The following is a 929,736-nucleotide window of genomic DNA, read 5'->3' as shown; positions in this document are numbered from 1 at the left end:
GGCTGAGACAGGAGAATCACTTGAACCTGGGAGGTGGAGGTTGCAGTGAGCCAAGATTGCACCATCGCACTCCAGCCTGGGCAACAAGAGTGAGACTCCGTCTCAAAAAAATAATAATAATCATTTCAGGAGACCACCATCTCAGATGAGTTTTCAATGACCCAGGGGCAAGTGCCAGCAAAAGTGCATGTGGATTGCTACATCTGCGAGAGGCACTCGTAAAAAATGACATGGACTGCAGGGTGCAGTGGCTCACGCCAGTAATCCCAGCACTTTGGGAGGCTGAGGTGGGCAAATCACGAGGTCAGGAGATCGAGACCATCCTGGCTAATACAGTGAAACCCCATCTCTACTAAAAATACAAAAAATTAGTCGGCCGTGGTGGCGGGCGCCTGTAGTCCCAGCTACTTGGGAGGCTGAGGCAGGAGAATGGTGTGAACCCAGGAGGCAGAGCTTGCAGACAGCACAGATAGCACCACTGCACTCCAGCCTGGGCAGCAGAGCGAGACTGTCTCAAAAAAAAAAAAAAAAAAAGACATGGACCCTGCCCGTTCTTGCAGAGGAGTTGAAACAAATGTATGTGAACAGATAAAGATTACCAAGCTGAAGTCTTACAATGCAGGCCAGTGGTCCACAGAATGCTGACGTGGGAAGGAATTGATCTGATGGCCTCAGTTGCCCTTTTTTTGTTTTTTGTTTTGTTATATTTTTGTTTTGACATGGAGTCTCGCTCTGTCGCCCAGGCTATACTGCAGTGGCACGATATCCACTCACTGCAACCTCCGCCTCCTAGGTTCAAGCAATTCTCCTGTCTCAGCCTCCCGAGTCCTGGGACTACAGGCATGTGCTACCACACCCAGCTAATTTTTTGTAGAGATGGGGTTTCGCTATGTTGACCATGCTGGTCTGGAACTCCTGACTTTTAGTGATCTGCCCGCCTCAGCCTCCCAAAGTGCTGAGATTACAGGCATGAGCTACTGCGCTGGGACTTTTTTTTTTTTTTTTTTAAATAGTGTCTTGCTTTGTCACCCAAGCTGGATGGCAGTGGTGTAATCATAGCTCACTGCAGCCTCAAACTCCTGGGCTCAAGCCATGCTCCCACTTCAGCCTCTTGAGTAACAGAGACTACAGGCATGCACCACCATGCCTAGCTAATTTTTTATTTTTTGTAGACAGGGTATCACTTTGTTGCCCAGGCTGGACTTAAACTCCTGACCTCAAGTGATCTTGCCTTAGCCTCCCAAAATGCTAGGATTACAGGTGTAGGAATCAGCCCTTTATTGAGCATCTATATATAGGCCAGGCCCTTAATGCCTTCCTATAAATTTCCTTCTATTGATCCAGTGAGATACATGCTATTCCCATTTTGTGGATGCAGAAACAGGTCCAGAGATAACTAGTTTGTAAATGGTCACAAAACTAGTAAGTGGCTGTATGGGAAACAGTTTCCTCCACTACACTCAACAATTCCAACACTTCTGTGACCAAATGTATGAGCTTTTTCCCATACCAACCAATTCTCCAACACCCCAGACACGGAGTAGGTGTCCTAAGTTATGACTCCAGCTTCCTGGAGTTAGCACAGACCCTACAGGTTAAGGGTTCAGGCCCACAAGACCTGCTTCAGATGCCAGTTGCAAGCAGTGGATCCCCAGGTTATTCATACTTCTGTCCACCCTGGCTACAAATTGGACCCCCTCCCTCAGGTTTGATAGTTTGCTAGGATGGCTCACAGAACTCAGGGAAACACTGAATTTACTGGTTTATTATTCAAAAGGATATGAGGCTGGATGCGGTGGCTCACACCAGTCATCCTAGCACTTTGGGAGGAGGAGGATCACTTGAACCCAGGAGTTCAAGACCAGCCTGGGCAATATAGTGATCATGAGGTCAGGAGATCAAAACCATCCTGGCTAACATGGTGAAACCCCATTTCTACTAAAAATACAAAAAATTAGCTGGGCATGGTGGCAGGCACCTGTAGTCCCAGCTACTCGGGAGGCTGAGGCAGGAGAATGGCGGAAACCCGGGAGGCAGAGCTTGCAGTGAGCCAAGATCGTGCCACTGCACTCCAACCTGGGTGACAGAGCAAGACTCCATCTCAAAAAAAAAAAAAAAAAAAAAGCATACGATAAAGGATACAACAGGTAAATGGCCAGATAAAGAAGTATATAGGGCCGGGTGTGGTGGCTCACACCTGTAATCCAGCACTTTGGGAGGCCAAGGCAGGTGGATCACAAGATCAAGAGTTCGAGGCTGGTCAACATGGTGAAACCCCGTCTACTAAAAATACAAAAATTAGCCGGGCATGGAGGCAGATGCCTGTAATCCTAGCTACTTGGGAGGCTGAGGCAGGAGAATCGCTTAAACCTGGGAGACTGAAGTTGCCAAGATTGCACCATTGCACTCCAGCCTGGGCAACAAGAGCAAAACTCCATCTCAAAAAAAAAAAAAAAAAATATATATATATATATATATATATATATATGTAGGAGGCTGGACACAGTGGCTCAAGCCTGTAATCCCAGCAGTTTAGGAAGCCAACGTGGGTGGATCCCCTGAGGTCAGGAGTTCGAGACCAGCCTGGCTAACATGATGAAACTGCCTCTCTACTAAAAATACAAAAATTAACTGGGCACAATGGTGGGCACCTGTAATCCCCGTTACTCGGGAGGCTGAGGCAAGAGGATCGCTTGAACCCAGGAAGCAAAGGATATAGTGAGCCTAAATTGCACCACTGCACTCCAGTCTGGGCAACACAGCAAGACTCTTATCTTAAAAAAAAAAAAAAAAAAAAAGTATGTAGAACAAGGTCTGGAGGGGTCCAGGGAGTTGGAGTCTGCCATCCTTCTGGTGTGCTGGATGTGTTCACCAGCCTGGAAGCTCTCTGAACCCCGTACTTGAGGGATTTTTATAGAAGCTTCATTACATAAGCATTATCAATCATTAACTCAATCTCCAGCTCCTCTCCCTACTCCAGAGGATGAGGGTGGGACTGAAAGCTCCAAGCTCATAATGATGGCTTTGTCTTTCTAGTGACCAGTCCGCATCCAGGAGCCCACCAAGTGTTGCCTCATTAGAACAGAAAACACTTCTGTCACCGAGAAAATTAGAAGGGTTTTGAGAACTCTGGCCAGGAGCCAGGGAGGAACACCAGTACATATTTCTTAGTGGAAGACCTAGGATTTTAAATTTTGTAATTCTTAGGTGCCTCCCTAAGTAGAAAAGGAGAGTTATGCGGTGGGATTCTTTTAAGAAGAGACCAGAGTTTCCCTACTTCCTGCCCCATTCATGAACTGCACCTTGACGCTTGTTTTGGAAATTTGCCTGTCATAAGAAGATGGGCGTTAGAGTTGTATGGCAGCAGGAGTGGGAAGGTGGGCTCAAGCCAAGGCTTACGTCCCTGAGTGGCTGTCACCCATTCTAACATCCTGATGGGAACTTTCGTGCAGAAGTGTGGCTCCACTCTGGCTCCTTCAGCTCGCTATGCCGAGTGCCTACAAAGATAAAAATCAAACCAGCCTTCCCCAGGATCAAGGGAGAACCTCAGCAGGAGTGCTCTAGCTGGCAAGGCCCCAGAAAGGGCTGCATGGGCTGAGCTGGAGTCAGGAGTCATTTCAGTGCAGTGGGCCCTTTGTCTCCAAGAGTACTAATCCCCCTAATGGGGAAGCAGCAAGAGGGTGTGGTTAAATCTTAATGAAAGGTGGGACTGAAGGTAACACACTGATCAAAGACAATTCAGCCGGAGTCAGATTCTTTATCCTAGACCAGTGACTCTCAAGCTTAGGCATGGACCGTGGCTCATGCTTGTAATCCCAACACTTAGGGAGGCGGAGGCGGGAGGATCAATTGAGGCCGGGAGTTTGAGACCAGCCTGGGCAGCACAGTGAAACCTCATCTCTACAAAAAAAATTTAAAATTAGCCATGAGTGCTGGTGCACACCTGTAGTCCTAGCTACTCAAGGCTGAGAAGGGAAGATTACTTGAGCCTGGGTCAAGGCTGCACTGAGCTATGATTGTGCCACTGCATTCCATCCTGGGTGACAAAACAAGACCCTGTTAAAGAAGAAATCAAGCCTGGGCATGCATTGGAATCACCTGGAAGCATGAAAACAGCTTGCCAGGCCTACCCCCAGAGTATGATTCCGTGGATCTGGGATGCAGCCTGAGAATTTGCATGTCTAACAAATTCCCGCTGAGGCTGCTGGTCTAGGGACCACACTTGGAGACCACTGTCCAGATACTGCTATTCAAAGTGTGGTCCCCAGACTGGCAACATGGGGTCACCTGGGAGCTTATTAGAAATGCAAAATATTGAACTCCGCCCCAGACCTTCTGAATCAGAGCCTGCAGTTTAACAAGATCTGCAGGTGATTCCTATGCACACTAAAGGTTGAGAAGGCACTGCTTCCCAAACTCGGCAGTCAAGGGAATCGCTTGGTTTAAAATTTAGATTCCTGGGCTCCCTGTCTGGTGACTTGGATTTAGAAGGTTTGGGAGATCCCAGAAATTACTACAATTAAGCCCGGTTGAGTGAGTGTTATGGTTAGGCCAGCATGGGAACTCCTGCTCATTTTCCTCAGTCCTGTGTTCCTTGGACAAGACCATGCCACAAAGCCAGAGAAAAACCTTTTGCTCCAGAATCATGACAAGGCAGCAGCTGCTCCCCTAGAAACAGGAACTCGGGGAAGGTGGCTCCTCCATGGTCTGTGATGCCGTCAGAGGAAACGGGTGGTTGTGAGAACCACAGAGTCTGCAGTCGGAGCTAGAGCTCCAAGGACCCGACGCCTGTGTCTCTGTGACAGAGCTCAGAGGGCCCTGGGCTTTCCTTCCCTGGCTCGGCTGTGCTTGGGAGGGTTCCCCAATCCAGAATCCCTCAGGAGCATGGGGCAGCTGATCTATCCCTGCTGTACAAACTGCTGACTGCAGACGGATGCTGAGCTACCCAAACCGACACCTAGCCTCTCCCTGAAGATCCTCCCAGGCTGAGAGTTCTGGGTGTCCTAGGACCAAGGACACTGGCAGACTTCCAGAAGGCCCCCAAAGCCCTAACCTGTCCAGCCAGAGCATGCGTCTCAGCAGAGCCGTCTTCCCAAGCCTTTGATGACAAACCAGTAAGTATGCTTGCTTTTGTTCTCGGATGGCCTAGAGCCAGGTGAGGAAGAATGATCTCCCCGGCTCAGACTGGGTCTGGGCTTTATTTGCTATTGGGAAAAAAACAGCTCAAGGAGAAGGGAGAGTGGCTGTAAAGAGGGGTGGTTTCTGGGGGTCCCAGAAGAACCAAGACCCACCTGCTCCACCTTTGACTGCCTCTTGGAGCCTACGCTCTTCCCTGCAGCTTGTCTTCACGCCCGTCCTAGTCCCATCTCAGTTGTGCATTTGCTGTGTGACTTTGGGCCCCTCTCTGCGCTGCAGTGAGACTCCAAAGGCAGGAATGTGAGGGCTATCATCTCTCAAGACAGTTCAGCTGGAGAGCCTACAGTGAAATCTCACTCTCAAAAGGGTGATATTTCTCAGTTGAAAGAAAGGGAGAGATCTCCCTTTAACTCGATCCAAATTCATTATTATTTTTTGTTGAGTTGGGGTCTCGTTCTGTCACCCAGGCTGGAGTGCGGCGGCGTAATCATGACTATAGACTTGAACCCCTGGGCTCAAGTGTAGTGGTGCAGTCCTAGCTCATTGCACCCTTGAACTCCTGGGTTCAGGGGATCCTCCCACCTTAGCCTCCCAAGTAGCTGAGACTACAGGCATGTACCACCATACCCAGCTAATTTGTTATATTTTTGTAGAGATGGCGGGGCCGGGGGGAGGTCTCACTGTGTTGCGCAGGCTGGCCTCAAACTCCTGGCCTCAAAGCAATCCTCCTGTCTCAGCCTCCTGAATTGCTGGGATTATAGGCATGAGCCACCGTGCCTGGTCAAATCCATCACTCTTACACCCACCGCTGAAAAATGATCTTCAGAAGCGCAAAATACACATGACAGCAGGCCCAGCCCTTCACGAATGGGCTATGTGACCAGAAGCACAAGGTCGTCCTCTCAGGGAGTTGGTCACTGTATCTGAAATGGGGCCCAAGTGAGAATGAAAAAAAAAAAAACAACCAATATTCTGGGCAGTGAGCTGATCTCCGCTGCCGTTGACTAACTTTTTCCTTTCACCCGATGCCTCCTGTCCTCCGGAAAGTGCCTGGCACATAGTAAGATTTTCAAAAATTTGTGTAGTTAATGATTAGATGCTGTCTTATAAAAGTTGTGGCTAATACTGCCTCCTCCTAGGCTGGCCTATCGCATGGTCTTTATTTTGCTCCCAGGGGCTTATTGGCCTTGACCTGACCAAGTCCTTGACCAGGTGAGGGGAGCTGCAGAGACTTTGGGGAGGCTTCCAGCCTGAGTACAGCTCCCCTGTCTCCGTCTGCCTTTGGGCCCAGCCCCCAGCTCCACCTGCGGCAGGAAGGAGTCTCTCGGTCTATTGCAGGTGGTGACTGTGGTCTTCCTGAAGGAGGGGAAAGGAAACTAAGCCTTACTGAGCACCCACTCTGTGCCGGACTCCTGCGACTCTCCCCACAGCCCTGTGGCGCCTGTGGTGCACCTCATTCACAGATGAGATGCAGGAAGCTTGCATGCTTTGCCTGAGGCCACACAGCTCCAACCAGGTTCAAGGGGGCACTCACGCTACCCAAGCCAGAGGTTCTCTCCCTGGGGTTTCCTGGTCTTGGGTTTGTAAAATTCCTCCTCAGGAGGATCGTTTGAGCCCAGGAGTTCAAGACCAGCCTGGGCAACACAGCAAGACCCCAATAATGTAAAACAAAACCAAAAAACCTCCTCAAGAACAGCAGCACCATTTCAGTGTACCCAGGCTGCAGGATCCTAAAACTCTGAGCAGGAAGTGGCTGTCAGGACTCATTTCCATGCCACATGCCCATTCTGTGTTCAAGAGCTCCCTTCCAGATGAATGCTGAACTCCCCATAGGGAGGCAGCAGCAAGCAGGTATTGGGTGTTTGTTTGTTTGTTTTGCAGCAGGGCGGGTACAGAGTCTCGCTCTGTCACGCAGGCTGCAGTGCAGTGGCACAGTCTCGGCTCACTGCAGCCCCTGCCTCCCAGGTTCAAGCAATTCTTTTGCCTCAGCCTCTCAAGTAGCTGGGATTACAGGCACCCACCACCACACCCGGCTCATTTTTGTATTTTTAGTAAAGACAGGGTTTCACCATGTTGGCCAGGCTGGTCTCAAACTCCTGACCTCATGTGATCTGCTCGCCTCAGCCTCCCAAAGTGCTGGGGATTACAGGAGTGAGCCACCGCACCCGGCCCAGGTATTGTTATTCCCATGTCAATGACATGAGGCTGAAGAACAGAGAGGCTGTTCCATCCGCTAAGGTAGGATCTTTACTCCCCAGACAGGACTGGCCCAGGAGGCCACAGAAATCACTCCATGATGTTGATGGACACCCGTCCTCATCCAGGAAGGAGCCCACTCTGTCACCACCCCATTCAGTGAGCTCCTCCAGAGTAAGGAGCATGGGTTCCCCTCCAGGGACTGCCAGCCCTTGGCAGGTGCCTGACACAGAGCAGGAACTCCATGAATACCAGCTGAACTGGGCCAAATGTGTAATTGTGCCTGGTCCCTACTGAAAAGAATGAAACCATCTGAAAAGAAATACAAAGCTCTGCCTCCCACTCCCCAAACACTTTAATATAGTGTTTGGAAAAGTCAGCACTACCCTGGAAATCTGGGGATTTAAACTATTCTAAGGATAAGACACCTGTCCGAAGAGCTAACGGTCTCATTTAGTTAATGTGTGCTGAGTGCTTCCCTAAATGCTGAGTAATAGGCAAACAAAAGAAGTTCTTGTCCTGATGCAGTTACAGGATAGTGGCAGATTAAAGAAGTGAACTCTAAAATGAATGACGAAAACTTCCCAAGAGGCTGGGTCCCATGGCTCACACCTGTAATCCCAGGACTTTGGGAAGCTGAGGTGGGAGGATTGATGGAGCCCAGGAGTTCAAGAACAGCCTGGGCGGCCGGGCGCGGTGGCTCAAGCCTGTAATCCCAGCACTTTGGGAGGCCGAGACGGGCGGATCACGAGGTCAGGAGATCGAGACCATCCTGGCTAACACGGTGAAACCCCGTCTCTACTAAAAAAGATACAAAAAATTAGCCGGGCGAGGTGGCGGGCACCTGTAGTCCCAGCTACTCGGGAGGCTGAGGCAGGAGAATGGCGTGAACCCGGGAGGTGGAGCCTGCAGTGAGTTGAGATCGCGCCACTGCACTCCAGCCTGGGCTACAGAGCAAGACTCCGTCTCAAAAAAAAAAAAAAAAAAAAAAAAAAAAGAACAGCCTGGGCAAAAAGGCGAGAGCCCATAACTTAAAAAAAAGAAAAAGGGCCGGGCGCAGTGGCTCATGCCTATAATCCCAGCACTTTGGGAGGCCGAGGTGGGCGGATCACCTGAGGTCGGGAGTTCGAGACCACCCTGACCAATATGGAGAAACCCTGTCTCTACTAAAAATACAAAATTGGCCGGACGTGGTGGCGCATGCCTGTAATCCCAGCTACTCGGGAGGCTGAGGAAGGAGAATCACTTGAAGCCAGGAGGCGGGGGTTGTGGTGAGCCGAGATCGCGCTATTGCACTCCAGCTTGGGCAACAAGAGTAAAACTCTGTCTCAAAAAAAAAAAAAAAAAAAAAAACTTGCAAAGAGGCTGGGTGTGGTGGCTAATGCCTGTGATCCCAGCTACTTGGGAGGCTGAGGTGGGAGGATCCCCTGAACCCAGGAGTTCAAGGGTGCAATGAGCTAGGACTGCACCACTACACTCTAGCCTGGGTGACGGAGCGAGACCTCCTGGGGAGGCTCCCAGGAGAGGCCTCTGATGAAGTGACATTCAGGACGTGGTAAAGGAAACAGGGGGCTGGCCAGGGTTTTCATGTGCGTTATCTCTCGGACCTGTATGTTGAGTGTTGTTATCCCCATTTTTCAGATGAGGAAAGGAGGCACAGAGAGGGGAAGTGGCTCAACAGTCAGTCCCCCGAAGCCTTGCAAGTCATCACTGCATCATACAACCCCTGGTACTTTTTTTTTTTTCTTTTTTTTTGAGACAGCATCTCACTCTGTTGCCCAGGCTGGAGTGTAATAGTATGATCTTGGCTCACTGTGAACTCCACCACCCAAGCTCAAGCAATCCTCCTGCCCTCCCACCTCAGCCTCCCGAATAGCTGGAATTACAGGTGTGCACCACCACAGCCGGCTAACTTTTGTGGTTTCTTTTATAGAGACTAGATTTCGCCATGCTGGCCAGGCTGGTCTGGAACTCATAAGCTCAAGCAATCTACCCTCCTCAGCCTCTTAAAGTGCTGGGATTAAGTACTCGGCCTCTTAAAGTACAGGGCCTGGTGGCTCACGCCTGTAATCCCAGCAACTCAGGAGGCTGAGACAGGTACTCTTACTGTGACACCAATAAGTGTATCTGTGTCACCGTGGCTTGCTGTGACACCATCTCTCACGCCTGCTTAGATCCCCCTTGCAGACCTCTTTTTTTTTTTTTTTTTTTGAGAGGGAGTCTCGCTCTGTCACCTAGGCTGGAGTGCAGTGACTTGATCTGGGCTCATTGCAACCTCTGTCTCCCAGGTTCAAGCAATTCTATCTCAGCCTCCCTCCTGAGTAGCTGGGACTATAGGCACATGCCACCACACCCACCTAATCTTTGTATTTTTAGTAGAGATGAGGTTTCACCATACTGGTCAGGCTGGTCTTGAACTCCTGACCTCAGGTCATGCACCTGCCTCAGCCTCCCAAAGTGCTGGGATTACAGGCATGAACCACCACACCCAGCCCTCCTTGCAGACCTCTGACCCAAGCCACAGGTCCTGGTATGCCTGGAGGGAGCTCACTGTCCTGTCATTGTCCCCTCCCACCCATAGCAGAGTGTGATCCCTGGTCAGAGAAAGGGTTCTAAGTGAGCCGTAGGAAGTCAAAGGAGTGATCAACAAAGGCTAGGGGCTGGGAAGGCTTCCTGGGGAAGGAAGAATAGGATCCAAACAGGACTGACGGAGAGGAGAGGGCATAACTGCCCATGGGAGGGACCTAAGCAGAGGCCCAGAAAGAAAAAGTTGAGCCTGTTGCGGCATGAAAAAGATGAGATGTGGAGAAAACAGCGTCCAATGTGCAGGAAGCCTTCAGGGGCTGGAGCCTGGCCCCACAGGAGGGAGGTCATTCACATGCTCTGTGAGGAGATAGCCAGGGTCAATCTGGGGAGGGAGAGTTATCTGAGATTGGGCCAGAAGCCTCGGCTCTGTCCCCATCACTGTGTCTCTTTCAGATTTCCGTCGATGATGTGCTTCTGAGTGCTCTGCTGAGGAACAATGGGAAGTCTGCCCAGCAGAAGAAAATCCCTGCCAAGCCCAAGCTTGAGTCCCTCTGTCCAAGGCCAGGGACCTGTGACCACGGAAGCAGGCAAGCCTCGGGGCCTGTGACAGCCAGGCCCTTCCCACACAGTACTAGACTTCACTGCCTCTGTGGGCCTTCCTAGCCAGCAGCTCCAACACAGCATAAGCACCACTGAGGTCCTGCTGCATACCAGGCCCTGCCTACTGAGCCATACAGCAGGGTCCTACTGCTCCTATAGAGCCCAACTTAGCAGTAATAGTAAACAATGGGGTAAATGAGAAAATAGGAGAAAGCAATAGGCACTGACCAGAATATTAAACCAGGAGGCATGATAGACCCCCCAGGCATTTCCCAAGGCTTCCCTCCTTCTCAACAAGTTGTTTATCCAAACACCGAGCTGGCCAGCCCCACCTCTGCAGTCCCCTAGAGCTGCACTGTCCATTGCAGTAGCCACCAGCCACACGCAACTGCTTAAATTTAAAATTTTAGGCCGGGGTCGGTCACAGTGGTTCATGCCTGTAATCCCGCACTTTGGGAGGCCAAGGCAGGCAGATCACCTGAGGTCAGGAGTTCAAGACCAGCGTGGCCAACATGATAAAACCCTGTCTCTACTAAAAATATAAAAATTAGCCAGTCATGGTGGCAGGCACCTGTAATCCCAGCTACTTAGGAGGCTTAGGCAAGAGAATCACTTGAACCCGGGAGGCAGAGGTTGCAGTGAGTCGAGATCATGCCACTCCAGCCTGGGCAACAGAGTGAGAATCTGTCTCACAAAAAAAAAAAAAAAAAAAAAAAAAAAAAAAAAAAGTCTTAAATCACCCCAGCCACATTTATTTTAAGTAAGTGCTTGATAGCACATGTAGCGAGCGACCACCTTGTTAGACAGCACAGAATTACAGAACATTTCTATTATTGTAGAAAGTTCTGCTATACTGTTCTAGTGGACCTGACAGGTACTGTGAAATTACCTGAAGTGACATTAGGGCTGTCTTTTTTATTTTTTTAAATGCATGATCTTGCTCTGTCACCCAGGCTGGAGTGCAGTGGTGTGATCATGGCTTTCTGCATCTCGAACCTCTCAGGCTCAAGCGATCCTCCTACCTCAGCCTCCCAAGTAGCTGGGACTACGGGCACATGCCACCATGCCTGGCTCCATTTTAAATGTTTTTGTAGAGATGGAGTCTCCCTATGTTGCCCAGGCTGGTCTTGAACTCTTGGGGTCAAGTGATGCTCCTGCCTTGGCCTCCCAAAGTGCTGAGATTTCAGGCATGAGCCACCACGCCTGGCCCTTGCCAGGACTGTCTTAATGGTAGAAAAATAGCATAGACAATGCATATCCTGAGTCTATCACCATGATTTTCTAATATAGTCTTGACTAAAACTCTCAGTTTCTAGGACAGTTGAACAATAAAAATATCCTAGCAATTCTGGTATTTTGATGTTGGAACTATGGCCCCAGGTCTATTTCTTGTTCCCCCAAACAGGCCACAAATCCTTTCTCAAGTCACACCTTGATTGGGATTTCAATAATGTATTAGGGTTCTCCAGAGAAATAGAACCAATACGTGATGTGTGGGGGGATGTGTGTGTGTGTGTGTGTGTGTGTGTGTGTATATAGAGATTTTGTTTTGAGGAGCTGGCTCACACGATTGTGGAGGCTATAAGTCTGAAATCAGCAAGGCAGACTGGAGACCCAGGGAAGAGCTGATGCTGTGGTCCTGAGTGCGACCACAGTCTGGAGGCAGAATTCCCTCTTCCTCAAAGGACGTCAGTCTTGTTCTTTTATGACCTTCAGCTGATTGCATGAGGCCCACTCACATTATGGAGGGTCATCTGCATTACTCAGTCTACTGACTTAAATTCAATCTCGGCTGAGCGCAGTGGCTCACGCCTGTAATCCCAGCACTTTGAGAGGCCGAGGTGGGTGGATCACCTGAGGTTGGGAGTTTGAGACCAGCCTGACCAACATGGTGAAACCCCATCTCTACTAAAAATACAAAATTAGCCAAGCATGGTGGCGCACACCTGTAATCCCAGCTACTTGGGAGGCTGAGGCAGGAGAATCACTTGAACCTGGGAGGCAGAGGTTGCAGTGAGCCAAGATCGCACCACTGCACCTGCACTCCAGCCTGGGCAACAAGAGCGAAACTTCGTCTCAAAAAAATAAATAAATTCAATCTCATTCACAGCAACATCTAGACTGGTATTTGACCACATATCTGGGTTGTGTGGCCTAGCCACAATGACACATAAAATCAACTAGCACAGATAACAAGATCACACTACTTCACGGAGTATTTCCTCGCTCCCCTGGACAGAGCCTAGGGACATGTGCCTTATATGGCTTTTGTGCAAGTTTTGCTACTGGGACTTTAGTTAAATCACCTAAATTGGCTAGGGGTGGTGGCTCATGCCTGTAAATCCCAGCACTTTGGGAGGCTGAGGCAGGTGGATGACCTGAGCTCGGGAATTTGAGACCAGCTCAACCAATATGGTAAAACCCTGTCTCTACTAAAAATACAAAAGTTAGCCAAGCATGGTGGCATGTACCTGTAGTCCCAGCTACTCTGGAGGCTGAGACAGGAGAATTTCTTAAACCTGGGAGGCGGAGGTTGCAGTGAGCTGAGATCGCACCACTGCACTCCAGCCTGGGGGACAGAGCAAGACTCTGTCTCAAAAACAAAACAAAACAAAACAATACATCGCCTAAATTCCCCATCTCAAGTTTTTCATTTGTAATGTAGAACTCTCCTCAACCATGTGATAATTAAAGATGTGAAAATCTTAGCACACTGTTTTATGGAGCTGACTAAAAAAAGCAAACTTCAGGCCAGGTGTGGTGGCTCATGCCTGTAATCCCAGCACTTTAAGAGGCCAAGGAGGGCAGATCATGAGGTCAGGAATTCGAGACCAACCTGGCCAACATAGTGAAACTCCATCTCTACTAAAAATACAAAAAGTTAGCTATGCGTGGTGGTGGGTACCTGTAATCCCAGCTACTTGGGAGGCTGAGGCAGGAGAATTGCTTGAACCCAGGAGGTGGAGGTTGCAGTGAGCCAAGATCATGCCATTGCAGTCCAGCCCGGGTGACAGTGTGAGACTCTGTCTCAAAAAAAAAAAAAAAAAGAGGCCGAGGCAGGCAGACCTGAGGTCAAGAGTTTGAGACCAGCCTGGACAACATGGAGAAACCTGTCTCTACTAAAAGTACAAAAAAAATTAGCCAGGCATGGTGGTATGTGCCTGTAATCCCAGCTACTCAGGAGGCTGAGGGAGGAGAATCGCTTGAACCTGGGAAGTCAAGATTGCAGTGAGCCTAGATCATGCCACTGCACTCCAGCCTCGGTGACAGAGTGGGACTACCTCAAAAGAAAAAAAGCAAACTTCACAGACTATGAGCCTACATTGAAGAAATAACATCACTGTGCCTACAAATATGTAGCAAAGTTTACAGCTGGACATTTCAAACAAGAGTACTGGGTTCAAAACGATTAAAACCTTAGAGGTAGGCTGGGCACAGTGGTTCAATTCTGTAATCCCAGCACTCTGGGAGGCTGAGGCAGGCAGATCACGAGGTCAGGAGTTCGAGACCAGCCTGACTAACATGGTGAACCCTCATCTCTACTAAAAATACAAAAAGTAGCCAAGCGTGGTGGTGGGTGCCTGTAATCCCAGCTACTCAGGAGGCTGAGGTAGGAGAATCGCTTGAACCTGGAAGGCGGAGGTTGCAGTGAACCACGATTGCAAAGCGAGACTCCGTCTCAAAAAAAAAAACATGCCTTAGAGGTAGATCTTGACTAATAGAACAAGGGTCACCTCACTCCTATTTCAGTTACAGAAAATGCTGACAAGCAAACACTGATGAGCCAAGACAATTCCGAGCAGATTTACTTACCTCAAAGAAAAATTATTTAGAATTGTGAGTAAATTCTCCCAACCAAGCTATTAATCTGTCACTGCAGTAAAACAGATTGAAGCACATTTTTTTCTTTTTTTTTTTTGGAGACGGAACCTTGCTCTGTCGCCCACGCTGGAGTGCAGTGGCGCAATGTTGGCTCACCGCAACCTCCGCCTCTCCTGTCTCAGCCTCCTGAGTAGCTGGGATTACAGGTGCCCGCCACCACGCCCAGCTAATTTTTGTATTTTTATTAGAGACGGGGTTTCTCCATGTGGGCCAGGCTGGTCTGGAACTTCCGACCTCGGGCTATCTGCCCGCCTCGGCCTCCCAAAGTGCTGGAATTACAGGCGTGAGTCACCACGGCCGGTCAGTCTTGCAACCTTTTTTTTTTTTTCGTTTTGAGATGGAGTTTAGCTCTTGTTGCCCAGGCTGGAGTGCAATGGTGTGATCTTGGCTCACTGCAACCTCTGTCTCCCAGGTTCAAGTGATTCTCCTGCCTCAGCCTCTCAAGTAGCTGGGATTACAGGCATGCGCCACCACACCGGGCTAATTTTGTATTTTTAGTAGAGATGAGGTTTTACCATGTTGGTCATGCTGGGCTCAAACTCCCAACCTCAGGTGATCCACGTGCCTCGGCCTCCCAAAGTGCTGAGATTGCAGGCGTGAGCCCCTGCGCCCGGCCTCTTGCAACCACTTTAAATCTACCACATGCCAGGCCTTGTGACAGGACCTGGGGACACAGAAGTAGACAAGACAGGCACAGTCCATGCCTTCAGGGACAGTTGAGCCCCAGGGACAGGTGCTAAACCAATCACCAACTAGAACTTAGATTTTGGTGGCAGTATGTTTTAAGGGATTCTGACCAAGAGTGTGTGCAGAAGTGGCTGGTCAGGGAAGGCTTCCTGGAAGAAGGGACGTTTCGGTTGGGAAATGGATGAAGGTAAGTCAGCCAGGCAGAGTGAGGCCATTCAGGGGGACAGTGTAGTGTATGCAGCTGGGTGGCTGCCCCCAGGGGTGCAAGGCCAGGGCTTCCAGGAGGGAAAGGGGCCCTCCCAGGCCACATTTTCCCATTCTCATCAGAGAGCACCTGTCACAAGATGTGCATCATTTGTCCAAGCATCAGACATTTCCCTGCACTGTGGAATGGCCAGGCCTTATGCTGCAAAGACCTCAGAGGAGAGACCCCTGGGGAGCTCTCCAGGCTGGGTTCACTGCAGGGGTCTCCACATGTGTCTGGGAGGATGTGGAGGAACTAGTCCATTTCCAGAATCAGCCTCACTCTTCCCAAGCCCACTTGGAGCACAGGCCCTTCAGCCCACACGGCGCCCCCACCCAACCCCCACATCCTTGTCTGCTCGTTTGCGTCCCCTGCCCCACTTCCTGGGGTCCCAGCTCCATCTTAGAGGACCAGAGTCCTCTAAGACCTTGCTTCCTACAGGGTGTCTAGGATGCAGATGGACCCTTCTTGCTGACCCTGGCTGCTTCTCATACTTAATGCGTTTATGTGCTACAAGTGTCTCAGGAATCCTTACAGAGAAAGGACAGGGGGAAGAAGGGAGGGACACTAGGGTGCAGTGAGGTGGCCTTCAGCAGCTGCTGAAAGCTGGATTTTCAGGCTACAAGGCTCGGCAGTCACAGGGAGTCTGGCTGGCCTGAGCAGGCTGCCCTCTGGGGTGGGTGAGGGCATGCGTCCTGTGCTGAGGGTGCCCTTGCCGCCTGAGGCCCAGCCTTGAAATTGGGCCTTATGGTCACCACATCCTGAGCCTCATGGCCATCATGTCCTGGGCAACATAGCGAGACCTCATCTCTACTAAACAATGGTTTTAAATTAGCTGGGTGTAGTGGTGCACACCTGTAGTCCCAGCCACTCAGGAGGCTGAGGCTGGAGGATTTGTGCCCAGGAGGTCAAGGCTGCATTGAGCCTAATTTTTAGAGATAAGATCTTGTCCTGTTGCTCAGGCTACGTGCGGTGCTGATGGAGCACGACCCAATTGCAAATTTTTTCTTTCTTTCTTTCTGTCTGGGCACTGTCAGGGCCCTGCAAAGCTCTGCTGGCAAAGCTTGATTCCAGGGTGGCCCTCTTAGGAAGTGGATGGGACTCCGTCAGGGTGCTTGTGGAGGGCTGATGCTGGGAGCCAGACCCAGGCCAGACTCCACTAGACGTCACGCATGGAGCAGGGCTAGCTAAGTGGGTGACCATTTCTGTCCCTCCATCTAGAGAGAAGCAAGGCCACAGCCGTGGCCCTGGGCAGTTTCCCAGCAGGTGGCCCAGCCGAGCTGTCGCTGAGACTGGGGGAGCCATTGACCATCGTCTCTGAGTAAGTCCATGGGCACTGGGTACCTGAATATGCACTAATAGAGCCAGGCATGGTGGTGCCTGCCTGTAGTCCCAGCTGTCACTAATAGAGCCAGGCATGGTGGTGCGTGCCTGTAGTCCCAGCTGTCACTAATAGAGCCAGGCATGGTGGTGCCTGCCTGTAGTCCCAGGTGTCACTAATAGAGCCAGGCATGGTGGTGCCTGCCTGTAGTCCCAGGTGTCACTAATAGAGCCAGGCATGGTGGTACGTGCCTGTAGTCCCAGCTGTCACTAATAGAGCCAGGCATGGTGGCGCCTGCCTGTAGTCCCAGCTGTCACTAATAGAGCCAGGCATGGTGGCGCCTGCCTGTAGTCCCAGCTGTCACTAATAGAGCCAGGCATGGTGGCGCCTGCCTGTAGTCCCAGCTGTCACTAATAGAGCCAGGCATGGTGGCGCCTGCCTGTAGTCCCAGCTGTCACTAATAGAGCCAGGCATGGTGGCGCCTGCCTGTAGTCCCAGGTGTCACTAATAGAGCCAGGCATGGTGGCGCCTGCCTGTAGTCCCAGGTGTCACTAATAGAGCCAGGCATGGTGGCGCCTGCCTGTAGTCCCAGGTGTCACTAATAGAGCCAGGCATGGTGGCGCCTGCCTGTAGTCCCAGGTGTCACTAATAGAGCCAGGCATGGTGGTGCGTGCCTGTAGTCCCAGGTGTCACTAATAGAGCCAGGCATGGTGGTGCGTGCCTGTAGTCCCAGGTGTCACTAATAGAGCCAGGCATGGCGGTGCGTGCCTGTAGTCCCAGCTGTCTGGAAGGCTTAGGTGGGAGAATCGCTTGAACTCGGGAGTTCAGGACCGCAGTGGGCTATGATCAAGCCAGTGCACTTCAGCTTGGGTGACAGCAAGACTCTGTCTTTAAAAATAAATGAATGGGCCACGTGTGCTAGCTCACACCTGTAATCCCAGCACTTTGGGAGGCCGAGGTAGGCAGATCACCTGAGGTCAGGAGTTTGAGACCAGCCTGGCCAACATGGTGAAACCCTGTCTCTACTAAAAATACACAAATTAGCCAGGTTTGGTGGCAGGTGCCTGTAATCCCAGCTACTCGGGAGGCCAAGGCAGGAGAATCGCTTGAACCTGGGAGGCGGAGGTTGCAGTGAGCTGAGATCACACCACTGCACTCCAGCCTGGGCAACAAGAGCAAAACTCTGTCTCAAAAAAATAAAAATAGATGAAGGAAGGAAGGAATAGAGATGCTGTCCCGGGAGAAGGGGCCCTTCCCCAGGTAGAAAAGCACGAGCCTTTGCTGAAGTGCTCACAGGAACCCTGTGGTGGAATTTCAGGCGGCTGGACACCCCCACAGGGAGAGGCAGTGGGTGGCCAGTGCCCTGTAGCAGGGAGCCTGGAGTCGTGCCATCTACCACTGGCCCCAGCCCTGACTCAGGAGCTACCTGGACAGGCTAATGCAGGGAAGCCTGGGAAACAGGTGGGACAGGTGGCTGCAGGACCCAGCCTGAGAGGCTCCTTGCCAACCCTGAATGTGCAGTTCCTGGGGCCTTGGCTCATCTGAAAAAGGTACCCCGACTCTTTTCTCTCTCCAGGGATGGAGACTGGTGGACGGTGCTGTCTGAAGTCTCAGGCAGAGAATACAACATCCCCAGCGTCCACGTGGCCAAAGTCTCCCATGGGTGAGTTCCCACTCCAGGCCCGCCTTGCGGAGCTTCCTGCTTTCTCTTCCCACAAGAGCTCCCCTTTATGCGCGGCTCTGCGCTGAGCAAAGCTGAGGATGGAGGAGAATTGAACCGAGGCCCTGCCCTCAAGAGGGGCAGACAGCTCATCCTAGCACAGGTTGGCCTGTGAGACGTGGGAGCCAGGGGAGGGGCTTGGGAAGGCCCATAGAGGAGGTGTGGAGTTCTGGGCTTTGGAGGTTGCCAGGATCTCATAGTGGAAAACACTGAAAAGTCCAAATAGGAGATGGGAGCATGCCCTGTGAGCGCCTGGCACAGTGGTGCGCACCTGTGGTCCCAGCTACTAGGGAGGTTAAGGTGGGATGATCGCCCGAGCCTGGAAGGTCAAGGCTGCAGTGAGCCGTGATTGTGCCACTGCACTCCAGTCTAGGCCACACAGCAGGAGCCTGTCTCAATTAAAAAAGAAAAAAATCAGAGGGGCAGCTCTTGGGAAGGTGGGGCTTAGAAAGGTGAGTAGATAGAATCAGGGTGCTGGGGGCACTGAGCAGGGATAGCAGAGAGGCTGGGACCAACCCAGGTTACTTGGGAATGAGGTCTCCAGGCAGAGAAAGCTGAGGCTGTCCCCATGAGTTTATCCTGCCAGGGCCCTGGAGCCAGGACTAGGAGGACAAAGATGGCGTGGGCCTCCGAGACCCTGAGCCCAGCTCTTTGTGGAACAGGTAGAACTTTGAGGCCCAGAGAGGGAGGGCCTTGTGAGGGTCACTCAGAGGCGGTGGTAAAATCTTGGCTTCCCTCTTCCTCCAGGCTGACCCTGTCCCTTGTCCCTCTCTCTCACTCCTCCAGGTGGCTGTATGAGGGCCTAAGCAGGGAGAAAGCTGAGGAACTGCTATTGTTACCTGGGAACCCTGGAGGGGCCTTCCTCATCCGGGAGAGCCAGACCAGGAGAGGTGGGTAAGCTCAGCGCCAGCCCAGGCCCTCCCTGCGTGGAGGTCTCAGAAAGGAGCCCTGGCCAGGCACGGTGGCTCAAGCCTGTAATCCCAGCACTTTGGGAGGCCGAGGTGGGCGTATCACGAGGTCAGGAGATTGAGACCATCCTGGCTAACACGGTGAAACCCCGTCTCTACTAAAAAATACAAAAAACTAGCTGGGCGAGGTGGTGGGCGCCTGTAGTCCCAGCTACTTGGGAGGCTGAGGCAGGAGAATGGTGGAAACCCGGGAGGCGGAGCTTGCAGTGAGTGGAGATCCAGCCATTGCACTCCAGCCTGGGCAACAGAGCAAGACTCCGTCTCAAAAAAAAAAAAGAAAAGAGCCCACAGATATATGACTGCAGGTGCGGCCCAGAAAATAGGCTTTGCCTGACTCCTCAGTCAACCAAGATTTCCTGAGCCCCAGCTCCATGTCCTGCCCATATGAGCCATGGGGGGCCCAGGCTTGGGGAGATGGAGACAGGCCATGAAAGCAGAGGAGAGGCAGCTAACTTTCGAGCAATCAAGGGAGGCTTCATGGAGGAGTGGGCCATGAGTGGAAACTTGAAGGATGTTCCCACAGGATCCCAGGCAACAAGACACATTGGTGCTGGGGTGGGCCAGGGGGCTGTACCTCAGGACAATAGGAGGTTAGAAGTGAGCAAGGCTCCAGCATAGAGGCCTTGGATGCTGGGCTGAGAAGCTCAGGTTTTCTCCCAAGGCAGTGGAACTGCTCCTCAGCAGAGACACGGTGCTGGGCGTGGGCTTTGGGGGAGACGAGAGGATTCATTACAGGGACTCTCTGAGTGTGTTCTGTGGGCCACCTGCTTAGAAATAGAGGAGATGGGGGGTCAGTTTAGGGGACACCGAAAATCATCCTTCTCTGAGAGGTTCATAATCTGTGTTAACACAAGACTTCTTAAGGCATCGCGCTTGCCTAACTGGGCATTTCCCAAGTGTTTCTGAAGGCAGGAGCGTTTCATCATGCAGCACCTGTAATATTCACTCTATGTTCGTTCATTCAGCAAATGCTTCTCCAGCACCCATGATGTGGGGAGCCTTAAGGGAAGGACAGGACCTACTGTATGTGTCAGGCCTTAGGCATCTCTGCTAAGGGAGGTGGACATGGTCCCTGCTCTCAGAGAGCTCCTAGGTCACTGGAAACCAGTGTTCCATGGCACAGAATCTCTATTTGAGATTCACAGTGATACCAGGGCTTGCCCCTCCAATGCTGAGAGCCAAGTATGATATGACTTGAGGGTGGGGCAGGCAGAAGGCCAGATGTGAAGGGCTGGAGTTCCTAGCCTTGGTGTCGAGCAGTCTGGCTGTTGTCTGCCATGTTGCTGCCATGAGAGCCTATCAGCAATAGAGCAAAAATCTGCATTTCTAAAAACGAATACAGGCGGGGCACTGTGGCTCACACCTGTAATACCAGCACTTTGGGAGGCTGAGGTGGGAGAATCACTTGTGCTCAGGAATTTGAGACCAGCCTAGCCAACATAATGAGATAACTTCTCTACAAAAAAATTTAAAATGTAGTGAGGCATGGTGGTGCCTGCCTGTAGTCTGAGCTACTTGGGAGGCTGAGGCAGGAGGATTGCTTGAGCCCAGGAGTTCCAGGATGCAGTGAGCCATGACTGCATCACTGCACTCCAGCCTGGGCAACAGAGCCAGACTCCATCTTAAAAAAATAAAAGTGAATGTGAATGGCCCACAGTAGGGATCTAGGCTCAGCCAATACATTGGCAACTAGGATTTTTAATAGAGTATAGTCACAGAATTTCCTTGCGCTGACTAGGAGGGATTCCTCCCTCCCCAAAACACCACATGATTCTGATCTCTTGGCAAAACGTTAAAACAGTGACAGGATCTCTTGGGTCAGTAGCCAGTCAGAGCTAGAAACCCATTGGAAGTCACCTCATGGATCCTCCTCTCCCCACCGTACAGACTGAAAAACAGGCCCAAAGAGGGGTAGGGACGTGCCACATCACACATTCATGTGGGACGTCTCCCACCCCAGGTGCAGGGCCTTTTGCAATGAAAACACAAAGTTGATTGACAGTCTCTTTGATGACCCTGCCTCCCTCTGAGCTGCTGCCCGAGTCCCTTAAGGCAGAGGCAAAGAGGGACGTTGAAGGAGCAGCAGCACCCACATTTGTGTTAAACCCTTTAAGTGACTTAAAACAATGTGTGGGGATTGTACTCCCATTGTCTTCATTTTACAGATGGAAAAACTGAGGCTTAGAGAAGAGAAATAGTTTGCCTGGGGAAACACAGCTAGTAAGTGCACAGCCAGGATTCAAACTCAGCCACAGCTCCTCTCACTCCAGGCCCCCAAGAAAGGCCCACATGGGGCAGTAATGTTGGCACTGCAAGCACAGTGACAGACCAGGAAAGGAGGTATCAGGAGCGGACAGACCTCCTGGCACCCGCCTTGATATGAACCAACTGTGAGAGGCTGTCGGGACCCTTTGTTCTCTGCCTCAGTCTCCCTCCCAGGACCCTCTCCAGCTTCTTTATGTCTCCTCCCTTGCCCTTGGGTGCTCCTGGGTTGACCTCTCTGAGGCCCCTCCTGCTATTTTCTAGGCAGCATCAGCACCCCCACCTCACATACATCCATATGCTGGTGGAGGGGCTGGGGAGGCCAGCCCAGCACAGCAGCTGCAAACAGGAAACCACAGCAGCGGTGCGGAGTGGAGCAGGGCCCCACTGCAGACTGTCCCCCGGAGCTTGAGAAGCCACAGGAAGTGCTCAGTGCTCAGCTGCCCCACCCCTGGCCCATTCTCTGGCCTGGTTCAGCCCCAAGAATATAGTGGCCAGCCCTTATGGCCACTCTGCCCCTTACCTAAGAAGGCACAGACGCAGAGAAAACCGTGTGAATGATAGAGGAGAAAGCCGTATGGATCCATGAATTTTTTTTTTTTTTTTTTTTTTTTTGAGACAGAGTCTCACTGTGTCACCCAGGCTGGAGTGAAGTGGCACATTTTGGCTCAGTGCAGCCTCCGCCTCCTGGGTTCAAGTGATTCTCATTCCTCAGCCTCTCTGGTAGCTGGGATTACAGGCGTGTGCTACCACACCGGGGTAATTATTTTTTTTTTGAGACAGAGTCTCTGTTGCCCAGGCTGGAGTGCAGTGGCGCGATCTCGGCTCACTGCAACCTCTACCTCCTGGGTTCAAGTGAGTCTCCTGCCTCAACCTCCTGAGTAGCTGGGATGACAGGCATGTGCCACCATGCCCAACTAATTTTTGTGTTTTTAGTAGAGACAGGGTTTTATCATGTTGGTCAGGCTGGTCTCAAACTCCTGACCTCAGGTGATTGACCCGCCTCAGCCTCCCAAAGTGCTGGGATTATAGGCATGAGGCACCATATCGGGCTATTTTTTTTTTGTATTTTTACTAGAAACGGGGTTTTGCCATGTTGGCCAGGCTGGTCTCAAACTCCTGACCTCGGATGATCCGCCCACCTTGGCCTCCCAAAGTGCTGGGATTGCAGGCATGAGCCGCCGCGCCCGGCCAGAAATACAGACTTCCAACGAGAAGGCACGGTGAAGCCTCTAATGGGACCGAAGTGCTGGGATTGCAGGCGTGAGCCGCCCGCCGTGCCCGGCCGGATCCAGGAAGATCTTTAAAGATCCATAAGATCCACATAAGGCCGGGCTAGGTGGCTCAGGCCTGCAATCCCAGCACTTTTGGAGGCCAAGGTGGGTGGATCACCTGAGGTCAGGAGTTTGAGACCAGCCTGGCCAACATGGCGAAACCTCATCTCTACTAAAAATACAAAAAATTTAGCCGGGCGTGGTGGCGGGTGCCTGTAATCCCAGCTACTCAGGAGGCTGAGGCTGGAGAATTGCTTGAACCTGGGAGGTGGAGGTTGCAGTGAGCCAAGATGGCACCACTACACTCCAGCCTGGGTGACAGAGTGAGACTGTGTCTCCAAAAAAAAAAAAAAAAAAAAAAAAATCCACATAATTACTGGGACTGATTATCCAGGTCCCCATAGTCAACTCCAAAAGGGGATGGATCAATATGCAGCTCTTCTTATCAAAGAGGAAGATGAAAAACGTGAACAGGGAAAGAAAAAAAGAATTTGCCAATTTTTCAGGAAAGGTAAAGTTTTCCTGCAGATCATGGTCAATTTGTGGGACAAGAATCAGTTTAGGGGCCATGTGCAGTGTCTCACACCTGTAATCCCAGCATGTTGTGAGGCCAAGGCAGGAGGATCACTTGAGCCCAGGAGTTCAAAACCAGCCTGGGCAACAAAGGGAGACCCCCATCTCTTCAAAAAAAAAAAAAAATTTTTTTTTTAAGTTAGCCGGGTGTGGCGGCATGTGCCTGTTGTCTCAGCTACTTGGGAAGCTGAGGCAGGAGAATTACTTAAGCCCAAGAGGTCGATGCTGCAGTGAGCTATGATCACACCACTGGACTCCAGCCTGGGTGACAGACCAAGACCCTGTCTCTAAAAAATAAATACATAAATAAATAAATTCAATAAATCAACTACTGATGCCTGTACCCCACCTCCAGGGTTTCTGACTCACTGGTCCGGGATGTGGCCTGCACACTGTAAAAGCTGCCCAGGTGATTCTGATGGGTAGCCAGGGTCAGAACCCACTAATTTAGTGGGTCTGGACCAGTGCGTGTTGGTAGTGAAATTGAGCAGAGAACATTACCATGGTTGGGGTAAATATTGCGTCATAAAACTTTTGTTTCAGATTTTTTATAAGGTGTGTCCTGGGTCACAGTGTAAACTTCTGTACTGTGGTTTGACACTGCAGTGACTCTAAGGGCCCAAGTGACCTCAGAGAACAGTGGTTCTCAAACTTGAGTGTACAGAAATCATCAGGGGAACTTGTTGACACTGTCGACTCATGGGCCCCACCGCAGACCTAACTGAATCAGACTTTTGGGGGCAGAGGTCAGAAATCTGCTTCTTGGACAAGCTCTCTGGATGGTTCTACTGTTCTCTTGAGTTTGAAAACAGAGTTCCAATCTAGGGAACCCAGAATGAAGTAATAAGAGATAATGTATTTTACAGTATGCTCTTGTCTTATATAATGGGAATTAGCCATTGACCGAGTGAGTGAGTGAGCGATGCCAGGATCAGCTTTTCATTGGCCCAAAGGCACTGATTCCACAGGGGCTTCAAGCCTGTGTGTGGACCAAGGAGGAAGGCCTGGGGCCCTGAGCTACCAGGACACTACTCAGAGTCCGGAGCGGGAAGGCCCCATCTTCCCAAGTCCCTCTGGCATACCTGGCTATATGACAGGCCTCGGGACAGCCATGGCCAGGCTCTACTCAGGCCCCAAATCTTGGTCGCTGAAGGGTGCCTGGAAGACTCTGTGGAGGTCACAGGATTGTGCAGAGGTCAGCACAGGGCTGGGGACAGGCCCCAGCAGCAGCCCCACCTGGCTGTCCTGCTGTATATCTGTTCTGCATCAGGCACTATAAGGGAGACTGATGAGCAAGACGTCGTTCCTGCCCCCGTGGGGCTCACCTCTGCCCACTTCCAGTTGGGAAACACTTACTGAGCATCTCCTCTGAGTCAGGCCTGCTAAGTCATGGCTTTTGTCCTCAGGGTGCAGACAGTGGAGGCAGCCAGATTCAGCATCCCCAAAGCTTCTCAGAGGCCTCAGCAGAGAAGGTTCAGGAGGGTCCTACTAGGCCCACTTCCCACACGCAGCTCCTGATCTGATCTCTCATAGCCCCTCCCAGCATTGTCACTGGACCACCTGACCCCAGAGGTCCCAGAGGTGATGTTGCCTATGCCTGCCGGAGCTTTCTGAAACCAGGAACTTATACTGTGCCTTTCTTTCTGGTGGGTCCTCCTCTAGGCCCCGCATCCAGCCACAGCTTCCAGTGTTCCCTCTGGACCCTCTGCCCACCAGCCACTCTGTAAACATGCCTTGTTCTTTCTACCACTGCATCCTTACACATACCCCTCCCTCCATCTGGAAAGCCTGCCCTCTGCTTCTCCTCACGGCAAACTCACACTCATCCTTCGCCATTTGTTCCAATGGGACCTTCCCAGACCATCACCTTCCCAGACCATCGCCTTCCCAGACCATCGCCTTCCCAGACCATCGCCTTCCCAGACCATCGCCTTCCCAGATTATCGCCTTCCCAGACTATGTCAATCTTTGTTCTCAACTCCCATAGCATCTTGAAAAGACCTCTTCTGTAGCTATAATAGGTTTATTTCTTTTCTTTTTCTCTTTTTTTTTTTAAAGACAGGGTCACCCAAGCTGGAGTGCGGTGGCACTATCTTGGCTCACTGCAACCTCCACCTCCCAGGCTCAAGCGATTCTCCCACCTCAGCCTCCTGAGTAGCTGGGACTACAGGTATATGCTACCATGCCTGGCTAATTTTTGTGGGGTTTTTTTTGAGACAGAGTCTTGTTCTGTCATCTGGCTGGAGTGCAGTGGCACGATCTCGGCTCACTGCAACCTACACCTCCCGGGTTCAAGCAATTATCCTGCCTCAGCCTCCCGAGTAGCTAGGATTACAGGCGCGTGCCACCACACCCAGCTAATTATTGTATTTTTAGTAGAGACAGGGTTTCACTATGTTGGCCAGGATGGTCTTGATCTCTTGACCTTGTGATCCGCCCGCCTTGGCATCGCAAAGTGCTGGGATTACAGGCATGAGCCACTGTGCCCAGCTATATTTTTTTTTCTTTTTTTTTGAGGCGGAACCTCTGTCACCCAGGCTGGAGTGCAGTGGCGCAATCTCAGCCCACTGCAAGCTCTGCCTCCCGGGTTCACGCCATTCTCCTGCCTCAGCCTCCCTAGTAGCTGGGACTACAGGCACCCACCACCACGCCTGGATAATTTTTTGTATTTTCAGTAGAGATGGGGTTTCACCGTGTTAGTCAGGATGAGCCCGATTTCCTGACCTCGTGATCTGCCCGCCTTGGCCTCCCAAAGTGCTGGGATTACAGGTATGAGCCACCGCGCCCGGCCTGTATTTTTTTTTTAAAGACGGGGTTTTGCTATGTTGCCTTGGCTGGTCTTGAACTCCTGACCTCAAGTGATTCACCCACCTTGGCCTCCCAAAGTGCTAAGATTACAGGCGTGAGCCACCATGCCTGGCCCAGGTAATTTTTGTATTTTGAATAGAAACAGCGTTCTGCTATGTTGCCCAGGCTGGTCTCAAACTCCTGACCTCAGGAGATCACCCACCTTGGCCTCCCAAAGTGCTGGGATTACTGGCATGAGCCACCACACCCAGCTTTTTTTTTTTTTTTTTGAGACAGGATTTCACTCTATTGCCCAGGTTGGAGTGCAGTGGCACAATCATGGTTCACTGCAGTCTTGAACTTCTGGGCTCAAGTGATCCTCCCACCTCAGCTTCTTGAGTAGCTGGAACTACAGGGGGGTGCACCACCATGCCTAACTTTAAAATTTTTTTTAGAGACAGGATCTCACTATGTTGCCAGGCTGGTCTTGAACTCCTGGGCTCAAGCGATCCTCCCACTCAGACTTCCCAAGTGCTGGGATTACAGGTGTGAGCCACCACAGCTGGCTAAATTTATTTCCTGAAACAAAATCATGGCCAGGCACTGTGGCTCATGCCTGTAATCCCAGCACTTTGAGATGCCAAGGTGGGTGGATCACCTGAGGTCAGGAGTTCGAGACCAGCCTGGCTAACATGGTGAAACCCTGTCTCTATTAAAAATACAAAAAAATTAGTCAGGCATGGTAGCAGGTGCCTATAATCCCAGCTACTCAGGAGGCTGAGGCAGGAGAATTGCTTGAACGCAGGAGGTGGAGGGTGCAGTGAGCTGAGATCGTGCAATTGCACTCCAGCCTGAGGAACAAGAGCAAAACTCTGTCTCAAAAAAAAAAAAAAAAAAAAAAAATCTGGGGACATGCTCTGATGAGAATAATACAGGAACTACATACGTGAAATGAGGACCGTTAAGGAAAATCCTAGCTGTGGATGTGCTGACAAGACAGCGCTTATTTCCCCCGAGTGTGATGATTTCATACGTGTGTCTGGGCCCAAAGCAGAGTGTCCAGCATGTAGTGGGTGCTCAGCAGATGTTTACTGAATAAATGAATGAGCAGGTCAGCACACCTTATGCATGTTGAGAGGGGGAGAGAGGATGAAGAGCTGGGGGAGACTGCCCCTCAAACAGGAAGATTCAGGCCGTTTGTAGCATCAGTTCCAAAGACAGAACCAAAGTCACCTCCCCATTACCCCTAGTGACCTGCTCCCCCATCAGTCACCTGGACCTGTGTGCCCCACAGCACTCTGTCTTCAGCTGAGGGCTGGCTCTGGGTGGGCCTTCTGTCCCCAGGGCAGAGTAGGGCTTAGTAAATGCTCAATATGTGTTTGCTGCAAATCGTGCAATGATAGGCCTTCAAGAATCATTCCCAACACCATCTGTGCCCACAGACAGTAGGAGTGCAAACGGTGATGAGCTCTCCTTTAAAACTGCTTGTCATCGTGGCTCCATCCGAGTGTTTATCACAGAGACTCAGTCATTCATTCAACAAACAGATACTGTGTGCTGACTCTGTGCCAGGCACTGTTCAGAAAACCAGAGATTCTGCAGTATGAAAAGCAAGATTCCTGCCCACAATCTAGTTGGCAAGGTGGACAGTAAACAAATAGAAAAGAATGTGAGAGTGATAAGTGCCAAGAGGAAATAAAGCAGCGTTCAGAGGACACGGAGTGCCAGGGTGTGAGTGTGAGCACAGGCCTCAGGGAGGCGCGTGCGTCCTCAGCAGGCGGCCACAGGAGACAGGACGAGGGGAGTGGGGAGTTGGGAGTCAGGTCACACAGAGCCTTTCCAGGGAGAGGACTCGGGATTGATTTTAAGTGTGACAGGGAGGATTCTGAGCAGGGGAGTGAGATGACCTGACTCCTCCTGCCTGCTGCGAAGAGAGGAAGCCACGCAGGAAGCTGCAGCAGGCTCTGTCCAGGTGAGAAGTGGTCGGTTCTTAGCTGTGTTCTGACCACACCCAGTAGGGCTTTCTGTTGGGCTGGATGTGAGGCTGAGAGAGAGGAAGCAATCAGGGATGGATGACCCCTGACCTCTTTATCCCTGAGACCAGATCCCAAGTGTAGCTACCCTTTCTGATTCTAATAACTGGTGACAGTGGCTAGGGTGGGGTGGTTCAAGAACCATGCAAAAGATATAAGGTCTTGGTCACTAGTTCAGCTGGGTTGGTTGGCCTTCTGGGCCTATTTTCAAATATTTAGCCCATTCCCAACCACAGAAATTTTTCAGGGTTACAGCACAGCTCAAGAAGAGACTCTTCTCAAAGGTACAGAATGCAAACCGGGCGTGGTGGTGCACACCTAGAGGCCCAGCTACTTGGGAGGCCGAGGCAACAGGATCACTTGAGCCCAGAGTTTGAAGCCTGCCTGAGCAACATAGTGAAACTGTCTCTAAAAAATAAAAAGAAAAAAAAAATTAAGGGTACAAAGGTCAAAGAGCTCTCAGTCAGGCAAAGAAACCAAAGAAAAGGAGGCAGAGACCCCACTGGGGTCACTACACTTCTCAAAGCATATTGACTCTGGGTCACCTTGCTAAATCTACTTTTAGTTCTAGTAGCTTTATGGCAGATTCCTTAGGATTATCTGTATATGATTGTGTTATCTGTAAGTAAACGTAGCTGTATTATTTTATTTTCCAATCCATATACTTTACATTTCTTTTTCTTGTCTTACTGCACTTGTTAGGGCCTTTGGTGCAACACTGAGTAGACCTGGTAAGAACATTGTTGCTTCGTTCCCAATCTTAGATGGAAAATAATCCCATGAAGTATGTTACAGATTTTTTTTTTTTTTTTTTTGAGATGTAATGTCACTCTGTCACCCAGGCTGGAGTGCCGTGGCCCGATCTTGGCTCACTGCAACCTCTGCCTCCTGGGTTCAAACAATGCTCCTGCCTCAGCCTCTGGAGTACCTGAGATTACAGGCGCCCACCATTATGCCCGGCTAATTTTTCTATTTTTGTAGAGATGGGGTTTCACCATGTTGGCCAGGCTGGTCTTGAACTCCTGGCCTCAGGTGATCCGCCTGCCTCGGCCTCCCAAAGTGCTGGGATTACAGGTGTGAGCCACCGCACCGGCCAATGTTCAGTTATTGATTGATTGAGCCAGGGTCTTGCTCTGTTGGCTAGGCTGGAGTGTAGTGGCACAGTCATGGCTCACTGCAGCCTCAATGTCACAGGCTCAAACAATTCTCCTGCCTCAGCCTCTGGGGTAGCTGGGACCACAAGCACGCACCACCATGCCTGACTAATTTTTAAATTTTTTGCAAAGACAGACTCTCACCATGTTACCCAGACTCGTCTGAAATTCCTGGCTGGCCTTAAGTGATTCTCCCACCTCAGCCTCCCAAAGTTCTTAGATTACAGGCATTAGCCATTGTCCCTGGCCAATGTTCAGTTCTTATTTTGTAAATAAATTTTAATTTTACATTTATCCTTATTGTTAAGCAAGTGATGTTCAGTTTTTGTTTTTTGTGGGGTTTTTTTTTTTTTTTTCTTTTTCTTTTTTTTGAGATGGAGTCCTGCTCTGTCACCCAGGCTGGAGTGCAGTGGCGCAATCACGGCTCACTGCAACCTCTGCCTCCCGGGTTCAAGCGATTCTCCTGCCTCAGCCTCCCAAGTAGCTGTGATTACAGGTGTCCGCCACCATGCCCGGCTAATTTTTGTATTTTTAGTAGAGACGGGGTTTCACCATCTTGGCCAGGCTGGTCTCAAACTCCTGACCTCGTGATCCACCTGCCTCAGCCTCCCAAAGTGCTGGGATTACAGGAGTGCGCCACCGCGCCCGGCTGTGATGTTTAGTTTTTTTTTTTTTTTTTTTTTGAGACGGAGTCTCGCTCTGTCGCCCAGCCCAGGCTGGAGTGCAGTGGCGCGATCTCGGCTCACTGCAAGCTCCGCCTCCCGGGTTCACGCCATTCTCCTGCCTCAGCCTCCCGAGTAGCTGGGACTACAGGTGCCCACAACCGCGCCCGGCTAATTTTTTTTGTATTTTTAGTAGAGACGGGATTTCACCATGGTCTCGATCTCCTGACCTTGTGATCCGCCCGCCTCGGCCTCCCAAAGTGCTGGGATTACAGGCGTGAGCCACCGCGCCCGGCTGTTCAGTTTTTAAGTCAACTCTGCATTCCTGGGAAAAAGCCAATTTGGTCATCATGTTATCTTTTTCTTAATTTGAAAAGTTAAAAATTCCTTAATTTTTATTCCTGGTACCACTACCACAATTTACAGGGCAATATACCTGATGTAAAGAAAAGGCTACAACACTATATTATATTAATCAATCGCTGCACTTTTTGCAAACTGCGGCTCTGACAGTCCTGCACAAGAAGGGTTTCCTATTGAAGCTGCAGTAACTTTTCTGATGATGGACCATCGTTCCTTCTGTGGCGGATTTTTAAAGTTCCTCTAACGCATTTGGAACTACTGTCTCCAAGTAACCTGCAGCTTTCCTGACAACTCCTTGCTCTCTCTCTCCTGCTAAGAACTGTAGCCCTGGCTGGGCGTGATGGCTCAGGCCTGTAATCCCAGCACTTTGGGAGGCCAAGACGGGTGGATTACCTGAGGTCAGGAGTTGGAGACCAGCCTGGCCAACATGGTGAAACCCCAACTCGGCCGGGCGCGGTGGCTCACGCCTGTAATCCCAGCACTTTGGGAGGCTGAGGCGGGCGGATCACAAGGTCAGGAGATCGAGACCACGGTGAAACCCCGTCTCTACTAAAAATACAAAAAATGAGCCGGGCGCAGTGGCGGGCGCCTGTAGTCCCAGCTACTTGGGAGGCTGGGGCAGGAGAATGGCGTGAACCCAGGAGGCGGAGCTTGCAGTGAGCCAGGATCGCGCCACTGCACTCCAGCTTGGGCGACAGAGCAAGACTCCGTCTCAAAAAAAAAAAAAAAAAAAAAAAAAAGAAACCCCAACTCTACTAAAAATACAAAAAATGGCCAGCTGCAGTGGCTCACGCCTGTAATCCCAGCATTTTGGGAGGCCAAGGTGGGTGGATCATGAGGTCAAGAGATCGAGAACATCCTGGCCAACATGTTGAAACCCCATCTCTACTAAAAATTAGCTGGGCATAGTGGCGCATCCCTGTAGTCCCAGCTACTTGGGAGGCTGAGGCAGGAGAATCCCTTGAACCCAGGAGGTTGCAGTGAGCCGAGATCTATAGCCTTTTTCTGCTGTTTTTAGAACCTTCTGCTACTATATTTACCACTTCCACCACAAATCCGTAAGTACCACCATAGGGACTGCCTGAGCTTCTTCCACCAAAACTACCCCCTTTCATAGGTCCATAATTTGATTGCTGTTGTCCACTATAATTGCTGAAATCATAGTTACCACCACCACCATAGTTACCAGCGCCAAAATTTCCTCCTTCATTGTAACCATCATATTCTCTGCCACCGCCACCATATCCACCACCTTGGTTTTCATATCTTGCTCCACCATCACCATAGTCCCCTCTGCTGCTATAAGCAGGCTCACCATCATTGATACCACTATCACCTCCTCCATAACTACCTCTGCTGCCGCCACCTCCACCCCATCACCTCCTCCATAACTACCTCTGCTGCCACCACCTCCCACCCATCACCTGCTCCATAACTACCTCTGCTGCTGCCACCTCCACCCCATCACCTCCTCCATAACTACCTATACTGCTGCCACCTCCACCCCATCACCTCCTCCATAACTACCTCTGCTGCCGCCACCTCCAGCCCATCACCTCCTCCATAACTACCTCTGCTGCCGCCACCTCCACCCCATCACCTCCTCCATAACTACCTCCGCTGCCGCCACCTCCACCCCATCACCTCCTCCATAACTACCTCTGCTGCCACCTCCACCCCATCATCTCCTCCATAACTACCTCTGCTGCCCCACCTCCACCCCATCACCTCCTCCATAACTACCTCTGCTGCCGCCACCTCCACCCCATCACCTCCTCCATAACTACCTCTGCTGCCACCTCCACCCCATCACCTCCTCCATAACTACCTCTGCTGCCGCCACCTCCACCCCATCACCTCCTCCATAACTACCTCTGCTGCCGCCACCTCCACCCCATCACCTCCTCCATAACTACCTCTGCCGCCACCTCCACCCCATCACCTCCTCCATAACTACCTCTGCCGCCACCTCCACCCCATCACCTCCTCCATAACTACCTCTGCCGCCACCTCCACCCCATCACCTCCTCCATAACTACCTCTGCCGCCACCTCCACCCCATCACCTCCTCCATAACTACCTCTGCTGCCGCCACCTCCACCCCATCATCTCCTCCATAACTACCTCTGCTGCTGCCACCTCCACCCCATCACCTCCTCCATAACTATCTCTGCCGCCACCACCTCCACCCCATCACCTCCTCCATAACTACCCCTGCCACCACCTCCCACCCATCACCTGCTCCATAACTACCTCTGCTGCTGCCACCTCCACCCCATCACCTCCTCCATAACTACCTCTACTGCTGCCACCTCCACCCCATCACCTCCTCCATAACTACCTCTGCCGCCACCCCCACGCCATCATCTCCTCCGTAACTACCTCTGCTGCCGCCACCTCCAGCCCATCACCTCCTCCATAACTACCTCTGCTGCCGCCACCTCCACCCCATCACCTCCTCCATAACTACCTCTGCCGCCACCTCCACCCCATCACCTCCTCCATAACTACCTCTGCTGCCGCCACCTCCACCCCATCACCTCCTCCATAACTACCTCTGCTGCCGCCACCTCCACCCCATCACCTCCTCCATAACTACCTCTGCCGCCACCTCCACCCCATCACCTCCTCCATAACTACCTCTGCCGCCACCTCCACCCCATCACCTCCTCCATAACTACCTCTGCCGCCACCTCCACCCCATCACCTCCTCCATAACTACCTCTGCCGCCACCTCCACCCCATCACCTCCTCCATAACTACCTCTGCTGCCGCCACCTCCACCCCATCACCTCCTCCATAACTACCTCTGCTGCCGCCACCTCCACCCCATCATCTCCTCCATAACTACCTCTGCTGCTGCCACCTCCACCCCATCACCTCCTCCATAACTACCTCTGCCGCCACCACCTCCACCCCATCACCTCCTCCATAACTACCCCTGCCACCACCTCCCACCCATCACCTGCTCCATAACTACCTCTGCTGCTGCCACCTCCACCCCATCACCTCCTCCATAACTACCTCTACTGCTGCCACCTCCACCCCATCACCTCCTCCATAACTACCTCTGCTGCCACCTCCACCCCATCATCTCCTCCATAACTACCTCTGCCGCCACCTCCACCCCATCACCTCCTCCATAACTACCTCTGCCGCCACCTCCACCCCATCACCTCCTCCATAACTACCTCTGCTGCCGCCACCTCCACCCCATCACCTCCTCCATAACTACCTCTGCCGCCACCTCCACCCCATCACCTCCTCCATAACTACCTCTGCCGCCACCTCCACCCCATCACCTCCTCCATAACTATCTCTGCCGCCACCACCTCCACCCCATCACCTCCTCCATAACTACCCCTGCCACCACCTCCCACCCATCACCTGCTCCATAACTACCTCTGCTGCTGCCACCTCCACCCCATCACCTCCTCCATAACTACCTCTACTGCTGCCACCTCCACCCCATCACCTCCTCCATAACTATCTCTGCCGCCACCACCTCCACCCCATCACCTCCTCCATAACTACCCCTGCCACCACCTCCCACCCATCACCTGCTCCATAACTACCTCTGCTGCTGCCACCTCCACCCCATCACCTCCTCCATAACTACCTCTACTGCTGCCACCTCCACCCCATCACCTCCTCCATAACTACCTCTGCCGCCACCCCCACGCCATCATCTCCTCCGTAACTACCTCTGCTGCCGCCACCTCCAGCCCATCACCTCCTCCATAACTACCTCTGCTGCCGCCACCTCCACCCCATCACCTCCTCCATAACTACCTCTGCCGCCACCTCCACCCCATCACCTCCTCCATAACTACCTCTGCTGCCGCCACCTCCACCCCATCACCTCCTCCATAACTACCTCTGCTGCCGCCACCTCCACCCCATCACCTCCTCCATAACTACCTCTGCCGCCACCTCCACCCCATCACCTCCTCCATAACTACCTCTGCCGCCACCTCCACCCCATCACCTCCTCCATAACTACCTCTGCCGCCACCTCCACCCCATCACCTCCTCCATAACTACCTCTGCCGCCACCTCCACCCCATCACCTCCTCCATAACTACCTCTGCTGCCGCCACCTCCACCCCATCACCTCCTCCATAACTACCTCTGCCGCCGCCACCTCCACCCCATCATCTCCTCCATAACTACCTCTGCTGCTGCCACCTCCACCCCATCACCTCCTCCATAACTACCTCTGCCGCCACCACCTCCACCCCATCACCTCCTCCATAACTACCCCTGCCACCACCTCCCACCCATCACCTGCTCCATAACTACCTCTGCTGCTGCCACCTCCACCCCATCACCTCCTCCATAACTACCTCTACTGCTGCCACCTCCACCCCATCACCTCCTCCATAACTACCTCTGCTGCCACCTCCACCCCATCATCTCCTCCATAACTACCTCTGCTGCCACCTCCACCCCATCACCTCCTCCATAACTACCTCTGCCGCCACCTCCACCCCATCACCTCCTCCATAACTACCTCTGCTGCCGCCACCTCCACCCCATCACCTCCTCCATAACTACCTCTGCCGCCACCTCCACCCCATCACCTCCTCCATAACTACCTCTGCCGCCACCTCCACCCCATCACCTCCTCCATAACTACCTCTGCCGCCACCTCCACCCCATCACCTCCTCCATAACTACCTCTGCCGCCACCTCCACCCCATCACCTCCTCCATAACTACCTCTGCTGCCGCCACCTCCACCCCATCACCTCCTCCATAACTACCTCTGCCGCCACCACCTCCACCCCATCATCTCCTCTATAACTACCTCTGCTGCTGCCACCTCCACCCCATCACCTCCTCCATAACTACCTCTGCCACCACCACCTCCACCCCATCACCTCCTCCATAACTACCCCTGCCACCACCTCCCACCCATCACCTGCTCCATAACTACCTCTGCTGCTGCCACCTCCACCCCATCACCTCCTCCATAACTACCTCTACTGCTGCCACCTCCACCCCATCACCTCCTCCATAACTACCTCTGCTGCCACCTCCACCCCATCATCTCCTCCATAACTACCTCTGCTGCCGCCACCTCCAGCCCATCACCTCCTCCATAACTACCTCTGCTGCCGCCACCTCCACCCCATCACCTCCTCCATAACTACCTCTGCTGCCACCTCCACCCCATCACCTCCTCCATAACTACCTCTGCTGCCACCACCTCCACCCCATCACCTCCTCCATAACTACCTCTGCTGCCGCCACCTCCACCCCATCACCTCCTCCATAACTACCTCTGCCGCCACCTCCACCCCATCACCTCCTCCATAACTACCTCTGCCGCCACCTCCACGCCATCACCTCCTCCATAACTACCTCTGCCGCCACCTCCACCCCATCACCTCCTCCATAACTACCTCTGCCGCCACCTCCACCCCATCACCTCCTCCATAACTACCTCTGCCGCCACCTCCACCCCATCACCTCCTCCATAACTACCTCTGCCGCCACCTCCACCCCATCACCTCCTCCATAACTACCTCTGCCGCCACCTCCACCCCATCACCTCCTCCATAACTACCTCTGCCGCCACCTCCACCCCATCACCTCCTCCATAACTACCTCTGCCGCCACCTCCACCCCATCACCTCCTCCATAACTACCTCTGCCGCCGCCACCTCCACCCCATCACCTCCTCCATAACTACCCCTGCCACCACCTCCCACCCATCACCTGCTCCATAACTACCTCTGCTGCTGCCACCTCCACCCCATCACCTCCTCCATAACTACCTCTACTGCTGCCACCTCCACCCCATCACCTCCTCCATAACTACCTCTGCTGCCACCTCCACCCCATCATCTCCTCCATAACTACCTCTGCTGCCACCTCCACCCCATCACCTCCTCCATAACTACCTCTGCCGCCACCTCCACCCCATCACCTCCTCCATAACTACCTCTGCTGCCGCCACCTCCACCCCATCACCTCCTCCATAACTACCTCTGCCGCCACCTCCACCCCATCACCTCCTCCATAACTACCTCTGCCGCCACCTCCACCCCATCACCTCCTCCATAACTACCTCTGCCGCCACCTCCACCCCATCACCTCCTCCATAACTACCTCTGCCGCCACCTCCACCCCATCACCTCCTCCATAACTACCTCTGCCGCCACCTCCACCCCATCACCTCCTCCATAACTACCTCTGCCGCCACCTCCACCCCATCACCTCCTCCATAACTACCTCTGCTGCCGCCACCTCCACCCCATCACCTCCTCCATAACTACCTCTGCGGCCGCCACCTCCACCCCATCACCTCCTCCATAACTACCTCTGCCGCCACCACCTCCACCCCATCATCTCCTCTATAACTACCTCTGCTGCTGCCACCTCCACCCCATCACCTCCTCCATAACTACCTCTGCCACCACCACCTCCACCCCATCACCTCCTCCATAACTACCCCTGCCACCACCTCCCACCCATCACCTGCTCCATAACTACCTCTGCTGCTGCCACCTCCACCCCATCACCTCCTCCATAACTACCTCTACTGCTGCCACCTCCACCCCATCACCTCCTCCATAACTACCTCTGCTGCCACCTCCACCCCATCATCTCCTCCGTAACTACCTCTGCTGCCGCCACCTCCAGCCCATCACCTCCTCCATAACTACCTCTGCTGCCGCCACCTCCACCCCATCACCTCCTCCATAACTACCTCTGCTGCCACCTCCACCCCATCACCTCCTCCATAACTACCTCTGCTGCCGCCACCTCCACCCCATCACCTCCTCCATAACTACCTCTGCTGCCGCCACCTCCACCCCATCACCTCCTCCATAACTACCTCTGCCGCCACCTCCACCCCATCACCTCCTCCATAACTACCTCTGCCGCCACCTCCACCCCATCACCTCCTCCATAACTACCTCTGCCGCCACCTCCACCCCATCACCTCCTCCATAACTACCTCTGCCGCCACCTCCACCCCATCACCTCCTCCATAACTACCTCTGCCGCCGCCACCTCCACCCCATCATCTCCTCCATAACTACCTCTGCTGCTGCCACCTCCACCCCATCACCTCCTCCATAACTACCTCTGCCGCCACCACCTCCACCCCATCACCTCCTCAATAACTACCTCTGCCACCACCTCCACCCCATCACCTCCTCCATAACTACCTCTGCCGCCACCTCCAACCCATCACCTCCTCCATAACTACCCCTGCCGCCACCTCCACCCCATCACCTCCTCCATAACTACCTCTGCTGCTGCCACCTCCACCCCATCACCTCCTCCATAACTACCTCTCTGCTGCCACCTCCACCACCACAGCCTTCTCTTCCACCAAAGTTTCCACCACAGTTAAAATCACCTCTACCACCTCCAAAGTTTCTTCTGTAACCTATAAAATTGCCAGATCCACCTCCATGACCACTTTGCCATACAGCAGACTACATCTCTTGTTTAGTAAGGACCTTTTTCACTTCACAATTATGCCAATTAACAGTGTAGTATTTCTGGCTGGGTGCAGTGGCTCAAACAATAGGGATATAGAAGACTTGAATAATGCAATCAACCAATTTGATTTGACATAAAACATGGCACTGTAATCCCAGCATTTTGGGAGGCCTAGGCAGGCGGATCATGAGGTCAGGAGTTCGAGACCAGCCTGACCAACACAGTGAAACCCCATCTCTACTAAATATGCAAAAATTAGCTGGGCGTGGTGGTACCCGCCTGTAATCCCAGCTACTCAGGAGGCTGAGGCAGGAGAATCATTTGAACCTGGGAGGCAGAAGTTGCAGAGAGCCAAGATCTCGCCACTGCACTCCAGCTTGGGCAACAGTCCGAGACTCTGTCTCAAAAAAAAAAAAAAAAAAAAAAAAAAAAAGTGATATTTCTGAACAGTTCTATCAACTGTATCTTGATTATCAAAAGTTACAAAAGCAAATCCTTTTTTCCACTCTGCCTGTCTTCCATAACTTCTATGGTTTTAATCTTGCCATACTTTTCAAAGGTCTCTCAAATTATATTCTTCTGTATCTTCTTTATTTTATTTATTTTTTTTGAGATGGAGTCTCGCTCTGTTGCCCAAGCTGGAGTGCAGTGGCGAGATCTTGGCTCTCTGCAACTTCTGCCTCCCAGGTTCAAATGATTCTTCTGCCTCAGCTTCCTGAGTAGCTGGGATTACAGGTGCCCACCACCACGCCCAGCTAATTTTTGTATTTTTAGTAGAGACGGGGTTTCACCATGTTAGCCAGGCTGGTCTTGAACTCCTGACCTTGTGATTTGCCCACCTCAGCCTCCCAAGGTACTCGGATTACAGGCATGAGCCACCACGCCCAGCCTTGTTTTTATTTATTTTTTATTGAGGTGGAATCTCGCTCTGTCTCCCAGACTGGAGTGCAGTGGCATGATCTTGGCTCACTGCAACCTCCGCCTCCCAGGTTCAAGCAATTCTCCTGCCTCAGTTTCCCAAGTAGCTGGGATTTACAGGCATGTGCCACCATACCCAGCTAATTTTATATTTTTAGTAGAGACGGGGTTTTACCTTGTTGGTCAGGCTGGTCTTGAACTCCTGACCTCAGGTGATCCACCTGCCTCAGCCTCCCAAAGTGCTGGAATTACAGGCTTGAGCCCCACGCCCAGCCTAGATACATTTTCATTATTAATTTCTAATTTAATTCAATTGTGGCCAGACAACATACTTTTAATGATTTCAATCCTTTTAAATTGTTGGTCGGGTGCGGTGGCTCACGGCTGTAATCCCAGCACTTTGAGAGGCTGAGGTGGGCGGATCACGAGGTCAGGAGTTCGAGGCCAACCTGGCCAACATAGTGAAACCTCGTCTCTACTGAAAAAAAAAGTCGGGCATGGTGGCATGCGCCTGTAGTCCCAGTTACTTGGGAGGCTGAGGCAGGAGAATTGCTTGAACCCAGGAGGCGGAGGTTGTGGTGAGCTGAGATCACGCCACTGCACTCCAGCCTGGGCACCAGAGTGAGACTCCGCCTCAAAAACCAAAATTCTGTTACCACCCAGACTAATCCATCTAGAGTAGTCCAGGTGTGCTTGAAAGAAAATATGTATTGCTGTCTCTGGGTGCCATGTTTTATGTCAAATCAAATTGGTTGATTGCATTATTCAAGTCTTCTATATCCCTATTGTTTTTGTCTTATTACTGAAGAGGATTAAAATCTCCATTCATGGATGTGTATTTCTCTAGGCAATTGTTAGGTTTCATTTATTTTGAAACTGTGTAATTAAGGACTTTTTGTCTTCTTGATGTGTACCTTTATTGCTGGTAATACTCTCGTTTTTGAATTCTACTGTCTGATATTAATATCCCACTAATATTCTCCCATTAATAAGCCATTCTAGCTTACTTATGGTTGTCTGAATATTTTTTTCCATCTTTTTACATTTAGCCTTTAATTTTTAATTTTTATTTTATTATTATTATTTTTTTCTGAGACAGAGTCTCGCTCTGTCGCCCGGGCTGGAGTGCAGTGGCCGGATCTCAGCTCACTGCAAGCTCTGCACCCTGGGTTTGCGCCATTCTCCTGCCTCAGCCTCCCGAGTAGCTGGGACTACAGGCGCCCGCCACCTCGCCCGGCTAGTTTTTTTTGTATATTTTAGTAGAGACGGGGTTTCACTGTGTTAGCCAGGATGGTCTCGATCTCCTGACCTCGTGATCCTCCTGTCTCGACCTCCCAAAGTGCTGGGCCTTTTTTTTTTTTTTTTTGAGACAGGGTCTCACTCTGTCATCCAGACTGGATGACACAATCTTGGCTCACTGCGACCTTTGCCACCCGGGCTCAATGATCCCCCTGCCTCAGCCTTCTGAGTAGCTGGGACTACAGGCTTGAGCCACTCTGCCTGCCTGGCCTTGTTTTTATTTTATTTATTATTTTTATTTATTTATTTATTTAGAGACAGAGTCTTGCTCTCTCACCCAGGCTGGAGTGCAGTGGCATGATCCTGGCTCACTGCAAGCTCCGCCTCCTGGGTTCACGCCATTCTCCTGCCTCAACCTCCCAGCAGCTGGGACTACAGGCGCCCACCACCACGCCCGGCTAATTTTTTGAATTTTTAGTGGAGACAGGGTTTCACCGTGTTAGCCAGGATGGTCTCGATCTCCTGACCTTGTGATCCGCCCACTTCAGCCTCCCAAAGTGCTGGGATTACAGGCATGAGCCACCGCGCCCGGCCTTTTTTTTTTTTTAATTGAGAGGGAGTCTTGCTGTGTTGCCCAGGCTGAAGTGCAGTGGTGCGATCTCGGCTCACTACAACCTCTGTCTCCCGGGTTCAAGCAATTCTCCTGCCTCAGCCTCCCAAGTAACTGGGACTACAGGTGCACACCACCACACCTGGCTAATTTTTTCTTTTTGTATTTTTAGTAGAGACACGGTTTCACCATGTTGACCATGGCTGTTCTCAAACTCCTGACCTCAGGTGATCTGCCCACCTCGACCTCCCAAAGTGTTGGGATTACAGGCGTGAGCCACCGTGCCTGTCACTGGCCTTGGTTTGTTTGTTTGTTTATTTATTTATTTATTTGAGATGGAGTCTTGCTCTGTTGCCAAGGCTGGAGTGCAGTGGCACAATCTCAGCTCACTGCAACCTCCACCTCCTGGGTTCAAGTGATTCTCCTGCCTCAGCCTTCCGAGTAGCTGGGACTACAGGTGTGTACCACCACACCCAGCTATCTTTGGTATTTTAGTAGAGATGGGGTTCACCACGTTGGCCAGGCTGGTCTTGAACTGAGATTACTGGGGTGAGCCACCGTGCCCAGCCTGTTTCAGTATTTTAAATGTGCTTCTATGGCCAGGCACGGTGGCTCACGCCTGTAATCCCAGCTACTTAGGAGGCTGAGGCAGTTGGATTGTTTGAGCCTGGGAGCTGTCATCATGCCACTGCACGCCATCCGGGCAAGAGAGCGGGAGCATGGCTCTAAAAATAAATTAAAATCTGGCTGGGCGCAGTGGCTCACACCTGTAATCTCGAGGCAGGTGGATCACAAGGTCAGGAGTTCCAGACCAGCCTGGCAAATATGGTGAAACCCCGTCACTACTAAAAATATAAAAAATTAGCCGGGCATGGTGGCGGGCGCCTGTAGTCCCAGCTACTCGGGAGGCTGAGGCAGGAGAATCGCTTCAACCTGGGAGGCAGAGGTTGCAGTGAGCCAAGATTGCGCCACTGCTCTCTAGCCTGGGCGACAGAAGGAGACTTTTGTCTCCACACACAAAAAAATAAAAAATGATGTAATCCCAGCACTTTGGGAGGCCGAGACGGGCGGATCACTAGGTCAGGAGATCGAGACCATCCTGGCGAACACGGTGAAACCCCGTCTCTACTAAAAAATACAAAAAACTAGCCGGGCGAGGCGGTGGGCGCCTGTAGTCCCAGCTACTCGGGAGGCTGAGGCAGGAGAATGGCGTAAACCCGGCGGGCGGAGCTTGCAGTGAGCTGAGATCCGGCCACTGCACTCCAGCCCGGGCGACAGAGCCAGACTCCGTCTCAAAAAAAATAAATAAATAAAAATAAATAAATAAATAAAAAATGAAAAAATGAAACATGCAAAACTGGCAAAACTCTGTCACATCCATCAGTATATGTAATATATACATATAGGTTGAGGAGCAGGAATAAAACTGACATCCATGTGCCTACTTGCCAGCTGAAATTACCTAACAAGCCCTTCGTAGCCCCCTCTCATGCTTCACTGTGTTAATCAGTTGCTTTTCTTCAGAGCTTTGCCATGTGTGCCTGTGTAACATATAATGTCAGTTGGCTGTCTTTGAACTTTAAATAGAATCGGGCTGAATGTATGCTCTGTAATGTTTTTCTGCTTATTTCCAAGATTTCCTTATGCCTATATATGTAGCAGTTATTAATTTTAACTGTTGTATAGTACTACACTCTCTAATCCACAGTTCTACTGTTGAGCATAAATGGGTTGTTTGCAGTTTTTGACTTTGTTGTTGTTGTTGTTGTTGAGACAGAGTCTCCCTCTGTCGACCAGGCTGGAGTGCAGTGGTGCGATCTCAGCTTGCTGCAAGCTCTGCCTCCCAGGTTCATGCCATTCTCCTGCTTCATCCTCCCAAGTAGCTGGGACTACAGGCGCCCACCACCACGCCCAGCTAATTTTTTGTATTTTTCATAGAGACGGGGTTTCACCGTGTTAGCCAGGATGGTCTCAATCTCCTGACCTTGTGATCCACCCGCCTCGGCCTCCCTAAGTGCTGGGATTACAGGCGTGAGCCACCACACCTGGCCCGTTTTTGACTTTTACAAACAATGCTGCTGTGCATATTCTTGCCTGTGTGCTTCTGAGGTAATGTGCCTGGGTAGAACTGCTGGGTTGTAAGGTACGTGCATGTTCAGCTCATCTAGTTAATGCCAAACTATTTCCAAGGTGGCTTGTACTAATTTCTCTTCCACCAGCAGGGTGGGAGGTCCTACTTCTCCACTTCCTTGCCAGCATCTTCTTGACAGTGTTTTTGCATCCTAACACATCTGCCACCTGAGTCTTTGTAAGAACAGCCAACGCTGAATGTTCATTCACACGGTGCCAGACCCTGTACTGAGGGCTCTGTGTGTGATTTGATTTCACCCTCACAAGACCCCCATCTATTATGAACATGTTATTGATGACCGAGAGAGCAAGTCTTTGTCTTGCTTCTGCCCAAGACACTTCCCTTCTGCCGGGGCCCCATGGCCATGTTGCCTATCTTTGTTTCCCAACCTGGGTGGGGCTGAGTCCCAGCAGGGCCTCAGCGCCACCCCTGGACCCTTTTCTCCTCAGGCTCTTACTCCCTGTCAGTCCGTCTCAGCCGCCCTGCATCCTGGGACCGAATCAGACACTACAGGATCCAGCGCCTTGACAATGGCTGGCTGTACATCTCACCGCGCCTCACCTTCCCCTCACTCCAGGCCCTGGTGGACCATTACTCTGGTATGGCCTTTCCCTGCCCCCAGGAGTAGGCTGGGATAGTCTGCAGGGAGGAGCAGGCAGTGGTGTCTTCGGATATTTTACCTGCTATGGAGTATTCAGACAGACAGAAGAGAGGCCTCCCCTATTTTCACACCAGTCCCCATGCCAAGAAATGCAGGCTGGAAGCCTTGTCTTCACCTCGTGCCCTAGCAGAAAAGCCACATACCTCCTGTGTAGGCTCCGGTCAGTACCTTGCCTACCACCCTGGTTCTGATTCAAAGCCCCTGGCAGCAGGTGGAGTTCTCTCCACAGGAACCGGACCCAGAGCTGCTGCTGTGTGGGATTCAATCCTGACTCTCCTTAGTACTTCCTGATGCCGGTCCTTCAACAGACACTGGAAGATGCAGTCACTGGGCACAGCGTCAGGGCGCAGAGAGGGAAGAGCACTCTCAGAAAACTCAGGGGTTTTTTGCAGGTCACTCCATGCAGGAGTAGACAGTAGAAGTAGACTGAGCAGTCCTTAGCTTTCTTCTTCCCAAAGCAATTTCCTAACCAGAAACTTGAGCTCAGGAGGTCCATGAACTCACCCTAAATCATACAGTGATTGTCTCCCAAAAGTTAGCCCAGAAAGACCTTTGACTGCATCTGTCTCCATGAAACCAACAGCTTGGGGCTCATGTCCTGTCACTCTTTTGTAACCATGCCCCCTCCTGCCAAGTGTGGGGGGCTGTCAGGATGAGGGCTGTTGGAGAGAAGTAGGGTGGAGTCGGCCATGTCAGGGATGGAGGTCTCTTCCTCAGAGCTGGCGGATGACATCTGCTGCCTCCTCAAGGAGCCCTGTGTCCTGCAGAGGGCTGGCCCGCTCCCTAGCAAGGATATACCCCTACCTGTGACTGTACAGAGGACACCACTCAACTGGAAAGAGCTGGACAGGTAAAGTCGGGGACTCCTGGAAACATGAAAGCAAGACCAAGAGTTAGAAGGACCCACCCCTGGGAACCACAACCCGAATGTACCTGTCACACTCAGGGACACCTGGCAGCTGGAGCCAGGGCACACTGACTCAACTCCTGGAGCACAGCCCAGGCTCGGCAGGTGGGGCTGGGAAGCTGATCTGATAGGGAACAGGGGAGCCCCATGAGGTCCTCATCAGGAGTGAGGGGTTTTGAGAACAGTGCATTTTTGTGTGTAGTGAGTGCAGGGAGGAGGAATAGGCTCCTTGACCCAATTCTCTTCCTTTGTCCACAGCTCCCTCCTGTTTTCTGAAGTTCCCACAGGGGAGGAGTCTCTTCTCAGTGAGGGTCTCCGGGAGTCCCTCAGCTCCTACATCAGCCTGAATGAGGAGGCTGTCTCTTTGGATGATGCCTAGGCCCAAAAGAGAGGCCGAAAGGGAAACCAAGATTGCACACCTAGAACCCCAATTCAGCCCAGCCACCTGAGCACCCCAGAGGCAAGGCTGTGCACTCAGTGAGGGAGGGCTGGGACACAGAGGTGCATCCAAGGTCCCACCTGTACCCTTGCTCTTTCCTCTCTTGGCCCTAAGTCGTCACCTACCTCCTCCCAGTGCCATGACCCCACCTGCGACCTCTAGTCCAAATGCAGAGAAGTTGGGACCAGGGCCAGGGTTCCAAAAAGAGAGTAAGCCTCCTGCGGGTCTGACCTAGTCAGTTCTTGAGTTTGTTTCCAGTACCATCTGGATGCCCTGCCTGCTGAGCCCCGTTCTACATCCCCCGTTAACCAGGCCCCGCCCACAAGGTAGAAACAACCCCTAGCTTCTGTGAGAAAATCATTTTCGGGAAATTGACAAGTCTCGTTGAGACCACCACCGTACCTCAGAAGATAGGACTGTGGCCTAGAAGGGAAAGGAAAACTGAGATGATGTCTTACCGTAGCAGCAGATCATAGGTGCTCCAGCCTCTACATGATCTCCAGAGCAATGAGAAAGACTTCTGACAGTCTAAGTCCTCAAATGTCCCCCATTGAGGACAACAGCCCCAGCTCTTTTTTTCTGAAACGGAGTCTTGCTCTGTTGCCCAGGCTGGACTGCAATGGCGCGATCTCAGCTCACTGCAACCTCCGTCTCCTGGATTCAAACAATTCTCCTGCCTCAGCCTCCAGAATAGCTGGGATTACAGGTGCATACCACCATGCCTGGCTAATTTTTTTGTATTTTTAATAGAGATGGGGTTTCACCATGTTGTCCAGGCTGGTTTCGAACTCCTGACCTCAGGTGATCCACCCGCCTCAGCCTCTCAAAGTGCTAGGATTACAGGTGTAAGCGACCGCACCCAACCTAGCTTTCAGATCTCTATTTCATTTTGTGGCTTACCATTCCCTAGCACACTGGCCTTGCCATCTTGTGGCCAAATACAAAATAACACCTCTTAAGTCTAGCACACTGCAGTGAGGCCAGGCACCTCAGTGCTGGGCAGGGGCATCAGAAGGTGCTAAACCCTCTCTCCACAATGCCAAGACTGAGGCCACAGCCTACACCAAATCCAGCGCTTAATTTCCCTGCTGCCCTCATAAAGAGAAAGAGGTCTGCTGGATCTGCTAAGGGAGCACGGAGAGGAAGAAAGAGGGATGGGGTGGGAGGTACCACCTCGAGTGTTCCTACTGGGTTCCCAAGCTACAGGTGGGGTGGGAAAGGCTTTATCAGGTATCATCAACAGGTTCTCAATTAAAGATTTGATTTATTCAAGTATCTGAAAACATTCTACAATGGAAACTGTTATTAGATGCTGCCTGTACTGTGCTATGGACCACACATATACAGTCATGCTGTTTCAGAAAACTTTAAATGCCACTGATAGTTTAAAAACTGTACACCTGATGGAGAATCGAGGAAGACAATTTAATGTTTCATCTGAATCCAGAGGTGCATCAAATTAAATGACAGCTCCACTTGGCAAACAGCTGTTACTTGACGGTATCCAAGAAGAAATGGTTGGTGACGGATAAATTCAGAAATGCTTCTCCAAAGGTGGGTGGTTTTTAAAAAGTTTCAGGTCACAACCCTTGCAGAAAACACTGATGCCCAACACACTGATTCGCGGTCCAGGAAACATGGGTCTTCCAAGTTCCAAGGGGCTGGGGTTCCCCAACGATCAAGTTCCTGTGCTGTAATCAAGAGGGTCCTTTGGACTGGATAGGGAGCAGTTGGGAGCTGTACACCATCAGTCATAATGAATGGCAGTGTAAAAGATGATCCAGATGACCTAGTGAGGAGACAAGCACTGTTCATAGGTCACCTGGGTTAACACAGGCCCTGATTCCACAAAACAAAAATGCCAGATGAGAATGTGAACACGGGGCTCTCCCGGGGCTATCCATTGCACAATCGGCTTGGGGAGTCTAAGTTAAAATTTCACTGAAATCACACTGTCACTAACAGAGCCCAGGACTGCCCACCTGCACTTGCAAAGCAACTCCTGATAAGTTCCTCCCCTACCAAATGGCAACCCCAGGCCCAGGGAATTGAGGTACAGAGGTGGAAATGATTCAAGTAAAGCATACTACACTGCTAGCAGGTGCTGCAACTACCAGTGTGAAAATACCATTATAATTTGTCAGGTGTATATCAAAGCAGGGATTCTCAAACCTTGTCTACCCATTGTAATCTCCTGGTTCTTTAAAAAACATATAGATGCCCCAGCAATACCTCTCAGAAGATTTTATTGGTTTGGATTAGAGTCTGGACACATAAGGTTTTTTTTTTTTTAATCCTGCTGGGACTCAACAGGTACACACCACCACTCCTGGCTATTTTTTTTTCCCCCTGTAGAGATGCGTTTCACCATATTGCCCAGGCTGGTCTTGAACTCCTGGACTCAAGCAGTCTGCCTGCCTAAGCCTCCTATAGTGCTGTAATCCCAGCACTTTGGGAGGCCGAGATGGGTGGATCACGAGGTCAGATCAAGACCATCCTGGCTAAAACGGTGAAACCCCGTCTCTATTAAAAAAATACAAAAAACTAGCCGGGCGAGGTGGCGGGCGCCTGTAGTCCCAGCTACTCGGGAGGCTGAGGCAGGAGAATGGCGTAAACCTGGGAGGCGGAGCTTGCAGCTAGCTGAGATCCGGCCACCGTACTCCAGCCTGGGAGACAGAGCGAGACTCCCTCTCAAAAAAAAAATGGGCTGGGCGCGGTGGCTCACACCTGTAATCCCAGTAACTTTGGGAGGCAGAAGCGGGTGGATCACTTGAGGTCAGGAGTTTGAGACCAGCCTGGCCAACATGATGAAACCCCATTTCTACTAAAAATACAAAAACTATCCAGGCATGGTGGCTCACGCCTGTAGTCCCAACTACTGGGGAGACTGAGGTGGGAGGATCACTTGAGCCCAGTAGGCGGAGTCTGCAGTAAGCCAAGATTGTGCCACTGCACTCCAGCCTGGGTGAAAGGGTGAGACCCTGTGTCAAAAAAAATAATAGTATACAGTTCAGAAGTTTTCTATATGGGCACAGGTGTGCAAACATCACCACTGATTTCAAAACATTACTCCAAAAAGAGCCTGTTTCCTTTATCAGCTACTCTCCCTCCCCTCCTCCCAGCCACTGGCAAGCACTAATATACTTTTTGCCTCAATGGATTTGCTCACTGGGAGATTTTGCATATAGAATCACACAATATATGGTCTTTTATATCTGGATTCTTCCACTTAGCATAATGTTTCAAGGTTCATCCATGTTATACAGCATGTATCGGTACTTCATTCTTTTTTTTTTTTTTTTTTTGAGATAGTCTTGCTCTGTCTCCCAGGCTGGAGTGCAGTAGCGCAATCTTGGCTCACTGCAAGCTCCGCCTCCCAGGTTCACACCATTCTCATCTCAGCCTCCCCAGTAGCTGGGACTACGGGCGCCCACCACCAAGCCCGGCTAATTTTTTTAGTAGAGACAGGGTTTCACCTTGTTAGCCACGATGGTCTCGATCTCCTGACCTTGTGATCCGCCTGCTTCGGCCTCCCAAAGTGCTGGGATTACGGGTGTGAGCCACCGTGCCCGGCCACTTCATTCCTTTTTAAGACCAAATAACATTCTACTGTATGGATATATATTATCCTATCCATTCATCAAGTGATGGTCATTTGGATTGTTTGTACTTTTTAGCCATTATGAAAAATATTTCCTAGTTTCTTTTTTGAGGTGGAGTTTCCCTCTTGTTGCCCAAGCTGGAATGCGATGGCATGATTTCAGCTCACTGCAACCTCTGCCTCCCAGGTTCAAGAGATTCTCATGCCTCGGCCTCCCAAGTAGCTGGGATTACAGGTGCCCACCACCACGCCCAACTAATTTTTTGTATTTTTAGTAGAGATGGGATTTCACCATGTTGGCCAGGCTGATTTTGAACTCCTGACCTTAGGTGATCTGCCTGCCTTGGCCTCCCAAAATGCTGAGATTACAGGCCTGAGCCACCATGCTCGGCCCTCCTAGTTTCTTTTTTCTTTTTTTTTTTTTTTTTTTGAGACGGAGTCTCGCTCTGTCGCCCAGGCTGGAGTGCAGTGGCCGGATCTCAGCTCACTGCAAGCTCCGCCTCCCGGGTTCGGGCCATTCTCCTGTCTCAGCCTCCTGAGTAGCTGGGACTACAGGCGCCCGCCACCTCGCCCGGCTAGTTTTTTGTATTTTTTAGTAGAGACGGGGTTTCACCGTGTTAGCCAGGATGGTCTCGATCTCCTGACCTAGTGATCCGCCCGTCTCGGCCTCCCAAAGTGCTGGGATTACAGGCTTGAGCCACCGTGCCCGGCCAAGCCCTCCTAGTTTCTAATATGTAGCCAGGGTTGAGAATCAGATGTAGAAGCTGACGATGGGCCCTGGATTTACACATTACAGGGGACTGTACAGTATTTCAGACCACATCTTCTAGGATGTGGCTCAACACAGGCCATGGCCCTGAGCCTCAGAAGCCTTTAGAAAAACAGCACACTGTTCACATAGTGTAACTCAATCAGTGGGGTCCCCTCCTGTAAGTGACACCTCATGAAATGAACAGTACCTGTTATAAAACTATCAGCTACACATACCATGAACAAGGCAAAAGAGGTCATAAACCCTTCTTTCGTGAGCTCCCACGTGCCGCCATATTCTTCCTCATCAATCTGTAGATAATTGCTGAAGTAGAGGTACAGGACTCCTGCATTGATCAGGCAGAATCTGGAGCAAGAGAGAACAAGTACCAAACATAAACTGTAAGATTAGAAGACTCAGAACTTGGGGCCGGGCGTGGTGGCTCACGCCTGTTATCCCAGCACTTTGGGAGGCTGAGGTAGGTGGATCACTTGTGGTCAGGAGTTCGAGAACAGCCTGGCCAACAGGATGAAACCCTGTCTCTACTAAAAATACAAAAACTAGCAGGGCATTGTGGTGGGAACCTGTAATCCCAGCTGTTCAGGAGCCTGAGGCAGGAGAACTGCTTGAACCCAGAGGCGGAGAGGTTGCAGTGAGCCAAAATTATTCCACTGCACTCTAGCCTGGGCAACAGCAAAACTCCATATATAAGTATATATTGTGTGTGTGTGTGTGTGTGTGTATGTGTATTATATAGTTCTCCAAAGCCCCTTGAAGACAGACAGAATGGCTGCTGAGCTGTCCCAAACAGAACCTGACATGGGCCTCCAGGTAGCTCCAGCTAGAGGCAGGCTATGGGAGAAACACACGTGAAGCCGCTGCTTCACAGCCTAGTTGAGCAGGCAACAGCATACCCCCTGTACAACTCCCAGTGGGAGACCATTTCTGGATATCCACTGTCTGTTACTGCTATAGGATGCAGATGTGAAGATGACTGTTCCTGCCCTCAGCTCACCATCAGTTATGGGGCTAGGAACAGCAATGAGCTAGGCACGGTGGCTCATGCCTGTAATACCAGCACTTTGGGAGGCCAAAGTAGGCGGATCACCTGAGGTCAGGAGTTCAGGACCAGCCCAGCCAACATGGTGAAACCGTCTCTACTAAAAATACAAAAAAATAAGCCGGGCATGTTGGTGGGCACCCGTAGTCCCAGCTACTTGGGAGTCTGAGGCAGGAGAATTGCTTGAACCTGAGAGGTGGAAGTTGCAGTGAGCCGAGATCATGCCAGTGCACTCCTGCCTGGGCACCAAAGCAAGACTCCGTCTCAAAAAAAAAAAAAAAAGAGGGACCTATGCCAGACATTTTGACTCATGCCTGTAATTCCAACACTTTGAGAGGCCGAGGAAGGAGGATCACTTGAGCCCAAGAGTTCAAGGCTAGCCTGGGCAATGTAGAGAAACCTTGTCTCTACAAAATTTTTTTTTTTTTTTTTTTTTGAGACGGAGTCTTGCTCTGCCGCCCAGGCTGGAGTGCAGTGGCCGGATCTCAGCTCACTGCAAGCTCTGCCTCCCGGGTTCCCGCCATTCTCCGGCCTCAGCCTCCCGAGTAGCTGGGACTACAGGCGCCCGCCACCTCGCCCGGCTAGTTTTTTTTTGTATTTCTTAGTAGAGACGGGGTTTCACCGTGTTAGCCAGGATGGTCTCGATCTCCTGACCTCGTGATCCACCCGTCTCGGCCTCCCAAAGTGCTGGGATTACAGGCTTGAGCCACCGCGCCCGGCGTCTCTACAAAATTTTTAAAAATCAGCCAAGTATTGTGGCTCACGCCTGTAGTTCCAGTTACTTAGGAGGCTGAGGCAGGAAAATCATTTGAATCCAGGAGGTCAAGGCTGCAGTCAGCCGTGATGGTGCCACTGTGCTCCCACCTGGGCGACAAAGTGGGGCCCTATCTCAAAAAAACAAAATGAAGGGACCTGAAATAACTTCTGCCAAAGCCAAGGTTTAGCACCTGGCACTAAGCATAGTGCCAGGCACAAGGGAAATGGTCGTCAAATACAGAAGTTCCTACTTCCCAAACTTGCACAGAAACAAAGGTCACAGCAGAACTAGAGGGCATGCCACCAACAAGTAATGTGATAGCCTCTTGCATGAGGTCCCTTTAGACCCATGAATGAATGGACTGGCCCAGCCTTCAGGAAGGCAGGAAGGTAACCTGCCTGACCTGAGATGCTCCTGAGGAGTGGTGCACCAGACCCAGGAGTGCCATTGTAGGGCTGCTGCTTTGCTCTATTCATCACACACACACAGCTCCAGAGCAGCAATGGCCTTTCCTCTAACAGGAAAAAAAGCCTCTATTTAAAAAGAAATGATACCATGAAAATGTAAGATACCCAAGACTTACCCTGCTATTCCCAAGAAACCTCGTAATGGTAAAACTCCCCAAATGACACCCAGGACCACAGCAATGATCTGTCGGAACCAGTAGATCACATCTAAAAATTCATCCTGTAGAAAAGACAGAAAATGCAAAAATTATCTGGGGATGGGTGCCATAGTACAGCCAGAGGGGGGAATATTAAACCTTTCTGCTAAACACATCCAGGAAATTTGTTTCCCCCAAAGGCAACGGTATGTGCTTCCTGTTTCACCTTACTTAAAATGTGATAGAAATGATACATTTCGACATCATTAAGCGATCACTTCCAGAATCTATGCTCTAAATCAAAATTCTAGAGCTGCATATATAATATGACCTGTAATGAAATGATTGTGATAGTAATCGTGCTACTGGCCGCACATATGGACTAGAAGCAAAAATGCTGGAGGCAGGTGCCAGCATATTTAAGTTTCATGGAAGAACACAGACGACGACTCAGGTTTCTGATCTGCCCTAGATTCCAGAAACCAGTCCTTATACAAGAAAAGAAAGAAATGACACAGCAGATTAGAGACTGCAGGTTTTGCAAGAGTTGGGCAGGGCTGGGGGCAGAACAAGGGCACCTTCAGGAAGTGCCTCCCATCCCCCCTTACAGGAACTTCAGGAAGGAAAATCCCACTTCGGCAGCCCAGAAAACCAAAGAAATGACTGCAAATATAATACTCTTTCCAAACTACCTGGAATCGAGCGGTTTGTGATCACCCCTTCCAGATCATGGAGCAGAGTTACGAAGCATCCTCCGAATGGGACGAGTAAGAACGTCCTGAAGTCCCAACCAATTCTCACACGTATTTGGTGGCATTTCTCTACCCCGACACCTCACACTCACCCAGTGGGTGGTCTCAGTCTCCCCTCTTGACTCATGCTTATCAAAGTATTCAGTCCTTTTCATTCAACAGGCAACAACAGCTCAAGATTAGCGAGCCTCACTATGTGCAAAAGGCTTTAACGCACCACCGTACCCTCACTTCAGAGCTATTCTGACTTAGATTCCGCAAGGAGAGCACCTGGCACGTAGAAAGCATTCTCAGTAGAAGTCTGTTAGTGTTAGTTTGTACTAGTTAATTCGTAAGAGACAAGTAACTTACTCAAAACCCTACTGCACATAAAAGGCGGAGGCCGAATCGAATTCAGCTCCCTTTCCCCGTTCAGGCACAAGCCCTGCCCGCGGATGACAAAGCCTCTCCCCGCTCCTCGTCAATTCCGCATAACTACGGGGCTTCGGCCTTAGGCCACCCTTCGGGGAGCTCCAAGCCCAGCTGTCCGCCCAGTGCCCGCCAAGTTTGTTCTGATACTCTTGGGCCACCCCGCCCCACTGCCCTACTCGATAGCGCCGGAACGGGGGCGAGGGCAGGCCCAGGCCAGTCTTCCCGTTCCCCGAGTCCCAGCCGGCTCCTCGCGTCCGCGCCCTGTTCGGGCTCCACCGTACCTTGTCCTCCCAGGCCGCGTCGCTCCGCAGCACCTTGCTCCAGACGGAGACTTTGAGGGCCCCGTTGGCCAGCTGCGGCTGAGGCGGCTCCTCCTTCCGCCGCCCGCCGCTCATCCTCCCGTCGCGCCGCCCGGGCCGGGCCTGGGGCGCGCGGGCTGAGCCAGAGGGAGTCGGGGTCTAGGGTCGCGGGTCACGGCGCGGGTCGGCTGCAGGCTCAGCGGTCCGGTCCTGCGGCGCTCTGCAGTTCCTCTCACCTGGCCAACCTACCCGGCTCCGCTGGCTCTACTGAGCAGGCGCCGCGAAGGGAGGGGCGGCACAGTGTCGTGCGACCTCCCGCCGACGTGCTGACGCAGCCAATCGGCAGTCGCGCAGCCGTCCGAGTGAAAGAGCAACCATCGCCTTGGCGCAAGCGCGCTACTCGTGGCGGAAATGACGTCAGCCTCCGCCAGGCTCGCGGTAAGGTGTGAGGGAAGGGACAATCTTGGTAGAACGCTGAAATGGGCGCCAGGAGGCGCTGTGGAGACCGAGGAGGTAAGGGAACACCGAGGCTGGACGTCAGCGTCGCCCAGTCGGCCACAGCTGACCCTCGAGCAGCGAGTGGGGCAGGAGCGGCTCTACCTTTCCTTGCGACCTACACGCCGGCTGAGCCCAGACCTTGCTCCAGGGTAGCCCCAAGCTGCCCCGCAGGATTTAGCCGGTTTATTTTCTCCCCTAACCCTGCAAGTTCTGTAGGGCCTTGTTCAAGATGTTAACTCTTCTGTAATAACTAAGCATCTCATCTTGCCCAGCACACTCTTTTGGCATACGAGAGCCCTGAGACCCCAAAAGAGGAAATGAGTTTCTGAAGCCGTATAGCAAGGTGGACTCAACCGGGGACTCCTGAGCGGCAAATACAAGAATTGGGTTAGGTGTCAGAATATCTGAGTGTTCACATACAGCGTCCTCACCATGTGCTGCGTCAGTGCTTCACAAAATGAGCTTCCAGAGCAGCAGCGGCCGCATCGCCTGGGAACTGGATAGGGTGGCAGGTTCTCGGCCCCCATTCCACACTTACTGACTCAGAACCCCTGGGGATGGGGCTCCTTCCGATGTTTGAACAAGCCCTCCAGGTGGTGCCAGGCGCACTGTGTTGGTAAGTCCAGAGACCAAGGCACATCCCTTCTGGACAGTGGATTTTTTTTTTTGAGACGGCACGGTGTCTGCTCACTGCAACCTCCACCTCCCAGGTTCAAGCGATTCTCGTGCCTCAGCGTCCCACGTAGCTGGGATTATAGGCACCCGCCACCACGCTCCACTGATTTTTTTTTGTATTTTAGTAGAGAGGGGGGTTTCACCATGTTGCCCCGGCTGGTCTCGAACTCCTGAGCTCAGGCAATCCGCCCATCTTGGACTCCCAAAGTGCTAGGATTACAGGCATGAGCCTCCTCACCCAGCCTCTGGACAGTGGATTTATAGAGGCAAGTAATGTATCTGGACCTGGGTGTGTCTTGACTCCAAAATCTGTGCTCTTAACGGTTAAACTTTAAAGCTTAAAGAGTATCAATGAGGTCAGAGCATCTTTTGCATACCTATCAACATTCACCTGTAATTCTTCACTTTTCGTGAGTAATAGAACCTCGTAGGGAGGCCAGGCGCAGTGGCTCACTCCTGTAATCCCAGCACCTTGGAAGGCCGAGGTGGGTGGATCACTTCAGGTCAGGAGTTCGAGACAAGCCTAGCCAACACGGTTGAAACCCCGTCTGTACTAAAAATACAAAAAAAAAAAACAAAAACAACAACAACAAAAAAACTAGCCAGGCGTGGTGGTGGGGACCCGTAATCCCAGCTTCTCAGGGGGCTCGAGGCATGAGAATTGTTTGAACCTTGGAGGCAGAGGTTGCAGTGAGCCAAGATCACGCCATTGTACTCCAGCCTTGGCAACAGAGCAAGACTTGGTCTCAAAAACAACAAAAAACAAACAAACAAAAGAACCTCCTAGAGAGCTTTTCCAGAATACCATAGCTGCTGTTTTCCACCCCAAGCCTACCCTGACATTGTTTCAGTAGATTAAGTGGAGCTGGACCCCCAAGGTGAAACATACTGCGATCACATTACTGTCTGGAACTGGTGGAAGGGCCGTATACATTGTATGGGTGCACACCTTTTGTCCTAAGTTTCCCCATGGGTCTTGTTCTTTTCAGCCCTGCCTCTTTTCTGATCCAGTTTCCCTCCCATATGAAATGGTAAAGCTTAGCCAGTTGAAGGAAATCAAAATATTTTGCCTCAAAATATGGCTCCCTCATATAATGACTATTTTAGTTTAGTTTCTGAGACAGGGTCTTGCTCCGTTGCCCATGCTCAAACGCAGTGGCATGATCAGGGCTCACTGCACCTTTGATCTCCTGGGCTCAAATGATCTTCCCATCTCAACTTGACAAGTAGCTGGAGCCACAGGCACAGGCACATGCCACCACACCTGGCTAAGTTTATTTATTTATTTATTTTGATTATTATTATTATTTTTTGAGACAGAGTCTCACTCTGTTGCCCAAGCTGGAGTGCAGTGGCATGATCTCAGCTCACTGCAACCTCCGCCTCCCAGGTTCAACAAGTTCTATTGACTCAGTCTCCCCAGAAGCTGGGATTACAGGTGCGTGCCACCACACCTGGCTAATTTTTGTATTTTTCAGTAGAGATGGGGTTTTGCCATCTTGTCCAGGCTGGTCTCAAATTCCTGACCTCAAGTGATCTGCCTGCCTTGGCCTCCCAAAGGGCTGGGATTACAGGCATTAGCCACCATGCCCTTTCATGTTTTTTCTTTTTCTTTCTTTTTTTTTTTTAATTTTCTGTAGAGACGGGGTCTCACTATGTTGCCTAGGCTGGTCTTGAACTCCTGGGCTCAAGCAATCCTCCCATCTCAGCCTCCCAGTGTGTTGGGATTACAGGCATGACCCACTGTGCCTAGCATAATGAATATCTGAAATTGAAAACCTTTAGAGATCAGGGGGCTGGAAGAGACTTTTCCCCTATCTACATAAAGATATGACTGACCCACCAAGGAGAAGAGTTCTTGTTCCTTTCCCTGTTATATCACTTTCTATTGCAGAAGATAAGACAGTGTAACCACACCTGAACAGATCCTTTTCAAGGTAGTGACTGTCTCCAAAAATGATTTAAATTCCAAAGATAACTGTTTACAACTTAACTTCTGTTTCTCATCCATTCTTCCTAATAATCATTTGTTGTCCCTCAATAAAATTCCTGTGCTCCCCCTTCCCATAACCTGTTCTACCAGGATCCAAGTCCCCATTCTTTCTGTAACCTCAAGATAGTACAGAAACTTCTGTACCTGGCTGGGTGCAGTGGCTCACACCTGTATGCCAGCACTTTGGGAGGCCGAGGCGGGTGGATCACCTGAGGTTAGGAGTTCGAGACCAGCCTGACCAACATGGAGAAACCCCATCTCTACTAAACTTACAAAAAATTAGCCAAACATGGTGGCGTGCACCTGTAATCCCAGCTACTCAGGAGGCTGAGGCAGGAGAATCACTTGAACCTGGGAGACGGAGGTTGCAGTGAGCCAAGATCATGCCATTGCACTCCAACTTGGGCAACAAGAGCAAAACTCCATCTAAAAAAAAAAGAGGCTTCTGTACCTTACTGGGGAGTTGGGGAGCTGGGTCTTCATTCTGAAGACTCCTGTGTATTCGTGTTAAATCAAATTGTATGCCTTTTCTCCTGGTAATCAATCTGCCTCATATTACTGATTTTCAGGGAAACTTCAGGGGGCCAAGAGCTTCCAAACTGACTTGTTTGGAAGTGTACCATTGTTACAAAACCTCTTTTACAGACTCCCTGCTAGCATGTAGTTCAGAAGACAAACGAATGAATCTGTCACGGAACGAAGGAAGAATGACTAACCCTTGGCCTAAAGGTAAGTTTTCACTCTGCCAGGTCTCCTCCTGGTGAAGATATATAATGGGGAACCTGATCTGGGGGGATTAGGGAAGGCTAAACTCTGAAGGAAGAGATTAGAAGGAAAAGAGGGAGGTGAAGGTGGGAGAGAACATTCAGGAAAATGAAACCGTGTGGGCTAATGGTAAGGAATGAAGCCACCAGAGGGGAAGCACAGGGGAAAATCATGCCGAAGAGCTTGCTTCTTATCCCAGGGGTAGGGGAAGCCATCAGGTTTGCATCTTAGAATGATCATGGTTGCTGCTATTTGGAGGACTGGATCAGAATGAATGGGGGACTAGTTAAAAGTCTATTAAAGTCATTTAGGTGAGAGTTGGTGAGGGCACTGAAGATGCAGAAAACTGGATTCAAAAGTTCTTTTTGTTGTTGTTGTTTGAGAAAGAGTCTCATTCTTGTTGCCCAAGCTGGTGTGCAGTGGCATGATCTCGGCTCACTGCAACCTCCACCTCCCAGGTTCAAGCAATTCTCCTGACTCAGCCTCCTGAGTAGCTGGAATTACAGGCGCCCACCACCACGTCTGGGTAATTTTTTTTGTATTTTTAGTAGAGACGGGGTTTCACCATGTTTGGCCAGGCTGGTCTTGAACCCCTGACCTCAGGTGATCCACCCGCCTGAGCCCCCCAAAGTCCTGGGATTACAGGCATGAGCCACCATGCCCAGCCCATTCTTTTTTAAATTAAACATATTATTTATTTATGTATTTATTTTGGAGACAGAGTTTCACTCTGTTGCCCAGGCTGGAGTGCAGTGGCACCATCTCAGTTCACTGTAGCCTCTGCCTCCCAGGTTCAAGTGATTCTCATGCCTCAGCCTCCGAGAGTAGATGGGATTACAGGTGTGTGCCACCACACCTGCCTAATTTTTTGTATTTTAGTAGACATGGGGTTTCACTGTGTTGCCCAGGGTGGTCTTGAACTACTGAGCTCAGGCAATCTGCCTGCCTCAGCCTTCCAAAGTGCTGGGATTACAGGTGTGAGCCACCACACCCAGCCAAATTAAAAATATTTTTAAGGGCCTGGCATGGTGGTTCATGCCTGTAATCCCAGCAGTTTGGGAGGCCAAGACAGGAGGATCACTTGAACCCAGGAGCTCAAGACTAGCCTGGGCTACACAGAGAGACCCCATTTCTACAAAAAAAAAAAAAAAAAAGAAAAGAAAAAAACAATTAGCCAGGCATGGTGGTACACGCCTGTAGTCCCAACTATTTGAAGGCTGAGGTGGGAGGCTCGCTTAAGCCCACTGCACTGAAGCCTGGGTGACAGAGAGACTCAGTGTCAAAAAAAAAAAAAAAATTGTTTTTTAAATTTTAGTAAAATATATCTTTTTTTTTTTTTTTTTTTTGAGACGGAGTCTCGCTCTGTCGCCCAGGCTGGAGTGCAGTGGCCGCATCTCAGCTCACTGCAAGCTCCGCCTCCCGGGTCTACGCCATTCTCCTGCCTCAGCCTCCCGAGTAGCTGGGACTACAGGCGCCCGCCACCTCACCCGGCTAGTTTTTTGTATTTTTTAGTAGAGACGGGGTTTCACCGTATTAGCCAGGCTGATCTCAATCTCCTGACCTTGTGATCCGCCCGTCTCGGCCTCCCAAAGTGCTGGGATTACAGGCTTGAGCCACCGCGCCCGGCCAGTAAAATATATCTAACGAAGTTTATCATTTCAACACTTAAGTGTATAGTTCAGTGGCATTAAGTGCATTCACTTTGTTCTGCAGCCATCACCACCATCCATTTTTCAGAACTTTGTGATCTTATAAAATTGAAACTCTGTACCCATTAAAAATAACTCCTCATTCTCCCATTTCCCCAGTCCCTGGAAACCAGTTCCATTCTACTTTCTCTGTAGGAATTTGACTATTCTAATGGGTATCTCATATGAGTACAGTATTCGTCCTTTTGTGACTGGTTTGTTTCAGTTAGCATTATGTCCTCCAGGTTTACCCATACTGTAGCAAGTGTTAAAATTTCCTTCCTTGTAAAGCTGTTGTATGTGCATACCACATTTTGCTTTTACCCACTGATAGACACTTGGGTTGCTTACACTTTGACTATTCTGGATAATGCTGCTATGGATTGGAGCGCACAAATATCTGTTCGTGTCCCTGCTTTGTTATTTTGGGCACATTCTCAGAAGTGGAATTGCTAGATCATATTGTAATTCCATTTTTAATTTTTTGAGGAACTGTTGTTTTCCACAGCAGCTGCAACATTTCGCATTTCCACCAGCAGTGCACAAGGGTTCGGAGATACATGATTTTTGTTGTTGTTGTTGTTGTTGAGGAGTCTTGCTCTGTCGCCCAGGCTGGAGGGCAATGGCGCAATCTTGGCTCACTGCAACCTCCGCCTCCTGGGTTCAAGTGATTCTTCTGCCTCAGCCTCCCAAGTAGTTGGGATTACAGGTGTCCGCCACTATGCCAGGTTAATTTTTGTATTTTTAGTAGGGACAGGGTTTCGCCATGTTGGTCAGATTGGTCTGGAACTCCTGACCTAATGATCCGCCTGCCTCGGCCACCCAAAATCCTCCCTGGGTTACAGGCGTGAGCCACGGCGCTTAGCCTTTTTCTGTTGTTAATAATCATCCTACTAGGTGCAAAGTAGTATTTTCATTGTGGTTTTGATTTGCACTTCCCTAGTGATTAGTAATGATTGAGCATCTCATTAGGCAGTATTTTTTTCTTTTTATGTCATGTTTGCTTTCTTTTCTTTTTTTTTTTTGAGACAGAGTCTTGCTCTGTCACCCAGGTTGGAGTGCAGTGGTGCCATCTCGGCTCACTGCCACCTCCACCTCCCAGGTTCAAGGGATTCTCCTCAGCCTCCCAAGTAGCTAGGATTACAGGTGCCCACCACTACGCCCAGCTAATTTTTGTATTTTTAGTAGAGACAGGGTTTCATCATGTTGGCCAGGCTGGTCTCAAACTCCTGACCTCAAGTGATCCACCCACCTCAGCCTCCCAAAGTGCTGGTATTACAGGCATGAGCCACTGCGTCCCGCTCTAGGTCATGTTTGTATTACATTGTGAAGCTCTGACTGTAACTCCAAGAGCCACTATGTTTGCATGGGATTGGGAGAGGTCACAGAAAGTTCTAGTCAGAAAGGTCCTCAAATCCTGCAGTGTAGCCCAAGGTCATATGGGAAGTTAGAAGTTCAACAGGCATCTGAAACCTGCTCCCTGTTCCTCCTCTTACCTTTCTAGGATCAGACAAAGCTAAGCTGGCAGGCAGAGTGGAAGCCCTTCTCTAGAAGGTATTTTTGGGACTCAGACTTGTTCCCTTTTTGCTTTTACACAAGGCTTTCCTTATCTTAGGAAGCGGGGAATCTGGCTGAATCTCAGCGAATCCATCTGGTTAAAATAAACATCTTGGGTGGTCTGAGATGGAAAATAACTTGATGAAGGGTCAGATTTGGAAGTGGGAGAGACAGATTTAGAAGTAGGACAAATTTTGTCTTTGTGAGTTTGTAGTTTTTTAGCACTAGTTGAACACGAGCTCAGCCTTAGGGCTGTTTCCTCCCAGCTGAATGCCCGAGGGCACTGCCAGCTGCTTGGAGTGGGGTTTGGAGAGGAAGGTATGTTCTGAGAGGTAAGACTGGCCCCTCACAGGCACTGATGGATCACAGGTATCAGAAATCCTGGGGGCAACTACCAGCCATGGAAAGAGCACCTGTTGTTGGAATGGAGGTCTGAGATCGCATCCGGGCCTTTTTTTTTTTTTGGCCTACAATAAATGTCATACTAGTACTTAATGAACCCTTACTAGCTACCAGTCACTTTACTAAATGTTTTACATTCATTTGTTATCACTCTGTCACCCAGGCTGGAGTGCAGTGGGACAGTCTCGACTCACTGCAACCTCCACCTCCCGGGTTCAAGCGATTCTCCCGCCTCAGCCTCCTGAGCAGCTGGGACTACAGGCAACTGCCACCATGCTCAGCTAAGTTTTGTATTTTTAGTAGAGACGGGGTTTTGCCACGTTTGCCAGGCTGGTCTCGAGCTCCTGACCTTGGGTGATCCACCTGCCTGTCTTTCCAAAGTGATGGGATTACAGGTATAAGCCGCTGCGTCTGGCCACATTTGTTTTCATCCAAAACCTGGCTGGGCTTTTAACCATTATACTAAACTCTTCTCTTTTTATACCTTTACTTGCAATTTCTCTACATTGAGTGTGGATTACTTTGGTAATTAAAATGGTAGGGCTACACTTAACCTTCAAGTTACCATAGCCGCCTGAGTGCCAAGATGGCAGATGGTTCAGAGACCCTTCTTCCTCTCATCTTGTAACTTTGAAAGACAAAGAGTTTCTACTTTCCCAGCCCAGCAGTTTCCTGGGGATAGGTCAGTGTCCTGACAATGATCAAGGTCTGTGGAGCAAGATCATCAGAATCTCCTGTGGCATCAGTGAGGAATGCAGATTCCTGCCCAGACTCTCTGGGCGTGAGGTCTGGGAATATGCATCTTTATAAGCTTTCCTGATGATCTTGATGGATATTTAGGCCTGAGAATCACTTCTCTGTGTAATTAGGCCCAATTCCGCCACTTACAAGCTGTGTGGTATGGGGTAAGTTATTTTACAGGTTGTTTTTCCCTCAGCTGTGTGCTAAGCAAGGTTAGATAGTAACATATAGATTATCCCATTTCATCCTCCCAAGAGATGTTACTGTTCCCACTTTATTGATGATGAAAACTGAAGTCTGGAGTAGTGAACTGTCTTGTCTATGGTCACGACAACTAATCTGTGACAGACCAAAAATTTGACACCAGGCTTGGGTCATACAGAAATGCCTTTGAAATCAGTAACTCTGACAGCAGTGATGGTTATTTCTGCATCCTTCTTGAGTGCCACACCTTATCCTCTGCAGCTCTAGCGCATAACATAGCAAGGATACACCCATACAAGGCAGACTTGGCCTCTGCCTTATGGGAGTTTTCATGTAGCAGCGTTCCTTTTTTTTTTTTTTTTTTTTGAGATGGAGTTTTGCTCTGTTGCCCAGGCTGGAGTTCAGCAGTGCGATCTTGGCTCACTCCAACCTCTGCCTCCCAGGTTCAAGCAATTCTCCTGCCTCAGCCGCCCGAGTAGCTGGGATTGCAGGTGCCCGCCACCGTGCCAGGCTAATTTTTGTATTTTTAGTAGAGATGGAGTTTTACCATCTTGGCCAGGCCAGTCTCGGAACTCCTGACCTCGTGATCTACCCGCCTTGGCCTCCCAAATTGTTGGGATTACAGGCGTGAGCCACCGTGCCCAGTCCATGTAGCAGCTTTCAAGCTAGACTGTACTTTTAAAATCCAGAGTCCTGAGTCTTACCCCAGAGATGCTTATTCATAGGGCTGAGTCGATGCAAAAAAAAAAAAAAAAAAAAAAGGTTCTAAGCCTGGGGGCCATGGAGAAACTACCATTCAAAAACAGTGGAAAGGAAGAGGACTTCTCTGACCACCAGTCTAGAGGATGGCATACACCCTCCCCACCAATCACTACCACTACTTTTATTTTATTTTATTTTAATAAAGAGACTATCTCAAAAAAAAAAAAAAAAAAAGAAAGAAAGAAAAGAAAAGAAAAGAACAAGGGTACAGAGAGGCGGTCAGGCAATCCATAGCCAGGTCCAGAGACAGCAGCTATTCACGACCGGGGCAGATGCATTTAAAAGCTGTTTCCTGAATGAGACTATAATAAGAAAGGTGGATGTCCTTAGATCATGTTCCCAACTTCAGAGAAGGGGCCCTTGCCACATTATCCCGCAGTTCACTTTCATTATCTAGAGTGCTTGCTCACTCCAGGGCTCATTTGAAGCTTGATGCAGAAGACACTTTTGGTTTCAGTTCCTTTTATTTTTTTTGAGACAGAGTCTCGCTCTGTCGCTCAGGCTAGAGTGCAGTGGCGCGATCTCGGCTCACTGCAACCTCCACCTCCGTGGTTCAAGCGATTCTCTTTGCCTCAGCCTCCTGAGTATTTGGGATTACAGGGGTGTGCCACCACACCCACCAATTTTTGTATTTTTAGTAGAGACAGGGTTTCACCATGTTGGCCAGGCTGGTCTCCAACTCCTGACCTCAAAAGTGATGTACCCACCTCAGCCTCCCAAAATGCTGGAATTACAAGCATGAGCCACTGCGCCCAGCCAATGTGAATTATATATTAAACTTACTTTGAAAAGGCGTAACAGCACGAGCCTATTCTGCTGAGCTCCAGAGCCAAGTGTGCAGTTTGAGAGATACTAAGAGAGAAGTGGGGGAAAATCAGGACCATGGGTGAATGGCTAAGGGAGTTGAGGCTCTTTAATCTGGGAAACTTGAGTGGGGAGGCTCTCTCTCGAAATTCCTAGAGAATGACCTGTAGAAGACCAGACATCCTCCATCCAGGTGTACTGGGGAGAAATTAAGATTTCGTTCACGAAAAGAAACTTCTTGTGCTTAGCTCGTAGCAGTGTTCTAGACAGCTAGATGATAATACATTAGTGGTCACTATATATAACTGCCCACTATATTAATTCAGATAGGTTCTGGGCAGACCTGAGTGACCCTGAAGGAAAACATAATTGAATTTGAATTCTAGCTCCATATTTATATGGGCTATATGAGTTCAGGCAAGTATCTTTTTTTTTTTTTTTTTGAGACGGAGTCTTGCTCTGTGCCCCAGGCTGGAGTGCAGTGGCGCGATCTCGGCTCACTGCAAGCTCTGCCCCCCGAGTTCACGCCATTCTCCTGCCTCAGCCTCCCAAGTAGCTGGGACTACAGGCGCCCACCACCACGCCCGGCTAGTTTTTTGTATTTTTTTAGTAGAGACGGGGTTTCACGGTGTTAGCCAGAATGGTCTCGATCTCCTGACCTTGTGATCCGCCCGTCTCGGCCTCCCAAAGTGCTGGGATTACAGGCTTGAGCCACCGCGCCCGGCCATCAGGCAAGTATCTTAAATCCCTACTCAATTACTCTCTTAAAAAAAAAAAAAGGGGGTCTCAGTCACCCAGGCTGGAGTGCAGTGGTCCAATCACAGCTCACCACACCCTCAAACTCCCATGCTTAGGTGATCCTCCAGCCTCAGCCTTGGAATAGCTGGGACTGTAGGCACAAACCACAGCTCACTCAGTTTCTTTACCTGGGGCATCTCAATTCCATGTGTGTATACAAACATTAAGCAACTGGGGCCGGGCACAGTGGCTCACGCCTGTAATCCCAGCACTTTCGGAGGCCGACGTGGGCAGATCATGAGGTCAGGAGATCATCCTGGCCAACATGGTGAAACCCCGTTTCTACTAAAAAATACAAAAAATTAGCCGGGCGTGGTGGCGCACGCCTGTAGTCCCAGCTACTTGGGAGGCTGAGGTAGGAGAATCGCTTGAACCTGGGAGGTGGAGGTCACAGTGAGCCAAGATTGCGCCACTGCACTCCAGCCTGGCGATAGAGAGACTCTGTATCAAAAAAAAAAAAAGAGAGATCGAACACAGCACAGACCCAGACCCAGGCCCAGGCCCAGGCCCACTCAGCCAAACTCAGTCTCCCACTGTTGCAGACCCTGGTTTTTATAGTTTGGGCTGCAGTTAGTGTGTTGTCATTTCAGTATGGCAGAAATGTATGAACAGCTAATTTAAGCAAAAAGGGGAATTCACTAGCTTACATAATAGGGAAGTCTAGAGGTAGTCCTGGTTTCAGACATGATTGGAGTTTCCACCTCATAGCTGCTTCTCTCTGTGTTGGGTTCACGCTGCAGTTGTGCTCATTTCTTACCGAGAGAGGGGGAGGACAAAACTGCCAGTTCCTCAAGGTTATATCCTCACCACTTAGCAACCCCAAAGCTTAACTGTTGATCCCAGGGAAGACTGGCTCAATGTGGGATGCAAAGGCCTCCTTTACCCTGAGTTGAATGGGATACAGAATGGAGCTGATGAAAGGGAATGGGGGTACAGCGTGCACAGAACTCACAGCTGGCTACTAGAGAGAGTAAAAGATGTAAAGCAAAGTAGGAAGCCAGTAACTGCCTTGTCTTCAAGCCTGGGCCCTGAGCCCTGGTGGATCAATCATCAAGAACCCTGTTTCTGCTTAAAAAAACAAAACAACAATTTTATTTGACAAAAGACAAAAAAGTTATTTACAGTAGTTTTTGCTCAAATAATTCAATGGGACAACTGTGCTTCTCCTCCAGGTTTATCTTACAACCAAACCCAAGCAGAGTCTGCCCCACGCCAACACCCCACTTTACATAATGGGGGAATGCCAACCAGAATTCAGCAGCATGGCTCCCTCACCCCTCACCACCCTCTGTTGCTCAGTACACTGTGGGGAGGGAAAATCCCACCTCAGACCAGTACACTTCCAGAGTTCCCTACTACAGGCATCCTGCAGCAGTTGCACCAGACCAGGGCTCACTGACAGGGCTGGGATGGAAAAGGCTGGGCAAATGGCAGCTTCAGTTAACCTGGACGCAGCCATGTTCATTCTTCCCCACTGGGCCTCAGGAGGGTGAGGATCCCTGATCCCCCTGGGGCACACGGGGAGAGGGCACGGGAGGAAGAAGCCAGAGGGAGGCAACACAGAGAGCCCAGGAAACTTGCCCACCTAGAGAGAGCAAAGCTCCCTCTCCTTCAGCAATCCATTCCCACTCCAGCAACAGATGGGCGACTCAGAAGTTGGGGAGCCTCTGTGATGGCTTCAGGGATCTTCCAAGAAAGTACAGAACACATGTTACTGTCTTTCTCCTGGCTAGGCCCACCCAAGTTAGTCAGTATCCAGGAACCTCTCTTCTCCTTGTGCCTGACCTGGTGATTTCAGGAAACTAAAGGCTGCGGTACTGATCTATCTTTTGGCCCAGTGACGTTATTCAGGACAAAAATATTTTGGCTAGCAATAACCTAGGATTAGTGTTTCTTAGGATACATAAAGATGGGACATATTGCTGTTGAACACTGTCAGCAATGAAACAGCAAAAGAGGCTGGGCGCGGTGGCTCACGAGGTCAGGAGTTCAAGACCAGCCTGGCCAAGATGGTAAAACCCCATCGCTACTAAAAATACAAAAATTAGCCGGGCATGGTGGCGGCGCCTATAATCCCAGCTACTCGTGAGGCTGTGGCTGCAATGAGCCAAGATCGCACCACTGCACTCCAGCCTGGGTGACAGAGTGAGACTCTATCTCAAAAAAACAAAAAACAAAACAGCAAAAGAAAAAATGGGGGAGAGGGAGGAGCATAAGACCAATTGTGATCTGTTCACTGGGCAGGGGCCCCTGTAACTCTAATTTAAAGGAAGCTGAAACAAAGACAATCCCAGCTAGCAGGCTTCTAACCCTTTTCCAGCCCCAGCCTTCTCTGAAGGCAGTTCCCTGGCAGCAGTGGACACTATTCCTGCTTTCCCCAGATAGTTTCCTGCCACCATTGTGGGAAAGGCTGCCTCTTTGGAGGACTTCCTGACCAGCAGATGGCTCACTTCTCTCCCAAGCAGGAGGTGCTGGGAGCTTCTGACATAGGGCCCCTCTAATCCAAGTTCCTAAAAGAATTCAAAACTCAGGCTGCAGGGCAAAAATGTTCAAGAACAAAGGGAAAAACATTAAAGAAAAAAAAAAAATCCATCGCTTCAGTCTAGTTTACTCCCCCCACCCCCCAAAACACTACAATAAAAAAGAAAAGAAAAACCAAACACCTTTTGATCTTACCATCCTTCTCTGCTAGGTACCTAGAAAGTTGAGTCAGAGTCTGCTGGACTGCCCCCTGCTGTGGCTTTCTACCCTTCTGTGCCTGTGGCAGAAAAGTCAATGCGCTCATATGGGTTTTTTTTTTCCCTGCCTTTTTTTGGGTAAACCAAACCAACGATAAAACCACCATTTGGAATTTCACACTACTGCAGAGACTTAGCTGGCCCCCAAAATAAAAATATTCCTTTCTTGCAAAACAATCCCCAGTGGCAGTGGTGGGTCCTTCCCAGCTCACCATAACGCTATCATGCAGTGCACTCTCGTTCCCCACACCTGGGCTAACTACTGCCGTGAATGCAAACCACAGCAAAAAAGGGAAAAAGAAAACAGTTTAGCAAAAATCTAAACATTCAACTGGAGTCGGTTCTGTTGCATCCACTGGGTTCCTCTTTTCTTTTGTTCATGCATATGAGCTTGGAATGTCCATACCTGGCTTGACAGAAACAGCACAGGGGCAGCTTGGACCCAACATAGGACTGAACTTGGCAGCTTTCCTGAGCCCAGCCCAGGAAACCAGGCTGGAACAAAGGTGTCCCAGGGATTTTCTGGAGAAGCAGCAGCAGCATCAGCACCATGCTTGTCTCCGATCTCTTGGTCTCATCACTGAGGGGAGGCCTGGAGAAACGGCAGAGTCAGCAGAGGAGAGGGCCCCCATCACAGTGCAGTGGTGCCAGCTGGCGTCTTCCTGCTGAAGACCTCTGGACAGAGGAGATGATCCCAATGTTTGGCAGTGATCCATAGAAAACCCTCTGTATGAAAGGGAACCAAAACGGAAACCCAGGACAGCTGGCTTGAGCCTTGAGCACCCTTGTTGGCAGATGCCTACTGGGGATTTTCAGAGACTAAAGGGATGGGAGTGTGTAGTAATGAGAGTGATGGGTCCTGCTGCTTCTGAAGCTCCATCTCAGCAGCCCTCTGTAGCGCCACCTCCACCAGCAGCTGGAAGCTGCTGAAGTCCTCTTTGTCCTGCTCTGGGGGTGTGGGTGGTGGCGTGTTGAAGAGTCCACCTGTGGGGCTTCCAGCCTCAGCCCTGGTCAGCAGGGTAAGTGTGCTACCAGGGGTCACCAGGGGCTTGGGAGACTCCAGCTCCCCACGTGGGAAAGGGGCTGCTGGCTTTTCTCCCTGGCCTGAGTGAAGCGGCATGGAGCACACAGACAGGGAGAGCACATTGGTGGGGGCTGGGACAGACACCGCCAGCACAGAGGGGCTGCTGCCACGGGGGAGGGCCACATCTGAGGCCTTACCCCCGCGGCGGGAAATGGTAAACTGATTAGGGTCTTTGCCATCCTTCCGAAGCATGTCTGGGAGAAGCCGCCGCCGGGCATTGATGAACCAGTTACATATCTGGAATGAATATACAAGACCGATCAGTTCGCTCAATCAAAAACAGCTATGGGCTGGGCGCAGTGGCTCACGCCTGTAATCCCAACAATTTGGGAGGTCAAGGCGGGAGGATTGCTTAAACTCAGGAGTTCAAGACCAGCCTGGGCAACACAGGGAGACCCTGTTTCTACAAAAGAAGTTAGCCAGGTGCAGTGGTGCGCCCCTGTGGTTCCAGCTACCTGGGAGGCTGAGGTCGGAAGATCGCTGGAGCCCAACAGGTGGAAGCTGCAGTGAGCTATGATCGTACCACTGTATTCCAGCCTGGGCAACAGAACAAGACCCTGTTTCAAAACAAACCAAAACAAACAACTATGAAGCATGTCCTAGGACCTGGGAACACAGCAGAAAACACAGAAGTTAATAGTAGGAAAAGAGAGTTAAATAAGAACACACACCAGCCTGGCCAACATGGTGAAACCCTGTCTCTACTAAAAATAGAAAAATTAGCTGGGCATGGTGGCAGGCACCTGTAATCCCAGCTACTTAGGAGGCTGAGGCAGGAGACTTGCTTGAACCCAGGAGGACGAGGTTGCAGTGAACCAAGATTACATCACTGCCCTCTAGCCTGGGTGACAGAGCCAGTCTCAAAAAAGCAAACAAACAAAAACTTCATGTGGCTGGAGCTTAGAGTGGTAACTGAAGGCTACCTCTTAGCAGGAGGATTTGCTTCTTTATTGTTAAGGGTACTGAGGAGCTATATAAGGGTTTGACGTAAGGAGCAACATGTGGAGAACAGACTGGAAGCAGGGAGACGGGGTACTGCTAGTAGTTCAGGTTACATTGAGGGAGGTGGCGAGAGGACAAATGTTTGCTGCGTTTAGGATATTGGAATGGCAGGACCTGCTGCCTGGGTGGATGAAGAAGAAGAGAGGGATTGATGCTAAGGGCAACTCATTCCCAAGTTTGTAATGCAGTTTCACTGCAGGCCGGAGAAAGCCACAAAGGCACAAGGGAGCTATCAGGAAGAAGGTTATTCTTTATTTTTTCCTTATTATTATTTTTTTTTTTGTAGAGATGGGGTTTTAGCATGTTGGCCAGGCTGGTCTCGAACTCCTGACCTCAAGTGATCCACCTGCCTCGGCCTCCCAAAGTGCTGAGATTACAGGCATGAGCCATTGTGCCTGGCCTGGAAGAAAGTCATTCTTATTTCTCAGCAATACCAGGAGTAGTAGCCTCAGCAGAACATGCGCTCAACCAACATCCTTGACTTTTTTCCACATGCTGTTGAGAAAGCTACCACTAACTCTGACCCCATTCCCATCTAGTTGATTGTTTAGAAGTATAAAATTTCTCACCATTAAGTGATATGCATGTGGTTTGGGGGACACCTATAGCACCCTGCCCCCTATCTCTGGACGCTCTTGAATAGCCCCCAACTTTACAGCTCTTCAGTCTAGCCTCTTTACTGGTTTCATGTTCTTTCTAAAATGCCATGGCTGTCATTCCTGTTCTAGAAAACTGCCATTTATCTCCTACTGCCTACACGATAAGTCCAGACTCCAGAGCCTGGACATGAAGACCCTCCCCTGGCTGGGCACGGTAGCTCACACCTGTAATTCCAGCCTTTGGGAGGCTGAAGCAGGCAGATCACTTGAGCCCAGGGGTTCGAGACCAGCCTGGGCAACATGGTGAAACCACATCTCTACAAAAACACAAAAAATTAGCTATTGTGATGGCACGTGCCCTATAGTCCCAGGAGGCTGAGGTCAGGGAGGCCGAGGCTGCAGTGAGCCATGATCATGCCCGTGTACTCCAGCCTGGAGAGTCAGGCTGGATGCTGTAGCTCACGCCTGCAGTCCCAGTACTTTGGGAGGCCAAAGTGGGCAGATGGCTTTCGCTCAGGAGTTCCAGACCAGCCTGGTCAACATGGCAAAACCCTGTGTCTACAAAAAGTACAAAAATTAGCTGGGTATGGTGGTGTGTGTCTGTAGTCCCAGCTACTTGCAAGGCTGTGGTGACAGGATCAATTGAGCCCAGGAGGTTGAGGCTGCAGTGAGCTGTGACTGTGCCACTGTACTCCAGTCTGGGTGACAGCGTGAGACCTCGTCTCAAAGGCAAAAATGTCGGTCAAGTGCGGTGGCTCACGCCTGTAACCTCAGCACTTTGGGAGGCTGAGGTGGGCGGATCACGAGGTCAGGAGACCAGCCTGGCCAACACAGTGAAACCCCGTCTCTACTAAAAATACAAAAATAAGCTGGGTGTGGTGGCGCGTGCCTGCAGTCCCAGCTACTTGTGGGGGCTGAGGCAGAATTGCTTGAACCCAGGAGGCGGAGGTTGCAGTGAGCCGAGAACATGCCATTGTGCTCCAGCCTGGGTAACACAGTTTTTTAAGACTCCATCTTAAAAAAAAAAAAAGTTACAGCTTCTCACCTTCCTGCTGCTCTTCAAGGCTTCTTGCTCATTCAAATTATCATTTGAGTGCCTGCTATATTGGGCCCAGTTCTTGGTGCTGGGATGCCTTTGTGAATTAAACAGACATGCACGCCAACCTGTGGAGCTTACAGTGCACCTAGTCATGGAGACTGACAACAACTAGGTGAATAACCACCAATAAGTGCCAAAAAGGAAACAGAAATAAAGGTGGGGGGGTTATAAAGATAAGAGAAACTTCCATGGCTAAGGGTTTTGGAAGGCTGAGACGTAAGGATAAGGAAGAGCCAGCCATATAGAAAGCTAAGAATGTTCTAAACAATTCCAAGGAAAGGCCCTGTCCGTGGGGTTCTCATCTGCCCTCCTTCACCTCTATGGTCCTCCAAAACAGCTGAACCGAGGCAGGACAGGGTTGGCTTAAGGAACCGGTGAATGGTAGCTCAGGAGCTCAGAGGTGGGCAGGGCTGACAACCAGGCCAGAGCACCATGGAAAACCATTAAATGGTCTAAACGGTGGCTTGACTGAAATTTCACACTCTAGGTCCTTCTTCTGGTCCTGTCTTTTCTCCTACCCTAGCTAACTGCAGCTGCATCTATTTCACAGGTGACTCAAAGACAGCACCAGGCTGTCAGGCTGGAAGGCTCACAGGCAGGGCAGAGCCAGAGGCTTCTGTGGCCCTTCTCTCCCATTCCATTCCAGCCAGGAGGGGCCCTGGCCCTGGGGTTCTTACTGCTCCTCTTCACCACTATGGTGCTCCAATGCACACACATACCAGCAGGCTTCGGTGACGCTGGCTGAGCCAAATCCTGCTAGAGCTGTGGGAAAACCCTAAAGAGAGGAAGGGCTTAGCAGTGTGTGTGCCTGTAGTCCCAGCTACTCAGAAGGCTGAGAGAACTGCCTGAACCCAGGAGGCAGAGGTTGCGGTGAGTTGAAATCGCAACACTGCACTCCAGCCTGCGCAACAGAGCAACTCTATCTCAAAAAAAAAAAAAAAAAAAAAGGAAGGGCTGAACAGCTGGGTGGGATGAAGGAAGGGGACAAACTTATTCAAACACCTTTGATAGCAGTATCATGCCAGCCCCACCTGCATTATGTTTAATCTGCATACAACCTGAAGAGTAGAGGGCAATGTCCCAAAAGTACTAGAGAGAACTGAGCTCAAAGAGAAGAAAGCCCTTGTGCAGTCACACATCCTCCCAGTACAGAGCTGGGATTTAAAATGAGGCCTCCTGGCTTTAGGGCTTCCACTGCTTTGCTGTGCTTTTTTTTTTTTTTTTTAAAGACAAGGTCTCACTCTGTCACCCAGGCTGGAGTGCAGTGGTGCAATCACAGCTCACTGCAGCCTTGACCTCCTGGGTTTAGGTAATTCTCCCACCTCAGCCTTCCGAGTAGCTGGGACCACAGACGTGTGCCACCACGCTCAGGTAGTGTTTTTTTTTTCTTTTTTGTAGAGATGGGGTTTCACCACATTGGCCAGGCTGGTCTTGAACTCCTGGATTCAAGCAATCTGCCTGCCTCAGCCTCCCAAAATGCTGGGATTACAGGTATGAGCCATAGCACCCAGCCAGCTTTGCTGTGTCTTTCCAGAGGAACAAAGGGGATAGCTGAGTAATAAACATCATAATCCTGATAGCAAACATTTGAACACAAAACACCTCAGGTGCTATTTTTTTTTTTTTTTTGAGACAGAGTCTCATTCTGTTGCCCAGACTGGAGAGCAGTGGCTCACTGCAACCTCTGCCTCCTGGGTTCAAGTGATTCTCCTGCCTCAGCCTCCCGAGTAGCTGGGATTACAGATGCCTGCCACCATGCCTGGCTAATTTTTTTTCTTTGTATTTTTAGTAGAGACGGGGTTTCACCATGTTAGCTAGGATGGTTTCCATCTCCTGACCTTGTGATCCACCCACCTTGGCCTCCCAAAGTGCTGGGATTACAGGCGTGAGCCACTGCGCCCGGCATTTTTTTTTTTTAGTAGAGATGGGGTTTCTCCATGTTAGGCTGGTCTCGAACTCCTGAACTCAGGTTTCTGCTCACCTCAACCTCCCAAAGTGTTGGGATTACAGGTGTGAGCCACCATGTCTGGTCTCAGGTGCTATTCACATTTCATATCTAATTATTCATTCAATCTCAGCCTATCAGACAGGTTATGCTTATCTCCATTGAAGAAACACATCAGAGAGGTTCAGAAACTTGTTCAAGGTCACAAGTGCAAAAGCTGGGTTTGATCCAGACAGCCTGGTTCTGGGCAGCCACCCACTGCCAGCTGAAGAGTGAGAGGGAGGCTTCCTTGCACAAGAGCAGTGCCTGTGGCCTTCTTTCCCTCCCTCCCACAGCTGCCTCCTCCCGTACCTGTGCTGCAGGAGTACACTGCCCCTCTCCACCTCAGCCCTGGATGCAGGGGAAAAATGGTCAGGTCACAGTGACCTGGGTCAAGCAAACTAAGAAGGAGTGTTGTTGAGCAGGCAGTCTCAGGGAAGGAAGCCTGGGCGTTCCTCAGCAGCTGTGTGGACACCTAGCCCCTAAAGGTACCTCCCACTTTGGCTGAGGATTCAGAGAACAGAAAAACACCCCCTCCACACACTCCCCCACAAGACTGTCCTGTCCAGAGCACTTGGCAGCCTAGCATCTGTTTGTTTTGTCTTCTTAGCCCAGAAAAATGCACAGCTGAGAGGCTGGGCAAGGCAAGGCGGGGGAACTGAGTGGCTGCCAGTGCCCTTTCTGCAGCCCCTTCCAGCTGCGCAGCCTGTGCCTAAGTCAGGAAAAGAACCTGTGACTTGTCCCCACTCAAGGTCATGGAGAGATGGTAGGAAGGTCAAAGTGAACTCTGTGATGTATGTGGCGTAACATAGGCTGGGGGCCTGAAAGCCGGTCTCTACATTAAAACAGGGCTCTATCTGAAAGGCTGCTGAGGGACAAGGGAGGAATCACTGTGGCAAATGGGGGTAGGAGGAGCACCAGGAGGCTGACAAGGGCTGTGATGCTAGGAGCAGCAGCTAATGGATGCAGGCACAAACTCTCTCATTTTCATGTCAAGGAAGTGAAGGCACTGAGGCGCCTTTCCCAAACGTCATGGTACCACCATTCATGCTGGGACCGCCATATCCAGGTGCTCTTGAAGGCAGTTCTCTGTATTAGAATCACCTTAGGGGAGATTTTTTTTTTTGAGATGGAGTCTTGCTTCTTCGCCCAGGCTGGAGTGCAACGATACGATCTTGGCTCACTGCAACCTCCGCCTCTCGGGTTCAAGCAATTCTCCTGCCTCAGTCTCCCAAGTAGCTGGGAATACAAGCATGTGACAACATGCCCGACTAATTTTCGTATTTTTAATAGAGACAGGGTTTCACTATGTTGGCCAGGCTGGTCTCAAACTCCTGACCTCAAGTGATCCGCCCCCTTTGGCCTCCCAAAGTGCTGGGATTACAGAGACAGCCACCACACCCTGCCTGGGGGAGATTTTTAAAAACTGTTAGACAGTGATTTCCCCTCTGGCTTTATTGATCTAGTGGGGGTGAGGGGTGGAGTCGGGTGTTTTCAGACCAGCTACCCAGAAAGTCTGGCCACCCAGGCTTAGGAACCAATGGTTTAGCCTACTGGTTACTTGTCCTTGCAGGCCAAGCCCTTTATTTAAGCCAAAAAGCTTACACAGAAGCTGAAAAAAAAATACAGACAGATGAAAGGCCTTGAGATGAGGAAAAACAGAAGTTGCTTGGGGGAGGAATCAGAGGGCAGCTAGCTTTGGAGTCAGAAAAGAGCAGCTCCTACATCCCTGGCTGCCCTGGGGGTAGGCCAGGACACCCCTCCCCCACAGCTGACCACTACAGCCTCTGCACCAGGCCTCTTTCTCACCCAATAGCCCTTGCCAGGGGGACGGCTGCCTTGCCCTGGTGTTGGCTTTGGGAAGACTTCCCTCAGGAAGCTGCATATGAAAGCAGTCCCGACAGCCAGGAAGTAATGGGAAGGTACCCATCTTACTACTGTGTACCCCAGCACAGAGTCCCGGGCTGGGCACGTGGTATATCCCCAACCGTTGTTACAGTAAAGGAATGGGGCCCAGAATCCTGCCAGGTAGTCATAGATCTAGTCCAACCAATAAATTGGGCTTAGAGGATGTCAGAGGGACCCGTGAAAATCCTTTACAAAAGACTTCTTTTTCCCTAACCCTCCCAACTACCTAGCCCCAGGCAAGTACCAGCAAACCAGTTAGTTAAGTGACTCATTGACTTGCAAATGAATCGCTCCTGGGGCGGGGGTTAAAGGAGACAATCAAAAGAGATGCCCCCAGGGAGAGAGAAAACAAGCTAGGAAAATGTTGATACTTGTTCAAGCCAAATGACTGGTGCTGGTGGTTGATTATTATATTCTCTTACTTTTGGTTTTTTTTTTTTTTTTTAAAGACAGAGTCCCACTCTGTCGACCAGGCTGGAGTGCAGTGGTGTGATCTCGGCTCCCCGCAACCTCCAACACCCCCAGGTTCAAGTGATTCTCCTGCTTCAGCCTCCTGAGTAGTTGGGACTATTTTTAGTAGAGACGGAGTTTCACCATGTTGGCCAGACTGGTCTCCAACTCCTGGCCTCAAGTGATATACCCGCTTCAGCCTCCCAAAGTGTTGGGATTACAGGCGTGAGACACTGTGCCTAGTGTTTTTCTTTTTCTTTTTTTTTTTTTTGAGATGGAGTTTCACTCTTGTTGCCTAGGCTGGAGTGCATGGCGCGATCTCGGCTCACCGCAACCTCCATCTCCTGGGTTCAAGTGATTCTCCAGTCTCAGCCTCCAGAGTAGCTGGGACTACAAGCATGTGCCACCATACCCAGCTAATCTTGCAGTTTTTAGTAGAGATGGGGTTTCTTCATGTTGGTCAGGCTGGTCCTGTACTCCTGACCTCAGGTGATCCACTCGCCTCAGCCTCCCAAAGTGCTGGAATTATAGACTGCGCTCAGCTTTTATAGATATTCTTAAAATGTCCTTAATGGAAAATGAAATTTTAAAAAATTAAATACAGGAGGCCGGGCGCAGTGGCTCATGCCCGTAATCCCAGCACTTTGGGAGGCTGAAGCGAGCGAATCACCTGAGGTCAGGAGTTCGAAACCAGCCTGGCCAAGATGGTGAAACCCTGTCTTTACTGAAACTGCAAAAATTAGTTGGGCCTGGTGGCAGGCACCTGTAATCCCAGCTACTCGGGAGGCTGGGCAGGAGAACTGCTTGAACCCAAGCGGCACAAGTTGCAGTGAGCTAAGATTGAGCCACTGCACTCCAGCCTGGGCGACAGAGTGACTCTGTCTCCAAAAAAAAAAAAATTAAAAAAATAATAAATACAGGAAAAAATGATGCTCCCAGGCTTTAGGCAATTTTTCATGATTAGGAACCATTACATTTCCTTACTTCTGAGGTCCTGCCTGTTGACCCTTCCAACACTTTATAGTCCTTTTCTGCTACTTCAACATTATTTACTGAGCACCTACCTACTAGATACCAAGCACTAAGCTACATTAGGGCTATAACTATGAACAAAACTAGGTCAGTGCTCTCCACACCTCTAGAATTTGGTGCAGTCTAAAAGCAATTACAGTTTAGTGTCCCAGTGCTCTGACCCCTCTATCTGCTGTGAGAGCACACAGCTCCTTTAGGGGATGGGAGCCTCCTGGTCAGGGATAGGAGGAAAATGGTCTGGGGAGGTGGATCAATGTAGCAGGAATGTGGGGGATCAGGGTTGAGGTTTAAGATGTAGACACGGGAAGGTGATGTCATTAGGTTGGCAAAAGCCATTGAAGGTTTTTTTGTCTTTTTTTAGATGGACTCTCGCTCTGTTGCCCAGGGTGGAGTGCAATGGTGCAATCTCAGCTCACTACAACCTCTGCCTCCCTAGTTTAAGCAATTCTCTTGCCTCAACCTCCCAAATAGCTGGGATTACAGGTACCTGCTACCATGCCCAGCTAATTTTTGTTTTTTTTGAGACAGAGTCAGTCTGTTGCCCAGGCTGGAGTGCGGTGGCGCAGTCTCGGCTCATTCCAACTTCTGCCTCCCAGGTTCAAGCGATTCTTCTGCCTCAGACTCCCAAGTAGCTGGGATTACAGGCACACAGCACCACATCTGGTTAATTTTTATATTTTTAGTAGAGACAGGGTTTCGCCATGTTGGCCAGGCTGGTCTCAAACTCCTGACTTCAGGTGATCCACCCATCTCAGCCTCCCAAAATGCTGGGATTACAGGCGTAAGCCACTGCGCTCGGCCTAATTTTTGTATTTTTAGTAGGACAAGGTTTCACGAAGTTGGCCAGGTAGGTCTCCCAACTCCTGACCTCAGGTGATCCACCCGCCTTGGCCTCCCAAAGTGCTGGGATTACAGATGTAAGCCACTGCGCCCAGCCTTTTTTTTTTTAGAGATAGGGTCTCACTCTGTCACCTAGGCTGGAGGGCAGTGGCATGATCATAGCTCACTGCAGCCTTGAACTCCTGGGCTCAAGAGTCTCCCATCCTAGCCTCCCAAAGTGCTGGGATTACAGGCATGAGTTACCCTGCCAGCCCACTGAAGTTTTTTTTTTTGAGACAGAGTTTTGCTGTTGCCTAGGCTGGAGTGCAGTGGTGCGATCTCACTGCAGTCTCCTCCTCCTGGTTCAAGTGATTCCTGTACCTCAGCCTCCTGAGTAGCAGGAGTTACAGGCATGTGCCACCATGCCCGGCTATTTTTGTATTTTTAGCATTGAAGAGGTTAACCGTGTTAGCCAGGCTGGTGTCAAACACCCAGCCTGGCCTCAAGTGAACCGCCTGCCTTAGCCTCCCAAAGTGCTGGAATTACAGGCACAAACCACCATGCCTGGCCTGAAGGGTTTTAAGTTGGAGAGTGATAAATGATCGTGATCAGATAATGATGGTTTAGACAAGGGTAAGAAAGAAGCCAAAACCCTGAAATATTTAAGGGGTATATGTACAGGAGCTGGTAATTGACCAAATGAGCTGAGGGGAATGAGCTAACTGGGAGGAGTTACCAGAGAGGTGTGCAGCTGGGGCTGACATGGGATTCATGGTCAGTTTCCATCAAGGAGGGCTGGGTGGTCCCCACTGCTCTTAACTCTTGGCATGACTTAGAGCAGGTAGCCACCATGGGTCCCTTCCCTCCAGGGGATGTCCAGTCTCCTTTCCTTAGACTCACATTTCTCCAGGTGAGATCTGTGGATGTGTCACCTTGAGGGGTTCGCTAGTTCTCTAGAAGGATGCTTGGCTTTGGGTTTCCATTTTCATCACCAATAGGAGCATCGGGGCCTAAGGCCATCCAGACCTACTCTACTGAGTCTGTGCCTTTGTCACACCATATCCCGCAGTGCAGTCAGCAAAGCACCACCCGCCATCTTCAGTTAACAGTCAGGTGGAATGTCACGGGTTTTACACTTACCTACTTTGGAAACAGTTTGATTTTTTTTTTTTTTTTTTTGAGACGGAGTCTCGCTCTGCCGCCCAGGCTGGAGTGCAGTGGCCGGATCTCAGCTCACTGCAAGCTCCGCCTCCCGGGTTCACGCCATTCTCCTGCCTCAGCCTCCCGAGTAGCTGGGACTACAGGCGCCCGCCACCGCGCCCGGCTAGTTTTTTGTATTTTTTTTTTTTTTAGTAGAGATGGGGTTTCACCGTGTTAGCCAGGATGGTCTCGATCTCCTGACCTCGTTATCCGCCCGTCTCGGCCTCCCAAAGTGCTGGGATTACAGGCTTGAGCCACCGCACCCGGCCGAAACAGTTTGATTTTAAGGTTAGGTATAAGAACAAAAGCAAAAAGAAGTGGTTTTTTTTTTTTTTTTTTTTTGAGACGGAGCCTTGCTCTGTTGCCCAGGTTGGAGTGCAGTGACCGGATCTCAGCTCACTGCAAGCTCCGCCTCCCGGGTTTACGCTATTCTCCTGCCTCAGCCTCCCGAGTAGCTGGGACTACAGGCGCCCGCTACCTCGCCCGGCTAGTTTTTTGTATTTTTTAGTAGAGACGGGGTTTCACCGTGTAGGCCAGGATGGTCTCGATCTCCTGACCTCGTGATCCGCCCGTCTCGGCCTCCCAAAGTGCTGGGATTACAGGCGGTTTTTGTTTTTTAATATACCCAGTTTTGTTTTACCTAAGTGATGTGATAAAAATGATTCAAGTTAACATCTTGAGGGCAGATGGGCCCACGAAAAATATTTTATTTTTTTATTTTTTGAGACAGTTTTGCTCTTGTTGCCCAGGCTAGAGTGCAATGGTGCGATCTTGGCTCACTGCAACCTCCACCTCCCGGGTTCAAGTGGTTCTCCTGCCCCAGCCTCCTGAGTAGCTGGGAATACAGGCATGCGGCACCACGCCCAGCTAATTTTGTATTTTTAGTAGAGACAGGGTTTCACCATGTTGGTCAGGCCAGTCTTGAACTCCTGACCTCAGGTGATTCGCCCGCCTCAGCCTCCCAAAGTATTGGGATTACAGGCATGAGCCACCATTCCTGGCTGAAAAATGTTTTCTTTAAAAGGATGGGCCAGGCATGGTGGCTCACGCCTGTAATCCCAGCACTTTGGGAGGTTGAGGTGGATGGATTACTTGAGGCCAGGAGTACAAGACCAGCCTGGCCAGCACAGTGAAACCCCGTCTCTACTTAAAATACAAAAATTAGCGGGGTGCAGTGGCATGCGCCTGCAATCCCAGCTACTCAGGAGGCTGAGGCAGGAGAACCACTTGAACCCAGGAGGCAGAGGTTGCAGTGAGCTGACATTGCACCACTGCACTCCAGCCTGGGTGACAGAGCAAGACTCCATCACACATACACACAAATAAATAAATTAAAGGAGTCAGTAGGTCGGGCGTGGTGGCTCACGCCTGTAATCCCAGCACTTTGGGAGGCCGAGGCAGGCAGACCATGAGGTCAGGAGATCGAGACCATCCTGGCTAACACGGTGAAACCCCGTCTCTACCAAAAATATAAAAAATTAGCCGGGCGTGGTGGCGGGCGCCTGTAGTCCCAGCTACTTGGGAGGCTGAGGCAGGAGAATGGCATGAACCTGGGAGGTGGAGCTTGCAGTGAGCTGAGATCCGGCCACTGCACTCCAGCCTGGGCAACAGAGCAAGACTCCGTCTCAAAAAAAAAAAAAAAAGAGTATATTTCTCAGGTTTGAGAAAGTGTCCCTGACAAAAAGTAATTCCAATAGAATGTGACAAGTGGTTTGACAGGACAGGATGAGGTGCACTGGGAATATAAGCAGCAGCCCCAAACCTAGGCTGTGGATCAGTCTGGACTCTATCCTGAGGGCAGTAGAGTCTAGGAGTGCCTGGCCCTATCAGATCTGGGCTTTTTTGTTCAAAATAATGGATTAAATGAACAAGGCTGAAGGCAGGGAGACCCGCAAAGAGGCTGTCTACGCACTCCTCGAGGGTAAGAATGTGTCTGGAACCTCTCTGGGATCCCAACTCTGCACAGCCCCATGCTGAGGAGGTACACTGTGAGATGCCATGCACTGCTGGGCACCCAGGGTCAGCCCAAGACTTTGTGCCTTAGGCAGAGACATGAAGCTGAAAACAGTAGAAACACCCACTGTATGCCAAACACTGACCAGTAGCCTTTTTTTTTTTTTTTGAGATGGAGTCTCGTTCTTGTTGCCCAGGCTGCAGTGCAATGCAGCCATCTCGGCTCACCGCAACCTCTGCCTCCCGGGTTCAAGGGATTCTCCTGCCTAAGCCTCCTGAGTAGCTGGGATTACAGGCATGCACCACCACGCCCAGCTACTTTTTTGTATTTTTAGTAGAGATGGATTTTCTACATGTTGGCCAGGCTGGTCTTGAACACCCGACCTCAGGAGATCCACCTGCCTTGACCTCCCAAAGTGCTGGGATTACAGGCATGAGCCACCACACCTGGTCATTTTTTTTTTTTTTTTTTTGAGACATCATCTCACTCCGTCGCCCAGTCTGGAATGCAGTGGTGCAATCACAGCTCACTGCAGCCTCCATCTCCAGGGCTCAAGTAATCCTTCCTCCCACTTTAGCTCCCCAAGTAGCTAAGACTACAGGTATGTACCACCATGCCCAGCTAATTTTTTTGTTTTGTACAGATGGGGTCTCCCTATGTTGCCCAGGCTGGTCTCAAACTCCTGGGCTCATGTGATCCTCCTGCCTTGGTCTCCCAAAGTGCTGGGATTACAGGCGTGAGCCACTGTGCAGGGAGGGCCTGAGTGAGCCTTGAATTCTCCTCTTCCCCTCCTCCCTACACTCATGAAGGTGCTACAATCACCTCTCTTTTTTCAGATGAGGGAATAATGAGGCTCAGAGAGAAGGCAGTGACTTGGCCAAGGTCCAGGCTTCCTCTTGTGGAGAAGATGGAATCTGAGTCAGGATCTGTAACTTTAGAGCTTTTCTCATACAGATACTTGGATTAACCATTGCCCAGAGTATAAAGTCAGGTGACAGGAGTTCTGAGGGCTGAAATACTTACCGTGTCTCTACATGGAAGAAAGATAGGAAGTGGGAAGACGTGGGAGGTTCAGAGGGGATAAGGGAAGGAGGGAGAGACAGCACCAAAGGTTGGAGTAACAAGCTATCAAAGGACAGAGAGGGAGGCCAGGCGTGGTAACTCAAGCCTTTAATCCCAGCACTTTGGGAGGCCGAAGTGGGCAGATGACCTGAGGTCAGGAGTTTGAGACCAGCCTGACCAACATGGAGAAACCCCATCTCTACTAAAAATACAAAAAATTAGCCGGACGTGGTGCCTGTAATCCCAGCTACTCGGAGGCTGAGGCAGGAGAATTGCTTGAACCCGGGAGGCAGAGGTTGCGGTGAGCTGAGATGATGCCATTGCCCTCCAGCCTGGGCAACAAGAGCAAAACTCTGCCTCAAAAAAAAAAAAAAAAAAAAAAAAGAAAGGACAGAGGGGGAAAGAGAAACAGGAGAGTTTGGGGGAGAGGTTTGACTGGCTCAGGAAGGGAGCAGTGGGGGCCAGTAGGGCAGGGCTGGGCCTCTGGTGTTAGGCTAACAGGCTACTGTGTGTCTCTAGGAAGGGGAGAAGCAAACTGGAGGCAAAGCAACAGTGGTCCGGGGTCCCCCGCCTCTGCTCCAGGAAAGCAGAACAAAGGCACCTGCGGGTCAGCAGTAGGCGCGATTCAAAGGCGACAATACTTTGCACTCTGATTAAAAGGGGATAAGGCTATCTCTTTTGAGTGTGTTCATGTGCATGGTTTGCAAAGCACTTTCACATCCAGTTCTGAATCTATTTGTCACAACAGTTCCACCAGGCAGGGGAGGATTCCGCGCACCCCCTGCTCCTTTACAGATGAGGAAATCAAGACGTGAGGCAGAACTGGATTATGAACACAGAACCTCTGACTTCTGTCCTTTCCTGGATTGTGATTCTGTCCCATCTCTTAACCACACTGCAAATCACAGCTGCCCCTTTCAACCAAGTCGCCGTCCAATACTGCGTTGGGGCAGGGGGCTGAATCCTAGATGCTCGATGCCTTCTCATCTTCCCTTGGCCTCCAAAGTTAATGATGACACCCAGACTTTGACAACATTACATTCCTTGCCTCTTCAGAACTATCCAAAGTCTGGGCCGGGCGTGGTGGCTCACGCCTGTAATCCCAGCACTTTGGGAGGCTGAGGCAGGCGAATCACAAGGTCAGGAGTTCAAGACCAGCCTGGCCAACATGGTGAAACGCTGTCTTTACTAAAAATACAAAAAATTAGCTGGGCATGGTGGCGGGCGCCTGTAATCCCAGCTACTTGGGAGGCTGAGGGAGGAGAATCGCTTGAACCCGGGAGGTGGAGGTTGCAGTGAGCCGAGATCGCACCACTGCACTCCAGCCCAGGTGACAGCACAAGACTCCGTCTCAAAAAAAAGGACTATCTAAAGTCTGAAATTGACCACAGCGACCCTATTTCATTGTCTTCCCTTGAGACAGGGAGAGTTAGGTGTTCTCCCCTAACCCAAGAAGAAACTGAAGCCCAGACAGCGAAAGTGACTGGCCCAAGACCACAGTGAGTCAGTGGCGTGGCTGGAATAGGACTAGAACACAGATCCTCTTACCACCCCCTTATCCAGATCCCCTCCTTACCTGCAGCACTGACAGGTTGGTCTGCCCAGAAAGGCTCAGCTTCTCCTGCTCTGAGGGGTAGGCGTTGTAGCGGTGCAAGTACAGCCAGTCCCGGAGGATCTTCACCGACTCCTTGGGCAGGTTCCCCCTGCGCTTCCTTTTGCCCGTCAGAGAGAGGAGGCCTTCGTCCTCGCCTAGATCACTATCCGACATGGTGCCTAGGGGGCTGGACCTTGGGTAAACCTGGGACAAGTGACACAGGGGATGGGAACATCATTAGCATGTACTGCCTTTTCCTAGTCTCCAAACATGCTCAGCATTACTTGAGCCTGGGACACCAGAAATGGGGTAATTGCAATTCAGAGTCTCAGGCCATAACATAGCCCAAGCAAGCTAGAAGGTATGAGTCCAAAGTTCTTCCACTTCATGGAACAGGTAGGTGACTAGCAAATGGCAGCTCATTCACAAGCAGGACTCGGACTGGAAATAATTACAGTTTCCACTGAGGTCTACTATTCTCCATGTTCGGTACTGAGCATTTGGTTTTTTCTTTTCTTTTTTTTTGTTTTTGAGACAGGATCTCACTCTGTAGCCCAGGCTGGAGTGCAGTGGCACCATCTCAGCTCACTTCAACCTCTGTCTCCTGGGTTCAAGTGATCTCCCACCTCAGCCTCCGAGTAGCTGCGATTACAGGCATGCATCTGGCTAATTTTCTGTATTTTTTGGTAGACACGGGGTTTCACCATATTGGCCAGGCTGGTATTGAACTCCTGGCCTCAAGTGATCTGGCAGCCTGAGCCTCCCAAAGTGCTGGGATTACAAGCGTGAGCCACCATGCCCGGCCTGTACTGAGCATTTTACACGTTATCTCATTTAATTACAATTCCTCAATAAGGGAGAAGCTATTATTATCATCATTTGATAGCTGAGGTAACAGAGAGAGATTAAGACAGCTGCCCAAGGCCAGCGCAGTGGCTCACAAAAAAAAAAAAAAAAAAAAAAAAATCAGGTGTCATGGTGTGCACCTGTAGGCCCACCTACTTGTGGGACTGAGATAGAACTGCTTGAGCCCAGGAGGTCAAGGCTGCAGTGAACTGTGTTTGTGCCACTGCACTTCAGCCTGGGTAACAATAAAATAAAAAAGGTCTCAAAAAATAAAGGCTGAGCTCGGTGGCTTATGCCTGTAATCCTAGCACTTTGGGAGGCCAAGGCAGGCAGATCACGAGGTCAAGAGCTCGAGACCATCCTGGCCAACATGATGAAACCCCATTTCTACTGAAAAATCAAAAATTAGCTGGGCGTGGTGGCGCGCGCCTGTAGTCCCAGCTATTCCAGAGGCTGAGGCAGGAGAATTGCTTAAACCCAGGAGGCGGAGGTTGCAGTGAGCCGAGATGGAGCCACTGCACTCCAGCCTGGTGACAGAGCGAGAATCCATCTGAACAAAAACAAAACCAAACAAACAAAAGGCCGGGCACGGTGGCTCACACCTGTAATCCCAGCACTTTAGGAAGCCGGGGCAGGTGGATCACAAGGTCAGGAGTTTGAGACCAGCCTGGCGAATATGGTGAAACTCTGTTGCTACCAAAAAATACAAATATTTGACAGCTGTGGTGGCAAGCGCCTGTAGTCCCAGTTACTCAGGAGGCTGAGGCAGGAGAATCGCTTGAACCTGGGAGGCAGAGGTTGCAGTAAGCCGAGATCATGCCACTGCACTCCAGCCTGGGCAACACATTGAGACGCCATCTCAAAAAAAAAAAAAAAAAAAAAAAAAAAAAGCTGCCCAAGATACTATGGTGGTCAAACGGAGTTACTATGCAACCCAGAAATTTCACTCCTAGATAGTCCAAGAGAAATGAAAACTTGTGTCCACATAAAACCTCATACACACATATTCACAGCAGTATAGGCTGAGGTAGAAGGAATATTTGAACCCAGAAGTTCAAGACCAGCTTGGGCAACATAGTGAGACCTCATCTCTACAAAAAAAATAAAAGTCGTCTATCTTTTCAATGGTTTATTCGCCCATTAAAAAAAGGAATTCATAGCCGGGAGCGGTGGCTCATGCCTGTAATCCCAGCATTTTGGGGGACTGAAGCAGGTGAATCACTTGAGGTCAGGAGTTCAAGACCAGCCTGGCCAACATGGTGAAACCCCATCTCTACTGAAAATACAAAAAAATTAGCTGGGCGTGGTGGTGCAAGCCTGTAATCCCAGCTACTCGGGAGGCTGAGGTAGGAGAATTCCTAGAACCCAGGAGATGGAGGTTGCAGTGAGTGGAGATTATGCCATTGCACTCCAGCTTGGGCAACAAGAGCGAAACTCTGTCTCAAAAAAAAAAAAAAAAAAGTCAGTCCTGACATATGCTACAATATAGTAGGCCTTGAAAGCATTATGCTAAGGGAAAAAAGCCAGTCATAAGAGACTACATGTTATATGATTTCATTGATCATGAACTCTATCGAGACAGGGTAGATTAGCTAACTAACAGCTCTGCAATTAGGGCTGTAGAGACAGAATGCTGATAGCTAAAGTGTATGGAGTTTCTTTCTGATGGGGTAAAAACATCCTGGGCCAGGTGTAATACAGGCTCAGGTGTAGTACAGGCTCATGCCTGTAATCCCAATGCTTTGGGAGGCCAAGGCGGGAGGATCCCCTGAGGCCAGGAGTTCAATAGCAGCCTGGGCAATACAAGAAGACCCTGTCTCTACAAAAAATAAAAATTGGGGCCAGGCATGGTGGCTCACACCCGAAATCCCAGCACTTTAGGAGGCTGAGGCGGGTGGCTTACCTGAGGTCAGGAGTTCGAGACCAGCCTGGCCAACATGGTGAAACCCCCGTCTCTACAAAAAATACAAAAAGTAGCTGGGTGTGGTGGTGGGCACCTGTAATCCCAGCTATGCAGGGGAGGGCTGAAGCAGAAGAATTGCTTGAACCTGGGAGGTGGAGGTTGCAGTGAGCCGGGATCATGCCACTGCACTCCAGCCTGGGTGACAGAGCGATTCTCTGTCTTAACAAAATAAAAAAAAATTAAAATAAAAAATAAAATAAAATAAAAATTAGCCCAGTATGGTGTGCCAGTAGTCCCAGCTGCTCGAGAGGCTGAGGTGAGAGGATCCCTTGAACCCAGGAGTTCAAGGCTGTAGTGAGCTATGATCGCACCAGTGCATGTCAACTTGGACAATATAGTAAGACCCCATTTTTAAAAATAAAATAATATAAAAAAAAAGCCACATGCTGTGGCTCACACCTATACTCCTGGCACTTTGGGAGGCCAAGGCAGGTAGATCACTTGAGCTCAGTAGTTCAAGACCAGCCTGGGCAACACGGTGAAACCCCATCTCTGCAAAAAAAATACAAAAATTAGTTGAGCATGGTAACACATGTCTGTGGTCCTAGCTACTCTGGGGGCTGAGGTGGGAGAATCGCTTGAGCCTGGAGGCAGAGGTTGCAATGAGATGAGATAACACCACTGTACTCCAGTCTGAGAGGCAGAGCAAGACCCTGTCCCCCCATCCCCCTCAAAAAAAGTCATAAAATTGACTATAGTGATAGTTGCAAACATACCAAAACCTGCTGATAAGTATACTTTAAATGGGTGAATTGCATGGTATGTGAGTTATATCTCAATAAAGCTGTAACGGAAAAAAATCCCACCCCCAGCTTAGGATACTAAAGTTGGATTTGGACCAGGCGTCTACCCACCTTCTCTTGTGGGCTGTATACTGTACTGCCTCCTAGGTCTCCCAACGCCCAGTGAGAACTCCGGAAACTACAGATCACCATGGTCCTGCAGCAGTCCATGTGATATTTAAGGAGCACCTACTGTGTACCTTGCAGTGAGAGAGGTGAGTCATCTCTCTACTGGTTGCTTCTTGGACATTCTCCTTTGTCAGGCCCCTTGGCCTGGTCCTAGACTCAACCACTCAAAATCCAGATGAATGAGCAAGGCCCACCCTCCACTTGGCACTGTAATCCTGGGCAAGGATCCTCCCCTCTCTGGGCTTGAGTCCTGTCTTCACCTGTCAAATGAAGGAAGGATTTTCCCTAGATAACCCAAATCAGCTGCTCAGCCCCCGACAAAGTTCTGTTTCACACATGCAAAAAATATTTTCTTTTTTTTTTTTGAGATGGAGTCTTGCTCTGTAGCCCAGGCTGGAGTGCAGTGGCGCAATCTCGGCTCACTGCAACCTCCGTCTCCTGGGTTCAAGCAATTCTGCCTCAGCCTCCCGAGTAGCTGGGATTACAGGTGTGTGCCACCACACCTAGCTAATTTTTTTTTTTTTTTTTTTTTTTTTTTTTTTTTTTAGTAGAGATGGGGTTTTGCCATGTCGGCCAGGCTGGTCTCGAACTCCTGACCTCAGGTGATCTGCCGGCCTCGGCCTCCCAAAGTGCTGGGATTACAGGCCTGAGCCACCGCATCCGGCCAGATTTTCATTTTAAAAGCAAAAGTTCTAGGCCAGGCTGATGCCAGGATCTCAAGGCTCCTCCCTTCTCAGCCTTTTAACAGCTCCCCAGCAGGCCAGCCAACAGACTCTGGCATCTCCCAGGTTTTGTTTCCTCTTCTTGGACCTGCGCCCAGATCTCTGGGCTGGCTAGGCCAGGCTTTCGAGGGAAGGGTCTACCCTTTCAGCCAGGCCACCTGGAGGTGAGACAGGCACTGGTTAGAGGTGCCACTCCTCAGACAGCACCACAGCAGGCGCTTTCTGAGGTCAGACAGACATTTCTAGATGGCCAGGGCAGCTGGGATCCGGGCTCAGTGATGCAGCCCTGGCCGGCTGTGAGAAGTTTACTCAAGGTTAGCTGTACAAATTCCACCCTGGCTGACAGCCAAGTCTGTCTGCAGGGTTCCCCGGGTGGGCCCTGGGGAACGACCTCTCAGCCTACACAAACTTCTCCACCTCGGTAGTTCTGCAACCCAGGGCCATCTATAGGCTGGGAGGTTTCCCACATATGCACCCTACACCGCACCCAGACACACTCAAGCCAGGCAATTAACCAACAGCGCTAGGATAACTGGCCCGGACCCATCGCTCAAGCCCTACAAACCCTAGGGTTTATCACGGACACATACAGCACGCACACGCACAGATTACAGACCCAGGCCTAGCACGAACAACAGTGACCCACGCAACTAACCCAACTTTTGTACCCGCCCACCCACGAACTCCAACCGACCTGGCCACCCCCAATTTCTCCGACAGGGAAAACTCCAGGCGTCATCACACTAACAATCAGTTCTACCCTCAGTGACCAGTGGCAGCACCCCCTCGACACAACATCCCATGCACCCTCCTACAGACTCCCACGACGCCACCTGCAGCCACTCCCGCACCAACTTTCTGACAACTCCCCTAGCTCGGCCCCGACACTCCCCCCGGCCGCGCACTCACGCCCGCATTCCCAGCAATGCAGACAAAGCGCGCAACCTCCCCCGCGGCCCAGACCGAGTCGGAGCACATGGCTCCCCGGTCGGCGAGGAATCGGCCGGCGCTTGGGGCGCCTGCACCCCACAGTACCCTCACCCCTGGCCGACTCCGCGCACCAGCTCCCCGGCGGGCCCGCCATCCCGGTGGGGCGGGGGTTCTGGAAGAAAGAAAACTCACGTGTCTGTCCTGGAGCAGGAAAAAGTTTGGTTCCCACCCCCTTCCCCGGCAGTTCGGGGCTGGCCGACTCTTCGGGGCGCGGGGCCGGCGGAGCGTGCGCGCTCGGCTTTGTGCTCCGAAGTCGGCCCTGAGGGGGAGGGGAGGGGAAGGGAGGGGAGGGGGCTGGGCTCCCACCTCCGCGCCGCCCCCCCACAGCCCTGCGCCCAGACTCCATGTTGGCCGCCCCCTGCCCCGCAGGCTGCGCGCTTCTCCTGCGGGAGGCTCGGCTCACCCTCGGCCTGCCCGAGGGTCCCGGCGCCAACAAACTTTCTCCGGGGCGCCGGCCTCACGCGCCCCGCTTCCTTGGCCCGCCTGGGAGTGACAGATGCCTCAGAGACAGACTTTCCTTTGTTCCAAAGGAAAGGGGAACTCGCGCGGGCTCCCCAGAGCCCCCCCGCTCCGGGCCCTTACCGCGGCCCCCACTCCCAGCTGTCACTCTCGGCCGCCCCCTGCCCGGCTCGGCGGCGGGGGGGCCCTGCCGGCGGTTAGCAACGTGCACTTTTGAAACCAAACAAATCCGCCCCCCCGCGCGCTCACTCAGGTCCGGCGCAGGATCGGCCCTCTCCTGGGGTGGGATCCTATGAAGCTGGGCCCCCCGCCAGGGCCCCGAGCAGGCTTCCTCCCGGGGGCTGGAACAGCCCCCGACCAGACCCCGGAGCGCAGCGCCTTCGGGACTCACAAACACCCCCTGGGGGCCGTCGGGACTCGCAAACACCCCCGAGCTCGCACACCCCCAACCGCACGCGCCAGGACGACGCCCCCTCCCCCGTCCGACTGAGAAAAAGAAACTTTCCAAGTTGTCCGCGCGCCCCCACCCCCATCTGGCCCTCTCCTGCTCCCTGCACTAACTTTTCCGAGAGGCTTTCGGGTCCACGCGGCCTCGGGCTCGGCGCCGGGAGTCCCGGCGGGGGGCGGGGGGCCCCGGGGGCGCGCGCAGCGTACCTGCCCGGCCTGACACTCGGCCTGACAGCTCGCGGCTGGAAAGCACCTCGCGGCCTGACGTCAGATCCCCTCTCCTCCCCCCGCGCCCTCCGCGCCCTCCCCCACCCGCCCGGAGGGAGAAAACAAACTTTGTGAGGAGCGCGACAAGCTGCGCCCACCCCCCGCGGGGCGGGCCGAAGGCGCCGAGGGGCTTCGCCCCGCCCAGCGCGCCCGGAGGGGGCGGGGCCGCGGGCACCTTCTTCCTGCGCCCACCCCGCCCTCAGGAATGCTGCATGGCCTCCCCAGAGCGGCGGTGGGAGCCTCAGCCGGGGAGAGCCCGCTCGGGGGCAGGAAGTGGCCCGGCCCTCCTCGTGGAGGGTGTTTCCGGAGCGCCTACTGTGCTCCTCGCCGGAGTGGGGGTCGTTACCGAGGGGGAACTTCTGTAAATCGTAACTTTTGTCATTTCGCGCCCCCCACAAGATGTCCTGCCGGCGGTGCGATTGCTCCCGTTGCTTCGAGGGGAAACTGAGGCCAGTTAGTCCGGGCACTTACCCTCAGCTGGTAAAGGACTGGGCTCTGATGGGGACTCCTGTTATGACCTCAAGGGCCTATAGAGTCTGGGAGGCCGCCTCCGACCTAAGCCCAAAAAGCACATGGTCGGGCTCACAGGGGGCGGCCAGAGGTGAAAACTGCCAGTGTTTTGCAGCGACGCTGTGCGGGTCACTTCGTGTATGTCATCCCGTCTCATCCTCGGGTGATGGGGTATGTGTTGTCCTTTGTAAGTCTCTGGCTTGTTCATGAGCCGCAGAGAGGTTCTTGATTGGCTTTTGTCACACAGTCAACCGGTGTCATTCAGCCCAGGTCGGTCGATAGTGAAGCCTGATCCCTTACCCGTTGTGCTCGGCGTTAAACCATCAGTCCAGGAGCTCCCAGAGTTCCTGTCTGGTTTCTTTTTCCTCTTCTGCCGGTTACACCCTACTCCAGAAGGTTTTCCTTGGCCTCCCCCACCCGGGTCAGTACACTCTTAACCTGCTGTCTGCTGTGGGTACCACATACTGTGAAATACCTGTTAACCAATCTCCTAGGGCACCCCCACGCCCCCCAGCCCTGTACCCGGGCACGGCTGGGCCCAGATATCTAGGGCCCCTGAGCTTGTAAATCGCCTTGAAAACAGCTTTTGGTCTTAATGGCCCTTTAGCAAGGGAGAACTCTAGGAACAATACTCGTTAATTTTTCCGCAAGCAAGCCTTAAGCCAATCAGAACGCCGATTAAAAGATTGTTAAGGTTTCACCTGGACACCCCATAGAAGCCAAACTTCCTGCAAATGTTAAAAACCTCCTCACAGCAGCGGGTGAAATGTCAGTGGCACTGCCCCTTGCTCTCCATTTCACAGACAGGGAAACTGAGGCCCAGAGTGTGGGTCAGAAACAATTTTCTTGGCCGAATAAATGGTGCTTCCCCCACAGCCCTCTGAAAGAAAAAGCCATGTCTGGGTTGCCTTAGGTAAGAAATGTAAAACCAATGGGCCTTGGCCTCTAGGAAATGTATGGGACAGGGACCTTCAGAAGAGGGGAGCCCCAGGGGGAAACGGGTGGGATCAGGTGAGCCTGGAGAGGGGGCTCCGGTAGTGGCTGCTGAGCTTGAACTCTGCACTAGGCATTTTTCTCCTGTATGCCTAAGAGCCACACTGCCCTTTCTGGGGAAGCCACTGGGGTCCTGGGCTAGAGACAGAGACCGCACCATAAATTGTGCCTGCAGCAGCCACTTAGACCAGTTCTTCCCAAGTCTGGTGCTAGATGAGGTTGGGGAAATGGAAGGGAGTGACTGCCTCCACCTCCACCTGAGAGCTGCATAACAAAGACCTTCCTCCTGGAGGACGGGGTAGGGGTGAAGGGAGGCTGGTAGCCCATCAGATTTTGCACGTAAGCAAGCTTCACAGGTAAAGCCTTAGTGCAATGAGAGTTTGAGAATTACTGTGTAAAGTTTCTCAACTAGTAAGTATCAGAATTTAAAATGTGTGGATTCTCTAAGCCAGTAATTCCACTTCTAGGAATCTGTGTTTAGAAGTAGCTGTACAACAATGATAAATGCTTATAGAAGATTATTCTTTGCAGAACTGTTCATTCGGGAAGATTGCAAACAGCTAAATACCCCTCACCAGGAGCTGGCCCATTATAGCAACTCTGAGACCTCTCTACTGCAGGCTCTGAAAATGGGGTAAGTTGGTGCACGCTAATGTAGGGGCATGGCCAAGGTGTGTTTATTGACAGCTTACAGTGTCCCAACATGGAGGGACTTTGGACATACTTGGTGAGAACTTTAGTGGGAAAACTTTTTCAAAGTGATAAGTTATTTTATTGTCATTTTTCTCTCCCCCACTTTCTTTTTTCTTCTTTTTTTTTTTTTTTTGAGACAGAGTCTCACTCTGTCTCCCAGGCTGGAGTGCAGTGGGGCGATCTCAGCTCACTGCAACCTCTGCCTCCCGGGTTCAAGCGATTCTCCTGCCTCAGCCTAAAGGTGCCCACCACCATGCCTAGCTAATTTTTGTGTTTTTAGTAGAGACGGAGTTTTGCCATGTTGACCAGGCTGATCTTGAACTGACCTGAAGTGATCCACCGCCTCAACCTCCCAAAGTGTTGGGATTACAGGTGTGAGCGCAGCCTTCTCCCCCTTTTTCTAAATTAAAAAATATTGTGGTAAGAAGCTCCCCCCACCTTTTTTCCCCGTGTCTGAAGAAACTGGGTCACTAAGGGAAGAAGAGACTTGCCTAATACGAGTTTGGGGTCCTGACCCCGGGAAGGAGCTGGGGATAGACTAGGAGAGGAAGGAGAGGTGGAAAGGCATCCAAGCCGAGACCAGCCTGGCTGCCCAGGTCATCTAAGTCAGTTCCCTGCCTCCGTGCCAGAAAAACCCAAACCGGAGGCTCTGGGATATGAGGCTCCAGGTTCATCCTGCCAGTTTCTAGTGAACTTGGTAATCACGTAGGTTCAAATGAATAAATCCACTGTAAAAAAAAAAAAAAAAGGCGAGCCATTTCCTTTTTTTTTTTGAGACGGAGTTTCGCTCTTGTTGCCCAGGCTGGAGTGCAGTGGCAAGATCTCAGCTCACTACAACCTCTGCTTCCCAGGTTCAAGCGATTCTCCTGCCTCAGCCTCCTGAGTAGCTGGGATTACAGGCATGCAACCACCACACCCGGCTGATTTTGTATTTTCAGTAGAGACGGAATTTCGCCATGTTGGCCAGGCTGGTTTTCAACTCCTGACCTCAGGTGATCCGCCTGCCTCGGCCTCCCAAAGTACTGAGATTACAGGTGTGAGCCACTGCACGTGGCCACCGCTCCATTTTTGATGGAAGTGGGGAAAGGCACCAGCATTTACTGAGAATCCACATGAGCCAAGTCGTGTCTCAGGATAAAGGAGAAGATGGGGTTCTGTGGCGTAGAGGGAAGAGTCCAGCAAAGGCCAGGGAAAGTGGAAGTGTTCAGGAAACTGGATTGGGTGAGATGGAAGGGCCGTGAAGGCCAGCATAAAGAATTTGGATTTGGCAGTGTGGGCAGTAGAGAGCCCCAGCTGGTTCCTGTGGAGAGCTGGGGAGAGACTGAGGGAGGATAGTTGGTGACTCAGCTCTGGGTAATTGAGGCTGGGCGGATGGAGACCCGCCTCTGAGATCTAGGGAGATTTGTGGCTGTTATGTTAGGTTCTGCATTTTCATCTAATGTTGGTAAGTGGAATTCCACATCTTCCTCCTGAAAAGTCTTGTAGTGTCTTGTTGGTCAACCACAATTTGCCTAGCTCTCTCCTAGTTGTTGGGTATTTACTCACGTAACTAATTCCTGAGTGCCCGCCTGTGTCTGGCTGTGTGCCTACAGCTGGAAAACCTACAGCCAACCTTAGTCCTGAAGGCTTTGGGCGACAGTGCATTGTGGTGGGAAGGCTGTGGCCCTGGGACTTGGTTGCTAGCCAGGTGATTTAGGATAATCATCCACACCTTCTGAGCCTCCCTTTTCTCATGTTGTGGAAATACAAGGCTTTGGTGAGAGTCAAAGAAAACAGGCACACCCTTTGTTTTATTGTGCCTTGCTTTTTTGCGCTTTGCAGGTACTGCATTTTTTACAAAGTGAAGGATTTTGGCAACCCTGCGTCGAGCAAAGTCTACCGGCATTATTTTTCCAAAAGGATGCTCAGTCTGTGTCTCTGTGCCACATTTTGGTAATTCTTGCAATATTTCAAAGTTTTGTTGTTATTATTTCTAGTATGGTGATCTGCTATCAGTAATCTTTGATGTTACTATTGTAATTGTTTTGGGGGGTCGTGAGTGATGCCTGTGTAAGATAGCAAACTTAATCCATCAATATTGTATGCGTTCTGACTGCTCCACCAACCAGCTGTTTGCAATTAGTAATCCTACAGTGGCCTCTAAGTGTTCAAGTGTAAGAATGTGTTGCAAATCTCTCACTTCACATCGAGAGCTAGAAATAATTAAGCTCGGTGAGAAGGGCATGTTGAAAGCCAAGATAGGCCTTTTTTGTTTTTTTTTAGTTTTTAGTAGAGGTGAGGTCTCGCTGTGTTGTACAGGCTGGCCTCCAACTCCTGGGCTCAAGTGATCCTCCTACCTTGGCCTCCCAAAGTGTTGGGATTAAAGGTGTGAGCCACCATGCCCTGCCTCTGGAGTAGCACTTTTAATTTCACTCAAGAACTATTGGCCAGGTGCAGTGGCTCACACCTCTAATCCCAGCTACTGGGGAGGCTGAGGCGGGAGAATTGCTTGAACCTGGGAGGCAGAGGGTCCAGTGGACTGAGATCACACCACTACACTCCAGCCTGGGCGACAGCAAGACTCCGTCTCAAAACAAACCAAAACTATCTGGCTAGGTCTGATGGCTCATGCCTGTAATCCCAACACTTCAGGAGGCCGAGGCGGGAAGGTCTCTTGAACCCAGGAGTTTGAGGCCAGCCTGAGCAACATGGCAAGACCCTGTCTCAACAAAAAATAATCAGCTGGGCATGGTGGCAAATACCTGTAGTTCCAGCTACTTGGGAGGCTGAGGTGGAGGAAGGCTTGAGCCCAGGAGGTTGAGGCTGCAGTGAGGTATAATTGTGCCACTGTGCTCCAGCCTGCGTGAAAGAGTGAGACCCTGTCTCAAAAATTGGCCAGGCGTGGTGGCTTATGCCTGTAATCTTAGCACTTTGGGAGGCCAAGGTGGGCGGATCACCTGAGGTAGGGAGTTCGAGACCAGCCTGACCAACATGGAGAAACCGCATCTCTACTAAAAATACAAAATTAGCTGGGCGTGGTGGCGCGTGCCTGTAATCCCAGCTACTCAGGAGTCTGAGGCAGGAGAATCGCTTGAACCTTGGAGGCGGAGGTTGCAGTGAGCCGAGATCTTGCCATTGCACTCTAGCCTGGGCAATAAGAGTGAAACTGCATCTCAGAAAAAAAAAAAAAAAAAGATCCTGAATTACTCTGCCTGTGCTCCAGAAATGGAACAAGAAAGCCTGGATAACAGCACATCTGTTTACAGCATAGTGTACTGAATATAGGTTCCACTGTAGGTCCCACTCTTGAGACCTACAGTTCAGAAAAGGTTCCTTATGAAATATTACCACTCATTGACACCTAGGCTTCATTGGAAGACTGGGAGTCTGCGCTCGGACCCGGAAACAGCTGGGTATGGCATCCCCAATCAGAGCAGTAGAAATCAGCAGGTCTGAGTTGGCCATTGTGTGGCCAGGGAGCTTAATGAGCATATTTTCTTCATTCTTTTTACTAGGGTCAGGGCTATAGAATGGAAGGGGATCAGATTTCATTTGCATGGTTTCATCCTTTTTATATGTGGGAATTTTCTTACCTCTCGGAATATCGTTTAAATTACAAGAGCAAATATACCATGTTCAGGATGGGAAGTTAAACCTTTGAGAGGCACACAAAGAAAAAGCGAAGACCCCTCCCCTGAGCCCTCCCTTCAGCATTAGCAGTGATGACAATTAGGTGTATATTCTTTCTTTTCCACCATCAGATAAGTGCATGTAGATGTCCACACAGGTCCTGAGAGATACTGCCTTCCCTGTTGCTCTCTCTTTTATTTTGCCTCAATTTTCAATAGGTCTGTATTTAATACTTTCTACATAAATATCTCTGCAGTTGTGAGAATTTCCTGAAATAGATTCTCTGAAGTGGAATTACTGGGACCGACAGCATGGGTAGATATTGTGAAAGCAGATTACCAAAGTGCTCACGTGCCGGCGATTGTGGTGTTGGTGAGCTTGTTTTACCCAGTCCGCAGCCACAGCAAGTGTTAGCAATTTTGTGTTAATTAATCTTTCCTCATTTGATGGGTGAAGACTAGCCTAGGTTTTTTTTTTCTTTTTCTTTTTTTTTTTTTTGAGACGGAGTCTAGCCCTTCCGCCCAGGCTGGAGTGCAGTGGTGCTATCTCGGCTCACTGCAAGCTCCGCCTCCTGGGTTCACATCATTCTCCTGTAGTCTAGGTTTTTTTTTTTTTTTTTTTTTTTTTTGAGACGGAGTCTCACGCTGTTGCCCAGGCTGGAGTGCAGTGGCGCGATCTCGGCTCACTGCAAGCTCCGCCTCCCGGGTTCCCGCCATTCTCCTGCCTCAGCCTCCTGAGTAGCTGGGACTACAGGCGCCCGCCACCGCGCCCGGCTAATTTTTTGTATTTTTAGTAGAGACGGGGTTTCACTGTGGTCTCGATCTCCTGACCTTGTGATCCGCCCGCCTCGGCCTCCCAAAGTGCTGGGATTACAGGCTTGAGCCACCGCGCCCGGCCTAGTCTAGGTTTTTAATCTGCATTTTTTATTAGTGAGATTGAACACCTTACAATTTCAGAATGATTGGACACTGGTCACTGTGAATCATCTCCATATCTTTTGCAGTCATAGTGATTTCTTTCTGATTTACAAGCTCTATTATACTAGTAAGGGTTCTCTTTGTTTGTTTGTTTGTTTCTTTTTTCATTTTTGAGACAGGGCAAGAGCTCTGTCACCCAGGATGGAATGCAGTCACTGCAGCCTTGACCTCCTGGGCTCAAGTGAGCCTCCTGCCTCAGCCTCCCAAAGTGCTGGGATTACAGGCCTGAGCCACAGTGCTGAGCTATGGTAAGGATTCTCAACCCTGGTTTGTCATATTTGCTCTAAGTAGTTTTCCTTTTGTCTAAGATTATTGTTTGCCTTAAATTTTTCTAAAGTGTTTTAATTTTGGGGTTTAAAATTTTCACTTGGTCAAATGTCAGTCTTTGTGACGATACCCATTGCATTGAGTCTCAGAGAGAATATCTGATGTTTTCTTTTTGATTTTGTTTCTCAATGGCTTGTTTAACATTTAACCCTTTGCTGCATCTGGAATGTATTTTGGGTTGCAATGTGCAGTAAGAATCCTTACAGGTTTTTTATTTTTTATTTTTGTCTGATTTTCTGAACTGCACACCATTTCCTTCTTTCCTTTTTTTTTTTTTGTATCTTAGTAGAGACGGGGTTTCACCATCTTGGCCAGGTTGGTATTGAACTCCTGACCTCGTGATCCCCCCACCTCGGCTTCCCAAAGTGCTGGGATTATAGGCGTGAGCCACTGCGCCCAGCCACCATTTCTTATCTTTCCTTTTTCTTTTTGAGATGGAGTCTCACTCTGTCACCCAGGCTAGAGTGCAGTGGCACAATCTCAGCTCACTGCAGCCTCCGCCTCCTGTGTTCAAGCAATTCTCCTGCCTCAGCCGCCCAAGTAGTTGGGATTACAGGTGCCTGCCACCACGTCCAGCTCATTCTTGTATTTTTAGTAGAGATGCGGGGTTTCACCATGTTGGCCAGGGTGGTCTTGAACTCCTGACTTCAAGTGATCCACCCACCTCGGCCTCCCAAAGTGCTGAGATTACAGGCATGACCACTGCACCCAGCCTTATCTTTCCCTTCTTCATGGCTTTTCCAAGGTGTTGAGTTCTTACATTATTTTTCATGGTATAACCCAAGGAGAGCTACCTTGATACTGCTACTTTAGAGGATGAAAAGACAGATTTTGGCTTGGGAAGGCCGACATTTCTGTAGTGGAAACGGATATCTCCCATGAAGCAAATGAAGTGTGCCCTTTAAGGATCCTAGTTGCCCATATTCTCTTCCAAAGCCCTGGGAGGAGTCATGTTTTTATAAAATTTACAAAATTCAGAAATTTTAATTGTAATCATAATCAGTTAAGGCAACGTTTTTTTTTTGTTGTTGTTGTTGTTGTTGTTGTTGTTCTTGTTGTTTTTTGAGATGGAGTCTCGCTCTGTTACCCAGGCTGGAGCACAGTGTTACAATCTTGGCTTACTTCAGTCTCTGCCTCCCAGGTTCAAGCAGTTCTCCTGCCTCAGTCTCCCGAGTAGCTGGTACTACAGGCGTGTGCCACCACACCCTGCTAAGTTTTGTAATTTTAGTAAAGATAGGGTTTCACCGTGTTGGCCAGGCTGGTCTTGAACTCCTGACCTCAGGTGATCTGTCCGCCTCAGCCTCCCAAAGTGCTGGGATTACAGGCATGAGCCACAGTGCCTGGCCTCCATTTCCATTTTTATAGTTTTAATGATTGAAAGAATTTTCCATAGACTAGCTTCTAACTATGATCATTTTAAACCTCGTTTGTCTTACTTTACTCATGTACTTCTGATACAGACTTATAGGACACCTATATATCATGATCCCACCTCTGCTCCTGCAACTTTGTGCCATGGCAGCCTTTCCTATATCAGGACAGTTATCTATATTTGAACTGCCCATGGAAGTGACTGCAAACCACATAAATAGATAAACCTAAAGTAAACGTATTCCAAACTCAACCCTTGGCCAGATCCAAAAAAAGTCTGAGGCAGGAAGATCACTTGCGCCCAGGAGTTTGGATTTTGATCAGCCTGGGCAACATGGTGAAACCCCGTCTCTACAAAATAATTTAAAAATTAGCCAGGCATAGGCCAGTCGTGGTGGCTTACGCCTGTAATCCCAGCACTTTGGGAGGCCAAGGCAGGTGGATCACGAGGTCAGGAGATCAAGACCATCCTGGCCAACATGGTGAAACTCCATCTCTACTAAAAGTACAAAAATTAGCTGGGCGTGGTGGCGGGTGCCTGTACTCCCAGCTACTCGGGAGGCTGAGGCAGGAGAGTCACTTTGAACCTGGGAGGTGGAGGCTGCCGTGAGCTGAGATCACGCCATTGCACTCTAGCCTGGGCGACAAGAGCAAAAACTCTGTCTCAAAAAAAAAAAAAAAGGTCAGGCATGGTGGCTCACTCTTGTAATCCCAGCACTTTGGGAGGCCGAGGCGGGCGGATCATGAGGTCAGGAGTTCGAGACCAGCCTGGCCAACACAGTGAAACCCCCTAAAAATACAGCAATTAGCCAGGCGTGGTGGCAGGCGCCTGTAATCCCAGCTACTTGGGAGGCTGAGGCAGGAGAATCACTTGAATCCGGGAGGCGGAGTTTGCAGTGAACTGAGATTGCGCCACTGCATTCCAGCCTGGGCTACAAAGCTAGATGCCATCTCCAAAAAAAAAAAAAAAAAATTAGCCAGGCATGATGGTGCCCACCTGTGGTCCCAGCTACTCAGGAGGCTGAGGCAGGAGAATTGGTATTTGTTTTTGTTTTTGTTTTTTTGAGATGGAGTCTTGCTGTGTCACGAAGCTAGAGTGCAGTGGCACGATTTCAGCTCACTGCAACCTCTGTCTCCCAGATTCAAGAGATTCCCCTGCCTCAGCTTCCTGAGTAGCTTGGATTACAGGTGCGCTCCACCACACCTGGCTAATTTTTTGTCTTTTAGTAGAGACGGGGTTTCACCATGTTGGCCAGGATGGTCTCGATCTCCTGACCTTGTGATGGCGGGAGAATTGTTTGAGCCCAAGAGATCAAGGCTGCAGTGAACCATGATTATGCCACTACACTCAAGCCTGGGCAACAGAGCAAAACCCTGTCTCCAAAAAAGAAGGGGAGGGAGTTTTATTCTACCAGGAAGGTACTTGAGAAGAAACACTGAGTTTTCTTTATTTTCTCGATATAAAATGGTAGTGTAAAACCACTGTCATATGAAGGACGATAAAAAATGTTCCCCAAAAAGTAGGAAGGCCAGGCATCGTGGCTCACACCTCACTTTGGGAGACTGAGGCGGGCAGATCACAACATGGGAAAACTCCATCTCTACTAAAAATACAAAAATTAGCTGAGCGTGGTGGCACACGCCTGTAGTCCCAGCTACTTGGGAGGCTGAGGCATGAGAATTGCTTGAACCTGGGAGGCGGAGGCTGCAGTGAGCTGAGATCACGCCACTGGCACGCCAGCCTGGGCGACAGAGCAAGACTCTGTCTCAAAAAAAATAAAAATAAAAAAGGAAAAAGAGAAATGTTCCAGGCATTCAAATAATTAAAATACTATGTTATCTATCTGGATTTTGTGATGTGATATTTGTCAACTTTAAAAAATTTATAGGCCGGGCGCGGTGGCTCAAGCCTGTAATCCCAGCACTTTGGGAGGCCGAGACGGGTGGATCACGAGGTCAGGAGATCGAGACCATCCTGGTTAACACGGTGAAACCCCGTCTCTACTAAAAAATACAAAAAAAACCTAGCCAGGCGAGGTGGCAGGCGCCTGTAGTCCCAGCCACTCGGGAGGCTGAGGCAGGAGAATGGCGTAAACCCAGCAGGCAGAGCTTGCAGTGAGCTGAGATCCGGCCATTGCACTCCAGCCTGGGTGAGAGAACGAGACTCCGCCTCAAAAAAAAAAAAAAAAAATTTATAATCTGTTATAATTTCTTTTCCTTTTCTCATTTTGAATAAACATTCACATTTGTGCCAGATTTTGTACATTTAATTTTACATTCTTTTTCTAAAAGGGGGCTCCAAAAATTATAGAAGGTTCGGGTCCCATGAAACCTGGATCTGTCTTCAACCATTAGGATGAGTATGTTGTCAAAGATAAGCCATAACCTTTTAGAATATCTAGTTATAACTTGTCTCTTCTGGCCCTTTGGAAATTGGAATTTCTTGTCTTTTATTCTGATTTATTTTTTTCTTCTTTCATACAGTCGTATCTGCATACTGTGATTTTGACACTAAAATAAAACTTACTTTTTTTTTTTTGAGACGAAGTCTTGCTCTGTTGCCCAGGCTGGAGTGTAGTGGCATGATCTCGACTCACAGCCTCCGCCTCCCGGTTTAAGCGATTCTCCTGCCTCAGCCTCCAGAGTAGCTGGGATTACGGGCGCAGGCTACCACCTCCAGCTAATTTTTGTATTTTTAGTAGAGATGTGGTTTCACCCTGTTGGCCAGGCTGGTCTCGAACTCCTGATCTCAAGTGATCCGCCTACCTTGGCCTCCCAAAGTGTTGGGATTACAGGTGCGCCGAGCCTAAAATAAAACTTGGAAAGGGATCATTAAGTGAAGGGCAGTTCATGTACTGTGTTCTTTACCTTGACTTTTTCACTTAGCAGCATGTCTTGGAGACCTTTCTCTGTCGCTACATGAAGAGCTTCCTCATTTTTTTTTTTTTGAGACAGAGTCTCACTCTGCCGCCCAGGCTGGAGTGCAGTGGCGTGATCTTGGCTCACTGCAAGCTCCGCCTCCCGGGTTCACGCCATTCTCCTGCCTCAGCCTCCTGAGTAGCTGGGACTACAGGTGCCTGCCACCTCGCCTGGCTAGTTTTTTTTGTATTTTTTAGTAGAGATGGGGTTTCACTGTGTCAGCCAGGATGGTCTCGATCTCCTGACCTCGTGATCCGCCCGTCTCGGCCTCCCAAAGTGCTGGGATTACAGGCTTGAGCCACCGCGCCCTGCCGCTTCCTCATTTTTTTTAGCAGTTGTCCTTATGCCCTTACGTGGCTATCTCGCTTCCGTCTGATGATTCTCTTGTTAATTGTCATTTGGATTTTGATGCCGGAATTGTTATCACTGTCAGTGCTGCAGTAACTTTGCACATATATCATTTCACATGAGTATGAGGCTATCTGTAGGAGAAACTCTCAGCATTTGCATTCCCATCAGCAATGTATGGTAGAAGTTTAGGTTGGAAATAATGTTTTTCAGATTTTTCTTTTGTTATGGTAAAATGGACATACCATTAAATTTGTCATTTTAACCATTTTCAGGTGACATTAAGTACATTCATATGTTATACAACCACCTGCCATCCATCTCCAGTACTTTTTCATCTTCTCAAATGGAAACCCTGAACCCATTAAGCAGTGACTCCCTATTCTCTCCTCCTTGAAGCTGCTGGTAACCCCTCTTCTCCTTTTTATCTCTATGATTTTTTTTCTTTTCTTTTTTTTTTTTTTTTTTTTTTTTTTGGAGACTGGAGTTTTTGCTCATGTTTCCCAGGCTGGAGTGCAATGGCAGGATCTCAGCTCACCGCAACCTCCGCCTCCCGGGTTCAAGCGATTCTCCTGCCTCAGCCTCTTGAGTGGCTGGGATTACAGGCATGTGCCCGGCTAATTTTGTATTTTTAGTAGAGATGGGGTTTCTCCATGTTGGTCAGGCTGGTCTTGAACTCTCCACCTCAGGTGATCTGCCTGACTCAGCCTCCCAAAGTGCTAGGGTTACAGGCATGAGCCACCGCGCCTGGCCAAATTTTTTTCTTTTTATTTATTTTTAATAAAAATGGGGTCTTGCTGTGTTGCCCAGACTGGTCTCAAACTCCTGGCCTCAAGTGATCTGGGATTATAGGTGTAAGCCACTGTGCCTGTGCCTGGTCTTTTTTTTTTTTTTTTTTTTTGGAAATAGAGTCTTCTTGCTCTGTCACCCAGGCTAGAGTTCAGTGGCACAGTCATAGCTTATTGTAAACTTGAGCTCCCAGGCTCAAGGGATCCTTCTGCCTCAGCTTCCTGAGGAGCTGGGACTATAGGTGTGCGTCATTATACCTGGCTAATTTTTAAAATTTTTTGTAGAGCTGGCATTTCATGATGTTGTCCAGGCTGTTTTTTGTTTGTGTGTGTGTTTCTTTGAGACAGAGTTTTGCTCTTGCCCAGGCTGGAGTGCGGTGGCGCGATCTCGACTCACTGCAACTTCTGCTTCCCAGGTCCAAGTGATTCTCCTGCCTCAGCCTCCTGAGTAGCTGCGACAATAGATGCCTGCCTACGCCTGCTAATTTTTAGAGTTTTTAGTAGAGACAATGTTTTACCATGTTGTCAAGGCTGGTCTTGAACTCCTGACCTCAGTTGATCCACCTACCTCAGCCTTCCAAAGTGTTGGGATTACAGGTGTGAGCCACTGCACCTGACCAATTTTTGTATTTTTAGTAGAGATGGGGTTCCACCATGTTGCCCAGCCTGATTTCAAACTCCTGACCTGCCTTGGCCTCCCAAAATGTTGGGATTACAGGTGTGAGCCAGTGTGCCTGGCCTGGAATTTCTTTGATGAGAGCTGTGCTCTGATAGTCTCATTTTTCCATTGTACTGGAAGGTCTGGGTCCCTGGGAGCTGAGTGGGGCATGAAGGCCTGAGTGAGCTCTGTGCCTCGCTGACGGTGTTTCCAAGCTGAGTGGAAGAAGAAGACTAAGGGTCTGGATATCCTCAACACTCAGTATATTACTTTCTGTATAAACCTTTTGTTGTTGCTGTCTTCTCCCTCTCCTGTGCCTGGTGTCCATCAGTCCAGGACCTTCTGTATTCTTTGGAAAATAAATTTCTGATCTCTTGGCAGGGTCTGGGTTGCAGCCTTCGTAGGATCTAGGAGTACACTGCTTTTTTTTCTTTTTTCTTTTTCTTTGACACAGAGTCTCACTGTGACATGATCTCTGCTCACTGCAACATCCGCCTCCCAGGTTCCTGCGATTCTCATGGCTCAGCCTCCCAAGTAGGTGAGATTATAGGCGCCCGCCACCACACCTAGCTAATTTTTGAATTTTTAGTAGAGACATGGTTTTGCCGTGTTGCACAGGCTGCTCTTGAACTCCTGTGCTCAAGTGATCCACCTGCCTCAGCCTCCCAAAGTGTTGGGATTAAAGAATAGAGAAAAGGGCCAGGCGTGGTGGCTCACACCTGTAATCCCAGCACTGTGGGAGGCTGAGGCGGGTGGATCACAAGGTCAGGAGATCAAGATGATCCTGGCTAACACGGTGAAACCCTGTCTCTACTAAAAATACAAAAAATTAGCCAGGCATAATGGCAGGTGCCTGTAGTCCCAGCCACTTTGGGAGGCTGAGGCAGGAGAATGGTGTCAACCTGGGAAGTGGAGGTTGTGGTGGCAGTGAGCCGAGATTGCACCACTACACTCCAGCCTGGGCGACAGAGTGAGACTCTGTCTAAAAAAAAAAAAAAGGAAAAAAAAAAAGATTTAGAGAAAAGGGAGGCACAGAGGGGCTAAGTAACACCTGAGGTTATAAAACTGGTCATTGGAGGAGGTAGGATTTTATTCCTGAAAGGTTAATGGTAATATTATCTTCTCCATTTCTGACTGTAGTAATTTCAAGTCTTTATTCTTTTTTTCTTGGTCAGTCTAGCTGAAGGTTCGTCAGTTGTTTTGACTTTTTTCAGAGAACCAACTTTTGGTTTTATTTTCTCTATTGTTTTCTGTTGTCTGTTTCATTCATTTCTGCCCCAGCATTTGTTGCTTTTCCTCTTGTGTTTTGCTTACTTTAAATTTAGTTTGCTCTTCTTTTTTTTTTTTTTTTTTTTTTTTTTGAGACGGAGTCTCGCTCTGTCGCCCAGGCTGGAGTGCAGTGGCCGGATCTCAGCTCACTGCAAGCTCCGCCTCCCGGGTTCGGGCCATTCTCCTGTCTCAGCCTCCTGAGTAGCTGGGACTACAGGCGCCCGCCACCTCGCCCGGCTAGTTTTTTGTATTTTTTAGTAGAGACGGGGTTTCACCGTGTTAGCCAGGATGGTCTTGATCTCCTGACCTAGTGATCCGCCCGTCTCGGCCTCCCAAAGTGCTGGGATTACAGGCTTGAGCCACCGCGCCCGGCCTGCTCTTCTTTTCTAATTTTTCTGGTATCTTAAAGTGGAAGGTTAGATTATTGATTTACAATATTTATTTATTTATTTATTTATTTGAGACAGAGTCTTGCTCTGTCGCCCAGGCTGGAGTGCAGTGGCGTGATCTCGGCTCACTGCAAGCTCCGCCTCCCGGGTTCACGCCATTCTCCTGCCTCAGCCTCCTGAGTAACTGGGACTACAGGCACCTGCCGCCATGCCCGGCTAATTTTTTTTTTGTATTTTTAGTAGAGACGGGGTTTCACCGTGTTAGCCAGGATGGTCTCAATCTCCTGACCTCGTGATCCGCCCATCTCGGCCTCCCAAAGTGCTGGGATTACAGGTGTGAGCCACCGCGCCCGGCCGCCCGGCTAATTTTTTGTATATTTAGTAGAGACGAGGTTTCACCGTGTTAGCCAGGATGGTCTCAGTCACCTGACCTTGTGATCTGCCCGCCTTGGCCTCCCAGAGTGCTGGGATTACAGGCGTGAGCCACTGCGCCTGGCCTACAATCTTCATTTTTTTTAAAAAAATAGGCACGTATGGGCCGAGCGCGGTGGCTCACGCCTGTAATCCCAGCATTTTGGGAGGCCGAGGTGGGCGGATCACCTGAGGTCAGGAGTTGAAGACCAGCCTGGCCAACATGGTAAAACCCCGCTACTAAAAATAGGAAATTACCCAGGCGTGGTGGCGGGCGCCTGTAATCCCAGCTACTCGGGAGGCTGAGGCAGGAGAATGGCTTAAACCTGAGAGGCAGAGGTTGCAGTGAGCCAAGGTCGTGCCATTGCACTCCAGCCTGGGTGACAGAGCAAGACTCCGTCTCAAAAATAAATTAAAAAAAAAAAAAAAAAAAAAAAAAAAAGGCACGTATGGCCAGGCATGGTGGCTCATCCTGTAATACCAGCACTTTGGGAGGCTGAGATGAGGATCAGTTGAGCTCAGGGGTTTGAGACCAGCCTGGGCAATGTAACAAGACCCCATCCCTACAAAAAATAGAAAAATTAAGCCAGGTGCGGTGGGTTGCGCCCGTAGTTTCAGCCGTTCCAGAGGCTGAGGTGGGAGGATTGTTTGAGCCCAGGGGTGTGAGGCTGCAGTAAGCCCCGATTGCATGACTGTACTCCAGTGTGGGCAGTAAAGCAAGACACTGTCTCAAAGGAATAAAAAGGCATTGATAGCTGTGAATTTTCCTTCAAGCACTGCTTTAGCTGCATTTCATAAATTTTAAGCCTTTTTATTCATGTCATAATATTTTATAATTCCCTTTTGGATTTCTTCTTTGAATCATTCATTATTTAGAGTATGTTGTTTAATTTCCACATACTTCACGTATTTGTGAGTTTCCCATGTTTTCCAAATTTCTAATTTCATTATAGTGTCCTCACAGAACACACTTTGTATTATTTGAATCCTTTTAAATTAATTGAGGTTTGTTTTATGACCTAGCATATGGTCTTTCCTGGAGAATGTTCCATGTTCACTTAAGAATAATCTGACCCTGGCACGGTGGCTTATGCCTGTAATCCCAGCACTTTGGGAGCCTCAAGTGGGAGGATCCCTTTAGCCCAGAAGTTTGAGACCAACCTGGGCAACATAGTGAGACCCCATCTCTACAAAAAATAAAAAAATTAGCTGGGATGGGACATGCCTATACGCCAAGCTACTTGGGAGGCTGAGGTGGGAGATAACCTGAACCTGGGAAGTTGAGGCTGCAGGGAACTGTGATCACACTTCTCCACTCCAGCCTGGTTGACAGAGCAAGATCCCATCTCAAAAAAATGGAGAAAGAAAAAAGAACCTGTATTCTGTGGTTGTAGGGTGCGGTGTTCTGTAGATGGGCGTTAGGTCTAGGTGGTGGGTAGTGTTGTATTCTGTGGTTGTAGGGTGCGGTGTTCTGTAGATGGGCATTAGGTCTAGGTGGTGGGTAGTGTTGTATTCTGTGGTTGTAGGGTGCGGTGTTCTGTAGATGGGCGTTAGGTCTAGGTGGTGGGTAGTGTTGTATTCTGTGGTTGTAGGGTGCGGTGTTCTGTAGATGGGTGTTAGGTCTAGGTGGTGTAGGGTGCAGTGTTCTGTAGATCGGTGTTAGGTCTGGGTGGTTGGTAGTGTTGTCATGTGTTCAAGTCTTCTGTTTCCTATTGATCTTCTGCCTACTTGTGCTATCCATTATTGAAAGTGGGAGTTGAAGTCCAACTGACTGTTGTTTCCTCCCTTCATTTGTCAGCCTTTGCTTCCTGTATTTTGGTGCTCTGTTGTTTCCATATATGTTTAAAACGTTACCTCTTTTTGATGGAATGACCTTTTTAAAATTATAAAATATCCTGCTTTAGTAGGAAATACTATCTTAGACCCAGACGATCTTGACTCCCGAGCCCATGCTCTTATGCCTGTCCCAACTGCCCTGTCCCTGAACGTGTGACCTCTGGTATTTCTCCACCTCCTGTATCCTCATTCATTTTGGATTCATCTAAGTGATCTTTGTCAACTTGGTCTTCCTGCCCTGGATCTTGATAAGACCAGCTGAAATTTTATTCCGTACTCTGAGGAAGTCCTCAGGCCTTCCCCAGATGCCTGTAGATTCTAGAAGTTCCCACTCTCCATCATCTTGGCCTCTGGGGCCTGCTTGCGTGCAGCATACCCTGGTGCTGTGTAGTTGCTGTGGCTTGAATGTGCCCCATGCGCGAAGTTCATGTGTTGTAAACTTAATCCCCAATGCAATAGTGTTGAGAGATGGGACCTCTAAGAGGCTCTGCCCTCATGAATGGATTAATGCTGTTACCACAGGAGTGGATTCCTGGTAAAATGTGAGTTCAGCACTCTCTTGCCTTCTCTCCTGTGTACTCTCTCACCATGTGAGAGGCCTTCCACCATGTGATGAGGCAGCAAGAAGGCCCTCACCAGATGTAGTTCCTTGATCTTGGACTTCTCACCCTCCAGAACTGTGAGCCAAATAAACTTCTCTTCATTATCAGTTACCAGTCTCAGGTATTCTGTCATAGAAGCACAAAATGGGCTAAGTTGATAGTTTCCACAGTTCAGTCTTTCGCCTTCATCTCTGCCAGGCTCGCCTTAGACTCTGCAGTCACCAAACCTTGGTGACACAAGTGAATTGAGCCCTTTAGTGCTGGAGGATGAGAGGAAAGGCACACTTGACAAAAAGACAGAGATCAGTTTCCATGTTCTCCATCCTTGGGCATCTTCTAGGCCCTGGTTTTGCAGGGTTTGACTTGGCCCACCAGTACGCAGCCTCCTGTCACTATCCAGCTCCTGACTCTGGTCTCCTCTTCTGTGCATTTCCCAGCCCTCCTTCCCTCTCCCCTTTCCTCTCTGGAGCAAAAACACTTCTCTCCCTCTGCCTCCTGCAGAGCCATTTAACGGCTGCTTTTGTTGTCTTTGTTTATTTGGCCCCCTCAAGGGTCAGGCTCTAACTGTCTTCCTTGGTTAAGCCCAGAGTAATTTAGTAAGAGGGATATGGAGGCAGTTAGATAAGAAAACTTCCCACCTGGCTTTCCATGCTGGCTTTTTCTTTTTTTTTTAGACAGGGTCTCACTGTGTCACCCAGGCTGGAGTGCAGTGGTGCGATCTCAGCTCACTGCAACCTCTATCTCCCGGGTTTAAGAGATTTTCGCCTCAGCCTCCCAAGTAGCTGGGATTACAGGTGTGTAGCACCACACCCGGCTAATTTCATGCTGGCTTTCTTGTTCCAACTTACTACTGTAGTTGGGTGAAATATTTTATTTATTTATTTATTTATTTATTTAAAGACAGGGTCTGACTCTGTCACCCAGGCTGGAGTACAGTGGCGCAATCAAGGCTCACTGCAACCTTCACCTCCTGGGCTCAAGCAATCCTTCCGCCTCAGCCTCATGAGTAGCTGGGACTACTGTTGGCATTTCCTGGACTTTTTGATGATTGGTGGGAGAATAATTTTTTTTTTTTTTTTTTTTTTTGAGATGAGTCTTCCTATGTTGTCCAGGCTGGTCTTGAACTCCTGAGCTCAAGTGATCCTTGTGCCTCAGCCTCCTGAGGAGCTAGGATTACAGGCAGGAGCCATCACACCTGTCAGGAGCAGAATATTTGAAGTCAGGACTTTTCCAGAAGAATATGAGAGATTTGTGATTCTGAGGGAATTATCAAACTGAGGCCCAGGCAGAACTCACAGTAAGTCAGTGGTGGAGCCAATTCTTCAGGCCTCTGCCCTGGGATGTATCTTGACTTCGGCGAGCCCTGAGGTGGGTGTACCTTGGGTCATTCCCCCACCTTCCCTGAGCCTAATTTCCCATCTGGGTAGCAGCACTGTCTCTTCCTGAGGCTGTCATGAGAGATAAGCAACAAAATACTCCTGCCATGCCCTGCCGAAGGCTTGGCAAGCAGTAGGGAAAGTTACAGAAAAAGCACCTTCACTAGTCACATTTGATGACTTCTATAATTATCTGATGCGTTTCTTTTTAAAAATTTATTTTTTGAGACAGGGTTTCACTCTGTTGCTTAGGCTGGAGTGCAGTGACTCAAATCTCAGCTCACTGCAACTTCTGTCTCCCGCCTCCACTTCCTGAGTAGCTGGGATGACGAGCACATTGTACCATGCCTGGCGAATTGGATTTTTTGTAGAGATGAGGTTTCACCATGTTGCCCAGGATTGTCTCAAACTCCTGAGCTCAAGCAACCTACCCACCTTAGCCTCCCAAAGTGCTGGGATTACAGGCATGAGCTACCGCGCCTGGTCGGTCTGATGTGTTTCACAAATCAGTGTGTATGTAGCTGGGCATCGTGGTGGGTGCCTGTAATCCTAGCTACTTTGGAGGCTGAGGCAGGAGAATCACTTGAGCCTGGGATGTGGAGATTGCAGTGAGCCGAGATTACGCTACAGTGGTACTCCAGCTTGGATGGCAGAGCGAAAAAAAAAAGTGTGTGAATGATTCACACTTGTTGCCCAGGCTGGAGTGCAATGGCGTGATCTCAGCTCACCACAACCTCTGCCTCCCGGGTTCAAGCAATTCTCTTGCCTCAGCCTCCCAAGTAGCTGGAATTACAGGCATGCGCCACCATACCCAGCTAATTTTGTATTTTTGGTAGAGACAGGGTTTCACTATGTTGGCCAGGCTGGCTTGAACTCCCGACCTCAGGTGATCCACCTGCCTTGGCCTCCCAAAGTGCTGGGATTACAGGTGTGAGCCACCGCGCCCGGCTGTGTGTGTGTATTTCATATGAGAAAGAGTAGTTTCTGTAGTAAGTCAAATTGACAGAGAATATTTATGTTTTACATGGAATGGCAGGAAGCACCAAAGAGAAATCTGTCCTTTTTGGTTGAGGACAAAGCATATGTCCACGCAAAATATTTGTATATGAATATTCGTAATAACCTTATTCATAATAGCCCCAAACTATAAGCAACCCAAATGTTTATCGACTGGTAAAAGGGTAAATTGGTTGTATTCTGTCTATACAGTGGAATATTTCTCGGCATTCAAAACTATATTTGCACACAATAACATAGGCTAATCTCACAAATATTATGCTAAGTGAAAGAAGCCAGACACAAAATAATAAATATTGTATAACCCATTCATACTCGGGAGGCTGAGGCAGGAGAATGGCGTGAACCCGGGAGGCGGAGCTTGCAGTGAGCCGAGATCGCGCCACTGCACTCCAGCCTGGGCGACAGAGCGAGACTCCGTCTCAAAAAAAAAAAAAAAAAAAAAAAAAAAAAATTTTAGAAAAGACAAAGAAATTTATGGAAAGTAAATCAGTGGTTTCCTGGGGTGAGGGGTGGGAGAAGGGCTTGATTTAAAGAGGGGCATAAAGGAACATTTGCCAAAACTAATTTTATTATGCCAATAGAGTGGGCACATTATATGGGTTTTCTTTTTTTTTTTCTTTTTTTGAGACGGAATCTTACCGTGCTGTCAGAGCTGGAGTGCAGTGGCACGATCTTGGCTCACTGCAAAAAAAAAAAAAATTATTGTTTTTGACACAGCCTCTGTTGCCCAGTCTGGAGTTGAGTGGTTCAATCAGCGCTCATTGCGGCATCAACCTCCCAGGTTCAAGGGATTCTCCTGCCTCAGCCTTCCAAGTAGCTGAGACTACAGGTGTGCACTAACATGCAAGGATTTTTTTTTTTTTTTTTTTTGAGACAGAGTCTTGCTCTGTCTCCCAGGCTGGCGTGCAATGGCGCGATTTTGGCTCATTGCCACCTCAGGCTCCTGGGGTTCAAGTGATTCTCCTGCCTCAGCCTCCTGAGTAGCTGGGATTACAGGCACCCACCGCCACACCTGGCTAATTTTTTTTTTTTTTTTTTTTTTTTTTGAGACGGAGTCTCGCTTGTTGTTCAGGCTGGAGTGCAATGGCCGGATCTCGGCTCACTGCAAGCTCCGCCTCCCGGGTTTACACCATTCTCCTGCCTCAGCCTCCCGAGTAACTGGGACTACAGGTGCCCGCCACCTCGCCCGGCTAGTTTTTTTGTATTTTTTGTATTTTTTTTTTTTTTTTGAGACGGAGTCTCGCTCTGTAGCCCAGGCTGGAGTGCAGTGGCCGGATCTCAGCTCACTGCCAGCTCCGCCTCCCGGGTTCACGCCATTCTCCGGCCTCAGCCTCCCGAGTAGCTGGGACTACAGGCGCTGCCACCTCGCCCGGCTATTTTTTGTATTTTTTAGTAGAGACGGGGTTGCACCGTGTTAGCCAGGATGGTCTCGATCTCCTGACCTCATGATCCGCCTGTCTCGATCTCCCAAAGTGCTGGGATTACAGGCTTGAGCCACCACGCCCGGCCACCTGGCTAATTTTTGTATTTTTAGTAGAGATGGGCTTTCACCGTGTTGGTCAGGCTGGTCTCAAACTCCTGACCTCAGGTGATCCACCTGCTTCGGCCTCCCAAAGTGCTGGGATTATAGGAGTGAGTGACCACACCCAGCCATATATATATACACAAAATTTTTTTTTGAGACAGAGTCTCGCTCTGTCATCCAGGCTGGAGTGCAGTGGCGTGATCTTGGCTCACTACAACCTCCACCTCTCGGAATCAAGTGATTCTCCTGCCTCAGCCTCTCAAGTAGCTGGGATTACAGGCACATGCCACCACGCCCGGCTAATTTTTGTATTTTTAGTAGAGACAGGGTTTCACCATGTTGGCCAGGCTGGTCTGGAACTCCTGACCTCAGGTGATCCACCTGCCTCGGCCTCCCAAAGTGCTGGGATTACAGGCGTGAGCCACTGCATCCGGCTTAATTTGTTAAATGTTTTATAGAGATGGGGACTTCTATGTTGGCCAGGCTGGTCTTGAACTCCTGGCCTCAAGCATTCTTTCCTCCTCAGCCTTCCAAAGTGCTAGGATTACAGGCATGATCCACTGCGCCTGGCCAAATTACATGGTTTTTAAAAACCCCACACAGCTATGGGACAAGGACAAACCAAGAGTAAAGAAAAGGAAATGCAACAATAGCAAATAGTTAAACTTAATCAGACGTCAAATTGAGGTCGACCAACAGCTGCCATACTCAGTGAAGCTACCCTCTTGGTTCACTGGGTTGTAAGTCTACTTTCTCATCACCCCAGATGGAGACATTTTGCAGCTCAGCATTTCAATAATAAACAGTGTCCTTTAAGGACCAAGTACCAAGGCCGGGCACGATGGCTCACAAGTGTTATTCTAGCACTTTGGGAGGCTGAGGTGGGTGAATTGCTTGAGCCCAGGAGTTTGAGACCAGACTGGGCAAGATGGCGATACCCCATGTTTACAAAAAATAAAAAAATTAGCGAGGCGTGGTGGTGCGTGCCTGTAGTCTCAGCCACTCAGGAGGCTGAGGTGGGAGAATAGTGTGAGCTCAGGTGGTCAAGGCTGCAGTGAGCCGTGATCATGCTCCTGCATTCCAGTCTGAGCAACACAGGCCCTGTCTCAAAAAGAAAGAAGGAAAAAAAATAAAGGGAAAAAAATTAAAAAAAAATAAAGACGGAAAAAAAAAGGCAAAGTACTATGTGCCTGATAGTTCCCCTTTAACTAAAGTGGATTCCTTTCTTTTTTTTTTGGAGACAGAGTCTTACTCTGTCACCCAGGCTGGAGTGCAGTGGCACAATCTTGGCTCACTGCAACCTCCGCCTCCTGGGTTCGAGCGATTCTCCTGCCTCAGCCTCCCCAGTAGCTGGGAATACAAGTGCATGCCACTACACCCAGCTAATTTTTGTATTGTTAGTAGAGACGAGAGTTCACTATGTTGGCTAGGCTGGTCTCGAACTCCTGACCTCGTGATCCGCCTGCCTCAGCCTCCCAAAGTTCTGGGATTACAGGTGTGAGCCACCGTGCCCAGCCAGTGGATTCCCTTCTTAAAGGCAGATTTAGATCTGACTTTTCCATTTTCCTTTTTTTTTTTTTTTGAGACAGAATCTCTCTCTGTTCTCTCTCTGTTGCCCAGGCTGGACACAATCTTGGCTCACTACAACCTCCACCTCCCGGATTCAAGCAATTCTCCTGCCTCAGCCTCCTGAATAGCCGAGACTACAGGTACGTGCCAGCACGCTCGGCTAATTTTTGTATTTTTAGTAGAGACGGGGTTTCACCGTGTTGGCTAGGCAGGTCTCCAACTCCTGACCCCAAATGATCTGCCTGCCTTGGCCTCCCAAGTGTGAGCCACTGCGCCTGGCCTCATTTTTCATTCTCAAAGATGAGTGCTTATAATTCTGTTTCTGAGGATCTCCATCCTTAGAGCAGGAGAAACTATTGGAGGTTTTTGGCTGGGGTAGTGATGTGGTCAGATAGACTTGGAAAGTGCAACCTGAAATGGCCCTGTGGAGGGTAGAGGAGAGGGTCAGGAAGGCCAGTTAAGAGGCCATTGCAGGTTGTGTAGTTGCACGCTTGACATTTATGCATTTTTCCATACGTGAATTATGCTTCAGGTTTTGTTTTTGTTTTTATTTTTTTTGGAGAGTCAGAGTTTCGCCATATTACCCAGGCTTGTCTTGAACTCCTGAGCTTAAGGGATCGCCTGCCTCAGCCTACCAAAGTGCTGGGATTACAGGCGTGAGCCACCGTACCCAGCCCATGCTTCAATTGTTTTAAAAAAGACTATCACAGCTGAGCATGGTGGTGGCTGCCTGTAATCCCAGCAACTCAGGAGGCTGAGTTCGGAAGATCACTTGAGGTAAGGAGTTTGAGACCAGCCCCTGTAATATGGCAAGACTCCATCTTTATTTAAGGAAAAAACCAAAAAACTGAAAATCACAGTGGTCCTTGTAAAGTTTAAAGCTCAGATAAAGGGGTTCTGGGCCCAGTGGGAACAGTATGACAAGTCTGGTGACTTGGGCAGGATTCTGGCTTAGAGCTTTCCAGAGTTTGAAGAGGGATTGGGTGAAGGTAGGGGCCAACATGGGAAGAAAATCAAGTCACACTTGAGAACTGAAGGTGGAAATGTCTGAGTGAGACTTAGGAGCCGTTGCTGAATGAACAAACTGACTGTGTAGCTCTGGGGGTCCTGCTAGGAAGGGGAGCCAAGTGAAGGCCTGACACCCATCGTCAAGTGTTGTGGCTCGGGGAATTGGGATGGCCTTCTTGGACCACTTGGGGAAGGCATGGAGGGTCTCTGCGGGAGGAAGTCATTTCTTCATATCCCCTCCCTCCCTCAGATACTCTTCTTGACTGTTTGTCTCTTCTCACAGGTATGTCTGGGGGTACAGTGTCCCAGTGACAAGGGTCTGACCCACCTGGCTTTGAGTCTGGTTCTGATGTTCCCTAGTGGTATGATTGAGCCTGGATAGGTTGCATTACCTCTTTGAGCCTCTATTTCCTCATCTCTCAAGTGGGGATGATATCCTGTTTGCTGGCGTATGACTCACTTACCCCTTTTACCCCTTTCTAAAAAATGCCTTCTGCAATTTAATTTTAATTTTGATTTTTTTTGTTGTTTGTTTTTTTGAGACACAGTCTCGCTGTGTCACTCAAGATGGACTGCAGTGGCACAATCTCAGCTCACTGCGGCCTGGACCTCCCAGACTCAGATGATCCTCCCACTTTAGCCTCTTTAGTAGCTGGGACTCCAGGCATGCACCTCCATGTCTGATTAATTTTTATATTTTTTGTAGATATGGGGTCTTGCCATGTTGCCCAGGCTGGTCTTGAACTCCTGCGCTCAAGTGATCCGCCTACCTTGGCCTCCCAAACTGCTGGCATTGCAGCTGTGAGCCACGGTGCCTGGCCTGTTCTGCAGCTTCCCTGCTGTCTTGTCTTTTTTTTGAGACAGAGTTTTGCTTTTGTTGTCCAGTGCAATGGCATGATCTCGGTTCACTGCAACCTCCGCCTCCCAGGTTCAAGCGATTCTCCTGCATCAGCCTCCCAAGTAGCTGGGATTACAGGCATAGGCCACCACACCTGGCTAATTTTTTATATTTAGTAGAGATGGGGTTTTACCATATTAGTCAGGCTGGTCTTGAACTCCTGACCTTAGGTGATCCACCCCCTTCGGCTTCCCAAAGTGCTGGGATTACAGACATGCACCACCACGCCTGGCCTATTTTTTGAGACAGTCTTGCTCTGTTGCCCAGGCACTCCACTCACTGCAACCTCTGCCTCCCGGGTTCAAGTGATTCTCCTGCCTCAGCCTCCTCAGTAGCTGGGTTTTACAGGCGCCTGCCACCATGCCCAGCTAATTTTTGTATTTTTATTTTGTATTTTTATTAGATTTCACCATGTTGGCCAGGCTGGTCTGGAACTCCTGACATCAAGTGATGCACCCGCCCCAGCCTCCCAAAGTGCTGGGATTACAGGTGTGAGCCACCACGCCCAGCCTTCCTTACCTTCTTATAACATGCCCATATTGTGGATGGAAGAGAATGGTACAAAGTGGGGCCCTTGGGCACCCCAGGCTGATTTAGACTCTTGAGGGCTTAATAGGCCTGGGGCTGCTAGTCCCTTGAGATTGCTTCCTAGCATCTTTCAGCTTGGGGGACCTTACTGGTGCTGAAGAGGCCATGCCTGTCTGGGAATTCTGAGCATTGCGGCCCAAATTCGCTGTGTGACCTTTGTCGTCCCCTAGTGGTGAAGTGTGGCAACACCGTGTCCGGCAGGAACGGATTTTGTGGCTTTGTGCCAGATTTTGTTGACTTTTGCAGCAGGTGCTGGGTAGGAATTCCCTCATTATATTTTTTGCATTGTGGCTTGCTTTTTAGTTGCTGTTATTTGCTTGGGTGCAGTTCTCGTATTTGCTTTTACACCATTATATTTATTGAATGGGGCTTCATTCAATAAATGCACATCCTGTGTGTTTTCTTACTATATACACGTTGAACATCCCTGATCTGAAAATCTGAAGTCTGAAATGCTCCAACATTTGAAACGTTTTGAGCACCAACATGGCGCCACGCATGGAATACTCCACAATTCACCAGGTGTGATGGGTCACAGTCAAAACTTTGTATTGTGCACAGAATGATTAAAAATAATATATACCAGCCTGGGCAACATGGTGAAACCCCGTGTCTACAAAAAATACAAGAATTAGCTAGGTGTGGTGGCACACACATGTAGCCACAGTTACTTGTGGGGGCTGAGGCAGGAGGATTGCTTGAGCCCAGGGGGTCAAGGCTGCAGTGAGCCATGATTGTACCATTGTACTCCATTCTGGGCGACAAAGATAGACTGTCTCAAAAAAAAAAAAAAAAAGATCTCACAGAGGCATTTGCGGCGCGTTCCATCTGGCTCCACATCCTTCTCCTTACCTTGCCCCAATCTCTAGCCCTGAGACCACGGGCAGAGTTCCTCCTTCACTTTGGCTTTGTTTATTCGTTTTCTGAGATAGAGTTTCACTCTGTTGCCCAGGCTGGAGTGCAGTGGCGTGATCTTGGCTCACTGCAACCTCCGCCTCCCAGGATCAAGCGATTTTCCTGCCTCAGGCTCCTCAGTAGCTGGGATTACAGGCATGCGCCACCATGGGTGGCTAATTTTGTATTTTTAGTAGAGACGGGGTTTCTCCATGTTGGCCAGGCTGGTCTCGAACTCCCGACCTCAGGTAATCTGCCCGCCTTGGCCTCCCAAAGTGGTGGAAGTACAGGCGTGAGCCACCGCGCCCGGGCAATTGGCTTTGTTTTTTCATCAGTTAAGGGTGATGACCAGGGTTTCTTCTGAATTGCAGATAAACCTCCATCAGTTTTTGTGTCCTTTCTCCATCCATGCTTGTCCTTATTGAGGTTTATTCATCAGGTAGGACCCTGTTAATTTCAGGTACTGTCTTACATAAGCTTCACTCTTTCTCTCTTCCCAGTAAGGGTGGCTCCATCTTTTCCTTGTCCTCCTCACTTGCATATGACACACTGCATTCAGGACACAAGGTCATCACTATGTCCCCAGGCACCACCTCTAAGCCCCACCCCACCCTAGGAATCCACTCTTGAGGGTTTTGAATGGGTCCTTGGCTATGTATGAAGAGTCCCTTGGGCAATTCTGCAGTGGTTAAGTCTGCATGTTTTAAAATTACACTGAAGTTCTTGGGCGATATTCTCATCCCTTGTCTTTTCTCCCTCACATTGCTTTTGATATGTAGCCTTGTTGATATGTGGACATTGAGTCCTGCACGGTATCCACAGTAGGCATTCATCACGTTTCACTTGCTGATTTTCCTCTTGATAGATACGTAGGTTCCCTTCAATTCCCTGCTACCGTCAGTGCTGCCTCAGTGAACATGTTCTTGCCCCTTCTGGGCCTATGGACAATTCTCGTATTCGTTTCCAAGTGTGGAGTTGCTGCATCAGAAGGGATTTGCTTGCTCATAGGTGCTGCGTGGTTGCTCTCCTGCACTGGTGCGCCAGTGTGTCCTCCCATCACCCATGCCTTAGACTTCTCTGCATCTTTTCCAATGGTATTATCCCTATCTCTAAATTTTGACAAGCTGATGGGCATAAAATGGCTTCTTATCTTTAATTTGCTTTTCTTTCTGACTGCAGTTGTCCCTTCATACTGCAGGTTCTGCATCCATGGATTCAACGAACTTCTGATAGAAAATATCATGAGGCAGGAGGATCACTTGAGCCCAGGAATTTGAGACCAGCCTGGGCAACATAGGGAGACTGCTTCTACAGAAAAAAAAAAAAAAAAAAAGAAAATGAGCGGCGTGGTGGCTCACGCCTGTAATTCCAGCACTTTGGGAGACTGAGGCAGGCAGATCACCTGAGGTTGGGAGTTTGAGACCAGTCTGATCAACATGGTGAAACCCCGTCTCTACTAAAAATACAAAATTAGCAAGGCATGGTGGCGCATGCCTGTAATCCCAGCTACTTGGGAGGCTGAGGCAGGAGAATCGCTTGAATCTAGGAGGCGGAGGTCGCGGTGAGCTGAGTTCGCGCCATTGCACTCCAGCCTGGGCAACAAGGGCGAAACTCCATCTCAAAAAAAGAAAAAACCAATAAAAATAACAATACCACCAAAAAACAATACAGTAAGGCTGGGCACAGTGGCTCACGCCTGTAATCTCAGCACTTTGGAGGCTGAGGTGGGTGGATCACCTGAGGTCAGGAGTTCGAGACCAGCCTGGCCAACATGGTGAAACCCAGACTCTACTAAAAATATAAAAGTTAGCTGGACATGGTGGTGTGTGCCTGTAATCCCAGCTAGTCTGGAGGCTGAGGCAGGAGAATCCCTTGAACCCAGGAGGTGGAGATTGCAGTGAACCAAGATCGCCCCACTGCACTCCAGCCTGGGTGACAGAGTGAGACTTCATCTCAAAAAAGAACAACAACAACAAAATACTTTCATAGACTCTGGTGTTTTCCCCCACCTGTCTATCTTTCCTTTTTTGTTTATTTATTTATTTATATATTTTAAGAGACAGAGTCTCCCTCTGTCACCCAGGCTGGTGTGCAGTGGCGCGATCATAGCTCAGTGTAGCCTTGAACTTCTGGTTTTCAGCGATCCTCCCACTCCAGCCTCTTTTCCTTTTTTGAAATGGAGTCTCACTCTGTTGCCCAGGCTGGAGTGCAGTGGCGTGATCTCAGCTCACTGCAACCTCCACCTCCTGGGTTCAAGTGATTCTCCTGCCTCAGCCTCCTGAGTAGCTGGGACTACAGGTGTGCACCACCACACCTGGCTAATTTTTGCATGTTTAGTGGAGATGAGGTTTCACCATGTTGGCCAGGCTACTCTTGAACTCCTGACCTCATGTGATCCACCTGCCTCGGCCTCCCAAAATGCTGGGATTACAGGCGTGAGCCACCATGGCTGGCCTGATTCTCTGTTTTGTGTTTGGCTCTTGACCAAGCTGTTTCTCATAGCTGGCAACAATGGTTTTATGATCTCTTTGTTTATCAGGATGGTGGCGGTCTGTTTTTTATCTAGAGAGAGATGACAGGAAACCTGATTTGTTAGATTTTTTTTGGTCATTATTTTGTATGCTTGTGATCTCATGTCACTTAAGGAAACATTGAAAGGAGAAAGCCCATTGAGATGTGGATCAGTGAGTTTTTGTGTTTTTTTGGTTTAACTTGATATATGAATGAGATTGTAGAACTGAAGCTTCAAATCTCTGTGTTTATAAGAGTTTGAAATAGTCTTCTACCACCATAGTATATCAAATTAAATTATAATGTCTCTTAAATTTTAAGATCTAGGCCAGTCGCTGGGGCTCACACCTGTAATCCTAGCACTTTGGGAGGCCGAGGTGGGTGGATCACCTGAGGCCAGGAGTTCAAGGCCAGACTGACCAACATGGTAAAACCCCAACTCTACTAAAAATACAAAATTAGCTGAGCATGGTGGTGCGTGCCTGTAATCCCAGCTACTTAGGAGGCTGAGGCAGGAGAATCACTTGAACTTGGGAGGCGGGGAGGTTGCAGTGAGCTGAGATCATACCACTGCACTCCATTCTGGGTGACAGAGTGAAATTCCATCTCAAAAAAAAAAAAAATTTAAGATTCATTTTGATTCTTTTATAGGGTCTAATGAGGCTGCCAGAAAGATAAGGAAACACAAAAATTTTCAGAAAATAAATGGAATTTCTAATGTTTTAAAAGTTCTAGCCTTTGGAGGAATAAAAAAGGAACCTGTCAGGTGTGGTGGTATGCGCTTGTAGTCTTAGCTACTCAGGAGGATCACTTGAGGCCAAGAGTTTGAGGCCAGCCCGGGCAACAAAGTGAGACCCCATCTCTAACAAAAATTTAAAAATTGGCTAGGTGTGGTGGCACATGCCTATAATCCCAGCACTTTGGGAGGCCAAGGCAGGTAGATCACCTGATGTCAGGAGTTTGAGACCAGCCTGGCCAACAGTGAAACCCCGTCTCTACTAAAAATACAAAAAATTATGCAGGTGTGGTGGTGGGTGTCTGTAATCCCAGCTACTTGGGAGGCTGAGGCAGGATAATTGCTTGAACCTGGGAGGTGGAGCTTGCCGTGAGCTGAGATCATGCCATTGCACTCCATCATGGGCATCAAGAGTGAAACTCTGTCTCAAAAAAGAAAAAACACAAACATTTAAAAATTAAGGCCAGGCGTGGTGGTTCACACTTGTAATCTCACCGCTTTGGGAGGCCAAGGTGGGAGGATTGCTTGAGCCCAGGAGTTTGACACCAGTCTGGGCAACATAGCAAGACCCCGTCTCTAAAAAAAAAAAAAAAAAAATTAGTCAGGTGTGGTGGCACAGGTCTATAGTACCAGCTGCTCAGGAGGCTCAGGTGGGAGAATTGCTTGAGCCCAGTTCTAGGCTGCAGGAACTATGATCACACCACTGCACTCCAGCCTGAGCAAGAGAGACCCAGTCTCAAAAAGCTAGACAAATACTAGGAAGAAATAGAAAAATTTACAGTTTTACAATGATGTTGAGCACTTAAAAAAGTATTTGGTGAGTATTTAAAATGTTCTTATTAAGTGTACGTATTTTGGCCGGGCGCGGTGGCCCACCCCTGTAATCCCAGCACTTTGGGAGGCTGAGGCGGGCGGATCACAAGGTCAAGAGATCGAGACCATCCTGGCAAACATGGTGAAATCCCGTCTCTACTAAAAATACAAAAATTAGCTGGGCGTGGTGGTGTGTACCTGTAGTCTCAGCAACTCAGGAGGCTGAGGCAGGAGGATCGCTTGAACCTGGGAGGCAGAGGTTGCAGTGAGCCAAGATTGCGCCACTGCACTCCAGCCTGGGAGAAAGAGCGAGACTCTGTTTCAAAAAAAAAAAAAGAAGAAGTGTATGCATTTCTTCTGAGATTCCTTTTCACGTTACCATTTTTTTCCGACTGCGTTGTGTTTTTCTGATTGAATTATTGAAGCTTTATACAGATTAGTGTTAACTCTTGTTTAGTTAAATATGCTGCAGATATTTCCTCCCAGTATGCATTTGGCTTTTCACTTTGCTTATGGTTTCTTTAGCCCTATAAAAATAATTTTGACTTCATGCATTTAAATCTGCCAGTCTTTTCCTTTGTGGCTTCTGGGTTTTGTGCTAGACTTGGAAAGTTCTGGGGGTCCTTTACTGCTGGCCTGCGGGTGCTGCAGGCCCTGCCCTGCCCTGCCCAGAGTGCTTTCCTCTTCCCTTCCTGTGGGTCACAGTAGCCCCCAGGCCAGTTCTGAAGCCAGTGAGGCTGGACTGGTCCTGACCTCTTCCCGCCTGTATGCGAAGCTCTTCCGTCTCAGGGTGGAGGTGGGGTGGGCTGTGACAGAATTGCACATTGGGGCTTGACATCTAGATGACACGTCCTTGCCTCCTTCCAGAAATGCCTTTGGTGCTGCAGTGGCTCTGCTGAGAGGACCTTATGACCCTGGTGTCGGGCATGTGTGGTCTGTACCCTGGGACACCCTGAGACCCCCCTCCCACACCCTTGGGTCTGGCAGCAGCGAATAGGTGGCTAGGCTGAGGGTCGCCCAGGGCCGTGTGTGTAGCTGGAGGACTGTAGCCTGTGGCCAGGGGTGAGAACGTGGTTGGGACCGAGTTTGGGATACTATTTGGGCCTGGTTTGGAGCTTGTTCGGGTCTCGCCCCTTCTAGAGTTGATACCGGGGGCTTTTGGGGCTCCGTTTGGAGCCAGGATGAGGAGTTTTAGCCGGGCTCTGAGGAGGGCCTGGCGTTGAGGCCTGCAGGAGGTTAGGGCCTCCTGGTCAGGCACAGGGTCCCCTGGTGCTCGGGTCGCCCTTTGCTGAGTGCTTCAGCTGCCTGCGCTGGGTGACTTCTGGAGAAGGCCTCAGGACCAAGCTGGGTCCACTCACCCGGGTCAGGTGGGTTGGGTCCGGCCTTCACTCTGCCCCAGGCCCGTTGGGTGACCCAGGCAGTCCCTGCCCCTCTGGATTCTCTGCTCAGTCATTCAGTGCTCTTTCTGCCCCTCTTAGGCCCCAGGCACTGCCATCAGTGTCCCCATCATCCACTAGTAGCAGGGGCCCGGCCGTGCCCACCCTACGTACACAGGGGCATGGAAAGCTGTGGCCGCCGCGCTGCTGGTCCTGGGGGTGAACTCGCCCTCTGGCTCCCTGGGGCTGGGAAACCCCTCGTTCCCACCTCCAACCTTGAGCTGCTGGGATGCCTGCCTCATTGCTGTTCCTGGAGGCTCCATGTTCTTCTGGAACCGGAGCTCTAGTCCTGAGGGCTGTGTGGCCTGACCTCTGCCCCGCAAGAGGCCTGGAACCCTCAACAGGATTAGCTGTGGTGATTCCCGTGGTCCTCCCTTTCCCACAAGCCCCGAGAAGGCCAACAGGCCCATTCCCTCCATCCCCTGCCCCTGCTGGTCTCAGCTGAACATAGAGCCCACTTACTAGGGACTCTGGTCCCTAGGGGCTTCAGGGCCCATATGGCTGGAGGACACCCAGTCCTTCCCTGGGCCAGGGTGGGAGGAGCAGGGCAGTAACTGGGGATGGCAGGAGAAGGTGGGAGAGGATTTCAGGTCCGGGGTCCCCTTATTTCACCCCAACCACAGACACACAGACCAGAAGCAGTGCTCAGCCCTCTATTGGAGATTCTGCCTCCTCTGGGACAGATGTCCATGCTGCCCGCAACTCCTGAGCACACTCTCGTGGCAGGTGGCGCGCTCTGGGTGGGTGTGCGGCAGTGGCTGGTCAGGGTGTAGAGGAGGGGACTGAGAGGAGACCTTGGTGAGCTTGCATTTGTGTGGGGATGCACGTGAAGGGGTGTAGGATCCCAGGACCCAGGGCCTCTTTCTCCTTGGGGGCACACAGAGCCCTTTCCTCCTCGGGGAGCAGGCCGGGAATGGGGTCTTCCCTCGGTGCCTCTAGGTCTTGCCCTCCAGCCCATGTCCCCAGAAGGTGGTCTTTCCTTGGAGGTGTCAGAGACTCCAGCCCAGGGCTCTGGGGTCACCATGGGAATACCTGCCTCAGCTCGGCATACCGTTTTCCTGGCCTGTTTCTTCCACTGGGAGCTGGGACCCTAATCCCTCAAAGGGGGGATCCCTGAGCGAAGGTCATGGGCAGGGAGCTGGTATGGACGAGTGTGTGCGGGGAGGGGTGACTGGCGGGGGCTGGAGTGTCGGGGGGCTGGGGTGGCCTAGTCGTCTTTATCCTTGGCGCCATGTTTGAGGATGCGGGTGAACTCCACGTAGTTGAAGTTTCCTTTCTTATCAATGGGCGCCTCCCGGTACATCTCATCCACTTCCTCGTCCGTGAAGCGGTCACCCATGGTGGTGAGCAGCTCCCGGAGGTGGTCCTCATGGATGAAACCTGGGGGCAGGGGCAGGGTGGGTGAGAGCAGGAACTCGGGCTGAGACACACACAGCAGCCCCATCCCTCAGCCCCCCGGCAGCTCTTGCAGACCTAGAGGGGCTGGGAAGATACCATCTTAGTCTCTGGTCAGTCTGAGGAATGAGGACGAGGCAGGAGGGGTGTGGGGATGCACGTGAAGGGGTGTCGGATCCCACGTGAAGGGGTGCCCGGGTCCTGTGGGGAGGAGTTGTGCAGTGGGACTGCCTCCAAGGTGTCACTTGGGGAACTTGAGGCTGTGAACACAGGGGGCCCTGGGTATGCCCTGTTTTAAGCATGAACTCTGGAGTTCCGCTGCCTGAGTTGAAATGCTGATTCGCATTCTCCCTAGCTGTGTGCCTTTAGTCAAGGCCCTTAGCTTCCGTGTGCCTGTTGAATCTAGAAAACTGGGATGAACATGTTGCCATTCTGGTGAGGGACTGTGAAGGGAGTCAGGCCCGTGCGGGCCCAAGCAATGTTACTATGGCCATCATTACCCTGACATGTCCCTGGGAAAAATGAGCTGAGGGACAAAACGTCCGTTAGGAGATCTGAGGATGGGAGCCAGTTTCTATACCTTCTTGGCAAGAAAGGCATGAAATGGTTTGATTTCCGGAAAAGTCTAAAGCAGATGGAGAATGTGCATTGGGCCAGCGGGGGAGATCAAGAAGGCAGGAGCCTTGGGGCATGGGCTGTTCTGGCCTAGCCTTTGCGGGTACAATAAGGAGGTGGCCTGGCTTTTATAGTTGTGGTAACAGAACCTGGGAGATGGGTGATGTCTGTTCTGGCCCTTAGGGGCAGAGGCACTGAATGCCTGGGGCGGCCCTGGCCCCACTTGCATGCAGGGTGGTGGTAGGGGCGCCACAGACCTGAGGCTTCCTCGTCGAAGCAGGCAAAAGCGTTGCGAATCACATCCTCGGGGTCCGTGCCGTTCAGCTTCTCCCCAAACATGGTGAGGAACATGGTGAAGTTGATGGGCCCCGGGGCCTCGCTCATCATGCCCTCCAGGTATTCGTCTGTGGGGTTCTTCCCTGTGGTAGGTGGGGTGTTCCAGCCTGTGGTCCTGGGCCCTCTGTCCCCAGCTGGGGCAACTTCCACCCCCGTCTCCCACCCCTGCCCTTCACGGTTCTGTGTGAGACGGGAGGTAGTGGGTTTTGTGAACTGGAAAGCATGGCGTTAGGGCAGCCACAGCAGTGGGCGCCTGGAGTCCCTGGCTGCTTCCACCAGTTTCCTCCTGTGGCCTGGATGTCAGCAGTCGGCAGTGCTCACTAAAGTATAATAAAAACAACCCTCTGCAGACTGCTTACTGTGGTTGGTGGCCCACGTGCCTTATTGCATTTAACTTTCACCACCCTGTGAAATCAGCATTCTTACCCACTTCACAGGTACGGAAGCTGAGGCACAGAGAGACCAGGCAACTTGTCCAGGGTCAGACAGCAAGTAAGGAGGAGACTTGAGTAGACCTGGCATTTGAACCCAGGCAGCCTAACTCCTAAGTCCAGACATAGTGCTTTGCTGTCAGACAGGCCTGGGTTTGGATCCCAGCTGTGCACCTTGGTTTCCCCCATCTCTTAGGGGAATTGTGAAGACAATAAGACAGTAGTTGCAAAAGGCTCATAACAATGACTGGCACAGGCCTATGGACTCTGAAATCAACTGCTGGGTTTCTATTGCAGCCCCACTACTTGGTAGCTGTGTGACCTTGGGTAAATTACTTAACCTCTCTGAGCCTCAGTTTCCTTGTTTGTAAAGAAGGAATGATAATTGCATCTGTTCAACAGGATTGCTTTGAGATTTAAGATAATACCTGCAGGGCTTATTATGATGATGATGATTATATTTGCTGCTCTTGTTTTTAACTTGAAGATGAGGGTGTGGCTCATCTGCAGACCCACTGATACAAGCTACAGACACAATGCATGTTTTTTTGGGTAGACACCCAGGGCTGTCATGAAGTCTCAGGAGTTCAGGGGCCTGGATGCAGGGTGTGGCCTTGGAAATAGGAAGTTTTCATGTCCCTGAGTCTCACACACCCCGCTGTGTCCCCCTGGTATGGCCAGGGCAGCTGAGGCCCAAGAGGAGCTGTGACACCAGGACTCCTGTGGGGTACTTAAGCCCAGCCCCTTCTCTCACCAGGCTTCAGTCCTTCCATGAAGCTGGGAAGGCCCCAGATAAGAACCCTGGAGTTGGCGAGGCATGGTGGCTCACGCCTGTAATCTCAGTAGTTAGGGAGGCTGAGACGGGTGAGCCCAGGAGTTTGAGACCAGCCTGGCCAACATGGCGAAACCCTGTCTCTACTAAAAATACAAAAATTAGCTGGGCGTGGTGGCAGGCGCCTGTAAAACCCAGCTACTGGGGAGGCTGAGGCAGGAGAATCTCTTGAACCCGTGAGGCGGAGGTTGCAGTGAGCCGAGATGGTGCCATTGCACTCCAGCCTGGACAACAGAGTGAGACTTCGTCTCAGGAAAAAAAAAAAAAAAAAAAGAACCCTGGGGTTTACTTCCTGCCAGGTGACCTCCTGGGAGAGGGAGTCTTCAAGCGAGCCTGGCCTGAAGCTGGGAGAGGTTTGGTCCTCAGGGCGAGGGGCAGTGTGCTGTCAGTTCTCCCACTCAGGGTTGCCTGGTTCTCCTGCTCAATGCCTCGTGGGTAAACATCAGGGCCATGGCCTTATTTCACAGGAAGAGGAATGTGCACAGGGCTGTACCAGGGACTGACTCTCTGGCCCCAAAGCTCGAGGCTTGACTGTCACGGGGCTGTGTCCTCTGGTCCTGGACTCTCCCTCCCCCAGGCAGTGTCTGGTCAGGATGCTGTCACCCAGCATGAGGGGTGCGCGAGAACTGGGCTGAGAGTGGCTGGCTGTGGCCAGCACTTTGGGAGGGATGTTGGGGCAGGCCTGTGGGTTGGGGCATGGTCTCTGGAGGCCTTGTCTCTGGGCCTGTATTTCCCCATCTGCAGTAGAGAATTGAACTTGATTTTTGTACCCTTAGTTCTAAGGTCCTGATCTTGAGGAAGTCACTGGGACCAGCGAGGCTATGAGAGCCTGGAATGGGTGACCTCTGAAGGAGGGGAGCTGGTCTGGCCTCCCCTCTAGGCCTCAGTTTCCCCATCTGTGCAGTGGACAGCCTGGCGTTCGCTCTTTCATCTAGATGCTGACCCCTTTCTTTCTTTCTTTTTTTTTTTTGAGACGGAGTCTTGCTCTGTCGCCCAGGCTGGAGTGCAGTGGCGCGATCTTGGCTCACTGCAAGCTCCGCCTCCCGGGTTCACGCCATTCTCCTGCCTCAGCCTCCTGAGTAGCTGGCACCCATCACCACGCCTGGCTAATTTTTGTATTTTCAGTAGAGACGGGGTTTCACCATGTTAGCCAGGATGATCTCGATCTTCTGACCTCGTGATCTGCCTGCCTCGGCCTCCCAAAGTGCTGGCATTACAGGTGTGAGCCACCGCGCCTGGCCAGCTGACCCCTTTCTTTCAATGAAATGATACCTGGCAGCCCTGTGCACAAATCTGCCTAAGACAGGCCCACTGTGGGGTCAGCCTCTCTACGTTCAGACACAGTGGTGGACCTGCTTTGTGCTTCAGTTTCCCTGTTGAACGGACTAAGTAATGGCAACTATTCTCTAAGGTGGACACCACGCGTCTCACTACACAGGAGGGGCCCTGTAAATGACTGGCAGAGCCTGCCTGGCCCCATCCATCTCACCCCGTCCCTGTCCCAGCTCACCCAGCGAGGCCAGCATGTCGTGCAGGTCCTCCTTGTCAATGAAGCCATCACGGTTCTGGTCAATCATGTTGAAAGCCTCCTTAAACTCCTGGATCTGGGACTGGTCAAACATTGCGAAGACATTGGATGTGGCCCGCTGTGGCCGCTTCTTGGTGGTCTTGGCTTTGGCCCGCTTGCTGGACATCTTGGCTTCTGGTGGGTGGGGCTTCCCTGCAGGAAGGGGTGGGGGTCGGGTGGCCCTGTGACTCTGGGCCAGGGAAACTTCCTGCCTCCTCCAGACCGGCTTTTAGCACTTGGGCCTGGCATTCAAGGCTACCCACGGATTTGGGGCTCCCACCAGCCAGTTCTTCACAAAAGCAGACAAGTGTGGGCTGTGCGATTCTGAACAACTTCCTCTGCCTCTCTGAGCCTGAGAGTCTTCATCTGGGACTTGGGACATGAGGAGTGCCCAGCAGTAGGGATTAACTGACCCAGTGCCGGAGAGTTTCTGGAACAGTGCCGGGCATGGAGTCAGCTATTTTGGCTGTGACTGTTTGGGTAAAACACTTAGGATTGGGCTTGGTGCCAACCGTTACCATGCTTTTTATCTCCTTTAATCCTTAATAACATTTACACCGTCCGTCTCTCTTTCTATGTGACAAGGTGGGTCCACTCGTGGGAGTCAGTGAGGGCTCTCCTGGGCTGCCATCCAGGCTCCCTGGGCCAGCAGGAAGGAGCTGGATCAGCAGTCCTGCATTCCTGCCGTTCCTTACCCTCCCACTCCATCCCTCCACTGCCCGCCTGACGTTCTAGGAGGCTCTGGGCAGTCAAACCCCTGCCTGCCCACCTCAGGGAGCTCGACCAGCCCCCCAGTGGGGAGTGGTCTAGCCTGATCCTGGGTCCCACTGCTTGTTCTCACTCCCCAGTGCTTATCAGGGAGTGAGGCTTGCTTGGGCTGAGAACCCCAGCTTCTTCACTCTTGCTTAGACCTGGCTTCTAAGCCTCCAGCCGGCCTCTTCTGTCCCGTACAGACGCCGACCTACACCTGTCACTCTGAAGCCCTCGAAGGTTCCTGCCGTCCCTCAGAGCAAGTCTGGGTCCCTCATCCTGGCATTCAAGGCCCCGTGTGAGTCCCGCTTGTGACCCACAATCCTGCCCTCCGGACCTCTGTGGTTCACTGGACACTCCAGGCTTTCCTCTGTGGTCCCTCCTCCCCTGTGCTCTTTCTTCTCCAGCCCAGTTCTTGAGACCCCCACCTCCTGGGGAGCTGTTCCCTGCACGCTTGCTTCCACAGTAAACAGTTAAAGATCTCCCTCCCTTGTGGGCCAGCATAGATCCCCCAGTTTACGCCAATCCCAGGCCATAGTGGGGCTAACAGATGCTTGTTTGACGAATGACTATATGAAGGCAACTACGGCCAGTCTGCTGCTTCCACTGTACAGATGGGAAAACTGAGGCCAGGCCTGGGACTCTTTCCCTGAATGCTTGTCACGGCTTGTGGGGATATGCGCCTGAAGAGCCAGTGCCTCTTTCCCTCGGCTGGGGCAGTGGGCCTGGCTAAGGTTCCAGGACTGTGGCCCCTCTTTCCTCTGCCCGAACCCCCGGGCCCAGGGCCTCCAGGAACCCTGCTCTGCCTATTGTTCACCCTAGGCTGTGTGGTTGCAACTTGAGCTGTTTCCAGGCCTTCCTCCCATGACTCTGTTCCAGTCATTCTCGGTCCTTGGCCTTTGAGATCATCAACCCTGGACCGGGATCCTGGCCAGCCCCAGCTGGTCCCCAGGGCCATCACTGCCTGTAGTCATGAGACAGTAGCTGCCTGTGTCCCAGGGACCAACACACCCAACCCTCAGTGTTTCTTGCATGGTTCAGGAAGGTAGACAGAAGTCCTTCTCGCCCATGACCTGGATGGGAGTGCCATTGTACCCAGATGCCGGCCCCCTCCTCTCCCATGGTTTGGAGGGGCCTATTCCTTGCCTGAGTCTAGTGTTCTCGGGAACTTTGACTCCTGGTGCCCACAGAAGGCTGCATGCAGAGGGGCAGTGCACTGTGCCCAACAGAGGCTGTGATGGCCATCACTGTCCCTACCACACTCCATGAAGCTCCAGAGCAGGCATGGCCAGGCCATCCACAGCTGGGTCTGAGCCCAGCTGGGCCCGTCTGCCTTCATGGCCACCCGGTCTGCACTCTCTGCCATGGTGTGACTGGGGGCACTGTGCTTACGGGCTTGCACAAGGCCACCATGTCCACCCCAGCAATCGTGGGAAGTGGTGGGCAGAGGCAGGGGTGCCCCCCATGGTGTAGCTAGAAAAACAGGCCCCAGAAGGGGAATGGAGTGCCCATGAGAGGGGGAGGGGCCACCTGGAAGCCAGGATTCCTGGGCTAGGTTTGGGTCTATGGAGAGCAAACTTGGCTCCTGGTGCCCTCGAGGCTTGAACAAAACAGGGAGCACTGGTCCTCAGGTGGGCCTGGGGCAGCAAAGCAGGAAAGGGCTCTGTGTGTCCAGAGGCACCTTCTAGAACTGGTGGAGGGGTGAGGGGCAGGCATGGGTGGGGCCTTTAGTTTTGGGGCCATCGCTTCCCCGTTCAGGGGCCCTCGACCCCAGGGATCAGCAATGATGCTTGGCCTGGCTGTGACTATATACCATGTCCCCCATCCTGGTGTCCAGATTCCCAGCATAACAGAAAAGGCCAGGCTGAAGCCAGCACAGGGCAGTGCCCCCATGACCTCCAGCCCCTGGGGCTGGGCAGGCCAGATGCCTGCCTCTCGAGTGCACCTCATCTGAGGCTCCTCCTTAGAGCAGCTGGAGGGCTGGGAAGAGCAGGTATGGGGTTCTCCCAGGCCCGAGTCCTCGTCCTGCCCCCTAGAGGTGAGTCCATCAGGGCCCTCGGCAGACCTTCCCCACCCACAGGCGAGATGACCCAGAGAGGGGAACCCTGGGTCCCTGCATACATCACTGGCTGTGCCCTGGTCTCCGTCCCTCTCTCCTGGCCCAGGGTGTGGAGATGGGAGATGGGGAGGGGACACGGATGCTGTGGGGGCATGGAGTCCCACAGGGCTGTTTTTCCATCTGTGACACACATGCCTTTACTGGGTCTGGGGTACTGGCGACGGCAACCCCCCTCCCCGGCAGCCTTGCACCCAGGCTTCCCGGCCCCCCCGCAGCTCTGGGCTTGGCGTCTCTAGCTCCTCAGCAAAGGGGCAGGGACGGGACGACGGCCTTCCCTTGCTGCAGGACCACTGCTTCCCAGAGGCCAGAGCAGTCTTCCTACTGCCCGGCCCCTGGCCAGAGTCCCTGTCGGCCCCTAACAAACTCGCTGCCCCAGCTCACCCCGCGATCTGTGCCCAACAGACCCTACCACATCCCAGTCCGTGGGGCCCGCCTCTGTCTCCCGTGACAGCGGGTTGGGCCCGGGCCACCTTTCATCTCCAGCCCTGGGCAATCAGGCCCATTCTCAAGACCCCTGGGCCCCGGCTCCCACCTGGTGCGGAGAAGGCGCTCGGGCTCGCTGGGTGCGTGGAACTGGGCCGGCCGTCGGGTTGGGACTCTAGGCGGGGGCGGGGCGTGGCGGCCGGGCCTTACAAGGCAGAAGAATGCACGGGGCGGGGCCGCGGGGCGGGGTGGAGGGGCCCTCCGCTGCCGTCCGGCCTTATTTGGCCTCGGCCCACGGGCTGGCAGGCGGGGGCGCTCTAGGGTGAGCCCCCCTTCCTTGCTGTGCCAGCCCTGGCTGCACAGAGGGCCTTGTAGGGAGGGGAGGTGATGGGGTGAGCAGGCAATGGGAGTAGGGGAGTGGGGGTTCGCTCTGGGCTGCCCCTTCCCCTCCAGCGAGGCAAGCGGAACGTCCAGCGCCGCTTCCCCAGAGGCCTCCCGCTTGTGTGGGCCGTGGGAGCCGTGGGAGCGCAGCCGTGGGAACGGCTCTCGGCGGGGGGAGGGCAGAGACGGTGGGTGAGGGAGTCCCCAGGGACCCCGATGCCTGATGACTCGCTCTGTCCACATCAGCGGCCGCCCACCAGAGCGGGACCGAAGGACCCACTCGGGAAGCACTGGTTTCGTGGAGGGAAATACCATGAACAAGTAGCTCAGCGGCCTAGGGCCTCGAAGGAGCGGGGACCTGGGGGGCGTGTGGGCTGTTCTGCAGGGTGCTGTGGGCAGTGACATTGGGCAGACAGGAGGTGCGGGGGTGAGGGCTCCCGGGCTCAGGGTCGCCAGCAGCAGGAGGCCAGGAGGATGGGGGCGGGAGCCGGAGGGGCTGAGAAGGAGCAGGGACCCCTCGGTGGCTCCCCATAGGCCACGTGGGGTGTCGGAGGGTTCTGAGCAAGGAGTGACAACCTGGCTTGGGTTTTGACGGAATCCTTTTGGGTGATGTGTTGAAAATAGCGCAGCGGGGCCGAGTCCCCGAGCAGGGGACCTGTGAGAAGCGACCCAGCAAGGATCAAGGTGATCCGGACTAGCGGGGAGGCCGAGGGACGAGTGCAGAAACTGTTTCCGAGGTGCACTTGGGAGGATCTGCGGGTGGATTGGAATGGGTGTGAAAGAGAAGGGTCAGGGTGGACCCTGAGAGTTTTGATCTGAGCGACCAAAAAGATAGAGCAGCCATTTTCTAAGATGGGTTTGCTGTGTGGAGCAGTTTAGCGATAAGAAACTCTACTTTGGGCAAATTAATTTTAAAAAACTTTATTTTGAAATGATTTCAGACTTAGGATAAAGTTACAAGAACTGTGCAAAGAACCCGGTATACCTTCATCTGGATTCTCCATTTGTTACCATTGGGTTTTATCATATTTTCTTCTTGCTTTCCATATACATATACATATATATAATACATATACATACATTTATATTTATTTATTCCCACCCCCAACCATTTGAGAGTTTCTTCCATACATATGTCCTGTTATCTCTACGTGTTTCAGTGAGTACTTCCTAAAAAGGAGATTCTCTTAAATAAGCCTAGTACAATGATAAAAGTCAGGACAGTTTTCACATTAATTTAATGACCTAATTCACAGTCCATATTCAGGTCGTGCCGGTTATCGCAATAGTGTCCTTTAGAGGAATTTTTTCTGGTCCAAGAGCCAAAGTAAGATCATTTGTCATCACGTTTCTTTAGTATCCCTGTTTTAAATTTTATTTTTTGATTGCGGTAAAATGTACATAACATAAAATTACCGTTTTCAGTGTTTTAAAGTGTACAGTTTGGTGGCATTAAGTGCAGTCACTTTGTTGTGTAACCATCACCACCATCCATCTCCAGAGCGCTTTCATCTTCCCCAGCCGAAACTCCCTGCCAGTTAAACACTAACTCCACCTTGCCCCCTTCTCCCGGCCCTGGCAGCCATCACTCATCTCTGTTTTCTGTGAGTTTCTCTACTCATTGGAGTCTCATGTAAGTGGAATCATATAGCATTTGACCTTTTGTCACTGGCTTATTTCACCCAGCATAATGTTCTCAAGTTCCAGGTTCATCCATGTTTAGCGTATATCAGAATTTCTTTTTGGGGGTGGGGGGTTGAGATAGGGCCTCACTCTGTTGTCCTGGGTGGCATGCAGTGGCACAATTATAGCTCACTGCAGCCTTGACCTCTTGGGCTCAAGCAGTCCCCCTGCCTCGACCCCCTCAAGTAGCTAGGGCTGCAGGCATGTGCCAGCACACCCAGCTAAGTTTTCTACTTTTGTAGAAACAGGGTCTCCCTGTGTTGCCCAGCCCGGTCTCAAACCTCTAGCCTCCAGCAGTCCTCCCACCTGGACCTCCCAAAGTGCTAGGATTATAGGCCTGAGCCACTGTGCTTGGCCCCGGCTAATTTTTTAAAAATTCTTTTTGTAGAAATGGGGTCTTGCCATGTTGCCCAGGCTCTCGTCCTTTTTAAGGCTGAATAATACTCCATTGTATGCATATTTTGTTTATCCATTCATCATGGATGGACACTGGTTGCTTCCACTTTTTGGCGATTCTGAATAATGCTTCTGTGAACGTGGGTCTCTTCAAGTTCCTGCTGTTGCTTTTTTAACCTGACATTGTGAACATATAAGTCTCTGTTTTCAATTCTTTTGGGTATATGCCCAGAAATGGAATTGCTGGATCAAATGGTGGTTCTATTTTTAACATCCCGAGGAACTGCAATAACTGTTTTCTGTAGTGGCTGTACCATTTTCAATTCCCATCAACAGCGTACAAGGGGCTTGGTGTGGTTGCTCTTGCCTGTAATCCCAGCACTTTGGGAGGCCTAGGTGGGCGGATCACTTGATACCAGGAATTTGAGACCAGCCTGGCTAGCATGGTGAAACCCCATTCTCTATAAAAAGTACCAAAATTAACCAGGTGTGGTTGTACATGCCTGTAATCCCAGCTACTCGGGAGGCTCAGGCAGGAGACTCACTTGAACCCAGGAGGCAGAGAGGTTGCAGTGAGCCGAGATCGTGTCGCTGCACTCCAGCCTGGTAGACAGAGTGAGACTCGGTCTCAAAAAAAAACAAAAACAAAAACAAAAAAACTTTGCCTATGTAAAAGCTGTTTTTTTGTTTGTTTTGTTTTGTTTTTTAAGATTCTAGGTGTTTTAAAAATATATTTTGGATATTAATCCCTTGATATGATTTGCAAATATTTTTCTTGTTCTACAGGTTTTCTGTATTTTAAAGAAAATCCTAAATTGTTATCTTTTATAAACCATAAAATTCACCTATGAAATGTACAGTTCAATGGATTTAGTGTATCTACAAAGCTATGTAATCAGCACTACTGTGTAATTCCAGAACATTTTAGTAAGTAATCGCCCAAAGAAACTCTGTACCTGTTAGCAGTCATTTCTCATTCTCCTCTCATCCCAGCCCCTGGAGACTATGGATCTACTTTCCCTCTCTATCAGCTTGTTTACTGTAGAAACCTGTTTTTGTGTTTTGAGATGGAGTCTTGCCCTGTCACCCAGATAGGAGTGCACGGGGCTCACTGCAACCTCCGCCTCTTGAGTTCAAGTGATTCTTCTGCCTCAGCCGCCCTAGTAGCTGGGATTACAGGCACCCGCTACCACACCCAGCTAATTTTTGTATTTTTAGTAGAGATGGGTTTTCACCATGTTGTCCAGGCTGGTCTCGAAATCCTGACCTCAAGTGATCTGCCTGCCTCAGCCTCCCAGAGTGCTGGAATTACAGGCGTGAACCACCGCGCCTGGCCAGCTTGTTTCCTCTAGAAACTCAAACAAATGCAGTCATACAATGTCTGGCTTCTTTCACTTAGCATAACGTTTTCAGGGTTCATCCGTGTTGTAGAATGTCCCAGTACCTCAGTCTTTTTCATTGCCAAATAGTATTCTATTGTATGGCTATATGCTACATTTTGTTTTTGCATTTGTCAGTTGATAGACATTTGGGTTGTTTCTACTTTTTGCCCATTATGAATATGGTGCCGTGAACATTAATCTGCAAGTTTATGTGTGGATATACGTTTTCACTTTCTCAGGTATATAAGAGTGGAACTGCTGGGTCTTATGGTAACGTCTCTATGTTTAACCTTTTTTTTTTTTTTATTTTTTTATTTTTATTTTTTTTTTGAGACGGAGTCTCGCGCTGTCACCCAGGCTGGAGTGCAGTGGCCGGATCTCAGCTCACTGCAAGCTCCGCCTCCCGGGTTCACGCCATTCTCCTGCCTCAGCCTCCGGAGTAGCTGGGACTACAGGCGCCCGCCACCTCGCCCGGCTAGTTTTTTGTATTTTTTAGTAGAGACGGGGTTTCACCGTGTTAACCAGGATGGTCTCGATCTCCCGACCTCGTGATCCGCCCGTCTCGGCCTCCCAAAGTGCTGGGATTACAGGCTTGAGCCACCGCGCCCGGCCTGTTTAACCTTTTAAGGAACTTCCAAACTATTTTTTTTTTTTTTTTTTTTTTTTTTTTGAGACGGAGTCTTGCTCTGTCGCCCAGGCTGGAGTGCAGTGGCGCGATCTCGGCTCACTGCAAGCTCTGCCTCCCGGGTTCACGCCATTCTCCTGCCTCAGCCTCCCGAGTAGCTGGGACTACAGGCGCCCACAACCGCGCCCGGCTAATTTTTTTTTGTATTTTTAGTAGAGACGGGGTTTCACCGTGGTCTCGATCTCCTGACCTTGTGATCCGCCCGCCTCGGCCTCCCAAAGCGCTGGGATTACAGGCGTGAGCCACCGCGCCCGGCCTCAAACTATTTTGCACAATGTTGTACCATTTTGAATTTCCACCGGCAGTGTATGGTTCCAGTTTCTCTACTTCTTCACTAATACTCGTCTGTCTTTGTATTAGAGCCAGGGTCTCACTACGTTACCCCAGGCTGGACTTGAACTCCTGGGCTTGGCAATCCTTCCACCTCAGCCTCCCAGGTAGCTGGGACTACAGCTACCGGGCCCTGCTTGTCTTTTTAATTCTAGTCATCCTATCAGGTGTGAAGTGGTATCTCATTGTGGTTTTGATTTGCATTTGTCTAGTGACTGAAGATGTTGAGCATTTTTCACATGCTTATCATTGGAGATTTGTGTGTCTTCTTCAGAGAAGTGTCTGTTTAGGCTGGCCGTGGTGGCTCACGCCTGTAGTCCCAGCACTTTGGGAGGCTGAGGCGGGCAGATCACCTGAGGTCAGGAGTTTGAGACCAGCCTGGCAAACATGGCGCAAAACCCTGTCTCTACTAAAAATACAAAAGTTAGCTGGGGGTGGTGGTGGGTGCCTGTAGTCTCAGCTACTCGGGAGGCTGAGGCACAAGAATCACTTGAACTCAGGAGGCGGAGTTTGCAGTGAGCCAAGATCTTGCCACTGCACTCTAGCTTGGGCAACAGAGTGAGACTCTGTCTCAAAAAAAAAAAAAAAAAAGTGTCGATTTAGATCCTTTACCTATTTAAAAATTTGTCTTTTGATTTTGAGCTATAGAAATTCTTTATATATCCCGGCTATTGTACCCTTATCAGATACATGAGTTGGAAATATTTTCTCATATTATATGGGTTATCCTTTCACTTTCTTGATAGTGTTCTTTGAAACACAAGTTTTTTTTTTTTTTTTTTGGAGACAGAGTCTTGCTCTGTCACCCAGGCTGCAGGACAGTGGTGCGATCTCGGCTCACTGCAACCTCTGCCCCCTAGGTTCAAGTGATTCTTCTGCCTCAGCCTCCTGAGTAGCTGGGACTTGGCTAATTTTTGTATTTTTAGTAGAGACGGGCTTTCACTATCTTGGTCAGTCTGGTCTTGAACTCCTGACCTCGTGATTCACCGGCTTCAGCCTCCCAAAGTGCTGGGATTACAGGCGTGAACCACCGTACCCGGCTGAAGCACAAGTGTTTTTAACCTTGAAGTTTAGTTTATCTGTGTTTTCTTTGGTTGTTTGTGCTTTGGTGTCATACCCAAGAAATCATTGCCTAATCCAAGGTTATAAATGTTTACACTTCTGTTTTCTTTTTTTTTTTTTTGAGCCTCTCGCTCTGTCGCCCAGGCTGGAGTGCAGTGGCTGGATCTCAGCTCACTGCAAGCTCCGCCTCCCAGGTTCACGCCATTCTCCTGCCTCAGCCTCCTGAGTAGCTGGGACTACAGGCACCCGCCACCTTGCCCGGCTAGTTTTTTGTATCTTTTAGTAGAGACGGGGTTTCACCGTGCTAGCCAGGATGGTCTCGATCTCCTGACCTCGTGATCCACCCGTCTCGGCCTCCCAAAGTGCTGGGATTACAGGCTTGAGCCACCGCGCCCGGCCACTTCTGTTTTCTTTTAAGAGTTTGATAGTTTTAGCTTTCAGGTCTTTTTTTTTTTTTTTTTTTTTTTTTTTTTTTGAGACGGAGTTTCACTGTGTCACCCAGGCTGGAATGCAGTGGCCTGATCTCGGCTCACTGCAAGCTCCGCCTTCCAGGTTCATGCTATTCTCCTGCTTCAGCCTCCCGAGTAGCTGCGACTACAGGTGCCCGCCACCACAGCCAGCTAATTTTTTGCATTTTTAGTAGAGACAGTGTTTCACTGTGTTAGCCAGGATGGTCTTGATCTCCTGACCTCGTGATCTGCCCACCTTGGCCTCCCAAAGTGCTGGGATTACAGGCGTGCGCCACTGCGCCAGGCCCACTTCTGTTTTAAGAGTTTGATAGTTTTAGCTTTCAGTTTTTTTTTTTTTTTTTGAGACGCAGTCTTGCTTTGTTGCCCAGGCTAGAGTGCAGTGGCACGATCTCGGCTCACTGCAAGCTCTGCCTCCCGGGTTCACGTCATTCTGCCTCAGCTTCCCGAGTAGCTGGGACTACAGGCGCCTGCCACCACACCCAGCTAATTTTTTGTATTTTTAGTAGAGATGGGGTTTCACTGTGTTAGCCAGGGTGGAGTTTTCAGGTCTTTAACCCACATTGAGTTAATTTTGTATATGTTGCCAAGTAAGGGTCCAGCTTCCTCTTTTTTGCATTTGGATATCCAGTTACACTAGCACCATTTGTTGATACTTCTTTCCCCATTGACTACCTTGGCACTGTTGTCTAAAGTCAGTTGTCCATTAATGTATGGGTTTATTTTAGACTCTTAATTCTGTTTCATTGATATATATATCTACCCTTATGCCAGTACTACATAATCTTGATTATTTATTTATTTTTTGAGACAGGGTCTTTCTCTGTCACCCAGTCTGGACTACAGTGTTGTGATCACAGCTCACTGCAGTCTCAACCTCCTGGGCTCAAGGGATCCTTCTGTCGCAGCCTCCTGAGGAGCTGGAATTACAGGCATGTGTCACCACACCTGGTTAATTTTTGTATTTTTTATACAGATGGAATCTCACTGTGTTGCCTAAGCTGGTCTGAAACTCTTGGGCTCAAGTGACCCTCCTGTCCCAGCCTCCAAAAGTGTTGGGATTATAGGCATGAGCCACGGTGCCCAGCCTTGATTACATTAGTTTTGTAGTAAATTTTACATTTCCATATGAATTTTAGGGTCAGCATCTCAATTTCTGCAGAAAAGGGAGCTGGGATTTTGATAAGGATTGTGTCAAACCTGTAGATTAATTTGGGGGAGCATTGCCATCTTACCAATACTAAGTCTTCCAATCCATGAACATTGGAAAATAAGTAATTTGTGATGTGCTCCTTTGGGACTGTGAATATTCTGTTCCTCATAAAAATTTCAACCAATACTTTTTTTTTTTTGAGACAGAGTCTCACTTTGTTGCCCAGCTGGAGTACAGTTCATTGGCGATCCCAGTGCAACCCTTCTCCCTCAGCCTCCCATGTAGCTGGGATTACAGGTGCGTTCCACCACTCCCAGCTAATTTTTGTACTTTTAGTAGAGATGGGTTTCACCATGTTGGCCAGGCTGGTCTTGAACTCCTGACCTCAGGTGATCCACCTACCTTGGCCTCTCAAAGTGCTGGGATTACAAGCGTGAGCCACCGCACCCAGCCACCAGTACTTTTAACATCCATGGATTATTCCATTATTACAATATGATGGTTGCCAAATGGTTCTTTTCTTTTGAGACCTAGTTTCACTCTGTTGCCCAGACTGGAATGCAGTGGTGGGATCTCAGCTCACTGCAACCTCTGCCTGGGTTTAGGGGTTTTAAGCAGAGGGTGATGCAGCCAGTCAGCATTTTGAAAATTCCTCTTGGCTGGGTGCGGTGGCTCACACCTGTAATCCCAGCACTTGGGGAGGCTGAGGTGGGCAGATCACGAGGTCAGGAGATCGAGACCATCCTGGCTAACATGATGAAACACCGTCTCTACTAAAAATACAAAAAAAAAAAAAAAAAAAGAAAGGAAATTAGTCGGGCTTGGTGGCGGGCGCCTGTAGTCCCAGCTACTCGGGAGGCTGAGGCAGGAGAATGGCGTGGACCCGGGAGGCGGAGCTTGCAGTGGGCCAAGATCACGCCACTGCACTCCATCCTGGGCAAGAGAGCGAGACTCTTTGTCTCAAAAAAAAAAAAAAAAAAAGAAAAATTCCGGTGGCCACCATATGGTAGGGCCAGGGGCGGCAGCAGAGACCACACCAGCTTTCAGATCAGCCACAGATTCAGATGGGCAGGAGACTGTTAGAATTTCTGTCGTAAAGCCCATTCCACTGCTGGTGCTAGAAATCTCATCTCAGTGGGTCTGTCCTCCACAGCATTTGCCCATGCAGGCTCCGCGTGGTACTTGGCCATCAGGCTCCTGGTGACAGTGGCTTTGTCCTACTGTCCTGTCTATAAGGTCTGGGCGCCCAGTGCTGTTCCCGGTGGTAGCTGAGCCTTCTCTGTGCTGAATATGGAAACATGCAACCCTGGGGAGCTTGGGGTTCTACAAGGGAAACCTGGGCCGTGTAGGGTTCTCAGGGACCTACAGGTGGCTGATAGTCTCCTGTCCCCTCCGCCACTTCTGTGGTCATATCCTGCAGCCTTTAGGAGGGCGCTTCCTGTCTGTCCCTGTCCTGGTTGCCTGTTTCCTCAAGGACTAGGCTTTGGAAACACAAGCTGAGGACTCATTCCCAGCATCTCTGGGAAGTTGCTGTCAGCCTTTCCCTGAAGTGACAAATGCGTCCCTGATGGAACAAGGTACAAGGACATGGGACATCATCTAAGTCATACTTTTGTGAAAACCATTTAATCTGAATCTGGCCATGAGAAAACATAAACCCAGATGGTGCACCATTCTATAGAGTGTGCTTGGATACTTCAAAAACACCAACATTTCAGCCTAGCGCAGTGGCTCATGCCTGTAATCCCAGCACTTTGGGAGGCCGAGGCGGGCGGAGCACATGAGGTCAGGAGTTTGAAACCAGCCTGGCCAATATGGTGAAACCCCGTCTCTACTAAAAATACAAAAATTAGCCAGGCGAGGTGGCTCATGCCTGTAATCCCAGCTACTTGGGAGGCAGAGGCAGGAGAATCATTTGAACCCAGGAGGTAGAGGTTGCTGTGAGCCAAGATCACACCACTACACTCCAGCCTGGGTGTCGCAGCGAGACGGTCTCAAAACAAAAAAAATAAACCAAAAAAACCCATGAAAAAAAAATAAAACACCATCAACATCTCGAAAAACAAAACCAACAAAGTAGGGAAATTTTGATTTGTAAAGAGACTAGAAAGACTAGAAGGACATGGTGGCCTGGCACGTTGGCTCACACCTGTGATCCCAGCACTTTGGGAGGCCAAGGCGGGAGAATCACTTGAGCCTAGGAGTTTGAGACCAGCCTGGGCAACAAACTGAGACTCCATCTCTACAAAAAAATTTAAAATTAGCTGGGCATGGTGGCATGTACCTGTGGTCCCAGCTACTTGGGAAGCTGAGGCAGGAGGATTGATTGAGCCCAGTTGGTTGAGGCTGCAGTAGTGAGCCATGATCACACCACTCACTGCACTTCGGCCTGGGCGGCAGAGTGAGACCCTGTCTAAAAAAGAAAGAAAAAAAACCAGACAGACATGGTAACTGAAAGCAGTGACTGATCCTTAATGGGATCCTGGATGGATAAAAGGGAAAAGGTGTAAGGGACAAGGTTGTGAGGGCACCTGGCGTATGGACTATGCTTTAGGCCATATTAATATGTGCACTGAGTGCTCTCCTGGGTAAAGGAGGGGCTCCCTGGAACATTCCTTTCTTAAGTTTGAGGGTGGTGATGGTGTTGTGGTTGTGCAGGAACGTCCTTGTGCCTGGGAGTTGCGTGATGTGTTTTGCAGTGAAATATCAGTGTATGCCACTGACTCTCAGATGGCTCGCGGGGAAAACGATGTGTATGTATCCAAGAGGGATAATGCCCATATGAGCGAAATATCGGTAATTGGTGATTCTGGCCGCCGGATATGTGTTCATTATTATACTGTTCATTCAATGGAGGGGGCATCTTCTCTGCTGTGCCAGGAGGGCTGGGCGTGGGGGTCCAGATTCTGTACATCAGACACCCCTACCCCATCTTGTGCTTAATAGAGAGTGCAGGATCCCTCATGAGACCCTAATCTAACCCTCAAGTCCCTTCCCCTGCCACAGGAGAAGCAGGCTCTGAAAGGCTTAGGGTCCATCCCCAGTCCCCATGGCCCATCCAGGAGAGCCGGCTGCTGGCTGCACCCCTGAACTTCTGCTTCAATGCCTGATGCAACCGGAAACCTCTTCACTTACCCTTCAAGTCACCGCCAGCTGGGTCTCAGGGTAGGGGTAGGTCTGGGAAGGTGCCAGCCCCGGAGTTAATCTGAGCCACCTGTGGTCACCAGATGCTCCGTCACCACTAACAGGTGTATTGGGGTCTGGCCACAGTTGGGATGGGCTCCCAGGGACCTCTCTGGGGAGGGCCGGGCAGCCTGAACAAAGCTGCTGGGAAGGCAGGGTCTGTGCATCCACTGGGCCTGAGGTCATGAGCTTCTTGGCTGGGTTGGGCCAAGGGAGACCAGGAATCTGTGGCTCCAGAGCCTGGCCAGAGAACTTCCTAAAAGGCATGTTCCGGCCGGGTGCGGTGGCTCACGCCTGTAATCCCAGCACTTTGGGAGGCCAATGGGGGCTGATTCTGAGGTCAGGAGTTCAAGACCAGCCTGGCCAACAGGGTGAAACCCCATCTCTACTAAAAATACAAAAATTAGCCAGGCATGATGGCAGGCGCCTGTAATCCCAGCTACTCAAGAGGCTGAGGCAGAATTGCTTGAACCCTGGAAACCCAGGAGGCGGGGGTTGCAGTGAACCAAGATTGCGCCACTGTGCTCCAGCCTGGGTGACAAAGACTGTCTCCAAAAAAAAAAAAAAAAAAAAAAAAAGGCATGTTCCTACCACCAGGGCTCGGCACCTCCTGCTTCTGTGTGGACTGCGTGCCGTTCCCTCCCCCAAAGCTGGCTACCCACTCATCCTTCCAGTCTCTACCAGAACACTCCTGCCCAGGTTGGGTTTGGCAGTCGCCCTGCGGGGTCCTGCAGCCTCATTCTGCTGCGTCTTGTTTTTCACCACCTGTCGTTGACTTGACCTTGTCTGTCACGTTCAGTATGTCTCCCTCACCAGAGTGAGCTCTGCCCCAGCACTGGGCCTGTAGAGGTGCTCTGGAGATGCACTCAGGGCTTGCACCCAACAGAATGGCAGCAGCTGCAAGGCAGGGGGATACTGAGTACCCCGCCCTGGAGAATGTGCAGACTGTGGATCTGTGGGGAGTATAAACTGTCCTCTAGGGTGGTCTTTATCAGCCTATCCTTGCTTCTGTGATAGCGTCTATCTTTCAAGGGTTTATTTCAAACAGGAAGCTGGTAAGTGCACACTCGTTTTCGGGAGAGGGGACTGTCAGCCCCATCTTCCTGCCCCAGATCACAGAGCTGGCATGTGACAGCTGGCATCCTGGCTGGCACTCGCATCAGGCTGTCTCCACAGAGCTTGCCTTTTGGGGGGGGGTCTGGCTCAGTTTCCTGGGCCCACTCTGCTCATCCCCCTGCAATAATGCCACAAGCCCTTGGTACACGTTACCTCATTTATTCTCACAACATGCCTGTGAGGTAGGGAGGGGCAGGGACTGTCCCCGTTTTACAGAGGAGGAAGTTGAGGCACACAGAGGTCAAGTGACTTGCCCAAGGTCACAGACGGCGGCCAAGCTGGAAATGGGCCCCGGAGCAGGCCCTTGGTTCACCTGGGGGAGTCCCCCCTGCAGCAAGCGCCAGCCAAGAGGATGTCTCGGATGCCAGAGAGGCGCATACACAGCGTAGAGCAGCCCCTCGGGTACTGAGCTGGCTTCGGGGCTGAGCCCCTGCCCTCCCCCACCCTGCCCTGCAGGCCCAGGCCATTGCAGCTCAGGGCTCGTGACACCCTGGGAGTGGGATTGGGGGGCTGGAGAGAGAGAAGGATAATTGGGGTTAAAAAAAAAAAAAAAAAAAACTCAGAGGCTGGGCAGATGGGCCCTTGGGAGTAGGGGGGAGGGGGTGGAGACCAAAAATAAAAGAGGGCTGCTTACACACAAGGTATGTATTTTTACACACACTTGTACACACACCTAGATATAGTACATGTAAAAATATATGCTATTCACACACCCGCCTCCTGCCAGGTGCCCCGAGAGCCAGCGGCGGCGCTGGGCGGGCATGGGTGAGCAGATGGGCGTTAAATATACACTCTAAGGTCTATGTGCATATGTACACATACATACAGACACCGCCGCCCGCCCCTCGGGCACCAGACACAGGCGCGGCTGAGGACAGACAGCCCCTTGGAAGCCACTCTGAGTCCTAGATTTTGCTGAAGGAAGAAGGGGCTGGAGAGAATAAAAAGGCGGGAGTCTGGAGTGTGATAACTGTGGCTTCGTCTCATTTCCCCCTCCAAGACTAAAACCTCCCTCATCTGCTCAGTGGTGAGTCCTGCCTGACACTGCCCAGGGCTGGCGGGGCACCTCCCAGCGAGGCGCCTCCATCTGCGTGTGTGTGCGCGCGTGTGAGGTTGTGTGTGAGCACTTGGCGGGGGAGGGAGGGGACGCGTGTCCATCTCTCTGTCCTCTGGGCCCTCAAACCGCAGAGAGGGCTGAGACCCAGAAAGCCGCTTGCCACAATGGTGACCACTGTGTGAGCTCTGAAGGGAAAAGAGAAAAACATAAGAATGAAAATCCAAGGTCAGAGCGGGGGGTAGCCGGGGAAAGGAAGAGGGAACATGGCAGGTGCCCAAGGCTGCCCTTGGACTGTCGTCATCTTGTAAACAAGCTAGTGTGAGTTCTTGTCAGATAGAAGGAGTAAAAAGACCGCAGTCTGGAGGCTGGGCCGGGAGTTGCTGACGTCCATCTATCTAGTCCACCACGGCCAGCAAGAGGAAAAAAAAGTTTTCTAGTTTCGTGATTTTTGTTGATTTTTTGTGAGTAAAATTTTCATAACCTAAAGCTGGGAGGGACCCAAAAAAGCCAAATGTGAGCCCTTGTATGCGTCAATTTGAAAGTTGGCTCAGGGTCTCTAGACAGAATAACCATAGCAAAGGTTGAGAAAACTCTGTTCCATTCGCACTTAGTTTTTGTGGTTTTAATGATTTAAAATCATTTCTTTCCTCCTGCACGGTCTCAGAGCCTGGTCTGGGCCTCCGGGACATAAATCTCGATGCTGTCTGCGCTCTCGGTGGCTGAGTTCTGCCGCACAGAAGCTGCCCGCTTCGCTGCCAGGAGTCTCTTGCGGGCCTCCTGGCGCTGCTTGTCGCTGGCGTCTGAGGCCTTGTCGCGGCTCACTGCCGGCTTGGATTTGGCTGGCTTCTTCGGGACCGGAGGGGGTGGTTTCTTCTCTTCCTTTAGTGAGACAGTGAGGAGGGAACAAAAATAAAATAAAGGTGCCACGTTTTGTGTGGCGCTACCCCCACCATATGCTGGCAGCTGGAGTCTCCACCCCAGCTTCCCCGCATCGGGCACAAGCAACACACACTTGGAATCAGGAAGCCACGAGAAGCGATGACAGTGGGAAGAGCACAAGGCACAGGAACGGAAAGCAAGCCTAGACTCCGAAGGTGCTCGAGCAGCAGGATGGGCAGATCCCCGTGTCCACCCTCATGTTGAACCACCAGGAGCTTGAGACTCAGGCAGGAGCTAGCCCGAGTACAGTCAGAGACTTAAATTTAGGGCTTCAGGTCCCATTTTACAGGCTATTCTAGGGGAGCAGACAGGGCCATGGTTCAGTAGGGGTCACTGGTTCTGTTGGTTTGCAGAAGGAGGCCTCGGGGAAGAGGCTGGCTACCACGAGGTCACAGAACTGGCTCCAGACCCCAGGACTCCTGGCAGCAGGGCCCCAGGACAAGGGACCACTTTGCTACCTCCTCTGTTACAACGTGATTGAGGCTGTGGGCGTGCCTCTCCCAGGACCCCCTTTTCTGGACATGCAGGGCAGGACACATGCTTCAGGGGCAGCCTCAACTATACGGAGCAAGCGGCATGCTAGACAAGTGCCAAGCATGGACCCCACGCAGTGATGGACGTGAGCCCCCAGCTCAAAGACGACACACGGAGAAGGGAGCCAAGCAGCACTGACCGATGTGGGCAGCGTTATTGCCGACCAGGAATTTGTCCCTGGACTTCCCCTCCGCACTGCTCCATGCTCACCTTCCTCTTCTCGGGGGTCTCCACCAGCTGCCAGCTGTTGGCCTTGAGGTGGTAGAGTTCATCGAACTTCATGCTGATGTCCTCGATGGACAGCTGTAGCAGGTCCCAGAACCCTGCCAGGTCCTGGGCTGTGGGGCGTGGGTTGGCATCAGGGTTCTGTGGGCCAGATGGGGATCAGTGGGGCGGGCTCAGCAGAGGCTTGTCCTGCTCCCCCGACCCCCCGTCTCCGCCGTCTCTGCTTCCCCCGCCCTGTGCCCTGCTGAAGCATGTTTCCTCTGGCCCCACCAGCACCCGAGGGGGCCCTTGAGGCCTAGTGTCCAGGTCAGTATCTGTATGAATGAATCTAAGCCAGTTCTGGTCAGCACCAGCCTTAGTGGTGGAGATCCTTGGGGACAGCCTATAGGGCTGTGGTGAGGAAAGCACTCCTGTCCCTAATGTATGCCAAGCAGACAGTTGTTTTGCAAGGAAGAAATACAAGTTTTTGGCCATGGTGTGAGTGACACCGACTGCCCCATTCACTCCCAGGTGGGGAAGATCACGGAATCCGTGTTGTCTCCCTCGTGTCACTCTGTTCCATGACAATGCAACCCCCAGGTCTCTGCAGGTCTTGGAGACAAACACTCTCCACTGCGTCCCGCTGGGAGCACAGATTCCCACAGGCAGAACAGCCCAGGACTTTGCTTTTGACCCCAGCAGGGCCAGCCCTCCTAACAGGTAAGAGGGAGGGAGAAAGCCAAGCCACCAATCCCAGCAGTGGTATTTCTTTAGTTCTTACCTTGAATGTCTTCTAAGGTACAGAAAAAACATACATATATATATATATATAATTTTTGAGACGGAGTTTTTGCTCATTGCCCAGGCTGGAGTGCAGTGGCGCGATCTCAGCTCACCACAACCTCCACCTCCCGGGTTCAAGCGATTCTCCTGCCTCAGCCTCCCAAGTAGCTGGGATTACAGGCATGCGCTCTCGCCCCCTTTCTTGTGTAGACACTGACACACATTGCCACTGGCCGCACTGTTTGTGTTACAGAGGAGGGCACAGAGGCTTCGTGGGGGTGGCAGAGTGTAGTGGGCAGCCAAAGGCTGGAAGCCCTGCTGTGGAGGAAGAAGAATCACACTCACCAAGTTTTGCTCACAGAGGCCCCGGAACTGCTGGAATTTCTGGGACATCAGTAGCTGGGCACTGCCCACCGCACTCAGGACTTTTCCTAAGACTGAGAAGCAGAGGGTGGGAAGACTGATTTAGCACAGCACAGCATTTGTGGGGACGGCATCATGCTTTTGATCTCCCCCCGCACACTCCCTTAGGGTAGAACTCATTTCATGATGGTGGTGGTCTTCATTTTACCTACACATTAGTCCATTCTCATTGAGAAAAACACAAACAATATAAAGTGAACCCCATCCCATTTCCTGAGGATATTTTATGGCAACAAATATGAAAACTGAGTATAAATGTAAAACATTTTCCAGAAAAACATAAGAAGGTCTTAAGAAATAGAGGCCGGGTACAGTGGCTCACACTTGTAATCCCAGCACTTTGGGAGACTGAGGCGGATCACCTGAGGTCGGGAGTTAAAGACCAGCCTGGGCAGCATGATGGAACCCCGTCTCTACAAATACACAAAAATTAGCTGGGCATAATGGCAGGTGCCTGTAATCCCAGCTACTCAGGAGGCTGAGGCAGGAGAATCATTTGAACCCAGGGGGCGGAGGTTACAGTGAGCCGAGATCGTGCCACTGCACTCCAGGCTGGGTGACAGAGCGAGACTCAGTCTTTAAAAAAAAAAAAAAAAGAAAAAAAATTTGATTAGACTCAAATATTTTTAAGAAACTGAAGCAGAACTCTTCTAAAAAAGGAACTAGGTCTAAGTTTTACAGCTGAGGTATTAAAAACTTTCAAGGAACAGGAAATCCCTTTTTTATATATTCTGTTCCAGAGATTAAATAAACATGGAAAATGATGCAACTTGTTTTAGGAACTCTGACAGCAGATAAGACATGCCAAGAATGGACCACTTTCACTAACATAAATGTAGGAGTCTTAAAGTATAAACAAATAGGATCTATCAGAAGAACTGTAAAAAAATAAACATCCTAATTGATAAGTGTTTAACCCAGGAATACAAGGTTGATCTTGTCTTGTGACTTCCAGTTTTAAAGTGCTGGCATCAGCCAGGCATAGTGGCTCATGCCTGTAATCCCAGTACTTAGGGAGGCAGGAGGTCCCCGACAAAAACAGAAAAAATTAGCTGGGCGCGCTGGGGCGCATCTGTGGTCCCAGCCACCTGGGAGGCAGAGGCTGTGGTGAGCTTGGACCATGCCACTGTACTCCAGCCTGGGTGACAGAGTGAGGCCCCCTGCCTCAAAAAATCATAAAGTACTGGCACAGCCGGGCACTTTGAGAGGCCTAGGCCACGTGGTAAAAGCCCATCTCTACAGAAAATACAAAAATTAGCCAGACATGGTAGCATGTGCCTGTAGCCCCAGCTACTTGGGAGGATCACTGGAACCAGGTAGATTGAGGCTGCAGTGAGCTGTGATGACAGCATTGCACTCCAGCCTGAGCGACAAAGTGAGACCTTGCCCCCACCAGACACAAAAAAGGTGCTGGCATAAAGACAATGCTACCCATCCCCAACCCCCTTAGAAATCACTGAAAAGCAAACAAAGTAAACAAGAAGGGGGAGGCCGAGGTGGGTGGATCACAAGATCAGGGGTTCGAGACCAGCCTGGCCAACATGGTAAAACCCTGTCTCTACTAAAAATACAAAAATTATTCAGGCGTGGTGGCCCATGCCTGTAATTCCAGCTATTCAGGAGGCTGAGACAGGAGAATCGGAACCTGGGAGGCGGAGGTTGCAGTAAGCCAAGATTACGCCCACTACACTCCAGCTTGGGTGGCAGAGTAAGACTCCATTTCAAAAATCAAACAAAAAGTAGCACACCCAATTTTATTTGAAATTTAAAAAGGAGGCTTGGGCATGGTGGCTCACACCTATAATTCCAGTACTTTAGGAGTCTTGAGGCAGGAGGATCACTTGAGCCCAGGAGTTCAAGACAGCCTGGGCAACAAAGTGAAACCCTGTCTCTATGATTGCTTGAACCCAGGGTTTCAAGGCTGCAGTGAGCTATGATGGTACCACTGCATTCCTCCAGCCTGGATGACAGAGCAAGACCCTGTCTCAAAAACAAAAAAGAGTGTGGACTGCAGCAAGAGCTTTCCTGAACCTAGCCGGCAGCAAGGAGAATGACAGGGTTGGGGAGGCCCTGCATTGTGAGCAGCCCTGTAGTTGCCTGTGGAGAAGAAAAGCCTGATAGAACTCTCCCAGGCACCCATTCCCACCCTATTCCCACATATGATTCCTGCTGGCCTGGGACACAGTCCTGGCCCCGATCTCACAATGATCTACTTACAAGAGCTCATCAAGGAAGAATTCGCCTCATTAAGAAATTACTAATTAAAAGGGAACTGACACAGGAGTTAAAGATATTACAGGAACAGCAAATGGCACATGAATACTTACCAGAAATTGTTGCCAGGGAATAGATGAAAATTGTAACATTTATCCATGAATATGTAAAATAAGTCAAAGCAGAGATAGTAAGACAATGGAAGGAGATAAAACAGGGGCTCTGGAACTAGAGCAGGAGGAAAATCAGGCCATCATAGAAACAAGGCCACACTGGAGGTCGCACAGAGGTTCAACCCTGCTGAGGACTTGTCCTGAGTAGCAGAGCCCTACAGGGAGAGGAGGGCTGAAAGGCTCCAGGTACAAAGTGCTTCAGCTGCCCCACGAACAGAACAAAACATTTATTTTAAACGAATAGTTAAGCTGGGGGGAATAAAATGAGCCCCCCAGGGTAGACAGTGGGGACCTGTGCCTGGCTTAGTTTAAAGTGTGGGAATAAAAGGGAGTCAAAAATTATAAGATCGTACCTGGGTACCTTATCTTTTTACAAACAGAAGTAGGGACTAAGTATTTAAAAAGACAAACTACTAAAAAGAGATTCAGAGACATGGAAGAGAAAGAACATGCATCTATCAGAGTTCTAAAAGGGGACAGAGAGATGGGAGAAATCAGAGGGATCATGGTTATCAATGTGGAGGCTTAGGCCTGTAATCCCAGCACTTTGAAAGGCAAAGGCCAAGGCAGGCAGATACTCGAGGCCAGGAGTTCAAGAGCAACCTGGGCAACATGGTAAAACTCTGTCTCTGTTAAAAATACAAAAAACAGCCAGGTGTGGTGGCACATGACTATAATCCCAGCTACTCAGGAGGCTGAGGCAGGAAAATCATTTGAATCTGGAAGGCAGAGGTTCCAGTGAGCCGAGATGGTGCCACTGCACTCCTGCCTGGGTGACAGAGTGAGACTGTCTCAGAAAAAAAAAAATTTTTTTTTTTCCCCCCAGAAATTGGTCCAGCCCTCAGAGCCAGGAAGTCAAATGAATCCTAAGCAAAATCCATACTTACTTATAGTAATACAAAGAAAGCTCTTAAAAGGCAGTGAAAGAGGGAGGAAAGTACGATCTCAATCCCATAAAACTGGATGTTGTGTCTAAATACATACAGGACCTAGAAGAACATGTCAAACTCTAAACAGCTGTGATTGCGGATGACTTTGTTCTTGTGTTTCTCAGTTTCCTATAATGCAAATATTAACTTTTTAAATTTTTTATTTGAGAAAATCTCTTGCTCTGTTGTCCAGGCTGGGGTACAGTGGTGCCATCATAGCTCACTGCCGCCTCAACCTCCTGGGCTCCCAAGTAACTGGGACTATAGATGCACATGCCATCAGACCCAGTTTTTTTTTTTTTTTTTTTTTTGCTTTTTGAGACGGAATCTTAACTCTGTCGCCCAGGCTAGAGTGCAGTGGCACCATCTTGGCTCACGCAACCTCTGCCTCCCGGGTTCAAATGATTCTCCTGCCTCAGCCTCCCGAGTAGCTGGGATTACTGGCATGTGCCACCACATCCAGCTAATTTTTGTATTTTTAGTAGAAATGGCATTTCACCATGTTGACCAGGCTGGTCTCAAACTCCTGACCTCAGGTGATCTGCCTGCCTCGGCCTCCCAAAGTCCTGGGATTACAGGTGTGAGCCACACGAGTGCCTGGCCTAATTTTTTTGTATTTCTTATAGGAATGAAATCTCACTATGTTAGCCAGGTCTGTCTCAAACTCCTGGGCTCAAGTGATCCTCCTGCTTTGGCCTCCAAAAGGACTGGAATTACAGGTGTGAGCCACAGCGCCTGGCCTACATATTAATTTTTATTTTAAAAAATAAAGGGCGAGGAAAAATTGCTGCCAAAGGAATGAGTTTAACAGCAAACTCTCAACCATAATGGATGAAAACAGTAAAACAATATATTCAAAGTATTCAGATAAAGGTATAATTTACATTTCTACATTAGAGAAAGTATTATTCAAGAATGAATGTGGAATCCCAGCACTTTGGGAGGCCGAGGTGGGCAGGTCATCTGAGGTCAGGAGTTTGAGACCAGCCTGGCCAACATGGTGAAATCTCATCTCTACTAAAAATACAAATACTAGCCGAGTGTGGTGGTAGTCACCTGTAATCCCAGCTACTTGGGAGGCTGAGGCAGAATTGCTTGAACCTGGGAAGCAGAGGTTGCAGTGAGCCAAGATCGTGCCACCGTGCTCCAGCCTGGGCAACAAAAGCACAAAACTCCATCTCAAAAAAAAAAAAAAACACAAAACCAAAAAGAATGTGGGGTGGGTGCAGTGGCCCATGCCTGTCATCCCAGCACTTTGGGAGGTCAAAGAGGGAGGACTGCTTAAGCCTAAGAATTGGAGGCAAGCCTGGGCAATAAAGCTAGACCCTCATGTCTTAAAAAATATTTTTTAAAACAGCCAGGTCGTGCAGGGGTAGAACCAGCTACTTGGAAGGCTGAGGCAGGAGGACCCCACGAGACTGGGAGTTTGAGGTGGCAGAGAGCTATGATTGTGCCAAGACCCTGTCTCAAGAAAATAAAAAAACGAAAAAGAGTGTGGATACATTGGTGTAGTGTGGAAGGTTAGAAAAAAAAAAAAAAATGCCAGGCACAGTGGCTCATTCCTGCAATCCTAGCACTTTGGGAAGCTGAGGCAGGTGGGTCACTTGAGGTAAGGAGTTCAAGACCAGCCTGGCCAACATGGCAAAACCCCGTCTCTACTAAAAATGCAAAAATTAGCTGAAATGCAACAATTAGCTGGGTGTAGTTGTACATGCTTGTAATCCCAGCTACTGGGGAGGCTGAGGCAGGAGGATCACTTGAACCCAGGTGGTGGAGGTTGCAGTGAGCTAAGATTGCACTACTGCAATAGAGTAAGACTCTGTCTAAAAAAAAAAAAAAAAAAAGAATGTGATGGGGAGAGGTCACTTTGATAAATGGCAGGCGGATCACCTGAGGTTAGGAGTTCGAGACCAGCCTGGTCAACATGGCGAAACCCCATCTCTACTAAAAATACAAAAATTAGCCGGGCTTGTTGACGGGCACCTGTAATCCCAGCATTGGGAGTCTGAGGCAGGAGAATCGCTTGAACCTGGGAGGCAGAGGTTGCAGCGAGCCGAGATTGCACTACTGCACTCTGGCTTGGGTGATGGAGCGAGACTCCGTCTCAAACAAACAAACAAACTCTCAGAGGAAAACATAAGACCAAATCTTCATGACCTTGGATTTTGCAATGGTTTCTTAAGACACCAAAAGCAGGGCCGGGCGCGGTGGCTCAAGCCTGTAATCCCAGCACTTTGGGAGGCCGAGACGGGCGGATCACGAGGTCAGGAGATCGAGACCATCCTGGCTAACACAGTGAAACCCGTCTCTACTAAAAATACAAAAAAAAAAAAAAAAAACTTAGCTGGGCGAGGTGGCAGGCACCTGTAGTCCCAGCTACTCGGGAGGCTGAGGCAGGAGAATGGCGTGAACCCGGGAGGCGGAGCTTGCAGTGAGCTGAGATCCGGCCACTGCACTCCAGCCTGGGTGACAGAGCGAGACTCCGTCTCAAAAAAAAAAAAAAAAAGACACCAAAAGCATAAGCAAAGGAAGGAAGGAAAAAAAAGCAGAAAAACTGGACTTCATTAAAATGGAAAACTTTTTATGGACTGAAGGACACTATGAAGAAAAAAGCTGGGCGCAGTGGCTCACACTTGTAATCCCAGCCCTTTTAGAGACTGAGGCGGGTGGATCACTTGAGGTCAGGAGTTTGAGACCAGCCTGGCCAACATGGTGAAACCCTGTCTCTACTAATAATACAAACATTAGCTGGGCTGGTGACTCATGCCTATTAGTCCCAGCTACTCGGGGGTGCTGAGGCAGGAGAATCACTTCAACCTGGGAGGTGGAGGTTGCAGTGAGCTGAGATTGTGCCACTGCACTCCAGCCTGGGCAACAGAGCGAGACTCTGTCTCACAGAAAAAAAGACAATATGAAGAAATGAAGACAACCCACAGAATGGGAGAAAATATCTGCAAATCATGTATCTGATAAGGGTTTAATATCAAGAATATATGTATATAAGAATTCCCTACAACTGAACAACAAAAAGATAAACAACCCAGTTTTCAAATATACAAGGACATCTCTCCAATGATAGACAGATGTTCAGGAAATATGCTCAACATCTCAACAGCATTAGTCATCAGGGAACTGCACATCAAAACCATAATACTTCATACCCATTAAGATAGCTATCAAGGCTCCTGCCTGTAATCCCAGAACTTTAGGAGGCCAAGGTGGAGTATCACTTGAGCCTGGGAATTCAGGACCAGACTGGGCAACACAGTGAGACCTCTTCTCTACCAAAAAAAAAAAAAAAAACAAAAAACTGGGCATGGTGGCGCACACCTGTAGTCCCAGCTACACAGGAGGCTGAGGTGGGAGGATTGCTTGAGCCCAGAAGGTCAAGGCTGTAGTGAGCTATGATGGCACTATTGTACTACAGCCTGGGCAACAGAGTGAAACCCTGTCTCCAAAAAAAAAAAAAAAACAACCCAAAAGCTATCAAGAAAAGTGGAAGCAAGTGTTGCAAAGATGTGGAGAAACTGGAACCCTGTGCATTACTGGTGGGAATATAAAATGATGCAGCTGCTGTGAAAAATAGCTGAGTGGTTCCTCAGAAAGCGAGACATAGATCTGCCACATGATCAACCAATTCCACTTCTGGGTATAAACCCGAAAGAACTGAAAACAGACTTAAACAGATATTTGTACGCCAATGTTTATAGCGGTTTGATTCACAGTAACCACAAGGTGGAAACAACCCAAGTGTCTGTCAATAGATGAACAGACCTCAACTAAAAAACATCCGTGTGTACACACACGCACGCACACACACACATGCACAGAGAAAACTCTAAACCCCATATAAAATGTACTTCTCACACATGGAACATTTGCTAAAAATGACCAGTCTTGGCCATAAAATATACAATAAATTTCAAAGAACTGGGTATCATGCAGATCATGTGTTTTGTTTTTGAGATAGGGTCTCCGTCTTGTCACCCAGGCTGGAGTGCAGTGGTGCCATCATAGCTCACTGCAGCCTTGACCTTCTGCACGTGAGCAATCTTCCTGCCTTAGCTTCCCGTGTAGCTAGGACAGGTGTGCGCCACCATGCCCAGCTAATTTTTTTTTTTTTTTTTTTTTTTGAGACAGTCTCGCACTGTTGCCCGCGCTGGTGTGCAGTGGAGCGATCTCGGCTTGCTGTAACCTCTGCCTCCTGGGTTCAAGTGATTCTCCTGCCTCAGCCTCCTAAGTCAAGTAGCTGAGACTACAGGCATGCGCCACCACACCCGGCTAATTTTTGTATTTTTAGTAGAGACGGGATTTCACTATGTTGGCAAGGCTAGTCTCGAACTCCTGACCTGGTGATCCGCCTGCCTTGGCCTCCCAAAGTGCTGGGATTATAGGCGTGAGCCACTGCACCTGGCCTAATATTTTTTTTTTTTTTTTTTTTTGAGACGGAGTCTTGCTCTGCCGCCCAGGCTGGGGTGCAGTGGCCGGATCTCAGCTCACTGCAAGCTCCGCCTCCCAGGTTTACGCCATTCTCCTGCCTCAGCCTCCCGAGTAGCTGGGACTACAGGCGCCCGCCACCTCACCCGGCTACTTTTTTGTATTTTTTAGTAGAGACAGGGTTTCACCGTGTTAGCCAGGATGGTCTCGATCTCCTGACCTCGTGATCCGCCCGTCTCGGCCTCCCAAAGTGCTGGGATCACAGGCTTGAGCCACCGTGCCCGGCCAATTTTTTTTTTTTTAATAGAGAAGAGGTCCTACTGTGTTTCCCAGGCTGGTCCTGAACTTCTAGGCTGAACTGATCCTCCTGCCTCAGCCTTTCAAAGTGCTAGGATTGCGGGCATGAGTCACCAGATCATGTTTTTTGACATTAATATAAATAGGCTAGAAACCAGTAATGAAAACATTAATAAACTCCAATATAAAACAAAGACTTACACATCTAAATAACCCAGTAGTCAAAGAAATAACAGTGGAAGTTGCAGATCTTGTCAAATACAGCTAAAGTAGTAAAGAGAAATGCACAGGCTGAAAGCTTATATAAAATTTGGACAGGCTGAAAAAATAAATTAGCTTCCAATTTAAGACATTAGTAAGGGAATAATACAATTAACCCAAAGGGATGATAAATTAATCAAAATAATAGAGGGTTAATAAAATTAAACCCTGTCAGACTGATCAAGATAAAAAGAAGACAGATGCAAATAATGATTAGGATGGAAAAAAGGATCATGTGATATAGCTATACTAGAAAAGATACTCAAAACGAGAGTTATACAAAACCAGGAAATAAAATCCTGTTTTTCTTTTCTTTTTTTTTTTTTTTTGAGACCGAGTCGTGTTGTGTCACCCAGGCTGGAGTGAAGTGGCAGGATCTCAGCTCACTGCAACCTCTGCCTCCCGGGTTCAAGCAATTCTGCCGTCTCAGCCTCCTGAGAGTAGCTGGGATTACAAGCACCCACCATCATGCCCAGCTAATTTTTGTATTTTTGTAGAAATGGGGTTTCACCATGTTGGCCAGGCTAGTCTTGAATTCCTGACCTCAGGTGATCTGTCCACCTCGGCCTCCCAAAGTGCTGGGATTACAGGTGTGGGCCACTGCGCGTGACAAAATCCTGTTAAGTTCCTTCAGAGACTATGAGAAGAGGAAACGTCCCACACTGATTTTATGAAGCTAGAGAACCTTAATACTACAACAGGACAAGGATAGAAATGAAAGATTACAAGCCAATGTCTCGTGAACAAAGTCAAAATTATTAAATCACAAAATAAACCAAACTTGGCAGTGTACTAAAATGATAATATATCATAAATTCAGCTGGGTTTATTATGGGAATGCAAGACTGATTCAACATTGACAATTGTGATCACTTCTGATTCTGGCTAAGACAAACCAGTGAGTGTCAGACAAGCTGACCTCTCCCACCACCAACAAATTAAAAAAAAATCAGTAACAACAAACCTCATTTTCAAAACATTAAGAAACTACCAGGCCGGGCACAGTGGCTCACACCTGTAATCCCAGCGCTTCGGGAGGCTGAGGTGGGCGGATCACCTGAGGTCAGGAGCTCGAGACCAACATGGCCAACACATTGAAACCCTGTCTCTACTAAAAATACAAAAATTAACCGGGCATGGTGGTGGGTGCCTGCAGTCCCAGCTACTCGGGAGGCTGAGGCAGGAGAACTGCTTGAACCCAGAAGGCGGAGGCCGCAGTGAGCCGAGATTGCGCCACTGCACTCCAGCCTGGGTGACAGAGCGAGACTGTCTCAAAAAAAAAAAAAAAGAAAAGAAAAAGAAACTACCAGCACAACCAGAATTTGAGAGGTCAAGATCCCAATGAGAAATAAGATATAGTCAAGTCTGATATTATGTATCATCTGTGAGCTGGGGGCCCATAAGGCATCTCCCAATTTATAAGAAGCTGAGCAGAGCTTGTAGCAATTTCATGGGAACAGACACAAAATCTGGAATTCAGGGCTATCGAGGCAGACAGCACCTGGAAAGTACATTAGGCTGAGCAAAGCTTCCAGTAGTCTTGAGGTATGAGACAGAGGGAAACTGCAGCTCAGTCTGCCATGAAGGAGGGGCTTGGAAAACACCACTGGCTACCACTGTGACCCTGACATGTGAACGCTGCCAACTAGAAATAGATGAGCTGTCACAAGCACCCAGCTCTGAATCACCTCAATACCATTCTGATTAAACTGATCTCACCATACACTAATTACCTGTAAGAAGCAAAAGTTCTCAAAGGGCAGAAAATCATCCTGAGCCTCAAATTACCTCTAGTTTTCAAATGTAACTTCTGACACTGAATAAAAATTAACAGGCACACCAAGAGATACGATGAAATAATTATACACCAAAAGAGAAAAAATAAAAAAAGAAAGAGACCTACAGGGTCTGGACCTACAGAGACCTACAGAGTTACTGGACAAGGGCTTTAAAATAACTGTAAATAAATACATATACAAGAAAACAGATGAAGATCAGCAGAGAACCAGAATTTATCAAAAAAGTATCGAACAAAAAAAAAAAGTATCGAACAAAAAGTCTAGAAGAAGTATATTACTGAAGTTAAGAATGTAACAGATGGTTTTTAAAAATTATTCTTTTTTTTTTTTTTTTGAGATGGAGTCTTGTTCTGTTGCCCAGGCTGCAGTGCAGTGGTACTTTCTCAGCTCACTATAACCTCTGCATCCCAGGTTCAAGCAATTCTTCTGCCTCAGCCCTCCGAGTAGGTGGGATTACAGGTGGCCGCCACCACGCCTGGCTAATTTTTGTATTTTTAGTAGAGACGGGGCTTCACCGTTGGCCAGGCTGGTCTCAAACTCCTGACCTCAGGTGATCCGCATGTCTCAGCCTCCTGAGTACAGGATTACAAGTGGCCACCACCACGCCTGGTTAATTTTTGTATTTTTAGTAGAGATGGGGTTTCACCCTGTTGGCCAGGCTGGTCTCAAACTCCTGACCTCAGGATCTGCCTGCCTCAGCCTCCCAAAGTGCTGGGATTACAGGCTTAGCCACCACACCCAGCCAACAGATGGGTTTAACAGATTAGTCATAGCTGAACTATAAAATAATCTGGTAGGAAATATCCAGACTGAGGCCTAAAGGTAAAAAATAAACAAAACAATAAAGAGACAAGACAGTTGGTCAAACATATGTGTAACTAGAGTCCACAATTAGAGAAGAAATATAATGGAGCAGAAATTTGAGTAAGGAATGGCCAGGACTTCTCTGAAATTCATGAAAGATATTATAGTTCAAGATTCAAGAAGCCCTGTGAATATCAAGCAGGAAAAATAAAAGGAAGATCATACCTAGATCTCATAGTAAAACTTGTACAACTAAAACACAAGGAGAAAATCTTAAAAGCAGATAGAGGGGATAAAATTAATCTTCAGAAGAGCAGCAGTAAGACTGACAGCTTACTTTTCAATAAAAAGGCTGGAAATTAGAAGACAATCAAAGACACATTTAGGCCTGGCACGGTCTAATCTCAGCACTTTGAGAGGCTGAGGTGGGAAGATCGCCTACGGCCAAGGAGTCTGAGATCACAGGGGTGCACCACCACACCCAGCTATTTAAAAAAATTTTTTTTGCAGAGACCCAGTCTCACTTTGTTGCCTTGGCTGGTCTCAAACTCCTGGGTTTAAACAGTCCCCCCATCTTGGCCTCCCAAAGTGGTAGGATTACAAGCATGAGCTACTGCGCCTGACTTTGTTTTTTTAATGGAGCAATATAAGCATGTTTATATGTTGTTGAGAATGACTTTGTTAGAGAAAGGGAGCTTATTATGCTGGAGAGAAAAGGGGCAACTGTTGGGGTTGTCCTTAGGTGAGAAGGAATCGAATTAGTGCCCAAGTAGAGGGTCTGTGCCCAGCCACAAGACCCCATCTCTACAAAAAATAAAACAATTAAATCAGGTGTGGTGGTGTGTGCCTGTAGTTTAGCTACTCAGGAGGCTGAGGTGGGAGGATTGCTTTAGCCTAGGAGATTGAGGCTGTGGTGAGGTATGATTGCGCTACTGCACTGGAGCCTAGGAGACAGAACGAGATCCTGTGTCTTAAAACAAGAAAGAAAAGGCTGGGCGTGGTGCTTCACGCCTGTAATCCCAGCACTTTGGGAGGCCGAGGTGGGCAGATCACTTGAGGCCACCAGGAGTTCAAGACCAGCCTGGCCAACATGATGAAACCCCATCTCTACTTAAAATACAAAAATTAGCCAGGCATGGTGAAGGCACCTGTAATCCCAGCTACTCGGGAGGGCTGAGGTATGAGAATTGCATGAACCTGGGAGGTGGAGGTTACAGTGAGCTGAGATTGTGCCACTGCACTCCAGCCTGGGCAACAGAGCAAAGCTGTCTCAAAAAATAAATAAATAAATAAATAAATAAATAAATAAATAAATAAATAAATAAAATAAAATAGCATTAGATAATACTAAAGGGAGTTCTTTAGACAGAATGAAAGCAATTGTAGGTAGAAGCACACAAATATACAAAGAAGTGAAAAGTAACAAAATGGGTAAACATATGGGTAAAGATAAGTAAATATTGATTGTATAAAATAATGACTTGTTGGCCGGGCGCGGTGGCTCAAGCCTGTAATCTCAGCACTTTGGGAGGCCGAGACGGGCGGATCACGAGGTCAGGAGATCGAGACCATCCTGGCTAACCCGGTGAAACCCCGTCTCTACTAAAAAATACAAAAAACTAGCCAGGCGAGGTGGCGGGCGCCTGTAGTCCCAGCTACTCGGGAGGCTGAGGCAGGAGAATGGCGTGAACCCGGGAGGCGGAGCTTGCAGTGAGCTGAGATCCGGCCACTGCACTCCAGCCTGGGCGACAGAGTAACTCTGTCTCAAAAAAAAAAAAAAAAAAAAAAAAAAAAAAAAAAAAAGACTTGCAGCATTTAGAATATATGTAGATCTTAAATAGTACAGCAATAGTGCAAAAGTCATGAAGGGAAACGAAGGGAATGAAAGTGTTCAAAGGTCGTCTTTCCTGATCTGGGAAGTGATAAAAGTACTAGTTTGAATTAGTCTACAAAGACAAGGATGCAGGTTCTCATCTCTAGAGTGACTACTAAAAGAATTTCATAAGTTCACATGAGAAAAGTGGAAACACTTGATTAATCCAAAAAGAAAGCAAGAAAGGAGCAAAATCTATTAATAAAATTCACCACATTTTACATTAAAAAAGAAAAAACATACGACTAAGTGGATAGTAAAAAAAGATTATTTCATTCAATAATTCTAACCAGGAGAGTATAGACTAAGAGTGATCAAAGACATAGAACATTCAGTCCCTTCACACAGTGCTGAAGTGAGTAGTATTTGGTATAATCATTTTGGAGAACAATTTGGCATTTCTCATAAATCTGAACAAATATCCTATAACAAGCATTTCCAATCCCAGTACATACCTTAGAAAACCCTTGTATATGTGAACCATGAGACATAGTTAAAATACGTTCATAATAATCCACAGCTGGCATCCTACTTAATGGTGAAAGACCAAATTATTTCCCCCTAAGAGCAGGAATAAGAAAAAGAAGGATGTTTGTCCTTATACTTCTATTCAACATTATCCTGAAGCCAGGGCCATTAGACAAAATACCAAATAAAAGCAATACATATTGGAAAGAACAAAGTAAAATCATCTGTATTCTCAGATGACATCATCTTGTAATAAACAAAATCCTAAGGAATCCACAAGAAATATATAAATATATATATAAATGAATATATATATATTTTGAGACAGGGTCTCACTCTGTTGCCCAGGCTGGAGTACAGTGGTGTGATCTTGGTTCACTACAACCTCCGCCTCCTGGGTTCAAGCAATTTTCTGCCTTAGCCTCCTGAGTAGCTGGGATTACAGGTGCCTGCCACCACGCCCAGCTAATTTTTGTATTTTTAGTAGAGACGGGGTTTCACCATGTTGGCCAGGTTGAACTCCTGACCTCGTGATCCACCCACCTTGGCCTCCCAAAGTTCTGGGATTACAGGTGTGAGCTACCGAGCCTGGCCCACAAGAAATATTAGACCTAATAAATAAGTGCAGTAAGGTTGCAAGATACAAAATCAGTATACAAAAATCAACTGTATTTCTATTACACTAACAATGAACAATCGGAAATGAAATGTAAATACTTCCAGGAAGGGCTCACTACCGGATCACTCCTGTAATCTCAGCAACTTTGGAAGGCTGAGGCGGGTGGATCACTTGAGCCCAGTAGTTTGAGACCAGCCTGAGCAATATGGTGAAATCCCATGTCTACAGAAAATTAAAAAAACAGCTGGGTATGGTGGTGTGTGTCTGTTGTCCCAGTTACTGGGGAGGCTAAGGCAGGAGCATTGTTTGAACACAGGGGGTTGAGGCTTCAGTGAGCAGCGCTCATGTCCAGACTGGGTGACAGAGGGAGACCCTGTCTCAAAAAAAATTTTTTTTTTTTTCCAGAGATAGGGGTCTCCTTAGGTTGCCCAGGCTGGTCACGAACTCCTGGCCTCAAGCAATCCTCCTGCTTTCAGTTTCCCAAAGTGCTGGGATTACAGGTGTGAACCACCACACCCAGCCTTTTTTCTTTCAACATTGATTATATCAGGAAAAAATAAAAATTATAAAAATTTTAAAGGGTAGAAAGCATACAAATACAGTGATTTCTGGGGCAGATAGGCTAGCCGTCCTCAGTGTTTGTTTTCTACTTCCCCCTCAGAAATAGAACCTTTTTATTTTTGAGACAAGGTCTTGCTCTGTTGCCCAGGCTGGAGTGCAGTGGCACAGTCTTGGCTTACTGCAACCTCCACCTCCAGGCTCAAGCAATACTCCCACCTTAGCCTCCTGAAGAGCTGGGACTACAAGCGCACGCCACCATGCCTGAATAACTTTTTTGTATTTTTTATAGAGATACAAAATACAAAATTAGCCAGGCATGTTGTTTCATGTGGGGTGTTTTACATGGTGTTTCGTGGGGGTTCACTGTGTTGACCAGGCTGGTCTCGAACTTTTGGGATCCAGTGATCCACCTGCCTCAGCCTCCCACAATGTTGGGACTATAGGCATAAGCCACCGCACCCAGCCATACACAGAACTTTTGATTTTTTTTCCTTTATATCTAATAGCAACTTTATTCAGAGGAAATGAAAACACAGCAAGCCTTTAGGCATAGTGTGAATTTCTCAGGACAAAGTACTGTCAAATTTTTTTTTTTTTTCCCTGAGACGGAATCTAGCTCTGCTGCCCAGACTGGAATGCAATGGCGCAATCTGGGCTCACTGCAACCTCTGCCTCCCAGGTTCAAGCGATTCTCCTGTCTTAGCCTTCCAAGTAGCTGGGATTACAGGTGCACGCTGCCACGCCCAGCTAACTTTTTGTATTTTAGTAAAGATGGAGTTTCACCACGTTGCCCAGGCTGGTCTCGAACTCCTGAACTCAGGCATTCCGCCTTGGCTCCCAAAGTGCTGGGATTACAGGCATGAGCCACCATGCCCAGCCAGTACAGTCAAATTAAAACTCTGAGGTATGGCATGCAAGGTACTAGAATCCTACAAGTTATACTAGGATCAGGATTGGAATACGGATTTCTGTTGTTAGCATTATGCCAACTCTCTATAATGTGCACACTGTCTACTAAGCACAGCATAGGCTTCTGAAAACAAGTGATCTGTGTGGACCTTTTATTTTTATCTGGGCACATAGCCTGGCATCAAACATTTCCTAGACTCCCCTGCAGCAAGATATGCATAGTTATATGTCTAAATTCTGGCCAAAGGGGTGGAAGCAGAAGCAGTGGGTGGGCCAGCTTGTTCTCCTTTGCTATTGGTTCCTTTTGCTGGCTGGAATGCACTTAGGATGCTGGGATCCAGCAGCACTCTGACAGATGAAAAGATCTTATCAATGAAAGCCAATTAATGGCATCAAACCGCAAGGGAAAAAAAAGCCTGTGGCTCCACCATCACCATCTCAGATATTCTTGAGAATGAAATAAACAGTCTTGTTTAAATCACTTTTTAGAAATGTTTTAGTGTTACCTGTAGGCAAACGTAATCCCAATTAATATAGCCTCAAAACTAGTAGGGTTTGTAAGAGGAGTAGGGAGAGGAGTTAATCCAAAAGAAGGGAAGAAAGAGGAAAAAAGACACCTCAGAAAAGGAGGCTGGGCGCAGTGGCTCACACCTGTAATCCCAACACTTTGGGAGGCCCAGGTGGGAGGACTGCTTAAGGCTAGAAGTTTGAGACCAGCCTGGGCAACATAGTGACAGCCCGTCTCTATTTAAATAAATAAATTAAAATACATTTAAAAAGTACAAATCCCCCAAAATACCATGGTAAGAATAAACCTAAATATATAAAAATCACTTCATAAAAATGGACATTACCTATTTCTAAAATAAAAACCAGGAAACCAGATAAAACATAAAACCCAGGTATATGCTGACTACAAGAGACATGATTGATAAGGACAGTGAAAGGTTAAAAGTAAATGGATGGAAAGAGATATACCAAACAAACACTAATCAAAGGAAGGCTGCTACTGCAATAGTCATAATACATATAAGATGACTCTCAGGCAAACACAAACATAGATTCTGAAAAACAGAATGGATCAGTGAACATCTGCCAGGAATATTACAATTCTAAACTTGTTCCATCCAGTATCTTCAAAAATATATAAAGCAAAAATTGACAAAATTTTAAGGAGAAATGGACAAACCATTTTATAGAAAGTGGTGTGATACAGACATCATACAATGAATGTTAAACAGTAAACTCAAGCTCATCTTTTGGATGAACACACCCCTTCCCCATTCCAGTTCTGCCTTCACATCTAATCTCAGTGGGCCTTGGAGTGACTGGTGAGCCTCCTCTCTCCTGGACACCAGTTTCAAATCTGCTCTCCAGAGACGTCCTATGCGTCCTCCCCACCTCCTCGCCCTGAGGTGTTGAGTCTGCTCCCGCCTGCCTCACCTCACCTCACCTCAGACATGGCCTTCCTCCTGTCCCTGTGGAGAAGCTATCTGTTCTCTACTTGGGCACTAATTCGATTCCTTCTTACCTAAGGATAACCCCAACAGTTGCCCCTTCTCTCCAGCATAAGCTCCCTTTCTCTGACAAGGTCATTCTCAACAACATATAAACATGCTTATATTGCTCCATTAAAAAAACAAAACAAGGCCAGGCATGGTGGCTCATGCCTGTAATCCTAACACTTTAGGAGGCCGAGACTGGGGGACTGTTTAAGCCCAGGAGTTTGAGACCAGCCTAGGCAGCAAAGTGAGACTGCATCTCTACAAAAAAAAATGTTTTAATTAGGCAGGTGTGGTGGTGCACCCCTGTGTTCCCAGCTACTTGGGAGGCTGGGGTGGGAGGATCAGTGGAGTCCAGGAGTTCAAGGCTGCAGTGAGCCATGATCGCACCACTGTACTTCAGCCTGGGTGACAGAGTGAGACCCTATCTCAAAACAACAACCACCACCCAGCTCTCTCCTTTGACCCTACATCCCTCCCTTTCTCTGCTTCCTTGTGCAGGAAAATCCATGCAAGTGGTCTCCAATTACTCTCCTGTTTTCTCTTAATCCTCCTCCTATCAGGCTGCCTTACCCATGCTTCCGCCATCACCATTCCACCAAAATGGCCCTTTTTGTATCTAATGACCTCTGCCTTTCTAGATCTGGCTTGGTGAGCCCATCAGCTGCCTCTGACAACGTTCTCTCCTTGAGAACATTGTTCAGGTGGCTTCCAATTGCTCTTCCTTTGACCTTGCTGTTTATTCCTCCCTTCCCACCGCTAAGTGTTCATGTCTCTGGGCTCAGTCCTTAGACTGCTTATCTTCTCTACATATTAGGCATTCTCATCTCATTCACTTAATCTATACTCTAGTGACTCCCAAATAGACTTTTCAAACTGGACCTATCCTCAGACTAATATATCCAACTGCCTGCTTGACTTCTCTATTCTGATGTCTAACAAAGCATATCAAATTTAACATGTTCCAAACTCCTCACTTTCCCCCAGATCGACACCTCCTATAGTTTTCCCCATTTCAGTGGCAACGCTATCCTCTTCCTCACTCAGACTCCAAGCCATGTTTGGCTCCCTTACTCTTACCCCATATCTAATCTGTCAAGAGATCCTGTTCTATCTTCAAAACATATCCACAATCTGATTCCTCCATTAAAGTCTCTCTCACCCAGATTGTTAAATCCTCCTAATGCATCTCCCAGCTTCCATTTGTGTGCCAATGAAAGGTACATGGAGGTTCTCATCTGAATAGAGAAGCCAGATTAATCCTTTAAAAAAGTATGTCAAGTTGCAGCACTCAAAACTCTCTGATGAGCTCTTCTTGGAGTAAAACCAAGCCTTTAATAATGGCCTCTGATGGGCGGATCACTTGAGCTCAGGAGTTCAAGAGCAGCCTGGGCATCGTGGTGAAACTCCCAGCTAGGTGTGGTGGCGGGCCTGTGGTCCCAGCTACTTGGGAGGCTGAGGTGGGAGGATTGCTTGGGCCTGGCACTTGGAGGTTACGGTCAGCCAAAACTCTGCCAATGCACTCCAGCCTGGGTGAAAGCGTGAGACTCCATCTCAAAAAAAAAAAAAAAAAAAGGGCTTCTGAGATCCCCTGTGATCTGGGATGCCCCCACTCTGACTCCCACTCTGACTTCGTCTCCCATCCCTCTCCTCTGGCTTACGGCTTCAGCCTGCTGGTGGCTTCCCTCAGCCTTGAGCATGTCAAGCACTTGTCCGTAAGTCAGGTGCTGCTCCCTCTGCCTGGAAAGTTCTCTTCTCCCCAGATCTCTACAGACTTCCTCCCTCCCTCTCTTCAGGTTTCTGCTCACAGGTCACCTGACCAGGGATGCCCTCCCTGACCACCCTCAATGCAACAGCAACACTGCCCCTGCCTGTGCAGCAGACACTATACTGCTCTTGCCCTTCCTGGCTATTTGTTACTGCTTACCTGGTTACTGCTTACCACATTTGGTTATTTGTATCTCTTCCCATGAGGGGAGAGATTTTGTTTTGTTCACTGCTACATCCCCAGAAGCTACACCAGTACCTGGCATATATGGTAGGTACTCAATAAATATTTACTGAGTGAATGACATTCAGGACCAAGGTAGAGATAGGGACCTATTATTCCACACTGTCCTGAAGCACCTTGCCATACAGTTGGACAAGATATCAATAAGGACAGACAAAATTGGTGTTCTTAGCAAACAATATAATCATTTATGATGCAAACCCAAGAGAACCATGTTGGATTCTCTTGGTTGCCCGACACAAGATCAACATACAAGGATCACACATTTCTACCTACTAGCTGTGACTAATTAGAGTAAGCAATTTTTTTTTCCTCTTTTTTTTGAGATAGGGTCTCCCTGTCGCCCAGGCTGGAATGTGGTGGCATGATCTCAGCTCACCGCAACCTCCACCTCCTGGGTTCAAGTGATTCTCCTGCCTCAGCCTCCCAAGTAGCTGGGATTACAGGTGCCCGCCATGACACCCAGCTAATTTTTGTATTTTTAGTAGAGATGGGGTCTCACCATGTTGGCCAGGCTGGTCTCGAACTCCTGACCTCAAATGATCTGCCTGCCTCGGCCTTCCAAAGTGCTGGGATTACAGGCCTAAGCCACTGCGCCTGGCCGCAAATATTTTTTAAATGATCAATTTCACAAAACTCAACAAAAACTACTAGAAAGTACCAAGGAATAAATCTAATAAAAATATGCAGGAGACCAGATGCAGTGGCTCATGCATGAAATCCCAGCACTTTGGAAGGCTAAAGCAGGAGGACTGCTTGAGCCCAGAAGTTCAAGACCAGCCTGGACAACATACTGAGACCCTATCTCTACAAAAAAATCTCAAAGTTAGCTGGGCATGGTGGCACACACCTGTAGCCTCAGCTATTTGGAAGGTTGAGGCAGGAGGATCACCGGAGCCCAGGAGGCTGAGGCTGCAATAAGCCAAGATCATGCCATTGTGCTCCAGCCTGGGTGACAGAGCGAGACCTTTTCTCAAAAAACTAAATTAAATGAAAATTAAAATATGAAAGACCTTCATAGGGAAATTACTCAAACTTAGGTAGAAGGATATGATAGGATTCTTGAATAAATGGAGTGATAAAGTTGATTTATAGTTGAGAAGATTCAATGTTTTACAGTTATCAATTCTTCCCCTATTAATGTATAAGCTCACTTTACTTCCAGTTTTCATCCCAACAGAATTTTTCTGAGGAACTTGATATACAAATTATATAATTTATATTGGAAGAATGAATATACAGGAATAGTTTTTCTTTTTGCACAAAAAGGATAAAGGAGCATTCACCCCATTAGATATCAAGGCATGCTATAAAGCCATGGTAATTAAAAGTTATATTAACACAGCTGGGCACAGTGGCTCACTCGTGTAATCCCAGCACTTTGGGAAGCTGAGGCAGGCAGATCACTTGAGGTCAGGAATTCCAAACCAGCCTGGCCAACATGGTGAAACCCCATCTCTACTAGAAATACAAAAATTAGCCAGGTGTCAGCTGGGCGCAATGGCTCACACCTATAATCCCAGCACTTTGGGAGGCCGAGGCAGGTGGGTCAGCTGAGGTCAGGAGTTTCAGACCAGCCTGGCCAACATGGCGAAACCTCATTTCTACTAAAATTACAAAAAATTAGCGGGGTGCAGTTGCATGCACCTGTAGTCCCAGCTACTTGGGAGGCTGAGGCAGGAGAATCACTTGAACCTGGGAGGCAGAGGTTGCAGTGAGCCGAGATCATGCCACTGTACTTCAGATGGGGTGCCAGAGCGAGACTCTCAAACAAACAAAAAAAATTAAATAAATAAATGAAAATAGTTGTATTAACACAGAAGCAGCCAAAAGAGGAACAGAACAGAGCCCAGAAACACACCCCTGCATAAGTATGGAATCTGACAGATAATGACTGGCCAGCATCACTAAACACTGGGGAAAGAAAGAGACTTCAGGCTGGGAGCGGTGGCTCACGCCTGTAATCTCAGCACTTTGGGAGGCTGAGGCGGGTGGATCACTTGAGGTCATGAGTTCGAGACCAGCCTGACCAACATGGAGAAACCCCATCTCTACTAAAAATACAAAATTAGCAGGGCGTGGTGGCGCATGCCTGTAATCCCAACTGCTTGGGAGGCTGAGATGAGAAGCAATTGAACCTGGGAGGCAGAGGTTGTGGTGATCCAAGATCGCGCCATTGCACTCCAGCCTGAGCAACAAGAGCAAAACTCTGTCTCAAAAAAAAAAAAGACAAGCAATAATGTGGCAGAAAATATTGGTCATATTATAATAGGCATAGTGTAATTATCCATATATAAAAAGAACTACAAATTGATTTTTAAAGTGCTTTTTTTAAAGGACAGGGTCTCACTCTGTTGCCCAGGCTGGAGTGCATTGGCACAATCATACCTCACTACAGCCTTACTCTCTTGCACTCAAGCAATCCTCTAACCTTAGTCTCCTGAGTAACTGGAACTACAGGTGTGCACCACAGTGCTCAGTTAATTTTTTATTTATTATTTATTATTTATTTATTTTTTTGAGATGGAGTCTAGCTCTGTCACCCAGGCTGGAGTACAGTGATGCGCTTGGCTCAGTGCAACCTCTGCTTCCCGGGTTCAAGCGATTCTCTTGCCTCAGCCAGCTGGGATTACAGGTGCCTGCCACCACACCCAGCTAATTTTTGTATTTTCGCTGTGTTGGCCAGGCTGGTCTTGAACTCCTGACCTCAGGTGATCCACCCACCTCGGCCTCCCAAAGTGCTGGGATTTTAAGCATGAGCCACCGTGCCTGGCCAATTTTTTTTATTTTTAAATTTTCATTTGTAGTAGACATGAGGTCTCGCTATGTTGCCCAGGCTAGTTTTGAACTTCTGAACTCAAGGAATCCTCCCACATCAGCCTCCTGAAGTGCTGGGATTAAAGGCATGAGCCACCATGCCCAGAGGATTTGAAAAATACTGAGAATCCAACAGAAAAATGAATAGCGTATACAAGTAATTCACAGGAGTAAAGTTTGAATGGCCAATATAAATAAAATTAAAATATGCACAGCTTCTCTAGTAACCAAGTAAATGTGAAATATATCAACTGGTTTTAATTTTCCACTTATCAAGTAAGTGATTTAAAGTCCAACAAGATCAACTATCAGTAAGTATACTAGGGAAATGGCAATTTTCAAACAGTTGGTATAAGGATAAACTGATATAACCTCTTTGGAGAGCAATCAGGCAGAATTTATTAAAATATGTGTTTCCTCCCATCCAGTGATTCTGTCCAAGATAAGTACTCCAGAGAAATTCTCCCATGTCATGGTAGAAAGATATGCACCAGTGTTGATGAAACGCTGAAAACACCAAAACGGCCTGGGTGCAGTGGCTCACGCCTGTAATCCCAGCACTTTGGGAGGCCCAGGCAGGCGGATCACCGGAGGTTGGGAGTTCGCGACCAGCCTGACCAACATGGAGAAACCCCATCTCTACTAAAAATACAAAAAATTAGCCGGGTGTGGTGGCACATGCCTGTAATTCCAGCTACTTGGGAGGCTAAGGCAGGAGAATCGCTTGAACCTGGGAGGGGGAGGTTGCGGTGAGCCTAGATCACACCATTGCACTCCAGACTGGGTAACGAGCGAAACTCCGTCTCAAAAAAAGAAACAAAAAAACAAACAAACAAAAAAAACCCCCGAAACACCATTAGGAAAATGGTCAAAGAGAATGTAGTATATGCGTATGAATTTAACAGAAATGAACTAGATCTCTATGTATCAAAGTAGACAAGAGTGTTCAAGACATAGCGTTCAAAATAAAATTGTTCTTTTAACTGCAGCTTAACAGTGGATGTAACTGCTTCTTTGCTGTGGCAGACTATATTTTCTGAAGGCCCCAACAGTCTCTCCCGTCCCTCTTCCTCTTCTAGAACCTTGATACTTCCCTGTGAAGTATCATAGGTAGGGTCTAATACTCCCCTCCTTCAACCTGAAGCCCTGCCTTGGGCTTGTGACTTGCTTGTAACACAATCAAATACAGTGAAGGAGTTACCAGGTGACTTCCAGAGCTAGGTCAGAAAAGGTGATGCAGCCTCAGTGTTCAACACATACTTGGGTCTGGAGCCACCACGGGAAGGCTGTCATGCTGCGAGGGAGCAAAGGCAGGTGGAGGGACATACACAGGGGCTGTGGCTGGCTGTCCTGGCCTTTGAGTCATCCTTGTCTAAGTGCTAGGCACACACCTTAACTACCTTTAGGTAATTCCATCCCTCAGGTGTCATGTCACCCCCAGCCCTTGAGCCTTCCCATCTGAAGCCCCAGGCTTTATGGAGAAGAAACAACATGTTCCTGCCACGCTCCTTCTGAACTGCTGACATAACAGAATCCATGACCATAATAAAATGGTGGTTTCATGCCATTAGGTTTGGGGTGACTTGTTATGCCCTTCGTGCTTCTGTGCCTTTGCTCCCTCCATCTGGAATGCCTTTCCTCTCCCCGAGCCTGCAGATCCTCTCTGAGGCCCAGCTACGAATGGTATCTCCTTGGTGGAGTTCCTCACAGACGTAAGAGGGGTGACCTTAAAACTTGTGGCCATGGCTGGGTGTGGCGGCTCACACCTGTAATCCCAGCATTTTGGGAAGGCGAGGCGGGCAGATCACTTGAGGTCAGGAGTTCGAGACCAGCCTGGCCAACATGGTGAAACCCCGTCTCTACTAAAAATACAAAAATTAGCTGGGCGTGTTGGCACGTGCCTGTAATCCCAGCTACTTAGGAGGCTGAGGCACGAGAATCACTTGAACCCAGGAGGCGGAGGTTGTGGTGAGCCGAAGAAATCGCACCACTGCATTCCACTCTGGGCAACAGAGTGAGACTCTGTCTCACAAAAACATAACAAACAAAATACCAAAAAATTAACTTGTGGTCACAAGTCAGGACCTTGAGTGGATGTACAGAATTTAATCAGAGAGCCTTGTTGTTTTAATTAAGAATATCATTCTTAAGAGACAGGAAACATTATTCACAACAGCCAAAAGGTAGATGCAATCCACCCATCTATTGGCAAATTAATAGATACATAAAATATGATCTCTACATACAATGGAATATTACTCAGCCTTAACAAGGGAGAGAATTGTGACACATGCTATGGATGAACCTTGAAGACATTATGCAAAGTGAAATATGCCAGTCACAAAAGAACAAATGCTGCATGGTTCCACTTACATGAAGTAGCTACAATAGTCAAACTCACAGAGACAAAGTAGAGTGGTGGCTGCCAGTGGCTGGGGGGTAGGAGGGAATGGGGAGTCAGTGTTTAATGGGCACAGAATTTCAGTTGGGGAAGACAAAACAAGTTCTAGAGGTGGACGGTGGTGATGGTTGTACAACAATGTGAATTTAATTAATGCCACAGACTGTTCACTTGGTTGAAATGGTAATTTTCATGATATATATATTTAACCACAATTCAGAAAAAGAAATTGTCTGAAAAGAACATTGTCAAGTTTAAAGTTCTTCAGGTTTAGACAAGAGGGCAATGCAAAATCCAATCAAGACAGGCAGCCATCTGGGTGGGTGGGCACTGCTGGGTTCCCTGAGCAGTCAGAATATGTATTTTAGATAAGGGACATGAGCTATGTGACTCCATCTGTCTGTAAGCTGCAGTAAGTGCTACAGGGCTATGGAAAGGGCTCCCTCTAGAGTGTTCAGCTGCAGGAGTTGTGGTGTGGTTATCCAGAAACATCACGAAAGACCCCTTCCCTCCCAGGTAGACAGGAAGGTAATACCAATATTGTTTGGCATGACATAATTTCCTTTGCAGGTAAACATCTTCTTGCTCTAGAAAGAACTATAATTAATATAGTAAAGGAAAGTTAAAGGGAATCAAACCCACAGAATCATCCTATTGGCATGAAGCAATCTGTGCACCCTGCCCCAGGCTTACTGTCTCAATCTGTGCTATTCAATACAGCAGCTACTAACCACATGTGGTCAGTAAGCACCTGAAATGTAGTTTGTCTGAATTAAGATGTGCTGTAAGAGTAAAATATACACTAAATTTTAAAGACTTACTATGAAAAGGAATATAAAATATTGCAATAATTTTATATTGAATATATGGTGAAATACAGGTGACCCTTGAACAACACAGGTTTGAACTGCACAAATCTACTTATGTTATCAATTTTCTTCCCATCTGCCACCCCTGAGACAGCAGGAGCAACATTCTTCCTCTTCCCCATTCCTCTTCCTCAGTGTACTCAGTGTGAAGACAAGGATGAAGACCTTTATGACGATGCGCTTCTACTTAATGAACAGTAAATATATTTTCTCTTCCTTATGATTTTTTGCTTTTGAGACGGGGTCTCACTCTGTCACCCAGGCTGGAATGTAGTGGCCCAATCTTGGCTCACTGCAGCCTCGACTTCCTGGGCTCAAGCAATCCTCCCTGCTTGTCAGCCTCCCGAATAGCTGGAACAACAGGCACATGCCATCATGCCTGGCTAATTTTTACATTTTTGGTAGAGATGGGGGTCTTGCTATGTTGAACAGGCTGGTCTCGAACTACTGGGCTCAAGAGATACTCTCGCCTCGGCCTCGAAAAGTGCTGGGGTGCTGGGATTACAGGCTTGAGCCACCACGCCCAGCCTAAAACCACTATTCTAAGAAGGGGTCCATAGAAAGCCTACTTAAAACAAGCTCTGCCCACACAAAACTGCCAGTCAGCTTCTCAGTGCCTCAACTGTTTATCTTAAATTTATATTAATATACGCTCATAATTTTTTTAAAAACGTGGAGACACAAGCAACAAAAGGAAAAAATGGATTTCATCAAAACTAAGAAACTTTGTGTGTCGGCCAGGCGTGGTGGCTCACACCTGTAATCCCAGCAGTTTGGGAGGCCAAGGCAGGCAGATCATGAGGTCAGGAGTTTGAGACCAGCCTGGCCAGCATGGTGAAACCCCGTCTCTACTAATAATACAAAAAATTAGCCAGGCATGGTGGCACGTACATGTAATCCCAGCTACTCAGGAGGCTGAGGCAGAATTGCCTGAATCCAGCAGGTGGAAGCTGCAGTTAGCCGAGACGGCATCACTGCACTCCAGTCTGGGCAACAAAGCAAGACTCTGTCTCAAAAAAAAAAAAAAAAAAAAAAAAAAAAAAAAAAAGAACCTTTGTGCATTGTCAAAAGTCACCAGGAAGAAAGTGAAAAGAATGGGAGAAAATATCTGCAAATCATATATATGATGAGGGTCCAGCACCCAGAATATATAAAGGACTTACAACTCAATAACAAAAAGACAAATCACCCAATTAAAAAATGGGTGAAGGCCTTGGCCATTTCTTCCAAGAAGACATACAAATGACCAACAGACACATGAAAAGATGCTCAATGTCATAAGGGAAATACAAATCAAAATCATAATAAGATACTACTTCATCTACTTCATAGCCGTTAGGATGGCTATAATTTTTTTAAAAGACAGAAGACAAGTTTTCGTGAAGATGTGGAGAAACTGGAACCTTCGTGCTTTGCTGGTGGGAATATAAAATGGTATAGCTTCCATGGAAAACAGTTCAGCAGTTCCTCAAAAAGTTAAACAAAGAGTTACCAGATAACTTAGCAATTGTACTCCCCAAAGAATTAAAAACAGGGACTCAAACACGCCCATCTTCACAGCTGCATTACTCACAATAGCCAAAAGGTGGAAACAATCCAAGTGCCCAGCAATAGATGAACAAAATGTGGTGTATACTGTACACATAATGGAATATTACTCAGCCACAAAAAGGAAGTTCTGATACATGCTATAACATGGATGAACCTTGAAAACATGCTAAACACAAATGGACAAGGCAAATTTGTAGACACAGCAAGTAGAGGATACCAGGGGCTAGCCAGAGAGGATAGTGGGGAATTACTGTTCAATGGGTAGATTTTATGTTTTAGATGAAAAAGTTTTGGAAATAGATGCTTGTGATGGTAGCAATATTGTGAATGTAATTAATGCCACTGAATTGCACACTTAAAAACAGTTAAAAGGTAAATTTTATATGTTATTTTACAACAAAAAAGGAAAACAAAAATAGAAGTTTGACCTAGCATTTCTACTCCAAAAGAAATGAATATACATCCATACAAAAACTTGTACATGAATATTCTAGCAGTATTATTCATAATAGCCAAAAAGTACAAACAACCCAAATGTCCATCAACAGAAGAATGGCCAAATAAAATGTAGTGTGAAATGAAATATTATTCAGCAACAAAAAGGAAGGAAATACTGCATATGCTACAACATGGATGAATCTCAACATGCCAAGTGAAAGCCAGACACAAAAGGCCATATATGGTATTATTCTGTTTATATAAAATGTCCAGAATAGGCAAATCCACAGAGACAGAAAGATTAGAGGTTGCCTAAGGCTGCAGGAGCAGCTCCTAATGAGTAGAGAGCATCTTTTTGGGGCGATGAACATGTTCTTAAACAGTAGTGATGGTTGCACCACACTGTGAGTACACTAAGTGCCATTGTGAGTTTATTAAATGTGTACTTTAAAAGGGTGAATTTTGAGGTATGTGAATTATATCTCAGTAAAGCCATTATAGGGCAGAAGAAAAAGAGAAAAGAAAAAGAAAACCTTCCAGAAAGTCCAACAAAAAGACATGAGGAAGAAAAGGTGAGAGCCTGAGGATCCACCCAGCAGGTACAGCAACTGACTGACAGAAATTCCAGAGCTAGACAACAGAACAAATAGAAGTGAGAAAATTACTTTTAAAAATTAATACAAGGTGGCCAGGCACAGTGGCTCACAGCTATAATCTCAGCATTCTGGGAGGCCGAGCCAGGCGGATTATCTGAGGTCAGGAGTTCGAGACCAGCCTGGCCAACATGGTGAAACCCCATCTCTACTAAAAATACAAAAAATTAGCCAGGCATGGTGGTGCACACCTGTAATCCCAGCTACTAGGGAGGCTGAGGCAGGAGAATCACTTGAACCCAGGAGGTGGAGGTTGCAGTGAGCTGAGATCACGCTACTGCACTCCAGCCTGGGCAACAGAGCGAGACTCTGTCTCAAAAAAATAATAAAAAAAGATGGAGTCTTTAAGATTCTGAGGGAAAATTATTTTTAACTTCATATCATTTTTATATTTGCATAGAAATACACAAATTGTATTTATGTATAAATATATTATTATTTTTTTAGACAGGGTCACGTTCTGTCACCCAAGCTGGAGTGCAGTGGTGCCACAGCTCACTGTAGCCTCAACCTCCAGGGCTCAAGCAATCCTCCTACCTCAGCCTCTTGAGTAGCTGGGACTGCAGGTGGCCACCACCACACCCGGCTAAGTTTTAAAAAATGTTCTGTAGATATAAGGTCTCACTATGCTTCCCAGGCTGTTCTTAAACTCCTGGGCTCAAGTGATCTGCCCACCTTAGCCTCTCAAAGCACTGGGATTACAGGCATGAGCCACCATGCCCGGCACCTTTTTTTTTGAGACAAGATCTCATTCTGTTGCCCAGGCTGGAATGCAGGGCTCAATCATAGCTCACCACAGCCTCAAACTCCCGGACTCAAGTGTTCCTCCTGCCTTAGCCTCCAGACTAGCGAGGACTGCAGGCATGTGCCACCATGACCAGCTAATTTTTCTTCTAAAAAAAAAAAAGTTTTGGCCAGGCGCGGTGGCTCACGCCTGTAATCCCAGCACTTTGGGAGGCCGAGGTGGGCGGATCACAAGGTCAGGAGATCGAGACCATCCTGGCTAACACAGTGAAACCCTGTCTCTACTAAAAATACAAAAAATTAGCCAGGCGCGGTGGCGGGTGCCTGTAGGCCCCGCTACTCAGGAGGCGGAGGCAAGAGAATGGCGTGAACCCAGTGGGTGGAGCTTGCAGTGAACAGAGATCATGCCACTGCACTCCAGCCTGGGCGACAGAGCGAGACTCCATCTCAAAAAACAAACAAACAAAAAAAAGTTTTGTAGGCTGGCCTGCAGTGGCTCATGCCTATAATCCCAGCACTTTGGGAGGCCAACCCAGGAGGATGACCTGAGCCCAGGAGTTTGAGACCAGCCTAGGCAACACAGGGAGACCTTGTCCCTATAAAAAAATTTAAAAAATTAGCTGAGCATGGTGGCACTCTGTGGTAGACCCTTGCTACTCAGGAAGCTGAGGCGAGAGGATTATTTCGGCCCAGGAGTTTGAGGCTGCAGTGAGCTATGCTTATGCCACTGCACTTCCAACCTGGATGACACAGTGAGGCCATGTCTCTTAAAATTTTTTTTTAATTTAGCAAATGGAGTGTATTTTTAAAATGTGGCAACAGGACAAACTGTTTTAGGAAAAACAAAATGTAAAAAGAAGAAAATGCAATAATAATATACTGTTAAGTTCTGCAATAAACAATTTTACACACTCAGTAAACAGAAACACTGATTACTATTTAACCATAAAGTGTGATGTATACAGAGGGTGGGGGAAAGGGAGATAGAGGTTGTGTGAGAGCTAAACACTCATCTATGCCTATGGTAACAGGAAATTAATAGAAATGATTAATTTTAGAGAGGAAATATAAGGTAATCAGTCACATTTTTAAAAACATACATGAAGGCAAATACCAGAATATATAGCTAGTAAAAACTAAAGGTAGGGCGGTGGGCTGGATATTTTCTCTTAGAAGACTCTTTTTTTTTTTTTTTTTTGAGATGGAGTCTCGCTCTGTGGCCCAGGCTGGAGTGCAGTGGTCTGATCTAGGCTCACTGCAATCTCTGCCACCCGGGTCCATGCCATTCTCCTGCCTCAGCCTCCCAAGTAGCTGGGACTACAGGCACCCGCCACCACGCCCGGCTAATTTTTTGTATTTTTAGTCGAGATGGGGTTTCACATGTTAGCCAGGATGGTCTCGACCTCCTGACCTCGTGATCCGCCTGCCTCAGCCTCCCGAAGTGCTGGGATTACAGGCGTGAGCTACCGCGCCCGGCCTTCTCTTAGAAGGCTTTTAATGCTCTCTGATCCCTGTCTCTGTTTTGATTTTTTAAAATAATTTTCTTGTAAAAAGTTACTAGGTACTTTCCTCACAACACTTCCCCTGCACTAGTGGGTGTGACATCAAAGCTGGGAATTGGCCTAGAGGACAGTGAAAACAATGACTCTGATGAGCCTTCTGCATCATCAAAGGCTGCTGTCCTCAGGGCCCCTCCATCATGTATGGGATGTGGGTCAACACCATTTGGACACTCTGAAGACCTGTCCTTCCTGAGTGTGGAGGAGTAGCTCAATGGGAACCAGAACCTCAGGTGAACCAGGTGGGTGCAGGTCAACAGCCTGGAGCTGCCCAGGACCTCCCTTCCACCACCCAATCCCCCTTCAACCACCTTTGAATCTAGGTTCCCTACACATGTCTAGCACTTTCTTGAACTAACTTCTCAAAGGAGTTTTTGGAAATTGGCATGATATAGGTAGAAACATAAGTGGGAAATAAAAGCATAACTTCTTCACGCCCTGTTGAGACCCAGTTGGATCCCTGGTACTTGGCACACAGGAAGCACTCAGGAAGAAGCTGTTGGCTGAGTGTGGTGGCTCACGCCTGTAATCCCAGCACTCTGGGAGGCAGAGGCGGGTGGATCACCTGAGATCAAGAGTTCAAGACCAGCCTGGCCAACATGGTGAAACCCCGTCTCTATTAAAAATACAAGTCAGCCAGGTGTGGTGGCACGTGCCTGTAGTCCCAGCTACTCAGGAGGCTGAGGCAGGAGAACTGCTTGAACTTGGGAGGCAGAGGTTGCACTGAGCTGAGATCGTGGCACTGTACTCCAGCCTGGGTGACAAGAGCGAGACTCCATTTCAAAAAAAAAAAAAGGAAGTTCTTGAAGTCATAATTAGGCTCCCACTTTTCTCTGTGTCAGGCCCTTTACATGCACGACCACATTCAACCCTTACAACATGCTCATATAGTGAGCAGAGGATTAAATCCATTTTACAGATGAGGAAATGGGGGCTCAGAGTAACCTGACCAAGGTTACTTCACTACTAAGGGAGGAGCTGGGATTCAAACTCAGGTGTGGGTGACCTCACAGCTGCACAACAAGCAGCTATCACCAGCAACCCTTTCTGAAAAGAGGTTTGGTTCAATAGGTGGATGGACGGAAGAATGCGAAGAAAGTAAGGAGGAGCTCAAAAACTAGCCCAAGAAGAGAACCTAAGAGACCCTCCCCCCTCAGAAGTTCGGAAGCTGCCGGCCACCAGCTGGAGAACCAGCTGCGAACACCTTCTACCCTTGCCCAAGGACCATCCGTGTGGCACCCACCTTCTTCAGAGAGGTTGTTCTCTTTGGTCTCCTTGTCCATCTGGCAGCACCAGCCTTCTAGTCGCTCCGTTTCTGCCTGCAGTAGCTTTAGGAACCAGTAGCCGTCTCGGCGGCAGGCCCCTGGCTGTGCTGGCTCTGCTGGGGAGCTGGAGGAGGTCTCAAGCCAGGGGTCGGGTGGGGGCAGCGAGGACGCCTCTAGGGCAGGGTCGCTGTTGTCTCCATAGGAGAGGTTGCGCTTGATCTGGGCAATCTTGGGGGCCTGCCGGGGACCGGCATCGATGCTGATGGAGTTGGGGTGAGGGGTACAGTCCGGGAGGCTCCTCTCAGATGACTTACAGCTTGAGTCATTGGCATCCTGGGTATCCGAGTCTGTGTCCCGTCGGGAGGACATACTGTGAGAGGGGACGCTGCTTCTGTGGGTAGGGGGTGGATGGGGTGGGGACAGGAAGGAGTGAGTCACCAAGAGGGCCAGAGACCAGAGGCCGCCTTGACCCGGACACACGGGAGACAGAGAAACGGATGCATCATCTGCTCACCATGCGCCTGAAGCGGGTCCCACAGCCCCCATCTCATTCTTGGCTCAGCCCTTGCCCCATCCCGCCCAAGCCCACACGCACACACACACGAGGACAAGGTCATAAGGTTGCCTGTTTACTGCAGTGGGGCCAGGAAGACCACCAGCATCAGGGCAGCTGAGGCCATGTCCAGGCCCAGCCGTGACCCCCGTGGGTGACTGGTCTCACAGAGCAAGTGCTCATCTGTCCACCCGCCCGCCCCTGCCCAGCCTCCCATGCCTGGGCCACCACCCGCAACCCAAACCCAGCTTGGTTATTAGAAATCCAGCAAGGAGAAGTGGGTTAGGGAGAGCAGGAGAGGTGAGAGCGGAGGGAGGGAGAGGAGAGGGGAGAAGCAGCCGCCACCTCTGTCCGACTTACCGCCAATCGTCCTCTACCTGAACCCCGATGGACTGGAATTTGGTAGCGGGACTGGGCTCCTCTTTTGGCACTGGCTGAATGCAGTCAACCTTATTGAAGGACAACGACAGCAACGGCACGGAGACAAAGACAAAAATAAAAAACAAACACCACACTTGCTGCTGAAATTCACATTAGTGGGACGACGCAAACGGACGTGTGGACAGACAGACACGAGGCATGCGGACACTGCACGTGGGCCCGAGGCCGGACCAGGTTAAGCCGGGCACTGCTCATTCGCGTGGAGGCGGGCGGGCAGGTGGATGGGAGGTGGGATGGGGTGGAGATGACTGGCTTTCCCTACTCTGAGGAGGGTGCCATCACATCGATCGCTTTGGGTCCGTTGTCCTCCGAGAGGTGGGAACCGTTCCTTCTAGTCCTCTCCTTCACACGCATCAGAGAGAAAAAAAAAGGACGACGAAAGAGAAAGAAAACACACACACACACAAAGCCACAGCCGTTATCTGGTGTAGTTGAAGCTGGCGGCTGTCTTGAGGCAAAGATCACTCCCCAAACCCTGTGGTGGAAGCCTGGAGGGCAGGCCAGAGGTGCCTGCACTAAGGGCAAACCCTGGACAGCAGTTCTCGATTCAGAAACTGCCACCCAGACAGGAGCCACCGAAGTCCCTGGGCATTATTCATACTTGGCTGAGGTTACCTTTAGCACTGGGTAGCCCTGGGGAGCAGTAGGAAGGACTGGGGTCAGGGCCAAGCGGAAAGCTGTCACCCCTCCACTCCTGTGAAGTGGAAGGAACAGGACAACAGTGATGCCCCGCGCCTGCCTTTCTTCTCCGGGACAAAGGTGCTGGGCCACAGGGCAGCCAGGCCAGCCTTCCTATCATCACTCAAGAATGAGGGAGAACCCACACTCAGCCTAGGGCATGAGGCACCAAAGGGTTCAGGGCATCCTCAGAAACTGGGGACTCTTCAGTCTCTTGGCCTTGTGGAGAAAAGTAGGGGCCAGGGAAGCTTTCTGGGACAGGGATGCAGCCACATTTCCCCTCGGCAAAAGCCGGCTCAAGGAATGCAGCATCACTGGATCTCCAAGAAGCTGCAGTGAGAGCAAGAATGGGGCTGGGGTGAATCCAGGGAAAGGATGCCCAGGACAGGCCTAAGAGAGTCCTTATCCCGGTGTCATTTTCTGGGTGAAAGCAATCAAGGGTAGTCCTAACTCTTAGGCTTTCTGGGAAGATAAGCGCATCTGGTTTGGCCAAAAAGAGGGTGGGGCTGCCCAAAGATATGGGTGGTCAGGACCAAGGGTCAAAGATCAGGCTACTCTCTGTGTTTCCAAGAATCCCACCTGCAGGGCAGGGTCTGGACACTTAAGAAGCCCAGAAAACAGACAGCAGAGTCTCCTGGCCAACTCTCTCCCTGTTTGTATGTGGGGAAGCAGAAGCCTAGAGCTGCCTCTTGGAGGAAACAAGTCCAGGCAACTGCAAGAAATTGCTCAGTAAGCCTTCTCTGTTCCATTCAAGCTCCAGTTTGTGTCCCACGCTCCTGCATTTCAGTGCTTTGTTATCAGCTGGGCCACATCCAATTGCTCGGGGGTGGCTGGAGGAGTCCCCTGCAGCCTGTGCCACAACACACAACGCCTCGTCCTCCCTGACTCACCCCCTGGGCTTGGAGGGGGCCTGTCTCCCTGCTCACCCTCACCCACTGTAGCTGCCCCTTCCCTACAGCTCTGAATGTGCCCTAGTTTGGTCTGTAGGTCCAGCCAGGGCAGGGAGAGTCCACTCAATCTGGATTTAGACAAACTCTTAAAAACTACAAGGCAGGGCCCAAGTTTCCCCAGCTCAGCAAACAAGACAGATTATTGATATCGGGTGCATGCAGGAGTGCAATGAAGCAGTGGAGGGGAAGCTGGCACACCTGCCCTGCTGTGTGCCACAACTATGGAGGGCCTGCTGACTTTGGCCACCTAGCCCTGGAGGAATCATCGCCTGGACCCTATCCCATGGAGGGAGGCATTGAGACCGGTATCACCTTTCTCAATGACACGAGCCTGGTCCCTCAAGCCACCTACCTGTCCCCAAGGCCCGAGAGGGCTCTGGGCAAAGTTCCCCTCGAGCAACCCCCATGGCTCAAGGGCCCTGGGTCCTGGGCCCCTGGCCCATCAGCGTCTATGCTCCATGCTGCTCCTGCCGCCAAGCGGGGCTATGGCCTCCGCACCCGAGCTGACCTTGGATTAGAGAACTGTTAGGCCAGTCCCGCCTCCCACGGGCCAGCTGGCAGGGCAAAGGGTGGAGTGGACAGACAGACAGTGGACAAACAGTGGACAGGAGATGGCTGGCTGAGTGTAACTACATTCACTGGGACAACCCACTGGAGAAGCAGAAACACATGCCCGCGGCTGCTGACCAGCGGCGCGTGTGGGCAGACACCAGGGAGGCGTGGCTATGGGTGGAATTCGGTTTGCCCACTTGGGGCTGATCCCCCAAAATAGAGAGACAAACCACCTTTTCCCAGGAGACCTAGTGGGCCTCCACCAGATGTAATTACACGCAGGCAGGTGCACGGAGTGGGCTGAGGACACACAGTGCAAAAGGAGCCCCTACTTGTATTCCTATTGATGACAGTTTCCTTTTGGGGGCGGCCTCGGGGTGGGACTCAGAGCTGGTCAGCGTCCCTTGTTCACTTTTCAGAGATGCATGTTTTGGGGGTGGCTCTGGGGCTTCAGGGGCTGGGGCGACTCCACCACGTGTCACGCTGGGCGGTCGGGTACTGCTGTCCAGGCTGTCCGATGAGTTGCTCAGGCCCGACTGGCTAGTCACCTCACTCTTGTGGTCCTGGCTGTCCAGGTAGGTGTCCTGGGCAGACTCAGTACTGCTCTGGACTGTGACTGAGATGAACGGCTTTGAAGTGGTGCGTGGAGGGACCGGTGGCGGGGTCTTCTTATACGCCACTAGGCATGATGAACCTGCAGATGGATGAGAGAAGGGCAGGGGAGAGGTGAGATGGTGAAGCCCCCAACCCTCTCAAGCCCCTTCCAGTGCAGAAGCCCTGCCTGACTTGGCCCTAGCTCTGGCCTCAGCCATTCTGTCCACAAGGATTTCTGGAGCAGGGAGAATGAGGGTCAAGATAGCAACGACCAAGACAGACACACACAGGCCCTACCCACCCTCATTCGAGAGAAAGTCTTGAGGGGATGCCACCACTGGCCAAAGATATCCCCCACGTCAGTCACACACAAACCTTATTATCCAGCAGGGGCATGTGCTAGGTGAAGTGCGTGGGGCCACAAGGCTCTGACAGACCCTGACCCGTGTCGTGGGGAGGTGGTGACAACTGAGCAGATGTCAAAACAGCTAAGGAATGGTTAACCTTGCTATCTTCAAGGTCACTGAGAGACTCAGTGCTCCCCTGGTCTTTTCCTTCCACACCACCTTCCCTCTCCCTTATTCCCTCTGCTTGGATGCCCCTCTCCGCCTGGTCAAAAATGAACACATTCGTCCAGGCACGGTGCCTCACGCCTGTAATCCCAGCACTTTGGGAGGCCGAAGCGGGCAGATCACCTGAGGTCAGGAGTTTGAGACCAGCCTGACCAGCAGGGAGAAACCCCGTCTCTACTAAATATAGAAAATTAGCTGGGCGTGGTGGCACATGCCTGCAATCCCAGCTACTCGGAAGGCTGAGGCAGGAGAACTGCTTGAACCCAGGAGGCGAAGGTTGCAGTGAGCCGAGGTTCTAGCCTGGGGAACAAGAGCGAAACTCCATCTCAAAACACACACACACACACACACACACACACACAAACACATCCTTCAGGGTCCAGCTAACCCCCTCCCCTATCTTGCCATTCCTGCCCCACCTCTTCCTCCTTATGGGAAACCCTGTACACTGGTCTGCCTCCCTGTTCTCCACTGAGATTCCCAGAGCCAGGCCCTGCCATGGGTAGGAACCTGAGCCATCTCTGAATCTCACCCCGATCTCAGCCAGGGGCTGACCCACAGCAGGGGCCCAAAACACCAAAGGCCCACTGCTTGCTTCTCAGACAATGAACTCTGTTGGCAATAGAAACTGCTTTTCCAACAGTAGCTACCTGCTAGGAGAGTGAGGTTGGATCTAGTGCCTTTCTCAGCACCTTAACTCCAGCTGCCTGTTGCCCTGTGAGAACTGAAACAAGCCCCTACCCTGGTCTGGGCCCACGAGCCAGATAAGCCCTGCCGTCAAGGGGCTACAATCACGGTGATGGTGATAACCCAGGAGAAACTCAAAAAACAAGGCCCAGTATCATAGGAGCTGTGGACAGAGGACTGCAGAAACCACCCATCTGCCACTATGAGATACTATCACATAACCTATCAGAATGGCTAAAAAGTGACAACATCAAATGCTACTGAGAATGTGGAGAAACAGTGATACTACTGTCATGGAAAACACATTGGCATTTTCTTATAAAACTAAACATGCAGCTAGGCATGGTGGTGCACACCTGTAATCCCAGCTACTCGGGAGACTGAGGCAGAAGGTGCAGTGAGCCGAGATCATGCCATTGTACTCCAGCCTAGGCAATAAGAGCGAAACTACGTCTCAAAAAAAAAAAAAAAAGTTTTGGTAGAGATGGGGTCTCACTATGTTGCCCAGGTTAGTCTCAAATTCCTGGACTCAATGGATCCTCCTGCCTCAGTCTCCCAAAATGCTGGGATTATAGGTGTGAGCCACTGTGCCTGGCCTATAACATTCTTGAAGTGACCTAATTATAGAGAACAGATTAGTAGTTGCCAGGGGCTAGGGCAGAGGAGGTCACTAGGGAGAGGGTGAAGGGGAGGGCAGGAGGGAAGTAGGTGTGGCTATAAAAGGGTAACAAGAGGGACCCTTGTATGAAGTGATAGAGTAGTTCTGTATAGAGTGTGGGGATGGTTACATGAATGCATGCATGTGATAAAATTGCACAGCACTAACACACACACAAGTGAACACAAGTGGAACTGGGGAAATCTGAATAAGGTGGGTGGATTATATCTGTTGACATTCTGGATGTGAGAATGTATTACAGTTTTGCAAGATCTTACTATTGAGGGAAATTGAGTAAAGGGTACGAAGAACCCCTCTGTATTATTTTTACAACTGCGTGTGAATCTACAATTGTCTAAGAATTAAAAATTTAATTTTTTTTTTTTGAGATGGAGTCTCGTTCTGCCGCCCAGGCTGGAGTGCAGTGGCCAGATCTCAGCTCACTGCAAGCTCCGCCTCCTGAGTTTATGCCATTCTCCTGCCTCAGCCTCCCGAGTAGCTGGGACTACAGGCACCCGCCACCTCGCCCGGCTAGTTTTTTGTATTTTTTAGTAGAGACGGGGTTTCACCGTGTTAGCCAGGATGGTCTCGATCTCCTGATCTCATGATCCGCCCGTCTCGGCCTCCCAAAGTGCTGGGATTACAGGCTTGAGCCACGGCGCCCGGCCTAAAAATTTAATTTAAAATAATCCATCTGTTCATCCAATAGACATCTATGGAACCAAGGCCTTGTACTGGATTCCAGGAAAGCCAGGAGCCCTCATCAGCAGAGAAACAGCTCTGCAGTGAGTTCTTTGAAAGTAACACATGCCATGATGTTAAGCCCAGGGAACTGGATGCTGTGCCTTGTGCCCAACCTAGTCCAGAGGCGGACAAAGTGCTCTGAGTTCCAAGCCAGGAGCACTCACTTCCTACTCATCTGTTCGAAATGTCCCAGTCCTGCTCAGGCCTTGAGAAAACTCAGGGATCCCCCAGACAGACACCTGCATCTCTGGTTACCAACCAAATAGCAGTGTGCAGGCAGAAGGACAGCCACCTCTCTGGGCCAGAAGAAAGGCAGCAGGGAGGCAGGAGGCAGGGCTCAGGTCAAAAGGAGTATGGCCCTCTAACACAACATCCTGCGAGAAGGGGGACAGGCCTGCTCAGCGAAGAGAAGCGCCTGCGTTCAGCTGGCCACAAGGCACAGGCTGCGGGCCAAAAGCTGGGTCATTTACTAAGCTGTGCTCAGCAGCTTTGCAGCTTTGTAATGTAAGCCTCAGTGCCTGTGAGGTAGAGATCATGATTATGCCCACTTTGCAGGTGGGGCGTGAAGCTCAGGAAGGTTGGACAACTTGCTCAGATTGCAGGAGTAAGCAGCAGCCGCATCTGCTCCATGGCACAGCCACCTCACTCTGCTCTCCAGGCCTTGGGCCCCTCCTCGCTGGGCTGGGCTGCAGGTGTTTGGGGCCTTCACTCATCACCATACCCCTACAGCATCCTGCTGGGCCCTGGGACCAGTCTGCAGGGGTACACCAAACCAAAATCTGACTGTGGGAGTAGAAAGGGCCTTGACTGAGGCTGAGGCCTGGCTTCCAGGCTCCTGCTTGCCCTCTGGACTTCTCAGTACTCTCATCTGTTCCAGAAGCCAGGGTGGGAGGGATTCTCACTGGGTCACAGCATACTGTCTTCACACAGCCCTTGACAAACTCAAAGCACTGTCCCATTCATCCTCTTCCTCAAGGACGGGTGTGGAGCCTCCCATCACTGTGACTGCAGGGAAGATCCCCTCTGCGAATGCCCTTTCCACGGATGCCTGAAATTCTCTAATTTGAATCATTTTGGTGGTGGTAAGGGTCCAGAAGCCAGGGGGCAGTGTGGAACCAGACTAGCCTGAGTTCAGGTCCCAGCTCTGTCACTGACCTGTTGTATGGCCCCAGTTTCCTCCTTGTAAAAAGGGCGTGATTACATAGGTTGCATTGCAGAAGCTAAGGCTGGGCCAGGCCTAGGCTTGGCATGACTCCTCATTTCTGGTACAGAGGCAACCGGGCCTGTGGACAGGGTGGGGACAGGGGGCAAGCCAAATTTCTACTACTCCCCAGCCACTGGCAGGGAGTCTGGGCTGGTTCTCTGGCCCAGGAACAATTTCCCCTAAGACCTGGACGTTCGTTTAGAGCAGTTCTTGAAATCTACGGCCACCAGTGCCCAGCAGAGAAAGGACTAACTCATTGAGGATTTCAGGAGAGGAATGGATTTGTTTGGTCTAAAGTCCCAAACAAATGGGTTTTTTTGCCCTAGATCAGAAAACTGAAGCCAACCTCAATTTGCTCAAAATGTTTAAAGGGGTATATATCTCCCTTAGGAGGGCAGCAGTTAGTATGGGGGAGCAAGAACTGGGCATTAAACCTAGCTTAGGCTGTGCGACACCAGAGTCCTTGTTCCCATCTGTGGGGTAGGGATGACACTGTCCATGAAGAGTGTGCATGCAGCATTCACGGGGGTCTGGTGGGGAAGAGGCACACCTTCTTCTCAATGGAACACAATGGAAGACAACAGGACTGCCCACAGCCAGGGTCTGGACAAAGGATTAACCCTCCAGCCTCACTCTCAGAGCTGCTAGGCCCACAGTTCTACTAAGCACCCTCAGAAGCCCTGAGCTCTGGCCTAGGCAGCCAGTTATCAGAGGGAAAGGTGACCCAGCCAGAAAGCAAGTCCAGGCCTGATTCGATAAGAGGAAAGTGAGCTTATCTTGGATCCTCTATGTCTCCTGAGGCCACAGTAAGATAAGTGGTGTTGACTAGCATACAAGATTTGGGGGCTTCAGGGGCTCCCTGGGGGGCAGGCACCCCTCTGCTCTTGAGTATTGCCCCCCTGGAGCAGGGAGATGGGACCTAACCTTGTACAGGAGAGCTCTCATTTCAAGTGTGTGAATGCAGGAAATACAGTGAGGAAATACCTCGCCCCCACCTCTTCCAATACCTCACCCTGGCCACTTCCTCCCCTGCTGGGGCCTTCACACATACTATTCTTCTGCCTGGAAGGCTTCCCTCAGCTACTCATAAGTTTCAGAATTTCTTCCTCTGAGAGCCTCCCCTGACTGCCCTCTCTTTTTCCACCTGGGAATCTCCATCAGAGCACTGACCACATCAGTCCATGGGCTTGGAGGAGTCACCTGACAGCTACAGGCCTGGAGCAATTGAGGGAACTCTGTCCTGCCAAATCATGCCACATGCTAGGACTGGGGTTATGCCTCAAGCACAAAGGCTCTCAATAATTTGTTGAAAGAGAAAATAAACCTCATTATCACTGCAAAAACTCTTAGTTGCAAAAAACCCAGATTATTTGGCCATACAGCAAAGGCTCCCAACACTTTAGTATCCAAGGTTCTAGGGCCCCTCCCAAACCTGAGCCCTTTCTGCTTGGTCCCTGCCCATCCATCTCGGCAGCTTCATCTCATGCCCCTCCCACCCCCTAAGCATACCGCCCCCTTCCAGCTTCAGAGAACCAGATGCACAGTGCACCATTCCCAAACACAGCACACCTCCGTGTGTCCAAGCCTTTACATGGGCATCGGTTTCTGCTGGAGCCCCCTTCCCCTGTCCTCCATGCTTTCTGTCATCCTGCCAGCCCCTAAACCACCGCACACGAAACCACCCATCCCCGTGGGCTGCATGCTTGCCTCTCCCAACCCCCTCTCAGCCATGCAGGTCCCTCATGCCACAGCCCAGACACAAGCCAGTTGTACGATGCATCCTCTATGCAGCCTGCTCCCAGCCCCAGATATCTAGTCCAGCCTCTCTGCCTCTCAGCACCTAAGTCTTTTGCTTTTTCTAGAGAAGCTTCCTTATCTCATTATTTCTGTCTTCTACCCCAAGATTTTATCCTCCAAACTGTATTTATCAGGTCAGAATGAATTTGTTTCTGCATTTTTTTTTTTTTGAGACGGAGTCTTGTTCTGTTACCCAGGCTGGAGTGCAGTGGCACGATCTCGGCTCACTGCACCCTCCACCTCCCAGGTTTAAGCAATTCTCCTGCTTCAGCCTCCTGAGTAGCTGGGATTATGGGCGTGCACCACCACGCCTGGCTAATTTTTGTATTTTTTAGTAGAGACAGGGTTTCACCATATTGGTCAGGCTGGTCTTGAACTTCTGACCTCGTGATCTGCCCGCCTTGGCCTCCCAAAGTGCTGGGATTACAGGCGTGAGCCACCGTGCCCGGCCTGCGTTTTGTTTTTTATTGTAAAGGTTATAAGATGGCCAAATACTCAGGAGTGGCTGTGACTCCATTTCCTGAGGGATGTGGAGGACACAGCAACCTCAAGAAGCTAGTCCCCTGCATGTGTCTTTGGAGGCCAGGCTGAACTTGGTCCTGAGGCCTAACACACGCCTCATGCCTGCTGGCTCCCAGGTGATGAGGGGGCAAAGGAGAGGTGGTCTGAACTCCTCAAGAGGAACAGATGCCATGGGGCCACAGACAACCTGCAAGCCATGGCTCAGGCTTTACAGCGAAGGCAGTGGGGCCAGGCTCAAGGCCCCCATGAATGGATGAAGCTGACCCCAGAGACAGGCAGACTTCCTTAACTCCCTTTGCTGGTACTGCCAAGCTAGGGAAAAGGCTCATTAGTGGGAGGGCTGAGGGCTGGTAAGATCCCACTCCCTCTCCCAGCCAGCAAGTAACTTGTCAAACCACACAGCTAAATTGGGCAACTCATCTGTGTGCTACGATAAAAACAGAGCTAAAAGACTCCCACCCACCCAGCCTCAAATCCCTCCCTCCTTTCCTCTGTTTCTTCAGCCCAAGGCAGAAGCAGCTGGGAAGAGAATTCCAAGCAGCTAGGTCAGGATCAGGGACAGATTGCCTTCTCTGTTGACAGTCCATGTGACCCTCTCCTTTCCCACTGTTTCAGTCTGAGAGCCACCTCCCTCACTGTGCCTTAAGAATTAGCAACACTGGCCGGGCACGGGCTCATGCCTGTAATCCCAGCGTTTGGGGAGGCCGAGGTGGGTGGATCATCTGAGGTCAGGAAATCGAGACCAGCCTGGCCAACATGGGGTAACCCCATCTCTACTAAAAATACAAAAAACAGTCGGGCATGGTGGTGCAGACCTGTAATTCCAGTTACTAGGGAGGCTGAGGCAAGAGAATTGCTTGAACCCAGGAGGCGAAGGTTGCAGTGAGCTAGGATTGCGCCACTGCACTCCAGCCTGGGTGACAGAGCAAGACTCCATCTCAAAAAAAAAAAAAAGAATTAGCAACATCAAACTTTACTTTCAAACTCCAGCAAGAGGGACTGGCAGCCCCTCTCACAGCAGCATCCTCCTCCGCCCCTCACAGCCAGGCCCCTCCCATCCTTATCTTCTCCCCCTGATCTGGAGCCAGCTTCCCTGAGACTACCACAGATGCCCTCTGGCCTTCTGACCTCCTGTCCCTCCTTCCACCCCAGCCATTTGAGGAATCCAATCATGTCACTGTTTGAAACCATTCAACAGTTTGTAGACTTGGAACAAACCAACCCTTCAGTGGGGGCATTCAGGGCCTCCAGGATCCGCATCTACCTCAGACCCCAACATCCACAGAAGCCAAGAAGTTAAAAAGGTGTCAGGCTGGTGAAGACAAAGCCACAAAGCTCAGGGAGCTAGCTCTGTTCTTGGAGCCTGGTCCAGAAGCCAGGACGCACTCCCGTCGGTAATGATTCTGATGCTAACAGCTGAGCTTACTGAGTGCTGACCATGGCCAGGCCTGAGCAGTGCTTCATATACAGCTGATCCTACTTACTAATTCTATATGTGCAAAATTACCTACTCACTTGAATTTACTTGCAAAACCAACACTTAAGGGGCTCGCAGACGTGTGCCCACTGCACACATCCCCAGCTGAGGTGGAACAAGGTGACACTCCACCTTCTCACTGCAGCTCTCATACTGTAAACAAGTATCCTTTCACAGGTCTATTTAGTGTTATACTTTTCCCATTTGTGGGCTTTCTGTTGGTGACTTCACTGTTTAGAATGGCCCCCACATAGTGCTGAAGCACTGCCCAGTGTTCTCAGTGCAACAAGGCTGTGATGTCCCTTATGGAGAAAAGTGTTAGGTACGCTTCATCCATGCATGAGTCATAGTGCTGCTAGTCATGAGTTCAATGTTAATGAATCAACACTATATTAAGTAAAGAATCTTTCGGCCAGGCGCGGTGGCTCACGCCTGTCATCCCAGCACTTTGGGAGGCCGAGGCGGGCGGATCACTTGAGGTCAGGAGACCAGCCTGGCCAGTGTAGCAAAACCCTGTCTCTACTGAAAATACAAAAATTAGCTGGATGTGGTGGTCGATGCCTGTAGTCCCAGCTATTTGGGAGGCTGAGGTGGGAGAATCACTTGAACCTGGGAGGCAGAGGGTGCAGTGAGCCAAGATTGCACCACTGCACACTCTAGCCTGGGCAATAAGAGACCCTGTCTCAAAAAAAAAAAAAAAAAAAGAAAAAAAGAAAAAAAACTTTCAACAGAGATACACATAACACAAGGTTACGGACTGACTGGTTGGTTGGTAGAAACGTTATGACCACAGGCTTGCAGTGACCCTGTATTGCCCAGAAGAGCAATGGTTTAGCATTCACTATGACTCTGTGACCTACAGTGAATAATGAGAATCTACTTTAGCTATCCTTTAGCTGACTGAATCCTCAAAACCAGTATGAGGGAGGTTCCCATTTCTCAAATGTAAACGCCCCATTTTACAGAGAGGTGGAGATTTGCCTCCACTCACCTCCCAGCTAGGCAGTGCTCAGGCTGCAGCCTGAAACCAGGGTGCCTGAAGGCTGACCACTACCTGATGGCCCCTCTGCTGCACTAACTACCTTTTACATGGCAGTTGTTTTACCCCTAAAAATAGGATGCGATACTCAATGTGCTCCGGGGAGGAGCCAAGGAGCTGACAGGCACGAGGTACTTTTGGATCTTGGGGTGGGCCCATGCCAATTTGTTACCATGGTTTCTGGATTAAGGAGAAAGTGATTGCCTCCTGGGAGGCAATCTGGGGGCCTTTCTGGAAGACACTGAGTTGCCTGCGTCTAGATGGGTGGCCAGAGTCACTGAGTGACAAGGAAATACAGAGCTTTCTGGTGAAGGGATACTCTGTGAGCAAAGGAGCAGGGCAGGACAGCCCAAAGCATGGGAAGACAGATGCTGAGTGGGGCACGGTTTGGCGAAACGTCTAACTTAGGTACCTTAGCTGGTGGAGGGAGGATAGGGATTGAGGCAAGGAGATCCAAGGAAGGCTGCCTCCTCTCAGGACTGTCAGCTTCCTGGGGCTGCTCTCAGCAGCAATGGGAACAGAGGCACCTTCTTCCTGCCGTAACATCCCATTTCTCATGAAGTCCCTCCAGACTGGCCCATGGGCAGAGGATTTTACAGTGTACAGACACTGACAGCAGTTAGGAGGGAGTATCACCTACTATCTCGAGAGTCCCAGTGCACTAGGCAGCTCTGCCAGGGAGTGCCAAGGCCATTCAAGCTGAGTGTGTCCAGAATGAATCTGAATCCTCTCCTCCTCCACATCAGCCTTGCTCTCCCAGAGAGGGGCCCTGAGCACTCAGTTATCCCCTCCTTCCACCCTCCTCCATCTGCAAAGCCTCACCCCCTACCACAAAAACACAGCTAACAGAGTCCAGCTTCTCCTTGCCCCCACAGGCCTGGTCTTTTGCCTCCCTGTTTTCTCTATGGCCCATCTTACCCACAATCACTCTTGGAACCCCGACAGTTTTTAAAAGCTCAAACTGGACTGCTTCTCCCCTTTTCTAAAGCTTTTCAAAGGCTCCCCATTCCAGGCCGGGTGAGGTGGCTCACACCTGTAATCTCAGCACTTCGGGAGGCTGAGGCAGGTGGATCACCTGAGGTCAGGAGTTTGAGACCAGCCTGGCCAACATGGTGAAACCCTGTCTCTATTAAAAATACAAAAAATTAGCTGGGTGTAGTGGCACATGCCTGTAATCCCAGCTACTCGGGGGCTGAAACAGGTGAATCACTTGAACCTGGGAGGTGGAGGGTGCAGTGAGCCGAGATTGTGCCACTACACTCCAGCCTGGGCAACAAGAGTGAAACTCCATCTCAAAAAAAAAGGCTCCCCATTCCATGCAGAATAAAATCCACATTGCTCGCCTCAGCCTACAATAGGAACTGGCCCACCCGCCCCTCCCTCATTCCATTCCAGCCACACCAGCCTTTTGCTATTCCTCAAACGCTCCAAGTATGCTCCCACGTGGGGCCTTTAGACCTGCCATGCCCTGTCTGAAACGAACTTCACCCTCATGTTGGCATGTCTGCTTCTTCTCATTATTATTTTAGGTTCAGCTCAAGTGGCATGTCTTCAGCGAGGACCTCCCTGACCACCCGTCTAAAGCTGTTATTCTTTCATTAAGGACTCGGCTTGTTTCATTCAAGCACTGGTCATTTATTAGCTCCCATGTCTTTGGTCTCTCTCCTCTACCAGACAGGGAACCTGAGTATCTGATACAGGTCCCTGACGGTGGGGAACTTGAGTCTCTCATATAATCATGGTGCTTTCTCAGTAGCAAGCTCAATACATGGCTGGGCTCAGTAAATACTTACTGAATGAATGAACAAACCCCTATTTGACAACTGGGTAAACAGAGGCACAGGGAAGCAGAATGATTTATTCCTGGTCTTTTAGTTTGGATCTAATGCCCAGGGCCAGGGCTTTGAAATTCCTTCAGATCACGCCCCACCACACACAGGAGCACAGTCTGGTGGGAGGTAGAACCTTGAGCAAATCTGCTTGCAGCTGGGCAGTGAAGCTGTGGGAATGAGACTGCAACAAACCTTCAGCACTGAGCAATGGCAAGTGTGTGAAAAATAATCATTTCTGAAAGGTGGCAGAGAAAGCATGTGGTGCTTCCAGCAACACTTTCCGGGCAAGATGTAGGATTTGTACAGATTTAAAAGAATCATTACTGAGGCCCGGGCCAGGGGCTACTTTATCCTGACACAGCTCTGAGAGGAGTGGTAATTATCACTGATGCTTTATAGATGGGAGAAGAGGCTTTTTACTCTTATGACTGGCAGTGCAGAAAGCTCTGCTCTGCAAGGCCAGGCTGCCAGGATCTAAAATCAGTGCTCGCCATAGTGGGCTGTGTACTCTGCACAGGGCCTGAGTCCCTTCTGGGCCTTAGTTTCCACAGCTGTAAACTAAGTGGGTTGTCCCTGAATGGGGGTCACAGTTCAAATGTGTACAGGGCATCAACCCTTTCTGGCTCACAGCTGCCATGTAGGAGACCAGGGCCCAGCATTGTCAGAGCTGCCAAATGTACCAGAAATCTGGATTTTAAAATATACATTTCAAATTAGCAGAGTTTTTTTTTTTTTTTTTTTTTTGAGACGGGGTCTCACTCTGTCAGGGCTCACTGCAGCCTTGACCTCTGGGCTCAAATGATTCTCCCACCTCAGTCTCCCAAGTAGCTGGGGCCACAGGTGTGCACCACCATGCCTGGTTCATTTTTAATTTTTTTGTAGAGATGGGAACTCACTATGTTTCCCAAGCTGGTCTCAAACTCCTGGACTCAAGCAATCCTCTGGACTTGGCCTCCAAAAGTGCTGGGATTACTGGCATGAGCCACTTTGCCCAGCCAAAGAATTTGAACGTTCCCAGCATATAGAAAAATGTTTAAGGTGATGGATATCCTAATTACTCTTATTTGATCATTACACATTATATGGATATATTACAATATCACATCTACCCTGAAAATATGTACATCTATTATATATCAACAGAAAAATCATTTGAGAAACAGTCAGTGGAAAAAAAAAATCAACTGGCAAAAAAACTCCTCTGCATTTTCAAATGGTGTTAATTCATAATTTTAAGAAATACAATGCAGGTGTGCATGCAGCGGCAGTGGCCTGTGGCACACAAGTCTATGGACTGCTACAGCAGCTGCCCCAGACCTCCTTGCTCCTTCTAGGGCTCCAGCCCCCTCCCTTGCTCCCCAGGAAGCCTGTCCATAAGAGCCTCCTCTTAGCCCGGTGGGAACCTTGAGGTGGAGAAAGCCAGGAGGAACTTCTAGCGGTGTTTCAGTTCCGGCTGGGTGAAAGCAGAGAAAGTCCCTTTTGGCCGGAAGGCCAGGTCTGGTTTCAGGCTCTTGGCACCAGGACACAGGTGGCAGGAAAGCTATATCCAGAGTGCAGACAGCCACCCTCCTTCAGGGGCCTGGAGCAGAGGCCTGAGAGGGCCTGCTCAGTTGCCAGGGCAATGCCTCCACCCGACCCCCAGCTGCTCCTTTAGGAGAGCTGCTCACTCCCCAACTGGGGTCAAGTGTATGAGGGGCTTTTTTCCTGACATGTTGGGGCCACAAGAGTGGGCCTCTAGGCACAGCCACAGTCCAGGGTGGCAGGTCCTCAGTGGGTGGGAAGCTGTCTGCTGGCTGGGAGACTTCAGAAGCTCCCAGACATCTCCCACTGACAGAGGGCTGGACGTGAACTGGCCTAGCATGAAGCACTTTAACTATATCGGCTCACCAACTCTTCACCAGGCTTACCATTCTGATTTCAAGGATAAAAAAAAACAAACAAAAAAACCCCTGAGGCTCAGAGAACTGAGTAGCCCAGGATTACACAGACAGGAAGTGGAAAAGCCAGAATCTGAGCCCAGGCTTTCCGCCCAGAACCAGTGCATTTAGCTGCTTTTTAGCCACGCCCTCCAGGGCTGGGAGTTAGGTGCCACCTGCCAGAGCCTGGCTGAGATCCTGGCCAGGCCAGTTCCCCAGTCAGGGCCTAAATGGGCCCTTTATTCCTGGGGTCCTTAGGCAGGGTTTGACTATTTCCTGAGTGGGTTAGAGGGTGGCAGCTCTGGCTTTGCTGACCATGAGGACAGGGGCCTGGTGACCCCGGTGCAGAACCCCAGCACATGGCTAAGGCACCCACCCTGCCTGTGACTGCTGCTGTCCACTGTCCTCCTTCAGGTCCTGCTCCCAGACACATGGCCCCACATGCTCTGACTCTCTCACCAGGAACACTGGAACTGCTGACATGGGTTCCCAGCCACTCAGGACTTCTCCAGTGTGACTGAGTCTGGTTCTAGGGATTCCCAAGGGGGCCTGGGGAAGGCTCTTTGGACTCTCACCCCACCCCAGGTCCCTCAGAGCAGCTCCATTTCCCCTTTTTTCTCTGTATAGAATTCCCACATGGTATTCTAGGACCTACTAGACTAATTCACTCTCTCACAGTACACATGAAAAAGGACCAGGAAGGCAAATGCACTCGCTGAGGATCTGGCAGCAGAGCAGGGACCCTTGCCTGGGGCTCTGAGTGTGGGAATGTTCCTGGTTTCCCCCCAGCCCGGAGAACACAGTTCCAGGCATTCAGGGAGGCACCTTCCCATAGCTAAACTCCACCTCCTCTAGCCCCGACCACTGACCTCCAAACAGTATATCCAAATAGCATGTAGTTTCTGAAAAACCATTTCTACCACCACTGCAACCATATCCAGTAAGCAGCCTGTCAGGAAACATCTACTCCTCACCCATTCTGTATTGGAATCTGTCACAAACATCATTTTATATTTCCTCAGAGACGCACCTGCAGAGTCTGCAGTGGCCCCTGCCCCAGCCCACCCTGGACACCTTATTACCATCATCCCTAGAAGTCCAAGCTTTAAAGAGATGGTAGCGCCCAAGCTACTGTTACTAAATCACAATCTTGTTTCTCAAAGCTATAACCAACTTGGGCGGGCATGGTGACTCATGCCTGTAATCTCAGCACTTTCAGAGGCTGAGGTGGGAGGATCACTTGAGGTCAGGAGTTTGAGACCAGCCTGGCCAACATGGTGAAACCCCGTCTCTATCAAAAATACAAAAATTAGCCGGGCATGGTGTCTCATGCCAGTAATCCCAGTTACTCAGGAGGCTGAGGTGTGAGGATCACTTGAACCCGGGAGAAGGAGGTTGCAGTGAACCAAGATCACGCCACTGCACTCCAGCCTGAACAACGGAGTGAGACCCTGTCTCAAAAAACAAAAACAAAAACAAAAAAACAAAAAACCAACCCACTAGAAGCAGGTGCTAGTGAGCAGAAGCTGCCCAGTTCAGAGCTGCCTCGGCTCCAGCACAGTGCAAAAACTTGACATGTGCAGCCTCTGTTTGGTCTGGTGAAGGACTGCGGGTAGAGAACGCAAAATGTGGCTTTTCAAATACTGGCTCTATCATAAGAGCTTTGCTGCTACCTTTCCAAAGCCCTAAGATCCCAGAGCCCAGCCTGGGAAGTATTACTTGGAAAGAGCCTCAAAAACAACTACCCTCACTTCTGGAGGGCTGATGTCAAACCCTGGTGATAGGTCACAAAAGCCTGGCTTTCACAAACTGTCATAGGCCCTGTGTCCAGTAAAGCCAGACACTGCCAGGCCCTGTACACCTCGATTTGTGGCCTCTTTCACCATTCTGAATGACCAAGCGAATCCCAGAATAGAAACGCAGTGTTAACAAGCTCATTCACTGGGCCTGGAGTGGCAGGTGGCATATCAGGTGACAGGAGTAGGAGCCAAGATCCCTGGGCAGCCAAGAGTCGGGATGAGACGAATAGTGCAGGACTGAATGGGGAAAACCATGAGTTCACTTCAGGTCAGCAGAGGTAATGCTGCCTGCCTCTGTGCCAGGGACGCCCTGGGGACAGAGACACAGGAAAGGAGAGGGATTTTTTTTCCCCTCAGAGCTTATATTAAGATGCTGAGTTTGGGAACCCAAGTAACACAATTACACAAGAAAAGCGGCATATGTGGAAAAATGGCTTAGTGATGTCAGCAGACCACAGACACTGTTTGAGGATGCAGTGTTACAGGAAAGTCACAGGACCAGAGAGGGCGCAGTCCCCACCGAACTCTGGATAATACTGAGGGTATCATAGGTAACTCCAGGCAAGGGATATTGTCAAACTGGAGCCTGATGACAGAAGGTGACCCACACAGGGAGAAGTCTCAACTCCATCCCAGCAAGTGCTTATTTACAGAGGGAAAGCCATGCAGAGTGCCAGCCACTAGGGACCCAGAATGAGCAGTCCTTGTCCTCAAGAAACCCACAGGAATGTGCAGATATGACAATGAAAAGCCTCTTCCACTGACTGGGCACTGTGGCAGTCACATGGAGTTGCATGAGAAAGCCCAGGACTGACTCAACAAGTGATTGGTGTGTCTGGGACGGACTTGTCACAAATGGGGCATGTGACACATATGCACCAAAAATTGTGCTTAGCGTAAAGTGAGGGATGGCTTGGAGAGGCTAGGCTGGTCACCTGGAGAAGAGAGACAATTTAAAAGGGCATGACTGTCCTCAAATCTTAAAAGACTGTCAAATACACATGTGGCCCCAGAAGGTCACACTACAATCAGAGGGGAAAAAGAAGATGGGGACTGTTAATGGGAAGTAGATTTTTCCTAATTATACAGAGGAGTTTTCTAAGAAGCAGAGCTGGCCAAAGACAGAGGAAGGGCCTAGAAAACGGCCAGCCAGGCTAGATGCAGGTAGGATGGATGCCAGGGAGGAAACTGAAGTCCCCATGGGTGTGAACTTTAAGACTCCTACTGGGCCTCAGACGCTCTTTGCCCTCCTACTTTACGTCCAGTTCTGGATGTGATATCAGACATCATCCTTGTGTGCATGACATTCATAGTTCAACATTTTTTTTTGAGACAGGGTCTCACTCTGTCATCCAGGCTGGAGTGCAGTGGCGTGATCACGGCTCACTGCATCCCGGACTCAAGCAATCCTCTCACCTCAGCCTCCCAGGTAACTGGAACCACAGGTGTGCACCACCATGCCTGGCTAATTTTTTTTAGTTTTTGTAGAGATGAGGTCTTACTATGTTGCCCAGGCTGGACTTGGACTCCTGGGCTTAAGCAATTTTCCCACCTAGGATTCCTGAAGTGCTGGGATTACAGGCGTGAGTTACCGTGCCCAGTCAACTTTTTGTTTAGAGACAGGGTTTCACTCTGTCACCCAGGCTGGAGTACAGGGTGTGATCATAGTTCATTGTAGCTTCAACTTCCTGGGCTCAAGTGATCCTCCCACATCAGCCTCCCAAGTAGCTAGGACTACAGGTATGTACCACCGCCCCTGACTAATTTTTTTAATTTTTATTTTTTGTAGAAACAGGGTCTCGCTATGTTGCCCAGACTGATCTCCAACTCCTGGGCTCAGGCCATCATCCTACCTTGGTTTTCCAAGGGCTGGGATTACAGGCGTGAGCCACCGTGTCTGGTCTTTTCTTCCCCCTACCTCCGGAGAATTGTTATCAACGAACAGCGAAATACAAAAGGAGAAAGTTCACACAGCCTAGCCACACAAGAGATTTTGTGAGAACACACACCAGGGCTTCAGACAGCAAAGTCAGGAAGTAAAACACCTTCATCTGGGAAGTCTAGCTGCACAAGACCTCCCATCTGAGATGATGAATCCATCAGCAGAATATGAGATCAGCTGATACTTGCTACCCCGCCCCCTTCAAAATACCTGCTATGACAGAAACTGCCAGTAGGTTAGGAATCCCTGGAACCAGCCTTCATTCACTGCGTGACTTAAGCTCCTGGATCTGAATTTCTCTCATCTATAAAATGAGAATAATGAGGCTTGCCCTGTCCACTGCCCTAGCACTGCTGTGAGTTTCCTAAGACAGGTGGGAAAGGGCTTGGCAGGTGAGGAACTGTCATTACAATTGCCTGAGGAGCCTACACATCTCCTGAGCAAACGGCCCACGGAGCTGTTGCCCAATCCCAGGCTCTCCCGGGACTCTGCACGCCAGAGGCTGAGGATTTCTGGCCTGGGGCAGAAATGAGGGGCCTCATCCTCTCCAAGGATTGATTTCGGGAAGGTTCATTGCCCTGCCCAGCACTCACAACCATCCAGCCCCTCCACACCATGCTGTAGTAGCACCATTCTAACAGTTTAGTGCAGAGACCACTGGCCTCTCTGCCTTGTCAATCACCCCTCTAACTCTCTATCACCCCCTTCATGCCAACACACCATGCTCAGCTTCCAGGCCTCTGTGCTGCCTGAACACCTTCTTCTTCCTCACTGATTCTGCCTCCTCCTTTAATCTCAGTTCCAGCATCACTCCTGCCAAAAAGCCTTCCCTGACAGTCTTCCCAGGCCCCTGCCCTGGCTCCCTCACTGAACAATATCCCACATTCAGGCACACCACAGGTCCTTGCCCACCACATTGTTTTTACAAACCTCTTTACTCTTCTGCTTCCCCCTTTAAGACCCTGAGCCTCCTGAAGGCAGGGCTGCATCCCTGTGACCTTCATTCCTGGCCCAAAAGAGGTACCCAGGTGAATGCCTGCTGACACTTAGGAGGCAGAACCCCACCCTCTGATTTCACCCGAAAAAATGACACAGGCTGGCAGAGCCCTCATCCTAGAAGACTCTGAAGACTCTAAGTAGAGAAGAGTAAGAAACAACTTAGCAAGCAGATGACAGCGATGATGGAACAAGTCTTGACCATATGTTCCCCCTCATGCCCACAGAGCCCTCCCCATTCAATTTTCCTCTCAACTACCTCTGAAAGCACAGCATGGTAACATCTGGGAAGATCTCTTTGAAAGAACACCTACCAATCAGAAGGTCACCAACCATCCCATCCTGTCCACAGAACTCTGCCCCAACAATGGCATGGGGTCAGCCACACTGAGGAGTGGCTGAATATTAGTGGCTAATAATCATAGTTGCCAGATGTTTTTCACCTGCTCAGGAATTGGTGGTTATTGCAGTAGCCCAGTCACCATCTGAGGTCCTAACCTCTGCATCTTATATTTGATCCCCTCAAGGAGATGTTTTCATCATCACCCCTGTGCTACTAAGGAAGGAGGAGGCTCAGAGAGGTTGAAGGATTTGCTCGGGATCACACAGTGAGTCGTGTTCTATCTGCTAACTGAGTGCAAACCCTACAGGTTTCAACCTCCAGAATGGAACCTTCACAGAATCCAGTCTCACAGTAGTAAAAATACAAGCTTGCTTCGGCAAGACTGACACATACATTCCTACAAAGCTTAGAAGCTGCTGTAGAAAGACAAGTTTGTCCTCCCGCTCTGGTTGGTGGAATCTGACTATGGTACAGTCTCACAAAACACACTGAGGCCAAGCCAGCATCCCAAGAAACATCTGGAGAAAACAGACTTTACCTTGATAACACCTACCCCCTGGGAGCTGCTCTGCCCCGATGTTTTTGCAAACATACTTCCGAAGGCTTCAAACTGTCCTGCCAGACTCCTTTCTGCTCTCACAAAGAGACCTGTGACATCACTTGCCTTTCATAGTCCTTCCCCCTCCCAGGACTGCCACCCATCCGTAAAAGTGGGGGACTGCACTAGACTGGGGAGGGCACAGGTTCCACTGGGCATGCTACTTCTGGTTGATTGGCTTTGCCTGTGTTGAGAAGGTTCCTCACGCTGTATCCGGGGGTCAATGGGAGTGCTATGGTTGATGCTGTCTGCCATGGGTCCAGTATGAGGGGTAATTGCCAAGTGCAAGGTATTTGCTGTCCCTGGACAAGATGATCACCATGGAAGTCATTTAGGACTCCAGTCCTATGACACAGAATTATTGTCCTTATCCCCTACCCAAACCTTTACCCTCTATCCTCCCTCACAGGCCCATCAACACCGGAGCTTCTTGAGAAATGTTTCAAATCCAGTAATCCAGTAAGATGGAAAAGCAAACATCTATTTCAAGTCTACTGTCCTTTGAAAGACTGACCAACAAGAAACCTTAAATAGCAACTTGTGGAGGGTAGCTGGGTTTCAGCCCAATTTTATCAGTGAAGTGCTGTATGACCTTGGGCAAGTCACTATATCTCTGGGTCTCCACTACTTCTACAAATTGGGATCAGGAGTCCTATCTTCCTTGCATTTAACTGTGTCCAAACACTGTGCTAGGATTCTCAAGACTGCAAAGGGAAGTCCATCATCTGTCTCACTGACTCTGAGTCATAAATATGTTGGAAAGTATTATCCCATTTCCCAGAAGAGGAAGCTGAGGCTGAGGCAGGTGGAGGGACTTGGCCTAAATCCTAGAGCAAATAGCTAATGAAGGAATTATGCCTGGGTCCTGTGATCAGATCCACAGCCTTCCTCATCCCATTATCCTGCCTCGATAGGAGGCGGTGACCAGGCCACCAGGGGCTTTGGAACCAAGGCTACCTCTGCAGAGGAGGCTCTCCCAGATGATCAGTCCCTTAGCAATTCTGCCAGGATAAGGCCACACATAAGCTGAAATGTGCATTGTGCATTAACTTGGAGAATTACCCGGGCACAGTGGCTCACGCCTGTAATCCCAGCACTTTGGGAGGCCGAGGCAGGTGGATCACTTGAGGTCAGGAGTTCAAGACCAGCCTGGCTAACATGGTGAAACCCCTCTCTACTGAAAATACAAAAATTAGCCTGGTGTGGTGGCAGGTGTTTGTAATTCCAGCTACCTGGGAGGCTTGAACCCAGGAGGTGGAGGTTGCAGGGAGCTGAAATCATGCCACTGTACTCCAAGCTGGGGGACAGAGACACTGCCTCAAAAAAAAAAAAAAGAAAAAAGAAAAAAGAAAAAAAAATCTTGGAGAATTAATCACTACCATAAGAGTTAATTATTCAGAGCATTCCCCTCAGCTGCCCTTCAAATATATCTCCTTAAAATGGGCTAGTGAGGGCCGGGCATGGTGGCTCACGCCTGTAATCCCAGCACTTTCGGAGGCTGAGGCGGGCGGATCACCTGAGGTCAGGAGTTTGAGACCAGCCTGGCCAACATGGTGAAACCCCGTCTCTACTAAAAATACAAAAATTAATCCGGTGTGGTGGCAGGTACCTGTAATCTCAGCTACTTGGGAGGCTGAGGCACGAGAATTGCTTGAACCCGGGAGGCGAAGGTTGCAGTGAGCCGAGATTGCACCACTGCACTCTAGCCTGGGCGACAGAGTGAGACTGTGTCTCAAAACAAAACAAAACAAAACAAAAAGGTTAAGATGGTCATTAACACAGTGTTAAAAATGGACGAGAGGCCGGGCACGGTGGCTCAAGCCTGTAATCCCAGCACTTTGGGAGGCCGAGGCGGGCGGATCACAAGGTCAGGAGATCGAGACCACAGTGAAACCCCGTCTCTACTAAAAATACAAAAAAATTAGCCGGGCGCGGTGGCGGGCGCCTGTAGTCCCAGCTACTCAGGAGGCTGAGGCAGGAGAATGGCGTGAACCCAGGAGGCGGAGCTTGCAGTGAGCCGAGATCGCGCCACTGCACTCCAGCCTGGACAACAGCGTGAGACTCCGTCTCAAAAAAAAAAAAAAAAAAAAAAAAAAAAAAAAAAAAAAATGGACGAGTGAGTGGCCCACTGAAGAATGAGTCCCAGCAGTTATCAAACTGCTTTGATTTTAGCTGGGCGTGGTGGCGCATGCCATTCCAAACCTAAAAGTCACAAATAAAATATTTAAAACTAAGTATTTTTAAAAATTTTCTGTTTTAACTGTATTTGTGAGCAAGGGCTGATTAATAATCTGCCTACAATCTATTTACTGGAATTCAGCAAATATAAATAAAAGAAAAATAATTCAAATAGAAAATAAAGATCAGAGGTGTACAAAGGCAGTAATGGATGTGTATCATAGAACCTTGGATAGGAATTGGGTAAGAGATTGTATGGAGAGCCAGGCGCAGTGGCCATACCTGTAATCCCAGCACTTTGGGAGGCCGAGGCAGGCAGATCACGAGGTCAGGAGTTCGAGATCAGCCTGGCCAACAGGATGAAACCCCGTCTCTACTAAAAATACAAAAATTAGCCAGGCATGGTAGCAGGCACTGTAATCCCAGCTACTCAGGAGGCTGAGGCAGGGGAATCACTTGAACCCGGCAGGCGAGGTTGCAGTGAGCCGAGATCATGCCACTACATTCCAGCCTGGGCGACAGAGCAGGACTCCGTCTCAAACGCTCAAAAAAAAGAAATAAAGAAAAGGGAAGAAACATATTCACTTGCAGTACATTCATTATCACACCTCTTTAGGTTCACGGAGACCCCCAGGGTCCTGCCTGACCTTGAGACTGCTCCAGATGTAACCCCTACCTCTCCTGTTCCCTCAAGATACCCCCACCTTAGGGTAGTGACACCTCCCAGTCAGCCCCTGACTGCCTCCTTCCCATCCCCTAGTCACCTTCCCTGAGATGCCTTCCCCAATCTCTCAGCACCTATTTGTTTCTTTTAGGGCTCTCATCACAAACAGATTAGATAGTATCTTGATTATTTGTTACCTGCTTGGGTGGGGACTCCAAGCTGGAGGGAAGTCAATCTTGTTCCCTAGTCTCTCCCTGGCTCCTGGCACAGCACTTGGCACTCAAGTAAATGAATGGCTGATTGTTTGGAAAGAGAAGTGGAGGTGGGGTGGGAAGGAGGGAGGAGCCCAATCCCTGCCCTCCACCCCCCACCATTCCCACACACTGCTGCATGTGCCTCTCTTAAAGAAACTGCTGGGACAGCAGCAACGGTGGCAGCCCTACCTTTACTGGGTGATACCAGACAAGGCCCCTCTTCCCCACCCGACCTTGGTGTGCACTCCACAGGCAGGCAGACAACTCCTATTACCGCACCCCTGTGCAGGGCAACAGCCACGTCAGGAAGCGTGGGAAAGCAAGAAAGTTCCAGGAGAGGCTAGAACTATCAAACCTATTCTCTGCAGTCAGTAACAGGTCCTCATCACAGTCCCCAGTAGGAAACTGCCCAGATGGAGTGATGATCCTGCAGACAAAACTCTAGCTCCACATACCTGGCAGATTCTGACAGCCCTGGGTAGATTCTCCAGCCTGATCTTGGGTGTCCTGAACCCTGGACAGCCTGCCCTTCTTCCCCTTCCCTCACTCAGGGCATTCGCCTCTCCCCTACCCAGGCCACCTTCCCCCATGAGAGCCCTGCACTTGATAAACAGCCATCAAATAACTGACTCCACTCCAAGCAGCCCACCCAATCCATCTACATCTTTCCAGGCATGGGACATGGACAGTTTTTGGCTATTTCAAGTCTTTTCTTTCCCCCTGGATATCAGTAACAGCAGCAGCTATTACTTCTTAAATGCTTCCTCTGTACTAGGCACTGTGCTTAGTGCTGTGCACACATTTCTCTTGTCCTCATGCTGGACTACAATCAGGTATTATTAGCATCTCTATTTTGCAGGTGAAGAAACAAGCCCAGAGAGGTTAAGTACCTTGTCCAAGGTCTCACGGCTCTAACTAGCATCCCAAGAACTGAAACCCAGCAGCCCAACTCCACAGAGATGCTCTTAACTATGGGTACATATGACCTTTGGGGTGTGGATTTCCTGATCACCTACTGTATGCGCAGTGGGTGCCCTTAGAGACTGGACTCCACCTCTGTACTTAGGGACCCTGTGACTGTGCAAGGGAGAAGAGAGGTACATAAAAATATTTGCTGGCCAGGCATGGTAGCTCACACCTGTAATCCTAGCACTTTGGGAGGCCAAGGCAGGCAGATTGCTTGGGCCCAGGAGTTTGAGACCAGCCTGGGTGGCATAGTGGGATATCTCTATTTTTAAAAAATCATATTTGGTCTAGCGACAAAATTGATACCATATTTGCATTGATAAGTCTGAGAATTTCCTTAGTAAAAGCACAGGAAATAGGAACTTGAGACCCCAGCTAATCAGGTAACAGTTAATATCTGAAATACACAGGCCAACCAAAGTGGGTGTTACGATACTCTCTCACCAGCTTCCAGGAACCAAATTCAACTTAATAGAAGAGACAGAAGGAGCTCCCTCCTGCTGATAAACGAAGGAGGAATCTGCAGGCCAGAGAAGGGAAGGGTCTTGCCTGAGGCCACCCATCAACTCAGTGACATAAAGAGGTGAGAAGCCAGCAGTTCCAGCTCCCCCATCCTTTGGCTTTCAAGTCATCTTGGTCCCAAAAAGAAACTATAGGAGGTAAGTGCCCACAGTGACCAAAAGTTTAAGAGTTTTCATGGTAAAGACAGGGCGCTGGCTCTTACCTTCAGGGAGAGTGAAATGCTCTGTGAAAGCTGGGTTTGGGAAGCCAGGACTTCTTTCCCAAGCTGACAGAGGCCCAGCTCCAGCTCAGCTCTGCCCCGGAAGGACGGAGTTTAAAAGGCCTACCTGGAACCCGGCTGGGACCACACCTACATGGGGCTGACTTCACTAGGGAACCCGTCCTACTGGCTGTCTCCCAGACAGCAGTGGGCCAGGCCAGGACGCCACTGTCTGTCTGTAGCCTGGCGCCTCTCCCTGCGGGGCCCCACCCAGTCCCTGCCCCAGTCAGGCTCCCAGAGCAAGGGTGGGAGTGGGTAGGGAAAAGGCCGGCTCCCCTCCTCATGAAGCCACCAGGGCCTCGGTCCCTCAGAGCCTCCCCTCAGCCTGGACTGGGTCTGAAGCGGCTGCTTCCTGCTTTGCTGTTTTTCTTTCACTTTGGTTTTTAACCCCGAAGTGAAACTTTACGACCGGAACAATTTGGGAAAGATGTTTAGAGTTAAGGACTAGGAGAGTCAAATGCCTGGCTTCTAATCTGAGCGGAAGTGAGCTGAGACCTGTCAAGTTCACTGGGAGACTTGGGAGGAGACCTTCAACTTCTCCAGGCTGCAGTTTTCTCGCTGATAAAATAAGAGGGAGGAACTGAGCTAGTGATTTTTTTTTTGAGACAGGGTCTTGCTTTGTCACCCAGGCTGGAGTGCAGTGGCACAAACAGCTCACTGCAGCCTTGACCTCCTGGGCTCAAGCAATCCCTTCGCCTCAGCCCCACAAGTAGCTAAGAGTACAGGTGTGCACCACCACACCCAGCTACTTTTTGTATTTTTTATAGAGACGGGGTTTCACTATGTTGCCCAGGCTGGTCTTGAACTCCTGAGCTCAAGTGATCCACCCGTCTTGGCTTCCCAAAGTGCAGGGATAACAGGCATGCGCCACCACGCCTGGCCCCTAGGCTAGTGATTTTAAATGTCACTTCAAACTAGAAAAAAAATGATAGAACTTCACCTTCCTCATCCCTGCTGCCACTGGAGCTAAAACAGGAGTTGCAAAGATGATCCGCTGGGGGGTGCTTTTTTGGGCCATCCTGTTGCCTTGGGGGAGGAGGCAAAAGCCTGCTAGCAGTGTAGACATGCTCCTGGTCTCCCTGACCACCTCTCTTGGATCTACCAACTGAGTTCCTTTAGTCTGCACAGGTCCTAGAGGTCCCAGCAACCTAGGGCAGAGCAAATTCAGGAGGCCCCTAAGTATGATTTTTTTTTTTTTCCCTCTCATCTTATATGTTCTTTCAACAAAAGCCTAAGTGTGATCTTGACCCCATCTCAGCACAGCAAGAGGAGACACCTACCACTAGCTGCCCTAAAATTTCTAGCCAGAGGGCTGACCTGGCCATCTGCTAGGACTGACAACGGCTCACCGGGGAGCTGGTCTAGACTTCGGACTCTCTGCTGACCCTGGCATGCCCACTCTGTCTAGCTAAGACCACTGTAATACATTTCACGACATCTTCCCACTGGCTGGTTTACCAAATAGCCCAGGAACATGAGAAAGGCAGGAATGAGTCTCCCAACCATTCAGACGAGGAAAACTGAGGTTCAGTGAAGGGCAGGGGTATAGCTGCCAAGCCAGCACTGGGATTCAGGAGGATTTTTTTTTTTTTTTGGAGATGAAGTCTTGCTCTGTCACCCAGCCTGGAGTGCAGTGGCACAATCTCAGCTCATTGAAACCTCTGCCTCCCGGGTTCAAGTGATTCTCCTGCCTCAGCCTCCTGAGTATCTGGGACTGCAGACACCTACTACCACGCCTGGCTAATTTTTGTATTTTTAGTAGAGACAGGGTTTCACCATATTGGCCAGGCTGGTCTCAAACTCCTGACCTTGTGATCTGCCTGCCTTGGCCTCTCAAAGTGCTGGGATTACAGGCGTGAGCCACCATGCCCAGCAAGGTCAGTAAATATTTGAATGAGCTTACTGGCCCCGCCGTTGCCAAACAGGTGCAACACAAGAGGAGCTCATGGAAGAAACAAATTTGAATCTGGGGGTGAAGGCGGGGTGCCTTTTAAAATATACACATTTTCAGAATGAAAAAGAAGGCAATTAAAAAATATATGACAAATTTCAAGTGCACAGACTCTTGAAAGAGCAATTCCATGTGCAGGAATGGCTCCAACAGCTACACATGCACTCGTGCATGGAGACACATAGGAAAGGGTGTTTACTGCAGCACTGTTTACAGCAGCAAGACTGAGAACAAGCTAAACATCCTTGAGTAGAGGACAAACAACTGGTGGTCTATGTGTCAATGGAAAGTCACATGCTCAGGAGCAAAGGTGGCCACGAACCTGTACGTGCCCACCAAGAATAACCTGCAACAGAGACTTACATGAAAAATGCAAGGTATAGAAAAGCAGAGAGAGAATATGCCACTGTTTAAGTAACAAAAAGGGATGTTACTGACAATAGCTGCACGTGGATGCTGAGTATTTCTGTAAGGAAACCTCAAGACTGGTCACAGTGATTAGGTGTCTGGGTAGGACAGGGACTAATTTTTCATTATTTTTTTTAACCAAGTTTGAATTTTTTTTAACCAACATACAAGTATTGCTTTTTCAGTAAAAATGTAACTTTTACACACAAAAAAAACCCTTCAGCAAAATGTATCCAGAGATGACTCTTCCTAAATCTCAGGCATCAGACTCCCTGGGTTGGGAGGGGAGGCAGGACCCAGGCACCCAGATTTTGAAATGTCTCCTCAAGGGCTGCTGGTCTAGCCTTGTAGAACAGGCAGTCAGCCTCTGAAAGTAGACTGAGACAGACTGGACACTGTGGGGCTCTGGGGTGTGGAGGAGAGTGTCAGGGAAGACTGAGGGAAAACTTGACTTTGAGGCATAGGGAAGATTTGAAGGCGGCTTTGAATGTTGAACAGGTACAGCTGGGATGAGAGTTCCTATCAGGAAGGACAGGAAATTAAGTGAAACTGATAAGGGAAGGGAAGGGAAGGGAAGGGAAGGGGAAGGAATGTCTCTCAATATGGGGGAAGGGAAGGGAAGGGAAGGGGAAGGAATGTCTCTCAATATGGGATCCTGGCAAGTTCCTTCCCTCCGAGGTTTGGTTCCAACTCATGGGAAAGGAAGGGGCTGGGCCAGAGTCCTTTCCAGACCTGCTATCCTAGGACCTTACTTTATTTCATCTCATTTAATATTAAAGGTGGTGGGGAGGGTCCCAAGCTCAGCACATGGCCACAGAGCTCCACACCTGTGCAGTGTAATTAAATATTTGGAGGCTCCAGAACACTCACACCAGGATCTTAGGTAGAGCAGCCCTTGGGCGACATCCCCTCAGGGAGAAGGAGCAGATGGCCTTCTGCTGAGAGGCCCTTCTTCACCCTGTTAATAATTAAGCCATTACTGAAGACCTCTTTTTTTTTTTTTTTTGAGACGGAGTCTGGCTCTGTCGCCCGGGCTGGAGTGCAGTGGCCGGATCTCAGCTCACTGCAAGCTCCGCCCCCCGGGTTTACGCCATTCTCCTGCCTCAGCCTCCCGAGTAGCTGGGACTACAGGCGCCCGCCGCCTCGCCCGGCTAGTTTTTTTTTTTTTTGTATTTTTTTTTAGTAGAGACCGGGTTTCACCGTGTTCGCCAGGATGGTCTCGATCTCCTGACCTCGTGATCCGCCCATCTCAGCCTCCCAAAGTGCTGGGATTACAGGCTTGAGCCACCGCGCCCGGCCTGAAGACCTCTTTTGTTACCTTTTTTTTTTTTTTTTTTGAGACAGAGTCTTGCTCTGTTGCCCAGGCTGGAGGGCAATGGCGTGATCTCGACTCATTGCAACCTCCACCTCCCGGGTTCAAGCGATTCTCCCACCTCAGCCTCCCAAGTAGCTGGGATTACAGGCATGTACCACCACGCTTAACTAATTTTTGTATTTTTAGTAGAGATGGGGTTTTGCCATGTTGGCCAGGTTGGTCTCAAACTCCTGACCTCAGGTGATCTGCCCACCTCAGCCTCTCAAAGTGCTGGGATTACAGGCATGAGCCACCATGCCTGGCCTCTTTTGTTACTTTGGAAGTTCAGTTTGCAGAGACTTATGCCTTGGCTTGCTTTACACCGTGATGCTCCAGGCTGAGGGCTTACAGGCTCCAACAGTCTAGACCTAAGCCACAGGCCCAAACTACACGGACCTGAAGTGGAGAGGGCCCAGGATGCAGGTTAGAAGCCTGGTGGTGGATCCTGGCTAGATCTCAGTGCTGCTGCTGCTGCAGACTCTGGGAGTCAGAAACTAAGTCTCTAAGGCAGCTCTGACTGTCAGTGTTTCCCCAGGGTCAGCTCACTGCCGGGCACAGAGCAGCACTTAATAAATATCTATTGAATAAGTAGCTCAGCCACAGTGACCTTGGTCAAGCCTCTTTCTACCAGTGAACCTCAGTTTCCTCTTCTGAAAAACAAGGATGACAAGAATAGTAATACTTCCCAAAGCTGGATAAAGATCTACGGAGATAATGTATATAAAAGTACTCTGCAAATCAAAACAGGCTAAACAAATATTAAAGATCCAGAACCAACGTGCTGAAAACAAAACAAAAAGAATATACGTGAGAATGAGCAAAATTACGAGAAAGCACCTGGCTCTAGATGGTCATCAAATGAATTACTACAATGGAAAGGGATGGCATACGTCCCTCTAGTCCACTGCTCCAAAGTCCAAATAGCATTTCTCAGGCCATCTCTGTTCCAAAGGAGCACAAAAATCTCTCCTCAAAACCTTTGTCCAGATTATGGTATGAAGAACACGGTTACAGTTACAATTGTACCCTGCATACCGCTGGGCTCAGAGAGTATCTGCCAAAGCAAACTGGTATATAGATGCTGGGGTCTGCTGGAGGCAAGGGAGCAGCGGGGTGAGGGGCGCCTGGAGGCTGTGCCTGTCATGTGGTTGCTCTGCCTCATGACCAAATTTGTGTTCAGAGGAGTGTGGGCTGCATACAGAGGAGAATGACTGGCTGGGAGACCCCGGCCAAGCCATCAATCTCCTGGCTGTACACTGGGACCAACCATTGCTGCCTCCCATGGTAGCCACTCTGTAAGCACTAGTCCCCTTCCCTTTCCCTCTGTCCACTGGGGATTCCTGGCTGCAGCCTGAGAAATGGGTCCTAGGCTCTGTCACTTGGCTCTCCTGCGCGAGGCACCTTGGAGGCAAGTCCCTTCCTGCCTTTGTGGGTGACTGATTACTGCGGCTGGGCCCCTCTCTGGTGGTGGCTAGCTGAGAATTCCAACAGGCTCAGTGGTGGACATGCCTAATATTGTGCTGGACATACACACGGCACAACTCCGGAAGCTTCTCACAGTCCAGTATGTAAAACTGCTGGTGTGAGGGTCCCTAGCTCCTCTGACTCTTCCACCTTGAAGGAATTCTAAACTGGCACCCTGACCTTCAGGATCCTTAGAAAGCAGGATTTGTGGGCTTTTAGGATAAATGTGCTTGCTCCTAATTAAAGGACAAGAAGGCTCAGCTCCCTTGGACCCTAAAAGCAGGAGTTCCCTTTCCAAGAAGCAGAGCTGAGCTGTGGGAAGAGCCACGGTTTGGAGACAATTGGCCTTGGGTCTGAGCTACCTTTTCCTTATCTCCAAAACAGGGATGGTAAGTCCACCGCCTCTGGCTTGTTGTACAGATTTCATGAGCCCCCTTGTGGAGCCCCTGGCGCAGAGCCAGGCAAACAGCAGGTGCACAAGAAATGTGCTCAGACTGCTACATCCTGCCCCAAACCAGCAACACCCAACATTTTCCCTTCCGGCCCATGAGGGTGATGGCCAGGCTTTCCTAAGGGAACACAAGCATTCTCTGCTACCCCAACTGGCTCTTCCTACTCCCACAGGCCCCACCCAAACCTCGCCCTCTTGTGTCATCTGGACGCCTGCAAAGCCTCCTCCCTGTTGTCATTTTTTTTCATTCCAATTTATCCAGCCTAATTCATCTTCTGGAAAAAGTCCTCCAGTTGTGCTACCTCTGCTCTAAAACCTTCCATGGCTCCCCGGTGCCTCTGTTTTTCAGCTGTTTAACACTGCCTACAACCTCCTGGCTTCGCCCAGATTTTCCAGCCAGAGCCCTGATGCCTCAGCAAAACTAGCACACTCACTGTTTCCCTAAATGCAAACTTATCCAGCTATGCCCTCTGCCACCTCCGCCTCCCTGGAATGTCAGCACCACCCTCTGCCTCTGCAAATCCAGCCCCCCTCAAAGGGCTCTTGTTTCCTCTGGCTCATGCTTACTTCTTCTTTCTCAGACAATGCTTTTCCTCAGCAGACACTTAATTACAGACTGTCACACAGTCTCTCATAATTGCAGGCTTGTCTTCTTGTCAGACCATAAGTTCCTCAGGGCAGAGAGGCCTTGTCTGTCTATGAATCCCCATCCTCTCAGAGCCTGGCCCAGGGCTAGGAAGGCAGGGCCCAGAAAAGGAGGAGTTTTCCAAGCCTCATTCAGCTCCAGGACGAGTTCGCTTTGACCACTAGGGACCACTTCTCTTGCTTCTGTCCTGTGAGGAAACTGTTCACTGGCCAAACCAGACCTCAGGGCTCCAGTTCTCCACCTGGGGATCTAGGCCAGCGATGTACAGAGACGAGGGAGCCCGGGGCAGGGAGGCAGAGCTGTGGCTCTAGTCTTGCTCTGGGATCCTAGCCATCCCTCCCCGTCCCTGGGACTGCTTCCGTGCTGTGGAACAACAGCCATGTTTTAGCTCTAGAATGTAGCTGGTATCTCTCTTTAAGGTAGCCTTGGTTTCTAAGAATGGGTGGGTCTATCTATTAACACAGCTGATTCCAGCACAGGTTGAGTGAGGAAAGGCAGCCACAGTTAGGTCTGGGAACCTGAGAGAGATTTATACCACACACTTCATCAACCTCATTACATTCCTGTAAGGACTAGATTTCATTCCTGCTCAGGTGTTCAATTTGTTCAATTCCACAGCCTGCACCCTGGCCCAGTCTGACTTGACAGTGCCTGCTGCCAGGACCAAGTAGGGGAAGGGTGATTTACTTCTGAAAACCACCAATCCCCATGCAAAACAAAGCTGATGATGGTGATGACAGCCATTTCTCGAGGGGCTTTTACTACATGAGTTCTCATTTCCATCCCAATCTGACAGGGAAGAAAACTGAGGCACAGAAAGCTGACTAATCCAAGGTCACACAGCAACAAGCCAGGCTGTCATACAAACCCAGGATCCTCTCAGTTCAGCTTTTCCCAGGTCGTAGCTGACAGGCTCTCAGCACCAGCATCCTCTAGAGGGCTGGTTTAAAAACCTAGGGGCATTTGATTCCTGCCCCCAGATCTGACAGATGAGTGTGTCTAGGGATGGAGCTTTATAAAGACAAGAAACCTGAACTTTATATATGAGAAAACTGAGGCACAGAAAGGTGACGTGATCTGCCAAGGTCATACCTTAAGCATACTCAGGAGTCCTGGTGGGACTCCAGAGCCAGCAAGGAGAGACTTCCTGGGAAAGGTGGCATTTGACAGTGTGGGCCTCTAGGGGAAGAGAGGGTACTACAGGAGAAGAGGACAGCATTAATAAAGGCTGAAGCAGGAAAGGACAGGCAACAACTTCTCAAAGTGGCTAGGGGAAGGAAGAAATACATACGGAACCACAACTGCAGCTTGTCCCCAAGAGCCCATCTGAGCTTCTCGGAAGAAAGCTTGTGTGGCGTTTACAACCCGCAGGTCTCCAGCAGTGGTCCTCTGGGTGTGTCTGGTTGCTGCTCAGGATGAGAAAGCCAGGGGAGGTGGTGACTCAGTCCCCACCCAGCCTCCAGATAGCCTCCTTTTAAATTCAAGATGAGCTCAGAGACTGGGGAAATGTCAAGAAAACCTTCCTCCCAGAACAGATGGGAACAGACCCAGGGAAGGTGGCCTGAGGGGGTACGGTAACAGGCAGAACCCATAAATCTGTGGGCTGTGGAGAAGAGGCCGGGGCTCCAAGCCTGCCTGACACTGCTGTGGCTGTGGGCCCCTGAGCAGGTCCTTGTCTCTCTCTGGGCCCCCTATTTTTCATTCACCTGTGAAACAGGGAGAACTCCACTGGCTTCTGACTTCCAGGCCTGTTGGTGGAGAACAATGGTCGGGAAAGAGCCTGGCTGATTACACAATGCCTCACACAGCCTGGGAGAAATGAGAAGATCACTCCTATTACTATTAGAATAGTCACAGGTGCTTTCCTAGTTGCCTGAACCTCAACCACAGGGCGTGGGGGGAGGGAGAGACTGGGCTTCTGTCTAGTTCCTACAAAGAGAAAAGTCACCCAGATGTTTTTGGGAAGGGAAAGTTCACATTTATTAAGTGCCTACTGTGTACTAGATTTAAAAAAATACATAATCTCATTTAATCCTCATCATAATCCTGTGGTATAAATCTTGAGTCCAGATAAGAAAACTGAAGCTCAAAGAAATAATTTGCCCAAGATTACAAACACAGTGAATGATGGAGACTAATTAAAACCAGGCATTTGTGGTTCTGAAACCCAGAGTTTCTACTCTCTGGAACAGTTTTTTTTCTTTTTTTTTTTTTTTGACGGAGTTTTGCTTTTGTCACCCATGCTGGAGTGCAATGGCCCAATCTCAGCTCACTGCAACCTTCGCCTCCCAGGTTCAAATGATTCTCCTGCATCAGCCTCCCAAGTAGCTGGGATTACAGGTGTGTGCCACTACGCCCGGCTAATTTTTGTATTTTTAGTAGAGGCAGGGTTTCACCATGTTGGTCAGGCTGATGTCGAACTCCTGACCTCCAGTGATCCGCCCGCCTCAGCCTCCCAAAGTGTTGGGATTACAGGCGTGAGTCACTGCGCCCGGTCGACAGGGTCTCATTTTGTTACCCAGGCTGGAGTGCGGTGGCACGATCTCAGCTCACTGCAGTCTCAACCTCCTGACCTTCTGGATTCAAGCGATCCTCCTGCCTCAGCCTCCTCCAGGTAGCTGGGAATACAAGTGCATGCCACCATACCCAGTTAATTTTTGTATTTTTTGGAGCAACAGGGTTTTGCCCTGTTGCCCAAGCTGGTCTCGAACTCCTGAGGTCAAGTGACCCGCCTGCCTTGGCCTCCCAAAGTGCTGGGATTACAGGAGTGAGCCGCTGCTCACACAATTCTTGAGGGATTCCATGATTTCAGAATCAGTCTTAGGATTAGGAATGTTATTACCATTTTATGGATTAGGAAGCTGAAGCCCAAAGGAAAGTGACATCCCTAAAAGTGGGTGAGATGTGGGGACTGGGATCCTGCACCCCTCACTTCCAGGCCAGGGACCAAGCCCTTCTTCTTTCCCACTGCAAGTAGCTGAAGTAAAGCACCAAGCACAGGGCACACAGTAAAAAGGTCAAAGGATGTTAGAGATTGTCATTATACACCAGGGGCAGGTGATAACAGCATGACAGTGACTTCTTCAGAGGCAGTGCCATGGAACAGGACCCAGAAGTCCTGGCTCAACCCTCTGTGGGTCCTTGGTCCTTCTGGCCTCATCTCTTCATCTGTAAGACAAGGCGCTTGAACAGCTGATCTCATTCTCTGCACCAAAGTTCTAGAACATCCTAAGCTCCTTGACAGAAAACCCCAGCTCTCTGCAGAGCCTCTCTCAGCTGAGGCCTTTGTTCCCCTCCTCTACAGGGGAAGCAGGAAAAGCAGCCACGGCTCACAACTACAAAGTGACTTTATTCCAAGTGCCACTGTCCAAGCAGGGCCCACCCTTAAACAACAATGGGATGGAACATGGAAAATCCAACTGTCCCCCAGCACAGACATCCCGATGGGCACGCCCACCTATCTTTACAAACGGACTAACAAAGAGCAAGCAGGATTGGGGCCTGAATTAAGAAACAGCCGTCTCCCTGCTCTATTGGAAGGGCAGGTGCATTCCCTAATAACCAGGAGGCAGTGGGGAGGAGGTTAAAGAGCCTTGGACTGTAGTGTCCTAGGCCTGGATCCCTGTCCCAGCTCTGGCAGGAGCGAGCCAGCTGTTTACCCTTGGGCAAGCTCCTCTCCCTCGATGGGGCTGTTTAAAGACAAGCTGACAGTTCACAAAGCATGTCTACAGATGTTTCATTTGATCGTCATGACAACCCTGTGAGGCCAGCACAATCATCCACTTTTTACAGATTGGGAAACTGACACTTAGAGAGGACAAGGGTCTCACTCAAGGTTACACAACCTGAACCTGGCAGAACCAAGGCCCCAGAGGTTAGACTGCCAAAGCCAATCCTCGGGGTGGTCAGATTAAGAAGTCCTCTCCCTGCTCATCCTGAATCGAGTCTCAGCAAGATCCAGGCAGCACAGACCTTTGTTCACTTGCCCACTCTGGTGTTCTGCAAAGTTCTGGCCATGAACCCCACAACCCAGCTGCCTAGGAGGCTGACCACCGCCCCAAACCCCCCCTGCGAAATTTCATTACTCAAGCTGGCAAGAACGCAGCCCCCACACCCAGCCGGGGCTAAATAAACGTCCAAATGATATCACATCCTGCCGACTCCAAAATAGCCCGGCCTGCCCACAAGCGATCACAAAGTGCCAGGCCATGCGGGGCCAAGTGGGCAGGGATGCCCAGCCCGTGGTGCCCTCCACACACTCAAGCAACTAAAGCAGAAGCCTCAGAGCAGGAAGGCCCCCCACTCCCTCCTCCGCCAGACAGCCTGGCCCCTCCCTCCTCCCCCCCCCTTTGTGGGAGGCCCCAGAGCCCCCTTGCCCCAGCGCCAGCCCTTGCCCCAGCGCCAACCCCATGGAGCCTCGGCCGCGGCCAGCCTGCGGGCCAACTCCGGCCCGACCCGGACACCCCACCACTCACATTGCTTCAAGAGCTCCAGACACAAAGCCATGAGGGCCGGATGGGGGTCAGAGACCCAGAGACCCGGCAAAGATAGAAAAAGGGAGAGGGAGACAGGGAGCAGAGAGAAGGGGAGACAGGGGGCTGGGGCAGAAAAAGCAAGGGGGGGACCAAGGGCCCCAGGCAAAGAAGCAGGCTCAAAGGGGGACCTTCAGCGCAAGAGACACAGAGTGGCGAGACCACTGAAACAGATGTCGCGGCACAGAGGGGCAGGGAGAGCAAAGCAGGGGACCCCGATCCCAAGAAGTGGGGGTGCTCGAAGACCTGAGAGAGAACAAGGAGAGACAGCGACAGGCGACAAACCAGGGGAAAGCAGAGAAGGGCTCCTGAAGTCAGGGAGCTGAGGACATATTGGGGGGGGTCCCAAGGAGAAAGACCCCAAGGGACCTAGGAGCTCCCAGTGGATATGGGGAATACCCAGAAGAGGGAAAGCCCAGGGGGAATGGGGGCTCAGAGGAGGCGAGACCCCAGCGATTTGGGTGCAGGAGAACCCCCAAAGGATGTGCAAGAAGCTCACGGGGAACCCTTGGGGAGAGTGGAAGGTGTTCTCAAGGGGAGCCCCAAAAGATCTGGGGGCGCTCTGAGGGGGAGTCCCGAAGAATCGGGTCGCCCAGAAAGGGCGGCTCTGAGGGCTGAAGAGCGCTCTGAGAAGGGGACCGGAGATGAGGAGCGAGGGAGGGGCTGCGGGGGAGCGCGAGGGCAGAGACAAAGAGACAGCGAGCCGGGGAGAGACAAAGCGGGCGAGCGGGGACACGGGCCGGAGGACTAGCGGCTGGACAGAAGGACGGAAGCGCGGACGGACGGACGAACGGACAGACGGGGAAGAGGGCGGGGGCGGGGCAGGGCCGGGTCGGGCGGGGGCGGCGCCCGTCTCCTCGCGGGGCCGCGGCTGCTCCGGGCGGCGCTGGGCGGGCCCCGGGCGTCCGGGCTGAGGAGGCGGCGGCGACGACGTGGACCGGACAGACGGACGGAGTGACGGACGGACTGGCGGCAGCTGCGGCCAGCGGCGGGCACTCACCCTCCTCCCTCACGCAGCCCAGCCCGAGGCTCCGGTTTTGTACGCCCGAGGGGCGGGGCCTCCGGGTTAAAGCCCCGCGCCTGCCCCGCCCCGCCCCGCCCCCCGCGTCAGCCGCGCGCGCGTCGCCAGGGACTCCCGGGCCGGGCGGGGGCGCGCGCAGCCCGCTTGGCACGTGGCCCGCCGCGCGCAGCCGGGCTGGTGCGCAGGCGCGCGGGCCGCCGCGTCCGGCCCACGCCCAGGCCGACCGGCCCAGGAAAGGAGCGCGCGCCCACGTCGGCACGCGCATGCCCGAGGACGGGGGGCTCCGCCCCTCGAACCGCCTCGCCAAACCGGTTCCAGCTGGAACGCGACGCATGCTCTGTGCGGGAGGTGGACCGAGGCGGGAGTTCCCACCAGTTCACCCCGGCGACACCTCGCTGTAGGGGGGGAAACCGAGGCTCCGAGGAAGCTGCCCGAGGTGGCCCTCTCATCCCTGCATAGTCAGATTGGCCCTCCGATCCTGGCTGCTCTGCGTCCTAGGTGTTTCTAGCTGTCCTCGCCACTGCATCGTTCCTTTGCTTTGCTAACCCAGAGTGCTAGAGATTGGGTTCCAATCCCGGCTCCGCCTCTGGAGGCCTGTGTGATTTTGAACAACATCCGCATTCAACCTCCCTGAGCTTTCCATTCCTCCTGCGTAAAATAAAACAAGCACACCTACGATCTCATGGAGGGCAAAGTGACCACCAGCTCGAGCCCGGTTGGCAGTAGGTGGTGTCTTCACGCCTCCTTGCCTTCCCGGTTGCTGGCTTCTACCCCGTGAGTCCCCTCTCCTCAGTGAATCCAGGTCCTGTCACTGCCTTGTGGGCCTCATCTCTCCAGGCTGCACCTATGGTAGGTCTGCTAGACGCAGACCCAACTCTTGTTCATGATCTGCCTTGCTGGGTGACCTAGGCAAGTCCTTCCCTTTCTCGCATCTGTTTTCCAAAAAATGGAGAAAAGAATTTTTGACACATCAAAATATTTTGAGGACTGGCGAAGATGATAATATTTCCAATACCACTGTCATGGTTTTTGCATTAAGGTGTAAAAATAATAAATGGAACTGAGGGTTAGCCAACCATTTTGAGTCCAGGCACTGTGCTAAGCACTTTGAAGGTCATAGTTTACTTCATCCTCAGTCACTTATGCTACGCCTGTACTATTCACTTTAAGTTGGTTATTTTTATTTTTTATAGAGACAATAAAAGCCTGTTGCTCATGCTGGTCTTGAACTCCTGGGCTCAAGCGATCCTCCCACCTCGGCCTCCCAAAGTGTTGAGATTACAGGCGTGAGCCAAGGTTGATTTACTTAGGAAAAAAATAAGGTACATTTGTTATGGGCCCGGATGACCCAAGGCAGCACATACAGCACAGGACGAAATATCATTATTCCACCTCCATCTCCACCCTCCCAAATTCAATAACACACTCCCTGTGTGACCTTGAACAAGTCCCTTTCCCTCTCTGGGACTCACCAGCCCTATCTGTTCCCTGGAGAGAAACTGGACCAAGGCAAGATTTTTCAAACTGTGGACCATGATTGACACCCTGAATAGAGATCACTGGGGGCACCAATTGAAAAGCAGATTCTGGGCCGAGTGTGGTGGCTCACGCCTGTGATCCCAGCACTTTGGGAGGCCAAGGTGGGTGGATCACAAGGTCAGGAGTTCGAGACCAGCCTAGCCAACATGGTGTAAACTCCATCTCTACTAAAAATACAAAAATCAGCCAGGCATGGTGGTGTGCGCCTGTAGTCCCAACTATTCGGGAGGCTGAGGCAGGAGAATAGCTTGAACCTGGGAGGCAGAGGTTGCAGTGAGCCGAGATCACACCACTGCACTCCAGCCTGGGTGACAGAGCAAGACTCTCTTCAAAAAAAAAAAGAAAAAAGAAAAACAGAAAAGAAAAGCAGACTCAGGCCAGGCATGGTGGCTCATACCTGTAATCCCAACACTTCAAGAGGCTGAGATGGGAGGATCACTTGAGCCCAGGAGTTTAAGACCAGCCTGGGCCGGGCGCTGTGGCTCACACCTGTAATCCCAGCACTTTGGGAGGCCAAGGCAGGCAGATCACCTGAGGTCGGCAGTTCAAGACCAGCCTCACCAATATGGAGAAACCCTGTCTCTACTAAAAATACAAAATTAGCCAGGCGTGGAGGCACATGTCTGTAATCTCAGCTACTTGAGAGGCTGAGGCAGGAGAATCGTTTGAACCTGGGAGGTAGAGGTTGTGATGACTGAGATTGCGCCACTGCACTCCAGCCTGGGCAACAAGAGCGAAACTTCGTCTCAAAAAAAATAAATTATTTAAAAAAGACCAGCCTGGGCAACATAGGGAGACCCTGTCTCTACAAAAATTTAAAAATTGGGGCCGGGCGCGGTGACTCACGCCTGTAATCCCAGCACTTTGGGAGGCCAAGACGGGCGGATCACGAGGTCAGGAGATCGAGACCATCCTGGCTAAGACGGTGAAACCCCGTCTCTACTAAAAATACAAAAAATTAGCTGGGTGCGGTGGCGGGCGCCTGTAGTCCCAGCTACACGGGAGGCTGAGGCAGGAGAATGGTGTGAACCCGGGAGGCGGAGCTTGCAGTGAGCCGAGATCAAGCCACCGCACTCCAGCCTGGGCGACAGAGCGAGACTCCGTCTCAAAAAAAAAAAAAAAAAAAATTAGCTGGGTGTGGTGGCATGTGCCTGTGGTTCCTCAGCTTCTCAGGGAGCTGAGGTGGGAGGATTGCTTAGGCCTAGGAGGTCAAAGCTGCAGTGAGCTGTGATCGTGCCATGGCACTCCAATTTGGGTGACAGAGTGAGACACTGTCTCAAAAACAGGGACAGGGAAGAGTGAGGATCCATATACTCAGCACACAGTAGGCACTCGATTAATCAGGCATGTCCTAGTCCCAGGCTTGGTGGACCCCAGACAGGAAGCCTGCCTTTGGCCCAGCATCCTCTGTGGAGAGGCGCCTGTTCCAGCAGTAGGGAATTTTGGTTCCTCATTACTCACTCTAGGGAGGCCTCCTGAGTCCTCCCATTATTCTCTGACCCTATGGCCCCTGTCCTGACCTCACTGTCACTTACCTAGACCACTGCACCAAGCTGTGAGTGACCTCTCAGCCTCTAATCCATCCTGCCCATGTTGCTAGAGGACTTCCCCTGCAAGTCCTGCAACATACCTTCATCACCCATGCTTGTACCTCTTTACCAGGACTGGGTGGCTCCCACGCACAGGGGACAATGGAGAACTCAGGGCTTTGAAGTCAGGCACATCCAGGTAGTAAACAGCTCCCTGGCCTACACGCTGCGTGACTTTGACCTTGATAGACAATCACCTTCTCTAGGCTGACGTTTGTGAAATATCTGTAAATGTGTGTGCGTGTGTGTGTGTGCACGTGCATGTTGGGATAAGTGGGATAGATCAGGAATTGCAGATGTATGTAACTCTTCTGGCTACAGCAGACATCGCGAATTGATGGTGGCACCTTTCTTTGCTTAACCAAATCTCAGAACTGAGCTCCAGGGATCAGAGATGACACGTGGTTGAAGTCCATTTGCAATCTCTGGACATGATGGTCTTTGAGTTTCCTCTTAGCCCTGACACTGTGGGGACTAGATGGGTTGGGCTGACAAGAGCCTGTGGTGGAGTAAGGGGACGGGTGGGCCCAGGGTAGGGTTGGAGGACAGGGTTGACTGGAGGGTTGACTGTGTACTGCAATTTTATCAATCTCCCTTCCTGTATATGGAGTGTGGGGGTGTGGTTAGGGGTAAGAAGGGAGTCAGTCAGAGAAGAAGCTGGGGGATGGAAGATGGGACAAAGCGGGGCAGGCATAGCAGCTGGTGACTGGATTGTGACCGATGGGAGGTACCCGTGGGTCCCCAAACCAAGGCCTCATAACACAGATAGAGACTTTGAGGCCCAGGGAAGCCAGGGAAGGGCAGGAGCCCACTCAGAGTGACACAGATCTCAGAGTCCCTGAGCAAGGAGCAAGGGTGGTTCCCAGGCCTGGAGCCCATCCCAGCTCAGCCTAGAGCCACAAGCACTGTCAGGGAGTGAGCCCAAGTGTGTGTGCCTGTGTGCTTGCACACACTCAGGTGCAGAGAATGCAGCTGGCAGGAATGGGGGTATACCCCGCAGCCCACCACCGTGCCTGCCCAGGCCCCTGGCTGCCATCACAGCCTCCCTGTGATTCAGAGGGAGTGGGAGAGACATAGAAAGGGAGGAAGGGGAGGAGGGTGAGAAACTGAGAGGGAAGGAAGGCAGAGAGGGTGGGAGGGAGAAGCAGAGAACTGAAGGAGACAGACAGAAGGCAAAGATGGTGGGGGGAGAAAGAGGAAGAGGAAGGGAGGGTAAGCTGGAAGAAAGAGAGGGAGACGGGCAGAGTAAGAGGAGGGAGGGAGGAGGAGGGAGGCTGTTCTCCTTCTTTTTCTCAGAGGCACAGAGAGAGAAGAGGCAGGAGGTGGCAGACTGGGGAGTGATGGCACCCCCAAGCCCCCTTCTAGATAGGTCTTTTGGCTGGGGAGGGGCACGCATCCACAGCGGCTGCTTCTCCCACCATCCCAGCTAGAGTTGACCCCGCCTGCCTGTCACCTGCCAGAGCTATTTCTGGAATGTGGAATCTGGGTCAGACAGGGGGAGGGAGAAGGGGACAGCAGTAGTGGCACTGGCAGTGGGGAATTGGCCAGGCACATGTGGGTGGGTGGGCAGGAAGGCAGCTCCTCGCCCTGCCCATGCCCTGCTTGAGAGGGGCTCTCACTGCCTCAAAACTGCCGCTCCCCCACATCTACCCACTGGCCTGCACAGATGCCTCTGTGAGAGGGACAGAGCCTTCATGCCCCTCAGCAGTGTAAGGGCTCAGAACAGCCCGGGGGTGGGGACAGGACCTGATTGCTCACTCCTTGGAGACAGATGCTGAGGAGTAAGGGGGCAGCCTTCTGAGCAGGGGTGACCCTGCAGGGAGATAGTGGCTGGATGTGCAGTGGTGAGGATGTGCCTGTGTGTGCTGGTGTTTGTCTGTGGAGGGAGTGATTTCGGGCAGGCTCGCCATATATGGTTGTACAAGTTTTATACTGATCAAGGATGCTACATATCGGGGTGGGGGGAGCCATTCACCACACAGACATAATTTAATTATATAATTATTATGACAAATTTCTGGCAAATGGAAGTAAAGGACCTTATTCCAATAAAAAGTGTGACCTGACAGTTTTTCAACAGATGGCAGTTAAGTGTCTTAAGGAGTGTCCTTTCTTTCTTTCTTTCTTTTTTTTTTGAGACAGAGTCTCACTCTGTCACCCAGACTGGAGTATAATGGCGCGATCTCGGCTCACTGCAACCTCTGCCTCCCGGGTTCAAGTGATTCTCCTGCCTCAGCCTCCCAAGTAACTGGGATTATAGGTGCCCAGCTAATTTTTGTATTTTTAGTAGAGACGGGGTTTTGCCATGTTGGCCATTCTGGTCTCGAACTCCTGACCTCAGGTGATCCACCCGCCTCAGCCTCCCAAAGTGCTAGGATTACAGGTGTGAGCCACCACGCCCAGCCTTTTTTTCTTTTTCTTTTCTTTCTTTTTTTTTTTGAGATGGAGTCTCACTCTTATCGCCCAGGCTGGAGTGCAATGGCGCAATCCCAGCTCACTGCAACTTCCGCCTCCTGGGTTCAAGTGATTCTTCTGCCTCACCTCCAGAGTAGCTGAGATTATAGGCACCCGCCACCACACCCAGCTAATTTTTGTATTTTTAGTAGACACAGGGTTTCACCATGTTGGCCAGGCTGGTCTCGAACTCCTGACCTCAGGTGATCCACCTGCCTTGGCCTCCCAAAGTGTTGGGATCACAGGTGTGACCCATCGTGCCCCGCCTCTTTTTTCTTTTTTTAAAGACAGGGTCTCATTCTGTTACCCAGGCTGGAGTACAGTGGCATGATCATGGCTCACTGCAGCCCGACCTCCCAGGCTTAAGCAAATCCCACCTCAGCCTCCCAAGCAGCTGCAATCACCATGCCCAACTAATGTTTTTATTTTGTAGAGACAGGTTCTCACTGTGTTGCCCAGGCTGGTCTTGAACTCCTGGGCTCAAGTGATCCTCCCACCTTGGTCTCCCAAAGCATTGGGATTATGGGTATGAGCCACTGCACCCAGCCTCTGTTTCTTTTTAGACAGGGTTTTGCTCTGTCACCCAGGCTGAAGTGCAGTGGCTAACTAAAAAAATTTTTTTGTAGAGATGGAGTCTCACTATGTTGCTGAGGCTGGTCTTGAACTTCTGGCCTCAAGAGATCCTCCCACCTCAGCCTCTGAAAGTGCTGGGATTATAGCACCATGCTCAGCACTGTACCTGGCCTGAGCTTGCTCCTTTTGGATGCATTTGTTAAAGACTTACAAGACAAAGGAGCCGAGCATAGTGGCTCATGCCCGTAATCCCAGCACTTTGGGAGGCCAGGGCAGGCGTATCACTTGAGGTCAAGGGTTCGAAACCAGCCTGGCCAACATGGTGAAACCCCCGTCTCTACTAAAAATACAAAAATTAGCCAGGCATGGTGGTGTATGCCTGCGGACTCAGATACTTGGGAGGCTGAGGCAGGAGAATGACTTGAACCTGGGAGGCGGAGGTTGTAGTTAGCCAAGATCATGCCGTTGCACTCCAGCCTGAGTGACAGAGGGAGACTCTGCCTCAAAAAAAAAAAAAAAAAAAGACTTACACAAGAAAAAGGCCAAGTGCAGTGGCTCACACCTGTAATCCCAGCACTTTGGGAGGCCAAGGGGGGTAGATCACCTGAGGTCAGACGTTCAAGACCAGCCTAGCCAACATGATGAAACCCCATCTTTGCTAAAAATACAAAAGTTAGCTGCGTATGGTGGCACACCCCTGTAATCCCATCTCCTTGGGAGGCTAAGGCAGGAGAATGGCTTGAATTCAGGAAGTAGAGATTGCAGTGAGTTGAGATTGTGCACTTCAGCCTGGACAACAGAGCAAGACTCTGTCTAAAAAAAAAAAGATTTATAAGAAAAGGAGGAACTCAAAAGAAATAGCTAGGCCAAGTGCCATGGCTCACACCTATAATCCCAGTACTTTTACAAGGCCAGGGTGGGAGGATCACTTGAGCGCAGGAGTTCAAGACCAGCCTAGTAGAACATAAGGCGACCCCATCTCTACAAGAAATTTAAAAATTAGCCAGGCATGGCACTGCATGCCTCTGGTCCCAGGTATTCAGGAGGCTGAAGCAGGAGGATCACTTGAGCCCGGGAGGTCAAGGCTATGGTGAGCTATGACCATGCCACTGCACCCATGCCTGGGTGACACATGGAGATCCTGTCTGAAAAAGTAAAAAATAGCTGATCTTCAAGGAGTGTTTAGAGGAAAGGGAAGGAGACCAGAACTTGCTTAGTTGGAAAATAAATTTGTCAACTCCAGCCCCTCTAGACAGTAAACCATTCTCAAATTAAGATACAGCTTCATTGGGTATGGTGGCTCACACCTGTAATTCCAGCACTTTGGGAGGCCAAGGCAGGTGGATCACCTGAGGTCAGGAGTTTGAGACCAGCCTGACCAACATGGAGAAACCCTATCTCTACTAAAAATACAAAATTAGCTGGGCGTAGTAGCGCATGCCTGTAATCCCAGCTACTTGGGAGGCTGAGGCAGGAGAATTGCTTGAACCCAGGAGGCGGAGGTTGCGATGAGCTGAGATCGCGCCATCGTACTCCAGCCTGGGCAACAAGAGAGAAACTCAAAAAAAAAAAAAAAAGATACATCCTCAGGGCAAAGATCAAACCAAGGTCATGGCCAGTTAAGATGCAGTATGTGAACAGGATCAAATCAAAGTGTGGTTATAATATGTCTTATTAACACTCTAAAAATAGTAGAGCCAGGCGTGGTGGCTCACACCTGTAATCCCAGCACTTTGGGAGGCCGAGGCGGGTGGATCACTTGAGGTTTGACACCAGCCTGGCCAACATGGTGAAACCCTGTCTCTACCAAAAATACAAAAATTAGCCAGGCATGGTGGCGTGCGCCTGTAGTCCCAGCTACTTGGGAGGCTGAGGCATGATAATTGCTTGAACCTGAGAGGTGGAGGTTGTGGTAAGCCAAGATCGCACCACTGCACTCCAGCCTGGGCGACAGAGAGACAGACTCTGTCTCAATCAAGCAAGTAAGCAATAAATCAATCAAGATACCAGGTAGCAGATGCTATTACCTGTTCAAAAGGGCCTACAAAAACTTAAGGGCACGGTCCCACAGAAGCCCAAAGTAAGCATCAAGTCAAGAGAGAGGCATGACTGAAAAACAATTATGGGTGTGGTTTTTGGCACCTGAAATTACAAGGAATCAAATACATAGAAAACTCATCAAATGTTTGAGGAAGGTGCATGGGTAAGATTGACCAGCTTAGGCTAAAGGGAGTAAGACCATTCAAGATGCAAAGGACATCTAGTTCCCTAACTTTCTTTAGGAAGGAAGCAAGCTAAGAAAGGTGTTCCACTGCCCAAGGCTATATTCTCCAAGTTCTCTTTAGAAGTGGCCAAAAATGCTGATGGAGAAGTAAGGGCTTTCAGAGAGCAGAACCAAGAGCTGTGGAGAACAGACTAGAAAATCAACCCCAGGGAGAACTTGGACCTTATCAACACATTTGCCCAACGCATTTGCCTTAACGCATTTGCCCAACAGTTGCTCAGGACTTCAGAACTTCAGAATTGCTGTGGATCAGTAAGTCTCTGAACCTCCATTTTCCCCTTTTCTGAACAGGAGTGTTAACTGCAGTTATCCTGTCCCTGTTTCACCAGTGTATGCTGTGTGGTTGGGGAGGGTTAGACTGTGGGGTAGATAAATAGTTTCTTTAAAAAATTAAGTCGGCCGGGCGCGGTGGCTCAAGCCTGTAATCCCAGCACTTTGGGAGGCCGAGGCGGGTGGATCACGAGGTCAGGAGATCGAGACTATCCTGGCTAACATGGTGAAACCCCGTCTCTACTAAAAATACAAAAAACTAGCCGGGCGTGGTGGCGGGCGCCTGTAGTCTCAGCTACTTGGGAGGCTGAGGCGGGAGAATGGCGTGAACCCGGGAGGCGGAGCTTGCAGTGAGCCGAGATCACGCCACTGCACTCCAGCCTGGAAGACACAGCGAGACTCCGTCTCAAAAAAAAAAAAAAAAATTAAGTCAATTGTTCAACAGAAGCCACATCCAGACCTGACATAGATCTTAAGAGTCTGATCCAATCTCATGATTTGATGAGATTTTTGGGGGTCTTGGGAATAAACATTTTCTACATGGAAAGGGCATAAGTAAATACAGTCAAGACAATGGATCATGGAGCACTGAATTGTTGACCCTGATTCTTTTTTTTTTTTGAGATGGAGTCTCGCTTTTGTTGCCCAGGCTGGAGTGCAATGGTGCAATCTTGGCTCACTGCAACCTCCACCTCCTGGGTTTAAGCGATTCTCCTGCCTCAGCCTCTCGAGTAGCTGGAATTACAGGCAGGCACCACCACGCCTGGCTAATTTTTGTATTTTCAGTAGAGACGGGGTTTCGCCATGTTGGTGAGGCTGGTCTCAAACTCCTGGCCTCAAGTGATCCACCCGCCTCAGCCTCCCAAAGTGCTGGGATTACAGGCATGAGCCACCGCGCCCAGCCAAAGCCTGATTCTTTACCCCTCCCTGTGGCCATACCCTTTGCCATATGAATATAGTTTCCTACACAAAGGTGAGCAGGTACTTCTCCATCCCTTGTCTACAAGCTCAGTCATATGACTTGTGTTAGCCAATAGGATGTTAGCAGGTGTGACATAAGCAGAGGCCTTGAAATGTGCTTGTTTGGTTAGTTAGGCTTGCTCTTCTGCCTTCTGCCATCACCATAAGGAGAACATGCCCTGGCTAGACCACTGATCCCAGGAAGACCCTTTGGTCCCAGGAGGAGGATGAAAGACATGTGGAGCAGAACTGTCCCAACTGACAAACTTGGGAGAAAGAAATAAACGTGAATTGTTGTATTACGCTGATTTTGTGGTTGTTTGTTATGCAGCATAATTGTAGCAAGAGCTGACCAATACAGGGACCCAGGCAGTATTGGGACATGTAGCCCATCCCCTGTCTTTAGTCCATTCATGAGTGACGGGGGTTGGAAAAACTGGTGAGGGATGGTTTATTTGAAGCGAATTGCTAGGGGTGCTGTCTATCCCTCCAGGCCCACTTAATGCTTAGAGAACTTCGCATGGGTGTGAGGATATGGGAGATGTTATCCTTCACCCAAGGCCCCTTTGGAATTGTAGCAGTGTCTGGGACAGCCTGGGAGAGCTCTTCTGGATTTGGAGGACACAGAACCTGGGCCTCAGCTCCTGTTTGGAGACCTTGAAGTTGGAGAGGCTGGCAGGGCTACCGGTAACAGCAGGACTAGAAGGAAGGCTGTAGCAGGCCAGTCTATACTTCCAGAGGCTGTAGCGGACCAGTCTATACTTTCAGAGTCCCATAAGGCAAAGGCCCTTGTTTTCAAATGCATTAAGTGGTCATCAAGAGGGAAAGTAGTGCTGGAGTTGTCTTCAAAGGATTCTACCCAAGATGCCTGACTAGCAGAGCCAGGTGCCCTAGCAGAAAGAAGCTGAGTGGGGAGGAGGCAGACTGCCAGATGGAGAAGCTGAGGGGGAATAAGAAACAGTGAGGTGAAGGAAGATTGCCCATGCCAGGAAAGACAGCACTGGGGACCCTGCAGGGTGGGAGAAAGAGCCACCATGTGGCATCAGAGAGTCCCAGTGCCAGACAACACCTCCCTGGCCACCATCCCTTCCCAAGTGGAGGAACCAGAAACCGACAGAGGTGAACAAGGAACATAGAAGACACCGATCGCCACACCCAGCTCCCCGCTATGGGCTTCCCAGCTGAGGTCAAGCCCTAGCCGTGGGTGTGCGACATTTGCGGTGGACAAGGATGAAGTTTTGAAATCAGACCAGATTGGACCCTTACTAAATGAAAACGAGACTGTTCCTTAAATATTAAAAGTGACTGGAAAAGTTCAAGGATCTGCCCCAGATATAACCCATTGGCAGGGCGGGGAGACCAGAGAGGGTGCGACAGGCAATAGTGAGACAGTTGTTTCTTGCTCTGCCTCCTGCAAATAGAAGTTCATTCAGTCAATAAATTGGTTACCTGTGTATAGAATATCTATGGGATTCAAGTTCATTTATTTACATCAAACACGGGTTGAGCACTTGAAGCAGTGCCTCTCTTCCTACAACAATCCAACCCCAACCCCAATTGCTTTTTTATTTTTTCTTTGAGACAAGGTCTCGCTCTGTCACCCAGGCTGGAGCGCAATGGCTCGATCTCGGCTCATTGCAACCTCTGCCTCCCGGATTCAAGCGATTCTCATACCTCAGCCACCCGAGTAGCTAGAACTGCAGGCGTGTACCACCACACCTGGGTAATTTTTGTATGTTTAGTAGCTAGAACTACAGGCATGTACCACCACACCTGGGTAATTTTTATATGTTTAGTAGAGACGGCGTTTCGCCATGTTGGCCAGGTGGGTCTGGAACTCCTGACCTCAAGTGATCTGCCCACCTTGGCTTCCCAAAGTGCTGGGATTACAGGCATGAGCCACGTAATTGCTTTTGATTTTCAGGAAGCTCAGAATGAAGTCTGAGAACCAATAATAACAGCTACCACTTACCAAGCTCCTACCACAAGCAAGTCCCTGCCTAAACATGTCCTGTGCACAGTATTATTTCATCTCCTTAAGAGCTCCCTGGGGTCTGGCGTATGACCTCAATTTATACATGGAGAAACTGAGGCTCAGGGAGGAGAACTAGCTTGTCAGAGAAAGCTCAAACTTCTCTCTACTATTGATAAACAATAAATTGTGCTGTTTTCCCTTGGTTTTGATTTTCTATTATTATTTTGAGACAAGGTCTCGCTCTGTCTCCTAGGCTGAAGTGCAGTGGTGTGAACACAGCTCACTTCACCTTTGATTTCCTGGGCTCAGATGACCCTCCTGCTTCAGCCTCCTGAGTAGCGAGGACCACAGGTATATGCCAACCCGACCAGCTAATTTTTTATTTTTTTACAGTCCGGGTTTCATCATGTTGCCCAGGCTGGTCTCCAACTCCTAGGCTCAAGTGATCTGCCTCAGCCTCCCAAAGCGTTGGGATTATAGGTGTGAGCCACTGCGCCCGGCTAATTTTCAATTATTTCTTTTTATTTTTTGACCATCTTTTTTTTTTTTTTTTTTTTTTTTGAGACGGAGTCTCGCTCTGTCACCCAGGCTGGAGTGCAGTGGCCGGATCTCAGCTCACTGCAAGCTCCGCCTCCCGGGTTCACGCCATTCTCCTGCCTCAGCCTCCCGAGTAGCTGGGACTACAGGCGCCTGCCACCTCGCCCGGCTAAGTTTTTGTATTTTTAGTAGAGACGGGGTTTCACTGTGTTACCCAGGATGGTCTCGATCTCCTGACCTCGTGATCCGCCCGTCTCGGCCTCCCAAAATTTTTTGACCATCTTAATACTACTTACTAAGGTATCCATGTGCCATGGTGGTTTGCTGCACCTATCAACCTGTCATGTAGGTTTTAAACCCTGCATGCATTAGGTATTTGTCCTAATGCTCTCCCTCCCCTTGTCTCCCACCACCCCCTCCGACAGGCCCTAGTGTGTGATGTTCCCCTCCCTGTGTCCATGTGTTCTCATTGTTTACCTCCGTCTTATGAGTGACAACATGCAATTTTCTATTATTTCATGGCTTGCTCAGTTACACGGGGTCCCTTTTTTCTCTGATCACATATGGGTTATCTTCAGATGATTTAGATCAAGAATCCAGGGCCAGGTGTGGTGGCTCATGCCTATAATCCCAGCACTTTGAGAGGCCACGATGAGCAGATCCCTTGAGGTCAGAAGTTTAAGACCAGCCTGGTCAACATGGTGAAATCCCATCTCTATTAAAAATACAAAAATTAGCCAGGCATGGTGGCACGTGCCTGTAATTCCAGCTACTTGGGAGGCTGAAGAATGAGAATTGCTTGAACCTGGGAGGCAGAGGTTTCAGTTAGCCAAGATCATGCCACTGCACTCCAGCCTGGGTACGGAGTGAGACTCTGTCTCATCAACAACAACAACAACAAAACACCCAAGAATCCAGAAGGTATTCCCTGATTGTGTATATGAAAGAAGCCTGTAAACGCATCCCTTTGAGAAGGCTCAGTGCAGACCCCATCCTCATTGCAGGCTTCTCTCCAGGTTCCAACCTCCCCTACAGGTTTGCCTACCTGAACTAATTCCAAGAGGCAGGTCAAGCTTCAGGAAGCCCTGACTACAGCAGGTGGCTGCTCTAAGCCAATGAGCAACCAAGTACCCCACAAGCTCCAGCCCCCTCCAATACCTCCCATACCTCCCAGGGGTGGCATCTGCCTCTGGGACCCCCATTTGAGCTCCAGTGGCCAATTGGCTGGAAGTTCAGCTCCAAGGTCTCCTGCTTTTGCTCCCAACCATCCCCCTGGTGCGGGCCAGCCCGAGACAGATTCTTCCCTGTATCCTCTCAGGCTGGCCCACCAGGCATGGTCCTTAGAGTCCCCTTGAAAAGAAAAAAAACCCCTTCCCACATCACAGTACTCACTCGGAAGCGTGCGACTATTGCTGAGGCTGCCAGTACTGGGCGGTGGGGAGAGGGACTGCAGGGAGACACTGTCTTCCTCCTGCGAGCAGCCTGCCTGGATGGCACGCAGGTAGCTGTGGCTGCGGGAGCGGAAGTAGCTGGGCAGTGGCAAGTCAAGCGTCTCTGCCGCTGTGGACTCTGCTTCACTGCAGGCTGACTCGCAGGCTGCCTCATACTGATCACTCAGCTCTGCCTCCCGTACCTGTCCAGGCAAAGGCAGGCATGAGGGGCTGGCTATCTTGCCCATCATGGGGGGAGAGGTTCTTGGTGGTGGGCTCAGGGCAGGGCTGGACAGTCTGTGGGGTCTGACCTCAGCCCACTCAGCTCCATCTCACTCAGGGTATGTGATGGGCAGATGGAGCCCTTAAGAAAGAAACAGCCCCACCTCTCTGGGCCTCAATTTTCCCATCTCTATAATGAGGACAAAGTTGGAATATCTCAGGATATTAACTCTGTGATAAAAATCAGGGTCCAAACTGATTAATAGACTTTAAGGGCACATCTGAATTTAGTGTGAAAGAGGTCTATAATCAATTAGCAATGTCTGTCCTGAATGTTGGAATGGGGATGGCAGTAGGTATGCTGGATATTTACCATCTTATGGTCCAATCCCTTTATTTTACAAGGAAAGAAACCAAGGGTCAGTAAGGGGAAGACATTTGCCACAGGTACCCAGTGAGGAAGTGGCAGAACCAACACTCCAAATATGTATTTAAGGAAAATTAATCTCGCTCTGGTATACAGAATGGATGTTGGGAAAGGGGTCTGGAATGGAGGCTGAGGCCAGAGATGAAGCTGAAGCAATTGTCTGGTGGGAGAAGATAAAACTGGAGTGAGGGTAGTTGCAGTGAGGATTGATTAATGATGTCTGCCATGGACAGTATGGAAAACGGTGATGTGTATGCTATTTGCTATCTTGCATCTAATTCAACTTTGTGTAGATGGTTCCTAAGTATTTCTCCAGAAATGACTGTCTAGGACCCTGCAAATCTGAAGCCAAGGGTGTGGGCCTTGAGGCGTCTCACCATGCACATACTCTTTGAGGGTTCTAGAAGGGCTATCTGACCCATGTCTCAGGCCATGTTGGTAACTGAAGACCACAGAGGATAAGCTGGGGAGTCAGTTGGCCAAAGATGTGGACATCCTGGGGGTTGGCCTGGGCCAGAGTGGGAGGGGGCACAAGCTGACTGACCATGTGGAGGAAAAGATTGATCTGGGCCTGGGGCCAGCTGTGTCCCACCCAGCTGTGTAACCTCAGGCCATCACCATCTTCTCCGGGTCAGTTTCTCCTCATCTACGTGAAATAGATGCTCATGTTCTCATCTGAGACTGCATCAGGTCAAACAATTAGATGGGTGTTCACCCAATTTGGAGGGTGAATGGAAAGTTCTAAATCTGTGCTTTTTTTTTTTTTTTTTTTCTTTTGAGATGGAATCTTGCTCTGTCTCCCAGGCTGGAGTGCAATAGCGCGATCTCGGCTCACTGCAACCTCCACCTCCCGGGTTTAAGAAATTCTTCTGCCTCGGCCTTCTGAGTAGCTGGGACTACAGGTGTGTGCCACCATGCCCGGCTAATTTTTGTATTTTTAGTAATGATGGGGTTTCACCATATTGGCCAGGCTGGTCTCAAACTCCTGACCTCGTGATCTGCCCGCCTTGGCCTCCCAAAGTGCTGGGATTACAGGCATGAGCCACTGCGCCTGGCCAAATCTGTGCATTTCAATATGGCAGCCACGAGCCATGTATGGCTATTTAGGTTTAAATTAATTAAAATTCAGCCTGGGTAACATAGTGGGACCCCAGCTCTACAAAAGAAATTAAAAATATAAAAATTAGCCAGGTGTGGTAGCGTGTACCTCAAGTCCCAGTTACTTGAGCCCAGGAGTTCCAGGCTGCAGTGAACTATGATCATGACACTGCACTCCAGCCTGGGGGACAAAGCAAGATCCTGCCTCTAAAAAAATTTTAAAATGATAATAATGATTGATTAGGCCAGGTGTGGTGGCTCATGCCTGTAATCCCAGCACTTTGGGAGGCCAAGGCGGGTAGATCACTTGAGGTCAGGAGTTCAAGACCAGCCTGGCCAACATGGCGAAACCCCGTCTCTACTACAAATCTCAAAATTGGTCGAGCGTGGTGGCACATGCCTGTGGTGCCAGCTACTTGGGAGGCTGAAGCAGGAGAATCACTGGAACTCTGGAGGGGGAGGTTGCAGTGAGCTGAGATTGGGCAACTGCACTCCAGCCTGGGTGATAAAATGAGACTCCGTCTCAAAAAAAAATTTTTTTTTGATTAAAATTAAATAAAGTTCCATAGTCACAGGAGCTACATTTGACTTGCTCAAGACCACAGGTAAGCCAGACACAGTGGCTCATGCCTGTAATCTCAGCACTTTGCGGGGCTGACGTGGGAGGATCACTTGAGTTCACGAGTTTGAGACCAGCCTGGGCCACATAGCGAGACCCTGTCTCTAATAAAAAATTAGCCAGGGATGGTAGTGCGTGCCTGTAGTCACAGCTACTCAGGATGTTGAGGTGGGACGATCACCTGAGCCTGGGAGGTGGAGGCTGCAGTGAACCATGATCGCACCACTGCACTCAGCGTGGGTGACAGAGTGAGACCGTATCTCAAAAATAAGTAAATAAATAAAGTCACATATAGCTAGTGGCTACCTTATTGGACAGTGTGGATTATAGAACATTTCTATCATTACATAAAGTTCTACTGTATCGTACTGATAAATTAAAATATAGGCCATGTGGCAAACCCAAAATTCACTCAGAAGGAGTGTTAAAGAGATAGGTGTTTCTCCTCCAAAACTGCATCCTGAAGTTATGAAGAGACCCTCGTGACTGCCGGGGGCATGAGGTCTTGCTTTGGGATCACACAGGAACCACATGGCTCTGGAACTAGACTGCCATGGGTCCAACCCTTGGCCCATCATTTCCTCGCAATATGAATGTGGGCAAGTCACTTAATCACTTTGTGTCTCAGTTTCCCCACCTATAAAATGGGGCTGTAGTCCCCATTTCACAGGGTTGTGGTAAAGATGAAATGAGAGAATTCATATCACAGGCTTAGGATAGAGTCCAAGAGAGTATGCACCTAGTAACCTCTACCCACAAATACAGGTAACTCCGTGGAGTCTGTCAATGTTGGTTAAGATGCTCTTGAGCCATCAGAGGCGAGACCAGCTGGTCAGTGCTGCTGGTGTGTGTATCACTGAGGATTTACTGTGTAGCAGGCACTGTCCTGGGGGCTTTGTATGTTAATGCATCACATCCTTACCACTCGCCTATTAAAGGTGGATGGGGAAGAGGTGGCTTGGCCCACTGTGGGCTCTTTAAACAACTTCTTGAATCATGTGTTCAGGAGGAATACACAGCTCCTGTCACATGGGGGAGAGGGACACATGGGGCAGCCATGGCTGGAATCAGTAGCTGGAGGTCTGGTCCTAGTTTTGCCCCTATGGGTTGTGTGGCCTTGCACAAGTCCCTTACACCCTCCTGGCTCAAAGTGGGGTTGATCTCAGAGTACCTTTCCTGCCCCTGGTTTTTGGTCTTTGGCCTGGGAGGGAGGAGAGGGACACTTCCAGGGGCAGGAAAGGAGTGTCTGGGAGGTGGCGCCCTTAGGGCAGCCAGACAGTGCTGTAAGCAGCATAACCTCGCCAACCTGTGTGAAGCTGGAAAGTCTCCACACTCACTCCAACACCCCAGCATCCTTAAATGTCCTCCTGGGGCTCCAGAAAGGAGAAAAGCCAAGGGATCTGGGGGCTGGGACCTGGAAGCTAATATCACCAGCCCCCAGCCCCTGACCTGTCCAACTTCAACAGTCTCCCTAGGCCTGACCCAGGCTTTGTGGGAGGAGAGAGAAGGGCAGGAGTCCTGGAGTTATTTCTTGCCCCATCCACAGCACCTAGCTCATTCTTCCCCATCTTCAAAAGGAGGAAACTGAGGCACACAGAGGTGAAGCAATAAGGGCAGGGAGTGGAGGGTCAGGACACCAATGTGAGCTTAAGCTCCATCCATTGGAAGTGGATTTCCTGGTGATGGCTCTGCTTGTACCCGCCTGGACTGGGTGCTGGGACCACTCAGAGGGCAGGCCTAAGACCCAGACCTACACTCTGGGATTGGGGTGGAAGAGAAGGGCAAACATACTGACCTGCTGCTCATGGCCAAACAACTGGGGGATCAGGGAGGCCTGTCCAAAAATCTGCAGGAAAGAGAGGGTAAGGGTTATGGGAGGACCAGGGCTGGGGCTGGGGTTGGGGATTCAGGGTCAGTTGCAAGGAAACTTGAAGCTGGCTGTTCTAACCTCCTCCCCAGACTGGCTGGGACCCAGCTGCTAGGAGGTCTCACTTGGCTTCTTCCAGGGATGGGAGGCTCACTCCTTCTGGGGCTGGGCATTACTGAGGACTTATAATCTGCTGTTTAAAAGTCCTTCTTGGCCGGGCGCCGTAGCTCATGCCTGTAATCCCAGCACTCTGGGAGGCCAAGGTGGGCGGATCACCTGAGGTCGGCAGTTTGAGACCAGCCTGACCAATATGGAGAAACCCCATCTCTACTAAAAATACAAAATTAGCCAGGCATGGTAGTACATGCCTGTGGGAGTTACTAGGGAGGCTGAGGCAGGAGAATCACTTGAACCCGGGAGGCAGAGGTTTCGGTGAGCCGAGATCACGCCATTGTACTCCAGCCTGGGCAACAAGAGCGAAACTCCGTCTCAAAATAAATAAATAAACAAATAAACAAACAAATAAAATAAAAGTTCTTCTTTAGGTCTAGCCCCTGTGACCATGTATCCTCTGTCTGCTGCCTCTCATCTGGCAGGCAGCCCACCTGGAGATACAGATTAGGGATGGAGCCCAGAGCCTGCTCTGTCCCAGCCTAGGATATCTCTGACTTTGGGGCCAAATAGGTGGCTTGGGTCACTCAAGCTTCTAGGGGTGAGGCTGTGAGGGGTCAGAGGATCCTGGACTAGGAGAGAACTGGGACTGGGCAGCGGGTGGTAGGTGAGACCTGCTGCTGCCCCCAGCCTGGCTGATTCATAAGCCTTTTTGTGTAGTTAAAGGGCAAAGGTGTCCCGGGTGCCAGGCCCAGGCCTGGGTGGAGATGGGATGTGTAGAGAGACAGACAGACACAGAGAGAGACATGGAGATGGAGACTCACTGGAGAGAATCAGAGAAAAATGTGAATGAGGGGAGAGAGAGAAAAAAAAACAGATGGAGACAGACACAGACAGGAAGACTGAGATGAGAAAACGTGGTGGGATGGGAGAGACAGGGAGGGACGCCATCCATTCAGCAAACACCTACTGAGCATCTGCCCTGTGCCAGGCACTGTGCCAGGCACTGGGGACACTGCAGGCAACAAGACAGCAAGGCCCCCGCCCCCAGGAGATCCTAGTTTTAAGAGGGAGACAGACATTAAGTAAATAAGCAAACGATTCTAGTTCCAGGCAGTGTCAGTTAAGCAGGGTAAAGGAACAGCGCCTGGGAGGGCTACTTTAGACAGAGCGATCACAGGCAGCCTCTCTGAGGAGGTGACATTCGAGCAGAGACCTGAAACGCGAGGAGCCAGCTGTGCAAAGATTTGAGAAGAGGAAACAGCAAATGCAGAGGGCCTGGAGCAGAATGATGTGGCATGCTCCTATATAAGGAGCAGAAAGGAGGCCAGCATGGCTGGAGCAGGGCAAGGGACAGGGTCCAACAGGGAGGCAGGGCCTAGGTCTTACAGGGCTTCACAGGTCCAAGTAAGGACTCTGGCTTTCCCTCTGCGGGAGGTGGGAGACAAGGGAGGGTCTTGAGCAGGGGTGTGGCTTTGACAGCTCCATTTGGCCACTGAGTATGGATTGGAGGACAGCAGTTCAGGTGTGACTTGGTGGAGTCTGGATGAGGGGGGCAGGGGCAGGGGGTTCCCTGGGCTGGGCACTCTACCCCTCCCCATGTCTGAGGGGCTGGGGAAGGAGTTTGGCTAGGCCAGGAATAATGGAGTTGTGAGGAGTCGGGGTCCCAAAACCTTCTAAGCAGTCCTCTAACCCTGGTCCTGGGCCTACACACAGTGGCCTATTCCTGCTGAGAGGGGGCTGGACTCGCACCTGGCTGCCCCACTGCCTAACTGCTACCACCAGCAGGCGTCTGCCTTCTCGGGGGGCTCATCTCCCCATCCAGACAACGTGGGGTGCCTTTTGGTCCTGACTGGTTCTCCCTTTGCAAACCCTAAAGTGCTGAGTACATGGCAGGAGCTGAGGTCCAGGTCTGGGTTGGACAGCCCCAGATCCCTGCCCAACTTTGCCTTCTCCTAGCTGCATGACCTCACCTCTCTGAGCCTCAGTTGCTTCACCTATGAAATGGGAATATGGATAACAAGGCCACCTCTGGGGATGGTTAAGGGCTCAAGGAGCTGATGGTTGAGAGGGTGGCATGCAAATTCAACGTGCAGCACAGCGTGCTCCTCACTGACACAGGCAGAGCTGGTTGCGCCTGGGAGCACAACTGCCCACTGAGTAGGTGGGCACAGAGGTCCAAAGTAGAGCAGTCACTTGCTGGAGGCCACACAAGATGCTAATAATAACCAGAAAGGCAGCTACCCTCTGCTGAGCACACCGCCTTCACAATCCCACTTATTCCTCTCAACAGCCCCCAAATAGAAATGCTCACCTTCCTCTGGTAAATCAGGAAACTGAGGCTCAGGGAGGGGAGGTGACTATCCTGGGTTCATACTGTCAAGTGACAAAACTGGGACTTGAACCCAGGTCTCCAGTTCCCTATCCTCATGGTTCTGAACCCCATGAGAAGCAACAGGCGCCCTGCTGGCATCCTGTGTTTACAATGGTGGTAAGCGCTTCCTCCCTTGGGGTCCTGGGTCAGGCCCCATAACTGTGCTCTCCAGCCACAGGACAGTCGGTGGGGCAGAGACACACACAGGAGGCTTCAGGAATAAGGACCAAACAGAAGCACAGTGCAGACATCTGGGGGCCACTCAGCATGGGGTGGGCCTGGGGGTTTACTCTTCCCAGACGGGAGTCAGTACTCAAACCCCCTGACTCTCCAGCCTGCCTGCCACCCTCACCTGACTGATGCAGCTGGAGTCATTGAGGCTGTCGCTGACAGGGGTGTAGTCCTCTTCCCAGCTTGGACACTTGGAGGGCAGCAGCATGTCCACTGAATCCAGGCGGTCCAGACTCCTGGTGGGGAGTGGGGAGCAGACAGGGCTCAGCCCACCCATTGTTCAACCAGCTTTTGGAGGCCTTGACCATCTGTGATGCACAGGTGGTCCACCCCTGTGATGCCCACTGGAGCCACAGGGTGGCAGCACGAGCTTGCATTTGACTGTTTAAAGCCCAAGGCTGGCCCTGCCCAATTCTGCAGCCCCTTTCCTTCCTCCTTGCAGGTCTGGGACATTTCCAGAGGCCTGACAGAGGTGGGTTAAGTTCTACAGCCTAGGGTTCCCACAGGGCATCAGCTCTGTGGCGATGTTCAAGTGGCTTCTATCAGGCCCCTAGACTCACCCCTTATCTCCATGACCCCAGTCCTTTAATCTTTCTCACGTCTACCTGACCCTGGGCCTCCCCCAGTCCTCATTCTGGGGATAAAATCCAAGCATCCAATAGCTCGGGCCCCTGACACAGAAGGGTTTGGACTGGAATCCAGCTTTCTCTGCTGGGTGACCCTGGGCAAGCCATTATCCCTTACTTAAGTCTCAGTTTCCTCATCTCTAAAATGGGGATGACGCTGCCTGCCTGCTGGGGCTGCAGTGAGGATTCAGTGATGCAGATTAAAGGACATCGGGTCAGGCACAGTGGCCAGCGGGCAAGTGCTAACAGACAGCAGCTCTTACTATTATTGCTACTATTACTACTGTTATTATTATTGCTTCCCTTGAATCTAGGCCTAAGCCCCGGGCTTCCTGCCTCTCCCACCTTACTGCCCACTGGTCACTCATAGATATCCTAGTAGGATCTCAGTACTAGAAAGGATCTTAGAGATCCTACAGCTCAGCCCCTTCACTTAAAGATGGGGAAACTGGGCTGGGCGTGGCTGTAACCCTAGCACTTTGGGAGGCCAAGGCAGGTGGATCACCTGAGGTCAGGAGTTCGAGACCAGCCTGGACAACATGGTGAAACCCCATCTCTACTAAAACACAAAAATTAGCCGGGCATGATGACGTGCGCCTGTAATCCCAGCTACTCGGGAGGCTGAGGCAGGAGAATTGCTTGAACCCGGGAGGTGGAGGTTGTAGTGAGCCAAGTTTGTGCCACTGCACTCCAGCCTGGGGCAACAGAGTAAGACTCTGTCTCCAAAAAAAAAAAAAAAAAAAATGGGGAAACTGAGCAGGCGTGGGGGCTCACACCTATAATCCCAGCACTTTGGGAGGCCAAAGCAGAAGAGTCGCTTGAGCCGAGGAGTTCAACACCACTCTGGGCAATATAGTGAGGCCTGGGAAACTGAGGCCCAGAGGGAAAAAGACTGGCCAAGGTCATCCAGTGGCAGAGGGAAAAACGGAAGTCACTGCCGGCCTGGGCAGTGCGGGGGGTGATAAGCAAGGGGAGAGCAATATATACATATATATATATTTTTTTTTTCTTTTTTTTTTGAGACAGTCTCACTCTATCACCCAGGCTGGAGTGCAGTGGCATGATCTCAGCTCCCTGCAACCTCTGCCTCCTGGGTTCAAGTGATTTTCATGCCTCAGCCTCCCTAGTAGCTGGGATTACAGGCGTGAACCACCATGACCTGCTAATTTTTATATTTTTAGTAGAGATGTGGTTTCGCCATGTTGACCAGGCTGGTGTCGAACTCCTGACCTCAAGTGATCTGCCTGCTTTGGCCTCCCAAAGTGCAGGGATTACAAGCGTGAGCCACTGTGCCCAGTCACAAAAACTTCTTTTAAAAAATTAGCTGGGCATGGTGGCCCATGACTGTACTCCCAGCTACTCAGGATGCTGAGGTAGGAGGATCACTTGAGTGCAGGAGGTCGAGGTTGCAGTGAGCCATGATTGCACTATTGCACTCCAACCTGGGCAACATAGCAAGACCCTGTTCCCCACTTCCCCCACAAAAAAGATGGAGAAACTAAGGTAAAGAGAGGGGCAGACCTGGAATTGTCTGGTGGTGTCCTGAATTCCATCCTGGAGGCCATTCTCTGTCTTCTGCCCAGTCAACTAGACTCCTGGCTGCTCCGAGAACACTGCCCTCTTCCTGCCTAGGTACCAGTGTCACCTGACCTGTTCTTTTCCCTCTGTCTCAGTCTTCCCAGGCCACCTCCTCCATGAAGCCTTGGCTCCTGTCTCCCATAGTTGAAGATCTAGGGAGAAGCTTGTTCCCCTAACTCCGCCAAGCCTTACAGCAACACAATGGGGCTTGGCTGGTGAATTCCAGGCAGGCACTGGGACAGGAAAAGCCTGTCTATCACTCTTTGACTTCTGGATTCACCTCCCTCCCCCATCTTGGAGCTCCCCACAGGGATCAGTTACAGTGGCAAAGGTAGAGCGCGCTCTGGCCTTCCCTAGACAGTGCTGTTACAGGTGATGCACTCACTTAGGGCAGGCTCTCCTAACCTGAAGACCAAGATCCCGTGGGACAGTTCCCCTGTGGGAGTGGAACTTACCTGGGGAAGTGGCTCCTGTAGGAGGGGTTTACCTGGACCTATCACCCAAGAGTGGCTTTCATTATTGGGGTTTACCAAAGGATGCGGCTCACCTGTGGTCAGGGCTGAACTGTGAGTGGGGCTCAAGGGGTGGTTCTCTAATTGGCGGGACTCTTCCGAGGTCAATTCATCAGAGTGCAGGGCCAACCTGAGGATCTCATGGAGGGAGCTAACCTGACCGCGGGTTCACTTAGGGGGCCTGGATCATTATAGCAGCGAGTTCACCTGGATCTGAAGCTGAGGGACAGGATTCATCTGTGGGCTGGGATCTCCGGGGGACAACCGAATGGGAGGAAGGCGAGGCTCCCGGGGTGGGGCATACCTACGAGGGGTTCACCTAGGGGAGGAGGCTTGCGGGTGAGCGGGACTTGTACTTACCGAAAGAGGTTTTCCCCGGGAGGGCTCACAAGTGGGCGGGGCTCACCCGAAGGAGCGAGAAAAGCCTCTGGGAGGGGCTTCCACGCGGGCGGGGCTTTTCCTTTCTTTCTTCCTTTTTTTTTTTTTTTTTTGATACGGAGTCTAGCTCAGTCGCCCAGGTTGGAGTGCAGTGACGCGATCTCGGCTCACTGCAACCTCCGCCTCCCGGGTTTAAGCGATTCTCCTACCTCAGGCTCCCAAGTATCTGGGATTACAGGCGCCTGCCGCCAGCCCAGCTAAGTTTTGTATTTTTAGTAGAGACGGGGTTTCCCCATGTTGGCCAACTCTTGACCTCAAGTGATCCACCCGCCTCGACCTCCCAAAGTTCTGGGATTACAGGCGTGAGCCAGCGGGCCGGGCGGGCCTTATTTTAATGAGGGGGTTCTCTCAGGGAGCAGGACTCATAAGTGGGCGGGGCTCAAAGGGGGCGGGGCTACCACGCGGGCGGGGCTTATTTTAATGGGAGAGTCCTCCCAGGGATCAGGACTCGTAGTGGGCGGGGCTTGCCTGTGGGCGGGACCCTAGGGGTGGAGCTGCGCACCTACCTGCGGGGGTTGCTCTGCTCTCCCAGCGACTGCTGCGTGGCCCTCAGATAGCTCTGGCGCCGCGCCGCGGTCTTGGGTGAGGGCTTGGGGCTGCCGCCAGACTCGTCGCTGTCCTCGTCGCCCATGGCCTTGATGTAGCTGCCGCTGCGCATGCGCCGGCACGGGATGGGGCCCTCGGCCGCGGCATCCGTCTCGCGTGGGGACAGCAGCGTCGTGCTCCACTCGCCGCCGCCGCCGGGTACCTGGGGATGGGGCACAGGACTCAGTGGGGCCACCGCAGAAAATGAGCAGATGGCGAGAACCCCCATCTCTGGGACCTGAATCTCCCTCGTTCCCTGCAGAGTTCGGGCTCACGTGCTGGGTTTCCCGCTTTTGAAACCAAGGGGCAGCAGAGCAGAGCCCTGGGCTGGGAGGAATACCCGGGTTCCAGAGTCTCTCCAGCCTCGGATTTCTCCATGGATCCCAGGCTGGGTTTGCCCCAGAAGCAATGCCCTAGGCCCTGTGGTCACGGTGGCCTCCACTGCAGCCATCTCTGCTTGGCCCCACAGTCACTTCACTCTGGCTGTCTCAGGGGATGCTTATGATCCCACTGCACAGATGAGAACACCAGGCCTGAGGGATGCAAGGCACTTGCAGAAAGAGGCCCTAGACCTGGATCCAGAACCTGAGCCTAGAATGGGGAATCAGAGGACCCTGGCACATCAGCATGGAGGGGGGATGGGGTCCCAGAGTCAATGGATATTCTCTGTCCCAAGGTGGGAAAACTGAGATACAGAGAGCAGAGTGCTTCCCCGGTTCAGGTAGCCACATGGTGAGCTGGAAAAAGGGCTGTTTTCCCATCTGAACTTCAGGGAATCCGTCCACGGAATGGGGCTGTGAAAAGGCAGGTGAGGTCATGGCTGTGAGGGCAGCCCTGGTCCCCCAGTCCCCAGTGGTTATGGTGGCAGTAACCAACCGAGGGGACCTCCCCTGTCCTTCTGAGGCCAGGCTCTGCTGGCTGCCCCAGGGCAGTGCACACAGGCTACATTCCTGGCCATTTCATTTACACTGTTACGGAAACACAGTGGACGGTCACTGTGTAATGAAAAATGCATACATCTCAGCACTCACACACAGCCTGTGCACAGAGTGAACATGCCTCATCCTATACACATATCTCAATATGTACAGAACAAGCATACGCCCCATGCCCCACAGTGACTACCCCCAGTGTACCACACACCTCACCAAGGACACACACCAGCAGCCACTTCGTCACGGCAACCCCTCCACAAGTATGCAACATATACACAGAGCACACTCACCTTCCCACTACCCTCCCTCTGGACATTTGCACCAGTAACTACTGCACTGTGGACACACAACGTGTATCCACCTTGCATTGTTCCCGCCTCCACATGCACACAGCATACCCCTCACCAGGCTACACATGTCACCACAGTATGTCCAAGCCCACATACTGAGTGTACACGGCATGCCCACTCTCTATCACATATACATACGCACACTGCCCAAGGGCCATGCCCACACAGGTATGGCACCCTTCTCCATGCCCTCCATGCCAGAGGCCCACTTTCCACAAAGGAAAGGTAACGTCTAGGACTCCCACTCCTGCCCCACCCAGCCTTCCCATAAACCCTCAGCAGACTGCCCAGCCTAGGACCAGTGCATTCTGCCTACAAGCCACTTGCTAGTCCAGCCCCACTATCCCCAGTGTCCCTTGGGAACGTGGCCTTGTACATCACTGCTCAGAAACTGTTGCTAAGCCACCCACTCACCTCCTGTCACCCAAGCAGGCAGCACAGACTCCAGGGCCCACAGGGCCACCCTCTCATGGTGTTTCTGCGGCATTGTTACATGATCAGACCCAACCATACCATTTTGAGAGGAAGCCCGGTCACACATCACCCTCCCTAATGCTTCTAAACCAAGGAAGCAGTTTCAGAACCACAAGAGCCCTAAATATATCAAATACTGCCTGGATTTCAGTTTCCTCCTATTGAAAAAGAAAATGTCTCACTGTTTCTGGTATTTCATACAAGATGATAAGAAGTCAGGGCTTTGTTAGACCCCAAATATCATCTCGTTCAAAATGCATCTCTTGGCTGGGCGTGGTGGCTCACGTCTGTAATCCCAGCACTTTGGGAGGCTGAGGCAGGTCCTCACCTGAGGTCAGGAATTCGAGACTAGCCTGGCCAACATGATGAAACCTCATCTCCACTAAAAATACAAAAATTGGCCAGGCGTGGTGGCTCGCACCTATAATCCCAGCTACTCGGGAGGCTGAGGAAGGAGAGCCAGGATTGCGCCATTGTACTCCAGACTGGGTGATAAGTTTGAAACTCCATCTCGGAAAAAAAAAAAAAAAAAAAAAAAAAAAAATGCCTGGGCGCAGTGGCTCACTCCTGTAATCCCTGCACTTTGGGAGTCTGAGGCAGACTGGAGGTTAGGAGTTCAAAACCAGCCTGGCCAACATGATGAAATCCCGTTTCTATTAAACATACAAAAAATTAACGAGGCATGGTGGTAGGTGCCTGTAATCCCAGCTACTTGGGAGGCTGAGGCAGGAGAATTGCTTGAACCCGGGAGGCAGAGATTGCAGTGAGCTGAGATGGCGCCACTGCATTCCAGCCTGGGCAACAAAAATGAAACTGTCTAAAAAAACACAAAAGACTCATTAGAGTTCCCAAGGGCTGGCCAGGCCTGCACTTGCATTCCCCTGAGATGAGGCGCTCACTACCTACAGAAGCGCCTCCTTCCACCTAAAATCTGCTTTCTGTAATTTCCACCCACAGCCTGGTTTTGCCCTGGGGAGCCATTCAGTTCACAGCCCCTTGTTCTACCCGCCTTGAGAGCCACTTGGAAATGTGCAGCCACAGTGATGTCTCAGCCTTCTGCCACTTTCAAGCCATGTGGCCTTGATGCACAGCAAGTGCCTGAATCAGTGTGAGCATTTGAAAGAAGGCGGCTATTCCCCCAAGCTGGGTTAGGACCCCCTGGGTCCCTGCAGTTCTCGGTACTGATCCCCATGACACTCTGCTGACACTGACATGACCGTTCATGTCTTTCCCAGTATCCTAATCTTTGGGACTGTGTCTTCTTTATTTCTGACTCTGTTCATTTAACTGTCCATCTGTCCATCTACCCCTCCCTCACTTACATTTCCTGAGCACTTCCTGCATGCCAGACCCCGTCCTGGGCCTTGGGGACACATGGCTGCATCAGATGTGATCCCTGTCCTCAAACAGCTATCAGTCTGATAGGGATGGCAGGCAGAGGCTGGCAATTAGAAGGCCATGCAATTGGTTCTGTGAGGGGGTTGGGATGGCACAACTTCCAGATTTGTCTTCTAAAGGGCAGGAACATATTTTAGTCCCTGCTCAGGGCTGGACTCAGAAAGGCCCTAATTAATCTCTTTTGAGAGCATGACCAGTGGAAGGACTCCCTGATTAGCAGGTACCACTAGGCCACCCATTTTATAGTTGAGCCACAGAGGCCCAGAATGAAGTGACTTGCCAAGTGAATCTGTGGTACAGCTAGGCCTCAAAACTGGTGTCGTTCCCAGAGCCCTCACCCCACCCCTGACCCTGGCAGAGACCCACCTGCAGGTAATGGTAGGCTAGACCCTGGTGGCAGGATTTGGACTTGAGCAGGCTCTTATCCAAGGTGGCCGAGGTCTTCTGGCAGACCTCGTGGGCGTGGCTGAGTGTCAGAGTGGACCAGGAGCCTCGTTTGACGTAGTTGGTGTCAGTGCCCACCCCAAGGCTGGGGCAGGTGGCTGGGGGTGCGGGCGGGGGTGGTGGGGCGGTCAGCTCGGTAGTGTTGTTCTTGGTGGCTTTGAGCATGTGCCCACTGATGGTGTTGTAGGCGTGCATGAAGTAGCGTGGCTGGCTGCGTTCTGCCTGGCGGCCTAGTGTCATCAGCCCGGAGGCTGGGCCACTGCTGCGGAAGGCGCCGGCCTCGCCGTCCAAGTTGTCATCGGAGCTCCACCAGCCTGAGATGTTGGAGCGGCTGCGCCGTTTGGGCTCCCCAGCCTTGGCCCGCTCCTTGCTTTTGGCCCTCCGGCCCTTGCCGTCCTCCATGCCACCCTTCTTGCTGCCATTGCCACCGACCTTGCCCGCTGTGCCCTCCAGTGAGGGTGCCTTGGTGAAGAAAAGCCGCTGGACTGAGTGGACCAGGTGGCGAATGCGGCCAGGGCTCTCACCACGGGCCTTGGCCTCACCACGGGGGAACTGGAGGGTGCTGAAGCCATCACGATGGATGGGCAGCTGCTTCTCAAACTGGTCCAGGAGGTTGGCGGGCAGCCGGTTGATCTTGGTGGCCTGAGCATGGCTGGGGAAGGGGCTCTCCTCTGGCACCTCGAAGTGGGAGTTGTAGTGGATGCGGGGAAAGGTGCTGCTGGGCGGGGGCAGCTGGTTGTTGAGGGGAAAGAGGCCATCCCCCGGCAGGGTGTTCTGCCCGGGGAAGCGGGCCTCGCGGGCGAAGGCCTCCGTGGGCGACAGCAGGTAGGGGTTGCGGTCGGTCCCTGCAAACAGGGGCTCGTGGGGTGGGTCTAGGCTGTCGGAGAGGTGGCGGGGGCGGCTGTCACCGAGGCCTTTCATGATCCCGGGCCGAGGGCAGGGGCTGTCACCCTAGCAGGGCGCCCGGGTCGCCTCTCCCGGGCGGCAGCTATCCTGGGGAGAGAAGACAGAAAGCGGTCAGCTGGTCAGCTGGATTTGGGGGAGGGGTGCCAGGAAGGTCAGATCCAGATCGCCAGGCTGGGAGGATCTCTGAAGCCAGTCCTCCATGTTGTGGGCCTGAAGACAGGAGTACACACTGAGGCCCACGTACTCTGTGTGTAAATAAAAGTTACAACTCAAGCTACCGACTATCAGACAAACACAACATCTTCCATTCTTCTAGCTTGAGGACTGTATCTTCAAAACAACCTGGAAAGCCAGGCTCCGACTCAGAGTTCTGGGTCTCCTCTGAATTCCATGATGGAATATGAGTGGTGGGCTGCCCATCCTCCACTCTTTCCGTTTCTGACTCTGTCCCTCACCCCGAGGGGCCACATGGATGCAAATACCCCAGCCCACATCTCCTAGCTCTGTCCACAGGCCCCCAAACAGTCATCCTGGAACCCCAGGATGGTCCCTGTGGCAGGGTCCACCTCCCATGGGAGGACCCTGTGCTGGCCCTGGAGGCAGGCTTGGGTCATTTTAGCAGGGAATCCCAGGGTGCCCAGTATCCAGGGTGGTCTATGGGGGAATACAGTCTGCTGGTGGGCATGTCCCCAGGACTCCTGAACTCTCCTTGCCTTATGGGGAAAAACAGGGGTTTTTAGAGGGCCAGAGAGGATTTTTTTTTTTTTTTTTTTTTTTTTAGAGACAGGGTCACTCTGTTACCCAGGCTGGAGTGTAGTGGTGCGATCTCGGCTCACTGCAACCTCCGTCTTCCCAGGTTCAAGTGATTCTCCTGCCTCAGCCTGCCCAGTAGCTGGGATTACAGGCGCACACCACCATGCACGGCTAATTTTTGTATTTTTAGTAGAGACAAGGTTTCACCATGTTGGCCAGGCTGGTCTCGAACTCCTGACCTCAAGTGATCTGCCCGCCTTGGCCTCGCAAAGTGCTAAGATTACAGGCGTGAGCCAGCATGACTGGCTTTTTTTTTTTTTTTTTTTTTTTTGCGACAAGGTCACAGCTCACTGCAGCCTTGGCCTCCTGGGATCAAGCGATCCTCCAGCCTTGGTCTCCCAAAGTGCTGGGGTTACACCTGAGGGCCACTGTGCCTGGCTAGAGAGGCCTTCCAGAAAGCAGGACCCAGGGCAAGGCCCATCTCATCCAGGTCTGAGGGCAGTACCGTCCAACTCTTTAACAGAGGAATTCCTATGTCAAATGTAAGCCCTCTGCAAAAACCTGCTCTGCCCTTCACCCAGTGTCTACCAAGTGTGACTGCTGGGCAGGTGCTGAGGGCTTCAGACACCAAAGAGGCCAACAAGCCCATAGGCCCATCATTTCCAATTGAGATGAAGCAACGATAGCCTGGAATAGAGCTCTCAGAGTCAATAACGGGGGCACATCCTCAGGACAAGGCAAGGGCTCACAAGAGGGTGGCACTTAGGTGCAGTTGCTGTGCCTCAGTTTCCCCTGCTGTAAAATGGGACCATCCTGGAAATACTAGTCCAAAACTTAGGTAAGTCCCTTCCCTTGTCTGGGCCTGGGCCTCAGTCTTCCTGTCTACCATGGAGCAGAAAGGTTGGCAAGGTTTCTAAGCCCCCGGCCCCCACCGGCCCTGTACGTGGGAGTCCCAAGACTTGGTCTGGCCTGAGCCTGGTGTGCTGAGGATTGGCAAAGAGTCAGTGTGGCTGGAGCAGAGCAAGTGAGGACAAGGGTTGTAGAGGGAGGGCTCTCGGAAGGGCTGGGTCAGGTCATAGCACAAAAGCTCTGGCTGACATCAAGCATGGAGGGCAGAATAATGGTCCCCAAATATGCACACTACCCTGTCAAAAGGAACTTGGCAGGTGTGGTTATTTTGCAAATGTGATTAAGGATCTTGAGATGGTGAGACTATCATGAATTATCCTGATGGGCACAAGCTAATCACACGGTTCCTATAAGAAACAGGCATGGGCTGGCATGGTGGCTCACACCTGTAATCCCAGCACTTTCAGAGGCCAAGGTAGGTGGATCACTTGAGATTGGGAGTTTGAGACCACCCTGGCCAACACAGTGAAACCCTGTCTCTATTAAAAATACAAAAACTTAGCTGGGTGTGATGGCATGTGCTTGTAATGCCAGCTACTTGGGAGGCTGAGGCTGCTGGAGATTCACTTGAATCCAGCAGGCAGAGTTTGCAGTGAGCTGAGGTCGTGCCAGTGCACTCCAGCCTGGGCGACAGAATGAGACTCTGTCTCAAAAAAAAAAAAAAAAAAAAAAAAGAAAAGAAAAGAAACAGGCATGGGCCAGGCATGGTGGCTCACACCTTTACGTAAACATAATCCCAGCACTTTTGGAGGCCAAGGTGGGGCAGATCACTTGAGGTCAGGAGTTTGAGACCAGCCCGGCCAACATAGTGAAACCCCGTCTCTACTAAAAATACAAAAATTACTGGGCGTGGTGGCGTGCGCCTGTAATCCCAGCTACTTGGGAGGCTGAGACAGGAAAATCACTTGAACCTGGAGGTGGAGGTTGCAGTGAGCCAAGATTGTGTCATTGCACTCCATCCTGGGCAACAGAGTGAGACTCTGTCTCAAAAATAAATACATAAATAAATAAACAGGAAGGTCAGAGTCAGAGGAGATGCGCTGACAGAAGCAGAGATCAGAGTGATGTGGAGACATGAGCCAAGGAATGCAGGCAGGCTTCAGAAGCCGGCAGAGGTGGCTGGGCACGGTGGCTTACACCTGTAATCCCAGCATTTTGGGAGGCCAAGGCAGGAGGATTGCTTGAGGCCAGGAGTTTGAGACCAGCCTGGGCAACAAAGTGAGACTGTGTCTCAAAAAAAGTGATGGATTCTCCCCTAGAGCTTCCAGAGAGAATGCAGCTCTGCAATCTGTTTTAGACTGTGACCACTAGAACATCCTATGATTCAAAGTGCGCCAGTCTGGGAATCAGACAGCACAAAGTCACACGGAACCAGGCCTGGAACCCAGGTCTTCTTGACTCTTAATGCAGGCCCCACCCAGCCCACTGGCCCTGCTGAACTGGAGGATGTGCAAAGAAAGGGAACAATGTGGGGGCTGGATCCACCAGCTGAGGGGCAGAGGGTGAGGAGGATGGGACAGTACCAGGCGTGACCTCAGCAAAGAGTGGATGTCCATCTGGCCTGGCATGGCCCAGTCTCCATCAGCTTCTCCAGCCTTGTCCCCATCTTTTGCTGTCTACCTGCTAGCCAAGCTCACACCCTTCAGGACTTCTTCATAGCTCTCACTGCTCTGGGAAACTCTCATGTGTTTACTTGTTTTCTAGTTTCTTGTCCATCTTCCCCTAGATCTGTGCTGTCCAATATGGTAGCCACTGGGCCACAGAGCACTTGACATGCAGCTAGTGCAACTGGGAAACTGAATTTTTAGTATTTTAAAAAGTTTAGGCCACGCACGGTGGCTCACGCCTGTAATCCTAGCACTTTGGGAGGTCAAGAGATCGAGACCATCCTGGCCAACATGGTGAAACCCCTTCTCTACTAAAAATACAAAAAAATTAGCTGGGCATGGTGGTGGGCGCCTGTAGTCCCAGCTACTCGGGAGGCTGAGGCAGGAGAATGGCAGAGGTTGCAGTGTGCCGAGATCGCACCACTGCAAATCCAGCCTGGCGACAGAGCAAGACTCCGTCTCAAAAAAAAAACCATTTAATTAATTTAAATAGCACATGTGGCAAGTGACTGCCAGGTTGACAGTACAGTCCTAGAGGTTCAACCCTCCCCTTGGAAGGTGCCTCCCTCCCTCATCCCTGCTAAAGCTAGGTTCAGCACATTTTCTTATTCTAATACCTTTTCCATCTTTCTGAGTTATAAGTTTAGTTCATTTGTTTTCTGATCTCCTTATACTCTAATAAATGTGTCACAGAAAAGTTATATATTTTCCTGAGTACCTATTAGCTGCATATCATGGATTTTATTTTTCCAATTTTTTCCCTTATTTTTTTAAATTTACTTTATTATATTTTTTGAGATGGAGTCTCGCTCTGTCACCCAGGCTGGGTGCAGTGGCGCGATCTTGGCTCACTGCAAGCTCTGCCTCCTAGGTTCACGCCATTCTCCTGCCTCAGCCTCCCGAGTAGCTGGGACTACAGGCGCCTGCCACCATGCCCAGCTAATTTTTTGTATTTTTAGTAGAGACGGGGTTTCACCATCTTAGCTAGGATGGTCTCGATCTCCTGACCTCGTGATCCACCCGCCTTGGCCTCCCAAAGTGCTGAGATTACAGGCGTGAGCCACCGCGCCTGGCCTTATTTTTATTTATTTTTATTTTTTTTATTTTATTTATTTATTTTTTTTGAGACAGAGTCTCGCTCTGCCGCCCAGGCTGGAGTGCAGTGGCGTGATCTTGGCTCACTGCAAGCTCCGCCTCCCGGGTTCACGCCATTCTCCTGCCTCAGCCTCCTGAGTAGCTGGGACTACAGGCGCCCGCCACCTCGCCCGGCTAGTTTTTTTGTATTTTTTAGTAGAGACGGGGTTTCACCATGTCAGCCAGGATGGTCTCGATCTCCTGACCTTGTGATCCGCCCATCTCGGCCTCCCAAAGTGCTGGGATTACAGGCTTGAGCCACCGCGCCCAGCCTTATTTTTATTTTTTGACACAGTGTCTCGCTCTTGTCGCCCAGGCTGGAGTGCAATGGGGCGGTCTCAGCTCACTGCAACCTCTGCCTCCTGGGTTCCAGTGATTCTCGTGCCTCAGCCTTCCTAGTAGCTGGGATTACAGGTATGCAACACCACGCCCCGCTAATTTTTGTATTTGTAGTAGCGACAGGTTTTCACCATGTTGACTAGGCTGGTCTCGAACTCCTGACTTCCTGTGATCCACCCACCTTGGCCTCCCAAAATGCTGGGATAACAGGTGTAAGCCACCGTGCCCATTCTTTTGTCCTTTTTTCTTTTTTTTGAGACAGAGTCTCGCTGTATTGCCTAGGCTGGAGTGTAGTGGTGCGATCTTGGCTCACTGCAAGCTCCGCCTCCTGGGTTCACGCCATTCTCCTGCCTCAGCCTCCCAAGTAGCTGGGACTACAGGCACCCGCCACCATGCCTGGCTAATTTTTTTTACTTTTAGTAGAGACAGGGTTTCACCATGTTAGCCAGGATGGTCTCGATCTCCTGACCTCGTGATCTGCCTGCCTCGGCTTCTCAAAGTGCTGGGATTACAGGCGTGAGCCACTGCTCCCGGCCCTTTTGTCCTTTTTTAAAAAAAATTGAGGAGAAATTAATGAAACATAAAATTAGTCATTTTAAAGTGTACAATTTAGTGACATTTAGTAAATTCACAATGCTGTGTAATCACTACCTCCATCTAGTTCTGAAATATTTCCTTTCTTTTCTCCTTTCCTTTCTCCTTTCCTTTCCTTTCCTTTCCTCTCTCTCTCTTCTTTCTTTTGATGGAGTCTCACTCTGTCACCCAGGTTGGAGTGCAACGGCGTGGTCTCAGTTCACTGCAACCTCTGCCTCCTGGGTTCAACCAATTCTCCTGCCTCAGCCTCCCGAGTAGCTGGGACTACAGGTTCATGCCACCACATCCAGCTAATTTTTGTATTTTTTAGTAGAGATGGGGTTTCAGTATGTTGGCCAGGCTGGTCTCTAACTCCTGACTTCGTGATCCACCCGCCTCGGCCTCCCAAAGTGTTGGGATTACAGGCATGAGCCACTGCACCCAGTCTCTTTCTTTCGAGACAGGGTCTCGTTCTGTTGCCCAGGCTGGAGTGCAGTGGTGTGATCATGGCTCACCACAGCTTTGACCTCCGGGGCTCAAGTGTCCTCCCACCTCAGCTTCTTGAGTAGCTGAGACAACAGGTACATGCCCAGCTAATTAGAAAAAACTTTTTTTTTTTTTTGGTACAGACAGGAGTCTCACTATGTTGCCCAGGCTGGTCTGGGCTCAAGCAATGCTCCTGCCTCAGCCTCCCACAGTGTTGGGATTACAGGTGTGAGCCACCATGCCCAGCCCTGAAACATTTTCATAACCCCAAAAGCAAACCCCATCCTCAATAAGCAGTCATTCCCTATTTTCCGCTCTTCCCAGCTTCTGACAACCACAGGCCATAGATACCATCTGTATCTATAAATTTTCCTATTTCCCATAGGTTTTACTTTTATTGTAGTAAAATACATGTAACATAAAATTTGCCATTTGAACCATCTTTAAGTGTGCAATTCAGTGGCATTATGGACACTCACAATGTTGTGTAACCATCACCACGATCTATTTCCAAAACCTTTCCATCACCCCAAACAGAAACTCTGTACCCATTAAGCAAAAACTTCTTTTCTCCTCCTTCTCCTAGCCCCTGGTAATTTCTTTTATTTTATTTTCTTTATTTTTTTTGAGACAGTCTCAGAGTCTCACTCTGTCACCCAGGCTGGAGTGCGGTGGTGCTCTTGGCTCACTGCAACCTCTGCCTCCTGGGTTTAAGCGATTCTCATGCCTCAGCCTCCCAAGTAGCTGGGATTAGAGGCGCATGCCACCATACCCAGATAATTTTTGTATGTTTAGTAGAGAATGCGTTTCACCATGTTGGCCAGGCTGGTCTCAGACTCTTGACTTCAAATGAAATGCCTGCCTTGGCCTCCCAAAGTGCTGGGATTACAGGCATGAGCCCCATGCCTGGCGGCCCCTGGTAATATATAACCTACTTTCTGTCTCTCTGAATTTGCCTATGCTAAATATTCCCAATATGTGGAATCATATAACATTTGTCATTTTGTGTCTGACCTATTTCATGTAGCATAATGTTTGTTTTCTAAGTTCACCCATGTTGTAGCGTGTGTCAGAACTTCATTCCATTTTATGGCTGGACACTTCGGTTATTTCTACCTTTTGGCTATTGTGAATAATATTGCTACAAACAATGGCATCCAAGTATCTGTTTCAGTCTCTGTTTTCAATTTTTTTCAATTCTTTTGGGTTAATATCCAAGTGGAATTGCTGGATCACATAGTAATTCTATGTTTAACTTTTTTTTTTTTTTTTTTGAGATGGAGTCTTGCTCTTGTCACTCAGGCTGGAGTGCAAAGGCACGATCTTGGCTCACTGCAACCTCCGCCTCCTGGGTTCAAGCCATTCTTCTGCCTCAGCAACCCGAGTAGCTGGGATCATAGGTGCCCATCACGGCACCTGGCTATTTTTTGTATTTTTAGTAGAGACGTGTTTTTGCCATTTGGCCAGGCTGTTCTTGAACGCCTGACCTCGTCATCCGCCCGCCTCGGCCTCCCAAAGTGCTGGGATTACAGGCGTGAGCCACTGTGCCCAGCCTCTATGTTTAACTTTTTGTGGAACCACCAAACTGTTTTCCATAGCAGCTGCACCATGTGACGTTCCCACCAGTGACGTACAGGGGTTCCAATTTTCCCAGATCTTGCCAGAACTTATTTCCTTTTTAAAAAAATTATAGTCATCCTAGTAGGTGTGAACTGGTATCTCATTGTGGCTTTGATTTGCATTTTCCCGATGACTAACGGTGTTGAGCATCTTTTCATGTGCTTATTGGCTGTTTGTATATCTTCTTTGGAGAAATGTCTATTTAAGTCCTTTGCCCATTTTATAATTGGGTTGTTTGTCATTTTTGTTGTTGAGCTCTAGGAATTCTTTATATATACTCTAGATATTGAACCCTTAACAGATATATGGTTTGTAAATATTTTCTCCCATTCTGTCCCTGTGGGGTTTCAGTAGTGTTTTTCTCCTCTTCCAGGACTGGCCACTTACTCACTCTTTCCTTCCTCATTAGCACTGATGGCCTCCCTTCCTCCAGCATCCCCTGGCCTGTGAGCGTCATAAAGAAAAGGAGTGTAAGGCCAGGCGTGGTGGCTCACGCCTGTAATCCCAGCACTTTGGGAGGCTGAGGCGGGTGGATTACTTGAGGTCAGGAGTTCGAGACCACCCTGGCCAATATGGCGAAACCCCATCTCTATTAAAAATACAACAGTTAGCCAGACGTGGTGGCTTGCACCTGTAATCCCAACCACTTGGGAGGCAGAGGCAGGAGAATCACTTGAATCTGGGAGGTGGAGGCTGCAGTGAGCTGAGATTGTGTCACTGCACTCCAGCCTGAGTGACAGAGCAAGACTCTCTCAAAACAAAAAACAAAAAACAAAAAAACCCAAACCAAAACAAACAAAAAAACAGGAGTCCACGTGCCCGTAACTTTCCTGAGAGCAGGGGCTAGTTCTCATCTGGGGGCAGAGGAATGAGAATGGCTCTGGAGATGGATGTGCAGTGGATGCTGTGATGGCCACCCAGGACCCCCCTGCACTGAGGCACTCACGACCCCAGCTGCCAAAAGCATTGGCTGCTGACAATTTACAGCCAAGTCCCCACTAGGAGCTGCTCTCAGCCATAGGGAGGTGCCTCAGCCAAGATGCCAGACTTGGATCTCTAACTGCCTCCTTGACATCTTGCCCTGGAAGTCTGACAGGTCCAGGATACAGCACTCATTCTCCCACCCACCCTGACCTGCTCTACCCACAGTCTGTCCTTACACTCCTTCCCAGGGGCACCCTGCATCCAATAACTGGTCAATGTTTGGGTACCAAGGTGTGGCTCCCTTGCCCCAATTCAGAACAACCCTAAAGGGCCATCCCAGTTCCAGAGCTCCCCATGGGATTCGCTGAGGCCTCTGTTGTGCTGTGTCAAGGTTCGACTCTTCCCTCTGCCCAATCCTATCCCCTTCACCTGTCACAGGTGTTCCGAAGTGATTTCCCAGGAAACTTCGACATGCAAACCTGAGTCTGTTTCCTGGGAAGCTAACCTGAGCTAGGACAGAACTGGATTCTACTCCTTCCCCTCCTCACTGCAGGACACTTGGTGATTCAGTCATTCCTCCTGAGCCTCAGTTTCCTCTTCTATAACATGGGGATAATGATCCTTTTTCGTTTTTTTTTTTTTTTTTTTTTTTTTGAGACAGAGTCTCACTCTGTAGCTCAGGCTAGAGTATAGCAGCATGATCTCGGCTCACTGCAACTTCTGCCTCCCGGGTTCAAGCAATTCTCCCTGCCTCAGCCTCCCGAGTAGCTGGGATTACAGGTGAGCGCCACCGTGTCCAGCTAATTTTTTGTATTTTTAGTAGAGACAGAGTTTCTCCATGTTGGCCAGGCTGGTCTCGAACTCCTGACCTCAGATGATCCGCCCGCCTCGGCCTCCCAAAGTGCTGGGATTATAGGCATGAGCCACTGTGCCTGGCCATGATCCTTACTTTTAAAAATTATAATAAGGTTGAACTGTGATGTCATATAGAAAGCCTCTGGCATTTCGATGCCCAATCAGTATCAGTCACACTCCGTTCCCCTCCTCACCTCACTGTACTATGCTTCTTGGGGACAGGTCAAAGCTTACAGGTGAGGAATGCTGCACAGCATGGTGGAAACTGCGTGTAGTTGGACCTGTGTTCAAATACTATCATTTTTTTTTTTTTTTTTTTGAGACAGAGTCTTGCTCTGTCACCCAGGCTGGAGTTCAGTAGTGTGATCTTGGCTCACTGCAACCTCTGTCCCCCAAGTTCAAGCAATTCTCCTGCCTCAGCCTCCCGAATAGCTGGGATTACAGGTGCCTGCCACCACGTCTGGCTAATTTTTGTATTTTTTGGTAAAGATGGGGTTTCACCATTGGCCAGGCTGGTCTTGAACTCCTGACCTCAAGTGATCCACCTGCCTCAGCCTCCCAAAGTGCTGGGATTACAGGCACTGCGCCTGACCCCTTGGATTTAAATTCAAACCCTGCTATTTATTTGCTGTGACCTTGAACTGGTCCCTTCCTCCTTCTATGCCTCGGTTTCCTCCTCTAGGCAATGGGGGGTTTGAATGAGGACAGTCTGAGCATCTGGTCACCCTGACTCCTCTGAGCTCCCTTGGTCAGGGTTCCTGGCCCACTGGGTGCCAGGCCCTCAGCCACCCAACACCCAGGGTGGCAGGATCCTCACCTTGGGGAGGTCTTAAAATAGGCAGGCCTTGACCTTTCAGGGGGAAGCAGCTGGCTGCCTCAAGCTGCCTTTTTCAATGAGTTATACTTAGGCTCATCCGGGTGCCCATAATTACTGCTCATTAATATAAGCCTCATTGCCTTCATGGAAACGCAGAGGGCCCAGCAAAGCTGCTGCCTCCCTGGGAACCTCCCTGCTCCATGGTGCCTCTGTGTCTGCAGCCACCACCCCCACATGCCAGAGTGGGACCTCCCTGCCCTACCTCACCTCATCGTGGTGCCAGAGTGGGCCTGTGAGCATGGGAGAGCTAATTAGGGATAAGGCCAGGAACAGAACCCAGCATGGCTCTTTCTGACACAAAACTCCCCTGACTGCATCATTCCCTTAAGCCAGAACCTTCTGTGAATCCTTCTTCCCACCTCAGTCCAAACTGCTTGGTGTGGCGATCAAGTCCCTCACTGATCTAACCCTAAACCCTTTTTCAGACATTACCAATCCCATTTCCTTTCTTCACAGCCCTTCCCTTTAACCAGCCCAGATCCCTTACAATTCCCCACTCATATCTTGCATATTTGCTACTACCAGAAAGCCTGCTTCTGTCTAAGGTGGCATGAACAGAGGTAGAGACTCTAAGTGAAGGGAGGGGTAGTCCTGCTGAACGCTGAGTTGGATGATGAAGGCTTAGAAATGAAGTGAGGTGGAATGGCCGAACATTCTGGGGGTGCACATAGCAATCCACGGAGGACACATTCTCTGCCTTAGACCTCTGAAGGGACGATGTGTGGAAGGGGAAGGATGGATTCTCTGGGGGCCTCCAGGGCCTTGCTGCTTCCTGGGGTGGGGTGAAGGTAGACAGTGGCTGGCTGTCTTGTACTATGGCTGAGTCTCTGGGCACCCTTCCCGTGCCCAACCCACATCTCTCATACCTGCTCCGGTTCTTGCTGACTTCTCTCCTCTGACATCTAAATGCTAGAGGACCCGGGTGCTCCTGGCCTTGCTCTAACACACCCTCTCCCCTGCTGATCTCATCCTGACACGTGGCTTTAAACACCACCTATCTGACAACTCCTGAATTTACATCTTCCGCCCAATCTCTGTCTCAGACGCCAGACTCGGATCTCTAACTGCCTCCTTGACATCTTGCCCTGGATGTCTGACAGGTCCAAGATAGAACACTGGATCTCTCACCCGCCCTGACCTGCTCCACCCACAGTCTGCCCCGATTCTACTCATGACAACATCACCCTCCTGCTTGTTCAGGTCAGAAACCAGAAAGTACCCTTGACTCCTCTTTCGCTTCCCCTGCATCCCATTCAGCAGCACATACTTTAAAAACAAGTCTCCCTTCCACATCTCCCCGGAGTTCCTCCACTCCACCTCCACAGCCCTGCCCCGGGCCAAGTCCCCAGTGTCTCTCACTCAGATGACTGCTGTTCAGATCCTTTCAAAGACTCCCATGGCCCTTGGACTAAAACCTATTTTTTTTTTTTTTTTTTTTTTGAGGCAGAGTTTTGCTCTGTCCCCCAGGCCAGAGTGCAGTTGTGTGATCTTGGCTCACTGCAACCTCTGCTTGCCAGGTTCAGGTGATTCTCCTGCCTCAGCCTCCCAAATAACTGGGATTAAAGGCATATGTCACTCAAGAGATCCTCTGGTCTCAGCCTCCTGGGTAGCTGGGACTACAGCTGTGCACCACCAGGCACAGCTACTACTTTTTTTTTTTTTTTTTTCCTTGAGACAGAGTTTTCGCTCTTGTTGCCCAAGCTGGAGTGCAATGGAACAATCTTGGCTCACTGCAACCTCCACCTCCCGGGTTCAAGCGATTCTCCTGCCTCAGCCTCCGGAGTAGCTGGGATTACAGGCATGCAGCACCACGCCTGGCTAATTTTGTATTTTTAGTAGAGACCAGGTTTCTCCATGTTGGTCTGGCTGGTCTTGAACTCCCGACCTCAGGTGATCAGCCTGCCTCGGCCTCCCAAAGTGCTAGGATTACCGGTATGAGCCACTGCACCCAGCCTAATTTTTGTATTTTTTTGTAGGGACAAGGTTTCCCCATGTTACCCAGGCCAGTCTTGAACTCCTGGGCTCAGGTGATCCTCCAGCCTTGGCCTCTAAAAGTGCTGGGATTACAGGTGTGGGCCACTGTGCCTGGCCTAAAAACCAGTCTTCTTCTGGCTTTCCCAACCTCATTTCCTGCCCCTCTTCCCTTGGGTCTTCATTCTGTCCTTCGGACATGGATGGTTTGCTCCTGCTTTTGCCCTGCCTGATCCAGCTGCCTGGAGTGCTCTTCCCTCCTGTGTCCACATAATGCCCCCTCACTTCATTCAGGGCTTGGCTCACAGGCTACCTCCACTGAGAGGTGATCCCTGACCACACCGTCCAAAGCGCTCCTCGCCTGCCAGCCCCTCTCTGCTGTCTCGGATGTATGCCTGAAGCAGCCTGGGATAGCAAGGACAGACTGTATCTCTGCCACTACTGTGTCGCCAGCATCCAGCACGGGGCCTGGATATAGTAGGTGTTCATGAAGATTGTGTTGAATGAAAGAGTGGTTGGAAGGCCTTGGGGACGCCAAGAAACGATGTAGAAAGTGAGGCAGCTACGTTTTCCACTCAAGCCAGTCAGGCTAGTGGGGAGAGCTGTGTGTGATCCTTTATTAGTGCTTATTGTATACCAGGTGCTTCACATATGTGAGCTCATTTACTCCTCACTACAACTCCTCCTGCTGGGAATGCTGCATCCACCATGGCAGCCAGCCTCCAAGATACACCCCAGTGGTCCCCACCTGCTGGAGTCCCATCCTTGTGTACACCCCTCTCCCCCAACATGAGCAGGTTTGACAGGTGTCACCAATAGGATATTGTGGAGATGACTGAGTGTGACCTCTGAGGCTAGGTCAGGAAAGACACTGCAGCTTCTGCTTTGCTCCCTTGGAGAAGTTAGCCACCATGTTGTGAGGACACTCAAATAGTCCTAAGGAGAGGGCCATGTGGAAGGAACTAAGGCCTCCTGCCAACAGCCAGCACTAACTTGCCAGCCCTGTGGGTGAGCCACCTTGGAAGGGGATCCTGCAGCCCTAGTTAAATGGCAGCAGCCCCAGCTGACAACTTGACTGCATCTCATGAAAGACCCTGAGCCATTACCCGATTCCTGACCCCCAGAAGCTCTGTGAGATGATACATATTTATTGTTGGAAACCATGGCCAAGTTTTGGGGTGATTTACTATGCAGAAATAGTTCCCTGAGGACCAAGTGCAGTGGCTCACACCTATAATCCCAGCACTTTGGGCTGAGCAAGAAGATCACTTGAGGCCAGGAGTTCAAAACCAGCCTGGGCAACATAACGAGACCCCATCTCTACCAAAAATAAAGCATGAGAAAATTAGCTGGGTATGGTGGCACACAGCTGTAGTCCCAGCTATTCAGGAGGCTGAGGTGAGAGGATTGCTTGAGTCTGGGAGGTGGAGACTACAGTGAGCCATGATTTTGCCACTGCACTCCAGCCTAGGTGGCAAGAGTGAGACTCTATCTCAAAAAAAGAAAAAAGAAAGAAAGAAAGAAATAGGTCGCAAATCCACCCATGTTAGAGGAGCAACAGCAGCTCAATGGCTAAAGTCACCTCTCTAGGCCCCATATCCAGGAGGGGGTGGCGCTGGGTATGAATCTGAGCCTGATCTTTAAGCCCACATCCCATGGCCCTGCCTATCAAGCTGAGTTGAGATTCCAGGATTCTTTCCATCTAAGACAGCTCCATAATCCTGATGCATTCAAGGTCTGAATTGTTTCCAGCCTAAGTCCATGTCCATAGCAACTGTCTGAAAAGCATGACATTCAATCAACTAGTTGTTTGGTCAACAAGATAGCAGGCCATGGCTGCTGGGGATGTGTGACCGACACTGCTCCCACCTCAGGTCCTTCCTCCACTTGAAGACAACCATTAGAAGTGCATTCCCGGGCCCATCCTGACAGTGAACTCTGAACACAGGGCCCAGGATGTGGATGCCACAGCTCCTCAGGGGCTCGGCGCTTGGTAGGGACAGAGCTGCTTACTTGGCCTCTCTGTGACCCCACCCCCATGGAAACCTGCCTAGCCTCAGCAGAGACTCTGGGGGTCACAGGGGCTCCATACACAGCACTTATCTTTCTGTGGTAGATACCAAAAAGATAAGAAAACACAGACCTAAGAACTGAAGGCTTCTAGACCCTCAGAGCAAAGGGACTACAGAGGTGGAACGAGGGTTGTCCTTCAAAAACCCCAAACGGGCCGGGCGTGGCGGCTCACACCTGTAATCCCAGCACTTTGGGAGGTCAAGGTGGGTGAATCACTTGAGGTCAGGAATTAGCCTGGTCAACGTGGTGAAACCCTGTCTCTTCTAAAAATAAAAAATTAGTCAGGTGAGTGCCTTAATCCCAGCTACTTGGGAGGCCGAGGCAGGAGAATTGCTGGAACGCGGGAGGCGGAGGGAGGTTACAGTGAGCCAAGATCTCACCATTGCACTCCAGCCTGGGCGACAAGAGCGAGACTCTGTCACACATGCCCGCGCACACACACACACACACACAACCAAATGAGGCCAGGCGCGTTGGCTCACGCCTGTAATCCCAGCATTTTGGGAGGCCGAGGTGGCGGATCACCTGAGGTCAGCTCAGGTCAGTGACCTGAAGTCAGTTTGAAGCTAGCCTGGCCAACATGGTGAAACCTCTCTCCACTAAAAATACAAAAATTAGCCAGGCATGGTGGCAAGCACCTGTAATCCCAGCTACTCAGGAGGCTGAGGCAGGAGAATCGCTTGAACCTGGGAGGTGGAGGTTGCAGTGAGCTGAGATTGTGCCACTGTACTCCAGCCTGGGCGACAAGAGCAAAACCTCATCTCAAACAACAACAACAAAAACCAAAAAAACCCCACCAAACTTCAAATGGGATCGCTTCACTCAGTTCCCCTAAAATGCTTCAAGGTCTACCCTCAACCTCAGGCAGAACTCCAGCCTCAGGCTGGGCATGGCAGCTCATGCTTGTAATCACAGCACTGTGGGAGACCGAGATGGGAGGATCACTTGAGCCCAGCAGTTTGAGATCTGTCTGGGCAGTATAGTGAGGCCTTGTCTCTCCAAAACATTAAAAAAAAATTAGCCGGCCGGACGCGGTGGCTCAAGCCTGTAATCCCAGCACTTTGGGAGGCCGAGATGGATGGATCACGAGGTCAGGAGATCCAGACCATCCTGGCTAACACGGTGAAACCCCATCTCTACCAAAAAAAAAAAAAAAAAAAAAAACAAAAAAACTAGCCGGGCGAGGTGGCGGGCGCCTGTAGTCCCAGCTACTTGGGAGGCTGAGGCAGGAGAATGGCATAAACCCGGGAGGCGGAGCTTGCAGTGAGCTGAGATCTGGCCACTGCACTCCAGCCTGGGCGACAGAGCGAGACTCCGTCTTAAAAAAAAAAAAAATTAGCCAGGTGTAGAGGTGTATACCTGTAGTCCTAGTGACTTAGGAGGCTGTGATGGGAAGATTGCTTGAGCCTGGGAGGTTGAGGCTGCAGTGAGCTGTGATTGTGCCACTGTGCTCCAGCCTGGGCAACAGAGTGAGACCCTATCTCAAAAACAAACAAAACAAAACAAAAAAAAACAAACAACCCAAAACTCCAGCCTGCTCAGCCCTCCCCAGCCATGCCAGTCTCCTTCTTAGTTACCTCCCCAGCACTCCCAGCTCTTGCCTGCCATGGGGCCTTTGCCCATGCTGTTCCATCCACCTGTTCCATCCACCCGTCAACACTTCACATATTCGGCTGCTTCTATTGATTTAGATCCCTGATTAAACGTCACCTCCTCAGAGGCCTCCCCAGACTCCTGTGTCTAGAAGGCACCTCCCTCCCACTGCGCTCTCTTGACACCCTTCCTGATTGCTTTCCAGACCTGTATCGGGGTCTCTCGTTATCCTGCTTGGCTCCTCACATTCTTGATTAGTGCCTCCTGCGCTCTGTGGGCTCGGAGAGGGGAGGGACTGCACCTGTTTCATTTTCCACTCTATCCCTGGTGCTAAGCATGGAGTTGGCACCTAGTAGGTGCATAATAAACGCTTGTTCAATGAATGAGGCAGTCAGACGGACAGAGCCTCAAAGGGAGGGGAGCTAGAGAGCTGCAGCTGCCCGATGGGAGAGAAGGGAGTTGATGACTAGGTCTCTCCACATCTCTTTTTTTGCTTCTTCTCCATGTCTGAATCCCACACAGGCTGGGCTGGTATTTCTGTTCCTGAGAACATTCCTAAAAACACTCTGTCCTTAGCCAAGTCTTTCCCTGCTTAATATCCTTGAAGCTCAGAGAAGACACGCCCTGCTCCAAGAAATCTTCCCTGACCTTGAAAGTGGTGGGTAAGGCCTCCTCTGGGCTCCCCCTGATGGGAGCTCCCGTATGAGGAGTCACGGATTAACCCAAGTATCCCCCTGAGCCAGAAGCAATGACGCTGTGCAGAGCTGGCCCGCTGTACATGGTGGTGCACGGAGAGGGTGACAGACATCCTGGTTTGCCCAGGTTCAACCAACTGTCCCAGAGTCCCCGATGGTTAGTGCTGTTTCATTCTCAAAAACGTCATGGTTTAGGCCAGGCACGGTGGCTCACGCCTGTAACCCCAGCACTTTGGGAGGCTAAGGCAGGCGGGTCACTTGAGGTCAGGAGTTCAAGACCAGCCTGGCCAACATGGTGAAACCCCATCTGTACTAAAAATACAAAAATGATCCAGGTACAGTGGCACACGCCTGTAATCCCAGCTAGTCGGGAGGCTGAGGCAGGAGAATTGCTTGAACCCAGGAGGTGGAGGTTGCAGTGAGCCAAGATCATGCCATTGCACTCCAGCCTGGGTGACAATGCGAGACTCCATCTCCAAAAATAATAATAAATACATAAATAAAAATAAATAAAAGTCATGGCTTAACGAATTATATGCTCATCAGCAGAGGAAGACAGATCTATGGCTGATGTGAAGCACATGAGTCTGGTCTGAGCTTCTTCCCTGGACTCCCAAGCCAAGATCCCTTCAACCCTTGGGGAATCAGGTTCCCCCACCCTCACCTAGTAAAAGTCTGAGTTGAGGGGATGAGAGGGTGATCTTGATGATGATCATGAATGGCCCCTCCCCTTCAACTCCAGGCCTCACCTGGAGACCACCACTTGAGATTCCGGGCTTCACTGCCACTCCATGTGTTGGCCACAGGGAGGTTGAGTACAACCCCGCCCCTGCAGATAGTGTATGTGTGCATGCAGCATGGAGGCTGGGAATGTGGCTCTGGAGCCAGCCTCCTCGAGTTTGAATGCTGGTGCTGATATTTACTTGCTGTGTGACCTTGAGCCACTTACCTAACCTCCCCGAGCCCCAGTGTCCTCAAAGGGTTGTTGGGAGAGATCAATGAGTTAACACAGACAGATGGCTCTCAGCACAGTGGCTGGCATACAGCAAATACCCAAGTATTGCTGTTACTATCCCTAACAATGAGACCCACCTACACAAGGAGGTCAGGGTGCTAGAGGAAGGGTGGGCTCTAGAGCCAGACAGGACTGGGCACAGTCTCTGTTTAGCCATCTAGAAGTTCAGAGAGGGACTGAGATTTGGCCCAGTCACACAGCATACTGGTGGCAGCTGCAATTTGTACCCAGACCTCTGGACTCCTAGGCCAGTGCTCTCTGGAGGTTTCTGGAGTTTGTTTTGTTTGTTTTTGTTTTTGTTTTTTGAGACAGAGTCTCACTGTGTCACCCAGGCTGGAGTGCAGTGGCACAACCTTGGCTCACTACAACCTCTGCCTCCAGGTTCAAGTGATCTTCGTGCCTCGGCCTCCTGGGTAGCTGGGATTACAGGCATGTGCCATCACGCCTGGTTAATTTTTGTATTTTTAGTAGAGATGGGGTTTCACCATGTTGGCCAGACTGGTCTCGAACTCGTGACCTCAGGTGATCCACCTGCCTTGGCCTCTCAAAGTGCTGGGATTATAGGCATGAGCCACTGTGCCTGGCCCTCTCTGGAGGTTTTGAACGAACAAAGGTTGGGTATGTTCTGTGCTGTGAGCTCTTTCTGCATGGCCCTCATCCCTCCTTGTATTCCCAGAGCACAACTGTCTAGACCTGCTCTAGACATATGATTAAACTTAGATAGAATTAAATGTAAAATTTCAGCTGCATTTGTCACATTTCAAGTGCTCAGTGGCCACAAATGGCTAGTGGCCACCCTGTGGACAGTGCAGATGTAAACCACTGCCATCAGCACAGACGGTTCTCCATAGGCAGCACTGGCCTAGAACTTGATTACTGCATGTCAGTGTTTCCCATGAGGCTTACATGGAACTGGATGGGGACAGGAACAGGGCCTCTGCCCTCTGGAGCCCCCATGGAATATTCTCTAAAGCCTATGAGTTGTGGGATGTCACTCAGCACCAAACCTGTCGTGTCTGGTCCAACTCTCTCATGCTCCACTTTGCTAACTAGGCTCAGGCAGGGGCTGACACTTGCCCAAGGTCACACAGCAGGTGGAGGCTGCCAAGGGCTCAGTTCTCCTGACTCTGAGCTTTCTGTACACTCAAGCTGGAGAATCAGCAGCCTGGCCACGCTTGGCAGAAGTGCTAGTCAACAGAAACAACTTTTTGCTGATGAATAAATACCAAAAAACACCCTGGGATGGACATTCCTGGGGCCTTGCAGAAGAGCTGGTGGGGGACAACTGGCCACAGCTGCAGGGTGAGCACCCATCAGCCCTAGAGACGGCTCTCCAGGTCACCAATGGGACAACTATAGGGCTGGGAAGGGGACCAGCACAGGCATTCATCTTTCCCCCTTCCCATTCCAGCAGGATCCAGATAAACCATGATCACCCCCTTGGCTGCCGTTTTCAAGCAGTGTTTGTTGTTGCACTTGTGAGGGCTGGGACCCCGGTCCTGGCTACCTTACCTTGTGACCTCAGGCAAGTCACCTTTTTCATCTCAGTTTTCTTCATTTGAAACTGGAGCTGACTATCCCAACAGTGTGGGGCTCTCGTGAAGGGCAAATGGGACCAGCTGGATGGGAAAGTGCTTGTAAACCAGGCATCCCTAAAGGCGGAAGGGAACAGGTTTAGACCCTACCTGACTTGGATACAAATCTCACTCCACCTCTTCCCCTGTTGTATTGCCATACAATGGAATATAATTCTGCCATAAGAAGGAATGAAGTTCTGATCCACGCCTCAGCAGGAATGAACCTCAAAAACATGCTCACTGACAGAAGCCAGATGCAAAGGCCACATAAGATAGGACTCAATTTATATGAAATGTCCAGAATAGGCCAGTCACGGTGGCTCATGCCTGTAATCCCAGCACTTTGGGAGGCCGAGGAGGGTGGATCACAAGGTCAGGAGCTCAAGACCACCCTGGCTAACACGGTGAAACCCTGTCTCTACTAAAAATGAAAAAAAATTAGCCGGGCGTGGTGGTGGGCGCCTGTAGTCCCAGCTACTTGGGAGGCTGAGGCAGGAGAATCACTTGAACTCAGGAGGTGGAGGTTGCAGTGAGCTGAGATCATGCCACTGCACTCCAACCTGGGCAACGCAGTGAGACTGTCTCAAAAAAAAAAAAAAAAAAAAAAAGTCCAGAACAGGCAAATTGATAGGAACAAAAAGTGGATTAGTAATTGCCAAGGGCTGGGAGGACAGAGGAATGGGGAGTGACTACTTAATGGGTACAAGGTCTCTGTTAGGGGTGATGAAAGAGTTCTGGAATAAGGCCGGGTGCAGTGGCTCATGCCTGTAATCCCAAAAATTTGGGAGCCCGAGGTGGGTGGATCATCTGAGGTGGGGAGTTTGAGACCATCCTGGCCAACATGGCGAAACCCTGTCTCTTGTGAATGAAGACCTTTTCAGAGCTTACTGATCAGGTGCTTCCTACATACACGTAAGCACTTTGTTTGGATGATGTTTTTGAATCCTCAAATCAGCCCTATGAAGGAGGTTTCATTGCTGGTCCCATTTTATAGAGAGAGAACAGAGGCACAGAGAGATGATTTGTACAAGATCACACAGGTGTCAGAGCTGGGATTTGAACCCAGTCAATTTGGCTCCAAAGCCCATGCCACCAATGAGCTTCCTGTGCTGTTTCTCAGCTCTCAGGAGACAATGTTCAGTTGGTCACCATCTCACAGAACCCTGAGCTTGGTCCATGCTCAGGGAACATAGCCTCTAACTGTGGGCTCACCAAAACCTTCCTCCGACAGACAGGCTGGGAGATGACTCTCAGGGGAGGGCTGTGCAAAGGCTGTCCATGCTGCCCTGCCCTGCAGCCTCAGAGCTCTGATTGCGGGGCAGGCGGATTCTGGAGGCCACCTGCCTCGCCCCGTTTCTTTCTGGTCCCCACTGGGGAACCATCCTGGAAGGTCATGCTGGCAAACAGCAGAACAAAATGGTCAGAATGCAGCAATTGCCAGCACATTTAATTCAATTCTTCCAACATTTATGGAGCCTGCTCTGTGACTCAGATGGTCCCAGCCCTTAAAGAGCTTGTGGACAAGTGGAGGGAGGCAGAAATACACACAGCACTTGGATAACACATAAAGATAAATCCCAGAGTGTCGAAGCCAGGATGTGCAGTCCTGTGAAGAGAGAGATTAATACTCAGGGGGGCACCAGGAAGGGTCCCCGGAGGAGGTGGTATTTCTGCCAGATCTCTGAGGACAAGTAAGATTTCAACAGACGAAGGTGCAGGGAAGAGCATTTCATAAAAAGGAATAAGTAGAGACAAAATCATGGTCAAAGGTGAGGGATTCAGGGAGCGCTGGGGACAGCAAACTGTCCATGTGGTGGGCGTGGGCTTTGAGGGGGACAGGGAAGCAAATGCCTGGGCTCAGATCATGGAGGGCTTGATGCCCCCTGCCCCTCTAGGAACTCTGGATTTAAACTGTAGGCCATCAGCCATCAAAATAGAGGAGACCCCAAAGGCCATGGGTGCCAGCAATTCCACTTCTAGGAATTACCAACGGCCTTGCCTTCTGCATATGGGAAATGATGGGTGTGTGGGGCGTTTCCTGACATACTATTTGTATTAGCAAAGGCCTGAAAACATCCCAAAAGGCTGTCCATGAGGAGACCTGATACAAGATCACCTAGCACACTATGGAATGCTATGCAGCTGTCAAAAAGAATAAGGCGGCACTGAGTGTACTGACATGGAAAGCTCTCCAAAGGTACTGTGAAAATAGCGAGGGGGAGAACAGGGTTAGGGCATCTGTCTTGATTTGGGTTCTCTGAGAAGCAGATCCTTAGATAAGAATTTGAATCTAATGCCAGGAGCGGTGACTCACATCTGTAATCCTAGTACTTTGGGAGGCCGAGGTGGGTAGATCACCTGAGGTCATGAGTTTGAGACCAGCCTGGCCAACATAGTGAAACCCCATTTCTACTAAAAATACAAAAATTAGCTGGGCATGGTGGCGCATGCCTGTAGTCCCAGCTGCTTGGAGGGTGAGGCAAGAGAATTGCTTGAACCCAGGAGGCGGAGGTTGCAGTGAGCCGAGATCATCCCACTGCACTCCAGCCTGGGCAACAGAACAAGACTCCATCTCAAAAAACAAAACAAAACAAAAAAAGAATTTGAATCTATTTGGGAGGTGAACCCAGGAAGTACAGTGTAGGGGTGGGGACACAAGGAGAGCCAATGAAGGCTACACAAGCTCGCTGTGACACCCAGGCTCAACCCTGCTGGGAACTCTGCTGATATGGTTTGGATATCTGTCCCCTCCAAATCTCATGTGGAATGGGGTCACCTGTGTTGGAGGTGGGGTCTGGTGGCAGTGTTTGGATCATGGGGGCGGATCCCTCAAGAATGGCTTAGCACTATTACCGTGGTGATGAGTGAATTCTCACTCTGGTAGTTCACCAGAGATACAGTTGTTTAAAAGGGTACGCACCTCCCCTGTCCCCCACACTCCCTCTCTTGCCACGGATTCACCTTCAGCCGTGATTGGAAGCTTCCTGAGGCCCTCAACAGAAGCAGATGCTGGAGCTATGCTTGTATAGCTTGCAGAACTGTGAGCCAATTAAAGCTCTTTTCTTTATACATTACTCAGCCTCGGATATTTCTTATAGTGATGCAAAATTGGACTATCACATCTACACTTCAGGTAGAACACATATCTCAGAGTTATCCCATGCAAGGGCGAGGGAGTTGGTATTCTCCACTTCCTTCTGCGATGGCTGAGGGCTGCCCCTAGGGAAATGAACACCCCAGCACTTCCACCCTCCCAATGCAGGCTGAAAGAGAGCCCTCAGCTGGAGAAATGCAGATTTTTCCAGAAGGAAGTGGTTGGCATATACCTAACTGAGCTTGAGGTGGTAGAGGCAGGGCACAGACAGCATCTGCTACAGCATGTGGCTACCAATCCTCTAAGAGGGGGCAAAAGAATATTATTCGTATTTGCCTATCAGTGGAACGGTACCCAAGAAACTAGGAACAGGAACAGGGTGGATGGAAGAAAGAGTAGGAGGAGGACTTTTTATGACATTTCTTTCTTTCTTTTCTTTTTTTTTTTTGAGCCAGTCTTGCTCTGTTGTCCAGGATGGAGTGCAGTGGTGTGATCTCGGCTCACTGCAACCTCTGTCTCCCGGGTTCAAGCAATTCTCCTGCCTCAGCCTCCCTAGTAGCTGGGATTACAGGTGCACATCACCATGCCCAGCTAATTTTTGTAATTTTTGTAGAGATGGGGTTTTGCCAGGCTGGTCTCGAACTCCCGACCTCAGGTGATCTGCCCACCTCAGCCTCCCATAGGATTACAGGCATGAGCCACCGCACCCGGTCTATGTTTCTTTAGAGTTAAAAAAAAAATAAGTCTTAAAAAATTTGTTTTATTATACTTTAAGTTCTGGGACACACGAAAAAAATAAGTCTTTTAGGCTGTGCGTGGTGGCTCATGCCTGTCATCCCAGCTTTGGGAGGCTGAGGCCAGGAGTTGGAGATTAAGAGTTCGAGGCCAGCCTGACCAACATGCCAAAACTCTGCCTCTACTATAAGAATACAAAAAAATTAGCTGGGCATGGCTGCACATGCCTGTAATCCCAGCTATTTGGAAGACTGAGGCATGAGAATCACTTGAATCCGGGAGGTAGAAGTTGCAGTGAGCCAAGATGGCGCCACCACACTCTAGCCTGGGCATCAGAGTGAGACTGTCTCGAAAAAAAAAAAAAAAAGCCTTTTATTTGGCAATAGTTTTAGATTATTCTAGGTTACACATAGTACAGAGAGTTCTTGTATAACCCTCACCTGGTTTCCTCTAATGTTAACATTTTACATAACAATAGTTCATTTGTTGAAATTAACATTGGTACATTACTATTAACTAAATTCCAGACTTTATTCGGATTTCATCTTTCCATTAATGTCCTTTTTCTGTTTCAGGATCCAATCAGGGATATCACATTGCATTTAGTTATTAGAATTTTAATCATGTGAATATATTATCTATTGTAAAAATTTATTTTAAAATATAATAAGCTGCAGGCTCCTGGGAGTCCTAAGGTTTCCCAGCAGGCATGACCTGACTGGGGGTTACCAGATGGCACCTCAGTGCTGCACGCCTGGGGAAAGGTGAGCCCAGGCTGTGCAAAGAACACACAGGGGCTTCTAACTCTGAGGGTTCCCCCAGCACAGGCACTGGCTGGTCCCTCTTCCCGCAAAGGCAATGGCAGGATGAAACCTGTGGCAGATGCCTACTGCAAATGCTTGTGACTGCCTACAGGAACAAGCTCAGCTTGGACATGGGCCAAGCAGGAAATATCCGGGAGACGATGCCTGCGGAAGCAGCTCTCAACCAATGATGGATGGGGAGCTGGTGGATAAACATCCCGCCTGCTTAGTCCTCGGGTGCATATAACTCTGCCTTGTGTATTCTGCTTGGTCCTCCAGGGGTTCCTAGTGGAGCTGAGCCCAGCCGTCAACAGGGATAACTGCCTGGATAATAATCCTTGCCCTTCTCCCTGTTCTTCCCTTTCTCATCCCCTACCATAGTTTCCGGGGATTATCTACCAAACAAACTCCCCACAATCCTTGTCTCAGGGTCTCCAGGAAAACCCAAACTAAGATAAAACCCAAGCCCCCTGGCCTGGCCCCTAAGTCTAACCTTGCCCAGATCCCCGTGTCTCCTTCCTCATCAGCTTCCCACCTGGAAGCCACACACAAAGGGCCCTTCGGAGCTTCCAGAACACATTCTGATGTCCCAGACTTCCATGACTTTGCTGGGATTCAAACCCAGGCTGCCTAAGTCCAGAGACCATGCTCTTAACCACCGTCCACATCTTCCCGACTCCAACCACATCCTCCTTGACTAAAGGGCCACCCTGGCTGCCCTGCCTCCCTGGCATTCAAGGCCTTTGGCAACCTGCCCCTGCCCACTTCTGCAGCAGCATCTCCAGCCCACGCCATTCACTCTTCCCAGGACACACTCCCTCTTGGCTGTTGTGTGTTTCCTCCACCTTGGTTGGCCTTCTCCTCCCCCGGGTCTGCAGCAAGGCCCCGCATACACACCACCTCCTCCAGAGGCCCTCCCTGACTTGCTCCTCAACTGACCATAGCCGGTTGCCATATCTTCTACCTGGAATGTTCTCCCTTTCCTTGATTGCCAAGGGAACTCCTATTCATCTCAGTGGCTGGGCCCAAATGCCCTTTCTTCTGACTCTTGGGGGGTACATGGTGCTCGAGTCACCCCTCTAGCAACTCTGGAGTCTTCTTTCCCACACTGTGAGCCCCTTGAGGGCAAATGCATTTCTAAGTCATGACCATATGCCCAGCTCAGAGCCTGGTATACAGCAGGTGCTGTAAAAGCCAGGTGAATGAATGGATGAACAATGTAGGAAGAAGTGAATGACCATTTAGAATCACAATTTAAAGGGGAATACCATTCACTGAAGGTCAGCAGTACTCCAGCCCCAATGCAATCATGGCTCACTGCAGCTTTAAACTCTGGCCTCAAGAGGTCCCCCAATCTCAGCCTCCCAAGGAGCTGGGACTACAGGCATGTGCCACAATACCCTGCTAATTTTTTCACTTTTTGTAGAGACAGGGTTCTTGCTATGCTGCTCTGGCTGGTCTCAAACTCCTGGCCTCAAGTGATCCTCCCACCTCAACCTCCCAAAGGGCATTATTACTTCTGATTGAAAGATGAGGAAACTGAGGCTCTAGCTCCTCTGGTAAGTTGCAGAGCTAGGATATGAACCTGGGTCTGTTGGACTCCTGCAGGCTTCCCACTGTCCCCCACACCCCTACTCTAGAAAACTCGGGCACAGAGGTTGCTGACTGGTCCTCATTGGGCCCCTAACTCACTACATCATCTGAGGCTGGGCCCTGTTAATCTCTGGGCCTGTTTCCCTCTGTACGCAATGCGGGGGTTGGCTAGAAAGGGGGTCTTTTTTTTTTTTTTTGAGACGGAGTCTCGCTGTGTCGCCCAGGCATGATCTCGGCTCACTGCAAGCTCCACCTCCCGGGTTCATGCCATTCTCCTGCCTCAGTCTCCTGAGTAGCTGGGACTACAGGCACCCACCACCATGCCCGGCTAATTTTTTTTTTTTTTTTTTTGTATTTTTAGTAGAGACGGGGTTTCACCGTGTTAGCCAGAATGGTCTCGATGTCCTGACCTTGTGATCCACCCACCTCAGCCTCTCAAAGTGCTGAGTTTACAGGCGTGAACCACCATGCCTGGCCGAAAAGGGGTCTTTAAGGTCTGTTACAGCTCACACTGTCTAGGATTCCAGGGTCTGCCAGCCCACTGCCTTGGGTGAAGGGGACTCGCCCTGTCCCTTCATCACTCAGGGATGGGAAGGGGGGTTGCGCACAGTACTTTGTGGTTACAAAGCTGTGTTCCAGCATTGGGAGCCATCCAAGGTTCCAACATGGTCCCAAACATACTGCCATGAGCTGCACCTCCACTTTAAAGAGGGGCATCAACAACTGATCGGCCAGCCCCCTGGGGGTCCCCACAGGTGCTCCGTCACCCCTTCCCAGCCCTGTGACTAAGACATGCAGAGCGTCTGTGCCTTGCAGAGCAGACCCAGCACTGTGACCAAGACACGCAGACCGTCTGTGCCTTGCAGAGCAGAGGTGACTCAGCCAGCATGATTTCAAGGGTGTTTTTTTTTTTTTTTTTTTTTTTTTAAAGACAGAGTCTTGCTCTGTCCGCCAGGCTGGAGTGCAGTGGCGCCATCTCGGCTCACTGCAAGCTCCGCCTCCCGGGTTCCCGCAATTCTCCTGCCTCAGCCTCCCGAGTAGCTGGGACTAGAGGTGCCCACCACCATGCCCGGCTAATTTTTTGTATTTTTAGTAGAGATGGGGTTTCACTGTGTTAGCCAGGATGGTCTCAATCTCCTGACCTCGTGATCCACCCGCCTTGGCCTCCCAAAGTGCTGGGATTACAGGCGTGAGCCACCACGCCCGGCCTTCAAGGGTGAATTTTTCACTGCCACCCAACTCCCCACCAAGGAGAGGGGCTGAATGGGTGGAACAGGGGGCTGAATGCTCTCCTTATGGCCCCAACTTCCAACAGCAAATGTCGCAGTTGGAGCCCGCAGCTCCAGACTCCCGGTGGCACCAATACTTTCCTTGGATCACTGCCTCAGCACCTTTGAAGAAGCATCGCTGCACCCCAGGGGCTGCTCTTACCTTGGGCCCTGCTCTCAGGGACCAGCCTGGCATGGTTTCTTGGTCTCCCCTTTCTGGAGGTCCTCAGCCTGGAGTCCATGTAGGCCTGGATGTCCTAACATAGGTGTGTAACCATTGGGGTGCCCTCACTCCACTCTCTCCCCAACTCCCCATTTAACAGGCACCAGGTCCTTCTATGGTGGCAGTGCCCAACACCCTAACCCAGTGCTGGCTCCCCTCCCCACGTTCTCTGCATGGTTGGATCCTATCAGCTCTGGCCCAACCAGTCCCCAGCCCGCTCCAGCCTCCCTGCCCCATCCACCATCATTATTAAAATAGCACACGCCTAGGATGTGTTCAAAGAATAGTAAGTCTCCCTCCCACCAAGGCGCCCCATGTGTACTCCCTGGAATTTCTCATGTGGTCTGCCAGAAATGTCCCAGCCTCCCTCGCATGTGTACATAATATTTAGAATAACTAACACTTACACTGCCTCATGATGTATCAGACTCTGTTCTAAGCACCTTACGTATGTTAACTCACTTTCACCCTCAACAGCCCCTTGAGACAGTTGGCTGCTAGCAACATCTCCATTTTGCTGGCGAGGAGACTGAGACACTGAGAATAAGTAACTTGCCTTAGTCACGGAGATGGGATTTGAACCCAGGCCGTCTAAGTCCAGAGTCCATACTCTTAACCACTGTCCACATCTTCCTGACTCCAACCTCCTCTTCCTTGACTAAAGGGCCTCCCCAGGCTGCCCTGCTTCCCTGGTATTCAAGGCCTTTGGCAACCTGCCCTTGCCCACTTCTGTGGCAGCATCTCCAGCCCACACCATTCACTCTTCCCAGGATACACTCCCTCCTGGCTGTTTGTGTGTTTCCTCTGCCTTGATTGGCCTTCTCCTCCCCCGGGTCTGCAGCCAGGCCCAGTGCACACACCACCTCCTCCAGAGGCCCTCCCTGACCTGCTTCTCAACTACCCTCTCGGCCACAGCTGCCTCCCTCCAGGAGGCTCCGAACCGTGCAGAGGCTGCTAGATCATCTGGACTCTGTACTGGAATGAGGGTCCCCATGGGACTGGTGGGCTCTGCACAAGCTGCAATGGCAGCTTACTCATTTTTGTTTCTGCTTCATTCATTCATTCATCCATCAAACAAATATTTGTAAACATCTCCCATGGGCTAGGCCAGTGCTCGCTAAGAGAGCTGTCTTGTGGGGAAGACTGACGTCACACACAGAAACACCATCTATGCGTGCCCATCCTCTCTGCTCACTGCATTCCACTCCACCCCCTCATACACGGTCTCTCATAGAGGAGCTTTCAGAAAAAGCTCGCTGGAAGGCGAGATGGATGAAATAGGATCGGATCTATGTGGGATTTCTCAGGAGTGGAGGGATGTGACAGTTGCAGCCTATCTGCTCGAGACGCCTCCTTTACAACGAGGTGGTCTAGTGCCTGGGGATGGTACCTTCCAGGGGAACAGCCTGCAGCCTGCAGCCTGCATTGGTGCCTCTCAGGGACTTTGGGGGTAACCACAGGCCTCTATGTCCCCCTCTGGCATGCCCTGCCCCTGAGTTCCACCACCTGGGGCTCTGCAGCTGCTCTGACACACTGACCCTGAGTTCACCCTACCACAGGTCCCTACAGGAACTCTTAGGAGTCACCAAATGCAACCTCCATTGTACAGATGGGGAAACTGAGGTTTAGAGGGGACACCTGACACTGGAAGGTACAGTCAATTTGTGATAGCCAGCCTCCAAGGTGTCCCCTGATGAGTCTCGTCTCCTAGTATTCACAGCCTTGAATGGTCAGTCTCCTCCCATACTGACTAGGGTTGACCCGGGTAACTAATAGGATATTGTGGAAATGACAGCATGTGACATTCAGAGCTAGATTATAAAAGATACTGTAGTTTCCAACTTGCTGTTTTGGATCTCTTGCTCTGGGGGAAGACATCTACTGTGTTACAAAGGCATTCAAGCAGCCCTATGGAATGGTCTATGTGGCCTCCTGCCATCAGCCCTATAAGTGAGCTTGGAAGCAAATCTTCCAGCCCCAGTCAAGCCTTCAGATGGCTTCAGCCCTAGCTGACATCCTGACTGCAACCTAATGAGAGATCCCTGAGCCAACACCACCTAGCTAAGCTGGTCCTAAATTCTCGATCCACAGAAACTGTGTGATAACATGTGTTTAGTGTTGTTTTAGGCTGCTAAAGTTGTTTTGCAGGAATAGATAAGCAATACAAATTTCCTCTGGAAACACGTTGAGTTTGCTTGTATACTTCCAGAGATGGGTAAACCACTACCTCACAAAGCAGTCGTTCTACCACTGAGCAGCTCAGACTATCTGTCTCCTTGAGGTTTCTTCTTTGGCCCCAGCTTTGCCCTCTGGGATGATAGGTAACACAAGCTCCCTTTGCCCTTGGCTGGCCACACAGGGATTGCATCCTGCTATGGTTTGAATGTTTGTCCTCTCTAAAATTCATGTTGAAATTTAATTGCCATTGTGACAGTCTTGGGAGGTAGGACTTTTAAGATGTGTTTAGGTCATAAAGGCTCTGCCTCATGAATGATATTGCAGGAGTGGGTTCACCTCCTCTTTCCATCGTTTCTCTCTCTGTCTTTGACTTTCTGCCATGTGATGCCTTCCACCATGTATGACATAGCAAGAAGGCCCTCGCCAGATGCCACCACCTTGATCTTGGACTTCCCAGCCTACAGAACTGTGAGCCGATTCATTTCTGTTCATTATATATTACCCAACCTGTGGTATTCCACAGCAGCACAAAATGGACAGCAACACAAAATGGACTAAGGCACATCCCCTCTGGCCATCTCTTCTTCTGCCAGCTACACAGCCCTGGGCAAATCCACCCCTCTTTCTGTCCTCTTTTCTCAGAGGACAAGGCTCCAGGTTTCTACCCACTCTGTGCTCTCTTTAAGCCATGTTCTAGATTATCACAGAGTTGAGTGGCAAAGAGGAAGTAATACCAGCTATAGAATCCAACACACCCAGGCTAAAATCCCAATTCCTCCACCATCTGTTTGAACTTTGAGTATGTTTCTTCCCCTCTCTGAGCCACTGTTAAGATGAAGGTAGTAACAGAGGGTGACTAAGAGGAGTAAATGAATTACTGTATTTAATAATTTTTTTTTTTTTTTTTTTTTTTTTTTTTTACGAGGCAGGGTCTCGCCGTATCACCCAGGCTGGAGTTTGTGATGATAGCCACCACAGCTTGGAATTCCTGGGCTCGAGAAATCCTCCTGCCTCAGCCTCCCAAGTAGCTGGACTACTGGCATGCACCGTCATGTCCAGTTAATTTTTTAATAGTTTGTAGAGACAGGGTCTCACTGTGTTGCCCAGGCTGGTCTTGAACTCCTGGGTTCAAGCAGTCCTCCCATCTTGACCTCCCAAAGTGCTGGGATTACGTATGAGCCACTGCCTGAATTACTGTAATGATGATGATCGCAGGAGTAACAGCAACTGTTTCATTCATTAGGCACACATGATCCACTAGACGCTTGACACACATTAGCCCATTTAACAAACCCGAAGTGTAGATGAGATTATGCCTTTTTTTTCATTCATAGAGAAAGAAACTGAGTCCAGAGAAGCAAAGTGACTTGCCCAGTTGGTAAGTGGTGGAGATGAGATTTGAACCCCAAATGACTCTGACCAGGTTAAGGGATATCCTGAGTAACAGCAAGTTCCTTTTTGTCAGCCTATTCCCATCAGTAGAACCCTGGCAGGGAACCTGGGGCCAGGTTTGCATTTGCACTGACTTGGTGGCCCTCCCATTGGCATGACATGTGTCTTCCTGGCCCTGCTCATTTGCAGTTGTGAATGGTTTCACAATTCATCTACTGAACAGAGATGTAGCATGAACCGACACCCCCAACCCTGGCCCTGCCACTGTCTCCAGCTTTTTCTCACACCTCACTCCCAGTCACTCCCTTGGCTCCAGCCACACTGGTTTTCCTGATCCTTCAACTCACCAAGCACTTTCCTGCCTCAGGGCCTGCACACTGGCTGTACCTCTTTCTCGAATACTTTTCCCAATTCAGATCTTGGCACAGACATCACCTCCTCAGGGAGGCCTTCCCTGATTCTTCAGTCTACAGTGGGTGCTCCCTCTTTTTCTCTATCACAGCAGCCTGTGTGTTTTGTAAAACTCATCTCTGTCAAAAGTGGTCTTCATTTATGTGCTCATTTTTGCTGCCCTCTTCCCAGATTGTGAGCTCTGCCAGAGGGGGGAGACTGACCTGTCTTATTCAAGGCTGTGTCCCCAGCGCTAACCACGATGCTCCACCCAGCAGCTGCTCAGGGACTCTTTGTCAGATGAATGAACATGAACTTCCTTGCTCAGCACTAGGGCATTGGGGGAGAAGCAGGAAGGGTGATGTTGCAAACCCATTCTGAAAGTGAGGCCACACAGCCTGGGAGGGAAAAGCGACCTGCTTGGGGTGACACCAGGGCTAAGCAGCAGCACGTCACAAAGACTGGTCGCTTGCCTCTCAGTTCAGAGCCCCTCCTCAGCCAGGACTGTCTGGACCCACCAGGGAGGCAGCTGGAGGCTAATTGATATTCTGCCCGGGACTGCTTGGAATGGAATAAAATATTTATCTGTGGCTGGAGGTTTGCAGAGGACATTTAAGATGGATCGCGTTTTCATGTGCCTATGAAATCTAATTGGATTCATTGTAGGATATTTGGTTTCTCGGAATAGGCACATCATTTTCTCAGGGAGCGGCAGCTTCTGCCGTCCAGGATTGGATGGGTGCTGTTTTGGCCTCAGGCTGCCCAATTGGCCAGGGCCAGGTTGGGCCTCTGGTTGCTGGGCGGTGTGTGTGTGTGTGTTGGGTGTGGGGTGGCGGTGGCAGGAGGAGTCTGACTGGCCTCTCTGTGGGATGGCCTGATTTCCTCTGAGGTTCCCAGCCACAGAAAGCCAGTTCTTCCGGCAAAGGGAGGGATTCCTCAAGAAAGCACATTGACCCTCACCTCCCATTCCCCCCTGGCCCCTCAGCGCCCAATGACAGCTGCCTGGTGGCCTCCAAAACATCTCGAAACTCTGCACCTGGTTTTCATCGCCATTGCCAAAGGCAGCCCCTCCTCTCACTCCTATTCTCCTGTACCAGGCACGTCATTGGTCTCCTGCCCCCAGATTCCCCCCACTCCAGAATGCAACAGATCTTCCTAAAGTATACGTTTCAAGTTCTGCCTCCCACTTTCCATACGAACAAAGGCAAGCCTCTTCCCTAACCCCTAGCCTCAGTTTCCCCATCAGAAAGGAAGGAGTTGGGCTGCAGCGTTCCCACGCCCACCCAACCCCCTCAGACCCCAAATGCCATTTTTATAGAAAATATTTTGTAATGTCCCCTTTTATTCTCCGAAATAAAATTCATAGATCATATTACCTACCTGCACACATAATTTAAAAACATGCAATGCCCTAACTGAAATATAAAGGAGAAGTGAAAGGAAAGTAATTTATAATACGACTCATATTGTAAAGCACAATGCTGGGATACAACTCGTCAAGAAGGCATAATGAGGGAATCGGATGCCAGCACCTACACGCAGAATCCGTGACAGTTACAAATGCAGACAGAGAAAGATGTGCTGTTGAATCAGCTGCTCAAATATCACTGGTACCACAAGCTAGAGGGATGATCCTTCTAAAATGGTGACCAACTCTTGGTAATATTCTGAACCAACAGAAGAAGCACATGCATTCTTTGGCACTCATGACATTTACACTCCTGGTATATTAAAACGGGGTAAAAAAGTACTTCATGCTTGTATACGAAATACAGTGAGGGTCCAGGATCAGGGAGTTACAAATAGGTTTTTTTGTTTGTTTGTTTCGGTTTGGTTATTTTTGCCTACAGGAATGGCTGGCAGGACATTTGAAAGTCACATGGAACGCAGCTGGGACAATTCTTCACTGTGAAAGTTTGGCCTGAACGTTACCAGTTTCCTACCCTCTAAACGCTAGTAGCCCCTGCTCAGTTACTGTGGTAACAAAAATAGCCACTGGGAGGCGCTGCTTTGCCCTTGAGAGCCTCGGGACTACAGCCTGACTAGCAGATTCAGAGCTCACCACCAGCTCTATTTCCTGCACCTGTGGCAGACATAACTAATGGAAACTTCACTTTCTCACTGATGGGATAAGGCCTAGAATCCTCGAATCTGCACTCTATGCAACCCACTGGAATTAGCTTATGAGCTGAAACTTGAAACTCATTCAACTCTTCCAAATACTTACAGAATTTGACAGAGCTAACTGTAGGGTCTGTGAGGTTCTTTAGTTTCACTTTCATAAGGCTCCAGGCTTCCCTGCCACTCCCCAGCTCAAGGCCCACCCATAGCTCCCTAGTGCTGGCAGCAGACAGCTCTGTCCCTTGGCTGGCCATTCCCAGCTCTCTCTGGGTTGGTCCAATAATGACAGACACAGGCAGAGAACTTCAGAGATTGCAAAGCAGGCATAATCTTATTTTTTCTTACACAGAATGTGAGGCAGGCAGAGCAAGGGTATGGGTCCCATTTTATAGATAAGGAAACCAAGCCTCTTCAGGTGGAAGTGACTTGCCCAAGGTCACAGAGCTAGGAAGTAGTCAGCACTGGAACCCAATTCTCTTGAATGTAAAGCCCTCATCTTGTCCAGCCTGTGCTTTTTATGTTTTTTTTCCATCTTTTTTTTTTTTTTTTTTTTCTTGGTTGTTGTTTATTTTTTGAGACAGAGTCTCACTCTGTTGCCCAGGCTGGAGTGCAACCTCCAGCAACCTCCTGGCTCACTGCAACCTCCGCCTCCTGGGTTCAAGCAATTCTTGTGCCTCAGGCTCCCAAGTAGCTGGGACTACAGACATGCACCACCATGCCCAGCTAATTTTTGTATTTTTGGTAGACATGGGGTTTTGCCTTGTTGCCCAGACTGGTCTTGAACTGCTGACCTCAAGTGATCCGCCTGCCTCAGCCTCCCAAAGTGTTGGGATTACAGGCATGAGCCACCGCGCCTGGCTAGCCTGTGCTTTTTAGCCTTGCTGTGTCTCAGGTAATCCAAGCTCCAGTCACAGCCAGCCACACATTATTCCCCAGCAACTCCCATCATACCCAGGAACCACAGCATAGTGGCTGAGAATGTGGGAGCTAGAGTCAGACTGTATCTGGCTGACTTCAAATCCTGACTCTACCATTTGGAGCTGTGTGACCTTGGGCAGGTTACTCAACCTCTCTGGTTTCCATTTCCTCATCTATAAATGGAGGTAATGGTATCTATCTCACAGAGCTGTTAAAGGGGGTTAAACGAGGCAATCACATAGAACATTTAGCATAGTGTCTAGCAAGCAATAAGAGTTTAAGGGATCTTGGCTGGTATTATTGCTTCCACAGCTCCTGCCACCTGATGTACTCTTTTCTATGGCTGTGTTGGTAATATCTTCTCTAATAAACATCACTCCTTTGACCCCACCACCTCCACCAGACTGATCTTACCTCACCCTGATTCCTAGCAAATTTTATCAGTGTTTCCATTTTTGCCAAGAGTTACTCCATACCTCCATGCCTTTGCCCATGCTGTTCCCTCTGGGTGGAATGCTTTTCCCATCTTGCCTCTTAGCCTAACGCTTACATTTTTAAGTAGGACCTCCAGAAGGCCTTCCCTGAGACACACAGACTGGATCAGGAATCTCCTCTTGGGTCCCACAGCCCTTGGTTCTCTCTAACACACCAGAGTTGTCACTGGACATCAAGAACAGAGAGAATTTTGAACCCCCAAATTAGCAAATATGTGTTTTTTCAAACATATATGTAACATTTACAAAAACTGGCAAAGTTTTTTTGTTGCCCAGGCTGGAGTGCAGTGGCACAATCTTAGCTCACCGCAACCTCTGCCTCCCGGGTTCAAGCGATTCTCCTGCTTCAGCCTCCTGAGTAGCTGGGATTACAGATGCCCGCCACCATATCTGGCTAATTTTTGTATTTTGGTAGAGACAGGGTTTCACCATGTTGGCCAGGCTAGTCTTGAACTCCTGACCTCAGGTGATCCACCTGCCTTGTCCTCCCAAAGTGCTGGGGTTACAGGTGTGAGCCACCACGCCTGGCCTACTCTGCCAAGTTTTAAGCTACAGAGCAAATCTCAGCAAATACCAAGGAAACAATGCTGTAACAAAAGATAACTGAAAATGACCCCATATGTTTGAAATTTTAAAAACTGCTATTTCGAAATAACTCATGGGCTGAAGAAAAACCAAAAGGAAAATAAGAAAAGACTTAGAAATGAATGATAATGAAAATACAATAGATCAAAATTTGTGGGATGCAGCTAAAGCTGTATCTAGAGACACATATAGTCTTCAGTGCTTATATTAAAAAAAAGAAAAAGAAAAAACAGACTGAAAAGTAATATGATTAACTCCAAAAGTTAGAAAAGAAACACCAAAATAAATCCAAAGAAGGGAGAAGGGCGGGAGTGCCTGCCAGTTTCCACATATACCACCCTTAGGTCTCTGGGGAGTATCTCTGGGTCCTGCAGGCTGGCCAGGGCGTGACACGGGAGGGTTGTTAGTGAATGTCAGTTGAATGCATGCTCTGGATAGAATAGTTTTGGTTTCTCAAGTTGGGTTCCCAGAACCCCTGAATTAGGACTCACCCGAGTCTAAATGGAGTGAGACCCCAGAACTTACATTTTCTAACAAGCTCTCAGGCAAGTCCGTGTGTACTGGTCCTTACCCCCATGGCAAGGGAGTACAGGGCTGCCCCAGGGAAACTTACAAGGTCAGGCATGTCTGTTAAGGGAACCTGCCCTTCCTCTTAGGGACCTTCCTCCCCACTGATGTTTTTGTTACCAGCTCCATACCACTTAGAGATAATCATGTCCCAAATCTAAGCCTCAGCTTACTTGCCTGGAATATGGGAATAAAGATGGTTCTTCCTCTGCAACTTAGGCGCCCCAAGGTTTTTCTTCCCAGAGACTCCTCCCTGGGCACAGGTCAGCTTCCTGTTCCAGGGTGGGTTGTCACTCTTTAAAAGGGCACAGCTCTCAAAAACCACTCTCCCTCTTCTGAATCATTTGAATGCAACCGACCTCAGAGGGCAGGCAGGGCTCGTTATGGTCCGTGTTTTATAGATGGAGAAACTGAGGCTAAGTAAGGCTGCCTTCAGGGTGAGAAGTCAATAGGCCCCTGGAATCACCCCCGGAGGAAGATGAAAAGTTCCATCTATCCCTCATGGTATATGTAGTGTGTATGTGGTGTGTGTGTATGTGGTGTGTGTGTGTGTGGTGTGTGTGTGTTGGGTGTGTGTATGTGGTCTGTGTGTGTGTGAATGTGGTGTGTGTATGTAGTGTGTATGTGAGGTGTGTGTGGTGTGTGTGCGTGTATGTGGGGTGTATGGGGGGTGTGTGTGTATGTGGGGTGTGTGTGTATGTGGTGTATGTGTGTATGTGTATGTGTGTATGTGGGTGTGTATGTGTATGTGTGTGTGTATGTGGGTGTGTGGGTGTATGTATGTGGGTGTGTGTATGTGGTGTGTGTGTATGTCTGTGGTATGTGTGTGCACGCCTGTGTGTATGTGTATGTGGTGTGCGTGTGGTGTGTGTGTGGTGTGTGTGTGTCTGTGGTGTGTGTGCGTGTGTGCATGTGTGTGCGCATACATCTGTGTGGTGTGTGGTGTGTGTGTGGTGTGTAGTGTATGTGGTGTGCGCGTTTGGTGTGTGTGGTGTCTGTGGTGTGTGTGCATGTGTGTGCACGCATCTGTGTGTGTTGTGTGTTGTGTGTGTGTGGTGTGTGTGTCTGATGTGTGGTGTGTGTGTGGTGTGTTGCGTGTGTGTGTGGTGTGTGCGTGTGTCTGGTGTGTGTGCGTGTGTCTGGTGTGTGTGTGTGCTGTGTGTATGTGGTGTGTGTGGTGTGTATGGTGTGTGTGGTATGTGTGCGTGTGTGTGGTGTATGTGTGTGTGTGTCTGGTGTGTGTGTCTGTGTGGTGTTTGTGTGTGTGTGGTGTGGTGTGTGTGTAGTTTGTGCCTGTGGTGTGTGTGTGGTGTGTGTGTGTGGTGTGTGTGGGGTGTATGTGGGGTGTGTGTGGTGTGTGTGTGGTGTGTGCGGGGTGTGTGTGGTGTGCGAGGTGTGCGTGGTGTGCGTGTGGTGTGTGTGGTGTGTGGTGTGTGTGTGATGTGTGTGGTGTGTGGTTGTGTGTGGTGTGGTATGTGTGGTGTGTATGTGGTGTATGTGTGTGGTGTGTGTGGTGTGTGTGTGGGGTGTGTGTGTGAGGTGTATGTGTGGGGTGTGTGTGGGTGTGTGTGTTTGTGCATGTTGTGTGTGTGTTGTGTGTATATGTGTGTGTGGTGTGTGTGGTGTGCGTTGGTGTATGTGTGTGGTGTGTGTGTGATGTTTGTGTGTGTGTGGTGTGTGTGTGGTGAATGTGTGTTGTGTGGTCTGTGTGGGGTGTGTGTGTGTGGTGTGTGTGTGAGGTATATGTGTGGGGTGTGTGGGGGTGTGCGTGGTGTGCATTGGTGTGTGTGGTGTGTGTGTGTGGTGAATGTGTGTGTGGTGTGTGTGTGGTGTGTGTGGTGTGTGTGGTGTGTGTGTGTGGGGTGTGTGTGGGGGGGTGGGGGTGTGTGCGGTGTGTGTGTGGGGTGTGTGTATGTGTGTGGTGTGTGTGTGTGGTGAATGTGTGGTGTGTGTGGTGTATGTGGTGTGTGGTGTGTGTGTGGGGTGTGTGTGTGGGGTGTGTGTGTGGGGTGTGTGTGTGTGGTGTGTGTGGTGTGTGTGTGGGGGGTATGTGTGTGGTGTGTGTGTGTGGGGTGTGTGTGTGGTGTGTGTGTGTGGGGGTATGTGTGTGGTGTGTGTGTGTGGTGTGTGTGTGGGTGTGTGTGTGGTGTGTGTGGTGTGTGTGTGGGTGTGTGTGGTGTGTGTGTGGTGTGTGTGTGGTGTGTGTGTGTGTGGTGTGTGTGGGGGGTGTGTGTGGTGTGTGTGTGTGGTGTGTGTGTGTGGGGGTGTGTGTGGTGTGTATGGTGTGTGTGTGGTGTGTGTGTGTGTGTGTGGGGTGTGTGTGTGGGGTGTGTGTGTGTGGGTGTGTATGGTGTGTGTGTGTGGTGTGTGTGTGGTGTGTGTGTGTGTGGTGTGTGTGTGGTGAATGTGTGTTGTGTGGTGTATGTGGTGTATGTGGTGTGTGTGGGGGTGTGTGTGTGGTGTGTGGTGTGTGTGTGGGGGTGTGTGTGGGGGGTGTGTGGTGTGTGTGTGGTGTGTGTGTGATGTTTGTGTGTGTGTGGTGTGTGTGTGGTGTGTGTGTGTGTGCGGGTGTGTATGTGGTGTGTGTGTGGGTGTGTGTGGTGTGTGTGTGGTGAATGTGTGTTGTGTGGTGTATGTGGTGTGTAGGGTGTGTGTAGTGTATGTGATGTGTGTAGTGTGTGTGTGTGTGGGTGTGTGTGGGGGTGTGTGTGTGGTGTGTGTGTGGTGAATGTGTGTTGTGTGGTGTATGTGGTGTGTGTGGTGTATGTGGTGTGTGTGGTGTGTGTGTGTGGGGGTGTGTGTGGTGTGTGTGTGGTGTGTTGTGGTGTGTGTGTGTGTGTAGTGTGTGTGTGTGTGTGTGTGGTGTGTGTGTGCTGGGTTCTGGGTGAGGGCATTGGGATGATCATCCTCTTAGATGTGGGAACATCAGACCTGGAAGAGGGACTCAGGCCGGTTGAGTCACCCCACTCACTGCACTTCTGCGGTGTTGAGGGGCAGATGCTGGCCCAAGGTCACCCAATAGGAGGATGTCAACCTCGGACCAGACCTTGGGGCTCCAGCCTTTCCGGAGGTGGTGCTTCCCTCCTCAGTGGGCGAGAGTCCCCACTGCCATGATGTTGTTTCAATGGGACTCCCAAGATTGCTGTGTGTGCAGGTGGGCTCCTCAGAGCTGGTGTGGGCTTGGAGGCTGGGACCAGGCAGGCCTGGGCCTCAATCTCATCAGCCCAGCCAGTCTCAGGGACCTCTGGGACTTCTTAAAGCCTCATGCCCTTATCCAGAAAACGGGACCAGTAATAACTGCATCTCTTATGAACTTGATCGTGAGGGCCACAAATGATCAAATACGTGTGACCGTCCAGCACAGACTAATGTTTGCCACACTCCTGCTCTGAGCAGGGTCAAGAATGGCAGTGCTGGCCGGGTCTAGGACTTTGGGAGGCCAAGGCGGGCGGATCACCTGAGGTCAGGAGTTTGAGACCAGCCTGGCCAACATGGCGAAACCCTGTTTCTACTAAAAATACAAATATTAGCCACATGTGGTAGCATGTGCCTATAATCCCAGCTACTCAGGAGGCTGAGGCAGGAGAATCACTTGAACCCGGGATGCGGAGGTTGCAGTGAGCCAAGATTGAGCCACTGCATTCCAGCCTGGGTGACAGAGCAAGACTCCATCTCAAAACAAACAAACAAACAAACAAACAAACAAAACAAAAAGGCAGTGCTGACTGTGATAGCTACACTGCTGACCATTGAGGGCCGGGCTCTGGGCTAAGTGCTTTAGGTTCACGCATTCATTGAACAGATATTTGGATACTGAGCTCCTACTATGTGCCAGGCACTCAAAGCTCTGGGATATAGCAGCAAAGAAGACTAAGTCCTTGCCCCATAGAGCCTATATTCTAGTTGGGGAGACAGGTAACAGATAAATGAATATATAATATAACATCAGGTAACAATACCTTCTTGGAAGCCAATTAGAGCAGGTAAAGAAGAATGCAGTAGAAATGCAGAAGAAAGTGCGATAGGGTTAGGAAAGTCTTTCTGCAAAAGCAATATTTGTGCGGAAGTGATTGGTGGGTCTTGTGGATGACTGGGGAAAGGGCATTCCTGGTAGAGGAATGGTGAGTGTGGAATGGGCGTGCAGCTGGTGTGTGTGTGTTGGGTGAAGAGATTGGTGCAAGGAGGCTGGTGTGGCTGGAGCAGAGAGAACGACAGGGAGGTTGAAAGAGGAGGGAAGGAGCAGCTCTAGGGAGGGTCCTGGAGGGCCACAGCACAGCCTCTGATCTCCCGGTGAGGCATTTTTATCCCCAGGTTGCACAATCTGGGTGGAGGAGCCAGGTGCCCACCCAGGCAGTGGCATGCCAGGGCCTCCTCTCTTTCCACGCGGCCTCCACAAGCACTGCTGGAACCTGGAGAACATCCTGAATGAGAGGTGTGTCTCAGGGAGAGGCCCCTGAACCCTGAGTTTCCAGAAGCCAGAGCCTGTGAATGTGGGAGGCAAGGCAGGTCAAATCTGGGTCATGGAGAGGCTGGGAGAGGGACCGGAAAGGGTGGCAGAGGCAGCCACCTGGGGCTGGGTAGGTGGGGGCGGCCTCTCCATGGCGACAGCGTGGGGAAGCACCGCTGGAATTACTCACAGAGGCCCGTGCGCACACATGCATATACCCAGGGCCACGTGCACACACACGCACCACAGCCCACGCAGCCCCGGCTCACTGCAGAAGCCACTTAATGACTGACGTCACGCCCTGGGGGAGATGGGGACCATGGAGTCCACCTCAGGAATGGGGAACGGGACAGCACCCAATGGGGCCAGGGCTCCTGGGTACTCCCTGCAGCTCACACCCCCACAGGGCAGAGTCGCAGGGCAGCGTCCCCAGCACCCATCCAGCCAATGCTTCCGCAGGTCCTGTTCTGTAATAGGCCCCAGCCAGTGTGTCAGGGAAGGGAGACCACAAACATCTAACCACACAGACGGATAACGGTGACAGCAGCCGCTGGAGCCTGGGAGATGGGGTAGATGGGCTGAGGAGAGCACTTCACAGGGACAAAGTGAGGTCTGACCTAAAGTCTGAAGGATGAGTAGGAATTGACAGGATGATATGTGTGTGTATGTGAAAGAGAGGGAGAGAGAGAATTTTCCAGGCACAGGGGACAGCATCTGCAAAGGCCTAGAGGCTGGAAAAAGATTCACAGGTTCCGAGAACTAGAAGGCAGGCCAGTGTGGCGTGGAGGAGGGAGGGGGTGCCCAGTGAAGGTCACCTCCCTGTGTGTACAGCAGGGCTCAGGGCGCAGACTGTGGGCAGGTGAGGGATGAGTCGCTGAGCCCTCTCCTCAGCTGCCCCAGGGCTGGCTGAGACACAGGCTAGGGTTGGAATGCACACACTCCCTGTGCCACTCTGGGCAGGTCACCTCCCTCTCTGAGCCTCAGTTTCTCATCTGAACAATGGAGACCCCAATCTATATCTAATTCCAAGACAACATGGCTAAAGTGCCACGAAGGGTGCAGGCACAGAGCACTGACTAAGCAGAGCCTCTCTTTCCTTCTCTCCTAAGTGAGAGTGTCAGCCTCTCTCACCTGGGGAGAGTGGGACCAAAATTTCCCACTTTGGTCCTCAGCTCTCTAAAGGGGCTGGGGCTGGGACAAGCTGTGCTGGGATACCCAGCTGGGGCTGGGACACCTGTGCTCCCCAGGGGCTCGGTGTGGACACCTCGGGGGAAATAAGTCCAGAAATCCAGGCCAGCCCATCCTCCCCAGCTCACCAAGTAGGCTGGTTTTCCAGACCCCGGAGCGTCTCCCAGGAGCCCAGAACTTCATAAGTTAGCAGCTGAGGGACAGGGATCAATTTCGTTATTTACCAGATGAGGAAGCTGAGGCCCAGCAAAGAGGAGACCCTAGGTCAAACGGCGAGGGAGTGCAGGGGTTGGTTCTCACCCAGGCCTCTCTCACTCCAGGCTAAGGAGGCACTTCCAGTCTTGCTCAGGCTCTCGGTCAGGTCTGTGTTCCCATTCAGTCGCCTCCCCATGCACCTCATCCCCTGGGATTTGAATCACTCCTTCCATCCCTTCTGCCCTAATGACTCCCAGTTCTCCAGTCCCACCCTAGTCTCACCCCTGAGCTCTTGACCAAAGCCAAACCCCTCATGAAGGCCACATGATTCCTTCCTAATCATTCCTACCCCCGCCATTCCCCCACCCCCAGCCTCCCTTTCCCAGTCCTCAGCCCATCTGGCCTCCTCTTTCCTGCCTCAGGGCGTCGTACTGGCTGTTCCCTCTACCAGGAATGCTCTGGCCCAGACCCTCGTGTGGCTTCTCCCTTGATTCATTCAGGACTCAGCCCAAGTGTCACCTCCTCAGAGATGCCTCCCTGACCCCCTTCCTCACTCCCATGTCACTCAGGAGCACAGCATTTGTTCATTTATTTTACTTATTGTCTATCTCTTCCACCAGACTGAGAACCTTAGGAAAGTTGAGGTTGGGTCCTGTCTGTTACAATAGCATAGGGCCTGATACAGTGCCTGAAACATAGTAGGTGCTTATTAATAAACGTCTGTCAAATGAATGAATGCATAAACAAATGAGTGAATGGGCCAGGTGCGGTGGCTCACACCTGTAATCTCAGCACTTTGGGAGGCCGAGGCGGGCAGATCATGAAGTCAGGAGTTCAAGAGTAGCCTGATCAACATGGTGAAACCCCATCTCTATTAAAAATACAAAAATCAGCCAGGCGTGGTGGTGCATGCCTATAATCCCAGCTACTCAAGAGGCTGAGGCAGGAGAATCTCTTGAACCCGGGAGGTGGAGGTTGCAGTGAGCCGAGATCACGCCACTGCACTCCAGCCTGGGCAACATAGCGAGATTCGGTCTCAAAAAATACCCCAAAAAACAAGAACAAAAAAAATGAGTGACTGAATGACAGGCAATCCTGAGGCTCTAACCCCACCTGGCTGTCTCCCCTGCATGCTGGCCAGACATCTGAGACTCAACACATTTGAGCTGAATTCCAGATCTCCTCTGACACACTTACTCCTCTCCTGTCTCCCTCCTAGTGGCAGTCTCTAGCACCTGAGCTGGAAGCCGAGGTCCCCTGGCTCCCTGGCTCTTGCTCCAACAGCTCCTGCCTCCCAGATCACTGGCTTTCCATCCCTGCTGCCTCACTCTGAACCAGACCACCCTCCCCTGTTCAGGACACGACCCCAAGCCACTCCCTGCCTATTACCCAGGCCCTGAGGCCTACCAAGTGAAGTCAGGTCGAGTTTAAGGATGCTCCCAGGAGCCTCTGCAATTCCTCCAAAAGGACAAGCCTCAAGCCGCCTCCCCTCAAGGGTGACCTGTGATTTAACTGAGACATCTGGATAACCCTGATGGTGCACCTTCAGGCACTGGGACAGGCTATGGGAAAGCTATGGCAGGTGCTGCCCACTTGCCCACGTGTTACTGGTTGCATTGCAGATGGCATTAACACCCGGCAGCTCCTCTGCCAGGCCCAGGGCTGAGCTCTTTGCACCTCATGGAATCCCACTCCCCAGCACTGTAGACTGGAGGGTGAAGGGTGGGCGCTGTTCCATTTGCAAAACAAAGGGACCAGAGCTCAGAGCTGGGTAGTGACTCATCTGAGACACCCAGTCAGGAAGCAGAGCTATTGTCAGCCTCCAGCGCCCCAGCCTCTTCCACCCAGCCAGGGTTCGTGGCTGCTGGGAACAGTGTTGGGCACAAGAGAGAAGGCAGTTCCGAAATGCAGGGGCTGGGACTTCAATTGGCGACAGGTGGGACTGTGATGAGGGCCCTCTGTAGTGGGTGCGTTTGAAGTTTTTGGGGCTTTAGAGGATGAATAGAGCTGCTCTGAACCTGGTCCCTGGGGCTGGTTTTATCATGAAGGACACAGATTTTATAAATATCTCAGCCCTCACCACAGATCGCATGGCCTGGAGAATTAGAGAGGAGGCAAATTAGGAGAAGGGGCGGGAGAGCTTTCAGCTGTGCTGGCAGCCTGTTTGGGGTTGCAGAGGAGTTCATGGTCAGAGTGGGCGGCCTGAATGGTTCTGTCTATCACCCATGGCTATAGGTCCCCAGGCCACCGCAACCAGGCCAGGGTGTTGGGGGCAGTCTCTGAGATAGAACCCTCGGGCACAATCTGAGTCATTGGCCTAAATGGGGGTGGGGCCCCTCAGCAGAGTTTCTAGCAGTTAAAGGGGGAGAAGGACTCCCAACTATTCATGTCCCCAACTGCCAACAATTTGGGTCAAGGCCAGAGCTCAGAGCTTAGTCTGGGGCCAAGGTCAGGGCTCAGTTTGAAGAAGAGGTCAGAGTTGAGTCTTGGATCAAGGTCAGGTCCCAGTATGGGGCCAGGGTCAAGGTTCAACCTAGGGCTCAGTCTGGGACCAGGGTCAGGGTTTAGTCTGTGATCAAAGTCAAGGCTCAGTCTGGGGGCAGGGACCAAGGCTCAGTCTGTGGATAGGGATCAAGGCTCAGTCTGGGGCCAGGGTCAGGGCTTAGTGTGTATCCAGGATTCCTCAAGTGGGTAGTTCACTCCTTATACTAAGTCTTACTTAGGGACAAGCTAGTTCTCCTCTTGCAGTAACACAGACCCAGGATCCAGGACTCTGCTCTCTCCTGCAGAAGAGAGCTATAACCAGAAGTTCAGTTAGACTAGAGGGGGGTACAGTAGAGGCATGCCCCCCTACTCAGGATTGCTATTCTGGGTCTCTGTAAGTCACAGCGTGGGAGTTAAATATAGGGGGACACCACGTGGCAGGCAGTAGGTGGTTAATGACCCTGCAGGAGGCGAGTCAGAACCCAGAGAAGAAGCTGTAGTGGGGGTGAAGAGGGGGAACTAGCTTTGGTCAGAGAGGCAGGAGGCTTGGGTTTGAGGCCTGCTAGGTCCCTGCCTCCCTATGTGACTCCACGTTTAGCCCTGCCTTCTCTGGGCCTCAGTTCTCCTATCATGGGAGTGCAGCTGAACTTGAATCTCTAAGCTCTCTTCATCTGTAACAGGCTGTGGACGACACTTTCTCAGGCTGGGTCTGGTGGGGAACTCATGACCTCCATTGTCATCTCCAGGAGTCAGAGCCTTACTCAGCTTTCAAGTCCTATGCCAAATATGATGTCCTCTGTGATGTCTTCTCCCAGCTGAAATTCACTGCCCCTTGGTCCAGTTTGCACACTTCTCTGCCCCTATTTCAGCCTGGAGCCCATGCTGCCATGCAGCAGGATAGGTGTGGTCCTGGCTGTTTCCCCCATTAGGAGGCCAGGAGCCCAACCTCCACCACCCATGCTTTAGTCTCATGGCCTCCAGGGTACCACAATCATGGCCCCTCTGAACCCCAGAGCCTTTGGGGACTAGAGTCATAGCAGCAGCCCCTGTTGTTACTGTACTTACTGTATGAATGGCTCTGATGACATGGATACTCTGCATACACCTGAGCAATTAATTGACTTATTTTCCTTTCAAGGAAACAGTGAATCATGCTACTTCTTGTTTCTTTTTTTTTCTTTGTCTACTAGGAAGCTCAGAGGCAAATTTATAGCCTACCTTTAATAAAGGTTAACCTAGAATGATCTCGTTCTGTCTTTTCTTTTCTTTTCTCCTGTTCTCTTATTTATTTTTCTTATTTATGTAGGGGAATTTTTTTAAAAAGACAGAGGAAGAAAAGGAACAAAAGAATCATTCAGGAAACCTTCACAGCTTAGATTCATAGCTAAAAATGATAATTACTAGAGTTCATATAGAGAGTGCTTAGCGTGCAACAGGTCTTAGGTAAGCCCATGACTTGGCATCACTCATTATCTCCTGTAATCCCCACCACATCTCTAAGGGAGAGATGAGCATTACTGTTACCCATTTTGTGGATGGGAAAGCAGAGGCACAGAGAAAGTAAGTAACTTGTCCCAGAGACACACAGTGAGAAAGAACCAGAGCTGGGACTTGAACCACCTGACTCCAGAACAAGCCTTCTTAACCACTGTGCTTTCCTACCTCTCAAAATAAAACTACGTCTGTGCAATAGCAGAGGAAAAGGTCTGGGAAGGTCTGATGACCCCTACATTGACACATCAGGCCTGGAATCCTCCCTCCTCCCAAACCCTAGACTCATATATCCAATTTTCAACTTAGCATCTCCACTTGGATATCTAACAGGCATCGCCAACTTGACATGTCTAAACCTGAACTCCCAACCCTGCAAACCTGCTCTTCCCGGCCTTCTCCTTCCCACTGATGGGGGCGCCACCCTCACAATGGATCAGACCAAAACCCTGGACTTGGCCCTGACTCCTCTTTGTCATTCCCACAACCAGCACCACAGCAAATCCTGTCATCTTAGTTTCTCAGGCAGAGGATGCAATGGTGGTCTTTGTCCTGGCCAGAGCCCATCTGGGTGCTGCTTTCAGCTCTGGACACCTCTCCTGATGGGTAGGCATGGAACAGTGACCAGGAGCATCATGAAGGAGTAATAATCGCAGGAAAAATGTGAACAGCTATCACTTCCTGGGCACCTGCACCAGGCTCAGGCCTTATCCTCTGAATCATTTACATCTCTCATCAACCCTCTGAAGTAGAGGGTCTACTACCCCCATTTAACAAATGAGGCACAGAGAGGTTAACTGCCTTTCCCAGAGTCACACAGCTAACAGGTAAGTGAGCAGGAATTCTAACTCAATGTGTCTGACTCAAGCTCAAACACACCATGCTGCCTGCCACTAAGCCAAGTCTTTGACGCACATCAGAGGGAGCCAGGGTTATTGAGTTTAGGAGTCTGGAGAAAAGAGCCGAGGTGGAGGGGAAATGTCTGCTCTCCGAGGTCAATGAAGGGTGGGCCACGGGGGAGGGACATGTATTCTGGGGCCTCCAGGAGCTGGGGAGGAAGTGGGCCACACGGAGGCCGACTTCAGCTCAGTGTAAGACAGCACTTTCTAACAATCAGGCCCCCGACAGACACACACAAAGGAGTGGGCTGCCTTGACTGATGGGAGTCCCATCTCCAGAGGTGCCTGACAGTGTCATGCTATGGATTACACCGCTGGCAGCAAAGCAGAGTGGGAAGAGAACATACAAAAGAAGAATCAAGAAGTGGGGACAGGGAGGCTTGTCCTACCGGATATCAAGCCACATAATACAGCTATCTGTGGCAGTTCTCAACAGCCGAGGGACTGCCCTCGTAGGGCAACTTTGCAAATGGTTGGGGTAGTTTTCTTCATAACACTGACTCAGGGGAGGGTTCTACTGAGTGCCAAGGACTGGATGACGGGTGCTCAAGAACCTATAATGAACAAGACAGTCCCACCCAAGGAAAGATTGTTGTACCCCAAATGCCAAGATGTCCCTGTTGAAAAATGATGAGATACAGTGATTAGTGTAGAACTGAAACAAAGAGATAGACAAAGAGATCAATGAGACTGTAGAACAGAGTTCCCAGAAACAGATCCATAAATACATGGGCACTTAAACATAAAATAGAGATGGTATTTCAAATCAGTGAGAAAAGGACAAGGCGTTCAATTGATGCTGCTGGGACAATAGGCCAGCTATAGAAAAATGAAATCAGATCCCTATTTCTCACCGCATGCAAAGATAAAAGACCTAAACTTGATTAAAGATCTCAATATGAAACAAAAGGAAATAAAATGAAAATACTTAGAAGAGACCTAGAATATCTTTATGACCCTGGGTGGGGAAACTTCTTAAAAGAAGTTGCAAAGAAATAAAAGCAAGCGAAAGCGAAAATAAACTTTCCTACCCCCAAAGTTTAAACTTCTGAATGAAGAAGACATAAAGTTAAAAGACAAGCAACACAACTTGGAGAAAATATTTGCAACAAACATAACAAGGATTAATATTCACATATATAAACCTCTTTTACAAATTAGTAAGAAAAAGATGTGACCCATAAAAAACTGGGCAAGTATATGAACAGGCATTTTGCAGAAGAGAAAAATTCAGATGACCACTAAACACATCAGGAGACACTCAGCTTCTCTAATAGTCAGGCGACGCTAATGAAAATGAGATATTTTCTCCCAGCAGATTGGCAAAATTAAAGAGTGATGAATCAACTGATGCTGAGGTGCTGAGGAAATGAGGACTCAGATATATCACTAACAGGAGTGCAACGTGGCATAATTACCTTGGAGGGCAATTTGGCAGTGTTTATTAACACAGAAAATCCTGCTTCCAGGGAAATACTAATGCACATTCACAGAGATCTTCATGGTGGAAAGCCAGAACCACTGAAACATCCACCAGCAGGAGGGTGTGGTATAAGCATACGATGGAATACTATTCGGCAGAAGAAATGAACAAGCTACAGCTGCACTTGTATAATCTCAAAAATAAGTGAAAAAAGAAAAATGCAAAGATATTAATTGATTATGATATAATTTATGTAAGAAAATCATTCAGGCTGAGCGGGAGGATCACTTGAGTCCAGGAGTTTGAGACCAGCCCTGGCAACACAGTGAGACTTCGTCCCTACAACAAATCAAAAAATTAGCTGGGTGTGGTGGCACATACCTACAGTCCCCCAGCTACTTGGGAGGCTGAGGAGGGAGGATCACTTGAGCCTGGGAGGTCGAGGCTGTAGTGAGCTATGATTGCGCCACTGCACTCCAGTCTGGGTGACAGAGTGAGACCCTGTCTCCCCCTCCCCCTGACCCAAAAAGAAAACCGTTCAAACATTACCTCTGGGTTTGGGTTTGTGAGTTCCCTCTACATGGAATGACTTTTAGTATTTCCTTCTTTCTTCCCTCCCTCCCTCCCTCCCTCTCTCTTTTCTTCTCTTCCTTCTTCCCTCCATCCTTTCCTTCTTTGTTTCTCCCTCCTTCCCTTCCTCCCTTCCTTCCTCCTTTTCTCCATTTTTTCCCTCCTCCCTCTCTACCTTCCTGCCTTCAGCAAACATGCTTGCTCTGTGCTCACAGGTGCTGAACATGAGATCAAGGCCCCAAGTTCTAACCTTGCTATGCAAGGAACTCCCCTATGATTTGAGCCCCACAACGACCCCTGACCCTGGCCCCACACTAAGCTCTCACCTCAGACAATGTGTCACGCTTGCTTGCTTTCTGGTTCTGTGTCCTGCTGGCTGCATGGGCTGATGAAAGGTTCAGGGGAGAGTGCGGATGAGGCGAGTTTTGTCTCCTAAGTGATCCCAGCCTCCGCTGAGGAGGCTGGCTGGTGGTGCTGAGGCCCCCGCCTTCCTTTCCCTCCTGTTCTCCCTATCACTCCTGCCATCTTTTTCTCCTTTTCTTCTTCACTCTGCTTTAGTGCCAGGCTTTGGAGCCAGGGTAGGGTGTGTGGGGAGGGTGCAGCTAGATCTCTGGGCCCAGAGCTCCAGAGCTAAACCTCCTGGGCTGAAGTGGAGAGGCAGATCTCTTAGGCCATAGGTGATCATGAGAGCAGGTGGCCACCTCCTCCCAAGAGCCAAACAGCTGTGAAGGGCAGCCACCATAATCATGTCCAGAGCCTCAGATGGCCATAACAGGGCCCTGGAGACAGGGTGGCTGAGGACGGCCTAATTAGGCATGACAGCAGCCCCGTGAGGCGTATGCAGCTTGGAGCCATTAGGGAGGCTGGTGGAGGAACAGCCAGAGCTGGCCCAGCCACTGACCCCCCACAGGGATGCTTGGCTCTGGGGCTTGAGACTGCCTGCCCGAAGGAATGTCTGTCAGCTGGGGCTGCCAGGTGCTGCCCTAGCCATGCCTGCTAGTCCTGCTGAGAAATGGCATTGGTGGCTCACGGCAGCAGTTCTAAGCCCTTTTGCGCTTTTGCTTCTTGCTGTGCTTCCTGGGGTTTGTGTGGGGGACGGTCTTTCCCTCCTCTGGCTCTTATTTCTACTACTAAGAACTCCCTGCCAGCCCTTTTCAACCGACTGTCTCTTCTGATCCTGAAAACCATCCACAGGGCAGTGATTATAATGTTCTTCTGCTGAGCTAGAGGTGGAAAAACTGAGGCCCAGAGAGGGATGATGACTTGTTTGAGGCCACAAAGCTCACATCCAGGATTTGAATCTTGGGTCTCTGACACACAGCCCCTGTTTGTGACACAACAGCATTTCCTCATCTTCCTGGGGCTAGTGGTGAGGGGAGGACGGTGGTGCCATATTCCTAGGAGAAGAAAGACACCAAAGGAAGCCAAATCCAGCCTGAGTCCTGCAGCCAACTCAGCATGCCCCCAGCAGGTCACACCCTTGTTCTGGGCTGGACCAGATGACACTCAGGATTAGATACTCAAGTCTCCAGTTCTCCAGGCCTTTCTCAACACAACCTCCTAGCTAAGTAACCCCCTTCCACTTCCGTATCTGTAAAATGAAACCAGTTGCTCTTCACCAGTGTGGTTATGCAGGTAGAATGACTAGGTTTGTCAGGTGCCCAGTGCAGGTCCTGGCACACAGTAGATGCACAGTAAATGGGCACTTTCTTCTTTTCCACACAATCTCTGAGCCCTCCACACCACCACCCCGACCTCCTTGTTTCCTTTCTGGGCTCAAACCTCAGACCTTGCAGGAAGTTCTATGAGATTCCAAGAGTATCTGCGTTTGACAATTCACTCATGCTTTCCTCTGTGTGTAAGACTAATGCCACCACATCTGTGCATCAGTTTACAAAGCTCTGCCCCACCCATTAGTTTGTGTTACACTACCAATGACCTTCCTATTATGACTGAGGAAACTGAGGCTAGAAATACAGTCCCCAGGTCACTCAACTTCTCTAACCTTCAGTTTGCTCACCTCTAATAAATGGGAATAAATGGGAATAAATATTAGTACCTCCCCTAGTAGGTTGCTGCTTAAAAATAAATGGCATAATATGTCCAAAGTTATTAAAAGGGTGCCTGGTAGATTGTAACAGAGGCTCAAATCCTACCTCAAATATTGCTCAGATTTGCACAATGCCAGGGCCAAAGCTTCTGACCTCCCAGCTGGGTCCCCAGAAAACCACAGTCCTGGAAATGATACATGAAAGCTCTCTGAAGACAGAACCGAGGACAGCACCCCCAGGCGTCAGGACCAGGCTAAATCCCTACCCTCTCTATCTTCAGCACCACGGACAACACCCCGACATCAGCACCAAGGACAGAGGCAAACGCGTGTCCCGCACCCCGAACAGCACAGCTCAAAGGTCAAAGTGTCAAAATCCCCTTCCCCCATGCTGAGGTGGCAATGAAAATTTCTTTCTTTCTTTTTTTTTTTTTTTTCCTAGCTAGTTACCTGTCCCACAATTAGTAAGGCCCTGCGAAGCTATTCAGGTCTATTTCTATTTGCATCTCTGTCATTCCAGAGGCCAGTTTTCCTGTGCGTTTCTCACCCCGTGAAGTTCCTTGGATTGGGGTAGCTCAGGAAGGCTTTCTGGAGGTTCTTGACTAGGAAAACCCACCTTCCTAGGCCAAGAGAGCCTCCCAAACCTTCCCTTTTTTACCTACTGGCTTCATTTCAGACACAAGCAGGGATGGTCACTGGATACAGTGTCACAGCCAAGTGCAGCAGCAAGGGACAAGCCCAATGTCACCTCATCTCAAGGGCTGGGCTTGTTGCCCTGCTCTCAAGACAGTGAATAAGGAGAAACGCTTCTGATCCTTCAGCCTGTCCTACTCCATCACTCATCCCTGAGGCCATCTTTTATTGGTTCCTTGCCCATTTGATGAGGGCTAGATTTATTTCTGCCCTGACCACCTCTCTGATATCACTAGCTGCCCACATAGTCTCGAAGTAAACAGCTTGAGCTGCTTTGAGCCCTTTTTTAAGGACCCTCAGGACTTCAGTTCAGTGGAGACCCCAGCAGAGCCAGCAACTCACTCCTTCTAAAGCAGCCAAAGGGGAAGATGGGGCACAATAGAATACCAGTGTCCTCTGATACAGGGGAAGAAGGCCACCTCCTCAGAGTTGTGGGGCATTGAGATGCTGTGACCAGCAACAAGTGTGGCATATAATAAGGGCTTAGTAAACAGCTTAGTAAACATTTCCCTTTCCCAACAAGGACAATGTAATGATAGCAATGATGATCACTATCATGTTGAGTGTCTACTATCTGCTAGGTCAAGATATTGAGGGGTAGACAATGCAAGGACAATTATAATCATTTTGCTGATAAGAAAACCAAGTCAGCTAGGCGCAATGGCTCATGCCTGTAATCCCAGCACTTTGGGAGACTGAAGTGGGTGGATGGTTTGAGGTCAGGAGTTCGAGACCAGCCTGATCAACATGGTAAAACCCCGTTTCTACTAAAAATACAAAAGTTAGCCAGGCGTGGTGGTGCACGAATATAGTCCCAGCTACTCAGGAGGCTGAGGCAGAAGAATCGCTTGAACCCAAGAGGCAGAGGTTGCAGTGAGCCGAGATCATGCCATTGCACTACAGCCTGGGTGACAGAGTGAGACTCTGTCTCAAAAAAAAAAAAAAAAGAAGAAGAAGAAGAAAGAAAAAGAAAACTAAGCCAAGGCAGGCAGGAGGATCATTCGAGACCAAAAGTTTGAGACTAGCTTGGAAAACAAAGCAGGACTCAGTCTCTACCCCACCCCCCCACCCCCCAGGCACAGTGACACTACTCAGGAGGCTAAGGCAGCAGGATTCTTTGAGTCCAGGTATTCAAGGCTGCAGTGAGCTATGATTGCCTCACTGCATTCCAGCCTGAGAGAGAGAGCAAGACTCTATCTCAGAAAAAGAAAAAGAAAACCAATGTTTCTATGGGCCAAGAAATCTCTCAAAGGTCACACAGCCAAACAAGTGACAAAACCAGATCTCTGCCCTCAAATTCCAGGCTGCTTCTCCACCTCCAGATCTCCCATAATTACAATTATCCTCACTTCTCACCTCAGGGTACTCAGCACAGCCCATCCACTGCTTGCCAACATCCAGTGCTGGATGCTCCATGCCCAGCTGGCCAGCTGTCAATAAGCTGCCAGACTCAGATACTGGGGTGGGCAAGGATGGAAGCAAGGCCCAGATTCTTTGCTCTCCTGGGACCCCATGAAATTCCAAGGGGCTCAGATGCAGCCCACTCCCATTCCTGCCACAGGTGTCTCTTTTCCTAACATGGCAAGGAGAAGTCCCCATCCCAGCTCTGCATCAGCCTCCTACACATACAGGGGGGCAGAGCTTATGAAACACCCACCGTCATCACCAACATCAGTGATAGCCCCACCAGGACCCATCATACCTGTCATATAAGTAAGGAAATGGAAGCCCAGGGAGGGAAGGGACTTACCCCAGGACACCTGAACAGAATGTTTTCAGGACTCTAGACTCCTCCAGTGCCTCTGCCCCCAGACTGGGGGCTCAATGAAGGCAGGAGTCACAACATTCTTGTTCACTGCTAGGTTCCCAGCACCCATCTCAATGTCCACCACAAAGTGACTTTCTTTCCCTGCTTCTTCTGAAGCGAGGGATGATGTGTCACCCACTTTCTCTAACCAATCCAGAGTCTTGTACATACTAGGCCCCTAGTGGGTGTTTCTTGAACCATCTCATTCATTCAATAACTATTTATTTTGTGCCTAGTGTGTCCCAGCCATTGCTTTAGGTGGAGAAACCACAGTGGTAAGAAAACACAGACAAAAATAAATCCTCTGTTTTGACACTGATTGAAGTGAGTGAATTTGTTTCCTTGCCCATCTTCCCTATCTGTTGTGAGTGCCAAAGGGGCAGGGACTGTCACTGTCATGCCCAGTACTGTGCTCAGTGCCCAGAACACAGTATATGCTTGCTTGCTTGCTGAATGAATGAATGAATGAATACATGCAGGTAGAGTAGTAGAATAAAGGCAGCCACCATTTATTGAAAGGTTGTCGATTATTTTACATACATTAAATATCTCTTATAATCTTTCCCTGTGAGGTGGGTACTTTAAGGTGGATCATGCTAGCTATCCTGCTAGCTATTCTTCCCTTTTTCCTAACTGAAGGGCCCAGTTAGAAATATTCACTTCATCAGCTTCCCTTGCAGCTAGGGTGTTCATGTGATCAAATCTGGCAAAAGAGATGGATGCAAAAATCCACTAAGTGGGGCTCCCAGGAAATCTTTGTTTTCCTGGTAAGAAAAGGAAACTCACGAAGCATGCAGGCTTTACTCTCCTTTTCCTGCCTGGAATTCAGATGCAGCACATGGCAGAGGAGCAGCCATTTTGTAGCCATGAGAATGAAAGATGCACGTTAAGGATGTCAGAGGCCTGGGCCCTGAATGTTTCACTTGAATCACGGCACTGGCCCTGGCTTGCCTGCCTGCCTCTGAGATTCTCTCTCTCTCCTTTAACACAGACAGGGTCTTGTTCTCTCATTCAGGCTGGAGTGTAGTGGCATGATCATAACTTACTGTAACCTCGAATTCTTGGGCTCACTGCCTCAGCCTCCCAAGTAGCTTGGACTACAGGAATGCACCACCATGCCTGGCTAATTATTATTTTAAAAATTATTTTTACTTTTTTTGAGACAGGGTCTCACTTTGTCACCTAGGCTGGAGTACAGTGGTGCAATCTCAGCTCACCGCAGCCTGGACCTCCTGGGCTCAAGTGATCCTTCCATTTCAGCCCCCCAAGTAGCTGGGACTACAGGCACATACCACCACCCCTGGCTATTTTTTTTTTTTTTTGTATTTTTTGTAGAGGTGGGGTTTTGCCATGTTGCCCAGGCTAGTCTAATTTTTATTTTTTGTAGAGATGGGGTCTTGCTATGTTGCCCAGGTTGGAATGCAGTGGCATGATCACAGCTTGCTGTACCCTTGAACTCCTGGGTTCACATGATTCTCTCACCACAGCCCCTGAGCAGGTGAAACTACAGGTGCCTGCCACCATGCTTGGCTAGTTGTCAAAATTTTCAATGGAGACAGAGTCTTACTATGTTGCCTAGGCTGGTCTCAAATTCCCGACCTCAAGTGATTCTCCCACTGTGGCCTCCCAAAGTGCTGGGATTACAAGTGTGAACCATGGCCCTGAGATTCCTGTTACATGAGAAGAATAATCTTCTGGGTATTTACACAAATGTTACTTGTTTTGTTACATGCAGCCAAATGCAATTTCAACTGATTCGGTATTATTATAACAGGCGAGGCTTAGGGAGGTCAAGTGATTTTCCCAGAGTCACAGAGCAAGGAAGCAGATCTGGAATTGGCCGCTGGGTCGAATGCCAAAGCCTGTGCCCACTGTACCTGTGTGCTGTCATTCCTAAAAGCAGCCCGGGCTGCCGGAAAGCCCCTCCCCACAACCAGCACTGGGCTCTCCTCTAAAACTCTTCCTGACTACCCTGAGGTCTGAGTCTAAGTTTTCCTGATATCTTCTCTCTTACCTGACCCCACACCAGCTACATGCAGGTCCAGATCCTCCTTTCAAAACACATGTGCCTCGAGTCCCAGGATTCGGCTCCGAACCTGACCCTGTGAGATGCTCTCTGCTCATCCACTTCTCCCTGGTTCAGAATTCCCCTCAACTGCCCCAAAAGCATGCACAGCAGATGCTCAAGCCATCTCTGCAGACAGGTCTCCTGGTTCCATCTCTTCCCCCCGACAGGGTCCTGCACCCACCACCAGAATAATCTTTCTCAAGAGCATCTCTCATGGGCCTGGCCCTTGAGGCCTCCAGGGTCTGGCTCCAGCCACCTTCCCAACCTTTGTTCTCGCTGCCCCCTCTGCCTCCTGCCGATTGACCCACCCAGAATCGGCAGGGCCAGCTCCAGTGGGTGCATGAGAGGACAAAGAGGCCCTCTCTGACCACCCTGTCTCCAGCAGGTACCCACTACCACAGTGCTGTGGTCCCCTCTCTCGGCACCTGGGGCTATTTGAGTGTCACCCAGAGTGTCGCTAGCTTACTGCTGGCACGTTTGCCATTGCCTCCCTGTCCCAGAACCAGAGCTTGTTGAGGGCAGGAAGTGTGCCCATCTTTTCCAACCATTTCCCCAGTCCCTGGCACGAGGCCAAGTACTTGGGCTCACTCAGGAGGTGCTGAATGAAGCTCAAACTTGCTTCCCACGCCTTCCCACCACCCACTTTCTACTCCAGCCAAATAGAACTACTCCAGCTTCCCCGAACCCTCCTACTGTGGCTGACACCCAAGCGTCTCCTGGACTCTGCCTCCAGCCAGGCCTGCAGAGAGCCCAGGCCTTGCTGGGCCTTCCTCATCCCTTTTCCCCATCAAAACCAAGCAAAGGGGAACTCCAGACTCGGATGAGATGAATGAGATTTAGGGACACAGGTGCGTGCAGGCATGCATGCGTGCATACATGCATGTGTGTGCGTGTGTGTATGGGGGGAACTGGTGTCTATATCCTACCCTGGATGTGGCAGCCTCTTCCTGTCCTTATTCTTGCATTTCTGCCACTGGTTACACCAATCTGAGCTAAGTCTGAAATGCCCTGGTGTTCCTTGAGTAGCCACAGCTGTAGGAAAGGAGAAGGGGAAAAACATTAACATTTACTGAGCCCATATTAAGCACTAGGCGCTGTTCTAGCCCAAATAATAATGGTAATAAGGATGATGATAATAGGAGTGGCTAGTATTTGTCGTGCATTTAGCATGTGCCAGGCACCATCCATCCTAAGGCTTTTAATCAGATAGATCCTACTAGTATCCCCATTTTACAGATGAAGAAAAAGAGGCTCAGAGAGGTGGAGTCGCCTGAAATTACGGAGGCAGGAAGTGGTCCGGAGCTTGGCTATCTATCGTCCCAAATCTGCTACTCTGCCAGGTTGAGTAGGGTAACACCCAGGTGTCTTGGCATGGGGGGAGGAGCTTCCCCTTGCAACTCCTGCTGCCTTTGAGTGAAAGGCTGGAAGCAGCAACTTCCCGGCAGAGCGGGGCTCTCCTGGGGGACGGCTGGGCTGGTAAGACTTACCCTAATCAGCAAAGCTGTAGAACAGTGCTCCAGCCCCCCAGAGGACCAGGCCCGAGGAGTAGCAGGGTGGACGGAAGTCGTCGAGCCTGGGCTCCGCTTCCCCAGTAAGGCTGAAGATTTTCCCAAAAGCCTGGGCCAAATTTATCTGCCAATCCCCCGAAGAGCTGATTCCAGCGTCTGTCTGGAAATGTCAGCCCATGTGGTTGGAGGAACGCGGGGAGAGTTTTCCTCTAAATAGCAGGAAGCATATGGGAGGCGGATGGCATCCGCCGCCCCAACCTGCCAACTCTTGCTCAAGTGGGAGCTAAAAGGGGCCCAGAAGGGTCTGAAAATCCTACCACCTCCCAGGGAGGTTGAAGGGGGAGCTGGAGACAGAGACTGTGGCAATGAGAAGGGCGGAAAGTGGGTCCCGAAGGGCAGGCAGGCAGGCAGGAGCACCCTGATGAGCAGAGGTGCCTGAGGCTCTCAGATGGGAGTGACACTCCCAGGAATCTAGCGCAACGACCACAGTAATAATAGCCACCATTCACTGAGCGCTTGCAATGCGCCAAATCTGGGTTAAGCACTTTATTTGGATGATTTCACTTCAACTTTGCAATCAACTCTAAGATGGGGGCTGCTGCTATCCTTGTATTACAGATGAGGAAACCAAGGTTCAGAGAAGGAAGGACCTGAAATCACACTCTCTCTGGGCTGGAAAGGACCTTCCAGATCCTCGGCTGAATCACAAATCCTCTACAGACTCTGCCAAGCTATGGTGCAGCTGCCGCTTGAACACTCTCAGTGATGAGGAGATCGCCACCTACCACCCAAGCTAGCCCATCTGCAGAGAATTCTTTGTATCCAAAAGGTTTTCCTAGCCTAAGCTGGGATCTCCTTCCCTGGAGCTTTTCCTGTGAGTGCCAGACCCAGACCCTGCCTCCTCCAACAGAGATGGAAAGGCAGGAAGCCAGACCCTCTCCGGTTTCCCTTCTCCAGGCAACACTCCAGGTCCTCACACAGCCGCCCAGGCGGGGATCTGCAGCTCCAGTGCCAACTCTCTCACCCACCTCTGCCCCTGGACCGTGGTAACCAGAACAGCCTCCAGTCACCAAGCACTTCCTATGTGCCAGGCACCGTGGAGAACCTGCCCTTGACACACTCTCCTCCGACCTTCCCCATGACACCTGAGGCAGCACTAGCATCACCTCCGCTTTACATAGGAGAAAACTGAGGCACTACAAGGGGAAGAGACGCAGGACCCTGGAGGCCTCACCAGGCTGCTGCTCTAAGTCTCTGAAGAGGTCCCTCTGGGCTCCACCTGGGACACTGACCCAGGCTTTGCCAGGATTCACCTCAACACTGGTCCACAGGGCCCCCAAGCCCACATCACCCTCCTAACTCTCTCCCCTTGAGCAGTACTCAGTCTCCACATCTTGTTGACTCTCCCTGCTAAACGCCCTTCTGTGCCATTCTCATGGTCCTGTCCTACCTGCTGTCACCCCCAAGACCAGCCCAGGATCTTGGTTTATTTTTTTTTTAATTATATGTATATTTTGAGACAGAGTCTTGCTTTGTCTCCCAGGCTGGAGTGCAATGGCGCGATCTCGGCTCACTGCAACCTCCGCCTCCCAGGTTCAAGTGATTCTCCTGCCTTAGCCTCCTGAGTAGCTGGGATTACAGGCGCCTGCCACTGCACCCAGCTAATTTTTGTATTTTTCAGTAGAGATGGGGTTTTGCCATGTTGGTCACTGAACTACTGACCTCAGGTGATCCACCCGCATTGGCCTCCCAAAGTGCTGGGATTACAGGCGTGAGCCACCATGCCTGGCCTTAAAAATATTTTTTTAAAGAGATAGGGTCTCTGCTGGGCACAGTAGCTCAAGTCTGTAATCCCAGCACTTCAGGAGGCCAAGGCAAGAGGATCACTTGAGCCCAGGAGTTAAGAGGCTGCAGTGAGCCCTGATCTTGCCACTGAACTCCAGCCTGGGCAACAGATCGAGAGACACTGGAGAGAGAGAGAGAGAGAGAGAGAGAGAGAGAGACAGAGACAGAGACAGAGAGAGACAGAGAAGAGGAGAGGAGGGGGGGGAGAGAGAGAGAGAGAGAGAGAGTTGCTCTGTTGCCCAGGGTGGAGTACAATGGTGGGATCATAGCTCACTGCAGCCTTGAGCTCCTGGGCAAAGCTAGGATCTTTCCAACACCCAGACCTAACCTGCCTTTGGCTCCCTTTTACTTTAAGGGTCAAGTTCAAATTCCCCAGCCCAATAGTTGAGGCCTTGTAAGCTCCAGCCTTGGCCGACCTCTCTAGCCCCATGTCTCCCCACCATCTCGCACATCCTTCTGCCAAACAGCTCAACAGCAGGCAGGTGAGATCTTCAGAGAGCCCCTCCCAGTTGCTTCTCCCTGCAGAATCCCTATTCATCCTTCAACACTGCTTGGAGGAACAGAATCAACTGCCTTGGCCCTGGAGATCCCTGAGTGATCAGCACCTACCTCTCATCTCTCATGCCTCACCTGTCATCGCTGACGGAGACGCTTCTCTCCTGGGCTGAACTGAGAATTTCCCCTGGGAAGGGGCAGCTCTGATTCGTCCTTGTAGCTCCACGTCTAGTGCAGTACCTGGCACATGGTAGGCACTGATAAATGTGGAGTGTGGGGACAAATGACTAAATGAAGACCATGGGGCATGATAAAGTATTAGAGATGACCCACAAAACGCAGCTCGTGCAAGTCATAACTTTGCTATATCAGAAACAAAAAACGCTGCTGTCAAAACAGTCACAAAGCATTTGAGGATTTAGAAGAGAATCGGGGGATGATCTGGGAATGACTGGAGTTTCCAGAAAAAAGCTGCCCAAACCCAAGTAGATGAAGTGACCAGATCCCACCTGTAGGGTGGCAGGAGACAAGGAGCAGGGCCACAGAGGGGAAGGTGGGGGAGAGGCTGGGTCCATGTCCCAGCCCTGCCTCCAACTTGCTCTGCGTTGTCACGTAGGCGGCTTGGCCTCTCTGAGCCTCAGTTTCTTTCTGGGTAAAGGGGGTAAAATGCAAGGGGCATTTGGAAAATGGGCTGGAGCAGCAGATGTGTGTCTAAAGGCCTAAACACTTCCTCTACTGTCAAGGCAATGGGACTCTCTCTGCCCTGCATTCAAACTCCCAGCAGGGTTTGCAGACATCCAGGGCTTCCTCATCTTGGACCCACCTGACCTGGAAATGCAGGCTTCTGCCTGCCCTCCCAGCAGGTCATTTGGGGGACAACCCTCAGTGTCTTGGGCAGTGCCAGGCTTGTGGACTTGGTCCTGTGACGAAGCTTTCTAACTAGCAGTGCAGAAAATGGAGAGTGAGCTCCCCATCTCTGGAGTTACGCAAGCAGTGGCTGGGCATCTCAGGACAGGAATTCTGACTCAGGATGGGAAGGAATTTAGACCAGTAGATATCTAAGGCTCCCTTGAGGGGCATTGGGTCCTTTTTCTCATTCCCCATGTGGGGCCTTGATCTAACTCCTCCAGGCTATGCTCCCAACACAAGGCAGAGTGAGCTCACTGACACTTCCCTCATCCCACAATATCCCCCAAAGGCTCCCCACTGCCTTCAGGATCAAGTCCAAGTTCTTACCCTGGCATTCAAGGCCCCTGTGGTCTGGGCCTGCCTCCTCTCATCCTATAGTTGCACCCCCACCACATGCTAAGGGACTTCGACACATTGTTTCTTCTGCCTACAACATTCTTCCAGCATTCTGGTTGGCTACTCAGTTTAGGTATCACCTCCTCCAGAAAGCCTCTTCCTTGCTCCCAGGCTGGGCTTTTCATGCCCGCAGCCCCTGTATGCACATCCACCTTAGCACCTCTCACATTCCAGACAAATAAATCTATGTGTTCCCCTCTCCCCGAAAGACTGCAATCATTTGGAGGGCCAGGACAGCTCCCTTGCGGGACAGAGAGGGTTGATATCTCCTGAGTGAAATTGGTACTTCAGAGATTCCAGTGTTCTGACTCCAAGAAAGTCTAAGGCTGCCTCAGGGAGCTTCTGACCATAAGATCGGGGTTCGAGACTCCTTTCTTTTTCTTTTTCTTTTTTTTTGAGACAGAGTCTCACTGTCACCCAGGCTGGAGTGCAGTGGCATGATCTCGGTTCACTGCAAACTCTGCCTCCCACGTTCAAGCGATTCTTCCACCTTAGCTACCCAAGTGGCTGGGATTACAGGCGCTGGCCACCACACTGGGCTAATTTTTTATTTTTAGTAGAGACAGGGTTTCTCCTTGTTGGCCAGGCTGGTCTTGAACTCCTGCCTGACCTCAGGTGATCCCCCCAGCCTTGGCCTCCCAAAGTGCTGGGATTACAGGCGTGAGCCACTGCACCTGGCCAGGACTCCTTTCAATAGTTGTATTGTTTTTTTTCTGATTATGAAAATCATGCATCTTGGGGAATTCAGATAATTACGGGAGGTGGGAGCTGCTGGATTTGGCCACCATTTGGTCTACTTTAGGTCATAGCCCACATCTACTTCTGGGGGATCCACTTTTCCCCATTCTCCACTCTTGAGGTTCCAGTGGTGTTGACTCCACCCCCAGCTAGTGGGGGGTGGTACATAGGCCCAGGCTGCCAATCAGAGCACCAAATTCCCCTTAGCAACAGCAATTGATTGAGGGTGGGCACATCCCACAAATTTGACCGATCAAAGCCAAGACTTAGTTCTGGGACTTGTGTTTGAGCAATCAGGGAAGAATTTTTGCTTATTTCTTTGGACATGCATCTTATTACCTGTATTTGAGAGCTTAATGAGAACATGGGAACAACCCAGAGAGAGCCGAATTGAGAAACAGAGAAATCAAGTCCTGGCAGCCCTGAGCCCCTGGATCCAGCTGAGCCTGAAGCCATCAGACCTCTGGACTTTACAGTTACAAGTCAATCAAATCCATTTTTGTTTAAACTAGTTTGGGGTGGGTTTTCTGTCACCTTACTTGAAAAAACTCTGAATGATACAAACAAAAATAAAAATAGAGCTCACCTATATCTCACCATCCAGAGAAAGGCCCAGGGTGGGCCTTGTCTCCCAACTGGGTCTGACTGCCAGTGACAGAGGGAGAGGTAAGCCTGGTGAGCCCTGGCAGGACATGGCGACATACGGTAGGTGTCACCTTTAGCAGTCACCGTCATAACAGCAGCAGCACCGTCAGGGATGCGACCCTGGTACTGCCCTAGCCCTCCACATGTTTCTACTCACTTAAGCCCACACCCACCCTCTGATGCTATTCTTATCTCTGTTTTGCAGAAGAGGAAACTCAGCCTCAGAAAGGGCGAGTGACTTGTCCAAGGTCACACAGTCAAAGGGATGACCCAGATCTGCTGATTCCCCAGCCCCTGCCTTATCCCATTGAGGTGGGTAGCAGGAGAGAAGAAGTACCCTAGACAAGATGGTGGGAACCCTAAAATCCTCTGTTCCTCCCCATGAGTCCTCAAACTCAGGAAAGACTCCAAATCCAGAAAAGTAGAAAGAAGAAGCAAAGCTCACCCATGCCTCCACTTCCCAGGAAGAGCACTGTGCAGTTTTCAGAAACACATATAATTCTTACAGAAATGATATAATGCTACCCATGCTGTTTTATAACCTCTTAAAAAAAAAAAAAACTCCACGACACACTATGAAGTTCTTTATGCAACAATAAATTTAGCTCCGTGGCCCCGTTTCTAACAGCTGCAGCAGGCGCCACTGTGTGGCTGCAGTCAAATGGCTTTAACTGGCCCCGTGGTGATGGACAAACGGGTTGTCCCCAATTGTCCTGCTAACAGCAACGATGTTACGTGAGCACTGTCCAGCATGGCTGGATCCACATCATCCTTTCGGGTCTCAGCTCAAATGCCATCTCCTTAGAGAGGGCCATCTTGGACAGTGCCATGTCACACAGGCCTCCTACCGGTTCATCTTCATGATGTCACCATGTTAATTTCCCTCACTGCACCAATGGAGTCTCTCCTCATTCCATTTATGTCTTTGGGTGACTGTATAATATCTGCCCCTCCCCAAGCCTGTGTGCTCCAGGAAGGGTGTGGACTAGCAGGGACTAGACTCAAGAGATGTCCTTGGAACGCATGAATGAAGAGATGCCCTGTCAGGACAGCAGACTGCCCCGCTCCATGACATGTCCCCAGAGTCAGTTCAGGGCCCCACAGAGCAGCCTTGGAACTCACTTCCAGCCATGTGCTGCTTGGAGCATCTATGCCCAGATGCCTGCCCCACCAGAGACCCCGGCACCAAGCAAGGCTCTCTGCACGCACAGGATACAAGGCAATGGAGCCTGGCAGAGCAGCTCCACTACCCACTGTCTGTGTGGACTTAGGCCTCAGTCCCCTCATCTGTAAAATGGGGCCAATACTGCTAATCTCACAAGGTTGTTCTGAAGATTAAAGAAGGTAACAAATGTGTTTAGCACATAATAGGTCCTCAGAAAATTGCAGTTTGGCGCCCCCCATCCAGTGAGTTCACAGGTGGGTCTGACCCTGTCTCACCTGGATGGCATTTTTTACCTTTAAAAATTTTTAATGTTATTTGTTTATTTATTTATTTAGAGACAAGGTCTTGCTCTGTTGCCCAGGCTAAGGTACAGTGGCATGATTATACCTCATCGCAGCCTCAAACTTTTGGGCTCAAGTGATCCTCCCACCTCAGCCTCCTGAGTAGCTGGGACTACCGGCACATATCACTATGCCTGGCTAATTTTTTAAAAATTTTTTTGGAGAAGGGGGTCTTGCTATGTTGCCCAGGCTGGTCTTGAACTCTTGGCCTCAAGCCATTCTCCCACCTCACTCTTTTATTACTTTGGATGAGACTTGAGTATGCCTTGGCCTTCTCCTTGGGCCTGTCCCTAGGAATGTCCCACTCCTATCCTTTAATACAATTTTTTTTTTTTTTTTTGAGACAGGGTCTCACTCTGTCACCCAGGCTAGAGTGCAGTGGTACAATCTCGGCTCACCATAACCTCTGCCTCCTGGGCTTGAGTGATCTTCCCACTTCAGCCTCCCAAGTAGCTGGGACTGCAGGTACGTGCCACCACACTCAACTATTTAATTTTTTTTTTTTTTTAGAGATGAGGTTTCACTATACTGCCCAGGCTGATCGTGAACTCCTGGGCTCAAGCAATCTTCCTGCCTCAGCCTCCCAAAATGCTGGGATTACAGGTATGAGCCATTGCGCCCAGTTCTTTGATACTTGTTAAACAGCTAAATGCTCTGCTCTGTCCCCTTGGAGACTCCCAGGCCCCTCATCTGCTGCCTATGACTGCACACACCTGCCTGGCCTCCCAAGCCTTAAAAATACAAGAAGCACAGACGTGTCTGAGGAACAAATGGAGGAACCCCCGACCTTTTGCAGGGAACTTCCTGGACCCTGATCCTTGCACATGAGGCTTAAATCAGTGTGTCTGGTTTCTCATCAAACCTCCTCCACTCTTTGGCAGCACGACAAGTAGCTTTACCTCTCCAAGCCTCACTTTCCTCCTCTGTAAAATGGGCAGAATAAAAGAATCCAGGAGGATTCAAGAAGATAAAAAATGCTTAGCAAACAGCCTGTTAGCAAGTGCTCAATAAATGTTAGCTATTATTGTTACAATTTTTTTAGCCTTTTTACGGTAATATGTAATATAGACAGTAAAGTGCACAAAACAAAAATGTTTACTGCAATAAAATATCAGAAGGAAACAGTCATGTAACCACCACCCAGGCCACTGCTGGCCCCTCAGAAACCCCCTGAGGTTCCCTTCCCAATCTTTTGCCTTCTTTTCTCCACCAAGGGAATCCTCGTCCAGCCCTTATGGTGCCATTATTATTATTATTATTATTACTATTACTATTATTATTATTTGAGACAGAGTCTGGCTCTGTTGGCCAGGCTGGAGTGCAGTGGCACGATCTCGGCTATTGCAACCTCCGTCTCCTGGGCTCAAGCAATTCTCCTGCCTCAGCCTCCCAAGTAGCTGGGATTACAGGAGCCTGCCACCACGCCTGGCTACTTTTTGAATTTTTAGTGGAGATGGGGTTTCACCATGTTGGCCAGGGTGGTCTCGAATTCCTGACCTCAGGTAATCCACCCACCTCGGCCTCCCAAAGTGCTGGGATTACAGGCCTGAACCACCGTGCCCAGTAGCCATTACTGTATTAATAAGTGGATGAAAAAAAAATAAATAAATGACTGTGTGGCCATTCTGCTGTGATCCAACCAGGTCCCTCGGTCTCAGGACCCAGCACTCCTGGCTGCCTCTGCCCTGGAGACACCTCATCCCATTTTCCAGCTCCGGCTTCAGCTGTTCTTTAAATAACCAGCTTGTTAGCAAAATAGCAGCAGTAACACCTCCCTCGCTGCCGCCCGGGCCTCCATCTTTCCACACGATGCTGACGGCTGCTCACCCAGCTCGTGCCAAGGAATCCCGTTCTCCGTCACTGGGCCACACACGCCAGGGGCTGTCTGCTCAACTGCATTCTCAGAGCCTGGCCCGGGGGGTGGAGGTGGGCACTGGATGGCAGTAATTTTCAGGAAATACTGGGCTGATAACAGATGAGCCCTCACCCCCAAGTCCCTGCCTCAGTCTCCCCATCCACAGGGTTAGGGGGGAGTTCAACTGAAATAATGAAAAACGCAAAGCATTTAGTGCAATGCCAAACACATAGTAATTGCTCAAGAAATGCTTGTTGTTATTCAGCCGGCCCTCATTACACATTTAGTCCCTGGAGAGGCCTTGCATTCCTTGAGCACAATAAGGAGTGTTTGCAAATGATTAAATCCTACAGACACAGCTCTCAGACCAAGCTGTCCTTATCACCTTTCCTGCACCAGCTTCTCAGCCAAAAGCAATGGCTATTTGTAGCTGCAACAACAGACTAGGAGCTGGGTCGGGGGAGACGGGTTGGGGGGGCGGCTAATTAATGGGGCCCTTTTCATGGTTAGTCATAATAAGGCGGGCGCCACCCCAGTGGGCAGCTCCCTGTTCTCACAGAAGCACTTCTACATACATTATCTACAGTGAACTTCATGGGTTAACAAAAATAAAACAAAAAGATCCCATTATATTTGCATATTATACATATTTACGAATCTTTTCCCTTCTCATAACCATTCCATCAGGGAAGTTGGGCAGGCTCTAGCAGATGAGAGAATTGGGACCAGAGGAGCTGGCCACCCTGCTGAAGGCATGGGTTCACTGCAAGTCATCTGGGGCAGCAGGGACCGGCACTGGCCAAAAGGCAGGAGGCTCTCAGGCCCTGCTGGTGTCCGGGTGGAGGGAGGTGAGAGAGGCTTCCCTCCTTCTCTCCCTCTTTCCTTCCTTCCACAGCTATTTACTGGGTACCCACTGTATGCCTGGCATGGGGCCAGCTGCTAGCTGGCCAGAGGGGAATGAAGTGGTTGTTCTTTGTCCTTGCAGAGCTAAGGCCAGAGAAAGAGGCAGATTTTTACCCCAGTGGCCCCATGTAGTGCTTCGTGGTGGCTGGGTGAGCCTGCGCGTAAGCCCCTTGACCTGGTTGAGCCTCTGTTTCTACATCTGTGAACTAGACTGTTATGCCAGCAGCGCCTTGGGAAGTGGAAGGTGAAGAAAAGATGCAAGCAGCATGGTGAAGCGGTGGCACTGTGGTTGCACCCCCAAACAGATGGTCAGAGACAGGGCAGGCCCAGCACCTCATCCCAATGGCAAGGTGGGAGCTGGAGGAGCATGGGGAGAACAGGCCAGAGGGGCAAGAATGCAGGGCCCCCCAAGATTCAAGAATTCTGATGGCCTCCCCTCAAACCACCCTGAGGGCCCCAGAGGTTCCATGGTCTTCAGCACAGCTCACAGCTCCCTTCCTGTCCTGAGCCTATGTGCACCACCTGCTCCCACCTGCTTGGGTGTGGCAAGAGCTGGCCTTTGAGGTGGACGGAGCTGGGCTTGCTGTGCACCCCAGGCAGGTGGCTTCCCCTCTCTGAGGCTGATTCCTCTGGAAAATGGGCGTGATCACCACACCCACCTCCTGGTTGTTGGGAGGACTGGCTAAGACAGGCCAGTTGAACTATAAATGGTGCCCAGACATATACAAACTCTCACTGAGGTCCCTCTGCCAGCGTGTGGGTGCCAGTGGAAGTGAGGCTGGGCATTTCCCAACTGTGCCAAGCATGGGGGGCTGGTGAGGAGACCAGGCCTGCGGACGCAGTTACTTACCAACCAGGGAGCTATGAGCACAGGAAACACGGCAAGCTGTCGGGGCCCAGCAGGCATCAGCTCAGGCGCGGGCACTGGACCGAGGGCTGGCACACACATCCCTCTAGGCACTCGATCAGAGGTGCCGGCAGGAAGCAGCTCGAGACAGGGGCTCTGCCACTGCCCGGGGGTCACCAGGTCCAGGTCACACACAGGGCCCCAAGGTTCCTGGCAGAGGGGAGGCACGGGTGCCTGCAGGAATGGGGAAGAATGGTGATTAGGAGGTGCTGGAGGTAAGCCCTCCACCTGAGACCCTTGGACTGGCCCTGGGGACACGAGGGAAGGAGACAACATGGAACAGTGGTCATAGAAACCCAAGTGTTTGCACAACACTACATTTTCCAAAGCACCCTGGCATCCCAGCTCATGTGCGCACCCACATTGTTTTTTTAGAGGCAAATCTGCATGTCATGCATATTTACAATGCCTTTCCCACCACCCACAGAATCCCCACAGCAGCCAGGAAGCTGGGTTCCAAAGGCTCAAATCCTTCCCTGTCTTGCTTCTTCCTCCTTTTCCCCGGATGGGGGAAGTTGGGAAAGGGGCAGGAGTCATGCGGTCCTGAGTTCAAATCCCAGCTCAGCCTCTCACATGTGGGGTGACACCGGGGAGGCAGCTTCCCCTTTCTGAGCCTTAGTTTCCCCACCAGCCAAATGGGAACAAGAGCGCCTCCTCTGAAGGCTACTGTGAGGACTGAGAAGACAGTGCAGGTGAAATATTTGGTGCATAATATGTGCCCAATAAGCCCAACAAAGGCACTTCTAAGAGGCCCTTCACTGCATCGCATCACCACCTCCATGTGGCGCATCTCGTGTGAGAGCACAGGGAAGCCAGGTGTCCCTCTCCACCCACTTCCCCTGAACAGGTGTCACTGCTCCTGCCTGGATCTGTAAATCAGCAGGAACCAGGCCGGGCGCAGTGGCTCACGCCTGTAATCCCAGCACTTTGGAAGGCGGAGGTGGGTGGATCACTTGAGGTCAGGAGTTTGAGACCAGTCTGGCCAACATGGTAAAACCCCATCTCTACTAAAAATACAAAAATTAGCCGGGTGTGGTGGCACACGCCTGTAATCCCAGCTACTCAGGAGGCTGAGGCAGGAGAATCACTTGAACCTAGGAGGCAGAGGTTGCAGTGAGCCGAGATGGTGTCACTGCACTCCAGCGCGGGTGACAGAGTAAGACTCCATCTCAAAAAAACCAAAACCAAAAACAACCCACGAATCAGCAGGAACCAGTCCTCCAGGCAGAGGAAAAAGGCCCCTCTATTCCACACCCTCTCCCGGAAGCCTTTTGGCTGCCCTGGAGGCCTCAGTGGAACACCCTCCGCCCACCCTCCACCCTCTCCCCTCCCATTTTACAGGTCAAGAAACTGAGACACAGAGGAAGCCGAGCTGGCGTGGGGACACAGAATCCGAGTGGTAGGTCAGGATTTGAACTCAGGCTTTCCACATCTGAGCCCTGGGAGGAGAGGTCCAGGTCTAGGGGGCCCTGGGATAGGAGGAATGAGGAGAAAGGCGAAGTCGCTGGTGGGGGAGGCTCACCTTTCTCCCCTCGCTATCTCAGGGGCCTGAAAGGCCTCGCCATCTCTCCTGAGCATCTGATCAAGAACCAAACCTCCAGCATCTACTCAGTGCCAAACCTGTAACAGGCTTTACCTCATTTCCTTTCTGCCACAGCCCTACAATGTCATCTCTATTTTCCAAAGGAAGCATCCAAGGCACAGAGAGCTTCAACAACCCCACACCCAGGACGAAGCAGGGCAGGGCCTCCAACCCAGGCACCTGACTCCAGGACGATGCAGCCTCCCCCAGGGAGAACGTCACCAAACCAAGAAAAACAGGCATAGCCATCTGAATAAAAGTGTTAAGGAGCAGGAAAAGAAATACAAACTTCACTACATTCTAAGTCAGTAGACACAAATTCTCGAAGATGCATAAAATATTTCAAGATTCACCATAAGGTGTGAAAATTTCCAGGGCGGGAAAGACTGGTGTTTGAGAAGATGCGTTCCTGACCGAGTTGTCACTTTTAGCCAAATTCACCCAGAGCCCAAAGCTGAAGGAAAAGAGGTGGCAACCAAGGGGGGGCGGCCTGTGCACAGCACAGTAGGGTGTGCCAAGGCCCTGGCCTAGGAGCCTGAGGCCTCCTCAAATTCCCCACCTCTTGCTGACAGAACAGCAAGTCTCCTTGATCCTCACTTCTTCTTTTTTATTTTTTGAGACAGAGTGTTACTCTGTTGCCCAGACTAGAGTGCAGTGGTGCAATCATAGCTCACTGTAGCCTTGACCTTCTGGGCTCAAGCGACCCTCCTGCCTCAGCCTCCTGAGTAACTGGGACTACAGGCATGCACCACCACACCTGTCTAATTTTTGTATTTTTTGCAGAGATGAAATGTCGCTATATTGCCCAGGCTGGTCTCAAACTCCTGGCCTCAAGTGATCCGTCCGCCTCAGCCTTTCAAAGTTATGGGATTACAGGCATGAGCCACTGCGCTTGGCCCCGCTTCTTTATAATGGTCGGGAAGCACCATTATACAGTCTCTTGGGTCCGGGCTGTCTGTGATGCTGTTAAAGATTCTGCAACTTCCAATGTGGATGAACTTTGAAACGTGATGCTAAGTAGAAGAGGCCAGACACAGAACACAGCACATGGCATTATTCCATTTCAGTGAAATATCCAGAACAGGTGCCACTGCACAGATGGAAAGTAGATCTGGGCTGCCTCAGGCTTCCTGGTGTGGGGACAGGGACTGAGAGGAGGTGACAGCTAAGGAGTGTGGGGTTTCTTTTTGGAGGTAACGAAAATGCTCAAAACCAGATTGTGGTGACAGATACACAACCCTGTAAATATACTAAAAGCCATTAACTATATAATGGGTGAGTTGTATGGTACATGAATTATATCTCAATTCTTTTTTTTTCTTTAGAGATGGAGTCTTGCTATGTTGCCCAGGCCTGGCCTCAAATTCTTGGGTTCAAGGGATCCTCCTGCCTCAGCCTCAAAAGTAGTTGGGACTACAGGCATGAGCTACTACATCAAGTTAGTTTTTTTTTTTTTTTTTTTTTTGAGACGGAGTCTTGTTCTGTCCCCCAGGCTGGAGAGCAGCGGCACGATCTTGGCTCACTGCAAGCTCCACCTCCTGGGTTCATGCCACTTTCCTGCCTCAGCCTCCCAAGTAGCTGGGACTACAGGCGCCTGCCACCACGCCCGGCTAATTTTTTATATTTTTTAGTAGAGATGGGGTTTCACTGTGTTAGCCAGGATGGTCTTAATCTCCTGACCTCATGATCCGCCTGCTTTGGCCTCCCAAAGTGCTGGGATTACAGGTGTGAGGCACCACGCCCGGCCAGTTTTTTGTTTTTTGTTTTTTTTTTTTTTTTGAGATGGAGTCTCGCTCTGTCGCCCAGATTGGAGTGCAGTGGCACGATCTCGGCTCACTGCAAGCTCTGCCTCCCGGGTTCACGCCATTCTCCTGCCTCAGCCTCCCAAGCAGCTGGGACCACAGGCGCCCGCCACCTCGCCTGGCTAGTTTTTTGTATTTTTTAGTAGAGACGGGGTTTCACCGGGTTAGCCAGGATGGTCTCGATCTCCTGACCTCGTGATCCGCCCATCTCGGCCTCCCAAAGTGCTGGGATTACAGGCTTGCGCCACCGTGCCCGGCCTTCGGCCAGTTTTTTAACTGTTGTAGAGATGGGGGTCTCATTATGTTGCCCAGGCTGCTCTTGAACTCCTGGCCTCAAAGGATCCTCTCACTTTGGCCTTCTGAATAGCTGGGACTACAGGCATGTACCACCACGCTCAGCTTCTATATCTCAATTATTAACACTTAAACAAAACAAAACAAAAGATTCTGCAACTTCCCAACAGGTAGTCATCCTCTGGGAACCTGTGGTCCCTTGTGGTCCTTGTATGTCATGTTCTCCTCCTCCAGGAAGCCCTCTCTGGCCCCGCAGCACCCTTCCCTCCTGCCTGTTACTGGCTCCTAGAGCTCCCTTGCCTTCTCCTCACCACTGCTCATGCCGATGTAAGGTAACAATTGCCATGATCATTGGCTGACACGGCCTCCTCCATCAGCCTGGCACACAGGAGGTGCTCCAGAAATGTTTGTTGATTGAATAAATGAGATAAAATTCCAAACCCTAGGATGCACATATGGCTTCTGGTCCTGGCTCTATTACCTTCCAGCCGAGAAACCCGGGCAAATCATGGAACTGCTCAAGTCTTAATCCCTACTTCGGGGTAGCCAGGGATTCAGAAGGAAATGGACATGGAAAGTTCTTTTTGAAGTGGCTCCTTCCACAGCTGCTCCCATCTCAGTCAATGGAATCTTGTCCTTCCAGCCACTCAGGCCCAAGCCAAACATGAGGCCTCTCCCACCCTCGCCTCTCACACGCAAGCGTTCAGCAATGCCACCGGTCCCCCTTGACCCACCCTGCTGCCACCGCTGTGGACTGGGCCACCGTCACCTCGTGCCTGGATTATTCATGCCCTCTCTGTTGTCCTGCTTCTGACCTTGCCCCCAGCACAGAAGCCAGAGGAAATGGGTTAGGCCTTAAGTCAGAACTTGCCCCTCCTCAGCTCCACACTCCCCATGGCCTCACTGCACCTTGAGTAAAAGCTAACAGCCCTGCAGACACCACAGGCAGCCCTGTGCCACCTCTGATTCCCTCCTCCACCTGCTCCCTTTGCCCTAGCTACGCTGGTCCTCAAATATACCAGGCACGTGCCTAACTCAGGGCCTTTGCACGTGCTCTTGCTCTGCCTGCAATGTTGATTGATTGTGTTCAGATGTCTGTGAACCTTACCCCCTCCCTTCCTTCAGAATCTTTATTGAGACCTGACCTTGCCAATGAGAGGGGGTTTGAGCCCAGCAGGAGGACTCAAAAGTATGAACTCCAGGTAAAATCCAGGCCCTGCCAGTTACGTGGCTGCATGACCTTGGGAAAATATCTTCTCTGCAACTCAGCTGCTCATCTCTAATGTGGGGGTAGTTATAGCCCCTTCTTTATATGGTGGTTGTAGGGCTCAAATGAATTCAGCGAGTGTAACCTGTGTGTCTGCTACACTCCCCAGCCCTCCACAGCACATTCCCTGGGCCTGTCCCTGCCTGCTTTCCTGTTTTTCTCAGCCCATATCATTATACAACAGGCCATGTAATTGCGTAATTTATCCTGATCATTGCCTGCTCCTCTCACTACAGTTGTCAGCTCCGAAGGGTAGAGAGTTCTGTCCGCTTCATTGCCACACGCTGTACCCGGCACGTGGAGGTGCTCTGTGAATACTTCATTCAACAAATATTTTCAATACTGGAGATATTTCTTGACCAATTGTCATGAGCTCTGGGTTTTCCCTCCTTCCCCGTTGCAGATGTGACATTTCTCTCTCCAGTCCAGCTCACACCTCTGAGCTCCAAATTCCTACAGCAGCTCTGCTAGCCATCTTGTGGACAGACACTGTGTACTCAATGTGTCCAGGGCCCAGTCTGTGACTTTCGCTGGAGACCATGCCCTCATCCCAGTATCATCTAACCTGGTCACCCTCAGGTGACCAAGAAGCCAGGAAGCTTCTATCCCTCTTCCTCCTCCTCTTTCACACACCCAGAAGTAAAGCCCAAGACTATGTCCTATCTTTTTTTCTTTTTCCTTTTTTTGAGACAGAGTCTCACTCTGTCGCCCAGGCTGGAGTGCAGGGGTGCAATCTCGGCTCACTGCAACCTCTATCCCCCGGGTTCAAGCAATTATTGTGCCTCAGGCTTCCAAGTAGCTAATTTCTGTATTTCTTGTAGAGATGGGGTTTCATCATGTTGGCCAGGCTGGTCTTGAACTCCTGACCTCAAGTGATCTGCCCGCCTTAGCCTCCCAAAGTGCTGGAATTACAGGTATGAGCCACCATGGCTGGAAATGTCCTATCTTTTTTTTTTTTTTTTTTTGAGACAGAGTCTCGCTGCGTCATCTAGGCTAGAGTGCAGTGGCGCGATCTTGGCTCACTGCAACTTCTGCCTCCTGGGTTCAAGCATTTCTCCTGTCTTAGCCTCCCGAGTAGCTGAGACTACAGACATGCACCACCATGCCCCGCTAATCATTTTTTTTGTGTTTTTGGTAGAGACGGGGTTTCATCATGTTGTCCAAGCTGGTCTCGAACTCCTGACCTCAAGTGCTCCACCTGTCTCAGCCTCCCAAAGTGTTGGCATTACAGGCATAAGCCACCATGCCAGGCCATGTCCTATCTTTTTAAAAAACCTCCTACACATCCCTCAAACCCCCTCCCTTTGATCCCCCAGAGTCACCCCCATCCAGACCAGTACCATCTCTCGTTCGGACACTGCAAGAGCTTCCTCCCTGGGTGCCTGGCTGCCTCCCTGGCCCGTCTTCTCTGCAGCAGCAAGAAGGATCTTTTCAAAACGCATGTGGAACAAATGAACGCCTCACTCTGCAAGCCTGAAAAGCCAAAATCCTTGCTGACTCAAAAAACAAAAAAAACAAAGCTTTTCAAAAGAATTCGACTCAGGGCTCCTCAAATAATGAATGGTCTCCCAAACCTTGCCACCCCAGGCCCAGTTAAAATGGTATTTGTTGTACAAAAATTTAATTTACAAAATGGATTTACACAGAACCTTTTAGCTCAATAAATATTTGTAAAGTTAAACTGAAATGGAAAAATAATTTTTTAAAAATAGCACTGACGGAGTTCCCTTGTGCCCTGGGGGCTTCTTACACCCCCAACGCCTTGTTTCTCCTCTCCGCAAGCCTCTTCTGTTGCTCTGACGCTCCTGGCTTTTCTATCTGGGGGACTATAATTCTTCCCCCTCCCCTGCTGGCTCTGAGATGTGGCTGTTCCGCTGTCCTGAGTCCTTCTCACCCCATGCCCAGCCCCCAGGTGGTGACGCCATTGGCCCCCACGACTCGAATCACCACCCATACTGACCTCCTGAGTCTGTGCAGCCCAACGTCGCCTCTGAACCTGAGGCTCATCTCCCCAGCGGCCTCCTAAACCCTTGGCCCATCACACCCCCATGTCCAAAATGGACCTCATCCCCTTCTCCCCTAAACCCATCCCACCCTGATGACACCATGATCCACTCAAGTCCCCAAGCTAGAAAACTGGCATCACCCTAGACCCCTCCCTGCCCCCATCCCTCCCCATGCCCAGCCCCCCATGCTCTACTCAGGCCCCGTCCCGCTGAAGGCACTGCAACACATGCCACCCACCCACTCCTCCGCCAGTTTGTCCACCCGCCCCTTGGTTCACCCTTCATCCACTCCCCCAACCCTTCCAGCTACTCATCACCCACTCACCAAACCGCCACCCACAATTAGCCATGGCCCCGATTCCCCAAGCCATCTGCAGGACTTTATGACATGAAAACGACTTAGACCCATTCCCAGCCTCGAGATGCTCACACACCAGAACGGAGTAGTAGCAGGTGAATAGGAGTCTGCAGAGGCTGGAGGGGACCAGGAGTGTGAACAAGGGCACAGACATCGGAGGGAGACACCTGGGAGGTCTGAGGAACTTGACCAGAAGAAGGTGGGGAGTGACAGAGATGAAGGTGGAAAGGGCAACTGAGGCAGGCTCTGCAGGGCCTGGAGGACCAGGTCAGGAGCTGGACTTCATCCCAGCATTGACTCCGTGGAGCTAAACAGCCTGGGGTCAGATCCCAGCTCTACAGCCTCGTAGCTGTGTGACCTTGGACGAATGGCCTCAGTGTTTCCTGTCTGCAAAATGGGAATAATAACATACCTATTACAAAGGGCTGCTGTGAGGGCAGAGCTAATGCATACACGTAGTATATCTCGTAGCACAGTGTCTGGTAGACAGGAAATGCTCAAGGAGTACAAAGCTGCTATGGCTCCTGGTACTCATATTACGATCCCCTAATCAGCTAGTAGACAATGGAGTTTTATGCAGAGAGGGCACATGCCCCTGCCCAGGATTCAGTGGGCTGGCCCTTCCTCCCAGCCTCACCATTTCTAGCCTTGCCCTCACCTACCAACTGCCTCAAGCCAGCCACACCCACTGGCCACTGCTCCAGATTAGCCCCCAGCGCTCGATGAACTCCCAGCATGCCTTGCCCTCATTTTGAGAAGCTTGGGCAGTGGCTCCAAGCTGCAAGAGCCTGGGAGGTGTCCCCTCCAGAATGTTCTGATAGGAACAGCCCATGCAGTCTCTCACAGCTCTAGGAACACCGCTATGTGCCTCACAGCAGGTCCTTGCATGCAACACCAACTGGGAAGCCCTTTACCTAGCTTTTTCCTAGAACCCACCGCTCTGTGTAGGCCACAGATGAGGACACTGAGCCTCAGAGAGGAGAAGGAAGATTTCTTTGCCTCAGGCTACACAGCAAGTAAATGGCTGAGCAGGGGTTCGAATTCTGGGTCGGACTCCAGAGCCCCAGCTCTCTCCCCTAAATCTCAGAAGCCCCTGCAGAAGGATCAGGACTTAAAATAACACATGGGCATGGATTTTCAAGGCATGGAGGAATGCTGTCCAATAGAATTTGTGTCATGACGGAAATGCTCTAATCTGTGCAGTCCCATAGGGTGGCCATGAGCCACGTGTGGCTACTGCACACTGGAAATGTGACTAGTGCAATTAAAAGACTGATTTTTATACAAAAAATAGCCAGGCATGGTGGTGGCATGTGCCTGAAATTCCAGCTACTTGGGAGGCTGAGGCATGAGAATTGCTTGAATCTGGGAGATGGAGGTTACAGTGAGCTGAGATTGCGCCACTGCACTCCAGCCTGGGTGACAGAGACTCTGTCTCAAAAAAAAAAAAATAATAATTTAAAAAAATACAAAACTGATTTTTAAATTTAATTTGAAGTTCAATAGCCACATGTGGCTCATGGTTACCCTACCGGACAGCTCAGGGCCAGGTAGCTTTTAGCATTCTCAATCCCATACTGGAAGGACTGGAACTGCTTGAGTTCTATTTCTTCTTGAGCATTTCTAGGATGCTCATATTTTTTACAAACTCACAAAACATTTTGTCAATTTGTCAGAAAGATTTCTACCGTGATCTACCTGGTCCCCGCTTTTATAAACTGAAGCTGACCAGCACCCTCAAGTTAACTGTTTCTTTACAATTCCAAGTCCTTTAAGAAATAGTTGCCAAACTCCTGCTCTGGGCCAGGCACTGCAACACATACGGGGGACAGGAGCCCGACATGCTTGTCCCTGTCCTCAGGTACTCAGGGTCTGGCAGGAGAGACGTGCCATACATTAGGTTCCACAACAGAGCAGTGTACGAGTGAGGTTCATGCAACAGCCGGGAAGCCACAAGGACGGGGACAGACTCAGCTGGAGGAGTGAGAGGAGTGAGAGGAGGGACAGTGACGTGGGGCCACCGCACTGCAGTTTGCATTTTCATATTCACTGTCTCATGCATACCTCACTGTGGCCCCATGGGGGAGGTTGGGCCTTGACTGGTTTCTGGTTTTCTGTGCCCTGGATTCACTTCCAGAATTAGCAGTGAGTGTAGGCCACAGCCCTAAACCCTGGGACATGGCAGCCAAGAACCATACAGCCAGTGACAGCAGAGCTGGCTCGGACTCCCTGTCCAGTGCTCCCCTGAATCCACCAGTCGCTTCTTGGGAAGGTTCACTCAGGACCCAGCCAGCTGGTGTCCAAATTTGTTTTCAGTTGAGAACCTAGAAATCAGATGTTCCCTAAGCCCTCCAAAGGGCAAGTCCTGTAAATCCGTAAACTTCCCGGCAGCTCTGAAGGGATCCACGGCTCCCTCACCGGCCATCTGGCCTCCTCCCATCCCACTTGCTGACTTCCAAAGGCTGTGGAAAATCTTCACCTTAATGACATTTCCCTGTAATCCCGTTGTTCGTATTCCACACTCTCAGGGCCTGCCACAGTGGCCCACTCTCGCCTGCCCTACTTTTCTTTTCTCGGAATCATTCTCCGATCTCATCGTTGGTTCATTTTGTTCATCTTGGGAAGCATTTCTATGCACTTCCTAAAGATGCTCCTGCTTGGGGTCTTTGGGCCTTGGAAACTCCACCAATTCCAGTCCTTCCATGTCCTCTTGTTCACACTGAGCTCAGACGGTCCACAGCCATGCTCTTCCTCCCTCCCTTGTTTGAACCTTCCTTGGATTCCTCACAGTGGCTTTGGAGCAAAAGGCAGAAATACCGTATTGCAAACCAACACTTCTTGAGCCCCAAGGGCTGATGGGAGCCCTGACCCAGGCTGGGGTGATTATAGAAACAGCAAAAAGGAGGCGAGGCTTTGGTTGGGCCTTAGAGGATACACAGGTGTCCACTAGGTGGGCAGAGTGGGAAGGGTATTGGAGGCAGAAGAAACAGCTGGTACAAAAGGCAGAAAGAGGGACAGAGCACGCCATTTTTGGGAACTTCTGCACGAGTCAGGTGCTGGTCTGTGTGCTCTGGAGGAGAAGGAGAGGAGAGAGGGGAGAGACGGGGCTAGAAATGCAGGTAGGGGCTCACTCACGAGGGTCCTGCAGTGCCAGTCCAGGGAGTCTGGCCTTTACCCTGGGAGCAATGGGAGCTTCACCAAATGTGTGTGGGAGAAAGATCACCCAACAGCTTTGTGGGGTAGTATAGAGGTGGGTGGCGAGGTCCAGGCGAGAGCTGACAATGGTTTACCTAGGGCACTGGGGCCCAAAGACAGCAGACAGATTCAGGAGACATGCAGACTGAAAAATCAATCCAATTTGGGGCTGGTTTGATATGGGGAATGAGGCAGAGGGAGGATTCAGGGATGACTCCCAGATTTCTGTCCTGATGACTGGGGGATATATTGAATACTAAGGTTTTGGTTATAACAGGGGCCTGAAACTTTTTCTTAAAAGGCTGATGGTATATATTTCAGGCTTACAGGCCATATGGCACTGCAAAGCAGCGATTGACAACACATTAGTAAGTGGCAAGTTCTAACTTTTTTTTTTTTTTTTTTAACAAAAACAGGCTGCCCATAGGCCATAGTTTGCTGACCCCTGAGATACAAACAAGAACAACAATGGGCCAGGCGCGGCGGCTCACCCTTGTAATCCCAGCACTTTGGGAGGCCGAGGCAGTGGATCAGCTGAGGTCAGGAGTTCGACACCAGCCTGGCTAACAAGGTGAAACCTCGTCTCTACTAAAAATACAATAATTAGCTGGGCATAGTGGCAGGCGCCTGTAATCCCAGCTACTCAGGAGGCTGAGGCAGGCGAATCACTTGAACCCAGGAGGCAGAGGTTGCAGTGAGCCAAGATCGTACCATTGCACTCCAGCCTGGGTGACAGAGCAAGACTCCATCTCAACAACAACAACAACAACAACAACAACAAAAAGAACAATGAAACCATCTCAAGCTGGCTTTAACAATAAAGTGAATTGATTGATCCATGTAACTGTCTGGATTTGTGGTGTACTTCAGGCACAGCTGAATCAGGGTTCCAGCTTCTTAGCCCTGTCCTCCTCCATGTGTTAATTACATCCTAAAGCTGGCTTTGCTAATGTACACAGGGTGTCTGTTCCAGATATAACAAACATACTATCAGGGGCATGAAAAAGGGCTGCTGTTCCAGCCCCAGTCCTAAGAGTCACTCTGATTGGACTGGTTTATCTCACTTGCCCATCCAGGAACCAATCATCAGGCCTGGAGGATGGAACACACTGATTGACCTAGCCTGGGTCATGAGCTCTATGACCTGACTGGCTTAACCTGGGGCCTGAGCTCTATCTTCGTGGGAGGGGTGGAGTCAGTTTCCCTACAACTGTGTAGCTCCTCAACAGGAATCAAGGTCTGGTGGGCTGGAAAAGGGAGGTTATACAAGAGAAATGAAAACATATGTCCCCATGAAGACTTGTACATGAATGTTCATAGCAGCATTATTCATAATAGCCCCAAACTAGAAATAATTCAAATGCCCATTGACCAGCAAACAGATAAGCAAAATGTGGAATGTCCATAAAATGGAATATTACTCAGCACTAAAAAGGAATAAAGTACTGATACATGCAACAACACAGATGAACGTCAAAAACATTATGCTCCTGGGCGCAGTGGCTCACGCCTGTAATCCCAATACTTTGGGAGGCTGAGGTACGAGGACTGCATGAGCCCAGGAGTTTAAGACCAGCCTGGGCAAAACGGTGAAACCATGCCTCTGCAAAACCCACAAAAATTAGCTGGGCGTGGTAGCACGCATCTGTAGTCCCAGTTACTCAGGAGGCTGAGGTGAGAGGATCGTTGAGCCTGGGAGATCAAGACTGCAGTAAACCATGATTGTGCCACTGCACTCCAGCCTAGGAGACAGAGCGAGACCCTGTGTCTTAAAAAAAAGAAAAAAGAAAAAAGAAAAAAAGAACAGGAAAAAAAAATCATTATGCTGAGTGAATGAAGCTAGACGTGAAGACTACATGTTATATGTCTCCACTTATGACCTTTCTAGAAAAGGTAAAACTACAGAGACAAAGCAGATCAGAGGCTGCCTGGGGCCTGGGGTGGGAGTGGGGACCAACTACAAATGGACAGAGGGGACTTTTGAATTGTGATGTTAGCTGCACATTGTATACATTTATTAAAACTCATCAAAGAGAATGCTTAAAACAGTTGAATTTTATGGCATGTAAACAGCACTTCGATAAAGCTGCTTGTTTGATTTTATCTGTTTTGTTTTGTTTTCTATGGACAGGGTCTCGCTCTGTCACCCAGGCTGGAGTGTAGTGGAGTGATCATAGCTCACTGTAGCTCTGAACTTCTGGGTTCAATCAGTCCTCTCACCTCAGCCTCCTGGGTAACTGGGACTACAGGCACACCACGCCTGGCCAATTTTTTTCTTTTCTTTTTCATTTGTAAGAGATGAGGGGTCTCACTATGTTGTCCAGGTTGGTCTCAAACTCTTAGGCTCAAATGACTACCCTGCCTCAGTCTCCTGAATAGTAGGGATTACAGGTACAAGCCACTGTGCCCAGCAATACAGCTGTTTTTAAAAAAAGGCTGGTGGAGATGCAGTGAGGGGAACCTGGGTGCAGCCACGAGGGTCAACTCCAGATAGTGCCACTCTCTAGTCAGGGGACAGAGTGGCAGGAGAAGATCTATGGATAAATGCAGGAGTCAGTCCAGATGTGCTGATCAACTACAAATGGACAGAGGGGACTTTTGAATTGTGGTGTTGGTTGTGCACTGCAAAAATTTATTAAAACTCATGACAGAGAATGCTTAAAATAGGTGAATTTTATGGAGTGTAAGCAGCACTTAAATAAAGCTGTTGGTTTGATTTTGTCTGTTTTGTTTTGTTTTCTACAGACGGGGTCTGGCTCTGTCACTCAGGCTGGAGTGCAGTGCGGTGATAACAGCTCACTGCAGCTTTGAACCCCTGGGCTCAATCAGGACATTGGGAATGCAGTCCGGGAGAGCTCCAGGGAAAGGCCAGCGGTAGAGCTACAGTTATGGGGACTGTGGGTGTTCAGAGGGACACTGGTGGAGTTGACAAATCCCCCAGAGAGAGTGTGCCTGAGGCGGGAGGCCGGCCGGCACAGACCTCTGTCCTTCCCATGGCCATCCCCACCTGACCCCTGCTGGCCTCCCGTTTTGTTCTCCACAGTTGTCAAGAGGCAGTGGGGGAAAGAGAGCAGGCACTCTAGAGAGCTGACCTGGATGCAAACCCACTTCTGCCCCTCATTTGCTGTGTGACCTTAGGTAAGACGTTCAACCTCTCTGACTCAGACGGACATGATGATGGCACAGCTGTGGACAGGAACACACAGGACATTCTGTACAGAACTGGATCTATAGGAAGCCCATGGCAGGTGTGGCCTCCTGTCCCTTGGGCCAAGCCAGCCATCAGAGCTGCTGTAACTTTTCACTGCTTTTGCCAGCTCCTCTTCCTCTGCTGGTCCCCTAAGTTCCTCAGAGTTCTGAATGGCAAAGTAGCGGACCCAGGTTGGAGCCCCAGCTCTGCTCCAGCTCCTGGGACCAGGGCAAGTCTCTCTCCAACACCAGGCCTCAGCTTCCCCAGCTGTATGGTTCCTGGGCCCCTGTGGCCTGCATGTGCTGAGTTTGTAACCAGGCGATTAGAAGAAATGCTTCTGCCCTTTATGGTGAAAACAAGAGAGTCCTCAAAAAGATCAGCAGCAGAAAAAAGGCCCCAGGGCTGAGGAAACAGCAGAAGGGGCCTTCCCTCTCCTGCCTGGCCATGGAGAAGCCACACCTGGGCAGTGAAGACCAGCCCAGTGCAGATGCTGACTCAGTCACTTTGCAGGGACAGCTGAGGTCACTGCGTGACTCCTGCCAGAGCCGCCCCCTCTCAGTCTTCCCAGCAGGACCTGCCACAGGGCAGTGTGGGTGGGAGGGGTCTTTCTCTCTCTGAGCCATGGCTGCCCCGTCTAAAACCCCTCCAGAAAAGCTGCTCTGCAGGTCCAGTTTTCTCCCCACCCTCCGCTCTGAGCTCATCGGGTACCCCGGCCACCCCTTCTCCCCATTTTCCATGGTTCCAGGCCCCCTGGAGTCTCTGAGGCTGCCCCAGCACCTCCATGGGAGATGCCAAAAGGACGATTCACCAGAGTCAAGGAATTGAGGCCCAGAGAGGGTGATGCATGAGCAAGGCCACACAGTGGACGCAGGAGGAGGTGGGGGTAGTGCAGGACTTGGGCCCCCCGAGCAGCCACTCATTTTCGTGGCTCCCCTCTTGTGGATGTTATGACAGCAAGAGTCCCATTCTTTGTCTGTATAACTCAGACTAACACCTAGACTTTCAGTTCACCAGACATGCCTCCTGTCACCCACACCTCCCTGCCTGAAGTGACCATAGGGGCCCCACCCCCTCCCCTCCCCTAACACTCACTCTCTGGTGACCCTTCCAGCCTCCTATCCTGCTCACTGGCACATCCAGCCTGGCCTCCCCCGAACTGTAGACATCTCCATGCAGCACTGCCCGCTGGGCCTCTCCACCTGGATGTCTACAAGGTATCAGACAATTTTCACCACCTTCCCTTCCTCTCCCGAACCTGCTTCTCCTGTAGTTTTCCCCATCCCACCTGGGGGAGGCTCCAGTTTTTTTTCCCGGGACAAAAACCTTCCCGTCTTCCTGGACTCCTCTCTCTCGCCCCACACTCAGTCCTCCAGGAAATCCTGCTTCCCCTCCCTTTAAAGCATCTCTAGGATCCAGCCAGCCCCCCTGACTTCCACCTCTGCCACCGGGTCCCAGCCACGGTCACCCCTCCCCCAAATGAGAGGCCCCATGGCCTCCCTGCCTCCACTCATGATCCCTTCAGCCCCATCTCCACACCGCAACCAGGCGGTCCTGTTGAGACACAGGCTCTGCTCAAAGCCCTCAGTGGCTCCCATCTCACTGAGTGGAGGCCAAGACCTCGCCCTGGCTTACAGGGCCCCATAAGTTCTGGCTCCCATGTGCGGCTCTGCCATTCCCCACTCTCACCATCACACTCTCCTTCCCCCACTCTGGCCTCCCAGCTCCTCTTCAGTTGCAGTTGCTCCACCCCAGGCCCTTTGCACTTGCTGTTTCTGCTGCCAGGACCACTCTTCCCTGGATCGCCCGGGGTTCCCTCCCTCCCTCATTTCCCTGAGTTCTGTAGCTGTCACCTCCTCAGAGAGGACTTCCTGGACCCAGACCAGGCATCCTGTCTCACCTGCCTGCACTTCCTAGCACTTTGTCCTGGTCGTTTTGCTTTTTAGCACTCACACTACTGACCTAGCAGCACATCACACCTGCAGGTGGGTTTGGAGGAGCTCCCATTTCTAAAGCGAGTTCCAGGAGGGGAGACATTGTCTCTCTTCCCCACCAACACATCTGCAGCCCCCACCACAGTGTCTGGGGCATAGTAAGTGCTTAGTAAATATCCGTCGAACAAATGAAAGACTGTGACCTTGCGCCTGCCCTGCTGTCTCGTGGGGCAGTGGTCCCCAACCTTTTCGCCACCAGGAACTGGTTTCATGGAAGACAGTTTTTCCACAGATAAGGGGGGATGGTTTCGGGATGATTCAAGTGCATTACATTTATTGTGCACTTTATTCCTATTATTATTACATTGTAATACATAATAAAACAATTATACAACTCACCATAATGCAGAATCAGTGGGAGCCCTGAGCTTTTCCTGCAACTAGACGGTCCCATCTGGGGGTGATGGGTGACAGTGAGAGATCATCAGACATTAGATTCTCATAAGGAGAGCTCAGCCTAGATCCCCCACATGCGCAGTTCATAACAGGGTTCGAGCTCCTATGAGACTCTAATGCTGCCGCTGATCTAACAGGAGGTGGATCTAACAGGCCGGCCACTCACCTCCTGCTGTGCAGCCCAGTTTTTCACAGGCCACGGACCGGCACTGGTCGTAGCCCAAGCGTTGGGGACCCCTCTTGTAGGGGGTCTGCCATTTATAAGTACTGATGACACCCCAGGTCTTGCCCACCTAGAAAAGATGGCACAAAGATGGCAGTAATCCCAACAGAGTGGGAGCAGTGGGTGCCACTCCCTCCTCTGTGCCAGGCAGGGGGGCTCCAACCTCTCCAGGAGCAGCCTCTCTTACGATCCCCATTTCACAGAGGAGGAACCGGAAGTTGTGAGAGGTGAAGTCACTCGCCAGAGGGCAGGCGGCACACGCTGGAGTTAAGATTAAAGTTTAGATGTGTCTGGGCCCACAGATACCTCTGAACCAACAATCCAGCTGCCCTGGCATGGCATCTGACTCCTCAGGCCTTTGGGATTCCGGAGTGAGGCGTTTGTGGTGCTGGCAGGGACGGACTTTCTTCCCCCAGTCACAAGCAGCCTCTGGGGCAGCAGAGGCCCACAGCCCACTGCAGAAAGTCAGGCAGTGAGGGACGTTCCCCTCCAGCATCTGCGAAAGGGAGACTGAGCCAAACTGGTCAGCAGTCCTCAGCACACATGGCATCTCTGCCATCTGCTGTGAGCACTTCGTGATCACCTACTGTGTGCAGAGGCCTGAGCTGATACTTTTTGGAACAAAGGAGGTCATGACCTGCCCCTTCCCCACCTGGTGCCCTGGTACAGAGGGCATGCCCTTGTCAGCCATTGTATCATCTGATTCAACCCAGGGAAATGACAGAGGGACACTACTATCAGGCCCATTTCACAGACCAGAGAAGCGAGGCATGCATTTTTATTCAGCACCTGCAAATCGAGATATTGAAGGAAGTTGAATTCTGAGTCTCAGCGGGGTCAGGACAAGGCAGGTGCTGGGGATGGAGAAGGGGTCTCCCCAGGGCCAGGTGGATGGATAAGGTCACAGGACCCCACTGACCCACCGAGGAGGGACTGCTCTCACCCAGGCACTTGCTCCCGCCTCCCACAGCCACTGGGCTACTCATCTGCTATATCCACAAGGAAACTGTCTCCAGCACACAAGGAGAAACTGATGCCAAAGGGCTGGGGGGCCTAAGGGCAAGCTGAACTCAGGGGATGATGCAGGCTTGGCACCCGCCAGCCTCCTGGCTCCCTGTGCAGATCCCCATCCTGTCCCCATGGCACCTCCTCCATGGCACCTTCGCGTTTGAGGACACAAAGAAGCCGCTTGGTACCCACAGGCTAAAAACATGGCAACTGAGAGATGCTGGTGCACTCACCTGCTTGGGAGCCCATGGGGATGAGGGGCCGGCATCAGCACAGCTGTGCCTGGTGGGGCTGCTCCTTCAGGGCGGGAACACGGCGGGGCGGGGCTTGGGAAGATGGCAGTCGGGGGAAGACAGCCCATCCCCTGGGATACGGGGATGCTGCTTTCCCAGAAACACCTTGGGGAATTTGGTTTCCCAAAAAATAGCTATTATTTATTGAAGTGATGACCGCATACTTTATCATCCGAACAGGGATACTTATGAGCTTGAAAAGGAAGCTGTTAATAATTACTCCAGAACTGTCCTGGGCAAATCATGACATGTGGGTACCTTATCTGTTGAACAACCAGGATGAATGCTGGGCACGTCATATCCATTGCCCTTTTTTATCCTCACGATGACCCATGAAGTTACTGCAGCAGCTCTGGCCTCCTTCCTGTTCCTCTGTCAAACTAGGCACGCCCCTGCCTCATGGCCTTTGCACTTGCTGTTCCCTCTGCTCAGAGCCCCCTTTCCATTAATGGCTTGTCCCTTACTTCATTCAGGTCTGTGCTCAAATATCCCCTCTTCAGGCTACATTCCCTTCACCTAAAATAGTACATCCATCTCACTATATTGTTTTGTTTTGTTTTGAGACGGAGTCTCGCTCTGTTGTGCCCAGGCTGGAGTGCGGTGGCGCCATCTCGGCTCACTGCAACCTCCACGTCCCAGGTTCAAGTGATTCTCCTGCCTCAGTCTCCCAAGTAGCTGAGATTACAGGCGCAAGCCATCACACCTGGCTAATTTTTTTGTACTTTTAGTAGAGACAGGGCTTCGTCGTATTGGCCAGGTTGGTCTTGAACTCTCAACCTCAGCTGATCCACCCGCATCGGCCTCCCAAAATGCTGGGATTACAGGCGTGAGCCACCACGCCCGGCTCCATATCACTCTTTATTCCTAATTTTTAAAATCATAATACTTTTCACTGCTTGATGTTATTTGTTTAGTGTCCGTTTCCCCCTCTAGAAAGTAAGCTCAGCCAGGTGCCGTGGGCCACGCCTGTAATCCCAGCATTTTGGGAGGTCGAGGTGGGCGGATCACGAGGCCAGGGGTTCGAGACCAGCCTAGCCAACATGGTGAAACCTCGTCTCTACTGAAAATACAAAAATTAGCAGGGCGTGGTGGCACACACCTGTAATCCTAGCTACTCAGGAGGCTGAGGCAGGAGAATTGCTTGAACATGGGAGGCAGAGGTTGCAATGAGCTGAGATTGTGCCACTGCTCTCCACCCTGGGCGACAAGAGAGAAACTTCATCTCAAAAAAAAAAAAAAGTAAGTAAACTCTGCTAGAGCAAGGACTTTGCCTTTTTTCTTCACAGCTGGCACAGCACTCAAAAGGTGGCCATAACTCAGAGTAAAGCTCACTAAATATTTGTTGGATAAATGAATGAAGAGTAATGACCTCCAGTCAGGTGAAGAAGCAGCATGGCAGGCATTGCTAATTGTCCCCCCATATCTCCTCCTTTCTTCTTCATTAACTGAACTCTTTATTTTAGCTGGGCCTTTGGCCATCTAGAATAAAGTGTACATTTCCCTCCCTCCTGTGCAGATAGGTGTGGCCATGTGACTATGTTTTTGGTAGAAGGATATAAACGGAAGTCATATGTGCACTTTCTAAGAAAATCAGCTTAGACGTCATACATGCAATATGGCTGGAATGTGGATAAGATGGCTGGAGCTGGAGCAGTCATCAGGAATCATGAGGTAAAGCTCCATTCTATAGAAGGCACAGTAATAACTCCTTATTGAAGAAGTCTAGGTTCTTAATGATCATGGAGACACCAATTAGGCCCTGAACTGCCTACCCAGTCTCATATTTGGGAGATAAATAAATTTTCATCCTATCTAAACTACTGTTGTTGTTATTATTATTATTATTATTATTTAAGAGTCTTGCTCTGTAATCTAGGGTACAGTGGCACAATCATAGCTCTCTGTAGCCCCAAACTTTTAGGCCCAAGTGATCCTCCTGCCTCAGCCTCCTGAGTAGTTGGGACTACAGGCACATGTCACCACATTCAGTTAATTTTTAAAATTTTTTGTGGAGACGGGGCCTTGCTATGTTGCCCAACCTGTAAGCCACACTATTTTGAGGTCTCCTGTCACTTGTAGCCAGAGTCCCGCAGCTTTTCCATGAAAGTGCCAAAATTCATGCCCTGACCATCAAGCCTGTGTGAGCATATTTCGTTTTCCACAGCACCCCAGCACGGGGATTGGCACGTGGTAGGTGCTCAACAAATACTAGTTGAATGAATGGACAAACAAGCTTCTCTTGGCCTGTGCTGATGCTGGTGCTCAGTGGCCCATGATCTGGCCCCATCTGCCCCCTGACTCCTCTCTCACTGCCCCTTAAAGAATCAATCTCCCCTCCCTCTAAGCCCTAATAACCTTGCTTCTAATCTGATCCTATTACCTGACTCTTGTCAAGTCCATAGACACAGGGGGTCAGCACTCTTCTGAATGACCCTCTGGCCCAGACCCCAGCTGGGAACTGGGGTTGCTGATGATGGACCATCCTCAGCCTTCCTTGAGGTTCTGCGCCCAGGAGATCTGGGAGGCCTGCACTACCACATCTCCCCAACCACACAGAGCACTCTGAGGGCAGGGACGGCGCCCAGCACTGGGAGTGGCACAGGCAAAGCTTCAGGAAGGAGGGAAAGACTGGAAAGGTCCACACCACATACTGTGGGGTGACAGACCTGTCAATGTTCTCTCAAATGTCCCCAGTATGCTGCCCAAGTTTCCACTGCCAGAGTCTCTGTCTTGGGCCGAGGTACTGAAGGCCCCTGTTACAAGAAACCCCTTCCCAACCCTGCGACAATCAACTTTTTTGGCCACTGTGGCTTCAGCATGGATTCACTTCATAAGAAACAGATTGGAAGGTCTGGGTATGCTTGAGTTTTAAGAGGAGAGAGATGATGGGAAAGAACTGGAGCTGGAGGGGAAGAGTAGAAATTGGGGTCATAGAATGAAAAAAAAAATGTGTCCTAAAACCCTCAAGTGACAGAAGGAAAACAGAAAGGAAATCAAGGGGCTTGTATAAGATGTAACATTCCAAGTCTTTGACAATCCAGATAAATCCCACCTACTTCTCCCAATATATCATCCACCAGCTCCCACACCACACACCAGGCACAACCTGTTTTTCCTGCCTGCACCACTTTGTGGGCTCTGTTCCCCCATCCACAATGCCATCTGCCAATCTCAGCTGGGCAACATCCGTCCCACTCTTTCAGGTCTGGCTGAAACCCACCACTTCCAGGAGGGTGTCCCAGATGGTTCCTCTCTGGGCCCAGCACCTTGCCTAGGCTTCCAGTGCCTGTCCCAGAGGGCAGAGCTCCTGCTGACGGTGAGTAGGGCTATCTCACCCACATGGTCAGCATATGGCTATACCACAGTTCTTCACTGAACCCCCTGAGGTAGCCACAACAGTGCCAGAGCCACTGACAAGCATGAGGTACCCACAGCCATCAGACCTTGGACTCTGCCCATAGAGCCCTGGATCCCAGTGGTCTTGGTGAGGCCAGGGATTTGCATCAGGTCCCTCCAAGGGATTATAATTTATGCTAAATTTCAAGGCCCTCTGACAAGGCAGGTAAGAGGTCAATGTCTGCTGGAATGAAAAAAATGTGAGGCTGGGCGTCGTGGCTCACACCTGTAATTCCAGGACTTTGGGAGGCCGAGGCAAGAGGATTGCTTGAGGCCAGGAGTTTGAGAACAGCCAGAGCAACATAGCGAGACCCTGTCTCCACAAAAATAAAAAAGCAAGCCTGGTGTAGTGGTAAGTACCTGTAGTCCTAGCTACTTGGGAGGCTAAGGTGGGAGGATCACTTGAGCCTGGGAGGTCAAGGCTGCAGGGAGCCATGGTTATGCCACTGCACTCCAGCCTGGGTGACAGAGCAATACCCTGTCTCAAAAAAAAAAAAAAAAAAAAAAGTAATAGGATCAGGAGGAGGCAGCCCCCAATGTCCTGAAGAAAAACTCTTACAGTGGGGCAGGTGGGTGGATTCTGCTCATTCATTCAACAAATACGTCCTGGGCACTCACTAACAGGTGACTATAGTAACAGCTGACATTGGCTGTACACTCGCCATAGGCAAGGCTTGAGGCTTATACCATCTGAGTCAATCTTCAAAACAAGCCTGTGACGCAGATGCCATCATTCTTCCGTTTCACAGATGAAGAGCCCGAGAGAGAAGAGAAGTGACCTGCCCAAAGTCTCACAGCCTTGGCAGAGCTGGAATTTGAACTTAGACTAGTTGGCCCCAGAGCCAACGCTCTATCTGCCACAGTGTGTACCAGACCCTGGAATGTGACCACGAACAAATGGCCCTGGCCTTGGTTTGTCCACCAGCAAGAGAAGAGATACCAAACACAAAAACAACACATGCTTCAAATTATGGCACCTGTGAGGAAGGAAAAAAAGCGATTCCTCCAGAAGCCAATTGCAGGGGGCCTATTGCAGGTCTCTCTGAAGACAGTACCTTTGCCTCAGTTCTCTCATCTATATAATGGAATAGTGGGGCCAGCTGATACCTGGGAACCTTCCAGCTGGGACATCTCAAGAATCCAGCCTTCCTTTCTCTAGGCCTCAGTTTCCCCATCTTGTATAATGGGCTGGAGGGAAAACAGAGCCAGTAGTGACTTTAGGTCCCTTCAAACTTAATCCTGAGCCTCCCAAGGCTAAGTTCCTGAAGTGGGGTCTTTGGGAGTGCACCCTCCACCCATTTCCATGGTGATGGCAAGGCCCAGGAGGAGTGTGGAGGTGCTGGGACATAGAAGTAGGGCTCTGGCTCCTCCCCTCCCAAAGGGCCTCTGGGTCCAGTGGACTCGATGTACCTAGGGAAGGAGGGGGGACCCTTAGCTTTGCTGGCTCATCCAGAGCCCTGCTGCCTCCACATGGCCAATATGAGGTGGAGGGTCTCACCCCACCGAATAGGACCTCACACCCAGGGCCCTAGCCCGAGCCAAGGCTCAGGTCCACCGGAAGTTGTCCAAGGTGCTGAAATTCCAACCAGGCTCCCGAGACCAGGTTCCCCATGGAAAACACTTCTAAGAGCAGCTGGAGGTTGGGGACTCAGAAAGGAAGATTAGTACCTGGGGACAGGTAGGGAGCCATGGTCAGCTGGGCTCTACACACCCCAGCAGTGTGAGTTCAGGCCAACTCCTCTTTTGTGCCTCAGTTCCCTCAAATGTAAATTGGGGACAATAAGCACTGACCTCAAGGGTCTACAGTGAAGACCAAGTGCAAACGAGGCATGTGGTAGATGGAGGGGCCCAGTGAGCATCAGCCATCACTGTTACATTGTGGACTTGTTACTATTTCGGGAGGCTGACTTTGCTTGGGTGCCTGCTGTGTGCCTGGTCTTCCAAGAATTTTACCTGCTTCTACTCCCAGCAGTCCAGTAAAGTACGTAGTAAAATGGGGATAAGAATACAGATGAATATTCTGAGACTTGGAGAGGTGAAGTTAACTGCCCAAGGTCACACAGCCAGTGAAGTGTTGGGAGCAGAGATTCAGACCAGGTTAGGTTTGAAATCACTGAATCTATCCCACCACACTCCCACTGTTCAGATGGGGGAAGTGAGGACCAGAGAGGGACCTGATTTACCACGAGTCACCCAGAAAACCCACAGTTCCACCTCCCAGCACAGACTTTTTCCGGATGCTCCATGCTAGGCTCCCCTGGCAAGGTGTACAGGAATCCCCCGCACCCCCCTGGCCGGAACAGCAGCAGGCAGCTCCCTCAGTAGTGATCCCACTGCCTGCTGGAGGGTTCTCTGTCAAAGGCAGAGACATGAAGTAGCTCAGAGACAATGTGTGTCAGCTGTAGCCACGGGCCAGCAGCCACTCGGGGCCCACCAGTGCCCTTGCCAGCAGGCATCTGAGTACCAGGGAGAGGGTGGCACCAGAGCAGTACTATTGGGGCCCCTCCAGCTCTGGCCTGGTTTCCCAGCAAGGAAAAGGCCCAGACATGCACCCAAGCTGCTCCTGTCCCAAATTTCCTGCTGAGTGAAGTGTGTGCATGCATGCGTGCAGACACAGATATAGTTCAAATTCACCCAATGGGGGGTGGGAGGGACCTAGCAGCCTCAAAAATCCATTTTTTTTTTCCTTGAGGAGGTGCAGCTTTCACCTCCGGTGGGAATGGGGGCAAATGAGGCATTAAAAAGCGGTGGAACTAAGAAACCTGGCTTCCCATCCTGCTCTGCTCCTTCCAAGCTGAGTGACCTTGAGCACGTCATAAAGTTGGTCTGATGTGGCACTGACTCTGTGAAACATGGTTCCTGGGCCCTGGTGTGTGGCATCAAGGGATCAGTTTTGAGACATTTAAATTGGTCACTGCCCAGTGGGGATGAGTGGCTTCAACTAGAATCCCAGGGACAAATTCCAGCTCCCAGGCTTCGGTCCTTCTTGGCCACCCTGGGTCCAAGCCACAGCTGTTTGTTGCCACAATGTCTGCAGCCGTCTCCCCAGACTCCCTGCCTTCCACATGCTGCTCCAATTCACTTTCACAAAGGCCAGAGGGGTCTTTGTAAAACGTGAGCCGGTGAGCTGCCGGCACTTGAGGCTTTCCAGCGCACTTAAGAAAAGGCCCAAACTGGGGCTGAGGCCCAGAGGGCCCCTCAGGGCTGAGCAGTCCCTGCCCCTCTCTAGCATCCTCTCCCTGTCCCCTCCCCCTCACTCAACCCCTCAGGTGCCCTGCCCTCCTTGTTCTTCCCTGAACGTGCCAGCCTCTATCCCACCTCCAAGCTCATGCCCTTGCTGCTCCCACCACCAGCTTACCTCCTACTAGCATGGCTCCTTCTCACGTCTCAGGACTTAGCACAAATGTCGCGTCCGCTGAGCGGCCTTCCCCGGCTACCCTGCAGTCTATAAGGTACCTCCCAGTACTGGACACTAGTTCTGGCTTTTGATTTCTGCTGCCCACTAGAGGGCCTCTCTGCCAGCAAAGGCCTCTCCGTGGGCCTCAGTTTCCCCACCAGGACTATGCGGCAGAGGAGCCAGGCTCTGAGCCTTTCCAGTTGGCAGAGTTTACCTCCATCCTGGCCCTGCCCTGCATTGACCCATTTTTCTGAGGCTTCTCTGAGCTCAGACAGTTGCTCCCTGCAGGCCCCAATCCCATAAATCATAGCTGATTCCACTGAGCGGGGCAGCTGCTGGCGCCAAGGCATTCATCAGCATTGGTAGTATTGAGGCTGCCACAGGGCCTTGGCGGGAGCTGGGCCTGGCCTTCAAGGCTGGGAACCTGCTGGGCTGAGGCCTCCAGCCCCAAACAGACTCCCTTTTCCCTGATACGCCCTTACCCAGACACACTCACTGGCCTACCCTGTCTATCCAGCCCCCAACTCCATTCAGCCAACAAGCACTCCCATTATCCCCTCTGGAGGCAGTGCCTTGGCTTCCAGGTTCTTGCAGTGGGATGAAGAGATAGGCGTCATCTTGTGCCCCACTTTGCCAAAGAGGAGTCTGAGGCACAGGGAGAAGGAGTGACTTGCCCAAGGCCGCACAGCAAATGTATGGAGGCCCCTGGCTCTAAAGTTCTGACCATTGCCCCTCGCTGGGGAGACCCCAGCCCGGAAAGAGGGTGGTCGGGGGCTATGTGCACAGCCTCCTACCTGGACCTCAGGGGTCCACTCCGGTCACCAGGGGCTCCTGGGAAATGAACCCTCTTGTCCCTGACACCCCGATCCAACAGCCTGCTGCTATTCCCACTCTTCAATCTGCTCAAAGAAATGAGGAGAAAGTCGAATGAGGTGGGCCTGGGGAGCTGAGCCTGCTCTGCCAGCCTGCAGGAAGGCGGGAGGCTGTCGTGGTGCCCACTGGGTGCTGAGGACGGCGCCCCAGCAGCATTAGGAAAACGCTGGAGAGCGGAAGCTGGGACGACAGGCCCGCCCTTCCCCCGATGTCTGGGTGACTGGGAGAAGCTTGTTCTCCCATCTGTTCACCTACCCAATATTTGCCAAGCGCCTACTGTGTGCACTAGAGCAGAGGAACTGAGGGGGTGGCAGCCCAGTGGCCCTCTCTAGTGCAGCTCTGGGAGATCAGATCCCACCTCCCTCCCGCAGGAGCCGCATGCCCTTTAGCAAGGCCTTGTGGCCCCCTGCACGTCATTCCTCATCTCCAAACCAGGATGGATGGAAACCGTGCCTCTCTCAAAGGGTTACTGCGGGAGCAAAGGCTTTCGGAGGTGGTTGCATGGTGCCTGGCACGCAGTGCATATCAATGAGTGCCAGGCATCACCGTCGTTGGTACATGCCAGGCACTTTGCTAGGGGCTGGGGTTGGGGCAGTCAACAAGACAGATGAGGACGCTGAGCTCCTGGCAAGGGGGTGAGACAAAACTGGCAAAACAATTGTAAGTCGTGATAAGTGTCCCAAGGGCCCGGGACAGAGAAAATCAGGGGCCAAGACAAAGGTCACAGAAGGCTCCTCTGAAAAGGGCACTTGGTGGAGAGTCTTGATGGATAAGAACTGGGGAAGTGTTCTGGGCAGAAGGGATGGCTGGGCGGAGGTCCTGAGGTGAGGAGCAGCCTGTTAAAGGTTTAAGGACCTGAACAGAGAGCTGTGCAGACAGGGAGGATTGCGCAGAGGGAGCATGTGCCCTCTCTGGCCTCAGTTTCCCTCTCGGTGCAATGGGGTGATGGAAGTGCCTCCCAGCTCTCCTCAGAGATACCACCAGGAGCAGGCCCAGTTTGTTCCAGGAGGAGCATGGGGAGGGGTGGGAGGCGCTCAGGGAGACCTGGCCCAACTTGCTGGCATGTGACCTTGGCTGTGTCCCCTTCCCCTTTGGGGCTGACTCAAAGCTACGAGTGGTGCCTGACTCACTCCTTTGGTGACAGCTAATTATGCCTCCCCCTCCACCCGCTGGATCACAGCACCTGCATCAAGCTCTTTGGCTCCTGACAGCCCCACTGAGGGACCAGGCTGAACTGGGAGGACCCTGGGGTCTCCGGAGGGATGCCAGAGGGAGGCCTAGTCTGGGCAGCAGTGTCTCCGCCTCTTCTCACGCACTCAGCCCTGCTGCCCAGGAACTCCTGCCTCACCCCAGAGGGTGGGCAGGGGTGGGGACACAACCAATGCCACTGATCAGATGTGGCCATTTCCCCGGCCACAAAGACCAGGGTGCAAGGAGGCCAGCAGAGACCCCTAACCTGGGCTGGAGGCATGTAGGTGTCAGGGGCACTGGGGACGAGCTGGCGATTGTGGGGAGCCCCTGGTGTTTCCTGCCTGAGCCCCCCCCACTCCCTGGCACATGTGCCACGGAGAGGGTGAGTCACTGGAGACCCATGCACGGGCCTCTCCTGAGAAGCAGCCATGTGTGGGGAGCCACAGCATGGGGCTGGGCAGCCTTGGCCCAGCCTGCAGCGTGGGTATGGCATGGGCATCCCAAGGACATCCCCTTCCTCACCATCTCCCCTTCTGGAACAGCCAGAAATTCCCACGAAACGGAGGGTATGCAGAGGCTGCTGGGCAGCCAGAAGGGAGGAGCTGACGCTGGGGACATGGGGCCCCTCCACCCCACTCCTACTTGGGGCTCTGTTCCCAGAGGTGAGGGTGTTGGGAACTTAGGCCTCCTTCTACCACAGAGGGGAAAACAAAAAAACCCAAAACCCCACAGGGCTGATTAGCATATTTACGTGGGCAGCAAGATCATGAATATGCTAATCAACACCCCTGGCTACTCCAGGCTCCTCTCCTTCCCTACTCTGCGGCTGCCTTAGCCTTGCTCTCCCACCCAGCCTCCACTGCCTGCCTGTCCAGCATGCACCTCTTGCCAGAGGCCCAGAGCTCAGGCCCTCCAGGATCTTCCCTCCTCTGCCATTCCCATCTTAACGCCTCTGCCGGAGCTGTGCGTCCCCTCCATGAGCAAATGCCAGCCCTGGCTCTGCCTCTCCACAGGAAACACAGCCTTCTCAGTCCACCTCGAACGCCATGCTGCCGGTCCTGCAGATGGCCCGCTGGGAGTTTGTGCCCCCCGTTCCCCTGCTCCACTCTGGCCTCCTCCAGCCTCCCTTACTCAGGGGGCAGAGTAAGCACATCAAAACACACACTGTGTTGGGCGCCATGGCTCAGGCCTGCAGTCCCAGCGTTTTGGGAGGCCAAGGTGGGAGTTCGAGCAAAACTCAGTTCCCACAAAAAGTTTTTTAAAAAATTAGCCAGGGGTGGTGACATGCACCTGTAGTCCTGGCTACTAAGGAAGCAGAGGTGGGAGGATCACTTGAGCCCAGGAGGTTGATGTTGCAGTAAGCAAAGATCGCACCACTGCACTCCAGCCTGGGCTACAGATAGAGACCTTGCGTCAAACAAACAAACAAACAAACAAAACAGTCCAGGTGCAGTGGTTCATGCCTGTAATCCCAACGCTTTGGGAGAACGAGGTGGGTGGATCACCTGAGGTGAGGAGTTCAGGTCCAGCCTGACCAACATGGTGAAACCCTGCCTCTACTAAAAATATAAAAATTAGCTGGGCATGTTGGCACACACCTTCAGTCCCAGCTACTTGGGAGGCTGAAGCACGAGAATGGCTTGAACCCAGGAGGCAGAGAGGTTGCAGTGAGCTGAAATCACACCACTGCACTCCAGCCTGGGCAACAGAGCAAGACTCCATCTCAAAAAAATAAACACACACCGGATCATATTACCTTCTGCCTAAAACCCTCCATGGCTCCCTACTGCTCTTGAGATACACTCTGCAATGTCTCCCGAGAAGGCCACTGAGTCCCCAGCCCCTTTCAGCCTCCTCCCTCTGGCTCTTGCTCCCTGGCTCACCAGTGTTCCCAGGCTTTCATGCTTGCTCTGCCCCACCTATCGCAGTGCCTTTGTCATGCTGTTTCCCTGCCCAGAATGCCCTTCTCTCCCTCTTCACCTGTCACTCCTTCCTCAGGGCTTAGCTCAAATGGCATTTGCCCAGGGAGGACCTCCCAGCCCCTGACTGCACTGGGGCCTTTTACTGAGTGGCACGGTTGCATTTATTTATTTATTTATTTATTTATTTATTTTTGTTGTTGTTGTTGTTGTCATTTGTTGACTCTCCTACTGGACCGAGGGCTCCCCAAGGACAGAGGCCAGTCTGCCCAGGGCTTTGCACATAGGCGGTGCTAAATACATGACTAAATGAATAATGTTTTTCTTTTTTTGAGACAGAGTTTCACTCTTGTTGCCCAGGCTGGAGCGCAATGGCACGATCTCAGCTCACTACAACCTCTGCCTCCCCGGTTCAAGCGATTCTCCTGCATCAGCCTCCCAAGTGGGCAGGGATTACAGGCATGCACCACCACACCTGGCTAATTTTTTTTTTTTTTTTTTTTTAGGAGAGACGGGGTTTCTCCGTGTTGGTCAGGCTGGTCTTGAACTCCCAACCTCAGGTGATCCACCCACCTTGGCCTCTCAAAGTGCTGGGATTACAGGCGTGAGCCACCGCGCCCAGCATGGTGTTTCTTACTACCATTCCAGTAGCCTCCAGATGGGCCCTCCTGCCTCCTTCCTTGCACTCATGGCTGAGTCTCTGCCAGTGCCCAGCTCTCAGCAGACAGAGCTCCCCACACCATGCATCTAGGGCATCACACACAGCTTAAGAAGCTCCCCTCCCAACCCCGTAACCTTCCCAACTTCCTGGGCAGCTGAGGACCATGAGGTTCAGGGGCACAAGCTACGTGCCCACACATGTGGACCACAGGACTGGGGCAGACCCAGGCCTTCCAGACTCCCCAGTCCCACTCCTCCCTCCCCTCCCCTCTTGGGGCCTCAGCTTCCTCATCCTGGCACAGGCCAAGCCCCATTCCCTCTTGGCATAGTGGTGAGGATAAAGGAAGGCAGGGGTGGGGAGGTAAGGGCCTGTGAGTGCCCAGCAGGCTGACATCCACCAAGAGGGGTCACAGGCATGCCACCAATCCCAGCGCAGGCAGCAGGCAACGACCACCCTAGCCCTTCTTCCACCAGAAGAGGGAGAAAGAACACAGGGCTGCGGGCTGCAGAGGGACCCAGTGGGGTGGGGAGGTCTGGGCTTGAAACACCCTGGGGGGAAGCACCCTCTTCCCAGAGGAGAGGTTATTGTGACAGCTGCATCCACTGCAAATTTAACCCTCAGGATCCCAGAGTCAGGAGACCACAGGAGGAGCAGCCAGTGTCCCTGCCTCCCGTCTATGACTGAACCCACCCACCAGAGCCCACAGCACAGGGCAGACCCAGCCCTCTCAGGCCCATCTCAGCTCAGCACTCAGTGGCTTAGGCCTCCTACTTTACCTGGACTCCCTTCCTGCCTTCCTCAGCTGCTTGGAAATGCCCACTCATCCTTCACATCCCCAACCTGGAGCCTTCCCTGCACCTACCCAGCAGGCCTCGCCCCGTCCACCACCCCCACCACTTCCCTCCCACCCCCCACCACGGCCTGCCACTGGGCACAGCATGTCATTTCCATGAATTCTTGGGCCAATGAGCAGTAACCCCTAAAACACTCTGTTGGTTCTGGCTTTGCCCTCGGGGCTGAAGCGAGCCTGACCTCCAGTACGTATGTCGATCATGCTGGGGCTGTATCTGGGCTTTGTCCCTTGGGCAAGTCACTTAACCTCTCTAAGACCCAGTTTCTGATGCGCAGAATGGGTTTGGTCATCCCCGCCCAGCGTGGAGAAACACTGCTGCAGCTGCTGCTGGGCCCCACCCACTCTCTCCCGACTCCCCCAGCTCCCTCCACGGTATCTGCTTTTTATTTTAAGTCCAAAATGTATCTGCTGTAGGAGGAGGGAGGGGTGTGGGCATAGCAGAGAGGGGGCTGAGATGGGAGACTGGGTGCTGGCTGGGGGCCCCTCGGGGGTCTGCTGGGCTCCAGTGGCCCCAGGAAGGAGAAGAGGGCTGGCTGTCTCCGCAGCAGGTGGGAGCAAAGCTGAACTGATGCCCACTCTGGTTGGACACAAGGCCACAGTCAAGGGTGGGCACATCAAGGCAGCCAAGGAAACCAGAGGAGTGGGGAGCAGCTGATGGTGGGCTGCCCTCCGGGCCCCTCCAGTTTCCCAGTTCCCCTGCCCCTGGGACTGCTGAACCCCCATTCCCCCTCGGTCCCACCCACACCCACAGTTAGGAGAGTCACTCATCCACAAACACCCGCTGGTACTCACGCCAGCCATCGTCCTAGGGACTGGAGATAAGATGTGAGCAAAACACACAGGGCTGCTGACTTGAAGTCCAGTGGGAAAGATGGAGATTAAACAAACAAATGTACAACATGTCAGGGTGTGATCACAGCCATAGGCATAACAGAGCAGGGAGAAGTGAGAGGAGGGCTCTTTGAGGAGGCGACATTTAACGCAGGCCCGAAGGAGATGAAGCGGGAAGCCCTGCAGGTGTCTGGGGGCAGAGTCTCAGGCAGAGGAAACAGCAAGCGCAAGGGTCCTAGGGAAGAACATGATTCTGACGGAGCTGCCAATATTGGTGAGGGGAGGAAATCAGGATGGGGCATCAGCAGTTGTCTCCTGGGTGATGTTGGAGGCCAGAAACTTCAGCTCTGTGGCCTTTGTGTCATCATCAGCCAAGTGGGCATGGAAAGATGTTGTAGGTGGTTACAAGGATGAAAATGGAGGAAGTTGGTGGTAGAGGTGCCCTGCAGCTCAGGGCAACACACTATAGGTGTTCCATGGGCATGGACTGGATTGGCAAGCTCTCTAAAAAGAACTGTCCTCTGGAGGCAGGGGAGGATGGCCCTGGCCACAGGTGGGAGCAGCACTTAGAAACAGGACTCTGTCATCCTTCACTCAATGATATTCCTCTGACCTGATCTGCCAGGTCTTGCAGGCCCCTGAGTTTGCAACCCCTGGGAGTAAACCAATCATTAAAGGCAGGGAAACTAGGCCCCTAGGAGGGGATGCTTGGGCAGCTCTGGGAAACCAGGTCCTAAAGGAAGAGCTGAAGAAGGCTTCCCAGAGGGGGGCAACTCCACACCTGGGTCTAAAAGGATGTCCAGGTGGGCAAACGATGACGGGAGGCACGACAGATGGGGAAACAGCATGTGCAAAGGCAAAGACGGGTCAAACCTCCTGCACGCGTGGAAACAAGAGGGAGGAAGAAGGGGAGGAGAAGGCAGCAACATCTGCTATAAGAGCAGCTGACGTGTCCAGAGCAGCTGTGTCCGGAGCATCTACCACGTGCTAGGCTCAGACACACAGCCTCGCTTGATCCCCACAGTCTTGACAGTCACAATAACATGACCCCCATTTATTGAGTGTTCAGCACGGGCCAGGGGTTGGATCATCTCTTTATTCCTCTTAACAGCCCTGTGGAGGCAGGAACTCAGCACTCCCATTTTATAGATGAGCAAACGGAGTCTGCGGCCATTTAAGCATCTTGCCCAAGGTCCTGCAGCCAGTAAGTGGCAAAAATGAGACTCAAACCCAGGTGTGTCCTACCAGCTCCCTACCACCAGGTCCGTTTACAAATCAATGTCATGCCATCTGTGCTGGGAAAATCTGGTTGTATCACAGGCAGAGAACTGAGGCCTGGTGGTGGCTGTACATGGTCTCAATGGCAGTGTCCCCTAGTCTCCCCATGGTAGGGGCCACAGCTCCCATCTTGAAGTCTCCAGCTCGGTAAGAAGTGGGGTGAGCGCTTGGCAAGGCTTCTTCCCACCCACCCCAGGGGCTCAGGCACCAGCTCCAACCTGCAGCTTTAATTAAAAGGCCTTTTCAAACCATTAGCAGCAATAATAATAAAATCCCAAATAGGAACAATAAAGCAGTATGACTGTCGGAGAATTAAAACGGGCACCTGGTGTTCTGCCACCCCTGGGGGGCAATTGGGTTCAGGCGGGAGGCATGATTTTCACCTCCAGTAGACACGTCAGTCCCAGACACAGGCTGAGAGGCAGGGCTGGGGGACAGGGACCACCCTGTGCCGGGGACTCGGCTGCCCCTAGGCCACTGTGGAGATCCTCACAAAGAAAGCCTTAGCTGCCATGTCTCCGGCAGTCCCCACTCCCCAATCTCAGTAACCAGCGTTCCCCACCTCCAGGACTCAGCCAGACTGCCTTCCTTGCCCTTCACCTAGCCCAGCACAAAACCCAGCAGGCTCTGCCACTAAAATTGAATTGGCCCCTTGCCTTGACCTCCCCAGGCCCTGTCCTGCTTCAGGCCGCCTTCATCTCCCCTGAAAACAGCACCAGCCTCCTACGTGGGGTGTCCATGGCCACCTGGGCCCCTGCAAACCGCGCTCCATGCTGCACACACAGGGGGCTTTTCAAACCACAAACCAAGCCCTGTCTCCGCTGCTACGCCCCTCAGACCATCAATGGCTCCCCCTCCCCTGGCCCTCGGGTCACACTCCCTCTCATCTGCTCCCTGAGTGAGCTTACATTCTCTCACCTCATGGGCTTTGCAGGATGCGGGTCAGACACGTCCCTGACCAGCTCCCTATCAGCCAGTGGAGCTCAGCCTCAGTAACACCCCGTGAAAAGTCTCTGATAACTCCCCCTGCCCTCAGAGGCCCTGCAGACCAACCCCTCAATTGTTCTTTTCCACACTGTAGCATTTTCGTCAATTTCTGGTCTGTCCATCCTCCACCTCTCATGTGAGAGCCCTGGGAGGCCAGGCGCTGGGTCTGGCTTGTTCACAGCTGTGCTCCTGGTGCCTAGCCCTGTGCCTGGCACACAGAGCTCAATCTGTGTTTGCTGAATGACCCAGCAACACGGCATCCCTGCTGACCACAGAGTCGCCGCTCCTCAGATACCTGGGCACCTCTGTGGGTCGCTGGGTGGGGACAGTCGCTTTCCAGCCTGCCTGGGTTTCTTGCTCCTAGTGCCTCTGAAGGCAGGTCCCATGAGCTTCCAAGTTCTGCCTTAGCTCCATAATGGCAGGGACTGGGGAAAATTATCTAGATTTTCACCCATTTGGGAAACACCTGTCAGTGCCTCCTCAGTGCCAGCCCCAAGCTGCGTACCCGAGATCCAGACCCACATGGACCCACGCTTGAAGGGCTTCGAGGCCAGCAGGGGCAGACCCAGCCAGGAAGACCCGGGCTACAGAACGCCGTGTGATGCACAGGGCAGAAGGGTAGAGTGGTTTGCAGGGAGTCACACAGCCACCCACACATTCAAATCCTCACCTATGCTATGCAGCCTTGGGCGAGCCTCAGTTTCCTCACAGGACTGCTCCAAGGAATCAAAGCCATCCACTGGATAAAGGAGGAAGCGCAGCACAGCTGTGACCACCCAGGGAGTCAGGGGAGGCTTCTGAGAGGAGGCGACACTGGAACCAAGCCTTGAAACATGCACGGGAATCCACCAGGCACACAGAGGTGCATCAGGCAAAGGGCAAGCGTGGGCAAAGGTGGAGTGGCTGGAACAGAGTGAGGTGCTCAGGGAGCTCAGGGGTTTAAAAAAAAACCCTCTATTAACTTCTTAGTATGAAAAATGTCAAGCACACACCAATACAAGAAGAGCTGCATTTTCACGGTGAATTTGCAGCAGGATGAGTATGCTGCTCTGATGCCCTCTCAACCCTGTGCCCACCTTCTGTGACCCTCAAAGTGGGACCAGATGGCCTCAGAATCCACTTCAAGGCCAAGGTCTCTGAAGCCCCCACAACTGAACAAATGTTCAGTCGTTAAGAGCCGGAGGTAGCATCTCCCTTTTACTAGCTAGTAAAAAAAGAGAGGGAGAGAAAAAGAAGAAAAAATAAGTCTTTTTCCAGCCAGACTACATCCTGCATCTGAGAGGGTGAGAATTTGCTCTTGGAAGGAAAGAAAGAGCCTCCTGTCTGGAGCTTCCTCTTTGAAGCTCCATGAATATACATGGTGGCAGGCGAGAGCGTTCTTTGAGATGCTAACAAGCTGCCTTACCTTGGAAAATTGAGGTCATGGCTCAGAGGGGGCCTTGACTGGTGGGGGGCTGGGATGGGATAGGAGGTGCCAGAGAGAATGGAGACCCAGGCAGGCCCAGCTCTGATCCAGGGCAACTCCTTTCCCCTCTGAGTCTCCACTTCCTCACCTGTGAAATGGGGACACCTCCTCCAGGGGCTGCCGGGACAGATGATGCACAGTGAGGCACCCAAGATGGCACAGGCGGGCGGATCACTTGAAGTCAGGAGTTCGAAACCAGCCTGGCCAACATGGCAAAACCCTATCTCTACTAAAAACACAAAAATTAACTGGATGCAGTAGTGGGCGCCTGTAGTCCCAGCTACTAGGGAGGCTGAGGAAGAAGGCTTGCTTGAACCCCAGAGGCAGAGGTTGCAATGAACTGAGATCGTGCCACTGCACTCCAACCTGAGCAACAGAGTGAGACCCTGTCTCAAAAACAAAAACCAACAAATAGGGAATGGGCAGGACAGAGAGAGGCTGCAGGTGTCGAAAGGAGAGGGAAGGAGCGGGGCTGTGGAGATCGGCCCATTTCTTGGTGAAGAGGACGAGGCTCAAAGGCTGGGAAGGACTCATTGGAAGGCTCTGAATCCCTTGCCCAGCCCAGCCTCCTGCCCCTACCCAGACCTCATCCTCTCCATCCTGTCCAGATGACTGGCCCAGCCTCCTCCTGGGCATCCCTTCTCCAGAGGAAGTCTCATGCCCATGAATCTGATCACATCACTTCCCGGCTCCAAGCTTTCCAAGGTCTCTGGCTTGACTCAGGGAAAACCCATGTCCTTCCTATGGCTAGATGCACCCCCTGTCCTTATTTCTCTCACTTCATCTCCCCCTACCTGCCCCCGACTCTTTTCCAGCCGCATCTGAACATGGCCACCAGCACAGCCTCCCCTGTTTGTTCCCTGCCTGGAACCCCCACCCCATCCCAGATCCTCAAAAGACTGGCTCCTTTATAAGTGTTCAGGTTTATAAGTGTTCACTTTATAAGTGTTCAGGTCTCAGCTCAAATGTCACTTCCCCAGAGAGGCCCTCCCTGACCACCCCAGCAGACGCCTGTCACCCTGCTGCTCTCCATCACAGCATTTATACTAGCAGCAATTATTTTACTTTTGTTGAGAGCTCTGTGAGGGCAGGGACCACATCTGTCTCCAGGGCACACAGTAGGTGCTCCATCAACATGTTAAACACCTGTGAGTGGGTAAGTGAAAAGAGGCTGAGGCTTCCATCTCTGCATCCGTCTTTAGTGATGTGGGGGATTCTGCTGCCAGGGAACCCCCTTCTCTGGGCCCTCTCCCCAGGGACAGAGTGAGTTGGGGCTGAGGCTGGGTGGGCAGAGGGCCAGCAGCCTGAGTGACCCCGCCTGGCTCCTAATGCTGCCCAGACTGCAGGTCTAATTGCTACAACTCCAAAGCAAAGGGAGGTAATGAGGTGGATTAATGTTCCCATGTTGGTCCTGCTCCCTCCAAGGCCATCAGTGAGCTGGAGGAGGGGCAGCTGGGGCTTCAGGAGATGGGCCTCCCAGTGGCTGGGGCGCCTGACCCCAAGTTGGCCCTCCCACTTGGCCTCTCCCACTCTTCCCCTCATTTTCTGACAGCGTGAGTCCTCCCTGAAGGGCCGGGAGCAGATGCTCAATAGGTGCCTTTGGAGTGTGGGCACTGGACAGGGGACCCATTTATTTCTCAACAGCTGAGAGAGGAAGCCAAGGCCCAGGGAAATGGGGTGGCCTCCCCACAGGCCCCCAGCTGGGATGAGCTGTCTCTCTCACATGGCCCACCTTGTGAGGGACAGCCCAGCCCTCTCTCCTCACCACTTAAATTGGAAGCAAGGGAATGATAGATGATGATAATCATAATAGTAATAATAATAATAACGACAACAGTTAACATTTACGGTCCATAAGGCACTGTGATAAAAACTCAAAAGTCGGCGGGGCCTGGTGGCTCACACCTGTAATCCCAGCACTTTGGGAGGCTGAGGTGGATGGATCACGAGGTCAGGAGATCGACACCAGCCTGGCTAACATGGTGAAACCCCGTCTCTACTAAAAATACAAAAAATTAGCCGGGCGTGGTGGCAGGGGCCTGTAGTCCCAGCTACTCGGGAGGCTGAGGCAGGAGAATTGCTTGAAGCTGGGAGGCGGAGGTTGCAGTGAACCGAGATCACACCATTGCACTCCAGCCTGGGTGACAGAGCGAGACTTCATCTCAAAAACAAAAAACAAACAAAAAAACTCAAAAGTCACTGAAGCCTCAGCAACCCTATGAGGTAGGTCCCATAAAGGCACATGTTACAGATGAGGAAACTAAGGCACAGATAAGTGAAGGCGCTGAGCTGAGTCCCACAGAGAGTAAATAGGTCCGCCTCTAGAAGCCATATAGTCCACCACCTCCCTCCATATTCTCCACTCAGAGTCCAACCTTGGCTCTAGCCTGGGGCATAGAGGGGCAGTCACCTAGCCCTATTCCAGTCCTGCTACCCCCACCACGACGGCTGGAGCTGCCAATATGGTCAGAACCTTCCCCACGAAACCCTCCTCTGGCCTGGCCCATCAGGCTCCTCACTCCTTCAAAGGCAGGCTCTGGAAGAACGAGACACGCTGTGTTTTAATTGTCATCATCATTTTTTTCTCGTTACAAAAGCAATATACGTTCACTGTAGAAAACTGGAAGAAAACAGAAAGTCATTAGGAAAATAAATAAAATTATTCTTCTCCCAGAGATGACTGCTTCTGATATTACGGTCTGTGTCCTTCAGTCTTTTTTTTTTTTTTTTTTTTTTGAGACAAGAGTCTTGCTCTCACCCAGGCTGGAGTGTGAGATCTTCGCTCACTGCAACCTCCACCTCCCCCGTTAAGTGATTCCTCTGCTTCAGCCTCCCAGGTAGCTGAGATTACAGGTACCTGCCACCATGCCCAGCTAATTTTTGTATTTTTTAGCACAGACGGGATGTCACCATATTGGCCAGGCTGGTCTTGAACTCCTGACTTTGTGATCTGCCTAACTTGGCCTCCCAAAGTGCTGGGATTACAAGCGTGAGCCACCGTGCCCGGCTCAGCCTTTTTATTTTCTATACATAATCAGGGATAGAGAGGAAGTGTCAGGACCAAAAGCTTGGTGGAGGCCACTTCTGATTCAGTTTTTCCATCCACGTCATCAAGACATCCCTCAGGGGCACAAGGTTCGCGCTGTGTCTGGCCCTAAGCTGAATATCTTGCACACATTACTTCAGTTAACCTCACTACAATCAGATAATATAAATATTAAAATTCCAGTTTTACAGATAAGCAAATGATACTTCAGAAAGGTAAAGTAACTAGCCCCAGGTCACATAACTGGTGACCTGAGGTACATCCAGGTTCAAACTCATGACTGTTTGGCTCCAATAATCTGAACTGTTTTCTTAAAATTTCCTGGAGCTGAAATTGCCAGGTCAAACATATATAAAATTCCAAGCTTGGCCAGGTATGGTGGCTCACGCGTGTAATCCCAACACTTTGGGAGGCCGAGGTGGGCAGATTACCTGAGGTCAGGAATTCAAGACTGGCCTGGCCAACATGGTGAAACCCCATCTCTACTAAAAATACGAAAATTAGGCCGGGTGCGGTGGCTCACGCCTGCAATCTCAGCACTTTGAGAGGCCAAGTTAGGCGGATCACAAGGTCAGGAGTTCAAGACCAGCCTGGCCAATATAGTGATACCCCGTCTCTACTAAAAAATACAAAAATTAGCTGGGCGTAGTGGCTCATGCCTGAGGCTGAGGCAGAAGAATCACTTGAACCTGGTTGCAGTGAGATGAAATTGCACCACTAAACTCCAGCCTGGGCAATAGGAGTAAAATTCCGTCTCAAAAAAAAAAAAAAACCCAAACTGTGTGACAATTCTGTACCAACTTGCCCTGGAGAAGCTGAGTGATCAAATCAAGGGGCACACCCAACCACCTGACACACTGGCCACTCTACCAATGTGCACTTTAAACACAGAATTTTTTTGTTTTTTTGAGATGTTGTCTTGCTCTGTTGCCCAGGCTGGAGCACAGTAGTGCATTCTCAGTTCACTGCAACCTCCACCTCCTGGGTTCAAGCAATTCTCCTGCCTCAGCCTCCTGAGTAGCTGGGATTACAGGCGTGTACCACCACACCCAGCTAATTTTTGTATTTTTAGTAGAGACAGAGTTTCACCACGTTGGCCAGGCTGGTCTCGAACCTCTGACCTCAAATGATCCACCTGCCTTGGCCTCCCAAAGTGCTGGGATTACAGGCGTGAGCCACTGCGCCTGGCAACCTTGGAATTTAACCAGATAATTCTTATCTGGAACAAAGGAATGTCCTGGAATGCAGGTATATCCCTCAGCCTAGCAGATGGATAGAGAAACTGAGGCAAAAGTGGCCTCCACCAAGCTGTGGGCTCTGACACTTCCTCTCATTCCCTGTGCTGCACTCTGCCAGGTGTAAAATTATAAATTATAAATCTTCACATTTCAGGAACTAAATGAACCCAAGGACAAAAAATATGAAGAAAACCATATGGAGGTAAATCATAACCAAAGTATTCAAAACCAGTGGTAAAGAGTAAATCTTAGCCTGGTGTGGTGGCTCAAGCCTGTAATCCCAGAACTTTGGGAGGCCGAGATGGGCGGATCACGAGGTCAGGAGATCAAGACCATCCTGGCTAACATGGTGAAACCCCATCTCTACTAAAAAATACAAAAAACTAGCCAGGCGAGGTGGCAGGCGCCTGTAGTCCCAGCTACTCGGGAGGCTGAGGCAGGAGAATGGCATAAACCCGGGAGGCGGAGCTTGTAGTGAGCCGAGATTGTGCCACTGCACTCCAGCCTGGGCAACAGAGTGAGACTCTGTCTCAAAAAAAAAAAAAAAAAGAGTAAATCTTACGCCAGGCATGGTGGCTCATGCCTGTAATCCCAGCACTTTGGGAGGCCGGGGCAGGTGAATCACTCAGGGTCAGGAGTTCGAGACCAGCCTGACCAACATGGCAAAACCCCATCTCTACTAAAAATACAAAAATTAGCCAGGTGTAATGGTGCACACTTGTAGTCCCAGCTACTCGGGAGGCTGAGGTAGGAGAATCACTTGAACCCGGCTGGCAGAGGCTGCAGTGAGCTGAGATCATACTACTGTGCTCCAGCCTGGGTGACACAGTGAGACTGTCTCAAAAAAAAAAAAAAAAAAAAAGAGAAAATCTTAAAAGTAGCCAGAAAAAAAAAAAAAAGATATGTGTTACATACTGGTAACAAAGATACGCATAACAGCATATTACTTGTCAAAAACAATGCAAGTGAGAAGACAGTGGAACAACTTTAAAATACTGACAGAAAAAAAAAATCTGTTAACTTATAATTCCATGCCCAGTAAAAATAACTTTAAAAAAATGAAGGCAAAATAAAGACTTTTTCAGACACAGGAAAGCTGAAAGAATTCCTCACCAGCATACTCACACTATAAGGAATGTTAAAATCCTTCAGGCTGAAGGAAAATGATACCAGAGAGAAATATGAATCTATAAAAAGGAATGAAGAGCATTGAAAATGATAACTACATGGGTAAATATATAGGATTATGTTTCTTATTATTTAAATATCTTTAAAAGATAATGACCATTGAGACAAAAACAATAACAATGTAGTGTTGTGTTTATTACATATATAAAAGTCAAATGCATAATAATAATAATAATACAAAACCGAAGAGATGGAAGCATGCTATTGTGATGTACTATACATGAACTGATATAATATCACTTGAAAGTAAACTGCGATAAGTTTAAAGTATAGATTGTAAGCCATACTACAAACACTAAAATAAAAGTTATAGCTATAATTAACAAGAAATAAAGTGGAATAACAAAAATGTGATTAATTCTAAAGGTAGCAGAAAAATAAGAAAAAAGAAACAAAGAATAGTTGGGGCAAATAGAAAACAAAGAGCAAGATAAAAGACTTAAACCTGGGGTGAATCTGGGGCCCAACTTGTTGGGTTTCCCCTGAGTACTGCTTTAACAGCATCCAGGAAATTTTGATATGTTGATATATGCTGCCTACAAGAAATGCTCTTCAGATATAAAAACACAAACAGGTACAAAGTAAAAGGATGAAAATATATAGACCATGTTAATACCAATTTTAAAATCTTGAGGGCTACATTAACATTAGAAGAAGTCTATTTCAGGCCAGGCACAGTGGCTCATGCCTGTAATCCCAGCACTTTGGAAGGCCAAGGCAGGAGGATCACCTGCCTTGGTCAGGAGTTCAAGACCAGTCTGGTCAATATAGTGAAACCCTGTCTCTACTAAATATACAAAAATCAGCCAGGCATGGTGGTGCGCACCTGTAATCCCAGCTACTCAGGAGGCTGAGTCAGGAGAATTGCCTGAACCCAGGAGGTAGAGGTTTGCAGTGAACTGAGACTGTGCCATTGCACTCCAGCCCAGGCGACAGAGTGAGACTCAGTCTCAAAAAAAAAAAAAAAGGTATATTTCATAATATTATAAAATCATTTCATAATGATAAACAGGTCAATGCATCAATAGGAATGATGATCCTAAATATGTATGCATTGAATAAAAAAGCTTCAAAATACATAAAGCAAAAAGGGATAGGAATGTAAGGAGAAATAGGCAAATCTCCAATTATAGTCAGAGATGTCTATAGCTCTCTCTCAATAATTGGTAGAGCAAGTGGACAGAAAATAAATAAGGATAGAGAAGATTTGAAAATGATCAACCAACTTGACCTGACATTTATAGAACACTCCATAGCCTAACAACAGAATACATACTCTTTTCATGGAACATTTACCAAGATAGACCAGATTCCAGGCCATTAAACAAGTCTCGATACATTTTAGAAGATTAAAGTTATGCAAAATATGTTATATCATCTTAATGGAATTAAAAAACTAAACTAAAAACAATTAACAGAAAGATCCCTGAAAAATCCTCAAATATTTGGAAATCAGATAACACATTTCTAAAAAACCCATGGGCCAAAGAGGGAAGCAAAAGGGAAATTAGAAACTACTCTGAACTGAATAAAAATGAAAATATAATATATCAAAATGTGTGGGGTGCTGCTAAAGCAGTACTTAGAGGAAACTTTATAGCACTAAATGCCTATACTCATGAAGACAAAAGCTTTAACATTAATGACCTCTGCTTTACCTTAAAAAAACAAAACTAGTAAAAGAAAAACAAATTAACCCTGAACTAAGTGGGAGAAAGAAAACAGCATCAGAACAGAAAATCACTAAAAGAGAAAACAAACAATAAGAAAAATCAGTGACACCAAAACTGTCCTTCAAAAAGATCAATACAATTGATAAATATGTAGCCAGACTGATCAAAAATTAAAAATAAGAAAGACAGAGAGATCAGACACATATTACAAATATCAGGAATGAAACAGGTCACATAGCTACAGAGTCTACAGATATTAAAAGGATAATAAGGTTCAAAACTTATTACAAAGCTACAATAATCAAGTCAATGTGGAACTGTCATAAGGATAGATCAATGGAACAGAACTGAGGATCTAAAAACAACTACAACAACAAATCTCACATTTATGGTTAATTGATTTTCAAAAGCGGTGCCAAGACCATTCAATGGAGAAAGAACAGTCTTTTCAATAAATGGTGCCAGCACAACTTATTATTCATATGCAAAATAATTAAATTTGACCCCTACCTCACACCAGGCACAAAAAATTAACTCAAAATGGATCAAATACCTAAATGTAAGAGCTAGAACTATAAAGCTCTTTATTTTATTTTATTTTATTTTATTTTATTTTATTTTATTTTATTTTTTTGACAGAGTCTCACTCTGTTGCACAGGCTGGAGTGCAGTGGTACAATCTCAGCTCACTGAAACCTCTGCCTCCCGGGTTCAAGTGATTCTCCTGCCTCTGCCTCCCTAGTAGCTGGGACTACAGGTGACCACCTAATTTTCGTATTTTTAGTAGAGGTGAGGTTTCACCATGTTGGCCAGGCTGGTTTCAAACTCCTGACCTCAAATGATCCTCCCAACTCAGCCTCCCAAAGTGCTGGGATCACAGGCATAAGCCACCGTGCCCAGCCGAACTATAAAGCTCTTAGAAGAAAACACAGGCATAAATATTCATGCCATTGAATTAGGCAACTGTTTCTTAGATATGACACCGCAAGAAAATACACCAAAAGAAAAAAAAAAGAGATGAATTGGACTTCACTAAAGTTTAAAACTTTTGTGCTCTAAAGCAGGGGTCCCAAGTCCCTGGGCCATGAACCTGTACCAGTCTGTGGCCTGTTAGGAACTGGGCCACAGAGCAGGAGGTGAGCAGCCGGCAAGCCAGCGTTACCGCCTGAGCTCCTCCTCCTGTCAAATCAGCGGTGGCATTAGATTCTCACAGGAGTACAAATCCTACTGTGAACTACGCATGCGAGGGATCTAGGTTACATGCTCCTTATGGGAATCAAACTAATGCCTGATGATCTGAGATGAAACAGTTTCATCCCAAAACTTGCCTTCCATGAAACCAGTTCCTGGTACCAAAAAGGTTGGGGACCCCTGCTGTAAAGGCACTATCAAGAAAGTGAAGAGACAACCCACAGAATAAATAAACTCCACTCTTGGTATATAACCAACAGAAATAACCTCATAAGTTTCCCAAAAGACATCTATAAGAAAGCTCAAAGCAGCACTATCCATATAGTCAAAAACTAGAAATATTCCAAAATCTATCAAGAATAGAATGGATAAAGTATGACATATTCGCTAAATGGAATACTAGGCAGCAATATAAAAGAATGAACTTACCAATACACCCAACAGCCATGATGAATCTCATTGACAAAGTGAGGAGCAAAAGAAGTTAGCACAAAAGAGACAATCTGCATGATGTTGTTTATATGAAGGTGCGAAGAAGACAAAACGAAGCTATGGCTTTAGGAGTTAGAATACTGGCTAACCCTGGGGGAGGGAGGTAGGGAATTAACTGGAAAAGGCAAGACAGAGCCTTTTGGTAGAGCTGGAAATATCCTATATCTTTTTTTTTTTTTTTTTTTTTTTTTGAGACAGGGTCTCTCTCTCACTCCAGGCTGAGTGCAGTGGTGAGAACATGGCTCACTGAAGCCTCAACCTCCCAGACTCAAGCGATCCTCCCACCTTAGCCTCCTCCCGAGTAGCTGGGACCACAAGCACGCACCATCATGCCCAGCTAGATTTTGTATCTTTTGTAGAGACGGGGTTTCACCATGTTGCCCAGGCTGGTCTCAAACTCCTGGGCTCAAGCGATCCACCCTCCTCAACCTCCCAAAGTGTTGGGATTACCGACGTGAGCCGCTGCACCCGGCCTGGAAATATCCTGTGTCTTGACCTCAGTGGTGGTTACAAGGGTGAGATATATGCATGTATCAAGCTATACTACCTGCTTAAGATTAGTACACTCTACAACACGTGTTATACCACAACTCAGAAATTTCAAATATAATAATACCTGGCAGGATGGCCAGCATCAAGGGGAGAAGTAGCTGCAGATGAGCCGGACTAATGTGACCCTATTGCAAAATCATCTGCACAGATGCCCTCCGTCTACAGACGACTTTGACATGCCAAGAGCTACCATTTATAAGCACTTGCTGTGTGCCACATGCTGTCCTAAGCAGTTCATTAAGTCATTTCATCCTCACAATAGTCTTAAGAGGCAGGCACCATCACTGCCCCTACTTTACAGATGACGGGAACTGAGGCACAGAGAAGTTAGGTAACTTTCTGAAGTCAAGCCCCCAATAAGTAGCAGAGCTGGATTTGCATCTAGACCTTCTGGCGCCACAACCCATGCTCTTACATAAATTCCCAAATCCTGACCATAGTGCAGAAGGCCCCATACGGTCTGGCCCCCGCCACCCTCTAGTGCTTCACCTGTCCTCCCTCCACATCCCAACACTCCAGCCTCACCATCTTCCTTCCTCTTCCCTGAAAACCCCACCTTCCTTACACCCCGGGGTTTGCACATTTGCAGTTTCCTCTGCCGGAATGTTTTCTTCTGCTCCTCTTTGCTGGGGCAACTTCTCATCCCTTAGGTCTCAGTTCAAGTGTCACCTCCTCCAGGAAGCCTTTGCGACTCCAGTCAGGGCCCATGGTCCCCGTGACCCTCCTCCGTGGGCCTCATCACTGTTTTACCTGCTTTTGGAGTTCCCTAAGGGCCACTCTATGCCAGACCCTGTGGTGGGCAGAGGGGACATGGCTCTGAGTGAAAGGGACTCTCCTGGCCCTTAGGGCTGGAAGGTCGGCATCAAAATGTGGTCACCACTGCAGGTAGATCGAGGGGGATCTGTACGTTTTTCTTTATACTTTGGGTTTTATCTGCTGGATATTTTTCTGGTGGGCAGGTACTATTACCAAGCCCTCAGCATTTCCCCACTCTGGGACCCCCACCTTTCTCCTTCCTCGCTCCCTCCCCATGCTCGTTCTCCCAACTCTGCCTACAGCCCCAGTGGGAGGGATATTAATAAGCAGGAGTGAGAAGGTCACCCAGCTCACAAGCACTGAGTCCTCCTAGACTCGGGCGCAGATGAAATGCACTGAGGCAGGGGAGCGCACCAGGCGCTGAGCACGTGTGAGCTATTTCTGATTCCCACCAGGCCGGGCAGAGCACATCTGAGGTGGAAGCCAGGGCCAGCCTGGTGAGTGGCTGTGGAACCAATGACCAGCTGCCCCAGCCATGCTCACACCAGACATGGCCACTGCCCTGCTGGAAACTCCCCCGCAGCCCTCCAGGGCCCATGCGGCAGCTGAGGCCCTCAGCCTGGCACTCGAGGCTCTGAAAGACCCCATCCCTGCCTGTCTTCTTGCTCCCCATTTTCCCAGGTGCAGCCAGGTCTTCCCTCTACCCTGGCCCTTTGCACGTGCTGTTCCCTCTGCCAGGAAGGCCTGTTCCATCTCCAGGTGTGGGCTCACTCTCACTTAACCAACGGGTGTCCGCTTGGACCGCTCCTTCCTCTGAGAAGCCTTCCCTGACCATCACCCCAGCGTGGGTGCCATTGACCTAGGGCTTCCTGCTGCCATGCAGGTACCCGCTGTTGTCTTCGTGGTCTATGATCCCGCTCCTAGACTGTGATGTGGCTCCTTTGAGGGCCTTCATCTCCATGTCCTACATCCAGCAAGGACCTGGCCCGCAGCAGGCGCAAATCCTCTTTTGCTAACTGACTACACAGGGGACAAAGTGCTGAGTCCTGGGGAGGACTACAGGAGGGTTCGGGGACTCAGAGGAAGTTGGGGGCAGATGGAGAGCCAAGGATTGATTTGGCTGTGACTTGGAGGTAAAGAGTCAGAGAGATGTGGCCTTAGGCAGCAGAGAGGGTGCAGAGGGAGACCAGTCCACAGTCAGTAGAGGGCCAGGCCTCTGTCTGATCAGTGTCCCCCTCACCCAGCCAGTAGCCCCCAGAGGTCCCAGGCAGGTGGGCAAAGGGGGCCCAGACTCCAGGTGCCAGGTGTGGCTGCTCACAGGCCCTGCCTCCCCAGCCCTGACAAGTACAGCGGATGCAGAATCTGTCTGGAACAAAGCATTTCATCTAAATATATCTGCTTTCCAATGCAGGGCACGCAGCAAGGGACTGGGGGGCACGACGCAGGCCTGCAGTGTGAGGGGAACCGGAGTCCCCACCCACAGCCCCACAGCCCCACTGCCGCCTGCCCTGGCAGAGGGAGTCCACCAGGGCGAGGGTCAGGGTGGGCCTGGCTGGGCCCCTCCAAGCAGGGTTCCCATTGCCTGAGCTCCCACCCCAAAGCTGCCACTTTGAATGTGGGCCAGGCACAAATCAGGACAATAGAGGAGGGAGGGGACACAGGGTGGGGCTGGGGAAGGGGGACACAGAGGAGGGCTTGGAGGAGGGGACAAAGGGAGGCCTGGGAGAGGAAGACACAGAGGCGGGCCTGGAGGAGGGGGACACAGAGGGAGGTCCAGGGGAGGGGGACACAGAGGGGGGCCTGGGGAATGGGGACACAGAGGGGGGCCTGGGGAATGGGGACACAGAGGGAGGCCCGGGGGAGGGGGACACAGAGGGGGGCCCGGGGGAGGGGGACACAGAGGGAGGCCCGGGGGAGGGGGACACAGAGGGAGGCCCGGGGGAGGGGGACACAGAGGGAGGCCCGGGGGAGGGGGACACAGAGGGAGGTCCGGGGGAGGGGGACACAGAGGGAGGTCCGGGGGAGGGGGACACAGAGGGAGGTCCGGGGGAGGGGGACACAGAGGGAGGTCCGGGGGAGGGGGACACAGAGGGAGCTCTGGGGGAGGGGGACACAGAGGGAAGCCTGGGGGAGGGGGACACAGAGGGAGGTCTGGGGGAAGGGGACACAGAGGGAGGTCTGGGGGAGGGGGACACAGAGGGAGGTCTGGGGGAGGGGGACACAGAGGGAGGCCTGGGGGAGGGGGACACAGAGGGAGGCCTGGAGGAGGGGGACATAGAGGGAGGTCTGGGGGAGGGGGACATAGAGGGAGGTCTGGGGGAGGGGGACATAGAGGGAGGTCTGGGGGAGGGGGACATAGAGGGAGGTCTGGGGGAGGGGGACATAGAGGGAGGTCTGGGGGAGGGGGACACAGAGGGGGGCCTGGGGGAGGGGGACACAGAGGGGGGCCTGGGGAATGGGGACACAGAGGGGGGCCTGGAGGAGGGGGACACAGAGGGAGGTCTGGGGGAGGGGGACACAGAGGGAGGCCTGGGGGAGGGGGACACAGAGGGAGGTCTGGGGGAGGGGGACACAGAGGGAGGCCTGGGGGAGGGGGACACAGAGGGAGGCCTGGAGGAGGGGGACATAGAGGGAGGCCTGGGGGAGGGGGCCTTGAATCCAGGTTCCTCAGATTCCAGACTCTCCCCACTACCTTGCTGTGAGAGAGGCACAGAGAAGGAGGCAACTCCAACAGGGTCACACAGAGGCCTGGGGTGGTGAGGGGAGGAGGACCCAAGCACCCACCTCCCAGGCCTCCTAGTCGCCCTGGGGGCCCCTAGATTTCTCTTTAGCTCCTTGAAGTTCTCCCAAGAATCCCTAAGGAGTTGGGCGGCAGGAAAGGCACTGGACTGAGAGTCATGAGGCTGTGATGCTGTCCCCGCTCCACCTCTGAGGCCTTTGGACTAGTCATCTGTGGGCCCTGGTTTCCCCCTCTGTGAGGTGGGGACAAGCACTGTGCCCTCTGCGCAGGGCTCTGTCCACAGTGCTCACCCTTGGCCCACTTTCCCAGGCTGGCCCTTCTGTGAGCTGCCCTGGGCTAGGCTAGGGAGGGAGTGCCAGAAGGTTCCGGGGGGTGTGCGGGTGTCAGGAGAGAGCACAGTAACACCAGCTGCCTTATTTTGGGGACTTGCTGTATGCCAGGCTCTGTCCTCAGTACTTGAACACACAGGACCTCAATTCACCCTCAAACCAAGCCTCTGAGACAGGCAATGACACTGTTATCCCTCCGAGGACAGAGGGGGAAACTGAGGCTGAGAGAGGTTTCTGTGACCTGCTCAAAGTCACACAGCTGGTGATCGGAGCAGGGACTCAAACTTGGGCCACCCCTCAAAATCGGCAGCTCCCTCCCTCCAGGCCTGAGACTGATGCCCACCTTTCCAACTAGTTTTGCTCTTTTTTTTTTTTTTTGAGACAGAGTCTCACTCTGTTGCCAGGCTGCAGTGCAGTGGCGCAATCTCGACTTGCTGCAACCTCCACCTTCCGGGTTCAAGCGATTCTCCTACTTCAGCCTCCTGAGTAGCTGGGACTCCAGGCATGCACCACCACACCCAGTTAGTTTTTGTATTTTTAGTAGAGATGGAGTTTCACCCTGTTGGCCGGGATGGTCTCCATTTCTTGACCTCATGATCCGCCCACCTCGGCCTCCCAAAGTGCTAGGACTACAGGTGTGAGCTACTGCTTCTGGCCTCAGTTTTGCTCTTGTAATGGTAAACAAAATCAGAAAAAACCCTGCTCATTAGAACAGCTCGTCATCAACAATCACTGCTATGAACACCTCATTTCCAGACAGGCCTGAAGACCCCACCCAGCCAGAGCCTCTCTGCCCTTGTCCGTCTCACCCAAGGCAGGAGGGTGCAGTGGTTAAGATCCTGGGCAAGGGCTGGGTGCACACCTGTAATCCCAGCACTTTGGGAGGTTGAGGAGGGAGGATCGCTTGAGGCCAGGAGTTCAAGACCAGCCTGGGCAGCAAAGTGAGACCCCTCTTTACAAAAAATTTTAAAAATTAGCCAGGTCCAGTGGCACACCCCTGTAGTCCCAGCTACTTGAGAGGCTGAGTGGGGAGGATCGCTTGTGCCCAGGAGTGGGAGGCTGCAGTGAGCCATGACTGCACTACTACCTTTCAGCCTGGGAGACAGGGAGACAATTCTGGGTCCACCAGCTGCCGGATGAGCGACCTCAGGAGTGTCACTCTTCCTCTCTGTGCCTTGCCTCCTCTCCTGTGAGGACAGTGGCCCCTTCTGCTTAGAGTCCCAGGGCATATTGGAGAGACAGCTGGTGTCAAGCTGTGACCCAGAACCCACTCAGAAACAGCCCTTATCACTGCTTAACCTGACCATCATGAGGGTAAACTGGATGCCCTCAAAGTCACTCCTGGAGTGGACTGTGTGTGTGTGAGTGAGAGCACACATTTATTAGTGCTTTAAGCTGCTAAGTGTTGGGGTAATTTGTTCCACAGTAATAGGTAGCGAGTATAGAAGATGAGCCTTGATTCAGGGTAGAATTGAGGCTGGAGAGAATCAGGGCTGGCTTCAGAGGCTGTGCTGGACCATGCTCCCAGGCTGGGCACGCCCAGGGCTCTTTCCTTTAGTGGCCCTGATCTGTCCAGAGGACCATCCCTGCCAACCTCAGCCAGCCCTGTGTGGCTGCTCTTTATGACTGTGTTGGACTCAAGAACGGATCTGACTCAGCTATGTGCAGCACCCAGTTAGACGTGCTCACCTCTCAGTTTTCAGAAAATTCTCACAAGAGTGCTGGGCTCGGTGGCTCACACCCACAACACCAGCAACTCGGGAGGCTGGACAGAGGATTGCTTGAGCCAGGAGTTCAAGACCAGCCTGGGCAACATAGCAAGACCCCATCTCTAAATTTTTTTAAAAAAATGTAGCTGGGCATGGCAGCATGCAACTGTAATCCTGGCTACTTGAGAGGCTGAGGTAGGAAGATTGTTTGAGCCCAGGAGTTAAAGGCTGCAGTGAGCTATGATCATGTCACTGCACTCCGACCTGGGCAACAGAGCTCTGTCAAAAAAAAAAAAAAAAGGAAAAGAAAAGAGAAGAGAGGAGAGGAAAGGAGAGGAGAGGAGCGGAGAAGAGAGGAGAAAAGAGAAGAAAAGAAAAGAAGGAAGGAAGGAGAGAGAGAGAGGAAAGAAAGAGAGAGAGAGAGGAAAAGAGAGGAGAGGAGAGGAGAGAAAGGAAGAAAATTTTCACAGTAGCCTCCTTGGAGGTTAACATTATTATCCCCAGTGCCTAGAATAGTCTCTGGCACATAACAGATATTCATATTAGTGTAGACTAGGTTACAGTAATAAATAGACTCTAAAATTTCAGAGGCTTCAAGAACAAGAAATTTATTCCTATCCTGGAGAAATATTTTCAAACAGTTGAGCTTCTCCCCGGTTGAAAAGCCAGCCCTGGTAGGTGTGCAAGCCAAACAGGTTGCCGGTCAGCCAGCTCCCTGTCTGCCCAGCCTCAGTTACTCCCTCAGTGCCAGGTCCAGGTGAGGGGGTGGCCCCCAGAGAAGAGGCTGGGGAGGAGAGGAGTGATGGGCTGCAATGGGACGGGCTGGCCTGGGCTGCTGTCCAAGGCACCCCCGGGAGACCCAGCTCCTCTGTGAGGGGGCGCTGGGGAGCACTGCTGAAGGGGATGGGCTGGTGAGCTGGGCTGCCTTTCCACCCCCACCTGTTCTCAGGCCCACCTGGACTACCAGGCTCAACAATGCTCAGGTAACACACACGCTGTGCCCCTGCTGTGTGCCAGGCCCCAGCCTCTGCCCGGTGGGAGACCCTCACAGTCTAGTCCGCTGAGGGGGTACGGTGACCCATATGGTTGGGAAAGGCAGGTTTCCTGGAAAGGGGAGGTCCGAGCTGAGCCATCAGTAACAAATCAGAGTTACCAAGCCAAGACTGTGGGGAAGGATTTCCAGGGAGAGGGAACAGTAAGCACAAAGGCAGGAAAGCCAGAGGACATGGAAGGTTCTGGGCATGCCCAGTCATTCAGCATTCAGGTGAGCTGTGGGTGGGGTGAGATGGGGGCACAGCAGGAGGGGCTGCTGAGGTGCACAAAGGCAGGTGACAGGGGCAGCAATGGCCTCATTCAGGGCTCTGGGCCATGAGCAGCTGGATGTGGTTACTTAACCTGCGTGGAGGACGCACCAGCAGGAAATCAGTTAGGAGGCAGGGATGGTCATCTTTGCCAGAGGCCATGAAGGCTGTTGCCAAAAGATGCTTGAGAAGGGGAGGTCAGTGAGGAAGGAGCCCAACTTCCGCTTTGTGGCTGATCCCCCAGACGCATCTCAAGGGCTCAGGATGAGACGCTGCCTTCCCGCTGGCCTCCAGGACCAGGCTTGTCATTATCAAACCCAGCCTTGCAAATGGTTCCTGAAAGCCACAGGGATGGTGGGCCACACCACCCACTCCCAGGCTGCCCACTGCCTTTGTCTCTGCCCGGCCAGTGTCAGCAGAGAGAGGCCACAGACTGAGATGGCAGAGGTCAGTCACCTCTGGCCTTGGCCTCAGCAGCAGACAGGCAGCCAACACCGGGAAGTACCAGGAAGGCCTGGGGAGTGGTCGGCGAGGAGAGCACTGTAGGTCTGCCCTGCTCTGGAACCTTCTGTGGCTCCCTAGTTTCTTTCAGTGGGATGCACCCAACAAGAGGAGGCTGAGAGGCTGGGAAGGGGAGGCCCAGCCCCTCTGACTTGCTGCAGGGCCTCAGGAACGTTGCTCAAATGTCCTGAGTTGGACTCAGTGATGGCCACTGGCTCTGCTAGCTGTGGCCAGGAAAGACCATCCAGCAGCCCCAGGGACCCAACCATGTTCACCAAGTTTCTAGTCTTGCCTAGGCAGGCTGCTTCGTGGCTCCGAGCCTCAGTTTCCTCCTGTCACCAGTCCTTGCGGTCCATGAAGCCCACGCAGCCAGCCCTGACTGTTCCTTATTCCAAGTTCCTGGCTGCTCTGTCCAGGCTTGTGACCCATGGCTCTCCGTGCTGCCCCCACACCCCACCACACCCCTCCTCACTCTCAGGTCTCAGCTCCTGGACCCCAAGATGGCTAAAGTCTCCTCTTAGCTCTCCTGGGTCGCAGTGTCTGTCACTATTGTGAGTTTATATTCATCTGGGAGGTGATGTAACACAACACACACAAACACACACCTCACAGCACACACACACACCACATCACACACACCACACACACATCACACCACACATCACACACACACCACATACCACACATCACACACCACACACACACCACACACACATCACACCACACACATCCCACACACCGCACACACCACACATGCACCACACACAACATACATAACACACACACCACAAACACACATCACACACCATACACACACATCACACACATCATACATAGCACACACACCACACAACATACATAACATACACCACACACTGCACACCCACACCACACACTCATCACACCACACACATCCCACACACTGCACACACCACACATGCACCACACACAACATACATAACACACACACCACACACACACCACACACCATACATAACACACCACAAACACACATCACACACCACACACACACATCACATACACCATACATAGCACACACACCACACAACATACATAACATACACCACACACCACACACCCACACCACACACACATCACACCACACACCCACCCCACACACACATTACACCACAAACCCACTCCACACACATCATACCACACACCCACACCCCACACCACACACACTACACACCACACACACACCACACTATATATAACACACACACACCACACACACCATACATAACACAGACACAACACACAGCACACAGCACAACCACCAAACATACACACACTACTACACACCACACACATTACACACCACATACCCACACCACACATACCATACATAACACATCATACACATCACACTTCATACACACCACACACCACATCACACACACCACATACACATCACACACACCACACCACATACCACACATCACACACCACACATCACACACACCACACACACACACCACACACACATCCCACACACTGCACACACCAAACACACACACCGCACACCATACATAACACACACACACCACACAAACACCACACACCATACATAACACACCACACACACACATCACACACCACACACACCACACACACACATCACACACATCATACATAGCACACACACCACACAACATACATATACACCACACACCCACACCACACACATCACACCACACACACATCCCACACACACATCACACCACAAACCCACTCCACACACATCATACCACACACCCACACCCCACACCACACATCACACACACTACACACCACACACATACACACCACACCATACACAACACACACACACCACACACACCATACATAACAGACACAACACACAGCACACAGCACAACCACCAAACACACACATACCACTACACACCACATACATCACACACCACATACCCACACCACACATACCATACATAACACATCATACACATCACACTTCATACACACCACACACATGCCACACAAATACCACACCACACACACACACCATACATACCACACACACAGCCCACACACTGCACAGATGCCACACACAGCACACATGCCACACTGACATCACACACACACCACACACATGCCAGATACCTCAGACACCATAACACACAAACACACCACACACACAACCACCAAACACACAACATATATACACCACACATGCACCACACACATGCCACACACACCACAAACCACACAGATGCCACACACACCACACACCGAACTACCAAACACACAACACATACACACCACACACACCATACATACCACACACACACCACACAGATGCCACACACATCACAGAAATGCCACAAAGATACCCCTCACACACACCACACACATCACACACACACCTCACATACATACCACACACACCCCACATGTATACCACAACACCATACAGATACCACACACACACCACACGTCACACACACACACCACATACACCACACAAATCACATACACACCACACAGATACAGATACCACACACACCATACATGCCACGTGTACATACCACACAGTATACATACCACACACACAACAGATACCAAACTCATACCACACACACACCACACATACAGCATACATACTACACACACCACACACACAACAGACACCAAACATACACCACATACAGCACACACACACCAAACACAACACACACACACCACACATACAGCATACATACTACACACACCACACACACAACAGATACCAAACATACACCACATACAGCACACACACACCAAACACAACACACACACATCACACACCCTACACACACACCACATACCACAACACACCACACACCACATACATGCCACACATCACATACATGTCACACACACCATACACGTCACACAGACACTACACATACACACCACACATACATACCACACCATACATACATATCATACATCCACACTCACAGCACATACCACATACACACCATACATGCTTCACATGAACATACCACACACCACACACACACCATACACACCATAGTCCCACACACATCACACACACCACACACACACCACACACACCACACACACACCATACATACATCATGCACACCACACACACCACACACACAGCATACGCCATGCAGCACACACACACCACATACACACGACACACACACTACAAACACCATACACACCCCACACACACACCACAAATAGATACATGACACACACCACATGCACATCACACATACCACACACCATACACACCACATATCCTACACAGCACACACATCACATACCATACACACCATACACACACCACACCACACTACACACACCACACATACATACCACACACACATACACACACCACACACACACTACACACTACACATACACACATACAAACAGCATGCACACACACACACCCTTCACATTCCCTACACACACACACACACACACACACACAGAGGGAGTGGGAAGGACCCTGAGGGCGGCCCTCCCTCCCTGTCCCCATCTGCACTCTCCCAGAGTCCCCTGTGAACCAGATCTACGAGGGTCGGATGCATAGATGGGCAGAGGTGGGCCTGGCCCCTGGTCTAGTCAAGATCCCCAGAGCCGCCCGCCTTTGCACGCGCCTCTGCTCCCAGCATGCTGTCCCTGGAAGGCCTCGTGCACTCCCAGTCCTCCGGGAATCCCTCACACCCCGAGGTGGCAGGTCCCTGAGGAAGTGTCAGATGCCAACACCCCTTCTCCTGCCGCCACACTCACTTTGAGGATAGGAGCTGTAGGTCAGGTGGGGAGGCTCAGAAAAATTCCAGCAGTACCAGATGGGGCTCAGAGAAGGGCAAGGCAACCCCAACATCACCTCCTGACTCTTGCTGCGGAAACTGAGTCCCAGAGGGGCACAAGGAGCCCTCACAAAGAGTGGCCCAGCAGGCCTCTTGCCTGGGGTCTACCTTCTCAACTGGGTGCATGAATCACACACACCTGGGTTCAAATCCTAGCTCTACTACCCACCAGCTGTGCAGCCTCGGTTTCCCCAGATGTAAAACAGGGATGACCACAGCACCTTGCTCCCTCAGCTGCAGGGTGTGCCCATGGAAAACACAGGCGGCAGAGGGTCCTGACTCTATCTCCAACCCAGCAGTCTCTGGACCACAGCCCTGTCTCCCCAGCAGCAGACCAAGTCCAGTCAGGAGCTCCTCCCCAATTGCAGGTGACCCCCTAGAGCTGTCACTGCAAAGCTGCCTGGTCAGCCCCAGAATCTCACAGCCCAGCCCTCACAGTACACACTGTTCGGAAAAGGCAGGCAAGCATGCCAGGGTCACACAGCAAGGCCTTGGCATGCTGAGACTCCAACTTGGGCCCTGTTCAGCTGAGCCTCCAGCCTTGAGCCTCCCACTCCCTGAGTGGATATGGCAGAGCTGAGGAGGTGTCAGGGCTTGGTGGCAGCCACAGAGGGAGAGAGGCAGGCAGGCGGCTGGGGGTGGTGGGAAGAACCTCTCCCCCTGTCTCTAGCAAACCCAGATTCCCGTTTCCAAGCTGCACTCCAGAGTCCTCGGGTGCTGCGTCACTGCACGCAGTCAGCCCACAGTGGGCGGAAGGAAAGGCTCCCTCCCCATGACAGGAGCTGGAAGACAGAGGGCGGTGGGGAAGCCAGGTGGCAGGTCAGGGGTGAGGACAGTGAGGACTCCCTGACACCGCTCAGAGGGAAACCCAACTCGTTTCATCCCTGGAGTCACAGAGGGCTAAACCGGGAAAGACTCAGAAACCAAACTGCCACCTCTACTCCCACCGAGTAGCTGGAGGCCCAGAGAGGTGCAGGCAATCAGTTAGGGACACACAGCAGCAGCAAACCTGCTCGTTCCTCTTACTACAAACCCCCAAATACCCAGCACCCATGTCCTGGCAGCTGCAACAAAAAGCCTCCTGGACCCACCTCTGTCTGCCCCCGCAGGCTTATCTGTCACTACAGGAAGAAAAATACCTGAACCCAGAGGCCGAGTGCTCAGTCTCAGCCCAGCACCTGGGGGGTGCAGAGTCCCACTGCCCCCACCAGCACAATACCTCTTCAGGACGTGGTTCTGATCCCCCATCTTGAGTCCCAGTGCAGTGCCAGGTACACAGCAGGCACTCCATAAGTGCCTCAATAAGTCTTTTGCTCCATTTAGACACCAGGATGCCTGCCCCATTTCTACATCATCAAAGACAGAACCTGCCCCCATCTTCTGCTTTCTAAAGATGACCCCCTCACGCACCAAATGTTCTGTTAGCCAGTTTGGAAGCAGACTCCCAGAGGTGGGTGACCGGCACAGCCCTTCTCTCACCTAAGCAGAGTGCAAATGTGACTGTGGCTGGGGGGTGGCTGCACTCTGTGTGTGTGTGTGTGTGTGTGTGTGTGCGCGTGTGTGTGTGTGTGTGCGCGCGTGCGCACATATTGAGGGCTCTGCCCTTTCCATGAACAGTCCCAGAAACCAAATATCTTGTTCTTCCTCACCAATGGACTGCCGGTCATGGTCACTCCTTATCACCCACATCACTCCCCGTGCCCTGTGAGAAGCCTGAGAGATGCGCTGGCTTAACCAGAATTGTATGCTGGGGAAGTGCAGAGGAGTCGGGAGAGAGGCCACAGTTCTCTGATGCCCATTCCTCAGTACCCGCGAACCTCATAGTTCAGATGGGGCCCCTGGAGGGGCTGGAGGAGTGGTGGCCGCCGACAGCAGAGCGGCCACGGAGTCCAAGGGTAGTCCCGAGGCTGCTCTCCAGACCGGGCCCAGCTCTGCCCCCAGCGTGTCTGTTCAGGTTTCCCTAAGCCAGGAACTGGGACTGCTGCACTTGATTCCCTCCTCACTCAACGCTTGCTGTGGAACAAACAGGAACTTCAGAATCCCCAGAACACGGGGCTAAGACCAGCCTCTAAACTCTAACTGACTTATGTCCAAACCCTGGCCTCTGTCTTCCAGTCCCTGTCATGGGGAGGGAGCCTTTCGTCCAAATGCTGGCACCTCCACTTCACCAGCTGTGCAGCCTTGGCTCTCTGTGCCCCAGTTTGCTGTTCCATAAAATGGGGGTGATAATCATAACAGGGTGTGATGGAGGCTGAAAGAGAGTCCAGGCATCAAGTATTGCATCAGTGCTCACTAACAGAGGGCTGAGCAGTGCACATGGCCTGGGAGATGGTCTAAAACGCTTTGTTGAAGGAATGACTGAATGAAAAGAAATGCTAGCCAATGATACAGTTATTATTATTATTATCACCGTCAACATCAGCAGGGATCCCCAAGCCTGGTTTTGCAACCAGCCCTGGTGAGGGGTGTAGCAAAATTCTCCAAACAAAATGTGCTTCCATTCATTTTGGGTTTTTGAAAAGGCCACGTCAGACAGCTCGGTGGCGAGGAGGCGGCGTTGCGAAACCTAGCACAGAAGGATCCTGGGCCCCGCTCCTTGGCTCAGGAAATAATGTGCGATCTGCAAGCGAAAGGCCCCTACACACTGCCCTCCCCGCAAGGACCCAGTGAGAGGGGCGCCTCGGCTGAGGGTCCACCCCCCACCCTCCAAGTGACTTTGGGCAGCCACCCAACCACTCTGAGCCTCAGTTTCCTCATCTGTCAAATGGAGACAATATCCCTTTTCATTCCTAACCCTGGCTGCGGCTAGGATGGGTGATCAAATGGGTTTTACGAACTGTAGAGTACTGCACACCCCTAAAGGCTTCAGTCCTGGCCCTGGAGGAGCTGCCAGGAGATGCTGTGGAGGGGATATAGGAACAGAACAGGCAACCCTCTCCCCAATAGGTCACAACGAAAGAATGTCTAGTCATGTGAGTCTCAAAGCGTCCCCACATATTCTGATGAAGTAGGAAGTGGGCCTGTCTTTGGTACAACACACAGGCCTCCTCAGTGACAGCTTTTCCCAAAGATGCCCAGTGAGTTTGCTCTCCAACCCCCTCACTCCCTTAACCAACAGAGTCATCTGTTAGAAGAAACTGCCAAGCCTCGTCAGCCCCATGCTGACGCCAGCCCTGGGAGCTTACACACGAAAGCTGCCCTTCAAAGCCACTACAGCAAACCCGGTGGCTTGCTCTGGATTCAAACCCTGGCACCTCCACCTCACTAGCTGTGCAGCCTTGGAGACCTTACTAATAAACTAAACTAATGCTCAGTTTCCTTGTCCAGAAAACAGGAGGAGAGCCCACCAGATGTTCCAAGATGCAGGGCTCTCAGGATCACAGACTTCGGACAGTGGAAGGCAGAAGGCCCCTCAGAGATCACCAGGTCCAAGTCTTCACTCTATCAAGGGCGCCCAGAGAGGGGACACGCCTCATCCAAAGAAACACAGCAAATTCGCAACAGGGCTCCTAGAAGAGTGGATGCCCACCATGCTGCACCCTATTCCCTCCACCACCAGCCTCCCTGTGGCCCACTCAGGAGTGGCCACCTCCGCTTAAAAGGACACATAACCCGCAGCATCCCCAAGCTCACCCAGCATGTGGCTGCCTTCCTGTCTTTATTGATGCAGTTCTTTTCTTTTCTTTTTCTTTTTCCTTTTCTTTCTTTTTTTTTTCTTTTAGAGACAGGGTCTCACTATGTTGCCTAGACTGGTCTCAAACTCCTGGGCTCAAGGAATCCTCCCACCTTGGCCTCCCAAAGTACTGGGATTACAAGCATGGGCCACTGTGCCTTATCCATGCAGTTCTCACAGCCAGCAGTGTCCTTCCCCACTATTCTCCATCTACCCAAATCCCCAAAGCCTCCAAAACCCAGCTCAAGTACATATCCTTTAAGAAGCACTTCTGGCCCTTGGACAGCACCAGTCTCCATCACTAGGGAGCACCTGGCAGGATGGCTGCAGTTTACAGAGTGGGATCCTCGCAGGTCTGACTCTGTGTCCCCAAGCCTGGCACAGGGCTGGGCACTGAGTGGGCCTCAGGAAGCACTAGTAGCCCAAAGAACGAACAGAGGACTAGGAAATGAAAGAGTGAACAGGCCAGTGACCTGGCGAGTGAGGGAAGGCTGAACAGGTAGACAGGTGATGATGTGAGCAAATGAATAGCCACAGGGGGAAATGCCTGGCCAGGGGCACACCCATAAAGATGCTGGATCTGCCCCAGCATGGCCCCTCGCCCTCTTGTAGAGCCCTTGGGTGTCCCACAGACCTGCTGGGATTTTAGAGGCTACAGGCCTATAACTCCCACAGATTCTGGCTAAATGCCTCTGTGTATGCAGACCCAGCTGGAGGCCGGGAACGCACATGGACAGTCATGTTGGCAACGGCCTGGCCAAGTCTCCCCCCATTCCCCAGAGCCCAGCCCTCTACTCAGAATGGACCAGGTCGTCAAAAGTCAAAAGAAATGGATGAGTGCCCACGTTGAGCCAAGACATCTTCTCAGCATCAGGGCAATGGCGTGAAGAGGCAGGTGGGACCCAGCCCATCTCTGCACCAACCACACCCAGAGACATCCAAGAAGGATGGGGATGGGGTAATGAAGCACAGCCCCACGGGGCTGGGCACGTGGTGACAGTGACACAGCCTGGCCTGGGCATCGAGGAAGGCTTTCTTCTGGAAGCGATGCTTAAGCTTGGGTGATGAGCAGTAGTTGAATAGGCACATGGGGGAAGGGGGCTAGAGATGTTCAGGCAGAGGAGCCAGCATGTGTGAAGACCCTGAAGCTGGAGGGAATGTGGCCTGTTCCAGGAACTGAAGGCAGGCCAGGGGGACCTGAGCCAAAGAGGGAGGGGGTGGGGAGCAAGACGTGGCTAGAAAGTAGCTAGTTGGGGGGAGGGGGAGGTTGGGTTTCATCCTGCAAGCCATGGCATTTATTGAGTACCTACTGTGTGCTTTCTATTAAAAAAAAACCCCTGCATTCAAGATTGTATTAATTCACATTTCAGAACATTTAAATGAAAGTGTTCAAATGCACTGATGTCAGATAATGCGATTTTCTAATGCTTTTCTGAATGAATGAATACCCATCACAGAAGTATAGGAGGGTAGGGACCACCCGCTTCTGTCACATACAGTGCCCAGGATACGGTTCCTCAGAGCCTCCCCATCATGTTAAACTGCTGGCATTTACGAAGCCCGTGGCTCACAAACCACACAAGAACCTAATGAGATGTCAGTGGGTGCCCCTGATACATCCGATACGTCAGCGTCTCCTGAAAGCTCCAAAGCACACATTCTCTCCTAGTTCCCAAGTGCTGCACAGCCTTCCTTCAAAAACACCAACTCAGCTGCCAGGCAGCTTCATGCCCGGGGCACAGCCCTCAGACCTGCGGCTCCATCTCAAGGCTGGCACCAGCCGGATGCTTCCTGGGGTTCCACATAACCCAGCCATCAGGTCCTGTCCAGCTCACAGTTTCTCTTCAGCATGGACACTGTCTCCAATACCTGACACAGGCTGCCTCCCCCCACAAAACAGAGGCTCCTGGAGGTGGGGACCCTGTCAGCCATTGAACTCCCCAGCACCCCAGCACAGGCCTCACCAGGCCTCTGGCAGGTAAGTACGGGGTCGCCATGGACACCACACACAGGCACACTCCCAGAAGTTGAGTTGTGCTGTCCCAGCTCCTGGAGGACCCAGGATCCCTGGCCCACCCCTGCCACAGCGGGAGACAGGCACTCTCGCCAGCCCCACGTGCATAGCCAGCATCTCCCGAGCTGCTGGTAACACACTTGGAGTCTGCCGCTGACTGGCCCCAACAGCCGGCTCTGGGGCCTGGTGGTGGCTCCAACACTCCAGCCACCCATCAGCCAGGCCAGAGCACCAGCTCTGCGGCCCCACCCTGGGACCAGGCAGCCCAGTGCCCTCTGGCAGAGAAGGCAAGGGAGAGCTGGCCACCAAGGAGGGACAGAAACAGGGCTCCTCCAACCGGCGTTCTCCGAGATGGTCCTGTACAACTGATTCCCACCACCTCCAGCTGGCAGAAAACAGCCCCCTCCCACAAGTGAGAGCTCAGAGGCAGAGAGAGCCAGGACTCCCTCCTTCCCACTGGGGACTAGTCTTGGAGAAGAGGTGCAATGGAGGTAGAGGCAGGGCAGGCCAGTCTCCCCAGGGGCTGGAACTGCAGCCCCCTCCCGCTATGTCATTTCCACTTCCAGGCGGGTGGAGGTGCCGGGAACCTTCTCCCCATCAGCGCTGCCCTCCAAGCTTAGGGCTTCCCATTCTCAGGGCACCTCCACTACCCACTGCACCCCCTCCCCCTCGCAGAACTGGCCTTTGCCAATCACAACCCCTCCCCCATTTCATTTTTTCCCACATCAACAGTCTCTGACAGCCCGTCTCTTTAACACAGGCAGCGGAGGAAGAAGGGGAGAAGGGACAGAGGGATAGAGGGATAGAGGGATGGAGGGATGGAGGGATGGAGGGGGATTGGAGCGGCAGGTTCGGCCAAAAGAGACCAAGGGCCATCACACGTCCAGGTAGCACATGTCCCCTCCCAGCAGGCCCGGCACATCTGGACCCAGCTGGTCCCCGCGGCCACCTGGTCCATCCGCCACTGGGTCTGAACGTGAACCCCTGTCTCCGCGGGGCGCCGCACGTGGGGGCCTCCAGTAGCCATGTGAGTGCCCCCCCAGCCCAGGTGCCCAGGTCAGCCCAGCCCCTCGCAGGGACGCAAACAGGGAGGGGGCGCTATGCAGCGCGGGAGGGGGGTGCTGCTCCCGCCCCCTCCCCAGATGCCAGGCCCGGGAAAGAGCTCGGGAAGGGGGGAGCCGGCGGCTCCTGGGGCTACCGAGGCGGGATCCGAGGCAGCTGGGATGAATGGAGGAATGCCCCGACCAGCATAGCCCTGCTCTCCCAGGCGCCAAGGTTGGCCGGGCACGGGAGGGGTCCGTCTGACCCCCAGGCCGCCCTGCGGATTAGGGGGCGGGCCTGAGGAGGGGGCTTCCAGTCTTTGGCAGCCGCTTGATACAGGGTACGGGGCAGTCCGCGGGAAAAAGAGCCAGAATGAGGGTCCGGCCCCGGACAGGGGTTCCGGGCCCCAGTGCCGCCGCCCCCGATTTGAGGGTCCGGGGAGATGTAGATGGGGCGATCCCAACCAGAGAAGGCGCTTCCCAGCCGCACAGCCGGCCCCTCGGACCCGGGCTCGGAAGATAGAACTGGCAGGGGAGGGGGCTTTTCTGCGCCAGCACCGCCCCCCGGTTCAGGGAGGTCTGTCGGGGAGGAGACCGGATTGGGGGGTCTAGACGAGGGACTGAGCGCGCCGGCCCGGGAAGGGGGTAGGAGCCGCCGCGCGCCACCCCCGCGCCCTCACCTGCGCCGGGCGCTTCGGCCGCCTCCGGCCCGTTTGGCCGCTCCGCTGCGCCGCCGCCGCCGCCGCCGCCTCTTGGGTCCGCTCGCAGGTCCGCGCGCCTAGGCCCCAGCCCCCGCCCCGGCCCCGGCCCGCGGGCGCCCCATGCCTCTCCTCCGGCCGGCGCGGCGCCCCAGATGCGGCTGCGGGAGGAGGAGCCGCGCGGCCCCGGCTCCCCGAGAGCGGCGGGGAGGGGGCGGGGAGCGGGGAGAGGCGCGCGGGGGAGGGGGCCGTGCGGCTGCGCCCAAAACCAGGCGCGGATCTGGCCGCGGGCGCGGGGCTGGGGGGGCCTTGGGGGGGCCCGCGCAGTTCCTGGCGCCCCACCCCCACCCGCGCCCCCGCAACTCGGGGGAAGCGGGAGGGTCTCTGCAGCCGGAGACCGCTCTGTCGCTAGCCGGAAGAGCGCTTGGAAATCCGGGGCCGCCAGTCCAGAGAGGGCAGGCTACTGGAACAAGGTCACACAGCGCGGGCCGCGGTGGCACGGGACCCCGGAACCCCAGGCTATGGGGCGGGCCGGTAGGAACCTGTGTTGACCATCGCTGCCCCGTGGAGGAGGGAAACTGAGGCCCAGAGAGAACAAGACTGGTCCCGGTCACACTGCGCGAGTCAGGAACCACCCCACCCCCGAGAACTCGGGGCTTCTGCCTCTGGGAATGGGTGCCCCCTCCCGGTGACCTGCTTCCGCAGAATCCTCTCCCAGGTGTCTTCTCGCCTCTGGCTGAACGGGGGTTAAATGCAGTCTCTGAAGTGGGATGGACCTGAACTGCGTACCGGCCCTACCTCTCCTGGCTCTGTGGTTACAGACAAAAGACTGTCCCTCTTTGAGCCCCATTCCTCCACCTGTAAAATGGGGACACCATGAGTCTCTATCGCCAACTTGGGTGAGAAAACCAAAGAGATAATGGGTATAAGCTCTTTACTGGTGCCTGGCATTCAGTAGGTGTCAAATGAATGTGCCTGCCTTCCCTGGCTCCCACACACAGCCATCTCCAGAGAATGCCAGCTGAATGCAGAAGGGTCAGAATGGGTGAAAGGGTGGCCTGCAAGGCTCCTCACAGCCCTATTCCAGTCTCCTCCACCACCCATCCACCCTGCTCACATCCCCAACCCAGTGATGACTGTTCCAGTGCCCAGCCTCTGCCTTTCCCTGTGCCTGACATGCCCTCCCACCTCTCTACCTGACAAACTCCTACTCATCCATCAAGGCCCAAAGCAATCTGTTTCGTACCCCAGCTTCTCATACTCCCTACTAGTCTACCCATGTTTCCTTTCTCCAGAACATATTCCCTTTCCCCCAGTGTCTGGTCTGGGTTTGTCTCTATCTTCTCTGGCTCTAACAACTGGGGTGAGAGGAAGTCACTCAGAGGAGATGACACCCTGAGGCCCAGTGCTGCCCAAGAGGGCTTCCTGGAAGAGGTAGCGTTTTAGTAAAGCCTGGATGGAGAGGTGAGTTTAACACTTGTATGCAGCAGGCAAAGAGGTGGCATGTTTGGGCAGGGTGTCAACAAGGAGGATAGTGGGCTCCCTGGAGCAGTGGGAAGATCTTGGCGAATGAGCTGGGAGCCAGCGAGAGCCAGGGGCTGGACAGCGACCTGGCAGTATATATATGATCAGGTTGAAGATGAGCAGGCTTTGCCCTCGAGAACACCTCACACGGGGGCCCGGGAGACTTGCACAAGGATGTTCATAGCAGCATCGTTTGTAATAGTGAAAAGCTGGACACAGCCTTAATGTCCATCATCTGGAAACTGGATAAATAGCAACACATTCAGACAATGGAAAGCTGTCTCTGCTCCACAATCCTCAAAATAGGTGAATGCAAGCTTATGCATCCTGAGGCTAAATCTCAAAAACACACTGTTGATTCAGTTTGTGAAAATCCAGGGTTGCACACTTATAATTTGTGTGCTCTTTGTATGAATGTTGCTCTTTGTATGAATGTTATACTTCAATACAATTTTTAAAATAAAAATATATATTGTTGGATGGAAAAAGCAAGTTGCAGATGGAAAATATAATTTCATGCCAGATATATAAAGTTTGAAAACACGCAACACAATACCATATATTGTTTAGCGACACATACATATGTAATACAAGTGTAAAAGCATGCATGGGAGTGATAGACAGCAAATTCAAGAGAGTAGTGACCGTGAGGGAGAGAGGGAAGGGAATGTTGTAATAAGGGCTTTAAATATACTTGAAGTGGTTTATGTCTTAAGCTGGGGTGGTGGGCACATGGGTGTTTGTCATGCTGTTCTCTAGACTTTTCTTTGGACATAAAATATTCCTATTGTAATACTTTTTTGTTTTGTAGAAAGTCAGGTGGTGCCTGGGAAGGCAATGGGGAGCCATTGCTGGTTCTTGAGCAGGAGTGTGACATGGCAGTGGACTGGAAGAGGCAAGGCTAGAGAAAGGAAGGTCAAGGAGGCTAGTGTGATGGCACAGGGGAGAGATGCAAAGCTCCAAGTGGGAACAAGGATGGGGTTATGAGGAGGAGGGGAAGAAAGGGCAAGTTTTAGAGGAATAAGCATTGGGCATGCTTAGGCAAGGGTCACAAACCTAAATGCCCACAGGGCTTGGACAGGTTGTTTAAGCAAGTTGTGAGCCTGGAGTTGTGGGGACTGTGATACATAGTCCAGCAGGAGCAGCCCCTACTCAGCACCAGCTGATTTTGCCATCTAGGGAAGGAGACAGTGGAGCCATATCTTATTTTTTCAAGAGTAACTAGCAGTTAATATTTTCTGAAATGTAAAACTTCAGAAAATCCTGGAAAATAATGGCAACTAAAGTGAAAAAATTGTTAACTCTATGCAAACCAAGCCATATAGGTTCACAGCCTCTCCAGTGAGGAAGAGACTTCAGGAGAAGAAATGAAGGGATAATGACACAGAGTTTTCCTGCCTGTGAGGCTGAGGAGGCTCACAACCTGAGCAGCAATCAGGGAGGGCTTCCTGGAAGAACTGGCACAGGACAGCGAAGGGGGAAGGCGTTTCTGATCGAAAGAACAGCATATGCAAAGGCAGGACTGAGTTGAGGGAGCCTAAAAGAAAAAAGAGCAAAAAACAGGAACAGGCGTTTCACAGAAGGGGAAACATATGGCCAGTAAACATACGAAGAGGTGCCTGACCTCGTTAGTCATGGGGGAAATGTAAGTCAAGACCATGATGAGATGCCACTGCACGCCCAGTCGACTGGTAACAATGAGAACGCGGGACAATACCAAGAGCTAGGGAAGCTGTAGCTCAGTGGCAGCTCCGAAGTTGCTGCCAGGAGGATGATCTGGGCCACCCACTGCGACCCAGCACTTCCACTCCTGAGGTTTATGCCCACGAGAATCCCATGCAGAGGTACACTGGGCCAGTGCTTCTCAAATGTGAATACCCAGTGAATCCCCCAGGGGTCTTGTTAAAATGCAGATTCAGTTTTGGCGGGGCTAGGGCATGGCTCCAGACTCTGCATTTCTAACAAGTTTCCAGGGGATGCCCAGGCTGAGGATGCCCAGACTGCATTTTGCAGAGCTTTAGGATTTATGCACAGGAACAGCCACACAGCACTGTTTGCAATAGCAGAAGACTGGAAGACAACCTGATTGTCAATTGAAGGGAGAATAAATAAATAAATAATGGTATAGTCACATACAGCCTTCAAACAAATGAATCATGATTATATACAACAACCTGGAGACATTCTCATCAACAGTATTGAGTTAAAAAGAAAAGACGAGTATATATAGTATGGCACTTTTAACATAAAATTAATAAACAAGTAAAAACAAACTACATATTAATTAGGTATATATACATGTAATAATACTAAAAACAAGGAAACTAGCAGAGGATAAACTCAAAATTCAGAATCTTAGTGCCCTCCAGCAGACAGCTGGGGGATGGGACGGGGTGCAGCACAGAGGCGGATGTCAGATACTATTCTGTTCTAGTTCTTGGGGTAAGCAGTGGATCCAGGTGCATATATTAGATTATGTTTTCTACTATCTTGTATTATATACATTGTAGGACTTGATGCACCAATGCTGAAGGCATGTCATGAACCAAGGACTCAGTTTAACTCACTTGTGTGTATCTGAAGTATGGATTTTTAAAAAGAGAGAGAGAAACTCAGAGACAAAGACAGAAAAAGAGACGGAGAGGCCCACAGAGATGGAGTGAGAGTGGAATATAAGCCAGGTCTGTAATTTGATAATGATTAAATCCAGATAATGACCATATCTAGCTAATGATGACATTGAGCTTGTACCAAACCAGATAAGGTCCAGATCGGTCAACATGGATCTGGGGAATGCCCACTCCAGTGCTGTTCTCTGGGTTCATCAAGCATATGTCAGGCAGGGCCCACCCCTCAGGGAAATGGGGAGGGAGGAGCCTCACAGGCTAGCCTGGGCCAAGGACCCCTGCAGGGATCCTCCTCCCAGGGCTCTGGCTCCAGTCTGCCCCTTCGCAATCCATCTTCCACACCAGCCCCAGACAGATCTTTCTATAATATGGATCTGACTGTGCCCCTTGCCTGTTCAGAAGCCTGCCTTGGCTCCCTAGTGCCTGGGGATAAAGTCTGACCTCCTGAGTCTGGTATTCAAAGCCCTTCACCAGTTGGCTTTCACATCTGCTCCTACCTCAATCTTGGCCAAACCCCATGACTCAGGTACAAGCTCTGCAGTTTCTCCTGAAGACAAGCTGTTTCACACCTCAGCCTTTATCTGAAATGCCTCTTCTCCCATTGTGTAGTCACCTTGCAAAATTCAACTCAAATGTCACCTATTCTGGGGAAATCACCCCTGACTTCTATGTCTCATTCCTGGTTTTATATCCCCAAAATACTTTATGATGACAAAGACACACCACGTCTCAAAGCAAATGCTATTGGTGCCTGCCTTGAGTTCTGCTGCAGCCTTGGTGGACAGCTCCTGAACTCTGGTCTGCTGCAAGCACCCACCAGGTCTCTCCACTTTTCTGCCTGATGGCATTTTCTGAAGTTGCAAGAGCTTGTCCCATCCAAGCACAGGATGGCTTGGAAATGCAGGAGAGTAAGGTCCCCAGCAGAATCTTCAGTCCCTTGGGGAAAAGAGTCACAAAGGAAATGCTGCAGCCTCCGAACCTTCAGGGAGACAGTCTCAGGCATGCTTTCCACCATTCTTCAGAAGGTCCCCACAGAGCTCCAGTGGCCCACAGTGGTGCCCTGCTGGCAAATGCCCATTTGATTGACTTTCCCTCCTCCTCTGCCTCCCTCCTGCAGACCAGGATCACCTCCCAAATAAACTACATGCACTCAAGTGCCTGTTTCAGGGTCTACTTGGGAGAAACCCACACTTAGGCACACCTGTTACTTCTACCTCTCCCACAAGTCTGGAAGTAGCTCCTTGGGGTTCAGGCCACATTAAATTAACCTCATATTGTGGTATTTGAGACCTGTCACGGTTATGGCTGTAATCCCAGTGTTTTGGGAGGCTGAGGCAGGAGGATTGCTTGAGGCTAGGAGTTCAGGACCAGCCTGGGCAACACGGTGAGACCTCATCCCTACAAAATTAAAAAGTTAGCTGGGTGTGGTGGTGCATGCCTGTAGTCCCAGCTACTTGGGAGGCTGAGGTGGGAGAATCACTTGAGTCTAGGAGGTCAAGGCTGCAGTGAGCCGTGTTTGCACCACTGCACTCTAGCCTGGGTGACTGGGGGAGACCCTGCCTCAAAAAATAAAAAAATAAAAAAAGGCAGCATTTGACAATCTGCGTTCATACTACGTGCTGCTTGCATCTGTATGAACTTGGCCACGCTCAGCCAAAACAAGCAGAAGATTCTCAAACTTTTAATGACACTTAATGACATGTATCCCAGGAGAGGGGAGCTATGCAGAATTACCTCCTTTCTTCTCCTTCCCCATATTTTCCAAATTTTCTATATTGTTCAAATTTGTTCCAAAATAAATGTCTAAGTGTCATGTATTCCTTTGCTCTGTTTTGCTGTGTTTTCCCGGTGTAGAGGGAGTGTGGGCTCTGGAGTGAGCAGCCCTAGATTCATATCTTGGCTCTGCCACACACTGGCTGTGACCAGGCAAGTTACCCAACCTCACTGGGTCTCAGTTTCCACATTCAAAAAATGGACACAGCCCAAAACAACACAAACACCTACTTTGCAGGGTGGCTGGGACTTTTATAATGGAAGCACGTTGTGAACCACAAAGTGAATTGCAAGGCTGAGTTATCATCTTCCCCGGGGCTGGCATCAGGCCTGACGTGGAGGAGGTGCCTGGGAAATGTTTGGAGAACAAAATGATTGAGGCTAGAAGTAGCAATTCCACACTGTTCCTTATTCATTCATTCACTCACTTGATGCCCACTGATACCTACCCAGGTCCAGCCCCTGCTGGGTACCAGGGATGCAGAGTTGCATGAGGAATGTCACTGGCCTCAAGGGGCTTGCTGTCCACAGAGGAGACACAAGAAAACCCACCACTCCTGGAGGGCACCAGCTGAGCTTTGGGAGAGGGTGGGAAGGGTTCCAGGAAGAGGCGGCCCCTAAGCTGTGCAGGACTTAGCCTGAAGAGCAAGGGGAAGACAGAGAGGACGTTGCAGCATAAGGACTTGCTCAGAGACCCGGAGGCCAGGCTGGGGCACATGTGAGCCACTACTGGCAGCTCACTGAGAGGGAAGCCTCGAAAGCTTAAAAGGTGAAGCCAGAAAGGTTGGCAGGGATTGGATCATTGTGACCGTGAGGTCCTCTCAAGGCATCAGGACTTTCTATTGAAGGTGATAGTGATCTATAGAAAATGAGGAAAAGGCTGGGAAAGAACTGTTGACTTTTTTTTTTTTTCTGGAGATGGGGTCTGTCTCTGTAGCCCAGGCTGAAGTACAGTGGCATGATCATGACTCAATGCAGCCTCAAACTCCTGGGCTCAAGTGATCCTCCCACCTCAGCCTCCCCAGTAGCTGCGATTACAGGTGCACGCTACCGTGCCCTGCTTGAGTCTTTGATTTCGTGGACTTGGGTGATTCATTTTGCCTCTCGGGGCCTTGGTTTCCTCGTCTGCACAATGGGGACAAAAATCTCACAGCAAGGATATTCTGAGGAAAACGTGAAATGAGGTGTGCTCATTGCCTGGTAGAGAGGAGGAAGGTGTTCAGTTCCGTAGATATGAGTTGAACGAGTGAATGATTGAATGAGTGAATGATTGAATGAATGAATGAATGAGTGAATGAATGAATTTCTGCCCAGCTCAGGAGCACCCTGAGACCTTCGCTTATACTCTCCTAAGCCGGGAACTCACCAGCCCCAATCCACCTTCTCCCTCCCCACCTCCCTTGCAGTAATACCTCCCACTCACCCCCAGGCCACAAGGCTGGAGGGCATGATCATGACTCAATGCAGCCTCAAACTCCTGGGCTCAAGTGATCCTCCCACCTCAGCCTCCCCAGTAGCTGCGATTACAGGTGCACGCTACCGTGCCCTGCTTGAGTCTTTGATTTCGTGGACTTGGGTGATTCATTTTGCCTCTCGGGGCCTTGGTTTCCTCGTCTGCACAATGGGGACAAAAATCTCACAGCAAGGATATTCTGAGGAAAACGTGAAATGAGGTGTGCTCATTGCCTGGTAGAGAGGAGGAAGGTGTTCAGTTCCGTAGATATGAGTTGAACGAGTGAATGATTGAATGAGTGAATGATTGAATGAATGAATGAATGAATGAATGAATTTCTGCCCAGCTCAGGAGCACCCTGAGACCTTCGCTTATACTCTCCTAAGCCGGGAACTCACCAGCCCCAATCCACCTTCTCCCTCCCCACCTCCCTTGCAGTAATACCTCCCACTCACCCCCAGGCCACAAGGCTGGAGGGCTGGGACTTTTTCAGGGCCACCAAGTGAGGTAAATGCACAGCGGAGTCCATTGCTCTGTCCCTGCTCTGTGGTGCCAGGAGCATTTTTCCTCTGCCCCTCAACATAGATTTGCCATAGGCCCTGCCTAGTGCTCTCTGAGATGAGGCAGCACCTGGGTCTCACTGTCTACTTGAAGGGCCAGTACAGCCTGCCTCTGCCTGCCAGATGCCCGAGCCACCATCCGCTCCCACCCGAGTCCTCGGCTCTTCTTAAAATAATTCCTCCTGTTTCCTTGGAGACATCTCTCACATGGAAGAAAGGAAAGGCGGAAAGGAGGAAGGGAAGGAGGAATATGGGCTGGGTGCCATTTCCTGAGCACCTACTGTGTGTCAGCACCCCTGTGAACTGGAGATCGCTCCAGGGCCTTTGCAGTTAAGGAGCTGAGGCTTGCAGACCTGAGATCATTTGTGCCAGGCCTCGGAGCCGGGCCAGGATTTGAACCCAGGTCTGTAGGACTTGAAAGCCAAAATTTGTTGACAGGATGGAAAGGTGTGTTTGGGACTGTGAGGGAGAGTCCTGTCCCTACTCCAGGTCCAAGTGTCCTGACCAGGGCACTGCTTGTTTCCCAACACCCTCTCCCTTCCTTGATTCAATTCAGAAAACATTTCTGGGCACCTTTTGCATGTCAGGCCCTGGGCCAGGCACGGGGTAGGAGGAGTGTCTCAGAAACAAGACAAGGTCTTCTCCCTTCGAATGCTCAGAGCGTGGGACAAGTGGGAGGGGTAGAAGGATAGAGAGAAAGAGGCCCCTGGCCCTGTATTTCCTGAGCATCGCGCCAAAGTCTTCAGAGGGGCTTTCAACTGATTCTCCCGATACCTCAGCTGGGAGGATTTAAAAGCCCCCTTTTCTGAGGGGAAACTGAAGCCCAAGTAAGTAAATGCATTTTTCCAAGGGAGAAAGTGGTGGAGCCGGGATAAAGTCCCAGGTTATGCCGAAGTGGGCAGAAGACGACTTTCTGGAATTGTCCCACAGACCCATACAAAGCGGGGTGAGGGAGGGGCTGTGGCTGGGAACCCAAGGACCCTTGGGTGGAGAGGGAGAAACGGAGGGATGTGGACAGATGGGTTTCAGCGCTTTTCTGGCCTCAGCTCCCTCATGTCAGCTCTGGGCCTGACCTCACCTGGGTATCTGGCACCTTCACCCAAGTAGAGGGACAACCAAACCCTGCCTGCCTCAGCATCTAGTAAATCCCACTCAAAGCATCTCGTAAACAGGCCTCACCAGTGAACATCTGGTCAACCATCAACCCATGCATCCTCTGGTGACCCACCCAAGCAGCCCATCTTGTTGACCCTATTAATCCAAATCTTGGATTTAGAGGCAACTCTCACATCTGAAGTCTAGGAGAAGAGAGGCTTTTTCTGAACAGAAGGAAGCCAGGGACACCAGAAAGGAGGCCACTGAAACTGTCCAGGAGAGAGCTGATGGGACCTGGACTGGGTTGGAATGTAGGAGGGGGAGGAGGGAACAGTGGAAAGACATAGCAAGTAGGCAGAACTGACATTGTTGCTGATGGATCCCAAAGTGGGGATGGGGGAGAAGAGGAGGCAAAACCAGGCTCCAGTATCTGGTATGAGGGACTGGTAGGGCTGCCCTGGAGACAGGAGGTCTGGGCAAAGGGCAGGGGGAGGCAGGAAGAGGAAGGCCCACTTGGGGACTTGTGTGCACCGTCTATGGGACACAGAGTGCTGTTCCTCCTTTGGCGCCATGTTTTAAGTTTGCAAACAGCTGTTAATCCACAGTCTCCCTGGAACCTCCCAACAAACCTGTGGGGGTTGAATGAGAAGATGTGCTTTTTCTCAGAGGGAAACTTGGAGGCTCAGAGAGTGGTGAGGACTGACCCACGGATTCACGGAGTGACTGTGGGGCCGGGTGTTTTGCTTCAAGACCAAGGCTTTTCTCTTGCACACAAGGAGCCTGCCAGGCATCCAGAGGCTTGAAAAGAGATGTCCAGAAAAATGGGCACTCAGGGGAGAGGCTGAGCCTGGAGAGGGAATGACTGAAGGCGTGGAGTGAGCAAGGTCATTCCATAAGTGGGCCTTGAGAGAGACAGGAAAATCCTCCGGGCAGAGCCTCAGGACGTAGCCACTTCATGAGTCAAGCAAAAGAGGCTAAAAGAATGTGAGCAGGTAAGAAGGAAAACAGCGAGTGGCATGTGACAGAAGTCAGGGCAGACTGTGCTTCCCGAAGGAGAAAGTGGCCCACAGTGCTATGAGATGCAGGCTGCTTCTGCACCACTCACACCTGAGTCCTGTGGGGAGGCTCAGAGGAGACAACGGGCACATCGTAACAGGCCAGGAGAAATTGTTCTGGTCCTGGCTCTGCCACCATCTCTCCAGGTGACCTTAGACAAATCCCTTTCCCTCTTTACACTCCTATTTTTCCCTCTGTCCAATAAAAGGACTCAGTTTCTGGGCATTTTTAAAAGAATATGTACTGGGCCAAGCGTAGTGGCTCATGCCTGTAATCCTAGCACTTTGGGAGGCTGAAGCAGGTGGATCACCTGAGATCAGGAGTTCGAGACCAGCCTGGCCAACATGGTGAACTCCTGTCTCTACTAAAAATATAAAAAATTAGCTGGGCATGGTGGTGGGTGCCTGTAGTCTCAGCTAGTCGGGAGGCTGAGGCAGGAGAATCACTTGAACCCAGGAGGTGGAGGTTGCAGTGAGCCAAGATCACAACACTGTACTTCAGCCTAGGCAACAGAGCGAGACTCTGTCTCAAAAAAAAAAAAAAAAAAAAAGAATATTTACTGAGAGCCTGCTATGTGTCAGACACTGTTCTAGGGATTTGGAGCAAACAAAACATAAAGAACCTGCCTTCGTGGAGCTTACATCTAACAAAAGGAACTGGTCAATAAACAAAAAACATAATAAATCAGTAAATGACACAGATGGCTATAAGTTCTATGACAAAAAGGAACGAGACAGGCATGGTGGCTCGTGTCTATAATCCTAGCATTTTGGGAGGCTGAGGCGACAGCATCACTTGAGTCTAGGAGTTTGAGACCAGCCTGGGCAACATAGCCAGATCTCATCTCTACTAAAAAAACTGAAAATTAGCCAAGTATGCTGGGGTGTGCCTGCAGCCCCAGCTATTCAGGAGGCTGAAGCAGAAGGATCATCTGAGCGCAGGAGATGGAGGCTGTAGTGAGCTATGATTGCACTTCAGCCTGGGCAACAGAGTAAGACCCTGTCTCAAAAATCAAACAAAAACAAAAACATAAAAAAGGAAAAGCAGAGAAGGTAAGGGGAATAGGGGGTGCTAGAGTTGATGAAGATGATTAAATAGGGAAGTCAGGTAGGACTCACTGAGAAGGTAAGATGTGAGGAACAGAGCAAAGGAGGCAGCCCTGCAGATATCTCGGTGAAAAGCATTCCAGCTGGAGGGAACAGCAATGCAAACAGCCTATGGTGAGAGATACTACACTCTCACCACTGTCAAATGCTATCGATTTTAAACATTATATATAAATGAATAAGTCTTCAAGAAAGTAGGGAAATTCTCTTGTGCCAGAAACAAAGCAGGAATATGAGTCCTGGGAGATCAACCTACACTGGTGTTGTGGGACGCCATGCAGACATCTCTAACTCAGGCAATACAAAGCCTGCAGCCTATACAGGACAGACAGCCAAATGAGTCAGTGACCACCCTACACAAATTATGGACTCAGGAAAGGCATGATTTTTTTTTTTTTTTTAATCCTGCCCCATGAAGACAGACAGCAAAGAAAATGATCTGTCTCAGCTTTGGATCTGGGTGGGATTAAAGAGGAGTAACCTCTGAGAAGTTGTGGATATTGACCGGCCCTCACATGGATTCAAGGCCTGAATTCTAAATATTTACGTGATACCAAAAAATTCAAGCTCCGAATTTCTTTCTTTCTTTTTTTTTTTGAGATAGAGTCCCCCTTTGTCACCCAGGCTGGAGTGCAGTGACACAATCTTGGTTCACTGCAACCTCTGCCTGCCCGATTCAAGCAATTCTCCTGCCTCAGCCTCCAAGTAGCTGGGATTACAGATGCATACCACCACGCCTGGCTAATTTTTGTATTTTTAGTAGAGACAGGGTTTCACTAATGTTGGCCAGGCTGGTCTCGAACTCCTGACTTCAGGTGATCTACCCACCTTGACCTCCCAAAGTGCCGGGAATACAGGCGTGAGCCACTGCGCCTAGCCTGAGAATTTCCATTGTAAATGGATAGGAAAATTAACAAAGCCAAAGGTTGGTTCTTTGAAAAAAGATCATGAAGAGAGAGAGAGAGAGGGAGATAACATAAGTTATAAACATCAAGAATGGCCGGGCGCGGTGGCTCACGCCTGTAATCCCAGCACTTTGGGAGGCCGAGGCGGGCGGATCGCAAGGTCAGGAGATCGAGACCACGGTGAAACCCCGTCTCTACTAAAAATTACAAAAAATTAGCCGGGCGCGGTTGTGAGCGCCTGTAGTCCCAGCTACTCGGGAGGCTGAGGCAGGAGAATGGCGTGAACCCGGGAGGCGGAGCTTGCAGTGAGCCGAGATCGCGCCACTGCACTCCAGCCTGGGCTGGGCGACAGAGCGAGACTCCGTCTCAAAAAAAAAAAAAAACATCAAGAATGAAGAAAGGGCATCACTACAGATACTATAGACTTATTTATTTATTTATTATTTATTTTTGATACAGAGTCTCAATCTGTCCACCAGATTGGAGTACAGTGGTGCAATCTCAACTCACTGCAACCTCCGCCTCCTGGGTTCAACCAATTCTCCTGCTTCAGCCTCCCGAGTAACTGAGACTACAAGAGCACACCACCACGCCTGGCTAATCTTTGTATTTTTAGTAGAGATGGGGTTTCACCATATTGGCCAGGCTGGTCTTGAACTTCTGACCTCAAGTGATCTGCATGCCTCAGCCTCCCAAAGCACTGCACCCGTAGATACTATAGACATTTAAAAGGCAATAAGAAAATATTGTAAACATCTTTATGCCAAAACTTGGATAATTTAATTGAAATTGACAAATTCCTTGAAAAGCATTACTTACCAAAAGGATACAAGAAGAAATAAAAATTTTGAACAGCCTTATACTTATTTTTAAAAACTGAATCTCTAATTTAAAGCCTTCTCACACAAAAAAATTATCTAAGCCTGGATGGTCTCACTGTTGAATTTTCCCATTTAGAGAATAAAGAACATTAATCCTATAAATTCTTCTAGAGAATAGTAAAGGAGGGAATATTTCCTGACTCAATTTATGAATACTTCCTGACTCACTTTACATTACAAAAAAGAAAAATTATAAGCCAATATCTACATAAATGTAGATGCAAAAATACTAAACAAATATTAACGTAATAAATCTAGTGTTATATAAAAAGAACAATACAACATGACCAAATGTGATTTATTTCATGAATTTAATGCTGCTTTTAAATTCAAAAATCAGCCATGTGCGGTGGCTCACATCTGTAATCCTAGCACTTTGAGAGGTTGAGGAGGGTGGACTGCCTGAGCTCAGGAGTTCAAGACCAGCCTGGGGAACACAGTGAAACCCCGTCTCTAGTAAAATACAAAACGTTAGCTGGGCGTGGTGGCATGCACCTGTGGTCCCAGCTACTCGGGAGACTGAGGTGGAAGAATTGCTTGAACCCGGGAGGTAGAGATTGCAGTGAGCCGAGATCGCGCCACTGCACTCCAGCCTAGGTAACAGAGTGAGACTCCATCTCCATTAAAAAAAAAAAAAAAAAAAAATCAATATGGCAGGGCATGGTGGCTCACACCTATAATCCCAGCACTGTGGGAGGCCAAGGGGGGCAGATCACTTGAGGTCAGGAGTTCAAGACCAGCCTGGCCAACATGGCAAAACCCCATCTCTACTAAAAATACAAAAAATTAGTCGGGCATGGTGACACACACCTGTAATCCCAGCTACTGGGGAGACTGAGGTGGGAGAATCACTTGAACCTGGGAGGTGGAGGTTGCAGTGGGCCAGGATCTCGCCACTGCACTCTAGCCTGGGCCATAGAGCTATAATCTGATTTTAAAAATCAATCAATATGGCCAGGTGCAATGGCTCACTCCTGTAATCCCAGCACTTTGGGAGGCTGAGGTTGGTGGATCACTTGAGGTCAGGAGTTCGAGACCAGCCTGGCCAACATGGCAAAACCCCATCTCTACTAAAAATGCAAAAATTAGCTGGGCACGGTGGTGCATGTCTGTAGTCCCAGGTACTTGGGAGGCTGAGATGGAGAATCGCTTGAACCCAGGAGGCGGAGGTTGTAGTTAGCTGAGATCTTGCCACTGCACAAAAAATCAATATAATTCACCACTTTAAAAATGTTCTGTTTGTTTGTTTATTTATTTATTTATTTATTTATTTTGAGACGGAGTCTCGCTCTGTCGCCCAGGCTGGAGCACAGTGGCGCGATCTCAGTTCACTGCAAGCTCCACCTCCTGGGTTCACGCCATTCTCCTGCCTCAGCCTCCCGAGTAGCTGGGACTACGGGTGCCCGCCACCACGCCTGGCTAACTTTTTGTATTTTTTTTAGTAGAGACGGGGTTTCATCATGTTAGCCAGTATGGTCTCGATCTTCTGACCTCATGATCCGCCCGCCTCGGCCTCCCAAAGTGCTGGGATTACAGACGTGAGCCACCGGGCCCAGCCATTACTTTAAAAATGTTCTAAAAAACTATCATTTCAAAAAATGTGGGAAAAAAAATAAAAAAATGTGGAAAACATTTGGTAAATTCAATACCCATTCAAAATAAAAATTATGCATACTAGAAAATGAAAAGGTCTTCACTTACCTTATAATGGGCACTATAAAACCCTATAGCTAACATCACACTTATTGGTGAAAAACATTTAGAATGCTTTTCCCTTTAGATTAACTGTCTACTGTCATTATTTTTATTTAACATTGTATTAGAGATCCTAGTCAGTGCAAAAAGATGAGAAAAAATGTACAAACTGGAACTGAAGAAGTAAAAATATCATTATTCACAGACGACATTTTGTGAATGTGGAAAATCCAAAAGAATCTACAAACTATTAGAGTTAAGAAGTGAGTTTAATCGGATTATAGCTCTATGGCACAGGCTGGAGTGCAGTGGCGAGATCCTGGCCCACTGCAACCTCCACCTCCTGGATTCAAGCAATTCTCTTGCCTTGGCCTCCTGAGAAGCTGGGATTACAGGTGCACGCCACCACACCTGGCTAATTTTTTTGTATTTTTAGTAGAGATGGGGTTTCACCATGTTGGCCAGGCTGGTCTGGAACTCCTGACCTAAGGTAATCCACCCGCCTTGGCCTCCCAAAATGCTGGGATTACAGGCATGAGCCACCGTGCCTGGCCCGAACAAAAAAATTTAAATAGACAATATAATATCACCAAAAACCCATAAAATACCCAGAAATCTCTCTAATGAAAGACGTGTAAGACTTTTACACTGAAAATCACAAAACCCTGAAGAAACAAATGAAAAAAAAAAACCTAATAAATGGGGAGATATATCGTGTTCATAGCGAGAATCTGTTTCAAAAAAAAAAAAAAAAAACCAATATGGCCAGGGGCGATGGCTCACTCCTGTAATCCCAGCACTTTTTAACTATTTGAAAGATAACAGTTCTTCCCACATGGATCTATAGATCCCAATCCCAATTAACATCCTCTTGGGAACTTGATAAGCTCATTCTAAAATTTATATGAAAATCCAACGGACTTTCAATTGCAGAGACTGTATCGAAGAAGTAGCATGAAGCCATAGGACTAATATTACTAGATTTCAGGGTATATTATAACATATATTGGAGAGAAAATATTTACAACAAAGGGCTGGTATCTAGGATATATAAAGAACTCTCAAAACTTAATAATTTTTTAAAAAAAAACAACAAACAATCCAATAAGAAAATGGGCAAAACACATTAGTGGACATTTGACCAAAGAAGAGATACTGATGGCATATAAGCCCATGAAAAAATGTTCATCATCATTAGCCATCAGGAAAATGCCAATTAAAAGCACAATGAGATAGCGTTATATACCTATCAGAATTGCTAACGTGAAAAACAGTGACAACACCAGATTTTGCAAGAATGCAGAAAAAGTGAATCACTCATATGTTGCTAGTGGGAATGTAAAGTGGTACAGCCCCTCTAGAAAACAGTTTGACAGGTTTTTAAAAAATAAAATTAAACATAAACTCTGGGAATTAATAAGCAATTATAGCAAGGTTGCAGGATACAAAGTTAATATACAAAAATCAATTACTTTCACCAGCAACAAACAAGTGGAATTTGGAATTAAAAACCTGATACCATTTACATTAGTATCCCCAAAATGAAATAGGTATAAATCTAACAAAAATATGTATAAGATCTACATGAGAAAAACTATAAGATTCCAATTAAAGAAATCAAAGAACAGAATACATGGAATGTTATTCCATGTTCATGGATAGAAGATTCAATCTTTTCAAGATGTCAGTTCTTTTCAACTTGATTTATAGTCAATGCAATCCCAATCAAAATCCCAACAAGTTATTTGAGGGTATTGACAAACTGATTCTAAAAGTTATACAGACAGGCAAAAGACCAAGAATAGACAATTAAACATTAAAGATTTATAAAGTTGGAGGGCTGATACTACCCAGCTTCAAGATTTACTATAAAGCTATTACTGTCAAGACAATGTGGTCATTGGTGAATGAAAAGACAAACAGATCAATGGAACAGAATAGAGAGCCCAGAAATAGAACCATGTAAGTATAGTCAGCTGATATTTGACAAAAAAGCAAAGGCAACACAGAGGAGCAAAGAGAGTCTTTTCAACAAATGGTGCTGGAAAAACTGGATATCCCGTGCCAAAAACAAACAAACAAACAAAAATAGTCTAAACACAGACTTTATATCTTTCACAAAAATTAACTCAAAATGGATCATAGACATAAATATAAAACACAAAACTATTAAAGTCCTAGATGATAATAGGATAAAGCCTACATGACCTTAGGAATGGTAACGAGTTTTTAGATACAAACAAACACCACCAAAGGCAGGAGACATAAAAGAAATAATTTATAAGCTGGGTTTCATTAAAATTAAAAACTTCTGCTCTGCAAAAGACAATATCAAGAGAATGAGAAGATGAGCCATAGACTAGGAGGAAATACAGTCAGGCATTGCTTAATGGTGGGGATATGTTATGAGAAATGCTTCATTATGTGAATTTGTCCCTGTGCAAAGAACATCATAGAGTGTACTGGCACCAACCCAGGTGCTATAGCCTACTACACACCTAAGCTGGATGGTATAGCCTATTGCTCCTAGACTGTAAGCCTGTACAATATGGTACAGTACCATATACTATAGGTAACTGTACACAATGGTACATATTTGTGTATCTAAACATATCTAAACAGAAAAGGTACAGTAAAAATATGGTGTAAAAGATTTTAAAATGGTACACCTGTATAGGGCATTTATCATCAGTGGAGCTTGCAGGACTGGGAGTTGCTCTGGGTAAGTCAATGAGTGAGGGGTGAATGAATGTGAGGGCTGAGGACATTACTATACACTAATATAGAATTTATGAATACTGTATACTTAGGATACACTAAATTTATAAAAAATATTTTTCTTTCTTCAATAATAAATTAACCTTAGAACTCTCAAGGAACTCTCAAAAGGCAACAAGAACTCAACTCAGATTACTGTACCTTTTTTACTTTATAAACTTTAAACTTAAAAAATACTTTTTGGCTGGGCACGGTAGCTCACACTTGTAATCCCAGCACTTTGGGAGGCCGAGGAGGGTGGATCACCTGAGGTCAGGAGTTCAAGACCAGCCTGGCTTACGTGACAAAACCCTGTCTCTACTAAAAATACAACATTAGCCGGGCATGGTGGCTGGCACCTGTAATCTCAGCTACTTGGGAGGCTGAGGCAGGGAGAATTGCTTGAACCTGGGAGGCAGAGGTTGCAGTAAGCCGAGATTGCGCCACTGCACTCCAGCCTGGGCAACACAGCAAGAATTCATCTCAAAAACAAAACAAAACAACAATGACAAAAACTTTTGACTCTTGTGTAATAACAATTAGCTTAAAACACAAACACATTGTACAGCTGTACAAGAATAAACACGAGATGCATGAGCCGCTGCCAGCATACCATGGCATACTGTTTTAAGTAAACTTTTTTTAATAGTAGAAGTACGCTCTAAAATAACAATGAAAACATGATATAGTAAATACACAACCAGTGACAGTTGTTTATTATCATTATTAAATGTACATAATTGTATATGTTAGACTTTTATACTACTGGTGGCACGGTAGGTTTGTTTACATCGGCGCTACTACAAACACATGAAGAATGTGTCAGCCTAGAACAGTAAGACATCTACTATGTCACTAGGCAATACGACTTTTTTTAAAGCTCCATTATAATTCTATAGGACCACCTACATATATGTGGCTTGTCATTGACAGAAACATTATTATGCGGTGCATGACTGTATTTGTAAAAGAAATACTTGGTAAAGGACTGTTATCCAAAATACACGAAGAACTCCTAAAACTCAACAATAAGAAAACAAACAACCCGACTTAAAACTGGGCAAAAGACCTTAACAGACACCTCTCCAAAGATATACGGATAGCAAGTAAACATATGAAAAATGTTCAACATCATATGTCATCAGAGAATTGCAAATTTAAACAACGAGATACCACTCCATACACACCTATTAGAATGGCAAAAATCCAAAACACTGACAACACCAAACGCTGGTGAGGATGTGGAGCAACAGGAACTCTCATTCACTGCTGGTGGGAATGCAAATGGTACAGCCACTTTGGAAGATGGTTTGGTGGTTTCTTACAGAATTAAATATACTCTAACCATCTGATCCAGCAATAATGCTCCTTAGTATTTGCCTAAACGAGTTGAAAACTTACATCACATAAAAACTTGCACTTCAAATTCTATTTCAGTTTTATTGATAATTGCCAAAATGCAGAAGCAACCAAGATGTCCTTCAGTAGGTTAGTGGACAAGTAAACTGTGCTATATCCAGACAGTGAAATATTATTCAGCACTAAAAAGAAAGGCACTATCTAGCCATGAAAAGACATAGAGAAATATTAAATGCCTATTACTAAGAGAAAAGAGCCAATCTGAAAAGGCTACCTACTGTATGATTTCAACTGCAGTTGACCCTTGAACAACACAGGTTCTAATCACACAGGTCCACTTATATGTGGATTATATATATATATATATATATATATATATATATATATATGACAACTTTGAAATTTGCAATAATTTGAAAAAATTCACAGATGAACCACCACCCCTGAGACAGCAAGACCAACACCTCCTATTGCTCCTCTTCCTCAGCCTACACAATGTGAAGATAAGGGTAAAGACCTTTATGATTATCTACTTCCACTGAATGAATAGTAAATGTATTTTCTCTTTCTTATGATTTTTCATCATAACATTTTCTTTTCCCTGGCTTACTTGATTGTAAGAATACAGTATGTAATACGTATACCATACAACATAGGTGTTAATCAACTGCTCGTTATCAGTAAGGCTTCTGGTCAACAGTAAGTTATTAGTAGTTAGGTTTTGGGGGTCAAAAGTTATACTCAAATTCTCAACTGCACATGGGGTCAGTACCCCTGCCTCCTGCATTGTTTAAGTATCAGCTATAAATGACATTCTGGAGAAGGCAAAATTATGGAGACAGTAAAAGCATCAGGTGGTTGCCAGGGGTTGGGGGTAGAGAGGGATGAACGGGTGGAACATAGAGGATTTTCAGGGCAGCGAAAATTATCTGAATGACACTGTAATGAGGGACACATGTCGTTTTACATTGGCCAAAAGCCACAGAATGTACACCAGAGTGAACCCTAATGTAAATCATGGTCTCTGTGTGATAATGATGTGTCAATTTAGGTTTATTGATGATAACAAATGCACCACTCTGGTGGTGGGATTTCGAGGCGGGGGAGGCTCTGTGTATGTAGGGTTGGGGACATATAAGAACTCTCTGTACCTTCCATTCAATTTTTTTTCTGTAAATGTAAGATGGCTCTACAAAATAAAGTCAATTGAAAAAAACACCCTAAACATACAGTTACCATACACCCCAGAAATTGCACTCTTGGGCATTTATCCAAGAGAAATAGAAACTTATGTTCGCACAAAAATCATGTTCACATAATTGTTTATAGCAACTCTATTCATAGCAACCCCAAACTGGAAACAACTCAGATATCCTTCAACAGATGAATGGCCAAACAAATTGGTGCATCCACACCATGGAATACCATTCATCAATAAAAAGGAACAAACTACTGACACGCGGAACCACCGTGTGCATCCCACGGGAATTTACGCTGCGTGAAAGAAGCCAATCCCGAAAGGTTACACATTGTGTGATTCCATTTATATAACATTTCTGGATAAAGACACAGAAATGGAGAACAAATTAGTCAGGGATTGGGGTTAGGAGTGTGGTGAAGAGAGAATGTGGAAGGGTGGCGGGTGTGGCTAAAAAAAAGGGAAACACGAGATTCTGGTGGTGATGAAAGTGTTCTGAAGCTCCACTGTGTGTGGATACGCAGACCTACACAGGTGATAAAATTATACAGAACTAAACATACACACACTCATGCACAAATGAATGCAGGTAAAACTGGGGAAATCTGAATTAGACCAGAGGGTTGCATCAATATCAATGTTCTAGATGTGATATTATACTACAGTTTCACAAGATGTTACCATTGGGAGAAATCAGGTAAAGGGAATGTGGGATCTCTCTGTATTCTTTCTTACAATGGTGTGCAAATCTACAATTCTCTCCAGACAAAAAGATTAAATAAAAATAAGCTATAGTAATCAAGACAGTGTGGCATTAGTGCAAAGACAAACAGATAGAAAGTACTGAAGACAGTCCCAAACTGGACCCATGCCCTATCAGCTGGCTCATGACGTATCCTGAAATTCAGTGGGGGATAGGGTGGTCTTTTCAATAAATATGCCACCAAAACTAGATATCCATATGACAAAAAGGAATTTTGACTCTTATGCACCATACACAAAAATTAATTGAAGATATAATTAATTTCAAAATAGATCAATTTCATAGATCTGTACAAAAACGATACAAATTCTAGAAGAAAATATGAATAAATATCTTCATTTCCTAAAAGATATAAGAAACACTGGTTGAGCACGGTGGCTTACACTTGTAATCTCAGCACTTTGGAAGACTGAGGCAGGAGGATCACTTGAGCTCAGGAGTTCAAGACTAGCCAGGGCAACATGGTGAAATGCCATCTCTACAAAAAAATACAAAAATTAACTGGGCATGGTGGTGTGCACCCGTAGTCCCAGCGACTCGGGAGGCTGAGGTGGGAGGATCACTTGAGCCTGGGAGGTTGAGGCTGCAGTGAACCGTTATCATACCACGGCACTCAGCCTGAGCAACAGAGCAAGACCCTGTCTCACAAAACAAACAAACAAAGAAACACTAATGATAAAAGAAAATAATGATAAATTAGACTTCATTAATATTGAACTCTTCATTTAGAAGAGGTAAAAGGCAAGCCTCAGACTAGGAGACATTATGTTTTCAACACAGATATCCAACTGATGGCTGAGAGCCAGACGAAAGAGCTCCCAGGAACCTACAGGAACAAGACAGACAACCCAATTTTACAAATAGACATCAGAACAACAGTTTAATGATGAGAACCTGACAAGAGTGGCCACTGGCCCTGCCTCTGGCAGCTGGCCTTCCCTTGGCCCGGACGGTGCAGGACACAAAGCATGAGCCTGGTCACAGCTTCCGCTGCCCCTAGAGGGAGGGAGGAGGCGAGATCTAAATCAGGGAGGGGAGGGGAGAGGTGAGATCTAAATCAGGATCTCCCGACAGGCCCTACAGGAAGAAAAAGACTCAAGAAACCAAGTCTGAGATATCTCACAGTGGTGGATTTCGACCTGTTGCCAGGGTTGGGGGAGGCCTTCGATGCGAAGTTTCCTCAAGTAGGAGCAGGATTTCCTGAGGAAGGGATAGGCCTTGGGTCTGAGCGCCGCTGACCAAGAAGCTGCCTCAGGGAAGATGGGGAACACCGAGGCACTAAGTCGTGCGGAGTAAGATTCTCTTGTGGCCACTGCAAACTGCCCCCTCCACTGGTCAACGCTGGCTGACTCAAGATGCTCAATGCCATCTGGGGTCCTATGTCTGAGGAAGCCCCCCATGGGCAGCCCAGAGATGGACCTCAGGAATTCCACCTTTTGTCACACGTCAGTTTTTATCAGTGAGGAAACAAAGGCACAGAGGGATTTCATGTGACTTGCCCCAAATCCAAGAGCAAGCCAGTGGTGGAGCCAACATTTAAGTCTAGGCAGCCTGACTCCAGAACCTTCTGTGAGAAGGACCATGTGGGCACTGGGTTTACCAGAAACCAGCGCTTCATGGCTCCAGAGACCATGTGTTGAAAGACTCCAGCCCACAGTAGTACTAAAACAGAAATAAAGCCAAATGGGCAGTTAGTGAAATATTTCTTAAATGTTTAGCCATAGACTTCTAGAACTAGAAGGGACGCTGGAGACCACTGAGCTCAAAATCATTGCTCACTGCTGTTCACAACCAGGATTTCCTGAAGGATCCCAACAGTATCAGCAAACCTGCAGACGGAGGAATCCGTGCGGAAACAGACCCACTATCTTTTACGTGCAATGTGAAAATCCAAAGATCTTTCTCAACTGAAAGTCCTTCTTTTACAGTTAATTCATGGTTGACTCATTTGCACGCAAAAATCTGACCTCAATGGATATGAAGATGTTTTATACAAATTAGTGTGAATATTTACACAGTTTGCTGCAGAAATATCAATTAGTTTTATTAGAGGTGCTACCCTAGACACAGTGGTGTCCTGGAGCTAATCCATCCTGGCTCATGGGAACCATTTGTTAAATATTCAGGAGTTTTGCGAGCCATTCAGTAACTTGAAATTGGCTATGGTTGAACTATGTATATCATGGAAATCAGAAAATATTGCAAATCGGCCGGGCACGGTGGCTCACGCCTGTAATCCCAGCACTTTGGGAGGCCAAGGCGGGTGGATCACGAGGTCAGGAGATCGAGACCATCCTGGCTAACAGGGTGAAACCCTGTCTCTACTAAAAATACAAAAAATTAGCCGGGCATGGTGGCGGGCACCTGTACTCCCAGCTACTCAGGAGGCTGAGGCAGGAGAATGGCGTGAACCCGGGAGGCAGAGCTTGCAGTGAGCTAAGATCCCACCACTGCACTCCAGCCTGGGTGACAAAACGAGTCTCTGTCTCAAAAAAACAGAAAAACAAAAAACCAAAAAACCCAGAAAACCCTGCAAATCAGCTGCGAAAAAAAACCTGGCCAATCTGGTTGGGCGTGGTGGCTCACATCTATAATCCTAGCATTTCAGGTGACCGAGGTGGGAGGATCACTTGAGCCCAGGAGTTTGAGACCAGCCTGGGCAACATGGTGAACCCCCCTATCTATAAAAATACAAATATTAGCCGGGTGTGGCAGGGCACGCCTGTAGTCTCAACTCCTCAGGAGGCTGAGGCGGGAGGATTGCTTGAGCCTAGGAGCTTGAGGCTGCAGAGAGCCGAGACTGTGTCACTGTACTCCAGCCTGGAAGACAGAGCAAGATCTTGTCTTTAAAAAAAAAAAAAAAAAAAAAAATCTGAGAACCGGTTTGCCAGCACATCACTGCCCTACACTGTGCTGGAGGTGTTATATAACCTGGAATATAAGCCACTTTACCTTTCCAGTGAATTCCACTTAATTGAGTTCAGAAAAAAAAAAAAAAAACAGGCAACAGACTACACTACATCAAATAGATCAAAATAGCCAATAAACATGGAAAGGTGTTCTACGTCATTAATCATCGGGAAAATAAAAATTAACACCATGGTGAAATACTACTACACTCCCACCACAATGGCAAACTGTCAATGCGAAGTGCTGAGAGGGGTGTAGAGTAATCAGAATCCTCATATGCAGATGGTGGGAGAGTAAATTGGCACAACCACCCTGGAAAACTTCGGCAGGGTCTACTAAAGCCAAACATCCATATATTCCATCACCCAGTAATTTCACTCTGGGGTATTTACCCTATAAAAATAAATGCAATGTTCACCAAAAGAAATAAACAGGAATGCTCATGGAAACTTTATTCATCATAGTTCCTAACTGGAAATTAGCCAAATGTAACTTGGATAACTCATCAGGAGAATGGAAAACCCAACTGTGATATATTCATACAATGGAATACTATACAGAAATGAAAATAAAGACAGTGTCACCACATGGGATAACATGAATGAATCTCACAGATATACATCAAGATAAAGAATACTACAGTCAGGTAAGGTGGCTCATGCGTGTAATCCCAGCATTCTTGGAAGCTGAGGCCAGAGGATCACTTGAGGCCAGCAGTTTGAGACCAGGCTGGGCAACATAGGGAAACCCCATCTCTACAAAAAAATTTTTTAAAAAAATTAGCCAGTGTGGTGGTGCATACCTATAGTTCCAGCTACTTGGGAGGCTGAGGTGGGAGGATTGCTTGAGCCCAGGAGTTTGTGGCTACGATGAACTGTGATTGTGCCACTGCACTCCAGCCTAGGTGACAGAGTGAGGCCCTGTCTTGAAAACAAGAAAAAAAAGTACCACATGGTTTTGTTTGTATATCATTTTACAACTCCTCAGTGATTTGGCAGAAGTTAGAATGGGGCTCCCTCTTGGGGCGCAGGTAGACTGGAAAGGGAGATGAGGAGACTCTGCAGTGCTGAGAACGTTCTATATCTTGATCTGGATGGTGGTTATGGGGATGTACATCTATTTAAAATGTGCATTTAAAATTAATGCACTCTATTGTATGTTCCCTCAATAACAATTCAATTTAAATGTTTTGCACTCTCCCTGGAAGTAAATTCCTTCAGCCTGGTCCTCAGTGAAATTCCCAGAGGTCTGACTGAAAATAAAAATGAAATTCAAAGCATCCAAGAGACATGCCACCCTGAGCAAGACAGAAGAAACAGCAAACAACAAAGTCAGATCCACAAAGACTTCAGATATTGGTATTGTAGGATTCAAAATGTAAAATACAGTAAATACATTCCATGTGTTTACGGACAGAACAGAGGAGCTTGAAACAATGAATACGCAGTGAGGGATGCTACAGAAAGAACAGGCAGGTTTGAAAAAGAACCAAGCCAAACTTCAAGAAATAAAAAATATACAATAATTAGAATTTTTAACTCTTAGAAGGGTTAAACCACAGGTTGTTAACCTCAGCTGAAGAGAAAAAAAAATGTGATCTGGAATCTGAAGAAATTGTCCAGAATACAGCAGAAAGAAATGGAGGGAAAACTAAGACAGACACAGAGGATAGATGAAAAAGGTCTGACAACCTCTACTTTGAGTTCCAAGAAGAGATAATTGAGAAAATGGGGGAAAGGTAGCATTCAAAAACCCAGAACGGATGAAAGATACGAACCCTCAGATTCAGGAGTCAAAATGAACCCCAAGGGAGATAAATTTAAAAAACAAACAACAACAGGTCGTTCACAGTGGCTCACATCTATAATCCCAGCACTTTGGGAGGCAGAGGCAGGCATTTCACTTGGGTCAGACGTTCGAGACCAGTCTGGCCAACATGGTGAAACCCTGTCTCTACAAAAAATACAAAAATTAGCCGGGCATGGTGGCACGCGCCTATAGCCCCAGCTACTCAGGAGGCTGAGGCAGGAGAATCACTTGAACCTCAGAAGCAGAGGTTGCAATGAGCCGAGGCCACCACTGCACTCCAGCCTGGGCAACAGAGCAAGACTCCATCTCAAAAAGGAAAACAAAACAAAACAAAAACCAAATAAAACCCAAAAAAACAATAAAATGACACTATATATCCAGTGAAGAGCCCTTTCCAGCCCCAGGCAGACTTTATGGGGTGCAGAACCTAAGCCCTCTAGCTGACCCTGAGGGGAGGTCTGCTGTTTCGACTTAAAACACCTTTGAGGCCATATATGGGGAATCTCAAGACCAAAGTGGGAAATCTGCCCAGTAACGGGGCACTTGGTTCACTGTCTTCAGGCCTTCTCTGTGGCAGCCCCACCTTCCCAGAACTCACTGGAAACTAGGTGGGGCTCAGCCTCCCACTCTGGTCTCTGTGCTTCCAGACTTTTCTTTTCCTGTTCATCCATCACACAGTAGCAGGAGCAATTTATTGAAATCACAACTCTGACCCTACCTCTCCTCTGACCAACCCTCTCCACAGCTGCCCGCCACCTGCAGGATAAAGCCCAAACTCCCTGGCTGGTACCGTAGGCCCGCTCAGATCAGCCCTGATGACACCTCCAGACTTGTGTCCCTCGACACCCTGTGATCTTTCATCTCTCTGCATAACGTGCCGTTCCCTCCGCCTGGTGCGCCCTTCTCCTTCTTGAGTGTCTTGAGAATTTCTGCTCATATGCTTTAAGATTTTGTTTAAATGTCACACGCTCACAAAGGCCTCCCTGCTGAACTTTCTGCCCTCCCCACAGCAGTCATTTGCCCACAGTGCTTCTCCAGCTTGAACTTTTCATACTACACCATCATGGTCTGTTTATGCGTCTGTGCCACTGAACATGCCATGCACTGTGAGCATATTGAGGGCAGGGACCAGGTCCTGCTGCATCTGTGCTGCTGGGAGCCAGCCAGGGCACATCATAGAGAGGTGGGTCCTACTCCATTTAAAAGGTGGGAAAGTCAGCATGAACCAAGGACAGTTAAAATTACCCTGTAAAATCCAATAAACTGCCCCAGAAATGCAGCTATGTGGTTTTGCTCTCACCTCCAACCCCACAATTAGTAACATGGCTCACCTCATACTTCCTCTGGGCCACACACCCATTGTGCAAAATGGCATGAAAAGTCAACTGTGCTTTTAAAATTCGTTTTCCATCTTTCTTTATTGCTAAGAATTGAACTCATATAAATTAAATGTGCATATGGTTAACTGTACTACTGAATAAATGAAAAAAAAAAACAGATGAATGGGAGAGTGGATGGGAAGATAGATTTATATGTGGGTACATGCCTGAATAAAAGAATCATACTCATGTTAATAAAAATAGATAATATTTATCGAGTTATTAATATGTGCTGGGGACTTTACATTTATCAATTCATTGAATTCTCAAACAATCCCATGAGGCTTATATTATGATCCCCATTTTACAGATGAGGAAACTGAGTCATAGTGAAAGTGAATAAGGTATATAGGTGGGTAGACTAAATGGATGGATGAAAGGATAGACGGATGGATAAATTGGATAGATGGGTGATGGATGAATAGGTGGATGAATGGATGGATACATGGGTCGGTGGATGGAGGATGAATGGATAGGTGTGTGGATGGGTGGGTGGGTGGATGGATGGATGGATGGATAGATGGATGTGTGGATGGATGAACAGATAGATGGGAGACCAGGTGGCCAGACTGATGGAGGGGTAATAGGTAAATAAATAAAACAATGTTTGTTCCTCTGCGTCCAGCTGAACCTCTGCCTTGGTATCTCTGGCCTTGTTGCCTGGATCTCAGAAGTCAACCTCAATCCAAGCTGCTCTCCCTGTCATCCATTCAGACTGGCCCCCATTCAATGCTGGCTGCCCCTCCACCCTTGAGGCAATCACTCACACCTGGATAACCAATTCCTCCCTACTGTCTTTGGTAGTAAATTATGTGACCAAAGATGTCCTTAACAGTATCTCCAATTCCATATGTTATCCCATTGAGAGGTGAGGTCTGTGTCCCCCTGTCTTTAATTTGGGTGGACTTGTGACTCTTGCAGAAATGATACAAGGCTATGTGATTTCCAAAGTTAGGTCACAAAAGAGATTCAACTTCTACTTGCCTCTTTTGGGAAGAGAGCCCTTAGAACCCAACTTGTCCTTAGAACTCAGCCGCCATGCTGGGAGGAAGCCCAAACTAGCCCACAGGAAAAGACAGCACACAGGTAGCTGTTGCAGCTGACAGCCCAGCTGAAGTCCTACCTGACAGCCAGCATCAACCGTCAGACATGTGGGTGATGATCCTCAGATGATTCCAGCTGCCAGCTGTCATGGTACCCACAGCTACTGAATCTTCCTAGGTGAGACAGTGGACATCATGGAGCTCACGCCCCCACTGTGCCTTGTCCAAATTCTTGACCCACAGAGTCTGTAAACGTAACAAAATTGTTAGTTTAGGCCACTAAGATTTAGGCTGATTTTTTTTCCTGTAGTAATAACAGGAACATCCTCCCATCAGCAGCCAGGTCCTGCCTTGACTACCTTTGGGGAGGTGGCAGGGAGGGTCTGGGCTTTGCTGAACCATATATCAGTCCACAGGGGAGACCCACTGGGCACAGGGAGCAGGGCCTCTCCGGAGCCTCCCTTCCCTGACTCTTTAGGGTGAAATGAGGTCAGCTTCCAGGTGTCCTGGATTCCCTACAGACAGGGGTCACAGACCAGGCTTGGGCCCCCTGTAGATGAGGCAGGGCCTCGGAGCGGGAGACTGACCCCAGCAAAAGCTTGTTCTAGCTCCATCTGAGCCTGGCCTGGTTTGCTTCCAGGTTTTGTTCTTTTAAAAACTGGTTCACTCAGTGGGTATTTAAGACAAAAGCCACAGACTATGGTCTGATTCGAGGGAAAAAATAGTATGGGGGGTTGGGAATCCGACAGATCTAGGTTGAAGCCCAGCTCTGCCACTTCCCAGCCATGTGGTCTTGTGAGTTGCATCACCTTTCAGGGCCTCTTCTCTGTGTGGAGATAAGAATAGCTACCCCCATAATGGATTTGTTGTGATAAGAAATGAGATTCCAACCTGAGCAACATGGTGAAACCCCGTCTCTACAAAAAATACAAAAATTAGCTGGACGTGGTGGTGCGTGCCTGTAGTTTCAGCTACTTGGGAGGCTGAGGTGAGAGGATAGCTTGAGCCCAGGAGATGGAGGCTACAGTGAGCTATGATTGCACTACTGCACTCCGGCCTGGGCTACAGAGCAAGACCCTGTCTCAAAAAAAAAAAAAACAAAACAAGGCTGGACGCAGTGGCTCACACCTAATCCCAGCACTTTGGGAGGCTGAGGTGGGCAGACCACCTGAGGTCAGGAGTTCAAGACCAGCTTGGCCAACATGGTGAAACCCCATCTCTACTAAAAATACAAAAATTAGCCGGGTATGGTGGTACACATCTGTAATCCCAGCTACTTGGGAGACTGAGGCATGAGAATCGCTTGAACCTGGGAGGTGGAGGTTGCAGTGAGCTGAGATCATACCACTGTACTCCAGCCTGGGTGACAGAGCGAGATCAAAACAAACAAACAAACAAACAAAACAGAACAAAAACGAGCAAACAAAAAGGAATGAGATAAACTATGGAAAGCACCCTACTCAGTGCCTGGCACACAGTAGTAGGAGCTTAGTAAATGTCAGATGTTACCTTGTCTCCTTTCTGAGTAGAGCATGATGATAGCGTATCTCTTTTATCCACAAGGCCTAACACGGTGCCTCATAAGCCATAATTACTCAATAAATGCCTTAAAAGAATGGATGAATTTACCAGAGGCCTCTGAAGTTCTTCTTCACTCGTCTCTAACCTTGATCCATGCATTGATACGACTCTCTTCCCCCACGGACTCAGACCTCCCCAGGAACGAGGATGGTTGCTATCTCATTCACCTGTTTTATCCTCAGCATACAGTAGGTGCTTAATTGGTGACTACCAAACAAATCAGGTGCCTCCCTGCTTCAGCGGAGTCCTCAGTTCAGGGTCTGCACCTGCTCCTGCCAGGCACTGAGGTGAGGCTTTCGATTTATCGTCAGCCTCTATTGGCCAGAACGATCCACTGACCACTGCTCCCCCAACCCCGCCCAACCAAGCCCCAGGTGCCCTCACAGCTCACATGATGGATGCCCTCCCAGGCATATCCACAGACTTGAACACCTCTCAGAAATTCCTGCAGGACAATAAAGCAACTGTAATTTTGGAGTGTGTCTGCGGTTCCGTTCCCCCAAGCACAGATCCTGGGATGAGGAGTTGGGTGCAAGTAGTTTACATGGGACAAGGGGAACGAGCCAGGAAAGGGAGGGAAGTGGAGACATGAGCCGCCACTGTGGGTGACTGTCCCACTGAGGGTCAAGGAAGTCCTTCCTGGCCAGCCCCCAGGCCCTTTGCTCGAGAGCAGCTCCGGGGGAATCGAGTCTTGGCACTTCTAGAGGAGTAGGCTCTGCGCAGAGTCTCGGGCTGAGAGTCACAGGGAGCCCTCGGCCGGCACCTCTGGGAATGCGGGCAGGACACAGCAGCCTGTGCTACAATGTGATGTCCACAGGTGAGGGACAGCCAACAGTCGTCGTTCTTCAGGGGCTCGAGGCACAGGCAAGAGAGGCTTTGTGAACAACAGACAGCTCTGGTCCTTCACTGTCCACTCAAAAATGTAGGTGCGTGGGGCCACACTGTCTCAGGGATAACTTTGAATCCGCTCTAATTGATCGTATTTAAAGTAACTCATTTGGAGAATCTGGGACTTTAACAGTTATTTGTGTAAGAAACCTCAGATCCCAGCGGAGAGGGTGGAAACCACTGTGCCACGGAGATAACGATGATCCCCAAATGCCCTCTCACTCTTCAAAGGCAGATTCCTTAGATCCAGTCTTCTTAGGTGGGCTGCAGGCTCCAGCCCCTCTGGTCTTGCTGAAAATCCAGAGCCTCCCAAATTACAAGAGCAAGGAGTTCTTCCAGGGCTTCCCAGGCTGTAGCTCCTTGGTTGGCCCAGAGGTTTCTGCAGCTGTCTCTAGATGTTCCCTCCAGACGCCGGTCTCTGCTTCACCTCTTAGCGGCCACCTATGAATTGAGGCTCCTTGACTATTTCTAGACTTTTTGTTTTTCCTTTGCTTTCCTTTCCTTTTTTCTTTCTTTCCTTCCCTCCCTTCCTCCATTCCTCCCTCCCTTCCTTCCTTCCTTCTTTCTTTCTCTTTCTTGTTTGTTTGTTTGAGACAGAGTCTTGCTCTGTCACCCAGGCTGGAGTACAGTGGTGTGATCTCAGCTCACTGCAACCTTCATCTCCCAGGTTCAAGTGATTCTCCCTTCTCAGCCTCCACCAGCACTGGGATTACAGGCACACACCACCACACCTGGCTACTTTTTGTATTTTTAGTAGAGATGGGGCTTCACCATGTTGCCCAGGCTGGTCTCAAACTCCTGGCCTTAAATGATCCACCCGCCTCGGCCTCCCAAAGTGCTGGGATTACAAGTATGAGCCACCACACCTGGCCTAGATTTTTTTCTATATTAATTTAAGGAAGAACCACCTCTGAGTAACAGAGTTGGTACATAACAGTGATAATAACAAAGATAATAATATTAATACTTATCTCCTTGAATCCTTTTTAGAGCAAGGTAGAACATAGACAGAGAAAATAGTATCTAATGGTTTAGCACTTTGCAGCTTACCAAAGGCTGTCTCACATACTAGTAATTTATTGAACACTATGAAATTAACAAGACAGACAGTCCCTATCCTCATGGAGTCCATATTCTGGCAAGAAAGATGGACAAGAGAGAAGCAGTTACAGCGAAGTGTTAAGTAGCAGCATTTGATGAGTGTTTGCCAAGCACCAAGCGCTGTGCTAAGTTCTTTGTGTGAGTTGCCTTATTCAATCCTTAAGCAATGCTTTGAAGTGATAAGGTCTTGTCCCCAATACACAGATGGAGAAACTAAGGCACAGAGAAGGTAAGCAATCTGCCCGAGAGCACATAGCTGGCAACGGAATTTCGTACCCACGATTTTCTGATTCCAAAACCCATGGATCCAGGCTGGCTTATCCCTTGGCTCTCTACACCTCAGTTTCTCCATCTGTAAAATACGAGTAAATAATAATACCCCGCTTGGTCCAGCCCATGGCATGTCATGAGGATTAACCAAGACAGTGTTGGGAACACTGTAAATGGCCAAGAGTGAGCTGCTGTTTTTCTCACTCGTGGCTGAGGCTCTGGCCTCTCGTGCCTGCCCCTTGCCCCTGAAGGCCACCCGTGCATGGCGTGGGCTGCGGCCAACTGGCAGGCCTCTCAGTTCCCAAGGAAATCCCGGTCTGCCCTCACCAGCTCTCTAATGACAACATGGTTCTGTGGCGTCTGTGCTGATTTAATTATAGATTAATCAGGAGACCCAGGCAGAAGCTCCTCTCTTTTCCCCAGCAAGCTGCAATGTGGCCCCTGTGTGTACACGCATGCGAGGGACAGAGGTAAGGCCCCTCTGGCTCCCACCTCGGGAGATGGCTGATGTAAGTTGGGATCCCTCACCTGGGGCTCAGGGGTCTCCCAGCCTCCACCTGGCTGGCCTCTCCCAAGCTGTGTTCCCATCCCCAGCCTTTGCCTTTGCTGTCCCTTAGACCTCAAGTATCCATCTTACTCCGTCCAGTCTTGTTACAGCCACATTTTCAAGGTTCAGCCTAAATGCTGCCTCCTACAGGAAACCTTCCGGATGCCCAGCTGGGATGATTTCCTCCCCTTCTGAACCCCCAGGCAATTGATCTGGCCTCATCTGAAGGCCCTGACCACTCTGTAGCCTGATTCACCTCTCTGATGGGATGTAGTCCACCCGAGCTACAACAGGGCAATATCCCCAGCGCCCAGAACGGGCTTGGCAACAGTAAAATAACACAACGAATAACTGAAGGGAATAACCGACCTAGAAATTCCCAAGGGCCAGAAGAACCTGGAGTCTAGAGCCCTGCCTCCTTCCAGAGCCCCAGCCTCCCCGCTGGCCCCTGGTGGGGGCTACATACCCTGGACAATCCCAGGGGCCCTTCCTGAGAGACCGGACTGCATCCTCTGGCCCCACCTGCCTTTTGGGAACTGCCCTCCTGACCCTCACTTGAGGGGAGGAGCTCGTATCAGCAATCAGCAAAGGCTGGACAGAAACAGCCCATAGCCTCATCGCCAGGGCAGACCCGTGCACCAGCCCACCACCCCGCTTCTCCAGGACCCAGAGCCACAATGAGTCACTGCTCAGCAGGAACGCCAATGACAACAGGGAACTACACTGAATACCCACTGTGATCATTTATGTATATTCTCTTGTTCGATCTTCCAGTGACCCAGAGCAGGGGACATTATTGTCCCCTTTTGCAGATGAGTAAACTGAGAGGCGAAGTGATTTTATCAGCAATGGCAGAGAAAGATGTTAGCACAGTTTGGCTCCAGAGCCTCCACCCAGGGACACCCCCCACCCCCTACCCACAGGTGCTGTACCCTACACCAGTCTCTGGCTGCAGCCTGCGCCCTTGACCTCTGACCCCCGGTCGCCCTTGTGGCAGGTGGGACCCGGGAACCAGGCAGCGCGCTGCCCACTACTGCCCAGCATTCTGGGGGCGGCATGAATGAACCGGCTCATGAATATGCAGGCAGGCCGGGCTGCGGAGCGCTCTCAGCTAAATCTGATCACAATGCGGGATAAATTAAGCGGCAGGATAAATGTATTAAAAATAACGGTTGGAGGAACAGGCTGTTCAAGGTGGGGTCTGGGGAGGAGGGGAGCGGCGCAGTGGGGGAAGTTCCACCAGCCGCTCCCAAAGAGCCCCAAATGAAGTTCCCTTCCGTGGGGGAGGACCCTCTCCCCATCTCCACCCTCCCCTGGTTCCTATGGAAACGCAGAGCAAGTTTAGGAGGGAAAATGCCTGGAGATGAGGAAAATGGGGAGGGACTAAGAATAGCAGCTGGGCTGGGGCTGGGGACAGGTGCAGACAGGGTCTCTTTCCTGACACGGGTGAGGAGAAGACCTGGGCCAGGGCAGGCTCCCCACACCCCTGCAGGCTTCCATCAGCATCAGGAGAGGGGCAGTGGGGGAGAGAACCACGTTCTGCCAGCCCCAGGGCCGAATACAGATGGTGTCCCTGGATAATGGCAGCAATAATAACAGCAGCTATGTCTCCACGGAGCATTTGTTCAGGGCCCCCCAAAGGGAGGCAGGCACTGGGGCATCTCTCTCTCTACAGGCAGAGAAGTGCAGCCCAGAGGTACGCGGTGACTCACCCAGCATCACACGGCTGGGACTGGAGAGGGAAGCCTGGCTCCAGGCCTCTCTCCTGACTGTTGCAGGCGCACTGTGAGTCCCAGCACCAGCTACACAGGGCAGAGCTTGCTCAGCAAACTTTTTTTTTTTTTTCCCCCTTTGAGATGGGGTGTCAATGTATGGTCTCGAACTTCCGGGCTCAAGTGATCCTCCTGCCTCAGCCTCCTGTGTAGCTGGGATTACAGGCACATGCCACTGACCCTGACCCTTGGTCAGCAAATCTTTATTGAGCAGCTACTATATTGCAGGCACTCGTGTAGGCACCGGGGCTACAGTGGGCAGGAGCGTGTTCTTACTGGATGGAGACCGGGTGGCTTCCAGACTCCCTCTCTCGAGCCCAGATAGGGGGTGGGTTGGGAGCTCGGACCAGGGAAAGAAAGGTTCTGGGAAGCCAAGGATGGCTTCGCAGAGCTTGGAGGACAGAAAGCCTGATTAGACTTTGGCTGGGTGGGACAATCACAGGCTCCAAATCCAGCTCTGCCACCTGCTGGTTGTGAGATCTTGGGCCAGTTACTCACCCTCTGCACCTTGTTTCCTCCATCTAAAAAGTGGGGATGATGGCGGTACCCACCTTCTATGACCTAAGCAAGGTACTAACTTGACAGTTCCAGGCACGTACTGAGCGCGCTTAAATGTCAGCTTATCATAGTATTTTGTGTTTTTTTTTTTGTTTGTTTGTTTGTTTGAGATGGAATCTTGCTCTGTCTCTCAGACTGGAGTGCAGTGGCACAATCTCGGCTCACTGCAACCTCTGCCCCCCGAGTTCAAGTGATTCTCCTACCTCAGTCTCCTGAGGAGCTGGGATTACAGGAGTGTGCCACCACGCCTGGCTAATTTTTGTATTTTTTGTAGAGATGGAGTTTCGCCATGTTGGCCAGGCTGGTCTCGAACTACTGATCTCAGGTGATCCGCCCATCTCAGCCTCCCACAGTGCTGGGATTACGGGCTTGAGCCACCATGCCTGGCCAGCTCTTCACAGTTTTATGATTTGACCGTTCAGGCAAGAGCCCCGCTCTCCACTCCACCCACCCCCAACCTGAAGGAGCCAAGGGTGTGCTTCTTTTCTTTCTCCAAGACCCCCGACCTCAGGCTCCCAGAAGCTGTCCCCTGGGGGAAAGGGGGTGGCCTACAGGCTCACAGGTCATTGGCCACCCAGCCTCCCCCAATCACACCTGGGCGCTGGGTGGATGTTTGTGAGCGAAGCACACCACGGCCCACCCATCTCTCCTCTGTTCCCAGCAGGCCCAGAGTGCAGAGGTGGGGAAGGAAAGAGAGGAGAGGCCACGGAGAGGTGAACCCCACCTGAATCAAGTGACAAAAAGGGAAGTTGGGGGGTGATGAGCAGAGAAACTTTGCTCCAAGAGATGTCTCCTCGGCAGCTGCCCATAGTATCGAGGCACACGGCCTGTATACTATACTGCACATATAGTATATACTATACTGTATACTGCACACGGCCTGAGCACTGCGCCACACTGGGTTTGCAACGGGCAGCCCTGACGCTTTCCTTCATCTCACAAGATGGGTTCACTTGTGCTCTGGAGGGGATTAATAAACACGGGAATTCAATGCAGGGCAAGAGTGGAAAGAAGCCGAAATGGCTGAGCCTAATGCGGGACCCTCCTCTCTGAGCTGGCGCCCAGACCTGCATGGCTGCCTTGTTGTCGGACGTGCCTGCACGCACTTTTTAGAACCGGGATTGTGGTCCTGAGCTGCCTGAAAACCTGCTCTCCCAGCTTGAAGGTCTGTTGCAGTCTCTTACTATTATTGTTATTTTAATTTTTGAGACTTGGTCTCTGTCACGCAGGCTGGAGTGCAGTGGCGTGATCATGGCTCATTGCAAACTTTAACTCCAGGGTCAAGCGATCCTCCCACTTCAGTCTCCCGAGTACCTGGAACTACAGGCACATACCACTACACCCGGCTAATTTTTAAAAATATTTTTGTAGAGACAGGGTCTCACTGTGTTGCCTAAGCTGGTCTCAAACTCCTGGCCTCAGGCAATCTGCTTGCCTTGGCCTCCCAAAGCGCTGGGATTACAGACCTGAGCCACCACGCCTGGTTTGCAGCCACTGCTGAGCTGACCACAGGGGAAGGTCTTCACTTAGACCTGTGCTGGAGTCAGGAGGCCTGGATGGCGTGGCTTCCTCTTTAGGGTGGTGGGCTCTCCTCCCTTCTCTGTTTCTTCCTATCTCCCTCTCTCCCTTCCTCGCCCGCTCCCTCCCTGTCTTTCTGGTTAGTTCTCAGCTCACCTTTTCCTAAGATGGATCTTTCCTTTCCCAACTCTGAATTAACTGAGATCCCAGAGAGCAGAGCAGCACAGTGATGGGGAGAGACGAGACGGTGTCCAGGCCGGCCTGGCCATCAGTGCCCTCGGAAGCTCTGGGCAGGCCCTCCCTGTCCTACCCCGGGCCTGTTCCCCTTGTTGCCCTCTGCAGGCTCCAGGCCCTTCCTGCTCTGGGTCTCGTCCTGTGGGTTGGCCCTGCATTCTGTCCTCTCCAGGCGGACCCTCCATGCGCCTCTGAGACTCACCGCCCGGGCTCACACCTGCCCAGTCTCAAGGCCGCCTACCCTGGCTGCATCTCTCCCCTCCTCAGAACAATGAGGACTTTGTAACACCTCACATTCATTCTCCCGCTGTGCATGGTCTCAGGTGAGTGGGATCTGGAGACAGGAAGAGGGCACGTGAGGTATTGGGTTTGCAGGAAGTGGGCGGGGGAGAGCCAGCAGGAACCGGCTTGTGTGCTCATGGCTTCCGGTGGGGGGGGCTAGTTTTGATCCCGGCTTCCTGGGCACAGAGGAGCCTTCCTGGGCAAAGGCCCCATTCAAGGCCAAGGCCTTTCTCTAAGCAGTCAGCCTGGAGAGCAGCAAATGCAGCACAAGCTCCTGCCTCGTTCTACAGATTCCGGGCCCTTCCTGTAGACGTCCGTGCAACTCAGTGGAGCCTCTGTGCTGGTTTGCTGTTTAGACTTCCGGTCAGAAACGATGTGATATCAACAGCAAAAACAACCCCAAAAACAAACAAATGAACAACAACAAAAACCCTTGACCCAGCAATTCCACTACTACAGAGCCTACGAACGCATATGGACAAGAAGCAAAGCTGCTTTCCAAGCATGTTCATTACAGAGCTATTTATACTGGAGCAAAATCAGAAACCTACTTCCCCAAAACAGGACAGTGGTGATACCAAGGTATAAACACAGAATGAAATACGCTGTGGCAGATAAAAGTGATGCCGTGGGCCGGGTGTGGCGACTCACGCCTATAATGCCAACATTTTAGGAGGCCAAAGTGGGAGATTGCTTGAGGCTAGGAGTTCACGACCAACCTGGGCAATATAGAAAGACTCCATCTCTACAGTTTTGTTGTTGTTGTTGTTAATTAGCCAGGTGTGATGGTGTGTTCCTGTAGTCCCAGCTACTCTGGAGGCTGAGGTGGGAGGATCGTGTGAGCCCAGGAGTTCAAGGCTGCAGCAAGCTATGATTAAATCACTGCACTTCAGTCTGGGTGACACAGCGAGACCCTGTCTCTAAAAAAAAAAAAAAGTGATACTGTGAATGTAAATTTATGTATCGACATGAACAAATGATCAGTTTTACAAAACAGCATGTATAGTATAATCCCATTATATGTGTACACACACATACAAAAAAGTCTAGATGCTTTCCAGCAGCATTCTTGACCATATCTTGGTAGTCAGATTTGGGGAAAGTTATGATTTTTTTTCTCGTATTTTTCCTTATCTATATTTTCTAATTTTTATTTATTACCTAATTATTACACATTCATTATAGGAAGACAGGACAGTATTATAATTTTGCATTTTATCTTTTTAAAAAAGTATAAACCCTTTGGCCAGTAATTCCAATTCCAGGAAGTTGTCCTACGGAAATAACTAGGTTGATTACAAAGATGTAACTACAAGAATAAACCATGTACTGTTTCTCATAGGGGAGAAATGGACACAAGCTAAAATGCTGGGCATTGGGGATTGGCTGAGTAAAGCGTGGTGTAGTCATATGCAAGGTGCCATGCAGCCACTAAAAATCATGCTGTGGAAGTGCAACTGTTAACTAGAAAGATGCTTGTGAACATACGATTGGAAGGAAAGAACAGGATTTAGAACATTATGTACTGAATCAGCCCCTCTGTAATATGTGCTGAGTCCTAAGACTGGAAGGATATATGCTTAATTGCTAATGGTTGTTTCATTTAGAGGAGCTGATTACAGGTGATCTTAATTTTCTTCTTTATACTTTCCTGATTATTCGATGATAAATACGTATTATTACAAAATTTTAAAAATTAATTATTTAAGAAGGAAAAATAACCTATTCCAAGAGGTCAGGCAGTGAGAGGGGAAAGCTGGGCCCCCTGGTCCCAGCAGCTGGGGGCCATGGAAGCACCTGGGGAGGGGGTTGGAGCTGGGGACAGCCGGTGCAACACTGATGTGGAGTCTGTGCACCTGCGTCGGCTAAGGAAGTGCACCCCCCGCCTCCCTGCAGGCCTGCTCTCTGCCATTCACCCTCTGGAATTAGCTTGCAGAGACCATTTTAGGAAGCCCGTGGGCGGCTGGAAGCAGCTTGTGAGCAGAGCTGGAACGGCTGAGAGCTGCAGAGAGCGAGTGTCCAGAGGAAGACAGGCAGAAAATAAGGGGAAGCCAGCACCTTTTTCCCATTTTTCTTTTTGGTTTGATTTTTCAAAAACAGTTGTCCAGAAAATCCTCACTTTGGCCCGAATGTTTCTTCTTCTGCCTTCCTTCCTCCGGGTCTCCATAGAGGGGCTGAATCTAAACTTGCTACAAAGCCGGGACCAGGGGTCTGGTCTCGACACTTCCACTAACTCACTGTGCAACTTTGCTCAGTCGCTCCCCCTCTCTGGGCCTCTGTTTCCAATTTCTGTCACACTGGTCTGGAATGGACTCTGGGATTCCATCTTAGGAACAAGACAGCTGAACTAGATGTCTCCAAGGCCTCTACAGCTCTGACATTCTGAGATTTGTGCTTCAAGATCTTTGAGAGCCTGAAACACACTGGCAAGAGCCTCTGGTTTTTGCAGCTGTGGTTCTGGAATGCTATGGCGTCACGCTGTGAATATTCCAGTCAAAGTTCTAGCTGAGTGGCTGCTTATTGTTTAAGACTACCTAGCTCAGCCCTGTCTTTGCCAGAGGAATGGGGTTCTCTTTGCCAGTCTGGACATGGAGGCCTACATCCTGGGTCCCCACAAGTGAAGTTCAGACCCCAGGTAGCCCCCCGAAGTAGACATGAAAATAATAGCTCACCAATATGGTGCACTCACCAAATGCCAGTCTGCAATGGGTGAGTGGCCATTTGCCAAAGGAGCCCTCGCCCTGGGGCGACAGCAACAGTCTCTGTTTACTGAACATCTAGGATATTCCAGGCCTGGGGGCTACAGAGATCACAGGACTCAAGGGTTGGCACTATGTTATACCCATTTTCCAGATGAGGAAGCTGAAGCTCAGCGAGGTCCAGTGACTTGCCCAGGTCACAGAGCCAGAAGGTGGGAAAGCTGAGACCTGACCCAGATCAGCTGACCCCAGGGCGCTGCTGAACTACTGTGTTGCCTCCGGGCAGCCCCTGGCCCTGCAGACCTCCAATGGGCAGGGTAGGCCATGGCTTCCAGATGATCAGGACTCCCAGGGCAAGGAGGCTGATCCAGGGCACCCACCCGGCCGGCCTACCTTCCCCAGCCAGGGTGGCCATGCTGGAGGTGGAGTTGGTTCGGAAGTAGGCAGGGCCTGTGTTTGTGCCCGCGTGCACGTGGGTGTCGTCTGTGTGACTCCAGGAGGGTGTGTATCTGTGTCTCCATGTGGGCGTCTCTGCACGACGCGCACGCGTCTGATGTGTGTGAGCGCTCGGATGTGGGTGCTGGTTGTGTCTGCCTGTGTGTGTGCTGCCGTGTCTCTCCTGGAGCGTGCGAGAGAGACAGAGTGTGATCCGTGGAGCCTGTGGGAGAAGAGCTGGGTGGGAACGGTTCTCTGCGTGCTCCCTGCTGCCCTCCTTTGGAGCTCCATGGCCTTGGGCCCCTGAAAAGCTGCCTGACCCCGTGGGTGTACTGACATTTCGCCAAGTTGAACCTGCAACCCCCAGCTCCCACACCTACCCAGTGGCCGGACCCACCACCCAGGACCATTGTGGGAACCTCTTGGGTCAGATGGGGGGCTCATAGCAGCCTTGGCCTTGGTCCTTGCAGGACAGGTGAAGGCCCTGCAGAAAAGCAGCTGGGTTGCAGCGTCCCTGCTCCTGAGCCCAGCCGTGGGTTGCAAACAACTCGCCTTCAACCTGGGACTCCCCTTCCTCCACCCTGAATCAGGCCTGCGAAGGCCTGTGTCTGTCTTAGGGGGTGGACTGGGGAGAAAAACCCTACAAAGGAGATTCGTGGTCTAAGAACTGGAAGGGAACCTCAGTCATTTAGTGAGGCTACTGTCCTAGCAGATGTGTGTTAGCCCCATCGGCTGCAAGTTTTACTTTCAAATCTCTGGGAACAGAAAACTTACCTCTTAAAAAGAGCCCATTCCATTGTAGGCAGCTTTGATGGTAAGTTGTACCTCACACTAAGGTTTTCCATCTGCCTCCTGTGGCTTCACCCTATGGGTCTCAGCCCTGCCCTCTGAGGGCCCTGAGGCTCAACTTCGATCAGTCAAGCTGAGGCAGGGGGCATCAGTCCAAAGCCTTGTGGGGACCCTCAGGCTGAGAGGTAGTTTCTGAGGCCAGGTAAAGCGCTGAGAACCCTCAAAGACACAGACAGGCTGAGGTAGGGCCGTTCTGCTGGGGGCTGATCTCCTGCCTGGGTAGCTGAGAGCCCCCAGGTCCCACCAGGCCAAGGATGGGGGGAGGCAGCTGACACCCAGTGTGCCAAGGAAATCTGGGGATGGCTGCCCTGACTGGGCCTGGGTCAGGGTCTCGGGGACAACTCTGAGCCCTGGGGAGAGTTGGGAGCCACCTCCTGAAAAGCAGGGGTGCATGCATGGTGAATGGATGAGGGCAGGGCTGCAGCTCCCCCCACAGCACAAGACTCCGCTGGGATGAAGCATGGCGTAAACTAAGAGCTTGGCACACGGGTGCAGGGTGTGGACGAGAACTACCGTTAGGATGCTGTTCGTCCACCCTCCCGCTCATTCTCCTCTGTGTCAGGCCCAGGCCTGAGGATGGTGACCTGGAAATGAAGCCCCCCTCACCTTCCTGACCCCCACTCCTTTCCCAGAGGACTGGGCAGGCGGGAGAGACAGACTCAGCTCTGGATGTGTCACCATAACTCAGCGCGTGCCCAGAACAGTCCCAGCCCCAGAGGCACCGCAGAGGGGGCTGCAGGTATCTTTGGCTCAGTGCCCTGCTCCTGGAGGTGAGGTGTCTGCCACGCTCTACCCCTCTGGGCCTGGGGGCCATAGTTTTACATGGGCGTGGGGGCAGAGCCAATGCCTCTGTTTTACAGAGGACATGCCCATTTTACAGATGGAGAAACTGGGGCTCACAGAGTTTCAGTGACTTCCTTATTATCCTTATCATGGGCAAGGCTGGGCTCTGCCACATCCCAGAATCCAGGTGTCTCCTCTACCAGCCAAAAGGCCAACAGCAGGGTAATGTGTGCTCAGAGGACCATACTTACGGTTCGGGAAGACCTTGGACCCGGTCCCAGCAGCTCTTTCCATGTGTCGCCGGGGACCCAGCTGTTTATATGGCCTCGCTTGGTCTCAATTTCCTCACCTGTAATATTGGATAAGGAGGCTTCCTCTATGCTCCTGGCCCTCCCCAGCAAGCACACGTGCCCCACCACCCGCCCCGCCCAACCCCTGCTTCTGGCATTGGCTGGCCTCTGACACACACTCAGAAATGAGTGAGTGTGAGCAAGGCAGGGTGGCATCCTAACCACATCCAGGTAGGTCCGCTCTCCTGCCAGGTGACGGACAGAGTCCTGTGGGTTACAACAGCTTCCTGCAGCCACAGAAAGAATATAGTAAAGTCGAAAAGCTGCAATCCACTGGCTTGCAAATGTGGTTTGGGTTGCCTTGCACAGTGTGTGTGTGTGCTTTTTTTTAAAATCTGAATTTCTTTGCCAACATTTAAAAATAGAGACATTTCACATAAAAGTCCAGATTTCCGGCTTCTCTTGAAAAACTGGAAGCTCTGACAAGTCTGCCTTGAATTGGCTGCCCTGGGCCAGAGCTGGGGAGCCGAGGCACGCTCTCCCACAGTCCTCACGTGGGCCTCTACTCATCCATGTGGCCTGCCTGATTTTGCCCCTCCTTGGTGCAAGAGTCAGGCTCTGGAGTCAGGCTGACCCCGGTTAGTCCAAGCGTGTGGCTCAATCGCAGTGTGACCACTAGGAAGTTCCTGTTTTCCCACTGACAAAACAGGGATTCCCATAGCACCTACTTCATAGGGACGCTGCAAGGCTGAGAAGAACGAATGTAAAGCTACTGTGCCCATTTAACATGGCACATGGCCCACATTGAGTATCAGCAAGGTCTTGTTCACCACCATTTTCTCATTCTCTCCGGACAGGGGCTGAAGCAGCAGCAACGATGCCCTCCCCATCCCCGCTCTGGCCCCGCCCTAGAGCTCTCCCTGGGCTGCACATGCGCTCGTGTGGCAGTGGCAGTCCTTTCTGGGTAACACATCCAAAACAACAGATCAATAGCCACTAAGCACTGCAATGCCATCGCAGAGGCCACAGCACCGTCCGGGCTGCTGGGCAGTGAGTTCAAGCTCTTTTCCTTGCTGCTGGGCAGGAAACGATGCACCACGTGACCTTGGACAAGTTCTTTCCCTCGTTTCACCAACTGTAGGATGAGACTGTGGTCTCTAAAGCCCCTTTCAGCTTTGACATCTTAGGAGTTTTACAGGTGGGCAGGCAATGAAGTCCAAAGCATCACAATGCAGGGGTGAATCAGGATTCTTTAGCAAAAACCTGTCATAAAGCGGGCTCAAATTAAAAGGTACTGTATTGGCTCATGTAGGAGGAAGCCCAAGGATTGTGGGATGCAGGTGAGGCTGGATCCAGGTGCTCCAGATATTTTTCTTGGCTTCTCTTGCTCTTGTCTCTCAGCTCAGCTTCCTTCTGTGTTGGGCTCACCCTCACTTCAGGTACAAGGGCTTTCTGTGATGGGGATGATGACCCCAGTAGGTCTAACTGAGAGTCCTCTAGAGCCACAGCTCTAAAAGCAAGTGGGGTCCTTTTGCGCCTTCTTGAAGCAGCATCCCAGGGAAGATGCCAGTTGGCCTAGCTAGTGTTGTGTGTCTGTCCCGGTGAGTGGAAGGACAGGGTGAGGTGCTGTGATTGGCACTCCCACCAAAGATGACAGGGAGCAGAAAACGTCGTCCTGAAAGCAAAGGAGACCTGACATTAGAAGAGAGGTGAATAGAAATGGGCTATGACATCTAAAACAACAGCAACCGCCGGCTATTCGAGGGGCCTTTAGTTCAAGGACAGAGGAGGGGGGAGTCTTCCAATCAATGACCTATTTATGTAAATGACTTTCCAAGTATGGACATGCAGAATCTTAAGCGGACGATTCTAGTCCCTGAGAAGCAACAAGAGAAACACTCGGCTCCACCAGACTGGGACACCCGGAGCCAGCCACGTGTGTGGTTCTTCCGACTGCAAATGCCGGGAGGGGTCAGGAGGGTTTGTGAGAGGCCCTTGGTGTCCGAGGAGGGGACGAGGATGGAGGCGTGAGGCAGCGTGCTAGGACTTAAGAAGAGAGGAAAAATCGAAAACAGATGTGAGGCATGAAAGGTGGCAGTGGGGCTGGAGGAGGTGGGGCTGGAGGAGGTGGGGCTGAGGAAACATGATATTGACTATTGTAAAATACAAAATAAACAAAGAATAACACTAGGAAAAACTGAAACAATACAGATTAATTACATTTCATCTCAAGATAAGAATGGATTTTTAAGCATTAAAGCAATGGGAAAAAATCAAAAGGAAAAAGCTCGACATATGTAACATAAAAAATAAAGCATACATTTCAAAATCAAAACATTAAAAAAGCAAATGGCAAACTGGGGGAAATATTTATCATACTAATGTATTTGCGACACGATAAATACAGTGTCAAGAACACGTGAGGACACTAAGAGAAGAAGGGACAAAGGACATAGATAGACCCTTTCCAAAAGGGAAATGAACAATGGTGTCGTCTTCCTCACTCAAGTGGACCACAGAGAGCTCCTCTAACTAGCCCTGGCCCACTCCTGCTTTCAGGCTGCTGTACTCAGAGTGACGGTGTCTCGCTTACTGACCCACAGGGTGGGCAGCTGAGGCGAGGCCTATCCAGAGGGCGGCCAGCCGTTAAGTCAGCCCCTCAGGGGCTTCGCTTTTGCAGCATCTTTTTTTTGTTTTGTTTTTTAATTTAAAAAAAAATTTTGTTTTCTAGAGAAAGGGTCTCACCATGTTGCCCAGGCTGGTCTCAAGCTCCTGGGCTCAAGTGATCCTTCCACCTTGGCCTCCCAAAGTGCTGGGATTACACGTATAAGCCACCATACTCGTATGTAGCATCTCTTTTTTTTTTTTTTTGAGACGGAGTCTCGCTCTGTCGCCCAGGCTGGAGTGCAGTGGCCGAATCTCAGCTCACTGCAAGCTCCGCCTCCCGGGTTTACGCCATTCTCCTGCCTCAGCCTCCCGAGTAGCTGGGACTACAGGTGCCCGCCACCTCGCCCGGCTAGTTTTTTGTATTTTTTAGTAGAGATGGGGTTTCACCGTGTTAGCCAGGATGGTCTCGATCTCCTGACCTTGTGATCCGCCCGTCTCGGCCTCCCAAAGTGCTGGGATTACAGGCTTGAGCCACCGCGCCCGGCCTGTAGCATCTCTTTCTAAAGCAAATGCCTTTTGCAAAACTCAACAGCAGCTCTGGTAGGACAGGGATGGGTGAGAGGAGGGCGGCCTTTGCTCAGGCATTCCACCCTGAGTGGCCCCTCACTGGCCCTCGTTGTTCCCAAGGAGGGCAGAGGCAGGCTCCTTTCAGATCAGAAGCAACCCCACCCGCAGTTACCACCTTGCTCTGAGCCAGGACAGTCCGGTGTCCCCAGAGGCCCAGACACAGACACAAAGGGTCTGGGTGGAAAACTCAGCAAGCTCTCATGACCCCAGAGGCCAGTGGGGCCTGCCTGCCACCCTTGTGACTGATACTGTCATCAGGCTGCAGCCTCGGATCCACTGAGGATGACCTTGGATTAAGTAGCCGTCTTTGTTGAGGAGCGCTGCATGGTGGTAGGGACAGGGTGGGACTCACAGGCTTGGGCTCCAACACCAGCCGGGCTCAGCAGCCTCTGCTTTCCAGGAAGTCCCTTCACCTTGCAGGGCCTTGCCTTCCTTCTTCCTTGTCTGGACAAGGCAGAAGGATGAGGCCTCCGCTGGAGAGCTGGTGCTCCAGACTGAGGAAGGCAAGGGCCTGACACAGTGCCCAGCAGCCAGGAGGGAAGCCCCCAACACACACCGGCTCTTAGTAATCGCCTCTACATCCGGGAACTTCCGCGGCAGAAGTGGGTGTATGAATGAGTCCAACCAAGAACCATTAGTACCAATAGAGAATTCACATGCCCTCAACTCCTGTTTTTTGGGGTTTTGAGACAGGGTCTTGCTTTTTCACCCAGGCTGGAGAGCAGTGGTATGATCATAGTTCACACAGCCTCAACCTCCTGGGCTCAAACAATTCTCCTGCCTTAGCCTCCTGAGTAGCTGGGACTACAGGTGTGTGCCACCATGCCTGGCTAATTTTACGATTTTTTGTAGAGATGGTGTTTCGCCATGTTGCCCAGGCTGGTCTCGAACCCCTGAGCTCAAGCAAGCTGCCCGCCTTAACCTCCCAAAGTGCTGGGATTACAGGTGTGAGCCATGGCGGCTGGCCCTCAATTCCCTTTTAGTCATATGGACACCGGAACAGTTAAGTGGGACTCTCCTCATTGCCCACCAGCAGCAGGAACATCCACACAGGCACTGGTGGTGTGACCACAGTCTAGCAGGGGCCCTGACCCACCCACTGCCTCTCAGCAGAGCCACTTCAAGTCCTCCACTGCCACCCAGCACCCAGAACACCCATGACAGCCCTCCCAATTCATCATTGCCCCACCTCCCCAAAAGTACCATGGGCATCTGAGAATAGGAAGGCTCAACGTACCCCATGATAGGACAGTCAAGAGGTAACTCCTGTTGGGGGAGCGGGCCCAACAAGTTGGCATTCTGCCCAGATCTGTGGCCTTGGAGAAGTGGAGGCTATCAGGCTAGAAGAGATCTTCAAAGACATCCTGTCCGTCCCTTTTTTGAATCATGGTACAGCACAGCCTGCACCCCTGACACCACTGTGACCTGAGACACTATTACCTCTCCCCGGGATTGTCACACTAGCTCCTTAGTGGTCCTTCTGCTTCCACCCTTACCCCCTGCAGTCTATATCCGACACAGCAGCTTGGGATCCTGTTACAAACAGAAGTCAGCTGCCGGGTGTAGCTCATGCCTGTAGTCCCAGCTACTGAGGAGGCTGACGTGGGTCACTTGACTCTGGGAGTTTGAGGCTGTAGGGTGCTGTGACAGCACCTGTGAATAGCCACTGCACCCAGCCTGGGCAACATAGTGAGACCCCGTCTCAAAAAAAAAAAAAAAAAAAAAAAAAAAGCAAAAAGATGGGTCAGCTCATGACACTTTTCTGCTTGAAACCCTCAAATGTGTCCCCATTTCGCTGTCTTACAACAGCCCATAGGCCCTGGACAACCCGGTCCCTCTGTAAGTTACTCTCTGGTTTCCTCTCCTGCTATTCTCATCTTTGATCACCCCACTCCTGCCTACTGACCCTGACCCCCTGATGCTCCTGCAATACACCAGACAGGCTCCTGCCCCAGGGTCTTTACCTTTGCTGCTTGTTCTACTGGAACACTCTCCAGACCCCTACATGGCTCACTTGCTCACCTTTAAATCTTTGTTCAAATGCCACTCCCTTTAAATTGCAGCATCTCGGCCAGGCGCGGTGGCTCACGCCTGTAATCCCAGCACTTTGGGAGGCCGAAGTGAGCGGATCCCGAGGTCAGGAGATCGAGACCATCCTGGCTAACACAGTGAAAACCCGTCTCCACTAAAAACACAAAAAATTAGCCGGGCGTGGTGGCGGGCGCCTGTAGTCCCAGCTACTTGGGAGGCTGAGGCAGGAGAATGGCATGAAGTCAGGAGGTGGAGCTTTTAGTGAGCCGAGATCACGCCACTGCACTCCAGCCTGGGTGACAGAGCAAGACTTCGTCTCAAAAAAAAAAAAAAAAAAAAAAAAAGCCGGGCGCGGTGGCTCAAGCCTGTAATCCCAGAACTTTGGGAGGCCAAGACGGGTGGATTACAAGGTCAGGAGATTGAGACCATCCTGGCTAACAGGGTGAAACCCCGTCTCTACTAAAAAAAACACAAAAAACTAGCCGGGCGTGGTGGCGGGCGCGTGTAGTCCCAGCTACTTGGGAGGCTGAGGCAGGAGAATGGTGTAAACCTGGGAGGTGGAGCTTGCAGTGAGCTGAGATCCAGCCACTGCACTCCAGCCTGGGCGACAGAGTGAGACTCTGTCTCAAAAAAAAAAAAAAAAAAAATACAGCATGTCCCCTCACCCCGCCAGGACTCTCCGTTTCCCTTCCCCTGCTCTATTTTGTTTCCCACGGGCACTTCTCAGGATGGGCCCACTCTGCCATCTACTTAGCATGCTTACTGTGTGGCTCCCCCAGGAGGATGTTAGCTCACTGGGCAGGGGCGTGGTCCCTGAGTGCCACAGGCATGGAGCTGACCTCAGCTGCCCTGTAGCTTCTCCCGGGCTCCCCACTCTACACCCTCAAGTATGTGGAGGCCTCCTCCTTAGGCCAGCCCTCCCACCTCTCTGTTCCTGGGTGAAGGTCCTACATTTTTCTCCAGCGCTCCTCACTGCAGGCGGGCTCTCCTGAAGATGTAACTCCATCTGTTGTCCCTTAGAAGTGAGAGGCCAGACCTGAGCCAGGTGCACATTTTTGGAAGTGGACAGAGGGAAGAGGGAGAAATCAGGAGAGAGAAGCAGCAAGACAAAGATCCAAGGAAGAGGGACCTGTTGAGTTTCTTTCGGGTGGGTCACCTGACATTGGACAATGCAACTGAGATGCCCATATTTTTTGCCTCCTCCCACTAAGCAGCTGTCAGCTTGACAATGCTCAGGATTCCTGTTTTCCAGAGAAATCGAGGGAGCTGACACAGATCCAGGACACGTGATAGTAGGCCTGGCAGGCTGGGGGTGGGTGGGGCGGCGGTGGCGCAGGGGACACGGGGAGCTGAGTGCCAGATGAATGCCTGTGCACCCTGCCCCCCAGCAGTGAGCAGCTGACATTATTTCTTGCTCAGCCCACCTCTCAGCAGGGAGGCCTGTCCAGGAGCCCAGGGTTGGGGGAGAACAAGCCAGTACCAGAGACCTTGGATGCTCTGGAGATAGAAGGGTCTAGAAGCCTCTAACAGAAACAAACAAAGCCTGTCCAGGACAGATCCAGTGAATTTGAGGTGAGGAAGTGCCATCTACAGTCAGCGGGGGACTGAAAAAGAAAGCAGTGTCTGCAGAGCTGCAGGACCACACGGGCTCCCGGGATTACAGGGGACCTCAGGTAAGCCTCCCCATGAAAGCAGTATGGTTCCGCTTTCAATCTGGCGGACGTGACTCAGTGCTGGCCTTGACCGTGGCATTCACTCTGCATTTTCGGCCCCCAGGTCAGCAGGGGACAGCATCTCAGTCAAGCCAAAGTCTGATTAGTTGGAGACACCAGCATGTCCCAGTGCGCTGGGAATATTAAGTAATATTTACAAGCGCAGGATGGTGGGGAGATAATTACCAATGGCAGGAGGCAGTCAACAGTGGGGAACTCCTCCACTGCTCACGTGGTGAGAAATTCGATGGGAAAGAGGCTCACAACAGGGAGGGTTTGTCATGGGGACAGGGGAAGGGGGTTAGAAAGTCACCACCTCTGCTGATTCTGCTAATAGGATGAACCAGCCTTGCAAATAAGAGCTAGACCCCATGAGGCCTGCATTTGGGAGGGTTTTTAAATCAGGCCAGGTCCTGCCAATAGCTTCACATGTAGAGGTGTTAGAGCTGGAAGGGAGCTTGGAGATCAGCAGTGCCACTGGTTCTGTTCCCAAAGCGTCCGCCTTCCAAAAATACTGCAAGTATTAAGTAATAATTAATCTGTTTTCACATTTTTTATTCATCAAAGACACACAGAGGACTGCCTGTTGGGACGAGCAGGAGACCTAAAGTGGACGTCACTGCAGCCCCAAACAAAAGAGACCTATTGTTTTTTTTTGTCAGCCCAGTCATATTATCCTGTATAAATGTAGTTTCTGTTTTTAAAACATTCAAAATAACACAAGGGTCAACTTTTAAATACCTGTGGGAGCCCACAGATTCTATATCAGAAACCTAAATCCAAGCCTTTTTTTTTTTTTGAGATGGAGTCTCACTCTGTGGCCAGGCTGGAGTGCAGTGGCAAGATCTCAGCTCACTGCAACCTCCACCTCCCGGGTTCATGCGATTCTCCTGCCTCAGCCTCCTGAGTAGCTGGGACTACAGGCGCACGCCACCACACCCAGCTAATTTTTGTATTTTTAGTAGAGACGGGGTTTCACCATGTTGGCCAGGATTGTCTCAATCTCTTGACCTTGTGATCCGCCCGCCTCAGCCTTCCAAAGTGCTGGGATTACAGGCGTGAGCCACCATGCCCGGCCCCAAGCCAACTCTTATTTCGTGCAAGGAGCTGAGGCTCAGAGAACATAAGCAGCTTGCTCACGATCACACAGCTGGATGGCAGCAGGGCCAAGGCTGGGAGCAGGGCGGAGGGGAAGGCTGCCCTGGACACGTGGGGCCAGCAAGGAAGGAAATCGGAGCTGTGAATGCAGCTGCAGAGTGGGCTGTGGACACCAGAGGCAGGGGCCTGACTCTTGTTCTCAGTACTCACTGGCTGTGACCCTGGCAGTGATTTCAGCTGAGCCCATTTTCCTATCAGCAAAATGGGGATAATTGGAGTACTTACCACATATTGCTGAGGATTTCAGTGAAGTAACAGAACAGAGCCCTTGGTAAACAGTAGCTAGTTTTGTTTAACCTGTTGTATGTGTGTGTGTGTGTGTAAGGGGCGTGCATCTGTGTAAACACAGGAATACTGACTGACACGCTTGGGTAACAAGGTTACATGATCCAACTTTTAGGTACTGCCCTGATGGGAGACAAATTCTGTCCCAGGGGAGCTCCAGGTACTAATCGCAATGCTGTCACTTACAGGTAATGTTACTTAAAACTGAGTGTGCCTCCGAGGTCAGGAGACTGAGACCATCCTGGCTAACACAGTGAAACCCCGTCTCTACTAAAAATACAAAAAATTAGCCGGGCGTGGTGGCGGGCGCCTGTAGTCCCAGCTACTCGGGAGGCTGAGGCAGGAGAATGGCGTGAACCCGGGAGGCGGAGCTTGCAGTGAGCCGACGTCGCACCACTGCACTCCAGCCTGGGTGACAGAGCAACACTCTGTCTCAAAAAAACAAAACAAAACAAAACAAAACAAAACAAAACAAAGCAAAACAAAACTGAGTGTGCCTCAGAACTCAGGCCCCATCCGGATTCGCTGCCTCAGAAACTCTGCAGGATGGGACTTGGGAATCTCCATTTTCAGAAATTATTGAGATGTAATTTACATACCATAAAATTAATCATTTTCAAGTGCTTACTTCCAGTGGTTTTTAGTAAATTCATAAGGTTGTACAACCATCACCACCATCTGATTCCAGAATATCTTCATCACCCCAAAAAGAAATCCCAGGCTTATCAGCAGTCACTCCCATCCCAGTCTCTTATTCTCTGGTAACCACTAATTGACTCTCCCTCTCTGTGGATTTGCCTATAGTGGACATGCCACGTGAATGGAATCATGTCATAGGTGGTCCCTGTCTTTGACTTAGCACGTTCTCAAGGTTCATCCATGTTGTAGCATGTATCAGGACTTCACTCCTTTAAAGATAGTTTTCACAAGCTCCCCAGGTAGTTCGATGAGTGGGCTTTGGGAGAAAAAGAGGAGCCAATTCATATAAGGTGAATCTTAGGTTATTATTGAGACATGGGGCCTCATCCCTTCTTCCTTGTGTACCTGTCTCAGGGGCCTCAGAGGAACAGGAGGAACACTGGCTGCCTGCCTCTTCCAGACTCCAGAGGTTGGGCAGGTCTCCCAGACACTGGAGGGAGGTGTGTGTCTATGGACAGCAGCCTGGCTGCTCTGGAGATCAGGCGGATTAGCTGCAAGAGACACACACACAAGGGGATTCTGTCTCAACTCGAAGACTTTAATGTACATTATGCTCTTGGAAAAACATCTCCAAGGAAACAAGTGGAAGCAAAAGTCTTAACCAGCAGGGATTCTCATTCAAAAACCTGGTGTGAGCCCCAGCCTTGGAAAAGGATGGCACAGGGACTGTGATCATAGTACAGCAGTTTGATGTCAGGGTGGCAGGGCCTGTGTACTTGTCTAGAGAGGAACCCTGCCACACAGCACGAAAGGCGTGCCCCCAGGACTCCCAAGGAACCAGGAGCTTATTATTCCAGTGACTGACAGCTCCACAGCAGGACTGGGAAGATTTAGGCTGACCAGGTCTTCCTCAGCACTTGGAAGGCACAAAACTTCCTAAGGGCCTTAAGAAGCCTGCCCTGGGCAGAAACCTTTCTGGTTGTTGTTGACGCTCCAGGTCATCAGAAACAGTGACGGTGGCTCTGGTGAGGAAGGGGAGGGTCCCACTTCTGGGTGAGGCCTCAGGATGGAGCAGGTGGGAGGTAACAGCACCAGCAAGGCCCCTGAGGTCAGGGGCCACACCCACCTTGGGAGATGACCCACTGGGCCTCTGGACATGAGAATGGGATTTTGATGGAGAAAGCTGAAGCTGACCACCTGCCAGGTTGAATCCAGCTGCCTCCCTTGACACTCTCTTCCCAATCAAGGGCTTCCAAGAAGCCGCAGGCCCAAGTCCTCTGCTCCCATTCAGCAAGAGGCAGGCTCATTTCCCCATCACCCTGCATTTAACTGCAAAAAAAGTCACCAACCGACCTCTCAGACCCCCTGGGCAATCCAGGGTTTCTCGTTTTCTAAGCTCCTATGGAACAAGCAATCAGTTCTTTCTAGGACTTTTGGTTCAATTCCTTCTCACTCAGAGGGAATCTGGTTGCCATGTAGGCAGGTCTCCCCTAGGAGTTTCTGTAAGAGCCTGTGTGAAATTCAGCCAGGTTAGCACCAAGGCCCAGCTGATGGGGAACGTACAAATGTGCCTTCAGGATGGGTACAGCCTCTTTGGCAATGAAGAAACATATTTATCAGTGAAAAAGGGAATTCTGGCTCCATCTTTGTGGGATCTGGAGAGATTGCTGCCCTCACAGGTCCCAGGATAGGAAGAAGTAAATGGAGAGGCCAGGACTGCAGCCCTGTGGCAAGGGGCCCCTCGCAGCTGAGAGCGCTGCCCGAGTTAGCCCATCTCGGTGCCCTCAGGGAGCTCCACCACCACAGGGGCACAGTCCTCAGGTTCTGCAGCAAAGTCCCACCGGAACTTCTTGGTCAGGTGAGCTTGGAACTTTTCAGCTTTCTTCCTCAGGGTGGCATCCACGGCAATGCTGCAGGCAGAGGAAAAGAAAACCTACAGAGAACAGAGGATAAGTCACTCCTGAGAAGACGGGGGGCGAGCGCGAGAAAGCTGTGGAAATTTCCTCATGGTGTTCAGCTCTCTGGGGCGGGTGGATCAGCTGCCACTGGCATAGGCCCAGGACACCTGCTGTGCTCCCCCCAAACCAAGCAAGAAGGTCCAAACCCAGCTGAGATGCTAGGGCAGGACTAGAATGGAAAATTACTATCTGGGCAGAGATGCCCCACTGTTAAGGCTGGGGCCATGACTCCGGCCCCACCCCCTGGGGGGTTCTACTGGACACCTGGGGCAGTATCCCAGAGGAACAGGTAGTAGCTACACCAGTTGGTACTAAGGTCCTAAGAAAGGCTTGGGGGTGCTTATAAGCCCCTGGACCCCATAAAGTCCTAGGCGCCAAGCCAACAAGACTGAATTGCTGCTCTAATCTTCTAAATGGGCCACAGGCTGCCAGTTTGAGGCTTCTATCCCCCTTAAAAGCTGTCTTTGATTTTTTTTTATTGTGGTAAAATATACAGATGGACCCTGACTTACGATGGTTCAATTTACGACACTTCGACTTTATGATGATGCAAAGTGATACACATTCAGAAGAAGCCACACTTTGAATTGTTTCTTTCAGTACAGTATTAAAGAAATTACATGAGATATTCAATACTTCATTATAAAATAGGCTTTGTGTTAAATGGTTTTGCACAACTGTAGGCTAGTGTTAGTGTTCTGAGCACGTTTGAGGTGGGCGAGGCTGAGCTGCAATGTTAGGGACATTAGGTGTAATCAATGCATTTTTGACTTACAGTATATCTGACTTTACAGTTTATTAAGACATAACCCCATGGGAAGCTGAGGAGCATTTGTACATAAGATCTACCACTTCAACCATTTTTAAATATTTTTTTTTAAATTGTGGCAAAATATACATATTACTTTTAGCCATTTTAAGTGTACAGTTGAGTAGCATTAAGTACATTAACATTGCTGTACAACCATCATCACCATCCATCTCCAGAATGACCCCATCATCCCCAACCAAAACTCAGCAGCCGTTGAACAGCAACTGCCCCTCCCTCTCCCTCCAGGCCCTGGCAACCCACATCCTACTTTCCATCTCTATGAATTCGACTACCCTATCCCCCTTCCCTCCTCCCACCAGGCCCTGGCAACCCACATTCTACTTTCCGTCTCTATGAATCTGTAGGCACCTCATCTAAGTGGAATCATACAGCATTTGTCCTTTTGCAACTGGCTCATTTCACTTAGCATAATATCCTTCAAGGTTCATTAATGATGCAGCATGTGTCAGAATTTCCTTTCTTTTGAAGGCTGAATGTTGTACGCAGATACCACATTTTGTTTGTCTATTCATCTGTCAATGTCCATTTGTGTTGTTTTTACCTTCTGGCTATTGTGAATAATGCTGCTATGAACATATCTCTTAGGGTCTCTGCTTTCAATTCTTTTGCACAGAAACCCAGGAGTGGAGCTGTTGGATCAGACGGGAACTCCCTGTTTAAACTGTGATGAACTGCCACACTGTTTTTCACAGGGGCCTTACCATTTTATATTCCCACCAGCAATGCACAAATGTTCTCATTTCTCCACATCCTGGCCAACGCCTGTTATTTTCTGTGTGTGTTTAAATCATAGCCATTCTAATAGGTGGGAGGTAGTATCTTACTGTAGTTTTGATTTGCATTTCTCTAATGATCAGTGGATATTGAGTATGTTTTCATGTGCACATTGGCCATTCTGTATCTTCTTTGGTGAAATGTCCATTCAACTTCCTTGTCAATTTTTAAATTGGGTTGTTTTTGCATTGTTGAGTTGTAGGAGTTCTTTCTATATTCTATTAACCCCTTATTCTGATGCTCTCATGAACAGTTTCATTTAATACAAACAGGGGCAGGGGAGCAGAATGGTAATTTTTTCCACATCTGAAACCCCATTCCAGATTGTCCGGGATCCCAGCCCCTTCCTAAGAGTAACAGCAAACCCATGATTCCTTCTTATATTGTTTTACTGTTTTCAAAGAAGTTTCACAGAGCATCCAACTGGATCCTCCCAACACCCTGGGAAGATACAACAGAATGCCTATTTTAAGGAAATGGAAGCTGAGAGGAGTTAAATGACTGAATACAAATTACCCAGAAAGGAAGAAGTGTTTTTTCCCAGACTACCATCTGCTACCCTACAGGCCCACCCAGAGACACAGGGGTGTGACGGTGGAAGAAGCTCTTTGATCCACATCACCCTCATGCCACAGTTGGCTTTCAGGCCACCATGGAAAGATGCTGGGCCCCAGGAGACCTGACCCAACAAAGGCAACAGGCGTACTCTGCAGCTGATTCCAGAGGCAATATTCCTCCCACCCGCTTCTGTGCCATCTTCCTGTTAGCAGGAGTGCGGCTCGTTTTCAGTGGTCTTTGTCTGGAGCCATTCCGTTGGAGTAGCAGCAGTGTGAGCCCAGGGAGAAGTGATGCGGGGGAAGGAGGACGGTACAGAATCCAGCTTCATTAACTTGGGAATCGACTATACGTAGGAGTGGGAAGCACAGCCACAACAAAATGCCAGATCAATAACTAATTAGAGGGGCTGTGTGATCTTGGTGGCGAGGGCCATGGGGAAGCCAGGGGTCGGCCTGTCTGTAGGCAGCTAGTGGAGCCTGCCTGGAGCAAGGCTGAACTCTGGGGAGGGGCCTGGTACGGACAGCACAGAAGCCTTCTCTCAAACAGTTTTAGTTCTGGAGGCCCTGCACACCCATGAGGCCATCCCCAGAGGTTGTAGGGAGCCTGCTGGGCTGAATTAGCAAGTCTCTTCCAGTTTCCCTTTCTTACATGGTAATTGGATGACTTTCCACAGTCCCTGCTCTTCAGCCACTGAGCAGCCACCCAAACATGTGCCACTGCTTCCTCTGCACCTCTCTGCACACACGCTTTTCCCTCTGCTCTTAACACCCTTCCACCTCCTGCTTTCTCCTCCTTCACCTACGAATTTCTCCTAAAGACTCAGGCTCAGCTCAGACATCACCTCCTTTAGGATGTCTTCCAGACCAAGGATGGAGCGGGTGCTCCTCTGCGCTCCCTCAGCCCCAGGGCTACCTTGATCAGTCTCAGTAAGGTAACAGGCCATTTGCTGTTGATCTCGCCCACCAGACAAGGAGCAACCTCACAGCAGCAGCTCTTTCACACTGTGCTCCACTCTCAGCACAGCGCCCGACACACAAAAAGAACCCATTAGATGTTTCGTGAACAGAAGAATGAAGACAACCACAGGTTCAATTTTTGGTTCACTTTTGTACAGTGCCTAGCACCAAACAGCTGTTCAATAATGATGTGGTGATGCCGGGGAGAATGAAAGGCTCATCTTAGGGAGGAGCCAGCTTCTTTACTAGGCCCCTGAACGCCATGGCTCTCAAGCCACCTCCTTGTGACATGAACTGCTCGGACCTCTGTTCCCCAGCACTGTGCCCAAGCCTCCCTCATGGCATTCCTCACACTGTGCTTGTATCACAGTGATTTGCACCCTCTAAATGTGGGGACTGCGTCCTAATTATTGATGTGTCCCACAAAGCATATTGCCCAGGGCCAGGTATAGAGTTAGAGCCCAAAGGGTACTCCCCAAATGACCTAATGAGACCCAGGAACTGCCCTGCACTTGGCAATGGCCAGCAGTGACAGGCTGGAACAAGCTGGGCTCACGCTCATCACCCATCTTCCCGAAGCACCTCTCAAACACTGCCTGGGAATAAATTCCACTAGAGGCAGGTAAAACAGATACCTTCAGTCTAACAAATAAGGTTTCTAATTTAAAAAGTGCTTCGTCCTTTTTAAAGAACTCACCAACTTGATCTTTACCACAGCCTGGGAGGCAGCCCAGGAGCTGACTATTCCCACCGTAGAGGTAAGACACTAGGCCTGCTGCAACACGCAGTGACGAATGCTGAGCAAAGTCCTGTCAAAGCAGAGGCATCTCTGCTTCATCCTTCCCCTACCCAGACCTTTTGTCTTGACAGAGGCTTAATCCATCCCTAATAATTCAGTTTTAGCACTGCCTTGTGGGGAACCAAGGTGCTTCTGGAACTGTCCCCTCTGCAGCCTCCAGGACACAGGGCATAGTCTGGATTGACTTAAAAAAAAACAAAACAAAAAATCAACCTTATTGTGGTACAACTTACACACAATTAATTTTATTCATTTATTTATTTATTTATTATTTATTATTTTTATTTATTTATTTTTTTTGAGACAGAGTCTCGCCGTGTCGCCCTGGCTGAAGTGCAGTGGCATGATCATCTCTCTCTGCAGCCTCGAACTCCTGGGCTCAGCATCCCAAGCAGCTAGGACTACAGGTACGCCACCAACAGCTAGACAATTTTTTTTTTTGAGACAGGGTCTCACCCCGTCACCCAGGCTGGAGCACAGTGATGTGATCACAGCTCACTGCAGCCTTGACCTCTGTGCTCAAGTGATCCACCCACCTCGGCCTCCTCACTAGTTGAGACTATAGATGCCTGCCACCATGCCTAGCTAATTTTGTATTTTTTGTAGAGACAGGGTTTCGCCATGTTGTCCAGGCTGGTCTGGAACACCTGGGCTCAAGTGATCCTTGCACCTTGTCTTCCCAAAGTGCTGGGATTAAAGGCATGAGCCACCACGCCTGGTATTTTTTTTTTTTTTTAATTTTTTGTAGAGACAGGTTCTCACTGTGTTGCCCAGGCTAGTAAATTCATCAATTTTAAATGCTCAGTTCATCTGGACAAATATATATATATACCCCCATGCAACCACCATGTGATATATGTTCACAGTGTTTGCTTTTGGTATCCAGTTCTGAGTTTGAAGGTGCATACAAATTTGTATAACCATCTCCCCAGTCAGGACATGGAACCATCCCATCACTCCAAACAGCTCCCTCATGCTGCCCCTTAGCAGTCAAACCCTTCCCTCACCACTAACCCCTGGCATCCCCTGATCTATTTTTGACCACAGTTTCACAAACTTGGTATTTGTAAAAACTCCTCACAATTCAGAAGTGAAGATGTTTAAATACTACTTAGTTTCCAAGAAATAACTTATTCTGATTCTTTTACTTTCAGATTAATTTTATGCCTTCTTCAGGAAACTTAACAGTGATCTAGTTATTTTTTCACTAAAACAAAATCAAATCAACACTTTTTAACATCACTGGGACATAAATCACCTTAATCTCAGCAGATTAATACTAAATATTTAAAAAATACTTTTGAAATAGGATAATATTTTATAAACAAACGCATTTATCTAAAACAAAAAGCACATCTACTGGGTGTTTTTCTTCAAATATAAAATAAAGCATGAACACTTTAATCATTTAAACTGTGTATTATGAAATTCTAAATTACTTTAGTCATACATGTGAAAGCTTCTCTTAAACCTAAGTTAAATAAATTGAGTTCAGTTAGGTCACCTCGAGAAATTCAAAATATCAAGGTAGTAGCTATGTCACTATCTTATCCTATTTTTTTAGCTAGACCAAAAAGATGACATTTCCTAAATTTTTCAATTCCCAAATAATTATTCAACTTAGAATGAAACTAGCAATAGGTAGAAGATTTTGTTTCTACTTGCAGCAGAAGAAAGTGGTATTAAAAGCAAGACTATTGTTTCACAATGATGACCAGGAAGGTGAAAAGCAGCGAATGAGATCACCTGAGGGCAGTTTGAAAAATCTGGGATGTTTCATCTGGGGCTCTAATCATATACGGAAGCCCACCACAGGCTATCAGAATGTAAAGCTCAGCCTTGCCTTCCATTAGCTCTGTGGATTTTGAGCAAATTATGTGACCTCCCTGAGCCTGCTTCCTCATCTGTACAATGGGATTACAGACCTAGCCTCTAGCACTGTTGTGAGGGCTCAATGAGACTAAGCATGCAAAAGAGATAGCTAACGGCAAGAGTGTTAGGCGTAGGCAGGCACATTTATCATAGTGGGCATCGTGATAAAAATACCATAGACCTCACTGTCGAGTTGGTGCTTTCCCCTCAAGAGTTAAAGATGAACGCATATTTAGAATACTAGCAAAAAAGGAAGTTGGAAAGCATACATGGCCTATTGTAACTAGAAGTATTTTTAAAAACAGGTTAGATGACTATATGCCTAAATACTACACAATCAACAATAAAAATCCTTATTTTGTACATAACTCACTTTCTAACATATCATTAAATTCAGATTATCCTTTCATTGGCTTTAAATGAATTATGATGACTTACGTTGCTTTAAATAAAAGAAAAAACTGTATCTATTTTTGTAAAACAAATCACTTTTATTCAAGTGAAATCCAAGGGATTTGTAAAAAACCAGTGGCTTCCACTCAAAAGGGCCTCACATGAGAAAGTCGAAAAAAAATTAATGGCTAAGAGCATCGCATTACGTGGCTGATTTTATCCATGCTAATGTGGCTGTTTTTAAGTGCTCACACACACAAACACCAATCCCTCTCCATGGGTAGTAGCCATTTAAGCTCCTAAGTAAGAAAGCCAGTTCCACTTACTTGACTACCTGGGAGGGCAGGCAGCTGGCTGAGGAAGCCTTTTATGGGCTGATTCATTCAGTCACAAATGCCCTGAGTGAATGCCTCTGTGTGGAGAACTGGACTCTCACTGCCAACATAGCATCAACGTGACTCTCCATTTAAAACAAAAAAAAAGTTTTATAATATACTTCTCCACATTGTGCCTTTTGAAATCTCAGTCATCCCTCAAGTGCATGGTCAAATGCCCCCACTTCCACCCTTGCATAAAACCATTCCTAGTCCTTTATCCCCTCAAATCTCAACCCCAGTCAGAATTAACCAGTCCCTCTTTGGTGCTCCTAATGCCCTTTGATCAGACTCCACTGTTTATACCTACAATATTTACATTGCCAAAATAATTATGAACTCTATCCACCTAAAAACACCCAATAACATGAAATGAAATAAATGTTAGGCCTTGACAACATATTGATGATAACCAGATATGAGCTGGGTGGATCACCTGAGGTCAGCAGTTCAAGACCAGCCTGGCCAACATGGCAAAACCTTGTCTCTACTAAAAACACACAAAAAAAATAGCTGGGTGTGGTGGTGTGCACCTGTAATCCCAGCTACTTGGGAGGCTGAGGCCAGAGAATCACTTGAACCTGGGAGGCAGAGGTTGCAGTGAGCCAAGATCGCGCCATTGTACTCCAGCCTGGGCGACAGACCAAGACTATGTCTCAAAAAAAAAGAAGATAACCAGACGAACAAAACATAGGCCTCATGTAAAAGGAACCCATGACTCAGTGTGGGAGTCAGGCAGACAATATATTAATCTCATGCAATATGATAGTGACAAGTACAAAGTAGGCTAAGAGTAGGGAAAGGGGAGAAAGAGAGAGAGAGAGATTGAGAGAGAGAGAGGAGGGATGCCTTGAGGGCATGTTGTAGAATGAGCAAATATGTACCAGGGAGAGGGAAAATCAGGTTCGGGCAAGAAGGTATGAAACATGGGTATAAAGTTTCAGTTATGTAGGATGAAGAAGTTCTAGAGATCTGCTGGATGGCATGATGCTTATAGTTAACAATACTGTACTGAATACTGAAAATTTAGCATATCTCATGCTAAATTGTGTTTTTTACCACAATTTCATTTTTATTATTTATGTTTTTTGAGATGGAGTCTCACTCTTTTTGCCCAGGCTGGAGTATAGTGGCACAATCTCAATTACCACAATCTCTGCTTCCCCAGTTCAAGAGATTCTCCTGCCTCAGCCTCCTGAGTAGTTGGGACTAGAGGCACCCGCCACCATGCCCGGCTAATTTTTGTATTTTTAGTAGAGACGGGGTTTCACCATGTTGGCCAGGCTGGTCTCGAACTCCTGACCTCAAGTGATCCTCCAGCCTCTGCCTGCCAAAGTGCTGAGATTACAGGCGTGAGCCACCACGGAACGGCCATGTTTTTTACCACAATTTTTTTTTAAAAAGCATGAAACAGCATAGCCTATCTGGGAACCTGCAAAGAGACCACTGTCGCTGGAGTTGATGGGGGAAAACAGAGAGAGGGAGGAGAAGCTGGAGAACAGGATAAGAAGCCAGATCAGAATGGCCTTTGCGAACAATGTTTGGGCTTTTAATTTTCTAGGCAATGAGGAACCACAGAGAAGCAGGATCACAGCTGCATTATGGAGCAGCACCTCAAGTGGCAGCGTGGGAGAGAGATGGGGTAATGGGTAAGCATGGAGGCTGGTAAACTCCGATGCAATCTAGGTAAGACCAAAAGGCTGGGGTTAGGGAAATGGTACTAGGGCAGGACTGCCTTCTAAAATACTTACTGCTATCTGGAGTTACTTAGTTAGTTAACTTCCTCAAAATACAAGAGTCAAGACAGTGACTCTGTTTTGCTCACAGGTATATTCCCAGTTCTAGAACAGAGTCTTCTATACAGCAGATGCTCAGCAATTACCTGCTAAATCAATGAACAAATCCGTTGAGGGCAGGAACCCTGGCTAACTCATATATATATATATATTCCTCAACACTTTCAGTAGAATGTTATATATGAAGAATGCTCAGACTTTTTTTTTTTTTTTTTGGGACATGCCCTGGATTTTTCCAAATAATGACATTGAATTTTCTTGGTGAAAAGTCCAAAGACTGAATGTTTCCAACCATCAGCTTTGCACAACCCACCTGGGCATCCAGCAATCCAGCTGGGCACTTTCTGTTTTGTAAATCATTGCTGGCAACAAAGCCTGGCAATTATAGAGCTCAGCTGCTGGTTGTGCTAACAATGGTCCCGACAGCCAGCGACACCGTGGCCCTCCCATGTTTGTGCGACAGCATCAATGTGCATCAGGAGGGAAGCAGCCACTGCCAGAGGCAAGTTAGCAGGCTAATGCCTCCTCACACTGCCTCACAACCCATAACCAGTACCTTTGGGGAAAATTTTCCCCACAGAGGAAGGACAAACGGGTTTAATTTCTCTGTTACATGAACAACCAGTAAAAGGACAGTTTTATAGCTCTTCTGAGTGGAACAGACCAGGCTCAAACCATGCGCTTGACTGACTCATTGCCATGGTTTACACAGGTCCTTCAACTGCCAGCTTTAACTCAGATGCTTGCTCACAGGGACTCGTCCAACAGTAGGTTGGCTTTAGAAAAGCGTTCTGTACCTCTGAGAAACAGGACCTCGATGAAGTCTTCACTGATATCAATCAATAATCCTTTCTAGGGGATTCACTGTATTCACTACACAAGGGCATAAGCACAGGCAGGAAACCAAGACTCAGGCCTGGGTACAAATCCTGACCTCCATCTGCCAGCTGTATGACTTCAAGTAAATGATTTAACCGTTCTCAGTGTTCTCATTTGTAAAGTGGGAATAATACCTCCATCTTACAGGGTTCCAAAGGGATTCAATGAGTGAACAGGGTCTCACTCTGTTGCCCAGGCTGGAGTGCAGTGGCACGATCACGATCATTGCTCACTATAGCCTCAAACTCCTGGGCTAAGTGATCCTCCTGTCTCAGCCTCCCAAGTAGCTAGGACTACAGGTATGCATGACCATACCTAGCCATTTTTAAAATTTTTGTAGAGATGGGGTCTCACTATATTGCCCAAGCTGGTCTTTAATTCCTGGGCTCAAGTGATCCTCCTGCCTTCACCTCCCAAAGTGTTGGGATTACAACCATGAACCACCACACCCAGCCCCAACATTTAATGAATATTCATCCCTTCTGTTACCCTGAGTGGGATTGGAAGGTTGGTGAAAAGCTGCCTTATATGGAGCAGGCCTCATAGGGGTACTACACACAGAGAGAAGAAAGAAGCTCATGGGAGGGAAAGTATGGAAACTGATAGTTGGCAGCTTCTGCCTCTTCTATTCTTGAGAAAGTTACACAATGTGAGTGACAGAGGCTGTCCCAAGTACATAAAGGAAACTAATCTGTTTGCAAAGGGAGGAAATAGCATAGGATGAAGATTGTAAGTTGTTTGAAGCTTCTTTCCTAATTACCACTCATAATGAAAATTTAATTGCCAAGTTAAAAGCAAATTTCACTTTTTCTGTCATAGAATCTCTGCAGAAACTGGCACATTTTGTTTGAACAGGAAATCAAAGTTATTTTAATGCTTAAATGAGATCTAAGGAGCTGCAGATGTTTCACTGGGAATAAAAAACTTCAAAACTTTGCTTTACTGGGTTGTAGCAATTCATGGCTACAGGGAGAAAGAAAAGCTGTTTTAAGCTGAGTAAACCAAAGCAGTGGAAGGAATTCAAATCCAAGTACCCCACTGTACTTAGGCACACTGGGGATGAGGTATAGGGTGAGCGTGGTACAGAGAGAAAATTTCTGGCATAGAAACACAATTGAGTAAGAGAGAGAAAACCAGGAAATATCCCAAGACTAGGAAACTGAAATATAAACATTTTTGGGTCATGGAAGAATAGCAAGAAACAAAACACATACTGTTGCCTCAATTCTGACCCACATCTGCATCAGCTCAGTCAGAAAGACTGCTCACCTGTAAGGTGCTGGTGAGGAAGTTGTCTTGGGAGACAATGTCTACAAAGAAGTCAGCGGGGATCTCACCAAGCTGGTGGTACAGGATGGAGATGAGGTTGATGTAGAGAGTGTGGTGCTTCACCATGGCTGCTTCTGACCGGCACAGGAGGTTCAGGAGCCGCTTCCAATGCTCAAATGCCTCATACACATTCCCCAGCAGGAAGCACACAAAAGCAAACTGGAGTTCACCTGAAAGGTGCAGAGAGGAGAAGTGATTCTGAGGGAGAGGAGAACCAGATGACACTCTCCATCACTGTTCACAAGGCCATCAATTCCACTGGACCTCAGCAACAGATTACTTTTTATCCTTGTCACTCCTGCAGAGCCTGGCATGGGATTTTGCACCTAACAGGTACTCAACAAATGTTTGCTGAACCGCTATGAATTCAAGCCATGGGAAACCAACCTGTGGCTTTGGATTTCTGTAAAGTCAGACTGCAAGAGAAGAAGTATTCCCAGTATTTGCCTGGCATTTTAAGTTTACAAAATGTGTTCATGGATATTATGCCAAGTGGCTCTCAAACCTGGCTGCCCATCAGAATCACTGAGAGTCTGTTAAAAGTAAAGCTACCCAAGCTTCCCCCTCAGAGGTTCTGGTTGAGGAGAGATGATGGGGCCTTCATATCTGTAGCTCTGACAAGCTCCCCAGGGGATTCTGATGCGGATGGTCTGCTCCAGGGTCACAGAAATACTGCACTACACCATGTAACCCTCAGCCCAACTCCACAGGCGATCAGGAAGGTGGTATTTGCCTCATTTTACAGATGAGGTCAAGGGCTTGCCCAAGGCCGCACTTCAATGCTTCACAATGTGGGCAATGGAAAGATAAAACAGATTCTCTATTGGGTGGGAACAGTTCTAGGACCTCCCACCAGAGAAAAATTCCTGAGTACTTATTCCAGGGTCAGCATGCCAGCCAGATTATTTTTTGTTTGCTTAATCACAGGGCTCCGTGATTTAATCTCTATGAGCAGCTTGGTGGCTAAGAGCATGGGCTCTGGAGCCAAACTGCCTAGATTCAAATCTTAGCTCTGCCACTTAGCAGCTGTGTGACCTTGGGCAAGTTACTCAATCTATTAAGACCTGGATTTCCTTATTTGAGGGTTGCAGCAAAGATTAAATGAATGGATACAGTACACGTAAAGCATTTAGAATAACACCTGGCACAAAGTAGCACTCAAAAAATATTATGTTCCCAATTTCTATCAGATGCCCATCTCAAACAAAGAGACCTGATGATCCAGACACCACTGTCCCTGGGCAAGTAACGGGGTCTCTGGAAGTTACTGTAGAATTACTGCCACTCATCACAGGCATTCTCTCTACTTCAAAGGTGGCTGGAAATTTAATGAGGTATATGTCCATGTGGGCCATAAAAAGAAGAGATGCACTCAACACCAAATACCTCTTTAAATGCATAGTGTTTGATCTCTGCCACTTCCAGAGACCTGGAAAAACTAGCTCCCTGTCCTAAGCATATGGAACTAAGTTTGATGTATGTGAATAGCTACCTGGTTGAGATATTTTGGATCTCTGACCAGTATTTTCAAATACAGTCAAATTTTCTTTGTGTAATATACGTTAATGATTTGCTTCTTCAGCTGGCTTTACTTGGTTTGTGAAACTAAATATTAGCCTATTCTTTGCATTTAGGACATTTATTTAAATTTGTGCATTTCTGACCTTGTCTAAAATTTAATTATGACATCAAAAATAATTTCAAAGAGCTGTGATGTAGATTCAAAATTATCCCTGGACAGGTGTGGTGGCAGGGATAGTCCTAGCCCTTTGAGAGGTCAATGGAGGAGGATTGCTTGAGTTCAGGAGTTTGAGACAAGCTTGGGCAACACAGGGAGACCCTATCTCTACCAAAAATAATTAGCTGGGCGTGGTGGCACACACCTGTGGTCCCAGCTACTTAGGAGGCTGAGGTGGGAGATCACTTGAGCCCAGGAGGTTGAAGCTGCAGTGAGCTGTGATCATGCCACTGCACTCCAGCCCATGTCACCAAGTGAGGCCCTGTCTCAAAAAAAAAAAAAAAAAAAAAAAAAAACAACCCAACAAAGTTATTCCTGTAACAGACTTTTTCACAAGATATATTTTGAAGAATTGAAATGTTTAAGAGGTAGAAAGACAGGATTTCTATTCATTTTTAAGCCAGACTTTCAAAAGTTACTTATTACATGAAAATACTAATGCATGAAGATATACCTGTTAAAATATACGTTATATCATCAGCTGACCCAATGATATAAAAAGTCCTGTCTAGGCACAGTAATCCCAGCACTTTGGGAAGCCAAGGCAGGAGGATCGCTTGGGCCCAAGAGGTTGAGGTGGCAGTAAGACATGATTGTGTGACTGTACTCCAGCCTGGGCGACAGAGCGAAACCCTGTCTCAAAAAAAAAAACAAAGTTCTTTTTTTTTTTTTTTTTTCTTTTTTTTTGAGACGGAGTCTTGCTCTGTCGCCCAGGCTGGGGTGCAGTGGCCAGATCTCAGCTCACTGCAAGCTCCGCCTCCCGGGTTTACACCATTCTCCTGCCTCAGCCTCCCAAGTATCTGGGACTACAGGCGCCCGCCACCTCGCCTGGCTAGTTTTTTGTATTTTTCAGTAGAGATGGAGTTTCACCGTGTTAGCCAGGATGGTCTTGATCTCCTGACCTCGTGATCCGCCCGTCTCGGCCTCACAAAGTGCTGGGATTACAGGCTTGAGCCACCGCGCCCGGCCAAAAAAACAAAGTTCTACATTCAAATTTCTCACTCAACTTCCAACAAGAAAATATGCAAATTACCTGGAAAATTTGTAAATATATAATAGCTGTTCAAAATGTGACACATATTTGCTGTCACTAGTATTTAAGAAATATAAATAAGGTGCCATTTTTCAACTATCCAATTGGAAGAGGCCTTTGTTAAACTGCCATGCCCAATGCTGTCAAAGGTGATGGGCAATAGCTTCCTACCAGCCAGCAAGGATGCAAAACCTTCTCCTGGCAACATGCACAGTCTGACCCAGCAATTCTATCCCTAAATGTACGCATAAGTACACGCGAGAATGTTCACTAGATGATATATGTATATATATTTTTGAGACAGCTCTTGTTGCCCAGGCTGGAGTGCAATGGCGAGGTCTTGGCTCACTGCAACCTCCACCTCCTGGGTTCAAGTGAGTCTCCTGCCTCAGCCTCCAGAGTAGCTGGGACTACAGGTGCACACCACCCAGTTAATTGTGTATTTTTAGTAGGGGTTTCACCATGGTGGCCAGGCTGGTCTTGAACTCCTAACCTCAGGTGATGCCCCTCGGCCTCAGATTCCCAAAGTGCTGGGATTACAGGTGTGAGTCACCACACCCGGCCACTTGATGATATTTATAATAGGGAAAATAGGGAACATCTCAATGGTCCATAACAGAGAACTGGTCCAGTAACTATGGAACATGAAACAGCCACTAAAAAAGTGACTGTTAGTGACATGAAAAAACATTTATATTAAGGCAGATTACAAAGTAATGATATACTTCAATCCTGTTTTTATAAAAACTCATATATACATAGATGCATATACTGAATTTTAGTTTTTTTTTTTTGAGACGGAGTCTCGCTCTGTCGCCCAGACTGGAGTGCAGTGGCATGATCTCAGGTCACTGCAAGCTCCGCCTCCCGGGTTCACGCCATTCTCCTGCCTCAGCCTCCCGAGTATCTGGGACTACAGGCGCCCGCCACCTCACCCAGCTAGTTTTTTGTATTTTTTTTAGTAGAGACGGGGTTCACGGTGTTAGCCAGGATGGTCTTGATCTCCTGACCTCGTGATCCGCCTGTCTCGGCCTCCCAAAGTGCTGGGATTACAGGCTTGAGCCACCGCGCCCGGCCCATATACTGAATTTTTAAAAGACTGAGAGGAGGTACATAGAAATAAACAGAGAAGACACTGAAATGAAATACACAGAAAAAAAGGAATATAAATATACCAAAATGTACAAATGGTTATTTCTAAGTAGTGAAGATTTGAAGTAAATTTTTTCTTCTATGATTAATATCTATCATTTTTGTAATAAAAGGGGAGGCAACAATAAAAACTGTAATGATTAAAAAAAAAATCACTGTCCTGTTCTAAGCCAGTTGAGAGACCAACATCTTGAGGGTCAGGAGCAAACTGAGGAGGGAGGTGAGAGGCTACAGTGAGCAAAAGTCTGGCCCAGAAACCAAGAGTCCTGGGTTCTGGTCTCAGTTCAGCCACTCAGTGGGCCAAAGCTTTTCCTTCTGTAGGACTGGGCTCTATCAGTGGTTCCCAAACAGAAGATTATCTGTACTAGGTTCACCTAGGATGCTTGTTTATTAGACAGAAAGACAGACAGACAGAAACTGTGGGAGCCCCGCTCCAGATCTCTGGAACCACAATCTCCAGGGTTAAGGGTAAAGATACACCTGTATCTTCAGCCTCCTAGCCAGGTTTAGTTTCTGCTGGACTAACACAAGATGTACTCCCTATTCTAAAACACCTCTGCTAATATCCTCCCCTTGGCCCACTCCCAAAGAGCCTTGTTCCTTCTCACCAAGCACATCCTGGGGGCTGTTGGGGAACTGCTTGTTGAGCACAGTCTCCAGGGCATAGCTCAGGTCCATGCTGTGCTTGGTTATCTCTGCTGGCGTGGCACCCGCTGGGAACATCTGCGTGGGTAGCTCTGAGAAGCGGATCTCTGTCCCAGCTCTGGGCTTCATCTCTGGTAGCCGGGCCAGGCCCTCTTGGTAGCTCTTGCACTCAGTGCCACAGCGGGGTAGATTCTGCCCCACGCGGTCCTTGGTGTGCTTCATGGAGAGCACAGGTAGCACATCGGAGAAGGCACAGATCTGCCGGTTCTCAGGCTGCAGCTTCTCCACTGTGGCTTCGCTGATGAAGTTGGTGAGTGAGATCCACTTCTTCAGGGTGGCATATGGGTAAGGCCCCAGGAACTGGTCCAGCTCCTGGAGGTTGGCCCTCATGGCTTCCACCTCAGACTCTGGGGCTGGGGACAGGTCTACCTCTTCCCTGAGTGTGCTCCAGCGCAGCACTGTCAGCCCCCGCTGGTGCAGGCTAAGGAAGAAACCCATACGAGGGCCTACTTCCTTCGGATTAGCCTTGTCCACAGAGCTGTAGTAGAGGAAGTGGATGCCTGGAGGGATCATCTTCACGCCCCGGAACTTGGGCCCCACCTCCCAGGAGTTACAGTCAATCCCAAACTCTGTTCCCTTGGGCATGTTCAGGATGACAACAGTGGCCCCTTCAAAGAAGAGGCGCTTGGCTAGCTCAGGATCCATCTGCAAGGCAGCCATGGGGCCAGTGGTAGGTGACCAAAAGAACCCTTTTTCTTTGTCTTCCAGAACAGCTAAGAAAGAAAGAAATCAGACTTAATCAGAATGTGGGGAAAGATGCTTCATTTGCTAAGCATTCTGTATGTGCCAGATACTGAATTAGACTCCTGACATAATTATTTCCCTTAATCCTCATGACAACCCTGCATTGAGTTTACAGATGAGAAAAATGAGGATTAAAAAGAAAGGATTTTTGTGTTTTGGTTTAACATGCAAGGACACTCCCTTCACAGCTACAAGATACCAGTGAAAGAAAAGTGACATGCTCATGGTCACACCAGGACACAAATTAGAATCTGGGTACCCTGCCTGCAGGCCAGTGTTCTGTCCACCATCCACTCTTAATATCGTCTCAGATCTCTTTCTCACAAGAGAGGGTGAGGGTGGAAAATGCTTGGACGGCTCACTCTAAACTATAACTATGCCTAAATCATTTAAAACCATAATTCTGCCTAAAAACTATCCCAAAAGATTTGGAAAGATTAAATCAAGTACATATCCAGTTTCCCATAAGCCTCAGGGAAGGCCCAGAAACGGACAGATGGTAGAAAGTGGAGGCTCAGCATCTAAAATTTGTTCGAGGTCTAGAGAGCTTTTCAACCACAAATCTCCCCTCTTCTTTCACTCATAAAAAACCTAAACTCCAGAGAGTGAAACAACTTCCCAAAGAGCCCACAATCAGTGGTGGCTCTGGACCATTCATCCAGAATGAATTCAGGTGGTAAAGCTGGCCTAGGAAGAGAAAGCAGGCCAGAAGAGAAAGAGCTTAGTACACTTATTTTACCTACTTCTAAATATCCCAGACATTGCCTCTGGGATATCGGCAAGAATGGTACCAACACAAACAAATGTAAACAAACCATTATCTAACCTTCTAGTCCAAAGATACCTACCTGATTAATTTAACAAATACTCACTGAGTGCCTGCATTGTGCCAGGATCTTTGCCAGGCCCCCAAAGAAACATCACAGATTAAGACAGTCACTGCCCTCTAGGCAATTCCAATCTAGCCAAGATGCCAAAATTTCACACACAGAAAAACCAGCTGCCTGTTTAATTCTGTTTACTTTTTTTTTTTTTTTCCGAGACAGGGTCTTGCTTTGTCACCCCGGTTGGAGTGCAGTGGCATGATCTCGGCTCACTATATCCTCCACTTCCCAAGTTCAAGCGATTCTTGTGCCTCAGCCTCCCAAGTAGCTGAGACTACAGGTATGTGCCACCACGCCTGGCTAAGTTTGGTACTTTTAGTAGAGAGAGGATTTCACCATGTTGCCCAGGCTTATCGGGAACTCCTGACCTCAAGTGATCCGCCTGCCTCGGCCTCCCAAAGTGCTGAGATTACAGGTGTGAGCCACCATGCCTGGCCCTGTTTACTCTTTTTACTTTAAATAAAACAAAATAAAACAGTGCAGAAAGGAAGACCAATCCTTTTCCAAAAATAAGAGCACATTTTAATATCGTTACCTCAGAACCACCGCAAGTGACTCTTACCCTGAATCCACACTTTGCGTTTCACCAAACTGCAAGTCACAACCCATTTGTGGATTAGGAAATCAATATAAAGGTCTCAACAGCATTATTTTTTAAATGAAAATAACAGAAATTTTGAAATATCACAATACATCAAGAGTAGTAAAGCTAAGTACTGTTTTCTGGAGCTTTGTGTGTACACTTGGTTGTGTCATAAAATGTATTTGTTACTGTAGGTCACAGTCATAAAGGTTGAAAGACACTGCTCTAAATAATTCATATCAACAGGCAGGGCATGGTGGCTCACGCCTGTAATCCCAGCACATTGGGAGGCCGAGGTGGACAGACAACGAGGTCAGGAGTTTGAGACCAGCCTGGCCAATATGGTGAAACCCTGTCTCTACTAAAAATACAAAAAAATTAGCTGCGCATGGTGGTGCGTGCCTGTAGTCCCAGCTACTTGACAGGCTGAGACAGAAGAAGCGCTTGAACCTGGGAAGCGGAGGTTGCAGTGAGCCAAGATCACACCACTGCACTCCAGCCTGGAGGACACAGCGAGATTCCATCTCAAAATAATAATAATAATAATAATAATTCGTATCATCTTCCTATTTGTAATCCTGAATTCAGAAAGTATTTCATGTTTGCTGAATGAACAGATATTCCATTTAGAATAACTGCTCATCAATTAGCCATTTTGCCTTGTGACATCTGTGTGCTCCTCCTTGATAATGACATTTCTTTCATTCTAATTCCACCAGTCTGTAATTCTATTCACTATATCTCCAGCAGCTGGCACAGGGCCTGGCACAGAGGAGATGCTAGGAAAAGGTTTATTAAATATGCATAGAACTCTGCAGTCTACCAACCTCTGTCACTGACAGCTCTGTGAGTTCCTCACAGTCCTGGAACACCTAAAGTCACATCCATCCACTTCTCTCCACCACCTCCCTAATGCAAGCTACCATCGTCTCTCACCCAGAGTGCTTGCTCCTCAATCCATTCTCCACTCAAGAGCAGTAACCTTTTCAAAATACCAATCTAATCACATCACCACCCATGTCAGCTTCTGAGTGGTTTCCCACCTGGTTCTTGAAAAACCAAAATTCTTCCTATTACCTACAAAGCCTGCACGGTCTGACCCCTGGCAACCCCTTTAGCTTGTTTCACATCATGGTCCCCCACAAGCTCTCTGTTCCAGCCACAACGGCCTCTTTCAGACCCTGAAATTGGAGGCTCTCTCTCTTCAGATAGAAAACTCTTCCCTCCCCACTCGGTCAAATCCTTTTTTCTGATCGCAACTCAATATTCACCTCCTCAGTAAAGGTTCCTTGACCTGGGGCTAGATCAGGTCTCCTGTGATATACCGTGGGGTGCCTTGTACCATTCCGTTTCAATGATCACCACTGCAGTTTTGGATGTTTGATTGTGGGCTGTCATCGCCACAAGACTTGAGTCCTGCTGTATCCCTAGCACAGATTCGACGCCTAGTAAATATTTATTTAATACAAGTATGATATCCATTTTGTAAACGAGAAACAAAAGCTCAATTCGGGGAAAGACCTTACTGGAAGTCACGCAGAGAGTAGGGCAGAGGCAGGTCGAGTGCAATCAGGGTCTCCGGCCCCCAGGCTCTAAAGTTAAGAAAAACGCGAAGTAACTCCGTGTGACCCGGGAAGCCCTGGCGACGGCTTCTCAGGAAGGGCCTCCAGAGACACCAGCGTCCCACAAGCAGAGAACCAGCCGCCCCAGCGAGGTGGGCCTAGTTCAAGGCACTCCGTGACTCTGAGCCGAGAAGAGGGGCGGCCCGGCCACACATACACAGGGAATCAGGAAAGGAAAAAGAGGCCAGGAGGCCACACTCACCGCCTCGCCCCACGTTCTGGTACCGCGGAAACGCACCGGAAGTTCTCCCGCTTTGGCGTCTGACTGGAGCCACGGGGAAAGCGGTCCGGCCGAGCCCTGGGTCGCGGGAAGAATGGCCCGTACCTGCAGGTTCCGCCGGATGCAATGTTGCCTTTTGCTATTCTTAGTTTCTCGTTTTAGCTTCTGAACTGTGAACAACTTTCATTAACCTTTGCATTTTATATCCCCTTCCAGAAACACAGACACCAGCCATCTTACTTTGGGCGCAAGCAGTCATGGTCACTAAAGCATAACCAAGACTTGTACCAATGGCTACTATTCAGTAGTAGCCAGTCAGGCGCTCGGTCACTGTCTTTGTCAGCCAGTCTCTATCCGGGTCACAATGTCTCAGCTTCCAGTCACACTCAGCCCTCGGGGAGAGCCTCAGAAACCCAGCCCAGAGAGAACCAGCGTCAGCCTCTGCTGCTGCAGGAGCAGCAGTCACCACCTCAGTCCCTCTGACCCTGCGTCCTTCCGGCAGGCCAAGTCCTAACATCTTAGTCAGGCTATCAACGCTCGAGGGAAGAAGCTGCCTGTCTTGTTCCTCACTGTTTCCCTGGAACCGAGCACAAAGCCAGGCACAAAAGCTCAGCTGAGTACATATATTATGCATTTAATTAATAATGATGATAATTTGGTATTAATAAATCACTTCTATTTGTGAGTCTAACCCTGCACTATTAATCAGGGTTCCACCAAAGATGCAGAGCCAGTAGGAGATCTATATTAAGTGATTTATTGCAAAGAATTGGCTTATGTGATTTTAGGGCAGGCAACTTGGGTCTTTCTTTCTTTTCTTTTTTTTTTTTTCTTTGAGTCACAGTCTCACTCTGTCACCCAGGCTGGAGTGCAATGGCGCGATCTTGGCTCACTGCAACCTCTGCCTCCTGGGTTCAAGCCATTCTCCTGCCTCAGCCTCCTGATTACAGGCGCCTGCCACTATGCCCAGCTAATTATTTTATTTTTAGTAGAAACAAGGTTTCACCATGTTGGCCAGGCTGGTCTCGAACTCCTGACCTCAGGTGATCCACTGCCTCAGCCTCCCAAAGTGCTGGGATTACAGGGGTGAGCCACCATGCCTGGACTGCCTTCTTTTTTTGTTTTTGTTTTGCGATAAAATCTTGCTCTTGTTGCCCAGGCTGGAGTACAGTGGTACAATCTCAGCTCACTGCAACTTCTGCCTCCCAGGTTCAAGCGATTCTCCTGCCTCAGCCTCCCTAGTAGCTGGGATTACAGGTGCACACCAGTATGCCCAGCTAATTTTTGTATTTTTAGTAGAGACCAGGTTTCACCTTGTTGGCCAGGCTGGTTTTGAACTCCTGACCTCAGGTGATCCACCCACCTCGGCCTCTCAAAGTATTGGGATTACAGGCGTGAGCCACCGCACCCAGCCCACTTGAGTATTTCTAATCCTTGCACTGACCCTAGTAAGGTATGTGTATTCCCAGTTTGCAGAAGAGAAAACTGAGGTTCAAGGAGATGTTACACAGCCAGAGAACGGCAGAGCTAGAATGCAAACCAATGGCTGTTCTTATCTCTTGTGCTGCTGCTCCTTAGCTTGTCTGTCACATTTCCTCAGTGACAGCCGGATACGCCAATCCGTCTCGGTCAAAATGTATCTTTTAGTGGGTTGCAGACTAGACCGGGCCCTGCAGTCATGGTTAATCACAATGAGCTACTGCAGGATTAACCAGAGACAGCCTCCATCAGTCACAGTCATGCTTATCAATCTCAGCCTGTCCTGTCAAGTTTCATTTCCTGCATGAAGAAACTCAGCTCCCTCTCCACCCCTCCCCACTCCCAGTCTTAAGTGCTGAGCTCTGTGGTCTGGTCTCAAAGCTCCCTGTTTTAGTTGGGCTCACCATCTTCTCCAAGACTCCAGGACACTGAACAATGGATGTAGAAGCTGTAGATGGTGGCCTAGGAGTCCCACCTTGTGGGTTTCATGTCCATTCAGATCAGAATTTCTCAACCTTGGCACTATTGACATTTGGGGCCAGATAGGTATTTGTTGTATGTGGCTGTCCTGTGCATTGTAGGATGTTTAGCAGCAACCCTGGCCTCTACCCACTAGACGCTAGTAGCATCCCTCAGTTGTGACAACCATTCCTAAATGTCCCCGGGGCGGGGGTTGGGAGCAAAGGAGGAGGGGTCATTTCCCCACTCTCAACGCAGTTGAAAAACACTGATCTGGGTGAACTTACCTTTGATTATTCCACAAAAGCAGAGAGGATGGTCCTTTATGGGAGACAGAAATATGGATCAGGGTGTACGGGGTCCTGAGGAATCATATGAAGACCCATTGTTTATAAACCAAGTCCTATTCCAGAACCCTAGGGATAACAGATTGCTAAATGAGACCTATAAGGAAAATTCAGGGAAGGATTCATAATGTTCCTCGCAGCAGTTGCCTCTGACAAGAGACAGAAATCTGGAGAAGGATGAAGAATCACTTTTCACTGCATAGTCTTTGTATCATTTAATGAATTACCTTTCCAAAGAAAAGAAGTATTTAGTATTTGAAAGTATAAGGAAATGCTCGGGTATATATTTATGTATTTATTTTGAGATGGAGTCTAGCTCTATCACCCAGGCTGGAGTGCAGTGGCGCGATCTCGGCTCACTGCAAGCCCCGCCTCCCAGGTTCACGCCATTCTCCTGCCTCAGCCTCCCGAGTAGCTGGGACTACAGGCGCCCGCCACCACACCCGGCTAATTTTTTTGTATTATTTTAGTAGAGACGGGGTTTCACCATGTTAGCCAGGATGGTCTCGATCTCCTGACCTCATGATCCGCCTGTCTCGGCCTCCCAAAGTGCTGGGATTACAGGGGTGAGCCACCGTGCCCGGCCAATTGATCCTTCTATTCATTCAACTTACAGATCGCCTCCTCAGGGAGGCCTTCCCTGGCCACCATATTTAAAGTGGTCTCCTTCAGTGACCCTCCTTCCCTTTTCCCTATATATTTCTTTCCCAGTGATGATCGCTCTGTAACCAACTGTTTGCCTGTGTTGGCATCTGTTTCCTCCACTAGCCTGTGAGTTCATGAAGGGCAGGGACTTTTGTCTTGTTTGTGTTGTGCCTGGAGAGTCACCCAAGGCCTGTACCACCTTGAGTTCCAAACATTTGTTGAATAAACATGTTCTAAGTTGGGATGTCTCCACTTCAGTTTTAGCCCTTCCCACAATGCCAATTTGTACCAGTAGCCAAGGTCAGAGAGAGACAGTGAGAGAGAGAGAGAGAGAAGAGATGCCAAGGAAGTATGGTTCAGCATCAAACACATTTATTTCACTTTTATTGAGTATACAAGAACAGAGAGCACACGCATACAGCACGGAGCACTGAGGTGGGGGAGCATGGGGACGAGAGAGGAGAGAAGGGTGTGAGTAAAAAGGAACAGGACAGCATCGCAATTGGTTGTTAAGGTGCTTTTGGAAAAAAAAATTATTTCGAGTGATGTTGCTCATGCAATTTCAGGCCAGTCTTGGAATGTGCTTGCAGGATTCAAAAACTGAAACAGGTCCTGGCACTTCCTGTACCCTCAGATGGAAAAGATCCAGAGAAAACAAAACAAGAGAAAATGAAGATCCATGAGATGGCAGAGTAGAAAAAGACCCTGGGGAGCATCTGGTTCTTTCTGCTTATTTTGCAAGTCGGGAAACTGAGGCCCAAGAGGGGGAACAGGGATAGCCTGATGTCACATGGTGAGTTAGGAGCTGAGCCAGGATGGTCACCCAGAACTCCTAACCGCCCTTAGGGACTTTTTCCACTATGCTACATGGCCTCCTGGGTGGAGAGGCAGCACAGAGAGGATGAGAAACGAAAAAGAGAAAAGGAAAAGTAGGTTGAAGACAGACAAGACAAACATCTCTATTCTCTACAAAGAGGAGGATGGGGAGCAAACAGTGCCCTAGATTCTAGCTTTGCAGGTCCCCTCCTCCCTAGTGGCACTGCCTGCGTCTCTGTAGAAGGGAGGTCAGAGCATCCACAGGATGGCAATTTCCCCAAGCCCTGGTGGCCCACAAACTCCACAAGCTAAGCATGGTCACTTCATCCCTGCCCTGAAGCCAGGTACAAAATCCAGAACAAGGATCCTCCCTCTGAGGTGTGTCCAACGTGCTCAGGACTCCTGGTTCCTGCAAAGATGAGTTCCTAGACCAAAGTGGCCCAGAGAGGATTGGAGCCACCACTCCAGCTCTTGACCCAGAACGAGTGGGAGCTCTCAAGTTAAGAAGGGCAGGAAGAAGGTTCTGTGGCTTTCCACCAGGATTGTAGAAAGAACCTGGTGTATGGAAAGTGTGCTGCTGCACTCAGGGGGAATTGGAGTGGGTTCACCGGCCTGCACCTGGGGGATGCCGCTGATTCTGCTGCCCCGCTGAACTTCCCATTTGCCTAGAGAAGCAAATGCTATTCTGATTTCCTGCCCTGCCTCAGGCCAGCACCAGCTAAGCAGCTAAGGTATATGTCATCACTGACAAGCAAGCCAAAGGGACGCATCTAACCTGGGCTGCCTGGAGGCACCCCTGGGCAATGCCCCAATAGATTGGCGAGAGTGGGGAGATGCTCTCAGATGGGCCAGCCATGGCTGAAATATAAAGCTGGCTCAGGTGGCTTCTCAGGCTCCACCCTCCCCTCCCACCTTCTTCAGCCTGAGAATAGTCCCTGGCACAAGCAGGTAATCAGTAAATAGTTGTGGAATGAATTTATTAACTGGTTTAAAAGGAGGACTGGGAGGTAAAATGGAAGTGAGAAATTAGCAGTGCAGTGGGACATTTTCCCTCACCAAGGGGCACTTTCTGAGCTCAGAGCAGTAGCTTGTGGCAGACAAGCCTGAGGAAGCCCATGTGTGGCAGAGGGCAATGCCAAGCTTTTGATGTGAGCTTCTTGAAGGGCTCCTGTGGTCTTGGAGCAATTTCTGGGTACAAGCTCAGAGATCAGATGTTGATTAAGAGGGAGGTCTCCAAGCCAAGGTCTTATGCAGAACTGGAGCCTTTGAGCAACATTGCCCGTCACTCTCAACTTTGTCCTGGGACAGGGGAGGCCTTTGCAAATGCAGTTTTTATCTCTCAGGGTCTGCCCCGTGCAGCCTCCTTACCACAGCTACTTTGGCCCGAGAAGAAGAAATGATTCAGAACAAGGAAGAAAGTAGAGGAAAAGGCTGAGCTGGGAATTTTTAGACAGTCAGGTTAAAGCCATCATCTTCTATAATGGCTGGGAGCACCACCTCCCTTTGGATATGGAGTTGGTTATTACAATGGGGTCAGGGAAGGGCAGGATGTGGCCAAAAAAAAAAAAAAAAGAGAGAGACAGAAAAGACTAAAAACCAAGGCAAGCCCCGTAGGGAGATAAGGACTAAGCCAGGGACCTCTACTGTGGCAACTTCAGCAGCAGAGTCCCAGATTGGGACCCGGTACCTGAGCACAGACCAGGTCCTGACTGCTACTACCAGGGCGGGCAGGGAGAAGGTGTCTCGAACTGGCATTTTGGGGACAACATCTGTGTTGCTTCTTTCTTGCCAAACCCACACCTCTCCATTAGGGGCCCCCACCGCTCCCCACCAATCAACCAATTACAAACACCACACACAGTATTACTACACTGAACCCGTCAGCCCCTACTGTGAGCCAACCCACACCCAGAGTCCAGGTCTCCTTAGCTGGGCCAGTTCAGTGAGATCTAGGAACCTCAGGATACATCAATCACAGTCAGATAATTATAATTTTAGAATGTCAGCTTCATACTTACCAGCACTGTTTATTTTAATATTTTTTTCCTGTTATATGCAATATACATAACTTAAAAGCACATCCGTACAAACCTCCTACAAGCTGCACCTTCATAATGAGAAACCATAAACATACAATGTCTACTTCCCTTCCTGTGGCTTCGTTTTCTGTTCTTGCTTTCTTTTCTTTTTCTCATTTCAAAGGAGAGTCATCTGCAGTGGCCCTCAGCAGGACCCAGACACAGAGGGTGAGGGGTGTAGGGCCGGAGAAGGGGGAGGAGGGAGCCGAGACAGAAAATGACAGCAAGACATTGAGAGTTGAGGGTGAGGGGAGGTGGGAGAGAGGCAGGTGAATTTTGCAGCCCAGTGTCAAGATCCAGGAAGTAAGAATCCAGTGTTCTTCCTCTTTCTTTCCAAGTGGGGAATTTTCTTTCTTTCTCGGAAAATGGTTGACTGTGCGTGTCTTGCTGCTGCGACTTCTCTTGCTTTGCTGTGCGAGTGTTTTCCTTTGCATTCAAGTGGGCCTCAGAAATGCTGGAGAAGAACAAATGGAATTGCTCGTCTGCTAACTGTAACGTGCAGAACCAGGGTGGGAGGGACTTCTACAATCATCGTGGTCTGGCTTGCGTTTCTTATTTGGCGGGGGAAAGGAGTGAGCAAGGGATTATAGTTATTATATAATTTTTTTTTCTTGAAAAAAATCCCACCAGTTCTTCAATTTGTCTGCAAAGGAAATGTAGGTGTTCAGATGTCGGTTGTTGCCGTCGGCCAACTGCTCTGCCAGCCCCAGCAGCAGTGCAAGGACGCGGTGTTTCCTGTATATATATCTATATCTCTATATATCTATATATATATGCTTTTCCCTTCGCAGTCTCTCATCAGTGACAGTACGTCGCAGCTGGGACGTCGGTGTTGCGTCGGAGAATCCAGAATGAAGGCCCCTTCTTAATGGTTCTCTGGCTTGGGTTGGACCAGAAATGCCAGGATCTCTTCACAGAGGTCAGGATTCCTGGAAGCCAGAGGCATGGGGTAGAATGCGGGGTGGGGAGTGGGGGGAAAGGAAGAGGACAAGGAAAGTTAGCAACTTCGGTCACTTGTTTTTAAATACATGGCAAGAGGTTGTTTTTGCTACCCTTTACCATATGCCCTTTATTGTGACTCAGCAAGGTAGAGTGACTTGCACCTGTAATCCCAGCTACTTGGGAGGCTGAGGTAGAAGGATCTCTTGAGGTGAGAAACTGGAGGCTGTAACATGTAATGATCATGCCTGTGAATGGCCACTGCACTCCAAAGCCACACAGCTTGTGTGTGGCAGCAGAGAACTGAACCCACATCTGTCGGATTCCAGAGCCCATGTGTGTTTGCTTGCTTGTTTCCAGGGAGGTGTTAATCTTTTACTTTGGCCTGAAAATGTGTTAAAATGTCCTTTAACACCAAGAAGCTAAGATCATCATCATTTCACTTTTTCTTCCTATCTTTTGTCAGCTCTAAGAAATGTTTAGTCACGATTGCAGATGTTCTTTTTTCATTTGTTTTTCCTTTCTGTTGTCCGTGGGCTAGCTGTGTCCTGGAGATTAAACCACAGACAGCAGTGATTAAATAAAGAAATGGAGCCTGGATTCCAGGTTTGGCTCCAAAACTCAGTGTTTAAGGGAGCAGGCTCTGCACTCTATGGGCCAGCTAGCTCTGTAATCTTGGGTGAGTTTCTTAACTTCCTTTCCTTTAAAAAAATTTTTAAGTGATGAGTCTTACTATGTTGCTCAGGCTGGAGTGCAATAGCTATTCACAGGCATAATGAATGCACATTACAGCCTTGAATTCCTGGCCTCAAGTGATCCTTCTGCCTCAGCCTCCCAAGTGGCTGGGATTACCGGTGCATGCCACAGTGCCTGGCAAGTTTCTTAACTTCTTTAAGCCTCAATTGCTTCCTCTGTAAAATGGGTTCTGCCTCCCATTATAGGGAGGAATTGAAGCAAGGGCCCAGCATATAATAAGTGCTGAATAAATACTGGCTGTTCTTATTATGATGATTGTTGCTGTTGTTAATTTAACTACACACTACTCTGATCTCCTTGAGGGCAAGGGCTGTCTTTTAACTCTTGTCTTTCCAGTGTCCAACACTGTGCCTGGCACACAGCAACTACTCAAAACCATTTAACAGATGAAACATCATTTCTGCTACTTGCATACAGTCAAGTGCTAATGGAATCATAGAAAACAGATCTTTCTTGGCTCATTTGACAGACAGAAAAACTGAGGCCCAGAGGCTTCAGGCTTAGCAAGTTGGCAAAACTAAGGCTAGAGCCCAAGGTTCCTGTTTTGGAACAGGTCAATTTTTTCCCGTTAAATTTTGTAAGGTCAGGAAGATGGGCAAGTGCTGCCCTCTTGCTGGTGGTGTTTGGGAGACAGGTCTTCTTTGAAGGAAGTGGGCCAGTGGGAGAAGATGGAGCAGAAACCAGACGTCTGACCTGCGAGGTTGCAGGGAGAGAAGGGAAAAGGTTCTGTGTGAGATGGGTGACTTTCCACACTCATAGCAAGAACTTCAAGAAGGAAGAACGTTAAGAAGGAAGACAAAGAGTCAACTGAAGCAGAGACAGACAGATGTTTCTGGAGGATTTGGGGAGAGAAGAGAAGAGTAAGACCAGCAAGATAAACACCCTCATGGAGACAGGGCTTCAGGCACCAGGCTGGTGGTAGACAATTATGGTCTGACTTTCTCAGTGCTCTCATCAACCTCTAAACATGGAGAAACCTCAGAGGGACAAGGAAACAGGTTCCCTTTGCTGAGCCCCTTCTGTAGGCAAGACACAGATCCAGTATATCACAGGTGTTGTTTAGTTATTACAGCAACTCCAATTTCTACATTAATGACATTTTGTAGGTGAGGAAACTGAGGTCAGAGAGGTTCCTCTGGACACACAGCCACCAAGGTGTTTCTAGCTCCAAAACCTAGGTGTATCCATCTATTCCTTCCTTCCTTCCTTCTTTTTTTTTTTTTTTTTTTTTTTTAAACAGGGTCTTGCTTTACTGCCAGGCTGGAGTGCAGTGGCACAATCATAGCTCATTGCAGCCTCGACCTCCTGGACTCAAGCAATCCTCCTGCTTCAACTTCCCAAGTAGCTGGAACTACAGGTGCCAGCCACCACACCCAGTTAATCTTTTAAACTTTTTCTAGAAACCAAGGTCTCATTATGATGGCCAGGCTGGTCTTGAACCCCTGGGCTTAAGAAATCTTCCTGCCTCAGCCTCCCAAAGTGCTGGGATTCCAAGTGTGACCTGCTGCGCCTGGCCCCTGGTCAAAATTGAGTAGTATTCTTTCTACTCAGTTTTGCTACATCCTAACCAGGCATTGGTTTTTGTTTTGTTTTTCCTTACAGTAACAGGCTGCACTTTAAGTTTGTGCATCAATTAATGAAGTGGCTGTCCTATAAGTCAGTGTAATCATTATTCTGGGTATGTGGGATATCTTCATAAGCCCATAGACACTTCAGAAGTACCAAAGACATCTAAACAACAGTGTTATGATTTATTCTTTTTGGTTTATTACAGCACAGCACAGTCCCTGCGTGCAGCATTTTGTTAGCCTACTTCAAGTTAATAGTAATAGTAGTCATAATGAACTTTTATTAAGCACTCACTATGTGCCAGGCACTGTGCTAACTACCATGCTGCATGGATGATCTTGGTAGCCTTAGGAGACAGATGTTATGAAAAGTGAGTGTGGTGAGGTCAAGACCATTGGGTTTTGGAATCTAACAGATTGGGTTTCACTCTCTAATCAATCCATCATGTTCACAGCTTCATGACTGTGAGCAAGCCACTTAACATCTCTGAGCCTCAGTTTCCTCATTTGTAAAATGAATGAGCAGGTAACAGTACTTGTGTTGAATGCACGGCCTGGTGCCTGGCACAGCATAAGCTTTCCATAAATTATAGCGATTGTTATTACTGTGATGATCACTGCCATTTGGCTGACAAAGAAACATAGGCTGAAAAGTTTAAATGATTTGCTAAAAGGTCACACAGCTAATAAAGGGCAGGGCTTGAGACTCTGCAGGAGTGCAGAGCTCTTCCTTGGGGTACCAAGAGGCATCCATCCATTAAGCCAATGTTTCCAAGCACTTTAAAAAGGAGTTTTCAAATTCAGAGGAGACCTCTTCCAGAATTAATGAGTCTGACTGTATTAAGAGTCAGATGTGGGTTCTACTTGACCATAACTACTGGTAAAGCATGTGGGCAGAAAAGGCAAGGGAGAGAAACTTCTGGCTTGCCAGGGCAACATAAACAAGGTGACCTTTACAGAACAACCCAGAAGAGAGAGAGAGATGGTGCATGGTGGTGCGTGGGGCAATGGCAGCAAAGAAAGAACTAAACAGAGGCGAGGAGGAGAGAATGAGACAGCAAAGGGAGCAGCGAGGTGGGCAGATATGAAAGACTGCATTGAGGCGGGGGCGGGGGGGGGGCAGGATGTGGAGGCCAGGACGAGAGCTCTGAATGGCTAGGGAAACGGGAAGGCAGGAGCCTGGGGGCCTGTTTCTGAATGCCCTGGGGAAGATGAGGAGGCGTGAAAGAGGGAATGGAGAAGAGATGAGAAACACACAACAGATACCCCCAGGAAAGCAAATAGCCAGAGGACTATAATTGGAAGGGGGCTCGCTCCACCTCTTCATTTTGCAAATGAGGAAACCGAGTCCCTCATTGGGACTTGGGAAGAAACGGACCTACTGTCACACACCAGTCAGTGGAATAGCTTTAGAGCCAGGTCCCTGGATTCCCAGTACAGAGTTCTTTGCATCAGTGGCTCCTATACCTGGCTGCATGGGGACTCCCTAAGGACCAAGGTAGAAATGAAGATTCCCAGGCAATGCAGATCCCAGGTCCCAGTCCAGTCTTTCTAAATCAGAGTTTATGGAGAGGGTTCTCTAGTGCCTGTATTTTAAACAGGCTTCCCCAGGTGATACACCCAGCTTAGCAAGTGGCCTACACTCTACCACTCTGAGATTTGGGAGGAATAAAGGAAGAATGATTGAAAAACTGAGGGGATAGGAATGGCAATCACTTGTAAAGTCTGAGGAAGGCTGGGAGGTAGGCTGCACCCATGGCCAACCTACACTTCTAGACCAGTGCTGTCCAGTAGAAATAGAATGTGGACTACATATGAAATTTAAAATTTTCCTAGATAGGCCCGGGTGCAGTGGCTCACACCTGTAATCCCAGCACTTTGGGAGGCCGAGTCAGGCAGATCACTTGAGGTCAGGAGTTCGAGACCAGCCTGGCAAACATGGTGAAACCCCGTCTCTAATAACAATACAAAAATTAGTTGGGTGTGGTAGCACATGCCTGTATTCCCAGCTACTTGGGAGGCTGAGGCACAAAAATCACTTGAATCTGGGAGGTGGAGGCTGGAGTGAGCCAAGATTGTGCCACCACACTCCAGCCTGGGTGACAGAGTGAGACTTCATCTCAAAAAAAATAATAATTTTTTTGGTGAGACTCCATCTCAAAAAAAAAATAATTTTTTTTCCTAGATAATAGATTTTCTAGATAACATTTCTGAAATTTTCTATATATTTCTGTCTTTCTAAAAATTTCTAGATAAATGGAAAATTTTAATTTCACAATCAAAGTTCTCAATTTTAGTTTACATTCAAAACGATTTAAAAAGAAACAGGTGAAATTAATTTTATTTTATTTTTATTTTTGAGATGGAGTCTCTGTTGCCCAGGCTGGAGTGCAATGGTGCCATCTTGGCTCACTGCAACCTCCACCTCCCGGGTTCAAGCAATTCTCCTGCCGCAGCCTCCCTAGTAGCTGGGACTACAGGCACCCACGAACCCCCACTCCTCATTTTGTATTTTAGTAGAGACAGGGTTTCACCATGTTGGTCAGGCTGATCTCAAACTCCTGACCTCAGGTGATCCACCTGCCTCAGCCTCCTAAAGTGCTGGGATTACAGGTGTGAGCCACCATGCCTGGTCAGGTGAAATTAATTTTAATAGTACATTTTACCTAACCTGATGTATCCTTTATCATTTAAATATGTAACCAATGTAAAAATTATTGGGATCATTTATATTCTTTTTTTCATATTAAATCTTCAAAATCCTGCACGTATTTCACCCTTAAAGCACATGTTTTTTAGACTAGCCAATTTCAAGTCCTCGGTGGCCACGTGCAGCTAGCGACTACCATCCCAGACAGCACAGAAAGAACACTTCCATCACTGCAGAGAGTTCTGTTGAACAGCCCTAGTCCAGACCAGAGGTTAGCAGCCTTTCAAAGCAGCAGGAAAATGTTTCAGTGCTTCTTCTTCTGACATTAAGGGGTCTGGTAATCAAAGGAAAAGAAACATTCTTGTATCTTTCTAGAAAAGACTGGTTTCATTCATTCAAGGAAAAGGGCAAAAAGGAGACCAGCGGTTATATTTGTGGGGTCTTTGAGATGGATTTTTTTTTCATTGTGGTAGAACCCGTGAAATGTGTGAGGTGCACAACTCTAAGTGTGAGAAGAATTTTATAAATGTGTTTATATCTATACACCCATGTAACCTACCCAGTTGAAAATAGTGACATTTCCAGCACCCTAGAAGATTCCTTTGTGGCCCTTCCCTCTTCCTTGTGAATACTGCATCCCAGAAGTAACAGAAAAATCAGAAGGATATTTTTCTCAGATAGAAAATCAGAAATATTCTGATTTTCAACATTGTAGATTAGTTTTGTTTGCTTTTGGACTCCCTATGAATGGAATCATACAGTTTATACTTCCTGTGCCTGCCTTATTTTATCCAACTCAATGTCTATGGGATTTTGTTTTATAGATCTGATAAGATCTGGTAAATTTCCAGAGGGCCCAGAAGAACCCCTCCCCTAATTCAGGCTGCTAAAAGCCCTATCTGCCCCAACATCATCTTATTTATCTTATTCACCAAAGCACTGATGGCCTACAATTAAACAGGAGAATATAGGTTCCCTAAGATTTTGGCCCCTGCAGGTCTCAGAAGTCAAGATGCAATCATGCCAGGTGTGGTGGCTCACACCTGTAAGCCCAGCACTTTGGGAGGCTGAGGCAGGTGGATCACTTGAGGACAGGAGTTTGATACCAGCCTGGCCAACAAGGTGAAACCCCATCTGTACTAAAAATGTAAAAATTAGCCAGGTGAGGTGGCGCACACGTGTAGTCCCATTTACTTGGAAGGCTGAGGCAGGAGAATCACTTAAACCCAGGAGCCGGAGGTTGCAGTGAGTCAAGATTGCACCACTGCACTCCAGCCTGTGCAACAGAGACTCCATCTCAAAAAGAAAAAAAAATTGCAATCAAGCAAGACAGAAGAGATCAAGGGCTCTGGTCATCATGTCCCCTTAACAACATTCAGTGACTTGTAATAGAGAGAGAGACTCAGGGCCAGGAATGTGGCACTGGGCCTAGTAGGACTTTTTCTGACTTCTGGTTTATAGGCAATGCCCAAGGAGATAATGAGGGCCTCCATTTGTCCCACCTCAATATCCACTGTCATTCCTCTCTCCATTTCCCTCCCTTTAAAAACATTTTTAACCACTTCTGGATTTATTTTTCTGGATCTGGAGCCTGAAACCCCAAAGAAGCCAAGGAACCAGGCTTCCTTCCTCTCCCCACGGACTTGTCTCTCGGGGAGGTGCCCAAATCAGCAAATCAGGAAGGCTGGTGGGGGGGCGGGTCAAAGTTGCACTAGGGGTCAAGCCACTGGGTTCTCAGATGGAAATGGCCCTCAGAGGATCTTGCTACTGATCCCTCCTCTCTCTCATGGTTGCTGGGCCTCAGGAGCCTTACCTGTGGCTTCCTGTCCCTCTCCTCCGGGGATGGGTCTGTTTCTCTGTATACGACAGCTTTGGTTACCAGCATATCAGGATGCTGCAGTTTGGCCTCCTTGATGGCCAAAGCCAGAGCCTGGTGGTAAAGAACAGCAAAGGAAGGAACCATGAAATATCCAAGATGAGACAGACTGTGAAGAACAGCAAGCCCTCTAGTGCACAGCTGGAGAAACTGAGGCCCAGGGAGGGGCAAAGTCAAACAATTAAAGGGACAGACTAGAGCTCGGCTCTTCTGGCTCCTTCTGGCTCCCATCCAATGCCCCTTCCTTGGGGGTTTCTTATCTGAACAGGGTCAGCAAGAAGTGGACACCTTCTCTGCCCATGAGCGTAGCCATCCATGGGTAACCCGACATAGGAGGGATTGAGGACTGGGCAGTGGCACTGGGAAGAACGGACCCTACCCCCATACCTGGTCTTGATCGACATCTTCATCCCCAGTAATGATGATTCGCTTCTCGATCCTCGTCTCAGAAAACCCTCCTTTCACAGTCTGCAGAGGGAGAGGGAGGTGAGGTCACTCTTGGGTCCTGTTGGGGCAGCAGCCTCAAGAGGGGACCTACCCAAATCATCTGTCAAGGGCAGGGTTGAGAACCAGCAGTTACCTTCTCTCCTGACTTCCTCAGATTTTTTCTTTTCTGGTTTTGGACTTTGAACTGCAGATCTTGTCTGGTTGCCACCACTCCCCAAAAATACCAAACCACCCCATCTAGGTCTTCCAAGCCCAGCTCCAATGCTGCCTCTCAGACACTGGTTGGCAATGCTTCTGCCTTCCTGCCTTGGTACTCCCTGAGTACTGAGTCTGTCTCTCTCACAGTTCTGGACCTCTCTGCCTGGTGCCGACCATATGTGTGTCTGTGGCCATGTTCACCTCACCAGGCTGCCAGTTCTTGAAGGCAGGGTCTGTATTTTGTTCATCTCTGTATCCCCTCCTCTCCCACTCCCTCACCCAGTCTAACCAGGGCAGTGCTGAATGCAGATTTGTTGAATGAACACATGAATGAAATGTGAATGGTGACAAGGTTCTGCCTTGAACGACTTCCAACAATACTACAAGAGAAAATTAGATTGATGATACTTATGACCTCTGCTGTTTTCTGAAGGCACAGGATTTGGACAAGTTTCGAAGTAATAGCTGAGGCGGGACCTAATTGTTTGGCATGTTAAAGCAGGGTGGTGTCTGTGGGGAATCCCAGCTGGAGTCAGGAGTGGATAGAAAGAAGAGGGGGCTCCCAGTTGGCAGGGACTTTGGGAAGAAGAGTTTCCTGAACTGTCTGCTGTGGGCGTGGGATGTAAAACCTCCCATAAAGCTTTCAGAGAAGTCAACATTGCTGAGTAATGTTTTTATTGAGAGTGGGTTCTCTGTGGGGTATGTGAGAAAGTGCTGAATCCTGCAGAGGCGCAGGCAGAGGCCAGGACAGTCTGTGCATGAAGGCCTGGTGCAACTGACCAGAGTTCTCCTCTGATGGCTCATCAACCTGGCTGCTCCAGGCCTCCAGCCCTGGCTAGGCGCCCTCCTGCCTTCCTCCTGGCCACATAGGTATGGACGCATCAGCCCGCCTGCCTCCCAACTAGCCCTTGTCCTTATTGCTGGGTCACCCAGGAAGGCTTCCCTCCTTTGTCCCTACCTCTTCCCGCCTGGGCTCCGACTCACACCCTGGTCCAGGCCCTCCCTATCAGGCCTGAGTTATTTACTATTCGTCTCTCTCCATACTTCTCCCTCTTCTTTCTCCCACCTATCTATACATCCTGGTGGATCTGATATTCTCTCCTTAAACCTATTTTCAATGGGTTACTCTCCAATCTAAAAATCTTCATGGCTTTCCAATCTCCCTGAGGCCCAGATCCTCCAGAGTCAAATGTGTCCTGGTATTTGTTATTTGCTCTATATTCCACCTCCCTGTCCCCAGTACAACCTAATTTCCCAGATACACCCCCTACATGTGATTCTCATGTCCCATAAACAGGCCTCACTTATGGCTACATCCAGCAGCCCCTGGCACAGAGGCCAACACAAATAAAGTTGACACTCACTAACATCTGCTCAACAAACAAACAAACAAATAAGCAAACACACAATTTCTGCTTCCCTCTTCTGCTTTGCTTAGAACACCTGCATCTGTCTTCTCCTCCCTCAGGTGTCCTGCCTGGCTTTCCAAGACTCTACTCAGTCCCTACTTCTTCTAGGAGATGTTTCCTGATTCTTGCAGGGCCTCTCATATGTCACCCCATCTAGATTCCTCCAGCATTTTCCATCTACAAGGTGCACACGCCATGGTTCACAGTTACTTGAAAGAGGAGAGTATTGTTCCCTCTAGCCTGGCTGTCAACACCGTGTGGGAAGGGCCCGTGCCTAGAACAACATGTGGCACAGGACGAAGCGCACAGTATTCCAGAAACTGGTAAACACTACAGGTTTTCTCTGCCCACTTTACAGATGGCGAAGCCAAAGCTGAACAACGGTTATGACCTTCTCGCCTGCAGCTCGGCTGGGGGCATGGGGCACCCTGCTGCTACTCACTTTGGTGACATGGGTGGTGGTGGAGGTTGAGAGGGTTTCCGCAGTGGCGCCGTAGGTGCTGGTGAGGACATCTTTCCCGATGATCTGCAGAATATAACCACCCCCCACCCAGGGTGTCAGGTAAGGACACTGGGCTCTGGAGGGGTGGGGGCGGGGTGGGGTAAAGGGCCCCGTGAAGGTGACACTTCGAAGCCAAGATGCTTTGAGCCATTAAGATTTCAAGAATACTGGAATCTTCAGAAACCTAGACCCAACAAATTCTCAAACCCTGGAATCTGAGATTCCTAGACGCTGAGATTCCTGAGGCCCAGAATCCTAACAATACCCTATAATTTAAGAATCCTGGCATCATGGAAGAATGACCAAAGGGATCCAAGGTGGAAACACAGCCCTCCTGACGCCCCAATCTGTCATAGCCAGGTGCACGCTCTCTACGGAGCTAAACAATGAGAACCACAGACTTGGAGAATGCAAGAGCTGAAAGAGACCCCACAGGGACAGACTCAGGGGCACCGGGCAGGCACCAACAGAGGCAGGTCCAGAATCCAAGCCTCTGGCCTCCTAGTCCATTGCTCTTCCTGGTTAGTAGGGAGGGCAGATGCAAAAGAACCATCAGCGGCACCACCAAGGTGAGGGGCCGCTTCACCCTCACACGCCACCAATGCCCCACTTACATGTGTGGGCGGAGGGGAGAGGGCCACTCATGAGATTCTAGCAGGTACCAGGGAGCTCTGTTGGCAACTGAAAAGGGTCCAGTTTCCTGGTTCTGCACCTAGAAGGGTGCCTTCTGGGCTCAACACTGCACTTCCTGCCAGCCATACATGGGTCTATGCCCATATTCTCAGTGTGGAGTCCCCTAGCCTGAGCTGGCCTTGCCCACTTACCGGAGAAAGAGAACGGATTTCCGTGGCCACCGTCTGTGGGCCTGGGATCATGGCAGCTGCCCCCTTCCCGGACTTGAGACTGTTCTCCTGGGGAAACAATAGTGCTCAGATGGCCAGCTCTCAGCCGGGTGGGCCCCCAGGATGGCCGGAGCATGTGGCCACGTAGCTATCACGACCACAAGGTTGAGTAGAAACAGTAGAAGCAAAGGACTGAAGGCATCGTTCAGTTCTGCCTCCTCTCACTCATCCCTTGCTCACTCAGGCACACACTCGTTCACTCGCACACTTGCACAGTCACTCATTCAACCAACATTTACAGACTGTCTGGCGTTAGGAACACTGTAGTGCTCAAGACATGGCATTGTTCTCCAGAAGCACTAGCAGAGGAGTTGCCAGATTCAGGTTCGTGTCCTGCTCTGCCACCTTCGAGCCATGTGACTTGGGGCAGAGCCACTTCCTCTCTATGGGCCTTGCAGATTCATCTGTAAAAAGGGACCCTTGCCCCAATCCCACAGAGAACCTATGAAGCCAATGGAGTAGAAAAGGTTTTGCAAACCAGAATACATAGGATAAATATAGGGGCATAAGCTGGCTATTTAGAATATAATAATAATAATGACTTTCTGAGTGCTTGCTATGTGCTAGGCATCGTTTTAAGGATGTTACATGCCTTATCTCATTTAATTCTCATAACACCGGTAAGGCATTATTTTTAATATTCCTGATTTGCAGATGAGAAACTGGAGGGTGAGAGAAACTTAAGTGTTCAGTCCCCCAGCAAGCTAGTGGTAGAGCTGGAACTTAACTCCATGTTGTCTGACTCCAAGTCTGACACACTCTGCACGCCACTCTGCCCTTGGGAATCTTTCCCTTCAAACAGCCCTCTTGGCCCTACCTTAAATTCTAACTGCTAGATCTTCCTGGAATTGTCCCCGGACTTACTGCCCCTGATCTGGCCAGGGCCCAGCTGCCTGCTTCTACCTCCTACTTTCTGCACCATCTCAGGGCTCAGCCTTGTCTGTCCAGAGACCCAGAACTGTGTCCATTCTGCAGGTCCTCAGTGGCCTGACCTCTTGTTCTGGTCCGGGCATGGCACTAGATCTGGACTTCTGCCTACCAAGGGGCAGGTGAGAACAGAAACTCACTGACTTTCCCCTGCCGCTCCCACACCTGTATCCAGCTGAGGCTGCCAGCAGCCTGGTTCTTTGGTACTGTACCACAAGGCACGTTCCCAGATGCACCTGCAGTTCCAGAATGTGGCCCAGCAGCAGGCTTTCCAAGGGCAGCTTCCGGGCTCAATGCTTCCTTTCCCCTTAACAGACACTAACCCCTCTGAATCCTAGCATCATTCTGGGAAGTTCTTCCTTAAAGCCTCTTATTCTCTCATTGTTCTGTCTTTCCCAGGGCAAAGCCTCACCTCCACCTTCACACTGAAAACAGAGGCTACCACTAGGGACTTCAGTCATTCAAAACAAAGCACCCTCTGCTCCTCCTTTCCTCTCCTGTATCCTTGGCCAGTCCCATCACCTGCCTCTAGGAGGAGCAGTTTCTCTCCCTGACCAAGGCAAACTCAGCCCTCTCTTCCTCCACATTCAGGCTCTCCTCACTTGCCACCCACTCTCTGGGCCACCTCGGCCACTCAACAGCTTCTGCTGCCTCATGGAGGTCAAAGTCCCCTATCCCTTCACCTGTAGCCCAGATCTTTCTTGGACCCTAGGCCTTTAAAACCGGTTGTGTCCTAGACATTTTCCCCTGGAAATGTTCCACAGGCACCTCAGATTCATCCGATCTCGAACGGAATTCACTGCTTCTTCCACTTCCAACACATGCTTGTCACTAAAGAGCACTTTCCCCCAGTGCTCTGTTTATATCAGCAGAGGAATCAGCTGGAGGGCTTGGAAAAACACACACTGCTGGGCCCCACCCTAGAGTTTCTGAGTCAATAGGTCTAAGGAGGAGCCCAAAGGACCTGCCTTGCTAACAGGTTCCTGGAACCACATTTTGAGAACCACTGGTTAGTGAACAGTGTCACGAGCTCATCTTTCCTCTTGTCCCCTGAACATCCTACCAACGACCAAATCCTGGGCTTTCCTCCCCCCAGGCATCCCTTAACTCTGACCCCTTCTCTGCATCCACCTCCTTGCACTCCAGCCCCAACCCAGCCTGGGCACCAACGTCTAAGCTGGTTCCCTGCCTTCTCTCTCTGTCTCTCCCAGTGGCATGTGGGCCCCAGATCTCAGGGATGTTCCCTTCTTTAGCTGGATTCACAGTGGCTGGTACAGAACTGTACACATCATGGGTGTTCAATCAACACTTGTGGAAGGAAGGAGAGAGAGAGAAGGAGGGAAGAATTTTTTGCTCAAGTCCCTCATCCACAGAGGTTGCTAGAATAATCTTTCTAAAACAGAGAAACACGTATCTGATGACATCATGTCCCTAATGTAAAAAATTTAAGTGATTCCCCATTGTCTGCATGACAGAAGTTTGAATTTGGTATATGACATCTGAGGCCCATCAAGCTCTGGTCTAGACTTCCTTTCCAGCTCTTCACCCCCGACTCCTCCTCCATGTGCTTGACATCTGGCTTTCTTGACCACTGGCCCTTCCCCAAATGCTATGCTTCTTCCCTTCTGCCCTTTGCACTTGCTTTTCCCACTGTCTAGAATGCCTTTCCCCGGGACTGTACCTTAATTTATCCTTCAAGCAGAGCTCACTCAAATGTCCCTGCCTAGAGAAAGCCTTTCCTGGCTCCTCCTGGCAGAGCTGTCACCCCATAGCTGCCTTCCTCGTGGCCCCTAGGAGAGTGTTATTACCCTATCCCATGAAGGCAGGAAAGAAGTAACTGCAGCTCACATCTTCAGACCACTTACTATGTGCCAGGCACTGTTCTCGGGGCTTTGCACAGATTGCTTTGGTTCCCCCTCACATCAGCCCTTTGAGCACATGCTATTACTGCCCTCTACCCTCACCCATTTTACAGAAGTGAAAACTGAGGCTTGGAGAGGTTCAGGTGACTTGCCCAAGGTCATCCAGCCAGGAAGTGGGACAGCTGGGCCTTGTTCTCCACTGTATGCCCAGAACCTAAATACAGGGGCACAGCACATTAAAGGTGCTCATGACGATCATTTGAATGAATGAATCCCAGCAGGCAGTATAGTTTCTTCAACCGTATCCCCCATACCAGGCAGATAGTAGAGACTAATAAATGTTTTTGGAACAAATGAATGAATGGATGGATGGATGGATGAGTAAATGAATGATATAAGTGCCTGCTCACCATACGCGTGGATTTAAATTTAGCCCTACAAGCATCCCAATGACACGTGCTGAAGGACTGAGGGGAGAGGAGGAACTGAGTGACCAGGGAAAGGTATGCAAGCTGGTAACTAGTTTGGACTTATTGATCTTAAAATTTCTGTGTATTCAAAACCTACCTGCTGGCTAGTCTAGATTGATGGAATTCCCTTCCTATGTATATGTCAGGGGGTTGGCAAGAAAAAGCATTTGAAAACAACTTCTCAGTGGCTCAAGATAGATCTGGCTCCAGCACTGCTACCTTTCCTAGCCCGAGTAGCGGCCGCAACTGCAGCCCCAGCCCCATGTGGCCGATGTTCACAATGGTCAGGATTAAGGGAGCAGAGCAGAGTGGCTGGGGTTGAAAGTGGGGCTCCTGGTGTTAGAACGCCTGTGGATAACCTGGCACTACCACTTATTAATTGTGTGACCTTGGGTAAGTCGCTTTACCTCTCTGAACTTCAGTTTCCTCATCTGTAAAGGTTGTGGAGGGAAGAGCATCCACTGAGATGATCCACTCAGGAGTCTCAGCACATTGCCTGGAACCACAACCTGTGTGCCGAATGCTATCTGTTCTGTTTAATCATGAAAGGATCTAGTATTGCCGGGGTCTCTTAAGAACTGCAGAATGGGGATTACTGCCATTTTACAGATGAGGACACCTGAGGCCAAGGGTCTTCCTTCATGGGTCAGACAGCAAATAGGTAGCAGAACCATGAGGTCCCTCAATGAGGGGGGTGGTCCCAAAAATCCTGTTCCAACTTAGGGTCACCGCACGCCATCTACTGACCAAGGCAAGGAAGTGGTCTAAGACAAGAGACAATGTGCAGCCACCAGGATGGGTCCACAGAAAGGACTCCAGCCTCACCTTCAGAGTGGAGGTGAGATGAGCCAATGAAATCTCAATGCAAGATGAGATTCGTGGGTGCCAATAACCAAAGAGGACCATCCTCTCTCTCTCCCTGCCGCGGCTGAGATGGTCTAGATAACTGACACTCAGGGATTCCACCACCCACATTACTCACTTTGGAAAACTGAGGCCTGTCTCTATGTCTTGTGGCAACTAAAGCCCCAGACAATAAACGGCTGATTTATGTCCCATGCCTGATACAGCAAGGGCAGCTCACAACTTCCTGAATCAGCCAGGCGATGTTAGCTTGTCCGCTGGCTGTTTGGCGGGGCAGGGGGCTGGTCAGAGAGGGAAGCCTCCTGGGTTCAACTTACCATGGTGGTCGATATGGTCTCCGTGGTGATGGAGGGAGTGGTTGCTATGAACTCCCTCCCCACTGAGGCACTCCCATCAACCTGCTGACCAGAGGAGGAGTCGTTAGAGCTGGGGAGAGCCGGGTACACCTGCAGCATCTGTCACCTGGGCTCACGGCCTCCCAGTTACAAAGTGACAGGCTGTGTGAGTGAACATCACTGGCAGGGGGCTGCACACAGACCAAATCACAGAGGTGCAACAGGCCCTCATTACATTTCAACCAGTGTATCTGATAAAGAAAAAATAATTTCAGACTATCTGGCAAATTCTATCCAAATTGCAATGAGTGTGATTTTTGACCTAGCCATCTCTAGGAACTGACTCTTTGGATATAACCTTTGAAAAGCTCGCCGAGAAGTACCAGCAAGGAAATTCACGGCAGCGCTGATCATGAATTGCACGAAACAAAAACAACCACAAGGCATGCCATTGGGAGACAGTGAAATAAATCAAGATTTGCCTCCTAAGTGAGATGAACAAGAGTAAGGTGGGTCTCTGTAGGCCAACAAGGAGTGATCTCCAAAATAATTACTAAGAAGAAAGGTAAGGTGTAAGAAAATGATCGCTTCTGTGTAAACATTGTTAAGTATATAGAGATGTAGGTATCTGTGTTGGAATAGGCTTATATATTTTTCTGGGTGGTAATATAAGAAAAATCCCATTTTGTTCTGTTTGAATGGTATAACTATAAACTTTTTTTTGTTGTTTTGTTTTTATGTCGATAAGGGTTACTGGGCTGTGGGATCTAGGGCCAATTTTAGTTTCTTTATACTTTTCTGTGGGAAAACACAACAGAAACACGTGTTACTAAAACAAAACAGGTCAGGGGGAAAAGCAGCTTGCCCAAGGTCACACAGCTCATCAGAACTCAAGAGTCCTGACCTGTAGTAGGCGGCCTCATAAACTCCTACTATCATTATAAAAGTGGGAGAAAAAAACTCTGGAAACAAAAAGAATTGCCCATGTTGTATTGGTTTATGTCTTATTTCAGTTTTCTCTTTGTCTCTCTTTTTTCCCCTGTCACCCAAGCTGGAATGCAGTGGTGCAATCCTAGCTCATAGTTCACTGCAACCTCGACCTCCTGGGCTCAAGTGATCCTCCTACATCAGCCTCCCGAGTAGCTGGGACTATAGGCATGTGCTACCACGCACAGCTAATTTTTGTATTTTTTGTAGAGATGGGGTCTCACTATATTGCCCCAGCTGGTCTTGTACTCCTGGGCTCAAGCAATCTGCCTGCCTCGGCCTCACAAAGTGCTGAGATTACAGGTGTGAGCCACTGTGCCTGGTCTTATTTCAGTTCTTGAGAAAAAGGTTAGCCTAAGAGCCAAAAAGCTCCTAGCATTGTAGCTCTTCTGGCCAGGAAAAACCAAGAGGGCATCTATCAGACCCTCAATCTTAATTTCCTAAGTCTAAAAAGCACGGAAGGAGTGCAGGGAATGGACTGGAAGTGGTGGACCTGTGCCTATGCCTGATGGCTTTCTCCAGGTGGTCAGGGTGCTGCTTCTTGTCAAGACACGTGATCTTTGGTTTTCTTCTTTCACTTTGCTCATTTTACTGATCTGATGTGGAACTCTAATACATAAAAAACGACCCAAGGTGAGCTGTTCTGACTGAAGCTGAATCGGGATCTCTCCCTCTTCTCTCCCCAAGCAGCTCCTGGGATACCTCAAGAAACCTCTCCAACTCCTTGAAGCAATGTGAACATCAAGGTCCCAATCCACTAGCCAGTACAGTCCTCCCAATATGCCCAGGAGGAAGGGGTAGACAGGGTCATTCCTATTTTATGGATGGCTAAATGGAGGCTTTAAGAGGTATGGTCTGCCCAGGACAAGAACCTACTTTACCTGTCACCCCTTCCCAGAGCTCAGGGAGGACACTGAGGCACAGAAGAGCATCAGGATTAAAATGTGGGTTCCAGGGAAGCTGAGATTAAAAGGGTTGGCCAAGGGTTTTGGCCACAGCAGTGGGGACCCTACCACCAAATGCCCAATACCTGTTGCTTAGGGTACATTGGAAGGCACAGGTTACCTGGGTGTTATCCATAGCGGAGACTCTGGTCTGCAGTACGGCCTCCGGCTCAATCTTCTTTCTAATGGCCAGACTGCTGACAGTCATGGTTTCCGTTTTCACAGGCTGTAGGAAAAGGAGGGAGAATGCTCTGTAACTGAAACCCTAGCATGACCCTTGCTCACAGGCAATTGCAGTGTGGGGTCTGCAGGCTATCTCCTATCCCCACAGCTGGCCACATTTCTGGAAGGGTACTCAGGTCCGGGTAAAAGAGACGTGGTGTGATATCATAGACAAATAGCCTGCGAGGAGAACCAGGACCATCACCAGGACCAGGTAGGCCTGCCCTGCGCCCCTGTGCCACACACCCTCATGGTGGCTATAAGTTGTTTTTTAGGCTACTATTAGAACATCTACCATTTTATTAACATACTATATGCCAGGCCCCAGGCTAAATGTTTTGCTTGTATACATAATGTCAACGAATCCTGAATGACTTCACTGGTGAGCTCACCACCTCTCAGCTGCTTCAGCCGAACTCTTTTTTTTCTTTTCTATTCTTTTTTTTTTTTTTTTGAGACAGAGTCTCCCTTTGTCGCCCAGGCTGGAGTGCGATGGTGCGATCTTGGCTCACTGTAACCTCTGCCTCCCAGGTTCAAGTGATTCTCCTGCCTCAGCTTCCCAGGTAGCTGGCACTACAGGCCCACGCCACCACACCCAGCTAACTTTTGTATTTTTAGTAGAGACAGGGTTTCACCATGTTGGCCAGGCTATTCTTGAACCCCTGACCTCAAGTGATCCACCTGCCTCAGCCTCCCAGACTGCTGGGATTACAGGTGTGATCCACCGCACCCGGCCTGAACTCTTCTTTAGAGCAAGAACCACATATGCTTGGAGGCCTGCAACATCCAGGCAGGAGATGTCAACGAGTGAAGAGCGTTTGTTGAGGACGGGCGAAGTAGAGGGGTCCATTTGGGTATGGCCAGCTGTGACTATGACCTTTGAGCGTCTGATTTTTTTTTTTTTTTTTTTTTTTTGAGATGGAGTCTTGCTCTGTTGCTCAGGCTGGAGTGCAATGGCGCAATCTCAGCTCACTGCAACCTCTGCCTCCCGAGTTCAAGTGATTCTCCTGCCTCCCGAGTAGCTGGGATTACAGGTGGGTGCCACCACACCTGGCTAATTTTTGTATTTTTAGTAGAGACAAGGTTTCATCATGTTGGTCAGGGTGGTCTCGAGCTCCTGACCTCAGGTGATCTACCTGCCTTGGCCTCCCAAAGTGCTGGGATTACAGGTGTGAACCATCATGCCCGGCCGGTTTTTTTTTATTTTTTTCTTGTTTTGTTTTGTTTTTAAGAGACAAGGTCTCACTCTGTCATCCAGGCTGGAGTGCAGTGGCATGATCAAAGCTCACTGTAGCCTCAAACTCCTGGGCTCAAGTGATCCCCCCTGCCTTCTTGCCTCAGCTCCTGAGTAGCTGGGATTACAGGCACAAGCCACCATGCCTGGCTGAAGGGGATTCTTATAGATGGTTGCAACCCTGTAACCCAGCCATTCATCCAGTTAATCATCTATTAGTGCCTAGTATATGTCAGGCCTTGAGGAGCTGCCACCTGGTAGGAGAGCAGGCTCGTTAGCCACTGATCTGACCGCTTTGGATAGTGCTGGAGCATAGGCATTACAGGGCAAGGGGGTAAGGGGGCAATACTTCTGCCCAGGGTGGTCAGGAAAGCAAGCCCCTGCTGGGAAACTGACATTTGAACTTGGTCCTGGAATATGATAGGTTTGTAAGGCACCGAAAGGGAGAAAAAAAACCTGCTCAGAGAGTATAGCATGAAGTGAGAGCCCGGAGTGGCTAAGCTTGTATGTCAATGCTGGGAACGTTGGGGAAAGGAGAATGTAGGAGGGAGCCTGGGTCTAAAAGAGATGAGGGGGCAAAGGAATGATATGGGCAGATGTGCCTTAGAGAAATCCCTTCACAGCTCTGCAGAGGAGACCACAGAGAGGCCCAGAGACAGTCTGTCCCTCCTCAATGACCACATTTTCTCTCTTCCAGGAGCTTCCATTACCACCCTGAGACCCCAGGGCCAGATGGATTTAAACTGCTTCCCCTTCCCTGGGAAGCCCAGACTCCAGAGAGATGAGCCTGGGCCTGGATCAGGAAAAACCATTCAGCTTTCAGACCAGGCTGCAGGAGCCCCCAAGAGTCCAGAGATGCATGCTCTCTGCAGGTGCCATGCAACACAGGTGGGGGTGGGGGGGTCAAGTAAGACCAGACTACCTGTCATCGCTCGACCTCAGCAAGCAATGGGGTCACAGGGTTAAAACGCCAAGGAGCGCGTGTTAGGGGTAAACCGAGATGGCAAACATGCGAGCACAGAACCATGCTGTTCTGCGGAGGGGCAGTCATGCAACACGAGACAGAGCTTCAGGCTGCAGGCTGGGTGCTCGGTCTTCTCACAGGTAGTCCCGGGCCCTGTGAGCATGCGGTGCCCAGCGGGCCCGGCTCTTGAGGAAGCTCCACTGTACCTCAAACTGGGGCATATCCGGAGTGGAGCAGGCCCCTCGATCCGGGCTGTCCTCAATGCCCCCAGACTCATCATCCTGGCTGGTGGCCCCCTTGTTAAGATCCCGGGAGAACACCAGGCCCTCAGTGTCTGAGTCGCTTTTGTCCCGGTCGAGCTCAGGCAGGCTGCGGGAGAAGTCTTCGAAGGCGCTGCCGTGGTAGTCACCAATGACCGTGAAGTCCACCTCAGCCTCCAGGCTGGACGTAGAGCTGACCGTGATGCTGGAGCACTTGCGCTCAATGGCCAGGTGGTTGTCCTTCAGGAACACCGTGTCCCTCTCCTGGTCCTGGTCCTCATCGCCTGTGTCACTCTCTGGGGCCCGGGGACGTGGTGGTTTGACTTTCTCCTCGGAGCCCTCCCTCAGCCCTGCTCTCTATGGCCAGATAAAATCAAAAGAATGGGGATGTGGGGTGGGGAGAGAGAGAGAAAGAGAAATCAAGACGGTGAATGTCAGGAGAAATCTTGGGGCTGCGTTGACATCCCGAATGGAAGAGCAGACCAGGAAATGAAAAACACCCCAGGAAAGGTTCCTTGAAATCATAACAAGCTTAAAAAAACCAAAAACGACTCAAGAGTGGAGATGCCCCTTTCTGAGGGTCTCACACTGATGGCGCAAGCAAGTACAAAGCAAACGTCCTGCCAGTGAGTCCTGGACAGGAGGCTCCATCCAAGGGTATTGGATCTGGGAGCTTATTGGAAGCAGCATTGCACGAAAGGCAGGGATGGAAGCCCGGACCCCAGGCCCATCCGTGCAGGCGGGTGTTGAGAAACAGAAACTAAGGAGGGAGATCCAGGGATTCAGGGAGACCCAGGAAGGGAAGGCAGAGAGGTTGGAGCCAAGAGCTTTGAGGAACAAAAGAGGAAGCCAACATGTTTGTCAATTCCACTGAGTCTCCGGGGGAGGGGTCAGCATCTACTAGAGAGAAGAGCAATTTGGGGTCAGGCCTTTTGGGCACAAGCTTCTTGGGAGCTGAGTGCTACTCTGGCTCTACCCTGAGCTCCATGAGTAGACCACGGGCAGGTCAGAGAGTAGAGGCTCTGGTCCCATCAGTGTAATTGACAACAGCGGGCCAAGGCAGTGCCTCGGGGAACCAGCAACTCTTGTCCGACATACATACCTCTCAACTGGCCTGTCAGGGATTAAACACCACACACACATTTTTGGCTGGTTCATGACATTCTTTTTAAAGACCAACCTAATACCCATGAAAGATTTGTAAAGAACTTGGCTTCTGGTTCTAGGGATTCAGTGGGCTTAGACATTCACTTGCTAAGCAAGCCTCCATTTAGCCAGTTTCTGGAAGGTTGAGAGGTGTGAAGGAGACATTCCAGACAAGCCAGAGTTGAGCAGCACAAGAGGTGCTGCCACAGCAGGTGGGAACCTAAGGCGGCGATGCATCCTGGCCAGGTGAAGGTGACCGGGTCATCAGGGCACAGAGGGGCTGCAGAGACCTGAGGGCCCAAGGGGCTGGTGAATCTCAGGCGCCCCCCCTTCCCAGGGGTGTTGGCTGCTAAGTTGGTGGAGTGCTTCTCTTCCCTGACCGCATCTCCGGATTTGTTCTGGATTAGAGAAGACAGTTAGTCTTAAGGAGGCAGAAAGAAACTTGGCACTGGGACTGAGAGGGAACCAGAAGCGAAGGATGGAAACCTCTGGACTGTCAGTTTTCCCAAGGCGGGAGAACCAGGGATGGGAAAGGATGAAGAAAGGTCGCTGGACAAGCCAAGCAAGGTAGGCAGAAACCCAGCGGGTAGGAGCGGCAAGGCAAAGCAGGTGTATCATTTGCTGGTGATGGCGCCACCTTCTCCATGGGGGTTGTGTGACCCTCTGGGCACCAGGTCACACCAAAAGCTGAGGGTCTTTGTGGCCAAGCTAACATGGGCCAAGCAGAGAAGCCCATCATTCAGCCTGAGCTACACCCAGGCTCCTTTAGGGAAAAAACTCACAGGGATGGATAAGCAGCCTCTGATTGCAGTAATGACGAGGGGCCACTGAAACATGCTTCTAAAAACTACAGAGCATGCGGCCAGCCCCCATGGGTAGGGAGCAGCGGTGGGGGCGGGGGCTCACGCGGCCAGTTACCCCAGTTCCAGTTGCTTCTGCCAGTGTGGTTTCACAGCCCGAATCGGGGGACACAGGCTCTAGTTCTGTGCGTGCTTCCTGGTAGGATGCAGAAGTGTCCTCCCTGAAGTGTCTGGTAGCCAGAGGCATCAATGTAGAATGTGTGGCTTTGGGGCTAGCAAAGTCCCCTGGGGGCTGGAGTTGGACGAAGCCCAGGTCTGAGAGTGTACTCCACTGCTGCTCTGCCTGTCCCGCGGGGGCCTCTGAAGACAAGTCATTTGGAAGGGCCCTTGCTTCACCCTCGCTCATTCGGCGAGTTTCAGCTCCATGGGTCTCGAATATCCGAATTTTATTGGCCACTGAGGTCTTGCTAATATCTTCTATGGAGCCCTCTTCGACCCCTGCCTGGAAAGAGGTCATCTCTCTTTGCTTCCCTGAAGGGAACCCCAATCCCAGAGGTATGCGCCCCTCAGCTTCTTCAGGGACTACTCTGGGCTTTCTGCTGGTGATGGAAGGAGGCCTGCGCTCACTTCCTGTGGCAGGGGACACCACAAACCCTACTTGGTCCTTGGGCTCTGGGCTGGCTTTCAAAAGATGGACATGTCTGAGAAAGGGCTCCCTGAGCTCCGAAGGCTCCCCTGACCCATGGGAGGTTGGGCTTGGAGAAGCTTCCTCCAGAGCTGCCAGGTCCTCAGAGTGACCAGGGGAGGCCGGCAGGGGGATGATCACCTCCATGTGAAGAAATGCTGAGGCCTCACGGTCCTTCAGCTCAGCCCCTCCTTTCTGGATGGGAACCACTCCCCTCTCTTTGGGCGGGAAGTTGCCTCTGCCTGGTTTGGCTGGCTTCCTGACATTCAGAGGGATGGCCCGAGGGAGGGCGCAGGCCTGGGGTTCGGGACGCACACCGCATCCTCTGTGAGGAGGGTGTTTCTTCAGTTCCTCTGTGGGACTTTCCTCAGCCTTTCCCAGCAAATCTCCACTCACGGGGGCCCCTTCCTCTCGGGTTGCGCTAGCTGTTGGGTGGGGAAACTCTCCTTCCACTCCCCACTGAGCATCTTCCCAGCCTTCAGCAAATGCCTGTCCTGCAATAGATCCCTTCAGGTCACCAGGTCCTCCATGGTTCTTGGGGGTCTCTGCCCCTTCCTCTGGGGAAGCCATGTGGGCTTCGTCCTTGCTCCTGCTGGAAACAGCAGCAGAAACCCTCAGGTCTGAGGAATTTAGCGCCAGCCTGGGCTCACCTCCAGGAGAGGCATCCAGGCGCCCTTGTCTCTCCTCCAGGGGTGGAGGGAGGACTTGGTCTTCTGAGTCTTTTTCTTCATAGTTTAAATAGAAGCTCCTCTCTGCACAGGAGGTATCAGTTTCATCACTCGACTCAGCTCTGGCTTCTGCGTGGGCTGGATCCAATAGAAACGACTGGAGTCCTCCCTTGTCGGAGGCTGGAGAGAGGACGTCCACCTCTGCTGGCCTGGTCCCTGAAGCAGTGGGTCTCCCACAAGTGTGGGGCTCCTCCAGCCCCTTCCTCAGCTCTGTCTGGCCCTCCGACTGACCATGTGACATGCAGTGGTTCCTGATGGTTGCCTCTCTGGTGTCTGCCCTGAGCTTGGAGCCCTTGAGGAGCTTTTCTGTCAATGTGCGGCCAGAAGACAGGGCAGCCCCTCCTGGGCTTTCCCTGATCCAGGGGCTTTCCTCCCCCACTGACTCAAAGTCTTCAGGACTTGCAATCATTTTTCCTCGTTGCTGGGTGTTTGCTCTTCTGGTTCCCACCATTTCTTCTGTGGCCACTTCCACTTTGAACTTGTCCACCAAAATGTCTACCTTGGAGAGTCTGCCGTCGGCAAGGATACCAGCAAGGCCTGTCTGCCTTTCTTCCTGATGCATGGTGGTCACTTTTAGGAGACCGAGCTCTTCTGGCCTAGTGTACTGTCTTTCTATAAATACCCAATGCTCTGAACCCTGTGTTTCAATTGGAGCAAGAAGAGTTAACATGAAATATCAGGCACCTAAAGAATGGGTGAGTTTTTCCCTTTGTAAGAGGGGACCAATCTACCACTGAAATGTTTGACTTTGGGACAGCACATCCCCAGAACTGGCTGGGGAGAGGAAGGCATGATGTGCCAGCCATTCTCATCAAGGTCCCTCTTCCCATCAGGTGCTTGATAAATTATTGACCAATTTTCCTCAACCACTGCCCCCAACTTGATAAAATGGGATGGGGTCTTATGCCCTCCCCCATGTCAGCCATGGGGAAACGGAGATCCATGGATGGGCCAGGACCCTTCCTCTTCCTCTTTTAATAATATAACTGCCACCGTCAGAGGGGAAAGTCGTTTCCATCACATGGAATCTTTGAATGTTAGAGTCAAAAGTACGCTTACGATGTTATCCAGTCTCATCTCCATATTGTGTAAGTGAGGAAACAGGTCTAGGGAAGGTCAGTGACTTGTGCAAGGTCACTGTTAGTAGAAGATAGAGTCAGGAAAAGAAAGCCTGATTTTTGAGGCTGGAGATCTTTGCTAACTAATTTTACAACCACGGAATATAGGTGCCAACTGTGATCTAACGGCAAGTTGAAGGGATGCGTTAAGTTCCACAGGCCACAGCCTGAAATCAAACCTTTCTACGAGGACTTCTGGGAAGAAAGCAGAGTAGTTGTGGAGATACCACTTGGCCAGGTTAGTGCCAGACACCACAATGGCTTAAACAGCTTGAACACTGTAGGGTTCAACTCAAAAGAAACAAATACCAGGGCCCATTCTAATTCTAACAAAACCCATATAAAGAGCAGAAAAGGACTGAATAGAATGCATCAAGGAAGGGAGAGAGGTAAAGATCCAAGCATCATCGTGCATCAAAAGCACCAGAGGCCAGCGCGGTGGCTCACACCTATAATCCCAGCACTTTGGTAGGCTGAGGTTGGCAGATCATGAGATCAAGAGATCAAGACCATTCTGGCCAACATGGTGAAACCCCATCTCTACTAAAAATACAAAAAATTAGCTGGACATGGTGGCACGCACCTGTAATCCCAGCAACTTGGGAGGCTGAGGCAGGAGAATTGCCTGAACCCAGGAGGCAGAGGTTGCAGTGAGCCGAGAATGTGCCACTGCACTCCAGCCTGGCGACAGAGACTCCATCTAAAAAAAAAAAAAGGCTGGGCGCAGTGGCTTATGCCTGTAATCCCAGCACTTTGGGAGGCTGAGGCAGGAGAATTGCTTGAATCTGTGGGGCAGAGGTTGCGGTGGGCCAAGATTGCACCATTGCACTCTAGCCTGGCAACAAGAACAAAATTCCATCTCAAAAAAAAAAAAAAAAAAAGCACTGGATCGCAGCACTGTTAGGCCATCTCCCAGCAGCCTCTACCTCCCCCCAAGAGTTCTTCAAACAATGCCTGGGACGGGATGATGGACTTCTAGGATGGTTAGAAAAGCAGGAAGGTAACTGGGTTTTTCATCTTGTGGCCACAAGATCCTTCCCACAAAATTTTAACGGAAGTCGGCTATGTGACAGAAATACAGAGCTGCCCTGGTAAAGCTGGGGGTGTGGGTGGCCTTAGTGCCCTGAGGTACCTCCCTCCTTTGAAATCACTGCCCCAACTACAGCCCCTCCATGATACAGATATGGAAACTGAGACCTGGAGAACATCTTGCCCAAGGCCATACAGGGAGCAAGTGGAAAGGCAGGCCTCGAACTCAGTCTCTGACGCCAAGTTCTGTGAAGTGTGTCCTCTCCACCCTACCATGACCACCTCCACAGGGAGACGTGCCCAAAACTGCTCCTAGCAGCAGGAGGGGGAAGGTTTATATGACCTTGGGCTTCTTTTCAGGTTATGACTTGGTGAGGAGTCTGTCAGATCCCATAAGATCTGAAAAATTTTGAAGGCCCAAGAGAGCATCATAAACTGTGTTCCCCACGGTGTTTTGAGAAAATCTCTCTGATTGTCAGGGAATCAGAACCCATTAAAATAATCTTGTCCAGGGGAAAGCGAGATAAAAGGAAGGGGGAAAGGTCTAGGTAGAGTCTGGGGTGGGTTTCTGAGCTTTTACCTCAGGTCATTAAGCCTTCAGGACCACAGCTCCTGAACCATCCCAAAGGGACGTGCTTTGAGAGCCTATGGAAGCTAGGTCCCATTGCTCATTTCCTTGAGAAGCAGGTTCCTTCAGCTGCCTCCATTCCAGCTGTACTGACATCATCCGCCTGGTAATAATGGCCAAAGCTAGTCAATGAGCCTCCTTCTGGGACATTCCTGCCCCAATTCTAACTAGCAACTAGGCTAGATAAGCAAGAGTGAGTGGGGCGGGTGCTGGCAGAGAATGAAAAATAAGACTGCATGAAGAAAGGGGAAATGTACAGTGATTGTTAGTTACTATGTGCCAGGCAATGCCAGCCCTTTGTCTAAGTTATTAAATTTAATCCAAATGGCAACTTGTGATATCGTTATCCTTATTTCAGAAGGGGAAACGGTATCCCAGAGGGGAGAGGCCATGCGCAAGATCACAGACTGAGCAGTGGGAGACAAAGTAAAACGTAGGATCCTGAAGGGGAAAAGAAGACTGAACAAAAAGAGAAAAACTTCCACTGAAGGAAAGCACGGGTGGAGCCACACCCCTGGCCCGCGGGGTTGGCGTGAAAGTCGTTCTAACCTGAATCACAAGATGGGATAATGTTACGGTAGCCCCAGGTAGCCACAGCCCTGCAGCCATTCAAGGCACATGACAGGAAACTCTCCAGCCTGGCTGTTCCCCTGACTCCAGGCTGTTCAGGCCCCTCCTGGAGCTCTGGGTCACATTTTGGGGCCTGACCTTTTTGTTTTGTTTTGTTTTGTTTTGTTTTTGAGACCGGAGTTTTGTTCTGTCATCCAGGCTGGAGTGCAGTGGCGTGACCTTGACTCACTGACACAGCCACCTCCCAGGTTCAAGTGATTCTCCTGCCTCAGCCTCCCCAGTAGCTGGGATTACAGGCACGCACCACCATGCTCAGCTTATTATTATTATTATTATTGTTATTATTATTATTATTATTTGTATTTTTAGTAGAGACGGGGTTTCACCATCTTGGCCAGGCTGGTCTCGAACTCTTGACCTCAGGTGATCTGCCCAACTCAGTCTCCCAAAGTGCTGGGATTACAGGTGTGAGCCACCTTGCCCAGCTAGGCCTGCCCTTTATAAGAGGAGGGGTTTCAGGATAAGGGGCCCTCCAGAAACCATGTCCTGGGAGAAACTGTGAAGAGAGTGAAGTGTTCTAGGGAAGGGGAGGTGTTCAAGTCTCTGAAGGGCTGGCCTGGAGGAGGATGCAGAGCGGCAGTGGGCACCAGCGGGCAGAATGAGGCCTACAGGCTGCTGATTTGAAAGGGCAGGTTTTAATTCAACACGGAAACTTCCCAATAGTTAATGGGCTGCCGCCAAGGACAGTAAAAGTACCCGCTGTGGAAGAGGCTGGATGGACGTTACCAGGAGAATGATGGGGGCGTGGGGTGCAGGTTGTGGGCTCTGCTCCCCAAACAGGCACCTGTCCTTGGTCACAGGAGCATCTCTGTGTCCAGGACATCTCTCTGGCCCTGTCCTTGGTATGCTGTTGACTCCTGTCCGATTTCCCTCAAGAGAGTGCGCAGATAGTTTTGTTTTTATTTTTAGATTGAGGAAAAATGCATAGAGTAGAAGTATGATTTATGTTTTATCACTTATGTAGCTCATTTATGTCTTTCTTAAAGTTCCAGCACGTTTGCAGCAGCTACGGAAGTTTTCTCTGAGAATGGAGAAAGGTACAGGCCCTCAGAGGAGAGCATATGCCAACAGAGGAGCAGCAGATTATCAGGGAAGAAAGTTCTGCCCAGATGATCACTCAATACCTTCCAACCCTGAGAGTCCATGAAATCCCAGCAGAGGAGGGAGTGCAGCCTCCTGCCTGGGCCTGGATTCTATGCCCAGCATCCATGCAGGGCCACAGGAATTTCAAAGAGCCCTCCACTTGCTGCCGCCCTGGGCATAGAAGCAATGGTCGCCTCATTTCAAACACTTGCCTGACCAATCTCTTCACAACCCTAAGGATACTCCTTAGAGAAAGATGTCCACTTTTGCCTGCCTCTTTGATGGGCCCAAGCTCCAAGGGAGTTCAGAGAAGATGCAGGCAGGAGATGGCTGGAATATCGTGCCCTAACTAGCCACTGCTAGACCTTATTCAGGCTTCTGAACAGAGACAAGACCTTAAGGCAGAAGGCATCTGGGTGCCATGACCCCTGATCTTAGCATAGAAGTCAAAGCCTGCCTCTAGAGTCACCTGCCTTACCAGGGCCTGAAAGAGGGAGATCATTCCTGCCTCTCCTTCAAGGCCAAGGCAATGCAGGCTGTTCTGTCTTCCCAGAATGGTTGCAGTACTGTCTCTCCTCAGAAACAAGGGATGAGGGAGGGGCTGGCCCTTTATGGATCTCTGGGATGGGGACATTTCCTTATCACAGCATGGGGACAGCATGGTTTACCCATTGCTTCCATCTGCTTGGCAGAATCTGCTACATTCCCCTCACCCCAGAGAAAGGGTTTTCTTAAGACCACAGAGGGTGGTTCTAGGTGGGCAGGAGGAAGGGGCACAGGAAGGTGAAGACAGTAACCTCAGGAGATGCTGCGAGGCTTTTCTGAGTGAACACTTCCAAGCCTGCGGCTGCTCCAGGCTCAGGTGCCAAGTCCTGCTGAGAGATGTCCTGGGTCCTCTGGGACTGCAGGGGAGGCCCAGAGCCAGAGGAAATGGGAAGAGGGAGGAAGGGAAGGAGAGACAGAGACAGGAAGAGAGGGAGAGAGAAAAAGTAGGAGAGAGACACACACACACACAAAATCCATAAATAGCCCAGCTTTTTAAGTCCCACATCTTTAGGATTTGTGGATTAGGTCAGGGAGTAGCCACTCTGTGGGGTGAGCTAGGGAGGGACTGCCCTTCTGAGCTACTTAAGGGAGGGAGGCCCACAGTCAGCCCCAGTGCCCTTCCCCCATGCCCTGCCCACTCTCATTCAGAGATGTTGGAGCCATACCTTTTAGACTCTGGCTCCAGGGCTTCCCTGGATGTCTCTGGCTTAGGCTATGGTTCAATCCTGCAGTTTGGATTACAACCCCCTTTAAACATTGAAACTTGGGTTTGGCAAATGGGAACAGTTAAAGTTCCCACTGTTTTCCCCTTGGCCCAGGTGAGGCCCAACAATATATGAGGAGGCTGCTAGGAATTCTGGATGACACAGGCATCTTCAGGATACCCCCCACAAAGCTGGTTTCGGGATCAGGGATTCTAGTCACCATCAGCAATAACCCCATGACTGCCCAGCACCTTCCAGTTGAGAAAGTGCTTTTATATTCATTATTTCACTCCACCTTCCCAACTACCCTATGGAATGACAATTTTGGTCCTCCAAAACGGGCTAGGCAATGAGGCTCAGAAAGGGGAAGTTACTCACCCAAGGACCCAGTCAATCCTTGTCTATGGCACCTCCCCATCTCCCAAATCTTCAAAGGCCCCTAAATGCCAAGGGAGCCTGTAAGCCAGTTCTGAATGGTCCATAGCTCCAGGGTGAGCTCCTGGACCATAGTTCTTTCCAGCAGTGGACTATATTTCTTGGGGCTGAGCAGGGCTGGGAGGTGGAGCAGATTCTACCTTTTAGTAAGACCCATCTTCTAGGAGTTCCAGCTATCACCAGCAGGTGGGGCACACCCTACACCAGGCTACACTGAGACACTCCAGAGCTCTAGACCCCACTTCCCAGGGCTCATCTTCCCCTTCTCTTCTGGAGACTCACTCTTTCAGTAGCCTCTGCATCCCACCTCACCCACAGCCAGGCCAAGCCTGGCCAGCCCACATCAGGATTGATTAGAGGCCACGCTGAAGGGCAGAAGGGGGTGCTGTTCACTGGCTCACTAGACCAGCCCCCACCACCCAGTCCAGGGTCTTGCTTGTGCCAGAGGCAAACAGAGGCCCTTCATGGATGCAGAGGTCTGCCATTCTTCCACGGCGCCAGCCTTAAAGGCCCCCAAAGCATCCCTAATTCTGTGACTCACCAACCAGAAAGCCAACCCAGTAGCTCTCTCTGGACTTATGCCTTACTAGACAAAGCCGTCTGTTATCTGGCAGGTTCAGGCCATGGGTAGCACTGATCCAATAAAATGCTCTGCTAATTAGATCATGGGTGCATCACCAATTTCCAAAGCATTAGAAGGCAGCACACATACAATTGACTCTCTACCTGGTCTTTATGTGATTTGGTCTTGCTCCTAGGCAGCTGTGATTTAATAGCAAATACAATAGCCTGGGTCACAAGAAAATTGGGTTCTGGCTCCTCTTCCATCAGCTATGACACTGAATAAGTCCTTCCTCTTTCTGGGTCTCAGTGCCCCTATCTGTAAAATGAAGGTTCTGATCAGGTTCCCAGGGCCCTTTCAACTTTTATTTTATTTAGGAAAGGGGAATTTTATTTGTTAAAGAAAAGTCATCTGTGAATGCCTCTAGTTAAATTAGTATGCTTGACTTTAACACTTTGGATTGAAACATACTTTATTTATCCTGATTTGAAGTTAACCTCCTCTGTGGAAAAGTCTGGAACTCTCAAATGAAACAATAACTCACACTGCACATCGAGGTACTCTGCTAGTCCCTCTACGTGTGTTATCTTGTTTAATCCTTACAACATCCCCATGAAGTAGGTGCTTTTATTATCTCTACCCAACAAGTCTCAGAGAGGTTAAGTAACAAGCCCAAAGTCATCCAGCTAGCAGGCAGCGGAGCCGGAATTCAAACCCAGGCAGTGTAAGTATACACCACAATTGGATTTCAGACCAGTAAGCAATAGCTTCAGGGAGAAAACACCTAAGTATAAACTGGGGTAAATATCGCCAAGATTTAGCAAGGGCTAAAAATATGGACTTGAGAGTCTAAATGCAGGGCTTCCCCAAATCCTAACTTCATCTCTTCTTCAATCGAGAAAACACCCCACGCTTTCCACTCAGAAAGGCAGGTCATGTGAGATCCTTTTCTGAAGCTTCAGAAGCAGGTCTGATTTCTGTGACGGGCCCATTCCCCTCCAGTGGGCTCCGAAGCCCCTTTCAGGAGGGACCACTCCCCAATCCGTGTTTTCACAATAGGCACAACAGGGTCTAGTTCTGGATAGAGCTATTGGGATTCTCAAAATGTAGTGCACATGAAAAGCCTCTGCAGCACTTGTCCAAATGCCGATGCCAGCACTGAGTTCAAATATCTGATTCAGTAGGTCTGGGCTGGGGCCCTGAAACCTGCATTTCTAACCAGCACCCCTTCCCCATTATACTCGGGCTGATGGAAGGGAAGTACACAAAGCTTCCAGGAGTCTTGAGTTTTTCATGTTTTAAGTTGGTCTCCAGGACCCAGGATTCCAAGATTTAGTGAATTCATCTCCCTCAGCCTAACCTACCACCCTCTCCATCCCCACGAGCCCCTAAGCAGCAATGGGGGAAGCATACTGGTGTGGAGGATGAGTGTAAGTCAGGACGTAGCAACCCAATGCCTCTTTACCCAAGGTCCCTGTCGAGGGGTTCAGGGTGACACCTACCTCATTGGCTTTCTCAGGGGTGCCCTTGGGGGAGGGGGAGGCAGGGGAGGAGGGCAGCCTGCGCTCCCGTTCCCAGTCTCGATCCCGGTGGATGAGTTTGCTGTTGGGCTCCTTCAGGGTCCTCTTGAGCTCATTGATGCTGGCCTGGTGCTTCAGCAAGACGTCCTCTGGCTTGTCTAAGAACTAGGGATAGATGGAGAGGGTGGTGGTGTTAGGGGAACAGCTCCAAGTGGGGGATGCAGGGTGCAGGGATGATGGCAGCAGTCACCATCACCACCCTCCACCAGCAACATGATTCCCACTCTGACCTGTGTCGCCCTCATGGCAGCCCCAGAGGCCAACCAGGGCAAGGAGAACCACCCCAACAGGTGCACATCCCAAGGCACAGAGCACTGAAGATGAAAAAGAGGAGACGTCTAGTCAAGCCACCTTTGCTTCTCCCTTGCCTGGCTCTACAGCCTTCAAACAGCCAAACTCTACCCAAAGCCCACAGGTCTGGGTGAGTTCCTTTTGGTGCTACAAGCCCAGTCTTAGTCACAGAGGTGACTTCCCTCTGGTTACAACCACGGCATAGCAGGCAGCAACTGCCAGAGAGCTATAATAACTCACTAATCCTGTTCACTGGGCTGCTCTGGCTCATTGAGGGGCCTCCTACATCCCTCCTGGATCCCAGTGTCTACTTTCTGGCCAAGACTTGGGCCACTATACTTAGCAGGATGTCCAGTCTGGGCCCCTCCTAGCCCAACATGCACAACTGCTCAGGCCCTGGGGAGGCCCACAGTAGAGATCCTCCTCAAGCCAGGGACATCCAGAAGAATGGCCAAGCTCCCACACTAGAGACCGGGGCAGTCTAGTCTCCTCTGTGATGGGCCACTACCTTCTCCAACCAACCTGAACCTTCCAGATAACTTTCAGGTACTGACTCACCAATAGCAGACAGGGTGAGATATAGCCAGATAGAGAAACTAGAATGCTTTGGAGTGTTCGGAAAGATTAGGAGAATTAGAGACCAGGAAGAAGAATGGTAAGTCCCATGGCTGGACACAAGAATTGAGCCAGGTATAGCTGGAGTTGTAGGATTCTAACTATACAGGTAGTGTTCCCCATTAAACTACCAAGTCTGTGCTCAAGTTAGTGCAGCATGACAGAGTCATCTCCTTAGGTCAAGGGAGGACGAGCTTTGCGCAGGAGCTGGCAGGGACCTGCCAAAGCTGTTTATCTGGCTACTTCTGGGGCAAAGCGGTGGCTGGCAGCCCAAGGACCCTTATCTGTAAGACTTTAAAAATTCATGTTAACTCAATTCAGGACAAGAAATGGACAATCTCAGCTTATTAAAGTCAGATCAGGTAATTCTGGAAGAACCGCTGGAAGGTAAGCTTACCCTTGGACAAAGCTAGAATCTTCCCCTGGGCTCATCTCTGGTACCCAAGGATCCACTACGGCTGACTCCTAAGCTACCTCAGGAAGGAAATCAATCCCAGTGAGGCTCTGCTTTCCCTCCAGACATCTGTCTGTTCCTCAGGCATCCCTTCCCAAGCTGAGCTGCCCTCGGGACAATGGCTGTCTGAGAAGTCAAACCTGATGGCGTTTGCACAGGGAGGGGGTTTGGGCTGCAATGGGTAGTAAGTCCCAACCTGAGATGTGGCTTGTCATCTTCCATTCCAAACCTGCCCCACTGCCTCCATGAGTGTGTCATGTCCTTGAAGGCTACAGGAAGCAGTGGGATCCTGGGATCCTGGGATCCTTAAAGGTTAAGGGCATTGGAGAAACCTAGTCTGAATGCTTTGCTGTGCAGACAGGGGACTGGGGCCTGAGGGGAATTTCCCAAGACCTTCAAAGAGTTGGTGGCAGAAGTGGGGTTGAAACCCAGATCTCAGGACTCCAAGGTAAGGCTCTTCTTATGTCCCAGTCTCTGGCCCTTTCCCTAGGCAGCCCAAGAATAAACCCACTTCTCTTGCAGTTAAAGTTCAGATGAAGAGCTAGTGACTGTGTGAGAGGCAAGAAGTGGTTAACATGGGAGGAATAATTTGGGGGAAGCAACAAATGGGAAGAAGACGAGGAAAGGAAGAGAAGAGGAGGGGGTTTTTGCCAGAGTTGAGCAGTAGTCAACCCTGCCTAGGGGAGGTGTCGGACTGGAGTTGGGGCAGATGCAGATGTGCTCTGAGGTGCCTCCCTCCCCACCCCAAATCCCCACGCCCACAACTGGCTGCCAATAGATACAAAAAGAAGCTTGGGGTGAGGACATAGGGGACACAGATGAGATGGAGGCGAGACCAAACAGTGCTGTCGAGGAGGAGATGAATCTAGGGAAGGGGTGGGTGGGGACAGATGAGCTATATGAAAGCATAGAATGGCCCGGAAGAGCTGGTGGTGCAGGTGGGATGGTCAGCAGGTGAGCTGCAAGTATGGAGGACCGGGTGAGCTAGGGAGAGGGTGGGAGGGCTGAGGAAGGAGGGAGAGATGGCCAATTGGCTAGGAGAGTCTAAGAAGGGAGCTAGAGAGATAAGCTTAGTGGGTGGTGGAGTGGCGAGCAAGGGCGGCTGCAGAGGGCGATGGCTGGGGACCAGAGACGAAGTTGAAGCTGAGATGGTGCCAGGGAAGTGAGCCTGGGATGGACTGTGGGATGGTGACAAATGAGCTGGGGATAGGAAAGGCTGGGTAGGGAGGGACAGGTCCCATGCAGTACCTCCTGCTTGTGTCTCGGCGTGGTTTCCTGCTCCGGCTAGTGGGATGTGGTAGGAGGGAAAGAAAGCAGCAGGGTCAGTAGAGCAGATGGATTAGAGATATCACGATGGGCTTGGTCCAGCAAGGAGCCCAGAGCACTCACACTTGACCAAGTGGAGGCCAGGGCAGCTGGGTGGGCCACCAGCAGGGCAGTGAGATAATCAGAAGAAGGTGCAGGCGTGAAGCAGGGCGCTGTCCCAGGAAGGCAGAGAAGGTAACTAGAGGCCAAGTGGGCAGAGCCATACTGGGCAGGTGGGATATGAGAAAGGGGTTTCCTGTCTCTTGCTGTCAGTGAGAGCATGTTCAAGGCTCTGTGCTCACAAGGGAGATGGAAAGAAACCTGCTGAACGATTACACCGAGAGGAAGCTCTCCCTGGCCTGTGTGTGCACACACCTGTGTGTGTGCATGTTGTTTACACATCAGTGTGCATGGATCTAAGGGTGACGAGTGCATACATATGTTATTAAATGCGTGTGAGGCTAAGGTCATGCACTCCTGCATGAGCATGTACACACAGATACTGGAAGTGTGTGTGTGCACCTGATTGGGGCATGGGGAAGTAAGAAGGGGACACTTGAACTTCACACTCCTGAGAGCTGTTGGTGACACCCAGTCATGCTCTGAGGAGGAAGAGAGCAGTGCAGATCCAGATCCCAGTCAAAGGGGCAAATTAAGAGTGTGCAAAAGGAGGCCTGAGTCCTCTAAGGGACAGAGTGGCCCTCTGGAAAAGTAGGGCAAAGCTGGGGAGAGTACAGGGCAGGCAGCATGCCCACCCCCATGCCCACCCCATCCCAGCAAGGGCCAGGTATTGAGAGATGACCCAAAGGCAAGGCCCTGTCCATGATGGACTCCATAGCAAGGGTGCTTGGCAACAGCTGGGGGCATATGAAGGCCAAGGTCAAGGGTAGACCTCAGGTCAGCCTCCTGATCCCCAGGGCAGAGGGTACGAGAAAGCCAGGCTCCTACCTTTAGCTCCTTGATCTTGGTCGGAGTCCTGACCTCTCCCTCCTCGGCCTCTGACCGTCGCCCCCCAGACTCGCCATCCTCCTCCCGCTTGTCACCGTCAGGCCCTGCATCGTGGTTCTCGCTGACAGAGGCTGGGCGGGAGAACTCTGCTGAAGTGGGTAGAGATAGCCGGGCAACCATGTGAGACCCTCCCGGAGAACAGAGAACCAGCCCGGCCCTGCCCAACCGCGCCTGGAGTGGAGCCAACTCTTCCACACCCCTCACCCGTTGCCCAGAGGGGTGAAGTAGACTTCTGGTCACATGGCCGGTAAGTGGCAGACCTGCCTCCCAGCCCAGGACTCCTTCCTGGTTTCTACAGCACTAGAACCTGGGTTCAAATCTCAAATCCATCTCTTCTTGACTGCATGACCTTGGGTAAATTACACAATATTTCTGGGTCTTGGTTTCCTCATCTAGAAGCAGTGCCTGCTTTAGAAAGAGGAGGTGAGGAATGAAACAGCTAATGTATATAAGTATTTATGGAAGAGTGGCTGGCACAGAGTGAGCCTTCCATCAGTGGCAGCCCATAAATGTTGCTGTTTTGGTTGTGGTGGTTGTGGTTGAATACTCACCTGATCATCATTTAGCAACATACAAATATGGTGAGATTAGCTTTACTAGTGAAAGCTAAAGTCTTAAGTTTGCAACTAATTTACCTTCTTTACAAATTAGGGAGAATTCAGGGAGATCCCTGCAATAACACCTTTCTCACTCACTGGTATTCCAAAATGCTTTTCTGAATAGGAAAGGAAGGGGTGGAACTAGACTTCGCATCAGGCATTGGGCATAATCCGACTATGCCCATAGATTGTGTCTTGGTGGAAAATAGGCTGAAAAACATGGGTTTAAAATAACCAGAGCTCAGATTATCCTTGGGGTTGGCCTAGATTTTAAAAAGAGGATAATTATCCTTTCTATTCATATACACTCACTTTGCAAAGTACGCATTTATGCATATATTTCATTTGATTTACACAATACCCTATGTTGATGGCTGGAATGGGACTGACTTATCCCCATTTTACAGAGGATGACTGGAGACGTCAAGGGGGGAAATATCCCACTGGTGACCTTTTGGTGAGTTGGGATAGGGACCGAGGCCTCCTGGCTTAGACTCCATGCTTCTGTTCCTCTCTGATGAGCTTCACCAGCTCCAGGCTAACCTCTGCTGCCTGCCAGAATCTGGGCTTCGTTTGGCCCCTGACATAGTAATGGAAGCTACAGGGGAGGGACCTTTCCCTTTGCATAAACCCGAGTTTTCTGTCCTCTGTCTACCCAAGGAGAAGAAGGAGCTTCTTCAGCCTCAGACAAACCCTAGCATAACTACACATCTTTCAAACATGCACAGGAGTCCTGAGACAGGTCTCACTTTCGTATACCAGAAAAAGTATCAGACTTTCTTGATCACCTGGCAAACTCCTAGGATCCTTCAAAACCCTGCCCAGTTAGCACCCTTTCTGCAGAGCCCTTTCTGCCCCTTCTAAACTTAATTCCTCCCTCCTCACAGCTGCTCTACATTCTACACATGCTTCTCCCATTGCTTGAACCACAACAAATGCTTACAAACCTGCTATTCTACGAGCTCCTCAAAGGGAAGGGCCAAACCTATTCACTCTAAATACTATACCCAGGACCCAACACAAGGCCTGACACACATATAATACTCAGAAAATATAAGTAGAACTAACGTGCCTGGAGGCCTGCCCCAAGGTGTTCTGGGAGCATCTACGGCTTCCCCACCCAAGTCCCTACTTCCCTTTTTTTTTTTTTGGAGATGGAGTCTCGCTCTATCGCCAGGCTAGAGTGCAGTGGTACAATCTTGGCTCACTGCAACTTCTGCCTTCCAGGTTCAAGTGATTCTCCTGCCTCAGCCTCCCGAGTAGCTGAGACTACAGGCGCCTGCCACCATACCCAGCTAATCTTTGTATTTTTAGTACAGATGGGGTTTCACCATGTTGGCCTGGATGGTCTTGATCTCTTGACCTCATGATCCACCCCCCCTTGGCCTCCCGAAGTGTTGGGATTACAGGAGTGAGCCACTGTGCCTGGCCTTTTTTTTTTTTTTTTTTTTTGAGATGGAGTCTCGTTTTGTTGCCCAGGCTGGAGTGCAATAGTGTGATCTCAGCTCACTGCAACCTTCTCCTCTGGGGTCCAAGCAATTCTCCTATTTCAGCCTCCTGAGTAGCTGAGATTACAGGCGCATGCCACCATGCCGGGCTAATTTTTGTATTTTTAGTAGAGACGGGGTTTCGTCATATTGGTTAGGCTGGTCTCGAACTCCTGAGCTCAGGTGATCTGCCCACCTTGGCCTCCCAAAGTGCTGGGATTACAGGCATGAGTCACCATGCTCAGCTCCCACTTCCCACCTTTAAGCCGCTCTCTACAAACCTAAAAACAATAAAAACGGGTACAATTTCTTAAGGTGCTACTATATGCCACAGAATATTTTCTAGGCATGATCTCATTTAGTTTTCCCTAGAACACAGCAAAATAGGTACTATTTATTTTGTAGAAGAGGAAACAGGCTCAGGGAGTTACATAAGTTGCTTAAGGTCACCCATCCATTCATTCAGATATTTATGAACCACTTCTGGTGTTCAGAGAATAGCCCACAGTGACTGTCAAGGCCAAGATTTGAACTTAGATCTACATAATTCTGAATTTCCCCAGTGTCCCATGTGACTTCTGAACATCACCTACAAACTCGAGTGTGTACATCCTGGGGAGAGACTTGGGCCCTGAAGGATGCTGATTTAGTAGGTCTGGGGCAGAACCTGGGAATTTTTGTGTTTAACAATCTCACAGGTGACTCTGATGAGACATGGTTTGTGCACCACATTTTAAGCCCTGTCTGCTTGCTACAGGACTATATAGGGCCAGTTTTCATTGATGTTAAGGGCACCCATCAGCCCAACAGAAATGGAGACAGTGGAGAGTGCCATGTGGTTAGATTGTCGATCAGCCCAGAGCCCAGTAAAACCAAAAGAATGACCAAGAACGATGCCCTGGCCTCCCAGCAGATAAGGCATCATCAGCTCCACACTGCAGTCACAAGACACCATTCCCCTAGTATGATGATGACCGGTGGATTGCTAAGCTTCTTGGGTAGGTGGCCCAAACCATATGGCTGAACCTGGGACCCCAAAAGACCACAACTCAGGGAAGTTGTGTGAAATCCAGAGAGTGGTAGTGTCACATCTCAAGTGGAAGTGAGCTCTAGGTTGGGACTAAGCCACCAAGAGCTGCCCAGGGACAGCACTGGTCTTGAGGGGCCCAGCCTGGTGCAGATGAACTTGGGATGCGTCTACCATTTTCCTGTTCATTCTGCAGAACCCGGGATACCCACTCCCCCACTTCCCTCTAAAGACCATTCCCCCCAGCTCTCCAGTTTGGGCCATACCTCCATCAAGGCTGCGGGACATGGTGTACCGTTTGCTGGAAGAACGCTCAAAGAAGGGTGCAGGCCGGTCAATGAGGGCGCTGGCCTGGCGGGTCTGTGCCTGGGTCCTCCCACTGTACCGGAACTTGGAGCCCATCACCAGGAAGCCCTTGGGTGGGGGCTCAGGGGACACCAGCCTGCAGCAGAGGGATGCAGGGGAGGGGGAATCAAACCTGTACTGCCAGGCCCAAGGTTAGACCACAGCTGGCCTTTCATCCCACTAACCCACCAACTACGACAATTCAAAGTGGCCCAGGAAGGGAGGGACTTGGGGAAAGGGAGGAGGACATTCCTAGCGTTCTCACTAACTCCTTCCCCGCTCCCCTCCATACACATGGTCTCTGCCCCATCCCCATTACCCCATCCAAGGTCAGACTCACCGGAAGAATGTGTGATGCTCGATGCAGACCTTCCATAGTCTCTTGGCTGACCGGTGGTTTGGGAGTTTAAAGCCAATTGTGCTCTCAAATTGCTCATACTGAAAACCAAGAAGGGCAGGTTAGAGGCAGGGCCTGAGCTCACTCTTGCAACTAGACCATTCTTTGTGTTTTTTATTTTATCTGTTTAATGTTTTCTTGAGACATGGGGTCTCGATCATTTGCCCAGGGTGGAGTGCGGTGGCGCAATCATAGCTCACTGTAACCTTGAACTCAAGAGATCCTCCTGCTCAGCCTCCCAAGTAGCTGGGACTACAGTCAGACACCACCACACCGGCTAATTTTTTGTAGAGAATGGGTCTCACTATGTTGCCTAGGCTGGTCTCCAACTCCTGGGCTCAAGCAATCCTCCCACCTCAGCCTCCCAAAATGCTGGGATTATAGATGTGAGTCATCCTTTCTGAACTCTTCTCAGGCATCTGCGACTTTGGCCTGTTCATTCACTGAATCAATAAGGATGACAGAGCCCTTACTCTGTGATGGGTCCAGTGCTAAACACTAGAGATACATGGAGATCAAGGCAGAAGATTCTAGTGGGGGTAGGGGGGCCTCTAATAATAAATAAGCAAACAAGATAATTGCAGACACTGATCAGGGCTACAAGGGGAATGAAGGGAGGTATGTGGTATGGCAGAACTGGGAAGGCATGGGGGCTCCTGCCGTCTAAGGAAGAGCAGGGGATCCCCTCTAGACCTAGATTTAGGTGATCTTGAGCTGACATTTGAAGAATGGGAAGGAACCAGCTATATGAGAAGCGAGACGGGGAGACACTTTCAGGTAGAGGAAACATCAAATGCGAAGCACCCAGTCAGGAAAGAGCTTGACTTATTCAAAGATCTCAAGGCCAAAGAGGCTAAAGCACCTTGGGCGTGGGGCAGTGTGGCAAGGGATAAGTGGGAGAGATAGGTGGCCATGGAAGGAGTTTGGAGTTGAGCTCAAGAGTTAAAGAGAGTTCCTGAAAGGTGTAAGCAAGGGTGTGGGTGGGAAGGGAGAGTGGGCTTGCCATGATCTGATTTAAGGGACTTTTTAGGATCTCTCTGGCAGTTATGAGGAAAATGGCCTGATGAGCACCAGAGGCGAGGGAGGGCAGAGGGCAGTGAGAAGGCCCTCATAGGCATAGGCAAAAGATGGGGGCTGCTGGAGGCAGGTGTGACAGAGAGGGAGAGAAGCAGATGTTACGACCAAATGGGCTTTTTGATGGGTGAGATGTGGGGAATTGAAGGAAAAGAGTTGCAGACATATACATGTTTGCATTTGTGTGTGTTGTGTGTATAGTCCAGTCTGTGTATCTTAGAATGTGTATAAACTTCCATACTTACAACATGTAAGTAAATACATGAACTTTACACAGACATGTATTCATTTATCTGTGTGACCTGAATGTATGTGGTTATACTTCTTCTTCTGTTTTTATTTTTCCCTCCCTTTTTTTTTTTTGAGACAGAGCCTTGCTCGCCCAGGCTGGAGTACAGTGCCAGCTAATTTTGTATTTTTAGTACAGATGGGGTTTCACCATGTTGGCCAGGCTGGTCTCGAACTTCTGACCGCATGTGATCCACCCACCTCGACCTTCTAAAGTGCTGGGACTACAGGCGTGAGCCACCGCACTTGGCCGTATGTGGTGATACTTTTATTTTTTATTTTTATTTATTTATTTATTTTTTGAGACAGAGTCTCACTCTGTCACCCAGGCTGGAGTGCAGTAGGCGCGATCTCAGCCCACTGCAAGCTCTGCCTCCCGGGTTCACGCCATTCTCCTGCCTCAGCCTCCCGAGTAGCTGGGACTACAGGCGCCCGCCAGCACGCCCAGCTAATTTTTTTTTTATTTTTTAGTAGAGATGGGGTTTCACCGTGTTAACCAGGGTGGTCTTGATCTCCTGACCTTGTGATCCACCCATCTCGGCCTCCCAAAGTGTTGGGATTACAGGCGTGAGCCACCACGCCCGGCCAGTTATAATTTTATTTAGGCTCTTCTCTCTCTCTCACTCTCTCTCTCTCTCCGTGTGTGTGTGTGTGTGTGTGTGTGTGTGTGTTGGCAGCCCAGGCTCGGCTGCCGGGGTTCACTCCTTTCTAGTTGATTCTGGTGAGGAGGAGGGTTTCCCAAGGCAGGCTCACCTCCCCAGGCCGGATCTTGATATAGAAGTTACTCCTTTTGTAGGAGATCTTGAGGATCTTGGGCCAGGCAAAACGGTTGATTCTCAGCCGGTCCCGGTAGATAAGCAGGCCATTGGCACAGACACCTAACATAATGTCGATGCCCTCAGAGTCCTGCATGAGAAGAGACCATGGAATGGAAGGCCCGGGGTCCATGCCTGGGGACAGCCTGCCACCCACCCCGAACACACTGCCCTGTGCGCTGCTTGTAATGAGCTCTCAGGAGCAGGGTTAGAGCCTCCACGCTGGAGTCCCACTGACCAATCCCTCCCATTGTCATTCAGTCATTCACTCTTCCATTTAGGTATTTATTCACCCACTCACTTGTCTGATCATTTGCTCTGTCAATCACTCAATCATACATTCACCCAGCAAATTTTAGTGGCACACACTTGGTGCCAGGCTATGTGCCAGGTGCTAGGAATACAGAAATAAACTAAGGCCTACATCTTTCCCTCACAATGCTCCCAGTCTAGCGGGGGCTCAAACAGGTTCATAAATAAAATACATGGAGAAAAGGATACAGATCATGAGAAAATAAAAGGTTATGGAACTTCGAGGAATGAGAATGAGAACAGAAAAGGTTTCAAGTTGGAGGTAACACAGTGTCTGGCACACCAAGCCCTAGGGAAAAGCCTGATAGTTCTTTGGGGGCACCACCCAGACACTAGGGGAACCCAGGAAGCTGGTGGTACCTTGGCATGGTGCAGGTCTACTCCATACATGGAAAGCTTCTTGGCGTTCTCTAAGAAGTGGATTTCTGCTTCTCCTGGGGTCATCCCCCTTAGGGAAAGAAAGTGATCACAGGTGACCAAGGGAAAGGCCCAGGCTTGAGTCCTGCTGGCCAAAGGTGGCCACCATCAGAACCCATGATTCTATGAAGTCAAATATGCTGAGCCTCACCCTAATCCTTTCCCTCTGTCCTCAGAGCAGGAGGGTATACCCCAACTCCCACTTCAGCCCACCCAACCCCCATCTTCTGCCAAAGCTCAAGTCCAGTCTTGTTAGTCCAGGGAGCACACAAGGGCTGAGCTGGGAGTCAGGATTTTTGCCTCATTCTGCCACTGAATTGACTGTGAGCTATAAATTCTACTTTTCCATGACCGTAAAACCATTGTTAAGGACACTGTTCATTATAACCACCCAGGGGCTCCTAAATTATTACCCACATGGGATATTTCTTGCAGAATTCAGTATCAGAAGCCACTTAATCTCTCCTAAGGAACAGGTGCACATTCTCCTTTCCAAAAAGAAGAGTTATGTAATTAATCAAGTTCCTTCTTTGCTTTTGCTGCCAGGAAACTTGGACTACATTTTATACTTAGTCAGAGCAAACATTTATTGAGTACTATGTGCTGGTTACTGTTCTAAGTACTTTACACGTATTAACTCACTGAATCCTCATAACAACTCTGTAAGATAGGTATTATTCTTCTTCTCATTTTACAGATGAGAAAACCGGCACAGAGACGTTAAGTAACTTGTCCAAGGCCACACTGCTATGAAGGAGAAGAGTCAGGATTTGTGTGACTTCAGAGTTTATGCTCCTAATCACTTCATTACAGGGCTTGTATATCCTCCAGGCCTCAGTTTCCTGTGACCTGTCTACTTCTGGGCTGCTGTGTGGGATACCTGGACATGAGATGTCAGTGTGCTTTAGGTCCAAAGAGCTGTAGGCACAGCCGTTAGTATTTCTCCAGCCCACATTGATCTGAACATCGTTCTCTGTATTATTATGACTCTTGCAAATCCTAAGATGTCTTACTATCTAGGACAGGGATGACAAATAGATGGCAGGCAGCCCACTACTCCCTGTTCCTATGCCCAGGTGGACACTGCTTACCTGGGCATTGTAAGGAATCAGTATCCTACTCAACACAACATCACAGCAGTCACTATTAACCAAGCAGAGTTAATGTGCGATTCTCAGAGACAGCATTTGCCACCCTTGACCTAGCATTCATCACATCCCAGCAGGCTCTTCCCCACGTACACGATCACTCCACATCTGGCCCTGGCCCTCCTCTCCAGATGAAGCCCACAGAACAAGAGCCTCCTAATTCCCTCCATCCTCAATAGTAATGAGACAATATCACCATACTCCTTTTGCTGGGTGCAGCACTTTAAAGTTTATAATGCACCTTCACATTATTAATTATACTGAGTCCCCATAACAATCCTGGACTTACAGTCCTGAATAGTTCCAGCTTAAAAGGACCCTACAAATCATTTCGTTCTGAGGGTTCCTCTCTAGGGGAACCTGTACAGAAGCAATGGCGAAGTGGAGTATCTGGGTTGTTACAATGACTGAGAAGGTGTTATGGGCATTTACTGGGTCCCAGGGATGCTGAACATTCTGCACAATAAATTCTCCTGCCCCAAATGCCAATAGTTGAGAGACACTGATAATCTAACTTCGTGCATATGCAGGTGAAAAATTGGGCTTAGAGAGGTTAAATAACCAGCCTATAGTCACACTAGTTAATTATCATCCAACTGCTGGAACAAGGTACTTTCCCCTGCATGATCAACTATTCAACTCCTTGATCCACAGACAGCAACACTAACAGCCAACATGCAGTGTGCCTTTAATATGTGCTATTTAGGCCTCCCAACAATCCTACAAGGTGGGGTTTAACAGCATCCACCTTGAACAGATGAGGAAACCAAAGCATAGGAAGTGAAATGACCTTCCTGAGATCTCCTGGTTAGAAAGTGGCAGAGCCAGTATAGGAACCCTAGCAGGCTGGCTTTTGGGTCCAAACTTTTGAACTCCACACCAAGATCTAGACACCAGGACACTTACTTAGAGACACAGTAGCGATTATTATCTCTAGCTGGCAGATAAACTGATTTTCAGAGGCCAAGGACAGGGAACTATCATACCTATAGAGGAGTTTAAGAAACTTGGGTCCCAAAAGGTCATCAAGGCCACACAGCCAGTCACTACCATTCCTATTTACAGAGATGATTTGCTCTCAGATATACCTCAAGTTAGGGGCAGAGCCAGGTGGGGTACAAACAGCACAGTATGCGGCGGCCTAGGACATTCAGGCCTGCAAGGAAGGCTCCCACTGGCCAAGGAGCCACAGAAGGCCCTGGCTGGCACCCTCTTACCTGTATGTCTTATGCAGCTCCATGATCCTCTCCTCCAGCTCCCGGGTCTGGTTAGGGGCGAAGCGGAGCTCGCTGACATAGTTGCCCACATGCTCCTCAGCATCATAGTCGCCCAGCTCAGCTTGCACGGCATAGGAGCCCAGTAGGGCATGCGTGACAAAGGAGCAGGGCAGCCGGCCCGTGATGATGTCTGCCCGCAGCTGCAGGCACAGGTAGTATCTGGAGATAGGGGAGAGCCAGCATGGGCACAGGGCCCTACTCCTCCCTAGATACCCCAAACACAGCTGTCCATCAGAGCCAAACAGAACACAGCTCAGCAGAAAAGGATGTTTGTAGACACTGGCGCTTCATATGTTGACAATCTGGGTATGTCTCGTGAGATGGTTTTGCAACATTTCACATGACTTTAAGCATTTTTGTGCATTTCTAAATTTGAGGGATTTGTTTTCTATTATGAGAGCATTTTCAATTTCTAACTCAATTTCAAGCTAAATAGGACTACTTTGCTGGTTTGGCCATTACAAAATGTCATGTAGTTTTAATTATACAAGTAATATACTGTATTCATATTGAGGAAAAAATGCACACTTTAGAGGTGACTCTAAATTTCCTCTTGATGACCAGAAATGCATGTGGTTTTGATTTATGGGTGTTTCTTACCTGTAAATGGCATCAAATGCTGCCTCTGATTCTAACAGCTCACTTTTTCATACCCAGGCCTTAGAGCCCGCCCATGTCAGCACATGTGACTCTGCCCCATTCATTTTAACTTCCACACTGTATTCCATTGCCTGGATGAACTTGCTTGCCAATGCTTTCCCAAAACTTTCTTATTTTGCTTCCAGCTCTAAGTAAATTGTCTGAAAACAAATTGGTTTAAAGGAACATTTCCAACTACCAGGCCATGATTTTTTATAACTTTTATGCACACTTGGATGATTTTACAATTTTAGAACCATTTAAAACCATTTTTATTGCTTTTTTGGTTACTATGTATTAAAAAAAAATGTTTCATTTTTAGCCAATGATGCCTCCCTGTCCATTTTTGTTATGTTTCACCATTATTTTTCAATTGCTATTTCTTTTTTCTTTTTTTTTTTTTTTTTTTGAGATGGAGTCTCACTCTGTCACCCAGGCTGGAGTGCGGTGCCGTGATCTCAGCTCACTGCAACCTCCGCCTCCCAGGTTCAAGCGATTCTCCTGCCTCAGCCTCCTGAGTAGCTGGGATTACAGCCACGTGCCCCACGCCCAGCTAATTTTTGTATTTTTGGTGGAGACAGGGTTTTGCCATGTTGCCCAGACTGGTCTCAAACTCCTGGTCTCAAGCAATCTTCCTGCCATTGTCTCCCAAAGTGCTGGGATTACAGGTGTGAGCCACCACATCTGGCCTTTTTTCTTTTAAGTGCCTTTTACTTAATATAATTCTTACTACTCTGTGACATTATTTCACAGTCAGAACTGAAGTCCTGGCAAAAAGTATGTGCAACCTCAGTGTGCGCCCAGGGCCAAGGCATAGACTCAGAATCAGTAGCAGCTCAAACATCACTGGCACCAAGTACAGGCTTATGGGCATTCTATTCAAAAGTCTCAAAATTCAGAAATCACTGCCAAATATTCTGACCAATCTTTCATTTCAATCAATTTGTCATTTTGACCAGTTTATTTCGGGCCTAACTATTTTTGGCGAAATCAGCTGCTATAGCACCCATCTCCTAGGGCCATCTGTGCTAGGCAGGCCTAACTTCCTTCCTGGTGTCCCTGGAAGCACAGTGCCCAGGGTCTGGCACAAACGGGAGAAGTATCAGTAGGTAAGACCAAGGGGATGGAAGCTGTGCTGGCCTAACCCACACAGTCCACTTGGGAATGGAGTTTCAGATCTTGATGCTGCCACATTAGCCCACACCTGACCTCAGGGCTCAGAACTAAGACTAATGACGCCAAAGCCCAGGCCTGATCTGTTCCAGGAACATCTGTCTTATCTCCCAAGGCCAGAGTCAGCATCTTGACCTTGGTCAATGGCCTGGCAAACAGGCAATCGACATGAAAGTGAAGGAGTGACCCAATGGGAGAGAGGGGCCGGCTTAGGAGCCCCTTCCCTGCTATAGGGGAACTCCAAGCCCATATCTTCTGTTGGGAGTAAAAGGCCCATCACCTGAATGACACAGCCCCAGGATATCATGAAGTAAGACTACCTCTTTGGAAAGGGCTTAAGAGAAGGGTTTTCCCGTTCTGGTTTCCAGAAATGGGTAACCCCACGGAAGCTCCCATTCCGAAGGATGCTTTGCACTCATTTCTCTGTGGGGAGTCCCAAGCCCCACTTGACTTCCATGTGCCTGATGTGTGCACAGAGTGGCATGCAGACCAAAGTCCCACGTTCAAAGGCATCCTATTCTACTCCCTCCGTATTCCCAATGCTGCAAACTGGTAGCTCACCCAGCACAGCAGCCTTCACATGGGTTTGGTATGTCCCATGCATAGATGGCCCATGCTATGTTGTTTTAAAGTTTGCATTTGTTGCCAACATTTAGGAACTGTGGTTTTTATTCTTTAATCTCTAGGTTCATTCCAACAATCAGGCCCAATTCCTACATGACAGTGATGGCCTGGAGGGGAACAGCAACTGTTTTAGGTGGCTTCTGTCCTCTCTACAAGGGGCCCCACAGCTCCCTGTGATACCTCTTCCTCTGACGTCAAGGGTCAGCTGCCACTGACCACTGTGCTTGCATCACTGTGTTTCTTACAATGAGTCGGCTTCCTGTGTTGATGCTGTCTGCCTGACCTTGGTAGGAGACTGCATTTGCAGCTGCTATCATACACTGCCTGTGTCCCCAGGGCCAGAGGCCCTCATCCGTAGTCCCACACAGCCAGCACACCTGCCTCTCCCTCCACAGCCCTCACCTTGTGATGTCTTCTGTCAGCTGGGCAGGATCAGGTGGGTAGAACTTGACTGTGAAGGCAAAATTCCAGGGGCTACCTGAGAGGAGATGGGAGAAAGATCAGCGAGGCCCTATCACCCCATTGGGTGGTCCAGATGCACCATCCTATGGGCAGTTTTTCAAAGTCTTCTCCTATCTGTAATCTCAGGACAATCCAATCAGGAAGGCTGGAACATTACTCCCATTTGACAGATTAGCAAACTGAGGCCCAGGTTAAGAGACTTGTGAGCTAGCAGTAGGAAGGAAGGTAGAAAGAAAGAAAGAAAACTGACGCTGCATGCCAGACACACTGTTAATTACTTTACAAACATTACTTCAGTAAACCTCACCACAACCCCATAAGTAAGTCCTATGATTAGCTCCATTTTATAGATGAAGACACTGAGGCCCAGGCAGTAAAGCAGTCAGCCCAAGGTCACCCTACTTGGAAGCGGCAATGCTGGGGTTCAAACCCAGGCCATCTGGCTCCTTGGTCTATACCCTAGTCTGGGTCATCGTATGTCAATGATAAGAAAAAAGGCTAAATAATACCACATTAAACAGGTGTCTTAAATTTGGACTTGTCAGAGCCCTCACCCTGCTACTGTGCATTGCAGCTCTCTGAAGGGAACATGCATTCAAGAATTTCCAAAAATGGTTTGATCTGTTGTATCCATTTTTTACAGAGCATCCTGCAAGATTAATGTTTCTCAGAACACACACTGGAAAACTCTGCCCTGTATCATGTTGACTCCATCTCAGATGACAGGATTGAATTATAAATAAGATCCAAAAGGCAAATATAATGAGCTAAATGTAACAAAGGGATATTTTAGGGGGATAAATGCTAACCTCCACACTTAGATGTGAAAAACCAATGGTACACATCTAAGAAGATACACAGGAGAATAAAGTCTGAGGTTATAGCTGGAAGCAAGCTCTGCAAGCCCAGAGAAGGGGTAGCCACTTGAGAGGGGATGAAGGCAGGTAGGTATGAGGTACTGGACAAAATTAGCGAAAGTCTACATATCCACAACAATGGTCAGACCACCCTTGGGAATTTCAGGTTTCAGGCCCAAAACGGCCCCTGACAAAGTGAGAAAGTAAGGCCCATCCAGGGCAGGGCTGTGGTCATGGACCGCTGGAGGTCACATCGCCACTACCATCCTTGTCTCTGCGGTAACCACTATCTGCACCATACAGATGTCACGTCTCAAACTTTTACTAGATGCCAGTCACTGCGCTTGCTAAGAACTTTATGCACATGTATGGGGTTCGATCTTCATAATCATCCTGAAGTTGACTTCCTTTTTTATAGATGAATTCTGAGAGGTTAAGTCACTCTCTCAGGGTCACTCAGCTAGTCAGTGGTAGAAAATGGGGATCCTAACTCTGGCCATCTGGCCCCAGAGCCCAGGCACCTGACCACACCGACTCCTTGGAAAAATCAGCTTCAAGGAATAATAATAGTCTCAGGAATTCCTACCTCAGGAATAATAATGGTAATAATCAATAATAATAATAAATAATAATAGCTAATGCATACTGGGTGCTACTGTGTGCAGGCACCATTCTACATGTAATACTCATTTAATCCTCACAACGTAAATATAAGTACTAGCATTACCCTGCTTTACAGAGGAGGAAACCGAGGCACAGTCAACACCAGAAGCAGATGGAGTTAACATTCAAATCCAGGCAGTCTGGCCTCAGTGTCTATCTGCTTAACTATCACACCAGATTGCCTCAGGGAAGCAAGAAGAAAACAGCTACTGAGCACCTACTATGTGCTTGGTGCTGTCCATACATATGTCATTGAACTGTCATCCCTACTTCATGAGGCAGGAACTACTAATCCACTGGCCAAGGAGAAGCAGGGACCCAGAGAGGTGGAGAGCTTGCCCCAGGTGCCCTACTTTGCCCTACCTTGCCCCAGGTGCACTGAGGTTTGGGAGGAGATACACCCAACTCTGAAGCCCAGGCCACAAGGACCAATGGCGCCACTTTCAGAAGGCTGAGGTGCTGACACAGAGGGCAAAAAATTGCTCTACTGGGGCACCAGAAGGTAGGATGAGGATGAATGGCTGGAAGTTACAGAGGTAGAGGCAGAGACTGTGGCTCTCCTGGATAAGGTGCTTGCTAGGGATCAAGACTATTACTTGATGACTTGTGATGGCTACAAGGAGTGACATCCACCAGGCCTGGGCTGTGCTGGCAGGGGCTGCAGGCCACCTTTGGGAGTGATGCTGAGACCTGACCATTTGGTCCAGCCGCGTGTCTTTCCCAAGCTCCTGGTCCTGACCAAACACCACACACTCGGCTGCCTGTATCTATCTGTTCCAATCTCTTTAGTCATGAGACATAGGCCTCCCAGCCAGGCTGGGGCTCCTGGGGGACAGCCTGAAGCCCAGGCGGAGGATCTGTCAGCCCCCCGAGGACTGCGCTCTGTCTGTGTGCCTGCCTCTTTGTCTCCAACTGACAGAACCTACAGGAAGAATTCCTCGAGCCCCCTCCTGCAGAGTCAGCTGGCATCCCAGGGCCCAGCTGCCCGCTGTCATGGCAACAGGCTCAGCTACAGCTTTCCAGCCAGGGGACCAGGGAGTTCAGGAGAGACCAACCACAGCCAAGGGGGAGGGGCCCTGGGTGGAGGCATCTCCACCTCGAGGCCCCAGGTCTCCAACTGCTCAGGCTGCCTTGCTGGGGCCCCCTACCTCCCACTTCTGCCATTTGGGAGCCGCCCCATCCCTCCCAACATGCTTTCTCTAGACCAGAAAGGACAGGTTGTTGGCCTGCTCATCTGCCTTCACCCCAGGCCTTGAAAATAGCACAGGACGGTGTTGGAAGACCAGGACTCAAGACCTGGCTCAGCCAACATTTGGCTCTGTGACCTTAGGTAATAACTGCCTCTCTCTGGGCCTCTGAGAAAAGGGTCGTTGCTTACTGAAGTCTGCACCATTCCTGGACAGAAGGGTGGCTGTTTCCAGCCCATCTGCTTGTCCTTTGTCCTAGACGGCTCTGCAGGTCCCTTCTAGAGCTGACGTCCTGAATGTATTTATGATTCCTCTGCTAACTTGCTGTGTGACTCTGCACAGTCGTTTCTCTTCTCTGGGCCTTAGACTTGTCCTTCCCGCTCTGGCTTCTCCCAAGATCTGCCATGTGGAGTACATGGACTCATGGATCTGAATGCACTTTCTTTTTTTGTTGTTGTTGTTTTCTTTTTTTGAGATGAAGTTTTGCTCTGTTGCCCAGGCTGGAGTGCAGTGGTGTGATCTCAGCTCACTGCAACCTCTGCCTCCTGGGTTCAAGAGAATCGCTTGAGGCAGTCCCAGTGCCTCAGCCTCCCAAGTAGCTGGGATTACAAGCACTTGCCACCAAGCCCAGCTAATTTTTGTATTTTTTTTAGTAGAGACAGGCTTTTCCCATGTTGGCCAGGATGGTCTCAAACTCCTCACCTCAAGTGATCTGCCCGCCTCAGCCTCTCAAAGCACTGGGATTACAGGCGTGAACCACAGCGCCCAGCCTGAATGCACTTTCCAAAGGAGGAGAGAGCAGTACAAGGGAGGTTCTCATGGCCTGGAATCCCCTCACCCATTCACCTCCCCAACCACAGCAAGCCACTCACTCCGGATCTGCTTCTTGATCTCCTTGGAGGGGTCCAGCCAGTTCTGAAAGAAAAGACAGAGATCTTCAGAGGGAAGATGCAAGAAAGAACCTGACTGGGCTGGGAGAAATATCTTGAAATGGCGGGTCAGCAGCCCCTTGTGGGCAACGCCCTTCCTTGGCTAAGCCTCCTGGTCCCTTTTTCCTGGGTCTAAGGGGTGAGGGGAATGGGGCCAGGATTCACTACCAGGCTTGGACCCAGTGTCCCGGAGCTGCCACTGCCCTGAGGCAGTTCCAGTGAGCAGGTGATACAGCTGCAATGGGACTGGCAGGAAGGAGGAAATTCAGAGTCTCCCAAGGATGGGGGAGAGGCTCTGGCAGGGAGCTCCTAAGCTCCCCCAGCAACTCTAGCAGCCAGACCAGGGCTCTTCAAATTCCCACCTGGGGGTGACCTGTATGTCACCAAGAAATGGCTGAGACAGGGAACTGCGGGTAGATAGGGCTGGTTGAACCTTGGGGACATGCAAACAGAAGACGCTTAGTGATCTGAGCACTAATGGAAGCCATGGGGGGTGGCCAGGATTACAGGGGCCTAACGGAAGTGCAGGTCCCACCCTGCTCCCTAGTCCAGGTACCTTCTGACTGTCGGCATCACAGAAGGTCAGGCCGAAGTAGTCCTTCTCTAGGAGGTTGAGGTGTTCACAGACCAGGTCAAACAGCACCTGACCCCGGCCATGTTTCTGAGGAGGGAAGCAGAGCAGCTGTGAGGCTGAAGTATACCCCGGGGCGAGGCTGGGAGATACCCTAGGCTCCACCAGGACAACTCAAAAACCCCAAGGGCCTTTTGGCATCTGGACAGGAATGCAGCACTCCTGCCACCCACCTGGCTCTGCCCTCTGAGTCCTAAGGGGGTGACAACAATGGCCAGCTCCTTGATGGCCTTCTTCCAAGTTCTGGTGGGGGTTTCTGGACCTTGAGCTTGCTTGGGGAGAAGCTGAAGTGGAAGGCTTAGGAAGTGACGGCTTTCTCCTTCCTTTTTAGTGATTAAGAGAAGGAGGCTAACTTAGACTGAAGGAGCAGAAAACCAAGTCCTAAGCTTTAGGTGTGACAGGAAGAGAAGAAGCCCCTGGAATATAACAGAAGCGGGCAGGGGGAGAAGGGGAGGGCTTGGGACTCAGGGTCATAGTGTGACCCTCCCTTCCCTGAGTGAAATCCAGGGCAGTCCAGGCTAGCCCACCACTCCCTTCCCCACAGCCAGGGAGGTTTCACAGAGGCTCATGGGGCCTCCATCAGCTTCTGCTGGAAGAACCATTGTTAGGGCCGGACAGGTTCCTCCCACTCCTGTAGAGCTAGGCTTGGGCCTCTCTGAAACACCATTCAAAATGACAAAGCCAAGAACCTGACTGGGTGCACTCCAAACCCACAGGGGTAAAGATGAGCACCAATAAGGGGATCACAGGGCAGGGGAACAGAGGCAGTCACCACCCAAAGAAGCAGGGACTCTAGAGAGGGAGTGAGGCCCCTGTAAGGTCTGGTTGGGCCCTCAGGACCAAGCCTGACGAGGAATTCCTGAATCTGGAGATCATCAGAGAGAGAGGACCTGGCCTCAGTCAAACGCTTTATGCACTTCTAGGACAGGCAGAAATGGCATCTTGGGGACCATCACGGTAGGAGAGAGGACATAGAAGATAGCCCTTTCCTTTGTCCCAGGAACAGGGAAGGTGAAATCTTTCTATAGACAAAATACATACACAGTCAGGTGCAGTGGCTCATGCCTGTAATCCCAGCACTTTGGGAGGCCAAGGCAGGCAGACCACTTGAGGCCAGGAGTTTGAGACCAGCCTAGGCAACATGGTGAAACCCTGTCTCTATTAAAAATACAAAAATTAGCTGGGTGTGGTGGTGGGCACCTGTAATCCCAGCTATTCAGGAGGCTGAAGCAGGAGAACTGCTTGAATCTGGGAGGTGGAGGTCGCAGTGAGCCGAGATTGCATCACTGCACTCCAGCCTGGGCAACAGAGCAAGACTCTGTCTCAACAAAAAAAGAAAAAAAAGAAAAAAAGAAAAAGAAAAAAGAAAAAATACATACACATAAAAACAAAACAAAACCCTGTAGAGAAGAGGGACTCAGCCTCCCAGGACTCAGGAGTAAGTCACATCCCTAAAACCAGGGCATTGGGGAGAAAAGGGGGCAGCTCCTATAAATCTTAGTAGCAAGGACACCCTCTGAGCTCTTTGACACATGCGGAGAAGGGCCAGGAATGCTGCCTAGGCAGGGGTAGAACCTCTAAGGGCTCACAGAGGGGGCAAGCGAGAGCTCAGAATTAGGGCAAGAGTCAGAACCTATACAGGAAAAGGAGACCTAAATGTGAGGCCAGGAGGGCCAACTCCAGAAGGAGGCATCTGCTGTGTCACCACCATGGGGCAAGGTTTCTACACGGCCTGGGTGACATCCTCCCAGTGAGCCGCCTCCCTGTGATGGGGTGATGGGCTTGCTATAGAACCCTCAGGTGACTAGTTTGTCCTGGAGACTTGAGATGGTACCCTGGACAGGGATATTCACTAGGAAAGGAGGAGCCCTCTCTCCACCCAGTATATAAAAATGATTTAATTTAAATGTCAGTCTCTCCTGGGTGAATAGGGGAGCCCAGTTCCCAGGTCTACTGTTTGTAGATCAGCCCTTACATAGTGGCATCCTTGCCAAGGTATAGTCACCCTGTAAAATCTTCCCGTGGTGCCAGCCCTGTACCTCGTCTAATTCTATTTGCAACCATAACCACTCTCTCCAGGCTTTGGTGCCACCATCTGTACAAAGGAGCTCCGAGCCAGGTCATCTCTCTGGATGCTGTGGCCGGTCCAGGACTCCTCTGGTTTGGCCCAGGCTGGGTACACACAGGAGCCTGCCCTGGACCTGAGGCTGGCCAACCGGGGACAGGACATATGGCACGCAGTGCTCCCCTACCTCCACCTCACACTCATACTCCGAGGCATCAAGCAGAGTGACCCGGCAGATGGCACTCTTGTATTTCTTGGCAATCTTCTGGGGTGATTTCTGGGCCTTGCTGGGCGTGGTCCTCTCCGACAGGCCATCGGCCTCACTGTAGTCCTTCTCCTCCATGTCTAGGCTCTGCAAGACCAAGCAAGGGAACAGTTTGCTCAGTGAGTTTTAAGCCATGGCCTTTCATATAAGGAAGAAGCAATATGGAGGCATCTGGGGCCAAGACAAACCCCTGAATGAGAGTCGCTGCCGTCTGAGACTCACAGGGCAACTAGGGTCTACGGCTGGTGTGTGCAGAAGGAGAGCCAGGGCTTCCATGCACAATGGGTGGCCTCGTGTGAGGGGTCCCCATCTTCCCTGCAGGCTACTGCTGCCATAGGCATCCTCTGAGGCAGGAGCATCCCATGAAACCAAAGCCAGTGGCCAGAGCTGCCCTGTCTCCCTAGAGCAGCGCGTGACTCAGCATAGCATCCATCTGGTCTCCTTCTTTTTGTCTGTCACTGGATCTAGCAGGAGTCTGGGAGCTGTGGACTGAGTTAAGGAGAGGAGAAAGGCCAGAGACCCGCCCCCGCCCCGCCCCCTGCCCCAGGCCCTAACTCCACTGCTGATGCCCTCAGTGATCTTGGCCAAGTCCCTGCCACCTCCAGGCCTGTCGTGAATTAAGGAAGGTGTTAATTAGATGATGAGGTGAATCTGTTGTAGCTTTAGGGGCTAGCCAAGCTAGAACATGGGGCTAGCCAAGCTAGAACAGACAGGTTCAGGGGTAGGAAAATAAATGGAAAGAACTCAGGCTTCAAAATCAGATCTAGATTTGACTTCACCTCTGTTACTTTATGGCAGTGTGACTTTGGATAACTCACTTTATCCTGCTGGTGCTCAGTTTTCCCAAGTGTAAAATGGGGGAGTTAGTAGCTACTCTCTTTAGTTTGAGAGAATAAAATTTAAAAATGACCACAATGGGCCAAGCATGGTGGCTCACACCTGTAATCCCAGCACTTTGGGAGGCCAAGGTGGGAGGATCACTTGAGCCCAGGAGTTCGAGACCAGCCTAGGCAGCATAGCAAGACCTCATCTCTACTGAAAGTTAAAAAAAAAAAAAAATATGGCCAGGCACAGTGGATCACACCTGTAATCCCAGCACTTTGGGAGGCCGAGGCAGGTGGATTACCTGAGCTCAGGAGTTTGAGACCAGCCTGGCCAATATGGTGAGACCCTGTCTCTACTAAAAATACAAAAATTAGCCAGGCATGGTGGTGCATGTCTGTAATCCCAGTTACTAAGGAGGCTGAGGCAGGAGAATTGCTTGAACCTGGGCAGCAGAGGTCGCAGTGAACCAAGAGTGCAGTGGCACCACTGCATTCCAGCCTGGGTGACAGGGCGAGACTCCAACTCAAAAAAAAAAAGAAAGTGAAAACAATTAGCTAGGTGTGGTGGTGCACACCTGTTGTCCCTGCTACTCAGGAGGCTGAGGCGGGAGGACTGCTTGAGCCCAGGAAATTGAGGCTGCACTCCAGCCTAGGCAACAGAGTGAGACCTGCCTCAAAAAGAAAAGAATATAACTACAATGCTCCCAGCACAGTGCTTGGCATGTAACGGGTCACTAATAAATCTTAGTTTCCTTCTTTCCTCCCTCCTGAAAAAAATACTGGGGCCCTAAGAACTGGACCTGGAGGACGGTCTGGGCAGGAAAGGGACGCCCATGCTCTCGTGCACACACCTGTTCAGCAGGCCGCGTGTCCTGCTGGGGTGGATGCTTCTCATTGGAGTTGGCCTCTGGGTGGCCGTGGCCTGCAGGGGTCACAGGAGTGGTCACAGCGGCGGCGGCCTCGGGCTGCTGCGGGGCCTCCTCCTGAGCTTTCTTCACCTCAGAGTCGGGGCCTGTCTCTGTTGTCATGGTGACCAGCACGCCTGCATTGGCATGAAGGAGATCATGTGACAGGGAGGGACAGCAATGGTGTGACAGCGAGAGGGGCAGGAACCACACGCGGAGAGAGACAGATGGAGGCAAATGGACAAAGAGTCACAGGGCAAAGAGAGGAGGGAGGGAGAGACAGAGGAAGTGGGGAGGAGGGAGGGTCATGGGAGGTGAGGGGTTAGTGGCCGAGGTCACAGGCACCCCTCCCACCCTGTGTCTGCAGCTCTTCAGGGACTCTAATCTCTGGGCCTTTCGTAGGGATGATGAGTCCTTCCAGGGAGCCCCGCTCTGCCAGGAGCACATGGGGCCGCTGCTGACCACCTCTAGGCAGGGCCCAAACTAGGCTGTCTCTCCAGCCACCTCACCTGGCACTTGGTAGCCCCTCAGCAAAGCTGGATGCACAGAATTTAACCAAAAGAGCCCTGGGTTCCAGACACTTCCAGTGCTGAAGCTGGACACACCTCTTCATGCCCCAAGCTTCAATAATTCCTGCCCTGCTAACTTCACAGAATAGATCCAAAAAGAGAATGACAGGAAGAAACTTACGGGAAAAAAAAAAACAAAAACCGTGCAGCCTTGACGATGTAAAAGTCAAAAGAATAGGCTCAGTCCCCAAGTCGGCCACAAATGTGGCAGTCACTTCACCTCTCTGGGACTCATCCAAAACATGAGCAACGTAGAGAAATGCTCTCTGGGATGAACCATTCTTGTCATTTTCCCCTTTCAGCAGGAAATGAGGAGATTTCAGAGAGTTAAGGACCCACTGCCCAGCTATTCTGCTGGAATAAGCAAGTTACAGAGAGAGAAAGAGAGAGAATGGCATGGTCTCATTTTTATATTTGAAAAACAAAACAGGCCAGGTGCAGTGGCTCATGTCTGTAATCCCAGCACTTTGGGAGGCCGGGGAGGGTGGATCACCTGAGGTCAGCAGTTCAAAACAACCTGGCCAACATGGTGAAACCTCGTCTCTACTAAAAATGCAAAAAGTAGCCTGGTATGGTGGTGCACGTCTATAATCCCAGCTACTCAGGAGGCTGAAGCAGGAGAATCACTTGAACCTGGGAGGCAGAGGTTGCAGTGAGCTGAGATTGTACCACTGCACTCCAGCCTGGGCAACAGAGCGAGACTCCTTCTCCAACAAAAAAAAAAAAGAAAAAGAAAAACAAAACAGTAACCTCAACAACATATGTTTGTGTTTGCACGCATTTAGTAAAAGCTCTAAAAGGATACTCACCAAATTGTTAAGAGAGGTTGGTAAGGCAGAAGTGGGTAGAGGAAAATGAAAGAGATCCCTGGGAACAGGGTGACATAAGAGAGAAAACTTCACTTTTCACTTTATATGCTTTGGAACTACTTTTATCTTTTAAAATATACATACGTAGGCTGGGAGCAGTGGCTCATGCCTGTAATCCCAGCACTTTGGGAAGCCGAGGCTGGCGAATCACCTGAGGTCAGGAGTTCGAGACCAGCCTGGCCAACATGGTGAAACCTCATCTCTACTAAAAATACAAAAATTAGCTGGGTGTGGTGATGCATGCCTGTAATCCCAGCTACTTGGGAGGCTGAAGCAGGAGAATCGCTTGAACCCAGGAGGCAGAGGTTTCAGTGAGCCACTGCACTCCAGCCTGGGTGACAGAGCAAGACTCCATCGCAAAAATAATAAATAAATAAATAAAATATACGGATGTACTTTTTTAAACGTATGAGTTGGCTTTTTTAAAATGTAGGGGAGGGGAGGGGCATCAGATGCAACCATTCCTGCCCCCAATCAACAGATCCTCAAAAAAAAGCTTTGAAGCTAAAATCAGGGAAATAGAGAAATGAGCAGGAACCCTCACCCCTGAGTCCAGGCCCTTCCTCTAAATCTATCATATTACATGAGAGTGATTCAAGCTAGACCTGGCAGGCCTTCTCCCCTGCACCATCCTTCATGGGACACCTCTGATAGACAGACAGACAGACAGACAGACACAGCATCCACTCTGGGCTAGCCACGTGCTCCAGGTCCCCTGCCCCACACTTCCTTTTCATTTTTCAGTTTTTCTCCCTGCATCTCAGTGAGCATCAGCCCAGCCCAAAGCCAAGAGCACTGGACAGAAAGCCAGGGACCCTGAGCACCCCACTTAGGCACAGGAGAGCTCTGGGACCGTGAACATCCTCAGTCCCCCACAGAGTGGATAACGGGGGAAAGGCTTTGTATATGGAGGCGTGTAGTACAAATGAGAGGGTTTGTTGTTACTGATGCTACTATTAAGAAGGAAGATGAGGAGGAAGGGAAGGCCTGGGTCCCATCACCTCCTCCCCACACAGAAATGCTTTCCACTCAAGCACACTACTCTGTGCTTTATGGGTATAACTTAAAGCCACAGTTAAATAAAGGCTCTCTGTCACTTACAGGACAATGAGTGCTGACTCCAGGCCAGGATACAAAGCAATGAGAGCTGCTTTAGGGGAGCCCACAGCCTTGGAAGGGTCCACATGATACCTGTGCGCCAGGCTCAGGATCTTTTCTGAGCCTGCACTTAAGGATACTGGTCATAATGCCAGATAAGGCCTATAGGCAAGAACTCTTAAAATAACTGCCTGCTTAATTTTGCTTAAAAAGAAAAAAAGAAAAAAAAAAAAAAAAAGCATCCACAGACTCATCTGTGTGTTTTCTGCTGTGAGATGCAGAATCCACACGACCCCTCGTGGGCCCAGGCAGTGGAAGAGACACTTCCACTCTTCCCTCTCCAATGGCCTCAATCTGATTTCAGTTCATACTCCCGGAACTTTTCCTGGGTCTGAGGTTTCTTGAAATAGCCAGGAAAGCAACCTTAAATAAATATCCCAGTCTTCCTCTGGCTGAGTCTCCAGCAGAGCCCGCTGGCAGCAAATGCCCGGCGCTCCCAGAACCACAGAGGAGAGGAGCTGGATGCCTTTTGAGATAATTTTTGAGATAATTCAATCTACTCCTCTTCCTTTACAGGTGAGACCCAGTGAGCAAAAAGGACGACTGACAGTCATTTCCTCAGAAACCAGATTTCCCTGGTTCCTCCGCCCACTCTCCTCCCTCCCCAGCCTCCAGACTCCCCAGATCCTAACTCTAGGTCTGCCTTCTCTCCACTGTACTTGGCTGCCTCAAGCAAACCTCAACAGAACCCCGCAAAGGAGAAAGCACTCAGGCTCAGGCTGAACACCAAGGACGTGGCAGGAGCCACCTCTGCATTCCATGGCCAGGAGCTGCTGAGAGAAATGATGGCTCATTCACTCTAGAGAGTTAAAGAAAAAAATGTAAAAAATCATGGAAAAGATTTGAGTATAAAAGCATGATACACAACGGTTTGTACAGATTAACTCTGTGTTAATGAACACACATGCACAGATATGGAAAATTCAGCAAAGTATTAACTATAATTATTTCTGGGTGGCAGGAAGACAGATTATTTTTTCTTCTGTTTAACTGTAGTTTTTGGTTTTGCTACTATACTTGGAGATTCCTTGAATGAGTTTAAGTTAGAGGTCAAAAAAGAATTTTTGGCCGGGCGCAGTGGCTCAAGCCTGTAATCCCAGCACTTTGGGAGGCCGAGACGGGCGGATCACAAGGTCAGGAGATCGAGACCATCCTGGCTAACATGGTGAAACCCCGTCTCTACTAAAAATACAAAAAACTAGCCAGGCGAGGTGGCGGACGCCTGTAGTCCCAGCTACTCGGGAGGCTGAGGCAGGAGAATGGCGTAAACCCAGGAGGCGGAGCTTGCAGTGAGCTGAGATCCGGCCACTGCACTCCAGCCTGGGCGACAGAGCGAGACTCCGTCTCAAAAAAAAAAAAAAAAAAAAAAGAATTTTTTCTGATGCACATGGCTTGGTATGGCAGTATGAGAAGGAGATAAAATCTGTTTAAATCTTTTAAAAATTTATAAATCAAAAATAACATCTTTTAAAAAAAATATGATGAAATCTTTATTTCACATATCCAAGGATAAGAGCATGGTTCTCTCACTAGGCCACAGAAAGGGAGCCGAGGGCCTGGCCCTGGCTTCTGACATAGCCTGCCACGTAGGCATGGTTCCGCCCAGGCCCAGGTGAGCACAGACTGATGGAGCTTGCTGTGCGGCTAGGCTGGGCCAGGCACCGCAGTGGCCCCTGGAGGGAAGCACGTGCTGGTTCCCGAAGAGCTGGCTGCAACGTGGGAGGAGGATGCTCACCCAGGAAATTGCTAAACACTTAGGCAGGAGGTGATTTAGATTTGCCATTTATGTTTCAGCCTCTCAGCAGAGTCTGGGGACCTGGTGATCTGGACTGTAGCCTGGAGTTCCCAAAGGAAGCTTCTAGGGTGGGTGGGGGGTGAAGGTGGAATTAGGTGTTGAAAAAAGGGAGCCATTTATTTATTTATTTATTTATTTATTTATTTATTTATTTTTATTTTATTTTATTTTTTGAGACGGAGTCTGGCTCTGTTACCCAGGCTGGAGTGCAGTGGCCGGATCTCAGCTCACTGCAAGCTCTGCCTCCCGGGTTTATGCCATTCTCCTGCCTCAGTCTCCCGAGTAGCTGGGACTTCAGGCGCCCGCCACCTCGCCCGGCTAGTTTTTTGTATTTTTTAGTAGAGACGGGGTTTCACCATATTAGCCAGGATGGTCTCGATCTCCTGACCTTGTGATCCGCCCGTCTCGGCCTCCCAAAGTGCTGGGATTACAGGCTTGAGCCACCTTAGACAGAAGATGCAGAGAGAGCATTTGAGCTGAGTCACCATGTGGGAAAATGTCCAGAGATGGGAAGAAGGGGGATGGCAGGGGATGGAGAGGAGACCTTGACGTTCTGGCACTTCAGAGTGAGAAGCCTATAAAGGTGAGCACCAAACAGCCTGGAGGGAGGGACTGGTTGGAGCTTGGGAGGAGTGATGGGGCTGGGAGGGTGCAGGCAGCCTTGCAAGAGTCAGAAGCATCTCCGTGCAGAAGGACAGGGCTCCCATCACTAAGCGCTGCTGCCAGCCAGGCCCAGGGCTAGAGACTTCATACGGTCATTCATGGACCTCTTGAAGGGAGGTAGAGCAGGTGGCCCTGTGGCTCAGTGGTTCACAGCACAGGCTTTGGAGTCAGGCACACCCAGATCCAAAGCCTAGTGCCAATGCCTGCTCACTCTGTGACCTCGGACAAGTGACTTCACTTTTCTGAGCCTGAGTTGCCACTGTTTTTTTTGTTTTGTTTTTTTGAGACAGAGTCTTGCTCTGTCACCCAGGCTAGAGTGTAGCGATCTCAGCTCACTGCAACCTGCGTCTCCCTGGGTTCAAGTGATTTCGCCTGCCTCAGCCTCCCTAGTAACTGGGATTACAGGTGCCCATAGCCAGCTAATTTTTGTATTTTTAGTAGAGATGGGGTTTCACCATCTTGGCCAGGTTGGTCTCAAACTCCTGACCTTGTGATCCACCCGCCTCGGCCTCCCAAAGTGCTAGGATTACAGGCGTGAGCCACTGTGCCTGGCCCTGAGTTGCCTGTTTTATAAAACAGAGACACTCCCCCCTCCCTCTCAGGATGGTGAAGGAGATTTAGGAAAATAACACAGAGAAAGCTCTTAGAGGCCGGGCGTGGTGGCTCACGCCTGTAATCCCAGCACTTTGGGAGGCCGAGGTGGGCAGATCACAAGGTCAGGAGATGGAGACCATCCTGGCCAACATGGTGAAACCCTGTCTCTACCAAAAATACAAAAATTAGCTGGGCGTGGTGGCACGTGTCTGTAGTCCCAGCTACTCGGGAGGCTGAGGCAGGAGAATGGCTTGAACCAGGGAGTCGGAGGTTGCAGTGACCCGAGATCGCACCACTGCTCCAGCCTGGCAACAGAGCAAGACTCCATCTAAAAAAAAAAAAAAAAAAAGAAAAGAAAAAAGCACTTAGCATGGTATACACCCAATAAAACAAGCCTGAGATGTATGGTCTATAATTACCAGCAGTAATGGGAAGCTGCAGTGAGGAGGGCCTGAGAATGGGAGTTCAGAAGTGTCCACCCACAACAAATGGAGAAATGGAGAAAGAGATGTTTCTAAGAGACAGCCAGCAGGACCAGACTGATGACACTAACATATGAAAGGCCTAATGCACAGGATTAGAAAAGAGAAAGGTCAGCCAGAGAAATAAATGCTGACAGCGCCTGTACTTGCTCTGGGGGAAAGGAACCCAGCGAGACCAGGGATGCTTGCCTGGCCTGGGGCTGGCGCAGCAGACTGTCAGCATCTGATGCTCTTCAACATCCTAACCACCCTCTGGCTCCTCTAGCTCACCTTCCAGGGGCACTCAGCAGCCTTCTTAGCTGTGGATCTTTATCCGGGTGGCCTGCAGGGAGAGGGTGTCCTAGCCCAGATGAGGCAATATCCACTCAGCCTGGCAGTGAAACCACTCCTTAAAAATGAATCAACTGGTATCTGGTTTATACATCAGGCCCTCTAACCAGGGTTAGCATGAGTCAGCATCTCTGAGTCCAGTAACTTGGATTTGCTCTTTTTCTCCATCACCATTGCAACTGCCTAAATCTAAGCCACTATCAGCTTGTTCCAGGAGAGCTGCCCCAGCCTGCTCCATGGTCTCCCTGTGACCACTCGGGCCCTCCTAGAGTTTATTATCCACAAAGCAGCCATAAGAATTTTTCCAAAACTCTCAGTGGACACCCTCTTTATTTTTTATTTATTATTATTGTTATTATTATTATTTTTGGAGATGGAGTCTCGCTCTGTGGCCCAGGCTGGAATGCAGTGGCGTGATTTCGGCTCACTGTAACCTCCACCTCCTGGATTCAAGCAAATCTCCTGCCTCAGCCTCCCGTGTAGCTGGGACTATAGGCACCTGCCACCACGCCCAGCTAATTTTTGTATTTTTAGTAGAGATGGGGTTTCACCATGTTGCCCAGGGTGGTCTTGAACTCCTGAGCTCAGGTAATCAATCTGCCCACCTCGGCCTCCCAAAATGCTGGGATTACAGGCGTGATCCACTGCGCCCGTCAGATGCCCTCTTTAAAACCCCCAAGGGCCTCCCATTAAAATAAAACACAAACTCCTTATCAAAGCTATAGACCTCTGTATATGACTGTTGCCCATCTTTTCAGCATCAGCTCCCACCACTACTGGTCCCCTACTGCCTCCCCACACCGCCACCATCACCATGAGCCTGTCACATTGGCTTTCCGTCTGTTCTTCAACTGTGCCAGGCTTTGGGGCTTTGTCCTTAATGATTGTAATGTTCCCTCTGCATGGACAGCTTGGCAGCTCACACCTTCAGATTGTGAATCTGTGTGCCCCCTGACCACCCTGTTTAATTTATTTAGGTCCTTTCCCCTATTTTTTTGGTTACAGCATGCTAGATTGTTTTGTTTTTGTTTCATTTTGCCATTTTAACCATTGTTAAGGGTAACAATTCAGAGGCATTAATTACATTCACAATGTTGTGCAAAAATCACCACTATCTATTTCCAAAAATTCTTATCACCCCAAACAGAAACTTCAAATTCATTAAGCAAGCATGCTGGGTTGGGTGGTTGGTTTTCTTTCTCTTTTTCTTTTTTTTTTGGAGACAGTCTCGTTCTCTTGTCCAGACTGGAGTGCAGTGGCGTGATCTCGGCTTACTGCAACCTCTGCCTCCCAGGTTCAAGCAATTCTCCTGCCTCAGCCTCCCCAGTAGCTAGGATTACAGGCACACACAGCCTCGCCCAGCTAATTATTTTGTATTTTAGTAGAGATTGGGTTTCACAGTGTTGACCAGGATGGTCTCGAATTCCTGAGCTCAGCCAATCCGCTTGCCTTGGCCTCCCAAAGTGCTAGGATTACAGGCATGAGCCACCACGCCCAGGTGGGTGGTTGGTTTTCATAGTAATTATCACAAACGGATCTTCTATCATTGATTGATTTACTTATTTGTTTTTATCCCTTCTTCTAAAATAAACTCCATAAAGATAAGAATTTTGTCTCATTAGCCATTATTCCCAGGGCTCAGCGCAGTTCCTGATAAATAACAACAAAGTTATCATTTGTAGTCTGCTATTTGCTAGGCACTAATCTGAGTACTTTACATCAATGAACTCACTTCATCTTCACAATAACCTATAATGGGTAATAGGTACTCTTATTATCCCTGTTTTACAAAAGAAGAAACTGAAGCAGAGAAGTTAAGGAACTTGCCCCAAGTCACACAGCTAGTAAACGGCAGTGCCAGAATTCATATTCAGCAGATCTGGCATCAGATGGAGGGGTAGATGGATAAATGGTTGAATACATGGATGACTGATGGATAGAACACAAAGAGACAACTTCTAGTCTACCCAACTGAGGATAGAGACCCGGGCTGCATTCACCTTGCGAGCCTTTGTGGCTACCAGCCAGCCCTCCTCTCCTGATGATTTAGTTTATCTCAACACCTGATGTTTCCATCCAAAGTCCTGATGTTATTCTCCTTATTTTACTAATGAGGATGCACACGCTCAAAGAGGCAAATGGATTTGTCCAAGGTCATAAGGCTGTGCCAGGTATCTCTGATTCCAGAGTTCTTCCCACTATATGGCATTCCGGCAACCTCAGGGGGCTCAAGCTATACTGACCTCTCCCAGGGTTGGGGCTGGCTAAAGAAAGACTTCCCAAGATTGAAAATGAAACATACTGGGAAGAGCTGAACTCAGAATCAGGACCATTGCTGCTTCAGTGCTTCCACTTCCAATCTGATCAGCTTTGGGCAGGTCACTTCCTCTTTCTTTTTTCTTTTTTGAGATGGAGTCTCACTCTGTCACCGAGGCTAGAGTGCAGTGGCACAGTCTTGGCTCACTGCAACCTCTGCCTCCCTGGTTCAAGCGATTCTCCTGCCTCAGCCTCCCAAGTAGCTAAGATTACAGGTGCATGCCACCACACACCCAGCTAATTTTTGTATTTTTAGTAGAGACAGGGTTTCACCATGTTGGCCAGGCTGGTCTTGAACTCCTCACCTCAGGTGATCCACCCGCCTTGGCCTCCCAAAGTGCTGGGATTACAGGCGTGAGCCACCACACCTGGCCACTTCCTCTTTCTGAGCATCAGTTTCCTCATGTGTCAAACGGGGATGAGAGACCCTGTCCTCCACATCAGAGGAAGGCCATGGAGATCAAGGCTATTACAGAGAATGGAAAGACTTTGAGATACAAAAGTTAATGTCCTGGGCCAGGCACGGTGGCATGCATAAGCACAGCAGTGAAACAACATGAGAACACACACAGCCACACGTATGGCGCAAGCAAAGCTGTCTCTTCTAAACCCTGCACACTGATGATACCAAAGACTGTTGCTTAGTTGTTCTTGGGAATTCTGAACCAGGTGAGAGAGGAGATGGGGAGGCAGGGGAGGGAGGAGACACCAAAACACCAAGAGACTGCCAGGCAGAAAAAAGTCTTTTGTTTTGAATGATGTTTTTAATAATCAGTTACTAAGACAACTCCTTCTTTCTGGGAAGTCAGGGGACACGTCTCTCCCATCTCCCTACAACCATGCCGCCTCGGTTGTTAGTCTCCATTTGCACCCCCAGATCCATGGCCTGCTTGAAGAAGCAGGAGGCTGGCCCATTGGACTGTCCCTTGAGCTCCCTTGTCTCCTGGCTTCTGGTTCCATTTGGCCAATAGAAGGCACTGGCAGGGGCCGGGCACAGTGGTTCATGCCTGTAATCCCAGCACTTTGGGAGGCCAAGGTGGGCAATGACTTAGGGTCAGGAGTTTGAGACCAGCCTGGCCAACAAGGTGAAACCCTGTCTCTACTAAAAACACAAAAATTAACTGGGTGTGGTGGCAGGTGCCTGTAGTTCCAGCTACCAGGGAGGCTGAGGCAGACCTGGGAGGTGGAGGTTGCAGTGAGCAGAGATGATGCTACTGCACTCCAGCCTGGACGACAGAGAGAGACTCTGTCTTAAAGAAAAAATAAAGAAGAAGGCGTTGGCAGGAAGTCAGAAGGTGGAAGGAGAAAAATCCTGGGTGTATCTTCCCCAATTTCTCTCTCTGTGGTCCCAGTAGTGGCTGAGTCCCTCTGCGACAGCTCCCTGCCCACCTCTACTGGTCACCAAACTCAGGTAACACCGCTCCCTCCTGCTTATTCAGGCCGAGAGCTGGTAACGCCGTCTGTCCCTGTTAGTTTGTGGGTGCCTCAGCATCCCGTGTGGGTTCCCCTCACCCTGCTCACACCTTTATTAACATCTCCTCAGGGGAAGCATCTGAGTGGAATTCTGTTTCCGGTCAGAATCAGACTGATCCACCACCTGATGCTCATTTAGGATGAGGTGAGCCTGAGAAGAGGCAGAATAGGCTAAGAAGTCAAGGAAGGCAATGGAACTGTAAGCAAGCCCCTTAACCTCTTTGTGCCTCAGTCTGTTCATCTGTAAAGTCATGATTATAATCTTGCATACCTCACAGGCTTACTATGAAAATGGAATCAGATCATGCCTATAAAACACTAGACACGTACCAGAATATTAGAAATATTTGCTCCAGAAATATTAGATACTCTCCAATTAAGTCCAAAGACTAAAATGTTAATAATAGCCTTCCCTTGGAGAAGGAAATATGGGCCTTTTCTTCTGTATTTTTCAATTTTCTACTATAAGCATGTATTACTTTTGGAGTCAGAAAAGAAAAAAGAAGAATTACAAGAAAAAAAAAAAAAAAGAAAGAAAGAGTGCCTAAGGCCGGGCGCGGTGGCTCACGCTTGTAATCCCAGCACTTTGGGAGGCCGAGGTGGGCGGATCACGAGGTCAGGAGATCGAGACCACAGTGAAACCCCGTCTCTACTAAAAATACAAAAAATGAGCCGGGCGTGGTGGCGGGCACCTGTAGCTCCAGCTACTTAGGAGGCTGAGGCAGGAGAATGGCCTGAACCCAGGAGGCGGAGCTTGCAGTGAGCCGAGATGGCGCCACTGCACTCCAGACTGGGCTACAGAGGGAGACTCTGTCTCAAAAAAAAAAAAAAAAAAAAAAGAGTGCCTATTAGGGCTTATTATTTCTCTCACTTGCTGGAGATGATGTGACTTCCCAAGGGGATTTCCCCAGTATGGAGCACTCACTTTCTTGAGTGATAATGTCTACATGGACATGAATGAAAGGATGGAGGGTACAGGTTGAGAGAGCTGTGTCTGAGACCTCAGGCCACCTTCACAGCCAGGCCAGAAGGATCAAAAACGGAGCTGGGTCTGTAGTCATGCTGTCTGGTGCTCGGGTTTGTACATGGCAGTGGGGAGATAGCAATTTGTCAGAGGCTTGCAGTACCCACAGACACCACTTTAAACCAAACAATGTGAAGAGGCCACCACCCATCAGCCTTGGCTTCTTGCCCAAAAGCTTCACGGGCCACCGGGGAGCCTCAGGCTGATGTGCAGTGGTGGGCTGGGGACCACGTGACAGCACAGAACTGCAGAGTAACAGCATCAAAATGGAGAAATGCATCCCACCTGGCCCATCCTGATGATGATGCAGAAGGCAGAGCGAGACCTCCCACTAGCAGGGTATCCTCTGAGAGCCGGGCAACGTGCTGGCTGTCTTCTGGGCTTTATCTCATTTGAGCTGCATAAGGGCCACACAGAGTAGGTGAGCTTATTTCCCAGGCAGCTTAGCGGCCAAGGCCACATGGCTAGTCATTTCCAAGGAGAGCCAGGACTAGGACTCAAGTTTGCTGGCTCACAGTCCAGTGCTCTCCCCACTCAATGCTGCTACATCCCACGACCTCCAACTTGCTGTAGACCACATAACCAAAGCTACCGTTGCTCTGGATGTAGAAATAATAACAGCAGTATCAATCCCTCCCACATGCAGGGCACTTTACAATTTAAAGGATCTTTTTATAACCATTTCGCTTGGACCTCACCAAGTAGTCATTGTTGAGAGTGGGCAGGAAACAGCAGTTACGGACATGGGCTTAGGAGCCAGAGCTGGAATCCTGATGCCACAGGCTTGGTGACCTCGGGCAGGTTACTTAACCTCTATTGAGAAGACTATCCCCTGAACCTCCAAGGTATATAGTGAGAATTAAACGAGATAGGCAGGGTGTGGTGGCCTGTAATCTCAGCACTTTGGAAGGCCAAGGTGGGAGGATTGCTTGGGCCCAGGAGTTTGAGAGCAGCTGGGCAACACAGCGAGACACTGTCTTTACCCTGCGCCCCCCTAAATTAGCCAGGTGGGGTGCACCTGTAGTCCCAGCTACTCAAGAGGCTGAGGCAGGAGGATCACTAGAACCTGGGAGTTTGAGGTCACAGTGAGCTGTGACTATGCCACTGCACTCCAGCCTGAGTGACAGAGTGAGACGCTGTCACGCTTTAAAAAAACAAGAATAATGGCCGGGTGTGGTGGTTCACGCCTGTGATCCCAGCACTTTGGGAGTCTGAGGCAGGCAGATCACCTGAGGTCAGGAGTTCGAGACCAGCCTGGCCAACACAGTGAAACCCTGTCTCTACTAAAAATACAAAAATTAGCCAGGCAGGTGGCACGTGCCTGTAATCCCAGCTACTTGGGAGGCCAAGGCAGGAGAATTGCTTGAACCAGGGAAGTGGAGGTTGCAGTGAGCTGAGATCCTGCCATTGCACTCCAGCCTGGGCAACAGAGTGAGATTCCATCTAAAAAATAAATAAATAAATAAATAAATAAATAAATAAATAAATAAATAATAATAGTGAAAGAAAGAAAAGAAAAAAACAGATAAAACACATGAAGCTTGCTCTAGCACAGTATTTGACATATAGTAGATACTCAGTGGCAGCAATGGCTCAGATCACCACCAGACAGATGGACAAACTGAGGTACAGAGAAGGTAAAAAGCTTGTCCAAGGACAGTCTGGGTATGGGCAGCAGCATAGTCCAAGCAGCAGCTTATAGCATCCTAAGAGAATGTGAACATTTCCTAGGAGAGCTCCATACTGGGTGGGTGAAAGAAGGGGTCTCCCTGGGACACCACCACCTTTTAAGGGTGACAGAGAGATGGCCTCCTCCAAGACCAGTCCCCTCAGGTTCCAGTGAAGAGAGGAGGGAACAGGAGAAGGGAGAAGCAGCAGACCTTTGAGAGCAACTATCACGGTCTCATGGTTTCTGACTCTTTCTCTCACTTGATTTTCATTGTCTAAACACTGTTAGAGTTCAGTTAGTGTAACTTAGAATACCGTAAAATTGGAAACAACTTCAAATGTCAATCAACAGGGGGACTGGCCAAATTAGCTAGGGTTTATCCATTAAAATTTAATTATGAAAGTATAACATACCTATTGCAAAAATTTTTGAGATAGATTTTATATCTACTGACATGAAAAGATGTCAATGTGTAGTTACATGAAAAATGCAAGTTGTAAAACAATAATGCAATGTATGATCCCATTCTGGTTTGTATGTTTATGTTGGTATAGAAAATATCCTGGAAGGATACACAACATGCTGTTATTAGCTATGACTGGAGAGTAGGATTTGTTTGGGAATCTAAGGGGATAATACATCTTTTTTTTTTTTTTTTTTTTTTTTTTTTTTTGTGATGGAGTCTCGCTCTGTCACCCAAGTTGAAGTGCAATGGCGCAATCTCAGCTCACTGCACCGCAACCTCCACCTTCTGGGTTCAAGAGATTCTCTTGCCTCAGCCTCCTGAGTAGCTGGGATTACAGGTGCCAGCCACCATGCCTGGCTAATTTTTTGTATTTTTAGTAGAAACGGGGTTTCACTGTTGGCCAGGCTGGTCTCGAACTCCTGACCTCAGGTGATCCACCCGCCTCAGCCTCCCAGAGTACTGGGATTATAGGTGTGAACCTATAATCGTGCCCGGTCTACACTTCTGAATTATTAGATTTTTCACAAATTGTTTTTGTAATTAAAACTAAAGAAAAATAAATAGTAAAGAAAGATTTGTTTTTCTGTTTTATTTACTTCCCATATGCTTGCTGGAACTCCATTTTCTGCCTGTTTTCTTCCAATCTGTATCTACGTTCACACCTAATTTTATACCACTGTAATATGAATACTGATCATCTTAGGAGTCTTCTTTCCCATTTAACATTAATTGTATCAGACCATGAATGACATCACATCATGACATCATCATCATCTCCACTAACGTTCATGGATACTTCACTATGTGCTAGTTACCATGCCAAGATTTTTACATGCCTTAACTTATTTCATCTTGATAACAACCCTAAAACCAGGTACTTGAACTATCCACATTACAGCTGGGTAAATTGGGGCTTTGAAAGATTAATTAATTTGCCAATGCCTCACAGCTAGTAAAAACAGAAAGAAGACTGAAGCCCTGTTCTATGCAAGTGCCAAGTCCTCACTGGGAACCTCTCTGTCCTACTCCCCTCGAAGACAGTGAGTGGTGAGTGAGAAGAATGTGGCAAGCAGGGAATAGCAAGAATATGGCAGGCACTATGTCTTTCAACTTGAGTGACCTTGATCAAGTCACTTCCCCTCTTGATTAGTTTACTCATTCTTTCATCGGACAAGTATTTGCAAACCACTGAGCAACACGCTGTGACGAAACAATGAATAAAATGTGAACTCTGCCTTCAAGGAGACTGGAGTCTAGCATCATTCTCTTCAAACACAGAAAGGATCTAGCCCCGGCCCCACCTCTGTCGCAGGGCAATCATAAGCACAAAATAATCAAGGATGCAAAAGAGCTTTGCAATTGCACAGCTTCATCCACTGCAAGCAGTTTTTCTGTGGGTGTTCACCACTGCATATTATTTTATCCAGTGGATGTTCCAAAGCTTACCCAATCATCTTCCTATTGTTGGACACTTAGTCCCAATTTACTGCCATTATAGAGGAAGCTCTGATGGTGGTTTATTCAAAAGAAATAATTCAAAGGAAAAACAGGCCAGAGGCACAAAAAGATGCTGCCCAATCTTCCAAATAACTAAAGGGAGACTAGCCCTTCTCAAACTTACCAGGCCTCCAACGGAATTCCTGACCCTGTGGCCTTACCCACTCCAAGCTCCTCCTCCTCCAACCTGGCGAGCCACCCACTACCGGAGGGACACCTTAGTGAGTGTCAATCTTGCTCCTTCCCCAGCCCTCCAAGTCCCCACAGTTAAGTTTTCTCCTATGAAGTCACGTCCACCCTCTCCTGTGGATCATACGGTTGCCAAAGGGACCTTCCCAAAACACAGTTCTGTCATGCTCTTCAGCAGACTAAAATCCTGCAAAGGTTCCTAGAGCATCCCGGCTCATGTCAAGTCAAAACACCTTGGCCTGACATTTAAGAGAGACAGAAGGGGGAGAGAAGTAATGTTTACTGAGTTCCTGCAATGTGTTAGCATTACACTAGGTGCTTTATGTAACAACCACAACATGGTCCCTGTGAGACAAGCATGTTTATCTACATTTTACAAATGAGGAAACTGAGGTTCGGGCCAGCTGAGTGATGTGCCCAAGGCCACATGGCTAATACAATGCAGTGCTGTGACTAGAGCCTACGTCTGGAGGATTCCAGAGCTCCATCAAAAACCCAAACACAAGCTGACTTTCTGAGTCACCTTCCAGCTCACACTCCGCCACACACACTATCTGTTCCACGCACACCAGACCACCCACTCTTCTTCAAAGGCATTACTATTTCCTTCCCCTCTGACCTGGGGAAGCGGGTGCCCTTCCCCCTTCAACCACCGAAATCCGACTTGGCCTTCAGTGCCCAGCTCAAAGGTCCCCGTCTTCTTGAAGCCTTCGCTGAGCACCAAAATAGGAATCCATGCTGAGCCTATGCAATAGTACACTCTTTACTTTTAGTGTGTCATGTCTGCATCTCTCCCAGCTAGACTGGGAGGTCTTTGAGGAGAGGGATGCATCTGACTGAGTGACTATTTCACCTTGAACAAAACGGAGTACGGCCTCTGAGAAACTACAGGCTGCCTTGCATGGCCTTCAGGAACATGGCTCTGACCCATATTGCCTAGGTTTGAATTCTGACTCCCCCATAACCTAATTGTTTGACCTTGAACAACTGTCTAAGCCACAGCTCCCTCAATCTGTAAAATGGGAAGAATCATAACTCCATACCTCATCTACACCTCACAGGGCTTTGTGAAGAACATATGAGTTGTACATGGAAGCCCTTAAAACTGGGCCTGGCACGTAATAAATGCTCAATAAATGTTAGCTGTTATTATTCTTATCCATAAGCCTCCAGCCCACAAAGGAAGCAGTGCCAGCCTGCTCCACCCCCACCCATCCACCCAGGCTCAGCTCCCTGCCCACAGGGCCTCCTCAGCCCAGTCCCCACTGGAGCCTCGGGATGTGTCCAGGGCCAGCCCATCTTCCCTAAAAGCCAATGGGAGCAGGGAGTCTGGTGTTTCCCCACTTCTGGGGGATGCTGGCCAGAAAGCAGAAGGCCAAGGCTGATCCTTCTCTGAGAGCTCTTAGTCAGTACCTATCTACCCCTACCCCTTAGGACCATAGTAATATTCAGTCCACAAAGCCACCCTTGCCTCGCCAGACATACATAAACACACCTCACACGCCTCTCCACCTGGACCAGCCCTGGCCTATCAATGAATTGCCAGGCTCTGCTGGACACCAACCTGGTACTTCCAGACAATGCCCCCAGTAAATGTCATGGTAGAAAGAAGGGCTCTAGACTCAGACCACCCCACACTTTCCAGCTGTGTAACTTTAGGCCAGTGACATAACCTCTCTGAGCCTCAGTTTCTCCTCTGTAAAACGTGGATAATTAATCGCACCTATCTTATAGGGTTACTGTGAAATGACTCAAAGCACTTCTTGCAGTACATGGTATACAGTAAGTGTTCAATAAATACCATCACTTTGATTGTGTAATCATTGGTATTTATCTCCAGGCCGAGATGGTCATCCCCCCCTTTTTCTGCTTTGAGATGGAGTCTCGCTTTGTCTCCAGGCTGGAGTGCAATGGCACGTTCTCGGCTCACTGCAACCTCCACCTCCTGCATTCAAGCGATTCTCCTGCCTCGGCCTACCGATTAGCTGGGACTACAGGCGCATGCCACCATGCCCAGCTAATTTTTGTATTTTTAGTAGAGACAGGGTTTCATCATGTTGGCCAGGATGGTCTTGATCTCTTGAACTTGTGATCCACCCGCCTCAGCCTCCCAAAGTGCTGGGATTACAGGCGTGCGCCATCGCGCCCAGCCAAGATGATCATCCCCTTTTAACAAATGGAACAGAGAAGCCCAGAAAGGGGCCCTTAGGGAAGTCCCTGCAGGGGCTAAAAAGCACTTCCCACCACAGCCTGAAGTCAGAAAACTCTCTCTGTTGCCCCCTGGAGGCTCAGGCCAGAACATCCCTAGGCACCTGGCATCCTCTCAGCTCTATGCACTTCCAAGAGGGTCCAGGGCCACTGGCGGCCCTTTCTCTCAGCCCTGGCCTCTCCTGCTCACCTACTGAGGGCAAGGGCTGGGAGGCCAACATAATGCCCCTCCTAAGGGATCAGGTAGCCTCAGGCTCCAGGCTACAATGCCTAGCCCCTGGCAGAGGCCTGTCTATGGCACAGCCACCGCAGCAGGGAAGCCGGCATCTGAGCTGCAAGAGCCCCAGAACAAGAGGTGGAAGACCTGGGCATATTAGTGCTGACTCCCCCGCTCAGCTGTTTTGTGACCTTGGCTAAGTCACTCTTACTCTCTAGGCCCCATTTAACCTTTCAATATTGACTGAGTGAGGACTACCTGACCAAGCATTGTTTTCATGCAGGGTTCTATGGAAGAAGCTCTTCAAGAAGCTCACAGGGCTGAGCCCAGAGGGACTGTCACATAGCCCAGGAAGGACTTTAATAGGAACAATGCCCTCTGCACTGATCTCCAGGATTGCCTTGAGGTGCCCCTGAAATCCCAGGGACTGTGCTCTGCATGCCACAAATACTGTGCCCGGGTTGCCAGGCAGGCATGACCTCAGGCTGGCCAGGAGAAGCCAGCTCCATCCCTGCACAGAGCTGGCAGAGCCTCCCTGGGCCACGGTGGCTCACAGAGGAGGCTGGCACAGGCTGCCTCTGCCGCAGGCTCCATCTGGAGGAATGGGTGGGCAGACAGGCACACAGCTGCCTCTATTCTCCACACCCTTGCCCGGGACAGGAGGCACTGAGTCTTCCAGGAGCTGCGGAGGGCACCATGCAGGCCCCAGATCTCGACCTGGCCCAACTGTCACTGATTCTGGAAAGGCTCCTAATGCTGGGGGTTGGGGGACGGGGTGGGAATGGAGCCAAGTCACTGGACCCCACACAGCCTTGGTGAGGTCCTAAATCTGGCCGTCTCACATTCCCACCTTTGGGTGCAGAGGAGGTGCTATGCGGATCCAGAAGTGAATGTGGGAACACGTGGTGCTCTCTCCCCCACCAATGCATCCTCAGAGCTCCGAGGGAAAAGCAACGACCATGGCTGGCAGCTGAGGGAGAGATCAGCATCCCCAGAACTCCCTCTTGGTCCCTGTCCAGCCTTCAAGGTCTCCATGGACCACTTTGAGCCATATAGGTCTGCCAATCAGTGGCCTCTGCGCCCAGTAAGTACCCCAGTGGCTGTAGACATTGGCCCCCCATGCCTATCCCTGAGACCCCAGCCTCTCAGGCCCTTGGACCTCCCCAAGTGTGAAGGTGCCAGACACAAGTGGGACACACAAGCCCTCTCCCTCTGATTAGGGGACAGTCACTGGCCAGGGCAATGGAGGCCGGAGCCGCAGAAGTCCTAGGGCTAAGATCCCTGCTAGCAGCTCTGAGGTACTTGTAAGGGAGACGGGAGGGGAGGCAAGCCCAGAGCGGGGAAGGGTCGGTGCCCAGAGCGGGGAAGGGTCTGTAACCAGAGTGAGGAGAGATGAGGGCAAGAGCTCGCCAGCATCCCAGGCTCCAGCCAACAGCTCCTCCTGCAGCGTCCGAAGCAGGAGAAATCCAGAGAGCCCTTGGCCTCCGGAGGCGGCAGCAGAAGTGCTCTCGAAAAAGAGAGTGGGCCAGCCGGTGGGAGCCCAAAGCCCACCCACCGCTCATCCTACAGCAGGACCAACCCCCCCACCCCCCAGCCTCCGGATCCTCTCTCCAGGCCTTGGAGGAGGCTGCAGACCGGTCGGTGGGGAGGAACAGCGAGACCCTCCCCCACACTGGCCAGGGGACCAACAGCCTGAAAACTCAGTTCTTGGCCTCGCCCCCGTTCCTCCCCAGGGCTGGAGGCTGGGCCTCGATGTTGCAAGCCCCCGGCCCCGAGAGCCACCTGATCCCCCGTGTGCCTACCTGGGCCCGGGGGTCCCCATGTCGGGCAGGTTGGGCGAGGGGCGGCCCCCTCGGCTCCTCTGGCAGGCAGGCCGCGGGGCGGGGCGGCGCGGGGTCGCGGCGGGCTCTGCGGAGCAGCCTGTTCGGCGACACCCCCGCCCGCTGATGGATGCCGACTGCAGCAGCGGCGGCGGCGGCGGCGGCTCGGCGTGCGCCGGGGGCTGGGCACGGTGCCCACAGCCCCGGGCCTGGCGCCCGACGCGCGGCCAGCCCCCGCCCCCGCCCCGGCCTCGGAGCCCAGCCCAGGGGCGGCCGCCGCTCGCGCCTGCCTCCCAGCTCGCGGCGGCCCTGCCCCTGCCTCCGCCTCCTCTCTGCCTGTCTCCTCTACCACCACCACCCCCCCGCCCCGCCCTCTCTCTCAGGCTCCCAGGCCACCTCTTCCCCGTCCCTGCCACACGGGCAGTTCCCAGACCACTGCGGGACTGTGCAGCAGCGGGCCCTCTCGAGCGCCCCGGCTGCCCCCACCCTGGTCCTAGCCAGCCCCGGGCCTTCTCGCTCTCGCCAAGCCCTCTTGGGGGCTCAGCAGCGAGAGAAGGAGGGGGAGGAGAGAAGAGGGGGATGGATCCCTGACTCAGAAGGGGTGACTCAGCCTCAGTGGGCCTCCCATCCCACCGGAGCCGGATCCCCTCACCACCCCTGCAGCACAGCAACAGGGCAGAACCCGCCTAGGACTCGGCGTCCTCCCCCACCGAGAGGAGGTATTGCAACTGTCTCCTGGGAATCCTCTGTGCCTCTGAGTGTGTCTAGAGGGTGTCCACATTTGTCCACATGTGCCTTGGTGACGATGACAGTAAGCGTAACAGTGAACCCAGGGACCTATTGGGGATGAGGCCTGTGTACAGGCGCACTTGCTGTACGTGTGTGAGCATAGGCTGAGTGTGCACCTGAGCTCCAGGAAGGGGCAGGGGTTGGCCAAGTGGCTCGTGGCAGAGACCATGGCTCAAAACCAAGCTAAGCCCTGCTCCTCCCCTCCAGGAGCAGTGTTACCCACTCAAAAAACCAGTCCAACCACTGCAGCACCTCCATCTCATACAATCCAAACGTGGGGACCTTAAGCCACAGAGGGCTCTGGAAGGCAGAGGGCCTGGGTTCCAGTCCAGCTCTGCCACTGGCTCAGCAAGTACCCTTGGGCAAGTTGCCCCATGCTCTGGGCCTCATTTGCAAATTATGAAAGGGCTGGACGTTCCTATCTCTAGGGCCCCTAGTTCATGGGGAAGCCATAGAGAGAATGGTGGGTAACCGCAGCATGATCTCCAAAGATTTCTGTCCATGGGTCTACTGCAACCCATATGACTGCGACCCACCCCAGTCACCAACCCCACCCCCAGGCATACACAACTATTCATTCATTCTTCGCATCATTCCTGAGTACCTACCATGTGCTGGCCATGGTTCTTATCACAGAATCCACTGCTCTGGGAAGCACAGAGGCCCCACGCTGGGAAACAGCCTCGATGTGAACTGAGCCCTCCATCCTTCCCTGCTGCGATTCCCTCAGTATCAGCCTCACCAGTGGGCTCTCCATCTCTGCTTGTCACACACTATAGAGCCAGGCACCTCCCTCCCCCAATTCCTCCCTCCCAGTGTGCTGCTCCATCATGGTGACCTTCTACCCTGGGTCCTCATATGCACTCTAGCGACTCCAGAGAATGAGGCTATGCCCTCTCCTCAGCACCCTTTAGAGAACTCAGGATACAACTGTGTCCCTTTGTGCCATGTCCAAAGCAAGCCTTCTCTTCTCCAACTTAAACCTCCTTCATCAGGTGTCTTTAGATACAGCTTCTGGTGCCTTCACTCCCCCTGCTCACCAGGTTCAGGAGTGGATGAAGAGCAGAGAGCAGAATGAAGCCAGCTCCTCCCAGTCCTACAGAACAGGCCCGCCTTCCAGACAGAAGGTGGAAAGACAGACAAATCTGCCCAGGCCGACTGACAGAAGGACCAGTGTCCTGCTTGGCAGTCTTCTGTAGAAATCCTGTCCTTTGCCTTTGGACTTCTCATCCCCAGGCCTTTCAAATTCACTTCTTCCTAGGAGCTCCCAAGGGAGTGTCACACATGCCCCTGAGGCCGTGGCCTTGGGCAAGTCACTTTGCCACACAGGTGCTCTGTTTGAATTTAGCTCACCACACATTTATTTAAATGAATGAGTGAAAGGACCAATAAAACTCAGGAGTTATACCAGATGAATTTATTGTTTCAGATGCACAGCTGCTAATAGATTCTTGACTGCCTGCCTTCAAGTATTTTTATTCCAAATAGGCTTGGTCTCCATTGCTGGCTGAGCCTTCCCAATCATGGGCTCCTGTGGGCAGGAGGCTCTGGGCTGCACGGCCAAGGCTTCTCTGTTCCTCTTAGTTCAACTCTCCTTCCCTGGCCCTCTCCCTTTCCTTCCTTCCCCCAGGCTGAAGCCCTCCCCACTCCTCCCCTGGGGCAGGGCCACTTTCCCACCCTCCTCAACCAGATGGAGCCTCTCACTTTCCCAGGAGAATCCAGGCTACACTCCAAAGACTGAGGCAGGATGTTCCCAGACATCATTCTGCATTTATACCCAAAGGGCTCAATTCACTTCAGGTCATTGAGACCACACAGAAAATGAGGCTTCGGCTATTTTCATTATTTTGATTATTATTATTATTCACTAACATTTCTATTAGCACTTTCCAGTTTGCAAAATACTTTTGTGTGTCATCTGCACAGTATCTTGTGAAATAATATCATCCCTCATCTTATAAATAGGCAGGCTGAGGCTAAGAGTGGGAGTGACTTGTCCAAGTTACGCTTGCACAGTTACACTGGCTCCCTGGACTAGATACTTTCCACTTTACCCAACAATAACCCTTTCCAGAAAAATCAGGCTGGAGGAAGCAGGAGAGACACTTAAGAATATATGGCCCCTATAGGCATCAGTTGCAATTACTACCCGAGTTACCTGACTGTTTTCATTCCCCAGGCAAGGAAACTGAGGCACAGGGACAGGACTCAACCGAGGACCAAGTCTCATGGAGAAAGAAAGGAAGAGGAGCCCATCCAACAAAGGGGCTCCTCAGTTCCCTTAGCTGCAAATTTTGCTTCCAGCCCTAGCTCTACCATTTCTTTTTGTATTACTTAGGCAGGTTATCTGACATCTCTGAGCCTCAATTTTCTCACCTATAAAATGGGAGAATCCCTGTCCCATGTTTGTCATTGGGCTGCTGTGACGGGAGGTCAGCAGATGCTGGCAGAAGAGAAGGGACAGGACCCTTCATCCCCTCTCTGCTCTGTCTAGGAGACAGGAGAAATTCTTTCCTCTTAAATTTTAACTGGAGGGAACTTAATGGTGCACAAGTCCAGGATACAGGAAAGCTAGAGGAGAACGGAAGTGATTTGCTCCACTGGCTGGGAAAGCAAGGGGCACAGAGTCAGCCACAGCCCCCCAAGGTCACTGCGGGGCAGAGATTCAACCAAACACTTCAGGCAGGGCCCCTCCTATCTCCCTTTTATCTTTCAAAGGAGGCAACCAAGGTCCTCAGCAAAGCAGTGACTTGCCAAGGTCACCCACAGGTAGTGGTCTCCTGACTCCCAGCCACCAGGGCCCTTGACTCCTGGGCAAGCAGGGTGGGGTGGGGAGCACTCCCAGCCGAAGGACTTAATCTTTCATTCAGCAAGCAGTAATGCTCACACCAAGCCAGGCCCTGGACACTAGGGAAGGCAGGAAGAATTGAATACAGTCTCTGCCCTTGAATTCACAATCAATCTAGTGGAGGCACGTACCTGAGCACATCAGAGGGTACTAGAAGATGAATCAGCACCATTTTCTGAGCACCTCCTCTGTGCCTGGCACTGGACACACATTCATTTGTTTAACCCTCAAAGCAATTCTCTGACACTGAAATTATTAATCCCTTTCACAGCTGAAGTAACTGAGGCTCAGAAGGGTTAGCAACTTCCCAAAGTTCATGCAGCTAATAAATGGCAGGGCCAGAATATGACTGCCAGGTATGTCTGGTGCCAAACTCTGAGCTTCAACCCTTATAAACTCCCTGTTTTTAGGTCTGTGCTAACCAATATGGTAGCTACTAGCCACATGTGGCTATGGAGCACCTGAAATGTGGCTTGTGCAAATCAAAATGTGCTGTAAATATAAAAATCAGATTTTGAAGATTTCATACCAAAAAGAATGTAATATGTCTCATTAATAATTTTTATACTGAAATACATTATGGCCGGGCATGGCTCACACCTGTAATCCCAGCACTTTGGGAGGCCAAGGTTGGCAGATTACCTGAGGTCAGGAGTTCAAGGCCAACCTGGCCAACATGGTAAAACCCCATCTCTACTAAAAATACAAAAATTAGACAGGCATGGTGGCATGTGCCTATAATCCCAGCTACTCCAGAGACTAAGGCAGGAGAATAACTGCTTGAACCCAAGAGGCGGAGGTTGTAGTAAGCTGAGATTGCGCTATTGCACTCCAGCCTGGAGGACAAGAGGGAAACTCCGTCTCAAAAAAAAACAAGACAACAAACAAACAAACAAAAACCTTATGAATGTATTGGGTTAAATAAAACAAATCATTTGAATAATTACATATGTTTCTTTTGACCTTTTAAAAAAATGTGGCTACTAGAAAATTTAAAATTGCATGTGGCTTGCACGTGTGGCTAACATTATATTTCTTTTGGTCAGTACAGGTTTAGATACTCTGGGGTCCTAACTCAGCCCATAGGGATCAGAAAAGGCTTCCTGAAGGAGAAGACACCAAGCCAAGCTGGGTTAAAGGTGAGGTCATGGGGAGGAGGGTATTCCAGGACAAGAGCACTGCAGGGCATCTGGCTCCTGCCCCGGAGGGCAGCTGGGCCCAGTGACAGCCCCAGGCCACTGGGAGCTAGGCCAGAGGGAGGGAGCTACCGAAGCCAAACTTACCAGAGCAGCACGACCCACCAGCCTGGGAAGTGCTGCCCGGCAGGCTGTTTCACTGAGGTTGGCACTCTGCAGAGGGCAGCACAGGGCAGCAGTGTCTGGGTGGAGGAAGTAGGCAGGGTGTGGCAGTGCCCACCTTGCATGGACCTCCCCGTTTCAGCTGCCCCCTACTTCCTCTTCTCCAACTCCTCTAAGAAGCCTGTCAAAGCACTGCAGTTCCCAGAGACCTTACCCTTCCTGTAACCTTCCATCCAGTCCAGACGGTGGGAACCACACCCTTCTGCGTTAAGCCTTATTCTAGCGTGGAATGATGAGGATGCCTGCAAACTGCATAGCAGGTCACAGTGTACAAAGCACTTTTCCATATGTATCTAGTGTAGTGTTGCTGAAGAGCCTAAGGGCAATGTTCACGTCTGGCAAGGGGGCTGGGGCAGGGATGGGGGACATTTATTAGCACAGGAGCTGCATGACCTTGAGCAAGGCCTTAGCCTCTCTGAGCCTCAGTTGCCCTATCTGTACAATGGGGATAATGTCAGCACCGCCTTCCAGAGCTATGAGAATGACATGTAAGAATGCCTACAAAGGCTCTGTATGGTGCTGGCATGCTCCAAGCTCCCTTCCGCACCTCAGATGGACCCCACTAGGGTGCCCCTGCAGTGCCTTCAGTGTCTCCAAAGCCTGCCCATTCTCAAGGTTGCCTCCCCTCCAGAAAGCCCGGCCCTGTCTCCTCCCGGCATGTTCCCTGAGCCAGTCTCTTCTTCTCTGCCTACCGGACACTCATCTCATCCTTACCTCTACTTCTGAATTTGGGGCTCAGTTGTCATGAGGCTCTCCAATGTATCCAGTAAGACTGGCATTTCTCCAAGCTGGGAACCTTAGTTCTGGTCCTTGCCCTTCCTCCTCTTCTATACCCACAGCCAAGCCCCCTGTACATGTCTAGGCATCCCAGAGGCTCTCACAGCCCACTCCAGAGGCTTGGACGACTGACTGCCATCTTTGGCTAAAGACAATGCTGGTCTCCACAGAGCACAGTAAGAGGATCTTGTCTTGTTTTGCTTCCTCAATGGAAGAAGCTTCAGTGGCTCCTCATTCTCTGATGAAGCAACTCAAACACCTCAGCCCAACTCTCAAGACCTTCCACAGCCTGGTCTCACCTGGCTCTTTAGCCTCATTCTCAGATTCCATGTGATGAGCTTTGTCAAACTGACTGGTTCCAGGTCCCCAGGGCACAGTGGCTCTGCCCTCTTCTCTGCCTGGGAGACCCTTTTCCCATTTCCCATAGTTATCCTTCTAGGCATTCTCCAGGAAGTCCTTCCTGAACCCTTCCTCTTTGCCCCAACTCCTCTGGCTAGAAATAACCTCTTGGCCCCTCTCTCTCCCTCCTGCCACCCTCAAGTTCAGGGTCATGTGACCTAAACTTCCACTGTACTATGAGCTGTAGGATAAGGGCCACTTTTCATCATACTCCCTTCCCCCTCACCCACACACCCCTGAAGGCCCACATCAGTGCCCAGTTCACAATATGTGCATAATATGTGTTGGCCATCTTCACACCGAGAGCCAGAGGCCAGGAAGCAAGTAGGAGTCAGCACCCAGGATGCTAGGACACTCCTGAGGCTGAGATCTGCCTTATCTCCACCTCGGCTGTTTCTTAATAGGTCCCCATGCTTCCAGCTGCTCCTTAGGAAATCAGCCCCTCTAGGAGGTCTAGGAGCCACATTCCTGAGGCCAGAACATGAAAAATCTGGCCATGTTCCCACTAGATACAGATGTCCACCCAGCCTCCCATCGGGTGCCTGAAGTGTCAGCTGAGGTTTGCATCATCACAGCATCTCTAATTCCTTGCAGTCAGAAGAGAGCTGGAGAGTATCATACAGAGGCTGGGAGCAGTGAGAGGCAACAGGAGAAAAGCTGTGCGTGTGTCCCTGGTCCCGGGTGCCACAAGGTGCTGCAGCATCACCATCAATTAACATCGCCATTGCAGGGAGAATCTGAGTCCCCACTTACTTGCTGGCACTGTGCCTAGCAACTTGCCTATATTTTCAGTTTTAAATCTCCTACTTCCCTGTAAGGCAGAAACTATAGATCAACCTTGATTTAACAGGGGAAGAAACTGAAGTTAAATCGCTCACCCAAGGTCACATTGCTAGTAGGTGGAGGGGCCCAGGATTCAACCCCAGGCATGCCTGAATCCAGGGCCTGTGTTTGTTCTATCATTACTCCTACACACATTAGGCTTCACACAGGTTTACTCTGGAGATACTGACATATTCTGTTCATGTCTGGGGGGTAGTTACACAAGTACGTGTAAACTTATGATCTATGCACTTTTCTGTGTTTAAGTTATAACATCAATAAAGTTTCCTTTTTTTAATGTTTTTGTCCCAGAGGTGAATATGTGCTAGAGATTTTCAGGGTGTAAAATACTCTTAGGATTAGAGTCTAAAGCTAGAAAGCTGTTTCTATCTTTTTTTTCTCTGTTTTGTTGTTGTTGTTGTTGTTGTTGAGACAGGGTCTCACTCTGTCGCCTATGCTGGAGTGCAGTGGTGTGATCATGGTACACTGCAGCCTCAACTTCCCCGGGCTCAGGTAATCCTCCTACCTCAGCCCCTTAAGTAGCTAGGACTACAGGTGTACGCCACCATGCGCTGCTAATTTTCATATTTTTGTAGAGATGGGGTTTTGCCATGTTGCCTAGGCTGGTCTCAAACTCCTGAGCTCAAGTGTTCTACACACGTTGGTCTCCCAAAGTGCTGGGATAACAGGAGTGAACCACCGCACCTGACCTCCTTTTTCTTTTTCTCTCTCTCTCTTCAGCAGTTTTTCCATTTCAAACAGGGAGTGTTATGAAGACCTCATAAACCCCCAAGCCAGACCCAGCAGAATTTCACCTGCTGTCTGCTGTCAGATCACAAACATTTGCTTGCACTCACATTCCCAGTCCAGGTGCCCACTCCACCCAGCCAGCACTTCACTTCCAGAAGCTGGCACTGCTCTGCTGTCTTTTCAACCCTCTCTTCATCCATCCATCTGCAGGGACCAGACGGCTAGACCAGCCGCTGCATCACTGGTTAATCCCCAACTTCACGAGGCAGCCAGGCAGCGACGCCTGAATGTTCCCATCTCCCTGCACCAGGCCAGGCTGGGCAGAGAAGTTGTCTGTGTGTGTAAACACAGCCTTCTGCTTAGGCAGCTCCTGCCGGACTCCCCTCGCCAACTGGGCCCTCTGTGGCTTTTATCTCCCTGCCCAAAATAACCATTGGCTTCAATGGTTCTCTGGGCATGAATCAGACTCTCGTAGAAGCCTGTGAGCAGCTTGAGGACAGGGAAGTTATGGTACCAATCTCTGTATCCTTGGTGTGCCAGTGCAAAGGTTTGTGGGATTTGTCAAACTCCTCTGTGTACCTGGAGGGACCTGCAGTAGGAAGCAAGAGCTCTCTACAGAAAACAGTCACATCCTCCAAAAGCTCACAGTTTAGTAAGAGAAAATACCCACACCAGCCAACTGCAATGTAAAACAGAAAGCACTAAAAGTTGTAAGAAGAGGACAGAGTGTTGGGGAGTTCAGAGGAAAAAAAGATTAGAGAGCAGCAGGTGTCAAAGAAGATTTCGAGGAAGAGGTCACATGTGGGTTGGGCATTAAAGGCAGGGCAGAAGGACAATGTAGACTGAGGAGAGAGCATAACATAAGCCACAGTGGTTGGAAATTACAAGGTAGAATCAGGAAACGCTGCATATGGCCTGGAACCTGGGATACTGAGGGTTGAGGCTATCCCTGAGGAGATAGAAAGGAGCTGGTGCCAAGCAGACCCTTGAATGACAAACCAAGTACACTGCACTGTCTAGCAACTAGCCACATGTGACTATTTAAGTTTAAATTTAATGGGACAAAATGTAAAATTCATAGCCATGTGTGGTTAGTGGTTACCATACTGGATAGTGCAGATATAGAACATTTCATCACTGCAGACAGTTCTACTGGACAGCGATGGTGGACAGTGTCAGAGGATCCAGAGAGCTTTGAGCAGAGCCATAATCAGATCTGGGCTTTAGGAAAATTAATTTGCTCCTGATGAAGAGTCAGTGACCAGAGTGTAGGAGAAGCCTAGAACCACAGTGGGACATTGCAATAATCCAGGTGAGATCAGTCACCACTTCTTTTCCCTCTGTTCATCTCTTCCTATCAGGAAATAGGGATGATTCTCAAAGTGTGGTCCCTGGAACACCAGCAATATCTGGGAACTCCTTTTTTTTTTTTTTTTTTTTTTTTTTTTTGAGACGGAGTCTCGCTCTGTTGCCCAGGCTGGAGTGCAGAGGCGGGATCACAATCTCAGCTCACTGCAACCTTTGCCTCCCAGGTTGAAGCAATTATCTGCTTCAGCCTCTCAAGTAGCTGGGATTACAGGCACCCACCACCAGAACCAGCTAATTTTTTTGTATTTTTAGTAGAGATGGGGGTTTCACCATCTTGTCCAGGCTGGTCTTGAACTCCTGAGCTCGTGATCCACCCGCCTCGGCCTCCCAAAGTGCTGCGATTACAAGTGTGAGCCACCGCACCTGGCCATTATCTGGGAACTCTTAAGTACACAAATCCTCAGGCCCCACACAGACCTACTGAGTCAGAAACTAGGAGGTTTGGAACAGCAACAGTGCTTTCATCAGCCCTCCTGTTATTCTAACACACACTAGAGTTTCAGGTCTGCCGGCAGAGAGGCTAGGAGCCTACACTTTGGCTCCAGAATGATGTATACTCTGGAGTCAGAGGACCTGACTTCATATCCTGGCTCAGCTGTTTCCAAGCTGTGCTTAATTTATTTGTGCCTCAGTTTCCTTATAATAACCATATGGAGTTATTATAAGGATTAATGGAGGTGATACATGTACATATCTTAGAAGAGTGTCTAACTTATAGTAAGTATTCAATAAATGTTACTTATCAGTCCTATTATTCATTCCTATGGCAGTTTAATTCCTCCCATATACAGTGAGACAGCATCTGTCTCTTGCCACTAGCTATGACCTTTCCAACATATAATATTCCCAGGCCTACTCACCCATTCCATTTCCTGTCCTCCAGGACCCAACAGTCAGTTCCTTTCCCACAAGGCAGAGGCACTTCCTGTATCAGGGAGTGTCCCACCAGGATGAGAATGTCAACAGACAGATTTAACTGTCCTGGGCAAAGATGCCCTCTAAAGGAATGAGTCAGGAAATGCCCCATGGGTTTTCCCCTGGGAGTGGGAAGGTCTGGAGGTGAGTGCTCAGCTGCCCCCGTGATTGAAAGCCTCAAGCCTGTTCAGTTGGATCCATGCCAGCCAAGAGGTTATGGAAAATGGTACTGTGATCCTGCCTACTATAGGTAGCTAGACCCTGGCTCAAGGAACCAGGCAGGGGAGGATGGCGTCCTGTGTGGCAGAGGGTGCTAGGCTGGGCATCAAGAAACCTTGATTTGACCTTTGCTGTGAGATCTTGGGCAGTCATTTTCTTCTCTGGATTCAATTTCCTTACCTGTAATGTGAGGGTGTTGGACTAGCGTAGTTCTAAACTTTTTAGGGGTCTGGGTGCAGTGGTTCACACCTGTAATTCCTGCACTTTGGGAGGCCGAGGCGGGCAGATCACCTGAGGTCAGGAGTTTGAGACCAGCCTGGCCAACATGGTGAAAACCCATCTCTACTAAAAATACAAAAATTAGCCGGGGATGGTGGTGTGTGCCTGTATTCTCTGCTATTTGGGAGGCTAAGGCAGGAGAATCACTTGAACCTGCAAGCAGAGAAGCAGTGAGCCAATCGCGCAACTGCACTCCAGCCTAGGCGTCGGAGCAAGACACTGTCTCAAAAAACAAAAAACAAAAAAACCAAAAAAAAAAAAAAAGAAAAGAAAAGAAAAACCTTTTATGGGTTGTATTTCCTTTGAAAATGCAATGAAAACTGCAGAGCTTCTCCCAGAAAAATGTACATGGGTATGCACATGCACACACACACACAAAGTCACATTCACACTCATGCACCACACATACACACACACACACACACACACACACCCCACTACCTTTATTATCTTTCAGGCATCAAGAGACCTCATGAAGCCCATGTGTAGATCACCCCTTGAATCCATGGACACTTGGTTAAGACTTGGGCTAGACGATCTCTAATCAGCCACGATAAGAAATTACCTGTATTTCTGTGTATATTGTATTTTGTATCTGATTTAAAGGAACCCTACATTAAAGACTTCACTAAGAAGATGAGCTTTTACATGGGCTTTTGTGGGACATAAATGTTGATTGGCTAAATGCTGTGCCTCCCCAGAGCCTGTCTCACCCTTGTCATATTGCTTCTGAAGTCACCCTCTCCATTCCACTCTCTCCACCTTTTTCAGCGGGGAGTGAGCATGCAGTCCTGAAAGATACCCCTACCCCCACTAGCTGTCTCTGTCCCCAGCTATGAGAGGTAGAAAAGAGAGAATCTGGTGTGCCTCTCATACCCCCACCCCAAAGCCCTGGCTCAGAGGTCAACCAATCAAGAGGCCCCCAGATGGCACCTCTATCCCCAACACATACACACACATACACACACACACACCCTCCTTCACATAGCCACAACCATAGGACTGCACCTCCAGATACCTGGCAGTGCGGTCACTCGGAACAGGCAAGAGTTATTTTTAGAGGCCAAGTGACAGGATGGTGAGAGCAGTTCCACTCTGTCAGAGTTACTGCTGCCACCACCAGCTCTGATGAATCACTCTCCACTACGTTAATGGACAAGTCTGTCAGCATGGCCAGGGAGGCCACGCCACCTTCTAGAATGAATGTCTTGGATTGGTGACCACGCTGATCACACCAGGCTGAGCCCAGGATCACACCAGGGACAAGACTGCCAGGCCTGAGCCACTGCAGCCAACCCAGACCAAGCGCCCAGCACTGCCTCCCATAACCAATTACAGTCAGGCCAACACAACCCGGCACAGCACAGCCTGTGCAGGTAAGCCCCTTCAACACAGTCCAATCCAGCCCCACTGGGCCACCCAGGGACCTCTCTCTGCGAAATCCCTTTAGAGTGGCTATTGATGCCTCTCTCCACCCAATCCATGCAAGTCAGCCTCCCACCCTCTAAGCTACCGCTGCCGGGTTATTAAGACAATGAGCCTCCAATAAATTGGGCAGATTCAGACAGTGTCAATGCAGCTATCAACTGGTTTCATCTTTCTGGAGGGCACTTTGAAAAAGCACATGATAAGCCTTAAAAGTGTGCATACCATTTAACGCAGAAATTCTTTTTTAGGAATTGATCCTTAGGGAACAATGAAAGACACAAAGATGTGGCTATAAGAACATTTGTCTAAGCACTGTATACAAAAGTGAAGTACAGTATTGGAGTTAATGTATATGTCCAACAATAGTGGCTACGTTATATAAATAGTGATACATACGTATGCTGAAATACTACGCAGCTACCACAAAATAATGTTGTGGATCTGTATGTGGCTATGTAATCACATTCTTAACACAATACCAGTAAAAAAGCAGAGACAAAAGGGTATGTAACAAATGATCCAATTTCTATAAAATGTTTTTTGTTCTTTTGTTTTGTTTTGTTTTGTTTTTGAGATGGAGTTTTTGCTCTGTTGCCCAGACTAGAGTATAGTGGCACGATCTCAGCTCACTGCAACCTCCACCTCCTGGGTTCAAGCAATTCTTCCACCTCAGCCTCCCGAGTAACTGGGATTACAGGCGCCCGCAACCATGCCTGGTTAATTTTTGTATTTTTAGTAGAGACAGGGTTTTACCATGTTGGCCAGGCTGGTCTCGAACTCCTAACCTCAAGTGATCTGCTCACCTCAGCCTCCCAAAATGTTGGGATTACAGGCATGAGCCACTGTGCCGGGCCCCAATTTCTATAAAATATGTATGTATGTGTACATGCCTAGCAAAAAGCAAACTGGAAGGAAATATTTTAAAACATGTTACCAGAAGTTGTTTTATGATAGTGGAATTATTTCTTTTGTGTACGTTTGGGTTTTGTTTTGTTGCTTACTTTCTGGTATATATGTGTAAACATATTTATATAAGAAAGGTCTGTTACCTTCACCTCACTCAAAGCTTCTGGCCTGAACCATTGAAAGTGCTTCCTGGAATCTCACTAGAGCCCCCACCTTTCAGCAACCACAGCCCGCCTCAGGCTGCCTCTCTTGGCTTTGAACTTTGCTGCCCTCTTCAGTTGTTCCCTGGAATTTCACTAATGGAGACCATCTAGCCAATTCCCACAGTCTCCTGACACAGGCCCTCACAGTGGAAGTACCCTCCAGGGCTCCCTATTCATGCATAGAAACCAAACAGAGTCCAATTCCCTCATCTGACAGTAAAAGAAAAAATAATTATAATAATAAACATGACAGTTGTAGTGAACCTTCACATTTCTACTTTGTCTTCCTTTTTACAGAGCACTTTATTATACATGTTTCACTTAGCCCTCCCATTGGTGAGAAAACTGAGGGCCAGCAAGTATAGCAGCACAACACTTGCCAAAGGTCATAGAGTGAGTCAGGATTCCAATGCAGGTCTGATATTGACATATAAGGAGGTAAACGGAAGAAATGAACAGATAATCGTGAGCCCACAGTCTATGAAAGGGGCCATATTCTACAAAGCCCCTCCTCCTGCCCCCAGTGCCTTCTCCCAGCTGCTGTCCCCTACCCAGAATCCCACAAAACCCCATCTGGGGCCACGTGCCATACATCTACACACCAGCCCGTCATTCCCTCCCAGCTCTGGAAACAGGCTCTTGCTGCCTCCTCAGAAATCCTAGCAACGAGACATCCTGCAGCGCCACCCTCTCCACCTCTGGGCTCTTCCATCTTGGGCCTGTCTCATTAGGGGAGGGGGCGGCTGGTCGGGCTCTCTCATGGGGGTGGGGGCTGTGACACTCATACATGGCAGGGGCAGAGGGGAGATGAAATCAGCCTGGATGGCCCTCACTCTGGGCCTGCTCTTGCACTATTCATTTTTTGGGCTTCTGATTATCTGCTGACTGGGACAAAAAAAGAAGCCAAATCCTAGGGCATGAATTCTAGTCCATTCCAATTTATTTTTGCATTTCTGAAATACATGGATTCTTCCAACCAGAATATTAATATTCAAAATAGCAATAATAAAAGTATTAGCAAGAAAACAGCTACTTTATTCAGTGCTTACAACCACCCTTAAGAAGTCGTATCCCCACTTTACAGATAAGAAAACTGAGACCCAGCTTGCCTGAAGATACCTAGCAAATAAATGGAAAAACAATTGTGTCTGACATCCAAGTGTATACTTTGACTACCATGTCTCTTAGAAAGCACCTAATTCTGGTTGGGTGCAGTGGCTCATGCCTGTAATCCCAGCACTTTGGGAGGCCAAGGTGAATGGATCACTTGAGGCCAGGAGTTCAAGACCAGCGTGGCCAACATGGCAAAACCCCATCCCTACTAAAAAAAAAAAAAAAAAAAAAGTTGCCAGGTGTGGTGGTGCATACCTGTAGTCCCTGCTACTCAGGAGGCTGAGGCACGAGAATCGCTTGAACCTGGGAGGCAGAGGTTCAGTGAGCAGAGATTGTGCTTCTGCACTCCAGCCTGGGTGACAGAGTGCGACTCTGTCTCAAAAACAAACAACAACAACAGCAAAAACACCAAGGCCGGGCATGGTGGTTCATGCCTGCAATCCCAGCACTTTGGGAGGCCAAGGTGGGCAGATCACCTGAGGTCAGGCGTTCAAGACCAGCTGACCAACATGGAGAAACCCCATCTCTACTAAAAATACAAAATTAGCCGGGCATGTTGGCACATGCCTGTAATCCCAGCTACTCAGGAGGCTGAGGCAGGAGAATCGCTTGAACCCAGGAGGCGGAGATTGTGGTGAGCCGAGATCGCGCCATTGCACTCCAGCCTGGGCAACAAGAGCGAAACTCCATCTTAAAAAAAGAAAAAAAGAAGAAGAAGAAAGAATCTAATCCTATCCCTTTACTGCACAGATGGGAAAACCAAGACCCAGAGAGGGCAAGGGCTTTGTAATCAATCAACATCTATTTATTTACTGAGCAACAACTAGTGACTCTATATATTAATCATTGCTAAACCTAGGCAATGGGTTCACAGAAGTACATTCTACTATACTCTTTAGTTTTATGTATGTTCGAAATTTTGCATAACAAAAAAACTTTTTTTTTTTTTTTTTTTTTTTTTTTTGAGACGGAGTCTCGCTCTGCCGCCCAGGCTGGAGTGCAGTGGCCGGATCTCAGCTCACTGCAGGCTCCGCCTCCCGGGTTCACGCAATTCTCCTGCCTCAGCCTCCCCAGTAGCTGGGACTACAGGCGCCCGCCACCTCGCCTGGCTAGTTTTTTGTATTTTTTAGTAGAGACGGGGTTTCACCGTGTCAGCCAGGATGGTCTCGATCTCCTGACCTCGTGATCCGCCCGCCTCAGCCTCCCAAAGTGCTGGGATTACAGGCTTGAGCCACCGTGCCCGGCCAAAAAAACATTTTTTAAAGGATGACAGAAAGATAACTGACTATCACGCAAATCTTAAGTCTGGCTTGAACTTATAAAACTTGAACCAAATTTAGGAATATTTTTGCTCTGATAGTTTTGAAAATCAGAAAAAGGCAATTGTACTAGAACTTACTTCATAGCCTTTCTTTTCCCATCTTTCTGTAAAATTTTCTGCCTCTATTGTTGCTAGGAAATCAGTGAGCCAAAAGAATCCTCATTGGCCTAGCCAGGCCCTCTCCCTTCCCACACTGCCTCTCTGAGAGTACAGCGTCCCTGTACCCAGGAAGCTGGCCCTCTTGGGCCGGCTTTCTATGGATCCACAAGCCAATCACCACAAGAGGCTGAATGAGAGTCTGTCAGTCACTGGGAGACAGGCAGCTATAAATCCAGAGGACTATGATTAGAAAGCAAATTACAGGCCTCCCACTCTAAGTTTCCAACTCACAAAAACTTCTTGGCAGTCAAAGGGCCTTTACTCAAGTTGCTCAAAGTTTCCAGAGAGAGTGAAAACACACAAGGCAAGAGAGAAAAAACAATGGGACACAACAGAGGCAGAAAATTCTATAGACAGGTGGAGAGAGAGGCCACTGGGAGGCAGCATGTCACAATAGTTAAAAGCAAGGCTTTGGCAGCAGGTCAAAGTTCCAGTGCTTGTTCCAAAGCTTCCTAGCTGTGACACTTTGAGCAAATAACTTAACCTCTCTGAGTCTTTATTTTCTCAGCTGCAAACTGGGGATAATTCTTCCTACTACTCAGAGTGAACGCAGGGATTGAGTGAGGCAATATACGTCAAATAATTAACCCAGTTCCTGGCACATATTAAGCATACAATAAATAGTGGCTTTAAAAAATGTGCTGGCCTGGCATGGTGGCTCACACCTGTAATCCTAGCACTTTGGGAGGCTGAAGCGGGCAGATCACCTGAGGCTGGGAGTTGAGACCAGCCTGGCCAACATGGTGAAACCCTGTCTCTACTAAAAATGCAAAAATTAGCCGGGCGTGGTGGCACACACCTGTAATCCCAGCTACTCCAGAGGCTAAGGCAGGAGAATTGCTTGAACCTGGGAGGCAGAGGCTGCAGTGAGCCCGAGATCGTGCCACCGCACTCCAGCCTGGCCGACAGAGCGAGACTCTTGTCACACACACACACACACACACACACACACAAAAGTGCTAACCATACGACCCAGCAATTCCACTTCTGAGGTTATATCCAAAATAATTGAAAGCAAGGTGTCAAACAGATCTCTGTAGAGCCAAGGCCATAGCAGCATTATTCACATAGCCAAGAGGTGGAAGCAACAAGTGTCCATCGACAGATGAGTGGATAACCAAAATGTTGTACATACATACAATGGAATATTATTCAGCCTTAGAAAGGAAGGGAATTCTGACACACGTGACAACATGGGTGAACTTGAGGACATTATACTAAGTGACATAAGCCAGTCACAAAAAGACAAACACTGTATGATTCCACTTATCTGAGGTATCTAGTCCAATTTACAGTTACAGAAAGGAGAATGGCAGCTGCCACAGGTTGGGGGAGGAGGAAATGGGAGTTACTGTTCAATGGATATAGAGTTTCACTTTTTTAATATTAAAAAATTTGGCTGCGCGTGGTGGCTCATGCCTGTAATCCCAGCGCTTTGGGAGGCCGAGGTGGGCAGATCACCTGAGGTAAGGAGTTTGTGACCAGCCTGACCAACATGGCGAAACCCCGTCTCTACTAAAAATACAAAATTAGACGGGCATGGTGGTGCATACCTGTAATCCCAGCTACTTGGGAGGCTAAGGCAGGAGAATCGCTTGAAGACCAGCCAGGGCAACATGATGATGTCTCTAAAAAAAATAAAAAATTAGCCAGGTGTGATGGTGCATGCCTGTAGTCCCAGCTACTTGGGAGGCTGAGGGGAGAATATCCCTTGAGCCCAGGAGGCAGAGGTTGCAGTGAACCGAGATTGAGCCACTGCACTCTAGCCTGGGCAACAGAGCGAGACTCTGTCTCAAAAAAAAAAAAAAAAAAGAAAAGAAAAAGAAAAAAAAAGGAAAGAAAAGAAAAGAAAAGAAAAAAAGAAAGATAAAATGAGCCAGGCATGGTGGCATGCATGTGTAGTCCCAGCTACTTGGGAGGCTGAAATGGGAGGATCATCTGAGCCTGGGAGGTTGGGGCAGCAGTGATCGTGCCAGTGCACTTCTGCTTAGGCAACAGAACAAGACTCTGCCTTGGAAAAATAAATTTAAAAAATTAAAAAATTCAGGCTTACACCTGTAATCCAGTTACTTTGGGAGGCCAGGGCAGGAGGATTACTTGAAGCCAAGAGTTCAAGACCAGCCTGGGCAACAAAGGAAGAACCCCATTTTTACAAAAAAAAAAAAAAAAAAAAAACCACAGTATGCACCTGCAGCCCCAGCTACTCGGGAGGCTGAGGGAGGAGGACTGCTTAAGTTCAGGAGTTCAAGGATGGAGTGAGCTATGATTGCACCTGTGCACGCAGGCCTAGGCAACACAGTGAGACACTGTCTCTAAAAAAAAAAAAGAAATAAAAAAGATTTAAAAGTTCTGAAAATGGATGGTAGTGATGGTGTTGCACAATATGAACCTACCCAACACTACTGAACTGTACACGTACCTAAAAATGGTTAAGATGGACCAGGAACGGTGGCTTACACCTATAATCTCAGCACTGTGGAAGGCTGAGGTGGTTGGATCACTTGAGGCCAGGAGTTCCAAATCAGCCTGGGCAACACGGTCAAACCCTGTCTCTCCAAAAAAAAAAAAAAAAAAAAAATTAGCCGGACACAGTTGCATGTGCCTGTAGTCCCAGCTACTCAGGAGGCTGAGGCAGGAGGATCACTTGAGCTTGGGAGGCAGAGGTTGCAGTGAGCCAAGATCACACCACTGCACTCCAGCCTGGGCAACAGAATGAGACCCTCCCTCAAAAAACAAGTGGTCAAGATGGTAAATTTTAGGTTCTGTATATTTTACCACAAATTTGAAAAATTTTTTGTCAGTTCTAGCAAGAAAACCAAATAAGCAAGTAAAAGGTCATGAGATGATGACAGAGAAATAGGGGGAACTGAAAAAGTGAGACCACAGTAATAGGAAGGTGATCCAAAGAGGAAACACTCACCTCACATGCACGCCCTTCCTAAGCTGTCAAGTATAAAGGGAGGAAATTTTCTGGAGGGATTTATATTTCCAGGGTGTTCAGGACACTACCCGCTACCCTCAATTCTGCCCCTACCGAGGGGTTGTTCTGATAATCACTGAACAGGCCTGTGGGAGAACCTACCTCATCCGCTTCCCCTTTCCAGAATCCTCAAGGAAACAGTAAAGGATCAAAGTCTAGATGTAAAGGAAGTCTATCTTTACAACAACAGGCTGAGATAGCAACTTCCAGGCAGAAGAGCAGCTTATGCAAAGGTCTGAGCTATGAGCTATGCGTGGGAGACCTCCAGGGTGGCAGGAGCCTCAGATATGCAGAGGGAAGCAGGAAGGAGGCAGGGGCAAGAGGCGAAAGGCCACAGGCTAAACACTGCACTTCCCCTCATCTCAGTGACCGTTAAATCAATCCCAACCAGCAGGTATTAATATACCCATTTTATGCAGAGAGAAACGGAAATCCAGACAGATAAAGCAACAGATAAAGGAAACACAGATGGTGAGTGGAGAGGGGATTCCAAATCAGCTGACTCCTGACCTAATGCTTATTGCTTCAACCCATGTAGTATCAGTCCCTAAGGCCAAGACCGTGGGCTCCGGAGGCAGAATCCCAAATCCCACTCTATCCCTCATTGGTTGTGTGATCTGAAAGAAATTACTTAACCTTTTGAGTCTCAGTTTCTTCAACTGTAAAATGGGAATGACCATACGCCTACCTCGTATGGTTTTAAGAGAATTAAACGTAGTATTTCAAGGAAAGTGGATTGCAGGCCGTGATAATAGACAATACAAAGTAGGCTGGGCATGGTGGCTCATGCCTGTAATCCCAGCACTTTGGGAGATGGAGGCAGGCGGATCACTTGAGGCCAGGAGTTCAAGACCATCCTGATCAACATGCAAAACCCTGTCTCTACTAAAAATACAAAAATTAGCCAGATGTGGTGGCGTGCACCTGTACTCCCAGCTACTCGGGAGGCTGAGGCAGGAGAATCACTTGATCCCAGGATGTAGAGGTTGCATGCAGTGAGCCATGATCAAGCCACTGCACTCCAGCCTGGGCAACAGAGTGGGACCCTGGCTCAAAAAAAAAAAAAAAAAAGAGAAAACACAAAATAGTGTTCTTATTTATTATGCTTAGGCACCCCTCATGGACTCCCGCAGACAGACGTGCAGCCATTGCTTCTGCCTACCTGAGGCCAATGCAGCCTTTGGAGCAAAGTAGATGCCAGATCTGGACCCCTGAGGAGCTAATGGCCCAGGCTGGGCAGTAACCTTGCAGGGACAGCCTGGAAACTACCTCCTCCACTCTTTGTTCTCAACTCCATGGCCTGGGTAAGTTGTTCTGCAAATGTTCAGTGGGACACAGTCCAAGCAATCTCTGTTCTCATGGGAATAAATGTAACAGAAACAACTAGGGCTGCCAACTCACCCACCCTTTGGTCTCCACCATGGGTTGGTTTCCTGCCCCACAGTATCTTCTGGGACCAGATGGCCTAGAATGTCAAACCATCAATACCAGGAAGGCCTTTGGATACCATCGAATCCCACCCCTCATGCACATGGGAACACTGAGGCCTAGGAATTAGTGGGGATCTGCTTAAGTTCACAGCGTGAGCCAGTGGCAAAGCTAGAACACAACCTTGGGCTACCAACTCTCTGGTCTACTGGAGTTTCCAATTTATTTCACCATCGCTGTTTCTTGTGTCAAGCTTAAGTTTACATATTTGAAGTTCAAGAGTACAATCACCCCTGCAAGCCTAATTCTGGGAGGTGGCAAGAACTTTGGAGACAGACAGACCTGGGTTCAAATCCCAGCCCCACCACTTCCTAGCTGAGTGGCCCATCATTTATTTATACAGTAGAAAAAGCCAATGGGGGCAGAGGTTAAGAGCATAGGCTACAGTCCTAGCTCTACCATATCATGATGGGTGAGTCACTTTATCAACTGCTGGTTCAGCTTCCTCTTCCGTAAAACCTGCCTCACCTAGTCATCCAAGTATAGAATGAGAAAAATGTAAATGAAGAATCAGGTACAAGGTTTGCTATGAAGTAATGATGGATATTACTGTTATTTATTTATTTTTATTTATTTATTTTTTTGACAGGGTCTCACTCTGTTGCTCAGGCTGGAATGCAGTGGCATGATCTCGGCTCACCGCAAGCCTCAACCTCCCAGGCTCAAGCAATCCTCCCACCTCAGCCTCCTGAGTAGTTGGGACCACAGGCACGTGCCACCACGCCCAGGTAATTTTTGTATTTTTTGTAGAGACAGGGTTTGCATATTGCCCAGGCTGGTCTCAAACTCCTGAGCTCAAGCTATATGCCTGCATCAGCCTCCCAAAGTGCTGGGATTATAGCACCCAGCTGCTATTAATATTATCTTTAATACTATGATTGGGGTGTGCTTTCAGCAGGTAGCAAGAAGGTACTTCCATCTCAAAGCTCTAGTTCTCCTATTTCTCGTCATGGAATCATGGAGTGTTAAGCTGGCCAGGGCCGTGTATCACAGACAACAGAACTGAGATCCAGAGGGAAATGGCATGCTCAAGGTCAGGGAGGAAGTTAATGAGAGGGGTGAACTAGAACCCAGATCCTCTTGAATCTACTGACTTAATTCCCTAAACACAAGCTCTTACTTTGTGCATGGGCTTGCTGGGAAGAAATGTGGTCTTTCAGACCCCAAATACCAAAGGGTAGCAGGATCTCAGCCAGAATGGAACTCATCTTGCCCTCATGGCAGTCCCAGGCCAGAAGCAAGGCGGGGCTCCACGCTGGTGGACCAGGCCAACTGGGCTAGCAGCCAGAGTGGCGCCAAAGACACAGCTCAGGTCCTCTCACCAGCTACATAATAAAGTAATTATGGGATTAGGGATAAAATTAGTCACTTGTGTAATTATTTTTCTTAGAACAAGAGCAGAAAGGACCTTTTTCAAGAGTTGTTCCTTTGCCCTCCCAAGAGTATTCATGCAGAGACACAGATGAGTGCACACACACACAAGCACAAGTACACACACAGCAGTGATGGCGGTGTGTGGAGCGGGTGCTTAGCTTTCTGTGGCAGTGCCTCACAGCGGGTCCCACACCTACCAGGCCTACCTCTGAAGGCCAGGGGTGATATTTCCCATTGTCTGCCTCACTGAACACGTTTACCACACTATCACAGGTGCACTGCCTTCCTTCCAGGCCCCATCATGGAGAATCTCTCATACCCCTCCCTGGCCACAGCATATCAGGCCTGGACCCCCAAGCCCTCCCTCCATGTTGGAGGCTAGTGGTACAATTCCAGCAGGACCTGGGGGTCCAGTAATCCAGAGAGATCTTTGGTACTGGCTGCCATGGTAGGCATAATAATGCCCCCCACCCACAAAGATGTTCATGTCTTCATCCCCAGAATCAGGTGAATATGTTACCTCACATGGCAAAAGGGACCTTGCACAGGCGATGAGGTAAAGAGTTTTGAGATGGAGAATGGTCCTAGATTATCTGAATGGGCTCAATGTAACCACAGGGCTTCTTGTAAATCAAAAGGGGATTTGGGGGAGTCAGAGTCAGAGGAGATGTGATGACGGAGGCAGAGGTGGGAGGGACGCAGCTACTAGAAGGGGCCATGAACCAAGGCGTGTGGGCGGCCTGGAGAGCTGGAAAAGGTCAGGTAAGGATGCTCCCCTAGCAGCTCTTCCAACGCCCTGACTTCAGCCCCATATGGTCCATTTTCAGATTTCGACCTCTAGAAGTCTAGGGTCACCCATTTGTGTTGTTTTAAGTATGTGGTCATTTGTTAGGGCAGCATTAGGAAACTGACACAGTCACCTAGGGAGGGGTCCTCAGAACTCACCTTTACCTCCAGACCGAAACGCCCTCCTCAAGGGCTAGCCAGGGAGACTCCTTGGGGCCAGATATCCCCTGGATATACCTCTGGGGAACAGGCCTGAGCTGGGGCCCCAAGCTCTAACCTAGAGAGATAACTTTGTGGGGGAAAGCACCCCAGAAAGAAGGTGATGGCTCTGGGAAGAAAGGGAGAGACTCCACTTTATAGCTCCATCCAGAGACTCCACCCTTCCCACATATTCTCAAACAGAGGGCCACCTACCCCATAAACCACACCATCCACAGCAGTAGCCTGGCATCAGGGAAAGAGAGCACTGGAGGCGGGAAGCCTGATTCTGGCCTCAGCTCTGCCCCTGCGTCACCAGGTGGTGAGAGACCAGCCCCTTCCTCTCTCTAGGCCTGACCATTGTCATCATGGCTTACTGTATATCAAGTATCTTCCATGCTTTCATGCATAGAAAGCCTCACAGGGACCCTGTGAGGTGGCTCCCTGTCATGATGCTCACTTTACAGCTAAAGAAGTAGACTCAAGGTGGTTAAGAGGGGAGGCTGGCTTGAACCCAGGCAGCCTAACTCCACAGCCCTATTCTGCCTCCCACCTTAGGATGAATGAATGCATGGACAGAGGATAGTTGGGAGCAGTCCCTACACACAAGGAACAGGCTCTTCAGACCTAAGAGAAATTTAAAAACAGGCTGGGTGTGGTGGCTCACGCCTGTAATCCCAGCACTTTGGGAGGCCGAGGTGGGCAGATCGCCTGAGGCCAGGAGTTCAAGACCAGCCTGACCAACATGGAGAAACCCCATCTCTACTAAAAATGCAAAATTAGCTGGGCGTGGTGGCGCATGCCTGTAACCCCAGCTACTCGGGAGTCTGAGGCAGAAGAATCACTTGAACCCAGGAGACAGAGGTTGCAGTGAGCTAAGATTGCACCATTGCACTCCAGCCTGGGCAACAAGAGCAAAACTCTGTCTCAAAAAAAAAAAAAAAAAAAATTAGCCAGGTGTGGTGACGGGCTCCTGTAATCCCAGCTACTCAGGAGGCTGAAACAGGAGAATCCCTTGAACCCAGAGGCAGAGGTTACAGTGAGCCGAGATCATGCCATTGCACTCCAGCCTGGGCAGCAAGAGCAAAACTCCATCTTGGGGGGTGGGCGGGGCGGGAAGAGAGAGAAATTTTAAAAAATAAAATAAAAAGAGAGAGAAATAAAAAAGAGTTCCTGCCATTCACCCTGGATGCTGGGGGTTAAAGGTTGGCATAGCAGTTTGGCAAGTTTACCGAGAGCCTATAAGGCAGCCACAGCCTTTTACCCAGAATTCCCTTCCTGGGTGTTCACCCCAAGATACATCATCATATGAAATACAGGAAGAACATTTTATGCAATGTTCATTGCACTGTTATTCATAATAAAAAAACTGGAAACAGCTTGAATATCCATCAGCAGGAAAAGGGATGAGTCGATCATGTATTTAATAGAATCCTCAGTAACGACACAGAAGGCAGCTTCCGATACACCGTTAAGAGAAAAATGCAGGGTAGTACTGATGATGCAGTAGAAATTATGACTATGCAAGAAAGAGCAAAGGAAAACTGGTGAAAGGAAACACTCCAAGCTCCCAATCACATTTAGGAGTAATTTTTTTCTGCTTCCTATTTTCCCAAATCTTGGTACTATGTTATTATGGTTTTAATTAAAAAAAAAAAAAAACTGCCGGGCAACGTGGCAAGGTGGCTCATGCCTGTAATCCCAGCACTTTGGGAGGCCAAGGCGGGCAGATCACTTGAGGTCAGGAGGTCGAAATCAGCCTGGCCAATATGGAGAAATCCTGTCTCTACTAAAAATAGAAAAATTAACTGGGCATGGTGGCAGGTGCCTGTAATCCCAGCTACTCGGGAGGCTGAGGCATGAGAATCACCTGAACCTGGGGGGCGGAGGTTGCAGTGAGCCAAGATCGCGCCATTGCACTCCAGCCTGAGTGACACAGCAAGACTCCATCTCAAAGACAAAAAACAAACAAACAAAAAAAACTGCTGGGTGCAGTGGCACACTCCTGTAATCCCAGCTACTCTGGAGGCTGAAGTGGGAGGACCCTTGAGTCCCAGAGTTTGAGGCTGTGACTGCACCTGTGAGTTGCCACTGCACTCCAGCCTGGCCAACATAGTGAGCTCTCCTTTGTATTTTTTACAATAAATGAATAAATTGAATTTTTTAAATTAAAAAACGGTATTATTTTAAAGACAATAACTGCAATGCAGCCCTGAGGAACCCACACACTGAACGGTTAAGGAGAGGAGCAGGAACAGGCAAATGAAGGCAGGCCAGAGAGGGGGTGAGAAAGCCAGAAAGTGGGGTGTGCTGGCCCAGGAGATCAAGGAGAGGGAGCGCTTCAGGAGCAGTGAACCTGGGGTCAGGGTGGCCTGGGACCCACTAGTGACCTGATGCTTGCCCTTATGCCCCCCAATTGCATTCATAACGCAAACCAGGTGCCAAGAATGATCTAATAATCAGCCTTCACACACTCCCCAGGAAGGCGTCTGAAAAAGTGCCCCCACCATGACCAGTGGCTCCAGGAGCAGTATTTACAATGCAAACCAGGCTCCCAGGAGAAGCGGTAACACACACACCCGCGGCCATTCACCCCGCAGTCCAGCCCAAGCAAAACAGGAGAGGCCTCACGTATAAGAGCCTGGTCAGAATTTTCTGGTGTCTTCAGAATAGGACTCTCTTGGTCCATACCAGTTCTACCACCTGTGTTTCCACAGGGACTCGCAAACCACCCCCAGGACCCACCCCTTACCCCTGCCCATGCTGGCTTCTTAGGCCCATCCCTCAGCCTCTTTGAGACACGTCCCTTACATTCTGTACCTCCTCCATGTAAGCTACACAAAAACAAGCTTGCCCAGACAGTCACATCTCACTGGGACAAATTCACCCACCCACACACCCACCAGTCTTTTTTCTTCTGAGAATGCCCCTTCCTCCCTCTCTCCACCCACCTCATCCAGGACCCCAGGCAAACCTCAGCAAAGGAGGGAAGGTCCCCCAGCAACTCATGCCTGACTTCAACATCCCATCCCTGCCTCCCACCACAACTCTGACAGATAGTGGTCAGGTCTGGGCTGCTGCCTCTAGACCCTAGAGGTGGAGAAAGGCTAGGTCACAAAGCTAAAAACTAAACCAGGCTCTGAAGGTCTAAGAAGACCCCTCTAACCCTCAACCTGGTGAGTCGACAAGAAGCAGGGCTGAGTCACTACCAGATGCAACCCCATCACACCCCATGCTAAGAAATTGACATTGCTTACAGCCCAAATGCACGGGTCATCCTCCTGGGCAGCCTGTGGTAATGAGTGTCGCTGGGCCAAGGCAGGGCCAGTACCAATTAAGGTTGCTCCCTTTCCTGCCAGTGAGCTCAGTCTCATTACTTTGCTCCATTTTCAGCTCATCTGAAAAATCCTCATTTGAGGTCCCTGGAGGATCTTAAAAGTGTTATTCAAACATTAGCTCTGACACACAGCCTCCCCCATCCGCCCAAGGCAATACTTTTTTCTCCCTGCTTTTTGGCACTGCCAGGAATGAGCAGCATCTAAGGCCCTGCCTGGGGCACCTCAGGTCCTGCAGCCTAGGGCCCCTCCTCGATCTGAACTTTCCCTATCTCCCTGCCTTGTTTAGAAGAGAGAGCAGGGAAGGGAACTTGGTGTCTCCTGTATGGCAGACACATCATCTTGGCAACAAGCCCTGTGAGGTGGCATTATTATTCCTGTGTGATAGATGGGGAGACTGCAACTAAGCCACCCTCCCAAGGTCACCTAGCCAGCAGGTAGACAAGTTAGGCCTGGAACCCAGGACTGCTGAGCTCCAGGGCTCTTCCAGCTGCTCCCGGCAACCCCCGCATGCTCCTGTCTGCACACTGCCTAGCCCCACCCTGCAACAGACATGAGCACCCATCATTTGTTCCTCCTGGCTTCTGACCTTGGGGCTCGGTCCAGGTGAGACAGATGAGAACAAGGGGGATTGCAGGATGTGGGGCTTTTAGGACAGGCTTCAGGGAGCACAATTTTTCCTAGAGAAAACCAAAACAATTCTCAAGGCTGGTTGCAACCCCCTATTCTGACCTGCATCTTACAAGGGAACATACGAGAGAGAATGCGGTCAGAGGCATGTGAAGGACCACGAAGGTCAGAGAGGAGGGGATGTGGGCTGTGTGGTCAGGGAAGTCAGAGCTGGCAGGACCAGAGTTTAGCCCAATGCCTTCATTTTTCCATGTAGGGAAACTGAGGCCCAGGGAGAAGAGACCTGCCCAAGGCCAAGAGTGAGTCTGGCTATGTCAGGATTGGTGTATAGGTTTCCTGATTCTTAGGCTAGTTTTCCTGGACCTAGAAGGATGAAAGGCCTGGAGCAGATGCTGCCTGGGATTAGTGAAAGACGAATAAGCAAGGGTATCCAGCACCCCCAGCTAAGGAGGTAGGACAGAGACACCAACACAGTGCATCCATGGGGACTCCAGCCTTGCTTGTCTCTCACCTCAGGGAAGGTGTAGGCAGAAGAGAGGCCCTTCCATTCACCAAAGCTTAAGCTCCAGCAGGAGCCAATCAGGGCCTCAGAAGAAGGCAGAAACTTCGGTTCCCCTGGCAACTCAGACAAAGGCATCTCCTCATCACTGCAATCAGCTTGGGTGGGGATGCAGACTGTATTCCTCCAGACCCAGACAGGGCTCTCCTCTGCTTTTCTCATAAGGAGGGGGTACCAACCCAATCCCTTTGGTTTTAGCGCTGAAACTTCAGTCATATCTCTGAGCTCATCTCAGATGGGAGGCGGGGTATGGATGAGCCTCACTGTCGGAGGCTTAGGACAATAGCTGAGTCCTCTCCAGTCTGCGGGGGCCCTCCCGCTGCCACTAGATGTGTGCCTCTGAGATGGGCCGGGGGCTGTGCTGATGTTCATGAGTTCATCACCCCTATCCTCCTCTCCAGAGACAGTGCCAGCTGCATGCCATGGGAAAACCTGTAGCTGGCAGTGAGGTGCCTGAGCCAAGCCCAGCTGTGGCATTATTCACAATCATGAGCAACTTGCATGCACCTTCTCTTGTTCCCATCCGTAAGGAAAATTAGACAGATAATCTAAGACCTAAGTTTCTCTGGAATGTGAGCTTCCAGTCCACACCCATCAAGAAAATAATAGGGAGAGGGAGCACGCAGGAGCTTACCTTTCACCACTCTTGAAAAGTTGCCTAGTCTTGGCCCAGAGGAGTGGAATAAATACAAAACATTCCACTGGCCGGGCATGGTGGCTCACACCTGTAATCCCAGCACTTTGGGAGGCTGAGGCAGGTGGATCACCTGAGGTCGGGAGTTTGAGACCGGTCGGACCAACATGGAGAAAACCCGTCTCTACTAAAAATACAAAATTAGCCGGGCATGGTGGCGCATGCCACCTGTAATCCCAGCTATTCGGGAGGCTGAGGCAGAAGAATCAGTTGAACCCAGGAGGCAGAGGTTGCAGTGAGCCAAGATGGCACCATTGCACTCCAGCCTGGGCCACAAGAGAGAAACTCCGTCTCAAAAAAAAAAAAATATATATATATATATATATATATATTCCACTAACTGGAACTGCCTCTTTGTACATGCTTTGAAGAAAATCACAAGAAAACTGATAGACTCTGAAATACAGCTTCCAAATAAAATTCCCAGCTTTGTTACCACCAAAGGAGGCCAAGCTGCCACCCCTCCTTAGGAGGTATGTACAGTGTCCCCACAGGAGGCCTTCCTCATCCCTAATGGAGGAGTCATCATTCAGAGATTTTAGAAAGATTTTCTACACAGAGAGTCAGATGAAAGAGAGGTTTCTCAGGGAGCTACTGAATTCCCAGAAAAGTCAAACTACAGGCATCAAAACCCACATGCACTGTCCATACTTTCAGCTTTATAATCTCGTCAGCCACCCCATTGAGAAAGCCTGCAGCCATCCAAAACAAGTTCCTTTCTCCCCCCTCCCTTCCCAGAGACCCATCAGGCCCCACACTCTGTCCATTCTCTGTCTCAACTCACTCTGGGATCTATTCCCTCTTCTATACTTCCACGAGCCTGAGATGAAGCCCATCACTTCTCACCAGGCCACACCAACAGCCTACCATCCGTCTCCTGGTCTCCAGGCTTACCCTTCCAATTCATCCCCCCACTGCTAGAAATCGGATCACATCATTCTCAGCCTAATACCCTGCAGTGTCTTCATCGCTTTCCAGATAAAGTGTCAGCTCCTGGCCAGTACACACGGGCTGCAGGAGCTGGACCCACCTGCCACTCCACTTGCCTCCTTGCCATCCACAACACACACAGGAAACTCCTGCCATTCCAAAGCACCCTCCTGTTTCATGCCTCTGTGCACTTGTGGTTGAATCTACCTTTCTGAATCCCCCACTGTTGAATGGAAGATAATAGCTCACCTTTACTGAGCGCTCAGTAGGTGCTAGGCTCTCTGCTAAGCCCTTTGCAGGTTCTACCTCATTGATCCTCCCAAGAAAACTATGAGACAGGTACGAACAGCAGCCTGTTTACAGATGAAGAAACAGAATCAGAGATTCAAATGAGCCTAGCAGAAGTCACACGGTTGATAAGGGTTGACAAGGGGCTCAAATAGAAATTCAAGCATCTGACTCTTAGGTCACCCCTAACCTCCACTCCCCAGAAACAGTGTAATGGCCACGTGGAATCAGAAAACACAGCATGCTCCTAACTGTGTCCCCTCCTTCTGGGCCTGTGGGAATAGCCTGTCTCAGAGAATGACACCAGAAAGGTTCCCAGCCTGTCTCTCTCTGGGTTTGTCCGCCACCCTGCACCCCCACCACCATACAGCACAGCCCCTTGAGAACACAAAGTGGCTGAGCCCACATCTCAGAAGTCGGGCTTTATAGTTACGTTAATGGCCCAGCAATGACTTCCAGCTACTGTCTTTCAGGAAGTCTAAACTCTTTGGCCAAGCATCAGGGACCCCCAAGATCTGGCACGAGCGCATCACTTTCCAACCTTAATTGCCCGCTGCATCCCCTACCCACCATGTATGCAATCTATCGGTGGGTATTTATTATCTCTGCCATGTCAGTTTTCACTAAAAGCTGCCATTTATGAGCACCTCCTAAGAGCCATACCCTATGCCAGGCACTCAACCAGCACTCTCTCATTTCCTTACAACTCATTCATTCATTCATTCATTCATCCAACAAATACTTATTGAATACCTACTGTGTACCATGCCATGTGGAATCCAGAGTGAACATGACATTAAAAGAAAAAGACAAATAGCTACAAATTGTGATAAGCATTATGAAGGAATCAAGAGGTGGTGAAAAAAGCAGTGCAGGGGGTGGGAGGACTAAATTAAACTGAGACGTAAAGAGTAAGAAAGAGCCAAGGTGGCAAAGAGCCAGGAAAAGAATTCTAAGCAGAGGGAACCTAAGCATGTGTAAAGGTCTTGAGGCTGGAATGAATTTGCTAAATGAATAAAGAGAAGACTCCTGTGGCTGATGGAAATTACCAATAGAATCATTTCCAATGACCAATAGAGACCAGTAGAGATAGATATCTGGAAGGGGAAGCAGGGACCGGCTCACTCAGGGTTCTGTACACCATGGTAAGGAGTTTAGATTTTATTCTAAGGGCAGAGGAAAGGCACTGAGTGACATGGTCAGATTTGTGTTTTTGTTTTTGTTTGTTTGTTTTGAGACGGAGTCTTGCTCTGTTGCCTAGGCTGGAGTGCAGTGGCGTGATCTCGGCTCACTGCATGCTCCACATCCCGGGTTCCATTCTCCTGCCACAGCCTCCCAAAGTGTTGGGATTACAGGCGTAAGCCACCGCAGCCAGTCAAATTTGTATTTTGCAAAGTTCACTCTGGCTGCCACTTGGAAAGGAGACTTGGGAATGTAGACGGTGTATGTATTGTATGCAAAGTAATTGGCATAGCACTGGCACATAGGTGCTCAATGAATGTTAATTCCCTTTTTCTTCTCTCTCTATCCCCCATCTCAGACTGGGAATGTCCTCTTCATCTAACTCCCATTCCTTCTTCTGATCTATACATTGTCAGAACTTAAATTTTCTGCCCAGGCGCAGTGGTTCACTCCTGTAATCCCAGCACTTTGGGAGGCCAAGGTGGTGGATCACCTGAGGTCTTTGATCACCTGAGGCCAGGCGTTTGAGAACAGCCTGGCCAACATGGCGAAACCCTGTCTCTACTAAAAATACAAAAATTAGCCAGGCATGGTGGTGGATGCCTGTAATACCAGCTACTTGGGAAGCTGAGGCAGGAGAATCGCTTGAACCCGGGAGGAGGAGGTTGCAGCGAGCCGAGACTGTGCCACTGCAATCTAGCCTGGGCAACAGAGCGAGATTCTGTCTCAAAAACAAACAAACAAACAAAGCAACAGAACTTAAATTTTCTGAGGACATGTGATCTGGAAGACATGTGTCTTCCTGATTAGATAGGGAAACTGAGGTCCAGTGAGAGTACACAATTTTCCCAGTGTCACAGAGGGGGCCTGTAGCAGCGGTGGAACTTTCCTGCCTTCCCCTCTTCCCCCGAACCCTGGGCTGATCTGAAGGTCGGGAGGAACGAGAGGCAGCAAGTGCGAGGGCCTTTCCTCTGTGTTCTTGTTCTCTACCTCTGCCCCTCCCCCCAATCACAGAGCCGTCCAGAAAGCCTGGTTCTCAGTCAATTAAGGTCTCAGGGTAAGTGGAGTGTGGGAGGGGGCCTAGAGAAAGCCCCATCTCTAGGTATCATCTCTCCTTCTGCTTGAACCAGATAAGGGCAGGCCAAACTATAGAAAGAAAACTTTCCCATGGAGACTGGATGCTTGCTAGGATGTTGCTGATCCTATCGACATCCCCAGGAAGCGAGCAAGGGTCGAGGCACTCATTTTACCAAGGCAGAACCTGCGGCAGTCAGTGCTCTATCGTTTGTTCAGGGATGGAGAGAAAATGGCAGAGTCCCAACTAGAATCATACAACGTGGCTGTCTGAGGATCACTGAGCCCAAAGCCCCATTGTACAGGTGCTGACACTGAGGTCCAAGAAGGGAAAGGGGCTGGCCAAGGGCCACATACCGAGTAAGTAGTGGAACCAGGACTAGAAGTCTGCGTGGCCTCTGCCTTCCAGCTTGCCAGGAAGCCTTCCTTGAGAAAGGTAGAAAAGGCAGCAGAAGTGAGGCTGGGATTTGGGGGTATGGGGGGAAGCACAGGGCAGCACTGCCTCCTCAGCCTTGCCCCACCCCAGCTCCCAGCCCTCACACTGCTCACGGGTGTGGCTAAACCTGCTAAACCAGTCTCTGTGCCAGAGCTGAGCAGCAGAGCCCAGAGCTTCAGGGTTATGGGTGAGGCTGTAGACACCAAGAACCAGGAAGGACACAGAGAGGCTCTTCCAGGGCCTGCTAGCCTAGGCCACATGGCCACGGCCAGGAGAAAGGATGGGCACTCACAGCTGAGTGGCTCCACCACCAGGAACGGTGCACAGCAGGACTCACCAGGCCTCCTGTCCCCATTTGGCACAAAGGCTCGCCCTCTGCATCGCCCCCTCCTCTGGACACTCAACCTATAGGCTGTTTGAATCAATTGGGCAAGAGACCCAGGAACTTATCCGAGAAACATGACAGGAGGCAGGGAAACATGACAAATGACATGGAGACACTTCTCCCCCACCAACCATAAGCATCAGGATAAAATGTGGCCACTATCCACCTGGCCAGGTGCACACAGGCTCTATCCTTTGCCCTCCCCCACTCCGTGAGCAACGCCCAGTAACAGCTGAGCACACGACTCACTTGTGCAGGGAGGGATCAGTAGATCTGGGTTCCAGCATAGTTTGGTGACACTTGGCAAAGTCTTGGGGAAAGCTACTCTTCTAGGGCTTTGGTTTCACCACCCTTCCTGAGGCAGGACTAGGTTAACTGCATAGTTTCAGGGGGCCTTGAAGGTCTGCTCTCACTCCATCCCCACTCCAGCTTTCCCCACTTCCTGCCCAAAGGTAAGAATAAGAGGTTACACCCACCAGTGCATGGGGTCCCTGCTGGACAGGTCTGGCTTCTGTGTCAGGGGCTGTGTTGCTGGAACCTGTTCCGTCAGCTCTGAGAAGCCAGCAGGAGACCCCACAGGCTAGAGTGTGGGGAAGCTGATGAGCTACCCACCCCAGAGGTCACTTCCAGGGCCTGTGAGACCCAGGAGCCAACTGCCAGGCAGGAAGGGACCTTGGAATCAGCCTGGGCTCCTGTGAGCACATGACACATAGACCAGGCAAATGCCCCACAAACGCCAGGGACTGTTCTCATATTCCAGCCAATCCCCTCCTTTGGTAGATAGGGAAGAAGAGGACCAGAGAGAGGCAAGGACCAGCCTAAGGTCACCCAGCACGGCAACAGACGAGGCAGCATCACAGCCCAAGCCTGACCCCTAACACAAGGGCTCCCAGCACATGCTACCTCCCCCAACAGAGGTATTTTTCCAAATTTGAAATCATGCATCCCATGGAGGAACCAACAGACATCTTTGTCACTGCCTCTTGGGAAATGCCAGAGAATGGTATGAAGTTCTGCTTTCGGGCTGCTATAACAAAACACCATCAACTGGGTGGCTCATAAACAACAAAAATTTGTTTCTCACATTTTTGTGAGAAGTCAAAGATCAGGGTGCCAGCAGATTCTGTGTCTACAGAGGGCGGCTTTCTGGTTCAGAGATGGCTCCTTCTAGCTTGTCATCATATGGTAGAAGGGAAATCTAGCTCTCTGAGATCACTCTTTTTTTTTCCATGTCAGACAGGTAATGCGTTGATGTTGTAATAAGGTTTGAAGGTGGCACATCTCACACACGTACGTGAATACCCAATCATCATGCTCATGAACTACCAAAGGCTCTGGGATCTTTTATAGGGACATTAATCCCATCCATGAAAGTGGAGCCCTCATGACCTCATCACCTCCCAAAGGCCCCACCTCCTAATACCATTATCTTGGTGGTTAGGATCTCAACAAATAAATTATAGGGGGACACAAACATCCAGACCACAGCATGTGTTTACCTGCCATGTTGGCCTCTGTATCCCAGTACACAGGACAAATGGGAGTTTTTAATAACAATGTGCTGACTAAATCAGGACTCAATGGAGGAGCAGCTGGAGGCAGAATCCATTTCTAGGCCCAAGCACTGGGGTGGTGGGTAGGAGAAAGAGAAACAGATGAGAGAGAAAATATGAATCTGGCTGTCCAGGGCTCAGGCTCCAGCCAGGCTACATCAAACAGACAGGGACACAGTCAGCCTAGAGCTTCAGAAATCCTAGATTCAAAGGCAAAAGACAGATTGCCCATCACACTGAATGTATGGACTTCAAGGCCTATGTGTGCTTCTGGGGCTTTCCAAGTTCACCGGACCAGTCCTTCTTTGCTCACTCAGTCTTCAGCTGGACTGACTGTCCTTTTCCTCCTGTGTGCTCTACAGTCCAGTGGATAAGACTCAGTACAGCCTCTGGTTTTGAATCCCACCTTCACCAACACTTAGGCAAATTGTGACACCTTTCTGTGCCTCAGTTTCCTGATCTGCCAACTAGGGACTATACTATAACCTATTTCTTTTTTTTTTTTTTTTTTTTTTTGAGACAGAGTCTCGCTGTGTCTCCCAGGCTGGAGTGCAGTGGCGTGATCTCGGCTCACTGCAAGCTCCGCCTCCCGGGTTCACGCCATTCTCCCGCCTCAGCCTCCCAAGTAGCTGGGACTACAGGCGCCCGCCACCGTGCCCGGCTAATTTTTTGTATTTTTAGTAGAGACGGGGTTTCACCATGTTAGCCAGGATAGTCTCGATCTTCTCACCTCGTGATCCACCCGCCTCGGCCTCCCAAAGTGCTGGGATTACAGGCTTGAGCCACCGCGCCCGGCCATAACCTATTTCTTAGGATAAGGATTAAATGATTTTAAGTGACACAGAAATGAATCACTTATAACCATGCCTGGCTTAGAGTAAGGGCTTGATAAATGGGCATCTGTTTTAATGGTTATTAGCGCTTAGTGATAATGTTACCGACAGTTTCTAGCTATGATCAGTTGAAGGCCAGAACAGCAATGTCAGGGGCGGACTCAAACTGAGGAGGGCTACTTGGAGTGATGAAGCAAGGACTAGCTTGGTCTGAGAGAGAGGGCTCCTGGGCTCAAGTTCACCTCTATCAGGCTCACCGTGTGACCAGTGCAGAGGGTACAGAGGAGGAGGGTGGGCAGGGAGAGTGGTATTGAAGAATGGGCTGAAATGGGCTTGCCCTGGATGGAGGGCAGAGATAAATCTAGCATTGTTCCTCGCCTGCTTAAAATTCATCAGTGACTCCTGGTCTTCTGAATCAAAGCCAGCCCTAATCTCATCACAGGATTCAAGGGCACCCTGGACTGACATGAAGACACCCTACCCTGCCCACCCTTCCCTTCCCTTCCCTGCCCACCTTTCCCTCCCCTTCCCTCCCCTCCCCTCTCCTCCCTTCCCCTTCCCTCCCCTTCCCTCCCCTTCCCTTCCTTCTTTCTTGCTTTCTTTCAAGATGGAGTCTCGCTCTGTCACCCAGGCTGGAGTGCAGTGGCTCAGTCTCGACTCTGCAACCCTCCCAGGTTCAAGCGATTCTCCCACCTCAGCCTCCCAAGTAGCTGGGATTACAAGCATGCACCACCATGCCTGGCTAATTTTTGTATTTTTAGTGGGGATAGGGTTTCACATCTTGGCCAGGCTGTTCTCCAACTACTGACCTCCAGCGATCTGCCCACCTCAGCCTCCCAAAGTGCTGGGATTACAGGCATAAGCCACCACACCCGGCCACACCTTGTCCTTTCTTTTGGCCATCTTTCTGATCCTTCCTGGTCCAGTCAGTTGTCAGACTCCAGGGCAATCACCCTGCTCTCCCCAGGGCTGGTCAGAGCCCCTTCAGGCATTGCAGCCCCTGAGCCCACCTCCCTTCAGTACTAATCACAACATATTGTCAGGGCTTGGTTCTTCATCTGAGTCTCCCTCTTGACTACTGAGAATGAGAGAGGTCTTGGCACATTGGTATCAGTATCTCACCATCCCCATGATAGCTCAATTATAGAAGTGCTTGGTTAAGGTTTGCTTAATGAATCAGGGGCTGGAGGAGATAGCATAAAAACTTATTTCAACTCTCTAAAACTTTAATTCAATTGCCCTGGGTAAGTCATTTAATCTTTCCAGCCCTCTGTTTCCTTATCTGTTAAATGGGGATCATTATTCTTGCCTTGCCTCCTCCTCACAGCTGCTGTGAGGATCAAACAAATGTACTTTATAAGATGTTCTTACATCAAAAAAAAATTTTTAAGTAAAATGAATAAATACATGTTACATTCATTAACGCATTCATTCAACAAATATCTATTAAGCACCTACATGTGCAGGGCATGCTCTAATATAATCCCAGGTATTCTTTTTTTTAAAAAATTGAGATATAATTCATATGCCAGCCGGGCGCGGTGGCTCAAGCCTGTAATCCCAGCACTTTGGGAGGCCGAGACGGGCGGATCACGAGGTCAGGAGATCAAGACCATCCGGGCTAACACGGTGAAACCCCGTCTCTACTAAAAAATACAAAAAATTAGCCGGGCGTGGTGGCGGGCGCCTGTAGTCCCAGCTACTCGGGAGGCTGAGGCAGGAAAATGGCGTAAACCCGGGAGGCGGAGCTTGCAGTGAGCTGAGATCCGGCCACTGTACTCCAGCCTGGGTGACAGAGCGAGACTCCGTCTCAAAAAAAAAAAAAAAAAAAAAAAAAAAAATTCATATGCCATAAAATGTACCACTTTACAGCATACAATTCACTCCTCTTGAGTATATTTACGTATGGAGTTGTGCAGTCATCATCAGTAATTCCAGAATCCCAGTTGTTCTGGCAAGTGCTGAGCTATAACCTCCAATGCTCCTTAAGAACCTGGGTCTCTGGTTCTGGTTTGGCCTAAGTGCTACTTTTCTGATAAAGCTCAGGGTGCCCCTTGGAAGAATTTCTCTGGGATAGAAGTAGAGCAAAAGATAGGCACTCAGTACACTCTGTGTTTTGTTTGTTTGTTTGTTTTTGAGATGGAGTCTTGCTCTTGTAGTCCAGGCTGGAGTGCAGTGGCTCGATCTTGGCTCACTGCAACCTCCACCTCCTAGGTCCCAGTTCAAGCAATTCTCCTGCCTCCGCCTCTGAAGTAGCTGGGATTATAGGCACGCGCCATCTGTGTTTCATTTAATGAAACAAAGCAGTAGATTTTCCTGGGGAAAGGCCCATCATATTAGCCGAGTCCAAGTCTTTTCCTAGCCTTGCCTCTCTAAGCTGTCCTGAATGTAGCCATTGTGCTGACACTTGCCTCAGTTTCCCTATCTACTCCCTGAGCAGCAAGCAGGCTGAAACCCATTCCTCCAACATCCCACAGAGGGATGCCCCCTAACAAATGACTAATCTTGTCCATCTTGTCAGAAGGAAAAGACTAGCCTGTTATGTTAGCTGAGATTGGCAAGAGTCGTAGGTTGGGGCTGGATTTGGGGGACTCTCAGATACAGAACTGGTGAGTGAGGCTTTACTCTGGAGGCCTTAGGAAGCCTGGAAAGGTCCGAACAGGCATTGCAGCCCCTGAGCCCACCTCCCTTCAGTACTAATCACAACATATTGTCAGGGCTTGGTTCTTCATCTGAGTCTCCCTCTTGACTACTGAGAATGAGAGAGGTCTTGGCACATCGATATCAGTATCTCATCATCCTCAGGGATAGCTCAATTATAGAAGTGCTTGGTTAAGGTTTGCTTAACCAAGGGACATGACCCCTCCCCCACACTGGGCTGAACCAGAAAGGGAGTCCTGGATGGAGGTGGAGAGGGACTAAGAGGCCAGCCAGAGGCTGTCCCAGTAGCTGTCAGCACTGGGCACTGAGAAGAAAGGTCAGGATTCCTGGACACTGGCTTCTATCTTCTAGCCCTGCTCTGCCACTATCTTTTGTGCAAACTTGGAGAAGTCACTTACCTTCTCTGAGCCTCAGTTAACCCACCCACAAAATGGGGATAATTATACCCTTCCTGCCTTATTTCGCAGGATTACAAGGAAAATCAGATGAGATGAAAAATTGAAAAGCCCTAAAAAACAAACAAACAAACAAAGAAGCCTTTTGTAGAAAAAAATATAAAGGACTTTGATTCTAATTCTAGTGTGAGCCAGGTGATAAGGGCCATGGGGTTGAAGGACCCTAATGAAAGAATTCTTCTGTCCTTCTCTGCGTCTTTTCCCCTTACAGAAATGCTAGAATTCCTTCAAGAAGGATTGAAGAAATCCAGGGACTCCAGAGACCATAAGAGTCACAGAAGAAATAATGGACATCTGGACCTTATGTGGGCAACATTCCTGAGGCCTGGGTCCCCCAGAGACACCCCTCTAGCTCTCAGGCAGGCCAGGAGGAATGATCTGTTACCATGTAGAGGAGAGGATAGAGAGCAGCCAGGGTAGCCAGAGTCAGCATTTCAGAGCCACTGCCACAGGAGGAAGAATTGATGGGCAAGAGCAGGGGAGGGAAGGGGCAGTTTTCCATGTTGAGTCTCTAGGTTTACGTCCTTCCTTCAGGAGACAATGGCACAGTCATTCACATTTCATGTGACAACTGCATTTGCATCATTTTCCTCCTCTGAACCTCAACTTCCTTATCTGCAAAATGGGATGATAAAACCCCTGACTCACTGTGAGTCCAGCTCAGGAAAAATAACTGCTATTCTACCCTTTGAAACCAAGAGAGCTCCTAGCACTACATCATACTCTTCCCCCAATTTCCCACCTGTGTTGTTTGGAGAAAAATCCAAAGGCACTTTAGGAACAGAGCCCAGGCCTCTGGGGGGCATTATCCACCTTCTGACAAATGGATGAGATTAGCTAAGGGAGGGCACAGGAGAAAGGAGCCCCTCCATGGGTGAGAGGCACATGCTTCAGCCTGTTATCCAGGGAGGACATGGAGAACCCTCCTGAATGGCTAGTCCAGCCATTCTGGTGCCTGGAGCACTGTGCTGTCTGGAGAAAGTGCTGATCCCTGGGGAATGGACCATTCTTCCCTCCATTCACTACCAGGAAGAAGGGAATGAAGCACTGACAGCTGTTGGTGCCCAGGTACCTTGTCTACCCTCCAGATAGGGCCTGTCCACCTCACATCAGGAGGAAAGGAAGGAACTGAGCACCTGTGTTGAGCTCTCCTGGAGAAGATCAAACCTCTTCACATCTATGAAGAGAACAGTCTGGAAGAAGGAGGCACCTTCTGTGGGGCCTGAAAGCACAGCTGGCCACAACACCCCCCATCCTCACCCCCACCTCAGCTCTTTCATTCTCCCCAAGCTTCACTACCCCTGCTTCTCTCTTCCAACCCTTCCTGGAGATCCCTCCCTGAACTGAATGTCCAAATCCTAGTTCCCTTCAACTTAGATCAAATGTCCCCTTCTCCCCCTTTCCCTCACCTCTCTCCTCTGAACTTCAGTTGCATTTTTCCTGTCCCTCTCAGTGGCAATTTGCATGCTGACTGTGTCACAATCACATCTGCACACATGTATTCCCCCTCTAGGGGACACAGCTGACTGCAGTGGGTTCTAGTACAGGCTCTGGAGCTAGGCAGACCTGAACTCAAATACCAGCTTTGCAGTTTCTTAGTTACTTACTCCCTCTGAGCCTCAGTTTCCCCTGGAAAATGGGGACAATAACAGAACCCACTCTCTGGAGTTGTTGTTGCAATTATTATTATTATTATATTTTTGAGACAGTTTTGTTCTGTCGCCCAGGCTGGAATGCAGTCATACGATCGCAGCTCACTGCAACCTCCACCTCCTGAGTTCAAGTGATTCTCCTGTCTCAGCCTCCCAAATGGCTGGGATTACAGGTGTGCACCACCACGCCTGGCTAATTTTTGTATTTTTAGTAGAGATGGGGTTTCACCATGTTGGTCAGGCTGGTCTCGAACTCCCGACCTCAATTGATCCACCTGCTTCAGCCTCCCAAAGTGCTGGGATTACAGGTGTGAGCCACTGCACCTGGCCTGCTGTTGCAATTAAATGACATAATGCACATAAAGAGTTCAGCATGGAGCCTGGCACAATGTCAGTAATGTGACTTATTGTGATGGTGACCGTTCAGGCAGATTCATGGATGATTTTTCTTGATATCTCCTGAAACACCTAACACAGAGCCATATGCTGTCTGGATGGATTTGTATGGAGGTAGACATGTGCACTGCATAGGGAAGCCCTTTTCAACAGGCAGAGCAGTGCAACCTGGGCCTGGGCTGCCTCTGTAGGTCATGAGCTCCGTGCATACAAGCAAAAGCAAGATGGCTACTTGGCCTACCAAACAGAGGCTGGAGATGCAGTGGTCAGAGCATGGTCTCTGAAGCCAGACACCTTGGGCTTGAAACCCAGCTCCCTTACTTACTCAAAGTGTGGCCTTAATTTAATAGGTCCTCAGTTTCCTCATCGATAATATGGGGAAATAATAGGAATAATAGGACCTACCCAAAGACTGTCATGAGAGTTAAATGAAAGAATACACATAAAGTAACAGAACATGCCTGGCACAGAGAGAGTAATTCAATGCACATTCGCTATTGTTATTATTGTTGGCATTTGCATTACTATAACTGAAGAGGGGAGTTACAGCCCCTTGCAGGCCTATGAGCTGTTACAACCTAGGGTTCCACTAATATCCTAGCATGTTCTCGTGGTCTGCCAACAGTCTTCTACTCCCCCTATGTCTGGTGCTAGCTGTGCCCCTACATTAGCTACATGGGTAGGCACCTGACCCACACCTGGCCACTCAGAATATTCCTATCCTCCCAGCAACAGTGACTGAACCACTCAGAGTCCTTCCCTTGGATTGACATACAGATTCTAGAAGAAAAAGAGTCTCCCTTTTCTGTTTGGATTGCTAAGCTGGGGCAGAGGACAGCTTAAAGGTGACAAACAGTGATGGCAGAGAGAGTGTCAACCTGATTCCTCATTCTTCAGACCCATGAACTGCCCCAGGATCCATTAAAGTCATTTTTTGGTTTAAAGCCACTTTGAGTTGAGTTTTTGTCACTGGTTTCTGGAAAAAAGCCATGCCCAATTGTATAGACCCTAACTAAGATAAGGTCAGTGCTGGCCATGGGCAGGGCCAAGCAGAAGCCAGTATTATAACGACTCTTGTGTACGTGGCACCACCCCTATCATCTGGGTTGCAGTTGGGCAGTTTTCAAAGCCTGTTCTCAAGAATACCCTGACCCAGTGTCTTTAGACCCTGCTTCCTAGAGCCCTGGGAATTTGCAGAGGTATCTCCAAAAGCACCCAGGAAACTAAGAGCCATGAGGAGGGCAAAATTCTGGGGAAACTGCCCCAGAACCAGACAAGTTCTGCTATAAATGCTTACAGTATTGGGTTTCTGCTGTCCAAAAAGATTTGAAAAACTCCATTCTAATTGACACTTAGAAAAGCATTGAGAAGTAGCTAGGGCTGATGTGTTCATCTGAGTTCTATGGAAGGAGAAACGAGGGCTCAGAAAGGGGAAGTCATGAGACCATTACTGTAGAGCAAGAATTTGAATGTGGGGCTCTAGACACACAGGCCAAATAGCTCCGACTGCACCCAGCTGCCTGTGAAAGTCTTATTATCTCTCACATTTCCTGTCTCCTTCAGTAAACTGATGGTGGTTAATACCTAGAGTCTCATCTTTCTTGGCTCTGACTCCTACAGAATTGTCTGCCTCTGAGCTTCGCTCCTTGAAAGGCTTCAGGAAGCTTGAGGAATGTGTGGAATAAATGCATGAGCTGATCTCAACCTCCCCTTAACGGCCCCACCTTCCCTATGCGCACATACCTTGAGCTCCGCATCTCCCCACAAGTTTGCCCAAATGTCAGGGAAAGGCTGGGTAGGCTCCCTCCCGGGAACTCCTAATCCACCTCCTCTGTCCTGGCTGTGCTGTGGCTGCGGACAGAGGATTCCTTGTTCCCGGTGCTTCCTGCCCAGAGATCTCCATGGGGCCCCTGTAGGAAGGAGCCAAATCGCTCCTTTTAACTGAGCTAAAGCCACCCCCTATCCCCACCACCCCCAGGAGCAACATGCTCCCAGCTCTGCCCACCATTCATTCTACCTGTCCCAGCCTGGCTTGGCCACACTTCATTCCCCATAGTTCCTGCTCCCTACAGGTGCACACACATGTGTACACACACACACACACACACACACACAAATGGAAAATTTCCCTAGGGGTACAAAGATACTTCACATCGAACCAAAATTAAAAACCAGAGGACTCCAGAATGGCAACATCACAGCCCTGGCAGTTGTGCCTTACTAGTAACATCACAGTGACATTTGCATGTTACTTCGAAATTTCCCAATCAATGTAACTCCATTGGCTGAGTTCCCTCTCTACTCCCTCGCCCTGCCAGAGTCACAGCACCTCCAAGCTGGGAAGAAGCTTTGACACGCCCCAGGTCAGTGGTTTCCAAAGTGTCTTTCATAAAGCCAAGAAAAGGTCAGTTGCATTGTCTGGGGGCTTCTGGGGTTGAGGAATTGGCCAGCCCCATGCCAACTCCAACACACACTGCAACCCCTTTAGTTGTTTTGTACATTGAGATTCTTTGGGGTGCAATGGAAAAGGAGAGTTCCCTCTGTTTGAAAACAAATCATTTAGTCTGACCCTACTTTCCCCTATCCCCTGACCCAACAATGTTGACGCAACCCTGAGGCCAATAGAAAGGAAGGTCATATAGTAGTCAACGGGCAGGGCCAGGATGAAAACACTCTCTTCTGAATCTAGTCTATGACCTAGGAGTGGTGAAGCAAAGGCAGGCAAGGGCCGTGGGGCCAGCTTCCAGGCCCAGCACCGTCCTTCACCAGCCGTGGTGGCATGGATGAGCAATAGAGGCAAAGCCTGTTGTTGAATACAGAGCTTGATGAATATGCATTTCAGCTCCTACCCCAAAACAAGCCAAAACCAGGGAGGGCCCCCAGTACTGCCCCTGTTTTCAATGCCACCCGAAACAAAGCCTCACACTTCCCCAGCAGTCAAATATGTCAAAATTGAGAGCCCAAGGGCCTAGAAGACCTCTTTGTCCAACCTCAGCAGGAGAATAATAAGGCTGTGCCTCTAGAACACTCACCCCTCCTCTGTCCACACCAGCTCCCCAGGGGCAAGAACTTCTGTCAGTCAGGCACCTAGAGAGAGGAAACAGCGTTAGCTCCTCAGAACAGGAGTTCATGAGCCCAGCATGTGCTGGAAATTGAGAGGCTGGCATTTGACTGTCTGAGGCACCTTAGGGAAGTTGCTGAACCTGTTAAACAAAAAGGCCTTGTGACAAGGCGGAAAGCAAAATAGAAAGTAACAAATATGCACCTGAAGCGGTGGCAGGGGCCAGGCAGTGAAGGACTTTGGAGGCCAAGGTGAAGATTCGCTCTTTATTGTAAGAGCAAAGAGAAACCACTGGCTTGCAGGGTAGAGGCTGGATGGAAGAGGGGCAGGGGAAGCTGTAGGAACACCAGTTAGGAGGTTGTTGTGATTATCCAGGGGAGATATAACAAGGGCCTAGGCTAGGGTGGTTGCAGAAGAGATAGAAAGAGGTGGACGGACTCAAGAGGTATTTAAGACGTGGTATCCCCAGAACTTGCTGGTGGACTAGACGTATGGGGAGGAAGGAAAGTGGGGGCCCCAATCTCCACGTTCCTCCTCAGGTGCCATGGTTATACCCCCTGCTGTCCACTTGGCCTTTCCTTGCCTTTGTCTCCCCGTCTGTGAAATAAATATGGTTGGAATCAGTGATCCCTCGGGGTCTTTCCTTTTCTTTTTTTTTTTTTTTTTTTTTGAGACGGAGTCTCGCTCTGTCACCCAGGCTGGAGTGCAATGGCGCGATCTTGGCTCACTGCAACCTCCGTACACCAGGTTCAAACAACTCTCCTGTCTCAGCCTTCCAAGTAGCTGGGATTACAGGCATGCGCCACCATGCCCGGCTAATTTTTTGTATTTTTAGTAGAGACAAGGTTTCACCATGTTGGTCAAGCTGGTTTCAAACTCCTGACCTCAAGTGATCCACCCACCTTGGCCTCCCAAAGTGCTAGGATTACAGGCGTGAGCCACCATGCCCGGCCTCCCTCGGGGTCTTTTTAGCATTCACACCCTGTTCTGGTGTAATTCACTCAGAGTATGTAAGTACATTTTCAGTCCTCTTTGAGCTCCAACCACAGGTCAGGCTTAGTATGCAATGGAGCAGGAGACTTGGAGGGAGAACCTACAGGCACTCTGGACTCACACACTCAGGTCAGTCTCCAGGTGGGATGAGGTGTTCCTACTTCATGTAGAATACGAAAATCAGGTGAACAGGAAGAACGTACAGTGGTTTATGAGCTTAGGCTCTGGAGTCACTCAGACCTGGTTTGAATTCTGGTTCTAACACTTAACTAGCTATGTGGCCCAGGGCAAGTCATTTTACTTCCTCATTTGGAAAATAGGAGTAATAGTGTCTGCTTCCAGGGCTAATAGGGGGGACTAAATGAGATGACACCTGTGAACAGCTCAGCAAGGTACCTTATCACAACTGTCCAAGAGGTAGCAGCGCCATTCAAAGATGGGGAAACCGAGACCTAGAAGGATGAAATGACTCACTGAAGACGAGGCAGTGAATAAGTGGCAGAGCTGAGACCCCTACACTGGTGGCTGGGGTCTGGAACTCAGCTAAACCACTAGGTTGTACATATACCATTCCTGTTCCTGCTTTTCAGACGAGGAAGTTGAGGTCAAAAAAGAACAAGTGACTTGCCCAAGGTCACAGAGAGAATCAGAGATAGAAGAAGGATTTGAACTCAGGCCTCCTTGATGTAAAAGCTCATGGTCTTTCTGAGGATACCCAGAAAGTAGGTATGTGTGGATAGGCTTCAAATTTCAGGGCCCTTTAAACCTGGAATAGGGACAAATGCAAATTGAGGCCAATGGGGTGTGTGTGTGTGTGTGTGTGTAACGCAAACTGAGGCCAATAGGATGTGAGAGTGTGTGTGTGTAACAAATGCAAACTGGGGCCAATGGGTGTGAGTGTGTGTGTGTGCATGCGTGTGCAGCTACCTTGAGAGGAAACCAGGAGGAGCTGATGAAACAAAAGCCTCTTTCTCAGAAGCCCTCTCTGGGGACTGGGCAGGAGAGAAGGGCGCTGACAAGCAGGGCGGTCCATCCTGCTGGGGCTGAGCTGAAGGTTGGATCTAAGCAAACAGAATCAGTTCCAGCTTGGCCACCAACTTGCTATGTGATCAGCAGTTCTCTCTCTCTCTCTCTCTCTCTCTCTCTCTCTCTCTCTCTCTCTCTCTCTCTCTCTCACTCTGTCTTTCTCATCTCTGTTTCTTCGACTTCAGAATGAGACTGTTGTACTAAACAATGTTAAGATCCTTTCCAGTTACAGAAGACTAATAATAACCATTCCTTACAAGCTCTGGATTTCTGGTCAGGCGCTGCTCCTACAACCTCGAATGGTGGCATCAGCTGACACCAATACCACCATGACAGGGGCAGGATGTCCTGCATTCAGGTTCCGGCTGTGTAGCCAGGTCACTTTCCCTTCACAGGCCTCAGTTTCCTCATCTGTAAAATGGGAATTTATCTTTGCCTGATCACTTGCAGAAAGGAATATCCAAGGAGCTACCCGAAAACCAAGCAATCTCTTGAGGTATCATACAAAGGTATGAGATGAGGTATCATACAAATCCCCATCCCAACTCCCACCCTCAAGCTATTTTAACTTCTTCCCCTCTGGCCAGTGTCCCTTGAGACACATGGAATAACTGAATATGAGCTGCTGGATGCAACAGTACTGTCGTGGCAACAGCCCCCACACTAACAGTAGTAGCAACCACCAAACAGCAAATATTTGATTGCTTGGGCATGCCAGGCACTGTGCTAAATACTCACTCAGATTATTTCTCAGGCCATCCCCTCAACCACCATTAGTCTCAGTTTGCAGATGAAAGGCTCAGGTTCAGCAAAGAGAAGTGCCCAAGGTCACACACACAGCAAGTGAAGGGCATGGACAGGATGAGGACCCAGACCAAGGTTTTTCATTTGCCATCAGAAGCCCTGATCTCATCCTCAAGGCTATGGGGCTGTCCAAGGTAACATTCCACCAAGGGGCAAGGCCCGGGCTGGGGTGAGGTGGGGAATATCCATCCTTCATTGACCTCCCAACCTTCCCCAAATAACTAGTCTTTATGTAGTCTTCTATTATTAATCGAACGTGTCCAGCTCAACTCCGTCTACAATGGTGTTGTCAAATAGAAATATAATGCAAGCCATGTATGTAATTTAAAAGTTTATAGTAGCTACATTTTATTTTATTTTATTTTATTTTTTGAGTCAGAGTCTCGCTGTGTCACCCAGGCTGGAGTGCAGACGCACGATCTTGGCTCACTGCAGCCTCCGCCTCCCGCATTCAAGCAATTCTCATGCCTCAGCTTCCCAAATAGCTGGGGTTACAAGCACGCACCTCCATGCTTGGCTAATTTTTGTAATTTCAGTAGAGACAGGGTTTTTCCATGTTGCCCACGCTGGTCTCGAACTCCTGGTCTCAAGCAATCCACCTGCCTCGGCCTCCCAAAGTGCTAGGTTTACAGGTGTGAGCCATCGTGCCTGGCCTTAGTAGCTACATTTTAAAAAGTGCAAAGGAATGAGGGAAATTAATTTTCATAATATATTCATTTAACCCAATATATCTATCTCAACATGTAATCAATGTAAAAAATACTATAGGCCTGGCTCGGTGGTTCAAGCCTGTAATCCCCACACTTTGGGAGGCTGAGGCAGAAGGATCTCTTGAGACCAGGAGTTCAAGACCAGCCTGGCCAACATAGCAAGACCTTGTCTCTACAAAAAATAAAAAAATTTAGTTGGGTGAGGTGACACATGCCTATAGTCCCAGCTACTAGCTGAAGTGGGAGGATCCCTTAAGTCCAGGAGTTCAGGGATTGCAGTGAGCTACGATCGTGCCACTCACTTCAGCCTGTGCAACAGAGTGAGAATCTGTCTCTAAAAAAAAATTAAAACTAAAATGAAAAAGACTACAGAGATATTTTACTTTTTAATACATCCTCTTCTAAATCCAATGTGTATTTTATACTTACAATACATCTTGATTCAGGTGCTAAATATTCATAAGATATTTAGATTCTCCTTGCCTTTACAATTTTTTTTTTTTTTGAGACGGAGTCTCGCTCTGTCACCCAGGCTGGAGTGCAGTGGCTGGATCTCAGCTCACTGCATGCTCCGCCTCCCGGGTTTACGCCATTCGCCTGCCTCAGCCTCCCGAGTAGCTGGGTCTACAGGCGCCCGCCACCTCGCCTGGCTAGTTTTTTGTATTTTTTAGTAGAGACCGGGTTTCACTGTGTTAGCCAGGATGGTCTCGATCTCCTGACCTCGTGATCCGCCCGTCTCGGCCTCCCAAAGGGCTGGGATTACAGGCTTAAGCCTTTACAATTTATTTTATTTTATTTTATTTTTTTATTTTTTTTGAGATGGAGTCTCACTCTGTCACCCAGGCTAGAGTGTAGTGGTACCATCTCAGCTCACTGCAATCTTCGCCTCCCGGGTTCCAGCGATTCTCCTGCCTCAGCCTCCTGAGTAGCTGGAATTACAGGTGTGCACCACCACACCCGGCTAATTTTTGTATTTTTAGTAGAGATGAGGTTTCACCATGTTGGCCAGGCTGGTCTCGAACTCCTGACCTCAAGTGATCTGCCCACCTTGGCCTCCCAAAGGGCTGGGATTACAGGCGTGAGCGACCGCGCCCAGCCACCTTTATGATTTAAAAAAAAAAAAAAAGGCGTCAGGTGCAGTGGCTCATACCTGTAATCCCAGCACTTTGGGAGGCCAAGGTGGGTGGATCACGAGGTCAGGAGATCGAGACCATCCTGGCTAATATGGTGAAACTTCATCTCTACTAAAAATAAAAAAAAATTAGCCGGGCGTGGTGACGGGCGCCTGTAGTCCCAGCTACTCAGGAGGCTGAGGCAGGAGAATGGCATGAACCCATGAGGTGGAGCTTGCAGTAAGCTGAGATCGTGCCACTGCACTCCAGCCTAGGCAACTGAGCAAGACTCCGTCTCGGGGGGGAAAGAAAAAAAGGTATATTCACAAATCTAAGTTTCCAAACACGTATAGTTTGTCAATAAATAAATGGAGCATTCTTTTAAAATGTTAAATTAGCTAAAATCAAATAAAATTAAATATTAAATGAAATTTAAAATTCGGCTAGGCGTGGTGGCTCATGCCTGTAATCCTTTGGGATTACTTTGCCCTAGCTCAGGAGTTTGAGACTAGCCCAGAAAACATGGTGGAACCCCGTCTCTACTAAAAATACAAAAAATTAGCCAGGCATGGTGGGGCATGCCTGTAGTCCCAACTACTCTGGAGGCTGAGGCAGGAGAATCACTTCAGCCTGGGAGGTGGACGTTGCAATGAGCCAAGATTGTGCCACTGCACTCCAGCCTGGGCGATAGAGTTCAAAAAGTTCAGTTCCTCGGTGGTCCTAGCCACATTGTACATGTCCACTAGCCACATGTGACTAAGGCTGCTGTATGGGGCAGCTGCAGCTCTGCAGTCAAGTCCTTGAGGGCCTGGGCTGATGGCCTCCTTGGCCCTAGCCCAGAGCTAAGCCTCGGAGGTAAAGCTGACTTACCTCTGTGAGCTTACCTCTGAATAGAATGGCATCTACTCATTTAACAAAACCTTACTGAACCTAATATTAATATTTACCTCTGGTGCCTACACAGTGATGGTGACAATGGGATCTGAGTACCCAGTATCCTTCACTGACTCCTCAAACCCCCCCAAATAGGAACTCCTGTAGTGTTCAGAGGATGAGGCTGTGGCTCACAGAGGTAAGTCACCTGCGCAAAGTCACCCAGCTTTGACTAGGCCCGCTGACTCGGAAACCTGAGCTCTGTCCCTAAACTTTGGCAGGGGCCTACCCTGAGGCTCAGTCTACTAGAAGAAGGAATAAGCCTTTGCCACTATTCTCAGGGTGCCCATACCTCCCAGTCTGTTGGCAGAGAATGGCCCAGAATAAGAAACTCAGTGAAGAGGACAAAAGGGAAGGAGGGCAGGACAATGGCATAGCATGGGCTGCACAGGCAGTGGTCCTGTGTGTAGGGCTTAGGCCACTATGACACCATCCTTAGCTCCCCCACCCACACCCAGCAGGAGGCAAAGCCAGCAAGGTCCACTGGCTGCCTGGCCTCTGGGCAGGTCTCCAGGGCTAGACACCCTGCCCTCCCCCACACCTCCCCTAAGAGCACTCACCCAGAGGCCCTTGGACTAAGGCCAGAGCCAGTGCTCACCTCCCAGGGACACCTTAGCTGGAGGCAGGGGAAAGGGCCAGATGGCAGCCTGCCCCCTGGGGAAGAGGGGAGGAGAGGGCCCTGGAAGCAGGGCCTCACTCTTCTACGCTACCTTCCCGCAGTCTCTCTCTCACTCTCAATGGCGGCACCATGAGTCATCACTCCCCCAAATTCTTCTTGGCAAAACAAAGCTTGAAGCTCCTGCTCCATCCGGGGTGCCGACCCTATGCCCCTTCTGCAGGGAGATTCTAGGGAAAAGGTGGCAGGTACCAGCCAGAAAAACCTGGGTGACTCCACCCCTCCCCTAGGGTGCAGTCCCACTCCCACCAGCCCAGCAGAGTGAAACTCTCACCAGCTATTAGGTTTAACAATTAACTCTGACTGGTTTTCATTTAGGCAGGAGGTAGTTCCAACAAGAACCATCTGGGGCTAGGGCATTTGCAAGGGGATAGAAGCTGAGAAGAGGGAGTGACTCATGTAAAGGGAGAGAGAAGTGGCCAGTGGCCCCCTCCCCTCCTCCTTCCCATCCTTCCCTGGCAATGTGGGATAGCCCTCGGTGCCAAGGAGTGATGGCATAAGTTCCATGAAATCAAGGGCAGTGCCTGGCACATAGTGGTGCTCAATAAATATTTTTCATCAACAAATTAAGCGGGGTGGGTAAAGTAGAAGAAAACAGTCCTGCTCGATGGGCAGATTGATGGAGGGGAAGTGAAAGGAAGTGAAAGATGACTTGCCCTGGGCTGAGTACTTCCTTGACCCCTTTGACCCCAGGATCTCACAAAAACTGGAATGGTTGCCACCCAGGGCATGCCAGAGACATGGCTTTGAAGTCCCCCAGCCCTGGATGCCACTCCTGACTCCATTCTTCCTAGCTCTGACCTTGGGAGTCCTGGTTTCTTCCCTTGCAATGGAGGTGATACCTCTACAGTCCAGGGCTGTACAGAGCCAGGCCCACAGACGCTAGGGTGCCTCTTCTGTTCTCATCTAGTCATATCTCTTGCTGCTTGGCAACAGCCTCCTCTTCTCAAGCCACCCCCTGATTTCCCCCACATCCCAATATTCCCCTGGCTCCCACCTATGTGGCCCTTTCTCCTTTTCCGGAAGGAAAGCCTGGAATGATGACGGCTCTGGCCCACTCACATCCCACTCACCTGGGATCACGCACACACCCTAGCAACAGACTGCTCCCAGCTTGACGTTTGCTTGTCACGTACATCTTTCATGGGTTCTCCGGCCCCCTCCTCACCCTAACACAGGCCTAGGTCCACAGTCCATCCAGAGTGCGCAGGGCCAGTTCACTAGGTGTTCTTGGGTGCCATCTCCTCCTCCCAGGCCTCTGCTTCCCACCTGCATGGTGTGGCATGAGGGAGGTGGATTCAGAGATCACTTCTGCTAGTGGGCTCTGACATATAGAGATTCTGACATTTCTGGAGTCATTTTGTACTTTAACTTCAGACATCAATGTTCAAATCCCAATCTTGGCCAGATAAACAGGCAGCCCTGCAGAAGCCCGGAACTGAAGCCCACCTCACCAATTCTTAGCACAAGCCTGGGCAGAGGGACAATGTCCCCCCACCTCCCTGGTCCCCGCTTCCTCTGCCATAAAGCCTCACTCTTCTACGCTACCTTCCCGCAGTCTCTCTCTCACTCTCAATGGCGGCACCATGAGTCATCACTCCCCCAAATTCTTCTTGGCAAAACAAAGCTTGAAGCTCCTGCTCCATCCGGGGTGCCGACCCTATGCCCCTTCTGCAGGGAGATTCTAACTCTGCTTCTGCTCTGCTGTTTCCCATATCCTTCCTAAAACTCTCCAAATATGCACCCCACTTCCCCATTCTCCACAGGGAATATGGGCCTCCTCCCAGACTGTCATTGCCCTTCCTGCTTCATGCCCTTCTGGCTCAAATGTCACCTCTAGCCTGGCATCTACACTAATGACTCACCCCTCAACTCACTCAGCCACATCTCTGCCAGACACTGACTTCTTGTACTAGAGTCTTACTGCCTCATTTGACCTTAAGACCCTGGAGACCAAGGAACTCCTGTCATTATTATTATTTTTTTTTTATCTCTCACCTTGGCCCCCGCAGCACAATGCTCAGAACGTAGTAGATGTTTGTTGAAACAATGGTAATAACTATTAACCAAAAAATAATAAATCATAATCATTTATTAGCTATTTGTTCTTTGCCATGCTTTTATCAGCATTTTACACAAAGCACTTCAGTTAATTCTCCCAAGCCCCCAATAGACTTGTCATCCCTACCTCTTTGTTTTAAACTGAGAAAATTAAGGCTCAGAGAGGGGAAATGATCTACTTAAGGTTACACAGCCCAGAAATGGCAGAATCAAGATTGGAATTTAAGTTCTTACTCATTGCCCTACTTGGCCTCCCTTCAATCCACAAATAGAGGGAGGGGCCATGTGAGAAACCATGGCCTGCCAGTGACATGGGCCATAGGGGCTGTAGAAAGGCCAGCTCAGCCCAGAGCTGGATGCAGATTCTGCAAACTTAGTAAGCCTCAATTAAGCACTTGTTCTGTGCACAGCCCCATGCTAGGTGCTGGGAAGCAAAGAATAAGACATAAGACATCCCAGTGCTCACAACCTGGTGGAAGAAAACAGCCACCTCCCTGGATAAAGCTAAGACCAAACAGAACTCATCCCCCAGAGGGGAACAGATAAGGTACTAAGGGAGTGCAGAGGAGTTAAAGACAAATTTCATCTTGGGGTGAGGGGGAGGGCTTACAAGGTTTTGTAGGACATAGGCTGGCATCTGAGCTGAGCCTTGAAAAGGCAGACAGGATTTCAACAGTGATTGGGGAATGATGGGGGTGGCATTCTTGGCAGGGAGGAACAGAGGGAGCTGGGGCAAAGACATAGGAAGCACTGGGCATGTCCCAGGAGCCTCAGAAAATTAGTTCTCGCAGCCCTCCCCTTGGCACTGACCCATATGTCCAGCTCTGAACAGAGGCCACCTTCAGCTTCCCCAGATTCATGGGCACCTTGCTCACTTATGGTGAGTGGGGATGGAAAAGGAGAAAGGGCTTGAGCATTTGGGCATGTGGTCCGACAGAAGGGATTCAAGGGGCCAGAATGCAGGCTATGTCCAGAATCTCTGAAGGTGGAAGATGCTTAAGAGGAAGGTCCCCCCAGTGGTGGGTGAAGCCAGGAAGGAGCAAGGAAAAGGACAGAGAACTTGGACTGGGCAGCAGGAGACCTGACTTCCAGAACCACAGATCAAAGCTGCATGAAACTTTGGGATTATCCTGTCCAACCCCCATTTTACAGCTGGGAAAACTGAGGCCCAGACAGAGGGACAGGTCTACAGTCTCTGACCACCTTCACAGCAAAGCCAACAATGTGCTGAGAGGCATGAGAGACCAGCCCTCTCCACCCAGCTCTGCCATCGGCTCCCTGGTGACCTTTCTCTAGACATTAGGCTCCAACTCCATAAAACAACCCTGAAGCCAGCAGTTCTAAAGTTTTATGGGTTGTGACTCCAAGACAGATGGTGCCTGTGGATCCTCTCCTGGGGACAATGCACACTCTTAACATTGTGCATGCCATTTCAGAAGTTCATGAACATCTGAGACCAGCCTTCTACAAGGGCAATCTGAGAACCATCTGTGTCCCAATCATCTCCATGGGGAGTCTGTTACAGCAGGCTGCTTCCGGGGCCCCACCTCAGATCTGACCACCCCACAACCCGCCAGCATATGGAGCAGCTGGGTTTAATCTCTTGGGTGAGTCCTGGAAAAAGAGTGTTGGGGTTTTTTTGTTGTTGTTGTTTTTGTTTTGTTTTGTTTTGTTTTGTTTTGAGACAGTCTCACTCTGTCACCCAGGCTGGAGTGTAATGGCATGATCTCAGTTTACTGCAACCTCCACCTCCCAGGTTCAAGCAATTCTCCTGCTTCATCCTCCCTAGTAGCTGGAATTATAGGTACATGCCGCCATGCCCAGCTAATTTTTGTATTTTTAGTAGAGATGGGGTTTCACCATGTCAGGCTGGTCTCAAATCCCTGACCTCAGGTGATCCACCTGCCTCAGCCTCCCTAAGTGCTGGGATTACAGGCATGAGCCATGGCACCCGGGTTTTGTTTTGTTTTTTAGCATGCTCACCTTTGCTGCTCTTAGGGGGAACAAAGTTTGAGAAGCCCAGCCTTAGGGAACCCTAGAAGGGAGGCGGACGGGGTGGGGTGCTAAGCCACTCCACCTTTTAGCTGTTTCACAAATTGAACTTCTGCTTCCTTGCCTATGAAGAGTGGCTCTGCGGATAGAAGCTTCAAAGCCACCACTCCTTCACCAAGGTCCCTTCTGACTGAGCCACCTGCTCAGGCAGGCAGGTGGCTGGGCTGGGCCAGGCTGACCAACATAATGGTCTCAGTTGGGGTGGGTGGAGGCTGAGCAAGCTGACTGCAGCTGCCTAGATTCCTGAGTGACACTCTGAGATCAGCAGCCCTGCCTGGGAGGGAGTCTGGACTCCTGGGCTGCACTTGGGGTGAGAGCAGGTTTCCTATTCCTCCCTCTCTCCAGGCCGCCTCCCTCTGGCCCTCAAGCCAGCTACTTCTTTCTCTCTTCTGGTGGATGTACACCTCTGAACCTGGGTCTCCTGGTTCCAGTCTCTATCTCCCTCCCCACTTCTTCCAGAGTTCCACCCGTCACTGAGCCTGCAGCATATCCAAGCTCCCAAGCACCCTTCTGAGGAGACAAAAGTAATGCTCTTTGCAGATGATATGCTTCTTTAAGTGGAAGACTTGATTCAATGAAAAATTGAGGTGGCTAGTGACAAAACAATAACTAGGAAAAAAGGCAAGTACCTTCAGATGGGCCCTGTCACCACCCCTGGCACTGATGCAGTGTCTCTCCTACAGGTGGGCAGCTGCCTAGAACCAGATGGGCTCAGAGCCCTGGCGGGCCCCAAGGCTGATGCTATAGAAAGGCCAGTCCCGGAGGTGCTGGCAGAGTGCAGGCCTGGGAGGGAAGATTCCTGGATTAGAAGTCCTGCTCTGAGAGTCAAGAATTTGTTCTCCTAATTTGAGCAAATGCATGCCCCTCTGTGACCCCTAAATGCTCCTGCAGGCCCCATCACAGGCAGTATAGGAAAGACTCAAGAGTACCGGTGGGCTTCGGACAGATCTAGATTGAAATCCCAGCTGTGCCACTTGCTGGCTGAGGACTATGTAGGCCTTGGGCAAGTTATTTAGCCTCCTGTAATACGATGGGGATCATCATCTCTGCCTCGCTTGGTAGTTGTAAGGATTAAAAGACATAAGGCATGTAAAGTGCTTAGCACAGGGCCTGGCACACAGTAAGCCAATAAACATATAAGTCACCACAGTGAGCCTCTTATGAGGAAGACTCTAGACTTTCTAATTCTAGGTGGCCTCAAGCAAACCCAAAACCACCCACCTGAAGTGGGCCTGGAGACTATCTTTAGACCTCTAATCTGGAGACAAGGTGGGGAGAGGGAAGGGGAGAAAGCAGACAGAAGGAAGAGAGCAAACTGAGAAGAGGAGGGAGGAAAGGAAAGAAGAATCAAGGGGCCAAGGAGGGTCCTGGCTTCCCCAGTGTGGGGGGAAAGGAAGATGACTTGCCAGAAACTGCCAGGACAGTATAAGCCCTCTCTCTTTTCCAGAGCCTTCCCTAGACCCACTAAGGCAAGGCTTAGAGGGACAGGACCTGTGGAGAAATGCCACCCTGGCTGTCAATAGGGACACTGAAGCCTTGGGTTACATCTAGACTCCAGAGCCCCGCATGGTGGCCCTCCCACCAGAGTAGGCAGAGATAGCCATAGCCAGAATGATAACAGAACAACCCGCCCAATTCAGCCTGCTCACTCAGAGCCCAGGGACCCCTTTCTTGGGGTTCTAATTCTGACTTAGCAGAAAACTCTCCTGTTGCATCCTCACCTCCTGAACATGTGCAGAGCCCACTCCAGGCCTCTATCTGCCCTGAGCTCCTGCTTCTGGGCCTAAAGTTGCAACTAGGGAAAAAGCACTGTTCAGACTGAAGACAGGAGCCACAGATAAGGTGTTCCAATTGCCACTGACCAACTGTGTGACTTTGCGGGTGTCCCTTTTTCTCCCTGAGCATCAGTTTCCCTCCTCAGGCTAATGAGGGCAATGGCAAGGACCATCTCTAAGGTCCTCCCAACTCGGACAGAGGCGACACTTCATGGGACGCCTCTGAGCACAAACAGGCAAAGAGGACCTGTCTCAGGAGAAGAGCAGGCTGGGCTGGGCTCTGAGGAGAATGCAGTGGATATGGCAATGGCCAAGGGTTATTATGATGATGATTATTATAATTAAAAATCACAGCTACAAGCCCTTAAGCAATTTACAAAGAGCTTTCTCATTATCTCCTGGGATCGCAATTTGGTGAAGTAGGCAGGGCTAGATGATGATTATTCACATTTGATAGATGAGGAAAGTGAAGCAAGATTAGGTGACTTGTCTAAGCTCCTAAGTACAGAGAAGGGAGAGCTGGAAAGGAAGTAGTTATTGAGTGCCTACTGTGTACTACCTCATTAGGCATGCTCATATCTGTTATTTTGATCAAGTCTCACGACCATGACACTACTGTAGGTGCTACTGTCCTCATTTCTTTTTTTTTCTTTTTTTTTTTTTTTTTTTTTGAGACGGAGTCTCGCTCTGTCGCCCAGGATGGAGCGCAGTGACCGGATCTCGGCTCACTGCAAGCTCCGCCTCCCGGGTTTACGCCATTCTCCTGCCTCAGCCTCCTGAGTAGCTGGGACTACAGGTGCCCGCCACCTCGCCCGGCTAGTTTTTTTGTTTTTTTTTAGTAGAGACGGGGTTTCACCGTGTTAGCCAGGATGGTCTCGATCTCCTGACCTCGTGATCCGCCCGTCTCGGCCTCCCAAAGTGCTGGGATTACAGGCTTGAGCCACCGCGCCCGGCCCTTTTTTTCTTTTTTTTGAGATGGAGTCTTGCTTTGTCGCCCAGGCTGGAGCGCAGTGGCATAATCTCGGCTCATTGCAGTGTCCACCTCCCAGGTTCAAGTGATTCTTCTGCCTCAGCCTCCTGAGTAGCTGGTATTACAGGTACCCGCCACCACGCCTGGCTAATTTTTGTATTTTTAGTAGAGACGGGGTTTCACCATGTTGGCCAGGTTGGTCTCGAACTCCTGACCTCAGGAATGATCCACCTCAGATCACTCAAATTTGAAATGCAAATCTGATTAGGTGATCCGCCCACCTTGGCCTCCCAAAGTGCTGGGATTACAGGCATGAGCCACCATGCCCAGCTTACTGTCCCCATTTCATAGAGGCTCCACTGCAAAGCCTAAATTTGGACATAGCCTTCTGGAACTAAAAGGTATGCACTCCTCCCCATCTTCCTGCATGTACCGGGTTGAACAGTGTCCCCTCCCCACCCAAATTTATGTCTACCTAAAACTTCATAATGTGACCATATTTGGAAATAGGGTCTTTGCAGATGCAATTACTCAAGTTCAAATGAGGTCATACTGGACTAGGGTGGGTTCTAAATCCCATATGACTGGTGTCCTTATAAGAGGAAATGAAACAGAGAGAAAGCCACGTGACGACAGAGGCAGATGCAGCTGCAAGCCAAGAAATGCCAAAGATTGCTGGCAACCACCAGAAGCTACGAGAAAGGCAGGAAACAGATTGCCCCAGAGCCTCCAGAAGGAGCCAACCTTGCTGACACCTGGATTTCAGACTTCTAGCCTCCACAAGTGGGGGAGTAAATGTCTGTGCTTCAAAGGTATCTGGTTTGTGTGCCTCATGACAGCACCCCTAGGAAGTTAATATACTGTGCATCCTTTGAGTAGCAGACCTAGGATCCTCAAACTGTTTTTCAGATTCCCACTCATTAGGCAGCTTTAGAGGTTAAAGAGGACCCGGAGGCTCCTAATGAGAAGTCACTCTCACCTCTCCTGCACCTTCCAGGGCCAGGCTGTCCTGAAAACAGGCTGAAGACAGGCTTACAGAGGAAAAAGCTTCCTAGAACATCCTCTTCTAGATCTCTGTCCACCCCAGTGGGGCCTCTCACTGAGCTTGTTTAGCAGCCTCTGTGCCCAGGTCTCCAGGTCAACAGTCCTCCCCTTCCTCCCAGATCAACCATCCTCTGTCACCACCTGGAGAGCTGTGTTTTTGAAATGCAAATCTGATCCTTCTTGGTTGACTTACTCCTCTTCCCTAGCTCCCCGCCATCTGTAGGACTTGGTCAGGTTCTTTGGCCTAAGCTAGATCTGCCCCCAATCTTCCTCTCAGCTTTATCTCCAGCCATTCACTCCTCCACCCTCATCCCCGCCACTCACCACCTCCTATTCTAACTATGTGGAACTATTTGGGGTTCCCCTAAGAAGCCATTCTGCCTTTGCACATGCTATTCCAAACACCCAGATGGTAAAATCCAGCCCAAACACCATCTCTCTCCTCCAGGAAGCCTTTTCCTCCATAAGCAGCCACACCCTGGCAGCTTGTACACTGTCCTTGCAGTGGTATTGCATCTTTACATATCTGCTCCCACCCCCAGCCTGTGAATACTGCTGGATTCATTTCTGTTTTTGTAGGCCTAGGGCCCAATACAAAGGCCTTCAAGAATGTTGAGCTGAATTGTGGAGTAGCAATAATGGTCATAATAGTTGACATTTATCAAATGTTTCTTATGCAATCACATTATGCTAGGCATTCCAAGGATGTTATCTCATTTAATTCTCAAAACAATCCTATGAAACAGATACTAGTACTGGTCCTGTTTTACAAGTAAGGAAATGAGGAGATGGAATCACTTGCCTTAGTCCCCCCAGCTAGTACACGGCAAACCCCGAATGACTCCAGAGCCAGTGCTAGTAACCACTACCAAGTATGCCATCCATCCCAATACCTTCATTTTACAGAGGAGGACACGTGCCAAAAGGGGAAAGTGATTGGCCCTCAGTCACATAACAAGGCATGGACCCAGATATTTGGATTACTCTTCCAATATTTTTCCTCTTCTCATTCCAGTACAATCCTAATCCAGGAGGACACAGAACCCAAGCTAGGCTGTGTCTCCTGAGGAGCTTCCACCTGCCTCCACTAGAGCAGAGCCCAGCATGGGCCTGGACCCACTGTGAGTGCTCAGATCTACGGCCACAAGATGGGAGATGCAGCAGTAAAAAAGACAGGTAAATCAACTTGAGAAAAGGCCTGCTTGGATTATAGATTGTCTGGGCTTGAAACGAAACTTTGGGTATCATATAGTGCCATCTGCCATTTTATAAATTAATTCAGTTTGATAAGCTTATTGAACACAAATCATAAGTCAGGCACTGTGTGGGACACTAAGAAGACTAGTAAGCAAGTTCCTGCCCACATGGCATTTACAGTCTAGTAAAGGGACACTCAAACAACAATTACAAATTCTCACAAGCCCTATGAGACACAGAGAGCTCTAACAATGTGTAACAGGGAAAACTCACTTGGCCTAGAGAGTTGGCAAAGGCCCCCTGAGAAAGTGACTACTGAGCTGAAATATGAAGAGTGGGAGTTAATCAAGATGAGAAGCAGGGGAAGAGTGTGCTAGACAAAGGGAATAGGATGTGCAAAATCCCAGAAGCAAAAGAGCTCATGGTGCCTAGATGAACAAAAAGGCCAAAGTAGCTGTTGTCCAGAGAAGTGGGCAGGAACTGGATGCTGAAGGGCCTCAGAGATCAAAGTAAGAACTGGAGAAACTGAGCAGATCAGGGAAACCCCTCGCTCAGAACCTGGTTCACAGCACACTGTCAAAGAGTCATTGGATTAGTCACTGAAGGAGACACTTGTCCAAGATCACAAGACCTGGGACTTGAAAGCAGAATTCCTACCTACCAGGTGGGGCCTGAGGGCTATTTCAGGCACCTATGTGAGGGTCAGGGGAGGCTTTCCAAGTGTTTCAATTAATAGATGTTTCCAGCCAGGCGCAGTGGCTCATGCCTGTAATCCCAGCACTTTGGGAGGCCGAGCTGGGTGGATCACCTGAGGTCGGGAGTTCGACACCAACCCGACCAACATGGAGAAATCCCGTCTCTACGAAAAATACAGAATTAGCCGGGTGTGGTGGCACATGCCTATAATCCCAGCCACTACGGAGGCTGAAGCAGGAGAATTGCTTGAACCTGGGAGGCAGAAGTTCCGACGAGCCGAGATCGTGCCATTGCACTACAGCCTGGGCAACAAGAGTGAAACTCCGTCTCAAAAAAAAAAAAAAATAGATGTTTCCTGGCTCCCTGTCTCCACCTCTCTTGAGCTTCAGAGTAAATAAGAATTACCTGTGTTTGTTAAAACATAGATTGCTGGGCCACACCTCCAGAATTATCAATTCCTAGGTCTGGCGTGAGAACCAAGAAATTGCATTTCTTTTTTTTTTTTTTTTTTTTTTGAGATGGAGTCTCGCTCTGTCACCCAGGCTGGAGTGCAGTGACGCAATCTCGGCTCACTGCAACCTCTGCCTCCTGGGTTCAAGCGATTCTCCTGCCTCAGCCTCCCGAATAGCTGGGATTACAGGCATGCACCAGCACGCCCGGCTAATTTTTCTATTTTTAGTAGAGATGGGGTTTCACCGTATTGGCCAGGCTGGTCTTGAACTCCTGACCTCAGGTGATCCATATGCCTCGCTTCCCAAAGTGCTGGGATTACAGGTGTGAGCCACCATGCCCGGCCAAGAAATTGCATTTCTAACAAACTCCCAGGTGACCCTGCTGCTGTTGATGAGGTGAAAAAACCACAGCTCTAGACTAGAGTATACTGGTGGGGAGATGAGTAGTGAGGATGGTGGACAGGATCTCTGGGGACTAGAAGGGTGGATTCCTGAACCTGGGTAACAACGAGACAAACTCTAGCAATCTGAGAAAGGGAAGGGTCATCAAAGCCCCAAAATCTAGCCCACTAGCTGCCTAGCCAGGAAAACCAAGGCTTAGGGAGTTTAGTCTCTTTCACGTAAAGAAGCTTAATAAAAAGTGTTGGGTGAAGAGATAAACACATGAAGGGGTTGGCTACAGTCAAAAGAAGATCCCAGGCTGGGCGTAGCAGCTCATGCCTGTAATCCCAACACTTTGGGAGGCGGAGGCAGGCAGATCCCTTGAGGTCAGGAGTTTGAGACCAGACTGACCAACATGGTGAAACCCTGTCTCTACTAAAAACACAAAAATTAGCCGGGCATTGTGGTGGGCGCCTATAATCCCAGCTACTCAGGAGGCTGAGGAAGAAGAATTGCTTGAACTCAGGAGAAGGAGGTTGAAGTGGGCCGAGATCATGCCATTGCACTTCAGCCTAGGCGACAAGAAAAAAAAATTAGCTGGGCATCGTGGCTCATGCCTGTAGTCTCAGCTATTAAGGAGACTGAGGCGGGAAAATCAGTTGAACCCAGGAGGCGGAGGCTGCAGTGTGCTGAGATTGTGACACTGCCTGCACTCCAGCCTGGGTGACAGAACAAGGCAAAAGATCTCTGGCCCAGACTCCAGAGCTCATGAACTCCAGGCCAGCTTTTCCCATGTCCTGGGATTCTGGGATTCAAGGAGGGGACAGCAAGCTCAGCTTTCCCCAGCCTCTGCTGCCTTTGGCAGGGAAACATTTTTAAGAATTGCAGAAATCTACTGCTGGCTTCCAGTCCTATCACCCATCCACCTTCCTCCCTTTTACACTCCCAGCTCCCTCCCTTTCCACTCTGAATCCTGTGTCCTGTATCCTGGCAAGCCAAGCAGCAAAGGGGGAGGTGACATTACCCGGAAGAACTGGAACTAATGGAAGAATTCTTGCATTTGGATATCCTTCTCTCTGAACAATTTCTTCCTCCTATAAGACTCTACTTTTCTCTACCCTTGTATCACAGTCAAAATCCAACCTACCTACATTTCAGTACCTGTGTCTGAAACCCACAAAGCCGCAGACTAAATTCCCAAACTTCCTTTTCACACAGTTTTTCAAAAATAGCGTGGCCCTGGACAGAATGTTTCTGTCCTATTCCAGTTGGCAGCAAAATGCCACTTCTCTGCAAACCCACATGCACAGACTAATATACAAACAACTACACATACATAAAAACAAATATACCAGAACTTATAAAAACACACACACATATACATCATGAGATACACATTCACTGTTCACTATACACCCAAATGTACAAGAAGTACACAGGGAGGACACATGCACACAGACTATAGATCTAGAAATGCCTGCACGCACCGGTACTTGAAGAAAGGGGTACGGACATACCCAGAGACATCTCTTTCAAAGTAGAGAGGTCTCCTGAGGAGGGATTCCTTGGAGTGAGGAGCTAGCCCTTTAAGAGAGTGATTCTCCCTCCTAGTCCTTTCAGGGCACCTGAGCTTCTACCCACCTACCTTCCCACCCACCCAGAGCCCTGCACGGGTGAGACTGGGCGCACAAGCTAGGTCTGGTGGGGGACTAGGGGGAGGCCAGAGGGGACAGGTCCCCTGGCCACAACAGGAAATGAATCACTGAACCGGCTGGTCACCAGTCTGGAAACTGCTGTTGCTACCACCACCACCCCGCACCCGCACCCACACCCATATCCACACACGAGCGCGCGCCCACGCATACACATACACACACGCACGCACGCACACGGGCTTCAAGCAGGACACGCCCTCCGCTCCAGCTCAGGTCAGAACGCGGGCTTCGCTGTTAGCCCAGTTACCCCGGCCCCCGGGGTGTGGCCGCCCACCTGCCAGCAGGGAGTCTCCGCCCGACGGGGAAGGGACACCCCCGCCGCCGCCACCCACCGCCCGGGCCAGGTGCCCAGCTCCCAGCGACGGCAGCGCCTGGACCGCCGCCCCCACCCCTTCCTCCCGGCAGTGCGAAGACAAAGCCGCGCACACGCACACGGGGGCTACACGGGGCTACGCGGGCGCACACCCGCCCTCACACGCGCACACACGGGAGTCACACTGGCGCGCACACAGCGACACACACACACACACACCCGCCACAGGCTCCAGCCACAAGCGAAGCCACTGGCACACGCCCTCACCCAGAGGTGTACACACTGCTACACATTCGGACACACCCTCTCACAGACACATTCATCGACAGACACACGCAGACACACGCACCCTCACCCAGATACGCACGCACCACTCAGTCCAGACGCGCGAAGACACGCAAGACACACACCCTCACACACGCACACACAGATGCACGCACGCGCGCGCACACCCAGCAGCCGCTCGCACGGATCCACGGGCACACGCGCGCTCACACCTAACACACACCCAGAGACTGGAGCCCCGACTTACAAACCCGCACCAGTCCCGACACGCACGAACCGAAGCCCGCGGCTCCCGGAGCCGGCCCGCCGGCCTGTCAGTGCCCGAAGATCGGGGATCGAGCCCGCCGCCCTTGGCGGCCACCCCACACGCACACGCGGGACCCGACGCGTCGGGGTCCCCGAGACGCGGAGGGGGACGGCGGGCACGGCTAACCTGGCGGCGGCGGCGCAGCTTCCGGGCGCTGTCTGGCTCGCGGTCCTGGAGTCCGGCGGGTGCCCCGGCGGGCTCCAAGGCGCGCTAGAGCTGCGCAGAAATGCCCCGCTCGCTCGCGCGCTCGCTCCTGCTCTCCCTCCCACGGCGCTCAGCCCCCTCCTCGCCCGCCCCCCACACCTCCTCTCCCTGCTCCGCCCCGCCCCGGCCGGCTCCCCCGAAGGAGGCGGCGGCGATCCCGGCCTCCGAAGCAGCAGCGGGCGGGCGAGCGAACGAGCAAGCAGCGGCGGCGAGCAGCCAACACCAGGGGAGCGCCGGAGCCGCCGGAGCTGTGGCCGCGCGCCGGTCCCGGGGAGGGCAGCAGAGGAAGGGGCTGAGCCTCGCGAACCCTCCCGGCGCTGGGGGCTCGCCGCCGGCTTCCCCACGTGGGCCCGGCGTGAACCTGAGCCGCGGCGGGGCTCAGAGGCCTGGCGAAGAAGAGAAGCAGACCCCACCCGGGGCCCCCACCTCCTCCCGGGTTCCCGCCAGCGCCGACCTCGGTTTTCACTGGCTTAGACTTCTCGGCTGTGTGCCCGGTGCCCCGGAGTAACCCCGCGGCCCCGCGCCCAGCTCGCCGACCTCGTCTACCTCCAACCGGGACCTGGCCCACGCCCACCCTCCTCCACGCCGCGCTCCCATTGTTCCCGCGGCCAGGGCTCGCGGAGGATCGCCCAGCGCGTTCTAGCCCCTCGCAGGTGGCAACCTCTGGACTCTCTGGGGGCTCTCCAAGGGCCGAGTCCCTGGCTCTGGGATCCCGATGCCCACCCTCCACAAGCCCAAACACCCCCAAAGTACGGGGCTTTTCTAAATTCGCGTTATAACCACCACAGCCCTTATAGGCACTCCTTTAGGTACTGCTTGGAGTACACACCGAGGCTAGGAGAGAGGAGGAACTAACCCGTGTTCAGCGAGCCCAAGATAGCATCTGGAAGAAGATGAGGCAGGGATAAAGTGTCTGCCTTCTACAGATAAAGAGAGGAATTCCTGCCCTAAGGCTCCTGGGGCAGGGCCAGGCCCTCCAGAAGTGCCGGGAATAATGAGCCTGGGCCTTCTTTGTTAGATGCTAAAGGAAGAAACAGAAGGAAGAAGCAAATGTCACTCACTTGCCAGGGTTTTACTGGAAGTCAGGACATATGCAAAGGCCTCCTAAGTAGCTTTCACCTACTTGTCTCACTTACGTGGCAGCTGGGATTATCCCATTTTGCAGAACAGAAGCCTATCCTAGGTCTCCCCTCCAGGCAGCACAGAGCCAAGATGAAGCCCAACAATTCCGGTTCTTCACTGTGGTCCATGCCTCAAGTATAGGATACTAAGAGCAGGTGCAAAGTGAGCAAGAGAACATAAGAAAGCAGGAAGGAAAGGCAGCGTTTGGGCCTCCAAGGACTTACACAAACTAAGGGAGGGCACCTAAGGGAACTGAGGCCCCAAAGCAGAACTGAACATGGCTTGTCCAGGAAGGAATATTATGATTAACAATAAGAACTGATAATAACTCACTTTTTAGGAACACTTACTGTATTTATTGTTCTAAGAGCTTTATTTGCATTAACTCATTTAATTCTCGCAATAACATTAGAGGTTATTCTTATTCCCACATTATGCATGCTGAAACAGAAACACAAAAGACATCCAATAGCTTCTAAAGTGTCAGAGCCAGGATCCAAACTTGGAAAGCTGACTCCCAAGCTTCCGGGTTTTTTGTTTGTTTGTTTGTTTGTTTTGTTTTTCTTTTTGAGACAGACTTTCACTCTGTCACCCAGACTGTAGTGCAGTGGTACAATCTTGGCTCACTACAAACTCCACCTCCTGGGTTCAAGTGATTCTCCTGCCTCAGCCTCCCGAGTAGCTGGGATTACAGGCGTATACCACCACATCCAGCTAATTTTTGTATTTTTAGTACAGACAGGGTTTCACCATGTTGGTCAGGCTGGTCTCAAACTCCTGGACTCAAGTGATCCGCCCACCTCGGCCTCCCAAAGTGCTGGGATTACAGGTGCGAGCCACTGTGCCCAGCCCCAAGCTTCCACTTTTAACAACCACAAAACAGAAGAAGCAGCCTTGAATGGGAGGCAAAGACATTTGAACTACTAGAGCACCCAACTCAGCAGGACTCTTCTTTTTTTTTTTTTTTTTTGATGTCTTCTGTGTTCCTTGTAGGTACCTGGTACCCAGCACAATACCTAGGATATAGGTCTAATTTGTTAAATGACTGCACAACTGCCGTATGGGGCTGGAGAGCAGGGTGCCACATAGCGGACTCGGTTGCAAGCCTCTCTGTTCTGCTGGGGATTTTTATCAGTTAGTTTTAGATGAAGCAGAGGAAAGTATGAAACATTGATCAAATCTACTGTTGTCATGAGGTTGGGAGGGAAAGTGAACACTCCGGAAACCAGAATCAGTTTCTTAAAGCTCTCAGCAGCCTTGGAGGCCAAGCTGGAACTCTCAAGATGACATGCCTCAAAGTAAGTATAAACTCCTGCACTTAGGTCCAAACCAGAGCAGTCCCACAGAACTTTCCATGATGATGGAAATATCCTGAATCTTTGCTATCTGATATGGTGGCTACTAGCCCTCTGTGGCTATTGAGCACTTGAAGTGTGGTTAGTCCAACTGAGGAAATGCAAAATAATAATTTTATTTAAGTAATTTAAATTTGAAAGGCCACAATGGCTGCCATATTGGACAGTGCCCTTTCAAATGAGCAAGTGCCCCAAATACAGTGTAGAAAGAATCTAGATCAAGAGTAGTTACAGTGAAAGTGATTTAAAGGTTTTAGTTGACCTCAAGCTCAACGATGCAATGTGCTGCCAAAAAGAAAGAAAAGAAGGGAGAAAAGGAGTAAGGAAGAGAGAAAGGGAGGGAGGGAGGAGGGAACAAAGAGAAGAAAGAAGGAGAAAGGGAAGAAAGGAAGGAGGAGAAAGTGAATATGAATATTGTATCAACGGAAACCAGAGTTGAGGCCGGGCGTAGTGGCTCATGCCCATAATCCCAGCACTTTGGAAGGCCTAGGTGGGCAGATCATGAGATCAGGAGCTCGAGACCAGCCTGGCCAACATGGTGAAACCCTGTCTCTACTAAAGATACAAAAAAAAAAAAAAAAATTAGCCGAGTGTGGTGGCACGTGCCTGTAATCACGGCTATTCAGGAGGCTGAGGCAGGAGAATTGCTTGAACCCGGGAGGTGGAGGTTGCAGTGAGCCAAGATCGCGCCATTGCCGTGCCATTGCATTCCAGCCTGGGCAACAGGGTGAGACTCCGTCTCAAAAAAAAAAAAAAAATACAATATTAGCCAGGCATGGTGGCACACTCCTGTAATCCCAGCTACTTGGGAGGGAGGAGAATCCCTTGACTCTGGGAGGCGGAGGTTGCAGTGAGCCGAAATCACACCACTGCACTCCAGCATGAGTGACAACAGTGGGACCCCGTCTCAAAAAAACAAAAAAGAAAAAAAGAAAAAAAGAAACCAGAGTTGGGCGAGCTCTGTCCTAGATGGATCACAGCTGGACCACCGAGCTCATTTGTGAGCCCCATATTCTCAGGAGGACTGGAGCATGTCTACAGGAGACCGGAACATAGAGGACCTGGATGCCATGCTGTATGATGAATGATTTAAATAGCTTGGAGAAGGGAAAGCACAGGGGAGACATGGTGACTATCTCCACACCTCTGAAGGGCTATCATATAGAAAGGGGATTTGATTTGTTTCCTTTCATTTAGATCTAATAAACAAAACAAAAAATTATGCATTAGCAAACTCCTAGGCCACCCTCTCTGAGGGAAGGATCCATATCAAATTTACATGCTGCTCTCCTCAGCACCTAGTCCATCCAGGACCTGGTTCATATGAAACAGTGACTACAGATTTGCTGCTGGAATGGATATGAAAGAATTCCACTGGCCAGGTGCTGTGGCTCACGCCTGTAATCCCAACACTTTGGAAGGCCAAGCAGGTGGATCATCTGAGGTCAGGAGTTCAAGATCAGCCTTGCCAACGTGGTGAAACCCCATCTCTACTAAAATACAAAATTAGCTGGGTGTGGTGGCACATGCCTGTAATCCCAGCTATTTGGGAGGTTGAGTGTCTTGAACAACCACTGAGCTGAGATCACATCACTGCACTCCAGCCTGGGCAACAAGAGTGAAACTCTGTCTTAAAAAAAAAAAAAAGGGCCGAGTGTGATGGCTCACACCTGTAATCCCAGCACTTTGGGAGGCCGAGGTGGGCAGATCACCTGAGGCCAGGATTTTGAGACCAGCCTGGCCAACATGGTGAAACCATGTCTCTACTAAAAATATAAAAAAATTAGCCAGGCTTGGTGGCTTATGCCTATAGTCCCAGCTACTTGGGAGGCTGAGACATAAGAATTGCTTGAACCTGGGAGGTAGAGGTTGCAGTGAGCTGAGATTGCACCACTGCACTCTAGCCTGGGCAACAGAGTGATGAGACTCGGTCTCAAAAAAAGAGAGAGAGAGAGAATTCCATCAGCTCCAGTGTGGGGGATATCCAGGAAGACAATTTCAGCTCACTATAAAGAACTCCCTAACAGTTGGAGCTACCCAAGAATGGAATGGACCACCTTGGGAGTGATGAACTCCTTGTCAATACATATATTCAAGGAAAGATTAAGTCTTCATTGGGAAACTGAACTGGATCCTGGTGACCTCTCAAGTTGAAAAAATGGGCAAGTTCTATTAGGAAGGGAAAGACAAGATCAAAGCTGTGCTTCCAGACAATTATGTGACTGTATGTGTAGAAGAAATGGGTGGGGAGGGATCAGAGGCAGGCAGGACCAGTAGGAACCACTGTAGTGGCCCAGGAGATAAGATAATAGACTGGGAGGCCATGGGAATGGAAAGCCAGCGCAAATGTGACTTGAAAGAGGCACTGGCACTAGGTTGGTAGTCAGGAGCTGCAGGTTCTAGTCCTGCCCTGCTATTAACCTATTGTGTAGTCTGAGGGAAATCCCAGCCCTTGAGTAGATAGATCCCTTCCTTTATTCAAATTTCAGAGTTCCCATCTGTAAAATGCAGAATGATCTGCAATATCCTTCCTAACTCTGGATGCTGTGAATGGGAGAGAGATAATAAAGGATAACTGGGATAATGTATTAGAAAACCTTCGTACACTTCAAAGTAACAGTATCATTAGTACAGGTACCATTGTTATTATTATGTCAAAGCAGCCTCACCAGGACGTGGTGACTGGACTTGTAGGAGGGGACGGGACAGAGTCAAGTGGCCTGCATCTGTGGGTGGACAAGAGATGAGGATCTCTGATCTTTTGGGAAGGTCAGCTAACCACTCTATCCCTCCCCGAAGATCTGTGAAGACAAACAGTATTCTGTGCCCTGTCACCTCATTAACTGCTTCCTCATTCCTTTGAGCCACACCTTATACTTGGCTAAAAGAAGCAACCGATTCTAAGAAAAGTTAGCCTCTGTACTCCCTCCTTTCAATGTTCATAGATGGTCCTTGTCTGGGCCTTTCCCTAAATAATAATAAGTATCATCATCTCATATAGCAATAGCCAACATTATTGAGTACTTAGTATATGCTATGAAAGTTACTTACATAATTTTCTCACCCTGGGAGGTAGCTGTAATGGCTCATGGGGATCTATAACTTTCTCATCACATAGCTTATGAGAAGGATTCCAGTACAAGTCTGTGTGATTTCAGGCTGCATTCTTAAAGATTTTTTTTTTTTTTTTTTTGAGATGGAGTCTTGCTCCATTGCCCTGGCTGGAGTGCAGTAGCACTATCTTTGCTCACTGCAACCTCCACCTCCTGGGTTCAAGCGATTCTCATGTCTCAGCCTCCTGAATAGCTGCGATTACAGGTGCCTACCACCATGCCTGGCTAATTTTTGTATTTTTAGTAGAGATGAGGTTTCACCATGTTGGCCAGGCTGGTCTCGAACTCTTAATCTCAGGTGATCTGCTACAGGCATGAGCCACCCTGCCCAGCATCGTAAAGATTTTTACGATGTCTTTTTGCAGCAACTTAAGGAAGACAGCAAGATCAGTGTTGTTGCCACTTTATAGCTGGGGAAACTGAAGCTCAGAGAAGGTAAATTCAATCACTTGGACAAATTAGCAAAGTCTTCCATGGTGCAGTTTGGTGCTCTTTCTACTTCTCAGAGCTTCCTCCTCTGCACCTTCCAGGGCCTCCCCAGTCCTCCTAGAAGTGATGAGTAGAGACTTGCCCAGACTGTTTCAGGGAAGGACTTACACTTGTCCTTCTCCTGGGGAAGGGAAAGGTTCCTGAAAGGTGAAAGTTAATTTCCACCTCCCCCCCCCACCCACCAACTCACACACCCTAGCCCAGGACCTTGTGGTGACGGCGCTGAAGGCTTACAGAGTGAGTCATGTGGGGCTGACCTGTCAGAGTCACCCAAGCACAAGGTGCTAAGCTTAGTTTAGAGGGGTGGAAAAGTAGGCCAAGTGTTCTCCTCCTCAGGAGCGCAGTCCAGTTGCAGCTTGTGCTCCTCACTCCTTTCATCCCAAAATACTGCAAACATTTGGGAACATTGTGCAAGGGCCTTAGAGCAGAGGGAACACATGACAAGTAAGAGTGAATCCAAGGAGTTGAGATTAGAGTGGAGTCTTAAAGAGTGAATTCAGCACACAAATTATGTAGAAGGGCCCTCCAGGCTGCAGGAATGCCCTAAAGCTTAAATATATTTGGATTCCATCTAACAGGCAGTAGGGAGTCATGGAGTTCACTATGGCTTTGGAGACAGACTGTCTGAGTTTGAACCCTGCCTCTGTCCCTTCCCAGTGGTTTGATCTTGGGAAAGTTACTCAACCCTTGTGGTTGACGTATTATTTTTCTCCATTATTTGCCCTTCCCTTGGCCAGTAAGAGAATTATCCATCCTAGCCAGTTGCCATGCGACTTGTGTACCTTCCAGAGGAAGGAGTGCACTTCCCCAGCCCATTGTCAAGCTTAACCACAAGATTTCCTTTGGCCAGTGAAATGTGAGCTAGAGAGATATATGCCAGTTCGAAGCAGAAACCTGGAGTGCCATTGCATGTTTGAGTCTACAATCTTACTTTTTTATCTCTGCCACTGGAAATGTTGTGTCTTGGATAGGGCCTGTGCCTTCAGTCTGGACCCTGGAATGAAAAGACACAGAGCAAAGCTGCAGTCAATCTACAGTTGTGATGTGTAATGTGATGAAGAAAGCAATTGGCTTTTTGTAAGTCACTGAGAGTTTGGGGTTGTTTGTTACCACGTCATACTTAGCAAATGCTGACTGACACACCCCTCAACAGTAGGTGATTTTAGCAGCAGCTACCTCATGGCACTGTTGTGAGGATTAAATAAGATTATCTCATGAAAAATGTATCACCATTTCATCAGAGATTTACATTATAAAATGACCACTCTGCCCACACATAAATGGACACTTGACAAACAACAGAAATAGAATTTACAAAAGAGTAGCAAAAGATGATGCTGGCTGGGCGCGGTGGCTGACGCCTGTAATCCCAGCACTTTGGGAGGCCGAGGCAGGCAGATCACGAGGTCAGGAGATCGAGACCATCCTGGCAAACACGGTGAAACCCCGTCTCTACTAAAAATACAAAAAATTAGCTGGGCATGGTGGCGGGCGCCTGTAGTCCCAGCTACTCGGGAGGCTGAGGCAGGGAATGGCGGGAACCCGGGAGGCAGAGCTTGCAGTGAACCGAGATCGCGCCACTGCACTCCAGCCTGGGCGGCAGAGCAAGACTCCGTCTCAAAAAAAAAAACCAAAAAAACAAAAGATGATGCTATATAGTGGGCTGAATAGTGTACCCCCCAAAATTCACGTCCCCTCAGAACCTCAGAATATTAACTTATTTGGAAATGGGATCTTTCCAGATGTAATTAGTTCAGGATTTCAATAATAACTCATCCTGGATTTAGGGTGGGCCCTAAATCCAATGACTGGTGTCCTTATAAGAAGAGGAGAAGACACAGGGAAACACAGAAAATAAGACAATGTGAAGATGGAGAGAAAGATTAGTGATGTGTCCACAAGCCAAGGAATGCTAAGGATTGCTGGCAACCACCAAGGCTAAGAGAGAGGCATGGGAGGTTTCCTCCCTCAGAATCTTCAGAAGGAACCAGTGCTGCTGACACCTTAATTTCAGACTTCTGGCCTTCTGAACTGTGAGAAAATAAATTGCTGTTGTTTTAAGCCACCCAGCTTGTGGTAATTTGTTATGACAGTCTTGGGAAACTAATACAGATGGATTGTTTAAAAATAACACTGAACAACTGGTTAATCATTTGGGGAAAAAAATAAAATGGCTTCCTACCTTGTAGCATACATGAAAATAGCCCCCAGTTAGATTAAAGACCTGAATTTGAAAAGCAAAACTTTACGATCTTTAGAAACTAAAGAAAATCATCTTCAGGACCTGAGGGTAAGGAAATAGTTCCTTAACAAGATGCAAAACATCACAAATTGTATTACTCTGAGTGCTCCAGAAAAACAGAAGTATTACTGGAAAGGGGTCTGGATCCAGACCCCAAGAGAGGGTTCTTGGATGTTATGCCAGAAAGAATTCAGGGCAAGTCCATAGGGTAAAGTGAAAGCAAGTTGTGTTTTTGTTTGTTTTCGGGGTGGGGGTGGGGGCATAGAGTCTCTGTCGCCCAGGCTGGAGTGCAGTGGTGGGATCTCAGCTCACTGCAATCTCCGCCTCCCAGGCTCAAGCAATTCTCCCGCCTTAGCCTCCCAAGTAGCTGGAATTACAGGCACCCACCACCATGCCTGGCTAATTTTTGAATTTTTAGTAGAGACAGGGTTTCACCATGTTGGCCAGGCTGGTCTTGAACTCCTGACCTCAGGTCACCCGCCTCGGCTTCCCAAAGTGTTGGGATTACAGGCATAAGCCACCATGCCCAGGAAAACAAGTTTATTAAGAAAGTAGAGGAATAAAAGAATAGCTACTCCTTAGACAGAGCAACCCCAGGGCTGCTGGTTGCCCATTTTTATGGTTATTTCTTGATTATATGCTAAACAAGGGGTCGTTTATTCATGTCTCCCCTTTTAGATCATATAGGGTAACTTCCTGACATTACCATGGCATTTGTAAACTGTCATGGTGCTGGTGGGAGTGTAGCAGTGAGGACGACCAGAGGTCACTCTTGTTGCTGTCTTGGTTTTGGTGGGTTTTAGCTGGCTTCTTTACTGCAAACCTGTTTTATCAGCAAGGTCTTTATGACCTGCGTCTTGTGCCTACCTATCTCATCCTGTAACTTAGAATGCCTAACCAGCTAGGAATGCAGCCTAGCAGGTCTTAGCCTTATTTTACCTAGCACCTACTCAAGATGGAGTTTCTCTGGTTCAAATGCCTCTGACAGAACCAACAGAATAGAGAGAGATTATTATAAAAAATTAGGTCATATGGTTATAGAAGCTAAGCCCAAAGATTTGGAGTCAGCAAGCTGGAGACACAGGAGAGCCAATGGTTTAGTTCTAGTCTGAGTCCAAAGGCCTGAGAACCGAGAGAGCCAATGGTCCAAATAAGAGTCCAAAGGCAGGTCGGGCACAGTGGTTCATGCCTATAATCCCAGCACTTTGGGAGGCCAAGGCAGGCAGATCACTTGAGGTCAGGAGTTCGGGACCAGCCTGGCCAACATAGTGAAATCCTATCTCTACTAAAAATACAAAAAATTAGCCGGGCGTGGTGGCTGGACTCTGTAATCCCAGCAACTCAGGAGGCTGAGGCAAGAGAATCGCTTTAACCCAGGAGGCAGAGGTTGCAGTGAGCCAGTATCCCGCCGCTGCACTCCAGCGTGGGTGACAGCGAGAGACTGTCTCAAAAAAAAAGTCCAAAGGCAGGAGACGACCAAAGTACCAGCATGAAGCAGTCAGGGAGAAAGAATTCTCTTACTCCACCTTTTTGCTCTATTCAGGCCTTCAATGGATTGAATGAGGCCCACCCACTTGGGAAGGGCAATCTGCTTTACTCAGTCTACAGATTCAAAAGTTAATCTCATCTACAAACACCTTCACAGACACACCCAGAATAATGTTTAACCAAATAAGTGGGCATGCCATGACCCAGTCAAATTGACACGTAAAATTAATCATCACACAAATCAAAAATGAAAAAACTTGGTATGGTCAACCAGATTAAATGTAGAAATTCTGTGCACCAAAAGATGTCATAAAGGGAAAAAAGATAAACTACTAAATGGGAGAAAATCTCTGCAATGTTTTGGCTGGCAAAGGATGAGAATTCAAAAATACATAAAGAATTCCTAAAAAATGTATATTAGGAGAATGGACAAAGGATGTGAACATAGAGCCACTGAAGAAATACAAACGGCCAATAAACATGAAAACGCTCCACCTAACTGGTCATGGACTTGTGGCAATAGCTAACCAAGTAGAAGATGTGTAGGCCTTTGACTTGGCAATCCTACTCCTGAATAGAAAACCCAGGGAAATGAACATGCACAAAAGGAAACCTGTTGGAGATGTTCTCTGAAGCATTGTTTGAAATATTGAAAAATTAGAAACAATCTAAATGTCCACCAATAGGTAAATGTAGAAAATAAATTACAGTGTAGTCATATAGTAAAATACTACACAGCAGTGAGAGGTAGGAATATGGATACTTCACCGGGTGCGGTGGCTCACGCCTGTAATCCCAGAACTTTGGGAGGCCAAGGCAGGTAGATCACTTGAGGTTGGGAGACCAGCCTGAACAACATGGTGAAACTCTGTCTCTACAAAAAATACAAAAATTAGCTGGGTGTGGTGGTGGGCACCTGTAATTGCAGCTGCTCGGGAGGCTGAGGCAGGAGAATCACTTGATCCTGGGAGGCAGAGGTTGCAGTGAGCCGAGATCACACCCTGCACTCCAGCCTGGGTGACAGATCCAGACTGTCTCAAAAAAGAGAGAATATGGATAATTCTCAAAAACATAATGTTGGTAGGAAAAAAGAATATTGCAGAGGATGCAACTTATGTGATTTATATTAAGCTTAAAAACACACAAAGCAATGCTATATATTGTTTAGGGATATTCATATGTTTGTTAAAAGTTATAAAGACATGTATTACTGCTATGCTCTGAATGTTTGTATGTCCCCAAGAGTCATACACTGAAACGTAATCCCAAATGTGACAGTGTTAGAAGATGAGGCCTTTAGGAGATGATTGGATACCCTCATGAATGGGATTACCGCCCTTATAAAAGAGACTTAAGAGAGCTACCTGGCCCCTTCCACCATGTGAGGACACCGTACAAGGTGAAGTCTGTGAGAAAGTAAGCCCTCACCAGAAACCACCACCCCATTGATCTTGGCCTTCCCAACCTCCAGAACTGTGAGAAATAATTTTCTGTTGCTTATAAGATACTCAGTCTAAAGTGTTTTGTGATAGCAGCCCAAATAAACGAAGACAATTGCCATGATAAACACCAACTTCAGGGTAGTGGCCACTTCTGGGTAGAGAGGGAGGGGAATGGGATGGAAGAACAATACATAGGATATTGCAATTGTATGTGTAACCGTTTTTTTCTTGAATTAGGTAGTATGTACATGGGTGCCTACTATTATATACTGTACTTTTTCTTGAGATATAATTAATATATAAAATTAATCATTTTAAAGTGTATAGTTGGTTTTTAGTATATCCACAAAGTTGTGAAACCATCACCACTCTCTAATTCCAGAACATTTCATCATCCCCAAAAAGAAATCCCATGCCTATTGAAACAGCCTTTGCAAAATTATGACTGAGACAGTGAAAGAAATCTAACTTAATCAACTCCATCTTGCTTCTAACCTCCAAGCTGTCCTTGCTCATTCCTAGGCATAGACTGAACTAACTTTGGGAGAAACTTATAGTTTATAGCTTTTGTTTTTGTTTTTGTTTTGATACAGAGTCTCACTCTGTCGCCCAGGCTGGAGTTCAATGGCATGACCTCGACTCACTGCAACCTCCACCTCCTGGGTTCAAGTGATTCTTCTGCCTCAGCCTCCCGAATAGTTGGGATTGCAGGTGCCCACCACCACACCCAGTTAATTTTTGTATTTTTGGTAGAGACAGGGTTTCACCTTGTTGGCCAGGCTGGTCTCGAACTCCTGACCTCAAGTGATCTGCCCAACTCTGCTTCCCAAAGTGCTGGGATTACAGGTATGAGCCACTGTGCCCAGCCTATGGACATACATTTTCATTTCTCTTGGATATATGCCTAGCAGTGGAATTGCTGAGTCATGTGGTAACTCTTTGTTTTCCTTTTTGAAGAACTTCAAAGCAGTGATACTATTTGATAGTCCCCTAGCAATATATGAGGGTTCAATTTCTCCACATTCTTATTAACATTTTTTTTTTGAAACGGAGTCTTGCTTTGTCACTCAAGCTGGAGTGCAGTGGCTTGATCTCTGCTCACTGTAACCTCTGCCTCCCCGGTTCAAGTGATTCTCCAGCCTCAGCCTCCTGAGAAGCTGGGATTACAGGCGCGCAACACCATGCCCAGCTAATTTTAAAAATATTTTCAGTAGAGACAGGGTTTCACCATGTTGGTGAACGTGATGAGAACATTTCCATGGGAAAACCATTTCCCTTCTGGCTCCCCAGCTCCCCCATCTGCTGAGAGCTACTTCTACTCAATAAAACCTTTCACTCATCCTCCAAGCCCACATGTGATCCGGTTCTTCCAGGTACACCAAGGCAAGAAACCCCAGGATACAGAAATCCCTCTGTCCTTGTGATAAGGAAGGGGGTTTAATTGAGCTGGTTAACACAAGCCACCTATAGACATCAACCTAAAAGAGCACCCTATAACACACGCCCATTGGGGCTTGAGCTGTAAACATTCACCCCCTAGACACTGATGTGGGGTGGGAGCCCCACAGCCTGCCCATCCGTATGCTCCCCTAGAAGTTTGAGCAGCAGAGCACTGAAGAAGCCAGCCACACCCCCATTGCACACCCTTCAAGCATTCCTGTTTCACCGTCTCTACAAAAAATTTTTAAATATTAACCAAGTGTGGTGGTGTGTGCTTGTAGTCCTGGCTACTCAGGAGACTGAGGTGGGAGGATCACTTGAGCTTGGGAGGTTGAGGCTGCAGTGAGTTATGATCCCAACACTGTACTCTGTCTTGGGCGACAGAGCAAGACTCTGTCTCAAACAAACAAACAAAAATAAACACAAATGTTGTATGATTCCACTTATATGAAGTCTCTAGAATAGGTAAATTCGTAGAGACAGAAATTAAAATAAATAGAGGTTACCAGAGGCTGAGGGAAGGGGAAAATGGGGAATATTATTTAATGAGTACAGAGTTTCATTTGGGATGATGAAAAAGTTCTGGAAATAGAAAGTGGTGATGATTACACTACTCTGTGAATGTACTTAATGTCACTGAATTGTATACTTAAAAATAGCTAAAATAGAAAGTGGTGATGATTACACTACTTTGTGAATGTACTTAATGTCACTGAATTGTATACTTAAAAATAGCTAAAATGGGCTGGGTGTGGTGGCTCACGCCTGTAATCCCAGCACTTTGGGAGGCCAAGGCTGGCAGAAAATCTGAGGTCAGGAGTTCAAGACCAGCCTGGCCAACATGGCGATACCCTGTCTGTACTAAAAATACAAAAATTAGCTGGGTGTGGCGGTGCATGACTGTAATCCCAGCTACTAGGGAGGCTGAGGCAGGAAAATCACTTGAAACCGGGAGGCAGAGGTTGCAGTGAGCTGAGATTGCACCACTGCACTCCAGCCTGGTGACAGAGGGAGACTGTCTCAAAAAAAAATTTTTTTTAAGTTAAAATGGGGCCGCCACTGCAGCGCCTGCAGAAACTTCGGGACACACCACCGTCTTCCGCTGCCTCGCCTCCGAGGGCCCTCCCTCTCCTCCCCACGCCCTTCACTCCCCTCTGCCTTCCCTCATACTAGGCGGCCGGGAAGGAAGAAGAAATTCAGTCAGGATGGCTAAAGGTGACCCCAAGAAACCAAAGGGAAAAATGTCTGCTTATGCCTTCTTTGTGCAGTTGTGCAGAGAAGAACATAAGAAGAAAAACCCAGAGGTCCTTGTCAATTTTGCAAAATTTTCCAAGAAGTACTCTGAGAGGTAGAAGACCATATCTGGGAAAGAGAAGTCTAAATTTGATGAAATGGCAAAGGTGGATAAAGTACACTATGATCAGGAAATGAAGCATTACGGACCAGCTAAGGAAGGCAAGAAGAAGAAGGATCCTAATGCCCCAAAAGGCTACCGTCTGGATTCTTCCTGTTCTGTTCAGAATTCCGCCCTGGAGATCAAATCCACAAACCCAGGCATCTCTATTGGAGATGTGGCAAAAGAAAAAAAAAAAAAAAAGCTGGGTGAAATGTGGAATAGCTTAAATGACAGTGAAAAGCAGCCTTACATCACTAAGGTGGCAAAGCTGAAGAAGTATGAAAAGGATGTTGCTGACTATAAGGCAAAGGAAGTTTGATGGTGCAAAGGGTCCTGCTAAAGTTGCTGGGAAAAAGATAGAAGAGGAAGATGAAGAAGAGGAGGAGGAGGAGGAATAAAGAAACTGTTTATCTGTCAAAAAAATAGTTAAAATGATAAATTTTATGCTTGTATATTTTATCCAATAAAAAAGTAAAGCTAAAGAATTAAGGAGCCCCTGCCAACTGGTAAATAAAAATTAAGCAGAAGCTGGGCACAGTGGCTTAGTAATCCCAGCACTTTGGAGGTCAAGGCAAGAGGACCATGTGAGCCCAGGAGTTAGAGACCTGCCTGGGCAGCATAGTGAGACCCCCCATCTCTATAATTATAGAAATAAATAAAAATGTTAAAAAATTAAGCAGAGTAAAAACAAAAACACAAACACAATAACTAACAGTTGTATTTATTTCTTAGTTTATCTAAGAATAATTGGGAGCAAATTCCTTCAGATATTCCAAGATTGCTGGATTCACCTATAGTGTGTTGCTCATGATCTTCCCACATATTCATGATCACTTTGAGTATGGTACACTAATTGTCTTCACCTTTAGCAGAGCAAAGAGCAAATGATAGGCAAATGTTCTTGGGGAAAAAAAAATGGAGGAACCAAAATACCCTTTTTTGAACAGTATAGAACTCACACAGGATTTTTGTAGCTAAGTATAGAAGGAGGAGCTCAGTTCTCTGCTTCCAGTTGAGGACAGAATCAGCAGATACTGTGACAGAAGAGAATTAGATTGGTTAAGAGGAAACCTTCCTGGAAGTCCTTTTACCACTGTAGAATGAGAGGATTAGACCAGGAATATCTAACATCTCTCTACCTCTAACAGCACATGACTCTGTTTCTTAAAAAATGAATAGGAATTCACACTTGCCGAGTGCCTGTGGCTTGTGTGGCACTGTGCCAAGTGCTTTTTTAGCTTTAGCTTAGTCTGCTCTCACAAGTCCAGGAAATTAGCATTACAACCCCCATTTTATATACAAGGAAATAGGCTCAGGTAACTTACATAACTTATTCAAAATACCAGAGCTAGGAAGAAGCACAGCTGAGGACCAAGGCCTGGGATGTCTGACTTCAAAGTTTTATGCTCCCTGCTGCTACAGAATCTTCCTTTGTGGAGATATTTGGGATGAGGAGAGAGTTGACTCTGGGCTATGGCCTGGGCCACCTCATGCTCAAAAGCAGGATGCTGGCCGGGCGCAGGGGCTCACGCCTGTAATCCCAGCACTTTGGGAGGCTAAGGAGGGAGGATCACGAGGTCAGGAGTTTGAGACCAGCCTGACAAACACAGTGAAACCCCATCTCTACTAAAAATACAAAAATTAGTCGGGTGCGGAGGCACGCACCTGTAATCACAGCTACTCAGGAGGCTGAGGCAGCAGAATCGCCTGAACCTGGGAGGCAGAGGTTGCTGTGAGCCGAGATTGTGCCACTGCACTCCAGCCTGGGCAACAGAACGAGACTCCATCTCAAAAAAAAAGCAGGATGCCTTGGAGCTGCTTCTGCCATCGTTATGTCAGAGCCAGGGGCAGGGTGCTGCTGATACTGCTGGTTCCCAAAAATTGAGCTGGAAACTCTGCCCATCAATCTTCAAAGCCCTTGGCAGGTGCTTACCTGCCCTTGTAAATCACAGGACAATTCATTTCTCAGGTGAAGAGGTTGCAGCCCTAAGAGAATAAAAGAGACCTGGCCAGGAAAGGACAGCACCCTTTGACAGAGGTGTGACCTTTCATCCTTTTGAGTCCTCTGACCTAGAATGGGAAGAACAACAACAACAACAACAAAAAACCAAACCAAGTTATAATGGAAAACACATTGATGTGGGTGAAGGATCTCGTGCTTAGATTTTACCAGAGGGCATGCCAGAACAATTTCCCATCAGTCCTGGTCTTCTGGCCTCCAGTGCATTCCATACCTTGGTGCCTGCTTAGTACTCCCAAAGCACAACTTCAACAAGCGCCCTCTCAGTTCAAGAGACAAGTTCAAACTCCACAGCTTGGTATTTGAGGCCCTCCGTGGTGCACCTCTCAGTCTCTCTCTCTCTTTTTTTTTTTTTTTTTTTTTTGAGACAGAGTTTCACTCTTGTTGCCCAGGCTGGAGTGCAATGGCACAATCTCGGCTCACTGCAACCTCCGCCTCCCAGGTTCAAGCGATTCTCCTGCCTCAGCCTCCCAAGTAGCTGGGATTACAGGCATATGCCACCACGCGTGGCTAATTTTTTGTTTTTAGTAGAGAGAGGGTTTCACCATGTTAATCAGGCTGGTCTCAAACTCCTGACCTCAGGTGATCCACCCACCTCGGCCTCCCAGAGTGCTGGGATTACAGGAGTGGGTCACTGCGCCCAGCCACCCTGGCTAATTTTTTATTTTGTGTAGAGACGGGTTTTCACTATGTTGCCCAGGCTGGTCTCAGACTCTTGAGCTCAAGCAATCCTCCCACCTGAGCCTCCCAAAGTGCTGGGATTATAGGCGTGAGCCACTGCACCTAGCCTGTAGCTCTATTTTTAACTGTTATCACTCTTGAACAGCTCCTAATCCTTCTCACTGTTCCCTGTACGTGCCTCACCTTGTTCTACTACAGCAGACTATGGCAGACATGCCAGTTCCAATTTCCCTTCTTCCAGTAATAATCCCTCCCTTTTCTTTGGAGAACTCTTTGCCCTTCACTTAGAAGATAGACAAAACCCTATATCCTCCAACAGACTGTATCTTTCAGGCCACAAGGATTAATTCAAGTGCCAAGACTGCCCGATTATAATCTTCTTTAGGACTTTTCTGCTAAAGGTAGCAGGGAAGGCTGTCTCTCCTCTGATCTCCCTTATCTGGGCCTCTCTCGGGGCGCCTAGCACTTTTTACCTTTTAATATGATTATTCTTATATTCTCTGTGTGACTGTCTCAACTACTGCCTTCTCCAAATGCTCAATTTTTTTTTTTTTTTGGGGGGGGGACAGTCTCACTCTGTTGTCCAGGCTGGAGTACAGTGGCGCCATCTTGGTTCACTGCATCTCCGCCCCTTGGATTCTAGCAAGTCTCCTGCCTCAGCCTCCCTAGTAGCTGGGATTACAGGTGTGTACCACCATGCCCGGCTAATTTTTGTATTTTTAGTAGAGGCAGTTTTCACCATGTTGGCCAGGCTGGTCTCAAACTCCTGACCTCAGGTGATCCCCCAACCTCGGCCTCACAAAGTGCTGGGATAACACATGTGAGCCATCACAACCGGCCAAAATGCTCAATTTTCACAAGCACTTACTTTCTCTCTTACGTGCAGACGTTGTGTTATGCTCTAGGGATACAAGTTGGATAAGACATAGTCCCTTGTTGAATGAATGGATGAATAAAAATGCTCCTCTGGGCCTCATCCAGAAACCTGCCTGGTACCCACTCTAAACAAAATAAAACAACTTATCATAGGGGATTTGAGCAGAAAAAATAAGAAATATAAAATTCAGAATCATTAACCTGGCATCCCAGGACCTTTTACAATCTGATTCTAATTTTGTCTACCTACCACATTGTTGGCTGTAGCCAAACTAAACTGTTTGTTGTTGTAGAAAACACTGTCTCCACTTGCATGTTTGTTTGCCCAGGCTCTGGTCTTCTCCCACGGTTTCTTTTGCTGTTTTTCTCTCCCGTTTCTACCTTCCTTATTCTCCATTTCATTCAACTCTTTCTTTTCTTTTCTTTTCTTTTTTTGAGACAGGATCTTGCTTTGTCACCCTGGCTGGAGTGCAATGGCACCATCAGGGCTCACTGCAGCCTTGACCTCCTGGGCTTAAGTGATCCTTCCACCTCAGGCTCCCGAGTAGCTGGGACTACAGGCATGCACCACCATGTCCCGCTAATTTTTGTATTTTTTGTAGAGACGGGGTTTTGTCATGTTGCCCTGGCTGCTCTTGAACTCCTGGCCTCAAGTGATCCACTCGCCTCGGCCTCCCAAAGTACTGGGATTACAGGAATAACGACTGCACTCAACCTCTTTCCTTCACTTTTACCTCCTCTCCCTCCCCTTTTCCTTCCTTTTCACTCTCCCTGAGCTTTCTTTCAATACTTCCCTCCATCACATCCTTACCTCTTAATTTTCCTTCCTGACTTCCTTCCCTCTCCACCAGACTTGCCAGTGCCCTCCATGATTGTGCACAGGCTCCTCCCTTTGGGGGCAAAAGATAGGATAAGACAATTGTAAGTAAGACAGATTTTAGATCTCATCACAAGAAGCCCTCAGAGTGGGGTGGAAAGAAGAGGGGGAGAAACGGAAGGGGAAGAGATCTTGGTAGCAGAGAAGAAACTGCCTGGGGACTGCAGGTGAATCTATGGAAGGCACCCTGCCAGTTATTTACCTCCAACCCACCCCCAGCTTTCCTTTCCTCCTTCTGATCAAATAATTGGGAAAAATTAGAACTGCAAAAACCCTCAACATTTATTTACTCCACCTCCATGGTTTTGCAGCTGGGAAACTGAGGCATAGAAAAGGGAAGCAACTAGCTAATGTCACCCAGCAAGTCAGTAGCTCAGCAGAAACTGGAATCCTAGGCTCCCTGCCCCCCAGACCAGTAAGTGTCCTTTAACCTATACTACACTTTTTTTGAGATGGAGTCTCACTCTTGTTGCCCAGGCTGGAGTGAAATGGCGCCATCTTGGCTCACTGCAACCTCTGCCTTCCAGGTTCAAGCAATTATCTTGCCTCAGCCTCCTGAGGAGCTGGGATTACAAGCAGCCTGCCATCACGCCCGGCTAATTTTTGTATTTTTAGTAGATACAGGGTTTCACCATGTTGGCCAGGCTGGTCTCAAACTCCTGACCTCAAGTGATCCGCTCGCCTCAGCCTCTCAAAGTGCTGGGATTACAAGTGTGGGCTTCCGTGCCTAGCCTATATAACACTCTTAAACCTTATTTCTTCTTGTCCCCAGTTCCTCCCCACTTACTGAACTACTACTCCACCAGGTTTGGGATTACGTCTAAGGATTCCCAATCCCCGCCTAGTGAGTATAGGGGCCAGTGAAGTAGGGACAGAAGGGACAAACCACATCAGTTCTAGCCTCAATTTTAGGGGCTTATTTGGTGGTGGCAGGGGATGGTGAAATGTCAGTCTTGCCTGTAAGGGGCCAGTCTCCTCTTTGGAAAGCCCTATTATAAGCGGTCTGTATTGAGTTAAGGGATGCTGTGTTTCAGCTGGCCATCCTGCCAGGACCCCTCCTCACCCTTCCAGCCTAGCAGACTGCCTAGAGACCCTATCTTACCCCGCCAGCCGCAGACTTAAAGCAGAGGCCACCCAGGCACAGGATGGTCCGTGGCTGCCGGAGGAGGTTGTTCGAGGCAGGGGGGAGGAAAGGGTTTCCAGAAGCTCCGCTTTCAGTCTGCTCCTCCACTCCACAAAGGGCCACTGTCTGAGCACACAGGGACCCTGGAGGGAGGCCTCCCAAGGTGCTCGGCAACAGGGCCGGGTTTCATCACACTGGGCCTCCAGGCCAAGTAAACATCAGAGTAGAAAGAGGCCCAGCAGTTTCTGCAGACCAGCTCCTGGCTCCAGGCGGGCTTAGTGGCATCCTCACCCAGGGCTTTCCTGAGACAATAGGAGGGCTAAGGTCATTGGCCCAATTTTATAGCTGCAGAAATAGAGAATGAGGAACAGGCTCTATCCAAGTTCATTTCCCATTGCCCAAGGAGCAGACAAACATCCTATGTCCCTCTTAAGGAGAGGAGTTTTTTATAATAACTTTTTTATTTGAGATGGAGTCTCATTCTGTCACTCAGGCTGGAGTGCAGTGGCATGATCTCAGCTCACTGAAAACTCTGCCTCCCAGGTTTAAGCAATTCTCCTGCCTCAGCCTCCCGAGTGGCTGGGACTACAGGCGCACACCACCACACCCAGCTAATTTTTGTATTTTTTTTTTTAGTAGAGATGGCATTTTGCCATGTTTGCCAGGCTGGTGTCCAACTCCTGACCTCAAGTAATCCACCTGCCTTGACCTCTCAAACTGCTAGGATTACAGGTGTGAGCCACCACGCCCAGCCCCTCCCCACTCTCTCCCCGCCCCTGCTTTTTTAATTAGTTCAGAGGGAAACAGCTCTGTGAGCTGAAGTAATCAGGGAAGACTTCCTGGAGGAAGTATGATTTAAGCTTAGCTTCCATGTTTAGGTAGAATCTCCACAATAAATGGACAGGAAAGAGAAAGGCATTCCAGGCAGACAGCATAGCACTGAAAAGGTATGGCACTTGAAAAGCAGGAGCATTTGGAGTCAATAAAGAGATCTATCTGGCTAAGGTAGAGGATTCACATAGAAAAGCGTGGCAAATAAGGCTGGAAATTTGGTTGAGAGTTAAACCACAGCTAGCTTTTTTTTTTTTTTTTTTTTTTGAGACAGTCTTGCTCTGTCACCCAGCTTGGAGTGCAGTGGCACCATCTGAGCTCACTGCAACCTCCGCCTCCCAGGTTCAAGTGATTTTCGTGCCCCAGCCTTCTGAGTAGCTGGGATTATAGATGTGCACTACCACATGCAGCTAATTTTTGTATTTTTAGTAGAGACGGGATTTTACCATGTTGGTCAGGCTGGTCTCAAACTCCTGACCTCAAGTGATCTGCCCACCTTGGCCTCACAGAGTGTTGGGATTACAGGCATGATCCACCGTGCTTGGCCTAGACCACAGCTAGTCTTAATAGCCAGGTTGAGGTGTCACCGACAGAGCAGTGATGGGATGAAAGTAGAATTTTAGAAAACTTAGGATGGTGTGAAAAAGGCCCTAGGTTGAACCCCCTTGATAACCTTGGACTGGTTATGGCATCTTTTGGAGGCTTAGTTTCTTCATCGTTAAAACAGTTGCACTAGAAAATATGAAGCCCCCTTACATCTCTAAAATGCAAAGATTCTCCGATGGGGAAACATGGATCATATATAATGAAGAAGGGAGACTGAGAGGCTAGGAGGACAGTCTGGAGGCTATGGCCAGCCTCTAGATATCTCCGGGCTGCATTTCTGCAGTGAATCATCTGCCCAGAGCTACAGAAAGGCTATCACTACCACCGCCACCACTGCTAGGCATTGTGCTAAGTACTGTGCCCTTTTTTAAAAAATTTCATTTTTTGTGAATAGAAAATGCATGCACATACTGCAAAATCTAAAAGTCATAAAAGGATATATATATATGGTAAAAATGTTTCCCTTCTCCTATTTCCAGCCATCCATTTCTTCTTCCACTGTTACCAGTTCCTTGAGTATCCTTTCAGATGTACATGAGCTTATACCTGTATAAAGATTTTATAAAGATTCTTTTTTTTAACAGAAATGAGTGCATCGGTTGGGCACAGTGGCTCACGCCTGTAATCCCAACACTTTGAGAGGCCAAGGCAGGTGGATCATCTGAGGTCAGGAGTTTGAAAACAGCCTGGCCAACATGGCAAAACCCCGTCTCTACTAAAAATACAAAAATTAGCTGGGTGCCTTGGTGCACGCCTGTAAACCCAGTTACTTGGGAGGCTGAAGCAGAAGAATTGCTTGCACCCAGGAGGCAGAGGTTACAATGAGCCAAGATCTACCATTGCACTCCATCCTGGGCAACACAGCGAGACTCCATCTCCAAAATAAATAAATAAATAGTGTGTTTCTTTTCTATTATAAACAACACATTAATGAATATCCCTTACATTTGTCTTTCAGCATATGCAGAAATGTGTCCATAGGGCTGGGCACAGTGGCTCATGCCTGTAATCCCAGCACTTTGGGAGGCCGAGGCAGGTGGATCACCCGAGGTCAGGAGTTCGAGACCAGCCTGGCCAACATGGTGAAACCCCCGTCTCTACTAAAAATACAAAATTAGCCGGGCGTGGTGAAGGGTGCTTGTAATCCCAGCTACTTGGGAAGCCGAAGCAGGAGAATCGCTTGAGCCCAGGAGGCAGAGGTTGCAGTGAGCCGAGACTGCAACATTGCACTCCAGCCTGGGTGAAAAGAGCAAAACTCTGTCCCCCCCCCAAAAAAAAAGAAAAAAGAAAAGAAATATGCCCACAGGATATGTTCCTAGAATTGAAATTGTGCGCTAACCTTTTTGTATGATGTAATATGTACAACAATGGTTTAAGGTAATCATAATTGTACCAATTATGCAAATGAGAAAATTAAGGCACAAAAAGATTCAATAACTTGGTCAAAGTCACACAGCTCTTATGTAGTAGCATTGAGGTTCTGATATGGACAGTGTGATACTAGAGCCAACACAATTAATTATTCCACCAGTGGTTCTCAGACTTTAGCACACATCAGCATGACCTGGAGGCTTGTTAAAACATAGATCACTGTGCCCTACACTAAAATAGTTTCTAATTCAGTCCATCTATGGTGGGGCCTGAGAATTTGTATTTTACTAAATTCCCAGGTGGTCCAGATACTGATTGTCTAAGGAACACACTTTGAGAACCACTGTACTCGACTAGCTCTCCCACTCTAGCTGTGTAGATAGCTCCGAAAGAAAGAAGTTGGTACCCAGCATGTGGCTTTGACAGGACCAGAGTTGAGAGGCACTGGAGAGGTTTCCTGGATCCTGTAAGGCTATCTTCCATGAGGACAGAATGAGAGTCTGGCACAGTGCCTGGCACATGGTACTCAAAATATATTTGTTGAATAAATGAATAAATAAATGAGGTACAAATGCTCCATGCAACTTGTTGCTGACTCTTTTTCCCAGCACCCCAGGAGTCCCCTGCCCCTGAGAAACCCCACTGCCCACACTGGCTGAGATCCAAATCCATGCTATGAAAGCCCTTGGGAGTGAAGCTGTTCATTTCCTCCCATTCCTCCCATGGCCTATAATGAAATCAATGAGGCAGCCAGGGCCCTGTTATTAATGGAGAGACAACATCTTAGCATGCTAGAGCTAGTTCGAGATAAACTAGTCTGATGCTTTCATTGTATTATTATTAATAGCAATAACTCATAGCACACCCATGCATGCTTTAAGAAAAAAAACTCCCTCTGACCAGTATTTCCTTCCCCCTTATTCTGGTACAGAACAACTCCTTCCAGAGGGGAGGCCATTGCATGTGGTTTGTGTGACTGGCACATACACACACACACACACACAGGCTGGGAGAGATTTAAATTCAGGAAGAGGCTGGGCGCAGGGGCTTATGCCTGTAACCCCAGCACTTTGGGAGGCCAAGGTGGACAGATCACTTGAGGCCAGGAGTTCGAGACCAGCCTAGGCAATATGGCAAAACCCTATCTCTACAAACCCCCGGCTAAAATACAGAAATTAGCCAGGCAAGGTGGCACACACCTGTAATCCCAGCTACCTGGGAAACTGAGGCATGAGACTCACTTGAACCTGGGAGGTGGAGGTTGCAGTGAGCCAAGATTGGGCCACTGCACTCCAGGCTGGACAACGGAGCAAGACTCCATCTCAAAAAAATATTAATTAATTAATTAATTAATTCAGGAAGAGATCTGAAGTCTGCGGGATGACCCTTCTGCAGAGCAGCAAGGCACTGACAGAGATTCCCCCAAAACCCATAAAAAAAGGTTTTCAAAGTCAGGGATCGTGTCCTGAGGACACCATACATCAACCCAACTCCTCAAGGTGCTGCCTCCCTTACAGAATCGGATCCCTAAACTCGGGCATCTCAAGGTACCGCGCCTCCTCCTAGCCCTAGAGCTTCTTCCCGCTGATCCTTGCCTGGCTCCAAGTCCCACCCCTGCTGCCTGCCTGTCCCTTGGCCTCTTTCCTAGGCTCCCTTCCCTGTGAATGCCCTTGCTTGGGATCCCCTAAGGCTCTGTGACTGGAGAGGTCCAGGCCCCAGAGTCCCAGAGGGCACCACCTCAGAAGCCCTCGCTGGATAGCTAGAGAGGAGGTGGCCGTCCCTCAGCCAGGTTCGGCCCCAGCTGCACTTCAGGGGGACAACCTGATGCCCACCTGCGGGGGGACAGATGCGGCCAGTGGCGGCCACCAACACGTCCCTCAGACACAGACGCTGCCGGGCAAGCCGAGCCAGCCAGGGGCGCCCAGGGAGGGACAGCCAGGCGACTGTCATTATGCACGCCCTGTGTGTGAGGGGCAGCTGGACTCAGCTGCGGCCACAGTCAGCGCCTCACAGAGCAGCGCCGAGCGGTGCAACCTCAGCAGGGGTCAGGAAGTCTCTGGAAGCTGGTCGCACCACTTGGGCCAGGCGTTGCCAGAGTCAATCCATCGGTGTCAGCCGGCTCAGCAGAGATGGGGTCAAGCAGCTGATGAGCCGCAGGGACCTTGTGGTCCGTCAGACACAGACGCGGCCGGTCACACAGCTCGCCAAGCACAGATGGAGGCTGGTCAGGCAGAGGCAGTTAGGCTGCCCCGGTCAGACGCAGCCCGTCAGGCCCAGGTGTCGGTGGCCGGGCAAGAGCAGCCAACCAGCCAGCCAGTCAACCAGCCAGTCAACCAGCCAGTCAACCAGCCAGTCAGCCAGTCAGCCAGTCAACCAGCCAGTCAGCTAGTCAGCTAGTCAGCCAGTCAACCAGCCAGTCAGCTAGTCAGCTAGTCAGCCAGTCAACCAGCCAGTCAACCAGCCAGTCAACTAGTCAGCTAGTCAGCCAGTCAACCAGCCAGTCAACCAGCCAGTCAGCTAGTCAGCTAGTCAGCCAGTCAACCAGCCAGTCAACCAGCCAGTCAGCTAGTCAGCTAGTCAGCCAGTCAACCAGCCAACCAGCCAGTCAGCTAGTCAGCTAGTCAGCCAGTCAGCCAGTCAGCTAGTCAGCTAGTCAGCCAGTCAACCAGTCAGTCAACCAGCCAGTCAGCCAGTCAGCCAGTCAGCTAGTCAGCTAGCCAGCTAGTCAGCTAGTCAGCCAGTCAGCCAGTCGGCCATTCAGTCAGTCAGTCAGTCAGCCAGCCAGCCAGCTGCGGTCAGGCTGACAGATCCAGCAGTCTTGGGCTGTCAGGCACCCATGAAATCTGCGTTCAGTCAGACGGAACCAGACACACTCGTATTATCAGGCGGTGGCGGCACCTGTGGTCAGTCAGGAACAGTCGCTGAGTCAGAGGCGGCACGTCGGGCACTGAGGGCCAGACAAGGGCCTCTCTCGTGGCAGAGGGTTGCTGGGGGCGTGGCTTCGTCCGGGGCTCGTTCCGGGGCGGGGCTTCGTTCTGGGTGGAGCGTTGGCTGGAGGCGGGGCCTCGTCCGCGCTGGGCCTGCCTCCCCTACCAGCAGCCTCCGGGCGTTGCCATGGCAGCCGCGGCCCAATTCCAGACTGCCGGCGGGTCCAAGGACTCGGGGCCCTTCCCGCGATGGCCCTCCCTCTGGGCGCCCCAGCGCCTGCCAAGTGGAGGTCCTGGCCCTGGGGCCGACTCTCTAGAAGCGGCCAGTGGGTTCGGCGAACTGCGCCCCGCACAGCAGCAGAGTCCCCCAGCTGCGGGGTCGGCACTTTCTCATCCTCTTGCTCAGGCGGGCATGATTAGGGGGCTGGGAAGGAGGACTCACGGAAGGCGACGCAACAAGAAGTGACAGAGACCCAGACCCAGCAGGGTCAGGTGAGGAGAGAACAGCCATGCAGTGTTGTGATTAGGGGAATCTGGCGCAACAATGTCAAGGCGAGCACTCACCTTGTGCCCAGCCCTGTTATGAAAGGTTTATATACAGTATTTCACCCGAGCCTCATAATTTTACTTTGGGGTTCTATGATGATTCCCTTTTTACAGATGAGGAAACCAATCACAAAGGGTTTGGTGATTTGCCCAGGATCGGGGCAGTGAGGTGCGGGAGCCGGATTGGAACCCAAGCAGTCCAACTCCTGATATGTTGGCATGTGGACCCTCAACCCATCCTCTGTTCTCTCCTTGTGACCTCCTGAAGGCTCAGCACGAGTCCCCTTCAGCAGACCTTCAGGACATCCAGCCCTGTGCTGGGTCCTGAGGCGGGAGGGTCCTGTAGGAGTCTCTTCCTGGAAGGCTCAGAATAAGGGGCTATCAGAACCAAGAACCTGGTCAAACCAGAGGACAAACAATGGGTTTGCCTTGCAGCATTTAGAAGAAGGGGAAGACTGTGAGATCAGAGAAGCCAGGGCCAAGAAGCCACTGGAAAACTGTGTGGGCTGTCACCGGGGAACCCCAGGAGTATTACAGCTTCAAGTCCAAAAGTCTATGATCAAGTTCTAGCAGTGTGAACCAGAGTTAGGAACATCATGGATCATAAACTCAAATGCCTACCAGGGACAGAAAGGAAATGAAAATCATGGAAAAAAAAAAATCAGGCTGGGTGCAGTGGCTCATGCCTGTAATCTTAGTACTTTGGGAGGCCGAGGTGGGTGGATCATTTGAGGTCAGGAGTTCAAGACCAGCCTGGCCAACATGGTGAAAGCCCATCTCTACTAAAAACACAAAAACTAGCCAGGTATAGTGGTGGGTGCCTGAAATCCCAGCTACTCAGGAGGCCAAGGCAGGAGAATCACCTTGAGCCTGGGAGGCAGAGGTTGCAGTGGGTTGCAATTGCACCACTGCACTCCAGCCTGGGCAACAGAGTGAAACTCCCTCTCAAAAAAAAAAATCAAATGCCAGGTCAGCAAACCTGCCCCATCTCTGGGGGGCATCTGCCTCTCTGCTTCTGCTGACTGTGCTCTCAGACACCCACTGCCTCTAGTCTTCTAGTTAGGCAAAGTTGGCTAAGTCAGTTGACATCAAGTCTCAGTTTCTCCATCTGAGAAGGAAACGTTTGGCTTTATCTCACACATTTTATGGGGATCAAATGTTATTGTATGTAGAAAATATTTTGTGAAGTGTAACAAACTATAAAATGGAGGGGGAGGAGAATGTGACTGATCATTTGTTGTGCATCTGTTTCACAGTCTGCAGGAATTCTGACAGCATTCCTCTGAGTCAGAGCTAGTGTCCTCTTGTACAGATGAAGAGATAACCTTCAAGGAACATGTTGACTTAACCGAAGTCACAAGCTTGCCAGAGTTAGAATGTAGAACTCGCTGACCTCTAAGACCAGTCTCTTACACTGTTTGGCAAAGTGTGGCTTGGGTCCCACCAACGCAGGGCAGGTGATCCCAATTGGGGCTTAGCCCAGGAGGGTTCTTGACTTGAAAGAATTCAAGGGAAGCCAGTGGTCTCAGACAGTAACTTTTATTGAAGTGACAGTGTTCAGCAGCAGCAGACGTACTGCTCCTTGTGGAGCAGGGCTACCCCACAGGCAGTGTGCCCAGAGTAGCAGCTCAAACGCAGTTCTGCCGTCATACTTATACCCACTTTTATTTACATGCAAATTCAGGGACAGATTATGCAGAAATTTCTAGGAAAAAGGTGGTAACTTCTTGGTCTTGGGTCACTACCATGGAAAGGGCAGTAACCTCTGAGTGTTACCATGGCAATGGTAAACTGACATGGCACAATGATGGGTGTGTCTTATGGAAAGCTTCTTCTACCCCATCCCTGCTTTAGCTAGTCCTCAATTTGGTCCAGTGTCTGAACCCCACCTTCAGAGTCGAGTCCTCCCTCCTACCTCACTAGTGGTCATACTAAGATGACTTCAGGTGGAACCCAGATGAACATTTTTTAAAAATAGGTTATAGTTTTTACTTTCAATTATAGAGCCGGCTTACTCATACTATGAAAGTCCTACATTTCACACAGCCAGGGTGTAGTAGGCTGAATAATGGCCACCCAAATATATCAAGTCCTAATCTCTGGAAACTGTAAACATTATTTGAGAAAATAATTTTTGCAGATGTGATTAAGAATGTTGAGATGAGGATATCATTGAGGATTAGCCAAGTGGGCCCTAAATACCATCACACATATCCTTATAAGAGAGAGGGAAAGGAAGATTATACCAACACACACAGAAGAAGAGGAAGCAATGTGACCGTGGAGGCAGAGATTGATGTGGCCACAAGCCAAGGATTGTTGGCAGCCACCAAAAGTTGGAAGAGGCAGACGGATTCTTCCCTAGAGCATCTGGAGGGAATACAGCCCTGCCAACACATTGACTTCAGCCCAGTGAAACTCATGTTGAATTTATGGCCTCCAGAACTATGAGAGAATAAATTTCTGTTGTTTTAAGCTACCAGGCTTGTAGTAATTTGTTTTGGCACCCACAGGAAACAAATAAATGGATCTACATGACTTCAAAATTCACGCCTCTTTTTTTTTCCCTTTTTATTATTTATTTATTTATTTTGAGACAGAGTCTTGCTCTGTCACCCAGGCTGGAGTGCAGTGGTGCGATCTCGGCTCACTGCAACCTCTGCCTCATGGATTCAAGCAGTTCTCATGCCTCAGCCTTCCAAGTAGCTGGATTACAGGCATGTGCCACCACACCTGGCTAATTTTTGTATTTTCAGTAGAGATGGAGTTTCACCATGTTGGCCTCGAACTCCCAACCTCAGGTGATCCACCCACCTTGCCTCCCAAAGTACTGGGATTACAGGCATGAGCCACCGTGCCCAGCCTGCTCTCTTTTTAAAATAAACTTATTATATTAAAATAATTTTACATTTACAGAAAAAACATTGTAGGTCTTTGATTTAGAGTACAGAAATTTCCCATTGTGTTAGGGCTCACCAGAGAAACAGAACCAATAGGGTGTGTGTGTGCGTGTGTGTGTGTGTGTGTGTATAAAAGATATTATAAAGAATTGGCTTACCTAATTATGATGGCCAGCAAGCCCGAATCCCACAGTGTGGGCCCGCAGGCTGATGACCCAGGAGAGCCAACGGTGCAGTTTGAAGGCAGCCTGTTGGAGAATTCCATCTTGCTCAGGGAGGCCAGTCTTTCTGTTTTATTCAGGCCTTCGACTGATCAAATGAGGCCTGCCCACACCCCGAAGGTGGCTTTACCCCAAGTTCAACCATTTAAATGCTAATCTCTCCCAAAACCACCCTCCATGGTGACACATGAACTTAACCATCATACTCAAAAGTACAGAGAGTTCCTGAATAGCCCTCACCCTGTTTCCCCTATTATTAACACCTTACATTACTAGGGCATTTGTCACAACCAAGAAACCAACACTGGTACATTTCTATGAACTAAATTCCACCATTTTCTGCTCCGGAGTCCCTTCCAGGACACCACACTACATTTAGTCATCATGTCTCTTTAGTTTCCTGTAAGAATTACTCAGGTGTTTCTTGGTTTTTAAGACCTTGGCAGCTTTGAGGAGTACTGGACAGGTATTTTATAGAGTGCCCCTCAATTTGGGTTCATCTGATGCTTTTCTCATAGTTAGATTGGGGTTATGAGTTTGGGGAAACATATCATAGAGGTAAAGTGCTCTTCTCATCAAATCACAGGTACATGTTAGCGACATGACCTCATCAGGGTACATGTTAGCGATATGACCTCATCAGGGTACATGTTAGTGACATGACTTCATCAGGGTGCATGTTAGCGACATGATTTCATTAGGGTGCATGTTAGCGACATGACTTGATTACCTGGCCAAACGAGTGTCTGTCCAGTTTCCCCCTGTGAAGTTGCTTGTTTTTCCTCCCTTTCCGCAAGTCACTAAGTACAGCCCACACTCAATGGGAGAATTAAGCTCCACATGCTGAAGGGGGTGTATCTACCTACATTATCTAGAATTCTTCTTTAAGGATCATTTGTCTCTTCTCTCCTATTTATTTATTTATTTATTTAGATGGAGTTTTGCTCTTGTTGCCCAGGCTGGAGTGCAATGGCACAATACTGGGTCACCACAACCTCCGCCTCCTGGGTTCAAGAGATCCTCCTGCCTCAGCCTTCCCGAGTAGCTGAGATTACAGGCATGCGCCATCACGCCTGGCTAATTTTGTATTTTTAGTAGAGACGGGGTTTCTCCATGTTGTTCAGGCTGGTCTCGAACTCCCGACCTCAGGTGATCTGCCCGCCTCAGCCTCCCAAAGTTTTGGGATTACAGGTGTGAGCCACCACCCCCGGCCCTCCCCCGTTTATTTATTTAATCATTTATAACAGTATGGACTCATGGATATTTGGTTTATACTTTGAGATTTATCACAATACTATGTTATTTTGCTGCTCAAATTGTTCCAGCTTTGGCCATTGGGAGCTCTCTCTTTTTTTTTTTTTAGATGGAATCTTGCTCTGTTGCCGAGGCTGGAGTGCAGTGGCGCGATTTCGGCGCACTGCAACCTCCACCTCCAGGGTTCAAGCGATTCTCCTGCCTCAGCCTCCTGAGTAGCTGGGATTACAGGCACGCTCCACCATGCCTGGATACTTTCTGTATTTTTAGTACAGATGGGGTTTCACCATGTTGGCCAGGCTGGTCTCGAACTGTTGACCTTAGGAGATCCACCTGCCTTAGCCTCCCAAAGTGCTGGGATTACAGGTGCAAACCACTGTGCCTGGCTGGGAGCTTTTTAGGCTGTTGCCTGTGTCCCTTTGACACTAATTGCTCCGCCAAGTGTGGTTTGGGTTCCACTGGTTGCACTGAGGTGATTTCAAGTGCAACCCAGAAGAACATTTTTTAAAGAGTTATATATTTACTTTAATGTATGTTAGAAAAACATATAACTAGCATGTCAACTTGATGATTTCACAAACACTGCTGAGGACAAGGTTAATGTAGCAACAGGTGGGCTAAATTAGTCAATTCATAGAGAGGTATTAAGTAGAAACTGGTACTAGTGTGCTATGGTCTGAATGTTTGTGACTCCTCACCTTCTAATTCCTATGTTGAAATCCTAACCCCCACGGTGACAGTATTAAGAGGTGGGGCCCTTAGGAGGTGATTAGATCAGGGAAGAAGAGCTTCCATGAATGGGATCAACGTTATAAAAGAGGCCAGGCCAGGCGCAGTGGCTCACGCTTGTAATTCCAGCACTTTGGGAGGCCGAGGTGGTTGGATCACCTGAGGTTGGGAGTTCAGGACCAGCCTGGCCAACATGGTGAAATCCGGTCTCTACTAAAAATACAAAAATTAGCCGGACGTGGTGGCAGGCACCTGTAATCCCAGCTACTCGGGAAGCTGAGGCAGGAGAATCACTTGGACCCGGGAGGCAGAGGTTGCAGTGAGCCCAGATCGCGCCATTCCACTCCAGTCTGGGCAAGAAGAGTGAAACTCTGTCTGGAAGGAAGGAAGGAAGGAAGGAAGGAAGGAAGGAAGGAAGGAAGGAAGGAAGGAAGGAAGGAAGGAAGGAAGGAAGGAAATCCTGTCTCTACTAAAAATACAAAAATTAGCTGGGCGTGGTGGCAGGCACCTGTGATTCCAGCTACTCAGGAGGCTGAGGCAGGAGAATTGCTTGAACCCGGGAGGCAGAGGTTGCAATGAGCTGAGATCGTGCCACTGCACTCCAGCCTGGGTGGCAGAGCGAGACTCCGTCTCTAAAAAAAAAATGGGCCTTCACCAGACACAGAATCTGCCATTTCCTTGATCTTAGACTTCCCAGCCTCCAGAACTGTAAGGAATAAATTTCTGTTGTTTATAAGCCACTCAATTGATGATATTTTGTTCTAATAGCCTGAATGGACTGAGACATTGTGGTACATAGATATGAAGGAAGTTGTTAAGCTGATTTAGAAACGATTCAAGTTTGAGAAACTCTGTAGTAGGGCAAAACCAGTCCTAAATTCAAGTAATGATAATAATGATGATCCTGGCTGGGCACGGTGGCTCACGCCTGTAATCCCAGCACTTTGGGAAGCTGAGGCGGGTGGATCACAAGGTCAGGAGATCGAGACCATCCTGGCTAACACAGTGAAACCCTGTCTCTACTAAAAATACAAAAAATTAGCCGGGCGAGGTGGCGGGTGCCTGTAGTCCCAGCTACTCGGGAGGCTGAGGCAGGAGAATGGTGTGAACCCAGGAGGAGGAGCTTGCAGTGAGCCGAGATCGCACCACTGAACTCCAGCCTGGGTGACAGAGCAAGACTCCTTCTCAAAATAAAAAAAAATAAAAGTAAAAATTAAAAAAAAAAAAAGATGATCCTAAGTGGACTCTATGGAACATCCCCTCACACCACCTGTTTTCCAGAGCCCTGATGACAATTAGATCTGCCTCAGTGCAGACAAGTGCTAATAGCAATAATGGTGGGACTATATGCCCAGGCCTGGGAGGGTACACATGTTGCACTGCCTTTGCTTCCCAAACGAGCTGTGCTGTGGCTTGCAGCTTAGCACCCTTCCTGCTAACGAGCCTGGAGCCTTTGGCCTAATAAACACCATTCTGTCATAGGCCTGACATGTGATATTTCCCAAGGAGTGCTAGGGAGCCTCATTTTTTTTTTTTTTTTTTTTTTTGTCTGTGTGTGTGTTTTTTTTTACTGTTTTTTTTTTTTTTTTTTTTTTTTTGGAGACGGAGTCTCGCTGTCTCCTAGGCTAGAGTGCAGTGGCGCGATTTCGGCTCACTGCAAGCTCTGCCTCCCAGGTTCACACCATTCTCCTGCCTCGGTCTCCCAGGTAGCTGGGACTACAGGCACCCACCACCACGCCCGGCTAATTTTTTGTATTTTTAGTAGAGACGGCGTTTCACCATGTTAGCCAGAATGGTCTCGATCTCCTGACCTCATGATCCACCCACCTCGGCCTCCCAAAGTGCTGGGATTACAGGCATGAGCCACCGCGCCCAGCGTTTTTTTTACTTTTGTATCCCTGTTTCATCCTTAATCTGAGACAAACAGAATACATGGTGGATTCAGCAATCAGACTAGGTGCACCCCTGGTTCCAGGTCTTGTCTGGGGTCTCTGGGCTCACACCCCCATCCTTGCTGAGGATGCTTAGAATTGAACTGGAGCATTTAGCTTTTTTTAAAAAACATTATTTTATTTTATTTATTTATTATTATTATTTAGTTAGTTAGTTTTTGAGACGGATCTCACTCTGTCGCCCAGGCTGGAGTGCAGTGGCACGATATCGGCTCACTGCGACCTCCGCCTCCCAGGTTCAAGTGGTTCTCCTGCTGTAGCCTCCCGAGTTGCTGGGATTACAGGCACACACTACCATGTCCCGCTAATTTTTGTATTTTTAGTAGAGATGGGGTTTCACCATGTTGGCCAGGCTGGTCTCAAACTCTTGACCTCAGGTGATCCGCCTGCCTCGGCCTCCCAAAATGCTGGGATTACAGGCATGAGCCACCGTGCCCAGCCATTATTATTACTATTTTGAGACAGAATCTCCCTCTGTTGACCACGCTGGAGTGCAGTGATGCGATCTCAGCTCACTGCAGCCTCCGCCTCCCTGCCTCAGACTCCCAAGTAGCTGGGATTACAGGTGTACGCCATCACACTGGCTCATTCTTGTTTTTGTTTTTTTTTTTTTTTTTTGAAACAGAGTCTTGCTCAGTGCCCAGGCTGGAATGCAGTGGCATGATCTTGGCTCACTGCAACCTCCGCTTCCCAGGCTCAAGCGATTCTCCTGCCTCAGCCTTCCCGAGTAGCTAGGATTACAGGCGCCAGCCACCACTCCAGGCTAATTTTTGTATTTTTAGTAGAGATGGGGTTTCACTATGTTGACCAGGCTGGTCTCAAACTGTTGACCTTAAGTGATCCGCCTGCGTTGGCCTCCCAAAGTGCTGGGATTACAGGCGTGAGCCACTGAGCCCAGCTTCATTTTTGTATTTTTAGTAGAGATGAGGTTTTGCCATGTTGGCCTGGCTGGTCTCAGACTCCTGGCCTCAAGCAATCTGCCCTCCTCGGCCTCCCAAAGTACTGGGATTACAGGCTTGAGCCATGGCACCCAGCCATTTAGCTTTCTTGACTCTGTCCAAGCCTGAGCCCTGATCCAGGCCCTGAATCTGCCTCCTGACTGAGCAGTGACACACCAGAATCTGTGGCCTGATCTGAAATAGAAAGCCCTTCAAGAAAGGAATCCTTTAGTTTCCCCGATTCTAGTCTGAGCTGTGGGTGGTTTCAGGCTGTGTATGCTCAGACTTCTAAATCCCCTATCGTGCCTTCCCAGGGAGCTTGGGAGTCAGATGAGTTGGATTAAAATCCCAGTTTTTTCTGAGAACTAGATAAGTTACATAGCTTCTGCTCTGTAAAAGGAGGAGAGTAGTAGTACTTACTTCACAGATTGCTGTGCTGGTTAAATGAGACAATATATGTACAGTGCTTAGCACAGTGACTGGCCCACAGTACATGCTCAATTAATTAATTTCTTTACAATTATTGATGCCTACTGCATACCAGGCACTGTGCTGAGTGCCAGGGACATAGGGGAAAACCAGAACAGAAAATAAACTAGTAAATTAATAGACAGGCAGGGCATGGTGGCTCATGCTTGTAATCCCAGCACTTTGGGGGGCTGAGGTGGGAGGATTGCTTAGAGCCAGGTGTTTGAGACCAGCCTGGGCAACAAAGTGAAACTCTGTCTCAACAACAACAACAAAAAAAACAAGTTTTTTTTGATGATGCACTCCTGTAGTCCCCAAGCTCGGGAATTTGAGGCTATAGAGAGTTACGATCGTTATCACTGCACTCCGGCCTGGGCTAAAGGGTGAAACCCTGTCTCAAAATTAAATTAATTGGCCGGGCGCGGTGGCTCAAGCCTGTAGTCCCAGCACTTTGGGAGGCCGAGACGGGCGGATCACGAGGTCAGGAGATCGAGACCATCCTGGCTAACACGGTGAAACCCCGTCTCTACTAAAAAATACAAAAAACTAGCCGGGCGAGGTGGCGGGCGCCTGTAGTCCCAGCTACTCGGGAGGCTGAGGCAGGAGAATGGTCTAAACCCGGGAGGCGGAGCTTGCAGTGAGCTGAGATCCGGCCACTGCACCCCAGCCTGGGCGACAGAGCAAGACTCTGTCTCAAAAAAAAAAAAAAAAAAATTAAATTAATTAAATTAAAAATAGATAAAGCAGGTCATCCATGGTGGCTCACACCTGTAATCCCAGCACTTTGGGGGGCCAAGGCAAGAGGATCACTTGAGGCCAGGAGTTCAAGACCAGCGTGGCCAACATGGCAAAACCTCATCTCTACTAAAAATACAAAAATTAGCCAGGCGTGGTGGTGCACGCCTGTAATCCCAGATACTAGGGAGGCTGAGGCAGGAGAATCGCTTGAACCCAGGAAGCAGAGCTTGCAGTGAGCTGAGATTATGCCACTGCACTCCAGCCTAGGTGACACAGTGGGACTCCACCTCAAAATAAATAAATAGAGCGAAGCATATAAAGCCAAGTCCTCAGTACAGTGCCTCACATATAAGAAATGAGCAGAAATGTTCATTACTATTAATAAAATAATGAGATTTTTGATAAATGAAGGAAGGAAATAAGCAGGGCAATGTGATGATAACTGGAAGAGACCTTCTGGAGAAAGGGAGGTCAGGAAAGGCTGTCCAAAGAAATAACATTGGAGCTGAGACCTATAGGATGAGAAGAAACTTAGCCTTGCCAAGAGCCAGTGAAGAGCCTTCCAGGTAGACAGCATGTGGAAAGGCCCTGAGGCAGAGAAGAGCTCAGAGAGTGGAAGGAACAGCAAGGAGACTAGCGTGGCTGGGATGTAATGAGACAGGGAGAAAGTGGCTCAAGATGGGGCATGAAGCTGGGGACAGTGGCTCATGCCTAAAGTCCCAGCACTTTGGGAGGCCGGGGCGGGCTGGGGAGGGAAGCCCAGTTCAAGACCAGCCTGGGCAAAATGGCAAAACCCTGTCTCTATAAGAAATACAAAAATTAGCTGGGCATGGTGGCGTGTGTCTGTAGTCCTAGCTACTTGGGAGGCTGAGGCAGGAGGATCACCTGAGCCCAGGAAGGTCGAGGCTATAGTGAGCCATAATCACACCACTGCACTGCAGCCTGGGTGACAGAGTGAGATTCTTCTCAAACAAAAACAAAAACAAAAAAACAAAGATGAGGCACGAGGGACACAAAGGGCAGGTCAAAGGGCAGGTCATGGAGGGCAGTGGTTCTAAGTGTGATGAAAGCCACTGAAGGCTTAAACAGGAGAGTTATAAGATCTGATTTTTGATTAAAAGTTCATTCTGGCTTCTGTAGGGAGAACAGATTAGAAAGGGGGAGCAGTAGAAACCAGAACAACAATTAAGGGGCTATTAGAGTCATCCAAATGAAAGACGTTGCTAGTCTGGACTTGGATACAGACTTCCTGGGATAGTGGGAACATTCTCCACCTGTGCTCATATGGTAGCCACTGGCTCCTAGTTCCCTGTGACTCTTGAGCATTTGGAACGAGGGTAGTGTGACTGAAGAATTGAATTTTTAATTTCATGTCAGTCTAATGAATTACAATTTAAATAGCCACATGTAGCTAGTGGCTACTGTAATGGACAGCACTGGGAATTGGCTGTATTTGAAATGTATTCAGGAGGCAGATAGGACTGGGGATGGTTGGGGTGTGGGAAATGAGAGAATGCAGAATCAAGGAAGATCGAGAATTACTTGGTGTATTAGTCCATTTTCACACTGCTGATAAAGACACACCCGAGACTGGGAAGAAAAAGAGGTTTAACTGGACTTACAATTCCATATGGCTGGGGAGGTCTCAGAATCATGGCAGGAGACAAAAGGCACTTCCTACATGGCAGCAGCAAGAGAAAATGAGGAAGATGCAAAAGCAGAAACCCCTGATAAAACCATCAGATCTCGTGAGACTTATTCACTACCATGAGAACAGTATGGGGGAAATTGCCCCCATTATTCAAATTATCTCCCACTGGGTCCCTCCCATAACACGTGGGAATTATGAGAGTACGATTCAAGATGAGATTTGGGTGGAGACACAGCCAAACCATGTCACTTGGGAAACAGGTGGATTATACTGCCATTTACTGATAAGGAAGAGCAGGCTTTGGGGAGATACCAAGAGCTTTGTTTTGCACAAGGCGAGTTTCAGACACTGTTGGAACATTCAAGTAGAGTAGTGGTGGCTCATGTTTGTAATCCCAGCACTTTGGGAGGCGGAGGCAAGTGGAACACCTGAGGTCAGGAGTTCGAGACCATCTATACTAAAAATACAAAAATTAGCTGGGCATGGTGGCACATGCCTGTAGTCCCAGCTACTTGAAAGGTTGGAGCAGGAGAATTCACTTGAATTTGGGAATTGGAGGTTGCAGTGAGCCAAGATGGATCCATTGCACTCCAGTCTGGATGACAGAGTGAAACCCTGTCTCAAAAATAATAATAATAATAATAAAAATACAGGCCAGGCACGGTGGCTCACACCTGTAATCCCAGCACTTTGGGAGGCCGAGGCGGGTGGATCACCTGAGGTCATGAGTTTGAGACCAGCCTGACAAACATGGTAAAACCCTGTCTTCACTAAAAATACAAAAAATTAGCCCAGCCTGGTGGCAGGTGCCTGTAATCCCAGCAACTCGGGAGGCTGAGGCAGGAGAATCACTTGAACCCAGGAGGCAGAGGTTGCAGTGAGCCAAGATGGCGCCATTTCACTCCAGCCTGAGCAACAGAGAGAGACTTGGCCTCAAAAAAAATAAATACAAATACAAATACAAACAAAGGAACTCAGAGGCCGGGGATGGTGGCTCACGCCTGCAATCCCAGCACTTTGGGAGGCCAAAGCAGGTGGATCACGAGGTCAGGAGTTCAAGACTAGCCTGGCCAACGTGGTGAAACCCCTATCTCTACTAAAAATTACAAAAATTCGCTGGGCGTGGTGGCGGGCGCCTGTAATCCCAGCTACTTGAGAGGCTGAGGCAGGAGAATCACTTGAACCTGGGAGGTGGAGGCTGTAGCGAGCGGAGATCACACCACTGTACTCTAGACTAGGTGACAGAGCAAGACTTCGTCTCAAAAAAACAAAACAAAACAAAAAAACCCAAAGGAACTCAGAAGTCTACACAAAACTTGAAAATTCACGAGAAAGTTCATCACAGCATTAATTCTAAAAGCTGCAAGTGGCCGGGCGCGGGAGCTCATGCCTGTAATCCCAGCCCTTTGGGAGGCCGAGTCAGGTGGATCACAGGGTCAGGAGATAGAGACCATCCTGGCTAACACGGTGAAACCCCGTCTCTACTAAAAAAATACAAAAAATCAGGCAGGCGTGGTGGCAGGAACCTGTAGTCCCAGCTACTCAGGAGGCTGAGGCAGGAGAGTGGCATGAATCCGGGAGACGGAGCTTGCAGTGAGCCTAGATTGAGCCACTGCACTCCAGCCTGGGCGACAGAGCAAGACTCCCTCTCAAAAAAAAAAAAAAAAAAAAGCTGAAGTGTAATTTCCAACCTTATCTTAATTGACATAGTGGCAGCGTTGGATACCGTTGATAAATTCCCCTTGAAACACTTTCCTCATTTACTTATTTACTTCCAGGACACCACACTCCCTGGTTGTTCTCCTACCACTCTGGTCACTTCTCAGCCTCCTTCGCTGGTTCCTTCTCATCCCCTGACCTGTAAACATTACCCAGGGATCAGACCTCAAACCTTGTCCCTCTCTTGGTTCCCTCATGCAGCCTCAAAGTTTTAAAGACATTTATATGCTGACGACTCCCAAAGGTTCATCTCCAGTTCAGACCTTCCCCTGAATGCCAGACTCATAAATCCAACTGTCTGCTTGACATTCCCACTTGAATGTCAAACAGACATCTCAAACTTAACACGCCTAAAACTCAGCTCCTGGTGTTCTCCCCAAAGCTTGCTCCTCTCATGGTTTCTTCCATCTCAGTGAAGGCAGCTGCCTTTTCATTTGCTCAGGCCAAAAAGTGTGGAGTCATCTTTCAGTTCTCGCTTTCACACTTCACATCTGGTCCATCAGCAAATCTTGTAGACTTGACCTTATGTCAACCCCTGAATTCAACCACTTTTTGCCCCCTTTGCTGTCATCACCCTGGCATAAGCCCCTATCATATCTCACCTGCTTGACTTCAACAGTCAATTATCAGGTCTCCCTGCTTCTGCCCCTGCCCCCCACTTCCGCTCTCTTCCGCACTGCAGTTCAACGCCCTCCCACGGTCCCATTTCTCTCTCCTCTCTTCCCTAGCCTCTTTGCTGTTCCTGGAACAAGCCTGGCCCACATGCTTCGGCCTTGTGGCCTGTGCATAAGCTGTCCCGCTACAGATATCTCCAAGCATGGCTCATCCCTTCGCCTCCTTCGGGTCTCTGCTCCAGAGTCACCTGGCCGTGCTATAAAACATTCCACACCCGCACTTCATATTCCTCTTTCGTTTTCATTTTTCCAAAGCACTTTCGCTATCTGCCCTTTTATGCATTTTAAGGATCTTGTTTATTGTTGTTTCCCTTACTAGAATGTAAATTTTAGGAGAGCAGAAATTTTCCTGTTTTGTTTTCTTTACTGCTGCACTCCCCTGTGCTTAGGGGGACATAGGTGCTAGGTAAACAGGTGGTAAATGAGTGAATAAATGAAAGATTGGAGCCTGGCCGGGCGCGGTGGCTCACACTTGTAATCCCAGGGAGGATTGGGAGGCCGAGGCGGGCGAATCATGAGGTCAGGAGATCGAGACCATCCTGGCTAACACGGTGAAACCTCGTCTCTACTAAAATACAAAAAATTAGCCGGGCGTGGTGGCAGGCGCCTGTAGTCCCAGCTAGTCGGGAGGCTGAGGCAGGAGAATGGTGTGAACCTGGGAGACGGAGTTTGCAGTGAACCGAGATCGCGCCACTGCACTCCAGCCTGGGCGAGAGCGAGACTCCGTTTCAAAAAAAAAAAAAAAAAATTGGAGTCTCCTTAACCAGCAGTGGAGGAGTAAGGAAATCGAGAAGTAACGTTTGCTGAGGGAATTCTGAGGCCAGTAGCAATTACCGTTGAGAAGAGCAAGCCAGGAGGGGGTCCTAACCCCACGTGACCACACCCTATCCCCACTCCCACGCCGGAACATTGCAGACCCGGAACCATGGCTCGCGGGCTCCCAGCGCAAGGGCACTTCCGGTACTCCTCCTCTCTCTCGCCAGCTCAGAGAACTGCCAAGTCAGTTCCGGTCGGCAGAGAACGCGGAGAGACGCAGAACGCGGCCGGCTCCTTCAGGGCCCTCCAGGCCCTCCGGCCCTGGGCCGGCGGGTGAACTGGGGGGCCCCGGGACAGGCCGAGCCCTGTGCCATGCAGATACCGGAGGCCTCTGCTGCGGCTGCCCACTGGCTGTGCCCAGGCCTTGAAGCCGCAGCGAACCTCTCTTCCCCACTCCACCTCGGTGACTGATGGCGGCGGCGGCCTCTCCCAGCCCGGACCCGGCCGGCCGCCGGGTCTCCCGGCTCAAGCCTGCCGGGCCTCAACGAAACCCCAGCAGAGCCGCCGGGACGCAGCGCCTTTGGGCTGCGGCGGGCGTGGCGGGCCGGGAAGCATGGCGGCCGCTCGAACGCCGCGCGGCGGAGGCCATTAGGGCGTGTAGGGCCCAGGAAGGCGGCCTAGGGACGCAGGCAGGCTCGGCTGCCTCTTTAGGCCACGGAGCCGCGCAGATCCGGTTCCCGGGTGACCACTCTGTCGCCATTGGGCGAAACCTACCTAGTCCTGACGACAACGGACAAAGGCCTTAACGGGCCTGGGAGGTGAGCGAAGCCCCGAACGACGACGGGTGGAACGATTAGCGGCCATCGGGCAGTTGGTCTTCGTTCTACCAGACTTTGCTGTCGGAAGAGAAATGGTAGAATGACAGGCCACGTTTGGCCCGTTGGAAATGCCCGCCACCCTCTGGGAAGATTTACTGGCCAATTTTGGAAGGCCTGTGTATATAATATGAAAAAGCTGCTCTCAACTCCACCCCAACCTTTTAATAGAAAACATTTGTCACATCTAGCCCTTTTAGATGGAAAGAGGTTGCCGACGTATGATAAAGTAGAGTTAGAAAGTCACACATCTTGTAAATTCTCATTTGTTTAAAAGAAATCATAGAAAATACGTGTCTTCTGGAAATGACTTTTGGAAATGAAGTTGTTAGACGGCCTCTGGAAGCGATACGTCCACGTTAAGTGGGTTAGATGACATGGAGCTGGAAGACGTGAGAAGGAAGAGAAGGTTCTATGCTAGACTGGGTCATATTTAGAAGACATTTTCATATTCTATCCATTGTTTTGTGTGCATTTTATTCCTCACTACTGTGTTTATAGTTGACAATGCTAAGCTTTTTTGAAATGTCTATTCTTTTTAGATGTTCTGAAGTGCCTGATATATGTTAAAATTAGAGGTAGCAAAATAACATTTTGTAAATATCTTTTTGTTAGAATTCATAGGAAATTTTTTTGAGGGGAATGGCCAAATCACCTGTTGAGTAATACTCATTGTGTTTGTGCAGTGGTTCAGGGGAGGAGAGAGGAGGGGGAGGTGCAGAGAGCTCTATGCCATCCTGCATGCAGGGAAGCAAGATGAATCATTATCTCTGTGCATTTTGTTTTACTTATCTGTGTATATAGTGTACATAAAGGACAGACGAGTCCTAATTGACAACATCTAGTCTTTCTGGATGTTAAAGAGGTTGCCAGTGTATGACAAAAGTAGAGTTTAAACTAATATATTTTGTACATTTTGTTTTACAAGTCCTAGGAAAGATTGTCTTCTGAAAATTTGATGTCTTCTGGGTTGATGGAGATGGGAAGGGTTCTAGGCCAGAATGTTCACATTTGGAAGACTTAAATTATAAGTATTGTTACATGTTTGCAGTTTATTCAAGACTGCTATGTATATAGTGGACAAATTAACTCCTTACTTGAAACATCTAGTCTATCTAGATGTTTAGAAGTGCCCAATGTATGTTAAATGTAGAGGTAGTAAAATACCACTTTGTAAATATCTTTTTGCTCAAATTCATAGGAAATACTTTTGGAAATTGAATTGTGAAGCCACCTTTGTGAGCAGTATAGTAATGTCTGTACTTGTTCAATGGTTTAGAGGAGGTGGGAGGGAAGAAATTGCAAAAGGTAATATACTAGTGTGTTCATACTTGGACATTTTCAGACATTTTTCTGTATGTTTTGTGCATTTTGTTTTGCTCTGTATATAGTGTATATAATGGACAAATAGTCCTAATTTTTCAACATCTAGTCTCTAGATGTTAAAGAGGTTGCCAGTGTATGACAAAGTAGTAAAATTAGCATATTTTGTACGCTTTGTGTTGAAATTCATAGGAAAACTTGTCTTCTGTAAATGAGTTTTGCATAGGAATTTGTTCAACCATCTCTGAGCATTACACTTTCCTGTACTTGTCCACTGGATTGAAGACAGAGAAGGAAGGAAGAGAGGAGGGAATGATTCAAGGCCAAAATGGCCACATTTAGAAGATACCTCAGATGATAACCATTGTTATATGTGTGCAATTTTATTTAACAGTGCTGTGTACGTGGTGAACAAGTTATATGAAATATCTAGTCTTTCTAGATATTTGGAAGGAAGTGCTTGATGTATTTAAAAGTGGTAGTAGAATAACACTTTTTGTAAATAGCTTTTAAAAACTGATGGGAAATGTTGTTTGGAAGTGGAATTGTTGAACCACCTGGGAGGTGGGAGGGAAAAAACTGCAAAAGGTGTTTTGCCATTGTTTACTAGAAAATTTCAGCTTAATCCATTGCCTAGATGTTACATGCATTTCATTTAACTTTGCTATACTGTATATATTGTGTATATACTGGACGAATGAGTCCTGATTTTGTAATATCTAGTCTCTAGATATTGAAGAGGTTGCCAATGTATGACAGAAGTAGAGTTAGTAAACTAACACATTTTGTACACTTTGTTAAAATTTGTAGAAAGGCTGTCTTCTGAAAAGGACTTTTGGAAGTGAAATGATAACATCAGCTCTCAGTGACACCTGCCTATATTCACCAGGTTGGTGGTGGAGAGGAGTTGGAAGGAATGAAGGGTTCTAGACCAGAATGTTCCTATTTAGAAGACACTGAGATACAACCATTGTTACCTGTGTGTAGTTTATTCAACACTACTGTGTATATAGCGGACAAACTTAAGTCCTTATTTGAAACATCTAGTCTTTCTAGATGTTTAGAAGTGCACAAAGTATGTTAAAAGTAGAGGTAGTAAATAACACATTTTGTAGCTATCCTTTTGATATGAAATATTGTCTTGGAAACTGATCAGTTCTCTGAGCAGTACCCATTTTGAGATACTTGTGCTGGTTCAGGGGGAAGGAGGAGCACAAAGTGCAAAGGGCTTTCTACCAGTGTCCAGTGTGTTTAAGAGGAGGCACATTGACCATTGTCCCTTGTGTCTGCATTTTCATTTACTGTGCTGTGTATATAGTGTATATAGGTGGACACAGGAGTCCTAATTTACATCTAGTCGATGTTAAAGAGGTTGCCAGTGTATGACAAAAGTAGAATTAGTAAACTGATACATCGAGTACTTTGTGTTAAAATTCACAGGGAAGACTTCTTAAAAACAGAAGGGAAATTGTTAAAATCCCCCCCCTAAGCATTACAGATGGCTTATAGCTGTCCACCAGGTTGGTAGAGGTGGGAAAGGGAAGGGTTCTAGGCCAGAATGTTCCTATTTAGAAGACACTCAAATTATAGTCTGTGTTATGTATGTATACCATTTATTCAATGCTACTGTGTATATAATGGAAAACTTCAGTCCAGTTTGAAACATCTAGTCTTTCTAGGTGTTTAAAAGTGCACAACGGCCGGGCACAGTGGCTCATGCCTGTAATCCCAGCACTTTGGGAGGCCGAGGCAGGCAGATCACGAGGTCGAGAGATCAAGACCATCTTGGCTAGCATGGTGAAACCACGTCTCTACTGAAAATACAAAAATTAGCTGGTCGTGGTGGTGTGCACCTGTAGTCCCAGCTACTCGGGAAGCTGAGGCAGGAGAATCGCTTGAACTTGGGAGGCAGAGCCGAGATCACACCACTGCATTCCAACCTGGCGACAGAGCAAGACTCCCTTTCAAAAAAAGGTGCACAATATAGGTTAAGAGTAGAGGGCTTAAGTAACACCCCTCTAAGCATTTGTTTTCAATACTTACTAGGAGTGGTTGCATTTGGGAATGGAATTGTTAAAACTTGATGTTTAGGAGCGAATGCAGACTTCATTGGATGGTTGGGGTGGGGGAGGGGGGAAGGAGGTATGCAGGGAGAAGGGTTCTGTGCTCCTGAGATTAGTTCAGATGGTCTAACCATTGTTCTATATGTGCATTTTAGTTAATATTGTGTATTAAAGGATAAGTCTTAATGCTCAAAGTATATTAAAAATAGATGTAGTAAACCAGTCCCTTTGTGAATGTCCTTTTGTTATATTTTAGGAAGGCCTGTGTTCTGGGAGTGACCTTCATGAGTTCACCTCTTGGAGCTAGACATCCTATACTTAGTCACTGGGATGGTGGAAGAGGGAGACGAGGAAGGGTGAAGGGAAGGGCTCTTTGCTAGTATCTTCATATCTAGACGATGGTTTTAGATGATAACCACAGGTCTATATGAGCATTTTTAGTAAAGTGCCTGTGTTCATTGTGGACAAAGTTCGTTATTTTGTAACATCTAAGCTTTATGAATGGGGTGACAACTTATGATAAAAACTAGAGCTAGTGAATTAGCCAATTTGTAAATACCTTTGTTATAATTGATAGAAAAGATGCATCTTGGACATGGAATTGTTAAGCCACCTCTGAGCAGTGTATGTCAGGACTGACTTGTTCATTAGGTTGGCAGCAGAGGGGCAGAAGGAAGTATACAGGAAGAGGTGTATGCAGATGTGTCCATGTATGTCCTTATTTACATTTTGATAGCCATTGATGTATGCATCTCTTTTAGCTATACTATAGAAATACATTAAGTAACTCAATGGAAATATACTTTGCTAATATTTTAATGGTATAGATCTGCTAATGAATTCTCTTAAAAACGTTATACTTAGTATATTCTGTTGCTGTGTGTTTCATTTTAAATTGAGCATTAAGGGAATGCAGCATTTAAATCGGAACTCTGCCAATGCTTTTATCTAGAGGCGTGTTGCCATTTTTGTCTTCTATGAAATTTTTGTCCCAAGAAAGGCAGGATTACATTTTTTTTTTTTTTTTAGCAGTTTGAGTTGGTGTAGTGTATTCTTGGTTATCAAAATACTCATATAGCTTTGGGATTTTGAATTGGTAAATATTCATGATGTGTGAAAAATCATGATACATACTGTACAATCTCAGTCCCATAAAATTGGATGTTGTGCCTACACACACACACGATCTAGAAGAACATGTCAAACTATAAACTGCTTGTGATTTTTAATGACTTTGTTCTTTGCTTCTTGTGTTTTTCAGTTTCCTGTAATGCACATATTAACTTTTAAAAAATAAAGGTTATTTTAAAAGCCTGTATTAAGCCCTCGTTGCTTGTAGAATAGAGTCACTACACTCTACAGAAGCACAGGTTCATGCACCTTCATGCTTGGACCCTGAGGTATCTGGAATTTCTCATTTTTGACTCCTCCCTCCATTGCCTGGGTGTTAGCTGCTGCCACCCAGGTGCTCTGCTGTTCAGGATAACCTTGCACTTTAAAGGTTCTGTAGTTTGCTGAAGCCATTCCTTCTGCCTGTAATGCCCTTTCCACAATTTTCACTTGGCAAAATCATTCTTCAGAGCCCAGCTTAAATTTCAGTATCTCCACAAAGTCTTGCCTATAGGAACCTGACACTCCAGAGTGTCAGAAGCGAACATCAGAAGATAGGGCCTTGTTTTTTTTTGAGACGGAGTCACACTGTGTCATAGGCTGGAGTGCAGTGGTGCCACCTTGGCTCACTGCAACCTCTGCCTCTCAAGTAGCTGGGATTACAAGCATGCGCCACCACGCCCAGCAAATTTTTTGTATTTTTTAGTAGAGACGGGGTTTCACCATGTTGGCCAGGCTAGTCTCAAACTCCTGACCTCAAGTGATCCGCCCATCTCAGCCTCCCAAAGTGCTGGGATTACAGGCGTGAGCCACCACGCCCGGCCGATACAACCTTTCTTTTGCTGCCCCTCCTTTTTCCTCTTGTATTTGGATGGATCCCACTTGCATCGTAATTGTTACCTGAAAGCCTACTTGGATTGAGCTAAGGTTTAAATAGTTTGTGCAACGTCAGGGTGCAACATAACACCTGACACACAGCACGTGCTTAGGAAATGTCTTGAATACAACAGACGAAAGCCTTTCAGACTGCTGCTTGGTGTGACATCGCTAGTAAGGGCACTGATTGAATAATCAAGGATTTCCAGGCTGGAAGTTTCTATCGTGGCTGACCAAACCAGAGGGTATCGGTCAGATGCAGCATAACCTATCCCCAAATCAGGCAGAGCAAACATTCTCTTTTTTTTTTTTTTTTTTTTTGAGACGGAGTCTCGCTCTGTCGCCCAGGCTGGAGTGCAGTGGCCGGATCTCCGCTCACTGCAAGCTCCGCCTCCCGGGTTTACGCCATTCTCCCGCCTCAGCCTCCCGAGTAGCTGGGACTACAGGCGCCCGCCACCTCGCCCGGCTAGTTTTTTGTACTTCTTTACGAGACGGGGTTTCACCGTGTTAGCCAGGATGGTCTCCATCTCCTGACCTCGTGATCCGCCCGTCTCGGCCTCCCAAAGTGCTGGGATTACAGGCGTGAGCCACCGCGCCCGGCCTAGCAAACATTCTCTAATGGCATATAGAGAACATGGCTATAGAGGGGTTCTTATTCTCAACTTCGACGTGAGACTAATGAGACACTGGCCTCCAAATGTGGGAAGGTAGTATCTCTGTTTCCCTAGATGCGGATGGTGTAACCTGGGTGGGTTGGGAGCCTTAGCGCAGGTAGATGAGGCCTTTCCAATTGCCTTCCCAACCCATTATCAGGCCTGGACCCAATCTTTCCTGTTGATGCTCCTCTATGAGACAGGTCTTAGCTGACCAAGATGGGCTTCAGGGAGGCACATATTCCTTGAATCCCTGGCCTGGAGGGAACAAACCACGTGTCCCCCCAGGTCCCTGCACTTCCACAAGTCATTTCAGGCTGGGATTGGTTTGTAAGCTCCAAATCCACGAGAGCTGGAGACAAAGGCTGAAGCAGGACCTCTTCTGTAATTTAAGGTGGATTCAACCATAAAAGTCTCCAGGCAGGTAAGGCACATAAAGAGCCAGGAGCTAAGGTCAGCTCTCAGGCAGTCCTGGACCCCCAGGGCAAGGATAACCCTCAGTGGCCACAAGAGGAAAGTGAGGTCCAGAGAGGGCTAGGCCCTGCTGGGAGCAGACCTCTTGGCTAGCAATATGTATTGCCAGGCAGAGAGCACTGGACAGGAGGTCAGGGGCCTCAGCTCGTGTCTAAGCTCTGTCACTGGCTGGGGACTTTGGCCAATTGACCACATCTAGGCCTCAGGCTCCTCAGTAAAATGAATGGTTTGTTCTGCCTCTTCAGATCAGATGCTGGGCCTTTCAAAGCCATGAGTTTCATCAGGGGTAAAGCCAGGGCCAGAAGCTATGGTTCTTTACTAAAAGGAACCATGGGCCTTGGAGAAATGGCTAATTCCGGGGCTGCAGCAAAGAAAGTACAAGATCATCTTGAAATATCCTCTTACGGCAGGAATCAAGAAAGTACTCCAAGAATGATGGGGACACATCAAAAGGACACAGAAGCCAGCCTGAAGTGGCTTCCATTGGCCAAATCTGTCACAATTTGAGCATCAAAATGTAGAATGACTTGTATAATCCAGATGATAGCACACTGAATAAAACAGGAAGCCATGAGTCCAATTCTGATAGAAATAAAGAAATGGCCTGTATTCCCAGCTATTCTGGAGGCTTTGGTGGGAGGATCACTTGAACCCAGGAGGTCAAAACTGTACTTCAACCTGGGCAATAGAGTGAGACTCTAGAAAACAAAAACCAGGTCAGGCACAGTGGCTCAGACCTATAATCCCAACACTTGGGGAGGCTGAAGTGGGTGAATCACTTGAGGTCAGGAGTCCAAGACCAGCCTGCCCAACATGGTGAAACCCCATCTCTACTAAAAATACAAAAATGAGCTGGGTCTGGTGGTGGGCGCCTGTAATCTCAGCTACTAGGGAGGGCTGAGGCACAAGAATTGTTTGAACCCAGGAGGCGGAGGTTGCAGTGAGCTGAGATCGCACCACTGCACTCCAGCCTGGGCGACAGAGCAAGACCCCGTCTCAATAAAAAGAAAAAAGAAAGAAAGAAAGAAAGAAAAAAGGAAAACAAAAATAAAAACAAGTGCTGGCAAGGATGTGAATAAACTGGGACCATTATGCACTGTTAGTGGGATTGTAAAATGGTGCAACTGCAGTGGAAAACAGTGTGACAGTTCCTCAAAACACTAAAAATAGAACTACTATATAATCCAGCAATGCCACTTTCGAGTTATACCTTGATATACATGGGAGACTGGCTCCAGAACCCCTGGGTATACCCAAATCCATACATGCTCAAGTCCCGCTGCAGAACCTGTATATATGAAAAGTTGGCTCTCCCTGTCCGCAGTTTGGCATCCCACCACTGCATTTGATTGAAAAAAAGCCACGAATAAGTGGGGTCCACCCAGTTCAAACTCATGTTGTTCAAGGGTCAACTGCATATCCAAAAGGATTGAAAGCAGAGTCTCAAAGAGATACAGTACACAAGTTGCTTATCCCTTCAGACTTCAATCTTATTTTTAAAATGGAGATAAATGTCAACGTTACATGCATGTGTGTTATGAAGTACCAAATACTGTCCTAAGTTTTTTTCTTTTTGTTTTGTTTTGTTTTGTTTTAGACAGAGTTTCACTCTGTTCTCTGTTGTCCAAGCTGGAGTGCAGTGGCGTGATCTCAGCTCACTGCAACCTCCACCTCCTGGGTTCAAGTGACTCTCCTGCCTCAGCCTCCTGAATAACTGGATTAAAGGTGCCCGCCACCAAGCCCAGCTAATTTTTGTATTTGTAGTAGAAACAGGGTTTTGCCATGTTGGCCAGGCCGGTCTCAAACTCCTGACCCCAAGTGATCCTCCTGCCTCAGCCTCCCAAAGTGCTGGGATTACAGGTGTGAGCCACTGTGCCTGGCCTGTCCTATGTTTTCTTTTTCTTTTCTTTTTCTTTTTTTTTTTTTTTTGAGATAGAGTCCTAAAGTTTTTTTTGGTTTGTTTTGTTTTTGTTTTTTTTGAGACGGAGTCTCACCCTGTTGCCCAGGCTGGAGTGCAATGGTGCGATCTTGGCTCACTGCAACCTCTGCCTCCTGAGTTCAAAGGATTCTCCTGCTTCAACCTCCTGAGTAGTTGGATTATAGGCACCTGCCACCACGCTCAGCTAATTTTTGTATCTTTAGTACAGACAGGGTTTCACTATCTTGTCCAGGTTGGTCTTGAACTCCTGACCTCATGATCCGCCCACTTCGGCCTCCCAAAGTGCTGGGATTACAGGCGTGAGCCACTGCGCCTGTCCTGTCCTAAGTTTTTAATGTATATTAAGTCACTTCATCTTTAAATCCTTTTGCTGTAAACTGTTTAAAACCACATTCCTGAAATCCACCCCCAACTGTGCTTCCCTCACAGCCTTCCTTACCTCAGGAAGCAGCTAGTCCTTCCACTTGCTCAAAAAACATTTCTGGAGTCATTCTTGATTCTCTGCCATTCCTCACATTGAGTCCAACAGCAAACCCTCTCAGTTCTGCTGTCAAGATATGGCCAGGATTGGTCCCATCTCAACATCTCCACCACAACCACTTGGATCCAAGCCTCCATCATCTCCTACTTGGATCACTGCAGTGCCTTCCTCCCCGACCCCTTCCATGCTGGTGCTTGCCCAAGTCTGTAGCCAGATTCTAGATCCTAGATCTCTGCTAAGAACCTTCCAAAAGCTCCCTTCACATGGTCATGATCTGGCCTCCAACCCCCTTCTTGCAATTTCTTTCTTCTTTGACTCCATTCTGGACACACTGTCCTCCTTGCTGTCACCTAGCCATGCCAAGCATGGAGCATTCCTCTGCCTGGAACATTCTTGGCCTCGATATCTGCAGGGCTCATTCCCTCACTGGTGTACTCACCAATGTCATATTCTTGATAAAGTGTTCTCTAATGACCCTTCACAAAGTAGTAGTCTCCAACCCACCTCCACCCCCTACCTACCCTGATTTTTCTTGTGCACTTGCTGTGCTCATCATCAGTCCAGGACATAAGCTCCTAGAGGCCAGGGACTTTGTTCCGTTTGGTTTGGTGCTGTCTTTCTAAACCTAGGCCAGCTCCTCTCCCCAGGGCACGTGTGCTGGTTGGATTTTTCTAGGTTTTAGATTCAGTGGTGCCAGCTCTCCTAGGCCTCCGTCTCATGGAGATGCCCAGGATCCTGAAGGCGAGGGGACTGAGATGGACAGAAGACAAGCGCTGGTTGGAGGGAGGGGAGCAGGTAGCAGCCAATGGGCTCCAGGATGCTTCTCTCAGAGGGGCAAACCCCATGAGCTGGTGATCATCGAAGCTGATGAGGATGTGGATAATGGAGCAATCAATATGCGAGTGCAGAATGATCACTGGTGAGAAATTTTTTTTTTTTTTTTTTGAGACGGAGTCTCACTGTGTCTCCCAGGCTGGAGTGCAGTGGCGTGATCTCGGCTCACTGCAAGCTCTGCCTCCCGAGTTCACGCCATTCTTCCGCCTCAGCCTCCCGAGTAGCTGAGACTACAGGCGCCCGCCACCACGCCCGGCTAGTTTTTTTTTTGTATTTTTAGTAGAGACGGGGTTTCACCGTGTTAGCCAGGATAGTCTCGATCTCCTGACCTCGTGATCCACCTGCCTCGGCCTCCCAAAGTGCTGGGATTACAGGCTTGAGCCACCGCGCCCGGCCAAATTTTTTTTTTTTTGAGACGGAGTCTCCCTCTGTCTGTTGCCCAGGCTGGAGTGCAGTGGCACAATCTCGGCTCACTGCAACCTCTACCTCCCAGGTTCAAGCGATTCTCCTGTCTCAGCCTCCTGAGTAGCTGGGATTACAGGCACCTGCCATCATGCCCGGCTAATTTTTGTATTTTAGTAGAGACAGGGTTTCACCATGTTGAGCCATCAGAGAGCTCAAAGCCAGTTGTTTTGTTTTGTTTTGTTTTTTAACAGGCTCTATTTTCTTTTTTTTTTTTTTTGAGATGGAGTCTTGCTGTGTCGCCCAGGTTGGAGTGCAGTGTGATCTTGGCTCACTGCAAGCTTCGCCCCCTGGGTTCACACCATTCTCCCACCTCAGCCTCCCAAGTAGGTGGGACTACAGGTGCCTGCCACCACGCCTGGCTAATTTTTTGTATTTTTAGTAGAGATGGGGTTTCACCGTGTTAGCCAGGATGGTCTCGATCTCCTGACCTCATGATCCGCCTGCCTCGGCCTCCCAAAGTGCTGGGATTACAGGCATGAGCCACCGCACCCAGCCAACAGGCTCTATTTTCTATTGCAGTTTTAGGTTCACAGCAAAACTGAGTGGAAAATACAAGGATTTCTCATATACTCCCTGTTCCCGACACATGCACGGCTCCCTGATTATCAATGTCCCCGACCAGAGTGGTACATTTGTTACAATTGAGGAACCAATACTGACACACTGTTATCACCCAGGGTCAGAGTTTACAACAGGGTTCACTCCGGGCAGTTTACATTCTATGGGTTTGGACCAATGTATGATGACATGGCTTTACCATTATTAGTAGTATTACTGGGTGTGGTTTCACTGCTGTAAGAATCATCGGTGCTATATCCATTCATCCTTCCCTCTCCTCAACCCTTGGCAATGACTAATTTTGAAGTAAACTCCATAGTTTTTGCCTTTCCATAGTGTCATATAACTGGACATACATACAGTTTGTAGCCTTTTCAGACTGGCTCCTTTCACTTAGTAATATGCATTCAAGGTTGCTCCATGTCTTTTCATGGGTTGATAGCCCATTTCTTTTTAGTGCTGAATAATATCCCATTGTCTTGACATACCACAGTTTGTTTATTCATTCACCTACTGAAAGACATGTTGGTTGCTTCCAAGTCTTAGCAACAAATAAAGTTGCCATAAACATTTATGTATGGGTTTTCATATGGATATGTTTTCAACTCCTTGTGTGGTAGGAGAATGTTTAATTTTATAAGAAACCATTGAACTGTCTTCCAAAGCAACTGTACCATTTGGTACTCCCACCAGCAATGAATGATGGTTCTTGGTCCACATCCTTGCCAGCATTTGGTGGTGTCAGTGTTCTGGATTTTGGCTATTCTGATAGGCATGTGAAAGCCAGGTTTTGTAATTATCATGGCTAATGCTTATACAAATCCAGAGTGACTTCCTCTTTTGGTCTTGGTCTTAATTGTCTTATTTCTTAATTTTCTTCTTGGTCTTAATTGTCTAATTTCTAATGAATAATATGTTTCTTTTTTTATCCTGAATATCACGGAGCTTATCAATGATTTTTGTTTTTCTTTGAGACGGTCTGGCTCTGTCACCCAGGCTCACTGCACTCTCAGTTCACTGCAACTTCCGCCTCCCAGGCTCAAGCGATCCTCCCTCCTCAGCGTCTTGAGTAGCTGGGACTACAGGTACACACCACCACATCTGGCTAATTTTTGAATTTCTTTGTAGAGACAGGGTTTCACCATGTTGCCCAGGTTGGTCTTGAACTTCTGAACTCAAGCAGTCTGCTCGCCTCAGCCTCCGAAAGTGCTGGGATTACAGGTGTGAGCCACCACGCCCTGCCTCAACAAATTTAAAAATCAATTTTTATCTAATTATTAAGTCAACTAAAGCCAATATTTATGCATCTCCATGTTAGCTTCCTTTACTTTCTTTTTTCAGTTGTCATTTTTATTTTAAAATAATTTCATACTTAAAATTGCAAAAATGATAATGCCACTATGAAAAATATGGCAGTTCCTCAAAAAATTAAAAATGTAATTACCATAGGATCTAGCAACCCCACTTTTGGATGTATAACCAAAAGAATTGAAAGCAGTGGTCTTGAAGATGTATTTGCACCGATGTTCATAACAACATTATTCACAATAGCCAAAGAGCAGAAGCAACCCAGGTGCTCATCGGTGGATGAATGGGTAAACAAAATATGGTATATACACATAAAATGGAATACTGTTTAGCCTTAGAAAGGAATGAAATTCTGACACATGCTACAACATAGATGAACATTGAGGACAACATGCTAAGTAAATGAACCAGCCCCAGAAAGACAAATATTGTATGATTCCACTTATATAGGTACCTAGAGTAGTCAAATTCATAGAGACAGAAAGGAGAGGGGTAGTTGCCAGGGACCGGGGGGAAGGGGTAATGGGGAGTCATTGTTTAACGGGGACAGAGTTTCATTTTTCCAAGATGAGAAGAGTTCTGGAGATGGATGGTGGTGATGGTTACATAACAATGAGAATACTTAATGCCACTCAACTGTACACTTAAAAAGGATTAAGTTGATACATTTTTATGCAATATTTTACCACATTTAAAAATATGTTTTTAATTACAAGGATGATTCAAAGAACTCCTAAGGCCAGGCAATGGCTTACAGCACTTTAAGAGGCTGAGACAGTGGCTGGGCACGGTGGCTCACACCTGTAATCCCAGCACTTTGGGAGGCCAAAGTGGTTGGATCACCTGAGGTCAGGAGTTTGAGACCAGCCTGACCAACATGGTGAAACCCCATCTCTACTAAAAATATAAAATTAGCCCGGCGTAGTGGCTCACGCCTGTAATCCCAGCTACTCGGGAGGCTGAGGCAGGAGAAGCTCTTGAACCCAGGAGGGAGAGGTTGCAGTGAGCCAAGATCCACTGCTGCACTCTAGTCTGGGCAACAAGAGTGAAACTCTGTCTCAAAAAAAAAAAAAAAAAAAAAAAAAGAAAAAAAAAGAGGCTGAGGTGGAAGGATCACTTGAGCCCGGGAGTTTAAGACAGGCCTAGGCAATACAGTGAGACCCCACCTCTGTTACATTTTTTTTTTTTTTTTTTTTGAGACGGAGTCTCGCTCTGTTGCCCAGGCTGGAGTGCAGTGGCCGGATCTCAGCTCACTGCAAGCTCCACCTCCTGGGTTTATGCCATTCTCCTGCCTCAGCCTCCCGAGTAGCTGGGACTACAGGCGCCCGCCACCTCGCCTGGCTAGATTTTTGTATTTTTTAGTAGAGACAGGATTTCACCATGTTAGCCAGGATGGTCTCGATCTCCTGACCTCATGATCCGCCCGTCTTGGCCTCCCAAAGTGCTGGGATTACAGGGTTGAGCCACCGCGCCCGGCCTAAAAAATTTCTTTTTTAAAAACAATTCCTAAGTACATTTCACCCAGATTTGCCAGTTGTCATCATTTGACTATATTTTCTTTGCCATTCTTTCTCTAAATGTACATATTATAATTTTCTAAATAATTTGGAAAGTAAATTGAAGAAATTCTCTCTCTTAACTGCCAAGTACTTCAGTGTATATTTCCTAACTACAAGGAGATTCTCTTACATAACAGTACAATTAGAGACATCAAGAAATACAATTACGGCCAGATACGGTGGCTCACACCTGTAATTCCAACATTTTGGTAGGCTGAGGCAGGCAGATCTCTTGAGCCCAGGAGTTCAAGACCAGCCTGGGCAACATGGTGAAACCCTGTCTCTACAAATAATAAAAAAAGAAATTAGCCAGGCATTGTGGCACATGCCTGTAGTCCCAGCTACTGAGGAGACTGAAGTGGAAGGATCCCTTAAGTCCAGGAGGTCAAGGCTGCAGTGAATCGTGATTACACCACTGCACTCCAGAGTAGGCAACAGAGTGAGATCCTGTCTTGGAATAAAATAAATAAATACTATCATCTCACCCACGGTTCATTTTCACATGTCACCATGGGGTTCAATAATCCATTTTCTTGATCCTGACTTTCTGTTGGGGGCGGGTGGTTTCGGAAGTACGAGATAGGTGAGGACGAAACAAAAGAGAGGGGGTGGGGCCCTGTTCAGCCCCTGGGGTAGAGGCTATGCGTGCAGAACAGCCACTGGACCCCTCGAATTGCACAGATGCTAGGCATGAAGCTCAGGAAAGGGATGGAGCCTGGCCGAGAGTCACACAGCACACATCTGAACTCTGCCACCTCTCACTGCCCCAGCCCTCGAGTGTCTGTCCCCACAGCCCACAGTTTGGCAGCAGCCATGAAAAACTTTTGTTTCTGCTTTGATCCTGCTTATCAGCCACCTAGAAACTGCTACTCATCCTCATTGTTTGCTCTGAACCAGTGATTACAAATTCGGCAACTCAGCACCCTTGCAGTTAAGTCCCCTAAATCCCCCAGCAGTAGAAAGGCATCACGGTAAAATGACCTGTACGTGTACTGCCCTGAAAGTATTTCACTATGATGTAGCCTTGCAGATGAGCAAAGTGACCCATTTCAACCCTTAAGTGTAAGATTTTCCTAGGAGTTATATGAAATGAATAGATTTTTTTTTTTTTTTTTAGACAGTCTTGCTTGTCGCTCAGGCTGGAGTGCAATGGCACAATCTTGGCTCACTGCAACCTCCGCCTCCTGGGTTCAAGCGATTCTCCTGCCTCAGCCCCCTCGAGTAGCTGGGATTACAGGTGCCCACCACCATACCCAGCTAATTTTTTTTTGTATTTTTAGTAGAGACGGGGTTTCACCATGTTGGCCAGGCTGGTCTCGCACTCCTGACCTCGTGATCCGTCTGCCCCAGCCTCCCAAAGTGCTGGGATTACAGGCGTGAGCCACCGCGCCCTACCAGAATAGAAAATTTGAACAATGCCTTTCTTCCAAACCCAGGATGGGACCTTAAACACTACCTGTAACAAATGCTGTAATGTGTCCTGTATTTATTTTTCAAGTGGATTTTTTAAATTTTTCCCCCAAACAGTGGAAGCTTTTAGCACTAGGGGCTATATTTTTGGCTCGAGCAGCCTGGGCGTGCCTCTCCAAGTATGACTATGCTTATTTACATATGGAAAATAATTCCAGAGGGCAATTATATTCTCCCCAGCACAGTTTCAGGGCTGTGTGTACAGACTTCCTTTTTTGAAAATAGGTGGCTCATTTGGGATAGATGAGTAATGGTGGTGTAACTGTCCACACACTTCAATGCTGATTCACTAGGAGGGTGCTGGGCTGTGATTTTCCTGGATTTTCTGGAACCACCACCTGGTAGCTGAGTGAGCTTTGCCTTCGGGGCCTCAGGCTCCTCATCTGTCAAATGGATGCTGCCATCCAGTTAGCTGCCAGGAAATAGTTTCAGAGTAAGTGATGGCTTCTGTAGAGTGCCTCACATAATGCCTGGCACACACCGGGTACTCCATACTTGAGCCCAGGCCTTCTCCCTGGCTTCTTAGGCATGGCAGATCACCCTGGGCTTCCGGGACCCTTGGATCTGTGCCTAGGTGGCAGTGAGGACCTCTGGAGCACTGAAAATGTAATTTGTTCCAAACACTTGTGCCCGGGGGTATCGTATTTACTCCTTCTGAATGAACTCCTCTCCCAGGTAAATGCTCATGTCATGTCTTCTCCTGCCTGATTCTTCTTCTTTTTTCTTTCTTTCTTTTCTTTCTTTTTTTTTTTTTTTTTTTTTGAGAGAGAGTTTCACTCTGTCACCCAGGCTGGAGTGCAGCAGTGGCACGATCATGGCTTACTGCAGCCTTGACCTCTTAGGCTCAAGTAATCCTCCTACCTCAGCCCCCTTAAGTAGCTTGGACTACAGGCATGTACCACCATGACTGGCTAATTTTTGTATTTTTTGTAGAGACAGGGTCTCACTATGTTTCCCAGGCTGGTCTTGAACTCCTGCCTCAGGCTCCCAAAGTGCTAGGATTATAGGCGTGAGCCACCACACCCAGTCTCCTGCCTGAATCTGATCCCATGTTGTTGCTTGTGTATGTATGTGTGTATGTATGTATATATGCATGTGTATGTGTGTATAGTATGTGTATATGTGTATTTATGTATGTGTGTGTGTATGTGTATATGTGTATGTGTATGTATGTATGTGTATATGGTGTGTGTGCATGTGTATGTATGTATATGTGTATGTGTGTGTGTGTGTGTGTGTGTGTGTGTGTATTGGGGGAAGGGAGCCTTGAGAACCAGCACTCATTCTGCAGCTCACAGCCTGGAAGCTAGGCGGTGCTTACACACAAGTCCCACTCCCCCTGCCCTACCTTCCCCACACTGTCCCACTCATTCTTTTTCCAAACAGTACCCTCCCCACACAGTGCTTGGTATGGTTTGCTGCCCTGTCTCCACTCTCCCCTGAGAGGCTGTCCGTTCATGTTCCCGTGAGTTCCTTCACCTAGAGAAGAGTGTGGGGGTTGGGCTCCTCCTACCCCAATCCACTCAATGATGGCCTTTATCACTGATTATGAGGGCTCAGCCTTCCAAAGTCTTAGTTTCCTATTCCACTGAAGGGGAAGAGAGTTTCTAGATGATCAAATTGACCTTGGTCCAAAAGACGTGAATAACACTTAGTGAGTGCTGAGTACTTACTGTGCCGGGGACTTTACACCATACACTGAATATAACAAGCACCTCTTGCTGCCAACTCCCTGCTTGGTTACTGGATTCAAAGATAGAGCAGTACCACCTAATTCTATAATTCTATTCAAATGTTCACTTGGTTTCTCAAACAAATGCCAAAGAGGGACACATTCTCAATGCACAGAAAAGTACAGAGGACTCCTTGAAGTCCTCTTCAGACATTTCTCCTTCTCAAGTTCTTTTGTCAATAGTGGCTTCAGGAACTCTGCTCTTCCTCAGCTCCCCGAAAGACCTCCTGAAGCCCAGCCCAGAGTCTCTCTCCCTTCTCAGTACCCTCACCCTCAGTTGCTCTTCCAGGCTATTTTCTCACCCATTACTGCCCTAGAAAACATGTTCTGCCTGTTATTCTGGAAGCATTTTCTTATTTCCCAGGAAGCAGGACCCAGAGATCTTGGTGAAAAAAATCTTCCACCTTGTTATACACATACCACCTCTCTTAATCCTCAACAGCCATTAAGTGGCAGAGCCTGCAGGACTCAACAGGTCACTGAATTCCACAGTCAGATGCTCAGCAAGGTGACTGCCACGTAATAAGTGCTCAACATGTGACCCCTTACATAAAGTGTTTGGGCTGGGCATAGTGGTTCACACCTGTAATCCTGGCATTTTGGGAGGCTGAGGCAGGAGGATCACTTGAGGCCAGGAGTTTGATACCAATCTGGACAGCACAGCGAGACCCTGTCTCTACAAAAAAAAAAAGAAAAAAAATTAGTCAGGCATGATAGTGCGTACCTGTAATCCCAGCTACTTGACAGGCTGAAGCAGGATGATTGTTTGAGCCCAGGAGTTTGAGACTGTAGTGAGCTATGATCATGCCATTGCACTCTAGCCTGGGTGACAGAGAGCGACCCTGTCTCAAAAATAAATTTAAAAACATAAAATTTAAAAGGAATTTGGTGACCCCAGCCTAAAAAATAAAAGGCAACAGAAAATGCATCTTATCCTCCCTTTGACTCTCTGCAGTGCTCAATAAATAAATTTTAAGGCCGGGCATGGTGGCTCATGCCTGTAATCCTAGCACTTTGGAAGTACCAAGACAGGTGGATTGCCTGAGGTCAGGAGTTTGAGACCAGCCTGGGCAACACAGCAAAACCTCATATCTACTAAAAATACAAAAAATTAGCCAGGTGTGTAGCCAGGCATGGTGTCACACACCTGTAGTCCTACCTACTCGGGAGGCTGAGACACGAGAATCGCTTCAATCCGGAAGGTTGCAGTGAGCTGAGATTGCATCACTGCACTCCAGCCCGGGCGACAAAGCAAGAGTCTCTCCAAAAATAAATAAATAAATAAATTTCAAATGGATGAATGAGAAGCCCACACCAATCATCTTGGAGCCACAGCCCTAAATGCAAAAAGATACCTAAATATGATCAGACACCCCTACTTACTTTGTCCCAGAACAGCGACCCCTTGTTCTTGTAGGTCACAGTCGACCTTTCCAGGACTGCTGCAGACATCCCTGACTCCTTGCCTCTGGAGCTATCAGGGAAGTGAAGATCTGTAAGTACACTGCTTCTTTACCCTTTATGTCCACACTCCCTTCAGAGAGAAAAATTTCATGCTGCTTCTTTTCTGGTATGCAACATGAAAACAGTTTTCTTTTAAACTCAACAGAGTTCCAGTGTAGTGGCTCTGTATGAGCTTGTCCTCACATTGCTAATAAAGACATACCTGAGACTGGGTAGTTTATAAAGAAAAGAGGTTTAATTGACTCACAGTTTCGCATGGCTGGGGAGGCCTCAGGAAACTTAGAATCATGGCAGAAGGGGAAGCAAACACATCCTTCTTCACATGGCAGCGGGAGAGAGAATGAGAGCTGCGTGAAGGGGAAAGCCCCTTACAAAACCAGCAGATCTCACGAGAACTCATTCACTATCATGAGAACAGTATAGGGGAAACTGCCCCCATGATTCAATTATCTTCACCTGGTCCTGCCCTTCACACATGGGGATTATTACAATTCAAGATAAGACTTTGGGTGGGGACACAGCCAAACCGTATCAGGCTCATACTTGTAATCTCAGCACTTTGGGAGGCCAAGGTGAGAGGATCCCTTTAGGTCGGGAGTTTGAGACCAGCCTGAGCAATACAGTAAGACCCTGTCCCTACAAAAAAAAAAATTTTAATTAGCCCGACGTGGTGGTGCACACCTGTACACCCAGCTACTTTGGAGGCTAAGGCAGGAGGATTGCTTGAGCCCAAGAGTTCGAGGCTGCAGTGAGCTATGATCGTGCCACTGTACTCCAGCCTGGGCAACAGAGCAAGATCCTGTTTCAAAATAAATTAAACAAACAAAACTGTAATGTTGAATATGCTTTTCAAACTAGACTCACCCCCATTCATGAAAGCCATTGATCTTGTCCAACTTGCTCATTTCACCACTGGGGAAACAGAGGTACAGATAAAGGAATCAAAGTGCTCAAGAGGGTCCAGTGAGACAGAAGCACACCTGGGACTGCCAGAGCTCCTGGTGCCCGGCTCGACGCCCAGGCATTCCTCAGAGTCTATGCCTTGCCAGGGACAGGGCGCGTGAAACTTGGAAGCGGGCAGGCTCCTATGCCGCCATGGCCTCTGACAGGCTCCTCAGTGCTCTCAAGCTAACCTATGGGGTTCTCAAAGGGAAACAGGTATCTGGAGCTTGGTCTGTGGTGCTGAGGAACCCTGAGTTCTAGGCCCAGATCAGTGATGGGTAGCTCCAGATTAAGGACCCAGCAGAGAGAGTGAGGAGCCCTCTTTAGTTTCGACTCTGCAGCCTCCTTGTCTCCACCTCCTCTATCACAGCTGCTCACTCCTCATCCTGGACCCGATGCCTGCTCCTGTCATGCTGTCCCATCAGCGTCTCTCTGGCTCCTGTACCCTCCTCCCATCTAGTCGCGGCCTCGCTTCTGTCTCTGACAGGGACCCAGCCCACCACCTGCGGGCCCATATGTGTTTTGTTTGACACTATTTGAAAACAATCTGAATTAGTTGCTTGTGTTTAAAAACTGGTAAGAATCATCTAAAATACTGAATTTCTTTTTTTTTTTTTTTTGAGACGGAGTCTCGCTCTGTCACCCAGGCTGGAGTGCAGTGGCCAGATCTCAGCTCACTGCAAGCTCCGCCTCCCGGGTTTACACCATTCTCCTGGCTCAGCCTCCTGAGTAGCTGGGACTACAGGCGCCTGCCACCTCGCCCGGCTAGTTTTTTGTATTTTTTTAGTAGAGACGGGGTTTCACCGTGTTAGCCAGGATGGTCTCGATCTCCTGACCTCGTAATCCGCCCGTCTCGGCCTCCCAAAGTGCTGGGATTACAGGCTTGAGCCACCGCGCCCGGCCTGAATTTCTTGATTCTCTTGAAGAATCTACAGACTGACAATATGAGGCCTGAATTATTTTCTGGCAGGACAGCAACTGACTGGGCTAAGGGACAGCTGCCCCATCTGGATGGGGAATTCATACAGTGGGCCCCAGCATCTCCACCATTCCCTGTTGCCTTCCCAGCCCTGCTGCTGCGCTCCTTTAGATGACCTGTCTGACCTTGGAAGGCATTCGCAACCCTAGTCTTGACCACTTTGATTTGAGCCTTCCCCACATCCAGCTCATGAGATAAGACCACCTATCCTGAGACCATGCCCAGTGATTAACCCATCCACACACAGCCTCTGACCATCCATTCACTCAGCCCAGCCCTCGAGCATCAAGGGAGACTGTGCCCCCATTGCTGTCCCCCAAACACTTCTCTGGACCCACAGCTCAGCCCTCCAGGGCCCCCACCTCCAAGTCCCACAACTCCCATGGTGGTCATTCAGAAAGCACGGCGGCCAATCCAACATCCTTTATTTGTCCTAAATAAGGACCCCTGCACTCTTATACTGAGGCAAGAGTTCTTGGATTTTGTACCGAGGTGCTTTGATGGCTTGGACAATCCTCAATGGGGGGAGGTATTTCTGGGGTGCCATAAAAATGGGATAACGAGGTTTAGTCGTCTTGTTGATGCTGCACAAATCCAGGACCACAGACTTAGGGTTGTAGATCTCTTTCTTCTTGGGCCGGATTGGAGGGAATGGTGGACTTTGGCGAGGCTCCACAAGCAGCCGCAACAGGTCCTTCCGAAAGATATTCCAGCTGTTCTCCTGGAGGAACTTCTGGCACATATCTTCATCACTAAAGGGCAAGCACAAAAGCCAAGGTTCTCATGCCAGTCCCGCCCCTCCAGCCTTGCCTCCTGCCACTCTCCCCTCCCTAAGCACGTGGTGCTTCATCCTGCTTCTCTGACCCTCCCAGACTCCCCCTCTGCACCCTTTCCCTTTCCACAGTTTTCTTCCCTTAGGCCTGTGCTGTCTCATGTAGTAGCAATGGGCCACATGTAGCTACTGAGTACCTGAAATCCAGCCAGTCTGAAATAGAGATGTGCTGTGAGTGTAAAATACACACCAGACTTAGAATAACAAAAGAATGTAAAATAGCTCATTAATCATTTTATATTGATAAATGGATAAAGTGTGGTATATACATATTGCATGATTCTGTTTATGTAAGATGTCCATAACAGGCAAGTCTGTAGAGACAGGAAATAGATTGGTGGCTGCCGTGGACTGGCCATGGTGCTGTGGCTCCACCCTGCCCCCTTCCCTCATAGCAAGTAATGCTGAGGAAGGTGGAAGAAGGACTGGAGCCTCCTGAGACCACATCAAGGCAAGGGGGTGTTAAACTTCAATTAACTCACCTGTACTCTCTTACCTAAGCAGACAAGCTGAATACTTCACTCACAAGTCAGAACATTCTTCCAGCCAGATTATATTGACAAAGATAAAGTCAACTTTGATCCATAGAGATTGGCTTAAGAAAAAACCCAGAGGTCAGCATGGCTACAAGCTAGTCCTGTAGCGTCAGCAATATGGCAAAGCCAGCTTCCCCCCACTCATGAAAGCTGGGCATGTGCACCTCTTCTCAGCTCCATGCTTGTGGCAGCAGGTTGGTAGTTTGAAACTGGCCGTGGTGGGAGTATTTACACCACAGAAATCAGCAAACACTGCAAGCTAGAGTCCTCCTCCTGCATCTTGGAGAGCTGGTTGTTAAACATCCACTGAGCACACTACTGGGTAGTCCTCACTTAAAAAGTTCCATTAACTCCCAATTTCTTACGTAATAAATAATAACAACCTCTCACTCTGACTTAGGACTTACCATGTGTCAAGCACTTTACATTTGTTAACTCACTTAATTTTCACAATCACCCCATTTCACAAACATAGAAATTGGGGTGAGGCTAAGGAATTCACCAAAACCTAGGAGGGGGCTAGCATGTGATGACTAATTCTTAAGGGATAATTTTTTTTAAAACCTAGATTCTAAGCTAAGACAGACAAGACTCTATGTCACTTCCTGATGTTGATGTTCACATTGATTTCTAGTCTACTTTTTCACTGAACAGGGTAGCGTCGGCTTCACACAGTGGTCTCAGTTCCAATCCCCTGTCTCACTTGAACTGAAAGCTGCATCTGTCCTTTCAGGCTTTGAAAAATCAACCATGGCCGGGCGCGGTGGCTCACGCCTGTAATCCCAGCACTTTGGGAAGCCAGGCGGGTGGATCACTTCAGATCAGGAGTTCGAGACCAGCCTGGCCAAGATGGTGAAACCCTGTCTCTACTAAAAATACAAAAATTAGCCAGGTGTGGTGGCACACGCCTGTAATCCCAGCTACTCAGGAGGCTGAGCCACAAGAATCACTTGAACCCAGTGGGCAGACATTGCAGTGAGCTGAGATCACACCATTGCACTCCAGCTTGGGTGACAGAGTGAGACTCCGCCTCAAAAAAAAAAATCAGCCCATGACGCCCTTAAGCCCTCCTGGGCAATCCCCAGCATTAGTTCATACTATCAGTCTGTTTTGGGTGATTCTCTTCACTTTGGCCTTGGGGAATTTCCTGACTTTCTTGTGTACGCAGCCATGCATTCTACCCCGCATGGGCGCCGCTGTGCTCTGTAGGGGTGATTTTCAGGATATCCAGCCTGCACTATTCACAGGACAGGTACCTCTGCCACTGGCTCTATGATCTTCAGGACCTCAGAGTCTTTGGTTAAAACATGAGGGATCTGTGCTAGATAATGGACATGTTTTCTGCCTGTTTTAGCAGTCTAGAAAGGCATGAGTTCAACAATTAATGAATAAGACAGAATTCTGTAAGTCAGCATTCTAGATGAGGGCCGCAAATGCTGACTGAGCAGGGCGGGTGCTGAATGTTCCATCTGCTCCCCCACCACCCGCAAGTCTATGTAAACCTTTTCTGAATTTCCATTCAACAGATATTAACCAATCCCCATCACATGCCAGGCATTATGCAATGAGCTAAGGCTGCTTAAACCCTTTTTTGAGTGGCAGGTCTAAATGGCTATTTCCTATATTGGTAGTACCCAGGAATCAGAGAAGTGTGGCATCCTTGAACCAGAAGGAACCACCAGTATTTCTCAGCTTGTTTTTCTCACAAGACTGCCCCAGTGTTGGCCTTATTTACATATCATCTGCTCTTTAAATTTACTAATGATTTTCCAGGCTGGGCACGGTGGCTCACACCTGTAATCCCAGGTGAGGCTGAGGCGGGCAGATCACCTCAAGTCGGGAGTTTGAGACCAGCGTGGCCAACATGGTGAAACCCGTCTCTACTAAAATTAGGCAGGTGTAGTGGCAGCGCCTGTAATCCCAGCTACTTGGGAGACTGAGGCAGGAGAATCACTTGAACCCAGGAGGCGGAGGTTGCAGTGAGCCAAGATCATGCCACTGCACTCCAGCCTGGGCAACAAAGCAAGACTCTGTCTAAAAAAAAAAAAAAAAAAATTACTAATGATTTTCCTTCAATCTGTTCAGTTTCTTTTACTTAAATATTTACTTTAACTTTGTCTTAAGCAACAAGATCTGTCAGATCACATGGTTAGTAAGCTAGTCATGTTGCTTTTTCTAATTCATACAAATAAATACATAACTGTTAAAACTAAAAATGTCAATCTGTGAGCCACCTAAAATCATCCTGTAACCCTCCTGTGGAATATGTTCCATACTTTAAAAACTACTGATCTACTCTAATTTTCTTGTTTTGCTGATTGGAGTCGGAAGACTAGAGAAGGTCACGAAGACCTCACATTGCTCAAGGTCATGAAGATCTCATGTCAGAGCCTTTTGTGTGCTTACTGGCCAGGGCTGGAATCACCTGCAGCTCTGTCTGCCTTCATACCCCCTTTCTCTACCATTGGAATCACTCGCTTCCTACACCTGCTGCCAAAACCGTGTCTGATCACAATATCACCGCAAGTAAAGAAAAGAGAGAGGATGCAAAATTGTGTAAGAAGTATGAGCTCCGTTATGAAAATGGAGCACAACGATAAATGCGTATTTGGCACATATTCATGAAGTGAAAAAAACATTAAAAGGAAATACAGAAGATATGAACTGGGATTGCTGGAGGATTGCAAATGATTTGGGTTTTGTCTTTTTCATTGTTCAGTGTTTTTCAATTTTCTGCAATGAGTATGGCCCATTCACATTTAGTCAACATTTATTAAGCACCTTCTGCATTCTGGGCACTGTACAGGTGCTAGAGACCAAAAGTGGATATAGCACAGCCCTGCCTTCCTGAAACACTTGATCAGGTGGAAGGGAAAGAGCTGTGCAAACAGGTAACTACATGTCAACACAACATGGTCAATGACAGAGCTGTGCAGAGAATATTATGAGTGTGCAGAAAGGGGGTACTTATCCCAAACAGGTTAGTCTGAGGAGGTTTGCTGCAGAAGATGAATCTTACGGAATGAGCAGGAATTTATCACACAAAGGATGAAGGCAGGACTGGGGTCAGCATTTCAGGCAAAATGGCCAGCATTGGCAAAGGCCAGGTATGTGCAGCATATAGCAGGCAACCCGCCTGGGTGGCTGGAGTGAGTTGGAGGTGGCAGGAGATGCTGCAGGGGGCATGAGTAGGGGGTCAGACTGCAGTGGGTCACTGCGGTAGCACTGAGTTTGGACTTTATCCTATAGGCAGTGAGATACCATTGAGAGGTTTCAAGCAGGAGTTTAACACAACTAGATTAGGGTTTTAACAAGAACACAGTGGGCAGAAAGAATCCGGCAGGGAGGAGACTAAAGTGGTCCCGAAGTGGGGGTGGAGGCCAGGCACGGTGGCTCATGCAATTCCAGCACTTTGGGAGGCCAAGGTGGGTGGATCCTTTGAGCTCAGGAGTTTGAGACCAGCCTGGGCAACATGGCAAAACCCTGCCTCTACCAAAAAATACAAAAAAATTAGCCAGGCATGGTGGCGCCTGCCTGTTGTCCCAGCTAGTGGGAAGGCTGAGGTGGGAGGATCACTTGAGCCCGGGAGGTGGAGGCTGCAGTGAGTTGAGATTGAGCCACAGCATGCCAGCCTGGATGACAGAGTGAGAGCCCGTCTCTTTCACACACACAGGAAACAAAGTTGGGGTGGAGAGACATGTCACCCAGGGAGATGTACAAGATCCACTAGAGTATGTGAATAGTAAGATTTCATTTATATTTATCTTTCTCTTATTCTTTTAAAAGATCGATTTTCATATGTTTATAATATATATTGGTACAGTTATACTATATGTGGATATAATAAAAACAAATCAACAGATGTTATTTATATTACATATACATACCAGGGAGTACATGCTTGAACACTTTTTAGTAATACCAACGTGAGATGAAAACAGTTTTGAGACCACTGGTCTGGGCAATAAATTAATTTTTACATTTAAATAAAGCTATTTGTTCTCATTATAAAAGCATTAACATTCACTCTAGAAAAATTGGACACTATGAAAAAGTGAAGAAAAAACGTAACTAATCTTTCAAGATACATACTTATTTTTAATAATTATAAAAGTAAATCTTAGCACTTTGGAAGACCAAGCAGGAGGACTATTTAAGTCCAGGAGTTCAAGACCAGCTTGGGCAACATAGTGAGACTCGCATCTCTCCAAAAAGTTTTCAATTAGCTGAGCATTGTAGTGCATGTCTATAGTTCCAGCTACTCGGGAGACTGAGCTGGGAGGATCGTTTGAACCCAGGAGGTCAAGGCTACAGTGAGCCATGATTATGCCACTGCACTCCAGCCTGGGGAACAGAGTGAGAACCTGTCTCAAAAAAAATAAGTAAATAAAAATAAAATAAAATAAAAGCAATGCATACGCATTGCAAGAACAAATATGAGAGGAATATATAACCAGAAAGTTCCTTTAGTCTCACCTCCCGGAGAAAACGACTCTTACCACAGGCATTGTTATTTTCGCTTATTTCCTTCTAGGTTTCTCTCGGGTAGGTGTTTGACAAAGGCATAGTCATAGCACCTGTACAATTCTGTACTGCCCTTTTCCAGTATCATTATATCACCCATTTTACCCTGCTGTTACAGAGCCATTAAGCTTACCATTTTTTAAATAAAACAATTATGTTCTATCAAGAGAAAATACCACAATTTTGTCAACTATTCCTTTAGTGTGGCACACATGAATGTTGTTGTCATTGTTTTTCTATTATGAATATGGCTGCTATGAACATCTTTATTTATTTACTATTATTATTTTTGTTTGTTTGAGACAGAGTTTCGCCCTTGTTGCCCAGGCTGGAGTGCAATGGCGCAACCTTGGCTCACTGCAACCTTTGCCTCCCAGGTTCAAGTGATCCTCCTGCCTCAGCCTCCTGAATAGCTGGGATTAAAGATGGCCGCCACCACACCCGGCTAATTTTTTGTACGTTTAGTAGAGATGGGGTTTCACCATGTTGGCCAGCTGGTCTTAAACTCCTGACCTCAGGTGATCCACCTGCCTTGGCCTCCCAAAGTGCTGGGATTACAGGCGTGAGCCACCATGCCCAGCCTATTATTATTATTATTATTATTATTATTATTACTATTATTGAATGGAATCTCGCTCTGTCACCCAGGCTGGAGTGCAATGGCGTAATCTTGGCTCACTTCAACCTCTGCCTCCCGGGTTCAAGTGATTCTCCTGCCTCAGCCTCCTGAGTAGCTGGGATTACAGGGGCCCACTACCATGCCTGGCTAATTTTTGTATTTTTAGTACAGGCAGGGTTTCACCATGTTGGCCAGTCTGGTCTCAAACTCCTGACCTCAGGTGATCCGCCTGCCTCAGCCTCCCAAAGTGCTGGGATTACAGGCATGAGCCACTCCTCCCGGCCTTATTATTATTATTTTTATTTTTATTTTTTGAGACAGAGTTTTGCTCTTATTGCCTGGGCTGGAGTGCAATGGTGCAATCTCGGCTCACTGCAACCTCTGCCTTCTGGGTTCGAGTGATTCTCCTGCCTCAGCCTTCCGAGTAGCTGGGATTACAGGTGCCTGCCACCACGCCCAGCTAATTTTTGCATTTTTAGTAGAGACAGGGTTTCACCATGTTTGCCAGGCTGGTCTCAAACTCCTGACCTCAGGTGATCCACCCACCTCGGCCTCCCAAAGTGCTGGGATTACAGGCGTGAGCCACCGCGCCCGGCCTTATTATTTTTTAACACAGAGTTTCACTCTGTCACCCAGGCTGAAGTGCAGTGGTGCCATCTCAGCTCACTGCAACCTCTGTCTCCCAGGTTCAAGCGATTCTCCTACCTCAGCCTCCTGAGTAGTTGGGATTACAGGCATGTGCCACTGCGCATGGCTAATTTTGTGTTTTTAGTAGAGATGGGGTTTCACTACGTTGGCCAGGTTGGTCTCAAACTCCTGACCTCAAGTGATCTGCCTGCCTCGGCTTCCCAAACTGCTGGGATTATAGGTGTGAGCCACTGCGCCTGACCCTGCAATGAACATCTTAATGCAGGGGCTTTCTCCATATTTTGGCTCTATAAATTCACAGATGAATCTCTGTCTCAAAGTGTCAAGACAGTTTTAAAACATTTGAAATGTAATGCTAAAATTATCATCAAACGGATTGAGCCTATCTAGAGTGTACCAACAACTCCCATTTCATTTCACCCTTGTCAGCAGTAGGTATTACATTTTTCCTTCTTTTACTAAAATAACAGGTGAAAAATTGTTCATTTCACCTAATGGGACTTACGCACATTTCCAGTACTGACCTGGGGAATGCAATATTGAGCTTTAACAACTTTTTTATCATCTCGTCATCATTGTCAATCAGTTCATAAAATATTTCCTTCCTTATCCGTATCAACTCATTTCCCAGGCTCATCAGGATCAAGGGTCGTGTGTCGCATTCACCCTCTGGAAGAAAGGCCTGGTGAAGACCCTCGGGAGAGAAGTCACAGAAAGTTAGACCTCAGAGACCGGCCAGGTCTGCCCGCAGATTTTCTTTTATTTTTATTTTTATTTTTTTTTGAGATGGAGTTTCGATCTTGTTGCCCAGGCTGGAGTGCAGTGGCCCAATCTCAGCTCACTGCAACCTCTGCCTCCCAGGTTCAAACGATTCTCCTGCCTCAGCCTCCCTAGTAGCTGGGATTACAGGCATGCACTACCACACCCGGTTAATTTTGTATTTTGAGTAGAGATGGGATTTCTCCATGTTGCTCAGGCTGGTCTCGAACTCCTGACCTCAGGTGATCCACTGCCTTGGACTTCCAAAGTGCTGGGATTACAGGCATGAGCCACCGTGCCTGGCCTACCCGCAGATTTTCTAGATGGGAAAAAGAAGGCCTCAAACAGGAGGTGAATTTATCTGGGATCACTGAGCAAATGACCAGCAGGAGAAATCCTGGGCCCTTTTTGCTACATGACATGGAATTCCTCTGACCCTGGAATTAGAAGAGCACCTGAATCAGATTACCCACTGTCCTACTCCAGCAATCTCACTGCCACTATTGCTCTCAAATTTTCCCCAACGTCTAATTACAGCTCTCTCTTTTTTTTGTTGAGTAAATCTGTTTTCTCTTCCTTAGGACTTACGACAAAAACCAAACAGTTAGGTGCCAGGTGCAGTGGCTCACACCTGTAATCCCAGCACTTTGGGAGTCCCAAGGGGGTAGATCACTTGAGCCCAGGAATTTTAACCAGCCTGGGCAACATGGTGAAACCACACATCTACACAAATTACAAAAGTTAGCCAGGTGTGATAGTGCATGCCTATAGTCCCAGGCTGAGGTGGGAGGATTTCTTGAGCCCAAGAAGTGGAGGTTGCCGTGAGCCAAGATCACACCATTGCACTCCAGCCTGGGCGAGACAGGGAGACTCCGTCTCAAAAAAAAAAAAAAAAAAAAGAAAAAGATAAGAAAATTGCCCAACATCGCACATCAGGAAAGCAATAAACCTAGGCTTTGAACCAGGTGGTCTGTCTTCAGAGTCTGTGCTTTCAGCAACTACAATGAGGAAACTGAGGCACAAAGAGGTTAAGTAGCTTGCCCAAGGTAAGGAGACATAAAGTGGCAGAGCCCAACCTTGTACCAGGGATCCACTCAGGAGCACTGCTGTCCTGCTTGCTCTCTCAGCCACCTCCAACCCACATGCTGCAGGCACACAGCTGGAGTCAGTTGCTTCTCTGGCTAGATGCTTCAAATAGCCTCCCAAAGCACCTGGGATCAAATAAATCTCCTCATGCCTCCTAAGGCCTGGGCTGTCTCACCCTTCCGGGCCCTCCATCTCAGCCTCGTGTCACTGCTGCCTTGCTTAGTCTGTTCCAGCCACCCTGCCCTCCCTTCCAATCCCCTCAATACGCCTCCTCCCTCCTGCCTTGAACCTTGAACTTGCCGCTTCTGTCTGGAACACTTTTCTGCCAGGTTGTTCCATCGCTTATTCTTTTTTTTTTTTTTTTTTTTGAGACAAAGTCTCACTCTGTCCCCAGCCTGGAGTGCAGTTGGATGATTTCAGCTCACTACAACCTCAACTTCCTGGGCTCAAGAGATCCTCCTGCCTCAGCCTCCTGAGTAGCTGGGACTACAGGTGTGCACCACCACACTCAGCTAATTTTTGTTTTTGGTAGAGACGGGGTTTCACCATGTTGCCCAGGCTGGTCTCGAACTCCTGGCCTCAGCGATCCTCCTTCCTTGGCCTCCCAAAGTGCTGGGATTACAGGTGTGAGCTACTGTGCCCAGCCCCATAGCTTATTCTTTTCATCATTCAGGTCTCAGCTTAAACATCACCTCCTCAGAGCAGCCTTCCCTTAGCCACCCCATTTAAGAATCTCTCCACCCACCCTGCTTTCCATTCCATTCCTAACAGCAATTTGTAATTTTCTATGTATTTACTAGCTACCTATTGTCTGTCCTGACTAGATCATAAGCCCCATGAGGGCAGGAATTATGTCAGTTTACTCAGCCACACTGGCACTTTGTGCCATGCTTGGAGCATGGTAGGTGCTCAAGGAATATCTGCTGAATGAGTGACCCAAATGAAGTCACACAACTTTAGAGGTGGCAGCTCACCCAGATGAATCTCCTCATTTTCTCATGACAGATTCAGAAAGGGAAAGTGATTTGCCCGTGGCCATACAGCTAACTATTAGAAGCAAAATGAGAATAAGAAGTGCTGCTTGCCACCTCTCTTCTGCGAAGCCCATGGCTCTGGCCCATCCAGTCTTGACCACTTCAGAGGCCTCAGCCTGCCTGTTCCATGGAGAAGTTGGACTTTCTATATCTCCTGGCTCAAAACCTGGGTCCCTCTACCCTAGGCCCCACCCTCTGCTGTTCCCAGGGCTGACCCAGCTCCACACTGCTACTCCCAAGGGTGAGGACAATGTGACCCACCTTCCAGGGGGCGGGTTCAGTCAAGCAGTTACCACTCTCATTCTCCTACAGCTGAAGTCGGGGCCTCAGCACAGAGAGCTCAGAGTCCTATCACAGGCACCTCACAGAGGCATCCGCAGACATTTTCTTCAAAGGGGTCATGTTAACAAATATTTGTTGAAGGCCTTCTATGTGCTGGCCCTATGTGGGAAGCAGCAGCCAGGTCCTTTTGCTAAGTCCCCACCCAAAGCCTTCCAGGACTTCTAGGAAATCAAGGCCTTACTCCCTGTTCCAGCATTGCAGGGCCTGGACAAAACAGACCCTGTTGTTCCTGTTCCTGACACAGCCTCTCCTCCTGTCACTGCCTACCAAACTGAGCAAGGCCTTGTCCGTCCTCATGCCTCCATCCTGCCCAGGCCTCAGTGTCCTGTGGTGCCCTGTGTTCAGCTCTGAGCACCTTCCTCTGAAACATCAACAAATTGAAGCGAAGCAGACACCACCTTCATTAACTCTAACAAAGACGTATTAATGTAAGACGTTAATAACAGGGGACACTGGGAGAGGGACATATGGGGACTCTCTGTACTATCTTCTCAATTTTTCTGTAAATCTAAAACTGTTCTAAAAAATAAGACCACTAAAACAATGAATCCAGTAGTGGGGGCAGGGGGAGTGTGGGTGACCACGCTTGGCTGTGAGCTGATCACTATGGAGGCTGGGAGGCGGGTGACAGAGCTGAGTGGCAGGAGGAGCGGTATGTGGGCGCAGAGGTGGGTCAGGCAGAAGGACTTTCCAGGAGGAGCAATGAGCTGGAAGGCTGGAAACTAAGCTCCTTGAAGAATGACCAAAGGAATGGAGGCCACTCTGTGTGAATATGAAAATAATTAACGGAACACTGGCACTGTGCCTGGCTACATAAATGTTGAATGAAAAACAAAACAGCATTCTTTAAATACCTAAGGGCATCACATGCTAAGGAAGTAGATTCCTTCTGTTTTAGGGGATAGGGCAGGGAGAAGAGAGGAGCTAGTTCAAAGTTGTAGGAGGCAATGTTTTACTAAACAAAAGGAAGAAATTTCTAAGAGCTAAAAAATAATCAGCATTGACAAAGGGACTGGACCTTTGTCCACTGGACTGTGCTAGGGACTGGACCTCTCAGACAGTACTGGACTGACCTTCCCAGCCCTGAGGACATACAGGCTGGTGTGAGTGGAGAGAAGGAGCATGCACAGTCCACCATAACACAGGGTAAGAATGGCGTAAGGACAACCTTGGAGATAGTGACAGAGGAACAGAGGAGAGGGCTTGGTGAGGGAACGGTTTCCCAGATGCCAAATGACCACATATGAGGCTTCAGGAGACAGCCGTCTGCAGGCACAGGCGGGCTGAGTCCCATTTCTCCTCCTGGAAAGCCCTTCTCCCGCCCCACCTCTGCACCCGCACACTGCTCCTCCTCCTCTCATTCAGCTCTGGCACCTGCCACCGAGCTTCCATAGTGATCAGCCCATAGCCAAGCATGGTCATCCATACTGCCCTTGCTACCACTACTGCATTTTTTTTTTTTGAGACAGGCTTTCATTCTGTTGTTCAGACTGAAGTACAGTAACACAATCATGGCTCACTGCAGCCTCGATTTCACAGGCTCAAGCAATCCTCCTACCTCACCCTCCCACGTAGCTGGGATCATAGGCAAATGTCACCATGCCCAGCTAACTTTTTAATTTTTTGTAGAGACAGGGTCTCACTTTGTTGCCCAAGCTGGTCTCAAACTCCTGGGCTTCAGCAAGTGTGAGTCACTGTGCCCAGCCTTGGATTCCTTTTATTTTTTTTGAGACAGAGTCTTACTCTGTTACCCAGGCTGGAGTGCAGTGGTGCAATCCTGGTTCACTGCAACCTCTGCCTCCTGGGTTCAAGTGATTCTCCTGCCTCAGCTTCCCGAGTAGCTGGGGTTACAGGTGTGTGCCACCATGCCTGACTAATTTTGTATTTTTAGTAGAAATGGGGTTTCACCATGTTGGCCAGGCTGGTCTCAAACTCCCAACCTCAGGTGATCCGCCCGCCTTGGCCTCCCAAAGCGTCTGGGATTACAGGTGTGAGCCACCGCGCCCGGCCTGGTGGTCTTATTTTTTAAAACAGTTTTAGATTTACAGAAAAATTGAGAAGATAGTGCAGAAAGTACCCATATACTCCACGTCCAGTTTCCCACATCTTACATTGGTAAGTCTTTGTTACAATTAGTGAACCTCTGCTGCTACATTATTGTTAGCTAAAGTCAATGAGTTGCTTAGATTTCCTGTTTCACCTAATGCCCTTTTTCTAGTTCACTGTCTTATCCAGGATACAACATTACGTTTAATAATAGGGCTCTTTAGGCTCCTCTTGGCTGTGGCATTTTCTCAGGTCATTTTTTATTATCTTGGCAGTTTTGAGGGTACTCACTGAGTATTTTGTGGGATGCCATTGTTAGAATTTGTCTCATGTTTTCCCTCTAATCATGTCTCATGATTAGACTGGAGTTATAAGATACTGAGAGGATGGCCACAGAAGTTAAGTGATATTTTCATCACATCCTATCAAGGAACAATACTATCAACATGATGTTTTACTATTGATGTTGGCCTTGATGATCTGGCTGTGTTTTTCAGATTTTTTCCACTGTAAAGTTACTTCATTCCCCCCTTGCCATACTGTATTCTTTGGAAGGAAGTCCTATGCATGGCCCACATTTAAGGAGTAGAGAGTTAGGCTCTCTCTCCTTTAAGACAGTGTAGCTACATAAATTGCTTGAAATTTATTCTGCAGGGAGATTTGTCTCTTCTCCTCCATTTATTAATTCATTATTAATTCATTTATATCAATATGTACTCACGAATGTTTATTTTGTACTTTTGGTTATAATCCAACACTGCTTTATTTTGTTTTTCAAATTGTTTCAGCTTTGGCCACTGGGAGATATTTTAGGTGGCCCCCATGTCCTTGGATATGCTCCCATATTAAAGTAGTTCCTGCCCCTCCCCCAGCTCTTCCTTACTTTCTGGCATTACAATATGTTCTAGACTCATCCTGTGTATTTCCTGCCCTAGTCCTAGATTTAACCATTCTTCCAAAGAGCCCTTGTTCCTTTTATTGGGAAATTGTATTAGAAATCATGATCTGGTTTCTTGACATTGGCCTGGGCAATGGTTTTTTTTGGGTATGACCCCAAAACACAGGCAACAAAAGCAAAAATAGACAAATGAGATTGCATCAAACTAAAAAGCTTCTGCATAGCAAAGGAAACAACAACAAAGTAAAAAAACAACATAAAGAATGATAGAAAATATTTGCAAGCTGTACATCTGATAAGGGGATAATATCTAAAATGTATGACGAACTTAGACAACACAGTCTCAAGAAATCAAATAGCCTGGTTAAGAAGTGGGCAAAGGCCGGGCGCGGTGGCTCAAGCCTGTAATCCCAGCACTTTGGGAAGCCGAGACGGGCGGATCACGAGGTCAGAAGATAGAGACCATCCTGGCTAACACGGTAAAACCCCGTCTCTACTAAAAAATACAAAAAAAACCTAGCCAGGCGAGGTGGTGGGCGCCTGTAATCCCAGCTACTCGGGAGGCTGAGGCAGGAGAATGGCGTAAACCCGGGAGGTGGAACTTGCAGTGAGCTGAGATCCAGCCCGGGCGACAGAGCAAGACTCCGTCTCAAAAAAAAAAAAAAAAAAAAAGAAGTGGGCAAAAACTCTGAATAGACATTTCTCAAAGGAAGACATACAAATGACCAACAGGTATATGAAAAAAATGCTCAACATCACTGATCATCATGGAAATGCAAAGTGAAAATCCAATGAGATATTGAGTTATACCTGTTAAAATGATTACTATCAAAAAGACAAAATATGACAAATGTTGGCAAAGATTTGGAAAAAAGGGAACCCTCAAACGTTATTGGTGGGAATATAAATTAGGACAGCCTTTATGAAAAACAGTATGGAGGCCAGGCACGATGGTTCACGCCTGTAATCCCAGCCCTTTGGGAGGCCAAAGTGGGAGTATTGCTTGAGGCCAGGAGTTCCAGACCAGCCTGGGCAATATAGTGAGACCCTGTCTCTAACAAAAAATAAAAAAATTAGTTGTGCATGGCAGCACACACCTGCAGTCTCAGCTATTCACAATACTCAGGTGAGAGCATTGGTTGGGCCCAGGAGTTCAAGGCTGCAGTGACCCATGATCACTCGCCACTGCACTCCAACCTGAGTGACAGAGCAAGACCTTGTCTCTTAAAAAGAATAAAAGAGGTCAGGCACAGTGGCTTACGCCTATATTCCCAGCACTTTGGTAGGCTGAGGTGGGTGGATCACGAGGTCAGGAGTGCGAGACCAACCCGGCCAACATGGCGAAACCCCACCTGTACTAAAAATACAAAAAATTAGCCAGACATGGTGGCGGGCACCTATAATCCCAGCTACTCGGGAGCCTGAGGCAGGAGAATCACTTGAACCCAGGAGGCAGAGGTTGCAGTTAGCCAAGATGGCACCACTGCATTCCAGCCTGGGTGACAGAGCAAGACTCTGTCTCAAAAAACAAAAAAAAAGAAAGAAGGAAAGAAAGAAACCAACCAACGAACCAAGATCCAAGTGCTAAGTGTGCTCATTGCTGGAAGGGTATCATTTCTTTTAGGCCCTATTATCTGACAGAGCAAAACAGTTGTATGTTTCTAACCATACCCATACATATTTCTTTTTTTTTTTTTCCCGAGATGGAGTCTCGCTCTGTCACCCAGGCTGACGTGCAGTGGCGCGATCTCCGCTCACTGCAAGCTCTGCCTCCCGGGTTCCTGCCATTCTCCTGCCTCAGCCTCCCGAGTAGCTGGGACTACAGGCGCCCGCCATCATGCCCAGCTAATTTTTTTGTATTTTTAATAGAGATGGGGTTTCACAGTATTAGCCAGGATGGTCTCGATCTCCTGACCTTGTGATCCGCCCACCTCAGCCTCCCAAAGTGCTGGGATTACAGGCGTGAACCACCATGCCTGACCTACCTACACATATATTTCTATACATAATTATCTGTAAGTATATATTGAGCTAAATTTGAGTATCTACTGATGTTTTCAACTCTAATCCATTACTACATGGAGCATTCTAGGCTCCCCCTGCTTTCTATACATTCCTGCTTAAATTGTGAAAAACCTGGCTCCCACCCTCTGCCATCCATTTACTGAACTGATTTATTTCGGTGTTAACACTGTGTACATGTATAGTAGTAGAAGTATTGTTAATCCACAACTTCATGAGAAACAGCTTTATCACTAGGGCACAGTGCTCAGACACAGTTCCTTTCGCTTTAGTCTTACCAACTCCACTCATTTCCAAAGTTACTTAAGTCAGCATCTTTTCCCCCAACTGCTTCACAGAAATTGTTTCATACATTTGTAATGGTTAGATTATCTTGTCATAGTTTGTATTCCTTCCTAGGATCCACTGACCTCCTAGATGATTTTTTTCTTTTTTCTTTTTTTCGAGACGGAGTCTTGCTCTGTCACCCAGGTTGGAATGCAGTGGCGCTATCTCTGCTCACTGCAAGCTCTACCTCCTGGGTTCACATCATTCTCCTGCCTCAGCCTCAAAAGTAGCTGGGACCACAGGCGACTGCCACCATGCCCGGCTAATTTTTTGTATTTTTAGTAGAGATGGGGTTTCACCGTGTTAGCCAGGATGATCTTGATGACCTCGTGATCCGCCTGCCTCAGCCTCCCAAAGTGCTGGGATTACAGGTGTGAACCACCACGCCCAGCTGATTTTTTTTTTTTAACAAATTGCATACATTAAGATTCACTTTTTGTGCTGTAAAATTAAATGGGTTTTGACAAATGCTTTTGTATCCACCGTTACAGTACCATAGAGAATAATTTTACTGCCCTAAAAGTCCCCTGTGCTTCACCTATTCATCCCATCTCCTGAACTCCAAACCTCTTGCAACCACTGATAATTTTACTATCTCTATAGTGTTTTTCTTTTCCAGAATGTCATAGAATTGGAATCACACAATATTTAGCCTTTTCATAATGAATTCCTTAGAAATTTTTTTTTTTTTTTTTTTTTTGAGATGGAGTTTCGCTATTGTTGCCCAGGCTGGAGTGCAATGGCGCCATCTTGGCTCATCGCAACCTCCACCTCCTGGGTTCAAGCAATTCTCCTGACTCAGCCTCCCAAATAGCCGGGATTACAGGTGTCCACCACGCCTAGCTAATTTTGCATTTTTAGTAGAGACGGGGTTTCTCCATGTTGGTCAGGCTGGTCTTGAACTCCCAAGGTGATCCACCCGCATTGGCCTCCCAAAGTGTTGGGATTACAGGCATGAGCCACCGCGCCTGGCCTAGAAATTGAATTCTTTAGAAATTAGATTCTGTAAAAATATTAGGTAATTTATGGATTTGTTATTAATTTTATTTTATTTTATTTTATTTTTTTTGAGATGGAGTTTTGCTCTTGTCACCCAAGCGGAGTGCAGTGGCACAATCTCGGCTCACTTCAACCTCCACCTCCCGAGTTCAAGCAATTCCTGTGCTTCAGTCTCCCAAACAGGTGGGATTTCAGGTGCCCGCCACCACACCTGGTGTTTTGGTTTGGGTGTTTTTTTTTTTTGTGGAGATGGAGTTTCACTCTTGTCACCCAGGCTTTAGTGCAATGGCACGATCTCAGCTCACTGCAACCTCCGCCTCCCAGGTTCAAGTGATTCTCCTGCCTCAGCCTCCCGAGCAGCTGGGATTATAGGTGCACGCTACCATGCCTGGCTAATTTTTGTATTATTAGTAGAGATGGGGTTTCACCATGTTGGCCAGGCTGGTCTTGAACTCCTGACCTCAAGTGATCCAATCTGCCTCAGCCTCCCAAAGTGCTGGGATTACAGGTGTGAGCCACCATGCCTGGGCCCCAGCTAATTTTTGTATTTTTAGCAGAGACGAGATTTCACCATGTTGGCCAGGCTGGTCTTGACCTCAAGTGATCCACCCGCCTTCAGCCTCCCAAAGTGCTGGGGCTACTGTGCCTAGCTGGTATTGTGTTTTTTAATGTCAAATTCCAATTGTTCATCGCTGGTATAAGTAAAGCAATGGACTCTCGTATATTAATCTTGTATCCTGTGACTTTGCTATATAATCTCATTAGTTTCAGGAGGTTTTTCTTTTTTAAAAAATTGTTTAGAATTATCTACATAGACAATAATGTTATCTGCAAACAAAGATAGTTTTATTTCTTCCTTCCCAATCTGTATGCCTTTTATTTCCTTTTCTTGAATGGACTAGCTAGGGCTTTCAGTACAGTGCTGAATAGGAGTGGTAAGAGGGAACATCTTTGCCTTGTTCCTGGATTCAGTTGGGATCACAGGCGCACCACGCCCAGCTAATTTTTATATTTTTAGTAGACACAGGGTTTCACCATGTTGGCCAGGCTGGTCTCAAACTCCTGACCTTGTGATCTGCCCACCTCGGTCTCCTATAGTGCTGGGATTACAGGTGTGAGCCACTGTGCCAGGCCTACTCTTATCACATCTTTACAAATCAACACAATTCCTTGATACCATCAAATATGGAGGGAAGTGTTTTTAAACCTTTACTGTCATTACTTAACATTCCAGCCCATTTGTGTTACGTACTCCGTGGTGAACAAAGCTCTTGGCATACTCACCAAAATTTCTCCCTGCTCCACAGTGTGCACCTTCATGTAGGCTCCCACTGCAGCCTCCTTGGGGAGCTCACCAAACTTGGTATTGATCATGGCACATTTGATCGACTGAACAGGCCTGGATCTAAAATGTGACAGCTTGTTAGAGAGCTCATCTGTAACACAGTCTGCTCCTGAGGCCCTAGCTAATCAGCCCTCACTCTTCTGCACATGGAGGACTCCCCTCCCTGGGGAATTCACAACTCCCCAGAAGGCGAGAAAACTCAAAATCAAGCCCTGGAAGAGACTTGACTCCCATTGTCAGGAATTGGAGGGTGCAGAAGAGGAGACTAGGGGGAGGAAGGTGATACAGGCCCTCCCCTTAAACACCTGAGGGCTGTTCTCCTGGAGGCAGGGGCTGATGATCCCATGCAGCCATGCCAGGCCTACTGGGTGGGAAGTCCAGGCTGGCCCTCTCATGCCCAGCATGAGGAAAGAATTTCTTTCTTTTTTCTTTCTTTTTTTTTCTTTGAGACAGAGTCTCACTCTGTCACCAGGCTCGAGTGCACTGATGGGATCTCTGCCCACTGAAACCTCCACTTCTGGGGTTCAAGTGATACTGTTGCCTCAGCCTCCCAAGTAGCTGGGACTACAGGTGCCTACCACCATGCCCGGCTAATTTTTAGCAGAGACAGGGTTTCACCATGTTGCCCAGGCTGGTCTCAAACTCCTGGCCTCAAGTTATCTGGCCGCTTTGGCCTCCCAGAGTGCTGGGATTATAGGCATGAACTACTGCGCCCAGTCAAGAGGAAGAAATTTCTTTTCTTTTCTTTTCTTTTTTTTTTTTTTGAGATGGAGTTTTGCTTTTGTTGCCCAGGCTGGAGTGCAGTGGCACAATCTTGGCTCACTGCAACCTAGATTCTTCGGAAGGATTATCCATCACAGCTCAAAAGTGACAGGGTGCTCGTTATGGAGGCCAGCAGCTTGGAAATGTTAACAGGCAAAGGACTCACATGAAGTGGCCCTTGCAGGAATGCAGGGATTTTGACACTGGTGCCATTGTTAGTCTCATTATGACACTTCAATTTCAAAAGTAGCAGGGATAGGGGGCTGTGCTCCTCTGGACCCAGCAGTGAGCTGCTTCTAGGGTGGTCCCCACTAAGTCTCATCTTCCGCTCTTCATCCTCACCAGAAAAAACAAAAGCACAGCACCCAGTGTGCATCCGCCTCATACCAGTTGTGACAATCGCACTGATAACAACACTGAGCTGCTCAGGTTTGAGTCCTGGCTCTGCCACTTTCCACCTGTGCAAACTGGAACAAGCAACTTAACCTCTCTCCGTACCTTGGTTTTCTCACCTGAAAAATGGGAATGATTATAATAGTACTCGTAGAGTTGTTATGGAGATTAAATTAGATAATTCAGTACTAGGCACCGAAAAGGGGTTTTGTTTTGTTTTGAGATGAAGTCTGGCTCTGTTGCCCATGCTGGAGTGCAGTGGCATGATCGCAGCTCATTGCAACCTCTGCCTCCTGGGTTCAAGTGATTCTTGTGCCTCAGCCTCCCAAGTAGCTGGAACTACAGGCGCCTGCCATCACACCCAGCTAATTTTTGTATTTTTAGTGGAGATAGGGTTTTACCATGTTGGCCAGGCTGGTTGCGAACCCCTGACCTCAGGTGATCCGCCCGCCTCAGCCTCCCAAAGTGCTGGGATTACAGGCATGAGCCACCATGCCCAGCCTGTTTTCTTTCCTTTTTTTTTTTTTTTTTTAAAGAGACAGGGTCTTGCTGTGTTGCCCAGGCTGGGGTACAGTGACATGATCACAGCTCACTGCAGCCTCAACTTCCTAGGCTCAAGCGATCCTCCTGTGTCAGCCTCCTGAGTAGCTAGGATTACAGGTATGTGCCACTATGCCCACCTACAAAAAGTATTCTGTAAGTGTTAACTATAATTATCAGTATCTCATTTAACTGCTGGCTTGCAACAACCCCAAGACTTAGATGCTATTATCTACCAAGAAATACAGCCTAGAGAGGTCAAGTCCCTTGCCTGGGGACACAGAGCTAAAATAAGTGGCCAAGCCAGGATTAATTCCAAACACAGGCTCTTATCTACTGTGCTATAACTGCCTTCCTTAGATGGACAGAATTTTCTGAAGCAGCTCAGAATCAAAACAGCCCAGAAACACACAGACCGACAGAATGTCAGAGCCGGAAGATCTGTCCAGTCCCTTCTTCCTTAAATGGGGTACTGAGGCCCTGAGAAAAGACGTGGCTGAATGCCTGAAGTAGCCTTGTGAGTTACAGGTGGAGAATGCAGGTCCTGGCTCTCAGACCCAGGACATCTCTAGGCTGCCTCATGCACAACCCTTTGGGATTGACCTGTGTCCTCCACCTTTGCCCCCTCTCCAGCATCCCCAACATTCTGCCATATAAGTACTATCTCTCTTTGCAACCACAGTCTGGACCCATCTATCTGCCAAGGGCTGAGCTTACTGGATCTTCGGGCCCAGCATCTTGGGGAGAGTGTCTCCTGAGGTTCCGATCTTCCTGCTGAAGCTCGTCCCCTGTAACCCCCAGGCTTTTTTGAGATGCAGAAGTTTCAAGGAGCTAAAGTCTTGTAGAGGATATGACTTGATCTGGAATTCCTTAAATCTTTCCATAGGAGAGTATTCTGTTAGAGAAAGCACAGGAAAAGATACTTATGGATCTTTGCAATAATGACGGTTATGGTGGTAGTAGTTGAAGCTTATCACAGGAACCTGCCTGGATGGTCTAGCACATGGGGAAATTTTTTTTTTAAAAAAAGAAAGATAAAACACTGTGGCCTCCATGCAATGTCCCTGGGTGGCAGGCCCTGCGCTAGAGCCTTTACATCCATTACATCTGGAGAAGGGTGATTAACGTACTTTAAGAGATAAGATGAACAGCAGAGAGCTCGTCACCCAGAAAAAGGTTAAAGCTTGGATTTGAACTCAGGTCTCTTGGATTCAAAGCTCCTATCATTCCATTAACAGACCATATTTATCCTGGCATTCAAACTGGGCTTTCAAATTGGGGCAGGGTCAGCAATAAAAGATAAATGGATGACTGGTCATGGAACCTCAGACAAGTCATGTAATCATTATAGCCCTCATAGAACTATTATAAGAATTACAGGCTGGGCATGGTAGTTCACGTTTGTAATCCCAGCACTTTGGGAGGCTGAAGTAGATGGTCACTTGAGCCCAGGAGTTCAAGAGCAGCCTAGGCAACATGGCAAGACTTCATCCCTACAAAAAATTAAAGAATTAGCCAGGCATGCTGGTGCACACCTGTAGCCCTAGCTACTGGGGACACTGAGATGGAAGGATTGCGTGAGCCCAGGAAGTTGAGGCTGTAGTAAGCTGTGTTCACGACACTGTGTTCCAATCTGGGCAACAGTAAGACTTTGCCTCAAAAAAAAGAATTACAGATAAAGAATGTGATATGCCTAACACAGTGCCAGCATATAATAGGCCCTCCATGAGAGTTATTTTGAAAGATCACCAAGAGCCAGTTGCAGCGGTGCACACCTGAGTTCTAGCTGCTCAGGAGGCTGAGGTAGGAGGATTGCTTGAGCCTAGGAGCTCAAGTTCAGCCTGGACAACATAGAAAGACCTCATCTCTTAAAATAAAATAAAATAAAACTCAAAGGAAATATAATTCAGAAATAAAAAGGAGTAAACTACTCAGCATGCTAAGTAAAAGAAGCCAGATACAAGAGTCCATACTGTATGATCTCATTTATATGAAACCATAGGAAGACAAATCTAACCCATAATGACAGAAAACAAATCAGTGGTTGCCTAGGGCAGGGGTGAGGGGTAGAGACTGACTGGGAGGGGGCACAAGGGAACTTTTTAGGGTGATGGAAATGTTCTATAACTTGCCTGTAGAGGTATAAATTTGTCATGGAACTATGGCTGGGTGCAGTGGCTCACGCCACTGTAATCCCATGCTTTGGAAGGCCAAGGCAGGAGGATCGCTTGAGCTCAGGAGTTTGAGACCAGTCTGGGCAACATGGCAAAGCCCCGTCTCTACAAAACATACAAAAATTAGCAGGGTGTGGTGGCACATGCCTGAAGTCCCAGCTACTCAGGAGGCTGAGGTGGGAGGATTACTTGAGCCTGGGAGGTCAAGGTTGTATTGAGCCGTGTTCATGCCACAGAACTCCAGACTGGGTGACAAAGTGAAACCTTGTCTCAAAAAGAATTTTTTTTTCTAATTTGTCATTTAACTATACACGTAAAATATGTGTACTCTATTATATAAAAATTATACATCAATAACCTTGATTAATGGCCGGGTTCAGCGGCTCAAGCCTGTAATCCAGCACTTTGGGAGGCCGAGATGGGCAGATCACAAGGTCAGGAGATCGAGACCATCCTGGCTAACATGGTGAAACCCCGTCTCTACTAAAAAATACAAAAAACTAGCCGGGCGAGGTGGCGGGTGCCTGTAGTCCCAGCTACTCGGGAGGCTGAGGCAGGAGAATGGTGTAAACCCGGGAGGCGGAGCTTGCAGTGAGCTAAGATCCGGCCACTGCACTCCAGCCTGGGCGACAGAGCAAGACTCCATCTTAAAAAAAAAAAAAAAAAAAAAAAAAATTGATTAAAAAAGAGGTCGCCAGCCGGGTGTGGTGGCACATGCCTATAATTGCAACACTTCGGGAGGCCGAGGTGGGCAGATCACAAGGTCAGGAGTTTGAGACCAGCCTGGCCAACACGGTGAAATCCCATCTCTATTAAAGATACAAAAAATTAGCTGGGCATGGTGGTGCATGCCTGTAATCCCAGCTACTTGAGAGGCTGAGGCAAGAGAATTGCTTGAACCCAGGAGGCAGAGGTTGCAGTGAGCCAAGATCGTGCCATTGCACTCCAGCCTGGGTGACAGGGCAAGGTTGTATCTCAAAAAAAAAAAAAAAAAAAAAAAAAAAAAAATCTCCAGTATGAGAATCAACTCTTCAAATTAATGCTTTTTGTTTGTTTGTTTTGTTTTGTTTTTGTTTTTTTGTTTTTGAGACGGGGTCTTGCTCTGTTGCCCAGGCTGGAGTGCAGTGGCTTGATCTCGGCTCACTGCAAGCTCCACCTCCCAGGTTCACAGCATTCTACAGGCACCCGCCACCACGCCTGGCTAATTTTTTTTGTATTTTTAGTAAAGACAGGGTTTCATGGTGTTAGCCAGGATGATCTCAGCCTCCTGACCTTGTGATCCGTCTACCTTGACCTCCCAAAGTGCTGGGATTACAGGCGTGAGCCACCGTGCCTGGCCCCTCAAATTAATGTTAATGGGAATAAATCCAAATTCCACAAGGAGTAGATCTGGCTTAACAAAATACATATAAAAAGCCCTGAGAATGATCTTTCGGAAAGGCACTTCGACAATATCTATCATGGACTGGTACAGGTCCATGGCCTGTTAGGAATGAGGCTGCACAGCAGGAGCTGAGTGGCGGAGCATGAGCATTACCACCTGAGCTCTGCCTCCTGTCAGATCAGTGGCGGCATTAGAGTCTCACAGGAGCACAAACCCTATTGAGAACTGTGCATGAGAGGGATCTAGGTTGTGTGCTCCATCTAATGCCTGATGATCAGAGGTGGAACAGTTTCATCCCAAAACCGTCACCACCTGCCCCCATCTGTGAAAAAATTGTCTTCCACGAAACCAGTCTCTGGTGCCAAAAAGGTTGGGGACTGCTGATCTATTTGATCCAGTAATTCTCAGAATTTGTCTAATACATTTCCTTGCACACAGATACAAAGATAAGCACACCAGGAAATTTGCCACAGTAGGGTAAACATTTGAAAAAGAATTCAAAATATCTGTAAAAGGTAATTAAATTATGATATATGCATATAATACAATAAAACTCAACTATTAAAAACACAGATCTAGACTTCTGCTCTTGCTTCCAGCCAAGATGGAATAACAGGGACTAAATTTTCTCTTCTACTTGAAAATATTGGACAACATTTATGAAAAAAATTGTTTTAAAGACATTGAAAGATGGGTGTGGTGGCTCACACCTGTAATCTCAGCACTTTGGGAGGCTGACGTAGGCGGATCCCTTGAGGCCAGGAGTTCAACACCAGCCTAAGCAACACGGTGAGACTCTATCTCTACAAAAAAAATGAAAAATTAGGTGGGCGTGGTGGCTCACACCTATAGTCCCAGCTACTCAGGAGAGGCAGGAGGACTGCCTGAGCCCAGGAGGTCAGGGCTGCAATTAGCTATGATTGGGTCACTGCACTCCAGCCTAGGTGACAGAGTGAGACCCTGTCTCAAAAAAAAAAAAAAAAAGATATTGAACATCAGGCAATAAAGGACAATCATCCACACAAGACAGAAAACAAATGAGGTGAGCCCTACTACTGCCTCAGCTTGCTGCCTAAAGATTTTCTGGGCCATGGGGCAGGGAGGGGGAATTCAGATGGAGCCGAGCAATCTCCTTGAATTGATGAGACAGAAGACATAGGGAGGACAAGGCAGCTACAGTCCACAGAGCAGGGAACCAGAGAGAAGAGAGCTGCATAAAGACAGAACTCCAAAGATCTGCAGAGAGTTTCCCTTGAAGTCCAGCTGAGTGTGTAATGGGAAACTACCAGTGGTAGGCAGCCTCTGAGATGGCCGCCAGTGACCCCCACCTCCTACCAGTCACACACTTGTGTAATACCCTCCCATTAAGTGTAGGTTGGTCTCACTTATAACAGGATACAAAAGAAGTGATGAGATTTTATTTCTGAGATTAGGTTATAAAAAGACGGTGGCTTCCATCTTGGGCATATTCTCTGTTGCTTTCTCTCATTCTTGGAGAAGCAAGCTACCATGTCATGAAACAGCCCTGTAGAGACACCCATGAAGCCAGACACTTGGCCAATAGCCATGTGAGTTAGCTTGGAAGTTGGTCCCTCCCAGAGGAGCCTTCAGATGAAACCACAACCCTGGCTGACAATGGCAACCTCAAGAGATGTGTTTTTTTTTTTCTTTTCTTGAGATGGAGTCTCACTCTGTCGCCCAGGCTGAAGTGCAGTGGCACAATCTCCACTCACTGCAAGCTCCGCCTCCTGGGTTCACATTCATTCTCCTGCTTTCAGCCTCCTGAGTAGCTGGGACTACAGGCACCCGCCACCAGGCCCAGCTAATTGTTTTGTATTTTTAGTAGAGCCGGGGTTTCACCGTGTTAGCCAGGATGGTCTTGATCTCCTGACCTTGTGATCCACCCACCTCGGCCTCCCAAAGTGGTGGGATTACAGGTGTGACCCACCACACCTGGCTTTTTTTTTTTTTTTTTAGATGGAGTCCTGCTATGTTTTCCAAGCTGGTCTTGAATTCCTGGACTCAAATGATCCTCCTGCCTCAGCCTCCCAAGTAGCTGGGTCATAAGAGATCTTGAGTCAGAAGCACCAAACTAAGCTATGCCCAAATTTCTGACTCACAGAAATTGGGAGAAGTAAATGTCTGTTATTTTAAGTTGCTAAGTTTTGGGGCAATTTATTACATAGTGTACTACTCGAGGCTGGGGAAAGAATCACCCCAAATGGGCCGGGCGCGGTGGTTCAAGCCTGTAATCCCAGCACTTTGGGAGGCCGAGACGGGCGGATCATGAGGTCAGGAGATCGAGACCATCCTGGCTAACACGGTGAAACCCCGTCTCTACTAAAAAATACAAAAAACTAGCCGGGCGTGGTGGCGGGCGCCTGTAGTCCCAGCTACTCGGAGGCTGAGGCGGGAGAATGGCGTCAACCCGGGAGGCGGAGCTTGCAGTGAGCTGAGATCCGGCCACTGCACTCCAGCCTGAGCGAAAGAGCAAGACTCCGTCTCAAAAAAAAAAAAAAAAAAAAAAGAATCACCCCAAATGATTAGAGGGATAAATCATCAGAGCTCAAACAGGACCAGAAATAGTCCTGTTCCCAATAACTAGAATAGAAAACCTCTCAAGTCATGGGGTATTCTGAAATACACAAAATGGTTTTACTTCATGAATGGGAGAAAATTAGCTCTAGATTAAACACTGTTCTGACCCCGCATAACAAATTTAAAAGCTAGTCTTGAAAAGATCAAAATACTTCCAAGTGACTACATCTCAAAGTTCAGAAATATTTACAGGAATAACAAATATGCAGTACCCAAAATTCACATTTTCTAGCATCTTATTAAAAAATCATGAAGGCTACAAAGAAATAGGAAAATATAAACCATATGAAGAGGAAAAAAATGAATTGAAACTGACTCAGAAGTGACACATATGATAGAATTAGTACATAAGGGCATTGGAACAGCTATTATAATTATATTCCAAGGAAAAAATATTGTGTATATTAAGTAGAGTTGTGGAAATTATAAAAAGACCCAAATCAAACTTTGAGATATAAAAACTAAAATGTCTAAAATGAAAAGTACACTAGGTGGGATTAACAGCAGATTAGACAATGCAGAAGGAGGATTAGAAAACTTGAAGACATAGCAATAGAAACTATCCAAAATGCCACAAAGAAAAAAAAAGAATTTAAAAAAAATGAACAGAACATCAGTGAGCTGTGAAACACAGCAATCCAATACACACGTAGCAATGCAATATACATGTAATTGGAGTTCTCAAAGTGGAGGAGAGGGAAAGACAAATAACTTTTTTGAAAAAATAATGGTCATAATATTCCAAATCTGATTTAAAAAATACAAACCCAGGAATCCAAGAAACTAAATGAACCTCAAGCACAGAAACATGACAAAAATTATACCAAGGCACAACATAATCAAATTGCTTAAAACTATTGATAAAAAAAAATTCAAAATCAGCCAAAGCAAAAAGGTACCCTGTGTACAGAAAATATACAAGGTTATACAAAGAGGTCATACAAAAATAAAAATGTTGGCCAGGTGCGGTGGCTCATGCCTGTAATCCCAGCACTTTGGGAAGCCAAGACAGGTGGATCAACTTGAGGTCAGGAGTTTGAGACCAGCCTGGCCAACATGGTGAAACCCCATCTCTACTAAAAATACAAAAATTAGCTAGGTGTGGTGGCGGGCACCTATAATCCCAGCTACTCGTGAGGCCGAGGCACAAGAATTACTTGAACCTGGGAGGCGGAGGTTGCAGCTAGCCGAGGTCGTGCCATTGCACTCCAGCCTGGGCGACAAGAGCAAGACCCCATCTCAGAAACAAACAACAACAAATACAAAAATTAGCCAAGTATGGTAGCGCATGCCTCTAGTCCAGCTATTCAGGAGGCTGAGGCAGGATAATCGCTTGAACCGGGAAGGTAGAGGTTGCAGTGAGCCAGGATCACACTATTGCACTCCAGCCTGTGTAACAGAGTGAGACTCTGTCTCAGTAAATAAATAAATAAATAAATAAAAATGTTAACAGACTTCTTGTTGAAAACAATGCAAGCCAGAAAATGTCTCAAATAAATAAAAATGTGAACGGACTTGTTGACAACAATGTAAGCCAAAAAGCAGGCTTTAATGCAACATCTTTAAACTAGTGAAAGAAAAAAACCTGTCAACCTAGAATTTTATATCCAGCAAAAATTTCTTTCAAAAATGAAGATAAAATAGCTTTCAGACATAGAAAAGCTGAAATAATTCATCACTAACAGACGTGAAATACAAGAAATGTTAAAGGAAGTACTTCAGGCAGAAGGAAATGGTATGAGGTAGAAATCTGGATCTATACAAAGGAACAAAGAACATCAGAAATAGTAACTATGTAGGTTAATATAAGAGTCTTTTCTTATTATTTTTAAAATATACTTAAAAGATACTTGTTTAAGCTGGGTGCAGTGGCTGACGCCTGTAATCCTAGCACTTAGGGAGGCTGAGGCGGGTGGATCGCCTGAGGTCAGGAGTTCAAGACCAGCCTGGCCAACGTACATAGTGAAACCCTGTCTCTACTAAAAATACAAAAAATTAGCTGGGCATGGTGGCGGGCACCTGTAATCCCAGCTACTAGGGAGGCTGAGGCAGGAGAATCACTTGAACCCAGGAGGTGGAGGTTGCAGCGAGCCGAGATCGTGCCATTACACTCCAGCCTGGGCAACAGGAGCAAAACTCCGTCTCAAAAAAAAAAGATACTTGTTTAAAGCAAAAGTAATAACCAAGGTTTTTAATATACAAGAAAGTAGAATATATCACAATAGCATAATATCTAGGAGGAGAAAATGGAAATATATTGTTGTAAGGTTCTGATTCTATACATGAAGTGGTATAATATCACTTAAAGGTAGACTGTGATAAGTTAAAAGTATATACAACGATCATAAAGCAACCATGAAAATAATACCACAAACAGCTAATAAGCCAACAAAGAAAATAAGATTGAATTATACAAAATACATAATCCAAAAGGCAAGGAAAAACAGAATAAAAAGGGAATAGGTGTGACAAATAGAAAAAAAAATAGCAAGATGGTAGAGTTAAATCCAAACATAATCAATATTAACATTAAATGTCAATGATTTAGACATCTCAATAAAAAGGCAGATTGTCAGATAGGATTTTTTTAAGCAAGACCCAACTATATGCTGCCTTTAAGAAATTCACTTTTACATATAAAGACAAAAATAGGTTAAACACAAAAGGATGGAAAAAGATATACCAAACTAATACTAACCAAAAGGAAGCTACATTAAATCAAAAGAAGTGGCTGAATTTATATCAGAAAAAGTAGGTTTTAGAGCAAAGAATATTACCAGGGACAAATAAATTCATTTCATAATGATTAAGAGTTCAATCCCAAACATCTATGCATATAATAAAAGAGCTTCAAAATATATGAGGCAAAACAGACAGAAATACAAGGAGAAAAATGTATCTATAATTATGGCTGGAGATTTTAACAACTCTATTAAGAATTTTGTGTGTGTGTGTGTGTGAGACCGAGTCTTGCTCTGTCACTCAGACTGGAGTGCAGTGGCATGATCTTGACTTACTGCAACTTCTGCCTCCCGGGTTCAAGCAATTCTCCTGCCTCAGCTTCCCAAGTAGCTGGGACTACAGGCATGCGCCACCATGCCCAGCTAATTTTTGTATTATTTTAGTAGAGACGGGGTTTCACTATATGTTGGCCAGGCTGGTCTTGAACTCCTGACCTCAGGTGATCTGCCCGCCTCAGCCTCCCAAAGTGCTGGGATTATAGGCGTGAGCCACCGTGCCGGCCTCTATTAACAATTAATAGAGCAAGTAGACAGAAAGTTATAAGCATACAGATGACTTGACCAATACTATCAACCAACTTCACCTACTTAACATTCATAGAACACTGCACCCAGAAACAGCAAGTTTTTTTCAAATGCAAATGAAACATTTACCAAGACAGACTATATTCTGAACCATAAAACAAGTTTTAACACATTTCGGAGGATTCAAATCATATAAAGTATGTTATCTTAGAATTCAATAACAGAGGCCAGGCACGGTGGCTCTTGCCTATAATCCCAGCACTTTGGGAGGCCGAGGCAGGCAGATCACCAGAGGTCAGGAGTTCAAGCCCAGCCTGGCCAACATGCTGAAACCCTGTCTCTACTAAAAATACAAAAATTAGCCGGGGTTGGTGGCACGTGCCTGTAATCCCAGGTACTCGGGAGGCTGAGACAGGAGAATTGCTTGAACCCGGGGGGTGGAGCATGAAGTGAGCCAAGATTGCACCACCGCACTCCAGCCTGGGTGACAGAGCAAGACTCCCTCTCAAAAAAAAGAAAAGAAAAAGAAAAAAGAAATCAATAACAGAAAGATAGCTGGATAATCCCCCAAATGTTTGGAAACTAAACACTCTTCTAAATAGTCCATGGGTCAAAGAAGAAATCAAAAGAGAAATTTAAAGGTATTTTGAACTGAATAACATTGAAAATACAACATATCAAAATTTGTGGGATGCAGCTTTTTCTCTGATGGATTGACAGTGGAAAAGTGACAAACAAGAATTGACGTGAGAAGAAACATTTACTGAGTACTTACAAGGCCTCATGCATACATCATCTCACTCGGCCTTCCCAGTAGCCTGTGTGGTAATGATAACAAACATCTGCCATCTGCCTATGCAGCCAGGTAGTGTTCTAAGAGTTTTTATATATTAATTTGCTCAATGTCATTACAATCCTATGAGGTAGGGACCATTATTTACATTTTACAGACTCTGAGGGCACTGATGCACGTGGACATAGAGTCACTTGCCCAGTATCACATCACTAATAAGAGAAGGACCCTGTATTCAAGCACAAGCAGTGGACTCTGAGCCTATGCTCCCAACCATGACACTACCCAAGGTTGATATGAAGAAACCACGCCCAGAGACTTTGAGTACTCACCAAAGTCACCCAGCTAATAAGTGGGACTCAAACTGAGCTCTGTTCAGCTCCAACCTCTCCTTTTTCCACCCTTCTCCTCTGCCTCCCTGTGTTGGCCTCAGTTCTAATCTCAGGAGGACTGGCTGTATCTATAAGGCAGACCTTGGGGAGGAGGGCCCAGGATACATAGATTACAATCTCAAGGGATGTGGGGAGAAGCATGCGAGTACTGAGCATGAGGTAAGAGATAAGACACCTGAGCCACTGCAAATATCTGTTGAGGGCTGGGGTTCTTGACCCAAGTGGGTGACACAAAAAGATCTGCAGAGGATGGAAGGGGAAAAAAATAAAAATGCCATCACAGAGCTGTGAATGGAAACAATACTACCCTAGAATCAGGAAGCCTCGTTATCACCCTGGCCAGTTCTAGAGGCTGCTACTTGACAATGTCTATGTCCAACAACAGGAAATGGAGAATGAAGAAGGCTGGAGATGTTCATCAGGGCAAGAAAGTCTGGGCTCTGGAAACACTTGTGCCTGGGTTAGAATCCCAACTCTAGAGTCCTACATTGCTACTTATTTGCCCTATGAGCCAGTTTCCTCATGTGTCAAATGGTACAATCATACCTTCTTAAAGAGTTATTAGGCCAGGTGTGGTAGCTCATGCCTGTAATCCCAACACTTTGGGAGGCCGAGGCAGTCAGATCACTTAAGGTCAGGAGTTCGAGACCAGCCTGGCCAACATAGTGAAACTCCATCTGTACTAAAAATACAAAAATTGGCTGGGCACGGTGGTGTGTGCCTGTAATCCCAGCTGCTCAGGAAGCTGAGGCAGGAGAATTGCCTGAACCTGGGAGGAGAGGTTGCAGTGAGCTGAGACTGCACCACTGCACTCTAGCCTGGGCAACAGAGTGAGACTCTGTTTCCAAAAAAAAAAACAAAAACAAAAACAAAAAAAACAGAAAGAGAGCTATTATGAGAGTTATGTAATATGTATAAACAGTCAAGCCCAATACAATATACATACAATTAGAATTCAATAAATGATCACTATTATTCATACTAGTTACTAGATACATGAATTTGGATAAGGCTGTGGAGAGTGCACACACATTCACAGCCTGGGATGTATCCACACCACACACAGCAGCCGAAATATGTTCATCCATTCACCCTATAATTTGCTTCTGAGTACCTACTGGATGCCAGGAATGATACGAGGTCCTGGGAACACAAAGCCCTCATAGACCTTATATTCTAGCAAGGGAAACATGTTTAATAAGCATTTCAGACTCAGTTGTACGATTTCAGTGGGGTTATATAACATGGAAGAGTACTTGAATGGTACTTGAAGGGTACTTGAATGGTATTTGAAGGTTACTTGAATGGGATATAGCAGAGGATGGAAGATCTGGTCCAGCATGAGAAATCAGGAAGACTTCTTCAAGGAAGGATGTGTAGTCTGAGATCTCAAAGACAGAAGCGCTCCCTCTCCATGTGATGCCCTTTGCTGCCCCGGGTCTCTGAAGAGTCCCCACCAGCAAGAAGTCCTTCACCAGATGCAGCCCCTCGACCTCAGACTCCCTAGCCTCCAGCACTATAAGAAATACATTTCTTTTCTTTATAATAGTTACCCAGTCTCAGATATTCAGCTATAGAAATAGAAAATTGACTAAGATACCATATGACCCAGAAATTCCACTGCTAGGCATATAGGTAATACCCAAGAGAACTGAAAAACATGTTCACACAAAAACTTGTATACAAATGTTCATAGCAACATTATTCAAAACAGCCAAAAAGTGAAAACAATCCAAATGTTCACCAACTGATAGTGGACCAAAAACAAATGTGGTATATGCATACATTAGAATATTATTCAGCCATAAAACAGAATGAAGAAATGATATCTGCTACGACATAAATGGACCTTGAAAACACGGTGCTCAGTGAAGGAAGTCAGACACAAAAAGCCACATAATGTATGATGCTATTTATATGAAAAGTCCATCATAGGCAAATCCAGAGACAGAATAAGTAAATTTTAAAAAGCAGAAGAGAGCTGGGTAAAAAAATAGGTGGCGGATATGTGAGGCAAGGAGTTGATGGTCACGTGGGAAAACCTGAAAAGCAAAAGGGAAAAGGCTCAAAAAAAAAAAAAAAGGGCTGGAAAGGAGGGCAGGGCCTTGCAGACCAGGTTTCCACCACTGGTAGAAGAAGGGTGCAGATGAGATACGCTATCAGGCCGGCTGGCTCTAGATTTCTAAGGCTCTACGGGCTGGGAACTGGAAACAGGACGGGCCCAGGCGCCCCCTGCTGTAAGGCGGGCCAGGCAGCTTACCCCTCAGGTGGGTCTTCAGAGGCCTGTCATCTATCAGCTCCAGGTGCTGCCAGACCCATCTGTGGTAGGAAGGGGAGGCACCAAGGTCCAACAGCCGCAGGACTTCACAGCTGCCCTGAATACAGCAAGAGATACAGCAAAAGGGTTAACCCCTAAGGCTCCAGGCAGGCCAGGCTTTGAAGAAAATCTCTCTGAATTGCATCTTATCCCATTTTATTTGCTTAATGCAAGTGGTTTCAGGATTTTTGTTTGTTTGTTTTTGTTTTTGTTTTAAGATGGAGTCTTACTTTGTTACCCAAGCTGGAATACAATGGGGCAATCTCAGCCCACTGCAACCTCTGCCTCCTGAGTTCAAGTGATTCTCCTGCCTCAGCCTCCTGAGTAACTGGGATTATAGACATGTGCCACCACGCCTGGCTAATTTTTGTATTTTTAGTAGATATGGGGTTTCACTATGTTGGCCAGGCTGGTCTCGAACTCCTGACCTCAAGGATCCACCTGCCTCGACCTCGCAAAGTGCTGGGATTACAGGTGTGAGCCAACCACGCCCAGCCTAGTTCGTTCGTTCGTTCGTTCCTTCCTTCTTTCCTTCCTTCCTTTTTTCTTTCTTTTTAATGAAAATATTATTTACTTACCATAAGAAGTTCAAGTAACTGAAGAAGCCTAAGAATTAAATAAAAGCCAGGCACAGTGGCTCACGGCCTGTAATCCCAGCACTTTGGGAGGCTGAAGTGGGAATATCACTTGAGCCCAGGAGTCCAAGACCAGCCTGGCCAACATGGCAAAAACACAAAATTATTTTGTCTCTACTAAAAATACAAAAATTAATCTGGCGCGGTGGCTCACGCCTGTAATCCTAGCACTTTGGGAGGCTAAGGCAGGCGGATCACCTGAGGTCAGGAGGTCAAGACCAGCCTGACTAACACGGAGAAACCCTGTCTCTATTAAAACTACAAAATTGCTGGGCATGGTGGATCACGCCTGTAATCCCAGCACTTTGGGAGGCCGAGGCGGCGGATCACCTGAGGTAGGGAGTTCGAGACCAGCCTGACCAACATGGAGAAAACCCCTCTCTACTAAAAATACAAAATTAGCTGGGTGCGGTGGCGCATGCCTGTAATCCCAGCTACGCGGTAGGCTGAGGCAGGAGAATCACTTGAACCCAGGAGGCGGAGGTTGCAGTGAGCCAAGATTGCGTCATTGCACTGCAGCCTGGGCAACAAGAGTGAAACTCCGTCTCAAAAAAAAAAAAAAAAATGCAAAATACAAGATTAGCCAAGCATGGTGGCGCATGCCTGTAATCCCAGCTACTCAGGAGGCTGAGGCAGGAGAATCGAATCGCTTGAACCCAGGAGGCGGAGGTTGCTGTGAGCCAAGATCACGCCATTGCACTCCAGCCTGGGCAATAAGAGCGAAACTCTGTCTCAAAAAAAAAAAAAAAAAAAAAAAAATTAGCTGAATTAGCTGGGCATGGTGGTGCATGGCTGTAGTCCCAGCTACAGGAGTTCTTTGTACTATTCTTATAATTTTTCTATGAATTTAAAATTATTCCAAAATTAAAAGTTTAAAAATATTCAAACCAGGGCCGGGCGCGGTGGCTCAAGCCTGTAATCCCAGCACTTTGGGAGGTCGAGACGGGTGGATCACGAGGTCAGGAGATTGAGACCATCCTGGCTAACACGGTGAAACCCCGTCTCTACTAAAAAATGCAAAAAAACTAGCGGGGCGAGGTGGCAGGCGCCTGTAGTCCCAGCTACTCGGGAGGCTGAGGCCGGAGAATGGCGTGAACCCGGGAGGCGGAGCTTGCAGTGAGCTGAGATCCGGCCACAGCGCTCCAGCCTGGGCGACAGAGACTCCGTCTCAAAAAAAAAAAAAAAAAAAAAATTCAAACCAGACAGAAAAACATAGAGATAAAAACTACATTAATCCTGATACCCAGAAATAACTAGTAGTAACATATTAGTGAATATTATTTCAAACTTTTCTCTATGAACATATAAAATGTATATCTACAATTTTTCATCAATGAATTCATTTATGTAAAACTGACTCTTGTAACTTTTTTAGAAACTCAATAATATATCAAAGACCTCTTTCATGCCAAACAATATGGTTCTATAGTATCATGTTTAATGGTTACATATTATTCTATGCACACCATAATTTATAAAACTAAAAATAACAAATATTCAGTTGAGCAAAAGAAGTCAGACACAAAGAATACACACTGTATGATTCCATTTATATGAAGTTCAAAAACATGCAAAAGTAACCTGTGGTGACATAAGTCGTAACAGTGCTAAGCTTTGTGGGGGGATTTTGTCTAGGAAGGGGCACAAGAGAGCCTTGTGGAGTAGTGGAAATGTTTTTTATCTTGATTTGGGTAATGATCACACATGTGTATACTTATATAAAAATTTATGAAGCTGTAAAGTTTAGATTTGAAATCTTTACTGCATACTTTTTGTTTGTTTTTTAGATACAGGGGAACTGCAGGTGCCAGAGAAACAATATGAACCCGGTTTCCTTAAATATTTAGTGGGTCTTTAATTGCATCTATGGAGAGAACAGTTTCACTATGTGTCCCCCAATGATAAACTGTTAGAAATGCTTTGATAGTGGGCATTAAGTTTTCGATGCCATCAGGAAATCTTCTCTAGCTTTCTGAGGTCCCAAGGGTGTCCAGCCACCCGCAGCTGATTTCGCCCTCTAGTGGCAACATGAGTAAACTACAGGAGTCGGGACAGCTTGGTCTCTCTCCCAGAGATGAACACTCAAAACGCTAGCCAGGCAGGAAAAAAAGAGAGAGAAAAGAGGAGTCCTTTAGAGGGGGCTGGTGCTTTTCATTTCCAGCCAGGGTTGGGGGGCAGGGGAGGGGGTGCTGTACCAAAATATGGCTTGGTGTTGCCTGATCCTCTGAATTCTCAAAAGCCAGAAATCAGAATTTTTATGTAAAATCTTCACATTGATGATTAAATCAGATTTTAATAAAACACTGTAAGGAACAAACCAGACTCATCTTCTGGCCAAGAGCTCCCTACCTTGCTGTCTTTTAATGACTTTCACATTATTTTTTTCAGAATGAAGTCTCAGCACCTCTGCATTAGAATCCCCTACAGCACTTACTCAAATGCAGATTCCAGAGTTAATGAATCAGTCTCTGGGGTGAGAGAGCAATCTGCTTTTTAAAAAGCACCCTATGTGTTTGTATGCTTACAAAAATTTGAGAATTCCTCCCTTAGGAAGCACCCTACATGTTCGTATGCTTACCAAAATTTAAAAATTCCTCCCTTAGGTCAGGGCTTCTCCTACATCAGTGTGCCTTGGAATCATCTCGAAGCCCTGTTAAAACACAGATCACTGAGCCCTTCCTCCTAAAGTTTTGGATTGAGTAGCTCTTGGGTGGGCCTGAGAATTTGCATTTTGAAATGAGTTCCCCACCAGGTGCAGTGGCTCACGCCTGTAATCCCAGCACTTTGGGAGGCCGAGGCAGGCAGAATACCTGAGGTCAGGAGTTTGAGACCAGCCTGGCCAACATAGTGAAACCCCGTCTCTACTAAAAATGCAAAAAGTAGCCAGGCGTGGTGGCAGGCACCTGTAATCCCAGCTACTCAGGAGGCTGACACAGGAGAATCACTTGAACCCAGGAGGTGGAGGCTGCAGTGAGGCGGGATTGTGCCATTACACTCCAGCCTGGATCACAAGAGTGAAACCCTGTCTCAGAAAAAAAAAAAAAAAAAGAAGAAGAAGAAGAAGAAAGAAGAAGAAAGAATAAGGAGAAGGAGAAGGAGAGGGAGGAAGAGGAGGAAGAGGAGGAAGAAAGAAGAGGAAGAAAGAAGAGGAAGGAAGAAGGAGGAGAAGGAGGAGGAAGAGGAAAAGGAGGAGGAGGAGAAGGAGGAGGAGGAGCAGAAGGAGGAGGAGGAGCAGAAGGAGGAGGAGGAGAAAGAAGAAGAGAAGAAGAAAGAAGAAGAAGAGAAGGAGGAGAAAGAGGAGGAGGAGGAGGAGAAGGAGGAGGAGGAGAAGGAGGAGGAGGAGGAGAAAGAAGAAGAGAAGAAGAAAGAAGAAGAAGAGAAGGAGGAGAAGGAGGAGGAGGAGGAGGAGAGGGAGGAGGAGGAGGAGGAAGAAGAAGAGGAAGAAGAAGAAGAAGAAGAAAGAAGAAGGAAGAAGAAGGAAGAAGAAGGAAGAAGAAGAAGGAGAAGGAGAAGAAGAAGAAGAAATTAGTTCCCAAGTGCTGCTAGATTTCAGGAGGAATGCTCACTGAGTAAGCATGTGCTAAACTGAATCTCATCCTTACCAGACTTTACAGGGTGAGTGGTTCCATTTAACAGATGAAGCAATGGAGGCAAAACAGATGAAGAACCACCCCCCGCTTTCTGCCAGTCAGAATGTAATCATTATGCTGATTAAAGAAAATATTGTAAAGGATTTCTATCCCTCACCACACATCCCCTCATCTTTCCTGGCTATATAGTATCAAAGAGCTTAGAGCTAAATTTGGAGAGAGATGGCAGAGGTGATCACCTCAAAATTTTAGCACAGAGGAAGCAAATATTAAGGAGAAGGAACTGCCAATTGACATCTGGCAATAAATCTTTTGCTACTTATATTAACTAGACTCGATTCTGTTCTCTGGGACTGAGCCAAGAATAACAACACACACACCACTCCCCTAGTGGTGCTGGTAAGTTTAACAACCAGCTTTCCTGAAAAACATATGCACATATATAAACCTTACTGTTATAAAGAATGTGTTATACACAATTTATAAACAATAAAATATACCATACGAGAAAATAATAAAATATACCACACAGGAAATTCCATACAGCCAATCAGCTCTCACAGAATTCTTTTGTGGGTTTTGGCTGAACTCTTGTATCCATGGCCAGTTTATAGTTGCAACTCAACCATGACTGGACAAATGAAGTTGCATCCCAATCCATTTTCTTCCCAATAAATTCAATGTTATTAAATCTGACTTGTGATATACTGTTCTATTTCTCACCCTCACATAAATTATATTTATTAAACTGAAAATTTTTTTTAGCTTTAGCACTATGTATGTCAGAATTTCACTTGTTCAATGGTATAACTTCTATGATGAATGAGTTAATAGCTTTTTAAAAATTAATTAATTTTTTTTTTTGAGACACAGTTTCACTCTGTCACCCAGGCTGGAGTGCAGTGGTGTGATCTCAGCTCACTGCAACCTCCACCTCCCAGGTTCAAGCGATTCTCCTGCCTCAGCCTCCCAAGTAGCTGGGACTACAGGTGCACACCACCACACCTGGCTAATTTTTGTATTTTTAGTAGAAACAAGGTTTTACCATGTTGGCCAGGCTGGTCTCAAACCCCCAGCCTCAAGTGATCCACCCGCCTTGGCCTCCCAAAGTGCTGAGATTACAGGCGTGAGCCACCGCACCCAGCCAGATAATAGCTTTTATTTGTTTTTATTTATTTTATGTTTTTGAGATGGAGTCTCACTCTGTTGCCCAGGCTGGAGTGCAATGGTGAGATCTCAGCTCACTGCAACCTCAGCCTCCTAGGTTCAACCAATTCTCCTGCCTCAGCCTCCTAAGTAGCTGGGATTAGGCATACGCCCCCACGTCCAGCTAATTTTTATATTTTTAGTAGACATAAGGTTTCACCATGTTGGCCAGGCTAGACTCGAACTCCTGACCTCAAGTGATCCACCCTCCTCAGCCTCCCAAAGTGCTAGGATTACAGATGTGAGCCACCGCACCTGGAGAGATGATAGCTTTTAAATATTGTTAGGCGACTTCATTCTCTTCGCAGTGTAGCAGCTATAGACCCAGGCCACTTTTAAATTTAATCTGCATTATAAGCATTTTCTTTTATCACTTTCCTAAGACAATCAGCAAAGCCCTAAACCAAGATCTGACTTAGGGTGTTTGCTGATTCCATTATATAAATTATCCAACCATGGCTGATTGTAAGCTACCAACATGAGGGCACTGAATGTGGAGTTGGGAAGAGATGCTCACAACTGCATAGTATTTCTACCATAGAGACACAATAGACGTAACCTGAAGAGAAAAACTAGTAAAAATGCAGTAACATCAGTAGGAAATGATGAGTTTTCAGTATGTATTACTCTTGTTTTCCTTCTTTCCTTCTCTCTCTTGCTTGCTCGAGCCTTCTTTCCATCCCCCTCCCCTCTCCTCCCCTTCTCTCTTCTCTCTCGTCTGTCTTTTTCTTAGAGATAGGGTCTTACTATGTTGCCCAGGCTGGATTCAAACTCCTGGGCTCAAATGATCTTCCTGCATGAGTCTCCTGAGTTGTTGAGACTATGTGCATCAGCCACCATGCCCAGCTCCTAATTTTCCATATAACTTATTTAATTGTAGGTTTATAGCATCTAATTTTTAATAATTATTAGGTTTAGCAAAATTCCTGAAAATTTAACAATGAGCTCTCACAGGCAGGTACAAGCCAGTGCCAGCACACAACCAATCTTGCTTCCTCCTTTTGTCTAATGGTTAAATATGTCAGGGCTCATCTCCCACCTCACCTCCTCCAGGAAGCCCTTCTTAAAGCCTCCAGCCTTTAGAGAGTTCCTTCTCCTGAATTCTTGTAACTTGCAGAGTTTGCACCAATCACTTGGTACTCAGCAATGACACTTTTCTTTGTCTATGTGTGGAATCTGGTGGAGGAGATCTATAGAGAAAACCAGTTTTTTTCATCTTTGTATCCCTCCAGAGCCTGGACCAATGTGTCATGACCTTGGCAAAAACTCAACAAATGCCTGTGGTGTCAACCTGTAAGAAACAGACAGAAAGGTCAGCCCAAATTCTAAATCCAAGTTCTTGAAAAGAGCTTTGGAGTCAGAGAGACTTGGGTTGAACCCTGCCTGTGCACCTCATCAGCTGTGTGACCTTGGATAACCACTTCACCGTACTGTGCCTCAGTTTCCTCCTCTGTAAAATGGGAATAATAACAATACCAACCTCCTTCGGGCTATGGAGACTAAAATGAGATGAAGCATGTGAAACACAGAACCTAGCATACAGTAAGCACTTGAGAAATGGGAGATTTTCTTTTCATTATCAACCAGCAGAGAAGGTGGCAAAGGACATAAGGCAATTTGCAAAAGATAAAATGTAGATCATAAACAAACATGATAAATCTCACTAGTAGTCAGAAAAAATATCAAATCCTCAGTATGGCAGCAATTGCAACCTAATAAACTAGAAAACTTCTGAAAAAATGACATGCAAGGCTGGCAGAGCTGTGGTAGTACCAACAAAAATGTACATCCTGGACACTAGATAAGGTGGGTCTCTCCTTTTGGAATGCAATTCGTTGCAGGAGCCATAAAAATTATGATGCTGAGAGTTGAGTCCAATCTCTCTCTCTGGCTGCAAGACTCCACTGCAGTGGTCCCTATACCTATGGCTACGGCCCCTTTGAATAAAGTCTGCCTTGTAAAACAAAATTATGATACCAAGAAATTCCACTTTTGAAACTCTACTCTGAGATGATGGGCTTATGGATGATTTCTTCCCTTTTTCCAGAAAGTTTTCTAATGTGATCATATCACTTTTACAATTTAAAGATAATTTAAGGTGGGGTTTGGTGGCTAACGTCTGCAATCCCAGCACTTTGGGAGGCTGAGGCAGGTGGATCACTCGAGGCCATGAGCTTGAAACCAGCCTGGCCAGTGTGACGAAATCCCATCTCTACTAAAAATACAAAAAAAATTAGCCAGGCATGGTGGCACATACCTGTAGTCCCAGCTAATCACGAGGTTGAGGCAGAAGAATCACTTGAACCCGGGAGGCAGACGTTGCAGTGAGTCAAGATTGCGTCACTGCACTCCAGTTTGGGCCACAGAGTGAGCAAGACTCTGTCTCAAAAATAAATAAATAGGCTGGGCCTGGTGGCTCACGCCTGTAATCCCAACACTTTGGGAGGCCGAGGTGGACAGATCACCTGAGGTCAGGAGTTCAAGACCAACCTGGCCAACATAGTGAAACCCCATCTCTACTAAAAATACAAAAATTAGCTGGGCATGGTGGTGGACACCTGTAATCTCAGCTACTTTGGGAGGGTGAGGCAGAAGAATTGGTAAAACCCAGGAGGCAGAGGTTTCAGTGAGCCAAGATTGCGCCATTGCACTCCAGCCCAGGCTGACAACAGCAAGACTGTCTCTAAATAAACAAACAAACAAACAAATAATTTTAAAAGTGATCTGGCACCACTAAGATTCAACAGCCAAATGCATGATTTAAATATGCATCTATATGTAAATAAGCATGCTTAGGCGCTCAAGGCCGGAGAATCCCTGGGTCCTCTTTCTAACACAATAGCCATATATCTTAATGTCTCCAGCCACGCTCTGAGAGAGGCAGGCCTCTTACAGCTGGGACATGGAAACTCTGAAAAGGAAGTAAATGGCACAGGTTTCTGAAAGGGGCTCAAACTGACCATCAGGCCACAGGACATGATCTTAGGCATGCGCCTCAGAGGTTCACCCTCATCCCAACCCCCAGACTTTTCACCTTGCTGATAAACATGATGAAGGATGACTCTCCAAAGTCTTTTGAGATCAGCTGCCCATACGAGAACCTCTCTATCTTCGACATGTTTACAAGCTGCCAGAGCTTCTCATCAGACCATGATGCAAACAGATCCATCTTCCTGTGGGAAGAACCTGTTAGAATTCATCACCCCCATCACACAAGGTGCCCAGACATTAGCAATCTGCAGAGGGCACATGCTCTTCTCCTGTGGAAGATGCCTGGGTGGAAGATTTCACTGGTACCTGCCCAATCACCTGGCCTTGCCTATAGTTACTCTCCTACCTGCTATCACCTTGGCTCCCTCCACCTTTTCCCAAGGTCCTCCCCTCCAGTCAAGCTCCCCTCTTTGCTGCTGCTCAGATGCCCCTGGGTGATCCAGCCTCTGTGCTTTTCTCACTTCTGCTCCTCCTTCCAAGAACGTTCTCCTCCTCCAGCCCTGCCATCCCTCCCCACCGTGGCTCATGAAGCTAGTCCCTACTCCAGCTCACAGCTGTTCTGTCCCCCAGCTCAGCGGTTCTGGCCCTACCTTTGCTTTGGGCAGCTCATCCAACCCCCATGTCCCCCTGGCCTGTTGGCTTCAAATACTCAGCTCTGGGCCTGGGGAGTGGGACAAGTCTGGACTCCCCTCTTTCTGCCTGTTGCTCCCTGTGGGTGAACCCACCCTGCAGTGACTGCCCCTTCCCCTGACCTTGAACACTACCTTCACAGGCTTGCCCGCCTTCATATGCGGCTCCAAGGGCTGCCAACAATCATCTCAGAGTTTCTCGCCTCCAACAAGTTAAGGGCTCGGAACTTAACTGACTCAGGTGGACTGAGTTCGTTGAATCAGGTTAACTCAAGGTGACTCAGGCCTCAACGTGTGCACTGAGTTAAGGTCAGGGCACCAGAGGTGAACATGCTCAGTGCCATGTCAGGGGTGAAGGTCTGGAGACACCAGCAGAAAAGTAGGGCCACCATAGAAGAAGTACCGACCATGCTCCAAGCCCTGGGCCATACACTTCCCACGACCATCCCATTCCATCCTCACCATGACCTTGGGAGAAACGTATCCTTATCCCCATTTTACAGAGCAGGAGGACCTACCCAGGGTCACATCACTGACAACCTAAGAGCTGAGATTGGAGTCAGACCTATTTTTCCACAGTATGAAAAAAAAGAAAAGGAAAAAAAAGAACAGCTCCTCCCTTTAGGACTAAATCCCCCCTTTTCCAATGGAAGAAGCTACCTCTCTCAGCCCCAGCCACAGGAACCAGACCCCTCAGCCATCACACTTCTCTGTAGCTGTGCAGCCCTACAACCTGAATTTTCAGGGCCAGTGCAGATACTTCATTGGATTTTTACTCCTTTTACATAAAGGCAAATAACTGAAGAGCAATTAAATGAGATTTCACTTGTATATCCTTATGTGGCCTTTCATGTACGTAAGTATTCAAAAACCAAAAATCTTTTGCCATGTGTGAGTTCTGCTTTTACGTTAAATATGATACCCAGTTACGGTGCTACTTTCTGACTCACATGTGGTTGTAATTATTTCTATCCTGTTATTCACCTTACTCAATATTTATTTGTTGAGCACCTGCATGTGTCTGGCAGTGTGACAACATAAGGATTATAGTAGTGACAAAGACATATCTGGTCCCCGTCACCATATTGCTTGCTGTCTGAGGGGGCATATAAACTGTAAAGAAATTACTACGCAATCAAGAATTATAGCTTGGGCCAGGTGCGGTGGCTTACGCCTGTAATCCCAGCACTTTGGGAAGCCAAGGCAGGCAGATCACTTGAGGCCAGGAGTTCAACACCACCCTGGCCAACATAGTGAAACCCCATCTCTACTAAAAATACAAAAAAATTAGCTGGGAGTGATGGCGCATGCCTATAATTCCAGCTACGTGGGAGGCTGAGGCAGGAGAATTGCTTGAACCCAGGAGGCGGAGGTTGCAGTGAGATGAGATCATGCCACTGCACTCCAGCCTGGGCAACAGAGCAAGACCCTGTCTCAAAAAACAAAAAAAGAATTACAGTTTGGGCTGAGCACGGGGGCTCATGTCTGTAATTCCAGCACTTTAGGAGGCCAAAGTGGCAGGATCACGAGACCAGGAGTTCAAGACCAGCCTGGGCAACATAACAAGACTCCATCTCTACAAATAATAGAACAATTAGCTGGATGTGGCAGCACACCTATAGTCCTAGCTACTAGGACTGAGCTCTGTTATCCAGGCTGTAGTGCAGTGGTATGTGATCACAACTCACCACAGCCTCAAACTCCTGGGCCCAAGTGATCTTCCCACCTCAGCCTCCTAAGTAGCTGAAACTATAGGCATGTGCTACCACACCCAGCTAATTTTTTAAATTTTTTATTTTGTAGGGACAGGGTTTCACTATGTTGCCCAGGCTGGTCTTGAACTCCTGGGCTCAACGATCCTCCCACCTTGGCCTCCCAAAGTGCTTGGATTACAGGAGTGAGCCACTGTGTCCAGTCCCATGTTAGCTATTCTTACTATTACTATCAATAGGGAAGGGATATTTGAGCTAAGACCTGAAGGTATAGTAGGAGTTTGCAGAGAGAGAAGGTGGGTAGGAGGTGGGACTTCAGAGCATCCCAGATAGAAAGAACAGCAAACAGTATGTTTCCCACCAGGCCTAGGACAGACAAAGTCAGGCAGCTAATAAACACACAAGGGGAAAAAAATGTTGAATGAAGGCAGAGTCACCTAAAAAATTCAAACCGATATTGAGCATCCTTCTGAACTTCCTGGTCCAGTTTATTAGCAAAGAAGTCCTCCCTGTCAACAACCAGGAACTCTGTTTCTTCCATACAGACGATGGTGGACCTCCTCAATGAAGCATGCAGAATGTCCGTTTCCTGTTGGGTGGACAGCGCAAGGGCAAGTGTGAGGCCACCTCCACTTCCTGTCCTCAGCCTTACACACATCTTCCCTGCCTCCAGCTTCTCCCTGAATTCTCTCCTCACCAGACTGCATGTTCCCCAGCCCCCTCTATTCTCCTGCACATTCTCCCACTGTGGCCCACTCCTCTTCTTCTTAATCTGCTGCTTATGGAAAAAGAGGCAACAGGCCTGAATAGGCCAGAGGGGAAGAAGCTGGAGAGTCCTCGCTGTGGAGTCACTGCATCTTTAAAGGGCTGAATCAGGAACATACTTCTTAAACAGCACAGATGAAGAGGCTGATCTTGGTCCAACTCAATTAGCATTTGACAGGTAAGGGCACTGGGGCCCACACAGGACAGTGACTTGTACAGAGTACTAGGCAGGACTGGGCCTGGCTGAGAGGTTCTAGCAGAAGTCCTGTCACCTCCACGCATTCCACCCCAGGAAACTGGGTCCTTCCCCTAGGCTTACCCCAAAACAGCTACCCTTCTGCAGCAATTTCGGGTGGGGATCTAGGAAGGCACTGCTGCCATCCTCGTCGTTGGTTATTGCAACTGTGCCCAGGTAGATGAAATAAAAGCTGTTGCCCTTCTGCCCCTTCTTGATGATCACACGCCTGCGACCAAACCTGGGAAAAGACCATTGCTAATTGATTGGGTAGTGACACGGGGGCAGGTCCATGCTGGGAGGAGCTCTGGACTGGTTGTGCTCTTTGCTCTAGGATATAAGAGCACAGACTTGGACCAGAAGGGCCCTCAGGACAGCCCAGCCCTGCCAGTCAAGCTGGAGCCTTTCACTAACACCTATCCCATTGCCTGCCTTGGCTGGACTGAAGCTTCCTGAGAGCAGAGCCTTTGCCAGTCTGGGTCACTGCTGCGTGTGCTTGGGCACAGTGAATGCTTATTGAATGTAGTGGAATAAATGAGTGAACACATGCTGAAAGCAATGAATGGGTTAGTAGAGTCGCTTAATGATTAGGAGGACTGGCTTTAGCGTTAGCCCAGGATCCAAATCCTGGTTCTGCTCTTAGCTGTGTGACACTGAGCAATGGATATCCCCTCTCTGATCCTTGGTTTCTCTTGTCTGTAAAATACAGATGAGTATGCCCAGAATGAGACACAGATAATGGTCTTATCATAATTACCAGCAGCCCACTACCCAACAGGGCACCCTTAGGGTAGAGGTGACCAGGCCCAGAGCAAACAAGGAGTTCTTAAACTCAGAAGGAACTTTCTGTATTTCGTATGCAAGTCCAAATCTCAATTCTTTCAATATTTATTCATTTCCTTCATTCATTCAATAAGTTAAATATCAGAGGTGTCTATTAGGCACCATGAGGCCAGGTGTGGTGGCACATGCCTGTAATCCCAGCACTTTGGGAGGCCAAGGTGGGAGGATTGTTTGAGCCTAGGAGTTTGAGATAAGGACAGGGTCTCACTATGTTGCCTAGGCTGGTCTTTAACTCCTGGGCTCAAGGATCCTCCCACCTTGGCCTCCCAAAGTATTGGGATTACAGGAGTAAGCCACTGTGCCCAGTCCTGTGTTAGCTATTCTTACTATTACTATCAATAAGGAAGGGATATTTGAGCTGAGACCTGAAGTTGCCACATCCAGCTAATTGTTCTATTATTTGTAGGGACAGAGTCTTGTTATGTTGCCCAGGCTGGTCTTGAACTCCTGGCTGGGCAACAAAGTGAAACCCCATCTCTACAAAAAACACAAAGATTAGCCAAGCGTGGGGGTGCACACCTATAGTCCCAGCTGCCTGGAAGGCTGAGGTGGGAAGATCACCTGAGCCTGGGAGTTTAAGGCTATGGTGAGCCATGATCACACCACTGCACTCTGGCCTGGGTGACTCTGTCTCAAAAAAAAAAAAAAAAAAAAAAAAAATAGGCACAATGAACAACATAGACTTTGTTTTCAAAATTATGGTCACATACAGGATGTAAACGAGGTTTACAAATGCTTTAAGAGATTTCAGTGCAGGCTAATTGAGGAGCATAGAGAAGGGGCCTTAGGAAGGTCAGACAAGGTTCTAGCATGGTGCTTGAAGTGAGTCATCCAGGTGGACAAAGAGATGGAAGAGGGTCCCAGGCACAGGGACCACCATGACCAAAGGTGCACAGGTGGCTAGAAGCACAGCACATTCAAGGGATAACATGTACTTCATAGATAATGTGCACTTCACGGGAAAGGAAAATGGGAGAAGGCAAGGTCAGGGGAGTGGTGGGAGAGAAATTCAACTGGTCCCACCATAAACGGCCTCCAAAGCTCAGCTAAGTTTGGATTTTACCCAGGAGACAATGGGTAAAAAAAAAAAGTCTGCCCTTTAGTCTCTGTCAGGACTGATGAGCAGCCGTTGTGGAAGTGCCCCTGTGGCAGGGCCATTGCCCCCAGCTCTGAGCTCATGGCCCTGCCCTCAGCAGTTCTGCTCTTCCTCCTCCCACTCCACACTGCCACCTTCTGTTCCTTCCTGACTCGCTGGCTTGACCAGCAGCAGGGGAACCAACACCCTGCTCAGGGCAGATGATACCCACTTTGTTCCATCAGTTTGTCCATGTTGCTCCCCTGCCTGCAGTGGCCTTCCCTCTCTTCTACACTATCAGATCCTTTCAGGAACTCAGGTCCTACTTCCTCCAGGAAGCCTTCCCTGACCCAGCCCCCAGCAGCATCTCCTCTTCTGACCTCTCAGAGAGTACTCACTGGCCTCGTGATTCTATGGCAAACTCCTGAGGGCAGGGATCAGAGGACGGACAGAGGACCACACCAGGCTGGAGTCACTACTGCCCAGGCTCCATTGTGGCTGTGGGCTTCATGAGCTACAAACCGTATCAGCCCGGAATCTTTATCAATGTAGGAAAGAGGCAGGCCAGGCACGGTGGTACACGTCTGTAATCCCAGCATTTTGGGAGGCTGATGTGGAAGAATCACTTGAGCTCAGGAGTTCAAGACCAGCCTGAGCAACACAGTGAGCCTTTGTCTCTACAAAAAAATACAAAGGCCGGGCACGGTGGCTCACGCCTGTAATCCCAGCACTTTGGGAGGCCGAGGCAGGCGGATCACGAGGTCAGGAGATTGAGACCATCCTGACGAACATGGTGAAATCCCGTCTCTACTAAAAAAAAAAAAACAAAACAAAAACAAAAAAATTAGCCGGGCATGGTGGCGGGCCCCTGTAGTCCCAGCTTCTCGGGAGGCTGAGGCAGGAGAATGGTGTGAACCCAGGAGGCGACGGAGCTTGCAGTGAGCGGAGATCACGCCACTGCACTCCAGCCTGGGCGACAGAGCGAGAATCCGTCTCAAAAAAAATAAATAAATAAATAAATAAAATAAAATTAGCCAGGAATGGTGACACCTACCTCTTGTCCCAGCTACAAAGGAGGCCAAGGTGGAAGGCTCACATGAGCCTAGGAGGTAGAGGCTTCAGTGAGCTGTGATCACGCCACTGCACTCCAGCCTGGTTGACAGGACGAGACCCATCTCCAAAAATAATAATAATAAAAAGAAGAAAGAAAGAGGAGATGGCCCAGGTGATAATGACTAGCTAGGAGACAGCAGGAATATTCAGCTAGGAAATGAGATTTTGAAGATGAGGGAGCACAGGCACTGTTCACTGAAGTAAAGATGACTACAACTACAGCCAGAAAGACCCTCAGAGACCATCAAGCTCAACCAACATTTTTGGGAGGGGGAAAGGGGGACCCAAGGAACCTACAGCTTGCTGAAGGTCACAGTAAGCCACAATCAAGTCAGAGTTAGAACCCGAATCTCCAAAAGCAGACATCTGTAGCTTTTGCTGTCAAGCATCTGATCATATTTTTCCACCAATCACACCCTGATTCTCCTTTGGGGAAACTACCCTTTCTCAACACTCAATCAGAGCATCACTGACCTCAGTGGTAATTCAAGCAAAGCCAAACTGGTTCAGAAAGAATTCATCCCAAGCTCTGATGTGAGTGACTGAGAAGAGCTTTTCTTTCTTTCCATCAGATTAAAACTAAACAGATGAGTTTGGAGCTGAGACTGCAGCAGCCAGCTCGCCAGTATGAGGGGAGAGTCTGGTGGAGGATGACGCTTATATGAACAACATCCCTGAATTATCCCAGGACTTACCAGATACATGAGCCATGAACACATTCCCTTGAGCTGGGCTTTCAGATACTGGCAACTAGAAGAATCCTGTCTAAGCTGCTAATTCCCAGTCCCAGAAATAAACCACAACTAGCAGAGGTCTTTCACAGTAACACCTCAATTGATCTTCCCCCAAATCTTATTATTATCCTTATTTCACTGATGAGGATACTGAAGCTCAGAAAGGTTAAGTGGCTTGCCTGAGGTCACATGGGGCACATGAGACATTAAATTCCAGAGCTTCAGCTGGACACAGTGGCTCACACCTATAATCCCAGCACTTTGGGAGGCTGAGAGAGGAGGATAGCTTGAACTCAAGAGTTCGAGGCCAACCTGAGCAATATAGCAAGAACTCATCTCCACTAAAAACAAATTTAAGGCTGGGCACGGTGGCTCACGCCTGTAATCCCAGCACTTTGGAGGCCAAGGCGGGCGGATCACGAAGTCAGATCGAGGCCATCCTGGCTAACATTGTGAAACCCCATCTGTACTAAAAAATACAAAAATTAGCCAGGTGTGGTGGCGGGCGCCTATAGTCACAGCTACTCAGGAGACTGAGACAGGAGAATGGCGTGAACCCGGGGGGCGGAGCTTGCAGTGAGCCGAGATCGCACCACTGTACTCCAGCCTGGGCGACAGAGCAAGACTCTGTCTCAAAAACAAACAAACAAACAAACAAAAACACACATTTAAAAGAAATAACTGGGTGTGGTGTGCCTGTAGTCCCAGCTACTCTGGAGGCTAAGGCAGGAGGCTTGAGCCTGGGAGGTCCAGGCTGCAGTGAGCTTTGATCACGCCCCTGCACTCCAGCCTGGGCAACAAAGCGAGACCCTCTGTCAACAACAAAAATTCCAGAGCTTCCAGTGCCACAGTTCTTTTCCTTTCCATGACACCACTCTGCCTGGCATAGAATCTTACTTTATAGACAGTGGTGACACACTCTTCTTGACTGGGTTAGAACAAAGCAAATGGTCCTCTCTGCCTCATCTACACTTCCACCTGTCAAAGCTACCTGTTCAAACACAACTTCTGGGAAACTCTTGACCAAGCCAGCTGAAGGGTAATAACCTCCCCCTGGGAGCATCTGCACTGATCACAAAGGGTCTCAATCTGTAGTTAGTTGTCACAGCAAGCCACAATCAAGTCAGAGCTTACTCCTTAGACTATGACTTCCATGGAGGAAAATATTAGGGTACAAACCTATGGTCAATTTAAATCCTAGATTTCCTTTTTTCTTTTCTTTTTCTTTTTGAGGCAGAGTCTTGCTCTGTTGCCCAGGCTGCAGTGCAGTGGCGCAATCACAGCTCGCTGCAGCCTCAATCTCCCAGGCTCAAGTAATCCAGCCTCAGCTTCCCAAGTAGCTGGGATTACAGATGCATGCCACCACCACCATGCCCACCTATTTTTTTTTTTATTTTTTGTGTAGTGATGTGGTCTCACCATGTTGCCAAGGCTGGCCAAATTCCTGGGCTCAAGGGATCCTCCTGCTTCGGCCTCTTTAAGTGCTGGGATTACAGGAATGAGCCACTGTGCCCAGTCATATCTTGTATTTTCAAGACAAGCCTTGCCCAAATATTCTGCTAGGCTGACCCTCTTGAAGCCACTGAGATGGCCTGGAAATGGCAGTATTTCCACATGTACCTCTTAGACTTTTCTAGTACAGGGCACTTCTTGTATTATGGACCCTTAGACAATCTGGTAAAGTATTCACAGAATAATGTTTTCCTTTGTTTTGTTTTGTTTTTTGTTTTTTGGAGATGGGGTCTCACTCTGTCACCCAGGCTGGAGCGCAGTGGCACAATCTCGGCTCACTGCAACCTCTGCTCCTGGGTTCAAGCGATTATCCTGCCTCAGTCTCCTGAGTAGCTGGGACTACAGACGCCCACCACCACACCCAGCTAATCTGAATAATGTTTTAAGTGTATAAAATAAAATCCAACATAATTATAGTTAACAAATTTTTGTAAACCAAATTTTTGATAAAGCAATATATTCGTATCTTTATTAGGACATTGAATAACAAGATCTAGCGGCAGATCTAATAACTACCATCATTTTGAAGATGTGATGAACATAAATTTTTTGAGAAATCTGCAACAACTCAAATATGATGTGAAAATATCTGTGATTTCTTTTAGTGAAAAGTCACAGGGATGGCTAATATGATAGTGGTTTGTTGCTTATATTCATGATTGAAGGAAATAATAAATTTCATCTAGAGGTTAATGAAAATAGAGACATTTCTCATTCAAGTTCACAGACCCTGTGCTAGTGCCTATCTAGATACGGTACAATCAACTCTGATCCACTCTGACTTTTAGAGCCTAGATTCCAGTTTCAGCGCTGCTTCTTATGGTCTGGGTGACCTAGAAGGAGCCATTTTCCCCCACAGAGCCTCAGTTTCCTTATCTGAAAAATGAGGGAATTGGACCAGATCCTCTCTGAGGTTCCTACTAGATCCTCTCCAGATTTAATGGCCCTTTACTTCTCTAAGAGTCTCAATAAGTGAGTGAGATAAAGGGTGCTGCAACCATAGCAGTGGGTGCTAAAGTGAATGGACAGAAGACTTCATTCATGGCTAACACTATACAGAGGGGTGGGCAGGACCTGCCACACCTTCTCGGCCAGGCTCTTTTGCTCAGTTCAGCCTCAGCTTGGTGGCCAAGGGCTGTGCCCCTCACTGACCGTTCAAAGCGCATGACTTTGGCCAGGAGCAGCTGAAGGGGCTCCGCGTAGTTCCGATAGCTATCCAGAACCTGCAAGATGTTACAGACGGTCTGGATCTCATCCTCTGTTCTCCAGGAAGGCTTCTTCTGCATGATCTGAATGGCCTTTGGAGGAAAGTGACCCTGGGGAGAGAGGACCAGAGTGATACAGGGGACCCAGCAGTTTCGCCCATGGGCCAGCGGGCAACACCCCATAGTACTGCTCGTACTTTCCCGTTCCCTGTACCACAGTGGCTGATATGTGATGAGTGCTTACTGTGTGTCAGGCACTGGGATAAACATTTTACATGCCCATCTCACTGCATCCTCGCCAGCCCAATAACTGTTATTCCATTTGACAGATGAAGAAACTCAGGCAGGATTAGGAATAGATCTGACACATATCAATGCTGACATCCCCCGACCTGTGCTATTCACTGACCTTCCCAGGCAATACAGGCTTCCCTGGGCTCCAGTGGTCCTGCAGAGTCTGCTCAGCACACACACAGAGCAGTCAGGGGAGAACTTCGCCTGTGTCTCATCCCAGACCTCAGCGTGCTATAGGAGACTAATGAGCAAAGAGAACCTTCCAGAGACAGACTATTAGCTAAACCTTTTCTTCTCAAGTGAACCAGGCCTCATGGACCAGCACATTCACCTACCACTCCCACCTGCTGAGGAAGTGGCACTGTGAGTTGTGAAAACCCCTCAATGGCTTCTCTCCAACCTCATCTCCTACCTCTTCCCTTTGTTCTCTACTCTGGAATTTTCTACTGGTTCCTGGCACATGCTAAGCTTGGCTCTGTCTTGAGGTATCTGCCCGGGCTGTTTTTCTGCCTGGAATATTTGTTCCCTGGGTTTTCTCGTGGACGTGGCTGACTCATCATTCTGGTCTCAGCTCAGATGCTGCCACACCCTCATTGAGTCCCCACTGGGTCATATTAGCTAAAAGAGTAGCCCCTTCTTCAGTAGGCTCTTGCTATAGAGTGAACGTCCCCTCCAAAACTTGTGTCGAAATATAATTGCCATTCTGACATTATTAAGAAGTGGATGCTGGGCACAGTGGCTCATGCCTATAATCCCAACACTTGGGAGGCCAAGGCAGGGGGATCACTTGAGCCTAGGAGTTCGAAACCAGCCTGGGCAACATGGCAAGACCCTCATCTCTACAAAAAATTTAAAAATTAGCTGGGCATTGGGCCGGGTGCGGTGGCTCACACCTGTAATCCCAGCACTTTGGGAGGCCGAGGCGGGCAGACCACGAGGTCAGGAGATCAAGACCACCCTGGCTAACATGGTGAAGCCCCATCTCTACTAAAAATACAAAACATTAGCCAGTCATGGTGGCGGGCACCTTTAGTCCCACCTACTCGGGAGGCTGAGGCAGGAGAATGGCGTGAACCCAGAAGACGGAGCTTGTAGTGAGCCCAGATCACTCCACTGTACTCCAGCCTGGGCGACAGAGCAAGATTCTGTCTCAAAAACAAACAAACAAACAAAAAAGCCAGGCATAGTGGCACACACCTGTAGTCCTAGCTACTGAGGGGCACTAAAATGGGAGGACCGCTTGAGCCCAGGGAGGTTGAGGTTGCAGTGAGCTGTGATTGCATCACCGCACTTCAGCCTGGATGACAGAGCGAGACTCTGTCTCAAAAACTAAAAATAAAAAATTTACATAAATGTCAGACTGTAGACATCACTTGGGCAACTTGCTTTCTTCAGTGTTTTTCTAAACAATGTTTTAAAAATGTATCCATTGTTTCCACTGTCTGACAGTTGCTGCAATAATTGAGTCTATGATTCTAAGCCTCTCTAATACTAAGGGTTCTCTATGAGAAGTTCAGCATTATTAGAGGCTCAATATGGACTATACTGAGGCTTAGCTTTCCATCAGAATCCAAATATTGTGCTGAGGGGCAGGTTATATAACTATGTATGTGTGTGTACTATATATTATATATAATTTTTACTTAGATATAATTCACATGCCTTGTAAGTCACCATTTAAAGTGTACAATTCAGTGTTAAATGTATTCACAGAGTTGTACAACAATCACCACACTATTTTGGAAGCTTTTCATCACCCCTAAGAAACCCCATACTCATTAGCATCACTCAAAGGGCTGGGCTCATTGTTTTTTGGGGGTGGGGTGGGGGCAGGGGGACAGGGTCTCACTCTGTCACCCGGACTACAGTGCAGTGGCACAGTCATAGCTCACTGCAACCTCCATTTCCCAGGCTCAAGCAATCCTCCCACCTCAGCCTCCCAAAATTCTGGGATTACAGGTGTGAGCCACCATGCCCAGCTGATTATTTTTATTTTTTAATTTTTAGTAGAGACAGGGTCTCAGTATGTTGCTCAGATGGGTCTAAAACTCCAGGGCTCAGGTAATCTTCCTGCCTAGGCCTCCCAAAGTGCTGGGATTACAAGCGTGAGCCAGCACATCTGGCCAAAGGGCTGGTTTTTACATTGAGTCTCCAGCTGGGCTCAGGAGTGCACACCTGTAATGCCAGTTACTCAGAAGGGTGAGATGGGAGGATAAATTGGCTCTCTGCTCTTCTCTATGTTGGAACCAGAGTCAGGCATGATTTAATTGAGGGCCACCGATAGGCCTTGCCCATGAGAAAGAATTTTCCCTCTGTGCCTCTTCCCTCCCTCTACTGCGGTGCACAGACTTGCCCTCACATCTAGAGTGCTGTGGCTCTCACATAGGCCCCTAGTTTCTCCTGCCTGAAGGATAGAGCCTGATTAACCTTCAGTGCCCAGTGTCACACACCAGCCAGCCTGAAGAGCTGAAGAGACACAGGGCTTGGATGACTGAACTGAGTATGCTTCATACACAAGGGTGCGCGAAAAAATAAGGCTGTGCCCAGGAGAGGCAGGCAACAGAAGCCATACCTGGGCTCCAAGAAGAGAAAGAGGTGGGGCAGGAGATGGGCACAGGTGGCCCTGACACCCATTATAAAGTTCTGTTCTTTCCCCGTTCCCCGAGAAAAAAAACAACATGGCTACTCCAAGCCAGGTCAAGTCAGGTCTGCACTGGTGAGAATTTCAGATCTTCCCTATAAATAGGTAGGCTCTTTTAAATTTTAAATTGGATTTTAATATTTAATACCCAGGATATCGTGGAGAGAAGCCAAGAAGATAACAATGATGAGACTGAAATTCAGGGAACAAGTCACACAGTCCAAAGCTCCCACAGATATAAAAGCATTCCCTCATCAAAATGAGAGGACTCTTTTTTAGAGAGGGGGCCTCGCTCTCTCACTCAGACTGGAATGCAGTGATATGACCATAGCTCACTGCAGTCTTGAACTCCTGGCCTCAAGTGATCCTCCCACGTCAGCCTTCTGAGTGTCAACAGGTGCGCTGCACCCGAATAAGACTCTTGAAGGGTATCTGACACCCAGGTGTGAGAGGTGTGCCCAGCATCTCTCAGAGAATTCAGGGCAGAACCAGAATTCACACAAGTCAGTCCTTTCCCACCACCCAAATTCTTCCTTTCTCTGGGACTCTCACATCCTCTGCTTTTTCTTTTCCTGCTGTTTTCCCATGGGTCCAAGCCCAGGGACTCTCTCCCATTGGTTCTGCTCAACTATGCAGTGACAGCTGGTTCCTAGATACGCAGTCTTGGAGCTCCAGGGATGGAAGGAATCACTGAGATCAGCCACTTTATTAATGAGGAAATGAAGTGGCCAACTCAGGGTAACAAGCTGAGTTTGTGGCAGAGACTAGACTGAAACCAGCTCTGCTGATGCCCAGCCAGGGTTTCTTCCAAGCCAGGGTGCAGAAAGAAAATTCCCCCACAGCAAGGTTCGATCTATGCATACCTCCTCTGCAATGAAGTCCATGGTATCAAATGTGACTCGGCTTTGTATCTTTTTCTGAAAGAAAGAGGGCAGGGAGAAGAGGGAGAATCAGCAAGACTGCCCCTAGAACTTTGCATCTAGAGCCCTCCTGTGTACCTGGACCACCATGGTGGGCAGGAAGCCATGGGAAACCTCCTTGCAGCTGGCCCTTTCAGGCCTGCCTCTGCTCAAAAGCCCCAACTCAGCACTAGGCTTGGGTCCAGCATTGACAATATATGGTGAAGGCAGAGAAATATGGGAGTGGGGAGAAGGAAAGGAGGATAAAGAGGAAATAGGAAAGGAGAGAGAAAAAGAAGGGGAAAAAGCAGCAAACAAACAAGTATAGAGGAGGAAGAAAAGGAAGGATAAAAAGAAAGGAACAGGCTGGGCATGGTGGCTCATGCCTGTAATCCCAGAACTTTGGGAGGCTGAGGCAGGCGGATCACGAGGTCAGGAGATCGAGACCATCCTGGCTAACATGGTGAAACCCCGTCTCTACTAAAAATACAAAAAATTATCCAGGCGTGGTGGCGGGCGCCTGTAGTCCCAGCTACTCGGGAGGCTGAGGCAGGAGAATGGCATAAACCCGGGAGGCAGAGCTTGCAGTGAGCTGAGATCACGCCACTGTACTACAGCCTGGGTGACAGAGTGAGACTCCAACTCAAAAAAAAAAAAAAAAAAAAAGGAACAAATGAAGCCAGCCTTTGTTAAGTGCCTTTAATGAGCCAAGCACGGTGTATCTTCCCTGTCACTCCATTTAGTTATCAGGACAAAGCAGGTCTTACTAAGCCCCATGTGGGACAGAGGTTGTGAAGGAACTTGCCCAAGGATCACACAGTAAGTCATGGTCCAGCTGAGACCCCAACTCAAGGTTTTCAGCAAACCCAATGCCATGTCTGGAGTGTGGCCTCAAGCCACAGGTCATTTGTTCCTTGGAGCCCCTCAGACCCCTGTCTCGCCCCCACCACCTGTTTTCCTTTGCAAAGCCATATGGTGCTTCTCAGGGAGGCTACTGAAGGAAAGAGGCAGTGCTCAGAAACATCCAGATTCACACATCTACGGAAGCTATCTAGGGCTCCCCACCTGATCCTGCACTCCAGCTGCCCAGTGCTCCATCTGACAACCCTATGACCCTTATAGGCTGCCCTTGAGAGGCTTCTGCTCTGCTCAAGCCACTCTGGCTGCCAATGTGGTTAGGCTTAGCCTCCCACTCCCCCAACAACAAGTGACTCTGCATCTTAGCTTCCATATGCCCCAAGCATCAGGCCACATCTTCTGGTAACCAAAGTCCTCTGATCTTTGGGCCCATTGCATCACCACTGCATGCCACCCTGAGAGTCAGGAGGTCCTTCCTGAGAGCTAACCTACGTCTTTTGGTTACAGTTCTTCCACTCCATTCGTTTTTCATCTCAGCCCAACCACAGGGCTGCAGCCTTGTTTGGTTTGGCCGGCACAGGGTCTTAAAATATAGTCTTTGTATCTGAATGTCTTTAGATGAGGCATATCTTTCCTCTCCAGCTGGCCTGCTCTATCTTAAACTCAGCTACATACACACTAGTTACATTATCTGCTGGCCCCTTAGAAACCACTCTAAGGCTGCCTAACCTTCCCCCATCACCAGCCCCGTATCCCCCTTTCTTTGGCCACCATCTGTCAGAAGCCCTTTAGGGAAATTTCTTGGAGTGAATCACTAGATGCAAGAGGGGTGGGGACTGGCTCTAGTCATTCCTGAAACAACAGAAAAATGGGCAGGATCTGTCCAGGTGATTGCTGGGGAAACTCTGAAGCCCTGAGCAACACACCCAGTAGCAACGAAGACACCTCTGGGGAACCAGAACAAGTTAGCAGAAGGGTGACCAACTTTTCTGAGCTAAAGAAGGGCACATGATCTACCACTGGGATAAAATACTTTAAATTGGGACCTTTTAGAAAATCTAGAAACATGATTACCAGGCCAGGCGCGGTGGCTCACGCCTGTAATCCCAGCACTTTGGGAGGTCGAGGCGGGCGGATCACGAGGTCAGGAGATCGAGACCATCCTGGCAAACAAGGTGGAAACCCTGTCTCTACTAAAAATACAAAAAATTAGCCGGGTGCGGTGGCGGGCGCCTGTAGTCCCAGCTACTAGGGAGGCTGAGGCAGGAGCATGGCGTGAACCCGGGAGATGGATCTTGCAGTGAGCCAAGATGCACCACTGCACTCCAGCCTGGGTGACAGAGCAAGACTCTGTCTCAAGAAAAGAAAAGAAACACGGTCACCACAGTGAACAAGGCCCTGAAAATGCCCCCTGCGCCGAAGTAGGGGTGTAGGAAAGAAAGTAGACACACGAACAAAGTCAGCATGTGGGCGTTCAGAAAACCCTGGTTATTGTGACTCTTGGATTGCTTCTGGCTCTTTTGATCACTGTTGAAATGGAGACCACTTCTCCACTCCCAAGGTTTCTTTCCACACGGAGGGAGGTGTATTAGTAGAACTCTACTGGCCTCTCTCCTTCTACACTGAGGAGTGACTTAAACTCTTTGATGAATCTGGAAAGAGAAAAACTAGGCATGATTGCTCCTTCCCTCTGAGCCCATATTTTGCTCCACCTTTCCCTGCCATGAGTTTCAGCAGCAGGCCTGCTGTTGCAGTGGAGACTGCCTTGGTCCAGCATTGCCTGTGGCTAGGCATGTAAGGCTGTCTAAATCTGGGGTTCGGTATTAGGTAAACCTCTTGGTTGATGATATAAGTCACCCTCTCCAACAGAAGTCTGGTCATTAATAAAAGTGACCACTGAGTCTCTCATCTGCTTTTCCTTTTGTCTTCTTTCTCAGTTCTGAGCTTGGGCCAGGAAGTAGGTTGCAATTTATTGCCCTCTTTAAGCCGTCATAATCCTGCTGAGCCCAGCTGCTTACATCCCAGAAGGAGAAGATAGGGTGCTTCCAGTGAGCACTCTCAATGATTTGATATTCCCGGAATCCCCTGAGGCCTTGGCGAAACATTTTACACACTCGGATCATTACGATGATATCCGTGGCAAACTGGTACAGTCCCTATGAAAACAAAGCAAACAAGATCAATAGAAACAATCTGTTCTCAACAGTCAACAGCAGGCTGGATGGCGCTGAACAAGGTAAAATTTACCAGGATTAAATGCAGTAGTGTACTGGAGTGATGGTTACATTTTCAGGAAGTTTGCAAGCCCCCTGAAATTAAGTTGGTAGCTTGAAACTGGCCACGGTAGGAGTACTTATGCCACAGAAATTGGCAGCTACTAGTCAGGGCATCTCCTCTCCCCAGAAGCCAGTCATTATGTACCAGCAAACCAATTAAATGTCAAATCCTTCACTTCCATCCACAAAATAAGTGGCACAACTAATTGCAGGCAGTATAGGTACGATGTACAAAACCTGAATTTTAGAATCAGATAGATCTGAGGAATAATGGTAAGAGGAATGCAACACTGTTGGCTGTCAAGATGAAGGGCCCACAAGCCAAGGAATGTGGGTAGATTTTAGAAGCAGAAAAGGCTGTGAGCCTTGAGAAAGGAATGCTCACACCTTGATTTTAGAACAAGAACATCTGTGTCAGACTTCTCGCCTACAGTACTGTAATATAATAAATCTGCTCTGTTTTATGCCATGAAATTGTGGTAATTTGTTATGGCAGCCGTAGAAAACTAATATAACACCTAATCCAAGATGGGCCACCCTATCTTTTCCCCAGGAATTTGGAATTGGGACTGAGAACAAGTGAATACAGAGGATAGGGAAAAATCCAGGATGTAGAACAATCTATAAATCAATGAACCCAGTTTCTTCAAAAAGTCAATTTCATGATGAAAAAAACAAGACATGGGGGCTGCTCTAGATTAACAAAGATTCAAGAGATATACCAACGGTATGCTTCTTGACTGGATACTGATTCATGATAACAAGCTATAAAAGGCACTCTAGGCCAGGTGCGGCGGCTCACGCCTGTAATCCCAGCACTTTGGGAGGCCAAGGTGGGTGAATCACTTGAGGTCAGGAGTTTGAGACCAGCATGACCAACATAGTGAAACCCTGTCTCTCCTAAAAATACAAAAATTAGCCTGGCATGGTGGTGCGTGCCTGTAGTCCCAGCTACTTGGGAGGCTGAGGCAGGAGAATCACTTGAACCTGGAAGGCGGAGGTTGCAGTGAGCTGAGGTCGCGCCACTGCACTCCAGCCTGGGTGACAGAGCAAAGGCACTCTAGGGACAAATAAGGAAATTGAATATGACTGCACATTAGATAATATTAGGAAATCAGTGCTGATTTTCTTTGTATAATAGTGGTATTTGGTTATGTGGGTAATGTCATTATTTTTAAGAAAGATATGTCATAAAGTATGCAGCTTACTTTCAAACAATTCAGCAAACACATATACAAATACATAAAGCCAGGCCGGGCACGGTGACTCATGCCTGTAATCCCAGCACTTTGGGAGGCCGAAGTGGGCGGATCACCTGAGGTTGGGAGTTTGAGACCAACCTGACCAACATGGAGAAACTCCGCCTCTACTAAAAATAAAAAATTAGCCAGGTGTGGTGGCGCATGCCTATAATCCCAGCTACCAGGGAGGCTGTGGCAGGAGAATCACTTGAACCCAGGAGGCGGAGGTTGCAGGGAGCTGAGATCATGCCATTGCACTCCAGCCCGGGCAACAAGAGCCCCCCCCACCACAAAAAAAGAAAAAAAAATACATAAAGCCAATAGAACAAAATGGTGAATGATAGATCTAGAGGATGATACATATACATACATATGTAAAATATTTCAACTTCTATGTTTGAAAATTTTCCAATAAAAAAATGCAAAAACTTTAGTTTGGGGAGGGGTTAGAAAAAAATGCAAAAAATAAATAAAAGTCTCTGTTTACTAACTTCTGTTGAAAAGTATATCATTAACTAGGCACAGTGGCACTCGCCTATAGTCCCAGCTACTCAGGAGACTGAGGCAGGAGGATTGCTTGGGCACAGGAGTTCAAGGTTGCAATAAGCTATGATCGCACCACTGCACTCCAGCCTGGGTAACAGAGCAAGACCCTGCAACAACAACAACAACAACAAGAAACAAAAAACAAAAAAAACAGCTCTGGCACCATGGCTCATGCCTGTAATCCTAGCACTTTGGGAGGCCAAGGTGGGCTGATCGCTTGAGACCAGGAGTTTGAGACTAGCCTGGCCAACATGGTGAAATCCCATCTGTACCAAAAAAACAAAAATTAGCCAGGTGTGGTGGTGGGTGCCTGTAATCCCAGCTACTCGGGAGGCTGAGGCACCAGAATCGCTTGAACCTGGGAGGTGGAAGTTGCAGTGAGCTGAAATTGTGCCACCGCACTCCAGCCTGGGCAATGGAGTGAGACTCTGTCTCAAAAAAATAAATAAAATAAAAAATAAATAAAAACAAAAAAAGGAAAAAAGAGGGCCGGGCGCGGTGGCTCAAGCCTGTAATCCCAGCACTTTGGGAGGCCGAGACGGGCGGATCACGGGGTCAGGAGATCGAGACCATCCTGGCTAACATAGTGAAACCCCGTCTCTACTAAAAAATACAAAAAATTAGCCAGGCGAGGTGGCGGGCGCCTGTAGTCCCAGCTACTCGGGAGGCTGAGGCAGGAGAATGGCGTAAACCCGGGAGGCGGAGTTTGCAGTGAGCTGAGATCCGGCCACTGCACTCCAGCGTGGGCGACAGACCGAGACTCCGTCTCAAAAAAAAAAAAAAAAAAAAGGAAAAAAGAGAATATTCTTTTTAAAGTATATCGTAAACAAAGTGAGATGACAAACTAAAGACTGGAAAAATATACTTGCTATGTACATAATTAACAAAGGATTATGATCCAAAATTTATTTTTTGTAATCCTACAAATCAAAAGAAAAATACAAATAACCCAATAGCAAAATGAGCAAAGGTAATTCAAAGGGAAAGTTCGAATTACCTATAATTGTGAAAAGATTGTTTTTATTCATTTGTATTTATATTTATATTTTTTGTAAAAAGGGGATTTCACTTTGTTGCCCAGGCTGGTTTCCAACTCTGGCTTCAAGTGATCCTTCTGCCTCAGCCTCCCAAAGTGCTGGGATTACAGGCATGAGCCTCCATGCCCTAGCCAAATTGTGAAACCATTCTTAACACTGCTAGAAATAATGGAAATGGAAATTAAAGTAATAACAAGGTACTATTTTGCACTTATCACTGGGAACTGGGAAACATGGTACAACCATGTTGAAGAGCAATTTGGCAACATTATGTAAAGTTGAGGACGTGTGTACTTCACAATGGAGGAATTGTATGTACTTTATGTGTCCTCTTCAGAGAAACATACATGTACAAGGGGATAGCCATGACGGTAATCATGGCAACATTGTGTGTAACAATGAATGGCTAAAAACAAGTATCCATTAGTAGGGATTGAAGGGATCAATACATTATGGTACAGTCACAGGATTGAACATAGCACTAAGTCTGTGTGTGTCAATGTGGATAAAGCTGAAATGAATTTGAGTGGGGAAAAAAGAACTATGATGCTATTTATGGTATCATTTTTAAAAAGTGTGCCACATACTATATATTGCTTATGGATATATATACATGTGATAATATATAAAAATACAAATAGGGTGACACCAACTTCAGGAAAGTGGTTACTGGTAAAGAGAAATAAAGGGGCATGGGATGGTAAAGAGCTTTCCCTGCACCTGTAATGTTGTATTTCTTAAAAATTAGGTATCTATGGAAATATGGGGAAAGGTACTTTATAAATAAAATTAATACTTATTGAGTACAATTTACTATTGTCAGGCATTATCCAAAACACTATTCTAATATGTAAATCATTTAATCAGTCAATGTACGCAGTAGGTACTAATATTATCATCTCACTTTACAGAGAAAATAAAGGCACAGCAAACCAAGCAACTTGCCTAGGGTCACATGACTAATAGGTGATGGGGATTTAAACCCAGGTAGTCCGGCTTCAGAGTTCACAAGCTTAACCTATGACTCTATGTTGCTACCCTGCCTTGTTCTCTCTGGATCTCATAATAGCAGGAAGAGTGGGCACAGAACAGGACTCAGTGGCTCTGTGTGGCCTATGGCTTGCCCAGTGTCAGGGGCTGGTAGGCTACAGGACAGGGGTCCGGTCCCTCCTTTGTGCCATGCTGTGACTCCAAAAGGTACAGGATAACCACCATTTATCCAAGACCCCCTCCTATACCTGCATCTACCTTCCTCAAAACACCTGTCTGTTCAAGTTTCTGCTCTTCCCTCCCAGGACCCTTGCCCCTCCTCACCAGTTCCTTCTTCAGGAGCTGCCAGGCATAAGTTACCATGTATCTCCTCATGGTTCCTGGGAGGGCAAATGGCACAACTAGCCCCTTTGCCTTTCAAGGGGAGGACTACAAAATCTTCCCCAAGAATCCAATAATACTAGAAACAAATAGATTTCCTTAGTCACAAAGCAAGAGCTGCACTCCACTCCTCCCACCATACCATCAGCTACTGGAAGCCCTGCTCTGAGAATATCATTCTCAGAATCTCCTAAGGTCACAATGAAAGATTCTGGAGGCAGGGGGCACAGGGATTGGAATGTGGGAGTCTAACATTTATTGGATACTCACAGGCATTATCTCAGCTAATCCTCACAACCACCCAAACTTTTACCCAACTCCATACATAGGAGACTGGGGCTCAAAGTAGCTAAATGGCAGCCAGAGTCCTGGTGAGATAGGAGAATGCAGGACTTGTTTTCTGGTCACAACCCTGCTGACCAAAACAGGATCTAGGACCCCCTAGCTGTCCCCATCCCTCATTAGCATAAGGCACTCCCACCAGTGCCATGACTGTTTACAAGTGTCTTGGCAATGACCAAGAAGTTGCCACCTCTTTCCTAGAAAGCTCTAAAAACTCACCCCTCAATTTGCATTAATCTGCCCCTTAATTTGCATGTGATTGAAAGTGGGTAGGAATGAGTACATTACACTTGATCTTAGCCAAAAGGCTGAGAAGGGATTAGAGGTGAGTATAAATACAGTTGCCAACATCCCATACAATGGATGCCGACTCTGGATTCACTGCTTATGAGTTAGCCCTGCTCCACAAGGAGAAGCACTATTCAATAAAAGATTGCTGTCTAACACCACCAGCTCACCCTTGAATTCCTTCCTTGGGCAAAGCCAAGAACTCTTCTGAGTTAAGTCTCAATTTGGGGGCTCACCTGTCCTGCAAAGACAGGGTTGTTTTTTTTTTTGTTTTTGAGACACTGCCTCACTTTGTTCCCAGGATGGAGTGCAGTGGCCCGATCTCAGCTCACTGCAACCTCTGCCTCCCAGGTTCAAGTGATTCTCCTGCCTCAGCCGCCCAGGTAGCTGGGATTACAGGCGTGCGCCACCATGCCCCAGCTGATTTTTGTATTTTTAGTAGAGACAGGGTTTCACCATGTTGCCCAGGCTGGTCTCAAGCTCCTGACCTCAAGTGATCCGCCTGCCTCAGCCTCCCAAAGTGCTGGGATTACAGGCGTAAATCACCACTCCCGGCCAGGGCCTTTTTAAAAAAAAAAAAGAAAGAAAGAAAGAAAGAAAGGAAAGCACTGTAGCTAAATTTCAGGTACACTTCCTCTTCATTTATAGCATCCAATTAACAGAAGCAAGGTCTGGTCCAGCCTGGCCAACATGGTAAGACCCCATCTCTACTAAAAATACCAAAAAATTAGCTGGGTGAGGTGGTGGGTGCCTGTAATCCCAGCTACTCAGGAGGCTGAAGTGGGAGAATCACTTGAACCCGGGAGGTAGAGGTTGCAGTGAGCCGAGATTGTGCCACTGCACTCCAGCTTGGGTGACAGAGAGATATTTCACCTGAAAAAAAAAAAAAAAAAAAAAAGCAAGGTCTGGTATAAAGAAAGTGACTTTTGATTCCAAAGTTAGCTTAAGGGGAACAGTATAGGCTTCCTGCCTTAGAGTCTCTCTTTGCTTTTGGAGCAGAGAGTGGGGGCTTTTAAAGGGGACTTGGGGCCCGGGCTCGGTGGCTCACACCTGTAACACCAGCCCTTTAGGAGGCCGAGGCGGGCAGATCACAAGGTCAGGAGTTCGAGACCAGCCTGACCAACATGGTGAATCCCTCCGTCTTTACTAAAAATACAAAAATTAGCTGGGCGTAGTAGCATGCACCTGTAATCCCAGCTACTCAGGAGGCTGAGGCAAGAGAACCACTTGAACCCAGGAGGCAGAGGTGGCAGTAAGCACCACTGCACTCCAGCCTGGATGACAGAGCGAGACTCTGTCTCAAAAAAAAAAAAAAAAAAAGCGGGGCGGGGAGGGGATTTGGCATAACTGGCATGCAGACTGGGGAATGAGCAGGTGGGAGTCCGCATGACTCACTTTGACTTTGATGCCTTGGCTACCACCTGGTCAGCTGACACCATCTTGGGCAGAACTAAGTTGTCAAGTGGCCTTGTCTGGAGATACTCTCCAGGTGGGGTAGAGTTTCCTGGCAGGCATACTTTTGTTTGTAAATTGACTATTGTCTCTCAAGGCAATCTGGTGGGAGAGGTTTCTACTCTGGAGCTTTTAAGTAAGCACACAGATACACTTGCCCTGTAGGAGTGTCTGGTGAAGGGAAAGTAAAAGGTTATAACTGCATTTCTAATCAGCTAAGTAGGAAGTGGGGAACAGAAGAAAAAGATGAAAAGAAAGAAGAGGAAAAAGTTGATTTAAAAAGATACCTCATTCTCTATCTCATAGAAAAGTGGGTGTACTTGGTTACAGTGGGAGGCTTCTAGGCTGGGAGTAGGTTCATCCATCCAGCACCTTAGGCCAGGGACCACTCTGAGACTTACAACTTGGAGGCCCTGGAATGTGAGTGCAAAGTACTGCCCCATAAGTCTGGTTAAATCAGGACAATTTAAAAAACTCAGCAAAACAGAAGACCTCACCCAAATCAAGTATCAAATATTGAATGGAATTTGGTAACTAGAACTCAAATCTCTGGGGTCTTTCTAAAGGTACAGAAAAATATAGGCTCTAAAGCGGTTTTTTCTATTAAAGATGACAATTAAGTATCTCAGTTTGCTCTTTCACCAGGATCCTCAGTAGAAAACTGTGATTTCTTTTTTTTTTTTTAATTAGTTTTTGAGATGGCGTCTCGCTCTGTTGCCCAGGCTGGAGTGCAGTGGCGCGATCTCAGCTTACTGCAAGCTCTGCCTCATGGGTTCACACCATCCTCCTGCCTCAGCCTCCCGAGTAGCTGGGACTACAGGCGCCTGCCACCACACCCAGCTAATTTTTTTTTGTATTTTTAGTAGAGACGGGGTTTCACCGTGTTAGCCAGGATGGTCTCGATCTCCCGACCTCGTGATCCACCTGCCTTGACCTCCCAAAGTGCTGGGATTACAGGCGTGAGCCACTGCGCCCGGCCTGAAAACTCTTGATTTCCAGCATCACCTGCTCTGCCATTCCTATCCCGTGGGGTGTATCTGTCAACCCGCCTCCAACTGATAGGTAGACAGAAAGGCACTGAGTGCAGCAAAGACAGCTGGTCAACTGAGAAGAAAGACAAAGGCCACTCTTGGGGTGGGGCAGTAATCACACACAGAGGTGAGAAGGGACAGAAAAGAGGTAAAGAATTTAGAGAGAGAAAGAAGAGAAAGTTTTAGAAAAAGAGAGAGAGAGATGAGGTATGGAGTTTTTGCCTCCCTCACTGCAGACCTAGTTTTAAGGAAGGAAATATAAGAGGATCCCCTTCAAAAGTTTAGGGGGCTTCTGAAAGAAACAACTGGGCCTGGAGAAGGCAAGAGAGATGGTAGGAGATGGCTATAGGCAGGAGGGGTGTCCCATCAGTCCTCTGAACTGCCTGAGGATCCAAGAGTGACAAGGAAAGTATCCAGGCTCACAAGAGGCCTCAGATGATGCCAGTTAAGACCTGATGAGACTCTGAAAATGGTTACTGCCAACCTCACCTCTTGCCAGCTGTGGTTGTACAATTTCTCTAGGAATTAGATCAGCTTTGGGGAAGAAGAGGCAGGAAGTTTGGAGAGCTTTGAACGGGCCCAAGATGAATCAATAAGCCTGAAATTATATCCACTCAAAATTACTGGATTGGATCTCAATTTACCTGAAGACATCCTAAATTAAATTATCTGCAAGGAGGCAGGCTGGGGATTCAGAGTCAGGCATTAAAGTCAGTTCTAGAAAGTAAGAAAGTTTCATTTATATTACAGTTCCTGATTTTATAACGAACTATTACAGGGTAGAATGCCAAAAAGAGCACTGGTCCTATTCCTATGTGATCTTAGGGAAGTCACTTAACTACTTGGGGCCTTATTTTCATAATGTATAAAATGGAGTTCGATTCAATTCCACAAACAATTTCTTTTTTTTTTTTTGAGACTGAGTCTGGCTCTGTCACCCAGGCTGGAGTGCAGTGGCCAGATCTCAGCTCACTGCAAGCTCCGCCTCCCGGGTTTACACCATTCTCCTGCCTCAGCCTCCGGAGTAGCTGGGACCACAGGCGCCCACCACCTCACCCGGCTAGTTTTTTGTATTTTTTAGTAGAGACGGGGTTTCGCCGTGTTAGCCAGGATGGTCTCGATCTCCTGACCTAGTGATCCGCCCGTCTCAGCCTCCCAAAGTGCTGGGATTACAGGCTTGAGCCACCGCGCCTGGCAAACAATTTATTTTCAAGATGAGAAGATTCGGTCAAGCACGGTGGCTCACACCTGTAATTCCAACACTTTGAGAGGCTGATGCGGGTGGATCGCCTGAGGTCATGAGTTCAAGGCCAGCCGGGCCAACATGGTGAAACCCCGTCTCTACTAAAAATACAAAAACTAGCCCCGTGTGGGGGCATGCACCTATAATCCCAGCTACTCAGGAGGCTGAGGCGGGAGCATCATCTGAGCCTGGGAGGCGGAGGTTGCAGCGAGCCATTGCACTCAAGCCTAGGTGAGAGATTGCGCCATTGCACTCAAGCCTAGGTGACAGAGTGAGAACTCCATCTCAAAAAAAAAAAAAAAGGCCGGGCGCGGTGGCTCAAGCCTGTAATCCCAGCACTTTGGGAGGCCGAGGCGGGTGGATCACAAGGTCAGGAGATCGAGACTATCCTGGCTAACATGGTGAAACCCCGTCTCTACTAAAAATACAAAAAACTAGCCGGGCGTGGTGGCAGGCACCTGTAGTCCCAGCTACTTGGGAGGCTGAGGCGGGAGAATGGCGTGAACCCGGGAGGCGGAGCTTGCAGTGAGCCGAGATCACGCCACTGCACTCCAGCCTGGGAGACACAGCGAGACTCCGTCTCAAAAAAAAAAAATTCTTATTGTTTTGCTGATTATAAAAGCTATACAACAAATGTTTATAAAGCATACGAAGGTGAATAAGACATGGTCCCTGCTTACCAGGAGTTCACAATATGGCGGGGAAGTAAAATCCTCAGAGAAAGTCTTGCTATAATAAAGCTATGAAAGATATATGAGGCCAGGAGCGGTGGCTCACGTCTGTAATCCCAGAACTTTGGGAGACCAAAGCGGGAAGATCACAAGGTCAAGAGATTGAGACCAGCCTGGCCAACATGATGAAACCCCGTCTCTACTAAAAATACAAAAATTAGCTGGGCTTGGTAGTGGGCACCTCTAGTCCTAGCTACTTGGGAGGCTGAGGCAGGAGAGTTTCTTGAACCTGGGAGGCAGAGGTTGCAGTGAGCCGAGACTGTAGCACTGCACTCCAGCCTGGAGACAGAGTGAATCTCCATCTTTAAAAAAAAAAAAAAAAAAAAGATATATCAAGAGGTGGTCAGGCACGATGGCTCACGCCTGTAATCCCAGCACTTTGGGAGGCTGAGGCGGGTGGATCACGAGGTCAGGAGATCGAGACCATCCTGGCCAACATGGTGAAACCCCGTCTCTACAAAAATACAAACAAAAAAATTAGCCAGGCGTGGTGGTGGGTGCCTGTAGTCCCAGCCACTTGGGAGGCTGAGGCAGGAGAATCGCTTGAACCTGGGAGGCAGAGGTTGCAGTGAGCCAAGATGGAGCCACTGCATTCCAGCCTGGGTGACAGAGATAGACTCCGTGGTTGGGAGTTTGAGACCAACCTAACCAACATGGAGAACATCTCTACTAAAAATAAAAAATTAGCCGGGCTTGGTGGTGCATGCCTATAGTCCCAGTTAGTCGGGAGGCTGAGGCAGGAGAATGGCTTGAACCCAGGAGGCGGAAGTTGCGGTGAGCCGAGATCACGCCATTGCACCCCAGCCTGGGCAACAAGAGCAAAACTCCATCTCAAAAAAAAAAAAAAGATACACGAAGAAAGGGCAGGGTCTGTTTGGGGAGCCTGAGACATAGCTAAAATGTGAGATGTTCGGGAGGTGTGGTTATGAGGAAGGAGGCTGGGCTGGCAGAGGCCACAAACGAGCTATGGCACGTGATGTGCCAAGTGAACTTGCAGACAGTTTTATTTGACCTGCATAGTGTTTTGGTTTAAATATTGTTTAAAATTAACTTGCTTGTCTTTAGTTGAGGTATTGGCTCTCTAATTCACTAAAGTCTTCACCTCACACAAGTCAGTCGTCTGCCAGGCATGTTACCTGTTTGCAACCCCCAGTATAGGATCCACGGGGCCTCTTTCAGGTCGAAAATTCTCTATCTAGTGGTTGCAAAATGGCAGTTCACAGGCCATAGCTAGCCTACTGACATGTTTCAACTGAGGTTTTTTTTTTTAGGAATTTGAATTAGTCTTTTAAACTTAAATACTAGATTTTTATGAATAATCTTTTTTTTTTTTTTTTTTTTTTTTTGAGACGGAGTCTGGCTCTGTCGCCCAGGCTGGAGTGCAGTGGCGCGATCTCGGCTCACTGCAAGCTCCGCCTCCCGGGTTCACGCCATTCTCCTGCCTCAGCCTCCCGAGTAGCTGGGACTACAGGCGCCCACAACCGCGCCCGGCTAATTTTTTGTATTTTTAGTAGAGACGGGGTTTCACCGTGGTCTCGATCTCCTGACCTTGTGATCCGCCCGCCTCGGCCTCCCAAAGTGCTGGGATTACAGGCGTGAGCCACCGCGCCCGGCCATGAATAATCTTTTAGGAAAAAATAATTTACCAAAGTGACCCCAATAGAAACTATTTACATATTTATTTATTTATTTTTGAGACAGTCTCTCTCTCTGTTGCTCAGGCTGGAGTGCAGTGGCACGATCCTGGCTCACCGCAACCTCTGCCTCCCGGGTTCAAGCGATTCTCCTGTGTCAGCCTCCTGAGTAGCTGGGATTATAGGCACCCACCATCGTGCCTGTCTAATTTTTGTATTTTTAGTAAAGACAGGGTTTCACCATGTTGGCCAGGATGGTCTCCAACTCCTGACCTCAAGTGATCCGCCCACCTTGGCCTCCCGAGGTCAAGGGACATGAGCCACCGTGACCTACCGAAACCATTTAAGTAGACTAATTTTCTGATTTTCTTTCCCTTTTTTTTTTTTTTTTATACTTTGGAGACAAGGTCTCACTCTATCCCCTAGGCCAGAGTGCAGTGGCATGATCACAGCTCACTGCAGCCTCTACCTCCCCAGACTCAGGTGATCCTCCCACCTCAGCCTCCCAAGTAGTTGGGACCACAGGTGTGCACCACCATGACTAACTAATTTTTTAATTTGTAGAGATCTGGTCTCACTATGTTGCCCAGGTTGGTCTTGAACTCCTGGGCTCAAGCAGTCCTTCCACTTCAGCCTCTCAAAGTGCTGGGATTATAGCTGTGAGCCACCATGTCCAGCCTAAATAGACTAATTGTTGTAGAAGTAGAGAAGCTGTAAAAGAGGTCTCTCACCACCACCACCACCTAAAAAGAAAAAAGCACCAGGTCCTAAAGGTTTTATAGGCAACTCCAAATAATCTCAATGTTTCTTCAACTGTTCCAGAGCCTAAAAAGAAGGAAAACTACCAAATTATTGTAATGAAGTGAGAATACTGACACTGAAACCTAAGAGAGGTTACACAAAAACAGAAAGCTACAGATTCATCTCATTTATAAATATTGTTTTTAAAATCTTAAAATATAAGCAAATAGAATTCAGTAGTACCTGTAAAAATAACACATCATTCCGGGAGTGCAAAGATGGTTAATTATAGAAACATAATTCATTATGTTAACACAGCTAAGGAGAATAATCACAGGCTCTTCCATAAATTTTTATTTTTTGACAGAGGTGCAAGAACACGTCACCCCTGTGGGCCAGTGGGGCTCCAATGTCCTGGGGACCCTAGTAAGACTGCAGGAAGCATGACTCAGAAGTGTTCACTTGAGAGCTGCTCCTGGAGGCATTAACTTCCCAGCCTTTCTGGGTTGAGCACTCCAGGGGCCAGAGGGTGACGGGTGACGGTGCTGAGAGTTGCAAGCTATCACATCAGCCTGTGTGGCAATGAGGGGTGCTGAGAAGATCCAGAAGGTTAATGCCAGTAGAGAACGCTATGGCTGCAGGCCTCAGGGAGAGCTGGCAAAACTCGAAGTTCTCCAAAAAAGGGGGCTGCACCTTGAGGGCACAACTTACCACACCTTCAGTAGAACATTGGGATGGTGATGGACCGGCTGGCTCTGGGAGCCTCTCTGGTCCCACTGGCACCAAGGAGAAGTAGGGGAGTGGGGTGACCAGGGAAACACACAGATGTTCCATTTTTATAGCCCCGCAGCTGCCAAGCTCCAACTGATCGGAAGAGGAAAGGGCTAAACCAATTCACATACTCACACAAAACCCTGTCAGAAGGAGCTTCACTATGAAGCCAAGAGAATTCCTGCCAGCCTGGAATTCTACTCTAGTCCTTTCTCCACACACAATCCCACAAGTAGCTGGTTCAGAAGAACTCACTTCATCTAAAGGGGAGTTATAGTAAAAAAGAAATAGCACCAGACTTACACAAATATGTTACCGAAAAAAGCAGGAGAGGGAGGCAGGAAACAGGAAAAACAAACAGCAGATGAAAGACAATCACCAAAAAAAAAAAAGAAAAAAGAAAAAGAAAAAAAAGCTAACACGAAACAGATGATAATCATGAACAAAGAAGTCAAAGGGCTTAATGAATTTTAAAACAAGAGATCAAAGCAAAGATGTAATTGTTCAAAGAAAAGACACTCAAGACAGCCAAAGAAGACACTGGCAGAGCTCAGGAAAGAAGGGATTTTAAAAATAACCATCTCAGAAGGGAAGGTCATTCCAGAAACATCAAAAAGCTAGCCTTGCTGAGAACAGAAGATAGGACTGCAAAAAGCAAATGAAGGAGTTGGGAATGATTTAAAAAGAGCCAAGAGGCCGGGCATGGTGGCTCATGTCTGTAATCCCAGCATTTTGAGAGGCTGAGGCAGGTGGATCACCTGAGGTCAGGAGTTTGAGACAAGCCTGGCCAACATGGTGAAAATCCGTCTCTACTAAAAATACAAAAAATTAACCAGGTATGGTGGCAGGCGCCTGTAATCCCACCTACTCGAGAGGCTGAGGCAAGAGAATAGCTTGAACCTGGCAGGCAGAGGTTGCAGTGAACCAAGATCACGCCACCACACTCCAGCTGGGTGACAGAGCAAGAGGAAAGAAAAAGGGGGTGGTGGTGACAGAGCAAGATGAAAGAAAAAGGGGAGGGGAGGGGAGGGGGATGGAGAGGAGGGGAAGAGAGGGGAGGGGGGAAGGGGAAGGGAGGGGAGGTAAGAGGAGAGGAGGGAAGAGGAGGGAAGAGAAGGGAAGAGAAGGGAGGAGAAGGGAGGAGAAGGGAAGAGAAGGGAAGAGAAGGGAAGGGAAAAGGCATATGGCAGTATAGAGACAGAGAAAGTGAGAGGTAGGGCCAGGCACAGTGGCTCACACCTGTAATCCCAGCACTTTGGGTGGCTAAGGCAGGAGGATTGTTTGGGCCCAGCAGTTTGAGGCCAGCCGGGGCAACATAGAGAGGCCCTGTATCTACAAAACAAACACACAAAAAAAACAATTAGTGAGGCATGGTGGCACGTGCCTGTCATCCCAGCTACTCATGAAGCTGAGGCAGGACAGTTTGAACCCAGGAGTTTGAAGCTGCAGTGAGCTAGGATTGCAACACTGCACTGAATTTTCTGAATAACTAATGACATTGAGCCTGGGTGACAGACTCTGTCAAATGAAATACTAAGTGCTGGTGAGGATATAGAGCAACTACAACTCTCATTCTTTGCTGGGCCCTGGATTCTACCCTGGCTAGTACTTCTACTTTCTGAACTTTAGTTTGCCAATCTGTGAACTAAAGGGTTTGTCCTAAGGTTCTATGAATCAAACACATGTTTATAGAAACAAAGGTGGCAATATGTAGCAAAATATTTCAATCAGTCCTCTATTGGGATTATAGCTTAAGGAAGTACTGGTATCCCTTACCATCCAAACTCTTGCTATCAGAATGCTTCTTTTTCAAACTCAGAAACCAAATAGATTTGATAGTAATAGACACTTATAATTTGAAATCAGAAAAAGCTTTAAGCACTATATGATTATCATTATTTTAATGAAAAATCAGAAATACTCTAAGTGTTCAGCAATAAAGCAATATTATTTACAGTGCATCCAGACTAAGTTTCCTAAAACACAAATCTGATCACATCCCTCCCCTGCTTTAAGTCCTTCCATGGTTCCTACTGTCTATGTTAAACGTGGGTTTGAATCCCAATCTTGCCATGGACTGGCTGAACCTAGGAAAGTTAATTAATCTCTCTAGACCTTAATTTCTCATCTGTAAATAAAGTATCACACATACACAGATGTTCAAGAATGACTAACTGACACGGTTTGGCTGTATCCGAACCCAAATCTCATCTTGAATTGTAGCTCTCATAATTCCCACACGTTGTGGGAAGGACCCAGTGGAAGATAACTCAGTCATGGGGGCAGTTCCCCCATACTGTTCTCATGGTAGTGAATAAGTCTCACAAGATCTGACGGTTTTATAAGGGGAAACCTCTTCCACTTTGTTCTCGTTCTCTCTGCCTGCCGCCATCCATGTAAGATGTGACTTGCTCCTCCTTGTCTTCCGCCATGATTGTGAGGCCTCCCTAGCCATGTGGAGCTGTGAGTTCATTAAACCTCTTTCCTTTACAAATTACCCAGTCTTGGGTATGTCTTTATTAGCAGCGTGAGAACAGCTAATACAGGAATAATAATATCAACGCCTATGCCTTTTAAAAATACTACATACTAGAACTTACACATTCAAGGAAGTATTATCTCTTCATAACCATCGTTTTAAAAAAATTACTAAGTATATACTCTGTGCCAAACCCTGCACCAGTTCCCTTACATATATTTCTCCTCATCGACTATTCAGAGCCATCCTGTGTGGTAGTTACTATTTCCAGGCTTAGAAAGATGATTACCCAAGGCCACGTCATAAAATAACTCATAGCAGTTCTATTTGTAACAGCTCAAAGGTGGAAACAACCCAAATGTCCTTCAATGGATGGTTAAATATACCATGGTACATCTATACCATGGATTACTACTCAGCAATAAAAAGGACAAACTATTTTTTTTTTTTTTTGAGACGGAGTCTTGCTCTGTCGCCCAGGCTGGAGTGCAGTGGCCGGATCTCGGCTCACTGCAAGCTCCGCCTCCCAGGTTCACGCCATTCTCCTGGCTCAGCCTCCCGAGTAGCTGGGACTACAGGCGCCCACCACCTCGCCCGGCTAGTTTTTTTTTTTGTATTTTTTTTAGTAGAGACGGGGTTTCACCGGGTTAGCCAGGATGGTCTCGATCTCCTGACCTCGTGATCCGCCCGTCTCGGCCTCCCAAAGTGCTGGAATTACAGGCTTCAGCCACCGCGCCCGGCCAAAAGGACAAACTATTGACACAAGCAACCACTTGGGTGAATCTCCAGGGAATTGTGCCAAGTGGAAAGAGCCAAGCCCAAATGATTACACACTATATGATTCCAAGTATGTATTTTTGAAATAACAAGAGTTACAGGCATGGAGAATAGATCAGTGGTTGCCTGTGGTTAGGGACAGGGGAAGGGAAGATGAATGGATGCAATTCTAGAGAGACAGCACGAGGGATTTTTGTGGTGATCAGACAGTTCTAGCTATTGTGGTAGTAGTTGCATGAATCCACACAAGATAAAATTGCACAGACCTACACACACACATACACACACAAATGCATGTATGTAAAACTGGGAAAATGTGAATAAAGTCTGTGGATTGTACCAATGTCAATTTCCTGGTTTTGATATTGTACTATAGCTATGCAAGATGTTACCATTAGGGAAAACTGAGTGAAGGGTACATGAAACCTCTCTGAACTATTTTTGCAACCTTCTATGAATCTATAATTATTTCCAAATAAAAAACTTATTATTTTTTTGAGATGGAGTCTCACACTGTCACCCGGGCTGGAGTGTAGTGGCGTGATCTCAGCTCACTGCAACCTCTGCCTCCCGGGTTCAAGTGAGTCTCCTGCCTCAGCCTCCAAAGTAGCTAGGATTATAGGAACCCACCACCACGCACAGCTAATTTTTTGTATTTTTAGTAGAGATGGGATTTCACTATTTTGGCCAGGCTGGTCTCAAACTCCTGACCTCGTGATCCACCTGCCTTGGCCTCCCAAAGTGCTGGGATTACAGGCGTGAACCACTGTGCTTGGCCAATAAAAAGCTTTTTTTTTTTTTTTTTTTTGAGACGGAGTCTCATGCTGTTGCCCAGGCTGGAGTGCAGTGGCGCGATCTCGGCTCACTGCAAGCTCCGCCTCCCGGGTTCCCGCCATTCTCCTGCCTCAGCCTCCTGAGTAGCTGGGACTACAGGCGCCCGCCACCGCGCCCGGCTAATTTTTTGTATTTTTAGTAGAGACGGGGTTTCACTGTGGTCTCGATCTCCTGACCTTGTGATCCGCCCGCCTCGGCCTCCCAAAGTGCTGGGATTACAGGCTTGAGCCACCGCGCCCGGCCAATAAAAAGCTTTTTAAAAGACGTATTCTCCAGTATGACGGCTCTGATAAAGAAGAAAATAAGTATCCAAGCTTCTTTTCCACAACCCTCAACAACAAAGTGCCATCACAAGGCCTGAGGTCTCTGAAAGAGTCTGGGACTCATATGAGAGCTCTGCCTTCCCAGGGATAGTCTGCAATCCACATTTGTCCTCTTTCCTTTAACCAACACTGAGGCTGGCTAGGAGTCAGGCCTTGTATTGGAAGCTAAGTGATATGAGATGAATGAGTTATGATCCCTTCCCAAGTGAACACCCAATCTAGGGATAAAAAGGCGTAATAAGATAAGAATTTGGGCTAAAAGTCAAACGATTTCTGTCCTCATGGAATCACTTACTAGCTTTCTTATTTTGGACCAATCCATCTTCTGGCATCTTGGCCTCTCAATCTGCAAAATTCAAAAGAATGAAATATAAATGTATATTTTTAACTTAATCTGGGACCCCTGGGAGGGTTCAAGGATATATGTAACTCACATGAAAGTAGATAACTGTATCCCTTTTTGAAGAAGAAGCATTACATTTTTTTTTTTTTTAGACTCTGGGAATCTGAATGTTTTAACTTTTATCATGGACATTTTCAAGCATATACAAAAGTAGAGTGTACATATTGCCAATCTTTCAAGTGATCCGCCCACCTCAGCCTTCCAAAGTGCTGAGATTACAGGCATGAGCCACCAAGCCTGGCTAATTTTTTGTATTTTTAGTAGAGACGGGGTTTCATCATGTTGCCCAGGCTGGTCTTGAACTCCTGAGCTCAGGTGATCCGCCTGCCTAGGCCTCCCAAAGTGCTGGGATTGCAGCCATGAGCCACTGCACCTGGCCAACTACTGAGCCAATCTTGTTTCATTTATTCCCTCCACATTATTTATTATTTACTGCTGAATCACTTTAAAGCAGGCTTACCGGCCCATAAAGGGCTGGATTTTAAAATTCAATTTCTAAGGCCCCTTCCAGTCTAACATTCAATGATTCTAATAGATCTCTCAGGTCCCTCCTTCTCTAATAATTCACGATTTTAATAGGGATGGAAGAAATAAACTAAAGATCTAACATAACATTTCATAATATTCCAGGTGCCACAAAAGTTCATTCCCTTTCATGAGAAGAACTAAATTTTAAACATGGAATTCTAGGACATTTATGATTTAACCTCCAGCAGTGTTCCAACCTCTCTCACCCCTTCTCCAGATCGCAACCACCTTCCCATGTAGCCTGCAGTTTCTACAGTTTTGCTCCTACTCACTATGTACCTTTGTACAGGCAGTACCTTCTACCTGGAATGTCCCTGAGCCCCACCCATTTTCTTCTTGCGTCTCAGCTTGAAGTCCCCTCCCCAGTGAAGACTTCTAGCACCTCTTGCCTCCACAGAAGGGTTTAGTGTGCTCCTTTAGCCCTGGAAGCTGAGTGCCTGTTGCCACACAGGGAATAGCACTGTTGGTCACTCTATGCAGCAAACCCAACTACCAAGGGGCCAGACAGAAGTCCAGGTTTGAAGCCAGTAGGCATAACAAACACTAGGGCCCTGCTTTCTCACCTCTGAATAGAATAGAGAAAAATATCAGCTCTAAATAAAGCAACAACCTGAGAGCAACAGTAAATGCAAACAACATTCTATTTCAGAGAACCATAGGGAATGGTGGAGATTGAGACCAAATGGGACAGAGTATCTTGTCTAAAGGAAGTCGTCTCTACTCAGTGTCAGTTGATTGTTGACTGGCAGGAATTTGGGTCCAGTGTGGCCAGCTCTTCCATTTTTTTCAGGAAAAACCAGAAATCCAGATTTGCATGTGAAATCTCCCAATTTTCACATGTCAGCAACTAAAAAGCATTAAAGGCCCATTGCAATGACTTTCAAGGTTTTCAGGCTATGGTAATGATTTCATGAGGGTCCACTTCTACCCATCCAAAGGAAACATCCTATGGTAGGGACAAGTTTTATATCAGGGCTAACGGCGTGTTAATGGTTGTTAAACATGCTCCTCCATCCTGCACAGAGCTCAAAAGGACTACAAGTGTCATACAAAACCTTTCATATGAGGCCCCTGTCCTTTCAGGGCCTCAGTTTCCCCTTCTGTAAAATGAGGATACAAACCCTATTTGTGGCCAGGCGCGGTGGCTCACGCCTGTAATCCCAGCACTTTGGGAGGCTGAGGCGGGTGAATCACCTGAGGTCAAGAGTTCGAGACCAGCCTGGCCAACATGGTGAACCCCCATCTCTACCAAAAATACAAAATATTAGCCGGGTGTGGTGGTGGGCGCCTGTAATCCCAGCTACTCAGGAGGCTGAGGCAGGAGAATCACTTGAACCCGGTAGGTGGAGGACTCAGTCTCAAAAAAAAAGAAAAAAGCAACAACAACTATTTGTGAGTCAGCTATCAGACAGAAAACCACCTGGCCGAGGGCTGTCAGGGCCACATGCTTTTTACCTGCATCATCTCACTGAATTCTCAATGACCTCTGAGAGGTAAGTTCTATTACATCCACATTTTACTGTTAAGAAAACGGTAGCTCAGAGATAGCAAGCAGTTTACCTAATAAAAACAAAAGCAAACTTCTTAAAAGCCCTTTCTCTCCAAGGGCTTAACTTATTTAATCCTCCCAGCAACTCTGAGGTGGGTACCATCAAAGGGGATTCCACCAAGGCAAAAGGCAGCCTCACTCCAATCCTCTAACCCAAGGCTGCTCAACAGAAATATAAAGTAAACCGCACATGCAATTTAAATGTTTTTTAGTAGCTGCAGTTAAAAAGTAAAAACACAGGTGAAATTAATAACATTTTATTTGACCCAGTATATGCAAAACATATTACAACATGTAATCAGTATTAAAAAGTATTGAGATATTTTACATTAGTTTTCTCGTATTAAGTCCCGTATTTTACAATATAGCACATCTCAATTCGCTATATTTCGAGGGTTATCAACTAGCTCCGTTGCAAGAGCTCAGTCAACTCAGGCGGCCAGCGGCCACCATAAAGGGCAATGCATTTACAATTCACTTATTAAATCCTGAAGTTAACAGAACCTACAGAGCCTCCCTTCCCTTGGTTTCGGAGGACACGCGAAAAATAACAATAGCAAAGAGTTCTCGAGCATTTCCTTCGCGCCAGACGGTGTGTTGTAGTTTGTCATCCTCGCAGTAAGGCGGGTGCTATCGCCCTCCTAGTTTGACCAAGCGAGAGGACTTTCTCCAGCCGGGCCCTTCCCGAGAGAACGACCGCCGTCCCGCTCCCCTGTTCGGGTCACAGGCCGGGCGCCACCCGGACAAGCCCCGGCCAGCTGTCACCCTAATCATTCCTGAAGGAGGGGCCGTCACAGTTACAGCCCATCAGGGTCAATCAGGAGGGGCGCCCGCACGGAAAGGTCACCTGCAAACCGAAGCGGCTCAAGAATAAGTTCCAGGACTTAAAAGTTCACCTCGAAACATTCAGGCTCCTCCTCCGACTCCTCCTCGAACTTGCGCTCAGAGGCGCCACCATTCGGAAGGAGCCCAAGCCACGCGCCGCTCGCCCTCCTGCACTCCGAGGGCAGCCGCCGCCTCATGCGACTCGAGAACGCTAGAGGGCGCCGCTTCCGAGAGCCCGCAAGCGGCTTCCGGGGGCTCTCGCGCCGACCTGGACGCAGAGAAGCCAGAGACTTTTCGTTTCCGGCTGCCGCAGCCGCTTCGCTGGTGCAGGTAAGCTCCGCGCACTCTCGGCCGGTCCCGAGTCCGCCTCCCTCAAGGGTGGCGCGAGCTCTGCCCTTTAACCGGAAACGTCTCCCTGCTCACCCCGCCCGCGCGCAGACGCAGTGCTGAGCCCACAGCTACCGGACAAAGAGTGACGCCCGGAGCTGGAGTTATGGCGGCAACGGAGCCGATCTTGGGGGCCACTGGGAGTCCCGCGGCGGTGCCACCGGAGAAACCGGAAGGAGCAGGTTCGAGCTCAGACCCTGAGCTTAACTCTGTGGGCTCCTCGCTGCCGAAGGCCTCACCGCCTGCCCCGGAGCCCTCCAGCCCCAACGCCGCGGTCCCCGAAGCCATCCCTACGCCCCGGGCTGCGGCCTCCGCGTCCCGGGAGTTGCCCCTTGGGCCAGCACCCGTGAGCATCGCGCCTCAGGTCGAAGCCGAAACGCGCTCCCCACCAGGCCCCGCCGGTTCTAGACTCGGCCCCGAGACGTTCCGCCAGCGTTTCCGGCAGTTCCGCTACCAGGACGCGGCGGGTCCCCGGGAGGCTTTCCGGCAGCTGCGGGAGCTGTCCCGCCAGTGGCTGCGGCCTGACATCCGCACCAAGGAGCAGATCGTGGAGATGCTGGTGCAAGAGCAGCTGCTCGCCATCCTGCCCGAGGCGGCTCGGGCCCGGCGGGTCCGTCGCCGCACGGATGTGCGCATCACTGGTTGAGCGGTGGAACTGCGGGCGGCCAGGGCCGGGCGCTCTGTGTAGACTGGGGCCATGATCGGGTCCGGAGACCTGAGCCTAGGAGCCCACTCCATGTTAATGAAAAATGAGTTTTGGCAGCGCCTGTGGTCTGGTGTGTCTCTTTCATTCGTTCTTTATTGGGTTTATTTTACCAAGCCTATTTACCACCGCCTTTCTGGCTGGTGCCGAAACGAAGTTGGGAGTCCCTAACAATAAGGCCTTCGTTGGCTATAGTGGGATCTTTCGATGTTGTCTGAAACTGGGTTATCCCCTCTACCACATATGGGAAGTTTTTCACCTGAGATCCCAAGGACCCACTTGGGTTTCTTACACGCAAAATAGCTGGCTTTATTAAATGCTTACTTGACTGGCTACCTCTATACCAATATGAGCACCAACTTGCACCTGCCCTTTGGGTACAGGCTTCCCAAAATGTCCAAGTTACTGAGCCATTTTAATGTGAAGTGTTTACTGCAAACCTTCACAGAGATAGGCTAGTTCCTGTGAGCTCTGGCTTATGCCACCAGACTTGCTCAACTTCCTTGCCAAATTTTAGGCCTGTGGTAGGAATTAAGCAGAACTAGTTGAAATAATGGATTATTTACATTACGGAAGCTACTCATTTTAATGCAGGCTCCCTTTTGGTTAAACTAGCATAACTGTTTACAAAGGGAAGAAAGAATTTGGCAAATAATGAGGACCTGTTCTGAAATCTTAAACCTACTGTTTGCAGAGGCTTCTGCCCAACCAGGAAGGAGCTAGTTGGGGTCCATGGACAGCTTGGATTGGTCCCAGATGGGTCCTATTGCAGTGAGTGCCATTTGTTAATATAAGGAAGGCCAGACTTGTCTTCCTTGCACTGCTCTCAACAATCAAAATCAGCCCGCAGTTTACACCAGAAAGCATGAGTGAGACTGGGCTGGGAAGTTGGTGAGGGGCATTTTGCTTTTGAATATTAAAGACAAATTGAGAAGTATCTTTGCATTCTTGGGATTTCTTGGCAGAGTTTGCACCTGCCTCCCTGGAAAAAGATAGTTGTTTAGAAGGTAAGAACAGGCTTCTTTAAAAGGTAATGTTTAAAGAAGATTAAGGATAGGTGAAGGACAAGTGCAGTGGCTCACGCCTGTAATCCCAGCACTGTGGAAGGCAGAGGCGGTGGATCACTTGAGGTCAGGAGTTCGAGACCAGCTTGACCAACAGTGAAACCCCCATCTCTACTAAAAATACAAAATTATCTGGGTGTAGTGGCACATGCCTGTAATCCCAGCACTTTGGGAGGCCGAGGCGGGCGGATCACTTGAGGTCAGGAGCTTGAGACCAGCCTGACAACATGGTGAAACCCCCATCTCTACTAAAAATACAAAATTAGCTGAGCATGGTGGTGCACGCCTATAATCCCAGCTACTTGGGAGGCTGGGGCAGAATCGCTTGAAACCGGGAGGCGGAGGTTGCAGTGAGCGGTGATTGTGCCATTGCACTCCAGCCTGGGCAACAAGAGTGAAACTCCATCTCAAAAAAAAAAAAAAAGGTGAAGAACTTTATACAGTCATGCGTCCCTTAATGGGGATACCTTCTGAAAGATGAGCCCTTAGGCAGTTTTACTGTGTGAGCCTCATAGAGTGCACTTATGTAAACTAGACGGTATAACTTATACACACCTAGGCATTGTGATAGAGCCTGCTGCTCCTAGGCTACAAGCCTGTACAGCATGTGACTGTACTGAATACTATAGGCAGTTGTAACAATGGTATTTGTGCATCTACATAGAAAAGTTTCAGTAAAAATATATAATAGGCTGGGCGTGGTGGCTCACACCTGTAATCCCAGCACTTTGGGAGACCGAGGTGAGCAGATCACAAGGTCAGGAGTTTGAGACCAGCGTGGCCATCATGGTGAAACCATGTCCCTACTAAAAATACAAGAATTAGCTTTGCATGGTTGTGGGCACCTGTAATTCTAGCTACTCGGGAGGCTGAGGCAGGAGAATTGTTTGAACCTGGGAGGCGAAGGTTGCAGTGAGCTGAGATCGCGCCATTGCACACCAGTCTAGGCAACAGGTGAGGCTCGGTCTCAAAAAAAAAAAAAAAAATATATATATATATATATATATATATGTATGTAGAGATTGCGGGTCTGGACGTTGTTCTGGCTGGGTGATGAGTGAATGTGAAGATCTAGGACGTTACTGTACGCTACTCCAGAATTTATATAAACACCGAACACATTGACTAAATTTTTTTTTTTTGAGACAGGATCTCACTTTGTTGCCCAGGCTGGAGTACAGAGGCACAATCTAGGTTCACTGTAACTTCTGGCTCCCAGGCCCAGGTGATCCTCCTGCCTCAGCCTCCCAAGTACCTAGGAATACAGGCACCTGCCACCATGCCCAGCTAATTTTTGTAGAGATGGGGTTTCACCATGTTGCCCAGGCTGGTCACTACTAAACTGATTTTTTTAAACTTTCTTTCTTCAATAATAAATTAGCCTTAGTTCGTGATAACTTTTTGTTTTTGTTTTTCGTTTTGTTGAGACAGTTTCACTCTGTTGCCCAGGCTGGAGTGCAGTGGTAGGATCTTGGCTCACTGCAACCCCCTCCTCCCGGGTTCAAGCGATTCTCCTACCTCAGCCTCCCGAGTAGCTGGGACTACAGGCATGTGCCACCATGCTAATTTTTGTATTCTTAGTAGAGATGGGGTTTTGCCATGTTGGCCAGGCCAGTCTTGAACTCCTGACCACAGGCGATCTGGCCACCTTGGCCTCCCAAAGTGCTGGGGTTACAAGCATGAGTGACAGCACCCAGCCTTTTATTTAGAAACAGGGTCTCCAGCCTCAGCCTCCCTAAGTGGTAGGATTATAGATCTGAGGCACCCTGCCTGACCAACTTTTTTACTTTGTAAGCTTTTAAATTTTAACTTTGACTTCTGTAATAACACTTTGTGTTTACACACATGGTACAACTATACAAATATATTTTCTTTATATCCTTATTCTATGAGTTTTCTTCTAGTTTAATTTTTTAATATATATTTTACTTTTTAGATTTTTGTTAAACACTAAGACAAATCCACACATTAGCCGAGGCCTATGTAGTATGACCATCAGGACATCACTAAGTGATAGGAATTTTTCAGCTCCATTATAATCTTATGGGACCACCCTGTGTATGGGGTCCATGGTTGACAGAAATATTATGTGATGCATGACTGTAACTCAACAATATGTAACTGAAACAATATGTAACTGAAACGTAGCAACAAGAACCTGTTTTATTTTTTCCAAATACAGATACAGAAGTTTGCGTGTTTTGCAAATATTGCTTCAAAGCAACATTTCTATATACAGCGCCTTCTGTTTTAATAGCGCGTAAACATAGGTATGTATCCACAGTGCAATGTTGGCTCATCAAGGATCCACCTTGCATATACTTACCACTTAAAGAAAAAATGATTAGTCAAAGCGGAACTATTTTTGTCAAGGTAATTTTTTATAGGTGGATAGTTTTTCTCAAAAGACAAAACTTAGGTAGTGCACATACTTCTTTTTTTTCTTTTTCTTTTTTTTTTTTTTTTGAGACGGAGTCTTGTAGTTGTCACCCGGGCTGGAGTGCAAAGGCACGATCTCGGCGGCTCACTGCAACCTCTGCCACCCAGGTTCCAGCAGTTCTCCTGCTTCAGCCTCCCGAGTAGCTGAGATTACAGGCGCCCGCCACCACGCCTGGCTAATTTTTGTATTTTTAGTAGAGAAGGGGTTTCACCCTGTTGGCCAGGCTGGTCTCAAACTCCTGACGTCAGGTGATCCACCCGCCTCAGCCTCCCAAAGTGCTGGGATTACAGGCGTGAGCCACCGCACCCGGCTGGTAGTGCACATATTTCTAAATGGTAACAGCAATGTTTGCAAATAACGGTTTCCAGTGCTCCAACTTAGGGTTAATTCACCTTGACCCAGGAATTGGGAATGGAGCCCCTCAACATGGCTTTAAATTAGGGAAGCACACTGAGGTTACAAAACTTGGGGAATCTTCTCTGCTTCCCTAAGAACAAAAGTCACAATGAATGAAATGGGATTACTTCCTTTAGCAAAAACTTAAACAATAAACCCAATAATGGCCAGTCGGCAAAATTAGGGCAATTCAGTTTCTGCTTCCATTGTTGAACAAGACATGAAATTGACTACCTTAAAAGTTACAGCTTCCACAGATGTGATTAAAACTCAAATGTATTTTCAGAAAAGAAATATCAGTAATCTAATAATACAACAATCATCATACCTCACAGTTGTGGCTACAGAAAGCCATCCTGCTTCTTCCCTTTTCAGACTGCATAACAGAACTCTTACAGTGCAGCTGTCTGAACATACATGCCATGCACGCCTGTGCATTTCTTCCCACGCCAGAAATACCAACGTTAGCAGTGAGAAACAGCCTCTTGTAGAGGAATCGTCAGTTATAGATGTTATAGCCACATGTATTCTCTCTGATGGATCAGCTATAGCAGATCAGTTTATACTTGTCCTATAATTCATTATATATCAAATGGTGAGCAAATCACTAGACAGAACATTCCCTGAAATAGATTTTAGTACAGAGGCCTGAATTCATGTCCACAATGACCTGTGCTTAACTATTCCAAAGGTCGCTAAAGATACTGTTACTACTATTGAGATATTACTGGCTACTTCACGTTTACATAGTAAATGTTTGCAGCATATAACATTACAGACTCATAAACCCATAATTAACTTATAAGAGTTAATGGACAACTGTGCTTTGATTTTTGCCTTTAGTGATAAGAAAACGAAGTAGTGAAATGGGTCACTCCTCAAAGCATGGAACATTTTAACTTTGCCTAGTAAGGAAAAACAAAACAAAATATAGCAATTACATGTGGAACCGTAACCTGCAAAAGTAACACAAATATTGTCTCAAAAGGTACAAATAGGTTGTACCTGGACCTTAAGCAGCATAATCACCTTGATCTCACAAAATAATACAAACAGGAAATTTAAAATGTTAAAGTATAGTAACAAAACAATTCTGAAAACACTGACTACTGAACATACCCTTCAGGAAGGAGAAAAGCGGCACATGTATAATTTGAAGTTTGTTTACAACAATATAAAATAAGGTAATTCCCCAAACCACATTCTTTGTAACAAATCTTTACAGTGAAAGAGTTTGAAATTTTGGGAAACATTTTTGGACATTAAATAGAACGGGGAAGCTGTCAATATTAAGAAATGGGTAGAAAATGCTGTCCTTTGGGTTCCAGACCCTGCCTGCTTCAGTTTGGAATTCCTCCTAGATTTTTATTACTGTGAGATTCTAGTTCTTCCATAGGCTGTATGGGCTCTGCTACAAAAGCCATAACACAGCCAGCTCTGGGGTGAAAGCATACAAACTTGTCCCCAGTACCATGAAGTCATGCAAGAGATGTGGTGAGAAAAGTGAAGAGTCCTAAGGAGAAAGCAGGGCAGCCAAGACTCTGCTCCTTTCCAACCTCCACAGCGTGGTGAGCTCACAACATTCCCATGAAGCTAGAAAAGGAAAATGATGCCTGCTGCCCAAACACCATGCCAGGAAGAAACCAGGGAGGTGGCATGTGCCCAAACCTGACAGAAAAGTCAATTAAATAAACTGCAAATTGAATTTACAACTGTCTCCAACTAAACTTTTTTGGCTCTCATTCCATTTATCATCAGTGGCACGATTTCAAGTGAAGTTTGTGCAAAAAGACTCCCTTCATTCAATGATGTGCACAGAAGAAGGGAATCCCGAGTCTATTTGCTACCTTTATGGTAGGCTTCGAGATCAGAGTGTCCTCCCACAGCCAAAATGGCCTCTTTGTCCAATGTCCATCACACTCCTGGCCCAGATCCCTGAAGTCAGTCGGTGTCACGTGCATTCAGCATGCTAGGTTTATTTATTTAAATATGCGAAGCTCCTCCTGCAGGTGCCCCAGGATTGTGCTCCCATGAGTTTTGGGTGCCCAGTTTCATGTTGAGCAGCAGAGGGCGATCTGCTGCACCTTGCCCAGGTCCGTCAGCAGCTGCTTGATACAATGCTTGAGCTGCGGAAGCCTGGCCAGTGGCTCAGGGGGCTCCAGTTCCCCAGTGTAGTCCAGCCAGCTCTCCAACACTGTCGGCAGAAGAGAGAAATGAGACCCAGTGAGCTCCCAACACTTGATTTGCAAGAACATCAGCAAGCATTTCAGCACCTTATTCTATCAGACCATTCATGGGCAAGGGAGGAAGGGCCATTTCAGCCAACACTGTGTCAACACCTGCTCTGCAAAGTGGTACTCCCAGGACAAAACTCAAATGCTTTAGAGCAACACAGTCCAAAAGAACTTCCTGCGATGATGGAAATGGTGCGAGTTTGTGTCATCCAATATAGTAGCCACTAGCCATATGCAGCTATTGAGCGCTGGAAACATTGCTAGTGCAACTGAGGAACTGAATTTTAAATTTTATTCAATTTTGGTTAAACAGCCACACATTGCCAGAGGCTACTGTTACCAGAGTCTAGGAGTCTCGGAAGGAAGCACCTTTCTGAGTGTTACTACTCACTCTTTAAAAAGCTTTCCCAGTCGGGCGCGGTGGCACGTGCCTATAATCCCAGCACTTTGGGAGGTCAAGGCGGGCAGATCACAAGGTCAAGAGATCGAGAGTATCTTGGCCAATGTGGTGAAACCCCATCTCCACTAAAAATACAAAAATTAGCCAGGCATGGCAGCGCGCGCCTGTAATCCCAGTTACTCAGGAGACTGAGGCAGGAGAATCGCTTGAACCCAGGAGGTGGAGGTTATGGTGAGCTGAGATCATGCCACTACACTCTAGCCTGGGCAGCAGACTGAGACTCCGTCTCAAAAATAAATAAATTAATTAATTAATTAATTAAGGGAGGAGACAACCCCTCATATTGTCTTATGCCCAATTTCTGCCTCCAAAGAAAGAAGAAGTAAAAACTAAAAGGCAGAAATGAAATCCACCGGCAGACAGCCTGGTGCTGCACCCTGGGCCTGGTAGTTAAAGATCGACCCCAACCTAATTGGTTCTGTTATCTATAGGCTACAGACATTGTAGAGAAATGCACTGTGAAAATCCCTATCCTGTTTTGTTCCGATCTAATTACCGGTGCATGCAGTCTCCAGTCACATACCCACTGCTTGCCCAATCAATCACGACCCTCTCACAGGCACCCCCTTAGAGTTGTGAGCCCTTAAAAGGGACAGGAATTGCTCACTCAGGGAGCTCGGCTCTTGAGACAGGAGTCTTGCCGATGCCCCCGGCCGAATAAACCCCTTCCTTCTTTAACTCGGTGTCTGGGGAGTTTTGTCTGCCGCTCGTCCTGCTACATTTCTTGGTTCCCTGACTGGGAAGCGAGGTGAACGGTGGATGGTCAAAGCAGCTCTTTAGGCGGCTTAAGCCTGCCCCGTGGAATATCCCTGCGGGGAACTCCGACCAGCCTGAGCGACGCCCATCCTGAGCCGATCCTGAGAGCGCTCCCGGGTAGGCATTTGCCCCGGTGGGACGCCTCGCCAGAGCAGTGTGTGGCAGGCCCCCGTGGAGGATCAATGCAGTGGCTGAACACCAGGAAGGAATGGGCGCTTGGAGTCTGGACATCTAAAACTTGGTAAGACTAGTCTTTGAAACTTGCCCGCTCCGTTTGAGTGGAAGCGTGCCCTGATCACCCATGTCATGCCTTTATCGGTACTTTGGTTTTGGTTTTGACTTGGTTTGAATAGCTTGATAGGATTGGTCTTAGGAACTTGCCCACTCCATTTGAGTGGAAGCGTGGCCTGATCACCCACGGCGTGCCTTTATCGGCACTTTGGTTTTGGTTTTGACTTGGTTTGAATTGCTTGACAGGATTGGTCTTGGGAACTTGCCTACTCCATTTGCGTGGAAGCGTGGCCTGACCACCCACGGTGTGCCTGTACCGGCACTTTGGTTTTTGTTTTTGACTTGACTTGGATTGCTTGATATTTTGGTTTTGGTTTTGATCTGGCTTGGATTTCTGGATACTCTGATTTTGGTTTTGATTTTGGTTTGGTGTAAACTACAAAAGTGTGTGTGTCCCCTTTTTACCCGTTCTTTGTTTTGTGGTGGGCGTGATGTTTTGTCTAGAGGAAACATGGGAGAGGCACAAAGTAAGCCCACCCCACTAGGAACTATGTTGAAAATTTTCAAAAAAAGGATTTAAGGGAGACTATGGACTACTATGACACCAGGAAAATTTAAAACTTTGTGTAAGATAAGACTGACCAGCATTAGAGGTAGGTTGGCCATTAGAAGGAAGCGTGGACAGGTCCCTTGTTTCAAAGGTATGGCACAAGGTAACCTGTAAGCCAGGAAACCCAGACCAGCTTGTTTTAGATCACCCGCCCCCAACACACGGTGGTTCAGAGAACAGCAGCATAAGCGGCTGGCAGAGGCAAAGAGAGAGAGAGGAAGAGACGGAGAGGAAGAGACAGGGAGTCAACGAGAGAGAGAGAGAGAGAGAACGACAGAAGCAGAGAGAGAGAGGAAGAGACAGAGGCAAAAGGAAAATCAAAGAGAGAGAGAGACAAAGTCAAAGAGAGAAAGAAAGAGATATACAAGTAGTTAAGAAAAAAAAATAAGTGTACCCTATTCCTTTAAAAGCCATTATACCAATTCTAATTTGGACAAAACAAGGTCTTATTAATAGCAAAGGATAATTAAAATCCCAAACTTACAAGGTTTTCAACAAAAGTAAAGTTTGCTAAAAGTCAACAGTGTAACATGTATTACAGTAATTCTATTCTTGTGGCCTTAGACAGTCTAGTCCACAGACATAAAAAAAGGTTCGCGGCCGGGCGCAGTGGCTCAAGCCTGTAATCCCAGCACTTTGGGAGGCCGAGACGGGCGGATCACAAGGTCAGGAGATGGAGACCATCCTGGTGAACACGGTGAAACCCCATCTCTACTTAAAAAAATACAAAAAAGTAGCCGGGCGAGGAGGCGGGTGCCTGTAGTCCCAGCTACTCGGGAGGCTGAGGCAGGAGAATGGCGTAAATCCGGGAGGTGGAGCTTGCAGTGAGCTGAGATCCGGCCACAGCACTCCAGCCCAGGCGACAGAGCGAGACTCTGTCTCATAAAAAAAAAGTTCGCTTTGGAAAAGAATGGTTATCATCTTCCAAAAAAAAAAAGGGAAAAAAAGAGGGGGTGGAATTTATATAAAAAGAGTGTTATATGGTAAATTCTTGTCCTGAAATAAATTAACTGGTTGTTTAAAGAAAGAAATGTTTGTAATAAGTCAGAAAGTTAAGGCATGTCAAAAAAATTGCCTGTAAAAGTCGTGAAAGAAAAAAAAAAGGTTATAAAAAATCTGTGTTAAAAAAAGAATTTATGCAAAAAAATGTTGTATAATTTAAAAGTAACTAGGCCTCCTGAATGTAAAACTACTGAAAAAGAAAACAGTTTATGTGCAAGGTGTATAAGAAAAGCAAAATATACGTTTGGTAAAAGGATTATAAGGAGGCATAAGAATGTACATTTTTACCTACATTAAAAAGTTAAAAATTATTGTTTTGAAGGTTTAAGCAAGTTTTAAAATGTTAATTGTAAAGAACATTCTGTGTGTAAACATATTAGCTAAAGTTAAAGAAGTATCATCCAGTTTTTCTGTGAACTGGACATTAAAGCAAAAGCATAACAGGTTTTTCTTAAAGCACCAACCTGCTCTTTAGCAAAAATTATAAAAGGTTAAAAAGAGTCTATAAAATCTTACCTTATGGTCAAAACATTAAAAATTAAATAAATATATCTACAAGGTTTTATTAAAATTAGGTTTAACATTAATAACACACTAATATAAAGATAAAATTTAGCTTATCTTATATAAAAATCATACAAGAAGCATTGTTAAATGTAAAATGGTATTTGGCTTTCTTTGGTTTAAAAACTAATAAAAATAGGTGTTAAAGGAAATTTTTCGGTAAAAAGGCACTAAGGACTATAAAGTCTACTGCCAAGGTCCCCACATTTAAAACAAAAGGTCAATTTCTTAAAAATTATATACTTGGTTTATCTTCCACTTTCCTTTCTCGCAAAAAAAAAAAAAAACTAAAAGTCTTTTAGCACATGTACCACCCCTAGAATTTCCAGTAAACCAGCACCAGCCTAAAGATCACGTTCTCATCGAAAGGTGGAAAGAAGAAAACCTCGAGCCAGCCTGGGAAGGACCCTACCTTGTGCTGCTAACCACTAAGACTGCTGTTCCTACAGCAAAAAAAGGACAGACTCATCACACCCCAGTCAAGAAAGCACCACCCCCTCCAGAGTCGTGGGCCATAGTCCCAGGGGAAAACCCTACCAAACTAAAGCTAAGAAAAATTTAACTCTTTTATTAATCTATTCTATTACTCTTCCTTCTTTCCTCGTTCTATTGCTAACTATCTAGTTATTAATATAACCAAGTCAATTTCGCTTCAAACTATTGCATTTAATGCTTGCTTTGTTATACCCTGTGAGGACTTGCCAAGTCAAAGACAGCTTTCTACTTCAGAAAAGTACTTCTGTCCCTCCTGACTCTCCTTAGACTGGGCATTAGTAAACTAGGACCATTTAATCCGGGGAGATTTCGATAAAGACCCCAGTGCCAACCAGGATTGTTGCCCCCCGATGTACAGCTTTCATGCCATAGTTGGTCCAACGTTCTGTGGACCATAAAGAGCAAGGATGGACTGCCCCAACTGGTTTTTGTAATTTCCCTAAAACCATACATTCATTTTACTAGAGGATCATAGAAGTTAAAGACTTAAACTTTAGCAATTAAGATAGGATACCAAAATGCAAATGCCTGGTTAAAATGGATCAAATATTCCATCTGCACATTAAACAAAAGCAATTGTTATGCTTGGGCACATGGCAGGCCAGAGGCCCAGATTATCCCCCTTCCACTAAGGTGGTCCTCCAGTCAACCAGGCGTAGGCTGCATGATAGCTCTTTTCCAAGATTCTACAGCCTGGAGTAATAAGTTATGCTAAGCTCTCTCTGCTATATCCCAAAGTCCCTGCGGGTCAGCCCCCGAGGGCCATCCAGCTTCCGTCTCCCAACACTAAGTTCACTTTGTGTCTCTCACGACAGGGAGGAAAGTTAGCATTCTTTGGAGACCTGAAAGGATGCAGTGAGCTTAAGAATTTTCAAGAGTTTATCAATCAGTCAGCCCTTGTTCATCCCTGAGCGGATGTGTGGTGGTAATGTGGTGGACCTTTACTGGGCACTCTGCTGAATAACTAGAGTGGCTCTTGTGCTTTAGTCCAATTGGCTATCCCTTTCACCCTGGCATTTCATCAACCAGAAGGAAAAGTAATAATAAGACATCATAAAGTGAGATAAGCCCCTTATGGGTCTTTCGACTCTCATGTCTATTTAGACGCAATTGGAATCCCACGAGGAATACCAGATCAATTTAAAGCTTGAAATCAAATAGCTGCAGGATTTGAGTCAGTATTTTAGTAGGTGACAGTTAATAAAAATGTAGATTAGATAAACTACATCTATTACAACCAACAGCAACGAGCTTTTCATGAGTTAAAAGAAAAACTCATGTCGGCCCCAGCCCTGAGGATACCTGACCTGACAAAACTCTTTACACTCTATGTGTCAGAAAGAGAAAAAATGGCAGTTGGAGTTTTAATCCAGACTGTGGGACCCTGGCCAAGGCCAGTGGCCTATCTCTCAAAACAACTAGACAAGGTTTCCAAAGGCTGGCTCCCAGGTCTAAGGGCCCTAGCAGCAAAGGCCCTGTTAGCACAAGAAGCAGATAAACTAACCCTTAGGCAAAACCTGAATATAGAGGCCCCCCACACTGTGGTAACTTTAATAAATACCAAAGGACATCGCTGGTTACCAAATGCTAGGTAAACCAAGTACCAAAGCTTGCTATATGAAAATCCCCACATAACCATTGAAGTTTGCAACACCCTAAACTCTACCACCTTGCTCCCGGTATCAGAGAGCCCAGTTGAACATAACTGTGTAGAGGTGTTGGACTCAGTTTATTCTAGCAGGCCCAGCCTCTGAGACCATCCTCGAATATGAGTAGACTGTGAGCGGTCCGTGCACGGGAGCAGCTTCGCCAACCCCTGCAAAGTGACTCTGAAGAAGACGACAAGCCCTGCTCCAGTCACACCCAGAAGCTGACTGGTCCACGCACGGCCAAAGCATGAGGAAACTCATTGCGGGACTCATTTTCCTTAAAATTTGGACGTGTACAGTAAAGACTTCAACTGACCTTCCTCAGACTGAGGGCTGTTCCCAGTATATACATCGAGTCACTGAGGTAGGACAAAAGGTTGCTATGGTCCTATTAGTTTATGGGTTTTATAAGTGTACTGGAACTCTAAAAACAACTTGTTTGTATAATGTTATTCTATACAAGGTACGTAGCCCAGGAAATGACCAACCTGATGTGTGTTATGACCCATCTGAGCCTCCCATGACTACAGTTCTTAAAGTAAGATTAAGGACTGAGGACTGGTGGGAGCTCATAAACGATATGAGTAAAGTGTTAGCCAAAGTGTTAGAGAAAAAAAAAAAGGGGGGGGGTGCCCAAACAAGTCACCTTAAAATTTGATGCCTGTGCTGTCATTAATAGTAATAAGTTAGGAATAAGGTGTGGTTCTCTTAATTAGAAAAGAGGCTATATGGCAGAAAATAAGTACATCTGTCATAAATTAGGACTGTGGGGAAATAAATGTAAATACTGGTCTTGTGTCATTTAGGCCACTTGGATAAACGAAAAAAAAATGATGAAAAGGATCCAGTCCACCTTCGGAAAGGAAAAAATGGCCCTTCCTGTACTAAGGGACAATGTAACCCCTTAGAGCTAGTAATAACCAATACCCTTGATCCTTGCTGGAAAAAGAGGAGTGTGTGACCTTAGGAACTGACGGAGCCAGACTGGATCCTCGAGTAAGTATCTTGGTTCAAGGAGAAGTTTACAAACGCTCTCCTAAGCCAGTGTTTCGAACTTTCTATGATGAACTAAATGTGCCAGTACCAGAAATTCCAGGAAAAACAAGAAATTTGTTTTTGCAATTAGCCAAGCATGTAGCCGAGTCTCTCAGTGTCACTTCATGTTATGTATGTGGAGGAACTGTAATAAGAGATCAATGGCCATGGGAAGCCCGAGAATTAGTACCTACAAACCCAGATCCTGATGAATTCCCAGCTCAAAAGAATCACCCTGAATAGTTTCTGGGTCCTAAAAGCCTCAATTATTGGACAATATTGCATAGCTAGAGAAAGAAAAGAATTTGCTCACCCCGTAGGACAACTTAGTTGTCTGAGACAGAAACTGTACAACGGTACCACAAAAACAGTCATAATTCCCAAAATTGCAAACCATGTGGACCCACCCAGAGTCCCACGGGGACTAGACAGTCCCCATTGGATTATACTGGATATGTGGGCATAGAGCTTACGCCAAATTACCTGACCAGTGGGCAGGTAGTTGTGTTACTGGCACTATTAAACCATCTTTCTTCCTACTGCCCATAAAAACAGGCAAACTCCTGGGCTTCCCTGTCTATGCTTCCTGCGAAAAGAGAAGCATAGCTATAAGAAATTGGGAAAAAAAAAAAAAAAGATAAATGACCCCCTGAGAGAATCATACAATATTATAGGCCTGCTACTTAGGCACAAGATGGACTGTGGGGATACTGGACCCCCATTTACATGATCAACCAAATCATACGGTTACAAGCTGTCTTAAAAATAATCACTAATAAAACCAGCAGAGCCTTGACTATTCTGGCCTGGCAAGAAATTCAGATGAGAAATGCTATCTATCAAAATAGATTAGCTCTTGACTACTTGCTAGCAGCTGAAGGAGGGATCTGTAGGAAATTTAACCTTACTAATTGCTGCCTACACATAGATAATCAAGGGCAAGTAGTTCAAGACATGGTTAGAGATATGACAAAACAGGCACATGTGCCCGTGCAAGTGTGGCATAGATTTGATTCTAGGGCCATGTTTAGAAAATGACTCCCAGCACTAGGAGGATTTAAAACCCTTATAATAAGAGTTATAATAGTAATAGGAACCTACGTACTGCTCCCTTGTTTGCTACCTGTACTTCTTCGAATGATAAAAAGTTTCATCGCTACCTTAGTTCACCATAATGTATAAGTGTGCTATATGAATCACTATCGATCTGTCTTGCAAGAAGACATGGGTAGGGAAAATGAAAGTGAGAACTCCCACTAATAAAATGAGTGAGAGTCTCAAAAGGGGGGAATAAGGGAGGAGACCATCCCTCACATGGTCTTATGCCCAATTTCTGCCTCCAAAGAAAGAAGAAGTAAAAACTAAAAGGCAGAAATGAAATCCACAGGCAGACAGCCTGGCGCCGCACCCTGGGCCTAGTAGTTAAAGATCGACCCCGACCTAATTGGTTCTGTTATCTATAGGCTACAGACATTGTATAGAAATGCACTGTGAAAATCCCTATCTTATTTTGTTCCGATCTAATTACCGATGCATGCAGCCCCCAGTCACGTACCCACTGCTTGCTCAATCAATCATGACCCTCTCACATGGATCCCCTTAGAGTTGTGAGCCCTTAAAAGGGACAGGAATTGCTCACTCGGGGAGCTCGGCTCTTGAGACAAAAGTCTTGCTGATGCCCCCGGCCGAATAAACCCCTTCCTTCTTTAACTCGGTGTCTGAGGAGTTTTGTCTGCCACTCATCCTGCTACAAAATAAAGTACTGTTCACATAACTACATAAATAATTAAATAATGGCCAATTGTAAAACAATGGCATATATATACACACACACACACACACACACACATACATTTCATTTAATAGCTTACTAGGCTTTTTTTTTTTTTTTTTTTTTAAAGAAATGGGGTCTTGCTCTGTCACCCACGCTGGAGTACAGTGACACGATCATAGCTCACTGTAACCTTGAACTCCTGGCCTCAAGTGATCCTCTTGCCTTGGCCTCCCAAAGCACTGGGATTACAAGGGTGAGCCACTACGCCAAGCCGGCTTTTAAATTTTTAAAAATTTTTTATTTTTTAGACTGAGTCTTGCTCTGTTGCCCAGTCTGGAGTGCAGTGATATGATCTCAGCTCACTGCAACCTCCGCCTCCTAGGTTCAAGTAATTCTCCTGCTTCAGCCTCCCGAGTAGCTAGGATTACAGTTGTGCACCACCACACCTGGCTAAGCAGGCCAGCTTTTTAAAAAAGGAATGTTACGTCCAAATTCCTATTTAAAAACTTAGTTATGAAAGCTTAGTTTATCTTGGTGTTTAAATAAAGAGTTGATTCCCTAAAAAGGGATTCTGATTACTCTTAAATACTATTCAAAAGTCTGTTTACCTAAATAAAATCTTTAAGCTTTATCATTTATTTTAATGCTTGGTATCTCTCTCAGGGCCTAGAGTCTTAGAAATGTACAGAATATGTGACTCTGAGTCGGCGAGACATACAAGAGGCCAAAGAAGGGCATTCAGGCCTACCATCTTTGCCACACTGCCCATTCGGCATGTCCAGGGCTAGAGAGGCTAAACCTGGCTGAAGAGAGGATTAAGGAGGTAAGATGTGAGTAGACTTTAACTTCTCCCCTCAGAGAAGGTCCCTGTGGCAACAACCGAACATTCACCCTGTTTCCATGGTGATAATCCTATTTTCAGGGGCTCGGAGCCACTCCTACTGCTATTCTCTCAAGAGCTACACTTTTTTGTCTAGCATTATATCCTCCTTCAGCTCTCTAAATATGTTTTTCAGACAGTGGCATCAGTTACAATTCCCTTTTTTAGTTTATTTTTTTAGAGACAGGGTCTGTGTTACACAGGCTGGAGTACAGTGGCATAATCACAGCTCACTACAGCCTCCAACTCCTGGACTCAAGCAGTCCTCCCACCTCAGCCTCCCAAGTAGCTGGGACTCCACCCCTACACTTGGCTAATTTTATTTTATTTTATTTATTTATTTATTTTTTATTATTATACTTTAAGTTCTAGGGTACATGTGCATAACGTGCAGGTTTGTTACATATGTATACTTGTGCCATGTTGGCATGCTGCACCCATCAACTCGTCAGCACCCATCAACTTGTCATTTACATCAGGTATAACTCCCAATGCAACCCCTCCCGCCTCTCCCCTCCCTATGATAGGCCCCAGTGTGTGATGTTCCCCTTCCCGAGTTCAAGTGATCTCATTGTTCAGTTCCCACCTATGAGTGAGAACATGCGGTTTTTGGTTTTCTGTTCTTGCAATAGTTTGCTGAGAATGATGGTTTTCATCCATGTCCCTACAAAGGACACAAACTCATCCTTTTTTATGGCTGCACAGTATTCCATGGTGTATATGTGCCACATTTTCTTAATCCAGTCTGTCACTGATGGACATTTGGGTTGATTCCAAGTCTTTGCTATTGTGAATAGTGCCGCAATAAACATACGTGTGCATGTGTCTTTATAGCAGCATGATTTATAATCCTTTGGGTATATACCCAGTAATGGGATGGCTGGGTCATATGGTACTTCTAGTTCTAGATCCTTGAGGAATCGCCATACTGTTTTCCATAATGGTTGAACTAGTTTACAATCCCACCAACAGTGTAAAAGTGTTCCTATTTCTCCACATCCTCTCCAGCACCTGTTGTTTCCTGACTTTTTAATGATTGCCATTCTAACTGGTGTGAGATGGTATATCTCATTGTGGTTTTGATTTGCATTTCTCTGATGGCCAGTGATGATGAGCATTTTTTCATGTGTCTGTTGGCTGTATGAATGTCTTCTTTTGAGAACTGTCTGTTCATATCCTTTGCCCACTTTTTGATGGGGTTGTTTGTTTTTTTCTTGTAAATTTAATTTTATTTTTTATAGAGACTGTGATGCCCAAGCTGGCCTGAGGCAATCCTCCCACCTTGACCTCCCAAAGTACTGAGATTATAGGTGTGAGCCACCACACCCAGCCTAGGTCTTGCTGTCTCTCTCACTGTCCTCCAACAGGGCAACCCTTTTTCCAGTCGAGCCAGATCATCTACCCTGAGTCCTCTCCAGTAGGAAACACCATCACTCTCCTTAAAGCTCAACTTCAGTCTCAGCAGTTTTAGGAAGCCCTCCTGTTAGCACTCTCCTCCCCTGGCATGGCATCAGCCACATGTGTCCTGGCCACACCTCATGGCCCTCACTTGTATAACAGATGGCATTTTCTTCTGAGTTATTTCATGTATGTTTTATATTCCCAGTTACAGTAAAAAATCATAGCCGGACTGTACCCAGAATCCTCAAACATTTCTTTCTTAACTCGGCTCCATTTTTAACATGAAAACAAATAATTAGGGAATATTCCAACAACCCAAACTGTCAACTTCCTAGAGAGAGACTGAACTTGATCGTATTCATCATTACAGGTTTGACCCTCCAGGCCTGTCCGTGACCACCAATATCTGGGAGGAATACCTGGGGCTACACAAATGACTCAGGCAAATTCTCAAATCTCTATTGGCTTACGAGCAGAAAGCTTCATTTTAGATTTTATCAAAGATTGAAATAAGAGGTTTTTCAGATTAAATCCTCAGATACCCTAAAACTCAAGTCAAAATTTTAATTTCTCACAGAACTTGTTTGTAAAGATTTGCTTAGATCACACATTTCCTGCAAGCAGGACTGCCAGTTACCCTCTCTCTGCATACTCAACTTCACAGAAGGGGTCAGTCAGACAAGCGAGGCAGGACCCAACATCATGCAGATCTTGCACCTGATAAATACTAAAAGTAAGGCTCGTCCATCCTGAGGGGAGAATGGAGGTGGGGAGAGGCTGAAAAGAAGAGAAGCAAAGAGTACAGTGGTCCCTGTAAACTCAGATTGGGGGGTTCAGAAAGCCGCTCGTCTGGGGGTGCTCAGAGTGCATGCCAATGCACAGGTGGCCAAGGAGGGAGCCCTACCATCCAGCTCCTTCTCAATGGAGTCCATCCTGTGCGTCACTTCATCCTGAAGAGATTCCACGTGGGTCAGCAGGTTAAACTGCCACTGGTGCTGGGAGCTCAGCAGCCCCTCTCCGCCTCTGTCCAGCAGCTTCCGAGCAGGGGCTTCCTCTGGTAGGGCCTTTTTGGAGACATATTCCTTCACCTGGGGATGCAATGGCATGGAAATTACTGAATGGAGATAGCCCCTGGCCCATTTTTCAACCAGCCAGCGTTTGCAGCCATCTGAAATACTAGCTGCAGTTTCAATACTCCAAATTCCTACCTCCCTTTCCTATTTCCTACTTCGGAACTGGGCAGAAGCTTGCCCACTGTACCAATTCCAACGACCTCAAGGTAGCACTCTAGCTCGGGGACCCACAGCTGCTTCCTACTGACTGGGCCAATGTCCTAGCCTCACAGAATGGCTTTCAGAGCCCTGAGAGCTGATTAGAGCAGGGCTAGTGCAGACGAGGGTTAGTACACGGGAGTCACACCAACGAGTTTCAAGTCTCAGCTCCATCTCCTGCTGAATGTGCGAGTCTGGATGGACTACTTCATGTCCCTGAGCCTCTGCTCCCTCAGTGGAAGGATGGGGGTAGTAAAACCTATTTGGAAGGTTCACAAGGATGATATAGGGTAAGGCACATAAAAGCAAGGTCAGCTTACAGTCAGCTTACCATCAATGGAAGAGACTGTTAACCCTGGTTGCTTTGCTGCGGCCCAGTATTTCTGACTTTGTTTTATGTGCCAGATACCGCTAGGAAACCTGCCTGATCCATAGGACCACAAACCTTTTCTAGGATTTGGTAACTCAACCTTTCATTCATCCATTTGAAATGAAATAGATTCTAGCCAATATTTATTTAGTACTTACTATGTGCAAAACAATGTGCTGAGGGATTTTCACAAATACGTTCCACAGTAACTGAGGGGGCTTCACTGGCCCCATTCTACAGGCAAGAAAACAGGTCTGGTCAGGAAGGTGAAGTAACCCGCTCAGAATCACAGTAAAGGGCTGAGCCCAGAACTGAAACTGCATCTGTCTCAAGACTGTGTCCTTACCACCTTGCCCAACACTGTTTAGACACAGTCAAGGACACAAGGATGAATGAGGTACAATCTCCTTCCTTGAGGGGCCTGTAATCTAGGATCCCCTTGGCACCATGCAGCAATGTATTTAACGCTGGTGACACCAACCTGCAGGAGAAAGTCTGGGAAGTAAGGATGATGAGGCAGAGGAACTCTCAAATCATACAAAGCCTCACTGACAACTGAGGACAGGGCACAATGAGCCTAGTGAGCAGTTAGAGATGAAAACACCGGCAATGAGGTGACACAAGGGGGTTCTAGAAGAGAGTGACTTGAATAACAAAAAAACCAAAAGTGGTTCTTGGGAAAACTGATGAAACCAGCAATATTTTGACAAAGTGTACCATTTCTACCACAGGGCTTCAAAGTTAGAAGTCAAAATAAAACTATCATACAACTGGATTGAAAAAATTCTGCCTAACAAAACATTTGACTCATTGTTTGCTCATGCTAAGAATTAACATCTAGGTGAAATTATAATGCAAACTGCCTTAAAGAAAAGATGAGTTTTCCTAACTCAATCCTCCTTGCTACTTCCCACCTCTCCCTTCCTCTGCACCCACGCCCCCACGACCCACCACTCTTGACTATGCCATTTTGTGGGTGCTTCCTGGAACCTAGGATCTTTGGCTTAAGTGGGCTCTCCTGACTTTGCACCCATTTGCTTACCAAAATATCTATGGTAAGCAAATTTAAATACAGTTTTATTAATAAATATCTTCCACAGAACATTCAGACCTAGGAGGAGAACTTACAAGCACTCACGCAATGAATGAAGAACAAGTACAAGCCAGCCACATACCTTTGGGGAGCTGGGTTTGGGGTCACTGTCCCCCCTGCTCCTGTCTTGGTCTAGAGGCCAGCCCAGGCGTGGGGAGAGGGAATCATCGCCGTTCTCGTGGAGGGGGTTGACCGCATCGTCGAGGGCAGAGCCCCTCGTCTCCACCACCAGCTTCTGCTCCACGGCAGGGTAGTAGGCACGGGGCTTCTGGTAGCAGTGCTCACTGGTGATATAGGACTCCTCCACAGAACGCGGCAGGGGCAGGGCCAGGGGCCTGGGCTTCTCCACTGCCCCGTTCAAAGTTCTATAGCTTGGGGCTTCCTCCTTGCTCCTGGTGTCAGTGACAGGGATGTTTTTGAATTGAGATCTCCCCTCCCCTGAGTGCTGTTTCCAAGGCTGGCACCACAGTGGCAGATCAGGATGCTCCCGGCTTCTGTTGAGAGGACAAAGAGGGCATGGGTTTTGGAGTAACTGGACCATTGCAGGGGTTCCCAATTCCTAAATACTCTCCCAGTAGGGAGAGCAGCTCCACCTAGGCCATCTGACCACACACTACCATTTGCTAAACAAGAGGGAATGTGAATCTGTGGTCTCCTAGGAGACCACTCCTTAGTGAGCTTCCACTGTGGTCACACACGGTGAGTGGGACTGGACTCTCACTCAGAAGACCTGAATGGATTTCAACTCTGGGACAACTCACTCAACCAGCCTCATTCCTACTTCCTCCTCTGTGAAACTGGGCTAATTATCTGTCTGATCTGTCTGCTATCGTAAACCAAAAATAAAATTCTAAGCCCCTCAACCAACTTGAATGGACCCCTCTTAGCCAAGAGCATTCCAACATTAACCTGAAAAACTAGTTCAGGCCACGATGGGAAGGGAGTCAGACAAGCCTTCTACCTTTGGAATTCATGCACAACTGACCAGCATTAACATTAAAACAGAGACCCTAAGACTGACAAAACAGACTGTTTGTAGCAATAAGATATCAACATAACAGATAGCAGGTACTGCAATAAATCAAAGTATTTTACCCCAAAATATATTTCTTTGACATATTTTGAACTAGCCCTGCAAAGCTGTCTCTTGTGGGGAAATCTACATTCTATAGAGAATCCCCTTTCCTTTCCAGGTCTTTTCCTGTTCCAGGAGAAAATTAAGTAAGAGTCTGGCACCTTTTTAGGTCTGATAAGAAACATTTACGATCTATTCTCTCTGAAGCCTGCTACCTGGAGGCTTCATCTACATAGTAAGAACTCTGGTCTCCACGACCCCTTATTTTAACCCAGACACTCCTTTCTTCCTTCCTTTCTTTCTTTTGTTTTCTTTCTTTCCTTCCTTCCTTTTCTTTCTTTCTCTTTCTTTCTTTCCTTCCTTCCTTTTCTCTTTCTTCTTCCTTTCCTTCCTTTTGTCTTCCTTCTTTCCTTTTCTCTTTCTTCCTTCCTTTCCTTCCTTTTGTCTTCCTTTCCTTCCTTTTCTCTTCCTTCCCTTTCTTTTCTCTTCCTTCCTTCCTTTCCTTTTCCTTTCTTTCCTTCCTTTTCTCTTCCTCCCTTCCCTTCCTTTTCTCTTCCTCCTTCCCTTCCTTTTCTCTTTCTCCCTTCCCTCCCCTTCCTTCACTTTCTCTTTCTTCCTTCCTTCTTCTTTCTTTCCTTCTTTCTTTCTTTCTTCTTTTTCCTTCCTTCCTTCCTTTTCTATCTCTCTCTCTTTCTTTCTTCTTTTTTTTTGACAGAGTTTTGCTCTTGTTGCCCAGGCTGGAGTGCAATGGTGCAATCTCAGCTCACTGCAACCTCTGCCTCCAGGTTCAAGCAATTCTCCTGCCTCAGCCTCCCAAGTAGCTGGGATTACAGGCATGCACCACCATGCCCAACTAATTTTGTATTTTTAGTAGGGATGTGGTTTCTCCATGTTGGTCTTGAACTCCCGACCTCAGGTGATCCATCCACCTCAGTCTCCCAAAGTTCTGGGAGCCCAAAGGCATGAGCCACTGCGCCTGGCGACAGGCCTTTAGATAATAACTTAACTCTTTAGATAATAACTTAACTCTTTCAATCAATTGCCAATCAGAAAATCTTTGAATCTACCTATGACCTGGAAGCCCACCCACCCCTCAAGTTGTCCTGCCTTTCTGGACCCAACCAATGTACTTCTTATATGTATTGATGTCTTATGTCTCCCTAAAATGTATGTAGCCTGTATGTAGCCTGACCACCTTGGGCTCATGTTCTCAGGACCTCCTGAGGCTGTCTCACAAGTCAAGGTCCTCATATTTGGCTCAGAATAAATCTCTTCAAGTATTTTACAGAATTTGACTCTTTTTGCCAACACGATCAACCACTGAGTTTCAGAACAATTAAGTGAATTAATGGTGGCCTAAAGTGCTCTTCAAATGTGACTTACTAAAAATAAGCTTAACTTATTAATAAACAGTTACAATGATCCCAACATGTAATGGCATTCAATTACAAAACTACAATGATTACCCAGGGGTTACAAAAATAAAATCAACTGTCATTTATGTATAGGCCATTAATGATAAAGCTTCTAAAAATTATTCTGAAACTTTGTTTTCACCATTCCAAAGAAAAAAGTTTGTTATTGAAGAAAAGAACAGGGATTCTTACCCTTTTTAGGGCCACAGACTCCTGTGAGCATCTATTGAAAGCTGTGCTTCCATGTATGTGCACATAAAATGTTGTGGATGCCTTCCTGTACCTTCCTGTGAAAGTGGAAGTGGCCATATACATGAAGGCACAGAGTGATGTTACAGAACTAAAATTCTGCTCCCAAGGGCCTACAACTATCCCGTCTCAGCTCTCCTACTCCAGCAATCCCATACCACTGCTAGCCACTGAGGAAGAGGGGGAAACAATTGGCATCAATTGTTTGGGACACCTCCAGACAGGTTATCAGCCTGTCCCAGGAACCTACTCAGGACCCAGACATACCACTGAAATCACAATTGCTCAGGGGAAATGGGAGTCATCGTTAACTTTCATGTCCACTACCTGTTAACATGGAACACACGAGCCAGAGTACAGACCTGCTCTTTATTAAAAAATCCATTAAAGTCTTTGCTTCCTCCCACCTACAATTTTCACCATTCCAGCTGGGATCTGAAGGTGCTACTCCTCACAAGCATGACCCTGCCATTTCCTTGCAAGCCCTGTCAATCATGAAGAAGGTAAGCACAGCCATCCAGGCCATGTTTTTTATGGTGACAGATGCTTTGAAGTTAGTCCCAGTTTTATTGTTTGTCTTTGAAAATAAATTCACCGGGTCACTGGGGAACAATATTTCTGAGAATAAAAGCCCAGAGCCCGTGACAACGGAGACCATCCATGAATACAGAGACACACTGGGGCCACCTTCCCCTTTCCCAGGATCTTTTCTCCATTCATAATAAGTACCAAGATCTTCCTATGCCCTCTTCTGAATTGCTAGAAGACAGATTTAATTCTACTACAAACAAAGTCATTTCTATAAAGATGGAGGATCTAGATAAGGATTCAGAAGGGACAAGGGGCTGGGCGCAGTGGCTCACACATGTAATCCCAGCGCTTTAGGAGGCTGAGGCAGGCAAAGCACTTGAGCCCAGGAGTTCGAGACCAGCCTGGGCAACATGGCAAAACCCAGTCTCTACTAAAAATATGAAAACTAGCCAGGCGCGGTGGTACATGCCTATAATCCCAGCTACTGGAGAGGCTGAGGCATAAGAATCACTTGAACTAGGGAGGCAGAAGTTTCAGTGAGCCGAGATCGTACCACTGAACTCCAGCCTGGGTGACAGAGTGAGATCCTTGTCTCAAAAACAAAAAAAGAAGGGGCAAGCCTCCAGAATATGGGCCAAGGCCAGGAACACTGACATTTCAGTAAGGAAAAAAGAGAACAGCATCTGACAGAACCCTCAAATGAAAAGAAATGCAGGCGCCTGTAGGCCCAGTTACTCAGGAAGCTGAGGTGGGAGGATAACAACTATTATTTTTAAAAAGTTCGGCCCTATTAAGACTGTTGAAAAGAAAATAATAAAAATAAAAGAAATATGAGCCAGACACAGTGGCTCACACCTATAACCCCAGCACGTTGGGAGGGCAAGGCAGGTAGATCACTTGACCAGCCTGGGCAACACAGCAAGACCCCATCTCTTAAAAAAAAAAAAAAAAAAAAAAAGGGCTGGGCGCGGTGGCTCAAGCCTGTAATCCCAGCACTTTGGGAGGCCGAGACAGGCGGATCACGAGGTCAGGAGATCGAGACCATCCTGGCTAACACGGTGAAACCCCGTCTCTACTAAAAAATACAAAAAACTAGCTGGGCGAGGTGGCGGGTGCCTGTAGTCCCAGCTACTCAGGAGGCTGAGGCAGGAGAATGGCATAAACCCGGGAGGCAGAGCTTGCAGTGAGCTGAGATCCGGCCACTGCACTCCAGCCTGGGCGACAGAGCGAGACTCCGTCTCAAGAAAAATAAATAAATAAATTAATTAATTAATTATTTTAAAAACCACATTTAAAAAAAGAAATATAGCAAAGTTTACAATCAGGAGTAGCCCAAGGTTTCCCAGGCACTAATGTGGACCACCATCCACCTACTTCATTTAATTGCTGCCATCTCATTAAAAACAAACTCATTTGGTTTATATGGGGTTAAGTTTTCCTATTTTATGAAATGTGAGGAAATAGCTAGTCTCTGACATCCTATCTAGGGCTGTCATTTGATTCAGTTCACCTCAACAGATTCTGTCACAGCAACTGCTAATTGCCCCAGCATCCAACTTCTCCTTTTCCTTTTATCCCCACCCCCACCCCTACTCCTAAGTATAAGCAGGCCTGTGGCCACCTGCCTAACCTGCCCTGCCATTAGGCCTGTCCAAGAAACTATTTGCCCTCCCTCTTCTTTTTCTCTTTTCCCCCTCCTGGGGACTGTGGCAGGCTGAGGTGCAGGTGAAACTGCTTCAACCATGCAAATGGGGGTAATCCCAAGAGAATACCAGAACAATAAGACAAAAGGAACCTAAGACCATGCAGATAAGGGGAACCCTAAGAGAATGCTGGAGCCGTAAGACAGAAGGAAACAAAGTTCCCAACCCCACAGATGGAATCCTGGAGAAAGGCCACTTACCTAGCCTAGATCCCTGCCTAGCCTTGAACCATTCATTTATATGAGAAAGAAACTTGTTTCGTTTGAGCCTCTATTTGGGGGGTCCTTGTTATAGCAGCTCAGCTTTTACCCAAACCAACGCAGACCCTTGTTGAACGTTCCCTCCTCTACCACCTTTGTCACTCAGATCTTGAAGCCAGGACTCTGTGTGCCAGAGAGGAAGCAGATTCCCATCTCGCCATCTCAGGGCCCTGATGCTCCACTCTGCCTGACACCAGGCCTCCTCTAGGACTAACCAGCACAAAGGAAATCCTATCCAGGAGTGGCCTATCAAGTCTTAACTCACTCATGGCCCTAGTCTGTCACTATTTACAACTTAAATAAAAGCAGTCCCTGACACAGACTATACTAAAACCAAAAGAAAGCTCACAAGGTCATGCAGTATCACATAGAGAGACAGTTAGAAAAGTACCTGACAGAGCCTGGATTTGAATTCTAGTCCAGGCTCTACCCATGGAAACCATGGAAGAGGCACTACCCCACTCAAGGCCTTGTTGCTGTATGGGGTAAAGTAGGGTAGGTTATAAAAGCCAAGAGACCGGCCAGACGCAGTGGCTCACGCCTGTAATCCCAGTACTTTGGGAGGCTGAGGTGGGCGGATCACTTGAGGCCAGGAGTTCAGGACCAGCCTGGCCAACATGGTGAAACCCCATCTCTACTAAAAATACAAAAATTAGCCAGGCGTGGTGGCATGTGCCTGTAATCCCAGCTACTTGGGAGTTTGAGGCAGAAGAATCGCTTGAACCCAGGAGGTGGAGGTAGTAGTGAGCCAAGATCATGCCACTGCATTCCAACCTGGGTGACTGAGTGAGACTCTGTCTCAACAACAACAACAACAAAAAGCCAACAGACCCCAATAAAAGCCACATGTGTTTATCACAGCTTACATGAAATTGGGTCATCTGACATATAGAATGCAACCACAGGAGGAAATTCACACTAAATTTCATTCTCTGGCCACTAAAAGCCAGAAGGCCAGCTTCAAAGGTTTAAAGCTTTTCTGTATCAGCAAACCACCAAGAGACATTTTTACTGAGCAACCATTGTGCTAGAGAACAGGCCTGCCAACAATATCTGTTCTAGCAGCTTTTTCAATTTTACCTTCTTTACCAATCAAGAACGTTTAGAATGAGCTGAGGCAAGCCTGGGCACGGTGGCTCATGCCTGTAATCTCAGCACTTAGAGAGGCCAAGATGGGCAGATCACTTGAGGTCACCTGGCCAACATGGTGAAACCCCGTCTCTACTTAAAATACAAAAATTAGCTGGGCATGGTGGCAGGCACTTGTAATCTCAGCTACCCAGGAGGCTGAGGTGGGAGAATCACTTGAACCCGGGAGGTGGAGGTTGCAGTGAGCCAAGATCACGCCACTGCACTCCAGCCTGGGTGACAGAGCAAGGCTCTGTCTCAGAAAAAAAAGAAAAAAAAAAAAAAAGAATGAGCTGAGTTGCTTGAGCCCAGGAGTTTGAGGCTGCAGATGATCGCACCTGTGAGTAGCCACTGCACTCCAGTCTGGGAAATAAAGTAAGACCCCATGTCATTAAAAAAAGAAAAGGAATATTTAGCATGAAAGGGATAAACAAAATATGGCATACACATAAAATGAGTTATTAGGAAGAAATTCTTACATATGCTATAACATGGAAGAACTTTGAGGACATTATTCTAAGTGAAATAAGCTAGTCACAAAAAGACAAACACTATATGACTCCACTTACATGAGGTCTCTAGAGAAGTCAAATTCAGAGAGGCAGAAAGTAGGATAGTGGTTGCCAGGGGCTTTGGGGAAAGGGAAATGGACAGCTGTTGCTAAAGGGTATAGAACTTCAATTTCACAAGGGTTTTAGAGACTGGTTGTAAAGCAACGTGAATGACAACTGTGCAACTGTACACTGAAAAATGGTTAACATGGGGCTGGGTGCAGTGGCTCACACCTAGAATCCCAGAACTTTGGGAGACCGAGGTGGGCGGATCACCTGAGGTCAGGAGTTCAAGACCAGCCTGGCCAACATGGTGAAACCCTGTCTCTACTAAAAATACAAAAATTAGCCGGGTGTGGTGGTGTGCACCTGTAGTTCCAGTTACTCAGGAGGCTGAGACAGGAGAATCACTTGAATCTGGGAGGCGGAAGTTGCAGTGAGCCGAGATCGCACCACTGCACTCCAGCCTGGGCAACAGAGCGAGACACTGTCTCAAAAAAAAGAAAAAGGTTAAGATGGTAAATTTTATATTATGTATATCTTGCAGCAATTAAAAACAAAATAACTCAGCCAGGTGCAGTGGCTCATGCCTGTAATCCCAGCACTTTGGGAGCCCGAGGTGGGTGGATCACTTGAGGTCAGGAGTTCAAGACCAGCCTGGCCAACATGGTAAAACCCCATCTCTACAGAAAATACAAAAAACTAGCCAGGCGTGGTGGCAGGTGCCTGTAGTCTCAACTACTCAGGAGGCTGAAGTGGGAGAATCGCTTGAACCCAGGAGGTGGAGGCTGCAGTGAGCTGAGATTTTGCCACTGCATTCCAGTGTGGGTGACAGAGCAAGACTCCATTTAAAAAAACAAAAACAAAAACAAAAACTCAGAACTGTACACCAAAACAAAAAACAAATCAAAATACACACACCATGTCTTGATTCTGGTGGTGGCTTCATGGCTGCATACAATGTCAAAATTCAATGAATTCTTAAAATGGATGAACTTAATTATATGTAAGATATTACTCAATAAAGTTTTTTTTTTTTAAGAATGTTTATCGCATAATTGGTAATTTTTAGTAAATGTCTCAAAGTCAGTTTTATGATTTGATTGCTTTGGTAGCTTTCCAATTTCACAGATTGACCCAGCCCCCAGACCATGCCAAACCAGACTGCTCCCAACACTGCAGGTGCCACACTTACTGCAAGATGCTCATCTTGAGCTGCAGGCCATGCAGAACCTCAATCACTCTCTGCACATCACCAAGAAGCTGGTGGGTAGCCACGATCTTCTTGGCATTCTGATGGGAGTAGTTCTCTTCTAGAAATGCCAGGCCATGCATATGTCCCCTGCTCAGCCACTCCTTGTCATACCAGTACTTGAAGCCAGGCCTCTGACCTACAGCAGTGACAACAAGAGGGTTAAAACATGGCCTGAAGGAAACCCAGGCCGTTTCATCACTATCATACAATTACCGTACAAACTACTGGAAGAATAGATTAGTATATTTATTTTGTTCATTGATTCATCCAGTGTACCTTTTCTTGGCACCTACAATATGCTGGGCTCTCTATTAGGTAGTGGGGACAAGGTAGTGAATAAGGCATGTACTTCCTGATTTCCTGGAACTGGCCAGAGGTGAGCTGGGCACCTGGATTATCTCTAAATTTAAATCATAATATTCTCTTAAAACCTTCCATTGCCTCCTACTCTTAAAACCTTCCATTGCCTCCTACTGCTCAAAGGAGAATACCCAAAGCCCTAACTCTCTAACTCTGGCTTAATGAGGCCCACAGGACCCAGTTCCTTCCTGCCTTCCCCTCCATACCCTTACACTGGCCTCATTTCAGTTTCTGAAACACATCAAACTCTTTGCAGCCTCAAGACCTTCACTTGTGCATCCCTTCTGTCTGCAGCACTATTCCCCAAGCCTTTGCAGGGTTGGCTCCTTACCACCTCCTCAGGAAGGCTTTTTTTTTTTTCCTTTTTTGTTGACAGGGTCTCACTCTGTTGTCCAGGCTACAGTTAAGTTAGGCATGATCATGGCTCACTGCAGCTTCAACCTCCCTGGGCTCAGGTGATCTTCCCACCTCAGCCTCCCAAGTATTTGGGACTACAGGTGTGCACCACCATGCCTGGCTAATCTTTCTTTCTCTCTTTCTCTCTCTCTTTTTTTTTTTTTTTTCTTGATGGGGTGTTGCCATGTTGCCCAGGAGTGCGGCCTTCTGCTACTTCCCAAAATTGAGAGCATCCTCTGTGCCTCACAGTCATCTTATCAATTTTCCCATCATGGCATTCATCACTACCTTACACAGTCTTGTTTACTGAACTTGTTTTAACTTCTGTTTCTGGCTCCCAACCCGGCTAAGAGCCAAAAGAGTAGGAACGATCTTGTTCATGGTTGTATCCCCAGTGCCTGGCAAAAGGCATCTTGAATGAACTTATCAAATCAATGGAAAGATGCCTCGAGGCCCCCTGCAAATGTACCATCTACCACCTAACTCAACAGATGATCAGGCCCCTTCCCTTCTCTGCACCTGTTACCCATTCATTAGAACAACATAGGAACTGGATGGCTTTAGCCATCCTATTGTTACAGGACTCCTTAGGAAGGACTGAAAACATAAGCACATGTGACTTATCAACATGACCTGCTCCAAAGTCCCAGGGAAAAGCTTTCAACCAGACTGTTGTAAACTGTCAATATCTATACAAACCTGAAAAACCCAGGTGATTCCTATTAAGGGCTTTGAGCTACTTCTGGCTTTACTAATATACATGGTAGGGATACACCTTGATTCTGTTAAAAATATTTTTAAGTAGCCTTTAAAAATTGAATCTGTTAAATTTTTGGTCCAACCCACTGCAGAGTCAGTCTATACATGTAGACCCTGTGGCAGACATGCTGTGCTCAGTTCAAGGAAGAGTCTATTCACAGTCTTGGTGATTAAAGTCACAGAAGTTCAGTGAGTGCACAGGATTTGATGAAGAGGGTGTGTGTGACTTCTAAAGAAGGAAAAGTAGAGAAAGACACGGTAGGGAAAAAAAGATTTTTAAAAGGTATGCTAAGGAGCCTTCAGGATTATATGGGGGAAGCTCAGAGGCAGCTGCTGCAGGCTGCCGCAGGATTCTGCAGGATTCAGAGCTGCACTACCTGTTTTACAAGACAAAGATATGAGACAACTGGTTCTCATCGCCTGTCTGGCATTGGCTGGTGGTGTGATCTTGGGCCAGTCATGTCCCTTCTGGATTTGTGTTTGTTCACCTGTCAAATCTTCTGACTACATTATTTCCTTCGGATAAAGGGACAAGTGGAGGCAGATGCTTCTAGGTCTATGGACTTATTTAGTACAAAGAGACAGTGTCACAACAGAGGCCTTCAGGCCCAGAGGGGACCTGCTTGCTGTTAAATGAACTGGTGGCCAGTCCCTCCTTAGACAACCAACAAAATCAAGAGACCTGGCTCTGCAAACCAGTTCTAATTCCAATTTGCTTTATGAGGAAAGTCAACTGTATCCTCAAGGATCAATTTCTTCCTCCTAAGCAAAACTGGGTGTAGGAGAACCAGGCCCACCTCATCAGACAGAAAGGAGTAGCGGAAGCAGAGGCTCTCAAGCATTGTCTAGCTCTAAAGGAATCAGGGGACTAGAGCTGAGGGAGAACCTTACAGGTGGTAATGGGAGACAATGTCACCATCCCATGGAAACTAAGACAATGAACTGCATATTTACAATCCATTCCTTCTAGAAAGGAGCAACCAAGAGCCACAGGTGACCCCTATAGCCATGGAACTAACTGATCCTGCTAAGTAATTAAGTCACTGCTCAGGGTGGCAACAGGCTCTACCCAACCATGCCTTCCTCCTTCCCCTAAAGGGCATTTCTCCCTTCAAGATGGCAGTGATGTGATGAAGGGCAGATGTTGCCACGGGGGGCAGAGGCAGGTTTCTAACCCTCCAACAGCCCCCAAAAGCCAAAGACAGAGCCCATATGCCCATCCTCATGAGTCCTCAAGAAAAGGAAAAGGTGCCACTTCAGCAGCACATACACTGAAACAGGAACAATAAAGAGAAGATTAGCATGGCCCCTACACAAGGATGACACTCAAACTTGGGAAGTTTCTACATTTTTTTACAGAGCTTCAATCACACAGGATGAAAGTTCTAGAGATCTGCTGTACAACATTGTACTTACAGTTATTAACAACAATACTGTATTGTACACTTAAAAATTTGTTGAGGGTAGATCTCATTTTTTTTTTTTTGAGACAAAGTTTCATTCTTGTCACCCAGGCTGGAGTGCAATGGCACAATCTCGGCTCACTGCAACCTCCACCTCCTGGGTTCAAGCGATTCTCCTGCCTCAGCCTCCCAAGTAGCTGGGATTACAGGCACCTGTCACCATGCCCAGCTAATTTTTGTATTTTTAGTAGAGACGGAGTTTTACCACATTGGCCAGGCTGGTCTCGAACTCCTGATCTCAGTTGATCCACAAGCCTTAGCCTCCCAAAGTGCTGGGATTACAGGCATCAGCCACTGCGCCCGACTTCATGCATTTTTTCAAAACCATAATTAAAGAAAAGGAATAGTTCTAGCTCAAGGCCAGGCCTTCCACTAGGTGGGCCCCTTCACACATGTGCTCTTATTGCTACGTTCAGGACAGCTGGCCACCAGGCGGGATAGCAACAGAGGCGAGGAGGAGTTGGAGTCTAGCCGATGCTGAAGAAATGAGTCTCAAGACCACAGACATTTAAAATGTGTCATACACAGCCAGCTGTGCCAAGGAAAAGGCTACATACTGTTATATCCCTGACTCCAGAAATCTCTACCTGGAGGGTCTTGGCAAACATAACAGGTGTATTTCTCGGGCACATTTTCTTCCAGTAATCCCATGCAGACCCCATGCTGCCAGCACTGGCACTCTTCACACTGTTAGAATTAAAGAAGCAACAAAAATTAAACTCAGAAGGTGTTCTCCATCCAAAAGTAAGACCCACCTGCTGAGGGGAGGGGCGTGGGAGGATAGAAGGAGAGGGGAGGAAGGAGCACTCCCTCCTGACTAACGTGGAACTGAGCTGCTGCCACACATCTGGAACTGCACTGTCCAATATGGTAGCCACTAGCCACATGTGGCTCTACATTGAAATTAACATGGTAAGTTAAAAATTCAGTTCCTCAGTCCCATGAGTGACATCTTCAAGCTGAGTTGGAATTATGGCCCAGACACTCATTAGCTGTGTGACTTTGCATAGGTCAGTTCTCCTGGGCTTTATTTTCCCCATCTGCAAAATGGGATACATAATTCCTACCCTCCTCCTAGGGCTGTTTGTGAAGATTCAATGGGTCATTTATAAACGCTCCTATTATAGAGCCCAGCACACAGGTTTATGTAATAAGCTACTATTAATACTATTAACCACTAATGAGCAAGCCAATTCCCCAAGACCCCTGCTGGAGTAATCATGGGTTGGTACTTTGCATTTATTCTCTCTAAACCTTACCAAAGATCACACAGCTATTGAAAGGCAAAGGTGGATGAGAACATAAACCTGGCTTGTTGCTAAGCCAATTCTTTCAACCCAAGGCTCCACTTCCTTCCTTGAGTATTGAGGGGATGGGGGAGAGGGCCAGAAGGCAGAGAGGGAAAGGAAGGAGTTCACAATGAGGGTGGCACTGGGAGACATATGGACAGCCTGAGGATAGGTCTGAGAGCTAAGGGTCCAGAGGAGGGAATGAAAAGGAAAGGCGAACTCCTGAGGAGATACCAGGGCACTTCAAGCAATTCCAAACCAGGACCCTAAACCTTTAACTACCCAACCAAACAAATTAGCCCTAGAACGTGGACAGTGAGCTTCCTGACATGACCTTGATGGTGGCCCACCAGCCTGGCCACTAGAAATCCAGACTAGATTCTGGATTTCTGGACTAGAAATCCAGAGCTCAAGATGGTCCTCAACCACTGGCAGTCACCTAGGTCCTAGCATCAAGAGGGCTTCCCTGAGCAGATGTAAGGTCTCTAGGAAGTTAATCACATCAGAATCAACGTGGGCAGAGCGGGAAGACAGGCTTTAGATATCTGTTTTAGATTCTTCAATTTACAGATGAGGAAACTAAGGCTCAGAGAAGAAATGTAAAGTGACAAAAAGGCGGTCAGTAGCAGAAAACAAACTAACAATTAAAAATGAAAGTCTATCTCACCAATGATTTTGTGTTTTGAAAACCAAGATTCACCAAAAATGAATCAAATACAGTTCAGTTTCAAAATGATAACTTTTTTTTTTTGAGATGGAGTCTCCCTCTGTCACCCAAGCTGGAGTGCAGTGGGACAATCTTGGCTCACTGCAACCTCTGCCTCCCAGGTTCAAGCCATTCTCCCACCTCAGCCTCCTGAGTGGCTAGGACTATAGGTGCATGCCACCACGCCCGGCTAATTTTTTGTATTTTTAGTAGACATGGGGTTTTACTGTGTTAGCCAGGATGTTCTCGATCTCACCTCATGATTCGCCTGCCTCAGCCTCCCAAATTGCTGGGATTATAGGTGTGAGCCACCGCACCTGGCCAATGATAACTTTTTTCATGTGCATATAACTAAAACACATTATTCCTTTAAATTAAGAAATGAATGAGAATAATAAACAAACTAAAAGATAAAATACCTAAGAATAACCATAAGCATGTAAGCCCTCTCTAAAAAACAAAAAACCATAAATACTATTTGAAGAACACAGAGACGTAAGTCAATGGTACAGTGCACCCTGTTCCTGGACAGCAAGAGTTAACATATGGATATCAATTATCCTTGGGTTAATTTATAAAAAGAATGTAGTCCTGGCCAGGCGCAGTGGCTCATGCCTGTAATCCCAGCACTTTGGGAGGCCGAGGCGGGTGGATCACTTGAGGTCAGAAGTTCAAGACCAGCCTGGCCAACATTTTTGAAACCCCGTCTCCACTAAAAATACAAAAATTAGGGAGGCATGGTGGCAGGCGCCTGTAATCCCAGCTACTTGGGAGGCTGAGGCAGGTTCAGAATCTCTTGAATCTGGGAGGTGGAGGTTGCAGTGAGCTGAGATCACGCTACTACACTCCAGCCTGGGTGACAGAGCGAGGCTCCATCTCAAAAAAAAAAAAAGTCTCAATAAAATAATAAATTAATAGTTTTGGAACTAGAAAAAAGAGCAATAAGGAGACACTAGCCATACCAGATATTTTAAAAATATTATAAAGGTACAATAGTTAAAATAGAATTGTATGAGCAAATATACAGACAGATTAATCGATGGAAGAGAGAACCAAAAAAAGATTCAAATACATTTAGAAAAGGAAGTAAATAAAGGTGGTATTTCAAACAGTGAGGTATGGTATTAGTACAATGGGGAGCCATAGTTCTCACTAATTACCTGGCAAAATTGCAGGTGGATCAAATATTTATATAACTTAAAAAAAAAAAAAAGGGCCAGGTGCAGTGGCTCTTGCCTATAATCCCCGCACTTTGGGAGGCCAAAGCGGGAGGATCTCTTGAAGTCAGGAGTTGGTCACCTGAGGTTACCCTGGCCAACATGGTGAGACCTCATCTCTACTAAAAACACAAAAAATTAGCCAGGCGTGGTGGTACACACCTGTAGTCCCAGCTACTCAGGAGGCTGAGGCAGGAGGATCACTTGAACCCAGGAGAGGAAGGTTGCAGTGAGCCGAGATCATGCCACTGCACTCCAGCCTGGGTGACAGAGTGAGGCTCTGTCAAAAAAATAAAATAAAATAAAGTAGGCCGGGCGCGGTGGCTCAAGCCTGTAATCCCAGCACTTTGGGAGGCCTAGACGGGCGGATCACGAGGTCAGGAGATCGAGACCATCCTGGCTAACATGGTGAAACCCCGTCTCTACTAAAAAATACAAAAAAAACTAGCCGGGCGAGGTGGCGGGCGCCTGTAGTCCCAGCTACTCGGGAGGCTGAGGCAGGAGAATGGCGTAAACCCGGGAGGCGGAGCTTGCAGTGAGCTGAGATCCGGCCACTGCACTCCAGCCTGGGAGACAGAGCAAAACTCTGCCTCAAAAAAATAAATAAATAAATAAATAAATAAAATAAATAAAATAAATAAAGTATGATTCAACCATTATGCAGAAAATAAAATTGTTTTTAACTTACATATTGCTAAATGAAAAAAGATGTTAAAAATACTATACATGTGGCTCGGCACGGTGACTCACGCCTGTAATCCCAGAACTTTGGGAGGCCAAGGCGGGCGGATCACCTGAGGTTGGGAGTTCAAGACCAGCCTGACCAACATGGTGAAACCCCCCCGTCTCTACTAAAAATACAAAATTAGCCAAGCATGGTGGTGCATGCCTGTAACCCCAGCTACTCGCAAGGCTGAGGCAGGAGAATCACTTGAACCCAGGAGGTGGAGGTTGCGGTGAGCCGAGATCACGCCATTGCACACCAGCCTGGGCGACAAGAGCAAAACTCTGTCTCAAAAAGAAAAGAAAAAAGAAAAGAAAAGAAAAGAAAAGAAAAGAAAAGAAAAGAAAAGAAAAGAAAAGAAAAGAAAATACTACACATAAAATGCGAACATTTGCATTTAAACAAAAAAGAGATGGTTGCAAAGCAATGTGAATGTACTTAATATCACTGACTTGTATGCTTAAAAATGGTTGTAATGGTAACTTTTAGGCAGGGCAGGGTGGCTCACACCTGTAATCCTAGCACTTTGGGAGGCTCAGGAGGAAGGATCATTTGAGGCCAGGAGTTTGAAACCAGCCTGAGGAACATAGTGAGATTCCATCTCTACAAAAAAAATTAAAGAAATTAGAAGGTGTGATGGTGTGTGCATGTAGTCCCAGCTACTCAGGAGGCTGAGGTGGGACAATCACTTGAGCCCAGGAGCTGGAGGCTGCCATGAGCTGTGATTGTGCCTCTGCACTCCAGCCTGGGTGACAAAGCAAGACCCTGTCTCAAAAAAGGAAAATATAAAAATAAAAAGGGTAACTTTTAATGTTATGTGTATTTTACCGAAAAATTTTTAAAAGGAAAAAATACATTTGCTATTGTTTGTTTAGCCACAGAATGTTTCTGAAAGGATATACAAGAAACTGATAAGGGCTGACTCTAGGGAATGGGTGGTTGGTGACAAGGTATTTCTCTGGTGATAAGGTATTTCTCTGTGTGCTTTCTGGACTTTGAATTATGTCAGTGCATTAGGTACCAACAAATAATATGAATTTTAAAATAACCAAAACTTTCAAATGGGCTTCTTTGTTTAAATTTTTATTTACTTAATTTTTATTCAATTTCTTGTAGAAACAGGGTCTCTCTATGTTGCCCAGGCTGGTTTTGAACTCCTGGACTCAAAGGCTTCAGCCTTCCAAAGTGCTAGGATTATGGGTGTGAGCCACAGTGCTAGGTCATTAAAATGGGCTTCTTTTTAAAACTGCTACATAATCTTTAGTGGAGTTGGGCACTTAATACATATTAATACTTGTTGTTGTAGGGCAAAGGTCAGCAAACTACAGCCCATGTGCCAATGCCAACTTGACTTGTTTTGTAAATAAAGTATTACGTGAACACAACCATATTCATTTGTTTAGGGGTTTTTGTTTGTTTGTTTTGTGAGACAGGGTCTCACTCTATTCCCCAGGCTGTAGTGCAGTGGTACTATCTCGTCTCCCTGCAGCCTTGACTGCCCAGGCTCAAGTGGTCCACCCACCTCCTGAGAAGCTGGGACGACAAGTGTGTACCATCACAATTAACTAATTTTTGTATTTTTTGTAGAGACAGGGTTTGCCATGTTGCCCAGGCTGGTCTTGAACTCCTGGCCTAAAGTGATCTGCCCACCTCAGCCTCCCAAAGGGCTGGTATTACAGATGTGAGCCACTGCACCCAACCATACAGGTGAAAATTTGTTTTACATATTGCCTACAGCTGCTCGAAGAAAAATCCAGTATGCGCAACAAGACCTAAAAATTTATTATCTAGCTGTTTAAGAAAAAGCTTAACAAAACCTGCTCTATGGCAATTAAAATAATTTAAATATCAAATGTATTTCCTGATGTTCATTTTTATGTGGTAGCCAGATTCCTCAAATACCATGATTATTAAGTATGATTTTAACCTTCTAGTGATTTAAATTAGCACTGGTAAATAAGATCAAATAGCGATATATATGAACGATGTTGATACTACCCATATAATGAAAATGATCCAAAAAGTTATTTCTCTATAGTAATACATACGCTTCTAGAAAACACACTCTAAATGTATTCTAGGATTATTCAAAATATCAATTTAAGGTAAAGATTTAAGAAAAATTTATTCATGTCTTCCTAATTAGATGGTGAATACATTTTAAAAGTTTAAACTGTATTTGTTCTAGCTAGCTCCCTCTAAATTTATGCCTTTTGCTAAAGTTATTGAGTGGAAAAGGTACATTGCTCTCAGTGACAGGACAGTCAGAAACTATCTCTCCTTAACACAAAGCCAGGTGGACATTCTTGGTTCAGGTGAACAGCACAGAAAAGTCCTCTGGAACAAAAGCCAAGAAGCTCTGAAGTGAGCTCGAGACACAAGGTCTTGTGGAGCCGGGGAAGTGGGAGATCAAGTTGGCTCCTGACTTCGCCATGCTCCTGGTGGCCCCGATTGCCCCAAAATTCGTTTCTTCATATAGCACATAACAGCACATTAACCTCTACCCTCAAACACCCCAAGATCCTTGCTACTTATAGAAAAGTCAATGGAGAAAGTACCAGAGTGGATCAGAAATGGGTTACATACTGTTAGGCAGAATAGCCTTGCCAGGAGGAACATTCATTCCTCACCCACTGAAGATTTTAACAGGCAGATAAAGGGCAAATCTGTCAGGCTAACAAGGCCTAGAACTGAGCATATGCTCAAGGATGACAGAGTAGAAACTAAAGATCTTTAACATCCTTTTAAAAACAAACTTTAAAAAAAAAATCTACTAAAAAATAATAGTCTGAGTTATATAACCTTTCTTTTCTTTTCTTTTTTTTGGAGGGGGACAGGGTCTCATTCTGTCACCCAGGCTGGAGTGCAACAGAACGACCACGGCTTGCTGCAGCCTTGAACTCCCAGGCTCAAGTGATCATCCCACTTCAGCCTCCGGAGTAGCTGGGTCTGCAGGCATGCATCACCATATCCATCTAGTTTTTTTATTTTTTATTTTTTGTAGAGATAGGGTCTTGCTATGTTTCCAGGGCGGTCTCGAACTCCTGGGCTCAAGCAATCCTCCTGCCTCAGCCTCCCAAAATGCTGGGATTATACCATGCCCAGCCAACAATTATCTAATAGTAGTCCACAGGGCTTCAGAGAGTCTACAAAATGTGTGTGTTTTTAACATAGGACAATTTAAAAAAAAAAAAGATGCGCGCTCAAACATGTTCCAAGTCAAATGTTAAGACAGTGAAGCCCGCCACCACACACAATTTTGTATTGCTAAGATAGCTCAGTATTATGTTGACCTCAAAACGGAGCTTGTCCTCCCATCTCTGATTAATCAAAGTAACTACACAGCATGCTGTTCAGGAAAAATCACCCTGACAATGGCCATGTGCATCACGCGTGTCTCACTGTTGTGTAACCAAATAGAGAAAAACAAATGAGCCATTGAAGTGCTCCAAGTCAGCAACTGTCTGTCACTCAGAGCTCTGACAGCATATCAGAATCATGGGAATATGCCCACCATTCACATGTCCAACCTCACAAGTAAAGATCATCCATTTTGAACTTTCAAAACTATTGCTGTTACCTGTTACATATTTTGGGGTTCTATGAAACAGTCCATTAGGAAAAGGGGTTCTGAAAAGGGGTTCTGATATTCAAAAATGTTTGAAAACCACTGAACCAAAGTATACTAAAGGTCTTAAATATCAGGTACCCTTAAATCCCAGAGGTGACTATGAAGGCTATTCAAAAAGACAAGACTCTCCCTCAGCCTAAAGTGTGTGTATGTATGTGTGTATGTATATGCGTGTGTGCACTGGTGGTGCTGGGGAAGGGTTGGTCAGCCAGTCTAGATGGTACTATTATGTTTCAAAAACGAATTTTTCTTGTTTCACTTCTCAACTGTAAATGTAAATCCCCACAGCTAAGGCCCCTTAGGGAAAGAGCACTTGACTGGGTGCCCCTGGGTTCAAATCATAATCTGATGACTTATTTAATGGTTCTACAATGATGAACAAAATCATATCTTCGTAATTTTGTTTTCCCAAACAAGTGACTTGAGATAGCCTTGTTAGAGGTGAGATGGTATTTCTGAAAACACTCCAATAACTTTAAATCACTACCCAGCTGGACACAGTTACCTTAGCTCCATAGAGTTGCTTTAGTTCTGTTAACAAAAAGAGCACGACTGTGGTACATCCATAGCATGGAATACTACTGGACAATAGGAATAAATGACTACTGAAACACACAACAACATGGATCAATCTCAAGGATATTATACAGAGTAAAAAGGGCCTCTCTCAGAAAGATACATACCATGTGATTCCATTAACCAAGAGTCATAAATTACATATAGACAGTTAAAACAGTTTAGTGTTTCCAGGGTTGGGGATAAGTATGCTATAAAGGGTACCAGGAGGGAATCTCATGGTCTTAGTAACCTGAGTACCTTGATTGTGGGAGTGATTACACAAGGCTATACTTGTAATGAAAGCACACAGAGCTATATGCACACACAAATGAGTACGTGTATATCATTGGGAAAATCTGAATAAGCTCTAGTGATTGTGCCAATGTCAACTGGTTTTGTAGTTTTGATATCCTACTGTGGGTTTATGGGCTGTTGGCATGGGAGGAAGACCAGCAGAGGAATTCATGGGACTTTCCTGTACATTTCTTTGCAACCTCCTGTGAATCTATGATTATTTCAAAATAAGTGTTTTCTAAAAGCCCTAGGAAAATAAAAGGCAAAAAAGCAAATACATCTACTCATCTCTAGTTGTTCTGAAAGTTTAAAGAGCTACGGCAAAGTCCCAATGTTTCAAGAAATAAAAGGAAAGGGGACTGTTGAATACAAAGACAACAAATTCAAAGAATGAGAGGAAAAAATGCAACTGTATATTAAGTCAAGGTCCAAAAGTGAATTTCAAAACTCCATGCCATGCAGATCACAAGGTCAGGAGTTCGAGACCAGCCTAGCCAATATGGTGAAACACTGTCTCTACTAAAAATACAAAAATCAGTCGAGCGTGGTGGCAGGCACCTGTAGTCCCAGCTACTCAGGGGGCTGAGGCAGGAGAATCGCTTGAACCCAGGAGGCGGAAGTTGCAGTGAGCCGAGATTGTGCCATTGCACTCCAGCCTGGGTGACAGAGCAAGACTCGTCTCAAAAAAAAAAAAAAAAAAAAAAAAAAAAAAAAAAATTATCATAACAAAAACATTTTGCCAGGCACAATGGCTCATGCCTGTAATCCCAGCACTCTGGGAGGCCAAGGCAGGTGGATCACCTGACGTTGGGAGTTCCAGACAAGCCTGACCAACATGGAGAAACCTCTTCTCTACTGAAAATACAAAAATTAGCTGGGCGTGGTGGCACATGCCTGTAATCCCAGCTACTTGGATGGCAGAGGCAGGAGAATCACTTGAACCTGGGAGGCAGAGGTTGTGGTGAGCCAAGATCGCGCCATTGCACTCCGGCCTGGGAAACAAGAGCGAAACTCCGTCTCAAAAAAAAAAAAAATCCATGCCATGCCAACCTACAGTACTGAAAGGGCAAGGAAATAATATTCTATCACAGAAAGCAAGCCAAAGGGGCTGGGCCTGTTTCTCATAATCTCAGTAGGCTATATAGATTCTTATTGGGCGATGGGCAGCCACCCCCTTTACTGGAAATAACCCCTGAACCCCCATTCACGTTATAATATAACACAGGGGGGCCCCAGGCAGTCTTTTTGCCCCTGTCGATAATCTGTAAGCTCTACTACCACCAGACCAGATAACTAGACAAGGGGAGAGCATTTGACCCATAACAAACTGTTTCCCCTCTGGCCACAGGTGACTGTTCCAAAAACTAATATCTGATCTAAATTTGGCTGGAATTCCTTACTCAGAAATTTAGAATTGGGACTAAGATTCTGACCTTGGTCTACCTAGTCTCTTGAACACAAAAATGTAAAATTGGGGCAAGGCCAAAGGTGACCATTTTTCATTTTCCAAGAAAATAAGCAAGGAATAAAATCAAAAAGAACCAAAAGGACTCCAGAGTAGCAGGAAACAAGGCAGACAAAGGCCCTCAAGATGGAATTCCAGGTTCTGAGCCTGAAGGCAGCCCTGCCTCTGAGTCCTGGGACCCAGTCTATTTCCCAACAATATTTGTACTTGCCCCTAAAAAAAACCCTAACCAATATAATCATAACTTTTAAAATTTCAGGTTCCCAAGCCAGTTGGGCAGCTGTCAAGACACCCAGGGAACTTGTGACACCCTTAGGAGCCAGCCAGCCAGCGCCACCTCTCCCAGAACTGTGATTTACAGACAAGGGCCAGGGCAGGTAGGTGCTGGCCAGGCATGGTTTCCCCAAGCAGGTAAGGAGGTCCCGCCCACCACAGGCACATCTCAGAGATAGAGACGACAGACGCAAATGTCAGGAAAATAAAGAAAAAGAAACATAGAAGTTATAAAGCCAGCCTGCATGATCACAAAGACAATTTACCTCAAAGAGAAGATAAGAGTCCATGGGAAGATTAAACTGCCACTCCAAAGATTTCAGTCCCTGCTGCTCAACTCCTCACTTTGTGACCACAGGCAAGGCCCTTCCCATTTGCGGGTCCCAGTTGCTTCAAGCAGAGCATGAGAGGTTTAGACTCAGTGATCCCTAAAGTCCTCTCTTACTCCATCAGTGGACTATGTATGGCAGCCTGGAACTCTGAGGAAGCCAAACCAAAAAGCAAAGCTCAGTCTGCTGCTATTCATGCTGTCTATCTGGGGCTCTGGTATGACTTGCCATTGTTGCTGGCCTCAAAATTCCCTTCAAGGACCAGTTTGTGCTTCTCTAGACCTGTTTCCTGGAAGTTCTCCCTACCTGAATCATGAAGTCATTTTCCTCCTGGACCTCACAGATGCAACGGACCACCTCAAAGTCATAGCGGTCATCCCCATCAAGTTCCTCATCTGGGTTGGTGGTCACATCCACATCTTGGCCGTACTCATCATCGCTCCAGAGAAAGCTCTCAGAAGAGGACTCACTCAAATTATCCTCCTCTACGAGGAAAGGGAAAACAATAGTTACTATTTTAGGTTATAAAATTAAAACCCCTTTGATTGTCAAGAATGAAAAATGACCTTATAGTCCCACTCCTCCAAGCAAGAACATTCATAGGGCAAGGAAACGAGGATGCCAATCTGTCCTTGGATCTGTCATTTAGTAACAGCTCAAACGAGGCATGCTGCCAGGCAGTGAACTCAACTCCACTTCTGCATTTCACTGAGAGAATGAAGCCCAAGGGCAGTGGCTACTCAAGATCATAGAACTCAGTGGCAGAGGAGCTACAACTCCCCATGAACCACAGAGACCACCATCCCTGACAACTCTAACATGTTCTTCAGCCTCACCCCATCCAGTCAGCACCTGGCTTACAGTCTGTCTGTATCCAGAGCTACCTTTAAAACTCTATAAACAAAGGCTGAGCATGGTGGTTCATGCCTCTAATACCATCATTTTGGGAGGCCAAAGGAGGAGGATTGCTTGTGCTCAAGAGGTCAAGTTAAGCCTGGGCAACATGGTAAAACCTCATCTCCACTAAAAGAAAAAAAGAATTAGCTGGCCACGGCGATGCATGTCTATAGTCCCAGCTACTCAGGAGGCTGAGGCAGGACGATCCCTTGAGCCTACGAGTTTGAGGCTGCAGTGAGCTATGATCACATCACTGCACTCCATCCTGGGTGACAGCATGAGACTTTTTCTCAAAAGACAAACAGGCTGGGCACAGTGGCTCATGCCTGTAATCCCAGCACTTTAGGAGGCCAAGATGAGTAGATCACTTGAGCCCAGGAGTTTGAGACCAGCCTGGTCAACATGGTGAAACCCTGTCTCTACTAAAAATACAAAAAATTAGCCAGGTGTGGTGGTTCGCCTGCAGTCCCAGCTACTGGGGAGGCTGAGGCAGGAGAATCACTTGAACCCAGGAAGCAGAGGTTGCAGTAAGCCAAGATCATGCCACTGCACTCTGGTGCGGGTGACAGAATGAGACCCTGTCTCAAAAATAAATAAATAAAATAAAAATAATAAAAAATAAAAAAATACTTTATTGCTTAAAAATGCTGACAGACACAGAGTGAGTATTTGCTTTTGGAATAATGGTGTCAATAGACTTTCAGGGTTGCTGCCACATACCTTCAGTTTGTAAAAAAAATACATTATCTGTGAAGTGCAATAAAATATTAATAGTTATGCCTGACTTACAATAGGGTCTGGTTCAGAACAAGCGCTTAGTAAAAGTTAGCTGTGATTATAACTAATCAGGCCTCAAATGATTCTACCTCTGATTATCCCTGGAATCTTCCCCTTCCTCATTCCTCACTGTCTACAGAGTTTTTGTTTTTGTTTTTGATTTTTGTTTTTGAGACAGAGTCTCACTCTGTCACCCAGGCCAGAGTGCAGTGGCATGCACTCACTGCAGCCTTGACCTCCTGAGCTCAGGTGTTCCTCCCACCTCAGCCTCCCAAGTAGCTGGGATTACAGGTGCATGCCACAATACCCGGCTAACTTTTTTTGTATTTTTTGTAGAGGCAAGGTTTGCCATGTTGCCCAGGCTGGTCTTGAACTCCTGGGGTCAAGCAATATATACCTGCCTCAGCCTCCCAAAGTGTTGGGATTACAGGTGTGGGACACTGCACCCAGCTTTCATTTTTTACATTGTCAGTTAACACAATGAAATGTATTGCTAGTTCAAATTTTTAAACATTACATCAAAACAAGATTGACCTAATGAACACATATGTCACATTTTTCAGAACATATGGAAGAACTAAACTAATTTTATCTCAAAGGAAGGTTTAAGAAATGTAACAGGCCAGGCACAGTGGCTCATGCCTGTAATCCCAGCACTTTGGGAGGTCGAGGTGGGTGGATCACAAGGTCAGGAGTTCAAGATCAGCTTGACCAACATGGTGAAACTGTCTGTACTAAAAATACAAAAAAATTAGTCAGGCGTGATGGCGCACGCCTGTAATCCCAGCTACTTGGGAGGTTGAGGCAGGAGAATCGCTTGAATCTGGGAGGCAGAGGTTGCAATGTTATATATATATATATGTAATATATAATATATATAAAGCCTTTCTCGAGAGGGCTCAAAGATATGTTTCCAGAGTTGTGTGTGTGAACAAATACCGTCATTCACGTGCACATCCGCTTACACTTCGATGCCTTCATCTGTACCATCCTGAAGCAGGGCACACTGGCCAATGCAGCAATTGAGAAGGTTTTTCTTTTTTTTTTTTTTTTTGAGACGGAGTCTCGCTCTGTCACCCAGGCTGGAGTGCAGTGGCCGGATCTCAGCTCACTGCAAGCTCCGCCTCCCGGGTTCACGCCATTCTCCTGCCTCAGCCTCCCGAGTAGCTGGGACTACAGGCGCCCGCCACCTCGCCCGGCTAGTTTTTTGTATTTTTTTAGTAGAGATGGGGTTTCACCGTGTTAACCAGGATGGTCTCGATCTCCCGACCTCGTGATCCGCCCGTCTTGGCCTCCCAAAGTGCTGGGATTACAGGCTTGAGCCACCGCGCCCGGCCTGAGAAGGTTTTTCAATGCCAGCGGGACTTTGTAACACCTGGGTGAGTGGGCGCCTCCCCTTCCAGGGCCCATATTAGGTTGAGCACATATGTATATATGTGTGTGTGTGTGTGTGTGTGTATATGTATATATATAACATTTTACTGATTTTTTTACATATATATTGTGTGTGTGTGTGTGTATATAACATATTTTACTGTTTTGTTTTGTTTTTGTTTTTGAGACAGAGTCTGGCTTTGTCACCCAGGCTGGAGTGAAGTGGCGTGATCTCGGCTCACTGCAACCTCAGCCTCCCGGGTTCAAGCGATTCTCCTGCCTCAACCTCCCAAGTAGCTGGGATTACAAGGTGGACACCACCATGCCTGGCTAATTTTTTGTATTTTTGTAGAGATGGGGTTTCACCATGTTGGCCAGGCTGGTCTCGAACTTCCGGGCTCAAGTGACCCACCTGCCTCACCTCACAAAGTGCTGGGATTACAGGCGTGAGCCACCACTCTGGCCACCAATTTTTCTATTGAATAATTTTTCTATTGAGCTGAGTTCTTATATATTCTGGTTATTAATCTCTTATTAATGAATAGTTTACAAATATTTTCTTTCATTTAGTAGGTTTTCGGTTCACTTTATTAATCGTTTAGTTTACTGTGCATAAGCTTCTCAGCTTGATGCAATCCCACTTGTCCATTTCTGTATTTGTTGTGTATGCTTTTGAGGACTTACTCCAAAAAACTTGACATTTCTCAGCACAGCAATATTTTTCAATTAAGGTATATGCATTGTTTTAGACATATGCTACTGAATACTTAACAGACTACAATATAGTATAAACATAACTTTTGTAAACACTGGGAAAATAAAAATTATGTGTGACTAGCTTTATTTGTTTTATTGTAGTGGCCTAGAACTAAACTGGTAATATCTCCCAGGTATGCTTGTATTTTCCAATAAATTATCAGCAAATGATCAGGCCAGAAGAGCCTCCTTACCCAGTGCTTTCCCTTTCCCTTTGTGGTGTCCAGATTCTGGGCCATGAAGCTGCGGGCTCATATGGACCCCTGGCTTGTGTGAGGACCCACACCTGGTAACAGCAAATGCCTTGGGTGGAGAAGGTTCCTGGGAGGTGTCACTGATCTCCTCACTGCAGGGGCATTCTGGAAGAACAGGATCAGGAAAGAATGAACAACCCTAGATAACAGTGGTGCATTCCAGAATCAATCTCATCCAACCAACAAGCCTCCTTTTCAAGCAGCACAAAGGCTCAGGGACAATTCAACCAAAAAGAGGTGTGGAGAGCAGATGCAGGGGCCCAAACGCCCCTCTTCAGCATCGCCCCTCTCCTCTTTTCCTGATACGATTGTTTTTCTAAGCTAGAAGATACACTTGAGAATAAAACGTGGCATCCTTTAAGTCCCAAAGTCAGAATACAGATTTTTCTAAACATTTTTGTGAGGGCTAGACACAGTTTTTAAGAAGGGAATCCTTTCTCGAGAGGGCTCAAAGATGTGTTTTCAGAGTCATGTGTGTGAACAAATACCGTCATTCACCTGCACATCCGCTTACGCTTCGATGCCTTCATCTGTACCATCCTGAAGCAGGGCACACTGGCCAATGCAGCAAGTGAGAAGGTTTTTCAATGCCAGTGGGACTTTGTAACACCTGGGTGAGTGGGCGCCTCCCCTTCCAGGGCCCATACTAGATTGAGCCCACAGTCCTGGTAAGGGACTATTGGTCCTTCCTCTGCTCAGCACAGGCTCAGAGACCATAATGGGAGAAAGCAACCGCTCCCCACTCATAGTAAGGAAACCTAAGTGAAACCCTGAGGAAAAAAAAATTACCAGGTTTGGTTTTCTTTTTCTTTTTCTTTTTCTTCTTTGGCTTCACTCTCACAAACTCTTTGAATTTCTTCTCTTTATTCTTTTCCTTGTCCTTTGTAGCTAGAATTAAACACAAATGTTGGCATTTTAACATTTTGTTTTCAATGCTGGGGTGCTTATTATTTTCCTAAATAAGCATGTCCAGTGGGCCTGGCTCTACCTGGGAAGTCTGGAGCAGACTGCCCGTGGCAGAGCCATGCCTCCATCACTTAGCCTTTCAGTCCAGCTCAGCACACTCTGGCCCACTGCCTGTCATTGTAAATGGATTTCAGTGAAACACACCATGCTCACTGGTTATGTGTCTTTCACACTTCAACAGCAGAGCTGAGTAGTGAGGACAGAGACCTTATGATCCCCAAGGTTGAAAATATTTATTATCTGGCCCTTTACAGACAAGTTTGCAAAACTCTACTTGGATCACTGCTCCTCAACCCTGGCTACATACTGGAATCACCTGGGGATCTGATTTTTTTGTTGTTGTTTTCATTGCCATGTCACCCAGTGGCACGATCTCAGCTCACTGCAACCTCCGCCTCCTGGGTTCAAGCGATTCTCCTGCCTCAGCCTCCAGAGTAGCTGGGACTACAGACACATGCCACCACACCTGGCTAAATTTTGTATTTTTAGTAGAGACAGGGTTTCACTATGTTGGCCAGACTGGTCTTGAACTCCCGACCTCAGGTGATTCAGCCACCTCAGCTTCCCAAAGTGCTGGGATTATGGGTGTGAGCCACCGCGTCCAGCCAGGGTTCTGTTGCTTGTTTCACTCTTTTTTAAAAAATTGAGGTGCCATTCATATAACATAAAGTTATTTTTAAACGAACAGTTCATGCCTTCCAAATACCAAAACTTCATCCTCTCTACTCTATAACAAAACTCCTTAAGATGTCAATCCTCCCTGTCCAAACTTCTCCCTTCAGGGTATTTCCTAATCACAATCTAAAAAGCTTCCCACCTACCACTCTACTGAGATCAGTTTTCAAAATTAATAGCCTCACCATTGAAAAATCCAGTTGTAGCCAGGCATGGTGGCTCATGCCTGTAATCCCAGCACTTTGCGAGGCCAACGCAGGTGAATCACCTGAGGTCAGGAGTTTGAGATCAGCCTGGCCAACATGGCAAAACCTCATCTCTACTAAAAATATAAAAATTAGTCAGGCGTGGTGGCAGACGCCTGTAATCCCAGCTACTTGGGAGGCTGAGGCAGCAGAATTGCTCGAACCCAGGAGGCAGAGGTTGCAGTGAGCCCAGATCACACCATTGCACTCCAGCCTGGGCGACAGAGTGAGACTCTGTCTCCAAAACAAACAAAAAAAATCCAGTCGTTTCTTCTTCTCTTACCAAATATACTTGTAGGATTTCAAGTAATTCACCATGCCTTACTTTTTACATATCAAGAGTTTACACGTACATGTATCCTATGACCTTGCCATCCACTACAACATCTCCATTCAAGAGAAAGCATCACTTATGTCCACACAGAGACTTATACATGAAGGCTCATAGCAGTTTTAGTTGTAATTGCCCCAAACTGAAAACTGCCCAAATGTCCATCAACAAGTGAATGTGCAAATAATTCATGATGTATCCATACAATGGAAAACTTATCAGCAATAAAGGTACAAACAGCAACATAAGTGAATCTCAAAGTATGCTGAGTGAAAGGAGCCAGACAAAACAAGTGCACACTGCAGGATTCCATTTCTATAATAGTCTACAAAATGAAAACAAACCGGCTGGGCATGGTGGCTCACACCTGTAATCCCAGCACTTTGGGAGGCCAAGGTAGGCAGATCAGCTGAGGTCAGGAGCTCAAGACTAGCATGGCCAACATGATAAAACCCCATCCCTACTAAAAATACAAAAATTAGCCAGGTGTGGTGGCTCACGCCTGTAACCCCAGTTACTTGGGAGGCTGAGGCAGGAGAATCGCTTGAGCCCAGGAGGTGGAGGTTGTAGTGAGCTGAGATCACGCCACTTCACTCCAGCCTAGGCAACACCGCAACTCGGTCTCGGAAAAAAAAAAAAAAAAGACAGAAAACAAACCATAAGTAACAGTAAGCAGAAGAGTGGTTGCCTGGAGCTCAGGTGGAGGGGAGAGGTGGGAAGGAGGAACTAAAAAGGGGCATGAGGAAAGTTTGGGAGGAAGTGGAATATGTTTACTATCTTGATTGTGGTGATAGTTGGGTATAAACATATGTTAAATCTCACCAATTATACCATTTAAATATGTGCAGTTCATTGTATAATTAAGTCTCAATAAAGCTATAAAGAAAACAATTCAGTTGCATTTAGTACATTCACAATGCTGTACAACCACTTTGATACAGTTCTAAGAACACTTCCATCACTCCAAAGTAAAACCCTTTACCATTAAGCAGTATTTCTCCTCCCCTAAACTCCTCCCCTCAGCCCCATCAACCTGCATCTGACTCCATGGGTTTATCTACTCTGGATATTTCATAAATATGGAACCATACAATACATGACCTTTTGTGTCTGGTTTCTTTCATTTAGCATAATTTTTTCAAGGATATCAGGATTTTAAAAACACTTTCCAAGTGATTCTGATACGGAATCAAGATCTCCACAAAGCAGGTGTGGGGCAGGGTAGGCAATCAGATTCCATTTTAACTAAGCACTTGTGTGCAAGGAAATCACAAATATCTCATTTAATTGGTGTGTATATCATTCCCTTTTTACAGGCAGGGAAACTGAAGCTCAGAGAGGTGAAATCACCCACCTGACATCACATAGGTATTTGAAAGCAAATTGGTCTGACTCTCCAGCACCATGTCTGCAATGCAACCAGGCCCCTCTCCCAAATGAGCACTCGGGAACCATCAGAAAGGAACAGTGGGCTGTGCCTACTGACTGGCAAGCCTGGAAGCTATAGGCAGAGTTGATGTACTGGCTAGAGAACATAGGACTTAAGGGTATTTGAGCTCCTTAACTGTTAAAATACCCTGCAACTAGAGAAGAAAGTCAACAAACATGAAAGCTAGGAGAGAACTTAGACCAATTTGTAAAAGCACTCATTTTTGAAACCAAGGCCCAAAGAAAGTAGATGGGCAAAACATGGTCAGATCCCTCCTGAATTTCAAAAAAGCTATCAATAATTTTTACTTTTCATTGATCCTGGGAACAGGGTCTTCCCCAAACATAAAAACAAAACTCATTTTTACAATTTCTTGGCTACCACCGTATTATTAGCCATGGTTTCAATTCATTTCGTCAACAGATACCATGCATATACTATCTTCCAGGCACATGCTAGGGAGGAGGGATACGGCAATGAACAAAGACAGATAACACCCCCTGTCCCTCACAGAGCTATATTCTATTCAGTTGGTACAAAAGGAATTGCTGTTTTTGCCACTGAAAGTCACAGCAAAAACCACAATTACTTTTGCACCAACCTAAAAAGCTGATGGGGCAGCAAACTATGGATAGGAGGGAATTTCCTCAACTGGATAAAGAACTTCTTTGCAGCCAACTTCATACTTAATGGTAAGAAATTGGATGTTTTCCCCTTAAGATCAGGAACAAAGCAAGGTGCGTCTCTCACTACTCCTACTCAACATTTTACTGGAAATCTTAGCTAGTGGAGTAAGCCAGAAAAGGAAATAAAAGCTCTACAGATTGAAATGGAAGAAATAACACTACCTTTGTTTGAGGATGATCTGACTGTCTATGCAGAATATCCCAAAGAATTGATCAAAACAAAAATTGCCAAAACAGCACTTATAGCAAGGCTACAAGATACAAGGTTAATATACAACAACCTATTGCTTTTCTTTTTTTTTTTTTTTTTGAGACGGAGTCTCGCTCTGTCGCCGGGCTGGAGTGCAGTGGCCGGACCTCAGCTCACTGCAAGCTCCGCCCCCCGGGTTCCCGCCATTCTCCTGCCTCAGCCTCCCGAGTAGCTGGGACTACAGGCGCCCGCCACCTCGCCCGGCTAGTTTTTTGTATTTTTAGTAGAGACGGGGTTTCACCGTATTAGCCAGGATGGTCTCGATCTCCTGACCTCGTGATCCGCCCGTCTCGGCCTCCCAAAGTGCTGGGATTACAGGCTTGAGCCACCGTGCCCGGCCAACCTATTGCTTTTCTATATGCCAGCAATGAACAACTGGAATTTGAAATCAAGAAATAGCAAGGAGATCGGTATGGCTCCAAAGGAACTGAAATTAGAATTAGGTTGAGTGAGGGAAAGAAGCAGATGGAGGCTAGAAGCAGATCATGATGAAGGGCCCTGTGAGGAAGTTGGCTTTTACTATGAGTGATTTAGGAAGCCACTGGAGGATCTCAGCAAAGGAGGGATATTATCTGTTGTACCTTCACCCCCAATCCCCCACCACACACACACAAACTGCTCCCTGATCCAGTTTTTATTTGTAAATTCAGGTTTTAGTGACCTCCAACTAAAGTAATTATACCCATCAGCTTAGTGAAATGCTAACAGAATTTATCCTGTCAGTAGCAGAACTGCCTGAAGCAGCAACATAATCGAGGTCCTAAATCCTTGAGACAGAGAGGGCAAGATGTAGAAGAAAACTGCCCAATGCTAGGGCATGCCTGGTTATCTGGCTAAAGATGGTGGTCATTTGTAAACTCCAGTGGCACAACTTGCAGGCCCTAGAGAAGACACAGAGAATTGCCCAGCAAGGACTGAGCTAAGCCAGGTGAGTCCCTGAGGAACAGGGGTAGACAAGGTGACAACAGGCAGAAATCCCTAGATGGCCATGTGCACAGGAAGTCTCCTGCAGGGAGGCACTCCTATTTCCCACTCCAGGGCCTGGAATCATAAAAGACAGCAGAGCCTCAAGGTGAGAGTATAGGCTTCACAACAGATCCAAATCATAGCTCCACCACCTGTTAGAGCTGTAAATACTGGTTCAAATTAATCCATCTCATCTGCACTTTAGTTTCTAATCTATAAATTAGGCATTATAGATGCCTAATATGCCAACATTAGAGCATCCAAATTCTTAAAACAAGTACTTCTAGACCTAAAGAAAGACTTAGCCACCTAATTTTAGTGGGGGACTTCAACACCCCACTGACACAGCATTAGAAAGATCATCGAGGCAAAAAACAAAGAAATACTGGACTTAAATTTTACACATGACCAACTGAATCTAATAGACATCTACAGAATACTCCATGCAGCAATGACAAACTATACATTCCACCCATCTGCAAATGGCAAATAACCTAAAATTGACCACGTGCTTGGCCATAAACCAAGTATCAATGAATTCAAGTCATTGAAATCATATCAACCATACTCTCAGACCACAGTGGAATAACAGCATAAATTAGGCATAACAGCACCCACCTCACAGGGGTTAGTGCTGATGACTAAATAAGACAATACAAGTAATGAACTTGGAACAGCGCCCAGCACGAGGTACTCAAATGTCAGTTGTTACTATCTTGCTTGCAATACTCTTTCCCTGGAAAGCAGTGCTGGTCACTGGTCTGCTGTCAGCTCTCTCTCTGGACAGCTTTACCAATTGTTCCATGACCCACAGAGCATGTACTGGCTGTACAGCTTCCTCCCGGCTGCCCTGACTGGGTTGGACAAAGAGTGACTTCCTGCCAGGGCTCTGGATCGGAGAGCAGCTTGTCGCCTAAGCAGGGTGAGGCTTTCCTCCAGGATGGCCACTTGTCCTCTCCCCAAGCTGCAGGTGTCCATCAGGAGAAATACCAGAGGCCTTCTTGCTCCTCCATACAGCTGACTCTTGAGTATTCCATCCAATCACTGACTTATGAGAGCAGATGGACAACAGTCATCAGACCGCTGCTTCCAGGAGGGAAAAGAATAACATCACCACCACCTATGGGGTAACTGCTTGTACACCACAGAGCAGAGCTCAGCCACGAGGCTGGGACAAGCAATGACCAGAGCATGTTCTGATCTGCATAAGGGGGTGGCAGCTCAAGGGCAGAACAGAAGCAGATATGGGCTTAGAGGGGTTCTCTCTGCCTGTCAGAGAAGCGGTACTCAGGGCCTGCCAGTGTCATTTCACCATGTCTACCTTCCCAACCTCATCTCCTATTAGTCCCTTACCATGGGTGCCACCCAGACACCAACCCAGGACGGCCCTCCAATAACCCCTCCCTCCTCAAGCCCTGCATTTTTCTTAGCTCATGTGGTAGACGTTGCAACGCCCTCCCCAACACCATTTCTCCACTTCTTCCATAGGAAGAGTTCATGTTCCAGGTTCCCTTGAGAGAGGGCTGGCAGATGTTCTGCCTATGGGATATAAGAAGTGATGTGTGGCACTTCTGGGTTGTGCCCTTAAAAGAAAGGAGCATACTTTCCCTTCCCAGCAGCTGAAAGATAAGCAAGCAGGGGGAGCCATTTTAGACCCCAAAGAAGAGCAGCACCTGGGGCCTGGTGGAACAATGGGGAGAAAGCAAGGCCCAGGAACCTTCAGAGCCTGAGCAGAGCCACCACAGGTAACTTGCAGTTCATCCTGAGAGGAAAATAAATTTCTCTGGTTTTAGCCAGCTATGTTGTTATCTCTGTTATGGCACCATAATCCATATTCTAATTAAGCTCACACTGCTCTCTTTGTTTAAGGGGAGGAGGACATGTTCCTGCGATAAGGCCAGTGTAGTCCCATGAGAAAAGCTGTGGATGGCAACAAAGAGGTACCCACTCCAGTGCCCCAAAGTTCACTTTGGCCTAAAACTGAGATTTACCCAGGGTGAGAACATGACCCAAACAGATGTAGCAATAAGTAATAATAAGCACAGGAGAGGCCCTCTTTGACACTAGAAAATTCTTTCTGAGTCTAACCTGTATTCAGGACTGAACTCACCTACACAGAAAGAAACCCAAGGGAGCCTGAGCTGGCTCCTGGAAGAGAATTTATTAAGTGATGCTGGTATACTAAGAAACCTCATTTGGAAAAGCAAATCTAAACTGACCTTCTAAATTCACTTTGCAACTAAAGGCTTGGCTGAGAGCAGAAGAACCATATGAGTAACAGGATTACAGAAGGCTGGCGTCAGAAGGGACACCTTAGGGACAGATGATTGGTTTATTCCCCTTGATGCCTCTGAATTCTTGCTATGCCTATTCCTGGCACAGGGATGCTTTTCCTCTTCCCCGGCTTCTAGTCCAACTCCTATCTAGCCTCACTCCTCAAGGCATGGGTTAGTCTGCTCAAGCTGTCATAACAAAACATTACAGACTGGGTGGCTTAAACAACAGATATTTCTTTCTCACAGTTCTGGAGGCTGGAAAGTACAAGATCAAGGTCCCAGCCTATTTGGTTCCCAGTGAGGCCCCTCTTCCCAGCTTGCAGAGAGCTGTCTTCTTGCTGCATCTTCATATGGGGGGCTAGGGGGAGCTTTCTATTCCCTTAATCCCATCATGAAGGCTCCACGCTCGTGACATCATTTAAACTTAATTATTGCCAAATACCATCACACTGAGGGTCAGGACTTCAACAGATGAATTTTAGGGAGGAAGGCAGGACACAATTCAATTCACAGCAAGGCCTAACTCAAATGTCTTTCTCCTCTCAACAGTCCAGCTCCTACCCTACAGGCAAAATCTGAATCTGTGTTCCCACAGCACTTTACATGTTCCTAACACAGAACTTAGCCTTCTCACGTTGTTTATGAGCTTTTCTCCCCACATGAAAGGGCCTGGTCTCATGCACACCTAATTCTACATCATCACTTTAGAAATGAGGAGATCAGCCAGGCACAGTGGCTCACGCCTGCAATCCCAGCACTTGGGGAGGCCAAGGTGGGCAGATCACCTGAGGTCGGGGGTTCGAGACCAGCCTGACCAACATGGAGAAACCCCGTCTCTACTAAAAACACAAAATTAGCCAGGCATGGTGGTGCATGCCTATAATCCTGGCTATTCGGGAGGCTGAGGCAGGAGAATCACTTGAACCCGGGAGGCGGAGGTTGCAGTGAGCCAAGATCGCACTATTGCACTCCAGCCTGGGCAACAAGAGCAAAAAAAAAAAAAGACAGAAAGAAAGAAAAGAAATGAGGAGATCAGATCTGTGAAGAGACCTGCCTGAGATCACAAAGGGAACAGTGGCAGGTTGCTACTAAGATCAGTCTACGGGCTCTCAGACCAAAACTACTACTTCTGCTCAAACTTACTGGCCCAGAAATTGAGGAGTCCAAAACCAAGAAATTTCTGCAGGGTACTTTCGAGTCCCAATGGTTCTGCTAGAAACCCCAGGAATCTCCATCAGAGAAATCCATTAGAACCCAAGTTTGGGACCACTTGAGGCCCAGAGTTCAAGACCAGACTGTATAATATGGCAAAACCCCATCTGTACTAAAAATACAAAAATTAGCTGGGTGTGGTGGTGCATGCCTGTAATCCCAGCTACTTGGGAGGCTGAGGCAGGAGAATTGCATGAACCCCGAAGGCGGAGGTTGCAGTGAGCCAAGATCATGCTACTGCACTCCAGGTTGGGCAACACAGTGAGATTCTGTCTCAAAAAAAAAAAAAAAAAAAAAATCAGAGCCTTCAGCATAAAGGGGGTACTTTTTTACAGTTACTATCAACACGCAGCACAAATCCTATAATATTCTGTTTTTCACTTAGGCAGAATGTCAAGTTCACACTGCCTGTAAACTAAAACATAGGTTGCCTGGTATCAGAGTCTCACTCTGAAACGTCTCCCCAACTAAACTCCCCACACTGTCTGAAATTCCACCCTAGAGATAAGGGCTTTCTCAGAAGCCTGAGGTGAAACAAGGATACTATTAAGTTGGTTCTGTTCTTTCAAATTTTTGGTTATCAGATTAGTCAAGTATCCAGTAAAACTCTGATAAACTGGGGCAAGGCTTTGATGGGAGAAAGGTAAGGGGTGATGCCTGGAAGAGGGGTGCCTTCTGGAGAGCTGGGGCAGAATGAGGCAGCCACACTACAGAATCTTCAGCATACACTGCTATGTTCACTCTCACTGATAGCCAGCTACGTGATAAAGGCTGCACATGTCTACTGAGCCCCATCCACATATGATAATACCGAGGCTCTTGCTGGTTAGTGGCACAGTCAGGGCTGGTGGCTAGGCTTTAAATTTTCCATCTAGGTCACAGCAAGATGGATGGTCTAGTTCCTTCGGTCTGGTAACTGCTAAACGTATCAGCAATGAAGCAAGGGAGATACATTTGGGTAATCGCCATGTTGTCTAGGAGGCTGGGTCCACCTGACATGTGGGCGGGGGTACATTCCTTCCTGGCTGCACAAATCCTGCCCTCACTGAGAGGGTACAAAAATGATCAGGCTGTGCCCTCACTGAGAGGGTACAGAAATTATCAGACAGTGGGTGAGTGGTCTGTGCGGCACATTCTGCCACCAAATTGATCAATTTTACAAAGAAACACTTTAAACAAATTAAAACATAAAGATCTAAAAAACCTTTTGGCAACAAGTTAAAGCATAGGGATTTAAAAGACTCTCGTTTCCCTTAAAGCATTTTATAATTGTCCACCCCTACTAGTTTAGTGAGTATACAGCAGGCCTTATTTTTATTTATTTATTTATTTATTTTTGAGACGGAGTCTCACTCTGTCACCAAGGCTGGAGTGCAGTGGCCAGATCTCAGCTCACTGCAAGCTCCGCCTCCCGGGTTCACGCCATTCTCCTGCCTCAGCCTCCCAAGTAGCTGGGACTACAGGCGCCCGCCACCTCGCCCGGCTAGTTTTTTATATTTTTTAGTAGAGACGGGGTTTCACTGTGTTAGCCAGGATGGTCTCGATCTCCTGACCTCGTGATCTGCCCGTCTCGGCCTCCCAAAGTGCTGGGATTATAGGCTTGAGCCACCGCGCCCGGCCAAGCAGGCCTTATTTTTTTAAACTGGTAAACAAAAATCTCCAGTTCACCAAGAAATGTCCAAATCTCATTGAAAAGGATCCTTCAGTATTAAGGAGATTAAAATCCCAGGTCAGTATAATGCATGATATCCAAGAGTGAGACATGAAAGTAGAAAATCAATTACTCAAAAAAAAAAAAAAAAAAGAAAGACAAAATAAAAGAAAATCAATCACTCAGGCTTCTTAATTATACAAAAATGGCAATGTCTTGTCTATTGGTTTCATAGCTCATCAGTAGTTGGCTGAGTTCAGAACTCAGATCTCTGACTACCTGGGTAAATGCTTTCACTGAGATAAAGAAAGACTATATATTCAGAGTTTACTACAGGCCAGACATTTTACAAAGCATTTCCCCTTGGGTCATTTACTGTAACAAAGTTATGAGGTAGGTAGTACTATTATCTCTATTTCACAGATGGGAAAATTGAAGTTTAGCAAGTTCTCTGCCCAAGGTCCTGGAGCAAGCAAGTGGTAGAGCCTGTATTCAAACTCAGGTGAGCTGACACATATTACTCAACATAAACCAAGTCATGCAAGTACAGTTAACCAAGAATCCCAAAGCCAGGTGGTGGATCAGCATCTGGCCAGGAATACCTGCCCCACACCGAGGTACATTATGCTGGGCAAACTCCCTCCTCAGACAATTACCATGAACAGGGAGAGGGAGGGGTACTATGTCCTAGCACAGACAGCACACATCATGATGGTCAGGCAAGCAGGACTTCCCTGGGTCCCTCAGTGGCCTCTTGCCTGTCAAGCCTTAGTCTTTAAAACAATCTGACTCTGGTAGCTTTGTGCTGTCTGGGGTAGGCTGCACCCTACTTCCAGTGTTGTACCCTCATCCTGCCCAGATGTCACTCCATTAAGATATCCAGTGCCTGCTATTTCTACTGGCTCCTGACACCTCAATGATCTCCATTTACTCAACATAATCTCCAGCCTTCAGTGCTGCTTGTTTCCACGTGCTGCAGAGCCCATGGGATACTACAGTGACTCAAGATGACTCAACATAATTCCTCCCCAACAGCACTCAGAATCCAGCTAGAGAGCTCACACAAATGCACCCACCTCAGCCACATATGGCTGGGTGAGAAGGATGAAATTATGGAAAGCAAGGAGAAGGAAATCCACTTCCCCATACCAGGCCTTGAAATAGGCTCATGAAAAAGATTAGCTTATAAACTAATTACAAGAACTCAGGTTTACACTCAGAAAGAGAGAGTGAGGTCTGAAGACCTGAAGAGAGTCCTACAGTGACTGAGGGAACAGATGGGATTCACAACCCTTGTGTCCAGCTCCAAAACTTATGCTTTCAGAAGCATCATCCTGTCCTTACACATTATTTAGCAAGAGAGTGATATAATCAGGTTTCTACTTTCAAAGATTAATCTGACGGCAAAATGATGGATAACCACAGTGAGTAAAGAATGATGGGGGGAAACTGATTAAGAAATGACCACAACAACCAGGGCAAGAGGGGAAACCTGGATTAGTGCCATGGGACTGAAAAGAAGATTAATTTGGAGGTAAGTCAGATAAAAGGAAACAAACAGATAAAAGGAAACACCATGCCTGCCTAAGTATGCTTTTTATTGAAGCATAAAACATACACAGAAAAGTACACACAAATAAACATATAAATCAATACTTTTTCATAAATGAAATATGAAAGTCACCGTATAGTCACCATGCGGATCAGGAAACAGAACATTTCCGGAGCCCTAGAAGTCTCCCTCCTGCCCAGTTTCCAGTCCTATCTACCTCCTCCCAAAGGTAACGACTGTTCTGACCTCAAATACCATAAATTAGTTCTCACTCATTTTTGAACTTTATATAAGCAAAACCATATAATCTGTATCAGTTTATGCTAGCTTATTTGGTTGTTGTTTTGAGATGGAGTCTCACTCAGTCGCCCAGGCTGGAGTGCAGTGGCACAATGTCGGTTCACTGCAACCTTTCCCTCCCGGCTTCAAGCAATTCTGCTGCCTCAACCTCCAGAGTAGCTGGGATTACAGGCATGCACCACCAAGCCCAGCTAATTTTTTTGTATTTTTAGTAGAGACAGGGTTTCACCATGTTAGTATGGCTGGTCTCAAACTCCTGACCTCAGGTGATCCCCTGCCTTGGCCTCTCAAAGTACTGGAATTACAGGCATGAGACACTGTGCTTGGCCTCGCATTATATTTCTAATGGATAATACAGCACATTCAAAGTCTTGACAGCATAAATGAAGGCTGACCCCTCGGAGGGTCAGAGTTCACCTTAGTCTGCATGGCTCTGCCCATCCTGAAACCTGATTGTATACTCTACTGGGAACACTGTCAGATGTCCTAGGAGTTCCATACACCATTTAATACCTACATGTTTTAATAGAAAACCTTTAAGCCAAGAAGTAGGTAGCGATATTACAATAGCAAGTAAAAAGCTGGGAAGATTATAGAATTTATTGGAAATCCATTAATTCTTCTGAAATTCCCCTGGAAACATGTAATTTTTCAATTTCTGTAAGCTTTAGAAGACATTTCCTAAAAGGTTCTCTGTAATAAGTTATAAAATGAGATTTTATGGTAACCTCTACTACTACTATTATGGTTTCTATGCAAAATAAACAGTGCTATTATAAATATCTTCAGTTGCACTTAAGATGAAACAGGATTCACATTTGGACCCGGCAGTAGAATCACATATCACCTTTTGGTTATCGTGCTCTTTTGTACTGCTGGCAAGGCAAACACACAGGTTTGGGAGAGTGGCACGATGGCACCCATGCTGCTCTGAGCACGAGTTCTCCTGCTGGCTTCTGAATGAGGTCCCTTTGCTTGACTGTCCCCACTTATACTGGAAGCAGCAAGGCCTTCAGAGGCTAAGCAACTGTGGCCTGCAGGAAGGCCACAGCTCCGTGGTGCAGCCCGGAGGATCACTTAGTATGTTCAATCCTGTGGGATTCAACTGGAACAGACAAACCTAATGCCTGCATTGTGTGTCAGAAAACACAAGCACTGTGGCCAAGCAACCGAGTCATCCATGACACAATGAAGAATGAAGATACTTACTTGGGGAACTGGCAGAGACCCGCTTCCTGGTCAGGGTCTCCTGGCTGGGCTTGTCTGAAGCTGAAGGGCCCCTGGTTTGGACATGCCTCTTTCCCGGGCTCTCCTCTGGCTCCAGTGACTTCTCCATTCCATGGAAATACTTCATGTGATAGTGCAACAGTTTCGCTTTGCGGAAAAATTTTAAACAGTCCACAACCTTGCATCTAAACTTATGGTCTAGGTCGACAGCTGGTGCATTAGATGACACAAAATCATCTGTTTTCTTAAAAGTATTTGTTACTGAAAAAAATAAAAACAAAAGCAAAGGTTCCTTGTATTTATCCCAGTTATTACAAAACATGCACTAACACATGACAACTGAAGGTGAAAGACTAGCGTGCATATGTAGCCTGAGACATCAGACTGCCATTACCTCCTCAAATTACTGTTTAGAGAGAATGAAAACAACTTCAGGTCAAATAAGACTCAACTGTGATTCATCTTTAGGAAGAAGAAATCAACATGTTTACTTTCAACAGTCATACAAGTTTTCAGGGTTTCACATACTTCAAGGAAAAATCCTTAAAAAACAAAATAAAACAAAACAAAACAAAATATCAAGGATCTCAGGCCAGGCAGAGCGGCTCACACTTGTAATCCTAGCACTTTGAGAGGCCAAGGCAGGTGGATCACTCGAGATCAGGAGTTCATGACCAGCCTGACCAACATGGTGAAACCCCATCTTTATTAAAAATACAAAAAAATGGGCTGGGCATGGTGGCTCACACCTGTAATCCCAGCACTTTGGGAGGCCAAGGGAGGTGGATCACCTGAGGTCAGGAGTTCAAGACCAGCCTGGCCAATATGGTGAAACCCCGTCTCTACTAAAAATACAAAAATTAGCCAGGGATGGTGGCAGGTGCCTGTAATCCCAGCCACTTGGGAGGCTGAGGCAGGAGAATTGTTTGAATCTGGGAGGCGGAGGCTGCATTGAGTCAAGATCATGCCATTGCACTCCAGCCTGGGAGACAAGAGCAAGACTTTGACTCATACAAAAAACAAACGAACAAAAAAATTAGCCAGGCATCGTGGAGCACACCTGTAATTCCAGCTATTCGGGAGGCTGAGGCATGATAATCACTTGAACCCAAAGGCAGAAGTTGCAGTGAGCTGAGATCATGCCACCCTGGGCAACAGAGCCAGACTCTGTCTCTAATAATAATAATAATAATAATAAAATAAAATAAAAATTTTAAAAATCAAGGATCTCAAGCTGGTACTTACGAGTTGGACCAGACTTACATTCACTACCATCCTGGTACCCATCCTTGTGGACAGAAATAGGGAATATTCCTCAGTATCTCTCTGTGAAACCTGAGAGATTTTATGCCAGTTTTTGTGCAAGGGAAATGTAACAGTTACAAAGGTTTTAGTACTGAGTCTTTGAGATTTCAACACGTACTTTGTTTTATGACATACTTTGTCTGATCAAAAGGATCCAGAATTGGCCAGGTGCAGTGGTTCACACCTGTAATCCCAGCACTTTGGGAGGCCGAGGTGGGTGGATCACCTGAGGTCACGAGTTCGAGACCAGCCTGGACAACATGGTGAAACCCCATCTCTACTAAAAATACAAAAATTAGCTAGGCATGGTGGCACATGCCTGTAATCCCAGCTACTCGGGAGGCTGAGGCAGAAGAATTGCTTAAATCTGGGAGGCGGAGGTTGCAGTGAGCCAAGATCACACCACCGCACTACAGCTTGGGTGACAGAGCAAGACTCTGTTTCAAAAAAAAAAAAAAAAAAAAGAAAGGCCGGGCGTGGTGGCTCATGCCTGTAATCCCAGCACTTTGGGAGGCCAAGGCGGGTGGATCACAAGGTCAGGAGATCAAGACCATCCTGGCTAACATGGTGAAACACCGTCTCTACTAAAAATACAAAAAAAATTAGCTGGGCATGGTGGTAGGCGCCTGTAGTCCCAGCTACCCGGGAGGCTGAGGCAGGAGAATGGCGTGAACCCGGGAGGCAGAGTTTGCAGTGAGCCGAAATCATACCACTGCACTCGAGTCTGGGCGACAGAGCAAGACTCTGCCTCAAAAAAAAAAAAAAAAAAAAAAGGATCCAGAATAGGACAAATAAGTTCTAGTATTCTACAGCACTATAGGGTGACTATAGTTAATAATAATTTATTATATATCTTCAAATAGCTAGAAAAGCAGATTTTGAATGTTCTGAACACAAAGAAATAAATGTTCAAGGTAATGGATTTGCTAATTATCCTGATTTAATCATTATACATTGTATACATGTAAGGAAATATCACTGTACCACATGAATATGTAAAATTATTACATATCAATTAAAAATAACAATAAATGAGGCCAAGGCAAGAGGATCACTTGAGGCCAGGATCCTCAAGATCAGTGTAGGCAACTCAGCAAGACCCCATCTCTACAAAAAAAATATTTTTTTTTATTAGCCAGGCATGATGCATGTGCCTATAGTCCCAGCTACCCAGGAGGCTCAGGTGGGAGGATCCCTTGAGCCCAGCAGGTTCAGGCTGCAGTGAGCCATGACTGCACCACTGCACTTCAGCCTAGGCAACAAAGCAAGACCCTGTGTCAAAAATGAATAAATAAAATAACAATAATAATAATAAATGCAAAAGAAACAACAACAAAAAGGACCCAGAGACTACAAGAAAAACCAGCTAACTAAATGGAGGTAGAAGGCATAAGGAGGACTCATAGGACTCAATGATCAATTTCAAAGCGACAATAAAAGCATGACCCTAAAAAACAAATAAGCAGAAGGCAATAGTCGGTCAGGCACCAATGACAAAACCTAAACCCATCACAAGGCCTTTTTTTTTTTTTTTTTTTCTCCTTGAGACGGAATCTTGCTCTTGTCTCCCAGGCTGGAGTGCAATGGTGAGATCTCAGCTCACTGCAACCTCCACCTCCCCAGTTCAAGTGATTCTCCAGCCTCAGCCTCCCAAGTAGCTGGGATTACAGTCGCCCACCACCATGTCCATCTTTTTTTGTTTTGTTTTGTTCGTTGCTTTAGTAGAGACTGGTCCAGGCTGGTCTTGAACGCCTGACTTCAAGTGATCCACCCGCCTTGGCCTCCCAGAGTGCTGGAATTACAGGTGTGAGTCACCACCCACGGGCCACAAGAACCTCTTGTGTGTTAGAAATGCAGTTTCTTGAGGACTCCCTTTAGAATGTCTTCCCACCAACGAAAACAGTCACCTTAAGTCACTCCTATGCTACAGATTTGGTCACCCAAGAATATATCAAGTGGACCTTTTTTTAAAAATTAGGAATTCAATGTGCAATGAATGGACCTTTCTCGAGTTAATCAAATTTTTCTTAAACACAGTCACACAATTTCCACTGGAAGCAGGTAGCCTGTTAAACCTTTGGTAAGTATTATGATTATTTTTTCAAGTGTCATCCCATAATCAGAAGTAATTTTAAAATTCTTAAATTTGATCTAAATTATACTCTACATTTCAAAATTAGGTTTGGTGGTCTGAAGGATGCTATTATAGAGCCAATTTAAACCAACAAAAACCTATACACATACATCCCAAAGCAGAATACCTTAAAATCACTTTGTACCTATAACAAGAGATATAAAAAACGCCAGATCAGTTAGTTGCAGGTAAGAGAAGAAAAAGTTGGCCAGGCACAGTGGCTCATGCCTATAATCCTAGAACGTTGGGAGACCAAGGCAGGCGGATCATATGAGGTCAGGAGTTCCAGACCAGCCTGGCTAACATGGTGAAACCCCATTTCTACTAAAAATACAAAAAATTAGCTGGGCGTGGTGGTGTGTGTCTATAATCCCAGCAACTCGGGAGGCTGAGGCAGGAGAATCGCTTGAACCCGGAGGCAAAGGTTGCAGTAGCTGAGATCACGCCATTGCATTCTGGCTTGGGCAACAAGAGCGAAACTCTGTCTCAAAAAAATAAAATAAAAAGGAGAAGCAAAAGTGACACAATGTGAAATAGAATACACACTTCTCAGACAAATAATTGGACAGGAAAAGTATGTCAGTGGAGAAGCTCAAAACACAAACCTTTAATACATCCAATTCTTTCCTAAAACAAAAAATAGTTTGTTTGGAATATCCTTCTCTTGATCTGTATTAGGTTAAATCATATAAACTTGCCATTTTGCACGTCACAAAAGACTAAGGCTGGAACCCTGTGCAGCGGCTCACAACTATAATTCCAGCACTTTCGGAGGCTGAGGCAGGCAGATCACTTGCGGTCAGGAGTTCAAGACCAGCCTGGCCAACATGGTAAAACCCCGTCTCTACTAAAATGATAAAAATTAGCCAGGCATGGTGGCACGTGCCTGTAGTCCCAGCTACTTGGGAGGCTGAGGTGGAAGAATTGCTTGAACCCAGGAGGCAGAGGTTGCAGTGGGTCAAGATCACGCCACTGTACCCCAGCCTGGGCAACAGAGTGAGACTTTGTCTCCAAAAAAAAAAAAGAAAAGAAAAATTAGCTGGGCATGGTGGTGCACCCCTGTAGACCCAGCTACTCAGGAGATCGAGGCAGGAGACTCACCTGAACCCGGAGGTGGAGACTGCAGTGAGCCGAGATCGTACCATTGCACTCCAGCCTGGGTGACAAGAGCGAGACTCCGTCTCAAAAACAAAAACAAAAACTTTGCACTCGTGTGTACACACAATGGTCATCTACATAAAGCAAACAGCACAGGGGCTAAGTGTGGGTTCTGCAGCTGGACAGCCTATTTCAAACCCAAGTTCTTCCACCTACACCCCTAGACTCAATTTCCTCATGTGCAGGATGGAGACGATAATGGTAACAACTTCGCTGAGTTGTGAGAATTAAATAATACATGCAAAGAGCCTAGAAAGGTGTACGGCACATAATAAGTGTTCAATTAATACTGTCTACTACGACTATTCAATGTCATTTTAAATTTCAGGAATTAACCTAATCATAAGCAGAAGAGGGGAAGTGCCCACCACCCACAACCTCACTGCATGCTCCTGCCAGAGTCAGTATGGTATAATACAAAAAGCACAACATTAAATCCCAGGTCTACCTTTCATTAGCAGCATAAATTAGCTGTGCAACCTAGTCTAATTATCCAGATTCTTCAGGGAAGAATACAACCTATTTCAAAGAGTTGGAGAAAAGGTTATGGATAATGTATGTACTTGGCACAAAGTAGGTGATCAACACATGGAAGCCATTATCATTTCAAATATAAAATATATCATAAGCAGGCTTATGTTATTTCTGGAACATGGCTGGAGACAGCTATTATAATTATCAACCAAGTGTGAAACATTTCTTCAACCAGTCTTCATATGCCCTGGCTGGAACACATATCACCCTGTAAGAATTTCATTTTGTCTACGTCCTCCTGAAAAGTGTGAAATTCAAAACCAACTATAAGGTTCCTAGTATGACTATTCACATATCAGTGGGATTATTATCTCCACCTTTTGGGACATCTTTTACTATGACACCTAAAGATTTTCATTTTTAATACTCACTTTATATAATGCAGGATAGTACCAAGCTTGTTCCACCAAAATACTGAACATTGTTTTATCTTTTTAAAACGTAAATAACAGTACATGTTGGTGGGGCACGGTGGCTCATGCCTGTAATCCCAGCATTTTGGGAGGCCAAGGCAGGCAGATCACCTGAGGTCAGGAGTTCAAGACCAGCCTGGCCAACATGGTGAAACCCCATCTCTACTAAAAATACAAAAAATTAGCCAGGCGTGGTGGCAGGTGCCTGTAATCCCAGCTACTCGGGGGGCTGAGGCAGGAGAATCGCTTGAACCTGCTAGGCGGAGGTTGCAATGAGCTGCGATGACACCATTGCACTGCAGCCTGGGCAACAAGAGCCAAACTCTGTCAGAAAACAAAAGGAAAAAAGAAAAAGACATGACTGGCCAGGAATGGTGGCTCACGCCTGTAATCCCCGCACTTTGGGAGACCAAGATGGGTAAATCAATTGAGGTCAAGAGTTCAAGACAAACCTGGCCAATATGGCAAAACCCCGTCTCTACTAAAAATACAAAAATTAGCTAGGTGTGGTGGTGCATGCCTGTAATCCCAGCTACCTGGGAGGCTGAGGCAGGAGAATTGCTTGAACCCAGGAGGCGGAGGTTGCAGTGAGGCGAGATCACACCATTGATCTCCAGCTTGGGTGACAAGAGCGAAACTCCATCTCAAAAAAAAAAAAAAAAAAAAAAAGACATGGCCAAACTATGTTGAAAGATAGATATGACTGGACTAATAATCTGCCAATCCAGTAAACCCTTCAAAGGAAGCAAGTTCAGTTTACAGGATAAAAACTCCTCCCCCAGCAAAAGCAAAATCCTTGATTCCTCACAGCTAAGCAAAAGTTAGTACAGCTGAAACTCCAAAGGAGCGCAAGCTTGGCACTCGGGTGGACCAGCTGCATCTGACAGGCAGTATTAGGATCAGAGAGGCTCAGGTGAGCAGGGATGCTCCTCAGGAGGGAAGACACTGCCAGGTGGCACCATCACAAAGACCCTGGCCAAACCAAAGGCTCTTTTCAATTTGGCAACACTAAGACAAAGTAGTTGCTGCTTTTTCTCTGATGGAATAAACATCAAAAGAAGATTTGAGCATTACAAATCTTTAACCATGGAAGCTCAGGAAATAAGATTTCCCAGTGAAATCAGTGAAGTATAACTCACTGTGATACAAGCAAGCTCTTCTGATTATAAGCCAGTTGATAATCTACCCTGCACTGCTGGAAAAAACAATCAACACAAGCATTAGAGTGAGAAAAGCTGCAAATAGGGTATGACTCAGTTATGTATTATAGCCTGTGACAAAATCTGATAAATTACACAATTTGCTATAATTTCAGAACCACAAATCAAAAAGTAGATCCTTCCAGAAATAGAGCTCTAAAGAAAAAAAGTAGATAAAAATATTATATATGAATAAAATGTTTATGCTAACTTTTTAATGATGAGAAAATGTTTAGGATATGTTAAAGTATAATACAACAAAAAAGGCCAGATGTGGTGACTCATGCCTGTAATCCCAATGCTTCGGGAGGCTGAGGCAGGTGGATCACCTGAGGTCAGGAGTTCGAGACCAGCCTGGCCAACATGGTAAAACCCCGTCTCTACTAAAAATACAAAATTGGCCGGGCCTGGTGGCTCACGCCTATAATCCCAGCACTTTGGGAGGCTGAGGTGGGCGGATCATTTGAGATCGGGAATTCGAGACCAGCCTGGCCAACATGGTGAAACCCCATCTCTACTAAAAATATTAAAAAAAAAAAAAAAATCAGCTGGGCATGGTGGTGCATGCCTGTAGTCCCAGCTACCTGGGAGGCCGAGGCAGGAGAATCGCTTGAACCTGGTAGGCAGAGGTTGCAGTGAGCTGAGATTGCACCATTGCACTCCAGTCTGGGCAACAAAGTGACAAACTCTGTCTCAAACAGTAAATAAATAAATATTAAAAAATAGAACAATAAAAAAGACACATAAACACCAAGACTTAAGCAATCATCCCTTTCTCATGAAGGTTTTGCAAAGTGGACTATTTTACTTTTGAACCCAAATTTTTAGAGATATGAAAAATTATATTTTCTAGACTTCACAACCTTATCCTAAGTTTTGCACACTACAGCCAAAAGGAGCCCTCTGTATGCACAATAAAGGCTGCCAGTTCAGCCAGTCTAGACCATGTGGTTCCCTCTATTTGGCATGTTGTTCCCACTTGCAAACCAAGTCTTGCTCATCCTTCAAATACCACCTCCTTGCACAATGCCTTCACCCCGGTCTCTCCGCAGAAAAGATTCTGTCCTGCCTTGAAGATTTCCTGTAAGTACTTTATGGATCCTGTAGTCCTTCCCTTTCTATTTGTATAACAGTTGGTTTTGTTCATTCCTTTTTCTAAAATATTGAAATACCCAATGTGCTGCTTTTTTTTTTTTTGGACACGGAGTCTCTCTCTGTCGCCCAGGCTGGAGTGCAGTGGCATGATCTCAGCTCACTGCAACCTCCGCCTCCTGGGTTCAAGCGATTTTTCTGCCTCAGCCTCCCAAGTAGCTGGGATTACAGGTGTCCGCCATCACACCCGGCTAATTTTTGTATTTTTAGTACAGACCAGGTTTCATCATTTAGGACAGGCTGGTCTCAAATTCCTGACTGCAGGTGATCCACCCACCTTGGCCTCCCAAAGTGCTGGGATTACAAGCATAAGCCACTGTGCCCGGCCTACAATGTGTTGCATTCTTTACTTCTCTTACTTATATTAGTGTACTGTCACATCAAACATGGGAGCTAGCCTCTCCAAGACTGTTTCCTCATTGTTAAATGGGAATAAGAATACTTATTTCACAAGTCTCCTATATGTTTCCATGAGGCAGTTAAAGACAAAACCCAGTTTTGTTTTGCTGTTGTTTGTTTGTTTTGTTTTTGAGACAGAGTCTCACTCTGTCAACCAGGCTGAAGTGCAGTGGAGCAATCTTGGGTCACTGCAACCTCCACCTCCAGGGTTCAAGCAATACTCCAACCTCAGCCTCCAGAGTAGCTACGATTAGAGGCGTGTGCCACCATGCCCAGCTAATTATTTTTTATTTTTATTTATTTATTTTTTTTGAGATGGAGTCTTGCTCTGTCGCCCAGGCTGGAGTGCAGTGGCCGGATCTCAGCTCACTGCAAGCTCCACCTCCCGGGTTCACGCCATGCTCCTGCCTCAGCCTCCCGAGTAGCTGGAACTACAGGCGCCCGCCACCTCGCCCGGCTAGTTTCTTGTATTTTTTAATAGAGACAGGGTTTCACCGTGTTAGGCAGGATGGTCTCAATCTCCTGACCTTGTGATCCACCCGACTCGGCCTCCCAAAGTGCTGGGATTACAGGCTTGAGCCACTGCGCCCAGCCTATTTTGTATTTTTAGTAGAGACAGGGTTTCACCCTTTTGGCCAGGCTGGTCTTGAACTCCTGACCTCAGGTGATCCGCCACTTCAGCTTCCCGAAGTGTTGGGATTACAAGGCGTGAGCCACCGTGCCTGGCCACAAAAGCCAGTATTAACAGCAAGAGGTTACTTGAATATTACTTGTCATTATTGTTGTCATTGACCTCACAGTTCTTTGCTCAAAACAATCATAAGTTATGCATAATCCTAGCCAAGGGGCCATGTGTCACTGGTATAATCTGCAAAATTCTAACATCTAATTGCCCTACTTTATTAATCAAACAATGAAGGATTAGTGGTAATTAACAAAATCACAATAGGAACATTGAAATTATGCATTCAGCAAAAATATTCTACATTTTAAAATAGACCAGGCATAATGGCTCACACCTGTAATTCCAGCACTTTGGGAGGCCAAGGTGGGTGGATAACTTGAGCCCAGGAGTTCAAGACCAGCCTGAAAAACATAGTGAGACCCTCATCTCTACAAAAAAATACAAAAAGTAGCTGGGTGTGGTGGCACGTACCCATAGTCTCGGCTACTCAGGAGACTGAGGCAGGAGGATAGACTGAACCCAGAAGGTCAATGCTGCAGTAAGCCGTGATCCCACCACTGCACTCCAGCTTGGGCAACAGCATGAGACAGAACCTGTCTCAAAAAATAAATAAATAGGCCGGGCGCGGTGGCTCAAGCCTGTAATCCCAGCACTTTGGGAGGCCGAGACGGGCGGATCACGAGGTCAGGAGATCGAGACCATCCTGGCTAACACGGTGAAACCCCGTCTCTATTAAGAAATACAAAAAACTAGCCGGGCGAGGTGGCGGGCGCCTGTAGTCCCAGCTACTCGGGAGGCTGAGGCCGGAGAATGGCGTAAACCCGGGAGGCGGAGCTTGCAGTGAGCTGAGATCCGGCCACTGCACTCCAGCCTGGGTGACAGAGCGAGACTCCGTCTCAAAAATAAATAAATAAATAAATAAATAAATAAATAAATAGTGCTGGGGGGGGTGGTTCATGCCTGTAATCCCAGCACTTTGGGAGGCCAAGGTGGGTGGATCACTTGAGGTCAGGAGTTCAAGACCAGCCTGGACAACATGAGGAAACCCTGTCTCTACCAAAAAATACAAAAATTAGCCAGGCATGGTGGTGCATGCTTGTAGTCCCAGCTACTCGGGAAGCTGAGGTGGGAGAATCACTTGAACCTGGGGATGGAGGTTGCAGTGAGCCGAGATTGCACCACTGAGACTACAGCCTAAGCAACAGAGTGAGACCCTGTCTCAAAAATAATTAAAAAATAATAATAAATTTTTAAAATTAAGAAACAGAATATGTGTGGTATAACTATGTGAATAAAACTCAAAATATGGCCAAGCACAGTGGCTCATGCGTGTAATTTCAGCAGTCTAGGAGGCTGAGGCGGGCAGATCACTTGAGGTCAGGAGTTGAAGACCAGCCTGGCCAACATGGTGAAACTCTGTCTCTACTAAAAATCCAAAAATTTATCCGGGCGTGGTGGTGCGTGTCTGTTGTTCCACCTACTCAGGAGGCTGAGGCACAAAAATTGCTTGAACCCAGGAGGTGGAGGTTGCCGTGAGCTGAGATGGTGCCACAGCACTCCAGCCTGGGTGACAGAATGAGATTCTCTCAAAATAAAAAATAAAACTCAAAATATTATCAGCTAAATAGAAAATTATGTATAGGGCCGGGCATGGTGGCTCACGCCTATAATCTCCGCACTTTGGAAGGACGAGATGGGCAGATCACGAGGTCAGGAGTTTGAGACTAGCCTGGCTAACATGGCGAAACCCCGTCTCTACTAAAAATACAAAAGTTAGCTGGGCATAGTGATGTGCACCTATAATCCCAGCTACTCGGGAGGCTGAGGCAGGAGAATCGCTCGAGCCCAGAGGCAGAGGTTGTAGTGAGCCGAGATTGTGCCAGGGCACTCCAGCCCAGGTGACACAGTGAGACTCCATTTCAAAAAAACAAACAGAAAAAAGAAACTAAGAGAGCCACTGGTTGTCAAATGGGCCTGCTGGGGCAGAGTCTACACACCCAGGTGTGTATTCCCCTATGGGAGGATAGTTCATTTAGAATATACATGGCAGGAGTTGGTGACGCCAGCTAAGTGACATCATCCACTCTTAGCGTATTAATATGGTTCTTGTTAACATGGGAGCAGTTACTCAAAGACAGAGGGCAGAAGACATGTAAATTATTATTTAAAAAAAAAAAAAAAGAGCAATGAGGGTCTCCCTATGTTGCCTAGGGCTGATCTCCAACTCCTTGGCTCAAGTAGTGATCCTCCTGTCTCAGCCTCCCAGAGTGCTGGGATTACAGGCATAAGTCACCATGCCCAGAAGAAAATATTGTAAATTAAATCCTCAAAGGTTCTGGTTCAAAAGTGAGGGAGAACTCAATTACCCTTGGGGTAAGGTCATCTACTGAAACCAATTTATTCCTCTTTTAAAAGCAGTATGAAAATCACTATTTCCAAGTAGTTACTGGCATCATCATTTACATGCTCTGTCCTCTCCCTCCTGTTTAACAAATTATTGTTTGGAGGAATCAAGAAAAAGCACAGAGCTCTCTCCTGGGCATCCAGGCTCAAAATCTCAAGAGTCATCCTTTGCTCTTGTTGCTCCTAAATTACTACTATACTTTGGTATGTGCAGAGAAAAATGGTCCACAAATTTTGCTTTTAATAATGGTAACCCTAGGCCAGGCGTGGTGGCTCATGCTTGTAATCCCAACACTTTGGGAGGTCAAGGTAGGTGGATCACCTGAGGTCGGGAGTTGGAGACCAGCCTGACCAACATGGAGAAACCCCATCTCTACTAAAAAATACAAAATTAGCCAGGCGTGGTGGTGCAAGCCTGTAATCCCAGCTACTCAGGAGATAGAGGCAGGAGATTTGCTTGAACCCGGGAGGTGGAAGTTGCGGTAAGTCGAGATCGTGCCATTGCACTCTAGCCTGGGCAACAAGAGCGAAACTCTGTCTCAAAAAAAAAAAAAAAAAAAAGGTAACCCTAAGCAGTGTTTTCGTTATCTATTTTCGAGGGAGGGTATGGAGTTAAACCCTAAAATGTTTCTTAATGATCCCTGCCTTCTGGTATTCATACCCCGATATAATCTCTTCTTCTTGAGTGTGGGCCGAACCTGTAACTTCTTTTTTTTTTATTATTTTAATTCAGTCTCCATAGAGATGTCAAAAATTGCCATTGCCAACCTATGCTGCAAGTTGTCACTGCAGTGTATTGGGAAAAGTTTTCAATTATTTTAATAATCACACCTCGAATAAACCTCATTAGCTAGGATACTGCCACTGGGCAAAGCTGTAACCTGTCTCTAACAGAATATGGCAAAGGAGGCAGTATGTCACTTTTATGATTGTATTAGGTAAGACTACAGTGTCTGTCTTACTAGGAAACACTCTTCCTCGCTGTCTTAGTGAAACAAGCTGCTACGTTGTGAGCTACTCTACATGAGGCAAGGAACTGAGTGCACCAGCAAAAACCAAGGCCCTCAGTCTGACAGTCTACGAGGACTGAATGCCACCAACCATCAGGTAAGCCTGGAACCCTCCCCAGTAGAGTGCTCAGATAAGAATACAGCCCGAGCCAACCCTTGGATTATAAGTTTGCAGAGGACCTGGCTAAGCTATGCTTGAACTCCTCACCCACAGAAACTGTGAGAAAACAAATGTGTTGTTTCAGCTACTATATTTGTGGTAATACTGTCACACAGCAACAGATAATATAGAGTGGGATCTATATATACTTGAATAGTTATATACTTTTCCTTTTATAGTAAGCATACACTATGTTTATACTAAAAAAAGTTTATAAATTGTTTTGTGAAACTTGGCTTAGAAATAAATATCCTATTTAATATTTTGTATGCCCATTGCCAGTATCAGATGACCTCACAACTGGATGACTATGATTAGATTACGATGATGGTGATATTCAGTCTGGCAGGCAATGCTCAGTCTGGCACTCAAGGCCGAAGTCACCCCAAGCAGCATCTTGCTTCCAAACGTACCTCCCACTCAACCACAAGGAGGCCTCAGCTCCTACTCCAACAACTGCTTCATGCTCTCGCAGTTCACACCCCTGTTTGGCCTGTGCCCTCTTCCTGCCATTCCTCCCTGGCTCAGCCAAGTTTTCACTTCCATCCAGACCTAGCTCACTCCACAAACAGGAAGACATCCAGATGGCCCTGGCTCTCAGGGACCACACGCCATCAACTCCTGCCACAAATGACTATCTGCTGTACCTCATCATCAGCACTTAACATCTGCTCCTGGATCCTGTTATTTGTCACTTCTCCAGCCAGGGGAAAAGAGTCATTCCTCATTGTCATGTGTTCCCTCAGGACCAAGGCCCAACACAGTTGGTATTCTTGTCAGCAATGACATCACGTGGCCCAGGAGTTTGATACCTTTTTGATATATAGTTAACATAACATAATGAATAAAATATTGTTCATGTCTGTGAAGGAATAACTTTTTCAGCTTGAAGCATCAAAAAGCAATCAAAGGATTAGCTGAGGCCAGGCACAGTGGCTCACACCTGTAATCCCAACACTTTGGGAGGGTGAGGCGGGTGGATCACTTGAGGTCAACAGTTTGAGACCGGCCTGGATCAGTGTCTACTAACGCTACAAAAAAAAAAAAAAAAACAGCTGGGTGTGGTAGTGGGCACCCGTAATCCCAGCTACTCGGGAGGCTGAGGCAGGAGAATCTCTTGAACCCAGGAGGCAGAAGTTGCAGTGAGCAGAGATCTCATCGCTGCACTCCAGCCTGGACAACAGAGTGAGACTCTGTCTCAAAAAAAAAAAAAAAAAAAAAAAGTATTTACTGATATGATCTCAAGATTATAATTTTTTTGGCATTAAAATAATGATAGAAACAGAGTACAACCCATAGAACGACATAAGAATCCATGAGCCCATGCGGATAAACAAATAAGGAAAGGAAGGAAAGAAGGGAGATACAGCCCCCTAAGACAGAATATAAACTAATACCTGTTGAAGGAATGATGAAAGTTGGATATCGCCATTTGACAGCCATCACAGTAAAAACGGTTTCAGGAAAAAAATACCAGTAGATGCTAAAATAATGGGTGAAAGTTTGATGAAGAAATAAGATATTTACATAGTCTCAAAGTTTCTCTCACAAGAAATGTATTCATTATATAGGGGTAATAACAGCCTTATAGTAGAAAAAGCTGGTAGATACTACCTTAGGTAAGTGACAAAAGTTAATGTCACCAGTAAATGGGACAAAGAGGTTTTCATATGCTTCCTGATAGAATGCACCTGAAAAGGACACATCACTTATGTGGTATTTCTGTGAAAAGTGAATAACCCAAATCATATTATGAGGATACATCAGAAAAACCCAAATTGAGGGACATCATATTCTTCAGAAATGTAATGTGAAGGTCATTAAAAAAAAAAAAAGCTTATTCCCCTGTCCCTCACTCCAGTAAAAAAAAAGTAGAAGACAGAAGGTCTGTTTCAGATTAAAGGAGACAAAAGAAATATGACAGCTGAATTCAACATGTGTTCCTGGATTGGATCTTGACCAGAAATAAAAAAAATTCACCCCATTTTTGCCACAAAGAACATTATTAGAACAAATGGCAAAGTTTTTAAAAGGTCTTGATTTTGATTATATTGTGTGAACGAAAGAGAACGTCCTTGTTTTCAGGAACTACACACTGAAATATTCAGAGCTAAAGGTCGGCAATTTATTTTCAAACAATTCAAAAAACTACATTAAAAAATCTGGGAGCGGGCTGGGCACAGTAGCTCACGCCTGTAATCCCAGCATTTTGGGAGGCCAAGGTGGGTAGATCACTTGAGGTCAGGAGTTCAAGACCTGCTTGACCAACATGGTGAAACTCCATCTCTACTAAAAATACAAAAAAAATTAGCCAGGCATGGTGGCGTGTGCCTGTAATTCCAGCTACTCGGGAGGCGGAGACAGGAGAATTGCTTGAACCCAGGAGGCGGAGGTTGCAGTGAGCCAAGATCTCGCCACTGTACTCTAGCTTGGGCAACTGAGTAAGACTCCATCTCAAAAAATAAAATAAAATAAAATCTGGGAGAGAATAATAAAGCTAACATGGTAAATTGCTAGCAATTGGGGAATCTATATTTTCCAACATGGGGAAAGGTATAAGGGAAATCTTTTTGCTATTTTTGCAACTTTTTTATAAATCTGAAATTATTTTTTGTCATTTTTTTAACCCACACTACATAGGTGTATAAATCTAAATTATTTCAAAATAAAAACTTCCTAAAATAAATATTCAGGAAAAAATATGCATCTATTACATAGGAAGAATACTTTGAAGCCATAAATACCTAAGTGGAAGGAAAGGAACCACACCCACATATAGTCCTGGTGAACATTTCAAGGCTAGCCCCTGGAATGCAGATGTATGCACTCAGCCCCCACAAAAATCACTGAACACTCATTCCACAAGGTGGCAGAGCTGCCCCAAATGCCAGAATTAGGTTGGAACAGTTAGCTCTGGACTAGATGTGTTGCCCTCCCAGCTCCTCCTCCTCCTGCTGCCCACGAGCCTCCTTCACACCAATTTATCAGATTGTGACTCCATCTCAGTTTAAAAACGCAAGACTGTGGCACCAGCTCAGGACAGCAATCACTAAAGAGTGACTAACGCAGCATCCCAGCTTCCAGGGGCCTGGCTGGATGCTTCTGAAGATGGTCATGGTCCCGCCCTATTTCCTACTTACTTACGTAATACATTCCTGGTGAATGAGTTCTCAACAACCTCCCGTTCCCCCAGCAATCTTTCTGGATCATTCTGTACTCACACCACTAAACCTATGTTCCAAAAGAAACACCAGAAACACCATTCAGTTTCCAGATCAAGACATTTTCCACAACTCAAAGAATTCAAAAGGCACCATCCAGTCCTGGAGTACTGACATCACTTGTACCACACACTACCCTCCAAACCTAGCCACCCTGCTAAGTCTCTTACTCTGAGTGTACACACTGCTTTAATGAGTGCCCCGAGAGCAGAAGTTTGCATCACATACTGTGCAATGCCCCTAAAGGCAGGGACTCTGTTCATTTCACTTGATTTATATAGCACCCAGCATCTTATCAGATGGAATTAGGCACTCAGCAGGAAAACAACAGTTACAGACTCTGGGCCAAGGTACACTGGCTCACACCTGTAATTTCAGCGCTTTGGGAAGCCGAGGCAAGTGGATTGCTTGAGCTCAGGAGTTCGAGACCAGCCTGGGCAAAATGGCAAAACCCTGTCTCTACAAAAAATACAAAAATTAGCCAGGAGTGATGGAAAGTGCCTGTGGTCAGAATGATTCAGGAGGCTGAACAGTGGGAGGATCACTGAAGTTCTGGAAGTCAAGACTGCAGTGAGCCGTGACAGTGCCACTGCATTCCAGCCTGGATGACAGAGTGAGATCCTGTCTCAAACAAAAATTTAATTTAATTTTACCAACCTCTACAATACCGACCATTAGGAAGTGTGCCAATCTAGCTAAGTCACTCCTTCATGCCAAATATTAGGCTCTTTGTCTGTAAAACAGGGAGAATTAATAGGGAAAAGTTAGAAAGAACTTAAATATATTTCAGCAGGGGCTAGGTAAATAAATTATGGAACATCCATACAATGAAATAAACTATACGTAATTGTTTTTGTTTTTGTTTTTCCAGGGACAGGGTCTCACTCTGTTGTCAAGGCTGGAGTGCAGTGGTAGGATCATAACTTACTGCAACACTGAATGCCTGGGCTTAGAGCGATCCTCCCGCATCAGCCTCCCGAGTAGCTGGGACTACAGCCGTGTGCCACAATGCCTAGCTAATTATATTCTTTTCATTTTTTTCTTTTCTTTTTTTTTGAGACAGAGTGTCGTTCTATCACCCAGGCTGGAGTGCAATAACGTGATCTCGGCTCACTGCAACCTCCACCTCCCACGTTCAGGCAATTCTCCTCTCTCAGCCTCCAGAGTAGCTGGGACTACAGGCACACACCACCGCACCCGGCTAAATTTTTGTATTTTTAGTAGAAACAGGGTTTCGCCATGTTGTCCAGGCTGGTCTCTAACTCCTGACCTCAGGTGATCTGCCTGCCTTGGCCTCCCAAAGTGCTGGGATTACAGACTTGAGCCACTGTGCCCGGCCTAATTATATGTAATTGTGAAAGGAGACAGGGCTGGGCATAGTGACTCATGCCTCCAATCCCACCACTTTGGGAGGCCCAGGTGGGGGCCCAGAGTTCAAGACCAGCATGGGCAATATATCAAGACCCCATCTCCACAAAAAATTTAAAAATTAGCCAAGCTTGGTGCCACATGTCTGTAGTCCTAGCTACTCAGGAGGCTGAGGCGGAAAGATGGCTTAAGCCCAGGAGGTCGAGGCTGCAGTGAGCTATGATCATGCCACTACACTCCAGCCTGGGTGACAGAGCAAAACCCTTCTCAAACAAATAAATGAATGAATACATAAATAAATATTACCCATCACATTACTGATATGTTTCCCCATGGACCTACTTGCTCTGGCAGGGAATAAAAAGTATTCAATAAAAGTGTGCTTGAACAAGGCCCAGAGGTAGGAGTGTATCTGCTATACCTGCAGGATAGCAAGGAGGCCATGTGGCTGCAGCAGAATCAACAGGAAGGTGAGGCAACAGGTGGCCAGAAGAAGCTGGGCCCTGCAGGCCAGTGTATGGTCCTGAGGCCCTCATGACCAAATACTAACAGTAGTGGGCCATGGGACTATGGGAGACAAGAATGTTAGTTGAATTATCCTTGTATATTTCTGGAGTTCTTTTCAAATTTACGAATATTTTTTTCAATTGCCCAGAAAAAGCATACAGAATAAAGACAAGATGACTGCCATAAATGGGGTGAAAGGCACAGACTGATAAAGTCTGAAGAAAGTCCTGATTTTGAAAATTATATTGTGGTAATGTAGAAGAATGTCCTTGTCTTTAGGAAATATGGATTTTTTTTTTTCTTTTTCTTATTTTCTTTTTTTTGATAGAGTCTTGCTGTGTCACCCAGGCTGGAGTGCAGTGGTGCTATCTTGGCTCACTGCAACCTCCGCCTCCTGGGTTCAAGCAATTCTCCCACCTCAGCCTCCCGAGTAGCTGGGATTACAGGTGCACACCACCACGCCTGGCTAATTAAATAGGGGATTTTCTAAAAAGTACTTAGGGAGGCCAGGTGCAGTGGTGGCTCACACCTATAATCCCAGCACTTTGCAAGGCTGAGGTGGGTGGATCACCTGAGGTCAGGAGTTCAAGACCAGCCTGGCCAACATGGAAACCCAGTCTCTACTAAAAATACAAAAATTAGTCGGGCATGGTAGCGTGCGCCTGTAATCCAAGCTACTTGGGAAGCTGGGGCAGGAGAATCTCTTGAACCCCGGAGGCAGAGGTTGCAGTGAGTAGAAATCACACTACTATACTCCAGCCTGGGTGACAAAAGCGAGAAACTCTGTCTCAAAAAAAAAAAAAAAAAGTATTTAGGGATAAAGGTCTGGAACTTATTTTTAAACAATTCAGAAAAAGTACTTTCTAAAAAAAAAAATTAAAATTTTTTATTTTCTTTGAGACAGAGTCTCACTCTGTCATCTAGGCCGGAGTACAGTGGCATGATCTTGGCTCACTGCAATCTACACCTCCCAAGTTCAAGAGATTCTCTTGCCTCAGCCTCTCAAGTAGCTAGGACTACAAGCATGTGCCATCATGCCCGACTAATTTTTTTATTTTTGTAGAGACAGGGTTTCAATATGTTGGCCAGGCTGGTCTCGAACTCCTGACCTCAAGTGATCTGCCCGCCTCAGGCTCCCAAAGTGCTGGAATTACAGGCGTGAGCCACTGCATCCCATCTAGAAAAAGTACTTTAAAAAACAGAATAATAAGCTGGGCGCGGTGGCTCACGCCTGTAATCCCAGCACTTTCGGAGGCCGAGGCGGGTAGATCATGATGTCAGGAGATCGAGACCATCCTGGCTAATATGGTGAAACCCCATTTCTACTAAAAATACAAAAAAAATTAGCCAGGCGTGTTGGTGGGCACCTGTAGTCCCAGCTACTCGGGAGGCTGAGGCAGCAGAATGGCATGAACCCAGGAGGCGGAGTTTGCAGTGAACCAAGATTGCGCCACTGCACTCCAGCCTGGGTGACTGAGCAAGACTCCATCTCAGAGAAGAAAAAAAATAGAATAATAAAGCAAATATGGTAAATTGCTGGCAATCGGGGAATTTGGTTAAAGGTATATTCTTTGTACCATTTTTGACAACATTTTTAATAACAAATTATTTCAAAATAAAAACTTCTTTAAAATATATGCAGAAAAAAATGCCTTATGGCCACAAAATAGCTAAATGGAAGGAAAGCAACCCTGCCAACACAGGTTATCTCCCTATCCTGAAAATGAAGCATTTTTCAGTTTCTCAATAAATTCCTCAAAGCAACCAACCTCAGTTTGGCAGCAACTTACCCCACCTTAACCCACTTCAGGAAGTCTGCAATCAAGTCAGAACACATACCTGACAGTCTCAGAAATGGCCCTGTGGTCATGCCATGCTAGCTGCTTTGCCTACAGTTTCAAATGCCTAAGTGCTACCCATCCTTCAAGGTCCTGTGCAAGTACTACCTTCTTCCATCCCTGCCCCTAAAGCACCAACCTCTCCCCAAGAGGCAAATAGCAAATCCAAATAGCAGTTAATGAACGCTAAAACCAAGAGTGCCCAGTCATCTTTGCATACTCAACAGTTAGCAGTCCTAGGCATATGTTAAAGGCTCAGTAAGTGAGCTGACGTCAATTAATTTCTCTCTCTCTCTCCTTTCTCTTTCTCTCTTTCTTTCCTTCTTTCACACGGTCTCACTCTGTCGCGGCTCTGGAGCACAGTGTTGCCATGACCATGGCTTATTATAGCTTTGACCTCCAGGGCTCAATCAATCCTCCCACCTCAGCCTCACAAGTAGCTGGGATTACAGGCTCATGCCACCACACCCGGCTAATTTGGTTTTTGGGGTTTTGTTTTGGGGTTTTTGTTTTTTTTTTTTGGAGACATGGGGTTTCACCATGTTGCCCAGGCTGGTCTTGAAAGGTCAATTTCTTTCTTTTTTACATGGGTCACTTTAATAACAATACATATACCATGTTACCACCATGGAATGTAAATTCAGTTAGATATGAGAATTTCACAAGCGTAATAACATTCTATGGTATATAAAAGTTTGGGTATACTGTCTGGCCTAACCAGATTGCTCTTAAGCCATTAATCAAAACCATTATAGGTAATTTGTTCAGTTTAATGTTTATAATTCTTATGGAAAAAATAAGCAATGCACACATTTAAAAAGTGTTCATTTACCTTTGCATGAGTGCTTAAAATACATATTTCTATTTCAAGATGACATTTAAAAATTATTCTAATATAACAGCAGCAAAAATATAATTTGCAATTACTAAAGAAATAAACTAGAATCCATAAGTTATTCTCATGTTTACAACTGTGATTCTTTAATAAATACTGCTATTATGCAGCTCTACTGTAAGTTTTCTAGATTTGGTTTAAACACACGCACATATACATATTGTCAGTTGTGGGAAGCTTTACAAGTTATATTCCAAGCACTTTTTGGACAGAGTTCTTAAAGAGCCAGCCAGCCCACAAAACAGGCAGAAAAATAGTTAAATTAACTGGGGCAAATAGGACTCTTCTATAACATCCAAAATACATGAGACTCTGCAGCAAACTGGGAATACTTCGGGGTTGGCCCGTTATCTTCTTTAGAACTAAGTTCATCTTAACAATTTAAGAAGGTGGACATCTCGACACCATCAACTGCATTTAGGTCACATGTTTCTTTTAAGTTAACTTGACTTCCTTGAATGACCTAGTTAGTAAACTAGTCACTAGTAATTCAGTCACCAGGCATATCAAGCCTGTAAAAAAGTAAGACAATATTCAAAATGCCATGTTACCATCTAAACCCATACAAATTAGTTTATTTTCAACAATAATACATAACTTCAATAATGAGAAGTCTAACTAAAGCAAGCTCCTCCAACAAGACCAAGACAGCATCTCTTCTTCTAAGGCTTAGGTTTTGCCCAGAATTCGCGCCCAGCCAAATTTTTGTATCTTTAGTAGAGATGAGGTTTCACCATGTTGGCCAGGCTGGTCTCTAACTCCTAATGTCAGGTGATTTGCCCACCTTGGCCTCCCAAAGTGCTGGGATTACAGGAATGAGCCACCACACCCAGCCCGAGACCTCTAAACTTCTAGGGGAATTACTAACTTCTGTTTTACTGCATAAATGAATGCTTGCCCAATTACAACAGTCACAACTGCATTCTCCTCTGGCTTTTTTATTTTTCTATTTTTGAGATAGAGTCTCACTCTGTCGCCTAAGCTGGAGTACAGTGGCACGATCTCGGCTCACTGCAACCTCCACCTCCCAGGTTCAAGCAACTCTCCCACCTCAGCCTCCCGAGTAGCTAGGATTACAGGCGCCTGCCACCATACCTGGGTAATTTTTGTATTTTTGATAGAGATGGGGTGTCACCATGTTGGCCAGGCTGGTCTCGAACTCCTGACCTCAAGTGATCTGTCCACCTCGACCCCCCAAAGTGCTGAGATTACAGGCATGAGCCACTAGACCCAGCCATCTACTCTGGCTTTTAAGTCACTAAAGCAAAAAGCAAATACCTCATTAAAAAAATATATATATATACAGCAATGGGTTCCATGCTATATTTATTCCTCTTGGCTCAAGCTCAAAGTAATTTGACCTCCACCCTTACTATTAACCCTCTTGGAAAATAGATAAGTGCTTCAATCCATTGCAATGGTTTCAAAATTATTCCCTTAGAAAGGCAAAATTATTCCCTTAGAAAGGACCTTTGTAAGGATGCAAAAGACAACGTGAAATCTCATCATCATCCTTTCCCCTAGACTCACCCGTCCCACCCTTACTATACTTGATTCTGTGCTCTCCACAATCCAGAAACATAGCTAAGTTAGCTAATGCAAGACAGAAATTATGTATGTGTATATCTTGGGAAAAAGTAGAGCCCAAGACCCCATAAAATACGTAAACTTTACAAAAGGCACTGGAGTTAGCTTCCAATCTAGTCTCTTATATGCATGGCGTATTTCCTAGTGGTATAGGAACAATTAACTACAAATTTCAAGTGACATCTAACATAACACTACCCTTAAGACAACATAATTAAAAGCTTAGTCTGCTGAGTCACAAGGGATGTGGCTGATCATCTAGAGCTCTCCCTGCCACGACAGACAACTAAATTCCGAGATTAAATTTCCACCTCATTTATATATGAACTTTAATAATTTGCCCGATCTGTCAGAAGAGCAGGCTGGGAAGAGCACCAACACTGAGAGGAGGATGAGCAAAAAAAGGAAGATCCCTTGCCCCGACAAGCCCTCAAGGCTGAAGCACAACACTATGGACTCAGCTAGACACAGGACTAAGAGAACAGCAACAGAGATGAGCCAGGAATGAATACTTCAGTACTCTTCTAATTTTTTTAATTTTTTTTTTTTTTTTTTTTTTTTTGAGACGGACTCTCACTCTGTCACCCAGGCTGGAATAGTACAGTGGTGCGATCTCAGCTCACTGCAACCTCTGCCTTCTGGGTTTAAGCAATTCTCCTGCCTCAATCTCCAGAGTAGCTGGGACTACAGGCACGCGCCACCACGCCCAGCGAATTTTTGTATTTTTAGTAGAGACGGGGTTTCACCATGTTGGCCAGTCTGGTCTCGAATTCCTGACCTCAAGTGATCTGCCTGCCTAGGCATCCGAGAGTGCTGGGATTATAGGCGTGAGCCACCACGCCCGGACAATTTTTTAAAAATTTTTAAGAGATAGGGTCTTGTTCTGTCACCCAGGCTGGCAGTGGTACAATCACAGCTCACGGCAGCCTCGACCTCCCCAGTTTAAGTGATCCTCCCACCTTAGCCTCCCAAGTAGCTGGGACTATAGGCATGAACCATCATGCCAGGCTAATTTTTTTATTTTTTGAAGAGAGAGGGTCTCACTATGTTGATGCAAGACCTTCAATATAGCGAGTTTTGAACTCCTAGCCTCAAGTGATCCTCCCGTCTCGACCTCCCAGAGTACTGAGATTCACTATTTTCAAACAGCTGCTCTACTACATTTATTTTAACTATATAGCATCTGGCCAAGGGAAAAAAAAAAACTATTCAAAAAAAATTTTTAAGTTATACAAATAAAAAGTAGGCAATTCTAAAGACACATAGTCTTATTTGTTTTTTAACTAAAAGTTAAGAAAAAAAATTTAGCTGGGCATAATGGCACATGCCTGTAGTCCCAGCTACTCAAGTGACTGAGGCAGGAGGATCACTTGAGTCCAGGAGGTCCTGGCTGCTCTGAGCTGTGATTGTGCCACTGCACTCCAGCCTGGGAAACAGTGAGACTCTATCTTTAAAAAAAAGTCAAGTTTAAACAAAAACCAGAAGAACTTGTCATCAGGAACCTATAAGAAAATCTGAAGGAAATTCTTCATGCTGAAAAGAAATCTTCGAAGAAATAAAGAACATTGGAAATAGGCATGTGTAAATACGACTGTTGCTTTTGCCTTATTGTCTTTAACATACATAATTGTGTAAAGCAAAAATTATAATACTACATTATGAAATTTATAATAGGCCAGGCATAGTGGCTAACGCCTATAATCACAGGACTTTGGGGAGGCCAAGGCGGGTAGATCACTTGAGGTCAGGAGTTCCAGACCAGCTTGACCAACATGGTGAAACCCCATCTCTACTAAAAATACAAAAAAAAAAAAATTAGCCAGGCGTGGTGGCACATGCCTGTAATCCCAGCTACTTGGGAGGCTGAGGCAGGAGAATTGCTTGAATCCGGGAGGCAGAGGTTGCAGTGAGCCAAGATCACGCCATTGCACTCCACCTGGGCAACAAGAGTGAAACTCCATCTCAAAAAAATAAATAAAACTTTTTTTAAAAAGGAATTTATAGGATATGTAGATATAATTCATGTGACAACTACAACGTGGGGGAGGTTAATGGAACATTTTTTTTTTTTTTTTTTTTTTTTTTTTTGAGACGGAGTCTTGCTCTGTAGCCCGGGCTGGAGTGCAGTGGCCGGATCTCAGCTCACTGCAAGCTCCGCCTCCCGGGTTTAGGCCATTCTCCTGCCTCAGCCTCCCAAGTAGCTGGGACTACAGGCGCCCGCCACCTCGCCCGGCTAGTTTTTTGTATTTTTAGTAGAGACGGGGTTTCACGGTGTTAGCCAGAATGGTCTCGATCTCCTGACCTCGTGATCCGCCCGTCTCGGCCTCCCAAAGTGCTGGGATTACAGGCTTGAGCCACTGCGCCCGGCCGGAACATTTTTACATAAAGTGGTTCAATATTAACTCTAAAGTGAACTGTGAAAAGTTAAGGATGCATACCATAATCCATAGAGTAACCTCTTTAAAAATGCTAGAAATACATCTAAAAGCTAACAGATGAATTAAAATGAAATTCTTAAAAAATTAACCTAAAAAACAAGAAACAAAACAAAACACAAATAAGATAAACAGACAACCAGCCTGGCCAACATGGTGAGACCCCGTCTCTACTAAAAAATACAAAAATTAGCCAACTGTGGTGGCAGGTGCCTGTAATCCCAGCTACTCAGGAGGCTGAGGCAGGTGAATCGCTTCAACCCGAGAGGCAGAGGTTGCAGTGAGCAGAAATCGCGCCACTGCACTCCAGCCTGGGCAATAGAGCAAGACTCTGTTGCACAGAGCAACACTCTGTCCTTAAAAAAAAAAAAAAAAAAAAAAGGCAAAACACAGTCAAATGTTAGACCAAAACCCAACCATATCAACAATTACATTTAGGCCAGGCACGGTGGCTCACATCTGTAATCCCAGCACTTTGGGAAGCCGAGGTGGGCAGATCATCTGTAGTCAGGAGTTCAAGGCCAACCTGGCCAATACGGAGAAACCCCGTCTCTACTAAAAATACAAAAATTAGCTGGACGTGGTGGCACATGCCTGTAATCCTAGCTACTCGGGAGGCTGAGACATGAGAATTGCTTGAACCCAGGAGGCAGAGGTTGAAGTGAATGGAGACTGCACCACTGCACTCCAGCCTGGGTGACAAAGCAAGATTCTGTCTCCAAAAAAAAAATTATAAATGTGTATGCATTTAAAAGATCTTCAAAATACGCAAAGCAAAAATGACAAAATTAGGCCGGTTGTGGTGGCTCATGCCTGTAATCCCAGCACTTTGGGAGGCCAAGGCAGGCGGATCATGAGGTCAGATCAAGACCATCCTGGCTAACATGGTGAAACCCTGTCTCTACTAAAAATACAAAAAAAAAATTAGCTGGGCGTGGTGGCGGGCGCCTGTAGCCCCAGCTACTCAGGAGGCTGAGACAGGAGAATGGTGTGAACCCGGGAGGCGGAGCCTGAAGTGAGCCGAGATCACACCACTGCACTCTAGCCTGGGCAATAGAGCGAGACTCCGTCTCAAAAAAAAAAAAAAAGCCGGGCGTGGTGGCTCAAGCCTGTAATCCCAGCACTTTGGGAGGCCGAGACGGGCAGATCACGAGGTCGGGAGATCGAGACCATCCTGGTTAACACGGTGAAACCCCGTCTCTACTAAAAAATACAAAAAGAAAAAACTAGCCGGGCGAGGTGGCGGGAGCCTGTAGTCCCAGCTACTCGGGAGGCTGAGGTAGGAGAATGGCGTGAACCCGGGAGGCGGAGCTTGCAGTGAGCTGAGATCCGGCCACTGCACTCCAGCCTGGGTGACAGAGCGAGACTCCGTCTCAAAAAAAAGAAATTCAAAAAAAAAAAAAAAAATGACAAAATTAAAGGGAGAAATTAACAAATCCACAATAACAGAGATTTTAACAACCCTCTCTTAGAAATTGACAGAACTAGACCAAAAGGAAAAAAAAAACACAAAAATCAATTTGTCAGAGAAACACCATCAACTACCTTGATCTAACTGACAGATATAGAACAAACACACAACAACGGTAAAAAACATGTTCTTCTCAAGTGCATATGAAACATTCACCAGGACAGATCATATGCTGGACCATAAATTAAATCTCAACAAATGTAAAAAGATTGAAATCCTACACAGCATGTTCTCTGACCACAGTAAAACTATATTAGAAATCAACAGCAATAAGGTATCTACAAAAACATAAAATACTTCAAACTAAAACAGCATACTTCTAAGAAACGCATGGTCAACAAATAAATCACAAGATATATTAAATTGAACAAAAATAGAAACACAACATATCAAAATTTGTAAGATGCTGCAAAAGCAGTGCTCAGTAGGAAATGTATGAATTTATTATTTATTTGTTTATTTATTTATTTATTTATTTATTTTTTAGACTGAGTCTCACTCTGTTGCCCAAGCTGGAGTGCAATGGCGGGATCTTAGCTCACCGCAACCTCCACCTCCTAGGTTCAAGCAATTCTCCTGCCTCAGCTTCCTGAGTAGCTGGGATTACAGGTGCCTGCCACCATGCCCAACTAATTTTTGTATTTTTGGTAGGGTTGGGGTTTCACCATGCTGGGCAGGCTGGTCTCGAACTCTCGACCTCAGGCAATCCACCCACCTCGGCCTCCCAAAGTGCTGGCATTACGAGCCACCACGCCCAGCCGGAAATTTATAACTTTAAATGCTCATATTAGGAAGAAAGATCTTTTCACCAGGCAATGAAAAAAAAAGGAAGAAAGATCTAAAATCAATTAGGTAAAGTTCTACAAAAAGCTGAAGGAAGAAAGCAAGATCAAAACAGAAATCAATGATATTTTAAAAAATAAATAGAGAAAATTGAAGTAAAAGCTCAGTTATTTGAAAACAAAATAGATAAAGCCCTAGCCATACTAAGAGAGGGAACACAAATTATGAAAATCAGAAATGAAAGGAGCATAACATTAAAATGATAAGAGAATATTAATAAAAGGTGAAAAACATCAACAGAAAATTTTTTTTTTTTTTTTTTTTTAGTTCACAAAGCATAAGCAAAAGTGTATATAAAAAGAGGATTAATTTAACTCTAAATATGAACCTTCCACAGTCGAAATCTCTTGTAATTCCACAAGGGGAGAAGTCGTTTCCGTTTTCATGGTGTTTTCTCCCATTGACGGGCAGTTCAACTCCAAGCCTGCAGCCCCGGATCCATCCCCAAAGGAGTGGCAAGTCAGTGCAGATGAGACCTGGCCAGCTTCCAAAGTAGACTTCAGCTGACCTAGAAGAAAAAAAGAAAGTTTGGGGGAAATATACATGTATGCAATTCTGAAACCGAAAGTCCTACAACAGTCTAAGAAAGCCAGGGACTTTTTAGAGGAAGGAATTAATCTAAAACAAAAAAGTATACATTCACAGGTTCCAGTACATACAGGCTGGCCTGTGAGCTTCTCAAAGAAAGAGGTTAAAGTGAAAGGAGAAATTGCTAGAAGTATAAACACAAAGGCACGAATGAGATGGCAGCAGAGAGAGAGAAGCAGGGCTCTTCAAACAGTGTACCTCCAGGCCAACATTGAGCGGTAAATAAGCAAAACCAACCACAAATGCATCCAGAAAGTATGTCTATTGAATAAATCATCAGTGAAGAGCAATACATTATAAACACACTACAGCCCATTCAATAGTTTGATTTCAAGACAATTTAATACTTGTGGAAGGCAGAACACAATGATTTAGATTGATTCTCACTAAAAAGGCACCAGGTTGGCAAGACAATTCCTGAACAGATTGACTCACCTTCTTCAGATTCCTTGGTACTAGACAACGTGTCTTGCAAAGGATCCGTATCAACCAAATCTGATACAACCAAGTCAGGATCTAGGATCTCATGGGTCCCATTAGTGGACAGCCTGGAGGAACGTCTCCTCGATAAGTCTCTGTCAGTGTTTTCCGAGTAGTTTTTTGACTTTTCCTGGGCTATTAAACCATTAAGAGAGTTGTAGTCAAGAGACCAACAAGAAGAAATAACTGTGCTACTACAGATTTCTGGGCTGGATGTCTCTAAAAGGACTTTACAGAGAGACTCCTGGAATATTAGAGTAGTGATAAAAGCAAATACCCTTTACTAGTTTACAGTTTTAAGTAAGGGCAAAGCATCCCTGCCAGGATAGAATTTCACTTCTTTAAGGATTCATGGTCTGAAAATGTGTACTAGGTCATGTCCCACTCTTGACAACTATGCTCTATTTTGGGGCTTCCCAAATGTACTAACTTCCAAAGTCAATAAGGTTTATAAGAGCCTTACTTAGAGCTATCACAAATCCTTTCTGGAGCCAACAGGATACTTTTTATTTTAAATTTATTTAAATATTTGAGCCAACTCACTCCAGAGGGTATTTTTTTAAATAAATAAATAGTATTTTATTTTGTATTTTTATTTTTTGTAAGACAGAGTCTCACTCTATCACTCAGGCTGGAGGACAGTGGCACAGTCTTGGCTCACTGCAATCTCCGCCTCCTAGGTTCAAACAATTCTCCTGCCTCAGCCTCCCGAGTAGCTGGGATTACAGGTACCTGCCACCACACCCAGCTAATTTTTTTTTTTTTTTTTTTTTTTGAGACGGAGTCTCACTGTCACCCAGGCTGGAGTGCGGTGGCGGGATCTCGGCTCGCTGCAAGCTCTGCCTCCTGGGTTCACACCATTCTCCTGCCTCAGCCTCCCAAGTAGCTGGGACTACAGGCACCTGCCAACAAGCCCGGCTTATTTTTTGTATTTTTTAGTACAGACGCGGTTTGACCATGTTAGCCAAGACGATCTCGATCTCCTTACCTCATGATCTGCCCACCTCCACCTCCCAAAGTGCTGGGATTACAGGTGTGTGCCATTGTGCCCGGCCACACCCAGCTAATTTTTATATTTTTAGTAAAGACAGGGTTTCACCATGTTGGCCAGGCTGGTCTCAAACTCCTAACCTCAGATGATCCACCCACCTCAGCCTCCCAAACTACTGGGATTACAGGCATGAGCCACTGCGCCCGGCCAATAAGTAGTATTTTTAAAGTTTCACTCTACATAGAAACCCATCCCTTCCTAAGCCATTAAATTTCCAGTGGCATCCAAATCAAATGTGATTTATGGATATGAAGATGATACCACAGAACCCAGCATTAGCACAGTTTGTGCTTTGGGATTTATTTTTCTTCTAGCAAAAACTCCTTCTGATCCAACTGCATCCTACTCACATTACCTCATGTGACCAGAGACAAACATTAGAGCCTATAGGGAATGGGGGACAGGATGAATATAGAGGAGGCTGACCCAAACAATGTCAAATTCTAGCCACACATAAACAAACTGGAAACTCACATGAATTTTTGTCAAGTCGAGGACGTTTTAATGGGACTTCACATCCTTTTGATATTTTCCGTCTTCTCAATTCCAATGTTATTGGTTGCAAAGTTTGAGAGTTTGAATCCACAGCTACCATGTTTATAAAACCACACAAAAAAGATACATAATTTCTTAGTGTCTGTCATTTTTATATACAAATAAAACATATATATGCAAAAATCACTGCATTATAAATGGACCATCAAAATGTCATTCTTACTTAAGATAAAAGAAAAAAAGTAAAATGAGTGAGAAATTACTTCCTTATAGGAGATACCTTGCAGATTGACCTCCTGAATCTTTTCTATGATCCAGCTCCAGTTTTCAACCTCTACTTGCTACATTAATTACCTTAGCATTGAGCCTAGTTTTGAGGGTACAAGAAAAATGTCTAAGAGAATTTTTTTTTTTTCTTTTGAGACGGAGTCTTGCTCTGTCCCCCAAGCTGGAGTGCAGTGGCGTGCTCTCTGCTCACTGCAACCTCCGCCTCCCAGGTGCAAGCAATTCTCCTGCCTCAGCCTCCAGAGTAGCTGGGATTACAGGCACCCAACACCACACCCGGCTAATTTTTGTAATTTTAGTAGAGTCACGGTTTCCCCATGTTGGTCAGGCTGGTCTCGAATTCTTGACCTCAAGTGATCCAGCCGCCTCGGCCTCCCGAAGTTCTGGGATTACAGGCATGAGCCATGAGATCTGGCCAAGAATTTGTATTTTCTTAAACACAATCCTAAAAAAATTATTGGGAGACTATGCTACTTAATAGTCAATGTTCCAGGCAAGCCTGCTGGTCCCCGGCAAACCCAGCTCTGACGTAATTTAGCAGTACAGACGGTAAGCCTTTGAAGAGTACTTACTATTTAGTTTTTTGTTTGTTTGTTTGCTTGCTTGCTTGCTTGTTTTTTTGAGATGAAGTCTTGGTCTGTTGCCCAGGCTACAGTGCAGTGGCGCGATCTTGGCTCAATGCTACCTCTGCCTCCTGAGTTCAAGCGATTCTCCTGCCTCAGCCTTCCCTGTAGCTGGGATTACAGGTGCCTGCCACATCTGGCAAATTTTTTTTTTTTGGTATTTTTAATAGAGATGGGGTTTCACCATGTTGGCCAGGCTGGTCTTGAACTCTTGACCTCAAGTGATCTGCCTCCCAAAGTGCTGAGATTACAGGCGTGAGCCACCTGCCCGGCATAATACTTACTATTAATTTTTTTTTTTTTTTTTTGAGATGGAGTTTCGCTCTCATTGCCCAGGCTGGACTGCAATGGCGCGATCTCAGCTCACTGCAACCTCTGCCTCCCAGGTTCAAGTGATTCTCCTGTCTCAGCCTCCCAAGTAGCTGGGTTTACAGGCATGCACCACCACGCCTGGCTAATTTTGTATTTTTAGTAAAGACAGGGTTTCTCCATGTTGGTCAGGCTGGTCTCGAACTCCTGACCTCAGGTGATCTGCCCACCTCGGCCTCCCAAAGTGCTGGGATTACAGGCGTGAGCCACTGAGCCTGGCCCTTACTATTTAGTTTTAAACCTACGACCTAAGAAGCTCTCCCCAAATCAGAAAAGATGAGAATCAAAAAGGCAGGCAGAAGGAACTGGGAAGTTGGGCAGGAAGGCAAGGCTAAGGGGTCTCAGGAAGGGTAAAATGAGGAGAGAGAAGAGGAAGGAGGAAAGGAAGATGGAGGAAGAGAAGTAAATGGAAAGAAAAGAGGAAGGGAAGGGAGAAAGATGAGAAGGGGGAAGAGGGACAGAAAAGATTCATCTAAGACCTGTAGCTTCAGGTAGGTCAAATGGCTCAACAAGACACAGGCCTGAAGTGTGAGGAAGCAAACCAGAAGACCGTTGAACTCCAAGGTTCTTCCTGTGTTCAAGCTTCCCAATGTGCCAGTATTATTTTGTTCCAACTGGCAGAACTTGGAAATCCCACACATTCCATGTTAAACATAAATACAAACAGGCTGGCTGGGTGTGGTGGCTCACGCCTGTAATCCCAGCACTTTGGGAGGTAGAGGCAGGCAGATCACCTGAGCTCAGGAGTTCAAGACAAGCATAGCCAACATGATGAAACCTTGTCTCTACTAAACATACAAAAAATTAGCCAGACATGGTGGCACGCTCCTGTAGTCCCAAGCTACTCGGGAGGCTGAGGCACAAGAATCACTTGAACCCAGGAGGCAGTGGTTACAGTTAGCCGGGATCGTGCCACTGTACTCCAGCCTGGGAGAGAGAGACTCCATCTCAAAAAAATAAAAATTTAAAAAAAAAAAAAATACAAACAATCCTCTCTAAATAGCTCATATCCTGTTCCCAATCAAGTCTATACAATCTAGGGTGTTCAAAGAAGGCTCTAAAAATCAATGAACTTATTCCAAGTAATGTTTTAAGGGGATTTGAACAATATATAGGATATCTGGCAAGTCTTCTTCCCTTTGATACTGTATATAAACAGGGGCTGACTATACAGAACTTGAGTGTTTCCCAAACTCTTCTTACAGTATAAGTCATCTGGGAAGCTTGTTAACAACTCATATTCCCAGGTTCCCATCCAGACAGTCTGACTGGGAAAGAACTGAGACATGGCTGGAATCTGTTTTTACAAATGCCTTGGGCAAGGATTAACCATAAACTTGGAAAATATCCTTTCTATATTAAATTTATCCTACTCGTTATGAAATCCTACACTTATAAAAATATAAAAACCAAATGTCCTTTTTCTTATCTCAATGGAGTCATGTGGCTTCAAAGGAGCAGTCTGCTTATTGGGGTACAACTACTCCTGTACATACTTTCTCGAGGGTATAAGCCAGGGCATGAATAGCTAAAGGAGAATCAGTTTCAAAACACTCAGTTCTCACAGATACTCTTTCCTAAACTAAGCTAAGGACATGTCAGATTTCTGCCAGTTTACATTTTCCACCCCTCCTTGTATAATAACTGCTTTTAACTGCCCTTCTCCCACTTTACATAAAAGGGCCTGCCTCTCACTCATCCCACATCTTAACATGGTGCTCTGCCTGGAGGTTTAAAATTTCCAGATTTTCTCAACTGGGTTTCCTCATCTGAACAGAGATACATTTTCTCTGTTTTCGTAAGGGTGGTATACAGCTATTACCATTCTCAATGCACTAAGGTCAATCCATCACAGATCAAGGATGGCTTGGGTATTGTGGCTTCTCTCCCAGAACTCAGTTGAGAAAGCCAGTGAACATAAAGCCAGTGCTGTCCAACAGAAATATGCTAAGAGTGCAAGCCACATGCAATTTTCTTTATTTTTTTTGAGATGGAGTCTCACTTCGTCACCCAGGCTGGAGTGCAGTGGTGTGATCTTGGCTCACTGCAACCTCTGCCTCCTGGGTTCAAGAGATTCTCCTGCCTCAGCCTCCCAAGTAGGTGGGATTACAGGCTCATCTAATTTTTGTGTTTTTAGTAGAGTTGGGGTTTCACCATGTTGGCCAGGCTGGTCTTGAACTCCTGACCTCAGGTGATCCGCCCATCTTGGTCTCCCAGAATGCTGGGATTATAGGCGTGAACCACCGTGCCCAGCCAATTTTTGTATTTTTAGTAGAGACAGAGTTTCACCATGTTGGCCAGCCTGGTCTCAAATTCCTGAGCCACCATGCCTAGCGAATTTTAAATTTTTTGCTCATCACATAAGAGGGTTTGGTTTTTAAGTGCCAGGCATGGTGGCTCATGTCTGTAATCTCAGCACTTTCAGAGGCCAAGGCAGGAGGATTGCTTGAGGGCCGGAGATTTAGACAAACCTGAGCAACATAGTGAAACCCTGACTCTACAAAAAATAAATTAGCCAGGCATTGTGGCATGTGCCTGTAGTCCCAGCTACTCGGGAGGCTGAGACAGCAGCATCACTTGAGCCCAGGAGGTGGAGAATGGAGTTAGCCACAATCACGCCACTGCACTCCAGCCTACGTAACAGAGTGAGACCCTGTCAAAAAAAACTTAAAAAGTTAATTTAAATACTATTTTATTTAATCCAATACCTTTCCTAAATTTGTTTTTTCTTTTTTTTTTTTTTAAACTGGGCTCAGCAATCTTCCTGCCTCAGCCTCTGGAATAGCTGGGACTACAAGCACGTGCCACCAGTCTCAGACAATTTTTTCATTTTTTGTAGAGATGAGGTCTCACTATGTTGCCAAGGCTGGTCTCGAACTCCTGGGCTCAAGTGATCCTCTCTCATCAGCCTCTCAAAGTGCTGGCATGATTACAGGGATGAGGCACTGCACTCAGCTTCAGCTTCTAAAAACATTTCAACATTGAATCAATTTTTTTTGTTTGTTTTGTCGCCCAAGCTGGAGTGCAGTGGCCCAATCTCAGTCACTGCAACCTCCACTTCCTGAGTTTCAAGCAATTCTCTTGCCTCAGCCTCCTGAGTAGCTGGGATTATAGACACCCACCACCAAGCCTGGCTAATATTTCCTTATATTTTTTCAGTAGAGATGGGGTTTCACCATGTTGGCTAGGCTGGTCTCAAACTCCTGACCTCAAGTAATCCAGCCACCTCGACCTCCCAAACTGCTGGGATTACAGGCCCGGCTGTAATCAATATTTTAAAATTGAGGTGTGTTACATTCTTTTTTGTACTATTTGAAATCTAGCATTTACTTATACTTACAGCACATCTCAATTCAGACTAGTTACATTTCAAGTAGTCAATAGCCCCATGCGGCTAGTGGCTACCATACTAGACAGCAGAGGTATAGGCCCTAGCTAGGCCTAGGGACAGTTGTAGCACCCTCAGCTTTTGAGGGCAAAACCCAGTTACAAGCACTAGAGAGGAGGATCCCTTATTTCATATGGAGACAAAGCAACCTATTATATAATTTCCTATCTTACAATGAGTACTAATACACTTATGTGACGTAAGTTAAAATTTTTTCCACAGAAATTAAGTCTGATAGTCTGATTTGATAGAGAAGAGTGGCTTTGCATTCTCTACATCATTGGGGAATAATGAAAAGGCTTGCTCTGTAGTTCCACAGTTTTGATGAAAATACGTGTGTGTGTGTGTGTGTGTGTGTGTGTGTGTGTGTGTGTGTGTGTTTTGAAATGGGGTGTCACTACATTGCCCAGGCTGGTTTGAAAATCTCGGGCTCAAGCAATCCTCCCACTTCAGCCTCCTGAGTAGCTGGGACAACAAACATGCACCAACGCACTCAGCCTTCATGTTTTGTATTTTAAATATATCCACTGCAGCTATTTAAACTTGTGAGAAAAAGATAAACACTGCTTTAAAACGTGCTAGGGGATTCACAGTTTCAACTGAACACACAAAGAATACACAATCAAGAATGTCTGAAGATCACTGCACATATTTAATCAACAGCACACTCAGTCTAGAGACCCAGGGGACTCTTCATGCCACTGAATTGATTTGGAGAACGAGCATTTGACTTAGGAAGGAATCAGGGCTTGTTTCATTCTTGGTTATTCTAGAAGAAGTCCAAATTTTAAGTTTTTTAATAACTGCATTCTTCCGTAAATCTATACCCTCTAACCTTGACTCTTACAAATTAGCTATCTTGGCTTTTTATTTAGACTGTGAAAATTTCTAATCAATAATCACTCTCCAAAGAGCTCAATTTCAAAATGCACCCATGCTTTTCTAGCTCCAATGTTCCTTTGTCCTCATCTCCTTCAGAAGCCCATACCTTTTTACCACTTTTCTTTCACGTCTGTCTCATTAGAACTCTATTTCCTGATTCCAGGTTCTATTAAGCTGACTCAAACTGAGATCATTTGAAAAAGCACAAGCAAAAGGCCTTGGTTTATCAGGTTTATCATATAAGCTGAAGTATTCAGTCAACGGTTAACCACTACTTTAGGAAGCTCAGTTACGAACACACTTCCCAACTTAGATTCCCAACTTGGATATGTGCCTCACTTAAATTCAGCTTCATGAACACAACTTGTTTCCAGATCATAAGAAAACTCAAAATCAGTCACAAAAACAAAGGATTGAAGTATACAAGTTACAAAGAACCACAAAGGGCCACAGAAGAATACTCTGGCATTGCCCACTGCAGAGCCCACTTGAAAAACTCACCAGTAGGAGCTATGGAAGGGGGTCTGCCTCGTTTTCTTTTGGGTTCCCTCAAGTTTTCTTGTGGACTCTTCACAATGTCATTTTCAGGTTTCTTATCCACTTGGGCATCTCCAGAATACTCCCTGTCGTTTTCTGAAATGTTTTCCTTGTCTTCCTTCTCGTTCTTGGGAAGACTTTTCTCTGACACTTTCCCCTTTTCAGAACAGATTAACTTTCCTTCTTTATCAGGCTGCTTGGGTCGCTTTTCTGTCTTTAAGGGTTTATCTTCTTTGTCTTTCTTCACATTCACTGTGGCTTTTCTCTGTTCTTTAAACTTCTCTCGTTTATCAGGAGATGATGAAAGACTTTTGTGATCTGTTTCTTTAGGCCTAGCATTACCCACAATATTCTAAAATGAGCAAAATAGCGATGAAACACTTCGTGATTACTTGTAAATACAAAATGAGGAATTTCTTACAAACGTATGAAGACAAACAAAGAAATAAAAACAGGACATATGCCAGGTCACATACACAAAGCACCACTGACAATATCCACCTGTACTAAGAGTTGAGAACCAATCCTTAAAACAATTCAATTATTCTGGAGACAGTGCAGTCTCCCTTATTATGACGAATAAGTCACTAGAAAATAAAATTCTGGGCTTTTGTTTGTTTTTGTTTCTGAGACAGAGTCTCTCTCTGTTGCCCACGCTGGAGTGCAGTGGCACAATCATGGCTCATGCAGCCTCGACCTCCCAGGCCCAAGCGATCCTCCCATCTCAGCCTTCTGAGTAGCTGGGACCACGGGCATGTTTCACCATGCCCAGCTAAGTTTTTTATTGTTTTTTATTGGTTTTTTTTTTTTTTTTTTTTGAGACGGAGTCTCGCTGTGTCGCCCAGGCTGGAGTGCAGTGGCCGGATCTCAGTTCAATGCAAGCTCTGCCTCCCGGGTTTTTACGCCATTCTCCTGCCTCAGCCTCCTGAGTAGCCGGGACTACAGGCGCCCACCACCTCGCCCGGCTAGTTTTTTGTATTTTTTTTAGTAGAGACGGGGTTTCACCGTGTTAGCCAGGATGGTCTCGAACTCCTGACCTCGTGATCCGCCCGTCTCGGCCTCCCAAAGTGCTGGGATTACAGGCTTGAGCCACCGCGCCCGGCTTATTATTATTTTTTGTAGCAATAGGATCTCCCTATGTTGCCCAGGCTGGTCTCAAACTCCGGGGCACAAGCAATCCTCCTGCCTCAGCCTCCTAAAGTATTGGGATTGTAGGCATGAGCCACCATGCCTGGCCTTAAAATTCTGGAAAGCAATCTTTCTGACAAAGGTGTTCGAAGAAAATGCCTTTATGCTCTGTCCTTATCCCCAGCATGACTATACTAACCCAGAGCTTTTCAGAGGCTGGTTCAGTTTGCCAGCATGTGCTGATGTCTTGTGTAGAGAAATAACAAAACTGATCAGTTTGCCAGCATGTGCTGATGTCTTGTTTAGAGAAAAAACAAAACTGATAACTGGAAGCTGAACAGGAAAACTATAAAGATTATCCAACCCAGAACCAGGGTCTCTGCTTCCTCTACCAGGTAAAGGCTGTGCTCAGTTCAACAAACCACCTACCAGGTTCCTGAGCTACTTGGAGTTTTTGCCTATTGGTAGGAAATACTGCTTCTTAGTTACGTTCTCCCTACATTACATTCTTTAAAATTCACACTAAAAATCGAAGGTCCTCTACTGTGACTGTTTCATAATAATGCCAGGTCTGAAAGCTCTAGAGATTCCAAAACTATAATTAAGTTTATTTGTGTGCATATCTCTCTTCCAGGACCTCAAAAGAGCAGAGACCACCATACTATGTTCATATGGGATCCCCAGCACCTAGCACACACTAGGCACATAGGTTTTCACTGGAAGCAGGAAGCAGTACCTAAATACTCAACAAACAAAAGTTTAATTTGTTCTACAGGGAAAAATAATAAACAAGGAAATATTTTTTCAAATATTTTTTTCAATATTAATTTCAAGTCCCCCAAATTATTCTGAAAGTAGCCAGGTTTGAGAACAGGCATTCCGGTAATGGCCAGCAGAAATATAAATTGAAATTGCCCTCCTTGTTGGGGGTTTGGGGAGGAGTTGGCAATTTGAGTCAAAACTAAAAACGTTATACCTCTGAACTAGAATAAACCCCTAGAAATAAAGTTAGCTAAAAGAATAATCCGACTTGTGTACCTGGATTGACAAATATCCTTAATGACCATTTGGGATTTGGTTACACAAAGTACAGTTCCATACATATTACAGAACACTACATAGCTGTGAAAAATCATATTCTCAGGATATTAAGGAACTTGAGGAAATGTTAGTTAAAAGAAAAGAACAGTACTATATTAATGTACCACAACTTCAGTTTTGAAAAGAAATAGATACACACACATATATATGTTTAATAAAAAACACAGAAAGATATACACACCAAATTGTTAAGCCAAGTTATACACCAAAGTGTTAAGAACAATTATATCTGTTTGATGGAATAATAGAGTTTTTATTTTCTTTGTGCTTTGTACTTTTCTAATTTTCTACAGTAAGCTAAAAACATAAGTGTTACTAATATAGAGACTATCAAAACATTTATAAGACAGTACAGTTCTACAGGAAAAAAAAAAAAATCTCCATGTATTCTAATAGTATATGAAAAAACCTTTGAAATTGCCCATGACAGATAACTGTAGCCAAACCACTGTACCCTCTTGGAAAAGAAGCCAAGTCCAGGAGCCATGGGCCTGTGCTTAAGGGCCTACTGGGCTAAGGTCAGATACTCAGAGGCCACTGGGAAATGAGAAATGAAGCATGGCACCCAAAAATCCTCACCGGGTAAGGCACTACCTCCAAGCCAAAGCACTGTGAATGCTATCCATCAATTTATTGAGAAACACAGAGTAAATAGATGAACAATTGTTATCTGGAGCCCTGGACTTCCACTTGGGAAGGTTCTGGATATAATCTGCCAATTCTGGACAAGTTTATAATTATATCCTCTGTATTAACTCATTCCACAAACCTAACACAAATATTGCCAAATTTAAGGCCAAAATAATGTTTTAGACTACTATATGGCTCCTTACGAGAGGCAAGTGATCAAAGAAAAAGCATCATCAGGGCCAAAGCTTTATGTAATAATAATGTTAATTTTCTGAAGAAGAAAATCAGCAAAAGGCCAATCAGCAAAAGGTAACCTTTGAGGTTACCTCAAAGGTATCATGTATCAAAATCCTTTGAAGCAGCTAGGCATGGTGGCTCATGCCCTGTAATCTCAGCACTTTGGGAGGCCAAGGTAGGCAGATCACCTGAGGTGAGGAGTTCAAGACCAGCCTGGCCAACATGGTGAAACCCCTGTCTCTATTAAAAATACAAAAATTAGCTGGGCATGGTGGCGCATGCCTGTAGTCCCAGCTACTCGAGAGGCTGAGGAAGGAGAATTGCTTGAACCCGGGAGGTGGAGGTTACAGTGAGCCTAGATTGCACCACTGTACTCCAGCCTGGGTGACAGAGCAAGACTGCATCTCAAAAAAAAAAATCTTTAGAAACTTACGATTAGGCCGGGCATGGTGGCTCATGTCTGTAATCCCAGCACTTTGGGAATCCAAGGTGGGCAGCTCACTTGAGGTCAGGAGTTCAGGACCAGCCTGGCCAACACAGTGAAACCCCGTCTACTAAAAATACAAAAATTAGCCAAGTGTGGGGGCACACGCCTGTAATCCCAGCAAATTGGGAGGCTTAGACTGGAGAATCACTTTAACTTGGGAGGCAGAGTTTGCACTGAGTGGAGATCAGGCCACTGCACTCCAGCCTGGGTGACAGAGAGAGACTCAGTCTCAAAAAGAAAAAACTTACAAATATACATACAGAAGAATTCATTAAGAATCTGTGATAAGTAGAATCATTTCATCATCACAAAGACACAACAGAAGGCCAGGCACAGTGGCTCATGCCTGTAATCCTAGCCTTTTGGGAGGCCGAGGGGGGCAGATTGCCTGAGCTCAGGAGTTTGAGACCAGCCTGGACAACATGGTGAAATCCTGTCTCTACTAAAATACAAAAAATGAGCTGAGCATGGTAGCACGCACCTAGTCTCTGTTATTTGGGAGGCTAAGGCAGCAGAATCACTTGAACCGGGGAGGCAGGGAAGTTGCACTAGGCCAAGATTGCACCACTGCACTCCAGCCTGGGCGACAGAACAAGACTCTGTCTCAAAAAAACCCCAAAAACACAACAGGTTATAGCATCACCAAATATTGTCACATCAACTGCCATCCAAGCAGATGAGTAACCAGTTATGATGCCTCAGTGGTAAAACCTTTACTAAATTGCTAAATTAGCTGTCTCAACAGCTGAAATTAGTAATAATCAGGATTTTTAAAAACACCAGTATCCAAATTTTGATCTCTATTTTCCCCTCAACTATTAATACATAAACACAAAAAAGACAAAAAGGGGAAAAATCATGAAGAAAGTAGGCAACACTTCTAGATGGCCCATATTTATGCAAACCATATTTCCAGTATCAAAACTGAGGCCCCATGCTCAGGCAAATACATGCATGGTGACTGGAACGACAGGATACCAAATTCACAAACCAGGCACATCTAGCACAAGTGGCTGTCCAATCTGTGCCAAATGATAGCTCTGTAAACAACCAAGTAATGGTCCTAAGCTAAAAGACAGAGCTAGATGGAGAGAAAACATACTGGAGGTCTCAAGCAATTCAACAAGTTCCCTGTGATGGCTAACAGCTCTTGTGCGGGGCAGGGCACAGAGAGAAGACAAGAATAACTAGACATTGTTGAAAAAAGATGACGAAAACAGAACATAGGCAATGGTATCCAAGTATTTGGCACTTTTGAAAAAAAAATCTCTGTTAGAAGGAAACAGTGGCCGGACACAGTGGCTCACATCTGTAATCCCAGCGCTTTGGGAGGCTGAGGTGGGTGGATCACCTGAGGTCAAGAGTTCGAGACCAGCCTGACCAATATGGTGAAACCCCGTCTCTACTAAAAAATACAAAAAAAATTAGCCAGGCATGGTGGCATGCGCCTATCATCCCAGCAACTCAGGAGGTTGAGACAGGAGAATTGCTTGAACCCAGGAGGTGGAGGTTGCAGTGAACTGAGATTGCACCATTGTACTCCAGCCTGGGTGACAGAACGGGACTCTGTTTCTAAATAAATAAATAGGAAACAGCAAAGAGACAAATATTTACAACTTCTGAAAACTTGTGTATTATTTTCTGGTGAAATTGTGTCAGATGGAGGAAATAAACACTTGCCATCATAAACAAATGTAATGTCTTTATTTGAGGAAACAAAACTACAGTGTTAGCATTATTCATAACACAAAGCACAAAAACCACATTTCTCACCTGATCTTTGGAAAAAGCTTTGACATGAATATGTTTGACAGTCTGAACTACTCCATCATAAAATTTCACAGTGTAAGTACCTAAAATTCAAGAAGATATCATGATTTTAACTCACAATTTCATGAAAGTGGTAACTTTTCAAAGTATAAACATAAGGGATCTCCAACTACATTAATCTCATAGGCATTTAAAACTGTTTAAGTATCATATTCAGTCTTACTTATGTCCAAGATAACAGTATGCTTGTCTTCATTTCTTAGTTAAGATTACACAGTTTTCTACCTACATAAATTGAAATCCATCAAAAAAATAAACTCACTTTTAGATGCTTCATTAAAATAAAAAAAAATTGCACTGAATTTAAGTGAAGAACAGAGAGCAGTAAAACAATTAAGAATGTGAGGAAAATGCAGACTTATTCCTTGGTGAATTTTTCACTTTTATAATTTAATCTTTATGTTCTGGGATCGGAGGCAATAATAGCTCTTAAGTTTCAAAAGGAACATCATGGCTCACGCCTGTAATCCCAGCACTTTGGGAGGCTGAGGCAGGCGGATCACGAGGTCAGGAGTTCAAGACCAGCCTGGCCAACATAGTGAAACCTGTCTGTACTAAAAATACAAAAAATTAGCCGCGCTTGGTGGCAGGCGCCTGTAATCCCAGCTACTTGGGAGGCTAAGGCAGGAGATTCACTTGAACCTGGGAGGCAAAGGTTGCGGGGAGCCCAGATCCTGCCATTGTACTCCAGCCTGGGCAACAGAGCAAGACTCAGTCTCCAACAACAACAACAAAAAAAGCAACATCATATTCTGCTAAAGGTATTGGGTTTCTAGAGATGTGTTCTATTTCCACATCTCAAAATCCATTTGAATTATCTTCATGATACAATGTTTTAAAATAGAGACTTGGCCAAAACACAAAATGCTTGCTGCTACATTGTTAGTTTTATTTTGTTACACTGTTAGTTTTTTCCCAATAGAAAAAAAATTGTTCAAAAAAGATCCTTCCCTGCTAAAAACCTTAAGCTGGAAACCCAAAAATCTTATCTTCCCAAATAAGGTGTCCAACTACAGAAGTTCTCATTAGTCGCACCCAAACAACACTTTCAAATTTTGCATCTTAGAACCAATTCATGCCCCACCCATTTTTGCCCCAGGGATTTAAAATAATAATCACAGTTAATCTTGTCAAGATTCAGTAAACCATTGGTAATCACATAATGGTTTCCACTAGTAAACAGGTTTTTCTCTGTTTAGAACCAATTCCCCCAACCCCTGCAAAAAACCCTGAGGTCTGGGAGCCGAAGATTGCAACAACAAAGTTAAGACCTGGTTTTCTCCTTCTGGTACATTCTCTTCCCACACCCCTCCACCGCCAGTCCTCAACAGGGCCTAGTCAATGGCTAATCACGGCTACCAAATGAAGTCCAAAAGTATTCAACGTCCAACACAATCTGAGCCCAATAATTTTCCAAACCTTATTTCTCATTACCACCATCCAATACCCACCAACTCAAAGTGACAAGCTACCCACCGAAACTGCCAGTGACACTTCTATCTCCATATCTGTATTAAACTGTTTTCCTTCTGGGAATGTGCCATTCCGTGATCTTTAAGTGCCCGGCTCAAATACCCACAACAGCTCTGTAACAGCTTCCTGGCTTTTCAGCTACTAATAATTACCTCCTGATCTGAACTTCTTAGGCTCATTTGGCACCAGCCTACAGAGCTTCAAACTTAGGTCTACCTTCATATAAGTACAGATCGCAACTCAAAAGCAGGCTCTTCAAGGCCAGACACCACATCTTAGACCACTTTCTTCCACACACAGTACCTGCCTCAGAGTAAACCAGTGCTTCTCAAAGTGTAGTCCCATAGCAGAAGCATGAGCAACTCCTGGGAACTCATTAGAAATGCAAGTTACCAGTCCCATCTCAGATACACTGAATCAGCAACTGGGAACAGGGGACAGGAATATGCGTTTTTAACAAGTCCTCCAGGTGATTCTGATGTACACCAAAGTCTGAGAACCACTGCCATAGACAATTAGTAATTACCTACTGACCTTTATTCCTGGTATTTACAAAATAAAGGTGATTATTTGTCACAGGTGTCACCAATACATAAAGAAACTAGCTAGCAAGACAGACAAAATTCGATGTTCTCACTTATTTGTAGGAGCTAAAAATTAAAACAATTGAACTCATGGAGATAGAGAGTAGAAGGATGGTTACCAGAGGCTAGGAAGGGTAGTAGGTGGGGGGCGGAAATGTCGATGGTTAAGGGGTACAAACATGTTAGAAAGAATGAATAAGACCTAGGTTGCTAGCACAACAAGGTGACTACAGTAAAAAATAATTGTACATTCTAAAATAACTTGGCCAGGCGTGGTGGCTCACACCTGTAATCCCAGCATTTTGGGAAGCCGAGGCAGGTGGATCACTTGAGGTCAGGAGTTCAAGACCACTCTGGCCAACATGGTGAAACCCTGTCTCTACTGAAAAAATGCAAAAAACATTAGCCAGGTGTGGTAGTGGGCACCTGTTATCCCAGTTACTCAGGAGGCTGAGGCAAGAGAATCACCTGAACCCAGGAAGTGGAGGTTGCAGTGAGCCAAGATCATACCACTGCACTCCAGCCTGGGTGACAGAGTGAAACTCTGTCTAAAAAAAATAAATAATAAAAATAAAATAACTACATAATTGGATTGTTCGTAACAAAGGATAAATGCTTGGAGTGATATATACTCCCACTTACCCTGATGTGATTATTACACATTGCATACCTGTATCAAGATATCTCATGTAACTCATAAATACATACACCTACTTATGTACCCACAAAAATTAAAAATTTAAAAAAATTTAAAATATAAAAAAAAGAAACTGGCTAGCAAACAAGATATAAGGATATATAGTTATGCCTGGTTGGGTTAAAACATCAGCAATTAGATGACACCACCAATTAGATGAACAGGCTATGATAAAAGGATTAGAGCATAAAAGGATAAGAGCATAAACAATTATCTACACAGGCAGCTCAGCAATGACTTACAAGTACTTACAACAAAAGTCTGGGTTCCTGTTTTTCCCTGACTATACTGTGAGGGTGTTGGCAAGCAAAGGAGTTATGATAAACAATGGTATGGAATTCTAAACAGACCCTTCTCAAGCAACCATGGTGCAACTCTGGCAAGTCTGGGGACAGAGATGGGGGGATGGGAGTTTTAAGACTCCCGTTATCTTGAAATCTTAAATATTATGTGTGCCGACAAGTCACCCAAGACTATATTTTCAACTATTTTATTAACAAAGTTAGTTCAGCATCAGTTACATCAAAATGAAAACTGTTGTTTTTACAGGTATTTCCAACATCCAAAAGTCAATATTAAGTAACGTTACCTAACAGTCCAACATTTTCAGCTATTTGGAGTTAATTTTGAAGCTTACTCCTGATGGCAGATTCCAGAAGGAGGACTTACATAAAAGGAACCTGAGTTCCATGATTAAGTCTGAGACAGCTATCATTGGAATCCAAACCTGTCTACTGACCTCTGACCAATTTTTTCCCAGCACCCCACACTGCCTGTTGCTCAGGCTCCTCAACCTAATTCCAAACCACAGACCCAGAGTAGCACCAGCCACTCTGAAATGACCCAAACTACGGCCAAAGGTGCTAGGGACGACTATCCTTAGATATATCTAGGTCTTTGATCCTTTTAACTTCCAAAGGATTACCAAGGATCATCTTGAAACTTTCTCCTTTAATCATGCTAAACACAGCCCAACTTGGGCTTCAATAATTCAGAGACAATAATGGACAACAGAGAGGCCAAAATTTTGCTTTAATGGTTTCATGTATATTACTAAAAGATTGTCTTCCCATGGAATCCTCCCATAGGTGACTAGTAGTTCTCCTGTGGCCACAAACACTATCTAACAAACATGTAAATGAAGGAACTCAAAGTAAGTGTATCCTGTTCTATCTGCTCTAACTTGACTTAGAAGGGCTACCTGCCTCAGACTCCCTTGAGAAGCTTTTGCCCTTAGACTTTAAGATGAAACAAAGCTTCCTGGCCTTGCCCCTCTGAGGTTTAAGGACTCAGCATTGCAGACAATCCTATAGCAGTCAGTAATAGTAGAAGTTTCTAAGAACAAAACTAGAGATGCATAACAAGCTCATGTTCTCTAGGACCAAAGACATAGGGATACTACAAGGGTGATTTTGGATTGGACAGATTTATGTTGCTCATGAAATCTACCACAACTAATATTCCAGGGCCTCTTTTTTTCTTAGAAACAGGGTCTTCATCAGCTGGGCGTGGTGGCTCACGCCTGTAATCCCAGCACTTTGGGAGGCTGAAGCCGGTGGATCACCTGAGGTCAGGAGTTCAAGACCAGCCTGGCCAACGTGTTGAAACCCCGTCTCTACAAAAATACAAAAATTAGCCGGGCATGATGGTGGGTGCCTGTAATCCCAGCTACTCGAGAGGCTGAGGCAGGAGAATCACTTGAACCTGGGAGGCAAAGGTTGTAGCGAGCCAAGATTGTGCCACTGCACTCCAGCCTGGGCGACAGAGCAAGACTGTCTCAAAAACAAAAAAGGGTCTTCGTCACCCATCCTGAAGTGTAGTGGTATGATCCTAGCTCACTGCAGCCTCAAACTCCTGGGCTCAAGCAATCCTACTGTCTCTGCCTCACAAGTGGCTGGGACTATGGGCATGCACCAACATGTCCAGCCAATTTTTTATTTTTTAATTTTTAGTAGAGATAGCAGGGCATGGGGGTCTATGTTACCCAGGCTGGTCTCACACTCTTGGCCTCAAACAATCCTGCCACCTCGACTTCCAAAAGCACTGGAATTACAGATGTGAGCCATCATGCCCAGCGTCCAGGGCTTCTTTTCTATCTCATTCACTCTTCGGAAGTCAGATTATTCCAGAAAGCCACAGATGGAAAACAGAGGGTTTTCAAACATGTTTTCTCAGGCTGGTCTGAAAGTAGTGAGTTATCTCAATTGATTGTTCACAGTCAGTTACAGATCGAACTTCTTATTCTACTCTTTCCCTCCTCCTCACGACTGCTTTCGACTAGTCTTTTTTTTTTTTTTTTTTTTGGGGGGATGAGTCTCACTCTGTCTCCCAGGCTGAAGTCCAGTGGCAGTGGCATGATCTCCACTCACTGCAGTCTCCACCTCCGGGGTTCAAGTGATTCTCCTGCCTCAGCCTCCTGAGTAGCTGGGATTACAGGTGCACACCACCATGCCCGGCTAATTTTTGTATTTTTAGTAAAGACGGGTTTCACCATGTTGGTCAGACGGGTCTTGAACTCCTGACCTCAGGTGATTCACCCGCCTTGACCTCCCAAAGTGCTAGGATTACAGGCGTCAGCCACCATACCCAGATCAGCCCTTTAAAAAAAAAAAAAAAAAAGACTAGTCAGGTCGGGTACGGTGGCTCATGCCTGTAATCCCAACACTTTGGGAGGCCGAGGTGGGCAGATCATGAGGTCAGGAGTTCAAGACCAGCCTGACCAACATGATGAAACCCCATCTCTACTAAAAATGTAAAAATTAGCCAGGTGTGATGGCATGCACCTGTAATCCCAGCTACTCGGGAGGCTGAGGCAGGAGAATCACTTGAACCCAGGAGGCGGAGGTTGCAGTGAGCTGAGATCAAGCCACTGTACTCCAGCCTGGGTGACAGAGCGAGACTCCATCTCAAAAAACAACAACAACAAAAGTTTTCTTGAAGTCCTTAGGCTTCCACAGATTGTTGAGGAGTGAGGATGTGCATATGTCTGCGGGCACGCCTTCCCTCCCTCTAAGTATTTTCTTCTCAGCAATTTTACATATTGGGTTTAGGTTCTGTGGCCAATACAACACTCATCTATTTCCATTCCCTCTTTGACTTCTAACTGCTCAAAAGAGTCCAGAGCAAAGGCAGTGACCACCCATAATCACTGAGCAGGAACTGGGACCAGACCCTGTCTCCCAACCATGGTTCTCAAGACAACACCAGGCTCCAGAAAGTGCAGACCACTACATCCACTCTCGCATTCTATCAGTGAACACCTGGACCTAATTGACAACACCTGCCCTCTTAGGACAACCCTGCTCCAAAGAGGCAGCCTGGTACCGTGGGAACAATAGTTTAGGGACTCTGGAGAACCACAGACCTCCATGCAGATCTCAGCTCTACCATCCAAGCGTTTTATAACCTAAAGCAGTTTCCCCCTGTGAGCTTAGTTCCTCATCTGCAAAATAAGAATGGGGTTAATGGCAATAACCTTTCCATGTTTGTGTAAAGATTAAATATGATAAGATATGGAAATAACCTAGCACAGGGCCTGTCACAGACCAAGGGATCAATACCACCAAGTCACCCTAAAAGGGAAGCACAGCACATTGACAACCTTTTTTTTCTTTTTTTGTTTGGAGACGAGTCTCGCTCTGTTGCCCAGGCTAGAGTGCAGTATAGCACTATCTCGGCTCACTGCAACTTCCGCCTCCTGAGTTCAAGTGATTCTCCTGTTTCAGCTTCCTGAGTAGCTAGGACTACAGGTGTGTGTCACCACGCCTGGCTAATTTTTGTACTTTTAGTAGAGATTAGGTTTCACCATGTTGGCCAGGCTGGTCTCCAACTCCTGACCTCAGGTGATTCACTGCCCTGGCCCCACAAAGTGCTGGGATTACAGGCATGAGCCACTGCGCCTGGCCAGACATTGACATCTTTAAAGGCTATCTAGGCAAAAAAAAAAAAAAAAAAAAAGTGGGGGGGTGGCGGGAAGCACAATCCCTCTTCCCCCAGAAGAAGAAAACAGCAGCCAGTTAGCACCTGCATGTGTGGGCCTAAATCTTCCTTTTCTCTTTCTACAAAGCTGTTCACATAGTATCAACCTCCCCACATTTCAAATGTAGAATCAGTTACAGCATGAAGAAAACAAAAAATAAGAGCTGCTTCAGCCAGAGACTCTAGAAACAAGATCATTTCCATAGCATCTCCTGTTATAAATGCAGACTTCAGTCACTGCCCTAGAGACTGAACTGGCGGGGTAGGTAGGGGACATGACCCAAAAATATGCATAGTTTTTAGGAAGAAGGAGCTGATTTACCTGCTTATTCAAATTAAAGAACCACAGATCAATAGAAAGGAACAATTCCCCATTTTGTCATAAATGCTAACCTACAAAGTAGTTTCCTTAAGGAAAATCACTTACAGAGCAGAGTTGTACACTACTGGGGGCAGAAAGCCCTGACAGACAATTGACTCTGCTATTCCCCATGTGAAAAAAAGAGGAGCTTCGGGAGGCTGAGGCAGGTGGATCATTTGAGGTCAGGAGTTCCAGACCAGCCTGGCCAATATGGTGAAACTTCGTCTCTACTAAAAATGCAAAAATTAAAGCAGCAGCTTCATTGCTGCAGTTCTATCTTCACCTTCAGGACGTTTCCCTTGGTCAAAAACAAACTAAGTCGTCTCCAAGGTCGAAGCATTCAGCAAACAATGATGGCAGAGCCACCAGAAACGTACACCTGATTTTCATGACAAATACGGTAATACTGTATTAGCTAGTGGAGCCACTTTCTGTATTGCTCTATGGACATATGTAACAACACAAATCAGAATAGAATGGAGCCTGTCCCCTGTTGGCAGAGTCACCCCCCAAAATGGAGAGAACAGTAATCATACCAGCTGGTGTAATAATGAATTGTTTAAAAAACAGCTCATAATTGATGCCAAGTTAAAGCACTGTGTACCCATTAAGATATGGCATTACTGAAGAAATAAAGTACATTTGAAACCTTAAATACATATAAATTAGCCAAGTGTGGTGTGGCATGTGCCTGTAGTCCCAGCTGCTCAGGAGGCTGAGGCAGGAGAATCGCTTGAACCCGGGAGGCAGAGGTTGCAGTGAGCAGAGATTGCACCATTGCACTCCAGCCTGGGCAACAGAGCAAGATTCTGTCACAAACAAAAAAAAAAAGGGAGGGGGAAGCTAGGCAGCCCCAGCAAAGAGGTGAGGTCAGCTCACCAGAGATGGCTTCCAAACAAAGATTCCCTGAAAGTAGAAACCCATCTTTTACTGTCTTTTACAACAACATAGACTGAGAGTCTAACAAGACTACCAACTGCCACTGCCTTCACACTAAATAATGCTTAATCTCCACTGCTAAAGAACCATTCCAAGTGAAAAAAGCTAAATAATATGGCATTAAATGCCCTATTTTCCAAGTGCTAACAGACTCCCTTAAGAAACTAAAGTTGTTATTTAGTTCTGATTCAATCATGCCAGACTCCTCAGTGCCAGCAGCTGCCACTTCCACTCTGGCTAGAGTCCCCACCCACCAGCCAGATCAACAATCAGCCTTAGCAAAACATCCAAGGAGATTAAGAGTGGCAAGAAAATCACACCAAGCCTTCTAAACATAAATCTACAAGGCGTGACTTCACTATATCCCCTGCCTCCTCCTGGCAGCACCAACAAGACATAAGTGACATTTACAGGAAATAAACATGCTGCCTTGCCAGCAGAGCTCCTCCTCACAGGGCCATTAAGCTGGTGGTCACTGCTACGGATGAACCTAAGGCACAGCAGAAAAGACCAGGGAAAGAGAGAAAAGAGAGACTAGCATTGTCGCTCCCAATCCCACAAGTAATCCCACAGTGAATCGTGATGAAGCAGAAACTGATCATTAGCACTAATCCAAACCTAACATTTTTGAAATAATTATTTCAAAGAGTTTCTGACCCATCCCACACACAAACACAAAACCTTATAGAGACAGGTGCCTACCATGATTAACCCGCACCATCCTGCCCTGCCTCCTCCTGGTAGCTCTATTTCAGCACCTACTTCATTCTACCTTGAAGCAGGTCTTCTTTTATTTTACTCCATGATGCCAAGCTCTGGGCTTTGCAGGTATTAGATCTAAACAGTAGATTACTAAGCCTTCATTGCCTCCACCAACACATCTTCCCACCCCTCTTAGAGGCATTAATTATCTTCATCTCCAAATCAGACATAGATCTGAGCTCCTACAAAGGCTAGCCTGCCTTCACAATCTGGGTGGCCAATAGTACCACACGGCCTGTCTCACTAACTTTCTGTTTCAGGATTGCCCCTCTCCCATATCCTCTCCTCCCTCTTCCAGTTAGTCCCAAAAACCAGTCAGTGTGTCAGCGTAATACAGGACTTCAGACCTGAGAACCTCAGGAAAACAGGTTTTGGCAGAAATTTCCATTCATTTTCACGTCCTTCAATTAACTAAATTTCACTGGACAGAATATGGAGCTTCAGAAACAATATATTAGCAATGCAAATGACCATTTTAGGAACTACCATAGCCTCGAGACTCTCCCTCCTATAATTTTAGCTTCTGGAGGAAGCACAACTGAAAATACTTTTTTTTTTTTTTTTAAAGAGACAGTCTCATTCTGCTGCCCAGGCTGGAGTACAATGACACTCTCATAGCCTGCTGCATCCTCAAACTCCTGGGCTCAAAGGATCTTCCCACCTCAGCCATGCGAGTAGCTAGGACTACAGAAACATGCCACCACCCTCATCTAATTTTTTCATAGTGAGATGAGGTCTCACTGTGTTGCCCAGGCTGGTCTCAAATTCCTGGCCTCAACTGATCCTCCCACCACAGCCTCCCAAACTGCTAGGATTATAGGCACGAACCACGGCGTTTGGCCTGAAAAATACTTCTCTAAAAAGTTGCGGCTGGATATGGTGGCTCACACCTATAATCCCAACACTTTGGGAGGCTGAGGTGGGTAGATCACATGAGACCAGCCTGGGCAACCTAGCAAAACCCCGTCTCTACTAAAGATACAAAATTTAGCTGACCATGGTGCACGTCGGTAATCCCAGCTACTCGGGAGGCTGAGGCAGGAGAACTGTTTGAACCCAGGAGATGGAAGCTGCAGTGAGCTGAGCTGGCACCACTGCACTCCAGCCTGGGCAACAGAGCAAGACTCTGTCTCAAAAAAGAACAAGAAAAAAAAAATCATTCTCAGACAAAACTTGGTCAGCCTGAGGCCCAGCAGTTAGCAGAATATTAATAAATACCTGAATAACTTCATCAAATGAAAATTCAGACTGGCCTAAGAGTCAACCCTACAGTGGCATCAAGAGGCCTGACTTCCCTAAACATTCACTTCAGAGATCATGGAGACCACACATACCCTGGTGGAACGTGCTTACAATGGTATCTCTGGGACCTAGATTCTATTCTCCAGGTGTCAGGATTCTGACCATACGTATTATCCTCAAAACTCTTTGCCTGCCCTTTTACTAGCAAAATGAGCCTCTATTAGTCAAGTTTCCCATTCTGTCTCTTCACACGTTCAGTTCTGGCAAAAGAAACCCAACTCAGTGCTCTAACTTCCAGCATCCCAGTTTCCACTAGCCAACTCCAATGTTACAGACCACCCTCAATCACCTTGCATCAAGAAAGCACATTTTTTAAAGTTTGTTAGTGTTCATTTAATTTCTAGGCTATTCACAAATATTCAGGGCTGTCTCATCAATTTTATTAGGAACTCCTAGACAGCAAGTACCTGCATACCTCCAGGAAGAGTGACAGATGAACTGTGACTGTTTTAGAAAACAATGACTGAAAATTAGGGGGTAAAAAGTCAAACTACCTTTTTTGTCCAGTTTTCTTTACACTTATAATTTCTTCCCAACTCCTGACATAGTGATTAACTTGAATAAAGCAGATACCTAGGCAGTAAAGAAATACTGAAAATATACTATTAAGCTCTAACATTACAAACATCCCCCCCCCAACCACCACCACCTAAGTCATGAGTAAAAACAACTACAACTCAAATGCCTTACCATCCTTGTTAACAGCAGTGACTTTGGCCGGGTAAAAACGACAATCAGACCAGCAAGCAAGGACCTGCTCATTTATTTGAAATTCCTAAAAAACATAAAAAAAAAAAAAAAAAAAAAGATCCTGTTACCAACCTAATTTCACAGGACATGCACTGTACCAGATCTCATAAAAGAGGCTGGGATTGATAAGAGAGTGAGAAAGGAAAGTAGCTATTGGGATGGAGGAAGATATTTCTGTTGTTCAACACCAGGAGTTGCTATAATTTCGGTGCCATTTGTCCTCGCCGAAAGTTAACGTTTTCAGGGCAACAGAGTTGGAGATGGGGCCTATGAGAGGTGTTTGGGTCATGGTGGCAAATCCCTCATGAACAGATTAATGCTGTCTCACAGGAGTGACTTCTCGCTCTCCTGGGAATGGATTCATTCCCAAGAAAGCAAGTTGTTATAAAGCAAGGCTCCTCCTCCTGTTTGGTCCCTCTCTTCACACTTGTCTCCCTCTTTGACCTTCCACCATGTATGACGCAGCATGAAAGCTGATGCCAGAAGACAGTACCATGCACTTGAACTTCCCGGCCTGCAGAATTGTGAGCTAAACAAACCTCTTTTCTTTATAAATTACCTAGTCTCAGATATTCTATCATAGCAACACAAAAAAGACTAAGACAAGAGTCAAAACAAAAGGGCTGGGACACAAGACCTCAATAAGCCTAAGAGGTCTGGGCAGGCACGGCACAGCACTGATGATAATTCCACCCTAATCAACATACATTCTGAAAATGAGTGTAAGAGGCCAGGACTACTAGGATAACATCCAGTATAGGAGTTAGAAGATTATGAGGCTACTTCATACTCAGGGAAGCAGCATTTAATGCCACCTATACTTCTAAAGGGTCTTTAGCCAGGGAAAGCAACCATTCACCTTTAATATTTTATACACTTTTCCCAGCACACAGTTTGCACTGATAAATTTTGCACAATGGGCCAGGCACAGTGGCTCACACCTGTAATCCCAGCACTCTGGGAGGTCGAGGTGGGCGGATCACCTGAGATCAGGAGGTAGAGAACAGCCTGGCCAACATGGTGAAATCCCCTCTCTACTAAAAATACAAAAATTAGCCAGTGTGGTGGCAGCTGCCTGTAATCCCAGCTTCTCAGAAGGCTGAGGTAGGAGAATCACTTGAACCCAGGAGGTGGAGGTTGCAGTGAGCTGAGATCATGCCATTGCACTCCAGGCTGGATGACACAGTGAAATTCTGTCTCAAAAAAAAAAAAAAAAAAAAAAATTTGTAGAATGAACACTGAAAAGTCACATGGAACAATACTGAATAATCCTTAATTGGGAAAAAGAAAAAAAAAAGGCCAGCAAGAGTTCAAGTTCCCTAATAGGGTTAAAACAGAAAATAAGCCAGACACAGTGGCTCGTGCCTGTAATCCCAGCACTTTGGGAGGCTGGGGCAGGTGAATCACCTGAGGTCAGGAGTCTGGCCAACATGATGAAATCCCACCTCTACTAAAAATACAAAAATTAGCCAGGTGTGGTTGGATGAGCCTGTAGTCCCAGCTACTCAGAAGGCTAAGACTCGAGAATCACTTGAACCTGGAAGACAGAGGTTGCAGTGAGCCAAGATCATGCCACTGCACTCCAGCCTTGGCAATAGAGTAAGACTGTCTCCAAAAAAAAAAAAAAGATAAGAAAAAGAAAATAGAAGGCAGGGCTGAGTCAGATCTAAAAGTGGCAGGACCATTATAGATGTCTCAATGCCTGTTTAAAAACCTTAAAACTGGCCAGGCACAAGGGCACGCGCCTAAAATCCCAGGACTTTGGGAGGTACGAAGGATCTTCCTTCTTTGGCAGAAAGATCCCTTAAGGCCAGGAGTTCAAGACCAGCCTGGGCAACATAATAAGACCTTGTCTCTACAAAAAAAAATTTTTAATTAGCCAGGCACAGTGGTACATGCCTATAGTCCCAGGCACTCAGGAGGCTGAGGAAGGAGGATTGCTTGAGCCCAAGAGGTCAAAGCTACATTGAGCAAAGACTGTACCACTGCACTACAGACTAGGCGACAGAGCAAGAAAACGTCTCTTTAAAAAAACAAAAAAACGGCCGGGCGCGGTGGCTCAAGCCTGTAATCCCAGCACTTTGGGAGGCCGAGACGGGTGGATCACGAGGTCAGGAGATCGAGACCATCCTGGCTAACACGGTGAAACCCTGTCTCTACTAAAAAATACAAAAAAAAAAAAAAAAACTAGCCGGGCGAGGTGGCAGGCGCCTGTAGTCCCAGCTACTCGGGAGGCTGAGGCAGGAGAATGGCGTGGACCCGGGAGGCGGAGCTTGCAGTGAGCTGAGATCCGGCCACTGCACTCCAGCCTGGGAGACAGAGCGAGACTCCGTCTCAAAAAAAAAAAAAAAAAAAAAAAAAAAAAAAAAACCAGGCTGGGCGCAGTGGCTCACACCTGTAATCCCAGCACTTTGGGAGGCTGAGGCAGGCGGATCATGAGGTCAGGAGATCAAGACCATCGTAGCTAACAACGAAACCTGTCTCTACTAAAAATACAAAAAATTAGCCAGGTATGGTGGCACGCACCTGTAGTCCCAGCTACTCGGGAGGCTGAGGCAGGGGAATCACTTGAACCCAGGAGACAGAGGTTGCAGTGAGCTGAGATCGAGCCACTGCACTCCAGCCTGAGCGACAGAGCAAGACTCCGTCTCAAAAACAAACAAACAAAAACATGGCTCTTGAGCTACTTACTCGAGCCCGCTCCCACTCTATGGAGTGTACTTTCATTTCAGTAAATGTGTGCTTTCATTGCTTAAAACAAAACAAAACAAAACAAAAAAACCTTAAAACTAATACTTCATACTGCATTTTGAAGTCAGTAAAAGCTCCAGGCATAGAGATAAAATTGAGAAAAATGGAATACAGTCCAATCAATTCCAAGTTCTTTGAGGGCTTATAAAAGATTTCGCATGACAAGCTTACCCCTATAATCCTAGCACTTTGGGAGACCAAGGTGGGAGGATTGCTTGAGCCCAAGAGTTCAAGACCAGCCTGGGCAACAATGTGAGACACTGTCTGTATAAAAAAATTTAAAAATTAGCCGGGTGTGGTGGGCCCATGGTCCCAGCTACTTGGGAAGGTGAAGTGGAAAGATTGCTTCAGCCTGAGATTGAGGCTGCAGTGAGCCATGATCGCACCACTGCATTCCAGTCTGGGCAACAGAGCAAGACCCTGTCTCAAAAGAAAAACAAAGACCTTGCATATGAGATTAGTACAATGCTCTACATGGAATGATCACTTTCTTTTCTTTTTGAGATGGAATCTCACTCTGTCACCTGGGCTGGAGTGCAGTGGTGTGATCATCTTGGCTCACTGCAACCTCTGCCTGCTGGGTTCAAGCGATTCTCCTGCCTCAGCCTCCCGAGTAGCTGGGATTACAGGCACCCTCCACTACACCCAGCTAATTTTTCATGTTTTTAGTAGAAGCGGGGTTTCACCATGTTGGCCAGGCTGGTCTCAAACTCCTGATCTTGTGATTCACCCGCCTCCGCCTCCCAAAGTGCTGGAATTACAGGTGTAAGCCACCGCGCCTGGCCAGAATGATCACTTAACAAAAGATCAGACAGCTTAACAAAAGATCAGAAGATCTACTATGTGCCAGGCAGTGTTCTAGAAGTTAGGGATACAGTGCCGTAAAATTGGTCAGGAGTTTGAGACCAGCCTGGCCAATGTGGCAAAACCCCATATCTACTAAAAATACAAAAATTAGCCATGGTGGGCACCTGTAATCCCAGCTACTAGGGAGGCTGAGGTGTGAAAATCGCTTGAACCCGAGAGGTGGAGGTTGCAGTGAGCAGAGATTGCACCACTACACTCCAGCCTGGGCAACAGAGCAAGACTCTGTCTCAAAAAACAAACAGACAAACAAACAAAAAAATTGGGATTCTTCAAGAGCCCCAGGTGTCATTGAGATCTCAGGGTTACAACTATAGGCCTAAATAAGAACTGGTCCCCAGCTGCTACTGAACATCAAAGATTGAAACACAAACAGCCCAATAGCTGACCTTGCGTACTACAGAACTTCCCAGATTTCTTACTCACAGAAGATCCATCCTCTTCATGCAAGCCCTCTTTCCTCAGCTGTATTTTCTCTAAAGGGCGTAAATAAGGACTGTCCCAGCAGAACCACTCATCATAACGATGGTTCCAGCGCTTGAAATGGATGAGTACTTTTCCTTCCTCGTAGTCAATGTCTTCTATGTGAGCTGGATACCTGAGTCAGAAAAAAAAAAAAAAAAATTGGCATTCCTTTAATACCTACCCCAAATATCCAAATATCCATAATGGTATATTTCCAAACCTCTTCCCAAAGGAGAAGGTTACCAGGCCTACCGTTTAGAGACTCTGTGTAATTGGGTCATATCACAAATTAGGGAAGGTAATAGACCTGAGATCCAAATCCCAACCTGCATATTCCTTATTTTATGAACTATTTTATTTTATTTTATTTTTGAGACAGAGTCTCGCTCTGTCACCCTGGCTGGAATGCAGTGGTGTGCTCTTGGCTCACTGCAACCTCCTGGGTTCAAGTGACTCTCCCTGCCTCAGCCTTCCGGGTAGCGGGGATCACAGGCGCCTGCCACCATGCCCAGCTAATTTCTGTATTTTTAGTAGAGATGGGGTTTTGCCATGTTGACCAGGCTGGTCTCAAACTCCTGGCCTTAGGTGATCTGCCCGCCTCAGCCTCCCAAAATGCTGAGATTACAAAGGTGAACCACCATGCCCGGCTAGTTTATAAACTATTAAATTAAACTTTCAGAGCCTGAGTTCCCTCATGTAAAGTGGAAGAAGCACACTGGGTTGTAGTGTGGATTAAACAAGATGACATACACAAAAGACATGAGCATACAAGAGGCAAGAAGAAAACATTTAACAACTAGATTAGATTTTACGTGTGCCAATAAATCAGAATGACCATGCAACCCAGACTGTATCAGACAGTCTCAATTTTAAGCATTTTGTAAGCAATATAATGGAATACTATGCAGGGGTTTTTTTGTTTGTTTGAGACAGAGTCTCGCTCTGTCGCTAGGCTGGAGTACAGTGGCGCGATCTCTGCTCACTGCAACCTCCACCTCCCTGGTTCAAGAGATTCTCCTGCCTCAGCTTCCCAAGTAGCTGGGATTACAGGCACCCACCACCACGCCCGGCTAATTTTTGTATTTTTAGTAGACAGGGTTTCACCATGTTGGCCAGGATGGTCTCGATCTCTTGACCTCATGATCTGCCTGCCTCAGCCTCCCAAAGCGCTAGCATTACAGGCATGAGCCACCGTGCCTGGCCTTATACTACGTAGTTATTAAAAAGAACAAGATGGGCCGGGCGCGGTGGCTCAAGCCTATAATCCCAGCACTTTGGAAGGCCGAGACGGGCGGATCACGAGGTCAGGAGATCGAGACCATCCTGGCTAACACGGTGAAACCCCGTCTCTACTAAAAAATACAAAAAACTAGCCGGGCGAGGTGGCGGGCGCCTGTAGTCCCAGCTACTCAGGAGGCTGAGACAGGAGAATGGCCCGAACCCGGGAGGCGGAGCTTGCAGTGAGCTGAGATCCGGCCACTGCACTCCAGCCTGGGCAACAGAGCGAGACTCCGTCTCAAAAAAAAAAAAAAAAAAAAAGAACAAGATGATTTTTATCTGTCAAGATATGGAAAGCTCTTCTAAGATATACAGTTACATGATGCAGAACACTGTATATGTTAAGCTATTGCTTTGTTTTATTGATAGTTTGATTGACTGACTGATTGAGACAGGGTCTCACTCTGTCACCCAGGCTGAAGTGCAGTGGCGTGATCTCGGCTCACTACAACCTCCCTCTCCCCAGCTCAAGTGTCCCTCCAGCCTTAGCCTCCCAAGTACTTGAAACTACAGGCGCACACCACCATACAAGGCTAATTTTTGTATTTATTGTAGAGACAGAGTTCTGTTATGTTGCCCAGGCTGGTCTCAAACTCCTGGGCTCAAGCTATCTGCCCACTTCAGCCTCCCCAAATGCTGGAATTACAGGTATGAGTCACCACACCTGACTTATTTTTTTAAAGAAGAGAAAGAAGGATATGTATTCACATATGCTTATATATGCAAAAAGTATTTGGAAGGATGCCCAAGAAACAACAAAGGTTACTTGTGGAAAAGTGTGGCCAGTTCAGTAGATGGTTTCTTTCAACCTCCATTTAACCTTCTTTCTAGACTGAGAGTTGGGAAAATCAACAACTACATTTCCCTGACTTCCTTACAATTGGTGGCCAAGGTCATAAAAACCCTTGGGTTAGTGGCCAGGTCCAGCACAAGGCCTGTCAAGCTTCCACATACATGTAAATCATCAGGGTATCCTGTTGAAATGAAAATTCTGATTCAGTATGCCAAGCTGGGGCCTAAGAGCTCTCACAAGCTCCCAGATGTTGCTGCTGCTGCTGCTGCTGCTCTGCAATAGTCAGAGCCTAATGTCTAATCATCAGCTTCATGCATGTCAGGCAGCAGTGGTGCAGATGGCAGTGCCAGTAGTGATTTCCTGACCTCCAGATCACAGCTACAATTGTGGGCCTTTCAGGATGATACCCTAAGGGCAGCCTCCTTGAGTCCCACTCTTCCAGCCTTTCCAGCAATGTAGTACCCAATTCCCTATGTTAAATCCTTTTGTGGTTAAAATACTCAGGCTGGTTTCTTTTTCCAGCATTTATTCCTGACACAAGAGAGATATCTGGATAAGAGGCGGGGAGGGGCAAAAATAGGAGGGAGACTTTTTGCAGTATACCTTATAATACTTTTTTATTTCAACTATATAAAGGTACTGCTCATTCCAAAAAATAAATGGTTAAAAATAAATAAAAATATTGTATGGAGTTTTTCTCTGAAAACACTTATATTAATCAAATAGCTATTTGAGACTGACAAAGTTTACATTCTATCTGTATTTTCTCCCTGCAACCTGGTTTGTACCATTTCCTTCCTTTCTTATATCCAGCACCTAGTACAGTGCTGTCCTAATAAACACATGCTACCTAAATGAACAGGCTTGCCTTCTTGTGTCTGTATACTGTGTACTTTTCAGCCCTACACTAGCACCCTCTAAGGCAGTTTGCTTGGCGTTATTAACGTATCGCAGTACTTTGCACATACTAGGTACTCAATAAATGTTTAGCAAATGAATTCCACTCTTCTTATTCTTCCCAAAGGTCATGTATTCTGTCAGTTTTTTAATTCCAACATTCTCAGACTTTAGCAAACTATTCCAATTTCACTCCTCAAGTTCAAGCCCCCATCACTTCATGTGTATATTCCTCACAGAGGACTGGAAGAGTATGTTTTCCATAATTCCTAATTCCTACTATGCATACCTTCAATGCTCAAAAATATGAACAAAAGACATAAACAGCCCTGAAACTAGTCTTCCTACTCCAATCCAACTGACAGCTGCTATAAACACAAGACATCTTGACAGCAGACTGGCTAATTGTCTGATCTGACAAATGAAATAGTACAACTGTAGGAGATGAGAGGATTCCCTAAATCCACTTCTCTCTGCAAAATGGGGAGAAGGATATCAATATGGCAATTATGTATCTCTTGCCCTCTCATTCATTCAGCCTACCTGAAGCTAATAAACCTCTCTAGAACAACACAATCTGTCCTAACACATTCCTATTCAAACCACTTTTTTTTTTTTTTGAGATGGAGTCTCGCTCTGTCACCCAGGCTGGAGTGCAGTGGCCAGATCTCAGCTCACTGCAAGCTCCGCCTCCTGGGTTCATGCCATTCTCCTGCCTCAGCCTCCCAAGTAGCTGGGACCACAGGCGCCCGACACCACGCCCGGCTAATTTTTTTGTAGTTTTAGTAAAGACGGGGTTTCATCGTGTTAGCCAGGATGGTCTCAATCTCCTGATCTCGTGATCCGCCCGCCTCGGCCTCGTGCTGGGATTACAGGCATAAGCCACTGCACCTGGCCTTAAACCACTTTCTTTAATGGTTTACTATCTCTAGCAACAGTTTTCTCACACAGGGTCCTTGGACTAAGGCAGGAAATTTTCTTTACACAGAAATCATTTTTTTTTTTTTTGAGACAGGGCCTTGCTCTGTTGCCCAGGCTGGTGTACAGTGGTGCCACCATGGCATACTACAGCTTTGAACTCCTTACCTCAAGTGATCCCCCAGCTCAGCCACCAGAGTTGCTGGGACTGCAGGCTCATACCACCACACCCAGCTAATTTTTTGTCATTTTTTTTGTAGAGGTAGAGTCTCACTATGTTGCCCAGGCTGGTCTTAAACACCTGGGCTCAAGTATCCTCCTGCCTCAGCCTCTCAAATTGCTGGGATTACAAGCATGAGCCACCACACCCCGCTTGAAATTGCATTCTTTCTTTTACTATTTAAATATACCTTTTAAGTTAAAAAGATAACAACTGTTTGTTTTTAATACCCTTCCTAATATTACACAGCCTTCAAAAAGAATAAGGCAGCTCTATGTATTGATTTTAATTTTTTTAATGTATTGATTTTTAAAGATCTCTAAGAAATGTAGGGGTAAACTCAAGCTGTCAAACAGTATTTGAATGCACTACCATTTATGTGGGGGAAGGGAGAGAGCCAATACAGTCATACCTGTTTTTAAATGCGTGGGCTATCTCGGGAAGGAGGATCAAGTAACCCGGTTTGCCTCCTGGAAGGGGGACTGAATAGTTTTAAGCAACTAGAGAGGATGTATGAGACTCATTTCATTTGCTGTATATCCTTTTGGACATTTTAAATGCTGTACCATGAACATATATTAACTATTAAAAGTACATAATTACATACTTATTTTAAACGTACTTATTTGGCAAAATTAAAAGTTGGCAACCTCAGGGCAAATCTTAAATTATTTTGGATATGCACTGGTCGGAAGTCAGGATTCATAGAATCAAGTATGAACTCCTAGGCCACCAACTCCACTTGCTCTGAAGGGTCTTTGTGTCCTTGGCTAATATAAAGAAAGCTTCTCCGTCATTCAAAAAAACTTTACTGGGCACACGTATCCCACTCTCTGCAGACCTAAACAAACCCCTCCAAGAGGCTCAATAGTAGCCAAGGGGCAAAATTTTCCAAAGATTAAGTGGTCCTCCCCACTTCCCTAAAGTACGACAAAGATGCAAGTCATTTATGGTGGTGGGGACTCAATTACATTTCAGAGAAGAGGGAGGCTACAAAAACCATCTTAGAGATCAACCTGGTAAGACTTAGTAGATCACAACTCTGCCTGCCCTGGGGACAGCTTAGCTTCATCAGTCAGCAGGAATTTACTAAGTGCTTTTGATCTGACCAGTCAATTCTAGGTCTTGGAAGGGATTATACAAATATGTGTTCTGGCCCCTGCCCTTGAGGAGAACTAGACACATAAATGGATTAGGCTTTAAAACTATTAGGTTGAACCACATTTAATTGCTGATAATCAACTGCTTTTTACCTACCAAAATAGCAATTTTATCTGGTTCAATCTAAATATTTGGACAACCATAAAGCAGGCTGAAGATGATGAGACAGAGTTAACAAAAGAGATATGAATGGAATTTGAAAAAGAATGGAATTTGAAAAGAAAAAGGAAGAGAGAATTTCTAGCTTCCATGTGTAACTAAGAGCCATTGATGAGACTCTAGTTTCCAAACTAACATTGCAGCTGGGAGTTATATTTCCAATCAATGGGAATATTAGCCAGAAAGGGGCAGATAATCAAACTAATAACAAAAATTAGCTCTTAGGAGGGGACAGGGATTAGGAATAGCTAAGAGATTTTTGCTTTAGTGTGAATTTTTTTTTAATTTAGTTAAATATTACTTTATAAGCAAAAATTAAGTACTTTTTGGGGTTTTGGGTTTTGTTTTTTGTTTGTTTTTGTTTTTTGTTTTGTTTTTGATACAGGGTCTTACTCTGTCACCCAGGATGGAGTACAATGGTGCAATCTCCACTCACTGCAGCCTCGACCTACCAGGCTCAGGTGATTCACCTCAGCCTCCTTCGTAACTGGGACTACAGGCTCACGCCACCATGCTTGGCTAAGTTACTTTTTTGGTATTTTTTGTAGAGATGGGGTTTTTTGTAGAGACGGGGTTTTGCCATGTTGCTCAGGCTGGTCTCGAATTCTTGGCCTCAAGTGATCGCTGGCCTTGGCCTCTGAAAGTGCTAGGATTACAGGTGTGAGCCACTGCACCCAGCCAAAAATAAATACTTTTAAGTTAAAAGTTTAAAAAACTTTTTTAAAGATATCAACCGATATCTTCATGAACATTATGTTTATGTACCGCTATGGCATACCCACAAAATGGCATATTATACAGCCATAAGAAAGAATGAAGACACACTCTATGAACTGATATGGAAAGATTTCTATGACACATTAAGTTTTTCAAAAACAAGTTACAGAATAGTGTGTATCTTATGACATCTTTTGTGTTATAGAAGAGGAAAATAAGAATATTGGCTGGACATGGTGGCTCATGTCTATAATCCCAGCATTTTGGGAGGCCAAGATGAGAGGATCACTTTGAAGCCAGGAGTTTGAGACCAGCCTAAGCAACACAGTAAGACCTCATCTCTAAAAAAAAAAAAAAAAGTTTAAAAAAAATTCGCTAGGAGTAGGGGTGTGTGCCAGCTACTCGGAAGGCTGAGGTGGGAGGATCACTTGAGCCCAAGAGTTCAAAGCTGCAGTGAGCTATAATTGTGCCACTGCACTCTACCCTGGGGACAGAGTGAGACCCCATCTAAAAAACAGATAATAATAATACATTTTTAGAATTTTCAGCCTTTGTCAAGAAGATTATAAAACTTTTCCCTTTTATCTTTTTTTTTGAGATGAAGTCTCATGCTGTCGCCCAGGCTGGAGTGCAGTGGTGTGATCTCGGCTCACTGCAACCTCTGCCTCCCAGGTTCCAGTGATTCTCCCACCTCAGCCTCCCGAGTAGCTGGGACTACAGGTGCATGCCACCAAACCTGGCTAATTTTTTGTATTTTTAGTAGAGATAGGTTTCATCATGTTAGCCAGGCTGGTCTCAAACTCCTGTCCTCAAGTGATCTACCTGCCTTGGCTTCTCAAAGTGCTGGGATTATAGGTGTGAGCCACTGCACCCAGCCTCTTCTATTCTGTAAATATAATGAACTGATAGATTTCTTAAATTTAAGTTATCATTACTCTGCTAGAATAAATCATATTTGGTTTCATGCACATTCATTTAATAAGTCTCTACTTGGTGTTTCAGGATTTTATTGACAAGAATTATACCTCTTTTATAAATGAGATCTGTCCAAGTTTCCTTGTATTATGCCCTTCCTGCCCAGTTTATTAGGCTATGATAACCTCACAGACAAACTAGAATGCTTTATTTCATTTTCTATGAAACCACCTACTCTGAGGGCCTCCTTAGAAGGTAGTTCTTTATATACCTTTCCCAACCCTTCTATGGTCACTAGTCTGATTAAGTTTCCTACCTCTTCTTTTTTTTTGAGACAGCATCTCGCTCTGTCACCCAGGCTGGAGTGCAGTGGCATGATCTCGGTTCACTGCAACCTCCGCCTCCTGGGTTCAAGTGATTCTCCTGCCTCAGCCTCCCGAGTAGCTGGGATTACAGGCGCCCGCCACCATGCCCTGATAATTTTTATATTTTTAATAGAGACGGGGTTTCAGCATGTTGGCCAGGATGATCTCAATCTCTTTACCTCGTGATCCACCCCCCTTAGCCTCCCAAAGTGCTGGGATTACAGGCATGAGCCATCGCACCCAGCCTCCTACCTCTTCTTGAGTCAATTTCAGTCCATTTTTCCTACACTGATAAGAGAGTTTGAAATGATAATCAGGTACAACTTAAATGTTCAAAAATAGTTTTCCTTGGAAGAAAGAGTTCAAGAGTCAACAAAAATGTTTCAAACTCAAGTCACAAACAAGATTTTTAAATGGCTAATACAAACACAAGGCTGCTAAGCACTTTACAGGGCAGGAACTATGCCCTATGAACTTCATTATTCAACAAACACTCCTGAGTTTGTATTATGAGACAAACAAACTGCTAGGTCCTGGAGACACAGAATAGATGACCAATCATCAGAGCCCCCAGGGTGGCAAGAGCCCAAAGAGAAATTTGTTAAGCCCATGGGATTTCCCATTCCTCTCCACAAGCAAAAAGATCAGGAACACTCTGGATCTCAGGAAGAAAGGAGAGAAAAAAAAGCATAGCTGGCCGGGCACAGTGGCTCATACCTGTAATCTCAGCACTTTGGGAGGCCGAGGAGGGCAGATCACCCAAGGTTGGAAGTTCGAGACCAGCCTGACCAACATGGAGAAACCCCCATCTCTACTAAAAATACAAAATTAGCTGGGTGTGGTGGCACATGCCTGCAATCCCAGCTACTTGAGAGGCTGAGGCAGGAAAATCACTTTACCCGAGAAGTTGGAGGTTGTGGTGAGCCGAGATCACACCATTGCACTCCAGCCTAGGCAACAAGAGCGAAACTCCATCTCAAAAAACCAAAAAACCAAAAACAAACAAACAAAAAAAAGAAGCATAGCTCTAAAATGAACCAGCCTGCCTATATCCCATAACCAGGACAAGAGGAAAGAGAGGCATTATTTCTCCTCCATGTCCAGACCAGGCTGGACAGTCTGGGTTTCTGCTGCTCTTCACTGCCCCCCTTCTAAAGCACTTGAATAAACCCTCCCCTCTTTTTATTTTTATTTTATGTTGTTTTTTTTTTTTTTGAGACGGAGTCTCACTCTGTCACCCAGGCTGGAGTGCAGTGGTGCGATCTCGGCTCACTGCAACCTCTACCTCCCGGGTTCAAGCAAGTCTCCTGCCTCAGCCTCCTGAGTAGTTGGGATTACAGGTGTGTGCCACCACGCCTGGCCAATTTTTGTATTTTTAGTAGAGACGGGGTTTCACCATGTTGGCCAGGCTGGTCTTCAACTCCTGACTTCGTGATCTGCCCGCCTCAGCCTTGCAAGTGCTGGGATTACAGGCGTGAGTCACTGAACCGGGACTATTTTTTATTTTTTTTAACTCTTCATTCTAGAGCCCACGATAAACTTTTTCATCAGAGTCCCATTTTTTCTAACTAGAGGGTTGGGAAAGGTTTCAGAGAAGACTTAGCCTTTGGATCAAACCTTCAGAGATCGAGTCTGAATCTGCAGGGTATCCTGCATATATTAGACATTCAATAAAGGTTCACCAGATGTACTTTTTAAAAAGATTTGGAGCCACAAAACAGCAATAGGAATATATAAACAAACCAAGATGAATCATCAAAATAAACCAATGATATCCATGTTGTAGATGTCAGGAGGACAAACATACCCCAGCATGAGAACTGTTAATTTGGAGGGGATATATGCACATGGTGGTCACCATGACAAAATTAGTCACAAAACTGTTTTCCAAAGGCCAAAAAGTATCAAAACCTCTTATCTAAAATTCAACTTGGAAAGGACAGATAAGCAAAACTTCATAATAAACAAGGTTACCATAATGAGCTTAATTTAAGCAAGTCATATAACTAGTCACTAAGCCAACCAAGAAGCCACAGAAGACCAGTATAGCCAATGTCAAATGGAAAAGGACAAAGAGAATGAACAGAAATCAGCAGAAGAAAAATTCATTAAACGATAATTCCACAAACATTTTCTGAGTACCTACTCTGGGCCAGGAAGTATACTAGGGTTTAGAAATACAGAACCAAATTTTTTTTTTTTTTTTTTTTTTTTGAGACGGAGTCTCACTCTGTCACCCAGGCTGGAGTACAGTGGTGCAATCTCAGCTCACCACAACCTCCACCTCCCGGGTTCAAGTGTTTCTCCTGCCTCAGCCTCCCAAGTAGCTGGGACTACAGGTGCCCACCACCACGCCTAGCTAACATTTTTTGTATTTTTAGTAGAGACAGGGTTTCACTATATTGACCAGGCTGGTCTCGAACTCCTGACCTCGTGATCCACCCGCCTTGGCCTCCCAAAGTGCTGAGATTACAGGCATGAGCCACCACGTCTGGCCAGAACCAAATCTATTAAGATGTGTGATCACAGCAACTGGCAGAGGATGACAGGCCCTATGTTACAAGACATAGTAGACTTTCTTTTTTTCTTTTTTGAGACGGAGTCTTGCTCTGTCGCCCGGGCTGGAGTGCAGTGGCCGGATCTCAGCTCACTGCAAGCTCCACCTCCCGGGTTTACGCCATTCTCCTGCTTCAGCCTCCCGAGTAGCTGGGACTACAGGTGCCCGCCACTTCGCCCGGCTAGTTTTTTTGTATTTTTTGTAGAGACGGGGTTTCACCGGGTTAGCCAGGATGGTCTCGATCTCCTGACCTCGTGATCCGCCCGTCTCGGCCTCCCAAAGTGCTGGGATTACGGGCTTGAGCCACCGCGCCCGGCCACAGTAGACTTTCAATTCCTCAGACACGCCACACACCTTCCCATACCAAGTATACTCCCTTTACCTGAAACAACAACCCATGCCCACTCTTCCCAGGGAACATCCTTATCCTCCTATAGCCTCAGAATCTCTGACTACACTACCTCAAGTAGCTCCCATTTCCTTCCAGTCTGTGTCAGTTTCCTACATGTTTCCTTCATAGCATTTACCCCAATCCGTTATTATTTCATTTGTTTGTGTTTATGGCCTGCTTCCCCAAGAGGCAACAGGCACTGCTAGAGGCATCTGTCTCTTAATCACTACAGTATTGTCTGGGGGAATAAAAGTATGTAAGTATGTCTATAGGTACAAATAATTGTAATAAAGTATACCAGGTGCAACAACAGACGACTCCTTAAGGTAGAGTAAGATACAGAGGAGCAAAAGGGGAGAGGGAGAGGAAGAGGATCAAGTGAGAGGAGGGCCCAAGACAACCCTGGGGAAAAGGAGACACTTGATCTCCATTCTGAAAGATGAGTAGGCATTTTCCAGCTGATCAAGGAGGCAGTGAAGCTGGGGAGAGTTTCTGGGAGAGGATGTAATAGGAGTAAACCAGCACAGTACAGAGGAAAGAAAGCACAAAAGAGGACAAGGAAATTCAAGGGGATGGAGGAAACAACAACTCCGTTTGAGGGGCCATGGAGGATCTTATGGATGGACTGCTGAGCCCTAAATGAATGTTTGCCAAGAGCAGTCCACGCGTGGCAACCAATACACCAACTGCGTGTTGGTGAACACAGAGCTGCTGGTCCACAAGGTCTCCATGAGGAATGAAGAATATTATATTGTGCTTTTCAGTAATCTGGACCCTCTTTATCAAAGCTTCCCAGCTGAGGTGCCACAAATGGGTTACCAGTGGGCAATGACATGAAGAACGTTGAGATGCCAGATAACCACCATATAATCAAGAACTACTAGAAAATTTTAGTGTGTGAGGCTGGATGCAGTGGCCCATTCTTGTAATCCCAGTGCTTTCCGAGACCAAGGCAGGAGGCCAGGAGTTCAAGACCAGCCTGGGCAATAGAGGAAGACCCTGTCTCTATAAAAAATTTTTTTTAAATTAGCCAGGCCTGTAGTCTTAGCTACTTAAGAGGCTGGAGTTGGGGAATCACTTGAGCCCAGGAGTGCGAAGCTGCAGTGAGCTATGATCACAATACCACTGCACTCCAGCCTGGGCAAGAGAGTGAGACCTTATTTTTAAAAAAATTTAATCAGCCCAGTACAATAGCTTATGCCTATAATCCCAGCACTTTGGGTGGTTGAAGGAGGAGGATCCCCTGAGCCCAGGAGTTTGAGATCAGCATGGGAAACATAGGGAGACCCCATCTCTCTGGACAAAAAAAGAATTTTTACTTAGCCAGACGTGGTGATGCACGCCTGTAGTCCCAGCTACTCAAGAAGCTGAGGTGAGAGGATCACCGGAGCCCAGAAGGTTGAGGCTGTGGTGAGCCATGATCACACTACTGAACTCCACCCTGGGTGATACAGTGAGACCCAAAATAAATAAATGGGAAGGAAGGAAGGGAGGGAGGGAGGGAATAACTTTAGTGTGTATATTTGTAACTAACCTGGCATTATAAAATCACTCCCAAATAGTAGCTGGAACAACTTTACATGTCTGCAAATTTGGCACTCATTCCTTCAAAAGGTAGGTTTTAATTGTTTTATCCTTGAATATGGCCTCATTTCTAACAAGCAGAATGTGGCCAAAGTGATAGTGTGGGACTTCCAAAGCTGGGTTATAAAAAGCACTGCAGCAGGACGGGGGAGAGAGAATATCAGGAAGAAGAGTTAATGGATGCTGGGCTTAATACCTAGGTGATGGGATGATCTGTGCAGCAAACTACCATGGCACACATTTACCTATGTAACAAACCTGCAAATCTCACACATGTACCCCAGAACTTAAAATAAAGTGGAAGGCAAAAAAAAACAAAAAAAGCAATCTTTTGAATTAATAAAGTGATGGATTATCTAACTACAAAGTTGATGTGAAAAAGAAAAAAAGCACTGCAGCCATTCCACTTCTGGGTATATATCCAAAAACACTGAACACAAGGACTCAAACAGATGTCTGTACTCCAGAATTCACACAGCATTATTCACAATAGTCAAAAGACATCCCAATAGTCAAAAAGCCACTCAAGTGTCTAACATATGAATACATAAAATGTGGTATATCCATACAATGGAATAGTATTCACCCTTAAAAAGGAATAAAACTCTAATACATGCTACAACACAGATGAACCTTGAGCACTTATGCTAAGTGAAATAAGCCATTTGAAGGACAAATGCTGCATGATTCCATTCATATGAGCTATCTAGAGTAGCCAGATTAATGAAAGCAGAATAGAGGTTACCAGGAGCTAAGGCGAAAAGGGAGGGGGCAGTTGTTGATTAATAGATACAGGGTTTCAGTGTGGAGAGATGAAAAAATTGGGCCAGGCACGGTGGCTCACACCTGTAATCCCAGCATTCTGGGAGGCTGAGGCAGGTGGACTGCCTGAATTTGGGAGTTCGAGACCAGCCTGGGCAACACAGTAACTCCGTCTTTATTAAAACACAAAAAGTAGGCCGGGTGCGGTGGCTCAAGCCTGTAATCCCAGCACTTTGGGAGGCCGAGATGGGCGGATCACGAGGTCAGGAGATCGAGACCATCCTGGCTAACACGGGGAAACCCCGTCTCTACTAAAAAATACAAAAAACTAGCCAGGCGAGGTGGGGGTCACCTGTAGTCCCAGCTACTCGGGAGGCTGAGGCAGAAGAATTGCTTGAACCCAGGAGGCGGAGGTTGCAGTGAGCTGAGATCACGCCACTGTACTCCAGCCTAGGAGACAGAGTGAGACTCCGTCTCAAAAAAAAAAAAAAAAGAAAAAGAAAAAATCTTGGGCTGGGCATGGTGGCTCATACCTGTAATCCCAATACTTTGAGAGGCCAAGGGAGGAAGACTGCTTGAGGTCAGGAGAGACAGGGTTTCACCATGTTACCCAGGCTGGTCTCAAACTCCTGGGCTCACGCAATATGCCTGCCTCAGCCTCCCAAAGTGCTGGGATTACAGGCCTGAGCCATGGCGCATGGCTAAGGCCAGGAGTCTGAGACCAACATAACATAGTGAGACTCTCTCACTATGAAAAATTTTAGGTTGGGCTCAGTGGCTCATGCCTGTAATCCCAGCACTTTGGGAGGCTGAGGCCGGCAGATCACCTGAGGTCAGAAGTTTGAGACCAGCCATGGCCAAAACGGTGAAACATCATCTCTACTAAAAATACAAAAATTAGCTTGGCGTGGTGGCACAAGCCTATAATCCCAGCTACTCAGGAGGCTGAGGCAACTTTGCCGGGAGGCAGAAGTTGCAGTGAGCCGAGATCACACACTGCACTCCAGTCTGGCAAGAGAGTGAGACCTGTCACCAAAAAAAGAAAGAAAAAAAAAAAAGAAAGAAAGAAAATGTTTTGGAGAAGGATGGTGGTAATGGTTGCAGAACAGTGTGAATGTATTTAATGCTACAGAACTGTACTGTACACCTAAAAATTATAAAAATACTAAATCTTATGTTATATGTATTTTACTACAAGCATATATACACAAAGCACTGCTGCTTCTGCCTCACACTCTCTCAGATTCCCTGTTCTAGGGTAAGTCAAGTGCTACATCGTGAGAACATTCTAGATGTCTATGGAGAGGTTCACATGACAAGGAACTGAAGCCACCTGTCAGGAACCAGCATCAACTTGCCAGCCCCATGAGTGAGCCCCCTTGGCTGCAACCTTTATGAGACCCTGGGCAAGAAGCCCCCCTGACCCCCCATTACACCGCTCCTGAATTTCTGGCCCACAGACACCTAGAGAATAATAAATGTTTATTGTTTTAGGCCACCAACTAAATGTTGAGAAAATGTGTTACACAGCACTAAGTAGCTAACAAAGTAGCATTTTGCTACACTGCTTTGGTGTCTAGAAATGGAGTCTATCAATAGTTTATAGGTTAGAGGTGCCAGTCCTCATGATTTCAGGTTTAAGAAACACTGCTCTAAGCTACAAGATAAGCCAATATGTCCTAGGGCTCCACCAAGTGAAGGAGAGGGCTATAAGACAGTAAAGCACTGCCACTGGTGGCATGACCCCATGTGCATGGCCAGAAGCAGAGAACAGTGCAGGTCTAATTCAGGGAAACAGTGTTGACATGCCTGCACTATATGCCCTTAAGCCCCAGGAAGGCTTGCCGCTCAGAGTCTTGCTGAATCTATGTAAAATTAAACTGCCTTATACTACACACCGTGCAGGTGTTTAAACTAGAGCAGCCAGACAGTGCTTGGCAGGAATCTGTTTTGTTCCCCGCTACATACCAGAAATACTAACTAAAGAAACATCATGGGGCAGGGGAGAAAAAAACAGAAAGGATGACAATTTCCTTCTGAATTCCCACTACAACTCATCAGCGTTCATCCACATAGCTATTAATAACTAATGAGGCTGGGTACAGTGGCTCACACCTGTAATCCCAGCACTTTGAGAGGCTGAGGCGGGCAGATCACCTGAAGCCTGGAGTTTGAGACCAGCCTGACAAACATGGAGAAACCCTGTCTCTACTAAAAATACAAAATTAGCCGGGCATGGTGGTGCACGCCTGTAATCCCAGCTACTCAGGAAGCTGAGGCAGGAGAATTGCTTAAACCTAGGAGGTGGAGGTTGCGGTGGGCCGAGATCATGCCATTGCACTCCAGCCTGGGCAACAAGAGCGAAACTCTGTCTCAGAAATAAATAAAAAATAAATAAATAAATAAATAAAATAAATAAATAAATAAATAAAACTAATGAGTGCAGCTTACTCTAGGGTTTGTAAACTATCTTTATCTAAGGTATCTCACTTGATCATGCCATGAAGACTTAAGGAGTCATTATTATTACTGCCCCCTTTTTACGTTTGTGGAAATGGAGCCTCAAAGAGAGTGACTAGGAAGAGGCACAGTCAAGATCAATATCTACATCTAACTCTAAATCCAGTGAAGAACCTTCTGCTCTTTTTTCTGAGACGGAATCTAGCTCTGTCGCCCAGGATGGAGTGCAGTGGCATGATCTCGGCTCACCACAAGCTCCACCTCCCAGGTTCACGTCATTCTCCTGCCTCAGCCTCCCAAGTAGCTGGACTACAGGTGCCCACCACCACGCCTGGCTAATTTTTTGTAATTTTAGTAGAGACAGGGTTTCACCGTGTTAGCCAGGATGGTCTCGATCTCCTGACCTCATGAACTGCCTGCCTCAGCCTCCCAAAGTGCTGGGATTACAGGCGCGAGCCACTGCGCCCGACTACGAGCCTTCTGCTCTTAACTGGACTCCACATGTAAACATTCCTGTAGTGACCACATCCACACGGGTGTCTTTTGTCTTAGCCACCTAATAGTCTCCCTAACTGGTGGCTAGCCCAGAATTTGACTAAACTTTCCCCCAGAGGTTGAGCATTCAGACTGCTTCCAGATTCTTTGCTATATAAACAGTGTGTCTGCAGACATAAAGCATCCATTTTACTTCAAGAATCAGAAAATTACCCAGACACGGTGGCACATGCCTGTAATCCCAGCTACTTGGGAGGCTGAGGCAGGAGAATCGCTTGAACCCAGGAGGCAGAGGTTGCGGTGAGCCAAAATCGTACCATTGCACTCCCGCCTGGGCGACAAGAGCGAAACTCTGTCTCAAAAAAAAAAGAATCAGAGCTTGCCTCTATTCCTGGCCCAGGGCACACACCAGAAGCAAAATACTTCTATGCACAAAAGTAACATTTTTAAGCCATCACCAGCCTTTGCTGGAGAGGAGATGGGGATGGAAGATATATTTAGTAAAAAACAAAAGGCTATTAAACTGCAGAAAAACTGCTGTTTTGAATGCCTTAACTCTTTCCCTACCCCTTCACTACTTCCATTAATCAACATCTGATAAAAGAAAGGTCTTAAATGCATCTTTCCTCTGTATCTCAATCATTTCTCACCAGTAACAACTGAACAGTCAGTATATACAAATGACCCCTAAACCCCCTCTATCAGAACCCAGCAGAATGCCTGACACAGAGCCACTCAGCAAATATCTTATGACAGAATGAACACTGCCACTTTTCTGTTACTAAGAAGGATCAAAACACGTCTCTCCCCTGCTTAAATTCTCACTCATTAGTTCAATCTCCCACCACTCCTGTTATCTCTCTGGATTCTCAGAACACACCAAGTTCTTTCAAGCCCTAAATATTTTGCTGATGTTATTCCTTCTGCCTTCTTCCCCTGCCACTCTCTTCCTGGAAATCTTCTCATTCTTTAATTTCACTTCCTTGCATATGCCCTCAAATTACTGGCAACTCTCTTCCTCATCATAACTGCCACCCAACCCTGGTTATTTCAGACTCCACATTCTCCATTTCTGTACCCAGACAGCTAAATATGGCTAGAGAAAACACTCAACATGCTGATGGGTCTCACTTAAAATGCATGTCTAGGCCAGGTGCAGTGGCTCACGCCTGTAGTCCCAGCACTTTGGGAGGCTGAGGCAGGCAGATCACCTGCGGTCAAGAGTTCGAGACCAGCCTGGCCAACATGGCAAAACCCCGTCTCTACTAAAAATACAAAAATTAGTCAAGTGTGGTGGCGGGCACCTGTAATCCCAGCTACTCAGGAGGCTGAGACAGGAGAATCACTTGAACCCAGGAGGTGGAGGATGCAGTGAGCCGAGATCGCGCCACTGTCATCCAGGCTGGGGGACAAGAGCAAAAGTTTGTCTCAAATATACATACATACATACATAAAATGCATATCTGCAAACAGGAATTAAATAGTAATTATCTTTGGGGGTAGGAGAGGGACAAAAAAGCTTCTTGAGCACCCATAATGGTCCATATTCTTGATTTGGGTAGTGGTTACAGAAGTGTATACATGTGTAAAAGTTCATCAAGCTACACACTTAAGATTTATACACTTGGCCGGGCGCGGTGGCTCACGCCTGTAATCCCAGCATTTTGGGAGTCCCAGGCGGGCGGATCACGAGGTCAGGAGATCAAGACCATCCTGGCTAACACAGTGAAATCCCGTCTCTACTAAAAATACAAAAAAAAATTAGCCGGGCGTGGTGGCGGGCGTCTGTGGTTCCAGCTACTTGGGAAGCTGAGGCAGGAGAATGGCGTTAACCCAGGAGGTGGAGCTTGCAGTGAGCCGAGATCGCGCCACTGCACTCCAGCCTGGGCGACAGAGCGAGACTCCATCTCAAAAAAAAAAAAAAAAAAAGATTTATACACTCTACTATAAATTAAAACTCAACAAAAAATATTTTTAAAATAAAAGTATAAGAACTGGGTGCTATAGTGCATGCCTATAGTCCCAACTACATAGGAGGCTGAGGCAAGAGAGCTCCTTGAGCCAAAGAATTGAAGGCTATAGTGTGCTTTCATTGCACTCGTAAATAGCCACTGTTCTCCAGCCTGGGCAACAAAGCAAGATCCCCTCTCTAAAAATAATTAACCTAATTGTAGAGTAGCAATTTTGCACTCTTCTTAATTCAATGTTCTACACTTGTAAGAAGCTAGGAAAATTAATTTCAAAAAAGTTTTTAGCCAGGCATGGCAGCTTACATCTGTAACCCCAATGCTTTGGGAGGCCGAGGCAGGATAACTTGAGACCAGGAATTTGAGGCCTATCATTAGCTACTGAGTACAGCGGAGCCTGAGGAGGGTGTGCAAACTCCTAAATATTTCATACCTTATCTTCTTTCCTCAAACCTAAGCCCTTCCCATCCTGATCTCAGTTTCAGTTTATAATTTTACTTCTTATTGAATGTAAAAAATAGCTGGGCACAGTGGTATGCACCTGCAGTCCCAACTACCCAGGAGGCCTGAAGCAGGACAATCACTTGAGCCCAGGAGTTTGAGTCCAGTCTGGGCAAATACCAAGACTCCCATCTCTTCAAAATACAAACAGGATTCCCATTACTGGTTGGAGTGTAAAATGGTGCAGCTACTATGAAAAACAATTTAGCAGTTCCTCAAAAGGTTAAACAGAATTACCATATGCTCCAACAATTCTATCTTAGGTATATACACATATGATGTAAAATCATATGTCCACAAAAAAGCTTATACACTAATGTGTACTCATAATACCCAAAAAAGAAGAAACATTGTAAATACCCATCAACTGATGAATGGAAAAACAAAATATGGTATATTCATATAATGGAATTATTCATCCACAAAAAGGAATAAAGTACTGATATGTTCTACAACATAGATGAATCTTGAAAATAGCATCCTAAGTGAAAGAAGCTAGTCACCAACTGTATGACTCTGTATCTATGAAATGTCCAGAACAGGCATATACAGAGAGGGAAAGTAAATTCGTGTTTGCCTAGGGCTGGGAAGGGTAGGGAGGAAATAGGGTCTGACTGCTAATGTATATGAGGTTTCTTTTTGGGATAATGAGAATTCTGGAATTAGATAGTGGTGACAATTGTACAACTTTGTAAATACACTGAAAACCATTGAATTATTGAATTGTATGCTTTGAAATGGTAATTTTTTTTTTTTTTTTTTCTTTGAGACAGAGTCTCACTCTGTCACCAGGTTGGAGTGCAATGGCGCGATCTTGGCTCACTGCAACCTCTGCCTCCTAGGTTCAAGCGATTCTCCTGCCTCAGCCTCCCAAGTAGCTGGGACTACAGGCAAGTGCCACCATGCTCGGCTAATTGTTGTATTTTTAGTAGAGATGGGGTTTCACCATGTTGGCCAGGATGATCTTGATCTCTTGACCTCATGATCTGACTGCCTCTGCCTCCCAAAGTGCTGCGATTACAGGCATGAGCCACCGCACCCATCCTAAAAGGGTGAATTTTATAATATGTAAACCATATTTCAATTTCAATTTTTTAAAACAATTAATTTTTTTTTTTTTTTTTTTTGAGACGGAGTCTCGCGCTGTTGCCCAGGCTGGAGTGCAGTGGCCGGATCTCAGCTCACTGCAAGCTCCGCCTCCCGGGTTCACGCCATTCTCCTGCCTCAGCCTCCCGAGTAGCTGGGACTACAGGCGCCCGCCACCTCGCCCGGCAAGTTTTTTGTATTTTTTTTTTTTTTTTTTTTTGAGACGGAGTCTCGCTCTGTCGCCCAGGCTGGAGTGCAGTGGCCGGATCTCGGCTCACTGCAAGCTCCGCCTCCCGGGTTCCCGCCATTCTCCTGCCTCAGCCTCCCAAGTAGCTGGGACTATAGGCGCCGCCACCTCGCCCGGCTAGTTTTTTGTATTTTTTAGTAGAGACGGGGTTTCACCGTGTTAGCCAGGATGGTCTCGATCTCCTGACCTCGTGATCCGCCCATCTCGGCCTCCCAAAGTGCTGGGATTACAGGCTTGAGCCACCGCGCCCGGCTTAAAACAATTAATTTTAAAAAAGGAGGCAAAAAAAAAGAATCCCACCAAGTGCTGGCAACAATGCAGAGCAACTGGAATTCTCATACATTGCTGGTGGAAATGCACAATGGTACAGCAACTCTGAAAAAGTTTGGCAGTTTTTCACGTGGTTAAACATACACTTATATGACCTAGCAATCCAACTCACTGGTATTTATCCAAGAGAAATGATAACTTATATTCTCACAAAAACCTATATACAAATGTTTATTCATATTAACCCAAAACTGGAAACAATCTTTGAACACGTAAACAGATAAGCTGTGGTATATCCATCCAATGGAATACTTACTACTTGGTTCTAAAAGCAACCTTGCATGAGCAAGTATTTTGCTCACGCAAACATACAGGTGAGTTTCAAATGCATTATGCTAAGTTTAAGAAGCCAAATCCAAAAGGCTATGTACTGAATAATTCCATTATAACACAGTATGGAAAAGGCAAAACTGTATAGACAAAGGACAGATCAGTGGGTGACAGGAGCTGGAGGTGCCAGGAGAGGCTAATTACAAAGGGACATGAGAAAATTCTGTGGGTAACAGAAGTGCTTTATATTGTTTCTTTTCTTTCTTCCCCCTTCTTTTTTTTTTTTTTTTTTTTTTTTTGAGACAGGGTCTCGCTCTATCACACAAGCTGGAGTTGGAGTGCAGTGGTGCAATCACAGCTTGCTGCAGCCTTGACCTCCTGGACTCAAGCAATCTTCCTCCCACCCCAGTCTCCTGAGTACCTAAAACTATAGACACACACCACCACACCCAGCTATTATTATTTTTTATTATGTTGTTTTTTTTTTTTTTTTTGAGAGACGAAGTCCCATTATGTTGCCTAGGCTTGCCTTAAACTCCTGGGCTCAAGCAATCCTCCCACCTTGGCCTCCCAAGGTGCTGGGATTATAGGCATGAGCCACCATTCCTGGCCTATATCTGGATTGTGGTGGGGCTTGCGTGAACTGTTGAATTTGGCAAAACTCAACTGTATTCTGAAAACAGCGAATTTTACTATGGGTTGAGCATCTCAAATCCACACATCTAAAATCCAAAACTTTTTGAGCATCAAGTTGTCTTTTTATGAATTTTGTACTTTTCTTATACTTTTGTACCTTTTATGGATTTTGACAAATGTATAACGTACACATACGGATTTTGACAAATGTATAACGTACACATATATGTTATACATTTGTCAAAATCCATAAACAATACAACACCAGCAGCAGACCCTAATGTAAACTATGGTCTTTGGATGGTACTGAGGTGTCAACATAGGTTCATCAACTGTAACAAACGGACCACACTGGTGCAGGATGTTGAAAGTGGGGGAGGCTGGAGGGAGAACATAGGAATATGGGAACTCGGTCCATTCTTTTTTTTAGAAGCAGGGTCTTGCTCTGTCACCCACGTTGGAATGCAGTGGCATAATCATGGCTCACGGAAGCCTCAAACTCCTGGGCTCATGAAATCCTCCAACTCCTGGGCTCATGCAATCCTCCCACCTCAGCTTCGCAAGTAGCTAGGATTACAGGTGCAAGCCACCCCCCACCCCAGTTAATTTGTTTTATTTTTTGTAGAGACAGGGTCTTGCAATGTTGTCCAGGCTGGTCTCAAACTCCTGGGCTCAAGCAATCCTCCTACCTCAGCCTCCCAAAGTGCTGGGATTACAGGCATAAACCACTGTGCTCAGTAAGAACTCTGTACTTTCTGCTCAATTTTGCTGTGAACCTAAAAGTACTCTAAAATATAGCCTATTGTTTAAATTCCATTTACTTATTACCAACTCCCAAATTCTTTTACTTTTTATTTTTTGAAACAGGGTCTTGCTGTTGCCAAGGCTGGAGTATAGCAGCACAATCATAGCTCACTGCAGGCTTGACCTCCCTAGCTCAAGAGATCCTCAGCCTCCCCAGTAGCTGGGACCACAAGTTCACACCACCATGCCCAGCTAGGTTTCTTGGGTTTTTTGTGTGTATATGTGTTGTGAGACAGTCTTACTATGTTGCCCAGGCTAGTCTTGATCTCAGGATTCAAGCGATCCCCCGTTTTGGCCTCCCAAAGTCCTGGGATTACAGGCGTAAGCCACCGTACTCAGCCCAACTCCCAGATGTCTATCTCTAAGCTAGGGCTCACACTTGAACATTTGACTCAGTTATTCAACTATCCATTCAACATCTCCACTTAGTCATCTCAAAGGAATCTCATATATTTAACATGCCCAAAACCAAACTGCTTATCTTCTCCCTAGAACCTGGTTCTACTGAAGTCTACCCCATTTCAAAATGTGGTAATTCCATCTACTGGTACCGAGAGAAAAAGCCGTTGGAGTCATCCTTGACTCTTCTCTATCTCTTACAATGTCGTCAGCAAATCTGTCAGCTGTACCTTCAAAAATTATCCAGACTCTGATCACTTCTCATCAACTCCCCCACTGTTTTTTAGTTCAAACAACTATCATCTTTCATATGGACTAATACAAAAGATCCTTGCTCTTCTTGTTTCTGCTCATGGTTGCATATACTACACACAATAACCACAGCAACTTTTTTTTTTTTTTGAGACAGGGTCTGGCTCTGTCACCTGGGTTGGAGGGCAATGGCACCATCCCAGCTCACTGCAAACTCTGCCCCCCAGGTTCAAGTGATTCTCCCACTTCAACCTCCCAAGTAGCTGGGATCACCATGCTACTTGGGATCACCATGCCTGGCTATTTTTTTGTATTTTTGGTAGAGATGGCATTTTGCTATGTTGCCCAGGCTCACAGCCACCTTTTTTTTTTTTTTTTTGAGATGGAGTTTCACTCTTGTTGCCTAGACTGGAATGCAGTGGCACAATCTCAGCTCACTGTATCCCCCGCCTCCACCTCCCGGGTTCAAGCAATTCTCCTGCCTCAGTCCCCCAAGTACCTGGGATTACAGGTGCCAACACGCCAGGCTAATTTTTTGTATTTTTAGTACATGTTGGCCAGGCTGGTCTCAAACTCCTGGCCTCAAGTGATCCACCCACCTTGGCCTCCCAAACTGCTGGGATTACAGGCGTGAGCCACTGCACCCGGCCCACAGCCACTTTTAATACCTGAAATCAGATAACATCGATTCCCTGTTTAAGACCTTTCAATGACTTACTATCACATTTAGAATAAAGTTCAAACTCCTTATTATGGCCAATCTGGCCCCTGCTGACATTTCTGGGCTCACCTCCTACCTCTGGCCTCTCACTCTCTACCCTCCCAGCCACATGTTCCTGCCCATTATTGCTTAAATGCCCTGCTTGCTCCTATGCCAGGGCTTGTGCCTTGGCTGCCTCTGTCTGCAACCCTCTCTCCCCTGGATACTAACATGACTCACTTCCTCACTTACTTTAGGACTCTATTTAAATGTCTCACTGTCAGAGAGATCTCCTCTGTTCACGCTGTATATTAAAAAAGCAAAACACATACACACACAGAGGCACTCTCTACCACTTGAAAGTACTTATTCCGGCCGGGCGCAGTGGCTTACGCCTGTAATCCCAACACTCTGGGAGGCCAAGGCGGGTGGATCACAAGGTCAGGAGATGGAGACTATCCTGACTAACACAGTAAAACCCCGTCTCTACTAAAAAATACAAAAAATTAGCCGGGCGTGGTGGCAGGCACCTGTAGTCGCAGCTACTCGGGAGGCTGAGGCAGGAGAATGGCGTGAACCTGGGAGGCAGAGCTTGCAGTGAGCCAAGATCGCGCCACTGCACTCCAGCCTGAGGGACCGAACGAGACTCTGTCTCAAAACACACACACACACACACACACACACACACACACACACACACACACACACACAGATGGTGTAAGAAGTAAAGAGGTATGAACCAGAAACTCAGATGTGATCAGTACAAATAATCCTAATGAAAAAGAAACAAAAAACGATTTAAGGACATTATGAAACTCAAATTTTTAAATCCTCTGTACAAGACATGAAAGTAAACTATGATCAACTTAAATAGAAACACAGTAGTGGAAAGGTACCAGAGTGTCAGGAAAGCAACAGACAGAAGGAGCTTTTTCATTGTGTTTGGAGCAAGAACAGGGAAGGCCAGCCTACTGCTTGGAACAGATGGCACATGCCTGACAGATGACAGGAAGAAGGCGAAGGCAGCAGAGCAAGCAGATTCTATTCTATCCACCAAGCATCACTACTAGGAAACTGCAGCCTCTCAGATTTTAGTTCATCTATAAAACCCAGGAAGTAAACAGGGAAGGCAGGGCTGGGCACAGTGGCTCACGCCTGTAACCCCAGCACATTGGAGGCCAAGGCGGGCAGATCACCTGAGGTCAGGAGTTCGAGACCAGTCTGTCCAACATGGTGAAACCACGTCTCTACTAAAAATACAAAAATTAGCTGGGTGTAGTGGTGCATGCCTGTAATTCCAGCTACATGGGAGACTGAGGCAGGAGAATCGCTGGAACCCAGGAGATGGAGACTGCAGTGAACTGAGATACTGCCACTGCTCTCCAGCCTGGGCAACAGAGCAGGACTGCCTCAAAACAAAGCAAAACAAGAACAGGGAAGGCAGGATTACCCCTTCTACAGAGAAGAAAACGGACATGCTGAAAGTTCACCCCAAAGTCGTAGATTAAAAATTAGAATATAGGCCAGGTGCAGTGGCTTATGCCTGTAATCCCAACACTTTGGGAGCCCAAGGTGGGAATATCTCTTGAGCCCAGAGTTTGAGACTAGCCTGAGCAACACAGCGAGACTCAGTCTCTATAACAAATACGAAAATGAGCCAGGTGCAGTGGCATGCACCTGTAGTCCCGGCCTACTCAGGAGGCTGAGGTGGGAGGATCACTTGAGCCCAAGAGTTCAAGGCTGTAGTTATGATCACACCACTGTACTTCAGCCTAGGTGACAGAACAAAACTCTGTCTCAAAAATGCTAGGCCACGCACCTGTAATCCCAGCACTTTGGGAGGACGAGGCGGGTGCACTGCTTGAGCCCAGAAGTTTAAGACCAGCCTGGGCAACATGGCAAAACCTCATTTCTACAAAAAATACAAAACTTGGCCAGGGGTGGTAGCACATGCCTGTAGTCCCAGCTACTCAGGAGGCTGAAGTAGGAGGATCACGGCTCGATGCAGCCTCAACCTCTAAGGCTCAAGCAATCCTCCCACCTTGGCTAATTTTTTGTTTGTTTTGTTTTTTGAGACAGAGTCTTGCTCTGTCACCCAGGCTAAAGTGCAGTGCCTTAATTTCGGCTCACTGCAACCTCCACCTCCTGGGTTCAAGCAAGCTTCCCACCTCAACCTCCTGAGTAGCTAGGATTACAGGTGTGTGCCACCATGCCTGGCTAATTTTTTTGTAATTTTAGTAGAGACGAAGTTTCACCATGTTGGCCAGGCTGGTCTCAAACTCTGGAACTCAAGTGATCTGCCCACCATGGCCTCCCAAAGTGCTGGGATTACAGGTGTGAGCCACCATGCCTGTGATTTAATTATAATTAAATGTACGCTTTAATTATAAAAATATAATTTTTATATTTTTTGTAGAGATGGAGTTTTGTCATGTTGCCCAGGCTCATCTTGAACTCCTGGGCTCAAGTGATCTGCCTACTTCAGCCTCTAAACATGCTAGGATTACAGGCATAAGCCACAACGCCTAGCCAAAAATAATTTTATTTTTTAAATTTTTTTGAGACAGGGTTTCACTCTGTCACCCAGGATGCAATGCAGTGGCACGATCTAGGCTCACTGCAACCTCTGCTTCCTGGGCTCAAAAGATTCTCCAGCCTGTCTCCTGAATAGCTGGGACTACAGTCAGGAGCTACCAACACCCAGCTAACTTTTGTATTTTTTGTAGAGACAGTGTTTTGCTATGTTGCCCCAGGTTGTTGTTGAACTCCTGAGCTCAAAGCAATATGCCCACCTTGCCCTTCCAAAGTGCTGGGATTATAGGTGTGGGCCACCATGCCTGGCCCCAAAAATAATTTACATGCAAAATAGGCCGGGTGCAGTGGCTCACTCCTGTAATCCCAGTACTTTGGGAAGACGAGGTGGGTGGATCACCTGAGGTCAGGAGTTCAAGACTAGCCTGGCCAACCTACTGAAACCCCGTCTTTACTAAAAATACAAAAATTAGCTGGGCATAGTGGTGGGGGTCCATAATCCCTGCTATTTGGGAGGCTGAGGCAAGAGACTCTCTTGAACCCAGGAGGCAGAGGTTGCAGTGAGCCAAGATCCACCATTGCACTCCAGCCTGGGTGACAGAATGAGATTCCATCTTAAATAAATAAATAAATAAATAAATAAATGCAGAAATAAAATTAGACTGCAGGAGTTTTTGTTGTTTTGTCGTTGTTGTTGTTGTTGTTTAAAGAACTGTTAGTTCATATAACAGATTAAAAAAAAAAAAAAACACTCATGGCCAGGCACAGTGGCTCATGGCTGTAATCCCAGCACTTTGGGAGGCTGAGGAGGGCAGATCACTTTGGGAGGCTGAGGAGGGCAGGTCAGGAGTTCGAGACCAGCCTGAACAACATGGTGAAATCTCGTCTCTACTAAAAATACAAAAAATTAGCCGGGCATGGTGGCGCGTGCCTGTAATCCCAGCTACTCACGAGGCTGAGACAGGAGAATCGCTAGAACCCGGGAGGCAGAGGTTGCAGTGAGCCAAGATTGCACACTGCACTCCAGCCTGGGCAGCAGAGCAAGACTCCACCTCAAAGAAAAAAAAAAAAAAAAAACTCATTTAATTTTGGATTAAGTTTATGACATAAATCGGCCGGGCGTAGTGGCTCACGCCTATAATTCCAGTACTTTGGGAGGCTGAGGAGGTCGGATCTTGAGGTCAGGAGTTCAAAACTAGCCTGGCCAACATAGTGAAATCCCATCTCTACTAAAAATACAAAATAAAATTAGCTGGGCGTGGTGGCAGGCACCTGTAATCCCAGCTACATGGGAGGCTGAGTCTGGAGAATCACTTGAACCCTAGAGGCAGAGGTTGCAGTGACCAGAGATCGCATCATTGCACTCCAGCCTGGAGGACAAGAACGAAACTCCGTCTCAAAAAAAAAAACTTAAAAAAAAAAAAAAAGTATGTGACATAAATCAAATATAATTTATCCTGAGTAAGATGTACATTTTTCACCAGGCGCAGTGGCTCATGCCTGTAATCCCAGCACTTTGCGAGGCCAAGGCCGGGGGATCACAAGGTCAGGAGAACGAGATCATCCTGGCTAACATGGTGAAACCTCGTCTCTAATAAAAATACAAAAAAAGGCCGGGCGCGGTGGCTCAAGCCTGTAATCCCAGCACTTTGGGAGGCCGAGACGGGCGGATCACGAGGTCAGGAGATCGAGACCATCCTGGCTAACACGGTGAAACCCCGTCTCTACTAAAAAATACAAAAAACTAGCCGGGCGAGGTGGCGGGCGCCTGTAGTCCCAGCTACTGGGGAGGCTGAGGCAGGAGAATTGCGTGAACCCGGGAGGCGGAGCTTGCAGTGAGCTGAGATCCGGCCACTGCACTCCAGACTGGGCGACAGAGTGAGACTCCGTCTCAAAAAAAAAAAAAAAACAAATTAGCCAGGCTTAATGGCGGGCGCCTGTAGTCCCAGCTGCTCGGGAGGCTGAGGCGGAGCTTGCAGTGAGCCAAAATCGCACCACTGCACCCCAGCCTGGTCCACAGAGCAAGGCACCGCCTCAAAAAAACAAAAAAAAAAAACAAAAAACACACACACATTTTTCAAAAGTCACAAAAACCTTAAACTTCACTCAGTGTACTTGTTAATAGTAATATTAATATTGTAACTTTAAAACTATTTCACATGTAACACAGAATAAGGCAAATAGGTTAAAGTATGACTAGGAACAAAGATTTTTGGGCCAGGCGCGGTGGCTCACGCCTGTAATCCCAGCACTTTGGGAGGCCAAGGCGGGTGGAACACGAGGTCAAGAGATCGAGACCACCCTGGCTAACACAGTGAAACCCTGACTCTACTAAAAATACAAAAAATTAGCCAGGTGTGGTGGCATGCGCCTGTAGTCCCAGCTACTCAGGAGGCTGAGGCGGGAGAATTGCTTGAACCAGGAAGGTGGAGGTTGCAGTGAGCTGAGATCGCTCACACTACACTCCAGCCTGGGCGACACAGCAAGACTCCGTCTCAAAAAAAGAAAAAGAAAACAAGAATTACAGGCACATGCCACCATGTCTAGCTAATTTTTTGTATTTTAAGTAGAGACATGGTTTCGCCATAACGGCCAGGCTGGTCTCCAACTCCTGACCTCAAGTGATCTACCCACCTCAGCCTCTCAAAGTGCCAGGATTATAGGCATGAGTCACCACGCCTGGCCATATTTTGAGTTTCATTTAGCATAGTTACACCATGCATATTCTATTTGTTAGTTATTTTTGTTTCATCTATTTATTTACTATTTATTATTTTTCGGGGGACAAGGGTCGGAGTCTCCCTCTGTCGCCCAGGCTGGATTGGCTCACTGCAACTTCTGCCTCCTTTGATTCAAGCGATTTCCCTGCCTCAGCCTCCCAAGCAGCTGGGATTACAGGCACCTGCCACCACACCCGGCTAATTTTTGTATTTTTAGTGGAGACAGGGTTTCATCATGTCGGCCAGTTTGGTCTCAAACTCCTGACCTCAGGTGATCTGCCCTCCTTGGTCTCCCAAAGTGCTGGGATTACAGGCGTGAGCTACTATGCGTGGCCTATTTATTTATTTTTGAGACAGTGTCTCACTCTGTTACCCAGGCCTGATATTTCCAACTTAAATTTAACATTATAGGCCGGGCGCAGCAGTTCACGCCTGTAATCCCAGCACTTTGGGAGGCCAAGGCAGGCAGATCACTTGAGGTCAGGAGTTCGAGACCAGCCTGGCCAAGAGGGTGGAAACTCCATCTCTACTAAAAATACAAAATTGGCCAGGGATGGTGGCATGCGCCTGTAGTCCCAGCTACTTGGGAGGATGAGGCAGGAGAATCACTTGAACTCAGGAGGCGGAGGTTGCAGTGAGCTGAGATTGTACCACTGCACTCCAGCCTGGGCAACAGAGCAAGACTATCTCAAAAAAATAAATAAATAAATTGGAAATATCAAAGTGAACTCACAATTTTTCAAAAAATAGATCTCTTATCTCCATCTACTAAAAAGTCATTTTAAGACAATGACATCCTAGCAGCAGTAAACACACCCAGTGCCCAGAGCTAAATTCCTTTTTTTTAAAACCAATGTTTTATTTTATTTATTTATTTATTTTATTTATTTAGAGATAGAGTCTTGCTCTTATCACCCAAGCAGTGGTGTGATCATAGCTAACTGCAGCCTCAACTTCAGAGGTCAATTTCTTTTTTTTTCTTTTTTTTTTTTGAGACAGAGTCTCTGTCACCCAGGCTGGAGTGCAACGGCATGATCTTGGCTCACACACAGGCTGGAGTGCAATGGCACTATCTCGGCTCACTGCAACCTCCGCCTCCCAGGCTCAAGCAATTCTCCTGCCTCAGCCTCCTGAGTAGCTGAGACTACAAGTGCGTGACACCACACCTGGCTAATTTTTGTATTTTTCGTAAAGACAGGGTTTCACTATGTTGGTCAGGCTGGTCTGGAACTCCTAATCTTGTGATCCACCCACCTGGGCCTCCCAAAGTGCTGGGATTACAGGCATGAGCCACTATGCCCAGCTGAGAGGTCAATTTCTAAATACCCTTTCCTAATTAAAGAAACCAAGCCTTGGAGAACCGGCTGCATCCAGGGTCTGGAATAGGAAAAGTAGAAGGTAAGTTTGGGGTTTCTAATAGTGCCAGAAAACAAGAAAATGCTAAGGGATTAGCAGGAATGTGTCAAAAGAACAAAGGAGCTAGTTTAAACAGCCTCCACTGGCCAAATTTAGGATAATTTTAGCACAAAAAATAACACTAATAATGAATGGAAGTGACTACACCACCACACTGAATAATCTTATCCCTAAGTGCACTTTAAAAGAATAAAAATGAAAGTTCTTCTTACAGAAGAACATCAGCTAATATAACAGAATGACAAAACTAGAAAATTACCATTTTTCCATCTCCAGTGTAATAACGGATTCAGGCAGGGATCATCAATGGATGCTAAATCATTAGGTGAATGGTGTGGGGGGATAATAGGATACTGACACATACCACAGTATCCCCACAGATTATCTACTACTTGCACAAGGAAAAAATACACCTTTATAATGGTGAGAGATGGAAGTCATTACCTTATCCAAGTGATACACGGAACAGTGGGACGACCTAGCTTTATGTGTCCCCCGATGTGATGCAATATGAAACACACGGCATTACTACTGAAACACTCTGCAAAAAAAATGTTTAATCTGAAGTCTAGACCTCATTTCCAGTTTACAGGAAATAGAAGAGAATACAAGAAACAAGTTAAACTCACCATGATAAAACAATGTGACCAAACCAGAATGTGGGACATTCTAAGAAACAACTGTTCAGAACTCTTAAAAATTAAATAAACAATGTTGTGAAGGGGAAAAAAGTGGGAAGGGAGAAAGATTATCACAGAATCAAAGCAACTAAAGAGACATAAAAATAAAAAAGTAATGTGGATCCTGTCTGGAAAAACACTATAAGGGACATTTTTGGAACAACATCTGAATATCTCTGGATATTAGATATTATATAATTATTGCTAAATTAAATAAGTATATAAAGCAAATGGGTTAACAATTAGTGAATACAGGGGGAAGGTATAATGTTCTCTCAATTTTTCATTATGTTAGAAAATTTTTTTAATTAAAAAGCAGGGACTGGGCTGGGCACAGTGGCACGTGCCTGTAATCCCAGCACGTTGGGAGGCCGAGGCAGGTGGATCACCTGAGGTCAGGAGTTCACAACTAACCTAACATGATGAAACCCTATCCCTACTAAACACAAAAAAATTAGGTGGGCATGGTGGCGCATGCGTGTAATCCGAGCTACTTGGGAGGCTGAGACAGAAGAATTGCTTGTACCAGGGAGGTGGAGGTTGCAGTGAACCAAGATTGTGCCATTGCACTCCAACCTAGGCAACAAAAGCAAAACTCCATCTCAAAAAAAAAAAAAAGCTGGGACTTAGTTACTTTAGGGCCCAAAAATAAGAACAAATAATTCAAAGATTCAGAGGCAAAAAGTCACATGGAAATAAGTAATTAAAAAGTGGGCCCTAGGCCACGCGGTGGCTCACGCCTGTAATCCCAGCACTTTGAGAGGCCAAAGCGGGCAGATCATGAGGTCAGGAGATCGAGACCATCCTGGCCAACATGGTGAAACCCCATGTCTACTAAAAATACAAAAATTAGCTGGGAGTGGTGGCGTGCACCTGTAGTCCCAGCTACTCGGGAGGTTGAGGCAGAAGAATCACTTGAACCCTGGAGGCGGAGGTTGCAGTGAGCCAAGATCACGCCACTGCACTCCAGCCTGGCGACAGAGTAAGACTCTGTCTCAAAAAAAAAAGTGGACCCTAATTCCCACACATTTCATTTCGATGGACTGAAAATACACACATACACATACAGAGACACAGACACACACAAAAAAATATGGTTCTACCTTGCAGCAATACTACCTACTATAATGTAAACAAATCACTTATCAGGGTGAAAAGATAACCACTTTCAGTCTAGAGATAATAAAACAAACTCTCCATTATTTTTGGCAAAGCATTCAAAGTCAAAGATTTTACCAAACAATGTCCAGTACTCTAGATTAGGAAATCAGGTGAACATTATCAGAATGCGTTTTCCAGTGTTTTGTTTTGTTTTTTAATTTAGGAGTCAGGAACATTCAGACACTCAAGAAAAATTTGGTTATTACAAAAATGCTATGAACCCAGTCTACTTTGATTCAAACCCTAGTCCTACCACTGTGTGACCTTGGGCAAATAACTTCACCTCTCTGAGTCTCCTTTTTCTTACTGCTAAAATGAGGCTCATAAGAACACCCACGTGAGGGTACTCACCCACCTGAAGATGGGTAGTCTCCCTCTCAGTGTGGCAGGGCTTTTATGGGCTCGGAACGGGGAATGCATGCTGATTGGTTTGTGAGTATGCCAAAAAGGCTAAAACAAAGGCATCACTCAAAGGTGGAGATGACAGTGTAAAAAACCAATCAGGGAAGGGTAAATACATGTAAAATAGGTGAAGGGTGGGGATCAATCAGAGGAAACCTTGCCAAATGGGAAGAGAGGTTCTCAATCCAGTACATGGATTTACTCGGGACTTGTAGCTTGGCTTTCAGGCTTTAAACTATCCTTGGAGACCAGGCACAGCGGCTCATGCCTATAATCCCAGCACTTTGGGAGGCCGAGGTGGGCAGATCACCTGAGGTCACGAGTTTGAGACCAGCCTGGCCAATATAGTGAAACCCCGTCTCTACTAGAAATACAAAAATTAGCTGGGTGTGGTGGACCTGCCTGTAGTCCCAGCTACTTGGGAGGCTGAGGCAGGAGAATCACTTGAACACAGGAGGCGGAAGTTGCAGTGAGCCGAGATCGCGCCACTGCATTCCAGCCTAGGCGACAAGAGCAAAACTCCATCTCAAAAAATAAATAAACAAACTGTCCTTGGTTTGACAGTCAGGTTTCAGTAGGGAACTGTCCCTATCTGCCTAGGCATTTGACTGCCACCTGCAGCTATCAGCTCAATTGCAGCTCACTACAACCTCAAACTACTGAGCTCAAGCAGTCCTCCTGCCTCAGTCTCCCAAGTAGCTGGGACTACAGGCATGTGCCACTATGCCCAGAAATTTTTTTTTTTTTTTTTTGAGACAGGGTCTCATTATATTGTCCAGGCTGGTCTTGAAATCCTTGACTCAAGCAATCCTCCCACTTCAGCCTCCCTAAGTGCTGGGATTACAGGCATGAGTCACCATGCCCAGCTGGATTATCTTTTTTTATTTTTTTGAGACAAAGTTTTGCTCTGTCACCCAGGCTGGAGTGTAGTGGCACAATCTCAGCTCACTGCAACCTCCACCTCCCAGGTTCAAACGATTCTCCTGCCTCAGCCTCCCAAGTAGCTGGGACTATAGGCACACACCACCATGCCTGACTGATTTTTGTACTTTTAGTAGAGACAGGGTTTCACCATTTTGGCCAGGATGGTCTCGAACTCCTGACCTCAGGTGGTCCACCAGCCTTGGCCTCCCAAAATGCTGGGATTCCAGGTGTGAGCCACCACATCTGGCCAAATGTTAAGTTTAAAATTTGTTCCTAGAAATTTGTACAAGATGTCCATAATGTTTTCCTCTTTTCCAGTAAAGACATGGTTAAGAAAAAAAAAAAATTGGGCCAGGCGCACTGGCTCACACTGGTAATCCCAGCACTTTGGGAGGCCGAGGCAGGCGGATTACCTGAGGTCAGGAGTTCGAGACCAGCCTGGCCAATATGGTAAAACCTCGTCTCTACTAAAAATATAAAAATTAGCCAGGCATGGTAGCAGGCCCTTGTAGTCCCAGCAACTCGGGAGGCTGAGGCAGGAGAATCCCTTGAACCCGGGAGACAGAGATTACAGTGAGCCAAGATTGTGCCACTGCACTCCAGCCTGGGCGACGGAGCAAGACTCCGTATCAAAAAAAAAAAAAAAAGAAAAGAAAAGAAAAAAAGAAAGTGTTCCAGAAAATAATGGAAAAAACTACCCTACTCATTTTCTAAGACTAGTATAATAATAAACACGAAAACTGAATACAGACTACACAAGAGATCAAAAACCAAAAGTATAATGAACATGGATATCAAAATCCCAAATAAAAGCTTAGTAAACTAAATCTAATAATTTATTATATAAATGACCTAAAAGGCTTATCCAGGAACACAAGCAAGAATTGTTCAACATTACAAAACCTGTTAATGTCATATACCATACTAATAAAGGGGAAGCAAAATTTTAAAAAATAAAGATTAGGCCAGGCACGGTAGCTCATGCCTATGGTCCCAGCACTTTGAGAGGCCGAGGCAGGTGGATTACGAGGTCAGGAGATCGAGACCATCCTGGCTGGCTAACATGGTGAAATCCCATCTCTACTAAAAATAGAAAAAATTAGCTGGGCCTGGTGGCAGGTGCCTGTAGTCCCAGCTACTCGGGAGGCTGAGGCAAGAGAATGGCAGGAGAACGGCGTGAACCCGGGAGGCGGAGCTTGCAGTGAGCTGAGATGTGCCACTGCATTCCAGCCTGGGCGACAGGGTGAGGCCCCACCTCAAAAAAAAAAAAAGTAATAATAATAATAAAGATTAAAGGAGAAAATAGGCATGGTCAATTAATTAGATGCCCGAAAGCATTAAATTCAACATTACTCAGGCTGAAAAAAAAAAAAAACACTTCCAGCAAACAAGGATTAGGCAGGAACTTCTTTAATCTGATTAAACACATCTACCATGATCCTATGATAAACATCATACTTAATGGTGAAATCTCGGATGTGTTCCCGTTAAAGTCAAACAACAAACTATGGAAAGCTGCTATCATCACGACCATTTAACATCTTGCTGCTATGATCCTGGTCAATGAACACAGAAGGGAAAATGGGAAGGAAAGAAAAAAAGTAAGGAAGGAAGGAAAAGAAATGAGAAGCAGAGGATTAGAAAGGAAGAGGCAAAATAGTTGTTTGCAGATACATGATGGTCTATGTAGAAAATCCAAAAGAACCATTAAGATGAACATGAAAATGGAGAAAGATTTCTGTGTAAGACCAGATACAAGACTCAATAACGATAAAGACTCATGTACCCATTACACATGGCCGCTTGGCTGCTTTTGCTTCCTCTATCTTCCCACCCTTTTCCCCCTTCATATTATCTCCTTTTCCTTCCTACTGCCTATATAATCCAGAATCTTCATATTATCTTGAAGCAAATCACAACATATCATTTTATTCATAAATGTAGGTATATAATCTCTAAGAAACAAGAACTCTTAAAACACAAAATTACAATATCATTTCCAATTCTAAAATGTTAACAATGATTCTTTAATATTAAATAACCAATCAATGTTCAAACTTCCAACAATCTCATTAATGTCATAAATCTTTTTTTTTTTTTTGAGACGGAGTCTCGCTCTGCCGCCCAGGCTGGAGTGCAGTGGCCGGATCTCAGCTCACTGCAAGCTCCGCCTCCCGGGTTTACGCCATTCTCCTGCCTCAGCCTCCCGAGTAGCTGGGACTTACAGGCGCCCGCCACCTCGCCCGGCTAGTTTTTTGTATTTTTTAGTAGAGACGGGGTTTCACCGTGTTAGCCAGGATGGTCTCGATCTCCTGACCTCGTGATCCGCCCGTCTCGGCCTCCCAAAGTGCTGGGATTACAGGCTTGAGCCACCGCGCCCGGCCAAGAATCTTCATATTATCTTGAAGCAAATCACAACATATCATTTTATTCATAAATGTAGGTATATAATCTCTAAGAAACAAGAACTCTTAAAACACAAAATTACAATATCGTTTCCAATTCTAAAATGTTAACAATGATTCTTTAATATCAAATAACCAATCAATGTTCAAACTTCCAACAATCTCATTAATGTCATAAATCTTTTTTAAGCACTCTGTTTTTGTTTTCGAACTGTATAAAATCCACACACTGAATTCAACACTGAATTAACAACAATATTCCTTCAGGCCAGCAATAACCAAAGAGAAAAAACATAATACAAAAAGATCCAGCCGGGTGCAGTGGCTCATGCCTGTTATCCCAGCACTTTGGGAGGCCGAGGTGAGCAGATCATCTGAGGTTGGGAGTTCACGACCAGCCTGGCCAAAATGGCGAAACCCCGTCTCTACTAAAACATACAAAAATTAGCCAGGCGTGGTGGCAGGTGTCTGTAATCCCAGCTACTCGGGAGGCTGAGGCGGGAAGAACTGCTTGAATTTGGGAGGCGGAGGTTGCAGTGAGCCCAAATCGCTTTACTGCACTTCAGCCTGGGCAACAGAGCAAGACTCCATCTCAAAAAAAAAAAAAAAAGAAAGATCCATTCATAAAAGCAACAAAAACTAGACAATACTTAGGAATAAATCTAACAGATAATATGCAAAATATTTATGGCAGCTACAAAACATCACTAAAGTTCATAAAGTAAAACATGAATAACTATAAAGATACATTTTCATGAATGAAAACTTTTTATCAAGATACCACTTAAATACAATTTATTTCAAAACTCCAAAAACACTTTTCAAGAAACTCAACAATACTACAAAAATTCATATTAAAGAGTAAAGGTCTAAGAATACAACAAATAAAATAAAATAAAACCTGTCTTACCAGATATCAAGAGTGATGTTAAAGCAATATCAATTAAATAATGTGTTATTATAAGCACAGGAATAAACATAAATCAATGTAATAGACTAAAGAGCTGAGAACATGCCTATGTATATATGAAGCTTAATACATACAAGTGATATTGCAGATCAGTGGGGAAAGGATGGACTATTCTAAACATGATATTGGGGCAACTGGTTATTCACTGAATTAAAAAATAATAATTAGATACAAGTTCATACCATACATAAAATGAATTCCAGGTGGATTAAAAACCTAAATATGCGCCAGGCATGGTGACTCACGCTTGTAATCCCAGCACTTTGGGAAGCCAAGGCAGGTGGAACACTTGAGGTCAGGAATTCAAGACCAGCTTGGCCAACATAGTGAAACCTCATCTCTACTAAAGATACAAAAAATTAGCCTAGCATGATGGTATGTGCTGGTAGTCCCATATGTTCAGAAGGCTAAGTGAGAGGATCACCTGAGCCTGGAAGTCAAGGCTGCAATGAGTTGTAACTGCACCACTAAACTCCAGCCTAGGCAACAGAGTGAGACACTATATCAAAAAAAAAAAAGGCTAGGCATGGTGGCTCATGCTTGTAATCCCAGCACTTTGGGGGGCCAAGGGGGGTAGATCACAAGGTCAGGAGTTCAAGACCAGCCTGGCCAACACAGTGAAACCCCATCTCTACTAAAAATACAAAAATTAGCTGGTATGGTGGCAGGTGTCTGTAATCCCAGTTACTGGGGAGGCTGAGGCAGGAGAATTGCTTGAACCCGGGAGGCAGAAGTTGCAGTGAGCTGAGATCGTGAGTGAGTGCAGTGAGCCACTGCACTCCAGACTGGGCAACAGAGCAAGACTCCGTCCCAAACAAAAAAAAAGAACAGAAAAAAATACCAGAGTATAATGCATGTATTAAGGTTAAATACTACTTCATAAAATTTGTATTTCAGTTAAATGTATATAGGTCAGGTATGGTGACTCATGCCTGTAACCCCAGTATTTTGGGAGGCCAAGGTAGGAGGATCACCGGAGCCCAGGAATTCAAGACTAGCCTTGGCAACATAGTGAGACCTCATCTCTACTAAAAATTTAAAAATTAATCAGGCATGGTGGCACGTGCCTGTGGTCCCAGTTGAAGCAGGAGGACTGCTTAAGCCAAGGGAGGTCAAAGCTGCAATGAGCTGTGTTCCCACCACCGCACTCCAACCTGAGCAACAGAGTGAGACCTTGTCTCAAAAAATAAAAATAGGCCAGGCGCAGTGGCTCTGGTCTGTGGTCCCAGCACTTTGGGAGGCCGAGTTGGGCGGATCGCCTGAGGTCAGGAGTTCAAGACCAGCCTTGGCCAACATGGTGAAACCCTGGCTCTACTAAAAATTAAAAAAAAAAAATAGGCATGGTGGCGCACACCTGTAATCCCACATACTCAGGAGGCTGAGGCACAAGAATCACTTGAACCTGGGAAGCGGAGGTTGCAGTGAGCGAAGATCACACCTCTGCACTACAGCCTGGGCAACAAAGTGAGATGCTGTCTCAACACCGTTTCAAAAAAAAATAATAAAAACAAAATAAAAATAAATTTGTATGTACATATGGGTGAGTACCAAACTGGATTTAAAATACATTTCTTACTGTAGGTTGTGGTCAAAAGCCACTGCCCAAGTAAAAGTCTGTGTATGTGCACAAAGAGACATTCACAGCAGCACTGTGTCTCAGGTGAAAAACTGGAATTTAAGCATCCATTTAAAATAAAAAAAAATACAATAAAAATAAAAAATAAGTAAACGGTCCAGGAGCAGTGGCTCACTCCTGTAATCCCAGCACTTTGGGAAGCCAAGGTGGGTGGATCACCTGAGGTCACAAATTTGAGACCAGTCTGGCTAATATGGTGAAACCCCGTCTCTACTAAAAATACATAAATTAGCCAGGCAAGGTGGTGGGCACCTGTAATCTCAGCTACTCGGGAGGCTGAGGCAGGAGAATTGCTTGAACCCAGGAGGTGGATGTTGCAATGAGCCAAGACTGTGCCACCACACTCCAGCCTGGGTGACAGAGCTAGATTCCATCATAAATAAATAAATAAATAAACAAACAAACAAACAAACAAATGCCCATTAGTAAGGGACTAAACAAACCGTGGTATATTCATACAATAAAACTCTATACAGAAGTTAAGATGTAGTCCCAGCTACATGGAGGGCTAAGGCAGGAGGATCACTTGAGCCCAGGAGTTGGAGGCCACAGTGAACTATGATTGTGCCATTACACTCCAGCTTGAGCAATAGAGTAAGACCCTATCTCAGGGGTCGGGGGGTGGGTGCGGAGTTAAGTATGGGTAAATCACAAAAATATACTGAATATAAAAAACAAAGACACAGAAAAAAAGCAAGCTGTATGATACTACTTACATAATATATACATACACACAGTATATAATATATATACACACACACATATATATACACTAAAACCAAAAAAGGAACTAATTATAGATAATACAAACAGCCCAAAAACAGGCCAGGCTTGGTGGCTCACACCTGTAATCCCAGCACTTTGGGAGGCCAAGGTGGGCAAATCATCTGAGATCAGGAGTTGGAGACCAGCCTGGCCAACATGGTGAAACCCTGTCTTTACTAAAAATACAAAAAATTGGCCGGGCGTAGTGGTGCGTGCCTGTAATCTCAGCTACTCAGGAAGCAGAGGCAGGAGAATTGCTTGAACCCAGGAGGTGAAGGCTGCAGTGACCCGAGATCACACCACTGCACTCCAGCCTGAATGAAAGAGCAAGACTCTTGTCTCGAACAAAAAAAAAAATAGCCCAAAAACAACTGTGTTAAAAGTGTACCTAATTGGCCGGGCGCGGTGGCTCAAGCCTGTAATCCCAGCACTTTGGGAGGCCGAGACGGGCGGATCACGAGGTCAGCAGATCGAGACCATCCTGGCTAACCCAGTGAAACCCTGTCTCTACTAAAAAATACAAAAAACTAGCTGGGCGAGGTGGCGGGCGCCTGTAGTCCCAGCTACTCGGGAGGCTGAGGCAGGAGAATGGCGTAAACCCGGGAGGCCGAGCTTGCAGTGAACTGAGATCCGGCCACTGCACTCCAGCCTGGGCGACATAGCGAGACTCTGTCTCAAAAAAAAAAAAAAAAAAAAAAAAAAAAAAAAAAAGTGTACCTAACTACACTTTCAATAATAAAAAAATATATTTTTTCTTTTTTTCGAGATGGAGTCTCGCTCAGTCACCTAGGCTAGAGTGCAGTGGCGTGATCTTGGCGCACTGCAGCCTCCACCTCCCAGGTTCAAGTGATTCTCCTGCTTCAGCCTCCCAAGTAGCTAGGACTACATGCGTACGCCACCATGCCCGGCTAATTTTTATATTTTTAGTAAAGACAGGGTTTCCCTATGTTGGCCAGGCTGGTCTTGAACTCCTGATCTCATGATTCGCCCACCTCAGCCTCCCAAAGTGCTGAGATTACAGGCGTGAGCCACCATGCCCGGCCAAGTGTACCTAATTCTCATAGCAAAGACAGTTTTCTGCACCAACTGCTTCCATTCCTCTCTTCTCCTGTCTTATCTTCCTACACCTGAAGAGCTGGTCAATCTATTTTGAAAGAAACTCAAAAAGGGTTAAACTCTTCCTTCTTTAACTCAAAAAGGAACCAGCAAGGCATGATGGCACACATCTGCAATACCAACTACTCGGCAGGCATAAGCATGAGAAATGCTTGAACCTGAGAGGCAGAGGTTGCAGTGAGCCAAGATCTGCCTGGTGACAGAGTGAGACTCCGTCTCAAAAAAAAAAAAAAACCCCTTAGAGAAGTGTAGGTTCTGAAAACACCCCTCACATTGAGCACCAACAAAAGACCAAATTCTAGGATGCCCTCAACCACAACAATCACTTCACAGTCTATAAGGTCTTTCCCTAAATATTCCATCATTTGATTCTCAGAATAACCCTATGAGGTCAATATTACCAATACCCACATTTATAGATAAGCCAATGCACAAAGCAGCTAATTACCAGCCAGAGGTCACAAGTCAATGACACAGTTGAGACTATAACGCCTCAGCTTCTGAACCTAATCACCCTGACAGTGTGCCCTTATGTGATGACTCTATTTCAACATACAGTCATCATGCCCAGAAACAGGATGGGGTGTTCACAACACATGAGCTGCTCCAATCAAACCCCTTTTTCTTCACTATTCCATCCCTGATCTTTCTCTCCTCTTTTTTCAGACAGGCAGCCAAGAGCAAGAGAGCTGCCACTATTAACCCTTCCCTTCCCTGTGGCCATTCATGCTTCTTTTTCCCAGAACTCTTTCAGATGAACAGGCAAAAGGGGAAAACAAATATGAACAGGAGATTACAGGACAGTCACCCTGACACCAGGATCCCTACACCAAAGAGAAAAGACTGAAGTTTCCTCCCATCTTCCAAGAGTCAGGGAGTAGAAAAACACCACAAAAAAAGCCTAAGCTACCACTCTATCAGTGCTGGCAAAAATCCTTTACTGAAGGGCTTTAATTAACAGAAAAATGTAAAAGTACCAGTTTTTTAAACGGTCCCGGGCTTCCAACTGGGCTCCCACTTCAAAGCTGATTCCTCGTCTGTTAGGTGGATGCTTTGTCATTTTCAGTCATCAACGGGGCTGCCTTTATTCTCCTGAAAAAGCCAATTAAATATTTATGAAACTTAGGCAAAGTCTGCCCAGAGTGTAGCATCATTCACTACACATAAAAAACAAACAGACATTATTCAAAACACAAAGCTCCATGAAACCCTGTTGGTGCCCTCATTCTAACACAGGTGTGCCTTCCACTGGTTCCTACTCCTCCATCGTGCAGCTTCCTGTAGTTTCCGGAACTGAGAAGACCCTCCCTCAACACTGCTTACCAAAGACTCACCTACAAGGGCCACCCCTTAGAACTACAAAAAAGCAACTGCTTTCGCAGTTAAATTCAGTCATCTGCTGATGCATTATTCAACAAATATTTGCTCAGTGACTATTTAAGAAACAGTCAAGACCAAAAGAGACACAGTTCCTGCCCTCAAGAACCCTTCAGTCTACCAGGGAAACACAAAAATTTAGCCAGTAAGCTGATGAATAAAATAACTGCAAACTGTAATTGCAATGAAATTTAAGAGTTACAAAAGAAGCAAACAAACGCCAGTCACAGTAATGTATGCCTATAGTCCCAGCTACTTGCAAGGCAGAGCCAGGTTGTTTCTTTGAGCCCGCGAGTTCGAGACCAGCCTGGGAAACACAGCAAACCTTCGCCTCTTAAAAACAAAAAAATTAAAAACAAAGGAAGCAAACAAAAGCTGAGATACTAATACTTGGTCCTCCTTTTGGAAGGCTGTACAAGGTCTGTTTATATTTTCTTTTCTTTTTTTTTTTTTTTTTTTTTTGAGATGGAGTCATACTCTTGTCACCCAGGCTGAATGTGGTGGCGCCATGTGGTGGCTCACTGCATCCTCTGCCTCCCAGGTTCAAGCAATTCTGGAGCCTTGGCTTCCTGAGTAGCTGGGACTACAGGTGCACGCCACCCCGCCCAGCTTATTTTTGTATTTTTAGCAGAGATGGGGTTTCACCATGTTGGCCAGGCTGGTCTCAAACACCTGACCTCAAGTGATCCGCCCACATAAGCCTCCCAAAGTGATGGTATTACAGGCATGAGCCACTGTGCCCAGAATTGTTTATACTTTCTTTGATCTATGTATATTTCCACTTCTTTTTTTGTTTGTTGGTTTGTTTTTTTGAGAAGGAGTCTCGCTCTTGTCGCCCTGGCTAGAGTGCAATGGCACGATTTCGGCTCACTGCAACCTCCACTTCTCGGGTTTAAGTGATTCTCCTGCCTCAGCCTCCCAAGTAGCTGGGATTACAGGCACCTGCCACCATGCCCAGCTATATTTCCTACTTCTTGAGTCCCTTCTGATCATTTGTATTTTTCTATAAGTTTTACCCAGATTTTATCATAAAACAATTAAACAGTACAAAATATTATCGTTTAATTCCTTTAATTGCCTTTGAATCTGAAGTCACAATTTGAATCTCTCCTTTCTCAATCCTGTCTTGTGTACTTGTGCTCTAAAGAATAAAATGTATATTTATGATCAGAGAACCAAACAGTAAAGCCAATTTCCTTTTGAGGGGAAAAACGGTGTACTGGATTAGGCTATTTACAAGAAAAGTGGCCCCCATAAAAGAACACTTCTGGCCAGGTGCGGTGGTTCAAGCCTGTAATCCCAACACTTTGGGAGCCCGAGGCGGGCGGATCACGGGGTCAGGAGTTCGAGACCAGCCTGGCCAACATAGTGAAACCCCATCTCCACTAAAAATACAAAATTAGCCGGGTGCGGTGGTGGGTGCCTGTAATTCCAGCTACTTGGGAGGCGGAGGCAGGAGAATAGCTTGAACCCAGGAGGCAGAGGTTGGAGTAAGCTGAGATCACGCCACTGTACTCCAGCCTAGGTGACAGAGCAAGACTCCATCTCGAAAAAGAAAAAAAAAAAAAAAGAAGAACACTTCTTGGCATCACTGAGGTAATTAATCTACTAATCTGCAGAGTCCTGAATGCTATCAGAGGAGCTAGTGGTGGTTCTGATGGACATGCAGCCACTCTGAGCTCTAAGGGCACTTGAACAGACCACCTCTCTACAGGACTAACTCCAGCCTAACTCCTTCCTCCCACTAAACTCTGGACTTTTTAAAAATTTTTTTAGACAGGGTCTAATTCTGTTGTCCAGGCTGGAATGCAGTGGCGCTATCATAGCTCACTATAGCCTCAAACTCCTGGGCTCATGTGATACTCCTGCCTCAGCCTCTTGAGTAGCTGGAATCAAAAGCATGCATCAGCACACCCAGGTTTTTTTTTTGGTTTTTTTTTTTTTTTTTTTTTTTGCAGAGACAGCATCTACGTTACCCAGGCTAGTCTCAAACTCCTGGGTCAAGCAATCCTCCTGCCTGGGCCTCCCAAAGTACTGGGATTACAGGATTACAGGCACAAGCCACTGCATCCAGCCCGATACACTGGCTTTTGACAGCCCACACTGCCCAAGCAATGCCACAGTACTGCCACAGCAATGCCTGCCTCCTACCAGGAACATTTTCTTTGCAATAAATGAATATGGAAAAAAATAACAGAAGCGATACTCATATCTAACGTGTAATAGCAGCATATTTTATGAAGATTTGCTTGCAATATATTACATAAAAAGGCAGGATGTAAAATTGTACCACATGGAGCTCACATTACAACTCATACACAGCCAGATGAGGTGGTTTAGGCTTATAATCCCAGCTACTGAAAAGGCTGAGGCAGGAGGATCGCTTGAGCCCAGAAGGTCAAGACTGCAGTGAGCTATGATTCTGCCTTTGTACTCCAGCCTGAGTGACAGAGCAAGAACCTGTCTCTTTAAAAAAAAAAAAAAAAAAAAAAAAAAAAAGGCCAGGCGTGGTGGCTCATTCCTATAATCCCAGAACTTTGGGAGGCTGAGGCTGCTGGATCACCTGAGGTCAGGAGTTTGAGACCAGCCTAACCAACATGGAGAAATCCTGCCTCTACTAAAAATACAAAATTAGCCAGGTGTGGTGGTGCATGCCAGTAATTCCAGCTACTCGGGAGGCTGAGGCAGGAGAATCACCTGAACCCAGGAGGTGGAGGTTCCAGTGAGCCAAGATCGCGCCATTAAACTCCAGCCTGGGCAACAAGAGTGAAACTGTGTCTCAAAAAAAAAAGGAAAAAAAGGCCGGGCGCGGTGGCTCAAGCCTGTAATCCCAGCACTTTGGGAGGCCGAGACGGGCGGATCACGAGGTCAGGAGATCGAGACCATCCTGGCTGACACGGTGAAACCCCGTCTCTACTAAAAAATACAAAAAAAACTTAGCCGGGCGCGGTGGCGGGCGCCTGTAGTCCCAGCTACTCGGGAGGCTGAGGCAGGAGAATGGCGTAAACCCGGGAGGCGGAGCTTGCAGTGAGCTGAGATCCGGCCACTGCACTCTAGCCTGGGCGACAGAGCGAGACTCCGTCTCAAAAAAAAAAAAAAAAAAAGGAAAAAAGAAAGTCATTAATTATTATTATTATTTTTTTTTTTTTTTGGAGACAAGGTCTTGCTCACTCTGTCACTCAGGCTGGTCTACAGTGGCACAAACCTGGATCACTGTAGCCTCGACTTCCTCGGCTCATGTGATCCTGCCTACTCAGCCTCCCAAGCACCTGGGACTACAGGTGCAAGCCACCACACCCAGCTAATTTGTTCTTTGGTAGAGACATGGTCTTGTTATGTTTGTCTGGGCTGGTCTCAAACTCCCAGGTTCAAGTGATCCTCCTGACTCGGCCTCCCAAAGTGCTGGAATTAGAGACATGAGCCATGGTACCCAGCCACTGATTCTTTTTGTAAAGACCGGAAGAAAAAAATAAGTTATAGGTTATTGGTGATTGTTCCTTTTTTCTTAATTTCCTAAATTTTAGTTTTTCACAATGAAAATTTTTCATAAGTGCATAATGTGAGGGATTATACATGTGAAGGACAATAAGCTATCTATTAAACAACCCATTCCAGGCCGGGCACAGTGACTCATGCCTGTAATCCCAGAACTTTGGGAGGCCGAGGAGGGAGGATCACAAGGTCAAGAGATCGAGACAATCCTAGCTCACATGGTGAAACCCTGTCTCTACTAAAAATACAAAATTTAGCTGGGCGTGGTGGCACGTCCCTATAGTCCCAGCTACTCAGGAGGCTGAGGCAAGATAATCGCTTGAACCTGGGAGGCAGAGGTTGCAGTGAGCCGAGATCGTGCCACTGCATTCCAGCCTGGCAACAGAGTAAGACTCCGTCTAAAAAAAAAACAAAAAACAAAAAAACAAAAAAAAAAAAAACAAAAACAAATTCTGAAGGGCTGATACTGGGAAACACATAAAGCAAAGCAAACCAAGGCAGAAATGGTTGACAGCTGTAATTAAGGAAGTTGAAACTTAAGCTGAAAAGCTGTGTTGGCAAGAGGTTCTAACTATTTGGACCCTAGGAAAGAAGTGTCAGAGGTTTGACAGCCTTTACCAAACATTCCCTAAGAAAATGAGATATCAAATCTGACATACACATGGCCAGGCATGGTAGCTCACGCCAGAACTTTGGGAGGCCGAGGCGGCTGATCACTCGAGGTCAGGAGTTCCAGACCAGCCAGACCAGCCTGGCCAACATGGTAAAATCCTGTCTCTATTAAAATTACAAAAATTAGCCAGGCGTGGTGGTGCATGCCTGTAATCCCAGATACTCAGGAGGCTGAGGCATGAGAATTGCTTGAACCCAGGAGGTGGGGGTTTCAGTGAACCGAGATCATGTCACTGCACTCCTGCCTGGGTGACAGAGCAAGACTGTCTCAAAAAAAAAAAAAAAAAAACTGACATACAGGTATAATCCAATCAGTAGAAAGGTCTTCATTTTGGCTTGCCTGAAATACCACGTCAAATTATCTTGTTCTCTGACTTAATTCATACCAAGCAATATTCTGATTATTAATTTCCCCTCCCAGATTATATAAAAAGGTGATGCCCAACAAGAAAGGCAGGATGAAACTTAATACTCACTGAGCTATTATTTGTCAGGCTCTGTGTAGGCGAACAGTCTTCTTTTACCAAAGTAACGGAATTTAATGTAATGGGGTTAAATGCTTGGCCTTGAATCCCCAGTTAATAAAATCATTCAGTTAATAAAATCATTAACTGAATGAATTTATATAAATTATTTAACCCCTTATTAGCTGAATGAATTTGTGTAAATTATTTTCCTCTCTGTAAAATAGGGATGGTGATAATAATAATATCTATCTCCAAGCAGTGGATGTGAGGATTAAAATATATAATCCATTTAAAGAGCTCAGGACCGGCACAAAGTAAGAACTACACAGTTAGTAGCTGTAAATAACTATGTTAGCACAAATGAGGAAATTCGGTTTAAAGTAACTTGGTTAAAGTTCAAGTGCTAAGTGACAGGCCCCAGAACAAAAGTCAAGGTTGGCCTGACTTCTGAATTAATTGTTTCTACCACATTACTGTCCCCCAGGCACCCCAGGAGGCCTTCCATTAAAATGTAGGAGGGAGGGAGGCAGTGAATGAATGAAGATGAGCAAATTATTCCCAAAATCTCAATAAAACCAATTCCTCTTCAGGCTGAATCCTCAGAATTCCTGCTATTTATGAACTAAAACCTGTTTCATTGTAACTCTGACCCATGTGTTTGAAGTTTCACTCTCTGGTATCACACAGAACAGAAAACTAATCTGGCTTTCCCATCCCATTACCAATTTCCTCTTCACCCCTCTGAGGTGGCAGAGTTTGTTTTTAAATTCACATTAATTCACCCAACAAACCACCAACGAGTATTATCAGTAAGTCACTATGCTGGAAATGCTGAAAATTAGGAATCCAACTCAGTCCCAGCTCTAGTCCACCCAGCAAGACAAACTCAAACACTAAGAAGGCATGAATGAGTTCTAGCAAAGGGTGAAGGGAGGGGCAGAGGGGAAATCATCTGAAAGTATCTATTTAAATTGACAACATCTACTAAAGAATAAAAAAGAGTTCAATAGAGAAGCAGGAATTTCAAAAAAATTACATAAGTAGTACATTTTTACTTCCTTCATTTAGTTTCTAACACAATTTTTCTGAAGATGCAATAGGACTAAGATTCTGTAGCGTTTAACTTCTCTTCAGGGCCTTAGCTTTTTCTTCCAAAATTCACCAGCTTCCAGAAAAAGAGAAAAAGGGAACATGTTCAATATGGACATGGAGAGAATTTTAAAAACTCATGCAATCTGTATTCACATAGGATTCCATTTTAAAAGACCTTGGCAGGATTTCAAATTACTCCTTTACATTCAAATTTCCCTACAATGGGAACTCACTGCTACACAGGAGACACAGGGCCTAGTTTATTTCCTTAAATACAGTATTCGATCAGTGTCCCCTGCATCAACGATAATGAAAGCTTTAAATGCACACTGTGCAGCACAGTTTAAAGGGCACTTTCACAAATGACAAACTGGAAGAAAATAACTGCAACTCGTATGACAAAGAGCTAACTTCCATTATTAACAAAGAGTGCGTACAAACCAAGGACAAAAAAGTTCAAACAACTTACTCTTTTTTTTTTTTTTTTGAGACGGAGACTTGCTCTGTCACCCACGCTGGAGTGCAATGGCATGATCTCGGCTCACTGCAACCTCCGCCTACTGGGTTCAAGCGATTCTCCTGCCTCAGCCTCCCAAGTAGCTGGGATTACAGGTGTGTGCCACCACGCCCAGCTGATTTTGCATTTTTAATAGAGACGGGGTTTCTCCATGTTGGTCAGGCTGGTCTTGAACTCCCGACCTTAGGTGATCCACCCGCCTCGGCCTCCCAAAGTGCTGGGATTACAGGCGTGAGCCACCGTGCCTGGTCACAACTTACTTTAAAATGTGCAAAGTGGGCCAGGTGCGATGGCTCACACCTGTAATCCCAGCACTTTGGGAGGCCAAGGCGGGTGGATCACCTGAGGTCGGGAGTTCAAGACCAGCCTGACCAACATGGAGAAACCCCGTCTCTACTAAAAATATAAAATTAGCCAGGCGTGGTGGCACACACCTGTAATCCCAGCTACTAGGGAGGCTGAAGCAGGAGAATTGCTTGAACCCGGGAGGCGGAGGTTGCGGTGAGCAAAGATTGCACCATTGCCCTCCAGCCTGGGCAACAAGAGCGAGACTTCATCTCAAAAAAACAAAACAAAACAAAATGCGCAAACTGTAAGAAATGGCATATTTGGAGGTCGAGTACAGATACAAAGGTCTAATGAACACGTGATAATATATACACATAACATCACCCTAAATTAAAGGAAATGCAAATTAAAATAACAAAATTTCACTTCTCAAATTGGCAAAAATTTAAAGGTAGTGTTAACAGGGATGAGGAGAAGAGACCATGCTCAAATGCTTCTATCCAAAGCATTAACTAGAAAAGCTTTCTAGAGGCAATTTGGCACCACTTACAAAAACATAATCTCTGCCCAACAATCCCATGGCCAATAACTCATAATGAAGACATACCCTCAAAGCCTATCAGATTATCCATAACAATAATCAATAGAGCTTTGAAATTTCTGCAACCAAAACATACATCAAAAGAGGACTGTGTCTCAGCCACTCAGGAGGCTGAGGTGGGATTGCTTGAGCCCAGGAGTTTGAGGCTGCAATAAGCTACATCATGCCACTACAGCTATTAAAAGGAAAAATGGGCCAGGCACACTGGCTCACACCTGTAATCCCAGCACTTTGGGAGGATATGGTAGGTGGATTGCTTGAGCTCAGGAGTTCAAGATCAGCCTGGACAACATGGTGAAATCCCATCTCTACAAAAAATACAAAAAAATTAGCCAGGCATGGTAGTACGTGTCTGTAGTCCCAACTACTTGGGAGGCTAAGGTAGGAGGATGGTTTGAGCCCAGGAGGAAGAGGTCGCAGTGAGCGGAGATTGTACCACAGCACTCTAGCCGGGGCAACAGAGCCAGACCTGTCTCAAAAAAAAAAAAAAAAAAAAAAAAGGCCAAGTGCGGTGGCTCACACCTGTAATCCCAGCACTTTGAGAGACCGAGGCAGGTGGATCACCTGAGGTCAGGTGTTCAAGACCAGCCAGGGCAACACGGTGAAACCCCATCTCTTCTAAAAATACAAAAATTAGCCTGGCGTGGTGGCACATGCCTGTAATCCCAGCTACTCAGGAGGCTGAGGCAGGAGAATCACTTGAACCCAGGAGGTGGAGGCTGCAGTGAGCTGACATCATGCCACTGCACTCCAGTCTGGGTGACAGAGCAAGATTCCATCTGAAAAAAAAAACAAAAAAACTACCAAAGAAGTAATTGTCAGCAGGAATTACCTAGATGGTATGATTTTATTTTATTCTGGTGGTGGGGTTGCTTCTTTATGTTTCTTCATTTTTCTTTTTTTTTGAGATAGGGTCTCACTGTCACCCAGACTGGAATGCAGTGGCGCGATCTCAGCTCACCGTAACCTTCGCCTCCTAGGCTCAAGCAATTCTCCTGCCTCAGCCTCCTGAGTAGCTACGATTACAGACATAAGCCACTACTGCCCAGCTACTTTTTGTATTTTTAGTAGAGATAGGGTTTCACCATGTTGGCCAGGCTGGTCTTGAACTCCTGACCTCAAATGATCCACCCACCTTGGCCTCCCAAAGTGCTGGGATTACAGGCATAAACCACCACGCCCAGCCCGTTTTTTAAATGTTATTTAAATATGCAAATTTTTCACCAGGTACACTGGCTCACGCCTATAATCCCAGCACTTTGGGAGGCTGAGTACAGGCTCATGCCTGTAATCCCAGCATTTTGGGAGGCCAAGGGGCAGATAGCTTGAGTCTAGGAGTTCAAGACCAGCCTGGGCAACTTGGTGAAATCTCATCTCTACAAAAAATACAAAAAGAAAAAAAACTACAAATTTTTTAAATGCAAGAACTTAATTCTTACACTATTTTACTATTTACTGGATCTTCACAACTGCCAGATGACATAATTGGGACTAATGTAATGTTACCATGGTATAGAAGTAAAATTAAGTTACAGGGAGGAAACTGACATGCAGAGGTGCTAGCAAATTTCAAGGTCCTCTGAGGCAGAATTTCCTCTTATCAAAAGTAACAGGATGTCTACAGAAGTAGAAAAACTGCTTCTCAAAGGTCCTTCCTCTTTCTCTGACCAAAGTCGTTGCGATGCTTATATTCATGTCTTTAGATATAAACATAACTTGAATACAGGAAGATAAAGCAACTGGGTGCTTTTCAAATGTTGTGTCAGAATTATCACACCATTATATAACAAGCAGAAATACTTAATTTTTTAGAAAAGACAAAACCTAACACTGGTCCAGATGCGGGGAAACAGGTACACTAGAACACCTCCTGGGGTCCTGACCATGGCCATCTTTTTATACCTCAATCTAGAAGCAAAGAACAAAGAACAAGCTGTGGAACTGCTTATACTCTTAGACTCATTCAGCCATTTCAAGCTAAAGAATACAGTCCAGGATAAAAATAAATCATTTGTGAAAATGAGAAAAACCAATAGCTCTTTACATAAGATTCTGGGGAAGCTGGATGTAGTTCATCCATTAAAAAACAAGAGAATATTTAATCAAAATTCAATACAGTAGTACTACATTATAAACTCAACAGATATCTAATAAATTAAATAAAGAATGCTATTAAGCTACTACTATGATAAAGACGTAAACTAACCTTACAAAAAGAGAGTAGATATAAAATACCCTTATGCAAACTAACGAGACCCACATAAAAAAAAAAATTTATAGTCCGGGCACGGTGGCTCACGCCTGCAATTCCAGCACTTTGGGAGGCCAAGGCGGGCAGATCATGAGGTCAAGAGATCGAGACCATCCAGGTAAACATAGTGAAACCCATCTCTACTAAAAAATACAAAAATTAGCTGGGCATGGTGGTGTGCGCCTGTAATCCCAGCTACTCAGGAGGCTGAGGCAGAACAATCGCTTGAACCCGAGAGGTGGAGGTTGCAGTGAGCTGAGATCGCACGACTACACCCCACCCGGGCAACACAGTGAGACTCTGTCTCAAAAAAAAAAAAAAAATTATAATAACTAACCTTACATATATTAACTAATTTAATCCTTACAAAAATCACAGAAGTACTATATTAATCCCCATTATAAAAATGAGGAAAAAGAAAGTTAAGGATACTAATATAGTAAGGAGCTAAGCTAGCATCCGAACCTCAGTCCAGTAGCTCCTGAATTCAGATTCTTACCCCAAGTTTATTTACAAGGTACATTGTTGAACTCTGTTTCTTCACTTATGATATGGGGATAGTGGCCCCTATCGTGGGTGCTACGAGAATTAAATGAGAAAGGTCTGCAAAACCCCTATTAAAATGTCTAACACAAACTAGGTAGTCAGCTGGGTGCAGTGGCTTACACCTGTAATCCCAGCACTTTGGAAGGGCAAAGTGGGCAGATCACTTGAGGTCAGGAATTCGAGACCAGCCTGGCCAATGTGGTGAAACCCTGTCTCTACTAAAAAAATACAAAAATTAGCCAGACGTCATGGCACACACCTATAATCCCAGCTACTCGAGGGTGAGGCAGAAGAATTGCTTGAACCCAGAGATGAAGGTTGCAGTGAGCCAAGATGGTGCCACTGCACTCCAGCCCAGGCATCAGAGTGAGATTTGTCTCAAAAATAAATAAATAAATACATAAATAAATAAATAAAGTAGGTACTCAATAAATGGTAGTAGATTTTTCTTTTTTCTTTTTTTTTTTTGAGACGGAGTCTCGCTCTGTCGCCCAGGCTGGAGTGCACTGGCCGGATCTCAGCTCACTGCAAGCTCCGCCTCCCGGGTTTACGCCATTCTCCTGCCTCAGCCTCCCGAGTAGCTGGGACTACAGGCGCCCGCCACCTCGCCCAGCTAAGTTTTTGTATTTTTTTTAGTAGAGACGGGGTTTCACCGTGTCAGCCAGGATGGTCTCGATCTCCTGACCTCGTGATCCGCCCGTCTCGGCCTCCCAAAGTGCTGGGATTACAGGCTTGAGCCACCGCGCCCGGCCAGATTTTTCTTTTTTCTAAGACGGAGTCTCACTCTGTCCCCAGACTGGAGTGCAATGGTGTGATCTCAGCTCACTGCAACCTCCTCTCCTCCTGGGTTCAAGCAATTCTCTTGCCTCAGCGTTCCCAAGTAGCTGGGATTACAGGAGCGCACCACCACGTCCAGCTAATTTTTGTATTTTTAGTGGAGACGGGATATTGCCATGTTGGCCAGGCTGGTCTCAAACTCACGACCTCAGGTGATTCGCCCACCTCAGCCTCCCAAAGTGCTGAGATTACAGGCGTGAGCCACCACGCCCACATTTTCTGAATTCATATCACATTTACAGTTAATGTACTGACAAAGACTCTGGGTTTTATTTTGGGAGAGACAAAAGAGTACTGTCGCTATGGTAACTGGAAGTCTTGCCCTCAGCAATCCCTTTGTGCTCAAGGAAAAGAGGAACAACAAAGAATTAAAAGTGATAGATGGGTATGGAACAAGACCTTTCAGTGAATCAGCTCTGGGACATGGGTAGAGGGAAATAAACTCTGGGACTTTCGAGGAAAAAAATCTCTGGGACTCTCAAGGAATAAAATGCCAATCACCAGAAACTATAGAACAGGCTTTGGGATAATCTAATGGTGCTTATCACAAGGCTTGGATTCAACCTCCATTAAAGGGTGACAGTGCCTTTTAACTCAATACAACCACTTTAAATTGAGGGACACTTCAGATGAAAGACCAGCTTAAATCTTTATGCCCCCTTCATTCAAGAAATATTCATTGAGTGCCTGCTGTGTGCCAGGTACTGGAGATAGATAATGGGAGGACAAGGCACCCCAGACCCCGTTCTCTAGTGAGGAAGGCAGCTAAGAAACAAGATAAGCACATACATAATGGTCATTTTTTTTTTTTTTCTTTTTTTTTAGGCAGAGTTTCACTCTTGCTGCCCAGGCTGGAGTGCAGTGGCGCAATCTTGGCTCACTGCAACCTCCACTTCCCGGGTTCAAGCAATTCTCCTGCCTCAGCCTCCTGGTAGCTGGGATTACAGGCATGCACCACCACGCCCGGCTAATTTTTGTATTTTTAGAAGAGACAGAGTTTCTCCATGATGGTCAGGCTGGTCCTGAACTCCCGACCTCAGGTGATCCACCCACCTCAGCCTCTCAAAGTGCTGGGATTACAGGTGTGAGCCACCATGCCTGGCCTTTTTTTTTTTTTTTTTTTGAGACAGAGTCCAGCTCTTGTCGCCCAGCCTGGAGTGCAACGTGTGATCTCGGCTCTCTGCAACCTCCGCCTCCCAGGTTCAAGCAATCCTCCTGCCTCAGCCTCCCCAGTAGCTGGGATTACAGGCGTGCGCCACCATGCCCGGCTAATCTTTGTATTTTTAGTAGAGACAGGGTTTCACCATGTTACCCAAGCTGGTCTCGAACTCCTGATCTCTGGTGATCCGCCCACCTTGGCCTCCCAAAGTGCTGGGATTACAGGCATGAGCCACTGCGCCACACGAGCATATAAAGATCATTTCTGACAGAGATAAGTAATTGCGGGAAAAACAACAAAATAATGTGAACCAGCAGCATGGAAAGGACTATTTTAGATACGGCTGTTAGAAAGGACTCTCCGAAGATGGGTGCAGTGGCTCACACCTGTAATCCCAGCACTTTGGGAGGCCGAGGTGGGCGGATCACCTGAGGTCAGGAGTTCGAGACCAGCCTAGCCAATATGGTGAAACCCCGTCTCTACTAAAACTACAAAAATTAGCCAGGCACGGTGGCAGGCGCCTGTAGTCCCAGATACTCAGGAGGCTGAGGCAGGAGAATTACTTGAACCCAGGAGGTGGGGGTTACAGTGAGCCAAGATCGTGCCACCACACTCCAGTCTGGGTGACAAACCAACACTGGGTCTAAAAAAAAAAAAAAGAAAGAAAAGAAGTAAAGAAAAAGAAAGAAAAGGACTCTGCGAGGAACTGAGGTCTAAGCAGAGACCTAGGTGACAAGAAGGAGACAGCCATGTGATGATCTAAGGAAAGTGACTTCTAAGCAAAGGGAACTACTAGAGGCAAAGAGCCTCCGGCAGAAACGAGCTTTTCCCACACACAGCCTGAGCCTAGAAGGTTGAGACTTCCCGCAGCCCCTGCTGCTGTCCCAGGAAAACATAAACAATTTTAGCCGGTCCAGTGATACCTGGGTCTCCCAGGAAGAAGCCTTCAAGAGGACTTTCTGCCAAAGTTCTGCCTTGGAGGAAGGCCAGGGAGTGCCTAGGGATGGGTGCACAGACAGGTTTTAGACTCACATTTTGATCAATGGTGGCTCCAGTCATGGTTGGCTGAGAAACAACAAGAAAAATCACTGGGCGTGTTTGCCCAGATATCAAATGGGATCAACGGCCCCAATTTCCTAGCGTTGTGAAGAGTAAGTGAGCTAATGGATGTCAAGTGCTTAGCACAGCAAACTCTAAATGGTACTGGTGATGGCAATGGTGATATACTAGCAAAAAAGACATCAGACACAAAGAATTATAGTCAATATTATTAAAAATTAACACAGTATCCAATATATTAAAGTGCATAAAGAGCACATCTTTAGTCCTAGGGAAGTGACAAATTGGTTCAAGTAGGACCTCTTTCACGTCACACTAGAAGAAAGGGAATTAGTTCCTTTTACTTGACAAGGTAGGGAAGGAGGGAGGAAAGGCAGAAGAGGTAAGGAGGAAGAAAAATAAAGGAAGGAAGGAAGGAAGGAAGGGAAGGCAAGAATGAAAAGAGGGAAGACGCCAGGCACGATGGCTCACGCCTGTAATCCCAGCACTTTGGGAGGTCGAGGAGGGCAGATCACCACAGTTCAGTAGTTTGAAACCAGTCTGGCCAACATGGTGAAACCCCATCTGTACTAAAAATACAAAAAATTAGCCGGGCATGGTGGCATGTGCCTGTAATCCCAGTTACTCAAGAGGCTGAGGCAGGAGAATTGCTTGAGCCCAGGAGATGGAGGTTGCAGTGAGCCAAGATCCAGCCACTGCACTCCAGCTCGGCGACAGAGCAAGACTCTGTCTCAAAATAAAAGAGTGAAGAAAGAAATAGGCCTCAAAACTTCCCCACTGTCTTCCCAGGTACTTGAAATGCTTTCTCCAAGAGTCAAACATTTCCTTCCATAATTAAAATGCAAAGAGGGCCGGGCGCGGTGGCTCAAGCCTGTAATCCCAGCACTTTGGGAGGCCGAGACGGGCGGATCACGAGGTCAGGAGATCGAGACCATCCTGGCTAACACAATGAAACCCCGTCTCCACTAAAAATACAAAAAAATTAGCCGGGCGTGGTGGCGGCGCCTGTAGTCCCAGCTACTCGGGAGGCTGAGGCAGGAGAATGGCGGGAACCCGGGAGGCGGAGCTTGCAGTGAGCCGAGATCCGGCCACTGCACTCCAGCCTGGGCGACAGAGCGAGACTCCGCCTCAAAAAAAATAAATAAATAAAATAAAATAAAATAAAATAAAATAAAATAAAATGCAAAGAGACAGCAAACATGAGTTGAGTTTACTCATTCCAAACTACTGAGAATGAGTTGATTAAATCAGTGGATTTTCCCAGTAGCAATGGAAAGGGCCTGGGCCAGGGTTGGACCTAAAATGTATCTGTTGTATGACCTTTGGCATATTACTCAATTTCACTGAGCTAATCATCTTACCCTTACAAGTTCCTTCTCCTTTTGTCCCCATCAAAGTTTAAGGCCTTAAGATTGGCAAGTGTGCCAAACTAGAAACATGGGCACTTCCCTTACCTCCTTCTCCCTCTCACACTTGGACACCATTTTGTTGGACCTGCTTCTAAGTCTCGCCCATTGCCAAGTGGATACCCAGTATCAGCCCTGCATCAGTTCTAATCTTGATTACTCCAACAGCTCTTGACAGAGCTCCAAGCCGCCAGCTACACCTTCCCCAGATCCAAATCAATACTGTCTCATGAGATGACATCTTCTCAGTGGTTATTTTATGACAAATACTATTCTAAGATATATATACACACACACACACACACACACATATACACATACTATTCTAAGATATATACTACTCTAAGATATGTATGTATATACTAAGATATATATACTATTCTGATATATATATATATAAAAAACTATATCAGCCCATTTAGTGTCTACCTCTTCGGTTTGTAATGAGCATTATTCCCATTTTACGGATGAGAAAACTCAGGTTCACAAAGTAAGTTTCCCAAATACCAAAGCTAGCCAGGTATTGGGACAAGGAATTGAACCGAGGTAAGGCTGACTCCAGTTAACTACACTGCTGCTAATCTTCATCACTGCTACTACAGTGATATTTCTAAAATCTAAGTCTGATCTTAAGACTTCTATTTTTTTTTTTTTTTTTTTTGAGACGGAGTCTTGCTCTGTCACCCAGGCTGGAGTACAGTGGCCGGATCTCAGCCCACTGCAAGCTCCTCCTCTCGGGTTCACGCCATTCTCCTGCCTCAGCCTCCCGAGTAGCTGGGACTACAGGCACCCGCCAATTCGCCCGGCTAGTTTTTTGTATTTTTTAGTAGAGACGGGGTTTCACCGTGTTAGCCAGGATGGTCTCGATCTCCTGACCTCGTGATCCGCCCGTCTCGGCCTCCCAAAGTGCTGGGATTACAGGCTTGAGCCACCGCGCCCGGCCAAGACTTCTATTTTAAAACAGTTCAGGCCGGGCACGGTGGCTCACGCCTGCAATCCCAGCACTTTGGGACGCCAAGGCAGGTGGATCTCAAGGTCAGGAGTTCAACACCAGCCTGGCCAACATGGTGAAACCTAACCTCTACTAAAAATATAAAAATTAGTTGGGCATGGTGGCTCAAGCCTGTAATCCCAGCACTTTGGGAGGCCAAGATGGGCGGATCACGAGGTCAGGAGATCGAGACCATCCTGGCTAACACGGTGAAACCCCATCTCTACTAAAAAATACAAAAAAAGAAACTAGCCGGGCGAGGTGGCGGGCGCCTGTAGTCCCAGCTACTCGGGAAGCTGATGCAGGAGAATGACTTGAACCCGGGAGGCGGAGCTTGCAGTGAGCTGAGATCCGGCCACTGCACTCCAGCCTGGGCCACAGAACGAGACTCTGTTTCAAAAAAAAAAAAAAAAAAACTAGCCAGGCGAGGTGGCGGGCGCCTGTAGTCCCAGCTACTCGGGAGGCTGAGGCAGGAGAATGGCGTAAACCAGGGAGGCTGAGCCTGCAGTGAGCCGAGATCCGGCCACTGCACTCCAGCCTGGGTGACAGAGTGAGACTCCGTCTCAAAAAAAAAAAAAAAAAAAAATTACAAAAATTAGCCAGGCATGGTGGCCCATGCCTGTAATTCCAGCTACTCAGGAGACTGAGACAGGAGAATCGCTCAAACCCAGGAGGCAGAGTTGCAGTGAGCCGAGATCACGCCACTGCAGTCCAGCCTGGGTAACAGAGCAAGGCTTCATCTCAAAAAAAAACAAAAACAAAAAACAAAAAAAAAACAGTTCAGTAGCTCCGCTACAGAACCATAATCAAGGTACTCAGTGGAGCATTCGGGCCGTTAGTGAGTTAGCCATTATAACCAAGCCAAAAGAAACTCTAAAGATGGGAGCTTAAAAGGACAGAAGCAGGCAAGCTTTAGCAGACGGGCTGTGGGACACACTGGTTATGAGCCAGAACTCTGAAATAAGAGTGCCTGAGTTTGGACCCCAGCCCCACCACTTTCCAGATAAACTTGCACAAGTCATGTCCTCTCTGAGCTTCCCCATCTGTAAAATGAGGGTATCACTAGCACCCACTTCAAACCATCATACAGGTGTTGTGAAGATAAAAGTTACTTAGTACAGGCCAGGCCTGGGGGCTCACACCTGTAATCCCAGCACTTTGGGAGGCCAAGGCAGGCTGATCACCTGAGGTCAAAAGTTTGAGATCAGCCTTGTCAACATGATGAAATCCCGCCTCTACTAAAAATACAAAAATTAGCCAGGCGTGGTGGCATGCACCTGTAATCCCACCTACAGGGGAGGCTGAGGAAGGAGAATCGCTTGAACCCGAAAGGCAGAGGTTGCAGTGAGCCGGGATCACACCATTGCACTCCAGCCAGGATGACAGAGCGAGACTCCGTCAAAAAAAAAAAAAAAAAAAAGTTATTTAGCAGAGCCTGGCACACAATAAGCTTGCAAGGTTATTACTGTTCTTGCTGGGCATGGTGGCTTAAACCTGTAATTCTAGCATTTTGGGAGGCAGAGGCGGGCGGATCATCTGAGGTCAGGAATTTGAGACCAGCCTGGCCAATGTGATGAAAACCCATCTCTACTAAACACACAAAAAATTAGCTAAGCATGGTGGCAGATGCCTGTAATCCCAGCTACTCAGGAGGCTGAGGCAGGAGAATTGCCTGAACCCAGGAGGCGGAGTTTGCAGTGAGCTGAGATCGATCCACTGCACTCCAGACTGGGCAACAAGAGCAAAACTGTGCATATATTAAAAAAAAAAAAAAGGGGGGGGATGCTGGGCGCCGTGGCTCATGCCTGTAATCTCACCACTTTGGGAGGCAGAGGTGGGTGGTTCATGAGGTCAGGAGTTCGAGACCAGCCTAGCCAACATGGTGAAACCCTGTCTCAACTAAAAACACAAAAAATTAGCCAGGCATGTTGGTGCACGCCTGTAGTTCTAGCTGCTCAGTTGGCTGCAGCAGAATTGCTTGAACCCGGCAGGTGGAGGTTGCAGTGAGCCGAGATCCCACCACCGCACTCCAGCCTGGGCGACAGAGTGAGACTGTGTCACCAAAAAAAAAAAAAAAAAAAGGTTATTACTGTTCTTACTACCCATACTCCTGCCACATCCAAACTCCCTGCAGTTCCGACCTCCAGGGCCTTTGTATAAACAAGCTGCTTTTTTTTTTTTTTTTTTTTTTTTTTTTTTGACAGTCTTACACTGTCACCCAGGCTGCAGTGCAATGGCACGATCTTGGCTCACTGCAACTTCTGTCTCCCAGGTTCAAGCGATTCTCCTGCCTCAGCCTCCTGAGTAGCTTGGATTACAGGAGCACACCACCATACCTGGCTAATTTTTATATTTTTACTAGTGACGGGGTTTCACCATGTTGGCCAGGGTGGTCTCGAACTCCTGACCTCAGGTGATCTACCTGCCTCCACCTCCCAAAGTGCTGGGATTACAGGCATGAGCCACTGCACCCAGCCAAATAAGCTGCTTTCTCTTCCTGGTCCTTCATGACCAGGCTTAGCCATTGGCACCTCCCTGAAGGACTTCCTTCACACCTGCATTCTCTCATGGCAACCTAACTTACCCTATGGGTCACAGCATTCATCACTCTGCACTGAAACTGCCTATCTAAGTAGATTTCTCTCAGAAGGCAATGAACTCCTCATAGGCATCCCCAGCATCTAACAAGCAGTGCCCTTAATATGGTGGTCAAATGCTTATTAAATGATATAACCTGGCCAGGCGCGGCGGCTCACACTAGTAATCCCAGCACTTTGGGAGGCCGAGGTGGGTAGATCACCTGAGGTCAATTCAAGAACACCCTGGCCAAAATGGCAAAACCCCACCTCTAGTAAAAATACAAAAATTAGCCAGGCGTGGTGGTGTGCACTGGTAATCCCAGCTACTCAGGAGGCTGAGGCAGGAGAAAGGCTTTAACACGGGAGGTGGAGGTGGCAGTGAGCTGAGATTGTGCCATTGCACTCTAACCTGGGCAACAGAGAGAGACTACATCTCAAAAAAAAAAAAAAAAAGAGGCCGGGCGCGGTGGCTCAAGCCTGTAATCCCAGCACTTTGGGAGGCCGAGACGGGCGGATCACGAGGTCAGGAGATCGAGACCATCCTGGCTAACACGGTGAAACCCCGTCTCTACTAAAAAATACAAAAAACTAGCCGGGCGAGGTGGCGGGCGCCTGTAGTCCCAGCTACTCGGGAGGCTGAGGCAGGAGAATGGCGTCAACCCGGGAGGCGGAGCTTGCAGTGAGCTGAGATCCGGCCACTGCACTCCAGCCTGGGCGACAGAGCGAGACTCTGTCTCAAGAAAAAAAAAAAAAAAAAGAGATAACCTCAGCCTTCTCACTGGCAAAATGGAAATAAAAACAGAAAAGAGGCCAGGTGCAATGGCTCACACCTGTAATCCCAGTACTTTGGAAGGCCAAGGTGAGAGGATCATTTGAGTGAGGCCAGGAGTTTGAAGCCAGCCTGGGCAACATAGTGAGATCTCATCTCTACAAAAAATAAAAATATGGAGCTGTGCTAGGTAGCTCACACCTGTAATCCCAGCACTTTGGGAGGCCAAGGCGGGTGGATCACTTAAGGCCAGGAGTTCGAGACCAGCCTGGCCAAAATGATGAAACCCTGTCTCTACTAAAAATACAAAAATTAGCTGGGTATGATGGCAAGCACCTGTAATCCCAGCTACTAGGGAGGCTGAGGCAGGAGAATCACTTGAACCCAGGCAGAGGTTGCAGTGAGCAGAGACTGCACCACTGCACTCCAGCCAGGGAGACAGAGCAGAACTCTCTCTCAAAAAGTAAAAATAAAAATACAAAAATAGGCTGGGTGCGGTGGCTCACAGCTGTAATCCTAGCATTTTGACAGGCTGAGGCAGGCAGATCACCTGAGATCGGGAGTTAGAGACCAGCCTGACCAACATGGTGAAACCTCACCTAGACTAAAAATACAAAATTAACTGGGCATGGTGGTACATCCCTGTAATCCCAGCTGCTCCGGAGGCTGAGGCAAGAGAATCGCTTGAACCTGGGAGGCAGAAGTTGCAGTGAGCTGAGATCGCGTCATTGGACTCCAGCCTGGGCAACAAGAGTGAAACTCCGTCTCAAATAAATAAATAAATAAATACCCAGGCACGGTGATACACACCTGTGGTCCTAGCTACTCAGGACGCTGAGGCAGGAGAATCACTTGAGCCCAGGGGTTCAAGGCTGCAGTGAACTATGACTGCACCACTATACTCCAGCTTGGGCAACAGAGCAAGAGACCCTGTCTCAAAAAAAAAAAAAAAAAAAAAAAAGAAACAGGAAAGAGATCAATATCATCCATCTCAAAGGGTGTAGAGATTCAAGGAGATAATCATATGGAGGTTCTTTGAAGAGTGTTATCCACAGGTAAACACAGAAACTATTACTATTCCTTGCGTGCAGAGGTAGGCAAAGCACGTGGAATGAAGCAACTGAAGACAGACCACAATTTTATCCCTGGGGCTTAAGAAAAGCTGTATCCATTTCTTTAGGCACTGAGGGCTCCAATCTATCAATACTCTGTACTCTCTGAGTGATATAGTCTATAGCTCTGGAGTGAGTTTTGAGACGGAGTCTTGCTCTGTCGCCAAGCTAGAGGGCAGTGGCTCAATTTCGGCTCACTGCAACCTCCACCTCCCTGGTTCAAGCAATTCTCCTGCCTCAGCCTCCCAAGTAGCTGAAACTACAGGCGTGCGGCACCACACTGGGCTAATTTTTTGTATTTTAGTAGAGACGGGGTTTCACCATGTTGGTCAGCATAGTCTCGATCTCCTGGCCTTGTGATCCACCCACCTCAGCCTCCCAAAGTGCTGGGATTACAGGCGTGAGCCACTGCGCACAGCCGAGGGGAAGTCTTATTTATTTATTTATTGAGACGGAGTCGTGCGCTGTCACCAGGCTGGAATGCAGTGGCGCAATCTTGGCTCACTGGAACCTCTGACTCCCTAGTTCAAGCGATGATTCTCCTGCCTCAGCCTTCCGAGTAGCTGCAATTACAGGCATGCGCCACCATGCTCTGCTAATTTTTTTTGTATTTTTAGTAGAGACAGGGTTCTACCATGTTGGCCAGGATGATCTTGATCTCCTGACCTCATGATCCACCCACCTCGGCCTCCCAAAGTGCTGGGATTACAGGCGTGAGCCACTGTGACTGGCTGGGAAATCTTTCTTTAAACACACCTGAGTAGCTATCCTTACAAGATTTCTTTTTTTTTTTTTTTTTTTTTGAGATGGAGTCACACTGTGTCGCCCAGGCTGGAGTGCAGTGGTGCAATCTCAGCTCACTGCGACGTCTACCTCCTGGGTTCAAGTAATTCTCCTGCCTCAGCCTCCTAAGTAGCTGGGACGAAAGGCACCTGCCACCATGCCCAGCTAATTTAGTAGAGACGGGATTTCACTGTGTTGGCCAGGCTGGTGGTTTCAGTCTCCCAAAGTGCTGGGATTACAAGTGTGAGCCACCATGCCCGGCCTATTCTTACAGAGTTTCTTAATTGAAATATCACCATATTACGAAGGAAAACAACTTGGAGATGAAATCATTACTCAACAGGGCCTCGAGAGACATTTTCACGCCTATGGAGTTTTAAATACCTAAGTTATTTATGAGACAATTCGTTAGTTCCCTTATCCTGGCAGGGCATGGTGGCTAACGCCTGTAATCCCAGCACATTGGGAGGCTGAGGTGGGAGGATCACCTGAGGTCAGGAGTTCAAGACCAGCCTGGCCAACATGGTGAAACCCCATCTCTACTGAAAATACAAAAATTAACCAGGCATGGTCACAGGAGTCCGTAGTACCAGCTACTCAGGAGGCTAAGGCAGGACAATCGCTTGAACCCAGGAGGCAAAAGTTGTAGTGAGCCAAGATCGCGCCACTGCACTCCAGCCTGGGTGACAAGAGCAAAACTCCGTCTCAAAAATAAATAAATAAATAAATAAATAAATAAATAAATAAAATTCCCTTATCCTTTAAATATTAACTTTTATTCCTAGCCTTTAGTATTAATACCAGGAAATACTTAATATTTACTGATTTATTACCACATGCTAAATCCTTGACAAACATCTCACTCCCAACAATGTAGAGAAGTCAGCAGTATTATTCCATTTTACGAAGGAGGATTAAGAGGCTTAAAGCAATAAACAACTTGCCCAAAGTCACCTGGCTAGAGAGAAGAGCTGGGACTTCAGAAGCAAGACTTCTTTCCTCCAAAACCCACTACCCTGTTTTTTGTTTTTTGTTTTTTTTAAGAGTGTCTGGCTCTGTGGCCCAGGTTGGAGTGCAGTGGCATGATCCTGGCTCACCGCAACCTCTGCCTCCCAGGCTCAAACCATCCTCCCCACCTCAGCTCCCCCAGTGCTGGAACTACAGGAACGTGCCACCACACCTTGCTCATTTTTGTACTTTTTATAGAGGCGGGGTTTGCCATGTTGCCGAGGCTAGTCTCGAACTCCTCAGCTCAAGTGATCTGCCCACCTAAGCTTCCCAAAGTGCTGGAATTACAGGTGTGAGCCACCGCGCCCGGCCCCCACTAACCTTTATTACTTTTTTTTTTTTTTTTTTTTTTTGAGACGGAGTCTCACGCTGTTGCCCAGGCTGGAGTGCAGTGGCGCGATCTCGGCTCACTGCAAGCTCCGCCTCCCGGGTTCCCGCCATTCTCCTGCCTCAGCCTCCTGAGTAGCTGGGACTACAGGCGCCCGCCACCGCGCCCGGCTAATTTTTTTTTTGTATTTTTAGTAGAGACGGGGTTTCACTGTGGTCTCGATCTCCTGACCTTGTGATCCGCCCGCCTCGGCCTCCCAAAGTGCTGGGATTACAGGCTTGAGCCACCGTGCCCGGCCCACTAACCTTTATTACTTTTAAAAACAAGGGGCTGAGTGCAGTGGCTCATGCCTGTAATCCCAATACTTTGGGATGCTGAGGTGGGCAGACCACCTGAGGTCAGGAGTTCAAGACCAGCCTGGCCAACATGGTGAAACCCCGTCTCTGTTAAAAACATAAAAATTAGCTGGGCATAGTGGCACGCATCTGTATTCCCAGCTACTCGGCAGGCTGACGCAGGACAATCTCTTGAGCCCGGAAGGCGGAGGTTGCAGTGAGCAGAGATCATGCCACTACACTCCAGCCTGGTAGACATAGTGAGACTCCATTTCAAAAAAAAAAACAAAAAACAAACAAACAAAAAAACTCCAAAGTCTTTGGGATATTTCAACATTAATAATATTAAGAGATTACTGTTAGTTTTGTGTGTGTGAAAATGAGGGAAAAAAAAATGTGGCCAGGCGCAGTGGCTCATGCCTGTAATCCCAACACTTTGGGAGGCTGAGGCAGGCGGATCACAAGGTCAGGAGTTCAAGACCAGCCTGGCCAATATGGTGAAACCCCGTCTCTACTAAAAATACAAAAATTAGCCAGGCGTGGTGGCAGGAACCTGTAGTCACAGCTACTCAGGAGGCTGAGGCAGAAGAATCAGGAGAATCGCTTGAACCCTGGAAGCAGAGATTGTAGTGAGCCGAGATCTTGCCACTGCACTCCAGCCTTGCAGACAGAGCGATACTTTGTCTCAAAAAAAAAAGTAAGGGTGGGACAGTGGCTCATGCCTATAATCCCAGTACTTTGGTTTGGTTTTGTTTTGAGACGGAGTTTCACTCTTGTTGCCCAGGCTAGAGTGCAATGGCAGGATCTCAGCTCACTGCAACCTCCGCCTCCTGGGTTCAGGCAATTCTCCGGCCTCAGCCTCCCAAGAGTAGCTGAGATTACAGGCATGTGCCACCATGCCCAGCTAATTTTTTGTATTTTTAGTAGAGATGGGGTTTCTCCATGTTGGTCAGGCTGGTCTCGAAGTTCTGACCTCAAGTGATCCGCCTGCCTAGGCCTCACAAAATGCTGGGATTACAGGCATGAGCCACCATGACTGGCCAATCCCAGTACTTTGGAAGGCCGAGGCAGGAGAATCACTTGAGCCCAAGAGTTTAAGACCAGTCTGTCTCTACAAATAATAATAATTTTAAAAATTTAGCCAAGCATGGTGGCATACACCTGTAGTCCCAACTACTCAGGAGGATGAGGCAGGAGGATCCCTTGAACCCAGGAGGTTGAAGCTGCAAGAGAGCTGTGATTGTGCCACCGCACTCCAGCCTGGGCAACAGAGTGAGACTCCACAAAGAAAAAAAAAATGCAAGAGTCTTCTTCTTTGGCATACACTACTGATAAAGTCATAGGTGAAATACAAACTAACAAGGCCCACTGAAGGGCCCATGGAGGAATTTTACACACATTTTCTGAGAGGAATAAAACAAAAGTAATAATGGTAACACATACTCAACTCTTCATAGATCATCCAGCCAGGAAAACTCTATAAACTATGCTTTCTTTTTCTTTTCTTTTCTTTCTTTTTTTTTTTTTTTAAACATAGGCTCTCGCTGTAACCCATGCTGGAGTACAGTGGCAGGGTCATAGCTCACTGCAGCCTTGCACTCCTGGGTTCAAGCAATCCTTCCACCTCAGCTTCCCAAGGAGCTGGGACTACAAGGCGTGCACCACCATGCCAGACTAATATTATTTTTAATCTTTTTTTTAGAGATGAGGTTTCACTCTGTGGCCAGGACTGGTCTCAAACTCCTGGCTTCAAGCAATCCTCCTGCCTTGGCCTCCCAAAGTGCTGGGATTACAGGCATGAACCACTGTGCCCAGTCAAACCAGGTTTCTTTAATTTCCTTTATAGATTAGGAAATGGAGGGAAAGGATAACATGTACTGATATTTCCCAATGACTGATGTCAGACAGTTATGATAACACTTAGGTGAGGAAACAGGCTCATATAGGTTAAGTAACTTGCTAGGCTGGAAAGTTCTGCCTCCAATGTGCATAACACAATGAAAGGTTCAAGAGGTTTAAGTCATATGCCCAAATTACATGTGGCCCCAAGAGAGTGGCAAATACAGGCACTCAAACTCAGACATTCCACCTCCAAATCCTGCAATCTCACCACCACATACCATGCAGCCTGGACATGAAAATCAGCCTCTTGGTCAGGCGCAGTGGCCTATAATCCTAGCACTTTGGGAGGCCGAGGAGGGTGGATCACTTGAGATCAGGAGTTCAAGACCAGCTTGGCCAATACAGTGAAAATCCATCTCTTCCGGCCGGGCGCGGTGGCTCAAGCCTGTAATCCCAGCACTTTGGGAGGCCGAGACGGGCGGATCACGAGGTCAGGAGATCGAGACCATCCTGGCTAACACGGTGAAACCCCGTCTCTACTAAAAATACAAAAATAAATTAGCCGGGCGTGGTGGCGGGCGCCTGTAGTCCCAGCTACTCCGGAGGCTGAGGCAGGAGAATGGCGTGAACCCGGGAGGCGGAGCTTGCAGTGAGCCGAGATCGCGCCACTGCACTCCAGTCTGGGCGACAGAGCGAGACTCCGTCTCAAAAAAAAAAAAAAAAAAAGAAAATCCATCTCTTCCAAAAATACAAAAATTAGCCGGGCATGGTAGCACGTGCCTGTAATCCTAGCTACTCGGGAGACTGAGGCAGGAGAATCGCATGAACCCAGGAGGCAGAGGTTGCAGTCAGCCCTGAGATCATGTCACTGCATTCCAGCCTGGACAACAGAGTGAGAATGTCTCAAAAAGAAAAGAAAAGAAAAAAAAAAAAAAAAAACAAGAAAAAGAAAAGTGGCCTCTTTAATTACCTTGCCTTTAAAAATTGCAGATGTCTAATTATCATATAGGTCACAGCATGACCAATTTTCTACTCATCAAAACACATCAGACAGAATTCAATACTCCATGGAACCAAGGGACAGTCAAGCAACCCAAACCAGTCATGCCCAGGAACCTCAAAAAAGGCAGAAAAGTATTCAAAAACATGGAGACAGAAAGTAGAATGGTGGCTGCCGGGGCTGGGAGGAGGTTCATGAAAGAGGGAGTCAGTGTTTAATGGGTACAGAATTACAATTTTTATTTATTTATTTATTTATTTGAGTTGGAGTCTTGCTCTGTCACCTAGGTTAGAGAGTAGTGCGCCAATCCTGACTCAGTGCAACCTCTACCTGCCCCCCGGGTTCAAACAATTCTCCTGCTTCAGGCTCCCTAGTGGCTGGGATTACAGGCATGTGCTACCATGCCCAGCTAATTTTTGTATTTTTAGTAGAGATGGTGTTTTGCCATGTTGGCCAGGCTGGCCTCGAACTCCTGACCTCAAGTGATCTACCCGTCTCAGCCTCCCAAAGTGCTGGGATTACAGGCATGAGCCATTGGACCTGGCCCAGAGTTTCAATTTTGAAGAGTTATGGAGATGGATAGTGGTGATGGTTGCACAACATTATATATATTACCAATAATCTATATATTTTAAAATGGTTAAGATGGCAAATTTTATATTATGTGTATCTGACCACAACAACAACAACAAAAATTGAAGAAGAAAGAAAAATGTAGAGAGGCAGCCTGAGCTGGGAGAACTGGGCTTCTACAATTAAAGGATGTTTTGCATTGTCAAGAATGAAGGCCAGGCATGGTGGCTCACGCCTGTAATCCCAGCACTTTGGGAGGCCAAAGCAGGCAGAGACCAACCTGGCCAATATGGTGAAACCTATCTTTATTAAAAACATGCAAATGAGCCAGACGTGGTGGTGCACACCTATAATCCCAGCTACTCAGGAGGCAGAGGCATGAGAATTGCTTGAACCCCAGAGGAGGAGGTTGCAGTGAGCCGAGATCGCACCACTGCACTCCAGCCTGGGCAACAGAGCAAGACGTCTCAAAAAAAAAAAAAAGAAGAAGGAGGAGGAGGAAAAAAGGAGGAGAGAAGGAGGAGGGGGAGAGAAGGAGAAGGAGAGAAGAAGAAGGAGAAGGAGAGGAGGAGGAGGAGAGGAGGAGGAGGAGGAGGAAGAGTAGGAGGAGGATGAGGAGGAGGAGGAGAAGGAGGAGGAGGAGAAGAAGGAGGAGGAGAAGAAGGAGGAGGAGAAGAAGGAAGAGGAGAAGAAGAAGAAGGAGAAGAAGAAGGAGAAGAAGAAGAAGAAAATCTTGCTCACACCTGTAATCCCAGCACTTTAGGAGGCCGAGGTGGGTGGAGGAGCTGGTCAGGAGATTGAGATCAGACTGACCAACATGGTAAAACATCATCTCTACTAACAACAGAAAATAAGACAGGCGTTTTGGCACATGCCTGTAATCCCAGCTACTTGGGAGGCTGAGGCAGGAGAATCACTTGAACTTGGGAGGGGGAGGTTGCAGTGAGCCAATATCGAGCCATTGCACTCCACCCTGGGTTACAAAGCGAAACTCCATCTCAAAAAAAAAAAAAAAAGGCCAGGCGCCAGTGACTCATGTCTGTAATCCCAGCACTTTGGGAGGCCGAGGCTGGTGGATCACCTGAGGTCAGGAGTTCAAGACCAGCCTGGGCAACATGGTAAAATCCCGTCTCTACTAAAAATATGAAAGATTAGCCTGGTGTGGTAGTGCTTGCCTGTAATCCCAGCTACTCACGAGGCTGAAGCAGGAGAATCACTTGGAGGCAGGAGAATCACTTGAACCCAGGAGGCGGAGGCTGCAGTGAGCCAAGATCATGTCACAGAATTCCAGCCTGGGAGACAGAGTTAGACTCTGTCTCAAAAAAAAAAAAAAAAGGGGCCGGGCATGGTGACTTATGCCTCTAATCCCAACACTTTGAGGGCAGAGGTGGGTGGACCACGAGGTCAGGAGATCAAGACCATCCTGGCTAACATGGTGAAATCCCATCTCTACTAAAACGACAAAAAATTAGCCAGGCGTCGTGGAGGGCACCTGTAGTCCCAGCTACTCGGGAGGCTGAGGCAGGAGAATGGTGTGAACCCGGGAGGAGGAGCTTGCAGTGAGCTGAGATTGCACCACTGCACTCCAGCCTGGGCGACAGTGCAAGACTCTGTCTCAAAAAAAAAAAAAAAAAAAAAAAAAAAAGAATGAAATCTCGGATGAGGGTGGCAAAGGGCAGACTGCCACCTGTTTGATTTGTAGTTAAAATGACTCATTCAAATTTCTAGGGGGAAAAGCACGATAGCTACAGAGAGAGGGATGTAAGAGCACTGGGACAGGAGGCAAAGAAACCCGGACTCCCGGCCGGGCGCGGTGGCTCACGCCTGTAATCCCAGCACTTTGGGAGGCTGAGGCAGACGGATCATGAGGTCAGGAGATCGAGACCATCCTGGCGAACACGGTGAAACCCCATCGCTACTGAAAATATAAAAAAAACTAGCTGAGCGAGGTGGCGGGCGCCTGTAGTCCCAGCTACGCGGGAGGCTGAGGCAGGAGAATGGCGTTAACGCAGGAGGCAGAGCTTGCAGTGAGCCGAGATTGCACCACTGCACTCCAGCCTGGGTGACAGAGCGAGACTCCGTCTCAAAAAAAAAAAAAAAGAAACCCGGACTCCAATCCAGGCCCTGCTTATCAGCCAAATGACCTTGGACAAATTACTCATCTCAGTTTCCTCCTCTGTTAGGAGAGGATGGCAGGTCAGATGTAAGGATTCAATGACATTTAAGAGAGTGTTCCAAAAATGCTAGCAATAGTTATCATTATTGTAAAATGCCCACATTTCCATACCAAGTTTCCACAACCTAGAAATCCCAACACCTGTGCACCTGTAGAAGCAAGAAAGGCATTGGCCAGGCATGGTGGCTTACGCCTGTAATCCCAGCACTTTGGGAGGCCGAGGCAAGTGCATCACTTGAGGTCAGGAGTTCAAGACTAGCCTGGCGAACGTGGTGAAACTCGATCTCTATTAAAAATACAAAAAATTAGCCAGGCATGGTGGTGGGCACCTGTAATCCCAGCTACTCAGGAGGCTGAGGCAGGAGAATTGCTTGAACCCAGGAGGCGGAGGTTGCAGTGAGCCGAGATTGCACCACTGCACTCCTGGGCCACAGAGCTAGACTTTGTCTCAACAACAAAAGAGAAGAAAGAAAGGAATGTCAATCCACCAGCCATGGACTTTTTTCATATGAGAAAGAGACCTCTCGAGAATCAGGTCTCTACTAGGACAGAGACCCCAAATACCCATCTAAGATTCCTGGAAGTCAGCCTTTAAAATCCTAGAATTATGCTCCTGACATGGAATAAACTGTCATTGAATAAAAAGCTTGGTTTAGGCCAGGCGCAGTGGCTCACACCTGTAATCCCAGCACTTTCGGAGTCCCTGGTGGGCAGATCACGAGGTCGGGAGTTTGAGACCAGCCTGGCCAATATGGTGAAAGCCCGTCTCTACTAAAAATATGAAAAATTAGCCAGGTGAGGTGGACCTGTAGTCCCAGCTACTCGGAAGGCTGAGGCAGGAGAATGACTTGTACCTGGGAGGCAGAGGTTGCAGTGAGCCGAGATTGTGCCATTATTGCACTCCAGCCTGGGCAACAAAGTGAGACTCCACTTCAAAAAAAAAAAAAAAAAAACCCTTTGTTGAAATCCCAAGCCCCTCCTCTTGCTCCTTCCCCAAAGTGCACTGATTCAAGCTCCACCACTCTTTCCTAAAACCATCCTATTTACATTTAGTCACTCATATTAGGCTTCTAAAATTGTATAGGATTTCTGCCAGCTCATTAGTTCCATTATTTAGCAAAAGAGAGCAAGGTCCAGGGAGGACCTAGCCCAAGATCTAGCAAAATTGTCAAAGCATTATTACAAATTATTACATTATAATAATAAATAATTATTATAATAATTATACAATATTATATATAATATATAATACAATATATATAATTATTACATTATAATGATAAATAATTATTATAATAATAAATAATAAGGCATTATTACAAAGGATTCAATTTTTTTTTTTTTCCTTTTTGAGACACAGTTTCACTCGTTACCCAGGCTGGAGTACAGTGGCGCGATCTTGGCTCACTGCAACCACTGCCTCCCAGGTTCAAGTCATTCTCCTGCCTCAGCCTCCCGAGTAGCTGGGATGACAGGCACCTGCCACACGCCTGGCTAATTTTTTGTATTTTTAGTAGAGACAGAGTTTCATCATGTCTTGGCCAGGCTGGTCTTGAACTCCTGACCTCAGGTGATCCATCCAACTTAGCCTCCCAAAGTGCTGGGATTACAGGCGTGAGCCACAGCGCCCGTCTCAATTTTCATTAGGTTACTCTACAGTCAATAGCCTGTAAGGGGCAGTCACTGACAAAGATGGATAAGACAAAGACATCACCCTCCTTTTCTCTAAGCTCATAATCCAATCAAGGAGCTTGACTAAGCATACATTTTGGTTTAAAGAATGTTTATCAAGAAAAATGTCGGCCGGGCGCGGTGGCTCAAGCCTGTAATCCCAGCACTTTGGGAGGCCGAGACGGGCGGATCACGAGGTCAGGAGATCGAGACCATCCTGGCTAACACGGTGAAACCCCGTCTCTACTAAAAAATACGAAAAACTAGCCGGGCGAGGTGGCGGGCGCCTGTAGTCCCAGCTACTCGGGAGGCTGAGGCAGGAGAATGGCGTAAACCCGGGAGGCGGAGCTTGCAGTGAGCCGAGATCGCGCCACTGCACTCCAGCCTGGGTGACAGAGCCAGACTCCGTCTCAAAAAAAAAAAAAAAGAAAAATGTCCCAGCTTGCCGGGCGCGGTGGCTCAAGCCTGTAATCCCAGCACTTTGGGAGGCCGAGACGGGCGGATCACGAGGTCAGGAGATCGAGACCATTCTGGCTAACCCGGTGAAACCCCATCTCTACTAAAAAATACAAAAAACTAGCCAGGCGAGGTGGCGGGCGCCTGTAGTCCCAGCTACTCGGGAGGCTGAGGCAGGAGAATGGCATAAACCCAGGAGGCGGAGCTTGCAGTGAGCTGAGATCTGGCCACTGCACTCCAGCCTGGAAGACAGAACGAGACTCTGTCTCAAAAAAAAAAAAGAAAAAAAAAGAAAAATGTCCCAGCTTAACCAACATAGTGAAACCCTGTCTCTATTAAAACTACAAAAAATTAGTTGGGCATGGTGGTGCACGCCTATAATCCCAGCTACTCAGGAGGCTAAGGCACAAGAATCGCTTGAATTCAGGATGCAGAGATTGCAGTGCGCTGAGACTGTGCCACTACACTCCAGCCTGGGCGACACAGCAAGACCCTGTCTCAAAATAAATAAATAAATAAAATTAATAAAAAGACTGTTTATCAAGAAAAATGTAAACATCCTCCCTATTATTTCTTAGGAAGATGATGAAGGAAGAAAATTCCAAAGGTTAAATATACCTTTAAATTCTGACTTCCAAGCCCCCTCAGCACCTGTCTTTGGCAATAATCAGGTGCACTCAAAGTACTGTTAGTTTTATTCATTTGTTAAGTTATTTGAAATACAGATTTCTTATCATTATCCTTAACAATTCTTTGTCTGGGTTTGTGGCTGTGTGTTCCTAGAAGAGCACTTGGAAGCAACGGGGTCTCACGCTGTCACCCAACTGTAGTGCAGTGGTACAATCCTAGCTCACTGCAGCCTCTGAACTCCCAGGTCAGCCTCCCAAGGAGCTGGGACTACAAGCACGCACCACCATGCCTGACTACTTTTTTTTTTTTTTTTTTTTTTGGTAGAGACAGGAATCTCACTTCGTTGCCCAGGCTGGTCTTGAACTCCTGGATTCAAGCAATCCTCCCACTTTGGCCTCCCAAAGTGTTGGGATTACAGGCGTAAGCCATTGCACCCACCCAACCACAAGTAATTGTCAAACGGTATTTGCACTTAGGATACACTTTCAAACTTCAGAAAGGGAGTTTAAGTACCTTTACAAACCAGGAAGATGTACCAGGCAACTGATTCCCACAGATACAGGAGATCTTGGGGACTAAAAACATTACATCTCACTTTCCCCAAATCCCAGCCAAAGGCAAACAACCTGCTTGCTTCCTCTTTAAATTTCATGCCACTTGCCCTGCTAATTCAAACCAAAAAACAAAGCTGTGGTATGGAGGAAATGAAGTCCCTTTTTAAGTATACATTAGATAAGAGAACTGACAAGTAAATACGGGGTATATAAGGTATAGACTCCATCTTGGTAAGGCAGGGAAGTCACTAACATTGAATGGAGAACTCAGGAAGATTTCTTTGAGGATTTCAGGTAATTCTGAATGAAATACAGCATGGAACTGGAAGAAGACATAGAGGCAAGAAGAATGCTGAAGTTGGGTTAAGAACAAGCTGGCTGCCTCAGCTAGAAAAAAAGATAGTGGCAGAAGTGACTCGGACAAGGGACTAACTGGCAGGCTGCCCAAGGGAACACATGAAAGAAATCAGATCTGCTGCAACAAGCTTCCACAGGCAACTGGGTTTCTAAGCGAGGTAGCGACGAAGATTCAGCCAGGTGGACATTGCAGATCATCATCCCCTCATTTTACAAATGGGAGAAGCAGGCCCATAGCATTAAGTGACTTGCCTGAGGTCTCACAGTGAGTGGAAGAGCTGGGACTTGAGCCAAATCCAGATCAAATCCGTTACTGAATAGGATCTGACATTCATGTGAGGAATAGGGGTTGGGAGAGGACAGGGACACAAAACAGTCTAGTCATTCAGGTTTGCCCTGATTAGGGCTGGCAACAGGATCATGTGGAAGAGGGCCAGACAGGTGACAGCCAGGGAAATAGGTACAGATGATCCAACACACTTAGAAACGAAAAACGCTTTCAGAGGTAGTCTTTGTCTCCAAAAAAATTTTTTTTGAAAAAAGGAAAAATCCACTTGAGACTTAGAATAGATTAGACATGTGGGTACAAAAGGAGAAAGATCATCATAAAGCATGATCACCATCAAAGAATATCATCTTCTCCCCAGCATTTGCCTTTCTAGAGCACCCATTTAGAGAAAGCCAGAAGCTTCCACTCAAGATTGGGGCACCTACCTTTATCCTGGCTTTTCCTAGCCCATTTCCAGAACCCAGAAAACCAAGAAGGACTCCTTGGAAATTCCAACACCTGTGACCCTGCTGATCTAGGGTGTCACAGACTCCCTACTCATCATAGGATGAAAGGTAAGGAACCAGAGAGACAAGCTGGCTATGCAGCATTTATTAGAATGATTCTATATCAATAATAACGTACACGTTCAAGTAAGAAATACGTAACCATTTAAATCTGGCAATAGCCAGGAATGGCAGCTCACACCTATAATCCCAACACATTGGGAGGCTAAGGTGGAGGACTGCTTGATCCCACAAGTTCAAGACCAACCTGGGCAAAATGGCAAGATCTCGTCTCTACAAAACATTTAAAATTAGCCAGGTGTGGTGGCACATGCCTGTGGTCTCTGAAACTCAAGAGGCTGAGGGGAGGATCGCTTGAGCCCAGAAGGTTGAGGCTGCAGTAAGCTGTGATCACACCACTGCACTCCAGTTTGGGTGACAAAATGAGACCCTGTCCCCCCCCCCACTTCCCCCCACCCAAAAAATATATATTTATATACAGAAACAAAACTCCCGGAGAAGTTTCAGCCTTTTTTTTTTTTTTTGAGACAGAATCTCGCTCTGTGGCCCAGGATAGAGTGCAGTGGTATGATCCTGGCTCACTGCAACCTCCACCTCCTGGGTTCAAGCTAGTCTCCTGCCTCAGCCTCCCACGTAGCTGGGATTACAGGCACCTGCCACCACGCCCAGCTAATTTTTGTATTTTTAGTAGAGACGGGGTTTCACTGTGTTGGCCAGACTGGTCTCAAACTCCTGACCTCATGATCTGCCCGCCTCAGCTCCCAAAGTGCTGGAATTACAGGCATGAGCCACTGTACCCAGCCAGTTTTGGCCATTAGTTAAAAAGCTATGTGCTAGAATAACTAATTGAGTATAACTAATAGAGGGGACTATGGCCTTGTACAAACTTTTAAGGGATGTGTATCTGGATAAAGATAAAATAAAAATATATATATAAGGCTAACCACCACCTTCCTATTTTCACAGAGAAATCTTTGTCTTTGTGTATGAAACCTCACTACTAAAAGTGTAGTTCAGTAACATCAGCATCACCTGCAAATCAGAAATGCATCCAGGTCCCATCCTAGATCTACCAAATCAGAATCAGCATTTCAACAAGACCCCTGGGTGACTTGACTTATGTGCACATTCAAGTTTGAGAAGCACTGGTGTAGAATACTTTAAGGGTGCACTCTACAGCAGTACACAGATAAAGTATCAAACAGCCAAAGAAAGAGACAAAGTACCTGTTCACTTTCAGTATACTATATTTTATTAGCTACTGCTCAGACAGACCTCCAGTGTTTTTTATAAATTTGGTACTTACTAATGGTCACATGATCTAACTGTGAGATCTATTTCATTTCTGGAAATAACACAACTTAGTTCTAGGGCTTTCATGCACATGAAATATAAAACAGTTTAGTTGTTCTGAAAACATGATAATGGTTAATTTTATTCAAGTCCCAACACTGAGTTCAGAGCACTTCTCCATAGGCCCCATTAATCTCTCCAGGTTTCTGAGAATATGATTAAATCCCTCGGCATCCTTAAGAAGCAGGTGCTGGCCGGGCGCGGTGGCTCAAGCCTGTAATCCCAGCACTTTGGGAGGCCGAGACGGGCGGATCACGAGGTCAGGAGATCGAGACCATCCTGGCTAACACGGTGAAACCCCGTCTCTACTAAAAAATACAAAAAACTAGCCGGGCAAGGTGGCGGGCGCCTGTAGTCCCAGCTACTCGGGAGGCTGAGGCAGGAGAATGGCGTAAACCCGGGAGGCGGAGCTTGCAGTGAGCCGAGATCGCGCCACTGCACTCCAGCCTGGGTGACAGAGCCAGACTCCGTCTCAAAAAAAAAAAAAAAAAAAGAAGCACGTGCTTAGCAAACATCCAGTTTCCAAATGAGAGTCAGAGGGGCTTGATCCTGAAAGTGTAGTATTTTCCTGCCTTGTCCTACTGGTATAGCTTCTTGGACCTAAAAATCTCTCTCCTGCTGAGGCCTCATGCAGTTGCACACTCAAGTACTTCCCAAAAGGAAGAAAGGTCAGAGGTATCATTATCCCCAAGCACTTGGAATTCCAGCTGTGGAGAAATTAATCTGGTTGGGGGTTCAGGCTGAGAAGCCCTGAATAAGATCTGTAAAGGCAGAGGGAAACACAAAAGAAAGAACTATTGAGGCTCTTAAGAGACAGGAGGTCCCAGATATTTGCAGATTTTAAAGTCAGGATTGGGGGTGAAGACTGACAAGAGGATGACTGGGAGAGAAAAATATCCATTTCCCCACCGACACCCTAGGGACAAGAACAAAAAGAGTATCCAAGGAATTCCTCCAAATGACATATTTTCTTCATAAAAGATAGTAATAAAGCCAATGTAGGGAAGAAGCTTATAGGTTAGAAGCAGTGCTGGAGAAATCTGAGAGTTTTGTTTGTTTTTGTTTTCCAGCACAAGGAGATAAAAGCAAAGGAGAAAACAGTATGCACCCAAACAGAATCTTAGGTCTTCTATGAAGTAAACCACCAGGAGGATTCAGAGTCCTGTGATTAACCAAAGAAATGGTTTCCACTTTGAATCCAGCCCTGGGGGCTGAGGCACTCCTAGACTTGAGGCCACCTCCAGCACAAGGAAAATCTGTATAGCCACTACATAAACAGAACAGTTCCGGAGAAAGACAGAAACCAGAAAAATGTTTGGGGATTGGGCAAGCCAAAAGAGAAGAGATCCGGTTAGCGGAAAGATAAAAGACAGGCCTATGAAAAACAATGTGCAGGTAGCCCTTTAGGAGAGGAATCCTTCCCTGGAGGGAGAGGAGAATTCAGGAGGCGTGACTCTGGAAAGTGTGCTCTGAAAAAAAGGCCGCAGGAGCAGAGAGAAAAGTGCCGTGCTGAACAAAGATACGCACTCGCCAGAGGAGGGAAGAGGAAATGGGTACGCTGACCAGACTGGGAGAGCACCTCAAGGGGAATGTGGCTCCAAAAATGGAAGGAAACTGAGGAATGAAAATGTCTTGGATGACAGAAAAGCTAAAAAGGGTAGGAAGCCATGCTCAAAACCACAGACCATTCGCCACCTGGAAATGAGAGGACTCAGAAAAAGGTGTGCCCCCCAAATTTAAGAAGCATCTGGAAAGTGGCTGCACTCTGAGAGTTGTAGAACTAAAAGGGGTTCACCTCGTACATTTGAGGGGCACAAGAAATAAATATACTCCCAGATATGAAAATGAGTCTCCCTCAGGAAATAAGGTAGTTTGATTTGGGGAACACGTGAAAAGTGTGTAACCCCAAGAATACAGTCTCGGGAGAAGGCAGTGAATTCCCTTATTTGTGAAACTGGAAATAAGTACTCATAAACTTCAGAATTTGGACATCGTTTTCGGCCCAACCTCAGATTTGAAGGGCTGAGGAAAGGAAGTGGCCCCTAAATGTAAGAAATTCCTGAAGGCATGCTGTCAGATTTGGGACCTGGAAAAGGGGGATTCTTCTTTGGAGTGGTGGGGATACAAGAAAGTATCCCAAAACTTTGGCTAATGGACCCCAGATCTGAAGACCCGATAACAGGGTGAACCTCTAAATTGGTACGGAAACGCAGAATCAGATTGGAGGCCCGAAAAAAGGAGTGTGCTTCCACTTTGGGGGCTGAGGTTAGAGGGCACACCTTCAATTCGCGGGGGGCTTTAGAAATTTAGATAAAATTCCAGAGCTAGAGCTTAAGAAAGGGGGTGTGCCGCCCAGTTTTCAAAACTATAGAGAAAAGGGACACTCCCATATTTGGGGTCTTGAGAAAGGAATGTGCTCCCCGGAATAGCATAAAAAAGCCAATTTTTAAAAAACGTATCCCCAAAGCACAGGGCAACAGCAGAGGCTGCTGATGAGGCTCTAGGGGCCCACACAGCTCAGGCTCGGTCCCTAGCGCTCACCCGCACCCCCAACACGGCCCGCTCCGCGCCCCGGGCCCGCACCCCACGGCCCAGCCCCCTCGGGCGGCGCTGATTGGCGGCAGCCGCCGTCACTCTTGAGGGTAGCCCCGGGGATTGGGCACCGCTCGCACGCCCGCCACGCTCTCAGCAGCAGTCCCAGGGCCTCCCTCCAGGCTGGGCGAGCGGGGCCAGGCGGGGAGCGGGGCCGGGCAGGGGACCGGAGCAGCCGTGGCGTCCGTCGCCGTCCCCGTCCGCACGGCGCGCGCGCAGCGCGGGCCCGGCCCGACCCGGCCCCGGCCAGCCGGCTTCGCCTCGCCGAGCCTCGCCGCGAGCTCACCTCACGGCCCCACTCCGGCTGCGCCGCTCCAGGACCAACCGACAGAAGGACTCTGCGTGCTCTACACCACGTGACCCCCGGGACGCGCCCAGCGTATCCCCCGCCCCCCACACAGACGCATCATCGCCACCACCGAGTGACGTAAGGTCCCAGCGGCCCCGCCCCCTGCCCTGTCCGCCCGATCACCGTGGCAACCGCCTGCGCAGGCCACGCCCACTGCCCTGACGCGCGGGAAACAGGTCCGCGCCCTATCAGAAACACGAAGCCCCTACTCACTCGTAATCACTGAGATCTCGGAAGCCGGGGAATGGACGCTATCCATCACCCGTTAATTTTGCCACCTACATGTGTCTCAAAGCTTCCCACTTCTCCATCGAAGCGACCACCATCTCTCCAAGATGACGGTGGTCTCCACCCTATTACTCTTCGCCGTTCTAATCCATTCTTCGTACACAGGCAGAGAGGTCTTTTCAAAACGCCATCCCCTGCTCAAAGCCCGTTTCCCTCCCTACTCCTAATTAAGATCTAACTCTTCACCTAGAGTATCTACCAGGCTCTTCAAAGTCTGGACCTGACCTGCCGCTTTCTTGTCCTCACACATCCAGCTCCCCCACATTCTCAGCGTCCTTCAACTCCGCCAACAATCCAGGTTCTTCTCACCTCAGAGCCTTTGCACTCTTTTTCTCCCCCACTTTATCATTAACACCTAGAAAGGTTTCCAATTGCTGCTAAGGATAAGGAGCTATATTTTGCCTGGGGACGAAGGTCGGAGTTGAAGCCATCCCGAAAGAATATGAGGCCAGGAGCAGTGGCTCACGCCTGTAATTCCAACACTTTGAGAGGCTGAGATGGGTAGATCACTTGAGCTCACGAGTTCAAGTCCAGCCTGAGCAACATAGCCAGACCCCCCCCCACCTCTCTCCAAGAAATACAACAATTAGCCAGGCGTGAACGTGCGCACTTGTGGCCCCAGCTCAACCTTCTGAGTAGCTGGGACTGCCGGCCCATGCCACCATGCCTGGCGAATTTTTTTTTTTTTTAGACACGGTCTCAGTGTGTCACCCAGGCTGGAGTGCAGTGGCTCAGTCTTGGCTTATCATAACCTCCACCTCCTAGGCCCAAGCAATTCTCCCACCTCAGTCTCCCTGATAGCTGGGACCACAGGTGTGCACCACCAAGCCTGGCTAATTTTTGCATTTTTTTGTAGAGATGCAGTATCACCATGTTGCCCAGGCTGGTCTTGAATTCCTGGGCTCAAGCAGTCCACCCACCTTAGCCTCCTAGAGTGCTGGAATTAACATCGTGCTCAGCCAATTTTTTTTTTTTTTTTGAGACGGAGTCTCACTCTGTAGCCCAAGCTGTGCAATGGTGCAATCTTGGCTTACTGCAACCTCCGCCTCCCGGGTTCAAGCAATTCTCTGCCTCAGCCTCAGGAGTAGCTGGAATTACAGGTGCACGCCGCCACATCCAGCTAATTTTTTGTATTTTTTTTTTTTTTTTTAGTAGAGACGGGGTTTCACCATCTTGATGAGGCTGGTCTTGAACTCCTGCCCTCATAATCTGCCCACCTCAGCCTCCTAAAGTGCTGGGATTACAGGCGTGAGCCACTGCGCCCGACTCAGTTTTTTGTTTTTGTTTTTGTTTTTGTTTTAGAGACAGGGTTTCACTTTGTTGCCCAGGCTGGTCTCAAACTCCTTGGCTCAAGTGATCCTCCTGCCTCAGCCTCCAGAAATGCTGGAATTACAGGCCTCAGCCAGCAAATCCAGCTTGAGAAGTGCTTTTTAAACCAGGGCTGGAGACTAAGGAGGGTATTGCCTCAGTGGAGGTAGTCAGGGCAAAGAGCAGCCCTTAGGTAGAGATACTGTGGAACCAGGGACAAAAGCTTCAGCTATACTTGCTTGGGCAGTACATGTCTTCTATTAAAATTGTAACATGGCTGGGCATGGTGGCTCACGCCTGTAATTCCAGCACTTTGGGAGGCCAAGATGGGCAGATTACCTGAGGTCAGGAGTTCGAGACCAGCCTGGCCAACATGGTGAAACCCTCTCTCTACTAAAAATACAAAAATTAGCCAGGCGTGGTGTTGCATGCCTGTAGTCCTGGCTACTTGAGAGGCTGAGGCAGGAGAATGACTTGAACCCTGGAGGCAGAGGTTGCAGTGAGCCGAGATAGCACCACTGCACTCTAGCCTGGGCAACAGAACAAGATTCCATCTCAAAAAATAATAATAAAATAAAATAAAATTGCAACAATACAGGAAAGATTCACATGACCCCTGCACAAGGATAAGCATGCAAATTCATGATACATTTCATACTTTTTTAAAAATCAGCAATTTGAGAATCAGTGCCACTCAGTCAAGTAAGTGCTCACATACAGGAAGGGCCTTCCCAAGATCCTCTGGGTTTATGTTTATTTATTTTTTATTTATTTATTTATTTATTTATTTTTTTTGAGACTGAGTCTGGCTCTGTCGCCCAGGCTGGAGTGCAGTGGCCGGATCTCAGCTCACTGCAAGCTCCGCCTCCCGGGTTTACGCCATTCTCCTGCCTCAGCCTCCGGAGTAGCTGGGACCACAGGCGCCCGCCACCTCACCCGGCTAGTTTTTTGTATTTTTTAGTAGAGACGGGGTTTCACCGTGTTCGCCAGGATGGTCTCGATCTCCTGACCTCGTGATCCGCCCGTCTCGGCCTCCCAAAGTGCTGGGATTACAGGCTTGAGCCACCGTGCCCGGCTGGTTTATGTTTATTAATATGAAATTGCTCAGATGTCAGTGGCTATGGTAGCACACAAATAACTTTTTGCCCCACAACCACAATAATGCCAAGAACTCCAGACTCTGTAGCCCCGTATAAATATAGCATGTTTCTTTACTTATTCAACCAGCATTTACTTTAGAGTCAAATTCAAGATGGGCAGCAAACACTCAGAGCACAATAAGACTTAGGCCCTGCTCTCAAGGAGCTCACAGACTAGTGAAGTAATCATGGCAAGCAAAAGAGAAATACGTTACAAGGGCCCCTGAGCTACAACAGGAGTGCAGGCTTGGAAAACAGACAGGCACAAGGACACCTCCACCAAGAAAGAGCGACAGCTGCTGCCCCCAGCAGCACTGCACACCACTGCTGTGATTCAATCTTAGTATCCCTTTGTGTTTGAGTCACTCGCTCAAGAGGCAAAGTCTTGGCCAGCAGCCACTGTCGATTGGCCAATCTCAGGTCACATGGATGAGTCCAGCCTGCCAGGGAAAGAAGAGAGGAATGATCTGCTCCTAAGGGTACTCCCCAAGATGGGAAGTGGGGGTTGGAAGGAGACTGACACTGATCAGGGAAAAATAACTGAATACAGATATGAAAAAAGTACCTTGGGAGTTAAGCTCTTTCTGATGGAAAAACTTTCAGAAATTTGACTTACCAGCTTCTTCTGAACTGAATATTAATGGAATGCTAGCCAAAGAGCTCCAGTTTACAAGATTTTGGTCTAAAGTTCACTGACTCCTTAGTAGCATCTACCTTCTGCCTTAAGATCCTCCCCAGCATCTTACTAGTACTGTATTTCAAAACTGTAGTCCCAACCCAAAAAATGAGAGCTCCACAATGAAACCCTGTGTGCATCCATACGAAGTATAGGGTAGCACCAAAAGCATCCATCTGTGTGGAAGAGTTGTCACTCTCCGTAGGCATCACTTTTCTTCAATATTCACTTTTTTCACTCAATGGGATAATGTATATCTACCAACACAGAATTGTCACGTTTAAGTTCAATAATATGTGAGAAAATGTACTAAACTACAAAGTTCTATACAAATTCATTTCTACTTTCTTTCTTACTAGGTTCAGCATATTCAAAATGTTCCTAGAGAAAGAGAAGCAGAATTAAAGATCCAACATGAGATAAAATATTCAATTAGGAAACTGATCTTTCTCAACCTCTACCCAGCAAACGTCTATACTCTATCGTTATGCAACCCTCAAGCACTTACAGTGAGTCTGTTAAGGGAAAAGAGGGAAACTAAAACAGAAAAGTAAGCCCTCTAAATCTCACAGACCCCATGTACTGAGTTATCACCAAACTTGAGCATGTCAGTCCCCAAAAGCAGGAACTGGGGTGTCATCTCTGCAGCACCAAGCTGAGTGTGAGAACTCAGGAAGCCGGAAACCACAGTCACAGTAGCATCTGAAAGGTCCAAGACCTCAACAAGGCACCAGAGGCCCAAGGGAAGCAGGTTGTCTTGGCCCTGGCCTGGGGTCTCTCCAGTCTGGGCTCCATGGAAAGTTGCTGAACTCCCCAGGCCTTAACTGCTCTCCAGGTGAGGGGGAGGAGAATTAACTAGGAATTCCAAATTACTTCTGGCATTTTGCAAGATTACAAGGAGAGAGGGAGCAGTAGGAAGGAGAGGAAAGCATTTTGTATTCTTGTCCTAGTCACTAAAAAGGCCGATAAGGCCAGGCACAGAAGCTCACGCCTGTAATCCCAGCACTCTGAGAGGCCAAGGCAGGTGGATCACTTGAGGGCAGGAGTTCGAGACCAGCCTGGCCAAAACGGTGGAACCCCATCTCTACTTAAATACAAAAATTAGCTGGGCGTGGTGGTACATGCCTGTAATCCCAGCTACTAGGGAGGCTGAGGCAGGAGAATTGCTTGAACCCGGGAGGAAGAGGTTGCAGTGAACTGAGATCATCATGCCACTGCACTCTAGCTTGGGTGACAGAGCCAGGCTCTGTCTCAAAAAAAAAAAAAGGGTCAGGCTTGGTGGCTCACTCCTGTACTCTCAGCACTTTGGGAGGCCGAGGCCGGCAGATCACATGAGGATAGGAGTTCGAGACCAGCCTGGGCAACATGGTGAAACCCTATCTCTACTAAAATACAAAAATTGCCAGGCGTGGTGGCACATCCTGTAATCCCAGCGACTCAGGAGGCTGAGGCAGGAGAATCGCTTGAACCCAGGAGGCAGAAGTTGCAATGAGCTGGGATCGCGCCATTGCACTCCAGTCACTGTTACCTGTAACTTAAACATACCTAATAAATATTTCTTGTGGGTTAAAATTCTTACAAGCCTAGAGATAAAGGGAAAGGGGGAGGATTTTAGCCTCCGGGACTAAGGGAATGGAGGTTATAAAGAGGTAAATTAAACAAACAGTCTTGGAATATCCAGGTAATCCACTTCAGTCTCCAAACTTCTTGTAATTTAATTTTAAACAGTTAATGCTGTCACGTGGTTCAAATACCGGAAATTACATAAATGTTGTACAATACAAAGTCTCCCTGAAATTCTTGTCCCTCATTGGTCCAGTTCCAATTGGTAAACATGACATTTTTTAATGAATCCTTTGTGTCAGGATCTTGCTCTGTTGCCCAGGCTGGAGTGCAGTGGGGCAATCTCGGCTCACTGTAAAGCTCCACCTCCCAGGTTCACGCCATTCTCCTGCCTCAGCCTCCCAAGTAGCTGGGACTACAGCTGCACACCATCAGTATTTCTTTACATATATATAAACAAACTTCAATACAGTTCTTATATTGATCCTTTAACACAAAAGGAACATTTATTCATGTTGTTGTTCACCTTACTTTTTTCATTAAACAAAACTTTTCTTTTTTTTTAGAGACAAAGTCTCGCTCTGTCGCCCAGGCTAGAGTGCAGTGGGGTGATCCGCCTCCCGGGTTCATGCCATTCTTCTGGCTCAGCCTCCCAAGTAGCTGGGACTACAGGCGCCCACCACCACGCTCAGCTAATTTTTGTATTTTTAGTAGAGACGGGGTTTCACTGTATTAGCTGGGATGGTCTCGATCTCCTGACCTCGTGATCTGCCTGCCTCAGCCTCCCAAAGTGCTGGGATTACAGGCGTGCGCCACTGCGCCTGTCCTCATTGGACAAAACTTTTAACGTACTCTAAGCTGGGCACGGTGGCTCACACCTGTAATCCCAGTGCTTTGGGAGGCCAAGGCGGGCAGATAAACTGAGGTTGGGAGTTCAAGACTAGCCTGACCAACATGGAAAAACCTCATCTCTACTAAAAATACAAAATTAGCTGGGCATGGTGGTGCATACCTGTAATCCCAGCTACTCCACAGGCTGAGGCAGGAGAATCGCTGGAATCGGAGAGGTGGAGGTTGCTGTGAGCCGAGGTCACGCCATTGAACTCCAGCCTGGGCAACAGGAAAGAAACTCTGTCTCAAAAGAAAAAAGAAAAAAAAGATACTCTACATTTTCTTTTTTTTTTTTTTTTTTTTTTTTTTTTTGAGACGGAGTCTCGCTGTGTCTCCCAGGCTGGAGTGCAGTGGCGTGATCTCGGCTCACTGCAAGCTCCGCCTCCCGGGTTCACGCCATTCTCCCACCTCAGCCTCCCAAGCAGCTGAGACTACAGGCGCCCGCCACCACGCCCGGCTAGTTTTTTTTTTTTTTTTTGTATTTTTAGTAGAGACGGGGTTTCACCATGTTAGCCAGGATAGTCTCGATCTCCTGACCTCGTGATCCACCCGCCTTGGCCTCCCAAAGTGCTGGGATTACGGATTACAGGCTTGAGCCACCGCGCCTGGCCCATTTTCTTATATTTATTTAGTTACTTACTTAGTTATTTTGAGACAGTCTGGCTCTGTCACCCAGTGGAGTGCAGTGGCACAATCATGGCTCACTGCAGCCTCAAACTCCTGGACTCAAGCAATTCTCCCACCTCAGCTTCCCAAGTAGTTGGGACTACAGGCACTTGCCATCACACCTGGCTACTTCATAAATTTTTGTTCGTTTGTTTGTTTTTTGAGGCAGAATCTTGCTCTCTTGCTGAAACCAGAGTGTACTGGCATGATCTCAGCTCACTGCAAACTCTGGATCCTGGGTTCAGGTGATTCTCCTGCTTTAGCCTCCTGAGTAGCTGGGATTACAGGTGTGCGCCACCATGCCCAGCTAATATTTTTTTGTATTTTTTAAGTAGAGACGGGGTTTTACCATGTTGGCCAGGCTGGTCTCGAACCCCTGACCACCTGCCTCTGCCTCCCAAAGTGCTGGAATTACAGGCATGAGACACCATGCCCAGTGCAACAATATATTTTATACAATGGAATAAAGATAATGTCCTTTTTATTTTTATTTATTTTTTATTTATTTTACTGCTGCATAGTATTCCTTGTGTGGACATACTATAATTTGCTTAATCCGTCCCCTATTGATGGCCATGTGGGTGATTTTCAATTTTCTGCCTATGAGCTCAGCAGTTTGGGAAGCCGAGGCTGGAGGATCACTTGAGCCCAGGAGTTCAAGACCAGCATGGGCAACATGTTGAGACCCTGTCTCTACAAAAAAAATTTAAAAGGCCAGGTGTGGTGGCTCATGCCTATAATCCCAGCACTTTGGGAGGCTGAGGCAGGCAGATCACTAGAGCCCAGCAGTTCAAGATCAGCCTGGGCAACATGGTGAAACTCCCTGTCCACAAAAAAAATACAAAAATTAGCCAGATGTGGTGGCTTACACCTGTAGTCCCAGCTACTTGGGAGGCTTAGATGGGAGGATCTCTTGAACCCAGGAGATGGAGGTTGCAGTGAGCCAAGATCACACCACAGCACTCCAGTCTGAGCAACAAAGCAAGACTCCACCTCAAAAAAATATGTAAATAGGCCGGGCGCGGTGGCTCAAGCCTGTAATCCCAGCACTTTGGGAGGCCGAGACGGGCGGATCACGAGGTCAGGAGATCGAGACCATCCTGGCTAACACGGTGAAACCCCGTCTCTACTAAAAAATACAAAAAACGGCCGGGCGCGGTGGCTCAAGCCTGTAATCCCAGCACTTTGGGAGGCCGAGACGGGCGGATCACGAGGTCAGGAGATCGAGACCATCCTGGCTGACACAGTGAAACCCCGTCTCTACTAAAAAATACAAAAAAACTAGCCGGGCGAGGTGGCGGGCGCCTGTAGTCCCAGCTACTCGGGAGGCTGAGGCAGGAGAATGGCGTGAACCCGGGAGGCGGAGCTTGCAGTGAGCCAAGATCACGCCACTGCACTCCAGCCTGGGCGGCAGAGCGAGACTCTGTCTCAAAAAAAAAAAAAAAAAAAAATACAAAAAACTAGCCGGGTGAAGTGGCGGGCGCCTGTAGTCCCAGCTACTTGGGAGGCTGAGGCAGGAGAATGGCGTGAACCCGGGAGGCGGAGCTTGCAGTGAGCTGAGATCCGGCCACTGCACTCCAGCCTGGGCGACAGAGCATGACCCCGTCTCAAAAAAAAAAAAAAATGTAAATAAATAAAAATTTTAAATAATAAAAATAATTTAAAAATTTAAAAATTAAAGTTAGCCAGGCATATTGGTGTGCATCTGTAGTTCCAGCCACTCGGGAGGCTGAGGTGGGAGGATCGCTTGGGCAGGAAAGGTCGAGGCTGCCGTGAGTTGTGATCGTGCCGCTGCACTCCAGCCAGGGCTAAAAAGCCAGGTTTGTCTTTTAAATAAATACATAAAATAAAAAGAGAAGTCTTGGAAATTATCGTGATGATCTTGTGTGGAAAATATTCTGAACACAAAAAGGATAAGACGTTAAAGAAAATATTATAAATTCAAGTACATGAAATATTTATATTTATTCATGGATATACATATACACATAGGGGGTCTCAGAAGTGATAGGGAAATGAGACAGAATGGAAGCTAAAGAAGAGTAACAGGCTGGGCATGGTGACTCACGCCTGTAATCCCAGCACTTTGGGAGGCCGAGGCAGGAGGATCACAAGGTCAACAGATCTAGGCCATCCTGGCCAATATGGTGAAACCCTGTGTCTATACAAAAATTAGCTGCGCATGGTGGCACTCGCCTGTACTCCCAGCTACTCAGGAGGCTGAGATAGGAGGGAGGCGGATGTTGCAGTGAGCCAAGATTACGCCACTGCACTCCAGCCTGGTGAAACAGTGAGACTCCATTTAAAAAAAAAA

At 48.2% G+C, this 929,736-nt stretch overlaps 10 protein-coding genes, 4 long non-coding RNA genes, 3 other non-coding genes and 2 pseudogenes across 149 annotated transcripts; 7 read left to right on the top strand and 12 right to left on the bottom strand.

Moving 5' to 3' along the window:
- The first annotated feature begins 4,757 nt into the window (after positions 1 to 4,757).
- Positions 4,758 to 46,039, top strand: SLA2 (Src like adaptor 2). Of its 5 annotated transcripts, none has more exons than XR_012419332.1 (9): positions 4,758 to 5,114; positions 8,974 to 9,061; positions 10,312 to 10,445; positions 16,493 to 16,592; positions 18,169 to 18,255; positions 19,099 to 19,202; positions 42,557 to 43,348; positions 44,128 to 44,260; positions 44,576 to 46,039. XR_012419332.1 is itself a non-coding variant. In XM_005568932.5 (9 exons), the coding sequence occupies exons 3-9, from the start codon at positions 10,355 to 10,357 to the stop codon at positions 44,694 to 44,696; spliced, it is 786 nt and encodes a 261-aa protein (XP_005568989.3). In that variant the 5' UTR covers positions 4,758 to 5,114; positions 8,974 to 9,061; positions 10,312 to 10,354; the 3' UTR covers positions 44,697 to 46,039. The 5 variants fall into 5 exon arrangements, 3 of the variants coding, with proteins under 3 accessions (XP_005568989.3, XP_005568988.3, XP_065379183.1); XM_005568932.5 differs by having other exon boundaries at positions 43,199 to 43,348; XR_012419331.1 differs by lacking the exon at positions 8,974 to 9,061.
- RAB5IF (RAB5 interacting factor) lies at positions 46,001 to 53,260 on the bottom strand. 3 transcript variants are annotated; one of them, XM_045362935.2, is made up of 4 exons: positions 52,974 to 53,260; positions 51,509 to 51,612; positions 49,345 to 49,474; positions 46,001 to 46,563 (listed from the first exon to the last, which is right to left on the bottom strand). In XM_045362935.2, the coding sequence occupies exons 1-4, from the start codon at positions 53,085 to 53,087 to the stop codon at positions 46,546 to 46,548; spliced, it is 366 nt and encodes a 121-aa protein (XP_045218870.1). In that variant the 5' UTR covers positions 53,088 to 53,260; the 3' UTR covers positions 46,001 to 46,545. The 3 variants fall into 3 exon arrangements, with proteins under 3 accessions (XP_045218870.1, XP_005568992.1, XP_005568990.1); XM_005568935.4 differs by having other exon boundaries at positions 46,001 to 46,545; XM_005568933.4 differs by lacking the exon at positions 49,345 to 49,474 and having other exon boundaries at positions 46,001 to 46,545.
- Positions 53,261 to 64,940: 11,680 nt separating this feature from the next.
- TGIF2 (TGFB induced factor homeobox 2) lies at positions 64,941 to 89,104 on the bottom strand. Of its 19 annotated transcripts, none has more exons than XM_065523108.1 (4): positions 89,077 to 89,104; positions 82,386 to 82,607; positions 68,156 to 68,257; positions 64,941 to 67,937 (listed from the first exon to the last, which is right to left on the bottom strand). In XM_065523108.1, the coding sequence occupies exons 2-4, from the start codon at positions 82,575 to 82,577 to the stop codon at positions 67,416 to 67,418; spliced, it is 816 nt and encodes a 271-aa protein (XP_065379180.1). In that variant the 5' UTR covers positions 82,578 to 82,607; positions 89,077 to 89,104; the 3' UTR covers positions 64,941 to 67,415. The 19 variants fall into 19 exon arrangements, with proteins under 19 accessions (XP_065379180.1, XP_065379175.1, XP_065379176.1 ...); XM_065523103.1 differs by lacking the exon at positions 89,077 to 89,104 and adding an exon at positions 88,856 to 89,004; XM_065523104.1 differs by lacking the exon at positions 89,077 to 89,104 and adding an exon at positions 88,949 to 89,004.
- Positions 89,105 to 89,209: 105 nt separating this feature from the next.
- Positions 89,210 to 144,061, top strand: LOC102136306 (uncharacterized). Of its 2 annotated transcripts, none has more exons than XR_001494134.4 (3): positions 89,210 to 89,689; positions 91,043 to 91,145; positions 143,738 to 144,061. It is a non-coding gene; the product is annotated as an uncharacterized lncRNA (long non-coding RNA). The 2 variants fall into 2 exon arrangements; XR_012419333.1 differs by lacking the exon at positions 143,738 to 144,061 and adding an exon at positions 112,250 to 112,349.
- On the bottom strand, positions 121,722 to 129,702 carry MYL9 (myosin light chain 9). The gene is made up of 4 exons (XM_005568920.5): positions 129,660 to 129,702; positions 126,202 to 126,411; positions 123,350 to 123,511; positions 121,722 to 122,462 (listed from the first exon to the last, which is right to left on the bottom strand). Exons 2-4 carry the CDS (start codon positions 126,383 to 126,385, stop codon positions 122,290 to 122,292), a joined length of 519 nt encoding a protein of 172 aa, XP_005568977.1. The 5' UTR covers positions 126,386 to 126,411; positions 129,660 to 129,702; the 3' UTR covers positions 121,722 to 122,289.
- DLGAP4 (DLG associated protein 4) lies at positions 141,532 to 372,910 on the bottom strand. Of its 39 annotated transcripts, none has more exons than XR_012419327.1 (14): positions 372,691 to 372,910; positions 310,180 to 310,410; positions 242,869 to 243,939; positions 239,267 to 239,508; positions 235,728 to 235,842; positions 232,819 to 232,869; positions 228,620 to 228,860; positions 179,989 to 180,350; positions 177,739 to 177,818; positions 177,396 to 177,484; positions 176,461 to 176,873; positions 145,251 to 145,342; positions 144,129 to 144,284; positions 141,532 to 143,324 (listed from the first exon to the last, which is right to left on the bottom strand). XR_012419327.1 is itself a non-coding variant. In XM_074005247.1 (14 exons), the coding sequence occupies exons 4-14, from the start codon at positions 243,865 to 243,867 to the stop codon at positions 143,106 to 143,108; spliced, it is 2,970 nt and encodes a 989-aa protein (XP_073861348.1). In that variant the 5' UTR covers positions 243,868 to 243,939; positions 310,180 to 310,410; positions 316,522 to 316,654; positions 372,691 to 372,873; the 3' UTR covers positions 141,532 to 143,105. The 39 variants fall into 39 exon arrangements, 35 of the variants coding, with proteins under 35 accessions (XP_073861348.1, XP_073861347.1, XP_073861353.1 ...); XM_074005247.1 differs by lacking the exon at positions 177,396 to 177,484 and adding an exon at positions 316,522 to 316,654 and having other exon boundaries at positions 372,691 to 372,873; XM_074005246.1 differs by lacking the exon at positions 177,739 to 177,818 and adding an exon at positions 316,522 to 316,654 and having other exon boundaries at positions 372,691 to 372,873.
- A 3,458-nt stretch (positions 372,911 to 376,368) lies between these two features.
- Positions 376,369 to 401,104, bottom strand: LOC135965645 (uncharacterized). The gene is made up of 3 exons (XR_010578654.2): positions 400,682 to 401,104; positions 378,864 to 378,980; positions 376,369 to 377,795 (listed from the first exon to the last, which is right to left on the bottom strand). It is a non-coding gene; the product is annotated as an uncharacterized lncRNA (long non-coding RNA).
- Positions 401,105 to 409,847: 8,743 nt separating this feature from the next.
- AAR2 (AAR2 splicing factor) lies at positions 409,848 to 444,676 on the bottom strand. Of its 6 annotated transcripts, XR_010578653.2 has the most exons (5): positions 444,651 to 444,676; positions 440,519 to 441,328; positions 435,928 to 436,157; positions 414,370 to 416,083; positions 409,848 to 410,272 (listed from the first exon to the last, which is right to left on the bottom strand). XR_010578653.2 is itself a non-coding variant. In XM_074005245.1 (4 exons), the coding sequence occupies exons 2-4, from the start codon at positions 441,273 to 441,275 to the stop codon at positions 415,988 to 415,990; spliced, it is 1,083 nt and encodes a 360-aa protein (XP_073861346.1). In that variant the 5' UTR covers positions 441,276 to 441,328; positions 444,353 to 444,676; the 3' UTR covers positions 411,421 to 415,987. The 6 variants fall into 6 exon arrangements, 5 of the variants coding, with proteins under 5 accessions (XP_073861346.1, XP_005568970.3, XP_073861345.1 ...); XM_074005245.1 differs by lacking the exon at positions 409,848 to 410,272 and having other exon boundaries at positions 411,421 to 416,083; positions 444,353 to 444,676; XM_005568913.5 differs by lacking the exon at positions 409,848 to 410,272 and having other exon boundaries at positions 411,421 to 416,083.
- A 3,272-nt stretch (positions 444,677 to 447,948) lies between these two features.
- EPB41L1 (erythrocyte membrane protein band 4.1 like 1) lies at positions 447,949 to 588,271 on the bottom strand. Of its 50 annotated transcripts, none has more exons than XM_074005209.1 (23): positions 588,137 to 588,271; positions 568,480 to 568,534; positions 506,512 to 506,702; positions 504,759 to 504,923; positions 502,432 to 502,536; positions 501,819 to 501,861; positions 498,180 to 498,255; positions 495,282 to 495,500; positions 492,860 to 492,947; positions 492,126 to 492,278; positions 489,954 to 490,051; positions 489,535 to 489,710; positions 486,096 to 486,244; positions 485,091 to 485,126; positions 482,405 to 482,587; positions 470,755 to 471,165; positions 468,250 to 468,354; positions 466,180 to 466,263; positions 461,662 to 461,748; positions 460,778 to 460,861; positions 458,669 to 458,749; positions 458,219 to 458,335; positions 447,949 to 451,421 (listed from the first exon to the last, which is right to left on the bottom strand). In XM_074005209.1, exons 3-23 carry the CDS (start codon positions 506,686 to 506,688, stop codon positions 451,413 to 451,415), a joined length of 2,646 nt encoding a protein of 881 aa, XP_073861310.1. In that variant the 5' UTR covers positions 506,689 to 506,702; positions 568,480 to 568,534; positions 588,137 to 588,271; the 3' UTR covers positions 447,949 to 451,412. The 50 variants fall into 50 exon arrangements, with proteins under 50 accessions (XP_073861310.1, XP_073861312.1, XP_073861313.1 ...); XM_074005211.1 differs by having other exon boundaries at positions 466,180 to 466,260; XM_074005212.1 differs by having other exon boundaries at positions 486,096 to 486,241.
- LOC123567377 (small nucleolar RNA U13) lies at positions 559,128 to 559,231 on the bottom strand. Its single transcript, XR_006690291.2, has one exon. It is a non-coding gene; the product is annotated as a small nucleolar RNA U13 (small nucleolar RNA).
- Positions 588,272 to 602,076: 13,805 nt separating the features above from the next.
- Positions 602,077 to 602,699, top strand: LOC102126363 (high mobility group protein B3 pseudogene; annotated as a pseudogene).
- A 307-nt stretch (positions 602,700 to 603,006) lies between these two features.
- LOC135965373 (uncharacterized) lies at positions 603,007 to 603,338 on the bottom strand. The gene is made up of 2 exons (XR_010578250.1): positions 603,261 to 603,338; positions 603,007 to 603,164 (listed from the first exon to the last, which is right to left on the bottom strand). It is a non-coding gene; the product is annotated as an uncharacterized lncRNA (long non-coding RNA).
- A 10,459-nt stretch (positions 603,339 to 613,797) lies between these two features.
- Positions 613,798 to 616,709, top strand: LOC135965643 (uncharacterized). The gene is made up of 2 exons (XR_010578650.2): positions 613,798 to 614,105; positions 615,416 to 616,709. It is a non-coding gene; the product is annotated as an uncharacterized lncRNA (long non-coding RNA).
- A 32,963-nt stretch (positions 616,710 to 649,672) lies between these two features.
- Positions 649,673 to 727,651, bottom strand: CNBD2 (cyclic nucleotide binding domain containing 2). Of its 4 annotated transcripts, XM_065523045.2 has the most exons (13): positions 727,331 to 727,651; positions 724,250 to 724,300; positions 706,856 to 706,993; positions 703,944 to 703,997; positions 700,093 to 700,256; positions 693,748 to 693,904; positions 693,101 to 693,252; positions 690,366 to 690,504; positions 681,844 to 681,958; positions 669,694 to 669,871; positions 667,221 to 667,341; positions 656,948 to 657,117; positions 649,673 to 650,016 (listed from the first exon to the last, which is right to left on the bottom strand). In XM_065523045.2, the coding sequence occupies exons 1-13, from the start codon at positions 727,454 to 727,456 to the stop codon at positions 649,698 to 649,700; spliced, it is 1,884 nt and encodes a 627-aa protein (XP_065379117.1). In that variant the 5' UTR covers positions 727,457 to 727,651; the 3' UTR covers positions 649,673 to 649,697. The 4 variants fall into 4 exon arrangements, with proteins under 4 accessions (XP_065379117.1, XP_005568944.3, XP_045218798.1 ...); XM_005568887.5 differs by lacking the exon at positions 706,856 to 706,993; XM_045362863.3 differs by lacking the exons at positions 724,250 to 724,300; positions 727,331 to 727,651 and adding an exon at positions 711,252 to 711,475.
- Positions 727,534 to 728,413, top strand: SCAND1 (SCAN domain containing 1). The gene is made up of 2 exons (XM_005568888.4): positions 727,534 to 727,589; positions 727,698 to 728,413. The coding sequence occupies exon 2, from the start codon at positions 727,753 to 727,755 to the stop codon at positions 728,290 to 728,292; it is 540 nt and encodes a 179-aa protein (XP_005568945.2). The 5' UTR covers positions 727,534 to 727,589; positions 727,698 to 727,752; the 3' UTR covers positions 728,293 to 728,413.
- A 3,145-nt stretch (positions 728,414 to 731,558) lies between these two features.
- PHF20 (PHD finger protein 20) lies at positions 731,559 to 920,893 on the bottom strand. Of its 13 annotated transcripts, none has more exons than XM_074005202.1 (18): positions 920,829 to 920,893; positions 883,852 to 883,966; positions 843,208 to 843,416; positions 839,144 to 839,228; positions 828,301 to 828,380; positions 822,909 to 823,296; positions 816,840 to 816,953; positions 815,270 to 815,449; positions 814,575 to 814,754; positions 787,512 to 787,790; positions 774,553 to 774,651; positions 773,704 to 773,868; positions 770,012 to 770,190; positions 759,807 to 759,906; positions 756,182 to 756,377; positions 748,157 to 748,568; positions 746,245 to 746,428; positions 731,559 to 734,443 (listed from the first exon to the last, which is right to left on the bottom strand). In XM_074005202.1, exons 9-18 carry the CDS (start codon positions 814,645 to 814,647, stop codon positions 734,301 to 734,303), a joined length of 1,830 nt encoding a protein of 609 aa, XP_073861303.1. In that variant the 5' UTR covers positions 814,648 to 814,754; positions 815,270 to 815,449; positions 816,840 to 816,953; positions 822,909 to 823,296; positions 828,301 to 828,380; positions 839,144 to 839,228; positions 843,208 to 843,416; positions 883,852 to 883,966; positions 920,829 to 920,893; the 3' UTR covers positions 731,559 to 734,300. The 13 variants fall into 13 exon arrangements, 12 of the variants coding, with proteins under 12 accessions (XP_073861303.1, XP_005568937.3, XP_073861308.1 ...); XM_005568880.5 differs by having other exon boundaries at positions 843,245 to 843,416; XR_012419325.1 differs by lacking the exon at positions 759,807 to 759,906 and having other exon boundaries at positions 843,245 to 843,416.
- Positions 759,005 to 759,110, top strand: LOC123567413 (U6 spliceosomal RNA). The gene has a single exon (XR_006690322.1). It is a non-coding gene; the product is annotated as a U6 spliceosomal RNA (small nuclear RNA).
- Positions 799,645 to 799,787, bottom strand: LOC123567399 (U4 spliceosomal RNA). Its single transcript, XR_006690308.1, has one exon. It is a non-coding gene; the product is annotated as a U4 spliceosomal RNA (small nuclear RNA).
- A 2,163-nt stretch (positions 920,894 to 923,056) lies between the features above and the next one.
- Positions 923,057 to 923,149, top strand: LOC123567328 (U6 spliceosomal RNA; annotated as a pseudogene).
- Positions 923,150 to 929,736: the final 6,587 nt, after the last annotated feature.

Source organism: Macaca fascicularis, chromosome 10 (assembly GCF_037993035.2).
Source record: "Macaca fascicularis isolate 582-1 chromosome 10, T2T-MFA8v1.1".
NCBI classification, from domain to species: Eukaryota; Metazoa; Chordata; class Mammalia; order Primates; family Cercopithecidae; genus Macaca; species Macaca fascicularis.
The sequence above is the reverse complement of the archived record's forward strand: the minus strand, read 5'-3'. Positions and strand labels throughout refer to the sequence as shown.

Coding starts and splice junctions, on each gene's coding strand:
- MYL9 (XM_005568920.5), bottom strand. CDS start 126,385: ATGTCCAGCAAGCGGGCCAAAGCCAAGACCACCAAGAAGCGGCCACAG. Junction 123,512..126,201: donor CGACATGCTGGCCTCGCTGG/GTGAGCTGGGAC, acceptor CACCTACCACAG/GGAAGAACCCCACAGACGAA. Junction 122,463..123,349: donor CTTCGACGAGGAAGCCTCAG/GTCTGTGGCGCC, acceptor CCCTGCCCCCAG/GTTTCATCCATGAGGACCAC.
- SLA2 (XM_005568931.5), top strand. CDS start 10,355: ATGGGAAGTCTGCCCAGCAGAAGAAAATCCCTGCCAAGCCCAAGCTTG. Junction 18,256..19,098: donor GTGGCCAAAGTCTCCCATGG/GTGAGTTCCCAC, acceptor TCACTCCTCCAG/GTGGCTGTATGAGGGCCTAA. Junction 44,261..44,575: donor AACTGGAAAGAGCTGGACAG/GTAAAGTCGGGG, acceptor CTTTGTCCACAG/CTCCCTCCTGTTTTCTGAAG.
- RAB5IF (XM_005568933.4), bottom strand. CDS start 53,087: ATGAGCGGCGGGCGGCGGAAGGAGGAGCCGCCTCAGCCGCAGCTGGCC. Junction 51,613..52,973: donor ACGCGGCCTGGGAGGACAAG/GTACGGTGGAGC, acceptor TCTTTTCTACAG/GATGAATTTTTAGATGTGAT. Junction 46,546..51,508: donor GGTTTCTTGGGAATAGCAGG/GTAAGTCTTGGG, acceptor TCTCCTCACTAG/GTCATCTGGATCATCTTTTA.
- EPB41L1 (XM_074005209.1), bottom strand. CDS start 506,688: ATGACAACAGAGACAGGCCCCGACTCTGAGGTGAAGAAAGCTCAGGAG. Junction 492,279..492,859: donor TAGACCTGCACCATGCCAAG/GTACCACCAGCT, acceptor CTTCTCATGCAG/GACTCTGAGGGCATCGACAT. Junction 490,052..492,125: donor TCAAGATCCGGCCTGGGGAG/GTGAGCCTGCCT, acceptor CTTGGTTTTCAG/TATGAGCAATTTGAGAGCAC.
- AAR2 (XM_074005244.1), bottom strand. CDS start 441,275: ATGGCTGCCTTGCAGATGGATCCTGAGCTAGCCAAGCGCCTCTTCTTT. Junction 436,158..440,518: donor CAGCCCCCAGGATGTGCTTG/GTGAGAAGGAAC, acceptor TGCACCTTTCAG/GTGAACTCCAGTTTGCTTTT. Junction 425,401..435,927: donor TCCTCACCAGCACCTTACAG/GTGAGCAGTCTT, acceptor TGTTCTCTGTAG/GTTTTCTTTTCCTCTGCCTG.
- TGIF2 (XM_065523101.2), bottom strand. CDS start 86,165: ATGGACTGCTGCAGGACCATGGTGATCTGTAGTTTCCGGAGTTCTCAC. Junction 82,608..86,066: donor TATACAGCCCACAAGAGAAG/GTGGGTAGACGC, acceptor CACTTGTCCCAG/GTTTACCCAAGGTCCAGCCC. Junction 67,938..68,155: donor TTCCGACCTCAGCCTCCCAG/GTAGCTGGAACC, acceptor TATTCATTCCAG/ATATGTAACTGGTTCATCAA.
- PHF20 (XM_005568880.5), bottom strand. CDS start 883,934: ATGACAAAGCATCCACCTAACAGACGAGGAATCAGCTTTGAAGTGGGA. Junction 843,417..883,851: donor CGGGACCGTTTAAAAAACTG/GTACTTTTACAT, acceptor TTTCTGACTCAG/GTATCCAGCTCACATAGAAG. Junction 773,869..774,552: donor GAAAAAGAAAACCAAACCTG/GTAATTTTTTTT, acceptor CTGTTCTTCCAG/AATGCCCCTGCAGTGAGGAG.
- SCAND1 (XM_005568888.4), top strand. CDS start 727,753: ATGGCGGCAACGGAGCCGATCTTGGGGGCCACTGGGAGTCCCGCGGCG.
- DLGAP4 (XM_045362915.2), bottom strand. CDS start 243,867: ATGAAAGGCCTCGGTGACAGCCGCCCCCGCCACCTCTCCGACAGCCTA. Junction 239,509..242,868: donor TAGCCTACCATTACCTGCAG/GTGGGTCTCTGC, acceptor CCCCATCCCCAG/GTACCCGGCGGCGGCGGCGA. Junction 176,874..177,395: donor CAGGTAGAGGACGATTGGCG/GTAAGTCGGACA, acceptor CCCTACCCACAG/AAGCAGCGTCCCCTCTCACA.
- CNBD2 (XM_065523045.2), bottom strand. CDS start 727,456: ATGAGGCGGCGGCTGCCCTCGGAGTGCAGGAGGGCGAGCGGCGCGTGG. Junction 724,301..727,330: donor AGGAGCCTGAATGTTTCGAG/GTGAACTTTTAA, acceptor TGAATTTTGCAG/ATTGAGAGGCCAAGATGCCA. Junction 667,342..669,693: donor ATGCTGGGCCCGAAGATCCA/GTAAGCTCAGCC, acceptor GTCACATTTTAG/ATCCAGGCCTGTTCAGTCGA.